This window comes from Homo sapiens, chromosome 4 (genome assembly GCF_000001405.40).
Source record: "Homo sapiens chromosome 4, GRCh38.p14 Primary Assembly".
NCBI lineage: Eukaryota > Metazoa > Chordata > Mammalia > Primates > Hominidae > Homo > Homo sapiens.
The window spans coordinates 95,879,023-97,032,455 of NC_000004.12; the positions used below are offsets into that span (position 1 = coordinate 95,879,023).

Genomic DNA, 1,153,433 nt, shown 5'->3' on the forward strand with positions numbered 1-1,153,433 from the left:
GAATGCATGCATGAGTCACTGAACAGTAAATTAATAAATTAAAAAGGGAAAACCTTTATTTATAGAATATCAACTAATAAAAGGAAAAGAGAAAACTTCCCACAACATTCTAAAAGAGCAACTGGTCTCACATAAAACGAGGAACACCACTTACATCCTACGAGTGGGAAAGAGAAAAGAGTATGCAGATATGGGAATGTTTTATATTTGTAGTTGAGAAAGAAAAATATTTCATTTTTCTTTTTGGTGGTGATGGTGTTTTCTCTCTGTCAAGTATGATGTCTGAAATGGCTGTCCAGAAAATGGGCATGATATCAAATTAGAAAATATGGAAGGACCTTGAGGAGCCTATTGATGTTGGAAATAAAGAATCTGTAATGATCCAAACTGGCAATCAGGGTTACTCTTTCATTTTATCAGCATTCTGTTCTATCCCTACCTATAATTTGAAATTGTATGGTGAGGAATAAATGTCATTTTTCTTTGAAAACTCATTTATAGAACATTCTTGTCAGTTTACGTTTTCACATGCTTATAAACTGCAATTTTCTCTTAGCAATATCCAAGTGAGACAGAGCTAAAAGTAGGGCCAGCATTAACTCTTTGCTGAATCTAAAATTAAATAGCTTTTACTCCTTCGCTTTGGAGGGCAGAAGTCCCTTCTTTTGTTAATTAAAATTTTTATTGAGATAACTGTAGAGTCACATGGAATTCTAATAAATAATACAGAAAGATCCCCTGTATACTTTATCCAGTTTCAGTCAATAGTAACTTTTTGTAAAACTGTAATGTAGTATCAGAGGCAGGATAATGACATTAATGTAATCTACCAGTCTTACTCATTTCCATCATTTTACGTATACTCATTTATGTTTGTGTATGTATATTTACTTTGACACAATGTTATTAGATATATATGTCTGTTTATGCACCAGCACAGTTCAGGTACTGAAGGTTTCCAACTCCTCAAGTATCTCTTGCATTGTTTTTTACAGCCATTCTTATTCCTCTCCCACTGACCATACCTTCCATTTGTAACCCCTGGTTGCCACTAATCTGTCCTCAATCTTTTAAAATTGTTATTGCAAATATTTTATAAATGGAATTGTACAATATGTAACTTTTTGAGGTTGTTTTTTAAATTTAATTCAATTCCCTGAGGATTCATCCTAGTTATGTGACTCAGAAGTTTGCTCTTTTTTAATGCTAAGTATATTCTATGGTATGTATGTACCAGAGTTTATCTTTTGAAGGACAATTTGAACTGATTCCAGTTTTGGGCTTCTACAAATGAAGCTGCTATGAACATCCATACACAAGTTTTGGCAAAAACAATTTTCATTCTTCTGGGAAAAATGACCAAGAATAAATTTGCTGAGTATTAGTGTATTAGCTAGGGCTGCATAGCAAAATAACAAAGACTGGATGGCTTAAGCAACAGAAATTTATTTTCTCATAGTTCCGGAGGAAAGAAATCCAAGATCACGGTGCTAGCAGGGTTGGATTCTTCTGAGGCCTCTTTCACTTGCAGATGATCAACCTTTTGCTGTGTCCGCATGAGGCCTTTTTCCTGTTCATACAAACCCCTGGTGTCTCTTATAGGAGGCCAGTCATCTTGGATTAGGGTCCCACCCATATGAACTCATTTAACCTTAATTGCCTTTTTAAGGTCCTGTCTCCAAATACAGTCACAGTGGGAGTTAGAACTTCAATATATGAATTTTGGGGGCATATAATTCCATCTATAACGTATAATTATGGGGTATTTTACTTTTATAAGAAACTGCCAAACTATTTTCGAGTATGGCTATGCCATTTTGCATTCTCACTAGTATTCTACAAGTGATTCAGTTTCTCTGCATCCAAACATCCTTGGTATTGTCACTATTTTTAATTTTACCCAATTTGTAATCTCAAGTTGTATTTTCCTGATGGGATATATGTCTATGCTTAACATCTTTTCATGTCCTTATTTATCATCTGTGTATCATCTTCAGTAAAATGTCCGTTCACTTCATTTGCCTATTTTCTAATTGGATTGTTGAATTTTTATTGCTCAGTTTTCAGGGTTCTTTATATATTCTAGATACCAGGCCTTTGTTCAATAAATATTTTTCAAATATTTTCTCCTAGTCTGTAGCTTATCTTTTGATCCTTTTAATAGATGTTTTTGTACAAAGAAAAACTATTTAATTTTAATGTGGTCTAATTTGTCAGTTTTTTCCTTGTATAGGTTTTGGAATCAATTTAAAAACTCTGCTGAGAGCTAGATCCCAATGATTTTCTATTTTTTCTAAAAGTTTCATAGTTTTATATTTTACATTCAAGTCCATAATCTATTTTGAGTTAATTTTCATATGGTATAAGATTAGGTCAAAGCTTAATTTTTTTGCCTATGGATATTCAATTGCTCCAGTGCCATTTGTTGCAAAGGCTACTTTTTTTCTGCATTGAATCATTTTGTATCTTTGGCAAAATTCAGTTGGTATATCTGTGTGGGTCTATTTCTGAGTTCCACATTTTGTTTCGTTGGTCTATTGTTGAAGCCCTCAATCATACTACATATCTTGATAACTGGAGCTATATAGCAAGCTTTCCATTTCAGGTAGATTAATTTTTCCCACTTTATTTTTCTTTGTCAAGATTGTTTTAGTTACTCTAGAGCCTGTGGTTTTCCATATAATTTAAAAAATAAGCTCATCTATATCTACAAAACTTCTTCCCGATTTTTTTTACAGGAATTGCATTAAACTTACAGATCAGTTTGGGAGAACTCATATTTTTACTGTGATGAATCATCATCCAATCCATGAGCATAGTATGTCTGTCAATTTAGATTTTTAAAATATATTTCATGACAATTTTGTAATTTTCAACATATGTAATGTACATAGTTTGATAAGTATATACCTACATAATTCATTTTTTGAGTAACTGTTAATGTTATTGTTTTTAATTTTGTCGTATCTTCATTGTCAGTATGTGATTTTCTTTTGTGTGTTGATCTTATATCTTACCTCCTTGATGAACTCACTTATCAGTTCTAGTACTACATTTTTATATTCCTTGCTATTTTCCATACATTTAAGGAAGTCATCAGTAAATAGAGATAGTTTTATTTCTTTGTTTCTGATCTGTATGTCTTTTTTCTCTTTATTGCCGTGGCTAGATTCCTTGGTATTTTCTATACATTTTAGGGTCTGTGGTATTTTTAGATTATTTAGTATTTTCTATGCATATACACAAGTCATCTGTAAATAGACATAGTTTTATTTGTTTCCAATCTGATTTTTTTATTTATTGCAGTGGCTAGATTCCTTGGTATGTCCAATGCATTTTAGGTTCCTTTGTATTTTTACAGTCCTTGTTATTTTCTATGCATATGAGCAAATCATCTGTAAATAGAAACAGTTCTATTTTTGTTGTTTCTAATCTGTATATTTTTCTTTATTGGAGTGGCTAGAACTTCCAGCTACATATAGAATAAGAGTGGTGAGAGCAGACGTCCTTGCTTTGCACCCTATCTTAGGGACAAAGCATCTAATCTTTCACCATTGGATATGATGTCATCTGTAGATATTTTGCAAATGGCTTTTACTAAACTCAGGTAATTCTCATCTATTCCTAACTTGCTGAGAGTGTTTTATTATGCATAGCTACTGGATTTTCTCAAATGCTTTTCTGCATCAAATGATATATGTTTTTCTTCCTTAGCTTGTTGATATGATGAATTACACTGATTTTTTTTAAAGTTGTAACAGCCTGGCACAAGGGGAAAAAAACCACTTTGTTATGGTATGTAATTATTTTTATACATTAATGGATTAAATTTGCTAATATTTTGTTTCAGATTTTTGTACTTACATTCATGAGAGATGTTGGTCTGTATATTTCCCTGTTTTTGTTGTCCTTTCTGGTTTCGTCATCAGGATATTTGCCTCATGAAATGAGTTGGAAAACATTCTCTACCATTCTGTGTTCTTGAAGAGATTGTATAGAATCAGTTTTAATTCATTTTTGATATTTGGTATAATTCTGCACTAAAACCATCTAGTTCTGAAGATTTCTTTAGTAGGAACTTTTAAATTACCAGTTTTAAATTACTTTAACAATTATACAGCTATTGACGTTATGCACTTCATTTTTGTTGAATTTTAATAGTTGATAGTTTTGAAGGAATTATTCCATTATTTTTAAATTGTTAAATTTATGAGCAAAAGTCATTTGTAATATTTCCTCATTATCACTTTAATGGCTATAGGATCTGTAGTAATATCTCCTATTTCATTCCTGATATTGATTTGTGTTTTTTGTATATGTTGCTAGAGATTTATCAATTTAACTGATTTAAAAAAAACCTCAGTTTTTTCCTAATGATTTTTTCTATTTTTTTCTATTTTCAATTTCACTGACTTTTTGCTCTTATCTTTGTTTCCTTCATTTCTTTGGGTTTATTTTTCTCTTTCTTTCTCTAGTTTCTTAAGATAGAAAATTGATTTGAGATCTTTCCTCATTCTAATGTAAGCCTTTTGAGCTATAAATTTTCCTCTATGCACTGCATTAGCTACACCTCACATGTAGGCTGTGTTTTTGTTTTCATTTACCTGCATATATTTTTAATATCCATTGACACTCTTTATCCATGTATTTAGAAGTGACTTATTTAATTTTCATGTGTCTAAAGATTTTTCTGTTTTCCCTTTTTTGTTTTCTAATTTTATTCCATTATAGTCAGAGAATATACTATGTATGATTACACTTTAAAATTCTTTAAATTTGTTTAAGTTTGTTTTATGTTCCAGGATATGGTCTTGGTAACTTTTCCATGGGTGCATGAGAAAATATATATTGTGCTATTGTTAGGTGACATGTTTTATATTTGTGAATTAGATCCTGCTGACTGATGTTGTTCAGATCTTCTATTTTCTCACTGTAGGTAGTAATTTTATCCGTTGCTGAGAGGAAGATGTAGAAGTCCTTGACCATAATTGTGGATTTGTCTGTTTCTCCTTTCAGTTCTATCAGCTTGTGCTTCCTGTACTTTCAGGCTCTGTTGTTTGATGCATGCAGTGTTAGAATCACTATGTCTTTCTAAAATATTGATAACTATCATTATTTGTCTCTAATAATTTTCTTTGCTCTAAATTCTACTTTATCAGATACTAACATAGCCATTACTGTTTTTCTTTGATTAATGTTTGCATCACATATATTTTTCTATCTTCCTACTTTCAACCTACGTCTGTCAAATTTGAAGTGTTTCTATGGGCTATAGTTGGATTGTGTTTTCATATCTACATTGTCCATCTCTGTGTTTACAGTGGTATACTTAAGCAATTAACATTTAAGGTAACTATTAACATGATGTTGCTTAAAACTGCCATTTAATTTGCTTTCTATTTGTTTCTCCTGTTTCTCATTCCTCTTCCTGTTTCTCTATTCTTGCCTTCTATTGGTTACCTGAATATTTTTTAAGATTTCATATTGCTTTATTTATTGCGTTATTTAGTGCATCTCTTTGTGGAGTATTCATAGGATTATTCTATAGATATATCTATATCTATCTAAAATCTGTTATCATTTGAATTTGTGTTTTTGTAGTGTCTCTTCCAGTTGCTTTCAAAATTTTTCTTTGTCTTTACTTTTTGAAAGTTTAATTATGATGTGTCTTGACATGGATTTCTTTGAGTTCATCTTGTTGGAATCATTCAGCTTCTTGGATCTGTAGGTTTGTATCTTTTGTAAAATTTGAAAAGTTTTCAGTTATTTTTTCAAACATTCCTTCAGACTCACTCTTTCTCTTCTGAGACTGATGATACAAATTTGGATCTTTTATATTGTTCTAGAGGCTCCTCAGTCTCTGCTGAACTTTTTCAGTCTATTTTCTCTGTTGTTTAGGTAAATTCTATGACCTGTCCTCAAACTCACTGTTTCTAATGTCTGTCATCTCCACTCCTATTATGTTCATGAAGTTTAACATTATGGGTTTTTTTCTATAATTTCCATTTAGTTATTTTTATAAGTATTCTTTCTTTACTGAAATTTTCTGTGTTGTCACTTGTTTCAGGATAATTTGAAATTAAATATTGAAGCATAGTAACGATGACTTCATTAACTATGATGAAAATCCATATTAGATAATTGCAACATCTGATTCATCTTAGTGTTATATCAATTGTCTTTTCTCACTTAGGTTGTGGTTGTCTTGGTTCTTGGAATAATAGCTAACTTTTAATTGTATCCTGGCCATTTTGTCTATTATATTAGGAGATTCTGGATTCTATTTCATTTTTTTAAAGCAGTTACCCTATTTCTAGCCTACTTTTTAATCCTGTAATTCTAATGGCAATTTAAATGTTAGAACCTTGGTGGTGTTATTTTGATCTGATTGGTTTATGTGGTACTGTAGGAATTCCCACTTGCCTGTTGATGTTCCCTGAGTGTGTGGAAGGAGTTTTCTCAGTCTGGGTTGCTGTGTCTCTCACAGTGGCAGAAGGGTGGCAAGGGATCCACTACCCATGACCCCTACTTCACAGTTTCTCTGAGTAGGGAAGATGATTCTCAGGTCAGGAGTGTAAAAGAGATGTCCTAGGTCTGGCAGCTTGTTGTTACTGGGTCCCTATTGCTGATTCTGCCACCAGCGCTAGTGACCCTGGACAGAGAGGAGTTTTCTAGGCCTGGGTAATTACCATTGTTGAGTCCTCTTGCCTCTTTTGCCCATCTGACATAATTCTTCCTCAAAGGAAGTTGCGTAAAAGAGACTCCTCAGGCAGGAATTCTTGCTATGGCTTGGTCCCTCTAGAAGGTTCTGCTGGCTTCTCTTGCCTACCCAGTGTTGCTGGGTAGAAAATGGGTGTCTCAGGACCAAAGAGGCATCCAAGACCAAGCCAATTGTTGTGACTGAGTCCCTCCTGCTGCTTCCACTCATTGTTTCCAGTATCTCTTGGAGGGGAAGAGAATCTCAATCAAGTGGGAAAGGGGAGTGCTTCATGGCTGATTTAAATTGATGGGATTACTTGTTGATTGATCCTCCTTTTATTGGTGTCAGACTTGTCCAGTGTTCTCAGAGGTACTCTTAATTGATCTCAGAAGAGAAATTAGAATATGTGGGCTGCCTTCTGTTGCTAGGTTGGGATCAGCAAATGCCTGGTCTGACTTCATTTTCTCCTCTTGGTTGGGGTAAATGTAAGACATTCCCCGCTACTCTGTTTTTCCTCCAACCCTGGGATCCCAAACCGGTCTGTTCTCTTGTCACCTTCCAGAGTTCTTCTTTGGTTGTTGGTTGCATTATTTCCAGCTTACAGCTGTGCTTAGCAGGGAGGAGCAAGAAGAAGCAGGTCTATACCAGATATACTTGTCTGGAACAGAAGTCCCACACCATTTAATTTTGACAGTGATTTGTTTTTAATAGCTGTGCAAGAACTACACTTAATGCTTAACATCCATACCCCAAATATTTGAAAGTTTTATTTATCTTTTTCTCTTATATAAATTTTAAAGCAGTTTTGCAGCCCAATGATAATATATTATTCCTATAGAGGTAATTCACTAAGATTTATTTTTAAGTTCTAAAATCCTTTGATGATGACTTGATCTTTGCTATCATAGCTTAAGTGTAAAGTTTTCTGATAGCTCATTCAACCAAGGCTTTGTACCATTTATTGTTCACTGGAAACTTCTCTTAGAATGAGATTGAGCAGCTTTGCATAAAATGAGGAGGTAAGAAAGGATAAAAAGAAAGGGATATAAATTGGCTTAGTTCTAATATTTAAAAACATTTTGGAAGAGAAATATTATCTTTGACAAGAATAATGATGGGAGCGTTGAAGTGACTGGAGATACTGTGAATATGTACTTTGAAATTTAGATGTAGATTGAGCACAAAGAAAATACCAATTTTATTTGAAAAGATATATTTCTAATTAATAACTTTTCAACAAAGCTTTTCTAAGTTCTATCATGGCAAATAGAATTGTTAATTAAATGTTTAATGTTATTTATAAGAAACATAACAGTTTGGGGTTACTTGTTCAGTGTAGTCAAACTGTATATTTATGAGCTATTATCCAAACTTTAAATTAGAAACCACTGAAGAACATGTGCATATTGAACCTGTGTTCATTTTACAATATTTGCTGGCATAATTTTAGTGGGGAAAATTATTCAGACTTATATAATTCTAATAACTTTGGTTTTATGACATTGTTGGGTATATATATATATGATTTATTTGATGCCAAAACATTGGTTAGGAAGGCAATAGCTAATTATAACTTTTTCATGGTAAATCACTTTCATTTATATGGCATGGTTTCTACTAGCAAACTATGAAAAGTAGAAACTACTACTAATAAATGCTTCTGTGCATAAACACATTCACTGAGCAACTGAAACAAATTGCTCAGGATCAAAATTTGGTCGAATCATAGGACTCTGGAAGAATCACGTTATATATTGCCAATTTTGAATCATTATCACTACCACTCTTTTTCCCAATTTACCACAGTAAGTATTTGGTCCAGAATCTCTTCATCATTGACTCTGATGTATTTACTCTGTCAAGCAGATTTTGTCCTTTTTTTCCTTATGGTATCTAGTACTAAAAGAATTTTATTCCATACATTTTCTGAGAAAATCTAATTTGCTTTTCCAATTGCTTAGAATTAGTCTATTGGCAGACATGGAGGCCCTTAAGGAGCCATTTGCTCTCTCAGTTTAGTGTGCAGAACAAATTAGTACTTCCCAAAATAATACCAATTAAGCTAACGTTAAAAAGTTAGTATCTATGTTAATCTCAGGAGACAAGTTATCGCATCCCTCCAAAAGGGCTGCCACTCAAGGGCAATGCTTTTCAGATTGCATAGTATGCTACTTTTATATTATTCTCCGAAGATCTGCTTTTGCTAGATGCTATCTACCATTACTATTTCTACTGCTGCTGCTGCTGCTGACACACTATTACACTTATATACAGACACCATATTTTTTCAATCCACAAATTTTAGCATTCATTTTGACAATTGTACTGGGTAGGAGTTCAAAAGACCTGAATTCTTTTTCTAATTCTTTTAAAACTACTGTGTGACATTAGACAATCATTTTAATATTCTATCAGTCATTTCCTCATTTGAAAAATTAGCACACTGGACTAAATCAACTGGTGCGCTAATGCTCTTGGACCAATTTTGGTAAATAGTGTTTTATTGCAACATAGCCATGTTCCTTCATGTATGTATGTGTATAACTACTTTCATACTGCAACACCAGAGTTGAATATTTGCATCACAGACCCTATGACCTGTAAGCCTAAATATTTATTATGTGTACCTTTCAGAGAAAGTTTTTCAATCCTGGATCAAATGATCAAAGTTTTTTTTCCAGTTGTACACATTTATCACTCAAGAAGATTCTGGTGGAAAAAAAATCTTAGCCTGCCTACCAAATATGAAAATAGTTTTAAATTATTTAATTTTCTCTTGTGAAACTTCTCCAAATTACAAAGTCATCCCAGTTCATTTAAATACAGAGTTATCACAAGTGATAGTCCTATTGAGTGAAGACAGAGTGATAAACCCAATGGTAGTCATATTTTTTAGCAGTTTGCCCATTTTTCTAATACTTCAATATTGTCGTCTCAATTATAAGAGATGTAGCTTAATCCTAAATCCATCTACATTTATTGGGAGATTTTTATTCAAAGTCCATTTTGAAAAACAGTCACATTTCTCAAATTGTCAGAAATCAAATGGAAGAAAAAATATAAAGTGAAAATATAAATGACAAATTCCTAAATTTATAGGAAAAAAATGTAGATGTATATAGAGATTGGAAGTATATGTATGTTTACACTAATTGGTAGAAGATATTAACAGTGAAGGCCCTAGTTTTATTATACATCAGGGAGGATGATTGGCATTCATATTGGATTGATGCCTAATGTGTTTTCTTTTTCTGTGACTTTCAAAGCACTAAAATGAAAATATGTCAATTATGTGGCCACTGGGAAGTGATGAACCGTCAATTTTCAAATTAGTAAAAGATCTTAAAACCTATGATCAGGAACTTAATTGCACATTAGAGGCAAATTGGGAATTACTGCAGCATTGTGAGAAGAGAGTGAAAACATCAATTTATTGTGAAACTTTTTGACTGAAGAATGGAAATAAATTACAGAGCACAACCAAAGTCACACCAGAGAAACCTAGGACAGTTATATAAATGAGATTTTCCTTCTCTCTTACTTCTTACAAGATCTTTATCAGCTGAGCTATCATATGTGTTTATCTTGTTTAATTTTAGTTTATATAAAATATTGTGGTAGAGTTTTGGCAAAAATGGGCACAACTATTCCCTCAATGGTATCCACATCTCTTGCAGTGTGGTTTTGGCGGTGCTGCCATTAAAACGTGGAGTCCATTTCCCTACAACTTAAATCTGGGCTGGCCTTATGACCTGGTTTGGCCAACTGAATTCAATAGAATTGTTTATATACTAGTTTTGAACAGACTTCATGAGACGTTTCTTTCTTCTACTCTTTCAAAGGAAGTCCCAATACCCTTCACATCACAATATTTTAAAAGCCCTATATAGTCTCTGCAGCATTGAAATAGGGTTGGCTTTTGTATTCAGTAGAATGCAGCATCAGAGACAGTTTCTGACCTCTTAAACCAGGTGAGAAGTACATTATGTCTGGACTTCTGGAGTAGTAACATGGGGAAGCCAGCTACCAGTTATAAGGACACACAAGCAGTCTCATGGAGAGAGTTTAACATGGAGAGAAACCTCCTTGTCAGTACCAGCTCGCCAGCCATATGGCTGAACTACCTTGGAGAGCGATCCTCACACCCTAGTCAGGCCTAAAGATGACTGGAGTTGCAGATGACATCTGACTACAGCCTCACAAGAAACCACAAGCCAGTATTGTCCAACTGAGCTGCTCCTGAATTCCAGCTCCACAAACCCTTCAATTGCTATCCTTTGACTGTTTGGTTTTTTTATATGTTATACAACTATTTCTAACAATAAAGGGTAACTGAACAGGGTACGGGGGCTTTAGCTGCATGAGGAACTATGGCCTGTTGGTGGTGGCAGAGGTAGTATGGGCAAGTATGATGCATTTAAATTTCTCTGTCTTAATAATTTGTTTCCCTACAATGAGCAAATTCTGATTCAAAATGTTTGTCCTTTTCTATTCATTCTTCGATTTCATGAGATTGTATTAATTTTATTTGTGTGTGTGTGTGTGTATATGCACGCACACACACACACACACACACTCACTCTTATTGTTTGATGTATCAGCTTTACATATCTTATATCTGGCTTGTTAAAGAGGAGGAGTTTGGCATAACTACATTACCACAAAAATTATTATAATCTTTGAGCTCTCAAATTTTGCTAGTTATACAAATGCTACATTAGATAGATAGATAGGTAGATAGATAGACAGATAGAGGTTGAGAGAGAGAGAGAGAGAAAGAAAAAGACAATGTCTCACTCTGTTGCCTAAGCTGGCCTGCAGTGATGTGATGATAGCTCACTGCAGCCTTGACCTCCTGGTCTCAAGCGATCCTCCTGCCTCAGTCTCCAGAATAGCTGGGACTACAGGCACATACCACCATGCCTGCCCATTTTTAAAAATAATTTTGTAGAGATAAGGGCTTTGCTAAGTTGCCCAGGCTGGTCTCAAACTCCTGGCCTCAAGTGATCCTCCTGCCCTGGCCTCCACTGGGATTATAGGCATAAGCCACTGCACCAAGCCCATCATCACTATTTTTAATCATAGTATTAACTATATTCCTTACATTTATGTTAATTGTCAAATATTTCCTTTCTGCTAGTTTTTAACCATTCATCTCTTAGTCGGCAGAAGTTTGTTCCTTAGGAGATAGTTTCTTCAAGAAGACTCATGGGAACTGAATTGCATGGCCACAACAATTTATTCTTGTCTTTATACTTGAATGGCTGGAAATACAATCATTAAGTCAGATTTTCTTTAAGGATTTTAAAGACATTGCTCTAATACTTTTTAGTATTCAATGTATTATTTGGAAAATCTGAGGTTAGCCTGACTGATTTTATACCAAGACTGAATTTAATATTTTTGATAAGCTGCCAAGGGTTCTTCACTTTTTTTTTTTTTTTAAATCTAACATTTACTAAGTGATTAGCATATGTTATGAAATAACTATACAGGAGGTTTAATCCTTATCCCCATTTTTATAGATAGAAAAACTGAGGCACAGAAAGTTAAGTGAGTTTCCCAGTGCCATACAGGAACTAAGTGACTCAAATTTTTCCAAAATAGTGGCAAGGGTCCCAGAAAGACTGATTCTCCAGTTCTAGGAATATTGAACTTGGGTTTTCTTTCTGTGTTGTCAATCCTGAACAACATGCATGTTGTATCCTTCTTCTCAGCATTCTTTGCTCATTTGCATAGATTCAATTTTTTAACGTTTTTTTTTTCTTTCTGTTGAAGCACTCCCTTTAACACTTTTCATAGTACAGATCTGGTGGTGAGAAATTCTCTGATTTTTGTCTAAAATGTCTACATTTTTCTTTGACTTTTGAAAGCTATTATTGCTGGGTATAGAATGCTAGTTGATTATTTGTTAGCACTCTAAAGATATCACTCCATTGTCTTCTGTTATGGAGTCATTCATATCTTGGTTCTTTCTGTGCATAATGTTATTTTAATCTCTTGTTGCCTTTAAAATTCTTTATTACTGGTATCAGCACATTCAGTTAAAATTTAGCTTGGTGTGGTTTTCTATGTGTTTATCTAGCTTAGAGTTCCTTGAGTTTCTTAGATCCCTTTAGAGCTTTCCTTAAATGACCAAAAATCCTGACCATTATTTTTTTAAGTCTACCTCTCTTTTTGTATTTTCCACTGGAGCTACCATTCTGTGTGTGTTAGACCACTTCAAATTATTGATTATTTATCCATTTCTTTTCAATCTTTGTTCCCTGTGTGAGTCACTTTAAATGATTTTCTGCCCTATATTTAAATTGTCTAATTTTTTCCCTGCGGGATCTAAGTTGCAGTTAATTCTATCCATAATACATTCATTTATTTTTCATCATTACAAGTTCCATCTGGCATTTATTTTTTATCTCAAATTTCTTTTCTTGTTATATTTTCCCTTTCATCCATGAGCATATTGAATGTATTTATAATAGTTTAACATCTTAGTTTGTTATTGATAGTTTCACCATCTCTGTCATTTCTGGATATGTTTCTACTGACAGAGCTTTCTCCTGGTTATGGGTCAATTCTACATCTGTCCTGATGAATAAAGAGCTTTTTATAATTAGTATTCACTGCTCAGAAATAAAGATTATATGCTGGGCTGAGAAAATACATTATTAAGGTGAAAAAATATACTCTATCAAAGCTCTTCAATCCTGTTTCCCATTTCCAGTTATAAAGAAATCACATAAAATCAAACATTTGAGAAAATTCAACAAATTCAAGGTGAATTGAAATCAAAACACAGACAAAATTAACATCCAAGGGAAAGTAACTAAACAGTAAAAAGGAAAAGTAAAATTTTAAACACATGAAATATTTGTACAAAATTTCTTTAGAATAATTCAACTGAAGAAAACAAACTAAAACACAACCAAACACTTTTGATAAGAAACAACTTCCTTTTGAAAGTTAAAAGCAGCTGCATGAAGAACAATTTCTCAATAGATAGGTAAAATAGCAGGGAGTGGGGGATACATGACAGAAGATTAAACAACTAACTTAGAAGATGGAACTGAGCATTTCTTCCAGAACATGAACTAAAAGAACAAAATGATGAAAAACATGGAAAGATGAAGAATAGAGCCAGGAGTTCCAACATTTGTCTAAGATTTTCAACAGTTGTCTACTTGGAAAATACATACAGAAGGAATATAATATAAAATAATAGAGAGAAAAAAATCTCTGAGCTGGAAAAACAACTAAACAAAATTGTTTCAGATTGAGAGACCAGCAGAAATACAAGAAAAGGCAAATATCTTAAATAGACTAATAAAATATTATAAATCCAAGGAAAAGAAAATTCTAAAAACAGAATAAAAATAAAAACAAAACAGATTTGCTAACAACAATTCCAAAGTTTTGTATTCATCTCTCCAGGAATATTTAAGAAATCTGAAGACTCCCCCACTTATTACTATTTTTAGTGTAAACAGGAATTAATCTAGGGACAAAATAGGTAAACAAAATTTTAATTGTGGGATTCCACTCTCCTTTTACCTTATTTTACCTTATTTTTTCCATGGCACTTGGTAGCTTTTTACATACTGTATAATTTACATATTTATGAAGCTTAATGGTTATGTTTCCTTTAAGGAGAATATAAGCTCCATGTAGGTAGGTGTTTTTGTTTACTGATTGCCCCCAAAACTTAGAATAGCGACTGAAACAAAATAGTTTCTCGATATTATTTGCAACATAAATTCTTTATAATAGAAAACATTGGAAGCTACTTTAATGTTCATCAATAAGAAAATGGTTATATGATATACAGTACATACCCAGATCATGTACTGGTTAAATAAAGTGACAAAATTCTGTATTATTGAATGCAAAATCACAAGCCCATCTGTAAGCATGTAAATGTCTAAAATAAGTAGTAAAGTATATTCTGAAATACTAAGTATAATTATTACCAGTTGGAATTGAGAAATGGTCAGTCAATAGTCAAGAAGTATTTTACAAAAGCTTATGTACCAGGTAATATTATAGGAATTGGGGTATACCAGTGAACAGGTTCTTACAGCAAAGATGATTACATTTTAGTGAGTAGAAAATAATTTACAAGCATAACTAAGATAATTTCAGAAACTGAGAAGTACTACAAAGAAGATAAAACAGGGTTGTATTGTGGAAATTAACATGGGAGATGTTGACTGTCTTTTATGGGTTGGTTGACTTATTTTATAGTTTGGTCTGATGGTATCTCTGAATGACGAACGTTTAAGCTGAAACCTGGATATGAGAAGGAGGGCAGTATAAAGATCATGAAGATTTAGAGAATAAGCATTGGAAGAAGAAAAAGGAAAGAACAATCAGCAAATGCAAAAGACCTGGGATGCAAATGTACCCAGCATAAGCGAAGGGCGAAGAAAGACCAAGGCATATGGAGCATAGCAAGTGAGGACACGGCTTGAGGGGACAAAATGAAAGAGGTAGGCCAGGGCCTCATTTCAGTCACTTGACTTCAACATTGGAGTGTGTGTTTAATGCGGGGAGCATCAGTGGTGATATGGCTTGGCTGTATCCCCACCCAAATCTCAACTTGTAGTTCCCATAATCCCCAGTGTCATGGAAGGGACAAGGTGGAAATAATTGAATCATAGGGCGATTTCCTCCATCCTTTTCTCCTGGTAGTAAGTTTCATAAGGGGCTTCCCCCTTGGCTGGGCACTCATTTCTCTCTCCTGCCACCATGTGATGAAGGACGTGTTTGTTTTCCTTTCCGCCATGATTGTTAAGTATCCTGAGGCCTCTCTAGACCTGTGGAACTGTGAGTCAATTAAATGTCTTTCCTTCATAAATTATCCAGTCTCGGTCAGTTCTTTATAGCAGTGTAAGAATGGACTAATACAAATGGGATTTCAGAAATTCAGAGTTGTGGTCTGATTCTCACTTATAACTGGTATCATGGTCAGGAGGACCAAGGGTGAGTCCAGACAGAAACCTGTTAGAAGCTGATATAGTAATCCAGGTGAAAGATTGTGGTGACTCTGAGCAGTGTGGTGAGCAGTAGGGCTTTCACTTATCAACATCTATTCTTTTGTGTATCCTTTCTTCCTGTCTTTCTCTGTGCTCTTCCCCTTTTCTCTTTGTCTCCCTCTCTCTCTCTTCGAGCACATAAATTTTGTGCTCCTGGCTACAAAGAAGTCTCTCCAAAATTCATATTATTCTAGATAAAGCTTTAGAGATAATTGTAGTAGTGACACTGATTAGTAGCAGTACTAACTGTGGCAGACGGTTTGAAAATAGAGACTTATTTCATCCCACTTATATGGCTTTGGGGTGTATTTAGTTTCAAGGGGGAGGTGCCATCTTTGCTATATTCATTTACAATCCATCATATGTGCTGCAATGGGAAGGGGCATCCACATTTGTTGTGTTTTCAATGGCTTGTCAAAAAGAGCTGACCTAACAGACATTCAGAGTATTTGGAGAAATACTTGTTATACTCTAAAGTGTTTTCAAATAACGGTTTTCAGACTCAGGGCAGAATTGGAAATGTACTGAAATGTTTAGAAATCTCTCTCCACTATAGGGATTTTGCTATTTGTGTCTCGTAGGAAATAGCTTTCCATAGGCATAAATTTGACAGTAATTATGTCAAAGACAACTAAAAATCTGATTTGCTAACATCCATGAAGGAAGAAGTTCAGGTTACTAAATTAGAAATGTCTACTTTGGATCTGAAAATAATTTCTTATATCCCATAGGAGAAAAGATGTGACTGACCCAGTCTCTGCAAATAGTTAAAGGAAGAGGTATGATTTCACTCCTAATTGGCTTTCTAAGTCAAACACTTTGTTAACACTTGGTATGCATGACATTTTGGAGAGTATAACACCTTGTCAGTTCATATTTGACCCACTTATGTGGGGCCAGTGTGCCAATAAGGGCAAAGCTAAGTCAGGCTGGTACCCATCATAGCACTGCTGTTTATAATGCCAGCAACTTTGAGTTTGGCTTGTTTTGTTAATTTCTCATTGAACTGCATTTCTCCTGTAGAATAGAAAGCATCACTATATGGATTAAGTTACTAGATAGTAGAAATAACTATGCTTATTGGCATAGTAGTATTAACATAGAAGACAGAAAATGAAAATAAAATATCCATGTGAGAAACATAAAAAGTACTACAGTCCTGCAAATATCAGGTGAATATACTGCTTTGTGGTCTACTAGATAAACTAGAAATGAATAGAAAATACTTGTGAGAATTTTAATCCCCAATTCCTATTTATTAATTTTGAGTATGTATAGCATCTGAACATTAGAGGCATTGTGTCTTAATTGCTAAACCAGCTATGATTATGCTTTCTATAGTAGAAAATGTTGATGTTCAACTCAGTAGAAACCATTGGATAATTAAGTTCAGTTCATGTCTGCTATAATGGCATTCTGTATGCTTTAGCATTTGTCACTTTCAAAAGTATCCCAGTTTTGATGACAAACAGCATGGGCACCATAGCATTTAGGACCCTCTTGCTAATTTTGTTCAGGCATCCACCATATCCCCCAGTCAGACCAAATGACTCAAAGGAAGGTGACTATCTCCATCTGCCGGAGTGGGTCCTGATATGTCTAATCCAGAGATTGACTTAGAAACTCATGTTATGCTTTATCTAATCAGCAGTAGGCATTCTCCCAGGGACACTTTAAACTCTTGATCTTTATGGTGTACACATGACCTAAGTTATCTGACTCAAAATAAAAGGAAATTTTTCATAGCTGGGGAAGAGGGAAAGTTGTCTCTCCTTTAGAAATAAACAGAAGGATATGGTCTTTATGTTTGAAGGCAATTATTTTGCACCCATGAGGGTAGGTAACTTAAAGATGAAGCTGAATCAGACAGGCGAATTAAGGAAATCGCTGGAGTCCTACTCATAGCCCACTGGAAGACAATCTACCTTCATACATCCTATTCTTTAAGATAATGAATTCCTTTATTGTTTATGCCAGTTTGAGGCAGTATTTTTAAAAAATAAAATATCCTCATAAATACACTCTTATGAGGTTTTTCTAAAAATAAGATTTTTCAAATAAAATGTTTTACACAGTGTTTGAAATAGTAAACACAGTAATTTATTTTTAACATATCTGGGAGAATGCTGTTACAGTAAATCTAAGTGCAAATACTCAAATTTATAGAATTTTGGACCTTAGATATGCAAAATTCTTTTATAAACTCAAATAAGAGCACTTTCTAGAGAGATGAGATATTTTCTCATATCAGCAACCAAAATCTAGACAAATTAGGTTAGAAGCTAGTAAGTACTTAGGTATTCTTTCTCTGGATATAACAACTTCTCTTCAGCCACATCACTGTTTCTTACTTGAGTGGACACAACTTGTGGTTAAACACCAGCCTGACTCAATGAACTATCATGGACATCTGCGTGAGTATATAAATGTGTACATGTTTCTGGACATCCAGTGTGTAGTCATTCTGCTTCTAGTAATAACATTCAAAAATTGGGAGGAGAGAATCTACTCCTTTCCTTTGTTAACCTATGTGGTTTGAAGAGGGTTCTACCCACTCTTCTAAGGCAAAGCATGTGTTCAAAGTCAAGTTGGAATCAGGGCATCATTTTCTCCCTGGCCAGGAATAAATATTTACCATAGCAGTGTACCTGAGCAGCATGTTAGTTGCTCACTGCATGCAGAGTCCAATTAACAAGATCAAGGTCTGGTGTAAAGAGGTTTATTCTGAAGCTAGCTTAGAGGAAGAGGCCCAAGCATCCTGTCTTTAAATGTAGTGCTTCACTTTTGGAGCAGGAAGCAGGTACTTTTATAAGGCAGGGAAGGAAGCAAGAAAAGGTGGTGGGTCAGCATGCTAGCTTGGTACCAGGGAGTTGAGTTGGCACCTCCATGGGCAGAAATAAGTTGTAAAAGTAGTCAAGTGGGCATGCTTTTGACATGGCTTCCTGGCGATGAGAGTTCCAAGGTTACTCCCTGGAGGGTGAGAGTTCCGAGGTGGGCATCCTTTGGTCTGTAACTTGACCATTAACTCTCAAGGAGAGTTCCATCTTAGAGCACATGGTTAAATATAGTTGCCCTGTAGGGATTGCCTGGTGAAGGGGAGGTAAAGGGTTATATTTGCATTTCTAAAATGCTGAGTAGGAGGCAGGGAACAGGGGAAAGGAGAAAATAGAAAATTTTAAAAAATAATAATAGTAACTCAGCCAGATGCTATGGTGCACACCTATAATCCCAGCAGTTTGGGAGGCTGAGGCAGGCAGATTGCTTGAGCCAAGGAGTTCAAGACCAGCCTGGCCAACATAGTGAGACCCTGTCTCCACTAAGAGAAAAACACAAAAATTAGCCCAGACATGTTGGTATATGCTTGTAGTCCCAGCTGCTCACAAGGCTGAGGTGGGAGGATCATTTGAGCCTGGGAGGCAGAGGCAGCAGTGAGCCAAGATTGCACCACCGCACCACTGCACTCCAGCCTGGGTAACAGAGCAAGACCCTGTCTCAAAAAAAAAAAAAAAAAAAAAAAAAGTAACCCATTCCCTTTTTCCTAGAAAGAATGGGGGTACTTGGTTACATTAAAACCAACCAACCAGAGTTAGAATCACAAGGCTTCTGCTAACACAACTAAATAATAGTGTGTTCTCATTCTGCACTTCAATTTTTGAGAGCTTTTGTGGTTAGACCTGCTACTACTATGAGGAAGTTCATGTTTCATATCACTTATGTAGCTGTCTCAGTCAAGAACTTCTACAGCTGTTTTCCTCGTCTCCACTTCGCTACAAACCCATTTTTCAAAGCTTTGTAACCCTACAATGTAATTACTTCACAGAAAAAGTAAATTTTGTGTTGAGTGTCATATATACTAGTACCAGTCCTGGGATATATCAGTAAATAAGAGACACAGACCCCATCCTTGAGAAGCCCCGATGAAAACTTTGCAAAGCATGTTGCCCAGGTTGCAAGGCAATTTAAAATAGCTTGGCTCCTGAATATCTTCATTTCAAAAATTTCAAGTACTAGTCATTGTATCAATAGTCCCTTCTGTAATGCACTCAAAGAGAGCTACATGCCTATTTTCTTTACTATAAAAAAATTATAAATTTGATAATCAAATTATCAAACCATCTTAGAAGCCAGTATTAAATTCTTTTCCACACAGCACAACTAGTACAGAGGTAAACAGGAGTTTTTAGATTTCTGAATCTGATACAAATCATGCTAGCCAGCTTCAAGCAACTGGGGAATGTATTATCATCAGGAGGGAGGAGGCCTCCAGGCATTTTCTCAGTGTCAGTACCCAAGAAGACCTAAATCTAGAAGGAAGCCAGCAGACTTTGAACTTTAAAGATATCAGCAATTTATCCAAAGATAGAATTGCTGAATTACCATATCTTTTGAGACTCTGGTAAAAAAATAAAATAATAAAATAAAATAGCAAGAAAAGAAAAAAGAAAAAGCAACCCAAATTCAAGCCTCTCTGTCACTCATTTAATTTTCCATTTATAAGAGAAGAATCAGAGTGCCATTAGCAGAAGAGAAAGTCTGAATTAGTTCTGTGAAATCATAACAGGATGCCTAACAACCCTAGAGGGAGATGGTAATAATATGTTAAGAGGTAGGCCAAGAAGCTTTGCCCACCATGCTCAACCCCTTAGAAATGTTAATTTTCACAAGAAGAATGGCAGGATTGTTTTATTTTTAGGAAGAGGGTGATGGGTAGTCTATTTTGATTTTAAGTATATAAAGTAGGGTGTCATGTGTCCCTGAACTCTCAATGGAAATGAGCTCTTGATTGGACTGTGACTGCCTTGCCTACAGTAGGAAAAATTGCTGAAAGATGAGAAAATGGCATGAATTAATGCTGGAAATTTTGCCAGAGGGGAGGCAGAGAGAAAGAGATTATCTGATTATACATTCAGGGATGACAGGTGAACCTCCAAAAGTTCAGAGGTTTAGTTCAGATATCCATCTCAACATTTAGCTGCTCATTTGAAGCTTTGCCAAGCACAAGGGAATATAATCTGTTTCAGAAACTGTTGACAACTCTCAACATCAGTGGGGCTCACCATAAGGCCTCTTGTTCCTGCAGTTTTCCTCACTCTATCGCTTAATAAAGTTACCAAAATTGTGTATGTTAGTTATAATTTCCATTTACTGCATATTTTGCTATTGCTGCTACCCTTGCAGGTTCTAAAATATAATTGAATTTTCCTACTTAAAGAATATTACTCTTCTTAAAACTTATCATCAGCCCAAAATCCATCAAATCATAAAAGAAAGCAAAGGTAAAAGTTAAAATATCAATATCCTAATTTTGTTATTTAATTTTGTAGAAGTTTTCTATTGACTTTACTTGGTCAATTAGTAAATAATTCATTCTGTTTTAACTAGTTCGACTCTTGTGACTAATTATAGATTAAGAATAAATACACTTTTGTTGTTGTTAACCATACACATTTTAACAGCACAGGCTACATAATTTTTACCACTGCCCAGTATTCAGTTATAGTCACTATCTAATTTATTTGTCATAAGGTTTATGAGATTAAAAAAACAACAAAGCAACATAAAACTCATACGAACACTCTACACACAAAAAAATCCGACAAAAACAGGCCTAATTTTGTCTGCTGCCAAAGCAAATAATCTCCATATGCTTGCTATACAAAGTGTGGTCTGCAGACCAGCAGCATCAACATCACATGGAAGCCTGTTAGAAATACCAGACTCAGAGTTCATCTCAAATTTACGCTACAAGAGTCTGTATTTTAGCAAGTTCCCAGGTGATTCCTGTGTATATAACATTTTGGGAAGAAATTATATACTACGTTGTCATTTTTCCTTGATAATAAAATTTTATTGACACATCTCAGTTTTTGAGTAAAAGCCTTTTCTAATTCAAAGTTAATATATCTTATTTTTCTCATTACAAGAATATATGTCCATTTAAAAATAAAAGTAAAGCATCATGAATTTATAAAGAAAAAAGTAAAATATCTCATAATTTTATTCCCTAAAAATGATCCCTATTAACAGTATAAAAAGTAATCAAAGGAATAACTACTTTGTAAAGCAAAAAGGATCTGAGAAAAGTCTCAATTTAAAAAGTGTATTTTGCCAAAGTTAAGATGCACCTGTGACAGAGCCTCAGGAGGTCATGACAACACGTGCCCAAGGTGGTCAGGGTACAGCCTGCTTTTATACATTTTAGGGAGATATAATACATCATTCAGTACATGTAAGATTTACATTGGTTCCATCTGGAAGGGCAAGACAACTCAAAGTGGGAAGGCAGGGATGGGTGCTTCCAGGTCATAGGTAGACTTAAAAATGTTCTGATTGGCAATTCGTGGAAAAAGTTATCAGTAGAAAAGAATGTCTGGGATACTGTAAGAGGTTGTGGAGACCAGGGTTTTATCCTGTAGGTAAAGCCTCCAAGTATCAGGCTTCAGAGAGAAAAGACTGTAAATGCTCCTTTTGAGACTTAAGGTCTATGTTGATGTTAATGCTGGAGGGGTATATTGAGGCATGTCCAATCCCCTCTTCCATGGCAGCCTAAACTAGATTTTCAGGTTAACTCTAGAATGCCCTTGGCCGAGAGGATGGTTCCATTCAGATGATTGGAGGGCCTTAGAATTTTATTGTTTACAGTTTTCACCTTTAAAATTAAACAAAACAACTCAATCATTTACTTAATATATCCATCTTAGGAAATAATTACCTCATTCATAACAATTAGGTTATGGTTTAACTTTTAAAAACAATTCTAAGAATATCTGGGCATTATCTTCAGTAAGATTTCAATAAAGAAGACTTTGAAAGCTCAGAGGCAAGGGAAAATATGTAATCCATTGAGTTTGTTCTCGAGCAGTTTGCATACATACCTTCCTTTCACCGTGCTGCTCTTTACTTCTCCTACTCTTCTAATAAATTAACTCTGCTTGCTTCCCCCTTACACAAATTATTTGATATTTAATACAGGCAGAAGCCATGAAGTGAAAAGCCTGATAAAATTGATACATGAAGATTTAACATAGCAAAAGCAAATATCAAATGACAAAAAACAATGTTTATGAGAAAAAAAGCTGTTTATATATGAACACAAAGAAACACCAATGAATATTCCAATAGACAAAATATATGAACATTTTTAAAATTATAAATGGCCAGTAAGCATATAAAAATCACATTTTACCTTAAAAGAATAAGACAAATGAAGTGCCATTTTTTCCATGTGTTAGTTGGAAAAGGTATAGAGACAAAATGGAAAGAATCTAAGGAACTATAGCTTTCATATACTTAGTTATAAATTGGTACATTTCCGAAGTATAATTGGATGACATGCATTAAACTTGTTATAAGAGGCACACATATTTACTCATAAATTCCTTTTCTCAACGTTTTAAGAAAATGATTATAGTGTGTGAAATTTTTTTTTTTTTTTTTTTTGAGATGGAGATCTCACTGCAACGCCCAGGCTAGAGTGCAATGGCGTGTTCTCAGCTCACTGCAACCTCTGCCTCCCAGGTTCAGGCGATTCTCCTGCCTCAGCCTCTCAAGTAGCTGGGACTACAGGTGCACACCACCATGCCTGGCTGATTTTTGTTTAGTAGGGACGGGGTTTCACCATATTGGCCAGGCCGGTCTTGAACTCCTGACCTCAAGTGACCCACCTGCCTTGGCCTCTCAAAGTGCTGGGATTACAGGCATGGGCCAAGTGTGTGAAAATTGTATAAAGATGTTTATTAAAACAGCTTTTAAAATATAAAATTGTGAATAAAAGATCATAATATCAGTAGAGGAAAAAGGGATCACTTTATTGTCTATTACCAAAAAAAACCAATATGCAGATTGAAGAGGCATAGCCTTTAGTACAACTGAAAGCGTGCTGCTCTACAAAGAACAAAAAAAAGTTAGAGATTTTATTAAAAGGATAACTGTTATGTACTGCTCTTTGAGAAATTTCATTGGCACTAGTAAGATTTTGAAGATCTGGCCAGCTCTAAATGGTAAGTGACTGTGGTGGGCAGAACTAGTCTGAGAGTGGTAGCAGGTCTTTAAAGTAATCATTAGAGAAAACTGGTCTCAGGTTACTGCAGGCAGTTTTAGTTGCCAGGCTTGTTCTGACTGCTTTCTCCCCCTGGCTTCTCAACTCTGTTTTAGTTGAGTGTGACAAGAACAATCCAATTCATATGACCAACTTCCACAAATTAAAAGATAAACTAAATGTCCAACAATTTAAGGTTTATGCAGATTATAATAGAGTCATACAATAGAATGTTGAGACATTATTAAAATTATACTTTAAGATATTTTATAATTCTCATAAAATGGAAGAAAATGATAGTTTGAGTGAAAATGTATATGATCATTTTGTACCAATTTCTATTTTGCAATTTTGAAATTAGACAATTTTGTAGCTAGTAAGTTTTTCCAACCGTTTTTTCCCCACATGAATAAAAATGATTTCACTCAGAATGAAGTATCTACTAGGGATACTTTTTATTCATTCCACGCTATCAAGATAACAGTGTAAGTATAGTGTTTTAAAAATATTAGAAGGGAGAGGACAAGCAAATCCCCAACATCCACTTCATCATGATGTTGGTGATTTGTTTATTCACATTCGAGTAAACATTTTTGAGGTCAGGGTCTGGTATTAAGTCAGCTGTTACCATTTCTTTGAAAGCCTAGGAAAACTGGCAAACTCATAGCCAAAACCTCACAATCTGCTAAATATTATGCTATTCCAGGGAAGGCTCTGCCTGTCCCTTAACCTATTATTAGTCCTTTCACTTCGCTCATATGCACAGGAAATCACCAACAACATTGAGTAAACAAATACAGTTTTTGTCTGCAATAATCTATCCATCCATCCATCTATCCAGTGTAACTGATGGCTTTAACTTTTTGGTCCATCATTCATTACTTCGTTGTCTCCAAGCTAGGTCACAAAGCTGAGAAATGAGAGATAAATGTGTACATAGTCTTAATTGGGATCCCAGACATACCAATGCAATATGGAAAGCATTGTCCATCTTACCTCACACAAGCAGACATTGGGGTTTATTGGGGAGGAGAGTTCTTTAATGGGAATTCGTGAGAGTAATTTTTCACCAACTCAACTTCCAAGACAGTCTGTGATGAGGAGGAGACTGGGGATGGAGAGGTGGGTGCAAGAGAATCTCTTGAAGAATGAAGAAGGGAAGTGGCATTTCACAGCTACACTTAATGCTTGCTGAGCTGCAAGAATTTTTAGTCCTCTACTCCGCTGTTAACAGAAAGATATGTAATGTAGAAGAGTTCTTGAGAGAACTTGATATGTGTTAAGTGGTGAACTGAGACAGCCAGCCAAAAAAAAAGCTTGAGGAAAGAGGGCAGTGAAGGGAGAAGGCTATGTATCATTTGGCTGGACAAGGGTGGGGGAGAGCCAATAGGCTACAAAGGTGAACAGTTGTGAATTACCTGAAAGACCTTGCAAAAGAGGCCCTCTTGCCTGCCTGGGTTAGGGGACCTGGGCAGAAAGAAGCATCAGCTATCTGGTAAGTCCTGGCAAGTAACCAGACTGGGTATCCTGCAACAGGGAGCTAACTGAACAATGAGAGCCTTCTCCCTGACCCTCAAGGTCACGAAGAACACTCTAGAGCACTTTCCACCACATAAGATGTTTTGTAGTCGAGAATCACTACAAAATCTCACCAGCTAAGTAAACAAGCCTGTAACTTTTCCCTCCCTAGTCTCTCCTCTCCTTTTCCTGACCACAAAGAAAAGGACAGAAGAGATGGAGAGTGAAATATAGACCAATTACCCGCTTCTATACTGTTGCCCATTGAGCTATTCCTTATTTCAGATCTGAAGGGCAGGAAGAAATATGTGTGTGTGTGTGTGTGTGTGTGTGTTTTTAGACAGTCTCACCCAGGCTGGAGTGCAGTGGTGTGATCACCACTCACTGTAGCCTCCACCTCTTGGGTTCAAATGATTCTCATGCCTCAGCCTCTCAAGTAGCTGGGATTACAGGCATGCACCACCATGCCTGGCTAATTTTTGTACTTTTAGTAGAGACAGGGTTTCACCATGTTGCCCAGGGTGATCTCAAACTCCTGACATCAAGTGATCTGCCTGCCTTGGTTTCTCAAAGTTCTGGGATGATAGGCGTGAACCACTGTGCCCAGCCAAGGGGGATAAATCTTTGACTGTGAGATTAAAGTTTTTACTTAGGTTAGGTTAAATTTATGAACACCCTGAAAATGAAACTGTTTTAAGACTCTAAGATGTTAAAATCACTACAAGTCTATCGGATCAGCTGGAATTTTGCCTATAGCAAGAAAAGGAGATCTAATACATCATGTTTGAAGACACTTGTAAGAGAACAACAAACTGCTGTTTCTTGATTACACCCTAATGAGTTCAGCTGACTCGAAAAACTGCCTTATACATACATTAAAATGTGGGGTCATTCACTTGCAAATATGCTTTATATAAATTACTTTGTTTTTAAAGTAAAGTATGCCGAATACCCCCATATATATCACATACAACAGAATGCAAAATAAGGTATTTCCTGTCAAATATAACTTTCAGGAACTTCAAACACATTAATCTATCAACAAATAGGTATTGCACATTTATTTATTCATTCAAATATATATTGAGTACTGCAAATAAGCACTAGAACTATAAATATAGGCCTGGAAGTCTTATATATTATGTTTCATCTAAACCTTAATATAAAAAAAAAACATGTTCATGCATTTTCCATTTGTTAAACATTGTATTTGGGATTTAGAAAGGTAAAGATTAAAATGCTTTTGCCAACCTCACCATTAGAGTAAGACCAGAAACTGGACTTAACTATAAAAAAGGATTCACTAAGAGAAATACAAATAAAATGCCATGGATTGCAAAAGAAAAATCATATGATAACAGAAGGCATTTCAGGCACAGGAAATTAAGATGTTAGATTATGATCACAATAATGAACTGGGAATCAGTGTTTAACAATCGTATTCCCAGACTTACTCTGCCTTATGTCTCCTACGCTCTAACAAGAATGGTAGCTCCACACCTAAGGTCTTTCTGAGGGCTCTGCAGTGCCCTGCAGTATCATTACATCTTCACAACTATGCCCACGTTAGGACATACTGTCCCCTTAATAGGAGGAGGAAATTAAGACTTGTCCCTTTTTCTCGTTTCTCCACTCAGCGGCTTTGATCACACATTCTCTCTACTCCCACTCCCTTCAATCTGGGGCATCCCTCTTTCCACATCAGGTTCAAGTGTCATTGTAGTGGGAAAGATAGAGGATCTAAAGTTAGAAGTCTGAGATTTGTGTCCTGGGTCTACTACTTACTTATCATGTTAGTGATTCATTTAACATCTGAGCTTCATTTTACTTTTCATAGGAACTTCTCTAACACTTGTGAATAGATTGTAAAGTATCATTTTGGAAAATACTCTGCAGGCTAGAATGTGCAAGTGATACAGGTGTAAACATTCTAAAACAATAAGAATTAAATTGGTCACTTCTCTATTTTTCCAACACCACATTGCATCAATGTATGTTTTAGCACTGTCACTACTGTTTTATAGTTTTAATCTTTTTCTACCCCACTCGATAATGGATTCATAAAGAGGAAGGATTGTTCTTATTCATCTTTGTAGCCTAGTCTATAGCATGGCCCGTAGTAGATGCAAGGGAGTTAGTCAAAGAGAAAGTTAGTGGTGAGAGGGAAAAAGCTAAGATTATTTCAACCAAAGCATATACCACAGTATATTAATCAAAGGTACAAACATAAACATGAATATAAAATTTAACAATAATTTACAAGCAGTAGCAATGTAGAATAACGATGTACCTGTTTACAGGGATGTTTAAAAAGCTTAGGAAAAATGGGTAAGCATTTAGCCAATATAATATATGGTATCATTTGATCTTTTAAATAAATGAAATTAAAGCTCTATCTAAAAAAAAAAAAAGCATTCTCACGCTTTTCCCCATATATCAGGAGACTAGATTTCTAATAGGGTACTGAATGACCTTAGCAGTTTAATTAACTCTTCTATGAGGCTCTCCTTATCTAAAGTGGTGGTAAAATCCCCCTTCGATCTATGTCATAGGATGAAGATGAAGTTATGCGTAGGAAAAGCTTGTAGTTTTTTTTTTTTTCAGACAGGTCTTTTAGTTTTTGGTTCCATGTCCTTTCCACATCTATGACGGTTGAGTTATTGTTCTAATTTGTGTTTCCTTGAGGGCACTGTCCCATGGATAATCCTGACAGAGGAAATTTGTTTTCTGCATGGGTTTTTCTTGGTTTTGGTGAAGCTGCTGACCTGGGTGCCTGTCCCATGCTGCTGGGCATCTGTCTCAGTGTAGGAAGACCTGTGCTTCCCTTGGGGATGAATTTTGCTGGCAGACTTTTCAGTGAAGAATAGCTGTCCTCACTGAAATGTCTTCTCCAACTACTGCTGCTCCCATTCCCTCTCTCATTGCCAGGGAAGCTGTCACTGGCTGTGTCTAGTGTGGGAACTACTCCCAGTGGTTCCCCTATACTAATTACCCCAGACAAGACCTACTCACCTCATTATGGACAGGTTTACCCTCTTGCTACCTTACTCCCAGCCCCTCTATCAAGTCTGCTCCTCCAGGTTGACTGAGGCCTCAGTCCTTACCTTTTCTGTCATCCTGGGCTGAAGAATAGTGGAAACTCCCTATAAGAGGCTGCTGCCTGAGCCTGCTTGTCTTCTGCTTATTTCAGCTGCTTGTTAATACTGCCTTAGAGTCCTGTTTAATCATATATAGCCAAAGGAACTTCAAATGGCTCTTCTTCTGTTGGTCTTATTGACCTTATTCTTATCTTGTTCTGTAAATGTCTGCCTCTTGATCTTCCAAACTCAATGGTGTTCCTGTGGTCCAGAGTCATCCTCAGTATTCCCGGTGAGGACTGGCTATTCCACAAGGAAGGTGATGTATGATACTTCAGTCTGGGTATAGTTTTATATTTGTATTGAAACCAGTAGCTATCCCATAAAATTTCTGGAACTTTGATGGCTCTCTGAACTTGTTTCCCAGACAGATTCAAATGTCCTTTCATTTTACAGAATTGCTGAGGGGTATGTGGCAGAGTATCATTAGGGTGTCAAGCTTCCATCTCTTCCCCATAGATAAGTCTTGACATTTGAAAAGCTGAATACACTTGCTGGCACTTCATATTTTTTTTCAGTATGTTGGGAAAGATTGCCTTTAATAGCATCTACTACCTTTGCACACTAACTACATCATAATGGCTGTCCAATGGTTTTAGGACTCCTTGTTGCTTCACATGTCCGTTAATAAGTAAATTGAACCTTAACTTGTGTTTTCAACACTGAAAACTCCTGTGGAACCTCCCATCCTCAGACTTACAATAAATATCATCAACTTCTTTTATGCAGTTTGTTCTCTTGCACAGTAGCCTGACTAAGCCCTTCAAGTCTGTGTCAAATGTACTTTCTTTCAATTTTTTGTTACTTCAAAAAATAGCTCAGAAAGGATTTCTTTTCTTTTAAGTTGTTGTTACAAATAAAAAGTAAGCTTAAAGAATATCTTTGGAGGAATTGCTGTATGCTTAACAATAGAAGCTATCATCGGTTATACTGAGTCTCTGTACATTGATGAAAGATATTTTAACCATGGAAGGGACTTTTTTTAGGTAGAAAAAGCCTTTTCTAATTTCTCTTGGCCTTGTCTCCTGGGAGTGCTTTTAGAAAAATTAATGAGATATGGTCTAGAAATCACTTGTGCTCCTTAGGGAGGTGCTATGCAAATTTAAGATAACAGCAGAAGGAGCCATCACATTAAGAGTCAGGTAATTATTTGAAAGACTGGGAAACTTAATTTTAACCCATATTGATTAAAGTATTTGTTGAAAGTTTGAAATGATTGATGTCCAGTTCCAAATGAGAATCATCACTGTTGTCAATACCCTTGGAAAGCATCATCAAACAGTATTCCTTCTGCTGTGTTAAGCATCTTATAAACCTGATCATAGTCATTTCCCCACAGGAGAAAATATAAAATAGTTTGCTTTAGGTAGTTTTGAAGCATTTCCAGGGAGAGCTTTTATTTTTCTTTACAATTCACAAAGGTGTTTTACTACAGTGCACAGTCCACAGCCCACTTAACTAGCTTTTCAGTGTCATAAACCTAAGGTTACCTTGGATTAATTTTCCTCTGTGTCCACCTGATCTGCCAGCATTTTTTTTTTCTGTCCTTAAAACTGACAGCAAGATGATTGATTACAGGCAACTGCAAGGCCACTTTTTGAATGCATGACGTTTTCTGGAATCAAGTTAGAAATTCAGAGGATGTAAAGAAATCACTGTAAATTAATAAAGGAAAAGAGTCTAATACCCACTGACCAGTTGAGCAAATCATCATGTTCACTTGCTCCTAGAAATCACTTGCAATAGATATTCTTTCAATTACAGAGAAAATTAACTACCTCACAAGAACCAAATTAAGAAGTCCAGTGCAATGAGCTGGGAAGGTCTTTATGAATGATGGGGCCACCTGATGAGTGACAATTTCACATTTAATTACAATGGTGTATAATTTATAACTCTCCCTTCTTTCAAATTATGCCACATTGGTAGAATTTCCAGCTGAGGAAACTCTATGCTGTGAGGAATCGTATGCTCTATGAGGAATCATATGCTGTGAGAAGGCTCTGCACAGGACCATTTGATCACATCTATGTGATACAGACAAAGGCATCATAACAAATAGTACTGATTTTTCATTTTGCTCCAAGAAGACAACATATGTCTTTAGCATAATTTCTCACACAGAGCTCCAAGCCTATGTATTGATTACATGACCTTCTTCTGGACAGCCTTTGTGTCTGGCAAGTAAGATAGAGGGAACTTAATAGAGAGTATTACTTACTTTGTCCTCCACTTACCCACTGGACAATAAGGTATTTTTAAGTCAAATAATGATCACTGGGACACATGCTGAATCTTGGTGAGGTAGGGAAGCCAGGAAACAATGCAGGAGAAGAGATAATAGCTATTAGCTTTAAAGGGTATGACCTGTGATATTAGATAGGATCTGTGGGATTCCCAATGGGAGAGACAATGTGGTGATAGGCACATGTCCATGTTGCACTCTAGACTGTTCTCACTACAGTGTGGAACTTAGAAAATCAAATTTAGCTTATCATCTAGAAAAGTTTGAATACTTCTTTCATGTATTTTTAAACTGTCCTTTAACAAATAGCAATACTGTAAAAAAAAAGTGTAGATACTTGTTGAAATCATCATAACCTCGCTACCTCCATTCATCATACTACATTATGATCTTACCATCCTCAACACCATCAGAATTTTTATTTTTAATTCCTAAAGCAGAGAATCTCCCAACTTATAGTTTTAAATATTGAAGGAAGATAGTTTTAAATATTGAACATGCATTTCTGTTTTAAAATATAACATTTAATAGGCTATAATTCAATAAATACACTTTAATATGATTTTTAAGTGTTTTAAGGAAAAGGCTAGCACAATATTTAAGGATGAGACAGACACATTAAAAGTCAGGACAAATATAAATATGTCCAGTATCAGCATAATTATTTAATATTTTAAGAAACTACTGAAACTATGAAACATCGCAATTAGAAAAGAAAAAGAAATATACAAAACGTAATAGAAGGATTCACAGGTCTTTCTCAGAAGGGAGAATAATTTTTCACAGATTATATAATTGCAAAGATTTTCCATTACAACAGAACCATCCTTCAAGGGGTCCCAGTCTTGCCCTGCCTGTTCTGAGAGGTTTCATAGTATCTACGCTAGAAAGGTCAAGTGTTAATAAGTGGCTGGTTAGACATAGTCTTGGAACATTAAAGAGTTGGCTGTAAATCATACACTCAGTTGGGTTAATGGACTGAGAATTCTTCCCTGTGTTGCAGGACTTTTGCTTAGTCCGGCTAAAGATGGGTCTTTGTCTCTCCCAGAGACATGAAAATTCAGGTTTGCAGATGGTTTGAAGGGTGAGTAAAGCAGGATTTTATTGGGTGAAAAAGAAAAAAGGGAGAACAGGGACTCTCTGCGAGGCCAAGAGTTCCTGCCCATGAGCTTCCTGCCTGGCCGATTGAATCCCAGGGTCCACACAGCAAGGGGAGGGGTAAGGCTCCTCCCCTCTGCAAACAGTGAGAACCTCTGTGGCTCCACCCTAGTGCCCAAGCCAGTTGGAGTTTTGCCAGGGAGTCCCTCCCACCTGGTTGTCTTCACCTGGAGGGAAGCAAGGTGGATTTCTGGGTAAGGTGTCACTGTGTCAGCTTTCACCCAACTCCTTGGCACTCACCACTAAACATCTTTTCTCTAATCCATGTTGGGCACCATATGCTCCATCTGTCTCACCTTTCTTGCCACACTTGTCTTCTTTGTTCCCCAAACTGAGCATTCTCTTTCTTGCCCAGAGCCTTTACACATACTGCCTGGTAACTTATCACTCCGTCCACCCTTGCTTTAGTCAAAATTTGTCTCATTAAACTTGAAACCCTGATACCACTTCTTCAGATAATACTTCCTTAATCCCTGAGATACCTGTTAAAATATTCATAGTGTTATGCTGTCCTCCTTCACAATTATTTAAGTTGTAATCCAATTATTATGAAATCAGTTGTACAGCATCTGTCTACCCTCCTACTTTCTCCATTATGGGTTCAAGATTAAATTGGTCACCATTGAAAATCCAGACCTTGACCATTATCTGTATTACCAGAGGCATATTTGGTGAATGAATGATTTCTACTTCTAGAGACCTCATATTTTTAGAAAGCTATCCTCTCCCACAGAAAACACACACACACTTGTAGTATATGTATACATATGTGTGTGTTCTATATCTCGGGCTCTAGACTATTCTCGCTGTAGTGCAGAACTTAGGAAATCAAATTTAGCTCATCCTCTGGAAGAGTTATAATACATCTTCCATGTATTTTTAAACTGCCTTTTAATAAATAGCAACAATATTCATGTATATATATATATCACATATCATGGGTATATTGAATACATGATATATGTGATATATTAGAATATATATATGATATGTAGATTACAAACATTGTTCTTTCATCTCTTTCTTTTCACTCTAAGAGTAACCCTTTGGGTTATTCAAAGTCTGCTTTTTCTTTCATAAAAACAACTGTCTAACTTCCCAAAGACAATTCTCATGCCCTCTATTTTCTTTTCTTACTGAACATCATGCACTCATTCACTGGAAAAGCATTTATTGACTATCTCATTGGACTGGATATAAAAGACCAGAGCTTTTCCTCACTCCTCATGTGACACTAGATTTTCCAGGCTTTTTATCTCAATGCCAGTATGGAGAAAACTTCAGAACACTGTGTTTCTATTTATTTCCCTCCAGGCCATTTTCCACCACCCCCGGTTCTTTTCTTTAGTCTGTACTTTATCTAGTTTCTGCAATGTAAGAAATGCTCTGGGATGTATCTCTTGATCTTTCTGTTTCAGTATTCCCAAAATTAGATTGTTTCCCCAGTAGATATCTGATGTTTATGAGTGGGTAGATGGTGGTAACAGTAAAGAGGTTCACTGGGTTCAGTTGCAAGAATTGTGTAAGTTATAGATGTAGGATAGAGTATAGAACAAACATTTCATACTTAGAAAGATTTTCACACAAGTTTTAAGCCCAAGGAAAAGTAAAAAACCAATAGAAGCTATAATACAATATAAAATTCAAGAAGGTGCCTTCTTTCACAATGAATACTCTGAAGGAACTATCTTTTCTGTGTAAAGAAAAGAGGCAAAAACTTGAAACAGAAATTATTCTGTATAAGATGTGAACAAAATAAATAGCTTGAAAAATCAGCAAGAAAGGATACACTTCTACTGCTTGTATAGTAAGGCTGGGAGATGAAACTTATGCATGTAGGGCTTTTTTTGTTGTTCTTGGGGCATCCTGGGGGACTCCTGATGAGAAACAAACAGGAAATACTTAACTCACGGTATGCCAACTTAACTATCACAGTGTAGTAGGATACATGCCTTAGTTCTAATTCTAACACGAATTACAGGACAAAATGAGGGAGCTTTGTCAAGGGCAAGTTTCTTGAAAATATCTCCATCAGCAGTGAGAGGTGAGTCTACCCAGTATGGGATTTTAACAGTGAAAGAACAACAAAGTCCAACTTTCTTAATAGCCTACTCATATTAATCAATTTCTGTATTTCTAAAAGTGATCTGGATACAACATGATGTCATTTGCTTTATTTTTCTCCATTGTCCTTTCAGTTTACATAGTCTTGTTTTTCCCTGTTCCAGAATAAAACTTTGGATGTGTCCCATAGCTTTTCCAATCTATTTTAGTTAGAAGGCCTCCCTCTGTTCAGTAAATAAATTACAATTTCACTAATGAAATTTTTCTCTCTCTTTATACTGCAACCACAATTCTGGAATCACCACAGACTAGAAATGAGAAATCACTACTGCTTGTATCGCCTGTCCCAACCGGATAGTTTACCACTTTCCTTTGTGATTTGAGTGCCCTCAGTTCCTGTTTTATTGTTTTAGTTTCTGAGTCCTGAGCATGAACTGACAGAAAGAACATCATGATACATCTTCATTTATGAAGATGTATGAGCAATTAAGAGAAACTTACTATCTGTTTGAGGGGAAAATCATGATTGGAGCAAATGGCTTCCATTGAAACACAATAAATGCAGAAGAATGTAAGATCTCAGCATTTTCAATGAAAGTTGATTACGGATAATGAAAGGATACATTAATAAAATAAAACACAGAGGAAAATAACTACTGAATATTAACCTGTCCCCAAAAAACCTCAAAATATGATTTCAAAAATGAAAAGAATTTCAAGAGAAACAGAATAGAAAAAATGGTCAGAGTTGAGCACAATATTTTAAATTAAATGAGGAAATTGGGTTCTTTTGAGAATCAAGTGGAAAATATAAAACATAAATAACATGATATACACGAGATCAAATACTTTTTAAAATAAAAGATACAAATAGGAAACAAATGATAGGAGGTTGTTTTTCCGTCATGAAAAAAACGAAGTAAGAAATTATACAACTTTACCATTCTGAACTTGGGTTCCCATATTCCAAAAACTTTCACCTTTCAAAAATTATTCTATTTGCATGTTCATTTACATATTATTTCACTCCACTGATTCATGTGCTAATTTATTTAACCAACATTTACTGGGAAATCATGCTTAAGAGCACTAGGCATACAAATTTTTTTTAAGATGCTGTTCTTGCTTTCAAGAGGTTCATGTTGGGAGGATACAATGCCATAATACATATGAATTTTTTTTTTTTTTTTTTTTTTTTTTTTTTTTGAGACGGAGTCTCGCTCTGTCGCCCAGGCCGGACTGCGGACTGCAGTGGCGCAATCTCGGCTCACTGCAAGCTCCACTTCCCGGGTTCACGCCATTCTCCTGCCTCAGCCTCCTGAGTAGCTGGGACTACAGGCGCCCGCCACCGCGCCCGGCTAATTTTTTGTATTTTTAGTAGAGACGGGGTTTCACCTTGTTAGCCAGGATGGTCTCGATCTCCTGACCTCATGATCCACCCGCCTCGGCCTCCCAAAGTGCTGGGATTACAGGCGTGAGCCACCGCGCCCGGCCACATATGAATGTTTGCAGCTCAGAGGCAGACACCTGGCAAAATAAATGACAATTGCCTTCCTTATTTCCTCATCATATCCCATACACTCTCTCCTTTATGATGAAAATAATCATAAGAACTAGTTTTGTGATGGGAACTAGCTTTTATGTGATACAAGTTTATCTGCAATGTATTAGTAACATTATCACACCTCATTTTGCAGTAAACCATTTTACTCCATTTTCCTTCAACATATGAACATATTTCTGCATGCAATAAATTTACACTGAAAGAAATATTTTTAATAAAAGAGGAAACCTATTTGTCCCCACTGATCATGCTATTTTAAAACATATTAAAAATAATTTAAATTGGGGGGAGGAGCCAAGATGGCCGAATAGGAACAGCTCCGATCTACAGCTCCCAGCGTGACCGACGCAGAAGACCAGTGATTTCTGCATTTCCATCTGAGGTACCGGGTTCATCTCACTAGGGAGTGCCAGATAGTGGGCGCAGGCCAGTGGGTGCGCGCACAGTGCACGAACCGAAGCAGGGCGAGGCATTGCCTCACCTGGGAAGCGCAAGGGGTCAGGGAGTTCCCTTTCCCAGTCAAAGAAAGGGGTGACGGACGCACCTGGAAAATCGGGTCACTCCCACCCGAATATTGCGCTTTTCAGACCGGCTTAAAAAACGGCGCACCACGAGATTATATCCCACACCTAGCTCTGAGGGTCCTACGCCCACAGAATCTCGCTGATTGCTAGCACAGCAGTCTGAGATCAAACTGCAAGGTGGCAGCGAGGCTGGGGGAGGGGCGCCCGCCATTGCCCAGGCTTGCTTAGGTAAACAAAGCAGCCTGGAAGCTCCAACTGGGTGGAGCCCACCACAGCTCAAGGAGGCCTGCCTGCCTCTGTAGGCTCCACCTCTGGGGGCAGGGCACAGACAAACAAAAAGACAGCAGTAACCTCTGCAGACTTAAATGTCCCTGTCTGACAGCTTTGAAGGGAGCAGTGGTTGTCCCAGCACGCAGCTGCAGATCTGAGAACCGGCAGACTGCCTCTTCAAGTGGGTCCCTGACCCCTGACCCCCTAGCAGCCTAACTGGGAGGCACGCCCCAGCAGGGGCACACTGACACCTCACACGGCAGGGTATTCCAACAGACCTGCAGCTGAGGGTCCTGTCTGTTAGAAGGAAAACTAACAAACAGAAAGGACATCCACACCAAAAACCCATCTGTACATCACCATCATCAAAGACCAAAAGTAGATAAAACCACAAAGATGGGGAAAAAACAGAACAGAAAAACTGGAAGCTCTAAAAATCAGAGCGCCTCTCCTCCTCCAAAGGAACGCAGCTCCTCACCAGCAACAGAACAAAGCTGGATGGAGAATGACTTTGACGAGCTGAGAGAAGAAGGCTTCAGAGGATCAAATTACTCTGAGCTATGGGAGGACACTCAAACCAAAGGCAAAGAAGTTGAAAACTTTGAAAAAAATTTAGAAGAAAGTATAACTAGAATAACCAATACAGAGAAGTGCTTAAAGGAGCTGATGGAGCTGAAAACCAAGGCTCGAGAACTACGTGAAGAATGCAGAAGCCTCAGGAGCTGAGGCAATCAACTGGAAGAAAGGGTGTCAGCAATGGAAGATGAAATGAATGAAATGAAGTGAGAAGGGAAGTTTAGAGAAAAAAGAATAAAAAGAAATGAGCAAAGCCTCCAAGAAATATGGGACTATGTGAAAAGACCAAATCTACGTCTGATTGGTGTACCTGAAAGTGATGGGGAGAATGGAACCAAGTTGGAAAACACTCTGCAGGATATTATCCAGGAGAACTTCCCCAATCTAGCAAGGCAGGCCAATGTTCAGATTCAGGAAATACAGAGAACGCCACAAAGATACTCCTCGAGAAGAGCAACTCCAAGACACATAATTGTCAGATTCACCAAAGTTGAAATGAAGGAAAAAATGTTAAGGGCAGCCAGAGAGAAAGGTCGGGTTACCCTCAAAGGGAAGCCCATCAGACTAACAGCGGATTTCTCGGCAGAAACCCTACAAGCCAGAAGAGAGTGGGGGCCAATATTCAACATTCTTAAAGAAAAGAATTTTCAACCCAGAATTTCATATCCAGCCAAGCTAAGCTTCATAAGTGAAGGAGAAATAAAATACTTTACAGACAAGCAAATGCTGAGAGATTTTGTCACCACCAGACCTGCCCTAAAAGAGCTCCTGAAGGAAGCGCTAAAGATGGAAAGGAACAACCAGTACCAGCCGCTGCAAAATCATGCCAAAATGTAAAGACCATCGAGACTAGGAAGAAACTGCATCAACTAACTAGCAAAATAACCAGCTAACATCATAATGACAGGATCAAATTCACACATAACAATATTAACCTTAAATGTAAATGGACTAAATGCTCCAATTAAAAGACACAGACTGGCAAATTGGATAAAGAGTCAAGACCCATCAGTGTGCTGTATTCAGGAAACCCATCTCACGTGCAGAGACACACATAGGCTCAAAATAAAAGGATGGAGGAAGATCTACCAAGCAAATGGAAAACAAAAAAAGGCAGGGTTTGCAATCCTAGTCTCTGATAAAACAGACTTTAAACCAACAAAGATCAAAAGAGACAAAGAAGCCCATTACATAATGGTAAAGGGATCAATTCAACAAGAAGAGCTAACTATCCTAAATATATATGCACCCAATACAGGAGCACCCAGATTCATAAAGCAAGTCCTGAGTGACCTACAAAGAGACTTAGACTCCCACACAATAATAATGGGAGACTTTAACACCCCACTGTCAACATTAGACAGATCAACGAGACAGAAAGTTAACAAGGATACCCAGGAATTGAACTCAGCTCTGCACCAAGCGGACCTAATAGACATCTACAGAACTCTCCACCCCAAATCAACAGAATATACATTTTTTTCAGCACCACACCACACCTATTCCAAAATTGACCACATAGTTGGAAGTAAAGCTCTCCTCAGCAAATGTAAATGAACAGAAATTATAACAAACTATCTCTCAGACCACAGTGCAATCAAACTAGAACTCAGGATTAAGAATCTCACTCAAAGCCACTCAACTACATGGAAATTGAACAACCTGCTCCTGAATGACTACTGGGTACATAACAAAATGAAGGCAGAAATAAAGATGTTCTTTGAAACCAATGAGAACAAAGACACGACATACCAGAATCTCTGGGACACATTCAAAGCAGTGTGTAGAGGGAAATTTATAGCACTAAATGCCCACAAGAGAAAGCAGGAAATATCCAAAATTGACACCCTAACATCACAATTAAAAGAACTAGAAAAGCAAGAGCAAACACATTCAAAAGCTAGCAGAAGGCAAGAAATAACTAAAATCAGAGCAGAACTGAAGGAAATAGAGACACAAAAAACCCTTCAAAAAATTAATGAATCCAGGAGCTGGTTTTTTGAAACGATCAACAAAATTGATAGACCACTAGCAAGACTAATAAAGAAAAAAAGAGAAGAATCAAATAGACACAATAAAAAATGATAAAGGGGATATCACCACTGATCCCACAGAAATACAAACTACCATCAGAGAATACTACAAACACCTCTACACAAATAAACTAGAAAATCTAGAAGAAATGGATAAATTCCTCGACATATACACTCTCCCAAGACTAAACCAGGAAGAAGTTGAATCTCTGAATAGACCAATAACAGGAGCTGAAATTGTGGCAATAATCAATAGCTTACCAACTAAAAAGAGTCCAGGACCAGATGGATTCACAGCCGAATTCTACCAGAGGTACAAGGAGGAACTGGTACCATTCCTTCTGAAACTATTCCAATCAATAGAAAAAGAGGGAATCCTCCCTAACTCATTTTATGAGGCCAGCATCATTCTGATACCAAAGCCGGGCAGAGACACAACAAAAAAAGAGAATTTTAGACCAATATCCTTGATGAACATTGATGCAAAAATCCTCAATAAAATACTGGCAAACCGAATCCAGCAGCACATCAAAAAGCTTATCCACCATGATCAAGTGGGCTTCATCCCTGGGATGCAAGGCTGGTTCAATATACGCAAATCAATAAATGTAATCCAGCATATAAACAGAGCCAAAGACAAAAACCACATGATTATCTCCATAGATGCAGAAAAAGCCTTTGACAAAATTCAACAACCCTTCATGCTAAAAACTCTCAATAAATTAGGTATTGATGGGACGTATTTCAAAATAATAAGAGCTATCTATGACAAACCCACAGCCAATATCATACTGAATGGGCAAAAACTGGAAGCATTCCCTTTGAAAACTGGCACAAGACAAGGATGCCCTCTCTCACCACTCCTCTTCAACATAGTGTTGGAAGTTCTGGCCAGGGCAATTAGGCAGGAGAAGGAAATAAAGGGTATTCAATTAGGAAAAGAGGAAGTCAAATTGTCCCTGTTTGCAGATGACATGATTGTATATCTAGAAAACCCCATCGTCTCAGCCCAAAATCTCCTTAAGCTGATAAGCAACTTCAGCAAAGTCTCAGGATACAAAATCAATGTACAAAAATCACAAGCATTCTTATACACCAATAACAGACAAACAGAGAGCCAAATCATGAGTGAATTCCCATTCACAATTGCTTCCAAGAGAATAAAATACCTAGGAATCCAACTTACAAGGGATGTGAAGGACCTCTTCAAGGAGAACTACAAACCACTGCTCAAGGAAATAAAAGAGGATACAAACAAATGGAAGAACATTCCATGCTCATGGGTAGGAAGAATCGATATTGTGAAAATGGCCATACTGCCCAAGGTAATTTACACATTCAATGCCATCCCCATCAAGCTACCAATGACTTTCTTCAAGGAACTGGAAAAAACTACTTTAAAGTTCATGTGGAACCAAAAAAGAGCCCGCATCGCCAATTCAATCCTAAGCCAAAAGAACAAAGTTGGAGGCATCACACTACCTGACTTCAAACTTTATTACAAGGCTACAGTAACCAAAACAGCATGGTACTGGTACCAAAACAGAGATATAGATCAACGGAACAGAACAGAGCCCTCAGAAATAACGCCACATACCTACAACTGTCTGATCTTTGACAAACCTGAGAAAAACAAGAAATGGGGAAAGGATTCCCTATTTAATAAATGGTGCTGGGAAAACTGGCTAGCCATATGTAGAAAGCTGAAACTGGATCCCTTCCTTACACCTTATACAAAAATCAATTCAAGATGGATTAAAGATTTAAACCTTAGACCTAAAACCATAAAAACCCTAAAAGAAAACCTAGGCATTACCATTCAGGACATAGGCATGGGCAAGGACTTCATGTCCAAAACACCAAAAGCAATGGCAACAAAGACAAAATTGACAAATGGGATCTAATTAAAATAAAGAGCTTCTGCACAGCAAAAGAAACTACCATCAGAGTGAACAGGCAACCTACAAAATGGGAGAAAATTTTTGCAACCTACTCATCTGACAAAGGGCTAATATCCAGAATCTACAATGAACTCAAACAAATTTACAAGAAAAAAACAAACAACCCCATCAAAAAGTGGGCGAAGGACATGAACAGACACTTCTCAAAAGAAGACATTTATGCAGCCAAAAAACACATGAAAAAATGCTCATCATCACTGGCCATCAGACAAATGCAAATCAAAACCACAATGAGATACCATCTCACACCAGTTAGAATGGCAATCATTAAAAAGTCAGGAAACAACAGGTGCTGGAGAGGATGTGGAGAAATAGGAAGAGTTTCACACTGTTGGTGGGACTGTAAACTAGTTCAACCATTGTGGAAGTCGGTGTGGCGATTCCTCAGGGATCTAGAACTAGAAATACCATTTGACCCAGCCATCCCATTACTGGGTATATACCCAAATGACTATAAATCATGCTGCTATAAAGACACATGCACACGTATGTTTATTGCGGCATTATTCACAATAGCAAAGACTTGGAACCAACCCAAATGTCCAACAATGATAGACTGGATTAAGAAAATGTGGCACATATACACCATGGAATACTATGCAGCCATAAAAAATGATGAGTTCACGTCCTTTGTAGGGACATGGATGAAATTGGAAATCATCATTCTCAGTAAACTATTGCAAGAACAAAAAACCAAACACCGCATATTCTCACTCATAGGTGGGAATTGAACAATGAGATCACATGGACACAGGAAGGGGAATATCACACTCTGGGGACTGTGGTGGGGTGGGGGGAGGGTGGAGGGATAGCATTGGGAGATATACCTAATGCTAGATGACGAGTTAGTGGGTGCAGCGCACCAGCATGGCACATGTATACATATGTAACTAACCTGCACAATGTGCACATGTACCCTAAAACTTAAAGTATAATAAAAAAAAAAGAAACTCTTAAAAAATAATAATAATAATAATTTAAATTATATGAGAGCTGGAACTGCACCAATAGCAACTCAGGGATCCATATTGTATATGTACATGTTGCCCTATTACTTCTTCCTGAAATTAATTCATGTGCCTCTATTTTCTCAACAATTGAAACATTTCAAGAATAGGGGCAATGCCACTTTTCCTTTAATTAGGTTTCTAATGTTTAGTAATTACTGTAGGCAGATCTCAACTATGAATGGTGACTGCCTGAGTTTATAATATGCCTGTATGTCCAACCTGTGCTAATCTACATTGTGCAAAGGATAATTCATTTAGAGGTCAACATTTTCATATGCCATTATCAATATTCTTCAAGAGTGAAGTCTTCTCTGGGAAGTTTCAGTTAAATCCTTGTTAGTGTTTAGTTAGCTTTTCAGAAACATGTACGAGATGCCAATGATAAAGAGGAAACAAATTACTAAGCAATCACTACAAAGGCAATACCTCCACCTGCTACAAGTTTCTTTTTTAAATTTGTATTGTATAAATATAAGCTTTTAAATATACATTTAAAAATTTTTACACTTATAAAGAATAAAGTTAAAATATTTCTAGAATTCCCTGAAAACTGATAAACATACTTTATTGTCAGTCACATATTTTAATTGTCAAAAGTGTTGTCATTTCATTTTGATTCTTTTTAAAGTCCATGGTCACAAGTTTTCCCCATGACAATATTCATGTTCCTTATTAAAGATGTGGTTATCCCAGTTTGGGGCAGAATTGTAAGCAATACAATATAAATGTGAAGTAGTGCATATTTTTAGTAGTATAACTGAAAGAAATGTTGGGATTTTCCATGTTCTGGTGACAGCTGTCAATGGAACTAACATGTATCAGTAATGTCATTCCTGAGAAGAGGACAAGATGATTAAGGTTGAAGTAGTGGTGGGGTGATGGGGGTGGGGATTATTGATTGGAACAGAAATAGAACTTCTTAGCTGATCTTAAGCACTAAGTATACAATGCAATGAAATAAATTTTAATAATTTTTATTTTATGGATAAATAGATCAGCCATGATTAAAATAACTCAGAATTTTTATATACTAACAGTCACTGAGGAAATAAATTGAAATGAATGGTTGAATTTATAAGTAGGGAAAATATTACCATGTCATTAATCTGTCAAAATACAACTTCAACAGACTACTTACCAAAGGCAATAACATAATATTGAAGCGTATGAACTTCAAAGTAAAATGCCTAGAGCTCAAAACTGGCTCTCCCCCACACAATTGTTGTCTTTGGAATATTATTTACTTTATAAAATCTCTAATTTTCAATAGGTAGAATGGAAATACTGATAGGATCAAAGAATTACAAGGATTGAAAATTAGCATTTTAATGTATTTCAATCTGTGCTTGGCACTTGCAGTCCATAAAAAATTTTCCTATGGAGAAAAATGTCTAGAAAGAAAAAATATGTAGACATTACCCAGAACCAAACCATTCTAAGAAGAGTGAATAAGACATAAAGTCTAGTATGAACCACAATGTACAACTTCATACTAGTAATTTCCTAAAGTCAAGATGCTTGGAGAGGCTGTGGAAAGTAATGCTAAAACATATCTTTGGAACCAAACTAATCTGTGATTGAATTCAGTCTTCAACTTTTTATCATTTGCACAATCATGGAAGATTACATATATATTTTACTCTTTCATTTTTCATTTGTAATTAGGTATGATACTCTTTTAAGGCCATTATATAAGGTGATTCTTTATGTTATATACTCAGTTCAATGCTTGGTATATGCTCTTATGCCCTCAAATAGTATTACTTTTCCCAGGAGTTTGAGGCTGCGGTGAGCTATGATTGTGCCACTGTGCTCCAGCCTGGATGCTTAGGTTATTTTTAACTTATACTCTCACATTCAATAATTTTAAAGAATTGACAGGATATATTTTTAGAAATCTGTTTGAACATATTGGAAAGCTACTAGTGTTAAAGGTAATTCTGACTCCTCAAAAATGTTAAAGATGACTTTACTCAAGATTCTTGCAATAAAGGGTAAGACCACTGCAATAGCAGAGAGACATTGAGCTCAACTCCAAATACAACAAGGCAAGTGAGGATTTATAGCTGATGAGCAGATTGGGGGGAATTACTAAGGGAAATTACTAGGAGGAGACATCAAGGGTAGGAGAATGGTTGCTAAACTGACCTAACCAGATGCTTATTAATCCAGGCCAAGAACTTACACATCAAAGGTAGGGGATGAAGAACTTTGTCAGATATCAAATTTGATCAGATATCAAGAGTGGGGTATTGACTTAGCAGGATTCTTTATTAAGACTTGCATAGGCAGATTTAATATAGGGCACAAACATAAGACCTAGTCAAAAGAGGGCTCAGGGGAGCCTGTCTAAACGTTTGGTCAAGGAGAGAGTCTTCATCATCAGGCAGTAAGAAAACAGTGGGCAAAGATTCAGAAGAGGTGAAAAGCCAAGAGAAAGAGGCCTACCATATGATTTCAGGTTTCTTTGTGATTGCCAATAACGTAGAAGTTGAAGGGATGTGGTGAAAACTTGAGCAGAGCTTCCAGCGGGCCTGCTCCAATTTCAATGTTATGGATGAGGAAACCTTGCTTGGGACCTCTTAGAATGCTGCATCTCTCCAATGCTACAGACTTGCTTGGAACCTCTTGGAATTTCTACCATCTGAGAAATAGATGTGAACTGTAATAGATGGTTCTTAATGAGGATTAATGTCTATTCTTTAAATACAGTCTGTCAATTTCTGGTTATATTTGGTGACATGTGTTATTTAAAGCACAAATAAGTCCTTTTTTTGAAATGTAGAATCATAGACTTCCAGTTTCAGATGTGACACGTGAAGAGCTTGGAAGTTGTCACTTGTCTTTATAACAAGAAGAAAAAGCTGAACAATCTAAAAATCAATTACTTTTCTTAGACACATTGGTGAACTGAGGTAGCAGGCCAACCACCATACTAAAATATGTAGAAAGGAAAATAGAAAGAATTACTATATGTGATTCAGAGTCTCAACCATGTGTTATCCAAGTCAAAATCTTTGTAACATCTGGAAGAGAAGCTGCTGGAGCCATAAACTGAAGAAACACTTAAATGGTAATTGTGAAAAGTTACTGGTGCTGAAGAGTGGATAAGCATGTGAATGGGAAACTACCTGTGAGCTTTTGGGGATTAGGGTGCCCAGCTATTCATAGGTTTTACCTCTAGTAACTCTATAAGGTTCTCATGGTGAAGAGCCAAACAGGGAAAAATATCAATCCTGTAGTGACTCTAGCAGGAGGAAGGAAATGTAACCAATTTGAAAGACAACCATAGTAGCCTCCATAACAAAGGTCTACTATCCGGGGGAAATGACTTTCCCAAGACTTATGCAATCTAGGTTGAAGGCATTTATCAAATTTCAGCTCTTTCTAACCTTCTTATATAACATAAATGAAGGTGGTGATGGAGCTAACATATTACATTCCTGAAACTTGAAATACTAAAAGATTGAGATTTAATCATAAGATTAGAAAGTGATCCTCTTCTACTACTTTTACCATCATATCAAAGGGGTTCCATTATAATAGCAGTGAATTGTAGCTGAAAGAGCTGCAAAGTACAGACTCTACTTAAGGAATAGGAAAACACAATTTTAAAAAGAAAAAAAAATGACTCTCAGACATTAGAAGAATTTTAAAGCCTTAGGTATCTACAGGTACAGAAAACATTAAGCAAAACCCAGCTCATAGCCAGATTATTATAAAATCTCACACTAGAGGACTTTTACCTAAATTCCAATTGCCTGATACATCATATCCAGGTGGTAATAGAAAAAATGTAGTAAAAAGCAAGAAAAAATACTACAAAATGTAGTAAGATGCAAAGAAAGCATTAGAACCAGACTCAGATTTTTATACAGATTTTTATACAGATTTTGGAATTTTCAGAGGGCAATAGTTACGAATAATAGCTATGAATAATACATAAAGGACTTCAATGGAAAAATAGGCACTATACAAGAAAAAATGTGTAATGTAAACAGAAAGATGGGAACTCTAAGAAAGAATCAAAAGAAAATGTTAGAAATGAGAAAAAAATACTGTAACAAAAATGAAGAATACCTTTATAAAAGGAAAATATCTTGGGCCCCCAACATCACTAAACTAAAGGGAAAAGTCAAGCTGGGAACTGCTTAGGGAAAACCTGCCCCCCATTCTATTCAAATTCACCCCACTTCTTACTGAGATAAATACATATTTGATGGCTTCCTTTGGAAAGGCTAATCAGAAACTCAAAAGAATGCAACCATTTGTCTCTTATTTACCTATGACCTGGAAGGCTCCTCCCCGCTTTGAGTTGTCCCACCTTTTCAGACTGAACCAATGTTCATCTTACATATGTTGACTGATGTCTCATGTCTCTCCAAAATGTATAAAACCAAACTGTGCTCTGACCACCTTGGGCACATGTCGACAAGACCTCCTGAGGCTGTGTCACAGGGCACATCCTCAACCTTGGCAAAATAAACTTTCTAAATTAACTGATATCTGTCTCAGATTTTGGGGGTTCACATTTTAGTAACCATGAAGGGATTCTGAATGGAGGTGCCCCAACTTTTGGCAAATCTCCTATTGGTGCTTGGTACCAGCTTGAGCTACCTTTAGGGACAATAGAACAATTTGCAGAGACCTGGAAGCACCTCCACCAGAGAATCCTTGATCTCCCGAAATTTGGTCAAGATCTAAAGTTTATTTTGCTCTGCAACCTTTTTTTTGCAGGGGAGGGCGGGGAGTTTTACTTTCTTCCAACACAAGGCAGGCAAGTTTTTTTCCTGCTTCCATGACAATGGAAGGCAGGTAACTCCTTTATGGAGTTTAAGCTTGCTTCCAAACAGGCAAGATGAGTTTTTTGCCTGCTTCTAGGATGGTAGAAAGCAATCTTCAGCCTGAGACCCATCCCTTGGTAAGTAACTGAATTGGGGTTTGTCTTGGCTAAAGTTAAGATTAACTATCCACTGGTCTTAATTTCCTCTTCCCACTAGAGTGCTCAGTAATCATATAAGTTGTATGATCATGTGTTTTGCTTAATTGATTTTTTTTTTCTCTTAAACTTTTTAAGTTCTTGTTGTGGGAAGTCAGGGACCCCGAACAGAGGGACTGGCTGGAGCCGCGGCAAAGGAACATAAATTGTGAAGATTTCGTGGACATTTATCAGTTGCCAAATGATACTTTTATAATTTCTTATGCCTGTCTTTAATCTCTTAATCCTGTTATCTTCATAAGCTGAGGATGTATATCACCTCAGGACCACTGTGATAATTGTGTTAACTGTGCAAATTGATTGTAAAACGTGTGTTTGAACAATAGGAAATCTGTGCACCTTGAAAAAGAACAGAATAACAGTGATTTTTAGGGAACAAGGGAAGACAACCATAAGGTCTGATTGCCTGTGGGGTTGGGCAAAAAGAGCCATATTTTTCTTTTTGCAGAGAGCCTATAAACAGACGTGCAAGTAAGAGAGATATCACTAAATTCTTTTCCTAGCAAGGGATATTAATATTAATACCCTGGGAAAGGAATGCTTTCCTCGGGGGAGGTCTATAAACGGCCGGTCTGGGAATGTCTGTCTTATGCAGTTGAGATAAGGACTGAGATACGCCCTGGTCTCCTGCAGTACCCTCAGGCTTACTAGGGTGGGGAAAAACTCTGCCCTGGTAAATTTGTGGTCAGACCAGTTCCCTGCTCTTGAACCCTGTTTTCTGTTAAGATGTTTATCAAGACAATACGTACACCACTGAACATAGACCCTTATCAGTGGTTCTGCTTTTTGCCTTTGTCCTGTTCTCTCAGAAGCATGTGATCTTTGTTAGACCCTTATTTGTAGTTCTGCTTTTTGCCCTTTGAAGCATGTGAACTTTGTACCTACTCCCTGTTCTTATACCCCATTCCCTTTTGAAACCCTTAATAAAAACTTGCTGGTCTGACACTCAGGCGGGCATCACAGTCCTACTGATATGTGATGTCACGCCCGGAGGCCCAGCTGTAAAATTCCTCTCTTTGTACTCTTTCTCTTTATTTCCAGCTGGCTGGAAAATAGAAAGAACCTACGTTGAAATATTGGGGTGGGGGGGGGTTCCCCCAATAAGTTCTGGGATACATTTGCAGAACATGTTTTGTTACGTAGGTATACATGTGCCATGGTGGTTTACTACACCTATCAACCCATCATCTAGGTTTTAAGCTCCACATGCATTAGGTATTTGTCTTAATGCTCTCCCTCCCCTTGCTCCCCACAGCCTGACAGGCCCCAGTATGTGATATTACCATCCCTGTGTCCATGTGTTCCCATTGGCTTAACTGATTTTTATTGTTGCTGTTTGTTTTCGTTGTTGTTTTAGTCTTTTTCTCATTGGGTTTGATCAACTCTATTTGACTTGATCAAAGCCAAAGGAAGTTCCAAATTATGGAGAAGGCCTCTGAAGTGGCTAAATTCCCCCAACACACACACACAGAGGGTGGTGGGGTGGGGGAGAGAAATGGCAAATGGCCAGAAAAAGGCAAAAAAAAAAAAAAGAGGAAACGTTTTTGGTCTTAACTACTAAGGGGATTTACTTACATAACAAAGCCACCTTTTTGCTAGCCAGGATAAACTGAAAGAGCAATGGCTATACTCCTGAAATAGCAGCAATTTGTCCTGGCTGAAATATGGTAATGATATTTAAAAAGATTTTTTTTAATGTACTCAATGGTTAAAAGTCAGCTTAATTAAAAGCTAACCCCCAAGATGTATGTATATAAATGTATATGCATGTGTTTGTATTTAAAATGTCTTCATGTTTTTGTTTTTCTCCTAGGACCTGTCTTTTTTTGAGCAAAAGTTTTTCTTCTTCTCTGTTGACTGAATTCTGTTTTCTTCATTTACTTCTGCTATCTCTCCTTTCTCTTGTATCCTCTGCAGCATGGGCGACCTAAAATAGTTTATAATAGCCTGCCTTCCTTAAATAAAATGGAGAAGGCACCAGACTCCCCTAGGAGAAAAAACCTGTTTTTCTTATGGAACCCCAAAAATGTAAACAGACAAGTTCATCTCAGATCTTAAACTGCTTACTTTTGTATTGCGTTACCTGTTTTGTTTTTTGACTAAAATACTTATTGCAATAAAGGTTACTCTTGGGGTTTTAAGGAAGAGTATGGTTTAGACACTTAAAAATGTCTTTGTTTAAAAACAATTTTTTAAGCGTACTGTAACAGCATCAGATAGTCTAATCTCATAATAATTCTCCCTTTTTGAAGACTCAGGATTCAGTGTGGACTCTGGCTAGAGTTCAGAGATCCAGTCAAAAGATAGGTAGTCCCTATCTAAATAAAATTGGTCTCCTTATACAATCCTATGATAGATTTCTATAATTTTATGTTTGATTTGACATCCATCTTTAATCTCACTGTAGCACCACCAGACTTTTTTCTCTCTGTATCTGATGATATAAATCTATTTGATTTTCAACTGAGTTGTTTCCTCTAATATGTAAATTTAAGGCTATTTAGCTGACAACTGCCTAGGGTTGTGAAACAGGTAATCAAGAACAAAGTCTAAGATAGGAAAAAAAGGTTTTTATAAATCTATAAGATGTACTTCCACCAGCATGTCTAATACATGTATATATTTATGTGTTTTGTACACAATGTTTCACTACTGAAAATATATGAAAGAGCTCTAATTAATTGGCTTAGTAAAACCACTTGAATCAAATACTTCATCAGGAAAAAAAGACTACTCAAATTCTTGCTCAAGTTTATGCAACTTAAGTAAAATCTTTAATAAGCTAGCTTTAAAATTATTAGTAAAGTAATATTAGAAATGTCTTAAGAATTCCCAGCATACATTTTTGTTTACATTTATTAATCAAACAATTTCACACTTAACCCTGACAAATACTTTAAGGTGTCAAAATTTGGCATAGGGGGTACAAAACTATAGACCCAGCCCAAGACAGAATGATCTCTGCTTGTGTAATCTTTAATAAATAAGACATTTATATTGGCTTAATAAAAATAGCTACATTTTAAATTTAGTAAGATTACCATAACTTTTAATCTCATGGCTCTAGGTGGTCTAGTCCACAAACAGTAAGGTTTGTTTTGGGAAAGTTATCATCTTTGCTTCAAAGCTAAACTATAAACTAAGTTTCTCCCCAAGTTAGTTCAGCCTACACCCAGGAATGAACAAGGACAGCTTGGAGCTTAAAAGATGGAGTCAGTTAGGTCAACTATTTTTCACAGTCCCAGTTATAATTTAGCAATGGCTGTCTCATACTTTAAATAATGACAGTCACTGTGGTTTTTATAAATAATCTAGGTAAACAATTAAAGTAATTGGGTAAATACAATAGGATAAATATTTGTAGATAAACTTGTCATAATTTAGACTCTAAAGTTATATTAAATTAAATAATAACTATTTAATCATTTGGGTATTTTCCAATAAAGATACATTTGAAGGAAAACATTATTTCCAAAAGAAAAAAAGTATGTCCTTTCAAAAAAAAAGCAAGCAATTTTTATCTAATTTGAAACTTATTTAAAGGTCACATATAAAACAAGGTAAAAAGAACCAGGAAATAAAAGAGATGTAAAAAAAGTTATAAAAATAAAGAGTTTTTTGGTGATAAGAAAGCTTAAAGAGAAATAATTTCATATAAGAAAGACTCTTGTGTGGTAAATTTAGTCCTAGAATAAAATGACTGTTTGTTTAAGAAGGAGGGATAGATGTTCAGGACAAACCAGAAAGTCCAAGCATGTCATAAACAGTCTATAAAAGTCACAATAAAAGGATTTATTAAAAAAAACCAAAAACTTTTATATGATCAAGTTGTCTATGATTAAAGGGAAATTATAATTGTCTCTCTGGAGATTTGGTTTAATGTAAAAAAAGACACACACTAAAGAATTAGAACAATGAAATTTTCTTAAGTGGTTTGATTTACTCTTAATAGATTGTAAGAGATTTTAAATTTTTAACATTGTTTAACCCAAAGTTCAACTTTTATTACATCTTGTTGGTTTTGGTTTTCTCTCCCCTTTTAAAAGGTGTGAAATAGTAACACTCCCCTTCAACTCATTTTTAGTTCATATGAGTTTTTTTCTTTTTCCTCCTTGGGTTCTGTTATTTGTGGCCTGATGCTAACAATGTTTACTTAAAGGTCTAAAGGAAACGTTTTCTTCCAACATAATATTCTGTGCACTCCAGAAATTCTTTTATTTTGCCTTTTGGTAACTGGCCTAACATATTTTACATTTATCGAAATAATTCCTATGCCATTATTAAGTTTGGTTTGCTTAGGAAAAACTGAGATGTAAATTTTTTAAATTAAGGTTATTACATTTTTCTATCTTCCTGTATATACTTTTAAAGTCCTTGTGACATTGAGTTGGAGGGCTTTGACTTTTGGGTTTAAAAAGAACAATAAATCTTACTAAATCTTAAACACTGAAAACAAATGCTCATCTTCAGGCCCAGTAGGAGATGCCAAGCAAAATAAACTGCATTTCTGAGTTACAGGTTCAGAAATTAAAGCTATTTAACTCTTCAAGGCCTAGGGACTATTGCAGAAGAGGTAGGTGTGTGAAATTGTATGGGCTGATTTTGAGAGATAAAATAAGTTGTTTCTCTATAAATTAATCACTAATGTCAAAGACACACTGATACAAAACCAGCATAGGAACCCTGTGTCGGAGTAACAAGGTTTTCTTGAGGCATTAACCAACTCCTTATTAAAGGTTATCAAGGCTTATGGAAGTCATAACTTATGATAAAGACAAAAATTTCATGTTGTTCATAAAATTTTAGAAAACAAATTTAATTGGCTTCTTGCTGTTTTTATTAGGGCTTATTGTGTAGAAAATTAAGTCTCCTCGGCTGGGCGCGGTGGCTCACGCCTGTAATCGCAGCACTTTGGGAGGCCGAGGCGGGCGGATCACGAGGTCAGGAGATCGAGACCACGGTGAAACCCCGTCTCTACTAAAAATACAAAAAATTAGCCAGGCGCAGTGGCGGGCGCCTGTAGTCCCAGCTACTCGGGAGGCTGAGGCAGGAGAATGGCATGAACCCGGAAGGCGGAGCTTGCAGTGAGCGGAGATCGCGCCACAGCACTCCCGCCTGGGCGACAGAACGAGACTCCGTCTCAAAAAAAAAAAAAAAAAGAAAGAAAATTAAGTCTCCTCTCTCAGAGAATGAAGGTTTTTGCCTTTTTTTTGAAATCGAGTTGTCACTTTGGTTAAATGAATGACATTTTACAATGACCTGTGATCCTTTTTATAACCTTTAATATTTTGTAACCTTTAATATTTGATATTTGACAAACTTTCCAAAGTCAAATTATAAAGTATGTATTTTTCTGACCTAATTAATCCTTTAAGATATTAATAGGTTCCCTAAACTCCAAAAATGACATATTTGGCTTATTTGGTATAAAAATTATACAAGAAGAATTGTCAAATATAAGATGGTGCTTGGTTTTTCTTTGGGCTGTTTTTGTATAAATATGTTATTGGTATGTGTTCCAAAATTATGGGAAATACCTATAATTATGATATGACTTAATGTACATTATTAGTAATAATTGTAATTGTTATGCTAAATTATTGTGTGCCACAGTGGTAATAAATTTCCTTGTCACTTGTGTCTTTGACTGCCCTAAAACTTTTTGTCATTCACAGACAATTGTTATCTTGTTTTGGACCTCTTTAGAAGGTGGTTTTATAATCAGCTATAAAACTCTAACAGGTGCTGTTGAATGCAAATTTCTGATAACTCTGGAGATTATGACATCAGAATAGAGGAAAAACCTTAGGACACATGGTTAGCTGAAATGTTCATGAATATCAAGCAGAACAGCAACTAACTGCATGGACTCAACTAATAAGAGTCTGAAGTAATTTTTGTAACTTTTTGATTAAAATGTTGCCGATTCTTTGTTTTGTTTCTCAGAGTCAAGAAAACGTTTTTAAAAGCTATTTACACCTTTTAAAAATTGAGTATACTCCTATGAACAAAATTTGGAGCATGTTTGTTTCTCTCTACCTGATTTTTATAGAATTTCGAAACTGTATTCTTATGTTATGACAATACAGTTATTTGCATCAGTGCAATAAGAATCTGTTTTCATTTATAACAGGATATAATTGGATAAAATGGTTATTTTACCAAGGCTTTAACTGGAATGGTGTGCTTTCCTCTTAGGCATCAAACTTGACTTATGGAGCCAATAAAAGTCCCTTGGAAAAACTGGCCTCATACCTTTGTCTACACAGTCCCTGTACTGAGTTCCTGTCCTGTGGTAAGTAAAGAATGTCACTTTCTGACAGGCCCAGCAGCCCCAAATTTATCTAGGAACCTCAAGGGGAGAGAAATTCACCCAACTCATAGGTATTTGATGGTACAAATTCAAGGCTGGGCTGGGCTTTAACAGTCTTACCTGAGATGTGTTCTATGGAACAAAGTTTCATCAACGCCAATTTAAAAGCCTATGTAAAAAATAATTATTCTTGCTGCACTGTATATACATAATTAGGCGAAGTATGATAAAGCAAACCAGTCCTACCATGGTTTGTCTTCAGTAAGAATGGGAAACTGGAGAGAGAAAAATTGTGTTTCAAAAACTATAGTATACCTGTTGTTAGATTCAGTCTTACCTAATGTGTTTAAATTTTTACTATTTTCTACAGTTTATACAAGATTCTAAATTTTTTACCTACAAGTCTCCAAAATAGTGTTTTCAATTATTTTTTTCCATTTTTTAAAATTTGGAGTCAATGAAAAATAAGCTGTGTTTTCATAACGCCCTGTGAACTGAAGCTAGACAACTTCAGAAAAAATAACAGCAACCTATTTACGTACATAAGCCACTTTCATACATGCCTACTGATGTATGAACTTCAGAGTAATGTGGCCTATATCAGTTTTCCAGGATTGTTCTTTAATTTGTTGTTTTCCTCCCTTGCTCCCCCTATTTTCTCTTCACAGGACATGTGACTTCACAACCTTTTAAAAATGAGCTTTCCTAATAACTCAGGATCTACATGTCTAGGAATAAACCATCCTAGCCATGAGAGATCAGACAAAACCTGAAACCAGAGACTCATTATCTTCTAAAAAACTTTCTCCAAAAGATTTTACAAAAGGTGGTGGAGGTTAGGGGAGCATTGTGAAAGGAATATATCTTGGGCCCCCAACATCACTAAGCTAAAGGGAAAAGTCAAGCTGGGAGCTGCTTGGGATAAACCTGCCTCCCATTCTATTCAAAGTCACCACTCTGTTCATTGAGATAAATGCATATCTGATTGCCTCCTTTGGAGAGGCTAATCAGAAACTCAAAAGAATTCAACCATTTGTCTCTTACAGACCTATGACCTGGAAGCCCCCTCCTGCTTTGAGTTGTCCCGCCTTTCCACACCAAGCCAATGTTCATCTGCATATGTTAACTGATATCTCATGTCTCCCTAAAATGTATGAAACCAAAATGTGCTCTGACCACCTTGGGTACATGTTATCAGGACTTCCTGAGGCTGTGTCTTGGGCGCATGTCCTCAACTTTGGCAAAATAAACTTTGAAAATTAACTGAGACCTGTCTTAGATTTTCAGGGTTAACACCTTCAATGAGTCTATTGGTAGACTGGGTATGACCAAAATGGGGATGGGGGAGGGGAAATTAATGAGCTTGCAGACTCACTAGTAACTTTTTGAACTGAAAGGCACAGGAAAAAAGGAATAAGATTTTTTAAAAAGAGAAAAAGGGATTAAGACTAACAAATTTGGGGCAGAAATTTGGGTTGAATTCCATAATTCAACTCATAAAGTGCCTTGTAAATAAAGTACTTGGTATAAAGCATCTTCATTACACATGAAGGGATACATTGCTGTTTAAAAGTGGATCCAGATTAGTTGTGATTATACTTCAAATTTTAAGGCAACAACTCAAAAATCTTAAAAAGTATAATTGAATAGCAAGAGAGGAGAGAGACTGAAATAATAAAACATTCATTTAAAAGTAGCAAAGGCAGAAGGAAGGGGAAGAAAAGAAAAAAGAAGAGCAACAAATAGAAAATAGTTACAAATATAATAAATATGTCTTAGTCCTTTTGAGTTGCTATAAAAATAACACAGACTGGTTAATTTATAAAGAGCTGTAATTTATTGACTCATGGTTCTTGAGGCTGGAAAGCCCAAGACTGACGGGCCAGCATCTTCTGAGGGCCTTCCTGCTGCATCATCCTATGGCAGGAGGGCAGAGGGCAAAAGGGGACTGAACTCATCCATTATATAAGAGACCTACTCCTGCTATAACAAATCTACTTTTGTAATAACAGCATTAATTCACTCATAAGAGAGGTGCTCACAGGATCCAAACATCTCCCATTAGGCTTCACCTCCCAACAGGCCCTACTTCGCAACACCAATAGGTTGGGGATCAAGTTTTCAACATATTAACTTTAAGGGACACATTAAAATAATAGAAAGATATTAATTCAACTGTATCAATAATCACTTCATATGTGAGTCACTTAAATCAATTTAAAAATAGATTGTCAGAATTGGGCGGAAACCAACAAGACCCAAACATATTATCTATGAGAACCTACTTTAAATTTTAGCAATTGAATAAGTTAAAAGATATACCATGTTAGTACTATTCGAAAGAAAGCTGGAGTAATTATATAAATTTCAGACAAGGCAGAGTTCAAACAAGGAAAACTGTTGGTTATAAATAGGGTATTAAATAATGATAATGTGGTTAATTACACAAGAAGAGATAAAAAAATCTTAAGTTTATGTATAAATCCACTATTATAGTTAGAGACTAGCACTCCTTTATCAGTAATTACTAAGTCAAAGAGGCAAAAGGTCAGTAAGAATACAGATTCAACATATGTCTAAATACCACTTTGGTCAAAGACGCCTCAAGAGAAATTAAAAAGGGTTTTGAATTAAATGAAAATGAAAATACAACTTATCAAAAGTTGTGAAATGCAGCAAGCAATGAATAGAGGGAAATCTACAGCATTAAATGCATATATTAGAAGAAAGACCTAAAGTTAATAATCTAAGTTCCATATTAGGAAAATAGAGAACAGAGAGCAATTTAAACATAAAGCAAGCAGAAGAAATAAAAAACAGAGCAGAAATTAATGTAATTAAAATCAGTAAAATACAGAAAATAAAAAATTCAAGCTTCTTTTTTGAAGAGATTGATAAAATTGATAAAGCTGTAGGTACTTTAACGAAGAAAAAAAGAGAAAATAAAAATTACCAATATCAGAAATAAAAGAAGGGTCATCTCATGGGTATTAGAAGGATAATCAAGGAATACTACGAACGACTGTATGCCAACAAATTTGATAACTTTGATAAAATTAATCAATATTTTGAAAGATAAAAACTACAAACTCCTCATAAGAAGAAACAGATAATCTGAATAGGTATATATTGATTAAAGAATTTGAATAATTAATACCTTCCAAAAAAGAAAGCTGCAGTCCCAGACTTCACCAGTGAATTCCACGAAACATTTAAGAAATAATAATTTTCTACAATACCATTCAAAAAATAGATATCTAGGGATCACTTCTTAATATAGTTAGGCTTTGTGTTCCCACCCAAATCTAATCTTGAATTGCAATCCCCGTAATCAGCATGTGTGAACAGAGAAACCAAGTGGAGGTAACTGAATCATGGGGTAGTTTCCTCCATGCTTCTCTCGTGACGGTGAATGAGTTTTGACAAGATCTGATCATTTTTTAGGGGGCTCTTCCTTCTTCCCTTGGCACTTCTTCCTGCCACCTTGTGAAGAACAGATACAAAAATTCTTAACACATCAGCAAATTAAATCTAACAAAGCATGAAAAGAATTATATAGCATGACCAAATGAGATTTATTCCAGGTATGCAAGGCTAGTTCAACATTTGAAAATAAAATAACATAATCCATCATATCAACAAGCTAAAAAAGAAAAATTATACAATTATAATCATTTGACACAGAAAAAAAAAACACTTGACAAAGTCAAACACATGTTCATGATAAACACTCTTAGCCAACTAGGAAAAGAGGGGAACTTCTTCAAATAGAGAACATGTACAAAAAAAGTACAGTTAACTTAACACTTGTCTATATAGAAAGCCACAAATAATTGACAAAAAAGTACTTCTGGAACAAATAAGAGATTATAGCAAAGTTTCAGCATGTAAGGCCAATAGACAAATGTTGATTACCTTCCTACATACAAACAATTGTTACAAACAATTGGAATTTGAAGTTTAAAAACAATACCAATATTGTTAGCATCCCTCCTCAAAATTGAAACACTGTGATAAACCTAACAAAGCATGTACAGCATCTATGTGTGACACATTCAATGCAAGCCCCATAAAAATCCCAGCAACTATTTTGTAGATACTGACAAATGGAGCTGAAGTCTATGTGAAAAGGTGAGATTTCTACAATAGCTAACACAACACCAAAGAACAACAAAACTTGGGGACTGACATACCCTACTTCAAGTTTACTGAATAGCCAACTGTAAACCAGACATCATGGTATTGGAGAAAGGATAAACATAGATAAATGGAACGGAACAAAGAATCTACATGTGGAAACCCACAGTTACAATTTATTGATCCTTGATAAAGCAGCCAAGACAATTCAGGTCAGAAAGGATAGTTTTTAAGCAAATGAAGCTGGAATTGGAAATCCATATGCAAAATGTAATCCTACATACAAGCTTTATAGCTTTTGCAAAAATTAACTCAAATTGGACCATAAACCTAAATGCTAAACTATAAAACTTGGAAACCTAAAAAACTTCTAGAACATAAGAAAATATCTAGGTAACTTTGAATTTGAGCATCAGTTTTTAGACACAATATCAAAAGAACAGTTCATGAAAGAAAAAAATTGATGTGTTAATATTTAAAACCCCTTTTCTGTGAAAGATACTTTTAAGTGAATGAAAAGACAAGCCACAGACCAGAAAAACAATATTTATAAATCCTATAGCTGATAAAGAATTTATATGCAAAATATTCAAAAAACCGTTAAAACTTACCAATAAGAAAACAACCCGATTAAAAAATGGGCAAAAGATCTGAAAAAAATCTCTAGAAGATATATAGATGGTAGAAAATTATGAAAGTTTCTAATATTTGTCATGAAGGAATTACAACTTAAAGTAACAATGAGATACCACTATATTAGCCTACTAGAAGGACTGAACACTTTTTTAAACTGACAAAAGCAAATGTTTGTGAGGTACAGGAGCAAAAAGAACCTTTCACTCATTTATGGTGGGAACTATCTTCTAATGGCACACCTTAGAAAATAGTTTGGCGGTTTATTTTTAATAAAAGATCTAACCTTTGTGCTTATATATATTTACCCAACTGATTTGAAACTTTTGTACACATAAAAACTGTACATAAATTTTTATAGAGGCTTTATTCACAATTGGAAACTGGAAGCAATCAAGTTGTCCTTCAATAGGTGAACAGAAACAAAACGTCGTGGTGCATCCATGTAATCAAATATTATTCAATGATTAAAACAAAAAAGCTATCAAGGCATGGAAAAATATGGATAAACCTTAAATGCAAGTTGTTAAGTGAAAAAAAGTCAGTCTGAAAGGGCTACATACTTTACTGTTTAAACTGTATGATATTCTGAAAGAGACAAATCAATAGAAACAAAAAGATCAGTAGCTGACAAGGGTTCTGGGGGAGTGGGGAGGGTTGGATAGGTGAAACACAGGAGTCTTTTTAGGGAAGCTGAACTATTCTGTATAATCCTGTAATGGTGTATACATGGCATTATGTATTTGTCAGACACACAGATTTTACAACATAGAAAGTTAAACTTTCAAAAATCATTTAGGAGATTGAAGTGGGGATTCCAGGAAGGAATTCAAACTCTGACAAACCTATCTAATTGTGTAACAAATGTAGCATACTGAAACATTAAGGAGAATGTATAGAATTAAATGCATATATTTGAAGAAGATAAAGATTGCATATCAGTGATGTTACACATCTCAAGAAATAAAGAAAAGAATAGCAAAACAAACAAAAAATAGAAATAAGAAAATAATTTGAATGGAACTAATAAACACTTGGTGATATTGTCTGAGGAGGTTGGGGAGGGAAGAGGGGAAACATAAATGAACGCCCTTATAGAAGGGATGAAAAGGCCAGGCGCGGTGGCTCAGGCCTGTAATCCCAGCACTTTGGGAGGCTGAGGTGGGTGGATCACGAGGTCAGGAGTTTGAGACCAGCCTGGCCAACATGGTGAAACCCCATCTCTACTAAAAATACAAAAATTAGCCGGGCGTTGTGGCAGGTGCCTGTAATCCCAGCTACTCGGGAGGCTGAGGCAGGAGAATTGCTTTAACCTGGGAGGCGGAGGTTGCAGTGAGCTGAGATCGCACCATTGCACTCCAGCCTGAGCAACAAGAGCGAAATTCCATCTCAAAAAAAAAAAAAAAAGAAAAGAAATTAAAACTTATTAAAAAATATTATCAACACTTCTAATCAATATTTTTGCTAGAGGTCTCAGCCAATACAAAAAGTCAAGATAAATAGATGAAAAAGGAATAAAGTGTCATTTTGCACAGATAATTTTGAACATAGAGTCAACAACTGAAAATCAATCCATCTAAATACTCACTGAATTCAAGGTCATCATTTATACAATAAATATACAAGGTTATTATTTATACAATAATATGTATACGATATTTATACAATATGTATACATTACATATTGTATACATACATAAATAATATGTATACATACATAAGTATACATATTATACAATATGTATACAATAAATTATACAAGGTTATTAATTATACAAATCAATTGTATTTCTATATACTAGCCACAGTGAATAAATATGAAAATAAGAAAATGAAGAAAAATGTAACATTCATATTAGCTTCTGGGTCAAAGGCACTATATTTAGGGGGAAATCGCATATAAACTGTCTCTTCTCTCAAAGAATAGGATTTGAAATTTTGTAGAATTTTTTCATAAGTTAGACTTTCCAGTCTTAGAATTTTCAGTCGTCTAGGTCTTAATCAAAGTGACTTTCTTCCATATTGAAAAGCTTTGTATTTCCATTTTCCGTTTGAGCCTTGTGTTTCTGGCATCTCAGTATTTAAATACAGAGATAAATTGCAGGGATTTTTTAGCCTGTGACCAATCACTGCCTCCAATGCCTCTTGCTGTGGATTGCTTGAGCCCGTATTCATCCACTCTGGCTGTGACTTAGAATTACTGGGGGAAGCTGTGCAAAAATACTGGTATCCAGACCTCACCCTCTGGCTTTGGGTACAAGCTTGGATTTATTTTAGCAGCTTTCTATGAGAGTCTAACATACCTCCAGGGTTGAGAATCATTTGCTGATGCTTATATAACAGTGGTTCTTAACTATGGCTGCACATTAGGCTCACCTGGAGAGCTTTTAAAAGTACTGATGACTAGGCCCTATCCCAAATTAATTAAGTCAGAATCTCTGAAGCATGTCTGTGAATGCAGTAGTTTTAAAAGGCTCTCCAGGTGATTCCAGTATGCTGTTAGGATTGAGAATCTCTCGTATACAACCTGCTTCTTAGGGAAGTAGTCTCACTCATCACCACATTTGTTTCAGCTGGAGAATAACCTTCTCCAGGTTAATCAACTGAGTTTGTTGTTGCTCTTAGAAACTAGTGAAGATCTGTGCCACTGGAGTTTTTCAAGACACTGGGTTTCTACAATTTTTGAACATACTAAGTATGTATTAGCATTTATTTCTACTTATTTTCCTAAAGTGATGTGATATGATGGCCAATTTACCTCTACTATTTCTATACTACATTATTTTTATAAATTTAGGGGCACAAGTGCAGTTGTATTACATGGGCATATTGTATAATGGTGAAATCTGGGCTTTTAGTGTACCCATCACCTGAATAGGGTACTTTGTACACAATAGGTAATATTTTATCCCTCACCCCTTCACCTGCCTATACCACTTTCAAGAAGACTCAGTAGTTTCTTGAAACCTAACCTGCTTCTTAAATTGATGTTTAACTCTCTCTTTCCTTGATTACATGTAGGGCCAGTATAATTTGCTGGCTAGTCCATTTCTGCTACAATAACAGAATACCTGAGACTGGATAATTAATAAAAAAAATTATTTCTCACAGTTCTGGAGGGAAGTCCAAGATCAAGACACCAGCATCTCCTGCGGGCCTTCTTGCTGCATTCTCACACAGCAGAAGACAGAACAGCAGGCCCTTATATAAAGGCACCCAATCCCAGTGAGGGAGAAGCCCTCATGACCTAATCACCTCTTAAAGCCCCGCCTCTTAACATTATCGCATTGGCAACACCTGAATTTTGGAAGAGACACATTCAAACCATAACACTAGCATTCTGTGCATTCATGCTTTTTTTATTTAATTTTGCTTTATGGCCCAGATATGTGATTTTCTAACATCATCCTCTAAATTTTGTTTTGCATTCTCTTTTAGTGAGAAAAAGGATATTCAGAAATTTGGGGTCTGATAAAAGCATTCACAGTTTGACAAAATCCTGTGCTCCTTCTTTTTATAAAAAAAACTATTATTACTTCTTTTAGTAATGGGCATCTCACTATGCTGTCCAGGCTGGAGTGCAGTGGCTATTCACACATGCAATAATAGCACAATAGCACACAACAGCATAGAACTCTTGGCCTCAAGTGATCCTCCTGTCTCAGCCTCCTGAGAAGCAGGGACTACAGGCGCATGCCAACACGCTTAGCTCTTCTTTTATTTGAATTGGATAATCCCACACAAGAAATATACTGCCCTCAAAAACATTCAACCCAGGCCTGAATGTAATCTGTGATTGTCCTGCCTGCTCTCTTTTTTCTATATTTCACCTTTCCTATGTTGGCCTTAAGGTCTTAATCTAAGGCACAGTAAATGTTCATATGCTCATTTTATTATGGTTCTATCACTTTGAAACTCAAATACCTATGCTTTGTTGATGGTGTGGATTTTTCTTTTTCTTTTCCACTGATCTCTTTGTTCTTCCCATTTCCAATCTTGCCAGATTTTCTGCAACCACTTTGTAAAGCCATCTTCACTAGTACAGGGTAGCTCCTCAGTTACTATTACTCTAAATTATCTTTTCATGTCCTTAAGAAGCTACCACGAATCCTTTCTTAGACTCTGGCCACTCCTGGAGATTATTTCAGATTTGGCTTTTCTTTCGAGAAGGCAATTAATAAATTTTTCTAGTTCCCTACAACTTTTACTGATTTAATGGCAACAAAATTTCCCCCTTTCCCATAGATATTTTAAGAGAAGCTAGAAGTGAGTATATTGTTTTCTCTTTCTATTTGCATATCATGATCTCTAAGATACAAACTAATCTTCATGTCTACCTGGTTTTCTCTTAATATGTGCACCTTTCTCCTAGGGAAATCTCTGTTTTCACCCTGAACTTAATAATTTTGTCTTTCTTTCTTTGGTTTTCATCCTTTACCACTCTTGATATAAAAGCAAAGCTGATCTATACTTTCACACCTTTGTTAATACCTTCCACTTTTTTTATTTTATGTGCAAATTTGACTTCTCAGATAGTGTTTTAAGAACAAGCTTTTTGAATTTGCTGTTTTAGTCTTCGTGTCTGTAATAAACTGAGTTTGTTTTCTTGCTCCAAGCAGAGAATATGGAACATTCTATTTCTGATGTGGCTCCCTTTACTTTTTGTTGATTCATAAAATCTCTCTATTATGAGTGAATTAGCTAAAATCCATAGTTAGAACATGTATAAATATACTGAGCCAAGTTGGAAACATGCAGGGTAAGCAACCTTTAAGAGCTCATAAAAGTCACCTGAGTTGAAGAATTTAGCCCTTTCTCAGATTATTCCTGTGGAACTGAATGTAGTTTAAAAAACAACATGAAAAACAACATAAATGGGGTGGCCTATGTGTGTGCAGAGTAGTTATTTTTAGGAGAAATGAATCTTGGTTGTTAGAAGACCAGCCTAAAAAAATCTGAAAAAAATACACTTGTGTTCTGCTTCCTAATTTCTTTCTTTCTTTCTTTCTTTTTTTGTTTTGTTTTTGAGACGGAGTTTCGCTGTGTTGCCCAGGCTGGAGCGCAGTGGCGCAATCTCGGCTCACTGCAAGCTCCGCCTCCCAGGTTCACGCCATTCTCCTGCCTCAGCCTCCCGAGTAGCTGGGACTACAGGCGCCCGCCACGACGCCCGGCTAATTTTTTTGTGTTTTTTTAGTAGAGACCGGGTTTCACCATGTTAGCCAGGACGGCCTCGATTTCCTGACCTCGTGATCCGCCCGCCTCAGCCTCCCAAAGTGCTGGGATTACAGGCCTGAGCCACTGCCCCCGGCCCTGCCTCCTAATTTCTAAGATGGCTGCAAAATGAAAGACTCCTTTTTAAAAATGCAATCCTTGCCCCGAACCAGCTCAGCAAATATTGGACTAACATAGACCAAGGGAAAGCTGTAGAAGCCTGTTCTTTAGAACCTACATCATCTAAAGTTTGAGCTTTTGCTGATTCTGATTGTTTGCCTTTGTAAGGCTGGTAAGACCCTACAATGGCTGAATTTTTCTTGTTGAGACTCCTAAGACCTCCTAGAACTTGCAAAGGCTCAGCATAGTTGTGTAAGGCTAGCTAATTCATTCAAACCATCCAGTAATCAGCAGGCAAAGTCAGTTTCAACATGGAAACAGATCACAGAACTCCTAGTACTGAAAGTGACATTTTTAGAACACATTAGTCAGTACTAAATTACAATACTCCAGGAAAGGAGTTTTTCCATGAAAATATCATAGGTGACCTAGAACTTAAAATCTTCTTGGGTATGGAGTTATTAGTTAACTTCAAAAACCATCCACATAGAACAATCTAAACTGTTGCAAACCACCAAGTTTCAACTAGAATTTTGGTGGCATTGCATTTCCCAATTTCCACTTCTTTACCAAATCTGTTTTTAACCCAATGTTTCATTTTTCTGAAGTAAAATTACCTCTATGTACCGAACCAGTATAGTTTGCAGGGACAGGCCTAAACCTTTAGAATATGAAGCACAAATGAAGAACGCGCAATGTGTGCTGTTTTATCTCTGTTGCTTGCTTGTTTTCTTTTCTTTTCTTTTTTTTTTTTTTTTTTCTAGATGGAGTCTTGCTTTGTCACCAGGCTGGAGTGCAGTGGTGTGATCTCGGCTCACTGAAACCTCCACCTCCCGGATTCAAATGATTCCCCTGCCTCAGCCCTCCCAAGTAGCTGGAACTACAGGCATGTGCCACCACACCCAGCTAATTTTTTTTGTATATTAGTAGAGACCCGGTTTCATCATGTTGGCCAGGATGGTCTCGATCTCTTGACCTCATGATCCACCCGCCTCAGCCTCCCGAAGTGCTGGGATTACAAGTGTGAGCCACCATGCCCTGCCATCTCTGTTGCTTTCTAAGAGGGGGAAGCAGAAGCAACTGAGATAGACATGCCCATTTTCCTCTCCTAAACTCACCTCTTCCCCTTGAAAGGAGCGAGGAAGTAAGGATTGACCACACATTTAACCATATAATGGAGCTTCCTCCACAAGGAAGGGCCCATTAGAAGTAGGGAAAAAGTTTGCTCTCAGCATTATGATTCCTTCCTGTCCAAAAAAATTTATGATAACAAGCTGAAGGACAACTTGGAAGTTTCCTGGGAATTTTGCTTCAAATGATTACTGATTTAATTCCCAGGTTGAATTATTTTTTTCCTAAAGGTTTTGTCCAAAAAGGAAAAAAAATAAGTTAATAAATCTGATACCAGATCACATCTAGAACATGGTTCTTTGAAAATTATAGGCCTGCTTTTGTACCAAGATGAAAGAGGCCTCTCCAGGGATTGGGAATCTCTGTTTAGATGTGGCTATAGGTGGGCTGAACAAGAAGAAATAGAGTTCCCAGGCTATGGTTTATAGGTGAGGAAATAAGAGTATGAAATCTCTAGAAAAACTTACATGATTTTTTAAACATATAGTAATCAGAGAGTTTGTCTACAGTCAGGCTTCATTTTCATACCTCAGAGAAAAGGGATGGTTTTTAGCCCAGTTGCCTCCCACTTCTTACTGGTCCACCAAGTTTGAGAGACCTTACTGTCTATCCTTTGTAGGTGCCAAGGAGCACACAGCTTTTCTATGTTTTCTTTTAAATTTATCTCTTGTATCAATATAAGCCTGAATTTTGTTGGAGTTTTATTTTTTAATCCATTTGAATAGGAAAAGAAAAATGGTGATTAAGAGTACTCAAAAAACTGAGAAGGAAAGATTAGGTATAAAGTTTAGGTTATGAACTTCCATTAAGTGGAACTGATGGAAAAGAAAGTTTGAATACAAAGATATGGGCAAAGATATTTCAGGCAAATATAAACAAAATGAAAGCAAAAGTGGCTCTATTAATATAAGACAGAACAGACTCCAAGGACAAGGTCATTAAACAGGACAAAGATTTTTACTATAAAATAATAAAAGGTGAAAGCTGAGAATAATCTATAGCCATAAAGCTTTATGCACCAAACAATGTACCAGACAAATCTATAAATGCCTAAGAACACACAGAAGCATGTATAAAAAATGTAATTTATAGTAGTTGATAATATAATACCTTGTGCAGAATTTGACTTATCAAGTTGACAGGGAGAGTTAGGTAAATAATATACTCAATAATTTTATTTTAATAGATATACATAGATACATATATATTTCAGAAAGAGAATTTTATTGTGTTCTTAGAATACTTAAAAGTTGATTAACATGTATTTGCAAGAAAAAAACTTATGAATCATAGGAGATACTTTTTGAAAATCTGTGGAGCACATTTTAAATAAAATGAGTGTTTCTTGGTAGAATAAACCAAAATTGCTGTGAGTAATGGAAGAAAAAGTGAGAGAATAATAACCACAACGGGGTTGAAAAATAAAGATAAACATGGTCTTAAAGGTAAATTATGTTCAAATTTTAAAAACAACATTCCCTATGTTGTTTAGTCTAAGTTGTAGAAAAATATGGAAAATGCCTTAATTATAATTAGGATTCCTAGAAAACCTTAATGCCAAAGTCTGATAGATATTGTGGAAATCTCTTAATGGAGATAGAACAAATACACTTTATAAAATAATAGCAAAGCAAGTCCAGAAGTGTATTAAAAATACTACTTCACAATGACCAAGTATGAAACTGCATATGGTTACCACTACAGAGAATACCAGAATAATTGATGACATCAATGTGACAAAGAAGTAAAGAATATGTTTGCATCAATAGATGCTGAGATGACATTGATGAAATTCAACAACCATTTCTAATTGAAGCTCTACTTTAAATATGAATAGAAGAAAACTACTTTAAATAATAAATCTTTCTCAAACAAAAATCAAGAGTAAATATATAAATTGTGAAATGTTAAAACTACTATTAAAATTAGGGTTATAACAGTGATACTTTTATGACTAATATTATCACTATTGTAGAAGTTATATTTAAGAAAAAATGTAAAAATTTAATACATGGTATAAATATTGGAAAAGTATGATTTTTCCAATCTGATTTTTAGCTCTACATTATACAATTATCATCTGATTCCATTAAAAGAGACTCTAGTAAAATATTTTAGAATTAAAAAAATTACAATGTTTCTTTTATAAAAATTATATACACAAAGATGAGCAGCTATCTTCTTTTTTTTTTTTTTTTTTGAGATGGAGCCTTGCTCTGTTGCTCAGGCTGGAGTGCAGTGGCGCAATCTCGGCTCACTGCAGCCTCTTTCCCCCGGGGTTCCAGCGATTCTCCTGCCTCAGCCTCCTGGGTAGCTGGGATTACAGGTACATGCCACCACACTCGGGTAATTTTTCTATTTTTAGTAGAGATAGGGTTTTGCCATGTTGGCCAGGCTGGTCTTGAACTCCTGACCTCAGATGATATGCCCACCTCGGCCTCCCTAAATTAATCACTTAGAGAAGATATCCATTCATAATAGTTTTAAAAAATATTTGGGTTAAATTAACTAAAACAGTGTAGACATTATAAATTTCTGTAGCAGGAAATAAAATTTCCACAATAGAGAGATATAACCTATTTCTAGAATGGCAATTTCTTAAAATCGTCAAGCCTTTATAAATTGATATATAGTTAATATAGCCAATGGGTATCCTCATGATGTATTTTAGATTTGAACTTCTAAGTTGCTGTAAAAACCAATAATAATTTGAAAAAGTATAGTGAGGACAATTTACAAAATATTATAATTTACTATACAACTACAGGCATACCTTAGAGATATTGGGGTTTCAGTTCCACCACAATAAAGTGAATATTGCAATAAAGTAATTCACACAAATTTTTGGTGTCTCATGCATATAAAAGTTATATTTATACCCTAGTATAGTATGCTAAGTGCAATAGCACTATGTCTAAAAAATTATATATACCTTAATTAAAAACACTTTATTGCTAAAAAGTGCTAGTGGTCATCTGAGCCTTCAGCAAGTTGTACTCTTTTTCTGATGGAGGGCTTTTCTGCATATTGATGGTTGCTGACTGATCGGGATGGTGGTTGCTGAAGATTGGAGTGGTTTTGGTAATTTCTTAACATGAAATGACAATAAAGTTCATTATATCAATTGACTCTTCCTTTCATGAAAGATGCCTGTGTGGCATTCCATGCTGTTTGATAGTATTTTACCCAGAGTAGGATTTTTTCCAAATTAGAGATAATCCTCTCAAAGACTACCACTGTTTTATCAACTAAGTTTTTATAATATTCCAAATCCTTTGTTGTCATTTCAATGATGTAACGGCATCTTCACCAGGAGTAGTTTCCATTTCAAGAAATTGTTCTCTTTGCTCATCCATAAGAAACACTTCCTCATCCCTTCAGGTTTGATCATGATATTACAGCAACTCAATCCCATTTCAGACTTCACTTCTAATTCTAGTTCTTTTGCTATTTCTACCACATCTGCAGTTACTTTCTCTACTGAAGCCTTGACCTCCTCAAAGTCATCCAAGTGGGTTGGAATCAACTTCTTTCAAACTCCTATTAATGTTGATATTTTGACATCCTCCCATGAATGACAAATGTTCTTACTGTCATCTAGAATGATGAATCCTTTTCAGAAGGTTTTTAATTTACTTTGCCCAGATCCATCAGAGGAATCACTATCTGGGGCAAGTAAAGCCTTACAAAATGTAATTCTTAAATAGTAAGACTTGAAATTTGAAATTGCTCTTTGATCCATGGGCTGCAGAATATCCATTTCGATTTTCAAGTATTATCAAGAATTACATTTTGTAAGGCTATACTTGGCATAGGATACAGTCCATGAAAACAATATTAATCTCTTTGTACTTCACCATCAAAGTTCTTGGCTGACAAGGTGTACTGTTAATGACCAGTAATATTTTGAAAGAAATCTTTCTTTCTAATCAGTAGGTCTCAACACTGGGCTTAAAATATTCAGTAAACCATGCTGTAAACAGATGTACTGTCATCTAGGCTTTGTTGTTCCATTTACAGAGCACAGACACAGTAGATTTAGCATAATTCTTAAGGTCCCTAGGATTTTAAAAACGATAAATGAGCACAGGCTTAAACCTAAAGTCACTAGGTGTATGACTCCCTGACAAGACAGTCAGCATGTCTCTTAAAACTTTGAAGGATATGACTTCTCCTCTCTAGCTATGAAAGCCCTAGATCATGTCTTCTTCTAATAGAAGTCTGTTTTGTCTACACTGAAAACTGTTGTTTAGTGTAGTCACCTTCATCAGTGATCTTAGCTAGATCTTCTGGATAAATCGCTGTAGCTTCTTTATCAGCACTTGCTGCTTCACTTTGCACTTTTATGTTATAGAAAAGGCTTCTTTCCCTAAACTTCATGAACCAACTTCTGCTGGTTCCCAACTTTTATTCTGCAGCTTCCTCACCTCTCTTAGCTTTCAGACAACTTAAGAGAGTTAAGGCCTTGGTCTGGATTAGGCTTTGGCTTAAGGGAAGGTTGTAGTTGGTTTGATCTTCTCATCAGACCACTAAAATTTTCTCCATATCAGTCATGAGGCTGTTTCACTTTCTTATTAGTCCTGTGTTCACTAGAGTAGCACACTTAATTTCTTTCCAGAACTTTTCCTTTGAATTCACAGTTTGGCTGTTTGGCACAAGAGGCCTAGCTTTCAGACTATCTTGGCTTTTGACATGCCTTCCTCATTAAGCTTAATCATTTCTGGTTTTTGACTTAAAGTGAGAGACATGTGACTCTTCCTTTCACTTGAACACTTAAGTACATTGTTTGGTTATTAACTGGCCTAATTTGAATATTGTTGTGTTTCAGACAATAGACATAGGGAAGCTTGAAGACAGGGAGAGACGGGGGAATGGCCAGTCAGTGGAACAGTCAGAACACACAACATTTATTGATTAAGTTCACTGTCTTATATGGGCACAGTTTGTGGTACCCCAAAACAATTACAATAGTAATATTAAAGATCACTGATCATGGATTACCATAACAAATACATAAATTATTAAAAAGTGTGAAATATTGGGAGTTTATCAAAATGTGACAAAGAGACATGAAGTGAGCACAAGCTGTGGGAAAATGGTACAGTGCTAATGGACTTGCTGAGCACAGGATTGCCACAAACTTTCAATTTGTAACAAATGCAATATCTGCTATGTGCAATAAAGTGAGGCCCAATAAAGTGAGTATACCTGTTCTTTATTCCAAATATCATGTTAGAACAAAATAACTTCTATCAGTAGACCCAACACTTAAGGAACTTTGGGAGTCATTTTGATTTGGCAGTAGTAAATAATTTCTAGTTAAGACAGTGTCAGATTTTGTGTCCTCAACAAAGACAAAGCAAGAATGCATAAAATATAAGTAGGGAAAACTAAGAGGACATGTTTTAGGCTTAAAACTAAACAAATACCTCTATTAGAAATTAAAGAGAAAATAATGTGGAAATAGGATGAAACTGTAGGACTCTTTGGCTGGGTCAGAAGCAAGCAAAGGTGGCTGAGTCTTCTGCTCCTGCACAGTGATGGAGACAAAATGCCCCACTAAGCAAGAGGCTGCAGTTAGGATCCCTACTTGAACATATATGTGAAACATAGTCTGAAAAAGCTGGAGCTAAACTTTGTGTGAACTTACGTGCTAGAGGGAACACACATACACATCTCGTAGTGTAGATGGAGTGTGATGCAAGCTGAGACAATGAGTGGATCTCTGGTCTCTCCAATGTTAATACAGGAAGAAGCTAATGAATTGGGGGCCCCAGGGGACTGGGGCTAAACCAACTTAGTCACATAAACTTCTGTTGACTAAATAAAATAAAATTAAGCTTTAAAAAATTAAGGTTAGTTTTATTCAGAAGTCTTTCTGAGGATTACAGACTGAGGCCTGTAGCCTGGGAGCAGTTCTATCAGACTGCTCCAAGACAGTCTTTTAAATCACAGTTTATATACTGGTGGTGAAGATTCAGTATGTGCAAAAGCATATCAAAGTTTGGGTATAAGAGTACATCTGGTTATAGATTATGAAAGAACATTCAATTATAGATTGGAGAAGCATAATCACTATTGCTGTCAGACATTATCTTATGTGTAAGAAGAGGCCAGGCCAAGGTCATTTGTCTTTTAAGGAATGCAGTGACTCAGATCAGAGATGAGATGCAGGGGGCCGAGTGCTCTATCCTGTTTTATCTGCAAAGAATTCTTCAGAAGAACTGCGTTTTATCACAGAGTCAGCAGTTCAAGCAGAAATGAACAAATATGCTTATGCCTTTTACTTTTTTCACACTTCCAAAGTATATGAATAAAATAAGAAACATTTTGAAATACGTATTTTTTATGTGGTGAAAGAAAATACCACTAATAGAGAAAGAAAAAATATTGCTAAATCAATTGACAACCAACCAAAAAGCCCTAAAAAGAAATAATTATTGTTAGATATGAAATAATTTATTTTAAGAAGTTCTGAAATTTAAAAATAGAGTTTTTGAAGGAAAAAATCTTTACTAGATGAATTATGACTAAGTTTGGACATAGTTGTCAAGAAGATTATTTACTAGAACTACCATATGACCCAGCAATCCCTCTCCTGGGTACATACCCACAGAAAATGTAATAAGTACCTTGAGATATCTGCACTCCCATTTTCATTGCAACACTAGTCACAATAGCCAAGACATGAAATCAACCTAGGTGTTTATCGACAGATAAATGGACAAAGAAATTGTGAAATAATATTCCACCAATGGAATATTATTCAATATTACAAAATAATATACTACCATTTGCAAAAATATAGATGCATGGAGAGGACATTATGCTAAATGAAATAAGCAAGACAAAGAAAAAATCATCTCACTTATATGTATAATCTAAAAACAAAAAAGTCGACTATATATAAATGGAGAGTAGAGAGGAATTTACCATAAATCAGGCAGTGGAAATGGAAAGATACGGGTCAAAGGGTACAAATGTACAGTTACATAAGATAAATAAGTCTAGAGATCTAATGTATAGCAGGAGGACTATAATTGATAATGTATTAAATATTGAGAATTTTCTTAGTGAATAGATTTTAGGTGCTCTTACCTAAAATGTATGAATTTCATAGTAACCTTATGAAAGGTAACTATGGAAGGTAATAGATACGTTAAATTTTTTTACCTATAGTAATTACTTCACTATGATGTTTATATCAAAACATCAAGTTGTATATCTTAAATTTATACAACAAAAAATCCAAAAAAGGATTAATAAATGTCCTGGTGTAATTGGCTTGCCTGATGGAAGAAAAAAAACACAGACACATTCTTTCTACCGAGCATAGATTTCAAATGCATCAAAGTTTGAAAATTTAGATGAAAACATATAAGAAATTATGAAAAATATTTAGAAAAAAATTTAAGATGCTTTGTATAGTCCTCTGGTATGTTCAGCTTTTAAGCAAGGTTGAAAACACATAGGGTGTAAGCAAATATATATATATATATACACATTAAATGAAATAATACCATACCAAGAGCTACATAAAGTCAAAATAAAAATAAACTATTTGCAACATTCGTATACAAATAGATTCTATAAGCTGACAAATATAAGGCAAATGAAATAGAGAAGCGGGCAAAAAATGTTAACAAATAAGTACAAACTAGATGGCCATTAAAAATATTTCCTGACTGGCAGTCAGGAAAATGCAAGTTATGACTACAATGAGAACATTTTTTTTTCATGTACAAAATTGGTGAATATGAGAAATTTGATATTCAATATTGGAGAGTATGATGAATATAAGTAATATCATAGATTACTGGTGAAAACATGAATGGCTACAACAGAAACAGAACAGGAATACTATATTATATATATATATATATATATATATATATATATATATATATATATATATAAAATTTTAAATATACTTTAACCAAAAAATCCCATGTTTTTGTTATCTGTTCTATAGAAATAAACATACCAGTACAAAAGGATTGAGCAGTACTTATAGTGAAAACATGAAAATATTTTAGAGTAACTAGGAAAACACTGGGAAAATATGCTGTATTAGTCCATTCTCATGCTGCTAATAAAGACATACCTGAGACTGGGTAATTTATAAAGGAAAGAGGTCTAATTGACTCACAGTTCAGCGTGGCTAGGGAGGCCTCAGGAAACTTACAATCATGGCAGAAGGGGAAGCAAACATGTTCTTCATTACATGGAGGCAGCAAGGAGAAGGGGGGAAAGCCCCTTATAAAAACCATCAGATCTCGTGAGAATTCACTCACTATCACAAGAACAGCATGAAAGTACCTGCCCCCATGATTAAATTACCTCCCACCAGGTCCCTTCCAGGACATGTGGGGTTATGGGAACTATAATTCAAGATGAGATTTGGGTGGGGACAGAGCCAAACCATATCATTCCACCCCTGACCCCTCCCAAATCTCATGTCCTCACATTTCAAAACACAGTCATGCCCTTCCAACAGTCCCCAAAGTTTTAACTCATTCCAGCATTAACTCAAAAGTCCAAGTCCAAAGTCCCATCTGAGACAAGACAAGTCTCTTCCACCTATGAGCCTGTAAAATCAAAAGCAAGTTAGTTACTTCCTAAATATAATGGGGTAAAGGCACTGCATAAATACAGCCATTCCAAATTAAAGAAATTGGCCGAAACAAAGGGGCTACAGGCCCCATGCAAGTGCAAAATCCAATAGGAAGTCATTAAACCTTAAAATTCCAAAATGATATTCTTTGACTCCATGTCTCACATACAGGGTACACTGCTACAAGAGGTGGGCTCCCATGGACTTGGGCAGATCCACTCCTGTGGCTTTGCAGGGTACAGCTCTCCTCATGACTGCTTTCATGGGCTGGCATTGAGTGTCTGAGGCTTTTCCACACACACAGTACAAGCTGTCAGTGGAGCTACCATTCTGTAGTCTGGAGGAAGGTGGTCCTCTTCTCACAGCTATACCAGGCAGTGCCCCAGTGGGGACTCTGTATGGGTGCTCTGACCCCACATTTCCCTTCTGAACTGCCCTAGCAGAGGTTCTCCATGAGGGCTTCTCCCCTGCAGCAAACTTTGCGTGGGCATCCCGGCATTTTCATATATCCTCTGAAATCTAGTCAGAAGTTCCCAAACCTCAGTTCTTCTGTGTAGCCACAGTCTCAACAACATGTGTAAGCTGCCAAGGATTGGGGCTTGCACCCTCTGAAGCAGTGGCCTGAGCTGTATGTTGGCCCCTTTTAGCTGCAGTTGGAGCTGAAACAGCTGGGACACAGGGCACCACGTTTCAAGGCTACATAGAGCAGGGGGGCCCTGGGCCTGGCTAACGAAATCATTTTCTTCCTCCTAGGTCTCCAGACCTGTGATGGGAAGGGCTGCTGTGAAGGTCTCTGACATGCCCTGGAGACATTTTCCCCCATTGTCTTGGTGATTAACATTTGGCTCCTTGTTACTTATGCAAATTTCTGCAGCTGGCTTGAATTTCTCCTGAGAAAATAGGGTTTTCTTTTCTATTGCATTATAAATTTGCCAAACTTTTATCCTCTGCTTCCTCTTGACTGCTTTGTCGCTTAGAAATTTCTTCCACCAGATAAGCTAACTCATCTCTCTCAAATTCAAAGTTCCACAGATCTCTAGGGTAGGGGCAAAATGCTGCCAGTCTCTTTGCATAGCAAGAGTGACCTTTACTTCAGTTCCCACCAAGTTCCTCATCTCCATCTGAGACCATGTCAAACTGGACTTTATTGTCCATATCATTATCATTTGGCAGTTTGGTCAAAGCCATTCAACAAGCCTCTAGGAAGTTCCAAAGTTTCCCACATCCTCCTGTCTTCTGAGCCCTCCAAGTCTCTAGGAAGTTCCAAAGTTTCCCACACCCTCCTGTCTTCTGAGCCCTCCAAGTCTCTAGGAAGTTCCAAACTTTCCCACATTTTCTTGTCTTCTTCTGAGCCCTCCAAATTTTTCCAACCTCTGCTTGTTACCCAGTTCCAAAGTCGCTTCCAAATTCTCAGGTATCTTTACAGCACCCACTCTCAGTACCAATTTACTGTATTGGTCTGTTCTCATGTTGCTAATAAGACATACCTGAGACTTGGTAATTTATAAAGAGATTGTATTGACTCACAGTTCAGCGTGATGGGGCAGGCCTCAGGAAACTTACAATCGTGGCAGAAGGGGAAGCAAACATATCCTTCTACACACAGCAGCAGCAAGGAGAAGTGCCAAGCCAAAGAAGGAAAAGCCCCTTATAAATCCATCAGATATCATGAGAACTCACTCACTAGCATGAGAACAGCAAGAGGGTGACTGCCCTCATGATTAAATTACCTTCCACTGTGTCCCTCCCATAACATGTGAGGGTTACGGGAACTACATTCAAGATGAGATTTGGTTGGGGACAAACCCAAGCCATATCATATGCCTACTAAGGCAGCAGAACTGGCTGGTTACTGTTAAGTTGTGCTTATGCTCTGCAAGGATAATGAGAGATGAGAGTTGTTAACAGCGAGTTTGATAAACACAAAGCCCAAGTTATGGCTTATAAAGAGGACCTCATTGCCTGTAGTAGAAGGACAGACATAATTGGAAAAGTAGCCTGAAGGTCTAATTTTTGAGAGTTGCCGAGCTCGATAGATAGTTGAACTCCCAACCAAGGTGCGTTATGCTGAGGTCAGGATGCTGATCAGGAAAACCTGGAATCCTGAAAACATGAGTGGAGACATCTGGAAGGATGCCTCTGAGGATGTGGATTCTGCATTGCCTCCAATCCCTAGGCCTGCAGAAGTGGTCTGCCTCTTCCTAATAAGAGCTGGTAAGTACACTGCAATGGAGGATGCTGCAGAAGCCTCTCCCCCACAAGGCAATAGGGGCTCCCGTCGGATACTTCCCACCTCCTCCAACCTAGGTATTGGGTTGATAAATAGGACGAAATCCCAGCATAGCCCAACTGGTGGCATGCTGGCATGATAAAGGAGAAAAGACTATACAACTAAGAAATTACAAGAACTAGCTGGCATGTGCCAGCAGGAGCCGCAGAAGTTCTCTGAAATTGGATGATGAAGGTGCTTGATCAAGGAACTAGAATGTCAGGCTGAAAAGCAGACGTTCATTTGACATGGGAACACTTTCTTGAGAAGAGATTTAACACCCTAGCAAGGACCCTGGGGGATGAGTTAAACTCACTGCCCACTGCTGTGTGGCTCTTAGAAGTCTGGAATAAACACTGACCATGTCTCAGTGACATAAAAATGCCTGTGTCCCCTTGCAGAGCTTAAAAAAGGAACACAAAAATGGAGAAAAGTAAATGATGAGGCTTGCTTACTAGGTCAAGCCAGATATATTAGGTGAAGCCAGAAAATCCACCAGAGGAGTATGCTCCATGTGAGGGGCCCAGAGACTATATTTTCCAAGGCCATCAGGAATGTGTTGCTAAGAGGGATACCAACATCAGTAAGAAGTGCAATGGCAGCTCTTCTGTGCAGGCCAGGCATGCAGGTGGGAGAGACGCTTATATAACTGAGCTCATTAACATCCTTTGGGATGAAGGACCCCAAAGTACTAGAGGTCAAACAGCAGTGCTTAATCACCAGAAGCCAGGAGCCCACAGTGTTCATAAAATAGGTAAGGTAGGAGGAGAATCCAAAAGGACTTGACCAGCAGGGAATTGTAGAGATGGATAATAGACCATAGTGTCTTTAGAGGAAAAATAAATGGACCAACCAATAATGGTTAAATTGCTGCTTTAAATCAGACATTTTGAGGAGCATTGGAAACAGGATTTGGGTCAACGTTGATATTTAAAGACACAAGACTTCATCATCGTCTCCTTGTTACAGTGGAAATCTATAAAGGCCAATTAACAAGGGGGTCCTAGTTACAGTCTGACTCCCAGTGGACTTGCCTGCCCCAGACAATGGATGATCAGTTTCCCAATCATTGGGTGCATAAACGGCAGTTAGAATTAACTTCCACATTGAGTTCTTGGTCTATAGAATAAGAGCTAACATACTGGTGAAGGCCAAACGAAAACTTCTGAAACTGCCCCCTCCTCTTGACCTTCCTCCCAAATATATCCAAACCAATATCATCTCACTGGGGGAAAGTACAGATTAGTGCCACCATGAGAGACATAACATATTTAAGCATTGTTGTCCCTATCATATCTCTACTTAATTCTGGCTCCTGCGGAAATCAGAGGGAACTTAGAGAATGATGACAGGTGTAGCCAGGCAGCAGCCCCAGTCATAGCTACAGTGCTAAATGTGGTATCTTTGTTAGAATGTATTAATAAGTTGCCAGGTACATAGTATAAAGTCATTCCACTGTATTCCAATTAGAAAGGAAGATCAGAAATATTTGCATTCACATGAGCAGCAAAATTATTATTTAAATTTTTGGTGTGCAGTTGTGATAAATTGCCCTCTGCCATTGTATATTACACAGAGATCTGGAACACCAGGACACCCCATAGAACAATACACAATTCGTTACAGTGACAACATCAAGTTGACAAGGCAAGTAAGAGGTACTTAGTGTACTGGAAAGTTTTCTAAGATACAGTCTCCTATGAATCTGAAGTGAGGCCATGCCATCAGCAACAGAGAATTCCACACCCTTTTGAGAAACAGAAACTTTTCACTGGATTCTGATATTGATGAAATTCTTGATTACAGGGCACAAAATTATCCCGCACCTAGAACCACCCATTTTAGATTGAATTCTGTCAACCAAGCCAAGCCATAATTGGACTGGCTCTATTTCCTTTCACACAGGCATTTTCTTAATAAAATCCTTGCACATTTTATCTTATATTGGTATTTGCCTCTCAGAGGACAGGCACTAACATGCCTGCCTTTTATTCATTCCTTTTTCCTAATGTTCCTTGAGAAATTATCAGCTACAAGAAAATGCAGCTCTCTGGAACATAAACACCATGAGGAGAGGAATTTGTGTCTGTTTGTTTACCTGTTCCTGGCACTGTGCCTGACCCACCTCAGCATTCAACAGATAGATGTTCAGGGAATAAAGGTGCCCTCTGGGGCAATAAAATAAAAATAAGTGTCTGAAACTTAAATACATTCTCTGGCTGAGCAGTAGATGTTTGAAATGTGCAACACGCTATCTCTGAGTAGTATAAGGTAAAAAGTGATTCCTCATGGTAAGAAACTACAAGATGATGAAATTCCCACAGTGAATAACAGGAGCAACTGATAACAAATAGGACACAATTAACCAGCATTTACTGAAAATCTTACAGCCGAGGTCTGACAAAAGACACTATATGTGCCTTAGCTCAAAAAGTTTAGATAACAAACCTGCACAGGTACCTGCTGAATCTGTAATTTAAAAAAGGTTTAGATAAGAAGACAAAACATATGATATGCCTAAGAAATAGCATGAGAATAACTGAAGTGTTTCACAGTTAAACACAAGGTGAAACAACATAAGTTCAAAATTGATGTGCCAGAGTCATCTAATACATGTGATGGTTAGAGAATTGAATCCCTAAAGACTTGGAAAAGAAAACCCTGTGCTGTATGTATTCATAGAAGCTAGAGTCTCGGGGCTATAGGGGTCAGTGTTCAAGTTTTAAAACATTATTTTTTATTAAGCTGTGGAGGTCATTAATGCAAAATAGGAATTTTAGAGGCATCTAAAGAATTAAAGCATTTATTTTAGCGCCTTTATGTATAAAAATGCTTTAGTTTCGCTCTCAGAAATTGAGCACACAATGTCCAGTGGCTTCTCTGCAGGTCAACTCATGGTAGTTTGGGAACCACTCTACGAAGTATAAGCTTCTTTAAAAATGCTTATGAATGTCTTGTGAAAGACTTGATGCACAGACAGTGCAATTCCGGCTAAAATTTCCCCTGAAAGTCAGAGATGACTCATTTTCATTGTCCATTTGCTAACAATAACACTTTAGTAAAAAAAAAAAAAAAAAAATCTTTAAAGGTAGGATGAAGAGATGAAGATAAAAGTAAAGAATAAGATGAATCTTAAAAAAAGCTCTGTAAAGAAATTCACCTGACATAATATTTGAGCCTTTTTCAATAAGTGGAGTTTCGCCTTTCTTATATGAATTACACTCAGGGAGAGAAAAGGAGTGAAAAGATGCCTGCAAGATGTTTCATTCAAATATGAGAGAATACAACAAAAGTCCATTAATACGACTATCAAGAGAGGAATAATAGAGCTAAAAAGTGCTTACGGATCCAGAACAGCAAAAGAAGATACAGGTCTCACAAATACCTCTAACATAAGTTATAAAAAATAAAACATCTTTTTGTGCTTTAAAATCTGTGACAAATGCTGATTAAATTCACCCTGAGAGCATGTCAATTTGAAAAGGGGATTATAAATGTACATGCCGCCAGGTGCTCTCCTTTCTAAGGGGGGCAGTGAGTGTATCCATTTAAATCATTCAAATATGTATGGTGTCAGCACTGGCACATTTAGAATGAGAGCAAAACTGGATGAAAATTGGAATAACATTGGCCTTCTGGAGGGTTAGGGAGGCTTTCCTGCAGCAGGTTGGCAATTTGTCACATCAGCCCCTTCATGAACTATCAACCTCATTACCGCGGTTCACTGTACAGTTGCCCCTTGGGAATCTAATACTAATAGCATGTAGAGGGTGATGAGGCCTGTGGTCTCAACTACTTCATTATTGATTCACTTAAAAATATTCCACCTACATATTTGAATAAAATAGGTGATACATTAGAAGGGGAAAAACACCAAAAACATCTACAATCAATTGAAGTAGGGGTAAAAAACAAGAAAGGGATCCAGGCAGTAATAGCACCACAAAAGCAAGTCTTGGAAAGGTAGAGGGTGAATAATTTTGTGTGACAGCTACCATTTATTTATTCTGTTGTGTGAGACCGTGCATCAACCTTTAACAGCTATAACTGTACATTTAGTAGGGCTACTAAGTGAAATAGGTCTTGGATATATTTTTAAGACCCTGCAAAGACGTATAGAGCCAGGATGTTTGAAGGACATATATTTAACCAGCAAAATACACATTGAGAGTCTTTTCAATGCCTTTAGCCAGAAAAGAGGATAATGGTTCATTTCTAATGTTCCAAGCTGATGAGAAATGTATGCATATATATTAACACATAATTTTCTCCAATATATATAGATACATATAAATATATAAAACAAACATTTAACAGAGATCCATCTCTGGAGAACCAGAACTCACCTGTGAGAAAGTATCTGGTTACTTGAAGATTCTCTCCTCATTTAGCAGCAATGGATTTTTACTATATCGATTGTTTTAAGCACTGAAACAACATATGTATGCACGTGTGTGTGTGTGTGTGTGTGTCTGTATGAATGCTGATTCCTCTGTGTTTTATATTTATTGATTCATTAATAATGCAAAAAATACAGAAGCAGCAACACTTAATTGTTGAAAGGTTAATATACACTGAGATATTTCAACTATAAGTACTTTCAGACTATAGATTGTATTGTCTGATAACAGTAGTCACTAGCTTCATTGGTTATTTATAAGTTAATTAACATTAAATAAAATTTAAAAATCAGTTCACCGGCCACACCAGCCACATTTCAAATGATGAGTATGGGTGACTCATGGCTACTGTAATGAACAGAACAGGTATACTACATTTCAACAAGCAGAAATTTATATTAGATAGTGATGATTTAGAGTTTAACTTCTATTTGCTTTCCATAAAGCTTCAAATAATACATCTGAAAAGAAATTTAAAGTTGATTAAAATATGTAGCAAATTTGAATTTTCATAAAGTTACACTTTTTTTCTGGCATCAGTCACTCACTATATTTTTGACACTATCGTCTAAAAATATTTTGCATTTAACACATATATTTAAATTACTCTGGTGAACATTTGTAAAATGACTAAAATATGGTTCTCAGATTTAATCATGCAAATGCCCTTTTTCACATGGAAATGTGGATTGAGGCAGCTAAAAATTTTAGTAGAAGTATGGAACCTTTAGTTGTAATCATAATTACAAATAGTTTTGTTGCCAGTCATCACGCATCTGATTATTTAAATAAGATGGGATGGACTTTCTGACTGAAAAGTGCCAGCTGCTGAAAAAGCATTAGACTTTCAATAATTTAAGGTATACACAAAATGTCTGAAAATGGTTAAAAACAGAACCATCTTAAATTTAGAAAGTCAATTAAAATGTGTTTTAGAATAAAGCTTTATAACACATCCCTGTTTCTAAGGTCATTTCTATGGATGAACAAACTCATGAGAAGGCGTGAATGAGGCCCCCACAGCAGGATATAAAGCTAATCTTTTCTGATATTCTTAAAGATTTCTATAACTTTTATTTTCTGTAGTCTTTTTGTTGGGTGCAGTGTGTGCATGCATGCATACACGTGCATTTTAAGATAAGGCAAACCCATACTTCAGGCATAAAAGAAATGGAAGGTTTGAAACAGTGTCAAAGTGGTTCAGCATAGCTGGAGGCTACCTGAAATCTTAGGAGGATTTGGATAAAAATATTTCCAGCTCAGTTTGATAGAATTCTGAAGACAGAAATTGCATCAGAACTTTTGAACCCAAGGCTTTGTTCCCACTGACTGCCCTCTTTGGGGCTGCAATGGGCAAAAGTAAAAGTATTTAGCACATCCAAAGTAGCTCACTTCCGTATGTCACATATTTTTCTCAGCCTTCATTATTGCTGCTTATGATTTCTTCAAGTCTCTTTTGCTTGATAATTGTTTAGGATGAAATCTCTTCATTCCCCTTTCTAACCTCACTGTTGAAAGATATCTAGAAGGCCCACTGGATGTGGGTTATTATTTCATAGTCTTCTGTCTCCTCTGTTGTTCCCCACTACTTATAAAGTAAAATAATTGAATGAAATTCTTTAGGTTAGCATTCATTATTTTCCTAGTCTTTGCCCAACATCATGATTCTTCTTTATAAACCCTCTGCTTCAGTTAGATGGTCTAACTATTGTTTCTCCCAAGTCCTGGCCTCTTCACACCACTATCTTATTAGAGAGAAGCTGTCTAAATTGTTCTCCACTCTCAAAATACCACATCATCTTTAAAAACTCCATAAAACTGTCATGACCTATTAGCATCTACTTGACACTTCTTTCTAAGTTCTCAGAGGAATGTGTTATACAATGTTTAAGAAGAAGAGTCTAGATCAGGCTGCCTACACTCTAAACCGGCTAGGCTAGGGATTAAAGTGACCTAAGCAAGAACTTCAAGCTCATTTGGACCTCTGATTCATCATTTACATAATTGCAAATCCTACCTCAAAGGATAATTGTAAAGATTTAGTATTATAATAATCAATGTGAAAGCTCAGTGACCAGCACATTATAAGCACTCAATATTAACTCTTATTTTTGCTTGGTATCTTTATCATGCCTTCCCTGTGACAGCTCTTATTACCTAACCAACTGCAATGAAAACAGCAATTCCTGGTCTTAGTGGGTTTAGTTTTTCCTCACCAAAGCATCTAGTACAATATTCAGCACTCTTTAGCTGCTGATAGCTCAACCTTATTCAATGAATGTGATTCAGAATATATATTTAAAAACTTCTTTTTAAATGTGGAACTCTAAGACAATAAAATACCTGAGGAAAGTATAATTTACTTTCAAATAACAACAGAATACTTCCTGTACATGTGGCAACAAACCAGTGCCTGACAAATAGTTTAAAAACTATAAGAGTAATACAAGTAAACATTGGTGAAAAGTTAATTCCAAGAGTCATTCTCAACTTAGTAAGAAAAGTATAATGTTTATTTATGTTCTGGCAAATTAGATGTAATATGAAGAAGAGGCATTGGTATAATTTTTTAAAGATGACAGAATTCCAATTTTTTTTTTATAGACAGCATGATTTTCTACTTGGAATCTTCAGAGAATAAAGAGAGTTAATAAAGAGTTTAAGGGAGTGCCTATATATAACATAAATATGTCTAACTCAATAGTTTTCCTGTGTACCAGCAATGACCAATTATAAAATACAATGGGAGAAAAAAATAATGCATGTATTATGTATCAGAAGTTATTTCACTCTTCTGAAGTTATACTTTTATTTTCTATATTTATATTTTCTATATTATATTTTTATATTATATTGTATATTCTGGTTTTTCTATAAAATATCATGACTACATTTTATTTTATTAATATAAAATAATGGTGGTTTTTAAAAAATGGGAGAGTAAATGTTGATGATTCAATTTGACAGTAATAGCTGATTTTGAAACTTCCGTATTGTCTCCATGCTTAAAAGTGTGATTCTTCAACAAGTTTAGAGCAATCCAGTACATAATAGGATAGTCAGTTTTGCTTAAACTAATTAAAAATTCAGCTTTTATGCAATATATCCCTGCATACATTATGAAATCCCCATATTTTCAAATACCGTCACTTCCTTACATACATTTACTTTCTACAGCTGTTACATTATTAGTAATGAATTTCTTCCCCCCACAGAAACTAAACAAGCTTTTGGGCTGGTCATTCCCCTGTTATGGCCAGTCCCAGCTTCTAAACCCTTCCTGTGATGCTGAGGCTTCATCTCTACAATTTTCCTGGACTCCCTTCTCAGCTAAGGTCTCGTTAGGTACTGATAGTGGGAGAAATAGTCTGTACATTGAGGGCAGGAAGAAGGTAGAAGGTACTTTTTTCCTATTCCAGATCCTGCAGCAAAGAACAACTATGATTCAAATGCCAACTTTTTTGGCATTCCCAGCCACAATCCCTCAGACGTACAACGTTAGATAGCTGCATCCATCGTGGTGACCTAAGTATCAGTTCTACTACACCCCATCTGTTAAACTTATGTCTCAGAAAAATTACAATCTGCTTCAGTCCACAGACTTTTGTGATCACTTTGATAATCAAAATAGATCTATTGAAATGCCAAGCATCTTTTGTATTCCAATAGAGAATTATGAGTGCTATGTTTCTTTTCACTTTTATGAAATTAATGAGGGGCTACATATTCCTAATAGATTCTTATATTGTCAAATAGAAGTTATCCAACTAACAATCTGGAATATGTAGCCAGAAATAAATTTCTACCAAAGTTTTAAGATGTAAATGCTTTTGAACTACATCTGTAAAATTAGAAACAACAAATAATCATATCCATAATATTATTTTCATACTTCTAAGTATGAATAGACATATAAATTTTCACAGGCTTTTAGCTATATGTCAACTTTGTTTTTAAGAACTGACTTTACCTCTGCTTTGTATTTTGTATTTTGTCTAAGACTCAAGACCTCATCAATCTTTCTCTCTTTTGTCTTACTTCTTTTCTAATTTACCTCAAGCCTTATCCCCTCAACTATGTATTTTTATTCATAGAATTACCGATAATAATAAATGATTCAAAGTAACTTGAAGGATTTTTTATGTTTTGCTTTCCTTGCTTATATACAAAAGAAGAAATTGTTATTCCATCCATGAAAATAACTTTTACTAAAATAAAGCAATTAATGTAAGTAACAGGGGTTACATATTCAAACTAGCAGATAATATATATTTTGGCCTAAGGGTAAACTTTCTATTCACACTAAAATATAAATTTATTTGTTTTTATGCTGATTGCAATCTTTCCAAAATAAAAAAACAACACTGTGAAAAACAGTTTAGAAGGAACTGAAAACTTGTCTCTATCCTGCTTAATTTATTGCTATTTTTCCACTTCATAATGCAGGTGGAGAAATGATGTTGTATTCTTAACCTGGAGACCAATATTAACATTTGCATTTTTCCTATATTTCCTTGGGGAGTGGAGAATTTACTGATGAGCAAAGCAAAATTGTACTTGTAACTATAGAGATCCTCACTTAGATTAATCCTAATATAAATCTTTAAGGAAAAACAAAGATTTTTCTTTATCTTTGAGAGTTTGAGGCTTTGTTTTGAATTCTGCATTTAAAATGGATTGTCTATTTATATACAATCGAAAAATAACTGCAATGTTAATATCTTTTCCCTTCAGAGTGATCAAAGCCAATTGGTCTAAATGTATAATAACAAAAATCAGTTTTGATAGTGATAGATAGGATTGCCCTTACCACGTAGAAATGTAGAAGCATAATATGATTTTTGGAGGTCTCCAGTATGCGTTTTTTATCTGTTTTTCAATCTTATGGATGTTCCCAAATGAATAGTCTATTGTTTAGCTACACAAAGGGGACCATTCCATTCGACATACAAGGTGATCAGTCAGAGCCTCAAGTGGGAGAGTTCATTACCTGGAGCTTGGCATGAATAATGATGAATGCCATTAGTCATCATAGAAATTTCCAACAGCTTTCAAAATTCTAGCCATAGTATTTGATTCCATGACCTCTTGTGACAATGAACCCCACAGGCTAGCTGCATACTGTGTAATGAAATATTTTTTCATTTAATCTATATTAATATACCATTAATTTCACACATATTGGAGGACAATACACACATAAAACAACTGTTAGAACTTCCCAGTGATTTTCTGTATATACGGTCTTGATGGAAAATAAAACATGGTTCTTTCCCGAAATACTTTTTAATAGGAAGATTATTCTATTTCCTCTGGGCTAAGACCAGGCTTTCTTAGCTTTTAAAATAGGTCTTACATATCTATACTATATTTATGTTACACTAAAACACCCTTTTAGTATTTATAGACTGATATAAATAGTTATAAGACAATCTTTTCACAAAATATGAGCAACATTTTTGCAACCATGACATGATAGTGTGGACCATATTTGGCAAATATTCAGTCCCCTCTTCTTTCACTGTTGAGTGTACTTCCCTGATCCATTGATGTTTAGCTTGGCCATGTGACTTGCTTTAGCCAATGGGATGATTAGCAGAGGTGATACAAGTGGGGTCTTCAAATGTACTTGTCCAGTATGGCTTGGTTCCTTCCCACCCATGATCTACCATGAGAAGAGCAGGTCTCGGGAGCCACTGCCTTCTCACATTAGGCCCCAGATCAAGTATATGTGGAACTAAACTGAACTGAACTGTAGTCTGGAGCCAAACTGAGCTGACCCTCAGCCTGAACCAGAACTAGCCAACCCACCAAGCCTAGATCAGTTCAACTGCCATCAAACCTCAGACCCGGAGGCATGAGCATAAATGCTTGTTGTTGTAAGCCACTGAGGTTTTGGATGGTTTGCTAAAAGGCATTATTGAAGCAGTAAACTGACAGGTAAACCATGGAGAACAAACTGTTCTAGATTAATCAGTGATTCTGAAGTTATTCTACGTTTACTTGCCAGCTCTGACATGGAAGGGAAACCTCACTAGGAACAGGGCATTTCCAGTTTTAGCTGCTTACATTAGAATGAATTTCAATCATATTTTCTAGAAACAACAGGTTAGGAAATTACATAGTTAATGCATGAATTGTACTTTAAAAGATTTGCCACTATTTTGGGACAGGAAATAAGAGATAAATACGGACAGAAAAATGATATATATCTATCTTCTGTTAGACATTTGTGGTGTTCTAGATTCTTCCCAAATTGATTCTGATTTTTTAAAAAAAATTCTGATTAAAGTAATATATTTTCCAAGTTCCCTGCACATAAAAAAAAAAACTGATTTCTCTCCTTGCTTAGGCAAATCACACTGTACTATGTTAAATCTGTCATTTGTAAAGAAATATACATACAGCCTTAAATTTTTTCTCATGTGTCTTTTCAGGTCATACAAGCAGTATTTATTATGAAAGAAAAAAGGAAGATAAGAATGGCATGAAGGAAGAGCATGATACAAGTGTCGCAATGTTCTTTACCTTATTCAATTTCCAAATTTCTGTTGAGAACATTAGAAAAGGTAATATTTTTAGAAATAGGTAATATTTTTAGAATAGGTAATATATTTAGAGGTAGGTAATACTTTTAGAATAGGTAATATTTTGTTGAGAACATTAAAATAGGTAATATAATAACTTTTTTGGTATTAGGTTGGTGCAAAAGTAACTGTGGCTTTTGCCATTAAAACTAATGGCAAAACAAAAGAAGACTTAGAAAATTAGTGAGTCATGGAGTTTTAAAATAACACAGCTGTTCCTTGAAGTTAGCTCCCCGATCCTATTGTTTTAAATTCTGAAAACCAGTTTTCATAATAAATGGTAGTATACTTATCTCAATATATCATAGAATTCCCACCCTATAGGAGTTAAACAAGACCTTACTTAAGTCTGGTTCAGATAGAAATTTCACACATATTTCATAAATTTTAAATTATAAAAATCTTTCCATATCCATTGCTGCCAATTCCAGTTCTCTTCCAAGATATTGTCAAATATCAAGTAGTCCTTTTGTCTCTTGCTGAATTCTTACACTGCAATATTCAACTCATTACCCTATCCTAGTGTTTCTACACTCCAGATGGCTCTTGAATCTAACAATTTCTCTGCCTTTGTATTGCCCCTGACCTCTTCTGAATAAACATAATGTTTTATCTAAAACAAATTCAACGGCTTTGGCCCTGACATGAAACTCCCACCATCCTGGTATCTCTGATGTAAGTTGGGACTTTTTTTTATCTCTCTGATCTCCCTCTGTTCAGTCTGTAGCACCAGACTGGGATTCTGGATCTAGGAATTAAAGAACTTATTTTGTTAGAAATAAGTTAGATTATTTATTAGGTTGTGTTAGAAATAGGGGGAAAAAGCAACAAACATTTTTCTCTCTCTCTCTTCTCACTACTCACAACACAACACAGAATTATTCACTTCTGGTCACCAAAATGTATGGAGATTTATCCCTCCCATGCTCAAGAAATTCTCCAGTGGACTTCAGCTGGGTGTCCTAGAATTCAATTCAATTCTGACAGTATCTACCTGGAGATAGCATCAGATCCCACAGGTTAAGGACTGAGACCCACAAGACTGTCCTTACCTCAAATGCCAGTCTCAAGTACAGTTGTGTGTCACATAATGACTGGGACCCATTCTGAGAAATGTGTCGTTAGGTGATTTCATCATTGTATGAACACCATAGAGTGTTTCATACAAACTAAGGTGATACAACCTAAACACTTAAGCTGTATTGAGATAGGAATAATACAGGGTGGGCACAGGAGAACAGAAAATTCCAGGGAGCAGTTTCACATGACTAGTAAAAAGAAACTGTTGAAATAGCTGCAGAAGCTAGGGGCTGATATGACCCTAAAAAGACAGGGTGTGAGCCAAACTAGCTCAGATCCACTGGACCCAATATCTTTCTGGATTTGACCTTAGAGGACCTCATTATACGCTCATTAACATACTGAATCACACACCCATCAGCACCATGACAGTTCCAAGAAATCTTCACCTTTTTCCGGGAACCTTCATGAATATTCCTTTAGTTAAAGAAACTCATAAAGATAGAAGCTCCTAACCCTGTTGTGTGACACTTTCTTGAGAACATCCATACTCCCCATTCTTGAGTGTGTACTTTTCACTTTGTAATAAATCTCTGTACTTTCACTATTTTCCAAATTGTCCTTTAATTCCTTCTTGCGATGATGTCAGGAGCCTGGGTACAAGCTGGGGTTGAGGTCCCACTGCTGTTTGGGGACCTCCCCCAGCCCACTGGTATCAATATGGTATAGCCTTTTATTGCTCCTAGGCTACATATCTGTACAGCATGTTATTCTACTGAATATTGTAGGCAGTTGTAACACAATGCTAAGTATTTATTGAAACAGATCTAAACATAAAAAAGATAATGTGTTGTGCTATGACAATATCAGGAAGTCACTAGGCCACTAGGGTGACATTTTTCAGCACCATGATGGGGCCACCATCGCATATGCACTCTGTTATTGATGGAGATGAACTTATGTGGTGCATGATTGTAGTAGGTTGTCACTGATACTTCTGACTAGCTGGCTATAAATCAGGGGTTCCCACAAACCCCTCCTCGAGTTCTATTAATTGCTAGAGCAGCTCACAGAACTCAGGAAAGCACTTTACTTAGGTTTACACATTTATTATAAAGCATATTACAAAGGATATAGATGAAGAGCAAGATGGGAGAAATGCATGGGACAAGGCACAGGGGATAGGCATGGAGCTTCTATGCCCTCTCCTAGTGGCCTCTCTCTAGGAACTTTCACACAGTCAACTATCTAGAAGCTCCTGGAACCCAGTCCTTTTGGGTTTTTATGGAGGCTTCATTATGTAGGCATGATTTATTAAATGGTTGTTCATTGATGATCAATCTCCCCTCCCTGAAAATTGAAGGTGGGGCTGAAAGTCCCAACCTTCTAATCACACCTTGAACTGATTAGCATGCAAAAGACACTTTAATCACTTCAGAGATTCCAAGAAATTTTGGAGCTATACACCAGAAGGCCAAATACATATTTCACAATATCACAGTTTGCTATTTCTTATTATGGTCTTCCTTAAATTATTTTTCTGGGTACTTCATGGTTTAGCCCATTTAAATTTCCCCCAGTATTTTTGAAATGAAAACTAAAGCAAAACAAATAAACAAACAAAAAAGATAAGAATGAGAAGGCAAAAATGCAAGAAAGAAATCAACAAAATGAAAAGTAAAAATTCCTTTACTTACCTAAACAAACTCCTGAAACAGCCATAGAAGTAGTTACTGTTGCTCTCTGATGTCCAAGTGTGAGTGATCTGAGGAACAAGTTTTTTAAGACTTGTAGTCTGTAGCACCTATTGGACGGGATGCTGAAAGTTGGGAACTCCATATCATTGCAGCCTTTCTACTTACTTCCCCAGGACTCAGAAAGTAGAGGAAGATTGGTCTCTGGAAGACATAGGAATCAGTGTGAATACTGAAAGGGCACAGGGAACTTCACCCCAAAACATGGCTCCCTTGTATAATGAGTATTTTGAATTAAAGGCCCTTAGAGATCAACAGATGCTGGAAAAGACTTTTTCTCTCTCTACGTAAAGAGACCAGAGGGACCCACTAAGAATAATAATCATTTTTGCTTCCCCTTTCCCACCTCTCCCAAAGACAGGATGAAGTTGTTTGTTGTAGTTTCTTTACTTGCCTAAACTCTGGACCTACCAAAGAAGAAAGTAATGACTTCTCCTCCCTTCCTTGAGATTTCATTAACTGAACTCATATTCCAGGAAGAAAGGCTGAAGTTTGTCAACAAACCAAAAGAGACTATTGTCACAAAGCATTGGCCACTCTGCAGGCCCAACAGAATTTTCCCCAGACCACTGAATGCTTTCAAGCATATTTAATTATCCTAAAAATCATTTACTACCCTCCTAAAATCATCCACACTTTCAGCAGCTGTACCCTTTGGGATACTGGGCAACTGTCTGTGATTCTACCCCATGCACATTAATGAATTTTTATGGCTTTTTTCTAATTAATCTGCCTTTTGTGAGTTGGTTTTTCAGTGAAACTTCTGAGGGTGAAAGGGAAGTTTTTCCTTCATCTCTACAATAATGTACCTAGGGATAAGCACTGTTAACATTATGGTTTCCTGTGTATATGCCCAGATCATTCTGTATATGAACCTGTAGGATTTTTTTAAATACAAATTTTAAATAAACAATAACAACAAAATGATATGGACAGGAGGCAGGGAAATACTGGGTAGAAGAGAATCGTTCCTGGTGAGGGTCACACCCTCAAGCCTGGTGTGAACCCTGATTTGGACTCACAGTCCAAAGTGACAACAGGCATTCATGTTTTCCCACCTGAATATTGCCTTTTCCAAAACCACCCTGGTCCGTCCCAACCCCCATCCTGTACCCATAAAATCCCCAGGCCTCTCTGGCAGAGTGGCAGAGAAGGGGAGAAGAGAAGAAGCAACCAGACATCAGAGAGAAGCAGCTTGACTTTAGAGAGATGGCTTGATGGCAGAACTTCAGAGAAGAGTTCAGTTGAGTATGGCCAAACTTCAGGGGAAGACTACCTTCCCACTCCATCTCCTTTCCAGCTCCCCTTCCTGCTGAGAGCCACTTCCACTGCTCAATAAAATCCTCCACATTTAACATCCTTCAATCCATTCATGTGACCTGATTCTTCCTGGATGCTGGACAAGAACTTGGGTACCAAGAGGGCAGGTGCAAAAAGGCTGTCACCCTGACCCTCCACTGAGCTCTGAAACACTTAAGCCATCCACGGACAGCAAAGCTAAAAGAGCACACTGTAACACACATGCCCTCTGGGGCTCCCGGGGTCATGGGTACCCCCTCCAGATGGTGCCCCAGGGCTGCACAGAGTTCTACTCCTGCCAGTGCCCAGAAGCACATGTCCTGGCCCCTGTACCTGCTCACCTGTGTGTTCCTGGTCCTGTGAGGGGTTGACAACTGTGGGCTGAGTAAGCAAACCAGCCCCTTTGTGAATCCCATGAAGGGGTCAAGGAAATTATCTTGTTTCATCAACACATCTTATATTTATATGCCAGAAAAGAAACAAAAACACATTGAGATAAGCAGAGTCCCAGAAAAAGAAAAAGCCAATGGCTTTCCAGGATTTCACTCCTGAAGAACAAAGGGGCTCAGATAACCCCTGTGAGGGACCACATGGCTAGGGATCTGGAACCAGGGTTAGTCCACAAAAGTGGATTTGAGGCAGGACTTCTCAATGTGCACCAGAGGTGAGAAGAACTGGGATAACTGCCTGGAGTGGTGGCCTTTGAAGAGGCCCTTGCCTGGAGAGAACTTGAGAACAGAAAAGGCGCATACTGAGAGCCAGGGCTACCGTGTAACTGGCTAGGATTTCTACGAGCTAGAAAGTCTGAAATGAACAGCATAAAATGTTATTTGGAATTGAGTGACCCCAAAATCTTAAGTTGAAGGAACCATAAAATACTCAGACTTGGGAGAAGGGAAAAGTGAAAGAAAAATAAATTTCAAAATAAACAAAAACCCAATTTCCACTTAAAACAAATTTACATATGAACATTTCAAAAGCGAGGTACAAAATTAACTTAAAATTATAGCTCACAATAAATGTGTGAAGAAATACTCAGAGCAATGAAAAAGAAAGTAAATAATTAAGGTAAGCACAGTTTAAGATCCTCAGGAGGTTGTGAAATAAAACCTCTTCATTAGTCAAGAACAAGTTGAAATAAAAATTAAACAACTAGAAATATTCAAAATTCAATATTAATATATACCTTTAACATAACACAAAGAGATATTAAGTAAACTGGCAGACAGTAATCAGTATAGCAACTAATAGGCCAGAAAATAAAGATTCTATAGAGGTACACGATATTTGAATGATACAATTAATATTCTTGATTTCCTAAAAATTCTAGAGGTAGCTTATGATAAAGATAATATATTTTTATCATAGTAAAATATGAAAAATATAAAACTTACCATTTTTACCATTTTTAAGTGTACAGTTCAGTGGCATGAAGTATATTTCCATTGTTGTGCAATCATCACCATCATTCGTCTCCAGAACTTTTATATCCTCCCCACTGAAACTCTGTATAATTAGACAATGACTTTCATTCCCCATTCCTTCACCCCCTGGCAACCATCAGGGGCTATCTCTATGAATGTGACTACTCTAGGTACTTCACATAAGTGGAATCATACAACATTCCACTCATACAACATGTCTTCAAGATTCATCCACGTAATGGAATATTTCAGAATTTCCTTACTTTTTAAGTCTAAAATATTTTATTATACATACACACACACACACACATTACCTCATTTCTTTGTTCATCATTTATCTGTTGATGGACATTTGGGTTGTTTCCACCTTTTGGCTATTGTACATAATGCTGCTATGAACTTTGTGTACAAATATCTGTTTGAGTTCTCCTTTACATTTTTTTTGATTATCTAACTATAAGTGGAATTGCCAGATCATGCGGTAATTCTATGCTTAATTTTTGGATGAACTGCCGTAATGTTTTCCACAGTAGCTGAGCTATTTTACATTCCCATCAGCAATGCACAAGGTTTCCAGTTCCTCCATATCCCAGCCAATGCTGTTTTGTGGTTTTGTTTTTATGATGATAGGCCAATAGGTGTGAAGTGCTATCTCATTGTGATTTTGATTTGTATTGCCCTAATGATTAATGACCATAAGTATCTTTTCATGTGCTTATTGGCCATCTGTACACCTTCTTTGGAAAAATGTTTATTCAAGCCCTTGCCATTTTAAAATTTGTGTTTTGTTGTTGTTGTTGCTGAAGCAGGAAATTTTTTTTTTTTTTTGAGACGGAGTCTGGCTCTGTCACCCAGGCTGGAGTGCAGTGGTGTGATCTCGGCTCACTGCAAGCTCTGCCTCCCGGGTTCATGCCATTCTCCTGCCTCAGCCTCCTGAGTAGCTGGGACTACAGATGCCTGCTACCACGCCCAGCTAATTTTTTCGTATTTTTAGTAGAGACGGGGTTTCACCTTGTTAGCCAGGATGGTCTCCATCTCCTGACCTCGTGATCCGCCTGCCTCGGCCTCCCAAAGTGCTGGGATTACAGGCACGAGCCACCTCACCCGGCCATAATATTTTAAAATACAAGCAGATTGGGCAGCCACTTTCCTTAAAATCCTAGAATTGTGTCTTAGTTTGCTTCGGCTGCTATAACAAAATACCATAAACTAGGTAGTTTATAAACAACAGAAATATATATATTTCTCACAATCTGGAAGCTGGGAAGTTTAAGATCAAGGCAGAGTCACTGTCTGCTGAGGGATCATTTCCTCATAGACAACCATCTTCTCACTGTAACCTCACATGACTGAATGGATAAGGGATATCTGCGGGGTCTCTTTTATAAGGGCACTAATCCCATTCATGAGAGCTATGCCCTCATGACCTAATCATCCCCAAAAGCCCCATATTCAAATATCATCTCTTTGGGGTTTTGGAGTTCAATATGTGAATTTTAGGAGGACACAAATACTCAGAGCATGACATGTGGCTTCCCATAGCAGTAGAATAACAACCTTGTGTTTCGCTGCGTGTGCTGCATGATGTGGCTCTGCTGGCCTCTGAGTCTCTCTCTCACATTCTATGCTCCCCATCCAATGTCCTTTCATAGTCTCAACTCTCAAGCTCCTCCTGCCTCAAGGCATCCACAGCAGCTGCTACCTCTGAGCTTAAAGATCTTCAGCCACCGTCAAATTATTGGCTCCTTATCCATTAAGCCTCAGCTTAAATGCCATTTGTCTGCTTTTTTCCTTTAGAGCACTCACAAATATTTTATATTATGTATTTGTCTATCAGTTTACTTGCTTAACTACTATCTTGTCTACTAGACCAGGTACCAGCTAGGAGATCGCTCTTCTCTCAGTTTTGAGTGAACACTAAGGACCCAGAATTGTACCTGTCATCTCTTGGGTGCTAATCAAATATTTGCAAATCCATATGATGTAGTGTGGGTTTGTGCTGTGGGCAGGCAGTGGGTGATGAGAGCTGAAGCCTCCCTCCTCAAGTGTGTAGAGGACAGTGGAATCACTCTCTACATTGTGGGAGGTCTGATCTTGTTCTCTCATTATCCACACAGGCCATGACTAGACTCCTTTACACTTTGTGACACACCTCAAAAAGCTCCAAGTCAGATTTTCTGTAGCACACATGGAGACAGACATTCTTCATATTTTATAGTCTTTCTTACAGACTGTAACTGTAACTTCCTTCAGCTTCTTTTGAGGCCAGTTTAAACAGAAATATTCTCACACTGTTCATTGAGGATTAAAAGGGACAAGGGCAGCTGATATATAGATAATGAGCTATAGCCGGTCAGCCACAGCCACTGCCCTGTGGTGAATGGGAGGAGTTGCAGTTTGAACACCTTTTGCTTTCTTCAAATTTACTATTTCCTTGTTAGTATTATGCCAGAATGTATTACAGCAAGTTGCTTCTTAAGATCTTTGTTCCAATCTAAAATTATAATTCACTTATTCTGTCTATAGACCACTAAACTAGGCCTTAAAATTATACTATAAATAGTGTCACTTTAGTTTATTGCAGCTATTTTCATATTTAAATGAGGAAATAGCATTAGTCTACCTTATATAATTTATTTTCAGATATGACTAATGAAATGATTCCAAAATATTTTTCAAGATTTAAAAATATGTAAAATTTTTTCCTTAGAGGTCTGCTTTATCATGTAAGAGCTTAAAGAAACTCTAATTTTGTTTTAACTCTCCACTAGAATAAAAGATTGCCTATTTTAATTAAAAACCATATGAAATATAACTATTAAGTACCCAACAAAAGCACCAGGAGCAGATCTCAGTAGATATTACATTAGCATTTTCAGGCTTAAGTCCTTTTGATATACATAGAAATTCTTTTTTGTCAATATCTTACAACTCCCAGAAAAGTATTTCTGGTTCAGTTTTTTAAATTTCACTTTTGCTTTCCCCAGAAATGTTTAATGGGATGATTTCGTATCTTGCATTTGAAGACATTGCTACTGGTGGAGTTAATTATGCTAGCTCTCATATTATTATCTGTTTTCTCTTTAGGTTGGGTTTAAAGTGATGCTAAGAAAAAGAGTAGCTTATTACATTGATTAATCAAAGCTTCCAGAGAGAAGGTAGAAATATAACAATGGCTATTTCTGCCTTCCTTGCAGATCTCTTTCACTCCTTCCTACTTTCATGCCCTTTTACTTACAATGCTGGTTTGAAATGACCACTCTCTCCACTCCCTGTGTAATCTGTTCCTCCAATCTTCTGTTAAATGGCATTATCCTCATGGAGCATTAGTGACATGACATTCTCTGCTTTCACTGAATCCCCTTAGACAGCCCCCTAGTTATTTCACAATCTCGCTGATAAAGCATATGTTTTATGCCCCCACATTGGAATATCGACCCCCTTACATTCCATATACCACATAAAATGGTGTCTTGTATATAATACACACTCAATAAATGTTGTAAAATCAAGTACAATGTTGTTCAGTGCTTAACATTTGTTGCAAATACAAAATTTGATATGAAAATAATTTGGAAGATTAAGAGATGATTTCTTATTGACCTTCTATACTCTTCACATCTATAGGCAGAAAGTTTCTCTTCTACCATTTTTTCCAACTGTGACATCCTAATGTAGGTGTAAAGCTCTACAGTATACCTAAAAGAACTGATGCTTAATTGAAATATAAATGTTCTTACTAAAGAAGAAAACTTGGGGAGGAGAAAATAAAATATTAGGTTGGGTAGTAGCATTGATTTCTCCTTGTAATAGCTGCTTTTAAAAGTAGACATCTGTAGTAAGTAATGTGAGGGTTATTTGTACAGTCATAATTGGCTAAAAATAGTCCTGCATTTTGCCTCTTTCCTCTGTGTTAAAAGGAGATCACACAAACTTTGAAATCCTTCTTTATAATACTGGTTTTGAGAAAGGATTATTTTAAAGTGTCATTTTTACAACATATTTGCTCTATAATTTTATCAAATAGGAATGAGAGGATAATCCGTCAGTGACCACAATATCTGTGCTACTCTGAAAACCAACGCTGCTCTTTAAAGTAAAGGGCTATATAGGATGTGGAAGATAAATCGTAAGCAACAAGACACCACTTCCTAGCTTTGTAATCAGATGACATAACTTTCCTCCCAATATATAGTGGCCACTTTAGAGTCGTTTAATCTGTTTGATAATTGTGGTTCTGGGTCAAGTTACCTAGGCAGCAGACTCTGAATTGGACACCAGCATGCAGAAGCTTATTAAGGAGTTCTTCTAGGATTAGCACCTGTTGGGGAAGGGTAGGAAGCTTAACTGGGCAGAAGGAGAAGTTGAACCCTAGTGTAGTCACAACAAAGGCGTGAGAGAGCCATGCCAGCAAGAAGCTCTGGAGCTGGACTACCACAGCAAGGGTATCATAAGTTGGTGCAAGGATACAAGCCTTTATATCCCTGTGTGGCTAGTCACTGGATCCAAGCCATCCCAGGGAAGGGAGCATGAACTTGCGCAAAGTGACTCTCTTCAAATAATGGCAGTCCCCCCAAAAGGGGTGAGAACTGTTAGCTGTCAACTCTCGCAGTAGGTGGGGGAATGAGTACTTTAATCCTCAAAGTGGGGAGTTGTGTGGCATATCACAGACCCACTATGATTGTCTAATAAAAGCAATTTTTAAATAAAAATATATTAATATGTTAATATATAAAATATATTTTTATGTTTGCATATATTCTTATTTTATGATACATTTTCTTTCAACTATGAGAAAGTTTAAAAAGAACTACCCCTGAAATTCATGTGACAAATTATTATTATCCAAGAATTCAAATGATGAATCCTAGTCATTAATATTTCCAACTTTATGAATTTTAATTAAAACTACAAGATTGGCCGGGCGCGGTGGCTCACGCCTGTAATCCCAACACTTTGGGAGGCCGAGGCGGGCGGATCACGAGGTCAGGAAATCGAGACCATCCTGGCTAACACGGTGAAACTCTGTCTCTACTAAAAACACAAAAAATTAGCAGGGTGTGGTGGCGGGCGCCTGTAGTCCCAGCTACTCTGGAGGCTGAGGCAGGAGAATGGCGTGAACCCGGCAGGCGGAGCTTGCAGTGAGCCGAGATCGCGCTTTATCTCCTCTCCATCCCAAATTTAATAGTCATTTGACTTTGGGATTTAGTTATCATTAGTTTTACCAAGAATTGCTTCAATTTTTATTTTTTCCATTTGAAACATTTCTCTTATTTACATTCTTTGAACCTCAGTTCAGATGTCTCTTTTTTTCTTTCCTCAGTTTATATTTTCAATTGTGGATTTTTATTTAATTTTGCCTTTACTTATTTTATTATGAAAACATTTACCAAAAAAGATTATTCAAGAAGAGACTCTCCAAATATTTCAGAAATTGGTAAATGTTTTTTCACTTTTCATGTCTTTTGTTACTTGTCACCTACGGACGTACTAAATGGCGTTTTTGCAGCTCCTTTTCTCCCCCTCTTCAGCACTCCTTTGCTTCTTTTACAGATAACACTTTACAGATTGGCTTTTCAGATAGTGGGATGTAGTCAACACTGACACTTTTCATGATCGATCAAACCAGTTTCCTTTGTTGCTCACTGGCGACAGGGTTAGTGATTTTGCTCACATCACTGTCAGACACAGCATTATTGAAGTTTTAAAAAATGTATTTTCAACTGTTTTTTTAAAAAGACCAATTTAGAGATTGGAGAAAAGCTATAAATATGCAATCATTTTGCAAAACTTCATGCCCTAAAGGATTAGACAATGAGAAAAGACTTTCCTATTGCTTCAGGAAGTCACTTGACAAATCTGATACATTTCTTGCAGCAAAGTTTGGTGACTGTAAAGCAGAGGAATGTCTTTTGGTGGGTAGAGAAACTCATGCTCTCGGGCTCCAAACTTGGGATTTACCACCATTTGAGCTCTGTTTCTCAGCTTTTTAGGCTTAAGAACTCACCTTGCCTGTATCTTAAACTTGATTAGATTCTGGCGTTATTACTTAGATTTGTCAAGTTCATAAGAGATCGATATCCATCTACGTATTCATCATGAATATCTATGTCTTAGTTTACAGTGAAAATTTTGTTACTTGGAAGAACTACTCACATTAGTTCAACATGAATGCTTCTCCCTATAGCATGCCAAATATCAGTAAGATTACTGGATGATCACAGAATTAGAACACTGTAGTACAGATTAAGAATTTTCAGGTTAAGATAACATATAAACTCATTTTCCCAAAAGGCATTTCTTTACCAATATAATTCTAGCTTTTGACGTCCCTGGTAAACATTTCCTTTCTCTTGCATAATTCTTGGAAGAATATTACGTCCTTCTTCTATGACTCTCCATTTTATGTTCTTCCAATGATCATCAGCACTTTTTCTAATAGATACATGCTTTCTCTAAAGATATTCATGGCTTCAAGGCTAGGCACAGTGGCTTTCACCTGTAATCCCAGCACTTTGGGAGGCCGAGGCAGGCGGATCACTTGAGGCCAGGAGTTTGAAACCAACCTCCCCAACATGGCAAAAACCTGTCTCTACAAAAAAATACCAAAAATAATTACCCAGGCATGGTGATGCATACCTGCAATCCCAGCTACTCAGGAGACTGAGGCACAAGAATCGCTTGAACCCAGGAGGCAGAGGTTGCAGTGAGCCGAGTCCTGCCAGCCTGGGGAACATAGCAAGACTCTGTCTCAAAAAAAAAAAAAAAAAAAGTTGTTAATGGCTTCAGGAAGGTACAGCTGTATCTTGGCCTTGGAGCCATTCTTTCATTTTAAAGAGAATTTACCTCTTTGTCCTAATTCATTATATGTCCATGTATGTTTAACTTTCACAGGGAACATTCTATTTCAAATCCCAGCTATCATCTTACCTATGTTTCTCCATGACCTAATTAGCAATGCCAATAGTCTTTAACCTACCAGTTTTACCATTGTGCCTCAACCCTGAATGCATATAGGAATCATCTGTAGAAAATTTTAAAATACAGATACTTCAGATTCATGTCATTCCAACTAAATTTAAATATCAAAGTGAGATGGAAAAGTATGTTTTAAAAAATCTCTACAAGTTATTTTGATGATTACTGTGGTTTAAAACCACTAGCTTAGACACCTGATTCAACCAACGTACATAATTTTCTGGAAGGATAAGAAGAATACTGCCATAGTATCCAGCTAATTGCTCCTTTGATATATTATTCTCCTGACCTGAGCCATGTCCACTTCTGAGAGTTAAAAATAAAAGTACTATGATTGGGTTACTTCTCTAATATGCACTGAAATATGATATCAACCGTGATGCAGGGTTCTGGCTTGTTGATATTGGAAATGTTTTCAAATGCTAACAAGAGGTTGTTGGGAACAGGCCCCCCAAAATCTGGCCATAAACTGGCCCCAAAACTGGTCATAAACAAAATCTCTGCAGCACTGTGACATGTTCATAATGGCCCTAATGCCTACACTGAAGGTTGTGGGTTTACCGGAATGAGGGCGAGGAACACCTGGCCCGCCCAGGGTGGAAAACCTTTTAAAGGCGTTCTTAAACCACAAACAATAGGATGAGTGATCTGTGCCTTAAGGGCATGTTCTTGCTGCAGATAACTAGCCAGACTCACCCCTTTATTTTGGCCCATCCCTTCGTTTCCCATAAGGGATAGTTTTAGTTAATCGAATATCTATAGAAACAATGCTAATGACTGGCTTGCTGTTAATAAATATGTGGGTAAATTTCTGTTTGAGGCTCTCAGCTCTGAAGGTTGTGCGACCCCTGATTTCCCACTTCACACCTCTATATTTCTGGGTGTGTGTCTTTAATTCCTCTAGCACCGCTGGGTTAGGGTCTCCCTGACCCAGCTGGTCTCGGCAAGAGGTAAACTTTACCATGAATTTACCATGTGCCAGGCACCTGGTAGTATATCTCCTGAACCTCTTCATTCGTCCCTCTCAACAACCCTAAATGGTGAGCATTATTTTTACCCCTGTTTTACTGCAAAGTAAACTAAAACACAGAGAGGGTAACTAACTCTCCAAAGTACCAAAGCCAGTCAATGATGAGCAGGACTCAAGATTCAAATCTTAGTCTAATTCCAGATTATTTCTTTTTTTAGAAAAAAAAATTCATTCCTTTATCCTTTCAAACAAGACACAACACAACTCAACAACAATGCACATTACTGTAGAAACACAACTGAAAACTATAATTCAGACATCAAGGAAGAGAACTACTAATTACATTATCACATTACAGAAATCAAAATTAATTTACCACACAAAATAATTTAAAACATTACAGATTAATCTTTTAGTTCAAACATATATACAAGTCAAAGTAACCCGTTCAAAGAAAAAGCATCAGGTACTTTATAATAAAGATAATGAAACTTTGAACATTTCAGTTAAGTCATGACACTAGGAGGAAGGATTGCTTTTTAGTACAGTGTGTGACTGTATATATAAGTACATCACTTTATCTTTCAGAAAGCCTGGTAAAATCAGTGGCTAGAGAGAACAATGTCTTATGTTAGAACATTGATCATTATTCTTTATCGTCTTACCTTTATTGCCATTCAACAGGCATACTTTGTAAAACAAAGCAAAACAAAAACAAACGTAAAACAAAACAGAAGGCTCAGTTTCTTCTGTCTAGGCACATATTCTCTATAGAGTACAAGTCAATATATAAGGAAATCCATGATTATATGACAGATTACAGGCACATTCATAGCTTCATGCTGAAAAAGTTAGGTGGCAACACTTCTTCAAGGATGAGTGTACTCATGAATGGCAATAAGAGGAATGTGGTTTTGAATAAGAGAAATAAAGGAGAGGGTATTTCATTGTAGGAAGAAATGCACAGTGGTAGGCAGGAAGCTATGAGTTAGCGACTGACAAAAGGGAGCAGAGAAGTCAGCTTGGTTTCTTTGGAGGTTGGTAGGGGATAAATTGTTTGATTGTTTCCTTCTTGGAATTGGTTTATATTCTGATTGAAGAGAAATTTAAGATAGGGGAGGCTCCTTTTTTGACATTCAAACTCTAATGATAATATGTATCACAGGTTGGGTGCCCCAGGAAGCTGATTGTGAAAGGGAGAACAGCCTGCAGGAGGTTTATTAGGGACTATTCTCAGGATCAACACCTGGAAGTGATGGCAGTGGTGGGCTGTCCAGAATGGCTGCTGCCATCATGCTGCTGCCGCGGGGATGCCACAGGGAGGAGGAAGACAGCCTCCAGCAGGCTGCTGCCCTGGGGGCCACCAGGATAGGGCTGGGCCATGTCATTCACCAGATGGGGAGCAGTGGGGTAGAGCAGAGAGGGGCCGTGAGGCAGAGCTGGGGCTGCACTTCGGGGGCCTGGGGCAGGAAGTGGGAGCAATGCCCACTTCAGGGACCCAGCCAGGAAGGCAGCCACCGTGTCCACCCCAATGAGGATGTCGGGTTCCTGTGCCTTGGAAGGAGGTTCTACACGGGGCCACCTAGCACTGTATCTCCAGGGTCTGCCCTGCACTGGGGAGACCACAGAGCCTAACACTCCAGATGGCCGAGTTCAGGGCCCATGGCCTACAATCCGCTCCTAGAGGTACCCCCTGGGCAGGTCTGTGAGCCAGGCACGGGGGAGCCTCAGGATGTCCCTGAGTGCTGGTGTCATGGGGGAAGCTCACAGCAATGTAGCTCCTGCCCAGGATGCCAGCCCAGGCCCAGCAAGGACCTGAAGCCCCAGACCCAGGCTGTGAGGAGAAGTGCAGCTGAGGCTGCATGCTCCAAGGAACCAGTGGGATCTGGGAGCAGGAAGCAGCCCTGCCCTATTGGGTGCAGCTGCAGCCACCCAAGTCAGGGCTGTGGACCTGGGTCTCTCTGCACTCTTAGGGGCTGGGAAATCCCCCCGCCACCCACCACACCGAGACCTTGCAGGCTGTGAAGTGCCTGCTCCTACTGCCTGGCTTTTCTCTGCTGTCAACACCTGCTCCAAACTTGGAGCAACATGGAGCTGAGCCTGGGTGTTGTCACAGCCTGGCCAGGGATACACATGCTCGGGGCAGTGCTGACACACCAGCCCCCTGCTGCCTCAGCCCCTCTGGAATTTGGGCACTAACAAGCATGGGAGGGAGGCTGATGGGGGGCTGAGGACAGCCTGGCACCGACCTGCAGGTGCCCCTTCGTGCAAGCAGCCTGGCAGCAGGAGGCAGACAGGCTCCTGGGTGGGAGGAAATGGGTCCCCAGTGAGGCCCCACCTTCAGGGCAGGAGGGCCTGAAGGCTGGGGGCCAGGCTGTCAGTCCCACATACCAGAGTGGGAACTTGTGGTGCCTTTTCTGGCCCTGCCCATGGCTGCCCAAGGATCAATTGTCATGTACTTCCTCCTCTTTGAGGCCCATAAAAGCCCTGGGCTCAGCCAGAGCTGAACAGATGACAGGATGACTTGCCTGCAGAGAGGAGCCACCCACTCTAGGGCTTCCTCTCTGCTGAGAGCTGCAGAGACAATGGAGAGATGATGAGGAGATGATGGATGACCAGCTGCAGAGAGGAGTTATGTATCCTCTCTGCCGATAGCTGAACACTTGTTGGGATGACTTGCCTAGCAGAGAGGAGCTACCCTCTCTGCTAGTAGCTGAACACTGTTGGGACACCCTGGCTGCAGAAAGGAGCAACCTGCTGTGGGTTTCCTCTGAGCTGTTCTATTGCTCCATAAAACTCCTCTTCCTCTTGCTCACCCTCTACTTGTCTGTGTATCTCATTCTTCCTGGGTGCAGGACAATAACTCAGGAACCTCTGAATGGTGAGATTGAAAGAGCTGTAACACAAACAGGGCTGAGACATGCTCCTTGCTCACCATGTTGTGGGCAAAGAGAAGGAAAGGAGAACTGCAACCCTTTGGAGACACCAGACCTGGGAGCTCCCCCAGCCAGGGCTGTGACTGCCTCTTTGGGGCCCTGCAGTTCCTAGCATCTCCAAGCTTCTGGGAGCCACTGCGTTCCCTGGTGCCAGCTGTGGAAGGTTCTTGTGGTGCTCCTAGTTTAGCCACAGCCTCACAGAGAGCCTGTGCCCATGCTGGCACCTGGAGCTGCCTGCCCCACTGTAGCAGCCAGCATATCTGACTGAGCAGGGCTGGACCCCATGCTCACTCACACACCCCTTGACGCTCCACACAGTCCCCCTTGGCAGGCATAGGACCCAGACGGGTAGTGTGAGCCAAGCGCAGCCTGTCAGGTTGAGTGGGCAGAATGAACCCAGCAGGTTGAAGCAAAACGCAGGCAAATGCACCACCAGCCACAGAGATTTCTGGCCAGAAAGGTCAATACCCCAAAGATCCCATAACAGAAGGATCTGGGGTACTACAGGCCTTAGCCATCTCAATGGGGAGTTGAAGCTGAAATGACCCTTCACAGTTGTCTCCAAGTGGGAGGAATGGCTGGGCCTTTGTGCTTGTGATATGACATGCCTTTGGGTGAAATAGTCCTTTCAGCTTGAACAATTACTATAAGAGTGGCAGCTTAGGCCTTTTGGCCAGCAGCATTCACAGCATTTGGTGGAAATAAGTCCTCAATTTCTGAAGGGGAACCTGGGTGCCTGGGTGGTATATTACAGCACTCAGAATTTATTATCGGGGAGAGCAATGGTCCTAAGCATGAGAATTAACTCAGTTATAAAAAATAATCTTGAATTTACTAAATCAGAATCTATCAAGATGGAGCCCAAATGATGGAAAATTTTAAAAGATTCCACAAGTAATTCTGTGTATCATTCAGATTTGGGAACCACTGATGTAAAGGGCATAAACTCCTCTCACAGAGCTTCAGAAATAATTATGCTTTTCTTCCTTGAATATTCAGTAATTTCACACAGTATACACTACTCCTTAATGGGCAGAGCAGAAGGATGAAGGAAGAAATCACATTATGAATAGCTCTGGATTCAATGAAAGGGCAGACAGGCATTTTAAGTGCGTTCCACATTATATGAGAACAAAGGGATTAAGCACAATAGGAAGCCCATTAAATTGCTATTGCATTTGGAAAAAATTAAAGGTTATGTTCAGACTATTATAGAATAGATGTAAAGATTCATAAAACTATGTTAATCTATAAAATCTTCAGATAGATACATAATGAGCTATCTGGGCAAGCAGATAGAATAAATAAAGCAAATTAATGATTTTGCAATGCAGGAGCTCTTTTAGTGTGGAAATGGCATGCTATCTGTAGAACTTTAGTTGTAATAAGTGGAGGTAGACATTCAGAAAAATTTTACAAAGCAAAGTTAAAAGCATTTGTAACAAGATATTTTCTTTGTATTTGTGGTCTGTTGCTCAGAATCTCTAAGTAAGAGGTCTTGCTGTCACTCTTTGTTCCAATATTTGTCAAAATTGGATAGTTAGTACTGCATGTTTGGGGTGGTGCCCTTCCTTCCTAAATACCTATTTGCTTCCAGAAATTTGTGTTTTCTCTTTCACCCACCCTTACCCCCTTACCTATTGGGATTCAGTGATGTGGTATGAGTTTTGTTGACTGGAGTAGATCTGACTGAGTCCTGATTGCTGAACAGAACAGTGCCCCTCTTTTCTCAGAAACAACGTGTAGCTTAGAGGTTGGGTGGACGTGACCGAGGCTCAATTGTTAGACACAGCAACAGGACCCTGTCTTTTTGCACCTAGAATGCAATTGGTAGGCATTCATATCAGCCCTGAAATCATTGAGCCTGTAAACCAAATGGTGTCTGAGACAGATCTCAATCAGTTTAGAGGTTTATTTCACCAAGGTCAAGGAGGTGCATGGGAAACACAAGTTTCAGTAGAATCTGTGGCCTGTGCTTTCTCCAGATAGGGTTTTGAGGACTTCAATATTTAAAGAGGAAACAGTGGCAGGAAGGGAAGGAGTGAGTCAATTATGCATTTATCTGGCACTCAGTAAATCTGCATTTTACATAAGATAAATTTGACATAGAATAGAGGAAGAAGTAAAATATACATTTGTCTTGGGGTAGGTTGAGGGATGATTTTTAGTCCTATCTTTGTCCTGTACCTGTGAAAGTAAGCTGTTCACTTGCATTGTCAGGGTGAGATTCAACGGAGCTCTGGTTTACGGTAAAGATTTTGAAGCTGATAAGAAATTTCCTTATGAGCAATTAGTGAGGGAGGACCCCTGGGAAGATATGTGGCCTTTTATTCTTGGAGCTGTTTAGGAAAAAAGGAAGGTCATTTTTGCATGACTCATTCCCAAGCTTAACTTTACCTTTGGCATAGTGAGTTTGGGGTTCTGAGACTTTACTATTTTCCTTGCACAAGGCTTATACATGGGGGTACTACCTGAATGTTCATCAATTTTAAAAAGCTGGACATTTAAACAACTGTACCAATTGGACCCCAGCCAATTTTCTGTGGAATACCCATGACCAAGTGAGATAAAAGAGTTCCCTCGAACCCTTCGTGGGACTTGCGACAGGGGTGTGGCTTGTTTACTCAGCTGCCATGCTCAAACCCCTTGCAAGAGGTGGAGCATGCAGATGAGTGGAAACAGGAGCTGGGGCGAGTGCCTTTGGGCACTGGCAGGAACAAATCCTGTACTGGCCCGCAGCAGTGTCTAGGGATTGCCTGAAACCCCTGGAGCCTCAGAAGGCGTGTGTTACAAACAATGCTCTTTTAGCATTTGCCTTCTGCAGATATCTAAGTGTTAACCAGCTCAGTAGAGGGTCAGAGTGACAGCCTTTTATACCCTGCCCTCTTGGTACTTGGGTTCTTGTCACATGGACTTGAAGGATTGTGAATGATGATTTCATTGAGTGATAGAAGTGGCTCTTAGGAAGATGGGGTGCTGAAAAGGGGATGGAGTGGGAAGATAACCTTCCCCTGGTCTGAGGTAGGTGATAGCCAACCATCCCCAGCCGATCTCCTCTCCGACCACAGACTCTGATGTCCAGCTGCCTCTTCTCTTGACATTCAGATGCTTCTTCTCTCCTTCTCTGCCACGCTGCTCTGCTCCTCTGCCAGTGAAGCTTGGGTTTTTTATGGGCACAGGATAGGGGCATGTTGGGCCAAAAGGCAACATTTGGGTGGGAAAACAGGAATGTGACATTCTCATTTAGGGCCCCAAGTCCAGGATTGAGGGTGGAACCCTTGCCAGGGACCCCAACTTTTTTACCTAGTATTTCCCTGCCTCCTGTACATATCACAAGCATTAGCATAGAGGTAGGAAATAGTTCCTTCTCGTCTATGTAGACCATCTCTTTTCTGAGCCAGATAGGAGTTGAAGAGATTCTAGTAACTACAACAAAATTGGTGTTGGGTTTCTGAGTCTCTAGGTAGTGGAAGCTTCTACTGAACCTGAATTCTTCCTTGACAGTTCAGTGCAGTTTTTTGATGCAACTGAAGCAAGTAGGTGGTGGTTTTGTGGTGAGCAGGAGTGGATCAAAAGAAGGAAACTAGTGGGTTCTGAGTTTGACCTTGAGAGGCACCTGTGAGTTCCCATGAGAAGCTACAGGCAGCGAAAAAGAGAACAGATACTAAGAAAAACTCACTAGGGAGCTTTGGAGCTATCGAGAGAAGGTAACCTTTTGAAAAGACAGAATTTCTATTCGTTAATTAACCACTGCCATTTAAGATATCGATATCAAAGTGCCTCATTTCTAGGAGCAGAGTGGTGAAGCCTGTCCATATGATTTATGTGAGGAATCACTCTGCTTAGAAAAGATGCTCAAATGCTCTTTAGAGAAGGCAATTAACACAGGGCTTGCTTTTTGAAATAAAGAATATGCAAATATTCTACATCCATTTGAAAACTGTCCTAAGAAATTATTTTAGAGGGTTTTTCAGTGCCATAGTTTAGTGTTAAGCATAAGACAAGTGATAGTAATTGTGGTTTTTGCCATTACTTTTAATGACAAAAACTGCAATTACTTTTGCACCAACATAATATTTCAATGGCTAGGAACTTCATATAAATTGGTGACTTTAGGGCACAAGCAAGGAAACATAAACATGCAGTTATTCTTTAAATAACTATAGTCAATGTGTTCTTTTCATGAGTTCACATTTCAAGTAAGAAAGTATTATAGTTGTTTCAGGCTATACTTTCTAGTGCAGAGAACGGATGGGATTTTCTAACTGTCTTCAGTGTGTTACTGGCCCATTGAAGTCTTTGGTTCCCCAGGCATTCCAAAGAGCAATGTTCACACAGTGAGCTATTCCCCTGAGATCCCTCAGATGATCAGAACCTGAGGTAAGACAGCTATTCATGGACAGAAACAAAACCTCTAGGTTCTACAAGCAGCACTTACCTACTGAGAGTTTTGAAAAGAACACTGCACTCTCTGGAAAAACATGGCCCACTGAGTCCAATTCCCAGATGGCTGCAGCTCTTCAGGTCCTCTTTGCCTGCAGCAACTCAAAAAGAGAGGCTTTTTGCCAAAATAATGTCAGTTTTATTCCTAGTTTCTACCCCTTCCCAGAATGATGTTAGTTTATGCCTACCAGAATTCTTAAGGTATTATCACAAGTATGCATCTTCTTAAAGAAGGGAGATGATTCAGCAATTCACATTTGTATATATGTGTGTATGTGTGTGTGAATGAAAGAGACAGAGAGAGAGAGAGAGCGAGAGCGAGCATGTCCATGCCTTGAAAGTCCTCAGATTCATTACTATTTGAGCAAGATCATTTCAACGGGATCACCCTAGATGTGATACATCTAGCCCATTAAGCACATTAGCCACCCTTCCTGTCTTTGTGCCCAGTAGGGCACATACCTGTTGATGCCAGTAAAGCTTGGGTGGCCTCGTCTATCTGTCTTTTAGCAGGAGAGTTCATCAAGGTTACTCATGGGAAGAATATTTTTACAGTGTAAAGCCTCCACATCTAGGTACCAGATAATTCTCTGGGAATATTTTGGCTTTCATGCCAATGAGAGTTTGAATAATCGGTCCTCACATCTCCAACACCTTGGGGTGGGATGGCATGAATCCTTTCACTGAACTTTTGTTCATCAGCACTTATCAAGCCGTACAAAATGTGAGCTGACATTGAGAAAGTGTGATTTAGAAAGGCACTCTGAGGCTTATCTTGTCCAAGAATATTTTTGCCTTAGACTAATATGTTACCTTTCCTTTTGACTTAATCTGAAATTTCCAAGATTGGAGTCACTTCCTTGAATTGGACAACTTCTAGGTTTCTGTACTCAGAATACCATTATTATAACCCACATATATTGCCTGAAGGTGGAGGAAGATCCTAAAGCCATATTTTAGTTTTCCACCCAGTACTAACTAAAATGTACATTTTAAGCTAATTGCCATTTTAAAAGTCACAGGACTTCTGAGATACTGGACTGCTAAGCCTCTCAAGGGGTAAATATGCATGTGGGGAATTCACATTAATGCATCCATCATTTTAAAGTAGTAATTGCCTGAGTTTCTGATGAATTTCTAGCTCTTGTTCTGGTTCCTCTTATGGCTTGATATAGCTTACTGTTCCTGGATAGTCTGAGATACTTCTCTATCTTAGCTATTTATCTTGTATTGATTTGGAACTAGTCTAAATAATTTCATGTTACTTCAAGCCAAAAAAGTCTAGATAAGCAAGTAAGAGGCATCTACATGTGTGCAATAATTTAGGAGTGTACTGTATGTAATACAATGCCTAGTGTATAAGATATACATAATAAATATTGAAAGAAAATCTGGCTAGGTGGTGGTAATAAGACCAGAAAAGACAGGATAGAAACCAGAGATTTGTGATAAAATAAAACCCCAAAAGATTTGGCAAGTGATGACATAGAAAAAAAAAAGATTGATATGGCATAAATCTTGCGAGGATTCATGCCAGAGAGAACTGAACCAAGAGGTAGACTTCCATCAGTTTTTTTGCAAAATAATTCTATACTAATAACAGTTAAAAATCTAAGAACACAATAAGTAGTGAGAAAACACAGACCAAAATAAACAGTAATGTAAGTAATATATGAAACATCTATGATTTTAAAATATTGGATGCTTTCTATGCATTTGATGGAAAAGCACCTCCCCCTCTCACCCCCTTTTTATCCTTTCCTTTGTATGTACAGGTTAATGTCTCTAGGCACTAGAATGGAAGCTAAAGAGGGCTCTCTTTAAAAGAGAATTTTTTATTTTTAATGCAAAGTCAATTTAGCACTACACAATGCAATTCAAAATGGGGTGTTTCTATTTCAGTAAAGGTGTTGGAAAGACAGTGAGTGGAAGAGACATGGTTGTAAATAGCCCCAGTCACAGTAAGTCATAGCTGAAGGACAGTGTATGCATTTATGGAGGATGGAAAGGACCATTAGTCACACATCCATCTTTTCAGTCACTGAGAGAACAATCTCCATTAGTAACATCATTTTTGAATAATAAGAGAAAATGTATGTATGTCCTTGGAAGTTCAATAAATAGTGACCCTTACACCTGAGAAATTTGTGGGCATCTGGGAAAGTTAATTATCTCTTTTATACCCCACAGTTTTATAGAATATTTTTATATTACTACCATGGTGTATTAAGCTATATCTTGGTGACCATAAAACATAAATAAGAAAAAGCTGAGAGAGAAAATATGTCAAAATCACTTAACATGGTGTCTGTACAAGTCAGCTGCTTAAGATAATAAATTAAGGTAGGAAGAAATGTTTTCCCACAGCATTCCTGAGTTGATGTGTCCAGTGCAAGATGTGCTGGAATCCTGCAGTATAATATCTTGGGTTGCCTCTGGTTTTGATCAGCTCCATGGACCCATGTTCTGGAGGAGCTTAGATTTACCATGTGCTGACAGTGTTCCATTCAAGTTCACGCTGCTCAGATTTGTGTTTTGTATCCAGGGCCTCCTCTCATGCTGTGGAAGCCCACTGAGCCTGGGTACAAGCACAGCCTGGCAATGTGGGATAATTTACATCTTTAGCGGCAACCCTCAAATGGAAGAAGAAGCCAATGAAAACAGACTTCCATCCTTCGGGTGAACAATTCACAGATAGTTCTGGCAAATTCACCTCAGGAAGCTTGTTTATGCCTTCTCGCATTAGCTTTTCTTCCCTCCTTGCCTTTTTTTACTCTTCTTGTTGCCTTATTCCTGATTTTTGCAATCACCTTTCAAATAAAACAACTGCGCCCAGGTCCTTGTCACTAGCTCTGTTTATAAGGGATCCTAAACTAAGATAGTTGGTCATTGTATATTAATCTGACTGATGTTTCTCTGAAGGCATACAGTCAAAATCGAAGGCTACAAACCATAATTTGATTTTTAGTAAAGGTAAAGATTTGGTAAGTACTATACAGAAATACTTAACATACTTCATTTCACCTGCAAAAATGGGTATGTTTTGTTTATACTCTACCTATGTCTATGCAATGCTATAGTTGAATTAAATTTTGCAAAACAAATCTGACATTAGGAATTTCCTGCGTTAGTAAAAATCAACTCTTATCCCTTTATGATATGAGTTTATGTTCATATTACTCATAAGTAGGTGATAATCATCTATATAAATCAACACGATCACTCATTTAATACATTAAAAGGAACATGTTTTTGTAAAGTGAATAAATTGCTTCAAAATAGAAATAATCTTCAGTTTCTCAATTCTGATTTCAATATGACAAATTTCTTAATCTGGGAAGCTATACTTATTCTGAAATGTACATAATCAAGATTTGAACCTTTCTCTTGAAATAAATGGCTCCTAATTTCTTGAAGAATATGTGAACTTAAAAGGACAAAATAGAATTGTCATGAGTTAATTTCACTGCCATTAAAATTCTGTTATTATAAAGCTTATGAAGTCCACCTAGCACACATTTTATAAGCTCCCATTGGTAATATAAATTAGAAGAAAAATGTGCTTAAATAATCTTGCATATATGAAATATATGGAAAATATAAAAAACACTTTAAAGTGTTATTGTTGAAAAATAATTTTTAAACTGTAGTTGATGAAAAACATTTTCTAAAATAAATGATAAAAGTAATTCATAATGAAAGAGAATGCTAGTAACAGATTGTGAATTTTTCAATTTTTATAAAAATATTTATAATTTAATTAAAATTCATATAACTTTATAAAATTAATAATTTTAAAGTGGAAAATTCAGAAGCAATAGGATAGTCACAGTCTTGTGCAATCGCCACCTCTATGCAGTTCCCATTTTCATCATCTCAAAGGTAAACCTGTGCCCAATGAGCAGTTACTCAATTCTTTTGTCTCTGCAGCCCCGACAACCATTAATTTGAGCTTTTTGCCTCAGCAATTTTTTTTTATTTACAGTAATTTCTCACCATTTCTTTAAAGTGGTAAAGTTCTTTAAACTGAAAGTTAAATGAAGTATAATGTTCAAGTAGAAGTCCATATTTCTTACATAAACTCCCTGGGGAGAAATGCATGTTAAGATTTCAGATGTTTTTGGATTTTATAAATGTTATGTATGGGCACATGTATATGAATTAATTTCCTAGTGGAATTTTTTTCATTTAAAAAATATCTTATTTTATTGTGGTAAGAACCCAACATGGGTTCTATTCTCTTAACAATTTTTAGGTGTACAATACAGTATTGTTGACTACATGTACAATGGAGTACAGCAGGTCTCTAGAACTCACTCATCTTTAACTAAAACTTCATGTACATTGATTAGTAATGCCCCATTTCTCTCACCTCAACCCCTGACTATGACTATTTTACTCCAATTCTATGAGTTTAGCTATTTTTAGATACCTCATATAAGTAAAATGCTGCAGTATTTATCTTTCTGTGACTGACTTGTTTCAATTAGCATAATGTCCTCAAGGTTCATCAATGCTGCCTCATGTTGCAGAATTTCCTTCTATTTTAAGGATGAATAATTTTACACTGTATGTACCTACTACATTTTCTTTATCCATTCACCTGTCAACAGACATTTATGTTGTTTCAACATCTTGACTATATTGAATAACACTGCAATGAATATAGGAGTGATGATAATCTCTTTGAGATGGTGATTTCAGTTTTTTTAAATAAATACCCAGATATGGAATTGCTGGATCATATGACATTTCTATTTTTAATTTTCTGAGGAAAAATTAAAAATAGTACCATTTTGCATTTCCTCCAATAGTGCACAACATGAGGTGATATCTCATTGTGGTTTTGATTTGAATTTACCCAATGTTTAGTGATGTTGAGCATCTTTTAATAAACCAATTGCCATTTGTACATCTTCTTTGGAGAAATGCCTTTTCCAGTCCTTAGCCCATTTAAAATATCAGGCTATTAGTTTTATTATCCTATTGAGTTGTAGGGATGTATTGGTCTGTTCTCACACTGCTAATAAAGACATACTTGAGACTGAGTAATTTATACAGGAAAGAGGTTTAATTGACTCACAGTTCCACATGGCTGCGGAGGCCTCACAATCACTGTGGAAGGCAAATGAGGAACAAAGTCACTTATTACGTTGTGCAGGCAAGAGAGCTTGTACAGGGGAACTCCCAATTATAAAACCATCAGATCTTGTGAGACTTATTTACTTTTATGAGAACATCATGGGAAAGACCTATCCCCATGATTCAAATACCTCCCACTGGGTCCCTCCCATGACACATGGGAATTATGAAATCTACAATTCAAGATGAGATTTGGGTGGGGACACAGCCAAACCATATCATAGGAGTTTTTCAGATTGTGGAGATTAACCCCTTATTAGATATATAGCTTGCAAATATTTTCTCTCATTCTGTACATTGCCTTTTCACTCTGTTGATTATTTCCTTTGCTTTACAGAAGCTTTTAGTTTGATGTAGTCTCACTTGTTCATTTTTATTTTTGTTGACTTTACTTTTGGTGTCATATCCATGAAATCACTGCCATGACCAATGTGATACTAAGAGGGAAGTTTATTGTGATAAACACCTACATTAAAAAAGAATAAAGATCTCAAATAAACAACTTAACATTAGACACCAAGGACCTAGAAAAAGAAGAAGAGCCCAAAGCCAGAAGAAAGAAAAAAATTTACAAAGATTAGAGCAGAAATAAACAAAATATAAAACAACAGGAAAAAAATAAAAAAGAAGAGCTGATTCTTTGAAAGGAAACAAAACTGACAAACCCACAGCTGGACTAAGAGAAAAAGAGAGAAGAAAGAAATAAACAAAATCGGAAAAAAAGAGGATACATTACAACTGATGCCACAGAAATAAAAAGGATCATATGACACCATTATGAAGAATTATATGCTAACAAATTAGTTAACATAAAAGAAATGGATAAATTCCTGGAAACATACAACTACCAAGACTAAATTGTGAAAAACTAGAAAGTTTAAACAGACCTATAACTAGCATGGTTATTGAGTCATTAATTTAGAACCTCCCAACCTTTTTTCGATTATACATTCTCTTTTAAATATATTCTCCCTTTGAATAACATCACTGAAAGACAAATATATTAAAGATAAAATTTTCTCTATATATAGAAATTAAAGGAAAACTTAAGTTTTTAAGAGACATAGGAATCTATTAATTTGGAAATATCTCTCATATCAGTTGAAAAGTCTTTCATCTGGTCTGAAAACTTTATTTCAAATTATTAACAACAGATATATTCATAATATGCCAATAGAAGATCAATAGAAAAGTATAATTGTTTGCTTATTTGGAAATATATTTATAAATCCAAAGTGGTCATTAACTAAAAATAAAATAATTATAAATGTCAATTGGAAGTAAGCAGTTACAGATATGAAATGCCAGTTTAGAAGCTACTGATATTTTTAAGGTGACATGTATCCTTACTTTATTCTTGCTTCAAACATCTGAGCTTTTATGCTCAGTCTTCATCAGTCTATGACATAGTTAAAAAACTCAGACTCTTAATTCACAATTTATACATAATTCAATTATATATTTTATTTGGCCAACTTTGGTCAACCACATATGACTTCTGGTACCATGGTATAGATTTTTCCATATTTCTACACTGCCACTAGATACATTCACCTAAATCAACTGTAAAGATATTTCATCCAAAGTGGCTGTAAAAATAATAGCACATTTGTGTGATGTACAAAGGGAAATAAAATTAACTGTCCACAAAATCTTTTAAATCCTATGAGTTTTGGAGTAAATTATAATTTACTATTTACTCTATAATTTTCAATTAAAATACGTTCTATCTATTTTAATTTTCACCCTCTGTTGTTACCTACAACATTATAACATCTTGAAATCATTATTCAGAGAACTTTTTGTTCGTATACATGGATAGTATATATATCAGCTAACCTCTTTCGTCATGGGGATATGAGATCAAATATATTATATTAATTATGTAATAAGGATCTCCAACTTTTCAGAAGGCAAAGTTATATCTAGAGTCAAACAAGACCAAATTAAAGGTAGGGTGGTAGGTGTGGTTCACCCTTGGTAAATGCAGTAAGACAATGCATTGTTGGGAGGGGATTCAAACAAAATTCTAAAACTTATTAAATAGGTCTGCTTTTTATTAACATAATGCGTCAGCATTTTGGAATAATGTCAGTTAAAAAATACATTCCTCCACCCCATCAGTTCTAAATAATTGCAGAAATTACTATTGATATCTATCTATTTATCCACCCATATATCTATTTATCTATCTAAACCTATATACTTAAAATGGGCCACATTAGTGCAGTGTTTATTTCTTATCATCTAATACACATTGTATTCTACATCAAAATTAATTTAAAAATTTTTCAGTTTTAATGTTGGCCCACGGCACACACAGACTGAGATACACATGTTCATTTCAAGAGACAGTTGTAATGATTGGAAGTTTTTTGACATCACTTCAGTCATAGTCTATGTCTTTATCCTTGTGATAGTAGATATCACATATGACTGTGTTTGAATATTCTATTCAAAATAAGCAACAATATCTCAGTGATTGTAAAGACTAAAAACTGAATTTTAGTTACTTCAATTCTATTATTTGACGTAACTGCCTGAAATTTTTATTCATATTTAAAATTTGATAGGTGAAAATTTTAGCTCATACATAAAATATGTTACTCAGTTTGGATATTTTCAAAAAATAAATTATGTTCTTCATTTTCAGTTGTCAGTTGCTTTTTTAAAACTAAAAAATGAGTCCAGAAAATAATGATTATTAATGATTATCACATGGTTATTATGAAAATTAGTTTTGTCATTTAGATGATGGTGGTGGGAAAGAAATGATACAACCCAAGTTCAAATGCACTATGTATGCCACTGTTAACAAACTTACTAAACTAGATAGACACAACACTAGATAAGGCTATGAGATGTTCTCTCAACCTTTCTACTTATCGCCACATATACTGAGGTACAATGATGGCATAAAAGTAATTTCAAAAAGATACATCAATATTTTTAACAGAAATTTGAACAAACAGAAATTCTAATCATAATTAACAATGGACATTATATTATAACAATTTTATCTTTAGTCTTTGGCAGATTAAAAGTGCTCTTTCATTTACAAAATGACTATGTAAAGAAACAAATTTAGGTAAAGAATAGTAATAGTGTCTGATTTCATTTTTAATACTTGACTACTGCCAGCTTCTAAGCCCTACCATTCCTGCCCCCATTCTGCCCCACAGCTGGGCAAGCTATTTAAAAAAGCTCAGGTACTCTCTACCTTAATGCTGGTGAGTTCAAATCATGCAATCCTTGTCCTATTAAGAGGAACCTTCACGGCCGGTCGCGGTGGCTCAAGCCTGTAATCCCAGCACTTTGGGAGGCCGAGGCGGGCGGATCACGAGGTCAGGAGATGGAGACCATCCTGGCCAAAATGGTGAAACCCCGTCTCTACTAAAAATACAAAAAAATTAGCCAGGCGTTGTGGCAGACGCCTGTAGTCCCAGCTATTCAGGAGGCTGAGGCAGGAGAATGGCGTGAACCCAGGAGGTAGAGCTTGCAGTGAGCCGAGATCGCGTCACTGCACTCCAGTCTGGGCGACAGAGCGAGACTCCGTCTCAGAAAAAAAAAAAAAAAAAAAAAAAAAAAAAAAAAAAAAAAGAGGTACCTTCACTCAGACCCATTCCTTAACTACCATCAACTCCATGCTAGTTCCTGATCTCTTCAGTCACTTTTGAATCTGCTTGGCAGCCTGCCTTCTCTCCCAAGAATCATTATGTGAGTCATAATTCTTTCCTACTCCCTTTAATGTATGTGGTATCTTCAGTTTAGACATCCAAACTAAATGTTAAGTGGAGGTTTCATTCCACCTCTGGGAAGGGTACAACGTGGCTGTTCTCCCAATGTAGGGCATACACTGAAGTGCAGTCAATATGAGGAACTATGGAAATATGAAAGAACCACTCCCCTGACCCCAAAACATTAAATGTTGGATATATTATCCACACAACAAACATTTTATGCCTAGTTGAACTCAAATCCAAAGCATAATAACCTAAAAATTATATAAATAAAAAATATGAAAAATTAAGTAAAATTTGAAGGTTAAATGGCCCATGGGGGTAATGTACACAAAATATAAGCAGCACAAGCTGGTGACTGGAGTTTTTCAACTTGCTAAAAGAAGAGAATCTAATCCTCAATCCTTTATGTCTATGAAGAATAGCAACAAAAATACCTGAATAAAACTGGACATCATAAAATCCTACATCAGCCATGAAATAGAACTAGGAAAGTTCATATCTCCTAGAACATTGTAGGAGAGCTTAGAGTAGTACATCATGAGCCATGGGTGGATTATATCATACACAAATATTTGGTCAAAACACACCCATCTCAAATTATCCTGGAGACCTTAATCTAAGAAAGTAAGATAAAGTCTCTTTCCCCAAACCTACAGAATACTACTTTAGGTATTCTGAGTCTTCTACTTTTTAAATGAAACATAGGAAGGTAAAAATATTTTTTAAAATAAAGCCCATATATATTTAATAAGAATACAGGGCATAGTCTTGTAATAACAGTTCTGCAGTTCAGGTCATGGAAAATACACTTTTTAAACAAATAGCAACGAAGAATGTATCATGGGAATATCAAGCACACACAAAGGTACTAGGCACAAAGAGAAAGTGTCAATTGTTTTAACTAACCAAAAAACTTGCATCAGAAAACTGAAAATCTAAAAGACATTTTTGACAAGTCTGCTGAAAATATTCAAAGGGGAGAAAAAAAGAAAAATCAAGGTGTTGTATGAAAATAATGGTCATATTTTTTAATTAAAATAATGTAAAAATCAGAGCATAATCAAGTAAATAAAATAAAGTAGAGGGGTTATAGAGTTGATAATACCAGCCTGAAGAGTAAAATATTGCCATAGATACATGTAAGAAACAATTTTAAATGAAATACAGATATATAAAAAGATAAAAATATCTATCAGATATTTCGTAAGAATTCACGGAAAAAATAATGACAAGAGCACTGTTTGAAAAGTTGAGAACTTTTTAGAATTGAGAAATTAGATAAGTCCTCATGTTGATGAATCAAAACAGATGCATACAAACACTTCATGTGTTATAGCCACCAAGCATCAAAGTAAGAAAGAAATCCTAAATTAAATTGGGCATTAGTAATTACCAACTAAGCAATAATAATTATACAAACAGTCATTATAAAATCAGGTAAAGTAGAAATTAGACATGATGGATCTTATTTTTAAGCAGTGAGAAAGAAGAAATTGTAACATAAACTTTTATTACTAGCTGAATTATCATTATGAAACAGCCACCAAAAAAAAAAGTTGCTAATCATAGATACTCAGTAAAACATAGGCTAACCCATTTTTTCCACCAGGAAAGAAGTTGAACTCACAAAGAAATAGAGGCAATTTTAGGTATGCTAGAAAGTCTAAATAAGTGCTAAATATAAAACTAATTTGGGGAATCAAAATATAATAAATTAAAATATTGAACAATAACATTGAAGACAGAAGGTCAAAAACAGAGTTATAAAATCTTGAAGCTTTTGACTATTATGAAATAGGTTAGTAATGAGTAGCGTTATACATTTTTAGATTTACATGTTAAAACATATAAAGGTTAAACCATGTAAGACTTACCATTATAAGCAGAGAAATTAAATATTTAAATTCAAAATGAGTAGAACTTAAAAAAAAAAAGGAGGGTATTTATAAAATTGATCAATCTAGTGGTATTTTAAGTGAAGGAAAAAAGTGAAAGAAAATAAATGAAGACAAATATATGAATAACCACAATAAATGTAAATTAAATAAGCTTTCCTATTCAAAAAAACAGGAATTATTATATAAGCTGGAACAACAACCAAACAAATCAGACTATATGCTGTTCAGAGAGACACAGAACAAAAAACATAGGATAGTCTGAAAACAGTAGATGGAGAAAATATACCAAGACCATGCATACCTAAAGAAAGATAATTTAGAAACATTAATATTAAATTGAATTCAATTTAATTCAAAAGCTTTAATAGATATGAAAGTTAATACAAAATGATAGTTATTAAAATGAAAATGATAATTCATTACAAAATAATAAATAATTTCAGTGAGAATATTTGGCAAAAACTCCAATTTTATATACATGTAAAATATATAATATATATGCACATTTAAATATATATGCATATACATGCACATTTATAATATATATATGTATATTATACATAACATGGTGGAAAGGAGCAGAGCAAGCTCTGGTTCCTTCATTTCCTTGTAAGGACACCAATCTCTTCATGGGGGCTTTAGCCTCATGATCTAATTCAAATCCTATTACCTTCCCAAGGCCTCACCTCCAAATGCCACCATGTTACAGCCTCAACGTATGAATTGTGAGTTGAAAGGAAAAATTTTAAAAATAACCATAATACATAGTTATGTTAATTCAATGCACTTCTTTCAGAAGCTAAATTTCAAGAAGGTTGTTTATTTTCTATTTGTTTGGTGAAAGTTACATTGCAAATGAACCAATCACAAACATTGACTAAATGTGAGTATACAAGTCACCACCACCACCATCACTATGAATCACAAAAATATACCAAATTGATATATGCAATAGGTTCTCTGACTATAATGCAATTAAGTTAAAGAGCAACCATAGTCTCCCATATTTTAGGGAAAATACTTTCAAATAACTTGTGGGTTACAAAGCAAGCTACAAGAAATATTTAAGATTATTATATATACAATTCTAATACTTTTTAATAAATAAATGTGGGATGCCGGTAAAGTTTTACTTAGAGGAACTCATGACTTTAGATGATTTGCTAACAAATAAGAATAACAAGAAATCAGAAAATCAATGAGGTAATTATTCAACTCAAAAAGCTAGAATGATACAAACTAAAATAATGAGGAAAGTTTCACCCACATTTGGTCTACCCCAGTAGCAGTGGCACTGGAAATTTGAGAATTAGTGTAGTTGTCTTTTTTTTTTTCAATTGTGGTGTGGTGTTCTATTGACATTTAATGTCAATGGGGCAAGGATACAAAATGTCCTACAATGCACTGGATAATTCTCTGTAACAAAGAAAGGTCTAACCCAAAATGCTAAGAGACTTTCCATTAAAAAATATTTAATGATGATCAAAGTTTATTTTAAACTGTAAAAATTCTAAATTTGACAACATTATGCAATGGGAATTCTCATATCCTGCTTGCAGGAATATAAATGAGTAAAACCATTTGAAGAGCAATTTCACAATTTCTGATAAAGCTGAAGATGTGCACTTCCCCTACTCATCCTGTGACTCACTCCAATCTCCACTTACGGGTATATTGTCTAGAGCAGCCCTCACACATGTGTGCCAGGAAACACCAAGGTGTTTATGGCAGCATTGTTTGAAATAGTTAAAATATGGAAATCCTAGGCATATGCTAATAGAAGAATAGGGTCAACAGAATATGGCAGATTCACATAGTGGAATACGGTAGGCCAGTATAAACAAATGTAATTATTTTATATGTAGACCCCGAATGGAGAAAGCAACTTGCAGAATAATTCAGGGAAAAAGGCCATAAAATCAATACACATATAATTCTATATATAATTCATAGATATATATGTAGTAAAATATGAAATTATGAACAAGAAGTATAACCATCCAATTTATTATAGTGGCTATGTCTAGGGGGGAGGGGGAAGGGATATGAAACTAGAGCACATATGACTTCAACTCCATTTGTTATTTTACTATCCTTGAAGAAAGCAAATATGACAAAGTGTTAATTATCTTAGTTCAGGCTGCTTTAACAAATACACCGTAGACTCTGGCTTATACAATAAACACTAATTTCTCACAGTTCTAGAGGTTGAGAACTCCAATATCAAGAAGACTCTGGTAGAGTCCATGTCTGGTAAGGGTCTGCTTCCTGGTTAATAGACAGCCATCTTTTCACTGTATTTGAACATGGCAGAAGGGAGCAGAGCAAGCTCTGGTTCCTTTATTCCCTTACAAGGGCACCAATCCCATCATGGGGGCTTTACCTTCATGATCTAATTTAAATCCAATTACATTCCCAAGGCCCCACCTCCAACTACCACCATGTTACAGCCTCAACATATGAATTTTGGGGTGACGGGGAATGAGAACACAAACATTCAGTCCATAAAAACCTTTGTTAATTTGTCTGGTCCTTACATTTATGAATATTATTCTCTGTAACATGGTCTATGGTTTGAAATAAAAATTTTCATTAGTCATCTCAGCTCATTGAATTTAAATTTATAGGAATTGTATATTACATATTAGAGTCTGCACTAAAATAAGATCTTTATGTTACAGAGTCTCTGCACCGTGCACTATACTATACTGTCCCTTTCATGTTTCCACTAATTCCTAAATATTCTTCCTGGTAGCGACATTTTGAACATTATTAGTTCATATGTTTGAAAATGTTTTCAGTTAACATGTCACCTGTAGGCTAAATTAACCTTTATTTTTTTAACTCTGAAACACCAAGGCTTTTTCGCCTAAATGTTGTTTCTTTTTTCTCCTTTTCTTTATTGTCTCAAAGTCCTAAGTTCTGTAAAACTTATTGTAAATTGAATTTTACTGTTTACCTATTGTATTAGTCCATTCTCATGCTGCTATGAAGAAACAAATGAGGCTGAATAATTTATAAAGAAAAGAGCTTTAATTGACTTACACTTCCACATGGCTGGGAGGTGTCAGGAAACTTACAATATTGGTGGAAGGCACCTCTCTGCAGGGTGGCAGGAGAGAGAACAAGTGCAAGCAGGGGAATTGCCAGACACTTATAAAACCATGAGATCTCGTGAGAACTCACTCATTATCAGGAGAACAGCATGGGGAAATTGCTCCCATGATTCAATTACCTCCACCTGGTCCCACCCTTGACTCCTGGGGATTATGGGGATTACAATTCAAGGTAATATTTGGGTGGGGACATAGCCAAACCATATCATTCTGCCCCTAGCCCCACCCAAATCTCATGTCCTCGAATTTTAAAACACAATCATGCCTTTTCAACAGTCCTCCCAAAGTCTTAATTCAGTCCAGCATTAATCCAAAAGTCCAAGTCCGAAGTCTCATCTAAGACTTCTGACGAGAGTCTGTAAAATCAAAAGCAAGTTGATTACTTCCTAGATACAATGGGGGTACAGGCATTGTAAATGGTTGTAAATACAACCATTCCAAATAGGAGAAATTGGCCAAAACTATGGGGTACAGTCCCAGTGCAAGTCCAAAATCCAACAGGGCAGTCATTAAACCTTAAAGTTCCAAAATGATTTTCTTTGATTCTGTTTCTCAAATCCAGGTCATGCTAATGCAAGATGTGAGCTCCCTGGACATCATTGTCCATATCACTATCAGCATTTTGGTCAAAGCCTTTCAACAAGTCTCTAGAAAGTTCCAAAGTTTCTCCTATCTTCTTGTCTTCTGAACCCTCCAAGTCTCTAGGAAGTTCCAAACTTTCCCACATTTTCCTGTCTTCTTCTGAGCCCTCCAAACAGTTCCAACCTTTGCCTGTTACCCAGTTCCAAAGTCAATTCCACATTTTTGTGTATTTTTATAGCTGCACCCCACTCTCTGTGGAAGCAAATTACTGTATTACTCTGTTCTCATGCTGCTATGAAGAAATACCCACGACTGGGTAATTTATAAAGAAAAGAGCTTATATTGACTCATAGTTCCACATGGCGGGGGAGGCCTCAGGAAACTTATAATCTTGGTAAAAGGCACCTCTTCACAGGGTTGCAGGAGAGAGAATGAGTGCAAGCAGGGTAAATGCCAAACTGTTTTAAAACCATCAGATCTCAGGAAACCCACTCATTATCATGAGAACAATGCGGTACCACCTTACTCCTTCAAGAATGGCCATAATCAAAATATCAAAAATAAGTAGATGTTGGCATGGATGCGGTGAACAGGGAACACTTCCACAGTGCTGGTGGGAATGTAAATTAGTACAACCACTATTGAAAACAGTGTGGAGATTCCTCAAAGAACTAAAAGAAGAACTACCATTTGATCCAGCAACACCACTACTGGGTATCTACTGAGAGGAAAAGAAGTCACTACACAAAAAAGATACTTGCACAGGCATGTTTATAGCAGCACAATTCACAATTGCAAAAACATGGAACCAACCCAAATGCCCATCAATCAACAAGTGGATAAAGAAACTGTGGTACATTAATATGATGGAATATTACTAAGCCATAAAAAGAAATGAATTATGGCAATCACAGTGAACTGAATGAGATTGGAGACTATTATTCTAAGTGAAGTAACTCAGGAATAGAAAACCAGACATCGTATATTCTCACTCATAAGTGGCGGCTAAGCTATTAGGATGCAAAGGCACAAGAATGACACAATGGACTTTGAGGTCATAGGGGGAAAGGGTGGGAAGGCGGCAAGGGATAAAAGACTACAAATAGGGTGCAGCGTATACTGCTCAGGTGATGGGTGCAACAAAATCTCACAAATCACCACTAAAGAACTTATGTAACCAAATACCACCTATTCCCCAGTAACTTATGGAAATAAAAAAATTTTTAAAAGTAAATAAAAATAAAAAATAAATAAATATAATAAAATGTTGGCCTTCTAACTGACTTTTTTGTGGAAGGCTTTTTTCAATAGAAAAGAAAAAAAGCAATTTTAAAGGATTGCCTTTCTCTTGAACTTTAGAAAATTTCAGAATTATTAGGAGGGTGGAAAGGTGATTTTATTTTTGTTTTTCAAGTACTCATGTGTTTTATTCCCTAGGGTAGCTTCTCAATATATTTGAGAAAGCAACCAGAAACAAAGTAGTCCCTAGAGATGATATAAACCCAAGAGGAAACCAGTGACATTTTTCAAAATAAGTGCAATGTGACTTTTTTTTTTAAATACAACATAAAAAAGGCTAAAGCATTCTTTTCTGTCTTGGCCCTTTCCTCTGCTTGATTGGTCATAAATGATGATGTAATTCATCATCTTCACTTCAGCTGTTAGGATTAAACCTTTCAGAAATGCTGACAGGACCAGGAGGACATCTTTTCCCCTTTGTCTCGTCTAAAACTCAGTCATGGCTAATTTACCTATGGTGAAATAAGTGAACAGAAAATTCTAAAGGGACCTTGCTTCATACAAAGTGTACTGTTTACTCCTTCCAGATGCCAAAACTTATTAAAGTAAACCATCATCAATTCACAATGATGAAATCATGAAGGAGCAGTGTACACGTAACTTTAAAAATCATGCTTGTTCCAGAAGAGATTGCCTCCCTCAGGAAGACTGCTTTTGATTAGAACCACACCAGAAAAACACATTGTGACTTTGTCATTTGGGAACAGCTGTGATGTTCTTTTCCTTCTTTTTGTTTTTTAAGGGAAGATAATTATATAATGTACGCAATGCTATTATGACCTGAAATAGTGAATCTCCTATTTTTGTTTCAGTTTATTGTCCCACGAGCATGAATTTATATCTTTTATCAGTTTGAAAATGGCTGTCATCCTGGGCAACATCAGCTTTGACCTAAAGCCTCTTGTATTAATTTTTCAAGTATATTTGAATTTTGAGCTATTAACTATTCAAAATAGATGGAGCAAGGAGTAACCTAAAGGTAACAGGGATAGCATGTAGAACATTAAATACATTTTCCGAGAGACACAAAGATTAAATAATGAAGTGGGTAGCATGTTCCTACATAGAAAGGCAGAATATTATAAAGAAATATGTTCTTTTAGAATGAATTTATTCAGTGAAGCAAATTTTCTTTTATAATTTGACAAAATTATTTTTAAGTTCATATTGAATAAGAACAAAATTCTAAAAACTGGAGAAAAATTTAAAAATAAAAACAATCTAGAAGAGATTCCATCAGATGTTAAAATGCTGCGATTAGGTTCAGTCTGAAGACTGAACAGAATAAATACTATTAAATGAGAGAAAAACCTAAAACACAATTATATAAAATTTTAAACATAATAAAAGAAACTCATTAATCAATGGATTTGGAATAAAAATAATTAGAGTACTTTATTAACTCTATTTTAAACAAATACATTTAGATCCCATATCAGACCATATCAAATTAAGTTTCAGCTGGATTGAAGTGCTCAGTGAATGATATAAACTCTAAAAACTTAGAAGAAATATATCTACCCTTTTGGTCACAGGGAGGATTATTCTTAGTGTGAAATTAGCAAGAGAAGACAAAAAGGAAAAACAAATGGAATGCATAATCCCTGTGAGAAATTTTAAAAATTATAGTCAGCGACAGCAATAGTTGAGAGGTCAGAAGACAGCGGTGATAAGGGAATCTGAGGAGGGGTGTATATCCAATACAATAGCTTTCCCTTATGTGCTTTAATGTGTTGTAATTTCTTCCATTAAAACATAAATTAAACTGCAGAGCAAAACAACAACAACAAATCCAGTGAGCCCTCATTCTTCCTATCTGTCATGGTTTCTCCCTTTTAGGGTGAACATTCTCAAAAGAATTATCCATCGTCGCTGAGATGCCTCTAAAATCTCAATTTCCTTCCAGTAATTACTCAGGACTTATTTTATCATTCTTTGAAAAAGTACATTGAGAGTTCTAATCTGTTGATTCTATCTCTTTCACTGTTTCCCCCTTTGGTCCTTGCATTCGTCTTTTCAGCTTGGATTCCATTTTAAAAATCACTTTGGCATCCTTTCTCTGTTCTTTTATCACCAATGTTTGGCACAGCTAACCACTCCCTCTTTTTTCTTCACCCTCTCTTTTCCTTGCTTCATTGATTATTTCCCTTGGTTTTGCTCCAGCCTCACTGGTTATTTTATCTTTGTCTGATTTTCAGGTTTCCTCTCTTCTGCTGAATGTCTAAACCCTGTCACGCTGCAGGGCTTTGTCCTGACGCACAGTCAGGGTTGAAAACTATTTTTCTACGTGAAACAGCTGTATCTCCTGCCTGTCTCCACTGCCTGTAGCCTTGTTTTTCACACTAGCCACATGCTGTTATTTTGGTTTCTCAGAAATGACAATATTTGATCTTTCTCAGGGCTTTTGCACTAGCTGTCCAGGAAATCTTTTATTCCCAGATCCTCAAAAGGATCTTTTTGTTTTTTTTTTTCTGTACTTTAGGTCTAAAGTTAAAATATCATCAGGGAGGACTTTGCCAACCATTTATCCATAAGATCCTTCTATTTCAACTACATTTTCCTATTTATTTGTCGTCTTGGTATTTGAAAGAGTCTTATCTCCTTATCTGTTGTTCCACTAGACTGGGATCTTTCTCTTTCTATTGGAAGACCAGCTGTTGAGAACAGTGCCTTGTCTGTCTCGCTCACTAGTGTGTATGAAGGAACCATAACAAGGCCTTACTCTCGGTAGGCATACAATGACTATCTTTTAATGAATAGCACTAAAACAACATTAGAAGATATTTTTACTGGTCAAATAACCTACTATTAAAAAAAAAAGAAAATTCCAGGAATGTTTTGCGGGTGTGAGAATTGTGCGATAGCCACTCTCATACTTGAAGCTGGATTATAACTCCTTTAAAAAAGCATTTTGGCAATACACAGCACTTAAAACATATGTGTGCCCCTTGATCAATGATACATAATAACCAATTAATTAATTAATGATTGACTTTTCACAGTATAGCAATGTATGCTTATAACAGTTATATTTTACTTATGGCCAAAAAGTTAAGGGATACATCATACAATTGCACTTAGCTTGCTCTATAATGTCTTTACTTGTGGTTTAGTGATGTTTACATGTTTTAATCAACAATTACATTGATGTCTGTCAATTAAAATGGCAAAATTTTTAAACAAATGGCAAGATTTCAGCTGAAACACACCTTACATTCCTCACAGTAGATAATTACTGTAATCCTTTCTACGATCATTCCCCAGAGAAAAAATATAAAACATTATGTGTTAGTATTATTCTGGCATTATAGGAAAAATGGAAATTGACTCTTGTCTCAATGGACACTCCAGTACCAAATATCTTAGCTTGGCATGTAAATATAAAATATATAAATGCAGATATAAATTTGAAGGGCAATACAGATAACTATGTAATCAATATGTTTACAAATATCTGAAGCCATTAGCTAAAAACAGTATTTAAACTATTTACAATTTAAATTTCATAGTTCCTTTTCTCTTTTCTCTTTAAATATTTCTATTTAATAGGATGTGGTAAATTTTTTATATATATTTAAACTTAAATATAATAATATATATCTCATTCGTAAATAAATCAAATAAATTGGGATTCAAATAGAAATGAGAAATGAAAGACTTCTAAACAACAAATTTACATTAACGTACTAAGGAAATAAATCATCTAAGACTGCCATAAACATACCACATTTGGTAGGAAAAAAGGGACTCAACAAAGGCGTTCATTTTAAGTGATATGTACAGTGATCACCAACACCAATATACTACGATACTTTAGACAAGTTACGTCACTTCTCTTGTGTCTCTGTAGGCGATGTTGCAATAAATAGCAAGTAAAAATGGTTGTTAGGGATTTTAGATATATAAAGGGCTACGTTAAGACTTAACAAGCATGAAGAAAAATGGGAGATGCTGTTTGCTTTTAAATATAATCTATCAACACGTATTATAGTTCTACTATTTCTTCGTAAACAATTCCTGAATATAGATTTAAAATTAGCAGAAGCCTTTTACATATCTATTTATAGCAATTGAATTTACTCAAGTCGTATAAGTTGAAACTATACTTAAAATTAATCTTATATCTTTTTACAATAGAAATACAAATTCAAGACACAATATTAATATCAGCACCTGACTGTTGGTGCTCTTTATTAGTTCAGCCATTGAGTCACTGTGAATTCTTCTGTATGATTTAGACATACTCTTGGTTTATTAAGAGTTTTTATCAAGAATAGATATTGATTTTTAAAAGTGCATTTTACTTGAATCTTTTAAAGAGTTCCTGTGGTTTTTTTCCCTTGAATTTGTTAATATGGTGAAGCATAATGCTAGCTTTTACAAAGACAAATATCCTTGTATTACTGGGATAAACCCAATTTCATCATGTTATTACTATACATGATATATATATTTAATATATATACATATAGCTACATTTAATTTGCTAATACTTTATGTAATATTTTAGCATATACAATCATTGCTAAAATTTATCCATACTTTTTCTCTAATGGATAGTTTTTGCTTGATTATAGTATTGAGGTTATAATACTATCTTAAAATGTTGGAGGTATGTTCTGAGTATGGTGTGGCTTTTTTTTCCTCTGGAATAAGTTAAAATTTTGAATGATCTATTCCTGAATACCTTTAAAATTGTATGAGTTAAAACTTTTTTCTTTGTGGAAAGATTTTAAGCTAATTTATGGGTATAATACCATTTATTGTTTCAGTTTCTTCTTGAACCAGTTTTATTATATTTAGTTTTTCTATAAATTTATCTACATTTTTGACATTTTAAACTGTATTTACACAGAATTATTTATGATAGTCTCTTATTTTGTTAAATATTTGCAATATATTTGTAGTGATTATTACATCTTATATTCCTATGTCAACACTTTTTCATTTTCTTTTTTTAAAATTTAGCTCTCCAAATTTATAGTTTTTCTCTCATTTTGGAAGTTATACTCAATTTCTACAGTTTCTTGTGCTTATTGCTCATTTTAAGGTATACATCATACAATTGTATTCCTTATTATTTCCTCATTTTATTTTTTTCACATATTATTTTTTTCACATTTTTTAATTCACATCTTAAGTGGCTTAAGTGGTTAATTCCTTAATTTGTAGGTTTATTTGTTTTAAATAAAAGCCCTTAAGTCCTCTAAGGACTTTTAGCTGCATGTCACATGTTTTGATATGTAATATTCATTATCATTCTGTTTCATGTGTTCTCTAATTTCTGCTATGTTGACTCCATTAACACACAAGCTATTAGATATATAGGTTTTTATAGTTTTGTGTATTTTTAAATTATTAATGCCTCTTTTTATTATATTTTAGTCAGTTAATGTTCTCTGTATAAAGCCAATGCTTTGAAATTTGCTGACACAGGTCCTACAACTATGTTCTATTACATGTCATTTAACATAAATGTTTCATGTGAGCTTGAGATGGATTACTGGGTGCAGTGTTTTATGTAAGGCTATTATATTAAGCATATAATTTGTGTGGTTCAAGTATTCTATAACCTTACCTCCTTACAGATTTTGTGTGTATTTGGTTATAACAATTAGAGGAAGAGATGTGTTAACGTCTTCTACCATGAGCATGGATTTATCAATGTTTCCTTTAATTATGTCACAATTTTTAATGTATTTATTAGTTGTATACAGGTTAGAACTGTAATTTGTTTTCCCAGTAGACTGTAAGAAGTTTTACACTAGAAAGTTAAGTCTTATGAGGGTAGGGCTTTGCATTTACTTTTTCATTGTCATATGTCCAGTATTAAGAACTATGCCATGTGTATAATAGCTTTGTCACAAATATTAATTGACTAATAAAAGGACCGTCTTGGTGAGGTAAATGTTTATCATTAGATGGTAACTTAAAAAAAATAGCAATTATTTTTTCCTTAAAGTCTACTTATCTGGTTTTAATACAGTGATAAAAGATTTTCTTAGTAATGACTGATATTTCTATTTTCATCCTTTTTCTCTCAATTTTTAGTGTTAAGTATGTTTATTGTAAACAGCACATCATTTTATCCATACAGCTGAAACTCTCCCAACTAAACAGAGCATTCATTGTAATGTCACATATGTGCATTTTTTTACTATTTTATTTATTATATTTTCTTCCCTATTTTTCTGCCTTCTTAATTAATTTCATTTTGTTGATTTTCCCCCCATACTGCTTATCTCCATATTATTTTGAAAGTTATGCATTCTGTGGGTTTTTTTTAGTGATTACCATAGACATTTATGTGCATATCTATCATAACAAAGACTGAGCTTGAATAATATGCTTACTGTTCTTCTGAACTTAAAGGAAATCTACAGTGTTTAAATTTGGATTATCACCTCACACTCAGATTTTTGCTGGTGCATTTTGTCATTTTGATTATATGGGTTTTTTTAACCTCACTAAAAAAAAATCACTATTCTTATTTTCAGTTAATATTTCTTTAGACTTATACTGATGTTTACTTTTTTTCCCTTGCCATTCCTTCTTTCATTTCACATTCCTCTTCAGATTATTTTTCATTTTCTTAACATATATCTTTTAGGATTTCCTATGGTAAGGGCCTATTTATGCTAAACACTGTCAGTGTTCATTTTTCTTAAACCACCTTTACTTCATCCTCATCTTCCAAAATTATTTTTACTGGGTAAAAAATTTAAGTTATTAGGTTGGTGCAAAAGTTATTGTGGTTTTTGCCATTACTTTCAATGCAAAGTTAATGCTATTAGATAAGTGCAAAAGCAATTGCAGTTTTTGCCATTACTTTCAAAGGCAAAAACTGCAATTACTTTTGCGACAATCTAATAGCACTAACTTTCTCTAGGATTTTAAAGAAATTATTCCAGTGTATCCTGACTTCCATGTTTGCCATTGGGAAATTCACCATCAGCATAATTATTGTAATTTGTGTTTTTGCTCTGCTATTTGGAATATATTATTTGTTTTAAGCTTCCTATATACAATACGTTAGTGCTAAATGAACTAACTACAGAAAATCCAAGGTTTCAAGTTGTGTTCTGCATCCCCAAGAAGCAGTTATTCCTGTCCTTAAAGAAAGTAGTAGCAGTTTCTTTTTTTTTTTTGACATGGAGTCTCACTCTGTTGCCCAGGGTGGAGTGCAGTGGTACGATCTTGGCTCACTGCAACCTCCACCTCCTGGGTTCAAGTGATTCTCCTGCCTCAGCCCCCTGAGTAGCTGGGATTACTGGCATGTGCCACCAAGTCCAGCTAATTTTTGTATTTTTAGAGAGATGGGGTTTCACCCTGTTGGCCAGGCTGGTCTTGAACTCCTGGCTTCAAGTGATCCGTGACCCACTCCCCACCCCCCACTCAGCCTCCCAAAGTGTTGGGATTACAGGTGTGAGCCACCATGCCCAGCCTCCTTTTTTTCAATAATGCAAGGCTAGAAATTGGACATAAGAATTACAGCCCCCCGGGATCTCTCGGTCATTCTATCTGGTGGGTGAAGATCTGATGGTCTTCACAGCTTGATATTCATGAATCACCCTAGTGCTAGGCTCACTGGATGTTAGCCCTTGTCCTCTGCCAAAATTGCTCTTCCTAAACCTCTGCAGTGGTGTGTTCTAACGATAAATCAATGTCTCTTTCTCTGCTTCTTGTCACAGTACCCTACTGAAATTCCTCTGGCTTCTTTCAGTCACTGGAACTGCAGTAGTTTTAAACTCTGCTTGATTGCATGTCCCAGAGCATTGAAAAATCCTTAGGATATCTGAGGCCAGCTGTCTGATCTAAGCAGAAGCTATGAACAAATATGAGCAGATCTGAGATTTATCTCTTTTCTCCATCCAAAAAAAGTATAGATAATAACTTGAGTAAAAATAAAACTTCCCAATTTGCAAATTTACATTGAATATTTAATACCATATAAATCATTTTTTTCAGTCTCATTCTCTCCTTAAATTGCAGTTCTTAATTTAGCATTGGAACCAGGATAGTTCTTGAATCTTTGATTAAGTACTAAGAGCCACATGACTCATGTCTTAGGAATGTATGTGCTTTAATACTATTGTCCAACCCTTAGGAAGTCATGATAAATATATATCCTAATTCAGTCTTAAACTGATGAGTTTAATCTGTGATGCCCTGCTAATTTGTACCTATGGTACAACTATAATTTCCAACTATAATTTGGAAATCTCTCAAATGTGATTCTAAAATAACCATAGGTTCTATTGTGGTTCAATCTCTGTTTGATGTCACATTCAAAGAATTAACTCTTCAACTCCAGAAGCCTATAGTTTTTATTTAAAAATGTGCTTCACATAGAATATCTTCCTTAAAGTCTTTAATTTATTCAGGAAAGTACCTTTTAGAAAGAACGTCTTTGAAGTATGTAAAATTGATTCTATGGGGAATAAATTTTGAGTGTCAAACAATGACTAACACATTTTTGAATGAGAGATTATTTCTACTTTAAGAATTATGTGAACTTTCAATTTAAGTAGAATAAGACATGGTGTCTTTTCACAATATTAGAGCTTTGTGAAAGAAAAAACAAAAACCAACAGTAATAGTACCTGATAAGTGGTATTGTATTTATTTTTTCACAGAGTTTTACAGAAAATCAAAAAAGAAATTTTAAAAGGGCTTGAGATTATAGAATTTTTCTTAGAAGGAAAGATGCTTAAACTAAGATTTAAAAGATGATGGAGAATGATTAGATGGAAGAAGGCAGAGTGGTCTTTTCAGGGAGACAGAGCAGGCTGGAGAGAAGCATAGCCATTTGAAACAGCATGATTGTTTTCAAGTTATAAACACTATAACACGGCTAGAGTGGAGAATGCTTGCAACTCTTGAGTGGCAAGAGATAGGGTAAAACAATAAACAGGAATCATATTCTAGGGGGCTTCTTCTAATTAGCTAAAAAATTTATTTATTCATTTAATTTATCTTATTTTTTTTTTAGACAGAGTTTCACTCTGTTGCCCAGGCTGGAGTGCAGTGGTGTGGTCTCAGCTCACAGTAACCTCCATCTCCCGGGTTCAACGGATTCTCCTGCCTCAGCCTCCTGAGTAGCTGAGATTACAGGTGCCCGCCACCACATCCAGCTAATTTTTGTATTTTAAGTAGAGACATGGTTTCACCATGTTGGCCAGGCTGGTCTCAAACTCTTGACCTCAAGTGATCTGCCTACCTCGGCTTCCCAAAGTGCTGGGATTACAGGTGTGAGCCCCACGCCCGTCAGAGCTAAGAAATTTAAACACTACCTTTGACTGCATTAATCACTTTAAATTAAGAGAGTGACATACTATTTGCATTTTAGAGCGAAATCATTTGGTTAGCATTATGAGGCATGAAACTTGGTTGTTGGGATGAGAACTGTTGAGCCCAGGAGAAAAAAGGCAGAGGAAGGAGGTAAGAATGATTCTAAAGTTTCCATGCAAATATAAATGGGATCTACCAAAGGAGCTAGGGAATCATGCTTTCAAGTATGAGGGATCCCAAAATCATCCCAGAATATCTTTGCAGTAATGTTTTTAATCTGAATTATTGAAATATTTCACAATAAGAAGCTTCCCAGATTAGCCGGGCGTGGTGGCAGGTGCCTGTAGTCCCAGCTACTCGGGAGGCTGAGGCAGGAGAATGGCGTGAACCCGGGAGGCAGAGCTTGCAGTGAGCCGAGATTGCGCCACTGGACTCCAGCCTGGGCGACAGAGCCAGACTCCGTCTCAAACAAACAAACAAACAAACAAACAAACAAACAGCTTCCCAGAACACAGAGATACCTTCATTGCATGATGTATGTGAGACAACACACTTCTCTGGCAGCATCTCAAAGTTCAATAGATTACAATCTCCAGGACCGCAGGCACACCAAGTCCCTTGTTAAGTCCTGGAGAAGCTGGTGGTTTCTGGACCTGAATATTTCTTGTACAACATTTAGGTAACTCTGAGCAATTGACTCTCCTACCACCATGGGGCCTGGTGGTAAGACAAGGCTGTGACTCACATGCTGTAGCTCCTCTCGTTTTGCAAAAATCAAATTGTTTTCCTCATGTAGGTGAAGAGAAACTTGAATAATATTTTAAAATTTCCATAAAGGAAAAAACTATTTGCTATGCAAACATAAAACGATTATTGAGATACATTTAAAGTTATAATAATGATGATTTTTACAAATGGAGGCAAATGGTTTGAATAGTTTGGCTTATGAATAATCAATTAGGGAACTATTACATGCCAACAGATCTGAATTTCATAAGTAACGGGGTTGGGGCCAGGTTCTGTGCCTCACAACTATAATCCCAGCATTTTGAGTGGCTGAGATGGGAGGATTTCTTGAGCTGAGGAGTTCAAGACCAGCCTGAGCAACATAGGGAAACCCCGTCTTTACAAAAATAATTTAAGAAATTAGCCAGTCATGGTGGCACACACCTGTAGTTTCAGCTACTTGGGAGGCTGAGGTGGGAGGACTACTTAAGCCTGGGAGGTTAAGGCCTCAGTGAGCCGTGAGAGTGCCACTGCACTCCAGCCTGGGTGACAGAGCAAGACCCTTCTTGGAATAAAAAAAAAGAGAGAGAGAGAAGAGGAAATAAAAGAAAAGAAGGGAAGGGAAGGGAGAAAAGAAAAAGAAAGAGAGAAAGAGAAAGAAAGAAAGAGAGAAAGAAAGAAAGAGAGAAAGAAAGAAAGAAAGAAAGAAAGAAAGAAAGAAAGAAAGAAAGAAAGAAAGAAAGAAAGAAAGAAAGAAAGAGAAAGGGAGGGAGGGAGGGAGGGAGGGAGAGCGTTGGTTTTGCCTAGCTCTGGCAGAGGATGACTTATTGGTCATCAATGCCATTTTTGTTTCTCTCTGATGTATAGCCAGATCACATTTTGTAGCCTCCGTTGCAGTAAGTATGGTCATAAATCTGAGTGCTGACCAACTGAAGATAAAAAGAAAAGATGTACACCATTCTAGGCATCACCCATAGCAACATGTCACTCATGACCCTTGGTGTTTTCATATCATCACAAAATGCAGAGGACTACACTGACGTAGAACATAGTGGAGACACCAGATGAAAGCAGCCTGGGTCCTGGAATGCTTACCCAGTCTCTCACAGATTATAGGCACACTCACTTTCAAATTTAAATGTGCAAAAAGTAGTCTTCAATTGTGTAAACCACTGAGAATTTATGGTTTGTGTATTTTGGCAGCTAACATAAAATTATTACCTGAACCCAGAGAATGTAAATTACTTAGTGACCTGAGCGTTTCTGAAACATTAAGATCAATATCAAGGAGTGGACAGCCCTACGCAAAGCCTGTCTCTCCTCTCATAGGTTTCTGTGAATGTGTAATAGTTTGCCAAGATTGTAAAGGGTCTGAGATTTTTGCCTTACTTGCAAGCTGACAAGTTAGCCTGCCACAATTTTATAAAGGCTGGCAGAAGTCACCGGACTCCTGGTGAGAGGAAGGGACTTTTTTATTCGTAGCACAGCAGGTAGTACTACCTCCAATTGCCTTACCCCTACTTCCCATAGGGGTGATAGTAGATGTGGGCCCAGGTGAATTCTGCCCGTGCACACAATTTTTGCCAAAGCTGAGGAACCCTGAATCTAGGACCATTCAGTCTTCTAAAAGAGGACTGCCAGCAAACTGCCCGACTTTGCCCCAGCGTGGAAGTATTGTCTGTATAATTCTATTCAGAAATAAATCTGCCTCTGCCCCAGAGAGTGACACTATTTCTCCCTTCCAAAGCTGTTTGCTATATAAACATCCTTAAAAAGATAGTCTGGAACAAAATCTGATATGAGGTACACAGAAATGCTATGGAGGACTATCTCTCAATATGTGTTAGATTCCAGCTTAGATCACTAAATAGCAAATGATAGAAACATGCAATGCGGGAGCAATTGGTAGATTTTAGAAGCCACTGATTCTGTTCCGTCATTTTAGGGACGTGAGAAATGGATGGGAGAGAACAACTGGCTTGCCCAAGGCCACATAGAGAATGAGTAGGAATCCTGAGTCTATTCTTCATAGCTTGCTCCCAAAAGAATCATAACTAGGTGACACATGTATGTATATGATTGACGTTAATTCATACATGCACTTCGTTTACATTTTGTGTTTTAAAAGCAGTACTATGAAAGTAGTGAGTATGTGTTGGGAATTGGGAAATTTGTACTCTTACCACTGTCCTGACAATAGCAGTTTTATAGAACCATTCGGATTTGACCACCTTCAGGGACAATTAACTACCTTCTTCTCTTCTTTCAGAGTACCTTGTTCATATCTCTATTATGTTAAGTTTATGTATATGTGAATCTCCCACTTTTGATTATGAATTTCTTAAAGGCAAGAACTGTTTCTAAAAAAAAACTTAACAAACTGAAAAGCATACATGCAAATATAAAAATGAGATTTGCTGGCCAAGTACGTTGGCTCACGCCTGTAATCCCAGCACTTTGGAAGGCTGAGGTGGGGAGATTACCTGAGGTCAGGAGTTCGAGACCAGCCTTACCAACATGGTGAAACCCCATCTCTATTAAAGATACAAAAATTTAGTCCGGTGTGGTGGCAGGCACCTGTAATCTCAGCTACTCAGGAGGCTGAGGCAGGAGAATCACTTGAACCTGGGAGGCGGAGGTTGCAGTGATCTGAGATCGTGCCACTGTATGCCATCCTGGGTGACAGAGCAGGACTCTATTTCAAAAAGAAAAAGAAAAAAAAATGAGATTTGCTACTATGTGGTTACTGAATTCCCACTCTTCTATTCAATGCTTTCTAATGTCTGGGCTATGATTTATGCCAGATTTCAGTTATCATGTTTGGCTTCCTCGCCAAAAAACTGAATATATTATTTCAATTTGTGTTCTGTTATCTTGAATTGTAGGCTCAAGCTCCCAGAGATAATAACTGGTTGCTAGAAAAATGTACCTTGTTTTTTCCATACTACATTAATGATATAATTGGTCTAATTAATCACAGCACTTCCATTATATTTCTGAAGTTGGTTCATACTCCTTGGAGGAAGGAGATTCCTAAATTACAAAAACAAGAAAAATTAAAAATGTATTTTTCTTAAATACTGTAAAACATTATTAGCATATGAAATAAGGCTAGTGAAGTTCCTAATAGATTATGCTGTTATGAGGGTCCTAAAACAGTCTGTCCCGCACTGACTTCTCTCATTTCTACACCCATCTAGAAATTTTGTTTGTTTGAACACAGTTGAAGGGGCAAAGAAAGGCAAGAGTTTAAAGTTTGGAACATGGCCACAATAAGTGGCAACCACTGCTTTCTCCAGATTATTCAAAGATATCCACTTTTTACATCCAGTTTGGCCCTATGTTTGCTTGTTTTTAATTCTTTCCCCTAATCGTGCCAAGAACAATTCTATTAGTCAATCACATAAGTTAATTAACTGACTGTATATTAGTATGATATTTAAATAAAAATACATAAACATAAATATATATTTTGTATAGAAAGTATATTCTCAAAAATATCAAAAGTAGCTGCCAAATTGGTAAGATAATGTTTGTTTCTCATTTTTTTATTCACAAAAATATTCACTGAGAACCCAAATTACTTATATAATCAGAATAACTATAAATGTTGTTAAAAAATATAGGCCACAAGGGGAGCACACTTCACCATCCTCCAAGAACATGTGAGTTTGTCCATTTTTGTGTTTCCATAAATGAATGCCTGAAACTGGGCAATTTATAAAAGGAGATATAATTGGCTCACGATTCTGCAGGCTGCACAAGCGTGGCAGCCATATCTGCTTGGCTTCTGGGGAGGGCATCAGGAAGCTTACAGTCATGGCAGAAAGTGAACTGGGAGCAAGCCCGTTACATGGTGAGAGCAGAAGCAAGAGAGGATAAAGGGGAGCTTCTAGACTCTTTTAAACAACCAGATCTTGCATGAACTGAGGGAGAACTCACTTATCAACAAGAGAATGTTTCTAATTCATTCATGAGGGATCCACCTCCATGATCCAATCACCTCCCACGAGGCCCCACCGCCAACACTGGGTATCACATTTCACCATGAGATTTGGAGGAGACAAATATCCAAACCATATCAACATATAATCTCTTGTTTCTTAGAAGCTATTAGTAATATAAAATAATATGATCCCTATAGTTAGCAGATTAATGTCTCCCACCCTCCCCAAATTTTCATATTCTATTTATCAGAAACAGTGTATATGTTAGTTTACAAGGGAAAAGAGGAATAAGCTGGCAGGTGAAATCAAGGATGTTCATCAGCTGACCTTAATACTGGGAGGTGATCCTGGATTACCCAGGCAATACCAATGTTATCACAAGGGCCATTAAGAGAGAAAGAGGGAGGCAGGCAGGTGATAACCAGAGAGGTGGCAATATGAAAAAGACTCAGCTTGAATTTGCTGGCTTTGAAGATGGAGAAAGGGACCAGAGCCAAGGTTTGCAATCAGCTTTTAGAAGTTGGAAAAGGTAAGACAGCCAACTCCACCCTGGAGCCTGCAGATAGAACACAGCCCTGCCTGCACCTTGATTTTAGCCTTATGGGATATTGGTTGATATTCTGACCTAGAGAACACTAAAACAATAAATTTGTGTGGTTTTAAGCCCCTAAATTTGTCACCGTTTTTCACAGCACCAATAGAAAACTAGTAACATCTTTATGTGGTTTGACTAGAAATTCAGTTCGTGACAGTTTAAAGGCCTTTACAAAGGAGACAGAACACATGAATTCATGTTGGTGCCTGGGAATATTACACAAATTGGCATATTTTCACCCCTCTTTCTATTTAGGTAGTTCCTTTCCCACAAGAAGCTGAGTATATTTTATGAATCTTTGCCTTTGGATTTCATCATGTGATTTGCTTTAGCTGAGACGATGAAGCAGAAGTGAGAGGATGCTGAGTCAGACCAGGCCTCAAGAGACCTTGGAGTTTTCTTTTTGCACTCTGACATCACTATGAGAAAGGTGTGTCCCATCTAATCTGCTGGTCCCTGCAAGAGGGTGAGTGTCACATAGCAAAGGGGAAAATTGCCTGATCCAAGCTCAGCCCAGATCAGCCAAACAAAGCTGACTCTCAAACATGTGAGAATAAATAAGGGTTTGTTGATTTAAGATACTGAGTTTTGGTGTTCTTTGTTATGCTGCAATAGCAAATTCACATAGCTCCTATCTAAGACTTTTTGTTCTGCTTCGTTTCATATTTTTTGTGGGATAAAGCGAAGCATCATAGCAACTGTCATGCAATAATGACCAATGTTTTACTTGGAGGCCTAAATCTGGAAGCTGCTAAAGCTCAGTTCTTCTCACCAACAATCTTTCCTCCAGACTGACAGTCTGCGAAGTTTTCTTACTTTCCTACTGTAGAAAGGTCAGGCTTTTATTAAACATAACTGCCCTCCAACACCCCCTGAGGATCTTAGACATAGATATTTTTTGGGGATTTTGGCATAAAGTTTGCTATTTTAGTCAGTATTTAAATTGACATTTACATTTTTGTACCTTAATCCTCTCTGCTGATATCCTGGATGCCTGCCTATGTTATATATATTCTTTCTGATAAAGTTTCTGAAATGAACTAGTGCCAGCTGAGGAGCAAATTCCTTTGCTATCACTGAGGTAAGCACTGGAAATTGAGGAACATTTTAAAATTTGCAAAGTTTCTCTTTAGCAGTGGAGGAAAAAAAGCCCCTTACCATCAGTTTCTGTTTAATTCAGAGGCCAATTCACCATATTTTTCAGGAAGACTGATAAGACATAACTTTGTATGTATTTGTAACTATTCTTTCACTTTAGGGAAATGAAAAGAATGAAAAGTGAAAAAGTAGGTTGAGAAAACAGAATTTAATAGTTTTAAAAATTGTAACATGCTCTAAAATGGGGTGTCTTAAATTACTAAACACTTTCCAAATTATACATAGCGGTAGGAGAAAATAGGATGCATATCATAAAACAGATGTGGCAAGTTCAGATTAACTGTTAGGTTTTGAACTTCTGGGGTTTTCTTTCATTACACTCTAAACCCTATGTAGATAGGATCAGATCTTTGTTGATTAATGTTTTGTCCAAAGTCATTAGCATAGAGCTTGAAACATTTATCAGTGATCAATAAATATTTGGTGAATTAGAACCAATGAACATATGAGTTGTACTTTAGTTACCATGGATTATTTATGGATAAAATAAGACTATTTCCACTAAAATGGAGGTTCCACTGATTATACTTTGGCCAGGGTTTCCTGGCCAAGAACATGACTATACACATGGATGAACAGAAGACTATATGAGAGAAGGATTTGGAATCAGATGTGAACCCTGGGAAGTATATATATATGCTACTCTCAACTTTTGCCCAAATAGTCCTTCTGAGAAGCCATTTCAAGATAAAAGTCACAGTGGCCAAGAGAGTTAGATATGTAGTTGCAAATGGGCAAGACTTCCTAATAAGTGATAATCAGGTGTTTGCTATTAATGAATTCAATAATAATCTTACAGGATGTTTTAAAGAAGCCTAACTATTAATGTAAAGCTTGTGAAGATACACTATTATTTTAAAAGCTAAACTAGATAATAGATAAACAAGATAATAGAGAAACAAGAAAAGAGAAGTTGTTTTTCTTTAACATTTTTCCTCTTGTTACATGATGAGGATTTCTATGTGTGTAGGATCCAAGGATAAAGTGAAAGCTTTTCTTATTGTCTGAAAGGAAAGATAGCATATTCTGAAAGGCAGAGTAGTATGTTGGCATTGTACCGACTGACTATGCATTAGATCAGACAGCAAATTAGATATTGATAGAACTATTTTGGACAGTCAATAAGCTTTCTGATGATTGATATCTTTACACTGCCTGGTAATATCAGTGCCAGCATTTAGAAACTAGACAAAGAAGCTGTAATATAATATTCTTTTTGTGGAATCCTTAAGTGTAATCTAAACTGAAAAGTCTCATTACTTAGATAGCAGGATTTACAGAGCTGACTTTCTCAGGAACAAGGGAAAGAAAATTAAAACATCATCCATTCCTTTGTGTACAAAACTGTCCTTCACCCTTCAATCTGAATCAGAGGGCAAAGAAGTCAAGTGGTTTAAAGTTCTTCTGATATGTGGCAAAAAAAGTGGTTCACAAAAGCAGTCAGCAAAAGTATACCCTGAAGAATAAAAGTAAACGAAATGTGAAGCAAATGGTTCATTTCATTAGGTGACTGTTTCTGATAGGACATTTAGATTAAAACACAGTGCTCAGGAAACCACAAAATATATCACTGTCTCCTTCTAAATAATAGTTTCTGAAATGTAATCAGGAAAGTAGAAGATAATGATAAAAGGCACTGTGACATGTAATGGCCTCTGTTTTTCTTTCTCCAATCTCCTCTCATCCTCCATTTTATTGTTCATGAAGAATTTTTCTACAAATTTAATCAATCAATCAATCAATTAATTAAATGTGTGTTTATTCCCCCATTTATTCAGCCAGCAAATATGTGTTGGCATGGTTATAGACAGTGGAATTCAGTAGATGGTGAAACAAACAAAAATACCTTCTCAGAGCTTAACCTCTAGTGGGAGAAGACAGATGATTAGCAAATAAATAAGTAAAGTATATAGGAGATCTATTGATGATCAGTGCTAAGTAGATGAATAAAGTCAGTAAAGAAGTTAATAAATGCCATGAGATGAGGTTTGCTATTAGGAATGGCAGATGAAATATGAGATATTTAATTATATTTGGATTTTAATTAAAAAGCCACACATAATTATTTTAGTAAAAGTATATCCCAAGTATTACTAGATGAACAAAAAGAAACATGATTGGAGAAGAAGTCATAATGCATGTTGTGAGGAAATTATGCAGTAGTCTTACATATGCTTTGAAGAAGTGGTGGAAATATTGAACATACTAAGTAGAACCATAAGAGGATATAAAAGTCCAAATTGGAATTTTAGATGTGAAAATTAAAATGCCTGAGATGAAAAATATACTAGATGAGATTAATGGCAGATAAGACATTTCTGAAGAAAAGATCAGTGAACTTAAAGACACAACAATAGAAAAGATTCCAAATAAAGCACACCAAGAAAAAATGAGTAGAGCATTAGTGAGCTGTGGCAAAAGTTCAAGTGACCTAGTATAACTGGAGTCCTCTAAGGAAAGCAGAGCAAGTTTTAAAGAAGAAATGATGAGGAATTTCCTGAAAACTATGAAGCTACAGACATAAGAATCTCAACAAACCCCAAGCACAGCAATATACTATTGGACATTATAACTGAAGTGCATTAAAACCAGTGATAAGGAAAATGCCCTAAAAGTATCCTGAACAAAATTACTTATTACATTAGGAATGTCAGATGACAAATGACAAAGATGATGTATAGCAGATTTGTAATCAGAAATGATGTAAATCAAAGGCATAAGGCATTTAAAATGCTAAGAGAAAATAAAAACAAGATAAAACAAAAAAATCTGATAACCTATGATTGTATACCCATGGAAAATATTTTTCAAAATATGCAAGAAAAATAAAGAGGTTTGTCAGACATACGAAAGTTTAAAGAATTTACCAATAGCCAACAAGTACTACCAAATATTTCATGAAGTCCTCCAAGGAGAAGGCAAACGATATCAGATAAAAATGTGGTTCTACATAAACAAACGATTACTGGACCTAACTTCTATATGCATAAATATAAACACCCTTTTTTGTTTTAAATTTTTGAAAGGATAATTTATTCTTTCAAGTGAAACTAGCACCATACTGTAGACAACAATATCTACTTTATAATCTCGGTAGAAATAAACTGTATAGCAAAAATAGCATGTAGGGTAGGAGAGGAGAAATGAAAGTATAATGTTGTGAGATTCTTATTTTATACTGGAATTGATATAATGTCACTGGAACTGTGACTGTAATAACCAGATAGCTTCCACAACAACCCAAAGAGAACCTCTTATTTCTAGTAGCCATGGGGCTGATATTGCTGAAAATCAAATTCGATTTTTAATCATGTGAGTTTCTTTATCACAATAATAGTTGAATTCAATCTCTCCTAGTTTCTCATATGAGAGTTAAGCCATGAATCAGGAAAGAATTAAATACCAAAACTCTAAATGGGGATCTCCTATTGGATTCAGATGAAACTGACAATCTTGAATCTTCTTGTCATTCTTATACTCCCTTAGAAGTACAAGAAGCTAGCCCTCCAATGGCTAAAAAGACCAGCCTTCCTCATGTGGAAAGCTCTGTGATAACCATGAAAGGCCTTGCTCATTTTCCTCAAGCCACTGTAACCACGTCATTGCTATAAACCCACACTAAGGGTCAAGTCTCATTATGCTTCAGGAGGACATGTATCTTCCATATTTCAAGAAGAAATGGAAATAGCTTGTACGTCAAAAGGTTGCAAGACCATGCTATTAGTTGAGTGCAAAAGTACTTGCATTTTCGGGATTGTTGGAATTTACTGTTTGATATTGGAAGCAAATTGAATTTGAAACAAATGAGAAAGGTGAAAAAGCTTGATAAGTGGCTGCCTCATGAGCTGAGTGAAAATTTAAAAGAAAATTGTCATTTTGAACTGTCATCTTCTCTTATTCTATGCAACAACAATGAACCATTTCTCGATCAGATTGTGATGTGCAATGAAAGTGGTTTTATACAACAGGTGACAACTAGCTGAGTGGTTGGACCTAGGAGAAGCTCTAAAGTACTTGTCAAAGCCAAACTTGCACCAAAAAAAGATCATGGTCACTATTTGGTAGTCTGCTGCCAGTCTGATCCACTACAGCTTTCTGAATCCTGGTGAAACCATTACATCTGAGAAGTATGCTCAGCAAATGGATGAGATGCACTGAAAACTGCAACTCCTTCAGCTGGCATTGGTCAACAGAAAGGGCCCATTTCTCCATGAAAATGCCCACCGCACGTTGCACAACGAACACTTTAAAAGTTGAACAAATTGGGCTACAAAGTTTTGCCTCATCTGCCATGTTCATCTGATCTCTTGCCAACTGACTACCACTTCTTCAAGCATCTTGACAACTTTTTGCAGGGAAAATGCTTCCACAGTCAGCAGGATGCAGAAAATGCTTTCCAAGTGTTCATTGAATTCCGAAGCGCATATTTTATGCTACAGGAATAAACAAATATTTCTCGTTGGCAAAAATGTGTTGGTTGTAATGGTTCCTATGTTGATTAATGAAGATGTGTTTGAGCTTAGTTATAATGATTTAAAATTCACGGTTCAAGGCCGCAATTACTTTTGCACCAACCTAAATAATATATACTTGCGGAAATATAGGAAGCATGAGTGGTAATGGATTTTAAAGTTGTTAGACCAAGTAAGGCAGAATATAAACTAGATTGGGCTAAATTCATTGATATGGATGTATTTAATAGAGACTCCAGGTTTAATGTATTGGCTTGTGCAGTTAGATGTGTTTTTAAACACTTACTTAGACGTTTGAGTGACTGTGAACTCACTGGAGCATCCATTTAGTGAAATTGAGATGCCAGAGCTTTTCTGACATTATATGAGAAGAGAATCCTAAGGCTTGGGGAGATAGAAATGTTGGGCTGAATTTATCATGCATGATCCACATGGGAGATGGGTATCTCACAACTACATTCCATAAGGAGATCTAGAAAACACTCTTTTCACTAAGGTATTGATAAATACATCAGTGACAGAAGCAGCTCTAAAAGGCTCTGTGATTGACTCCATTGTAAGCCATGAATGGCTGTAGGAAATGCCACCATTGAGATAGTCTACTTGATTTCAAAAAAAGATTACAGAAGAGCAGAGGCAAAACAGCCACACTTAAAGTAATCAAAGTCAAGGTGGACACATCATCCAACAACGGAAACAGGGACGTGGCAGTAATTAGCATGCTTTGACCTGCAGAGAATTTTAGTGATGGCTAATTGATCACAGTGTCCCTAGGAATGAGATAGACAGCTTGGTAGCATATTGCTTGATTTGCATAACAGGAAAAACTTTAAGTCTGGCAGCAAGAAACCTGACTTGGGTTGCTAAAGTGAAAAATGTAGCTTCTCATCCAGTTTCCAAATCTAAGTCTGTTCACAGATCCAGAGCCTCTTGACTGCAGGGGAGTCCTAGTCTCCTTGAAGAAGGACACTGCACTATTGCTGCAAGTACATATTAACATCTTTCTGTAGGCCTTCCCAAAGGGACCTCAGCCATTTACTAAAGTGACTGTGCACTGGGGAAAGGACTTTTCAGGGATTACTAGACACTGGCTCTGAATTGAAGCTTAATCCTGGTGACTTGCAATGCTTCTGTGGTCCACATGTCAACAAGGGGCCTATAATCACCAAATGGAGTCTTATGTATGAATCATAGTTATCCCAGTAGGTCTGCATACAAATCCTTTTGTTATTTTCCCAGATCCTGAATATATAACTAGAATAAACTAACGTGACAACTGTTAGAATACCCACATTGGCTACTTGACTTATGTGGTGAGCCATGATGTGGGAAGGGCTACATAGAAGCCCTTTGAACTTCCTCTCCCTGACAATATAGAATTTGAAATTAGAAGCAATTCCACAGACCTGGGAGAATGCAGAAATTAGCGCCACCCTGAAGACTTAAAAGAGGCATGGGTAGCAATGCCTATCACATCCCCACTTAATTCACCAGTTTGACCTATGCAGAAATCAGATGAATGATTGAACTATCAAAACTTTAATCAGGTGTTTACTGCTATGTATTGAGTGAAATTTATTACATGGACAAAACTATAATCCTTTATGGGAAGTTGGTAACAGTTTGGATGGATCGTCATGGATTTGAAGGAAAAAACTTTGAAGATCGATGAAAAGAAAGTGTGACAAAGAAGTATGTAGATATATCTCTCAGAATAGATAGAGACTATAAAAATTTTGTGTCCTATGTGAGTGCCCACCACAAAGGGCATCCATCACAGAGTAAACTCTTAATAGTCAGAGTTGACAAACAACAACAAGAATGAGTAAATAAATAAATTGGTAGACAAAATGACAAGTGTGTGGATGTCAGTCAGCTTGTTTGCCCCACTATATTAGCTCTTACTCAATGGGTTCATGAACAAAGTGGTCACAATTGTATGGACAGAAGCTATGCATAGGCTAAACATCCAGGACTTTCTTAGACAAACTCTGACCTGGTTATCACTACTGCCAAGTGACTAATCTGTCCACACTGGGCTAAACCTTAAATCTCCCATACAACACCATTTCATGGGGTGATCAGAAGATAAGCCTACCATCTGGTGGCAGATTAATTACATTTTAATTCATCCATGATGAACAGAATATACGAAGATTTTACCTCAGTGGAGAAGACATATATTCTGGATGTGGATTTTCCTTCACATCTCATAATGTTTCTACAAGCACCATTGTCTGTAGAGTCATGGAATGTCTTATATACCATTATGATGTTTCATACAGCATTGTGGCAAACAAGAAAGTCATTCCTTGCAAAGAAAGTGAAGTGATGAGCTCATATCTGTGGAATCAACTAACTTCTCATGTATCCCATCATCCAGAAGTAGCTACCCTTATTGAATGGTAGAATGGTTTAGTGAAGACACAGTTATGGCTCCACTTGAGAAATAACACCCTGAAAGGATGGAGTTATCTTTTAGAGAATATTGTTTATGCTTTGAATCAGAGATTGTTTTATGGTGCTACTTTTGCCACAGGCAGAATACATGAGTCCAGGAATTAAGTGATAGAAGTGGGAATGGTGACTCTCACAATTACAACTAATTATACTTGCAGGATTTTCTTACCCTGGCAGCTATACATTCTGCTGGCTTGAAGATTTTAGTCCCCAAAAAGAAAATGCTTTCAACAGAGAAACAACAAAAGTTTCACTGAATCAGAAGTTGAGATTTCCATCGGACCATTTTGGGCTTCTTATGTCATTGAACCAAAAAGGCAAAAAGAGAGATAGGCCAGTTGCAGTGGCTCATGCCTGTAATCCCAGTACTTTGGGAGGCCAAGGTTGGAGGATTGTTGAGGCCAGGAGTTTTAGACCAGCTCTGGGCAACAGAGCAAGAGCCCGTCTCTACAAAAAATATAAAAAAATTAGCTGGGCATGGTGGTATATTCCTGTAATCCCAGCTACTTGAGAGGCTGAGGTAGGAGGATTGCTTGAGCCCAGGAGTTTGAGGTTGCAGTAAGCTAGGATCCCACTACTGCACTCTTGTGTGAGTGACAGAATAAGACTCCCATCTCTTTAAAAAAGAAAAAGGGAGATAATCTACTAGATAAAATGACTGATCCTAATTACCAAGGGGAAATTGTGGTTGCTGCTTGCACGACAGAACCAAGTCTGGAACCAATGAGATTATCTAGGGTGCCTCTTAGCATTGCCACATCTAACAGTAAAGGTAAATGAAAAACTAAAGCAACCTAAGTAAAAGCATGGTGACTGAAGATTCACAACATTTGAAAATAAATATTTGGGTTGCTCCACCAGGTAAAAGAAACAAGAGAAGCATATGTTCTGGCTGAAGTCAAAGAAAATATTGAATGGACAGTTAAAGAAGAAAGCCCTGGATATCACCTACAATCTTGTAGCCAATGTAGTTGCAACAGGGAATGTATTTGCTTTGCATATTTTTCCTATGCGGGTTATTTTCTCTCTCCTTCCCATTTCTTTTTCTAAATTTATTTTCTGCATGAATTATTAGAGATGAAATTTACAATTTAGTCTTTAGGTAACAGAATATTCTGTAGGACCATGACTAAATTCAAGGAGTAATCAATATTGTCTTCAATGGAAAACAAACCTGTTGGGATTTTGTGTGTTTTCAACTTAGAGTGAGATCTTCTTCACCTTAAAAAAAAAAAAAAGATATATCCTTCTTGTTAAGTGAGAATAACTGGTTATATTGTTTTACTGTTGGAAGAGACTTAAAATATGTGTGGAAGAGCATATCCAAGCTAAACAGCCAAAGGGGTGGAGTACTTCAATTATCAATTTGCCCCTCAGCTCAGTGCAACTTCTAATATATGCCCTGTGATAAACAAAGGAATTATATTTAGCATTTACTCAATTAAAGTGAACACAATATCAATTTTTCTTAGTAAAAGGCACTGGGGGGACATTGCAGAAGGAAGAAGCTCTCCTGCAGTTTCTGGCTGCAGCACAGGAGTTGGAAGTGTGGGTGTGAGTATATCTGGTTTACCTTCATGAGCCATGAGCCTAGAACCAGGTCCCTCTGGAGCCGTGCAGCCTCAACCTGAAAATAATCTTTCCATAACCCTTTCAGCATGGAAACTGACAACCAAAGACGTCCATCCTACACCTGTACCTTCACTCTCTCTTCTAGTTACTGTATGGTCCTAGTGCAGCCTGTTTGCAGCTCAGAAGTTTTACACTAGCCAAACTACTGCTCTTTCTGCAAGCCCCTGCGCAGCTCAACTGGTGTTTGGAAGGATCTCATTCCCTCTGTGTGCCCACTGAGTGCTCATACCCTGTTACTGATTTTCTGCTCTCCACCTATATTCTGGAGACTTTCTTGTTGTTTGTCCTGTTACAAAAGGTCATCTCCAGGAACTTGGCCAAAGCAGCAAACTTCTCTTCTTTTTGATGTGCTAAACTATACCTCCTCCACCCTGTTCTAAATTGCTTCCAAATTTTTTCTTCCTTCAGTGCTCTCCCATAGCCCTAGGTTACAATGTCTAGTTTCTTTGCACTTTTTAGTTATTCTTTAATCATAGCTAATAATTATTTATTTTAAACTTCTGCTACATTTAACCTACTCTGTGATTTCTGTCTTCTGATTGGACCCAGACTGCTATAGCCATATTAAAAGATTAAAAAAGAAAAACTACATGATCATCTTAGTAGATTTAGAAAAAGCACTTAAAATATTCAACATCAATTCCTGACCAAAAAAAAAAAAATATTGAATTAGGAATAATGAAACTTCTTCAACCTGATAGGGCATTCTACACAGCATTCTAGTTAATATTGAAAGACTAAATGCTTTTACCATATATTAAAAACAAAGAATAGATCTCTGATCTCATGACTCTTATTCAATACTGAATTTAACGTTCTAGTCAGTGCAATAAGGTGAGATACACAGATAAGTAGACAGATCAGATAAACAGACAGATATCCTGTGCAGAAAGAAGTAAAACTGGCTTTACTTGCAGATGACACAATCATCTATGTGAAAAATCTTATGAATCTGCAAAAATAGCTACTAGAATCAATAAGTGAGTTTTACAAGGTTGTATAATACAAAATCAATATATAAAACTCAACTATATTTCTATATAGTAGCAATGAACAATTAGAGAACATAACTTTTAAAAAGAATATCATTTAAAATAGTATCAAAATGTATGAAATACTTAAGGATCTATCTGACAAAAAATGTTTAAGAGCTGCACACTGGGAACTATAAAACACTGTTGAGAGAAAAAAAAATCCCAAATAAATGGACAGATTGTTTATTCAATAAGTGTTGCTGGCACAACAGTAAAACCATGGAAAGAAAACAACAATACCACAACTACAAAATAAATTATTATTTAATTTACACCTAACACCATATAGAAAACATAACTTAAGGTGAATCATTAACTTAATGGTAAAACCTAATATAATACTGGTATAACTTGTACAAGAAAACACAGGAGAATTTTTTGTGACATTGGGTCAAAGATTTCTTATATAGCACCAAAGCCATGATTCACGAGACAAAGGATTGATGAATTGAATTGGATTTCATCAAAACTGAAAACTGCTACTCTTTAAAAGACACTGGAGAATAGAAACACAAAACATTGGCACAGAGAAAATATTTGCAAATCAAATATCTGACAAAGGACTTGTACTCTAAATATGTAAAGATTTCTCACAAATAAATAATTACAAAACATACTGGCTAACATAAAATGGGTTAAAATCTGTACCTAGAACCTAATATAAAATGGACTAAATATACAACCTAAGGCAAAATGGGCTAAAATCTGTACCACTTCATCAAAGATGACATACAGGTGTCAATACGTGAAAAGTTGGTTTAACATTATCAGTCATTAAGAAAATACAAACTACAACTTCATTAAGATTGATATGGTTAGGCTTTGTGTCCCCACCCAAATTTCATCTTGAATTATAATCCTCATAATCCCCATAATCCACACGTGTCAATAAAATAAAACATACATTCATACAAAGATTTATACACAAATATTCTTAACAGCTTTATTTGCAATAGCTCAAAAATTTTAAAAAAAAATGCCATTCAACAGGTAAAAATGATAAACAAATTGTCCTTAAAAGAAGAATGAATTATTGATACATGCAACAATATGGATGAATGTCAAGTTAATTATGTTGTTTGCAGGTAGTCAGATGAAAATGAGAACATACTGTATTATTCTATTTATGTAAAATTTTGGAAAAGGCAAACTAATCTATAGTGACTGAGTGCAGATTAATCATTGCCAGTTGCATGATGAGTGGGAGGCAAGACAGAGTGAAGGTGATTGTTTCACAAGTCTGGCTGTGAATGGGAAAAGAATGGGGGCTGAATGGAAATTTGTAGTCCAAAAGTATTATCATCAGGTGGAAAGATTAAGTATGTTTTAGTGCTGATGGGAAGAAACAAATAGAGTTTGGAGATATAAAGAGTGGGAATAAGTGAGTAGAGAACTGGGAAGAACAGGGAGGTTGAATGGCAGGGTTCTTTATGGTCAAAAACAGAAGTTTGGATGGTGGGAACTGCAAGGTTGCTGAGGGCTCCTTGGTCAAGAAGCTGGCTATTCCAGAGGATGCAGGGGCAGTTTCCACAGCAAGGTGATTGTATTAGTCTATTCTCACACTGCTATAAAGAACTACCTGAAACTGGGTAATTTATAAAGAAAAGAGGTTCAATTTGCTCACAGTTCCAGAAGCTGTACAGGGAGCATGGCTGGGGAGGCCTTAGAAAATTTACAATAATGACCGAAGGTAAAGGGGAAGCCGGCATGTCCTACATGGCTGGAGCAGGAGGAAGAGAGAGCAAAGGGGAAGTACCACACACTTTCAAACAACCAGATCTTGTGAGAACTCTATCACGAAACAGTATTAGGAGGATGGTGCTAAACCATTAGAAACCATTCCCATGATCCATTCACCTCCCACCAGGCTCCACATCCAACATTCAGGATCACAATTCAATATGAGATTTGGGTGGGAACACAGAACCAAACCATATCAATGATTATTAGGGTTTGGATGAGGAAGATTTGGGGTCAGGGTGGAATGAGGATATGTGTGCCCTAGAGGCCTGATGGGGCTTTGCAATGCCAGGCCCAGAGGTGGCCCAGGATGACTAGGAATTAAAGATCAGCATTTGGCTTTACTCTTTAACTCCTGGTGTTCCAGATCTCTTTAAGACTTTAACCAAAGCATCACAAATCTTAGCCAACATCTTTGGGCATTTCTCCATTCTTCTGGTATCTCAGTGTCCCATCTGCAACAATTTCTTCTCTTCCCGATCTACATTTGCTGATCTGTGGCTAACATCCATTACACAGTAAGGACTCTGGCTGGGCAGTCTTCACTTTCAGTTTCTCGTTGTTTGCCGCAAGATATCTGGTCTCCCTCAAAGAACACTTTCCAAGCCTGATTCAAAGAAAAAAACTTCACAAAGCTTTTATAAATGAGCCTCAGCTGAGTGTGGTGGCCTATGCCTGTACTCTAGAATTTTGGGGAGCTGAGGTGAGAGGATTACTTAAGCCCAGAAGTTTGAGATCAGCCTGGGCAACATAGAGAGACCCTGTCTCTACAAAGTATAAAAACCAATTAGTCATGATGTTGTGTGTCTGTGGTCCCAACTACTCAGGAGGCTGAGATGGGAGTATCACTTGAGCCAAGGAGATTGAGGCTGCAGTGAGCCATGATTGTGCCACTGCACTCCAGTCCAGGTGACAGAATGAGTCTTTCTCTCTCTCTCTCTCTCTCTCTATATATATATCTTTATATCTTCAAACTATGTATATATGTAGTGTGTGTATATATATAGTGTGTATATGTATATATATATATATATATATATATATATATATTTTGAAGATATAAAGAGTGGGAATAAGTGAGTAGAGAACTGGGAAGAAGAGGGAGGTTGAATGTCAGGGTTCTTTATGGCCAAAAACAGAAGTTTGGATGGTGGGAACTGCAAGGAAAGGAACACTTTCTTCTCTTCCCAATCTACATTCACTGGTCTGTGGCTAACATCCATTAGACAGTAATGACTCTGACTGGGCAGTTTTCCCTTACCACATGATATCTAGGAGTCCAGACCAGATATCATGTGGTAAACAAAAACAATGAGAAAACTCATTGTAAAAATAGGAGATATATGTATATATATATACACACACACGTATATGAAGAGATAAATATATATCTATATAAATCTATCTCTCTATATATATATATCCTATTAGATCTGTCCCTCTAGAGAACCCTGACTAATACACTAATTATGTGAACAAGAGATCCATATAAAAGCAAGGCAGTCTTGAGAAGAATTATGACTAAAAATGACCTAGAAAGAGAAAGAGGAATGAGGTGGAAATTTTATGTTGCCAGAAGAGCAACTCTATTCAACTAGTAAGCTTTCAATTGGTTCATTCTAAGTTCTTTGACATTAAATATTTGATACATATACAAAGAAGAGATTGGAATCAGGAATTTGAAGATTTGGATTCATGTTTAATCTTTGCCATTAATTGCTGAGTGACTGTGGATAGATAATCAAGTCTCAGTTTAATTATCTATAATATGGTAATAATTCAACCTGTGCCATTTATTTGTCAGAAATCAAAATAAGAAAATTTATTTGGGTCATTATTATGTATAAAACATATCACTCCAAAGATAATTATTATTTTTGATTGTTTGTATTGTTGTTAATAGGTAAATAGGAGCTATAAGGCAACCAAATAAAGATATCTTGAAAGCAAAAAGGTCTAAGGTAATGAGATGCTTGTTCTTCTCATGCAGATCTGTGTTAAATCCTTCATTTTTGTAAAGCCTTTTCATAGAGGCCCACTGGACATGTAAGATGATGATATTTCAAAGCTGGAGAGGTAGCACTATTTCTAAATTGGGAATACATGCCTGGCTGCTTCAAATATTAATCATAAGGCAGCTATCGAATTGACAAGAAACTGAAAACTATTGTAATCCCAAACATGCTTTAAAAGAATAAATTAAAATATCAAATAAAAATAGTCCGGTAGACCTAGGTTTTGCTTTTTTCTATTTACTTATCTATTTTATATTAAGAAAGTCTACACATTATGGCAAATTATTTATTAGTCCTTTACATATTTTTTCCTTGATGATACCTCCATCCCCAAGCCAACAGAGTACATGTGTCACAATCTTGTACTTAGAGGATCATTGAATGGATCATAGTTGAACAATTTATTTGACTCATGATGGCCATTGTAAACTACAATGTGTTTGACAAGAAGCTTTCCATACATATGCTTTTCAAAGAGAAAGACAGATTTTGAAACACGTTAATATATTAGCTTTTCCAAGGTAATACATTTGGAGCGTTGTTGGGTTGGCTGACACAGCCCTGTATAGCCTGAGGGAGAACTGCAATGGCTGTTTTACTTTAAGATTTCATTAGATCTAAAATAGTTATATTTCAATTATGCCTCATAATAGTTCAAAGAATTTTGGAAATGCCATATAGTCTTACAACATAGGGAAAATAATCACATGTTAATTTTAGAAATTTAGGTGTCTTAACCATAATTGCTTTGTGGATAGAAAGTAGTATCATATCCAGTGCTGATACAATCAAAATGCTGTATTTAGTCTGCATGAAACTTTTCTTCTGGGAATTATGGAATGCTCTGTCCTATTTAACATAGCATATGGACATAGACTATACTATTATTGTAGTCTTCTTTTTCTATTAAAATGCTAATGAATAAAAAGGGATTTCATTTTTATTAAGGAGGTTAGAAGTACAAGTGTGGGAGAGTGAATTAAAAACAAACCTACTGGGAGAAGAGATAAGAATTCTAGACATCTGCGTGATTCTTTCTTCCACATATCAAATTCGGAATCATACATCCATAGGGAAGAGGAATACTAAAATACAAAAGAAAACTGAACCCAAACTTATGAAAGAATAGCAGGTCACACCAAAAGGGTTCAATGAAAGCAAAGAATTTTCTTATTTTATTCATAAACAATGTAGATATTCATAAAACCCAGAGACACACATAGTGTGTCTTTTGTACTTTTTGTCAAAGTATAAAGACTTTTGAATTAGCTTTTGTACTTTTTGTCATTTTCTTATTTCTTTAAGAAACATGTAATAATACCGTCACGTTATTATTCTGGGCTTTTCTCGTCATGCTCCTGCTTTTTTCTTGCTGACTTGCCTTTGCCTAATTCAATATACATTATTCCCTCCTTCTACTTGCAAAACGTTTTGTGAATCTGATCCCACCCTAATCCATATCCCAAATCCATACTTCCCTTCCAGATTTCAGCTCTGTTCAAGCATTGCTATTATATAGCTATTCAGATGGATAAATTAGGTATCCAGAAAAGCCTACAGGTTACTTCACTTTTTAAAATTGTTGTCACAAGGTTAGAAACTAGCACTTTTCCTAAAAATAAAAATGCTTTTGTGCTGACATTCAGCTGAGTTATTTGAGAGACTTCGTTTTTTATGATAATCATGAACAAAGGTGAAGAACCTAAGAGAAACTGTGCTATTCATCCTGGTCCTAGAGCGACAGGAAAAAAAGATTTTGCAAAGTTAAATGTCTCTAAAAGCCGGTTGCACAGGGTTTCTATTTCATAGCTACATACTTATAATCATTATTGCTATTATTAATTTTATTTTAAGTTCTGGGATACATGTGCTGAACGTGCATGTTTGTTACATAGGTATACATGTGCCATGGTGGTTTGCTGTACCCATCAAGCTGTCATCTAGGTTTTAAGCCCTGCTTGCATTAGGTATTTGTCCTAATGCTCTCCCTTCCTTTGCCCCCCATCCCCCGACAGGCCCCTGTGTGGGATGTTCCTCTCCCTGTGTCCATGCGTCCCCATTGTTCAACTCCCACTTATGAATTAGAACATGCGGTGTTTGGTTTTTTGTTCCTGTGTTAGTTTGCTGAAAATGATGGTGTCCAGCTTCCTCCATGTCCCTGCGAAGGACATGAACTCATTCTTTTCTATGGCTGCATTATAATCATTATTAAGCAATAACAATTCTGAGAAAAAGCAAACAAGAACTTTTTATATTTAAAATTCCTACATAAATGTAATGTTACTTTCAAGACTTAAAACTCTTTAGCTTTAATTATTCATTTACCCTGGAAATTAAGGTTTTTAAAACAAAAATACATAAGCTTAATATCCAAATAGATTTTAACACGGATGGCCTACACATTTAAAATATACTGCCCAAGGTAATTTATAGATTCAATACCATCCCCATCAAGCTACCAATGACTTTCTTCACAGAATTGGATAATATTACTTTAAAGTTCATATGGAACCAAAAAAGAGCCCGCATCACCAAGTCAATTCTAAGCCAAAAGAACAAAGCTGGAGGCATCACACTACCTGCCTTCAAACTATACTACAAGGCTACAGTAACCAAAACAGCATGGTACTGGTACCAAAACAGAGATATAGACCAATGGAACAGAACAGAGCCCTCAGAAATAATGCCACATAGCTACAACTATCTGATCTTTGACAAACCTGACAAAAACAAGAAATGGGGAAAGGATTCCCTGTTTAATAAATGGTGCTGGGAAAACTGGCTAGCCATATGTAGAAAGCTGAAACTCAATCCCTTCCTTACACCTTATACAAACAGTAATTCAAGATGGATTAAAGACTTACGTGTTAGACCTAAAACCATAAAAACCCTAGAAGAAAACCTAGGCAATACCATTCAGGACATAGGCATGGGCAAGGACTTCATGTCTAAAACACAAAAAGCAATGGCAACAAAAGCCAGAATTGACAAATGGGATCTAATTAAACTAAAGAGCTTCTGCACAGCAAAAGAAACTACCATCAGAGTGAACAGGCAACCTACAGAATGGGAGAAAATTTTCGCAACCTACTCATCTGACAAAGGGCTAATATCCAGAATCTACAATGAACTCAAACAAATTTACAAGAAAAAAACAAACAACCCCATCAAAAAGTGGGCAAAGGATATGAACAGACACTTCTCAAAAGAAGACATTTATGTAGCCAAAAAACACATGAAAAAATGCTCATCATCACTGGCCATCAGAGAAATGCAAATCAAAACCACAATGAGATACCATCTCACACCAGTTAGAATGTCGATCATTAAAAAGTCAGGAAACAACAGGTGCTGGAGAGGATGTGGAGAAATAGGAACAGTTTCACACTGTTGGTGGGACTGTAAACTAGTTCAACCATTGTGGAAGTTGGTGTGGCGATTCCTCAGAGATCTAGAACTAGAAATACCATTTGACCCAGCCATCCCATTACTGGGTATATGCCCAAAGGATTATAAATCATGCTGCTATAAAGACACATGCACACGTGTGTTTATAGCGGCACTATTCACAATAGCAAAGATTTGGAACCAACCCAAATGTCCAACAATGATAGACTGGATTAAGAAAATGTGGCACATATACACCATGGAATACTATGCAGCTATAAAAAATGATGAGTTCATGTCCTTTGTAGGGACATGGATGAAACTGGAAACCATCATTCTCAGCAAACTATCGCAAGGACAAAAAACCAAACACCGCATATTCTCACTCATAGGTGGGAATTGAACAATGAGAACACAGGGACACAGGAAGGGGAACATCATACACCAGGGCCTGTTGTGGGGTGGGGAGAAGGGGGAGGGATAGCATTAGGAGATATACCTAATGCTAAATGACGAGTTAATGGGTGCAGCACACCAACATGGTACATGTATACATATGCAACAAACCTGCACGTTGTGTACATATACCCTAAAAGTTAAAGTATAATAATAATAAAATAAAATAAAATAAAATAAAATGTCTAAAATAAGAAAATCTCTTTTTTCTCCCAACTATTTTATCTCATATTCACTGTCTTAGTAAACAATAATGTAGATTCATTCCAATTCACATACAAGAAAATTGAGAACCATCTTATATAAATCCTTCCTACCCAATAGCTAACTATTTAGCAAATCTCTTTTACCTTCAAATGCTTTCTGTTACTTCCTATTTCCACTGCTACTTTCTTACTGAGAAATCATCCATAATTCATCCTGCTGCCAAAGAGACCTCTCTAAAATTCAAGTCTAGTCTTTACCTTCTGAGTGCTGGAGAAGACGACATCGCCTACCACCATGACATCTGAAGTGTTTTTATATTTAACTACTTAATCTCCCAATAACCATTTTCCACAGGTCTAATGCTTTATATTTCACTTGCACTTCAGGAAATCTGAGTTTTTTCAAGTTTCCTATACATTATATTCCTTTTACACTTTCACAATTTTCACACTATTTGTTACTTCTTTCTGGAATGTTTTTCTATTCTTCCTACTTAAGGAATTTTTTTTTTTAAAGTACGTTCACACTCCAACTTAGGCATTGCATTGCTTAGAAAATCTTTGCAGATAATACCTCCACAGGCCAATCCACATATCCTCTACCTTACCTCTGTAAAATGTATATGTGCTTATTTTTGCATTTATCACCAAGACACAAAAACAGTCATATCAGCCTCCCCAACTAAGCTATGAGTTCCTGAAAGAACATCACATTTCTTTCTTTGCAATAAAACAAGGTTTATGGATGGAATAAATAAAAAAATACAAAGGAAAATATGATTCACATGATAGGAGTAGGTAAATGTTAGTGTATTGAAAAATGAAGAATGGCAGAATGATAGCATCTTAGGATAGAATAAGGAACAATAGTTATTGAGGGCTCAGTACAGTTTAAAACATTATGCTGCCCCCTATGGGTTGTAACCATTCTGTGAGTTGTGTGTAATAAGGAGCCCATCTGCTTATTGTGGACTTGGTTAAGGTAAGTAAATTCCTTTCTTATATCCTAGGATACCTTCCTATAGTGATTAGGGTAGAAAGGCCCATAGTTAATGGACCATTCAAGAGTTTCTGACTCAGATGAACTTGACCATTGTATAAAGACTTCCTATCTTAAGTGCTGTCTCAGATTTTATCTCAGTTCCAGCTAATTTGACTTTTTGTGTTCTCTTGTAATGAGATAACAGTCTTGCTCTCCATTTTAATTTTATTGAATATTGAATTCTTATTTTTTATAGACTTTTTGGCTGGTTTAATAGATGGCAGATATATTTTAATATTTATCCTATTTAGAAGTAATTAGGAAACATAGCACTTATCTATAGGTAAATATCAAATTAAATGGAATAGTCATTCAAATGAGAGCATTCACATGTATTCACTTATATTTAAAAAGTTATAAGCTATTATAATAGGAAATTTAAAAGGGATAATTATTGATACTTTTAATGTAACAATCTGATTGTAGAAGAACCATGCTTGATATATAAGGTTTTTTTTCTCTTTCTCATCAGATTTGGTTTTAGAATTAAATTTGTGAGTGACTTAGGATTGTAATGTAATATAATATTAACTGAACTAAAATGACAATTTCCAGACTGTACTTTAGGTAGCCAGGTATACAGAGACTTGTAGTTCAAATACATTTTACCTTTGCCTAATATATGCAGTGGGGCTTAGAGGAAAGAAAGAGGGAGAAAGAGAGACAGAGAACAAAAGCTAAATAATCAGTGTTGCAATATGATGGTTAACAGTTATGATGTTTATGGAAGAGATTAGTAGTTAAATCAGTAGACTGAGTAAAGAAAATCATTCCTCACCAATGTGGGTGGGTGTCGTCCAATATGAGAGGGCTCCAACATGGAGGAAGGGCAAATTCTCTTCTTGAGCTGGAACCTTCATCTCCTGCCCTCAGACATCAGATCTCCTGGTTCTCTGGCCTTTGGACTCCAGTACTTACACCAGTGGCTCCTCCTCCACCCCCGTACCCCATCACTCCAGTTTTTAGGCTGTTGGACTAGGAACAAAGTACACCACTGGCTTTCCTGGATCTCCAGCTTGCACATGGTATATTGTGGGAATTTCCAGCCTTCATAATCACGTGAGCCAATTCCCACAATAACTCTTCTCTAATATATATTTATATCTCCTATTGATTCTCTGGAGAATCCCAAGTAATACAAGAGTGAAAACACAGAAGCCAGACTGTCCACATGTTAGTCTCATCTTTAGCCCTTACACTCACTGAATTTAGGAAAGTCATATAGCTTCTCTATACCTCAGTTTCCTTTTTTGTAAAATTTAGATTACATAACAATTCATACCCTATAGGATACTTTTATGGTTCAAGTGAGTAAACAGGTGTAAAGCAGTTATAAGAGTGTCTGGAAATAATAAATCCTATATACATGTTAGGTATTATTATTATTTTTAAATGAAGAACTGTATTTTGTATTTTTAATACTTTTCTCTCCACCCGATTTAAAAAAAAGATTTAAAAATATGCTTAATCAAGAAGTGTACTTTAAATTAGCAGAAAAATCAATGTTTTTAGAAAAATGCCCTTTCACATCCTCAAAGTGTTTCAGGCTCTCCAAAACCTTTGACAGACATATTATACATTTTTTCACTGATTCATTTATTTATTCATTTATTCACAAATATTTGTTGAGTACTTACTATGTGCCAGACACTGTTCTAACCAGGAGAGATAGAGTGGTGAATAAAAACACATACATGTATGCCTCCCTGCCCTGTAAAGCCTTCAATAAAATATTTCTCATTGTCTAATACATTCAATAAAATAGCTAAACTCAGACAATAAACTATAGATGAATCACCTTTATATTGTTTCATATCATAAGGAAGTGAAAGAATATTCCAGACAATGGTCATTTCCCATTCAAGCTTTGTGGTGGGAGTGGTTAAGGTCAGTTATCCAGGAAAGAGCAATGAGGAGAATGTGTCTGGACCTGGGTGAGAGAGTGAGAGAGCACTCGGTGATGATGCCAAGGGGTGAAACACCATCATGTATATCTTATAGGCCATGGCAATGGTATCGTTTCTATTCTGAGATAGGAGGTTATGAGAAGAGGAATGCCAGGATCAGACTGACAATTTAAGAGAATCACTATGCTTAAGTATAGACTATGGTGAGAAGAGAATAGGGTAAGTGTTTCAGAGCAATTCTGAGTGAGAAAAATAACTTACTGCAAAGTGAATGGACTAGAGGAAGAGTTCAGAATCAGTGGGGTACCAGGTACTCCAAGAAGAGCATCCAACAATTCATATGTACACATAGCACTGTCAGTTTGGTCTTAATTTAGCTCTAATAAAATATGCAGCATGAATAATGAATATGGATGCATGGATTTTAATAAAATCTATATTCTTTAAGTGCATAGTGATCTAATAGAGAGTTTTATATCATTATGAATTGTCTTAATCAGTAGATTCTAAGAGAACAACTACTACAACGTAAGGGGCCTATAATTTTTCATTATTAAGTTTATGCTATTAAAAATTGGAAGCTCCTGTACTAAATAAGAGATCTTAAACTCTAGGTAAATTTTTTCCTCCGTTTCAAAAGAAAGACATGAAAAGTAGCCAAATTTCTAAAGTAAGTCAGCAGACTGGCCAATATTGCCATATTTCTTGCTGTCTCCAAACTCTGTCCTAGGTGCTTCTCATGGCAGAAATTGAAGTTGACAATGTAGGGGCAGGAACACCCACAAGAATACTGAGGATTCTGGCTCAGCCATTACTGCTGTGGGATCCCATTTTCTTAAATTTCAAGATCTGGAGGTCTTCAGGCACTAAATGTCTTGAATTTTCCCAAAGCAATACAATATTTCCATTTAAAATATATCCTATATCTCATCCTCCACATCTGTTTATAGTGATACACAAATAGGAGGAAATAATTTAAATCAAACCTATACACACCTAAATGATTTTACATGGACATAGAAAAATTTCATTGTCACTGGTTGTCCAAACCACATTTTGGAATTAATAATGAGATTTTAGAATTAAATTTTTTTTTAATTGGTGCTCTGTTTATTACCTTCCAGAATTGTCAGAAAGTTAGCATAATGATAATAAACAGCACTAAACAAGTAGCGTTACTTTTCTCAGTTTGATAAAAATTTGCTAGAAGATTGACATAATTTGTTAAATTCACAAGCAAAAATGGTCAATCTCTTTATTATTTATACATAAATATATAGACATAAGTATAGGCACTTTTGTTAATATTTAGATTAAATCCTCAGTTTGTTGGTTAGAATGAGGAAGTGGCATTTTATAATATTCCCAGCCTCTATTTTGCTACTGTCCACTAAAATAAATCACACTGTAACTAGTATCAATATATTTTCGTTTCCTCAGAGAGCCCCCTTTACCAAGATGTGTCCTCTATTTCAAGGTCAGTGCATTAATGACAGCACATTACTCTGGTGAGTCAGTCCAACCCCTTAGCTTGCAAAATGCTCAAATTTTGCTAAAAGCAACTCTTGAATTAATTGTAACTATTTGGTCAGCTCAGATTCAAATGATTCCATCTGGATTTGCCAAATAGGACTTTGTAGAAGAAAGTGAAGCCTCTTTTAAACACTAGGCTATGTTCCATTTTGTTTTAGAAATAGCTACAGAATAAAGCTTTATCTTCTGTTTCCTGAATTATTATGGCACAACACAGGGCAATCCTTTCTGGTATTTCTCATGCTCTGTTCTTTGTCTCCTGACATTGGAAGCTTTTTTATTTAACTAGTATTTCCACTTCATGATCAAATTAATTTGTATCCACTCCTCAACTTGTCTTCTTTCAAAACTCCAGTTTAATTACAAACATATCTTTGTGTTAGATAAGCAACAAAGACAGCAATATAGAGAAGGTTGATGGGAATCTGTCTGCATTATTTACCAAATGCTTCAGTATTTCCAAGCAGCTGACGACAGACTAGTAGCCAATCCAAATTCATTTCCAGAGAGACACATAAAAACTTTACTGCTTAACAGAGCTCAAAATATCCACCTGTCTCTCCAACTAAAGTGCAAGCAGAGACTATACTGCTGATGCAGGAGATCTTCTCTAATCTTTTACATTGGGTAGAACCATCTGATGCTAATTATATTATGGCTATTTGTAATTCTTGTTTATTCTTGAAATTTTTATTGCTTCAGGTTTGGTTGATTGAGTAGCTGGGACGAAAATGCCAGATCATGGAAATGTGTGTGAATATGTACATGCATGCAATGCCTGAAGATATGTACAATTGTCCTGAACTCTGCAAGTTCTAACTGCAAATGCTCTCACATCTCTTCTACATTTCTTCTTAAATGCTTGAGCACCCCTACTTCTCATTAGTAAGAAGTCTGTTATTATCTTCTTGAGGAAACTCTCTCCCAGTACTTCAAGCAATTACACAGTTTAACAGGGGGTTCATTTTAGCTTCCCAAATCAAATGCTGAGAAAATCCAGGATCAGCTTATCACTGTCATAGCCTCTTGCTGCTGCACAGTGTGTGGCACAGTCTAATTCTCCCATGGCTCAAGGTGGCTGAGTATGGCTGCCTTTCACCTAGGTTCTCATAAGACAGTTTTTTCTGTTTACAAATACATCTACTGAGTGTCATGGTGGCATTGAGACAGCAGTAAGAGCTCAGGGGCTGGTTCTGTGCCCACCCCTCTTCATCCTTGGGTAAATGTTCTCCTTGCCTCCTTGAGATTCCAATCTAGAACAGTTAGGGTGACTTACTCTCATAAGGAACATTCTCAAAAGGAGTCTAGGTGATTTTATCATTGGCTAATATATTAAAAAATATGTGTGTGCTTATGAATTCATATCAAATAAAACATGTTTATGCGTGATAGATGTACTCACACGTTAAATAATTAGATCTAACATGCCACTTACATTTTTGGCAATGAAACAGGATCACTGTAATGTACACATAGTACACAAGTGTTGCTATTTTCCCCATAATCTACATCAGAGGAAACACATGATTATATGTCTCAAATATCTATTCTGAACTCTTGAAGAACCATTACATACAGCGTGAAGCTCTAGGTACCAATCTTACGTATATACATTTTTAATGCATGATCTATTTTAGGTTACTTGTGATGATTAGATGAGAAGGGAAATGTGTAACAAAATTGGATCCTATCTAAAAATCCAGTAATGATTTTTAGATATATATTATGCTGTGACACATTAGGCTTTTATAGAAAGTGAAATCACTATGCCAGAACCACGGACATTTAATAAAAATAAAGGAAAACCTGTTAAATGCAAATGCCTTACTATGTAGTAATATCCTTTCACCTTTCCTTGCAATTTCTCCACTTGGCACAAAGAATCTTGGTGCTTTTAAGTGTTTTTATGTAGCTAGCAGAATGGATTTTTCAATATATCTTGATTCCCAGAGGCTTTACAGGTTTTGCAAACCTATGACAAACTATAATTTGTATAAGTGTTATTTTCTTATATGAATGCCATTATTCCATATGATGGGTTTGCTGAGTGGACAGAGTATTGAATTTTCTTCTCTGTGGTATTCTCGGGATCCACTGTAGTTCTAAAGACTTAAAAATTGAATAAAGGAGGAACAGGATGAAAATTAACAGAGCAGAGAATCCCCAGCTGAGGGAGAAATAAATGGCTTCATAAACTTTGAATCAGTGCAGCAAAAGAGGTTACATCCAAGGGCTAAAGACACCTGTTAAAGGTTTTTGTTCCTTCTCTATCTGAGGATCTTATATTGTGGTATAAGATAGTTCTTATGTTACCTTTGTGATATATAGCCGTGTAACTAATACGCATATGATCTAAGTAGGTAAAGTTGTTTGTAACAAATTTACTAATGCCTTCCCTTAACTTCCATACATCTATGAATTCAATAAGTATTGGTCACTGTTATGGGAGGAATCGTGTCTCCTAAAATGTCCAGTATTGAAGTCCTAATGCCCAGTATCTCAGAATGTGATCATATTTGGACACAGAGTAATCAAGTAAAATGAGGTCATTAGGATGGGCCTTAATCCAATATCATTAGTATACTTATAAAAACAGGAAATCTGAAGACAGACTCATTTAGAGGGAGAATGTTATATGAACATGAGACATGCTTGGAGGGAGAATTCCATGTGAACATGAATAGTCATCTGCAAGCAAGAGAAGCCTGGAACAGATCTTTTTTTCACAGCCCTTAGAAGAAACCAACCCTAGAACACCTTAATTTCCAACTTCTAGACACCTGACCTGAAATACAGTACATTTGTGTTGTTTAAACCACCAGTTTGTGGTAGTTTGTTAAGGCAGTCCTAGAAAACTAATACAGAAACCTATCAAGTGACAGATAATATTCTAGGTGGTCAAGAGACAGATAAGAAAACATTATATAATGCTCTGAAGTTTCCAGTAAAGAGTAAAGAGCAAGAACATAAACAAGTGCCATCATTGTGACATATGCTGAGCAGAGGGATGTCCAGGACATTTTAGATGTACAGAAGAGGAACAGACTAACTCAGCTAGGGAACCAGGGAAGTCAGGACCTCTAGAGCTGAGTCTTAAAATAGGAATGAGCAAGATAGAAAACAAAAAGTCTGTAGTCTAGATAGGGTGGATTATCAAACCAAGGTGGTATAGGAAGTTGTAGTTCCTTTTGGAAATTTTAAGCAGGTTATTCGACCTAGGTTTGGCTTAGGGATGTTATAGGAAGAGTATTTGGAAAGACAAGAGGCCAAGACAGAACAAGCTGAAATTAAAAAAAAAAAGAGAGAATATTTGGTATAGCATGCTAAAGATTTGAAATGAAGGATTTAAAGTAGGGAATTATAAGACATTTTAACATGAAGGAAATTTATTTTGTTATAGTCTGTAGATTGGATTGAATAAAAGTATGGTGTTAAGCTGGGAAATGGGTAGCAAATTTGGTAGCTATTGCTATAACTAAATGATCAAGTTATTGACAAATCAGTTGTTGTATATATGGAAAAGGAGCCTGTCATTCTACAAATGAGATTGCAGTGTTTAGGCAGTTTATTCACATTTGTGCAACTGATCAATGGCATGACTGAAATTTGAAGTTGTACCTGATTCCAGAGCCTGTTCTCCACTCTGCTATATTGCATCCAGAAAGAGTCAGATGCAGGCAATAGTGGGACCTTGAGACACTACAGAAGCAGAACAGGGCAGTGTTGGGAAGAGAACAGTGTGATGATGCACACTTCAGAGGCTTCTATTTTGGGATGTGGTTGACATCATTGGAATAAGGGGTAAGGCCTCTTCAACAAGCCTTAGGACTGAGAATGGAATTCCAAAGTAAAGAGAAAGGTGCTTGAAGGAAGAAATGCACTAGCATGATGAGAGTTCATGAATTAGAATCTATGTGCAAGGATATTTTAAAGGTGCTCCTTAGATACTACCTAGCATGTAACATGCATGATATGTTGTATGTTTCCACAGATTTGAGGCACCTACACAGTGAGAGAGGAATTTAGAAAGAAGTGACAAATGTATAGCTTAATTTTCCACATATTTTAATCAATGAGATTTTTTCTTACTATAGTCTTAGATTTTAAAATTACTAACCAAAGAAGTAACTAACTCTTAAGAGTGAGATTCTAAATTTCAGAATCGGAATACTACCTTTCTCAGAGTAGGATATTCACTTTTGCAAGGTGTATTCAGCAATTTATTAGATGGGAAATCAAGTTTCAGAGTGAGTCTTGGGCCTTTAAATAGTCAAGACAGGCTACTCCTGAAACAAACTTCGAAAGTCATATGTATTAAGGATAGGTAAGTCTTCTTACTGAATTGAACCATGTATCATTATGTAGTTACCTTCTTTGTCTGTTTTTATTGTTGTTTGTTTAAAGTCTGTCTTATCTGATACAAGAATAGCGTCCCCTGCTCAAAGAACTTAAAACAGTACTATCATTTGATCCAGAAATCCCATTACTGGAAAAGAAATTTTTCTACCAAAAAGACACATTAACTTGTGTATTTGTCACAGCACCATTTACAGTAGCAAAGATATAGAATCAAACTAAGTGCTAATCAGTGGTAGATTAGATAAAGAAAATGTGGTATATATACCCCATGGAATACTATACAACCATAAAAAGAACAAAATCACATGTCATTTGAAGCAATATTGATGCAGTTGGAGGAAATCATCTTCAGAAAATTAATGAAGAAACATAAAACTAAATGACGTATGTTCTCACTTATAAGTGGAGGCTAAACATTGGTTACAGTCGGACATAAAGATAGGAAAAATACACACTGGGGACTCCAAAAGGAGGAAGAAAGGGAAGAAGAGAAAGGGCTGAAAAACTTCCTCTGGGCACTAGGTGATGGGATCAACAGAAGCCCAAACCTCAGCATCACGCAATATACACTGGTAACAAACCTGTACATGTACCCCTTGAATCTAAAATTAAAATTTAAAAATGTCAGATACACTAGCTTATTCTACAGAAATATGAAACCTACACAATTCAGAGACTTAAAGAAACACTGATTTATTTCTCTGGAGACCATTATCTCACCAATTAAATGCATTAAAATGAGTGACCCTCATCATTTCTACACCCATGTCATTGGCCAAAACAGTTCACATGACCACAATTAACTTCAAAGTCGGGGAGAACATTTTCTCATGAACATAGAAACATAATAAAAGAAATATTTGTGAGCAGTAGTAAGGCCTTCTCCAAAACAACCAAATATTTCAGTGACTTCACACACACAAATGCATTGCTCCTGTCACTGTGTCCCTGCACATGCATGCACATGTGTACACACCCACGTGTGTGTAGATATATGCACACAGCTGTGTTTCTCCAGTGATCTGTTCCACATCATCATTTGGAGACCCAGTTCTCTTGTATTTTTTGACTCTATCCCACTCCAGAGTCTTCATGCAGCTGCTGGATTGAGAGAAAGCATAAGGCTTACACATAGGAAAATCCTATGGCCCAGGTCTGAAAGTGATGACATCTCTTCCATTTATATTTCATTGACAAAAATTCAGTCATTCTGCCACATCTGACTGCAAGAGGGGTTGAGAAACCTTTCCTAGGCACACGGTTCACTAACCGTGTGCCTAGGAAAAAGCGGTAAACAGACTTTTGGTAATTATTCACAGATTAAATGAACTCTAATTCCTTAAGCAAAATATCTCACTACACTTCCTTCTGACTTCATAGAAAGTAAGTCCCTTAATAGGGACAGAGAGGTCATTGGTCATTAACTCTAGAAAAGTCAACAAAACCTCCTAACACTTTGTGTTTAAGAAGTTAAAATGATTTATCAAATGGTGAATTATTAGCTTATTGCTTTTGACTACGTAGAGAAATATTCCCTCTCTCTCAACTCCATAGCTCCCTGATAACCTGAGTATGTGAAGAATAAACTTTTATTTATTGAAGTAATTTCATTTTTATTATAAGTAAATCTCATTGTCTGCTACAAAGGGCCCTTTGACTCAGGAAGAGAATACTAATTTAAGGGACAAATTCATATATGTTTCCTTTTTTCAGAGGGTTAGGATCCAGATGAAAGGGAAGGTCATTTTGTTAAATAGTTTTCTAGACTTTTGTAATCTCAGCAAAGCAGGAATAAATATTGTTTTAAATTTTCTATTGAGTGGGAATCAGAATATGGGAACATTATATACAATAAATGTTATTTGAGTAATGCTGTATGAAAAACTTTGGTCTCACAGGCAGCGTGAGAACCATCTTCTTGCAGAATATGTGATAAGAAAATACATATTCCCTAGTATTTGCTGTCTTTTGGTTGTAAAAGACTTTGCTACAGAATGGACAAGGTTTTGATTTTCATTGAGTGTACTAAAATATACCTTGAGGTTACTGTTAAAAATTCAGGAATGCTTGTGAGGAAATATGAGGGTGTTTGTGAATTGCTCTGCACCTAGGGTCCATATTAATTTTAGATATTGTGCACAGAAACTCACTTTATACATATCTGTGTAAGGCTACACTAGTTAAGGGAAACAGTTCATTTTAAAATTTTAGTAATCCAGACTGCTATAATTAGAAATACTAGCAATAATGTTTTCATTGTATAATTAGAGGAAATAAAAATTATACTTAGAACTTACATAGAGATTTCATTTCAGATATTCAAAGTATTTGTTAATATTAATTGCATAATAATTACTCTGCAGGGAACAGATATAGAGGTTCTCTCATGTATCTGGACATTCTTTCTATGCTTTATCTTTCAATGTTGATTTTAGGAGCAGATGGTTTTTCTCGTATCTGGCTATACTCTATATTAAAAATACCCTACCTCTAATTGTAGATTAAAATGTCATTAAAGTGAATGTTTGAAGCTACCATGTTTTGAGAACCCATTGTTAGGTAGGCACTGTAGCAAAAACTAGGCACAAATAACCCTAGGGATTAAGTACTATTTAGTTCAACTTTAAATCTCAGAGAAATGGGGAACTAAAATTTAATCATCAAACTCCATACAAATATTAAACAGAGCAGGGATGGAACTCCAGGTCTGTCTCACTCCACAATCCTTTCCCAATCTGCCACATTAAAAAAAAAAAAGAAGATATAAGAAGATATTACCATCCATTTAATATATTGGAGGTAGCATAGGAAGTTGAAATTAAGCAAATAGTGGTTTTATATTTATTTAGTGTTGGAAATCAGACTTTTTAAAAGATAATGATCTAGTAGTCTAAAGTGTCCCTTGGGGTCATTGGTTATTTGGTAACACGATCAAGGTTTCCCATGCAGTACCTTTGCCTTTGTATTTTCTTATCTAGAAAGACTTTCTCCCCTTCTCTGCCTGATAAACTCCCACTCTTCTTTTTCGTTTCTGCACTCTTTCTTTTAATCCTTTGAATAATTCATTGCTCCTATTGTGTTTTCTTTGCAGTTTGTGTCTATTAGAAATTTCTTATGTTATTGTTCATTATTTAAATGTTCATTTTCCCAATTCGATTTTGAGTTCCTTGAGGAACTCCTCAGTGCCCTTCACAGTTGTTGCTCACAGTCAGTGGGTTAATAAATGGGTGATAAATATCTCTCATTTATGCAGATTAAAGGGATAGTGTGTTATAATGGCGAGAACACTATCATTGCATGAGTCATTTAACCAGACCTCTATTTTCTCTGCTGTAAATGGTGGGTGTTGGGCTAGATAGCTTCCAATATTATTTCTAAATCTACTGTTGTCTGATTTACCCAAGTGCTGTTTTTACTGTCAGTAGAAAACATACATAGAAATCATTGAGAAATTACCTTTTGCTACACTTATTTATTTTTGCTATTTCTACTATGCTAAGCAATATAAGAACTCAAACCTTCTCTATCGTGATAAAAATCAAATGTCTACAGATGTAGCATAAGGAAAAAAGTAACTTTCTGTATGCAGTTCTGATTTTCTTTTGCCTATGATAATTGCAAATCCATCTATAGAAATAACCTTTATGTTACAAATATACATATTTGTAGTTGATATTCCTTATCAAAGGCTCATTTTTAAGAGATTAAATTATCATCTTGATATGACTTAGCACCTAAAAATAATCTGGATCAGAACTCTGTAATTGTTGTCAGAATCTTATAAGTTCCACCTTTGCCATCTGCTTGCTCTATGAGACTGGGCAAATCATTTAAAATTAAGAGCCTGAGGCCAGGTGTGGTGGCTCACACCTGAAATCCCAGCACTTTGCAAGGCTGAGGAGGACCTCTTGAAGCCAGGAGTTCCAGACCAGCCTGGACAATATAGTGAGACCACATCATTACAAAAAAACAGTTAACTGGGTATTGCTGGGTGTGCCTGTAGTCCCAGCAACTTAGGAAGCTGAAGTGAGAGGATTATTTCAGCCCAGGAATTCGAGGATACAGTGACTTATGCTAGCACCACTGCACTCTACCCTGGGTGGCAGAATGGGACCCTGTTTCTAAATGAACGAACAAACAAAAAACCTAAAAGCCTTTTCCTCATAGTTAAAATGACTCAACTGAGCCAGATCTTCCATAAGTTTACTTCCAGATCTAAAGTCCTATGATTTCAAAGTTACATTATTTAGATAAAATTTTTTAGTGATTGTAATCTACCATTTTAGGGATTTCCTTTAAAATCATAATATAATTGCTTTTAAAACAATGAACAGTGTAAAAATCACAATTCCTTTCATTTTGTCAGTAAAAACACAAGTCTATTGCAGGTGACTAGACATATATGCAGCAGAAAATAGAGTTTCACCTACATGACCCAAAGTAAATAAACCTTAATTACTTGGCATGTACTCATTTAAGTACTTTATATCAAGAGACACAGGGATGAAGATGAAGGGAGCAAGATAGTACTTCTTGTTTGACCAGACTAATATATTAAATACATGAAAATAATTATTTCCCCATAAAAGCAAACTTCATACAATTTCTGGCTCTCAAGGTTCTTTCCTTTTTCTATGATGACAAATCTTCAATGCTCTCAAAGACCATACATTTTCAAGCATAAACATGATAATGCTTCTACAGGTAAGTATACAAGCCTATGGGATGAGATTTGTCCTTGGTGCCTTTTAGTAAAAGGCCAGCCAGAATGTGCTGCTGAAGAAGTCTCAGATGTTGATTCTCAGTTGAACAAACCAGACACACAAACTTTTGTAAAGCAGAGTGCAAAGTTTACCAGGAAATGGACATAAAAGGGACTTCATATGTGTTTTTTTTTCAAGTTTTATTTTACCTTTAGTGGACACATAATCGTGCATATTCATGAGGTACAGTGAGATGTTTTGATACATGTATAAATTAGGTAATGATCAAATCAGGGTAATTAGCTTATCCATTACCTGAAATGCTTGTCATTTCTTTGTGATAAGAATATTCAAAATCCTCTCTTCTAGCTATTTTGAAATATATATATTATTGTTAACTGTATTCCCTGTTGTGCAATAGAACATCAGAACTTGTTCTTCCTATTTAACTGTAATTTGTATATTGGCCAACCTCTCCCATTTCCCCGCTTTTCTCCCCAGTCTCTGATAACCATTATTTTAGTTTACCTCTTATAAAAATCAACTCGAAATGGATTAAAGACCTACATGGAAGACCTGAAACAACTACGAAACTACTAGAATAAAACATAGGGGAATGCTTCATTACATTGGTCTGGGCAAGAATTCTTTGGATAAGGCCTGAAAAACACAGGCAACAAGAGCAAAATAGACAAACGAGGTTACATCCAAATTAAAAAGCTTATTACAGCAAAGGAAACAATGAACAGAGTAAAGAGACAACCTACAGAATGGGAGAAAATATTCACCAACTATGCATTTGACAAGGGGTTAATATTTAGAACATGTAAGGAACCCAAACAACCCAATAGCAAAAAAAAACAAAAAAAAATTTCAGATTAAAAAATGGGAAAAAGATCTGAATAGACAGTTCTCAAAATAAGATATGCAATTGGTCAAAGTATATGCAAAAATTCTCAACATCAGTAATCAGCAGGGAAATGCTAATCAAACCATGATGATATATCATCTCACCCCAGTTAGAATGGCAATTTTCAAAGAGACAAAAAATAACAAATGCTGAGGAGGATGTGGAGAAAGGAGAACTCTTACATGCTGTTGGTGGGAATGTAAATTAGTACAACCATTATGGACAACAATATGAAGATTCCTCAAAGAATTAAAAATACAACTATTATATGATCCAACAATCCCATTACTGGGTATATATCCAAAGGAAAATCAGTGTGTCAAATAGATATCTTCCACTCTCATGTTTATTGTCACACTATTCACAATAGCCAAGATAGGAAATCAACCCAAGTGTTCATCAACAGATGAATAAATTCCAAAATGTGATATATACACAGTGGAATAATATTAAGTCATAAAATGAATAAAGTCCTGTCATTTGCCACAACATGGATGAACCTAGAGGACACTACGTTAAGTGAAATAAGCCAAGCACTGAAGAATAAATACAGCATGATATCACGTACATGGAGAAACTAAAAAATATATGTGGATTTTACTATCCAACCAATAGAGTAGTCAAAGTGGATGGTCGTAGGTAAATGATAACACTATCTTCTTAAATTAACATAAATATATTAAAGAAGTTCAGGCAGTAAGAAATGGGCAACCAAGGGCTAACAATATTCTTTTCTTCACTAGGTTGATACCAACTTGCTAAAGTGGCTGCTATCAAGAGTATTTATAGCACTGTGTAAACTAGTGACTTGAGTTTTACATCCAAAAGCTTTGGTTAATATTACCATCGATGTTTAAAGCTGAGTTTAATGTCTAAAAGCTGCTCAATAAACATTTTAGTACTGCTCTTTTCCAGTGATCTGAATTCAATAATGTTACCTTTTGAGAAGCTGCAAAATGGAAAGTGAAAGAATGATTTATGAAGCCTGGCTATGCATGGCCAGATAAGAAAGCCTTAACTGATGCTTGCAAGATTCTCTTTAATGAAGTACAAGTTGCCAAGATAAGTTTAGGTAAATGAAGCTTCTGTCACATTATGTTATAGTGAAAGAAATGACAGACATAGCACAGAAGATGGAGGTTAATACAAAATGGTAGTGTCAAACAATGTAGTCTAGGTAACTGCACAAAGATGGAGCAGATGCATTAGTGTTATTACTATAAACAAGTTCATAATACTACAACACATTCATGGAATCCATTCGAATTAAGCCTAGCAGCTTTCTTTGTTTAAGTTGTCACTTAGGCTGCATGCAGATCATATTTCTGAGCCATCGACTCCTTTCAAGTAAAAGCTCCTGTATTCAGTACCAACTTCTATTTAGATTGTACTGTTAACCTTAAAACCTCTAATGTTTTGCCTTTTCAATGATTTCCTAAGGCAATGTCTGAATACTTTGTTGAAAATGTTACTTTCAGGGCTACGATTTGAATGAAGGAATTGTCACACCTTCATATCCCCAGTTTTCTCAGTCTGAATGCAAAGAGAAATTGTGAATACAATGGATTGAGAGAACTCAGCTGTGTCCCTTAGGCAATACAATGGGGAGTGGGTCTGGAAATCCAATATATATTTTGTGATTTCAGTTCAGGATGATCTGGGGGTTGACTTTGCTTGAAAGAAATAATTGTCTTAAATCCATTTTGGCATTCTTCTGTGGAGAATGCTGGTGGCCCACTATTACACCAGAAACAGTCAAAGATGGAAGGAGGGAGTTAATTGTGCTGTGACATTTGGCATTGAACTTGCCTAATGCATAAATACTAGATTTCCCTTAGTTTAAGATTTCCCTTAAACTCCCACAGTTCTAGATTTCTATGTATAATTACAAAGAAAACACATTGACAAAAATAGGTATAAAAAGTACACACACACACACACACACACACATGCATAGATACTAAAAGAAAAAAAACCCTCAATTCAAAACAAATGTACTAGACAACCATCTTATGGAAAATATACAGTCTTTCATTTCTGACATTGAATAGAGAAATCATTTGCTCATATTGCAAACTGAGCTGCACTCAGAAATCTATGGACCACTCTTTCTCTGAATAATTTTAGAGCAAACTCCTAAAGAAATAATGCTATACTTTTGTGAAAGGCATGCAGCTACATTTTTGAAATAACAGGTAGTACATCATGATGGACTGTACAGTGTTAATTTTTCTATTTTTAAACATTTTCTTAACATCTGATCTTAAAAACGTGTTTTTCTGTACTACTTTGACTTATTCTTTGTACTTTTCCCTCTTTCTTTCTTTCCTTTCTTTCTTTCTTTCTTTCTTTCTTTCACTTTCTTTTCTTTTGTTTCTTTCCTTTTCTTTTCTTTTCGTTTCTTTTTTTCTGCTAGCTGAGTAAAGCAGTCAGCTATGCGTGGTCCCTAACTTACAGCTAAGTTTCTTTAGAACCCAGAAATTGGATGCTCCTGGGCGGGGATAAAGAGTAGCAAGGAATGTAAAAATGGTAATGTGGATCTGGGCTTATATACAAATGTCTACAATCTACAAATGATCACAAGATACCACTTGTGATTTAGGCATTGCTTGTAGCTGATAAATATCAGATAAAGGGCCAATGGACAAAAATAAGTAAAGTGTTCAGAATATTTTACTTTCAATAATAATATATTAGGAGAAAGTACAATATCCAAGCTCAAAAATAGAACAGTTTGTAGCATATAAACATTTCACCACCCTCTCCCATTTCCCATTTTAGGAGCCCTTGACCCAGTTAAATTTTAGTCTGTTCCATACAGGCATCAAGCATTTCCTACAGTAAAATTTTCCCACCAAATCATTTAAAGAACCAAGATGCAGATTCCAGCATAAGAAAAAAAATATCCTCCAGCATGATGTGCTGGGAACACAGCACCATTTACTCCCAACTGTTATACCACTTTCTAGAGAACTCTGGTTTCCACCCATCTAGAAACCCTCCCCTTTAATTATATTTTACAAACTGCCTGTGACTGGCATATTTCCCATCAATGTACACATACCAAGTTCCTAGTCAGTGGTATTTACAACTTAAAGCCTAACTTTCTAAAATTTCTCTGAAATAAACTTCAGTGTCTCATTTTCTTTCCCCACCCACAAACTGCACACACAGTTTTAATCCTGCTAAACACCATACTCCATAGTTTCATCTCATATTCTCTCATCCCAGCATCTTAAATATAATCTCTATGGAGCTGTGGCCTATCCTCTTTTGTCACAGGATCACCTACTTCAGTCATAGGCACTTGCTTGCCCAGAAAATTTCAATTAAGACACAGCGAGCCTCTGAATAGTGGAGTGTAGGCTGGAAATTATTCTTTATGTGTCTGTGTTCCACTATGGTGCCCTTATAGCATTCCTCACATGCCCCAACCCTCACCACATGTACCAATTTCCTCTATCAAGGCTCTTGGGCACACTTGCCATGAGACTTCAGGTCTCCACATGCCTTGTTTGGTCTTAATATCTGAGACTTTCACAGTGGCCAAATCCTCCTTGCAGCTGTCTCCCTTCAGTTGTACTGCCCTTTTGTTCCCCTGAGCTTATCACGCTCTTCCATGACATAGGGTTTCAATTATGCTCTTCCTTTTCATATACTGAGTCACACTCCCTTCATCTAGTTAACTCCTGCTTATCTTTCTAGTCTCACCTTGAAGTTGATTTCCTTCTCTTTAACAATCCAGATAAAGTTAAACCCTTTTGTACACCTTCTTCACAGCAATCATAATGAAGAATTAATTTTTTGAAATTTTTTAGTGTCTTTTCCACTAAATTTTAAGCTTCATGACATTGGGGGACAATTTTTGCCATGCTTACTGCTGCGGTTCTAGTTCTATAGACTCATTGGGTATTTCAGAATAGTTGTTGGATAAGTGAATAAAAAAAGTATGTAGAGAAGAGTGAATAAATGTTCTGGATATATATTACCAAATTGCTTTCTAAACTTTTACAAACTTAATTTATGCTTTTCTTGCAGATTTGAAAGTGCCCATTTACCTGCACCTTTAAGTATATTGAGTATTTTTATACTCACTTAAACATTTTTAAATTATATAATTCATACTTTTATAAAATGTTTAATAAGTGAAAAATGTGTAATTTTTCATTAATGATATCAATATTTTTCATATGTTTATTATTGATTTATCTGCTTATGTCCTTAGTATGTTTGAAATCATCTTCGATTTATTAGATCTCTATTTGTCAAGAATATTACTCATTCTTTATCAATTCATTACAAAACTTCCCTCAGTTTGTCATTTTAATTTTTAAATAGACTTCATTTTTTAGAGTAGTTTTCAGTTTATAGAAAAACTGAGCAGACAGTATAGAGAATTCCCTTATACTCCCTCTCCTCTCACCATCAGCTTCCCTTATTTTTACCATCTTGCATTAATGTAGTACATTTGTTACAATTGATGGACCAATATTGGAACATTATTAAGTCAAGTCTACAGTTTATGTTAAGGTTCTTTGAGTTGAATCAAATGTGTAATGTTACCTGTCCACCATTTTAGTACCATACAGAAGAATTTCACTGCCTGAAAAATCCCCTATACTCCCTCTGTTCATCCCTTCCCTTCTCTTCCTTACTACCTTTAATAGATCCGCTGGTAGAGCAGAGGACTGTCAACTGGGTATCTGCCATTGTTAGTTTATTTTGTTTATACTTTTAGTTGGAATATGAAAGATTTAGGTTTTTTTTTTTTTTTTTTTTTTTTTGAGACAGAGTCTCACTCTGTCTCCCAGGCTGGAGTGCAGTGGTGCGATCTCTGCTCACTGCAAGCTCTGCCTCCAGGGTTCACCCCATTCTCCTGCCTCAGCCTCCCAGCCTGTAGTAGCTGGGACTACAGGCGCCCGCCACTACGCCCGTCTAATTTTTTGTATTTTTAGTAGAGACGGGGCTTCTGCGTGTTAGCCCGGATGGTCTTGATCTCCTAACCTCATGATCCGCCCACCTCGGCCTCCCAAAGTGCGGGGATTACAGGTGTGAGCCACTGTGCCTGGCCAAGATATAGTATTTTATATAATGAAATCTATTATGTAAAAATTTCCTTCTGCACACCAAATAGTCAAATTTAATAAGCCATTCCAACAGAAATGAAATAGTTTTTGTTTCCTATTTACTGTACTCATGTAAGTTCTCCAATTAGAAAATAAATAGATTAGGAGCGGGAACTGACTATTTTCTACAAAATGTGCTTAATCAGGAACTATGCTTTTATATATACCAAATATCCTAGAATTATAACCAGACATATGTATTGAGTAAAAAGAAGGCAGTAAAAAGGATACGCCAGACAAGTGAACAAAGTTCATTACTAACTTCCTTGAGATCTCTTTGAGATCTCTTCCTTTTCTCTTTGAGAACCAAGAAGGAATGAATAGCTCAAAAGATCCTTCACATCACTCTTCTGAGCCAAAATGCCTGAATTAAATAACAAAGAGTGAGTCCTCATGGTAGCAATACTGGATGTATAGATACTCAGGTTTAATGGCTTCTGAAAATCTCTTAACAGGAGAGGATTTAAAGTAAAACTGGTCTCCTTGTCTGCTAACTTGCCTTTTCTGATTCTCCATGATGCCTTTGGTGCCTTTTCTTTGGAATGCCTGAGACCCATCCTGCTTGGCTCTTCCATTCCCATTATACACCCACCCAGTTTTATAATCATTTCATGTATGTGTCTATATTCATTGCTAGAGTAAGAGTTCCTTGAAGGCTGAGATCATGACTAATTCAAATTTCCGTCTTTGTTTCCTAGCACAAAATCTGACATAAAGCAAGCCCCTCTACACCTCAGTCTCTCCATCTGAAAAACAAATACAATAAAAATGTGAAAGCAATATTGAAATATAACAAGCATGGAATAAATTTTATTTTCAGTCATTGGCATTCTCTCAAAATATTCATATAACCTCTTGCATTGCATTTTTCAGCTTTTTCAGAAAAATAAAGAGGCAAAAAGAGAGGCAATTATGTTAAAATGAAGCAAAAGTTATTTAGGAGAGAGTTCTAAATTTATTATTTAAGAAATTATGCTTTCACAGTCATATTTCTATCTTGCAGCTTTGCTTCTTCCAAGTTCATAATTTGTTAGTTGAAGCTCTATTAGCCAACATAAAAGGATTCTCACACATTCTTGGAAAGTATGATTTTCATGATACAAGAATATCACAGTTCCAATTACTATGCTGTCTATATGAGGATTGCTATGAATCATAGATCTAAAGATTTTTATTTATTTCTCCAGAGGAAAAGCATGCTAAAATGCATTTTATTTATGAGGTGTTTTATTGTTTTATTGGCATTTCTTCTAAGAAATTATTGTTTTCTTAGCCATGTATCTACCTACACACACATATAATAAAATAACTGCTTCGTATTAAGCACGTTTGATAGGCACTGCACTAAAAGGGTCTTTTATATAATTTTATCAAATCCTCAAAACAAATTTATTAGGTAGAATTATTCTTTTTCTAATTTTATAACTAATGATAGGGACAGGAGGCGGAGAAATTCTAGGTAGAAAAGTGCAGGTCCCTGGCGAAGGCCCACCCTCAAGTTGAAAGGCTTGAGACCATGGCCCAAAGTGAAAACTTACATTTCTGTTTTCCTGCTCAAATGTTGCCTTTTCCAAAACCACCCATGGCCCTGCCCACCCCCCGATTCTATGCTTATAAAAACTCCAGAACTCAGCTGGCAGAGAGAAGTAGCAGCTGAACATTGGAGACTATGGCTGGATATTGGAGAGAAGCAGCTTGACTGCAGAGAAGAATCCAGACGGAGATGGCCGGACTTCAGGGGAAGATTACCTTCCTGCCCTGTCCTCTTTTTAGCTCCCCTTCCTGCTGAGAGTCACCTTCATCAGCAATAAAATCCCCCACATTTACCATTGTTCAATTCATTCATGCAACCTAATCTCCCCCGGCCACCAGACAAGAGCTCGGAAGCCATGAGTGCAGATGCAAAGGCTGTCACACTGACCCTTTCCCCTCGCTGGTGGAAGAAAGCTGCCTCATGTGAAAAGACAAAGGGTCCACTGAGCTGTTAACACTTAAGCCGTCCATGGATGGCTGAGCTAAAAGAGCACTGCAGCACTCCCTTTGGGGCTTCAGGGGTCAAGAGAAACCCCCTAGATGCTGTGGCAGGGCTGGCATGGAGTTGGCTCCTGTTGGCGCCCAAAGGCACATGTATCAGCCCCTGCATCCACTCATCTGCGTGCCCCCTCCCGTGAGGGATAAAACACACAGGTCTGAGTGAGCAGAGCTTGCTCCTGCTGGTACCAGAGTGGCTGGCTGACTCCAGTGCTCATGTACTCCAGTTCCCGCCTCGTTAGCGCCTGTGCTCCTTCATGGGAGGAGTTGAGAGCTGGGGGCTGAGTAAATGGAGCACCCCTGTCATGCGTCCCATGAAGTGGTCCGGGAAATATCCTGCTTCAATACGAAAACCAAAGCTCAGAGAGGCTGAGTTTAGCCCATTGTCACGTGGACAAATACAATAGTAAGGTTTCCAAATGAAGTATGTCTGATTCACATGCCTTCAAAAGCAACTCTGTACTTCACTAAAAAAACTGTTGACTGAATGTCCAGCACAAACCCTATCTTAAAAGACATATTAATAAACTGAACTTTGGTTAATAGACCAACTATAACCTGTGGAGTGAAAAATCTTTATTTTAGTACAGGATGAATGCTCTGATTCTGTCGTTGATATGGTTGTAATACTATGTATTTCCTTATTTACCGTACTTATTGAAGCTTTCCCTTTCTGTACATCTCTTTTCAGACTTTTGTTGAGTTGGAATGTAGAGACTCTTAGTTATGAGCATGGACTATGGAGCACGATTTCCTGACTTGAATCCCAATTTTGCTACATATTAGCTTTTGACTTTGGGCAAGTTGTTTCACCTTTCTGTGCCTCAATGTCTACCTCTATGTAAAAAGAATAATAATGCACTCCTTCATGGTGTTGTTTTGTGCTTAGTTTCTACATTTAAAGTGTGTAGAATATTGCCATAGCATAGGGAAAAATAAACAAATCTAAGCTATTTTTTCTTATCCAAAAATAACTAAATACTAGTTTTGACTGCATATGGCATATGTGAGAGAAGCAAAGGATGGATGATGAAAAGGGAAAAAGAGCAGCAGAAAGTGAACAGAAAGCTTCAGCAGAAAAAACAATAATTCAATGAGACCAAAAAGGCATAGATTCTTGTTGTAATAACTGTTTTTATTTCAAAGTATTACTTTTCTGAAGCAGTGACTCTCTCCCAGGTGTCAAGCCTGGACTCTTAGTTACTAGCTTGGCCAATTGGCAAGTGTGCCCAGGTGAAGAGCCACTGCAGACCCTAATTCACCACTTCCTTCCCAGCTGTTTTACTCAGCATTCTTGGGTCTTTCCGACAGAACTGTTTTTCAAGTACTTTAGGAAATACCACTCCGCTTTTCTGAGGTTTTGGCTTAGCTTCCTAATTTCCTGCTTTATGAACTTGCGTAATTTATCAAATATCTTGAGGGGGAACCCAGCCATGTAGCTGAATGTCCTCAATTTCCCCATTTTGTCCACTCCAGCGAGTGGGGCCACCTAAAGCTTTGCTGTTTTCCATGTCCATTTTGGTCTGCCTAGCCCCCTGAATCTCAGTTTCTAGCTGGGTTTAGAATTAAAAAGTGTCCCCTGGAAAAAGTTGAGCCCTCAACTCACCTCTCTGAAATTGTACTCTGTCTCTTCTTTGTTTCTGCAGCTGGTACTGCTTTATTAACTTATCTCAACTTTTATTTTAGGTCTATGGAGTACATGTGCAGGTTTGCTACTTCGGTATATTGCATCCAGGTAGTGAGCATAGGGGCTAATAGGTACCATATATACATATATTTTCCCTCTAGTTGTTCTCAGAGTGTTCGCCTACCTATTCTAACCAACCCACTAGATTTAATTTTTTAAAAAATCTTCAGATAGGTATTTTAGCTAAGTGCTTTGACTTTCTCTATGCCTCAGTTTCATATCCATTAAATAAGGCTAATCAGAATACTGTCTCATAAAAGTATTGTGAGGACTGGATGAGTTAATATATGTAAAATGCTTACAGTGGTACTTGGTGACAGTAAGGGATGGGGTAATAAGTGTTAGCTATTATAATTGAAGACAACTTCAGAGCACAGGAAATCAGATTATTTGTGTAATCTTTCATTTCATATACTAATTTGAAAATTAATTTGTAATAAATTAACTTATCCTAATAGTTATTAACCCTATTAAACTCATTGTCTTCTTTTAAAAAGGCAATTTTAATGACTCATCTACTAACTTAAAGTACACAAATAACATAATCTACATTAAAATCATTATAGAAAAACGTTATAGTGGCCTATGTAAAATATAAATATAAAAGAGAAATAATTTATGATAAATTAATATAAATTTTGATATAAACATAATCAGGCATGAATACACTAGAAGACAAAATGTAGTCTGATGTTTTTGTTTGCTTATAATGAGTAAATTTAAATTTAAAAAAGGTCAGAACCTTTTACATTAAAGAATACAGAAAAAGAAAAAGTGCAGTGGCATAGAATATTGAAATAAAATTAGTGTTATAATGAGTAATGACATACTTCTTAGAGAAGAAAGCAGAATATAACACCAATTGAAGTAGAATTTACACTCCAAGATACATTACTTGAAGTGAAGAAAAAAATGAGGTACTGTATTCATGCAAATGTGCCAGGCTGTATTTGTATGTGTAGTATCATTTAAAATTGCGTTATGTTATGATGTGATTGCAGTAAAATATATCACAGAGAACCCAAGTAAAAGCTCTGGTGTCTGACTGTCTGGACACTTCAAAGTCATTATAGGACATGAAAATAGTTTTCATTGTTCAATGAGTGGATATTCAAAATATTTACCATTCTATCCAATCAGGATTGAGAGCACTGTTATTACCGGAACTGAATACAAGAGACTTCCGTGAGGCCAGACTATTATCTGATTATAGCCAGACTATAGCATTAAGTAGCCAGATGGTTACATGCTGGCAGGCCACGGTCACCTGGTAGAGGCCTGCACCTAGCGGAACAGCTTTTATATGTCTACCTGTAAGAGAGCATTTCAATGTTTTAAGAACCAATACAGCTGCACCAAAGTGACCCACCTAAATAGTAGCCCTCACAGTATGAAACTGTCCTGAACACCATAGGCACATAGGGTCTTTGGCCACAGCCCATATTAGTAGCGTCTTTATGGTGACTGAACAGACATTACTCAGAATTTTAAAAAAACAATCTGGCGGGGGAAGGGGCTGAAGCATATCACATTATTTCAGTTAGAGTAAAGCAAATACTGTATAATATCTATTATTAACTTTAGTAAGTCTCTATTTGCTACCTGAAAAGCAATAGAAAAAGTTGGTAGAGAAAGTACTATCCCTTTCATATAAAATCTGTTGCTGGTGAGAAAAGCATTTATGAGAGAGGGGCTTTCATTTTTCTTTTCATAAGAAGTATTCATGTGCTCACATTCTGCGTATTTTGGCATGTGTAATCTAGTGAATGCAACCTCAGCAAATGAAGCAAACTGATTATTCACTCAAACTCTCTTCTTATGTTATTTGAAGAAAAAATAGTGAAACTGGATATTATCTTGTTTTTGATATTTGAAGCACTGTGGCCATCAGTTATTTCTTTATAGAGCAATTTAGAGACTGGAAAATACTTATTAGTGTGTCATTTGAATACTGGATACATTCCTCAGACTAGAGGTCCACAGTTAATCAAATAATATGAAATACATCCAAATGCAACTTTATTAACAATTTCCATATAAGAAGATATGTTATTTCTAATTTATTTCTATATTAAGAAAAAATTTTTTTTTTTGAGACAGAGTCTCACTCTGTTGCCTAGGCTGGAGTGCAGTGGTGCAATCTTGGCTCAGTGCAACCTCTGCCTCCTGGGTTCAAGCAATTCTCCTGCCTCAGCCTCCCAAGTAGCTGAGACCACAGGCATGTGCCACCACACCTGGCTAATTTTTGTATTTTTTGTAGAGATGGGGTTTTCCCATGTTGGCCAGGTTTATCTTGAACTCCTGACCTCAAGTGATCCACCCTCCTTCCTTGGTCTCCCAAAGTGCTGGGATTACAGGCGTGAGCCACTGAACAATTTTAACATGTAAATCATTTTACTTACTTTGACCTTGTGCAAAATAAAGTTTTTCCTTTTTCTTATCTTTAAATTATTCACCTGACCTGTAAAATGTATGCATTTAAGATAATTCTGAGAAATATATATTACTTTTTTTATCTTTATATAGACACGTCAACTTTGTTTTCAAGCAATAGGGAAGTTGTCTATAATATGTCCAATGTCTTTACCATAAATATAAAATTAATACATACCAAATTTTGTAAATCAAATTAAGATTTGAAGTATTGAAATGAATAATTACCTCTTGTTATAAGTGGCATTTTAAGGAATATTTACTTGTGTATGTATTGGAGTTGTTATTAGTTATCTTATTTTGACTATATACTACTAGAATTTATATAATTTTGCATTTGGATTATGCAAAAAGCTGTTTAGTTTGTGGGAGATTTGGGGAAAATATTTTGGTAAATTTACATAGAAAATAAATAATACATTAATTCTCTCTTGTATTTTTAGAATAGTAAATTAAGTTCAGGGTAAAATTTCAAATAGCACAAAAAAGTTTTTCTCCTACTCTTGAACCCTAGCCCCTCAATGGCTCTACCCAGAGGGAACTATAATTTATAGGTTATTTTTAAAATATAATTCTAGAAAATTTCATGAATATTCAGGATATTTAAAAACATATTTTAATATATGATGCCTATCCAGTTTATATTTAAGCTAAGCTATTTGCTTTTTCTCTCTCTGAGTCCTGGAAATTTGATTAACCATTTTACCAATAGCATCTTTCTCCTTTGGAAATCATTAGATTGTTACTTGTTTGTTAGAATTTTGGTAACAATGGGGGAAACAGAGAAGTTGGGTCATAGAAGGCTAAGATTTGCTTAATTTCCAAGTTATGAATCCCCATGGACAGAATCAAAACAAGAGGATGCGGACAAAAAAGATACAAAGGAGAAGCAAGTTATATACTCAAGTGTTTCCCGTTTTATTTATGGAGCCCTTCCAAAGAATAGTAGAATCTTTAGATGCTCAATTAATGTTGCTGAATGATGAATGAATGAATGAGTTTTTCTGAACTCAGAACGAGGCCACTAGAACATTCTTCTTTGTGTCAACATCCGGTTCAATACATCTATAACTCAAACATGCTCAAAAGTAAAATTTTTCTCTGTGGATGAAGGATAGGAAGTTGACAAGATTAAAGCCTTAACCAGGAAAATAGAAAGTCAGAGATTTGTAATGGTCATAAAAGGCTTGATATTTGGGTTAAAAGCTGCTATCAAAAACTATGTGAGAGCCACAAAACACTATTACTGGGTCAACATTTTAACTTATGGAATTTTTCTAAAATTTATGACTGTCTCCAGGACAAGCATTTTCAGTGTTGATTCTCAATTTGTCGTCTTTTGAGATAAAGATTTTACATTTAGTATCCAGCACCATAAGCTCAAATTTTTCCCCATTGAAATATTTGCAGGTAAATTTATTGTACTTGACAAAGGCCAGATTTATAGCTCTGGTACCTGAGTCACTTGGTTATGCCCAGAAATAATACAAGTTTAACAGTAACTCCCACTCTTTGTTGATAGCATGGAATTATTTTCCAAAAGTGCCCTGTACTATACTACTATTATCTCTAAAATCTGCCAGCAAGTGGCTCTCTGTACCCATCACTCTCATGTATATGTCTACATGGGATAAAATGTCAGATCATTCAGTTGATCATTTCATTTGTTCAGTTATGCTGAACAAAATCCACTTTTAAAAATTTTGCTAAGCTTTTCAGAATATTAGAGGAAGAGCAGGCTAGTTTCCTGTAATCTCAAACCCTAACCTAATTAGATTTGTAGGTGTTTTTCACTAAAGTGTAAATACAGAAAAGGGGGTAGATTGTCTCTTTTTCATTTGATTCTCATTTGAGATTACTCAAGATAACCATTTCTTCTTTGGAAGCTGTGAGTTCTAACCCAATCTCTGTCACATATTAGCAAATAATTAGTATCTGTGTTTCAGTTTTTCTATCTGTAAAATTGGCATAATAATATCCACTTCAGATATATTTTGTAACTATTGGATGAGATAATCAAATATGAAAATCCTAGAAAAAGATCTGATACAAAATAAGGACTTAAACAATAATGACAGTGATGATGATGATGATGATGACTGACATTATGAAGAAGAATCAATATTATTTAACCTGTAAGCTAAGGCCCAATTTATAGATTCTTGTTTTGTTTGGAAGTATTTTTAATTTAATCCTTCCTGACAATTGAGGATAATAACAATCATTTATTAAGTACTGTATGAAAGAATTCTGGACCACCGAAATGTTTGGTCAAGTGCTTACCATTTAGTTCCTGATGGTCACACAATGGTTTCTGGTAGTCTAAGGGTGGAAAAACTTTAGGGAATGTCAGGGGAGCAAGAATCATAAAATTTCCATCAATTTTTTAAAGATGGGGTCTCAATATGTTGCCCAGGCTGGCCTCAAACTCCTGGGCTCAAACATTCCTCCCACTTCAGCCTCTTGAGTAGACGAAACTACGGGAGCATGCCACTGCTCCAGGTTCACTGTTTTTAACAATAGGGCCAGACACAGTGGCTCACACCTGTAATCCTTGCACTTTGGGAGGCCAGGATAGGAGGATTGCTTGAGCCCAGGAGTTCGAGCCTGCAGGCTGCAGTGAGCTATGATAGCTCCACTGGGCTTCAGCTTGGATGACAGAGCGAGACTCTATCTCAAAAAAAAAAAAAAGGTGTTTTAATACTACATATCAATTAAATGCCTGCCCTCTTTGTCATAATCATGATACCAAGAATAAGATTGATAACTTGGGGGCTGAAATAAGCAGAGAAAATATCCAACCAATGATATTTCAATGTAGTAAACATTATTTAATCACTTTTGTCAAATTGTGCAGAAAGGAATACTCTTTCTGTATGTTATGGACTGAATGTTTATGTGCTCCCCTCCTCCCCATAAATTCTTATGTTGAAGCCCTAACTACCAATGTGATGGTATTTAGAGATAGGGACTTGGGAGGTAATTAGGTTTAGATGAGGTTTTGAGGGTGAACTGGAGTATTTATAGAAAAGGGAAGAGAGGCCAGAGGTTGCTCTCTCTTTCCACCATATGAAGGCACAGTGAGAACAGGGCTGTCTGTAAGCTAGGAAGACAGCCCTCACCAGAAACCAAATCTGCCTTTACCTTGATCTTGGATTTTCTGGCCTCCAGAACTCTGAGACATAAACGTCTGTGGTTTAAGCCATCCAGTCTGTGGTGTTCTGTTATGGCCGTCTGAGCAGACTAAGACTATCTTTTGAATGAAACAATCTTTCTGTCCATTTGTGTTTGTGGCAGATTCTTTGAAATTTTTCAGGAGGTCAGTTTTCTCACTCTTATCTGGCTGTTTAATGCAAGGCCCATACTGGCCTGAATGTGAGCAGAGATCTTAAACTCACTGCCTGAATAGTTATGAAGGTACACCTGAAAGATGTGCCTTGCTTCCTCAGCTATTCTAACATCTAACCCTCAGAAAGCCACTACAAAGAATGAATCCTTCTCACCTCATTCTGGACTTGCTCTCAAACAATAGGGTTTGGAATGATGGCATCAGCCCATGTTGAAGTCTCTCACAAGAAATTGCTCTTTAAAGCTCATTGCTGCACTTGTTGTAAGCATTATAAAAATGTGATAATAATAATTAACATATTTATCCATTCATTCATTTTTAAAATTTCTAATCTTTGAAGAATTTTTAGGAGCCAGGCCCTGGGGTGGACATTGCACAATGGAGATTCTCCAATATCAGTTTAGCAATATTAGAATTGTCTTGAAGAATTAATATGTGCTTTTATATTTTGTAACTGATTGGTCTCCTTCTCTGTGTTGACTGCCAGAAGCTTATGCTTAAATCTGAGGCTCATGTCTGAACAGGTATTTTATTCTAAGGTCATTTTGGTTCTGTTTCTTTCCAAACTTTATTTTCCCTTTGTCCCAATTTTAAATGCTTTTCATTCTTCTTGCTAATCTATATATTTATGTGTATCACCTTGAATTTATCTGCAGCAAAATGCAGAAGATATAAATATCAAATATAAATCACATGTAAATAAAAATGAAGAAAATTAATAGTAAGGTAGGAATTAACATTGTATAGATTCAACAGATAGTTGAATACCTTAACTGGTATTTCCCATTAAAATCTTTCTTCTTTCATCATCTTCTATTACTAATACTCAACTGAATATAGTGAACAAATATTTGCCAAAAATGAATGCCATGCAAAAATGACAACCTGTTTAATAAATCAGGGCCAAAGTGAAGTTATCATACAAAGTATAAAATAAGTCAAGATATACAAAATACCAATATCATTCTATAGATAAAATACAGCAAACTCACATAAGGAAAGGGATGCAATGTGTGACAGACATTCTGTAAACATATTAGTCATGCACAAAAAGTAAAAAAAGCATTGGTCTTTATTTAAAGTATGACTATGCTTACTTAAAAATAAAAAATTAGTGCTTTCTTTGAATATTTACAGAAACAGTCAATTGTTATCTGAAAACTATGGGGAGCAATACAGAATTTATGAATGAAAATGAAAAATGCAAGTAAAGGAAGAATATATAAAGATTGTTTAATTAAGCTGCTAAAATGTGAAGGAATGTCTAGTATAATTTTAGTCTTTAGCTTCTTTGAGAGCTCTTGGGGTTAAAATAAAGACTTTAAAAAAAAAAAAAGTAGAGGTCCCACCCTTAAAATTACAGCTATAAAATAATCTTCAAAAAAAGAGCTAAAATCCTGTTTTTAAACACCTAGGCTGAAATGATATACTGGGAAACACACGGGGCTTTATGAAGAACAAATTCTGTCACAGTGGTAGCAGATATCTTTCTATTGACAGAATAATGGGATAGTAAATCAGGGAGAAGCATTAGATATAATTTATCTTGACTTCAGAAAGAATTTGATTCAGTCTTGTACAAAGTATTAATCAAGAAATGGGGAAAAGTGTGCTGAAGGCCTCATTGCTGTTAAGTGGATCAGCATCTGGTCAATTTAGTCAATCAGAGGCACTCAGAATATTGCTATTAATAGCTCAATATGTCTGGAGCTATAGAATACATGGAATCATATGCAATTAATGCCAAAATATAAATATGGCGTGAATAAAATAGAAAGTAAATGGGAAACAACACCTGCCCTACCAATACTAAATACCACCATTGACATAAATACATATGGATATTTTACGTTGGTACTATGTTTTATTTCAAAAAGTCTTTCCATTATAAAATTGGAAGACAGAAAAATTCATTAAGCCTATTGGATAACAATAAGTGGATGTAGACAATTACTGTGTTGAAAAGAGGTGATATAATATTTTGTCATGGTAGAAGTGATAGACAACAAAAGAAGAAACTAGTTTTTATATATTTGTGTATTTAACAAACAATACCAGTAGCAATCTTTTTTTTGAGATGAAGTCTCACTCTGTTGCCAGGCTGGAGTGCATTGGTGTGATCTTGGCTCACTGCAACCTCCGCCTCCTGGGTTCAAGCAATTCCCCTTCCTCAGCCTCCCAAATAGCTGGGGCTACAGGCGCATGCCACCATGCCCAGCTAATTTTTGTATTTTTAGTAGAGATAAGGTTTCACCATGTTGGACAGGATGATCTTGATCTTTGACCTCGTGATCCACCTGCCTCAGCCTCCCAAAGTACTGGGATTACAGGCATGAGCCACTGTGCCCAGCGACTAGTAGCAATCTTATCTAGCATTTATTGAATGCTTAATATGTGTCAGGAATTTTGTATGCACACTATCTCTCTGAATGCAGACAACAAGCCTCTGCAGTACATGTTATTAGAAAGTATTTCTTAATCTCACGGACATCCAGATGAACACAAAAATAGAGGATCCAGGACTTGAAGATTTGTACAGAAGTAAAAGAATCAGCTGGTTCCACTTTCCTTGAGTTGAAGGCACTACTATGAAATCCTTGTCATAAACAGATTGTTGAGAAGATGAAAAGATACAGGATAGGACACTAGGAAGAGAACCCATTGAGGAAATTGTAATAAAGGTGTCTTGTTTTCTTTTTCTTGTGACAGAGAAACGTCACCAACTGAATGAAATACAGAACAAAAGGAAAGAAATATGCCATTTAAAGTGTTATTAGATTTTGTGAACCAACTTGGGTGATGACCTTGAACAGTTCCACTTTAGTGGGTAGGAACAGAAGATATTGCACAGGGGTTGAAGATGTGTGTGCATAGAACATTGGGGTAAGGGGCACAAACCATGTCAGAAATTTGACTGCAAAAAGAATAGAAGAAGGTAATAAAAAGAGTCAAAGAACAAAATAAAGATTGTTTTAAGGGTTTTGAAAAAAATGAGAAGGGAAGGCTTGCATAATAAAGCATAAGTGAAAAATGTTTAGTACTAGGAATGAAAGTGAACTTTGGTGTATGACACTCTTAGAAGAAGAAAAAAATGAATGCAAGAGGCACGCAAGCTTTCCCTTAATGTGATGACGCAGATTGGACAAATGCATAGTGAAAGATACTGACATGAAGGAAGAGGTAACTAAGGATAAAAATGGAATGGGTATGGATTTAATAAGACCTTAGCTGCTATAGTAAGTAAGCCAAATAGTGATGAAGGTTGTAGAGTGAGGCTGACTGTATTAGTCTGTTCTCATGCAGCTAATAAATACATACCCGAGACTGGGTAATTTATAAAAAAAAAGAGGTTTAACTGACTCATAGTTAGTTCCATATGGCTGGGGAGGCCTCACAATCATAGTGGAAGGTGAAGGGGAAGCAAGACACGTCTTACATGGCAGCAGGCAAGAGAGCATGTGCAGGGGAACTCCCCTTTATAAAACCATCAGACCTCATGAGACTTACTCACTATTATGAGAACAGCATGGGAAAAACATGCTCCCATGTTTGAATTACCTCCCAATCAGCTCCTCTCATGACAAATGGGGATTATACAATTCAAGGTGAGATTTGGGTGGGGACACAGAGCCAAACCATATAATTCTGCCCTGGTCCCTCTAAAATCTCATGTCATCACATTTCAAAACCAATAATGCCTTTCCAACAGTCACTCAGTCTTAACTTATTCCAGCATTAACTCAAAAGTCCACAGTCCAAAGACTCATCTGAGACAGGGCAAGTCACTTCTGCCTATGAGCCTGTAAAATCAAAAGAAAGTTAGTTACTTTCTAGATACAATGAGGGTACCGGCATTGGGTAGATATACACATTCCAAATGGGAGAAATTGGCCAAAATGAAGGGGCTACAGGCTCCATGCAAGTCCAAAATCCAGGAAGGTGGTCAAAACTTAAATCTCCAAAGTGACCTCTTTTGACTCCGTGTCTCATACCTAGGTCACACTAATGCAAAAGGTGGGTTCCCATGGTCTTGGGCAGGTCCACCCTTGTGGCTTTGCAAGGTACAGCCTCCCCTACTGGCTGCTTTCATGGCCTGCCATTGAGTGTCTGTGGGTTTTCTAGGTGCACGGAGCAAGCTGTTGGTGGATCTACCATTCTGAGGTCTGGAGGACAGTGGCCTTCTTCTCACAATTCCACTAGGCAGTGCCCCAGTGGGGACTCTGTGTGGGGGATCCAACCCCACATTTCCCTTCCACACGGTCCTAGCAGAGGTCCTCCATGAGGGCTCTGCCCCTGCTGTCAACTTTTGCCCGGACATCCAGGTTTTTCCATACATTCTCTGAAATCTTGGTGGAGTTTCCCAAACCTCAATTCTTGACTTTTGTGCACTGACAGACTTAATACCATTTGTAAGCTGCCAAGGATTGGGGCTTGCATCCTCCAAATCCATGGCCCAAGCAGTACCTTGGTCCCTTTTAGCCACGCTGGAGCAGCTGGGATGCAGGGCATCAAGTCACTAGGCTGCACACAGCAAAGGGGACGTGGACCCAGCACAAGAAACCAATTTTTCCTCCTAGACCTCTGGGTCTGTAATGGGAGGGGCTGCTGCAAAGGTCTCTGACAAGCCCTGAAGACATTTTACCCATTTTCTTGGGGATTAACATTTGGCTCCTTATTACTTATGCAATTTCTGCAGCTGGCTTGAATTTTCCTCAGAAAATGGGGTTTTCTTTTCTACTTCATCATCAGGCTGCAAATTTTCTGAACTTTTTTGCTCTGCTTACCTTTTAAACATAAGTTCCAATTCCAAACCCTATCTTTTTGAATATGTAAAGCTGACTGCTTTTAACAGCACCCAAATCACCTCTCAAAAGATTTGCTCCTTAGAAATTTCTTCTGTCAGATACCCTAAATCATCTCTCTCAAGTTCAAAGCCCCACAGACATCTAGGGCAGGGGCAAATATTGCCGGTGTCTTTGCTAAAACATAGTAATAGTCAACTTTATTTCAGTTGCCAACAAGTTGCTCATCTCCATCTGAGATGTGCAGAATTTGGTTAAAGCCATTCAACAAGTCTCTGGGAAGTCCCAAACATTCCCACATCTTCCTGTCTTCTTCTGAGCCCTCCAAACTGTTGCAACCTCTGGCTGTTACCTCGTTCCAAAGTTGATTCCACATTTTCGGGTATCTTTACAGCACCACCCCACTCTACCAGTACCAATTTACTTTATAGTCTGTTCTCATGCTGCTAATTGGGAAATTTATAAAGAAAAGAGGTTTAATGGACTCACAGTTCCAGATGGCTGGGGAGGCCTCACAATCATGGTGGAAGGTGAAGGGGAAGCAAGACATGCCTTACATGGCAGCAGGCAAGAGAGCATGTGTAGGGTAATTCCCCTTTATAAAACCTTCAGATCTCGTGAGACTTATTCACTATCACAAGAACGGCATGGCAAAAACCTGCCCCCGTGATTCATTTACCTCCCAGCAGGTCCCTCCTGCAATACATGGGAATTATCACAATTTAAGTTGAGATTTGGGTGGGGACACACAGCCAAACCATATCACTGTTTAATTAGTGCTGTTAATTTCTCCAGGTCTTCATAGCATTATAAGTCATGGCAAATATGGGGAAAAGACAAAGTCATTTTGTAAAATAGAATACACAGGATATTTTGAAAGAGTAAATTTTTTGGTTACTAATACTTCTATTTTTAAAAGAATGTCATATTTGCTTTATAGAATAATTTTCTTCTTTCTAAAGCACATGCCTCAGAAGTTTGTTTAGTAAGGTTTTGTAGGTAACAAAGGCAGACAACTGTAGATATTTTTGTAGATATTTTTACATTCTGTAAAACAACTGTAGATATTTTTACATTTCACTATTGTTTCTTATACATTTATTAGTTATTATTTTTTAAGTTATGGTATTTTCTCCCTGGCAATTTTTTTCTACTGTTATACCTATTATGTATATAGTAGCTAAAATGCTTAATTAATGAAAAGTGTCTTAAAGTATCAATCTCAGTTAATCATTGTTTTATTCTCTAAAACTACACATCATACAAATGAAAATTATTTATCTAGAAAGAAAAGTAACTTCTTTACAATTTTGGTGCTAAAATATTACTTTGCTTCATGTGAAAATACCTGAATGGCTGGAATGTTATTTGACTAAGTAGTCACTTGATTCAATACAAATTATTGGTCAAAAACACTGTATTTTAGAAATTTTTATTAAATATCTGATGCTGTATGTAAAAAATGAATATTGTGCCTCTGTTTTGAATATAAAAGGGAAATCTTATGATTATTTTGTTTATTATTTTATAATATTTTCCATAGCATCTAATGAGTGAGAGAAAGAGAGAGAATGGGATCAGCATTGTATTGGCAAAACTTGAGTAGATGGAAAATCTTTATATATATTCATGTTCAGATAAATAGCTATAGAATCTATTTTGCGCTGTAAATGTGTATTATCTATTTCTAGGATTCCTTATTAAAATCTTTGCACAATGTTGCCCTATATTTTCATCTTCTTAAGATAGTCTTTCCACTCTTCACGGCATGATTTCTAATAAAAAGCTTGAAATCATGAACTATGTACTGGTTTGACCCAGAAAGCTTTGACATTCAAAATCAGAGTAGTTTGAAAGGCTCAGTCAAGATGCAAGTCTAAATTAATTGGGAAATTTTATATAATGACCCTTGAGGGAAGAGATAATATATTGGACTTTTTTTATTAAAATGGTATCTTTGTAATTTAAATGAATAATTGCTATTAAAATAGCTAAAATGAAAATGTGTTCAGGTTAAATACATTAAATAATCTCTCCAGCCATTCTCATAATTCAGTATAGTTGCCTCTGGAATGAATTGGGCTTAAAACCATTGGTAACAAAATATTTATGAATGTGTAATTACAATTCATTGTACAGTGCAGAGATAAGTATATATGTATTGAATAAATACTGAATTGTTTTATACGTTTTTAGTTTTATATGAATGAAATAAAAAAGTCACAGAGATATTATCTACAGGCATAGTGATATTTAACATAGGCAATTATATTGAATTACTTATATATCTTTGTTTTCCTTACTTGGAATATTACTGAGTATTCTGTTAAGGGTCCAACATTGCTTCTTGTTCCTATAAAGCACATTTGAGTCCAAAGATTTAAAGAATTAGGAAGAGGCAAGATTGTATCTCTTTATAATTATTAGTCATCATTATAATTCAGCATCACAATAAACCATTTGATAATATTTTGAAGGTAAAGTTTTAAGTATGAAATATGCAAACTTTGCAAACTCCTCAAATTATATCAGTTTGCTTAAGATAAAAATGTTATTAACTTGATCATTCAACACATATTTTATCTATCTCTCTATATCGTTAATGACTAGAATTAGAGCAGATAAGAAGTCAAACATTCTATTTTCCCCTGCCTTCACAGGACTTACATTCTAGTGGCAAAATAAGCTAGCATTCATTATGCAATTAGCATGTAATTTTAATTATGACGAATGTTACAGATATAAAAATATTGCTATTAAAGTTTATCATAGGGAGCTATTCTTGAGGAAATAACCAATTGAACTTTTAAGGAAGAATAAGAAATAAATCCACAGAGAGAAGTGGATGAAAAATCTGCAAGTCATAGGAAAGTGATTATTAAAAAGTCCTGAGAGAGGAACAAGGTGTGATGAAGAAAAATGAATGCAGGACAGTCAGTGGCTATGAGGAAGTCCAGATCATGCTGACAACTTGAAGGTTAATTTAAGGCCCTTATTCCTTACATAAGTAACAATGGAGAGTTAATGAGGACGTTTAAGCATCAGAGTAACATACATTTTCTTTGAAAAATGTGTGCCTTTGGAGCAGAAAATGGATTGAAAGAGAAGAGATCTGAGAAGACTGTTAAGAGGATCTTTACTGGTCTAGGTGAGCCACGGTTGTAGCTTAACTAAGGGTAGACACACTTGAGAAAAGAAAAATAAATCCCATAGATATTTAAGGAGTGCATTGGGCAGGACTCTGTGATTGATGAAAATATAGGGGATGACAGGGATGGAACAAGCAATATTTTTTCCTAGCTTAAGTACCATTGTCTGAAATTTGAAGCCCTGAAGGAAGACCAAACTTAAATGATTGGAAAAGATAATGAGTTAAGACTGAGGCATGTTAAATTTGAAGGATCTCTCCACATCCACTAGGATGGCTAGAATTTTAAAAATTAGATAATAACAAGTGATGGTGAGAATATGGAGAAATCAGAACCCTCAAACGCAGCTAGTGGGAAGTCAAAATGGTGCAGCCAATTCAGGAAATGGTCTGGCACTTCCCAAAGTGATTTCATGTAGAGTTACCATATGACCCAGCAATTCTACTACCAAGCATATACCCAAAATAAAAGAAAGCATATGCCATATAAAAACCTGTGCTCAATGTGATGGCAGCCAAATGATGGAAATAACCTAAGTGTCTATTAAGTAACAAATGATAAATAAAATGTGATATAGTCATACAATGAAAATTATTCCAGCATAATATAACTGGGAAAAAAACAGTCACAGAAGATAACAAAGCATGATTCCATATCATGCGAAGTGTCCAGAACAGTGAAATCTATAGACAGAAAGTAGATTAGTAGTTTCGTAAGCCTGGAAAGGTGGTTGGGAGAATGGAGAGATGATAGATAAAAGGTATGTATTATTTTCTGAGAAGATGTAAAATACTCTAAAATTAGTTTGTAGTGATGGTTGCACATATAGTTGGCCTTCGGTGTATGTGGGTTCATCACCTTGTGGATTCAACCGACTGTGAATCAAAAACATTAAAAAAATAAAATTCACAAAGGTCCAAAAAGCAAGATTTAAATTTGCTGCATGCTGAGTACTATGTTGAATCCAAATAAATGAAGTGAAGTGTAGGCAACATATAGGTATTATAGGTCATCTACAGATTAGTTAAACTATAGAAGAGGATGTGTATAGGTTATATGCAAATGTTACACCATTTTATATAAAAGACTTGAGCACCCACAGATTTTGGTATCTATGGAAGATCCTGGAATCTATTTCCCACAGATACCCAGGGACAACTATATCTTGAATATACTAAAATCCATTGAATTTATGTGATTATATCTCAGTAAAGTGGTTTAAAATGTCTGTGAGAATCTCAGCAGTTGGAACTTAGAGAAGATTCTTGAACAGAAGAAATACATTTGAAGTCATTTGTGACTAGATTGTAGCTGAAGTTGTTGGTGGGATTGAGGAAATATACTTAAATAAGGCCAAGAACAAAAATTGTGGGAATTCATATATATAGAGATTAAGTAGATGAAGCTGAGTCCATAGAAAAGTTGAGAAGGAGCAATGAGACATGAAGTATAAAACAGAGGATTTAGGGCTGCGGTTTTAAGGAAGTCAATAATAAAAGTTTTAAGAAAGAGTATGTGTAGATAGTTTTGGATTAAATTGAGTCAAGTAGGATGTCTGAAAAACATTCATTGTATTGAGTGACTCAAAAGTCATTTTTACCTCAAAGAGAGACATTTTGTGTAATAGTGGTGGGAAAGGTGATGAATAACGATTATTGGAATTCACTGAGCAGTAAGTATTCTCATGGGAGGATGTGGTGACAGTAACAGTAAAATCTCTTTGCTGACACTGGGTGTGATTTTAATTAGAGATAAATCAGGATAAGAAGAATTTTATCTTTAAGTTGGGAACATTCCAGCATGATTATATATACATTGGAAGACTCTCATAGAGATATATTTGCTGAAGATCCAGGAAATATAAGAAAGAATCAGTATTGGAAGATTCCTGAGAAGGAAAAGGATGATTTGGTTATGGATTGACCTTAAATTACCCTGCTTACATACTGGAAAGAAATACTTCTACATATATATCTGGCTGGGTGATTGGTGAAACAGGGTTGCACTGAGCCTTCACTTTCTGAAAATTAAATTGATTAAAGGGCATTGATACGAAACAAATGTCTGTATCAGTACTTAGTTTCTTAGAACGCAGTCTCCTAAATGTATAGAGTTGTCCTTCCATATCTGTGAGTTCCGCCTCAGTGAATTCAAATGAGTGACTGATGGTATTCTTTATTTTACCAATATTAGAGTTACTCGTGAATCAAAAATATTCAGGAAAAAAACAATAAAAATAACAATGTAACAATAAAAATGACATATTAACTGTTTACACTGTATTATAAACAATCTAGATATGATTGAAGTATACTGGAGGATATGTGTATGTTGTATGAAAATACTACATTATTTTATATAAGGGATTTCAGCATCTGAGGACTTCAGTATTCACAGGGGTCTTGGAACCAACCCCCTGCGGATACTGAGGAAAGACTGTACATAGATACACATGATGGTTAAAAACAAAACTCAAACAACTTTGTAAGCCTCATCACTAAGAATAAAAGGGCAGAATATTTCAAAAGAAAGCATATGGATATGAAATTTTTTCTTATATGTGTGAATTGAATGAGTCATTTGCTAGACAATGTATTCGATCCTCACAAGAAGCTAGTCAGCAAAAGGCTTTACTAGTGAAGAAAAAAACTGATAGTATTTTTTATTTTACAAATATTAGAATAGCTTACAGTAAATTAAATTGATTCACAGTCCTTTTATTCACCTCTTTTTATTCAATGTTCTAGCTTTATTTGTCAAAACCTTTAAGTGAGTAATAAAGGCATTCATAGCTTAGTTATTTTTGTCTCAGGGACTCCAAAGCCTTCTCAATCTGAGAAACAAAAGTGCCAAAACCAAGTAGGTTTGTCATTTATGACAAATTTTATTGAACATCTGTATTGGTTTTCTGTGGCCAATGTACAAATTACTTCAAACTTGTTAGCTTAAAACAAACAAACAAAAAATTCTCTCCTAGTAACGAAGTCCAGAAATCAGACATCAGCTTCAATTAGCTGAAATTATAGTTTTAGCAGGGCTGTGCTCTCTGGAAGCTCTAGGGAAAATTAGTCCCTTGCCTCTTCCCACTTCAGGTGTTTGCTGTCATTCCCTGGCTTTTGGACACATCAACTAGTCTCTGTCTCCATGGTCACTCTGGTTCCTCCTTCTCCCTCTGTGTATATCAAAGTTGTCTGCCTCTCTCCCATATGAACACATTTTATGACATTCAGGGCTCACTCGGATAATTCTGGATAGTTGAATGATCTCCTTATTCCCAAATCTTTAACTTAGGCAAATCTGTAAAACTTCACCATATAAGGTAACATTCACAGGTCCCAGGGATTAGGACTTGTTATTTTTTGGGGATACCCATCATTAAGCTGACTACTCCCTCACTGTTCTATACCTTTAATATAGTATCTTTACTACTCTTCATGTTTTCAGCCTCTTCCATTTCTGCCTTTGCCAGCCACTTCTCCCTGCCACACACACACACACACACACACTGCTCTCAATAAAGTATTCAAATGAAATATTCTCATTACTCCTGAGAGTTTTAGAAAAAAAATCAGGTATAATGATTGTACTCTCCTGTTTAAATCTTCCTTAGCACCAGGATGAAGTTTCAATTTACTTCTATAGCATCAAAAGCCCATTTGGATTTTTGGTATGGTGCCTCTTGACCCAAAAATACCAACTTCCTTCACTGCATCTTCCTTGCTTCATGAAAGCAAACTACTTGTAGTTTTCTATCCTTGTCCATTCCCCGTGCTCAGAACACCTTCCCCGTGCTGATCTGTGAGGCAGCACTCCTGTGCCTCTCCTATGCCTGGTCAACTTTCCTTCAAGCTATACACTTGTTTGAATACATCAGAAACGTTCATCTCCCAAATACTTATAAAAGCTTAACAGGATTTGTTTCTTAAAAGGAAAGTAGCAGTTCTTTCTTATTTTAAGGGCTTAATTGAAAAGACAGTTGCAACATCTAGTTAGGATTAATTTATTTTAGAATTAAATTCAACGTAAGGCATATTAATAAAGAGGACAACATAAAAATGAATTAACAACCAATGCATAGTTAGCTTTTTATTATTCACCAAGTTTTGTAAAACATTAAGTTTACTGACTCATTTGCTCTTCATTTCTGTATGTGACGTCTCCATTCTACTGATGAGGAAAACTAAAAATTCACTTAAGTATTGGTAGAAAAGGTGGTATTTAAACCTAGGCAGTCTGGCTCTAGAACCTTCTCTCAACTACTTCAGTATGAATATAAGAACTAACTTTTTCAGGTTGGCTTACATTTTGGACCATTAGGGAAGCGTAGATTATTTCTCAATAATGTAACTGAAACAAATTAAAGAGCCCTGCCATAGACTGAATGTTTGTGTCCTCTCAAAATGCATATATTTTAATCCTAATCCCCAAGGTGATGGTATTAGGAAGTGGAAACTTTGAAAGATGATTAAGATTAGTGCCCTTGTAGAAGGGACGCCAGGGTGGTTTGTTGCTGTCTCTGCCATGTGAAGAAACAGGGAGAAGGCTGCCATCTGAGAACCAGAAAGAGGGCAGCTATTTGGGCACCTTGATCTCGAACATCCCAGACTCCAGAACTGTGAGAAACTGATTTCTGTTGTTTATTAGCCACTCAATCTATGGCATTTTGTTATTGCAGCCCAAACAAACTAAGACAAGCTCTAAGAAAATTAATTTAATCATAATTAAATATGATATTGCTATAATTAGAATTAAATTTGATGTGATTAATAAAAATTTAATAACATATATTTATAGTTAATATTTATATAGGCTCTTTTAGATTTCTTTTATAGTGTCTCATATGAATGTCACGACAAACATGAAAGAAAAAACTAATTTTATTTAATAATTTAGAAATAAATGCGTTGAAACCATCCACAGAATATAAGGAATGGAGACACACTTTCTGAGCACCAGAAAATTCTCCATTTGCAAAATGTACTGTTTCACAACTTAAGAAACTCTAAGTAGTCAGTCTACTTAGAAACCCTGCAATTTCAGAAAAAAACTGGAGAAGAACTACAATTGTTTGTGTGTGTGTGTGTGTGTGTGTGTGCACGTGTGCGTACACGCGCTTCATTTTCCTACTTGTACATTTCATGTCTGATTCACCTTTGGCTGTGAGGAAGAAAGAGAACATTGGAGACTAGCTTTCACTATAAGGATGAAGGACAAGAAAAGTCCCCAGAGGAGTGGCAAGCACATCAAGCCTAAGGGACGTGTTGATTGGTGCCTATATATTTCTGCTATTTTCAGTTTTTTCACTGGTTCATATAATGCACGATTCCACAGTGTTAGTGAAGGTAATTCCCTTTAAAGTTTCTGATCTGCTAGCCAAGGCAGTTATCACAATTCATATTTGAAAACTATGGAAAGTCAAATGCTTAGGGGTTTATTTTGGGAATTACCAAATGTTATAGGCCTTCCTGAAAAAGATTACTTTCTATGACATTACTGATTTTCTAAAACGACAAATTTAAGTTCTGTGGACTTTCCCGCCGTGTATATATTAACATATAACTTTGAAAGAATTCTCTTAATGATTTGAGAAAATAGAGAAAAATATCTTTGAAATATCTTCCTTATTGCCATTCTTTTCAGCAGATTAGAAACACTTCTATCTTCCAGATACTGTTTCACCTGGAACCAAATTTAAAACATGATTTGAATGACTCTTTTTGCATATAAATGTAAATTTTTTTTTTATATTCACAGACTGCCATAACAAAGTACCACAAGCTGGGTGGCTAAAACAACATAAATTTATTTCATCAGTTCTGGAGGCTAGAAATCAAGGTGTCAACAGGGTTGATTCCTTCTAAGAGGTATGACAGAAGGATCTGTTATAGGCCTCTGTTTGGCATATTAGTGACTCTCTTCAAGTTTGTTTGGCATTCTCCCTGTATAAGTCTGTCTCTAAACTTCTTCTTTTTTATAGTGACCTCATTGTAACTTGATTATGTCTGGAAAAGGCCCTACCTTCAAGGTGACATTTTGATTGCTAAGGTTCAGGACTTCAAATTACAAATTTTTGGAGGGGTCACAATTCAGCCTACAATGCTGTTTTACAGTATTTTACTATACTAGCTTTCTGAGTAATGCATATTTTGTGATTACTGACTCATTGGCAAGGTTTTTGTTGTTGATTTATAGTTAGAAAAATAGAGAATATATCCAATATAGAAATGCTGATAGGAATTAGGAGAAATAATTATTTTAAATGGAATGCTTCAAAGAACAAGAATCTATTAAAAACAGGCAACATATAGTTTGTGAATAAATGACTAAAGTATAGCAAAAGTAAAACCCATAATAAATCAATATACCTTATTAACAACTTGAAGGACATAATATAATAACGAAGGGAAGAAAAGAAGAAGAATTTTTCATGGGTGTTGGGATTTCCCTAAATATTAAATAGGCAAATTTCTTCTAACTAAAGAAAAGATACTAATGAGGCTAAATCTCCTTCTGATTATTCATCTCTCAGCTGGAAATGTGGTTCTTATAATTACCATTTTGAGGTTAAAGAAAAGAAGACGTCAATTTTAATGTTCTTGTCTTTTAGATGATTAGATTTATTAACATGGAATTCCTTTGTTTACATTTTATTGTACAAATAAATTCAAATCTAAATATTTCAGAGTCTTTTTCACTTTGTTGAGAGTTCTAAATTTTTAATGGTATTCTGGTTTGTTTTAAAGTTTTAATAAGAGTAGTTCCTTCTCTTACATGTATACATATCATATATTAAAAATAATGTATTTTCTATATCTTTCATTATACTCCATACTCAATATTGACCTTCAATTGACATTTTATTCATTTATTTTAGAAAGGTTTGTTGAGCATCTCTTATGTTCCAGGTATGTGTCTGGACACTAGGGATATAGAAGTAAACAAAAGAGATCAAAAGGATTTTCTTTGTAGAGCTCTAGTTACCGTGGGTATGATAGACAATCAACAAGTAGCTGAATGAATTATATAGTATATTGGAAGCCATTATGTACTATGGCTAAAATGAAGCTAGGGAAGGCAATGAAGAATGCTCTGTGTAGAGAGTTTATCGTTTACAGTGGGTACTCAGAAAAATCTATATTGATGAATTTGAGTAAAAACTTGAAAGGGCTGAAGAAGCAAGTCATCTGAAGATCAGGAGGCAGAGTATCACAGACAGAAGGTTCAGCTGGTACAAAGGCCCTGAAGCAGGGGAACAGCCTGGAGGCCAGTGTGGTTAGAGTGCAATAAAGATGAGAAGGAACATAAATGATGAAGAGTTAACACAGAAAATGAGAGAGCAGTATAGACAATTTTAGGTATTTACATAGTTTGGAGAAGTCTCCAAGTTATATAACAGAAGAAGATAGACAAGCTTCCTTCTGCAAATATCAGGATAGATTTCAACCATCCTTATCTCCCACCTTAGCCACTACTATGCCAGATTAAGCTAACACTTCAGAAAGGCTATTCCTAAGTGACAGAACTATAGAAGGATTATATAAAGTTCAGGTATAGGAAAGTTAATTTCCTTAGGTTTTGTCATTGTACTGATGGCATGGCTGGAAAGTATCACATCCTTATCATTGTCATTGCAATTGGCAGCAAAGAAGGAAGACTGTGGACCTAAAGTCGGAGGTTTGAGCTATTGAGGCAAAAATAAGACTGGTGTTTTGCAGCTTATAGATTCACTGTGGTATGTTGAAGTAACCAGAAGGACATTTAATGGGGGCAAAATACCCCCAAATTAGAAACTCTATTAAAAATTGTCCTATACAAATAAGACCTTTTTTTTCCTTAGTAGGTTGTATTTGGTTGTTAATACCAGAACAACACTAGAGTTATAAAAGACATTATATATAATTTGGTGGATATATATTTAACTTAACTGTTTAGGAGTTATGTTTAACTCTTTAGTACACTAGAGAGTTGATTTCATAGGTTGGATTTTTTGTTTCTATTTTCAAATATATGTTCTGTGTGTCTCTTTTGAAATTCCAAAGTAAAGAAAAACCCTTTTGATTTCCGGTTAAAAATTACCTCCACTGTTTTAAACTGTCTAATAATTGCAGTCAAAGTGCGGTGTCCAGAATAACATTTGTGGAATAGGTTCTGATTAAGGACTCTTCAGTCCATGTGCCTGCTAATGGTTACAAAGACAAAATAAATCTCATGTTTAAAATATAAAATGTTATTCGTCAAATTTGTATCATTTTAGTGTTTGTGGATGGAAATGCAAATGTATGAAGATACAGATTATTTCTATCATCTGGAGTCATTTTCAGAAGGGATATTAATTTTTAAAGGTTGAAATTCTATAGAGAAACTTTCTTTTCTCTAGCACTTGGGGAAGCAATTTTTACTGGGTGGGTATTATGCTAGTAATGAGAGCAGAATTACTTTCCCCAAATTGAGAAATAACTCTGCGGTGAGTGTTTTAACCAATTGAAACAGAAATTGAGAAATAAGTCTGCAGTGAGTGCTTTAACCAATTAAAACAGATAGGAAAGGCCATGTATAATGTCTCTTTATATTGCATATATACCACTTACTACATCCAGCCTCTTTTAATCCTGTTAGTCAAAAAGATCTCTGCCATTAGGCCATTTGTTTGTTATATCCAGTCAACATTTTTATTGAAACACTAGTTAAATGCAAAGAGCGTGCCTTTTCAGCAAGATTTTAATGTAGTTTTTACTATGGAAGAATTAAAACCAAACACTTTACCTGCTACTGAGTACAATTAAAGTATAATTAGAATCTAATAAATTTGCTAAACCATTTAATGATGAATAACATTTAATTCTGTATACTGTGAAAGGTATCACATTGATATGTTCAATTTGAGTAGTCAAATGAATACACTAATATGAGGTAACATTTAAGAATTTTCATGCAAACCACTGAATAATATGATAGCTTCATGTCTGATACCAGATATCCACATAATCTTTTTAATCATACTTCTATTATTTAGGATAGAAAATATGATCCCCAGAATAGAAAGTAATATACTCTACCAAAGGATACCTCTGGTTTTATGGCGAAAACACGTTTTCTAATACTAGAATAAAATGTTTATTAAAATCATTTAACATTTTCCTTATAGGGAGCCTGAAGTTATTTGTGATTTTGGTTATTTATATTTTAGGTTATAAATTGTGAAACTAATTTAATCACTGAGGATAATGAAAAAAACACACAAAATACACATAAACTAGACACTAGAAATCGGCAATTTTGCAGTGTGAGAAATTAAGCATGCAAGTCTATTTAGCAGTATGTTTTACCTGATAATAAATTGAAAGAGCTGATGTTTTATGCTAATGAACACGGACCTTACAATGGGGTCAAAAGGAGCAAAGTATTTGTAGACATATTCCTTCAATTTCACTTACTAGAATTTTACTGTTTTTTTTTTTTTGTTGTTATCATAGTTGAGCCATAGATACAATACATGTTCAAAGTGTAAGGTGATCTTTGTAGCAATCAATCCCTCTGAGGGACATTTAGCTTTCTGATTGGTATGCAGACAATGAGTAGACTGGTATGTTAACCAAGGTAAATCAATGGTGAATAGCCAGGAGTTAGAATCTATTACGAGATATGCAAAAGGACAGATAACTAGAGGTCCTATTTTTCCCCAGCCATAATAACAATTATAGTAAAGCAAAAGCTGGTGATTTTTAGCAACTTTCAAGAAATACTTGTGGTCCAACATCAACAAATTTTAGTTTGGCATTCTTCATGTGTTTATTCCATACATACATACTGGGTATATATTATGAAGAAGGTGCTATGACAGTTTCCAAATATGTCAGTTTTCGATCCAGGCAATATGATCTAGATATTATTTTTCCTGCTTCTTTCAGTAAAGTACAAGTCCAACTCCTGGAAACAATGCAAGAGGCAACTGAATGAGATTTATAAACTGCATGAAGAGGAAGGTGGGAATGGTGAGGAACCCCAGACTGGAGGAGAAATAGAGCAGCAAGTGCCTTTTAACTTAACAGAATGAAGTAGCCTAAGCTTGGCCTTTTGTGACTATCAACCTAGCAAGAGAAGGCAACTCACACAGGCTCCTCCCTGGATCTAATAGGAGTCGTGTCGACAACACCAGACAAGCCTGGTGACACCAGCAAGGACATCACCTGAGAGTCCTGCTATTAACAAAGGGTCAGGGGAAGTACACCCTCTCCTTCCTCAGCAGCAATGGGGAATCCTTTCACCGACTGAAATGACACAGCTGACTGGGCAGCATCAACTAGGAAAATTTTGCTACAGCAATCACCAACCACAGGAAACTTCTTTCTGTGGGCCTGGGAACACTGTCCTTCACCAAAGGCAACTGGACAGTAATAGTAAGGGGGGTCCAGCCACAAAAATTGGTCCACATCTGAAACCTCTTTTTTGCCAAGGGATGGTGGCTCCAACCTAGAGGTGACATGGCCTGGGCAAGCTCCGTCTTCCCTTTCATGCAATACTAGAAGGCCCAGTAGGAGTCCCAGTGGCACCAAATAAACCAAGCAGACCAAAAGACTACCACAAAGGTTCTAAAAATTAAGTTTTCATTGATGACATATGTAAACTACAGATTCAAGATGCTGACTGAACCTCAAATGAGAAACACAAAATACCCATGCCAAGACACAAACATCAGTATTAAACTTCTAAAAACTAAAGACCAAAAGAGAATCCAGATAGCAAACAGAAAGAAATAACATATTGACTACAGGGAAAGAAGAATTTACATGATGGCAGACTCATCTGAAATTACGGTGGCCAGAAGTGGCATATCTTTCAAGTGCTAAAAGAAAAAAAATATTTGCAGTAAATTCTATATGCTACAAAATTAATCTTTATAAATGAAGGGCACATAAAGATCTTTTAAAATATAAGAAAACTAAAAGATTTTGCAGCTAGAAAATCCATCCTTAAAGAATGGGTGAAAGAAGTTTTTTTTGTACAGAAAAGTAATAAAAAAGATCCTGAAATATCAGAAAGTAAGAAAAATAATGAAAAGAACAAAAATATAAGTTCATATAATAGACTTTCCCTTTCCTCAAGTATTAGAAATCATATTTGATGATAGAAAGAACAATTGTAGCATCATGTAATACACAAAGTGATGATATTTAAAAGTGGGGAAGGTAAAGGGATAAAATTAGAAATAAAGGTGTCCATAACACATGTATATTGTGATACACATAGCAACCACCAAGAAATATGTACAAAGAAGGTGCGTTTAAAAGTACTACAAGTAAATCAAGATAAAATTCTAAAAAAAAGTTTAAGTACCCCGTGGTAAGCCAATAAAAGTGAGATACAAAAATTGATTGATGATGGATTAAAGACATAAACGTAAGACCTAAAACCATAAAAACCCAAGAAAACCTAGGCAGTACCATTCAGGACATAGGCATGGGCAAAGACTTTATGACTAAAACACCAAAAGCAATGTCAACAAAAGCCAAAATTGACAAATGGGATCTCATTAAACTAAAGAGCTTCTCCACAGAAGGAAACTATCATCAGAGTGAACAGACGTCTTACAGAATGGGAGAAAATTTTTGCAATCTATCCATCTGACAAATGGCTAATATCCAGAATCTACAAGAAACTTAAACAAATTTACAAGAAAAAAAGAAACAACCCCATCAAAAAGTGGGCAAAGGATATGAACAGACACTTCTCGAAAGAAGACATTTATGCAGCCAACAAACATATGAAAAAAGGCCTATCATCACTGGTCATTAGAGAATGCAAATCAAAACCACAATGAGATACCATCTCTCAACAGTTAGAATGGCAACAATTAAAAAGTCAGGAAACAACAGATGCTGGAGAGGATGTGGAGAAATAGGAACACTTTTACACTGTTGGTGGGAGTGCAAATTAGTGCAACCACTGTGGAAGACAGTGTGGTGATTCCTCAAGGATCTAGAACCAGAAATACCATTTGACTCAGCAATCCCATTACTGGGTATATACCCAAAGGATTATAAATCATTCTGCTATAAAGACGCATGCACACATATGTGTATTGCAGCACTATTCACAATAGCAAATACTTGGTACCAACCCAAATGGCCATCAATGATAGACTGGATTAAGAAAATGTGGCACATATACACCACAGAATACTATGCAGCCATAAAAATGGATGAGTTCATGTCCTTTGTAGGGACATGCATGAAGCTAGAAACCATCATTCTCAGCAAACTAACACAGGAACAGAAAACCAAACACTGCATGTTCTCACTCATAAGTGGGAGTTGAACAATGAGAACACATGGACACAGGGAGGGGAACATCCCACACTGGGGCCTGTCAGGGGTTGGGGGGCTAGGGAAGGGATAGAATTAGGAGAAACACCTAATGTATATGACAAGTTGATGGGTGTAGCAAACCACCATGTCACATGCATAGCTATGTAACAAACCTGCACATTCTGCACATATATCTCAGAACTTAAAGTATAAAAAAAAAGAATCCCCAAAGGAAACAAATAGAAAAAAAAATTGAAAATGACATCTTGAGTACAAATATATCAATAATTACTGAAAATCTAAATAATTTTAATGTATCAGTGAGAAGCAGAAAGTGACAATGTGGATACTGTGGGCAATGTGGCAGTTGGTGATGAAAGACATTAAAGAAAATCTAAGTAAATGGAGAGATGTACCATGTCCATAGATTGGAAGACCCAACAAAATAAAGATTCTATGAATCATTTCTCCCGTGTTGATCCATACACTAAATTTAATTGCCATCAAAATCTCAACAGAAATTTTTGTAAACATAAACAAGCTTTTCCTACAATTTATATGGAAAGGCACAAACCTACAGCAACTAAAACAATCTTGAAAAAAATTAATAAATTGAGAGAAATTACTCTAATATTGAGGCTTGCTTATAACTACAATAATCAAGACTGTATAGTACTATTGAAGGAATAGACACATAGATTAATGGAACAAATAGAAAACATAAAAAGAGATCCACTTCAATATGCCAACTAAATTTGACAAAGGTGTAAGAGCAATTCAATGGAGGAAGGATAGAATTGTAAACAAAAGGTGTTAGAATAATTGGACATCCACAAGTATAAAAAAATATTGAGGGCAACCCACTTGGGTCCCCGTCCCTGCTGTGGAAGCTTTGTTCTTTCGTTCTTCACAATAAATCTTGCTGCTGCTCTTAAAAAAAAAAAAAAAAAAAAAAATGGAACCTTGACCTAAACTTAACACCTTATCCAAGAATTACTCAAAATGGATCATTAACTTAAATGGGAAATATGCAATTATAAAACTTTTACATAAAAAACAAAAGGGAATATCTTCAGAATCTAAGTATATGCAAAGCATTCTCAGACTTAATACAAAGTGTACAACTGATAGAAGGAAAAATGAATAAAATGGACCTCATTAAAATAAATAAAAAATGTTCTGTGAAAGACTGTTAACAAGATGAAAAGACAAACCATAAGCTGGCAAAAAATATTTACAAGCCACATACCCAAAAGGACTGCTATCTAGAATCCATAACGAGCTTTCAAAACTTAACATTAAAAAAACAACAATAACACAATTTAGAAAATGGTCAGAAGATACAAACAGACATTTCACTCAATAGGACATAAAGATGCAAATAAGCACATAAAAATATGTTCAATGCCATTGGCCATTAGGGAAATGCAAATTAAAACCACCATGAGATCCCTATACACCTATCAGAATGGTTAAAATAAAAATATAGTGACAGCACCAAATGCTGGTGAACATCGAGAGAAGCTGCATTAACTGGATCATACATTCCAGATGGGAATGTAAAATGGTACAGTCACTCTGAAACACATGTTAGTTTCTCATAAAAATAAACAATTATCAGATTACAAAATACAATACAATTTATCATATGACAAAAAATACAATTATCATATGATCCAACAATTGTACTTCTGGGCACTTAGTCCAGAGAAATTGATAACTGTGATCATACAAAAATATTTACAACAATGTTCATAGTAACATTATTAATATTACCCACAACCAGAAACAACTCAAATGTCCTTCAATGGATGATGGTATACCGAACGGTGGTTTATGCATACCATGGAAGACTACTCAGCAATAAAGAGGAATAGACCATTTATCTGCTTAATAACTTAGATAAATCTCCAGAAATTCTGCTAAGTGAAAAAGTCAATTCCAAACATTTACATAGTCTATAATTTCATTTCTATAACATTTTTGGAAAAACAAAGATAGAAAAAATGGAGAACACATTAGTGATTGCTAGGGTTTAGAGACAAGTATATGTGTGCATAGGGTGAGCAGAAAGGGGAGGGCCGAAAGGAAGTGAATGTGGGTATAAAAGGCAACAGGAGGGATTGTTGGGATGATGAAACTGTTATGTACCTTTATTCTGGTGATGGATACATGGCTACATATTTGTTAAAATTTAAGGAACAAAATATAAACACAAATGAATACAATAAAACTGGGCCAATGTGAGATTGGTATATTGTATCAATATCAATGCCCTGGTTGTGATATTGTATTATAATTTTGCAAAGTTTTATTGTTTGCAAACTGTGTAAAGGGTACATGGAATCATTTTGTATTTTTTCTTAAAATGCATTTGAATCTATAATTTTCTCAAAAACAAAAGTTTAACTAAAAAATGCCATCTTTGAAAAGCTTATGCTAGAGGAAGGATATAAAATGAATAAGAGTATATCAATAGAATAAAGGAGAATGTTTATATATAATAAAATAAGAATGAGAAAGTGCTAAGAAGAAAGAAATTTATTTCACCCATGTCAACTGGATGATGGTCTTTAAATGTTGGGAGAATTTTGCCAATTGGAAAATGTAGATGAAATAGAAGTCCAGATAGCTAAAAACACAAACAAATTTTTCTGTTCAAAAAATTTTCTGTGCAAAATTATAGTTTTAGTATAAAATTATAATTTAGATTTATAATTATAAAATTATAGTTTTATAATAACATACACAGATCGTTTTAGCTGATGTGAATATTACAGATCAAAAAGTGGTCAAAGTTAAGACTGAAGTGGGAAAGAGGATATTAAAATTAAAGGTTTCGTCTTTCATCTTTCATAATTTAGGCAACATGTAAACATTGTACAATCTCGAGTAGGTAACACAATTTGCTTAGTTTTTTAGAAAGCTTACCTAGGCATAAATATAAAGGAAGAAAAATAAGGAGTGCTAGGGAGGGTGGGGGAAGGTTGAGTTAGAAAAGTTATGGCATAGTCCACAACTGGACAATGAGTCTCTCTGAAAGGAGGGAATGAAAGATGTATATGAGAGCTTTTGCAGTGGTTGAATCTGATCTGAAAGGAATTTTATTCAAACGGGGAGACAGGTCTCATGATCGAGTTTATGGTTTTAAATCTTAATGGGTGATTCGAGTACTGTCAGAAAAAAGTGGAGCAGAGTTTGTTGGGAGGAGAGGGGAAATGATGACTTTTAGTTGTGCATTTGAGATGACCCTGGTATATCCAGCTAGCATTGTTCAGCACAGATTTTCTCAACATTGGCTGCTGTGTTGATGTCTGGGCCAGATTAGCCATGTTGGGGGCATCAACATTTTAGGATGTGTAACAGCACTTCTAGCCTCAATCAAGTAGATGCCAATAGTATGCCTCTGCTAGTTGTCCAGTTTTGATAATAAAAAATGTTTCTGCACATTGCCAAATATTCCCTAAGCGAAAAAATTCATTCCAGTTGAAAACCACTGGCCTGGTAGGGTGGGGCCAGTGGTGGATGATGGAAAACTGTGATTTAAATTTAACAGGGAGATCGAGATTTGATAGAAAGTAGGTAATTCCTTAGCATTTGTTGATGATACATAAAACTTAATTGATGATTACTTTTCAAAGTTGGCCTTAAAATATGTGAGAGCAATAATTCATAATTTGGGCCATTTCAGTAATTTCCTGCTATGTATATGTTCATGAAAATATAACATTTTATGAAGGATAACTTATGTGAAACTGGATGACTCATAAATCATAAAATAAAAAGGGAATTAGCTTCAAAAAGTTACTCCATCAGGGAAGAGAAAAATATATAAGCCAAATTAAATCCAATTTTTAAAAATTTCACATAATGCAAATGTCTGCCATATCTCTATGAGTCAACTTTAGGATATTTTACATAAAAGTATGCTCTTAATGTAATTTAAATACTTGCCTTTTAGACAGTCCTTAAGGTAAGGAATAAACATAATATGACACACAGTCCTTAAGGTAAAGGAATAAACATAGTACAATATATAGTCCTTTTAGACAGTTCTTAAGGTAAGGAATAAACATAATACAACATACAGTCCTTAAGGTAAAGGAATAAACATAATACAACATAGACACTACTGAAAACATGTCTGTGTGTGTGTGTGTGTGTGTGTGTGTGTGTTTTACATTTTACTCTCTCATACCTTCTGTTTTACTTTCTACTAGTTATTCTGTGGAGAATATTGTTGTTTCTCTCCAAAAGATAACATGTTCTAAATTCATATTATTTAGGCTGTCATAAACTTAAAATATCTATAATCTTTTAGTTATAAAATTAGAAAATAAAATTTTAAAGAAAAAAGCTTATATAAACTTCTAATATCCTTTTTTGATTAAAAACCCCTCATCATAATGGGTATGGAAGAAACATACCTCAAAATAATATAGGTCATATATGGCAGACCCACAGCTAACATAATGCTGAATGGGGAAATTTTGAAGTCCTTTCCTCTAAGGATTGGAACAAGACAAGAATGCCCACTTTCACCACTTTTATTCGACAAAACACTAGAAGTGCTGGCGAGAGCAATTAGGAAAGAGAAAAAAATAAAAGGCATCCACATTGGAAAGGAAGAAGTCAAATTAGCATTTGTTCATAGAAAACATAATCTTATACCTAGAAAAAGAAAACAGAACAGATACATTCATTAAAGTTGCAGGATACAAAATTAACATACAAAAACCACAAGCATTTATATGTGCTAATAGCAAACAATATGAAAAGAGAAATCAAGAAACCAATCACATTTATAATAGCTACAAAAAATATAAAATACCTAGGAATCAATCTAACCAAAGAAGTAAAATTTCTATCCTTGGTAAACTATAAAACTTTGATGAAAGAAATGGAAAAGGACACACAAAAATGGAAATACATTTTATGCTACGGATTAGAAGAATGAATATTGTTAAAGTGACAATATTGTTACCTGTTGGAAGGTCTTTACTGTGAGTTGTCCAGGTTCTGGGCATGTTGAGCAAATAATTGAACAAAACGCACAAAGAAACAAAAGAACGAAGCAATGAAAGACAAAGCAACAAAAGGAAAGAGAAAAAAAAAGTGCAGGTTTACTGAAGAAGTGAAAGTACAATTCACAGAGCGGGAGTGGCTCAAGAGCTCAAGAACCCCTCTCCACCATTAGGGTTTTTATTAAGCCAAAAGAATCCGGCAACGCCACTAGGGGCTGTTTTGAAGCCTCCAATTAGATACACCTTATGAAGGCCTGTGGTCAATCGGAGACTGAAGTGGAAACTTCTGTCTTGTTGTCTGTGTCTTCACAGGAGTGAAGGTGTGGCCTGTATGCAGCCCAATCTTGCCTAGAACTGCTGCACCTGCTGTTCTTTTGCTTATACCTTAACCCTTGGTTACCACAGTTCCCTATTGTCATGTCTCAGTACTTTCCAAAGCAATGTAAAGATTCAGCGGAACCCCCATCAAAATATCAATAACATTCTTCACAGAAATTAAACAAAAAAAATCCTAAAATATATATGGAACCACAAATACCCAGAATAGCCAAAGCAAACCTGACCAAAAAGAACAAAACTGGAGGCATCACATTACCTGGCTTTAAAATTTACCACAAAGCTATGGTAAACCAAACAGTAGGGTACTGGCATAAAAACAAACACTTAGATTAATGGAACAGACTATAGAGCTCAGATACAAACTGACACATTTACAGCCAACTCATCTGTGACAAAGGCATTAAGAACATACAATGCGGAAGGAACAGTCTTTTCAATAAATGGTTCTGGAAAAAACTGGAAAACTATCTACAGAAGAATGAAACTAGACCCCTGTGTCTCATCATATACAAAAACCAAGTTGAAATGAATTAAAGACTTAAGTGTAAGATCTGAAACCATTAAACTACTAGAAGAAAGCATTGGGAAAATACTTGAGGACATTGGTCTTGGCAGCTATTTTTTTGTGTGTGAGACCTCAAAAGCACAGGCAACCAAAGCAAATATAGATAAATGGGACTACATGGAGCTACAAAGCTTCTGCACAGCAAATGAAACAATCAGCAAAGTGAAGAGACAACCTACAGAATGGAAGAAAATATTTTCAAACTACCCATCTGACAAGAGATTAATAATTAGATTATATAAGGAGCTGAAATAACCCAATAGGAGAAAAAGCAAATAACCTGATTTTTAAAATGAACAGATGAGTTGAACAGACATTTCTAAAAAATAAGACATACACATGGCCAATGGGTATATGACAAAATGTTGTATCATCTCACCCCAGTTAAAATGGCTTGTATCAAAAAGACAGGCAGAAACAGATGCTGCTGAGGTTGTGGAGAAAGGGGAACACTTATACACTATTGATGGAAATGTTAATTCCTACTGCCACTGTGGAGACCAGTATGAAGTTTTCTCAAAAAAAAAACAAAACTAAAAATAGAACTACCATATGATCCATAATTCCACTACTGAGTATACATCCAAAAGAAAGGAAAACAATATAGTCAGGAAGTATCTGCACCCTTATGCTCATTGTAGCCCCATTTGCAATAGCCAAAATATGGAATCAACCTAAGTATTCATCAATGGAAGAATGGATTAAAAATGTATATATACACAATGGAATATCATTCAGCCATAAAAAAGAATGAAATACTGTCATTTACAGCAACATGAATGAAACTGGGGTTATGATGTTAAATGCAGTAAGCCAAACACAGAAAGATCAATACTGCTTGTTTTCACTCACATGTGGGAGCTTAAAAATTGGATCTCATGAAGGTAGAGCATAGATTGGTGGTACCAGAGGCCAGGAAGGGTGGCAGGAGGTGGCATGAAAGGATAGAAAGAGTATAAATATAATTATTACCACTGAACTATACACTTAAAAATGACAAAGATGATTACTTTTGTATGTATATTTTACCTCAATAAATTTTTTAGAAAGCATACTATTGCAAAATCTTAATAGATAAGATGAATTTATGAAGTGTGTCAAAATGAATACTTATACTTTTAAAATCTTGAATTTGTAACATTTTTTTGAAGAGAAAAAGGAGCAAATCTTCTTTCTTAGGTTTTTGGGGTTTTGCTAATCTGTAGAGCAATAGCCTCAACACTCCTACATAAAAAGGGGGTTGGGGAGGGGGAGGGGAGAACTGCTTCAAATTAAATTCTCCCTTCAGAGTTACATGGTACAAATTAGTATATTAGCAGCTCTGAGAAGACTTACAATGAAAGTATCTTTAACTTTGTTCAACCCAGTTTGTTGAATTCTATAGACACAATATAGAGTTTGATGTACTAAGGTTTTTTTTTATATATACTTGGCATCTAATTTGTACTGTTCCTCTTATGTCTCTTGACATTAAAAAGTGTTGCTCCTTCTCTGCGCTGAATGCTGAATAAATGTTACTAATGGTTCCTTCATTATATCTGAAAGCAGTTACCAAATGTATTTACTCTTTTGTATTTTAATGTATCTATTTATATTCTTTTAATAGACTATAAACTTTTTCAGGGAAGAAGTCATCACTCACATTTTTTATGCCACTCTACCATGTGGTAGAGTATTATTCAGCCATAAATATGTCTACAGCTGCCATATGGTACTAAAAAAGCACCTCTACTTCACCTATGAAAAGAGAGTTTCCAAGGTCTTTTCATTTTTTCAGTAGATTAGAAGACTGGTTGATTGAAGCACACAGTTTTCTGTACAAGTAGAAGACTAACAGCATTCAAAAGTAGCACATTAGTAAATGGCTATGAAGATAGCACAAAAGTGTGTGTGTGTGTATGTGTATATGTGTGTGTGTGTTGTTGGTGTGGGGTCTCCACATGTGGGCCAATCTTGACTGATATTATTATTACTATTATTATCAGTGTTACTACTATTGTTTAGCACTTAATTACAAATATAGCACACTGAAATACAGAAAACAGAACTCTCTCCCATCAAAGCACCCTGGTAGAAACTGAAGTTATCTAACAAGATAGAGGTTTCAGTTTAGTTTCTCAAAACCAGATAAAACAAACAAAATAACTCTACCATAGCAATTTGGAATTTCAATTCTAAAAAAATACATGACCACACCTAGAGTCTTTCACCTGAAGAGAAAACCTCATTTAAAACACTTAGCTGAATAGGAAGTCATTTTATTGATTTTCGTTTCAAAAATATTTACTCAAGGGACAATGGAAAGTGTTGATTTAGTGGAAAAGACAAGTAATATATTCACCAGTAAGACACTTAAAAATTAATGAACTTATTACAACAATGATAGATACATAAAAATGTACATGTTTGCAACAAGGTTATGAGCTATAACATCAGAGGCTGATGGTAACAGAGTAACTAATTACTATTAGAATGTAGACTTTTTTCTTTGTCAGAACCATGTTTCTACATTTGCAACTTTCATATTACTTTAGTCACAGTTTCATATGTATTGCTATAAACACATATTTCAAATACTGGGTGGAAACTAAGGCAGCCAGATAGCTCAATAAACTAAGTGACAGAATGGAATCTCATAGATAAAACTTCTCCTCTGTATAACCTTAGGTCTAGGAAGATGATCTTAGTTTGAATGGCTCTTGTTAGGTAACTCTTCTAAGTTCAGTATTTCTCTGTAACGTAATTGTAGTTATTTAATAAGTATCATAGATATTATAAATTTGTGTCCAACCTATATTCTGATAAGAAAGTTAGCATGAATCACAGATCTGCAACTAAGCAGCCAGCCTCATCATCATTATCCTTCAACTACCTCTGTCTATGTGTTTCAAATCTTCCATTCAATTTGGCAAAAATTTTTTGTAAACCTGCACAGGTGCAGAAGCAGTTGATAGCACCAGGTTGGCAAACAGGCAGGCCAAAGAGGGCAGGACAAAGCAAATATAAACATGGGTTTCTTGGAAGCCGTTTCCATCCACGTGCAATAGGAACAGCTAAAAAAAAGTCAGTTTCCCTGCCAGAGTCTGTGGAAGGCTATAAAAGACTGTCATTACCCTTGAGACACAAGGAATGTCTTTAAGGTTCAATGCTAGGACTGTAATACTACTTCAGTGCGTGATTATGGGCAAGTCTCTTGTATGTTCTGGGCTTCAGTTTTGTTTCCTCTAAAATGGTTGGAATAATGCATCATTTAGAGGATTGGTGTGAAATTTTAATAAGATAACACGCTTGATTGAGCAGAGACAGAAATTCAACAGGATATTAACTCAATTGACATATTTATATGCTATATACTGTGACAAATGAGGGGAAACAGTGTTAAATATCTGTCTCCACTTAGTAACTTATTTTCTGGGCTTTAGCTAGGCTTATAACCTCCAGGAGGAAAGACATTTTCTAGTTTCTCTTTATAGCCAAATGTGGCCATGTGGTTAAATTTTGACTGATATTAGCAAAAGTGTTCTGTACTGCTTTCAGTTACCTTGTTTAAAAAGAGGGTGATAACCTTTCTTTGTCTCTTGCTCTTCTGCTGACTGAAATGTGAACATAGTAGCTGGAGCTCAAGTAGCCATCTTGGATCATTAAGTATATTTTATGTATTGAAGATGGCAGAACAACTTGGTCCCTGCAAAATTTGTGAAGCCATCTTATCAGTCACTTATCTATACCATGAAACTATCCTGTAACATGAATGGAAAAATATACTATAATTTTAAATATTCTGAATTTTCTCTTGGCACTGTTAAGGGTCACCTTGCTTGTTGTTGTGAAGCAGACAGAAACGCTTCATGTCTTCATACAGCTTATATTCTAGTGGAAAAGGTTGGGAGGGGGCAGGAAATAGAATTATTCAGCCTGTCCATTTCTAGAGCCCACATTCTTGTGTGAGGGAGAGGCTTGTATTTGGTCCCGTGCTGATGGTTAATTAATAATGCATTTACCCGGACCTAATATAAGACATAGTGAACCTAAGCCTTTCAGAATGAGACCTTTGATAAATTGAATTGTTCACAAAAGGCCAGTCTTTGATGCCACACAAAACGATTCCCTGCTGTCTTCCTTAGATCTCTGAGTTAATAGGATTTTCAAAGCTCATTCTACAAAATTCCATAAAGACTGACTCTTCATTCAATGTGATACGGATATATGGTGTGTAAGAAAAGACTGGTGACCTTTAAAGCTGTGAGAAGTAGTTTCGGATCAAATAGTGAGGTGCTATGTATTCTAGTTAAAGGTTTAGAGTAAGCAGAGATTAGTATGTTTGTAAGCAAAATAGAATTTTTATTAACTAAGTGCAGATATTGTCAAATGGGAAAGGAGTGGACATGTGGAAAGCAAATGAGGAGGCAGCTACAGTATCCTCAGTGCCATTTTTGTTGGGTCTCTTTTCCCTGACATTAGAAGGGCCAGTGACCCTCCAAAGCCAACTTATATAATTGACTTCAATATAGTCATATTAAGTTAATTCCCAGAAGGAAAACAGTGTCTAATAAGTCCTTTCTGAGTTGTTCTAAACAAACATAAAAACATATAAACAAGTAACAAATAAGCAGTGGTCTTTCAATATGAGAAGAGTAATGAAAAAGCAATCAGAATTGCAGAAGCTGAAGGAGAAAGCAATCACCAAATAAACATCTATCTAAGAACTTTTATTGAAAGATTTTTTAAAAAGAACCAAGTTTTGTACACCATGGTGCTAAGCATCAGTTGCTAAAGTTTTAGGTGATCAGTTTGATTCCTGCTGATAGATCCCGGAGCCGAGCCATCAAAGGAAATTATGTTTTTATTCAGAAAAGAACAAATTGCTCACAATGTCTTTCTGAATCTCGATTTTCTACTCCAGGAAACTAGAATAAGAAAGGATATTATTAATTTCTTTTTTAAGAAAAATTATAAAATGATGATGGAAGTAGGTATACAGGTATAAAAATTACAGCAGCAGCAGCAGCAACAATAACAATGATTGAATTTAAGATTTTCAATACACCTACCTCTCCAACCTGATTTTGTGCTTCTTTTTACCTCACTTACTCTTATCTATCTTGGTCTTCTCTCGGTTCTACAAATATGCAAAGGTATATTTTAACTTAGAGCTTTGCACAGGCTGTTCACTCTGTCCAGAATTGCTCTTTTTCTGACCCTTTGCTTAGTTGCCGCATTCCCTTATCGAAACATTAGCTCACCTCCTTAACATTATCTCATCTCCTTCCCTCTATTTCCTTATCTATCTCTTTTTAAAAAATTGTACTTGATTGATTTCTTCCTGTATCATAGAACATTGGTGTTGTCTTTTCTCAATTGTATTATCTATTTTTCTCAGCACTGAGCACTCAGGGACCAACTAGCACAGTGTCTAGCAGATTGTGGCTTAATGGTGATACTGGTTGAATGAGTGAATAAATAAAAAGTGTTGCATATTTTTCTTGCTTAGCTTGCTGAAAGTATAGTTTCTAAAATATGAAACCATTTAGCATGTAGTACTGAAACAAATGTATTTGGTATAAAGTGACAAAATTTCTTGTATAACAAAATCATAATTTTATTAAATAATTACTAGAATACTGTCATTATGATAACGGCAAAGTCTATATGCAGCGGTCAGTATCTTTATGAGGCAACTAATAACACAACAGTTTTTTTTTCTTAAAACAATGTCAATTTGTAAGATTTATTTCTAAATAGAAAGTCAGTATTCTCTTACTGATACCTACAAAGTAGCCTGTTTACAGTTTTCATTAGCACAGTTTACTTCAAATATATGGAAGTAAATTATTTCACTTTCTTGACTTAGAATAAGCATGTAGGCAGATCAGTAAAATAATATTCTGAAAATTTTCTATCAAAATGAATTTGGTATGCCCACTTTCTATAGGTCAACTGGTTATCATGCAAATTAAATAAATATTTCTAGTAACAATAAATAAAGCCAGATTCAGAGAAAATATCACTGGTTGATAAATATTATTAGAGATATCAAAATGAGTATATGTATTTATAATTTTTCTTCAATGTTCACACCTAAAAATTAATAAATATATACATCAATAATTGTAAAGCTATTAGAAACTGAAATTAAATAAAATATATTGCATGTAATGTCTGTGCTGTAGACAATGGTTTAGGTGTCATATTAACTTTTGGCCATTCTACAATATGACTTTTAAAGTTATTAAAAACAAGATAAATTTTGTGAGTTGGGAAGCACTAAAATACAATTTCAATGTCTAATTCATAGTGAAATATTTCATTAGCCTTAAATAGAAACAAAATTGGAAAACACATTAATTATGCTAGTGTGTACTGAATAAGTGTCTACTATAAATAAAGATAATGAATTTCTAAAATATAGAATTAGTAGGTTATGCATTTAACAAATATAAAATGATTCATAAAGTAATTAGCAAATTTATACATTGTTTTTCCCCAAATATATACCTATAATGCATATCCCAGAAAACCTTAGTCTTAGAAACTAACTACTTTTCTAAGAATGAATAGGCTAAACACTTAACATTTACATCTTAAGGAAAGCCTTTATAAAATGAAAACAGCACCATTAAAATCTACAGAGTTCTAAGCTGAAAATCAGGATAGATCAAAATTAAAACAACAACAAAAATAAAACATAAAGCAAAAAAAAATATGGTGATAAATGTATAAAGTAAATAATCAAGTTATAAAAGTATTCTAAGATTTATTAGGGAGGTCTTATAATTATATTATCTAACATTCCATAAAAATCTTTACATTAGGATAATGAAATCATCTGGGGAATTTGCTGTTCCAAGAAATTACTACATAACCAGAAATGTGTGAGTAATGTCCTTTTATATTTCTTTCTCTTTAAAGGTGCTGATGCACGTTAACTGCATGACTGAAAGAGGGGAATTCTGCACCACAATGTCTATGGAAAGTGGTAAGTCCTCTGGCGTATTTAACAACATGCTTTGTTTTGAAGATAATGAGGACATTACAAGCTGTTTGTGTCTTTTATCTAGAAATTTCTACCAGAGGCTCTTTTCAAACACCGTGGTTTTCAGTGCCTGATTCCTGTAGAATCCAAGTCTGGTTTTGCTGCAGCATCAGCTGGTACTCATGCTTGTTGAGGCCTGTGTGCCATTCGTGGGAACATACTTATCTTTGTGAGAAATTCACTCACTTTAGGTGCTCTTCCAGGGGGCAAAACTTTAATCAGCTTTTCAACCTAAGATTCTTCTGTTTGAAATTCTGAGCGCAGCTACGTATATTAACTTGCCTTGCCCCAACCTGAACAGGACTGAAACGAAAGTAGTAACTGGCATACTGTAATGATATGAAAGACCATATTAAATAAATACCATGAGATAGTATTGAGCCCTTTGAATTTTTCAGGAGGACAGTAATGTTCTATCAAGAAAATTATAGTTGAGTATTTTGATTGAGGTGACAAAGCTTAGTCTTAAATAATGAACCATAATGGGCAACTGGCTTGAACAAGGAATTCCTTTTTCTTAAACATGTCATTGCTCTGCAATTAGAACAAGATGATATATCATGGGGAAAACATTTCAGTGACACTGCCTTACCTACTGTAAATTTGTCCAGCAGACTTTATGACTTGATAAGCACAGATAAGAGCTAAGAGAACTCTTCGAGGAACTACTAAAGAACACAGAAGAAAATTACCTGAATTCTGAGCATAAAGTCTTGAGAATAATCAAAATAATCATATGGTTACAAAAATAGAAGTGATTTGGTATAGAAAATAGAACCACATAGAATATGGTTAACTACATGTTAAATAGGGTTTTTAAAGGAGATAGAAAACATAAATGAGAAAGTATTTTTTCTTTCTATGTATGTGTGCGTACATAAAATGAAAGCATATAAGAATTAACTGAACATCTAGGAGGCTGAAATCATTATAACATGGGATTAGAGCTATGGGATCATTTTTGCCAATATCATGTGAAATTTCTTAGTGTTAGAAATCTTTATACAAATAAAAAAGAAGAGCAAATAGTATAATGAACTTCCTTGTACCCATCATCTAGCTTCAAAAGTTATCAACCTTGGCCAACCTTGTTTCATCCATATACCTTCCCATATAGCCCCACCTATATATATAATATGACATTTTTTTGCAGGATGATAAAACTCCAAAGACTATAATTGTGCTTTCTTCAAGTACATAGGACAAGTTAAATGTAAAAAAAAAATCCAACAACACACACACACACACACACACACGCACTCTACACACATGCACCCCTTATAATGCACTCAATAATATAAGAAAATAATTTGATATTGTGAAAACATCAAATTATGAAATATGCCTTTTTAATGACTTCTAGATAATTAATAATAAATACATAATTATGCTCTTAAAATGACTTAATGTTGTATCTTCTGCTTTTTGAAGTTTGTGAACATTCTACTCGAATTTGAAGCCTGAAATTTAGATGGCCCTTACTCTTTCAGGCTTTCTGAGGAATTCTTCATGGGATGATTCTGTGTATTTTAAGTCAAAAGATAAGAAATGACCTTATTCGAATCATAACATTAACCCCCAAATTGCACAAAAGATTTCTAATAATCCTAGTATTTCATACATCAGACAAAAGATCAAGGGGAAATTCTAAATGTCAGGAAGATAGCTAATACAAAAACACTGATGACTGATTGGTTAAATAAAATTATAAATACACTATGCTACTTCAACGTCATTATTCCTTGTGATCTACACATCTAATGAAACGTATATTTGCTGAACATGGTAGGTGGGTCAGCAAAATAAAAAAGAAACAAAACAAACTACATATGTGAAGTCATTAGCCAGTCACTTTGGCTTAGTTTACTATCATGAGAATTGTTTCTGGCCAGGAAAAAAAAAAAACCAGAGCCCATTGTTTACTCAAGATATTACTTGGTTCTCTGTGAGAAGCTCCAGAAGTTTTTCCAGAAACCATTTTTGGTCTAATTTCCCTTGAGGTTTTTATACTAGCCAAGGATATGAAAGAAAGAGAGAAAATATTGGCCTAAACTCTACAGTGGTATCTAACTTGGTTTTCTTATGTTGCTAAGTTGATTAAAATGTATTTCCAGAACCAAAAACCCTCACTGTGATAGATTTTTTTTTTAGTAACGTAAATGAAAGACACATTTATGTATTCTTACAAGTGACAGGTAAATCCTGCAGTATTATACTTACTGCTGTATTAGAAAACATTATAACCACCTTGCTATTTTATAAGGAACCTTACAAAATACAGTAATACCTTATTTCATAATTAATACCAAAAATTACAATTGTAATGGCTTTAGTGCCTTAAAGCTATAAAATTAATATTGAGAGTGGTTTCAAACCCAAAATATTATTTATTTCCTGTGGTAATCATAAGACTAAAAGAGGTATCGGAAGGAAAAACTGCCTCCAACGAAGGTTAGCCATGGAGAAGATACATTTGGATTAGGCTTCAGGTACAGATTGTCAATTTGCTTTATCCTTTCAAAATTAGAAGAAAAACATCTCTGAAATCCCTGGGAAAGTGTACCCTTTACTAGAGATGGCATCATCTGTAATCTTGTGCTTTTGGAGACCAAAATTTTTTAGTTTAATCTCAACAGAATGCTAGGGAGTAATTAGTGCAACAGAAGAAAGGAGAAAATAGGGGGGAGATGAGGGTGCAATAACAGGAAGAGAAATAAATGGATGAATATAAAGAAGGATATAGTGAAAGGAGCTGGTAGAGGAAATTTCGGGCTTTGGCTCTAACTACCCATGTGACTTTGGATATGTCATTTATTTTATCAGCACCAGTGTCTTTGTTTCCAAAAACAGAATCAAATACTTTTCTTCTAATAGTGTTGTCATCAAATGAGACCATTTGGTAAAGTACCTGTATACAGTGGATGCCAAATAAATAGTAATTATGATTATTATATACATTTTCCAATCATCAAACAATTTTTTGAAAGTTTCAGAAAATAACTTTAAAATTAACTAATGAGCCAAAGATAAATTAGTCTCATTAATTTATAAATATAATTCATTATTACTTTTTTGTGTTTATGACACAGAGAAAAGAAACTTCAAGATTTTGAACATTTAATTGTACATACAGTTTCATGTTACAATTATATTGTGACACTTCAAAATTTTTGGTATCAGATTGTTTAGGTATTTACTCTTCACTTTATCAGAATTCATATGTCCTCCTAGGACAGAATTCCTTAAGTAAAGGATTTTCTTCCACGAACACGAATTCTTAAGCTATTGGTGTATTACTAGGGAGTGACATAAAATATATCCTTTCTCATAAGTTGATGCTAATCTCCAAATATCACAATCCATATATATAGTTTTCTAACCATTAACTATTTTAACCTTACACAATCCTGAAATAAAGATGAGAGAAATGTTCTCTTCCCCATATAGCCCACGTTCGGATAACACAATTGGAGTGCTCAGTTGCTATGGTGAGCATCATTCTAGAAGTACTTTTATAGGAAGTTTGATATGATATCACATAGCGTCTCATCAGATTTATGAAAATTTCTCAAAATGAGAAAGTACATTGCTGATCAGGAAATAAGACAAATGTCTATAGTGAACTTAAATATTTGGCTTTTTGCACAGCGACTATCTGGATTTACTGCAGCTTCAAGTTCTTTACAGGGTGGGAAGAGTGGTTGAAAGAATGGTTCTACTGTTTGTTTTATATCCTTGGGTATTTTGTTTTCTTATTTTGTTACAGTGCTTCGGATGTTTATTTCAGCAAACATCACAGGCAATGGAAAGGAACATTCGTTCGAGCCAGCTTTAATTTAATAGTTTTGCTCTCTCTGAGGCTGAAACCACTCTGATGGGTTCCCTGGCAATGATCTGGTTTGCTGTTCAAGTCTTCAGCCCCACAGGGCTGTCTACTGACAGTAGCTGCGTGGCTCATTTTGGTTGCTTTGGCCTGGCAGCATTGCCAAATGGAGGGAAGGAAGAAAGCTTACCTAGTCTCAAGTTTCCTGCTTAGCCTGCTGTATTAGTTTGTTCTCATACTGCTATAAAGAAATTCTTGAGACTGGGTAATTTATAAAGGAAAGAGGTTTAATTGACTCACCATTCCACATGGCTGAGGAGGCCTCAGGGAACTTAACAATCATGGCGGAAGGTGAAGCAGGCATGTCTTCCATGGCAGCAGGCAAGGAAAAGAGAAGTGTGAGAGTACAGGGAAAACATTTATCCAAGCCAAATGTGGGGTTGGAGCCCTCACACAGAGTCCTCACTGGGATATTGCCTAGTGAAGCAGTGAGAAGAGGGTCACAGCCCTCCAAAACCCAAAATGGTAGATCCACCAACAGCTTGCACTGTGCACCTAGAAAAGACATAGGCACTCAATGCCAGCCCATGAAGGAGCTACTTAAGGTCATGGGAGCCCACCCCTTGTATCAGCATGCCCAGATGCTAGACATGGAAGTGAAGAAGATAATTTTTGAAACTTAAGATTTGATAATTGGCCCCCTGGATTTTGGACTTGCATGGGGCCTATCCCCTTTGTTTTAGCCAATTTCTCCTATTTGGAAAAGGTGTATTTACCCAATGTCTGTACCCCCATTGTATCTTGGAAAGAACTAACTTGTTTATTATTTTACAGGCTCACAGGCAGAAGGGACTTGCCTTGTCTCAGATGAGACTTTGGACTATGGATTTTTGGATTAATGTTGGAATGAGTTAAGATATTGGGGGACTGTTGGGAAGGCATGATTGTGTTTTGAAATGTGAGGACATGAGAGACCAGGGGAGGGAGGGGCCAGGGGCAGAATGATATGGTTTGGCTCTGTGTCCCACCCAAATCTCATCTTGAATTGTAATCCCCACCTGTTGAGGGAGGGACCTGTAATCCCCACTGTGGAGGGAGGGAGGTGATTATATCATGGGGGCAGTGTCCCCCATGCTGTTCTTGTAATAGTGAATGAGTTATCAGGAGATTTGATTTTTTTTTTAATTGGAGTCTTGCTCTGTCACCCAGGCTGGAGTGCAATGGCATGATCTCAGCTCACTGCAACCTCCGCCTCCCGGGTTCAAGCGATTCTCCTGCCTCAGCCTCCTGAGTAGCTGGGACTTCAGGCACACACAACCACACCTGGCCAATTTTTGTATTTTCAGTAGAGACGGGGTTTCACCACGTTAACCAGGCTAGTCTCGATCTCCTGACCTCATGATCCACCCACCTCAGCCTCCCAAAGTGCTGGGATTACAGGCATGAGTCACCATGCCCAACCCAGTCTCAGGTATTTCTTTATAATAATGTGAGAACAGACTAATACACCACCATTTGTCGCAATGTCTATTTAGAACAAAATATGCACTCAAGATATGAAAAGTATGTGTGAGACGGGAGCAGGGTGTGAGTATGTGTGTGTGTTGGGGGGGAAAGCTTAGGGTGTAGTCACTAAATTACCTCCTAAAAGCCAATGCTTTTTCATCTCAAGCTGGAAGATACACCATGATATGTTTTTAGGAAATTCATCGTGAGGCATATTTTGCTTTGGAGAACATAAAAGAACTCTCCTGGGAATAGCAAAACAGATTATCTGAAGATTTCTAAAGGTTATAGAGTAAAATCTGGGAAAGTGTCCTAATTGTTGCCCTAATGACTCACCATATTCAGCCTCTCCCTTCCTCCCTTCCTTAATCATGCTGCTAATGCTTATTTTATGTAAAAACCTCAACTGGAACTAACTAGGGCATCTTTAGGGTAATGTTAATTTCTAGGCAATAGTAATTTTCAATTAAAATTGCACAGTGTACCAGTGAATTGAAAGTCAGATAGAAGGATGCTATATTATGGACTTTTTGGTTTCTCTAATTAGCCCTATATCCCGCACATTTCTCAAAATTGGCAACAAGTATTTGGTTGTTTTCAGTTTTACGCCACAGTGCTTATCTGGTCTCCATTCCTCTCTGTGGAGAGGAAACCAAATTCTCCCATACATTTAGGCTCAGCTCTCCTCAGGCTGTAGTAAGGCCTGCATAGCTCAAGATAAGAGAAGAAAACACTTCAAACAGCTAGGAATTAATCAGCCAACTTGGCTTCAAGCTCGGTGTTACAACGGAGCAATTCACTTTCAGAAGCTCACTTACATTAACTGAAATTAAATGAGACAGGCTTGTTTAATTCTTGTATGTAAAAGGCTCGTGAAGCACAGTTTAAACCAGTTACTTTGTGATGTCATGGAGCAGAGGGCTAATTGAGCTCATTGGAAAGGGAAGAGCCCATGGGTTTGTATCAAAGAGCCGTTGGGCTGGCTTTTGAAACAATTTCCTTATGTCTTATTCATACCTATACAGCATTACATTTTGTATTGTTCATTATCATTTAACCAGAATGTTCATCCCCTCCTGTTATGTCAGTATTATTTGTAATAGGAGAAGCTCCTTAGGGAATACATATGATAGTTTAATTGTTCTGTGAACCAATGTCTCTTAAGGCCTTTCTCATTGTATCTCAGAACATTTCTACATGCAAGCAATAGGATTAGTTATCACTAGTTTAAAGTATTCTAGAAAACAGATTTTTGTTATACAGATGGATTTTAATAAAGGGCTCAAATACATAATAAACACAATCAGCCAACATATATCTCTGGCTGTTTCAAGTTTTCCAATCAGATATTTTATTTCACTAATAACAATATTTTGTTTATTTAGGTGTTTTATTTATATATTTATATTAGGATTAATTTTTTAATAACTTTTATTGAAAAACACATTAAATCTCAAGGATATATTTATGCAAAATTGACTAATTCTCTCCCAACGTTTGAAAACTATGTACTGAACCAGTTTAGTAACTAAGGTTATCTATTTCCTAATTCAATGATTAGCCAATCAGAGCAATCAATGTATGCTAATGATAGGGCTAAGTGAAAAATCTCAAAAGAATTTAAACCTATGACTCTAAACTCAGAATCATCTGTTATAATGATTAAACCACTTGCTCTCTATCAGATACTAGCCCATTAATTTAGTCAAAGATATCGAAAGCTTTTTGTTCTACAGGCTGTTAGTAAAGCAAATAAAACACTTATCTGTGTTATTGACAAGTTCTTAATAGATTCGTTCATTAGACACCATAACCATTCACTAAGTTTTAGCCATGCAGAGACAAAAATTTAGGAGCATTTGAATGATTTGGGTGTTAATTAAAATTTGGTTCCTCATGAAGGTTAAAGTTGTTCAATACATTCAAAATATGTTTTGTGGCTGTCTAGCCCAATAATAACACTTTAATTGTGACTTCTTCAGTCATTTTTATAAAAATAAAATAGGATTTGATGAAAAGCAAATTGAAAATTCATAACTCTTCACAAGGTGGTAGATTTGTTTTCTTAAATATTGATTTATGTGGAGAAATATTTCTATATATGATCAATACATAAGGATTTAAGTACAAAAAAGAACTGTTATTCTGTAACTCATAATATTCTACATTAATTGAGAGGGAATTGACAGATGATGTTTACCATCCCACATGTACACATGTGGGATATTTTGTCATGATAATGACATGAAATGGCTGAGTACTACTGTTTCTAATATAAAAATGTAGATATAGTCCAAGAATTTATCAACAAAAGAAAGAATAATAGTCATGTATTCATACAGTGGAATATTATATGACAGCAAAAAAAGAATAAACCAAACAATCACATATATTGAAAGACTATCAAAAGTTTATTTTGAAAGATCAAAGCAAGCTCTACTTGATAGTAGTATAATCCCTTATCTGTAAATGTCAAAATCAGCCAAAATTCAGGAATATAAATAAATAAATATATAATATATATAATATATAATATATATTTGAGACACAGTCTCGCTCTGTCACCCAGGCTGGAGTGCAGTGGCGCAATCTCGGCTCACTGCAAGCTCCGCCTCCCGGGTTCACGCCATTCTCCTGCCTCAGCCTCCCTAGTAGCTGGGACTACAGGTGCCCGCCATCACGCCTGGCTAATTTTTTGTGTCTTTAGTAGAGATGGGGTTTCACCATGTTAGCCAGGATTGTCTCGCTCTCCTGACCTCGTAATCCGCCAACCTTGGCCTCCCAAAGTGCTGGGATTACTGGTGTAAGGGAATATATTTTTATAGAGATTCATACAAATAGGTTGAACTAAGTAGAAAAGCAAAATAATAGAAAATATATCTAAAGCACTATGTGCCAGACACTTTCAATAAAATACAATATATATTCTTAACTAATATTATGATTCCCATTCAAATATAGGAAATGACATAGAGAGAGGTTAAGCAACGGCCTCTAAGTCACACAGTTATAAAGTAGGAGATCCAGGACTTAAATCTAGCAGCCTAGCTCACAAGTTTTTGAGCCTAGCTCAATGAGCCTGGCTCAATGAGTTTGTGCTCTTTCACTGTCCTCTATAGCCTAGAGGGGATAATCAACAAAATTCACCATAGTGTTTACTTCTTGGAAGAGTTGGGGAAGCAGTGGGATAAAGCGTTTGGGAAGAGACTTAGAGAAAGCTTCAAAGTAAAGATATTTTTTCTTTTAGACAGTATTTATATATATATATATATATATGTTCATTTTATTATTTCTCTTTAAAACACACATATGCTACATACAGGGTTTATCAAATTTTTATGTTTTTATTTAGATTTATATATTGCACAATTACAGGAGAATATCTGAGAATCTTGCTACTCTCAGCAGAATTAATCAAATCACTATGGTAACAGAAGTCTACTTTTCTTTAATGAAGTAAAAAAAGTGTTTAAAAATTAACACATTTGGTAATGAATTTTCCTCTTACTTTGGTTTATAGTCCATTTTTTCACCCTGAGAGTGGGTAGAATGAAAAGTGCTGATAAGTGTTTGAATGTATACCAACACTGAAGAGAAGAAGTAAAAGGACATACAATGACCTGGTGCTTTGACTTTGAAAGCTGAGATAGTACTTCACATATTTTTTTCTTTTATTTCAAGATATTAAAATCTGCAAGGTAGTAGTAAAAAGCTATTAGTAACAAACGTTAATTGAGCACTTTATATGTCAAAGGCTTTGTGCTAGGTATTAGCATATATAATATTTTATTTCATGTTTACATCAAACTGAGAGAGGTGTTTTATTATGATACCCATTTTCAAATGAGAACAGAAGGCTAAGATAGGTTACATAACACTAATTTTCACCCAACTAGCAAGTTGCGGAGCTACAGTTAGGGTGCAATTCTTTATGATTCCAAAGGTAGTGCTCTTAATCATTAATTCTATTTGAATTTTTGGTTTATTTGTTAGTCTTTTTCATGTGAATTTTTGAATATATAACAGAGTTGAAAGAATTTTACAATGAACACCTGTTGCATTAGTCTGCTTGGGTTGCCATAACAAAATAATACAGACTGAGTGGATTAAACAACAAAAATTTATTTTCACAATTCTGGGGGCTGATAAAAATGTTTTATTAGATATTTATGCTACTCCATTCCTTTATTTATCCATCCAACTATCTTACATTTGATGCATTTAAAGGAGGGCCATGAACATTCCCATAGAAAGTTCCCATTATAGAGAGCCATAAACTTTCCCATAATACCTTACCATATGCAATATTAATTGGAGTTCAAAATTTGATGCCTTTTATGTAAAATTTACATATAACAAAATGCACAAATCTTAAGTGTGCAATTCAGTGAATTTTGGCAAGTGCCTATTCATTTGTAAACCGAACCTCAATCAAGATATAGAACACCATTATCCCAGAAATTTCTCTCATCCTCTTTTCAAATTAACTCCTAATTCTGCCTTCTGGCAACCATTGTTCTAGTGCTTTTCTGCCATCAATTAGAGTCACCTGATCTAGAACTTCACATAAGTGAACAATATAAAATGTACTCTTTTTTTGTAAAGCTCATTTGACTGAGCATAATGTTTTTGAGATTTACCCATGTTGTTGGATTTGTCAGTAGCTTGACTCTTTAAATGTGGAATGGTATCCCATTGTATGAATATATTATAGATTATTTACTAGTTGTCCTATTGGCAGGAAGCTGGGTCATTTCTAGTTTGTGAGTATTATGAACAAAGCTGTTTTAAAGTTACAAAAGTTTTCTGTGGGCATGTATTTTCTTTTCTTTTAGGTAACAATGTAACGTCAGATTGCTGGGTCTTAAGTATATGTTTAGTTTTGAAAGAAAACACCAGATTTTTTTCAAAGTGCATATACACTTTTGTACTCCCAGCAAACACTGTACGGTACCACCTCCACATCCTCACATCTAGTTGTTGTTATCAGTCTTTAAAAATTTTAGCCGTTCTGATGAATGCGTAATAATGTCTCATTGTGGGTTTAATTTGAATTTCTCTGATGATAATTATGTTGAGCTCTTTCTTATATGCTTATAGGCCATTTGTGTAAGGCATAACTTGTTTTATTGTGCTACACAGATAGTGTGTTTTACAAATTGAAGGTTCGTGGCAACCCTGCGTTGAGCAAGTCTATCAGCATTATTTTATTTTAACAGCATGTGCCCTCTTTGTGTCTCTTCGTTAGTTTTTGGTATTTCTTACAATATTCCAAACTTTCCCACTATGTTATGTATGTTCTGATGATATGTGATCAGTGACTTTGATGTTACTATTGTAATTAATTGTTTTGGGGCACCACAAACTGTGCCCATATGAGATGGCAAACAATCCGTAAGTTCTAACTGCACCACCAAATGGCCATTCCCCTATCTCTCTTCTCCCTCTCTCTTTGGGCCTCTCTATTACCTAAGACAAAACAATACTCATATTAGAATAGTTGATAACCCTACAATGCCTCTAAGTGTTTGAGTGAAAAAAAAGTGTGGTACATTTTGTATTTGAAATCAAAAGCTAGCAATGATGAAGCTTACTGAGAAAAACATGTCAAAAGCCAGGATAGACTGACAGCTAAGCCTCTTGGGCCAGTTAATCAAGTTGGGAAAGGAAAAGTTCTTGAAGGAATTTAGAAGTACCACTCCAGTGAACATATGAATGATAAGAAAGCGAAACAGCCTTGTTCAAGATATGGAGAAAGTTTTAGTGGTCTGGATAGATCAAATTAACCACAACATTCCCTTAAACCAAAGTCTAATTCAGAGCAAAGCCCTAACTATCTTTAAGTCTATGATGGCTGAGAAACATGAAAAAGCTGTAGAAGAAAAATTAGAAGCTAGCAGAGGTTGGGTCATCAGGTTTAAGGAAAGAAGCCATTTCCATAACATAAAAGTGCAAGGTGAAGCAGCAATTGCTGATGTAGAAGCTGCAGCAAGTTATCCAGAAGATCTAGCTAAGATTATTGTTGAGGGTAACTACACCACACAACAGATTTTAAACGTAGCTGAAATAGCTTTCTATTAGAAGAAGTTGCTGTTTAAGACTTTTATAGCTGAAGTGAAGTCAATGCCTGCCTTCAAAGATTCAAAGGACAAGCTGACTCTCTTGTTACGGGCTAAAGCAGCTGGTGACTTTAAGTTGAAGCCAGTGCTCACCTATCATTCTGAAAATCTTAGGTACCTTAGGAATTATGCTAAATCTACTCCTCCCTGTGCTCTAGAAATAGAACAACAAAACGATAATGATCTAACTTTTGTTTACAACTTGGTTTACTGAAAAATGTAAGCCTCCTGTTGAGAAATGCTGTTCAGAAAAAAAAAAAAGATTTATTTCAAAATATTACCGCTCATTGACAATGCGCCTAGTCATCCAAGAATTCTGATGGAGATGTACAAGAAGAATAATGTTTTCATGCCTGCTAACACAGTATCAACTCTGCAGCTCATGAGTCAAAGGGTAATTGCAACTTTTAAGTCTTATTGTCAAAAAAACATATTTCATAAAAGTTTAGCTGACATAGATAATGAATTTTCTGAGATTTGGGCAAAATACATTTTAAACCTTCTGAAAAGGATTCACCATTCTAGATGCCACTGAGAACATTTGTGATTCATGAGAGGGGGTGAAAATATCGACATTAACAGGAATTTGGGAGAAGTGGATTCCAACCCTCATGGAAGACTTTAAGGTGTTCAAGACTTCAGTGGAGGAAGTAACTGCAGATGTGGTGAAAATGGAAACGGAACTAGAATTAGAGGTGGAGACTGAACCTGGGCCTGAATTACTGCAATCTCATGGTAAAACTTCAATGTATGAGGAGTTGTTTCTATGGATGAGCAAAAAAAGTGGTTTCTTGAAACGGAAACTACTCCTGGTGAAGATGCTGTGAATATTGTTGAAATGACCACAAAAAATTTAGAATATTACATAAACCTAATGAATAAAGCAGAGGCAAGATTTGAAAAGATTGACTCCAGTTTGGAAAGAAGTTTCTACTATTGGTAAATGCTTTCAAATAACATAACATACCACAGAGACTATTTATGAAAAATAGTCAATTGATGTGGCAAGCTTCATTATTGTCTTATTTTAGGAAATTGTCACAGTCATCCTAACCTTCAGCAACTACCACCTTGATCAGTCAGCAACCATCAACATGAGGCTGATCCTTCACCAGCAAAAAGATTATGACTTGCTAAAGTCTCAGATGATTGTTAGCATTTTTTATGACAAATTATATTTTAATTAAGGTAATCCCATTGGATTTTTTAGACATAATGCTATTATACGCTTCGTTGACTATAGTGTAGTATAAACATAACTTTTACATGCCCTTGAAGTGAAAAAAGTTGTGTGACTTCCTTTACTGTGATATTTGCTTATTGCAGTGGTCTGGAACTGAATCACAATATCTTCAACGTATGCTTGTATCTCCTTTTATGAGATGTCTAGTAAGATGTTTGTCTCATATTTTTAATTGTAGAAACTTTTTATTTTGAGCTATAGGAATTCTTTTTATATCCTGGATATCAGTACTCTCTCACATATATGAGTTTCATATTTTTCTTTCTGTTCCTATATCTTGCTAATTCATTTTCTTCATGCTGTCATTTGATGAAAAGAAGTTGTACATTTTGTTGAAAATTTAATTTACTAATTATTTATGGATATTGTTTTCTGTGACTTCTCAAAATGATTTGCCTACACTAAGTCACTAAGATACTTTCTTATGTTTTTGTCTCATGGCCATCATCTAGCTAGATAGGTAGATAGATAGATATTATGAATTTGCTTGTGTAATAATGGGGACTAGAGAAGTCCCAACAACTGTATTCAGCAAGCTGAAGACAAGCGAGCTAATACTGTTGTTCCAGTCTGAGTCAGAAGGTCTGAGAACCAAGATAAATGATGATGTAAGTTCCAGTATAATTATGGTGGCCTGAGAATCAGGAGAGCCAGTGGTGTAAGTTCCAGTTCAAAGGCAGGAAAAGACTGATGTCCAAGCTCAGCGGTCAGGCAGGCACAGTTTCTTCTTACTCAACCTCTTTGTTCTATTCAGCTATTCAGTTGATTGGATGAGGCCCATTCACATCAAGGAGGGTAATCTGGTTTAATCAGTCTGTGATTCAAATGTTAATCTTATCCAGAAACGCCATCACAGACTTACCTAGAATAATGTTTGACCAAATATCTGGGCACCCCATGGCTCTGTCAAGTCAAAACATAAAATTAACCATCACACTATTTATTCCAGCTCCATTGTTGAAAATATATTTTTTCCTATTTGAAGATTTGGCATCTTTGTTGAAAATCAAATGACTATGTATGAGTGAATCTATATCTGGGCAAATGAAATAAGAATTATTTTTATGAGTACTTTGAACTTGTGGTGCTGACTCTTGCTACTGCTTTCAAGAAGTTCAATGAGGATAGCAGGTATGATGGCACAAACCATCAATTGTCAAGTCAGATTTACTAAATGCAAAGTATTACCCACGGACTAAATTTCACTAATAATTTAAAGCAGAGGTTGATGAAAAATTTTTTTACAAATGGCTAGATAGTAAACATTTTAGGCTTTACAGGATACAAATGGTCAATATCACATTTTTTTTTTCATTTTTAAATAACTCTTTAACTCATAGGCTATTATTTGTTTACCCTTTCTTAAAAATGAATGAGTAATCACAAGCCACAGGGAAAGAATGATGAAATATGAAAACACTTAATGCAGCTTTCCAGGTCTATATTTCTGCATTAAAATGCATTCCAGACCAGATTTAACATATGGCATATCTGAATTATACGTGCATGACATCAGTCACACAAAGTGTATTATTTTGGTCACAAAACATCTCCATTTTATACTCCAATAATTTTACCCTCTGATAATTATATAGTGGACACAGATAAATTCCAGCAGACAAAAATAGAATAATTCCAGCCTAGATAGAATAGATATATTCCTATAAAGGTGTTTTAGTACATACTACCAAGAGGTCCGGTTAGTGTGTTTGCGAGGAGATTTTCCCAGAACTTTCATTTTTTTTTTTTTTAAGTAACAGATCCCTTCCCCAGATGTGTCCAAGGTAGAGGCAATGGCTTATAGACCAGCTACTGTTCCTTCCTTTTAAGCAAGTTTAAAGGAAGTTTGCTGTTAATACCAAGAAGACCTGATGGTGGATTCACATAACAGAAAGACAGTGTAGATTAAAATGTGAAAGTGAGTAAAACAAAGCCTTTGAGGATGTATGAGTGGGTAGGATCCAGACACAGATCTTGGGTCATTGACTTAAGTTGGACAAGCTTTATTCTTCCTCAGAGACTAGCCAATGTAAGAGAGGGGGTTAAATATAATGAAATGCTTTGACATGGAAACATGTAAAAAAGGTATATTCATGCTGGATAACCTTAATTTGAAGAGTGACAATGGATATTGAAAATCTGTTACAAAAGAAAGGAGAGAAATAAACAGAGGACTTGAGAAAACTGGAAATTTCACTGTAAGAAACATGATAAACCATCAAGGAGCTAAAACACCTAGCAGTTGTGGTTATTTTATTGTATAATAAAATGATGAATAATAAACCTCTAATGTGACTGAATGTCATTAATGTGTGAGAGGTGATGAGCAGGGCAATTTATAAACATTATTATTATTATTACTAATTTTTTTTTTTTCTTTGAGACAGAGTCTCGCTCTGTCTCCAGCTGGAGTGCAGTTGTGCAATATCTGCTCACTGCAACCTCCGCCTCCCAGGTTCAAGTGATTCATCTGCCTCAGCCTCCCAAGTAGCTGGGACTACGGGCACACACCACCACACCCAGCTAGTTTTTATATTTTTAGTAGAGGTGGGGTTTCCCCATGTTGGCCAGGATGGTCTCAATCTCTTCACCCCGTGATCTGTCCTCCTTGGCCTCCCAAAGTGCTGGGATTACAGACATGAACCACTGCGCCCTGCCTAATAAACAGTATTGTAAAATAAAAAAAAAAATTGTATCATTCACAAGTATTAGATTCTAAAGTCAGCCAGCATGAACATTTCATATACTGAAATACATTCTTGGAGAATTTCCAAAGAAAGACATAGATTGAACACTTTTCATTAAATCTAATGCAGCCAGCTTTTCCTTCAGCACTGAAACAGATTGCTAGTTCTGTTTGAAATTGGCAGCTTACATTTTGGAACTATGTTGCATGAAAAATATTTATCTTTGACTAAGAGAAAGAGATTAACTGATTTACATCCCTCATCTCAGGCTTACTCCAGGGCAGAGACTTATTGGGTAGAAAAACTGATGGAATCATTCATTCCATTTACTTTATTCTCTCTTTCTCAAGCCAATGTATTTCACTTTAAGTAAGTTAAATAACCCATGTAGCATGACTCTGTGATTCCCACAAAAACTCTAAAACTAAAGATAATATTCTGATCTTACAGTGAGGAAATTGAGGCTCAAATGGCTAAGTAACTTGAGGAAGTCCAAATAGTTCATAAAATGGCATTGGTTTTCAGAGTATTCGATATATTAATGAAATGGCTTATTTTAGAATCCTGACTAGATGGGGAAAAAAAGAAGACAAAGTTTAACATGTATTAAGACAACTGGAAAAGATCAGATATTAAAGTTCAATATAATTTGGTACACTTAAATTGAACCTCTACTGTGTTTTACATATTAACTAGGCAGTGGGATGTTGAAAATGACTAAGGTGTGGTGGTTGAACTATTAGAATATCATATAAATGAATGTCAGCCTTACCAAAATGGGAGAATGAGCATTGTAGTACTTAAAAAATTAGGCTTATCTATTAAGACAATTAGAGTTGTAAATACTAATTAGATGCTGTGGAAATGAGTCATCATTTGGTGGCAAAGGAAAGAAAACTTTGAGGCAAGTTTATGTGAGCTAGAATTTTAGGGAAAGGCTTATGGGGAATATCATGGGCAACCAGAGGCATTTTATTAAGGGTTCATAAAGACAAGAACTTCATAAATGTGCTGTGATAATCTCACTATATTCTGTCTACATATTAGAGGTTTTTGTACATATGTTCTTCCCACCGGGAATCTCTATAGTGGATTATATTTAATACATTAAAATTCATTTCTTTGAGACAGAATGAGTTTTCTGGTTAATGAGATTTAAAAAGTTGATGAAATAAAAAGCTGTGAAACAACTTGTCACTCACAAGAAGGATTTGACAATATCTTCAAAATATTCTTTACTGACAGTTGTATGATAAAGGATGTGATGCTGAAATACTTTGCAACAGTTGCAAATTAACGAAAGAATCAGAGATTAGTGCTCTCTCTTCAGAATGTGTGGGATACCAAAGTACACCTTAGGTTTAGCAGTTTTCAAAAAAAGTCCTAAACTATTAAACTGAGAAAGATTAGAAAAACCTAAATGCATATGTTTAATACTGCTAATCTGTTGAATTGCTTTATTTTAAGCCAGGCTGTGCAAAATATTAGAAAATATATATTTCTAGTCACAGTTGAGTGTATTTTTAGGAGTGATTTTCAAAACTTGAAAGAGACTTTAAAGAAATATAAATATCATGCTCTGCTCTCTTCCGTTCCCCCTAAGGTCAGTTTCTTGGCAGTGTTCTTTCAGTCAAGACAGTTGTCTTTGCCAGTACCAGTCTACTGGGAGACAATTGTGTGTTGGGCAGCTGCCTTTTCAATAAGAGATGTGTCTCTTCCGAAAATATGTTTTTGGTACCTTCTCAGGTCTGAGAAACCAGTCCTCTAGTTGTTATTCCATATGCTGTGCCATATGCTAATTTGACATGAAACTGTATTGCAGGCAACTTTGTTTTTCCAGAGCATCACTCCAGGAGAGTAGACAGAACAGTGGGGCCACATCAATAAAGGGATCAGTTTCACACCCATGAAAGGGACCCACTGGCTATTCACATGATCCTCATAAGGAATAAGATGATTTGAGGATGATTAAACAGAGCTTTAAATGAGAGTCCTGAAACAAAGCAGTGCACTCTAGTGATATATGTAATACACACGGTCCCAGAAATTCTTTGTGAGAATTTCTGATTTCAAATGAAAGACTCCCCTGATAAAAGTGGGTGAGCTATTTATAGCATTTAGATGGATGTAATTCAATAGGGACTTTATCCAAAATCTGTTTGGAAAGCTTGGGACCTCATCGTGAAGCTACTCTTTTTAGAAAAGGATGAAAAGTAAATAAGAATGCATTTCAGAAATGTTCTGAGAAATTGTGCTGTTGTATCTTTGTAATAGTATTTGTGATGGTGGATCCACATTGGGGTAATAATGAATGATATTATTGAGAATCGAGAATAAGATTTGGTGGGGAGCTCACAGCCCAGGCTGTAAAAGGTGATTTGCTGCAGGGAAAGCAAAACAAGCCTTTATTTTTGTGTTAGTCCGTTTTCACGCTGCTGATAAAGACATACCTGAGACTGGACAATTTACAAAGGAAAGAGTTTTAATGGAGAAGTCACAGTTCCATGTGGCTGGCGAAGCCTCACAATCATGGGGGAAGGCAAGGAGGAGCAAGTCACATCTTACATGAATGGCAGCAGCCAAAACAAAAACAAAAACAATCAAACAAAAAGCTTGGCACGTCCCGTTTTAAAAACCATCAGATCTTATGAGAGCCATTCACTGTCAGGTGAACAGCGTGGAAGAGACCTGTCCCCATAATTCAGTCATCTCCTGCTGGGTCCCTCCCACAACACGTGGGAATTATGGGAGCTACAAGAGGAGATTTGGGTTGGGGACACAGAGTCCAACCATATCAATTATCTTACTCTCTGAGATGAGTTTGAGACAACTCAACTAATAATGATAGAAACAAGCAAACAAAAATCCATAGCTTTTCTCTTACTGTGGAAATTTGAGAGAGTGGGGCACAGTGGATTTCATTGTGGTCATTTCTTTTTTACCACATCTTAATTAATTAAGTCAATTTTTCTTTGTAATATCTGTCCTTGTGGACCTGGACTTAAACAGGTTATACCTGCTCACTGTGCCTACTGGGCATTTTGTTCCAGGAGTTTGGAATTAGGAGACATGTGTATAGTAGACATATGAGAAGTGCAATGTGTGTTTTTAATTAAAGCAGGCTGAAGGGGATAATGACAATGATGTGTGTGTGATTTTCTTAAGTTGGAAAAGGAGGGAAAGTTGGACGGTTGTTGTTGTTCCTGATTCTACTTCAGGGACTACTTAGTCTTATAGATACTGAAATTCAATTTTTCTGAGCTCTACCAGGGCTTATAGGCTCTGTGGATTCAATGCTGACTAAACTCTCAAGGGAGTAGTGATAAATGGCAATGTCAATTTATTTACAGTAGAATATCTATCTGCCCTTCAGTGGCTTCTCCAGTTTGTCCACTGGGGATATTAGCAATCCTCACTGGGAAAATGTTTATCAGAATTAAACTAGACTGTTCAATAATCTGGCCACCTAAGAAGGAGAAAGTCTCAGAGTTCTTTTAATCCATTCAAATAAGTCAATGTCAATATCATGAATACCATAGTTGAAACCTTTTAAATAAAATGCTGGGAGACAGAGGCATTGGGACTTGGAGGCTTTCTCATCTTTCTTACTGTCATCAGTTCTTCCATTTCCCATTTGATCCATTTGTTCATGAATCATTGAGTTGTCCTTTCACCCCTTCCCTCACCTGTCCTGTGGCTGGTAGCCCCTGACACTGTGACACTTATTCCCCTCACCCTGGATTCCTCAGAATCTGTATCTAAGTGTCAGACCAGCTAGACAGCTGTTGGCCTAAAGAATTCTGAGGTATGCATTACTAGTAACAACTCATACTATTTCAGATTGTCCTTAAAAAGTGATACTAAATTCAGAAGATAAAATTTAAGAGTCTGAATGTGCAAAACGCTTCTCATGTTTAGGTAATGTGAGAGTTCTCTGCAATAATACATAGTAAAATTACATAATGAGATTTTTTTATACCCTGAAAAAGAGTACATGGTTTGTGCTGTAGATGTATAATGGAGGAAAAGAGACTTGATTATTCTCCACTACTCTCTATGGGACAAACTATAATATGAGAATTTGCTCATTTCTCGAGGTCCTACTCATTCATTCACTCATCCACCTAAGAATTAAGTATGTATTCCAGTCAAATCATTAAGTAATGCAAAAATTAAAAAAATTCCATTTATGCAAAATATTACAAATATTACATGTTTTGGGGAAGGAATAAAAATGATGATATACCAGCAATAATAACGATGACAGCATCTACCATTCATTTATTGATACCCACTTTGTGTCATGTGTTGTCCTCAATTGTTTTATAAGTAATTGAAGCCTCATAACGCTATATAAGTAAATATTATTATCCCTATTTTACAATCAGAGAAGTTAAGTGAATTGACATAGGTCACACAGCTTTTAAGTGACAAAGCTTGAATGCTAGTTTCTGCCTGTCTGACTCTGAACTGTGTAGTCTTATTTATCACATTAGACTTTTAGAGAAAATTATGATATAGTACTACGTAAAAGATATGAAAAGGATGGTCTGCAAGGAAAGAAGGAGTTGGTGAGTGGTTCTGCTCAGGGAATTTTTCAAACAAGAGGGATGACAGGAATTGAAGCTTTGAAGTGCCTTGGGCCAGGAGGTAAGACAGAGCAAAGAACAGTGGGGAGAGAGTCTAGCCCTTTAACAGAATCTTAAATAGCCTGTTTTACTGAAGTTTAAGGGAAAGTAAAATATAAAAACTGGAGGGCTAAGTAAAAGCTAGATCTAGAATCCTTCCATGTTTTCATAAGAGGCTTGAACTTTGTCCTCTTAGCTGTCAGGAGCCACTGAAGAATTTTAAAGCAAGGGAGACGTACACTGTGTATCTGAATACGTGTCAAAATTTAAGATTTTCCTTTACTTTCCCAGTTGGAAAATATATACAGACAAAAAAATGTTTTTCCCATTTTTGGTAAAGAAGGTATAATTTTATTAATTTAGATATGTATTTATGCAGTATAACATTATAGAAAATAACAAATTGATTTAGAATTATTGCCTTATTTCACTTTCTCATTTCAAACTCTCTTTCAGTATCTGTGGCACTGATACCATCCAGTTCACTTAAGATGCTTTTTGAGTTGGCCAACATACTTTCACTGAGCATGTCACTTCATTTCTATAAAAGTTGTATGAGATATAACACGTTGTGAATTCATATTTAAAGCTGTCATTGGAAATTATGTTCCAAGCTGCAAGAACCCCATTTCTGAAAAGAATTTATCCTATAGGATGGGATTGCAAATAGGACAAAATCTAACCCCCAAACTTACACACCTATGTAGTATATTGTTTTTATAAGTGATCACATACTGACTTACGTACAATGACATTGAACATTGGTAACTGTTAGCCCAAAACTTCAGGAAATATTATTAAATATGCCTTTTATTGAGTGCCTATTGTGTGCTCCACATTTAAGAGATTCCTTTATACATACATTATCATTTTATCTTAGCCATTAAAGCCATTTTATCTTAGATCTAGTTGACATCCAACACGGATTCTGTCATACAGAATGCATTCAATGTATCTTTTATGATTGAGAAAATGATTATAACAGATATAGCTACTACTAAGAGCTATTTCTTAAAATATTTATTTTTCATTGCATATTTTCATCTTCACTTGTCGTTATGTAATATTGCAAGCTAGGAGAAAGCAGTGTATGAGAGCTTCCAACTTTTACAGTGTATGGGAGTTTCCAATTTTTACAGCAAAACTGGGTTTTGTCAAGTTTTAGAACTTGGACCATTGATGGATATGAAATGGCATTCCTTTACTGCTTTAATTCATAAGTCCTTGGTTTTAGTAATATCAGGAATGTTTCTCTGTGTTTACTGGGAATTTGGGCTTTCTTTTCTGTGACTTTCTTGTTTGTATTCAATACTCATTGATTTAGTTGTTTCTTCTTTTATCATTTATTTTTAGTAATATTTCATATATTTTGAATTCACATTCTTGCCTATTATGTGTTTGATATATCTCATTCTAGGTCATGGCTTCTCTTTGAACTTTGTTCACCATATTTTATATTGAAGAGGCATTTTACATTTAAATGCAGCCAAATACATAGAATGTTTTCTTTCATAGATCCATAAACATTTCAATTAACTCCCAATTACTAGAATCTTATTATATGGACACATATGGAGCGTAAAAAGAATGTAAAGGAATGTAAAAAGAACCATCAAGTGTATTATAGGTTGAATAATGAATAAATCAGATAAAGGTGAAGAAAAAGGCATAATATACTTTAATGGGGAAGTTATGGAATGATTTAAATTGGTTTAAGGAAAGGAGCTATATAAATGCAAGGTATTATTAATCAGAATGATTAAAAATGTCATATATTGTTCAGAGTGCACACCTTAGTTACCCTTTTTGTTTTATATATTGGATATTGGGGTGCTTGATATTTTAAATATCACATACTTTCCTTGATGTTCTTTGACATTTTCTACAAACCTAGAATCCATTTTTTTAAGCAGGACAAACTTAGATTGTGAAATGTCACTTGCTTTACTTTCTTGAAATGTATAACTTAAGATACATGAGGTATATCACTGTGGTGCATATGGATACAATGGATACTTACAAAATACCTGCTTCAAAAGCTTAATACTTTTTCTTGTACCTAAATAGTAGTGGTGGCATTTGTCAAAATTCACTTCTTATACAAAGGAAAATTAAAGAACCAAGAGTTAATACTCCCAAGAGGTAAATCTAATGAAGATAAGAGTGAATTGCTATTGCTATGTCAAGTAAGGATGGTTTTGCTCTTTCATCCCCCACTCTAATAACAGAGCATTTTAGCTAGGTTGTAGCATTCATAATGTCTTTACTTGTGTTATCTCTTCTGATTCTCAGAGCTTTGTGAGATTGACTGCAGAATAATTATTATCACTAATTTAGAGATGGAATAAGTGAGGCTTAAAAACTGTGCCTTGTGGTTCCGGCACAGGGGCTCACGCCTGTAATGCCAGCACTTTGGGAGGCCGAGGTGGGTGGATCACCTAAGGTTGGGAGTTCAAGACCAGCCTGACCAACGTGGAGAAACCCTGTCTCTGCTGAAAATATAAAATTAGCCGGGCGTGGTGGCGCATGCCTGTAATCCCAGCTACTCGGGTGGCTGAGGCAGGAAAATCACTTGAACCCAAGAGGCAGAGGTTGCAGTGAGCCGAGATTGCGCCATTGCACCCCAGCCTGGGCAACAAGAGAGAAACTCCATCTCAAAAAAAAAAAAAAGTTTGACTTGTTTGAAGTTAAGGCCCAGTTAGCGTTTAGCTGAGCACATCTGGAATTAAGACCCAGGTCTCTGAAATTCTGGTCTACGTTTGTTTCTTGTTTTGTTTTCTTTTTTGCCTTACTAGATCCCTAATTCACATGTTGGGTCCCAGATATTCTCAAATGGGCTCATTTCTATATTCAACACAAAATCCTGGTATAGATATTGACACTGATAGATGGATGCACAGTGACCTAAAAATATGTGTGCAAATTCTTTGACACTATATCCATCAAGACATGAAGTGTAATTCCTCTTTACTTGAATATAGACCAGCCTTAGTTACTCACTTCTGACTGACATAATTTGGCAAAAGTGATGCTGTATGACTTCCAGGCAAGCTCATGAAAGGTAACACAACTTCCCCTTTGCTCTCTCTTGGGACACTTGTTCTTGGCACCCATTCACCACTCTGTGAGGAAGCCACACAGCAACATGAAATGCCTGTGTGTAGGAGTTCTGGCCACAGCTCCAGCAAAGGTCTGACCTAGCAGGCAGCATCAAATGCCAGGCAGGTTTGTATGGAAATCTTACAATGATTTAAGCTTCCCAGGCTTCAGACCACTTAGCTGATGCTGAATGGAACACAGCCAAGCTGTCTTCGCCAAACCCAGAACACAAATTCATGAACAAAATAAAAATTGTCCTTGTTTTAAGTCATTAAGTCTTGGAGAGGTTTGGATACACTGAATACAGCACACAGATAGTTTTACTCATGTATATTTACTATATTTAACACTCCCTATGAGCTGACAATGGTGCTTTGTGCTGGGGATAAAAAGAGGAACCAAAGAAGGAAGGCTATATGTCATGATCTAGGAACTGTGATTTGTGGTACCTTACATATATTTTCCCAGAGTATTCTTAAAATAACCAGAAAAGAAGGCATAATTATTATTTTAATTTGTTAGAGGAGAAACTAGGTAGCCTCGAGGTTATGTGTTTTGTTTGGATTACATAATTGGTAAGCAGTAGAAGTAAGGTACAAATGTAGTTTTTAAGGCTCAATGTTGAGTTAGGACTCATGCTTATTCTTTCTCTCTGTCAAGGGGTGATTAGGTTGGGGTTGCTGAGTCTGAAGGTATTAAATTTGGGATCCACTTATAAATAACAATTAAGCAACAAATAAATGCTATCATAGAGATATATAAATGGTGCTTCAGGAGCATTGAAGTTGAAATAATTCTTTATTCTGACCAAACCTCCGGAAAGAATGAAGTCTTCTTTAGATTTTGCATAAGAGTTAGTAGTTACTTGGATCTTAAACAGAGGTTTGGAGAAGAAGGATTTAGAAGAACACTCAGATAATGGTGAAAAACATGGCAAAGTCACAGAGATGCAAAGGCCTGAGGATAAGTGGGGAAAGACCAGTTGGGCTGGTGTGAATATAGGGAACAAGAGAACTAGTGGTCAGAAGCAACATAGGAAGGAGGGAAAAGATCAGGAAAAGAGTGAAGAATACCGTGTGTCCCAAGCTAAAGAGCTTGGACTTTATTTTAGAACCAGCAAGAGGCCAGGAATATTTAAAACAAGGGAGTGCCAGACTGAATCATTAGCCTAAAAAGTCAGCTGGAGTTGTCATGAGGCGATACTATTTCAGGGAGTTAAACCCATAGGAAACCTGTTGTAATAATTGTGAGAAATGAAGAGGCACCTAAATAAAAGTAGTGGAAATGAAGATGAGAGAGTTAATTCAAGAGAGATTTAAAATAATGATTTTGAATTATTTGTGGTATGATTTGTATGGTCGGTAATTGACCCTGTAATGGATGCATGATAAGTCCCTAATTTCAGGCAGAGGGTAGAAGAGGATGTGTATGTGTTAGAGAGAGATTGAGTTTATGTTTTAAAATGTGGTATGAGAAAAAAAGTTTTAAGTACTCAATACAAAACTAAAAGTATAACTCAGAAGCTCAGCATAAAGATAAAATTTGAAAGGCAAATATTTGGGAGTCAGTGAAAAGAAGAGACAGATAAGAAAGGGAAATTAATGAGATTACCTGGTGACTACTAAGGGGAGAGGGCAGAGAATGCAAACTCAGGGCATAGGAGATCAGATAACTGTTTAGGGGGCTGACATTAGAAATCAACAGTAAAGGAAAATGAGAAATAGATGTTAGAAAGAATGAAGAGAAACAATACAACATGGTTTTCTGGAATCTAAGTAAAAGGAAGGAGCTGAAGGCATCATATGACAGAGGGCTTAGGTAGTGATATAGTTTGGTTGTGTGTCCCCACTCAAATCTCATGTTGAAATGTAATTCCCAATGTTGGAGGTGGGGCCTGGTGGGAGGTGATTGGGTCATGGGGGCAGGCTTTTTATGTAAGGTTTAGTACTATCCCCTTGGTGCTGTCCTTCTGATAGTGAGTGACTTCTCACGAGATCTGGTTATTTAACACATGTGCACCTCAGGTGCTCTCTCTTGCTCCTGCTTTCATCATGTGATGCGCCTGCTCCCCTTTCACCTTCTACCATGATTTTAAGGTTCCTGAGGGCTTCGCAGAAGCCAAGCAGATGTTGGCACCACACTTCCTATAAAGCCTGCAGAATTGTGAGCCACTTAAACCTGTTTTTTTAATAAATTACTCAGTCTCAGGTATTTATAGTAATGCAAGAATGGACTAACACAGGTAGTATGAATGCCATAAAATAGCCATTACCCTTGGCACTTAGGGTATAAGTATGGAAGTACAGTTGCAGAAGTGAAGTGGGGATTTGAAGAGACTGAACAAAGGTGGACTTGATACTGCAAAAGGGCAAAGGTAAAGAAAAAGTTTCAAGAGCAGAAAGTTATTTTTGTTAAGTTCATGCAATTCAGCACAACCAAAACATAACCTGTATCTCCTTTTTAACATTTTTGATATTATTTTGATATTATCTTTTGACCTTAATAGAACTAAGTAGAAAGCATGAGCAGATAGTATCAAAAACTTCAGTGATGTTCCCCTTCCTGTGTCCATGTGTTCTCATTGTTCAAAAAAAAAAAAAAAAAAAAAAACTTCAATGAAACTGAGTTTAAGTGAGAATGTAAAGAAATCCTGACAAGATATACAGAAAACTCAAGGAGTTTGCTGAGAAAAGAAAGAAAAATAAGGCAGCAGCTTCTTGGATATATGAGTTTGAGATTTGTTTAAAATTAAAATTTATTTATTTTAATACGGGTTATATCACATTATTTAATATCTGTCTATATACACATATGTATAATATATACATGTAAATATATATAATATACATATATATGTATAATATATACATGTAAATATATATAATGTACATATATATGTATAATATATACATGTAAATATATATAATATACATATATATGTATAATATATACATGTAAATATATATAATATACATATATATGTATAATATATACATGTAAATATATATAATATACATATATATGTATAATATATACATGTAAATATATATAATATACATATATATGTATAATATATACATGTAAATATATATAATATACATATATGTATACCATGTGTGTATACATATATGTATAATGTGTATATACCATATATGTTTTCGTATATATGTATATGCACATGTATGTATATGTATATATATTTTTTAAGGTTAGTGATGTTGAATGGAGATGATATGATAGAAGAGGAAAATTAATGTGAGAGGCCAGAATTGCTGGAGTGATAATCTTGAGTTGTTGGTAGGGAAAAGCCACTATGTATTAAGTGGAGATGTCGTAGCAGTAACCACAGTTCTTCCAGGTTATCAGGGTGGTGGGCGGGAGTACAGATGTGTATACAGCAGGGAAACTGGCAGATGGGGTGGCAGAAATAAGTGGGAGAAGTCTTCTAATTGCTCCCTTTTCTCAGTGAAATTGAAATCATTGTAATGACTAGGGTGGGAAGGAGGAAAATGGGTGTTAAAGATTTGAAGAGAGAAGGACAAAAACTGTGAGCTGGGAGAGCAAGAGCACAAAGATATGGCATGCAGATGAATTGTTGGGCCTCCTTGCCCAGCGAGGGGAGGGTTTCGATCACAACAAGAGCATGAAGAGATCTACCAGAGAATAGTTTTAGGATATGGGAGATTCCCTGATGATTGGGTGTAAATATCAGAGTACCTTGGACTAATTTTAAGAGTTTGATTAGAAGATGTTCAGATTCTTATGGAATGAGAGTCCTGGTGTGGCCGGGTATGGTGGCTCACGCCTGTAATCCCAGCACTTTGGGAGGCTAAGGCGGGCGGATCACAAGGTCAGGAGATTGAGACCATCCTGGCTAACACAGTGAAACCCCGTCTCTACTAAAAAATACAAAAATTAGCCAGGCGTGGTGGCGGGCGCCTGTAGTCCCAGCTACTCGGGAGGCTGAGGCAGGAGAACGGCGTGAACCCGGGAGGCGGAGCTTGCAGTGAGCCGAGATCGCACCACTGCACTCCAGCCTGGGCGACAGAGCAAGACTCCGTCTCAAAAAAAAAAGAGTCCTGGTGAAAAATCATAATCTATCAGTGTGAACTTTCTCATCATGTCTGAAGTAAATGGGAATGAAGAACAAAATTAGTTTCAGACTGACCATCTCCATGCAGACTGCTTGGTGAGGCTGTGAGTCTTCGGGTGAAAGAGAGGCAGGGGTCTTTGAGGAGTAATTAGAGACCTGGCTTTCTGCTTCCCTTTTACAGGAGTGAGAAGGAAAGATAAGAAAGCAGGACTTGATGGTGCCTAACTCATTTCCCTTTTGCAATCACTGTCCCTGTGTGTGTTCTTGAACCCAACAGATTTATACTGCAAACACTTGTGAACCTTTGCTTGAAAGGTTTCTTTGACCACTGGAAAGCATTTGATGCTGTGTGAACACATGCCAGAAGTTCTGGGAAATTATGTTCCTAGGAGCATCTTTCAGCCACTAACTGGTAGGATTTGATGCCTGAATCCCCAAACCGTTTGTCCCTGAGTCAACTCCAAGGATTACTCTATGCAGTCTCCCAAAGGTTCCCTGTGGGATCGAGCTACAGTTGCATAAAACGAGTACTTATAAGTAATTTATAAGTTGTGGAAACTGCTTATCAAACAGTGAATGACAATTTATAAAAATTATTTTCTTTTTAATCCAGCCCCACCCAGTTCACAATAGAATTATCGATACAGAATATTTTATATTCTCCTTTGATCCTGATACTGTCTCCAATTAAACTATAAAATACATCACAAATGAAAAACAGTAGTTATATATCCAGAAAAAATGAAAACAACAAAAAGCAATAACATTTACTATGTCACTTGCCCAGAAGTAATTAATATACTTAATTATCATAAGTTTAATATTGATTTAAACAAAAATTGAGACATCAATATATGGGAAAGATGACAAAAAGGTGAGCTTCTCAAGAAAGGAAGCTAAATTTCTGCAACCATAGTGAAAGACAATAGATGTTGCCTAAATCGATTAACTAAGACTTGTTATTTTTATTGTTAAAGTCATGAAGATAAACTAGAAAAAAGCAACCAGAAGAAGCTAAACTTATTACCTCTAGGGCACAAGGCTAGGAGGCGGCCTTTGATTTCCAGAAAACTATGTGTATGTACATTTATGAAAAAATTAAAATACATTTTAAGAATTCCTCTGCTATATGTATTTGTCCCACTGCTATGTGTATGTATACCACTTCCATGTGTATTTGTATGATGTTATTGTGTCCGGAATTGGTGGGTTCTTGGTCTCGCTGACTTCAAGAATGAAGCCGCGGACCCTTGTGCTGAGTGTTTCAGTTCTTAAAGATGGTGTGTCCGGAATTTGTTCCTTCAGATGTGTTGTTTCTTCCTTCTGGTGGGTTCGTGGTCTCGCTGACTTCAAAAGTGAACCGGCAGACCTTCGCGGTGAGTGTTACAGCTCTTAAAGGCGGCGCGCCTGAAGTTGTTCGTTCCTTCCAGTGGGTTTGTGATCTCGCTGGCCTCCGGAGTGAAGCTGGAGACCTTCATGGTGAATGTTACAGTTCATAAAGGCGGTGTGGACCCAGAGTGAGCAGCAGCCAAGATTTACCGGGAAGAGCGAAATAACAAAGCTACCACAGCATGGAAGGGGACCCAAGTGGGTTGCCAGCTGCTGGCTTGGGTGGCCTGCGTTTATTCCCTCATCTGGCCCCACCCACATCCTACTGATTGGTCCATTTTACAGAGAGCTGAGTGCCATTTTACAGAGCGCTGATTGGTGCGTTTACAAACCTTTAGATAGACAGAAAAGTTCTCCAGGTCCCCACGCGACCCAGAATCCCAGGCGGCTTCACCTCTCAATGGCATTTGCTGCAGGACTTTGTGGCACCTAGCTCGGGCACTCAGGCAGCCCAGAGGGAGCTCATCCCCCTATCACGCCCAGCAGGCGCCGGCAGGCCCCACCAAGTGCTGGGCTCGCCAAGCCTGCGCCCACCCGGAACCCGAGCGGCGCCCGGCGGGAGCCGGTGCCTCTCCCTCCACACCTCCCCACGAGCAGAGCTCTGGCCTCGGCCAGGCTCAGAGAGGGGCCCCCACAGCTCAGCGGTGGGCTGAAGGGCTCCTCCACAGACTGTGGCCAGAGCGGACTCCGAGGCCTAGGAGGCGCCGAGAGTGAGTGAGGGTGCTAGCATGTTGTCACCTGTCATTATTACGGAGGAAATAAAGTTCTTTCAAGAAAAAGACATGGCAGGAAAAGAAAATGGGAAAGGAGAAAGAAAAGGGAAGAAAGAGAAAAAGGAAGAGGAAGAGTTAGAAAAAGAGATAAAATGAGAATGCATTGGTCTCGAGCCTTTTCATGCATAAGTTTTTCAATTCTTGTCTTTTACAAATTTATTATTCAGTTCTATAATTGTTTAATGTCCTTATTTCTTAGGTACCCAACTAAATGATATGACTCCTTTAGTTAAATTTTTGTTTGCTCTGTAAAATATTATCAATAAACGCTTGGATTATTGACCTCTCTGACTATTACTCTTTCTCCTGTCTTCTCTTGCAAGGCAGTTCTACCATGAAAGACAAAACTATTCAATTTTCCTACATTGTGTTGGAACATATTCATCTTCCCTTTTTGGTTATCCTTGATATAGCTATTTCAAACTGCATTTTTAGTCCTGTAATCAATTAGGCCTAGCCTCTTCCCTCCCTCCCTCCCTCCCTCCCTTCCTTCCCTCCTCCCTCTCTCCCTCCCTCCCTCCTTTCTTCCTTCCTTCCTTCCTTCCTTCCCTCCTTCTTCCCTTTCCTTCTCTATTTTGAACTATGTAATATCTCCCAGGTATTAATGTCTTTTCTTCCTGTAAGACTTCTTCCCAGTTATGGTCAAATGATGACGTATATGGGAAAAATTTTATAGTAATCAAGAGAGATTACTGAAGTACTAATGCCCTCTTATGCTAGTAATGTGCTTAGCTTTAAAAAACTATGTTTTTAATACCTAAGAAATGCTTCAAACGTTGTCTACAAAGCACAATTATATTTCATCTAACCGATCTGTGAAGAGTCTTCAAGTCAACCAGAGAAAGGACAAGAAGGACAGGAGAGATTTTCTCTTTTTCCTTTCCTCTCTCTTTCCCTTCCTTTCCTCTCTCTTTCCCTTCCTTTCTTCCTTTTTATTTTTTTTTTAATGTTTCTTCTTTCAGGACTAATATAGATGTCACGATCTCTAAATGCACATTTAGAAAGCTAATATGAATTACAAATAAAATGGCCCAACTGTAATTAGTAAGTGAATGTCAATTCAGTGAAAGTAACCAGCTTTCCTATGTATATTTTAGCTTCTTATTTGTAAATAGGCATTATTAGAGGAGTAAAAAAGGTGCATTTTGAAAAATGAATGCTTTTTTCAACTTTATTTGCATATATGCCTTACTTTTCTTGCTTATTGCAGAAATTTTCTTTTTTTGAACCATTTTAACTATTTTTAAGTATACGATTCGGTGGAATTAAGTATATTCACATTATTGTGCAGCCGTCAACACTATGATTTTTCAAAACTTTTTCATCATTTCAAACAGAAATTCTGCATGCATTAAACCACTTATTTTTTTCTATAAAAGTGTCAAAAATTCTAAAATAAATTTGTGGAGTTCTGAGAGTTTTAAAACTATTTACATAAAAAGGAAATCACAAAAACAATAATTAAAGAATGTTTTTCTTTTGACAATTTTCAGAACTGAAAATGATACATTCTGTTAATATATTAAAGCTTTATCAAGATCTTACTTCTTTCGTGTCAATTACGTTATTAAGTATTTTTCTTAAAAGAAGAAAGTTGGTTCTACTTTTTAGCTCTCCTTTTTTTTATTCTTACCAGCAATTGCCATTGCAGTGGTAACACAGAAGTCCTAGGTGGCCTCAATCAGTGTAGTTTCAATGTCTGCCAAGTAGGTCTGTTTTTTCAACTGACCTTTCAACAATAGCCTTTAAAAGATAGATTGGAGCAAGTAGATAGTTTCATTCAAGAGGACATAGATGAGGAACTGCAAAAATGTTTAAATTATTTTCTAATTGGAAAGACAAGTCCTCTAGTCAAGATGGGATTTAGAAAGAAGTTTACTGTGGCAGGGCATGGTGGCTCATGCCTGTAATCCCAGCACTTTGGGAGGCTAAGGCAGGTGGATCACTTGAAGTCAGGAGTTTGAGACCAGCCTAGCCAACATGGTGAAACCCCATCTCTACTAAAAATACAAAAGTTTGCCCCACGTGGTGGTGTATAACTGTAATCCCAGCTACTTGGGAGGCTGAGGCAGGAGAATCACTTGAACCTGGAAGACAGAGGTTGTAGTAAGCTGAGATTGCACCACTGCACTCCAGCCTGGGTGACAGAGAAGACCCGATCTTAAAAAAAAAAAAAAAAAAAAAAAAGAAGGAAGTTTACTCTGTCCAGTCATGCTTGACATCTGTATGATGATGCCTGAATCAAATCCACTACTGCACAAGGACATTGGACATTGCATCCTTAAAAAATAATCTGTGAATAGCCACTTTCCCAAATGGAATAAATGTAGTACATATACCTGAGGCCAGATACATTTGACGTGGACTTTCAGAACCAAAGCTTCTTCTCTTTTGCATGAAAAGAGTTTATGTTTTCCTGAACCCTTTTTGGGCTTAAAATGTAAATTATAAGACTGCTGTGGCTACTCTGAACTTCATTAACTAAAGATGGTTTAATGTTAGTATACCATGGGATTGCCTATTCCAAGGGAGCGAATGACAAGCCAGATCACTTCCCCACTGAAAATGATTCATTTACATGAAGATTTTTTATGTCTGATCTTTTTTTTTTTTTTTTTTTTTGAGACGGAGTCTCGCTCTGTCGCCCAGGCCGGACTGCGGACTGCAGTGGCGCAATCTCGGCTCACTGCAAGCTCCGCTTCCCGGGTTCACGCCATTCTCCTGCCTCAGCCTCCCGAGTAGCTGGGACTACAGGCGCCCGCCACCGCGCCCGGCTAATTTTTTGTATTTTTAGTAGAGACGGGGTTTCACCTTGTTAGCCAGGATGGTCTCGATCTCCTGACCTCATGATCCACCCGCCTCGGCCTCCCAAAGTGCTGGGATTACAGGCGTGAGCCACCGCGCCCGGCCTATGTCTGATCTTTATTTCATTATTTTTCTAAGTGAAAATACAAAACTAATTTTCTGCTATTAAAAAATCACAAATTATAAAGATGATTTGATGAAAAATATTTTCAGATAAACTTGCATATGAGATTTAATTACTCATTAATGAAAACATTATAATATCTATGATACTATATTTATAATTATTTACATATAAAGTCTTTATAAATATATAATTAGTATGCATATTTATATAAAACAAAATATTATATGATATGTAAATGGGAAGATTTTATGATTCTGATAATTTTGTATATGAAATTCTAGGATGAATGGTTGTTGTAACTTGCATTTTTAAACCTCTAAATTTAGTCCTTTTTTAGAACCAGTATTGTAATGGATGTTCTAGGAACACTTGGGAATAAGAGTCAGAAAGCAACATCCAACCTATTGGTTGCTTAATATTTTACAGTACATGCTAAATATACTTTATGGATATTATATAATTTATAATGTAACCTTACCTACTTCAATAGAATTAGACATCTTTAATATGAATGTCATTAATTGAAAATAAAATACAGTTGAACTTAATTTAATTCTTTCAATTTTGCATTTTGGAAACCACAAAACAGAGCTTGATTTTCGGAGTTCAACACATTAGCATCTCTCACGGTCGAATGGGTACATTTTCAATAAGAAACCAATGAGTTATGAAGCCTTTTCAATGGTGACTTACAATAAGCAATAATTCATGAAATTTATGCTCTGTACAGTCTGTTTTCCTCCTGTAGAAATGTGGGTTGGTTGACATCTCTGATAACCTGTTTAATCTTTTGTAAATATTTGCAAGTCTGAATCATTGGTATGGATTTTGATGCTACTCAAGAAGAAAGAAAGACCTCCAAGAAGAGGAGAGAAACTTAAATGACAAGTAAAGAGGAAAGCTTGTAAAAAGTATACAAAGAAAATCAGTCATTCTGTCTTTATAATATAGCTAATGTTTTATAATTGAAATGTTATTTCTTGAATATAGGTAGCTAAGGTTTTGTTTTTTGTTTAGTTTTGTTTGTTTTACTTTAACAAGCCTTTTAGAGCCAAATGAGCTATTACACGCACACACACACACACACACACACACACACCCAGGCACGCACTAACTTCAGGATTTTTTTCAAATTATACAATCTGTAAAGTCATATGTTTCTTATTCTTACCCCTTCAATGAGCTTAGTAGCATATTTTGATGTAATACTTGAGAAAATTGATGTATCATTTGACAAAGGCTGAATTTAGTTTGTATAATGCGAATAGTTCTAAAAAACGGAGTTTTGTTTCTTGCTTTGTGAAACATGGTCGTCTCCACCCAATCACAATCGATCACTCCTTCCTGGTGCCAAAATACAGGTTAAGTACACTTACTATTTATTACATATAATAGTCTATAGTAAGATTAAATTTTCACATGCCTATGTTTCCTACAAATAATGCCTTAAGGGCACATATCATGTTTATTTCTTTATACATTATCTATTTTCTTCATCTGGATTATTGCCTGTGCTCCTAAAGGATTTCCTAGCACTTACCTTTGCCCCTCCTTTAGTGGGTTAAAAACAAATTAAGATCATGTTGCTCTTCTTGAACTCCTTTCAGTGGCTCCTCATTTCCTTCATACTAAAAGCCACAGTCATTATCTTAGCCTTAAAATACCCTTTTTAATTTTACACTTGTATTTCCGTGCTGTCTTCTTCTATATTCTCTTCCTTACTCACTTTGTTTCAGCCACACTTGCCTCCTGGCTGTTTCTTGAATATGACAAGCACACTCCCACCTCTCAGCCTTTGCATGGATTGTTCTTCATTCCAGAATGCTCTTTCCCCAGCCATTCCTGTGGTTGACTCCTTATTTTGGGACTTGGATCAGATGCTATATTTTCAGGAAAGCTTCTCCTGACAAGCTCATAGTATTGCAGTTCCAAACCTCCTTCTCTCTCCTCTTCTGCCATAGTGGTGCTGTGTTCCCATTTGCTTCCCTCTCTTTTTGCATAGTACTTTTCCTTTTTTAATTATTATAAAAATGAATGTTTTGTTTTGTGTTTTACTGTCTGTCTCTCCTACTAGGACTCAAGCTCTACCAGTGCAGGTATTTTTTAAATGCTTTTTGGTCTGTTTTGTTTCCTAACATATCACCAGCCCTGGTATATGTTAGATTGTTTTTCAGAAATATTTGTTTACTGTCTGACCTACAAAATCAACAGATAAATAAACAGAAGATGTTAAATACTACCCTTAACCGACAAAGGAACTAAAAGTACTGAGTCAAGAACTCCAAAAACAGCATATATACCTCATAAGTGTTTCAATAATAGTATGAAAGCCTAATCTTGCATGGTAATAATATTAGTGTATGTTGCATAACGTTTCTAATCTCTCATTTGTAATTTTTACTTCTAGAGGCAAAAAATATTTTGTCATATGTGTTGTTTCCTCCCAAGGACAATATAACCTCTTAGAAGAATACTCAGGCCCCCAATGTAACATTGTTTCTGCCACATCAGAAAATTGTGGGAAAATAAGTAACTACAGTTTCATCATTATGATAGCTAATGGCTTCAGGGATGACCCTAAAGCAGACAATATGGTCCAAACATCTTCTCCATCTGTGTCTCTGCTGTCAAGGGAAATCGGTATATACCATTTTTTATTTCTTTCTTGGTCCAAATGACAAGTAGCCCATGCAGTGTTCAGCCCTGAACTTCAATGACTGGTGAAAGATGATGGATCGCGAATTGGTAAGTGAATCTAACTTTGCTTCAGAGCCATGAAACTAACAGAGCTACTCTTTTCCTATAAATAGTGCTCTGTGTGTTTGTGTGTGTGCACACAGAAACACATGTGTGATTTCCTCTGGAAATCTGTCAGAATAATGAAATGTTGTTTTCATCATGATTCAGAAATGATTTAGAAAATAAGAAGATAGTACATAGAAGGCAACGAGGAATGAAAGGGATGTCATAAAGGTATTCTGTCATGAAAAGAGCTTAACAGTTTTTCATAGAGCAGACTATTGCCCTAAGAAAACTGTAAAGTCAACCCTTACACAATTTGTACTTCATCCTTTCCTTCAGTGTAAAATTTCGGAGGATTTTTATGTTCCAAGTATGCAGTTAGATATGTGGCCTGAACTATCTTTACATGAAATCACCATTATTTGTAGTATCATCAGCAACAGAAATAGCTATTTAATTCTTCAGTTGTGCATGGTGCTGAAAACTGCGGATCTGTTATGGCTCTGGCATCTGAAAAGTCCACAATAGAAAAATGAACAAAATTGTACCTGCACATAATAAACAAAATATTATGGCAAATTCTTGCTTACAGCTGGCTTGAAAGGCAGAGCTAAGGTTAATTTTTAAAGTATTTTTACTATGTGTAATAATATATTTGCATAAGTTTGGTCTTGGCTGGTGTCACAACAAAGCCAACGTTTCTAACAATGTTCAGCATCTCTAATAATATGCATTATTTTGCACTGTTCTGTTTCATACATGATATAATTTTGGTCTGACTTTCATGGATAAAAACAACCATGATAGAAAGAGAAAAATGGAGATAAAGGATTCTGTTCTGAGTAACACTATTTACATAACAATATCTTCCTTTCAATCTAGACAAAATATGGAGCAATAAACACTTTTAGAAAAAGTGAATAGTTTGAAGGAGCTTGAAGGTGCAGTACCAGGCAATTATATTCACACATAATAATACTTTGTTAAATGATTTGACATGGTTTTTCCACAAACGCATTGCTAGGTTAATAGCTATGTAGAGAAAGAGTACAGGTTTTATACAATTCATGGAGATGCCTCAGTTCCATAATATATGTCATTTTAGGAGTAAAGGATGATGGTAAATCATCTTAGACAGAACCCTCTGGAAAAATCTTCTCCAGAAGCTCCTATCCAGTGGGCCTTGGATGTCAGAGTGGCCTTGAGCTGTGGCAAGGAGTCTGAAAAGCTGTACTCAATCAACATTTTCTGTTAATTCAATAGGCATATGACCATTTTGACATGACACCATGACCTGTTTGAAAATTTCTCATTTAAGTGTGAGAAATACAAACATAAAGTGTTTAAAATCAGGTATTCGTGGTCATACCTCTAGTCACTGACAGGGTGCTTTTCAAATATCCACCAAATCCAATCGACTAAGATAAGCACATATGTTGTTGGGTTTCTTAGTGAATGGCAAAGAGGTTTTGAACATCAAGCGTGACCTATTAACTTTTCAAACTTTGATTACATTATGTTTTATACAAATTTAGTCAAAAATCTCTCTTAAGAAGTCTAGACAGACAGTAGGGTTAAATTCACATTTCCTCTCAGAGTTTAAACTTGAATTTGTTATATTATATATTGTCTTAAAGAAAGTGAAGGCCTTGTTTATTTTTACCTGTTTTTCTAGAAGGTGGTCTTGGTTCTTATTTGTAGCAATTTTTAAAAATGTGGAACTTATAATTCATGAATTTATCTGACAGTTGCAAAGGCACATATATTGCTTTGTATAGAGTCTTTGGTTTGAATCTGCTCAAAAGCAGAATATTTTTAGAGACAGCAGGTTTCTACAGATATGGTGGTAGTATATTTTAATTTCTCTTGGTTAACTACAGACACAAATCACAAATATTAATATTGAGACAGGAAATGCAATTACTTTCCCATTCTATATTTATACTGCTACCATACATGAATCATATCCCTGAAACTATATTTTGTAGTATTTTTCTCTGCTGAATACAAAATTTAGAGTAAATTTGGTACTCTGGCTCTACAGGAATGGCCAGAATTCTAATATGTGGTTTCCATTAGATATGCATTCAGAATTCCTCTTGTGCTTCAAACAATTACTGGAAAACAATGCACACTGCTACTTGCCAACATAACTGGAACTATATGGGAGAATTATAAGAGCATAAAAGTTTTGGCCTACTTAACACAGTGATATTAGGGCTTATGGATATAACATCATTGTGCTAGGGATTTTTTTATTGTTATCAAAGTGAATTGAAATTTAGTAGGATAGAAATGTTTGTATTGTTGCTGTTAAATCATAGAACAATAATAATTATTGTACTGCCAATAAATGGATAGCAGGGATAAAGGCAGAATAAACACGCTATATAACGGCTGTTTAAAGCTTCTGTTAATGTTCATTTAAATACTAATTAAAATCCAGTAAGAAAGATAAAATAGCTAGGTTAGCTATGATGTACAAGAACAATGAACTTTTTTTTCATTCGGTTGGGTTTGGTTTGTGATCAAAGGCAGCCTTGAAAGAAACAAGCTGAAGTGCAAGGAATCTCCAAACATATTTCAAAGATTATGTTTGTCTATCAAGGAACAGAATAGTGCTGTCATAGGTTTGTCAAAATAAATACAGAGATGCCATTATTCTCTCTGTCTTCCCTGGGTGGGTTTCAACTGCCCATCAGCAGAAGTAATTTTCCTATTTCCAGATACTTAATGTTCCTTGTGCGCTTTCTTTACAGGTGTTGTCTGGCATACAATATGTTGGTAGAAATAGACTTGTCACTACTTACCACTCTGTAGAAATACAAGCATTTATGAAGTCTTGCTTTTGTAATTCTTTCTGAGATTCTCTTTGAATGAATTCTCAAGTAAAAAAATTAAAAACATATTTAAAAATTTTGCAATGTAAACACTTTAAAAATAAGCTATATATTAGCAATTCAGCAGTAAAGTGAATTTTCAGTGATATGCATAAAAGATTTAAACAGATCCTCAAAAATCCACTAAAAATGCAAAAAAAAAAAAAATTTATTCAATTTCCAGTAAAGCAGCTTACAAATATTTTTAAAAATAATTTTGGAATAGATATTTTGAAAAAACAAATTTGTCTGTATGTATGTTGATTTTTAAGTTGAGTTTTACTTTGCCATATATGAAATGTTTTTTTCTTTTCATTTTTTTTTTGGTGTCTAAAAATTTGAAATAACCAAACACAACAATGTCCATTTATCTTTTTTATGGCAACATTTAGCATTATCACCCAGGCTTTAAGTATCCTTAGTATCATTTTTAACTTCTTGATTAAAAAAACAAAAACAAAACCAGTCTTGAGATTAAGTTGATTAATTGTCCAATTCATTTTTCTCCTTTCTCTTGTAAATTGAATTCTTCTCAATTTTGAATCAAATTAACAACCAATAGTTGCCACATTGGTTACAAGAATCTAACTATATTTGCCAAATACTTAGCAGGGGTCAGCCATCAGTTTAAGGGCAACTACAGGTAGTAGTGTGTATATGCTTTTATAGGTAGCCCAATAGGTCTTATGTGATTCTGCGAAGTATCATAAGTTCAGGAAACTCTGCAGGCATTGTTCAGATCTAACATTATGTTCCATTTACATTGACGATTTTAAGAAAATTTGTTTTTTCTATTGTTTTTATTCTTATTTGCCATTTTTATATTTTGTTTTATTACAAGCTTTGTTTAAAAACACATCCCAACTCTGTTTCTGAAACAGATGAAATAACAGGGAGCAGATACACCCTCCTTCCTGAAACAACCAAAAACCCAAATATATGAAACAAAGATTTGCAATCCAATTCACAATCAGGCAATGAAGTACAGTGATCTCATAGAGCTAAAAAATAAACGAGGTGAGCCCGATGATTTCCACAGTTTGCTGTCTTGAGAGAGTTTTCAGGGTGATTCAGGAGGCAAGAACCACATGAAAGCATTAGAAATAATAGAGAGAGCCCAGCCAGTAATAGTGTCTGTTTCTGCTTAGCCAGACAGAAAAATTTCATAGTTCATGGGGAATAAGGTAGAGTTCTCAGAATACTCAACCCTAAACTAAATGCTGTTCTGGCCCTTCCACAAAACATAAAAGGAAGAACCAAAAGGATCAAACTCTTTACAAGTAAATCAGCTGCATCCCAGAATTTTTTTTTCTCAAGTATATCTATAGGAATATAAAAATATTCAGCACCAAAAATGGTAAAATGTACAATGTTTGGCACCCAGTTATAAATAACCCTGTGCTATAGACTGAATGTTTGTTTACTGCAATTCATATGTGGAAATTCTAACCCCCAAGGTGATAGTATTAGCAGGTGGGACCTTTGGGAGATAATTAGGTCATAAATTCAGAATCTTCATGTTTGGGATTAGTGCCCTTATAAAAGAAGTCCCAAACAGCTAGCTAACCCCTTCCAACATATGAGCATAAAGTGAGAAGTCATAGTCCATGAATTGGAAAACCAGCCCTTGCCAGACACTGAATCTGCCAGTGGAATTAGACTTCCAGCCTCCAGTACTATGAGAAACAAGTTTCAGTTGTTCATAAACCACCTAGTTTATGGTATGCTTTTATAGCAGCCCAAACAGACTAGGACGCCTGTCATGCAAAGCAGCAAGAACATACTATCCACAATGAGAAGAAAAATACATAAAAACTGACTCAGAACTGATGTTAGAGTTATCTGGCAAATAGATGATAACAGTTATTATAATAGCATTTCATACTTTCAGAAAGATAAGTAAACACTTAAGTAATAAAAAGACCCAAATCAAACTTCTGGAAACAAAACCTACCACATCTGGGATAAAAAATATACTGGTTGGAAATAAAAGCCGAATATTTATTACAGAAGAAATGATCAGTAAACTTGTAGACATATCAATAGAAACTATCAAAATCCAAATACTCATGGCAAAGAGAATAATCAACATGAAAGTAAAAGTGAACAGAGTATCAGTAAGTTCGGTGTGACTTCAAGTGGCCTGGTTTGAAGCATGGGCTATTTTTGTGTTTTAGGTATTTATTGAGCAATCAAATCATACATAGCAATGTGTAGGAGACAGGTGTGGTGGTGTATACCTATAGTTCCGGCTACCAGGGAGCAGAGGCAGGAGGACCACTTGAGCCCGGGAGTTCCAGGTTGCAGTGAGCTATGGTCATGTAACTGCACTCCAACCTGGGTGATGGAGTGAGACCCTGTCTCTTAAGAAAAAAAAAAGCAAAGTGTGAAGGCTATTGAAATATACAATAAAGATGGGATAGGCTTGCTGCCTTCATTATCCAACATTTTAGTCGGGATCCCTCTATTACATAAGTAATTATTATTTTATACTCCTTTGTCTACATACATTAATTTGATACACAATCAAATATCAGAAGGATGGCATATTCTAATTTATTTCAGTCTCTTAGAATGACATCATTACCTGGTCATTGAGACATTCTTTTTGTGTTAAAAACATTCTACCAAAATAATCCAAATTTGTTACCAAATGTATATGATGTATTTTCAAAGTTGGTGAACTCAATCGTTTGAAAAATTATTATTATTTCACTCATGTGACTCTCATAGTCTCAAATCTTTCTGAAAATCTATAATAGTCCATTAATATTTTGACATGAGTCTTCATCATTTGAGAAATTTGATTTATACATTTTCGTTTTCTAATTTTAAAAAGAAACAAAAATACTATATACATTTATATTATTCTGAACAAACATGGTTTGTATTGTCAAACCTAAGTACGCAAAAATAATCAGATTGAGAATGAGAAGAACACTAAATGGAGAGATCTCACTTTTCTCTAAGGTTGTCGAGCTCACTCTTTTACAACACCGCTTATAAATATTTCTGTTTCCTGTAGTGATCTATTATGAACACTCTTTTTTATTTTATTAGACAAGTATTTAAACTATAATGTGTCATTTGATTCACTTATTTCACTGAAAATTGGTTCATTCTGTGGTTATAATTGTTTACAATTTAGGAAAGTCTCATCTTTTCCAAGAGAAATTTATCAGCTCAAAAAATATTTAATAATGAAGAAATCATAAGAGAAAACGTAATTCTTTTAAAGTGAACGACCGAGACATGGTTAGTGGTAAATTACTTGAAAGAAAAAGGAAAGTCACAGACAATAGTAGCTGTTATTTGTACAATGCTTTGGTGTTTACCAAGCACTTTCACATATATTATCTCATTTAATCTTTACAACACAGCTATATGCTAAATTTTATTTTGTGGAAGAGCAAGTTGACAGGCATAAAATGAAGTAAATTTATCTATTCATTTTTTTATGGCACCATGCTTTATTCCACAAATGATTTAGAGTGTCAAGCAAAATGACTTGCTGCAAGTTCACTAGTAAGTGGCACAGCTGGGATTTCAATTCGTGTTTTCTACTCCAGGTCACTGTTCGAGGCTGACAAAGTATATTGAAAGGTTTGCTTTGGATAAATAGCTTCCTAATGATGAATCCTGGCAGCTCAGGCTTCTGTGCATTTAACTGTGTGATCAATGTCGTGCCAATGGGCATGAGAAGATGCCTAGGCAGCATGTGTAGTCTGATGCGGCTATTTGGACCCATAAAAGAAAACGAACATAGTGTAACTGTGATCTCTCTATTACATAAATAATTATTATTTTAAACTCCTTTGTCTACATACATTCTCCTTTGTCTACATACATGAATAGTAAGGACATGAATACCAATCATAAATAATAATCACAGTGGGTTTATTAACTCCATTTCACTTAGATTGGTCAGTGAAATAAAAATCCACAAAGATTTATGTTTCAAAGACTATTTTTCATGATAGTGAAATGTATTCCTGCACCAAGAGCTGGTTTATTTTCTCTTCAAAATGTGACACTACCTATTTCCTCCATAATCCTAGTCAAACCTATCTATTTGCTTTAAATATTTGCCATTGTCTCTCCTAGAGAAGAGATGATTGTCAGATCACCAAAACTAGAAAAAGAACAAAAGTCACTTAAAATTAAAGTGAGTAGTCTATGAGATACATGAAACAGTGGGATAGAAGTAGAAACATGCCGGCCGGGCGCGGTGGCTCACGCCTGAAATCCCAACACTGTGGGAGGCCGAGGCGGACGGATTGCCTGAGGTCAGGAGTTTGAGATCAGTCTGGCCAACATGGTGAAATCCCATCTCCACTAAAAATACAAAAAAGGTGCCGGACGTGGTGGCATGCGCCTGTAATTCCAGCTACTCAGGAGGCTTGGGCAGGGGAATTGCCTGAACCAAGGAGGTGGAGGTTGCCGAGATTGTGCCACTGCACTTCAGCCTGGGCGACAGAGTGAGACTCCCTCTCAAAATAAATAAATAAATAAATAAATAAATAAATAAATAAATAAATAAATAAACAAACAAACAAATAAATAAATAAATAAAATAAAAATAAATAAAGAAGTAGAAGCATGCACCTGGACACTGTGTGTAATTTCCTAATTGCATTCTCCTAACTCACACGCAGAAATAACCAGCATCCTGAGTTGGTGTTGATCATTTCTTTGCTTACCTATAGTTTTTTAAACCTGTGTTTATTTTCTATAAAAGTCACATCTCTCTATGAATAACTTATTTAAAAGAAGTTTCCTAGAGAGTAATATGAAATGCATATTCCTCTGCATTTTCTTTTGCGGAATTTCTCTGCATTTCATATTTCTCTCTAGGAATGTTTTATACAAATATACCATCTAAGAATTCACTGCAATGTATAAAATAACATTTTGAAGTGAAAAAAGAAGTATGATTTTTTTGATAAGTAAGTCACAGTGTAAGTTTATTCTTTGAATTTTTAATGTTAATAAATAAAGCTATTACCAAAATAAATACTAGTATTTCCATTTGGAGATACCATCTTGAATTTACCACTTTACTAAAACATGGCTAACTTAATATTAGACTCGTTGCAGATTTCATCAGGTGTGTTGTTCTGCCCAAAGTTCTGACAAAGCTCAAATCTTAATCTCGTCCAATGAAATCTAGTTATTCTGGACAAGATAACTTAATGACAAGTTCATGTGAACCCATAATATACTCTTCAATCAATCATTTATTTTAAATATTGCAGAAAAATTATTGCCTATATAAAAGATAGTTGTTTAATTAAAAACGTTCTTAGCTCTAGAATCACTCCTTAGCAAATCCATGGGGTGCTTTAAAAAATAAAATCATAATGGTATATTCCCTTGTCTTCACTAGTTAGAACATGAATACTAATCATAAAATGTTTCTATATAGTCTACATACCGCATATCTATATGCTAAGCATTGATACTAATTGGGATTTAATCCAAAATTAGTTTATTTCTCACCTGAAAATAATAACAGTAATTATATTGGGGAAAGACAAGGTGAAGATGTCCTTTCAATAGGATAAATGCAATGAAGATGCAGAGACATATCTTTGAATTAATTGAAAAGTAAGTATTTAAGAATGTTTTTACCAGCAGGAGTATGCAGAGCCATCTACAATACACACACGTGCACACACACACACAATGCCTTTGCTTCTTTTGATTTGAGAGTGTAAGCATGAAGAGGATATAATAATCAGCCATTCTGTTTTTTTTTTCTTATATATTGCAATTACACAGAATTACAATGAGGAGTTCCTGGGGAAGAAGAACCCAGGAACACTGATTATTGAAACTAACCAGTGTTTCAATATCATTGTTAAATTACTTGCCATCCTATACTTTCATGTAGCGCTCTTTCTGTGAAAAAAGAAGAAAATAGTATGAAATTACCATGCTAAAATGTTGTACTGTGAACCTACTAATTATGTTTATTGGCTTCAACAAATTTTTAAATTAAATTCTCAGGGAGAGGGAATGATATCGAACTACCAGTTTCAGGTAATTTATTAGACAATTTGAAAGCTTTAAAAACATATTCAAGGTAGAAATTTAAATGTTTCGTATTTATCTTTTTTGGTTTCAGCCAATCAGAATAACTTTATTGAACATTTCCCAAGTCCTGATGTAAACCATCTCTTAGGGTCTTAAAACCATTAAGCAGCAAAACCTTGGCAAAAGCAACAAGTCATGTGGTATAAGGAAGACCCTTGAAATAACCACAGAGGAAAGGACTTTGGAGTAATGGCAGAAACCATTATCTTGGCAGTTAATAAACCAACTGGAAGATCACGTCTCCCCTAAGTTCTTTTAACCCCATAATATGGGGTCAGGGAGAGTATGGTACAACGAATGGAGGCCGTGATTCCCTTAATCATCATGGGGCATCAGGGGCAGGTGCAGCATAAAACCTTCCTTATTAAAGATACCTCCTCCTTCTTAATACATGGTTTCCCCTTGGCTCCCAGGACACTACAATCTCCTGGTTTTTCACTCACTCACTAGACATTCCTACTGATTATTGCTGATTTCTCTTGTTCTTTCATATTTCTCAGTACTGCAGAGTCTCAAACCTCAGTCCCAGCCCTCTCCCTTTCTCCTTCTACATCTATATCCTCATATGAGCTAATCTAATTCCGTATCTTTAAATAATATGCATATGCTGAGAACTCTCAATTCTGCATTATTTATTTATTTATTTATTTATGCCTCTTGGCTCTCTCTCCTCACAGAACTCATCTCCATAAGTTTTCCTAATTCTACTACTCATGCCACCATCTAAAGTATATCATTTTTCCTCTGGATTATGTAGTAGCTTTCTAACAGGTAGCATTGATTTAAACCCAACTACCTCTCCCCATGGCCCAATTCTTCACACTCAGCAGAAAAGCCAGAGTGATGTGTTAAAGACGTAAGTCCAATAATGTCTCTTCTCCATTCAAAGCTCTACAATGGCTTCGCCATTTCACTCAGTGTAGAAGCCACTTTTCACAATGGCCTGAAAGTCAGGGCCATTATTAATTCTCTGATTGTAGCTCTTAATCTCTCTTTCTTACTCAGTCCATTCCAGGATATTAGCCTCAATACAGTTCTAGGAATATTCTAGGCAAACTCCTTCCTTAGGGTCTTTCCTTCAGACCCCAAACTGAAATTTTCTTCTCCTAAATATCCTTTTGAGTTTGGAAAATATTTTCCATGTTCTTCAAGTTTTCCCCATAGCTTACTTTCTCAATAAAACCTAGTTTTTCTTTTTTTTTTTTAGCCTTAACATTACACCTACCCCACCAACCTCTTTTTCCTAATCTATGCTTATGTTCTATTTTTTCCTTAGCACTTCTCATCTTCTTATGCATAATATAATTTATCAAAAGGAGATAAATTATATTATGGCTTAGCATCTTTCACTTACCACTAGAATGTAAGCCAACCAAAGAGTAGGTATCTTTTTTCAGTGATGCATCTACAGGGACTAGAACAGGGCCTTGCATGTGGTAGACATCCATAAATATTTGTAAAACAAACAAAATTGGAGATAGCGGTGAGGAGATGTGGAACATGAATGCATTTATAAAAGCTTTTCCACATCAGCAAAGAAAACCAAGGAACTATTGCAGAAGATTCTCATATAGCAGTGTCAAAACTTCAACATTTGTGCAATTGTGGTTATAAAATATCTGTACCAATTTTAATATAGTTGATAAAGACTGCGTATTAGGAGAAAAGGTTAAAATTTAAAGGAATAAATTTCAAGCAATTAGAGAGATTGGGAATTGACATCACAGCCCTAGGACCTAAGTGAGACACAGAAGTGGAAATGGGTGGAGCAGAGAATCACATAAAAACAGAGAAAAGCAGTTAGGACATAGCCAGTATGATGAAAAAGAGGAGTATATCCTAGAATTGTAACAGAAATGGCTATAGCTAATCTTCAATAAGGGCCATACTAGTGATTTATTTGAGAGGAAATATATCCGGAGCCAAACAGCATAATTCCTGGAGCCTATCTGCCTGGCTCAGCTGCTTATAAGCTGTGTGACCTTGACCAGAGGTTTCGCCTCTCTGTGTTTTAATTTCCTTTTGTCTGAAGTAAGGGTAAGAATAGCACACCCTCCTCACAGAGTTGTTGCTAAAAGAGTCCACATGTGTCAAACACTTAGAACTGCATCTAGCACATGGTGCAGGCCATATAAGCATTAATTATTAGCAGTAGCAGTGGTAATGGTTGCCTACTGTGTTGATGCATAGAGTAATGACAGCCCAAACTGTGGGTCCTAGAAGGGACTCTGCACCTAGTTCCAGATTCACATATTCAGGGCAAGCAAATGTGAATGCCACATATCCTAGTTGGAGATAGTGTTAAAGAAAAGACTGTGGACAAATATATTTGGGAGATACTATATACCATATGAATCTCTTTAGTAGATTCATTTCTACAACCATCCACCTTGTTCTGTACTAAATACAAATAGTGCTGTTTAATTAAACAATTTCCCACACATATTTGATTGCAGAAACTTTAGTTATAAAATATCAACTAATATTTTACGTTTACGCTACAAAGGGAACTGACACATTTTTATTTGTAATATACTGTCACTTCTGAGATTGAGTTTCTTATATCTAATTAATCCCGTATTTTGCCAATACTTTGGTAACTGACAAATGTTTGACTTGGTCAGTGTTGTTATTGCATCCATATAGAAGTGCTATAGCCATCATATCAATCTATTCAATATGTTTTCGTTAAAAATAAGCATCAGTCAAAATGTATTTTTGACTAAAAATAAATATCAATTATAAGTAAAAATAGGCATTGCAATGATTTAAAAAACTTTACAAATGGAACTGAGGCATTCACACAAAGCATTAGGTATGTCCAAATAGCTTTTAGCCTCAGATGCTAATTCAAATGAGTGTACTGTAATCTGATTGAATATGATTGTAAAGAGAAACATGTAACATTAACAAAACTTAGAACATATACAACTAAAAATTATATTGAAATTTTCAGAGGCAAAGAAACTGTTATTAAGTGTTCAGGGGAAAACAATACTTTTAACTGGCAGGTTTTCATTATATCAAAAATAAAAATTATAGTCCCCATAATGTGGCTTCTTCTTATGAATTTGACTACACTCCCAACTAGCCTCCCTTTTTCTTACTTTGCTCCAGTCACATAATTACTCCTGGTTGTCACTTCAATACACTGGACCTACTCATAGCTACAAGGCCTGGGTACATGCTGTTTCCTGTGACCACAGTGCTCCCCTCTTCCCAATATCCCCATGGATGACACAGAAACCCACACATGTCTCAGCTCAAATGACCCCTTTTCAGTGCAGCCCTCTTGGCCCTTTTAACATTAAAATTGTCCCTGTACTTCCATTTGTCCTCCACTACTTTGTTACACAGCTCTCATAAAAATCTCTCATATTACATATTATAGCTGTTTGATTATTTCCTGACTTCCTCCACTGGAATATAAGCTATTAAAGAACAAATATTCTTGCCCATTTTACTGCTGTAATCTTTTGGACTAAAACAGTACCTGGCATATGGGAGGTGTTGAATAGTTGGTGAATAAGTCAACTAAACATTAAATAGTGAATAAATTTTTAAAAATCTTCATGTTAATTTCTTTTTTTAATATTTTTAGCTTCTTAATAGTGATACCCTCTGTGTTTGTCCCTTCTGACACTGCTATAAAGAACTGCCTGAGACTGGGTCATTTATAAAGAAAAAAGATTGAATTGACTCACAGTTCTGCATGGCTGGGGAGGCCTTAGGAAACTTACAATCATGGTGGAAGGCAAAGGGGGAAGAAAGGCATGTCTTACATGGTGTTAGGAGAGAGAGCAAGCACAGGGGAAAATGCCACTTTTTAACTATCAGATGTCACAAGAACTCCCTCACTATCATGAGAACAGCATGTGGTAAACCGCCCTCATGATCCAGCCACCTCCACCCAGGTCTCTCCCTCAACATGTGGGGATTACAATTCAAGATGAGATTTGGGTGGGGACACAGAGCCAAGTCATATCCTGCTCTATCTAAAGACTTTCCTCAGAATCCTTTATGTTAGGAGTGCCATCCTAGTGTGCCATCCTAGTGTTCGTTCAAGAAGTCAGGGATACATGTGAGGTCTTTCTCTCTCTGTTCCACTGTCTCTAATCTTTCACAGGGAATGACAGTCCATCATCCTAATCTATCATTTCTCATACTGATCCTTTTCCGTGGTCACTGCCCCTGCCTTAGTTCAGGTTCCGGTCATATTTTATTCAGAATTTTATAATAGCTTTTTTCATGCCTCCTGGCCCAGTCTCCCTACACTACTCTCATCCATCTTACTATATTTATAACCAATATTTCAGATTGGTATATCAGGTCATGTCACTTCCTTCATCAAAGTTCTTTTATATCCCTGTTGTCCATAAGAAGAGAAACAATGTAGCATGCAGGTCCCAGACTCATTTCCTTCCTCTATTTTGCTGCTCTCCAGTGACAGTGAATTATGTGCAGTTTTCTGAAACTTCTCAGTCTCAGTGTTTGCATATATTGTTCCTTCTACATTGGATACACTCTGTTTCCCAAGTGGCCGAACATTATTTTCTGACTCATACCATGTGGCTATTCTAAAATGCTTGCTTAGAATCCATCAGTGACACATTTTCCCCTCTGTCTTCTTACATCACCATTTGAGCACTGTCCATGCTACTGTAACTACTATTTTAAATTCACCTATTAGGCTCTGAGGCTCTCAAAAGCAAGGGGCACATTATATTCTTATTTTTCAGGATAATTTTTTATTTATAGTACATCCTGTAATGCTTGGCATTTAATAGTGTTTTCAGAATCAAATGTATAAAGAATATTTTAGGGCAAATGAGACAAATTTTATTTATGCTATTCTTGGTGAGCTTAATTTTATTCCATTTGGTAAACTCTGTTTTTCTTTTTTTTTTAAATTGTATAAACTCCAGTTTCTTTGTTATTTATTAATTAATATTCATATATCTATGAAAATCTTGCTTTCTCCCTAGATAAATTTTGAAAATAATCAAAACTTTGAAATATATTTTACAACGAAAACAACTTGCTTTTTTTTCTTTCTAATCAGTAAAGAGCACAAGAGCAGTAGAATGACATTAAATAATGTTCATAATTTAAAACTTTCATTTTCTTTGTTCTTGACTTTAGTTCATTAATACCATAATAGATGTTTCTGGTGTACGTTTCAGCTAATTGCCTTACATATTTAAGGTTTTTACATGCATGTATTACAATCTTTTGTTTCCCCAAAATGTGGCTACAATCAGTCAGGTAGTTTTTGAGTTTGTTCTCTTATCACTCCAGCCATGATTTCAGGGAAATCGAGTGCTTTGTTAGCTGTGTTCTCTTATGAGACCACAGAGAACTACAATTTCACAAAGATGAATTGAGAGACAGATAATTCTAATATTTTCAGAACATGGTCTCTATATGATTTTTAACCATGTTTTAGTCAGTCTTCAGAGAACATTCCATTTAGATTTATATATTGTGGCAGCCATGCAAATATGCCACTTAGATTTCCTACTACAAAGAGTGTAATGGACTCTTGACCCCAGCTGCTGCCTGTCTGGATCCCCCATTGCATTGCATTTGTGACCACACTCTTCTTTCCATGGCCTGCTACCAATATATGACTAAGCAAGCAGTAGTACTACTGAAGGGTTATTAAGTGAGATGCAGGACTCTTCTTATGAGGAATTTGGGCTTGAGTACTCACTATGTGCCTAGCCAAACATTTCTTGCATCTGTGTTAGAGCCTGAGATTCTCCCAACCTCTTTTTCCCCCTCTCTCATTTTACAGGCATCAGACCGGCACTGTGGCATGAAGTCTCCCTCTTCCTTCTTTTCCCTTCTCCTATTCAGTCCCCAGTACATATTTTCCACTTTTAATTTCCTCTAGACATTTGCTTCTCTGTAGATCCAAAATTGAATATGTTAAGCAGGGTTGGCTCACTTTACTATCACAAAAAGTTTGCTAAGTAAAAGTACAGAGAAAGTGTGATAGGATAAGAAGATTTGTATAGTATTTTGCCAAGGTAATCCAGCACTTTCAGATTATAATTTATTCATTCATTCATTCATTCAATTAACTTCTTGAATGACTACAATACATAGAAATTTTTTAAGAGAACTGGGATCAAAGAAAAATCCTACACTTTACTGCATTTTCCTTCTAAGTGTCAATCTAATTCTTTTCTTATTTTTATGACACAATTCAGCAATATTGAACTACTACTTACCTGGACATTTTATAGTCTCTCATTTCTGTATACCTATGTCAGTTGTTACCTGCTTATAAGACCTTTTTCTACTTCCTCTTGTCCACTTAAATGTGTCATCTTTCCCAGCCTTTGTCTACTTAACTCCCTCCTATCTCGCCTTCAGACCTCATCTCAAAATTCACCTGCCGTGAGAAGAGTTCTCATGATTCTTTCAAGTGGATTAAAATGTGTCCAGGTTGCCAAGTATGTGATTTTTAAAGGACAAGTGAATTGTTATCTCTAAAATCTAAAGAAAACATAAGTTGGGATGCATTTCTGTCAATATCATTTCACATCATGTCTCTTATTTTTTGCTGTTCCACAATTCTTTCTATGAAGTATATTTAAACACATTTATTCATCAGTAGATGCTCTATCCCATCAACAATGCACTTTGTATCTATTGTCATCATGAGCATTTCCTGATAGTAATGGATGTTTTCAGTGCATAATTGTCTTGCTGTGAGAATCTAAGTTTTCTGATCACAAGACAGATGCTTTTCATCTTTGAATCCCCAGTGCCTCTACAGCCAGTAAATAAATATCAATTTAATGAAAAAGAAAGATCCCAGTTAGTAGGGGAGACATATGCATTCATAGATAGTTATAATTCAGTTAGACAAGTTCTTTAATGAAATTGGAATTGCTTGTCGTTCACAGTAGCTGGTAACTATATATATATCCAAAGAGTTAGAAAAATATCTCAGGGTCTTGAAAGCTGAATATCTACCAGTGATCAATGGAGTTCCAGGAAATTATGTTTTTTCTTCCCCCAAATCTCATCTTTTCAATTATCTTTGATTTTTGAAATATATATGCTATAATGAATATATTAAATCAAAAATATTTGGCCAGGCAAAGAAAGATAAATACAGCATGTTCTCACTCATATGTGGAATCTAAAAAAGTTAATCTCAAAGAAGCAGAGACTAGAATAGCGGTTACTAGAGGCTGGTAAATGGAGAGGGAGAGACAAAAGTTGGTTAAAGAATAAAAAAGTGGCTAGGCGCGGTGGCTCATGCCTGTAATCCCAGCACTTTGGGAGGCCGAGGCTGGTGGATCACGAGGTCAGGAGATCAAGACCATCCTCGCTAACACGGTGAAACCCCGTCTCTACTAAAAATAGAAAAAAATTAGCCGGGCCCAGTGGTGGCAGGCACCTGTAGTCCCAGCTACTCGGGAGGCTGAGGCCGGAGAATGGCGTGAACCCAGGAGGCGGAGCTTGCAGTGAGCCGAGATCCCGCCACTGCACTGCAGCCTGGGCGACAGAGCGAGACTCTGTTTCAAAATAAATAAATAAATTTAAAAAAATAAAAAAGTAAAGGTAGGTAGGAATCAGTTCTAATTTTCTATAGCACTATATGATTATAATTAACGAAAATTTATTGCAGATTTTCAAATAACTAAAAGAGCAGATTTTGAATGTTCCCAAAACAAATAATAAATATTTGAAGTGACAGATATGCTAATTACTCTAATTAAATCATTACACAGTGTATACATGTATGGAAAGATCACACTGTACCCCATACATATGTAGAATTATTATGTGCCAATTAAAAAATAAAAAGAAGTAAACATTTAGAAGTATTTATAAAAAGAAGGGGCACTTTTGTTGAAAGTTTGCATATTCATTTTCTAGCAATTTCCAATCATGTTGCAGCAGAGTTGTATAAATATTTGCTTCACAAATGGAAATGGAATCCTGTACTTTTTAATCGAATCATCTATATATTTCTGGGGGCGGGGGGCGGGAAAAGTCATAGCCCTTATAACTCAAAACTTTTCATAAGTCAAAACTTTTCCTCCTATAAAAATGTAACTTATCAAAGATTCAACAAATAGTTACTGTATCTATGATGTGCCCAACACTCTTCTAATTTTTAGGGTATATTCTATAAAATTTCTGAAGTGAAGAGACACATTAATATTATAAAATACAAATGGGCTTTTTGGGTAGATTTTAAAAGTTATTTTATGTTTACTTATGTGCTAGACAACAAAATTAAATATAATTAGTTTATATATTATATATCTGAGTTATATATAAATACTGTTAAATATATAATTTGCAAGACACTCTTTCTGCGTATGTGACATAGTCATTTTTATGATAATACCCTTGTCCTGGAAACAAAATGGGCGAATTACTTAAATAGCTTTTTCTTCATATACTTCAAGAAATAAAGACTGCTTATTACTACAGTTTGTGTGTAGAATTATAAAGATGGAACAGCTCAAAAAGGACACAGAAGAGCTGTAGCATATATTGTGCTTATTTAGTCCCATGTTTGCCTTCCAAAATAAATTAAATATAGGGATTATCTGGAAACAACGTCTAGGGAAGATCTTTAGGGGAAACACGTAGGGCATGAGCTACCAAAATGGCTGCCTGGTTGCTAAGGAAGAGGCTCCCAGAAAAGTGCAGTGGAAACTTTCCCATCCTTTGCTCTGAGATGCCTAATTCAGATCCCTGCTGACATGCCTAATGGCATTTAGGTCTGTGACAAATCTGATTTATTTGGGTGTTCTTCCTCTGCTTCCATAAAGGAACTGCTGATGTGGTGACATATTAGTCATCGCGCCTCTAGAGCAGTTTCTTCTGCTGGTAGCGGAACCTCTGTTCAGCAGGACTATAAATTTCTTTCAGAGCCAATGTCATGTTGCTGTTGTGCGTGAAGACTCTGTTAGGTCCTCTGTCAAGCAAATCCCCCGACATCCATTTTCTTGAAGTCAAGATATCTGGCTAGACAACAATTTAGTTAATTAAGAAGAACGTTTCATAAAATGCTGATTGAGTGTGAGAGGAGGAGCTTGCGATGTGTGAGGAAACAGTGGGGCTTGCAATTTTATAATTTAAGTAAAATTAAAATTGAAATGTATCATTAAGTATTATTGCCTCTAATAACATCTAAAGCAGTGTTCTGTTCTTTTCTCCTTTAAAATCTAATTACTGTACAACTAAAACTCCCTTCTTTGTAATAACACTTTTCTTAAGTGTTATTTGTGGAGGTATTTTCTTTCACAATCAGAGAGTCTAGAAGTTGCCTTTAGACCACTAGACCACTGGGGGTTAAACTGCCAATCACTATTTTTTTTTTTAAACTGAGCCTCATCGTTCATTTTTCCTCATACCATTAACTGAGCTTTATCTTCCACTGCATTCCTACTGTGCTTGCTTGCGTCAGCTCCATAGATCACTTTCCTTTTTTTTTCTTTTTTTCTCCTTTCCCCTCAGACTAATGAAAATTTTATTGTCAATGTTTCTCTTTATTTGGTAATATTTTAAACTGAAATATTAAAAATAATATTAACACCAGAGTAAACAGTTTCCTTTGCTTTTTCCTGTCATCGGGTAGACTTTAGTACACAGTACACATAATTATGGTCACCACTAAATTCACATATTTTAGAAATAGTAAGCTTTGCATTACTTTCCTTTGTTCTCATACTCAACTTTTAACTATTTTTCTTTTAATTGGATTTTTAAATGAAAGTACATTTAAAATTGAGGAGGTTGTCTCAGTGGTGTGAAAAGTTCAGTGTGTTCTCTTATTTTTTCACTGAAAGTCTGTCTAAATTTTTTTGTAATGGAAAATTTTGAGGCATACTGAAGCTCATGTTTTCTTTATCATGGCAAATATCCATTAAGTATGAATATTCAAGAAAATTATCTTGTATCATCTTTCATATTTAATTGAATCATACATATTTCCTTTTGGCTAATAACTATCAATATTATTTTATTCATATTGTGTAATGAAGCTATATTTGAATATCTTAGTTTTATGGAAACTTTTAAAATGAGAAAATAAAATAATGCTATTCTATTTTGGAGTATTTCTCTCTAATAAGATGCTAGTAATTTGTTCTTATGTGTGAACAGGACTGCAAAGCATGTATTAGGGTACCTGACATATAATAAATACCAAATATATTTTAGGAGCTAACAAAAAGTATTTTGTTAATAAAGATGTCTTCATTAGCAATTATCATTACCTTGATTCTTCCAATCAGTAATGTACATCTTCTTCTAGCCCCACATGGGCTTTAGTATGACTTACCCAAACAGGAATGAATAGCTTTCTCTCAGGTGCCATGCTGTAAGCTACAGAACTTAGCTGGTATTTCTGCTTTCATCCAAGGTTAGCAATTATAATTATACACTTAGTCAAGCTGATTCCTAAGCATCCTCTGAAATTGAGACAACCTGCTCAATTTTAAATGTACTTTCATTTACAAATCCAGTTGAAAGAAAAATAATTAAAAATTGAGTGTGAGGGAAAAGGAAAGTAATGCAAAATCTAGTCATACTTGGCTAAATTATTTACCACTGACTTTCTAATAAAAACAAAAGGGATTATTTGAAAACAATAAAACCCATGTTATGCAATGAAGTATGTACAGTTTAAAAATCTGTGGAGGGACAATTCCTGCTGTACAGCATCCTTGGTAGGATTTGGTATTGTCTGAATTTTTTTTTAAAAAAAGATTGCCATTGTAGTAGATGTGTAGTGGTATTTCCTTGTGGTTTTAATTTGCATTTTATAATGAACTAATGATGTTGAGTCTTTTTTGTATGCTTATTTCCCATCCTATATCTTCTTTGGTGAAGCGTCTGTTTATATAATTTTCCCACTTTTTAACTGGGTCATTGATTTTCTTATTGAAGAGGTTCAAGTATTATTTATGTATTCTGAATATGTCATTTGTAAAAATTTTCTTTTTCTATTCTTTTTTTTTCTCTGTAAATATGGAACGCTTCACGAATTTGCGTGCCATCCTTGCGCAGGGGCCATGCTAATCTTCTCTGTAGCATTCCAATTTTAGTATATGTGCTGCTGAAGCGAGCACTCATTTGTAAAAATTTTCTTCCCATCCATGAGTTGTGGTTTTATTCTCTTAAGAGTGTCGTTTGCATAGAAAAATGTTTTAATTTGATAAAGTATACATTTTTACTTTATGGTCATATTTTTGCTGTTGTATGTAAAAATTTATCAACAAGCCTAAGATCAAATAGATTTTTCTTGAGTATTTTATAGATGATTTGTAGTTTCATTTCTTACCTTTATGCTATGATTTATTGATCCATTTTGAGTTAAGTTTTGTATAAGTTGGGAGATATGAGTCAGGACTCTTTTTTTTAATATGAGTGCCCAAATGTCTTAGTACTATTTGTTACAGAGGCTATCTTTTCTTCACTGATTTGATTTTCCAACTTTGTCAAAAGTTAATTGATTATATTTGCATGGGTCAATTTCTGGACTCTATTATGTTTCATTGACTTTTTTATCCTCATAGGTCTTAAAATTATTTAGTGAGATTTTTCTAACTTTGTTCTTTTCTCAGAATTATCTTGACTATTCTAGTTAGTTTGATCTTCCATAAGGATTTTAAAATAAGCTTGCCTATGTCTATAAAATGCTTGCTTAGATTTTGAATGGAATTTTTTCAATCTATATGTTACATTGGGAAAAATTGTCATGTTAGCAAAATTGAGTTTTCCAATCCATAAACACTGTATATCTTTCCATTTTGTTAGAGCTTTTATTTCTTTCATCAGTGTTTTGTACTTTCTAGCATACATATCCTGCGCACATTTTTCTTTGTTAGTGGAAATGGTAAATGGTACAGATACTTTGGAAAACACTTCGGCAGTTTCATATAAAGTTAAATATCCATTTGCTACACAACCAGCAGTCCTATTCCTACTTATTCATCCAATGAATTAAAAACTTATTAGACTTTCCTACATAAACTTGTATAGGAATGTGTTACAGCAGCTTTGTTCATGATTACCCCAAATTGGAAGCAACCAAGATGTTGTTGGATTAAAAGAAAAACAACCAGGTACATTTATACTATGCAATACTACTTAGTAATTAAAGGAAAAAGGAAATGAAAGACCCTATTCACTCAATCTGAAGGAATTGCTAAGTGAAAAACACCAGACTGCAAATACCACTACTGTATGATTGTCTTTATTTTATCCTCGGAAAAGATAAAACTATAGGAACGGAAAATACATCACTAATTGTCAAAGTTTGGTGTGAGAGGAAGGTTTGACTACATACAGTCAACCCAAGTAAATTTTTAGCGTGATGGAATTGTGCTTTGAGAAACTTCAGTGGAAACTTAACTATATACATTTATCAAACTCGAAACTGGACACCACAAAATGAGAACTTTAATGTATGCAAATTTTAAGAAAATCAACCAGGGCGTTGGAGGATTCCAGCATGTAATACAGACTATAACTGGAAATGTATGACATAATCTCACCAAAGAGATGGGGGGAAAGGAACTGACATAAGTATCTTTGGAAACAGTGTTTGACGAGATACTACAAGGCCACAGACAAGCATCACCATACATAATAAGCAGTGTACTCAACTAATAAATTTAATTTTCACAGGTCTATGAATTAGCAATTCTAAAACAATTTTACATGTATTTAGATTTGATAAACTATAGATAATGGGATTCAAGTTTCTCATTGTCAGAGGTAGATTTTAAAATAAGTAAGCAGGGGAAGGGTAGGATAAACTTTGTGGTGATGAATTAAAATTGGAGATAATACTATGAATGTATGTTTCTTTTAACATAGATGCTGATAGGTAAAATATGTAAATAAATATAAATGTATGTGTATACTTCTGTAGTATACATACATATGCTTCCTAACTCTCTCTATTAAAAGGGCCTAGAAGCAGTGAAACTTCAATAACAAACAGCATACCTAGTCCCTGGATCTAAGATTTTAAATATCAGTCTCTAATAAAAGAAAACGGGGGTTCCTGGAGAATAGCTAATTCTGTGAACTAATCAGGGAAAATACATGATTAACCTAAAACATTTTTCAGTGCCATTAAATAGAAAGTTTAAAATAATTTTTTAATTAAAACTTTTTAAAGAGAATGTAGCAGTCAATTTTAGATAATATTCAATAGCCAAAGCTGAAGCAATTTGAGAAAAAACACTCACCAATGATAATAATAGATTATAACCTAAGAATATCCATGAATTCATATTGATATTAAATGAATGACTGAATGCATACATGAGGGAAAGGAACAAGTATTTCTTTCATAATTCTAAATAGTGAATGTAGAAACAATGACAGAAATAGAAAATTAAACAGGAATGCTGTAATTAAAGGATAAAAAGAAGAGAGCATATTTGGAATACTTAAAGTATGTCCTGAAAATAATTACTGTGGTAGTTTTAACATTTGACCACAAGTTTTTGACTCCTTCTTTCGGGAAGTAGATTTTAATTCCCCTCTCTTTGTCTGGGACCTGGTCTTAGTGACTCACTTCTGACCAATAAAGTATAGAAAGGCAAAATCAGTAGTAACTTTACCATGGTGAAACCTGGCAAACACCACCGGAACCAAGCAACCAAAGCTAAACCACCAGGAATAAGTAATGTTGGTAAGATGTACCCCTGATGGGAAGGGCAGGACACCCCTGTGGTATTATTTCTCCAAATCTGTCCTATCAATCTAATCTTGAGAAACATTCTATTAATGCACACTGAGTAATATTCTGTAAAATACCTAAAAATTACCCATCAAAAGTGTCAAGGTTATAAAAAATATGGAACTGCTGAGAAACTATCACAGAATGGAAGAGACGAAGGAGACATGAATCATTATAAATAAGAATACATTTCCTGGAGCAGAAAATTAATGTAAGTGAAAACATTGTAGGATCTGAATAAACTCTGAGTTTGATGACTATTTTTTGCACTAATGTTAGTTTACTAATTTTGATGACCACGCCAGGGTTGTATGAGATGTTATTATCAGGGGAAACTGAATGAAGGTTATACAAGAACTTTCTGTTCCATCTTCATTACTCTTTTGCCAGTCTAAAATTATTTCAAAATGAAAGTTTAAAAAATATCTGTGGAATAATTTCTGTGCATTCAGAATCATTAGTCTGCCACCAGAGAATAACTGAGAAGAGTTTCTCCCAATCTGGTTCTGGACTTCTGATTTTATTGTCCCACCAGTTTTGCACAATCTGCTCAACTGTTTCTGCAGCCTATGTTCAAAGTTCTCTGATGACTCCACTTAGAATGATCACTTCTTTATGTAGAAATAATTTTGTTACAATACGAAAATAATTGTTTATTTTCACAGTCTTTTGTAGATTACATACTACATATAATACTCAGAATTGCCAGATAAAAGCCAATGCATATGATGTAATTCCTGGAATTAGTCCTGAAATGCATATATCTGTGTCAGTTAATGACTAGATATTGAGGCCTGAGAGGACATGGTACATTTTTCAGACTTCAGATGGTTAGATTAGAAGGAAACATAGGTGTGTATATGAGTGGGCAGAGATGTGGCTGGGAAAATGGGCAAGGGTCATATCTTAGAAATGTCGGTAGATCATACTCCGCAATAAGATTTTTACAATAGAAAGAGTGAAAAGCCATTCAGGGATTTTAAAGAAAGGAATAAGAAATCAGAAGCATATGTTAGGTAAATTCTTCTGCCAGTGTGAAAAATAATGCTCGAGTTGCAGGAGTGATTCTGAAGGGGTAAAATATATAGCTTCTACTAAGCAATTTAAAGAACTGAAACTTAAGAAATCTAAGTAAGGGTTGTTCTTTACCTAATATTTATATGGCAAAGTCATGTCTAAAGGTAATTGCTGAAGGAATAATCCTATATACAAATTTTGTATGTCGATAGTATATAAACAAAATTGAAAGATAAAAACAAACCAGAAATAAAATTGTCAGACATGTAATGCAGGCTTTTATTTCTACTCTTCTTAAAACTCATAAAAATATAGGAACACACCAAAATAAAAATTAACAAAGATTATAAACTGGATATTATGGATTGAAATAAATCATTCCAAAATTCATGTGTTGAGGTCCTTATACCCAGTAGAACCTCAGAATGTGATAGTATTTGGAAGTAGTGTCTTTGCAGATAACAAATTTAAGATGAGCTCATTAAGGTGGGCTTTAATCCAATTTGAATGGTGTTTTTACAAAAAGGGTTGGACACAGACCCATATACAAGGGAAGACACTGTGAGGGCGCAGGAAGAATGCCATCTGCCAATTGACATTATGGTGCCACAAGCCAAGGGACTACCAAAAGCTAAAATAAAGACTTGGAATAGAACTCTCCCTGACACTTTCAAAGAAAGGGAAACTCTACCAACACATTGATCTGGAACTTTTAGCATCCAGGACAGTGAGACAATACATTTCTGTTGGTACTTTGCTATAAACGAATACACTACTTTTTAACCAAAAAATGCAATATAAATGATCAGTAAAATATAAAAACATGTGCTACCATATTTGTTAAATAAAAATTCAAATTAAGAAAGTAACATATAATTTTTAATGGCCCAAGGTTTTTAAAATAATAGCGAGAGTGAGTATGTTAAAATTGACACTGTTTTATACTGCCCGTAGAAGTACAGTCTGTTAGACTGAATACATGTAAAGATACACTTAATGTATTACAGCACTTACTGTAGTGATAGGTATATTGTAGGAACACAATAAGTGATAACTATAATGAATAGTGTAATTATATATCTGTATTAAAATTATACATGTTGTATAATGATAGCAATAGCAATAAAGTCTCTCTTGATAGAAACTTGGCAAAATGTATCAAGGCCTTAATATTACAGGCTTTGGTCCATCAATTCCACCCCTGGGAATGTATTTCCTTTCTGTATTTAATAGTACCTTCTCCATGCTGAAGAGAAAAGGAAAGTAATTAGATGACAAAAGAAGTGAAAGAGATAAAAGTGCAAGGTGATCGAGAAGGACTGAAGAATGTTTGGGGTGAAAAGAATGAGGAGTATAATTTAGTTTTCTTGTCAGAAAAAGCCTTTCTTTTGAGGTGACTTTTGAACAGAAACTTGAATGAGAAGCAGAAGTCTCTCACAGGCAGCTACATGAGGAGTGATTTGTGACCTCCAGTCTGTGGGACCAATCAGAGCAAAGAGCCCAAAGAGTGGTGAAATATTCTGCCTTATTTTAAGTGAAGTGGGGAGGCCAAAAGAATTGCACAGATATGTCACTATGCCCCAACTCTCTTTCTCTCTTACACACACACACACACACACACACACACACACACACACTCTCAGGTTTTTACTATCTTTGCAATCATTTACTAATGTGCTATTTTTGAATGCTTAGTCTTCGAATCGTACAGGAGACTGTGCTATCAATCTACCAGTCTTCCAAACTCACTATAAACAAAAAAAGAACTTGAAAATTTTATTCTCATAGATGAAATAGAGTTGCTTTTTGGATATCAATAGGAGAGGCCCCTCTTAAGCTCTCCTGAGGGAGAAAATACTACAGTTTTGCAAAAGAATGAGCAAAGCAATTAAATTTACCCACAAGAGTTCACACACACACACACACACACACACACACACAAAGTCACAGTCGATAACATTTTTGTCTTGGGTTTCAAGGAATGATTAGAAGTTACACAAGTGAAAATGGGAGAATCATCTATTAAAGACAGGTTATATCATACATGTATAATTGCAGAAAATGTTTTATGAATGGAGAAAGGAGGAAAGAGAAAAGGGGATGGAAGGAGACTGTGCAGAGGAAGTAAACAGAATTTGGGTTGCTAAGTACCTGTGAGATTAGTGTGTAAAGGATTTTATATGTACTGATAGATAATAAAATACAAGCAGCAGGAATACTATATGGACTAAAGTATTTATTATTTTCCAGTCACAAAATTTTGAATATCATTTTATAATTAAATCCAGAACATGTTCAGGTTCTAAGCCTAACATGTATTTAAGGTATTGCTCCATACATTTAATGTATTGCTCCAGGAAAGACTCTGATGAAATCCTTGTTTCCATCAAAAAGAGTAATATGTCATATTTTAAACAAAGAGGTGTTTCAGTCTGTTTTGTGTTGCTGTAACAGAATACCTGAGTTTGGCTAATTTATAATGAAGAGGCTCACAGTTCCAAAGGCTGGGAAGTCCAATATTAAGGTGTTAGCATATGGCAAGTGCCTTCTTGCTATGTCATAACATGGCAAAAGGCTTCACATGGTAGAAGGACAAAGAAAGAGGGAGAAAGGGGGTGTCTAACTCTCCCTTTTATAATGAACCTGTTTCCACAATAATGAATGCATTCCTACTCTAATGGCATTAATCCCTTTGTTAGGGCAGAGCTGTCATGGCTTAACACCTCTTAAAGGTTACATCTTTTACTTCTGTTACAATGACATATAAATTTCAACAGGAATTTTGGAGGGGAAAAACAGCATTCAAGACACAGGAGGAGGAAGAACCCAAATCAGTGAGGTGGGATTTTCCTTTAGGTATTTTTTCACATTACTCTGAAATCTTAATTTTCTCCAAATGATGATATAAAAAATTGTTGTCCCATTTCTCTAAATTGAAATGTTATGCCTACAATTCTATTTTTAATAAAACTTTTTGTTTTTACTATTAGCTCTTAAAATAGTATTAATTAATGTGCCTTACTAGCCTTGAAGTCATTTATGACATTTTATGTATGTTGATGTATTTTTGCTTAAAATTGAACCTAATATAATAGTTATAAGAGTAATAGCAAACATTTATACAGGAGTTGGTATGGGCAGTAATTGTTCTAAGCGCCTTCTATGTATTCATTTATTTTTAGCCACTCAGAAACCCTATGAGGTAGTAACCATTGTTATTATCAGTTTACAGATGAAGAAACTGAAGTACAAAGCAGAAACCTACCCAAATCATGTATTAGATAGGTGAAATGTCAAGATAAAATCCCTAGATATTTTGTTTATTGAAAAGAAGAAATCTTACTGCTTAATGTAATTGTATATATTTTATATTATAAAATTATAGGAAGTGAAACCAGTGTTAGTACATTTTTCATAACATCTAACCTGATTTATCTCTAATTCTCATTTGGATTGAATGTCTAACATATTATTGAATTGATAAAAGAGAAATTTTCAAATCATTCGAGTTATTCTTCTTTTCAGCAAATTAGAATACTAATTCTTTGTAATAGACTAGAAAATAAAACAAAAAAAATACTCCTATAAAATCATAGGTTCTTTTGCATCAATTAACTGACAATTCTTATGTATGGTTGAAAACCAGCATATGGGAAAAATGCAGCAATCATCACTACTGACAAGGAGATGACAACAGAAGTACAGAGCTCAACCTCCCTGGGCCCTGGGAAGAGATCCCTTTGGAGAAGCAGGGTCATCTTCTTTTCTCCATTTTCTGAATTTTCATTTGGATTTTTCTTTTGAGTCTGATTTATTATTAACAAATCAATCAACCAAGTATTAATAAGGTGCTTATTAATAAACTTCAGAAGCTCTAACGGATCCAAATAAGTAAAAATATGACTATTTACTAATATCATGTTATAATTAAGTGAAAAAATGATATGGATTGCTGTAAATATACACATACTCAATTTTCATAAACAAGGCAGTGTATGACACGTGCTGAAATAATACAGATGCTTTACTTTCTAGCTGCTCTAAAATTGAAGCCATCACTCCTACTAGGTAGTAAAAAAGGTCTTCATTAAAATCATGTGGGAGAGACAGACAGAGAGAATTGTAATTTTATCTTCATTATGCTTACCTCACATACTGTGATTATTTTCCAGTCTTTAGGAATCTAAAACCATTTCAAGAGTCTCTGGGTGCAGGAACTTCGTTTCTACTGCTCCTCATCTTACTTCACAGGTTGCTCCCTGTTCTCTGCAGTGACCAGGATGCAAAGCTCAACCATTTCACACGTTGACACAAAACATGATAATTTAGTAGACTTTACTAAATATTCAACTTATGGTGGGTTGTTAGGGAACAAACATGGTACAACCGGGAAATTCCCACTCACTAAGTCCTCAGCCTCTCTCACCATTGCACTGCCTCCTTCTGTTCTCCTCCCTCTCAGCCTCTCCTTAACACTAACTGTCCAGTTTGCATCACACTCTCAGGCAGAACTCTTCTCATATTTTGATTAGAGTCTTTTCATTTACTGTAGTTGATCATAGAAAAAAAATTAAATTATAATCATCTTTGCATATCCTAATCGCAAACAGAAGAGTCTTCGATTTAATATGAGGGATATTTTTGTCTATTATATTAGAATCTCATCATTTGGAATAATGAATGAAATAAGTTCCAGAAAGGTATAAGAGAATTAGCAAAGACATTGAGGTGTGATGATCCATTTGAACAGAAGTAAAGTTATGATGCCAATACAAAGGTTGTGAGACATTTACAAGAGATGGTAAATGCCAGTTTAATTAAAATAAGGTTTATATCTTAGATAGCAGGGATTTATTAGACTTTTTCAGTAGAATATAAAAACAATTTGATAAATGGTAAATAATCTAGATCCACAGACTCCTGTTAAAAGGTCATTGTAATTAATATGACCTAAGTGATAATATCAGAAGACAATGTGGTACCATCAAGAGTCAAGAGATCAGAGAAACACCCTGAAGACATTGTCAAAATTTTCTATTATATTGAAGGCAGTAAAATGCTAGGTGCTCCTGGATTTATAACTTAAGTGAACAAACACATTCCTCTAACATGGGAGCTAATAATTTTAAACAGAAACCATTGCATACATATTTCTGAATAAAGCAATGTAAAGACAGGCAGTGTATCTAACTCCAAAAATTCTTTGAGAGGATCTCGTAGTATTGCCGTGTAATTAAGTATATCAATGATGAAAGTCTAACTTAACCTTGAAAATATAGAGTCCAGTTTCATGAAGTGAACAAATTCATGTTTGTAAATCATTAGCTTATAACATTGAATGACTCATAATTTTCTAGCATCAGAATAATAAAATCCAGAATCAAGAGGCAACAGAAGTCGTTCATTCTGTAATCCCAGCACTTTGGGAGGCCGAGGCGGGTGGATCACGAGGTCAGGAGATCGAGACCATCCTGGTTAACACGGTGAAACCCCGTCTCTACTAAAAATAAAAAACAAATTAGCCGGGCGAGGTGGCGGGCGCCTGTAGTCCCAGCTACTCGGGAGGCTGAGGCAGGAGAACGGCGTGAACCCCGGGGGGCGGAGCCTGCAGTGAGCCGATATCGTGCCACTGCACTCCAGCCTGGGCGACAGCGAGACTCCATTTCAAAAAAAAAAAAAAAAAAAAAAAAGAAGTCATTCATTCAACTGTAGTACTGAGCAACTACTCTGTGCTTCGGTACATCAGATTGACAACCCATGCGTGCTGAAGGGCTCATATTCTAATGGGAAAGGTGAGTAATTAGGAAACAAAAGAATGTTGATGCTTGTCTTGATAAGATGACTGCATTGAGCTGGGAGAAAATTACGAGGGGGAAGTGAGGAAACAGGTACATCAGGATGCTCCAAGAGGTGAATTGTTCTATACCTTATTGTTCTCTGAAAATCTGATTTAAGAAAGTATCTGTATGTTGTTCACATCACTGTATCTAATTACAACTTCTCTTCATGTATGTAAGATGCAAAGAGAGAATATGGGAGATTATTTCAACCTCAGTAAAAGTCTGAACCCAGAAAATAAAACAGAACTTCTAGCATTGGTATGTGAACCATATTGCTAAGCAGGAGTAAAGAAACTTTCTTATAATTACTGCATGAAGATATTCCTTTTTAAACCTATGACGCAAGGTTGCTGCAAACAAACTCTACCTGTTACTGAGGCAGCTTTTGTACCCGCTGAAATATCTTCAATTTAATCAGGAGTGTCAAAATCTTCCCTCGTTTTCTTACTGAATTTCTTCATTTTGAATTAATTTTATTCATTCAGAAAATATTTACAAAGTTTACGTCAAGGCAACATGCTGGAAGATTAGGACCTTGTTCATAGCTTTGGAGAACTTAACCAGTTAGTGAATTAGTGAATCCCCCACTCCCCAATCCCACCCCGCTTTTTATTTGCAAAACTTCTTGGTTCTCATGTATAGTCTTCACTCTATCCTTGCTCCTCTTAATTCTTAGGCTCTTGCTTTCTCCTCCTTCTCTTTCTTCCTTTATTCACTGAAAACCATCTAACTTTTTCATCTAGGTACTGTCTGTCAGTGAATAGTCTGCCCTGCAGTTCCACAAGCAGCACTAATGGAAACATATGCGTTTAGTAAGAGGACCTGGGGTGGGAGGAGGGTAAGGGAGGAGATTGTGAGGGAGCTTTGTAGGAAGCACTAAATCTGCCTTCTTTTATCATAGGTTAAGTAAATGTGAAAGGAGCCCTAGAAAGCTTAAGTGCTTTTTGATGGTGCTTTCTTCAGAAGATGGAGAGAGGAAAAAGAATGAGTGATGTAGCATCTTATGCAAGATGCACTTAAGGTCAGATCTCTATATTATTACTCAGCAAGTCTTCCCAATCTTGAAGACATTATCTGGTGGATTTACAGTCCACAGAAATTGTAACTTAGGCATTCTTTCACAAAATGCCTGGGAAGAGAAATATGTATTAAGAAAAAAATAAGAGTCAATCCTATGTCTTTTTAAAGATGTAGAAAGAAGAAACAGTGAAAATAGTTGAAGAAAAAAGCTCTATTTCAGGGATAATAAATAAAACATCATTATAACCTATTTCGCAGAACAATCAGATTATTTTGTGGCAAAGGTATTTTGTCAGATTACATACAAAACAAAAAGTGTATTCCCAATCTAAAGGAGATGCAGTGAAGATTTGTAGGCATTTACTAAGTGGAAAAAAAAACCCCACAAAAACAAAAACAAATGATTTAAGAATCAGTAATGGTTATTTTTTCTTTTCAAAAATTTCTGGATAAATTTTTATTTTGATAAATATCTCATTTTCCTGGAGGAAGAGATTGCCATAATAGGAGTGTGTGTGTGTGTGTGTGTGTGTGTGTATACATAAATACACACACATATACATGTATACATAATAGGATTGTGTATACTTATATGTAAAAGGTACCGATGGCTCTATCTCTGCAACTGAATAGTGTATTCATGAAAGATGCCAACTAGCGCAGGGGAAAAGAAAGTATCTTTTTTCACCCATCCCTAGGTTCATGGCTGAGGGCTTTCAAAAGACAAATTAACAAGAGAAAAGCATATAGATTTATATAATTAAGGTTTATGTGACATAACTGCCTTCATAAGAAATGAAGACCCCAAAGAAATGATAAACTTGTGTATTTTTATGCTTAGGTTTGAAGTAGGTGTGGCTAGTTTCAAGAACTATGGTTGGACAAAGGGAGTCTAATCTAATGGCAATAAACTGTGGGGGACTTAGCAAGCCCTGTTTGTTCAGGTACTTCTCTGTGTCTCTGTATCTTTAGTGAGAAGGATAATCCTTTCCTCTGGGTATAAGGAGGACACATCTTGAAAGAGAGTCTCATCACTCCTTGCAGGGGACAGGAGAGGAAGAAGGTCAGAGAGTGACCATTCAAATTTTTATGACCTGCTTCAAGGGAGAAGGACAAGGGGAAAGTAAGGGTGGCCTTCCTTCTGCTATTTTCCCAAATGCAAAGATGCTGTACCTTAGGGTAGCATGTACTGAACCCATCACTGGTGAATAGTATCCTTTGCCATACAACTAGAACAGAAGTTGACAGTCATTTCTGCTCTACCCATTGTTCCCGTGACAACTCTGACTGAGGTCTCTCCTTTCTCAAAGCAGTGCTCAGCCCAGCCTCTCAGCACTCAATCTTCTTTATTATACATTGTATTTCCTACTTTTTCATGAAGTCTAGGTGGCAACCTGAGACTCACATTAAAGTTACTGTCCTCTAAACACCTGTGTCTCTTACCGACTGTCCATCATCCAATTTGATCTATTTATTTTGTGACATTTTGTAATTTCCACTGTGCATTTCGAGTGTTGGTCAAATGGAAATAGAAACTTTCACAACATCAAACTGTGAAGAATATATTTATGCTGTTGTGCTTTCTGTTATCATAGTCCTTGCTTGGTAGTGTATTGTGGCTACGACACACTGTGCTAATCTAATCATTGTTTAAAACATGTTGCTTTTAAAAGGTTTACTACAGGGTAACTGAGCAGGGTGTCCATCCTTTGGACTTAATGAAAACTATAGAAATGTAGTGTCTTTTTTCCAAAGGAGGTATTCTTAATTATCGTTCCAGTTGTTCATTTTAGTATTTAATTTAAGGACCTGAAATTGTTGGGTAGCAATGAAAAATGAATCTTAAGTTTCTTGCTGTTTGCACAATTTTGCAGTGGTGAATAAAAAATATCAAGGAATATGTGGGAGAATCTATGACTGTATCTCTTCTAGCCATATCTTCATAAGGAAATCATTTTAAGAATGCCGACCACAGATTTTTAGCCTCATTTCAACTTCAAAATCACAAGCTGTACTGACAGATGAGTCATGAATCTCTTCTCTTCTGGTCTAAGTGAAGAAAAAATAAAACATCAGGAAATACAATGGTTTTATAACAGTGATTGTTTTATTTAGGTCTTGAACATGGGAAGGTATTTCATTCCACTATGCTACAACATAACAAAACATTCTACTTACATCTCAAAATTCCTGCCATGTCATTACAATTTATCACACATAACTTTTGGTATGTTTGTTTGGGGCATCTGATTTCTGTAACTCAGTGAAGCCTAATCTTTCCTTGTTTAATGCCAAGGGCAGATCCTGGGCAACAGAGTCATGTTTCAGAAATGTCAGGCATACTGAGGAAGTACAAACCACCAGTGGCAACTGCTCCTTATACTGTCCTCTGAAAAGCAAGCACTCAGGCGTCTCTAGGCCCAGCATCCTTGGCGGCTTTGTTCTTGTTGGAAGCAATTGCATACAATGACTTTAGTACAGAAGGGCATCTGATAAGTATAGAGTATTTTTGAAATGTGTTTTTTGCCTTGAAACACATCTGTTAGGTAGAAAGGGTGAGATTTTTTAAAAAATTTCCATTTGACAGACATGGAAGCAAATGCACAAAAATTATTCAGGGTGTACCTAAATAGGTCATTTATTTGTGACTTACCAGACCACAAACCTAACTCTAATATATCAATTATAATATTCACCAACTACTTAAGAACAGATTTTCAGAACACTTGGAATGGGAGAATAAAATTTACATTAGTTGTATGCATCTATTTTAACTGGTTTCCAATTTTAACATGTTAAAAGAAGCAATAGAGAGACAGAGAGCTGCCCTGTGGTAGCTGGTGCCAGGACCACAACCAAATCTCAAGGATTCTCAAGTGTTCAGTTTCCTTTGTTTCTTGAAAATGACCAGGAATATAGCCAATATTATAAGTAAACAGCAAAAGAATAAAAATATGTGTTTTTTTGATTCTAAAAATATAATGAAAGATGAGAAAACTTAAAAATATTTCAAGGTAAATTTTAACCACAATCTTTTATATGGAATATCATTCCTTGTTATCAAGCACAATGTCTCAACTTAAAAAAATTTAATATATCCAATTCAGATACTACTTACTTATTTATGGTCTTAAAGACCCAAATGTACTCTAGCTTATTATTGTAGTAGACATCCAAAAGAAAAAATGCAAGGTGGTTAAAAATTCCTTTCTGTAAAATGGTTTTTAAAATTTTTACTGAATAAAACAATCTTCTGGATGTCTACTACAATAATAAGCTAGAATGCCTAAATACAAAAAATATTGATAATAAAAGTTTTCAAAGGCATGTACATTTGGGTCTTTAAGACCATAAATAAGTAAGTAGTATCTGAATTGGATATATTAAATTTTTTTAAGTTGAGACATTGTGCTTGATAACAAGGAATGATATTCCATATAAAAGATTGTTTTTATATAAAGAAAGTTATGCAAAGCACATTTTCTTACAGAGTTTATGGTTTCGTTAATGCAAGTGATTCACATTTATTGTCTACTATGAGCTAAGTTTTCTTCACATGCAGCCTTTCATTTAATTCTCACAACAGTTTCCCAGAGTTGAGATATACAGAGGTAAAGCTATTTGTCCAAGGAAAAAATATAAAAAAGTAGTAATTGGCCAAACCAGGATTTTATTTCAGATATGTAAGCCTTCAGAAGTCAAATTTTTTTCTTCATTTTATTCAGTAAAAATTTTAAAAGCCATTTTACAGAAAGGAATTTTTAAGCAGATGGTGACATTGAAGAATAACAACCTTAGAATTTTTAACAGCTCATTTGTAATGTAATTTTGTATTTCAAATATTCAATAGTCAATAGAAAAAGTGAAAAATACAAGACTGAAAGCTGAATTAATGATTTGGGAAATCAAATGGCAAAGTTTCCCAGAACAAAACAGTACACTATGAAGATTCAAGAATGACAGGAACAAGGGAAATTTAGAAGAAATCCAGGGAAACTACTGAACAATAGGCATTCTGGAAGGCAATGAAAAAGACATTATAGGAAACACACAAACCATGAATAGAGCAATCACATTGGTTGCAAAAGAGTTGAGGTTTTAAGTCATGCCAACCTAGTGCCAAGTATGATTAATGAAAAGAAGGTACACACCAAGACCTAGCCTGGTGCAATTTCATCCACTCTAAGGATGAACTGAAAAAGCATATAAACTTCATGAGAGCAAAGTAGAGTCAATTTTGATCACACATCACATCTGCACCAATGAAGTCTAGAAGACAGTACAATTCTCTGAACCAAGAATTCTTCAATTTGTCAAGATATTAAAAAAAAGAAGAAGAAAAAAGTTAAGCAAGAAAGCAAGCTAGCTATGCGTACACTTATACACATACATACACACACACACACACACACAGACTATACATACTCTGGGACAATGTGTATATAATCCCTTATATATCTCTATGAAAGGGATATAGACATTCTTAAAAAATTACTCAAGAAAACACTAGGGTTGAATGAAAATCATGTCATTTTTAATTCATATAAAAAAATCTCAAAATAGAGGACAGTTTACTAAGAAAGCACAGTTAAAAATGAATCTAGTAGGCCACACATGGTGGCTCAGGCCTATAATCCCAACACTTTGGGAGGCCGAGGTGTGAGGATCACTTGAGACCAGCCTGGGCAACATAAAGAGACCCCATTTCAATAAAAAATAAGAAAGAAAACTAGCCAGATGTGGTAGTGCACACCTGTAGTCCTAACTACTTGGAAGGTGACGTGGGAGGATCGCTTGAGCATGGGAGGTTGAGGCTGCAGTAAGCTATGATCATGATCACACCACTGCACTCCAGCCTGGGTGACTGGGCAAGACCCTGTCTCAAAAAAAAAAAAAAAATCTAATAGAATTCACAGTTAATCCAAACTGATGATGACAGTATGGTTGTGAACACAATTCTTGATATGAGAAGCATTTGGTAAAAACAAAAACAAACAAAAAAGATTACAGTTTTACAGTTCACTTAATAAAACATAAGAGTTCATGAAGATTGGAAAAATAAAGAAGAAAATAAGTATGTCCTGAAGATTTTGTGTTAGAGGAAAGACTTATTAATTGCTTTCAATGGACAGTATTAATAAATAGACATATGCTTAACTGTTGTCATTAAAATCATGAAGAAAAGCAGAGGAAATTGTATATGTATATGCATAAAGACTTGAAATTATTGACTTGAGGAAAAACAGACAAATTACTTTATCAAGTAATACAAAAAGGAAAAAGAAAGAATATTGAATGAGAAAAGTCAAATAGGACAGGATGAATAAACTCAAATGTATTTATTATAAGAATAACTGTAAATAAGTTACAATTCTTTATTGAAAAATGGAGACTTCAGTTGGGTTAAAAATTTCCAGCTCTATCCTGATTGCCAGAAAAAAGGCAGATCTTTGAAAGTAACAAAGGACGTTATAGGCAAAGATATCTCCAGGGTGTCAATTAAAATGGAATACTTTTATCTTATGATGAAGGAACATTTGTATTTATTGAGTGTTATGTTGCAAGAAGTCGGTTTGGGGAAAAAGATTTTATTATCCTTGTTTTACAAATTAAAAAATAAGGTACACAAAGCATAGACGATTTACCTGTTGACTGGTACTCATATAAATATAATTTTCTTTTCTTTTCTTTTCTTTTCTCTGTGAGACAGGGTTTTACTCTGTCACCCTGGCTGGAGCGCAGTGACACAATTACAGCTCACTGCTGCCCCAAACTCCTGGGCTCAAGCAATCCTCCCACCTCAGCCTCCAGAGTAGCTGGGACTACAGGCACACACCACCATGCCTGGCTAATTTTAGTTTTTATTTTTTCATGAGATGGGACCTTGTTATGTTGCTCAGGCTGGTCTTGAACTCCTGAACTCAAGCAATCAACCCGTCTTGATATCCCAAAGTACTAGGATTACAGGCGTGAGCCACTGCACCTGATCTTGAATAGAATTTCTTTATGAAATTTGACTCACAATTCTTTATGTTATTTATTACACCAAACTTTATTATTTAAAATACATGGTTAAGCACTTGCACATATTTATAACAGCTAAGCTATTATGCATAGAATTCACTACCTATTCCTAACCTTTAAATAATCAATATCAATATTTTTATTCACAATAAAAATACTGTAATCAGATAGGTATCATAATGACACAGTGGCTCAATAGAAGAGAGAACCAAAATTTATCCAAGTGTAAATGGGAATTTTATATGTGATATAGATTAAATTATCTGCTGGCTAAAAAAGGCAATACTGATTAATAATAGTGTTGGGCAATTGATGATCCATTTGAAAAATATAAAATTAGATCCAAAGGTATACATAAGTGTATTTGCATTGAATTAGAGCTCACAATGTAAAAATTGTTAAGTAAATAAATAAACAGGGTTTGATACAAATATCAGGGTATTTTCATAATTTGGGAGTGGATAAGATCTTTTTACTCCTAGAGTCCATAAAGAAAAAAAAACTGAACTACTTTGTTGCACAAAAATTTTGAAGCCTCTAAAAAGACAAAAAAGGAAGATAACATATTGGGAAGAAGATATGATCTTATTACTCTTAAACAAAATGATCCTAAAATGTGGAAGAAAAATGTAAACAAACATCTTAATGAACAAAGGATGTGCTCAAGAAATTTAAAGAAAAAGAGCTATAGAAGTCTGATAAACTCATGAGTAGATGTTCACTCTCATTAGCAGGGTGCTTCAGGGGCCAAGCTGCCAGTGCAACCACATAGATTCTTGCACTGAGCAGGCTTCTTTGCATGGGGTTTGTTGCTCTGAAGCCATCATCTTGGAATTTTTTTAAATTTTTATTTTATTTTTTATTTTATTTTATTTTATTTTATTTTATTTTATTTTATTTTATTTTATTTTATTTTATTTTATTTTATATTTTATTTTATTTTTGAGACGGAGTCTCGCTCTGTCGCCTAGGCTGGAGTGAAGTGGCACGATCTGGGCTCACTGCAAGCTCCGCCTCCCGGGTTCATGCCATTCTCCTGCCTCAGCCTCCCGGCTAATTTTTCGTATTTTTAGTAGAGACGGGGTTTCACCATGTTAGCTAGGATGGTCTCCATATCCTGACCTCGTGATCCGCCCACTTCAGCCTCCCAAAGTGCTGGGATTACAGGCGTGAGCCATCCCACCCTGCCCATCTTGGAATTCTTATAATTTTACTTTTGAATTTGGGTTTTGTCAGTGAATTCTACTGGGACAATGGAGCAAACGCCGGGAACTTGGAGTTTCAGGCCAGATGAGACCCACCTCGGGCCTTCTTCCTGCCTCCTTGCTACCTCCCTGGGTTTTTCTCCTCACCACCCCGCCACCTACCGGGTGGGAGGCAGAGATCAGCTTGTGTTGGCAGGGAAAGCCCCCATTTTGCGGTTGCCCTCCCTGCCAGCAGGGGGCATACTCATGGGTACTGAAAGGGGCGAAGTGCGACACATTCCCCAGGTGGTCTCTGGGCGGGACAAAGCAGTGGCTATCCTGCTGCTGGCTGCATCACTGCTTGTTCAGCGGGCTACTCCGCGGGGCTCGCGTCCAGTTACTATGTGCCCAGATGTAAAGGCAGCAGTCGCTTGAAAGTCACCCATCTGCAGTGGCAGTGTGTCTTTCCTGATTCCAGGTGGGTCCCTGCATTTTCATTTTGTGCTGGGCTCCACCAATCACGTAGCCAGTCTTGCTCACTAGTAGTTAAGGTAAGGACTTTAACAACTACAACACACTGTGTTATGCTTATCAGACTGACCAAAAACAAAAGAAAACAGAAAAGGCAACACTCAGTGGTGTTGTGAGGGCGTGGAGAAATGGGTTTCTCTCACATGCTGCTGGTGAGACTGGAACAAGCTTTTTTTTTTTTCAAATTTTTAAAAGCTCTTCTGCTGCCTCAGCAATTCCACTCCGGGAAATGTTTCAGACATTAAAAGTAGTATTAATTCAGGCCGGGCGCTGTGGCTCACGTCTGTAATCCTAGCACTTTGGGAGGCCACGGCGGGCGGATTGCCTAAGCTCAGGAGTTCGTAGCCAAGCCTGGGCAAAACGGTGAAACCCTGTCTTTAGTGAAATACAAAAAATTAGCCGGGCGTGGTGGCGGGCGCCTGTGGTCCCGGCTACTCTGGAAGCTGAGGCAGGAAAATGGCGTCAACCCGGGAGGCAGAAGCTGCAGTGAGCCGAGATCGCGCCACCGCACTCCAGCCTGGTGATAAAGCGAGAGGCCGTCTCAAAAAAAAAAAAAAAAAGCAACATTGATTCTAAATAAATTTCGAAGATGTTTATTGCATCATCGTTCATGGAAGTAAAAATCGGGTAAAACCTGCATTTCCACCTAAAGAGGAATGGTTAAGTTGGTTCATTTAAACTGTGGAATGCTGGGAAGCTAGTTAAATGAAATGGAAAATGTATGGCTCCAATAGTCAGGTGAAAAAACGCACAGAATATTATGTTTACTATAACTGCAGGTTGTGAAAAAAATAATTAAAAAGCTATATATGTTTTATATATGACTGTATTAGAAGAGCAAAATACACGGAATAATAATAATGTGTACTACACTGACAGTGGTGGTAAAGTCTGTGGGGCAAGGAGTAAGGCCGAGGAAGGCAGAGGCTCATGATTTTAAAATTTCATGTTATATATTTTGGCATTTAAGTGGTGTGAACATGTTTTACATTTACCTTAGCAAAGCATATGAATGGAATTATATATAGTTGACTCTCTGTATCCATGGATTCAGCATCTGTGGATTCAATCAAATGCGAATTGAAAATATTAGGGAAAAAATTTCCACAAAGTTCCCAAAAGCAAAACTTGAATTTGTCACCCTCTGAGTACCAGGTTGAATCCATGGGAATGAAGTGCTATGTAGGCATTGTTTAAAGTATAGGGGAGGATGTGTGTAGGTTTTGTGCAAATTTTATGTAAGCGACTTGAGCATCCTCGGATTTGGGTATCCTCCGGGATCCTGAAACCAATCCCCCAGGGATACTGAGGAATGACTATACATGTATATGTGAATAAATGAATACATATATATATATATATATATATATATATATATATATATATGTATATGATATGTTTTCACACGTGTACAAAAGAGGCACAAAACCCAAAGAATTGTATAACTTCTAATTGCATAGGAATTTAGTTGCACCAAAATTTATATGATTTTTGAGAGTAGACCAATGACAACAGTGAGCAAGCTTTTTTTTTTTTTTTTTTTTTGAGACGGAATCTCGCTCTGTAACCCAGGCGGAAGTGCAGTGGTGCGATCTTGGCCCACTGCAACCTCCGCCCCTCCAGGTTTAAGCAATTCTCTGCCTCGGCCTCTGGAGTAGCTGGGATTACAGGCGCGTGCCACCACGCCTGGTTAATTTTTGGTATTTTTAGTAGAGACGGGGTTTCACCATCTTGGCCAGGCTGGTCTTGAACTCCCGACCTCGTGAGCCACCCGCCTCGGCCTCCAAAGTGCTGGGATTACAGGCGTGAGCCACCGCGTCCGGCCAACAGTGAGCAACTATTAATAGTCTGTGCTTTAATGAATTCTGTGATCTGATTTTAAATATTCATCATGGCATCACTTTGAAGAAAACAAAGACAGGCAAACATTTTCCTTGCATAATTCTCCTAGGATTTAGTGTTGATTTTTTTTTAACTTTCTGGGGGAAAAAAGCCCAGATTTTGTGGAACGTGTTGATTTTATATAAATCTGTCTGTGGTATTCTAATACACTCACCTAAGTCTTTAGTCTAACTTGTGCTCTACTTCTTCAGTTTGATTCTAAATTGATAAGCCCAGGAATGGCGTCTCTTTCATTATTATATTCGTAGGCTGTTTCAGGCTTACTTTCTTTAAACAAAATCCCTATTTTCCTAGGTTTAGATTTGATCCTCGATGTCTTAGATACTGTCCACTGATGCCAATACCCCTTTTTTAAATTTTTATTCCAAGGGACTATTCAGAACCTTGCCAGATAGTAGCTAATTTAGCCATGCTGCAAGGAATAGAACCAACAATATTCTTTATCCAAGAATCAGAAAAAAATATATCCTTATAAATTTACCTCTATGAGTTGAAGGACATAATTCCTTTTATATTGATTTAACAGTATTCTTTTCTGTACTTTAAAAATATTTTGCTAAGGGTGGAGATAACGTCACCAATTACACTACCCATTGTTATCAGAGAAAGCACCTCTGGCACTGAAAAATTTTATCTAAATAACCAATATTGCTGTTAAAATTATATATGACTTGAGGACATGCAAGATGGATATGCTGCCTCTCTCCCATTCTGCTCTGAGCTTAGCATCATGCTTGTCACATAACAGGCTTTAACTATGTGCCTAAATTTTGGTTATCATGTAAATTTTGACATCATTTTTAATAAAAGCATGCACAAAAGGCAGAGTATTGCTTTATCATCATCCAACTCACTTTATACCAAATCACACACCACCTAAGGTCGTGAGTTGAAAAATAATGTGAAATTATGGGAATGAGAATAACATGGACATCCTTGCATGCTGATGCTGTTTATAGAAGAAATTTGGAGTATGTTTATTGCCATAAAGGTTCAGTAGAACTTTCGCTCTCCGTGTCATGGCATCCATGTAAATGTTAGTAACCCAAAATTTCTTCTACCTTATTTCAGGTGCAATATTTAGGAGTGCTCTCAAAAAAAACCCCAAAGCTTTCTATATGCACATAATTAATATTTCTATGAAGACATTACTTCTCTTTGACTATCTAACCTTATTTGATGGAGGAGAAGTAAGGGGGTTTATGACGTTCCTGTTGATTTTTATTTGTTTTTGTTGAGGTTGAGCCAGTGCCCTCTGACATGAGATTTTTGTAGACAAAAATGTTTTTTGATGTTTCTTCTTTCCATTAGATGTGTAAATTATTGTTCTACAGTCTGTTCTATTAAGCTTCGTGACTCACTACACTTATTCACTTGCCCTCAATCCTTCTCTCTCTTTTCTTCGTTAGATATTAACTAGAACCTGCTTTCTAACTCTGGGCAATTAAAGGGACATAGTTAATCTTGGTAGCTAAATGTAAGGTGACAAAATATGCAGTAATATCCCTTTAGCACTCCATTTATTCCAACGTGATTTCTGAAGAAAAAATTCCATAGTTCATTTACTATATAACTAGAAGTGAGATTGGGAGCAAGAACAGCTCTCCACAAAAAGAATCTATAGTTGTTATCAAATTATTTTTAAGATAAAGAAAGATATTTAGAATACTTTATTGTCTGAAGATCTATAAGAAATAAATGCTGTCCCTCAGCTATTGTCAACTCTATAGTGGTAAATATATTTAAAATTTAAGAATGAAAAGCATTAAGTCCAGCATTCTTACTTTCTATCTCTCTTACTCCCTCCTCATTTTTCTCCTCCCTTCTTCTCCGCTTTCCTTGTTAATTTTTATCTCCTGTTACTTTGTAGTCTCAGAAAATACAATTTTGCTTGACTTTATCCACAGTGTGGTTATCGGATGAAAAACTCTTTTGGTAAATTTGGTAAAGGGTTAACAGATACACTTATTTATACTAAGCCACTCTTTACTATCCTGGTATTTAGGACTCAATTATTTTCTTAAGGTTCTAAACATTGCAACAGTTTTCATTTTATGTACAACATTTTTAGGGTCAAAATAATTTTAGCTGTAATCATATTTTTGACATGAAAAAATATTCAGGACTTTAGTCAAATTTGAATTATTTAGGAGTTTATATAGATACCTCCAGTGGTTCTCCATTCAAATAGATTTTATGTATTATTTGCATTAAATTAATTTTGTTACAAAAAGAAGAGCAAATGAGGAAGAAGTAGATTTTTGTATTTTATATGCATATGCCTAAATTATTTAAACACTTAGACTTATTATAAATAAATACGTTATTTGTGATTTTTAACATTTGTAATTTCAGTTGGAATTATTAAGGCCCTGAAAGAGTTAACATATATGGGAATGTCTATAAAAGTTCTCAAAATAATTTCTCCAATATAATTCTATGAAGACTACTGCTAAGGTTTTAATTTAAATTTTCTTACATTATCAGATGCACCAAATACAAAAAAGGTTATGATAACGAGTCTTCAAATTGTATTTAAGGAACCTTCTAAGTCTTTGCAGAAATATACAATTATGTGAAAGCTCTGTGACCAGAACTTTGCCATTTAACGTTTTTACTCTGAGGTTAAATTATAATGTTTCTGCCTAGACTTTCTATGATGCTTAGGGATTTTTTTTTGTAAAGTAGCATTATATTAAAATAATATTCATGTAGGTAATGGAAATAAAATAACAAAATTAAAAATGGAAGAACTGTAAGGAATTATCCCAGACATCATCTGGAATGAGTCCTCAGGGCTCTCTCTGATCTATAGAATGTTATTGCACCCTTACCATATATATATATATGACTACATAACTATATATATATATGACTACATAACTATATATATATAGAGAGAGAGTCATATATTATGTGCATCTACTACTGTCAGCCCTGTTTTAGTTTAAATAAAACAATTATAAAAGAAAAGCTTATTCTCTTCCTGTACTCAGTTGGAGTATTTTGTGGATTCTCTGCCTGTTGCTTTTATTTGTTTTAAACTGGGGATATACAAAATCCTAAATACCAAATTTGAGAGATAATTAGAATGAGTTATTTTGTTAGTTAATTACTTGCACAATCTAGTTGGAAAAACAAGTTGACTCTATGTCCAAAAACTTCTTTAACATGTGATTACCTTCCTAATAATTTAAGTAATTTCATGTATCTCTGATTGTCAGCCAAATAAACATATCACTCCCACTTACTGAATATCCATTAAGCACACGAAAAAATGTGAACCAATTCTCTTATATGTAGAAAATAGCTTGAGGTTATAAAGCCTTAAGAGTTTCTCTGTGTCCTTGATAGTTGGCTCGGAAAATCAGATGATTCAATATAACTGAATATGCTGTGCCACTGTGTTTTAAACTAATAGGAATAGAAAGGAGAAGAGGTAATGGAAAGAAACGATTCAAAAACACCTCTAGAGAGGAAAGGTCTGTGTCAAGGAGCCTTGGCAGTGAACCAACAAGAAATCTGCAAGGGCTTGTTGAGTCAAGGCTTTCCTGAGTCTGTAGTTCATGTTAATTCCTGTATTCATTCATTCAACAACTACTTATCGAATGCTTACTTTGTGATAGGCACCATGCCCTCATGCCCTCTGCTTCCCTCGCACAACCTTCTTCTGAGCCCCAGAAGTTCATTCATTGTCTTATGTAATTTTCACTTAGACAAATTCATTCTGACAATTTCACTGCATTCATTTCACCAAGGTTCAACACGTCTGGATTTTATTTTTATTAGTTGTAGGAAATATATTACAGCAAATAAAATAAAAAAAATGACTATGCATTTGAGATCCCTCTGGGACAAAGCAGCATCATCACTAAGAAAATCACAGTTAAGGAGAAAACAGTCTCTAAAATACAAAAGAATATTCTTTTGAGATATAAAGAATTTACTCAGAATTTAAACCAATCTTTGAAGATTTTTGGTCAGTTGTTGATGTATATGCTTATATGGTAACATTATTTAAATTGGCAAATTGCTGTTAGTCTTCTAGTTATTACAAGTACTCTTTGTGTTTGAGTTTGTATTGGATTCCAATATGAATTATAATTCTGGTAATTTCACATTTAAAAGTGATTACCATACAACATGAGCCAAAATTTCCCACAAAGAAATCATGCAGTATTTTCACCATGCTTTTATTATGCTTTGTGTTCTGTTGTGCCTCTGTCACATATGTTAAATATGTCATATAAATGTTTTGTGTATATGAAGGAAGTCTTAACCCAAGAAATAATTAGTTTAAATATAATGATTAACAACTGGGAACAATAGTTGTCTCTAAATATTCTTGAGATTCATTGGTAGCATGTTTTTTACGTGCAACTGGTAACAGTTATTCTCTAGCACCACATTATTTTCCTAAGCTGGAAAAAAACCCAAAAAGATAGAATACTATCAAACCATTGCACCATAAAATATGTAAGCTACTTGTATCTCTTCCAAAACCTTATTATGCTATAACTAAATGCATTTAAAAGCTGTAATTGGTAAACTTGAATTATAACAGAAAACATATTGAACCGGAAATATAATAACAGAACACTGGCATTACTGAATATTTACATTGTGCCAGGGACTAAGCTTTATGTTTTAGACAAACTACTTAGTTTAATCTTTACAAAATTACTCTGAAATTATTTTATTAATCATATTTTACATATGAGAAACTGAGATTTTTTGAGATTCAGTGATGTCACTGATCTAGTAAATTATAGATCCAGGAAAATATCTAGGAGTGTCTGACTCTGGAATCTTCTTTTTTTACTTAATCATTGTTGCCACTCTATTACTTTTATTTAACAAACCCAATTCTGAAAGGGATAGCAAGTGTCACTTAGATGCAGTGAGACCCTCATATCTTTAATAATTGTCAATTATTGTAAAATTATATTATAGGGTTTTTAGTTAGAAGATTCTGTTAAAGGCTTATAAGACCAGTTATCTCAACTGAAAAGATCTAGCTGCATTTATTTTGTGCACCATGGAAAGCTGTGCCTATCAGTTGCAGAGGTGACTGTTGATCATATATGTTTTTTGGGAAGAATGGTCTTCAGGGATTGGTGGATTTTCAGGGGAATAAGTGGGTTGAAAACTGGATGAGACTTGTTGATTGGTTAGCATCTAAGGTGGATGAACCTTGAGACATTATGCTAAGTGAGATAAGCCTGACACAAAAAGAAAACTACTGTATAATCTCACTAATATGTGGAATCTAAAAAAGTGTAGCTCATAGAAGTAGAGATTAGAATGGTAGTTACTCTGGGATGCGGCAGGGGAGGGTTGGGAAGATGTTGGTCAAAGGGTATAAAGTTTTAGTTAGATAGGAAGATAAGTTCTAGAGATCTATTGTACAACATGGTGACTACAGTTGATAATAACGTACTGTGTACTTGAAAATATACACTTGTGAAGCATCTATATGTTAAATGTTCTCACCATTAAAATTACAAGTATGTGGCGTGATGGATATGCTAATTAGCTTTATTTAATCACTCCCCTATATAATATATATAACATCATGTTGTGCCCCATAAATATATGCAATAAAAATAAAGACAGATATATAAAAAAGTAAAATTCTCTCAGATTTACTTGAATATTTAAGTTAAATAAAACATTACAAATCATGTTAGACACAAGTCTAAAAACAATCCTTTGTTTTACCACAATGGCTTAATACTGTATTTTGCCATCATGTAAACAAGATTTTGTTCTCTTGTTTCAGTCTCTTGATTCTACTCTCAAAATTTATTGGTTGTTCTCAGGTAGTATTTGTCTTTTAAAATAGGAAATATATAAATATATAGAAGAATATAACTAAATGAAATTCTCCCCCAAAATTACATTTGAGACTGCACAGACATTATCTTTTGGAAATTTAACATGTATCACATAAAATATTTTCATATGAGAGAGATACTTAGTCTTTCCATGTATTCAGGTAACATTTTGTGACCTTTGTTGAATTTAAATACATTGAAATAGTTCATTTCATGTAGGTCTTCTGCCTCTCTTACCAACTTTATTCTTAAATTTTAAAGTTTACATATTGACTTATAATTGAAAAGACTTTCCCTTTTCCTTTTCTAGGAAGAATGCTAATACTACTGATGAAGAAACATAGCTTGTATGAGATATATTGTTAAACTGTGATACATGGGGGAAAACAACACTGAGATTGTAATAAATAACCTAATTTTATGGAATCGCTAGTTGATTCAAAGAGTATGCTTCTTTTTACAGTCACACTACAGGATCATTTTTAACTTACTCAAGTACATCAACCATTAACCTTAGTTAATTTAGCCACATCCAATAGAGACAGTTGTTACTTTTACATATCATTTTTCTTTGGTCAGATTTTAAAATATAGGTTTATCTAAAGACAGGGAAATAAGGAAAATTGCTTCTCAAGTGTTTTGTACTTTAGAATTTCCGCAATGCTACCATCTACTAATTATACTTTATTCTCAAAATCTTGTGAGATGACCTTAATTAATTAAATGAATGTGGAGTGGTTGCTACTATGTACTAAGCACTGTGCTGTGTCCCAGTGGGTTATAAATGTAAGCCAACCATGGTCCCTGCCTTAGTAAATCTGAGAGTCTATTGCAGAGAATAGTACTTTCTTAAATGCTAGTAAAACCCTCTCTCTATGTATATACTTAAATGCCTTCTGAATTTATAACTTTTTTTGTGTAATCAATTGATGATAATATTAAATGAAAATGAAACTACTACACATTAATCAACATGAGCTAATTAGGTCACTTTGGAAAAAAAAAGCGTGCGGATGAAGCCATGGTGAGGTATTTGATAATCAAGATTAATTTATTTAACACTTTTCTATGATTGTAGACTGAACTCTTAAAGCTAGGCAATTCTTATAAGGAGGATTTTGCCAGAGATGGGCGATGTTTCAACACATATCTCCATTCCTAGAAAATATTTTTCAAGTTAACAAGTAGCATTATTTTTATCTATACAGGGCAAAATATCTTCAACAAATAAATATTAATATTTTCTTTAAAATGTATTGCCGTGAGAAAATCACTTTCTTATGGTTGGGGGACATGCCACCTATGTCTTTGTCTCTGATCTCATCCTGTGTAATACCCATTGCAGGAAAACTCTGAAGGAAACATAGTATCTCCCACCTGTATAGCAATAGCAATCCTCCTTCATAGAATTAGGACTACAGCTTCCAACTCTGCTTTTCCAGTGTTGTGTTTTATTATGTGACTAAAAGTTATGTCAACATGAAAGCAATAATTTAACAAATGTATTTGAATTTAGCAGACAATCAGTATCCTCATTTACAGGATATAAATTCAGATAACAAATCAAATATCTCCAGAATAATAGTCATCCACTATCTTTTTCAGGTATGATGTAACGTAACAGTGTTATATTAAAAAGTTGTATTTTTGAAATTTGACGTTAAAAAATTGGCAAAAAAAGACCACAGGGTAAACATTTTACTGATAAACACCATATAACTTTTAGAAAGCTCAAAGATTGTATTGGTAATTTTGTACCTATTATTATATATAATAAGATGGCTCATTATATAGAAATTTGTTACTCTGTTTAGTTTTCATTTTCTCTCCCCTTCAAATCTCTTGTGACTGCCACCATTATTATTATCATTATTATTTAATTTGCAACAGAGTAGAAAGGGAGACCCTTATTTGCTGGGTGCCAAGCAAGGAATATTGGGGCAGTTCATGCTTAAGATCAAAACTTCCCAGTGGCTTGAAGGTAAGGGTTTTTAAAGGCAGGAGTAAATTTCAGAAATGTGGAAGCTGGATATCTTTTTTTGAAATTTCAACTTGTATTTTAGTTACAGAGCCTAGATGTGCAGGTTTGTTATGTGCAAATATTACATGATGCTAAGGTTTAGGGCATGGAACCCATCCCCCAAGTAGTGAGCATAGTACCCAATAGGTAGTTTTTCCACCCGTGCCCTCCTCTCTCTCCTTCCCCTGTCTGATAGTCTGCAGTGTCTGTTGTTCCCATGTTTATGTCCATGTGTGCTCAGTGTTCTATTTCCACTTATTAGTGAGAATATGCAATATTAGGTTTTCTGTTCCTGTGTTAATTCAGTTGGGGTTATGGCCTACGACTCCATCCATGTTGCTGCAAAGTACGTGACTTCTTTCTTTTATGTCACTCTGTAGGATTCCTTAGTGTATATGTACCATGTTTTTAAAATTTTATCTACTATTGATGGGTACCTTGGTTGATTCTATGTCTTTGTTATTGCGAATAGCAAAGTGATGAATATGTGAGTGCATGTGTCCTTTGGGTATAATGATTTATTTTCCTTTGGTTATATACCCAGTAGTGGGCTTGCTGGGTTGAATGGTAGCTCTGTTTTAAGTTCTTTGAGAAATCTCCAGACCGCTTTCCAGAGTGGCTGGACTCATTTACATTCCCACCATTGATGTATAAGTGTTGCCTTTTCTCTGCAGCCTTGCCAACATCTGTTTTTTTTTTTTTTGACTTTTTAGCAATGGCCATTTTGACTAGTGTGAGATGGTATCTCATTGTGGCTTTGATTTGAATTTCTCTGTTGATTGTTTTCTGTTTATTGGCTGCTTGTATGTCTTCTTTTGAGAAGTGTTGGTTCATGTCCTTTGCCCGTTTTTAATAGGGTTATTCGTTTTGTGCTTGCTGATTTGTATAAGTTCTCTATAGATTCTGGATATTAGGCCTTTGTTGCACTATCTTTTTTTTAAGAGCAATGTATCTGTTTAGTCCTCAGCTATTTTTGCCCGTGACTCTAGCCATCAGGTGAATAGTCAATAACTTGACAGAAATAATAGTTCTTTCTGTCTTACAGCACCCTCCCCATGAACAGCATTCTAACTCCATAAGTATGAGAGCAGTAAGTCTGTTTTCTTAGGATTTGACATGTCAACCAAATAGTGGCTTACTGAAATGCTTTGGAATTAATGTGTGGTTGGGATGTAGGCATTAGGCAGGATATACATTTAGAATTTTAGTACTAAATAAAGCAGGATGGCTTGGTTTGTGGGATATAAATTTAAATAAGATGGGGGTTATAATTATGTAGAAATTTATCAATTATTTCATGTGGAAGTGGGCACTGACAACAAAGAACATACGGAACATTCAAATCTTATCTATATTTCTTTTTAAATAAGAAAAAAGTAACTTGGATTTTTAGTTTACAATGTAAATTTTAATTCTACCTTGATTTTATTAACTTATTGTAAAAAAATCAAGCCTATTGTATAAAATATTTTTTGACTAGAAAAGTATTCTTCATTATAGTAATGTGGATTACAAAAATGGAAAGAAAGATATGATGGGCAGGATTTTAAGTTGAATCTCAATGACCCCTGTTCCTGTCAAATTTTCTTCCCTTTTAGTGTGGGTAGAACCACTGACTATGATGCAACACGATTCCCATGAGCCCTTGAAAAGTGGGGCATTTTCTCCAGCTATAAACCATAGGGTAAATCAGAGAGATTAGAAGCATGAGAATGATTTCACACCAATAGCTGACTTTGAAGATGGAGGGGCCACATGGAGAGGTCACATGGAGAGAACCTGAGGACAGCCTCTAGAAGCTGAGAGCATCATTTGGGTGACAGCCAGGAAGAAAACAAGGGCATCAGTTTTATAAAACAAGGGAATGGATTCCACCAACAATCCAAATGAATCCTTATCAAATTCTCCAGGTGAAAATGCAGATTGGGTAGCACTTAGATTTCAACCTTTTAAGACACTAAGCATAGAGTCCACCTCATGCTGCCTAGACTTCATTTAAAATGATTGCCTAACATTTAGACATTGACATTGACAGCCTATATAACTATTCCCTGTTATTGGGCATTTAGGCTGTTTAGGCTGTGTCAGTTTTTGGTTAACAGTGTAGTCTTTGAAAACAGATTAAGTTTGTATTTCAACTTCGTTATAAGCTTACTGTGTGACTTGGGGCAAGTCACTTAACATTTCTGTGCTTCAGTTTTCACACATGTAAAACTGTGTGAAATAGTCCTTATTTCACAGGGTTTATTAATTAGATTAAATGAGTTCATATTAAGAAAATATTTAGAAGAATTCCTGGCATATGAAAGGTCCTCAATAAATGTTAGCTGTTTATACTGTATCACAAATTTTTGTTTTTACAATTATTATGACAAATGCCTGGATTAACATTGTAATGGCAAATAATTAAATCACTGAATCAAAGTGTTGTACATAGTAAGAACAAAATCATTTTCTACAGAAAAATAGCTTGTAAATTGTAACCTATGGAGAAACTTGAAAATGCGTTCTTTTTCTTAAATGGAAGAGAACAATTTGCAAAAAAGTGTTAAGTGGTTGATTCTGCCTGTAATCTTAGAGCTTGAATAATATTTGAGCTTATACTTTATCTAAAGTGAGAAATACTTAGAGTAGAATTATTTATTCTTATGACTCACATAACTTTTCAACTCATTTGCCTCTTCTGAATTATTTTAAATTATCATAAGCCATTAGAAGGAAAGAGAAATATAACCTAAAAATGAAAAAAAAGCGGCACATATACTGATACAAAATTATGAATCAATAGTTAGTGTGCCAGCACAAATAGAAACACAAATCCCCTAGGGAATAGAAAGGAGCACTTTCTGTCTTGGCAAAGCTACACTGGTTGTAACAGTGGTTCTCAAACCCAAGATTATTAAAATGTAAGTTCTGATTCAGTAGTTCTGGGGCAAGGCCCAAGCTTCTGCATTTGTAAGAAGGCCCCAAATAATGTACATGTCGTTGCCCACATACCATACTTTTAAGACAAGAAGTTAGAGCACCATTATAAACCACCAGAACCGGAGGTTCACTTGCTTTATTTGCCGTAGGCTGATGACTTAAAGTTCATTTTGCTAAATGTTTAACGAAATTTCGTGGAAATAGAGAAATAAGTTCAAAATTTATGTTTGTAAGCATAATTTACAACAGCCTCTCAAATGACTGTGATTTTTACAGTTGGTTTTAACTGTAGAGTAGTATAGTGCCAAAGATCAACATGAAAAGCCTCGTTCATCAGAATTCAACTCTTGCACCTAGCTGGTGGCTTAGAGATCACATGTGGAGAATAGGCAAGGTTACCTAGAGAACGTCTTCACTACAAATAAACTGCTCAATAAATTCAGCAGTCTAAGGGCACTCAAAAAATAATATTGACTTAGAACCTATTGGTAATTCTTGGGCCACTGCCAACTGTACTGGAGAACCTGCTGTAGAGGCATATTTACACTGGCTTTGCTTTTAAACCTATTTTATTTACAGCATGAATTAAAATTACCAGGCAGTAATAAGCTTTATCTTTTTAATTTCCTTTTTTTAAGTTCCCGTCATGATTCTGCTCTCTAAAAGCTTTTCCTTTTGTTTGATTAATTAAGCAAATTTATACACCCATTTACAAGGCATTTCCCCAAGTGTTACTGGAAAAACTAAGCATACATTTAATACTCCATGTAAAGAAAGCTTGAATTATAAAGGATCCATCTAAATGATACATAAAATTTCCCCTGTACAATTAATATGTACGCACAAGAAAACTATAGCTGGTAGGTTAAGGCTGGATTAAAGTGCTTTCACCGGATCCATCATTTTCTCAGCACCAATCTCTGGCCGACTCTCTCTGCTCTTAGATAATTAAACGAAGCTCCTATTAGGTTTAATTTCATTAAATCTTACTAAGTATTTTCACTTTGTCTCTAATCTGATGACAACTTAACTAAGAAAATGGAAAGTGAGGAAAATTCAGCTTGCTACACTTGCACTTTATGAACAAAGGATATCACATCTCCTGCTGCTTGTTACCAGAATATACTTCCTTTGGTCTATTACATGGTCCCCAGTTGGGTATGGAAGCAGCTGAGATTGAATGGTTCAATGATGTTTGGAAATACATAGGTAGATTTTTTTTTCAATTGACAAAGCAATGAGACAATAGTTAAACGTGAATCATTTTTTAGTAATAAAAGAGAAAATAATTCATAAGAAAATAATCATTTAGAAAAATAAAGTTATGATATAATATGAACTGGTAAAAGATATATGAACTGAAAATTCATGGAGATTCGTTACTGTTCTCTTTCTTTGTGGTAAGAAGTTTAAACAGCATAATATCCCTTGCTACTCCACACTGGTGCACAGCTAATACTATCAAAAGAAACCAGCAACTTGGCTCTCTCTTCAGCATGTGGTTTTGTCTGAAAGAACTAAACTAAAATTTAGTTTTTAAGTTCATTTACCCCTCTCTCATAGACAAAGATAATGGGACTGGCCATGGTCATTGTGTTGGGACTTGCTTATATGTGAGTTGGGGAACAAGAAAAAAGCAGGAGGTAAGGGTAGGGGTGGGGAGAGGATTTTTAAAAACAAATTCTTCATACTTCAAAATCGAACCTAAAATTTATCCTGAAGTAAGGAGTAGAGAGAGTGCTTCCTTTACTTCCTGTCTGTCTCTCCCTCACACTTCTTCTTTTCTCTCCACTCCTTTCTTCCCTTAATCTCCTTCCATTTCCTCTGTCTCATTCCCTCCTCTTCTTTGTCCTCTCTTCCTTTCCAGTCGTCTGCCTTTCCCCTATCCTCCTTCTTTCTCTCCTCTTGTGTCTCCTCTTTCTGTGCCTACCAACTCCCCAGTGGTACCTAGCCTCCCAAAATTATAATTCTGGTTATTTATGGGTTCAACACTTCAGTAGCCTGTGCTAAAAATATAACCCCTATTTGCAGTGTTTCCATGGAAAACATTTCTGTATGCACACAACCAACCCAAGAATGCACCTGTAGAAGTTGATGCTTCCCAAAGCATAGAGCACTACCAATGCTATCTCTTACAGTATTATGTGTATTTCAAGGGCAAGGTTCATGTTTTGGTGGGAGTCTGAAGCTTGCAGATTGTTTGATGCTCCCCATAAAGGAAAAAAAAAGCAAATGCATAATTGGGTAGAAAATGTATATTTATTTAAAATGAAAAAGGAAATCACAACAAAGGAGGCTTGTAGATCCAGGTTCATTTTTCTTTCCAAGGTTTTTAAGAAAATGTATCAGAAATGCTTTCGTAAGAAAGTATCCTGATTGCAACTTGATTTCTCTTCCACACTGAGAACATTTCACAAATAATCACAACTCTCAGACGTCCAGGAAGTCAGGGTCTCTGAAGCTTAAGCTCCTTTAGCTTTATGGTAAACCCACTTCTGCTTCTCTCACCCACAGCCTTTCAGAATGAATTTGTTTTCTCCTTTTTTTAAAAAAAAATATGATTTTTAAATTGACAAATGACAATTATATATATTATGTACAACCTGTTGTTTTGCTATGTATATATACATTATGGAATGGCTAAATTGAGTTCATTAACATGTACATTGCTTCACATACTTATTTTTTGGTGGCAAGAACAGAAAATTTCTTATCAATGTTCTAGAATACAACACATTGTTACTGTAGTCATTAGGCCCTACAATAGATCTCTTGAACTTATTACTCCTCTATAATTTAAATCTGTTACTCCTCCATAACTGAAATTTGTATGCTTTGACCAACCCTCTCCTCTTTTATAGAACAAAAGACTAGGTCCTATTAAAGATATAGGTCCATTGGGCTTTTATTTTTAATAATGTCAGAGCTTATATAACACCAGTAGTGTTTATTGCTCTATAGATTTTTAGGAAAAATTCTGTATTTGGTATGTAGGAATAAAAAATACTTAAAGATTTAATATGACTACCATAGAATTTTATTTTTCCAAAATATTTAAATATCTGTCCAATCTACATTCATTAAATGGTTTACCATATTTATTCTAATTATAATTATCCCTTTACAGTGAAGAAAGCCAATGTGATTGTGATGCATATCAATTATTAAATACACATCCAGTCCAGTTGTGTTTCTTGTTTTTTAATGTAGTTTGAAAATGTGAGGAATGCACAAAACTGTTCATTTGCTTCCAACAACTCAAAAATACATTAGTGAATTCAAAAATAAAGCTTCTGATATGATGTATCACATTTATTATTTTAGTGGCAAGTTTTTCACACTTCATTATTGAACCAAGAATTCTGTCATCTTGTGAAAAGATAGCAAAATTGCCTACACTGGTGAGATTTGTAAATTGGAGCAGAGTGTGAAGGTAACATGATGAGAAAAGCACATTAACCAACCCGGAGTTCAATACAAGATTAACACTTCAGCCAAGACGTGTGTGAAAGGTTGCTAACACAAACTGAAGATTCAAAATTTAAGATAAGGGAGTTGTGGTTACTCAGTACATGAGTAAGAGCAATTTCTGAAAATGAGAAGCATAACATATCTTGTATCTGAATTTAAGATAATCTAAAAATGTATCTCAAAGTAAAATAAAAGTTACTTCATCCTAAACCAGATTTAACAAGCTACTCTAAAATCTGATATTTTTATGTCTCCCCTCAAACAAAGAAAAGATATAGGAGTTGTTTAAGTTGAGGCACAGGAAGCTTGTTTAACAAATGGAAGAGTAAGAGAAAACCAGAGAACGTGGTTTTAGCTCTCAACCACCCAAATTATGCCTTCATTACTGAGTACTTATAGACCTTTCAACTGTAGTGAACTTCTCCAAATTACCTTATCCCCAAGTTACCTATAATGGCCCCCAGCTGTAGGTTCTTTACTTACCTGACACATCTTTCTCTTTTTGAAAAATAAAAAAGAATATCAATCTATATAGTTGTATCCTTTGTTAAAAATAGACCTTATGTTTTAGAGAAGTCTTGATTTCTCAGCAAAATTCAGCAGAAGATACTGAGACTTTCCATAAATCCTCTGCCCCTACACATGCCAAACCTTGCCCATTATTAACATTCCCCTCCAGTGTGATGCATTTGTTACATTTGATAAACCTATATTGACATATTGTTATCACCCAAAGTTCATTCTTTGCACTATGGTTCACTCTTTGTGTTTTACTTTCTAAGGTACTGATTTATACTGGACAAAGGTATAATGACATTTATTTACAGTATCAGAGTATCAGAATAGCTTTATAGTAGTATCAAAGCAGTTGTTTCACTGTCCTAAAAATCCTCTGTGCTCTACCTTTTCTCCCTTTGTCCTACCTCCAACCCCTGGCAACCACTGATTTTACCATCTCCATAGGTTTACCTTTATTTAGAATGTCATATAGTTGGAATCATACAGTATGTAGCCTTTTCAGACTAGCTTCTTTTACTTAGTAATATGCATTTACTTTTTCTCAATGTCCTTTCATGGCTTAATAGCTCATTTCTTTTCAGTGCTGAGTAATATTTCATTATCTGGAAATATCACAATTTATCTAAACGCCTACTGAAGGACATCTTGGTTACTTCCAAGTTTTGGAAATTATTAATAAAGCCTCTATGAACATCGATATGCATGTTTTTGTGTGGGCATACATTTTCAGCTCCTTTGAGTAAATACCAAGGAGTGTGATTGCTGGATCACATATAAGGAGATGCTAAACTGTCTTCCAAAGTGGCTTCCTGTAAGTTATGAATGAGAGTTCCTCTCGCTCCACATCCTCAACAGCATTTAGTGTTGTTAGTGTTTTGGATTTTGGCGTTCTAATAAGTCTGTAGTAGTATTTCATTGTTGTTTTAATTTACATTTGCCTGACGACATAGAATATGGAATATCTTTTTGTATGCTTTTCGCCATCTGTACATATTTGTGAACTGTTTGTTCAAGTCTTTGCCTCATATTTTTTAACCAGGCTGTCTTCTTGTTGATTTTTTTAGAGTTCTTTGTATATTTTGATAATAGTCCTTATTCAGATATGTCTTTTGCAAATATTTCCTGCAGTCTGTGGCTTCTCTTTTTATTTTCTTGAAAATTTTTTTGACAGTAAGTTTTTCATTTTAATGAAGTCCAGATTATCAATCTTTTTTCTTTCATGGATTTTTCTCTGGTGTTAATTCAAAAAGTCATTATCAAACCCAAGGTTATCTAGATGTTCTCCCATGTTTAGATGTTCTCCCATGTTTATCTTTAGGAATTTTGAAATTTTGGAGTTTTGTATTTTACATTTAGGTATATGATCCATTGTGAGGTTGTTTTTTTTTTTTTTTTTTTTTTTTTTTTGGAGAGGGTCTCACCCTGTCACCCAGGTTGGAGTATAGTGATGCCATCTTGGCTCACTGCAACCTCTGCCTCCTAAGCACAAGCAAGCCTCCCACCTCAGCCTCCTGAATAGCTGGAAGTACAGGTTCACACCACCATGCTTGGCTAATTTTTAAGATTTCTTCTACAGATGGGGTCTCACTATATTATGCAGGCTCGTCTCAAACTCCTGGGCTCCAGCAGTCCTCCTGCCTTGGCCTCCCAAAGTGCTGGTATTACAGGTGGGAGTCACCATGCCTAGCCATTATGAGTTAATTTTTGGAAGAATATAAAGCATGTGTCTTTATTCATATTTTTGCAGGTGGATTGTTCAGTTGGTTCCAAGACAATTTTTTGAAAAGACTGTCTTTGCTTTATTTTATTGCCTTTGCTCCTTTGTAAAAGATCAGTTAACTATATTTATGCGGATCTATTTCTGGGCTCTATTTTTTTCCATTGATCTTTTTGTCTATTCTTCCACAAATATCACTTAATAATTGTAGCTTTCTCCTAAGTCTTGAAGTGTGGCAGTATTAATTCTCTACATTTGTTCTTCTTCTTCAACATTGTGTTGGCTATTCTGGGTCTTTTGTCTCTTCATATAAACTTTAGAATCATTTTGTCAGTATCCACAAAATAACTTTCTGGGATTTTGATTGAGATTGCATTAAATCTGTAGACCAAGTTGAGAAGAGCTGACATCTTGACAATATCGAGTCTTCCTATACATGAACATGGAGCACCTCTCCATTCAGTCTTCGATTTTTTTGCAGAATTTTGTAATCTTTCTCATATGTGTCTTGAACATATTTTGTTAGTTTATACTTAATTAATTTTCTTGAATGCTAATGTAAATCATATTGTGCTTTTTAATTTCAAATTCCACTTATTCATTGATAGAATATAGAAAAGCAATTGACTTTTGTATATTAACATTGCATACTTAAACCTTGCTATAATAGCCCATTAGTTCCGGAAGTTTTTTTTGTCAGTTCTTTCAAATGTTCTACATAGGACATTAGTCTGCAAACACAGTTTTATTTCTTCTTTTCCAATCTGTGCACCTTTTATCTCTTTTTCTTATCTATTGCATTAGCTAGGAGTTCCAGTACCAAGTTAAAAACCATTGATGAGAGGTCTTTTGTCTTTTTGTTGCTGTTAACTTTTAAGTTCAGAGGTACATGTGCAGGCTTGTTATATAGGTAAACTTGTGTCATGGGGATTTTTTGTACAGATTATTTCATCATCAGGTATAAAGCCCAGTACTCATTAGTTATTTTTTCCTGAACTTCTCCCTCCTCCCACCATCCACCCTCTGATAGGCTCCACTGTGTGTTGTTCCCTGCTATATGTCCATCTGTTCTCATCATTTAGCTGCAGTGAATATACACATGCATGCATGTGTCTTTATAATAGAACGATTTATATTTCTTTGGGTATATACACAGTAATGGGATTGCTAGGTAGAATGGTATTTCTGCCTCTAGATCTTTGAGGAATCACCACACTGTCTTCCACAGAATGAACTAATTTACATTCCCCCCAACAATGTATAAGTGTTCCTAAGTGTTCCTCTTTCTCTGCAACCTTGCCAGCATTGGCTATTTTCTTTTACTTTGTAATAGTAGCCAGCCGAGCATGGTGGCTCATGCCTGTAATCCCAGCACTTTGGGAGGCCAAGGCGGGCAGATCACCTGAGGTCGGGAGTTCAAGACCAGCCCGGCCAATATGGTGAAACCCCGTCTCTATTAAAAATACAAGAATTAGCCGAGCGTGGTGGTGGGCACCTGTAGTCCCAGGGACTTGGGAGGCTGAGGCAGGAGAATCGCTTGAACCCAGGAGGCAGAGGTTGCAGTGAGCAGAGATCGTGCCACTGCACTCCAGCCTGGGTGACAGAGTGAGATTCTGTCTCAAAAACAAAAACAAAAACAAAAACAAAAAAACAAGATTAAGAAATTCACTCAAAACCATACAATTACATAGAAACTGAATAACCTGCTTCTAAATGACTTTTGGGTAAATAATGAAATTAAGGCAGAAATCAAGAAGTTATTTGAAACTAGTGAGAACAAAGATATACCAGAATCTCACACACAGATAAGACAGTGTTGTTAAGAGGGAAATTTAATGCACTAAATGCCCACATCAAAAATGTAGAAATATCTCAAGTTAATAACATAACATCACAGCTAAAGAAGTAGAGAATCAAGAGCAAACAAATCCCTAAACTAGCAGAAAACGATAACTAAAAATCAGAGGTAAACTGAAGGAGACAGAGACACAAAACATCATTAGATCAGTGAATTCAGGAGCTAATCTTTTGAAAAAAATAATAAAATAGATATCTAGTGTGAATAATAAGAAAGAAAAGAGATAAGATTCAAATAAACACAATCAGAAATGACAAGGGGAATATTACCACTGACTTCACAGAAATAAAACAACCATCAAATAATATTATTAACATTTCTATGCACATAAACTAGAAAATCTAGAAGAAATGGATAAATTCCAGGGCAAATACTCATTCCCAAGACTGAACCAGGTAGAAATTGAACCCTGAACAGACCAGTAATGAGCTCCGAAATTGAGGCAGTAATCAATCACCTACCAACAAAAAAAGCCCATGACTAGATGGATACACAGCTGAATTCTACCAGCTGTACAAAGAAGAGCTGATACCATTCCTAGTGAAACTATTCCAAAAAATTGAGGCGGGGAGACTCCTCTCTAACTCATTCTATGAGGCCTGCATCATTCTGATATCAAAACCTGACAGAGAAACAACAACAACAAAAAGAAAACTTTTGCAAATATATTAGATGAACATCAATACAAAAATTCTCAACAAAGTATTGTTTTTGTTCTCGGTGGAAAAGCTTCAAGTTTCTTAACATTTATGATGTTAGCTCTAAGTTTTTTGTTGGTATCTTCTGAGCAGGTTCCCTTCTATTCTTATTCCTAGTTTAATGAGAATTTTTGTCATGAATGGGTGATGGATTTTTTGAATGCTTTTTCTGCATCTATTGATGTTATCATGTGATTTTTCTTCTTTAACCTATTAATGTAATGGATTACATTAATTGATTTTTGAATGTTTAACCAGCTGTGCATACCTGGGATAAATCCCATTTGGTTGTGGTGGACAGTTCTTTTTTATATATTGCTGGATTCATTTAATATTTTGTTGAGGATTTTTGCATCTTTGTTTATGAGACATATTGGCTTGTAGTTTTTTGTGGGTTTTTTTTTTTGTAATGTCTCTCTGATTTTGGTGTTGGTTAATGCTGTCCTCACTGAATGAGTAAAAAAGTAATAAACTCTTCTTTTCCACCACTGTCATGCCTTATTTCACCAATTCTCTCTTGGAATCTTCATTAATCATAAAATTAGCACTAGTTGATATTTTTTAAATGTTTGATATGTTTTAGACCCTGTGCTTAAAACTTTATTTTTAATGATCCCAGTATCTTATTTAGTTTTCCTAACACCTATTTAAGTATTGCTTTCATCCCATTTCAGATGTGGAGACTTATTTGCCTTTTCCTTTTCCTTTGCTTTGTTCTAAATCTTTGCCTTTACATTATTTCTTCCTCTCCATTTAAAAATGCAGCCAAGTCCTTTTTCTTTTTACTTTCTTTCCTGTAAAGTTATTTTTTCCTCTGTACTTACCATATCATAAAATTAGATGCCTCCAACGCTACCTCTTCCTCAGGCTACCTGTTTATTTTCTTTTTTTCTCTTCAGTAAAAAAATACATTTTTTTGAAACAGCAATTGATACTTTCTGTCATCAGTTCTTGAACTCTGGTTAACTTTGACCAACTCAATGTGTCTGAGTAGGTCAACCTGCCAACTTACTGAAACCACCTTTTAAAGTATCAGCACTGTTGCCCAGTCAAATTGTTCTTGTTTGGTCCACAGGACATTTGACTTCCATACAGCAAATAATAGCTCAACTTTAACGAAGATATAAATATAGACTCTCAAACTAAAAATTTCATAAATCAGTAGTTTCTAATGAGAAAGCTTCTCTGAATTAATAATCACATTATTATTATTTAGCTAATATTTATAAGCATTTTGCATGTGCTAAGCACAGCTATAAATACGTTACATATTTCACTCATTTAATCATCACAGAAATTTTATAAGTAGTATTACTTCTTCTTGTTACAGATGAAGAAACTGACACAGGAATAGGTGAACTAAACTTCCCAAGGTCATATAGCTAATAATTAATGGAGCCAGAATTCATGAATACACTTTTTTTTTAGTTAAAAATCCATATTTATAACCACACCACCATACTAAAAGAAGACTTATAAGAAAGTTAATAGTATTTAGTTTTGCAAGGAAAATTCACAAGCAGATGTTCCATTTTTTCTAACTCTACTTACATCATCAAAAAAACAAGCCAGTCATTAATGCTGATAAGTGCCACCCCTGTCTCTGACATGTTTTATATAACAACCTTGGGAAGGATGCTTGAGTCATGAATAGACCTTCACTACAATAAAAGCAATGAAGTGAAGTGAAGGGAAAACTGTGAAAGACATAAGCCTGAACACAGACTGGACTGTTGCCAATTATCTTCTGCTTCTTCAGAGAGAGACTGATATGCCTTCGTGGCCTCCTCACTAAACAAATCACTAAATTAACTTGTAGTCTAGTCATGTTTCTTTAGCATTTTCTATCCTTGTGCCCAGGAAGGTTCGCATTCAGTAAGGACAAAGATGTCCAGACACTGGAATGTCCTGCTTTGATACCAAGGCTGAGACATGATGAGGTGATTGATATCACCACTTTGACTATTGCAGGTAGGAGTATGAATGGGGTTTCCAAAAATTAGACAGTTGCTTCAGGTATGGATATTGCATGTACTAACTTTTACTGTTGACAATGAATGTGGTCCAGTGCAATGGCCATAACCTTTCTAAGCTTAAGCTTCCTCATTTTACAAGATGAAGGGTGCCAACTTAATACTAAATGTTAATTTGTTAAAAATTAAATAAGTTAATATTTTAAAAAACAGCTCTGGTCTGTAAGAGTTTGATAAATGCTATTTATTACTACTAGCCTTTATAATATTATTATTAGAATTAAATATGATTTTATGTTTATATTATACATACAGTGCTCAGTTTTTGATAAGCAATAGTTACCATGTAGCATTATTATTTAATTTATTATTATAATTAAAATTTTATAGTACACTTTTTTAAGTGCTTGCTGTATGGCTAAGTTATATACAATCCATACAGAGGTACTTCCTAGTAAGATTTTGGAAAATAAAGAGTCTATGTGGTTACCACATAAATTACTGGAAAGTTTAGCATTACCTTATTAAAATTGAGAAGCAACCTGGATGCTAGTTATTGGATTTCTGTGTGGAATTGGATCATAAGTAGGCCTCTGTGACAGACCAATCTTAACTCAAGAAGCAGTTTTAGATCTTTTCAAATAAAATTGGGCTAAAATATGTAAACTATATAGTCAGAAAAATGTGAGGACTCATTACTGCCTGCATTAGTGGAGCATTGGAGCTTTGAGGGGCCAATTCTGTAGCCCAAATTCTTTAGGTCCTAGAGGTTATTTGGCACCAACTGGTAGGGGTTTTACAACCAAAGTTAAATATCAGTGATATCATTGGGGATACTTTATGATCCGATTTAGTAGCAAGGATAGGGGAAGAGACTACCCATCACCAATGGCATTATATTAGTATTACTAGAGTTTACTTGAGGAAACACTCAATTAACTCTCTACTAAACTTCATATTAGAATATGAAAAAAATCCTTTCAGTTTGGAAGGATTTAGTTATTGTCCAAAAGTTGTTGAGATGTTGCAACTGATGTTGTCTCTTAATATAGGCAACCAGGTAAAAAGGTAAGAATATGAACAAATGCTTAGCAAGTTGATTGGTGGTGTTCTCATTATCCATTAAGTATTGGAAATTAATGGTTAGTTTCTTCATATATGTCCAGAAATGAAACATAGACATATTCTCCAGCTTAGTCTCAACCTTAATGTTTGCCTGGCTCAAACTCACTCAAAGCAAGTTTCATCAAAAATATTCAGAGCAATTGAGTTATTCCCTGCTATTCCTCTAATGGAGGATATAATGAGTTTAGAGTGAGTAGAAAGGAGGATAAAGGGAAGTAAGGGCACTGATAAGCCAAATTGGGCCCTCTTTTAATATGTCAGAGTTGACTGAATATCAGTCTGATAAACACAGTTGGTTTCATAAATCCTCATGGTAGTTAAAGCATTTTATCACAGCTTATTAGACTGTGATAAAATGAATAGTTCAGTAGATGTCCTCATATATTCTGGAAATTACCAGCACCCATTTATATGGAACCTGTACTACCAGTTTTAATTAACTGAAATCATCTGCTTGGAATTATGCTCTCAATTTAGCTCACATTTCAATCTCCATAAATTCTTTCTCAGCACTTCACTCTGTAGAATGCAAATGGGTCCTGTGCCAATCCCCAGGAATGTCTAATGGCACCAAGCAATGGCACATTGTAGAGCATTCAGCAATCTTACAGCATCGAGGAATGTTATATTAAACTAGCTTTCTTATGTTGATTTAACCTGAAAAACAAACAAAATTTTCCATTACACTGAAGTTGTCACCTCTTGTTGCTAGAACAATATTAATATTTGAATCAAAGATGGTTGACTTGATCATATGTCCTCATAAACTATTATTTTGTGTATTATATTAAGAAAATACAATTTCTCATCTAAGGAATGAGAAATATGTAAAATAATATTTGATTATTTCCCCTAAAATTGTGAGTAAAATTGATAGTATTCTATTTAAAATACTATTGAATGTTTTTCTACAATACAGTATCTGATGCATTTATCTAAAATAAAATGGTATTATTAATGTATCAAATTTTGGTTATACTAACATTCTTTACCATCCCTTTTCTTATTACCCTTCTTTTAAAAATCAGAAATGAGATATTATTAAATCTGAACAACATTTAAGATGTTGATATATGAAAGAATATGAAATAAACATGTAATACTGTATAGACAAATAATGAGTATCATCTGTGAGTTCAAAAAAAAATGGAGTGTAGCTAGCTTTGAGAGGAATAAACTGGGGTGAAGTGAGCCAGGATGCTAGAAGTGTTAAAAAGAAAAACACTGGCCAGGCGCGGTGGCTCACGCCACTAATCCCAACACTTTGGGAGGCCGAGGCGGGCGGATCACGAGGTCAAGAGATCGAGACCATCCTGGCAAACATGGTGAAACCCCGTTCTTTACTAAAAATACAAAAATTAGTTGGGTGTGGTGGCATGCGCCTGTAGTCCCAGCTACTCGGCAAGCTGAGGCAGGAGAATCGCTTGAACCCGGGAGGCGGAGGTTGCAGTGAGCTGAGATACACCACTGCACTCCAGCCTGGGTGACAGAGCGAGACTCCGTCAAAAAAAAAAAAAAAAAGGAAAACACCTTTAAGATTTTACTGAGTAAAGTTTACAACTGATGACGAGTTAATTATTTGCTTCTCTCTTTACTGCATGCTATCTACCAGTTTTGCAATGAAATATGTGCTTATAAGGTGTTGCTGCCTTAATTTTGCAGACAGACTGAAAAAGCCAGAGTTTTATTGGCTTCTATCTGACTTGTCTCTGCATTAATATTATCTAGCTCTTTTGGGACTATCGTCATTCCATGGATAGTTCTCTGCAAACAGTAGGTGCTTAATAAATATTATTGGCTACCTATGTAATTAAATTGGTAGTACATACTCCTTTTTCTTGTGCTTCTTGGCAAACAGACTAAAAGAATACAATGAGCTAATCAGCATCACATGAGTGAGCACAGACAGTGTTTAATTCAGTAAAATGTTCTTTCCAAATAGTTCTGTATTTCCTTGAATTGAGTCTCTTTCCATGAACAGGCAGAGTGAGTAAGATGCTCTCTGGGAATAAAGTGTTCATCCATGTGATGAAAATTAACTCCTTCAGAGCACCAGGGAGTTAATGGTAAATTATTTCTTCTATGGTACCAAAATGAATCAAATTACCAATTAATCATTTCCCAGGGTATGCCAAAGTACAAGCAGCATTGATAGTCTGTGCCTTCTTACTAGCTTGCCATCCTGCAAGACCTCATGAGTCCTTCCCCTCCCGTTTGTTCTTTGGTTTTCTCCATCCAAACCAGATTTTAGACATGTGTGTGAAAGGAAGGGCATGAATATCTCTTGGGTAAATGAATTGACCTGTAATAGCAGTTGTTGCCTACTCAACAACATTTATGTCCACCATGCTGGGAGAGTCCTGATTTTCTTCCAATCTCAAAATCTTTCCCAAGTGACTAAGATAACCTGATGACTTGTAGCCAGCCATGGTGGTCTCCTTCCCCTTCTGACAGATTGGGTTAGGTGTGGCTCGGTGACTCAGTATGATCTACAGAATATGAGGAAAACTCTCTTGTGGTTAGTCCTTGGTAAAATTTCAATCACTGGTAAAGCAGGATAAAGATATAAACAACCTTTCTTCTACCATAGAATGTTTGTATCTCCAACTGCGGTAGCCATGTTGCCACCCAGAGAGGAAACAGCCTTGAAATGAGGCTGAGACTAAGGGCCATAGAATAGAGATATGGAAGAAAATCTGTCCTTGAAGACATTGTTGAGCCCTCTGATGGTGTCAATTCCTACCTCTAAGCCAGCGCTCCCCAACCTTTTTGGCACCAGGGATTGGTTTAGTATAAGACAATTTCTCCATGGATGTGGGTGAGGATATGGTGGGGCACGGGGTGGGGGGGGTTTAGTTACCGGGGATGGCTTTGGGATGAAACTGTCCCACCTCAGATCATCATTCTCATAAGGAGCGTGCAACCTAGATCCCTCACATGTGCAGTTCAAAATAGCATTCGTGCTTCTATGAGAATCTAATGTCCCGCGGATCTGACAGGAGGCGGAGCTCAGGAGGTAATGGTGGCTCACTAGCCGCTCACCTCCTGCCGTGCTGCCGGGTTTCTAAGAGGCCACGCACTGGACTGATACTGGTCTGCAGCCAGGGATTTGAGGACCCCTGCTGTAAGCCACAACTTTAGTAAGAGGAGTAAATGGAAAAATGAGGAAACTTCTGAAATATTTTAGAAATAAAATATTCTGTATTGCTTATACCAGCTGAGATAGTGTTGTCTGCTAATTGTAGGCAAATGAAACACTTCCTCTGGACCTATCTTAAACCACAGGGCATAGATATGTGTTTTGATGGGATCTGGGAAAGACTCTAGAAATGATCGCTTCTGTCAAAACAAGTTCCTAAACACAGACTGGGTCCTGGTCTCAAGATATTCAGCAAAGAAGGCATTTCTTACCATTCTACACTCACCAACACACCATTGCAGAAAAATATTTAAATTATCTCTTTATTGATAATTGTTACATATTCCTGAGTGAAATCAACGTTACTCTTCTTACAAACTAAAATATATTTATTTCTAGAGCTTTGAAAGATTTAGGAGGAAACTCAAGATCCCCATTTCTAGGAGGAAACTTTGTAATAGCAAAGTATAGCCAATATTTTGATTAGGCTTTATCCTAAGAAAAGAACTGCTATGTGCACAGAATCTTCCTTAGAATGGGGGACTTCACAAAGAAACAATGACTTTGTTGCAACTAGTTTAAAATAATGTAAAAACTAGATGACCTACTCCAAGATAAGCACACATATTCATAAATGTAAACTTACCAGGAATAAAGAAGGGGGTCGGAGTTTGGAGGGTATACAAGAAAGGAAAAAAATATAAAGGGGTGCCGCTGTGTAGAAAGCATTTTATATTTCAATAGCACCTTAAAAATAATGTGTACTCTGGATTCTTATTACAAATCAATTTTTTTATATAAGTGGTCCCACAACTAAATATTAAAAAATAGTAATGTCATGATGACATTTCAGATGGAAGAAAAGCACATTACATTGTCCTAAAAATAATAAAACATATTTATCTGAACATCTGGTCATTTCAGCTGAAAAATCTAAAGAGTCTGCACAGTGTCTTCTTACATTAAAAGTCACAGACAAATAGTGGTTGAGAAAAAAAGAATCACTTGTGTGCTTTTACAATGTTAGACTTATTTAGATAATTAATTTATATTAGTTGACACTTATGAATGTTTTTAGTTCTCAGTAATGCCAAGTGAATGGCCCAATAGGTTGCTCACTAGCTAGAATACTGTTAACCTTGACTACAAAATGGAATGACATTCACAGCCTACTTTTATCTATCGGTAAAATAATAATAATAATGTTGTGTTCTTTCCTTAAGACAATCCCATCTTTCATTGCTCCTGGCTGTGTGAAATACTGTTATAGTTGAAAGAGAATTTGCATAATACTTTTGAAAGGCTTAATAGCTATCATAATTTTAATCTATATGAAATGTTTATACTATATAAAAAGCTGAAGTTTTTTATTGTGAGAGAGGATTATTAAGGCATATCATCTAATCAAGAGAATGGTAGTAATAAATGTGTAGGTGACTCTTGAGGGTTTATATTTCACAAATAGGCTTGAGATATTTCTGTACTGAATTGGCCAATGACTCCCTTTGGAAAAGAAGTGTTTAGGAAATGAAGTCCCTTTATAATGGTTTATCTTAAAATTGTTTTGCTGTCCTCAGTGTGATACCTGCTCTAGTCTTAGAGATTCTAACTCACGTTGTATAAAAAGATCTCTGTAGAAAATATTGCTTTCTCTTTTTATCCTGCTTTTGATCTGGCAGAACCCTTTTCTCATCCCAGAGTTCTAGATAACTAGGGTCAAAAGGCAAAGTGGAGATTCTGCTGGAATAATTTGCTTGGCATTATATAAATCCATAATCTGTAACATCACTCTCCCATGATATGTCATATAATGAGTTTGGTAATTTGACACTTATCATGATAATTAATAAAATCATTTTTATGGGAAGAACTAATTATCTCTTTCAATAATTTATGTATTAGATTTTTCTGAGTGTCTTCTCTCCAGATCTAGCTACATCCAAAACAAAATCTTGTATCTGCATCTAGAAGAAACTTCATTAGCTAATTGTGTAAACTTTCTGTTCTTGGCCTTAGTTTCTTTGTATATAAAATGAACATAATATTAATGACACAGAATTATTGCAAGGATTACATGAATTGATGTATATGAAAATGACTAGCATATTATATACATCTCTATTTCTATATTATCTATTTATTGGCTATATTAGTAATGTTTCTTCTAAAATGATGCAATATTCTTAAATATTTGATAAATCAACTTTATTTTCTCATCCAAAATGAGTTCCTTTAATTTTAAGCATCAGTGAAAATGATATCTTTTCCATTGTCTAATTGCCCCAGAACTTTCTATAAAAATTAATGAATAAATCATTACATATCGACATGTACCTATATATGCATTTATTGTTTTAAATAAAATTAATAGTTTGAAAACAACTTTTTAAGAAAGAAATTTAAGCATCTTCAACAGCATTTGCTATTTTTAGCTTTACCCACAAAATGATTCCACAGCTATTGTGCACCGATTCTAGAGTATCAAATTTTGTGAGCAACTGTGTTTGCAGTCAGTATGTAGAAAATGCCAAGTTGGAATTCTATATTATACATGTGAAATTTATCATTTACCAACACATGAAAGTGTGCAGAATCTAATGACAAAGAATATAGAAGGTCTACAAATTATATGAAAAATAAAATGCTTCGGTAGCCCTACGTGCTTGGCACATGATTTGTAAGAAATATTCTTTTTTTGAATTCTGAAATTTTAGTGCAATCGTTACCCAAGTTGATTTGTAAGAAATATTCTTGATTCATGATAAATCAGTGAAGGGACATGTTTCCTATCCAATGCTATAGAAGTTTATACTTGAGTTACCTTAATAGGTTTTTATAATTAGGATTACATAAATTGATGTATGTGAAAGTGACTAGCACATTTTATAAAGGTAGATAGATCTCTATCTCTGTTATCTATCTATTGACTATATTAGTAATGTTTCTGCTAAAGTGATGCAATATTCTTAATTTTTATGGGAGTGGGGATATTTTATACTCCTTTACCTTTGCTTTTTTTTTCTTTTTGCTTTTTCAGATACTTTGTCACATGTTTTATGGAGGTTTTGATTCTTTATAGAGATACTACTTAGGCATTTTTAATACAAAGTTTAGTTAAGACTTTAAATGCATTAACATAAGAAGTTCCAAATCTACTTGCTCTAGGCCTTGTAGATTATTTCTGTTTCTTCTGTTTTTTTTTTTTGTATTTTGCACCATTAACACAAATGTTGCCATAAGAGGATATTATACATAGCATATCACCCATTTTAATGAATGTATTATGTGTTTATTTGAAATGAAGCTCTTCTTATTTCCAGTCCTATGTTATGATGCCACTGTGAAGCAACAGCAGTATTTCACTTGAGATAAGCCTTCACTTCAAAGAGAGTTGAAGTGATTTCTGAAAACATTACTTGTTGGGTCATGGGAGACACGGTACTGTGTAAATAAAATAAAATTACATAACATGTAATAACTTCAGGAGATAAGCTAATTTTATTGTAATGTATAGAATAATGTCTGCATATAAAATATAGAATCTATTCATTCATTTGGGCCTCAAAAATCCTTCATGTTTTATAAAAATAACTCATTTGCTATATACTGGACAATCATAGTATATAAATATGATTTAAAAGTTAATTTCAAGGACTTACCAGTCTTGCTAGCATTGTTCTCATTGGCCAGTACAGTGCCTGGAACATAGTATCATTTTATTAACATTTTTGAATGAATGTATAACTAAACTATCACATCATTATTCAGGGATATACATTTAGGACAAAAGGGAATGTTTTCAGATTGAAGTTGCCTACATGAACATGTCTATTTGCCAAATGAATCTGCTAATTGTCTAAACAGAGACAATTAGGGCATGCCATGCTTTTTCCCTAATAGAATCTTCCTGCATTCACCTAGAAAGAAGCTCTCAAACTTTAGTCTGTGTGAAAGTTACTTGGATGTCTATTGAATCACATACTTTTAACTGTAAATGGTTTTAGTAAAAACAAAATGAATACCTGTTTATCCATGCCCGGCTTAAGGGCAGAACATGACATCCAGGGCCCTCTGTATTCATCCCTGTGGTATCATGCTCTCTCCCTACCAGATGTGACCACTTTCTAGAGCTCTGTTTCGGTCATCCCACAGATTTTCCTTTTGGTGTATCTAACATGAATGTATATAATAGATAATTAATATTTATTGGAATAAGTAAACAAGTGTGTATGTATCCATTAATGCTTAGACTTCCTGGTTTTGACCTCTATACAAATAGAAGGGATTAATTTTAAACATAGATTTCAGGACCCACCCCCATATATTCTGCTTAGTTAGGTGTGGGATGATGCTCAGGAATCTGCATTCTTCAGGGGATTCCGAAGTAGGTGGGCTCTGGGCCACACTAACAAATACCACATCAATTAATCTGTGTATTTATTTGTAGGCATAGAGTTAGAAAGAGATAATGATAGGAAAGCGGACATGGATCATTGCAGACAGGGACATCAGTCTTTTATCTTGTTTAACAAAGACTGCCAGTTTGGAAGACTTTGGTTTACAGTGGTTAAAATACAGGCTACATGCCATACTGCCTTGGTTAAAGTTCAGGCTATGGCACATATTGGCTCTAAAACCTTGGACAAATTATTTGACCTACATAGGTCTCAGGGGTGTGTGTGTGTGTGTGTGTGTTTTAGCTGAATGAATATAATCCCAGAATCTACCTTACAAGGATGTCATAGGATTTGTTTATATATGTGAAGTGTTTAGAAAATTCTCTAGTACATGGTAAGCACTGAGTTATATTATCACTACTTTCTCAGATGCTGCTTTGCTAATTGCTTCTAAATACTTTATTTGTGTAGTTTGACCTTTTTAAAAATGTATTTTTCTATTACTATTGTAGGTAGCTTAATTTTCATTTTATAAGTATAGTACTTTTACCTAATGGCTATAAATTGACATTTTCACATGTTACTTTTAATGACAATAGGAATGTCAGTGCAAAAGGGACATTCTTAATGCTCTTTCACACTCTAAACATGCCAGGACTGGAACAGAATTTGCTATTAAGACCCAAACCTACTCTAACATCTCGCTGACTTTAATATGCCTGCCCTGTTTCCTTTACTCTTTTCTATTTCATGAAAAGGAAAAAAAAAAAAGCAGCCACAATGACAACCTCTAAGAATGAATTCACATATTTGTTACCTTTATAGGTTCTTGGTGATTCTATGTGAGAGCAGTTGGAAATTAAAAACCATGGTCTCCAATATATGGTTTGCCCCCACTCACGCTTTTCACATGGACCATGCTGTGAGCTCTGAAGGCAGCCAATTACCAGCTTTAATAAACTGGTGGACACATTCAAATTTTTTCATTAAAACCCATGGAAAGTACACAATAAATGATTGGAAATTGCCTTTTAAACTAAAGTTTCCACCTTAATTCTATAGTTACAATGATTTAATAAATATCCATATCAAGACACTATGCTGGGTTTTGGGTATTTAATAGTGATGAAAACAGATCATGGTGCTCCACTCATAGATCTTACAATCTGTTGTTCAGGAAGTGAGTTGGCAGACAAACATAAAAAAATACATTTTTACCAGTTGTCAAATTCTTCTTTGTAATAAAAGAATTTCAGAATTTTATTATGTGGTCTGACCAAGGAACCTTATGCGTTTTTTCTTTTCTTTTCTTTTCTTTTTTTTTTTTTGAGACGGAGTCTCGCTCTGTCGCCCAGGCTGGAGTGCAGTGGCGCGATCTGGGCTCACTGCAAGCTCCGCCTCCCGGGTTCCCGCCATTCTCCTGCCTCAGCCTCCCGAGTAGCTGGGACTACAGGCGCCTGCCACTACGCCCAGCTAATTTTATTGTATTTTTAGTAGAGACAGGGTTTTCACCGTGTTAGCCAGGATGGTCTTGATCTCCTGACCTCGTGATCTGCCCACCTCGGCCTCCCAAAGTGCTGGGATTACAGGCGTGAGCCACCGCGCCCGGCCCATTTTTTTCTTTTTTTAACAGGATTTTTCAGGTATTATACAGTTGTAACATGCAATACCAGTAACTGTGGACTCAATTAAGCTTAACTCAGAATAGCGAATATAACCGTTTTCTCCAGTTCTGTTTTCTCAAACAAACCAGCTCACACTGAAAATTTCAGAATCTGGAAGGATGAGGCTAACTCAACATCCTTGCTAAGTTCCAGTTAAAGCTTTAATAGTATTTGGTCATCAGAGATTTTTATTTTAGTATAGTTCATTTGTACTGGAATATAGGAGAGAATTAGTATTAATAGAATGTAGGGTAAAACGTAGTGGCAGTAGAAATGAGGTTGTAACGTTTGGTTAGAAGCAAATGTCAGGGAGGGAGAAATCAATGAATTTCAGACCAACCAAGGAATATGGATTTTGATAATCTTTGAAGGTTTTTAAAGAAAACAGCAATATTTGTCAGGATTGAACTTAAGGGAGGTATAGCTGCAGTGAACTATAGAATGAATGGTCTCCTCAAATATACTATTTCATCTTAAAAAAGCAGTTAAGAACAACCATGCACTTTAAGACTAGTCTGTTTTGATCTATCATTGCCCTCTTCCCATTCCCCATTGTAAGAATCAATGTCTGGGCCAAGTCATGTGATTCCCACATAAATGAAAATCTTATTTATTCTTTAAATCAGTATATATCAGTATAATTATAGACTCAGAATGGGTAGACAACATCTATTGGTGGATGTGTTCATTAACTTATTCAACACCTGCTTATTTATTGAGTTTTTACTCTGTATAGTGTCACCATTCTAGACCCTGGTATGTAGAAGAAATTAAAACATGAAAATCTCTGCCCTTAAGGAACAAATATTCTCATGGGGAAAGAAAAGCCAATGGATAAAATATATGTGTGAATTACACACTGTATTAAAGATGATAATTAGTGTTATTTGGAAATATGAGATGGGGAAGCTCAATATGTAATGTTAGAGTAGTAGTGATGGGAAGCTACTATTTTAAAAAGGGGAGAGGATAGATAAAAAGACCTTGCTGAGATCAAATTATCATAGTAAATGGGATAAAATGGGGATATATTCCCCCCCATACATACCCACATGTACCTGAATATACTCGTTTAACATTTTAAAATAATTTGACAGAAGCTACATACCTATCGTCTTGCCATTAGAAATAAGCAAATCAGACATTTCCTTCTTTATAAATGACATCATTACACTATCAGAAGTCAGAATGTTTCTTAAGCAGCCAAACAAGTTGGACGTAACTCCCAGAGACTATCAACTCTGGAGCAGCTAGAATAAAACTAAATTTGCATTTGGTGTAGCATAACTGTACATGAGCCACGGTAAATAATTTCATCAAGAGTCTTTCAGGAGTACATTTTGTAGCTCATGGGCTCAAAACAAGGCAGTGAAACTCACAGTCATACATTCTAGAGAAGCCAATTGAGATTTACCTCTTCCAAAAATGATCTAAGCCAGAGTCTTCCCAACTGTATGGTGCAAATCTCTGTGGGAGTAAATCTTGGTACGTAGATAAATAGCCTGCCTGTTCTCTTGTTCATGGCACATTTCCCTAATAAGTCTGACTGGGTTTTTTTTGTTTGTTTGTTTTGCCACAGAATTCTGAAACTGCCTCAAAATTCTTCTTAAGTTGGCCTCCTGGGGAGTCAATACCAGTCTAGCTGATATGGCTTTTAAGATAAAAATAGAGAAAAGTCTTCAGCTGATGGAAATTAAAAGCTCTTTTTAAAAATTGGTTCTACCCATAGGTCCCCTACTGTTCACCTCCACGTGGACAGGGGATGATCCTCCAAGTGGGCAAAAATATAATTCAACTCCTTAATTTCCGTAACAGACTGTAACCTTGCTGCCAGACCATCTGGTAGATTTTCAGTCATCAACATAGAATATGTATGTGCCGGGCACTTGTCTGAGAGCTCAATCTTGAAATGACTATTTTATTTAGCTCCAGGCAAAATATGGTTGAGGCAAGTGCTTCTCATAAATATCCACCTAAAAAAACATGGTACCAGTTCATTTCTGTAGGTAGGTTCAAGTTAGAGCACTAGAAAACAATACACATGGGCTTACTTCTCCTTAGCAGTGATTTGTAGCAGTTGATTCTCTCATCAGCTTTCCAATTTTACCAATATAAGCAGTAGCTGAAGGACAGCACTTTCTGCATTTTCTGCAGATATAGAGACATTGTTATTCAGTGTCTTTTTCATGTGATAAATTATGTCTATGTTTAAAACCAGTAAATGTTTATTTTCCCTGAAAGCAAATTATTTTCCTTTCAGATGACAAGAAGCTATATTGTTTCAGTTTGCTTCTTACCTTTAAATTTAATTTTCAGTTTCAGTAAAAATCTCCATATTTTGTAATTTAGCTCTCATCTTTCCTGCTGGCTATTGTCTATACTGATTTTGATCCTTTAGAAATACTGTGTGAAGAACATTAGTTTAATTCATACATCTCCAGTATATATAGAAGTAGGCATATGTATATTAGAAATTAGTAAATCAATACAGACTTGACTTTGTGGATACCCCTAATGGATACCACGGTGCTCAACCTCCATTCTCTTCTCCAGGCTACTCTAGCCATATCCAGCTGTTAACAATATAGGCTGCTGCCAGCTCTCAGCTCCATCTCTCATTGAGGATTGCCCTCAGTATCAGGAAACTGCCTCACCTATGTCCATGTCCTTCCTAAGGAGGACTCATGGTCAGTCACGAGCTGCTGCAAGGATGTAAAGGCTCCACCATTCATTTCAATTAGGAATGAATGGAAGTTCTAAAGGGCCATTCTAGCACCAGATCTCCCTGCAATCAAATCTCACTTGCAATCACATTGTAGATAAGCTTTTCCCTCTGCTTAGTCTTGCCCTTCTGGCTTCGTGAAGGTCAACCTTCCAAGAGCACCTTCTGCACAAAAGTCCCCATTTCAGAGTCTGTTTTCAGGAAACCTGATTTATGTCAGCATCTCAGTTTCTTTTTTTTTTGTTTAGATAGGAACAGCATTTTCTAGACAATAACAAGTCTAAACACAATGTTGATGAATTAATTCAGATAGTGAATGATATTACTTGTATTACTTTTTCTAATACAGCATATTGTTTTACCAAATAGTACTGTGGACTCATTAAATTAGTTTAAGCTACCTATTATGTATCCTTTCAATTACTTTTTCAAAGCAGTTTTTCAGAGTTTGGATAGGATGTAAGCAGATATATTAGACATCATTGTTTTCATTTTGTTTACTTTGGTTAGGCCTTCAAAGCTAGTCTACAAATCTCTATGACTGGCTGCTCAGTATAATTAAAGAAAAGAAGATTTTCTGAACATACATAAAATTCTTATGTAAGTAAATAAAATGTATATGTCATAGCAATATATTTATCTTTGAAGCAGAAAAACTGATTGTAAATTTAAGAAATTACACTTCTGCTTATATTACTAGTCCCAAAGCAATCTTTCCATTGACACCTTAATCATTAGTTAATGTTTTCAACTGATGAGTGAAGTTATTCCTCCTAAATGGACTTTGCATGTTTTAGTGAAGTGTAGCATTAAGCAAATGTATCTAAAATTAAAAAAAGTTTCTATAGCCCATCATAAGTTATGCTATTCCTACCATTCGCTTTGAGAAAATTTTAAGAAGAATGTAGTTTTAAGTCTTTAAATTTAAAGATGTTATATATGTACATATTTTTAAAATTATAAATATCAGACTGGGTGCAGTGGCTCACATCCCTAACCCCAGCACTTTGGAAGGCTTAGAGGAAAGGATCAGTTGAGGCCAGGAGTTTGAGACCAGCCTGTGGAACATAATGAGACCCCCACCTCCACAAAAAAATAAAGAAATTAGCCAGGTACCGTGGCACACACTTGTGGTCTCAGCTACTCAGGAGGCAAAGGCGGGAGGATCACTTGAGCCCAGGAGTTTGAGGCAGTGGTGAACTATGATGGTGCCACTGCACTCCAGCCTGGGTGACAAAGCAAGATCCTGTCAAAAAAAGAAAAAAAGATATTCGATAAGAGTTTACTTGTCAACCTTAAAAGTTTCCCTTTAAACAGTAACAACATTGTTGATAAATATTTACCAGTTGGGCAAAATTGGTAAAATCCTACTTACATAATTTCATCTGAGAAATAATCATTAAAATAAATTTAAATGTGAAAGACATTCTTTAATTATTACATTAAATATTTATCTTTATTATTTATCCATATATGTCAGGTTGTTAACAACTTCAATATGCTTCAGAATATTATGTAATATATTTAAACAATTATATTATTTTTCCTGTTTTTATTAGACAATTAATTTATATCCCTTATAGACACAATAGCAAATGAAGATAACACTTTTCTAATGAACTATCCTAAAATGTAATTATTTTACGCATAATTACTAACATTTTATGATGAAATATTTTACATGTACAGAAAGATATATGTGAAGAAAAACTGGTAACATTTTGCTACAGTAGTTCAGATTTTTTAAATAATAAAACAAATAATTAAAGCTTTTGTGTACTCTTTCCTATTTCTAGTCTCCTTTTTCCAGTGTTAATCATAATTCTAAAGATGATGGCTATCTTTTTGTCATGTTTACTACATAGGTACATATCCATATGTAGTTATTGTTTTACATATTTTTAAAATTTACATAAGTACTTTATATTGTAGGTATTATTATGCACCTGGCTTTTAGCTTTTTATTCTGTTTTTGAATTTTAGTCTATTTTTGTACTTTTGATATCTACTACATTTAATTTCACTACAATTATGTACCATTGTAGAAATATGCCACCATTTATTTAAGTGTTCTCCTAGGAAAATTTAGCTTGTTTCAGTGTAGTTATTACTGTTGTTGTGTGTGTGTTTAACAAAAAATGCTGTAGGTCATTCATTTATATCATATACACATACCAAACTTCTTGGCGTCTGGGCGCAGTGGCTCATGCCTGTAATCCCAGCACTTTGGGAGGCCGAGGTGGGCGTATCACCTGAGTTCGGGAGTTTGAGACCAGCCTGACCAACATGGAGAAACCCCGTCTCTACTAAAAATACAAAATTAGCTGGGCGTGGTGGCACATGCCTGTAATCCCAGCTACTGGGGAGGCTGAGGCAGGAGAATCACTTGAACCTGGGAAGTGGAGGTTGCTGTGAGCCAAGATTGCGCCATTGCACTCCAGCCTGGGCAACGAGAGCGAAACTCTGTCTCAAAAAAAAAACAAAAAACTTCTTCTTGGCTATATTGGGCACATACCCAAAAGGGTAATTGTGGAAGATAGACTATGTCAACTTATTAGATAATGGAAATTATTAATGAGGTTAGTTAAAATATTTATACACTTAAATTCAGATTATAAAACATTTATTTCTTTTAGAATCCCAAGCATGTACATTTCATAGTCCTGTTTCTGATTTTTAAAGAATTTTTGTCTTCTGTCAATTTATCTTTCAATTATTATCATTATTGACTGTCTTTCTTAGCATGTATTTTCCTGATTTTTTAAAATTTATTTTCATTTATTTACTAATTCTGATGAGGAAACTTTCTTTCTTTCTCTCTTCTATCTCTATTTCTTCTGTCCTTCTCCTTCCCCATCTCCCCCATCTTTCATTCTTGTATTCTCTATAGATTCAGTCCTGTCTGTCAGCTCTGTAGTTACCTCCACTTCCACCTTTAAGGATTTTCTGTCAAGAATCAGTTTTTATATTTCTATTCAGAGATGGTTATCAGAGAATGCAGCCACCTAGTAAAAGAATTAGCTCAATTCTTCTCTCAAGTTTATTGTTTCTGTCTTCCTGTCTCCCTCTACGTGCAGCTTCAATGAACCTGAAACCCCAGGCAGCTGTTGGAAGATGGTTTTCTCTTTTTTACTTCCATAATCCTTTTATAAATGGAAGACCCTCACTCAGATCCTGGGTTCAAGCATGAAGCCTTGCTTTGATGATCCTATGGAGCATGGGGCACTTTTATTCCCTTTATCTCGACATGAACCAAAACCCAGTCAGCCCACAGCTTCAGGCTTGCTCCATATTCGGCATTTGTTTGGGAACATGAAAATATTCCTCTTCTTTTTGAGTTCAGTTATATCTTTATACATTTCTATTTTTATAGTTTACCTATCAATGCTTTCCAGTTTATATGTCATAAATACATACTTGTTTCAATATACATACAAAATACATACAATATACATACAATGTTTTAGTGACTCTTAATAGGCCCTCATATGGATGCACTATCACATATTTAAATAACTCATTATAGATCAATATTTATTTCCACATTTTTGTTACCATAAAAACACTACAATGAAGATATTCCAAAACGTATCTTTCACACACTTGTTCAATTATTGTCTTATGGTAAATTCCTAGAGGTAGAATTAGTGGGTTAAAGATGTATATCTTTGAGATTAGAAAATAAAATTTAGAAAACCTTTTTAGAAAAATAATTTATTTTTCAACTAATTTTATCTGAAAAATAAAATTTATAAAAACTAATTTTTATATAATGGAACTACTATTTGGAATTAAATCACAGAGAAGATTAAACTGATGATGTAACAATAAATTAATCAATAGGTAATAAGTGTTTATTCAGCACTGCATCACACATTATACATAAGACAATTGTTTTGAAACTTTTTATTGTCCTACAAGTTCTTTGTATATTTAAGAATTATTGAGGACACCAAAGTGCTGTTTTTTGTGTGGATTATACTTGTTAAAATTTACCATATTAGACATGAAAGCTAAGAAGCTTTAAATTATTTATACATTATTTCATTTAAATATAACATTAATAATTTTATAGTATAATAAATAATTTTTAAAAAATAAAATCTTCTTTTCCAAAACAAAAAAACAATTAAGAGTGGCATTACTTTACCATTATCCAAACCTCTTTAAAGTCTAACTTAATGGAGGATGTCTGGATTCTCATAACTGCTTCTGCATTCAATTTGTTGTGAAATGTTTTGTTTTTTGCTTGAAGCATATAAAGAAATCAAATCTCTCATATGTATGTACTTGAAAAGGAAAATATGTGTATAGATGTTTCATATTACTTGAAGGTAGTCTTCTTTAATACCATACCAAACTCAACACAGGGTAGTTTCTTCAATCTAAGTTACAATGTAATATCTGCAACCATATGAAAGAAATAATTTGTCATATTTTGTTTTGTAAAATCCATTGGTTTATCTTCACTTTGAACATATTTGGAATATCATGTATTGGTCATTTAGAAGATTACTTCTCGGGGTTATGCAAATCTGTCTAATATTTGGGTAGTATTCCATTATGTGATAACAACAGTATTAACAATAACAAATCATATTTGTTAGTACCACACCAAAGCTGTCAAATTCATGCGGGCTGATACAATTGTTCCAAAATTATAATTTTTACTCAAAATTTCAAAGTTTATCATTGGCAAAAAGTACTTACTATTGTTTGTTTTCCTTAACGTGACAGACTTACTTTCAAGAATATTTCTGTCAGATATCCAAATCTGAATAGCCATAGTTTATCAGTTATTTCCAACAAAAATGGTATTCCATGAAAGGGTGGCCAGTTTAGTTTGCAACATACACAATTGCACAGTTGCTTTTCCTTGAGACAAGATAGTATTCTATGGGCTGAGATATGGAGAGAGTTTTGAAGGGCAGGAAAAGTTTTCTTCTTGGGGAGATCAGTTGGAAAGCTGTTGCTATGACTTACACAGGAAACGATGATAGCCTAGAGTGGGATAGGACAACAACTTTGAGAGATATTTAGGAGTTGAATTTGTCAGGACCTAGGTGATTGAATGCAGGAATGAGGAAGACAGCATGTCAAAGATGTTTCTCTCCTTTTTGGCTTTGACTTTTTGGCTGCAGTGTTTGAAATCAGAAGCACTGGAGCTGGAGCAGATTTGCGGGGGGTGGAGGCAGAGGAGAGGGCATAGGTTTATTTTTTGTAAGGTGAATTTGGTTTGCTTGTAAGAGATCTTGGGGAAATATGGTGTAAACTTGTATAAAGCACACAGAGAAGAGGTCAGATCTTTATCTGCAGATCTGTGAAATGCAAATCCCTAGAGTGAATGAGATCAACAGAGTAATGGTGTGGAGTAGGAAGAGAAGAGGGACTAGGAGAAAAAGTAAGGAACATGGGATTTAAACATAGGAGAAAAGCCTGTGGAGACTGTGAAAGAGGGGTCACAGAGTGATGGAAAGGACCCCACTGGAATGGTCAGTGTTGTCCAGTTTCCCTGCAGTCAGATAAGGACTGGACAGTGAACACTTGCTTTATCATCAGGGAAAACAAAAGTAACCCTGGCCAGAATAGATTCCAGTGGAATTCTGGGTAGAAGCCAGATGAGGAATAAGAAATTCTTAGTGAGAGCCTTCAAATCACCTAGAAAATGGTGGGCCTGTCCTTGAAGGTTTGCATCTGCCACTGCAACATGGTGAAAACCACGCAGTGTGAGCCAAATCAGTCTATGTAATGCATGTCAAGTCACTCAGGAGTGAGTCCCTAAGGCACACGCTGGCCAGGTTTCTCACTATGGGTTGTTTCTTTCTGAGGAAGACTCACTGGCATTTCTCAATGCCAGTGAGGAAAGGCATTTCACTGGAAGCTGGCAGAATATTAAATTACTATATGTTGCAAAATGGGGATGTTTTCATTTACATAAAGAGACAGAAACCTCAGAAAATCCTAATGCTGAACAGATCCATGAAAATAGTGACGGTAGACAACTCTAAGACCATTAGGGAACTCGTGTTTACCATTTGCAGCAGAATAGAAATAATAAACTGTAAAGATTACTCTTAATCCTATTACCTATTGAAGAAAAGAAAGAGGAAGGGTAAATACACCCAAAACAAAAACAAAAACCAAATAAACAGGACACTGTTATGATATGAGAAGGAAATGGAGAAGCTGAAGGCCAAACTTCACATAGAGGATGACCAAAATTAGCTGGATTACAGCTATACACTCAGAAAACAAGTGGTCGATGAAAATGAAACATTGCAGCTTAGATGGAAACTTCCTTACTCTGATCACTTTGTAGATTCCAGGGACCTTGTGCAGCTGCATTTGCTGTATATTCAGGCTCAGGGAGGACATCTGAATGGCTCCCACCCTTTAGCCTTTGAGAAAATTTGTGAGTTTGGTGGATTTCAAGCCCAGCTGTAACTTGGACCTCATTGGACATAAAAACAAACCTGGATTCTTAGAGTAAATGATCTTTTATTTTTCTTTCTCTTCCCCTCTCTTCTCCTCCCTTCTCTTATCCTTTCTTTTCTTTTTTCACCTGTTTATATTTGATCTAGTCATGCAAAATACGTATGCTAGCTTCAATCAGTTCTGAGAATCTTAGCTTTTATTCAGTTGACTATGTGACCAAATTTGTGGACCTGGGGGAAAGCAAGTTGCTAAGAAATTCAATGCAGGAATGACTGTAGTTTATTCATTCCAAGTTCAGGCAGTGTGTTATTTCCTTTATGCCAGGGAGCCTGTAGCACCCCTCCAAAATATGATCTAGCCTGTCCTAGAATACTTCTGGAGTTGAGAACCTCACTTTCTTCAACCTCTGAAAACCAATGCCCATGAGAACATTCCTTCCTTATACCGAACCATATTTTGACTTCTTTAATTTCTTTTTATGACCCCTGTATAAGAACGAGTATAAATGAGAGAACTTCACATCCTTTATTAAAATCTTATAACTTTTTTACTGCATTAAAAGTGTGATGTATACGCTAAACACTTGGTTCCCTCAAAAAAAAGGACAGTACTCAAGATTGTAGATTTAATATAATTAGTAATTTAATAAACTTAATACTTTTTACTATTTTAACAACCTTAAGTGAAAGTGGAATTCTTTTCCCCATGAGTGCATGTCAGTAGAAAATACAATGGTTTAAACTAACATAGTTCAGTGCCATTCCCTTGATTTAAGCTAAGGAACCACCAGTTCTATCCTCTATTGCTTTTTGTCATTTGTGCAAATATCATCATGATGAAAAAGTCACACAACATCTTAGCACTATTATGAGAACAGCTTTGACCTTGCAAACACTTGAACATGTCTCAGAAATCCTCAAGAATCTGTGAACCACCCTTGGAGAATGATACCTATCGGAAAAGGGTATATGAAATAAACAGGGAAAATAACCACAGCTATTACATGGACATCCCCAAAGCAACTTGTTCCATCCCACCTTTTCTTAAAGATTAATCTACACTATCTTCTTAATTTACCTACCTCCTCTAGGTAAATATTTTTCTTGCACACTGAAATGATTTTATAATTTCTCAGAAATGGTCGTTTGATATTCAATATCAAATCTCTGATAAATACCTGTAATTTTTTATACAACTTCATATTTAGTTCACCCATATGTGTGCACACTCCTTTGTCTACTTTGACTGAAGATGCAGCTTTTGTGTTTGGCATAAGAACAGTCTGTACCTTCACTAAGAGGAAACCTAACTCTATCTTGATGTATGACAACTTAGTAATTTGTTTTTTGAAAGTTGCACTCAGCCAACACTTCATATATGGCACCAATTATTTAAGATGTGTTGAGTCAGATTTACTCAGTGTTTGTATAATAATTAAGCAGCTTCTGAAAATGGTGCTTATATTTTGAGTTACAATTTTAATATAACTTCCAAAGATAACTAATTTAGGGTTGACTACTGGGAGAATCTGACTCCATTTATTACTTAATTGGTGAAAGGCGGTTATGAGAAACACAATGGTGTGAGAATGAAGCAGTGGTGTCATAAGGAAACAATAAAAACTGTAATAGACAGGTAATTTACCTATGTTGGAATGAAATGACCAGTGAAAATTAGATCCGTGAGATTCCTTACTACCCCCAAAGGTCTGTGCATGGTAGAAAATCTCCAGAGAGTTCACAAACCCCATTTTTCCATATTATTTTCTTCCCTGTTTTGCTGTCATTTCTACGAAGCTTAAGCAAATCTTCTATTTCAGCAATTGTGACAGGCCACTCTGGCGGCAAACGCCAGAATTTTTTCCTATTTTATTTGATGTTAAAAAATAATTTATTGGAAACGTGTTTGCTAATATAGTAAAAGGTAAATCTGTTATGATACTTATAAGATGCATATTCTTTTGTCAGAATTCAATTGATTTAAAATTATATTTCTAATATATAACACAAGTTTAGAAACAATTTTATAAATAATCATCTGATCTGCATCTATTATTGAAACCTATTTTTGTATCATTCTACACTTATTTTTTTCAACAATAATTGCTAGAACACACATTTTTAAAAACGACTGACAAAACAAATAAGCTCTTGATGGAACAAGTTGTCATTTCAACTATTGACAGTATTTCATGATTCTGGCATTTTGAAGCATCCCACGATGATTAAGCTAGTCATTATCTTCATACTATAAATAAAGAAACAGAATGCAGTTTAATAGGCATTAATTGACTATTTTCCTTGCCAAAGATACAGTACCAAGAACCGAGAGAATATAACGTCTGGAACAAAAGAGCTCTGAATTCTGTTAGGGAGAGAATTGTATAAAGTGAATTTTAATGCCAGATAGTCCATGATAAATACTATAATATAGATTTAAGGATGTTTAATAGGAGGTCAGATGAATTATCTTTGACTGGAAAGAGCAGCTGACATCTTCATGTAAATGCTGCACCTTAAATAAAGATTGCATTTTGAACAAATTGATAATGGTGAGGTAAACATTCCAAGCAGAAGACAAATTCACATAGTCGCCGAAACCTGGTCAAAAGGGTCGTATTCTGAAAAGACACAGTAGTCTGGGATAGCAAGGCATGTGGTACAAAAAAGCATTGAAGAATGTTGGAAGAAAGGATTCAGAATAGTTATGAAGGCGGGGCATATTGAAGTGAATTCTGGAAATTGTCTCTGTTCCTCTGTGACTTTATGCTGGATTTTCAATTGCAGTTAAGTTATGCTCTCCCTATATATCCAAAAAAGATTCTGGAGGAAGGCTTAATTGGTCCATGTATATAATTTTTTTTTCCATTGGAAAAGAGTGGAGTAGCTAAAAGTGAGAATATGGCTGAGTATTTTTTGTTTGTTCAACAAATATTGATTATTTAATGTGAGCCAGACTCTGAGCTGAGTGCTAAGGATGCAATGGTGAAGAAACTAGAAATGATTCCTGTCCATGTGGAGCATGTATTTCATTTGGGGAAATAAACATTAAATAACCATGGAAATATTTAATTATAAATTGTGATAAATAATCTGAAGGAAAAAATAAGAATACGAGTTAAGGTGATTTCAGGTATTCCTGATTTATATTCTTACTATTTATGTTTATATTCAGGTTAGTATTTGCATTTCTCAATGGTGGGTATGAAAGTCTGGATTAAATTGTAATTTGTATATACAGTTTATCTCTCCTAATTGCAATGTGCTGTTCAGAAAAGATGATCAACTTTGAGGTATGTATTTTAGTTTAAATTCTAGCTCAGCTAATTATTATCTAAGTGCTTTTACCTGATCCTGTTTTTCTGTAGAGACAATAATTTCCACCTTCTAAGATTGTTGTAAGAATTAGAATGAGTATATGTAAAGGTCCACAGATGGAATCTCTCATATTAATTAATAATAAACACCATCACCACCATTATAGGCTTTCAGTGGACTTTCAAGATAATACAGGTTATCATGAGAAAAATATATACCTTAGATGGTGTCAGCTAAAATATTTACCAGCTAATAACAGATTGTTGACCACATTAGGGATTAAGGTGACACTTAATCAAACACCCTCTCTCCTACCACATCGCCACACCCTGCAGTTAAGAAGTGATAGATAAGTGAACAAAAGAGTGAGGTAAATGGAAAACTAAATATTAGCTGCATTTCTGTAAGTACTAGACTGGAGAACATGATTAGAATCTGTAGTCAAATTGGTTCCCAACTATTACCTCCTTCCCACTCCCTTCTTTCAGCCCTTGGGATGATTCTTCTGGGGGTATTTTGGGTCTACAAAGCATGCAATCACTACCCAGCTAGCAGTAAGGGTAATTATTCTACCTTATCTTTGAAGGTTGATAGGGGTCTAGTAAAAAATGTCTCCAAACGTGGGTCTTAGAAGTTAGCCTGGTCCGACACAGGTGTGCTCTTCCTGTATTCAGCAGGCAAACAGCAGAAGACACCCACCTGTCTAGGGGGAGTGCTTCTCTTAAAGGGAGACAGAATGTGGCAGAGACATTCATGTTCAGTTTCCTCTTCCAAGTCAGATTTGTTGCTATACCATGCATCTCCCCAGAAAATGAGCTTAGATGAATAGAGTTGTCCCAAAGATCCATCAAGTACAATATAAATAAAAGCAATCTAAAGCAGGGATAAACGGGATTACCTGGGCTGAAAAGTACACTGAAAGGTGAGTAAGAAGGAAGATACCAAGGACAGATTTTACCAACTTTATATTTCTGCCTAACACCACCCTTCACTGTGTTATTCTAAAATCAGTTTGCTTACCAGCTTTGGCATATGGCTTGTTTAGCTCCGATCTATACCAAAGGCTTTCTTCTCCTTATTAAGTGTATTCACACCACTTTCCACTCTACTTGTAAGGTTGGACTATTTGTAAAATCATCCCTAGTACTGCAAGAGATTTATTCCACTAATTTGAATAATTGTGAAAATAGCTTTCTTAGTACAAAAATTTCAGAAATAAATAAAACATAATTATGACAATTCTAGTCTTTGGTTTGTATTTTGATCTTTTGACATTCAAGCCTGGGAAAATAGCCCTTAATGAGGACAGAAGCTTTGTTTCTATTTTATTTGAATATTCACATATTCTAATTAATGAATATATTAGCCCTTATTTAGTTGGAGAAGGACAGGATGGGGCAAATTGAGAAGGGAGAGAGAGAAAGTGTGTATCTGTGTGTGTGTGTGTGTATGTGTGAAAAGAAGACTGATATTGAATAGATACCTTAGTTGTGGGAAACAAAATAAAATTATTGAATGATAAGTATTAGAAAAAAATCACCTTCAACTTTTTTGTTTTTTAAGATGAGGGATCTGTGACTCAGAACAAACAGTAGCACTGGATCCCAGACAACTTTGACCCCAACCTGGACTTCATCTACGTGATCACACAAATTTTGATCTGTCTGCCCCCAGCCTTGCCTAGTGTCCTGCCACAGTGCTGAGATTACCTCCCTTAGATGTCTCTCTTTAAATTAGGTCAATGAAATACCTTGTTGAAATCCAAGTGCTGAAATGCAAATAATGCTTCAGAATGATTTTTATCAAATTATGTATCTGTCATCTCTGAAGAATAAAGTTGGGAGAGAATAGGCGACAAGTATATTTCAATGGTGAGAGAGCAATGGAATGACTCAGGCAAGGGGTACTCTGGTTTTGTTCATAAATGGAAAGTATAAGAACCACTGAGCCATGAATGGTTATAAAGAACATGTTAAAACATTGAATACATAATTTTATACCTAATTTTATTACAAAAGCAGGTCTACTCAGACTTAGTTGTAGCATTTCATCTTTAGATACCAAACCATAATATCTCGATCCTATCATTTGCCATGTAAATCTTGCCTTTCCAACTAGTTTAGCAAGTGCATCTGGAGTAGAAACTGGTTTTCTACACCTGTAGCTGATATATATGTCAGATCACCAACTTGGGAGTACAATAATTATTTATACCTTTATTCCTTAAATCAGAGTTAAATTTGAATCCTATGATCTTGCCAAATTATAGAAATTTTAATTTTTTTGATTATTTTCTTATTTTATACTCACACCAAATTCAGGAGTCCACTGGTCTAGGAAATAGATGAAAGGGTCTCAAGATGTGGTCCTTTATAGGTACTTAAGTCTCTTCAAAGATTGTAAAACTTAAGGAAGAAAGGAAAGACCTATTGCCTTTAGTATCTCCTGAGTTCCATTTTATAATATAATCTCTGTGTTAAGGAAGTACCTACTTGAGCTATGAAGAAAACGTGTGGAGATCACATTCAAAGTCTTCACCTGTGTCATACACACTCCAAATCCTGCCTTTCTGTTACTTCTAACTTTAAAGGTTGCTTTGATGTTTTATTTAAACTTTACTTTATAAATATGATGGTGGTAAAAAATAACACAATACAACTTGCACTGTGGCATTCTAGAGTACAAAGCATGATGTAGCCGTTTGTTAAATGTATTTTAGATTTCTCAGTTCATAAAGAAGCTTGCCTGCACTTCTGACTAGGGCCCTTTTGCAATATCCAGGGAATTTTATCTAGCATCCTTGTAATTGAACTAACTTTTACCACATTACTGACAGTTTTAAACTCCTTTTCTACAAGATAGTAGTGTGTGTGTATGTGTGTGTGTGTGTTCATTCTACCTACAGTGTTTTTGACATATCAAGCAATAAAACAACACAATCCTTCACTGTGAACCTCTGGCCATTTTATATCAATGGCTAACTTTTGCTATACAGACATCAATTTCCTTCAAACCTCCCATCTCCCAAGAAACTAGCTGATTTAATTATGTTCTTCTGGTCTGTCCAGCCTTGGTGATCCCAACAACCAGTAACAGGAACTAAACATTAATAGGGTGAGTAGGATATAATCTGTAATAGGGTCTCTTTTCATTACCGAACATCTCTTATTCAACATTTATATTAATGCATAATTAAATAGCTGTCTCTTTAAAGCTTTTACTTATATCAAAGCTGTATCTCCAGAATACCTCATTTTCCCTATGTGTGTATGAGAGAGTCCCTACAGTATTCACTTTTAATGTAACTATTAAAAATGCAACACAGGAATTGAAAATGTGCCTAAATCGTTTGGTAACCTCTTTTGACATTTTCATTACATTTCCTCTTACTAGAATCAAAATGGGAACATGATTATTTCAGAAATGTAAGCCCTCCATGGCAGACTGTGCATTGTGACATGCAGTGTAGAATTTCATATTGTCAAATGTATAGTGTTACAAATAAAATATGGGCAACTTTGCGTTGTTCTTCCCTGTGGACCTTTCCTGAATGTATTTGGGAACAGGCCTCTCACAAGTGGCTGTGGGAGCTGAATACACTTTGTGGAGAATATTATAGAGAGGATTCAAATATGAAATGGGAGGCTATATTGATTATCATTAAGTTCCTTTTAAATTCAAATTCTATGATTTACCCATAGTAACAAAGGTAGGAGGTAGCATTTCAGAAGGATTTTTCCTCTTTGACCTGTCCTTCTAAAGTAGCTGCATAACTTACAGAATGAATGTGAAGGAGGGAGCTTCCAAAATGCTCTGGCTTTCCTATGAGGAATCAAACAATATTTTTCTCTCGGACAATTGTACTGGCCCAGAGTTCTAACATCAGTGGGCCAACAGCCAAATAGCGACTGTTTACAGAACTCTTATTTTAGGCCAGACACAGTGCTTTGTGTTTTATTTGCATTGTCTAATTGAAACCCCACAATAACCCTATGATTTTAATACTATTAGTAACTCTTTTGACAAAAGCAAAAGTCTTACTTAGCTCATTGTCTTGCTAATGCCAGGAGATAGTGTGGAAATAGTTGGGGGTGTGGGGAGAGTACAGTGCAAGCCAAAGAGCTTAGTTTTTGCTACAGCATCAATTTAGAGAAGAAGCAGCCTACACCCCTTTGCCTTGTGGGTAAGAACATGGGGCAGTTGGTTTGTATTCAGCCCATAAGGCAGTCATACTTCTCACGTATTAATTTATTTACTGATACTTATTCATGCCTTCTGAGTGCCAGACATTGTGCTGGTTGGTAGAGATATAATAACAAAAAGAATAAAACAAACATGGATTGTGCCAAATGAAGCATAAAAAGTAAAGGAAACACAAATCTATTCTAGATTAATGATGGTAGTTAGGTGCTAGGTGGGGGTAGTAGCTTTGGATAGCCTAGTCAGGGACCATATCATAATAATAATTATTACATTTACTTGTCAGGGGCTTCTCCAGGATCTTTTTTATTTTTTTTTTTAGCAAATAATTGATGTCTGAAACATGGTGCTTGACATTGTAGGGGAAATCTAATCCTCTTATGATGTGACTCTTGGGCCTTGCCCAAATCATCTGGCTGAGGCTCTTTCCTTGCTCAAACATCACAATTGCTTAGGGAGTGGCTGAGAGAATACCTTTAGCCCAGTGGGCTACTTCTCTTCTCCATGTGTCAGTTTTGTAATGGAGCTGTCAGCCAAGGTGATTTATCTTTGTATCATATGGTCCTTTAAGAATTTCTTTCTTGGATAATTGAATGTCACTCATCCAGGGACGCTCCTATTTCCTGCATTAGGATGTCAGGGGATGCATGGCAATCGTGAGCCGGATGGCCACACATGGCAATGCACCATACATTACAGGAGTGGCTGCATGGCTGATTCTGTTGCAGGGAGGAGTAGAGCAGCCAACCAACTGGAGATCCCAGAGGACTGCTGAATATGCAGAAAACTCTTGACACTTTACTTCACTAACTGTAAATGCAAAATGATAAAGGCAAATGCTGAGACATGCCCAAAAAGTTACTTTTACAGGATTCTTCTGCATTGACATGTCTTAGCTTCAATGACATGTAAAAAAATATATGTATATGGTTTTGAAATGAGGAAAAGAGACCCTGTAGTTGTGCTACACTGAAAGTGAACACTGTTTTGTTTGAGACACTTTGGTGTCTCCAGATATTTGAAGCACTCTCCTGAAATTCATTTTAGATGATGCATGTAAATGAATATTTTATATGAAAGAAAAGATCTGGGAAGAGAACGAGGTAACAGTGATAATCTCTGGACAGTAGAATTATGATAGTTTTTAATGTTCTTTTGGTTCATCTAGAGTTTCTAGTTTAAAAAATACGTAAGAGTTAATTTTGTAACATAAACAAAATTAGTTCACATTTTTAAAGATTTAGTACTTATTACCTGATAAACTGAGAAGAAACTATGTTATGTAATTAAAATAAATAACTGTCAAAAATTTCTAAATGTGCAGTCAGTATTCTAATGCATGGAATATGTGATATTAAGTCATGTTAATTAGTTACATTTTCACTTATCTTCAGACTACAAGCTCAATAAAATGCAATGCCACACTGCAAATAGCATAAACTGATTTTTAAAAACCATACATTAAGTAATGACTTTTTCCTCAATTTTGGCCTTTCCTTTTGTAAAATACCTCTGTTCATTAACATCCACAAGTTTTTTTTCATATAATTAATTGTATATGCAAGTTCTGGGGGCGTATATTCATTAACATCCTCCTGCTGTTCACATTTTATTAATGAAACAACCCATCACCCTCCTACCAGCAGACACTTAATTCCTTCCCAGAATCCATCTGCTTTTCATAAGCGTCCAAAGCCCAATTCCTTCACAAAATCAACTCTCAGAAAGCCTTAATTCCACGGGTCAAGATAGTTAGTTATTTCCTATTATCAGATGATCAGAAAGTGTGTTTTGGCTGTGATTATTACTCACATGATTGGGGGAAGGGTGATTAGGGAATCCAGGTACTCCTTGTAAAACTTACCATTTAAATTTTGTATATATAGACATTGGGGGAATTTGGCTGTTTTCATCTATCCATTTTGCTGCCTTTCTTTTCTCTTTCTCTCTCTCTCTTTCTCCCTTCCCCTTCCTTCCTTTCTTTACTGTTCTTTTTCTGTACTTGTGCTTAATAATAAATACAGTAAAAGTTATTACCTTATTTATACGTCACTTGTGTCAACATTAGCTAGCTTTTGTGTATCAAACTATCCAAGGACTCTTCAAGGGAGGACCATTTATAGAAGTTAAATTAAATGGAGGATGTTAGTTTTGATTATGTCATAGCAATTTTGAGAATCTGGAATTCTGATAAAATATAAACCTTTATCCAGATGAAGTTCAAATGGATTTTAGACTTTTAAAGTCTTCTGTGTTATGCAACATATATATTTGTATGCCAGCATTTTCTACATGTGTTAATAACTCAGGATTTTAAAAAGAAAACAGTTTAGCTTCTACCCCTTCATTGATTTTCTCGCTGTTTCATGTGTGACACATTACATTTAATACCTAGCATATTAAGGCTCATGTATTAACCTAGCTTATTCCTGAAACACTCTTCTTCTCTCCAGAGTAACTGGTTTGGTTATTTCATCTAGTTTCATGACTTTAGATATTAACTACACTGATGATCCCAAACTTATATATCTCGGCATGGATCACTTCCCGGAACTCCAGACTCATGTATCCAATTGCCTACTTGACTTCTCAAGCAGGCATCACATTTAACATGTTCAAAGCTGCCTCCATCCATAATCTGCTTCTATTGCAGTTTTGCCGTTTCAAATAATGGCAGCTTTATTCTTCTGTTTATTCAGGCCAATATCCTTGGTTTCATCCTGGTTTTCTCTCTATTTTTATACCCCACACTAATCAACCACCAATCTGTTGGCCAGACTCAAAATACATCAGAATCTGACCCCTTCCATTACCTTCAACATTTTCACCTGATCCAAGGAATATTCTCTCATCATTATTACAAATTCTTCATACGGAATTTCCAGGATTTAGTCCTGCTTTCCTATAGTCCACAGCCTATTTTCAACACAGGAGACACAATATTCCTGTTACAATAAGACACAGCATGTCATTACTGCTCAGATCTTTCCACTGGTTCCTCATTTCTCTCAAAGTAAAAAAGCAATATTTTTATGTGACCTCTTGCCTTTTCAGACCTGATCTCCCTCTTCTCTTCCTTCATCTGCATTCTATGTCAGCCACATATGCTGGTTTTCAAACAATTCAGGACCTTGTCACTTCTCTATGTCTAGTCTACATTTCCTCCAATAACAATATGGCTTGCCCTCCCTCTTCTTACTTTCTGCACATCTTTATTCAAAGAAGAGACAGGCAGGATGGTATAATGGCTAAGAGCGTGGAGCCTAGAGCCAGGCTGAGTTCAGGGGATGCTTCAGCTCCCTTCCAGCTTTGTGGATCTTGGGCAAATTGTTAACCTTTCTGTTTTTCTGTTGCATTTTCTGTAAGATACAGCTAATAATAATACCTTCTTCATAGAGTTGTCATGAGGATAAAATGAGTTAATATTGGAAAAGGAATTGGAATGGTGACTGGCAGATAGTATTATACAAGTGTTTGGGGTTAACAAAATAAAAAATGTTACCTTCTTAATGATACCTTGTCTGACCCTCTATTGAAAATTTCATACCACCTCTAAACGCAGCACTCTTTGTCTTCTCTTTTCTGCTGTTTTCTTCCTCTTTATGACTTAACTTCCAATAATGTATGTATTTTCTTTTTCATTGCTTGCCATTCTTAATAGACTTTAAGATTTATGAAAGCAGTGAATTTTTGTTGTTGATTAACTAAACAAGTGACTAAAATATACTAGGTGCTTAATAGCTGTTTGTTGGGAAAGATGAATTAGTGAGTTAATGCTATATATAAATGAAACGTGAAAATCAAAGACTTTGGGTGCATGAAGCTTGTATATCATCTTACACTTTGGAATCTGAGAGTCGTTTAGGATACACCATGTTGTAATTTGAAATATATCCCATTACATTGTTTGGATTTTTATCTACAAGAACAGGGTCACTGACTCTCTCTCTAGAGTGACATTTTGGGTGATGTCACCTTAACCATGAAACTCTGCTGGAGATAAATTGCGAATATAACTTGGAGGCAGAGAATTCAGATTAATACTATTTGGCTGCATTCTAAATGTCATTGTTTTTATTTCAAAAGGCCAGGAAATAACATTTAAAATATTTGTAGCAAACTATTCAGCATCAATGCATTCAGCAAAAAGGCAGAACCTGAAGGACTTCTGTTCCATTTTTACCACTTTAGAAATAGAAGCTTTATGGAGATAAAGTATCTCTTGGCACACAATAGGCATTTGTTTTAAATACCCTTTAGTAAATCTCTTAACTTTATGAAAGTACACTTTATCCAACAAGAGAAAGGAAGATCAACAGGATTCATAAGCATTGTAAGTGTAAAGATAAATAAATATATAGAAATAGAAATACAGAAAGCATAAGTCTAAATAAATAAATATATTCTGTTGCCTTTTCATGTCTCCCTGAAGAATGATTAATAATTACTGATTACTAGCCACTTAGGAATTATTAATAATTAATCACTCATAACAATTATTTTTATCAAAAACTCATCAAGATAGCATGCTTCATTAGAAACAATGAGAAGCTGATTTTTTTTCCCCCTAAATTTAATTCTTAACATTTTTGGTGACATTGGTAGTGGGGCTGGGCATAAGATACTTTAAATCATCTAATAAAGCAAACTCAGACTTGGCAGCATCTCTTTCAGAAAACTTATTCAATAAATACTTATATCTGATTTGTTTCAAATGATATTTCATGAAGATTATATTTCGGGTATTTATTTTACGAAAAAATTTTACAAGTAGAGGGATTAGGAATATTTGAGTACTTGGACCATAAGCATGATTGATAATTAATGTAAATCACAAGAGAGAAGGATGTTAATATCATTCCTATTTGATAAATAAACATTAAGTTAATATCATGGGGTTTTTAGTTATGTACATTTAAAAAATTCTGGACAGAAATTTATAGTTAAAGAGTTAATACTTCAAGAGAATGAAAGGACAAGACTATAGAAAATGTTTGCAAATGCATATCTGATAAAGGGCTTATATCCAGAATATGTAAAGAACTTTTAAATTCAATAATAAAACAACCAACAACCCCCTAAAAATGGCAATAGATTTACATGGATATTTCATTAAAGAAGATACACAGATGGCAAATAAGCCTATGAAAAAAATTCTCAATATCATTAGTCATTAAGGAAATGTCAACTGAAATCATAATTTGATGCTGCCTCATACATATTAGAATGTCTAAAATTAAAATGGCCATATCAAGTGTTATAAGGATTTGAGTCAAATGAAATGCTCACAAACTGTTGGGTGAGTATGTAAAATATTATACCACTTTGGAAAACATTTTTGCAATTTCTTAAAAAGTTAAATATCCTCTTTCCACATGCTCAGTTATTTCACTAAGTATTTACCGAAGAGAAATAATACCATATTTTCATGAAAAAAAATTGTATGTGAGTGTTTACAGCAGCTTTATTTGTAATAGACAAAAGCTAAAAACAATTCAAATGTTCACCTAGAAATGTGTAATCAAATTGTGGTGTGTCTATGTATTGAATTGCTACTCAGAAATTAAAAGAATGAACTACTGATACCTCTAACAACATGGATGAATCTAGGATAGCTATGGTGAGTCAAAGAAGCCAAGCAACATGAAAGAGTACATACTGCATGATGCCCTTTATATAAAACTCTGTAAAATGGAAACTTATCTCTAGTGACAGAAAGCAAATGCATTGTTCCCTGGGGTTTGGGAGAGTGAGACTGCAATGAGGAGTTACAAAGAGACACAAGAAAACTTTTGGGTGGTGGCAAGTATGTTTGTTATCTTGATTGTATTAATAGCTCTACAGGTATATACAAATGTCAGAACACTTTAAATGTGTGCAGTTTTGCGTGTATTAATTACACTGCCATATAGATGTTTTAACAAAATCACTGAGAAAAGAGAAGTGAATGTTTCATTCATATGATCATCATGAATAAATCTATGTCTCAAAGAATACATACCACCAACTCTACAATTGCAACTGTAGGGGATAGACATGAGGCAGGTAGTTCAGACCCTGCTATGAAGGAGTTTGGTTCCAGAGATGAAGTGTCTAATTTGTTGCCTATTTCAAGGAGCCATGATGCCTACAGACCAGCACAGGCCATCCTAGTCCCAATGCTAATTCTCCCACTCCTAGCTCATTTTTATTTGTAAAAGTTTTAATTCTGTAAAAATGTTGAAAGTCCTGTATGATGAATATTTTACACCCACCGAAAATGTCAATACTTATGTGTTCAATAATTTGTACTTCAGTAAGGCTTAGCAATTTAATATACCCAGAAGAAAGAAAAAGATAGTTGGCTTATTTATAGCATTTTTTCGACTATATTCAGTTGTACAACTAAGATTATTATATTTGTACTGTAAAAATCAATATTGATATAATGTAGAAGTCAATTCATTTTACAAAATTTTGGTTCAGAGACTGGTTGATTAAAGAGATTCAAAATAGCTCTGAAGACATTCAATTGTTGGTTATAAAATATCCTTATGTAGTTAAAAAAAGTTATATTTACCCTATTAATTCTTCTATACGAGTATATTGTTCATCAAAAAAAACCTAGTCACTGTATTTACAAAGGTTTTTTTTTTTCCTTTTTTTTTTTTTGCAGTCTTAAGAACAAAGTATAGCAACAGAGGTTATTATAATCTTAACTGGCCTCACCTACTCCCGAAGGTACAATATTAAATGGAAAATATGCCAGACATTATAATGTGCAACTATGGTTTTAAAAAACAAGCAGAATATATCATATGTTGTAACTGTGTATGAGAAACAGTTGAGTTTAAGAGTCCTTATGTCTTTATTGAAGATTTGTTATTTATAAATTTAAACGAAGAAAAGAAGATAATTTTTGATAAGTAGAGGAAAGTAAAAATCATCAATACACATATCTATTCCAATAATGCACTGCTAACTTAAATTTGTTTAGTGTACACTAGCGCAAGAATATAAACTTTCTGGGTACCCGGGGGGTGTAGTCTTAGAGGACCCCAAAGCTTTTATGGGATTTACCTCTAGACATCTCACGAGGTCCTTGTGGTGAATATCAAAGAAGGATCCCCTCATGGTTCCGGCAGTTGGTAGGGAAGAATAGCTCTTTTGAATTACACTGAGCACACTCTCCATGACAAATCCTTGTGTTTCAGGGCAACGTACTTTGTTAGAGGATTATTCCAGGTGGGTCAAGGCATTTGTGCCACTCCAGATTGCTCTAGTCTTTCTCTCTTGCCTAGAAGATGAAGAAAAAAAAAGCTACCCAAGAGGAGAAAAATTTATGATTTTTTTAAAGACCAAAAAAGAATTATAATATTGTAAGATTATGTCTCAGCCTTTAAACACTTAGACATAATCTTACAATATTAGAATTCTATCATCCATGTATTACTATCACATCAACAAGTCTCAGGCATAATAGCAGTGGATCATAGCCGAAAGAGCTGCAAGAAACAAATTCTTCATAAGGAGTGATACTTGGGAAAACACACAGACTAGAGGGAAAGGAAAAATTAGAGGAAGACAAAGTCTCTGGCAACTAAAATTATAGTAAACATTAACCACAGCCCAATTCGTAGCCAGATTAACATAAATCTTCACAGTAAACATCTGTTTACTTCGTTTTTTATAGTCAATACATGTCCAGGTTTCAAAAAAACTATTACTAGGCATATTGAAAAACAAGATAACATAGACTGAGGAGATAATGCAATGCTCATAATAAGACTCTGATATGACACATGAGGGTGTTAGAAAATAGGGAATTTAAAACAATGATTGATATGTTAAAGGCTCTTAGTCCCTTCATGATGCTATGACAAAATACCTTAAGCTGGGTATCTTATAAACAACAGAAATTTATCTCTCACTGTTCTAGATGTTGAGAAGTCCAACATTAAGTCACTGCCAGATTTGGAGTCTGGTGAACCTCTTCCTGGTTCATAGACGGTGCCTCCAGGCTGCATTCTCACATGACGGAAGGAACAAAGCAACTCTCCAGAGCCTCTCTTAAAAGGACACTAATCCCGTTCATCAGGATTCTGCCCTCATGACCTAATAACCTCCCAAAGTCTCCACTTCCTGATACCATCACATTGGTGGTTAGGTGTAAACATAACTTTGGCAGCAGTGAGGGGGCGTGAGAGAGTAACAAACATTCAGACCATAGCAGGCTGTAATGGAAGAAGTAGACAACATGCAATAACAGATGGATATTGTAAGCAGAGAGACTGAAAGACTCAAGAGAAAATTCTAGAAATCAAAAACACCTCTAGAAATGGCTACTGCCTTTTGTGGTCTCATCAGCAGACAGGTCATATCTGAGGAACATATCACAGAGGTCAGGATAAGTCAGAAGAAATTTTGCAAACTAAAATGCAAAGAGAAAAATAATTAGAAATCAAATAGGAATATCTGACAACAGTAGTACAATTTTGAAATTGTCTCATACACATAAGTAGGAGATTAAAAGGATAGGAGATCAAAAGGAGAAGAAAGAGAAAACAGAGAAGAAAACATTGGATGTCATAATAGGTGAGAATTTTCCAAAAGTAATGACAGAAAGTCCAGGAAGTTCAGGATAAATACCAAAAAATTATACCTAAGCATATCATATTGAAACTGCAGAATACCAAAGATATGTAGAATATTTTGAAAGACCCCAGAGTAAAAGGGGAAAAAACACATTTCAAATGAATTATAATGTATGTGCTAAAAGAGGAGATAAAATAGAATAATATAAAATGCTCACATCAGGGAAGGGAGAAAAATGGGGGTGGGGAGAGGAAGCAAGAAACAAATGCAATGAATAGAAAAGAGTTTAAAACAAATGGTAGACTAATTAAACAATCCAACTGTATCAATAACTGCTTTAAATGTAAATTTTTTAAATTTTGAAAGAAACCAAAGTAAAAGGGAGAATAACTCACCTATATAGAAATAAAATAAGATTATAGAACACTTCTCATTAGAAATCATGGAAGCAAGAATAGTGGTGTGCAATGTTTCAAGTCTTTGAAAAAGAGAACAATACAAATACTAACCTAGAATTTCATATCCAGTGGGATTATCCTTCAAACGTGAAAGAGAAATAAAGACTTTTCAGACAAAAGCTGAAGGTATTTGTTGCCAGTAGATGTGCTCTGCAAGAAATGTTAAAAAAAAAAAAAAAAAAAAAAGTTGTTCAGCTGGACATGGTGGCTCATGCCTGTAATGTCAGCAATTTGGGAGGCTGAGGTGGGAGGATTACATGAAGCCAGGAGTTCAAGACCAGCCTGGGCAACATAGCAGGGCCCTGTCTCTGTAAAAACAGACAAAAAAATGTTAACCAAGGAAAGGAAAGTTATATAGGTCAGAAACTCAAATCTACTTAAATAATGGAAGAATGTTAAGTGTTTTCTTATTCTGAATTGATAACTGTTTGCTAAATATAATAGTAATAATTATGTGATTATAAATTATGAATAATTGAAATGAATGAAAGCAATGTCATAAGGAACAGGAAGATGGAATTGAGAATATTCAATTATAAAATATCTGCACTATCTGTGGAGTGCTATAGTATTATTTATAGGTGAATATGGTGAGTTAAAATGTATTAAAAACTTGAGGGCACCCACTAAAATTTTTTTAAAGGATGTATAATTGCTGTACTAAAAGTGGAGACAAAATGAAATAATATAAAATTATCAAAATCAGAGAAGGAAGAAAAATGGTGGCAGGTGGGAAGAAGCAAGAAACAAATGCAATAAATAGACAACAGTTAAAAATGGTAGATGGATAATTAATTATCCTAACTATATCAGTAGCCACTTTAAATGTGAGTCATCTAAACACACCAAATAAAAGAGACAGTGAGAGGAGAGTAAACTCACGCGCGTGCGTGCGCGCGCGCGCGCACACACACACACACACACAACAAAACAACCACCAAGACACAAGTAAAGGGATAGGAAAAGGTATACTGTGTGAAGACTAATCAAAAGAAAGCTGAAATAGCTTTATTAACTTCATACAATGATTTCAGAGCAAGTAAAATTATCAGAGATAAAGAGGGTCATTATATAATGATAAAAGGATCAATCCCTCAAGAAGGCATATTTTTCCTGTGTGTCCATCTATCAACAGAGTCTCAAAATGTATAAGGCAAAGATTGATAGAAATGAAGGCAGAAATAGATAAATCAACTATTATAGTTAAAAATTTCAACGTCTTTCAGTAATTTGTAGATCAAGCTAGCAGAAAATCAGTTAGGATATAGTTGACCTGAACAACACTGTCATTCTAGTTAATCTAATTATCATTTATAGATTACTCCATGTAACAAGAGCAGAATACCTATCCTTCTCAAGATCTCCTGGAATATTTACCAAGACAGATGATATTGTAGGCCATAAAGCAAGACTCAATAAGTTAAAAAATTAAAATAATACAGATTTCACCATAGAATGACATAGAATTCAATAACAGAAAGATTTTGGAAATTCACAAATATATGGAAATTAAATACACTTCTAAATAATACACTTCAAAAATTAAACAATAAACACAGAAAAAACAAAGCTAAAGAAAAATTTTAAATTTATTGAACTAAATGAAAATACAACTTATCAAAATTTATGTATGCACAGGGAAATTTATAGCATTACACACATTAGAAAATAGTGGAAGATCTAAAATCAATAACCTAAGTTTCTCATTTAGAAAACTAAAAAAAGAAATACATTTTAATTCTAAATTCTAAAAAATAAAATATATAATAAAATTTGGAGGAGAAGTAAATGAAATTGAAACCAGGAAAACTAAAGAGAAAGATCACCAAAACCAAAAGTTGGGTCTTTAAAGTTTTAATAAAATTGATAAACCTATAGCTAGGCTAATCAAGAAAAATAAAAAACACAAATTATCAATATCAAAAATTAAAAAGTGATCATGACTACTGATACCATCAACATTAAAATGATAAAAAAATACTACAAATAACTCTACGTTAACAAATTTTATAAACATTTTTAACTATTTCCTATCTTAAGTGAAATTTTTCGTTTTCTTGAAAAACACAAACTACCAAAAGTCACATACATAGAAATAGATAAAGTAAATGGGTCTTTGTTTCTTAAAAATTGAACCAATGATTAATAGGCTTCCAAAACAGAAAGCATCAGACTCCAATGGCTTCACTGGTGAATTCTTCCATGCAATTAAAGGGTGACGGATGAGGGGGAAATGATAGAATTCTCTACAATCTCTTCCAGAAAATATAAGCAGAGGTAATACTTCCTACCTTATTCTTTGAGTTTAGCATTAACCAAACCAAGATAAAGTCCATATAAAAAAAAAAGGAAAACCAAGATCTACTATCTCTAGTGAACATAAACACAAATGTTGCGACAAAATATTAGCAAATTAAATCCAATAGTGTATAGAGAATTATACTTTGCAATCCAGTGATATTTTTTCGGTTATTGTGAGGCTTTTTAAACCTTTGAAGCTCAATGAATGTAATCTATCAAATCCATGGGCTAAAAAAGAAAAATCATATGATTTTATAAATTTATGCATAAAAAGCATTTGACAAAATTCAAACCAATTCATAATGAAAATTCTGAGTAGATTAAGAATAGGTGTGTTTTCTCAGCTTTATAAGGAACACCTACAAAAAATCTGCAACTAACATACTTAAATGATGGGAAACTGGTCACTTCTGCCAGCATCAGGAGCAAGGCCAGGATGTCATCTGTCACCATTCCTATGGAATGCCATACTGGAAGTCCTAGCTAGTGCAACAAGACAAGAAAAATATAAAAGGTAAAAAGATTGGGAAGAAATAAACAAAACTGTCTTTGTTCACCAATAGCATAATTGTATATATAGAAATTCCCAGAGCACTGATTAAAAAACTCAATTTGAACTAATAAGCAAATATAGGAAGGTCTCTGGATAAAATTTCAATCCACAAAAGTTATTACTTTCCTATATACCAGAAATGAACAATTAGAATTTGAAATTTAAAAATAAAACAAAAAAATGACATTTACTGTAACACTAAAAAATGATATGCTAAGATATAAATCTAACAAAATATGCAAAAGATACCTGTACAGAAAACTATAAAACTCATATTATCAGACAAAGAAATCAAAGAAGGTCTAAGACAATAGAGAGATATTCTATGTTCATGGATTGGAAAACTAAATATTGTTTATATGTCAGTGCTTTCAACTTGATCTACAGATTCAATACACCATGATCAAAAGCCCAATAAGCTATTTTGTATCTATGAGCAAAATGACTAAGCAGTTTATATGGAAAGGCAAAAAACCTAGAATAGCCAAAACAGTGTTGAAGAAGAAGAACAAAGTTGGGAAACTGACACTTACATTTTGTTTACTGTACTTACTAAAAAGATTTATTATTTCAACACTTACTATAAAATAGAAGTGAAGACAGGATGGTTTTGTGGAAAGTATAAACACATAGGTCAATGAACAGAATAGAAAGCTTGCACATACAAATACATATACAGTCAGATTATCTTTGATAAAAGAGCACAGGCAATTCAGTAGAGAAAAGGCACTCTTTTAACAAATAGTCATTGACAATAGTATTATGCAGAGAGAGAAAGAGAGTAAATTCAGACCTAGAACTTATACATTTCACAAAAATTAACTCAAAATGGTTATTAGCCTTCAATATAATATTCAAAACTATAAACTTCTGAAGAAAATCTACAATAAAATCAATGTGATTATTTTCCTGGGGAGAACCTTTTAGATACAACACCAAAAGCACAATCTATGAAAACAAAAAGTTGAACATTATTAAAATTTTCAATTTCTCTAAGAAATACTCTATGATAGACTGCATGAAAATACTTTAAAAACACATATCAGATAATAGATTTGTGTCCAAAATATACAGAGAATTATTAAACAGAGCAAAAATAAAATATGCAATATAATTTAATAGTGGGCAAAAAACATCAAAGAAGATATACAAATAGCAAATAACCATACAAAAGGATAGTTAGTATCATTTCTCATTAGGGAATTTCAAATTAAACAAAATTTCAAAGAAAAACTAAAGAAATACCACTGCACGTCTATTACAATAGCTAAAATCTAAAAATCTGGCAATGCAAATTGCTAGCAAGAATGCAGAGCAACCGGAAACTCTCAATCATTGCCTTTGAGAATCCAAAACGACATAGCTCCTTTGAAGAATAGTTTGACATTTTCTGGGAAAGCTAAACTCTTCTTGCTGTACAATCTAGCACTCTTGGTCTTACATATTTACCTAAATGAAGCAAAAAATTATGTCCTTGCAAAAATATACACATGGATGGTTACAGCAGCTCTATTTTTAATCAACAAAGACTAGAAGCAACCAAGATGGTTTTCAAAAGTGAATGGATAAAGAAACTACATACAAGTTGGAGTATTATTCAGTGATAAAAAGAAGTGACTATCAAAGCATGAAAAGACATGGATGAATCTTAACTAGTTACTATGTGAAAGAATCTAATCTGGAAATGCTACGTATACTATAATAAAAATTATTTGACATTTTGGAAAAGTCAAAACCATAGAGATGGTAAAAAAAAAAAAAAAAATCAGTTGTTTCCAGGGCTGTGGCGTAGAGGATGAGGAAAGTATTAAATAAGTGAAAAATATAAAATATTTTAGGACAGTGAAACTATTATGTATAATACTGTAATGGCAGATACATGACACTATGCATTTGTCAAAACCCATAGAAATTACAGCACAATGCATTCACCTCATTATATGCAAAGGCTTAATAAATTCCTGTAGGAGGTCATTGAATCTCCTGATGGAATACAAAATGTGACAAAACAATTTAACTGTATTCCAAATGTATGATCCAACCTCAACGAAGTGAGTGTAAGGAGGAAAGTACTGATTTTTGTAATTTTGGAAAGCTATGTAAGTACTGTACTCTAGTTGATAAAGTTGTTTCCTGCAGGGATACAGGTTTAAAAGTCTAATCCTACTATTCTTTTATATGAGAATTGAATAATTAAATGTATGGTGGATTATGGATGCCAGATTTGTTACTGTTGGCATGAGAAGTTACCAATATGCAAGGGCAGGAAGCTAAAACTATCCATGTGTTAATGGATTAGAGTTGGAGATATAAGTACAAACTCATGTTTTGCTTAACAGAGATACAGATGGTTACATATGAAAATATTCATAAAAATGTGTAAATACACTGGTTAGTATATACACACATATTCCCTTGCTCTGCAGCTGGTTGGTGCTAAAAATAACAAAAACCAGTAGTACCCAGATATAAGGAAACAGGACTTGTTGAAGTTACGGTTGATTCTATGACTGGGACAGAAAATACACAAAAGGAGTCTGCAAAATTTTGTAGTACCAGAACATGAGAAAGTGTTTACAAACAAACAAACAAAAACAAAACAAAAACAAACTTTCAAAAATCCCAGAATGATAGAATGATGGGAACAAATATGCCAAAGAGAGACAGGAACCAACTGGAAGAACTATCAGTGACTGAAGCTGGAACAATGTAAGCAACAAAATAAATAATGTTGGATTATAACACAATGTATAAAACAAATATACCTGAGTTCATGCTGATATACAAAAATTCCTCAATAAATGAACAAATGGGAAGAGTAGATAAACCTCACATGCAGAAGAATTTAAAATAATTCATGTAGATACTCCACTTTTGATTAGGTAAAGCATAACTCCTCATTCCTTCAGTGTGAGCTTTGGATAGTGACTTCCTTCCGAAGAATAAAGTGTAGAAATAGGGAAAAAAATTTTAGAGTAGGCAAACTTGACAAATGCTACCTCAGACAGGTGATCAAAATCAGTATCAACAGTGATAAATCATACTGATAGTATGTAACCTTCATATGATATCATGAGAATGGCATATAACATCTGTGGCCTTTCCTCAAAAAAACAAAACAGAAGCATAACCCCTGTCTAATCATGGGAAAAAAAACAAATCTCAAACGAGAGAAACATTCTGCAAAAACCTAACCTATACTTATTAAAACTCTCAAGGTCTCCAAAAGCAAGTAATGTCTAAAAAATTGTCAAAGCCAAGAGGCACTTAAGGAGACATGAATACAAAATGTAATGTGGTATCCTGGATGGGATCCTGGAATAGAATAATGACATTAAGTTCAAACTAAGGAAATCTAAATAGGACTAAAACTTTAATTAATTTAATGTAACAATAATTGGTCATTAAGTATAGCAAATGTACCAAACTAATGTAAGATGTTAATACTAAGAGAAAACTGAGTGTAGGGTATATGGGAATTGTCTGGGCTATCTTCACAATAATTTCATAAATCTAAACTGTTCTAAAATAAAACCCTTACTAAGAAGTATCTTATATAAATATGTGAAATTTAGATATCCTATGATTCTCAATTTTATAATTTCAAGTATATAACTATAACCTAGTAATTTATTCTACTCCATGCTCTTCCACCAAAGATCTCTGATATGGTTTGGATCTGTGTCCCCACCAAAAATCAAGTTGAATTGTCATCCCAAGTGTTGGTGGTGGGGCCTGGTGGGAGGTGACTGGATCACAGGGTCGTATTTTTCATGCATGGTTTAGCACCATTCCCCTTGGTACTGTCCTCATGACAGTGAGTGAGTTCTTATTAGATCTGGTTGTTTTAAAGTGTGTAGTACCTCCCTGCTCTCTGTCTTCCTCCTGCTTTCACCATGTGAAGTGTCTGCTCCCCCTTCACCTCTATCATGATTGTAGGTTTCCTGAGGCATCCCCAGAAGCTGAGCAGATGCCAGCATGTTTTCTGTACAGCTTCTGGAATGATGAGCCAATTAAACCTCTTTTCTTTATAAATTACCCAGTCTCAGGTATTTCTTTATAGCAATGTGAGAACAGACTAATACAGAAAATTGGTACCAAGGAAAGGGGCATTGCTGCAAAGATATCTGAAATGTTGAAGCCACTTTTAAATTGGGTAACTGGCAGAAGTTGAAAGAGTTTGGAAGGTTCAGAAAAAGACAAGAACATGAGGGAAAGTTTGAAACATCATAGAAAATGGTTAAATGGTTATGACCAAAATGCTGATAGTGATATGGGCAGTGAAGACCAGGCTGATGAGGTCTCAAATGGAAATAAAAAACTCATTGGGAATTGGAGCAAAGGTCACCTTTGCTATGTCTCAGCAAAGAATTTGGCTTCACTGTGCCCCTGGGCTAGGGATCTATGGAACTTTGAACTTGGGAATGATGATTTAGGGTATCTCATGGAAGAAATTTTTAAACAGTAAAGTGTCCATGATGTAGCCTGGCTGCTTCTAACCATCTATGCTCATATGTGTGAGCGAAGAAATGACCTAAAGTTGGAACTTATTTTTAAAGGAGAAGCAGAGTATAAAAGTTTAGAAAATTTGCAGTCTGCTCATGTGGTAGAAAAGAAAATCCCATTTTCAGAGGAGGAATTCAAACAGACTGCAGAAATTCGCATAAGCAAAAAGGAGCCAAGTGCTAACAGCCAAGACAATGGAGAAAAGGCCTCAAAAGCATTTCAGAGACCTGTGTGACAGTCCCTCCCATCACAGGCCCTGTGGCCTAGAAAAACTGAAGGTTTTGGAGGCCAGGCCCAGGGCCATGCTTCCCTGCACAGCCTCGGCACACTGTTCCCTGCATCCCAGCTGTTCCAGCTCCAGCCATGGCTCAAGGGCCCCCAGATAAAGCTCATGTTGCTGCCTTGGAGGGTGCAAGCTGTAAGTCTTGGTGGTTTCCATGTGGTATTAAGCCTGCAGGTGCACAGAGTGCAAGAGTTGGGGTTTGGGAACCTTCACCTAGATTTCAGAGGATGTATGAAAAAGCCTGCATGTCCAGGCAGAAGCCTGCTGCAGGGGCAGAGCCCTCACAAAGAACCTCTACTAGGGCAGTTGGGCAGGGAGATGTGGGATTGGATTCTCCATACAGAGTCCCCACTTGGGCACTGTCTAGTGCAGCTGTGAGAAGAGGGCCACCATCCTCCAGGTCCTGTGAAGGTAGATCCACTGACAACTTTCACTCTGTGTCTGGAAAAGATGCAGACACTCAACCCCAGCTCATGAGAGCAGCTGTGGGGGCTAAATCCTGCAAAGCCACAAGGGCAGAGCTTTCCAGGGCCTTGGGAGCTCACTCCTCACACCAGTGTGCCCTGGATGTGAGACATGGATGGAGTCAAAGGATATTATTTTGGAATTATAAGATGTAATGACTGTGCTGCTGGGTTTCAGACTTGCATGAGGCCCATAGGTCCTTTGTTCTGGCCAATTTTTCCCTTTTGTAACTGGAGTATTTACCAAATGCCTATACCTCCATTGTATATTGGAAGTAAGTAACTTGTTTTTATTTAACAGGCTCATACATGGAAGGGATTTGCCTTGTCTCAGATAAGACTTTGGACTTTGGAATTTTGAATTAATGCTGGAATGAATTAAGACTTTGGAGAACTATTGGAAAGGTGTGATTGTATGGGGCAGTGGCAGAATGATATGCTTTGGATCTGTGTCCCTACCAAATCTCAAGTCAAATTGTAATCCTCAGTGTTGGAAGTGGGGCCTGGTGGGAGGTGATTGAATCATGGGAATGGATTTCCCATGAATGGTTTAGCACCATCCCCCTTAGTACTGTACTCATGACAGTGAGTGAGTTCTTGTGAGATTTGGTTGTCTAAAAATGTGAGGCACCTCACCCCCTCTTCCTCCTTCTCCCACCATATAAAGTGGCCCCCTTCTTTTCCACCATGATGATAAGTTTCCTGAGGCCTCCCTAGAAGCTGGGCAGATGCAAGATCATGCTTCCTGTTTAACCTGTGGGACTGTAAGCCAATTAAATCCCTTTTCTTTTTAAATTAGTCAGTGTCAGGTATTTATAGTAATGCAAGAATGGATTAATCCAGTCTTCTTTTAATGGTAATTTTATACCCCTCTCTGTCAATGAAAAAAAAAATGGTTAATTCCTGATCAAAAATTAGAAATAGCTCCTTTTTTTTCTTCTTATTAGGAGTAAACATGGGAATCCTGTGACCTCCTTATATGATTCAGCATATTTATTGGCAGTGAAAAACTATAAGGAGCAATTACAACAGCTTTGAGAGCCTGACCAAGTTTTGCAGCTTTAAGAGTAGTTGGTCCTAGTTAAGGACTTTCAAGTATTAGAAACTTTCATTTAAGTCTTCAATGTTACATTGTCATCTCCACCTTCACCTGCACTAACTTCTCAATTCTGTTTCTGTTTCCCACCTAAAGTTTTTGGAGCATCCCAGTTTCTGGGCTCAATTTATTAGAATTAGAAGGCATGACAATGCTTTATCTGTCCTTCCAAGATTTAAAGTTAACAATTATCCTAGATCCAGTGAATGGAAGGCTTGACTTTGGATTATTATGGAACCTAATTTGCATCTCAGTCCTTCCTCTTGCAACCTCTTATATTGGCCCAGTTCATGCAACTTAGTTTCTATCTTAGTTTATTTTCTTACAACTTGACCCTACTCAGAACCAGTTATTCTATTGTATGACAGTAGAAACTTCACATACGAGTTCACAACATAGGCGTTCTTCTTTTTCTATCAGTTATCTCTATGTTTTCCCAAGAATGGGAGCTGACCTAGGAATAGAGTATCCATGAGCAGATGTAGATTCTGTTTCCCTTATCTCATACCATCTCAATTTTAAAATGGAATGGCTGTAATTAAGATTTATATCCTCTATTATTACTGTAGCCCACCATTTCTTTACCGTAATTCACACTAAGACAATTTTTTCAAGACATTTTTTTCCATGCATCTCTTTGTTAGTCTTATGCAATGAAATTTCAGTATTAATTTAAAAAGTGATATGCCTTTGAATATGTCATGCTGATGTTAGCAATGATTAAATGTAATTGAATTAATTCACCTGCTTTAAAAAATTTCTAGATGGATATACAGATAGGTATGAATATATATATATGTATATAAATGTTTTAATTCAATAGAACCAATAGTGTGAATTTATAAAAGGTTAATACATAGCATTTGATATATGCCTGCATGATTGGAGTTTTGAGATCAGAGAAGGAAAAATAAGACAAGGCAGTAGGGAAAAAGTGGTGAGTGCATAATAATTGTGAAAATGTTCATCTTATTTTAGGACAAATGTTAGACTGTGTTCTCTGGACTATTTTAATTAAATATGTTAATCTCTACTTTGTAGGAATAGATATCCCTCGTAAACCAGCTCCATTATTTCAAAATATCTTTTCATAGACATTGCTGAAGTTCTTTTGTGTGCTTAAATACCACCAAACTATTCAGGAAGAAAGGTTAACTTTCATTTGCTTATTTTTTCATGATTTTAGATTTCCTAGAAATTCAATACTATTTGGGTACTAAAACTGTAAAATAAATTTTATCAGCTTTATTCCAAACCTTGAGGCAACCCCAGGATGATATATTTAATTCAAAGCTGAGGGCAGACCAAACTACTTGAGTAGGTAACTTTTAAAATAATTCGTTAAAATTTTGACTTATGAGGTGATTGCTTTTAGGCCCTGGGCCAGTGAGGCCATATTATAAACAGCAGGGCTCACTGAATGCTTTCAGACTCAGCTCACATCATTATATATTTGGCGTCTATGCAGTTCCTGGAAGGGCACTTCTATCCTTAGACATTTATGAGTTGACGATATGATGTTACTATTCTTTAGGAAATTGGTTGAGTCTTTGTTTCTGGAGCTGTGAACGTGAATTTAATGTGTCTTCATTATTTAGCTAGTGATATAGGTATCACTTAACTATATAAATTCCAAAAAATCCAATGATACTAACAATATTATTGCCAAAAAGCAGTTATTGAAATAGCTACATTAACATATGTTGGATGAAGAAAAATGGTATAGAATTACTTTTATTGAATGATCTCAAATATAGTAAAAACATACATGAAAAGACCAGGAATAAATTTTCTAATTGTGTGATTTGTTTGGATAGTTGAATTATGGATAGCATATTTTGTTTCTTTATAATTTTCTATACTTTCCTTTTTTTCTTTATAAGAGAGATGTTATTTTTTATTAGTCGGTGATTACTCTTACAGAATTTTACAGTACTCAGCCCAAAATGTGTTTATCTACACACTCATTTCTACGTGCATGTTTTGATTGTATTATTACATTTGATATGTATGTATTATAAGTTATGCTCACAATCTCTGCCTCTACTCTTAATACTAACCATTAGTGGATGGGAAGAAGTCACAATATACTAAGAGTGCATAATAATGAAAGATGTTTGGGGAAGAGTATTACAAAATCAGTAAAGCTAGAGATATTATTTTTATAATCTGAGATGAAGTGAATACAAAAAGACATTATTAATCTCCAGTATATGACTCGCATTCTGTCAAGCCTTGTGCAGCCTTCCCAGTCTCTCTGTCTGTGGCCCATTAATTCATCTATCTATACATATATACGTTATGTCAGGTTAACCTTTATAACAACCTTAGTTCATTAGACAGGGATTATCCCCATAACTGGTAGCAAAATGTATAGACATCAAATAAGTGAAAAGACTCACTCAAGTTGCCACAATTAGAAAGTAGTAGAATAAGAATGAATCCAATTTCTCAGACTCCTATTGAAGTATTTGACATTATACCATAGCATACTGTTTCCAGTCTTGAACCTTATTCATGTTAATAGTTCAGGGGCCGAGGATCACATTTTTAAAAGCAGTGTTTGTAAATTCCTGAGAGTTCATATAGTCTTCCCTGAGTGTAAGTATGCTATGGTCTGAATGTTTGTATCCTCCTCAAAAGTGCATATATTGAAACCTAATCTCTAATGTGATAGTATTAGAAGGTGGTGGGGTCTTTCAGAGTTGCTTAGGTAATGAGGGTGGAGCTTTCATGAATAGGATTAGTACTTAAATAAAAGAAGCCCCAGAGAGCTAACTGGCTCCTTCCACCATGTGAAGACATGCAAGAAATCACCACCTCTGACCCAGAAAGTGGGTCCTCACCAGACACTGAATCTGCCTTTGCCTTGATCTTGGACTTCCTGGTACCCAGAACTGTGAAAAATATATGTCTGTTATTTGTAAGCTACATCATTTATGGTATTTTGTTATAACAGCTTGAAAGGAGTAAGAATAATGTCTTTCTGCATTTACTTCATTTCTGAAATGAAGATAAAGATAATAATAATTCCAAAGAAAATAATAATGATCTTGTATTCATGTAACATTTTACTTGAACCTTTACTTTGATTCTTAATCTAGTAGACAATAAGCTCTATAAGAACAGGTTATCTTTCTCTCTTTTCATTCATTCATCAAATATATATTAAACAGTAGATATTCTGATATGCTGTTTTAGGAGGTGGGGAAATATGCTGATTAAGACATAAAAATCACTGTTCTTGTTTTATATACCAAATAATATGTTAATTTTAAGTATCAAAAATTTCTAGAATAAAGAGAGCAATTTAAAAAGAGCAAATTGGGTAAATAAGGTACTTTATGTGCAAGGTAAGGGGGTGGTGTTAGGATAGAAAACAGAATGATGAGAGGAGCCAATCACACAGAAAGCCAGGGGGAAACAGGATGTTAAGATCATGAGGCAGGAGAGCTTATCAATTTGAATGAAGAGAAAGGAAGCCTATATTCTGGAGTATAGTGAGTGTAGGACAAGTAGTCTAGGAAATATGTAAAATTATATCATAAATGCAGATAAAGTATTTGAAAAGTCATTGGACTGTCCCATGCAGGTAAATAAAAAAAAATAGTGTAGGCTGAATTATGTTTTATAATGATCACTGTGTGAACATTGGGTTTTAGGGTGTAAGGTTAGAAGCAGGGAAACCAATTAAGTTGTGAAAATAATCTTAGGAAAAAAGGTTATGGTAGCTTGAATTAGAGTTATAGAGAAAAAAATGAGCACATTGAAGACATGTATCAAAGACTTGGTGATGACCTGAATGTTTGGACTCAAGGAAAGGAATAAATTAATGATGAACTTTGGGTTTTATTTGAATAATAGAGTATGTAGTTTACCAATTACTGAGCTGGAGAAGACTAATGAAGAGATAGATTGAGTATAGAGGAAGGAGTCAAAACTTTATTTCCATATATGTTCTGTTTAGACCCTGAGCCAGTGAGGCCATATTATAAACAGCAGGCCTCACTGAATGCTTTCAGACTCAGATCACGTCATTATATATTTGGTGTCTGTGCAGTTCCTGGAAACTCACTTCTATCCTCAGATGTTTATGAGTTGATGATATGATGTGTTACTGTTCTTTAGGAAATTGGTTGAGTTTTCATTTCTGGAGCTGTAAACATGAATTTAATGTCTTAATCATTTAGCTAGTGATCTAGGTATCACTTATATATAAATTTTTTAAAAAATCCAAATAGCACACAATCAATGCGGAGGTGTCTAGTATGTAGTTTAATAAAGTTTGGTGTTTAGGAGAGATTTAGAAGATAGATAGGAAAGAAATTATTGTCTTGAGGATATGGGTCATATTTAAAGCCACAACCTTGGATGGATCACCTACGGAGGGGCTGGAGAGAGAAAATAGAAAAGCCCAGAGTTAACCAATATTTAGAAGTTGGAAGACTCTTAAACCTTGGCCAATTTGCTATGAGAAAAATCTGGGGAAGGAAGGAGATGACAACTGAGTAAAATATTGTTGAGAAGCTGAGTTAAGTTGAAGCTGGAGAACTGGGAGACAGAGACAAGGTTAGACTTGTTTGAATAGGATATGGAAAGCATTTTTGATTCAAAATGACACACTGAGTAAAGAGTATTAAACCTGTAGGTCCTAAGGCTTAATTAATGTAATAGAAGAATAACTGAAAAATTACTAAAATCCCACAATAACCCAGAGACATGGAAGGATGAAATGGAGGAGAAAATTGAATGAATGTTTAAAAGATTATTAGCTAAAAGAAGCATGTTTGCTAACGGTGCGGAATGAAGGAGTTACAATCTGGATTAAGTGAGGGGTCTGTAGCAGAGGAAGGAGATGGCCTGCCTGGCAACATGAGTAGAGAGAAACTGGATATGAACAGTACAAATGTAATAGAGGGTAGGACAGAGATGCGAGACAACAAATAAATGTGTTCATTTACATATTGAAGAGCAGATCTCTTTACCTCTTTCCCTCGCACATGATTTGTTAGATCCAATTTTATTTTTGCTTTTGCTAGATAGGAACAAGGTAATGGGGTTATAAAGGGAGGGTGACTTGGTGCACAAGAACATTGCTTCTCAACGTTCAAATGCATAAAAATCACCCAGGGATCTTGTTAAAATGCAAATTCTGATTCGGTAGTCTGTAATGAAGCTGGAGATTCTGCATTTCCAGTAGGATTCCAGGTGATGCTGATACAGTCGTTCAAACCAAACACTTTGGATACCAAGGCACTAGCAGGTACTGGTTAAAAGAGAAATTTAAAACACATGCTGTTAAGTCAGCAGTTCTAAAAAGAGTGAAAAGAAAATAAGCTTATTTCAGTTGAACCACCACAGAACTTTGAACAGTGGTGAAGGCTTTGGAATTGCATGATATAGTGTGGAAATAGCTATGAGAACTCCAGAATAGGATGACCCAATTAAAGCAAGGATTGATGACATCATAGGCAGCCATCAGGGGGATATGGGAAAATGGTATTCAGCAGGGAAAGCCTCTATGTAAATGAAACTCATTTCGTTTAATGCAGATGTTTTTGATGTAACATCTAAATGCTCTCAAATATTACTTGAGTTACCAACATTCTAATTACTGTCTTCTAACTGAGATGTGGAAATAAATGCCTTTGTAATATATATAATAGAAAATCTGCTAAGATGGCTGGGTAGATGAATAGATCACATTTTTCAATGTTAGGAAAAAAATAAAGGCAATAACAATAAATATGAGATCACAATTAGAAGAAATTTGTGAGCCCCTGCATTATTTTCTACAGATAATTTTAACTCTAAACTGAACTCTCAGATTTATATATTGATGCATTTGAGGGTATCTAAGATTTTTATGATATTTTCTTATTTAATATGAACATGGAGAAAAACCAAGTACTTCCATAATAATAAGTAAATTCATTGGTGAATTATTTTCTCATAGATTCTTAAGATTTATAACTCCCAGGTAATTCTTTTTAAAACTCACTCTCAAACTAAATATTAGCATAGGGATGTAAGATAGCATTACTAAGAGAAAAAGCAACACAGTATGAACAGAGTTAGACCATTAGCCAAAGTGAATATGCAATTTACTATCTGTAGCTTTCATTTCACAGAGGAAATGGGAGAGTATTATTCACAGTTAAAGGAAATAGGTAAATACTGTTTTTCACAAATAAATGGAAGTAAAAGAATCTTTCTGTTCCTATGAAATTTATAGCAATGGAAGTATTAAAGTAAAGCCTTTAGACCATTATGTTTTATATAACTAAGTTAACATGTATAAATTAATTTTTCTCTTTTTAACCTTTAATTATGAATTACATATTGTGAACCTGGGTGAATGTTTAAAAAGATTTTCTAGCTTTCTCAGAATAAGGATTTTCCTCAAAATTATTATGTAAGAAAAATAATGACTGTGCTACCACAAAGGGGGCTATTCTGAATTACTAGTTTAGATTCACCACTAGATTTAGAAATGTATCAAATGGGAATAACCTGGTATCAATCAAAGATTTCTGAAATAACTGAGCCAAATCTAAGTTTCCCGTTTTGACAGATGACCCAGATTACCCACATTTAGCCATTCCCAGCATCTGTGGTTGTTGAATTGTCTTTGATCTGCTCTTGAATCTCTCACATGATCACTATAGTAGGCAAGGCCGCACATTTATAAGAAAACTGGCAACTGGGAACAGAATAAAGTTCTGTAGGCCTGCACTTAAAAAAAGTTAAGAAAAGCTCAGCTAAATTTGTATATTTATTCTCCAAAGCTCTGAAACAGCTCAATTTTAAATATCAAACAAATACACTTACTTTGTATTTCCCACATACTTGAAGGTTGAAAATAGTGCTTCATATCAGGAGTGTGATTTCCATGTCACTCGTCAAATACTTTTTGCCTTCAGCTATAAAAGTGCTTGTAGTCTTAGGTGTGCCATGCCCAAGTTTAATTGACTTCAAAGGACATCCATTCAATGAAAAGAAACCTGTGTTGGAAGGAGATTGTCCCAAGGCAAATCAATAAGGTCATTTTAGGGGCTCTAAATTGGAGAGCGAGTTTCTTCTAGTTCATTCTCTCATATGCATCTGAAAGCATACTTTTCTTGTGAAAAGTCTGTCCATTTTATTGCTTGTTTTCTTACATTATGTGTGAGTGTATGCGTGTGTGTGATAGGGTGAACTATGTTTTAATTTTAAAATAATAGTTAAAATTAAATTGGATTATTTGATGATATTGTTGGCTTAGCTTAAATGAGATCCACTGAAATTCACATTGAATTAAGTAGGAATTTCTTTAAAATGATTGATTTTATAAATTTTTTGTTGTGTTAATAGTTATATTTATTGTTAATAAGTTTAGAGTAAGTCACTAATAAAATGTTGATTTGCTTCTTCCCCCATATTAGTCTATTCTTTCCAAATAAAAACATCTCATTTTGATATGGTATTTCAATTTGTATCATGAGAAAATCTAATTCACTTGATTTCTAGTTTGAATGGATCTTTAAATATTCATGTAGTTGTATACAAATTAATGGTCTAAGTACTTGGATGCAAAAAGACTTGCAAATTCTTAAATATAAGATTATTTAGATGTGAAGTGATATTAGGAGCAAAAGTGTAGCAGTTGCTAGAGATTCATTAGGAACTATAAAAAGCTAGTACTGATAACTCTAAATATAACCTATATCATATGTAGGAGATTTTGATTAACATACATTATTTCAAGAAGAGGCCGTGTCATATGGTCATCATATACATATTTATAAGATATTTAAGAATTAAATATTAAAGAATAAAATCCTACAAGTCATTCTCAGATGTCCTTGCCATTCCTCAAAACAAATTATTCTTCTAAAATAGTGAGGATCCTTTAAAGGAACATTACAATAAAATGTTTCTTGTAAAGGGAAATGGTCCTTTCTACTTTAAATGTAGGTTGTTGCCCTTGATATGTAAGTCTGGGTTATTCATGACAAGCTTGGCATGCCAATATTCACTGGTTTAACATAATGTTCTTACCATCTCACCTCATTGAGGTGAGACTATTTTCTTCTTACAGAGTAACTTACAGTGTTTGTTTCATCCATTTGGTGCTCACACACAAATAGCCTTGTCTATGGCATGAAACCTCTAGGCTCAGTGCAATGAGTCTTCCATTTCTCCAGACTCATGAAGTAGTACCCGCCTATGTCGAGCCAGTCTAGGTGGCAACTATCTTCTCAGTTCAGGAAAATGCTGGCCTGGATACATGATACAGAGAAGGCATTAGTTTTCTAGAGCAACCATAACAAAGTAGCATAAAATAGGTGACTTAAAACAACAGAAATTTGTGTTTTTTTTTTGTTTTTTTTTACATTTCTGAGAACTAAAAGTCCAGAATTAGCAAGGCCATGCTCCCCCTGAGTCTCTGAGCAAAATCCTTCCTTGCCTCTTCCTAACTTCTGGTGATGGACAGCAATTCTTGACATTCCTTGGCTTGCAGCTGCCAAAGTCCAGTCTCTGCCTCTGTCATCACATGGCCATCTTTGCTCCAAGTTCCCTCTTTGTGTCTGTCCAAATTTTCCATTTTTATAAGGATGACCATCATATTGGATTAGGGTCCAGCCTAATTACCATGTCTTAACTTTGTTAAATCTGCAAAGATTGTATTTCCAAATAAGTTTGCATTTTGAGTTACTGGGAATTAGAATTCCAACATGTCTTCTTTTAGGGAATACAGTGCAATCCATTAAAGAGAATATAGTTTAAAACATATTTTCAGAAGTGAGGAATATACTCCTAGAATCAAAGGGCAGACAGAAGAGGTTTTTATCTACTTTAGTTGGTAACCCGACTTTTATATCTTTAATTTGAATTAGTTACATTTTTTTCTGAAGCCACATTATTTAGTATATAGTTTGGCAGAGAATGAGAATTCTAGTCGCTTTCATAAAATATAACATTGCTTATTGAATTCAAGCAAAAGTACAATATATAATGAAATCAACGAAGCACCTGCTAGTCACTTGGTCTTTGGGGTCACTTGCATTTAAACAGGAGGGATCATCAAAAACAATCAGGCTCTGAAATTTTGTTTCACATCATATTCTCTATATATACACCTCAAACATTCACTCTTTAGGGTGTATTTCTTCCTTAGCCATTTCACCTCTATCTTCCTTTTACTGAGAACCCAAGAGCTTTGAATTGTGTTTATTCATCATGGGAAACAACAAAAAGCACTCTTTACAATAGCATCTGTTTGTCAACAAATGGGTGTATTGTTTTTTCCCTTTCATTGGTCCATCTCTGCCTCACTGGCTGAATATATTTTGCTGTTACTGAATAGTACCTGCATATACAGTAATGTTTTCATGTGCCATAAAAGTCATTTTACCAGAAAGTGTCATTGATTTACTTGTGGCAATATAGGATTTCTTGATTAAGAGTTTGACAAATCCCCACTGAAGCTGCATAATAAATCAATCTTTTACTGGAAAAGCCTGAGAGGGGGGTAAGTGAAGATGCTATACATTAATACCTGGGGGAGAGTCACTAACCTCTGTTCTCTGGTGATCAATCACCTCGGCTACGTTGTGCTGACAATGTCTGGAGGTCATCTGGTTAATGAGACAGCACTAGAAAATTCCTTCCCAGGATTACATTGTATCAGTCAATCATGAACACCCATATTAGACACCAAGATTCATTTGCTACTTTTAAGAGAAAATTCTGTGCAATATGTCCAGAGCAGATTAATGATTATAAGTGGATTACATAAAAACAAGAAAAATATGCAGTTGCTCTTAGGGTGCGTCCATTAGGAAGAATTAAACCAAGTCGACACTGTTGGTGAGATTGTAAATTAATATAGCCACTATGGAAAACAGAATGGGGATTCCACAAAAAATTGAAATTAGAACTAATATGATTCAACAATATTGTGTATACATCCAAAGGAAATGAAATCAGTATGTTGAAGAGATCTGCACTCCCATGTTTATTGCAACACTATTTACAACAGCCAAGATATTAAATCAACCCTTCAAACTAAGTGTTCAACACTAGATGAAATTGTAGTGTATATACCTAATGGAATACTATTCGGCAATAAATAAATAATAAAATCCTGTCATTTTTGGATGGACCTTCAGGACATCATGTTAAGTGAAATAAACCAGACACAGAAAGACAAATACCACATGATCTCACTCACGTGGAATATAACAAACAAACAAACAACAACGACAATGACAAAAGAGTTGATATCATCAAAGCAGAGTTAGAACAGTGGTTACCAGAGACTGAGGAAGGGACAATGGAGACATTTATGTCAACGGATGCAAAGTTACAGTTAAATAGGTGGAATAAATTCTGGTGTTCTATTACACAGCAGGATGGTGGATAACAGCAAGTTATTGTATATTACAAAACAACTAGAAGAGAGGCTTTGAATATTCTTACCACAAATCAATGATAAAGCATGAGGTAATGGGTATACTAAGTAATCTGATATGATCATATAACATGTATATGTATTGAAATATCAAATTATAACACATAAATATGTACAATTACAATGTGCCAATTTAAATCAATAAGTAAATAATACAAATCTCCTAAACCAGAAAAAAAAAACAACACAAGTTGGCATAAAGTTTTTGTTTCCTCTCAGTGTCTTTCTTAAACACATTTTCATGGTGTCTTAAGGTAGGAACACCACAACTGAGAAATGATATTACTTAAAAAATGATCAATAGTGGAAATATTAACATTTGATTGAGATTGTAGACATTGTTTCTCAAATGTTGAAATCCATAACATAGCTATTTGAAAATATATCAGAAATATGTTGAAAACATATCAGGAATATGTGTATATTGAAAACATAAAAAATGAATTTAAAAGGAGAAAAAAGTATTTATTTTGCAAAGTCCTTTCTCTTCTTTCTGTTTTTAGCTATTAGCTGCAGAAATTAATTGAAATGAATATTTTTCTCTTGTGAGGAAACAGAAGTGAAGAAGGAGTTGTGCGCAGTGCACATTCAGCTTGTGTTTTTAATCTCAAATGAAATAGCAAATTATTTCACTTAATTTCTTTAAAACAAAATAACAGAAATTATTCATTTTTTTGCTCAGAAACTAGCAAGTACACATTCAAAAACTGTTTTTTGGATGGATTCAAAACTCATACAAAACTGATATTCATCGTTGGTCTTTATAAAGAAGAAGAAGGCTGGAGAAAAAAATTATTAGTATTTTTACCTGATATCATTCATGTATCTGAGCTAGTGAAATGTACATATATATCGTATATAAATGTCTATTTTTCTATAACTGACTTAGGCTAATGAAATAATGTTAGTTTTATGTAGGCTTTCATAGCTTTCAACTTGTAACTTTGGTCAAACTTGCCTGGTAATTTTAATCGTTTTCTTCTGAAAGTGCTTGGATGACACATCTAATTGAAGTATTTCCTGTTCTGTATTATATTTACTTATTTATAAATTTAATTTCTCCAAAATAATTTGAGTTTCCAGCAAACACTGATGTTATCATATTCACTTAAATACAATTTATTTGTAAATAATCATAATTCATGTATGTTAATATTTATTGCATATCAAAAATGGCTTACAAAATATAGCTCAATTCATAGTACTGCAGCCTTTACTATATTTAAAATATTTTTAAAGATGCTTCTATTTCAGTGGTATCATTTCTTATAATTAATAGGTATCATGAATGAATTTTAAGTTTCATAACTTTTGTGAGATGCTCTTCACAGAAGCCTTTTGAAAATATGTTTTCTACTTTTTGGATACAGATGAATTCTTTTATATTAACCTTGTTATTTTTGTGTACCTGTGTTAAAATTCTGTGTACATCATGCAACCTAAAACTAACCTAGTAACATGATGGATTATATGATCCCTGTGGCAGGTTTTCTTTATGCAAAGATAGCTGCACCAATTTCAGTCATCCCACAGGCTCTTCTGCCATGTGACCTTACCACTCCCCCAACAAGTGACTCAGATTGCTTCCCTTTGCAGCCCTGCATCTTGCCTGGCCATCCAAACTCACTTGTTACCAATAGAATGGGGCAAATATGACACTGAATACTTCCAAAGTTAGGTCAGAGAAAGTCTTGCAGCTTCCTTCTGCCTTCCTCTCTTGGAACCCTTGCTTTCTGGACATTCCCTTTTTAGATGCTCTCTTGGAACTCAACCACCATGTTTTGAGTAGCCTAAGTTATATGAAGGGGTGTAGGCATATTACATTCAACAGTCTCAGCTGAGCCAACTTCCGTGTTATGTTGGCCCAGGCATCAGACATGTGAGTGAAGAAGCCTCCAATGATACTGATCCCTAGTTCTCTGAGATGTTCCGAGCTCTTTCAGTCTTTCCAGCTAAGATCTCAAAGATTGTGGAACAGAGATGAGCCAACCCACTGAATTCTTTGCAGACTCCTGACACACAGATTCTATTTTTGTGCTATATCACTAAGTTTGGGTGGTTTATTACACACTATTAAAGAATTGGAATACTTCTCAATAAATAAATATTTGATATTCTCAGATACCTACACCTGTAGAATATTATATATAATTTAATGGAATTTTTATACTCATGTGTGAAATTTCCTAATATATTTTTAAAAATTGACTAAATAAGAATGTAAATTACATGTAGGACAATAACCTAAGATGGGAAATATACTGCCATATTATTACCATCATATTAAACAAAATAAGTCATAACTGGATGAACTAATTCTGTAGTCAGGAGGTTCAAACTTGTTCTTTAGGAAAAAGAATACTAAGTATATAATTTAACTCAAATCATTTAAATCCTGAAACCCTAATATCTAATTTAAAAATTAATATTGTGTTATATTAAAAATAAGAGCTCTGCATTTATTGAAGCATACTGTCTTTTGATTTTCTATATTTATTTTCTAGTTTATTTACTTGGTTACATAAACACTGTTGTACTTAATCCATTTTTGAGGTTTTTGCAAAGAAGTGTAAGTTTCTTTCTCAACTGTATTGCAATTATGCATTCTTTAGTTAAGAAAATAGCAGAATGATTTTTATTCTTAAATATGATAATATAGATTGGAATAAATCTGGTCATATAATTTTTTCCATTTCAAAGACATATCAATCTTGGAAGAAAGCAATAAAATAATAGTAAACACTTCAGTAGTACAGATTATTAGGCAGACATCTTTCCCAATTTTTACTACATACCTATAATAAAGGGATACTATAATATGGTACTTTTTCTACCTTTGATTTTGCAGAGGAGGAAACTGAGAGACAGTTTACCTCAGTTTGCTTTTAAGTACTGAAGCTAGGATCCAACTGAGCTTTTAAGCTCTACACTCTACTGACTGATATGGTTTGGCTCTGTGTCCCCACCTAAATCGCATCTCAAACTGTAATGCCCTAATCCCCAGGTGTCAAGGGAGGGACCTGGTGGGAGGTGATTGGATCAAGGAGGTGAATTCCCCCATGCTGCTCTCATGATAATGAGTTCTCAAGAGACCTGATGGCTTTATAAGTGTTTGACAGTTCCTCCTTTGCCTGCCACCATGTAAGATGTGCCTGTTTCCCCTTCAGCCATGATTGTAAGTTTCCTGAGGCCTCCTCAGCCGTGCAGAACTGTAAGTCAATTAAATCTCTTTACTTTATAAATTAGCCAGTCTCGGGTAATATCTTTATAGCAGTGTGAAAACAGACCAGTATACTGCCTCTACAGAAGTTTCCTGCACAGGAATGGTTTTCTCTTGCCTCTACAGAGGGTCCTACCAAGGTTTCTAGCAAGGAATGAGTCAGGCAGAATTTCATGGACAACTCAGTTAAAATGCATTTAAACTGTTTGTAGGTTCTCTTGCAATCATTTTAGCTTTTATTTTATTCTAGACCTTAAAAACTAAACTATTGAATTGATTTGAGGTTAAAAACTTGAAGCTAGTGGATATCTTGTTTATATAAAAGTTACATATTTAAAACATAGAAATTTCCTTTTTTGGTTTGTGACTTTATGCAAATCTTACTTAATGTAGTGAAGAAAAGACCAGAAATTATATTTCAAAGGACAAAGAAACCCAGGAGACAGAAGGTATCCAGTCAGCATCCAAATGAGGGGCAGCTGTGCTTTGAAAATGTGTTCATTTGTTCTTCCCACATAGCACCACGACCTGCCTAGTACGCAACAATTCAATGCCTGAGAGATTTCACACCTGAACTTCTTTCTCACTGGTCCCACTCCATATGCACTTCACCTTGTACACATAGCTTCAGTAATTACTGCTTTGTCAACATGTAAAATCTTCATGAAAAGGTTTAAAATAATTGCAATCTGTTACTAGGACTCTTCTATATCTTTTCACACCCTGTGCTTGCAGCATTTCTTTATAGCTGATCTTGTATATTTAATAGACAATATAAAATGACATATTCAGCAAAGTGATCATTTTTACTATTCATATTTTAAAAACTGAATTAATAACCAAGTCATGAAACTTCAAAAGAAATGAAGTGACTAAAGCCATTAAAACAAAGCTCCATCTTTAATACAAATTATGTGAGGCCAAGGTATGAATACTATTATTAATATCTTAACTCTATCAATCTGGTAGAAGATTTTTAAAAGTTTATTCGATAGTTGCAGATTTCTGTCTTTCGAAATCTCTCAGCCTTTCACCAAGTTCTTCACTTTCTTCTTTCTCCCATACCAACAACCTCCAATTTATGGAAAACCTATCTTTGAAGGAAAGAGAAATCAGTAAGACTTGATTAAATCTTGAGTAACACTTTGGTTTCCAGAAGTCAGAATTGACTCTTGAATTTACTAACCACAGCAATCCTCCAGAAATGGATAGCATGTCCAGAAGTGTAGTGTTAGGTTCAAACTTACTTAAATATGTGTTTCCCCTTTCTTTTCTTTTCCCTATATGCTAAGAATGCTTATGGGCATAAACTAGTTAACTTTAACTCTCTACAACTGTACTAGAGTCTGGTGTGCTATTCTTCCAGTGTCACCAGCACAAATTTCAACCATTTTTTAGTATCTTAAATATCTTTCTTTTCTCTTGACCTTTCACATGTTCCTTTTAACATTGTTGTTTTCACCCCAGGCTGTGCCAAAACTTGATAAAGTGTTTGAAGATGATGATTATGACTCTGTACCGTGGACAATACTGGAGAAACCTATGCTTGTTATCAGAGATGCTGTGGGATAAAATGATAATAAATAAGGTCATCTAAGCCTTGGATACCAGAACTCTCAATCTGGAAATGCACTTAGAGAATGAAATTTATGATAAGAGCAGAGTCGAAATGGGGCAGAAAGAGGGAGCAATTGGACAGAATACTGAGCATTGGAGTTGGAGGTATCACCCTATTTTTTGATTATTTAAGATGGGAGAATTTAAAAATTAGACTCAGTTGGGAATTAAATACCACCCTTGATAATTTATACCAATGAATGGCCTATGTATTTGAATGAAAGACACTCATGTGCTAAAATACTGAAAGAAAAATTGGTTATATCTCAGTGGTAGAACTATAAAATATATCTGTAATAAATTTCTAAACAGTTACTTCTGAATTTATTTTCAATTTATTCTAGAAAGAATAAAGGCAAGATAAACACACTGAGATCAATAACATTAGTATCTCTCACTTGCCATTAAATGACAATGAAATTTGGCTTGAAGTTCCCTGAATGTCAAAGCAAAGCAAGAAACACATTCAATGTAACAGTCTTATATTTTTACACAAATACTATTTTCTGCTGATAAGATATGAGCACAATTTCCTCCATGGAGTAAAAGCACTCTGAGGACATCTGTAACACCATGAATAATATTTCCGTTGTAGACACAATGACAGAGTTCAAGGCAATTCAGTACATACATGTAGAAACATTTTTGTGTATTACTGCTACAGTAGATTTTCAATTTTTCTGTGCTCTCTAATAACCCTAAGCCAATTACAAGTGTTTTAACAATGTTATCATCATTACTTCATATTTTTATAGAAATTTACAATATTGTTGGAAATAAAAAATCAAGTACTAAGGATTTTTGTTTGAATGCTGACTTTGTATTGGGTGAGGAACAAAAAAGGGAAGCAATTCAGGCATGACCTCTGGTCAGGCCCTGTATCTGTTTATTTACCTGTTTTCTGGCTCACTTATGTTTCCTGATCTGTGTTATCTCACCTACAATCACAAATAGGCCATAGGCACCTGCATGCATAGTGGATTGTGCTACCAGAAGGAAACCCTGAAATTATGAAGCACAAACTTGTAATCAGTTGGTCTCCATTTCTAATTTTGGTATCTATCTCAAATACATTTTGGATCTCTGTGGTCCCAGAGGCAAAGCTTGTACCTGCACTTTGTTGCATTTGTGAAAAATCCTGGCACTTAACTTCTCTGACAGTTGATGATCACTAACTCATGGAAGCAGAGAGAAGGAAAAACAGAAAGTGAAAAAGGAAACACAGAGAAGTCTAAGGTAGACTGGGTACAGGAGGAAAGTGGGAGAACTCCCTCCCATCTTATTAGTTCACTTAGCTCTAGTTAACCTGGGAGCCTGAAAAAGGAGGTTAGATTGTTATGCTGAATTCACAGCAGTTTCTTCAGAAGGTGAATTAAGCCTGTTCAAATTTGAAAATCTATAAGGAACGCAGGTATTTTTTGGTTAAACTCATATACCTCTAAGAAGCAATTTGAATTCTTCATAAAATTTGGCTAAATTGTGTAAGTTGTTCAAGCTAAGTAATCATATTTAATAATAATCAAATAATGTTAATAGGAGTTTGCTTTAAAGGAAGAACAATAACAAAAATAAAACAGACAACACAACAGTAACAACAAAAACTAATGGTCAGAGGAGGAGATATTAAAAATATCTGATGATTTCAAATTGACAGTAGTGAGCTAAGGAATCTGGTAGTAGACAACTGGAGTATTTGCATCCATGGCCCATCCAGCAGAATCCCAGCTATATAGAGTTCAAAGCTTTTTGTTTTGGGTTAAGTGAAGGTTGCCAGGTGGAAGTAAGGAGGGAGAGTGCTAAGTGAAAATGCGATATTACCTGCATGCGTTTTATTAACAGTAGCAGTTCTACTGTCCAGCCCACCACCACTGGATTGCCCTGTGTGTAAGTCTAATTATTAAACCCTATGTCTTGTTCACTGGCTCCAGGTCCCTTCTTTGGCCTCTCCAACATGGTACTGTACATACCAAGTCAACAGGGGTCTAGTATGACAATAGTGCCAGGGACAGCTCCTGGACTTCATGGGAAAAAGGAGTGGCATGACAACACTATAGTTAAAAAGGACCTCACTGGCTGCTGTGTGGGGATAGACTGGCTGTGATCAAGAACAGAAGATGGAGATAGCTTAAGAGATTATTGCAGAATTTCAGGTAAAATAAAAGTGGTAGTTTGGATTAAAGTAATCAAGGAAGAGGTGGTAAAAAGTGATCACAGTCAGGACACATTCTCAAGATGGAAGCAAGGGCAATTCCTGATGATTCTGATGTGGGAAGTTAATGAAACAGAGGAATCAAACATGAAAAATTCAGAGGAAATGCACTGTGCAATCAGTTTTAAAGTTAGCACATTAGGCCAAGGTGTTTCTGGCATCATCATAACAGTCATATCAGTGACTTTGCCTTAATTTTTTGGCTCAATCAAGTGTTTTATGATTCATCCATGTAGATGAATATACCTAGAGTAGATTATATCTTATTACTTAATTTATTGTTCAGCTATCAAGAAGTCTGAAAGGTCTGAGATTTTAGCCTACTTGTAATCAGTTGGCATATCTCAGTTCATGAATGCTCCTAGAATACACAAAACTCCTGGGTCAGAGACAAAGAACTTTATTACTCATGGCATAATAAGCAACGTGTGTGTTAATGTATTTTTCTGGTACTCTGAGCTTCAATTTCCAGAGGGTGACAAGAAGAGGGCCATAGGCACCTGCATGCATAGTGGATTGTGCTACCAGAAGGAAACCCTGAAATTATGAAACACAAATCTTTTATAATGGGAAACCAGCATGCCTGCTTTAACCTGGACAGGGAGACATCATTTTACTCCACAATAAACAGATCGGCCTTTTGCTCTCGGGGAAGGCAGTACATATCTCTTTCATGGCTATAAGCAGATCTGCCCTTTGCTCCAGGGTGAGACACTGCATATTTCAAAGCTGCTGACTATACGAAGGTTCTTGAAATTATAGTCCAGAAAAAAGGGTTTTCAGCGTCTCCTTCGCAAAGTGTACAGAAAAGCAAAAGACCTATAATCATCTCCCAGCAATGTGTATAACAATTTATTTTTTCTAAACTTACTAGATGTTTGAATGATTTTCAGACTTTTGTACTATAAGTAATACTGCTGAAAACATTTTTTCATTCTATTTTTGTAGAGACAGGGTTTTAGTATTTTGCCCTGGCTTGTCTCAAACTCCTGGGCTCAAGCACTCCACCTACTTTGGCCTCCAAAAGTGCTAGAACTACAGGTGTGAGCCACTGCACCAGGCCTGAAAACATTCTTATACATGTCCTCTGGTTCATGTGTACAAGAGTTTTCTAGTATCTGTTCTTAAGAGGTGAATTACTAGATTGTATTTTCACCAGCAGTATATAATTATTTTCATTGCATTTCATCTTCAGTAATCCTTTACACTGTCAAACTTCTACTTTGGTCAATCTCATGAGTGTAAAATAATATCTGAACTTAGATTTAATTTTTATCTCTTAATTTTAAAGTTATCTGTTGTTTTTCTTTTGCTTCTGAAAAATTACGTTTATTATATATCCCATTTTTAAATTCAGTTATCTTTTTCTTAATTAGTAAGTATGCTAATAAGTATGTTATGGATACTACTCTGTCAATTTTATGTGGGTATGTACCTTCCAGATTGGGGGTTTGTTGTGAAAATATCTTTGATATCTTTCGAAGAATGGTCTTACTTTCCATATGGTTTATTTTTAATGTAATTAAAATTATTACTATTTCCTCTTACAGTGTTGTTTGCCATATAGTTAAGAAACCTGTTACTAGTGAGGTCATAAATGTTTTTTATTAATGTTTTATTAATGTTTAACTGTTTGGCTTCTTTACTTCTTCCACTTGGGATAAATTAGGTTTTTGAATCTGAGAACTGGTGTCCTAACCCTAACCGTGACCTAGGGGTTAAGGCCCTTAAAAGCATGTGTACTGTATTCCAGCACAGATCTTGTACACACAGAAGCAGCACTGACTGCATCATCTCCGGACCATTTAATTGATTCTCCTGCTTTGCCCCCATATGTATGGATATTTCCAAAGATTTAGTACTTTATCCCCAGTTCTTTACTTATCAGTGGAAAATTGACATCTTGATCACAAAATTTTAGATCACCTGTAATTCTTAACTGTAGCTCTGGTGTCTTTTATACTATCTCCATGTCCTATACTGCTGATAGAACACTTCAATTCAGATGACTCCCTCCTGAAACGTCAAAGATTCGCCATGCTTCTTTTTTCAAAAAGTCATTATCTTTCCAAAACAAGTGCCTTTTTCTGTCTCTCTAAATCTTATAAATAATGCCAGTATTCTCCAAGTTACCCAGGCTCCAAGCTGAGTGTCAACTTTTACTTTCTCATTTTGTCTCTTATTTCCTTCTGTATCATTCCTAACTATGTTTTGGTGTTCATAATTTCTTCTGTATTATGATGACAGCTTTCCAAGTGGTCTCCCTGCTATGGAAATCCCTCTCTACTTCAACCTATCCTACATAGGAGAAGTGAATACACTTCCTAAAGCATTATTATGATGGTCTGCTTCTCAACCACCACTTTAAATCTACAATTAAGCCTCATAATCACAAAATAAAGTACAAACTTCTCTATTACAATATCTGGTGCCTATCATGATTTAGCTGGCTTAGCTGTCATTCTAACTTTACAACAAAACTGTTATTGGGTAGAAAAACCTGTTACTAATTTTCTCCATAATTGTGCATCTCTTCACCCCACTTACGCACGTGCGCACACACACACACACACACACACACACACGCTCACGTGTTTTTTTTATTTTGCCTTAACAATCCATTTTTACTCTACTGCCCTTGCAATAGGAAATCCTTGACCGTGGACCCAATTACCATCCGTTCCTTTCCTTCTTTGGTATGTTTTTTCATTACAGCTAGATTAGAACTAAATTAAGATCACTTCATGGAGTTAAAGAGTAATTTTCCATAGAGATTCTCTTTGTTTCAAATGTCATAGAATGGTCAGCCATACTTAAATCAGAACGCAGAAACATGGTCTATGAGCTCAATGAAAAAAAAAATTGAACGTGATCCACAGTTGGGGAATCAGGCACAGATAGACATTTTTGAGAAATGCGGCACCCATGATGGAAGCCAGAGTAAAATGAACAACTAGACTTTCTATGGGATGAGTGATATAAACATCTAACAAAATGTACCAGAGCATACAGAAGGGACTAGATTCCAGTTGCACTGTGAAGCTATGTTTGTAACCCTTTCTCACTCCAACCCCTTCTACCATTGGTAGGTCTGTTCTCTCCTGAGTTATTGGTACACACTAGGAAAAAGAGGGTGGTTGGCAAAAATGTGTGCTATGTACTGTATCTTTCACATAATCACACACAGGAATAGGGGTTGTGGATTTAGCAAAAAAGCAAAACCCCAAAAAACCCAAAAGAACTTTGGGTTAAATTTGAATTTCAGTTAAATAATGAATAATTCTTCTTCTAGTATAAGTATGTTCCAAATATTGCATAGGATACAATTGTCCTAAAAAATTATTACGCTATGTATATATATTTTAGTATAAATATATTTTTGTATACATTTTAGTGTAATAGAAGTATACACATATTTTAGTGTACATATATCTACAAAATTGTACACTGAAATATGTATATACTTATAATGTATGTATATACTTATATATACATTTATATAATAAGACATATGTACACATATATATACACCAAAACATATGTATATACTTATACATGTGTAATAGATACACACTATATATACACACACAGAAAGAGAGTATATACTCTGATTAACCTGTTAAATTTAAGTTTCAGATAAACAATGAATCCTTATTTAGTGTATCTCAAATATTGCATGGAATATACTAAAAACAATGAATTGCTTATCTGAAATTAAGATTTAACCTTAACTGGAGTCTTGTATTTTATTTGTCAATATTACAGAAGCATTGGCTGATTCCCTGCTGGGTGAAGTGAGGAGGATGGGCCTCTGACTGATGTGCAGGGCGTAAGCTGTGAGCTATCAGCAGAAAGTCAGCAAGAGCAGCAGGCAACAGAGCAGGGGAACCATAGAGCTTTAGAGGAGGCTTTGATTACATGTGAGCAACACCCCCTGGATCCTACTAGTGCAGGGCAGTCGGATTGCAAAAAACAGCCAAGGGCTTCTGAAGCATTGCCTCCTTTTGCATCACTGAGACAGAATCCTAGGAGTCATAATGAAACTATGGGGCTAATTTGCCTTTAGAGTAAACTATTACCTTATCTTCAAAGATAAGCACCCTGAAGAGAGCAAAGAGACTCTTTTTATTCAGAGCTTGTTTAGAGAATGAGAGTCAGCCACCATCACTTGCCTTTGAGAGTCAAGGCAGGTAGAGAGGAAAGTTCTATAGTGAAAATGAGGAAGGCTTCAGACATGCCTTGATTGGAGGCATTGGCATGAGGAAGCTGACAGTGGACTAACTAGAAGCAGGGGAACTTATGTAACTGATTTAAAAAGATTAACTGTTTATGATTGATCCTGAGTTGTAAGTAGGACAAAAAAATAGTTAAGCTGAAATCCCTTTATCAAGTTCTGATTGTATCCAGTTGTTGTTAAAGTTGTTGTTTGCTTCCTGGGCTGGTTGCTGCAGAGTTTGTGGGTCACAGTTTTATTTCATATATGATCTGATGATTGTTCAGTTGTATATTTAGTCTGTCAGTATGAATGTATTAAGAATAAAATTAGAAAATCTATTTAAAGCTCTTGGGCAGTATCAAGCACAGCATAGCATTCCATAAAGCATTGCTATTGTTAATAATAATAATGAAAATAATATTATTAGGTCTATATTCTAAACAGACCGAGGACACTGAGAAGCCTAGATACAGTGAGACTGGCCAGTTTTGTTTCCTAGAGAGTGTCAAATACGACTTGCATTGGCATATAGGAAATTGTCAAAATTTTTATAGGTCAAAATTGTTTAAATATCTACGATTTCTAATCACTCCTCTATCTAACATTAATTAGAATTTATTATGGCTCATTGTATATATTAAGTTATATAAAAGCCTATACATTCACCTTAGAATGTTTATTAACAATAGCCTTCCTTTTATACTGCCTCAGCCTAATACTTCATTCAGTGAAGAAGTCAAGGTTTTGGGAGCAAGATATGCATAATTACAGAGGGAGTGATAATTACATGGAATGATTAGCATAGTGCAGTTGTTTTAAAAGGGAATAAATCAATAAACATAAGGAGAGGTTATTTACATCACCTTAGTGTTCCTAAAAATCAGAACATCTTCGAAGGAGTAAAACGTTTGAATCTCAATCACTTGCCTGCTGTGGTATTTTGCAAAATGTAGAGAGAAGTGCTGCATAAAAGAATTAAGTATTTGTAAGTTTAAAGATTTAGTTGATTTGCTTTCTGCTAAGCTCAAGAACGGTTTGAAGAACTCTCAGCTCCAGGTCTAGGTTGCTTGCTTTCTGTAAGATACTAATATGAAGTGAGCCCAGTTATTGCCTACTTAATAATTTGCATATAATCACCAATATTATTTGGTGATGTTGCTTGTAGGTCTATTTTTATGTAAGTGAGATGCACAGCAAAACAACTCTACAATGAGCCTAATGGCATTGTTCAGGTTGTATATCTAATTGCTCTCATTACCCACTTCACTTTCACACACTTAGGTAAACTGGGTGGGGTGGAGGCCTGCACACTTTATCTTACAAAGCTGTTTAAATTTTAGCGAATGAATGACATAGCACCGTGATTTCAGAAATTGGGTTTATTGGCTCTGAAATGAAATAAGCATTATAGGATGACTGTAGGTTGCTTTTCCCAGACATCGTCATTCACTGTGTTAATGATGAGAACTGCCTGAGGGATCAATTCAATCCACCTTTTTAATATATTGCTAGTATATGTAAAAATGCTATATATATTAGTTGTGCTGAACCCCTATTCACCTCAATAGGGAAGGCACTGGGTTCAAGAGGTACAAGAGGCCAAAGAAGAGACCCAGAGCCAGCAAACAAGACGTGGGGTTTTGTAAGGGGTGTACATACAGGAGATTGAGACTAGTGTCGGTAGGCTAGACAGGAAAACCCCTTATGTACAGAAACAGTTCGGTTGCGGCAGGCCAGATAACATATCTGCCTTCCTACAGTCCAGTGGCGAGCTGGGCAGCAGAACCACAACCACTTGCAATCATCATGCAGTTTATATAGCATTTTCACTTAACTTCTTCCCCCTAACCTCTTCCTCTACTTGGCAACCTTAATTTAACCCAAAACTCAGAACCTGAATCCTCTGTACAACCCATGTTCCATAGGACAGGACAGGGGCTCAGATGTTCCTCATAGACAAGGAATGAATCTATGTGTTGGCCATTCCAGGATTCCCTATCTCAGAACACATGTTCAAGTGCATCTGCCGTACAAGATCATTCTAAAGGTATGCTTACATTATTGCTATCAGGTGATTTACCCTACAATACTCAATACTCAAACTTTCTTGCCACTCATCTTTGTAAGAAAACTCTTGCTTTCTGATAGCTAGCTGTAAACACATGCATTAATAGTGACTAAACCTGAATTCAACTGGTACTTTGTTTTAAAACTACAAAAGAAAATTCCATAGGGTAAATAACTTTCTAGATATTCAAATATTTCAGCATAGACATTTCTTTATCATAATTAAGCTTCATTATTCTAAAAATGAGGGCATGTTTTGTGTATGCTAATGTCACCCTTAACCTCTTCTATATTTCCATATGTAAGAGAAAAGTAAACTTTCCCAGTTCCTCAAAATGTTTCTTTAAAGACTTTATGGTCTTAAGAGAATTGTTTGGCCTGAGTACAAATACCACCAAGCTTTTATTAAAGTGCCTTTTACACTGTAGTATTTTAATGTAATCAGGACAGAAGTCAAGATATAGAGACTAGTAAATAACTTAATGTCTTACAGTGGATCTCTGCTGTGATTGCATATAATCTCAATTATTATATGTCCAGCAGATGGATGCTTAGATAGTTGGATAAAACTTCTATTTGAACAGCTTTTGAAAAAAAAAAAACCTCAAATATCAGAGAACATTTCTTCTTTTGTCATTTATTTCCCATGAAATTACTGAAATAACCTGGGATCTAATTGCAAAGATTCAAATTCATTTAAAACATACTAATTAAGAGGTAGTCATAATGCCTTTTAACTGTTTCCATTTACTCTCCCTTAATTTTATAATTACAAAAATAACACTGAGTGCAGTGAATATAAAACTAACTGCAGAACTTCTCAGGATAATCTTCAAGGCTTTTAGCAGCCTTTAGCCATATGGGTTTTGCATATATGGTTCCAAAATGGCTCTTATCCATATACATTTATGGAGAAATCTTAAAAAAGGAAAATATATTTGGGTAATGTTAAGGACAAGTGTTAGCAAGTATGAAACAGAGTTTGCCACAGGCCAGATATCATCCATTTGTAAGCCACTCGGTATAGGCTTGCCTTTTGTGGGATCAACTTGTATTAGTTCAGCAGTAGTCCTAACTACAAACAAACAAAGAGACAAAAAAGAGCTTTTTATGTTTTGGCTTACTCCTCAAATTTAAACCCACTATAAAATCCTCTTAGGAGAAGTACTGTTTCTTATTAGAATCATATAGCTGACACCATGTGTGCCCCCTCCTGATACCTAAAGATATTCCTTTAGCAGAGCTATGGGAATGATCCCCCGGTGTCTATGTGTGTTTCTGAGACCTTCAGAAAATGTCCTGGGTGTTTGAAGTTGCCATGGTTCTCTTGCAAATGCCTGGGACTCTACTTTCCCCAGATGTAGCCAGGCCAGAAGCCAGTGACTAAGTGGTTCTTGGGAGAAGAAGGGAGGAAATACAAGTTCCCTTGTCTGAAAAGTGACCACTCCAGAGCCTCCAGCAGTAGGGACAGGCTGAGGCTGCTTCTTCACCTGAAATTGCAGCTTTGCTTGGTTCTTTCCCTTCCTTTCTGCTCCCCACAGTTTATTTTCCTTAGACCTTTGACTCAGGGTTCGCTTATCAGATAAACTACCTAAGACAAATTGCATTTGTGCCTCTCCTACTGTGTTATATAGAAGTTTGAACAATAGTTATGAAATGAATAAATACTAGTAAAGTGGCTAAAGAAGAGCTCATTGGTCCAGGAGATTCAAGTAAATTTCATCATTTTATGGTTCTTTCCTTTCTCCCTTCCTTGATGGAATGACTTGTTGTGGTGAATGACTGTAAATTCTCAGAAATCATACAATCTACTATGGGATACTCAGCAGCGAATTCTAAATTTAGGGTGTGTGTAGGGGGACACAGGGAACATAGAGACATTTTTACCATATTGAGCAAATCTTAGTTTCTAGGATTCTATAATATATAGTTCTTTGTCACTGAATAAAATAACCATGGACAAGATTTTTGGAACAAATGATAGCATGAAAGCTAGCGTCAGTAGCTCAGTGACCCACCCAGGGAAGGAGAGTAACAGCAAGATGGTCTACAAGAACCTGAATAATGGTAATGTAGATAATGTAAATTAAAATATCAAAATTACATTTTTTCAATTTTAAAGCTTTAATTTAAATTTGAAGTGAAATATGTTCATATGGAAGCTAATTTGTTTGCCATTATGATGAGCTTCTATAATTTTATGCTGCATAATTACATTTAGCTCCATTTGAGGAAATAGAAACTTATAATAAAACACAAACATAATCTTAAGAACTTTACAGTCCTACACTATATGATTATTATCTGTGCATGGAAGGTAGATTTTTTTATTTTATTTTTTTAGGAGTTTATTTCATTTTAAAAGAAAACAACATTTTCAAATAACTACACATGAGATTTTTAATGATTAAATTGTCTGTCATAATTCTTGACCCTAGTCAGTAAGACACAATAATTAATGAATAAGTTAGTTGCTTTTAATGTTCCCAGTTTAGTGATATACAACTTACAGTGTCTCGGAATCTTTTAGAGTTATGTCTAGATGAGCAGGCATCTGATATATTGCTTCTTTGGTAAGAGTATAATAGCTAAAGAACAATTACTAGCTTTGTGAGGATGGCATTTTATCAATGGAACTTCCATTAAGTTAGCCTTCCATCTTGTTAATGCCATGCTCTTTTTTCAGGACCTTGACATCATTATAATGTGTCAGTATAGGGGGGGATAATGTACTTTTAAAGTGCCGTAGATATAAATGTGTATTCCTGTCTTTGGTAAATTAGCATTCAAAGCTTTCTTGCTGCAGTCATTTTAAGGACTACATGAGAATACTAAATACATGAGATATAAAAAGTATATCACTTTGACAGGAAAAAAATACTAGCTAACCAACTGCTTGTTAACATTCACTCTTTACATATGGTATCCCTCAAAAAGTAGTTTTTATGTGTTTCTTATGGTATAGTCAGCATTCTCTTCACTTGTCCTAATGGGAAAACTTTATCGGAATTAAATTGAATATTCATAAAGATGGCATTTTAAATAGCTATTTCCTGTATACAAGGAGTCATTAGTTAGAAAATAAATATTTTTTAAAAAGGAAATCCTCTTTATTCTTATCTGATTTGATTTCAGGTATTCTTGTGGGAAGTGGTTAGAATTAGGAACTAAAAATTGTAGTAAAACTGTTTTCTTGAATAAGTATAAAATGTTATTGAAAGTGGTTATGCCTGTATAATGTCAAAAGGAGACATTGAGAATTCAGGCAAATTGCCAATTTTTTGATTGATAGGGCTACAATTGACTGATTTGATAGATTACTTTTTCTTCTAAGGAATTGTCCAGTTGTTTGATGAAGCTGATCAAATCTGTAAACTCTGTAAGTAATATATTACTGAATTAGGAAAATATTAATGCCCCCTTAATAAATCTTAGTACAAAACTCTTTACCAGTTAATTTCATATACTATAACTCTAATTATAAGGTGACTGTCTTTTGATGTCTTCAAAATGGTTAAACATAGTTAAAAATATTATCTTACCTGTTTGGAAATAAAAATTACAGAAAAATTTTCTCACTTAAAAATGAAAGTTTACTGTCTTCTTAAATTCAGCATATCCCCTCCAGTGTTTTTCTAGTGGTTTCTTTAGTTGTCAATAAATATATTAGATCTCCCTACACTCGTAAAATTTATCAGATTTTTTACAATTCTGTAGGTACCAGTCAAGAATATAAAAGACAACAAATTCAAGTATTCCAAGGCAATAGTGGGAGGATTTTTCATATGGAGGAGAGGCTTTTAGGCTTCAGAGTCTCAACCCTTATTTCTTTTCTTTTCTTTTTCTTTTTTTTTTTTTTTATGAGATGGAGTCTTGCTATGTTCACCTATGCTGGGGTGTAGTCATGCAATCTCAGCTCACTACAACTTCCGCCTCCCATATTCAAGCAATTCTTTTTCCTCAGCCTCCCAAGTAGCTGGGATTACAGGCACACACCACTATGCCTGGCTATTTTTTTATTTTTTATTTTCAGTAGAGATGGGGTTTCATTATCTTGGCCAGGTTGGTCTTGAACTCCCGACCTCAGGTGATCTCACTGCCTCGGCCTCCCAAAGTGCTAGGATTACAGCTAGGACTTCAGCCACCACGCCCGGCCTCAACCCTTGTTTGTAAGAGTCCTTTTGAAGCAGCCTCATTGTTTGGAGTGACACCCAGAGTTCTTGGTCTCACCGTCAAGGAAATCAAGGATGCGGACACACCAAGGGTGAGGTTTAGAGCAGAAATATAATAGGAGAAAGAAAGAGAACAGCTCTTTGTTACAGACCTCCTTATCTTTGTTTGCAGCTTGATCTTCCAGGCTGCTTTCTGTTAGAAAATAAGTGATTTCTTGGGCCGCTTTTTGTTAGAAGGGAAGTTCTGCTGAGGACTCTTTGCCCTCACTTTCTGCCTAAATAGTTTCTTTCTACCTCCTGTATCACTTTCTCTTTTGGAAGTATCTTAGATATTAATCACTGCTGGGCAAATTGACTGGAGGAAAGGGCAGCTATGGAGTTAAACTATAGTACTTGCCCAAGATGCAGAACTCAGCAGAGTAATGCTCCTCTGCCAATATTTCAACCAAAGGAAAACACAGAACCCTTCTCTTAATTTATTGTAGCACAACTGAGAGCAAGCTAGAAGACATAACCACAGCTCCAGTAAGGGTACACATATTATATTACAAAGAGAAAATGAGGATTTATACTTTAGATTTAATATTTCCCTGCTGAGGACTCTCACTGGAATGTCCAACTCTCTACCGCTCTTTGGTTTCTGGTTCATCATAGTGGAAGAAGCATCTAACCTGTGTCACTCAGGACTACTCTCAAGCATCTCGAGATTTAGAATTTTAGAGTACAGTGATTCAGTTAAGCAAACAACAAGTAGTACTATTTCCCATCTATTAAAATCTATCTTCCACATGGCTTCCTGTGTGTTTACTTATTGCCAAAAACAGACTAACATTTGAATGCAGAGCACCATATCTAACACATGCACAAGAGATAGGCCATTTAGTCTTTGCGGAGTTTTATTTTAATGCTCATAATCTTTGAGTTAAGTTACCTTCCTTTCTCTCTCCTTTTCTTTTTGTGACTAACCTCTCAAAAAAGTGTTTCTTGCTAATTTCATTGACTTGTACATTGAGATTGTTTGCAATCAGGTATCTACTACAGCTTAACTGAAAGATAGCCATCCAATCACAAAATCAAGTGGCCCTTTCTCAATAGGAAACTTTATCTGTTCTCTGTAACTATCCACACAGCTGACTGTCTTTTTAAAACTATCATCCCTGTGACCAATAAAGGTATTGTATTCTGCTTCTTTACACACAAGCTGCTCCTGCCCATTTCTTTACTGACTTTTCCTGTTTTTCCACTGTCCCTAGGTTCGAAAGTCACACTTCTTTTCTGATTTGGTCTCTCTTCTTTGGTAATCCCACAGATACAATCACACCTACTTCCTAAATCTGAACCATGATATCTCTTGACTTATCTAGTCTGCAAACTATAATGGTCCATTGGGATATCTAGCTGAACATTCTAATAGATCCCTTAAACATAGCACATTCTAAACAATATTCATTTTATCAATTACAATACATTTCTTTTTCTAATTTCTCTTGTTTGTTTATGACAATCCTATTTTTTCCAATCACCTGGGCTCTACATGCCTAAAAATCATTTTACTTCTCTCTGTTCTTTAATTCATATATCCAGTCATTTCCTAGAGTAATTTTCTCTTGGAGTCTGAGTTGTATCTTGATATTGTCATTTTCTAAAAATTCTTTATTTTTCCTATTCAAGGTGTTCTTCTGTTCAGTTATGGCCTCAACATTTTTCTCTTATTTTTTTTGGTTATCAAAATAATTTTTACTCATAATACAAATAAATTATAATTAAATTTAAAGTTCTCTTCCACCACTAATAGCCCATTTTCTCTATATCATGGTTTTATGTGTATTGTTCAAAAAAACATGCATGTGCAGAGATTTCTAAATTATCTCCAAATTAGCTAAAGCAAGGTATTTGTTAACTAGTATTGTATGAAGATGCTATTTCCCCACATTCTCCTAACTTTTATGTTATCATTCCTTAATATTTTCCAATCTATTCCCTTATTGTTTTAATTTGCATTTTGTTTTTTGTAAATAAGATTGAACATCTATTTGTATGCTTATAAGTAATTTGCATTGCTTTTTCTGTGAACTGACTATACATTTTGCCTTCTATCGTGTTCTTGTCTTACTACCTCAAGACTTTCTTGGCTTCTGTGATGATTACAAATTGTTTCTAGGTTAATCTTTCTAATTCACATCTCTAATCAACATACTTTCCAGTTAAAATTATTTCAATTATTGTTGATTTCAACTGTACAAAATTTGAACCTCTTAGTCTAGTATACCAGTCAAGGTTCTTAGGTACAAGTAATAGATTCTTAGGTATAAGTAATAGGAACCAGAAACCTGAATCATTTGGCAGAAATGGATTTCATTAGAAGGATATTGAGAAACCCACAATCTATGGCAGGGCTTGAGAAACATATCTAGAAGTCATGCCTTTTGGAGAAAAATATTCAAAATTATGCTGCTAAACTGATTTATTACAGATATTAAGAATGTTTCCCTGCTATCATCAATACTTAAAAAGTGGATGCTTTTAATGAAGCTATACCCATGGACAACTTTAGAAAATAAGTTTAGCTGACCCCATTGCAACCATATCTATCTACTTGGTCATTCCCTTCAGATTCAAAAGTTTGAATGTGCTTATCTGATTGCCCTATATCCTCTGCCTGAACTCAATGTAAAAGACAAACACAGAAAGCAATTATCTAGCAATTTCTACTTCTAAAGTTGGATGTGTGCTTTGCCTCAAAAGTTGGTGGATTTCACACACACAGGAAAAGGTTCAGTAGCTAGATACCACAAAGAATGACAGATGTCAACTAAAGTTGCTATATACTTCCCTCTCTAATCCTCCTTTGCCTATTTTTTGAAAACTGCATGTTTCATTCCTAATATAACCTATAGTCAGCTAATTTAGACCTACCCTTCCTAAGATGTACCCTTAATTTTTTGCATCCCTCATCTTTTCTAATCCTATTCTCTGCATAGATTCCTCACCTTCTGGCATTCTACTCATTCTTACAATTTCTACTTGCAATATCTTTTTTTAATTATGAAACTTTCTTAATAATTTCCCTTTCTTCAAACTGCCATACAATTTTATTCCCTCAAACAATAATACTCATTGTATTGTCTTGTCCGAAAATTATTCTAGTATGTGGCATCTTGTCCTATTACTCTGTAGGCACCAATGTTATAGGGACAGTTCCTTTTCATTTTCAATGCATTAAAATATTTGGAAGATTTACACATCAATACAAAGAACCCATCAAAAATAGACCTCTAATTCCCTGTCATTCATTCACCCATTTACCAAATATGTGTTTTATCTATACCGTATATGCCAACATTCTGGCAAAGCTACAGATGTGATGAACAAGACTGACTCAATCCTTTATAGAGTTTGGAAACTAAAAATGAGACAGCAATAACAAAACAACATATAAGAAAATAAAAATTTCAATAAAATTATTTTAATGTTTATAATATGTTATGAAGAAAACAAAATAATTTCCTATGTAAAGAACAGTTTGGATGAATGCAAGAGGGAACTGGTTTGATTGGTTAGAAGGCTTAATTGGCATGAAAAGGAAAGATGATACCTGATTGGTTTCAAAGGGTAGCAGAGAAGGAAAGAAGAAAAAAGGATTCAAACCATAGTTTGGATAAAGAATTGATGGGAACGGATAATGACTTGAATATTGAGTATAAGAGGAAATGTCAAAGACTAAATCCCATTTTATTTTGTTGGAGCTAATTTTTCCACTCGCACTTTCTATGGTATTAACTCTCTGAGTTTCCTTCACATCTGCCTTACTTACTTTCCCTGTATTATACAATCTTCTGTCCTCCTAGGATATTGTATATTGCAAAAGAGCACTGTATTTATAATACTGCATGTCTATATTTTTCAAATTCAGTTGAATCTGTAACAGTAGAGCTATATTAGGAGATAGAAGTCACAATTTGAGCAGGGAAAGTTTAATATAAAAATTATTAACTATGACTAGGGAGCAAATATAAAGGGTAAAGAGAATTCCAAATAATGTCCTAAAGCTGAAAGACCACAACAATGGAATGAGCAAATTCGGAAGGGAGCCCCCTTCCAAAGCTAGGATTCAGACCTTAGTGGAGAAGGTGTAGTTGCATCCAACTGGATGGTGGAGAACTTCACTGGGTTGTCCCAGGCCTGTGTTTTTTCAGTCATGGATTAAACAGTAAATACCTCTGATGGTATATGGACTAAGGTAGCAAAAAGGGAACTATTGAACAAACTGGCAAGTAAGAAATAGGTTTCAGGAGAACAAGTTGGCTGAGACTGGCACAGCTATGAGGGGTACAGGTGTGCAGGAAACTGTGGCAGGGATTGTCAAGCAGAAAATAACTTCCCAGAGTGCAGGTGTATAGGGGCTGGTAGAGTAATGTGTAGAAGGAATCACACCCTGTTCTTGGGCAGGATAGCACAAAGTCTGTGTTGTATACTGTCTGCATGAATGGGCCACCATGAGTTGGTCACCAATCTGCTGGGGTTAGGGACTCAGTCTCACTGAGGGACTGCACACTCTGGGTACCCAGCTGGGGCAGAATATCACTTGATATTCCTCCCCCCAGCCCCATGCTTCTATAGCGAATGCAATAGGAGAAAAAAGAAGTAAAAGAAAGGACCTCATGACCAGAAAGAAATACCTTTTTCTCTTGCAATGTCCTTCTTGAACTCTTTACTATCAAAGTTTAAAGTTGTACTTGCAGGAGGCTGGGCGCGGTGGCTCATGCCTGTAATCCCAGCACTTTGGGAGGCTGAGGTGGGTGGACCATGAGGTCAAGAGATCGAGACCATCCTGGCCAACATGGTGAAACCCCGTCTCTACTAAAAATACAAAAATTAGCTGGGCGTGGTGGCATGCACCTATTGTCCCAGCTACTCAGGAGGCTGAGGCAGGAAAATCGCTTGAACCCGGGAGGCGGAGGTTGCAGTGAGCCAAGATCGCGGCACTGCACTCCAGCCTGGCGACAGAGGGAGACTCCATCTCAAAAGAAAAAAAAGAAAAGAAAAGGAAAAAAAAAAGTTGTACTTGAAGGAAAAGGAAATGCTTACAAGCACAATCCCCATTATTGTCGTGTAGGTGTAGATAACAAAGAGTAGATTAGGAGCTGCGAAGGAATACATTAATAAGTGAAAGAGACACCTCTTTTAGGTACTTTTATATGCGCCCTGCTATATATATTTGAACTTCTGTATGACAACTTTATCACACAACATAAAGAAACAACTTTATCTTTCCACCTAACAAGAAGATATGGCTGTCCTTAGGAATGAAATTGTTTTAGCCATTTCCCCAGATACTAAGTTGCACAGTCATTGTAGCCATTATCCTATTTCATCAGAAAATTCCTGAAACTTCTGTTATCTAAGACTAAATGTCAAAGTTATTCTCCTACAACTTATGTATAAAATAAAAATGTAAAGAGAGAGAGAAAAAGGAACATGGCTAGTTAATAGAATTAAACACATGCAACAAGCAAAGAAAAATATGCAAACATATTATAGTCTTCATTTCTGTAATTGATCACAAAGCTATAATATTTATGGCTTCATTTTTCTGCTCCCCATAACACATTTCCTTTCCTCTCTGCCAGAACCTGAGCTGACAATGAAGCACTAAACGCAATCTCAACCCTCAGAAAATCTTTTGGGTTCCAGATACAGTTTTTCTTGTCTATATTGTATAGTAGCAACACAATTTCCTCTTGATAATTGAGAGCAATTACTCCAGCTAGTCAAATCATTCTTTATTTTATGTATTTATTTATTTATTTTGCCCATTGGTTGAATGGCATAAGGTGATAAGGTGTTCAGAATGATTAGGGCAGTCTTGTCTTCCAATTGAATATGCCAGTTACTTTAAGTTTTTCAGGAAAAGGTACAAGCAGCACTGTGACTCAGGCCACAGCACCCATCAGAATCCATGGTACTTGAGTTTCTGTGCAGAAAAACATTTTGTGTTGAGCCTATGACAAGTCACCATGACAGATTCACAGACTCCCAGGGTTCTAGAGCAAATCCATCCCATCTGCAGCAGATATTCTTTCAAAAGAGGTGCCTGGCATGTTATTGTGCCTAAGTAGCAGTGAGGCATCTGGTGATGATACATCAAGTGATTCTGGTAAAATTGCCCAGCCCATCATAAGTGCCTTCTATAAAACTCACCAAATTTTAAGGCCTAGAGGCCCAGCAGGAATACATTTATGAAACCAAAGTGGTATTTCAGGGATCAGGTTGAAAGGACAGAGTAAACTGTACAAAGAGGTGGTTCAGGCCACAGTGTCATCCGTCTCTAGTACATTAATATGAAATTCCAGCTCACAGCTATGGCCTCAAAGCAAAGAACAGAACATGATATTGGGGAATATTGTTTAGAATCTCAAAGAATGGATGGAATGAAGAGTGTGAGTGGGTTCTGACAGAGATAAGGCTGATAAGAGGAAGAAAAGTCAGTCTTGATAGACCCTGTAAATCTTGTTAAAAAATTTTAAACTTAACCCTAAGGGCCACTATTAAAGGTTTTTAGTCAGGTTAATGACATGAACAATACCAGGTTACAGAAAAATAACTCTGACTTCAGTATAATCAGTAGAGAGAATGTCAAGGCAAGGGAGGGAAGAAATGTCTTTTAGGAGGTTATTATAATGAGGCATGAGCTTCAGACAGTATTCATAACTTCTCCCCTTGGCATATGCATGTGCCTTATACTAAAAATCTACCAAAATACCCTTGGCCCTGCATATCTGTGAGTTCCACAACTTTGGGCTCAACCAACCATAGACAAAAAAGTATTCTGAAAAACAAAAACAATAAAAAATAATGATACAACAATAAAAGTAATCCAAATTTTAAAACAATACAGAAAATAACTGCTTACATGGCATTAACATTTTATTCAATATTATAAGTAATATAGAGATGATATAAAGTACATGGGAGGATATATGCATATTATATGCAAATAAGGGACTTGAGTAACCATTGATGCAATCTAATGTGCACCTTGAAAAACTAGAAAAGCAAGAGCACATCAAACCTAAAATTAGTAGACAAAAACAAATAACAAAATCAGGGCAGAAATAAGTGAAAAAAAAGTAAAGAACACAAAACAAAAGATCAATGAAACAAAAAGTTGGTTGTTTGAAAAGATAAAATTGACAAAACTTTAGCCAGACCATTTAGGAAAAAAAGAGAAATGATTCAAATAAAAAAATCAGAGATGAAAAAGGAGACATGATAATTGACAGTGCAAACATTCAAACAATCATTAGTGGATACTATGACCAACTATATGACAATAAATTGGAAAACCTAGAAGAAATGGACAAATTTCCAGACACATACAACTTACCAAGATAGAACCAGGAAGAAATCCAAAACATGAACAGACCAATTAGAAGTAATGAGATCAAAGGTGTAAGAAAAAGTATCCCAGTACAGAAAAGTTTGGGATGTGATGACTTCACCGCTGAATTCTACCAAACATTTAAAGAAGAACTAATACCAATCCTACTCAAACTATTCCAAAAAATAGAGAAGGAGGGAATACTTCCAAACTCATTCTATGAGGTCAATATTACCCTGATACCAACACCAGACAAAGACACATCAAAAAAAAAAAAAAAGAAAAAAGAAAAAAGAAAAGAAAAGAAAAGAAAACTGCAGGCCAATATCTCTAATGAATATTGATGCAAAAAACCTCAACAAAATACTAAGAAACTGAATTAAAAAATACATTAAAAAGGTGATTCATCATGACTGTTATTTATTACTGTGATGCAAGGATGGTTCAACATATGCAAATCAATCAATGGGATACAGCATATCAATAGAATAAAGGACAAAAACCATAGGATTGTTTTCAAATAGCCACTGCTTTCAAGTTTATTTAGAACCCCAGAGCATATTAGCCCATGGTGGCGAGGCTGACCACTGGTGTGGGTGGTTCCTCTCTGGCTAGGGCTGGTCTAAATGCCCCCTAGTGCATGGGTGTCACCTGAGTTTAGCCCAGTTTTGCTTTCCAGTGTGACAGAGCAGCACTGAGTTCAATGCAGGGTCCCACAGTTGCTGTGGTCTCTCTCCCCAAGCACACAGATTCTCTGTGCTATGCAGCTGCTGCCAGGGGGATGAGAGAGAGCTGGCATCACCAATTCAAGACTGTGTTTCCTACTCTCTTCAATCTTTCTTTTAGTGATAGGAAGTTAAAACCAGGTACTGTGATTGTTCACCTGATTTTTGCCTTTTAAGAAAATGCTTTTTAAACGTAGATAGTGGTTAAATAGGTGTTCCTGCAAGAAGGATGATTGGTGAAAGGGTCTATTCAGCCGTCTTGGTCTGCCTTCCTCTATATTGTTTAAGGATATACTCATATAAGGAGAAACACTAAGGAAAATCAAGGGAATCATAATTTCAGAACACAGGATAGTGTTTAACTATGGAATGTGGGGAATCTATAGAGGTCTTCCAATACATTAAAAACATTCTATTTTTCAAATGTGAGAGAAAATATACACATGCTTATTTTATTAAAGTGTATTTTTAATTTGGATATAGTAAAATTTACTCCTTTTGCCTTTAGTTAAAAAAGACTAATGTTTTGACTAATGCATAGAGTTATGAAACCATTAACACAGCCAAGATGAGATACAGATTTATACCATCCCATCCCTGCAAATTTCCTTGTGCTACCCCTTTGGAGCCATACCCTCCCCTAACTATGAACTCTTGTCAACTGCTGATTTATAATCCATCTCTAGAGTTTCACCTTATATAGAATAAACTTTAAATGAAGTCATAAAACATGTAGCATTTTGATTCTGACTTCTCTCACTTAGCATAATGTAATTGGGATTTACCTATATTGTTGCATGGATCAATAGTAGTTTGTTCCTTTTTAGTGCTAAATAGTATTCCATTGTATGTATGTACCATTGTTGGTTTATCCTAGGTATAGAACAATTTGGAATCTTTCTAGTTATTGCCTCATTTTAGTTTTTTTCTTGATATATTACCCATATACTAAATAATATTTTATATATATTCAATGTATAATAAAAACTAGTCCAAATAAAGCAAATAAAGCAAAGGAAAACTGATTTGAAACATATCAATAATTATAAAATTTGTTCAAATCTAAATGAGGTATTGCATAACATAGTATATGTTGCCATTTTATGGGGGAAAATCTAAGGGATTGAAATCTGTTATAAGCATTTTGTGACTACATTGGTACTTTATTTTCATGGCTTACTGGAGAAAAAATATTATTTTCGACAGTACTATAGATCACATTTGGAAATCCATATGCAAAAACAAAATTACAGCTTAAACCAAACATACAGTTTAACAAAAAATGCATCATATACCTAAATGTAAATTACTTAAGTGTAAAACTTTTAGTAGAAAACATAAGAGAAGATATTCCTGAACTGTACTTAGGCGAAAAGTTCTTAGACATGATGCCAAAATTATAACGCGCACACACGTGCATGCACACACACACACGCACACACACACACACACACACTCTCTCTCTCTGAAAGATAAATTGAACTTCATAAAAATTAAAACTTTTGCTCTGTTAAGAATACTTTCACAAAACTGAGAAGACAAGCTATAGTCTGGAAGAAAATATTTGCACATCACATATATTATAATGAATCGCATCCTAAATGTATAAAGAACTTTCAAGACTCACATTTAAGAAAATAAAATTCTAATTAGAAATAGGCAAAATAATTGAATAGACACTTCACCAAAGAATATAAAGAATATATCTAGATGATTGATAAGATGGTTATCTTCAGCATCATTAGTCAGTAGAGAAGTACAAATTAAATTCATAGGAGACCATGACATACCCATAAAAAGGACAACAATGTATATAGATATCTAGAGAGATAAATAGATAGATAGATATCCGTACTGCAAAGTGCTGGCAGGGATGTGGAACAACTAGAATTCTCATGTATTGTTGTTGGGGGGCAAAATGGTACAACTACTCTGGAAAAGTATTGCCACTTCTTGTGCAGTTATACATATGCTTACCATATAACCCTATGATCCTATTATTGATATTTCTCTAGAGAAATAACTTCTTTTCACTCAAATATCTGTACATGAATGTTTATAGGAATTCTATTTATAATCACTAACAACTGGGAAACAAACCAGCTGACTTTCAATAGATGAATAGACATTTAAACTGTGGTACATTTGTACAATGGAACATTACTCAGTAATAAAATTAAACAAATTTTGATATGAACAACACAAAAATTTGGATGAATCTCAATAGCCTTATGTTGAGTGAAAGGAACAAGTTTCAAAATGTTATATATTATATGATTCTATTTATGTGACATTCTGGAAGTGACAAAACTATAGTGATAGAGAAGAGATCAATGTGAGGGTTTGGACTTGGGAGGAGGATATAATTATGAAGAGGGAGCATAAAGAAGTTTGGGGGTATTGAAATGGTTGCATTTTATGATTGTGGAGATAGTTATATGAATCTATACATGTAATAAAATGTATTAAACAGTACTACTAAACTATCAGTGTTACTGTATAATAATAATTTTTAAATTTTAGTCACGAAATATTATCATGGGGCTGATTTCTGGATCCTTAATTCCTTCTCTTACTGGACTCCTTAAGCACAGTTGCCATTATTGACAAATCCTTCTACCTTTATATTTTGTATTCCTTTGAGTTGAAACATCACACTCTTCTAGTTTTTCTCCCATCTCTTTTCTAAATATACTTTGTAGATTGATGCTCCCATCTGTAATGTTAAATGCCAGAGTTTTTCAGAGTTTAGTCCTATTTTTATTTTCCTTTGCTTCAATGATACCATATTCCCCATGTTTATGTATACCATCAAAAATATAAGTAATTTTCAATTTTCTATGTTGAGCCCAGATTTATTCTTCGTGCCTGACAGAGCTATTCAACACTGTGTTGTTTCACAGGCACTTTCATATGTAGTAAGTCCAAACTGAAGCCATAAGCTTCTCCAACCCCTTCTTGAAAAGGCCTTGTCCTTTCTATTCCATGATGTCCTTCATCTGTGAATCATCCCTCCAACTCTATTGTGCAAGTAAGAACTGATAATTCACTGTTGAAATATCTTTTTATATTACCTCCAATATATAATCCACCAATTATCAATGTTGAATATTTCTCTTAAGTAGCTTCTGAGCTCATCTTTGTATCTCCAGCAGCATGTCATCGCTCACCTCGACTTCTGCCGTGGCTTCTAGAATGACAGTCCTGCAAGCACACTTGCCTGCCTCTAGTCTATTATACCCAAACCCTAGTCGGAGCAATTACTTCAAAATGTCCCCCACTTTAAAATCCTTTACTGGCTACCAATTTCTTAGGTATCTCATTCAATTCAGCCTCCTATAGACTGGGTGGCTTATAAACAAACTGCCATAGACTAGGTGGCTTATAAACAACAGAAATTTATTTCTCGTGTTTCTTGAGGCTGGGGATTTTTAGGCCAAAGTACCAGCAGATACTGTGTTTGTGAGGGCCTGCTTCCTGTTATATATACAGTCATCTTTACGCTGTGTCCTCACGTGGTGGAAGGGGCAAAGAAGCTGTCTGGGATCTCTTTTATGGGGGCACTAATCCCATTAATAAGGGTTCTAACCTCATGACTTAATCACCTTCCCAAAGCCCCACCTCTTAATACCATGACCTTGAAGGTTAAAATTTCAACATATAAATTTCAGAGGGACACAAATATTCAGAGCACAGCATAGGGTAAATATAAAATCTTTTGAGGTCTTACTGTAGTCAGTGCCCATCTTGTTAACTTCCTGTTCACTATGCCCACCATGGTGGCTTCCTCCCATGCCATGTTTTTGCCCTCGCGTGCTTTTCTAGCCAAATCTGCAGTCTTTTTGCACTCTCAAGTCTTCAATTCTCCTCCCTATGTGCCTTAGCACATGCTTTTCCCTTTTCCCCAGATGTCTCATCTTCAGTTTCATTTACCTAGTTAATACCTACTCATTCTTATATCTGAACGAAAATGCCTATTTTTCAGGGATGTTTTCTAAACATATCATTTTCTCATGATGCATGTGTACACACATACATACACTGTCAGGGATGCCTCTTATTTTCTTCATACTGCTTGTAATACTTTTAAATTACACATTTATTTGTGTGATTAGTTAATATATTATAATTTTTCCTTCTGGATTATAAGTTTCAGAAGAGCAAGAGCTGTGACTAGTTTTGCATTTCCCTGTTAAGGCCAAGGCCTGAAAAAATGTTTAGCACACAGTTATTTAGTCAACATCGCACAGATATCCCATTGCTCGTAGTAATGAGACAGTTATTGTGGGGAAGGATTGATCTGACTCAATTTCCGCATTAGAGGAAAGTCACAGCAGCAGTTAATGCTGTTCCCCTTCTCCCAGCCTCTTCCTCAATAGGTAATCTTTGCCAACTGTGTGTTGTGGCTGCCACACGTAGGCTTCTGCACCACAGACTCAACCATGCCATGTCTTAGATCCAGCTCCAACTCCTTGGAGTCTGGTGAACTATTGGTTTTAGCTGGAATAAAATGTTACTTTATGTGTAGTTACTCTCAATGTAATGAGCCCCCTCATGCACTTTTGCATGTTCTTTTCTTTTTCTTGTAAAGAGTGCTGTAAGTTTCTGGCATGTGTGTGAAAGACATCTCCCCTCGTTTCAATCATTCATGCCTATTTGTTCCTATTTTCAGATTTATTTGGGAAGGGAGTTAAAACAACATCACCTCTTCTTGACATCTTGAACTAGGGGTTCAATGTTGTGCATGTGTGTGTTTACATAGGGAGTGAGGTGTGGATGGGAATGGGTTATTGGTTGTGCTATCCCCTAGTCTCCACTTGTTAAAAGTTAAATATAAATGAATTATGATATGAAGATATCACTCTTTAACTCAGCAGATCTTAACTATTTTTGTTTTCATACATACTCGAGTATTTCATAAGTTGCAGAAGCTTACCATGGTATAAAGAGGAAGGAATGTTTTTCCCTCTTCTCAGCCCCTCAGGAGAATCTCTGGTGCATTCAGTGCTTTTACAAAGCCCTAATACCAAACACATGTCCCTCCCTCCTTCAATATCCTTTTTTTCTAATTCAGTGAGCAGCCTTATTATTCCAAGTAGTCCAACACATAATGATATCTGATTAATCTTCAGAAAACACTGCTGTGATCATGTCACTTTCTTGATCAGAAACCATGCCTCTGACTCCCCATTGGCTGGGAGATAGTTCCCAGAATCTTGATATGTTGGTATGTAACTTTTCTTCTCTCTCCAAAACTGAATGTTCACTATCCACAAAACTGCAATTATTTGCTCCGTCTGGAGATTTTCCCTTACCATGTGTCTTGCTTGAATAACCTTACAGTATTTCCGCTAACCCCCTCATTGGCCTTCACTCTCTAAGGCTTACCACCACAGCCTACCCAAATCTGTTCTATGATATCAGACTACAAAATCATGAGTCTTTCTCTCACCATTCCAAAATGAAGTGATATTTCTGTCCTCTGAATGCCTAATGTGCTCACCACATTTTTAGTAATTAATCACTTACTTCAGGTTGCTTCCTATCCTAATGGTGCATTCACTTCCATTTAAATCTATTTCTGATATTTAAGTTTTGTAATTACGGCTTGAGTTCCCAAATGGATAGATTTAAGCATTTTAAGAGCAGGAAATGCTTATATTTCTTGGTATCCTCAAATGCACCCACCGCAGTGCCTTTCCTATTTATTATATGTGCTCATAAATATTTTCATTTTATTTTTCTGAAATTGTTCCAGACTATGCAACTGTGTCCTGCACAATAATTGCTGCTTTTTCAAGATGAGCCATGTCATCTTTCGAGCACAGTATGAAAAGTGTAACTAAATTGAGGCATTAAACAATTATGGCAAAAAGATGAGACAAGTGAAAACTGCAGAGAAAAGATCAGTGAATATAGAACAAAAAGAAAAAAAAGACAGAAAACCAAAAGAGATAATTTATCTTATGTCACCATCTCTTGTCAATCAGCAGAAAATAATTTTTGAAGGAGTTGTTAAGGGGTATAGAAGAGAGTCAAACTTTCTGACCTTAAGGGAAGAAATAAAACAAAAGAATATGGAGACATGGCTTTTGCTTTTAAAGGTTAACCCTAATTTTTAGTCATTAATGGGATGTGGGATCTCTTGGACCAACTCCTGAATTGAAGTTAGTGACGATGCCATCAATCTATCTGTCTGTTACTGGCAAAGGCATTAGGACAAATTCAGCACAAATGAAGAGTAAGACAGATACCCTCTCAAAGGTTGAATTGAATGATAATACTTGGAATTTTCTAGAATTAAGACTTAAAGAAAAAAAATCTCCTTTTGAGTTTTGCATGAATTTGTCCTCACTATATTTTGACATATAATTCTTTTCTCCCTCTTTCTTACCTCTTTGTCTTATAGCTCCTGAGGAACATCGTGCAATTTGATTCAAAAATTATATTGGTCTCCATTACCGAAAAAAAGCACTCAAGTATATTTTCAGAGCAGTCCTTCTAATAGCCTGCTGATGCAAAAAGAAAAAAAAAAGTAGGAACAATACTAAGAATAACCAGCCTATAATATACATATAGAATGATGTATATGGCTAAAAACAGTGTTTTAATATGACAAATTTAAAAAATTCCAACCCATTCCTTGACATTTTCAGTCCTAATGTTCTTTTTCAGTTATAGCAATTTAATCCTTTTAAGCATGCTTTTTTCCCCTTTCCTTTGATTCATTTTAGCTGAATGAATTGAGGCTAGTTTCAAATCATAGCGTAGAATATTAAATGCAAATGTTAGCAGCTGATTAAAAATGGTAGGTTTGTTCAATAAAAATAGAACTTAGCTTAAAAATATAAAGTTGCGATTTTTTTCAAATTATTGATATAGTAACATTTTAATGATTAGCAGCACAGAGAACCTCCTCTCTGAAGGCATATAGAAGCTAAAAGACCTTATTTTTTCCTTTTACGATATTTTGCTTTCTCTTTGTGTGCTCCTCCCAATTTTCCCAAACTCTCTCAACTCCCCCGCCACTGCCAACACACACTCATTACCTAATCTTCATCTTTGTTTTCTCAGCTTGAAAAAGGTACTGGAAAGGAACAGCCAACTCCTTCTTAAGGGTTTGTGAGTGTAGATGGGGCACAACTAAGAACATATCCTTACCCATGTGCATAAATACCTTCAGCCTCAAGAGCCAGTGGTACATTCTAATTCTCTGACACGAATAACAAAACTTCCAATGTACATTGATTCTTCATCTCCACATTCCTGCAGCAGTCCTCCTGACTACTGGCTTGATTCTCTGTGAGCCCCATACTTCCTGGGCTAAATGGATAGTGCATACACACAGCCTTAAAACGGCCACTAGAAATAAATGCAGAAAAGGTTGTAGAGAGACGCTAAAGGGCCCATGAGCTCCATCAGCCATGAGAACCATTAGTTTGCCCTAGGTTTTCCCAGGATATCATTATATAGTAAGTACAACCCATAAAGTCTTATTGATCATCGCATTGCTTTCTTGTGAGCCCTAATTGTCTTCGACAAAAGTGCAGCCTGGCAATCAAATTCCCCAGAGAGATTTGGTGGTATTTTTGAATCTGAAGCTTCAAGGATACTTAATAAAAATATTTATTTTTCTACATTCTAGTTGTTGTTATCTATGTCTTATAAATTGAAAATGGCTCACCTTAATAACTCCCAAGGTTTTTATTTCCTTGACCCTTTTCCCTGTCTCTTTTACCTTGCATGAACTTTATTTTTCATACAGAAATGTGGTATGCAGAACTGCCTGCAGCATTTTCTGCAAACTTCCCCTTTACCTTCCAATGTAAAATGACAAAACTGCAGATTAAAATATAAATAATGGGGGATTGCAATCTTTCCATTATTCCAGAAATGAAATATAATACTTTGAGCATTTCTGAAGTTTGAGAACACTTAAGATCAATCCAGCTATGAGACAGGTAGTATCTATATAGGAAAAAGAAATCATGTGGCTGTGTGAGTACTATTTAGAGGCTATTAAACTACAGTAGTATCCAAATTCTTGAATAAGAGCTAAAATAAAACAAAATTCTTTTGTAATTAAAAAGCAATTTTAATATATTGTAATTGGTAAAGAAGTTTATATTCTCAAAGCAAGAAGGTATATTTCAGAATCTGACATTGAAGGCTATGCCTACATATCAAGACCTACACAAAGGAATCACCTTCGCCTAATTTTAGTCTGTCCTTGACCTTCTCTTAAACTAGCCTTCCTCTAGGTAGCACCTGTCAGAAAGCTTGACTTTGCACTTACTTGACACTCCAATGTGACCTATCTCTACCATCATCTTCCTCTTGAGTTTGTCTGGCATATTCTTTGCCCTCAATTCTTTCTTGCTAACTGTGTATTTGTTGATCATTTTTTAAAGTTTGTATGTAGAAGAAGCACAAGAGAGCATTTCAAATCAACGTAAATTTTTTGGAATGCCCCATATCATAATGATTTTAGAGATGCAAATATTAACTATACATGGTCTCTGCCCTCAAGACATTCAGAACCTGGTGGAAAGGTTACAAAACAAGCAATTACCATACATTGTGCTATGTAAAATAATGGACACATGCACAGGATTCTATGAGAGCACAGAAGAGAGGCTTCTAACTCAGCCTAAAGGACTAAGGAGTAAAAAAAGTAAGAAAAAGAAAAAGGTTTTCTTGAGTTCTGTTTTGAATAACAATTCAGAGTTAGGCATGTGGAAGACAAAATGTATTTCTTCTGGGCAGAGAAAGTGGCATAAGGAATAATTAGAGAGACAACAAACACGATGCAGTTGAGTTGGTCAGGAAATACAAGTAGCTGGAACAATAGAACAATTCTCTTTTTTCTTTTTTTTTTTTTTCAGAGACAGGGTCTCACTTTGTCACCCAGGCTGGAGTGTAGTGGTGCAATCATAGCCCACTGCAATCTTGAACTACTGGGTTTAAGCAATCTTTCCACCTTAGCCTCCAAAGTCCCTGGGATTACAGGTGTTTGCCATCATGCCTGGTAAATTAAAAAAAAAAAAATGTATAGACAAGGTCTCACTATGTTGTCTAGGCTAGTCTTAAGCTCCTGGGCCAGCACCATCAGCATCCTGAGAAATTGTTAGAAATACTACTAAACCACATCTCATTGCTACTTAGTAGGCTTAGAAATCTGTGTTTGAACAAGCTCTCCAAGTGATTCGGACATGCACAGTGTTTTATATCATGATCAGAATACCAAGCTTCACCCTACTTATCACAAGGTACCACTGAGTGATTTTACTAATGAGTATTCCATAACTAGATTTGATGTTTCAAGAGAAAATTTTGGTGGCATTACAAAAAAAGATGTTATTATCTTCAGATTATTTTCAGTTTGATAATCTTAAAAGGTAAACATTTCTCTGAATAGAGATTTTTATTCATGAACATCCAACTTGAGCCTCTCCCCAGAAGCTATTGCTTAGATGCAGTGAAATCTTGCTGCTCCTGCTTATCATTTTTGTTAGAAAAATTCAAAGAGCAAATGAATATAAGCTAAAACTTTGCCCAAATGTTTATGTGTTAACAACACAATATACAAAATTTATCTGCCATTTAAAATAATATGTAAAATTTATCTGAACTAGTGAGATAGACTTTGAAGCATTTTTTCATACCAGTTAAAACAGGATATTTTCACCAGGTAATTTTAAATAATAAAATTTCTGCAATGACTTTCTATGTGATACAGTTTTATTGTTTTGGTTTTGTTTGGAGATTGTTTAAATACTGAAATATGGTCAATTTAGATTGTTGAAGTTTATCTGCAGATAAAAATAGTAAATTTTACCATAAGGTAAGCGGTGGAAGAAAAAAAATAACACATTCTTTTACATCAATATTAAAGAGCAAGAAAGTTTTGTTTTAGTATTTTTTTATAGATAAAAATGCATATTTAATGTGAGAGGCTTTATTTAAGTGAATTCTTAATCCTTTGTTAGTGTTCAATGAAAAGTTCCCATTTTATAAATTTCCTTCACATAGTTTAAGTCTGTCTGTTTATCCTAAATGTATCTGTGACTAATATAAATGAGATTTTCATCTCTATTAATCAACATTTCAATACCAGTAATTACTTGGTCAGCCCTTTCTTTGACTTACATTTTTGCTGCTGTGGTAGAAATCAAGCACACTGGAAAATGAAAATGAATAATAACTGACATCAAGCCAGCTCCGTGAGTTTGTACAAAATTGTATTTCCTAAAAGTCACTTTCAGATACTAGTCTGTTGCACGCAACAAAACGGTTCACATTTCCATGCTTACTCTGAAACTGACCTTAGGCTGCTGTCTTAATTGAGGTACCTAGGAGTACCATTCTTAAATCAGCTTAAACCATTCAAATTGAATAATTTATGAAGTGACTTCTTTATGGAATTCAATTTTCTATTTTGGTCTTTGGTTATTTAATATATATAACAAGCCAAAAAACAATGTTTGTTAAAATCTTCTATAATTACTTATAATTGCATTAATATACTTAAATATAATGGGTTTTTTCAGAAACTTTGCTATTTCCAGTATTCTCTTGAAAAACTATTATTCACATTTATACTCACAATTACTCAACTTTTTTCATTATAATTCACAATAAGAAGTTCTATTTCAATCTGTGTATAGAACAGAACCAGTGGGAAAATTGCAATGCAATGTTGTTTTATGTTTTAAAGAGCATAATGATAATAATAGTATACAAACATTAGTAGAGTGCTTTATACACATTATCTCATTTCATCCTCACAATTGTACAAATGTATAAATATCATTCTACTTTATAAATAAAATCACTATGGCTGTGATAATTTAGTCTGTTTGCTCATAGTCCTATTGGTAATAGGAGGGAAATTTCAGACTTAACTCAGATTTTCAATTTCCTAGACCCATGTTCACCTCATTCTGCAACAATTCAATATAGCATAATTCAATTGTTGTAATTGTCTATTGGAAAGTAACATTTAATAAAACTTTCAACCAGATGTTTCCAATGTATTAGCAGCATGTTTGTGAAGTTTTGCTATAGGGGTGTCAGCATTGTATTGAAGTGATTGGATGTCATTTTTTAGACAGCTGTACATTTCCAAGAACAATTCTGGGCATGAACGACCTGATTTGGAGAGCCTTCTAGTCTTACCCTTCCATCTAATACAATTGATGAAACATGGAAATACATTATGAAGTCATATTCCTTAATTCTTAGGGCTCATTAACTCCTATAGCTGGGTTAAAAGTAACATAAAAATGTATGATTGTCAACACATTATATAAGAAAAAATACTTTGAAATAATTCTCCTGTCATCTCTTATTTCATCTGTATTTTGCTCTCCCAATTTATACACACACACACACATATACAAGCCCATGTACCTCTTTCTCTTTCTTTATGCACACACAGATATATACATATTATATATACACACACATATATATCTATATAGATATCGATAGATAGATAGATAGATAGATAGATAGATAGATAGATAGATAGATAGGACTTACTTAGTCCTACAGCATACTTGTTTACTTCTGCTTACAAAAACAAGCAGCAAAATTTTGGAGTGAAATGACCCTGGAATAATTCTTAAACCATGCTTACATATTAGTGATTTAATTTTTGGTAAGTTAACAGTACTCTGTTTACTCGTTTATAAGGCTGAGGCAATAATACCTTCCTACGGTATTGTGAAAGTTGGCAAAATGCTATACATTTGAAACTAATATGGCATCTCTTAAATGGTAGGCAATCAATAGATGGTAGTCATAATGGAGCAGCTAATATTATTTTATTACAATTATTGAAAATACAATATTTTGAAATGACTTTGTTGGATTAATTCCTCTTTGCCACAGAGCAGTCTAACGTGACTTTGTGCTGTCCTTGTCACATACCTAGCCTCTCACCTGCCCATCCTCGAGTCATGCCCGGTGGAAAGCTATGCTAATGTTCCAGTTCATTTGAAAAGTGGGCTGCAGCAGGAGGAACAGAATGATGGAGAGGAGACTAAGCACAGATTTATATCTGCAGTGCCAACACCTTAGGGCCATCCTAAGGAGCTTTTCTACTGAGTCTGGAATGTGCAGTTGGCATGGTAATATGAAAAGGTAGTGAGTGAGGTTTGTCAGAGAGAAAAGGGCTACAAATCAGCAGGTCAAGTTTTCCCAGCATGTTTCAAAGAAACTTAAAGAAGAGATGGCCATGCTTACTTGCCCTTGTCTAGATGGGGACTGAAATCATACGCGGTATAGCTGGTATAAAAGAACAGTGAACAAACTATAGTGACGCTTAATAGAGAGTATATAAGGGATATATACATTATAGCAGTTAATGCTGAAGCAATATGTTCAAAAAGAAGAATTCATGCTGATTACTTACCCATAAATCATAAACAGGTTTAGGCCTAGCCTAGAGCATGGGGAACTGGGGGTACAGGAGGACAGAAATAGTAATTAGCAACAAGGTTGTCAGTAGCAAAGTTAAAAAAATAAAGTAACATTAAAAGTGGTAGAGCTAAGAAGAGTTATTTGGGGGGGGTGTTGGGGGAGTCTCTTACGCTATGAAAATGAGCCTGTAGTATTTCAGGCACAGTGGCTCATGCCTGTAATCCCAGCACTTTGGGAGGCTGAGGTGGGTGGATCACCTGAGGTCAGGAGTTCGAGACCAGCCTGACCAACAAGGAGATACCCCGTCTCTACTAAAAATACAAAATTAGCCAAGGGTGGTGGCTCATGCCTGTAATCCCAGCTACTCGGGAGGCTGAGGCAAGAGAATTGCTTGAACCTGGGAGGCGGAGGTTGCGGTGAGCTGATATCATGCCATTGCACTCCAGCCTGGGCAACAAGAGCGAAACTCTGTCTCTATGGTCTGTTTTGTCTTAAGCAGAGCACTTGCATAAAACAAGTGACTCTTGCTCAGTAGTTTTATGACTAGCCACTTCAAATTCATAGGGAGCAAGATAAGCAAATAACAGAAGATTCCTGAATATTTCCCAAAGGATTCTCTCTCTAGGTAGCCATAGGTATACAAGGCACCACTCAGGACAGACACTGACTTACCTTCTCTGGTATTAGAAGCAGCAGCAGCAATAGTTTCCACAGAATATAAAAAACATATTTAGGATATATATAGTCGTAGCAAGTATTTCCCATATTTCTGTCCTACATTTTAAACATTCTTTCTAATATTTCATTCTGTCATCCCTTCAGTAGCAAAATAATCATATCTGCAGGCTAACTCAGAATAAGTTATAAAATCATTGTGATGGCATTTGCCATTGGGGTTACATTTCAGGGGGCTGTGCTATATTGTGAGTGAAATTGGTATTTGGACATTTTTTTATAGTCTCAGGTTTATAAACAAACTATTTACTCATACCCCTCTTGTACCTGGGGAACAAACAAAGCGCTGTTTTTCTCTGCCCTTCATTAGTTAGTGCCTCTGAAGGACTAACAATGTCCTTCAGCACATTTGATGTAATTGTGATTTTTATATGTAGGCTATTGTGACAATGTGACACTCTCTGCATACCAGTGTCCAACTCCAGGAAGTGTTTTGAATAGCTATCATAATAATTGGTCATTAGTTCTTCATTGTTAGTAACACTTTCTCATGCATCATCTCATTTAATTGATAAAATAAATGCCTAGTATAGGCAGGGCAGATCTCTACATCCTCATTTGTGAGATGAGAAAATATAGTTTTAGAGAATGTAACTAATTTGCTCAAAATTACACAGCTTGTGAGTGATAGAATTGAAACAATTACTTAGATATTCTCTGTTCTATTTTAGCAGTCTTTCTGATTGTTTATTGCCACTCACTACTATGCTAATTTTTACACAATGTACAAAATAAAATATTTCACTTAAAGTCCTAACCAGTTTAGAGGTTACAGTGAAGCCATGAAAGTCAGATTTGCAAAGGATAAAGTGCTAATTGTCTGATTCAGTTAACGCAAGCAAAAAGAGTTCATTTATTAATAAATATATGTTGTTTAATAAGCTATATGGAGTCATTAAAATGAGGTTATATTACAGGAAGTCTTGGAAAATAAGAAAGAAAATTTGAATGAAACAGAAGAAGTGGGGGAGGAGAGAAAGAAGGGAGATGAAATAGTGGAAGGAAAGAAAGAAAATAATTGCTGAGTATTTACTGTGTGATAAGTAGTTTTGCATACAATATCGCGTATAGTATGGAGAGTTACAGTCAGCAAGGACTAGTTTAGGCAGAGAGATTAGGGGACCTTCCAGGCAAGTAAGTTATAATTGGCCTGACATAGTGGTGGCTATGGGTGAGACACCTGTGTAATTCATTAAAGAGATTGCTTTAATGGGATAGAGAACTTATGATAACAATTAGGAGGAAATACGATTGCATTAATTAATGTAAAGTTGTACTTGATAAGTTTCTCAAAATTTAGAAAAAAGAATTATCTACTGGATTAAACATATTTTCTTCTCATCTGCTCAGTGTTTATTTTCCCTTCCTCTACTATCATTACTTTAATGTAAGAGTGGAAAATAACCCCTTTCTTACTATTTACATTGTTAGAGTGAAATTCACCATATTCCCCATTCTGCTCTAAGAACTATATATGTAACCTGGTCCTGGCCTCTTTAAAGGATGGTTTCATGCCCCAAGCTATGTAAGTGGGAATCTGGTCTGAGACTTTTCCTTAATTTGATAAAAGCAGGGAGTTCTTCTTACAAGGGTTGTTAAACTGGTATAATGTTAGACATGGATTAATTCTAAACATATTTGTCATTTTATGGTGAAATTATTCCTTAGAAAGAAGTCAAAACATAAGATAGCTGAAAATAGAAGTGAAAGGACACAGTTTAGTGATGTTGTGATTTGAGCACATGGATAAAGCTGTACCCTGAGTCAGATGCCCTGGACTCTTCAGTTTTGTGAATTGATGAATGTTAAACCTTCACTTACATAACAACAACAAAAAACACAAAACACTGAGTTTCAGATTATAGCCAAATGGTTTAGACTAATACAAGTTCCGATTTAATGTTTTAAAGTACATAACAGAAAGTATATGTGGGTTTTTATGGGTTGGAATAATTGATGAAAACATTGTGGTGTTTCTTTTCTTGGTAGTTTGCAAAATGTATCTGAGTAGATAAGCTAACATTATTGAAACATTTTATAGTAGATCTGATGAAACCATGGATATTTGGAATAAAATAAAGAGGTAAGGTTGGATCTGAATAATGTTTAGTGATGAACTTGTTATGAAGTTACAGAGAAAAAAAAATTTGAAGATTTGGAAGAATGATGTTACACTGAAAGATGAGGGGAAATTGAGAAATAGGGTTGAATCATTTTGGTAAGCAATATCCCTAAATTCCTTTAAAATGTATAAATTATCTATAGAAAATTATGCCTAGCCCAACTATAAGTTTTTAGTGCCCAGAATTCAAAATACTTCATGAATTGCATCTATCTCCTTTTGTTGTACAGCTTTTTGTTCCCTACAAAATAATATAGATCAAACAAATCAGTCAATTGAAATTTTCTTCTTTTCTTTTTTTAATCCTTTAAAAATTGGTGTAGTATTTGCCACAAGAAATACACGTAAGTTACATGTAACTTTTCAATCAGAAACTTATAAAATCAAACTTTGAAACCATCATCCAACTTGAAAAATAGACCTTTTCCAGTCTCATAGCAATACACTCTTTGCCCTCTCAGATCCTCTCCTGTAATACCCCTCCTTCACTTTTCCACACAGATAACCACCACTTTGTGCTTCACCATATGTTCAGAACCTTAGATATGCCTGTTGGGTCATTTACTTCCGGTTGAGGTACTTACATCTTTAGTAGTAAGGAAGCATAGTAAGTTATCTCACCTTTTGTTTATCTGGCAATTTCTTATTTAGCCATAGTACTTGAAAGATCTTTGGGTGTTCAATTCTTAGCTGACAATTACCATGTCCTAACAATTTGAATGTATTTTGTCCCTTGTATCTAGCTTACATGGTTTACATGGTAGAGCTCATAGTCAGGCTAAATTTCTTTCATCAATTTGCAGACAATCTACTTTTCTGGATGCTTTAAAAATGCTGTTATCTCACTTTGCGTTTTACCCAGCTTTTAATTCCACCTGTAGTTACATTTGATATTTTTTCAAATAAATGATTTAGCCAATTTTTCTCTAATTATCTAAGTTAACAGAAAAACAAATCACTCAATTTATAAATTTAGAAAAGAGAGCTTTATTGCTTAAGAAGGGGATTATCACCTGCAGGTGGGAAGCACATCCTCCAGCTGAGAATTGAAAGCAAGCTCTTAGAGGGAGGAAGGGATAAAACAGGAATTTATGGTGAATGAGTTGGGCAAGTATACATACTCAAGAGGATACAGGAGGAACTATGAATATTTATAAATGGGAAGTCTCAGGCATGGGTCATAAGCAAACATGCTAACATGTATCCAATGCTCGCTTTGAGGTGGAGACTTAACATTTAAATATATTACAGTTGGACCCTATACATTAAAAGGTGAAGCAGGGATATGAGTGAAGGCACTCGGATGCATAGCCTCTGTAAATTAGCCACAATCAGTTCATGGTTGGTGGTCTCTTACCAAGAGAAAGTTACAGAAATCAGTCTGTTGTCAATCAAAGCTATATAGTTATGGCTTGTGGAACAGGGAGCCTCAGTTAGTGTCTGGTGGTTGGCATTCTGCAACTGTTCAATGTTACTTATCTCAAGGGCAATGATTGTTTAGCTGCTAGAGAAAAAGGAGAAAATAACAAAATCCTGGTGGTAATTAGAACATAGTTTATTCTAAGTGTAGGGATGTGTGACTTAACTCTTGCCTAGCATGACTTTAGATGTTGTTTATAATTTGGTATCTTATAGTTATAAAAAGCCCATTCTGTCAGTCTTATGGTCTGCATTTTAACTTTAATGCTGGTCAGTTGTATCTAAACTGCAAAAGAGCGGGAGCATAACAAGGCATCTGACGTCTTATCCGGTCATGGCAGGGAACTCAGTTTTGACCAAGGAGTGTGTCTGTTTACTGAGTTGAGGGGCTTAGGATTTTATTTTTAGTTATCCATTAACAAAGTTAGTTTTTGATTCTTTTATGGCAGATGTTCATTTTTCCCTCTCCTACTTCCCATTCTCCACAATGATAATAGTTTAATTTTAATTACATATATAATATTATATAATGTTGCACATACTACATTATATATATTATCTATATATGAGTATGTATGTACACATAATCCTCAACTTATGATGGAGTTATGACTGCATAAACTCATTATAAATTGAAAGTATCATCCAGAGTTGAGGTCAAGGAGTGTAATGAATATATGTTTTTTCAAACCATCCTAAAGTCAAAAATTACGTGTCAAACCATCTGTATTAGTCTGTTTCCACACCACTATAAAGAATGACCTGACTACTATAAAGAACAACCTGAGACTGGGTAATAAGAGGTTTAATTGACTCACAGTTCTGCATGGGTTGGGAGGCCTCAGGAAACTTACAAACATGGTGGAAGGTGAAGGGGAAACAAAGCATGTCATATGTCGTGGCAGGAGAGACAGAGAGTCAGGGAGGGACTGCTACATACTTTTAAACCATCAGATCTCATGGGAACTCACTAACTCAAGAACAGCATGGGGAAAACCACCCCCATGATCCAATCACCTCCCACTAGGTCCCTCCCCTGACACCTGGGGATTACAATTCAACATGAGATTTGAGTGAGGCACAGAGCAAAACCATATTACCATAATAAGTCGGGGACATCTGTATATGAATATACATAATTAATTTTAGCTTGTGCATCAAATTCTTATTCCATATTATGTTTATTAAGCATGTAATATTTCAGCTTTCTCCATTATTTATTTAATTCTGTAATTTTACCATTTCTATATTTTTTGTTTTAATTCATGTTTCAGTTGGCTGAAATTGTTATTGGAGGTATGTTTTCAAGAAAGATAGGTATATTTTTCTCTGCTTTCATCTATTTCTGGTAACTTATCTGAGTATAGAATTTTTGTCAAGAACCTTCCTGAAAAACATCAATAATGCTCAATCACCTTTTGGAATTTAGTGAAGCAGAGTAGAAGTGTGAGGCTGTTGTTTATAGATAAACTTTTATTTCTGCCTTGATGAATATGAATTTTTACACTTGAAATTAGACTGCATAATGGGAGATTGTGCAGAAATTAGGAAGATAAACTAATTTTATTTTAAAATAAAATAATAAACTAATTTTATTTTAAAATAAAATAATAAACTAATTTTATTTTAAAATAAAATAATAAACTAATTTTATTTTAAAATAAAATAATAAACTAATTTTATTTTAAAATAAAATAATAAACTAATTTTATTTTAAAATAAAATAATAAACTAATTTTATTTTAAAATAAAATAATAAACTAATTTTATTTTAAAATAAAATAATAAACTAATTTTATTTTAAAATAAAATAATAAACTAATTTTATTTTAAAATAAAATAATAAACTAATTTTATTTTAAAATAAAATAATAAACTAATTTTATTTTAAAATAAAATAATAAACTAATTTTATTTTAAAATAAAATAATAAACTAATTTTATTTTAAAATAAAATAATTTTATTTTAGATCGTGGAAAGAGTTTAGATCATGGCAGAGTTTAGATCATGGAAAACCTAATGTACCATGCCAAAGATATGGGATATTTTTCCTTTAGATGATGAGGCTTTATTATTTTTATTGTTGTTATGACCATCATTCACAGAATTATTATTACCAGAGTACCATTATATGTAGGAGTTTCCCCGGTTTGCCATGCTGTCTACATTAGTTAGTTCTTGCTACATAACAAATCGCATTAGTTTTGTTAAAACTACATTCACACATTTATTTAGCTAATGAATCCACAGGTCAGAAATTTGGGTTAATCTCAGCAGGGTGGTTGTTTTAATTTGGTCTAGAATTGGCTAATCTCAGCTTTACTCATTCAAGTTTCTGCAGTAAGCTGGTAGGTCAACAATGACTAAGTAATTTCTAATGGCCTCAGATATGACAGCTGGGATAACTGGGGCTTCTCTCTCGGTGGCCTGTCGTCATCTACAAGGACAGATGGAGCTTGTTTACCTGGTGACAAGAGTTTACAGACTTTAAAAGCAGCAAGAGGGCAAGTTCCAATTTACAAGTATGCTTCAAGTCCATTTAAATCATCTTCGCTACTGTTCCCATTGCCCAAAGAAAATCACAGGGCGAAGCCCAGAGTCAGTGTGCACAAGCACTTCCAAGGATCGTGGGTACTGGGAAGCATGAACAAATTAGGGCCATACTGCATCATTGCACCCCACTGCCCTGCACGAACTCCAAAACACCAGAATACCTGGCAGCAAAATTCCTTAAGGAAGGGTAAGTGTGGGTAACCAGTATCCATCTAAGCCTGCTCTGGTGCTCTGCTTCAATTCTTACCTCAGGAAGTCTCCTGACAAAAGATCAGTTCTTGATCTGGACTCTTGTCACACTGATGAAAGTGGAAGTTCCTATTATTATTTATGTATTTGTAGAAACATTTAATATATAAGCAAGTTTAAAACAAATGAAAATTTCTTAAATTCTTTATTCAATATATTTATACCAGTTTTTTTATTTCAAATGTTTCATTTGATGAAGTTTGAAAATACTAGGATTACTATCTTAGAACTTCATTACATATTGATTCATTACATAATTGATTTTTTACATTTAGGACCAAAAAAAAGAAATCATGATGGGAAGTAATGTTAATAGTAATAACAATTTTAGCCTGCCTCCTGTATGCTGGAACCATCTTCCTCCATAAGGAGATTGAATGAGGTATCAGAGTGCACAATTCAAGATGTCAGGCTTTTTGGTACAAATACGTATTATTTCAACTATATAATTTAATTTCATACTAATACGTAGTTAATAAAATATATATTTAAAGTTTCTGTCATTTGAATAATTGGTTCTGATGGTTCTATTGTTTTTCAAGATTAAGAAATAAAATATTATTCTTAAATATCTGTAGGTGGGAAAGATCTAATTTAAATTAAAGGCAAAACAATATTATTCTTTAAATACACATGTTAAATTCTCCCTACCTTTAAAATGCCCTTTGGGTAACCTTATAAAAGGTTTATTTGTACACTGACCAAGAAGTTCTTGGCTTTTGCTTCAGTGATGTGTTTCTAAACCCTGACTTAAAAGTTAGTCTTTTATAACTACATGATTTCTGTTTAAATGACTTGTGTAAAACAAGTATGTGCAAAATTGAAATGAGTTTTTCCATTGCCTTATATCCTCTTGAAAAGAAAATTAGCCTAATGAGTCAGAATTAGTACAAGATGTTTCAGAACATCTGTAATACTATACAGTGTGGGGACCTGGGTCCCAGCTCCTCAGGCAGATGCTCTTAGGGTAGGGAGCTGTTCTCTCTTTACTATCTTTTGCACAGATTACCTCGGAGGCTTTTAACATTCGGTCTTTCTCTTTCTCTTTCCTTTTCCCTTGTGCTCCTAATAATTTACTGTGGATATTTTCAGCATGACACACAACTGCTGCTGATGATAATGAAAACTGTTCACCTAATTTCTCCCTGCCCTACACTCAGAACGAACTGTCTAGAGTCAAACTATGCAGCAGAAAACTTAGCAGGAGGCAGTAACTGGCAGAATGATGACATAGGTAAGAGACAGGGTCGATGGGCACAAGCAAAATGTGATTAGCACAGTGTGTGTTGGTCAGGCCTCAGGGAAGGGAATGTTACTTCACCCTCTCCTAGCTTTGCTGCTTGGGACCAGGTGGCTATTGGGTAAGGCCCAACATCCAAAATGGGTCCAGGCCTCCCGAAAGCAAACCTTCTTAATTAGTTATAGTTGATTGACTCAAATGAGCCAGAAGGTTAGATCAGGCTTCCTGCTTTGAATTTTGTGTTTTCCGTTGGAGGCACAATAGATTATAATCTTGGAATGCAATTTCTTAGGGCCCTTGTGAATATCAACAGTCTGTTGCATTAGCTCTTGTCAACCAAATTGGAAGTTAATTAACTTCGCAATAAGAGTTTAAGAAATGTCTGCATTTAAAGATATAGGATAATTTTGTGGCATAATATATGTGAACATTTACTGTGACCACAGCAACAAAACACAGTGAGCAGATTTCAAGGCAAATAAAAGAAAATGTCTCTGTTCTCAAGGTATTTTGGTTCATGTCTGATAGCTTTACAGGCAGCCTTTTCAATGGAGTAAGTAAAAAGTAAAGACCTGCGATAATGTGGCAAGGCTTTTACAATACAAAAATAGTGAGATGAAGATTCCACAAAGTATTACAATGTCATAGAGCTAAACACATTACATGTCTTTGTGTTACATTAAATTATACAATTAAGTCACATTCTAGTTCACTATACAGCAGTTTCTATTTATTAGAAAAGGGAAAAAAATTCAGAAAGACAATTACAGAAAAAGTAATTTATTTTACAGTTTTATTTCTAACAAAAACAAGACTTTAAAAACTTAACTCAAAAATCTTTCCTACTGATCTACTAGTATTTCTTCCATACCTCCCATTCTCTTAAATAATATCACCATTAATAAGTTGTCTAAATCAGGGACCTTAATGTTATAGTTGATATCTTCTTTATCCTTTCATCGCATGTCAATAAAAAACCATGTTACCATTCTAGTCAGGCCTGTACCTCCAAATTCCTGTAGCAACTACCTCCTCTCTCCAGCCCACCATCCGATTTTCAGCCCCCATCATGTGTTACGTGAATGATTGATATGGCCTCTCTACATTCAACCTCTTGACATCCCAGTCCATCTTCTGTCTACTCTGCTGCCACGATGGCTTTTTAAAAATTTTCAGGTGAATTTCCATTATTTATGGGAAAAAAGTCTACACATTAAATCATGGTATATGAGAAACAATGGTAGCTTATGACAATGCTCTGATGGAGATATTTTAATACAATTTATTCAAGATTAGAAAAGTTAATTACCTTTTCAAGGACACACAATAAATAAGAGAAGAGCTGGTATTTGTTTAGCTCCATCTGCCCGACTGTGCAAAGTGTCTCTTCAGAGCAAGCCTCTGGCCTACCTTTCCTGTCTCATCCCAGTCACCACCAGACATACCCTTTCCGCTGGTATCATACCGGAATCTTACTGTCTCTCTGTATGGCCCATACATCTTTTTAACCTGTCCCATCCCTACTGATATTTTAAAAGTGATATCAAGTGTATCTTCATTTCCTCAGTTTCCTATGAAACTCTCTCCCAAGGAAAACTATTTAATTATGCATTTTCATTTTCAAAATATTTGATTCTTGCTGTTAGCCTCCTACATTGTAGAACCAACAAGGGGACATTGAGTTTTTCCCGTTGCAATATTTCTCTGATAAACTCTGTGTTGTCAAATCTTTCCCTCTGGCCACAGCCAGGAATGACTCTCCACTTTTAAGGAATATTTCTTATATCTGCCTATTGAGCAGTTTTCAGATTATATTAGAGCTATTTGATTATGTATTCATCTCAACCATTAGACTACATGTCCTTTGAGACCCGAGGCGATATGTTACTCATTTTCTAATATTCATTGTGTCTGATATAATTCATATTTCATAGTATGACTTCAATAAATGTACATTGAATTAAATTGATATTTCTAAGAATTTACAATGATTACTTTCAAAATGTCTTATGGAAGAAGACTGAGAAAGAAATTCCCTGTGAATTGCATGTAGTAATTTTGTTTTGCTTTTCTTTGTAGAGTCCTTAGCAAATACAAACATAAATATATTTAATATTGATGTACAGGGACACAAATATCCCTACATTATACATATATATGTATATGTATACACAGGTAAAAATACATTGTGGATATACATATTATATGCATATACATATTATTTATATATACAAATCTATTCTTATTCAAGATAATTTATCAAATAGATTACTGTTAACATGAATAGTTTATTTTCCTGTTTGACATCTGCTACTTAACCAGGAATATTAGTTTTTAGAGTTATTCCAAATAAACTGGTAATCATCCATTGATTTTAAAAGCAAATCATCCATTTGCTTTTCAAAAGACAAAAAAGCCTTGTAACTAAGTAGAAAATAAATCCTATGAAGTTTGACTACAAGAAATATAGTTTTGTTTGACCTATTTACTATTGATTAGGACCCACATTCTACATCTATATATTAATTTATAATTCATTGATAGGTAGCAAATAATTTCCATTTACGAAAGATTAAGTAAATTTTCTCCACTAGAAGAGATAAATCCAAATGATACAGTGTAATTGCCTTGTAATGCATTAACTTGTTTTGTATCTATCCATGTAAATTTGTTTCAGCATTATTTTTGTCTCATTGATTTTATATGAGTCTCTATTTCCCTCTGAATTAGTTCTACTATTGGGCTATTTAGCTTATTAATAAGTGTGGTATGCAGAATAATGCTCCTCCCACAAATGTTCACACTCTATTCCCTGTAATTTGCGAATACATTATTACATGGAAAAAGGGACTTTGCAGATGTGTTTATATAATTATAGAATTTAAGATATGAGATTATCCTGGATAAAACAGGTAGGTCCAAGCTAACCACATGAGTCCCTAAAAGCAGAGAACCATTCCTAGCTGTAGTCCGTGAGAAAGATTTGACAGCAGACAGTGTGTCAGAGAAATACTGCCATGGGAAGGACTCAATGCTCCCTTGCTGGTTCTGAGATATAGGGAGCTAAGAACAATAACCAAAGAGAAACCTCATGGTGTAAATGGTGGCCTCTACTTAACAGCCAATAGCAACAGAAAATCCCCAGGACCTCAGTACTACCACTAAGGGAAACCGAATTCTGCCAGCAGCCCAAAAGAATAGGAAATGGATCTTCCCCTAGAATCTCCAGAAAAGAATGCAGCTTTGCTGACTTTGTGATTTTATCCATGTGAGACCCATGTTGGACTTCTGTCCTACAGAGATGTCAGATAATTAGTTTGAGTTGTTTTAAGCCACTAAATTTGTGGTAATCTATTACAGCAGCAAGAGAAAACTAATACAAAGAGTTTAAAAATTTTTGTATTTGTGTGAGCGTTCCACTTTTTAACTCTTTGAGAATGACACTTTGACAATTTTGAAGTCTCCTCAAGCATTCATGCCTACTTTGAAACTGACTTAAGTGAAACTCTGGAATTATAGATTGAGAAACGCTATTTACGCTCCTTTGTTATTTAGCTTAGAAATTAATGAGCTTCTTAGAGAAAACTCTTCTACTGCTATGAGCAAACATGCTCTGTTTTGAGGATCTTCCAGAATGGGACCTCTTCCCGAGACCTGGCTGGTCAGAGAGTGTGTAGAGTCATTCAGAACCCATAAAATAATCCTTAAACACTCTCGTTTCATAAGCACTGGGGGCAAAAAAAGACCCTTCAGTCTGATAAGACATTATAACCATTACATAAGAAAATTTCCCAAGCTGTGAGAAATTTGGTAAGTTATCGGAGATCCATTTACAAAACAAAGAATTCCATTTCTGAGACAGAAGGATGGCAGTAGCTACAAGTGTTGGTATGATCCTAAAAGGCAATTAGGAGTGATCTCCTTTGAGGACTTTTTCCTCCACTCCGTGGAAAAGCATTTTATTATCTTACATAAGTAACTGAATATGAGTTACAGAAGGATAATACTTCTTTCATTATTTTATTATAATTTGCTGAAGACTCATGAAAATTAGCCAGTGTTTATAAAAATGGCTTACTGATTAAAAGCATATAATTTCAACCAGCTTTTGATCCTTAAGATAAAAAAATACTCTTAGAAGATTTGGAAAATTCCTCAAAAGTAGGCAGCTGTTTACACTATTTTGTTCACTACACTCTCCTTTTAGTACATGAGCTAAATATTTACTAAAAAATTCCAGTTCACCTAATTAATCTAGAATCAAATTATAATTTTTAATTGTATATCTTGTAGAGATACATCTTTTATCAAGTGTTTCCATTATGTATAAGACTGTTTTTCTGAGGGACAGAAGATAAACACACACACACACACACACACACACACGTGTGCTTATGTTAATCTACACTGCCTTGTGGCAGAAACAATGAAATGTATATTAATAAAGGAATTATTAATGATTTACACATTTGGGCAACTGCATAAAATTCTTAATGAAGAGATGTATGTGAGCATAATTATATAAATGTTTTCTATCTGATGTTTATGTCATGGTTTAGCAATTAGTGAAATTTGTAAGTTGTTTGAGCATTACTTCATAGACCATCTAGGAAATTCTTTTAACCTAAGTAATTTAGAAAAAGGAATTCAGCCGGGTGCGGTGGCTCACGCCTGTAATCCCAGCACTTTGGGAGGCCAAGGCAGGTGGGTCACGAGGTCAGGAGAGTGAGACCATCCTGGCTAACGTGGTGAAATCCCGTCTCTACTAAAAATACAAAAAATTAGCCAGGCGTGGTGGCGGGCGCCTGTAGTCCCAGCTACTCGGGAGGCTGAGGCAGGAGAATGGCCGTGAACACGGGAGGTGGAGCGTGCAGTGAGCCGAGATGGCTCCACTGCGCTCCAGCCTGGGCCACAGAGTGAGACTCCGTCTCAAACGAAAAAAAAAAAAAAAAAAAAAAAAGAAAAGAAAAGAAAAAGGAATTCATCATTATTGAAAAGGAAAAAGAAAATAAAAGGGAAAGGGATGATCTTACTTTAACTAACACAGTATGAAAAAATTTATAAAGAAATCTTAACCTCACAAGTTGTACTTCTTAAAGACGTAACATGAAGTATTTTATTGAATTTTGAACTAAAGTGTAAGTTATTGTTCTTGGTTAATACTGATAACATAGCAGATTTTGGTTCCATTTTCCCTCACTCTGACAATATTGACAAGGAATGTTAATCTTTGTATTCATTTTCCCAAAGTAAAACAAATTCATATCATGCAAGAAAAAAAATATAAAGTATCAATTGCTTGATACTTCTACATTTCAACCAATTGAAGTTTCCATTCAGAAGATACTTTAATTTTTTAAAAAAGCTAAAGAAATTTGGCTCTGCATTAATGGTTTATTCTTTAAAAAGAAATACTGCCTTGTCTTAAATGTTGTGCCTGATTTCTGTAACTTGGCCGCAGTGGTTTCTTAGATCAGTGTAGTAACAGGAAAGCCCTGATTTAATCTGATTGTAGGTACACACCCTTATATCCTCCCTTTCCCATTCCTTGCCAATCATATCCCTAACATAGAAGAATCTCACTTGGTCTCAGCAACTCTATTGATGATTTAGAAGCATTAATGAGAGAGACAGAGAGTAAGAGCTAAAGTGAGAGCAAGAGAGGGGAGAGAGAGGGAGAGAAAGGGAGAAGAGATGGCAAGCACAAGCTGGAGGGAGCAAGAGTATATGCATGAGAAAGACTTTCTTTACTTTCAGAGTATCCCTCTTGGTTTCGAACGTGCAGGAATAACTTTTTGTGTTTACTGATTAACTCTAAAGTAAAAATAGAGAATTTGAAATTTTTATAAATGTGACTGCAAAATTAGCGTTAGTAGAAAAATCTGTAGAACACAGGACAAAAGACAGAAATTCTTGAAAAATTATTAAGGAGACTTAAAGAATAAAATACTGGTAAGCACATTTTCTGCATAGAAAACTTTTTAAATTATAGACCCTAGTCAGGGAGACTAGCATTATCTGAAATTCAATTGATGCTATTAAATGATTAGAACATCATTTAATTTTTTATGTCATAATCCTAAGAAAGGACAGATTCATGTTTTCCTCTGTTTAGTAATTGCTCTGGTCTGAGTTCATTTATAGCATCATTTACCAAACACAAACCCATAAAAAATCATTATTAATTCTCAAGAAAACTCTTGAATAGATTGTGTATAGTGCCATTAATTGAAGGTGTATTTCTCAAGACATATGAAGATGACTTCATGCTATTCAGTCAAGCACAAATCTAATGATATGTATGAGGCAACAGAATTGATATGTCAGCATTTTTTATATAATTGGAAAGCTTCAGTTTGCCATTACCTCTATGCTAAATAACACACTTACATTATCCCCTAGATTGCAGACAAGCATACGCCTAATTATTTTATTTCTGGCGTGCATTGTAGAAGAATTCTTACGCAAATAATAGAATTAGAGAAAATGTTCCTCTGTGTTTTATCACTCTTTCCGACCCTGTGTGAAACTCATTAACTTCCTAGGAGGTGGAAAAATGAACCAATGGATGTTGGAATAAAGTATACGACCAGCACTGTTCCTCATGTTTTTTTTATAACATATTATTTTCCAAAAGAAAACTTTCTAATTTAATAAATAAATTTTCAATTGAAGAAAAGGTTGTAAGCTAAAAGTATGTTTATCTGCCTGAAACATGACTGGGCTGAAGATTGTCATCAGTTAGAGAAAGTCAGGCTTTGGTTCTGCCAATGTTTGTCTTTTAGAAGATAGCTAGGAAGACCTATAATAGTGAAGAATAAATAATATAACTATGCTTACGTATTTTGATCACTTATATTCTATTTTCATTCTCACAATAACCCTATGGAGTAAGATTCTCTCCGCTCATTTTTGATGAGCCAGCTGCAGTTGAACCAGGGTAAGTAACCTGCCCAAATCCTAGAATTAGCAGAGGGAAGAAACAAGACGAGAACTGATCACTCCGTGTTTTATACCTCACTTTCACACCATCCCTGGATTCAAATTTATTGGCTTTGAAACTGGCACTCTCTTGGAAATGTTTGTGTTTATGGAGACTTTTTGTTAAGTATACCAGGAAATGACAGTAGAAGAGACCCTAATCCCAGGATGTTCTAAAAGGAGAAGAGATTAAAATGAGATTTGGGGAAAACATCTGGATTTTATTTGTTTGTGATATTCTAGTTATCCATAGAAAAATAATGCCATTGTTTTTAATAAAGCAACATAATTGTCAGTTTTTTTATAGTTTCATTTTCTTAATAAAAACCCCCACTGAAATAAAGGGAGTAAAGTTGGTCTCATATTTTGAATATAGTCATCCAATTATCACATATATTTTACTTAAAATTTTAGAATCATAGCAATCACTCAAGTTTCTTGCCATCTAATGATTAGACACATTCAACTGAGTAAATAAGGATTAGCAGCACTACATATAAAATGTTGAAGTTGATGCTGTGAGGTGCTGATATATGACACCCAAATACTGCCAATCAAGTAAAGGGAATGAAATATAAGCCTTAACATCTATCATAGAAGGTGGAATATGGGAAACTCTGTATCAGCATATGAAGTGCAGTGATGAGTCAGAAGAGCTCCGTGGAAGCTTCAGAGAAAAGACAGCTTTTGCCCTCGGTCTTGGATGCTGGGTAGATCATTGCTGGCCAGAGAAAGTTATAGGAAAAAAAAAAAAAAGAAGGCATTCCTGAAAGAAGGAAAATCTGAGCAAATGCATAGCAGTATTGAAATAATTGAACACATTTCATATGTAATTGTCGTGAAGAACATAAATGGGAGTGACAGTGGGACCAGGTCTTGGAGGCCTCTGAGTGTCCTATTATAGTATTTGAATTTAATCACTGCCTTTGAAAGAGAATCAGCAAATAGCTTATATATACCCTTGAGTTTCTAGCTGTAATCGTCACCTAAATTGATGGGTAGATTTATTTAATTTTTGTACTAGAAGGAAATGTGATGTTGAAAATCACTTCAAGAGATGATTATATAAGACTGTGGACTCCTTTGTCAAATCTCTATAGCAGTTTAGACTAGTTGTACAGTGGCCTTTGGTCTCAAAAGAGACTCTAGCAATTAAAAAAATACTTCTCTTCTTTGGGGAACTAAATTAATCTGTGTTTTCTTGTGTAAATGCTCATCAAAGAGATAATTATAGGAACCTTTAAAATCAATCCATTTTGTTCTCAAATATGGTTCATTTAAATAAATTATATGAGGAATAAGAGACAAAGTGAGATACTTTTTTGATTATTCTATAACATAAAATGCCAATTATTATATGTGTCTTTGCTAGACTGTGCTAACATTTTTGAGAAATAAATGACCTCTATGCTAGGTATTCTCTCTGTGATAATAATGTTTATGATAAGAGGAGAATCATGTTTATAATATATTTACTGAGGCCAGGCGCAGTGACTCATGCCTGTAATCCCAGCACTTTGGGAGGCCGAAGCAGGTGGATCAACGGAGGTCAGGAGTTCAAGAGCAGCCTGGCCAACATGGTGAAGCCTTGTTTCTACTAAAAATACAAAATTTATCTGGGCATGGTGATGGGCACCTGTAATCCTAGCTACTTTGGAGGCTGAGGTTAATCACTTGAACCCGGGAGACAGAGGTTGCAGTGAGCTGAGATCACGCCATTGCACTCCGGCCTGAACAACAAGAGCAAAAATCCATCTCAAAACAAAACAAACAAATATATATATATTTACTGAGAACAAGTTGTAAAAGTGTATGGATAACATGCTCTACTAAACTATATACAAATGTAAAAAGAATCTTAAAGGATCTGTGCTAGCATATTAACATTCTGTCTTGAATTGTTGGGATTTACGGTTGTTTAAGTTTTCAGTGCTACTTTTCTAGCTTAAAGACATTAAATCAGTGATTCCAAAGGGTTCTTAGTCTATTCTCAATAAAGTGCTATTGCAGCATTTTGAAGAAATTCATCAAGGTGTACTTTATCCTACCATTCCTACCTATCCCCAAACCCTCCAAAAAAGACATACATGCAGATATTAGCTATTTAGGGCTTTGTCCCCTTTGCCTTTACCATTTAAGTGAGGTGTTCTGACATATTAAATTTATAGTAATAGGCCTCCACATCCATTGTCATGCAAATAAGGCACAGGTACACACATAACTTCCTACTATTCCGTCATGGGTAAATGGAAAATCAGGCATATTGAGGGAAAACTTACGAGTAAGAAAGTATCAGGGCACATGTTATCTATGGGCTCTCATTAGACCAGATTGACTTAAAGTAGCTATGGCTGTACTGGATGTTCCACAGAAAGAGCTTTTGGGGAAGAAACATCCTAATAAAGGAAATGACAGGCAGAAAATGTTGCAACGAAGGTGAAATAACTAGAACTTGTCAAAGTCTTTATCAAAGTCTTTTTTTAAAAAAAAGTTGAATCTCCAGGTCTAACCCTCTAGTATCAGCCAGCTCTTCAGTGAGTGGCTGTAGATCTGCTAAAGGGTTTCTTGTTGGTTATCAAAACTGGAGATAAGGGGCCTCCAGGGTCATTTGATTTGCCTCTTGGCATTGTTATAACTTAGTCTGATCAAATTCCATGTCAACATAGATAAGCAGCTAAATAATTACTACAGTTAACTGATGTAACATGTGATAGTTCAAAGCAGGAAAAATGTAGGTCAACGAGGATTTAGTGATAAGCCAGAAACTGGTATGAGGGTAGGAGTAGCTAGTGTATAAATAGTACAGCATTATACATTACTTGTGGCTTCAATGAACTTACAGTTTCACTATGTTTTGAGAGATGAAATACACACATGTGAAAACATTTTAATCCTCTTGATGCTCCAAACATCAAAAATGAGTTGTAGAATAATCATTGGTATATAATTTGTTTCTTTAGCAATTTTATATTGCAGTTGTGTGACAAAATAAACACTTTCTAGTCAAATCAAATTATATAAAATAACTTTTCATGATCTTCCAAAGATAATATTTAATTTGTTGAATTCATTTAAAATTTGTTTTGTAATTTTTCATCTTTTACCATGTCCAATATTGAATCTAATACTAGGATGATAAATTAACATCTGGTAGTGTGAAAGTTAAGTTTTTCTTTCTCAACATATAATCAGAGTTTTAATAGTTTTATTCAGCAATTAGCTACTGGCAATTACTATTTCTATTTTTATTTTTCAGAATGCAACATTTACTCATCTTATAAATAGCTGCTGATATTTAGAATAGTAAAGATATTTTATTAGTAAAATGCAGCATTAATATTTGGTGCACTGTAATATCATGTAGATATTGCCCTTCTTAATTTTGGGTTCCAATCACTGACCTTATAAAAATAGAACACAATGGACTATTTGCAGTAATCCTCACACAAGCCATAATAATTCAGCAAGTGGCATTTTAATGTATTTTAAAATTGTCATAGAATAATCATTAACATCTTGAACCTATAAAAATGTTGAATTTGCTTTAGTTTGTTTCTGTCTCTAATTGAGCACAATATGTTTTTCTGATTATTAAATTAACATTTATTTCTAAATTGACTTGTTACTTTTTAACCTATTTGTTATTAAAATATACTGAGAAAATGTGGGTTAACCGTGCCAAACATATTAGTAGACACTCAGTAATTACTGCATTAGTGAATGAAGGATAATAGAGTAAAGGCACAAAAATTTTATCTTGTTTCCTTAGAGTTAGGCAAGTTTTAATTCTAGAGAAACAACTTCAAGGAATAATTGAAATTATTTTATTTAATTTCTGATTCTACAGTTGACTAACATCAAAGATAAGATAGTTTTCTGAGCTGACATAGTGGTTCACACCTGTAATCCCAACACTTTTGGAGGCCAAGGCAAGAGGATTACTTAAGCCCAGAGTTTGAGACCAGCTTGGGAAACAATGAGACCTTGTGTCTACTGAAAAAAAAAATTAAAGATAATTTTCTGTAATAGATTTGGAATATTTTGCTTTTGGATGCTATCATAAAATAATTATTATATGTTATTACAGAAACTTTCTAATTACAAATACAAAAATTAGCTGGGTGTGGTGGTGCATGCCTGTAATCCCAGCTACTTGGGAGGCTGAGGCAGGAGAATGACTTGAACCTGGGAGGTGGAGGTTGCAGTGAGCCGAGATTGTGCCTCTGCACTCCAGCCTGGGTGACAGAGTGAGACTCCATCTCCAAAAACAACAACAACAACAACAAAACACTTCCCTTGAAACAACCTTGCTGAAAGTACTTACATATTCAACATGAAATAGTGTTCTCAGGTTAGGGATTAACAGATCTTTATCATGCTATAAATGTTTTTGAGAAATGTTACCATGTAGCTGTTCAAATGTGTTTGAATGAGCTGTTTCATAGAGATTATGTATCATGTGGTACTAAATATCCTCATAAAGAATTCACACGTAAAAAGCACAATTAAAAAACAAATTAAGAACACATATTAGATATGTAAATAAAGTTGATTAGGGGAATAGAGAATAAAGAAGAATATAATGTTTATATGAAAATAACTGAACTACTGTGATTGATAAGACTATTATCTGATGTATAGAAAACTAGTATGATATTAAAGTTAGCAGAGAGTGAGAAAGTAGTCTATGAAGTGGTGGATGAGACAGACTTTGAATTAACTAGATTTGTTCCCATTCTAGACTTGATCTCTGATATGGTTTTGCTGTGTCCCTACCCCAATCTTATCTTGAATTCCCATGTGTTGTGGGAAGAACCTGGTGGGAGATAATTGAGTCATGGGGGATGTCTTTCCTGTGCTGTTCTCCTGATGGTGAATAAGTCTCATGGGATCTGATCATTTTATAAAGAAGAGTTCCCCTGCACAAGGTTGCTCTCTCTTTGCCTGCTGCCATCCATGTAAGACATGACTTGCTCTTCCCTGCCTTCCACCATGATTGTGAGGCCTCCCAAGCCATATGGAACTGTAAGTCCATTAAACCTCTTTCTTTTGTAAATTGCAGAGTCTCAGGTATGTCTTTAGCAGCAGCATGAGAACAGACGAGTACAGTAAACTAGTACCAGGAGTGGGTGCTGATGAAAAGATACCCCAAAATTTGGAAGCAACTTTGAAACTGGATAACAGGCAGAGGTTGGAATGGTTTGCAAGGTCCAAAAGAAGATAGAAAAATGTGGGCAAGTTTGGAACTTCATAGAGACTTGTTGAATGGCTTTGCCAAAAATGCTGATAGTGATATGGACAATTAAATCCAGCCTGAGGTGGTCTCAGATGGAGATAAAAAACTTTTTGGGAACTGTAGCAAAGGTGACTCTTGTTATGGTTTAGCAAAGAGGCTAGTGGCATTTTGCCACTGCCCTAGAGATTTATGGAACTTTGAACTTGAGAGAGATGATTTAGGGTATCTGGTGGAAGAAAGTTCTAAGCAGCAAAGCATTAAAGAGGTGACTTGGTTGCTGTTAAAGACATTCAGTTTTAAAAGGGAACAGAGCATAAAAGTTTAGAAAATTTGCAGCCTGCCAATGTGATAGAAAAGAAAATCCAATTTTCTGAGGAGAAATTCAAGCCAGCTGCAGAAATTTGCATAAGTAATGGGAAACCGAATCACCAAGACAGTGGAGAAAATGTCTCCAAGGCATGTCAGAGATCTTTATGGTAGCCCCTCCCATCAAAGGCCCAGAGGTTTAGGAGGAAAAAATGGTTTTGTGGGCCAGGTCCAGGGTCCCTCTGCTGTGTGCAGTCTAGGGACTTGGTGCCCTGCATCCCAGCAGCTCCAGCCATGACTAAAAAGAGCCAAGTTACACCTGGAGCTGTTGCTTCAGAGGCTGGAAGCCCCAAGCCTTGTCAGCTTCCATGTGGTGTTGAACCTGTAGGTACAGCAAAGTCAAGAATTGAGGTTCAGGAACCTCTGCCTAGATTTCAGAAAATCCATGGAAATGACTGGATGCCCACCAGAAGTTTGTTGCAGGGACAAGGCTATCATGGAGAACCTGCACTGCTAGGGCAGTGCAGAAGGGAAATATTGGGTGGGAGCCCCTACATAGAGTCCCCACCTAGTGGATCTGTGAGAAGGCCACTGTCCTCCACACCCCAGAATGGTAGATCCACTGAAAGCTTGCACTGTGCACCTGGAGAAGCTGCAGACACTCAGTGCCAGCCCATGAAAGCATCCAGGTGGGAGGCTGTACCCTGAAAAGCCACAAGGGCAGAGCTGACCAAGATCATGGGAACTGACCTCTTGCATCAGCATGACCTGGATGTGAGGCACAGAGTTAAATGAGATCATTTTCGATCTTTAAGATTTGGCTGCCCTGCTGGATTTCAGACTTTCATGTGGCCTGTAGCCCCTTTGTTTTGCCAATTTATCCCATTTTGATTAGCTGTATTTATCCAATGCCTGTACCTGATTGTATCTAGGAAGTAACTAACTTGCTTCTGATTTTACAGGCTCATAGATGGAAGGGACTTGCCTTGTCTTCGATGAAGCTTTGGATTGTAGACTTTTGAGTAAATGCTGAAATGAGTTGAGACTTCGGGAGATTGTTGGGAAGTCATGATTGGTTTTGAAATGTGAGGATGTGAGACCTGGGAGGGGCCAGAGGTGGAATAATATGGTTTGGCTGTATCTCCACCCAAATCTGATCTTGAATTCTCATGTGTTGTGGAAGGGACCCAGTGGGAGATAACTGAGTCAGGGGGGATGTATTTCCCATTCCGTTCACTTGATAGTGAATAAGTCTCATGAGATCTGATGGTTTAATAAAGAGGAGTTTCCCTGCGTGAGCTTTCTCTCTCTTTGCCTGCTGCCATCCATGTGAGACGTGACTTCTTCCTCCCTGCCTTCTGCCATGATTGTGAGGCCTCCCCAGCCATGTGGAACTCTAAGTCTATTAACCTCTTTCTTTTGTAAATTGCCCAATCTCGAGTATGTCTTTATCAGCAGCCTGAGAACAGTCTAATACAGTCTCTTAATGAGTTTACCCTTTACCACGCTAATTTACCTTAGTTTTCTCACTTGTAAAATAGGAAATTATAACAGAACTCATAAACATTAAATTGGCTGAAATATTCAAGAAGGCAGATGGACACATAGGAAAGTCTTGGTAAAGAGCAAGTGTTATAACTTTTATTTTACTATGTAGCACACCCTTTTATCCAAAGTGTTTTGCTGCAAACCCCAAACCAAGTGCCTGAGTTTCCAACAAAAGAGAAAACCAGGCTCCTTCATGTGCACTCAGAACAGGATATATCTTATGATCAAGGAGCACAATACTTTCCTTAGGATCTCAGCAGGTAAATTTTTGTCATTCCCAATAAGAAGTCAAGCAGTTATATATATGTATATATATATGTGTATATATATATATTTGTAGCCACAGCCATAGCCTATAATCAAACAAAACTGCTTCTTCCAATTTCTGGCTACAGTTTCAATATTTAAGAAAATAAAAAATAGACAAACAGATGGAAATTTTAGCAGCCATTTTCTAAACAACATTTTAGTGACTTTATAATAATCATATAGCTACATTATATTATTAAACTTGATGATACTAGGTTATTTTATTCATGTTATTTTTATATTTTCCCCTTACTGACACTTAATATTTATTACATATTGACAATCTTCTAAGTACTAAAACATTATTTCATTTAATAATCATAAAACCAAACATGCTATTGTGTTATTACAAACTGCAGAATAGGAAACCGGGACCCTGAGGAGTTTAAGTAAATTCTCCAGAGTCAGAAAGGTAATAATTATGACCATATTTTTATATGCCTGTTGTACTTATCTTGGGAGAAAATATGACATTGGAAAAGAATTGAAATTATATAATTATTGTTTTTTCTTTTAATTGACGATACGACATTATTTACATATTGACTTTTGTCTAAAGAAAGAGGACATTATTGTAGTTTTGAAAATATGGGTTGCCTTTTATAGTTGTACCATAGTTTTGATAGCTCAATTTCACTTACAGATACATTTAACGCCACTAGATACAAAGTAAAAACTTTGTCTATTATCTGCTGAATGTGTCATTTCCCACAGGTGCTAAGAACGCTCAAGCCATGGAGAGAGATGCATTTGGAGTTGTTTACATTCAGACAAAGCTCATCTGGTTGTTTGCAGCTAGTCACAAGGTAAGCAGGGGCGTGCATGCGCACACACACACACACGTGAATTATATATTTCAAAATAAATTGGAATTACATAAATTAAAAAATAAATATTTTAAAATATGATTTTTAAATGTAGTATGGCTGTATATTCATCAGTAGCACCACTGACTAATACCCAGGAAAATGAATCTGCAGAAAAGTCCACAAATCTACACTTTAAACAAATACATAAACTTTATAAAATTGCATGTAGGGTCATATGTTTCAGGGAGGGGGATACGGGATATAGGGCTGATATAAAGAAGAGGAAATATAAAAAAATGCTGATCAGCGTTAATTAAAGTCTACAATATACTTGCTGTTTCACATAGCCTGTCTAATTTAGTATTCTAGCAACCCTATTACATAATCCATTTAACAGATAAAGAAGGTGATGCTAATAGATGTTAAATACTTATAGCTACATGAAATGTGAGGATAGAAATTTAACTTGATAGAATAAAAGATCAATAATAATAAGATGACAGAGGGATTGCTAATTGATGGTTTGATTCCTTTCTCTTTGCTTTCTCTGATACTTTTAAGTTTAGCACTTATTTGTTAAATTTCTTGATGTTCAAGTAAATTGAGTAAAGTTTGTTGTAAATATTTCAGAAAAATCTACTATTTTATTTCCATGTCAACAATCTTTATTTCAGACCCTACAAATTAAAATATAAATTTTAATAAATGAGTATTTATAAATATTTTGATAACTTAGGGGTTTACCTATCACAAATGTAAATCCATAAAGTGAAACCCATTATATTTACATAATATGCAAGTTTAGCAAAATGTGAAATATGAGATTTGAAAACCAAAGTAAGTGGTAATAGGAAAACATTCATGATATTATTCAATTGAAGAAAAACTTCATGAAGAATAAAAAGTTCATGATTTATTCATTAAAAGAATCACTTAATGCAAAAAAGGGTTCTTCCAGGTGTGTGTACTTGCGTGAAGGAAGGCACATGTTTCAGTAGAAGGGCAGTAAGTAGGTACTAAAATATTAGATGATAATCATTAAAAGATGGTTAGTGATGTTCCTGTTCTGAAATTTATTGAGTGAATGATTAACAAGCTGATATTTTTGCCCATTTGACTGTCTGGAAAATACAGTTTTTAAACAGATTTTCAGTTTTATAATGTAATTTCTGGGAATTAGTCCCAGAATGCTATATTATCAGATACATGCTTCTTATTTTTTAAATTTTTTGTTAGATAAATATAAACCTATTTCTAAAATACAAGGTATATCAACTGAAAACAAAGTCTTATATTGAAATGTGTGCTGGGGAGGGCTTCATTTTTATTTGTGTGCTACACATGATTTGTTGGCACTGCAGGCTAACAATACGCACATAATCCCAGAGCCCCTGTGGAATAAATTGGCATGTAGCATAGGCTGGTGATAATCACGCCTGACATGTGCTTCCAGGTATTTGGCGTCTGAATGTACTGTGTGCATTTGTCAGCTAGACAAACATAGTCACAGTTTGGGATGGAGGAAACTAAGAACAGTAAAACATTTTAAACTTCAAGAAATTACCTGACATTTGCATTTTCGACAGAACAAATTTCCCTTTAAATCAATCAGTAGGCATTGGAATCTTGGTTTCACTTTCCCCTGTTCCTTTTTTGGGCTTTATCCAATTTCATTTTTAAGGAAACTACAGCATTAGTGCTCTTTATTTGCTTCCCAGATCTGTATGCTGAAGAGTTAGTAGCAACTCCTGGTGACATAAGTTCTTTGGTTCTAGCCAACTTTGAGCTGTTTTTTTAATCTGAAAATAATCTACTATAAATAAGTAAATGAATGAATGAATGAAATAATAGATGAAGCTGAGATTATTATAAGCCTTGCTTTATATTATATAAGGGCTAATTGTGTCAACCAGTGCCCTTTCTGATACAGCATTCTGGTAACCTTCATTACATTTCTTATAGATGGATTTCTTTTTTATTTCTGTTTTCCAGTATGAAATCATTTCTTTTAATAATATTCCCTGCCATTAACTTGTAGCCATGTTTCAAGTTTTCTTCTCTATAAACAACTAATGCCAAGTCCACTTTTGACTGCATTCAGTATTAATTGCCTTTTCAATTTATTCTAGTAATATTATGAATGTGTGCTTGAATTCCTACTTCTAGGACACATCACAAAATTTTTCTATGGGCAATAAAACTATTTCTTGTAAAACAATATTCTTTTATGGTATTGCACAAAGTGCATGAAAAATTCATGAGTTGATCATTGAAGATATGTATCTATAAGTTAAAAAATAGTTGAAGTACTCTTGAAGATCATTGCTCATTCTGCCAAGAAAAGGCCATTATTACGAACATTTTAGGCTACATGATAGGAACCATTTCTATTAGCCTCAGCTAAAGGCTTTTTCAGGTGTCTGTTTTTCTAGATTGCTGAATGTAATGCAAGAGTGGTATTTTTATTGCCTCAAGACCTAAGTATAGTCAGTTAATAATTTATCACTATTATCTTAGGTTAATAATGGGGATAATATCTCCTGCAAAGTTTTACAGTATTACATTTGAAAGCAGAAGACTTTCTGTGGAAAGCATTTTCCTCATATAGAAGCAGCACAAATGTTACTGGGTATACATCATTTATATATTTTAAAAGGTACTAGTATTATGTAGACATGGAACTCTATAAGATCACTTAGTAGGTTAGAGACTTTTATATAATTTTTGAGAGATTTTTTGGAAATTTAAAGTAATTTACTCTTTTCCTAAAAAGAAATTGTAATTTCTTTTAAAACATCCAGAAAATTAATATGCTAAAATGAAAAGATAAGATTACCCATACATCTCCATTCTGAGAATCCACCTTAACTTTGTGTTTACACTTAGCAGAATTGTTTAATGTATCTGTATGCATACATTTTTAATTTTAATAAAATTAAAGTAATACTTCATATGCTATTTTAATTTATCTCAGTGATATAATGTTAATACATTAAAGCATTTTCATGATAGTATTTTCCATGTCAGTGTAAAGTTCCATCCTAATAACTTAATCTTTCAAACCTCAGTGTTATGACTTGAAGATTATTCATATATTTTCCACTATCACAAATAATATTACATTAAAAATTCTTATGGCAAAACATTTGTATACATCCTTAATTACTTTTTAGGATTATTACTAAAAATGGAGTTGCTAGGTATTAATAGAAATGTGCCAGGTACACTTCTTTATGTACTAAGAGTTTAACATCTATTATCTCCAAGTGGAGTGTGCTGTTTATATTAAATATGAGGCATCTAAGGCAGATTGAGTTTAAGTCACTTGACCAAGATTGCCCAGCTGTTATATTAAGTGATCTCAGTCTATGTTCTATGATATACAACAGAGTATGTATAATCCTTTTTAACTTAATATTGCTAAATTATTTCCAAGTTACACAAGGACAGTGTATCTTAAGTAGCAACGAATGAACATTACTTTTCTATGAAGTTTGCATTGATCCTTTAAGAATTCACAAAACACAGTATGCTATCCTGACAATATGGTTCTACTAACTGACAAGGAGTAAGCTTGACTAGTTGATGCCCTACCATATTTAAGTTTGCAAGATTTGATAGTCCATTCAGCAGACATTGATATTTCTATTTCAATTAGGAATTGAAATTGAATTTTGGATTAACAAATTCTTGGTGTTACTGTAAGATTCGTTTTAGGTTGTAAGGACTATTGCATTGGGTAGGCTGATATGACCATAACAGGAACTTTTTCTCCTAACCTACTCATGTAATTTCACATGTGCTCAGCCTAAGGATGTGTATGCCTGTATCACGTTGTCTGCTTCCACCTGTCTAATTTCTTCAATTACTTAACTAAAGTGAAAGGAATGCCCAGAAGAGGTGTATTATAATGAGCTTGCTTCATTAACCTTGAATTTCTGGCATAATTCATTTTTGGAAAGAAGATGGAAAGAAGCATATCAGTCTAACTTCATATGACTTGTAATCAATACTAGAGATTCCTGTGTAGCATTAATACCAAGAAGCCAAAACAAGATTGATATTAATTTATATACTTCAGTCATTGGCTTGAAGAAAAATTTAAAAGCATAGGATTATCCACGAGCCTGTTATGACTTGAAATCATTCCAGAATCTATCATATAAAATAACCAGCAATTTAGTATTCTGGTATTTGATATCAATAACATTTTAAAATACCTTATGCAAAAGACTTACTCTAGTAATTTGAGAAGTTGAACAAAGAAAAATACCAAATATTTTTATAGCCAAAAATAAAAGCAAACTAAAAATTCTAGTTATCGGGGAAAATAATGAATAGGGTTAGGTTTTCAGAAAAAAAAAGCTATCCATGAAACAAAATGATACCTCCAAATAAATACATCTGCATTCAAAACACAGTATCTGGACTGTTTTAGAAGTAGATCCCTACCTCTTCCTTAAAATATGATTTAGTTTTATTCTGAGGATGATTTTGTGTGTGGGATAACCCAGATTCATGTACCATTTCAGGACTGTGATATTATAGAATGATAGTTCCAACTTTCAAAGATGTAAACTCATTGTTCCATAAAGAATTTTGTAAATTTCTAAAAAATGTGACTTTCAGTTACTGTCATACTTATTACTTTTTTTTATTCACTTTTTCATCTCCTAAATGAAATTGAGAATAATAGAAGTGGATTATTTTGTATTCTCGTTTCCTGTAGAGCAATTAAACAGAACTGCAATATATTTTATGGTAGTTCTTTAGAAAAGTAAAAAATAATAACAGGAATATAGCAATTATATTATTTCATATTTGCAGCGTACTGAATATTCAAATTACCAAAACCATTGAAACAGGTATAAAAATGTGGATTCAATTAATGCAAAATACCCTGTGATTTTTTTATCTACAAATTGTGAAAAACAAATTCTTGCTTTTGCTGGTCAGTTTACATGCTAAACCACAATTTCAAATGGCTCCTTACTTTGGTAAGCAGACTCTACGTCAATTCTGCAAGTCCTCACTTTAAACTGAATGGATGCTATGTTCAATCTTTTGCCTCTATGTGGGAACAAGCCAGACCAGAATGTTGGCTCTGAATTTGACCTGCAGAGCAAGCACCGTTGCTGCCTTTCCCAGATTCCCCTGAGAATTGATCCACCCATTCCTCAGCTGCTAAGTGCTGGCTGCTGGCAGCCCACAGCTGTCCTTTCCCCTAAGTATTGCCCTTGGCTGATAGGAACTGTCCAGCACAGAAATATTGGGGAAACAGTGCTTCTCTTCCACCTTGCAGGCAGCCTTAATGACTTACTGCCAACCGTGAGAAAAAGACTGGTCCCTTGCTTCCAGATGGGAAGCAAGTTGAGTGGTACCATTTCCACTCCTGTATTCTCTGGAATATGAGGCTGAGGCCATACTTTACCTGCATCTCCACCTGTGCTTAGCTTCCCCCTGACCTATTTTTCTTCCCTCACTTTTTACAGGTGTCATCCCAAACCACTTCAATACATCACTTGCACAAAAATGCATTTCTGAGACTCTGCTTGTAGTGAACCTGATCTAAGACAATCTGGTATCTTTACTGGAAAAAAAAATCAGTGTCAGCATAGAAATTAACTTTTTGTAGTGTAAAGGTAAGGAAGTTCCACAGGATTATAATTTGTGCACTCATTTAAAGTGAGAATTTTTAAAATGAGTTCAGCATACTGGTTTATTACTTAGTGCTAGTCTGCATTTTAAATCAGTATTGTGGCTAATAAAAAAATGAAATTTCTTTCCTAGTATAATTTCACATAAATGCATTTTTTACCTTTAGAAACAAAGTTTATTTTTTCCCTACCTTAAAGGTAAAGGAATTTAAGACTACTGAATACACTTTCCAATTTTCTGGAGAATGTGCATAGTTTAGTTAGAATTAACAATGAATATGAAGAAAATCCAAATTGTTTCGTAGGCATGCCGGGTTGTCTCAGTGTTTTTCTTTACTTAAATGATATTGACGGGTGTCCTTATTGAAGAGGAAATAAGTATGTGCTTGGAGCCTCACAGACAACCATTCATCATTCTCTTATGCAAAAGACAGAACCCGTGTGCCAGCACACAAAATCCAATGGCAGCCACAGTAGCAGAAAATCAATAGACTGTATTAGAAAACTCAGAGGCTAATCAGAGCCCAATCTGCAGGCATGATGTACTCTAAAAGAAGCATTGCTTTAGGACATAACTCAACTCTCTGAACACCAAAGACTGCAGCTTAATTCAAGCATTTAGGGGGAAAATGATGGTCTTTAAAAATACACATTTTGTTCTTTATTGCCTCCCAGAGAAGCTTCAGTGTAGTACTCTAATGAATGATGATAATATACATTCTTAAAAACTGATGTTAGCTCAGTCGTTATGCCCAAATAGAATGAGTGTCCCTGCTGTGTGAAGCAATGAGATGTCATTAGTAAGCAGCATCTTCGCTAAATGCAGGATGCATATTGTTACTTGTTAAACGCACTATTAATATCTATAAAGGTAAATGACAATTGGTCCTCTCCTTTCATTTGCTGTGAGGTATTTTACCTGATCTTGAACTCTAAGTGAAGATACATACCCAAATTGAAGTTAGTTGTGTGACAAATTTCAAATGAGTTGCACTTTATAATGAAAATGCATTTAGGTTAAATTACTCAAAAATACCAGGCTCTGAACAATATCTGAATATGTTATACTAGTATATGTTTTCCCTCTTGGGAACTCAAAGAACTTTAGAATATATTATACTATAGCTTTTCTAAAGTTTTTCTAAACTAATTAGAACATATACTTTATTTAAGTATTTTTTGCCATTCTGGAAATATGCATTTATGCATGGATTATATCATCAATATAGGTTCATAACATCATATACACCTTTTCTTCTATTTGTATTATTAACATTTTTAAGTCATCAACAAGTCTCCAATAGTAGGTTAGCTTTTTTGATAAATGTGTAATATATAAACATGATTCCAAATTGCATGTAACAAACTCATGCTTCAATATTAAAGGGACATTTGTATTTTTAATAAACCTCTGATTTTATCTTGTTAATAACTTGAATTTAGATATTGCATAAATATATACACTTATTGTAGTAGATGAAATGTCAAGGTCAATTTGATTGTAATAATCCTAAAAAAATGAAAGTAACATCATGAAAAATGACGCCCTGCTTGGAAACAAAAGCTAATTAAGATTTTTTTAATGCCCCGGAGAGAGAAATGTACAGAGAGTAGTCACAGTTGGTTTAAGATTGGCAACTCTGTCGGATGTGACAGCACATTCAGCTCGTCCCACGCAGACACAATCCGGCATCTGGGATGATAATTATTAGACTTCAGAACACTTCTTGGAAATTTTCCATGTATTAGAGTGCTTGCAAAGCAGCCCTTCTGGAACTATCATAGTTTTATATATTACTAAGTGCCTTATCAATATTTATTTTTCACCTTTCTTATGAATTATAGCTATTCCGATATGCTAAAAGTACTATAGATTTAACAAAGTAATATTTTTTTAAATGTGTAAATGTTTTTGTTTTCCTTTTAAAATCAAATCCTGTAATTTACAATGCAAAATTTAAAATTCTGAACGCATTGCCTTGGTGAGATAATGCTCATGAAAAAGCTCTCATAAATAAAATAAGCTAAAGGGGTTAGTTTTAGCATAAACTTTAAAAATATTTTACCTTTTTTTAACCACTTAGCAAATTTGAGATGTCTTCTTTATAAAGGTTTTTAAAATAAAATTTTAGATATATTTACATATATAGCATCCCAATACAATATTCATAACAAAAACTGTATTTGATAAGTAATTTTTAAGCTAAATAAGAAAAGACAAATTCGAAGCTTCAATGAATATTTTCTGATGGATTCCACTAAACACAGAAATGGTTGATTTTATTTTCTTTGCTATCTGAGAGCTAATATAATTTATTTAGACAGGCAGTGAACAGGTCCTGTCACTGTATGATTTGGAGTAAGTTCCTTCAGCGTGCTCATCTGCTAAATGGTACGATTAGTACCGCATTCCTTATAAGAATGCTATAAAAAATAAATGGCACAACATATATAAAGCATTTTAGACAGTATCTGGTACTACTTAAATTGTTAGTACTGTTGTTACTATCAGCATTATATTATTAAGATTGCTATTACCTTAATGAGAAAATTTGACATAATGGAAGTTTGTAGGACTCTGAAACAAACATATCTGGTTCTGAATTGATCCAATCCCCTCGAAGTTATTTGATCCTGGAGAAGTACACTGATCTTTTAGTGCCCCATTTTTCTACTCTACTACCCAACAAGTCAGATTGTTGTTAAAAACATGGTGTTTAAAAATCCTTGCCGGCTGGGCACGGCCCTCACGCCTTGCCTGTAATCCCAGCACTTTGGGAGGCCGAGGTGGGTGGATCACCTGAGGTCAGGGGTTAGAGACCAGCCTGGCCAACCTGGTGAAACCCCATCTCTACTAAAAAGAACAAAAATTAGCTGGGCGTGGTGGCAAGTGCCTATAATCCCAGCTACTCTGGAGGCTGAGGCAGGAAAATCGCTTCAATCTGGGAGGTGGAGGTTGCAGCGAGCCGATTTTGCCATTGCACTCCAGCCTGGGCAAGAGTGAGACTCTGTCTAAAAAAAAAAAAAAATCCTAACCTATAGCAAGTTCTTGATAAATGATGTTTTTTAGTTAGAGGAAATGGCTTAGGGACTTTATTGGTTTCTTTCTTTTCTTTCCTTTTTTGTTTTGTTTTGTTTTGAGACAGGGTCCTACTCTGTTACCCACTCTCCACCCAGTGGAGTGGCACAATCACAGCTCATTGAAGCCTCAATCTCCCCTGGCTCCATTGATCCTCCTGTCTCAGGCTCCCAAGTAGCTGGAATTACAGGCAAACACCACCATTCTCTACTAATTTTTGTGTTTTTTGTAGAGACAGTGTTTCTCCATGTTGCCAAGGCTGGTCTCGAAATTCTAGTCTCCAGCAATCCACCCACCTCAGCCTTCCAAGTGCTGGGATTACAGGAACGAGACACTGTGCCTGTTTTTTTAATGTATAAAAATACTATACACAAAATATATTTTCCAGGCTTTGTACTTGCATCTTCTGTCCTTTGTGGTGAAATAAACCATGTAGTATATTTTTATTATTTATATGTATTTTTTCAAAATACAATTGCTTTTCTTGTTCAATGAATTATTTCCTTCACTCAAACAGTGTTCACAAGAGGCAATGATGATTTTTGCTTAGAGTATTTCTCCAAGTATGCACATGCTGTTTCATAGTTAAAATACAAGCTTTGGCATTCTTTTGCATGCTTAGATATGTCTAACTTGCATGACATGATTCAACTTATTAATTTTATATAAAAGGATATTAAATGTCAGAGAAACTAACTTGCTTAGGAAATAATAACTACCTTCAAATAAACTACCAGCATTCTAATCTTTGTAAAAAATGTAAATATGCATGCACACATATATTCATATATCCTAGTGATTATGGCCTTATACATATTAACTTTAAAATAGTTACTATGTAAGCAAAAGTACAGACGCATATAACAGATAAAATTTGAAGTAATTTTAAGATATAAATTTAATGGTTCTGAATTCCTAATCACAAATGACTTTCTGCTGATTGCCTCATAATCACCCTTGTATTATTAGTGTAGTTCTCACTTTTTTCCAGGCACTGCAATACAATCTTTGGATAAATAATTACATGCAATTTTCTCCTCAAAATGAACTCACTTTTTCCTTTCTTTAAACTTATTCCTTGGCCTGAATTCTACATTTCCAGCTACCAGTAAGATGCTTTCATCTAGTTGTCTATCAGGCACATAGAAATCAAACTATCTATGGCTAGGGCCACAGAGTAATGGGGATTATACAAAGCTTAATTCAACTTGTAGAATTTGAAGAAATTTTATTGACTGTAAACATCTTACTAGACACATTTCTGACCAAATAAAACACATTTTTAAAATGCATCTGTGCTTTCATATGAAGATATGTTCTCAAATCTTCTTCCAATTCTATTCTCTCACATTGCATAAAATTCATGCCTTACAGTCTTTAGCAATGAGGTAGTCTTAGCTTATGATATCCATAGTTTCCATATTGTTTAATGTCCTAGAAATCTGCAAATATACTTAAATATGTTACTGAAAATCTTTTAGATACAAGTAATAATACCAAACAAAATTTTCTGGCTTCTATAACTGGGAAGTCTATCGTCCATAGTTTAGGCACTGCTGAATTCATGAAATTAATAATGTCAAGGCTATGTTTCTCTCGTGCTTAAACTCTCTGTCCACATGCTTGGTGAAAAGGCTACTGGCAGAACCCAACTCACATCCTAATAGCCTATCAATGCCAGTGGGAAAATGGCATTCTATTTTAGTGGAAAAATGCCCTTGGAAGAACTCTGATTGGTCTAATTTTGTCACAAGTATTTGTTGAGCAAGTGAATCTCTTTCTCTTTTCTGTATCAGTTACTGTAGCCATGGGTTTATACACCTTGACTTGCCAAGCCTGCAAAATGGGCACAAGACTGTGAATGGGGAGTACTAGTTTCAGTTGTATTTGAAGACAAAAGAGCAAGTTCCACAAAGATGAATGGTTCTGCTAATTAGAAGAAAAAAGAAAAGAAATGATGTTAAACGTACCAAGAGATAGATATAAAAATTATGAGATCTCCTGATAATAACTTACATGCTGGTGTTTCCTCCTAGTATCAAGAATCCATGTAGCAAAAATTCTAATTTACATGGATCTTATGCACCAAACAAGAGAAAATCTGGTTCCTTAAGAGAGTCATGAAAATGTAGAATGTTGTAGTTGATATTCTGAAGCATTTAATTATAAAAAATAATCTACCATGTAAACAGCTATTTTTTCAGAGTATCACCCAAGTGTGTGTATTTAAACAATATGTTCTTTAAAAAGATTGATATAGCTTTTATGATTATTTTTAGCATACAGACCCCCATCCATTTTTTAGTTTTTTATAATTCATCTGTTGATAAACTTAGACTATTTGATATGAAAAATTTTATACAGTCTGGATTCTGTATGCATAGTATGGTTTAAAATTTTCCTTTTTCCTCTCTCTGTATTTTAAGCAAATTGGCAGCTGGGTATAGAGGCCTGATGAGACTCATGTCCAAACCTCTGGAAAGGTTATAAATGGTGGTATGTTTTTTTTCAACTACAGACAATGTCTAGTTTTCTCTCGTTTTTATTTATGCTCAATGCCTAGATCCATTAACTCACTGGGGTGACTGCATGGTGATATTATCTTCTATCATTTCTTGATCATTTGTTAGATGATATACTTTTTCAAATTGGATCTCAATAATTCATACGGTGATATACGGACAGACACCATAGAGCTGGGAACAACAAACTTCTAGATTCTGTTATACATTTCCCTCATTTATTATTTGGATACCCAGTGATATAGTTATTAAGGAAATAGCAAGATTTATGCTTTATTATTTTTCTAGATTTACCAGTATTTGAAATAATAAACTTGATCCCTATTATGATGATCAGTTTATGTGTTATATTAGGGTAAACAGTTTCTCAATAAACACTTATCTAATCCTTACTGTGAAGGTATTTTGGAAATGTGACTATAATCCATAATCAATGACTAAGTAAGGGACTTTACCAAAGTCAATCAGTTGAAAGGCCTTGGAAATAGATGTAGGCTTCCTTGAAGAAGAAAAAAGTCTGCCTATGGAGATCAGCTTCCACTCGTGACCAATAGTTCTAGCCTGCCCTCTCCAACAACCAGCCTTAGATATTTTAGAATGGCTTTGCAATACCCCACAATTGTATAAGCCAAAATAATATATGTTCAACACAGAAACAGAACCAGTTTCTGTTTATGTATAATTATTTATTATAAATAATAGATATAGGTATATATATAAAACTGGTCATGTTATATATATATCAGAATATTCAACATAATATTATATCATATATATTCAACATAATATATTTTTGTTGAATATATATCATATATTCAACATATAACATATTGAATATATTATATGTTATTAATATATATTATTTATGTATAATATATTCAATATATTATATTGTATACATACAACTGGTTCTGTTTCTCTGTTAAAAAAAATATATATATATGTGCTGTTTCCTACTTCTGGTACCAGCATTTATATTAGTCAGGATTCAACAGAGGTTATGAATATTAATAAATTAAGGATTAAGGAATATTACGGATTATGTTTTCTGAATAGGTTCTGGGTTTTATTGAATTGCTACTCTAATCTGATTAGATCTAAAGGTACTAATGCCTCTATTTTCAGTGGTAAAGAGGGCACTGGTCATCCATGACATGATGTGGCAATAGAAATATTACCTTTGCATACCCCCAATCAAATACATATAGAAGAGAAGTCACTGGGTGACAATGTATTAATAGTTGATACTTTATAGTAGTCAAGTTGAAGAGTATAATGATATGAGATGGCTGGTCCTCATAGCACTGGAAAAAGTAGGGGGAGATAAGGATGCGCTCATGATGTCAAATTCCCATCTCAAGCTGAGTTTGAATGACCTGAAAGCTTCTATATTTTCCTTGAAAGAAACCTTTATGTTTTGTAATCATAGGACTGAGATTTTAGAAAACCAAACTCAAGACTGTCTCTTGAAGGGTGGGATTACAAAGCAAATTGAATTCCTTACCTCCCAGGGTGTCTTCTGTTAAAGTAGGGATATTCTCGGGCACGGTGGCTCATGTCTGTATTCCCAACACTTTGGGAGGTCAAGGTGGGCAGATCACGAGGTCAGGAGTTTGAGACCAGCCTGACTAACATGGTGAAACCCCGTCTCTACTAAAAATAGAAAATTTAGCTGGGTGTGGTGGTGTGCACCTGTAATCCCAGCAACTCAGGAGGTTGAGGCAGGAGAATCACTTGAACCCAAGGGGCGGAGGATGCAGTGAGCCAAGATCATGCCACCGCACTCCAGCCTGGGTGACAGAAAGGCATTTCTTATGTGGCAGTGGCAAGAGAAAATGAAGAAGAAGCAAAAGCGGAAACCCCTGATAAACCCATCAGACCTTGTGAGACTCATTCCTCATTCACTATCATGAGAATAGTATGGGAAAGACTTGCCCCCATGATTCAATTACCTCCCCCTGAGTCCCTCCCACAACACGTGGGAATCCTGGGAGATACAATTCAAGTTGAGATTTGGCAGGGGCACAGCTAAACCATATTACCTTTCTGAGTTAATCGCCTTGCAAGCCACTGTTGATTCTAGACAAGTGCTACTCCAGTCTCCCCTCTTCGTTCTAGAATCATAATTAGACTAGGTTTTAGTAGGCTCCAAAGGGTACGGTACAAAGTGTAACCCATGAATAGATGTTCCACACACTAAAAGAACGGCATGATTATTCTGAATTTATACAGGCAGAAATCTGAAGAACATGTATGGGTATAGATCATAAGGGTGTGGATAGTGAGGGAAAGAACATAAAGTTAGATTAGGCCTAATTGATTAATAAAGGCCCACTAAGCAGAGATTCTGGACAGTGTTTTTACTCAAGGTATTGGGAATGGCTATAACAATTTTTTGGCTTATTGGCTAAAATATGGACCCAAAGAGAGCTCTACTAAAAGAAGCTGAAATGTCAGAAATGATTTGGAATACTATAGAGTAGGATATCCAGAGGGCTTAGAGAGATTGGAATGTTAGTGTAGATTAATCATGTCAAGAAATGTTCATCTACACTAGGAGGGTTCATAGAACACACCTTTCACTGCAAATGGGAGAAATAAATTTTTGAGGGAAGGCCCAGAATCCTGGATTACTCTTCTATGCCAATCATAAATTCAAGTGTAAAATGCTACCATCAAACTGGCAACCCTAAATGCAAAGGGGAAAATGGGATTCTGGAGTGGAAGGGGCTAAGTGTTGATACTTGGTTGCCCAAGAACGGGTAGTTGTAGTTACCCTAGCAGAGAGCAGAGCCAAAGCAATCCAGAAACCTATAGCCTTGGCTAGTTGATCACGGAGTCCTTAGAAAGGTAATAAATAGTTTGACGGTCAACTAAATCCTTACTTGATTCATGTAAGCAGAAGAGTTTTTAGTTGAGTGAACAGACGTCTAACTTGAATCACCAGAACAGAGTCTCTGCCTCTCGATCAATTCCCAGACTTATGCCAGTTTATAGATAAGAACCCCTTGAATGTAGGGTTCTTCATTCAAGGATTCTTCATGCTTTCCTTGAGGAAAGACCCTGCTACACAGCCAAAATTGTACTGTTTATCTTAGCCTGCCCCCAAAGTGAGTTATGGCCATTTAGCAGGGTTACTGTACATTGAGAGAAAGGAAAGTATCATACTTTTCAGGAATTACTTGACATTGACCTTGAACTGGCACTAGTTCCAGAAGACACAAAATGTCACTATGGTCTATCAGTTGGAGTAAGGACTTAACAGAGGTCAGATGATCAATGGAGTTTTAGCCAAAGTTCATCTCACAGTGGACTCAGCATGTCCCTGACCCCTTACTGTGGTAATTTCCCCATTTCCAGAATGCATAATTGGAAAAGACATGTTCAGCAACTGTAGAATACCCACATTGTTGTTCTGACCTGTGGAGTGAGGGTTATTATGGTGGGAACCCCAAGCAGAAGTTACTTGAACTAACTTTTCTTGTAAAAATAGTAAACCCAAAGCAATAGCACATTCATGGAGGGATTGCAAACATTAGTGCCACTGTAATAAACTTGATGGATGAATGGGTAGTGATTCCCACCATATTCCTATTCAACTTACTGATTTGGTATCTGCAGAAAACAGAGGGTTCTTAGAGAATGACAGTGTATTATCTTAAACTTAATTATGTGGCGATTCCAGTTCAAGTTTCTATTCCAAGTTGTGCTTTCATCAGTTGAGCAAATTAACACATCCCCTGGTATCTCTGTGCTGACAAATGTTTTTTTGCTTGACACCTGTAAGTGAAGACCACCAGAAGCAGCCTGCTTTCAGCAGGACAATTTCACTGTCCTACTTCAGGGGTATTTCAGCTCTCTATCCCTATGTTATTATTTAGTCCACAGGCACCTTGATCACCTTTCCTTCCCACCAAATATTATCTTGGTCTATTATATTGATGATATGCTAATCAGACCTAGCAAACAAAATGTAGCAAATATTCAAGACATATTGGTAAAACACTTGTGTATTAAAGGATGGGAAATAATTCTACAAAAGTCATGGCCTTTCAACCTCTGTTAACTTTCTAGGGACCCAGTGAGGTAGAATATGTTGATCTGTTCCTTTTGAGATGAAGGATAAGTTGTTGCACCTGGCCCCTCTGGCAACCAAAACAGAGGCACAAAGCTTAGCAGTTTTCTTTGGATTTTATAGGTGACATGTTCCTCCTTTGGGTATGATATTCTGGTCCCTTCAGTGAGTAACCAAAAAGAGCTGCTAGTTTTGAGTGAAGTCCAGAACAAGAGAAGGCTCTACAAAAGACACAGGCTGCCATGCAAACTGATGGGCCACTTAGGCCATACAATGATCAGATCCAATGGTGTTTAGAGTGTCAGTGGCAGATAGGGATGTTGTTTGGAGTGTTTATGAATCACAGTGCAGACCCTTAGTATTTTGGAGCACAGTCATTCTATACTCTATGAATAACTACTTTCCTTTTGAGAAACAGCTTTTGGCTTGCTACTGAGCATTAGTAGAGACTAAACAGTTATCCACAGGCCACCAACTGGAAAAGCGACACGAGCAATCCATCATATATAGATATATGGCTTGGTGGGTTAGATTATCTCTCTCTCTCTCTCTCTAATCTAATATAGATAGATAGATAGATAGATAGATAGATAGATAGATAGATAGATAGATAGAGAGAGAGATACAGAAATATCTCAGTTTAAGCAGGCCCTGAAGGCATAAGTTAAATGAAGAAGTTGGCAAATGCCCTTACTCTTGCTACGTTACTTTCTCTCTCTCTCCCCACACCTATGGCTTGATGAGAAGCACTCTTTGAACAGTTGACTGTTCATCAGTCAACCGATGTTGAGAAAACTCTGGCCTGGTTTTCAGATGGCTTAGCACAATAGGTAGTCACCATCCAAAAACCACAGCATTTAGCACCTTTATGGGACATCCTTAAAGTACAATGGTGAAGAAAAATTATCCCAGAGGGCAGAATTTAGAGCAGTGTACTTTGTGTTTTGTTTTCCCTTGAAGCAGAAATTCCAGAGTTCTGAGTGTCTATTGATTCATGGTCTGTAGACACTAGTTAGCCAATGGTTTGGCTGGGTGTTCATGGACATGGAAAGGAATATGATTGGAAAATAGGTAATGCAGAAGTTGGGAAAGTGAATATATAGATAAATCTCTCTAAATGGGCAAAGAATGTGATATATTTGTATATTATGTAAATATTCATCAGAAGGTGACCCCCATAGAGGAAAATGTTAATAATGTAACTTAATAATAATGTTAATAATCAAGTAAATAGAATGACTGTATTTCCCTAGCTACTCCTAATCCTGTTATTACCTTATTGACTCATTACAAAAAATGTCCCTGGAGGAAGATGTGGAGTTTATGCATAGGCTTAGCAACATGGACTTTCACCAAGGATGGCCTTGATACAGCCACTGCTGAATGCCCAATCTGGGAGCAGCAGAGATGAATGCTGAATCCTCAGTATGGCACTACTCCCTGGGGTGATCAGCCTGCTACCTGGTGGCAGGTTGATTGGCTGATTGATGTATTAACCATTTCTATCATGGCAGTCAGTGCTTTGTACTGACTTGTATAGACACACTGGATATGGATTTGCTTTCCCAATGTTTTTGCCAAACTCCCATCCATGCATTTACAGAATATCTTATATACCATCATGCTATTTCACATAGCATTACTTCTGATCCAAGAACTCCCTTTAGAACAAATAAAGTGAAGTAATGGACCCATGTTCAAAGAATTAACTGATCTTTCTGTATTCTCCAGATACCTGAAACAGGAGGCCTGATAGAATATTGGAATGGCCTCTTGAAGATTCAGCATATCACTGGTATATTGAAGTTACCTTATATAAATAGTTTTTGTGATCTCATAGTATTTTTTTTCTATCAAAGTAATCCAAAGGAATAAAGATCAACAATGTGATAATCTGAAAATTTCCACTGCTAGTACTTTTTGTTGATAAGTAGTCTCACATGTACTTGAGTAATTCTCTTCTCCTTTTCCAGACATTTCTCTTATGAGTGATTGTAATAAATATTTTTGATACATAATGAAATCAGAAGATAATCCCCATGCCTTACTTTGTGACTTTTTTACCTGTCAACATGCCAGTGTCTGCAAAATGTGGTTAGAAACAATTGAAGAAGATTGGAAAGTGTTTAATTTTTTATTAACTTTTTAAAAATTTTTTACTAACAGTAAGGAGGACATAATTAAAAACAGATCAGTGCATTAAATCTATTTTTTCATCTATATGCTTTACCACTAATGTTTAAATGAAACCTGACTCTCTGACCCTTACCTCTCCCAATCCAAATAAAATATATTTCTTTAATATTAAGTATTTTAGTATTATGCATATAACTACCCAAGCAGTTGTCACAATTCATGTTTCTCATACTAAATTGTAAGCTTTTTAAAGATAGATACTGATTCGGCCGTGCGTGGTGGCTCATGCCTGTAATCCCAGCACTTTGGGAGGCTGAGGCGGGCGGATCACGAGGTCAGGAGATCAAGACCATCCTGGCTAACATGGTGAAACCCTGTCTCTACTAAAAATACAAAAAAATTAGCTGGGCGTGGTGGCGGACGCCTGCAGTCCCAGCTCCTTGGGTGGCTGAGGCAGGAGAATGGCGGGAACCTATGATGCGGAGCTTGCAATGAGCCAAGATAGTGCCACTGCACTCCAACCTGGGCAACAGAGCGAGACTCCACCTCAAAAAAAAAAAAAAAAAAAAAGAAAAAAGAAAAGATAGATACTGATTTGTATGTGTCATAGTATTTATGGTACTACGTTGTTGGTTCTTGATAAGTGTTGAATGAATGGATGAAAATATAATGAACAATCTTTAAGGAGGCACGTGAATCAATGGCTTCTTAATATTCCTTTAAAATAGTGATATAATAAATAGTCACAGAAAATACTTAATAATCCAATATATGTTTCTATGTATAAATGACTAAATCACTGTAATCTGAAATCATTACCTTACTGAATCCTAAGCCACTATAATGTATTGCCTAAAAAATTGAAACATTATTTAAGTTTTGACAGTTTACAACTGAGGAGCCTTATAAAAAATGAAAAATGAACATTAGATGTATCTTCCCTACAATTAGGGGTGGTATATGGTAAAGAATTTTCTAGGAGGTAAATAACATGAATCAGATATATAGGTATAATAAATAATGTTTTAATAGGCATAATAGAAACTATATACTGCTAACACAGGAATTCTGGCAACTCAAAAAGTTCATTTCTTCTTACCTCCAAATGACTATGCTAGCTCTGCATCAGTGGTTCTTAACCAGACTGGAATGGCTGTAATGACAGACATAGAATTCAGAATCTTGGTGACAACAGAGATCATTGAGATTCAGGAGAAAGGTAAAACCCAATCCAAGAAAACTAAAGAATTCAGTAAGAAGATACAAGTGTTGAATGACAAAACGGCCATTTTAAGAAAGTACCAAGCTGTTCTGATAGAGCTGAAAAACTCACTACAAGTATTTCAAAAGACAACCAGAAGAATTAATGGGAGAATAGATTAAGATGAGGAAAGAATCTCAAAGCTTGAAGACAAGTTATTCAAATCAACTCAGTCAGACAAAAGTAAAGAAAAAAGAATAAAAAAGGAACAAAACCTCCAAGAAATATGGTACTATGTAAAGAGATCAAACCTATGACTTATTGGCATCCTTGAAAGAGAAGAAGAGAGAGCAAGCCACGTGGAAAACATACTTGAGAATATGGTCCACCAACATTTCCCCAACCTTGTCAGAGAGGTCAATATTCAAATTCAGAAAATGCAAAGAACCCTGGTGAGGTGCTATAAAAGATGACAGTCCCCAAGACACAGAGTCATAAGATTCTTCAAGGTCAAAGTGAAAGAAAAAATGTTAAAGGCAGCTAGACAGAAGGGGTAGGTCACCTACAAAAGCAACCTCATCAGACTAACAGCAGACCCTTCAGCAGAAATCTTACAAGCCACATGAGATTGAAGGCCTAAATCCAGCATTCATAAAGAAAAGAAATTCCAAGCAAGAATTTCATACCAAGCCGAACTAAGCTTAATAAGTGAAGGAGAAATACAATTATTTTCCGAAAGCAAATACTAAAGGAATTTATTACCATGAGATTGGCATTAAAAGAATCCCTTAATGGAGTGCTAAACATGGAAACAAAAGACTGAGACTTACTGTCACCACATAAACATACTTAAGTACATAGACCATTGACACTATAAAGCAACTACACAGTCAAGTGAACATAATAACCAACTAATGACACAATGCCAAGATCAAATCTGCACATATCAATACTACGAATGAATGTATATGGCTAAATGCCTCACTTAAAAGGTGTAGAGTAGTAAGTTGAATAAAGAAGCAAGACCTATCCTTCTGCTGTCTTCAAGACATTAATCTCACATGCAATAACACATAGGCTCAAAGTAAAGGGATGGAGAAAAATCAATCGAGCAAATGGAAAATGAAAAAGATCAGGGGTTGTTGTTCTTATTTCAGTCAAAACAGACTTTAAACTGACAATAATCAAACAGCACAAAGAAGGTCAATACATATTGATAAAGTGTTCAATACAGCAAGAAGACATAACTATTCTAAATATATATGCACCCAACATTGGAGCACCCAGATTCATAAAACAAGCTATTAGAGATCCATGAAGAGACTTAGATAACCATACAATCATAGTGGGAGTCTACAACACCTTATTGACAGTATTAGATATATCGTAGAGGCAGTAAACAAAGAAATGTATTCTGGAACGATATTTGACACTTGACCAAAAAGAAAACTTCAGGCCAATATCCCTGATGAACACAGATGCAAAAATTCTCAACAAAATACTAGCAAATGGAATTCAGCAGCACATGAAAAATCTAATCCACAATAATCAAGTCAGCTTTTGGGATGAGAGTTTGCATCAGCATGTACAAAACAATAAATGTGATTCGTAATATTAAGAGAATTAAAGCAAAAAAAAATCATCTTGATAGATGCAGAAAAGTCTTTGATAAAACTCAATGTCTTTTCATGTGGAAAACATTCAATAAACTAGGCATTGAAGGGACATAACTCAAAACAATAAGACCCATCTATAACAAACCCACTGTATGGGCATCAAACTGTATGGGCAAAAGCTGGGAGCATTCTCCTTGAGACCCAAAATAAGACAAAAATACCCACTCTTACCACTTTTATTCAACGTTGTGCTGAAAGTCCTAACCAAAGCAATCAGGCAAAAGAAATAAGTAAAAGGCATTCAAATAGGAAGAGAGGAAGTCAAACTATCTCTCTTTGCAGACATTATGATGTTATTCCTAAAAAACCCCATAGTCCCTGCCCAAAGACACCTAGATCTGATAAGCAACTGTATCAGTGTTTCAGCATACAAAATCAATGACAAAAATCAGTGGCATTTCTATACCCCAATAATGGACAAGCTGGAAGCCAATTCAAGAAAATATTCCCATTTACAATAGCCACAAAAAGGATAAAATACTCAGGAATTCAGCTAATTAGGGCGATAAAAGATCTCTACAAGAAAAAACACTGCTCAACAAAATCAGATCCAATACAAACAAATGGACAAACATTTCATACTCATGGATAGGAAGAATCAACATTATTTAAATGGCCACTCTGCTCAAAGCAAGTTAGAGATTCAATGCTGTTTCTATCAAACTACAAAAACAGCATGGTACTGGTAGGAGAACAGACACATAGACCAATGGAACACAATAGAGAACTCAGAAGTAAGACCGCACACCTACAACCATATGATCTTCAACACACCTGACAAAAACAAGCAATGGGGAAAAGATTCCCTATTTTATAAAATGGGGCTAGGAGAACTGGCTAGCCATAGCAAAATATTGAAACTGGGCCCTTCCTTACACTATACACAAAAATTAAAGATAGTTTGATGACTTAAACATAAAACCCAAAACTATGAAAACTCTAGAAGAAAATCTAGGCAATTCCATTCAGAACATAGGCACAGGCAAAGATTTCATGATGAAAATGCCAAAAGCAATTGCAAAAAAGGCAAATTTTGACAAATCTGATCTAATTAAACTAAGGAGCTTCTTCACAGCAAAATAAACTATTATCAGAGTGAAAAGACAACCTATAGAATGGCAGAAAATTTTTGCAATCTATCCATCTGACAAAGGTCTAATATCCAGAGTCTACAAGGAACTTAAACAAATTTACAAGTGAAAAGCAAACAACGTTATTAAAAAGTGCACAAAGGACGTGAACAGACACTTCTCAAAAGAAGACATACATACGGCCAAAAAAAAAATTTTTTTTAAAGTTCCTTTGGGAGGCCAAGGTGGACAGATCACAAGGTCAGGAGTTCAAGACCAGCCTGGCCAATATGGTAAGACCCCGTCCCTACTAAAAATACAAAAATTAGCCAGATGTGGTGGCACACATCTTTAGTCCCAGTTACTCAGGAGGCTGAGGCAGAAGAATCGCTTGAACCTGGGAGGTGGAGGTTGCAGTGAGCCAAGATTGCACCACTGCACTCTAGTGTGGGTGACAAAGCGAGACGCTGTCTCAAAAAATAATAATAAAATAAAAATAAACAAAAAAGCTCAGCAGCACTGAACATTAGAAAAATGCACATCAAAACCACAGTGAGATACTATCTCATGCCAGTCAGAATAACTATTATTGAAAAGTCAAAAAACAACAGATGCTGGTAAAGTTGCAGAGTAAAAGGAATGCTTTTAAGTTGTTGGTGGGAGTATAAACTAGTTCAACCATTGTGGAGGACAGTGTGGTGATGCCTCAAAGACCTAGAGACGGAAATACCTCTGCCTCTGTTTTATCCTTTTTTGTAGCTATTGTGAATGGGAGTATTTTCCTGATTGATCCACCAATGCCATTACTAGGTATATACCCAAAGAAATATAAATTGTTCTATTATAATGACACATGCACGTGTATGTTCATTGCAGCACTTTTCACAATAGCAAAGACATGGAATCAACCTAAATGCCCATCAAAGATAGACTGGATAAAGAAAATATATATTCACCTTGGAATACTATGTAGACATAAAAAGGAATGAGATCATGTCCTTTGCAGGGACATGAATGGAGTTGGAAGCCATTACCCTCGGCAAACTAATTCAGGAACAGAAAACAAAACACCACACGTTCTTACTTATAAGTGGAAGCCGAATGATGAGAACACGTGGTTGGGGGCGAACAACACATACTGGGGCCTCTTTGGGGTGGGGAGGGAGAGCATCAGAAAGAATAGCTAATGGATCCTGGGCTTAATACTGAGGTGATGGAATGATCTATGCAGCAAACCACCATGGCACACATTTACTTGTGCAAAAAACCTGCACATCCTGCACATGTACCCCTGAACTTAAAATAAATGTTAAAGAAAAAAAAGTGTTCTTCCTACTTTCTTGAGTTAATGCATAGATTTTTTTTCAGTACCCTTTCTATGGAAGGGGCAGCCATAGTAGAGCTTTCATTTTATACTGTGGTCTCTGTCACAGCTCACTGACTCATATAGGCCCATGAACAATTTACTTGTCATTCCTTGGGTATTCACATTACCAATAACCTTTTGCCATTAAATTTTATGTTCAGCTTTACTTCTCTATATAGCTATGATATGAGCTCATGGGTTTAGCATGCTAATTATAGTTCCCATTTGTGTTTTCCAGGCTTATTAGTGGGAGGAGTTCCATGTTAGTATATTCAACCAAATTCTGGAATCAGAAGTTGCTACCCTGTCATTTTGCCTCTTTTATTTTTATTTTATTTTATTTTATTTTTATTTCAATAGGTTTTTGGGGAAAGGTGGTGTTTGGTTCCATGAATAAGTTCTTTAGTGGCAGTTTCTGAGATTTGGTGCACCCATCATCCCAGCAATGTACACTGTACCCACTGTGTAGTCTTTTATCACTCACTCCCTTCCCATGCTTTCCCATGAGTCTCTGAAGTTCATATTACCATTCTTATGTCTTTGCGTCTTCGTAGCTTAGCTCCCTCATTTTGTCTATTCCCTGTCTCAACGTCATATGTATTTCTATAAAGCACATAATTTTTCATGGTTTGTAATTATAGATTTTATTTCTCATATGCTTCAAACAGATGGAAAAGCATTATGCATGTTATATACTGCCTAGAGCTTGGTGTCTAGGACACAACTTTGCACAAAGTAGAGCAATCATAATTACCAGACAATACATGACAAAGAATAAAACATAACTCCAAATAAAGGAAAATTTCTACAGTTGATGTTCTGCCTCTGTGAGGGCCAAGTAGGTGATAACAAATTAATCACCCCAGAGATAAATACTGTTAACTCTGAACAACAACCTCTAGAAGATCAAAAATAAATTAGATATATCATAGAAGGAATTTTCTTTTATTATTTTATTTATTTATATTGATCTATAATAGGTGCTAATTTAATACTTCCATATAATTTATAAATATCATGTCTGTGTAATTGGGTTTTGCATCACCATAAATATTTGTCTTTTCTTTATGCTAGAAATATTTGAATAATGCTATTTGGTAGTATACAATAGATTATTGTAAACGATAGTCACTTTACTGAGCTATAAATCACTGTGTCCTATTTCTTCCATCAAACTGTATATTTGCACCCATTAATGAACCCCAACTCGCCACTATCCTTCCTGGCCTCTGGTAACAACCAGTCTATTCTCTATTGTCATGATACTCACTTATTTGGCTCCTGTGTATGAGTGAGAACATTCAATATTTGTTTTTCTGAGCTTGGCTTAATTAACTTAACATAATGACCTCTGGTTTCATTCACATTACTGAAAATTACAGAATTTAATTCTTTTCATGGCTGAATAAAATTCCATTTTGTATACATATCACATTTTCTTTATTTATTGGACACCTAGGTTGATTCCATATTTTGGCTATTGTGAATAGTGCTGCAATAAACATGAGGGTGCACATATCTCTTTGATATATTGATTTCTTTTCTTTTGGATATATACCCAGTAGTGGAATTGCTGGATCATATGGTATTTCTATTTTTAGTTTATTTAAGGAAACTCCATACAGTTTTCCATAGTGGCTGTACTAATTTATATTCCTACGAAGAGTGTACAAGTGTTCTCCTTTCTCCATCTCTTTGCCAACATCTGTTATTCCCTGTCTTTCTGATAAAAAGCCATTTTAACTGGGGTGAGATGATATGGCATTGTGATTTTGATTTGCATTTCTCTAATGATTAGTTATGTTGAGGATTTTTTCATATAACTTTTGGCCGTTTGTATGTCTTCTTTTGAGAAGTATCTATTCAGATCTTTTTCCTTTTAAACAATTTATGCATAATACCTTTACATATTTATGGGGCATTTGCCCATTTTTAACTTGGATTATTTGCTCTTTTGTTATTGGGTTGCTTAAGCTCTTCAGATATTCTGGTTATTAATCCCTCCTCAGATGGATAGTTTGCTATTAGGCAAGAGAAAGAGATAAAGGGCATTTAGATTGGAAAGGAAGAGTTGAATTAGTCTTGTTTGCAGACTACATAATCTTATACTTAGAAAAATGATAGACTGCTAGCAAAACTAATAAAAAAAGAGAGAAGAATCAAATAGACACAATAAAAAATGATAAAGGGGATATCACCACCGATCCCACAGAAATACAAACTACCATCAGAGAATACTAGAAACACCTCTACGCAAATAAACTAGAAAATCTAGAAGAAATGGATAAATTCCTCGACACATACACTCTCCCAAGACTAAACCAGGAAGAAGTTGACTCTCTGAATAGACCAATAACAGGCTCTGAAATTGTGACAATAATCAATAGCTTACCAACCAAAAAGAGTCCAGGACCAGAGGGATTCACAGCCGAATTCTACCAGAGGTACAAGGAGGAACTGGTACCATTCCTTCTGAAACTATTCCAATCAATAGAAAAAGAGGGAATCCTCCCTAACTCATTTTATGAGGCCAGCATCATCCTGATACCAAAGCCTGGCAGAGACACAACAAAAAAGAGAATTTTAGACCAATATCCTTGATGAACACTGATGCAAAAATCCTCAATAAAATACTGGCAAACTGAATCCAGCAGCACATCAAAAAGCTTATCCACCATGATCAAGTGGGCTTCATCCTTGGGATGCAAGCCTGGTTCAATATACACAAATCAATAAATGTAATCTAGCATATAAACAGAACCAAAGACAAAAACCACATGATTGTCTCAATAGATGCAGAAAAGTTCTTTCACAAAATTCAACAACCCTTCATGCTAAAAACTCTCAATAAATTAGTTATTGATGGAACATATCTCAAAATAATAAGAGCTACTTATGACAAACCCACAGCCAATATCATACTGAATGGGCAAAAACTGGAAGCATTCCCTTTGAAAACTGGCACAAGACAGGGATGCCCTCTCTCACCACTCCTATTCAACATCGTGTTGGAAGTTCTGGCCAGGGCAATTAGGCAGGAGAAGGAAATAAAGGGTATTCAATTAGGAAAAGAGGAAGTCAAATTGACCCTGTTTGCAGATGACATGATTGTATATCTAGAAAACCCCATTGTCTCAGCCCAAAATCTCCTTAAGCTGATAAGCAACTACAGCAAAGTCTCAGGATACAAAATCAATGTACAAAAATCACAAGCATTCTTATACACCAATAACAGACAAACAGCCAAATCATGAGTGAACTCCCATTCACAATTGCTTCAAAGAGAATAAAATACCTAGGAATGCAACTTACAAGGGACATGAAGGACCTCTTCAAGGAGAATACAAACCACTGCTCATGAAATAAAAGAGGATACAAAGAAATGGAAGAACATTCCATGCTCATGGGTAGGAAGAATCAATATCGTGAAAATGGCCATACTGCCCAAGGTAATTTATACATTCAATGCCATCCCCATCAAGCTACCAATGACTTTCTTCACAGAATTGGAAAAAACTTCTTTAAAGTTCATATGGAACCAAAAAAGAGCCTACATCGCCAAGTCAATCCTAAGCCAAAGGAACAAAGCTGGAGGCATCACACTACCTGACTTCAAACTATACTACAATGCTACAGTAACCAAAACAGCATGGTACTGGTACCAAAACAGAGATATAGATCAACGGAACAGAACAGAGCCTTCAAAAATAATGCCACATATCTACAACTATCTGATCTTTGACAAACCTGAGAAAAACAAGCAATGGGGAAAGGATTCCCTATTTAATAAATGGTGCTGTGAAAACTGGCTAGCCATGTGTAGAAAGCTGAAACTGGATCCCTTCTTTACATCTTATACAAAAATTAATTCAAGATGGATTAAAGACTTAAACGTTAGACCTAAAACCATAAAAACCCTGGAAGAAAACCTAGGCAATACCATTCAGGACATAGGCATGGGCAAGGACTTCATGTCTAAAACACCAAAAGCAATGGCAACAAAAGCCAAAATTGACAAATGGGATCTAATTAAACTAAAGAGCTTCTGCACAGCAAAAGAAACTACCATCAGAGTGAACAGGCAACCTAGAAAATGGAAGAAAATTTTTGCAACCTACTCATCTGACAAAGGGCTAATATCCAGAATCTACAATGAACTCCAACAAATTTACAAGAAAAAAACAAACAACCCCATCAAAAAGTGGGCGAAGGACATGAACAGACACTTCTCAAAAGAAGACATTTATGCAGCCAAAAAACACATGAAAAAATGCTCACCATCACTGGCCATCAGAAAAATGCAAATCAAAACCACAATGAGATACCATCTCACATCAGTTAGAATGGCAATCATTAAAAAGTCAGGAAACAACAGGTGCTGGAGAGGATGTGGAGAAATAGGAACACTTTTACACTGTTGGGACTGTAAACTAGTTCAACCATTGTGGAAGTCAGTGTGGCGATTCCTCACGGATCTAGAACTAGAAATACCATTTGACCCAGCCATCCCATTACTGGGTATATACCCAAAGGATTATAAAACATGCTGCTATAAAGACACATGCACACGTATGTTTATTGCGGCACTATTCACAATAGCAAAGACTTGGAATCAATCCAAATGTCCAAGAATGATAGACTGGATTAAGAAAATGTGGCACATATACACCATGGAATACTATGCAGCCATAAAAAATGATGAGTTCATGTCCTTTGTAGGGACATGGATGAAATTGGAAATCATCATTCTCAGTAAACTATCGTAAGGACAAAAAACCAAAGACCGCATGTTCTCACTTATAGGTGGGAATTGAACAATGAGAACACCTGGACACAGGAAGGGGAACATCACACTCTGGGGACTGTTGTGGGGTGGGGGGAGGGGGGAGGGATAGCGTTAGGAGATATACCTAATGCTAAATGATGAGTTAATGGGTGCAGCACACCAACATGGCACATGTATATGTATGTAACTAACCTGCACATTGTGCACATGTACCCTAAAACTTAAAGTATAATAATAATAAAATAAAATAAAATAAAAAACAAAAACAAAAACTCTACCAAATCACTGTTAGAACTGATAAACAAACTCATCAAACTTTCAGGATACAAAATCAGTATGCAAAAATCAGTAGGATTTATATATATACCAACAGTGAACAATCTAAAAAGGAAATCAAGAAAGCAATCCCACTTACATAGCTACAAAGAATGTAAAACACCTAGGGACCAATTTAGTCAAAGAAATGAAATATATATACAAGGGAAACTATAAAACACTGATAAAAGTAATTGAAGACGACACAAAAAATAAAAAGATATTCCATCCTCCTGGATTGGAAGAATTAATATTGTAAAAATGACAGTACTACCCAAAGCAACTTACAGATTCAATGCAATCCCTATCAAAACACCAACAACATTCTCTACAGAAATAATAACAACCCTGATATTTATATGAAACCACAAAAGACCCCAAATAGCCAAAGCAATCCTGTGCAAAAAGAACAAAGCTGGAAGCATCATACAATCAGACTTCAAAATGTACTACAAAGCTATAATTAGCAAATCAGGATGGTACTGGCATAAAAAGAGACAACACATAGACCAACGAAAGAGAACGGAAAATCCAGATATAAATCCACACATTTACATCCCAAATCATTTTTAACAAGGGTGATAAGAACATTGGGGAAAGGACACATTCTTCAGTAAATGGTGCTGGGAAAACTGGAGAACTGTATTTAGAAGAATGGAACTAGACCTCTATCTCTTCCATAAACAAAAGTCAAATCAAAATGAATTAAAGACTTAAATATAAAGCCTGAAACTGTGAAACTACCAGAAGAAAACATTGGGGAAATGCTCAAGGACATTTGTTTGGGCAAGCTTTTTTTGTGTAAGACTGCAAGCTAAAAAGCTTCTGCAAAGCAAAAGCAGCAAGCATCAAAGAAAAGAGATAATCCATGGAAGAAATTTTAATATGGAAGAAAACAACGTTGAATGAGTTTCCAACATTTATGACTATTAGCCTTATATTAGGACATGGTCAGCATAGTTCAGGGAAGTTAAAACTACAACGAAAAATTCATGTGCCTTTGGGCTTGAGTAGCCATTGCACAGTTTATAAGACAACCACAGAAACTGGATATTGGTTGTGGTGACTTAGAAAGTACACTGCTGGTGGGAATGCCAATTAGTTGAGCTACTGTAGAAAGCGGTTTGAAGATTTCTCAAAGAATTTAAAACAGAACTAACATTCAAGCCTGCAATGTCATTATTGGGTATTTACCCAAAGGAATATAAATTGTTCTACCATAAAGACTCATGCATGCATATGTTCATGGCAGCACTATTCACAATAGCAAAGTCATGGAATCAACCTATATGACCATCAGTGGTAGACTGGATAAAGAAAATGTTGTACATATGCATCATGGAATACTATGCCACCATAAAAAAGGAAAAAACTCGTGTTCTTTGCAAGGATATAGATAGAGCTGGAGTCCATTAACCTAAGTAAACCAATCCAGGAACAGAATACCAAAACCATGTTTTCTCACTTATAAGTGGAAGCTAAACACTGAGTACATATGTACACAAAGAAGGCAACAATAGACACCACAGTTTACTTCAGAATGGAGGGTGTCAGTAGGGTGAGAATCAAAAAACTACCTATCAGGTACTATGCTTATCACCTGGGTGATGAGAAAATTTGTACATCAAATCCATTTGACCTGCAAGTTATCTATATAACAAACCTGCACATGTACCCTTGAACTTAAAAGTTTAAGAAAAAGAAATTATCTAATCTGAAGACTACAGAGAATAAGAAGATAAAGGGGAAAAAAAACCAAGAAATTAATGAGGACACACAAAATAAGGAGAGATATTCCATACTCATTCATTGAAACAATTATTTATCAGTTAGCTAAAGATTTTTTTAGACAAATTATTATTAGGTAGCATACCTGTACTACTAAGTGTGAAATAAATTCACTGTGTGCTGGTTACCAAATTGTCATCGGGGTTCTGGTGAGACAGAAAGTGCTTATATGTGGTAAATTACATGAAGCAGATTTATCGTTATAAACAGGCAGCAAGGGACAAGAGAGGCCTGGGATTCATTGTGAGCCAGCCCCACAAGACTTATGAAAGCTATGAAGGGTGGATAGAGTCTCCTCTAGATGTGCCCTATTCGCACCACAGCTGAGGAAACCCAAAAAGCAGCTTTCCCAGATTTTATACCCCAGTGGCAATGTGACATGCTGGGCTAACATGTTGAGGGACATCCTGTTTCTAGGTGGGGATTGGAACAAAGCCTGGGCTGGTCTAGCTAGTCCCTCCTTGTCTCAGAATATTGCATTCCCATCACATTCTACAGTTTTTCTTGAGAACTACAGATGAGGAAATGGGGGAGAACTGGGTCTGTCACCTGGAGAACTGTCCTACACCAAAATGTTAAATGAAGTTATACAATTTACCAAAACTGATAGAAGATGAAACAGAAAGTCTGAATATGCCCATGACCTTTAAAGACATTGATTTTCTTATTAAAATAACTCTACAAAGAAAATCCCGTGCCCAAAAGATTCCATCATGCATTACATTAAAAAAAACCACCATTTTATAAAACACACCTCCACAAAATAGCGAAGGCAACAACTCTCCCCAGCTTGTTTTCATCTCTAACATCTTTCTTTCTTTTTTTATTAATTTATGTAAAATATACGTAGAAAGTATCCTGGAATTCTTGCTTCCTCACAAGTAAATTTGAGTACTTTGCGCATTAGACAATATTGCAGTTTTCTTCTTCGTGGCTACCTGGGCCCTTTCAGATCCAGCTCTTCCTGTAGCACATCACAGTAAAGAAGATTCAAGATTGAGGGTTGGTTTGTGAGAGTTGATGCCATTTTAGACCTTTATGTAAGCTCTTGGTCTTTCTTCACTCCAACATGCAAAAGATTGCCTGCATTTGGCATTTTAAGTTGCTTACACAAATTAGTAAAATTGCTACTTGATTTCCATTTGGCTAGAGACCCTCATGTGTATATTTCTTCAGCCAGAACCCTGATGTGGAAGAGAAAGGAGTGCTTGGCCTTGAACCCCTAACAGTAAGTGCTAAATAAATGGTATCTGTTTTTGTTGTAGTTGGAACAGCATGCTCTAACAGGTTTTGAGCAGGGAGAGTAAAAAGAAGATTAAACATATAATTCTTAGCTTTCTCCAAATTTCTGTGTAGCATATTAAACTAAATATTTAAAGAAGGTATCTCCAACATTATCATTAAACATAATAACTGAGAGGAATGATGACACCTGTTCACTTTTTAAGACTAAAATCTTCTGATATTAGCTTGATTTAGAATGTTTATTCATTCTGTGAGGCTTCTTCTCAAAGAGAAAGTGTGGAGGTTATTTTGAGAAACAAAATTAATGGCAAAAAATACCCTAGAAACTGCACGTAGCAACAAGGAGAAAAATGGTTTCTGAATAATGCTGAGAATATACAGAGAGATAAAAGCAGAGATCATGCACAAAACACATTTGAACAATGCTAATATCACAGTGAGATTATAAACATGAGAAACTAAAATGAAGTGGTTAAAAAAATTAAATTCAATTTAGAGTAAGATAGATATAAGTAGAGAAAAAAAACAGCTATTCTTCATTCCCAATATTGGTATGCTTTCTAGTTCCTCAAAAGGAAGGAGGGATTTCTGATAAAATTGTTCAAAGATCTAAGCCATCCAGTAAGTTACATTTTACTCATAAGAAGCTGATTCACCCTTTTTATTTCTATCCATGTGGCCGGGGCTTATGACCTTGCTAAGCTGTTTCCTTTCTTCTCTGCATGCAGTGGGGATAAATAAGTTGAGCCAGGGACCATTATAAATAAACCAGATTTCTTACTTTCTTCTAAATATAATAAAATATTTAAGGAAGATCCCTGTTCCCTGAAATGGTTTTGATTTCTTTGGATACAAGCATTTCAATATCCTCATTTTTTTTTCATTTTTGCTATTTTATGGCATTCCATTTATAAACATTCCTTTGAGTTGGATTTAAATCATGCTGTTGAATCCCCTAAATTTCTATGTGACATAAAGGATTAACAAATAATGCATTTGTGTCACATCAAAATTACATTCAGTTTGTGGGAAAGTAATTTGAAATAAATTCTGTACCATAGTGGATCTACTCAAAGCACACAGAAATATTCAAAATGAAATTCCATGTATATTTTAGATATTTTCTTCTAGAGACGGATTTTTAAAAGCCTAAATTTATGACCCAAACTACTAAAATCAATTCCTCATCTTAAACACAAAACTAAACTACATTTCCCAGCTTTCCTTGCAGTTAGATATGATCATATGACCACAGGGTAATCAGTGGATTGCAGATAAAATGTTTGCCACTTTCAAGCCCATTATAGGATACCAAAATATGCCACCCCAAAATATGCATCTTTGGCTTAAGGATGATTTTGAGCTGATTTTTTTTTTTTTGAGAAACTACAGACAAGGGGAAGCTCTGAAATTAGAGTAGAAGTTATCCTTTTGTAAGAAAAATTTGCACCTATAAAGGAAATTTCCATTTGTAAGGGAACCCTCCCACTCTGCTCCAGGGAGAGATGAATGACTCTAAATTATTAGAAAAGCTTGTCAATGTAGAAGGCACAGACTTAAATCTGCACAACAAATCTTACCCTTGTTTACTGTGCTTTTCCTGCTCACCTCCCATAGTTGCATTATCACCCCAAGGCCTTTCTTTCTTTGTTTCAGTTGAAGTCTGAACTCTAAGGCACCTCTTTAAAATGTACTCACTTCTCTGGGTATCTCTCGGGTATACATTAGGTATACATGTTAATAAGCTTCTGTTTGTTTCCTTTCTTGTTAATCTGTTGTTTGTTACTGGAGAATTCAGAACTCAAAAAGTGTAGAGAGAAAACAATTTTCCCTCCCATGCAACATAAACCTCTCCCATATATGATCCACTGAGATCTTTTTCATTTTCAGCTGGTTAGAATGGAGATCACCCACATAGCAAACTTGGAAACCTTGTGTTGAGCATGGCAGAATAACACTGTGGAATAAGCTAGACTTATTGTACTATGACTTGAAGAAGAATTACCTAGTAATTGGAACTATCATTTTGGACTTCATATGTCATACCAATAGATATAATTTTTGTAACTACCATGTTTTGAAGGTTTATCATCACATTTTAATGAAGGCAATGTAAAATAAAAGTAAAATAAATCTAAATATGTCTTAATAAATTACCTGCAATGTTAAAAACATAATGTATCTTAAGGGAAAGAGATAAACTAAATGCCACTTCAGTTGTTGTCCTTTTGGGAGATCATTCTCAATGGCATTTGTTCACAAATGCCTGTCTCTGTATCATCCCTCTGGGACTTGGAAAACAACAGGGGACCACTGAGTATATAAAGCTCATGCTGCCTGCTGTGCTATGCATAATACAGTCCATTACCTCTAGTGTCTTCTGACATGTATAAAACTGTAAGAGGCTAACATGCTAGCTTGCATATAGGATAAAATCTCAAATTACTCACAGTTCTTGACAGTTTTCTCCAGATATTTAAAAAATCAAGTTAGGTACCATGTTTCCATGTCAAAGTAGATGAAATGTTGCTTTTTGTTTTCTTGGCCTTTTTTGTCCACTGTCCTCCTTGTTCGCCCCACCAACACAAACAGATATGCTGGATTTTCTTCACAGAAGAGTAGCAGGAATGGAAATTTATGAACGGAAATCACATGTGCTTAATAAGAGTTGAAATTAAAATAATAATGACAATGATGGTGATGATGATTATAACCAGGACACTTTGTGCATAATAGTCATTATTATAAGAATTTCCTATATATGAACTCATTTAACACGCCACCACTATAAGTAGGGAGTACTGTTATCTCCATATAAAGTTGCCTATAACTAGTAATTTCAGATTTTTGAGGACTTGAGAAAAATGGTTGTGCTGTAGACATGACTAGATGCATCAGACAGCACCAAATGCCAACCACAGGCCAGATGCTTAGATGCCATCACATATCATAGCTGCCAAACAACCTCAGAAAAAGATGCCACCCCTGATGGGGAAGGGGATAAGCGAAGAAACTTGCATTGATTCTGCTTTTAAATTTTGTGGTCATCTAAAGTGGCTGAGAAATCAGAATCATAACAAAAAGAGGAATTTCTAAAACTGAGGATTTGTTTTGTTTTGTTTTGTTTTGTTTTTGCAGTGAGGGCTAGTGATGGACATTAAGTGCAATTACCATGGCTGGTAGTGATTATGACTAGAATTAGAATAAGGATAGCAAATGCCATGAGCTCCTTAAATACCAGATCTACAAGGAACAGAATGATCAGGCTACATATTAAAGAGTAAAGAAGAAAGCTTACTTTTAAGTAGCTCAATAAAGGTAAGATTAAGAAGGCAATTGTTTTAATCAATTTGTGTCTCTCCTCATTTTATTTGAAAAGAACATAGTTATGGGATATTATGAGATTCTCTTTTACCAAATTTGTGCTTCCATAGTTTAGCAAATTACATTAGACTTGGATCTTTTTCTCATCTTTATCCAATCACCCTCTCACTTATGTCCTAGAATCTCCACAATCCTACAGGTTCACATATCACTCCTGATGTTACTTTTCTTCTCTGAATCACCCAGGGTAGGCTTGAGCATGAAATGATGGTATAATCAGAAGGTATTTGGGACCCCCTCTTAAACATTGAACCCCACATCAATAACTTCCCGAATCGGATATGGAGAAAACCTAGGAAATTGGTTAAAACAATTACCTCTTTAGTCTTACCTGCATTGACCCGCTTAAAAAATAGGATTTCTTCTTCTTTATCTATTAATATGTACTCCCTGGTCTCCCTGTCTCCTGTAGACTTGATATTCAAGAAACTTTTAGCAGTCTTTATCTTTATTCTAATTATAGTCAAAATCACTTGAAGCCAAATTGTTGAGGATACAATAATGATAATTTACTATTATTAATAATGATTATTGTTGGTGATTTTCAGCCAAATGATTTCAAATTGGCTAATAGAAATTTCTTACTGATTAAAATTCAAATTACTGAGCCTATATGATTCAGGTGCCCAAAATGTAGTTCAATCCACCAGTTTATATAAATTGGAAATTTCCGATTTCCATTTAATCTAAATTAATCATGATATACAGAGATCCACCTAACTGTTATAGTGAAGATGATAGCACATTTAAAAATGTTTTCATACTTTCTAATTGATGGAGAATGGCATACTAACAGTTATTTTTAAAAAATGAACAACACTTTAAGAATTGTGTTCAAGCTTTGGGAGTAGAACCCATTTGAGGATCATCCTAGCACTACTCAGAGCACTACCTTTTGAGGTAAATAAGACCGAACATGAACATTACATTCTGAGCACTAGATAATTTTGCACAGCTGATTAAATTATCTCGTTTTGCTCTAGAGAAAGAATGAGAATCTGAAATGTTAAGTGTCCGTGACTGTGAGTGAGTGTGCTTGTGGGTGTTGTATATCTTATTTCAACTTAAAATCAAATAGTTTATCAAGGTAATTTTGTTGGAATACTTACTGTTCTATTTGAGCAAAGCAAATAGTTTATCAAGACAATTTTCGTGGCATACTTACTGTTCTATTTAAAAGGAGGATTCAGTGGGTAAGACTTCATTTATCCCTTTCAACTAGAAGGGGATGTAGGTTTGTGCAGATTATAAAAACATCCTGAAAATTTGTCTTTTAAATTTGTCTTTTAAACAATATTGCTTAGATCCAAGAAATAGACCCACAAAAACATAGTCAACAGATCATTGAGAAAGGGGCAAAAACAATGGAGAAGGAGATATTCTTGTTGGCAAATTGTGCTGGAAAAATTGGACATCAATATGAAAAGAACTGAATCTAGACACAGACCTTTTACTCTTCACAAAAATGAACTCAAGATAGATCACAGATTTAACTATAAGATGCAAAACTATAAAACTCCTAGAAGATAACATCAGAGAAAATCTAGATGACTTTGGAAATGGCAATGACTTTTTAAATATGACATCAAAGACACTGTTAATGAAAGAAATAATTGATAAACTGGAATTCTTTAAAACTAAAAACTTATGCTCTGTTAAAGACATTTTAATTAAAGAGACTGAGAAGCCAAATCACAGGCTGTCTTCTGCAAGACATATCTAATAAAGGTATATATGATGAGGTATATTTATTCAAAATATATAAAGAATGCTTAAAGTCTACAAGAAGAAAAGAAACAACCCAATGAAAAAGTTGACCAAAGACCTGAATAGACACCTCACTAAAAAAGTTGTACAGATGGTAACTAAGCATATAAAAAGATGTCCCAACTTGTTTATTAAGGAAATTCAAATTAAAATGTCAATAAAATACCATTATACACCTATTAGGATGGTACGATTCCAAAGCACTGAGGACTCCCAATGCTGGAGAGAATGTGGGTCAACAGCAACTCTCCTTCATTGCTCATGGAAATGCAAAATGGTACAGCCATTTAGAAAGACAGGTTGGTAGTTTCTTACAATACTAAACATATTCTTACTATACAAGCCAAAAATCGCACTCTTAGATGTTTCCCTAAATGGGATGAAACTTATGTCCACACAAGAAACCTGCACATGGTGTTACTGAACCAAACCTGGATCAGCTTGCCTAGTGCAGTAAAGTGAAACATCCACACCAAGGTTGTGCAGTAAAAGAAAGGAGGGCATTTATTTGCAGAGCAAGAGAATCATGCAGCTTCTGCATGAGACCTGACCTCTCTGTTGGCTAACATGAAAGGGTTTTTAAAGGATGGAGTAAATTTCAGGAAAGCAGAAGTTACAGGCAAAATCATAAATTGATACATAGTGTTTATATGTTGGTTTGGCTTAAAAAGGTGGGCTGTCTTAAAGCAGGGACTTACAGGTCATAGGTGGATTCAAAGATTGTCTGATTTGCAGTTGGTTAAGGAAGCAACGCTTTGTCTGAAAACTTGAGGTCAACAGAAAGTTAAAGTCTGGCCTGTGGGCATGACTCTCTCCATGTTCCTCAGGGAGAAATTTAGAACAGATTATTGTGGTCAGAGTTCAACCTTCAGTGCCCCCCATCTGTGTTCTTTGGTTTCTGTAAAACAACTTGGGGACATACGATAAGATGTTATCTTTAGTTTCTATAGAAAACCAAACATCTTGTGGCTCCACTTCCTTGGCTATTGTTTTAAGCTATTATTACCTTCTTGCTTATTAGATGACTCATGTACTTCTCAAGGCTAGCTAGGTGTCTGGAATTTCCCTTGAGGGACCTCAAGATTTTTCTTAATTTCCATTCTTGAGGAGTGGCCCAGCAGACCCGTAGAAGGGTTTCTTCTCCATCTCAATGGATGTTTATAACTGCTTTATTGATAATTGCCAAAACTTGGAAAAATCCAAGATGTCTTTCAGTGGCTGGTAAATAAATGGTAGTATATCCAAACAATAAAATATTTTTGGGGAACAAAAGGAAATGAGCTATCCAATCATTAAAAGACATGGAGGACCCTTAAATGCATATTAGAAAGTGAAAGAAGCCAATCTGAGAAAGCTGCATACTGTGCGATCCCAACTATATGACACTGGACATGAAAGAAAATATTTTGAATTCTGAATTACATATGCAGGAAATAGTTGTGTTTCATACATAAAAGCATCAGGAAGACATATTTATAGACATATTCAGATATATTTATTTTACAAGAATATCTTGTATTCTTCTGGAAGAATACAAGAAATATAGCTCTTCATTAACATTCTAGATGTTCAAAAGATGACTCCAAATAAATAGCTTACTTGTGGAGACGACAGTATTTAGGGGGCTTTTTGATAGAATTTCAGGCATTCTAGACCCAGATAATCTAAGCTAATCTACATGTTCATTTCGTCTCTCTTCTCAGTAAGATTTCAATGGTGGAAATTGGACTTCCAATACTACATGAGGGAAAGTGTGCTAATGGTTTCTGAGAAAATTTCATTATACCTAAGAATGAAGAAAGAGAAACTCTCTTTTTCACTTAGCTATTTTCCTCTTTGTCTCCTTGTCTTTGGATGTTGCTGTGGTATCCGGAATCTCTCCAGCTATTTGCTGTCAGTCTGAGGTTAAAGTTTACATTGGTCCCCAATGATATTGAGAGCTTGTTTGGAGGTTCTAGCAGGGGAGCACAGCTACTTGTATACACTTGACCGAAGACCAGTCCTCGGATCTATCGAGGATGGTCGTCCTCTTCAACCAAGCGTGCAGCTTTGGGAGGGACATACATGGAGCAGTGAGAGAGGAAGGGGACACCCGCATAGCCAGCCAGATCAGCTGAGTCAACCCTGACAATCAATGGGGTGACAGATGTCACGGCCAGATCACCCTCACATCTGCTCCTCAATGATATTGAGACTGATGTTCATTGCATTGGTCTTGGGTCCTATACCATCTGTAGGCTTCTAATTATGAAAGATGCATTTTCTAAAAATTTAAGGCAACTTGAGTTGGGGATTATAAAATTTTTTTCTAAAATGTATTACCTGATAGGATCTGAAGGTATTAAGAGATAAGTACATACACTAAAATATAGGCATAACTAAATAACTGATGATTTTATTGAGAAAGGAATAATACAACTTATTTATTGGAGAAGACATACTATGTGATATAAAAATAACCAGTATTAGCTATCTTTACTGGCTGTGATAAAAAAAAAAAAAAAAAAAAACACAAAAACCATAGAACACACCAGTCACATTAAAAGTGAGGGAAGAGAGGTTGAAGAAAGTGTTCATTAATTCATCAATTTTCTCACCTTCCACAGAAGGAAAATACCATATACTTTTATCTAAAGTTATTAAAGCAGAGAAAAAAAGTTTAAGTTATGATTTAAAGTAAAAAAAATGATTATTTCTAGCAGAATAATAACAGATTATAACTTTTCCGAGGCAACAGACCGTATAACAAAAGACAGAACAAAAAGAGAAAATGAAGATGTATTAACAAAATGTCAGATAAGATGTAAGAAAGAAGACCAAACAGATGCTCTACGAGTGGCAGAAGGCTCTGGTCTGTCTGCATTTTGTCTGGTGTTGGACAAATCACTTAATCTCTCTAAGTCTCAGTGTTTCATCTATAAAATGGAAGTAATAGTAATAGTAGCTATCTTATAAGGTTGGAGTGAGCATTAAACGAATTAAAGCATATAATGATTAGAATGATGGCTGTGGCTGGGCCAGGTGGCTCATGCCTATAATCCTAGCACTTAGGGTTGCCAAGGTGGGGAGGATCATTTGAGGTCAGGAGTTCGCAACCAGCCTGGCCAACATGGTGAAACCCTGTTTCTCCTAAAAATACAAAAAAATTAGTGGGCATGGTGGCATGTGCCTGTAATCCCACCTACTTGGGAGGATGAGGCAGGAGAATTGCTTGAACTCAGGAGGTGGAGGTTGCAGTGAGCCAAGATCGTGCCACTGCACTCCAGCCTTGGTGACAGAGTGAGACTCCATCTCAAAAAAAAAAAAAAAAAAAAAAAAAAAGAATGGTGGCTGTCACATAGTAAGCTTTCAAAAACAAGTTAGTTATTTATTGTAAAAGGTTAGCCATTCTTGTGGTGGCTCATCACAAAAGAGAGCATTGATTATGATTCATTCTTGGGTGACAAGTCGCAATATTATAAAGCTGCCTATTTTCACTAAACTGATCTCTTAATTCAACACAATTACAATCAATATCTTAACAGACTATTTTTATATGTCATAAAATTTAGATGTATTTCTGGTTATGTATACATGTCTGTATCCAGCTATTTTTATTATTATAGTAATCCTATCCAGTTAGAAGGGAAGAAAGCATTAAATATCAATAGAGAAAATACGGATTTTTTTTTTTTCTCAGCAAATGCTATTGAGTAACTGGCTAGACATTTGGAAAATAAATCTTTTATCTGGATTATAACAACACCTCCTAACTGATTTTCCAACTTCCACCTTACTGATTTTTGGATTATTCTTAACAAATAGGCAGATAATCACTTCTCTGCTCAAAACTCTTATTGTTGCCCCACCTCACCTGGAATATATGGCCTGCAGAACTCTGTAATTTGGTCCCTCTTTCTTCTGTGCATTACCCTTTCCATCTTGCTGAGCAGCTCCTGCTCCCTAGTCCCCTGGTTGTACTTCAAACACAACAGGCTTGATTTCAGGCCCTTGTGCTCCTTGTTCTCTCTACATGAAATATCATCTTCTTTCAAAACCGAATTCAGCTTATTCCCTCACCTTCAGGGTTTTTACAATCTCACTGAGTGTGCTAATGGAAAAACTCTTATAAGTAATTACTGCTCTCTCAGCAACACATAATGATATAAATAAATAAACAAATAAAAAATTTAAAAACCTGATTGTAGCTTAGTCTTTGGGAGAGCTTTAAGGGAGAGTTTAGACTATTTTAGGGTAATTGATATGGCAGCCTGATTAACTTTGGATACTATTTTCTTGAATTTTCCCAAATGTGTCTTTTCAAGCATTATTAGCCACGTGTTTGATGTTAGCATATAAAACTGACATGTCTGATTTTCCAATGATCTTGATATATCAAAAAAACTAATCCACTAAAACAAAAACCTGACAAAATTATGGTGATGATTACATCGTGAAATGGATGATATTGTTTTTTTCCCTGAAAAGATGTTATATAGTTTGAACACCCACCTATCTATGCACACACATATATATAAAGCTTCTATATGTAATTACACACATATGTAATTTTAAGACGTATGCATATTAATTTCAAAGCAAACAACTCGAACATGTGAGAGCATAATAAACACAAGTACTATTTTAATAGCAAGTATTTATAAGTTTATATAGCAATATAACTATCTGATAGTTTCATTATGATTTATATTTTTTCATATATTTCAAGATTAGAATTTTCATTAATTTTGGTTGTGAGTGTTTGACATTTTCCCATTTAGCAATGATTATTTTTAGGGTCTCCTATCCAATGCTTATCATATAGGCAAAATACAGAGAAGAATACACAGGATTACATGGCTACATGCATAGGAAATGCTAAAATTGTGAAATGCATATGTTGCTTGTCTCAGCTATTTTCTGGTCAGTACAATCTCATAAAAGACTATGTGTAGTTCACTACTGCATTTAAAATTTCTTAAAATTCTTTCAGTGTCCTTACAGGAAATTTTAATGGAAACAGTAGTTTGCAATAAAATTCTAGCAATTTTTAAAATGGCAGTTTTTTTTTTAATAGAATGTATTAAAAACAGAAGACATCCTTTGAACAGACTCCCTGTTCTTTTAGCACCATCTTCACTATAAGTTTCTGTGAAATCATACAGCTTCTTGCCATCCTCACAGGGGCCTGACTGGACAATTGATGCTTTCAGACACCTGCTGCTCACACATCACAGTGTGGATAAAACCTAGTTGATTGTAAACCCAGAAGTTGCAGCCAGAATGCTTTCACAAAGGTTTTGTTTTTGCTGAGTCAGTTGAGATGTTTGCAATTGTCTGATGTTTCAACTTCACAGCAACTTGATAACTCTTCTTATCAACAGCACAAACTCATAAGGCAGACAAGAATTTCCTGTTATACGTGTCATAAACAGTAAAGTTCTGTGTGGATGTGAGCACGAGCACAGTTAAATCATATCATTTAACATAGAATCCAAAAATGTTGGATTGCATAATTAATCAATTCCTTTTTTTTTTTTTTTTGAGCACCTACTAACTGCCATGAGGGTGTATGGCAATTAACAAAACTGAGAACGCCCTGCCCTCTGGTGGGAAGTCAGATAATAAACAAGTAAAGGGATGAATGCAAATTATGTTAAGCACTTAGACTTCTTTTTGATGGGGTTTCCAATATGGAATCTTCTAAGATCACATTCTAGAAAAATAAGTCTCTCTCTTTTATTCTTTTTTAAAAGGGACTCGAATATCACATGGTACATTGATGTTACCATTTCCTAAATAAAGCTATTTAGGAATGGAAAACACACAGTTAAGCTACATTTTAAAATTATTTTTACTTGACATGTAATAATTGCACATATTTATTGGGTATAGAATATTTTGATACATGTATAAAATGTGTAATGATCAAATCAGGGTAATTAGGATATACATGGCTTCAAGCATTTATCATTTCTTAGTGGTGGGAACATTCAAAATCCTAAAGAGACTTAAATGTTCTTTAAATATTTAATCAAGAATACCTCACTGACCACTTAGTGTTCCATACACCTATCCATACAAAAAGGATATAGTTAATAAATAGATTGAAGATCAGATATGTATACCTAGAGACATTATTCCTCTTCAGATACCAAGACGTTTCTGAAGCTGTCCCTTTCATATAAGGCCAGACTAAATATATACTTGAATGAAGAAATAAACCAATGAATTAATTTTAGAAAACATGTAATGGATATGTTAATTCTCATCTTTGAAAGAGTAAATCAACCAGTTCAAGTTAGACCTATTGTCTAAATTTTAAATGGCAAAGAGAATTTTTATCCCTACAATAAATACTTGAATAAGCCACATGTTTTCCTGAAACAGTTGGATATGTATAGTATTTACCATCTCAATGGCAAATGTAAAAGGAATAGTATTTGAACGCTTTGAGATCAAAATATTTATGATTTATATTTAGGTTAAATAAAGCTAGAGTTATTTTTACTTGAGGGACGCACTTATATAGAGTGCATTAAGTTATTTCTGACCAATTTTCCTCAAGTGTAAATACCAATGAATGCATAGACTTCTTTTTAACATATTGAAAATTAGCCTCAGAATAGCATTGTTTAGCTTTGAATTTGCAAAAAAGTTACATGCATTTGATTCAAATTATATAAAAATCCATATCTGATATATAAATATTACATGTAACCACAAATGGCATTCTCCCAGTATCTTGTATATACTTAAATTCCCAATAAATAATTTATAAGGCTTAAATTTTTATTTTGAAAAATCATCAAGAGTGCTAGAAAGCATGAAATATTATGAATTAAGCTTACTATTCATGACAGAAAAATTGAAAGGGCTATGCTATTCATATAAAAATTAGTGATTTTACTTTCAAGGAAAATAATAAGTTTCACAGGTATTTTTTTATGGTGTTTCAGATGCATTTTATCAATTGGAGTCTATTTCCATGTTTTGGAAAGAAGATGCATCATTACTTGATCAATAAGCAGTAAGTCTACTAGATGTAATTATTTAGTTATTTCTGTCTTCTTGGAGTACTCAACTGCTTAATCAACCTAATAGGTGAAATACACGTGAAACTGTAGGAGAACAATTCTCAACCTTTTTCTCCTCATCCAGGGAGCATGGATTCCCTCATTTTTTATCCACTGCTTATGCTTTTCATGGCTTGGAGCTGGGAGTATGGGCTGTTCTCAGAGACTCCAACACATAGAAATTCACTGGAGCTATGGAGTAGAGATAGTAACTTTGGAATGAAGAAAGAAAGGAGGTTCCCTCAGACACTCGTTCAAAGATAACCACCTGAGATGTTTTGCAGTTCCCAGGCTAACATGCAAGTAACACCATTTACTTTCACTTTCCGATGCCAGGGATTTGTTCAGCTGCTATCATGTGCAGCTGTAACTGTGATTTCTTTTCTCTGGCCTACTTGGGAAGAGAATGAAATCTTTAACTTTGAACAAAATCTCCTCCCAAAGCACACAGGTCTTTTTGAAGTTTTCACATGCAATGTACTCTCACTTTCAGGGTCTAATCTTACACATATGCCATTTGAAAATTAACTATGTTCTTTAGAAATGTTCACCATCATTAAATCAAGCTTTTCTTATAGGAGGAGATAGCTCTGTAGACAAGGGCAAAGCAGGGTATGGAAAGAACAAGGGGTGCTGAAATGGAAAGGCAGTGAGTTGTGGACTTAATTTCTTTCCCAGAGCTTCCTCTGAGGAGTTAGATTTAGAGATGTGAGAAACTCACTAATTGTAAACTATTTGCCAAATCCCCTTAATGTCTGGTAGAGTTAATAATTTCTTTACATTTAGAGATTTAGATTGATTGAAGTTTTTTGCTATAATAGAGCAATAATCAGTATTTGCAATAAAGCTCTGCAAATTTGAGATCTGTCCTTAGGACAGATTCCCAGTTGTAGAATAACTAGTTCAAAGGGCTTGATTTGTTTTATTCATGCCACTTCATGTATATGTATTACTCAGATATTTTCTGTAGATATTCTTATAATTATATAAGCAAGCTGTGAACATATTCAATCTACAGTATTCTGATCAGAGTATTTTGATGTGAAAACATTTCCATTAATTTGATAAAGAAACTTAGCAAACACTTCTCTACTTCTAGCAACAAAAAAGTAACACCCTATGATGATTCTAAAGAAATGTGTAAACTTTTATTTCATACTTTTAAAGCAAAATTAAAGTAATAATAATAAATGTTGACCTTCCTAAATAAAACATGGTCTAAGATTAATAAAATTATCCTGCAGAATAGCCATTCATGTTTGGTTTCCTTAGCTTTCTATTCCTAGTGGATTTTTTTTTTTTTTTTTTTTTTGCATTAAGTGGTGGTAGCCTTTAAGAGAAAAGCTTGCAATTTATGTTGTAGTAGCAACTAAATAACTCTTTAATAGATTCCTTCAAACTCAACTATATAGACTATGTCAACGTAACATTGCAATTCATTTGCTATTTCTCTTACTGCTTGTGTGTTTTGTGTTTTTCGCTTTGTTTTTTGTTTTTATAGACTAGCCCCAAGCCCTCTCATTATAAGATTTTTTTTCTGGATAAAAATGCTTCCCTGTCTATAAAATATGAGTTAAACCTTTTTGTCTTACTGGATAGATTGAATCCTTTCACTACTAGGTGTATTAGTTTCTATGTTGCATCATAACACCCCATCAAAAACTTAGCAGCTTGAAACCACATCTATTCATTATCTCTCTGGTTTGGAGTCAAAAGTTCAGGTCCTCTGCTCAGGGTGTCCCAAGGTGGCAATCTAAATACAGGCCAGACCGCTTTCTTTTCTGGTACTCCGGATTCTTTTCCAAACTCATGTGGTTGTGCTGAATTCAGTTCCTTATTGTTACATTGACTGAAATTGTTACTTCCTTGCTGGCTATCAACCAGGAAATGCTCTCAGATCCTAGGAGCCCCCTTATACTTTGTTGCCTGTTATGTGGCCTGCTTAGGGGTCATTAAAAACATAGCTACTTATTTTTTCAAAGCCAATAGAAGTTCTCACTCAAGTAAGCTAAAAATGGAATGTATAATCTAATCATTCAAGTGACTATCTCACTACTTTTTCCACCTTCTATTGGCTAGACACAAGTCACAGGTTCTATTGCACTCAAAGACTGCCATCTTAGTAATCTACTCACTATAAGAGAAAATATGACAGCATTTTACTGCCCTGGGATCTGTCAGGTGAACTGTTTCATACTTTCTCATTCTGGAGTCTTGCGGTGCATCTGTCACTGTACTACACTGTCTTACCAGAAAAAGAAGTCTGGTCAGCCTGTGTAGGCTGGTTTTCTAAATATTTGTCATTATTTGTTTTTTTCTGCATAATCCAATCACCTTAATAATAATAATATTAATACCTAAACTATACAAACAATTTTCTAATTTATGAAACACTTTTATGTAGCTATTTTACTTCTTTAATTCTACTTTCCAAGAATTTAGTAAATTTTAGTGGTATTGTTACCAGTGCTCCTGGGTTCTTATAACCCCCCAGGATAGAAATCAAGAGAGACCACCAGACATAGCAGCAAAGAGAAACAGAAAAGTTTATTTAAAGCTTGTGCACAAGGAAGTCAGCACCGTGAAAGGACAAGGCAAGTTGCTCCCTGGAAGATAGTATGTGGGTTAGTTTTATAAGTCTTTCTATAGGGAAAGGTTTCACCAGGCTATGTATAGGCGGGATTTCTCTAGCACTTGAGCAGTGGCTTTACATGATTCTTCATACATTGCATATAATATTAACATTTTAAATCTCCATCCCTGGTCATGACTTTTAGCATTAAAATGAGTAAGAGGTAACTACAAGTTGAGGTTTAAGGCAGACTGTGCATGCAGGGTCCTGTGGAAGTCGTTAGTCATCTAAACCAGGAACTTGCTGTTAATAATTCTTGGGTCTTTTGTTGATGCTTGACTGGCTGGAAGTTAGGTGAGCTACAGCTTGAGTAAGGGGCTTTTGTTCTTTTTGCTCTAAATCACTTCAAAACAAGAAACCAGCCAGGTTACCTGTCTCAGTATTAATTCATTCATACAAATACTTTTGCTCAAAAGCTAAATAGTAACTTGCCCAATTTAGCATAGAGTTAGTTGAAGCCTTGTGATTTTTTTTCTTTTACTATTCCCCAATTAGAATGACCAGACAGTTGTCTCTATGCAGTCTTTGGTTGGCTAAGGTCAGAAAGTCAACTATTTCTCATTTTGGTTTAACTTGCCAAGTGCAAAAAAGCAAAATAAAAGTTGTTCTTTTGTCAGAGGCATTCAAATCACAGTGATTACATCTTGAGTGAGAGCTAGGAAAAATAAGGCTGGGACTTGCTGGGCTGCATTCCCAGAAAGTGTGGTATTCCTAGCCTCTAGAAGTTTATGGTTAGGGGAACAGATTGATAACATTTACTAAATAGACCCAGACTTGGGAGTGTCCTGATATCCCAACATCTTGAGAACAGAAGCATCTCTAATTTTGCTTTAAAGATAATAATATTGATTCTTGCAATATATAGTGATTAAGAACATTTATCCTTTATCACAAACCCTTGTAGCGGAGTACATTTCCCCATAATCCTTTTTGTAACCCTATATATAAATTATTGTACTAGGGTGGACGCGTTCCTCCTCTTACTTTTGGGAATTCCCTACTCTGTCTATGGGGTAGCTGTGCTTTCACCACTTTACCTGCTTAATAAACTTGCTTTCGCTTTGCACTGGGGACTCGCCCTGAATTCGTTCTTGTGCAAAATCTAAGAACCCTCTCTTGGGGTCTGGATTGGAATCCCTTCCCAGTAACACTTTACCTTGCTAAAATTCTGAAAATTCATACCTATGCTTCTGATTTTTTTAAAAAGGAGATTTGATAAAAGTATAAAGTAGAAAAATAATAGCTGCTGAGTAGAAACCAAAAGAAGAAAAAGTTAAAAAATAAAGAAAACAGTGCTAACTATGCTAGAAACAAATGTCAGCAAAACCAAGATGGAAAAAGAAAAAAAAATTTACTAAATTTAGATTAAAAATTGCTGAATTTATTTCACAATTACATCAATTTGCAATTTGCTGGATGTGAATTGTAAATACTGGCAAGCCACATTTTTTTAGAAATTAAAAATTATCTGATATAGCATTTCCTTCCTGATAAATGAGGTCTCCTAATTCTCTGAGGCTATTGTTAGCTTACATTTACCTTTCACCACTACATTAAAAACAACTCTTTGAAAAAAGAAAAAGAACCACTTGTACAAAGACTGAATTATACTGTCATTAGGCTTCAGTTCAAGGAGAACATCTTATGTTAAATGAATGTAGAGTGGTAAATGCCACTGCTAACATAAATGTAATAATTACTATAATAAAAAATATACAATTTACATTGTGCTTCACATAGAAAATGTAAGTCTAATCATAAGGAAAAGAGATGGAAAATTAGAGGCAAATAGAGATGAATACATCTAGTTTAAGAAAGTATAATTATCAAACCAAACCGAGCATTAATTTTTGTACTTATTTATTAAAGTTGTCATTAGAAGAGAGAAAACTAGAGTTAGCTAATCTATTCAGCATCAAACAGGACCTCAACATTAAATATTCCACCCTACAATAACATCTTTTTAAAAATTCTACACAACAAAGATACCGTTTTGCTCATTAAATAAATGACAGTTGGAACAAGAAATGGCTAAAGATGCAAGGCCTTATAACTTTAAATCCAAGGAAATCATAAAAAATATCAGCCAAGATTATATTTTCTAATCATCTATGATTCATTTTTCTACAACATAAAGGTTGTAGATAAAGCTGATAGATTTGATTAATGAACATGTTGTGTTCTATTTTGCTGTATTAGGCAGATATCAATCCTTGTATTTAAGAAAGATAGAAGGGCTAATGCCCTTGTCTCACAGCTATTAACAATTTTGCAAATATTATGTCAATGTTTGAATAGTCCACCAATTTGACAAAAGTTTACTCAAGACATCTCCATGGACTGGAAATTATTCTGAGTCTCTGATAATAGAAAAGTCTAAAGGACAAGTTATCCAAAGGTAGATTCAAGATCTAGGAGCATTCAATAGCCAGTCCTTAGGAACTAGGCATCCAGTACCCTAAATAAAGAAAAAAGATACAAAACATTGTTTATTATAGAAAGCACTGAAAATCTTAAATAAACCATTATATCTGTGGATAACCATGAAGTGGCCTGCAGCATTCTCTCAATATTCATGCATCTCAAGTAGTCGCTTTATTGCCACATAAGATCAGAGTAAGTTCCTAAGAATAGGAAATGCCTGGAAGAAGAGTGAATAAAATTTATCTATACTGTACAAACTACCTTTATCTATTTTTAGTCTTTGTATTAAAAAACATACTGAAAGCATGAGCTATTATTTATAATGGTAAATATAATATAAAATTATATTATAATTGTAATGCTGCCACACTCTGCAGAATTTCAGGAAGACCCAAAGTGATTATGCTCCTAAACAGCTATGATAGTGTCCCTGTGACAGTGATGTAAACTAGATCTTGTAAAAATAATGATATTCCTAGCAACAATTCAGGTAGTTACAATAGGAAAAGATGGAAAGATATAAAAGTGTGCTAATTAAAAAAAACTTTGTGGTATGGAATCAATGAATTTATTGTAGTTGACAAACTAAGAAAAAGATGGAAAAGTGCATTATTTAAAATTAAATTTTGGAAGTGAAGTTGCTAAGAGAGCAGGGAAGTCGTGTTGGTACCTGAAGACCAGGCATTAATTAATCTTACATAAGGATGACAAATCAAGAAACATGTATGCAAGTATTTTATTTAAATATATATATGTTTTAATTGCATAACATTCCATTAAAAAAATCAAAAGACAAACAATAGATTGGAACGAAATATTTGCAACATGTAGTAAATATATTGGGATAATAACTCTAACATACAAATAAATTTAGAAACTGTTAAGAAAAAGACAAATCAAAGGAAAGTTATTTAAAGGATATAATAACCAATCCTGAGAAAGGGTAATCCAGATGAACAACAAATATATAAATAATGACGATGGCATATAAGTTTTTGAGCCCTTGATTAATTTTATTTAAAAATTAATAATTTTGTGATATTAAATAATATTCAATGGCAATATGCATTTGGAGAACTGAAACTCATACATTTCCTCATGAGTTCACACTGTGGCAGTGTGAATTTCTACACGTCTTTGGAAAGTAATCAGAAAATGTTTATTAAAATTTGAGCAAAGTCACATGGGAGATTATGTTGTAATGATCACAAAACACCAATACCTAAGAACTTACCTATGTGGGTGATTACTGCAATATTGTTTGTAGGTGAGAAGCTAGAAGCAACCTTTTAAATAGCTGGGTTAGGAAATAGACAAATGGTGCTATATCAATATTACTGATGATGTGAAACTCCTCAAAGTAACACAACAGATATAGAGTTATTGACTTTGAAGAATGCCCGTTATTCACTATTAAACAACAAAGGTAAGGATATTATTTTCCTAACAAAATAAGAGTTTGCAGATTAAGCAGTGTATGATGAGTGGTGCAGTGGCTTCTTCAGACGTTCAGTGCCCAAACCTTGTTCTATTTTTTTGTTCCACTAGTCCTAGAGGCATATGGCTCGTCACATCCCACTTCTTATAGTCATGTTTCAAACTGATAGAAAGGACAAGGCTCACCAAGCTTAATAAGGGACAGCTGAGCCTGTTTCTCTTTAAAAACTTTCCCAAAAGCCCAACCAGTGAGTGACATCTCCATTCTTCTCATTGCCAAGAATTGTGTCTCATTGTATCCCTATCAGAAAGGAAAACTATGACGGTAAATATTTTAACAGGGCACATTGGCAAACTTTCTCCCTAAAAAAAATAACTATGAATTAGGGGCTCTATTTGTAAGGTAGAAGAGAAAAATGAATATTGGATGAGTGACTAACAATGTCTGCCACTCCTGTGGATGTGCACATATGTTTCATAGTATCATATGACTGGAGATAAATGGGCAAAGAAATACAGCAATCTGCTTAGACTGATTACACCACAGGGGTGGGAATGAAGGTTAGAAAAGATTATTAACGTCTTACATCATTTTTGTAGTGTTTCAGTTATCATAAGAACACATGCACTTTTTATTTTAAACAAAGTAAATAGAAACAAATGAAAGAATAAGAAGTTAGATGCAAACATGTCACAAAAGAAAAACAAAAACAATGAAAAATTCATTTATTTTGCATTAATTATTACAGTAGAATGAGCCTAATAAGTTAATGTTTTATTTAAAATGTTATACTGGTCATAATCAACAGATTAAAAAACAAATTCAGTAAACAGTGGTAGTCCTTGGGGAATGGGAGCAAAAGAAAAAGGTAAAAAATTTTGCATATTTCCATGTACCTTTTAAAACCACATTGTGATGGTTAATACTGAGTGTCAACTTGATTGGATTGAAGCATGCAAAGTATTAATCCTGGGTGTGTCTGTGAGGATGTTGCCAGAAGAGATTAACATTTGAGTCAGTGGGCTGGGGAAGGCAGACCCACCCTTAATCTGGTGAACACCATCTAGTCAGCTTGCAGTGAATATAAAGCAGGCAGAAAAACGGGAAAAGGCGAGACTGGCCTAGCTTCCCAGCCTACATCTTTCTCCCATGCAGGATGCTTCCTGCCCTCGAACATCAGACTCCAAGTTCTTCAGTTTTGGGACTTGGACTGGCTCTCCTTGCTCCTCAGCCTACAGACAGCCTATTGTGGGCCCTTGTGATTGTGGAAGTTAATACTTAATAAATTCCCCTTTATATATATATAAATAACATTTATTAATAGTGAGTTTTATTTAATTTAAACTAGCCATCTTTTTTCCAGTTTTATAAACTATATCTAGGTGTGATGAAACAAATGTGTGAAGAAATCTGTATTCCAAGTAATGAACATATGTTTTCGTATTGAATAACACATTTCCTCATAAACACATTGTATAAAGAACATCATTTCATATCATATAACTTATTAATATGCTCCTCCAAATTAAGAATTTAACTTAAGAATACCTCTAAACTTTCCAAATCATGCATAATTTATGTGACTATATTGCAAGAATGAGTATAGGAGTGCATATGTTGGTGTTGAATATTTATTTAACACAGTGTTTAAATGTTAAGTAAAATACTAGTATCTGAGGCCTTTCTAAAGACTGTAAGCTATGGTATTAAGCAGGAAAGACTAAGTTATCTTGTGATGAAAACAAACCATGAATATCAATGAATCAAAACAAATAAATACACAGATATACATTTCTCATTTTGACTATATGTTTATCTCAGGTTTTCCACAAAATGGGACACAGGTGGATGAAGCTTCCTCTGTCTGAAATACGCTTGGTCACCATGGCAGAGAGAAGGGAACATGTTATTCAAGGTCTCTTAATGGCTTCTATATGGAAGTTACACATGTTCTTTGTAGTCATATTTCATTTGCCAAAGGAAGTAGTGTGGACACTGTTAACTTCTATATACCAGGAATATAAAACTGGAATTACTATATTTTATTATTTTATGAGCTCCAATTATTGAGAGCGTTTACAACCCTTCACTGAAACACGTGTCTATGTGAGGTCTCCCAACATGTTCTCTTCTGTAGTAGTACTCTGAATAAGGGTAAAGTCATTAGGAATGTATATAGTATATGGCAAATGTTTCACCATTTAGAATGTAATTTCCTGAAATGTCTAAATCTTTCTTTAAAAAAATAAAACAGTATGATATAATATACCACAGTCACACACACACACACTCAGTTTCCTTTTGAATGTCAAAAAATATCAGGAGTTTTTAATATTATGGTAGATGCTCTTATACACTCAGTCTACAGACCTTAAATGATGGAATATAGATTCAAAGATGCTGTAATAATTCAAAGTACATGGCTTTTTTTTCTTTACCCATCCAGGATCCAGAGCCGAGAACACTGGTATGATGCAAGGATTTGTGGCCAGCCAATTCAAGCTTGAAAACTTATCTCTATCACTAACATGACATTATATTCCTGATATTTTTACTTCTCTTAGCCTCTGTTTATTTGTCTGTAAAACTGGAGTGTGATTCAAGAAGGGTGTAAGAACATTTAATGGGGATAATAGTCTTTTCAATTAATAGTTATAGAACCACTGGATATCCACTGCAAAAGAATTAAATCAGACCCCTGCTTCATACCATATGCAAAAATTAATTCAAAGCATTCATAGATTTAAATGTAAGAACTAACACTATAATACTCTTAGAAGAAAACATAGGGGTGAATCATAGTGACCTTAGATAAAGTAATGATTTCTTAGATACAATAGCAAATGCACAAGCAACAAATAAAGACATATATTGAACTTCATTATAATGAAAAAATGCATGTTTCAAGGATGTCATCAGTAAAGTGAAAAGATGACCCACAAATAGGGAGGAAATGTTTTCAAATTATATAACTGATGAGGAACTTGTATCCAGAATATATAACGAACATTTACAACTCAACAATAAAGAGACTATTTAATTTTTTAAATGGCCAAAAAACTTAAATAGATTTTCCTCCAAAGAAGGTATACAAATGGCCAATAAGCATATGAAAATGTGTTCCTTTGTGAAATGCAAATCAAAACAACAATGAGCTATTGTTCATACCTAGTAGGATGGATATACTAGAAAAGACAGAGAATAACAAATGTTGATGAGGTTGTGGATAAATTGAAACTCTTATGCACTGCTGATGAGAATATGAATTCATGCTGCCCCTATGAAAAACACTTCAAAAGGTGCTCAATATTTAAACAGAGTTACCATATCACTGAGTAATTCTACTCCTAGGTATACACCAAGAAAATTGAAGATTTATGTTCATGTAAAAACTTGTGCACAAATACTCATATCAGCATCATAAATAATAGTTAACAAGTGGAAACGGCCCAGATCTCCATCACTGATAAATGGATAACAAATTATTTTATATTCATACAATGGAATATTATTTAGCCATAAATGTATCAGGAATTAAGTACTGATGCATTCTACAACATGGATAAACCTTGTAAACATTATGCTAAGTAAAAGAAGCCAAACACAGAAGAATAAATATTGTATAAATCAATTTATATGAAATGTCCAAAAAGTAGATTAATTGTTACCAGGGCCTGGGGCAAGGCAGATGTGGGAAATGAATGCTAAGTGTGGATGATGCCACCTTTCTAATATTAGGTGGGGGAGATGGCTGCACAATCCTGTGACTATACAAAAAAAATGCTGAATTGTATACTTTAAAGAATGTAATCCCAGCACTTTGGGAGGCCGAGGCGGGTGGATCATGAGGTCAGGAGATCGAGACCATCCTGGCTAACAAGGTGAAACCCCGTCTCTACTAAAAATACAAAAAAATTAGCCGGGCGCGGTGGCGGGCGCCTGTAGTCCCAGCTACTCGGGAGGCTGAGGCAGGAGAATGGCGTGAACCCGGGAAGCGGAGCTTGCAGTGAGCCGAGATTGCGCCACTGCAGTCCGCAGTCCGGCCTGGGCGACAGAGCGAGACTCCGTCTCAAAAAAAAAAAAAAAAAAAAAAAAAAAAAAAAAAAAGAATGAAATTCATGGTTTGTGAATTATATCTCAATAAGCTGTTTTATATATATGTGTGTGAAAACTGTATTTTATATTTATATATATATATATATACACTCAGCTTATTTGGAGCATGAGAATTATGGCTTTTATAAAGTGGGTTTATTTTTGTATGTTTCAGTTGATTTTTTTCCATTCTATAGTTAAGGTTAAATGTTCGAATTTATTTTCTCCCCTCTCCATGTCTTAAGTCAGGGCTCTAGCCCCTTTGTATTCCACAATTCCAGATATAACTTTATAATAATATTATTCACTCAACATTATTGTGAATATCAATGACATCAATATACATGAAAATGATTTGAAAACTGTTTATAGCCATCCAAAAGGAATTTTATATTACTTATGATTATCTGAAAATATCTGGTCTATAACTGTTGAAACTGTTTTTTTCCATCTTGCTTGTCTGGTTCACCACTCTATCCAATTGCTTTGAACACTGACTTGAACTGAGTATGTATCCAAATGAAGGAATCAAATGGAGGAATTCTATAAGCTATATTTTTATTATTGGTATTGGAGTTATTATGAAGTAAAAACCTGCAAATGAATCAGTTGTGCACATGCTTTTAAGTCAGTTGCATTGTCTTATATTTAAATAAGCCAGACTATTGACACCTGACCTATTAAAAAATGAAGCAGTAATGAAAAAATTAAAAAAAAAGATCTTTATGAATGAAATAGCTATTAATAAACCCAGGTACCAAACACTAAATGATGTAGCAACCTAGTCATTATAGAAATATTCATAATTTTAATGTTTGATTGTATTTGTTAAATAATTTTGCTGAAAGCTTTGTTACCATAATTGTTTTCATCATTGGTTTCAGGACCTATAAATCAACTTAAAACCACTCATTTTTACCCACTTAGAGATCTGTACTAGCTTCTGAAGCAGCAGGTGACCCATTAATTTAAGAGACTCATTATAAGTAATCAATATGACTTGAGTGCCTTTATTATAAGCTCTAGAGTCTTAATATTCAATGTCACTGGTAGAGTTAAGAATATGAATTGCATTTAAATCATATTTACTGGGGGAATTATACATTTTATCATAAGGTAAAAGCTGATTTTACTTTAGTCATTTAAACAATATTAAAGTTATCATTCTTAACTTGTTGATTTCACAACTTATTTAGCAATTTATATTATGCAAATGGCTTTGGGATATAGAATATAATAAATATGAATTTTATAATTTAAAGATATTTTTCTTATAAAACCCAATAAGCCACAAACAAAAATAATGAACAGAGAATAATAAAAATAATTTATCTTTAACTCTTCTAAATACTAAAATGTGTCAAGGCCACAAGGATCCTGGGGTTTTCAACAATAGTATCAACTAAATAGATCAAATGAAATAAAATGCATACATATATGCTAACATAAAAAAGAGATTCCTAAGAAAAATTAAAACAATTGCTAATGTAATACTTTAAGTAAATTGACTGGAAAAGCAAAAGTCATTAGCTTTATTAAACCTATGCTTTAGAAGTATTTAACTGACGTTAGAGTTTATAGAATATTATAATAAAATTTCAAAGTAAGACTGCATATCTATTTAAGCTTCCATTTAAAAAATAATTGGTAATTAGGAATAAGCTATAATTTACTAAAGTTAACCTAAATCACAATCATCTGTAAAACAATTACCACAAAATAATTAACATGCCGGATGGCTCTAGTATTAAAGTACTCCAATAGTATTGAGTAAAAATTTACTATCTGTCCTGGTCTTCCTGCAGTTTCAAATCTTGTCACCTTAGTTTTTTATCATTTGCTAATTTCTATCTGAATTTCATTATATATCAAGTTTAGCAGGTGCTTTTTTTGTATAAGAAAATTTATGCACATTTTTTACATAAAATTTGACATAAAATCCCAAATCCCTGAGTTTGTAATTGTATCAGACATTAACAGGTTTCATCAACTGGGAAAAAATAGTAAGAAAAAATATAAAGCTTTTACTTTTTTGCCACCTGAAATGATCCCTTTGTGCAGAAGTAATTATTGCTTCTATATTTTCTATGTAGCTACAAAACATATAGTTGTTTTTAAAATTTATGTTAGATTCCAAAAACTGTGGCATTCTGTGAAGACATAAGAGCTGAAAATAAACTTTTTCATGTTGGTATATTCCATTCAATGCAAATTTCTTCAGGACAAAGAGGAGCTAAACACTAAAAACACAATATGAAATTCCAGTGTCTTCTTGGATTATTTACACATCTAATATGTATTGTCAGTAGTCTTTTCTGCTGAATCAGGTGATTGTATTTAGGTTATGCTCTCATCATAAAATGTATTGTAAATTTTCATATGTTTTATTATTCTGAACTAATTTAAATGACAATGGAATTATCATATTGTTAAGAGAATCAGCTTAACTCTAAAGCTGCATGGAATCTTTGCAAATTTAAATCGTGGGTCTTTAAATTTGTTTTCTGATCCTTGTATGGTTTTTGATGTGTTTTACTTCACAGAGGTAGATTTTGCTTCAATAGTTCTCTACAGTATCATCATTTTCTTTGTGATTCTGAAAATTTTTGCAATAATATTTTCATAATCGTTTTTAACTTTGACTCTATCTTTTGCCTCATTCCCATTTATACTAGTACTCTGTCTTTTGACCTTAATCAGAGCTGCTTAGAGGTTCTTTTATTGTGCTTTTTTGAAAGCCAGCTTTTAATATATAATTTCAATTTCTTTGAATTTCATCATTTATTTCCATTAATTTCAAGGGAGGAAAATGTTGAACAAATTGTGAGATAAATATTGTTTGGAATATTATGCTGATTTTAAAAAATATTGAATTAAATATTTAATTATTGACCTAAAGGAATATCTATGATGCATTATTAAATCACAAAGCAAGTGTTTGGTTTAAAGAATGTTGATGAAAAATGACTGTTTATAATGATTACCTTTTTAATACCTTTGCATACTTTGGTTGTCTTTCAAATACATAAATGAAGATTATTAACTTGGTACATCTTTGAATTTTTTTCTTATTTTTTTTAATCTTTAAAAAAACTTTTAGAAACAGAGTCTCACTTTGTTACTGAGGCTCATCTCAAACCCTTGGGCTCAAGCAATCCACCTACCTTGACCTCCCAAAGTGTTGGGATTACAGGCATGAGCCACTGTGCCTGGCTTTCTTATGGTTTTTTTTTTTTTTAATAGATTTGGGGGTATAAGTGCTGCTTTGTTACATATATATTTTGGGTAGTGATGGGAGTCTGGGTTTTTTGTGTAACCATTACCTGAATAGTGTACATTGTGCCTATTAGGTAATTTCTCATCCCTCAACTTCCTCCCACTTTCCCACCTTTGATTCTCCAATGTCTATTTTCCCGCTCCCTCTGTCCATATGTACACATTTAGCTCCCACTTACAAGTGAGAAGATGCATTACTTGACTCTCTTTCTGAGTTGTTTCAATTAAGATAGTGACTACCATCAATGTTGCTGCAAAAAGACATGATCTCATGCTCTTTTTATGACTAAGTTGTATTCCATTATAAATACCACATTTTCTTTATTCAGTCTTCCATTCATGGACACTTAGGTTGATTTTATGACTTTGCTGTTGTGAATAGTGTTGCGATGAAACATATGAGTGTAGATATATTTTGACATAATTTTATTTCTTTTGGATAGATACCCCGTGGTGGGATTGCTTGGTCAAATGTTAGTTCCATTTTTAGTTCTTAGAAAGATTGCCATTCTGTTTACCATAAAGGTTGTACTAATTTCCATTCCCACCAACAGTGAACAAGTGTTCCCTTTTCTCCACATCCATGCCAACATTTGTTATATTTTGACTTTTTAATAATAACCATTATGACTGGTGTAAGATGCATTTAATAGTGTATGTTGATTTTTTTATCCTGAAACTTAATTAATTCATTTATTAAATCTACGAGTCTTTTGGAGGACTTTTTAGGAACTTCTAGGTACAAAATTATATCATCAGCAAACAGACATAATTTAATTTTCTCCTTTCTAATTTGGTGCTATTTCTTTCTTTTTCTTGCCTGATTCTTCTGGCCGGGACTTACAGTACTCTGTTGAGTAGGAGTGTTGAAAGTGGGCATCTTTGTCTTTTTCTAGTTCTTAGAAAAAAAGCTTTCAACTTTTCTCTGTTCGGTGTGATGTTGGCTATGAGTTTGTCTTATATGGCTTTTGTTATATTCATGTATGTTCCTTCTATGACTAGTTAACTTGTTGGGGGGTTTTATCATGAAGAGATGCTGAATTTTATCAAATGCTTTTTCTATATTTATTGAGATGATCATATGATTTTTGTTTTTAATTCTGCTTATGTAATGAACCATGTTTATTGAGTTGTGTATATTGAAACATCCTTGCATCCCCAGAATAAAATCTACTTGATTGGGGTGTAGTAACTTTCCAGTGTGCTGTTAGATTAGTTTTGTCAGTATTTTCTTGAGGATATTTGAATCTATGTTCATCAGGGACATTGGTCTGTACTTTTCTTTTTTTTGTTTTGTTCTTGCCTGGACTTAATACTGGGGTGATGCTGGTTTCCTAGAATGAATTAAGTAGGATTCCTTTATCCTCTACTTGTTAGAACAGTGGTACCAGTTCTTGTTGTGTGCAAATTCAAGATTTTTATACCTTGTTGAATTGATCCGTTTATCATTACACAGTAACCTTCTTTGTCTTTTTTTACTTTTATTGATTAGAAATCTGTTTTTATCAGATAAAAATATATCTTCTTGTTGAACTGATTCTTTTACCATTATATAGTGACGTTCTTTGTCTTTTTTTTTACTGCTACTGAAGTCTGTTTTATCTAAAACAGGTATATATTCTTTTTGAATTGATCCTTTATCATTATATAGTGACCTTCTTTGTCTTTTTTTACAGTTATTGATTTAAAATTTGTTTTATCTGACACAAATATATCTAGCCCTGCTCACTTTTGGTTTTCATTGGCATGGAATATTTTTTTCCATCCCTGTATCTGCAGTCTGTAAGTGTCTTTACCATTTAGGTAGATTTCTCATAAGCATCATCTGGTTGGATCATGTTGTGTTTTCTTGTTTGTTTGTTTGTTTTAATCCATTCTGCCAGTCTACATGTTTTAAGTGGGGCATTTAATCAATTTACATTCAAGGTTAAGATTGATATGTGAGGTTTTGTTTCTGTCTTAATGTTAATTGTTATCTAGCTGCTTTGTAGTCTCATTTGTTTAATTGCCTTATACTGCCTGTTAGTTTTATATGTATGTGTGTATTTGTGTTGGTAAGTATCGACTTTTCATTTCCATGTTTAGAATTCCCTTGAGCAATTCTTGTAGGGTCAGTCTAGTGCTGACAAATTCCGTCAGCATTTGCTTACCTGAGAAAAGTTTTCTTTCCCCTTCATTTATGAAGCTTATTCTGACAGGATACAAAATTTGGGTTTGACAGGTTTTGTTTTGTTTCTTTTTCCTTAAGCACTTTGAAAACAATTTCTCAATCTCTTCAGGCTTGTAAAATTTCTGCTGAGAAGCCCATGTTAATCTGATGGGAATATTTTATAGATAATTAGATGCTTTCACGGTGCTGATTTTAAGATTTTTTTCCTTTATGTTGACCTCAGACAGTATGATGACTGTCTTGATGAGATCCTTCTTGCAATGTATTTTTCAGAAGTCTTTGAGCCTCTTGTATCTGTATGTCTAGCTCTTTTGCTAGACTAGGGGAATTTTCCTTATCTGTTTTCTCAAATAGTTTTTCCAGACTTTTTCTTTTTTTTCTACCTCAGGAATACCTATAACTCATAGGTTCAGACATTTCACATAGTCTCCTGCTATGAGAAGGCCTTTCTGATGTTTAAAATTCTTTTTTCTTTGCTTTTATTTCACGAGATTAATTCAAGAGACTGTCTTCATATTCTGAGATTCTTTCTTCTGCTTGGTCTAGTCAATTCTTGAAGCTTTCAATTGTATTTTGTAATTACTCCTGTAATTTTTTCATTTCCAGAAATTCTGTTTGGTTTTTCTTTAAAATAACTCTCTCTTTGGTACATTTCTAATCTGAATCTTGAATTGATATTCTGATTTCTTTGCATTGGCTTTCAGATTTATCTTGGATCTCATTGAGCTTTCTAACAATCCATATTTTGAACTATCTATCTAGCATTTCAGGATTTTCATTTAGGTTAGGATCCATTGCTAGAGAGGTCGTGTGATTCTTCGAGTCACCCTATTTACTCATACTGCTGAAATTGTTATGCTGGTTCCCTCTTACCTGGTGGAACTGTCATTCTTATGTTTTAATCTACTTTTGTCTAGATGAGAGTTTTTTACTTCTTAAGGGTGTAACAGTAACATGTGTTAAGTCAGGTTATTTAGCTTTGTTTCTGGGTGCTTTCAGGAAGCCAAAACTTTGTATGAATTTCTTGGTTATAGATAGCCTAAGTTTGTGGTTTTCTCAAATGCTAACTGTAGTAGTGGCATTCTGGGTGTGTGAGTAGGCTCTCCGCCTCCTACAGAAATGGGGAGGTGGTGGTCTTAAGAAACTTATCTTGCTCCTAAGCACTGTGCATTTGTGTCAGCGGATTTTTTATTGGGTTGTGCATTTCAACCTCCAGGCCAGTAGGTGGTCCCTGCAGGTAAGAGTTGACTAAGGTGGTAGTAGTATGGTATATGGTTGATCTTAGTTTACATGCAGTTCTATGATGCCTCAGGCCACGGACTTGTCTGCAGAGAACTGGTTCCACTTTCAACTGCACATGGGGGCAAAGCTGGGTAGAACTGGATTAGGCTAGCCTGCCCTCTTGTACTCCTATGGCAGGTGCAAGCACCAGCCCTTAGAGGAGAGTGGCATAGAGTCTGTCACTCTGTGAGACTTCCTTAGTTATAAATAGCCTTAATGATGGCTTTCTCAAAGGTCTACTGTAATTGTAATGTACTAGGTGGGTGAATGGGCTCAAGGCCTCCTGAGAAGCTGGGGTGTTATAGGCAATTGTAGTAGCTGAGGTTGTACAAAGCTTTTCTCTTTCAAGAGTGCTGGCAATTGTGTCAGCAGATGTTGTAATGCACTGTGCAGGTAGACTTCCCAGCCAGTAGATGAAGCTTGCAGGAGGAAGCCAGCTGCAGTGGTGGCCTTGGGATTTATGCTTGACCTTTGTTAACTAGAAAGTATGATTTCCCAAGTCATAGGCAGGGCCGTGGAACTCTCAGAAGTCCCTGTCCTTTGGTCTGCCACCATGGCAGGTTGAGAGGGCAAAGCTGGGTGAATAATTGTGCAACATTCTTAAACTAAACAAAAATGAAGACAAATTTTTGAAGTAAGAGAAAATGTCATTAAGTAAAGTTTTTTGGTTCTATTCAAGGCTTTTGTTTGCTTGCAAGAGTAATCCATTCAAACTATCTTAGATAAAAGTAGAAGGGTTGAAAAAATACAAAGATCTCAAGGATCTCCTATATGTTGAAACAGTAAATAGATAATTCTCAAGTGAATGAAAATAGGTTCTAGCAGATCAAGAATTTGAGCCATTTTCTCCACATCTCAGAGCCACGTTTTCTTCTACTACCACTTCTTTTTGCATTCTCTCTGTTAACATTCTTTTATACCTTATTATGTCCCTATATCTGCCTTTCATAATATGATTTGGGGGTCTGTTCTTCATCACCAAATAGCATGTTTTCTTAGTTTTTCATGTTCCTGAGAGGGAGTAAATTGATTCGTGTCATTTTTATGAGCAAGGCTGCAAATTTAGAAGCCAGCTCTCCTCATGAATTGTATAAATATGAGAGTCTCCTGGTGTTCCAGCCACGGTGGAAGACTCACGACCATCCCTTTACACTTTTAGGTCTTTATTTTCGCTAACACCCTTTCCTCAAAAACCCCAAATTCTTCCCATTGTCTGAGGCCAGTACCTCTGTTAAAATTTTAATAATATTTAACCTTTTATTATTATGGATTGCAATAATAGTTTAAGCCAATTATAAAATATTCCTGATCTAAACCTTGTAGTTTCTTTTATCTAAGGGTTAACTCCTTATGAACTCGTAAAATTAAGAACTGGATTTTTTTTTTGTATTTTTCAAAAATGCACAGTATTTTTCATATATAATATAAATGTTTATAGAGGTTCAAAAACAAAAAAGGTAAACGTGGACTGCATATTGGTAATATTCCACATATAGTATCACCACAAGAGATATGTAAGACTGTACACAATTATAAAATGCATCCGAAGATATTAAATATGTTGATTAAATATGTTAGCAAAACAAAAGTTCAAACTTGGGGCTCTTATTTTCTGAAATTTCCTGCTCAGTTCAGTAAATTCAATTATAGATAAATAAGTTTACATGAAGAAGGGAGATTAATGGATTAATGTCAATTTATACAGGTTTCTCTAGTATAGTAATGCAGCCTCTTCACTCATTTTTTTGATGTTCCATTTCTTTTTATTGAAGAGATGAATTACAACCGAGAAAGCATGCTCATAAAATTTTTACCATGGCACAAAATTGCTGTTTCTTGCGTCTTTGCCTCTATGCATGTTATTTATTCTGTCTAGAATGTCATTGTTTTCCTTGTGTGTCTGATAAATACTCCAAAGTCAATCCTTCTCTAAGATCATCCACATATGCCTTTCCTTTACTAACATGAAAAAACTAAATTTCTCATTTGACTTCTTACTTTGGCTATGATTAACCTGTTCTCCAAGGCTGCTAATCCACTAGTGACTTCCTAGGTTTATGCATTCCCACCTGCCTTCTTGATTCACCACAATTCAACCCAGCTGGTATTTTTTAAGTTCCACAAAGTACTGAGCTCATTCTCACTCAATGCTCTACTTCAGCCTATTTATTTATGTGGAATACTCCTCAGCACCCCACCTTCCCTTCCCTAACTAATTATTCATATTTTGCTTTCAGTTTAAAGGCATCTTTAGCAGAGAACATTTTCTAACCACCCAAACTAAGTCAGATCCCATCCTGTTATTCACTTTCATGGCCCTCTGCATTTTCCTTCATATTATATTTACAGGTTTGTAAGTTTTGAAATGTTTGTTTAATGTTTATCTCTTTCATGCATGATAAACTCTAAGAAGGTGGAGACTACATCTATTTTGTTCACCAAACTATGAGCAATAAATATGCGTTATACATTTTCATTATGCCACTGTAACAGTTTTTTAATAGAGTTGTAGCTGTCGCTGCTACACGCCTATAATGGGAGCCGATTTCAACTGATGACTGTAATTCTAGAAACTTGTCTAGCACTTATATAGACACATGATATTGCCTCAGAAATTGATTATTATCTGGCTTATATAATTAAATTCATTCATTCATAATTGTGAATTAATAAGGAATTGTATTACATAGAATAATGGGTTCTCCAAAATATCTCCATTTTAAATTCTGGAACCCTGGATATGTTATGTTACATGAGAAAAAGATTATGTTTAAGGACGTTAAGGTTAGGGAAATTTTATAAGATAAATCCTACTGGATTCATTTTAATCAGTTGAGTTGATAACAACAGAGCCTTTTCCAGCTATGGTCAGAGAGATGAGACAGCAGAAAAGTCTGGGAGATGCAATGTTGCTGGCTTTGAAGATGAAAGAGTGTACGAATAAAGGAATGTGGATGGCTTCTAGAAGCCATTTTCTTTCTGGAAAATGCAAATAAAGGTTCTCCTCTAGAAACTCTAGGAAAGAACACAGCCCTAAAGACACCTTGATTTTACCTCAGTTAGATCCATGTCTGACGTCTAACCTACAGAACTGTGAAATATTTTTTGCTGTTATTTTAAGCCATTTAGTGTATAAGAATTTGTTATAGCCACAATAGAAAACTAATACAGGAATATATAATACATATAATACTTATTTTAAGCCATTAAGTATATAAGAATTTGTTATAGCCGCAATAGAAAACTAATACAGGAATATATAATTCATATAATACTTATTTTAAGCCATTAAGTGTATAAGAATTTGTTATAGCCACAATAGAAAACTAATACAGGAATATATAATACATATAATACTTATTTTAAGCCATTAAGTGTATAAGAATTTGTTATAGCCACAATAGAAAACTAATACAGGAACATATAATACATATAATACTTATTTTAAGCCATTAAGTGTATAAGAATTTGTTATAGCCACAATAGAAAACTAATACATGAATATATAATACATATGCAAGATGACAGAATTCAAATACAGAAAATTTTCAATTGCTTAGAAAAATTAGTTGAAACGAACAAAAACAATTGACTATAGATCAATATAAAGGTTTACATTCAAGACAAAAATATAACTGGATAAGGAATATCTGACTTAGCAGTAGTTCATGTATAGAAGACCTTTAGTTTCTAACTTGACTATGATCATAACGGGAGTAAGATGTGTGAAACTGTTCCAAAGGCAACTACTGGGACTTTAGCCTACACTAGTCAAAGTTCTAATGGAGGTAGCCAAGACTTACCAAGACATGGGGCATTTATTATCTGGGGTATCAGAATTATCACTCAGAGACAGAAGTTTTTACGATTCAATAAGTGAGGTTCCATGTTCTCTTCCCTCAAAGAGGCAAGCCGAAAAGATGGATATTCAGATAGACATACAAGGTAATGGAGATTCCATCAGTCAATGCACCTGAGTGACTATGATGAGCAAAACACCTTGTTCATTAATTGAAAACTAAGTAAAAAATAAGTCTTTGTTGTTAAAGAAATATTTTAATACTGTTACTTAGTCTGTCTTGACTTATTTTGTGATCCTTCCCAAATACTTTTCAATGATAAATTATAAATAGTATCAAACTAGCAGTACGCTTTTTTGCTTAAGCCTACAGTATATAGTAACATAATATAGCCTATAATCTACTAACCATATGGGTATGGCAGTACATTTTGCCGCTCAAGTATGATTTCTTAATCCTCTTGTGTTAGTCATCAACATTATACACCAAGTATTTCTGCCTCTCTTCCCAAATAGTTGTTAAGTTGCAACGCCCAGTGGTATTGAAGTGAGATGTCACCATGTGACTTGCCTTTGCCAGTGTGTATCACTTCCTGGTGGAGCTTTATGGACAGTATAAATTCACTATCTTCTCTTTCTCTCTGCCACAGTGACAGTTTTAGTTAGTGGATAGTCTGTCAGTCTGTTTCCAAGACTGAGAACAGCAATGCAGCAGGGCCCCAGTTTTCCCTGATAGACATGGGACGTGAAATAAACCTTTGTTGAGATTTTTAGGTTGTTTTTTATCAGCATATTCTAGATTGTCCTGACAGATACAAGCTCTCTTGCTAAAGCAGTTACATAAACGATTTTCAAAGAAAATATCTGCTTTTCCAATGATACTTTCTTAGTAACATGCTGCCTCTGAATGTATTATGTTGTTTTAATTACTTCTCATATATTAAAAAACAAGTATTTTTGGGTTTATGGAATGTGGTGTATAATATTTAAAAAACATAGATAAACTTAATATTTGCCTGTAAAACAAGGAGAAAATGGCCCATATCAATTCTTAGAAGTTATTTTAAGATAATATGGAATCCCTATTCTCTAATATTTATTTCTATACTTTTTATATTGTAATGCAATGCTGATGCCATATTGACTTGTTACATAGAAAGATACGGTGTGGGACTTCGTGTTATTTTTTCTCTACACTGTCCTTTCTCCCTTCCTTTTTTTTAATTAAGGTAGTTTTTCCTGAAATCAGTTTTGTTTGTGGCACCTTCTGACCTATTTAATGGATTCAAAATAAATATTGCTTAAAAACATTTTAATAGCTTTTCTAAATCATATATGTTAATTGCTTTTATAACAGTGCTTTAGTGTTAGTATTGCTGCCATTTTGTAAAGAAGTAAAGCTCATAGAAATAATGAGCTCAGCAGATAATAGTCCAATGATGACAAATTTCAAAGTAGTTCATCTTGTCCATGCCTGAATAAGTAAGAAAACTGAGTTTTTCTTTTGTAAAAAATGTATCAGATCGTTTTTAAAACATTGGATAGCCATGTTTACATGTATTACATGTATTACAAATACTTTTTTGTTCTTGGCAGAAAACTTGACTATATGTGAAGGCTCACTCAGACAGAATTCAAATGTGCATATTCCAGTACATTGAAAAAATTTCTGCTTCACTATATCTGAAAAATCGCTATATCCCTGTTTTCTACAAGTGAACCTTTTGTTATATGTATAATGTTACTGCTATAAAGTTATACAATATGTAATATTATTTCATTCACAACAACACGGTAAGATCCTCTATGTTAATAATTTGTCAGCTAAGATATCACATTTCCCAGTGGTCACTGTTTCAAAGCCTAGGATAGAAAACCATGTGGATGTTTTAACATATAAGGAGAAAAAAAATAGATCTATAGTTCAGCACAATAGTTTTCATATAGAGTCTGTTATTGTTTTTGTGTAGAAAATTACACAAAGAATGAATGGCCATTTATTTATATCCATCCCCAGTTTTCTATTTAAATTCCGTTTCTAACCATGCCTGTAATTGACATTGTAACTGTGCCTGAAATTCATATTTCCTTTAATAGTGGTAATGGCATCAACTTCTTTGTTGCATGAGCATGTTCTGTGTAAGTGCTGAAAGCGCTGTATATAAAGATAAAATTGTGAATAAAAAAGACATGTAGAATTTCCATAAAGAGGATTATTAAGTATCAGATAACTTCAAATGTTAAAGAAAGTTCCTAGAAGCATCAAAATAGCAAAAGTAGAATAATATACTTTAGCAGGGATGTACAGTATTAATTGTTCTTGTTCTCGTTGAATATGAACCTAAAATACTTTTTTCCAGAATACAGAGGCCGAGGTGGGCTGATCACGAGGTCAGGAGTTCAAGACCAGCCTGGCAAACATAGTGAAACCCCGTCTCTATTAAAAATAAAAAAAATTAGCTGGGTATGGTGGTGGGCGCCTGTAGTCCCAGCTACTCGGGAGGCTGAGGCAAGAGAATCGCTTGAATCTGGGAGGCAGAGGTTGTAGTGAGCTGAGATCGTGCCATTGCACTCCAGCCTGGGTGACAGTGTGAGACTCTGTCTCAAAAAACAAACAAACAAACAAATATTAAAACTACCTTTACCAAACAATTTACACAGATGATTTTTTTTGGTCCCCAGAGTAATTTTTACTAAATAGAGCAATTTTATTTATTTGAAAAAATAAACTAAAAAATGGGCATACATTTTGCCAAATCAATCATATTCTAAATTTTAATTTAAGTATAACATTCAAAGAACTTTTTGACTATTTGATGAACTTTGCTATTACTTGTTGAGTTTGCGCATGAATAAGAATCTCTAATACAGTCATGTATTGCTTAACAATGAGGATACATTTCTGAGAAATGTGTCCTTCGGTGATTTCGTGTGTACTTACACAAACCTAGATGGTATAAGCTACTGTACACCTAGCCTATTGCTCCTAGGTTACAAATTTGTACAGCATTTTACTCCATTGAATATTGGAGGCAATTATAACACAATGGTATTTATGTATCTAAACATAGAAAAGTCACAGTAAAAATATAGTATAAAAGATGTTTAAATGGTACACCTATATAGAGCACTTACCATGAATGGAGCTTGTAGGACTTGAGGTTGTTCTAAGTGAGTCAGTGGGTGAACGTAAAGACCTAGGAGATTACTGAAAACTACTGTACACTTTGTAGACACTTGTACACTTAGGCTATCCTGGATCTATAAAAAAGGATTTTTTTCTTCCATAATAAATTAACCTTTGTTTACTGTAACTTTTATACTTCATAAACTTTTAATTTTTTTAACTTTCTGACTGTTCTGTAATAACACTTAGCTTAAAACACAAACACATTCTGCAGTAATACAAAAAATTCTTTCTTTATATGTGTATTCTATAAACATTTTTCTATTTTTAATTTTTTTCATTTGATTATACTTGTTAAATTTTCTTGTTAAAATCTAAGACTCAAACACACATGTTAGCCTAGGGTTACACTGGGTCAAGATCATCAAATCACTGTCTTTCACTTTCACATCTTATCCCACTGTTGGTCTTCAGAGGCAATTATACACATGGAGGTATCATCTACTATGATAACAATGCCTTCTTCTGGAATATCTCCTGCAAGACCTGCCTGAGGCTGTTTTGCAGTTAACTTTTTAAAAAAATAAGTAGAAGGAAAACATTCTAAAATAACAATAAAATGTATAGTATAGTAAATACATAAACTAGTAACATAGTCCTTTATCACCATTATCAATTATTAGGTATTGTATGTAATTGAATGTGCTATACTTTTATATGGCTGGCAGTTCTGTAGGTTTGTTTATACCAGCATCGTCACAAATACGTGAGTAATGAATTGCACTATGACGTTATGACAGCTATAAAATCACTACGCGATAGGAATTTTCAGCTCCATTGTAATATTAAGGGACCCCTGTCATATATGTGGTCTGTCTTTTTGACTGAAATGTCATTATGCAGTACGTGGCTGTATTTGACATTATAATTCAACTAAGTCTTTCTAATCTCGATTTTTATATGAAACGTATGTGTGCTAGGCATCAACACCATTCCGAGGAAAGACAGGATATTAGTAAAACAGATGGAACACCTAACCTTAAAAGTCCTTATTGATGTATTTATTTCCTGCCATGCTCTACTACTAGGTCTCCTAAATAGCTTAACAACAGAATCTTAGAATATCTCTACATTAATTTAATGAAAAGCACTAAAGGTTTTAGAGACAAATGATACAGAAATAATACTTATTTCTTTAAGTACTAAGTAATTTAATTTGTTATTCAATGATACAAATTCAAATGAAATACATATTATTCATATATGTGTGTGAATATATGCATAAAGATTATAAATATTATAAGAATATTTTAGGAACTCAAAAATGAAGTCCAAAAAGATGAAAAGCAGTACTTATTATTGATAAGTAGCAATTATGCTGCTGAAACACTGAAATGAACATCCTGTATTTATTGCTTTTCTATCCTCTTACTAAATTTTGCCAATTAGATGTAGAAGGTCATAGGAAGATTCAAAGCACATTTATAAGGGTAATTGTACCAAGAGTAATCCAATTATGTTTAAATGCTTCTGTGATGTTATCATTCTTTATAAAAACCTCTGTTACACCAGCTTCATTTAAGAGACAGAGCAGATGCTGTTTTCCATTTACTTACTTCCCCTCATCCTACTAAGTCTGGAATGTGGTCCAGTCAGGATGTTATTCAGTACTAACTGTCTTGGTACCAATGTTCTTAAGCAAAACTCGTCGGTTATATATAGCTGTCCAGGATTAATGTATAAAGGATTAGAAAATGATGAGCTATTTCGAGAGTTTCCTAAATCATCAACATGAGTAATCTATGCCTGTATTATACAACTTCAGCTCTCCAAATATTCTTTTATGAGGAATAATATGCAGCAACTGGTACAATTTGTTAAGTTTATTGCAGAAAATGATGTCAGTCTAGACTTTTTTATTCCTTTTTGCTGAATGTCATGTGCTCTAAATTATCAAAAGGAGTAATAAGAAAGTGAATATCTAGCAAAATTGTCTCATTCTGTACTATTGAAATAATTCAATACTAAGATTACATTATTTTTTCTTCTACAATGATAAAAGTACAACTTAGATATTGCACTTTGCTAGTATTACTTCTCATAGTCAATCATAGGAAAATTTCTGCCATTTTTTTCTGCTGACACATGACAAAATATAAACATCCACTAAGAATAGGATGGTTGAACAATAGCAAAATAGATTATACTAACTTTTGTCTAAAATTATAGACTTCAAGTGATTTATACCATTATAACATTGCATGTATAAACTTAATTTTCAAGCAGTGTATTAAATTCTGTTTAATTATAATGTAAACAATGTAGATTAATGTAATATAAAGATACATAATTTTATTACCTATGAAACTGCTGGTGATATGACGTTGAAAAACACACCAAAACCCAGTTTCTCAAAAATCATAATTTTTGACATTCTTTCTCTTTAACTTTGGATTAATAACCACAGCTCTTACATGAACTGAATGAATATGTACTATTACTATGGAAAAGCAAAAGATACATATCCTGCAACATGTTGATGACATGACTTTATTGTTGTTGTCGTCTAGTAGCTGTACATTGTTGTTTGACGGGATAACTCAGGATCAACTATAAAACTCAAATCAGTTTTTGGTACATGTTCTCCAATGTCTAATTGGCTTATTTCCAACAACCGAATCCAGCATGCTAACATGTTTAGTTACCTCAGGGTATATTTTACAACTAATTTAGCTTTTACTGGTTCACTAGGAAGTCAAATTGCATAAAATGCTATGTTTTATAGGCCCTGGAGAATGATTGATAATATTTGCTATGAAAATGGTTGAGGCTACAATTATTGAGGCTATCCAGGATGATATAAATCTTCCAGGCCTCAATGATATATTTCTTTTTATGTTGGAGCAGACGTGAATTATTTGCCAAGGAAATATCAGGCCCTGAACACTTTCTCCTGCTATCTTCATTCAAAGATGATGTCGCCACTTCTTAAGACAAAATTTCTTGTTTTGAAAACTAATTTTCTTATCAAATATCAGCAATCTGTAGCTGATTTTTAAAGCATGTGTATCGGGGAATTGGCCCCGATATTCACGTAAGTTCTTTTCTATTTTCCTTAAGCGTTGGCCAGCTTGAGAAATAAAGGGACAGAGTACAAAAGAGAGAAATTTTAAAGCTGGGCATCCAGGGGAGACATCACATGTCAGTAGGTTCTGTGATGCCCCACAAGCCACAAAAACTAGCAAGTTTTTATTAGGGATTTTCAAAAGGGGAGGGAGTGTGCAAATAGGTGTGGGTCACAGACATCAAGTACTTTACAAGGTAATAGAATATCACAAGGCAAGTGGAGGCAGGGTGAGATCACAGGACCACAGGACGGATGCAAAATTAAAATTGCTAATGAAGTTTCGGGCACCATTGTCATTGATAACATCTTATCAGGAGACAGGGTTTTTGAGATCAACTGGTCTGACCAAAATTTATTAGGCGGGAATTTCCTCTTCCTAATAAGCCTGGGAGCCCTGTGGGAGACTGAGGTCTATTTCACCCCTGCAGTCTCTACCATAAGAGACGGCTATGCCCAGGGGGGCCATTCATAGGCCTACCCCCAGGCGCGCATTCTCTTTCTCAGAGATGTTTCTTGCTGAGAAAACGAATTCCGCGATATTTCTCCCATTTGCTTTTGAAAGAAGAGAAATATGGCTCTGTTCCACCCAGATCACCGGTGGTCAGAGTTTAAGGTTATCTCTCTTATTCCCTGAACAATTGCTGTTATCCTGTTCTTTTTTCAAGGTGCCCAGACTTCATATTACTCAAACACACATGCTGTACAATTTGTGCAGTTAATGCAATTATTACAGGGTCCTGAGGTGACATGCATCCTCCTCAGCTGACAGGATTAAGAGATTAAAGTAAAGACAGGCATAGGAAATCACAAGGGTATTGATTGGGGAAGTGATAAGTGTCCATGAAATCTTTACAATTTATGTTTAGAGATTGCAGTAAAGACAGGCATAAGAAATTATAAAAGGATTAATTTGGGGAACTAATAAATGTCCATGAAATCTTCACAATCCATGTTCTTCTGCCATGGCTTCAGCCAGTCCCTCTGTTTGGGGTCCCTGACTTCCTGCAACACATGTGGGCCTACCTTTAATCAACAAAATGACTATCAAGTCTTATAACATGATACTTTTTTTCCTCAATTTTAAGAAAAATAAAAATGAACAAACAAAAACTATGATTGCCATTAATGGTATTACTCTTAGAGGATGTGCTGAATCATATATCACCCTTGATGTTGAGAGCATTATTCTTGTAGCAAGCCAGACTGGGAACTGCATTTGGACTTCCATGTTTTACATCTTGAACAGTTGCTTTTATTGGAATTTTCTATGGCATCATATATTCAACTTGGATTGAGGAAGGCTGTAGAACCTATTATATTAAATTTGCCTTGATAATCATTATATGGATTTGTAAAGCATACTGCCTTCTACATCAGTAGTCCCCACCCTTTTTGGTATCAGGGACTGGTTGACAGGAAGATAATTTTTCCACAGATCTGGGGGAAGGGATGGGATGGTTTTGGGATGAAACTGTTCCACCTCAGATTATCAGGCATTAGGTAGATTCTCATAAGGAATGTACAACCCAGATGATACCTTGCAAGCGCAGCTCACAATAGGGTTCAGGTTTCTGAGAGAATCTAACACCGCCGCTGATCTGACAGGAGGTGGAGCTCAGGCAGTAATGCCAGTGGCTCACCTCTTGCTCACTCCCTGTTGTGTGGCCTGGTTCCTATTAGGCCACAGACTGGTACCAGTCTGCGGCCCAGTGGTTGGGGACCCCTGCCCTATAGCACAGTGTTCCCTTAAGGAGACATCAAGGAAAATCCTCTAGAATTTTAGTTTTGGAAAATCAGAAAAATTATGTCATTTTTATGATTACTTTGAATATTAAAATTGATTATATTTCTCTCTTTAGTTTCTGACAATCTTAGAGCTCAATTTTTACCTAGAACTAACAATATTTTCAGAGTTTTTTTGTTATATTTTCTGGGCACTAACTTTAACCATATTTCTCTTCAAATTAGTAATTGCATTTATTTATCATAGGATTCATTCTTACCAATAGCATTCTCTTATTTAAAGTAGCCAGTAAGATGCCAATAATTGAACATTAACCTAGAATTAGCAATTGCTAAAATTTATATATTTTTTTCTTGCTAACATTCAAATATTTTTTCTTTCAAAATGATCACTTTTTAACTTTTTAGTGTATATTTTTGTCAACTGCCATTTTTTAAAAATTAGGAAGTGAATACAAACTAAGGTTCCTCATTTATTCACTGAACAAAAATATGATGACACTTACTTTTTTCCAGGCACTGTGCTGAGTGTTGGGTTACAAAAGTGAGTAAGACACATTCATTGTCTCTGAGGAGTTCACAGTACAAATGAGTAGACAGACAAGTAAATGAATATTATCAATAACATATAGTAAACTAGACTACAGCAGAGTCAAGGACTGGGTACTAATGAATGATGGAGAGACATTTAATGCACTCCACCCCCAGCAGATTGGGTGGAGAAGGAATTTTCTGGAGATGGCAGTGTAGCTGAGTCTTCTAACCAGCATTTACATGATTTGGGTATGTTCTGCTCTTTTTTCAGGACACTTATGTAACTGCCCAATGGGTTCTCCTTGCTCTCTGCATAGACAGAGGCAATTTATCAAGACAGGGGAATTGCAATAGAGAAAGAGTTTAATTCACACAGAGCCGACTGTATGGGAGACCAGAGTTTTATTAGTACTCAAATCAGTCTCCCCGAGAATACAGGGATCAGAGTTTTTAAGGATAATTTGGTGGGTAGGGGGCCAGTGAGTTGGGAGTACTGATTGGCTGCCTCAGAGATAAAATCATAAGGAGCTGAAGCTGAGTCAGTTCCTGGGTGGGGGCCACAAGACAGATGAGCCAGTTTATTGATCTGGGTGGTGCCAGCTGATTCCTTGAATACAGATCTGCAAAATATCTCAAGCACTTACACAACAGGGATGTTTTTTCCCAGGAGCAATTTGGAGAGTTTCAGACTCTTGCAGCCAGAGGGTGCTTGGCTCCTAAACTGTAATTTCTAAACTTGTGGCTAATTTATTAGTCCTGTAAAGGCAGTCTAGTCCCCAGAAAGGAAGGGGGTTTGTTCTGGGAAAGGGCTGTTACCGTCTTTGTTTCAAAGTTAAACTATAAACTAAGTTCCTCCCAAAGTTAGTTCAGCTTATGCCCTGGAACGGACAAAATAGAATTCGTTAGGTCAGATATCTTTCACTGTAGTAATTTCCTCAGTTATGATTTTTGCCAAGGTAGTTTCACTTACTTATGTTAAAATTAATCGTAATTTAACTCTTATGAATTCTAATTGTTCTTCACCCTAACTACCCCGGGTACAGTTATATAGAAAAGACAAATCAGCCAGGCGCGGTGGCTCACGCCTGTAATCCCAGCACTTTGGGAGGCCGAGGCGGGTGGATCATGAGGTCAGGAGATCGAGACCATCCTGGCTAACAAGGTTAAACCCCGTCTCTACTAAAAAAATACAAAAAATTAGCCGGGCGCGGTGGTGGGCGCCTGTAGTCCCAGCTACTCGGGAGGCTGAGGCAGGAGAATGGCGTGAACCCGGGAGGCGGAGCTTGCAGTGAGCCGAGATCACGCCACTGCACTCCAGCCTGGGCGACAGAGCCAGACTCCGTCTCAAAAAAAAAAAAAAAAAAAAAAAAAGAAAAGACAAATCAAGTCAGAATCACACAGTCTGCATTTATTAGTTCAAGCATTTTTTCCCCATAATTTTATGTAACAATGGAAAATAGAAGATCACAGAAATTATTTACAATTTTGCTTCTAATTAATTATCCAGTGTAGGCTGGGCACAGTAGCTCACTCCTGTAATCTCAGCACTTTGGGAGGCCGAGATGGGAGAATCACGAGGTCAGGAGTTTGAGACCAGCCTGGCCAACATGGCAAAACTCCATCTCTACTAAAGATACACAAAATTAGCTGGGTGTGGTGGTGTGTGCCTATAATCCCACCTACTAGGGAGTCTGAGGCAAGAGAATCACTTGAACCTGGGAGGCGGAGGTTGCAGTGAACTGAGACCACGCCATTGCACTCCAGCCTGGGCGACAGGGCAAGACCCCGTCTCAAAAAAAAAAAAAAAAAAAAAAAAAAAAGAAATTATCCAGTGATCCAGTGCAGACACAAATGACATTAATTTACGTATTGTGATTACGGTAAATCAATCTATCAATTGCCAGCTAACTCACATTTAATACTTTCAGTTTATTCTTAAGCCAACATCTTTTGGGCAAAAGTTTGTTTGAGAAGCATTAGCTCACATTTGTTTATAATTGCTTTTTAGGATTAAAAAATAAACAACTTGATTTTTACAGATGCAGGCAGAATCCTCAAAAACGTGAGTCTGAAGAATTTTGATTTGACTTAATAGCCTGAGGGAAACATATAGGAATACCTTCTTTTATATGCATACAAAGGTCATTTCTTTCATTACTCAAATATTATAGTGTTTTTGCATTGTGTAATTGTAGCCTAGAGGGAAAATAATGAATAATTTATCAACACATGTACAACTTTATCTCTAAAATGTCTTTGTTATAATCATTCATTTTATTAATATTAAAATATCTATAAAGTAAATACTATTATAAAAGTATAACCACATTGAATTTTAATTCTGTATTTCCATCTGTATAATTATTTTATAGTAAGAACAGCCATAAAGCCTCAATACAGTATCATATTTGTATAATGCTTAATTTTTCAGTTTGTTTTAAAATATATAATTCTATTCTTCAGATCACAAAAACAGAGTAGCTTGGAACAAAATATTAAGAATGTGATTTATCAAATTAACCAGCATTTAACTACTTTGGTGTAGCTTGCATACAAGCTATGCAATTTTGACATACTATGTTTCAAATGCATGTAACTTCTAATGATTGCATTTATATAATTTTCCCAGTTTAAACTAAATGACAGGTTGCATACCAATTCTTCTTGGCAGAACATTTTATTTAACTTACTTTTTTGTATAATTTGCCTTTTTTTCTTTTGCAGTTTCTTATTGCTTCTACTTACAGTAATTGCCATTCTTCATTCTCTCACAGAAAATTTCCTGGACTTCCTATTACTTAAAATATAATTTTATAAGCAACAGTTATCAAAAGAGAAAAGCTCAGGTTTTAGCTCTGGTCATAAAACTTCCACCTGTTGGTTTTCTGCCACAATTGATTGTGTTTGTCATAATAAATTTGGTATTGCCACTGAATAAATGGTCATGAGAAGAATGAAATACCAGGTAAGTAGGATATGTTACAGGAAGCACATAATTTAAATCAACAGACATTTATTCAGCCCTTGCTGATGTCAAGATGTTTTGAGTACTGGATCCAAATGTAAGAATTGCCATCTCTCAATTCAGGTGAGATTTCCTCATGACAGTGCTTCTCAAAGTTTGGTCTGGGACCTGTAGCATCAACATTACTTGAGAAGTAGTTATATATGCAAAATCATGGAGTTAGGTTGGTAATCTGTGTTTCAACTGTCCCTCCAGGTGATTCTAATGCAGGCTACAGCTTAAGAACCACTGCTTAATGATATGCCCATTTAAACCATTTTCCTTTCATATAATGTGCTTATAATAAGTAAAATTATACATGTCTACTGACACACTGGGCTTCTTCATTACCTTTCTCCGATTAGATTGCCATTTCCATTGAACCAGGGATCTCCTCTTCTTGCTCATTGCTTATTTCCAGGTTTCTGCACAGTGTATGTCACCTGCTACTCAATGTTATTTTTGGTGAATGTCACCATGCTTTGGAACTTGACTCTAAAAGGTCAGAGCTTACACATATACACAAATAACTTGTGCAAAGTTTATACTAAATACTAAAATCAAATGTGAGGGAGAAATAGGTTTGATCTTCCAGCTTGTGCTTAGACATTTCTTAACAGTATTTGCCACATAATCTATTGAAAATCAATAGTAATGGTGCAATATTTATTACAAAGGCATTTTCTTAAATGTTTGCCATAATTAGGTCAATATTTATAGAGTACAGTTTCACTGTATATTATATATAGATATGTATTTTTACTTCTATAATTAACATATATAAAAATGTTTATATGCATATAATAGAATTTCAAAATCCTTTCACATCCATTTCACATCCATTTCATCCCATTTACAATATTTATAAAATATGAGTAGATAGTTAGTCAAAAAATAAGAAAGTTACCAACACGATAAGTGTGTTGTATGAAAATAATGTACTTTTAAAGTCTGTACCTTGCCTGAATTATAATGCTAACGCATGTGCTTTACTCTTTAACATAGTTAAAAATTCCATGTTGCTAACTTTGCAGAGACATTCTCCCTTGGTCTCTGGTCTGCTCTTTTTTTCTTTAGTTTGGTCTTTGATGACAGCATGCATAGAAGGCCTTTGGCAATTTCATGAATATATAAAACTAAGATGAATCATTTTAATTCTGTATTTACAGATTATCCAAATCATACTCCAAAAGTATTCATAATGTGTTTCAGTTACTGTCATCTTTGCCTTTAAAGCACTTACAGAAAAAAAAAATAATCAACACAAACTAAAGTGTAATTATTTATGACATGCAACATCAGGTCTACGCTTAACATTTGCAAGTTCAGGATGATAGCAGAAATGGTGGCTCATATTTCATATGTCTAACTATTTAAATATCACATAAAACTCAAAATAACAAAGAGCTAAATACTAACTTATCTCTTTTTTTTTCTTGAGACGGAGTCTCACTCTGTTGCCAAGCTGGAGTGCAGTGGCATAATCTTGGCTCACTGCAACCTCTGCCTCCTGGGTTCAAGCAATTCTCCTGCTTCAGCCTCCTGAGTAGCTGGGACTACAGGTGTGTGCCACCACAGCCAGCTAATTTTTTGTATTTTTAGTAGAGATGGGGTTTCACCATGTTAGCCAGGATGGTCTCAATCTCCTGACCTCGCGATCTGCCCGCCTCGGCCTCCCACAGTTCTGGGATTACAGGAGTGAGCCACCACGCCTGGCCAATACAGTCTAATCTTTTACTTTGAAAAAGCCACTTCTCATAATTACCTAGAAATAAAGAATTTAGTGCTTTAATGGGACTGCACAGTGTCCCATTGCTCATTCCTCCCTGGCTCAATCCCACACTGTGGGCTGAACACTGCAGCCTGGACTTCTAAATCTGTCTAGTTCCCACAGACAACCTCCCCCTGGCCAACACTTGGGGTTAGTAGTACCCACAACAATGGGGTAATCTATCCTAAAGAGGACACTTGCAGGCCGTGAAAACAGACTTGGAGTGATTCAAGTAGGGAATTCCAGGGAACTGGAACCAGTACCATGGTCTGGAAGGTGATGCATGGGTTTTGGCTACATATATCCCAGTGGATCCAGGAACAGCTCACCCCATGCACAGAAATACTGCTGGAAAGAGACTAGACTGTGGCCTTCTGAAATACATGGCAAGGCAGGCAGGATTTCCATTTGCCTCAATTCAAGCATAGAACTGTGTGGCATGTATGTCAGTGCAAGCATTTGAAGGTAATCCACTCAACTTATCTTCGTTCAATTCAGTGAACTTCCTCATGCTTTCACTCTTTTATGGAACAAATAGCTTTCATATTCTTCTCCAGAGCATTTTCCAAGGTGGATTTAGACCTGCCCTCTAATCACTTCTTATATCATTTTCGTTCATTTTTTGTTATTATAATGACATTATTATAAGAAAGAAGTTGTGTTGCCAGGGTAACAAGAGTGGAGAATGGGCATTGCTGCCTTTATAGAAAACTTAACTTTTCTTGAATAAACCTCCACTGTATATAACAGCCACTCAATTTTTTGTGAATAGTTTACAATTTCTGCCTCTTTCACTCTCTGTTTGATTCCCTCACCCGCAAAGTGTATCTGCCCTGTTGATTTTCTCTTAAACTTACTCTTTTCTTACCTGCTACTGAACATGAGCACTTTTCCCTTTATTTATAGATTTCCTCATCTATCTAATACTATGCATTCAATGTTATGCCAAATATTAGCACTGGCAGCTCATTGAGTCTTACTGAGTCAGAGAACCTTGTTCTTCTGGTAACTTTTCAAGTTTGCCTTGCCTTAGAGTATCTACAGCAACCTATGGGCTTAGATTATTTCTCTGTCATTATTACTGCCCTAGAGGACAGGACTGGGCTGCCCAAATGAGCAATAGGAGTAAAACCAATATTAATTCCTCTCAAAGTTATTTTCCACTTGCACATAACATTTTTCTGTGCCTTCTTCTCTAATTAATTTCTATTCAAAATAATTTCTTTGAAAGAAAGAGAAAATTTAGCCACCATAAACCAGTCACAAAAAGTGGGAGTGGAATCCCATCAGACTTACTAGTCTATATAGCAAATAAGCAGGCCAAAGATGAGGTTGTTTTGCATGCCTTTAGTGTTATTTTCATATCAAGAATTTGTTTCTATTGTTATTCATTTTATCTTTTAGTTGATGCTCTGGATAATAATGTTTATTGTGAATCAAAAAAAACCCCACCCTTAGGCATTTTCTTAGCTCATTTTCCCTTGGGATTTAGTCTTCACTAGGAAATAAATTCTCATCCTCTATCAGGCTGTGTTCTCTAAAAGTCCTCAGTAATATTGCATAAGCACAATTTTCATGGACCTGCAGTGACTAAATTGCAAACAGGTGTCTTTTTCTAATCAGCCTTATACCCTGCTGCTTTCCAAAAACGATTGTGGTTATTTCCCTCTCATTCTAGGGGGAAACAATTTCAAACCTTTCGACTAGTAATTTTTCTTTGATGCTGCAACTTTGCTTGTTTTGTCACTGAACAAAAATGAAACAGGTGCTGAATATAGAATCAGAATTGCTTAAAGAGACATTTACAAATAGGTGATGATGTTAGTGCAAAGCAGAAAACACAGAAGTACAACAAAATACTGGAAAAGAGGAAGAAGTTGAACATGTGAACAGTGAAGTAAGCAAACACATACCTGGGAAATAAAGAAAGCAAAAATAGTGGTGCAATGAATGTAGTGAATAAACACAAGTAGTAGATGCAATCAGAATCACATTTATGTCTTATCTTCCTGCACATTTAACTTTGTTAGCGGGGCACATTTTTCACCTGTAGCTGGGATAAAAATTTAGGCAGCCCATAGCTTTTTCTGCTTCCTCTTAGCTAATTCAAGCTGCTATCACCTTAAGTCACAAATCAGTCTTATTTCGGTGCAATGGATGCCCACGCCTGTATATTAAAAATCAAAGTATCCAATTTCAGGCAAAATGACAGGTACGCCTTTTTCTCCAGTCAGGCTCTGTTGTAGGTGGAAAGCCTAGATTCCTGTGGTTACGGATTATGCCAATCAAACTGTTTTCTGGGCTTGGCTAAAGGAGAAAGCTGACTGCCTGAGCGCAGGGCACTCTTATGGTTTCTTTGGGGATTCCCTTTAATCCTTCTACCCATAGTTGAGGGTCTCTTAATTTTTAGTGATGTACCCTCTTCCTCTTATAACTTATATGGGCCTGAGTTTGATCAGAGAAGCAAAACTGCTAAGGGAGATACAGAATAAGGATTCATCATAGGCATCTCACAATTAGAGGAGCTAGTAGAGCAGTCAGTTACTCTGCATCTGATGAGGAACCTGTAGATACTGTAGGTCAGCCAGACCGGCAGTCTAAAAGGAAACCTGGATACAGATGGAAGCAGAGACAAACTGGATTAGCATGGACAAAGTGGGACCTTCAGGACAAACTATGCCTGATATAGTCTGTACATGTGTCCCCACAGAAATCTCATGTTGAAATGTAATCCCCAGTGTTGGAGATGGGGCCTGTGGGAGGTGATTGCATCATGGGGGTGGCTTCTTTTGAATGGTTTAATACCATGCTCTTGGTGTTGTCCTCACCGTAGTGAGTGAGCTCTAGTGAAATTTGGTTGTTTAAAAGTGTATGGCACCTCCTGCCTCTCTCTCTCTTGCTCCTGCTTTCACCATGTAATATGCCTGCTCCCTTTTTGCCTTCTGCCATGATTAGAAGCTTCCTGAGGCCTCCCCAGAAGCAGATGCCACTGTGCTTCCTGTACAGCCTGTAGAACTGTGAGTCAATAAAACTCCTTTTCTTACAAATTACCCAGTCTCAGGTATTTCTCTATAGCAGTGTGAGAATGGCCTAATAAAATGACCCATGTCAGAGTCTCATTGCCTCCAACTTTGTTGCTGTTCACACCTGCAGTTGAAAAAATGGCACTCGGCTCATGAGCTGCACACATACACTTGACCAAGAACTTGGAGTAGCTAAAGAATATCTGAAGGGATGTGGCAGAGTTATGGGTTCAGATTTGGCATCATGCTAACTAGGTGAGCCAGAAAACCCGCAACTATGGCTGTAAAATGTCTGATCCTCTTTACTGACCTTCAGAGTTCAATGGTTAAGCTTTACTTTTCCCTTCCCGATGCCTTTCAGATTTCTCCTGTGGCCAACATAGCCTAATACTATACAGAGAAGGGAATTCTAGGAAACATACATCCAGTTTTACTAAGGTGATACAGTGGAGGGCCACCACATAGCTCAAAATTTATTTCTTCTGATGCAAATAGAAATCCCAGGAAAACTTCACCTTGTCTCTGAAGAGGCTTATTCAGATTCCAAATGGCAAACTTACTGGACAAAATCTTAGAGTCTCATGCTCTCTCTCTCTCTCCCCATTTTACTCCCTCTTTCTTCTTTCCTCATCCTTTTTCCCTTTATTTTCTCCCTCTCCGTTCCACTCTTACGCCCTGTGAGCACAACTCAAGTTATGGGAAAAACCCACATGTCCAACAAACTCTGGAAGGACTTGCCAAGCAACGTGGTCCCCTCTACTTTACTTCTGCCATCAGCCCTGGGTCATTGCATTCACCCTGCTTCAGAGAATAGATCCCAAACTCTGAAAGATCTCATTGAAGTCTTCCTCTTTAGACTGAGGGAAAGGGCGGGCAACTCTATTCCTGAGATTAGGGGTGGAGACTCATAGCATAGCCCAGCTCTCTCTAGACAAACCATATTTTCCCAAATTCTTATCCCTAAATACCCTCAAAGGGGGTGAGAGCTTTCAGAATCATGTAACCAATTTGTAACATTTCCTATGTAAATTTATATCCTTTTCTAGCACTGAGTTTTGAACTAGCCAGTCTTCTATACCTCAGCGCCTCAGTGATGGCATCCAATTGAACTTCCTTTTTATAGAAAAAAATGTACGTATGAATTATGTGTGTGTGTGTGTGTACCTAAAGGAACAACCAACAGCACACAGCTCAGGTTTATATTTTCTTATGCTAGAACTGAAGTTCTACTTATGTAACTTCAGAGACAATGTAGTATAATGGCTTATAGGCAACCTTAACTTTCCAGTAAGTGTATTGAGTCTACCAACCATTATTTATGTTTCAATCCTACAAGAGGTATGTTAATGATAATATTTTAACACTAATATTAGCTATCAATCCTCTCAGGACTCAAAACTATTGCGTGTATCCAGATTTCTGCGTTTTTCAATTTTTAAAGCAAATTTTTTTAGCAGCTCTGAAGTCTGCATCCTCTTTCATCAGTAGCATCATCATGCAGTTGTTCAATAAAACCAATAGCAAACACAATGTTGGCTTTAGAATCATAAAAAGAGCCTGCTGTCTCATCAGTATTGATGATTTGATAATTAAAATGAAACCTAGTTCTAAGCACATTCATTTTTGCCCCTGTGGAGAGAGCTGTGCTTTTTAACTCTTCAAACAATGTCTGTTTGTGTAACTGGTAACTATAAACAAGCCTGAAAAAATTAGCCATCAGAAGAGACATCAGACATACAGGGTGAAATACATGAAGCAATATAGTGAGGAGGCATCTAAACAGAGATCATTCAGAAGAAATGGGAGCAAAATAAAATATATTGGACTGTACTTTGTAATTTATTTTAATGTGTTATTACAGAATAAAAAATCAAAGTACAAGAGAATGCTTGTAAAACATAGAAAAGAAAAAATAAACATGATGCAATAACCCATTTTTCTAAACTCCAGGGAGAAGTCTCAACAAGAGTTAAATAACACTTGGCAATTTCCTTTTTCTTTTTAATAGAGAAGAAAAGGTCATGGGAATAAGCAGACAAGTAAAGCCAAGTGCTTTTTTCCTTTGAGAATGTTTTAGATAATTATTTCTCATATTTTGATTCATTAACACTTTATTTTATTTTATTTTTATTTTTGAGACAGAGTCTCGCTTTGTCGCCCAGGCTGGAGTGCAGTGGCGCGATCTCAGCTCACTGCAAGCTCCACCTCCCTGGCTCACGCCATTCTCCTGCCTCACGCCATTCTCCTGCCTCAGCCTCCCGAGTAGCTGGGACTACAGGCGCTCGCCACCACGCCCGGCTAATTTTTTGTATTTTTAGTAGAGGGGGTTTCACCATTTTAGCCGGGATGGTCTCGATTTCCTGACCTTGTGATCCGCCCACCTCGGCCTCCAAAAGTGCTGGGATTACAGGCGTGAGCCACTGCGCCCAGCCTCATTAACACTTTTTGCTTTAATGTATAGTTTTGGAATCTACTTAGGAAATTTTTAAATAATTCTGTTATTTTTTATGGCATGCTAAAATTGAATTTATTTATTATGATATTATTAACAATTGGCATGGAAAATTTATTTTAATACAATGGGCAATACTACTTATTAAATGTGAACAAATGGTAAACAAGGTATTTAATTACAGGATGCCTGGGTTTAAATTGCAGTTGGTCATATATTTCTATCTTAGGCTTTCAATGTTAGGCCAGTGACTTAGATGAGTATTTTAATATAGAAGAGTGAGTTCAAGTCAATAAATCTAAGACAAAGTCCAATAAAAAATCTGAATAATAATGAAAATATAAAAAGATGACCCATCTCATTATAGTAGTTTATAATCAGGGAAATGCAAATTAAAGTAAGACAATACTTCACGTACATCAAATTGAAAAAATTAAAAGGCTGACAATACCAAATGAGACTGTGCAAATCAGGTAACACATGTGTTACTGGTGAATGTCTAAACTGACAAAACTATGCAATATCCCGTACTACATAGCAATTCCACTGCTAGGTTTATCCTAAAGAGCTCTCAGGCATGTGCTCAAATAAAGAAATATATGAGTATTGATTGCAGTACTGTTTGTAATTATGAATACTTGGAAACAGTTTATATATCCATTGATAAGACAAAGGATAAATACACAGAGTGATATTAAGTCAATGTACTGTACTGGAGTTAAAATTAATCAGTTACAGCTACAGGTGAAAATAGTTTCATATATACAAAATTAAAACACCATCAAAATTATGTTATATATTATACATGAATGCACAAGTATTAACACATCCATCAAAATAATGTTAGCAAATTTATGAAAACTTATCTCTAAGGGAAGAGGTAAGGAATGTAGTTAGGGATCCAGAGGTAGTTTTACTTATGTATTTAGTTTTTACTTGGTTAAAAATACATGACACACATAATATATATAAATATAGTTTGACAGTTGTCATACAGATTTTCATTATCTTAAATTCTCCCTAGTTCTGTATGTTTACAATATTTTATACCAAAAGTCAATTTAAAACATAATGTATATACATTATAACATTAAAGAGAAGTAAATGTACCTTAATAATTAGATTACTGGAATTTGTGCATTTCACTTAAAGTATCTGTATAGTTATGTGTTTATGTGTGTGTGTTTATGAAAGTATGTATTTTATTTTTTAACTGACAAAAGAAGCTAGAGGGCTTCAACATGCTCTGTGCTTGTGTTTCTCTGCAAATAGTACATTGTTTTGGTGGATAGCTTTTATCACAAATAAATAAAATTCTACATTCAGTTGAATATTATCATCACCTTATTGTCTCTTTTAAAAGTTTTTCAAGTATATCCACATTTATCTGGACTGTATAAAAATTTTAATCTGATTAATGCAACTTATGAGACCTACTTGCAGAAGTATCTTTTTTTGTTTTTTTCTTTTAAAATTTTTCCCTTTATTTTTAGTTGACATGTAATAAGTGTACATATTTATGGAATATGAAGTCATATTTCAATACAAGTGTACAATGTGTAATGATCCAATCAGGGTAATTAGCATATCCATTACCTCAAACATCTATCATTTCTTTGTTTTGTGAACATTCAAAATCCTCTCTTCTAGCCTTTTGAGATTGTACAATAAGTTATAGTTACCCATATTCACTCCACAGTGCTGCAGAATACCAGAATTCATTCCTTCTATGTAGCTTTAATTTTGTATCCGTTAACCAACCTCTCCCAATCCTCTCCTCCCTCCGACCCTTCCCAACCTCTAATACCCACAATTCTAGTTTCTACTTCCATGAACTCAATTTTTTTTGGCTTCCACATATGAATAAGAATATGCTGTACTTATCTTACTGTGACAGACTTATTTAACTTAACATAAAGTCCTCTAGACTCATTCATTTTGCTGTGAATAACATTTTGCTGTGAATTCATTTTGTTCTTTTTATGGCTGAATAGTATTCCACTGTGTATATATGCCATATCTTCTCTATCCCTTCATCTCTTGATAGACATTTAGGTTGATTCCATATCTTAGGTGTTATGAAGAGTGCTACAATAAACATGGGAGTGCAAATATCCCTTTGATGTATTGATTTCTTTTCCTTTGGATAAATACCCAGTGGTGGGATTGTAGAATTGCATGGTAGTTCTATTTTTGATTTTTTGAGAAACCTCTACATTATTTTCCATAATGACTGTACTAACTTACATTTCCACCAACAGTATATAAACATTCTTTTATCTCTACACTATTGTGAACATTTGTTATTTTTTGTTTATTTTTTATAATAGTTATTTTAACCGGAGTGAAATTGTGGATTTGATTTGCATTTCCCTGATGATTAGTGATATTGAACATTTTGAAATACATTTGTTGGCCATTTGCATGTTTTGTTTTGAGAAATGTCTATAAAGACACTTTACCCCCAATTTAATTGAATTGTTATTATTTTTTGCTGTTGAGTTTGAGTTTCTTATATATTCTGGATATTAGTCCCTTGTCAAATAAGAGTTTACAAATATTTTCTCCCTTTATAAAGTTTTTCTCTTCGCTCTGTTGAACGTTTATTTTGCTGCATCCAAGCTCTTCAATTTAATACAGTCTCATTTGTCTATTTTTGTTTTTTGTTGGCTGTGCTTTTGTAGTCTTAACCATAAAATTTTTGCCTAGATGTATGTCTTGAAGCATTTTTCCTATATTTTCTTCTAGTAGTTTTAGAGTTTTTGGTCTTATGTTTAAGTCTTTAATTAATATTGAACTGATTTTTATATATGCTGACATATAGGGGTCTAGTTTCATTCCTCTGTATGTATATATCCAGTTTTCCCAGAATAATTTATTGAAGAGACTATCTTTTCCCTAAAGTATATTCTAGGCAACTTTGTCAAAAATCAGTTGGCTGTAAATGTGTGAAATTACTTCTAAGTTCTCTATTTTGTTCATTGGTCTATGCGTTTGTTTTTAAACCAATACCATGCTGTTTGGGTTCCTACAGCTGTGTAGTATATTTCGAAGTCAGGTCATGTCATGCCTTCAGCTTTGTTCTTTTTGCTTAACATTGCTTTGGCTATTTGGTTCTTTGTGGTTTGATACAAATTTTAGGATTTTTTCTATTTCTGTGAAGAATATCAATGGTGTTTTGATAAGGATTGCATTGACTCTGTAAATTGCTTTGGGTAGTATGATTACCTTAAGAATATTAATTCTTTAAACCCATGGGCATGAGATGTCTTTCTATTTGTTTGTGTCCTCATCAATTTCTTTTATTGATGCTTTGTTATTTTTCTTGAGACGTCATTCACCTCCTGGCTTAAATTTACTATTTTCTGTAGCTATTGTAAATGGAATTGCTTTCTTTATTTCTTTTTCAGCTAGTTCATTATTGGTATATAGAAACATGACTGATTTTTTTATATTGATTTTGGGTCTTGCAACTTTGAATTTGTTTTTCATTCTAAGATTTTTTTTTTTTTGGCAGAGCCTTGAGGTTTTCCTATATATAAGATCATGTTGGCTGTGAAAAGGGACAATTTGACTTCCTCCTTTCCAATTTGAATGCCTTTTATTTTCTCTTTTGACTAATTGCTCTGGCTAGGATCTCTAGTCAAATAGGAATGGTGAAAATAGGCTTCCCCATCTTGTTCCAATTCTTAAAGGCTTTCAGCTTTTTTCTATTCAGTATAATGTTAGCTGTGGGTTTGTCATATATGACCTTTATTGTGTTGAGGTACGTTCTTTTTATTCATAATTTGTTTAGAATTTTTAATCATGAAGGAATGTTGAATGTTATCAATTTATTTTTGTGGGTCTATTCATATGATCACATGGTTTTCATCCTTCATTCTGTAGATGTGATGTATCACATTTATTGTATCACTGCCCATGCTGCTGCAGAAGATCTCTCTGAACCTCTTCTTTTTCTGTGAGCTTCTGATTCATGAGTTGTTCTTTGTTCAAGTAAACTCTACTATATTTATTTTATCTAAAGTTTTTCTCTTCTTTTTTGTTATTTCTTGTAAAAATAACAAAAACAACAATAACAACAAAAAAACACGGTACATCTGCAGAACGGGCAGGCTTGTTACATAGGTATACGTGTGCCATGGTCGTTTGCTGCACCTATTGACCTGTCCTCTAAGTTCTCTCCCTTCACCCCCCAACCCCTCAACAGGCCCTAGTGTGTATTGTTCCTCTCTCTGTGTCCATGTGTTCTCAATAAAAGTTTTTTTTAACATGTTTTATGAATCACATATAGCCATAACCTGCAGAAAAACTGCTATAGCACAGCTGGCTAAAAAAATATCAGTTTGATAAAAACCCTGCTTAACTTCCAAATAATTTCCATGTTTTTTAAGGAAGTTAAAGAGGACTATTACTTATGTACCAAGAGTTGTGCTACATACTGATAAATTTTGTAAATATTTATATTGTTTAATCTGTACAGCAGCCTTATGGAGTACCTGTAGTGTTATTAAATGTGTCAGATGCTAAAGGAGACGTCTAGAATAGTAAAATGCCTTGCCTTACTCATGGACACATGGATAATAAGATTTTATGAGATTCCGAAACCTGTGTTCTTTCTACTACTTCACCACACTGCTTCTGGATCCATCTATCATTAACTTAACAAAGACATACATTTTTGTGTTAATGTATTATCTTTTTATTATAGTAAACTTAATACACTTAAAGAGGAAGGAGTTAATGTGAATGAAATCAATAGTCAAAACTAGCCCATGAGTTGAGGATGGAAATAACAACAGAAAATAAACTCAATTCTTGAGTGTTCAGACTTGTGATAGCGCAGACACACATTTTTTTTCCATTTAGACATGCAGGACCAGAACAGAAACGCATGCCTGTAATAAGTGAGACATTAGCAGCCTACAAACATTGATATTGTGAGAAAAGAGTGTCACAGCTCTTAATAACCTATAGGTGTATAATTTATATTTTTAGTTATTAATACAAAATTTAAAGGAGACTCAGAGCCTTTAAGAAAAGTCTACTTTCTTTGTTGTTTGGGGTATATTACATTTAAGAATATTTACATGAAAGTTTTAAAATGGTATAAAATTATATGGTGATGTTAGAAATATAAGCGTTCTGCAGTATTTCAAGCACACTTTCTATGATGTGCTCATACTCTTAAGTAACTGTAAAGCCCTTCTTTCCCCTGTCCACACAGGAGACACAGCACATTTTTAGAGGGCTTCAAATCGAAGAACTGACAGCTCTTGTGTCTGTTGGGTCCTGCAGTTAGCACACATGTCAAGACAGAGTTAGAACTGTAAGAAATTTATTGGAGGAAAACTGGTGAGAGATAAAGGTGAACAGTATTAGCAGCAGTAGGTGGTGAAATTCTCAGACAGTGCTACAGGTCTGACACCTGCGAAAGAAAAGGGTAATGACGGAAGTTTAGGTAGAAAAAGTCTCAGGCTACACCTCACTGCAGCTCTGAAAAAGTCCCAGCTAGCCTAAGCCGAAGCTCAAGCACAAAGATTGCTAGAACAGGAGTCTTGAATGAGGCCAAAATGGCCAGGCTTTGTATCTCTACCATGCCCAGCCATTGGCAAGGTCTGTCCACAAAGAATGGGAGGCACATTGCTTTGGGCAAATGCCATGTCACATCCTTCAGGCACTGGTACTGGAGAGTGTCAGCTAACTGAACTCCTCACAGCTGAAAATCTGACAATCTAGTTGTTTTGTGAGGGTAGATCTAAATGTGCCTCTGTGGCTCCCGCAGACTGCTACTCATTTAGCAACCACAGTCCTATTCTCTCGATTTTGAAATACTCTCCCTCTACTTGATCTTAAGAGGGTCTTCCTGTTCTTTCTGACTATACTTTCTCTCCAGTGTTTCACCATGGCTTATTTAAATCTGAAGCTACCACCCCTGTCTTGTAGCACCATGACAAGAATCAACACAACAGGACAACAATACAAGAATCTATCTGTGGATTCCCGTTGGTACGGAATCTACTGGAACCTGATGAGTTCAACTGTGATTTTGGCTTATAACTCAGGATTAATGATAACAGCTTTTTTTTCTTGTATTTAACACACATAATTTAAAACAATAAATATACATTGAATACCAATGCCAATCTGATGCTGATTACTTGGAAACTTAATACGTGAATCACCTCAATTTTTAAAGGATTTCTTGCTGAATATATATGTGTATATATAGCATATATATATAGGTATGTGGGTATATGTACTCTTTCGTTTCTTTTTCCTTCCTTTTCTCCTTTCTTTCCTTCCTTTCTTCTTTCCTTCCTTCCAAGACTGCATACTATTCCAACAGAGATGTTTACATGTTTATGAAAAGACATATACTAAGGTGAAATGCAAATCAAAACCACAATGAGGTATCACTTTATGCCCACTAAGATAGATCAACTGGAATGATTAAAATAAAAAATATAACAACAAGTGTTGGTGAAAGTGTGGAGAAATTGAAACTCATTCATTGTTTGTGAAAATGTAAAATGGTGCAGCTGTTTTGGAAAACATCTTGGCAGTTCCTCAGAATAGTAAATATTTTCACTCTCTTAAGATCAGGTAGTGGGAGAGGGTATTAAAACCAGGGGAATGACCCAGAAAATCTACTCCTAGGTATATACACAAAAGAATAAAAATATAGGCTTATACATAAACTTACACATATGTTCTTAGCAATATTATCCATAATATTCAAAAAGTAGAAATAGTCCAAATGTCTGTCACCTGAAGAATGAATAAACAAAATGTGCTATATCCTTGCAATGGAATATTATTCAGCCACAAAAAGGAATTAAGTGCTTATACATGCTACAACATAAATTAACCTTGAAATAATTATGCTAAATGAAAGAAAGATATCAACTCAAGAAGCCACATATTATATAGCTCAGTTTATATTGATTGCCCAGGATAACCATATCCATAGGTACAGAATATAGAATACTAGTTTTCAGGGAATGTAGGAAGGAGAGAGGACAGTAAATGACTGCTAATTGTCAAATAGTTTCTTTTAAGGTAATGACATTGTCTGGAATTAGATAGCGGTAATAGCTGCATAACTTTGTGAATATACCAAAAACATAAAACAAAGCACACCAAATTATGCACTTTAAAAGAATACATTTCACGCAAATTGTATCTCAATAAAACATACACACACACTACTAAATTAGAAGTTTTATTACTGTGAGACAGAAAATGTTAATGAAAACCCAGTTGTTATCCAAATATTTAGTTTTAATGCTGGCTATAGTAGTCTTCATGATTACCTTAAATTGTCATCTGCTTACATTCTTATGTAGTTCATTTCCACATAAGTTGTCCATAGGACCAAGAAAACACAGCAGAAATGATGGTTTGTGGTTTCCAAGATTACATTCTAAAGATACCATGGCTTCCATCATGGTCACTGTCTTTCTTTTTTTTTTATTTTTTTTATTTTATTTTATTATTATTATACTTCAAGTTTTAGGGTACATGTCCACAATGTGCAGGTTAGTTACATATGTATACATGTGCTATGTTGGTGTGCTGCACCCATTAACTCGTCATTTAGCATTAGGTATATCTCCTAATGCTATCCCTCCCCTCTCCCCCCACCCCACAACAGTCCCCAGAGTGTGATGTTCCCCTTCCTGTGTCCAGGTGTTCTCATTGTTCAATTCCCACCTATGAGTGAGAACATGTGGTGTTTCGTTTTTTGTCCTTGTGATAGTTTACTGAGAATGAAGATTTCCAATTTCATCCATGTCCCTACAAAGGATGTGAACTCATCATTTTTTAGGGCTGCATAGTATTCCATGGTGTATATGTGCCACGTTTTCTTAATCCAATCTATCATTGTTGGACATTTGGGTTGGTTCCAAGTCTCTGCTATTGTGAATAGTGCCACAATAAACATACGTGTGCATGTGTCTTTATAGCAGCATGATTTATAGTCCTTTGGGTATATACCCAGTAATAGGATGGCTGGGTCAAATGGTATTTCTAGTCCTAGATCTCTAAGGAATCGCCACACTGACTTCCACAATGGTTGAACTAGTTTACAGTCCCACCAACAGTGTAAAAGTGTTCCTATTTCTCCACATCCTCTCCAGCACCTGTTGTTTCCTGACTTTTGAATGATTGCCATTCTAACTGGTGTGAGGTGGTATGTCATTGTGGTTTTGATTTGCATTTCTCTGATGGCCAGTGATGATGAGCATTTTTTCATGTGTCTTTTGGCTGCATAAATGTCTTCTTTTGAGAAGTGTCTGTTTATATCCTTTGCCCACTTTTTGATGGGGCTGTTTGTTTTTTTCTTGTAAATTTGTTGGAGTTCATTGTAGATTCTGGATATTAGCCCTTTGTGAGATGAGTAGGTTGCGAAAATTTTCTCCCGTTTTGTAGGTTGCCTGTTCACTCTGATGGTAGTTTCTTTTGCTGTGCAGAAGCTCTTTAGTTTAATTATATCCCATTTGTCAATTTTGGCTTTTTTGCCATTGCTTTTGGTGTTTTAGACATCAAGTCCTTGCCCATGCCTATGTCCTGAGGTATTTGATGGGACGTTTCTCAAAATAATAAGAGCTATCTATGACAAACCCACAGCCAATATCATACTGAATGGGCAAAAACTGGAAGCATTCCCTTTGAAAACTGGCACAAGACAGGGATGCCCTCTCTCACCACTCCTATTCAACATAGTGTTGGAAGTTCTGGCCAGGGCAGTTAGGCAGGAGAAGGAAATAAAGGGTATTCAATTAGGAAAAGAGGAAGTCAAATTGTCCCTGTTTGCAGATGACATGATTGTATATCTAGAAAACCCCATTGTCTCAGCCCAAAATCTCCTTAAGCTGATAAGCAACTTCAGCAAAGTCTCAGGATACAAAATCAATGTACAAAAATCACAAGATTCTTATACACCAACAACAGACAAACAGAGAGCCAAATCATGAGTGAACTCCCATTCACAATTGCTTCAAAGAGAATAAAATACCTAGGAATCCAACTTACAAGGGATGTGAAGGACCTCTTCAAGGAGAACTACAAACCACTGCTCAAGGAAATAAAAGAGGATACAAACAAATGGAAGAACATTCCATGCTCATGGGTAGGAAGAATCAATATCATGAAAATGGCCATACTGTCCAAGGTAATTTATAGATTCAATGCCATCCCCATCAAGCTACCAATGCCTTTCTTCACAGAATTGGAAAAAACTACTTTAAAGTTCATATGGAACCAAAAAAGAGCCCGCATCACCAAGTCAATCCTAAGCCAAAGGAACAAAGCTGGAGGCCTCACGCTACCTGACTTCAAACTATACTACAAGGCTACAGTAACCAAAACAGCATGGTACTGGTACCAAAACAGAAATATAGATCAATGGAACAGAACGGAGCCCTCAGAAATAACGCCGCATATCTACAACTATCTGATCTTTGACAAACCTGAGAAAAACAAGCAATGGGGGAAGGATTCCCTATTTAATAAATAGTGCTGGGAAAACTGGCTAGCCATATGTAGAAAGCTGAAACTGGATCCCTTCCTTACACCTTATACAAAAATTAATTCAAGGTGGATTAAAGACTTAAACCTTAGACCTAAAACCATAAAAACCCTAGAATGGTCACTGTCTTTCAATCTCTCTATGGAAGCAAGCCATATGGTGCACAACTCTATGAACAGTCCACGTGGTGTGGACCTGACGTCTCCCCCCAACAGCCATGTGAGTAGACTGAGAAATGGATTCTCCAGCCCTACTCAAGCCTTTAGAGAAATGCAGCCTGGGCTAACAGATTGACTGACCTAAGAGAGACTTGGGGCCAGAACTACAGAGCTAAGCTGCTGCTAGATTCCTGACTCTTAGAAACTATGTGAGATACTTAATATGTTTTGTTTCAAGCTGCCTAATTTTAGTGTTATTAGTTATGCAGCAACAGATAATTTAGCGAAGTTGTAGACATCAAGGTGTTGAGTGATAAGAATGTAAAATAGCTGAATGCTTAATCACATTATGTATGTTTAAATGAGTGTTTTGGCATGTATAACTATGTATATACATATTTCGTTATAATATATACTATATGTTATATAGATATATAGCTTAGGTCCATATCCTGTCAGAAAGAGAGTTAAAAGAGATGAAAGGAAGTTGTAGGAGGAAAATGCACAAAGGAAACAAAACTGAGGTAAAGGAAACAAAATATTGTGTTAGTGTGATGTGTTCTTTGATTTAACAACAGAAAGAAAAGGATAATGAATAGTTTCTTAACAAAAGAATACAATAATGATGATGACACTAAGGACTACTCTTCATGAAAACCCCAGAGAATAATATACATTTTTCTGCCAATTGATTAAATGTATTAAATAAATTCAATAAAGTATAAGCTACCATAAATATCTAAACTGCTTGAAATATATTCTTAAAAACAGAATCAACGTTAGATAAAATTTTAATGTACTTTTTTATGGCTCCTACTTTGAGAGTTTTAGAATAGTGCTGAATAGAGGCTGTGTGGTGGAGCTGAAATAACTCACAATGCTAAGATCATTGATCTGTTAGGCTACAATACTCTGTGCCTTCATAAATGTTGGAAAATTTTCTTAAAATTCATATCTAGACTGGAATATAATTATGAACAAAGAAACATTCAAAACACCACTGTACAGAATGCAAAAACTGTTTTAAGTCAGTGTGAAGATGATGCTTTGCTCAGAAAAAAATATTATCATATTGTTATGTGCTTTGGAATGCACATATAATATAAAGCATCTGAAGTATCATTACATAACTAATGAAGTAATGGAGCTGTATAATAAATATGCATTAACTAATATATCTCACTGAAGTAGTTTCCTAATATATAACATTATGAGGAGAGGAGAGAAGAACAGGTAGCACATCTTTATTTCAAAGATGCTCCCAGTAGAGAAAACTTTTTTTTTTTTAGTTTTCTTCCAGTATATACTTGCAAAGTCTGTTCTTTCAATACCTTTCAGTGCTTCAAATAATCATTTGTGAGTTGACTTTGTTATTAATAACAAAAATAGTAGCTAAAAATTATGTAATTATTCTATAATTTTTGTTTTCATGTTAACATTGTTATTTAGGTTCTGTTAATGTTCCCATTTTAGAATTTTAGAAAATAGAAAGATTAAGTATTTGCCCACAGTAACACAGCTTTATTTAATGCTTCTATTCATTCATCTTTTTTTTAATCTTGCTGTAATGTCATCCAATACCACTCCACTGACTTTCCAACATATTCTGGTACTGCTTCAGTATTGACCTTTTAAGGACTAACAGGCAGGTCTTTCAGGTCTAGTATGTCTTTGTGTCTAAATTTATCAGATATTTGTAGCCACTTATGGATTACCAATCATCTTAGCAGAAAAAAAGAGAAAAAGTTCTTTATGTTTTGCTCTCTTGTGATTATGGGGGAAGAAAAAAATAAGACAAAAATTAGGCAAAGAAAAGAAAAATAATCCCAACCTTCATTAGAATTTACAATAAAAATGATTAAAAATTTCCCAAACATTTCTAAGAAATTTAAGTAAAATCAGTCTTTTCTTTGAAGTTCTCTTAACCCAAAATTGGATAGGAAAAAAATGAATATCTCTGTTCACTGATGAAAAGAAATCATGCAATCATATATTGTTAGAGTCATAAGAAGCCTCATTTTACACATGATGTCAAAGAGAGCTGAAAAGTCTGTGAGTTGCCCAGGGTCACATTGTTGGGACAAAGACATGCATTTCTTCTATCACCCATTTTTGTTTCCATTCACTACAATTTTTATGAATGTTTCTCTTCCAGGCTTCTTGTGCACTAGTGCTTTACCTAATATATTAAGTTTTACATTCTTATCCTCACCATTTTCTTTCTTGCATAAAATGATGAATGCTTAGCTATGAAGCATATATTTGAAAGAACATTTCAGGCTATATTAGATTTTTCTAGAGGTTCTAGATACTTCAGCAGAAGACATTAAGATGAGCTAGGGCAGTTCTACTATAGTACAGTCATATATTAATTGTTCATAAATTAATAAATGGAATTATTTAAATTAGTTCACATTTAAATTGATTTTGTCAGAAAAAATAAACACATTTACATGGTATATACATAGTATGCATATTCCTATATAGGCATATTCATACACATGCATACACATACACTAAACCTGTTGAATATCTGGGATCCATGAATTTCCTCAAAGTCTGTCTATGAGTCACAAGTCTCATTCTAGATATTTGTTGAATTATCTTTCTTTTTTATTGCTTATATGACCATTTTCCTGCTTAATAATGTATGTATGTCTCTGAAAGTTGATAAAAAGTAGTGCCATTGTTGCTCAAGTTTATTTATTGGTCTGATTGATAGTTGGTAGGAACCACTAAGAAGAAATGAAGAAAATTATTAATTTACATGAGGTTTAGGAATATATTAGGTACTTAATTTACCCATCCTTATTTTCCATTTTTATAGATGATTGACATTCAGCTAGATCCACCGTAATAGAAAAATAATTTTGAATTTGAGATGATTACTACTGTTTATAATTCTATTCTCAATGACTGAGTTGAATCTTAATTTTATGTCTTCACACTATTAACATTCATGTAAATTATGAACAGAAGTCTTCAGAAAAGCACTGACAAAGATCACTTTTTTGAAGATTAAAAAAAAAATGTTGGGCAAAGGAAAATGCTCTTGGGATGAGAATATTTGAGCCATTTTACCCTAAAGCAAATATTTAACTTTTGAAATAGAAATCTCCAAAACAAAAGTCTATCCTGGAATTGTTGACAAATCCTTAACTAGAATTTTTACTGGTTGCTACCATAATACTGTACATATTTCTTTGTGAAAGAATTGAAGTTGCTAATAATAAAGCTTAGCTTTATAATATTGAAATTGCCTCTCTCTTTTTTAAGATCCTGGGAGAAAAACAATTAGAGAAAGACAATTTAGCTAAATAGACTGCGAAACAACCCGGCTGAATCCAGGCTTCATTAATCTCCCTCTTTCTCCTCTCATATTTCCCACGAATGGCTTGATTATGTTTACCTGACATCCCCACACTTCCCTGCTGACTGTGTTTGCCTCAAAGCCAAGATAGACAATGTTTTCTACAAACATTTATACTTCCTTGCAGAAAGGCCAGCCTTTGTGAATATATAATTGAAGCTTCAGTATGCCTGTTCCTCTTTCCCAGAATGGAAAAGCACTTTCTGAACCTAGTCTTGAACAATAGATGTGAGCATAAGCAGGGTTGCTCTGGGGTGCAAATGCTTTATATTAGCTAAGCAAACACAAAGTCAGAGGTTAGCAATTCATGCCATGAATAAGAAGCATGCCCCCCAAAAGGTTGATCAAACGTTGAACTCCTTTAAACTTTCCGAAGTCAGGGCTTTAGAAATACGGCTGCCATGTTTTGATGCCCTTTACCCCCAAATCCAGCAGGATAATGGCCTCTAACTGTTGCACTGAAATAAAGTGCTTTTTCTAAGATGAAGCTCTTTGCAAGCACAGTCTGAGATGAGAGCTGTGGAGAAATAACAAGCAGCAGAGCTGATTTTCTGGAGCTCTCTTTATGGACTGAGCCATAAATTTATAACGATGTGAAGGCTTCAGAGATTTCCTAGTTGCCCTCATAAGAAATAGACATCATTCTATTTTCTGACAGTTCAGGTAGTAGAATTAGGCACATTTTCCCCACAGTCTCCAGGCTATGAATCTGAGTAACTAATCTACTGATAATTATATGTGATGCCTCAAATTAGAAACCAATATTGCATCTGTGAATTAATGGCATTTCATTATGTATTACTGTCTGCATTAATAAATAGTGACTAGACTAAGATTTTCTGTTCAGAGGTAACTCAGGAGAGTTCTGTTCAAGTCCAGTTTCAGTCAAGGGCAGTATAAAATGATGAATGGAGAAACCACAATAAACTGAGTATGTCTCAGAGGCAAAAACATCTAGAGCTTCCCATTGTATGTGAGTCAGATTCCTCTCAGGCTGGAGACAGCAGAGCATTGCCGAATGAAAAGTAAATGGGGATTAAAAATCCAGAGCGACTCTCAATTTACACAACAGATTAAACAATTATATTTATGAATTTTTAGTTAGGCTGGTCACAAACTGACCCAGCTCCTTGAGTAGAAGAAACTTGGTCTGGACTCATGAACCCTAAATCATTTAAACCCAAGCTTTGTTTACCAAGCGATAAAACTGAATCAAGAGCAGAAACTGAATTTAATAGGCACCCTGTGATTCTCCTCTCTCACTGGCAACTTCCTGCTTGCTACAGCTGATTAGGCAGCATTTATGCAGTGAATAAAAAGCTGTTTTCCCTACCTCTCCTCCTCTCTTCTCAAATTCAGTATTTCCAAACTCAGTCAGCAATTATCAATGAAAAGAAATGCTGTCGCCCTGTCTCTGCATTAGTGGAGCATGAAGACCAACTGGGGTCAGCTCAAAATGATTAACTCGCAGAGGCCTTCCTTCTTTTTGGCCTTTACCAAGGATTGGTTTTGGCCTGTCACTTTGAAGCAAAATTTCCATTTTAGGGGATGGAGGAGCTATGTATCAGCTAGTTATCCCTCTACCATCCTAACTTATTCTGCCCCACCTCTTATTATGTATAGTAATAGTCATAAATATTGTGTTTTCTTTTGGAACATACATCATGATTCCATGTACTGCTCTTTTGTCTGAACTTCATAATTGATTTCATAACTATACCTGCTTGAAATAGGTATATGTGTCACTCTTAGTTTACTCATACTAACATTTTTATTGCTGGATAATATGAATCCATAGCTTTCTCTTCTAAAAACCAATGTAACTTTTGAGACAATCTGAGTGTCCTTAATTATAATTTTGCCAATGCTGTTGTAAGCTGTGTTATTTCATTTAATCAAATTTAGAATGAAAAGGTAATCCTCTCTTTTCTTATTCTCTATCATATAAAAACTATAATTATTTAACTTCGAAGCATTTCTAAAATCTATTTTTAATCTATTTTTTGCATCATAATCTCTAACTGCCATGCAGTTTGTCTGTGCAAAGACCTATATGCTCACATTAGATTCATAGCTGTGAAGTCTCTAATCTTCAATTCATTTCTATTCATTCCAGTAAGAATCACTTTCATCAAGCATCAATTTCTCATTCAGAAGCCAACATATCCTTGTAATTGCATCTCAAATTAAATGTATAGTTAAGAGATCCATTTTTGACTGTTAATTACTAGTTTCAACCAAAGGAGAAAGGAAGAGAAGAATTAAATTTGTCCAGTATCTATTCTGTGTTATGCATTTTTTTTTCTTTTTCTTATTTTTTTTCTTTTATTATTATACTTTAAGTTTTAGGGTACATGTGCACATTGTGCAGGTTAGTTACATATGTATACATGTGCCACGCTGGTAAGCTGCACCCACTAACTCGTCATCTAGCATTAGGTATATCTCCCAATGCTATCCCTCCCCCATCCCCCCACCCCACAACAGTCCCCAGAGTGTGATGTTCCCCTTCCTGTGTCCATGTGATCTCATTGTTCAATTCCCACCTATGAGTGAGAATATGCGGTGTTTGGTTTTTTGTTCTTGCGATAGTTTACTGAGAATGATGATTTCCAACTTCATCCATGTCCCTACAAAAGATATGAACTCATCATTTTTTATGGCTGCATAGTATTCCATGGTGTATATGTGCCACAATTTCTTAATCCAGTCTATCATTGTTGGACATTTGGGTTGGTTCCAAGTCTTGCCATTGTGAATAGTGCTGCAATAAACATACGTGTGCATGTGTCTTTATAGCAGCATGATTTATAGTCCTTTGGGTATATACCCAGTAATGGGATGGCTGGGTCAAATGGTATTTCTAGTTCTAGATCCCTGAGGAATCGCCACACTGACTTCCACAATGGTTGAACTAGTTTACAGTCCCACCAACAGTGTAAAAGTGTTCCTATTTCTCCACATCCTCTCCAGCACCTGTTGTTTCCTGACTTTTGAATGATTGCCATTCTAACTGGTGTGAGATGGTATGCCATTGTGGTTTTGATTTGCATTTCTCTGATGGCCAGTGATGGTGAGCATTTTTTCATGTGTCTTTTGGCTGCATAAATGTCTTCTTTTGAGAAGTGTCTGTTCATATCCTTCGCCCACTTTTTGATGGGGTTGTTTGTTTTTTTCTTGTAAATTTGTTTGAGTTCATTGTAGATTCTGGATATTAGCCCTTTGTAAGATGAGTAGGTTGCAAAAATTTTCTCCCATTTTGTAGGTTGCCTGTTCACTCTGATGGCAGTTTCTTTTGCTGTACAGAAGCTCTTTAGTTTAATTACATCCCATTTGTCAATTTTGTCTTTTGTTGCCATTGCTTTTGGTGTTTTAGACATGAACTCCTTGCCCATGCCTATGTCCTGAATGGTACTGCCTAGGTTTTCTTCTAGGGTTTTTATGGTTTTAGGTCTAATGTTTAAATCTTTAATCCATCTTGAATTGATTTTTGTATAAGGTGTAAGGAAGGGATCCAGTTTCAGCTTTCTACATATGGCTAGCCAGTTTTCCCAGCACCATTTATTAAATAGGGAATCCTTCCCCCATTGCTTGTTTTTCTCAGGTTTCTCAAAGATCAGATAGTTGTAGATATGCGGCGTTATTTCTGAGGGCTCTGTTCTGTTCCATTGATCTATATCTCTGTTTTGGTACCAGTACCATGCTGTTTTGGTTACTGTAGCCTTGTAGTATAGTTTGAAGTCAGGTAGTGTGATGCCTCCAGCTTTGTTCTTTTGGCTTAAGATTGACTTGGCGATGCGGGCTCTTTTTTGGTTCCATATGAACTTTAAAGTAGTTTTTTCCAATTCTGTGAAGAAAGGCATTGGTAGCTTGATGAGGATGGCATTGAATCTATAAATTACCTTGGGCAGTATGGCCATTTTCACGATATTGATTCTTCCTACCCTTGAGCATGGAATGTTCTTCCATTTGTTTGTATCCTCTTTTATTTCCTTGAGCAGTGGTTTGTAGTTCTCCTTGAAGAGGTCCTTCACATCCCTTGTAAGTTGGATTCCTAGGTATTTTATTCTCTTTGAAGCAATTGTGAATGGGAGTTCACTCATGATTTGGCTCTCTGTTTGTCTGTTGTTGGTGTATAAGAATCTTGTGATTTTTGTACATTGATTTTGTATCCTGAGACTTTGCTGAAGTTGCTCATCAGCTTAAGGAGATTTTGGGCTGAGACAGTGGGGTTTTCTAGATATACAATCATGTCATCTGCAAACAGGGACAATTTGACTTCCTCTTTTCCTAATTGAATACCCTTTATTTCCTTCTCCTGCCTAATTGCCCTGGCCAGAACTTCCAACACTATGTTGAATAGGAGTGGTGAGAGAGGGCATCCCTGTCTTGTGCCAGTTTTCAAAGGGAATGCTTCCAGTTTTTGCCCATTCAGTATGATATTGGCTGTGGGTTTGTCATAGATAGCTCTTATTATTTTGAAATACATCCCATCAATACCTAATTCATTGAGAGTTTTTAGCATGAAGGGTTGTTGAATTTTGTCAAAGGCCTTTTCTGCATCTATTGAGATAATCATGTGGTTTTTGTCTTTGGTTCTGTTTATATGCTGGATTACATTTATTGATTTGCGTATGTTGAACCAGCCTTGCATCCCAGGGATGAAGCCCACTTGATCATGGTGGATAAGCTTTTTGATGTGCTGCTGGATTCGTTTTGCCAGTATTTTATTGAGGATTTTTGCATCAATGTTCATCAAGGATATTGGTCTAAAATTCTCTTTTTTGGTTGTGTCTCTGCCGGGCTTTGGTATCAGAATGATGCTGGCCTCATAAAATGAGTTAGGGAGGATTCCCTCTTTTTCTATTGATTGGAATAGTTTCAGAAGGAATGGTACCAGTTCCTCCTTGTACCTCTGGTAGAATTCGGCTGTGAATCCATCTGGTCCTGGACTCTTTTTGGTTGGTAAGCTATTGATTATTGCCACAATTTCAGAGCCTGTTATTGGTCTATTCAGAGATTCAACTTCTTCCTGGTTTAGTCTTGGGAGAGTGTATTTGTCGAGGAATTTATCCATTTCTTCTAGATTTTCTAGTTTATTTGCATAGAGGTGTTTGTAGTATTCTCTGATGGTAGTTTGTATTTCTGTGGGATTGGTGGTGATATCCCCTTTATCATTTTTTATTGCGTCTATTTGATTCTTCTCTCTTTTTTTCTTTATTAGTCTTGCTAGTGGTCTATCTATTTTGTTGATCCTTTCAAAAAACCAGCTCCTGGATTCATTAATTTTTTGAAGGGTTTTTTGTGTCTCTGTTTCCTTCAGTTCTGCTCTGATTTTAGTTATTTCTTGCCTTCTGCTAGCTTTTGAATGTGTTTGCTCTTGCTTTTCTAGTTCTTTTAATTGTGATGTTAGGGTGTCAATTTTGGATCTTTCCTGCTTTCTCTTGTGGGCATTTAGTGCTATAAATTTCCCTCCACACACTGCTTTGAATGCATCCCAGAGATTCTGGTGTGTTGTGTCTTTGTTCTCGTTGGTTTCAAAGAACATCTTTATTTCTGCCTTCATTTTGTTATGTACCCAGTAGTCATTCAGGAGCAGGTTGTTCAGTTTCCATGTAGTTGAGCGGTTTTGAGTGAGATTCTTAATCCTGAGTTCTAGTTTGATTGCACTGTGGTCTGAGAGATAGTTTGTTATAATCTCTGTTCTTTTACATTTGCTGAGGAGAGCTTTACTTCCAAGTATGTGGTCAATTTTGGAATAGGTGTGGTGTGGTGCTGAAAAAAATGTATATTCTGTTGATTTGGGGTGGAGAGTTCCGTAGATGTCTATTAGGTCCGCTTGGTGCAGAGCTGAGTTGAATTCCTGGGTATCCCTGTTGACTTTCTGTCTTGTTGATCGGTCTAATGTTGACAGTGGGGTGTTAAAGTCTCCCATTATTAATGTGTGGGAGTCTAAGTCTCTTTGTAGGTCACTCAGGACTTGCTTTATGAATCTGGGTGCTCCTGTATTGGGTGCATATATATTTAGGATAGTTAGCTCTTCTTGTTGAATTGATCCCTTTACCATTATGTAATGGCCTTCTTTGTCTCTTTTGATCTTTGTTGGTTTAAAGTCTGTTTTATCAGAGACTAGGATTGCAACCCCTGCCTTTTTTTGTTTTCCATTTGCTTGGTAGATCTTCCTCCATCCTTTTATTTTGAGCCTATGTGTGTCTCTGCACGCGAGATGGGTTTCCTGAATAAAGCACACTGATGGGTCTTGACTCTTTATCCAATTTGCCAGTCTGTGTCTTTTAATGGGAGCATTTAGTCCATTTATATTTAAAGTTAATATTGTTATGTGTGAATTTGATCCTGTCATTATGATGTTAGCTGGTTATTTTGCTAGTTAGTTGATGCAGTTTCTTCCTAGTCTCGATGGTCTTTACATTTTGGCATGATTTTGCAGCGGCTGGTACCGGTTGTTCCTTTCCATGTTTAGCGCTTCCTTCAGGAGCTCTTTTAGGGCAGGCCTGGTGGTGACAAAATCTCTCAGCATTTGCTTGCCTGTAAAGTATTTTATTTCTCCTTCACTTATGAAGCTTAGTTTGGCTGGATATGAAATTCTGGGTTGAAAATTCTTTTCTTTAAGAATGTTGAATATTGGCCCCCACTCTCTTCTGGCTTGTAGGGTTTCTGCCGAGAGATCCGCTGTTAGTCTGTTGGGCTTTCCTTTGAGGGTAACCCGACCTTTCTCTCTGGCTGCCCTTAACATTTTTTCCTTCATTTCAACTTTGGTGAATCTGACAATTATGTGTCTTGGAGTTGCTCTTCTCGAGGAGTATCTTTGTGGTGTTCTCTGTATTTCCTGAATCTGAACATTGGCCTGCCTTGCTAGATTGGGGAAGTTCTCCTGGATAATATCCTGCAGAGTGTTTTCCAACTTGGTTCCATTCTCCCTGTCACTTTCAGGTACACCAATGAGACGTAGATTTGGTCTTTTCACATAGTCCCATATTTCTTGGAGGCTTTGCTCATTTCTTTTTATTCTTTTTTCTCTAAACTTCCCTTCTCGCTTCATTTCATTCATTTCATCTTCCATCGCTGATACCCTTTCTTCCAGTTGATCACATCGGCTCCTGAGGCTTCTGCATTCTTCACGTAGTTCTCGAGCCTTGGTTTTCAGCTCCATCAGCTCCTTTAAGCACTTCTCTGTATTGGTTATTCTAGTTATACATTCTTCTAAATTTTTTTCAAGTTTTCAACTTCTTTGCCTTTGGTTTGAATGTCCTCCCATAGCTCAGAGCAATTTGATCGTCTGAAGCCTTCTTCTCTCAGCTCGTCAAAGTTGTTCTCCGTCCAGCTTTGTTCCATTGCTGATGAGGAACTGCGTTCCTTTGGAGGAGGAGAGGCGCTCTGCTTTTTAGAGTTTCCAGTTTTTCTGTTCTGTTTTTTCCCCATCTTTGTGGTTTTATCTACTTTTGGTCTTTGATGATGGTGATGTACAGATGAGTTTTTGGTGTGGATGTCCTTTCTGTTTGTTAGTTTTCCTTCTAACAGACAGGACCCTCAGCTGCAGGTCTGTTGGAGTACCCTGCCTTGTGAAGTGTCAGTGTGCCCCTGCTGGGGGGTGCCTCCCAGTTAGGCTGCTCGGGGGTCAGGGGTCAGGGACCCACTTGAGGAGGCAGTCTGCCGGTTCTCAGATCTCCAGCTGCGTACTGGGAGAACCACTGCTCTCTTCAAAGCTGTCAGACAGGGATATTTAAGTCTGCAGAGGTTACTGCTGTCTTTTTGTTTGTCTGTGCCCTGCCCCCAGAGGTGGAGCCTATAGAGGCAGGCAGGCCTCCTTGAGCTGTGATGGGCTCCACCCAGTTCGAGCTTCCTGGCTGCTTTGTTTACCTAAGCAAGCCTGGGCAATGGCGGGTGCCCCTCCCCCAGCCTCGCTGCCGCCTTGCAGTTTGATCTCAGACTGCTGTGCTAGCAATCAGTGAGACTCCGTGGGCATAGGACCCTCCGAGCCAGGTGTGGGATATAATCTCGTGGTGCGCCGTTTTTTAAGCCCGTTGGAAAAGCGCAGTATTTGGGTGGGAGTGACCCGATTTTCCAGGTGCCGTCCATCACCCCTTTCTTTGACTAGGAAAGGGAACTCCCTGACCCCTTGTGCTTCCCGAGTGAGGCAATGCCTCACCCTGCTTTGGCTTGCGCACGGTGCGGGCACCCACTGACCTGCGCCCACTGTCTGGCACTCCCTAGTGAGATGAACCCGGTACCTCAGATGGAAATGCAGAAATCACCCATCTTCTGCGTCGCTCACGCTGGGAGCTGTAGACCGGAGCTGTTGCTATTCGGCCATCTTGGCTCCTCCCCCGAATACTGTGTTATGCATTTTATATGCGTCATTCATTTTAGACTCAGGGCAAACCTAAGAATACGGAAGTATTATTTTATTTACACAATAGAAGATATTAAGACTTATAGATGTCAAGAAATGTGTCTAAATGGACAAGGGAATGTGGAAGTTAGGAAGAACAGATATGCCATCTTGCTCCTGCCAAGAAACAAAGGTACTATATTTACGAGTAACAGGGTAACTGTCATCTGCTTCTTTTATTCATTTGCACATGTGTAGTTTCTAATTTTTTTCAATATTTACACAGGAAATTTGCAAGTGCTTCAGATATAAAAGAACACAACAAAAGAAAATAGAAGGAAACACTGCCCAAATTAACTCATTTTCCAAAATATATGCTGTCCATGTATTTTGTTGAAAAATATATAACATAAATGGTAGCACATAGCAACATTTAACAACATGAAGAGACATGATTAAAAATTATTGAAATTGCAAACTCTACCATCATAGTCAGGCACATCCTCTGACAATCTTAATTTCTGAAAAAATATTTGTCAATTTGAATTAAACTGTACATTGCATGAAATCTGGATGTTTCCCTTTAAGTACTTATTAGGGCAATATGCAATAACGATGTGAAACAGTAAGCAACTCATAAAAATGCGAGGAAAACACTATTTTATGAAATAATATAAAGATAAAAACAGTGAAACATGATAAATTAGTTTCAGGTTAACAAAATTGTATGTTTCTTTTACTACTCTCCCCTCCAAAAATAAATAGGTTGAAGGGAAACATTACTTGCTGCTATGTTCAGAGCTCTTAGCTTTGGTTTAGAAGGCAATACAAGTTCTAACATAATCATTATTTAATTTGCATAAGAACCCTAAATATTATACCTTCTTAAGTATGAAAGATGTGATAGTGGAGAAAGATCCATAAAACATAACAAGTAATAATATGCCGAGTTTTGGAGATTGAAGTGACACATAAAATGGGCTTTGGTACTATCACTTGAAGATACATTTGTTTTGTATTAAGTTAGGTATGAATAGATTTGTCAGGTACTAACAGCAACCTCTGTATCTTTAGACAATAATTCCATTTTTTGTAGCTATGCCCAGGTTGTCCTTAGAGCCTCTGAGGTGTGCTCATTGATGCTATGCAATGACTTTGTTCAGGCAGTGGAATGTTGCTGCCATTAGAGAGTTCGTGAGTCCAGCAGGGTCAGACAAGTGCTGGGATTTACTTGCAAGGCTTTCCACTAAGTCATACCACTCAAGCAATAGCTTGTTTGGTTTGACAAGTGCAATAACTATCAAATAGTCTGCTTGCAATTTATGTTTTATTAGCCCTTGCTAAGAACTATGGTCTTCTGTGTATTTTGACTGATGTGTCTCTACTATACAATATGGCCCTGGTGGAGGGTACCAGAGGAGGAGAAACAACCTTGCCATTCACCATCAAATAATATAAAAGGTGATTTATTTGCCTTGAGGTAGAAAATAAAGATAAATATGCATTTTGTATTTAATAGTCTCCAAAGGAAGTTTAGTTACTGATTTAAGGAAAAAAAATATATGACACATATATAATTTGTAGAGAATGAAGTTTTATATAAGAGATTTTCTTGAAACCGGAAAGGAGCATAAAAGATAGAACAAGAGAAATTAAGTAAAATATTAAATCTTAGTTCATTAAATTAAAATATAATATTAGTAGAAAAGCCAATAATAATAATGTTGACAAATATTTATTGAGCATTTACCATGTGCCACCCAGTTCTGAACACTTTCCATGTTTCATCTCATTTATCTTTGAGACACCACATGAAATAGGTAATATTATTATCATTATTTATGAATGAGTAACTGAGGCTCAGAGAGGGTAAATAACTTGCCTGAGATAACAGTAAATTTCGGAACTGAAGGATGATGATATAATTATAACTAAATGGCTTTAAAAAACTATTGCCAGTATTCAAATATTTATTGAAAGCTAATTGTAATAATAGGAGTTAGCAAGTAGCAATTGCATAGTATTTTACATGGGTCACCTGGATTAATTCTGGTAACAGCTGTATGGAATAGAAATTTTTGTTTTATCACTTTATAGATGGGGAAATTAAGGCTTGAAGGAGTTAAATAACAACTTCAAAATCACTCAGGTAATGATACAGCTGGGTTTAAGCTATCTACTTTTACTCCATAAATATTTCTCTTAAACACTATTATATTCCATTGTATATCTTTCAATTTAATAAGTTAAATTATACACAATGCACAGATATACTATGCATACATACAAATGTGCATACACAAAATTACATGTTGTTTTGTCACAGAATAATAGAATAATAAGAGTAATGACATGTGTAGAAAACAGAAATACAATCGTCATAGGAGAAAAAAACTTTTGTGCACACTCTAATAGATTACTTGCCTTCTGCCGACTCCAGAGAAAGATTCCAAATTTAATGTTTCAATAAAAAGAACTGGCACAAGTTTCAGCCCATTGACCCATGCTGCATCAAGTTTTTTAGTGTGAAAAATAGAACATCAAAAATAGACTTCTATACGAAACACATTGTTCTATAATTTGCCCCTGGATAAACACACAAATGGGTTCTACCTAGTATAAACATATATCATTTAAATAATTCAGAGTAGCTAAGGGGATTGAAATGAATAAAAAGTAAGGTTGCTAGCCTTTCAAAATAGTTGCTAGAGCCTGACTGTTTTTTTTAAAGCCAGTATTGTTCATATTTATTTCTCCTTTCATCCTATGTAGTATTCAAGAACTTATAAAAGTGCATAATTTTTAGCCTTTTATTTATTTATACAAAGTAATTCTGGCATATATACCACCACTGGCTCTAACAAATATGACAATGCGGCAAATAAAAACATGCTTCATTTATTACACTGCAGAATGGTGCTGTTCAGGGTGCAACGATTTCTTGAAATGTATTTTTGATGATAAGTCACCTGGCTCTATTCAGAGATTGAAATAAAAGATGGAAATGTAGATGTAAGCTAGAAAATACTAATGACACTCTATGGTTTGTACTGGCCTCAGCTACTCTGTTGGCTCAGGGCTTGGGAGTCACATATGGAATATTACAATCTACCATAAAGGTTAGGTGTTTCTCAAATGGCAGCCCTCTCTCCGTGGAAGCCACAAAACAAACTGGCACATCTCTCAGGAAAGTAATTTTAATATTTTTAAAACTATATTTATATGCAAACAAATAAGATATGGTAAAGAGGAAAAAATATTGAGGTTCTTTTACAGAAAAGAGAACGCTTAACAGAAAGTTCACATATATGGAGAGCCTCTAGAGATTTCCATTCCTCAATCCCCCTTTGCTGCTAGAACTTTTTAAAAGGAAATGTTTGAAAACCCAGAAGGTACTATTGGTGGAATATGAGGTAGGGAGAAGTTATTTCATCATTGGTAATGACTTGGATGACAATCTTTATTTCCTTCCCTGGCAAATAAGTACTGCACAGTGGAATTAGGGCTCTGCCTTCGTGTTTTTATGACAAAATTCGTCTCCAACCAAGTGTAGTTTTCTGCACTAACCCTTGTCCACTCACTGACTAGTATGTAAGCTCTTATAAATGAGCTTAAAAAGATGACTTATGTATTTTAAGATTATAAATATACACACCTTGAATTAGAGTGATTATTTGAATGTTGTTCCCATTTGTCAAAAACAGATATGATCTGTTAGAAGCCTAGGGTATATAAATATATATAGAGAGTATTATATGTAATATATATAATAATAAATGAATTTACTTCAATTCCTTATGGAAAATGTTATTATAATTTTAAAAAATTTTTATTTTAGAGAAAGGTTCTCTATCACCCAGGCTAGAGTATGGTGGCACAATTATAACTCACTTCATCCTCAAAAGTGATCCTCCTACCTCAACCTCCTGAGTAGCTAAGATTATGGGCATGTATTAACATGCCCTGCTAACTTTAATTTTTGTTTTTTTTAAGAGATGGGGTCTTGCTATGTTGTCCAAGTTGGTCTTGAACTCCTGGCCTCAGGTGATCCTTCCACTTCAGCCTCCCAAAGTGCTGGGATTACAGGTGTGAGACACTGTACCTGGCCCTATAATAATTGTTATAAGTGTTGTAGTTCTCTTTTTCCCTCTTCCTCCCTATATAATGTCTTTTAAGAAGACTGCAGACGATGAACACCAAATTTGTTATTTTTAGTCAACCATCCATTCTCCCTGCCTTCAGATTCTGAGCAAATCATGCTGGATGCCTAATCAAAACTTCATAAAACATGTATTATTTTTATGAGCAGAGTGGGCCACTGCAATTAAAAAAAAGAAACAAGAAATTAGAGGTCAGAAACTTGGAAAGAGGGAAATAAAATTATCACAATTTACAGATGGTAAAACTGGGTACTAGAAACACAAGAAAAACAACAACAAAGTCTTTTCATACTACAAGAGAATGTGCTTAGGTAGCTGCTTATCAGATCATTTATTTTTTAAAGTGGTTTTCCCATAGTCTATGGAGGAAAACACCATGAAATATCAAATAACCCATCTACTAAAGCAATGAAAAAGAATATTAAGAAACAAATATGTAAGAAATAAGAAAAAATCTCTACAAAAAGTTATTAAACACCATCGTGGAACATTTTCAAAAAGATGAACAAATGGTAATACACATTCTATCATTAGCTAGGAAAACAATATTAATTCAGTGAAGTCTAATTTGAAAATATAACCACAGTACAATGCCAATATTGTTTTTACGCCTTACTAGAAATAGTCAAGCTAATTCTAAATTTATCCTAAAAATAAAATGAATAACATAATTGAACTTCTGAACATGCATAGCCTCATGAATCAATGGAAAACAGAGTCCAAAGATAGACAGATTTGCTATATCCCAAATTGGCACTTAGGTAAAAGGTAATTACAAAGTTACTTAGTAATCTAAGAACAATTAATTTAGTACGTATTAAAGACATGTATTTGACAAAAATGGGATTATAATATTTTTAAACAATAATTTTCTTTTGAAATAATTTTGACTGGTTCTTTTTTTGTCCAAAATAAAGTATGTTTTAGTATCTAATATGCACATAAAACAGTAAATCAAACACAAATACAATCTTAGCTACATAGAACTATTTCATTTTCTTCTTTTCTTACAGCCTCACAATTTATTTTAATCTCAATTTGCTCCCATTGAAGTATCACACACATACAGAGAAGTACACAGATTATAATTTGTACAGCTCAGTGATAACGCACTCACATAGTCACAATTCAGATGAAGATATAGAATCTTACCATCATCCCAGAAGTCTCCATTTCCTCCCCTCCCAGTTATTACCACGTCTCAAAGAGAGTGGTTACTTTGATTTCTCTCATCATAATTTTTTTTGCCTGTGATTGAGTTTTGTATAAATGACATAAAATGTTACAAATTATTTCGTGTCTTGCTTCTTTCACTCACTATTGTGTCTGTGAGATTTCCATGCTTCGTAGAGCCCCATAGAATTTACCATTCTATTGGTGAACATTTGCATTGTTTGAAGATTTTGGAAAAACTGCCATGAACAATCTTGGTCTACATTTAATAACTCATTAAGTATTTATAAGCTAAACTTTAGTAAATATTATAAAACTGTTTTCTAAATCAGTTGTACCAATCTATATTCTAACCAATAGTGAATGAACATTCTATTTGCTCCATATCTTCACCAACACTTAAAATCATCTTTTATTATTATTATTAATTATTGCCACTGCTGTGATGAAGTTTTGGCATTCATTTTAGGCTTTAGTTTTTATTTACCTCATAACTACTGATGTTGAAATCCTTTACATTGATTTATTGATCATTTGATTACTTTTTGTAAGGACCAGTTCAAACTTTATAGATGTTATAAAATTTGTGTTTTCTTTTTTACTTATTTAGGAATTCTTTGCTTATTCTATATATAAGTCCTTTGTTGAATATAAATATATCTTTTCTCACTCTGTAACTTGCATTTTCTCCCTCTTAATGGTTTCTTTTGATAAACCAAATTTCTAATTTTAATGGAGTTCAATTACCAATCTTTTTTACGGTTAGTACTTTCTGTAGCTAGTTTAAAAATTCTTTTTCTACCCCCAAAGTGATAGATATTATATTATTTCTAGAAGCATTATTTATTTAACAGTCAAATATATCTCAGTCTACCTGGAACTGGTTTTGTGTACAATGTGATGTAAATAGGTTTGTTTTCCTATGCAGATATACAATTACTCAGCATTTTCCCCTACTGTATTGCAGAGACATCTTTGTCTTACTCCAGTCAGTTTATGTGCTATTTATTACATCCTATTAGTCTATTTGCTTATCCTTGAGTTAATACACCTGTTTTAACAAGTGAGACTTTACTAGAAGCTTTGATGACAATTGGGAATTGTATCTTCCAACAATGTTCTTTTCCTAAAAATTGTCCTTATTCTTAGTTATCTCATTTCTATATGAGTTGAAATAGGCTCGTCAATTATACAGTGCTGATATTTTTATTGAGATTGCATTGAATCTATAGTATTATTTCAGAAGAAGTGATAAGTGTACAAAAGAGTCTTCTCCATTGATTAATCTTTCTTAATTTATCTAATTAATATTCTTTGTTGTAGAAGTCTTAAGCGAGTTTCTTAGTTTACTTTTTTGATCAATAATACCTCTTTTTAAATTATACTTTAAGTTTTAGGGTACATGTGCACAACGTGCAGGTTAGTTACATATGTATACATGTGCCATGTTGGTGTGCTGCACCCAATAACTCGATAATATCTTTTTAAAATTGTATTTCTTAGTTATTGTTTGTAAGAAAAAGACTTTTTTACATCAACATTTAATACATTGACCTTTCTAAAGTCATATATCGACTCTAATTGTCTAATATTCTTTTGAATTTCATATATACTAAAATTTTCTGTGAATAATTACAGTGTTATGTCTTCCTTTGCAATACCTATACCATTTATTTATTTTTCTTTCATCAATAAACTCTCTCCAAAAAAATATTGAATAGAAAGGATGTTAGAAATCTTCTCTATCTCATTCCTGGATTCACAGGGAAATTTTACAATATATCACCATTAAATAGGATGTTAGCTGTAAGATTTTGGTAGATACCCATATCATATTAAGTAAACTCTCTTCTATTTTTAGTCTGCTTGATATTTTTTAAAATTTTAAATAGCTGGTGAATTTTAACAATTTTTTTTGCATTTATTAGTATAATCATATGATGATTTTCCTTCCATACTATGTTAGTGTAGATAATTACATTGATAAATTTTTAAATGCTTATATAGTTTTGCTCTGTGTCCCCACCTAAATTTCATCTGGAATTGTAATCCCCATAATCCCTAAATGTCAGGGGAGAAATTTGGTTTGAAGTGATTGGATCATGAGAGCGGTTTCCCCCATGTTGTTGATAGTGAGTGAATTCTCACAAGATCTGATGGTTTTATAAATGGCAGTTTTTCCTGTAGTCACGCACTTCCTGCCACCCTGTGAAGAAGGTACTTCTTTCTCCTTCCCATTCCACCATGATTATAAGTTTTCTGAGGCCTCCCCGATATGCAGAACTGTGAGTCAGTTAAACCTCCTTTGTTTATAAATTACCAAATCTTGGGTATTTCCTTGCAGCAATGTGAAAACAAACTAATACAAATGCTGAACCTATTTTGAATTTGTAGATTAAGTCAAATTTGTAATGATATCTTTTTTAATATATGCCTGATATAAATTCTTATTTAAAAAATTTTTATCTCTTTGTTTTTGAGATTATCCTATTCCCTCTTTATTTCTGGAACTCCAATATACCTGAATATTAGACTTTATTCCATATACCTTATAGCTCTTATAACTTTTTCTGCATTTTCAATTATTTTTTCTTTGTGAACTTTAATTTGGTATTTTCTACTAAACTATCTTTTGCTTCCCTAATTCTTTTTTCTGCTCTGTTTAGTGTGCTATTAATATTCACTGACTTTTAATTTTATTAATTTATTTTTTCAGTTTTAGAGTATTTGTTTGATTATCTTTGGCGGATTTCAAATCTCTTTCTGTATTTTTGACTATATGAATTAACATTATTTTTAAATCTGTTTTCTTAATGATCTGTTTCCATTTTCTATTTTTTTCCCTAGATTTTCAATTGTTGCATTGTGCTATTTGATTACTATGATCTCAATGTTTGTGTTCTCCCAAAATTTCTGTTAACATTGAATCATCAATTTGATGTTGTTAGTAGGTGGGGTCATTAGGGGGTGATTAGGTCATGAGGGTGGAGCCCTCATGAATAAGATGAGTGCTCTTATAAAAGAGGCCCAAGGCAGCTGCTTTACACCTTCCACCATATAAAGACTCAGTGAGAAGACACCATTTATGAGAAATAGGACCACATCAGACACTGAATCTTCCAAGGCCTTAATCTTTATATCCCAGCATCCAGAAATGTGAGAAATATATTTCTGTTGCTTATAATCCACCCAATCTGTGGTATTTTTTTAATAGCAGCCCAAATAGAACTAGACATTGATAAAACTGATTTGTAATATTATTAAGAACCTTATAATATCAGTAGAGGCTCTTGTGTTATTAAGTTTTTCCTAAATAAATTTTTTTCTGGCCAGCTGTTAATAGCACCTTAAATTAATGTGGGATTGAGGTGAAATTTACTGATATACTTCATTTTCAAGCCTAGCCCAAAGTAGAAACATATAAAGATTTTCTTCTCCAACATGATTTTTCAAAGATATAGTTTTCATTTGTGCATAAAAATTTTGTCAGTATAGGACTTGGCAGAGACATATTCAACTGGTTCAAGTGAAGAAACAATTAGGTTAGTTTGAGTGACCATTTATCATTTTCAAATAATTTGACAAAATTTGGTTTAGTATTTCCACAAATATACCACTGAAATTCACCTTTCAGCTCCAAAGTTTTTCCCGAGAGCTCTCCCTCTGTTATGAATCCAGATTTGTTTATGTTTTAAAAGATTTATGTACTCTTTGTGCAAGTTTTTATATGTTTAAAAAATTTTCTCAAGTAAACTGATCATTTAATAAAGTAAATCATTTTGTGCCGTTATCCAGACACTTTACTTTTCATTTCCTCTTTAAGTATTTTTGACACCAGTATTTCTCTATGAATAAATAAGTGTTATATGACAGTTTCAAGATTTTATTTTATACAATAGACAAAACCTCTCATAGAGCCAACCACTCATGGGATAACATAGGTAAAGAAGCCAACACAATTTCTCCTGAACAGAATTTTCTAGATATGAAAACAAAACATTAAATACATCTTGGCGTTTTCTTGTTTTAGATAGTACTTTGCAGCAGAGCAACATTGTTCATGAATTTCACCAACATTTACACCTTTTACAAATGCTAGAGTTTGACATTTAATGTTAAAATGAGTTAACTCATCAATCTAAAAGGACAAACTGTTGTTCTTCCATTTGTTACCCTGAAATGTCTTCAAGCTTCAGGTGCCTTCAATATTTCAGTCTGTCATACTGTTAGACAGTGGGGTCTTCAATTTATCCAGTTACATCTTGACCTACCATTTTTCACTACAATTTTACAAGCTGGCATCATTATGTTCCCATCAACTATTTAACTTTTCCTTTTTTGGTCAATAATTGCTGCTACTAAATAACTTGGTTCTTGAGACTTTTTATTGAATGTGACTTTTTTTTTTTACAAAAACTTCATTGAATTTATTGATGATTCCAGTACCATTTATAGCAGCTCTACTTGCTGGGCAAGTGTAGTTTATTTAAGTGTATTTTCAAATTTGTTGCAAGTATTCCTTCATTTAGAAATTATTTGCAACAGGATATAACAGCTTGGATTATTAGTTCATGTAAAACTAATTAATAATTAACATTTATGTTAAAGACAAGTTTCATTGTTGTTGTTGCTGTAGTTTTTGTATTTTTCTTGGTTGCTGTGGTGCCAATTACTTTGAAATGACTGAATATCTTAATCCTGTATTACCAATCTTATCAAAATATCCATAGAAACATGTCTAAAATCATCCTCTTCCATCTCACACTTCAAGTTAAGGAAACACCATTATGGACGTGCAAAAATGTTTGTAAACAGAAATATGAATAACATAAAAATGAACAATAAATAATTTAAAAAGAAAATAACAAAAAACGTTAAAACTTAACAACTCTTCCAACCTACACTATTCATATTCTGCGGCACTTAACAATAATAGCAAAGTATCAGGAGGACTCCCGATTCATGGAGCATAAAAACTTTGTTTTCAGATGAAGCATTTTCAATGATACATGTGGGACTTGCTCCTGTAATTTAATAGGTGGTGCTTAAGAGAAGGCTTAAAGAGGTAAAAATACATAGAGGGTGACATTGTCAGCCTACTGTCCTCCTCTTTCTCAATAGAGCACTGATATGATTTGTCTGTGTCCCCACCCGAATCTGATATTGAATTGTATTTCCTATAATCCCTACGTGTTGTGGGACAGACCCCGTGGGAGGTAATTGAATCATGGAGGCGGTTACCTCCATGGTGTTCTAATAATAGTGAATAATCATGAGATCTGACGATTTTATAAAGGGCTTTTCCCCTTTTGCTTGGCAATTCTCCTTGCTGCTGCCATGTGAAGAAGGACGTGTTTGCTTCCTTTTCCCCCATGATTGTAAGTTTCCCGAGGACTCCCCAGCCATGCTGAACTGTGAGTCAATTAAACCTCTTCTCTTTATAAATTATACAGTCTCAGGGATTTCTTCATAGCAGCATGATAATGGACTAATACAACTACTCACTGATTTTTAATGTTCCCCCACCCCCTTACCTGACCCCAATTTGATGTCAAAACCTGAGAACATACACAAAAGGCTCAACCAAATCATTATGGTGTCCTACTGTGCACTGCTATATAGGACTGAAAGATGCTAATAGAATTGCTAGAGGTGTTGTCTATCACTCTGAACTCTATCACTGTGCACCACACAGTTCAAAATTATTTCCTTTTAGTCTTAAGATCTCTCAGAACACCTAATGGCATCTCAAGATGCCTAAAGATTCTGTGAAGTACTCGTTGAAAAACCCTGAATCTGGCCAGGCACAGTGGCTCACGCCTATAATCCCAGCACTTTGGGAGGACAAGGTGGGCGGATCACCTGAAGTTGGGAGTTCAAGACCAACCTGACCAACATGGAGAAACCCTGTCTCTACTAAAAATGCAAAAAATTAGCCGGGCGTGGTGGTGGGCGCCTGTAGTCCAAGCTACTTGGGTGGCTGAGGCAGGAGAATTGCTTGAACCTGGGAGGTGGACATTGCAGTGAGTCAATATCACGCCATTGCACTCCAGCCTGGGCAACAAGAGCGAAACTCCGTCTCAAAAAAAAAAAAAAAAAAAAGAAAAAAAGAAAAACCCTGAATCCATATCTAAACCATAGTAACCTTAACTGTTGTAACAGTGAAGTCATAGTCTTATATTACTGACACGCCTGTCTTAAAAAATGCAGGCAAATTGCCAGGGAAGAAATAAGCAGTCTTTTTTAGTATTGGTCTTGTAAAACCTAAGAATGGCAAATTTTTTATAAAGTGTGTGTGTGTGTGTGTGTGTGTGTGTAAAGACACATATTATAGAAATAAGGATGAATACTTTTTCATACATTTTTACATACATGATGTTGACTTACAAGCAGAACACTAAACCCTAGATAATACTTGATTTCTATTGCAATATACCAGAGGAAAATTACAAAATCTCTAGTAAACAGCTCATAGTGACAGTAATTTTCTTCAAGGCAAAAAGTATGTTTTCCCAAAGGGCATCTATGAGATCCTCAGAGGGCATAAGCAGATTAAAGAGGCCAGATAACTCTATTATTTTCTCCATCACTTTAAACCCATTTGAGAATCATTGTTTTGGCCCTACAACTTTTCATAGTTCTACATGCCCAACTTAGAAAATATGTACTGTTGTATGCACTATGTTGCCTTAATATTGTCAACAACTCAATTTTAGAATCTATTTTTGACTGATTATACTTATTAAGATTGACTTAATTGTGGTAACAAAAATAACTTGAAAAATGAGAAAGAAATAATTATACTTTTAGCTTTTTAAAGGTAAAGTTATTTTTGCCATTATGAGAGGTTTTCATTTTGAAAGAGTTATTATAAAAATATTAGTTCAAATCTTATTATACTGTCAGCATTTTTATTGATGTTCTCAACTTAGCGGGTAATACCTAGCTATACACACAAAATCTTCTGTACTTACATAGCAACTTTTACCTCTACTACCACCTGATAAGCAGCAAAAGGAGGATAAATGGCACTGATAAAGACAGAGGAAAAGGCAAACATATGAATCTTCCAGTTAGTTCTCTGTATGCCAACTTTCTCTGGAGAGGTAAAATTAGATTTAGTTGTTTCGTTGTTAAATGCATTAGTTTCTTTGTGTTACTTAACACAAACTGGGTGGCTTAAAACAACATAAATTTATTCTCTCAAAGTTCTGTAGGCTAAGAAGTCTGAAATCAAAATGTGGGCACCTCTGTATTCCCTGTAAAACCCCTGGTGGGAGAATCCTTTTCTAGCCTTTTCCAGCTTCCGGTGGCTCCAGGTGTTCCCTGGATTATGACCACATCACTCCAATCTCTGTATCCATAGTCATATGACCTCCTCCTCTTCTCTGTATTTGTTTCATTTTGTATTTCTCAGTCTAATCTCCCTCTATCTTATAAAGATACACATGATTGCATTTAGGGTCTGACTGCATAAACCAGGATAAGCTTCTCTTCTCAAGACCTGTAATTTAATCCCCACATGCAAACATCATTTACAAAATAAGGTAATAATCTTATTTTGGAGGACACCATCTAGACCATTACAATCTGCCCTCTGTTACTCAAAATTCACATCTGTTCCACATTCACAGTATATTCACCCCAACCCAACTTCCCCGAAATACTCAGCCTATTTAAAGCATTAATGCTAAATCCAAAATCTCATCTAAATATTATTAGTTCAAAGGTGCCAAATTTCATCATATAATTCATCTAAATCAGGTATGGATAGGACTTTGGATATGATCCATCCTCATGCAAAGTTTTTCTATTACATTTGTGGACCTATGAAGCCAGAAAAAATTATCTACTTCCAAAAGGCTTATTTATCTACTTCCAAATTGTCTACTTCCAAAATGGTACAACAGGATTACTATAACAGTCACAGCTATTTCCATTTTAAAAATAGAACATGGAATAATAAAGTGGTTATTGATCCCAAGCAAGTTCTAAATCCAACAGGGAAAATTTCATTAGGTTTCAAGGCCTAAGAATCATCCCCTATCACTTGAGGCTCTATTTCTAGGTCTCTGGCTCTGCCCTCTGTGCTCCTGGGTGTCCCAGCCTTTATCTCTTTAGCTACAGCTTCATTCTCTAGGCCCAAAGCTCTGCTGTTGGAGTAATTCTTCCTCTTTCTTGAAGGATAGCACATGTTTGCTGGTGAGAAGTTCCAACAGTTTTTTTTTCCCCTGCCTATAGAGTCCCCCAAGTCTCATAGTCTTCCTTCAATTTGCCCTATTTCTCTTTCATTCCAAACTATGTTCCTGATGATGTAACACTCTCAGAAACCTTACGGAACTCCTGTGAATGTCACAGGAATTCACACCATTAGTTAAGAAGGTCCTGCAGTTGTTCCTAGAAAAACTCACATTTAGTTCTCACTTCCACTGAAAAGATTAAATATACCCTTTATTCATATGCCTAATTTCTTCAGTAAAAAATTGCACAGCTACACCCTTAGCCGTGTCTCCCACAGCATGCTTTCCTAATAATTAATCTCCTAAATTTCTTATATTCATTGATATATAAATAGGATAACAATTTGCCAAGTCATTAAGTGCTAGTTCATGTTTGTTTAACAGTCCTGAGAAGTTTTCTCCCACACCAACCAAATCTCTTATTCTCCAACACCATCCGAATGTCCTACAATTCAATTTCATTCTGACACTAAATACCCGGATTTAGCATCAGACTCTACACATTTAAGTGCACAGTCCCATGAGACAGCCTTCACTTCAGACACCAGTCATAAGTATCAGCTCCCTATCCCCAGGTTAATATAAACTTCTGTCCTACTTGGCTACAAAGTTGGAAGTTCCCAAAACCCACCTGTCAGGGTAGATCATTTGCTAGGATTGCTCACAAAATTTAGAAAAATTCTATACTTTCCATTATAGTTTATTATAAAGGATACGAATGAACAGCTGGATGAAGAGATACATAGGATAAGATTTGGAAGGGTCCCAAGCTCACAATTCTCTTTTCTATGAAGTTGGGCTGTACCACCCTCTCAGCATGTGGATGTGTTCACCAGCTTAGAAGCTCCTAAACCCTTTTGATTAAAGGGTTTTTTTTTTCTTTTCTTGGTTTGGTTTTTTGTTTTTTATGGTTTCATTATACAGGCATAATTGTGGACATTAATAATTAACTCATTCTCCATCCCCTCCACCCTTTCCTGAAGGATGGGAGGAGGAGCTAAAAGTTCCAAGCTTCTAATTAAAGTTTGGTCTTTCTGGCAATCAGCTCCTATCCTGAAGCTCTCTAGGGACCTGCCAGTATTTGCCTTTTTAGAACAAAAGATGTTCTTATCACCTTTATCACTCAGCAAATTACAAGCCTCTTAGGAGCTTTGTACTAGGGATGAAAAACAAATATCTTTTTTATTATACCATAAATTCTTCCAAAACAGGATATTGGGTATAGAGAACCACCTATCTCCACTGTAAAAGTAAATCTTTCTGAGATTTACACATTGTCCAGATGCAAATGTTTCAATGTTGACAATGCAGAAAAAAGACAGAACTAAGTTGATTGTATTGAAATCTCCTGGAAAAGAGCCTCAAGTGTACCATCTGTATGTTAATACGTCATAAGGCACTGCATATTAAAATTATTTACTTCATAGTTTATAGTGCAGATTTCATATTATAATCATTTTATGTAATTGACAGAAATCTCAAAATCTCATCACAACATAATTTTTCTATTAAAATTCTACATTTTGCTACTATGTTATAGTTTAATAAATCAATGCAAAGCAATGGATTTTTATTAGAATCAATATAAGAAATGTAACTTTATCTGCTCTGACTATATTAATAAGTAATTAGTCACATTTTCTTGCTTCTTAGGACATCCCAATCCACCAAGTCAGTGTGATTCTCAAACTTTAGCATGCATCGTATTCATCTGGAAGTCTTGTGAAAACATTATGCTTAGCCCTAGAGTTTCTGATTTAATAAATCTGGGGTAAGTCATAATAGTAATAATTTGCATTTCTGACAAGTTCCAAAGTAATTCTTCTGGTACAGATTCTAGTCTAGAATCTACACTGAGGATAACTACACTAAGTAACCAGTAAGTACTATTAAAAATTTGGTCTATGGATCACCACAAGCAGAAACACTTGGAGCTTGTTAGAAATGAAAGTGTTGAGTCCCATCCTGGTCTTACCAAATAAGAATCTTTGGGCTTTAACAAGTTCTTCATCTGGTTCTTACATACTTTCAAGTTTGAGGAGCACTGACTTACTTTAGACTTATGTAACTAAGATTTAATATTTACACTAAGGCATCATCCCCACCCCCTCCCCTACCTTGTTATTACATACTGTGATTGGACACCAGAATAATACTTTCACCAGTTCAAATGTATATCAGATAATTAGAGTTGTTGCTATTTTTTAAATAGGTCTATCCAAATAGATAGGGATAGATAGATCTATTTCCTACAATCTTTACAACCTTAAAATGGCAGGGAAAAAAGCTCACAGATTTAGTACATGTTAAATTCCATAGCTACACTGTTCAATAGGGTAGCTACTGCCCACATATATTTACCCTTAAACTGAAATAAAATTAAATGAAAAACTCTGTTCCCTAGTCACAGGAGCCACATTTCAAAAGCTCTACACCAACATGTGGCTAGTGGCTACCATATGTGCATAATCACAGAAAGCTGCATGCACAGCGCTGTTCCCGAAGTGCACCAGGGGTACATATGTTCTTTCTTTTTCAATAGTTCAGGTCATTGCATTCAAAACATATTGACTCTGCTCCCATGGTAACTGCAAGGTATTTCTTGCAATTTTCCTTAGAAAATCTACTAATTATGTCAAAAGAAGTATTCAAATAACATTACAATTGTTTTTCTTTCTGAACATATATATAGTACATTCACAGTTTTGTGCTTGAATGTTATTAAAATGCAACTTGTAACATATCCACTGCTTTTTCCAAAGGGCTCAATCATTAGAGAGAGAATTTTTAACTAATTCCAACTTTCTGGTTTTTATCTACCCCATCCTCCTCTCAGTAGTGTTGTAATCAATAGAAACATGTCTAACTTACTTGAACTTTCCAAGTTTCTCTTCATTCTGCACTGTAATAATAAGCTTTGCTTCTCTGTGCTAGAGTCACTAGAGATGCAGGAGCATATCAAATGTTGCTTGTGTTAAAAATAACATTTTTTTTTTGAAACGGAGTTTTGCTCTTGTTTCCCAGGATGGAGTGCAATGGCGTAATCTCAGGTCACAGCAACCTCCGCCTCCTGGGTTCAAGTGATTCTCCTGCCTCAGCCTCCCGAGTAGCTGGAATTACAGGCATGCATCACCATGACTGGCTTATTTGTATTTTGAGTAAAGACAGGGTTTCTCCATGTTTGTCAGGCTATTCTCGAACTCCCGACCTCCAGTGATCTGCCTGCCTCCACCTCCAAAGTACTGTGATTACAGGCGTTGAGACACTGTACCCTACCCAAAATAATGTTTTACTTTGACAGAAAGAACCAGAATCCTAGGACTATGATATATGGGGGACATTGTGTAATGAGAATGTCCTTCTGCTTAAGTGCAGCCCAATAAGTACAACTATTTATAGAAATCCAAGAAGTATCTAGACTCTCCACAGTGTCAAAGTTCCTCCCTGGAGGCAAATTTATTATGCAGGGAAGATCATGATTCCTAAAATGTTGGAATACCACCACCATATTGGAATACCACCACCATGATCCATTATTCTCAGTATTAGAAACCACAAAATTTCTAAAAACCCAAAGTATCAATTTGGTAAGATTGTGGCAAATTCATTTGGTGGTAGAATTTACATTGAACCAATAGAGGAAGGGGTGTATTATTAGATTATATATACATATATATATACACACACACACACACACACACACACACACACACACACACAGTATGACTAATAAGACAATATGATATATGACATATATGATATATATGATAATTTATATCATATTGACTGTATATAAAATAAGACAATATAATTTTTTTCCACTGAGGCATCATCCCCGCCCCACACTCCCTACCTTGTTATTACATACTGTGACTGGACACCAGAATAATATTTTCATCAGTTCAAATGTATATCAGATAATTAGAGTTGTTGTTATTTTTTAAATGGTTCTATCCAAATGGATAGATCTATTTCCTACAATCTTCATAGATATATCATATTGTCTTATTAGTGATATAATTTTCCAAAGAAATGCCAATATGTTTGATTACGAGATGTTGCCTCAGACCCTGCTGAGAATAACATGGGCCAAGTTTTTCAATGCCATATTGCTTATTTGGGTCTCAAATAAACATATAATTTTTAGAAGGCAAAGATGGCAACATTCATTCATCCAAAAGGGTTAGTATATTATGATTGAGAAAAAAGTATTAAGCAAAGTAATATTTAATGTATTTGAGAAAGTGTCATGAGAGGAGCTCTAAAACTTGGTTTGGTCTTGGCTTTCCAAGTTTAATGACCATACTAAACTCTCAAAAGCCTAAATTCCTCAAGAAATGTAAATATTTTGTAACTTTGGTAGTTTTTGCAATCATCTCTTTCAGTGATTCTATTACCAGGTTATAAACGCTTCATCAGAGCAAATAGTAAGACCTGTTATTATGCCATAACTTGAAATATGATCCAAATTATATGCTGTGTTTTTTAAAAAGTAAAAAACAATAAAGGTATTGAATTTCTGACTTAAAAAGTTTGATTTATAATCCCTGGGGTTCTTTTTTTTGTCCATTTACAAGGGTAAGAAACAAATCTTATTGTCTAATACAGTACATGATAGTATCGTTCAGATAATTTTTTCAGGAAAGCACAAACAGGAATGAGGAAAACCTATTTTAAGATTAATAGTCCATCTTACTATAGGTCCAAAGATTATGCTGTCACAGAATATTTTTACTTCCTATCTCATTTATAAACATTCAAACCTGAATTTACAAAATAGTCTAGAGGCCTCTAACAGCTCCAGTGGGTCAAGAGTCATAACTGTAGAAGGTGGGAAACACACGACTTTCCAAGTGGTTGACATTTCAGATAATGGAAGTCATTCTTTCAAGTTATTCTCCCTTAGGATGAGAGATATTACACAAGTGGATGGGGGGAGAACTGATACTATGAAATCGTTTCTTCTGAAAGAGCACGCAATTTTTATTTTTGCGTGAATAAATAGCTCATTAAATTGAGTACCAATAATAAGTACTTTTTTTACTGATTTAATTAACATAAAATTTTACAAATATAATGAACAATATAAATGTATATTTTAGGGACAATATTGAAATTTATCCCATTAAAATATGAGGCTAACAATGGAAATGTAATTAATAACTTCTAGTAAACATGAAAAATACTTATTAAAATGAAGATGAATGAAATAGAAAATTGATATAAATATCAATTTTATGTAGATAATATGTAGATATATAGATAATAATATAGATTTATACATAAAATAATATGTAGATATATAAAGTTATTGTCCTGAGAATTCACTTTTCCCTAAAATAAATACATTCAATGTGTTTTAAATTCATCTAATTTTATAATTTGAACATAAAGAGACACTTAAATGTTAAAAAATAAACCACCAATAGTGACATTAATTACATAAAATGCTATTTTGTAAATTAAAAATTTCCTCTGAGATACTCAAAACATGTTACTGATATCATACGAATTAATTTTCTCTATACACTTTCTTAGTTTCATATTCTAGAGGATAAAATGGTGTTTTCAAGAGTAATTCAGAAGTCTTTTAAGGTAAAAGAAATTTCTTGCTGACATTAAGTAGTAAACATCACACATTTATTTTGAATAAATCTCCTAAACAGTATAAGATTTATTATAGGTTAAAAGACTACTTATTTATAATCTTTTATGTTTATAAAAACAATTTATGACCTATACTAAATGGAATTCAAAGAGAAAGCATTCATTAATGTTAGCTGCTCTTATTTTATTAAGAGTAAAAACAAGTTACTATCCTCTCACACTATATGACTCTAAATTCCACTTAACTTTTAGAAAGGATTCATGCTTTTGTTCTTCTAATTCAATGGCTTTATTTTACATATATAATGCATATATTCCAAAATGTTGCTTTCTAATTAATATCTAGAATAAATGTTTTGAACACAAAATGTCACACTGTCTTTATGTCAGTTAGTGCTCTATTTGCCATCATTATTGTAATTTCCACTTCTGGCTGGGTGTGGTGGCTCATGCCTATAATCCCAGCACTTTGGGAGGGCAAGGCAGGTGGATCATTTGAGCCCAGGAATTTGAGACCAGCCTGGGCAACATAATGAAACCCCATCTCTATTTAAAAAAATAAAACAAAAATTTTTAAAAGAAAAAAACAATTTCACTTATGAGTGCCTTAAGTGGATATAAATTATAGAAACACAATTTTTGGCTCAGTAAATGAAAAAATTAAAGATGCCTGCAAATTTCCCTGGTGTTCTCCTGAGGTAATAAAGTGCTCATCATCGTAAGCTTTAACCTGGAGTTAGACAGCAAACTACTGAAGAAGAAACATAAATTTGGAGCTGCAATTGATTTCAAGGAAGTAATTTTTAAACATCAGTCAGCCTGAAATTAAACTAGTTAAAAATAAAGTTCACAGTATGCTATCTCCTATAATTCTAATTCATAATGTTTAAAAAGAAACTTGCTATATGTAAGAGGCTCGAGAGAACCTGTTTGCTGCTTCTGCCATTTGAAGATGAAGCAAGAAGCCACCATATTTGAAGCAGACAGTGTCTCCTCACCAGACACTGAATCTGCTGGCCCCTTGATCTTGGACTTCCCATCTTCCAGATCAGTGCGCAATATACTTCTGTTGTTTATTTAAAAAATTAATTAATTAAAAAAATAAACTCACTATTTTTACAAAGTAATTTCGATTATGCTGATGCAGGTGGTCAAAGAACCACATTTTGCGATCTGCTACCTCAAAGATTATTTGGCTCAAATTTCAATTTGTGAAAGAGTAAATAGAGTACAATGGTTAAGTGAATTTGATGTAAACTACAGTTAATTAGTTTCTCACCTGGGACTTGAAGTAAGTCACTACCATAAATTACTCACTATTCTAATAAATTTAATAATAATACTTGTAAATATTAATAAATGAAATTATTAAACCAATTACATTCATATCAGCAAATTAACTTAATGTTGCAGATGGTATCACTTTGCTGAAATTAATACCCACAACATGGGTATCTTGTGGGAACTCTTTTGGTGCACAGTATTTGCATGTGCTGGTTTTACTACTAGTATTAATAACGTCTAGCCATTATTCAGTGCTTATGATGTTCCAGACACTGTTTAACCACATTTTAACTCATTTAGTATTCATAACAATTCTATGCAGAACGTATATATTTCCTCAATTTGTCATTGAGGAAGCTTACACAGGAAAAGGTGAAGTCACTTATCCAAACTCAAGTACAGAAGCCAAGCTCAATATTGTATTTTCTTAACCAATACTGCTCTAATGCCTCGGACACACTATTGTGTGTTGGGTTATAATTCAAACAACCCACTGCTATTATCCAGTTTAACTACTGAAAAACTGTTATTTATACGGAATGTCTTGACCACATTTCATCTTCGCTTGGTGTACATTTGCATGTTAATTGTACCTCAATCCTTGTCTTGATAGTACTGGAAACAAAGCACTGCCTATCATTATTGTGAGGTAAAATAAAAGCCTCAGTTTATTAACTAATTTCAGAAATCATAATCTTTTTTATGAAAATTGCTTGCAATTGTACATATAATTTTGGCATTCATAACTGACAACATAATTTGAGTTCAACAGTGGGTGCAGGAGAATTTCTGTCATTTTGAAACTTGTCTATATTAACCTAAGGCCAAACAGAAATCGTCTCCCCAACTTTAAAAATTAAACACTGGCACTTAGATAATCACTTATGATTAACACACTAATATAAATACAGGCATCGAAATCATAAAAAAGGCTCAGACACCTTGAATTTGTTTATCACGAACAATAAGACAATTTTTTAAATAGAAGATTTATCTCCAAGAAAACTAATTAAATATCACAAATACATACTCTCTCCCTCTCTCACTCTCTCTCCATATATATATAGATATATATGTTCCATATATATGATACGTGTCATATATATGAATATGATATATATCATATATATCCAATATATCATATATATGATATATATGTCCATATATATATCTCATATATATATATGAGGGGAAGGTGGATATATATATCCACATATATATATATATATATGTGAGAGGGCTGAATAAAAAGATTACATGGTCCTCTCATATTTAGAAAATATACAAATGTACAGCTGATATATGACTGCACACTTCAAGTCTTTTTTGGATCAAATGGGCTTATACATTTTTACAACTGAAAAAAAAACTCATACTGTCTTGTTGCGTTTTTTTTAAGAGAATGTAAAGCATAAAGTCTGATGCAATATACAGCTCCCAAGATGTTTGTTAGAAGATTACACTGGATTTATGCTTCAATGCAATACTTCTTTGGAAAATTTGTGTCAGCAGTTTGCCCTTTAAAGCCCTTTTAAATTTCTTAGCAGTCTTTTCCCTTGCTGAAGATAGTCCTTGTATTAGTCCATTTTCACACAGCTATAAAGACCTACTTGAGACTGGGTAATTTATGAAGAAAAGAGGTTTAATTGAATCACAGTTCTGCATGACTGGGGAGGCCTCAAGAAACTTACAATCATGGTAGAAGGCAAAGAGGAAGCAAGGCATGTCTTTCCAAGGTGGCAGGAGAGAAACAGGGTAGGGGGTTGGAGGTGGCGGGGGAGCACCATTTATCAAACAACCAGATCTCGTGAGAACTCTATCTGGAGAACAGCAAGGGGCAAGTCCACCCCCAAGACTCAATCACCTCCCACCAGGACACTCCCACAACCAGTGGAGATTATAATTCGTAGTGAGATTTGTATGGGCACACAGAGCCAAGCCATATCAGTCCTCTTCCAGTTCTCTCCTGTGCTCCAGGGCTTTTCTGAACTCTCATATTGTTGTTCTGCCTAGGGCAGAACCCCTAAATTCTAGGGTTGTGCTTTAGATTATATTGTTTATCACTAACGATAGCTCAATGACTCTAAATAAATTATGAAGAATATTCCAGTCTTTAACAGGAGGCTACTACTGTTAAAGTTTTTGCTCAAATAATTAAATACCTTACTTTAGAATTTTAAACACATGTGGTGATAAGGTAGGATTGTTTAAGGCATACATTCTAGAATATATATGCTGTCCCCAAATCTTTATTCTAATATCAGGTAGGTTAAATATCTACTCTATCTGCATGTGGGACTAACTGTGCATTCACCTGAACTGCAGTAGCTTTTAAGTAAAGGGTATATTTCATCAGCCTATGTGCATAAGTTATGAATTAGAAAAGGAAAAAGTATTATATCTACTCATAATATTAGTTGAAAAGAACACCTCATCTATAAATATATAGAAAGCAGGGTGGACTAGTATTTTCTAATAAGGCCATTTGTGTACCACATTTTATTCTAGGAATAAGAATAAATGCTATCGGTATTCTGGAGCCAGCTTTCAAACAGAATCACAAAGCTTTGTTAGCTGAATACTGCTGAGAAGGCAAGTATGAAATACACTATGCAAGTATAAAGGCGACTTGTCACTCTTCCAAATAATTTTTAAAAGGCATGTCTGTATGCTGTTTAGAGACTAATGAAAAATAAATATACAAGCTACTACATACCTAGCTTTTTAATATTTTTCAAAATCTTGTGTACTTAACAAACTTTTATATTCAAAATAGAGATATGTCATGGGGATATAATTTAATTAGGAGTAAAATGTGGGCACATAAAAATAACACAAGTAGAGCTTAAAAACTGAAACTAAACCAGTTTAAACAACTAGTTATCAGGTTTTACATCATTGAAGTAATTATTTGTGTATTTCCCATTTAAATTTTACAATATTTATACTTGATATCTTCACTAATTTGTGTTTATTAACTTGCTTTTCAGACAAATAAGTTTGAATATCTCTGTCTATTAAAACTAACCTCGCTGTACTTGATGTCAGTACTTATTTCTAATTTTAAAAAGGTTTTTATTCCATGCTCTTTTAAAGCTTTTATGCCATCTTCAAATTTGACAAGAAAGGCATTTGTGTCTACATTAAGCATTCAGTTAATGTCTCAAATATACCTGAAAATCAGTATTTTCAAACCAAATTCATGAGCTTTCTTCAAACCTGGTCCCCTGCTGCAGTGAGTGTTTGAACTTTTGTCTTGCTATCCAAATCAGAAATGTAAGAGTCATCATGTATGTTTTTTTTTTCCACTTGCCCCGGCTTAACAAATCTCTCACCAGTTCCTCCTAAACATGTCTTAAAGAAGTTGACTTTCCTTCCTTCCGACTGCCAGCACTTACAGTCCAAATTACTCTAGTCTGGGCAAATACTCTAGTTTTCTAACAGGTACCCTTCCTTCATGACACTCTCCAATCAATTATCTAAACTACAGCTGGGGTGATCTTGTGAAATGTAAATCCAATCACATAATTCCCTGCTTGAAATACTTACGCAAGCTAAAAATTAAACCCAAGGGTTCCTGTCACAACCATTTTCTCCTTCGTTGTCTTAACATTTTTGTGTGTGCGGGGGAGTGGGGTGCTGGGGATGGTGCTCACTGTGATTAGACCACTCTGGGTTTCTGGATTTCCTATGCCTGTGAAACACATCATACTCCCTTATTCTTCCTGGAATCATCTTTTCATCTCCAACCTTCCCCATCTTTTAACTCCCCCAGCCGACTTAATTTCTATTATTCTTTCATATTCTAGCTTCATCAACACTTGCTTTCTGATATCCTTCCTTGATTTCCCAAATGAAGTTAACGACCAATACCTTCTGGCACTGTGTGTCTCTCTTCTTCATTGAAATTTCTACAGTAACAATTTCTTATTTATTTAGTGTGGCTTATTGATTAATTTCTGATTTTTTTTCATCTGATGATAAGGTTCATGAACTGATTATTCCATGATTATATTCGCTGGACTTAATAGCAGTACATTTAATAACATTTGTTATTTGTAGATTGCTGGATAGACAGCATTAAATTCTAAGTACTGGGGTACAGCATTAAAAAGTATCATCAATAGAAATTCTACCCAGTATTTCCTAAACTTCGAAATTACCTATTATTAGATCTTTGGACTCCTAATAAACAGTTATCTGAGCAATTCATTCAGGGCTTTTCAAACACTACTTTCTCTAAATGTTATTTGTGCACATACTTAAAAGATCCCACTAGATGGTAAGCTCCTAGAGGAGAGAGATTGTTAGAGATCTTTATCTCTGCTTCCCTCTCAGCTGAGTATTTAACATACAATATTTTGAACATAATGCATACATAAATACATACACATGCACAAACACTAACTTACTAAATAAATAAAAACCATTGGTTGTTTTATGCATATCAAAGCTCTTCTATCAATTTCAAATTTCTCTGTATAACTTTTAGTAACACAGTTGAATCCAGCATATACCCCCTCTTCTATCTCACTCCCTTCACCCCCATCTGTTGCCCATATCAGTGCAGGCCTCATCCATTTGTGCATTCATGGAGATAAGTTGTTGTGCTTCAGTGACATGAGTAATTAGTGCACATTTTTAATTCAGTCTCCAAATGGGTTCATTTGTCTAAGTTTCTCAAAAAGGAAATACTTTTAATTGGTGTTTTCTAAGCATTTCAAATATAAAGTTAAATATATTTAACAATGTTACTCCTGACAATAAGTTCATTGTATGTGAAATAGAGTAAGAAGTGGCAGCAATGATGAATCAAATAATAAGATTAAGAAAGACTGGTAAAAACATGGACTTTTATGTACTGTACTAGTAGTTTAGAAGTTAGTATTAAATTGGCTTTCAGAATACTGCTATTGAAGGTTTTTGTAAGTCATTCGTTTTTACATGTTTCAATTTGAGTTGGACTCTTACATTAAAGCAAAAATCAAATCATTTTTATATCCTGTGCCTCTAGATAAAGTCTTATACTAATAAAAAGAAATGGTGCTACAAGACCTTTATTTTTATGTCCAATCTTGTCCATCTTGTTGCTGGACATTTATAAATCAGCATAGGTCTCTTCAGATGACCTTTAGTGGCACTCTTTTAGCTGGTCTCCTCCTGTTATTTTTGCTTCTTCTTTCAGCGAACTGAAGTCAACATAATTCCTTTTCTATGTGTGAAGGAATGTACTAAAATCAAGCAAAAATATCCCAACTGTTTGCTCCAAGAAATACCTGCTCCTAGAAGATAAGATTATGGACTAGCTAATGGCTCACATATCATGGCTAACAGCTTGCTCATTGATAATTTCATGACACTCCCTCATTGCAATCACCAACCCAAAGGTGTTAGGTCATAAACTCTGTCCAATCAATTCCCTGTTTGTCAAGATACACCTTAAAAATCATATAGCCTAGGCTCTAAAACCCTATAAATATAGTACATCTAAAGTAAGTCTCTGCAAAGTGGAGTTTTACCTTTCTGCACAAATCTAATAAACTCAGTTTTATTTTATCCACAAGGTTTTCTGGTGGTCTTTTGGGAGATCAACAGTCAGCATTTGTTGGTATTGTTTTTTCTGTATTTGCTCTTTAAATATGCCCCTAGTTTCAAATGCTGGCCTTGGCTCTTGGTTATTAAATAAATAAGTTTGAACAAGTTACACTACATCTCTAAGCCTATGTCTTGATGGGCAAAACGGGAATCTCATAGGGTTCTTCTGAGGATAAATGAGGCAGTGTGTAAAGAACATCAGCTAACTCACTTCCAAGTATATTAACTCATTTAATTTTTTATATATTTTCATGAGTCATTATTTACATATTAAACATGAGGAAAGTGAGGCACACACAGAAAAGTCAGATGACTTGCCCAAGGTTAGAGATCTTATAATTAGCAACACCAGCATTCAAACCCATACAGTTCAAACAGCAGCATTCAAACACAGAAAGGCAGCCCCACAGTCCATGGCCTGACATACTAAGTCATGTTGTCTTTGCCTTATTAGTTTAGTTCAATTCCCCTCGATGGTGAATAGAGGCTCCCCCATGTGCTCCCATTCCTATTCAAGTTATTCTAGATGCTATTACCATCATTTTTGTTGTATATCAAATGTCAAATACTTTTTGCGAATATTGTTAGTCTCCAGTGACTAAAGATCATTTGGTCCCATTTTTTTCCCCCTAGTCTTGGTCTTACTTAGTCTTTGGGAGGGAAAAATAGCCCAAAGGCATGTCTGGAAAGTTATCTTAAGCCACTTAGGTCTGCCCTGAATTTGGTTTTTTTCTTCCACAAAGATATAGGCTCAGGGAGGGAAAATGATTCTCCATTTTAAGTGACAAGGAAAAACAGGTAATAGGAACATGGTAATAGTAAAAACAGTAGCAATAGCAGTAGGGTTAGCAAGATTAGTAGTTGTTAGAGCATACTAGTAACATTAGGTAGTCCTGTCTCTCACTTATTTTATTAACAAATGTGTATTGATCATTTGCTGTATGTATGGCATTGTGCTGTATCTTAGGGCTCTACCTTTCCTTTTTCTACATTGTTTTTACATTTTAATGGTTCAACTCTCACGTTTTTGATAGAGGCTCAAATCATTATATCAAATCCTCATTCTCTGTAAAGCAAAGCCAAATGCCTATTGACTGAAGAAAGTCTTTTCAAGAATGAGCTAGAGCCTCAAAAAGCACAGAAAAAAAAAATCGATGTATTGTCTTCCCCAAAATCAGCCTTGCTTTGTTATCTATCTGAATGAATTGCATCATCTCTCTTTTAGCAGTTCATCATAAGTCTAAACATTATGGGTCTGCGACTAGTCCAGACCCCAAATGGCAATTTCTGCTGCATGATTTTCCCTCTTCCACAGCTGTACAGTTAATCTCACTTGTCCTGTACATTACCACTGTACCACACAGATTTTTTCCATGTGTCTGTTGTCTAATCTCCACTCTAATATACAAAGCCTGAAGACAGGTATCGACTTTTACTTTTTTTAAGAAGCTATATATCCTCAAAGGTGAATAAAATGTCCATCCTTATAATCAAGAAATATCAATTCATTGGATGAAGAGTGTTTAGAATCATTGTTAAATCAACTGTAGGAAATAAAAACTTCCAGTGTTATTTGACAGCTTAATAAAAAGAACCTAATTTCTTAATTGTCATAAGCTTAAGCTGTTACTAAGGCAAGCTTCCTCACTTAGTTTTTTAATTGTTTTATCTGAAAAAGTAATTGTATCTTATAAGAATTTCATGATAATTTAGTAATTAATTATGACAAGGTACATTGTACTTTAAATACAGGTAGATTATCGAATGGTTAGCATGGTCTGTGTGTCTTTACGTGCATTACCTCATTGTACTATTACTAGAATGCCACGATGTAAGTGTTATTACATTATTAAATCATTTTGTTCCAGAGCTGAATAAAAAAAAATTTCAAAAAAGTTCAAGTAAACACTTGAACTCAAATGTTTCTAATTCTAAATCCCAAACTCCGAAACTTGCCTTCTTCTTAACAACAGTTCTTTTAGCTGACATGCATAGCTCATATAAGTCTTTTATCTCTAGCTACTCAAAATGGAATGGAAGTCCACCAAACTTATGTTTTGTTTCAGAAGCATAGTAATTTTATTCTGCTTTAAATCTAGATGGATATATTACCAGATGAATATATCAACTTTAGAGGACCTTTTTTGTTGAAGAAAAATGACATCACATGGAATTCTGCTAAGTTAAGCAGTGCATTGCTTCCCTTGGAAGACTTGCCACATGGCTGTCAAGACCCACAGTTTTCACTTTACTGTGGGCCACTTCTTATGTGCCTATTTTAGTATAAATTATGCTTTTTGAAGAAAGTACAAAGTTCTGCCATATTTATCTATGCCACTGTGGAATCTATAACTTTATTTTTGTGGTAGAAAGTAACAGTCTATTTTTACTAAGGAAAGAAGACATTTAGGTGTTCTCTCTGTGCTTTTTTTCTTTACCCATCTTGGACTCTTTAGAATGTGTCTAAATTTGGAAGATCACCACTCAGAATGTACTAATTTTTTACCATTTTCGAAGTGCACCAAATTGAAGAAAAATATGCTAGGTGGACTCATGACAAGCTCAAAGAAAAGAGCATATCAAAAGAAATTGATAGCATGAGGTTATGCTTTAAGAAAAAAAAACTGTAGGAAAGAACTTGTCTCTCTTAATACATGTGAAGTCTTGAAATAATTTGGAATGGCAGAAGCGGGGCTAGTATAGCATATAAAATACAAGAGCTGAACAGAAGATCTTTAGTTTAGGCACCTCCACTGTTACCGTGTACAATTTTTTAAATAAATCTCTTCCTATTCTCTGGCCAGTCTGCTAAATGAGGCATACAAGGTTATTACTAAGCTCACATTTTCTATGTGAAGAGAGAAATATCAAGTTAAGCTATTTTACAGTCAATCCTATTAGCATTGTTAGCTGCACCCAATAGGTTAATGAATGGGGCATTGCCTCTGTGAGTGACTAAATACCATTTTATGTTCTTTTCTGAAATTTAAGAAATCAAGAAAAGGCAAAGCAGTGTTTGATGTGCATTTAAATATGAGCACAATGCTATAACTAAAGAATAATTAAGAAAACCTAGAAGTTTTTATTATAATAGTTTTAAAAAATATATGCATGTATAAGCAGCAGAGTGTAGAGTACCAACTTTACATTTTCAAATAGAAAAGCATTGTTTTGACTCAGAACCTCCTGAAGAAGACATATGACTGTTCAGTCACCATTTAGGATGCTTCAGAAGTTAATAAATCTAATTCATTTACTAGTGGTTAGTGAAAAAATCCATGACTTTAAAATTCAAAATCCTAGCTTCAAATCCTAGCTATTTGTGTGGCTCTGGGAAAATTAGTGAATTTTTTGTAAAATTTAAATCCTATTCTTTCCAGTGATAAAGCCTGCTAGATGGTGGTGGATTAGTTTTTTGATGTGCTGTTGGATTCAGCTCATAGTTTCTTGAGATCTTTGCATCTCTGTTCACCAAGAATGTTGGCCTGAAGTTTTGCCTTTTTTTGTTGTGTTTCTGCCAGGTTTTGGTATCAGGATGATGCCAGCCTCATAGAATGCGATAGGGAGGAGTCCCTCCTCTTCAATTTTTGGAATAGTTTCAGTATTATTGATACCAGCTCTTCCTTATGCATCTGTTAGAATTTGGCTGTGAATTCATCTGGTCCTGGGCTTTTTCTGTTAGTAGGCTTTTTATTACTGATTCAATTTCTGAACTCATTATTGGTCTCTTCAGGGATTCAATCTCTTCCTAGTTCAATCTTGAGAGTTTGTGTGTTTCCAGGAATTTATTGATTTCTTCTGGGTTTTCTAGCTTGTGTGCAATAGAGGTGTTCACAATAGTCTCTGAGGATTATTATTATTATTATTTTTATTTCTGTGGAGTCAGTGGGAATGTACCCTAATATAGTTTGGCTCTGTGTCCTCACCCAAATCTCACTTCAGATTGTAATCTCCATAATCCCCATGTGTCAAGGGTGGGGCCAGGTGGAGGTAATTGGATCATGGGGCAGTTTTCCCCATGCTGTTCTCGCAATAGTGAGTTCTAACAAGTTCTGATGATTTTATAAGCATCTGACAATTCCCCTGCTTGCACTCACTTCATCCTGCCCTCTTGTAAAGAAGGTGCCTGCTTCTCCTTTGCCTTCTGCCATGATTGTAAGTTTCCTGAGGCCTCCCCAGCCATTCAGAACTATGAGTCAATTAAACCTCTTTCCTTTATAAATTACCTAGTCTTGAGCAGTTTTCTTATAGCAGCATGAAAATTGACTAATACACTCCTTTTATCAAATCTGATTGCATTTATTTGGGTCTTTTCTATCACTTTATTTTTTTAAACTTTTATTATAGGTTTGGGGGTACATGTGAAGGTTCATTTCATAGGTAAACTCATACCAGGAAGTTTTGCTGTATGGATTATTTCATCATCCAGGTAATAAACCCAGTACCCAATAGTTATCTTTTCTGCTCCTCTCCCTCCTTCCACCGTCCAACCTCCACCATCTAGCTTCCATTTATAAGTGAGAACATGAGGTATTTGGTTTTCTGTCCTTGAATTAGTTTGCTGAGGATAATAGCCTCCAGCTCCATCCCTGTTCCCATAAAAGACATGATCTTGTACTTTGTTTTTTTTGGAGACAGAGTCTTGCTCTGTCACCCAGGCTGAAGTGTAGTGGCATGACTTCGGCTCACTGCAACCTCTGCCTCCCAAGTTCCAGCAATTCTCCTGCCTCAGCCTCCCCAGTAGCTGGGATTACAGGTGCATGCCACCACCCCTGGCTAATTTTTTGTATTTTAGTACAGATGGGGTATCACCATGTTGCCCAGGCTGATCTTGAACTCCTGAGCTCAGGCAATCCACCCACCTAGGCCTCCCAAAGTGCTGGGATTACAGGCGTGAGCCACTGTGCCTGGCAAATCTTGTACTTTTTTATGGCTGTGTAGTATTCTATGCTGTATATGTACCACATTTTCTTCATCCAATCTGTCACTGATGAGCAATTAGGTTGATTCCATGTCTTTGCTATTGTGAATAGTGCTGCAACAAACATTGGCACGCATGTGTCTTTATAGTAAAATGATTTGTATTCTTTCAGGTGTATACCCAGTAATGGGATTGCTGGGGCAAATTTTAGATGTTTTTTAAGCTCTTTGAGGAATCACCATACTGCTTTCCACATGGTAGAACTAATTTATACTCCCACCAACAGTGTAAAAGTGTTTCTTTTTTTCTACAACCTTGCCAGCATCTGTTATTTTTTGACTTTTAATAATAGCTATTCTGACTGGTAAGACGTGGTACCTCATTGTGGTTTTGATCTGCATTTACTAATAATCAATGATACTGAGCTTTTTTTCGTATGCTTGTTTGGCCACAGGTATGTCTTCTTTTGAAAAGTGTCTGTTCATGTCCTTTGCCCACTTTTTAATGGGGTTGTTTTTCCCCTATAAATTTGTTTAAGTTCTTTATAAATGTTGGATATTAGACCTTTGTCAGAGACATAGTTTGCAAATAATTTCTCCCATTCTGTATGTTTTCAGTTTACACTGATGATAGTTTATTTTGCTGTGCAGGAGTGCTTAAGTATAATTAAATCCCACTTATCAATTTTTGTCTCTGTTGTGATTGTTTTTTGTGTCTTTGTCATAAAATCTTTGCTCGTTCCTTTGTCTAGGACAGTTATTGCCTAGGTTGTCTTCCAGGGTTTTTATAGGTTTGGGTTTCAAATTTAAGTCTTTAATCCATCTTGAGTTGATTTTTGTACATGGTGTAAAGAAGGTGTACAGCTTCAGCCTTCTGCATATGGCTGGCCAGTTATCCCAGCAACATTTATTGAATAGGGATACTTTTCCCAGTTGATTGTTTTTGTCAGCTTTGTTGAAGATCAGGTGGTTGTAGGTGTGTGGTCTTATTTTGTGGCTCTCTATTGGCTTCCATTGGTCCATGTGCCTGTATTTGTACCAATACCATTCTGCTTTGGTTACTGTAGCCCTGTAGTATAGTTTGAAGTTGGGTAACATGATGCCTCCAGCTTTGCTCTTTTTGCTTAGGATTGCTTTGACTATCCAGTTTCTTCTTTCATTCCATATGAATTTTAAAATAGTTTTTTTTCCTAGTTCTGCAAAGAATGTCATTGGTAGTTTGATAGAAATAGCATTGAATCTGTAAATTGCTTTGGGTATTGATATAGTTTGTCTGTGTCCCCATTCAAATCTCATCTTGAATTGTAGTGCCTATAATTCCTACATGATGTGGGAGGGAATTATCTCCTGGTTGGAGATAATTGAATCATGGGGGCAGTTTCCCCAATACTGTTCTCATGGTAGTGAATAAGTCTCACAAGACCTGATGGTTTTATAAGGGGAAACTCTTTTCACTTGATTCTCATTCTCTCTCTTGTCACCACCATGTAAGAGTGCCTTTTAACTTCTGCCATGATTGTGAGACCTCCCCGGCCACGTGGAACTATAACTCCATTAAACCTCTTTTTCTTTGTAAATTACCAAGTCTAGACTATGTCTTGATTATCAGCACATGAAAACTAACTAATACAGTAAATTGTTACCAGAACTGCGGTGCTGCTGAAAAGATACTCAAAAATATGGAAGTGACTTTGGAACTGGGTAACTGGCAGAGTTTGGAACAGTTTGGAGGGCTCAGAAGAAGACAGGAAAATGTAGGAAAGTTTGGAACTCCTTAGAGACTTGTTAAATGGCTTTGACCAAAATGCTGATAATGATATGAACAACAAAATCCAGGCTGAGATGGTCTCAGACGGAGATAAGGAACTTGTTGGAAACTGTAGCAGAGGGGACTCTTGTTATGTTTTTGCAAAGAGACTGGTGGCATTTTAACTCTGCCCTAGAGATTTGTGGAACTTTGAACTTGACAGAGATGATTTAGGGTATCTGGTGGAATAAGTGTCTAAGCAACAAAACATTCAAGAGGTGACTTGGGTGCTGTTAAAGCATTCAGTTTTAAAAGGGAAACAGAGCATAAAAGTTTGGAAAATTTGCAACCTGACAAAGTGATAGAAATGAAAATCCCATTTTCTGAGGAGAAATTCAAGTCAGCAGTAGAAATTTTCATAAGTAATGAAAAGCCGAAAATTTATCACCAAGTCAATGGAGAAAATGTCTCCAGGGCATGTCAGAGAGCTTTGTGGCAATCCTCTCATCACAGGCCCGGAGGTCTGGGAGGAAAAAATGGTTTGTGGTCTGGGCCCAGGGTTCCTCAGCTTTGTGCAGTCTAGGAACTTGGTGCCCTGTGTCCCAGCTGCTCCAACTGTGACTAAAAGGGGCCAAGGTACAGCTTGGGCAGTGGCTTCAAAGGCTGCAAGCCCCAAGCCGTGGTAGCTTCCATGTGGTGTTGAGCCTGTGGGTACACAAAAGTCAAGAATGGAGGTTGGGTCTCTTGAAGACAGCATATCATTGGGTCTTGCTTTTTATTCATCTTGCCACTGTGTGCCTTTTAAGTGGGGCATTTAGCCTATTTGCATTAAAGGTTAGTATTGATATATGTGAGTTTGATCCTATCATTATGTTGTTAATAGGTTATTATGTTGGTTTTTTTGTGGGGTTGTCTTACAGTGACACTAGTCTGTGTATTTACGTGTGTTTTTGTATTAGCTGATAGCAGTCTTTCCTTTCTATATTTAGTGCTCCATTCATGATCTCTTCTAAGGCACATCAAGTGGTAATGAAATCCCTCAAGATTTGCCCAGGTGAACAGTATCTTATTTCTCCTATGCTTAGGAAGCCTAGTTTGGCTGGATATAAAATTCTTGGTTGAAAACTTTTTTTCTTTAAGAGTGCTGAATATATGCTCTCAAACTCTTCTGGCTTGTAGGGCTTCTGTTGAGAGGTCTTCTGTTAGCCTGATGGTGTTCCTCTTGTAGTTGACCAGCCCTTTCTCTCTAGCTGCCTTTAACATTTTCTTCTTTCATTTGAACCTTGGACAATCTGACAATTATGTGTCTTGGGGATGGCATTCTTGTGTAGAATCTTGCAGGAGTTCTCTGTGTTTCCTGAATTGGCTGTTGACTTCTCTAGCAAGGTTATGGAAGCTTTTATAGACAATATTCTGAAATATGGTTGTTATTTTTTCTTTATTTTTCTGTGATTGTCTTATTTCAGAAAACCAGTCTTCAAGTTCTAAGATTCTTTCCTCAGCTAGGTTTATTCTGTTGTTAGTACTTGTGATTGCACTGTGAAATTCTTGTATTGTGTTATTCAGCTCTGTCAGACCCATAGAGTTCTTTTATATACTGAATATTTCATCCTTCAATTCCTGTATAGCTTTATTGTGATTCTTATATTTCTGGGATTGGGTTTTGCCATCCTCCTGAGCCTCAATGATCTTTGTTTCTAACCATATTCTGAATTCTATTTCATTCATTCCAGCCAGTTTAGCCTACTTAAGAATTCTTGTTGGAGAACTGCTCTGGTCATTTGGAGGGCATACAACATTCTGGCCATGTGAGTTAGTGGAGTTGTTATGTTGGGTCTTTCCCATCTTTGTGTGTGGGTACTCCTTTAACAGCAATGTATATTGAGTGCAGTCAATAGACATCTTTTCTGGATGCTTTAACTGGGCTGAGGCTTTGTGCAGGATCTTTATCTGGAGCTAACATTCTGTCTCTGGTTTCAGAGAGAGATATGTTGGTGTGATATTTTTGGTGTTGAAGTTTTGGTGTGATCCAGTAGGTGGCACTTAGGCTTATTGGTCAGTTGGTAGACTCTTGCTCAGTTGTGTGTCTCCTGTATGTTTCCTCACAGTTGCAGCTATGTTCTCTCTCAATGCTTTGAAAGTGTGGGTTCCTCTCCCTGTTGAGTGCTAGCTTTAAACTCCTGGGCTGCCCACTGCAGCTCTGGGGTGATTTCAGTGTTTATGCTCCTTCCCAAACTTGGAGGCAGCAGAGGAAGAGACTACCTTCATTGTAGTCGTGGTGCAAGGTCTTTTGCTTATCTCCTGGGGACTCCATCCCAGAGACATGTGGGTCAGCATTTGCTCAGTGCAGTCATCCCAGGATGGAAGGTTTGCGCTGCAGGCCCAAGGCAGGAATTTCCTGTCTGGTGATGAGCAATTGGGGGTGTGTGCAACCCATGGGAGACAAACTGGCCTCCTCTCCTTGGGTCAACTGCAGCTTGTTGGGGGTGTGGATAAATCACTTAGGGTTTTTGCTCCTTTGTTAGTCCACTAACAAAGGAGCAACTGTTAGTACAGTTCTGCTGTAGGAGAAGGGTCAGAGAAGCTTTCAGTTACCTCTGGGGGCTCTGTCCAGGGAGATGTTGAGTTGCTACTGGCTTGATAGCTCTCGTGGTGGCTGGAGGCTCTGGTTGGAAAAACCCACCCAGTGAAGAGGAACAGAATTGGGGACCTGCTTAAAACAGCAGTCTGGCCACATTTTCATAGGGCAGCTGTGCTGTGCTGGGGGACTACTTCCACCCCCCAGTTGTCTTGGACTCTCCAATGTCTGAAAGCTGGAACAGCTAAGTTGCCCAAACAGCAATTATGTCAGTGTGTTCCTCCCTCTATATCTTCATCCCAGGGAGGTTTCAAATCTCTGTTGACTAGAGAACACTGATGGTGGTGGCTGGAGGCTGTGGTTGGTAGATCCTGCCCAGTGAGGAGGAATGGGATTGGGGACCCTCTTCAAAAGGCAGTCTGACCACATTTTCATAGAGCAGCTGTGTTGTGCTTGGGGATCCTCTCTTCCCCTGGTTGGGCTCTAAAGCCCAAAGGCTGAAATGGCTAAGTTGCCCACACAGCAAAGATGATGACCAGCCCCTCCCACTGGGAGCTCCATCCCAGGGAGGTGCAATGGTGCTACCAGTGGCTGGCTGGAATTCCAAGCCAGGGGGTCTTATCCTGTGAGGTGCCATGGAAGTTGGGCCTGCAGACTGTCTTCTCAGCCCCCTGGATTCAGCCTCTTTCCTAGAATATGTACTGAGGTCTAACCTCTCACTTTGTCAAAGTTGCAGCTACTTTTGCTGGGAAGCATGGAGAGCCCCAGTCTCTTCATGTGCCTGAGCAGCTGCTCTGCTGAGACTCCACTTAGCTCCAAGTAGTATGTGTGGAGTCTGAAGGCCTTTGTGAAGTGGGTTTGTGAGGGGAATCTCCTGACCCAAGGGTTGCAAAGATCCATGGGAGCAGCATAGTTTTGCATATTCACTCACCGCTTCCTTGGCTTTGTATCACTCACAGGTGGCCCATTGTCCTGCCTTGCTTTTCTCCATTATCTCTGGGTCAAGTTGTTTCTTTGATAAATCCAAATGTAAGTACATAGATTTTTCAGTTGAAGATGCTATATTTACTCATTTTTTCCATTCCTTTCCATGAAAGCTACACACACTAGCTACTTCTACTCAACCATCTTGGGCACCTCACTTGTTTATTTATTTATTAGTCTAGCAAGCAGTATATCTGTCCTATAAATTCTTTCAAAAAATAAACTCCTCTATTCACTGATCTTTTGTGTGGTTTTTCACATCTCAATGTCTTTCAGTTCAACTCTAATTTTGGTTATTTCTTGTCTTCTGCTAGCCTGGGGTTGGCTTGCTCTTGTTTCTCTAGTTCCTTTAATTGTGATATTAGATTGTTAAGTTGAGATCTTTCTAACTTTTTTATTTGTACGCTTAATGCTATAAATTTCTCTCTTAACAATGCTTTGACTATGTCTCAGAGATTCTGATATGTTGTATCGTTGTTTTCATTAGTTTCAAAAAATTTCTGATTTCTGCCTTAATTTCATTATGTACCTAGAAGTCATTCAGGAGCAGATAGTTTAATTTCCATGTAATTGTATAGTTTTAAGTGACTTGTTTAGGATTGATTTCCATTTTTATTGCACTGTGATCTGAGAGTGTGGTTAGTAAGATTTTGGTTTTTTTGAATTTGCTGAGGATTGTTTTATGCCCAATTGTGTGGTTGATTTTAGAGTATGTGCCATGTACAGATGAGAAGAATGTATATTCTGTTGTTTTTGCATGGAGAGTTCTGTAGTTGCTTATTAGGTCCATTTGGTCAAGTGCAGAGATCAGGTCCTGAAAATCTTTGGTAGTTTTCAGCCTTGATGATCTGTCTAATACTGTCAATGGGGTGTTAAAGTCTCCCACTATTATGTGTGGGAGTTTAAATTTCTTCATAGTTTTCTAAGAACTTGCTTTATAAATCTGGGTGCTCCTATGTTCAGTGTATGTATATTTAGGATAGTTAGGTCCTCTCATTGACTTGAGCCCTTTACCATTATATAATTCTTTATCTTTTTTGATCTTTGTTTTCTTTTTCTTTCTTCTTCTTCTTTTTTTTTTTTTTTTTTTTTCTGATATGGAGCCTTGCTCTGTTGCCCAGGCTGGAGTGCAGGGGGGAAATCTCAGGTAACTGCAGCCTCTGTCTCCTAGGTTCAAACATTTCTCCTGCCTCAGCCTCCTGAGTAGCTGGGACTACAGGTGCACCCCACCATGCCTAGCTAATTTTTGTATTTTTAGTAGAGATGGGGTTTTGCCCTGTTGTCCCAGCTGGTCTTGAACTCCTGACCTCAGGTGATCTGCCTCCCTCAGCCTCCCAAAGTGCAAGGATTACAGGCATGAACCATCACACTCAGCTTAAAGTCTGTGTTTTCTGAAATTAGAATAACACCCCTGCTGTTTCCTGTTTCCATTTGATTGGTAAATATTTTTTCATCCGTTTACTTTGACGCTAGGGGAGCCATTGCATGTGAGATGGGTCTCCTGAAGACAGCATACCATTTTATTCATCAACTTGCCACTCTGTACCTTATAATTGGATGGTTTAGTCCATTTACATTTAAGGTTAGCATTGATAGGTGTGGATTTCATCCTGTAATTATGCCGTTAGCTGGTTCTTATACAGACTTGTTTGTGTGGGTGCTTAATAGTGTCACTGGTCTATGTAATTAAGGATGATTTTGTAGTGGCCAGACATGGTCTTTCTTTTTCATTTTTAGCATTCCCTTCAGGACCTTTCGTAGGGCAGGCCTAGTGGTAACAAATATCCTCAGAATTTGCTTGTGTGAAAAGGATCTTATTTCTCCTTCACTTATGAAGCTTAGTTTGGCTGGATATGAAATCATCAGTTGAAAATTTTTTTCTTTAAGAATGCCAAGAATAGGCCCCCAGTATCTTTTGGCTTATAGGGTTTCTGCTAACAGGTCTGCTGTTAGTTTGATGGTGTTCCCTAAGTATGCTATCTGCCCCATCTCTCTAGCAGCATGTAACATTTTTTCTTTCATTTTGACCTTAGAGAATCTGATGACTATGTGTCTTGGGGATGGTTTTCTTGTGCAGTATTTCACAAGGGTTCTCTGCATTTCCTGAATTTGAAAGTTGGCCTTTCTAGAGAGGTTGGGGAAATGTTTATGGATGATATGCTAAAATGTTTTCCAAGGTGCTTGATTTCTTTCCCTCTCTTTCAGGAAGTCCAATGAGCTGTAGATTTGGTCTCTTTACATAATCCCATATTTCTCAGAGGTTTTGCTTATTATTCTTTATTGTTTTTTTCTTTATTTTTGTGTGACCGAGTTACTTCAGAGAGTCAGTCTTAAGCTCTGAGATTCTTTTCTCAGCTTGGTCAAATTTGTTGTTAATACGTGAAATTGCATTATGAAATTCTTCTACTGTATTTTTCAGCTCTATAAGATAAGTTTGATTCTTTCTTATAATGGTCATTTCATCTATCACCTCCCATATTGCTTTATTTTAATCCTTAGGGTTCTTGGAATGAGTTTTGACTATCTCCTGTATGTCGATGATCTTCATTACTATCTACATTCTGTATTCTATTTCTGGCATTTTTAGCCATTTGAGACTGGTTAAGAACCATTGTTGAGGAACTAATGTGGTGATCTGGCGTTAAGAAGCCACCCTGGGTTTCTGAATTGTCATAGTTCTTGTGCTGATTCTTTCTCATTTGTGTGGGCTGATTTTCCTTTAATCTCTGAAGTTACTATTCTTTGGATGGATTTTTTTCTTTTTTTCTTCTTGGATGCCCTTGAGGGTATAACTGTGGTATAAGGTGGGTTTGATTAACTGGCTTGGATTCTATTTCACTCCTAGGTCTTGGAGGAGCCCCCTCTGATTTCTGTCTCTGTGCCTATTTTGTTGTTGTTGTTGTTTTTGGGTGCTTTGGTCCATGGGGCACCTTCAGGCAAGTGCCTCAGTTGTCAGACAAGCTGAATCCTTCTCAGGTTGGCTGTTCCATGTGCTTCATGAGGAAACACAGATTTGTGCCTGCCCACAGAGTTCAGGGAGAAGCAGCACTGCTGGATTGGAAGCTCTAATGGGCGTGATTCATCTGGCTACAAGAGGCTGGGGTGGGTGGAGAAGTCCATTCTGCCATCCAGGTGTTTGCAGGGCAACAGAAGGCTGTGCCCCTCAGCAAATTCAGGAAGAAGTAGGTCTGCTGGGCTGGAAGCTCTAACAGGCATGGCTTGCCTAGCTGCCAGAAATGGGGGTGGCTGGGGATGCCTGCCTTGCCTTCTGGGTGTTTCTCAGGGCAACAGGAAGCTGCATCCTTTAGCTGAGTTTACACAGAAGCAGGACTGCTCAGCTAGAAGGTCTAGCAGGTGTTGCCTGCCTGGCAGTCAATTACAGGAGTGAATGCGGTCACATGCTCTGCTATCCAGGTATTTTCTGGGACAACAGGATGCTATGTCCGCAGGCTAACTTTTCACAAAAGTGGGGACCACTGGACCGAAAGCTCTAACATCTATTTCCCACCTGACTACCAGTGACATAGGCAGGTGGGATTGTGAACTCTGCCATCCCAGTGTTGCCCAGAACAACAGGAGACTGTGCCCTCCAGCTGAGTTTACATAGAAACAGCAAGTTTGGCTAGAAGCTCTAGCAAGTGTTGCCCACGTGGCTACCAGTGGTGAGGGTGGGTGGAGTGGCCAGCCAAGTTCAGGCCAAGTGGGACCACTGGGCCAGAAGCTGGCACTGACTCCGGTCTGGCAAGAGGCGATGGGGCAATCTTACTACTCCCAGGCTCCACAACTGCAGCCTCTATTTGGACTATGGCACTGGTCTGCTCTGGGGCCCCAGGCTTGTAGAGGTCCCCTTGGACTCAAGAGGCAAAACATCTGGGTGGCTCTCTGTCTCAGTCTAGAAATGCAGTGGTGAGGTGTGGGAGTTGGGGGCAGAGAGATTCTCCTGTTTCCAGTCTTGCACAGGTTTCTGTTGAGAGCATGAATCCCCCTAGTGGTTCTCACTCACTCACCCTTTCCCATGTTGGAGAGGTTCTCCCGGCTCCACACTAAGCCCAGACACGCTGATGCCCAGCTTAGATTCTCTCTGCTCTCTGTGGTCCCCTGCTGCTGTGATGTATCCCAGTATGGTTTCTCGGATGATTGGCCTGGAGAGTCAGTGTTCCTCTGCAGGCCCTTTTGTTTCCTCTCTGGAAGAGCAATACACAGGATCTGCTTCTGGTTTGCCATATTGGCCCCTCCCATAAATTCTATCTTTTTCAAACTACATCTTTGTAGTCTTTCAAACTACATCTATGTAATTAAATCCTTCCAGACTTCATCTGTGAAATGGAGATAATGGCTAGGATTTAATAAAATCAAACATTTAGAACTATAACATAAAGCAGAGAAGAATGTCAGTAGAAAATAAATAAGAAACAACACAAGCTTTGGAACCTGACACACTCAGACCAAGTCCTGCCACTGCTACCCACGACATAAACTTACTATTGTTGTGTAACTTCTCTGTGCTTTAGTTTCCACATTTTGAAAATGTGGATTATGATGATGTTAACAGTACATATCTCATTGGATAGTTGAGATAATGCCTATAAATCACTTAGCATGATGGCTGCTACACAGTTAGCACTGGAAAAATTATATTGCCATGATCCATGGCAGGTTCTAGAGTATATGTGTGCATAAGAAACACCCCTACAGTGGAAATATAGTTACTAATCCTTTTGAATGGTTAATTATAGCCACTATTAAATATTAATTGTCAAGTGTTTGCTACACCAAATATCACCAATACAATTCCTTGGAAAGACAAATCTGTGTTTATTGCGTACTCTAGAAAGGGAGAACACCATTGTAAAATATGCTTATTCGCATCTCAGAAAGAAGAGGAAAAAATTGGGATACTTTTTAAGATATTTAAATGTAGTTCAAGACAGGTCATTCAATGAAAGATGGCTTTGTTAAGATTGGGCAAGAATCGTGATATAATGATTTAGGGATTGACAGACATAGGAAGATAGAAATTTTTGAGGTGAGCGTTCAGAGTCTTGATGTATAATTGGCATTTGATAATTTGTATTAAATATAGCATGTTTCAAGAAGTTCTTGGAATGTACAATACACTTATTTGCAACTTCTGTTGGGCAACAGTAAAGTTATGTTGATAAAATCAGTGGAATAGTAAGATCCTGATAATGTGAACAGTGAGCTGTGTGAATGATTTCAACTCTCAAATTTAGTATCTGGCAGTAAAGAGGTCCTAATTTACTGAGCTATACTTCCCACAACTGCTTTTATCAAGGTATCATTAATTTTTCAAATCTTGATGACATCCTCAGTTTCCTCTGTATTATTATTGAAAAACTTGCCATTTAAAACAATGGGCACACATGTGCTTTTAACCTCCACAATGTACCAAAAATAAATTTGTCAAACTAATATATTTTATAAAATGAATATTAAATAAAAATGGTCATTTCACTCTTTATGACATTTTAAAATGGATTAAATCATATCAATTTTTTTCATCTACATTCTCATAATTACTCTTCACCTCGTTGGGGTCCCTATTTACAAATAATCTTCAAGTAGAGTCCTGTTCTGCCTCTTCTTGATTTTCTAAACTTCAGAACTAACTGCCATTTAGATACCCACAGAAGCAATAGCCTGCTCATCCATCTATTAGGTTCAGCTGTGAATGCTATAATCAAAGAGGTGTTTATAAAATAATAAAAACACAAAGCTGGTATTTTCTTTTCCATTTTGAAATATACAGGCCTTGTCCATTATTGAGTCTACAAAACCAAACATATTTTCTTGCAGATTTTAAATAAATTTATTGCAACCTATTTGACATGTATTAAATTCTGGACAAGGGCAGACATTTTCCTGGAATTAAAATGATATGGGAATCTGGACAAGTTCTTGTAGACTCACTTTTCTCAGCTTCTCCCAGCAAAATATAACTAAAAACCTTAGAGATAACACAAAAGGGGGCTTGAGAGCTTGAAAAGTTGGTAAGAGGAAGGTGAGTTGATTTAGTACCACAGAACTAGAGAAACAGTATAGCAGCAAAGTGTCCTGCATGTTACCCAACAGAAGAAAGTGACCCAATCCCAGTGTTTCCAAAACCAGAACCTACCAATAGAAGGAAGACTACATAGGCTTGTTCCTCCCCGAATCTAAAATAAAAGTGGAAATTATTTTAATAAATAAAATTTAAAAAATAAAATAACAATTACTCCAAATAAAAAATTTAAAAAGTACTTAGGTATATACTTAATACAAATATATACAGCATCCATATGCCCCTTATAAAACACCAGTAAGTCAAAGAAGACCTAAACTAGGTGAAAGATATATTGCATTCATGCATTGGAATATTCTTCATGGCAAAAGTATTAGTTCACTCAAAATTGAGCTATTGATTTTCTTTTAAGATTCCAGCAAGGTTTTTGGTAAATACAAGCAAACTTAGTCCAAAAAATAAAATGGAAAGACAGCCAGGCATGGTGACTCACGCCTGTAATCCTAGCACTTTGGGAGGCCTAGACGGGTGGATTACATGAAGTCAGGAGTTCAAGACCAACCTGGCCAACATAATGAAACCCTATCTCTACTAAAAAAAATACAAAAAATTAGCTGGGAGCAGTGGAACACAGCAATCTCAGCTACTCATGAGGGTGAGGCAGGAGAATCACTTGAACCTGGGAGGCAGAGGTGGCAGTGAGCCAAGGTCACGACACTGCACTCCAGCCTGGGCAACAGAGCGAGACTTCATCTCAAAAAAAAAAAAAAAAAAAAGAAAGGAAAGGCACAGAAGTTACAAAAGCTAAAAATAATTTTGACAAAGAAGCATAAAGTGAGAAAAAGCACTCTACCTGATACTGTGTTTTACTACATAGCTATGGTAGTTAAGACAGCATGTTATTGGAGGAGGTATAAACAGACTGGAATAGAATATAGAACTTAGAAGTTAGACCCACACAAATACTCTCAACTAATTTTTGACAAAGGTCTAAAAAACAAACAGAGAAATCTGATTCAATTTAATTCAACATCATTTCAACACGTAGTATTGGAACAACTGGACATCCATGGGCAAAAAATAAAATAAAATAACCCCCGACATAAATCTTAAGCCTTTTTATAATAATTAATTCGAAAATATAACAAAGACAAATGTAAAATGGAAAAGTATAAAACTATTAGAAATAAACATTAGGGAAAATATTTGAGATCTAGAACTGGCAAACAGTTCTTGATCTTAAGGCATGATTGATAAAAGAAAAAATTAGTAACTTGAGACTCCATCCAAATGAAAAATAGTTTTCTTGGTGACCCTGTTAAGCAGATGAAATAACAAGCAAGAGGTTGGAAAACAATATTTGCAAACCACATATCTGGCAAAGAATAGGTAAGTAGCATATATAAAGAACTCTGAAAACTAAAATAAAAAATAGATATTTCACTGAAGGGGCTGTACAGTTGGCACATAAGGAGATAAACAGAGGTATGACATCCTTAGCCATTAGGAAAATGCAAATTGAAACCATAATTAAATATCATTACATACCTAACAGAATGACTAAAAAAATAAATGGTGACAATTCCAAATGTGTGAGGATAAAGGGAAACTAAATTACTCATACATTGCTGATGGGAATGTTAAATGTTACAACCACTATACAAAACAAGTTTGCAGTTTCTTGTATAACTCAAATGCAAATAGCATATGACCCAGATATTTTAATCTTGGTGATTTATCCCAGAGAAATGAAAACTTATGTTGACACAAAAACATGCATATGACTGTATATAGTGGCTTTATTTGTAATAGCCAAAAACTATAAACAGTATAGACGTTCTTCACTGACTAATGGTTAAACAAACTGTCATAATATATATCATATTAGTACTAGTTAGCATTAAAAAGGAACAAATTATTGATATACATGACAACTTAGATGATTATCCAGACAATAATACTGAGTGGAAAAATCTGATTCTGAAAGGTTACATACTTTATGATTCTATTTATACAATATTTTGAAATTATGATATTTTAGAAATGGGTAATAGGTTAGTGGCTGCCCAGGGGTTAGGGACAAGGGTGGGTTGGAGAGGTTTATGTGTTTTTAAATAGCAACAGAAGGGATCCTTGTGGTTTTGGAATTGTTCCATATCTTGACTGTGGTAGTGGGTACAAAAACTTACACATGAGATAAAATTGTTTAGAACTAAACACTCATACATACACACACACACACACACACACACACACACAAATGAATACAAAACTAGAAATGTGAATAAGTTCAGTAGATTTTATCAATGTCAACATCCTTGTTGTGAAGCTGTACTAGAGTTTTTTGTAATTGTTACTGTGTGAAACTGGGTAAAGTTTACACTGGATATCTCTATAATGCTACTTATAATTGCAAATGCATGTTGAATGATCCAATAAGAATATAAATTTAGGCTGGGCACGGTGGCTCATGCTTGTAATCCCAGCACTTTGGGAGGCTGAGGCAGATGGATCACTTGAGGTCAGGAGTTCGAGACCATCCTGGCCAACATGGTGAAACCCCATCTCTACTAAAACTACAAGAATTAGCCGGGCATGGTGGTGTGCACCTGTAATCCCAGCTACTCAGGAGGCTGAGGCAGGAGAATCACTTGAACCCAGGAGGTGAAAGTTGAGGTGAGCCAAAATTGCACCACTGCACTCCAGTCTGGGCAACAGAGGGAGATTCTATCTCAAAAAAATAAATAAATAAATAAATTGAAAACTGATATGGACCTTGAGCTTATTCTCAATAATTCAACTTACTATTTCTAGAGATAGATGAAACTCCTTACCTTCAATGAACTGTATCAAGAAGCCAACATTTCTTCTACATATTTTCTCTCTATTTCTCTTCCTTTCCATATCTCCTTGTCCTCCCTCTCTTCCTATTTGTCCTAGACTTAGTTGGCACAGTGCATTCCTTTATTGCCATACACCAAATGCCCCAATCACAGAATATCGTGGTGTATGCAGGGATTTGTTGCCATCCTGGAAAGCTTTATGAAGGAGAATTGAAAAAAAAAGTCTAAGATTTTGAAAGCCAAAACCATGAGGAATAGATACTACAGGAATAGGCACAAGCATCGACATTTGCAATAAATTTGAAAGTGTGCTTTCATTGAATGACAAATATTTATAATAAATAGAGTATAGGGTGGTTACTTGTTCACTGTGGGGTTAAAGTAGAGTTGACAATGTGGAAAGGTAGAAGAAGATAGAAAAGAACTTTGACAGTATGTATTACCAAGGACATGCCCTTAATTATATACTCCAAGGTAATTCATCATTAAATTTTCAACTGAGATGTATTTGAGAGATATTTAGGAGATGGAATCTCAATAACTTGTCGAAATGTTGAAATGAGAGGTAAATCAATGAGAGAAGTCTTAGAAGATTCTCAAGGTTTTGGTCTGAATATTAGAAATCTCATATTGCCATTTTCTGAGAAGAGAATAGGCAGAAGATTCATATTATGGGAGAAGAATTTTAAAGAGATATTTAATCCCTTTCAATGATATAATCTGTATGTTCAATGACATTTCTGAATTTTAAAATTATCATTTAATGAAGTACCATTCAGAAATTTGTAACTGAAATTTCTAGGAAATTATGAACAGAGTATTGGTATTCAATTTAACTCCTTCAAAATCAAAATTGTATTTTTGCTTTACAATTCTATTATAATGAAAATAATGTCATATATGTCAAATAATTATAGTAGTGTAGAGAAATATATTTGAAGCTAAAATTTAGTCTCAAATGAGTGTAAAAATATGCTATGTAAAATTTTAATATATAGAAAGTAATTTTCAGAAAATTTTCTAAATTATAAAAACTATTAGCTGTTAACTTTATCTTCTACGGGTATTTCTCTCCGCTTATCTATGTTTCAACTTTCAACAAAGTGACTACCAATAATTCCCACTGTTGTCAGATTCAAAATAGTTATTCCTTTTGGTATATTGTATATAGTAAGCTCACTCCCCTCTGGCTTTTAACTTTATTTCTTTTGTCCCTGGGGTAATAGTTTCTCTCGTTTCTGCTAGTTCAGCTGAAAGAATCATTTTTCTCCTAGTAGGCTTTTGTGACTTTGCCAAACAACATAAACTTTTAGGAGGTTTCAGTATAAAGAACAGATCAAGATATAAACTGTGGTTAATCAAGTAATTAGATAAGAAATAATACTTATAATACAATATGGTAAGGAGACATGCCAAGCGGACTGTGACTAAATAAATATACCTACTATTTTGGATTATAATTAGTTACTTTATGGCAATGTTTTTATTTTACTCTCAATCTATAGAGTGATTTCTGTTTCTTAGGAGGTACTTAATATACACATTTATAGAAATTATAAATGAATTCTTCATTTTTAATGTTTTTGTTCTGTGTTGCCATATGTCACTCTTTATCCCTGACTTTATTTTTCAGTATTGTTCTCACCAGTTTATCAGAATACTCCTCCTTTTCCGTCTTCATGAGTTTCCGATTTATTGTACAAGGGACTTATAAACCTCAAAACATGAGCTACTTGACACTTTAGCCCAAACGATATTGTTAAACACATACCTCCAAAAGAATTAGACAAAGAGAAAGGTGAAGAAAATCAGGGAAAAGAAAGACAACGGAAATTTCTAAAAAGAAAAATAAGAAATGAAAAAAGGAAAGGATGGGAAAGGAAGAGGGGAGGAGAGTCCATGAAGAAGCATATTCAGAGACTGAATCAAGAAAAATAGTAACCACCACCAATTGACTCAGAGGTCAATTTTGTGGTATCTGTTTAGCAAATTACTCCTGAGATACATTAAAGAAGTAATGATAAGTAATGATAATAGTCAGAAAAACACTGAGGGAATGTCATTTATTTTTTAAAAAATCTTTTAAATTCTTAGCATTACAGAAAAAGTCCTAAACTTTGAGTCACAAGCTTACTATTAATGACAGTTTCTATCTAGAGACATAAGAAATAAATCAGAAGAGTTAGAAAAATGTTCCCCTGATCTAAAATAAGTAGATTGTGACATTATCACAATCATAATAGCATTGTCTCCATGTATTTGGAGTAGGTTTGAACAGATGGCTCTGCTTTGCCTAACACTGAAATCCACACAACAGTCTTCCAAAATGTCCTTACCATCATCACCACTTTGACCTTACTTCTGTATTCTCTCAAGCATACAGCCAAGCGAAGGCTCTGCTCCAGTTCAAAGAGCCCAGACTGCTATTGGCAATGACCAGTGCTCACACCCTTGAACCTCCATGCCCTGACAGCAATCCTCTACCCAATAGGTTTATTGTGATGGATATGTGTTTTTTTTTTTTTTTTTTTTTTTTGGAGACAGAGTCTTGCTATGTCGCCCAGGCTGGAGTGTAGTGGTGTATCTCAGCTCACTGCAAGCTCCGCCTCCCGGGTTCATGCCATTCTCCTGCCTCAGCCTCCCGAGTAGCTGGGACTACAGATGCGTGCCACCATGCCCAGCTAATTTTCTGTATTTTTAGTAGAGACGGGGTTTCACCGTGTTAGCCAGGATGGTCTCGCTCTCCTGACCTCGTGATCTGCGCACCTCGGCCTCCCAAAGTGCTGGGATTGCAGGCGTGAGCCACCGCGCCCGGCCTATCGTGAAGGATTCTTAAGAACAACTGCACCTACCATGTCTCACAACTCCGTTATTATTGGTCACCACTCAAGATGTGAGCCCTTGTACTCTCATCCTGATACTAATGTCCAATTTTCTCTTCCCTTTGAATTCTTTTTAGTATACTTTCTAGGAATCCCCATTTTCCAACTTAAAAAGCCAAAACAAAAATCTCCCTGCTGTGATTAATACTTGCCCAGAACCCTGAGAGATGGAAACTACTTATTTCCCCTTACTAGAGTTCTCAAGATTAATGTTCTTCCATGTGCCAACTGCTACATACTAAGCATTCCACATGTACCCTCATGATTAAGTTTCCCACTTTGAAGATTATGCCTCATTCTATCTCTTTTTCTAATCGTAGTTTACTGACCTGGTTCCTATCCCTTGTACTGTGAAAATGTGTCATCTTGTTTATGGCACGTAGTTCTTTCTAACCCAAACCTGCCTACCACTGAAGATGTTTTCACTGGGCATGGAGGTTAGCCAAACAACTAACTGCGTTTCTGGACCTCACAGGAACTCCTTGACCACTTTTCCATTTTTCCCCATCAAAATTCTCCTGTTTTTCTTTCCTTTACTGTCCAGTTAGATTCTGCAGTCCATTACTTATTCTCTTGACAGTATTCGTGATTTCATTTTCTTTTGCCCACCCTTCCTGAAAAATTCTACTTGTTGACCTTTCTGCCTGTATCAAGGCTGCTGAGTACTCCTGGAAAAATTTTGACCAACACCATAAATTTCTCCAACTTCAACTAAGCAACCAATGCAGAGAAACACTGTTCCCAAGAGTTTATTTCTGCATATCATTTATTTCAAACCTTTTTCATTAGCTTTTCCTCCTCCTACAAAGAGAATATAGAAGCATGTGATTTCCTGACATGACCTACAAATTTAACTGGATAAGCATATATGTTTCCACATATTTATCATTTCTACTGCTCTTCCTTTCTTCCTGTAGATCTTGGTTTCCATTTGTTGGCATTTCCCTTCAGCCTGCAGATCATAATTATCATTTCTTGAAGTGCAAGGTCCTTCATAACTAATATAATTTTTACTTACCTAAAATTGTTGTTAGGTCTTGGAAGACTTTTTTGGTTACCAGATTCTTGGTTGATAGGGTTTACTTATTTATTTTTAAATGTATTTAGGCACTTTAAAAATGTGCTTTCTTTGTAATGGGATTTAGGACATGATACCCCCAAATATGGAACCATTGTATTTAAGAAAACCCTAGAAGCAGGAAGGTCACTCTCACTTTCCTCCTGCCTTTCTACCAGGCAGCAGGTCATAAAGCTCTCACTGCAGTGGTACCCACCCTCTATGCAAAGGAAAGGAATGTCTTTATTTCAGAAAACACAGGGACATAGAGAAGAATATGAACAAATAGGCTTTTCTAAGTGTTCCCCAGTTTATTACTATTAGTTTACATTCTCTTTCTCCAACCATACTTCTCCACAACTATCCACTTCTTTATAAAAGTTAGCATAAAATATACAGATTTTTCTGTTTCTTTAGGTCTTAATTTCCTTATAAAGTGTGTCTCAAGTCAAGTAAACTTACATTAAATAAATGTATAATCTTTGTTCTTGTTAATCTTTTTTTGTTGTTATAGGGATCTCAGCCATGAACCTAGTGATGAGGGAGCAACAAAATTTTTCCTCCTCTACATTTGTCATCATTCCTTTATTGCTTCTGATGAGAAGTCAGCCACTGTGTCTATGGCTTCTTTCACATTTAATATGTATTTTATTTTTTTCTACCTGCTTCCAAGATTTTTATTCTCTTGGTTTTTCTGCAATATTACCATTCTTTTCTTCTATACTTGGTACTATATTTGATATGGTGTAAAGAATTTAGGTTTATTTATCTTCCTCTGAAGAGTATTAATATCTCTTCAAACAGATGGTTAATTTAACTAGACTCAAATTCCAAACTTGTTTCTCCTGTCATTCTTTCAGGCCTCCCACATTTGATTTTGCTAGTGTTCTTGGCATCTTGACCACACATGTGCTGTTCTGGGGCCAGCCAAGGATTTAGGTAAAGTTAGAATTGAAATTTTGTGGGATATATCTTGGGTGTCTCTTTCTCTCTATGCCCACCCTCCCCCTGCCCTACCAAACACCACATTCCAGACACTGTAGTGGTGTAGTTCATCCTCTTATCCGTGGAGCTGTGTGTCTCTTTTTCAGTTATAGCAACTCTGCAGCCAGTCGACTCACAGTGGCTTCAGTGGCAAGCCATATAAACATTAATTTCACCCCACACAGTTCTGTTCTTTAAAGAGTCAACTATTCTCTAGTTTTGGCCTGATTTTGGTTTCTCTAGTGCTTTCAAACTGTTGCTTTGAAAAATGCTTTTTCAGATTCAATAATTGCTATCTGCAGTAAAGTTACTTTGACAGAAGCTATTCTGCCATTTCCAGAAGTAAAATTTTGACATTTAGCTTTAGTTCTCTCTATTCTGTATACACCACATTTTTTCTCACGTTCCTAATTTCATTGTTTTATTGTTTACATTACAGACAACATCTTCTCCATACCTTTGCTTTGTGTCTCTGCATTATTCTGCTTTGTAGGTATCCAAGATAAGTCTTAGAGTTGTAGTTTCTTTCATCTCCTCCTTTATCATACTGAATTCTGTATAAACCCGTTAAACTTGTAAGATTTCTGTTATAAACAGACATAACCTAACCTATCCTTTGTTATCTGTAGGCAAGGAGGAATCTCATGATGCTCTTATAGAAAAGATAAAGTTTTTCCATAGTCAGAAACAGAAGTGATGTTAACTTAGTAAATATTAAAAATGCTGACAATATATATTTGAAACATGTCAACATATTTCACCAGGTAAATATCTCGGATATATAAATGGTTTCACCATATTTCTTCAGAGAAGTAGAGCATTAGAGCCTTTTTGGCTTATCCAAGTGCAGTAATGCTTACAACTAATTTATCACAACCAGTTACAGATTTTTTTTTCTTTACTCTCACTGATTCACTTGACTAGTAAAAACTAAAACAAATAAACCAAAATCTCTGCTCCTTTTTAGTGGAGACAGAGGCTGATTTTCCATCCAAAATGAGAGTGAATTATATACTTTTCCTCTCAGCCATATAGATGATCCATAATCTATTTCCGTAATGTTTGAATTTGTTTTCATAGTCCACCTATTGCTGGTTTTGATTTCCTACCTTTAATTATCTTTCAAGGCAAGATTTTTCAGACTTGTTATTTATTTATTTTTTAAAATGATGTTTGTCCCTACTCACTGTTCTCTGGATGATATTAATTTCCCATTCAAACTCAGAGTTGGAGTACAGGTTGAAGTTTCTCACACTTGCTCAGTTTGCCTACAAATTATCATCTAATTTAGCTCCCCAGGTTTAAGATTATTCCATAATTTTATTGTCTGCATTTTGGTCAATTTAAGCGTAAGCTTCTCTAGTTAAGTAACCAAGGTCTTCAACATGAAACATTAATTATCAGGACTATACCTATCCCAACCCTGGTCTTAATGTTAAAGGAACAACTTTTAAAATCCACCACCAAAACCATGATTTTCATTTCCTAATTTCTTATCCATATTCTGTGGGCATTTTGAATCACAAATGGATGTAGAGTTGTGCTGGGAAAGGATGAAGTGCAGATAACACAGGTACCTGAATCAGTGCCCTTAGAAACCAATGCCTTTGGAGTATAACTTTCTGATTTTATATACCTCACAACTCTGAATTCAGGGGAATATGATAGATGAAAATGAAATATATTGTGGCTGTCTTTTGATTAGCATATTTGCTCTGTTTTAAGCATCAACATTTATACCTAACAAAACTATTTTTAACAATTCATCTTTTGTCTGATAGATGTTAAAACAATCCCCCATGTGCTAGCACTATAGAGAAGCTTAGTATTATGTATTGTTGTAGTTTTTTTAAAAGAATTGTAATGATATATTGGGAAGAACTATAACTTGAATGATAAGCTTAAAATACTAAATGTATTTGTGTTAAAATATCATCTTCTAGAAATAAAAGTCCTACCCAGAATAGAGAGTAAAATAAGGCATTTAAAATGTCATATTACACACAGACATCACAGACATATGCAGTCCTGATATTCAACTATAAAACAGAAACCAGATTATCCAAATGTATGTTGTTTTCTCAATAAGAAACGTCTTACTCAAGTATCAGCCCACTGCTTCAAAAAGTCAATCAAAACTAAACTACAAGGAAAGTAGAATTTTAAAATGCCAAATGAAAATTTTAAAATGTAACATGAGATATGTTGGAAGAATGTTGGGATGAGAAAAGAAAAATAAAATTTAGTTAGAAGTAGAAGACTTCCTAAGCCAGTCTCTTTATTTCCACAGTTCGCATTAAGTATATTCCATAATATTTGAAGTCTGAAAGAGAATATCCTCACAGATCCTGATGTTGATTTAAAGCTATACTTTATTCCTAACAGAAATACATATGTGACAGGAATGATAGCTACCAGGAAAATTTATGACGATGTATTAGTCCGTTTTTACACTGTTGATAAAGACTTACCTGAGACTGGGCAAATTACAAAAGAAACACGTTTACTGGACTTACAGTTCCACATGGCTGGGGAGGCCTCAAAATCATGGTGGAAGGGGAAAGGAACATCTCACCTGGTGGTGGCAAAAGAGAGAATGAGAGCCAAGCGAAATGGGTTTCCACTTATCAAACCATCAGGTTTCTTGAGACCTATTCACTACCATGAGAACGGTATGGGGGAAACTGCCCATGGGTCCCTCTCATAACACATGGGGATTATGGGAAGACAATTCAAGATGAAATTTGGGTGGGGACACAGAGCTAAACCATATTATTCTGCCCCTGGCCCCTCCCAAATCTCATGTCCTCACATTTCAAAACCAATCATGCCTTCCCAACAGTCCCCCAAAATCTTAACTCATTTCAGCATTAACTCAAAAGTCCACAGTACAAAGTCTCATCCGAGACAAGGCAAGTCCTTTCTGCCTATAAGCCTGTAAAACCAAAAGCAAGTTAGTTACTTCCTAGATACAATGGGGTACAGGCATTGGGTGGATATAGCCATTTCAAATAGGAGAAATTGGCCAAAACAAAGGGACTAAAGGCCCCATGCAAGTCTGAAATCCAGCAGGGCAGTCAAATCTTAAAGCTCTAAAATGGTCTTCTTTAACTTCATGTCAGGTCATGTTGATGCAAGGGGTCAGTTCCTATGGTCTTGGGCAGCTCCACCCCTGTGCTTTGCAGGGAACAGCCTTCCTCCCAGCTGCTTTCACAGGCTGGCATTGAGTGTCTGTGGCTTTTCCAGGAGCATGATGGAAGCTGTCAGTGGATCTACTATTTTGGGGTGTGGAGGACAGTGGCACTCTTCTCACAGCTCCACTAGGCAGAGCTTCAGTGGGGACTCTGTGTAGGGGTGCCCACCCCACATTTCTCTTCTGCACTGCCCTAGAGAGGTTTTCTGTGAGGGCCCAGGCCCTGCAGCAAAATTTTGCCTGGGCATCCAAGTGTTTCCATACATCTTCTGAAATCTAGGTGGAGGTTCCCAAACCTCAATTCTTGACTTCTTTGCACCCACAGGCTCAACACCACATAGAAGCTGCCAAGGCTTGGGGCCTCCACCCTCTGAAGCAACAGCCTGAGTTATACCTTGGCCCCTTTTAGCTACAGCTGGAGTGGCTGGGACACAGGACACCAAGTTCCTAGACTCTACACAGCAGAGGGACCCTGGGCCCAGCCCATAAAATCATTTTTTCCTCCTAAACCTCTGGGCCTATGATGGGAGGGGCTGCTGCAAGGTCTCTGACATGACTTGGAGACATTTTCTCCATTGCCTTGGTGATTAACATTCAGCTTCCCCTGACTTATGCAAATTTCTGCAGCCAGCTTTAATTTCTCCTTAGAAAATGGAATTTTCTTTTGTTTCACATTGCCAGTCTGCAAATTTTCTGAATTTTTATGCTGTTTCCCTTTTAAAACTGAATGCCTTTAACATCACCCAAGTCACCTCTTGAATGTTTTGCTGCTTAGAAATATATTCTGCCAAATACCCTAAATCATCACTCTCAAGTTCAAAGCTCCACAAATCTTTAGGGCAGGGGTAAAATGCTGCCAGTCTCTTTGCTAAAAGATAACCAGAGTCACCTTTGCTCCAGTTCTCAACAAGTTCCTCATCTCTATATGAGACAACTGCAGCCTGGATTTCATTGTTCATATCATTATTAGCATTTTGGTCAAAGCCATTCAATAAGTCTCTAGGGAGTTCCAAACTTTCCCACATTTTCCTGTCTTCTTCTGAGCCCTTCAAACTGCTCCAACCTCTGCCTGTTACCCAGTTCTATAGTCACTCTCACATTTTCAGGTATCTTTTCAGCAATACCCCACTCTACTGGAACCAATTTACTGTATTAGTCCATTTTCATGCTGCTGATAAAGACATACCTGAGACTGGGAAATTTACAAAAGAAAGAGATTTATTGGACTTGCAGTTCCATGTCTCTGGGGTGGCCTCACAATCATTTTGGAAGGTGAAAGGCACATCACATGGTGGTGGCAAGAGAGAGACTGAGAGCCAAGTGAAACGGGTTTCCCTTTATCAAACCATCAGATCTTATGAGACTTATTCACTACCACGAGAACAGTATGGGAGAAACCATCCCCATGATTCAGTTATCTCCCACTGAGTTTCTCCCACAACACTTGAGAATTATGGGAGTACAATTTGAGATGAGATTTGGGTGGGGACACAGAGCCAAACCGTATCAGATGGTTTGAGTAATTTAATGTGCCCTTTTCTTTGAGGCTTGCGGTGCTTAACCCTGGGTCCGTACACAATACTAAAATTTAGTTTGAGTAAAAGGTATGCCTTCCTAAGTAAAAGAATTTTAGGAAAGAGGATGAGACCTGGAAAACCTACGGGAAACACATTCGCAGGCAAATCACTTTCTATAAGTGGAAGTTGAGGAATCAGAAATTGATTATTTTTAAATTACATCCTTGGGTATCCATAAGAAAGTCTTCTGGGAAAGGTAAATTGCTGTCTAATATGAAGACCACAGGTTTAGGAAATAAAGGGCAGACCATTTTCTAATGCTCACTTATTTCTAGAAAGTGGAAGGGAACTTTAGAGAAAAAGATAAACTTCCTTTTTTTTTCTTTGAAACCTGATAGAGTTTATGTTTCTTCAGATGATTTGATGTCTGCATATTAATACTATTGCTCATTCTTCGTTTGCATCTGAAGACTGAACTGAAACAAGTTAAAAATACAAGAATGGGGCCGAGCGTGGTGGTTCATGCCTGTAATCCAGCACCTTGGGAGGCTGAGGTGGGTGGATCACCTGAGGTCAGGGGTTCAAGAACAGCCTGGCTAACATGGTGAATCCCCGTTTCTACTAAAAATACAAAACAGTAGCCAGGCATGATGGTGCATGCCTGTAATCCCAGCTACTCGGGAGGCTGAGGCAGGAGAATTGCTTGAACCCAGGAGGTGGAGGTTGCAGTGAGCCATGATCTTGCCATTGCTCTCCAGCTTGGGCAACAAGAGTGAAACTCTGTTTCAAAAATAATAAAATAAAATAAAATAAATAAAATAAAATAAAATAAAATAAAACTAAAATAATGGAATGTCCAGATGGTAACTCTCCATCTAATTTTTTATGTTCCCTTCATGCTTGAACTTAGTAGTACATGTTGTTGTTTTTTCTATCCTTGTTCTCTTTATGTGATTCTTTCAATTTCAAGTTTTTCTTGCCTCCTAGTTCTTGACATGTTGTCTTGTCTGCAGCCCTCTACTTACAATTCTGTTTTGCCATGTTCAACAACAAAATGAGTGTTCTTTTGATCTCTGAACCTTTCAGGGCATCTACTTGAGAGCAATCGCTCATTTCCAGTTCACTGATAAGGAACATGTTGGCAGATTTAAACAAATCAAAGGAAGAAATCCAAAAGTGCTCCTTCTTGCATCCCAATTCTGTCTTCCCTTCTTACTCAGTGTGTTTTTGGTGATTAGAACTTTACTGAGGTGTATGAATACTTTTTGTTTATGTTTTTTGTTTTACTACCTTCAAATCTAAATGTCTAGTTTTATTATAATTTTGAAAATATAATTCTGGAATGTACCTAAGATAAAAAATAATTTTCAAGTAAGAATTATGGCTCACATATTAATAAAATGAACACAGATCAAAGATTTAAGTCATTATTTAAATGAGAGTACTGGAAATAAGCTACAACTGGTTCAAAGAAGAATCCAAAGAAGAGCGATTTATAGATCTGGAATGTTGAATAAATCTGCAAACAGATGCAAAACTTACTTCTAATGCAGTTGAGGAGGGAACGCAAGTGAATTTCCACAGAATTTGTTTGCATACCTATACACAGGAATTATTTTGCATTGATATCAGTTATTTACAACTTAGTGTTACAAAATAACTTTTAAGTAAATGAAAGGCACAGAGTTCCTAAAAGGATCAAATAAATTGGAAGGGTTTGTCCTAAATAATTCATAGTTTTCCTTTAGAAACACTTTTATTTCAAATGTCTTAAATTTTTTCTTACACAATATTGGGTATATTATTGCCTTTATACCTTGAATAGTTTTAAAATATATTCTCAAAATGAGAGTAGAAATATTCCTTTAATTTTTCCAAAACAAATCATGATGAAACTAAAGAAGTTTTTCTCTTTGTTGTGTTAAGTATATTTTGTTATTTATTATTAGGGAATAGCATTTATGTATATACATATGTTTATAAAATAAGGTAAAACATGTAAGATTAACACATGCTCATGTTACATAATGTATGAAAAATGGTTATATTATTTTATGCAAATAATCAGGGACCAGTAATTGTGTTACCACAGGGTGTGGTTCTTGGAGATAAGGAAAGCTCTATGAGTCTTGAATGTGTTACTTCTGATATGATATTTCTGAGGTTTTTTTCTCATGTGTGGTGAAACATTTACTTTATAGATCAAGCTTAGACTTCTGTACTCTCCACATTGCTATATTAATGTTCTTACTTTGTATCAAGTAAAATAAAAAGCTGTTATAAAACATAAGTCACATGACCTCTGATGGAAGTAAGAGACTTTTGAGAAAGTTTTCTTGTTAGCTTTGCAAAATGTTATTCATCAGTCATCTGTACTGTGTAGGGGCAGAAAGGGTGTGATATCTTTCCTCACCCATCATGAGTCACAGCTGCAACAAAAGATAAAAGAAAAACATAGCAAATTTACTTAATCATAGTGTTATGTGACACAAAACCTTCAGAAATGAAGACCCAAAGGCCCAAGAGAAAACTGTCACTTTTATGCTTAGTTTTGATGAAGAGTGGACAGCTGTGTAGAAATGTGATTGGACAAAAAGTGAACAATCTAATGGTAACAGACTGAGTGGGAAAAGCCAGCACCACCTGTTTGTTGAGATTCTTCTTGGCCTTTTTGCATGGCATTCCTTCCTCCCAGGTATGGGGCAGGACCTCTGAAATGAGGATCTTATTACCAACTATAACACATGGGTAGGTCAGAGAATTTCTTTATGGCCAGCTTTTTGACAGAAAGGTGAGAGACAGTTAAAGTAGGAATTCTAGTTTTTATGACTGGCTTTGGGGAAAGGGGTTTCTATCCTCACTTTTGGGAAGAGGAATTCTGGTTTCTATGACTAACTTCAGGGGAGAATAAGAAGTGAGAGACAGGAGGGCAGGATTAGATCAGAGACCTTGGTTCTGAGGCTGCTTCTGAGGTCTTCCAACGTCCTTTAGCTCAATGTACTCTGCATGCCAAAGCTCCTTAATCTGGGGTATCATTTTCTGAGCCCCAACAACTGCTATAATGTCAGGTTTTCTTGTTTTTGGTTCATGAATTAGTGTGGGTAAAATTTCAAGATAGTAACTCCTTTATTATAAGGTGTTTTTTTTTTCTTTTCCCCTTACAATGCATCACTCTTGTACAACATTATTTTATTAAAATATAGCATGACATCTAAAAACAGTGGCCATTTACTTATAAAAAGTATTTCCTCTGAATGGGATACACACTGTCAACTAAGATTATAACTGACTCATACTTTTAGCAGATGAGAGGGAATTCAGTTTTTAGCAATAAAGTTCTATGATGAGTTCCCTGAAAGCTGAACATGTGTGCCCTATTGTTGAAAAGCACAGAGACTAAAAGCCATTTTATTGACTTGAATGACAATGCATTTTACATAGAGGCTAAAAATGACTTCACTCTTTTGCAAGATGAAGAAACTGCACACTATCAATTAAAGTGCTGTGGGCATGGGTCTGATTGAACCTTGGGAAATCTGAGTGCCTGGAAAGATAAAACACACATACAAATGCTTAGCTGGGTTAAGTGAAGCGAAAAGTCTTGCTTGGTAGTTCAGGTGAAAAAAAAAATCTTTTAAAAGTAAGTAAGTGGGGAAAAAGAAGAGATTAGTAATAACAACCAAAACCAAACAAAAAAATCCTCAATAACAACAGTCATTTTCACCACAGGTCTTAGTAAACTACATCATTTAAAATTCCCCAATTATGCCCACATGTTGTTGTTTGGGAATTAGAAGTAAAAAAGCAGTGCCCTAGGTTTTATTGCTTCAGATGACCTGGCTCATCATGTGGTGATCTACCACCATGTTAAATGTATGTTAAGTCTTGTTACAAACTGACCCTTCGGAGCTCATTTAAGATGGTTTCTAACCCTGAAGTGTAAATGCACATGTTCACTTGTCCAAATTTATCTGTTCAGCTGAAATAAAAATATGGCATTTATAATGATTTTAAGTACATTTTACTACATTAACTCAGATACACACAAATATTCATTTAAAAGCAATTTTCTGTTTGACAAAACAAATATTTGCCTGAAAATAAGTAGGATTACACAAGTTTTATTTTCCTGCTTTTCAAATTTAATTTATTTATCTTTGAAAATGAGGATTAAATTGACTAGTTAAAACGTGAGAAAAAGATTAAACCAAGATACAGTCAAATGCTGCAAATGGATAGCCAGTAGTAAAATAATAATGCTTGTACATTCAAGGGATCCCTGAACTTTGATGTAATTTTTTTGGTGAAGGTAATGTAAATAACAATAAAGTGATCACACTGTAACACAAAAACATTAGGACAACTGGGTTTTTTTAATGGTAAAACTTTCCTGATTGTTTGGCATATACGGCTTACATGATAAATGACACATAGAGCACTCTGTTGTTTCATTATCTCATTATGGCCCATCAAGAATTATTGGCATCTAAAGCGGTGAAATTCCACAATTTTCAAAAGGCCTCTGGCCTAATGGGATCACTGAATTAAGCATAAGTAAAGTCAGTGTACTACAGACAGCAGGATCCATTTTAGAAATATGAGAAAGAACTCCATGGATGGATGGTATTCATTAATTCACTTACTCAATTTGCCATTTTACAAATTTTTCATTAATAAAGATTGATCACATTATAAGGCCCTATGATTCACCAGAAAAACTGGTATGTTTGTTTCCATGTGCTCTATTCTTAACTTACAAAAATTGTCATTGCTTATAAGTAATTTATTTGATTTACACAGGTAGGCATAAAATAATTCATACTGTATATCTTGCTAGTTCCCTAATATATATATATAGATGATATATATATGATAGTTAATGTATATATGATAGTTTCTAAATAAGATGCAGATTTTCAAACTATTAAATAAGTATATCTTAAGGCATTGATAAAATATTGATAAATTTCTAATTATTTTCCAGTATCTATTATGTACATGTAGTTATATCTGTAAGCAAAATAAAAACTAAAATGTGCCCTTTCTACATGCAACAGTATGTCATATTTGTTTAAGCTATTAAGAGCTTATGATGAGCAACAAGATTGTAAAGTAGACAGAAATGCTATAGTGTTGTTCAGTTTATAGAAAAAAAAGTGGAGTTTCAAGGGTTAAGAAACATATTCAAATTAGTTCAAATATATTTTTCAATTTTGTTATTTCCATTAGACTTTTTTTAACGTAGTTTCATTTTTCTATTTTTAAGTTTTGTGGGTACATAGTAATTGTATATATTTATGGATTACATGAGATATTTTGATGCAGGCTTGCAATATGTAATAATCACATCAGGGTAATGGGGTTATCCATCACCTCAAGTATTTATCTTTTGAGTTATAAACTATCCAATTTTACTCATTTTGTCATTTTAAAATGTACAATTACATTATTTTTTACTGTACTCACCCTTTTGTGCTAGCAAACACTAGCCTCTGATAACCATACTTCCCAGCTTCTGATAACCAGCCTTCTACTCTCTATCTCCATGTGTTCAGTTGTTTTAATTTTTAGCTTCCATAAATAAGTGAGAACATGTGAAGTCTGTCTTTCTGTGCCTGGCTTATTTCACTTAACACATGACCTCCAGTTTCATTCATGTTGTTGCAAGTGATAGGATCACATTCTTTTTTATGTCTAAATAGTATTCCATTGTGTATATGTACCACATTTCCTTTTCCATTCATATGTTGATGGAAGTTTAGGTTGCTTCCAAATCTTGGCTATTGTGAACAGTGCAGCAACAAACATGAGTAAGTCTTTAAATCATATTGATTTGACTTTTGTATATGGTAAGAGATAGGGGTCTAGTTTAATTCTTCTGCATATGGATATCCAGTTTTCCCAGCACCACTTGTTAAAGAGACTGTCCTTTCCCTAGTGTATATTCTTGGCACCCTTGTCAAAAATGAGTTCACTGTATGTGTGCAAATTTGTTTCTGGGTTCCCTGTTCTATTCCATTGGTCTATGTGTTTGTTTTTATGCCAGTACCATGCTGCTTTGGATACTTTAGCTCTGTAGTATAATTTGAAGTTGGGTGATGTGATTCCTCTGTTTTTGTTCTTTTTGCTTAGGATATTTATATCTAGTCTGGGTGTTTTGTGGTTCCATATAAATTTTAGGATTTTGTTTCTATTTCTGTTAAAAATTTCATTGGTATTTTGATAGGAATTGCATTAAATATGTAGGTTGCTGTGGATAATATGGAAAATTCAACAATATTGATTTTTTCAATCCACAGACATGGAAAGTCTTCCATTTTTTGTGTCCTCTTCAATTTTTGCATTGATATTTTATAGTTTTCATTGTAGAAATCTGTCACTTCTTGGTTAATTCCTAGATATTTTATGTAATTTGTAGCTGTTTTAAGTTGGATTAATTTTTGATATCTTGTTCAGATTGTTTGCTGTCTGCATGTAGAAATGCTCTCAATTTTTGTATGTTTATTTTATATCCAGTAACTACTGCATTTGTTTATCAGTTCTAATAGTTTCTTGGTGGAGACTTAACGGTTTTTTCAAACATAAGATCATATCATCTGCAAACAAGGATAATTTGACACCTTCCTTTCCAATTTGGATATCCTTTATTTCTTTCTCCCGTGTGATTGCCCTAGCTAGGACTTCTAGTACTATGTTGAAAAGCAGTGGTGACAGTAGGCATCCTTGTCATGTTCCAGATCTTAAAGGAAAGACTTTCAATTTTTCTCAATTTTCAGTATGAATCTATCTTGAGTCTATCATATATGTCTTCCATTATGTTGAGGTATGTTCCTTCTATACCCAATTTTTAAGGGTTTTTATCATGAAGGGATGTTGAATTTTATTAAATGCTTTTTCAGCATCACTTTAAATGATCATATTATTTTTGTCCTCCATTCTGTTAATATGTTGTATCACATTGATTGATTTGCATGATTGAACCATCCTTAAATTTTTGGGAAAAATTCCACTTGGTCATGGTGAATGATCTCTTTAATGTATTGCTGAATTCAGTTTTCTAGAACTTTTTTGTGGACTTTTTGCATCAACATTCATCAGGGATATTGGCCTGCAGTTTTCTGTTTTTGATGTGTCTTTGGTTTTGGTATCAGGGTAATACTGGTCTCATAAAATGATTTTGGAAGTATTCCTTACTCTTTTATTTTTTAAAATAATTTGAGTAGGATTGATATTAGTTCTTTAAATGTTTGGTAGAATTCAGCAGTGAAACCATTGGATCCCATACTATTCTTTACTGGGAGAATTTTGATTACAGTTTTAATCTTGTTACTTGTTATTGTTTTGTTCAGTTTTGGATTTCCTTCTGGTTTAATCTTGGTATGTTGTATGTGTCTAGGCATTTGTCAATGTTTTCTAAATTTTCCATGTATTAGCATGTAGTGTAATATGGTTTGCTTCTGTGTCCCCACCCAAATCTCGAATCAATTTGTAATTCCCTGTGTTGGGGGAGGGATCTGGTGGGAGATGATTGGATCATGGGGGTAGATTTCCCCCTTGCTGTTCTCATGATAGTAAGTTTTCATAATATCTGGTTGTTTAAAAGTGGGTAGCATTTCCCCTTTCACTCTCTCTTTGGTAGCTGTGTGAAGATGTGCTTGCTTCCACTTCATACTTCTGCTGTGATTATAAGTTTCTTGAGGCCTCATGCTTTTTGTACATGCTGCAGAACTGTGAATTAATTAAACCTCTTTCTTTATAAATTACCCAGACTTGGGTATTTCTTTATAGCAGGGTGAGAATGAGCTAACACAGAAAATTGGTACAAGAGAAGCAGGGCATTGCTACGAAGATACCTGAAAATGTGGAAGCAACTTTGGAAGTGGGTAACAGGCAGAGGTTGGAACAGTTTGGAGGGCTCAGAAGAACACAGGAAGATGTGGGAAAGTTTGGAACTTCTTAGAGACTTGTTGAATGGTTTTGACCAAAATTCTAATAGTGACATGGATGATGAAGTCCAGGCTGGGCAGGTCTGAGATGGAGATGAGGAACTTATCAGGAGCTAGAGTAAAAGTCACTCTTGGTATGCTTTAGCAAAAAGACCAGCAGCATTGTTCCTCTGTTCCTGAGATCTGTGGAACTTTGAACCTGAGAGAGGTGATTGAGGGTATCTGATAAAATAAATTTCTAAGAAGCAAAGCATTGAGGATGTAGCCTGGTTGCTTCGAAAAGCATACACTCATATGGATGAACAAAGATTATTTGAAATTGGAACTTACATTTAAAAGGGAAGCAGAGTGTAAAAGTTTGGAAAATTTGGAGTCTGACAATGTAGTAGAAATTTTAAAAAAGCCATTTTCCTCAGAGGAATTCAAGCCGACTGCAGAAATTTGCATAGATAAAGAAGAATAGAATGTTAATGTCAAAGACAATGGGGAAAATGTTTCCAAGGTATTTCAGAGACTTTTATGGCAGCTCCACACATCACAGGCCTGTAGGGCTAGGAGGGAAAATTTGTTTCATTGGCCAGGCCCAGGACCCCGCTGCTTTGTGCAGCCTCAGGACATGGTACCCTGCTTCCCAGCCACTCCTGCTCCAGCTGTAGCTTAAAAGGACAAAGGTATCACCTAGGCTGTGGCTTCAGCACGTGCAAGCCACAATCTTTGGCATCTTCCACATGGTGATGAGCCTGCAGGTATGCAGAAGGCAAGAGTTGAGGTTTGGGAGCCTCCACCCAGATTTCAGAGGATGTATGGAAATGCCTGAACGTCCAGGCAGAAGTCTGCTGCAGGGGCAGGGTCCTCATGGAGAACCTCTGCTAGGGCAGTGCAGAAGGAAAATGCGGGGTGGGAGCCCCTGCAGACAGTCCCCACTGGGGCACTGCCTAGTAGACCTGTGAGAAGAGGGTCATCATCCTCCAGTCCCCAGAACGGTAGACCCACTGACAGCTGGCACTATTCCCCTAGAAAAGCCATAGGCACTCAATGCCAGCCCCTGAAAGCAGCTGCAGGGGCTGTACCCTGCAGAGTCACAGGGATGGAGCTGCCCAAGCTCTTGGGAGCCCACCCCTTGCATCAGCATTCCCTGAATGTGAGACATAGGGTCAAAGGAGATTATTTTGAAGCTTTAAGATTTAATGACTCTCCTGCTGGGTTTTGGCCTTGCATGGGGCCTGTAGCCCCTTTGTTTTGGCAAATTTCTCCCTTTTAGAATGGAAGCATTCCATCTCGGCTAACACAGTGAAACCCCGTCTCTATTAAAAATACAAAAAATTACCCGGCCGTGGTAGTGGGCACCTGTAGTCCCAGCTACTCGGGAGGCTGAGGTAGGAGAATGGCTTGAACCTGGGAGGCAGAGCTTGCGGTGAGCCAAGATTGCACCACTGCACTCCAGCCTGGGTAACAGAGGGAGACTCTGTCTTAAAAAAAAAAAAAAAAAAAAAAAAAAAAAAAAAAGAATGGGAGCATTTACCCAATGTCTGTGCCCTCATTGTATCTTGGAAGTAACTAACTTATTTTTTATTTTATAGACTCATAGGCAGAAGGAACTTGTCTTGCCTCAGATGAGATTTTGGACGAGGAATTTTGAGTTAATGCTGAAAAGAGTTAAGACTTTGGGGGACCTTTCGGAAGGCATGATTGTGTTTTGAAATGTGAGAAGGACATGAGATTTGGGAAGGGCCAGGGACAGAAGGATGTGGTTTGGCTCTGTGTCCCCACCTGAATCTCATGTTGAATTGTAATTGCCAGTGTTGGGGGAGGGACCTGGTGGGAGTTGATTGGCTCATTGGGGTAGAATTCCTCCTTGCTGTTCTCATGATAATGAATGAGTTCTCATGGTATCTGATGGTTTAAAAGTGTCTGGCACTTTCTCCTTTGCTCTCTCTCTCGTGCTCCACAAGAGAGAGATGTGCTTGCTTCTCCTTCCCTTTCTGCCATGATTGTAAGTTTTCTGAGGCCTCCAAGCCATGCTTCCTGTACAGCCTGCGGAACTGTGAGTCAATTAAACCTCTTTTCTTAATAAATTACTCAGTCTCAGGTACTTCTCTATAACAGTGTGAGAATGAACTAATACATAGCTGCTCCTAATAGCCACTAATAATCCTTTAAATATCTGTGTTATCATTTTTAACACTTCTTTTTTTATCTCTGATGTTCTTTATTTGGGTCTTCTCTCTTTTTTCCTCACTTAGTCTGGCTAAAGGTTTGTCAATTTTGTTTAACTTTTCATAAAACTAAATTTTTGTTTCATTGATCCTTTTTATTTTCTTCATTTTAATTTTATTTCAACTCTGATTTTTACTTATTTTCTTTTAGTAATTTGCAATTTGGTTTGCTCTTTTTTGTAATTTACTTTTTATTTTTATTTTATCTTTCAATTTTTATATGTACATCATCAGTGTATGTATTCATGTGGAACATGAGTTGTTTTAATACAAACATGCAATGTGAAATAAGAACATCACAGAGAATGTGGTATTCATTTCCTCAAACATTTATCATTTGAGTTAGAAACAATCCAGTTACACTGTTTTAATGTACATTGCACATTAAAAATGTACAATTAAGATATTATTGACTATAATCACATTGTTGTGCTATCAAATAGTAGGTCTTATTCATTTTTTCTATTTTTTGTACCCATTAACAAACCCTATGTCACCCGTCCCCCCAAGTCTCCCACCATACTTGCCAGCTTCTGGTAACCATTCTTCTACTCTCCATGTTTATAAGATCAATTGTTTTGATTTTTATATCTCATGAATAAGTGAGAATTGTTTTTTTAGTTCTTTAAGATGCATTCTTAGGTTATTTATTTGAAGTTTTTCTTCTTTTTTGTTGTAGGCACTTACAGCTATAAAATTCCTTCTTAGTAATGCTTTCCTGTATCCCATAGCTTTTGATATGTTGTGCTTCTTTATCATTTGTTTCAAGAAATTTTTCAATTTTATTCTTAATTTCTTCATTGACCCACTGATAATTCAGGAGCATATTGTTTAATTTCAATGTATTTGTGTAGTATCCAAAATTCCTCTTATTTATTTCTAGTTTTATTCCATTGTGGTCAGAGAAGATGCTTGATATTATTTCAACTTTGTTGAATGTTTTAAGACTTGTTTTATGGTCTATGCTTGAAAATAATCCATGTGCTGAGGAAAATAATGTGTATTCTGCAGCTGTTAGATGAAAGTTCTGTAAATACCTATTAAGTCCATTTTTTCTATAGTGCAGATTAAGTCTCATGTTTCTTTGTTGATTTTCTACCACAAAGACCTGTCTGGTGCTAAAAGTGGAGGGTGAAGTCTCCAACTACTATTGTACTGGGGCCTATTTCTCTCTCTAGCTCTAACAATATTTTCTTTATATATCTGGGTGCTCCAGTGTAAGTGGTATATATTTTTTAAATTGTTATGCTCCCTTGCTGAATTGACTTCTTTATCATTGTATAGTAAACTTCTTTGTCTCTTACAGTTTTTCTCTTGAAATCTATTATGTCTGATGTAAGTATAGCTGTTCCTGCTTTTCTTTAGTTTCCATTGGCATTGACAATTGAAACAAATTCTGTCCATTTATTGTCAGTCTACATGTATCTTTATAGGTGAAGTGTGTTTCTTACAGGCAATAGATCACGTAGTCTTATTTTTGATCCATTCAACCACTTTATATCTTTTGATTGGAGAGTTTAGTCCATTTACCTTCAATGTTATTATTGACAAATGAGGACTTACTCCTGTCATTTTGTGATTTGTTTTCTTATTGTTTTATGGTCTCTTCTTCCTACTTTTCTTACTTCCTGTCTTCCTTTTATTGAAAGTGATTTTTTTCCAGTAGTATTTAATAATATATAATGGAGCTCTAATACATCTGGCAGCAGATTTTTCAGTGGAAACCTTTCAGGTCAGGAGAGAGTGGCATGACATATTTAAGTGGCGTTACATAATTATTTTCTTGCTTTTCATTTTTTGTGCATCCATTGTGTGTTTTTGGTTTGAGGTTACCATGAGTCTTGCAAATACTATCTTATAACCCATTATTTTAACCTGATAATAACTTCACACTGTTTGCATAAACAAACAAGCCAAAAGAAAACTAATAAAAGCTCTATACCTACATTTTGTACCCCTACTTTTAAACTTTTTGTTGTTTCTGTTTATATCTTACTGTTCTGACAGTGTCTTGAAAAGTTGTTGTAGTTATTATTTTTGATTGGTTCATCTTTTAGTCTTTCTACTTAGAATTAGAGTAGTTTACACACCACAGTTACAGTGTTATAATATCCAGTGTTTTTCTGTGTACTTGCTATTTCCAGTGAGTTTTGTACCTTCATGTGATTTTTGATTGCTCATTAACATTTCTTTCTTTCTCCTTGAAGTATTCCTTTTAGCATTTCCTGTAGGACAGGTGTGCTGTTGATAAAGTCTCTGAACTTTTGTTTGTTTGAGAAATTCTTTTTATTCTCCTTCATTCTTGAAGTATATTTTAACTGGATGTACTATTTCTGGGTAATTTTCTTTTTCTTTTTTTTTTCTTTTTTGAGAGAGAGTTTCTCTGTCTTCAGTACTTAAATATGTCATGCCACTGTCTCCTGTCCTGTAAAGTTTCCACTGAAAAATCTGCTGCCAGATATATTGGAGCTCCATTGTAGACTATTTGTTTCTTTTCTCTTGCTACTTTTAGGATTCTTTATTTATCGTTGATTTTGAGGAGTCTAATTATTTAATACCTTGAGGTAGCCTTTTTTGGGTTAAATCTACTTGGTGTTCTATAATCTTCTTGTATTTGAATGTTGATATCTTGCTGTAGATTTGGGAAGTTCTCTCATATTATCCATTTGAATAAACTTTTTATTTCTCTCTCTCTCTCTCTACCTCCTCTTTGAGGCCAAGAACTCTTACATTTGCCTGTTTTAGGCTAGTTCCTAGATCTTATGGGTGTGCTTCATTCTTTTTTGTTCCTTTTTCTTTGGTCTCCTCTTACTGTGTATGTTCAAATAGCCTATCTTCAAGCTCACTAATTCTTTTGTCTGCTTGATCAATTCTGCTATTAAGAGACTGATGTATTTTTCAGTATGTTTATTATGTTTTTCAACTCCTGAATTTCTGCTTGATTCTTTTAAATTATTTCAATCTCTTTGTTAAATTTATGTAATAGAATTCTGATTTCCTTTTCTGTGTTCCTTGAGTTTCTTTGAATTTCCTCAACACAGCTATTTTGAATTCTTCATCTACAAGGTCACATATATTGGCTCCTCCAGCATTGATCCTTGGTGCTTTATTTAGTTCATTTGGTAGGTTATGTTTCCTGGATGGTTTGGATGTTTGTGCATGTTTGTCAGTGTCTGGGCATTGAGGAATTAGGTATTTATTGTAATTTTTGGATTTTGGGTGTGTTTGTTGCCATCTTTCTTGGGAAGTCTTTCCAGGTATTTGAAATGACTTGAGTGTTGTGATTTAAGCCATACCTGCATTAGGGGGCACTCCAGGCCCAGTAATGCTGAGGTTCTTGCAGACTCATAGAGGTACCACCTTGGTGGCCTTGGATAAGATCTGGAGGAATTCCCTGGATTCCCAGGTAGAGACTATTGTTCCCCTCCCTTACTTTCTCCCCAACAAATAGATTCTTTCTGCACGCTGAGCTGCCTGGAGGTGGTTGGGAAGTGACACAAACACCCCTATGGCTACCATCACTGGGACTGCGTTGGGTCAGACTTAAAGCCAGCACAGCACTGGATCTCGCTCAAGGCCTGCTGTAACCACTACCTGGCTACTGTCTATGTTCACTTAAGGCCTCAGGACTCTACAATCAGCAGGTAGTGAAGCCAGCCAGGTTTATCTCTTTCTCTTCAAGGTGACAAATTCCTCACAGGCCCAGATTGTTCCATAGATGTCATCTGGGAGCCAGTGACTGAAGTCAAAATCTTTAGAAATCTAGCTGGTGTTCTCTTCTACTGTGGCTGAGGTGACACTCCAACCACGAGAAGCAGTCCTTCCTACTCCTCCTTCCCTCTTTCCACAGACAGAGGAACCTCACCCCATTGCCACCATCACCGCAGCACCATGGATAGTACTGCCAGGCTACTGCCGATATTCCTTTAAGGCTCAAGGCCCCTTCAGTCAGTTTGCAGTGAAAACTGCCAGGCCTGGGATTCACTCTTCAAAACAGTAAGCTCCCATCTGGCTCAGGTAGGAGCCAGAAATGTGGTCCAAGGACCCATGCTTGGAAGCAGGAACCTCATGTGCTTTCTTGGTGCTCTACCTCCTGTGGCTTGGCTGGTACCTAAAGTGAAAGACAAAGTCCCCTTTACTTTTCCCTCTGTTTTTCTCAAGTAGAAGGAGTCTCTCATTTTAGCCAACACAGCTGGGAATGTGCTGGGTCTCACCTGAAGCTGGCATGTCTCGGAGTCTCACCCAAGGCCTGTGGCATACTACCTAGGTATCATTATTTATTCAGGGGTCAAGGAGTCTTTACTCAGCAGGTGATGGGTCCTGCCTGGACTGCATCCTTCCTTTCAAGACAGTGGGCTCCCTTCTGGCCCAGGGTGTGTCTTGAAATGTCATCTGGAGCTAGGGCCTGAAATGGAGGCCTCATAACTCTGACCAGTGCCCTATTGTGCAGTGTCTGAGCCAGTATCCAAGATCCAAGATAAAATTCTCTTTAGTCTCCCCTCTCCTCTCCTCAAGCAGAAGGAAGAGGTCCATTTTGGAGCCATGAGCTGCACAGCCTCTGGTTAAGGGGGACAATGCCACAAGCACTTCTTAGCTGCACTGGCTATTGTCTCAGAAGGTCATGTGGCCCCAGTATCTACTAGCTCTGGGAGCAGCTCAGTACTAGGACTTGCCTAGGAGTTACAGTCTTTGTGTCTATGACTGCCTTTCAAGTTTAGTTAGAGCCCCAGAGCACTTTAGCCCACAGGAGCAAGACTTGCCAGAGCTCAAGTTCTGACCACTGCAGTTGGCGATTTCCCCTTGGCTTATCTAAATGTTCTCTCTGTGGGTGAACATCAGCTGAGTTTAGCCTGGTTTTGCTTTCTGTTGTGACAAGGCAGCACTGAGTTCAATGCAAAGTCTCACAGTTGCTGTGCTCTCCCTCTTTCAAGTGCACAGATTCTCTTTCCATGCCATGTGGCTTCTGCTAGAGGATGGGGGAAGAGTGGTGTCAGCGATTTACAACTTTCCTTCCTATCTTCTTCAATACCTCTTTCATCAATATTAAGTTAAAACCAGTTATTGTGAGTGCTCATCTGACTTGGTTCTTGTGAAGGTGATTGCTTTGGTATAGACAATTGTTAAATTTGGTGTTCCTGTGGGGAGAACTATTGATAGAGTCTTTTTTTTTTTTTTTTTTTTTTGGCCATCTTGCTCCACCCCCTAGTTTCTAACTTTCTGATGATACTTCCTGTCTTTTCATTCATTCAAGCACATTTTTCTTTGTCTCATTAGCATTGTTATAATGATTGCATGAAAGTCCTTGTTTGCCAGTTCCAACATGTGGATCATATCAAGATAGGCCTACACTATTTTTTTTTCTTTTGAAAATAGTACACATTTTTCTAGCTCATTGTTTATAGAATAACAGTGCTATATTGTATTATATTCTGGTCATTGTAAGTAATCTTATACTGTGCAGACTCTAGTTTGTTATCTTTCTCTGAATAACAGAGGTTATTCAGAGGAAAATAGCAGAAGTTGCTATCATTTTATTGAGCATTTAACTTGATTGGATTAAAGCTGTAAACTATGCTTTGTGCAGTGGCTCAAAACTCCATTCAATTCATTATATCCATTAGCTGTTCTTTTTGCAGTCTGTCCCCAACATGTGTAGTTCAGGAATCACACAGGGATATAGGCAAACTCTGTACACAGAATTGGATTCCCCCTCTCAAATTTCAGAGGCTGTGGATTCCTCAAAGTATTTTCTGATTCTTTAGAGCAAGAAAAGGATGTGGGTTTTTACATCAATGGTTGCAGTTAAAGAGAGTTTAGTGTCAAAAAGTACTCATGGGCTGGGCATGATGGCTCACACCTGTTATCCTACCACTTTGGGAGGCTGAGATGGGAGGATCACTTGAGACCAGGAGTTCAAAATGAGTCTGGGCAATGTAGTGACACCCTATCTCTACAAGAAATAATAATTAGCTGGGTGTGGTGGTGTGTGCCTGTGGCCCCAGCTACTCCAGAGGCTGAGGTGAAAGGATTGCTTGAGCCCAGAAGGATGAGTCTGGATGAGACTGCAGTGAGCCATGATCAACCCAGTATAACAAAGCTGACAAATTTATTTTGTTACAACAAAAGGATACAATATAGAAAATGCATTAAGGTAAGGATATGCATTATAGCTAAAGTCTGCCACAACAGCAAAGGGTCCAAATTCTGGAGACATCAGATGGGAATTACAATTATCCTCTGTAGAGACAGAAAGGGGTGATCCTTTTCCTCCCTAACATAAGGGTAATCACTGACACCACTATGACAAAGAACAGATTACAAGAGAAAAGCATAACAATCTCCTTTACCTGCATGAGCATGGAAGCCATACAAAAAAATATAAAAACTTGAATAAAGGCCAGGTGGTTGAAGCTTAAATACTTTTTTCTTAGAGAGAGAGAAGTGATAGAGGAGCTGTAAATGAGTACAGCCACCCCTAAGACAAGAAAACAGTTTGTAAATGATTCTCTTTGGAATTTGAATGAGCCCCAGGGGCAGACATTATTTTGTGAAAAAGTCTATCCAGGTGTGGTTACATTGCTCAATCTTCTTTTCTGTTCAGGGAGGGGATGGAAGGCAATTGGTGAGTCAAGCCTTAAGGTAGAAAAATAACTTCAGAGTAAAGTTTTTTCTAGCACCTGCTGCCCTTCAAGGGCCTTCAATTTAAGATAATCCACATTCCAAAGTCCCATATTAGGGGGAAAATTCTCCAGGATTCCTTACCTCCCTCTGTAACAATACAAATTCCCTGTAAGATCAAGACCCACCAATATAGGGTGTTTATTACCTAACACAAAACACCTTAGAAGCAGGGCCCAAAATGAAATCTCAGCTGGGGTTTTTATACCCTGCTGGTCACTTAGGAATATTATGGTACAATGGCAAGGCACATATTATCAGGGACAATCACCATGAAAGACGAAATCTAATCTGATACATTAATAATTTACTTAATTTTATCCAGAACTGTGAAATAGAAAATAAAATAACCAAAATACCAAATTACTATGTTTCATAGTGTCTGTATATATTATCAAAATGAAGTCTTTTGCAAGTCCATCTTACATATTAATTTGTTAATATTTTTTCAATATTTGATATAAGACATTGTGATGCATAAGGAAATTGAAAACTACTATCCTAAAATATATGTTACTACATATTGATTAAGAAAAAGTGATTTTATAGAAGATCAATGTGGTGTTTTTGAGATATATAGTATTGCAAGTACAGCATAGCAGAGACCTTTACTTGTAATCATTCATTGTAATCTTCCATTGGTGGAAAAAAAAAACAATGTTAGTTAACATTTTTTATAATGTGAGTATAGTTCCATAACAAATTAATTGCCATCATAATTGTCTTTTTAAAATTATGTATTATAACTCTGTCTCAATAAACATACCATATGCATTATCAATGACAGATAAACCATGCTTAATGACTAAAAGTCACAGGACCCAATATATGGTGCCTCCAAATCTATAGCTAATTGAAGGAATATAATACAATATAGCAATGAATTAAAATAAGAACATGAATCATAGTCAAAGGCAGTCTTACAGCAAGGGGATCAGAGAAGCCAAGTTCAGGTTTCTAGTCTCCTCTGTCTGTAAGGGCTGTGGCAAGACACACTTTCTCATATAAGGACTGACCAAAGTATATAGAACACTTCAGAACCAGGGAGCCCAATATGGAGTTTCAGCCAGAGTCCTTTATATTATTTTGTCATATACATAATCCTACCACAAATTAGTTTTAATGGCAGAGTCTCTGGGAGAATCCCATGGAGAGCACATGCAAATGTCACTATTTTCAATAAATAATGCTAAAAGCTATTACAGACTGTATCTAAATGACTAACTAACCCATGTGGGTCTGTCTCTGAAGTTACAATGTCCCTCCAAAATCTTGCTGCTTTTGTTCACTTTTCAGAGCTTTTTCAAGTAGTTATATTTTATGCAGATTATATGCTTGTTATCAGAAGAAGGAAGGCCAGTTTATTTAGAATTTTGTCACACTGCAAGTAGAATTCCAATTTGTTCAAACTTCCCAGCAAAACTGTAAATGGTGCCTTGCTTCTGTAATTTAATGCAAATTTTTAAAACTACTATTTTCTAATCTAATTGGTTGTTAAATATTGTGGAGCAAGATTTTATTTTTCTACATTGATAAGTAGAAATTTTTAAAATTAAGTCTCCAACTGTTCCCAGACTAAACCTAGGGTCAGGCTGCTTATTCTCACGGCCCAATAATAAAATGCAGATGAACAGGGAAATAAGAGAGTTTATTTCCATAAACAGGTACAGGGAGAAGGCTGGGAAAACATCACTAGACCAACTCAAAATTACAAAGTTTTCCAGAGTTTATATACCTTCTATGTTATATGTTGATGTGTAAGTGTGCATTCATCTAAAGATATAAGTGATTAACTTCTTCTGGTCTATAAGATCTGAGTCCTGAAGACTTTCTTGTGGAGACTCAGTAAATTTACTTAATCTAGATGGGCTCAGGTGCTAGGGGTGATTACCCTTATCTTGTCTCCTGCTAAATCATGGAGGTTTGGGGAGTTCCTTCAGACCCCCAGTAAGACTTGTTTAATCCTAAGCAGGTCCTGTTAAGAATTCCTTCATTATCTTGTAATGCTTTAAGGCCCAGGAAAAGCCTAGGCAAAACTCTTGGTGGGCTTTTGTTATATTCAGGCTTTGTATGAGGGCTGTGGCTCTATTAGCTTTTAATATTTAACTTAACCACTCAGTCAGTGCTGAAACAGTTGTCATTGGAGGCCAGCCTGTTCAGCTGTTACTGAGACTTCGCCTGCCATATAACCATATCATATTTCAAACTGCTTAATTTTTGTACTCATCTAAAATGAAATATGAAGAAATACTAGCTGAAATACTATGGCAGAAATACTGTTACAAGACACTAATTTGCATAATTAAACAACTTATGTATCAAAAATCAGTTGATTACATAGTAATGTTACAGAGTAAAAGGGGCTTGCTGCCTGAAGTGCTTGAAGCCAATACTATGACACTGGGTTTTTGAGGAATTAAAAAGTTTTCATTGTAGGTCAACCATCAAAGAGACAGGAGCCCAACTGAAATCTGTCTCCCTGTGCTGGCATTAAGGCAGTAATTTCATTAGAAAAAGTTTAGGGGGTGACTGGTGGTATTAGTAGGTGATTGATGGAAGAAAAGGGGATGTCTCAAAAGTCCTCAGGCATGCATAGTTATCTCTTTGTTATCTCATGGATCACAGGTGCAATTTGGGGGTCCGTGAATATAAAACAGGCAGTGGAAATTCACACTGTGATGTCAGCAAGCTTGTTCTGTGCAAACTCCAGTTGGCCATATTGGTTCCAGTGGATTTTAGCCAGTTTTGTTATCTTACAAGTGAAGGGAATTTCAGCATTTTAGCAAGTTTTTTCTTTTCTTACCTGCTGTCCTGCAAACTCAAACATTTCTGTTAGTCATTACTTTCTTTAACTCTTTGGGAACAGTTTCAATAACAACCACTCTTTTGATGAAGCCACAGGAGGAAATGTCCCAAGCAATTCCTATATATTGTTAATATGGTTTGGCTGTGTCCCCATCTAAATCTCATCTTGAATTGTAGCTCTCATAATACCCACATGTTGTGGGAGATACCCAGTGAGAGATCATTGAATCATGGGGGTGGGTTTTCTCATGCTGTTCTCACGATAACAGTAATTATCACAAGACCTGATGGTTTTATAAAGGGCAGTTCCCCTGCACGTGTCTTCTTGCTTGCTGCCATGTAAAATATACTTTTGCTCTTCCGTTACTTTCCACCATGATTATGAGGCCTCCCCAGCCATGTGGAACTGTGAGTCCATGAAACTTCTTTTTCTTTATAAATTACCCAGTCTTGTGTATTTCTTCATAGCAGTATAAAAATGGACTAACACAAATGTCCTATTGAATCCTCAAATATTCTATGAAAATATATCTTTATTATTCATCTTTTATAGACAAGAAAACCAAAGTAATATAGGTTAAGTAACTTTTCTGATAACTATCCTCTGCCATAGAGCAGATCAGCAAATGGATCCCAAAGATTGGGAATTGATTACTGTTGGGACTCAGATCATGATACTAAAATGTATGGCACTTTGGCATGCAGAGTACTTTGAACTGAAGGGTATTGAAAGTCCTCAGGAGCAAGAAATTCTCTCTGAAATTCTTCACCTCGACTTTTGTCTTTCCCCATTTTGCACCCTAAAGCTGGTCACAGAAATGGGCATACCTCTTTCCCAAGATGGACCCTAGAAACTAGAATTCTATTTCCTCATAGCCTAAAAACTAAATTATGTAAAGTCTGAAAACATAAAACCTAACAAGTTTACTGTCTGACTTACATCCTCTAAAAGGCCATGGAGCCTCATTCTGGAAGGGACCTGCCCCATATCCAGGATAAGGGGTGATAGTAGTGGAATGCTACAGAGGCCAGGAAGAATCTGAACAAACAGGCCTTAATAACTTTCCACCAATTTATTGCCATTAGATCATTCCCTTCATGTTCAATCCCATTTCTACATGGCTGTCCATTTTTCATTGAGTCTCAGTGTAAAAATACAGTTTTCCCGGGGTTTGGGGGTTTTCATTTATGAAAGCTCCCATATCTCATAAAACTTTGTTGAATAAATATATTATATTTTTCTCTTGTTAATCTGTCTTTTTTTATAAGCGTGTCAGCCATAGATGACCTTGAGATGGGTAAGGAAGTAGTATCAGACCTTTTCACCCCTACACTACAGGAGAAAACAATTATTATCTTCTGCAATTAGCATTTCTCTTTACTAACAAATCATGATAGGAAGAAATGTCCATTTCCCACTGAGGACATTTCAAAGTATTTATGTTCACAGTAATGTTACGGAAGGTAAATACTAAGCTGGCAACAACACTTAACAACCATGGGTAATGGGAGACAGGCAGAAGTACAGTATATAATTCCTACAACATACAGTTGACTGGATGCTACATATTAAAGGACAAAGACAAAATGGGATGAGAAAAACAAAGAAGGTGAGTCAGCAAGGTAGCTGTTTCCCTTTTAATATGTCAAAAACAAGTTATTCTTCTTAGATTAAGTACAAAGATTGTTGTCACTCCTACCCATGGATTTTTTCATTGGGAAGAAATTAAATCTGAGTAATTTTAACAAAACTTCTTTCTTACAACTTGATTGCTACCAAAACTTGAGAAACAAGAAAGTGTTCTGGACCTCACAATCTATACAGAAATTAGAAGTTGAATAAAACATAGAAAATTACACATGAAATTATAATAAATAGTAGAGTTTATTCACTAAAATGTGATTTTGATGGTTAATGACATAAGAAATAGTTATGCAATTATTAAAATTCAATCTTTCAATATAGAGTATACCAATATGATATATTAAAAGGCATAGCAATAAGATATTATAAATACTAAAGTCACTCAGAAGGACCAGAATGATCCCCCTTCCTATAGTGACCTAGTGAGATAACTTCAATATGCTGTCATTGCCCAAAAGGTTATTATTTAACCCAGCATTTTGGGCAATATGCTGTCATTGCCCAAAAGGTTATTATTAATATGTATGTAAATTAGGGAGCTATTGTAGAATAAGCATTGTTATATTTAATCATTGAGACTCACATTTGAAGTCCTTGTATCCTGCATAATTGTTTTGTAAACCCCCAGCAGCCTTTTAAAGATGATTAAAGGAGAACTCCAAGTTACAATTGGCAATTAAATAGTTACTTCAGGATGCCCATAGTCTGCCTTCTTAAGGAATGAGATATTTTCATTTCAACCTTTCAAGGAAAGCCTAGAAAACTAAGAATTTTTCTCTAAGAAATGGAATTCTCATTATTTTTAACATATACCAAAGATGTAAAAGGATCAATTTTCCTCTTATATAACAAGTGTTATCATTCTTAGACCTATCATTATAGAGAAAAATAGTGGAAAAATTAAATTGGGATTAAAAAAGTCTTTTACTAATATTTCCATGCTAAAAGTACGGCTTTTCTAATCTCGGGTCCTTAATAAAAAGGAAACTAAACTGAAATTTATTATGTATAAAAATTAGAAAATTTTAGACAATTGGGCAATTGTGTGATGTCTTGAAACAAGTTATACAAATGACACTGCACATAAGAATCACAAAAGTGAAAGTCTTGAAAATTATTGGCTATAACCACTTTATATCCCTTCTTCCTCTTCAATATTATAGAACAAATTTATAAAACATTTAGAAGTTAAAAGTCTTTGGTGATTCAGACAAGCCAAGAAAATAGAATTTTAGTAATATATGTTTGTTTTCATGCGCTAATGAAGATATACTCAAGACTGGGTAATTTATAAAGGAAAGAGGTTTAATTGACTCATAGTTCTACATGGTTGGGAGGCCTCACAATCATGGCAGAAGGCAAGAAGGAGCAAAGCCACGTCTCACATGTCAGTAGGCAAAGAGGGAATAAGAGCCAAGTAAAAAAGGGAAATCCCTTATAAAACCATCAGATCTCATGAGACTTATTCACTACCATGAGAACAGTATGGGGAAAACTGCTCCGTGCTTCAATTATCTCCCACCAGGTCTCTCTCACAACATGTGGGAATTATGGGAGCTACAACCAAGTGAGATTTGGGTAGGGACATGGCCAAACTATATCAGTAATTATAGGGACATTTATTTAAAAACATTAAAAGGAAATGTATTTTAAAACTACACAAACTATTTTGTAGTCTCAGTAATGTTCAAAAATTGTTGTGAATAAATGAGAATTATTCACTGTAACTGAACAATTAGATTTTTTCATCTAATATTTTCTACTGTATCTTACCTTGTTTTCACTTCATGGTAATTTGAAAAAAAAACTGAACACGATTCTCTCTACTCAGAGAATATTGTGATATTAACACTCTCTGCTAGAATTTATTTAGTTCCCTAAATGTAGATTAGTTTGCAAAACCATTATTTTTGTTAAAAGTATAAGCCACCCAGTTTTTTATATCTTTAAAAAAACAGTATACCTTATAAATGAAATTAGAACCCCCAAAGATATTTTGCCTAAGTATATTAATTTTTCTTTAAGGAATGAGTCTAAGATTGACAAGTGCTGTGGATGATGTTTTTGGTTAGAAAACAATGCATTCTTGATGCTTTATTTTCCTTAAGAGTCAATGATACATATTGTCATAAGCTGTGAAACTGCTCAATAGTCAAGAAAGATCTTCTATGATAATGATTAATTTACACCTCTGCATGTAGAATAGGCAGGAAGCTACTTGGTAAATTTTACATTTAGTACAGCAAAATTTTATGACTCCAACTTGATAAGTGTCTAAAATAAATGTTTTCAGATATGTGTTTATCTGTTTTTAATATCAAAATGTAGCTTGTTGAAACAATTCAGACCAATTAATTTACCATTTATTCTACCTTCTCAATTGAGTCCACTTAATATTTAACTTGTTCTTAGTTCATTAGAGGTATCATTACACACGCTAGTTTGTTTTTCTTTAGTTAAGAAAATAGTGATATCAAGGGATCTCAAAAAACATTCTATACCCTAAATGGCCGTAATCGAGTATTCTAAAAAATTTATTATGTGGTAGTGAATACAAATATGTTTACTGATTATTAATATGCAAGACAGTAAAATAAGTTCAGAGGGAATTAGAAAATAAGAAAGACATACTGCCCTTAATAAACTTATGTAGTGTTAAAGTATATAAGATTTCAACTTAGGCAGAAAACAATACACACAAAAAAATTCAAAAAAGTGTAAATAAATAATATCTACAATGGAGAAGGTGAAAAGAGTTAAGCTGAAGTACAGAAAGGAAAGAAAACACAAAAACATAGTTTGAAGGCATCAAAACAATACAATTGGATGGGTTGCCAGGTAAAAAAATGTAGAGAGGACATTATCAAGATAGTTGGGTAGAGGCACCTGACATTTTCCTCCTCCACAAAGCAGGACCAAAATGCAGTAGATAAGTAAATATTAAATAGAACATCTAAGATAGAACACTGGAATTCTGTAGGGAAGTGACAGGGAACTTCTGAGGCACAAAGGAGAAGGAAGTGAATAAGGTACTGGTCCAGCCAGGATTAGCTGTGAGCCAGGAGGAACTCCCTAACACAGAGAAAATGTAAGAGACCCCCAGTAGTCTGTTTCCAACATGGGCACCTGTAATCCTACCGACAGGAGAGACCTTTGGCAATTACAGGCTTTGATCCTAGTGTACAGAGCTGCCTGGAGTTCATGTGGCTAAAATGATCCAGAGAGGAAATTCACACTGGGTCCTACTAACATGCAGCATGGCATCATTTTGAGATTCCAGCCCCCAGTAGATCATATACTGTTCTGGGGCTCAAGAGCCCTATGATCTCCACAACCTAGAGCTCTGCTGATATTCTCCATGTCCACCCCCAGGGCTGCAGCATCATGACATGAGCTGGACCCAGTGGCATGACTGGGTCCCCAGAACTCTAGCTCATGCAATGTCCTACACCAGGGGAAAAGGAGGTACATCATACCAGAGAGACTTCCCCAAGGAGAAAGGGAGCTGAAACACATTTTCTCCAGGGCTTCAAAGTCATCTGCCCAGGGACACTTCCACTGACAGCAGCCCTGCCACCACCAGACCACCATAAACTGCCTGGGAGTGTGAGGACTGAAATGGCTGATGTCTCAATCTCCAACAAAGCCTTGCTGCAACCTCCACTGACAACTGCAGCCTAAACCACTGCAGAACACACAGATATCACTGACTTTGATTATAGATGAAGAAATCATGTGAAGACTACACTATGGTGCCCATCCAGAATCAAAGCTGAGGGATCCTGCTTAGCCAACACTATAAATACACCTATACAACACTACAAATACACCTAATTTTTTTTTAAAATTCTATAAAATCCAATCCATAAAGTCGAAAAATTGACTGTTAAACTAGATTTGCAGATATCAACATAAGGACACAAGAAACATGAAAAAGCAAAGAAACCTTACACCTCTAAAGGAATGTAATAATTTTTCAGTAACAAATCTCAGAGTAAAAGAAATTTGTGAAATGTCTGAAAAAGAATGCATAAATAATAATTTTAAGAAAACTCAGCAATATACAAGAGAACACAGATAAGTAATACAAATAAATTAAGAAGCAAAACAAAACAATGTATGATTCTGATGAGAAACTCAAGAAAGAGATAGATACTGCAAAAAAAGAACCAAACAAATTCTGGAACTAAATAATTCAATGAATGAAATACAATAATATAATCAAAAACTTCAGTAGTAGACTAGATCAAGTAGATGAAAATAATTTCTTAACTTAAAGATAGGACTTTTGAAATAACTCAGTCAGGAAAAAATAAATAAAGAATATATATAAAAGAATGAAAAAAGTGTACATGATATATGCGGCACCATAGAGTGAACACATATTTTAATATTTGGAATCCCAGAAGGAAACTAAATGGGCAAAGGCATAAAAAGCTAATGAAAAAGTTGCTGAAAACTTCCCAAGCATTTTGAGAGATATAAACATCCAGATACAGGAAGATAGAACATCCCAAAATAGATTTAATAAAAAAAAAAAAAAGGTTTTCTCCAAGGCACATACATTATAGTCAAATGGTTAAAAGTCAATGACAAAGAGAAAATTCTCAAAACATCAATAGAAAAGCATCAAGTCACATGTAAAGGAATTCCCATCAGACTAACAGCAGACTTCTCAGCAGAAACCTTATGAACCAGAAGAAAATGAAATGATATATTCGAAGTGCCAAAACAAACAAACAAAAAATACAAAACAAAAAATAGAATACAATACCCAGCAAAACTACCCTTCAGAAATGAAGGAGAAATAGTCTTACCCAGACAAGTAAACTGCAGGAATTGATCACCACTAGACCAGTCCTGAAGAATATTTTCTACAAAAGTATATAACTTAATAGTAGATCAGATACACAAATGAGAAAGAAGAAGGAATTAAATGCAATCACTATCAAAAAGCCCCACCAAATTATAAAAGTAAATAATAAAATAATAAATATATAAAATAATCAGAAAACTGTTAACAAAATGACAGGAGTGTCTTCTCACCTAACATTAATCATCTTTAATGTAAATAATTAAAATTCCCAAATAAATATATATGAAATGGCTGAATGGACAAAAGAAAAAAAAGACCCCACTATATGTGCCTAATAGAAACTGCCTATAAAGACACATAAGGACTGAAAGTGAAGGAATAAAAAAAAATTCGAAGTAAATAAACCAAAAGCATGTCAGAGTATCTATACTTAGTTAAGATAGGTTTTAAGGCAGTAAACATAGAAAGAGGCAAAGAAGGTCATTACATAATGATAAAAAAATTGATCTAGCAAAAGTGTATGACAATTCTAAATATATATCCACCTAACTACGTGAAGAAAATGTATCAGAGCTAAAGAGAGAGTGATCCCAATACAATAATAGTTGTGGAACCCAATACCCAACTTTTAGCTGTGGACAGATCATCTCTAGACAGAAAATTAATAAAGAAACATTAGACTTAATCTTCATTATAGACCAAAAGGACCTAACAGGTATTTACAGAACATTTCATCAAACAGCTGCAGATAACACATTCTTTTCATCAGCACATGAAACATTGTCTAGGATAAACCATATGTTAGGCTACCAAAAAAGTCTCAACAAATTTTTAAAATTCAAAATCATAACAATTATCGTCTCAGACGAGAATGGAAACAAAACTAGTTATCAATAACAAGAGGAACTTTGGAAATGATACAAATACATGAAAATTAAACAACATGCCTCAGAATAACCATTGGGTATATAAAGAAATTAAGAAAATTTTATTTTATTTTATTTATTTTTTTAATTTTTTTTGAGACGGAGTCTTGCTCTGTCACCCAGGCTGGAGTGCAGTGGCGTGATCTCGGCTCACTGCACCCTCCCACCTCCCAGGTTCACGCCATTCTCCTGCCTCAGCGTCCCAAGTAGCTGGGACTACAGGCGCCCACCACCATGCCCAGCTAATTTTTTGTATTTTTAGTAGAAACGGGGTTTCACCATGTTAGCCAGGATGGTCTCTATCTCCTGAACTTGTGATCTGCCCACCTCAGCCTCCCATGATCCGCCAGCCTTGGCCTCCCAAAGTGCTGGGATTACAGACGTGAGCCACTGCACCTGCCCAAGAAAAAAATTTTAAAACATTCTTGAAACAAACATAATGAAATCACAACAAACTGAAACCTATGGGACACACAAGAAGCAGTGCTAAGAGGAAAGTTTATAGCGATAACCACCTACATTAAAAAAAGTAGACAGACCTGGATGTGGTGGCTTATGCGTCTAATTCCAGTACTTTGGGAGGCCAAGGTAGGAGGATTTCTTGAGGCCAGGAGTTTGAGACTACCTAAGAAAATATAGTGAGACTTAATCTTTACAAAAAACAAAACAAAACAAAAAAATAGCAAAACAAACAAAAGACCTAGGCGTGGTGCTGTGTGCCTGTATTTCTAGCTATTCTGGACGCTGAGGTGGGAGAATTGCTTGAGCCCAGGGGGTTGAGATTACAATGACAATGAGCTATGATTGCTCCACTGCACTCCACCCTGAGCAACAGTGCAAGACCTTGCCACAAAGAAAGAGAGAAAAATTTAAAATAACAGCCTTATTATGCACATTGAGGTAGTAGAAAAGCAAGAACATGCCAAACCTGAGATTAGTAGAAGGAAAGAAATAATAAAGATTAGGGCAGGTCTAAACAAAATAGAGAATTAAACACTACTAACAAAAGATCAAGCAAACAAAAAGCTGGGTTTTAAAATAATTTAAAACATTGATAAAATTCTAGATAGACTTTCCAAAAAACAAAGAGAGAGAGAGAAGACCAAAATAAATAAAATCAAGAATGAAAAAGAGACAGAAGATACTACAAAAATACAAAAGAAGATTGGAAGCTATTATGAACAATTATATGCTAAGAAATTGAAAAACCTAGAAAAATATGTATACAGTTCTGGAGACATCCAACCTACCAAGATTGGACTAGGAAGAAATAGAAAATTGAATCTTATGACACAATCAACAAGATAATACACCAAGATCAAGTGGGATTTATCCCAGAGGTGCATAGATATTTTAACATATGTAAATCAATACATGTGATACAGCATATTGTGGCTGAGTGCCACAGTTACTACTTGAGACCATCATTACAGCAGTTAATACTGTTACTGCTTGGGACCGTCATTACAAGACTGAACGAAGGCATGAACATAGAAATGAAAACTTAAGACAAAAGAAGCTGTTTTAAAGGAAGGGAAACCGGGGAAGAAGAGCACTCCCTGCTTCTAGTGAGCCAAGGCAGCCCTCCGAGCTTCCATAGCCCTTCTTATTTATTGGGTAGAAAGAGCAGAGGGAAGGAGGTAATGATTGGCCAGATGCTTGATTGATCACAAGTTCTCATTATTACTAACAAGCTTCAATTATGCCTAATCATAAGAAACACTTGAGCCTAGGTCATGACTGCCCTTAGCAGTCCTTCTGGGTGGCAGACACAGTTTGTCAGTTTGCCAACACTCTGCATTTATGAGAAACAGTTTGCTCCTTACTCATATAGCCTCCCGTGGTATACTGAGTTGATCACGACCCTCAATCTTTAGGCCTCCAACAGCACATCAGCAGAATGAAGGACAAAAACTATATGATCATCTCAATAGATACAGAAAAATTATTTGATAAAATTTAATATTCATAATAAAACCTCTCAACAATTTAGGTATAGAAGGGACATAGCTCAATGTAATAAAGGACATATATGATAAACCCACAATTAATATAATACTGAATGGGGACAAGATGAAAGCTTTTTCTCTAAGAACTGGATTAAGACAAGGATGCCTGTTTTCACTACTCCTATTCAACACATTGCTGGAAGTTCTAGGTGGAGCAATTAGGCAAGAGAAAAATATAAAAGGCGTGCAAATTGGGAAAGAGAAAGTAAAAGAGTCCCTCCTTGAAGATGACATGATTTTTTTTTTCATTAAATTTCTGGGATACACGTGCAAAATGTGCAGGTTTGTTACATAGGTATACATGTGCCATGGTGGTTTGCTGCACCTATCAATCCGTCATCTAGGTTTTAAGCCCCACATGCATTAGGTATTTTTCCTAATGCTCTCCCTCCCCTTACCCCTCACTTCCCCGACAGGCCCCAGTGTGTGATGTTCCCCTCCCTGTGTCCATGTGTTCTCATTGTTCAACTCCCACTTATGAGTGAGAACATACACTGGTTTTCTGTTCCTATGTTAGTTTTCTGAGAATGATGGTTTCTAGCTTCATCCATATCCCTGCAAAGGACATGAACTCATTCTTTTTTATGGCTATATAGTATTCTATGGCATATATGTGCTACATTTTCTTTAAGCAGTCTATCATTGATGGGCATTTGGGTTGGTTCCAAGTCTTTGCTATTGTAAATAGTACTGCAATAAACATACGTGTGCATGTGTCTTTATAGTAGAATGATTTATAATCCTTTGGCCATATACTGGTAATGGGATTTCTGGGTCAAATGGTATTTCTAGTTCTAGATCCTTGAGGAATTGCCACACTGTTTTCCACAATGGTTGAACTAATTTACACTCCCACCAACAGTGTAAAAGGGTTCCTATTTCTCCACATCCTCTCCAGCATTTGTTGTTTCCTGACTTCTTAAGGATCTCCGTTATAACTGGCTTGAGATGGTATCTCATTGTGGTCTTGATTTGCATTTCTCTAATGACCAGTGGTGATGAGTTTTTTGTCATGTTTGTTGGCTGCATAAATGTCTTCTTTTGAGAAGTGTCTGCTCATATCCTTTGCCCACTTTGTGATGGGGTGTTTTTTTTTGTTTTTTGTTTTTTGTTTTGTAAATTTGTTGAAGTTCCTTGTAGATTCTGGATATTAGACTTGTCAGATGGATACATCGCAAACGTTTTCTCCCATTCTGTAGTTGCCTGTTCACTCTGATGATAGTTTCTTTTGCTGTGCAGAAGCTCTTTAGTTTAATTAGATCCCATTTGTCAATTTTGGCTTTTGTTGCAATTGGTTTTGGTGTTTTAGTCATGAAGTCTTTGCCCATGCCTATGTCCTGAATGGTATTGCCTAGGTTTTCTTCTAGGGTTTTTATGGCTTTAGTTTTATGTTTAAGTCTTCAGTCCATCTTGAGTTAATTTTTGTATAAGGTGTAAGGAAGGGGTCCAGTTTTTTTTTTCTGTATATGGCTAGTCAGTTTTCTTAGCACCATTTATTAAATAGGGAATCCTTTCTCCATTATATTTCAGGCCAATATCCCTGATGAACATTTATGTGACAATCCTGAATAAAATACTGGCAAACCAAATCCAGCAGCACATCAAAAAGCTTATCCACCACGTTACAGTTGGTTTCATCCCTGGGATGCAAGGCTAGTTCAACATACGCAAATCAATAAACATAATCCATCACATAAACAGAACCAGTGACAAAAACCACATGATTATCTCAATAGATGCAGAAAAGGCCTTTGATAAAATTCAACACCCCTTCATGCTAAAAACACTCAATAAACTAGGTATTGACGGAACATATCTCAAAATAAGAAGAGCTGTTTATAACAAACCCATAGCCAATACCATACTGAATGGGCAACAGCTGGAAGCATTCCCTTTGAATACTGGCACAAGACAAGGATGTTCTCTCTCACCACTCCTATTCAACATAGTATTGGAAGTTCTGGCCAGGCCAATCAGGCAAGAGATAGAAATAAAGGCTACTCAAATAGGAAGAGAGGAAGTCAAATTGTCTCTACTTGCAGATGACATGATTGTATATTTAGAAAACCCCATCGTCTTAGCCCAAAAACTCCTTAAGCTGATTAGCAATTTCAGCAAAGTCTCAGGATACAAAATCAATGTGCAAAAATCACAAGCATTCCTATACACCAATAATAGACAAACAGAGCCAAATTATTAGTGAACTCCCATTAACAAATGCTACAAAGAAAATAAAATACCTGGGAATACAACTTACAAGGGATGTGAAGGACCTCTTCAAGGAGAACTACAAACCACTGCTCAAGGAAATAAGAGAGAACACAAACAAGGAAAAGCATTCCATGCTCTTGGATAGGAAGAATCCATATCATGAAAAATGGCCATATTACCCAAAGTAATTTATAGATTCAATGCTATTCCCATCAAGCTACCATTGACTTTCTTCACAGAACTAGACAAAACTACTTTACATTTCATATGGAACCAAAAAAGAGCCCATATAGCCAATACAATCCTAAGCAAAAAGAGCAAAGCTGGAGGCATCATGCTACCTGACTTCAAACTATATTACAAGGGTACAGTAACCAAAACATCATGGTACTTGTACCAAAACAGATATATAGACCAATGGAACAGAACAGAGGCCTCAGAAATAACTCCACACATCTACAACCATCTGATCTTCGACGAAGATGACATGATTTTATAAATAGTAAAACTCAAATACTTCTCCAAAAAAACTCTTCACTCCCAACTTTAAAATACATTACAAGGCTAATGAAACCAAAACAGCATGATATTAGTATAAAAATAGACACATAGACCAGGGGAACATTAAATAATAACCCAGTAATAAATTCATATATTTATAGTGAACTGATTTTTGACAAAAGTGCCAAGAATATTCACTGGGGAAATAACACTCTCTTCAATAAATAGTGCTGGTATAACTGGATATCCATACATAGAAGAATGAAACTAGACTCCTACCTCTTACTATATAAAAAGATCAACTCAAACTGGAGAGGAGATTTAAACATAAAATCCAAAACTAGTAAAAGACAGGGGAAAAGGTTCAGGACATTGGGCCAGGGAAAGATTTTACAAGAATTCTGATTTCCTGCTGGGAAAATGTTGCCAGAGGCCTTTACCCTAAGGGTAGAGGATGTTCCTCAATTACAATACAGACTTGTTCCCTGGAATTGACTGCCTAGTTCATCAATCTCTATCACTCTTGCTACAAGGAGGACCTCTGGGAAGTCATTCTTTATCTATAATCCTCCTTACCTGCTTTTGGAGCAATATTTCCTGGTGACTAAGCAGCTTTCTCAGACTGTTTTCTGTGTGTAGAAAGTTGGTAGCTCTGATGTGTTTTAACATTTAAGTACACTGTCTAGTTTGTTTCAGGACAACAGTGATTTTGCTAATAAAACTTTCTTTAAAACTATAGATTTCCTATGTGTTTGATGCCAGTGAAGGTTAACTGCTAAAAGCCAGAAATGCTAGTTTCCTTTTTTTCTTTATGTTAATATTTTTAGGCTTATTGCTCTTTCTCTTGAGACATAATTATGATTCTTTTTACATTTCAGATATCTCTAGGACCACATCCTTGGGTTTTCCAGTAGCTCTTTGATTCAGCTCAAATAATGTACTAGAAGCTACTTTAATTCATTCAGATATCTCAACAAATGGTGTTACATTCTTATCTAGTGCTCTGGACTTTTGGCTTTTTCCTGGAGTTATGTTGTAATGGTTATGATTTTATTTTAACCCTGCAATTTATGTTTTTTTTCTATATTCCCTCTCATCTTTGATTTCAAACCCCAGATCTTTTCTAGACTAATTTTCCTCCCTGTAGAACCTTACCAAATGCAGCAAGTAGCATTTATCTCATGCTTTCAAGACTCTTTTTATTTTACTTTTTTTTTTTTTTTTTTTTTTTTTTTACAAGGTCTCACTCTGTTGCCCAGGCCAAAGTGTGTTGTTGTGATAATAATCCACTGCAGCCTTGACCTCCTAGGCCAGGTGATCTTTCTGTCTCAGCCTCCTGAGTAGCTGGGACTGCAGGTGTGCACCACTATGCCCAGCTAATTTTTTGTATATTTGTAGAAACAGGGTTTCACTGTGTTGCACAGGCTGGACTCGAACTTGTGGGCTCAAGCCCACTTTGATGAAAGTACAAGTTCATCCTGTATTAGTTTTGTCTTCCATGTTAGCCATAGGCAAATGTTTTATCAAACACTTTGCTATCACATACCACAGCTCACTATTTATCCAGCCTTCATTAGGAGTTTAAGAGTTTTCCTGTAATCCAGTAGCCCATCTCAATGCCAGTAGCCCATCTCAATGCCAGTGTGACTCACTCTAGGTGTTAATGCAGCACTCCCATTCTAGCTATGAATTAATACATTAATCAGCTATTGGTACAAAACGTAGCACTTTCAAATTCAGTATTATACCACAGTAAGTATTTATTTGCAATGAGAATTGTCATTTATTCTCAGTAACTTTTCACAGGGGCTCAATTTTGCTGGGGTGATTTTGCTTCATCTATCTTTTTTTGGTGGAGGGTTGGGGGCAGTCTAAAGACACAAAAGCTCTGTCTTTATGGCAGAGATCAAAATCTGCCAGAAAGTTGAGAACGCCCAAAGATACCTCTTCAGGCTTACATTTGGAGTTTCCTTTTGCTTCTATTGACTAAAGCGTCTCATATAGCAAAGGCCAAAATCAATGAGGTATGAAAATATACTCTACTTACAGTGGGGCAGGAAATATACTATTTGCTGAACCATATGTAAATATTCACACTGTCTAACTTATTTTCATCTTCTCAGATTCTCATCCATTTTCTTCTTTCAGCTATTATAGTGAGATAGGTGTCTTCTATCTTTATCCTGATTCTAACCTCATTCTGTCCTTCCATGGATACCATGTTTGTCATGCCACCTTTGTTATAGTTTTAATACCAGAAACTTCAGATTTAACCCTTATTCTCAACTCACTTCTATTTTAGTTAAAAAGTTCTCTCTTGACGCTCTATCACCTCTATTCTCTATAACTGGTTTTGACTCTTAAAACCTAAACCTACCCCACTACCCATACTCTCAACTATTCACCTCCATCCCCCACTAAATACAAGCACACAAATGAGGATACCTGTACATATGTACAATACTCTATGTTCCTTTAATTTAGGGGTCATATATTTCTTATAAGTCCAGAGCCATGCATATTACATATCATATAAGAGTCAAAAATTTTAAATGAATAAATTAGAATTGGATATGACAAAGTATTTTGAGTTGAATAAATGAAATGTAAAGTGAAGCAAACTTAGGTCAAATTTTTCTTTGAGCTTTCCTAGTTCTTTGTGTATGTTTTTCCTATCCGCTCTCACAGTTAAATTGCTTGTATTTCTTGTTAATGTCTTTGCCATTTAGTAATCTCACTCATGTTTGACTTACTTACTTTAATCAGCCGTGGGCTAAAGTGCTTGATTACCAAGCCTATTAAGCATACTTGAGTGATACAACTCGGACTAAGAGCTCTTATGAGTAAAGGTTATACATGTGGAATGGGCAGAAATACTTGAATTCTGTGTCACCTGATTGTCTGTAGTTTCTGTGAAGGTGAGGTCAGGACTGACCTTCTCATCATTATAAACAGCACGTATCAAATAGTAAACCCCGAGTGAGTGGGTGAATGCATGACTGTTCCTGGCTGATATCCTGCTTCCAGACAATATGGATTACCAAACGAGCGTCCTCTGCCTCTATGTGGGATTATTATGTGTACTTTTCATTCAGGCATGAACTACATTCCTGATAATGAAACATTAGTACTCTTTCAAATTACATCCACTGTAAAATTACAAAAAAAAGGAAATTATTCATGAAGTTAAACAAAATTGAAAATGGGTTATAATTCTTTTTCTAAGAAAAGTTTTTGAACAGATGTTTCTTAACTAGTTTTAATTGAATGGAAATAGAATTCTCTGCAGTATGTGCTGTATTGGCAATGCCAAGTCTCATTAAAATAATAAATTCGGAATAAATTTTATTAGTATTTTGAAGTAAAAATGAGAAACCTATAAGAAAAAATATTACAATATTTGCTTTTAATAACATTATAATATTTATCTTGTATCTTGCACACAGGGAGGTTTAAAGGAATACTTTTGTCCACTTACCAGAAAAATTAATCATAACCTCCTCTGCAATAAACACTTTTTGGGTCCATTATTGGTTTACAATAAAATATAAGAAAACAATGAATGTCAGGATACTCCCCTGCTGAGGCAAACGGTATTTTTCCCCGTTCAATTTCCATGCACAAAATTGCTGATGTTCTTCAGTAGGTGTTCACTTATTAGAAAAAGTCAGAATCAGAAACTGGAAGTTGATTGAAAAATCTTAAGAAAAATGAGAGCAAGATATCTTTCTAAATCACATCATTTGATAAAAGTCATTGCACATAAAAAAGCATTAAGGAGTCTCTATTATAATACAAATCACATTTCTAAAAGTCTTTCCCAAAATTTGTTTCAAAGCTTTCACGTCCCTACACACATACTGATTATATAATGTGGAGACTATTTCAGGATTTAAACATGGACAGTTCAGTGCAAAGTAGAGTTGGTGACATTTCCAACATGTAATTAATGAATAATTAATTTGTGTCAGAGGGTAGAATTTAATCTTTCTTAGAAAAGAGACTTTTATGAAATAATCAGTTAGGAGATGAATGGGAAAATCAAGCAGGTAAAAATATCCGTGATTGTCAATGAAAAGTTTCCCCAAGATTTAAAAGTAGAGACACTCCAAAATATTCATTAAAATTTTTAAAAGTCACATATGTATATTTTTACCCAATTAGAAAGAGATATATTTATTACTATGAAGGAAAAACATTAACCTCAATATATATTCTTAATTACTCCAAAATCTAAACTATAAAACCTGAGAATCAAATAAGCTTTCAAAGAGAATAATTTGAAAATCCTAACAGATAGATGCAATTGGCTACCTGGTAATAAAAATATAACTGAAAACACAAAATACCTGGAAGAGCACCACTATCTTTTGTAGAGGGCCTAACATATACTAGGTATATCAATGATTTTTTATTAAGGATTTGATTTAGCACTCACAATAACAAGTGACGTAGTTTCTATAGTTCCCAACTTACAGATAAGAAAACTGAGGCTCAGAATTTTAAAGCTTAGAGAATTCTAACTCTCACATATACATAAGTAGCAGATAGGATTGAAATCAAAGAACTCAGTACTCCAAGAGTTTTCAGCGACATGATTTCCTGATAACATATTTTATCTTGCAGAAATCTTATAGCAGTAACAACATTAAGAAATGTTGACCATCAAATGACTTTAATTTTCTCTGTATACTAGTGAGTTGAACAACTAATTAGAGATGTATTATAGACATCAGGGTCTAAGGACTTGGAGTGAGAACTAGAATGCAAATTAGACATAAATCATAAATATATAAATAGAGATTTGGAAAAAATATGTATATATATGCACATAGTAGTTGAAATCATGAGTTTCAAATATAAAGCCCCCAAAGGTCAGATACATGGCCTGGCCTGAGAGATAATGACAAATAGTGCAGAATAAATATTGTTTAGAATAAAGGAAAATCAACAGAGTTTTGCACTCAGAAATTAAAAAAGAAATAAAACAAGTGAAGAAGGAAATGTCAAATTTAGACAATTTCAACCAGTTACTCCACAGAGAAAAACTGCTGACTGAACCACTTTATATTTTATTTTCTTCTTGAATTTTTAGGGTGACAGGTTGTAAATTTTGCCCCCAAGTCCTACTGAGGGTGGGTTTATACTGAGGAAATATCAGAGTAAATATTTCTTTTTTTTCCTTGCCCCCAGATTGAGGGCAGAGATAGATAATTATCTCACTATTCCTCCTGGTGAAGAGCTCTGCAAAGCGAGGAGTTAGGTCTTTGGAGATTCAGCTTTATGCGATGGTCTTCAGTTCCACCACCCACACTTTACAGGCGTTGAGTAGGCAGCCAGTCTTTAGCAGCATGAGTAGGTAGCCAAGTTCTAAAACTTTGGGGCCTGAGTAAGAGGCTCCTGACTTGATATCCCTGTTTTTGTGCATTCTTGCAACTTCAGGTCTCTAAAAAAGAAAAATCCTCTTATATTCTCACCTTCTCAGATGTGCTATATACATAATTTGCCACTACCTCATGGACACTCACAGCAAATCTTCATTTCTTCACTTATAATATGACCCATAATAGAGAGAAAAAGAACACTGAAACTGACCTAGAACTGGCACAGATATTAGAATTAGCAGGTATAAACATTAGAACTGCTATTATTACGGTATTACATATGTCCAAATAGTTAAGTAGATACAAATGGACCCAAATCTAAATTTTAGAGATGAAAGATATAGCATTTGAGATGAAAAATACATTGAATAGGGGTAAGAAAGATTAATATACTTGAAACTGTAGCTACAGAAAATATCAGAAATAAAACACACGTGCAGTGGCTCACGCCTGTAATCCCAGCACTTTGGGAGGCCGAGGCAGGCAGATCACGAGGTCAAGAGATCTAGACCATCCTGGCCAACATGGTGAAACCCTGTCTCTACTACAAATACAAAAATTAGCTGGGCGTGTGACACGTGACTGTAGTCCGAGCTACTCAGGAGGCTGAGGCAGGAGAATCGCTTGAACCTGGGAGGTGGAGGTTACAGTGAGCTGAGATCGTGCCACTGCACTCCAGCCTCGTGGCCAAGCGAGACTCCATCTCAAAACAAAACAAAACAAAACAAAAAACAACAAAAAAATGAAAAACAAATAAAAACTTCAGTGAGCTGGGACAAACTCAAGTGGTTTAAAATGTGGATAATTGGAGTTACCAAAAGGGTTGGGATAAGGGAGATTTTAAAAAATTAAGAAATAATTATTTTTAAAAAGTCCAAACTTGATGAAAATCATAAACTTACAAATCTAAAAAGCTAAGATAATCCCAACTATAGGAAATACAAAGAAAATTACATAGTGCTTCATGGTCAAATTGCTCAAAACTAATGATAAATAGAAAATCTTAAAAGCAGAGACAAAAACGCATGTGTCTTACAGGAAGATAGATTAAGATAAAAGCAGGTTTTTCTTTTGTAAATAAAGCAAGTGATAAAACAGTGGAAGAATATTTTAGAAGTACTATTAAGAAAAGAAACTGTCAACCTAAAATTGTATACTAGCCAAAATGTTTTTCAAAAACAAAGCAATTGGAACTAGTTAGAACTGATGTTTGCACAACATTATGAATATACTAAATTCAATTCAATAATATAATTTAATATGGCTAATTTTCTCTTATGTGGATTTCACCTCAATAAAAAACTAAGATAAAATAAAAACTTATTTTCAGATATGCAAGAGATAAAAAAATTTAGCACTACGGGGCCAAGGAAAATAAAACCAAATCAAATCATAGATCTATTAAAAAAAGAATGAAGAATACCAGAAGGGGTAGCTACATGGGTAAATATATGTTTATTTTCTTACTATTTACATGTATTTAAATGAAAATTGACTAAAAAATCATAAGTGCATTGTTGGATATATATTATATGACAACAGTAGCCTTGAGAAATTGAAGAATACTGTTACCAGGTTCTTATATAATATGTAAAATATAAATTGAAGGTAAACTGTTATAAGTTAAAGTTGTATATTATAAACTCTAACACAACCACTAAAGCAACAAAATCATTACAGCTAATTAGCCAATAAATAAAATAAAACGATATAATAGCAAAATTACTTAATCCAAAAGATATCAGAAGAAATAAGAGAAACAAAGAAAAGGTGGGACAAATACGGAAAAAATAGCATGATAATTGACTCAAGTCTAATCATATCAAAAACCATATTAGAGGAGGGCAGAGGAAGATGGTGGAATAGAAGGCTCCAGCTATCGTCCCTTCTGCAAGGACACCAGTTTAACAACTATCTACACAGAAAAAACACCTTCATAAGAACTAAAAATAAGGTAAGCACTCATAGTAACTGGTTTTAACTTCATATTGTTGAAAGAGTCACTGAAGAGATAGCAAAAGCAGTCCTAAGCTGCTGACACCACCCCTCCCCCACCCCTTAGTAGTGGCAGCATGGTGCAGAGAGCATCTCTGGGTGCTGGGGGAGGGATAACGCAGCACTTGTGAGGCATTGAGCTCAGTGTTGTCTGGTTAGAGCAGAAAGAAAAACTGGACCAAGCTCAACTAATGCCTAACCATGAAGAGAGCAATTAAACCAGCCCTAGCCAGAGGGGAGTTGCTGATCCCAGTGGTCAGAACTTGATTTCTTAAAAACCGTGCCACCAAAGGCCAAAGTGCTCTGTGTTCTCTAGTGATGAGCTAGGCTGAAAGACAGTGGACTGGGGGTGGCATGTGACATAATGAGACAACAGCTGGGATGGCTAAGGGAGTGCTAGCATCACTTCTCCCCTAACCTTAGGCTGCACAGTTCACAACTTCAAAAGAGACCACTTCCTTCTGTCTGAGGAGAGGAGAGGGAAGAGTGGGGAGGATTTTGTCTTTCATGTTGGGTACCAGCACATCCATAGCAGGATAGGGCAGTGGGTCAGAGTCATGAGTTCCTTGTTCCAGGTCCTAGTTATCAGGTGACATTTCTAGACAAACCTGTGGCCAGAAAGGAACTCACTTTCTTGAATGAAAGGACCCAGTCCTGGCAGCATTCATCATCTTCTAACTGAAGAGATTTGAGGCCCTGAATACCAGCAGTGATAGCTAGGTATTATGTTGAGAGCCATGGGTGAGCCTCAGAGACTTCCTGGCTTCAGATGCCAGCATGGCCATAGTGGGGTAGAGCACCAAACATGCTCTTTGGGTCCCCGATTCCAGGACCTGACTCTCAGACGGCATTTCTGGACCTGATCTGGGCCAGAGGGGAGCCCACTGTCCTGAAGGGTGAGTCTCAGGCTAGGCAACATTCACCACAAGCTGACATAAGAGACCTTGGGCCTCAAGGGAACATTGACGATAGTTTGACAGTACTCCTTGTGGTCTGGGGTGGCAGTGGCTATAAGTGAGTCTCCTCTGCCCTTTGGAAAGGGGAGGGAAGATTGGGAAGAACTGTATCTTGTGGTCTGAGTGTCATTTCAGCTGCAGTACAACAGAATACCGGGTAGACTTCTAAGGTTTTTGACTCTAGTCTCTGGCTCCTGGATGGCACCTCTGCCTCTACTGAGGGCCTGAGGACTTTTGCTGCCCTGAAAGGGAGCACAGGCCTGGATGGCTTTGCCACCTGCTGTATGTAGAACCCCAGTGCCTTCCACAAACATAGGCAGTAGCTAGGGAATGATTACTGCAGGCCTTGGGTGAGACCCAGTGCTGTGGTGGCTTCAGGTCTGACCCAGCACAGTCATACTGGTAGTGGCCATGGGTGTGCTTGTGTCACTTCACCCCCAGCTTTAAGTGGCTCAGAACAGAGTGAGACTATGCTTGTTTGGGAGAAAGTAAGAGAATAGATTAAGTCTCTTCCTGGTAATCTATAGAATTCTCTCAGACCTTGTCCAGGACCAACAGTTGATACCTCTACAACTCTAAAAGAACCATAGCATGACTGGGCTTTGGTTGTTTCCTAAAGCACATGTAGCTTAGATCACAACACCCAAGTCCTTTCAAATATCTGTATAGTCTTCCCAAAAAGGATGGGTACAAATAAGCCCAGAAACTGACAACTACAATAAATACCTGGCTCTTCAACCCCAAACACCAAAGAACATGTACTAACATTAACACCATCTAGGAATACATGACCTCACCAAAAGAACTAAATAAGGCACCAGGAACCAATCCTCAAGAAACAGAGATATGTGACATTTCAGATAGAGAATTCAAAATAGCTGTATTGAGGAAACTCAAAGAAATCCAAAAGAACACAGAGAAGGAATTCAGAAGTTCATCAGATAAACTTGTCAAAGAGATTAAAGTAACTTAAAAGAATCAAACAGAAATTCTGGAGATGAAAAATGCAACTGGCATACTGAAAAATGCATCTGAGTTTTTCAATAGCAGAATAGATTAAGCAGAAGAAATAATTAGTAAGCTTAAAGACAGGACTTGACTTTCCAAGACTTGACTTTTAGATAGTATTTCTGGACCTGTCCTGGGCCAGAGGGGAGCCTACTGCCCTGAGGGGTAAGTCCAAGGCCAGGCATCATTCACCAGAAGCTAACTTAAGGGCTTTAAGGGAACATCAGAAATAGTCTGGCAGTACTCCTTGTGGTCTGGGGTGGCGGTGGCTATGAGTGAGGCTCCTATGCCTTTGGAAAGGGGAGGGAAGATTAGGTAGAACTCCATCTTTCTATTTGAAATATGCAGAGGAGATAAAAAAATGAATAAAAAACAATGAATCAAAACTACAGGACCTAGAAAATAGCCTCAAAAGGGCGAATCTAAGAGTTATTGTCCTTAAACATGAGATAGAGAAAGAGATAGGGATAGAAAGTTTATTCAACAGGATAATAGCAGAGAACTTCTCAATCCTGGAGAAAGATATCAATATCCAACTACAAGAAGGTTATACAACACCAAGAAGATTTAACTCAAAGAAGACTACCTCAAGGCATTTAATAATTAGTCTTCCAAAGACTAATTTTTCATACAAACAAAAGCTGAGGGATTTCATCAATACCAGACCGGTCCTACAAGATATGCTAAAGAGGGAACTTAGGAAGAAAAGGACATTAAAGAGCAATAAGTGATTACCTGAAGGTACAAAACTCGGGGGGTAATGTAAGTACACAGAAAAACACTGAATATTATAACACTGAATCTGTGGTGTGTAAACTACTCTTTTCCTAAGTAGAAAGACTAAAAGATGAACCAATCAATAATAATAATTACAACAACTTTTCAAGACACAGTAAGTACAGTAAGATATAAATAGAAACAACAAAAAGTTTGAAAGTGGGAAAACAAAGTTAAGGCATAGAGTTTAGTTTTCTTTTGGCTTATTTGTTAGTTTGTTTATGCAAACAGTATTAAGTTGATATCAGATTAAAATAATGGGTTATAAGATAATACTTGCAAGCCTCATGGTAACCTCAAACCAAAAAACATACAATGGACACACAGAAAATTAAAAGCAAGAAACTCAATCATATTAACTGAGAAAATCACCTTTACTAAAGGAAGACAAAAAGAAAAGAAATGATGAAGAGAAGAATACAAAAAAAAAAGACAACGAATAACAAATTGGCAAGAGTAAGTCCTCACTTATCAATAATAACATTGAATGTAAATGGACTAAACTCTCCAATCAAAAGATGTTGACTGGCTGAATAGATAAAAAAAAGATCTATTGATCTGTTTCTTACAAGAAATACTTTGCCCATAAAAATATACATAGACTGAAAATAAAGGGATTGAAAAAGTTATTCCATGTCAATGGAAACCAAAAATGAGCAAGAGTCACTATACCTATCAGTATAGTGACTGAAATCAGACAAAATAGATTTCAAGACCAAAACTATAAAAAGAAACAAAGAAGGTCACTGTATAATGATAAAGGGGTCATTTCCACAAGAGAGTATAACAATTGTAAACAGATATGCAACCAATGATGGAGCAACCAGATATATAAAGCAAATGTTATTAGTGCTAAAGAGAGAGACAGGCCCCAATGCAATAATAGCTAGAGACATCACCACTTCACTTTCAGCAGTGGACAGATCTTCCAGGCAGAAAACCAACAAAGAAAAAGCAGATTTAATCTTCACTATAGACCAAATGGATCTAAAAATATTTAGACAACATTTCATCCAATGGCTGCAGAATACATATTCTTTTCTTAAGCACATGAGTCATTCTTAAGATAGACCATATGCTAGGTCACAAAACAAGTCTTAACACATTCAAAAACACTGGAATAATGTTAAGCATCTACTCTGATTGCAATAGAAAAAAACTGGAAATTAATAAGAAGATGAATTTTGGAAACTATAAAATACATGGCAATTAAAAATATGCTCCTCAATGACAAGTGAGTCAATTAAGAAATTAAGAAGAAAATTGAAAAAATTATTGAAACAAATGATAATGGAAACACAACATACCAAACCTACAGGATACAGCAAAAGCAATACTAAGCGGGAAGTTCATAGCTATAGGTGCTTATATCAAAAAAGAGGAAAAATTTAAAATAAGCAATTGAACGATACATTTTAAAGAACTAGAAAAGCAAGAGCAACCAAACGCCAAATTAGTAGAAGAAAAGAATAAGAGCAGAAATAAATGACATTGAGATTAAAAAATTCAAAATGTCAATGAAACAAGAAGTTGGTTTTTGAAAAGGTAAACAAAATTGACAAACCTTTAGCCAGACCAAATAAAAAAGAGGGAAGATACAAATAAATAAAATCAGAAATGAAAAAGGAGACATTACAAATGATACTGCAGAAATTCAAAGGATCATTAGTGGCCACTATGAGCAACTATATGCCAAAAAATTGGAAAGTCTAGAAGAAATAGACAAATTCCTAGAAACATATAACCTACCAAGATTGGACCAGGAAGAAATCCAAAACCTGGCAGACAAATAACAAGTAACAAGATTGAAACCATAATAAAAAGTCTTCCAGTAAAGAAAAGCTTGTACCCTGATGGCTTTGCTGCTGAATTCTAGCAAACATTTAAAGAACTAATACCATTCAAATTCAAACTATTCCAAACATAAAGGAGGAGGGAATATTTCCAAACTCATTCTATGAGGCCAGTATTACCCTGACACCAAAACTAAAGACACATCAAAAAAAAAAAAAGAAAACTACAGGCTAATATCTCTGATGAATACTGATGCAAAAATCATCAACAAGATACTAGAAAACCAAATTCAACCATACATTAGAAAGATCATTCATCATGAACAGGTGGTATTATTCCGTGGGATGCAAGATGTTTCAACATACCCAAATCATCATGTCAACAGAATGGATAGAAACCGTATGATCCTTTCAATTGATGCTGAAAAAGCATTTGACAAAATTCAACATCATTTCATGATAATAACCCTCAAAACACTGGGGATAGAAGGAACATACCTCAACATAACAAAAGCCATACACGGCAGACACATAGCTAGTATCATAATGCATTGGAAAAAAACTGAAAGTCTTTCTTCTAAGATCTAGCACATGACAAGGATGTCCATTGTCACCACTGTTATTTAGCATTTTCCTGGAAGTCCTAGCTAGAGCAATCAGACAAGAGAAAGATATAAAGGGCATCCAAGTAGGAATGGAAAAAGTCAAATTATCTTTGTGGATTATATGATCTTATATTTGAATAAACCTAAAGATTCCACAAGAAAACTATTGGAACTGACAAACAAATTCAGTAAAAGAAGACATACAGATGGCAAACAGGCATATGAAAAGTTGCTCAACATCATTGATCATGAGAGAAATGCAAATCAAAACTACAATGCTATATTATCTCACCCCAGTTAAAACGGCTTATATTCAAAAGATGGGCAATAGCAAATGCTGTCGACGATATGGATAAAAGGAAACCCTCGTACACTGTTGGTGGGAATGTGTATTAGTACAGGTGCTATGGTGGTTCCACAAAAAACAGCGCTGCTTCCTTATGATCCAGCACTCCCACTACTGGGTACATACTCCCAAAAAAGGAAATCAGCATATTAAAGAGATATCTGCACTCCTATGTTTGTTGCAGTACTGTTTATAATAGCTAAGATTTGGGAGCAACATAAGTGTCCATCAACACATGAATGAATAAAGATAATGTGGTACATATACAAAATGAAGTACTATTCAGCTATAAAAAAAGAATGAGATCCAGTCATTTTCAGCAACTTGTATGCAACTGGAGATCATTATGTTAAGTGAAATAAGCCAAGGACAGAAAGGCAAACATCACATGTTCTCACTTATTTGTGAGATCTAAAAATCAAAACAAATGAACTAATTGATATAGAGAGTTGAAAGATGGTCATCAGTGGCTAGGAAGTGTAATGGGAGATTGGAGAAAGGTGGGTATTGTTAATGGATGCCAAAAAAATAGAAAGAATGAATAAGACCTACTATTTGATAGCACAACAGGTTACTATAGTCAGAAATATCTTAATTGTACATTTTTAAATAACTTAAAGAGTATAATTTTCACTTTGGGAGGCTGAGGCGGGCAGATCACGAGTTCAGGAGATCGAGACCATCCTGGCTAACATGGTGAAACGCCATCTCTACTAAAAATACAAAAAATTAGCCAGGTGTGGTGGCAGGTGCCTTTAGTCCCAGCTACTTGGGAGGCTGAGGCAGGAGAATGGCATGAACCCGGAAGGCGGAGCTTGCAGTGAGCCGAGATCACACCACTGCACTCCAGCCTGGGCGACAGAGCAAGACTCTGCCAAAAAAAAAAAAAAAAAAGGAGTATAATTGGATTGTTTGTAACTCAAAGGATAAATGCTTGAGGTGATGGATATCCCATGTTCCATGATGTACTTATTTCATATTACATGCCTCCGTCAAAACATCTCATATGTACCATAAACATATACACCTACTATGTACCTACAAATTAAATATTAAAAATTAAATTAAATGCAAAGAGTAATAGCATCCCCAACTAAAAAAACAGATGGTGATATTTGATTAAAACATAAGACAAAACAGAAAGTACTTCTAAGAAATGTGCTTTGTATATAAGCCAAATAAATTCAAAGTATAAGGACAGAGAAAAGTACAGTCCTCCCCCGATATCCACAGGAGAATGGTTCCAGGACTACCCTTCTAATACCAAAGACCACAAGTATCAAGTATCTGATATAAAATGGGATAGTATTTGCACATCCTCCCCTATACTTTAAATCATCTTTAAATTGCTTATAATAGTTAATCCAATATAAATGCTATGTAAATAGTTTATTGTTTTTATGTGTACTAGTTTGTATTGTTGCATTGTTATTTTTATTGTTTTTAAGAAAACATTTTTTATCCCAGATTGGTTGAATCCACAGATGTGGAACCTGTGGATACAGAGAAATGACTATATACCATTTGAAAGCTAATGTAAATAAACCTGGGGTGGCTATATATTAATATCAGACAAAGTTGACTTTGGAGCAGAGAATAACCCTAGGGATAAAGAAAATTATTTTATAATGCTAACAGGACTAATTCTTCAAGAAGACAATAAAATCCTAAATATTAGTTCAGATAATAACAGAAGTACAAAATATATGAAGCAAAAATATGATGTTATTGCAAAAGAGAAAAGATGTTCACAGTCATAATTTTAGGTTGTATTACTCTGCTCTCAATAATTTATAGGACATTTGAACAGAAAATCAGTAAAGGTATAGAAAACTTGAACAACATAGGCAATTGATTTGACCTGATGTTTATTGAATACTCCATCTAAAAACAGCTGAATATATACACGCTTTTCAAGTGGACATGGCACATTCACAATAATAAACTATATTCTGTATTACAAAACAAGTCTTGATTTAAACGTGTTTAAGTCATACAAAGTACATTCTCTGAACAAAATGAAATTAAAATGCGAATCAATCAATAACAGAATGGTATCTGAAATGTCTCCAAATATTTGGAAATAAGCACATCTAAATAACCCATGGGTCAAAAAAGAAGGCAAATAGAAATTTTTAATGGCATGAAATTAAAATACAATTTATCGAAAGAAAACGAAAGTATAGAAATTATATCAAGAATGAGAGAACTGATCTTACTATAGTTTCTGCATATTAAAAGGATAACAAGGGGGGAATATTATGAACAAATTGACACCAATAAATTTAATAACTTAGATGAAATTGGAAAATTCCTTGAAAGATACAAGTTAGGAAAGCTCACTCAAGATAAATAACCTGAATAGCTTCATATTTATTGAAGGAATTGAATTGTGGTTAAAAAGAAACAAAAACACTTTTACACACACACACACACACACACACACACACAAATTCCAGGCCCAATGGCTTCATGGATAAATGCTATTATCTATACATTTATACATTAAAGAGAAAAAATAATTCTAGATTTATAACAGTTCTTCCAGAAAAGGGAGACCAATGTCACTTTGATACAAATCCAGACAAAGACAGTCCAAAAACTACAGACAAGATCTTCATGAATACAGATGTAAAAATTGTAAACAAAATTTCAACAAATCAGCCTAACAATATATAAAAAGGGCAACACATCATGACTAATGAAGTTTATGAAAGAATGCAAAGGTTGATTAACAATAAAAATTAATAATGGAATAGTGGAGCAAGTCTTCCAAAAATCTGATTCTATATAGAGGCAAGAACACTAGCACAAATCATCAAAAGCAACTTTTTCAGAACTATGGAAATTAACCAATGACTTACAAAAATTTGAGGAGTATCCATTCCTGAAAAAACAGCTGTATTGTGGTGAGAATAGCAAGGTTTGCGGTGTTTATCTTGCATTTTTCCTATCCCTTCTTCCCCAGTTTTTTTGGTAACCTTGAAAAATGAAAGTCTTGCAACCAACCACAGTAGCTGTGAAAAACAGCAGCCTAGCAGCTACCAGAGGGGAAAAACTGGCTTTGGAAGGCCTCAAAAAACCCCATCCCCAGAGAATTGTCACTATTTAGTTAAACAAACAGATTAATAAAACCCAATAGAGTCCAGAAGTAGATCCAACATATATGAAAAACATTTGGTAAATGTGCAAAGACTATTCAATGGTGAACAGATAGTCTTTTCAACAAATATTGCTGAAACATTTGTATATTCAAATAAAAAAGAAAACAAAACAAGCAGAGGTAAACAAACTTTAATTCATATAATGCATACTTTACAGATTCAAAAATTAATTTAAAATAGTTCACAGACCTAAATGTTAAACCAAAAACTATAAAACTGCTAGATGACAATAGGAGAAAAGCTCTGTGATTTTTTAGATGAGACACCAAAAGCACAATCCATAGAAAAAATTAATAAAATTAATCCAAATCTAAAATGTCTGTCCTTTGAAAGACACTAATGAAATAAAAAAGACAGATTATTGATAGGAAAAATATTTGCAAAGGATTTATATGACAAATAATTGTTATCTAGAATATGTAAGATTTTTCAAAGCTCAGTAATAGAAAACAATTCCAGAACACATAAGCAATATATTTTTACAACTTATTTACCAGAGAAAATATATGGATGGTGAATAAGCACATGAAAATATCCTCCACAGCATTAACAGTTAGGGAAATGCAAATTAATATATAATAAGATTCCGTTATATTCCTGTTAGAATATCTGAAATTTAAAATCCCGGCCCTACCGTCCTGGGCGAAATAGTGTTCCCTAAAAATCCGTGTCCACTTGGAACCTGAAAATGTGACTTTGTTCTTTATTACTTATGTGTTCTGGAATTGTTTTCTATTACTGAGATTTGAAAAATCTTATATATTCTAGATAACAATTCTTTGTCATATAAATGCTTGCAAATATTTTTCCTATCAATAATCTGTCTTTATTCTGAAATAGGTTTTTTGCTGGTGTGAACAAATAAAGGTGAGGTCATACAGAATTAAGGTGGGCCCAAATCTAATGATTAAAATCTGTATTAGTTTCCTAGGGCTGTCTTAACAAGGTGCCACAGACTGGGAGTCTTAAACAACAGCAACTGACGTTCTCAAAGTTCTGGAGACTAGAAGTTCAAGATCAAAGTGTCAGCAGGATTGGTTCCTTCTAAGGTCCATGAACAAAGGATTTGTTCCAGGCCTCTCTCATTGACTTGTTAATGACCATCTTCTCCCTTGTCCTCACATTGTCTTCCTTCTGCATGTGTCTGTGTCCAGATTTCCTCTTTTTATAAGGGTGCCAGTCATATTGGATTACAATCCACCCTAATGATCTCATTTGAACTTAATTATGTTTGTAAAGACCTTATTTCCAAATAGGGTTGCCTTCTCAACTACTAGAGGTTAAGACTTCAACATATAAATTTGGGGAAGAATTCGTATGTTGAAATCCTAACTTCTAGTAGCTGAGAAGGCAACCCTATCTGGAAATTCAGCCCATAATTCAGCCCATATCATTGTCTTTACAAGAAGAGGAAAATTTGAACACAGGAATACAGGCAGAAAAGATAACTGTGTGAATCCAGAGGTTTGAAGTTATCCTGCCATAAAACAAGGAAAGTCAAGGATTTTCAGCAACCATCAGAAGTTAGAAGAAGCAAGGAAGGATTCTTACCTAGAGTCTAGTAGGAACTAACCAACACCTTGATTTCAGACTTCTAGCTTCCAGCATTTTGAGAAAGTAAATTTCTGTTACTTTAGGCCACCTAGTTTGTGGTTCTTTGTTACCACAACCCTAGGAAATGAGTAAACATACCAACCGTGTGGGAGGATGTGGAGGAGCTGATGGAAATGTGAAATGGCATAAGCACTTTGGAGGAGAGTTTGCTAGTTTCTTAAAAAGTTAAACATACTCATTCTATATGATGCCAGTAAAAGGGTCCTGATCTGGACTCCAAGAACAGTTTCTTGAATCTCATGCAGGAGAGAATTTGAGGTGAATCACAGAGCACAGTGAAAGAAACAAGTTTCTTGGAAGCTACTCAGCTACAGAGCAGGATGTCCTCAGAAAGCAGGAGGAGGAGCACAATGCCCTTTATTGGTTCCTTTACTTATAAGAAACTATTAGGAGCTATAATTAAACTTGGAATGCTCCTATGTGCACATTAAAGGTAGTGGCTATTGGTGTTACTGATAACCTTTAACCCTTCAACCTAAACTTACTCATTAATGTGATCTTTAAGTAAAGGGTGCTGTATTCTTAGGACTTTTGGATATTCTGCAGGCTTGGTGACAGATATTCTGTATGGTCATAAATATTCTGTAAATATAATTGGTGGTCAGCTTGGGATGTAGATATTTTCGACCATAAATATTACCCTTACAGGTGCCTTGTGAGTGCCCAACTACTCACTCTAAGATGGAGTCACTCTAGTCATCATTTATTAAACCAGAGGCCTGGTAAGCAGGGGTTCCTCTAATACAGCCATTCCACTCTTATATATTCACCCAAGAGAAATGAATGCACATGACCATACAAAGACTTCTGTTTAAATATTTGGAGCATTTCCTTTTGTAATAGCCGAAAACAGTGAAAAATCCCAAATGCTTCTTAATAAGTGAATTGATGAATATTTTTCAGTATACTTATATGATGTGTCTCTGCAATAGAAAACAAATGAACTACAAATACATGCAACAACATAAATGAAACTAAAAATAATTAGGCTGAGTGAAAGAAGCCAGATAAAAATGATTATAAGCCATATGTTCCATTTCTATAAATCTCTAGATAATTCAAACTAATCTGCATTGACATGAAGCAGATCAGAAGTTGTCCAAGGAAGGAGGAGGCAGGGAGAGGTGGTAAAGAATTTCTATGAAGTGTCACAAAGGAACCTTTTGGGGTGGTGGGTGTGGTCACTATCTTGATTACAGTTATTGTTTTGTGGGATTGTCACACCTGATCAAATTGTAGACTCTAAGTATGTTCATCTATTTATGTCAATTATACCTTGATAAAACTGTTAAAATATATAAAAATTTAAAAAATTTGATGGTGATCAGGAGAAAATTAGAAGAAATATCAGAGTGATGAACACGGATCAGATATTATAGTGTACCATAGGCCAAACTAAATAGTTTTGACTTTCATACTTCAAGTGAAAGAAAGTAATTGACAGTTTCTGAGCATGATAGTTGCAAGATCTGGTATATGTTTAAATATATCAGTCTGGCATTGTATAATGAATTACCTGTTGAGGACAAAAGAAAAAATATTGAGAGGTGACAATGTGCCAGCAGCCCTCACTCACTCTCGGTGCCTCCTCGGCCTGGGCGTCCACTCTGGCTGCGCTTGAGGAGCCCTTCAGCCTGCCTCTGCACTATGGGGGCCCCTCTCTGGGCTGATTGAGGCTGGAGCCAGCTCCCTCTGCTTGCAGGGAGGTGTAGAGGGACAGGCATGGGTGGGAATCGGGGCTGTGCATGGAGCTCGTGGCCAGCCTGCATTCTGGGTGGGTGCGGGCTCCGCGGGCCCTGGGCCTGGCACTCCGAGTGGGCCCTGGGCAGTGAGGGGCTTAGCACCTGGGCCAGCAGCTGTGGAGGGTGCTCCAGGTCCCCCAGCACTGCCGGCCTGCCTGTGCCGTGCTCGAATTCTCACCGGGCCTCAGCCACCTGCCCACGGGGCAGGGCTCTGGACCTGCAGTCTGCCATGCCCAAGCCCCCCACCACTGCCTCAGTCCCCGCCGTGGGCTCCCGTGGGCCCAAGACTCCCTGACGGGTGCTACCCCCTGCTCTGTGGCACCCGGTCTCATCGACTGCCCAAGGGCTGAGGTGTGCAAGTGTGCAGCATGGGACTGTCGGGCAGCTCTGCCCGCGGCGCCAGCACGGGATCCACTAGGCAAAGCCAACTGGGCTCCTGAATCCAGTGGGGACTTGGAGAACTTTTATGTCTGGCCAGAGGATTGTATGTGCACCAATCAGCACTCTGTGTCTAGCTCCGGGTTTGTGGATGCACCAATCAGCACTCTGTATCTAGCTAATCTGGTAGATACTTGGAGAACTTTTATGTCTAGCTAAAGGATTGTAAATGCACCAATCAGCACTCTGTGTCTAGTTCAAAGTTTGTAAACGCACCAATCAGCACCCTGTGTCTAGCTCAAGGTTTGTAAAAGCACCAATCAGTGCTCTGTGTCTAGCTAATCTAGTGGGGACTTGGAGAACTTTTACCTCTAGCTAAAGGATTGTAAATACACCAATCAGCACTCTGTGTCTAGCTCAGGGATTGTAAACGCACCAATCAGCTCTCTGTAAAACGGACCAATCAGCTCTCTGTAAAATGGACCAATCGGCTCTCTGTAAAATGGGCCAATCAGCAGGATGTGGGTGGGGTCAGATAAGGTAATAAAAGCAGGCTTCCCGAGCCAGCAGCAGCAACGTGTTGGGGTCCCTTTCCATACTGTGGGGGCTTTGTTCTTTTGCTCTTCACAGTAAATTTTGCTGCTGCTCACTCTTTGGTTCTGCACTGCCTTTATGAGGTTTGACGCTCACTGCGAAGGTCGGCAGCTTCACTCCTGAGGCCAGCAAAACCAGGAACCCACGGGGAGGAATGAACAACTCTGGATGGGAGGAACAAACTCCTCCAGATGCGCCGCCTTAAGAGCTGTAACACTTACTGTGAGGGTCCACGGCTTCATTCTTGAAGTCAGTCAGACCAAGAACCCACCAGTTTCAGACACAATATGAGACATGTCTGTGGGTTATTTTAGCATGACAGGCAAATAATGTGTGTAGGACTGACAATAACAAAGGAATAGTAAGGAGTAGTAAGACTTGGGATATATATTTGAAGGAAGTCTACAACACTTGCCGGTAGTTTGGAGGAAAAGAGTAAGCGAATTAAGGGTGATTCCCCATTTCAGGCCTAAACAACAAGGTTAAATTGTGTGTAATTAACTGGAATAGAGAAGACTAGGGAATAGACAAGAGGGAAATAAATAATGTTAGATTTTGAATATGTTTCCTTTGGAAAGCCTACAAAATATCAGAGTGGGTATCCTAGTAGGCATTTTAATATATTTGGTCTGGAAACCCAGACATAAGTCAGGACTAATAACATAAAACGGAAATCAATTAACACAAAGAAGGCATTTAAACTTTGGTGACCGAGCGAAATAATCTACATAGATTCTATGATTAGAAAAGAAGAGACAGGTAGGAATTGAGAGCTGGACATCCCAATATTTACAGGTGAGAAGGAAGATTTCAAATATCTACTTAATTTCCCTGCTGTCTCTTAGAGTTATCTCTTTCTGACCTTTTAAAAATACATATTCTCTATCTTTTTTAAAATAGCGATATTTCATAGTAACTATCAGAATTTTTTTTGCATTCATATGCTTCTATATATATTGTCCTCTGGATTCAAATATCAACTCTATTAATAAAATCTATTCAGTATGAATAATTATCTCTATATGCACAATGATATTCTCATCTTAAATTTAGCATATATAAAATAAGATCCAGAATTTCAAGCTCACAGTATACCAGCTATAGAAAATAAACTCATTTCACTTCTCTGTGCTTCAATTTCCTCACCTATTAAATTAGGATAAAACAACCCTTTCTTTTTAGGTTGTTTCAAGAAGCAGATGGGTTGTCACGTGTAATACATGTGCTTAAAACAGTGACTGGCATATGATAAATATTCAATAAATTTTGCCATTATTTATTTTGACAAATGTTCTGTTCTCCTACTCACATTTTAGTGAGGGTAAACTGACCAAGGTGTCATAGAAACAACCCCATAATCACAGTAAATTTACACATGAAAAAGTCATTTCTTGCTTGGCTGAACATATTGTGAGAATTAGAGGACATTTTACGGTTGCTTCTATCTATCAAGTTCCTTAAAAATACAGTTCACACATAGTGCTCTAGCCATCTCAATTCTAGACCTCCACTGTTATCAGAAACATTTCAGAAAGTTGCATGCCTCTTGTTTTTTTGTTTTTTTTTAATCCCTAAAGGAACACATATCATTTCTGCTCACAGCTCATTGCGAAGTTACGGGACACTATCTAGCAGCAAGAGGCTTGGGATATACGGGAACACACATAGATATTTGGTGAGCGTTAAATGTCTGCACCCCATGTAAGACATCACTAGTCACTCTGAAAGCCAAGTTGAAATCTGGAATTTATTTCTGACTTCTCTCCTTCTCTCTTCATCCATGTGTTTTTTTCAACTAAGCCTTCTTATTTCCTCCCCTTAATGTGTCTGAGATGAGCTTTCTTCTCTCCTCTACTGCTTTGTGCTGCAGCGAACATAGACTCTTTATAAAGGAAAAAAACACAACTGTATACTCTCCAACATTTTTGCATATGAAGTGTGTGGGCTTTTTTCCCACACCAACCCATTCTCCAACTCTTGTATGAAGGGGGCCAGCCCCTCCACAACCTGTGGGTGTTTCTCGTCAGGTGGGACGAGAGACTGAGAAAAGAAATAAGACACAGAGACAAAGTATAGAGAAAGAAAAGTGGGCCCAGGGGACTGGTGCTCAGCATATGGAGGACCCCCGCCGGCGCTGGTCTCTGAATTCCTTCAGTATTTATTGATCACTACCTCTATCATCTCGGAGAGGAGGATGTGGCAGGACAATAGGGTCATAGTGGGGAGAGTGTCATCAGGAAAACATGTGAGCGAAGGTCTCTGTGTCAAATAAGTTTAAGGAAAGTGCTGTGCTTTGATGTGCAGGTACACAAACGTCTCGGTACATTAAAGAGCAGTATTGCCACTAGCATGTGTCACCTCCAGCCCTAAGGCGGTTTTCTCCTGTCTCAGTAAATAGAACATACAATCGGGTTTTACACCGAGACATTCCATTCCCAGGGAGGAGCAGGAGACAGATGCCTTCCTCTTATCTCAACTGCAAAGAGGCCTTCCTCTTTCACTAATCCTCCTCGGCACAGACCCTATACGAGTGTCCAGTGTCGGGCTCGGGGACGGTCAGGTCTTTCCCTTCCCACAAGGCCATATCTCAGGCTATCACATAGGCACATAGGGGAGAAACCTTGGACAATACCTGGCTTTCCTGTGCAGAGGTCCCTGCAGCCTTCCACAGTGTATTGCATCGCTGGGTACTTGAGATTAGAGAATGGCAATGACTTTTACCAAGAATTCTGCCTTCAAGCAATTTTTTTTTTAAATAGAGTTGAATTGGCTGTAACTTAACAAATACAAAGTAGAAATAACTATGATTAGATATTTTACATAATATAATTTCTAAGCTACAATTAATAGCTATATACTATATTTCATATTTTACAGAGAAAGCAAATATTTTCTAATACTACTGAATGTTTACAAAAATTAATCATATACTAGATTTAAAGAAATTTTTATTAAATTGTTAAAAGCATAAGCTGTACTCATAACATTCTTTGCCCATGCTTTAATTTTTTTTATTTTATTATTATTATACTTTAAGTTTTAGGGTACATGTGCACAATGTGCAGGTTTGTTACATATGTATACATGTGCCATGTTGGTAAAGCACATCCTGCATTGTATATCAACTGATGTCCTAAATTCAATGACACTAACTACCTGGAGTTTGTGCAGACCCCACAGGTTAAGGACTCAGTCCCACAAGGTTGCTCACCACTTCAGATGCCAGTCATAAGTAGTTAGAACATTTCTGTCTGACTTGACTACAAATCAGGGGTTCCCATGACCCCTGCTCAGGTTAGATAATGTGCTGTGACAGTTCATAGAACTCAGGAGAGCATTTGCTTAGATTTACAATGGATATGATAAAGAATACAGAAGAAGAGTAAGATGAAGAGATACATAGGGAAAGGTCTGAAAAAGTCCCAAGCACAGGAGCTTCTGTCCCTGTGGAGTTGGGGTATGCCACCCTCCTGTCACTTGGATCTGTTCACCAGCCTGGAAGCTCTACAATCCTGAAGCTCTCATTGTTTATTTTTCATGGAGGTTCCAACACAGACATGATGGATTAAATCATTGGCCATTGGTGACTGAACTCAATCTCCAGCCCCTTTCCCTTCCTCACAGGTTGAGGAGTGGGGATGAATGCGCCAACCCTGTAATTATGAGGTTGGTTATTTTGTCAACCAGCTCTTCCTGAAATTGATAGCAGCTTGTTCAGCTACGAGTCATCTCATTAATATGCAAAAAAATGCTTACTCCTCCAGAGATTCCAAGGGTCTTCTGTCAGAAACCAGGAACTAATATCAAATACTGTAACAAGAGATGCTCCTATCATCCCTATCACTTGAGAAGTTACAAGAGTACTAGGAGCTTTGTGTCAGGAACTGGGAACAGAAACCAAATATACATTTTTATTACATCACAACCCTTACATAGTGTTCTGTTTGATCAGATTCCAGCTGTCTGCACTGTAATCTGTCCTCCTCAGTGCTTCTAAAGTTACAACTATAAAAATATGACTAGGGGATTTCTTTGCACAAAACAATTCTGTTTTTCTACATTTCCTGTAATTGGAACAGTCACATTCTTGACATTGGTGGCTAAGCAATAAGAAAAATAAAGTACTGTGTGGTTTTGTACCAGCAATTAAATGCTCTGGCATGGAAGTGATACACCTGATTCCCACTCAAAACTTACTGTTCAAAACTGGCTTAAACAGCCCTTAACAATCTAACAATTCATTTCTGTTCATTTTTATGACCTCTGTACCCTAGTTTTTCTTATGTATTTCGACAATTTTTTTACTGCACACCTACTATGCTCAAGGATCATATTCAAATTCATTTTTTTTCATGCTTTACTCATATTCTTGTCTACTAAAAGAATATATTTTGCTCTTCATTTAAGGCCAGACAAGAAATCCTTTAAGGCATGATTTAACTTTACCTATGCAAGTGTCCCCAAATATCTATTCTGTACCCATCAGAGGCTAAATTAATCTCATAGCATGTTGTTCATTTTTTGGCACAGTGTTAATACCTGAATTACTGTAGGTATTGATTAGTCTACTCGGTGTTGCTGACTGTTAGCACCTTAAGGGTGAGGAACTGGGATAATTCATCTTTGTAACACCAGAACTTGGCACAAATTATGTACTTAAAGTTGTGAATTGAACTAAAACTTTGGCAACAATTCTATAGAGTTAATGCTTGAGGGAACACTTCACAATTGAAGTGCTAATTATAAAGCCTTTCCACAATTAGGATTTTACTCCATAAATCACTACTATGTAAGTAAGCTGTGGTAGATGCATTGGCTTGAGCAATTTAATATCCATTCTCACCTCTTTCTAACTTGCTTTCTGAAAATGCAGAAGTGATGAATTTGTAAAACAAAATAAAAATACAAGATTTTTTATGCCCATATTTGTAGTTTTAGTTTACATTCCTCAAATCAGATACATTTAAATGAGACTTGAATTAAAAATCTTGATTTAAGAACAGAGAGAAGAAGGGCACAAAGCATCCATTTCTGTATATTCATGCGTGTGTGTGTGTGTGTGTGTGTGTGTGTGTCTGTTTTAGTACAGGTGTTGTGGTTCTGAAGCAAGGAGCTATAGTAGTGACTTCCTGATTCAACAGGCTTCCCTGACTATGTCAGGAAAAGTGGCTTCCTTGAAAGACCAGTTCTGTTGTTGACTTGGAAGTTACTTTTGGGATCTCAATCTAGAGTCTATTCCTAAAGCCTCTCAATACAATAAAATATTAAATACATCCCAATGCATTATTTTTTCCTTATACTAACTTCAGTGGGTCCTGTCTTTGCTAATAAACTCTAACTGAGAGTAATTGGCACTTGAAAAAAAGCTTCAAGGAAACAGGCATCTGGTATTTAGCATCTGACCTGGTTGTGTTTGAAGCAATTAGGATCCTGCTAATGTCAGAGTATAGAACATTGTTTTTCTATTGTATGAGATAAACAGCATTAAAGATTAACTGTAGTCTTTTAGGAGAAAGTGTCTATTGAAGTCAAGTATTTGGTGAGCTGCTGAGCTGCTGCAGTATACTCTTATGACAAGAATGAAGAATGCATGAATTCTAGAATGAGCAACTGTTCTAGAGAATTTAGAAAAGGAAAAGGAAACAAGCCCAAGTTTCAAAGTACTACTCAAGACATTGTCACAGGTACAGAGAATGTGAGTGTCCTAAAAATTGTAATCCCTTTTTCTGTGTAGACAAAGGCCTAATATGCATACTAATCAATGTGTTAGTCAGAATGGGCTATCTATGCTTCATTAACAACCCCCAAAATCTAGGTAGTTGAAAACAAAAGTACTTCAAGCTATATAGCCATTGCTACTGAGATGAATATTCCCTTATCATAGTTTCTGTTTATATTTATTAGTTTTTCTTCCATGAATGATGAGATCATTTCTGATTTACCTCAAGACTTAGAATAATGTTAACTATTGTGGCTACCTTAAAGACATGCCTATTCTTAAGACCCACCACTGTCACCTACTGCACCATTTGCACATTTGTGGAAAGAAATCTTAGGGTGATCTGGGATAACATTTATTTATCATAGTTGATTAACAATTTTTCTAACTTATATCATGGAAATGAGGAAAATGTATGGGAATTAATTATGAATGTGGTGGGTGAAGGAGGGAAAAACACAGTTTTATATAAATATTATATGTTTATGGATAAATACATTTACGAGGCTGCACTTATAAGGGGATCTGAGTGTTATTTGTAACTGAGCCAACCAAGAGTTGTTCTGTTTCCTTGATTTGTTTCTTAAACATGGACTCAAAGATGTCTTGTGCAAAACTGTTGAGATTCCAAAATGTCCATGATACAACACAGAAAAGGGGATCCTAGTATCTTAAAGAGATAACAGTGAAGTGGCTTAATTGTGTATAATCCATTTATATATCTGCTAGTTATGACTCCTGAAGAACTGAGAGTCCTTTCACCAAGACAGTGAGAAATGCATTGGTAAGGAAAGCCATAGCACACTATTTACTATTTTTCGTAGGATAATAATGAGGGTTGAATTAATATGCCTTTTGATTTTAATGAGTATGATAAGTTCTTAGCATTTAGAGGCTAGGTGGAAATGTTTAATGGCCAGAAGCAAGGGCATCATGGTTTTCATAATAGGTAACAGTAATAATAATCAGAATTTCTCACAATTGTTCCTGAAATACTAGATTTAAATAGAGGCAGCAGACCACTGATGTCTTACTCTGTTTATTTTTATAAATACAATCTTTGAAAGTACTTTTTATATTTAACATAAAGATTATAATCTTTATAAATAGAAATGTCCTAAAATATTCAGGAAAAGTAAAATTGCCTCTCTAGAAGTCTCTGAACTCAGTGCATCTACCTCTGTAGAATTCCTTATTTAATCAGTACATTCTGCTTCTGAACAATGAATTTGTTTTCCAGCCAAAGAAGTGGAGCAATTGGTTTACACCAATAGAACTCACCAATCTCACTCTATCACTGGCAAGTAACTGGTTAGATCCCTTAAAGATCCTGGTGTTGTCATATTTAGAAAAAAACATTTCCAAAGTATGGCATTATAGAAGAGACATAATATTTTATATATCTGGGACCAACATACAAGGCTGGACTAGTTCTCCTATAGTCAAACCACGTGGACTTGGGTTAATGCAAAAATAATTGCGGTTTTATATTGTGAATTTTAAATTATTATAACTAGGCTCAAACACATCTTTATTAATCAAAGTAGGAACCATTACAATCGAGACATTTTTCCCAATAAGAAATAAGTTTGTTTATTCCTGTAGCTTAAAATTCTGTGCTTTGGGATTCGATGAACTCTGGGAAAGTGTGTTTTCTGCATCCTGCTGGTTGTGGGAGCATTTTCCCTGCAAAAAAGTGGTTGAGATGCTTGAAGAAGTGGTAATCATTTGGTGAGTGGTCAGGTAAATATGGTAGATGAGACAAAACTTCACAGCCCAATTCATTCAAGGACATGTTGGTTATGCAACATGCGGTGGGGTGTTGTCATGGAGAAGAATTGGGCCCATTCTGTTGGCCAATGCCAGCTGCAGGTGTTACAGTTTTTGGTGCATCTCATCAGTTTGCTGAGCATACTTCTCAGATGTAATGGTTTCACTGGGATTCAGAAAGCTGTAATGGATCAGACTGGCAGCAGATCACCAAACAGTGACCATGAACTTTCCTTGGTGCAAGTTTGGCTTTGGGAAGTGCTTTGAAGCTTCTTCTCAGTCCAAACATCAGTTGTCATATAAAATCCACTTTTCATCACACATGACAATCTAATCAAGAAATGGTTTATTGTTGTTGTATAGACTAAGAGAAGACGACCCTTCAAAATGACAGTTCTTTTGATTTTCACTCAGCTTATGAGGCACTCACTTACCAAGCTTTTTCACCTTTCCAATTTGCTTCAAATGCCGAATGACTATACAATGGTTGACATTGAGTTCTTTGGCAACTTCTCGTGTTGTTGTAAAAGGATCATCCGATGATTGCTCCCAATTGGTCATTGTCGACTTCTGATGGCCAACCACTATGCTCCTCATCTTCAAGGCTCTCGTCTCCTTTGCAAAACTTCTTGAACCACCACTACAGTGTATGTTCATTAGCAGTTCCTGGGCCAAATGCATAGTTGATGTTGTGAGGTGTCTCCACTACTTTATGGGCCATTTTGAACTTGAATAAGAAAGTTGCTCTAATTTGATTTTGTCTAACATGATTTCCATAGTCTAAAACAAATAGAAAATAAGCAGCAAGTAACAAATCATTAGCAAGAAAACATAAAGTGAGAAATGTGCATTGAAATGATATATAACACAACGACATTTATTTAAGAATGTATTCCAATATCAAACACCAACTTTCAATAGTGCAAAATCCACAATCATGTTTGCACCAATCTATTAACATTCCGTATGTTACACCTAATGACTAACTCACAATATATTAGACTTTCTTCTTATCTCTGTACCACAGAGCTCTATTGGTTTAGAGTTCTTAGATAAATATTTCCACCAGATGATCCAATGGTGACCCATTGAACTTGTCATTGAGATTATCACCTGGTCATTTGGGCTGCTTATGCTGCTGGATCAACTGGTCAAAAAGTGGGGATAGTACCATGCCAGCTGGGATGACATGTTGTGATTATCATGAGCAAGTGGGCTTGTTTTGATGCAATAGGAGTAAGGGGAAGTATTTCATGTACTGTCATTTTCAGTGAATTTGGTTCATGGAAGACTGGAATAACAACACATATACAGTAGAGTCAAGTGGTGGATCCTTTGGGAATAAAGTTTTGGGTCATTCCAACAGGTAAAGAATTCTGACAAGTAGAAGCTGTCACTAGGGACAAAAGAAATATAGAAAGGCTGATGGAAGAAACAAGTTGTACATCTATTAACTTATTACCACTTACAAAAATGGAGACTGAAGAAGCTACCCATATATGACCACTTACAAAAATGGAGACTGAAGAAGCTACCCATATGTGTGTCTACAGTGCCTGTATATTCACCAAATTTGTTTTGTTTTTCTCTCCCTTTGTCCAGCTACCTTAGACAGGATATATTGGTTTTACATTTACCCCTAGCTAAACATAATGGCTATTATGATCAGATTTTTGTAGAACTGGAGAAAAAGTAGACATCATGCAGAATGTGCCATTTCAGTAATGTTTGGGTAACATTTCAATTGCATGAAGGATATTTATATTTATTATGTAGGTACCTATTGATACTATTATTTTTCAGAAATTTAAGAATGAAAATAGTCTATTGAGTAGAAACTGTGTTAGACTGTAGTATATATACAGTATTAATATATTAATGATCCATTTTAACTGCTTTCTATAAAAATTTCTATGCAGAAGAGGCACAAAATCTAAGAAAAAAATCTAATCTTTCTTAAACCTAGAATTTCAAATATTAATGTAGGTATGGCAAATCCTATAGACAAACCAAATTTGCCTTTGGAATTATGTGGAACAAAGGGCTTGGGCCATCCATTTTGCTAATGAAGATTACAGCAGAGGAAGTGTGGAGCTTTCTTACCAATCTGAGTTGCTCGCTTCTAGAACAGATTTTTGGTAATAGTTTCTAAAAGATCAGGTTAGAGGCACTTCCTTCAGCTTCCCTAAACTTCTGTAAGCATTTAATGCTCTACCAAAAAGCCCTTTCTGCTACCACAAAATAAAGTGGATTCTTTTCCCTGCAACTGAACTTTGAATCATATATTAACTGAATGTTTAATACTGACTACAGTAACCCAGCAAAAAAGATGTATAGAATTAATGATGTTGTTAATTATAATACATTTTAAAAGAACCATGGTATAACCTCATATTGAACTTTTAAAATTGCTGACATTGTCTTTTCTGTGACTAACAGAAAATCTACCATGAATAAAATAATGATGTTCATGGGATAAGAGCTAATGTTTTTTGAGCACTGCCTCTGTGCCAAGCAGGAAACCAGACACATCAATAGTTGAGATAGAAATAATTGTCCTTTTTATATAGATAAGAAATCTAAAGGTCAAAGAGCTTAAATGGTTTTCAAAATCATATAGGGAGAAAGTTACACTTATTGCAACATAGGTCTATTTGACTTTTAAGTTTGTGATATTCTCTTGCATCACATTTTTTCTTTTTTTCCTTTCCTTCTATGTGCCATTACTGTATTGAAATATAGAGAATGGAAATTGCAAACTCTTAAAACAATCCTGGCAGAGTTAGGCTTTTACGTTTAGTTTTTACTATACAATTTTCTTATCTATCTCCATTTTAAAGCTTCCCAATACAACAAAATAGAAAGTAATACATATATATACACACAAATATATATAGTAAATATATATAGCAAAATTCATGTTAAATATATATACACACACACATTAAACATAAGAAAATATTTTTAAACCTCCAGTCAATGTTTACAAAGCTTATGGGGGTTTACTCTACTTCAGAAGGTTTATGTAAATACTTAAAATACTGAATAGAACTACAATACTTTATGTGACAGATTATAGACATAATTTATTTCTGTATACTTCTAGAGTTATATTTTCCTTTCTTTCTGGTTTTAGGGAAAATAAACATAGTAACTTCTGGTTGGGAAGGCCTTCACAGAGATACCTTTATTCATTTGCTGGCTGATAAAACTTCACTTTTCATTGCTATAAGTTTCACATCTTTTCTGTTCATTCCTGGCCAGTCTCTTCTTTATTAAGCACTCCTCTGTGACAGACAAAGTGATGTGATCATTTTCTTTTTTTTTTTTTTTTGAGACGGAGTCTGGCTTTGTCGCCCAGGCTGGAGTGCAGTGGCTCAATCTCGGCTCACTGCAAGCTCCGCCTCCCGGGTTCACGCCATTCTCCTGCCTCAGCCTCCCCGAGTAGCTGGGACTACAGGTGCCCGCCACTACGCCCGGCTAATATTTTTGTATTTTTAGTAGACATGGGATTTCACCGTGTTAGCCAGGACGATATCCTGACCTCGTGATCCGCCCGCCTCAGCCTCCCAAAGTGCTGGGATTACGGGCGTGAGCCACCGCGCCGGGCCGGACATGATCATTTTCACTGAATCTAGCTTTCATTTGCCTGCTTTTGAGTGTTTGCTGAGTCTTTTCATCCTTCCTGTACCTTCTATCCACTTTTTTCATGTTCTTCCAAACAGTATTCATACAACAGAAAAGCTAACGTGATTCCTTGATCTGAAATGTTGAAGAAATTCTTATTTGTCATTTAGTTGACAATGAATTATATATAACATCTTTTGACATGTCTTCACTTCTAAATTGGCATAGTCCTTTTATTGCCAAATAATATTTCAAATTATTTAAGAGTGGGTATTTTATTCACTCGCCCTATTAGGATATATTATAGGAATTAACTGACCAAGTCAATGCTACAAAAATCAATTATATCATGAAAACATTCAAAGACGTTTTTTCCGGACCTCCCTGACATCACCACTATGCAGCACTATGAAATACTTTTAATAGCTCAGGTTTAATAAATCAGTATTACTTGTATTCAATAGGAAGTTTTTTTAACTATGCTATTTTCCATTCTGGTGACTGAGAGAAATGAAATATGTGCTCTGTTAAGAAAAAAAATAAATAAAAATAATTAAAAATAATGTGATAAAATAATTTTTCTGGTGTGTTAGTCAAGTAATTTTTTTTTAAAAATAGAAGAAAAGTGCAGAGACTGCCTCAACTCATTTCTTTGTGCCCCTGTGTCATGTTTTGGTAACTATTGCAACATTTCAGCTGCTTCATTATTATTATCATTATAATCTTATGGCCTCGGTGGAATAATCACCCTTATGGTGATCTCTGATGAGTGATCTTTGACATTAGTACTAAAATTGTTTTGGGGCACCGTGAACAATGCCCATATAAAACAACAAACTTAATCCATAAATGTCGTATGTGTTCTGACTGCTCCACTGGCTGGCCATTTCCCCACTTCTTTCTCTCTCTCCTCAGGCCTCCCTATTCCTGACACACAATATTGAAATTGGGCCAACTGACAATCCTACAATGGTTTCTAAGTGTTCAAGTGAAGAGAAGACTCATATGTCTTTCACTTTCAATCAAAAGCCAGCAGGGATTAAGATTAGTGAGGAAGGCATGTCAAGAGCTGAGACCTGCCAAGAGCTGGGTCTTAAACAGTCAGCCAAGTTGTGAATGTAAAAGGAAGTTCGTGAAGGAAATTAAGAGTGCTATTCTAGCAAGCACATGATTAATAAGAACGTGAAACCACCTTATTGCTGATGGAGAAAGTTTGAGTGGTCTGGATAGAAAATCAACCAGCCACAGCATTCCCTTAAGCCAAAGCCTAATCTAGAAGAAAGCCCTAACTCTCTTCAATTCTATAAAGGCTGAGAGAGGAAAAGCTGGAAACCAACAGAGGGTGGCTCACAAGGTTTAAGAAGCCATCTCCATAACATAAAAGAAGTCATCTCCATGACATAAAAGTACAAGGTGAAGCAGCAAATGTTGATGTAGAAGCTGCAGCAAGTGTTGGATGTAGAACCTGCTGCAAGTTATCCAGAAGAGGCTATGAACTCTGACTCACGTCTGGAATCTCAGCACTTTGGGTGGCAGAGGCAGGAAGATCTCCTGAGCCCAGGAATTTGAGACCAGACTAGGGAATGTGGTGAAACCCCTTCTCGACAAAAAAAAAAAAAAAAAAAAAAAAAAAAAATACAAAGATTAGCTTGGTGTGGTGGCACATGCCTGTAGTGGGAGTGAGGCTCCCCTGGGTTCCCTCAGGAGGTTAAGGTGGGAGGATCACCTGAGTCCAGGAAGGTTAAGGCTGTGGTGAGCTGTGATCATGCCACTGCATTTTTACTTGGGTGACAGAACCATGGAATACTATGCAGCCATAAAAAAGAATGAGATAATGTCCTTTGCAGGGACATGGATGGAGCTGGAGGCCATTATCCTTAGCAAACTAACACAGGAACAGAAAACCAAACACCGCATGTCTCACTTATAAGTGGGAGCTAAGCGATGAGAGCACATGGACACATAGAGGGGAACAACACACACTGGGGTCTTTCGGAGAGTGGAGGGGGTGTGGAGGGAGAGGATCAGGAAAAATAATGAATGGGTACTAGGCTTAGTACCTGGGTGATGAAATAATCTTTACAACAAATCCCTGTGACACAAGTTCACCTATGTAACAAACATACTTGTACTCCTGAATTTAAAAGTTAAAAAAAAACTTATACAAAAGATCTAGCTAAGTAGCTAAGCTAATTAAGGTGTCTACACTAAACAACAGATTTTCAATGTAGATGAAACAGCTTTCTATTGGAAGAAGATGCCATCTAGGACTTCCTTTGCTAGAGAGGAGAAGTCAATATCTGGCATCACAGTTTCAAAGGACAGACTGACTCTCTTGTTTGGGACTAATGCAGCCAGTGACCTGACGTGGAAGCCAATGCTTATTTACAATACTGAAAATCCTAAGGTCCTTAAGAATTATTTTAAATCTACTCCACCCATGCTCTGTAACCTGGATGACATTTTATTGACTATTTTAAGCCCACAATAGAGACCCACTGTGCAGAAAAAAAGATTCCTTTCAAAATATTACTGTCCATTGACAATGCACATGTTCACCCAAGTGCTCTGATGGAGATGAACAAGGAGATGCCTACTAACACAGCATCCACTCTGCAGCTCAGGGATCAAGGAATATTTTGACTTTAAAGTCTTATTAGTTAAGAAATACATTTATTAAGTCTATAGCTGCCATGAATAATGATTCCTCTGATGGATGTGTGCAAAATAAATTGAAAACCTTCTGGAAAGTGTTCACCATTCTAGATACTATTAAAAATATTCATGATTCATGGGAGGGGTTCAAAATATCAACATTAACAAGAGTTTGGAAGAAGTTGATTCCAATTTTCATGGAATTCAAGAATTCAGTGAAGGAAGTAGCTGCAGGTGTGGTGGAAACAGCAAAAGAACTAGAATTTGTTCTAGTTAGGAGCCTGAAGATGAACCTGAATTACTGCCATCTCTTGATAAAATTTGAATGGATAAGCAGTTGCTTCATATGGCTGAAGAAAGAAAGTGGTTTCTTGAGGCATCTATTCCTGATGAAGATACTGTAAACAGTATTGCAATGACAACAAAGGATTTATAATATTACATAAACTTAGTTGATAAAGCAGTGGCAGAATTTGTGAGGATTGACTCTAACTTTGAAAGAAGTTCTCTGTGGGTAAAAAATGCTATCAAATACATCAATCACAGGCTATGGAGAAATCTTTCATGAAAAGAAGTTATTTTATTCCTCCCCTCCATCCTAGAAGAAAGAGTCATTTAATGGAACAAAATTTATTGTTGTCTCATTTTAAGAAATTGCCACAGCCACCCCAACCTTCAGCAACCAGTACCCTGATCAGGCAGCAGCCATCAACATGGAGGAAAGACCCCCCATCAGCAAAAAAATTATGACTCACTGAATGCTCAGATGATCTTTAGCATTTTTTAACAATAATGTATTATTAAACTAAAGTTTGTACTTTTTTAGACATAATGCTATTGAACACTTAATAGAATATAGTATAACTATAACTTTCATATGCACTGGGAAACCAAACATTTTGTGTGACTCACTTTATCCAAATATTCACTTTATTCTGGTTGTCTTGAACTAAACCTATAATATGTCTGAGGTATGCTTGTAAAATATTTATCACTTACCATAATTCATAGAGTGTAATATATGAACATTCTTAAATATAAGATTATATTTTAAAATATGCTCCAGGAAAAAGACCATGGTTTGTATATTCTTTTCAATAATTGTAATAATGTGTGTTTTCAAATAGAACAACCACTTTGAGAGAGGTGTATCTATATTATGCCTCAATTATAACAATATGACCCTTCCTTATGTGTTACAAATGTGCGTGTTACTGAATTAATGCAAATACTTGCAATCTATTTAGGAATTTAAAAACACATTGCTAATTTTAAAAATGACTTACTATCAGTGCAGAGGCTATCTTATTATGAAAATGTATTCTGAGAAAGCAACTGTGAAATGAAGTGAGTTGCAGGACCCAGTGACAGGAATACCAAGATAACTGCTGCTGCACAGAACATCCCTTTTCCCCTTAGGAATGTTGACCAGATTGTAGGGTACCCAAATAGTCCAGTTAAGCAGAGAGTAATTAGGTTAAGAAAGCAATCAGATTGCTTAACACAGCATCAGTGACTTTTTCTCCTTCTCATGGCATAAAGTGTAGACAGGTGTGCATTGCAAGCACAGAGATCTACTTCATCTTGCTGCTGCCCAAGACTGCCATTGATATGAAACAGTTTGGATATTTGTTCCCCCCAAATCTCATGTTGAAATGTAATCCCCAGTGTTGGAGGTAGGGCCTGGTGTTAGGTGTCTGGATCATGGGGGGTGGTTCCTTCATGAATGCCTTAGCGCCATGTCCTTGGTGATGAGTGATTTCGCCTGAGATCTGGTTTGTAACAGTGTGTGGGCCTCCGATACTCTGTGCCTTACTCCTGCTCTCATCATGTGATGCACTTGCTTCCCCCTCCCCTTCCCCATGATCTTAAGCTTCCTAAGGGCCTCATCAGAAACATGTGCACCATGCTTCCTGTATGTCTTGCAGACCTGTGAGTCAATTAAACCTCTTTTCTTTATAAATTACCCAGTCTCAGGTATTCCTTTATAGTAACACCAAAATGGCCTAATACAATTAATTTCCTTTGAATAAATCTTTGAATCTTTGACTACTTACTAACCTGGAGTGGTCTGCCTCTTTCTTTGTTCTGAGTTTGCTCTATGTTTTGGGAGGGTGATTCTCAGTTCTGTCAGGGAGTTTTCTCAGTATATCTTTATTTTGAAAACACGAAAGCCATTATATTGAAGTTAACTTGACAGTGTGACAGTGATAAAGTGATAAAATTATAATAGTTTTTTTTTTTTTCTTGAGACAGAGTTTTGCTCTTGTTGCCCAGGCTGGAGTGCAATGGTGCGATCTCGGCTCACCACAACCTCCAACTCCCAGGTTCAAGGAATTCTTCTGTCTCAGCCTCCTGAGTAGCTGGGATTACAGGCATGTGCCACCACACCCAGCTAATTTTGTATTTTTAGTAGAGATGGGGTTTCTCCATGTTGGTCAGGCTGGTCTCGAACCCCCAGCCTGACTGCCTGACTTGGTGATCTGCCTGACTCGGCCTCCCAAAGTGCTGGGATTGCAGGCGTGAGCCACTGTGCCTGGCCAAATTATAATAGTTGTATTTATTTAAATATATATCCATGTGTATTCATATATATGTATGTTCGTGTGTATATGTATATATATATATGCATATACACATACATATGTAGTGTGCACTTATATCCTAACCCATGATTACTCTTTGATATTATAGTTTTATTAAATGACACTTTCATATTGTATTTCTCATAAATATTAATATTATAAATATTAATATAAATGTTCATATTATATTTATTGTTTTCTAAGCTATATAGGTTTTCAGAATAAGAATCTTGCTTTCCTTGTTGACTATTATGTTACTAATACTTAGTTCAGGTACTAGTACAAAACAGGTAGTCAGTGTTGATTAATGTCCACATAGTAATTCATTTTTATGATTTATTATGTGGCTATAATTTAACAGGATCTGCTATAGTTCCAAAGATTTAATCAAATAATTATATTTTGGTTTTAAAATTAAAATATATGGCTAATTAAATGAGTATATGAAATTTTTATTGAGAAAATACAATAAAAATATGTTGGCATGATTATGTAGATAGTAAAAACATTACAATTTTCTATTGTAAACATTTTTATTTAAAAAATGCAATAAAACAAAAATGATTGCATAAACAAAAAAGCAAATGATAGGTAAAAACACAAGCAATGACAGAACATGAAAGGTTCAGCTTATCTACAGAATAATTTGAGGTACTAACTGCAAGTGACAGCAATAGATGCTGCTATAGACCAAAACGTTTGTGTCCCCTCCAAAATTCATATGTTGAAACATGTGCACCAATGTGATGGTATTTAGAGTTGGGGCCTTGAGGAAGTGATTATGTAATGAGAGCAGAGGTCTCAAGAATGTGATTAGTGACTGTATTAAAGAGAACCCAGACAATTCTCTTACTCTTTCTGTCATGTGAGATTATAGGGAAAGAGATGGTCATCTATGAGCCAGGAAGTGGGCCCTCATCAGACATGGAATCTGCAGCTTCCTGGATCTTGGACATCCCAGCCTTCAGAACTATGAGAAATAAATTTCCATGGTTTATAAGACACCCAGTCTGTGGTATTTTGTTAAGGCAGCCTGATCAGACTAAGACAGATACTATAACTGCAAACATATTAAAGGAGAATGGAGGGGAAAATGACATTTCGTGAGGTGGTGTGGTCATGAGATTAAGAATAAAAATACAATTTAAGAAAATGATTTAGCTAACTTTGAATCTAAGTAGAACTTTCGACCAAAGAGTAAAGTCAACATTTATCTTTTTATTAAAATAGGTGGAGAATCTTAGCTAGGGTTTGAAAAGTAGTGAATGAAAAAAAAATTAAATTGGAGAGTTACTGATAAAATCACAGAGAACAACCACATGCCTGAGGATAAATAGATGCTTTGAACAACCGAAGGAGAGATAGTATATGTACTCATTAGAATTTTAAGGATTGTTTTTCTGAGATAAAACACTGCTCCCTCATTCCTATTTCTACTGAACTTCGTGTATGAGCCTGCTATAAATGATCCAAGTTAGGAAGCAGCAACTTGTCTTATAAAAACCATTTCTCCTTTTATGAACTATTTCCCAGGGTAAAACTCTACAAGCCTAAGAAATTAATGTTTATCAATTTAACTATCTTTCGCATTAATGCAGTTCTGCTTTCTCTCATTTGTATTGTATGTAAATTTAATAATAAATAATCTTACCATGAATCTGTGCATTAATTATTTTATTATTTCACCCAACAAATATATATTAATTATCTACTCTGTGCCAGATGTACTGGAGTAGCCATTTGCTTCCTGAAGGATCCTCAGAATTTCTCAAGTGTACAGACTAAATGAGTTCACATCATTGTGGATTTTCATTCATTTGGAGTAAGATTGTTTTAAAATTTGCAGATGTTTTAGAGTTATAAGCATCACCATATAATTCAGTGTTCTTAAATAAACTGAGAAGTACTTAGGCAGGTATTTATATATCTTATTTTCATAGACAAAGCTGAAGGTTCTAAGATAAATTCACCTTTTTCCCCCATTAGATTGTTCTTCCAAATGTTTTTCCTGCTTCATATTACATCATCACATATACTCAATTTTTTAGAGCAAAAACTGTCCATTATCTTCGTACTTTTTTTTCTGCATCAGAATAACGTGGAAACCATCAGTTACCTTTATTACTCCGTCTCTCATCCTTCATTTACTGGCAACAAGTAATTGCTAATAGTTACTTCTCCTCTTAGTTACTTTTCCTCTTAGCACCCACTTCTTCTGCCTCATTGTTTTGTTAGTAGGTTGTCCTCTTTTATTTGAAGGGTTCACCTCAGCCCAGTGCCTGCACAAAGAAGGTACTCTTTAACTAAATAATAAAAAAACTTATCCAGGACAATTGTTTGATGCTCAAATTTGTTAATGCATAAAGTATTTATCTCAGTACTTGACATACATTAAATGAGCTAAAACAGTCAATATCCTTACGTGGTTTATAAAATGCAAAATATCCCCACTTCCTATCACAGAGCTCTAAAACCTTTGGAATTTCCTGAGCGATACTTTTGTTATAATAATCCCCCTTTTTATCACATCTAAGTTAATGCTAAAGATATGACCTAGGGTAGGGCCCCTAGATAACCTCAGGATGGGGCTGGTGATTAGAGTGTTAGAATGTTCAGCCCCCCCACCCCCTTCCTCACCACTAACCTCTGGGAAGGAGAGGGCAGAAGGGTGATGGAGACTAAGCTCTATAAAAACTCTTGAACAACAAGGTTGAATGAGCTTCTGTGTTGTTGCACACAGGGAGGCACTACGAGCATTGCATGCCTAGAGAGGGCATGGAAGCTCTGCACCCCTTCCCACTTACCTTGCCCTATGTATTGTTTCCATTTAGCTGTTCATCTGTCATCTGTATTCTTTGTAATATCCTTTACAATGAATAGATAAATGTAAAGAAATTGTTTTCCCGAGTTCTGTGAGCCACTCTAGCAAATTAATACAATCCAAGGAGGGGGTCATGGAAACCCTGATTTATAGTTGGTCAGTCAGAAGCACAAATGACAACCTGGGACTTGTGATTGGCATCTGAAGTGGGGACAGTCTTATGGCACTGAGCCCTGAACCTGCAGGATCTGATGCTATCTCCAGGTAGATAGTGTCAGAATTGAACTGAATTAAAGGACATCCTGCTGGTGTCCAGAGAGTTGGAGAACTGCTTAGTGTCCAAAAAACCCATGTATCCATCACAGAAGTGTTTTGTGTTGTAACCAAAATGTACTAATAGATAAACACAGTGTGTTTTCCCAGATCTGAGGAGACTCTGCAATACCTGTTTTGCTTTTTTCAATCTGGAAAATGCTGTAGTGGTGGAGGAAGAGCTTCCTCTCTGTCCACTGAAGGCTCATTAAAAATAAACTGACAAAAGAAAAATTAATAAGAGAAAAAGATACACAAAATTTATTTAACATGCATAAACACAGAAGCTCTACAAAGGGTATGAGACTAGAAGAGCACAGCGGCCTGAAGGTTACTGCGAAAATATTTTCTTTAGAGGGGAGAGATGTATTATAACCCAGAAGGCAGACATTATTTTGTAAATGGTTCTCTTTGGAAGCTGGATAGGACAAGATGAGTAGCAGGATTGCACAGGAACAAAATTTGTCTTATTATGCAGACAAAGTCCCCCAGGTGAACTCTCAGGGCTGCCCTGATAAGAATAAATGAGGTCTTTCTGGGCATGGCAATGACTCCCAGACTTGTCTCTTCTCCAGTGGTTAATCTGTCTTGGTTATTTAATGAGTTTCCTAAGGAGAGAGGGTCTTTTTTCTTTCTTTCTTTTCTTTTTTTTTTTTTTTTTTTGAGACGGAGTCTCGCTCTGTCGCCCAGGCTAGAGTGCAGCGGCGCGGTCTAGGCTCACTGCAACCTCCACCTCTCAGGTTCAAGCGATTCTCTTGCCTCAGCCTCCAGAGTAGCTGGGACTATAGGCGAGGAGGGAGGGTCTTAAGACTATTGCATTTCTTTTGGAAAGAAGTTTTCTTAGGTAAGGAAATTCCTGAGAGAGTCCCTCTTAGTGCTTTGGGAAAGAGGATCAGAGAGAGGCAGGCAGGGCAAAGTCAGAGAGAAACCTTGGTTTTGAGACTTATTTCTGAACCCTTTCAATTTTCAAAGCAGTCAGCACGCCAAAGTGCCACATTTTAGAGAACTGTTTTTCACACCTCAATAATGCCACTTATCTTAAAGACTGAGCTCGGTTGTAACTATCTTCACGAGGCCTCTGTTACATTTCTTCAGAAAGTGTGCCATTTTGTGCATATCAGTATAATCACTTTTCTCACTTTATTGAAATTTTGTGTTCAGATGTCTATTTTTCCCCACTAGACTATAAACTTTTCTGAGAAGAGCAATCTTGTTAGAGACAATTTTGTATTTCTAGGGCCTTATGTAATGTCTGGCATTTTAAAAGACACAGTTTGTATTTGTTAAATTAATAAAAGAATGAATACCACATAAAGTGGCTTTTCTAATATTATAATACTAGTAGGTGGCAGAAAAGAAATTAGTTCTCTCTGAATAGTAAACTGACAATGATAAAGATTACCTTTTTAGAGAAAACCAATTTATATCAATACTTATTAAAATGCTTCCTTAAATTAAACTCATCAAACCCCAGATATTGATGGGAACAGAAGCAATTTTATTTCTGAACTATGAATAAACCCTTGATACTCTATCAGTTAAGGTGCATTCTACCTTGAAAGTACTTCCCTTTATTGGAAGTTGTTGTGTTCTTCTCCACTGAACAGCTTGCATCTCCCTGCACTTAGCCTTTGGCTTGCTTTGAAACTGGCTACATCAACATACCCAGTCTTCTTTTCAATTGAATAAATAGGTATTGGCTTATGGGAACCACCTAATACAGGGGTTGATTCTGCCAGGCCTTGCCTCTCGGGTGCACCTGATTCAAACTGAAAATCAAATTAAAAGCACAAAAGCGATAGCTCTTTTCCTCTCTATTCTCATAACTTTTCATGTCCAAAGAATAGAAATGTAATCCAAGAGTCAGAAATAATGAATTGTCTCTTGTTCTTCCTACATAATTTCTCTTTTCTCTCTCTTCTAACTCCTCCTTTGGCTACTTAATGATTCCATTTTCTACACAATGTGGTTATTCATCTGAGATCTGGCTGTTTCACTACAGTGAGAACTGGGAAAGTATGATTTTCACAAATAGGCTGAGGTATGATCTGTGTAGGGAAATAGGAAAATAATAATAATCATTATAATTTATAATCACCTACTATATGCCACTTTCTCATGTATATTGTCTTAGTAATTCTACCATAACCCTGTAAGGTTATTTTTGCCAAATGAGAATCAGGTTCAGGGAAATTCAGTAAATTTCCCAAGGCATATAGTTGGGCTGATATAAATGCAGGATGTGTGCCCCAGACACTTTGATTCCTGTGTCCATGCTTTTATCCCATATTTCACTCTTTACATCAGGACTTAAGCCAGAACAAGCCCGTTCTATAAGACATCATGAGAGCATTTTAACCAAAAAGAGCCCAGTGTGCAGATGTGTTCTCTAGAAGAGTTAAAACATCCTTAGACTATTTTAACCCCTCAATAAAGTAAGTAAGGGGTATTTGGGAATGATCCCTTTTGGAAATTTATAGAATGTGTTTTCTATTTCTGTAGGCTCTACTTCTCTGTGCTAATGAAACTCATTTTGAATCACTTTGCACAATATCTTTTCTAATGGAATATCCAATAGTGTATAAACTTAAGCTGTTAGAAATACGCCTACCATAAAATGTAACTTGATTATTTGTGTCATGCCATCTATAGTTATCAACATCCACCCCAAACAAATACCACACACATTCCTTCTCTTTGTTGTCTGGATTATACTAAGTTACTTTCTGATTTTCTCACTCATTCTATCTTCCTTCAATAGTTTATATATTTCTTCTCATAAACTCAAAGCAGGCTCTCTAAAGTCATTTTAAACATGTTAATTTGACCCAATAAGTTAATAGAAGTCTGACTTTGAATGTGAAAGGAAATTTTTTCCAACTTTTTTGTAAATAACTTACGAACATCCTAGATTAATGACACCTTTTTATTCAAATGTTCTGCACTTTTTTTTTTTTTATTTTTTTGAGAAAGAGTCTTGCTCTGTCGCCCAGGCTGGAGTGCAATGGCATGATCTCCTCTCACTGCAACCTCCGCCTCCTAGGTTCACGCCATTCTCCTGCTTCAGCCTCCTAAGTAGCTGGGATTACAGATGCCCAGCTAATTTTTGTATTTTTAGTAGAGATAGGGTTACGCCATGTTGGTCAGGCTGGTCTCGAACTCCTGACCTTGTGGTCTGCCCACCTCGACCTCCCAAAGTGCCACCATGCCCGGCCTCTGCACATTTTTGAAGTGGGGTCAAAGGGAGTCTGGGAGAACCTGTTCATCACCATTGTTTGTATTGCTTAGCTGGGGTCTTAGAGAGAGTGTGCCCCAAGTAGATTCAGGTAATGATCTATACAACTTCAGCTGGCGGATGAACTATCTAATTGAAAAACACCAGTGACTCGCCACCACCTAAATTTTGTCCCAACCTAATAAATGCATTGTATCACTAGTGAACTGTGGTTAGATGTCTGATTTTTCCACATTTCCTAACTACCTGTCATTCCTGAACTTTTAATTATAATTGGTTATTACTAACTAACTGTACTAATTTTAACTTAATTGGATCTATTTTTAGGATTCAACTGAGATAATTTTCTTAATTTTTTTTTTTTTTTTTTTTTAGACGGAGTCTCGCTCTGTCGCCCAGGCCAGACTGCGGACTGCAGTGGCGCAATCTCGGCTCACTGCAAGCTCCGCTTCCCGGGTTCACGCCATTCTCCTGCCTCAGCCTCCCGAGTAGCTGGGACTACAGGCGCCCGCCACTGCGCCCGGCTAATTTTTTGTATTTTTAGTAGAGACGGGGTTTCACCTTGTTAGCCAGGATGGTCTCGATCTCCTGACCTCATGATCCACCCGCCTTGGCCTCCCAAAGTGCTGGGATTACAGGCGTGAGCCACCGCGCCCAGCCAATTTTCTTAATTTTTAAACTATATTCTCATTCTTGTTTCAAAAGAATACCTGCTCATTTAAAAAATTTTAAAACATGAAAATATTTTGATTAAAAACTTAATATCCACCTCTAATGTCCTTGAAACATATTCACATGTAATAATAACAATTGATTAAACTCATTCCATTTGATTTTTCTATGAACAATCAAACACACACATGTGAGTGTATATGTGTGTGTGTTTGAACACACATGTGCATACATATATACTATGCAAATATGGTATCAACACTTTGTTGAACCCTTAGTAAATGTCAGGAATCACATTATATCAAAGTGGTTATGGTTCCAGCCTGTGAAATTTGACAGCTTGGATTCAAATTCTGATTCACTTTGGACTAGCTATATGACTGTTGGCTGGTTAACTATTTTATGCTTTCGATTTTTCATCTGTAAAATAGTAGTTATAACAATGTCCACCTCTGAGGGCTATAGTGAGGTAAAGAGGAAATGTACTTGTAAAACATTTAGAATGATATCTGCCACTAAGTAAGTATTAGCTATCATAATTTTTATCTCATGGAAGCCTATTGGGTACTAACGCCTCCCAAATAAGAATTCTTATTGTATTCATTTTGCTGATAAGAAAATTGGAGCTTAAAAAGTTTAAGAAATTTCCCCAAGGTTACACACTAGTTAGAGATGTAACAAGAGATTAGCATGAGGAATCTGAAAACAAGGTCATCTTTTAACTTCAATACTATCTGAACTACATTGTAAGATGCTATGACATACTCCAAATACATTCAGTGAATCACAGTGTTCTCGTACTTAACACTTTAACTTAAAATATAACAACAAAAGAACAGCTAATTTATGTTGACTATTAATTATGTGGTAAGTGCTTTGCATGTGACATCTTATTAAAAAACAATTTTAAAAATGAAGAAAATGAGATGTAGGTTTAGATAGGTTAAGTACTTTTCTCACCATCATGCAGTAGGAAGCAGAGTCTGCAAAAGAACTCAGTTCTGCTGACATGAAAGTACATCTACTTAAGCTCTTTGATTTACTTCTACCATATGTTGGACATGTTTCTGTGTTAGAATCAATGAGTCTACTTAATTCTGTTTCATTGATGTTAAATGTATGGATGTTTTATAATTTATTTAATCCATTCTCATACTGATGAACATTCGGTATTGTTGCCACTAAATACAAGGCTGTAAGAATCATTTATGCATTTGTTTCTTTCAAATTTTGCATGATTATTTTTGTAGGATAACTTCTAAAGAAAGAAAATACAGAGTTTAAAAGGTTAGAACTTGGAGTGGCCGAGTGGGGGAAATTGAAAAAAAAACACAAAACTTAGGACTTAAACTGTTTTGTTTTATATAGTTTTACCAATTTTTCCAGACATCAATATTGTGTGAATAGCTCAAGGTTATATAAATGTGGAAATAGTATTTCTCCATGTTTTTAGGTTGGGTTCTCTGGGTGTAGTCTGAAATAGGTTTGTGCAATGTATTGGAAGAGTGCTCTCAGGAGAAAGAATGAGGAAGCAGGGCAGAGCAGGGAAAACAGTAAGTTTTCCTCAGTCTGCTTCCAAGAGGAACTCTACATTTTCAGTCCACCAGTCCTTGACTGCAAACTGCAACCTCAGTAAGTGGGTGAGAGGTACAAGGGATCTCCTTCGGTTGTGTTATTCTCTGGAGAATGGGAGAGTTCTGAGCCTTGGAAACTCAAATGCTGAGCAGTTGGGGTGTGGTGACATTGTCTGATAAAGGGAATATAGGAGGTCACCAACAAAATCCACTATAATTCATACTACACAATGCATAGACCCATTTAGGTCTAACAGTACATTTACTGTGGCCAGGCATAGTTTTGGGGGATTTTGGTTGGTCCCAATTTCGGAGAAAACTTACAAGACATGAATTGGGAGATGCTATAATTGTTCTGGGGGCTCTAAGTAATATTCATCATCTCTCTCCTTCAGAATTCTTTCTAGATTGCCCTCCCTTTCAGCAAGCACTTTTGCAGGTCTTGGTGGTTTACATGGTGGGGGACCCATATAATCATGTGAATGGAGACTAAACTCATTTTTACAAAGCCATTATCAGGCCTTGGTTGCTCTTCTTATTCCTTTTTGGCTTAATTCAGGTTGTGGATATGAAGAGATATGTGGGAAGATCACCAGAGTTCCAAACTCCTCCTTGCCCCAGTTATGTAATGGCAGCCTACTTCCCCTTAATGATGAGGGCCATTTATTTCTGCTTGCTGGTCTACTGGAGCAAAGAACCCAATGAGAACAGGGGGCTGCAACAGCTGTAAGCTTACAGATTCTCTTATCTTTCAGTGGCTATGTCTATTCTGTGGGACTCAAGACTCTAGATACTGAGTCTTGTGAGGACAGAAAGCACAATTCCCCAAGCACAGCATTATGATTGATGGTAAGCAAGGCAAACCCTGCTTTTTACCCACTTGTCCCTGAATCCATTCAGTCTTCCTAGTGGTCACACAGAACAATATAGTCGCCATTGATTTAGGGTTCATGCTGCATCTTGAAATATATTACCTCATTTTCATGTGCTATCATTGTATTAGTCCACTCTTACATTGCTATAAAGAACTGCCTGAAACTGAGTAATTTATGAAGAAAAGAGGTTTCATTGACTCACATTTCCACAGGCTGTACAGGAAGCATGGCTGCGGGGCCCTCAGGAAATTTACAATCATGAGGAAAGGGTGAAGGGAAAGTAGGCATGTCTTCACATGGCAGCAGGATAGAGAGAGAGAGAGAGAGAGCAAAGGGGGAAGTGGTACACACTTTTAAACAACCAGATCTCATGGCAACTCACTCACTATCATGAGAACAGCAAAGGAGAAACAAGCCCCCATGATCCAATCACCTCCCACCAGGTCCCTCCCCAACATTGTGATTTATGATTCGACATGAGATTTGGGATGCTAAAGGTGGTGGAAGCAGTATCTGAATTGACTGTCTCCCCTCTTGATTGATGGTTCTGCAGAAAGTATATCTTTACAACAGTCAGAACAAAAGAACAGAGTTTGCATATAACACTATTTAATGGAGAGGTTATTGGTAACAAATATGAGACACCCTGTTGGGACTGCCAAAAATAACTGGATGGAAAAACTTTCAATAGCTTACCTAGATTTCCAGAAATTTTTGGTGGTGATAAGAGCTCCCAATATACTGTTTTTGTTAATGTAACTCAATTGAAACTTTACATATAGTCTAGAAATGAATTGATATTTTTGTTTGCTTAGGGATATGAAAGTATTTAAAGTAAACTCAAAACAAATTTTGTTTTCTCAGTAGTTGTGAGGAGGGAACCCTGTTCATGCTCACAGGCTCGACTGGGAAAACAGTGCATTGCAATGATGTTTTCAAAATCAATTCAGAAAAAAAAAAATACAGTCAGCCTTTGTATCTGTGGGTTCTGTATCCATGGGTTTAACCAATTATGGATCAATTTTTTTTTTAATTGCTGGTTCTGTTTTTACTGAAGATGTACAGACATTTTTCTTCTCATTATTCTATAAATGATATAGCATAACAACTATTTACATAGCATTTATATTGTATTAGTTAATATTACTGTAAGTAATCTAGAGATGGCTTACAGTATACTGGAAAATGTGCATAGGTTATATGCAAATGCTACACCATTTTAGATCAGGGACTTGAATATCTATGTATTTTGGTATCCACAACAGGCCCTGGAACCAATTTCTCATATCCATGGGAGCTGACTGGGAGGTGAGTGTATAAATATTCTTGATTTGAAAATATTATCAAAAGTTATTCTGAAATCTAACAGCTGTAAACTTGAGCCATTGGTAATGAGACATGGAAAATAGTATAGGAGTTTAAACTACCACTATTCTGGGGACAGTCAATTTGGAAAACATGAATCAAAGAAATGTTAAATGTTCTTTGACAGTGCACGTGTCATTTGTTAGAGGAAAAATGTCACATATTTATTGAAATTTATTATTAGCAGGTTAACATGTTTAATTTATGATTTATTATTTTTTGTGAGACATATAAATTGTAATTGATTTTCTTATGCAATCTGAAATGATATCAATATTACTACAAAATGTCAATAGCAAAGGAGTTATTGAAATCTTCTAAATATTATACTGCTAAATTTTGCTAAGCATGTTATAGTAATTCAGGAAAAGGTAGATGTTTTCACCATAAAAATCAAATTTTGGGCACATTAAAGTTCTACTCTTTACTTGATATTACAGTACAATACCCAGGACTATACTTAAGGGACATTCTACTGACTTTCACCAAAATATATTTAAAAGAGTAGAAATAACAAGTCGCTGTATTTCTAGAGTTAATATCAGATAAATCATTTTAGTAAAGACAATTTAAAATATAAAAACCTTTTTCACATTAAATACACATGAGAATATAAGAGGAATAAAATCATCTCACTTTTTCTGTCACCCTTGGACTATAGAGAAAAAAGATTTTTAGCAACAGTACAAATAATAGATTGGAAGGGAGAGACTGGTTAGAAAATAACTTTGAGTCTTAAGTGAAAAATAATGGGAGAGATTGCTGGAAGAGAAAATAAAATTAAGAATATTTGGTTTTCATAATGAGAATCTACCTTCTATTGCAAAGTTGTCAGAGCTCACTCTGATAAGTGATGGGATATATTAGCTTGTGAATTATGTTTGGTGATAGGTCTATCTGAGCTTCAAGTTCTTGGACCTTCCTTCCTAACCTTCCTAAAAAGGAAGCACTAGATGTGTCACAACCATGTCACTATGAAATGACTTCCAAAGAGCATCATAACCCTTTTCAAAAACCTTAAACCTACTTATAGTCATTGATCCTCACCTGCCCATAGCAGGTGCTAATACTTTGGCGATTTGGCCCCAATTTTTGTAAACACATCATTAAAATGTCAACTTCTACAGCTATGAAAGTTAATCGGTAAGCTTTCACTGAAGCTCTTTCTTCAAATTACTGATTTATAGGTAACCAGAATTTTTGTAAGAAAAAAATATTTGTATTTAGGAGCAGCTTCTCCTATTAAACATTAAGATAAAAACTCTTTGAGGAGGTAACAATAATATTATCTACAAGTGTCATATATATCAACACATGCTTAGCCAAAGTACTGATCTATCTTATCCTTTTAGCCTAGAAATGAGGTGATACTTTTATCTGCTTATGTAGATGACACCATCTGCTCAATTTACCTAAGAGCTTTTCCTCATTACTGATATATTGAAGAGGTATAATGTACCTGTAACAGTCAAGGTTGACTCCAATAGACCTTTCAGTTCTCATAGTTCTTCCTGGACCTTCTCGTGCTGTCCAGTGGTGATTTTCTTTCCTACCAGAGGAATTTTTTGTAGGGTGCCTCCAGAAGATTAAGTTTCATCTTTTGGAATGTAGCTAGTTGAATTCCCAAAGGAAATAATTCGTTGTGCTAGCATATTAGTGGAATTATTTTGGCAGACATAAGGGAAGATTGATTACTGTTTGTCAATTTTAAGTGAGCTGCTCCTAAGCTTTTAGGAACATTGTATAAGGGGTATACACCTGCAGCATGTATATTTATTTAGATATTTTAAATATTATTCCTGAGATTAATATGAAATTTGTCTATGAAACAGCTTTAATTTGGCTTCTTTTAGAGTTTACTGATTTATGATATGCCGTATGCTATCAGCTTGCAGTGATGAAGGCTTTGACAAATAGTTTTATGAGAATCAGAACTTATAAGAATCAAAATTATAGTTATGGTAGAGATGTAGTTGAGAATATACTCTAATCCTCTAGTATACTCTTCAGGAGACATCTGAAATATGCCTTTTCCCTTCAGTCTAGTATCAGGAAGAACTATCTTGATTAATGTTTTGATTTTATGTTTGGACATTTTAATTACTTTATCTAATCTCCTTTTTCCTTTTTTTTCTCACTAAGAAATCTGAGCCAAATATTTTGGTCACCTCTAATACATATAAAGGAAATTACATGATGCAATTTTATGTGCCAGTATTTCTATTGTTTCTTTTGCCTACCCATATATTCCCTTTGTCCAACTTTCAAAACAATTTATAGTCACATGTCACTTATTAGAAAATGTATATTTTGAGAAATGCATCCTTAGGCAATTTGTCATTGTGTGAACATCATAAAATGCGCTTACACAAATCCAGATGGTATAACCTACTGTATACCTAGGCTATATGGTATAGCCTATTGCTGCTAGGCTACAAATCTGTAGAGCACTTTACTGTACAGAATACTGTACATTTGTGTATCCAAACATATCTAAAATATAAAGAAGGTACAGTAAAAATATGTCACAAAAGATTAAAATGGCATACCTGTAAAGAGAACTGACCATGAACGCAACTTGCAGGGCTTGAAGTTGCTCTGGACAAGTCAGTGAGTGAGTCGTGAGTTAATGTGAAGGCTTGTGACATTATTATACACTACTGTAGACTTGCTAAACAATGTACACTTAAGCTACACAAAATTTATATAAAATAGCTGTTTATTCGATAATAAATTAACCATATCTTACTGTAATTTTTTTACTTTATAAACTTTTAATTTTTAAAACTATTTGCCTCTTTTGTAATCACACATAGCTTAAAACACAAACACAAAGTACAGGTGTACAAATTTTTTTTCTTCATGCTCATATTCTATAATCTTTTATCTATTTTTAATTTTTTTATGTTTTGGTTTTTAAACTTTTCTTTTTTGCTAAAAATGAAGTCACAAACACAAACATTAGCGTAGGCCTACACAAAGTCAAGATTATCAATATTGCTGTTTTCCACCTCCACATCTTGTTCCACTGGAAACTCTTCAGGGACAATAACACGTATGGAGCTCTCAGCTATGATAACAATGCCTTCTTCTGGATATCTCCGGCAGGACCTGCCTGAGACTGTTTTATTGGTAGCATTTTTTTTTATAAGTAGAAGGAGTACACTCTAATATATTGATAAGAAGTACAAAACAGTAAATACTAGGCAATAGGAAATTTTAGTAGCTCCATTATAATCTTATGACACCACCATTGTACATACAGTCTGTCGTTGACTGAAACTTCATCATGTGGCACAGGACTGCATTTGTTTTTACTATGTTATGTATTTTTAGAAATAGTCTTAAATTTTTTTGTGGAATAAGATTGAGAATGAACTGTTTTTAATACAGTTATACTAACAGTTTTTGCAGCTGCAATACTTGGCATTTAAGTATTTTTATTTAATAGACAAAAGTTTTCACATGGTTTTATTGTTTTCATTTGCATTCTTTTGATTTTCAGTGATTTTATTTTTTATTTGTTTTTCTTTTTATTTGAGCTTTTGGTTTATGCTCTTTTATAATTCAGTTGTTATATATACTAGATAGGTAGGTAGGTAGGTAGAATAAAGAAAGATATGGCTAATTCGAACACTATGCATTTATCTTACTTGATGAAATATAGTTCCACTGATATTTATTTATTTTTAATACTAATTTTCATTGGACAACAGGTTTATATTTCTATGCAAAAAATACTTTCCCATGTTAGCTTTTCTATGAATGCTGACTTCTTTAAGACGATTTCTTAATGATAGGCAAACACTATGAGTGTTTAAAAATTGAAACCAATATTAAATTAAAAACCTGATGCTTATAGTATTCTGCTGTTCCATGAATTCAAATTTCTGTGCATAATCAATAAAAATTGCCAGTAGACAACTGCTCTAGTCTACAATTTTTAAATGGAATACTGCTGTAGCAATGGTACTGGGTTGAAAAAAATCAGTATGACTGAATACATGGAGTTAAAATGGCTACCATTTCATAAATGTTAAAGTCAATAAAATCCCCATAAAAAACCCAATGTTATATTAAGTATACACAAATTTATGATGATGGATCTGCTGTGTCTTCAAAGGAAATATAAATGTACTACTTCAATGGAATGAGTCTTGTATACTCTAATATAGGGTGTCTGTGTTTTCTTTGATTTGTTAGTATGAGTAATCTTAATTAAGGCCCATAAAAACATATGGACATAAAATAGATTTGTATGACTGAATGATTCTATATTCATGACTAATCTTTTGCCCATGACTTGAAATCAACTTCCTTGCACAAAACCAACTTTCCAGCCATGTTATCTGCAGTTAGAAGAAATAATGCATCTAACGTGACAAACTTATTCTTTACAAGAGTTCTAACAAATAGTGCCAAAATATTCCCCTAACAATATAGGCTTCCCTTGCTAGTATGTATTTTTGTTAAGTAACTTGTAGATTGTACATCTTCAATGACATAAGTTTTACAATCCTAAGCATATAGACTGAGAGTTAGATCTTCCCCAGGCACCCTAGTTAAAGCAAAACTCCCAACTCTCAACTAGCTCTGACAAACAAAAAGATAAAAGGTGAAGATTTGCTCTTGCACATTTACAATATAGGCTCTCAATTAGCTTCAACAACTGCTGAAATATACCAATTAGCAAGGCTTCATGGACTTAATCAATACTGGATTTGGGAATCCTACTGAATTTGAACATAGTCTCCCCTGTAATCTTAGGGGGACTACTAAATATAAAATAGAGGGCAAATAAATATGCCTTATTGCATTTTCTAAATTTTCCATAGTGATAGCACCCATTGTTCTAAAACATCTCATAGCAGGCCCTGTTGCTCTGACTTAATGATTACATTAAAATTAAATTGAATCTTTGGCTCTTACAAATGGCCTTGACAAAATGGGAACCCACAGACCCCTGCCACCAGTTAAAATAGTTAATATAACCCAATGTAAGTTAAAACAAGCATTCAAGAATTGAAACTTATTATATTAGATACAATAAATACAAGGAAGAGTATATAATTTCTCCATCTGATAGTTTAGTTTGGCCTTTTCTTAAACTTAAAAAAGATTAAATAGCTACTCAAGGTGAATTACACAATGCTATGGTTCCATCCATTTACACACTCTACAGTCAATACCCAATATTGTTAAAAACTTAGACTATAATCACCAGAATCTCTTTGCCACAAGATGAAACCACATCTATGACTGCTGGAATAACATACCTGCAGGATGGATGGCATCTCATATCCTTACTCAGTCCATTGTCTGAGGCCACAGAGCTAGAAGAGGCTACTCCTCTCACAGACTCGTTGGCTACCTGAACATTGCCTGTGGGGTTAACTGAGTGAACAGCAGTGGAAGTTCATAGACTTTACAGATAGGGTTGATTGCCATCATTGAATGTGATGGAACTTAGTGGAATGTTGCTGTTTTCTATCTTTTAATGTGGATGTTCCTGATAAAGAAGGAAACCCTAGAGTTAGCACAATTGGACAAATATCAGACAGTCACTATAGTTCTGGATGCCCTGGTTAATGACTGGTCTTATCTGCCTGTTTTTGCCAAACACTGGGCCCCTGCCAATGATCTGGTTGTTTTGTTTGGCCAGTGGCTGCAACAATTTGTGTCTAAATTTGCCCCCTTTGGAGTAAAAAACTCCAGGAATCTCTTGCCTCACAGATACTCCAAATATAATTAAAAGTAATATATGCTAAGGCCACAATACAAGGCATCACCAGGATGTTCTATTCTCTTTGGAGTTCTAGATATTACTAACAGTAACCAAGATACTTACTCTACTTCTCAAAATATATTATGCTGAGCTCTTGAAGAAAGCATTCAATGGAAATTCCCTCTCTATTGCAGGTTCTAAATTGCTGGTCTTCATAAAGAGGCCCATCAACCTCCTCATACCTATTAAGTTTCAAAATGGCAAATAAACCCTCGTTTGTATCATTTTTATCACAGACATCAGTTAGCCTAAATTTATGCTTACCAAGGATAACACATTCCTTACATCAATGCCATAGAGGTTCCTCAATTGCCTTTATCGGCCATAAAGGGGACATCTCTAAAGTTCAAATTTTCAACAACCATCTCACCATGTGGCCCTCCCAGTTAAGCGTCTGCTGCACTTCCTAGGGAGGTACTTCCTACTAAAAATATTAGCCATCACTAACGTGGATATTTGATGGGATGGAATTAAGTGGTCAATTGTAAATACATGGCCTAAAATTTCATCTGTTGTCTCAACGTCTTGGACCTCACAGGGCCCTAAGGACATTTGCTCTCCTCAGATATGTCACCTATCCAGTGGGAAAGTTTCTCTACCTGACTAGTTTTCATATTAGCTGAACTAACTGCATTCACCCAACTTCTATCTAATGGGTTTCATATTGTCTGCTAGATGAGGAGCACTCTAACCTCTTCTAAAAAGACTGCCTCCCATAGCCCCTGCTTGTTCACTTTGCTCCAGAATGCAATGACTTTGTGGCTCTGTGAGGTATGCAATGTCTCCTTCCTTCTCAGGTTATGAGTATATGTGACTAACAGACTGCTATTAATCTCATTTGTCCCATGTCAAGTGTTGTGTGTTTTCCATTTCACCCTATTCAGGGTGGGGATGCTTCCCTCAGCAGTGAGATAAATAGGAGGTGATCAGAACACTAAGTATATATGGCCATCTATTTTTAAAATATGAAAAAGCTTCTCTTTAAGAGGTGGCAAACATTATTGTTTTTCCTTCTTGAAATTTTATTTCCACTGTACTAACCACACATCTGAAAAGATACTAGGAACAATATGTGAGTTTAATAAAATAAATAAAGTCATTTTCTTCCTGATATTACAAAGCAAAAATATATACATGCATATTTAAACAGATATGCAAAGATATATATCAAAAATTATTTAAAATCTGTATTACATAACAAAGACAATATTTCAGAATAAGTTTACTAGGAAATGGCTACATATCAAAAAGAATAGAAATTTCACCTAGAGTTTTAAAAAGTCTGCAGGGAAATTTTTGTAAAATAAGGACAATATACACAACTTACTTTATCATATTTTAAGCATAGAAAACTACAAAATTTAAGACTTTGTAGAACAAATGCAGAAACAGATCAGTGGAAGTAAATAAAAAGACTGAAATAATAATGGCTGTCAAAGCAGTAATGGGGCAAGAGATTATAAAGAATATGGTGTTTAAAAACTGTTAGTCACTTGGAAAAGTAATTTAGACCTGTTACATCTTACAGCAAAATAAATTCTGCATATGCTAAATATGTGTAAGACAATACTAGTTCTAGAATAAAATATAGATTAATACGTATATCAATCTATATTTAGATTAGGACTAAATCTACTAGTCCTAAATCTAATAGTCCTAATATGCCACATAAGGACTTTCTTGAGCCCTGTACAAAATAAAGAAAGAAAAAACATTAATAACTTTTACAAAATAAAAATTAAGAAAAGTTCTTCATGGGAAAATGTCCTAAAATTTAAATGAAATATAAACTAAACATGATATCTAAGAGGTGGTGAAAATATTTTGTAATCTGTATAAAAACAAATTAGTATGAAAATAGGTACATATCTCAACTGAAGAAAATGGACTATGGAAATAAATATCTTGGAAAGTATCAGTGGCATACAAGCATAGCAAGAAATCATCAGATTTATTATCAAAAAACTTAAAAAAGAAAGAACTTAAGATGGCCAGAATAAAATAATAAATATAATTATTTTGAATTCTTCAAAAGCTTGATTCATTTCAAGAATATAGCTAACTAACTCTATGTGTTTCTTAACCTCACAAAACACTTTATTTTATATATGTGAAGTTTGACTTGCATAAAGGAAACATTCATTCTTTTCCTTTAATTGCAAACCAGGATAATTATTATAATGTGTTGATGAGGATTGGAACTCAGAGAAAGCTTGAGTTCCAATCCTCATCAACACCTTAATAGTAGCCTTGTGATGACAAATTTAAATTGTGACTGAATTCTTGACACACAGAAGCTGTAAGAAAATATGTATTTGTAACTTCAAGCTGTTAAATTTGTAGTGATTTGTTATGCAGCAATGGATGACTAGTATAATGGATCAACTCACTTAAATTTGGGAACTTCAGGTAACTCCCAAGAGCATTCATTTAATCTAGAAAGTTGAGGGCTTTACAGAAGAGAAGAATATGTGCCAGGACTTAGGGATTATTCTGTGAAAGAGAAATAGCATTAACAAAGTGACAACATGGAAAGAAAGTGAGTATGAATCAGTTTGTGAGAAATTAAGCCACTGTATAACTATACACGTAGAAAAGGTATATACGTGTGTGTATATATATACACACACACACACACACACACACATATTAATCTGTTTTTTCTCATCTAATTTAATGTTCCAACAGTCATATGAAGTAAGCTCTACATTTTTTTCTTTAGTTCCTGATCAAGGTGGATAAGTACTTTGACCACTGATTGACACAGCAGAACAAGGATTTGGGGTCAAGCTGTGCTACCCAAGGTGCTTTTACTTTTTAGTTTTTCTAACCAACACACAATACTGTCTCACTATGTGTAGTAGGGCATACATAGAAATATGTCAAAATTTGATCAGATCATTTCCACAAAGACTTTAATGCTAGATTGAGGAATTTCTACTCTATTCCACAAGGAAATAAGAGCCATTGGGGTATATAACCACAAAAATAGAATTTAATAAAAGTGATATTTTGAGAAATATTACAAAATGTCCTGAGTCCAAATACATTAATCTGATTTAAAATATCTGTTGAATAAGGTTGCTAATGCCAATCCAGATTCAATAGGAGTAATGAGAAAACATCATTTATAGAATCATGTATATTTTCTCAAACAGATGTGTATTGCTTTGAGATATAATTAACTGGCATAAAAATTGACTTAGGAAACCAGAGATACACATTCTATTTCCAGCATTTCTACTAGCTTGCCTTGTGACTCTGTGTAAAATACTTTTAAGATTTTTAAACTTTTTTTTATTTGTAAATTGATACTTTCTCATCCTGTAATGTCTGGTCTTATAGTTTTTCTTTAAGGTTGATTTATTTTCTATGAAATACTGGATCATCCATTACAATGAGAATAATGCAGCATTTTGCTAAAGAAAATACAGCTGAAAAAACAAGAGCATTAATCTTAAACATAATCTAAGTTTTCTTGCAAAGAATGTGTATGAAGCTCCAGGTCAGAGGTCTAATATGTAACAAATTACTGACTGGCAATAGGTCAAAAGTTGGCTGTTTTCCTGTTATGCTTAAGAATACATAAACATTGTCATTGCTCAATTATAGACATGAACAGACCAGATAGATGGTTCCCTGATCCACTCTGCTCTGCTAAGAGCTAGAATTACTCTCCCGATCTTCACAAAATCATTCTGATCATTTCTCTTGCATGTGCGATCTAGTAACCACAATTTCCTACCATTTCTCCTCCACTGTAAAGTGTTTTCAAACTATTGAATATTTGTTCAAAACCCAGCACAGAATCACCTAAAAGCCGTTACCAGGAATGAAGATACGTTGATTTGAAACTACGAAGATAATCATGCATAAGTGTACACTAAGATGGAAGTAATATATTGCTGAGAATTCTTCAGAGCCCCAGCTGTCTCAAAGCTCATTTGTATCAGTAATCTTCTCCCTTTACATGTAAAATTGCTATGCTGACACCTTCTCAGAAAACAAATACTAGTTAATAGTTTGGATTAACTCTTATGAAACTGCCATTTTCAACTGAATATTTCAGTTGTTCCCGAACATGTCTCCAGTAAAAACTAGGACTTACTTTAACCGATAGAAATAGAGTAATTCAGAAAAAAATGCTTATATTATACATTTAACTTTGAGAAATACTTGGGAAAAATGGAAATCTATAATTTACAAACTTGTATAATCATAAAATTATTACTACATTAGATTTTCTCCCATTTCAAGGGGATAGATGGAGGCTAATATTACTGTCATTCTGTGTATTCAAGGTGACCTATTTTTACTGCTTTTTGGCTTTTCAGAAAAAATGGTACAAATAGATATAATAATATTTATTTACTCTTTGAATTTTTCCAGCAGAAGTCATTTTAAATAATTTACTTCTTTCACCATCTTTAAATTTAATTTCACAATTACACAAATTAAAGAAAGAGAACCAAATTGTATCTCAGGAAGAGAAAAACATATTCGTGCCCATTGTCTTAATTTTCTATCGTTAAATGATGTAAGTCAGTTGACTACTAAATAATGCTTTGTAGAGTCACATTTGAGGCAATTTCTGTTATATTCTTCTGTTCACAGTGATAATTCTGTGTTTTACTTAATTTAGTTTGTTTACAATTAAAAACACAAATCTTCTATTCTTTATTACTTATGTTTTGTTCTTGGATTCCCCCTCTTAAGTAATTGTGTAATCAGTGATCAAGTGTACCTGGCTTTTAGAACAGTTTGATGTCTATAGGGTGTTTGTACTGCCTCATTTGGTGGGCTAGTCTAATTGAAGATAATAGGGGTAGTATTAGTGAAGGCAGCTCTGGAACAATGCTTTCAATTTATTTTAAGGACCACAACTCTCGCTATTATACATAATCTTCCACCCATTGGAGGAAAGTACATACTACATTTAAAAGCACAGAATGGGATCTATTTGTATCTGAACAATGTTTTCATGAAACGTTTGCAATCCAGATGTGTTGAGAAGCTTACGTTTTTTCACTTTGACCATGTTAAAAGTACAATTTCCTTGTAATGTTATGTAGATCCTTCAGACTGAGGATGCTGCAAACCACGATAATTTTCAAAGTAGAAGATAGGGTTACTCTTTGCAGTTGAAAAATCCTTTAGCTGACCTTTACCTGTAGATGTAAATTTACATGTAACTAAATTTTTGCTGCTACATTTTATAACCACTTATTTGTGATGAGTCTGAAATCTATTTTATTAAATGACTGACATTATTTTTAAAGTTTAAAAAGTGAGAAAAAAGAGAAAAGGAAACGAAAGGAAATTTAAAAAAAAAAAAAAACAATAGTTTGCATGCCAAACTTATCTCACTTTCCAACATTTGGGACAGGTGCTCCAAACAATGGATTATAAATGCTGGTTTACCTTTGCTTTGTTTTCAGAAAGTAAGCAACTACCTATTTACTCTTAATGTGGAAATTCTTATAGCAGTCTTAGTAGAATCTTCAACTGATATCCCCACTCAATGTTTATCACCACTGGCTTTCCCTGTGAGACCTGGTTAGCAGTATCAGTGCTAGAAATAAACTAAATACAGATAAACAATAAGGAAACAAAATATTTATCTAATATCCCAAGGTTTTGTTCCCAGTAACATTATAAGCAGATAATATTATCTTTAAAAAGTTTCAATATAGGCCGGGCGTGGTGGCTCACGCTTGCAATCCCGGCACTTTGGGAGGCCAACATGGTGAAACCCCGTCTCTACTAAAAATACAAAAACTAGCTGGGTGTGGTGGTGCGTGCCTGTAGTCCCAGCTACTCCAGAGGCTGAGGCAGAAGAATCGCTTGAACCCGGGAGGTGGAGGTTGCAGTGAGCCGAGATCGCACCACTGCACTCCAGCCTGGCGACAGAGTGAGACTCTGTCTCAATAAATAAATAAATAAATACATAAATAAATAAAGTTTCAATTGAAAATCTCTTCAAAGCAGTGAAAGCCAACATATTTATATTTATATTTATTTATTTTGATGTATTATTCTCAAAGCATTTGTATTTTAAATAAAAAATTATTCTCAGAAAAACCTTTCCTGCCCCCAAAACAAATTCTTTAATCTGAATTTTTTAGTTTATTTTAGTAATCAAATTAAAAAATCAAGAAAACCAGCAAGACGTTTAGATCTATTTTCTGATATTGCACCACATTCTATTAAGTGGCACTAATTGCTTTGAGAATGGAAATTAATTGAGAAGCCCTCACTATCTTTGCATAGTTGCTTGAACTCACACATTATCTTCACAGTTCATTCTGAGTGAGCAGTTTTTTTACACTGTCTTCATGTACCGTGACCTAATATGAACAAACGCATGTGCAATTTGCCAGTGCCTCACCACTAAAACTCTGTGATTCAATGTAGCCAAAATACATAAAAATGACAATATAGTTATTTCCCAATTATCCCACAGTGGCAGAGTAACCAGAGTTTCAATGTAAAGTATAATTGATTCCTAATTACTGTACTTTCACAGAAAGGCCACAGTCCATAACTTCATTAAATAGTGAAAACACAAATAACTATTCACAAGGAAAGAATTAGCATTTACTATATGTTTATTTACTTTCTAATCTGTACATGTTTTAGGCTTTGGTCTGAAATAATGTGTCATTTGAATTTTCTTCATGGAAAAGAAAATTTCTCCAGTGATGTTCCTTTAGAAGGGGGAAATAAAATATCGGCTATTTGATATTTGATGCACTCTACAAGGGCTTGGCCCAATTATTGTTCATTTACAAAAGTGGGATATATAAGAGCAAGTATCCATCTGTGAACTGAGGGCAGATTCACTGTTATATATATTAAGACTTGTTAGGGCTCATGGACAATGAGAGAGAAGAAATGATAATGTGATAGCACATGGGGGAATAAGATCTATCTACTGCCTAATATGGGAAATGAAGAGTATAGTTTCTAATCATGAATACTGCTTAAGCAATTTTTGTTCTGAACAGGTCCAGGAGGTAAAGGGAGGATCAACCCACCTTTGTGTATTATGAAGATATGAGCAAACAAACTAGAACACACACACAAAGAATAAATTGAGATCTGCTATTTAATACTTACATGAAGGCACAGAATGTTGACAAGAGTGCTGGAGCTGCTTTTCCTACATTCACATTGTTCTGTTAGAGAGCTTTGTAAAGATGTTTTTGGTTACCTATAACTTGGCAAGAAGGTTCAGACAGCCTACAAAGTCCAAATATATAATGGATTGCAATATAAATTAAAATATTCACTTTATGAACAATTCAAATGATAGTAATTTAAAAATATGCATTGGAAACCACCAGTATTTTAACTAAGGGCTGTCATAATTTTGGTGTACTTCTTTAAATAAACTTCTCTCACCATATTTGATAAATGTTTCATTGATTAGAAAGATTATAGTCATACAGTGGTCATTTTTTTAGTTTCAGCTCACATAAAATCATAAAAGAAAATACAAAACTCTAGCATCTGTCTGCTCACATAAAACTGTGGAAGAAAATACAACAGTCCAGCATCTGTCTGTTATACTGAATCAAATAAATACCAGGCAGGACACAGGCTCATCTCCTAGTCCCATGCTTTTTCCTTGGCATGATAATTTAGGAAAAAGCATTTTAAAAAGCATGCAGCAGAAATCCTTGGTGTCCTTCCCAATTTCCTTTGCAGATTGATGCACTTAACCCTCAGTTTCTAGGTGTTTTAGTTAATAAAAACTAAAGCCAATCCTCTTTTCTGGAGAATTCCCCATGATCCCATCACACAGGAGTTTATGCCTCCCCTTTCTGCCCATTTAGAGCTTAGCCAATGACTGACTTTTTTAGTGGTACAAAATGCCAGACATGTGCCTGGCACAATGGTGTGCACCTGTAGTCCCAGCTACTCGGGTGAATCACTTGATCCCAGGAGCTCAAGGGCAGCCTGGGCAATGTAAAATGAGACCCCCACTTCAAAAAACAAATGCCAAATCCCTTGTCACAGGTGTGACTGATAATTTGGTCTAACGGTGCTTCAGAATAAAGCTAGTTTCCAGCTATGCTTTCATTATCCCTGAGCTTCCCTGACCTATCCTAGGTCCCTTGTTCTCCTAATCTAAGTGTACTTCCCCAATAAATGGCATGCATAAGAATCCCCATCTCAGTCACTTCTTCTACAGAACCTCACTTAAAATAGTTGGTAAGGAGTGGTCCCTCGGGAGCAGTAAGAGTGACATTCTGGAAATGAGTCCTTTACTGTTTGTTTGACTTGGAATATTATATCACTATGACAAGTGAGGGATTGATGGATCCCATCATGCTACAGCTGGGGAGAAGTGGGATGGTATGTGAGTGAAACAGGACACACTGTCTGGTACAATGTCTCCAGTGTTTGAAATGTGTTATGGAAATTTAAAAAATAAGAACTGTGGAAGTGGATGCTTGTTGCTGAGCATCCATATATTGGAGAAAATAACAGGCTCTATTAACCAAAGCCTTAAAGCAAAGGGAGAGTCAGGAGTCTTTCTTGCCAGCATTTAAAGAAAGCCTCACCTCCTGAAGTCCTAGGGCAGAACCATTAAATTTTAAGCCCAGCACATTATCTGTAAGAGTGGCATAACTTCAGAAAGGCCTGAATTCTTAGCTTAAGCAAATCTTCTATGTCAGACTAGGGACTGATATGGAAGTAATAAGCCACTGAAATTTTGAAAGGGGTGTCTGGACAGGTGTACCTGAGAATCTTGAAGCTTGAGGTTCTGTGGAACTCTCAAGGTCAACTCCTTGAAAGATATACTCCCCTCCCAGTTTCTTGCTTAAAACAACATAGGAAATTCAAATTAGGGAGGAACAGACAAAATAATACTTGCTTTCCTCAAGATGTGCCTACAAATGCCCTTTGGAGCCACAGACTCTTAATTAAAGGCAAATCTTAAGTCTGACCCAACCAGAAAGTAGTGTACCTAATTAGGATGGACCAGTTTTGTCTATGAAAGGAGCTACAAGCAGGAACCAGAGAAGCGGGACTGGAAGGAATCATGAGAGGTGCCAACAGGTTGGGCAGAATATAAACCTGGCTGGGGAGGTTTACCAACATTGGAGTACTCTCTGTTGACAAAGAATTTAATATCCTCACAAAGGATCTCTTGAATTAATGGAAAAAGTATTTATATTCATTAAGTAAAGTAGGGATGGCAGAGCTGCCTTTGTAATCTATTGAGAAGTAAATAAAAAGAATCAGAAAAGTAGCATGCTGGAATAAATTTCCTAAAGAAGACCAGAAAATCCATATGTTAACTACCTTGCTTGGGTGGTCCCAGAGGTTAGTCCAATAAAGAGTGTATTGGTGAGGAAAACAAGCATTTTTTTTTAACTTTTAGGTTCAGGGGTACTAGTGCAGGTTTATAACACAGGTAAATTGAATGTCACAGGGGTTTGATGTACAGATTATTTTGTCACCCATGTAATCAGCGTAGTACCTGGCAGGAAGCTTTCTAATCCTCTCCCTCCTTTCACCCTCTACCCTCAAGTAGGCCCTGGTGTTTGTTGTTTGTTCCTTTCTTTGTGTCCATGTGTTCTTAACGTTTAGCCTCCACTTTTAAGTGAGAACATGTAGTATTTGGTTTTCTGTTCCTGCATTAGTTTGCTTAGGATAGTGGCCTCCTACTGCATCCATGTTGCTGCAAAAGACATGATCTCATTCTCTTTTGTGGCTGTGTTGTATTCCATGGTGTATATGTACCACATTTTCCTTAGAATGGGTATTATTGAAAGCTCAGTCTTAGCTTCTCTAAAGTTCATGGCTAACGGCAGAACACATGGTATATGAGTTGACTCTGAGAGATAGAGATCCAAAGCACCATCCTGGTCTCCCATTGGGATACAGACGTAGAGGGGTCAAATAGTAAATGAATATAGCCAAAGTTCATGTCATAGTGTGTCCACTTGATCCACAAGCCTAACTAGTAAACATTTCTCAGTTTCCTGAACGTCCTATTGAATCTGTCATACGTAGCTGTTAAGAGAAACCTCATGTTGTTGCTTTTGGTCATAATATAGTCCCAAGGGACCTGGGCCATCTGGAGATTCTGCAAAGCATCATACTTGCTCACTATATTAATATTATCTTAATCAGACCTATGAGCAATAGATAGCAAGCACTTGTGTTGTATCGTAAAACACATGTGCTAAAAAATGTGATAAATTAAGCACTATAAAGATTCAGTGATGAAGTTTTCAGGAGAAGATTAACATTTGGTATGGTTTTTGGCATATTCCACATGTGATAATGCTGCTACAATAGATTTTAGGTGAACAACTGCTAGCTTTTAGTGGGCCCCAGAGCAAAAATGACTTGGCATCAGGTCTAGGCTGAGGACAGACAGCCATATCATTTAGAATATAAGAACTGATAGGTCCGATCATACTGGAGGTTATCTAGGGTAGCAAAAGAGACTTCCTTTTTCTTTGGAAAGCTGCAATGGTAGAGTTGCTTTATAGATCTTTAGGGTTCTAGGGCAAGGCAATGCCACCTCTAGTAGAGAACTATCCTTTCTACTATATTCAGCAGTTGCTGGCATGCTAGTGGGCAAACTGAACATCTGGCCACTGGATATCAAGAGATCATGCATCTAACACTGCCTGTGATAAGCCAGATATTGTCACAACCATCAAGTCATATAACTACTCACCATAGAAATATGTTTGTGAACCAAGAACTGTGGGTAGATCCATGAAGACAAAATTATGATCTCATTTCACTTAATTTCTGCTGCTAAATGTAAAAGATCTGAAGTGTCCAGGGCCAATAGATTTTATTCATTTCTTCTAGGTTACAGTTACTAGTATTTAAGAAAAAAATCTATTAATTTAACATTTTACACAGGCTTGTTACTTTGAAATCTACACACACACACACACACACACACACACACTATACATATACTGAATGGATGGTAAATTTACATGTCCCAGAAGATCTATTTTTTTCTTATACTTATTTGAGGGTTAGAGTAGATAATTCTCTGTATAGATTAAATTTCCTTTCAAATGTTTTAAAGAATATAATGCAATATGTTAAGATTCAGTATTACTATGAGAAATTTGAATCTGATCTGATTGCCCTTTCCTTAAAAATGTAGACTACATTTTTCTTTCTGGAAATTTCACTAGAAAGACTACTTTCTCAGTATGACATTGACCTTTTAAATATGAAGACTAATATGCAATTTTATTTTTTCAATTTATTTTTCTCTATTATTTCTTCAGTTATATCTTCTCTTCACTATCTCTCTCTATGCTTCTTTACCTTAATTAGATTAATGTATCCTCTTGCATTCATGTGTCATAACCTTTCTGTTGTATTTACCATCATTATCATTTTTCGTCTGTTATGAAAGATTTCTTCATGTTTAATATTTTCATTATCTGCTTAATCTTTTGTCTGACATATTCTATTATTCAGTTTATTCATTTAATTGTTTAAATGAGTTTTATCATTTCTTAATTTCTAAGAACTCTTTTTATTCTCTGGTTGCTCTTTCATAACAGCTGGTTATTTTCTTAGAGATACAATGTCTTCTTCCATTTCTCAAGGGATATTAATTTGAATTTTTAATGTCCTCTTTTACTGCCTGAAATAAGTCTGTTTCTTTCTGGGTCATTTGTTCTGTGTGCTCATTTTGGTCCATCTATTTCATACTCATAGTTGCTCTCAAATTTCTGATGATTCTTAGTTCATGCTTTTGAATGAAAGACTAGGTTAATTATGTCGTGTAAATTACCTTTCGGTTTCACAAAATGGTCTCTGCCTTGAATGAAACAACTGACAACTCACTCCAAGTTGCAGAGATTTGTCAACAGGTAGACATCTCTAAAGGGCACCCTGATAGTGAAAGTTAGGCATACTGGGAACTCTTATAATCACTTTAGAAGAGTTTTATTCTGAAATTGGATTAATGTAGTGAATGTTACATCTGGGCTGAGCTGTCTTCTTTTTTGTTTGTTTTTTGAGTATCTCATTTTTATATGGAAGTACTTCAAGCTTAAATATTCCTTCCATTTAGTGTTTTAAACTTTAAACTCACATAAATACATGTCTTAGGCAGGCTGCTGTCAGCAGTTGTGTACACTGGAAAGGTTAGAGGATGTGATTGCCCCAGGTATTTGAACTGCATTTCTCTGAATCCTGAGATGATTATCCTATGGCCATTTTGTACTTTTAAAATATTTTTAGTTTGATTCTGAAGCTCTCAGCTTTCTTTGAAAGGAACTTAGCTCTGGTGTTTAGGTTACGATTCTCTCTTATATTTCTGTTATCTCAAGAAATCTAGTCCTCTTTTATTCTTAGCTTAGATAATTTTTTCCACATTTAATCCCCTAATAACAACTTTATATTTTTTCTAGAAGTGCCTTGTGTTCACCGTTTTTATTCTGTTTTCTGACTATTTTTCACATTTGTTGAGTCCAGCACCTTGAACTAGAATGCTTATGGTTTTCTTGTTTATTATAATTTTAAGGGGCTCCATATCTGCCTTTGAATAAACTGAATAAGCACACTTAACAATTACAGAGTATAAAGATCTATGCTTTAAATTGCAGATAAAATACTAGTAATAACATTGAAATTACTCCAGTAAATTTAAGAGTGTCTATAAGAATAAACATTAAGATAAGTATTTTAAGATCGAAAAATATTTATAAGATAAATTGGAAAAAATACATTTTTCTAGCTATAAATGATTGAAAACCTCTTTATCTAGTTCTAGAAACTTGACTACTTAAGGATTTTGCTTCAATTATTAAGGAATAGGAGAAGTTGTTAGATATTATTAGTGATTTTCCTTTTTAAAAACATCTGAATGTTTTACATTAAATAATATAATAAGATTATACAGTGAGCTATTAAAGAAAAAGGTATGAATTTCCAAGTATTTCTCTCTCTCAATCAGGGTTTGTTACTATAAAATCATATCAAAATCAGAAACATACCAAATTGTAAACTGCGATAAAGTGATAACTCCCCTCCCCACAACTTAAATTTGTCTTATTTCTCAACATATTTTCATTATTCTTAATTAACTGTTACATAACTAATGCTATAAATTTGAGTTTATAATATATAGATGTGTGTATTCTAAGATGATACAATTTTATGTTTTTTGTTTTTATTTTATTTTGAAATATTCTGTTAGCTATTCAAGAAATTAGTAATTTTTAAACATTGGCTTTTCCTGTGAAAGTCAAAATTATGAAATCTTTTACTACTAATATGATAGAAAAATAATGCATAGAATTTTGAGAACTGATTTTTATGTTTATCACCAACTTTTTAATAGCTCATATGTTGAGAAATTAAAACTGCCTTCTAAAATAACCAGTTAAAATACTCTTCTGACTAAAAGCATACTATTTATTTTTGCAATTGAAGGATTAAGTATACACATCTCAGAATTATCTTCATTAAGCTGGCTTATGGAGGTTGAATTTCTCATGAGTTCATAAAATTTCTTGTCATACTGAATTTGGGAAATGCTTTATAAAATAGGAAATAAGTGTATATGCGTATGTGTATGTATCTGTATATGTATGTGTGTATGTATGTATACATATATACATATACAGATATATTTTTTCAGATGTCATCACGAGTGTATTTATTAAAAACCCTTTCATTTAACATTCTAGGAGGTAGAATAAGATGTTAAGCATGTGTTGACATACTTTAATTTCTACAGGGTTCTACTGTGCAACTTAATTATTATTCTTTTTCCTTGTCAAGCAATTAAATGTCAAATGGCAGGGAATTTGTTCTTCAATAATGATCTATTGAATTATTTCACTACAAACATTTTAATTGAGTTCCAATTTACTATGCTTGTTTTAAGATATGAAGAAGAAATAAAGCTTCTTTGTTTTCTCAACAGGTTTCATCTTTCTCATAAAGTCCATTGGGAATAAATAAAGGTGGAATATAAATTTTAACTTACCAGTTTGATATATTTTCTTTCTTTTTGGTTTAAGGTATATTCCAGGCAACTCAGTCCCTTTCAGGTAACTCAGTCTCTTTCAGGTAAATGCTAACCTTCAACTGCTCTTTCTGAAAGTGTAATCTCTATTTATGGGCGACAGGAGGTTTGCATGACATGGTGCTTGCGGGTACTTGAGTTCTCAGCCATTTGTCAAAGATTTTATGTTACTCTCCTTTTCCATTGGTCTTTATGCTGAATTCCCTTATATTTTTTCTTACATCATCTGTATTATGAAATAGTTGATGTTTCTACTCTTTCCTCTGGCACAGGTATGCACATCACAACTTTATTATGAAGATACTTTGCCTACTCTGGCCCTAGCAACAAAACTGTTAACTTTTCTAAACTATCATGGAAGAATGGGAACTTTTGGATACTTATGAAGCCAAGGGAGGCTCATGAGGGCAAAGTCGGGCTTTCTTAATGCCCAAACATGGACAGCTGGGGATTGCACCATAGCCATGCAGAGCCAGCCCCTGCTGATTGACTTCTGAGCTTCACCCTCATTAGTTTAGCAACCACTACTTCTCCCTTCTTGTATTGTGACCTCCATGCCTGAAGAGTCTTCTCTGATATTCGCAAACTAAGAATATGGTGGCACTTTGGGCTTTTCCCTTATCCTAATGACCCATTCTGGGTTAATTCTACAATTATGTGGGAAATCGGAACACATAAGCCTGACCATTTGTTTCTCTGATGTCTTATTCTCTCTTCTCTTTTCTACACTAGGATGAAATGTGTGAACTATATTTATTTCTAGAGTGTTAGTAATAAATAGCTTTATCTCACATATTGCTACGAAAAGAATTCCTGAATAATTTGATAATATGAATATATTTCTATGAAGAATTATGTAAGACCTTCATAAATACCTTATAATTACAAAATTTTCCAAGCCTATTTAACTTATTTTGTAAGTCTTCCAAATAATTTATATTCTTTTTATTAGCAGAATACTTTTCTTGTCTGGGCATGGTGGCTAATGTCTGTAATCCTGGCACTTTGGGAGGCTGAAGTGAGTGGATCGTTTGAGGCCAGGAGTTCGAGACCAGCCTGGCCAACATGGCAAAACGCTGTCTCTACTAAAAATACAAAAATTAGCTGGGAATGGTGGCATGACCCTGTAATCCCAGCTACTAGGGAGGCTGAGGCACAAGAATCGCTTGAGCCTGGAGGTAGAGGCTGCAGTGAGCTGAGATTGAGCCACTGCTCTCCAGCCTGGGTGAGAGAGCAAGACTCTGTTTCAAAAAACAATAGAAGGAATAATTTTCTTATGTTACTTCTTTTTGATTCCAATTCTAATATTTGTAGTATTAGGGTTTTTCAGAGAAATTGAACCACTAGAATGCAGATAGAGAGAGAAAGATTTATTTTAAGAAATTGGCTCACACCATTGTAGGGGGACAGTGAGTGTGAAAGTTGTAGAATAGGTTGATAGGCTGGAAATTTGGTTAGGAGTTGGTGCTTGTCTTGAGCAATCTGGAGATAGAATCTCTTTTTTAGGAAACCTGTTTTGGCTTTTAAGGGCTTTACCCAGTTTAATCAAGCCCACCCATATTATTGAAGGTACTCTCCTTTACTTAAAGTCAATTAATTGTAGATGTTCACTACATGTGGAAAATACATGTGGTTTGCATCAACACCTAGATTAGTGTTTACTTACATAACCTAACGAAGTTGACACATAAGAATAAAAATTACAGCCACTGAATATAATAAAACTATGCAATTTTAAGTACCTATTTCACCTGTCATAAACTTACAATAGCAATGTACTATGTAATATATTCTGTGCTTCCTTTAAATTTCTTTGAAACAAAATATATATGTTTTTCTCTAATATCAATTGCATTCATTAATATTTACATAAAAACTGGTAAAATAAAAATAAATGATAAAGTATGTCATTAACAATGTAATTTATTCTATGTACCACAATTATTTGATCCTTACCTGTGCTACTTAGGAACAATACTGAGAAAATAATTATTATCAGTATGAGCATATAGAAATATAATCTCTCATTTGAAAATAATTTTGGGGTTTGAGACAAATATTCTTAAAGATTCAATTGTATACATTATGGGAGCTCAAAAAACACAGACAAATATGCTTAAACTATTCTGTTCAATTTATGTTTTATTTTAGTCTATATGTGATGGCAATTGTATCTCATACTGAGTCACTAAATCTAAGGTACATTTAGTAATCTCATAGGAATGATGATATGATTTCCCAAAATACTAGGACATATGAATCTAATATTTCTTCTGAAAATAGGACCAATTATTTAAATCAAAATTGTCCTAAAATTTAGGACATACAGTAGCTAACAGTCAAGAGGGGAAAATGAGCATGTGATTTACATATGTGGTTGACTATACTGATTAAATATATATTGACTATATATTGATTTTCATGATTTTATCTCTGTTATAGTTGTTCTTAAAAACTGAGCAGATATGTACAAAAGAGTGTTGTCAATAAAAAACAAAGAATACTGAAATGTAAGATATATCACCAAAAATAGAACAGAACAATATAAAACCCCAAAACATAATTACGACTAAATAGGTATATTGCTTTTTTTATCTTCTGAAAATAATAAAAGGATCAATTTGTACTGCTCTAATTGTAGTAACTATATATAGAAAATATAAAGTGAAGCTTGAACACAAAAGGGGAGGTATAAAAAGAAATGAGAATGTTAAGACTATGGAAACAAAGAAAAGGATAAGTTCAAATATTCATGTCACATAATTGATTAACTACAAGATGGGAGTCTGCACATGGAGATTGATTGTAAATCAAGTTACAACCAACAATCTATTTTAGTATGATTGAAAAGACATCCTGGTGAATGAGTTGATAATGGACAACGTTCTCGGTTGCTGGTGAGAATAGGCCACATTTGCAGTGTAGTAAGCTCAATTCAACGTATAAAGAAAGGAAGGCACAGATTTATCCCCAGGCAGAAAAGCAACAGTCTGGTTGACCATATGCCCATGCAAATAGTTTAGTATGTGCAAAAGGAATTTAAGTTTTATTAGGGGAGTAACTATACCTAATTGGACAATTGTCATCAGCTACCAAAAGAGTGTGTTTACATGGAAGGAGGTAAAATGGAACATCATATTATAATGCACTATATTATTTATTTTGTTTACTGGCCACTTATGCAACTAGAAATAAAATTTCATAAGTAAAGATACTTCTTCTTTGCCTTTTTTGATTACTATATTTGCAGCTCCTATAACAATAGCTGGCACAGCATAGGTCCATAAGAAATACTGACTGAATGAGTGAATCCATAAAACATAAAGAAATTTCAATCAACAAAATTTAACTCATAGATATCAGTAAAAACAATATAAGTAATAAACAATGAGTAATGAATGATAACATTGTTTGTTTTTCTTTAAAATATTTTTCTTTTGTGCTCATGAGCATAAGATCTAAAGATATTTTGATTTAAAAATATTACCTTGGGAGGCCAAGGCGGGTGGGTCACAAGGTCAGGAGATCGAGACCATCCTGGCTAACATGGTGAAACCCCGTCTCTACTAAAAGTACAAAAAATTAGCCGGGCGTGGTGGCAGGCGCCTGTAGTCCCAGCTACTCGGGAGGCTGAGGCAGGAGAATGGCATGAACCCGGGACGGGGAGCTTGCAGTGAGCCAAAATTGCGCCACGGCACTCCAGCCTGGGCGACAGAGCAAGACTCTGTCTCACACACACACACAGAAAATTACCATTTTGCCCTTAGATGTATTTTAATATTAATACAGTATAGAGGATGTTGATGTACCCTGCAGACAGAGTGTGAATAGACTGAAATTTTACTCCTAGAATTGAAGTAAACTATTTAAAAACTACAAATTTCTATTCATATTTTGCTTAAAAATCATCTGTATATTCTTTTCTATTTACCAGGAATATCAAATTAAAATGATACTTGGCATAATCCCAGTCAGTGATTTCTGGAAGAGCTAATTTAGTTTTCTCTCCTGACCTAAATAGTTTCTAGGTAATATATAAGTTAGTTTAGCTTGTCACCAGGATGTAATATTGAGGTTCTTGTAAATACAAAAGAGTAATTGTTATTTTAATCCTGACTACTTTTTTTCTCAGCACTGGAAATTTACTGCCATAGTAGCTCTTTATATATAATTAGAGATATAAGCAATAATTATATTGTCACACATACATTTGTAACCAGAAAAAGAACAGAGTTTTAAGTTAGTTATGCAAAATAGTATTTTTACATTTTTCTATTTTTTTAAAATTTTGTCAAATATATTAGCAGTTATATAATAAACATAACTGGTTAAGTTTCTAACATGATGCGACAGATAAGGACATGAGAAATGCCTTTAAGTTTTGCTCAAATTTATTTTTAAAAAATTAACTGATGAAATAGGAATATACACAAATAGTTAAAATCATTATAAAACAAATAATGATTTTAGCCTATTGAAATAAAACCTAAAAATAAATGCCTGATACATTGTTTGGTGTAAGAATTCACATATAGAATTTATTTATGGTACTTTGACTTTGTCTACCTAAAAACCTCCAAATGATTTCAAAGTCAAAGAAAAATGGTAATCAGGTTGCAAGAAAAAGGAGAGAAGTAGCAGAATATTTGTGCATTTTAAGAAGAGTTCCTAGGAATTCTACTTCTAGCCATAATGGAATAATAGAAATCTGATTTACCCTCTTGTCTTTAAAAAATCAGAAAACTGAACAAAATTCATGAAATAAGTTGTCAACCACTGAATTTGAGCTAATCCAAGATGCTAATGTGTGAGAAAAGGGAAACAAATCAGCTGAGCCCTCAGATTTCTTCAGATTATAGAGTGGAGCCACAATCAGAGAGGAACAATTCAAACAGAGGCTGGCAGGCTGGCTATGTTGAAGAGACAAGGTTCAGTTTTTTATTTGTTTGTTTGTTTTTGTTTGTTTTGTTTTGTTTTTAGATGGAGTTTCGCTCTTGTTGCCCAGGCTAGAGTGCAGTGGCGCAATCTCTGCTCACTGCAACCTCCGCCTCCCGGATTCAAGTGATTCTCCTGCTTCGACCTCGCAAGTAGCTGGGATTACAGGCATGTGCCACAACGCTCGGCTAATTTTATATTTTTAGTAGTGACGGGGTTTCACCATGTTGGTCAGGCTGGTCTTGAACTGCTGACCTCAGGTGATCTGCCCACCTCAGCCTCCCAAAGTGCTGGGATTACAGGCTTGAGCCACCACGTCCAGCCAAAGTTCAGTTTTTGTGTAGGAGAAGGTGATAGGATTTGTAGGACAAAATACTGGAGAAAAAATACTGCTAGAGTTCTGTGGAGAGATTGCCTCAAGTGTTAGCTGAAGAACAAAAGATTAGTGAATTTGAAGAATTTGTGGTAGAAACTTCCAAATGAAACACAGTGTGGGGGGAAAACAACAAAACAGAACAAAACAAAACCAGACTCTGCAAAGTGAATAGAGCACCAATAAGCTTTTGGGGCAGTATCAAATGAAATACCATGGATAAAATTGGAGTACCATAAAGAGAAGAGAAAGAAATAGGGCACAAATACTATAAAATATGAAAGAAAAATGTTAAATTAGATCATGAAAATTTTAAAAATTTCCTCTGCAAAGAACACTCATGGGAATAAAAAGACAAGCCACAGACTGAAAGAAAATACTTGAAAACCTTCTATATGACAAATAACTTATATCCAATAAAAGTAAAGGGAAGAAATTAAGAATGTATTGAAAACTTAGGGAGCTAATTAGGCAAGGTGGCTGCCTAATATTATGTGCGTAATAGTTGTACTGAGTTTTTACAAGGCTCTGTTCCGGACTAAACCATTCCTCCTTTTATACAACTCAGTAAGGCCCTCTCTTTTCCCCTCCTTCTTTAGGAAAGATCCTTTCATTTCTGACACAGCTGGTTATAAGCTCTGTATGGATGGACACTACTGTACTGGACACTGCCAAATGTCACTGCAAAGCTGGCCCTGTCTCCTCTCCATGTGCTGGACCTGGAGACAATAGCCCTTGATTAGTCCCTCCTTCATGCATCAAAGATTTCCAACAAACACTTAAGGAAATAAATGAAGACAAATCAAATGAGAACTAACAGAGGCTATTTATTCAGAAGTTGCTGTACAAAGGGGTTCGGCCACCATCACTTGCATTTGGCAGAGACTTACAGGCAAGCAACGGAGTGGGAAAACCTAATAGTGAAAAAAGAGAAGGCTCAGGTGTACGCTCTCAGAGCCAGAGGTCATGGGGAACCTGGAGGAAGGCTAAATAAAAACAGAGCATCTCATATAATTAATTGGGGAAACATATTTGGCTTCTGGTTGGTTCTGAGTTGGGGTGGGTGTGAAAAAACAAAACAAAACAAAACAGGGAGAATAACATCCATTGGCCAAGTATTGGGACTGGCTGTAGCAGAGGTTGGAGGTCAGCTTTCTGTTATAACATATGGTCTGGCCATTGTATCTTTAGCATATTCAGTCTTCACACTAAAGACTTTTTACCTTTGGACGACTCCTTGGAAACTCAGAATGAATGGCGTTCTTCAGGTTTTGAAAACAGAGGGTTAGTCAATTGAGAAATCACTGTATTTCAACTCAGAGGCTGCCTCTGTCTAGGTGCACAACTTAGTGAATAAAAGCAGATAGAAAAAAAGGAAGGTTGTGAATATATTGATAATTGTCTGCGATAATATAATTTAGCCTTTTTTTATTATTATTACACTTTAAGTATTAGGGTACATGTGCACAACATGCAGGTTTGTTACATATGTATACATGTGCCAGGTTGGTGTGCTGCACCCATTAACTCATCATTTAGCATTAGGTATATCTCCTAATGCTATCCCTCCCCGCTTCCCCCACCCCACAACAGGCCCAGGTGTGTGATGTTCCCCTTCCTGTGTCCATGTGTTCTCTCTGTTCAATTCCCACCTATAAGTGAGAACAGGCGGTGTTTGGTTTTTTGTTCTTGCAATAGTTTGTTGAGAATGATGGTTTCCAGCTTCATCCATGTCCCTACAAAGGACATGGATGCTTCCTTTTTTATGGCTGCATACTATTCCATGGTGTATATGTGCCACATTTTCTTAATCCAGTCTATCGTTGTTGGACATTTGGGTTGGTTCCAAGTCTTTGCTATTGTGAATAGTGCCGCAATACACATATGTGTGCATGTGTCTTTATAGCAGCATGATTTATAATCCTTTGGGTATATACCCAGTAATGGGATGGCTGGGTCAAATGGTATTTCTAGTTCTAGATCCCTGAGGAATCGCCACACTGACTTCCACAATGATTGAACTAGTTTACAGTCCCACCAACAGTGTAAAAGTGTTCCTATTTCTCCACATCCTCTCTAGCACCTGTTGTTTCCTGACTTTTTAATGATCGCCATTCTAACTGGTGTGAGATGGTATCTCATTGTGGTTTTTGATTTGCATTTCTCTGATGGCCAGTGATAATGAACATTTTTTCATGTGTTTTTTGGCTGCATAAATGTCTTCTTTTGAGAAGTCTCTGTTCATATCCTTTGCCCACTTTTTGATGGGGTTTTTTGGTTTTTCTTGTAAATTTGTTTGAGTTCATTGTAGATTCTGGATGTTAGCCCTTTGTCAGATGAGTAGGTTGCAAAAATTTTCTCCCATTCTGTAGGTTGCCTGTTCACTCTGATGGTGGTTTCTTTTGCTGTGCAGAAGCTCTTTAGTTTAATGAGATCCCATTTGTCAATTTTGTCTTTTGTTGCCATTGCTTTTGGTGTTTTAGACATGAAGTCCTTGCCCATGCCTATGTCCTGAATGGTACTGCCTAGGTTTTCTTCTAGGGCTTTTATGGTTTTAGGTCTAACATTGAAGTCTTTAATCCATCTTGAATTAATTTTTGTGTAAGGTGTAAGGAAGGGATCCAGTTTCACCTTTCTACATACGGCTAGCCAGTTTTCCCAGCACCATTGATTAAATAAGGAATCCTTTCCCCATTTCTTGTTTTTGTCAGGTTTGTCAAAGATCAGATAGTTGTAGATATGCGGAGTTATTTCTGAGGGCTCTGTTCTGTTCCATTGGTCCATATCTCTGTTTTGGTACCAGTACCATGCTGTTTTGGTTACTGTAGCCTTGTAGTATAGTTTGAAGTCAGGTAGCATGATGCCTCCAGCTTTGTTCTTTTGGCTTAGGATTGACTTGGTGATGTGGGCTCTCTTTTGGATCCATATGAACTTTAAAGTAGTTTCTTCCAATTCTGTGAAGAAAGGCATCGGTAGCTTGATGGGGATGGCATTGAATGTATAAATTACCTTGGGCAGTATGGGCATTTTCACGATATTGATTCTTCCTACCAATGAGCATGGAATGTTCTTCCATTTGTTTGTATCATCTTTTATTTCATTGAGCAGTGGTTTGTAGTTCTCCTTGAAGAGGTCCTTCACATCCCTTGTAAGCTGGATTCCTAGGTATTTTATTCTCTTTGAAGCAATTGTGAATGGGAGTTCACTCATGATTTGGCTCTCTGTTTGTCTGTTATTGGTGTATAAGAATGCTTGTGATTTTTGTACATTGATTTTGTATCCTGAGACTTTGCTGAAGTTGCTTATCAGCTTAAGGAGATTTTGGGCTGAGACAATGGGGTTTTCTAGATATACAGTCATGTCATCTGCAAACAGGGACAATTTGACTTCCTCTTTTCCTAATTGAATACCCTTTATTCCCTTCTCCTGCCTGACTGCCCTGGCCAGAACTTCCAACACTATGTTGAATAGGAGTGGTGAGAGAGGGCATCCCTGTCTCGTGCCAGTTTTCAAAGGGGATGCTTCCAGTTTTTGTCCATTGAGTATGATATTGGCTGTGGGTTTGTCATAGATAGCACTTATTATTTTGAGATATGTCCCATTAATACCTAATTTATTGAGAGTTTTTAGTATGAATGGTTGTTGAATTTTGTCAAAGGCCTTTTCTGCATCTATTGAGATAATCATGTGGTTTTTGTCTTTGGTTCTGTTTATATGCTGGATTACATTTATTGATTTTCGTATGTTGAAGCAGCCTTGCATCCCAAGGATGAAGCCCACTTGATCATGGTGGATTAGCTTTTTGATGTGTTGCTGGATTCGTTTTGCCAGTATTTTATTGAGGATTTTGCATCAATGTTCATCAAGGATATTGGTCTAAAATTCTCTTTTATTGTTATGTCTCTGCCAGGCTTTGGTATCAAGATGATGCTGGCCTCATAAAATCAGTTAGCGAGGAGTCCCTCTTTTTCTGTTGATTGGAATAGTTTCAGAAGGGATGGTACCAGCTCCTCCTTGTACCTCTGGTAGAATTCGGCTGTGAATCCATCTGGTCCTGGACTTTTTTTGATTGGTAAGCTATTAATTGTTGCCTCAATTTCAGAGCCTGTTATTGGTCTATTCAGAGATTCAACTTCTTCCTGTTTAGTCTTGGGAGAGTGTATGTGTTGAGGAATTTACCCATTTCTTCTAGATTTTCACATTTATTTGCGTAGAGGTGTTTATAGTATTCCCTGATGGCAGTTTGTATTTCTGTGGGATCGGTGGTGATATCCCTTTTATCATTTTTTATTGCGTCTATTTGATTCTTCTCTCTTTTCTTCTTTATTAGTCTTGCTAGTGGTCTATCAATTTTGTTGATCTTTTCAAAAACCCAGCTCCTGGATTCATTGATTTTTTTGAAGGGTTTTTTGTGTCTCTATTTCCTTCAGTTCTGCTCTGATCTTAGTTATTTCTTGCCTTCTGCTAGCTTTTGAATGTGTTTGCTCTTGCTTTTCTAGTTCTTTTAATTGTGATGTTAGGGTGTCAATTTTAGATCTTTCCTGCTTTCTCTTGTGGGCATTTAGTGCTATAAATTTCCCTCTGCACACTGCTTTGAGTGTGTCCCAGAGATTCTGGTATGTTGTGTCTTTGTTTTCATTGGTTTCAAAGAACATCTTTATTTCTGCCTTCATTTCGTTATGTACCCAGTAGTCATTCAGGAGCAGGTTGCTCAGTTTCCATGTAGTTGAGCGGTTTTGAGTGAGTTTCTTAATCTTGAGTTCTAGTTTGATTGCACTGTGGTCTGAGAGACAGTTTGTTATAATTTCTGTTCTTTTACATTTGCTGAGGAGTGCTTTACTTCCAACTATGTAGTCAATTTTGGAATAGGTGCGGTGTGGTACTGAAAAGAATGTATATTCTGTTGATTTGGGGTGGAGAGTTCTGTAGATGTCTATTAGGTCGGATTGATGCAGAGCTGAGTTCAATTCCTGGATATCCTTGTTAACTTTCTGTCTCGTTGATCTGTCTAATGTTGACAGTGTGGTGTTAACGTCTTCCATTATTTTTGTGTGGGAGTCTAAGTCTCTTCATAGGTCTCTAAGGACTTGCTTTATGAATCTGGGTGCTCCTGTATTGGGTATTGGGTGCATATATATTTAGGATAGTTAGCTCTTCTTGTTGAATTGATCCCTTTACCATTATGTAATGGCCTTCTTTGTCTCTTTTGATCTTTGTTGGTTTAAAGTCTATTTTATCCGAAACTAGGATTGCAACCCCTGCCTTTTCTTGTTTTCCATTTGCTTGGTAGATCTTCCTGCATCCCTTTATTTTGAGCCTGTGTGTGTCTCTGCATGTGAGATGGGTTTCCTGAATACAGAACACTGATGGGTCTTGACTGTTTATCCAATTTGCCAGTCTGTGCCTTTTAATTAGAACATTTAGCCCATGTACATTTAAGGTTAGTATTGTTATGTGTGAATTTGTTCCCATCATTATGATGTTAGCTGTTTATTTTGCTCATTAGTTGATGCAGTTTCTTCCTAGCCTTGATGTTCTTTACAATTTGGCATGTTTTTGCAGTGGCTGGTAGCGGTTGTTCCTTTCCATGTTTAGTGCTTCCTTCAGGAGCTCTTTTAGGGCAGGCCTGGTGGTGACAAAATCTCTCAGCATTTGCTTGTCTGTAAAGGATTTTACTTTTCCTTCACTTATGAAGCTTAGTTTGGCTGGATATGAAATTCTGGGTTGAAAATTATTTTCTTTAAGAATGTTGAATGTTTCCAGTGAAATTTTAAGCAATTTAGCCTAGTGTTTATTTAAGTTGAATTGAAAAAGCAGGCTTTCCAATTGTTTATGTGATATACCTTAGAAGGGCAAAACATATTTATGTGAAAGTCTAGAAAAAAACTCATCACTCAAAATTAACAAGGTAATAGAACTGGGAATGTACATTTTAGTTTTTGACTTCATTTTAAGTCTTTATCTAACATGTAAACACTGCACAGAATAAATGTATTTTGTTATGAAGATAAAATTTGAGTCAGGATATTCAATAACTATTCTTAATTCTATTCATAAACCCAAATAGGATACTTAGAAAAATTGGCTGTGTTATGATGGATTCAAGCATCTTGAAATTATTACATGATTATGAAGTATGCAATGTTAATGCAGAGTACCCTGAATTAGACATAAACAGTCATGAACCACAGAACATTTCCATCAACAATGGACTGCATATGCAACTGTGATCCTATAAGATTATAATACTGTATTTTTACTGTACCTTTTCTATGGTCAGATATGCTTAGATACACAAATACTTGCCATGTGTTCAATTGCCTCCAGTATTCAGCATAGTAACATGCTGTATAGGTTTGTGGCCTAGGAGCAAAAGGCTATACCACAAGGCTTAGCTGTAGCTTAGGTGTATATTAGGCTATACCATCTATGTTTGTGTGAGTACACTCTATTATGTTCACACGATGACAAATGCCTCATGCTACAATTCTCAGAATGTGTCTTTATCATTAAGTGATGCATGACACTATTTTAATAGAACTTTCTGTGTCTATGTTAGAGTATTAATAAATTATTAATAGAATAGGTATTATGTTAAAGTAACTAATATAATGTGTGCCATTGGACAATTAACTATGCACATTCATTCCTAACTGTATGTGAGTGCTTTGAACATATTTTTTCACTTTTAGTTTCACTAAGAATTATCAAGTTTCTAATGTCAACAATGTTAAAAGATATTAAAATATTATGAGTTCATTTTGAAGGTTATGTCAAAAATATTGACTGTTATTTGGTAGATGGTCTGTCTCCAAGCATTCACTGTCTGATTTCTGAAGTCTGAACATTCATCTTCTTCTCTTTTCATTGTTAAATATTAATCTTTAGAGTTAGACTTATCTGCCACTTCCCCAAAGAGCTTCCAAGACTCCTCATATCAGCATGCATGTCCCTACCATATTTTAGACAACATCCTGTACTTCTCCTTCACAAACCTGATCATGCTCCTGATGACTATTTCCCCTGACTTGCCCTTCCTCACTTCCCAAATATGCCAAATCACATCAAATTTAGCACATTTTTACTAACAAATGAAAACCAACATTTTAAATTATCTGTTCATCATATTTTATTATGTTTTTAAAAGACTACCTGCAGTTGGAAATATTTAAGTCACTGATGACTTAAATTTCTATACATTTCTCTTTAGAGATGGAATAAGGCAACACAAAGTAAGGGTGTATTTTCTTTCTGATCACAGCATGAAAATAGCCTGCTGAAAGAATTCACTTTGAAAATGCCACAAAACAGACAATGGAAAAATGAGGTAAGTTCTCATTTTTCAGACTTCTGCATAAAAGCTTTTAAACTCATTGACAGCAGCAATATCTTTCATTTCCCCTTTCTAAGAGTAAAGCACCATTTCTAAGTAAACAAGCCTTCACAGAACTCATATGTCTAAGTGTATTTGATAGATAAATGAATAACATCAAAACTAATTCTCTGCTTAATGGATGTACAACTTTTCTAGCATCTACTCATTTGTGTGTGAATGCACCATAAGTGTAGGTGGTCTTCCAGTCAGTTATACTTCAGCTGAGCATGACATGAGGAGTACACAACAAAACAGCCTCCTTGAGGACGCAGTAATGGAGAACAACAAGACAGATAATAATGAGGGATTAGAACACTGCCTCATAAATCTACAGTGATGCTGACAAGATTTCAGCTTTGAGAATGACCAACCTTTCTCTTACTCCTGAGGTGCAGTGAAAGATGGTAGGCTAATGGGCTTATTTTGCCAAAGCCATTGCCCAGGCAATTCATAATTTTTAAAAGAAAGGTTTCTATATTGTTTTATGTTGATCTATAAAATGATAGTGTTTTGGTCTTAATCCAATGTATCCAAACTATTCTCACTGGATTTGGATAAATTATAAAATAATAATTTTAGCTAGTAATTTGCAGAAATTGTTACTACTACACTGGGAATTGACATCACTCTTTATAAGAGTTTGGTCACAATTAGGCTAACTCTTCAGTTCAGGGAAAACTTATCAATATACTTACAACCCAAAGTACACATATAAATAAATGAATTTATGTTTAAAAAACAATTGTAGCTAATTACAAACAGAGTTCTAAACCTGAATTTGATTGTCCAAGGTAAGGAAAATTTGACAAGTAGTCAGTGTTTTACAGACTATGCTATTAACCTAAGCATTGCATCTGGTTAATTTATACAACTATGATGTTGATTTGCCAGTCATCCAGCTAATTTTGATCAATGATATATTAAAATAAATATGGTAGAAAACAGCCAAAGTCAAACAATTGAGTAATGACACTGGAAAGTATTCATGGATTCTAGACTGCTTTTTGAATAAATAGTAAGCAAAATTAAGACATGAGAAATTATTTTATTTTAATACTTTAACTGAACAAAAGGTTTCAAGCTTTGAGTTGACTAAAAATGTCTAATCTCAAGTTATTCATAAAGAACTGACCATAAATCCATAGAGACAGAAAGTAGATCGGTGGTGATGTGGGGCCACATGTGGGACTTAGAAGTGAATATATATGGGCACAATGTTTGTTTTTTAGGGTGTTGGAGGTATCTAAAATTAGATTTTGGTATTGTTTACACCACTCTGTTAATGTACTGAAAATCATTGAATTGTGTATTTAAAATGAATAGATATTTTGATGAAGTTAACAGAAGAAATCACAGCATTCTACTAAAGGCATGTTGTCATATAAGGGATGTTTGTGGGCCTTGAGCTCTTCTAATAGCAGGCATTACTTTTCAGGCTCACAGTTGGTGGAGGTTTTCTGTGAATTGACAGGGATTGACAGGTTAATATAGAGAGGATTTGAATGAGAACCCTTATTCCTTAGCATGCTTAAAGAGCAGTGAGCAACATATTACCTCATTTTTAAATAGGTGTTGGAAAGACTTTCGTTGATCTGCTACTGAAAATGATGCCAAAATATTGAGATTTTATAAATCTCCATACTAATTTAAACTAGGCTGCCAAAAAGCATCAATGATGCATATTCACAAATGTATACCATATTTTCAAGCAATTGAAAGCATATCTGAGCCAAAAAGTTTATCAGGATTATATATGAATCCTTAATATGTAATTAAAATTAAAATAGCATATTATAACTTATCCTTTCAGGAACTTTATAAATATTTTTACATAATTGATATTTACAAGAAAGGTATTGACTATTAAATTTTAAGGCAGCTGATGGAAGTTTAAATGTGTGATTAGAAATTCCTGCTTTAATGTAAATAGCATATTTAGGAATGTGTTGAATTCTCAGTACATACAATACTATTTTTTCCTTAGTAGTGTTATGTTTTATTAAACACACACGTAGACACATGTGCGTGCACACACACACACACACACACACACCGCTTATAAATCCAGTGGTACACAAGGCCTTATAAGGAAAAGCAAAGGTTACATTGCTCCACTGCTCCTTGTCCCACCCCTAATACTTCAAAACAAAAATTTCTGTCTCTTTTATTCTGTTGGTTACTTTCACATCACTACATTAGATAATTATAATACTGAATATAAATTCATTAACTGTGAATATTACCTACTGACTTTTGCCATGATAAGTGAGGACTTAGCATTTTAAGACTGCGGGAACATTAGCCCTGTTCGTTTTTTAACTTCATTGTTTTCATTATTGTGTACTACTATTTTTAATAGGATCTTGGGAGGAAGAGGGAAAAATCGCATATTATCAGTCTGATTAAAATGGAATCTGAAGTTCAAGTGCTTTTTAATAATGGCTTGTAAATTTCAGTCTGCCCTATATTTAACCTGAGACCCTACTCAGGGACTCAGCACTCTTGGTGTCCCAGAAGGGCATTCTTCAATTAGGGTTGATTCTGGTTTTACCTCTTACTTGCTTAAACATAACTAGTCATAAATCTTACTGGTTTTTCCTCCTGTAAGCCTCTTAGATTTCCCCTTTTCAGGCTTATTTCACCTCATCTGCCTAGTTCAGGTTTGTATAATCTTTATAAAATGATACAAAAGTAAAACTAATTTTTCCCCAATGTTTCTAATAATACCTTCGTGTCATAGATATCCTTTATTTGAATATACTGTGTCAAATAATATGAAAAAAATGACAATAACTAGATACTTCACAATATATTATTTATTGACTGACTTTAATTGAATAAACAGTTGAAATCAAACAAGTGTGAACCATATACATAATGAATATCATATCAGATTGACACTGCATTCATAATACCAAAAATGTACACCACTCTCACAAACAAAAGTCTTATAGTTGTAGACTTTTCATTACCAGCAAAAGACGTCTCCATTTTGGCTCATATTGTTTGTTGTAATGACATGAAATGTCCCCTTCCATCTCTCAAGCTGAATGGGCTGTAACCGTGCCAAGGTCTGTACTTATTGATTAGTCACTTTCCAGTATATTAGGATGCACTAGAAAAATTTAGGACTAAAGAAAATCACACCTATAAAAGTCTTCAGAGAATGTTAGGCTGCATTTAAATACCACACATTCTCATATAAAATAAAATTGTAGATTTACATTTTCCTTTTCTTGTCTACCATATACAGTCAGTTTTCAAGACACTTTTGTGAGGGCATCAATAAATATCATTCAGTGAATAAACGAAGATGGCAAGAGAGGAAAAAAAGTACATAGTCTAAAAGTGGGCAGATTAGTTGTAAAGATGCATTCTTATTTCTGTTACATTTGCATACAAATTGATCTGGAAATCCATCCGCTGACTCCATTAATGAGGTCAAGAACAACATACAGACTTAATCACACCCTGCTACAGGTTTTTTTGGCTAACTGTCTCTGGGGATGAAAATTCCAAAGTATGACATCTTGCTTTCTATTGCATTTCCTTTCTTTGTAGAATAATTTCTACCATGAGATCATAATTAAATGTCATTTAGAAGTTCCCTCACTTTTTATTTTTCCTCCCTAACTATTGATGTGTGTCATCCTTGTCACTTTAATTGAACTTTGAGACTTAAATGACACGTGGTGGAATTTGGAATGACAGTATAACATTAATGCATTATTTCAGTCATTTGAGCAAAAATCTGAGTCTTTGAATTGGAATTCGTGCTAAGGAAATAGGAAGTATGAATACATTAAAATTTTCTCTTGCTTCTCTATCCCTATTGTTTCTATGCCATCATGTCATAGATACTCTTTATTTGAAGATACTGTGTCAAATCATATTCTGTAATATGACAATTAATAAAAAAATTCTATAATTTTCTTATTAGGTAAGGTTTTGAAATATTGCATTTTGTAGTTCAAACATTATTTAAGTACCTTAACACATATTTATATAATATGCAATGGAATTGAGTAAACAAAAAGTTTTGGTAAATGTTTCCCACACCATGTATATTAACTTTTTCTTTCAGACCCTAAGGCTTCTCTGTTAACCCCCATCAGGGTTTTATTTGCCATAAAATTGATAATAAAATTTGCTTTCTCCTCTAACAAGATTCTTTCTGTAGACATTACAGTGAATATTTGATAAACTGCCTTTAGCAGTCCTGATTATTCTCTAAACAAAGATGATGTTGTTTAATAAGATATGGAAGGCTAAATAAACACATGGTTAGTCAATTTTACATATGGCTGATTTCTCTCTATTCAAGTGCTATTTTATCATATTCTGTAAATATAAAGTTTATATACTGAAATTTGAACCAGCAGGAGGACATTACCTAAATCTGGTTTCCCATGAAAATCTAAGTACTATGCTTTAAGACTATTAAAATCAATTGTCAAAAGTGTTTAAAATTTATATGTATTCAAATCATGTTTCTAAATTTTTAACAGTAGAAAAGGATACGACTTTATTTCTTAATTAATTTATTGTTCCCTCAAATATTTTTATATTGAATTAGTAAAGAAAAATCAGGTATCACATTATCTATAATTATGATTCTATTAGAAATACTTGAAATCTATTTGAAGGAGAGTAGTCTTAATAACAGTGATGAAGATCTCATTAACACACTTCACACGCATCACCTATGTTTTCCATTCGGTGTTGTCCAACATCTTTACTAAATTCACAAGGCTAGAACTGCATTGAGAACTTTTTTTGGTCTGTTTTACATAGTGTTAGATAATAAAATATTATTGCTATTATAATAAAATATTACAATATATTTTATTAAATGTATATTATAATAAAATATTTATTGATGTGATAAGAGTTCCAGTTGTGAGTTACATTAAATCGTGTGTTACTAATATACAAACAAAAAACAGAAAATAAATAGGCACTTATGTAAGGCTACCCTGTGCCACAGCTGGTTCCCAATTAATGGACATGAATAGTCCACTATCATGATAGCCTTGAATTCTTCTATTTGAAGTTTAGCTATTATGTGAAAAAGACAAATTATAATCTGATTATGCTTTCAAAGTTTGATAAATCACAGTCATACCTGCAAGACAGGCAGAATGGGCATACAATACTGCTGCTTATGTGGATGGTGCCTCTTGGGGTTGTGCACTGCACAATGGACACAACCATGTGTGGCAGCCCTGAGTGTGATGACATCATCTTTCTTGGGGAAAATTTTAATGGTTAGCCTCCTAGATCCTTCTGTACCTTATGCCTTTGCTCCAGGAGGCTGCCATTGATGCATGACCTTAGCAGGGTCCCATGCTCTCTAGCTTCCAAAGGAATGCATTAGCAACAATTGAGAGGACTGTGGTAGAGAAAGATTAGGGTGTTTATTCTACAGCTTTCTTCTTGTTGGGACACTGTTTTATCAGCCATTTTGTTATTTCTGTTGCTACAGCTAGAGTCATGCAGTCAAATTCTCTAGATCCTGGTAACACTTTTTCACTGCCTTGCACCTTCAATTTTAGTAGCATTAATACAAAAGCCAAAATTGACAAATGGGATCTAATTAAACTAAAGAGCTTCTGCACAGCAAAAGAAACTACCATCAGAGTGAACAGGCAACCTACAGAATGGGAGAAAATTTTTGCAATCTGCTCATCTGACAAAGGGCTAATATCCAGGATCTACAATGAACTCAAACAAATTTACAAGAAAAAAACAACGCCATCAAAAACTGGGCGAAGGATATGAACAGACACTTCTCAAAAGAAGACATTTATGCAGCCAACAGACATACAAAAAAATGCTCATCATCACTGGCCATCAGAGAAATGCAAATCAAAAACCACAATGAGATACCATCTCACACCAGTTAGAATGGCGATCATTAAAAAGTCAGGAAAAAACAGGTGCTGTAGAGGCTGTGGAGAAATAGGAACACTTTTACACTGTTGGTGGGACTGTAAACTAGTTCAACCATTGTGGAAGACAGTGTGGTGATTACTCAAGGAACTAGAACTAGAAATACCATTTGACCCAGCCATCCTATTACTGGGTATATACCCAAAGGATTATAAATCATGCTGCTATAAAGGCACATGCACACATATGTTTATTGCGGCACTATTTACAATAACAAAGACTTGGAACCAACCCAAATGTCCATCAATGATAGACTGGATTAAGAAAATGTGGCACATATACACCATGGAATAGTATGCAGCCATAAAAAAGGAAGCATTCATGTCCTTTGTAGGGACATGGATGAAGATGGAAACCATCATTCTCAGCAAACTATTGCAAGAACAAAAAACCAAACACCGCATGTTCTCACTCATAGGCGGGAATTGAACAATGAGAACACTTGGACACAGGAAGGGGAACATCACACACCGGGGCCTGTCGTGGGGTGGGGGGAGGGGGGAGGGAAAGCATTAGGAGATATACTCAATGTAAATGACAAGTTAATGGGTGCAGCACACCAACATGGCACATGTATACATATGTAACAAACCTGCACGTTGTGCACATGTACCCTAGAACTTAAAGTGCAATAAAAAAAATACTCCCTCCTGTTACATGTCATTTGGTGCTTTAATATATCTCGTTGGTGCTATCTATTCTCTACTATGACCTGAACTTATATATCTTATTTTAAACACAATATCTTGGTGAAATAGTTTTTATAGAGACATTTCTTTAGGAAATCATGTGATAAATAGATTCTTTGTTAAATATTTTATTATTTAAATGGATACTTCTATGGAAGGTGTGACTGCCAGATAAATTCTGAATCTAAGTTAGCAAGCACAACTATGTGTTCTCCACTGTCTCTTTCTGTGTCCCTGGTAGATACAGCTACCCAATCACTGATCCTTCCTGCTGAGTTAGGATATGACCTTAGAACTTTATCAACAAGGTGCTCCAGGCAGTCTCTACCAATCAAGTCAGAGATCTGCAACTTTTGAGACTGCCTTCACCCTAGCAATGTGACCTAAGTCCTTTTGTTTTTAAAGCCAGTACTCAGCCTCTTCAAAGGGAAAGCTGAGATCTGTTTTCATTCATCACTCCACAGAGAATAACCAACCTTAGCCTTCAAACTTCTTGTTCGACATCCTCTCTCATAACACATTATGCTTCCTGCATTTTACCCATTTACCCAAACCTTTTCCTTCACTAATCCCTCAATTTCTTCCTCAGAGCTATCTGGATCACTTTCTTCCTAACAAACACATCTCCTGTATCTCCAATCTAATTTGTGTTTATTCTACCTTTTGTTTTAAATGAGATGTGATCTTTCATTTTTTCCTGGAATTATCTCAAATCTTGCTCTCTCTCTCTCTGTCTATATATATACAGGGAGATAGATCTCTCCTCTCTCTCTCTCTCTCTCTCTCTATATATATATATATACACATATAGATAGATAGATAGATATAGATATATAGCAAGGATATGAGGATAAGAATATATACATGCCAGGTGTTGAGGATGTGTTCCTCTTATATTCACATAGTATCTACCAGATGTTCCGGATTATTCTTTTAGTCAGACTTGCCTAATGCAGCTCATGCCATGCACTTCAGCCATCTCTTCCCTTTCTGCTGATTGTCATCTGACTTTGCATCCTTTCTCTCATTTATTGAAAAGTTGAGCACTTTGATTATAGTCTTCTTTTCTACCCTAAACGTCAACATCCTGGATGACTTTAGTATCTACATATAAGAACTACCCTATGCCAGGCATTTTAAAGAGACAATACATGTTTGAGCCAAAGCTATGGACTGTGTAGTCTACCTGCCTTCCCATTTCTGAACCAGAAAGCTTCATTCACAACCCCCAAAGAAAGTTACTAAACTGTCAGTGTCTTAATTTTCTCATAAGTGAAACAAGGATAATTATAATTTCTGAATTTAAGATTGTCGAGAGAAATAAGTAAGTAGGGCTGGGCATGGTGGCTCACGGCTGTAATCCCAGCACTCTGGGAGGCTGAGGCGGGTGGATCACCAGAGGTCAGGAGTGTGAGACCAGCCTGGCCAACATGGTGAAACCTCGTCTCTACTAAAAATACAAAAATTAACCCAGCATAGTGGCAGGCACCTGTAATCCCAGCTACTCGGGAGGCTGAGGCAGGAGAATCGCTTGAACCCAGAAGGCGGAGGTTGCAGCAAGCCAAGATAGCCAAGATAGCGTCATTGCACTCCAGCCTGGGGGACAAGAGCAAAACTTCATCTCAAAAGAAAAAAAAAAAAGAAAGAAAGAAAGAAAGAAGTAGATAAAATGTACCAAAAACGAGTCTGGATCCTCATAGACTCTCAACAAACTTTATTCTTCCTATTATTAATTACTTTATCATCATTCATATCTCCACAGCAACCCACCCTTAAAGTCAGATCTTGAACTTGTCATCACCTCAAATTGATGAACCTATAAAAATCACCATCTCAACCTCCTTTCTTCCAGCTCACATGTTCAATGCCAGCCCTATGACTTCATTCACTTTTTTGGAGACTTTCAGTCACTGATATCAGTGACTGAATTCTCAGCAGATAGGCCTGTTCTTCTACACTAATCATACATGGATTAAGTTCTTAGGAGCATCATTTCAAGAACATGCTTGCCAATGTCTCAAGTTGTTTTATGCCTCTATCTTTTTCATCACACTTGCCTGGACAAAAATCATAGCTCTGAATGAAACCAAATAAAATGAACTCAGATGGAGCCAAATTTAGCCAGGGGTGTTCCCCAGAAGCTGAGAGTTGTTGAGTATGGTTATGAAAAAAGCAGATTCGCATTCTATTACAAAGATATATGCACACATATGTTCATTGCAGCACTATTGACAAGAGCAAAGACATGGAATCTACTCAAATCCCCATCAGTGATAGACTGGATAAAGAAAATGTGGTATGTATACACCACGGAATACTATGCAGCCATAACAAAGAATGAGATCATGTCGTTTGGAGGGACGTGGATGGAGCTGGAAGCCATTATCCTCAGCAAACTAAAAGTAGCAACCTGTTTGGAACTTCTAAAATCAAATCGTGATAGATTATAACTGTTAGTATTTTAGATTTTTAAAATTAGAGATCAATGTAAAAATGTAAAAGCTGTTCCTCAGCCAAATTTGAGATCATCTGCATAGATATCATAATGGAAGACAGTTATGGATGTATGGATGGGGAAGCTTACAAACTACATTTGTAAGACCGGAAAACTAAACACCACATGTTCTCACTTAAAGTGGGAGCTGAACAATGAGAACACATGGACACAGGAAGGGGAACAACACACACTGGGGGCCTGTAAGGGGTGGAGTGGGGAGAACGAGAGCATTGAGAAGAATAAGTAATGCATGCTGGGCTTAATACCTAGGTGACAGGTTTATAGGTGCAGCAAACCGCCATGGCACATGTTTACCTCTAACAAACCTGCACATCCTGCACATGTATCACGGCACTTAAAATACAAGTAAAAATTAATAATAAAAAAAGGAAAAAGCAGATTGGTTGAACCATTAGCTAATAATCACCAATTTCCACAAAGCCCTACAAATAGCTGTGCTTCCTAAAATATAAAAAAATAGAAATCCTATCACAAAATCCCTTCAAAACCTGTCCAAATTACTACCGTCTTTTTCTTCTTCCCTGCTGCTTCAAGGCAGGAGCAGCTCCTGGTGCCTCAGGCCAGTGCCTGTGGTGCTGCATGACCACCCACTATTCCTTCTCAGGGGCTTTACCCACCAAATATTTCTTTACTTTTCTTTTGCAGACTCTTCCTGTCCCCGGAGTCTTTCAATCAGTCTTTAAACATAATTTTTTTCTTGGATTTTACTACTTTTTCCACTTAGAATCCTCTATCACTCCTTTCCCACATAGCCAAATTGTCTGAGTTTTTAAATATTTGCCAGAAATTCATGTATATTTTGTACTGTGTTGCCAATGCATATTTTTGACAATGTTTATAGGCATATTCCTATTTTTTTATGTAAATAGGTTTTAACATGTTTAGAATATCTTCTTTGATCTTATTATTTCTCCTTCATCTCCCTAGCTATGCTAGGAAACTGGAAACATTTTCCACACGTCCCTTGCTTCATCCCTTATCAACAATCCATATTGCTGAGTGCTACTTCCCTTTTGAGGCAGTCTTCCTTTGCATAGATGATGTGACACTGTCCTGGTTTCTTCCCAAATATGTAACTTCTCAGTCACGTTATGTTTGCTGTCTTCTATTGGGCAGTACATTTTAGGAATCCCTGATGGCTATTATACACCCTCTTATTGACTTATGATATATTTTCTCAGTAAGCTTCCCCATCCATACATCCATAACTGTCTTCCATTATGATATCTATGCAGATGATCTCAAATTTGGCTGAGGAACAGATTTTACATTTTTACATTGATCTCTAATTTTAAAAATCTAAAATACTAACAGTTATAATCTATCACGATTTGATTTTAGAAGTTCCAAACAGGTTGCTACTTTTAAAAATAAACAGATTGTGTTTCAAAGGCAGCACACTCTGAAATTATATATTAATAAGGAATGAGTTAAGAGACACATTCTTTTGAAAATGAGAATAAAAATCTATGGACTCATGCAGAACTATTTGTTCCAAGACACGTTCAAAGATTATGAGAGGATGCTGATTTGCTATTCTCTAAAACAGTGGTATATGCACTTGCCTGAGTCATCGCATTGACTCCTTAAACAATTTATTCTTCCTTTTCAGTGTTATTTTTCACTAACAATACAAAGCAGAATCCTCAAGAATACAGACAAAGGTGATGCATATTTACTGTATGTGCTGGCTGTGGTTCAATGAAATAAAGTATTAGCAGGATGGGCAGAAAATATACTGCAATCACTATTTCAAAACAGTGGAAGTTTAAAGAGATATTTAAAGTTTAAAGTGATATTTAAAGATGATAGACGTAACTACAATTTCTCTTCGTGTTACTATCACTTTTTTATTTTACAAAAATGCTGAATTTATAGAAGGCACTATCTCTGTGGTGAGTGGTGAGAGGGGGGTCATCAACATTTTTTGGTCTGCCAGAAACCTGGTCTTCAGCAAAAGAAAAAAAAAGAGAGAGAGAAAAGAGAAAAAGACAATGTAAGCACAGTAATTTCTAACCTACAAATAATATTCTTCTTTCATTTGCAGTTGCCATCTGTTGTAAGAACTGAATTAGTCTTTCTTTCTTTCTTTCTCTTTCCTTTCTTTCATTTCTTTCTTTCTTTCTTTCTTTCTTTCTTTCTTTCTTTCTTTCTTTCTTTCTTTCTTTTCTTTTCTTTCTTTGTCTCCCTCTCTCTCTCTCTCTTTCTTTCTTTCTTTTTCTTTCTTTCTTTTTTTTTCTTGAGATGGAGTCTTGCTCTGTTGCCCAGGCTGGAGTGCAGTGGCACTATCTCGGCTCACTGCAACCTCTGCCTCCTAGGTTCAAAGGATTCTCCTGCCTCAGCTTCCGAGTAGTTGGGATTACAGGTGCACCACCATGCCCGACTACTTTTTGTATTTTTAGTAGAGACAGGGTTTCGCCATGTTGCCCAGGCTGCTCTTGAACTCCTGGCCTCATGTGATCTGCCCGCCTCGGCCTCCCAAATGCTGGGATTACAGGTGTGAACCACTGCACCAGGCCTCTTCTGTTAATTTCTAAAAGGATCTGACCATTTCCTGTGCCTGGGTTCAGGCTAATTTTGGCCTGCAGCCCAGACCTGCAACACATATCTTGTGAAAAAACTGTAACTAGTTTAATTGGCTCACAAAATACAAAGCCCTGCTGTCTTCTTTTCTGTGTCCACTGTGTACACAGTTAGCCCTATTCTGCTTCAATATTGATAGCCAGCTCTTGAATTCATGACCTTGCTGCTTACAGATAAGTTCTACAAACATGCTTCTCTCTCCATAGTCCCATTGCTTTGTTTAATCTTTCCAGTGTCAGCTTAAGTCACTACTCTGAGAAACCTTCCTTGAATTTTCATAAGTGGTTAGAAAACTCTCTGTCTCTCTCTCTCTTTGTTTTTCTCTCTCTTTGTTTCTCTCTCTCTCTCTCTTTCATAGTTCTGTCACCATATCTGGGGCCCTTTCTCAGGTACAGTTAATATGTACTCCAGTAGTGATCTCCTGCAGTTCTGTATTCACAGCAAATAACTTTGTCATTTAAAGGTTTAATTGTCAATTACTCCGTTGCAACTGCAAGTTCCATGAACTCAAAGCTCTGTTAGTTTCCTTATATTTAAGTCACCAGTGCCTATTCAATTTATATATTTGAGTAAGTTAAAGAAAAAAGGTGGGAAAAATAATAATTTCCTTTCAAAAAGAAATAGGCAAAAATTTACTTGTTTGGTGAAAAGAAACCTTTAATCATTTCAGCAGAGTTTACTAATGATATTACTTACTAATATCATTTCTAATAATAATTCGCAATGTAATGAGTACAATGTAAAGATTACAGATGCATTAAAATCTCAGAATTCATTGTCATATACCTCATCCATGTAAACAAAAACCACTTGTACCCCAAAAGCTATTGAAATACATATATTCAATATATGTTATATATTAATATATACATTCAATTTATATATAGAAAATATATATTCAATTTATTTTATATATTAAATATATATTCAATTTATTTTATATATTAAATATATATTCAATTTATTTTATATATAATAAATTATTCAATTTATTTTATGTATGCATGTATAGATACAAAATCACAGCAAAATAAAAAAAAATATATTAGACTACAACTCCAAAGACTCAAGACTTGAAATACACTGCAATTTTAATACTAATTAGTTGATTTTATGCCCCTGACTGATTCTCTAATTTTATTGAATTTCAATTTCCCATTTTAAAATTGAGCATGGTTGGAGTAAACTGGTGGTTAATGTTGTATTAGTTTCCTGAGGCCGCTGTAACAAATTACTAAAATCACTTTGGTTTAAAAGAACAGAAATGTATGATTTATAGTTCTGAAGACCAGAATTCCCAAATCAGTGTCTCTAGGCCAAAATCAAGGTGTCAGCAGGTGGCACGACCTCTGGGAGTGGGGAATCTGTTCTAGGCCTCTTCCAGCTTATGGTGGTTGTTGGCACTCCTTGTCTTTTGCCTGCATCACTCCAGTCTTCAAGATCAGCATCTCTAAATCTCTCTGCTCCATCTTCACATGACCTTCCCTAAATCAAGCCTCCTTCTAACTCTCTTTTTTATAAGGATACATGTGATGGCATGTAGGGTCTACCAGGATAATCTCCCCATCTCAGTATCCTTTACTTAATCACATCTTCAAAGAAACATTTTCCAGATGAGGTAACATTTACAAATTTCAGAGATTAAGGCATGATATTGGGGGAAGGGAGCATTTTTTAGCCTTTCACAGTAGGCGTATTTATTACTACTGCTGCTACTACTGCCATTGCTACTACTCATAGTATTGGAGGCCTCTCTCTACATGAAGTATTATAAGGACACCTTACATGTTAAACACATAAAGCAGAACTGCTTTGTTAGAAGCAAAGGTGTCACAGCCAATCTTTCGCTATCTTTCCCCTTCCATTGTCCTGGTTCTACCCTTCTCCACAGTTGATACTGAACCCCTATGGTACTTAAGAGTATGCAAATTACTTGATTGGATTATTTTTTAAAATTCTTCATAGAAACTAAGTTGATATAATATTCCAGTTGGCATAGCATATAATCATTTAATTTATAATAAAGTAATTAAAATATTCTGGAAATTAGCAATAATATTTTAAGTTTTCTAAGAAACCATATCTATTCAGATATAAAGAAATCAACTTACTAAGAACATCATTCTACAATAAGCATCTATTACTTGGGTGGGTTAATCTACAATAATACTATACAAGGCTGTGAAAAGTGCAGAATATTAAATGGATATAAATTATCCAATTAAAAGCATTAATATTGTGGTATTCAAGTTCTTATTTATTAGCAGGGAAATGCATATTTTAAGCTGTAGGCATTCATTCTGTTTATTAATTTGCAGATTTTCCCAGTTTGCTATTTACATTTATTTATGGAGACTGTTACTAAATTTGATGTGATAAATGTATAATGTTTATCTATTATTTTGCATCTAGTATTAAACCTAGGTAGGCCTTCAATTGCCAGCACTTGGCTTTCTCCCTATCAAGTAATAGACTTTCAAAAATGATGGCCAAATTAATGATTTTATTTCAAGATAGTCCTTATTATCTTCTAGTACATATATGGCATAATTTTATGACATTTGAAATTTTAATACATCTGAAATTTATTTTGCGACATATGTGGCAGGGACCCAACCTTATTTTTTTCCAAATAGAAAATGTTTCCTATATTATTTTCTAATTAACCACTGAAATCTCCAGTGATGTGACACATCTGCTGTATAATATTCTATATGTTTATATATAATCAGTTCTATTTATTAGTGCTGTGGACTTTCTACACTACTCCTTTTGTCTGTCCATTTATGAAGACAGCATACTCTTGCTTCAACGTTTTATTATGTGGGTGAATACTTTACTAACAATCTCAAAATTAAATGAATGAAAATACTATTGCAAAATTTTATTGTGAAGACTTAATGAAGAAAGTTTTACACATACAGATTTTCAATTATTTTTCTTCAAGTCTTTCTATGATATCCTTGTGACATAGCCTCTTATTTGAAATAACAAAGGTCTGAGTTCTTTATGACTCATCCCTCAATTTATAAAGTGTTCCTGCTGGATTTTAAGCTTGCTTTTTGACTTACTATGTGTTTAAGTAAAAGAGCACATAAATTATTAAATGTGAAGCAAGCAATCAATAATTATCTATCAAATTAGAAAGGAAATGTATCATAATTAAACTGAAGAAAATTTGATGCTACCTATATAAACAGGAACACTTCTTGCAGAATATAATTACCCAGCCTGCTGAGTAGCAAATAGTGTTCAAGCAATATTTGTTAAATACGTTAAATCACATTTTAATATTTAATATTTATCATGAAATCATATACTTATTGTTATGTCTTACATTTTTCTATCTGTATTTTCCACTTGGATTATGCCTGGCCCATGTTAGGAGCTCAGTAAATGTCAAGTACATGAATCTTCTGCAAAGACTGCACAAACAGGTTAACTAGAAACCTACAGTCAATGTGAGGATAGCCATGTGTCCCAGGAAGTCACCATGAACCATTGGCTTTGCCTAATGAGAAAGATATTTTAGATAGAGTGCAGGAAAAAGCATTCTCTTCTGACAAAAATTCACTTTGTTCTAATTGTGCTCTGTATTTATAGGAGACAGGAAAATGCAATGGTGAGATCTAGAAAGTAATTGCAGTAGCAGTTTTAGAGATTATACTCTGGAAGAAGTGAAAAATTTATTTTTCAAAATATGAATGAAAAAATTCTTCAAAAATTTTGTTCTTAATATAACCCACAAGTGAGAGCTTTTAAAAGTAGAAATGTTAGGGGCCGGGCGCGGTGGCTCACGCCTGTAATACCAGCACTTTGGGAGGCCAAGGCAGGCAGATCACGAGGTCAGGAGATGGAGACCATCCTGGCTAACATGGTGAAACATCGTCTCTACTAAAAAAATACAAAAAATTAGCGGGGTCTGGTGGCGGTCCCCTGTAGTCCCAGCTACTTGGGAGGCTGAGGCAGGAGAATGGCGTGAACCCTGGGGGTGGAGTTTGCAGTGAGCCGAGATCGCGCCACTGCTCCCCAGCCTGGGCGACACAGTGAAGACTCCGTCTCAAAAAAATAAATAAATAGATAAAAAGTATAAATATCTGTTATAATTATAATGGTCTGGAATGCATTGACACATGGGGATAACATGGGAGAGCAGCAGGATCTTACCGCATACACTATAACTTTTAAGTAAGTTGAAGAGTTAAACTATGAAATCAATACACAATGATCAAGATTAGAAAGATAAAAAGCCTTGCCTATCAAAAGAAAGGACAATCCTTGACCATGGTTGAATTGACCAGGTCAGAGGAAGCCTTGCTTCCACTTTGGCATCTTGGAGGGCTCAGTCTGCAGAAGCTCTTTTTGGGATGCTGCCTCACAGAACCCAGTCGCCGTGCTGTGAAACTCATGAAAAGGCCTTATGTATTTGCTCTCATTGGCAGATCCAGCTCTTTCAGCCTTTAAGTGATCCCCATATTCCAGTTATGTAATTGAAGAAACCCGTGAATAATTGCAGACTCTAAACTTTCTAGTCAAAGCCAGATGCTGAGTCTTTTTAAAGCGAAGCCTCTGATGCAGAAAAGCAGAGACGAGCCATATCGGTAATGTTCTGTATGGATTCCTGACCTCAAGAATCCATAGGTATAACAAATAGTTATTGTTTCGCTAAACATATTTATCGAAATAGGTGTTTCTCGTTTAATGGAAATAAGCTTAGTGTTGTTTCTTCTGCAGCTATAGATAACCAAAATAGATAATAATAACAACAATAGCAAATGTGAAATAAAAATAGAGTCCTAAGCCCCCCAGACAGAATTAAAGGACTCTTTGTGGCAGAAAAGACCCCCCCAAAACCTAGAAAAATGAAATTTCCCAGCTTTGATAAGGTAAGAGGTCAGTCCCATCTCAACACTCCCCTACCTCAACAACCATTTCAGGACTGTGTTTTCTACTATTAAACAGAAACTAGTTCCTGAAAAACAGTGTCTGGAAGATTTCTCCACACACCACCTGATGCCGGGGCCGACCTCCCCTCCCTTCTCACAGTTTTGCTGTGACAGCTGACAAGCCTCACAAGGCATTCCACCCTGATAGCTGACCGCCAAGCACAGGCTGGTTCTGGCCAGTCCACGGAGGCTGCGTGCAAGATGCCTTTGTGTCCTGTTATTCACCTTTTGACACAAAGAGCCAAGTTTCACTTTATTTTAATGTTAAATTTGTACTCTAAAATAAATATGGGACGTAGAAATCATGAAGGTTTATACACTCATCATATGTTTGGTTTCTCTCTCAAATATTCAAAGATTCTCTCATAATCTGCTGAATAGGTATGTATAGCTAACTCCATTGGGTGTAAATCCTAGGCTTCCTCCTTTTGTCTCAAAAGCCTCTGCTTTAGGTTTTGGCCAGAGGCTTCATTTTTCAACCTACAGGTTGTAACCGTTTATAGGAAATAAAGCTCTCCTTTTTCTTCCTCCAAAGATCTCATGGTTTTTTTGTTTAAAAAAAGTATTCTTTTGTGCTTACTATGTGTCAAACACTGTTCTAGTTGTGTTAGTTAAAAAACTTCAATCCTCAAAACATAGGTAGGCAGTCATGAAGTCATTCAAGGTCTGTAGTTGAAAGTTCTGTTGCTGAGACTTCTTATTTTAAAGTGAAAGCCTACCAAGAACATGCAATCCTCATCCTGAATTTAAAATTGAGGACACTAAGGCACAAGGAGACTAATTTGACCAAGGTACTGAGCCAATACATTGTTTTAAAGCGTGGTATTTTTTTCCTGTTTTTGTTCTTCAAAATAAAAACCAATTCACTGCTTTATGATCTTATCTTTTAAATAATATTGAATGTATCGATTAAGATAATTCTCTCTATGTAAGATTTTCTCTGCATTCAAGAAGCAAATTTTAATGTTGTATGCTGCTATTGACTTTTTTTTTCCATAATCAAGTTTGCCTAGAGGCTTCTTTCTACTTTAAGGACCTGAGAGAATATAACTGTTACTTTGCTTAAGTTGCAAAATAATAGATTCTGTTTTTTAATCTTTTGTTTTTCTTTATCAGAATAAGTATCCCTTCCACATGTTAATATTCTTCACTAAAAGTAGTTAAATAATGAGTCATTTGACTTCATATTTTAAGAATATGGTAAATTGCAGGCTTTCCAAGCACTAACATTTAAGAAAATCATATACCACATGTTTACACATTGAAAGCTGAGATTAGAATGAAGTAAATAAATAAAACACCAGGTGCAGGAAATGCAGAAGGAATTGAAAACAAGGACAAGAGCTCTTTAGGCAATGTTTGTGAAAACAGTTGATGATCGGAGGGGAGCAGGGGAGGGTGGGTTGTCGGCGTTTGTTACCACATTAACCTGTTAGCTTGGTCATGTGGTGTCAGGAGGTAAGGCCTTGACCTGTGAAATTCAGAGAGTTGGATCTGAGCAGCCTGAACAAAATATGGAGAAATTTAAAGAGCTGTTAATAAGTGAAAAATAGTGCAAATAAGCGATATAGGAAATTTGCTTGTTGGCCTCTCATAAGACCTGATGAAAAGCAAAAGAAAAAATCTATTCTAATTCATATCCATGCTCTATACTTTACAAACATATTGTTTTTTAAATGACCCTATGTGTAGTAGTTCCAAAACCTCCAAACTCAGGAAAAATCATAAAACTGAATCCTGGACCACTAGCCTTGAAGTGCCTGGCAGAATCAAACACAAAATTGCTCAGGGCACAGGATAACTACTGAAAAAGCCTCCTGGAGAACAGCTCAGAGTGGAAGTTTGTGGGGGAAAACAATACCGTAAGTGAGAAACAGAGAGAGTAGTAATCCTCAAATATTGCAGAATAAAAGAATGTGCTAAGGAATACAAAAGAAGTATACCAAAAAACATCAAAGTCATAGAATAATATATTTACATAATCAGGAGATAAAATGAGAAAATAAAAAAATATGAGTCAGTTTTTTTACATACTACTAAAACTCTTAGAAGCAAAAAATATAATTATTGAAATAATATATATACATTAAACTAGTTAAACATTAAGAAAGACAATGAATAAACTAGAAGACAAACTAAGGAAATTACCTGAAATGCACAAATATAAAAAGTTCAAAATTATGATGTAGAAATTAAGGAAAAAGGTGAATAAAGTGAGAAGCTAAAGATATGGGAATTTCGACTAAAATTCCAAAAAGGGATGCCATGGAAAATTAGAGACCAGTAATATTTAAAAAACTATTGGCAGCAAATTTCCAGAGTTCTTGATAACATATTCCAGATAAAGAAAAGACATCAAAATGAACACCAGAAAATACTTTGAAAGCAAGCATGAGAATATCTTAATTACATAACGTATTCCAGATAAAGAAAAGACATCAAAATGAACACCAGAAAATACTTTGAAAGCAAGCATGAGAATATCTTAATTACATCAATGTAGGGAAATATTCCTTAGTCAGGGAAACAAAGAAATTAGAGAAAGAATTTCTGCAAATTAATAAGAAAGGAAGGATGCAGCATCAGAAAAATGGGCAAAATAACTAAACATAGTTATTCTTACTAAGAGAGGGAAATGTAAATTAAGACACTTGGATACCATTTCACATCTATCATATTGACAAAAATTAACATCTAAGAACTCTTGGTGTTATTTGGTGACAATGTAAAGAAATGGGACCTTTTATAGCTTTGCTGACGAGTTGAATTGTTACACTTTGGAAATTAATTTAATTAATTAATTAATTAAAGAAAATTAATTAACTAAAGAAAAATTGATTATGCTCATATCCTTTGATTCAGCAAATCAACTTTGTGTATTTCCTGTGAACAAGGAAACAAATAAAATAATTATTGCAGCCTCCTTTTAAATAGAAAACCATAAAAATGATCTAACTTTCCTTTGGTATACAAATGGATAAAATTATTCATTTATATAATATAAAACTACAAAGTACTGCAAATAAATAAGTGATATGTGTATAACTAGGAAAACATTTATAATTCCAAGGTCAAATAAGAATACATACAGTGAGTAAGTATATATTGTTTCAAAACATGCATTTAAGAATGATATTATAATGAAATATAAATGTGTAATACAAGTTCTAACATAAAAATGTAAATGAATGTGTCAACCATGGGGTCTTTTTTACCTCCATGAAAATAAAAATGAGAAAAATGGCAGGGGAACTTTAGTTACATCTATCATTTTCATTTTCTTTTTAATAAAGTTTAAAAAATCAAATATATTAACATCTATTTAATCTTGATGGTGGATACATGTGTGCCTATTATCTTATTGCCGTTTCTTTCTCCCTCTATAATAGTTTTCATTGTTTTAAATAAAATAAAACTTTCTAGAAGAAAAATATCAAGGTTTACAGTTAGGAGCAAAACCGTAATTCAAAAATAGTTTTCAATTGTGAGTGGACTTTAATATAAACGATGTAAAGGAAATATTAACATAAAATCAGTAATATCCCTAAGCAAGGGTCAGCAACATTTCAATATAAGACTACATAGAATGTATCTGGAATCCTTAAATAACTTAATGCTAGGAAAATGACATATGGGGGAATTTCTGCTTTGCACAGGGAAGCACATACACACAAATATAATAAGAAATTTTAGTACAAGGATTATTTTACAAGATCATACAATTATTTGGTAGAAAGAATTCCATTGGTTAAAAAGTACAAAAGTGATTGTAGTATACACATAAGATTAAAGTGGCTAATGTGCTTTAAGTGGCATTATTGCTTAACTATTTTTCTTCCAAATCAACCCCACAAAGTGAATATGTCTGTAGACCCAGTTGGGTGAAATTCATAGCATAAAGCTTACTTTTGCAATGATGGGCTTCTGAGTAGTTTTCTCTGGAAGGGGTAATGGACACATGTAGGAGGGCTATGTAAAGTGACCAAGTCCCCTCTCTTCACCACCATAGAAGTTGAGAAGAAACATGCCCACTCTCATTCCCCATTCTGCCCTGCTTGTTGTTTTATCTAACTGGTCAGAATCTATGACTGCTTAATTTTGCCACATTTTACCAGTAAGTAGACTGTAGTAAAGGAGAAAGTTCAGACTTCCCCTCTCTCGCCTGGGGCCCACACTGCCTATATGCACGGCTATCCAGGGCATCTTTTCTTTCATCAGTTACTAAATAGGTTAGTTGGGGCCTGCTCTGAGGTTAGGCCATAGCTTACCTTTCCTCACAGGGAGGCTTGATTTGCTAGTGCCAAGATTTAGATTCAAGGTAGAAATATGAGACTGCACTAGAGTTCAAGGCAAAGCCACAAAACCACACATTCCAGTTCAGCTTTTGCCAGTGAGTCCTGCCTTACCTTGATTTTAGTGGACCCAAATTATCATAAAGTATACTTTAATTCCCATTCAGCCTATGTACAGGGCTCCTTTTGCGAACCCCAGGGGAAGAGGGATGATTAAACCAAAAATATTTTACATTCTTGTCAGGTAAATATTTTAACATCATTAAAATATTGCCAATATTTTCTGCTGACCCCATAGGAGTAAACTCCTATTCCCCACGCAGAAAAATATGAGTACTAAAGATTTTAACCTAGGAACCTAAAAGCTTCAAATAAAAATATCCTAGAGAAAAAAGTTTTTAGAAAAGTTTGCATGTTAACAACCAATTTACATACACCAAGTTATCTTTAATATTTCACAAAACAGTGTGTGTTCTTATCTGTATGTTTAAATTTTTTTGTTCATTGTGTTTATTTTTTCTTTCCCTGGGAAGTCCGACTAACTGGAGTAGGAATTATTTGCAAGTAGAGTATTTATCATTTGTATAGTTATACTTTCTTTAATTAGAATAACATGATCTGCGAATTGAATTCCCTTGGAAAACAAGGCTTATATTATTAGGAGATATATTTCCACCAGTGGTTTTACCATCTCTACTACTTTGAAAAAAATAGGAAGTTTTTCAAACCTCATAAACGGTACTGGGAAGTATTAGGGTTTATATATATGCACAACCTTTGGAGAGTTTATGAAACAGTAAATAAGACTTGTGTTTGTTTCTTTGTTTTTTTCTGTGGCAAGTAGCAAATTCAAAACCATTGAATATTTAAAGAAACTTACAGGTATAAAAAGGGTTGTGTAAATATTTTCTGTACAATTCTGGAGAGGAAAAGATGGCACGTTAACTGTGGCCCAGCAGAGCAGGCTGGGAGGGCCAGATTGTGGAATCTGCTCCAGGGCTGAGACACACACAGAGCACAGACACTGCAGCACGTGCCAGGAGGAAATCTGGCCAAGCAAGTCATAGATAGTAATACAGTTGCATACAAAATTTTGTATCAGAAAGGTCCAACACTGGACACTTAATCTAACAGGCCAGCAGAGAATAGCAATAAGGAATTCAGAAACAAATGATATTTGGAAGATTCGACCAGTAATCAGGAACTCAACATAAAGAAGTCTTCAGAAGTTGGAGGAAAAGGAACTAACCCATGTGGAGTATGTCAGGCGCTGGAGTGGAAAGTTCATATACACTGATCCCTTTATTCTTCAATAATTCTGAAATTGTTTTCATTTTGTGATAAAGGAAACTGTGGACCAGACAGATTAATTATAACTAGTAGTACCTGGTATTCAAACCCTGGCCTTATTCCAAATCTTTTCTATCTTCTACCCACTGCAAATTAAAAACATGTTATGTTTAATTAGCATATTAATTAATAAATCACCCCCAGGCTAGGCAATTTGGGATGAATAAACATGAATTGTTTCAAATGACACAAGTTTTAAAATGTTCAGGAGTCTCACTGTTATTCTGTCCTTATTAATTTATATTCTTTATAACTACAAAGGTGATATTAAACATTTGTCATTGGGCCACAGGAAAATGATGTATTACAAAGTGTCTAGGCAATGTCTGAAATCTGCACAGTGCTTTTTTGGCATTCAGAAATATTCTGTTCCTATGTGATTAAAGTCTCAATTAAAGTTGTTGATAGATGTTATTTATTTTTTTAAGTTTCTTTTATATGAAGGAAACAGTGCTATATGTTCACCAAAACTCCTTTAATATTCCACCTTGTATACATGGAAAACCATACTTCCCAGCTCCCTTGCAATTAGGTGGGCCATGTAACAAATTTAGGCCAATAAATGTGAGTAACTTGTGTCACTTTTGAACTAAGGGCAAAGGATGGGAGGGGATTAGGGATGGGGATATTGGTGAAAGGAGGCTGGTCCAGGGTGGAACTTGACAAGAGGAAATTAGAATTTGAGTCCTGGAAAAACTGAGATCTTAATAAATAATCCCAAAACTTAGTCACTTAACAGGAAACAAAGAAGTTGAATTTTCAGAGCACAGATAAATGGGTCTGATTTGGAGAGGCAATGAAGATGTCTTAGTGTTGAGTGCAGAGTGTTATTGTAGAGTTGCTTATGTATTTTCTACCTAACATTGAGGTGTTCTAGATTCTGGGTAGATGATAAATATGCAAGTATATGTGTGCAGATGTGTAGGAGAGGTGCAAATAGCTCTAGATCTGAGGATAAGAAAAGTGTGAAGTATCAAAAACTAGCTGGGATTAAAGAAATGTTTAGGGTAAAAATATACTTTTTGAATACTACATCTATATTCTGAATTAAAACAATATGAAAGAGGTTATTTGCATAACATGGTAGACTGATCGATTAGGTTGATAAACTGGATTATTTAAAAGAATGAGGCACATGTGCACATATGTTGTGCAGATGAAGATAGTCCTGTGAGAAAAATGTGTAAGAATAAATAAAGCAATCAATCTGCTAATGGTATGTTTTCCCTTGTTACCAAAATTTGGAAACTTTTAGTAATTTTCTGTAAAGACGCATACATAAATCTGGTCTCTGGATAATCCTCAAACACTTTGACCATAGAAAAATAGGTCCTGTGGAATAAAACAAGAAATTCAAGTCAAGGCTTTTGTTTCACTTTTTAGTTCCCAATCCCAGTAACTTCAAGACATTAGTCCTATCTATTATGAATATCTCAAGGTTATTTTCCTCACTTGGACACTCACTGAAGCAATAAATCAGTGACTAATTATACTTCACATTCTTCATGTTAAGTGTGGCTTGTGATGATTTACATTATTTAGAACTATAAAAGTGAAATTAAACTATTGCCATAAATGATTACAGTAAAGGGCATAGAAAGAAATGGCAATATTTTAATGAAAAGGGTAGCTTCTGCTTGGAGGCACTATCCCTGCTCTGTGGCTTTCCTGGTGTTCCTAACGTGTTACCTTTAGGGTCAGAGCAATTACTGCAATTCTCTGTGGAATCAATATTTTGCCATGTTTTATCATCTCAATTTAGATGCATTTTAAATGGTGCAATGTCATCATCATTGCCATGACAGAAGATAAGCCTTCAGGTGAAACATAGCATTATCCCACAAGATAATTTTTTTATAACATTTTCAGACTGAATTTTGTCATGTGTACTTTGCAATGTCACCCTAAGTTTCAGGAAGGCACAACATTTAAAACAAATTAGAAAAGAATGTCTCATTTTTTTTCTTGACAAGAAATATATTTCAAACTAACAAGTTTATTAAACTGATAAAAACATAATTATCCTCAAATAGGATGATATGTTTTTCATATCTTTTATACCTGCAGTGACCATAAAATGAGTCATTTTTTATTTATTTTGCCTCGGATAAAGTCATATCACACTAAGTTTTTCTATAGGCTAGTATTCTATAAACTGTACAAAAGGAAGAAAAAACAATAAAAACTGGTAGAAGAAAAGTCCGAGTTATATGGAGTTCCTCAGAATTCACATCTGTAATCTTTAATTGATGAAAATCACAAGAATCTGAGTCATATTGTCTTGACCTGAAAGGCAAAAGATGACCTTGTGACTTTTTATCAAATAATAAAAACAACAGATCAACAGTGCTGTGGGATTTAAAGGGAATGACTTGAAAGCCTTCACTCTCTCTCCACCCTAAGTTACCCATCATGGAGCTGTTTGCCTGAAGGACTAATGAGTCTTCTGGGAAAAATGTCTCTAACAGAAAACATCTTTAAGATGCATTTGCTTCACAAATAATGTGTCAAAATGCAGGAAGGGGACAATTGAGCAATCAGTGCCTGTCTCTTATGTTGTCTTAACCTGTCTGCTCTTCCTTTCAAGATAATCTCTAAATGTAAGGGAAAGACTACAGTGAATTTCAGGTCAAACATGTGACATGTGGCAGAACTCCTCTGAAATCTATGTGCTGGATTGTAGCACAAAGATGAGAGGAAGGCTAAAGGCAGATTTGGCCCTTAAAGAGTCCAACGGACTGCACTGGAGCATAAACCAGACAGAATAGCCTGGACAAGAACTAGAAAGTCACCAGCACCCCAGAGCCTCTCCATGGCCCATCTAGCACTATTCACCTCTACCCACAATGGTAACCACTATTCTAACTTGTAACATAGGGCTATGTATCTATATGGTCTGCCTAAAATTCTAGGATAATAATGATTATTTAGAGTTATTTAAGAGAGACAAGGCATCTTTCAATGGAGAAGCTGAGAAATGTCTTCTACCTTTCCTATGTCCTGTTTTAGAATAGGTAACTAGATTTTCACCTTTCAAAACTGATTTAAATGCTGAAAAAAATAAATCTGGACATCTGACAGCAAATCAGACCCAAGCAATTATGATAAATCCTTAGTAATTTATTTTTGGAATTATCTCTACATGGGCTTCTGAAATCTACAGATTCAAAGGACATTGATAGAACAAAAAAAAGGCATGTGAACAGAATAATGAATACATGTAGGGGGAAAAGAAAACTGAGATAGGAAAAGTGAAAGAGAAATAACGTTAACCTCATATTTTTTCTTTTTCTGTTTTTAAATTTATATCAAGTGGCTTGTAACATCCCCGAAGCTTTAACACTCATTTGGGGTTTTAAAAATAATTGCTTATTTTCTTTAATTTTATTTTATATATTCTTACTTGACTCTTCAGCCTTTATATTACTCTGCCAAAAAATCTCGTAAGTTTAAAAACAAGGAATAAAACCCACAAGACTCATGATAAGCACCATGAGCATATAAAATCTACAATGGAAATGTACTTTCTCTATAAAGTTTTAAAGCAAATATTTCAGAAAATGTATTAGGAAAAGACTTTGCAATTTTATCATACAGGAATAACCAAATAACAGAAGTCATCAGATTAAAATTACTTCACCTTCCCATCAGCAAATCTAATAACACACTCATGTGTTTCCATAAAATTTGCCTTCCCTCCTATCACAATATATTGTGCAGGGAATCAGTTCCATTTGCATCACAAGGATTTTGCTGCCAAAATTATTCCCTCTCATCTCCACCATACACTTTTCCCGCTCTACTGGAATGCTTTTTTTTTCAACTCACAGACACATCTTGTAATTTCTCAACTTAAAAACAAACCAAAGCAACAAACAAACCACAGCTTCCCTTGATCCCACATTTTCTAGCTCCATTGATCTGTTCAACTCTGTAGCAACCCCACAAAGTGTGGCTGGACTTGTGCTATTTCTTGTCCTTTCTTCCATTCTGTCCTCAACACATGCTGACCATCTTCACTCTCCATAACTCTTCTGAAAGAATCATCAACAATGACCTTCCTCTGGCCACACACATGGTCAGTTCTCTCTCAGGTTTCAGCTTTCTCTCTGAACAGTATTGGACACCATTGATAATCCTCTCTTTGAATTATTCTCTTCCCTTGACTCTTAGGGTACCATATACTCCTCTTTTTTTTCTGCACCAGTGATGGCTCATTGACGTAGTCGGCCCTGGAGGCTATAACAAAATACCATAGACTGGATGGCTTAAACAAAAGACATTTATTTTTCACAATTCTGCAGGCTGGGGAGTCCAGCATCAAGGTGCGGCCAGATTTGGTGTCTGGGGAGGGCCTGCTTTCTGGCGTACAGAGGCTGCCTTCTCGCTGTACCTTCACATGGTAGAGAGAGAGAGAGAGTTCTGGTCTCATTCTTTTCTTATAAGGACCTATCCCATCATGGGGACCCCACTTTCATGACCTCATCTATATCTTGTGACCTACCAAAGGCCCCACCTCCAAATACCATCACTTACTTTCTTTCCATTCTTAGAATATAATAGGCTTTTCCCAACTCCCAGACATTTACAAATTCTCTGTCCCCTTCCTTTCCTATAATCTTCTCAAGGCCTTTCCTTGTGGCACATTCCTGTTGGGATAAAATGACACTTTGTCAAATGGCCTATCTCTGACCACTTTAAAATATGTACTATCCATCTGTCACTACCAGTCATTATACTATACTCCATTTTTTGTGTTTATGTGTCTTTCTACCCCAGTATCAGGTAAGCTTCTTAAGGGGAAAGGCTTTGTTTATTCCACAGTACCCTTATACCCTAGAATAATATCTGTAAATATTTGCTGAATGAGTTAATGTGTGCACTCACTGCCTTGTACCACAGAAATGTCTCACATAACGCTGGTGGCTCAGAAACAACTGTTAACCATTAATATTTAAATGTGTCCCATCATGAACATTTTTATAGTTTGAATGTGTCCCCCAAAGGTCATGTGTTAAAAGCTTAATTCCCAATGCAACAGTGTTGAGAGGTGGAACATTCAAGAGGTGAATAGGTCATGAAAATTCTGCTTTCATGAATGAATTAATGCCATGATTGCAGGAGTGGTTTAGTTATCTTGGAAGTAGTTTCTTGATGAAAGAATGAGTTCAGTCTTCTCCCTCTCTAGAGTGTGCTCTTTTGCCCTTCTGCCTTTTTCTTTGGGGTGATGCAGCATGAAGGCCCTAACAAGATGCCAGTACTATGCTCTTCGACTTCCCAGCTTCCACAACTGTGATACATAAATCCCTGCTCTTTATAAATTACTCATTCTGTTGTATTCTGTTATAACAACATGAAACAGACTAAGGCAAATGTCTACACCATTGAGTTTATACAAAGAACAGAAACAAGCTTTTCAAGGACCCAATAATGTGTTTGGCTTTGCTTTTACTTGTCCCTTAGAAATTTTAGACTTGAAGAAATTGAAAGAGATCAAAAACTTATTACCCATTTGTCTCCATTAGGATTTTTGAGGTATCAAGTTAATATTTCTTAAACTCGCAACATGTAAACATTTTTGAAAAAGAAATGGAACATTTTGAAATCACATTTGAAGGCTTTCATTTCTGGCATATCTAGATGGGTCTCAGAGTGCTGAGAATCCTGTTATTTCTTCACTCAGTGCACATTCTACCTCCCACTAGGCCTAGCGTTACTAAGATTCTTTTTGATTAGAAGTTTCCTTTTATTCTGGTAAGATGAATGTTTAAGCATACATCAAAGTACACTTGATCAGCTGAAGATATTTTTTACAAAAATAGTTAGTGCAACACCTTTATCTTAATGAGTAAGACAAGATTTCAAAACAAGCATGCTGCTTTAAAATCCTTCACTTTATTGCTAATTTTCTGGGGGTGAACCAAGGTCATCTTTACATTGGATAACAAAATTTAGATTTCCTTAATATAAGTAAAATAAATCTAGACAATAATTAGGTAACTCCAAGGGCAGTTTAACTATTTCCCTAATGTCCTCTAATTAAAAAAATGTACATTTCTAAAGGGTATTAGAGAGTATAATTACAAATCAGAATTACTTGTGGTTGATATGCATCATAATTTGGGTTTAGGAGATTCAGTCTTTTTTTTAAATTATTTTTTATTTTTTTTTGAGATGGAGTTTCGCTCTTGCTGCCCAGGCTGGAGTGCAATGGTGCGATCTCGGCTCACTGCAACTTCCGACTCCCGGGTTCAAGCGATTCTCCTGCCTCAGCCTCCCAAGTAGCTGGATTACATACAGGCAGGCATCACCAGGCCCAGCTAAATTTTGTATTTTTAGTAGAGATGGGGTTTCATCATGGCCAGGCTGGACTTGAACTCCTGACCTCAGGTGATCTGCCCGCCTCGGCCTCCCAGAGTGCTGGGATTACAGGCGTGAGCTACCGCGCCCAGCCAGGAGATTCAATTATTAATCTAGTCAATTAAAAATGTACTGAACAACAAATATAAGCCAGACCCAATGTTAGGCACTGAGAATAGCCAGGACGAATTAGATAGGGTTCTTGCTCTTCAAAATCTCAGAAGCTGCTCAGGGAGATAGCCATATAATAAGTCACTGTAATCCAATATAATAATAATGATTACGAGAACAATACTAATGATACTATCATACTAATTTTTCTGGATTATTTTTTCCAGAGTTTGCAGGGACAGTTAGAGTCAATATGAATTCTCAGAATAAGCACTGCCAGATAGTCCGGAAGCCCTTTACAAGGAAAGTGACATTTTTGCTGTGTTTTGAATAGTGAACAAGAATGTGCAGGAAGAGAATGAAAGGATATCACTAGCAGAAGAAATGCCTCTTTGTAAAACCATAGAAAATAACTCTGAGTTGCCATATAGGACATATGAGAATTTCAGTGTTACTGAAACAAAAGCTTTTGGAAAAGGTATGGTGATTAAATTGGGTATACAATCTGAAAGGTAAATTGAGGACAACTTGTGTGCCAGTTTGCATACCTACTATACTGTAAAGCAGTGTTTGATTTTATAATGAAGACAATGGCAAAAAAAAAAAAAATCTTTTAGTCGGAAAACCCTAATTGGACAATTTTAGGAAGATAGATCTGATGATGGTGAGAATGTATATACGGTTTTTTTTCTATTTAAATAAATATGGTGCTGACAAGCACATTAACCAGGATGTTGTAGTTGAAAGACATTAAGAACCTGAACTAGAAAGGGTAGTGAGAATGGATCAAAATAAATGCTTAAATTTGGGAGATGTTTCTGATATACTTAAATGAATTTGGTGTCTTATTGGAAGAGTAGATTTTAAGAGAAAAAAGTTAACAATTATAAGATTTTCGGCTTAGAAATATGAATGGAGTTATACTCAACCAAAAAGACTAGTAATCTCAGGTGGGCGAATACCTTTGAGAAGGAGGATGATTATTTATTTTTGGGATATATGGAGTTTAAAGTATCTGGGGTATTTCTAGTGTTCATCTCTTGTCACCACATATTCTCCTATTGAAAGTGCCACACAGTATGGCAAAAGGATAGAAAGACCTCAGCTAATACAATCACACTTTTAATAGATTATAGAATAGTTCTGGCCTTAGGAGCTTTGAATTTAAACATTGCATAAGTAATAAGCATTATTATTACTCAGAACAACTTGGAGGAACTCAAATTTTTATGTATGTATGGCATTTCTTAAAATGCATTTAGACTTTTTGAGCATTTAAAACTTCTCTGATTCAAGAATTTTATATAATTGGCTGTATCTAATGAAGCCACATTGCTTGGTTATTAAGAGTGCACGTGTACCCTAAAACTTAAAGTATAATAATAATAATAATAATAAAAGAAAAAAAAAAGAGTCTAGTCTCTTGGTTCAGACAAAATTGAGGTTTTAATCTTAATTCAACCAATACCTAACTATGTAATTTTGGACAAGATCCTTAATAGGAATAATAGTTACAACTAGCCATGTAATTAGGAATAAATGATCTGGTTTAAAGGACTTTAAATAAAAAATTTTATTTAAAGAACAATGGCTTACACATGAAAAATCTTAAATCAGTTTATTTATAACACTTAATAGAAAGAGGGTAAAATTAGTGTTATTTTCCATTTCTCCAATTTTTACCTTTCCTGTCTCACAAATATTTCTTTGTTGGGGGACATAATAGAGACCCTAATTAATTTGAAAATTACACCTTAAGAAATTTCTAGTCGGGTAAAGAAAATCTCCAAATAAGAAAGGGTCCCAAGTGTATATGGGAATAACCTATACTATTTAGTATCTTCCCCATTAACATTCCTTTGGGAATGACCTTTACTCCAGAACCAGATGGTTCTGGTAGGCTGCTAATCCAGGAACACCCCCTCTCCTTGTAGATAGGCCAGGAGCCAATTCGGAATCTCTTTCAGATACACATAGGGATGAAAGTGGTGGGAATTGAGCTGTTTGCTGCTTCATCCTGGAGAGATGCCACCAGATTTTCTGCTGCTGTGATAGATGTCAAGCTGCCCTGATTTCTGTCATCCTTGAGATCTTACCCTACAATAATAATTTTTATTTTCTGAGCTATGCAATTCTTAAAATAAACCCCCATTTACTTTTCTTTCCTCCCTTTTATTAAGTTAGCTGAAATTAGAACTTGTTGATAATCAAATATCCTAAGTAATACAAAAATTAATACCTCACAGGAGCTATAGGAAAAAAGACCATCAGGAAATATGAGGTATTTTAATTTGTTATCAAGTTATCAAGCTCAGATTGGGTAAATGGAATTGAGTTCTCCGTTTATATTCCGGACAAGACAGAATTAGTCCATGCCTCTCAGCGTTAGTCTGTGTTTATCAAGTTACTCCATGTGGCCTCATAGTGTAATGTTCCTTTTGATATTGTTTTGGAAAACTAAGCAACCTCCAAGGTAGATCAATATAAAAAAAGAGAAGAAATGCTTTTCGAAGATTGTTTTTAAAGCAATCTATACTTAAATATAAAAAAACAAACAAAATAAAATTTGAAATTTTCATCACTTAGGAGTTTTATGAGACCACAATGAAAGAACATTGCAACTGCTGTTGCTGAAAATGGTATGTAGAGACTGATTGTAGGAGTTGCTGAATTTGATTGATAGTTGCCTTCAAGGTGAAAGCTTTAAAATGGTCATATTGTTTTTAGGAAGATTAAAAGTATTTGCAGAATTCCAAATTCCCAAATCCCTTAAAAATTATTTGCATTGTGTCCTATCTGACTGGTGATAATGTGGTCCTCCTATAGAGAAAAGTTACCTCTTCTCCTCCTACCATGCTCCTCATATTATTATTTACAAGATAACATGCATTTAAACTTGAGAAAATCTAGAATTTGTAAAGCAGATCAGAAAAGTTAAAGAGTTTTATTCAGAAGGATTTGAAGATGGTTTAAGACACAGATTCTGGTTTATCGCTGACCTTTGAGGGTGATAGCTTGCCTATCTCTGGCCTAGCAGGTGCCCCTACGATTTAAGATGGCAACAGGGACCCAGCCTTATCTCACTCATCTGGCTTTAAAGTGGGAACGCTAGACCATTTGTGCTATCATTAAACTTGGCACATGGGAGGGCTGAGCCAGCTCAGAAGCAACACACAAGGTGCATTAGTTACTATTTCTCAAGTGCCTTGCATGCCTACTACTTCCTCACCACCAACTGAAACCAAAGGAGTGCCTCAGATCAATTAAATAAGGAATAGAAAACCTCTCGCCCACATTACAGATGGCTCTGCAAATGTGCAGACAACAGCAATAAGGGCAACTGAAACATTATAGCCTCATTAGTAGGAAGTCTCTAAGGACAAAAGGAAAATTCTCTGATTAGGCAAAAACTTCAATCATTACTTTTTCTTTTTTACTTTGCTTAGAAAGAGTGATGGCCTGGGGTCAGGATCTACAATAATTCATGAGTTATGACTAATAGACTAGAAAATTAGGTTCTTGGAAGGCTTCAGACTGAAAGATTGGACAAGAAGTTTGGTCTTTCATTTTCATTTCCACTACATGTGATTTTGGGGAATAATTTTAACACCGAATCTTCTGTAAGTCAGTAATACTTCCTAAAGATACTGAATTTAGATCAAAGAAGCCTCATGACATATACCTCTGTAGGCTTTAACTAGACATTATTTTAGATTGCCTCTCTTTGACATGTCGTGAATTTGTTTGCAATTATAATTGGGTCAGTTTTGTAGACAGGGCATTTTTGGAAGTGAATATAAAGAATACGGAGAAAGGTGTTATTGTATGTGTGTGTGTGTGTGTGTTTAGTATAGCAATACAACAATATGAAATAAATAATAAAAATAAATAGTGTGAGTGTAGATTACTCATCCAGGCTCAATTTTCTTGAGATATCTTCTGTTCAAATTGATTTTGGTAAAGCTGTCAATCATAGAATTCTGAATGCAGTGTATAGAGTTGGAAGATGACTCAGTATAGACTAATTTATTTCTCAGGCTTTTGACTTCAGTAGAAATACTAAGGAATGGAGTACCTTTAGTCATGAGTTAAAAAAAAAGGTAGGTTTTTATAAAGAATGTTAAAGATTGTTATATGGTTGTAATTCCTGGAATTGTATGTTTCCTACCTTTCTGAGACCTTCTTTTATGTTTTTTTTTTTAAGTCTCTTTTTGACGAGTTGTAGTAAGCACCCTTTTCCTGCTCTAAATTAGTGAAAATAGTTAAATCTACAAAGAATCTATCAGGATCCTTATAAAAGCAGCTTGGATGTTTTGTCATGAATGTAAATAAAAACATGCATATTTCAAAATACATAAATATTTTATTATATTGTGACTATGAGAAAGTTGTTAATTATTTTCAGTTATGGATAATATAATATTCAGCTGTATTTAAATATTGAATCCATATTAAATTTAACAATGTGTGTCAGAGAGAGCATATCCATCGAGTTTCCTTTGCCTTTTTATAATGATGGGGCATTAAAGGTATGGAGAGGATAGCCAGGATCTTTCATATATAATGTCTGTGAAGGAAGAAATTTAATTACTAACCTTATTCTTCATGTTTACCTCATAGTTAAAACATCTATGTCCATTCAGTGTAACTTAAACTGGGATTATGGGAGAGAGTTTTATGGAAAAATATTTTATGAAATTTATCCAGTATTTTCACTATCCCTTCTATCAGGAGAGGGTATGATCCAACTTCCCCAGCTATTCGTGGATACACAAAACTAATTTAGCTAGAAGTGAGAAGTTCTGAGTTTAGAATGATCTGTGGGGGCAGAGTGAATCACTTATCCCTAAAATAGCTATCTAAAATGGACCCTAGTTCTGAAAAACAATAAAATAAAATAAAATCATACCCCTAGCTTAACCTAGCATAAAAGTCAATTCATTCAAAAAGTTCCCTGGCAATTATTTACTGAACTACATAGAAAAGGACCTGCCATCAATGATGTTCCCCTAGCAGCCAATCCACTTGCCTGTTACAATGGTGATATGAAGAATGTGTACTGGGAAAAAATCAATGTAAACTGTTTACATGTAGTGTTCATTCAGTCCTTTTTATTCATCCTGAAAAATCCTTTCAACTGGAAAAATTAAAACATATTAAAGCCAATATATATAAAGAACGACATTAAATTGTTTTTGATCTACATTTTAAGAAATCAAATATGCTTTGGAACTGCCATATTTGAAAATACTTTTTTTGTTAGACACAGTCTCACTCTATTGCTCAGGCTGAGGTGCAGTGGCACTGGCACTATCATAGCTCACTGTAGCCTTGACATCCCTGGGCTCAGGTGATGCTTCCTCCTCAGCCTCCTGAATGGCTGGGACTACAAGTAGAAGCCACCATCCCCTGCTAATTTTTGTATTTTTAGTAGAGACAGGGTTTCAACATGTTGGCCAGGCTGGTCTCAAACTCCTGGGTTCAAGTGATCCACCCGTCACGGCCTCCCAGAGTGCTATGATTACAGCTGTGAGCCACTGAGCCTTGCCCTCTTAAAATATTTTTTATCAAAATTATTTCTGGGAATTCAAAACTTGAATATATTATAATGTACAAAATAATTTGTTTGACAGAGTACAAAATTGATAATCATATAACAAAATCCCAACATTAAGTATTCACATTTTTATAGTTGCCCTAGATAAAAAGTGTTACATAGCAACAATTTTAATGATAATAGAATTAGAGTATCTGTTTCCTGTGTCAAAAGATGACCTATAAAAACAGCAAAAAAAAAAAAAAAAAGGCTGGGCACTGTGTCTCACACCTGTAATCCCAGCATTTTGGGAGGCCAAGGTGGGCAGATCACGAGGTAAGGAGATTGAGACTATCCTGGCCAACATGGTGAAACCCTGTCTGTATTAAAAATACAAAAATTAGCTGGGGATGGTGGTGCATGCCTGTAATCCCAGCTACTCAGGAGGCTGAGGCAGAAGAATCGCTTGAACCAGGGAGTCAGAAGTTGCAGTGAGCCGAGACTGCACCACTGCACTCCAGCCTGGGCAACAGAGTGAGACTCCGTCTTAAAAAAAAAAAAAAAAGAAATAAATTAAAAGAAAAAAATTCTGTATCTCTATAGGGACGGTAATGATAATATGTATGATTAATGACTATCAAATACTAGAGAAAATCTGTCTTGGAGTATTCTAATCATATTTCTCCATAAGTGCAGTGGCTTCATAAATCGACTAAAGGTATATAAAACATTTTGGGAATTTTGTTCTTTAACTGATAACAGAAGTTTTAACAATTTTAGTATAATAGTGTTTTATTATTTTCTTTACAACCAACCTTCTATAGCACTCTCTTTGCATGCACACCATCTTAATAAATGTATCTTATTACACAAAATTTCCTATTTACCATTCTTCATATTCTTGAAACCTTTGACCAGTGCCCAAAATATAACGTGTTTCATAATTTATTCTGTCCTGTGCTTCTACCAGTATACTCTTTCAGGGCTTTCTTTTTTCCTATCTTTGCTCCCAAATATGTCCACTGTGAATTCTGAAACTCTCATTCCTGATTAAACTTTATTACAGACTCATCCTTTTTGTTTAATCTTGTGGTCTGGTGGATATAATTTCTCTGTAGAATATTCAAAAGGAAGTTATTCTCCTACACTGCACTAGCATGTAAGTATCAAGCGGGATTGGTATAGCTTTAGATTTCCATTGCCTTTTCTGCACCACTGCTGCTAATTTCTCATGTAAAACCCAGTCCAGTGCTCTTTGAGGCTTATGCCAGTTGGCTATGTAGTCAGTGACCCTTCCTCAGACTTTAGCAATGGTTCTTGACCTTTTATTCTCTCTCATTGACAACTTTGTTGCCTAGCTTTTTCTTGTCTTATTCTCCATTCAAATGTTTACCATCATTCTGCCTGATTAAATGTCCATGTAAAAGCCCACACATAACACACTGGGTTCCCGGTTCCTTGACCCAGATATTCCTGATGACTAATTTGCTCCTAAGTTTCTCCACCTGCAGCAGCCGTCTCCATGGCCATATTTTGAACTTGGTCATTACTCAAACTACTTTAAGTCTTAAGTAATTTTTTAAATAAACATTTTGCTTGATTAAAGAAAAAACTGCTAATCTTTTATCTCTTTCCTACCTGATGTTGGTCAGACCAGCATTGTGTTACATGGATAAGGAAGGGAATGTCACATTATGAACAGTGGTGTGCTACCAGTGCCTGAAATTTGTGAGTCTCTGAGATGGCTTCCATATAGAATGGTCAATGCCTTAATGCAGTCAGACTCATTGTGTAAGTAGAGGAACAATGGGTTAACTTGCTAATGACCCCAGCATGCCATCCTATTGGTTCATCTACTTTTCTTTTTAATCACAAAGGGAGCCAGTTATGATTTGGGAGTCATCTCTATCTTCCAGATAACCTGCACCCTCTCCTAATAATCCCACTATAATTTTGCACTAAGTGGTCAATTAAATTGATCAAAATAGTAGAGGGAAATTTTCTCCAGACCCAGCCATAAATTTGTTCCATCCTCACTTTTCTTTATCCAGGACATGTAATGCCTTAGATGTACTATAGCATCTTGAACCCATCCATCCAATCCCAGGAGAAGTTTGAAGGGTTAAGTTTTTGTCCTTCTTGGATAAGATCAACCAGTGGTACATGCATCATATATATATAATTTGTATATGTGTCTTCATTCTCATTGCTATGAGTATAATAAAGACCATTGTTTTCATTAAGGTTATTACAACATATCCTTAACTTATTTATATACCTATAGATTTATCATATGACTTCTAGGCCCACTTGCCTTCTTGGAGCAGCCATTTATCATTACTAAATCTCTATAATATTACTGTGTAATGCTGATATAAACCTTCTAGTATTTGTGCCCTGCTCAACTTTTCCTCTGTAATGTTCCCTCTCATGTCCTCAACCAATTCTCTATGTGTGCACCTATGTATTAGAAAGTAACCTTATCCTAGCGTGCATCTCACTATTTGATAATTTTTGTTCAATTGCCTGTATCTTTCTTGTGATTTTTGAATTTCCAAGATAAAGGGGCACATATATCCTGTTCCTTGCTGTGTCATCATAGCTAAACTACCTATTGTAACAAATATTTGTTTAAAGAATTCATAAGTTATTGGGTAAGTAAAAGCTGTGAATTTTAAGGTTGAACATTTCTATATAAATCCTTCTGTTTTTTAGTAGCCTGATAAGCAGCCATAACCCTTGCTCCAATCATCAGTAAGATACATAAATGCCAAAATATACATAAGGAAAGGAGAAATATGTGAATACAAACTGCAAGATGGGCTGATTCATCTATCAAATTTAGTGTCAGTATGGAAATAATAAGTGAAGTTCTAATTGGGGATAAATAGATGCTACTGCCAGGAAAAGTCAATGTTATTTGAAATTCACTGTGCGTGGGCATAATAAGGAATTATTAGCTGATATTTTGTAGCATTAGACCTCATGACAATTTAAATTTGTGCTACTTTAGGTGATTCATGAAAGGCAAAGAATTTCTAGAACCACCTACAGTCTAAATATTACACATAAATAATTAATAGACATTCAATTGCTGTTCTGAAAGAACCATCATAAAATTTTGTTTAAACAACCAGCTGTTTAACCAATAACGAAGTTGTTCCCCTGTGCCCACTATCCCTCCCTTCCTCCACCCTTTCTGGATCTTGCTCTGTCACTACAACTTGTCCTACATGCTCAGCATCTTAATATCTAATGGTTCTTTAAAAATTACTGTTTAATTATTATGAATACATACTAATTGTACATATTTGTGGGATACACATGATCTCTTCATACAAGCATACAATGTGTAATGATCAAATCAGGATAGTTGAGATACTCCTCATCTCAAGCATTTATCATTTCTTTGTGTTAGGAATATTCCAATTCCATTCTTGTAGTTATTTTACCTGAACCTTATAAATATCCTCCACATTCTGTCTCATGTGAATTAGAATCTTTCTTTCTGCTCCTACCCTCAGCTCCAACTCCTGGCCTATCTCTCGTCTGTTGCCTGCTAAGCTTCTGGGGAAGAAAAATAATCCACATTTTCACATGCACTCTCTGGTCTCTAGGGGAAATTTAAACCATTCATAATTTATTTCTGTTCTTTGACTCTTCTGCTTTGCCATGTATTTTACCACTTTCTCTTAGCTTTTCTTTGGCATTTCTAACAATTCTGTTTCCATCCGCCTGTGAGATCTTCTTCCTTCAGCTCTTATTTAAATATTGGTGTTTTCAGGCTCCTATCTTTTGTTCCCTGATGGTTTCTACATTTCTCCACATTTCTCAGGGATTTAACAAGCATCCATATGCAATGGACAGCAAAATCATTATCTCTTCTTCTGACTTTTCGCTTGAACTTCAGACTTGTATAATAAACTTATTCAAATACATGTACACATATATTTGGTAGCTTCCTGACAAGTTTATTGTATGAACTAAACTCTGCAGGAAACAATCAGAAAAAGGCTCTATTTTCCCCCTTTTCTTACCAAACACACTCTCTAAACTCATTCTTTCCTCTTCACTTGCATCTGGACTATCAATTCTTTGAGTCCTTTCTAGGACAAAGGGAAGTCTCAATTTCAGTTATTTAACATTTATATCCTATTCAAATGTCCTCTTGATCTGTCTGGGAGCTCTTTTCCTTCTACATCTCAGGCCTGTAATGGCCAAGTGTGATGCAGTGAAACCCCTTCCGCTCTTCATTTCTCTAACTCAGTGATTATCAGATGTTAGCATGAGTCAGATCCACCTGGAGGAATTTTTAAGCAGGTTGCTTTGCCTCTCCCTTAGCATTTCTGTTTCAGTAGAGTCTTATGGGGCCTGAGGATTTGATTTCTGCCAAGTTCTTTGGTGCTTCTCCTGCTCCAGGACTATATTTATGAAATCACTTCTCTAATCCTACCTTCCCTTGCTGGCTTTTATTGGGTTGCTGGGGATAGAAGAAAGATAAGAGATATTAAAGACCTAACTAGATTATTAAACTTGGAATTTGGTGTCAACATATGCAGGATGGTAGAGAAACAATTTTTGGTTCTTTCTCTTTTGGGGTTTCTGTGAGTGCCTCGGAGATCCTCCAGATGGGACTTGTACCTGTAATTCCCTTTGCATTCATCTACTCCCATTTTGACCACCTCTGTCAGCCATTGGTCTGCAGGTAATCACCTCTCTGATGGAAACCCTTTATCCCTTTTAGGGCTATTGTTAAGATGACCCTAGGCCAACTAAGTTCAGAATTCTCATGAGGTCCCAAACACATGGTATTTGCCCTGCCTTCAGGAAAAATAAGGTTTTCTCCATCATAGGCTTATCTTTCTTTTCCTTTTTTTATTTTGACATTTCAGATATATATAATTCAAGTGTTTTATCGTTTTGACTTATTCTGTGGGAGAAAATGCTAGAACCCAAATCCCTTGAGCTTCAGAAAATTCGTATTAGGCACTCCAAACAATTTCCGTGAAGCCCCACTCACCTGACTTGAAGTAGTAAAGAAACATTACATTCTCTTCATCCTTCTCCATCAGATGGAGGAGCAAATGTCACAGAATTCTAACCATGATTCACTTTCAAAAAATATTTTCAAAAAATTATCTCCTCAAATTCTCATTTCCTGTTCTATACAATACCCAACTCCCCTTTACAACAATAAGAACAAAGGGGAGAAATGGGCTAATCCTGGCAACATCTTATTACAATCTCTTAATACATCTTACAAAAGTCTCTAGAACCTTGTTTTAGGATGTGGAGTGCATGGAAACAATTGTTCTTGGCCTGTGAGTCTTTTCAAAAATTCTGAAACAGAAATAGCCCATTTTGACATCCTGTCACACCGTCCATGTGCCAGAAAATGTGCTAGATTCCAATAAAAAGGTACACAAAATAGCCCTTGATTTTGAGGGCTTTGAGTTTAGCAGGTTTAAATCAATCTACATAAAGTAAAATGTTATAGGTGCTCTGATAGAAATTTAGGGAACATCTGTACATAAAGAGAATAGTGGGCCATTTCCTGGGACATTATATCCTGCTGGAGCTCTGCTAGACACTTTCAGCCAGAAGGCTAAAACTGAATCCACTTTTTTTTCCTTCAGACCTGCTGGTCCTCCTGGGTTATTTGCCTGTGACAAATGCCCCACCTCACACTCAGTCACTTAAGGCAAAACCCATTCTATGTAACTTTCATTCTTTAGCCATCTGTAAGTAATCAATGTGTCTTTAAAGACAACAGAAGATATTTAATCTATCCTCCTTCTACTCCCTCATTGTCACCATTTATCTTTGTCATGCTCAAAGAGATTATCTCAGTTGGTTATGAAATTTGAGTAAATATTTCTAAATCTTGTGCCCCGAGTTCCAATTATTTTTTGGTTAGAGCCAGAATAAACTGTTTAAATCCCATATATAATCATTCCATTGACTCTTCATCACTTCTATAAAAACTCGAATCTCTTGATTGTGACATCAAAGATGCTTGGTGGCCTGGCAGCTACCTGACTTTTGTCTTAGTCTTCACTGTCTCTGTCCTCACACTTTTCTCTCTCATAATATGCTGTCATGCTACTTCTGGTCTACATGGTTCCATTCACACTATTCCTCCTTTGTGGAAAGTCTTCTTACATCCCTTAATTAATGCCTAATGGGGTAGCTCAACCACCATCTCACATAGCTAACTCATGTGGAACACTCTGGCTGGGCTAGCTGCTTTCTCCCCTCCCAGACCGTGCCACAGTGTGTAGTTTTACAACACCGAACTTACCAGTGCCCATCTCAAAGTGAAAACTGAAGAGGCTATCCTTTTTTTTCTGATTAATTTTTAAAATTATACTTTTTTAAAAAATTGAGATGATTGTAGATTTGTATGCATTTGTAAAAAGTACGTCAAGATTCTCTGTACTCTGCCTGATTTCCCTAATGGTAACATCTTGCAAATATATATGGTACAATATCACAACCAGGATATTAACATGTATCTTACAGGACTTATTCAAATTTTCCCAGTATTACTTGTACTGGTGTGTGTGTATTTATTTCTATGCCATTTTATCACATGTTTAGGTTTATGTGTTTACAACCACAGTCAGGGTATAGAGCAGTTGAACACTACAAGGATCTCTTGTGTTTGCCTTTTTATAATCACATCTATTCACCTCACTCGCCATTAATGTTCTACTAATGTCATTTTTCTGTTCTAGAATCCTATCTAGGAGACAACCTTACATTTAATCATCATTTCTCCTTAGTCTCCTGTTGCCTGAATATTTACTCAATATTTCCTTACATTTAAAGATCCTGAAAGTTTTGAATGATATCCCTAATTTATTTTCCTTTTTTTTTTTTCTGCTGGTGAGACTAGGGATGTGGGTTATGGGGAAGAATACAGTTTTTAAAGGGTGACTGTCTTCTTATCACATGGTATCAGGGGTACATATTATAAACATCACATTTTATTTCTGGTGATAGTAACCTTGATGTCTTGGTTAAGTTAAAGTTTGCCAAACTTCTCCACTATAAACTACTTTTTCATCCCTTTTTAAATTTTAATCTTTTAAATAAATCACCAAGAGCAGTCTATACTCAAGAAATGGGGAAAATAAACTCCCCCTCATGGGAAGTTTTTCTATAAACTATTCCAAATTCTTTTTTATAGATTTGTCTATTCATTTCAATTTATTTATTTATTCAATTATATATATAGCATGGAGTTATGGATATTTATTTTACACTTTGAGTTGTAATTCAATACTGTTATTTATTTTGTTGCTCAGTCGTTTCAGCTTTACCACTGGAAGTGCATTCAGATTGGCTCTGCTATCTCTTTGGAGTGCTCTGATTCTATTTTTAGTATTTTCTTATTGACTGTCACTACGAATTGCCCCAGACTCATTTTTTATTTTTCCTGCCCCAGCCCTAGAATCAGTTATTTCTCCAAATTGCTATTTCTCCTTTGAATTTACTTTGCAACTTTGGATAAATCAGTTAATTATGTTAGTATTTCTCAATTCTGTCCCATTGATCTGTGTTTCTATTATTTATCCATTACCACACTGTCTTGATTACTGTAACCTCCCAGTAAGTCTTGAAATAAAGTAATGTGACTCCTCCAGCTTTGTTCTTCTTTCTCAGAATTGTTTTGTCTATTCTAGTATCTTTGCCTTTCAATATAAATTTTATAATCAACTTATCATTTGTTAATATCCACATTTAGATTTTCTTTTTATTTTTCTGGTTATTTCTATTTATTGATGATTTTTTGCTTAGAAGACCCTCTAATACTTAGTGCCTTAAAACTATATTTAGCTCACAGTTCTATATTCAGCATTTGGGGTTGGGTTCAGTGGGCAATTTCGTCTCATTGACATTTGCAGTGAGCTGCAGTTCAGGGGACAGCTCTGCCCCTGATGACTGGGTAACTGGTGGCTGGAGCAACAGAGGATTGAGAGGGGGCAGACAACTTGCCTATGTTGGCTCATTATTCAGTAGATTAGTCCGGGATTAGTCACATGGCAGTAAGAAAACTTTTGTCACAGATAGGCAATGTTTCTATTGCATTTCTATTGGTTAAAGCATGACACACAGCCTGCCCAGGGTCAAGGAGTGGGCAAACAGACCATCTCAAGATGACAAAAGCTTAAAATTATTATGTGATCTAGCATAATTATTATTAACTAACATTAACAACAATGTGATTTTTGGAATCATCACGAGCACAATCACTGTGAAAATGAAGATAAACAGATCTCTAATTTTTTGGACGAGGAGCAATTGAGATTTTTAAAATAGCAGTTTTTCTTAACGGAGAATAGTGAAAATTGTGGTTGAGTCAACATTTAATAATAGTTTAACCAAAGAGTTTTTGTGTCCTTAATCTGAACTTTATATGAATATAAATGTAGATATGGATATAACTAATGACATAGAAACAATTTAAGTCTAAATCAGCCCAAGAAAAATAAGTCCATTTGGTCCAAACACCATGGGTAACTATTGGCCAAAGTAGGATTTGGAATTATATACCTTATTTATTTATTTTGAATTGCAGAAATTAATTAGAATTGAATGACATTGTTTAATTAATCTTCTGTGCCATGAGACTCCATCAGGCTGTCTACAAAGACCACTGGGAGACTGAGGATCATCTGAGCCCAAGAGTTTGAGGTTGTAGTGAGCCTCAAAAAGCCACTGCATTGCAGCCTGGGTGACAGAGCAAGACCCTGACTCTAAAAATAAAAAAAGACCTTTACCCACATTTCCAGATTTCAATTTCAATGGTACTTGGAGAATGCAGAATATCAGATCTTTGATTGTCATCAGTAATTAGTGGAATTCTGTACTTTAATTCCCAGTTCAGTGCACTTCTCACAAAACTATGTTCTCTTTATATGGTGGAAAGCTTTTTAGGAAGATTTTGTTTAGAAAGCAACCATACCTCACCTTGATAAATATATTTTTCTGGCTCTTTGAACCAGCAGGCAGAATATAAATTTACAATTTTTATTTACTAGTGATAAGGAAGGGAATTGTCAAAATATATTAATAAGGCTATTTAAAAGCTAGTAATGTTGTCTACTGCTTTACAGTTAAAAATATTCATGTTTTAGTTCACTTCACTTGCTGGGGCTTATAAGGAAGAGAAGGAATTTTATTATTCTCATTTTTCAGATAAGAAAAATGAGGCTCAGAAAAACTGAAATTTAAGCAGAGTTCCATTGCTAGTAATAAAGAGGGTCTGGACTAGAGTTTATTAAGTAGGGTCTCTTATTTGTTTCTTCATTTAAAATGTGTAAATCTTAGGAGAACAGTTGGCTAAAATTTTGCTAAATAGTAGAACAAGATAAAATAAATTATATTTTAGATGTCATTCTTATTATTATGTCAAGGTTTGTTATGCTTATGAGAAAGTATAATGGTTCAGGAACTCCTTGCATGATACTGCCTGGGGGTGGCGGTGGGGAGGATAGTGTATAGACAAATTCTCAGTCCCTATTTCCAAGACCTTTGCTTTCATAAGTCTCTGGTGGCCTAGAGTTTTTTGGAAAAAATTCTTCTTATGCATAATTTCAGTTTGAAAAGAACTGGCAACAGGGTTCCCAAAGTTAGAGATATTCAAGGTTATGTATGCGTGTGTATATCTATGTGAGTGTGTGTGTAGGCACAGTTAAGTGCGTGCAAGCGCACATATGTGTTCCTTCAAGTTTATGTGGGTTTGCACGTGTGTGTGTGTCTTTGTGTTCGTGATTAATACTGGAAAGAATTGCTGCTTGGTAACCATTCCTTATTGGTGTGAATGAAATTACATGAAAAAGTATCCCAGATATAAACCATTATTCTTGAATTTTCACTAGGTAATTTTTAGAAATTATATCCACTCAGTAATACACTTTTTACCCCTTACATTTTGCAAGATCAATACTTTTACATCAACTATATCTTTTATGGATGTAGTACATTTCTCCAAGCATCTTAAACATGGGCACATATGTTATGTGCAGACAGACGTTTTACTATAATGGTGCTTAAAATGGATCGCGAGTTCAGATTGATTTTTCTCACATTAGTTGTTTAAAATGGCTTTTCTAAAGCAGACATATAATGGCATGATTGTCCCTTCCAAAATATCAAAGAGAAAAGTATTTAAAAAGCAATGATGTGAGACATGTGGAAAGAAAGCTCATATTTATCCTCCTTTAAGTGGCCTTTGGGAGAATTTTGCTTAAAAATGTTAATGTGTTTTATGAGTTTTGATTTATAGGTATTTTTAACAGTAAGCCTTTAAGATGTCAGCTCAACTAATTGTGCTTCCTTGCTCTTTCTAAAAGCATGAAGGCTGCTGGTTGTACCTTAAGGGGACTGACACTAAAATGAGTAGGAATCAGGTTTGTCATAAGATTTGATCTGAAATAGAAAACAGAGAAGTATAATAATGTTTTGAATTTGAATAACATGTTAGCTAAGAGCAACAAAGAAACATTAATTCAAACAGAAGGGAAAGTAGCTAAAATCACATTATACAGTAGCAATCACAGAATCGCTGAGGGACCACAATGGGCAACAACAGCATGTCACTTTCTGAAGCAACTGATGTAGACTGTATTGTCTCTCACCCACATAATTGCTTCCATCCTTACAATCACTGTCACTTCAAGAGTAGGGAAAAAGTAATTTGGAAACTGGACTATAAACCAAAGGTAAGAGAATGTCCGAATCAACAGAGAAAAAACACATTCTTCTCTTTTGTCTGTGAAACCGTTACAAAAATAAATCTCATACTTGGCGGCAAACACAGTCTCAGTAAATGCTAACAGCAAGGATTTTAGAGGCCATGTTCTCAGACCTTCATGTAATAAATCTGGAAAGCCAACAACAAAAATAAGCCGAATATTAAATAAACAGAAATTTAAAATGTAAACCTATCTAAATTAAAAAGACATTTTTAAAACAACATATCAAAGCTCCTGATAAAAATAAATCATATTTGTTTAAATACTTTTTTCAGAAATAATAGAAAATGTATGTTATTATTTAGTTATGAAAATAGAAAAAGAACAACAAAATAAACCAAAAATATTGAGTTGAATGAGTATGATAAAAGCTTAGATTAGCTTCAAAGTAGAAACTAAACTAATATAAAATTCTGATATAATCCACTTCTCTTTCCTTATAAAGTGTTATTATGAAAGAGAGAAAATTGAGAGGCCAAGGTGGGTGGATCACGAGGTCAGGAGATCGAGACCATCCTGGCTAACACGGTGAAACCTCGTCTCTAGTGAAAAATACAATAAATTAGCTGGGCGTGGTGGCACATGCCTGTAGTCCCAGCTACTCAGAAGGCTGAAGCAGGAGAACCGCTTGAACCCGGGAGGCGGAGGTTGCAGTGAGCAGAGATCGCGCCACTGCACTCCAGCCTGGGCGACAGAGCCAGAGCGAGACTCCGTCTCACAAAACAAACAGACAAAAAAAACAAAAAACAAAACAAAACAAAAAAAGAGAGAGAGAAAAAGAATGCATACAAACCTAAGGATTGAGGAACTGGATAGAACTACAAACATGAAAGTGATTTAAATTACTATAAGTGACAGTCTGTGCACATGTATGACATCTTTGATGATTTCCCAGCAAAATATATATGATAATAACTGGTTTAAAAAGCGATAAAAGATTGAACGTTTCAAAACTTAAAACGATTTTCAAAGCCAAGGTGGTATTACTGGCGAATTTTAACACACTTAAGAGACAAACCGCTGGCCTAATCGTATTACCAAAAGCTTAATTTAAATATTGCGCACGCACGCGCGCGTGCACACACACACACACACAAATAAGTGAAATGCACTTTTGGGAAAATAGATGCCTGAATAAATGAATACATAAAATGAAGGAAAGCCATCATATTTTAAAAATAGTCATCTGGTTATATAAATATATACATTTAATTTGATATCAACCAGAATTACAATGGACATTTTTAAAATAGAAAATTATTTTAAAGTTCATATGGAAAAATAGTATGAAGTTCCTAAACAAATAATAAAAAAAAATAGTGAAGAGTTACCTGACCATTGGCTGCCAAGCTGCTTTAATCAGAATAGTGTGATATTTGTGTAGTAAATGTCTAAGATGTCAGTGGAAAAAATAGAAAGTAAAGAAATTGATCAAAGTATTTATGTGGAAATAATAATATAATAATATGACCAAACAAGTAGGAGACAAATGTGTTTCAAAAAATGACTCTAGGGTGCCCAATAGTCTATTAAGAAAAAATATATAAACTTTTACCTTATAATATACAATAATAAATTTTGGATGTATTAAAGTTCTAAATGTAAAGTTAAAATAAGTATTAACATATTGGAAAAATGTATAAGATATTTGTATTATCTGGAGGTGGCAAAAATCTACTTAAGAAATTTAGGTAAGCTCGAATCATAAATCAAAATTCTCACAATAAATTACATAATATGAAAAATATTATTTTGTAAATGATAGAATAAACAAAGATTATAGGCTAATTCTAATGCAAACTTTACTCTTAATGTTAACCTGACTCACAAATTATAATAAAATTCTAAATCTATATCAAGTTCTATAAGGCCCTACATAGACTGGCCATGGCTACTCATTGATATCCCTAATATATAAAATATTGCTACTAGTTGCTTAATAATTAAAAGATAAAAATAGCCACTTATTTATTTCCTGAAAGTACCTTTACCAAATAATCTGTAAAGGTAATGAGAGGCAGATTCTAGGTAAAAAAAAAATAGAAAACTCTTATGGAGTTTTGAAAATAGTGTCAATACTATGGTTTAGAGTTTAAAGATATGATGAAAAGTTATTATTTGGGGTCTTATATTTTTACCCTGAGTAGTAATACTTTCAAAGTAAAATCATGTTTTTCTTCTTCTAAAATAGATTTTTACAATTAAGCTTTAATTTTGAGATAATTTTAGACCTACCTGCTGTTATAAGAAAGAGATTCCATGCACTGCTTACCCAGTTCCTATGGTGGTTATTCATATTTTTTCCATTTGAAAATTTAAACTTGTTTCTTATATGTTCTGTTGTTTCCTTAATGAGACTTTCCATATTTTCTCTTTTTAAATCGGCTATTAATTAATTAATTAATTAATTATTTTTTTTTCAGACAGAGTCTCACTCTGCTGCCCAGGCTGGAATGCAGTGGTGCGATCTTGGCTCATTGCAACCTTGGCCTACTGGGTTCAATCAATTCTCATGCCTCAGCTTCCCGATGTAGCTGGAAATACAGGTGTGCACCATCACACCCGGCTAATGTTTGTAATTTTAGTAGAGATGGGTTTTTGCCATGTTGGCCAGACTGTTCTCAAACTCCTGGCCTCAAGCAATCTGCCCACCTCGGCCTCCCAAAGTGCTGGGATTAAAGGCGTGGGTCACCATACCTGGCCTTTCAATATTTTCATTTGTTCTCTTCTCAGTCTTTGTTGATGTTGGTTAGGGTGAGGCAGGGCATGTATCTAGCAGAGATCTAGCAGGAAATATATATTGCATACTTAAAAATGGTCATTGAAAAGAGTTTAATAAAGGACATTTTACAATTGTATAGACACACTTATGGGAGATCAAGAAGGAAGGTGAAGTATCAGATGGATTGGCAACAGCTGGCGACCTCTGCCTCTCCTAGGATTGAACATGGCAGGACTTGCATCTATAGAAGGGTGCCCAACTGCAGCTGTGGCTCGCAGTAAAGGAAACAGCCACTGATAATCACAAGTTAATAGAGATATTTAAATGCAATGGCAGTTCTCTGTGCACAGCCACCCATCTCTCATTGGAGTTTTCCACTGAGAAAAATTAAATGTAAGTCTTGAAAAGAAGTCTAGCGCTGCAGAACAGAAAAGTCAATTACTGGTACACAGAGTAAGAAAAACGATGGAGAGTAAATCTCAAGGGCCAAGTGCAAAATGTTAAGCCAAGAGGGGATTCCATACAGTGAAGAGGAGAACAAATTAAGCACATTTTAGTGAGAAGTTTAGCCTATCTAGAGAAGAATTCAAGTGAGACAGAAATTGTATATAATTGGAATTGTTTTATCCAATTTCCATGCAGTGATCATGGAGCACTGCAAAGGCAGGATCAGCAGTCTCTGCTGAGGCATATGATGGAATGTAAGCAATTCACAGGTTATGAAATGGCTAATAAGCACATATAGGTAGTAAAAGAGATGACATAGCAAAGCTTTAAATATTCAGTTCTCTATTTGTAATGAAGAAAATGTTTTTCGCAGTAAGGCAAAAGAATAAAAAGTAAGTGCAATTAACATAGCAAAATATAGTAATTTACGTTAAAAGGTGTTTAATTACAACAGAAAGTGGAAGGGTTGGAAAGATTGGACATTTTGTAGAGATGAATCCATTTTGAGGAAGATAAAATCCAGATTGATATGCTGAGTATGTGTTATTTTATTTGGAGGATTTGTGTGAGTGTGGCATTTTTTTCTCATTTACATGAACAAGCTGTAGTGAAAATAAAAAGTCTCAACTAGAAATCTGCCTTCCAATGAGAGACTATAACCATCTAATCACGACCCTTTTTCTTTCCAATACAATTAGGGTCATCAGAACTACATCTTCCTAAGAGGGAAAGAAACACCCAATAACATCTTGGCAGGTGCTGCATAATCATGCCTCAAATGACTTTCTGAAGATAAAAAGAAAGTGGTACTTGCTTGCATAACTGAACATATCTGCCTGAGTTGTTTTCCTACAGATGTTATCCTGGGAATAGAAACAAAATTGTTCATTCCCTAGCAGCCTTCAAGAAGCACTGTGATCTAGGGCAGCACAGAGCCAGCAATGAGAGACAGAATGACATTCACAATTCTAGAAGAAAACACTGGAGTGGAATATACACAGAATGGCTGTTTGGTCTCAAGACTGCATGAATTATTATCCGGCTATGCTGGATGTTCTAATTCCTTTCTCTCAGAGGACTGTAGGTAGATACATATGCTGACTACATATGTGGATAACACTGTCGAATGCCAGTTTTCACTAATAGTGTTTGTGTTAAGCTCTCTAAACTTTTTAGGCTGGCACTATTTGTGGCCAAAAGCATATTCTAAAGTATAAATCCTTGAGAGCAGTGACTGTCTCTTATTCAACTTTGTATTTGCAGCTTGATCCTAGTGCATATGCAGTATCATAAATGCTTTTGACATTAAAGATCTTTTATATTCAAGCTATAGTTACAACTCAAGGGAGCTTAAGAGTAGGGATTATAAAATACCAGTGCCTAATATTTTATATATTTGGATTTTTTATTCAATTTCTAAAATAAATTGAATGAAAGAAATGAATTTTTTTTAATTTTTTTGAGAAGGAGTCTCACTCTGTCCCCCAGGCTGGAGTGCAGTGGCGCGATCTCGGCTCACTGCAAGCTCTGCCTCCGGGGTCCACTCCATTCTCCTGCCTCAGCCTTCTGAGTAGCTGGGACTACAGGCGCCCGCCAGTACGCCTGGCTAATTTTTTGTATTTTTAGTGGAGACGGGGTTTCACCATGTTAGCCAGGATGGTCTCGATTTCCTGACCTCATGATCCGCCCGCCTCAGCCTCCCAAAGTGCTGGGATTACAGGTGTAAGCCACTGCGCCTGGCTGAATTTTTTGTTTTATATGAGTATGTATTTCTTGAACTCAACTTTGTTTTACCCCAAATACTAAAGAGAACTCATATCATTTCAGGGAAGTGTAGGAATAGGACTACACTACACACATACTACCACTTTACCCCAAATTCTTGGCAGGTATTAAAACTTCAACTTGGAGCTTTTCTATTGAGTCCAAACTCAAGGTTATACTATTTTTCAATGTAATACTCTAAGCCAAATGTCCCCAGCCTCCGGGCCATGGACCCTTACTAGTCAGTAGCCTGTTGGGAACCCCAGGCTGCACAGCAGGAGGTCAGTGGTAGACGATGAAGCATGACCAACTGAGCTCTGCCTCCAGTTGAGAGGTTAAGCCAGCTGGACTTCCTGGGTGGAATGGGGACTTGGAGAACTTTTCTATCTAGCTAGAGGATTGTAAATGCACCAATCAGCCCTCTGTGTCTAGCTAAAGGATTGTAAATGCACCAATCAGCTCTCTGTAACAAAGCACCAATTAGCACTTTGTGTCTAGCTAAAGGATTGTAAGTGCACCAATCGGCCCTCTGTAAAAAGGCACCAATCAGCACTCTGTGTCTGGCTAAAGGATTGTAAATGCACCAGTCAGTACTCTGTAAAATGGACCAATCAGCACTCTGTAAAATGGACCAATCAGCAGGATGTGGGCGGGGTCAAATAAGGGAATAAAAGCTGGCCACCCCAGCCAGCGGCAGCAACCTGCTTGGGTCCCCTTCCATGCTGTGGAAGGTTTGTTCTTTTGCTCTTCACAATAAATCTTGCTGCTGCTCACTCTTTGGGCCCGCACTATCTTTATGAATTGTAACACCCACTGCGAGGGTCTGCAGCTTCACTCCTGAAGTCAGCAAGACCACGAACCCACCGGGAGAAACAAACAGCTCCAGACGCGCCACCTTTAAGAGCTGTAACACTCACTGCGAAGGTCCGCGGCTTCACTCCTGAAGTCAGCGAGACCACGAATCCATGGGAAGGAAGAAATTCTGGACCCATCTGAACATCTGAATTAACACAGACACATCATCCCTAGGAGCTGTAACACTCACCGTGAGGGTCCGTGGCTTCATTCTTGAAGTCAGGGAGACCAAGAACCCAGTGGAAGAAAGCAATTCCGGACACACTGTCAGATCAGTGGCAGCATTAGATTCTCATAGGACTGTGAACCCTGTTGTGAACTGCACATGCGAGGGATCTAGGTCATGTGCTCCTTATGAGAATCTAACCAATGCCTGATGATATGAGATGGAACAGTTTCATCCTGAAACCATTTCCCCCCTCCATCCACAGGAAAATTGTCTTCCATTAAACCGGCGCTTTTTGCCAGAAAGACTGGGGACCACTGCTCTAGATAGGCACTCCCAATAAATCAGTGTTGGTAAACAATATGGAACCTGTTTGTTGTCCTGGGTTCAAAGATATGCAGACATGCATTGTGTAATGAAAACACACACACACACACACACCCCCATCTATATACTCTTATTCTTACCAACTACAACTAAACTCTACTATACTTGAACCAAACTATATGCTATAACTAACTAAACTATACTCCAGTTAAATTATTCAAGGACTGTATTCAAACTAACTAAACTACTTAAATCAGGCAAAATAAATCTACATATATTTCATTATCATCATACTGTGCTTTTGAAACTAATATTGTATTTTAGATTTTTATTAAGATGAAGCTATTTATTTATTATATGAGCCTGTCCTGCCTTATTTATGTATTTTATTTCTGTTTGCTAATAACTTCTAGCAGAGAGAAACACACTTATCCTTGCAACAATTATTTATAGAGTGCCTATTATGTATTAGGCCTTATGCTAGAAAAGGAAGTTTTCCAAAGGACAAGTTAGCTCTGAAGAAACAAAATTTAGATTCCAGATTGTAGTTAGCCAGTTTGGTTTTTGTTACTATCCTATTCATGTATTTATCCATGCTTTACATTTTATAAATATTAAGAAATGATAACTCAATTTATTATATTTCTATGTATTACTATTTTATACTAATTTGCAGGCAAATTTGTTCAATGAAAGGAGAAAATTAAAAGAGTGTTCCATTAGTGAACATGCTGAGTTTCAAGAAGTTATGTTCAATATTTTAACTGATCTATCATTGCCTTACTTTCCTGAAATTTAAATGGTATTTAAATGGGTGTGATGGCTTAGAATCCACACTAGTATTGATTTCAATGGACTCCAGTTGAAGCAGGGGCTCAAGATGTGACAAGATTAAGTCAGGCATCTGGTACTCATTGACTTATTCTGCTTGGAGATACCTCCTTGCCAACAGGTCAAAAGGAGCATGGAAAAGATTTTGGGCTTAGAAAGAGAAGACTACGCATAGCTTTTAACAGTGACAGGGCTCCAGCAAAGTAGCCTGAGGTTGAAATTTGGGCCCTGGAATCAATGAGTAATGAGTCAACTGATGAAGAACTGAAGGAAGTCATACCTCTATAGTAGAGATACAAAACTGATTTTCTGTGTCCAAAGTGTCCAGCCAAGTCCTATGGCAGATAAAAAGCAACAGGATAATTTCCAGCCCCCACTCATTTGTGGAGTTTCCTCTCCCAATGCTCCTCCTGCCGTAGTTGATTGGCTTCTGTCCTAGGTGATTGTGCTAGCGTGTCCAGGAGAAATAAACTGTGAACTCCAATTTAGGAGATGGGGAATAATAAGGCTTTTTAGAAGAGAGAAATACAAATTGAGATACTTTATATTTTAAATGCATTTGCTGCTTTTTTCTGTCCTTTAGCACTCTTTGTTGGTTCTCAATTGCCTTCCAGAACAGTAATAAAATGGTATTCCCTCTTACATTTTGCATATTTAAACATATATTTTGTTTTGCTTTGTGATTACATTTCAATACATTGTTCAATTTGTGTCTAGTCTGTTTTCCTTCAAGTTGTTTTCATTTCTCAGCGTGGCCAAGAATAACTGACAATATACTCAAGAAAATATTCCATTTCCCTAATTCAATACTCTTCAAAATATGCATTTATTTACCCTTATTTTATCATTTTAGACTCCACTAAGATATAAAAATAATTAATTTAATATTCATGTATATTCATACTTTTCCTGTAGGCTGTGAGATCTGCTGAATTCATTGCATGAACTTTGAAAGAATGTGGAATCAGTGTTCATCACAATCTATGTTCTGTTTGGTTTACTCTTTGTTCTTCACTGATCTTTATGCGTATTATGAGAATTACAGTCGTTAGCAGTGTGCCTATTTTATAATTTATTAAACATAATTTCTCTCAGAAATAGATATTCTAGTAAGGAAGATAAAGTTAATATGCAAATAAATATGACAGAACATGAAACAAGTGCCTCATAAGGTGCATAAAGAGCATGTGATAGAATTTCAGAAAAGAAAGAGATCTGATTGAGCAGGAAGACATTTATTTAATAGGTTACATTTTATTTGGCTCTCACAATATGGGAAAATTTTTAAAAATGCATATGTTTGGAAACATCCTCATTCTTATGTTTTAAGAGACAACATTGTCATATTTTGGGCCATTATTAAGAGTTCATTAATATATTTAAAAACAAAATATTACACAACCAAAGAGAGAAAAACAAATGCCTGAAAACAACCTCTCATAGAGAACAAATAAAAATTTTTCTTAAAAGTTACAATATGCCAAAACACCTAAAGTTTCTTAAACATAGTACTCTCTGACCTGTGTGGAGCTTAAGCTACAATTTCATGGGCTCTAGGCTACCCAGAAACATCACGATGTCCTGTTAACACAAGTCACAATACTCTTAAAAGTTTTGCTTCACTCTTACAGAAAAGCACTGAGAGCATTTGCCTTCAACTCACATAATGAAATTTCAGTAGCAATAGTCAATCTCATGATACATTTTATTTCAGGTAAAATAAAAGGTTTATCATGATCTGGAATGCAAATCTAGTACTAAATTCCAGAATGTAAAATCACTATAAATGTATACTTTGGGTTCAGTTCTGTTTAAATCATTTATCAGATCGGGTGTGTGGTGGCTCACATGTGTAATCCTAGCACTTTGGGAGGCCGAGGTGGACAGATTGCCTGAGCTGAGGAATTTGAGACCAGCCTGGGCAACATGGTGAAACCCCATCTCTACCAAAAATAGGAACATTAGCTGGGCGTGTTGGCACATGTCTGAGGTCCCAGCTACTTGGGAGGCTGAGGTGGGAGAATCACTGGATCCTGGGAGGCAGAGGTGGCAGTGAGCCCAGATCGAGCCACTGCACTCCAGCCTGGGCGACAGAGTGAGACTCTGTCTCAATCAATCCATCAATCATTTATCAAAGTCCCTCCTACACAGTAACTTAGTAGTTGCTCCCATGCATTTTTAGGTAGATTTTTCTAATATTTCTTTCACACAAGCACACCCTGCCCCACAGATATTATGACATTTTCTCTCCCTCTTCCTGGCACTTCTGGCTTTCTTTCCTCCAAGAACCCACAGAGTTTTTAGTTTTTCTTCTTCCTCCTCATCCTATTCCTGTTCTTGTGTTTTTCACTTCTGCAAACTAATCCTTTTCTCTTGTCTTCTCCTCATTGAGTGGTTGCCTTTACAATTGACAGTTTATATGGTTGCTGATCCTGTCTGCCTGAAGGGTAGCCGGTAGAGGTAAATTTAGCTACAACCATCAACAGTTTTCCTTTAATCCCAGATTATTTTTCCACATAGGTTGCACATGTTATTCACAGGAAATGCTCTTTTTTTTTTTTTTTTTTTTCCTGAGACAGAGTCTTGTTCTGTCACCCAGGCTGGAATGCAATGGTGCAATATTGGCTCACCACAACCTCCACCTCCCATGTTCAAGTGATTCTCCTGCCTCAGCCTCCCGAGTAGCTAGAATTACAGGTGCACGCCACTGTGGCCGGCTAATTTTTGTATTTTTTGAGTAGAGATGGAGTTTCGCTATATTGGCCAGGCTGGTCTTGAACTCCTGACCTCACGTGATCCACCCCCTCAGCCTCCCAAAGTGCTGAGCCACCATGCCTGGCCTCTTACTTTTTAAATACCCTCTGCTTTGTGAATTAGCTGCGTAAGTGGCCAGACTCTGACTCTCCCCCCTCCTTTGGAGATGACCCTTTTCAACTTCTACCATTCTCACAAATGCACATAGAATCAGATAAAATGTCATATAGTCTTTATAGTTAGCCTGGTACATGAGATATAACTGATTTCCAACTTACAAAGAGTGAATTGAGGCCCAGAGCGGTTGGAACATCCTAAGTTGTCTCACAAGCAAGGAGCAGAGCTAACACTACAAAGCAGGCCCAGCACTCTCTCGGCTGTCAAACACTGTCTTACCTCGGACTCACACAAATCAAAAATGTAACTTTTACATCTTCTCTATTCTTAGAGTTTCACTGAGGCAAACATAATTTCTTAGGAAAAGAATAAAACCAAACATTTCTTTTCATAATGGCAGTGATAACTAGTAGAAGAAAAAGAAGAAGAAAGGAAATATAGATGAAGATCCCCCTTAGAAAGTTCCACGAACACTTTAGATTCCGTATCTGGTAGCGAATTTGATGTACAAAGAAAGTTTTGTCTTGTTCCGTGGCCTTTCTTCAAATGGTAACATATCTCTTTAATTCGTTTAATTAAGTCAATACTCCACACCGCTTGATGTTTAATGCAAACTGACATGCTATTTTAACCACAGTGCCAAACTCACTGTGTAAGAATCACCTAGGGAATTTCTTAATTATAAAGATTCCTGAACATACCTCTAGAAGTTTTACTTTAATAGGTTAAGGGGAGGGTCTAGGAATCTGTATTTTTAAATGCTTTCCCTGTGATTCTGATGTACAACCCATGAGAGAAGTATTAATTCCCACTATGTATAATCAACAATTCAATAAAAACTTAGCTTTCATAAGAAGATAATTTATTAAATTTCTAGACAATCATCATTTCTTGGTTTCCCATAGGCTATTTCTATCACTTTTCTAAACTGTACTTTTTCTTATTATTTATCAGAGAGTTACTTTAGAAGGAGAGGACAGGATTGGAAATGTGTATTAGTGTCATCTATTCACTTACCCAATCCATAGTAAATATTCATGTAGAGTCAACTGCAGGAGTGGGGAGGGGGAAAGAATTGAAATCTAATGAAAGTTAATCAAAGAGAAGAACTTCCTTCAGGCTGGCCATGCATGTCTGTGGTTTGTCTGTCATTTATAATGCTGCAGCCTCTGGTTCATAGTCAAGCTGTAATTCTGCCAGTTAATGTATCCAATTAACCCCACTAATGAGCTAATCAACAGTGTAAAATCTGTGTAAAATCACTGAGGGTGTATGATGAATGGGAAATGCACTGAACTCTCCTAATATAAAAAGTGCTTTACTGCACTTGTTAAAGTGGCACTGTCTTATCCCTCTCTAAAGGGTAATTTATCACCAGGGTCCGTAAAAGTGCCATGCCCTGATAAGGCAGAGGTGGCAATAAACCCATCAGAAAATGATTACTCAGGAATGTGGAGCAATTACAATGTCTCCCTGTATCAGAGTCATAGCCTGGAGAGCAAATGTGCTTTTCTGTTGATTCAGGGTTCAAACAAAGAACCAGCAGTAAACTTGAAGGTGATCCATAACTTGTAAACGGATGATATTTTATATGCATGTATATTCATTTGAAATCTTCTGAAGCAAGTGTTTCTAGTATACCAAGCTCCATAATACTGTTGTATTGTAAATGAAGACAGTGATTCATTCCAGAAACTCCTTATTGTAAAGATAGGGCAATACAAAGTTGGTAGCCTTGTAGGAGCTATCAATTTTCTCTAAACATCAATCTTCTCTTATGGAAAGACTTTCATCAGCAAATTCATAGTCCTTTTCTCTTGTTCATATAAGAAGGTAACATTCTAGAAAGGCTCACTCACATCTGAGAAATTCAGGCTTTCCTTGTGGCATAGGATTCAGAGACACCCTCTTCAGGATAGATCACAAAACAAATCCCAGCATATGTTCTCTCTCTTAGTATCCTTTTATGGCACAGTCCTTGGATATTCTATCTTCTGAATCAGTTGGAAATCAAGGGTCAGCTTCCACAAAAAAAAAAATGTGGCATACCATGTTCATTTCTGGATAATTCTCTACTCTGTTTGCTACTGTAGATGACGTAAATCCTTGTCAATATTTTCATGTTTCTATATCTGGTCACTTTTCTCAAAATTGTGGTCCTCAAAACAGGCATTCCCCCACTCCACTTTTTTACCTTAAAATATCTCTCTACCTTTCTTTTAACTATAGTTGGTCATCTTGCCTCTAACAGAAGACATGGCCCACCTTCTTTCTAAGGCTAATTCTCCATCTCATATTGGTAATCTTATCCATGCTCTATTGGTTATACTTTTACATGTTCAATCTCTCCTTTTATCCCGTTTTCCTTACTTTCATCTAAAAAATATGCTCAAGCATCACTCTTATTCAGGGTGGAAAGATATTTCAGGGTGGAAAATATTTTTCTTCCACTCTGAATTTCCCTTTAGTTACTATACTTGTTCTTAATATTACTTAAAAGTGTACTTTTTGCTTACTGTCTCCTCTTTGCCAATGCATATACTAACTTAACCTAATAATCTTGTCTCTCCAAACCTGCTTTCTCAAAGGTCATTAACCTCTCAAATATCAAACCCTGTGGTTTTGTGATAGTGATCATCACAGTTAACCTCTTTGAAAAAAATCTCACACACTTAAGTACCTTTGCTTCCCCCAAATTATCATGCCCTCACTTTCTATGACAACTGCATTTTTGGTCTCCTTACATCTCTGATTACTTTTCTTAAAATTATCTTCCGTAGGCTTTAGTCCACTATTCTTTTTATGTATATGTTTTACAATAGGATTCAATGTACACATTTAAAAATATTCCTACCATGCCTATATACACAACTAGAGTATAGTTCTTGCCCAATAGTTTGATTATATCCTCGATAGTCCAAAGTATGACACTGCAGTTCTGAACTCATATGTGAATTCCAGGTCTGAATTTCTAAAATCCACTAGCTATTGTTGATACCTCAAACATAATATTTGAAAAATTTAGCTTGTTAAATCATACTACTCAATCAGTATGTCCTTTTTGGGTTACAAACAATTTCCACTAAAATTAACTTGATTAAAGAGGAATTTATTGGACATATACTTGGGTGTGACTAGACTAACAATAGTTAAGTGTCTGTATCCTTGTTCTCCCACCTTCTTTATAAGTGTCAGTTTTATGAAGTCCAATAAAACCCATTCACTTCATAGGGTAAGGAAGGTGATTGCCAGTAACTCCTGATTTTCATTGTCTTAGTCTGCTCAGGCTGTTGTAACAAAATATTATAGATTGGGTGACTTAAACAGCAGAAATTTGTTCCTCACAGTTCTGGAGGCTGGGAATTTCAAGACTAGGGTGCCAACTGATTTGGTTCCCAGTGAGGGTTTCCTACCTGGTTTGCAGACAGCCTGCATCTTGCTGTTATTCTCACATGATGGAGAGAGAAAAAGATCATCTCTTTTGTGTCTCTTCTTATCCAGGCGCTAATCCTATTCATGAAGTCTCTACCCTCATAACCTAGTAACCTATCAGAGGCCCCAGCTTCAAATAATATTACATAGGGGATTAGGGCTTCCACATATAAATTTGCAGGGCGGGGAGGAGGACAAATATTTAGTCCAAAGGATTCATATTTGAGCTTCAAATTTTGAAGTTTTGACTGATCTTTTTTCCTAGTTCCAGTTTGCAAAATCAGAGAGAATTCCTCTAATTAGCTAATTTTAGGCCATTTGAGAGACACCTGACCATTGTAAGCTCATCTAAGTGAAGTGAGGCTGATCTCAGAGGTTATGGCATTGTAATAATCCAGGCATGCACTTCAACTGACACCCATTACTACCTACCTTTTGTTTCTGAACTATGGCATCAACCAAATCACAAAAGCTAAATATTGTAGCATTATTTTTACCACTTTTCTTTTCCTCTAAAGCCAATCACCAAACTTTAGTCATTCTATTTCTACATTGTCTTACTTGTATTTCCATTTTCCTCTTTTTCCGATGCCGATGCCGTAGTTCAAACCGGACATCATATCTCTCCTAGACTATTGCTACATTGATTTCCAACTTGAATCTCAAATATTTTTAGAGCATTCTTTCTAGCCAAGTCAAAGATGATGATTACTCTCAGCATACATGCAGACTATAATTTCTCTTTTCCCTCCATTTACAGCCATTTTTTAACTTTTTCTTTTAGTATAGAAGGTTATAACACAACGTTATAATCAAATCTTATGGGAAAGTTGCCAGTTAATACTTTCTGTCTTGAATTTCTCCACTTTCTTCTCTCTAGAAACTGGCAGAGGTTTTCACCTACACCAACAAATTAAACCAACCCTTTTAAAACACTAAAGACATCCATCTTGCTAAATTGGCTATCAGTTATCTGTTTCCTTTTTACTCAAACCTTAGCAGCATTTGATACAGATACTCACTTTTCATTCTTTACTTTCTTCTTGTTTTTTTACTTTCTACTCCCTTCCAATTTATTTCTTATTTTATAGATGTTTTATTTTCATTGTTCATTGCCAGATCTATATCTTTTGTCAAACTCCAAATGTTGATATTCCCCAGGGTTCAGTCCTTAGGCTTCATTTTTTTTCCTTATATTGGTTTTCTCCGTAGGTTACCTGTGCAACATTCTCTGCCCTCTGTACATATAGACTTATTCTTGATCACATTAACATACTGTGACCCTCTGGCATATCTATCATTTCTTTAATACTTCCATATTTCTTCAATACATCCTGTGCCCACAGAATTGACATTGATCAAGTCCTTACCCCTTCTCTGCCTCAGATATCAACACTGTCATCTCTAAGACTCAACTCAATGCTACCTATCCCATAAAACCTTTCCTGATAATCCCTCCCATATCAACTGGAATAAATTATTCTGGGTTTTTCCTCTGTGTGTAATTTGTGCTTCTTTTAGCCACTTATTTCTTATTCTCTTATATTTTGCTATCGAATATTTGACAGCCCCCCCCAGTCTATGATCAGTCTTTGGCACACAATTCAGGCACTCTTATAGCTAACCTGTCTATAAATGTATAAATTCAATTTCACCAGAAAGCCTAGAATTTTGATCCCTATCTAGTTCAGTCTATATGACTTGTCTCCTCTCAGGAAATTTTATCCATCTTTCCAAAGTCTGATTTGCTTCCCAGAACTAGTTCAATTAAATTCTTATTCTCAGTCACAAGTTAGTAGGCAATAAATTTGTAATATTTAAATATTACACTTATTAATTCTATTAAATTTATTTAACTTGAATTGTTGTTATTGATTTATTTGAAACTAAAAAGGTATTCATTTGATTTTACATAAATCCCTCTAGTCTTATTCAAATGAGAAAAAATAATTACAGGTGTTATCTTACTGAAGTTCACAGATCAATATAGGAAAGAGTTAAAAGTCTTTAACCCATTTTATTTAACTCCCAAACTCAGACTTTTAGACTCTTTCCCCTCTCTTAATCAATTTCCTCCTCCCCTTTACTCCTCCCTTTCTGGCCCTGGCAGAATATCTCCCACCCCACTAGGAGTCCTGTAAATATTTGTTGAATTGCTTATAACTTTTGTGGAAGTTGGTAGTTTTGCCGTGGAAATGCTGGGAGGCAGGGAAGGTTAATTGAACATAAGTCTCAAGGTGTCTGTGTTATTTCTCTCTTCAGTACTAGCTGGCAAAAGGCATTTTTCTTTTTTTCCCAATGCCTCTTACAACCAGCCACAGGGGGCCTTGCAAAGCTTAGGGCAAAGTCAAATAACACAGTCAACCCATTGTAGGGAGGCTCTGCTATGTGCTTGGAAGGAGATCACAAAGTTGGAAGAAAGAAGAAAGCTCACTTCAAACAAAGCGATATAATTGTAGTACTTGATAGTAAGAACACACATCTGTTACTTTACAGGATCAGATTATTTACAGCATGTGTAAAATATATAGGTTTTCTAACAGATTTACTGAAATTTGACAATACTGAAAACAAAATAAGACAAAAACATGGTAGTGGGAAGGGGTCTTTACATTTTTCTCTGTATAGAACATTTTAAAAATATAACCAATAGCTGATATTAATGATCCAATTAAGAAAATGGTTCAGAGTAAAAAACTAGAAACTCTGCTGCCTAGCCAGATAAAATGATGTTACAAAATAGTGCCTTACCTTTCTAGTCAGACGTAATATTCATGGCTGGTGATTCTGTTATGTTAATTCAAAAATAATTTTTATATTTAAAAAGTTATGTCAGGTTTATATTTTTAAAAGATGAATAATCACTTCCATTTTACAAAAAATATTATGCTCCATAATTGTTCACATGTTCAGTTTCTCTGTGGTTACACTGACTATATGGTAGGAGCAGAGAAAAAATCGTTGAAAGACTTCTTATATCTAGATCATGAAGTGGAAGAAAGCTTCTGGTTATAGTCATATTTAGAGTTAATGCAATGCTTTAGGATTAGGTAAACTTTAAATTCTAAATGTTCACATCACTGACACTATGCCTGATCATCTCTGATTTACCCAATCCAAATTCCTAGAAAGAGTTGGGTTGTTTTTTTTTTTTCATTCTACTTACGCAGGAAAACATTAACTCACCAAAACATGTATTCTGTTCTCGCACTCAATCACAGAGATCCTGATCAAGAGATCCTTAGATTTATATAACTAAGGCCACTTAGTCTAAGAAGCCCTTTTCAAAAACTCTATGGTAAAATATTACCAATAAGTAAAAAAGTTAATACTTTAACTTGCATTCCTCCAGCTAATAAAGCTTCTACATGTTTAAGAAATTTTACAGTTATTTTTGTGAAATATCACTTTGTTGGACTTGGTCTAATACTTTCTTCATAATTAAATTCATAGTAGATATTTTTGTCAAAATCACAGCATAAATGATGTTGTATCCTTCTCTGTATAGCACATCAAATAGCATATGGCATGTAATTTTTCAATATCTGGCAATGAAAAAATTCATCACTTGCTTAAGTTGGCACGTTCTAGATTTCTCCATCAAAAAGATACCTTTACTTCTTTGTAATGAAAAACAATTAGTGGGGCAGTCCTTTGAACTACATGAACATACTTTTTCCTCCTAAAGTTTACCCCATGTTTTCTTTTCTAAAAAAAAATTGTAGAATAGTTCTATATTTACAGGAAACCTTCCAAGATAGTACAGAGTTCTTTCACTTATCACAATCAGTTTGCTTTGATATTAATATCTTGCCTTAGAAGATACATTTTTGATCATTAATAATTGACTATTGACACAAAATACAGTCCATTCATTAGCTGGTTTATTTAGTTTTTATGTAATGTTGTTTTTCTGGGTTCTTTTTTTTTTTTTTTTTTTGAGACAGAGTTCTGCTCTGTTGCCCAGCCTGGAGTGCAGTGGCATGACCCCAGCTCACCGCAATCTCCGTCTCTCAGGTTCAAGCAATTCTCTTGCCTCAGTCGCTCAAGCAGCTGGGATTACAAGCATGCACCACCACACCCGGCTAATTTTTGTATTTTTAGTAGAGATGGGGTTTCACCATGTCGGCCAGGCTGGTCTCAAACTCCTGACCTCAGGTGATCTGCCTGCCTTGGCCTCCCAAAGTGCTCGGATTACAGGCATGAGCAACCACGCCCAGCCCCTAACATTCTTTTTCCGATGCAGGATCTCATCCAGTATACCATGTTATATTTACTCATCATGTCTCCTTAGACGTCCCTATATGGTGGCAGTTTCTCAGATTGTCCTTGTGTTTAACTACCTTGATAGTTTTAAGGGGTACTAATCAGGTATTTTGTAGAATGTTCAATTTTCTTTTGGCTGATGTTTTGTCATGACTAGACCTGGTTTTAGCTTTTGGGAAAGTAGACCACACAGATAAAGTACCACTTACATTTTATTATGCCAGGAATCAATGTTATTAACATGACTTTTCACCATGGATGTTAACCTTGATCACATGGCTAGGACAGGGTTTGTCAGGTTTCTCAACTGCAAAATTACTCCTTTCCCCTCTTTCTATATGCTAGTCTTTGGAAGAAAGTCACTACACAAAACCCACTTCCTGAAGGAAGGTGTATCTATATAAATTATCTTTATTTCTTCTAGACAGAGATTTGTCTATCCTTCCCTTTACATGTATTTATTCTGTCATTTATTTATTATCAGTATGAACTCATAGATACTTATTTTTACTTTAGGTAAGAGCCCAGTTCTATGTTATTTATTTTTTCACTCAATTTGTTCCAGCTTTGTCGTTAAGAGCTATTTCAGTTGGCTCCTGTACTTCTTTGACATATTTCATTCTTTTCTATAATTTCAACTTTTATTTTAGATTCTGGGAGAACTGTGAATGTTTATTACATAGGCATATTGAATGGTGCTGAGTTTGGGTTATGATTGATCCTATCACGCAGGTAGTGAGCATAGTACCTGATAGGTAGTTTTTCAACCCTTGCCCTCCTCTCTCCCTCCCTCTTCTAGTAGTCCTTAGTGTCAATTGTTGCCATCTTTATAGACATGAGTACCCAATATTTAGATCCCACATATAAGTGAGAACATGAGGCATTTGATTTCCATTCTTGTGTTAATTTGCTTAGGACAATAGCCTCTAGCTGCATCCATGTTGCTGCAAAGGTCATGTTTTTATTCTTTTTTATGGCTGCATAGTATTCCATAATGTATATGTACCACATTTTCTTTATACAATCCAACATTGATAGGTACCTAGATTGATTCCATGTCTTTGCTATTGTGAATAGTACTGCAATGAATATACTAGGGCATGTGTCTTTTTGGTGGAGTAATTTATTTTATTTTTTATTATATACCTAGTAGTGAGATTGCTGAGTCAAATGGTAGTACTGTCTTAAGTTATCTGAGAAATTGCCAAACTGCTTTCCATAGTGGCTGAACTAATTTACATTCCCACTAACAGCATATAAGCATTCCTTTTTTTCCACAGCCTCTCCAGCATCTGTTTTTTTTTTTTTTTGACTTTTTAATAATAGCCATTCTGTCAAGGAGATGGTATCTCCTTGCTGTTTTTATTTGCATCCCTCTGATGATGAGTGATGTTGAACATTTTGTCACATGTTTATTGACCACTTGTTTGTCTTATTTTGAGAAGTGTCTGTTCATGTCTTTTGCCCACTTTTTAATGAGGTTATTTGATATTTGTTTGTTTAATTATTTAGATTCCTTGTAGTTTCTGGATATTAGACCTTTGTCAGAGGTATAGTTTGAGAATATTTTCTCCCATTCTGTAGGTTTTCTGTTTACTCCCATGATAGTCTCTTTTGATGTGCTGAAGCTTTTTAATTTAATTAGGTCCCACTTGTCAATTTTTGTTTTTGTTGCAATTGCTTTGGAGAACTTTGTCATAAATTCTTTCCTAAGGCTGACGTCATTGGTTTGTTTTTAAGCACTTCCTTACAATCTGGTATTACTAGATGCTTTAGGCTCATCTTACATATTTACTACCCTAGACTTTTTCCAAGGAGCTCTATTGTTTTCTGTTAGAAACTAAGATCATACTAGGTTCTCAGTATGCTCATTGCTACTGGGGTATTATTACTTCTAAGCTTTTTTAGAGGACACAACTTGGAAATTTGTTTCTATTATACCCTGTGTATACATACATATTTATAAGTATTTCTATATCTATCAGTTTTTAATCATTATTAAATTAAACATGAGTTTATACTGATGTCTCCAACTTAATTTGGTATTAAAAGGTTCATTCTACTCCTGCTCCTTCGATTGTAAGGGAAAAAAAAGACTTCCAGTATCTACAATTTGTTAATGCGTTTGTTCAGTCCAAGTATGTATACATAGTGGTTTCAGAATTACTAACTCATAGACATATGAGAAACAACTTCACCAACTAGAGTACAGTACTTATGCACAATTCATATTTTCTTCAGTCTTACTGTCTCCACTTTCTCCAAAGTCACTTGGGTGAGCAATTTTTCACCGTAATTCCTTCAGTGATGTCACACATTTGTAATACAATTAAATTATTTTACCACAATTTGCATTCCATCCTGGGATCCCTTGACCTCCCAAGTTACATTTGCATATATTAAATGTTACTTTTTGGATTTAAAGTTCTACATGTTTGACAAATTCAGCATCACACAACAGTTTTACCCTCCTAAAATACAATCTCCTGTGCTTCACTTACACAATGCTCCCTAAAATCCTGGAAACCACTGATAGGTGTTTTGCCTCTTCCAAAATGTGACATAATGGAATAATATGATATGTAACCTTTTCACACAAGCTTCTTTCACTTAGCAATATAAATGAAAAATTTATTAATGTCATTGTGTTCATTTCTTTTTATTACTGAATTTAATTCCATTGTATTGATGTATAACGGGGCGTTTTATCCATTCATCTTCTGAAACACATCTTAGCCACTTTCATGTTTTGGAGATAACTGCTGTAAATATTCAAAGGCAAAATTTTGGTTGACATAAGTTTTCAAACCAGATAGATAAATACCTAAAGGTGCCCTTGCTAGGTTCTATCAGTCGTCTATGTTTAATTGTATATGAAACTGCCAAATTGTCTCCCAAAGTGACTATACCAGTTTGCATTCCCACCAGCAAAAGACAAAATTTCTTGTTGCTCCACATCCTTCTCAGATATCAGGACTTTCTTAAGAACTCTTCCGTCTTTTTCCATGAACATATCAATTTTAATGTATTATGATATTGCCATTACATCATTAATTTTGATGCTCACATTTCTCAGATTTGTCTAGTCAGAGCCCATTTAAGTTCATCCTCTTGCTTTTGACACATATTTAGTATTGACAAGTTTCTAAACAGACAACCGAATGAACTAAACAGCAGCAATAAAAACACAGAGGAAGAAGGTCAGAATCCAGAGTTGCTATGTTGTCTAAAATGTCTAGTTTTCAATAAAAATTCTTAAGACATGAAAAGAAGCCTAAAAGTGTGACTAGTACACAGGATTAAAAAAAGACACTATCTATAAGGAAACCTAGATATTGGATTTAAGGAAAAAGACCTCAAAGTAGCTGTTATAACTATATTCAAAGAAGTAAAGAAAACAATGCTTAAATAATTTAATTGTGATGACAATAACTCAGAAAATAGAAAATCTCAGTAAATATATAGGAATGTTTGAATAAAGAACCAAATAGAAATTTTGGAGTTGAGAAGTACAATAAATGAAAAGAAAATTTACCAGACAGGCTTGAGCCTGACAGAAAAAAAAATGAATCAATAAGCTTGAAATTGCTCAATTAAAATTATTCAATCTTAAAACTAGGGAGAGGCCAGGCATGGTGGCTCATGCTTGTAATCACAGCAGTAAGGGAGGCCAAGGTGCGTGAATCGCTTGAACCCAGGAGTTCAAGAGCAGCCTGGGCACCATAGCGAGACTGATAAGAAAGAAAAGAAAAGAAAAGAAAGAAAGAAAGAAGAAAGAAAGAAAGAAAGAAAGAAAGAAAGAAAGAAAGAAAGAAAGAAAGAAAGAAAGAAAGGAAGAAAGGAAGGAAAGAAGGAAGGAAGGAAGGAAAGAAAGAAAAGAATTAGGAGAAAAAATTATGAAAAATAAAAATTCAGAGATTTGTGAGAAAATATCAAGGATATCAACATGGATGTAATGTGATTGCCAGATAGAAAAAAGGAAGGGCAGAAAAATATTGGAAGAAATGAGGCTTAAAAATGTCCCACATTTGATGTAAATATTAATTTACAGATCCAAGAAGCTCAACAATTCCTACATAGGATAAACACAAAGATATCTAAACCTAGATATACCAAAGTCAAATTGCTGAAAAACAAAGAGAAATTCTTCAATACAGTAGGAGAGAAACAACTCAACATGCTAAGTAATAGCCATGCAATTGATAAATTACTTATAGTTTGAAATAATGAAGGCCGGAAGGCAGTGGGATTTACACATTTCCTGCAGTCTATTTTATAGATTCCTAAGCCAGAAGTTTCATTGCTTCTACAAAAGTATGTTACACTTCCTAATGCCTTTCCTTATATCTTTGGTAATCAGTTAAGGATCTCTTTTTCTCTCTTTCTTTCTACCTATCTCTCTGTATCAGAAAAAAATACATTATTCAACATGCTGATATACTTTTTATCTTCAAGTGTTTAACTTTGTGTTTCAATAATTTGTATTCACTTCAATCAATTATAGCATTTTTTATTGTTAGAGGAGACCTGGATATAGTTAAATATTAGTGTACTCTCTTGAGACCAAATAATGATTGTTGCGTTTGCCAATAAATTCAGAGGGAAAGTGCATTTTTAAAAAAATGTTGAGTTCTAAAGCATAGAGCACATATAAATTGATTTTGGGTGACCAATATGTGAAGTTTTGTGATTTTGAGGTTATCTTGTTCTATGTGGAAGAAATTTTATGAGACAGAGTCCATCCTACCAAAACAGCACAGCAAAAAAATCCTTCACACTGTCTCAAATACCAAAGTATCCCTTTGAGCTATTTTACCTCTTGAACACTAGCCCTAATATTATTTTTAGTCTAATTAACATATAAACAATATTTGGGGCTGCAATTTTTTTGTAATTAAATGTAATTTTTGGCAACTCAATCCTTTGAGAAGGCCTGGAAAAATGTTAACTTGTGTAACTAATGTAAAACTAGGGACTAATTTTCCTATTAGTCCCTAGTTTTTAGTGACTGGGTGTCATGAGTCAAGGTTTCAGCATTCAGCAGGACTACTAGCTGGCTGCTATTTCTATGATCCTCTGATACCCTTTGACCCATCCCAGCCTACAGCTTTCAGGCACTTCCTCTTGTACGCTTCTACCCACATCTCAAACCACAAAACTACTGTTTAAGGCAGACTAAGGTATGAATCAGAGCACTGAGTAGAGTCAATACACCTCTATTTTATTTGGTACCCATAACTCACCTCTGCTCTCTCAAAGCAATAAGAAAATCTTTTCAGGCTACCATGACTTCCCAAGTAGAAGCTAGAGATGAAGAAGCCTGGATTTAGTTTTGTGATTTTTATCTTTTAATAACAGTACATTTGAACAATAAGTACATTTTGAAAGCCTAGGAATCAAACAAGCTAACATTATGGTGATGACTTTTGAAATATGGATTTTAGCCTACATGGCAATTTAATTGCTAGTTAGAAGCAAATCCTGTCCTGTAGCAATAGGGTTAGTCAGTATTTCTCAAAATTCAATACTGAGCTATTGATTCATGGCTGCTATGATATGAAGGCTTGCTGAAATAGCAAGGGTTTCCAGTTAAGGTAATTCTGAGCAATAAAATTGTTTAAAGGAAAAAGCTGTTAAGATAACAAATACATTCAAGTCAAACCAAACCAGACTATTAGGAACTTGAAAATCTGTAAACTTGATTAATAGTGGCTGTGTTGTTTAGATTTGAAAAGTAGGAAAGCCATGCTTTTAAAATGATTTCTTTACTACTGTTTCCAAAAGCAGTTCAGCTACTTGTTGCAATAAATCTGCTGGAAATATTTTTCTGAACAAGAAAATATAATCTCACACATAATAAGACCTAGAGTCTTGACAATAATAAAGGATATATGAAATTAGTATGGACTACATTTATTCAGGCCCAAAATCTTTTGTGTGCCTTTTCCTCTCCCTATGGCTTTGTGAACACGTCTGTCCAACACTGATATTTCTTACAAGTGTCAGGAAGAGAGAAAGTTATTAAATAGGTAAAAATCGCCCTAAATGCCTCAAACTCCTTAAATATATGCCAGTTTTCCTCCATACCTCATACCTACTCAGTATTTATTGCTTTCTTTTCTTATGTTCAAAATCTTTCAAATCTTTATTTTCCTAATTTTTTTGTATCAAGTTAATAAAGAAGATATACTACAGTGTTTTCCTTCCTCATAGTACTTGCATTTTCACCATTAAATACATTTTAAGTGATAAGTGTGATGCTCACCAGAGGTCCTGAATTTGAAAGAAATTTTCCACGTTAATGTTTTTCAATTCAGTGATGTGAGAAAAACAAAATTTCGGCCGGGCGCGGTGGCTCACGCCTGTAATCCCAGCACTTTGGGAGGCCGAGGCGGGTGGATCATGAGGTCAGGAGATCGAGACCATCCTGGCTAACAAGGTGAAACCCCGTCTCTACTAAAAATACAAAAAATTAGCCGGGCGCGGTGGCGGGCGCCTGTAGTCCCAGCTACTGGGGAGGCTGAGGCAGGAGAATGGCGTTGAACCCGGGAAGCGGAGCTTGCAGTGAGCCGAGATTGTGCCACTGCAGTCCGCAGTCCAGCCTGGGCGACAGAGCGAGACTCCGTCTCAAAAAAAAAAAAAAAAACAAACAAAATTTCTAGGACACTTGCATGAAAATGTATGTGGGTGAGGAGGAGAAGGGATTGTCCGGATGTAAATATGACTCCTTGGACAATTATGACACATTTGTTCCACTCCCCACTTTATGACTGAAAAACAGTCACCTGTCTATCAAGTCAACTTAAATCAGTACCATCACCCTTCATTCTGTTGCCAGCCACTTCTGCTTTCACCTACTTTCAGATTCTGTCCCATATCATGAGGAACCTTTGTCAGATAAAGCCCAATAACTAGCATAGGATATGAAGTTGTGTCAAATAACAGGTATTAGAAAATAAGGAACATGCTTCCTTATCTGATAAAATTTATTCCTTTAGGACAATTCTGGTTGGTCTGAGAGTTGATTTCTTCCCTTAGACAGATAGTCTATAGCAGTGCTTCTCAACCTTCAGTGTACATTAGGATCATCTTGAGAGCTTTTAAAAACATCAATGTCTGGCCTCAACCCAAGGATCTTCATTTAATTGATTTAGGAAGAAGCCTGGACATTGATTGTTTTTAAAGTTTCCAGAGTTATTCTAATATGCAGCTGAAGTCTCGAATGTTGAGGCCCCCTCAAAAGCCATAGTGCAAACAATATGTTATTTTATTATAGTTTAAAAAGTAATGTATATTTATTTTGGTGTATTCTTAGGGTTTATTCACATTTAATCTTCTTTCATTTTCAAAATGTGATATATGAAGGTAGTCTGACATATTACAAAAGTGTAAAGGGTTAATTGACTAAATAAGGTCCTCCTATAGGTAGTTCATGCCAGATAGTGAAATCCAACTATGCTATACTATGCTGTGCTATAAATGGCTAGCCGAGGATTCTTTCTAAAAGAATGTATTTTCCTAAAGAGACTTCTCTTGAATTCTGATCCTATAAGAAGTCATCTGAAAGGGTATATTGATCAAATAAGCTGGGAAAATTCTTTAGAACATATGTTAGTTTTGAATATTTTTAATAAGGTTGATTTTTTTTAAAGACAGGGTTCTGCTTTGTCACCCAGGCTGGAATGCAGTGGTGGAATCATAGCTCACTATAACCTCAAACTCTTGCCCTTAAGCAATCCTCCACCTCAGCCTTCCAAAGTATTGAATTATAGGTGCGAGTCACTGCACCAGGTCTGAATTGATTATTTAAAACTGCTCTTTGAAGTCCTCTAGTGAAATAAATCATTTGGGGTAATTCAGCCTGCATTTTCCTAACTCATTTGACTATAAAATATGTTTTGTAATAACACATAGTAATATTTAGCAAATCTTAATCTAAACACATGTTGAAAATCACTGTCCTATATCACACTGTTCTACTTCACATATACAATAAACTGCATTAAAGAATCTTTATAAAATGTTATGAATTAATGATATTTCCTAAAATTCAGAATGCTAGAGAGTGTCTTACTCTCCTACCATCTATAATAAGATAGTGTAAGTTCCAAAAAAATACTCTAATAGTGTTTTTTAACTTATGGAAATGGCTGCAAATCTATTGAATATTTTGTGTTTAAAAATTCACTTAAAGTGTGATCATAATAGAAAAAATACAAATTGGACTTTTTATATTAGATGAGATCACAAACATTTATGTTTCCATCTATATATTACTGATGGCAGTGGCGGCCTATCAGGAGCGGCCGCTGTGTAGTCACCAGCTGCTACAGGTGAGGCACCTCCAGGGCTGTGAGCTCCATGTGCGCTCCACTGAGTCTGCAGGAGCTGGGAACAGATAGGAGACCCGCTTTCTTCTGAGTTGGCGGAGAGGGAGCCCTGCCTCCTGGGAGCAGCTGCAGCTGCCCAACCATACATTGCTGCATTCCCACAGGGTCTCGGAATCCCTCCCTACCCCTAGGGGCTAGGAAGTGCTGCTCTGGCTACCTGGCCTCTTCCTGCTCCCTGTGCCTGCTTTGATTTTGCAAAGTTGAGGCTGAGCCTGGGCACTGTCATGATCTGGCTGGATGTGTACTCACTCAGGGCGGCACTGACATGCCAGCCCCCTGCTGCTTAGGCCCCCTCCAGGCTTTGGGTGCTGACGAGCACAGGAGGGAGGTAAAGAGGGTGTTGAGGGCATCTTGGCAGGGACCTAAAGGCACTACTCTCCATGAACAACATGACTGATGGCAGCAGGAGGCAGACAGGCTCCTGGATGGAAAGTGGTAGGTCCCCGGTGAAGCCCCACCTTCAAGCCAGGGACAGCCGGAGGCATGGGAGCTTGGCTGTCAGTTCTGGGTGGAGTCCACAGCCTAAAGTGAGAACTTACGGAGATTTTTACAGGCCCACCCGTGGCCACAATGGACCAATCAGGACTCACTTCCTCTCTTCTGAAGCACATAAAACCCCCTGGAATCAGCCATACTCACAGAAACATCAGGACTACCAGTTATGGGAAGGAGCTAACCAGTTTGGATCTCTTCCACTCATAGTGATGACCTGCCTGCAGAAAAGACCTCCCCACTCTGGATCTCCTCTCCACCGAGACCTGGACATTCATTGGGATGACCTGCCTGTGGAAAGGAGCTACCCACCCTGGGTCTCCTGAGAGCTGGTCTGTCACTCAGTGAAGCTCCTTTCTGTCTTGCTCACCTTCCAGGTGTCTGTGTACTTCATTCTTCCTGGATGTGGGACAAGAATTTGGGACCTGCCGAATGGTGAGACTGAAAGAGCTATAACACACACACGGCTGAAATGCCCCCACTCACCCCATGTATCGTGATATGGGTGGCATGAAGGAGAGAACAGGTGCAGCCCTTTGGGGAACCCAGATCTGGGGGAACCCTGCCTGTGACAACCTCTTTGGGGCTCTGCCATTCCTGGTGTCTCTAAGCTTCCAGGCTCCACCGCGTTCCCCTCGTTCAGACACAGGTGCCCACAGTGGAAGCCATGTGCAGTACATATGGTTCAGCACAGCCTCACACAGAGCTGGAACCTGTGTGAGCACCTGGAGCTGCCCTCCCTGCCACAGCAGCCAGCATGCCTGACTGTGCGCAGTAGCCAGACCCTGTGGTTGCTCACCCACACATCCCTCATTGCTTTGCACTTGGCTTGCCCTTGGCAGGTGCGGGATCTGGGCTGGTAGTGCAAGCCAAGTGCAGCCTGCCAGGCTGAGTGGGTTGAATGAGCCCAGTGGGCACGAGAAATATTCAGGCAGAAGGTGCCACAGCCACAGAGGTTTCTGGATGGTGAAGTGATACCCCAAGGGTCCAGTGACATTGCTATGTAAACGCTAATTTATTTTACCAATTTCTGTTAAGTACTGTTAAAGTTTAAGTACATTTTTGGCATTTCGGTGTTTTCTGCTACACTCAACTTTAAAATATTTCTATGTAGCTTCAGTTGAGCATTCAGTTCAAAAGAATCATACAACTAGAAAGATAGATATAGTGCCTTTTCTTTTTGTAATGAAAGCATGCTGAATAGTGATGCCCATGTTGCCCTTTGCCTAATAGAAGACCCTATTGATTCATATTTGCTCAATCATACATTTACGTGGAGACTGTTATCATAGTGTGTGTTCTACAGATGGTAACTTAAAAGCGCACACATGCACACACACACACACACACACACACACACAATGTTTACCTTTCATTAACCACTTATGTTTATTGGATATATAATGAATTTAACTGCATATTCTGTAGCTTTAAAGTCTGTCTTTTAGATTTACATTTTTGGTTTTGTTCTCATTTGTTAAGATATTGGCCTATGTCATGAATCATGGCCAAATCTATGTATGTATCGATTTTCTATTTTAAGGGTAATTTCCATTTTAAAATCATCACCAAATAATTTTTCTTTATTATCCTATGTGCTTCTGGGTGTTTCTCTCTGACATTAATTTAATTCAATGATTATTTTTTCATGATAGGGTAATAATAATTGAGAAATCATGGTTAGTCATAAGGGAATGCCTTCTGAAGGAACGCTGAAATCCTCCTATGGGTTATCTAATATTGGCTATACATAATGTTCATAGATTCATTTTCAAAACACTTAGCAAAGTGTTCAAAACGCTTAGTAATTGGCTGTTTTGCTTTATTCATACTATAATACCTGTTTATAATAGATGGGAAATCTCATGTTTTAAATATGAGTTTCTTTTAGCAGATTTGTATTCATATAAACAACCGACAATCATTAGAGAATGACAGAAATTTTGTGAAGAAATAATGCAGGAAGTAAATGCATAAATATTTCTAAGCTATTGGTAATTCTTGTCATGTTATCCCCTATTTTTAGGAACCTAAAGTAAACTCACTGAAATGAAACAATAAGATACAATGTCATGTTTCTTTCCCTTGGACATTTTCAACAGCAGGAGGTATCCAATGATTGTCAGGTGGCTTTTGTCACTGATGAATACCAACGAAGTAAAGAATTGTAATTTAAGCTAAGTTTGGTTTCTAGAGACCTAGTTTAAAAATTCTGAAACCACTCATTTTATTTTGCTATACCCCTAACTTCAGTACCTTCCTCAGTTGCCTCTACTTTTCTTTTCAGGACTTTTCTTTTCATTAGCAGGCTCAACTAAGTATTTTTCATTGATTTTTTAAATTTGGTCCTACAGTTTGATATCTTTAAAAGTTACCCAAACTCTTCAAAGCATAAAACATCCCCATTAATGAGGCAAATTAACCACCTCTATAATGGTTTATTTTGCCTTTATTTGCTTCAACTTTTACCATGAAAATATTAATTAGATATCTAATCAGTTAAACAAAGAAAAAAATTCTAGTGACAAAATGTGGTCTTCCATTCACTTAAGACTTCAGGATATAAACTTACATGGCAATAGAAACAAGAAGCCTTTTTGTTGAAAGGGAAGTTAGCCTAGTATTCTAAAATTGAATCTTCCAATATCTATGTGCCACTGAAAATGGTGATTTTAATTTTCTAAGAGGAAGTTCCTTCCTTTGTAAAATGATGTAGTTGAATTTGATAATTACTGAGGATTTATTTCTAAAAGGCATATCAACTCAGCATCTAATATAAAATATGCATTTAAAATACATTACAAAGTTAATTTCTACTTAGAATTTAGAACTAAAGAATTCAAGTAAGAAGCTACTTATCAGAAAGCTACAAATAATGTAGAACTGCATTTCTAAAATATCTTAAGCCAGACATAACGCAGTTTTGTCCTAGTATAATTATGTTTACTTGATGCTCATGTGTTTGAAGAGTAAAGCTAATGTACAGCAATACTTCCTGGACACATACAACCTACCATGATTGAACCAAGAAGAAATAAAAATCTAATAGACCAAAACAAGTAATGAGATTGAATTAGTAATTAAAAGTCTTCCAACTTAAAGTCAGAGACTGGATGACTTCATTGCTAAATGCTACCAAATCTCTAAAGCAGAATTAATACTAATTCTTCTCAAACTATTCCAAAAAATTGAAGAGGGGAAAATTCTTTCTAACATCCTATGGGGCCAGTATAACCCTGGTACCTAGCTCAGATAGAGACACAACAGGAAAAGAAAACTACAGGCCAATGTCTCTGATGAACCTAGAAACAAACATTTTCAACAAAATGCTAGCAAACAGAATCCAACAATACATCTAAAAGGTAATACACTATGATCAAATGGGATTGTCCTAGTAATGCGAGGATGGTTTAACATATGCAAATAAATAAACGTCATACATCACATCAATAGGATGAAGGACCAAAACCATATGATCATCTCAATAGATGCAGAAAAAGCTTTTGCTAAAATTTAATATCCTGTCATGAGGAAAACTCATAATAATATAGAATAATAATATAGTCCTCAATAATAAAGGCCATATATGACAAACCCACAGCTAACATCTTCCTCAATGGGACAAACCTAAAAACGTTTCTTCTAAGAACTGGAGCAAGACAAGCATGTCCACTCTCACCACTCTTATTCAACATAGTACTAGAAGTAGTAGCCAGATAGTCAATGAGGCAAGAAAAAGAAACGAAGGGCATACAAATAGAAAAGGGGGAAGTCAAATCATCCCTATGTGCAGATTACAGGATCTCATACAAAGAAAAACCTAAAGTCTCAGCCAACAAACTCTTAGAACTGATACACAAATTCAGTAAAGTTGTAGTATACAAAGTTAATATGTAAACATTAGTAGTGCTTCTACACAAGAACAATGAACTAGCTGAAAAAGAAATCAAGATGATAATCCCATTTATAATAGCTAAAACCAAAAAATAAAATATTTAGAAATGAATTTAACCAAAGGGTGAAAAATACCTCTACAAGGAAAACTACAAAATCCAGATGAAAGAAATTGAGGAAAATACAACCAAATGAAGACATCCTATGCTCATCAATCATAATAATTAATATTGTTAAAATAACAATACTACTCAAAGCAATCTGCCGATTCCATGCAATTTGTATCAAAATACCAATGACATTCTTCACAGAAATAGAAAAAAATCCTAAAATTAGTAAAAAACACAAAAGAACCTGAATATAGCAATCTTGAGAAAAAAAAAAAAAGCTAGAGTTATCAAACTGCCAGGCCTCAAAATGTACTGCAAACTATTGTAACCACAACAGTATGTTACTGGCATAAAAACAGAGACACAGACCAATGGAACAGAAAAAATAACCTAGAAATTAATCCTCATATCTATAGACAACTGATTTTTGACAACAGTGCCAAGAACACTCTTTGAGGAAAGAGCAGTCTCATCAACAAATGATGCTGGAAAACTGGGTAGTAATATGCAGAAGAATGAAACTAGACACCCACATCTCACCCTATACAAAAACCAACACAAAACTGTTCAAATACCTAAATGTAACACCCCCAAAAATAAAACTACTGAAAGAAAACATAGGGGAAATGCTTCAGTACATTGGTCTGGGGATAGATTTTATGAATAAGACCTCAAAAGGACAAGCAACAAAAGCAAAAATAATTAAATGGGATTATATTTAACTAGAAATCTCTGCACAGCAAAGGAAACAAGCAACAGATTGGTAATAAATCCTATAGAATGGGAGAGAATATTTGCAAACTACTCACCCCAAAGAAGATCCATATCCAGAATATACGAGGAATACAAACATCTGGCCAGCAAAAAAAACAAATAATCCAATTTTAAATTGGGCAAATTATCTGTCTGAACTGACATTTCTCAAATGAAGGCAAACAAATGGGCAACAAATAAATGAAAAAATACTCATCCTGGAACCAGTGGCTCATGCCTGTAATCCTAGAACGTTGGGAGTCTGAGACAGATGGACTGCTTGAGCTCAATAGTTCAAGACCAGCCTGGGCAACATGGTGAAACCCCATCTCTACAAAAAATACAAAAATTAGCCTGGAGTGGTGGCATGCACCTGCAGTCCCAGCTACCTGGGGAGTTGAGGCAACAGGATCACTTGAGCTGGGGCGGTTGAGGCTGCAGTGAGCTGAGATTGTGCCACTGTACTCCAGCCTAGGTGACAGAGAAAGACCATCTTAGAAACAAAAAACCCTCAACATCGCTAATCATCAGGAAAATCCAAACCACAGTGAAGTATCATCTCACTTTACTTAAGATGGCTGTTACGAAAAAGACAAAAAGCAAATGCTGGCAATGATGCAGTGAAAAGGAAACACTTATACACCATTGGTGGGATTGGAAACTAGTACAGCTGATATGGAATTTCCTCAAAAAACTACAAATAGAACAACCATATAATCCAGCAATGTTGCCACTGAGAATGTACCCAAAGGAAAAGAAATCATTCTATCAAAGAGAAATCTACACCCCCATGTTTATTGAAGCACTAGTCACAACAACCAAGAATTGGGATCAGGCAAGGTGTCCAACAACAGATGAATGGATAAAGAAAATGTGGTATATATACGCAATTGAAAAAGAAAACAAATGACAACCTGTCATTCTGGGCAACAAGGATAGAACTGGAGGACATTATGTTAAGTGAAATAAGCCAGGAACAGAAAGTTAAACACCACATGGTTTCACTTATCTGTGGAAACTAAGAAAAGTCGATCTCATAGAAGTAAAAAGTAGAACAAAGAACACTTACTAGAGGCTGGGAAAGCAAAAGGAAAGACAGACAGGGAGAGATTTGTTAATGGGTACAGAATTATAGCTAGATAGAACGCATAAGTTCTTGTATTTTATACCACTGCAGAATGACTATAGTTAACAATAATGTTTTAAATAGTTTCAAATAGCTAGAAGGAAGCTAGTGAACAATCCCAACATAAAGAAATGATAAATATTTGAGATGATGGAAATGCTAATTGCCCCATCTGATCACTATACATTTTATGCACTGAAACATCTCTATGTACCCCATGAATATTTATAGTTATTTGTCAATTAAGAAATAAAATACAAACAAATGTATTTGATTCAATATACCTTATTATCCTTCAGAATGCAGTTTACCCAACATTTTTCCTTCTTTTTTTCTTTGTTTCTGTTTTTTTCTCCTCCCCCTTTTCCATTTCTTCCCTCCATTCACTTCCTTTATGTTCACTTCAGAAATATTTTACCAACAAAATACCAAGTTAGAAGTCAAAAAGTAATCACTTATTATTTGCTTTCGTGGTTTTTTTTTTTTTTTTTTTTTTTTTTTTTTTTTTTTTTGGTGAGGCTTTGGACAAAATAAGAATTCCACAATGAAAGTAGAAAATAAGGTAATTCTATCTATTCTCACTTTTACATCCACTACTACAGTGTGAATACGAAATCTTATCTGTCTACCAGATAGTTAATTTTCACATTTAACCTTAGTGAATTTGAATGAACTTTTGAAACTAGAATGTATCAAATGAAATTAAGAAACAATTTTGAAATATAACAGAAGCCTTCCTCTTCCTGGCTCCCACATAAGGATGTTATTCCACTTAAAAATAACCAGTTAATCAATCATATTGATATTGGGAATGTTTGCATATCAGTGTGTAGGACATTAGCTAGTCTACGAGTAACTTAATCTAATAAATGTGCAGGCAAAGTGTGAAGAATAAAAAGTGACAAAAATTGGGTATTTATACAATTCTGCCATAATGTAGCTAAAGTCTCAGGAAAGTCATTTAATCTCTTTGGCCTAATTTTCTACTTTGTAAAATGATTTTCTTCTACATTGTGCAGTAATGTGTAGTTATCATTAAGTAAATTAAAATATAAAATATCCCATTAGAAATCTTAATCTAGTATTTTACCTTTTTGACATTCCTTCTTATGCGAAGAAAAATAAAACCAGAGAAAATTAGGGGAAAAAAGAAAAGAAAAAATTTATTGAATACTTTCATGTGTCTAGGCATCTTTATTTATTGTTTCATTTAATTCTCATAACTACCTTAAGTGGTAAATATTATCTGAATTATAAGGTTGAGGATTTTGTGGCTTTACCAGGTAATTTGGCTAGTATATAATTGATTGATGCAGGTATATACATTGTGAGACTCTCATTCAAATTTTATTTGAGCAATGTGATATTAAATGTGAACACACTCTACCTTTCTATTTCCCAACCAAACATCTCTTCCCTTCCACTACAAGTAAGCAGAAATTCTCTGAAAATAACACACTATTACTGGCAGAAACTGTGTGTTAAGTATATAGCAGCATCTTTTTATGTCCCCAAGGACTTCACACACTTGTGTCACCTTGTTCTTGTTCTTTGAGAAGTTTGTAGTTCTTTTCCTATATTTATACCTCTGACTTATACTTTCTAATTCTGCTACTTAAAAAAAATCTCCTTAGTGTCACATATTGTTTTTTAGTTATTTTTTTAACTCACTGGAGAGAAGGGAACAATTATCCCCATTCTTTGGTAAGGTAAAATAATACATCAAGATCTAAATATTTGTTTGCTTTCATTGGCAATGAGAATGTTCTTAATGGCATTTAACTGTGGTTTGATTGGCTCTCATTACCACTTATTTAATATTTTCTCCCAAATCCTAGGGTATTTTGTATCCTCTCCTTAAGGTACATGAAAGCAAACAGCATTCACCTTAATCTATTCAACTATATTTCACTGAACATAGACTTATTGTCTTGTACTGTACCTTAGAAGACTAATTTAGATTTTGAAAAAATAAAATATATCCATATCTGTAGCATTTTAATTTTCTATTTCTTATTACATAAGCACAAGGCATATATTCTCAGGAAAGTAATAGACCAAAAAGGAAAACTAATCTAAACTAGCAATAAAGTAGTTAATTCTCTTCCTGAAGAGAGTATATACAAATGACCAAAATAACAAATCATTGACCAAATTTTATAGTGTGTTGTATATCTTATAGTCAATGGTGATTTGCAAATAAATGTTTTCAGAGCTAAATTTGTTTCTGTTTGTACTTGATATAATAGATTGTGGCACACAAAGAAAATGAAGTGTGATACACACTTTGAATTGTGTATGTGTGGTTGTGTACACATTAGGGAAACACACACACACACACCCCCACAGGGACACAGACACACATATATTTCAAAGCAGTTGGCAGCTCTGTTCCAAAATACAGGTTGCTATGTGTTAATTTTAAAAACGTTAGAACTTTCATAGAGAGTCAATGTAGTGTTATTGCAACATCTAAAAGAGTTTAGGAAATATTGTACATCAGAGACCTTTATGTGCATTTATTCACTCTAATCTCCCACTGATCAAAACAAATAACCCCAAACTAATAAGGTAGCGTTAACTATGAGAGAGAAAAATTCTAAAAATAATATAATTGTTCTGCAAAGATTTGAATTTTCATGGAAAAATTTCATACTTTTTAAAATAAAATGTTTAGTTGATATCTTTTTCATAAAATGCGGACAATTCTATGATAAACTTATTGTATTCATAATTCCTTATTGAGTAATGTCTATTAATTATTTCTCTCATCAGTGGATAGACCAAAATGTATACACTTGAGAAAAAAGAAATTTATAATTTAGACAATTGGTAAATATTTTTGCTCAGTTTTTGAGCATATTATAAAATATTAAAATGGTTCTTATCTATGAAGTATATGTGTTAAAAAAACACTTAATTTAATAAATCGGGGAAGAATCAATTTTAGATTTAAACAAAATTTAATGAGAAGTTTTAATAGCTATAATTAACAATTAAAACTTTAAGAATACAATGACATAGAATAATCAAATATTTTCTTGCAAAAAAGCATATGATCCAGAGCAACTGACTACTGTACAATCCTAGCATTTTAAACAAAAATAGTGACTGTAGCTTATAGGTATCAGAGAAACATCTTGTAATTTAGTTTAAAAGTTACAATGAGAAGATAGCATGAGAAAAATCTACCAAGAGAACTAAACTTACTTTTTAAACTTAAGCTAATTAGCATATAAGTTATACATTGCCACAATGTCAATATATGAAGACACTAAAATAAAAATAAATAAAAGTATTTTAGTGAAAATACTAAAATAAAAATAAAATTCATTCTGAGCCCTTATTTAAATTACATAAAGGTGAACATAGCCTATGTACATGTATGATTGTGTGCCCCTCATTTTACAAACATAAAATTAAAAACTGGTAGTACCATCACATCTCAAGGTGAGCAGGCACTGGCAAAATTTGCATTATATTTTAGTCATATATCACATTATAAATGCCCAGACAAAAGAAACAGAAGAAAAAACAGAGTATTGGGGTTGCAAATATCATCAGGAGATGCCCAGAAATAAATATAATGTTACTTAAGCATACCATTTAGCATCATATAGATAATTATTTTAATACTTTTCTCAAAAGTCACTAAAAATATAGAACTTAAGTCAAAGTACTGAATATACAGCACTCTTGCAAAGCAGTAGCTGCTTATGTTAACTTAATTCTTATATGTTGTTGCTAAATATGCTTAATAATATATTATTTATTATTATTTAGATTTAACTGTGCAAGTTTTTATACCTTATTTTTTTCTGATTTATTGTTTTGCATGTTGTTTCTTTAAGATATGATAAGAATAGAATATAATAGTGTATCATAGAGTGCAATGCTATTTCTATAATTGGGTTGGTATCATTTGTATAGATATGTTACTTGAAAGTAGACCAGTAGAGTTCAGCTCTACTTACCAGCTACGTAGAGCAAGTCATTAATTGCTCTGAATATCAATTTTATCATATGTAAAATTGAGTTAATAATAAGATTAAAAACTACCACATAGGGTAAACATACAGATGGCAAGAAGATATGCAGATGGCATATAAGAACATAAAACGATGTCCAACATCATTTGTCATTAGGAAATGCAAATTAAAACCCCAAAGAGACATAGATAAAAAACTGCTCATCTATCTGAATAGCTAATATGGAAAAAAACTGACAACAACAAATGCTGGTGAGGATGAGAAATAACAAGGACTGTCATTCACTGCTGATGGAATGATGAAGTGGTAGAGTGGTAGAGCCACTTGAGAAGAGAGTTTGGCAAATGTTTATAAAGTTAAACAAGCACTTACCATTCAACCAGCAATCACAATATTAGTTATTTATCCAAGGCATTTTAAAACTTATATTCTCAAAACATTCTGAATGGGAATGTCAATGGCAGCTTTATCTGTAATAGTCAAAAACTTGAACCAAGCGTTGGAACTCAGAACCCTTATGTGTGACACTTTGGCATGCTGAATATTTTGCACTGAACATGACTGGAAAGCCTCAGAAGCAAGAAGTTCTTTCTAAACTTTTCCCACTCTCCATTCTCCTTTCCTGTTTCTCCCCCTAAAAATGGTAATAGAAAGTAGAATTTCTCTTCCCTAAGTCAAATTATAGAAACTAGAACTCCTCTCCCATAGTGCAAACCATAAAATGTAAACATGCCACTCTGACTTATTTCCTTTGAAAGTAGGCCACAGACCCTCATTCCAGAAGGGTTCTTCCCTATACTGGTGTGGGACTGGGGGAGGAATGCTACACAGAGAACCCAGTAATAATCTGAACAAACAGACTTTCCTATGGTCCCCCCAGTTTGTCACCATTAGATCATACCCTTTTTGCCCAATCACATTTCTACATGGATGTCCATTCTTCATTAAATCTAAATTTAAAAATAGAGTTTTCCCTGAGCCTTTGGGTCTTTATTTTCGAAGGCTCCATATTACATAAAGCTTTGTTAAATAAATTTGTTATGCTTTTATCTTGTTCATCTGTCTGTCTTAGGAGTGTTGGCCATGACTCTTGTGATGGGTGAAGAAAATATATTATACATTTTGCATCTATACAAGGTATATGTCCTTCAATAAGTACATTGATAAACAAACCATGGTTGAGCCATATAATGGAATGCAATTTAAAGATAAAAGGAATGAGCTATTCACTCATGCAACAAAATGAATGAATGTTTAATACAGTTCACTAATTGAAATAGGATACACCCAAAAGCTGGCATATTTCCTGATTCCATTGCATGATATTTTGGGAAAAGCAAAAATAATAGAGACAGGTAGAAATTGTAGAAGACAAGGATTTCGGGAAGGAAAGAGCTGTTGAATATGAGAAAATGTATAAGAAAAATTTTAGGGCAAAGAAACTATTTTTTATGGTACTGGAATAGCGGATACATGGTTTCACGCATTTGTAAAAACCTATAGAATTGTACATCATAAAAAGTGAATTCTAATTTATGCTGGGGTTTAGTTAACAGTAATGTACCCATGTCAGTTTCCTAATTTTGACACATGTTGTATAGTAATGTAAAATGCTAAACTAGATGAGAGATGTTTGGAAATCTATGTTCTATCTTTGCAAATTTTTCTGTGAATGTAGAATATGTAAAATTGTGTAAATGTATAAAGAGCATATTTCTCATAGAGTTGTTGAGGGGAGTAAATCAGTTATATATACAAATCATGTGGAACAATACTCAAGATAGAAACATTTAGTGTTGGCTAATGGAAACATTTAGTGTTGGCTAAAAGAAAAGTCTGGCCTTTTCTTTTCCACTTATTTTTCTACAAATGCAACCCCTTTCTTTGCTGTGGGTAATTATTCATGTATTTTGCACTGGACTGAGTACATATTTTCCCTTCCCTCCACCTCCAGTAAAAGTAGTGGCATAGGTGCCACATCTAGCTAATGAGATAACCCCACTCTCCAGTCTCAATGATTATTTCAAGCAAGGGCAATTATCCAACCCAGAACTTAAAGAACTTGTGACCTGTTGGGGAAGAAACGTTATTTTCTTTTAATATAGTTCATTTTGTAGGATGTGAGCATGTGACTCCTAGCAAGCCATTTGCGACTAAGTGAGTAGAGCTTTACTGAGAGTAGGTTCATATGGAGGTAAGCAGAAATGGAGAAAAAATATAAACCATGATGCTATTTGACTGTATTCCTGCATCCACTCATAACTGGGGCTACAGCCTTCCTTTCACAGTTCTAATAATTTATGCCAATACATTAACTGTATTGCTGTGGCTGCTATAAGTTGAGATTCAGCCACTTGCAGTAGTAAAATGAGTAGTACCTACAGTTTTAATTGCTTGTGGTTGGACAATGTTAGCTTTATATGACCTTGAGAAGAGATTAATTAACTGGTACTAAGGGTAGGAAACAATGAAGTCAAAAGTGGCCACATTCATCAATCAATCAATGATTGAAATGTTTATTCAGGCAATCAATGTATATTCAGTAACTTCATTTTAGAAATTAATAACAATTGCTGTGAACATATCGGAAGCAAGAAACAAATAATGTAACTACAAGGAGGCATAGCATATAGCTGAACAATGCACTTTTTGAAGAAAACAAAGAAAATTGATTGTTTTTTCCCTCCATTAGAAAATAATTAGCAAAAAACCTCAAAAACAGAAACTATGTAGAAAAGAATATTTTCAAAATGCAATGAGAAAAAAATTCTGATAATCAGCTGTTTAAGTAACCAGAACAACAACAACAATGAAACGGTGATATTTCCTTTCCATCTGTTATAGAAAAAGGAAAAGTCATGGCAATGAAGGAATTATTCTAGCAATGCAAGAATAATGCAGCATTAGAAAATCTGTCAGTAAAACTCATTACACAGGCAATAGAAAGGATGAAATCCATGATTATTTTAATTGGTGCCAAAAAGAACAAATTAAGAATAAAAGAAAGCTTTCTTAACTTAAAAAAGATATTAGTAAATATGGCATTTAAAGGTCAAGCCAAAAAGTGGTTCCATTAAAGTGTAAAATTTAGAAATGCCTCTTTTATATTTTAGTGAGAGTTTCAGCCAATTCAATAAAACAAGAAAAATAAATGAGAGATGAAAACATTTGCCAATATTATGTAAACTTTATTATTGCACAAAATCTGATCTTTTAACTATAAACCCTAGGATAATTTAAAAAACCGAGAACTAGAAAAAGTCTCGTATGTGTTGGATATAAGATATCACATATAAAAATCAATGTTTTTCTAAAATTATAACTTAAAAACCCCCAGAAAATCTAATAGAAAAATGCCATTATGATAGTTAAAATAATTATTATACTTAAAATAAAACTAATAAGAAGTCTAAAAAACTTTTATGAATGTAAAATTTGAAAACCAGAGATCATTATTGAATTCCATAAAATATAACAAATAAATAGCTATACATGAGAAGTATCAATTTTAAAAGTCTGGGAACATACTGAAAACATCAATATAATATTTAGAGTAAGAAAGCTTTTCATAACAGAAAAATATAATATGGAAATATTAGATGATATAAAATTTATTGTCTATATGTTAAATTACACCAGGAAATCTTTAAATCACAAAAAAGCAGATATTTGTTTCAAGAACATATAAAGAATTAATACAATTCAATAAGTGAAAGATAAAAAAAGCATTTAAGTAAAGGAGCAAACTTATGATATTTACAGAAAGTATTTATAAGTGGCTCATAAACCTATAAATATATTATAACATTATGTATTTATGAAATACTAAGGAACAGTTTTAAAAAATGAGGGAAATGTCCATTTACTAACATGAAAAGATTGATAATATAAAGACTGCTGGCACATGTATACATATGTAACTAACCTGCACATTGTGCACATGTACTCTAAAACTTAAAGTATAATAATAAAAAAAGGAAAAAAAAAAAAACAAAAACAAACAAACAAAAAGACTGCACATTTCAGAATTATGCAATGGAATATAATGTCTGTAAAAAAGCAAAAGTAAACATAGAACATGGCATTCTACATTGTCAATGTGTGTGTTATGTGTGTATGTGTGTGTGTAAACATATTGTCAATATGTGCATGTTTTGTGTATATGTGTGTGTGTGTATACACATTATAAAATGTTTCAAACACTGCACACCAAACTAATGAAAGCAGGTGTCTCTGAGGAATAATACAGCATGGGGATGCGACAAAAATTCAAAAATAATTTTCAAGGCAAACTTAGCATTATTTGTTATTCAAAGACTTTAATTTTCTTCAGTAAAATGACATTTATAATTTAAAAAAATTAACTAAATATGTTGTTGTTTTTTAGAATATGAGTTCATGCAATTAGATAATTTTTTTTCACTCCTTAATCCCTGGGCTAGAAGAGTGCTGAGCATAGGATGGGAGCTTAAGTATTTTCCACATGAATGAATAAATAAATAATGAGCATGGAAAAATAAAAGAAACAAAAAAATGCATAGAAGAACAGCTTGCTTGAATTATCCTTAAAAAAGGTAGAAGAGCTTGTCCTCTTCCTTTTTCCCTTTTGTCAGGGTTCAAGAAGAAACACAACTATGAAAGCAACAGTTGGGCTGGGATGAGCAGACAGTGGGTGTGTTGGGAAATGGGTTACATACAGAAGAGTAAACAACTAATAAACATTGTGTGGATAATGGGGCCAGGTTTTTCTTTGTTAGAAGAGGATTTACAAATATAGAAAGAAATGACAGAAAGAACCTATGGCATTAGACTGGAAATAGACATACAGTTGTGAACTTATGTTCTTGAAAAAAATAAATGGATATAAAGATGTAGAAATCAATACAAACATATATATATATATGTGTGTATGTGTGTGTGTGTGTGTCTGTATATGTGCCTCTGTATCTCACACACACAATTATATATGCATTCCATTTGTTCGTCAACTGAGAAGACACAAGGAGCAGTGATTCTTCAGGAGAATAAGCACACTAGGGACTCAGATCTTGGTTTCTCGGTACCATCGTTAACTGAAAAACTAGGGCTCCTTGGGAAAATGGTAAGTATTAAGACTGAGGCAGAACAAGAAGACAAACCTGGAAAATCTTATTGGGTGAGAAAGCAAAGAGTTACTACAAGATTGATGAGGGGGTGACAATAGGACACAGGAGTCAGTCTTAAATGGCTCTCTCTGGCCAAAACTGATGCAATTTTAGCGTAAAATATCAAAAATAGTGAATTAGCATTCAATGAATAAAATGTCAAGCTAGGAGTTCAGACAACTATAAATAACATATAAATAAATAGGGAGGAAGATAAAGCTCTTCCTTAGAGTACAATACCAACTAAATAAATTTAAAAGGAATGATGGAAATAGAAAATCATACTTTGGCAACTCTCATTTTGGTGGTTAATTCAGAAAGAAGTCATTAATGAATGCTAGATCTGGTGGTTACAGATTTGATGAAAAACAGGTATTGCATATGAAAAATAAATGATAGGACTTTCTTAGGAGTATCCCCCACATAGAAGTTATCAAAAGGCAATGAAAAATAAAACACGAAAGACCTATATTCTCTGCAGCTGTCAAATTCATGATGGACAAAGAAAGATTGAGAAACTGTAGCAGACTGAAGGGGACAAAAGAGACAAGAAAACTTATCCTATCCAGGTTCCTAGACTAGAAAGCAACAATACAGATTGTTGGGACAGTTAACAATATTTAATGGAGGTATATAAACTGGATGCTAGCATTGCAATAATTCTCATATTTGAATTGTTGCATTGCAGTTGTTTTGTGGTAAAGTAGTAAAATGTCTTTTTTTCTAACATGCAAACAGGAGTATTTAGGAATAATGAGGGATTGTGTCTACACGATGCTCCCAAGAGAGACAGGGTGATGGAGCAAACATGGTAAAATGCTAACAATTGAGGAATAAGAAAGAATCAAAACAAGAGGTCTTGTGAGCTCTTTGTACCATTCTTGCAACTTTTCTGCATGTGGAATTGATTTTAAATAATATATTAAAATACATTTAAAAGATAGAATTGGTAAAAAGATAAGTTAAAGAAAAATAAGGTGTGCAAATTTTAAAAAGACATGAAAGATAGGATTCATAGAATAAGCTAAATGATATATACTGTGTGCTTATGATTATGTTAAGGCCCATAAGATAGTGGAAGAAAAATATATGGTCTTCTCTAAAAAATCTTCCACTGTTGGTAAGGAAGTAAAATGAATTTGATGTTAATTGATATACTTTGAAATTCTATATTTTCACTGTTACCCACTTTCTTATTATTTGTCTTCTATGATAAATATTTGGAGTAATTTGTAATAATATATGTTATTAAAGAAACAAATTAAATTATAAATTAAAATAAATTATAACATATACAATATGATATATAGTTATATAATATTTAAGTTATAAAATAAAAAGAATCAGGGAAAAAAGTAGCTAAAGAATGTATACAAATAAAATGTAATTTCGTAGATCCTATGGAATATGTCATTTAGAGCCTGAGATAAAGTCCATGGTTGAATATTAAAGGATTCAATTTTGAATTTTGAATTTTGAATTTAGATGTTTTAACATTTAAAATAGCTTCAGTTGAAGGAAATTCTCGGGAAAGTTTTGGAAGCTAACTGGAAATAAGATTAGAAATGGCCAGCTTACAGGTACCTTGACAATGAAGTTTGATTTAATTAAAAGAAATATGGTATCACAATAACCCTGAGATATAAAAATACAAGTCAGATTCCTGAAACGGTTGCTATGGAAGCAAAGGATACTGTTCATCCTTTCAGTCCTTTTAATGCAGAGGTGCCTTATATTTCTCACCTCTGGGCTCCTAGTTTTTTTCAGCATCTCATTAGAATTATTTAATGGAAGTATGTGGCAGGCATATGATTTTGAAAATTGGACTGTTTACAAATGAATTTCTTCCTCAGTTTGCCTGTCTAATTGTAGCAAATGGAAGAGTATAAGTTTTACAGTCATGTCTTTATTGCATATGAAGTTACTTTTCTGCCTATTCTTTTTGCTTCACCTGCACAAAGCCAAAGTAAAGAATACAATGCACAGAATTTCCATATGTAAAGGCCGCTTCAATTACTATTAATACTTGTGTTTAAATTTACTTTGTGTAGAAAAAGAATGTCTGCTTGTTGCACAGTGCTCCTTTTTAAGTTCCTAAAAGATTAGAATTGCAGTGCAACTGCCCCTGTCATTTATGTCTCACTTTTATGTGTTGCTGCTTTTATGGAGTGCTAAATTGCTTAATTAAATTTTACTGGTTTATTCTGCTTGCTCATTCATATCCTACTTAATCCAGCCTACGACATTTTCTTCCTTTAAGTGAACATATGACACCTCACAATATAATTTTAGAGGTACATTTGGGCTGTGAAAATGGCTAAGTGGTTTAATAATGTAAGGTGCTATTTGTTGAAAAAAAAACCTGAATACTCCATGCAAGTATCAAAGTCATAAGCAACGTCAGTATGTTGGGTTTAACAAAGCTCTTGGAGGCATAAATATGGGTTAAATGCCTACTTTTATTAGGTGTCATTATAGTTTATTTCTATACTTTTTTTTCCAATCTTACACAATGCATAAAATACGCACTTTAACACATTCCCTTTCTAGGATACATACAAAGAGGAAAGAATGCCATTTTCTTTATTATACTTCCTTCACAATTGAAAGTAGCTAGTACATGATAAAGCATTTGAAATGTTCCCCATCACTCACTTGCACACCACCTCCAAAACTTTCTAGTTCCTCTCTGAACTGTTTCTTCTTTCTTCAGATGACTTCATAACTTTATATAAACAAAACTTGTGTCCATTTAAAATGAGTCCTTCATTATTTTATTTTCGCATATTAAGGATTACCTGCAGTTTTGTCAAACTCATCTTCATCATGCCCATGATCAAGGATGTTTCTTCATGGTACTAAACCCTGTCTTAGCCACTGTTGAATTAGCAACCATTAAAGTCACTCTTTCTCTATTCCTTATAGTTATGCCCAATATTTTAATGTGTTAATTATTTCTATTATTAACAATGCACATAACTCATTTATTGGCAGGGAACCTATAAATGAGTTGAACCTTTTCCTTCAGAACAGATTAGTGGCATTAGTATAATCACAAGTAGGGGCTCTGTTACTCGTTGCGAAGGTTCAAATAGAAGCTCTGTCACTGCAGTTTTTAAATCTCAATATTCTTCATTTTCTCATTTGTAAAATTATAGTACTCAATATAATCGAGTAATTATAGTACTCAAATGAGCTAATATATGTTTAGGATGTGAACCCCGAATATCTGAGACAGGTCTCAGTCAATTTAGGAAGTTTATTTTGCCAAAGTTAAGGACATGCACCCGTGACACAGCCTCGGAAGGTCCTGATGCCATGTGCCCGAGGTGGTGTGAGCACAGCTTGGTTTTATACATTTTAGGAAGACATGAAAAATCAATGAATACATGTAAGATGAACATTGCTTCTATCCAGAAAGGCGGGACAACTCAAAGCTAAGGTAGGACAACTGGAAGTGGGGAGGGGCTTTCCAGGTCATAGGTAGATAAGAGACAAATGGTTGCATTCTTTTGAGTTTCTGTTTAGCTTCTCCAAATGAGGCAGTCAGATATGCATTTATCTCAGTGATCAGAGGGATGACTTTGAATAGAATGGGAGGCAGGTTTGCCCAAGCAGCTCGCAGCTTGACTTTTCCCTTTAGCTTAGTGACTTTGGAGCCCCAAGATTTATTTTCCTTTCTCAAGGGCATGGCCTAATGAGGGATCACATTTTATTAATATGTTTAATATTGTTAATAACCAAAAGATTTGGATGTTCTCTAGGTGTAATAAGTACCTTCCAGTTGCATTGCATGCCATTATTCATATGAGGTGCCATGTCAGCTGTTCACCTCTCCCTGGTCTCACTGTGCTAGGTACCTGCAGACCGAGGGCCAGCCAGCCCATCTTCCATGAGCACCTACCAATCAGAAAGGACACAAATAGCAGTGGTTACAAACACAATCTGCTACTGATTCAAGCTTTAATTGTTTGATCCTAGAAGTTGGGGCATGGGCAGAAGCAGCTGGGATATGAGTATGTGTGGCAGTAACCATCCTCTGAGAACTCAAAGCAAAGGCAAATTGCCAACCTATGAGAATGTATTTTATTATTTTAACTGGCTGTACTGGGGCTGTCTGTATGAAAATCATCCTTTCTTTTCTCCAGTGCTAATCTCTCTTATCTTAATCTCCAGGCAATTTTTGCACCAGGACGAGGGTCATGCCATATTAGTTTTTATTCCTCTTTCTCATACAATTTCAGTCTATCTCATTGTATCAAGTAATTTCTTTTTCCTTCAAAACTGTAGAGATTTTTCTATTAGGGGAAATAAAAAGAATCTCCTAAGCACTCAAACTAATATCTTATCTCACTCCTTTTCATGGCTATTGTTTGTATGTTTTCTCAATATAGCTTCCAGGGCTGGGTACCAGTTGAGGAATGACCAGTCAGCTTTTTTAGGTGAGGTATTGACTTTAATGAATTCATCCCACTGAATGGAAACAGAATTCAACAGAGCCAGTAAAAGATGGAGCTCTATGCTCACAGTCCAACTATTTTTGTCATGCATATAGCTTCTAAAGATTTAAATTCTGATTTAACATCCTGCGGTCCACTTTTACACATATATGTGTTTATAGATACACATACATATATACATTTATATATATATATGTGTGTATATATAAATAAATCATTATATATATATAAATAAATCATCTCTTTACATGAGTATCCTGTTATCTTTTCAAACTCATTATTTCCAGCATATTGAGTAGGTACTTAAACATCTTTCTGCATTCCCTATCTGTTAGCACCTCCTTGTTCTAATTATACAGGATGAAAATTTTGGAGTCATCTTTGATCACTCTTTTCCCCTTTTTTTCTATGTTGAATTAGTATTTTATTTTCAATAGTTCAATCTCTTAATTTTTTCTTAAATTATTATTTCTAAAGTTATATTTTAGATTCTCATTACTATTTACTTGATGTATCTTAGTCAATTCAGACATGGCAAGGCAAAACTGGAAACCTTCATCTTCCACAAAACACAAACACTCATGTGTACATATATACACATACTTACCCCATCTGCCACGTTTGACCTTCCTACAGTGCTGTTTTTCTTAAAGGCTTATTTATTAACCATTTGATCAAAGTATGTAATTTGGGAGTTGTCCTTGACCAATCATTACCAATATATAGTCCATCTCCAGGTCCTATCAAGTTTATATATCTGAGATATGTTTTATGCTGGGATCTTATTAAAATGCAGATTCTGATAATATTTATTTAGGGTGAGTCTTGAGGCTGTACGTTCTGAGTTCATCTTAAGGAATGCCCATATTGAGGACTTGAGAAATATATTTTGAATAGCAAAAATCAATGGGGTCCTACATCATCTGGCCCCTTTGCAATCACTCAGAATTTATCACAACACTCTCCATCTGACTCACTTGGCTTCAGGTCCCTTAACTTCTTTCATTTTCTTAGTACATCAAACTCTTTCATATGTTCACAACTTTGCATGGAGAGTCTCATTTGTCCAGAATGCTCTTCATCACTTTCTGTACTACTAACCCTGCATCCTTTACATCTCAACTTCTTTTATTCCTCTGGCAGACACTTTCTGAGTATGATGGTTAATTTGATGTGTCAACTTAACTGGGCCCTGAGATACCTAGATATTTTGTTAAAGATTATTCTAGGAGTTTCTGTGAGGGTGTTTCTGTATGACATTATGTCTGGATCTGTAGACTGGAGAAGTAGATTGCCCTCCCCAGTGTGTTTGGGCCTCATCCAATCCACTGAGTAGAACAAAAAGGCTGAGTATGGGAGAATTGTTTCTCTCTCTACCTTACTGTCTTCAAGCTGGGACAACAGGCTTCTCCTGCCTTCAGGCTCAGATTTAGACTAGGACTGGAACTTACACCATGGGCTCTTCTGGGTCTCCAGCTATACATGCTGTACTGATAAACACCCACATAAATATTTGATTAACATAGCAGTAAGGGCTAAAAAGAAAAAGAAATATGATTATGAAAAAAGAGGTATATGTTGCATAGGTGGTCAGGGAAGTATTCTAAAAGGAAGTAGAATTTTTACTGAAAATTAAAGAAAGAATTAGTAGAAAGAAACAGAAAAAAATCATTTCAGGCAGAGGGCACATCCTTTGTCAAGATGTTGAGATGGTGTTGTTGGGGCTCATAACACAATACCTCAGAGCAGGGTGCTTTGGCATTCTGAGTATTTTGAATTGAAGGATACTAGAAAGACCTCAGAAGCAATGGTTTTCTCTGACCTTCTCTCACCCTCCTGTCTCCAGCCCCTCTTCCTCTTCAATAGTGAGTCATAGAAACTAGAATTCCTCTTCCCCATGACAATTCATAGAAACTAGAAATTCTCTCCTTCAAACTAAGTTGTAAAATCTAGAAATGTCACTCCCTGACTTTGTCCCTTCTCCTCTGAAGATCCTCCAGAGACAGGTGTCCTCTCCTATATCCAGAGGAAGGAATGCTTCAGGAGAAGCCAAGAATAATCTGAACAGATAGGTCTTGTTGAGTTATCCTCCTCAATTTATTACCATTAGATTATACCTCTTCCCCATTTTTTTTTTTTTTTGGTAGAGACAGGGTCTTCCTATGTTGCCCAGTTGTCCTCAAACTCCTGGCCTCAAGCAGTCCTTCCTCCTGGGCCTCCCAAAGCACTGGGATTACTGATGTGAACCATCACACCCAACCAAGATAATACCCTTTTTTGTGCAATTATATTTCTATATGATGCCCATTCTTCATTGAACTAAGCATAAAATACAGTTTTCCTTGGGTCTTTTAATCTTCATTTCTAAAGACTACCATGTCAGGTAAAACTGTTAAAAATATTTTTTCTCTTATAATCTGTCTTATGTTATAGAAGTGTTAACCATGACCCTTGTGATACATGGCAAAAAGGTATGATCATTTTGCTCCTACAATTTCACGACCAGCTGTGTGTATGCAGGGTCTAGAAAAAAAAAATCAGTGTGTCTTGAGTGAAGGAAGTAGGCCTTGGTAAAGAATATAGATTTAATCTAAGCACAATGGGTATACAATGAAATAATCAAGGAGGAAATATGACTAATTTTTGTTTGTTATGTTTTACTCTGTTGGGACCTCTGTTTCCAGTCATGACAGAGAAAAATGGTACAAGACATGTGATCCCTTCATGATAACTACTGCAGAAAATTATAAAATACATGAGAGACAACATTTCAGGAATGAAACAATAAGCAGAGATCTGTGATCATGGGGAGAAGGAAAATACACAAGGTGAACCAGATGACTGTAGCATGGTGGTCCCTGGTTTCTGCCTAGAGACTTTCCTCTGCTGCAAAATATTGAGGCAAAATAACAGTGATTTTGCTGAGCTGAGGAGGAAGGTATTAGATTTTTTGGCTTGTGCAGCAGCTGAAATATACAGCTCTGGCTATCTAAGATGAGGGCTCTCTTCCAGAGAAGGGGCTCTGGAAGTCTTTGTAATGAATCATCATAGGTCCTTGGGTGGGGGCTCAGTGATTAACTTCAGATAAACAGAGTGTCAGCCCAGCCAGAATGGAATGATCTGCCCTGCACCCTCTGAGCACATTGAGCATGTAGCTGAGACTCCAGAAAATGCCATTGCTTACAAGTCAGGACCACACTATGCAGTAAGTGGCGTGTTGTAAATGCTAAGTACAAAACAGGAATAGAATGTTCTTAGCAATGACAAAATCAAATCTGATAGGACCAAAGTATAGGCCAGTAATTGAAATACATGACAAAACAAAATGCATTGCCTTTTAACGGGTGACAAAATACTTCAAACACTAAATAATATAATCCATGATGGCCAGCATAAAATTAAAGAAAAATAACATACTGTGTATGTAGAAATAGAAAGTGTCACCCATAGACAAAAGGAAGAGCAGTTAAAAGAATCAACACTGAAATGTTGTAATGAGCAGAAAGTAAGTTTCAAGGAGCTGTTGATACTTTTGTTTTGTGAGGTTCCCACATAGACACTGTTGTTTTCTTGGTGTGATACGGAACAGGGAAAGTGCAGGAGTAAAAATGTCTAAGCTTACAAAAACAGAAAATGTTTAGCTAAATGAACATGTGGGAATACATGTTGATTCTGAATTTAAGTCGCCAACACATTTTTATTTAACATACTTATCTTTTTGCTGGAAATAATAATGTTTAATTATAGTGGGCTTTAGTCTTAGAAAAGTAATGAAAACTTGTGTATGAATTTTCTGATGGCTTTAAAACATATGGGTGACAGTGGTACAAGATAAGATTTGACATTTTTGACTTTGAGAGTTATAGGAACTATAAAATTTATATATTTACCATTGCTAATTCATTATTATTATCCTTTCTGAGTCAGAAGTTGAGTGTTAAGAGAGACACTTTAGTAAATGACTTGTCACGTGACACTTGGACTACCATGAACATGCCTCAAGCTCTCTAAGCTTTCATTGCCCTACGTGTAAGCTTGGAGTAATAATACGTATTTCAACATGTGACCCTTTTTTTAGTGTAAGAATGGGAGATGTGCTCCTTTCATCTCTCTACTTCCCTGAGTGGATATTGGTAGCCCTATTCATTTATATTTGAAAATGCAAATATGGTCATACTCTAAAAGTTCTTTGGCAATCAGCTATTTTTATTTACAAATTAAGATCTTACAATTAAATATGACATCATCAAATATAGACACCAGCACCTAATTATCCTGTTTTACTTCTTCTTTTATTTTTATTTTTATTTTTTTGTCAGTGGGTCTTTTCTAGACAGAATTCTTAGAATACAAACCATTTCTTCTCATCATACAGTTTTGGCCACAAGTCTCAAAAACCTATTTTGAAATTCTGAAAACAAAAATTCATTCATTGTTTTGCTCAACATTTCTGTTATGTCATCACTCAGAAAATGTCAAACAACCCAGTGCTAAAGCTGTTAGTTTCTGCTGGGGAGAGAGAGGCAGGAGAGATGACATTATTGTATCAAAATGATTGTTTGCAACTCTATGGTCTTGTTATTTCTTTAATATGTAAATAATGCCAAACAGAATTCAAACTACCTTAATTCTAACTATTTTTCTTTACTAACTCGGTGTTATACAATATTGATGAGTCATTCCACCACTGGGATCCTATTTCCTCTTGCTAAAGTATAAGCACATATCTAGCTTGGTTTTGAGAGAGGAGGTGAAAGTCAAGTCAAACTAATTATAATATATGAAAGCATTGTAGTGGATTCCATTCTGTAATTGCTGTAACTAGTGAGTCAAATAAGTTCTGTTTTCTTAATTAAAAGGCCAACAAACATTGAACATTGTTTTCATTTTCTTTTGATACATAATATATTTTACATAACATCCCAGGATATGAAACGATTTTTGAATCAATAAATCAATTTCATTTTACAATTTTTCTTTCTGAGCAAATTTATTTCAGTCATTTTATTTCCTCTAACTGCATTTTTTTAAATGTCTAAGCATGGAAAAACTGAAAGCAATATTCTAAGGAGATTCATTTATTCATTACATATTAATTAGGTCTTTACTATGCAGCAGACATGCTGTACATACATGGAATACATGGAATACAGCAAAAATAGGACAGAAATTTTTTTTAAAAAAACTCTGCTTTCAGCCAGGCATGGTGGCTCACGCTTGTAATCCTAGCACTTTGGGAGGCTGAGGCGGGTGGATTATGAGGTCAGGAGTTTGAGAGCAGCCTGGCCAACTTAGTGAAACCCTGTCTCTACTAAAAACACAAAAAATTAGCTGGGTGTGGTGGTGGGCACCTGTAATGCCAGCTACTTGGGAGGCTGAGGCAGGAGAATCTCTTGAACCCAGGAGGTGGAGGTTGCAGTGAGCCGAGATTGCGCCAATGTACTCCAGCTCAGGTGACAGTGCGAGACTACATCTCAAAAAAAAAAAAATAATAATAATAATAACTCTGCTTTCATGGAATTTACATTCTGGTGAGAAGATTCACAAAGACACATTAGAAATGACATTACTCTACATCTATACTCAATAAAGACCTGCAAACATTATTTTGTGCCTCACATTTCATGGCATCATAACAGAAATAAAATATATTTATTGATGTGATGTTAGGATTAAAGATTTTAATGTAAGACCTCAAACTATAAGATGCATAGAAGAAAATCTAGGAAATAAGTCTTCTCAACATTAGCATCAGCAAAGAATTTATGACTAAGTCCCAAAAGCAATGGCAACAAAAACAAAAACTGATGAGTGGGACCTAATTAAACCAAAGAGCTTCTGCACATTAAAAACCATCAATTGAGTAAAAAGACAACCTAAAGAATGGGAGAATATACTTGCAAACTGTCCATCTAATAATATTACAAAGGTCTAATGTCAAGAATCTGTAAGAAATTTAAACAAATCAACAAAAGAAAACCAACTCACTCCATTAAAAAAATGGGCAAAGGACATGAACAGACACTTCTCAAGAGAAGACACCCAAGTAGCCTGTTTCATCTGTTTGTTACAGATGAAAAATCACTCAACATCACTAATCATAAGAGAGATGCAAATCAGAACTACAGTGAGAAAACATCTCACACCAGTCAGAATAGCTATTATTAAAAAGTAAAAAAAATAACAGTTTGTTGGTGAAGCTGTGGAGAAAAGGGAATGCTTATACACTGTTGGTTGGAATGTAAATTAGTTCAGCCACTTGTGAAAGCAATTTGGAGATTTCTTAAAGAACTTAAAACAGAGCTACCATATGACCCAGCAATCCCATTACTGACTATATACTCAAAAAAAATAGATCATTCTACCAAAAAGACACATGCACTTGTATGTTCATTTCAGCAATATTCACAATAGCAAAAACATGGAATCAACCTAGGTGCTCATCAATAATGTATTGGATAAAGAAAATGTGGTATATAAACACATTGGGATACCATGTAGCCATGAGAAAGAACAAAATCATGTTCTTTGCAGCAACATAGATGGAGCTGGAGGAGACCATAATCCTAAGTGAATTAATGTAGGAATAGAAGACCAAATAGCACGTGTTCTTCCTTACAAGTGAGAGCTAAACCTTGAGTACTCATGGACATAATAATGGGAACAATAAGACACCGTGGGCTACTAAAAAGGAGAGGAGGAGAGGTGGGAGAGAGTTGAAAAACTACCTAGTGGGTACTATGCTTACTACTTGGATCCAATATACCCATGTTAACAACCCTACATGTATACCCCCTGTATCTAAAATGAAAGTTGAAATTAAATTAATTAATTAATTAATTAATTAAAAAGATAAAAAAATCTGCAATATAGAAGCTTGTCCGATACTGTCTAATGCAAGAAAATATATTTAATCATTATTTATAATCAAGATAGGAAATTATTTGGTGATAGTATAGTATTGCATCAACTATGGTAGAAAATGTCTTTGTTTTACTAAAGTTTACAATCTAAGACTAACAGTAATGACAGAACACAATATTAACACATGATACTTACAAACCATTTCTACAATTCTTCTTATCTAATATTGTTCCAGAGACTTCTGGCCATCTTATATATGAATCAAATGGATACAAATATTTAATCACCTAAGACCAAAAATCCAATATTCATGGTTACAATGGGGGAATCCCAGACTAAGTGGTTTTTAGTTATTTTACACATACACAGTCTCATTTTAAGAGCTATTTCTTCTTTTAAATTAGTGCTTAGTTCATTAAACAAGAAACTGTTTAAAATCTGTACTTCACTCAATCATAACCATGATATTGATTTTTTTAAGAACTCTAAATGTCAAATAATTTTTAAAAAGAAGAGATGTAAGAGCTAACCTACTTTAACCTCACCTCACACACATAACAGAGGGAGAAACTAATGGCTAATATGGTTAAAGGTTTTGTATTTCAAAACAAATTAGGAGCAGCAGAACCAGGACTTGAATAATTCCCAAATTTCCCAATTTCACACATTTATAAACTTGTTAGTGTCATTTAAGCTCCTTTGATTTTTTAAATCAACATTTTAAATTGGTGTAAAGAAACTCCTTCATCTTTAAAGGAGGATTACTCTACGGTTACCTTTGAATGGACTTCGTTCTAATTCTTTATTTCATCAGGAGACTAGACAACTCTCAATGTAATGATGAACCTTCTAGGTTGACGAATCCTTTTTTAATTTTTTAAATTGTTAGAAATAGTTTTACATCTAATTTATAGCTTTAACAAATCACTCATGGAATTTCTGAGACATAAATACATTCAAGTATTTCTTAGCTTTCATAACTGACTATAGTGTTAATAAAACAACACTGAATTTTTCTTTCTTCTTGCTTAGTCGACAAAATAGATAAATAAATAAGCATTTACACAGGCATTTGGGCAAATGGATAATTTGGGTTTCTCTGTGCGTATGTATGTATGTGTGTGTGTACGTATGTGTGTGTATGTTTGCAAGCACATAAAACATCAATGTGGAGTTCATTGTTAAGGCATCTAGTAGGTTTTTCTATATCTATTCATGGAACTCATTTGACAACCAGAAAATGAGACTGTATTTTTATTTATTGTATTTATTTTGAGAATAAATTTGATCTAGTTTGCTAAGTTGAGGCCAATCTCTTACTCAAAATGTAAATTTTTTTTCTGCATACCTTTGGATTGAATCCGTTTCAGAAGCATCACATCAGTTGTCAAAATAATATTTATGCAATGGAAGGCATAAAATCCCAGAAAATAAAAGAACAGATTGTTTAACAGCAATATTCCCTATACAGCAGAATATGACATTAGGTAATAAAACAGTCTTCCATTCTGTGACTCCTCACCATGTGATCTCAGTATGCCTGAGAGTGAAGCAGGCATTTATTGCTACATATGTCCTCTGATACTCTGGGATTATCACTTAATTAACTTGGTATAAATAGACTGAACAAGTGGTGTAAATCCCAGTAGACACAACACTTAGAATTCTATAATGGATCTCAAAAGAAATCCTAGAAAATGAACTAACAAGAAATAGAGAAGTGACACATGTTTCAGATCAGAATCTGAGTTTATAATAAACACATTTTAATTTTTCTGCACATCTTTTTCAGCGCGGGTTGGCACATTTAAAAGTTATAAATAGAAAGACAGACATCCATTGAACTATTATAGGACCTTCTTCATGCTTCTTAGTTTGGGGAAATATTAAAGGATTAGAGATTAATTTAAATTCCAGATGCAATTTTAAGTGTTTGATTAGGGTAGAATTTAAGAGAAATCAACAAAACCATTAGTCGATGATGGAGATGTATTTTTATATTTTAGGCAGTAAAAAGCAAGTATGCTTTATTTGTTATAAAAGTATAAGAAAGATATATGTTAATTAAGGTGATTAAGCTTTGTTATTTTTTAAAGCTCTACACAAAAGTGAACTTAAACCTATTAATCAAATCTCTTTGTGACCATTTAGGAATCTGACTCAACATTTTTTGAAAGGGCTCTGCATAGAATATTTTAGAAATTGATTAGGTCAGACCAAAGAATAGTATCTAGATGTTTTAACCTAAATTGCATCTAAAAGCAAGCATTAAAACCCCCGAGAAACTATAATGCAATTTTAGCAAAACTATATCTTAGACACATGTTACAGCAGTAACTTTTCCAGGACTATTGTTAGTAGACATTTCTAAATGGAAATAAATATTTATGTCAAATTTTATCAAAGGTACACTGGACATTTTATAGTTTAATACATTTTTAAAGCATATAAAGAATAGCATACTGATGTATAATTTTGCTAACCCTTACCATAATTATTTTAGAACTCAAATGACAAATACATTTGTATTTGCCTCTAAAGCCAAAAAGGTGGCTAATAAATGAAGCCTTTAGTAAGAGGCATCTCAATTTGATGGAAGTCACTTATGCATCCTTACAGTGCCTCAAATATAGATCAATTGGCTATATTAAAGTCTATTATGCAGAAATTTTTTTTCAATGATACTAAAAGAACTCATTTATAAAACTGAAACTGTGATGCTTTACTAAGAGATTCTGAGAGTCTGTTTTGCTTGATCAAAACTTTCCGTTTGCTGAGAGATATGAACTGTGGAGAACCATCTATTTCAACAGCTGTTTGTATGTATTCTTTCCAATGATCACAGGCTTTTGTTTGAAGTGACTGCACGGTCATCATTAATGAGTGACATCACAAAATTTTTCTGGTAACATGAAAAATTAAGAAATGGCAAAATGCTGCTTAGATTTTTTTCTAGAATATTTAATAGGAATTATCTTCACATTTATGGATTTTGATGCTCTCTCATTTTCCCATATCTTATTTATTGACTTATATGTGTAAGTAAAAATAAGATTGGTTTTATAAGGATATTTAAATTACTAACATAGTAAATATTTAGTGTTAGTTTTTATTCTTATGTCTCCCTTCTCAAGTGCATTAGAAGTATGTAGGGGAGTGTTGCCTATAGAAAACGTCACTTTATATGAGAAGTGACTTAAGGAATCAGCTTGTGATAGGGAGGAGAATGGAGACAAACCAGTGGCAATTCTCAGTTGGAATTCATGACCACAGGCAGGCATGTCTGGAAGAGAGAATCTGATAGCCAGTAAGATCTCTTGAATGCTGAGGACAAACCAAGGACCTGGTCCTGCACCTAGAATACAGACAAGATCTCTAAAGGCACTGAAATATTAATAGTGTTCTTTTATAGTAGGTTTTTGGACCCTATACCTCTGCAGTTACTAACCCTGAAAGTTAACCAAATTAACTACGGTATATAGATTCAGACCTGCCACTGAGACATGTACAGTCTTGATTATTGGCAGACAATATGTGGCTTTCATAAACCTTCAATCCTCTCTATGTCAACTTTCTTTTTAACTTTTATTTTAGATTTGGGGTAATTTTGCACATGTTATACAGGTAAACTACATGTTACTGAGGTTTGGTGTACAGATTATTTCATCACTCAACTAATAAGCATAGTACCCCATTACCTAATATGTAGTTTTTCCATCCTCACCCTCCTCCCACCTTCCACCCTCAAGTAGGCCCTCATGTCTGTTGTTCCCTTCTTTGTGTACTCAACGTTCAGCTCTCACTTATAAGTGAGAACATGTAGTATTTGGTTTTCTGTTCCTGTGTTAGTTTGTGAAGGATAACGGTCTCCAGCTCTCTCCATGTTGCTGCAAAGGACATGATCTCATTATTTTTATGGTTGCATAGTATTCCGTGGTGTATATGTACCACACTTTCTTTATCCAGTCTACGTTCGTATGTATTTAGGCTGATTCCATGCATTTGCTCTTGTGAATAGTGCTGTGATGAACACATGCGTGCATGTATCTTTATGGTAGAATGATTTATATTCCTCTGGGTATATACCCAATAATGAGATTGCTGAGTCAAACGGTAATTTTGTTTTAAGTTCTTTGAGGTATTGTCACACTGCTCTCCACAAGGTCTAAACTAATTTACACTCCCACCAGCAGTGTATAAGCATTCCCTTTTCTCCGCAACCTCACCAGCATCTGTTATTTTTTGACTTTTAAATGATAGCTATTCTGACTGGTGTGAGATGGTATCTCATTGTTGTTTCAATTCATATCTCTAATGATTAGTGATGTTGAACATTTTTTCATCTGTTTGTTGGCCATTTGTATATCTTCTTTTGAAAAGCATCTGTACATGTCCTTTGCCCACTTTTTAATGGGGGTGGTTTATTTTTTGCTTGTAAATTTGTTTAAGTTCTTCTTGTGAATTTTATTTCTTCTCTGGAGGTGTCTTTTATTTTCTAGATCCCCAATATTCCACTGGTGATTCCACCTATTTTTCTGACAATTTGAAATTTAACAAATTGTCTCCACTCCTAAATTTGAATATAAACTTAGGGTTGGGCGTGGTGGCTCACTCCTGTAATCCCAGCACTTTGGGAGGCTAAGGCAGGCAGATCAACTGAGGTCAGGATATCGAGACCAGACTGGCCAACATGGCAAAACTGTCTGTACTAAAACTACAAAAATTAGCCGGGCATGGTGGCATATACCTGTAGTCCCAGCTGCTCAGGAGGCTAAGGCAGGAGAATCTCTCGAACCTGGGAGGCGGAGGTTGCAGTGAACTGGGAGCACGCCATTGCATTGCACTCCAGCCTGGGCAACAAGAGGGAAACTGTCTCAAAAAAAAAAAAAAAAGAAAGAAAGAAAGAAAGAAAGAAATAACACAGAGAGTTGATGGGACATATATCATCTAGTTATTTTTCTGTAAATACAAACTGTTTCATCAATGAACTTGAAAATTGACCACTCAGTAAGTTGTTTGCCATTAAATAAGTTAACTCTTCATCATGTACCTATTTCTCATTACACTGTTTATAAGTGTACATTTTAATAACAAGATTATAATACCCATATATTACAATTAAATGATTTTTTGAGGTCTTGAGAGGTACTAATTAATTATATTTCTCTCTTTTATGTTTTGAACCAATTAAAAAATAGACATAGGTATAAAAATTTAAACAATATATTATTTTATTTCTGTTTAACCTGGATTGAATAAACAGCCTGAATTAAGGTTTCAAATGTGTGGTCTGCAGTTCTAGCCCGTGAACTCTACCTAACCTTTACACTGCAGATGGGGCAACTGTTGAGAGACAGAGAGAAAAACAAACAAACAAACAAGTAGTAGGCCAATGTGTGAGTACTGTTCTCTAATGAGTTAACTCAACCAATAGGATAGTCAATGAATACAAATGTTTCTCTCTTATGGTAAAATAAATGAGAAAAATATGCAGAATTCTTGAAAATAATAGCTTATTACTGCTTCTGCTTGGAGAATGAAATGGCCCTCTATATGTAGAAAGATAACCAAGGGAAAATAATGTTTCCTCAATAAATTTGTTGAGAAACTAAAATAGTTCAAGTGGGATGTATTATAAGTAAGACATGAGATCATATTCTAAGAAAAAGTAGACTGAGGGATAATAGAGTTTGAGAAACTTACAAAGTGAAACTGCTAAAAAATAAATTGATCTTCTTAGTTGTAATGCACACAGTTGTGACGAAGTTTGATTGTTAGAAAGAGTAGCAGGTGGCATTATGTTACCTGGGAGGTCCATAGAGTTATGAAAAGCCAGAAACATGTCAAGAAGTATTTAAGTAAGAATGACAGTGAGAAAAACAGAAGGAATAGACTATAGCCATTAATGCAGTAACAGGGGATGCATTCCTATAAATTAGTGCAATGGCAAGATGTAATTGGACCCAGATATTTAATGTGAAATAAGTAGCAACCACTCATACAAACTGCAAATAGAAAAAGCTAAGCCGGGTGCGGTGGCTCACGCCTGTAATCCCAGAACGCTGAGAGGCCGAGGCAGGTGGATCATGAGGTCAAGAGATCGAGACAATCCTGATCAACATGGTGAAACCCCGTCTCCACTAAAAATACAAAGATTAGCTGGGTGTGGTGGTGTGTACCTGTAGTCCCAACTACTCAGGAGACTGAGGCAGGAGAATCCCTTGAACCCAGGTGGTGGAGGTTGCAGGGAGCCGGGATTGAGCCACTGCACCCCAGCCTGGTGACAGAGTGAGACTGTGTCTCTCAAAAAAAAAGAAAAAGAAAAAAAAGAAAAAGAAAAAGCTCCTAATGAACAATGCACAATGATAGAGAAGGATTGTCATACTAGACCTGAGGAATCCATCCCAAGAAATCTAGCAGTTTAAAATTCTTTTGGTTCAAACTTTGTCCTATGGTCTGGCAGGCTTCATTGTCAGCTCACCAAGATTATATTCAACCCTCTGGGAATACTTAAGTTAAACAAAGAAAATATAAAATTAAAAAAAGTAAATTGTCTGGTTTAGATGAGAACTATGGCGAATATAACCATATAGCTATGTCTTTCAGTCAAGGCATTTTTTCCATGATATAGGAAGTCACATTATCATTAGTAGGTTGGTTGTCTGGTGAGAAAGAAGGAATTAGAGAACTCAATATTTAATGACATCAAATAAAAACTGTCTGACACTTACCTCTCCTGAGTATTGAGATAGGGAGTAGAACCAGGTTCTAAGAAGGCCAGATTTTGAATCAGGGCATTGTCCATATTTGTCTTTGTAATATCTCTCCATATTTTAAACAAGTATGCTTTTACCTATCATGAACTCATTTTAAAATTTAACACTAAAGACCACTTTATTTTCTTTAATTTTTTATCTGAGATTTGTGAAGACTTATACAAATTATTAGAACACTGAAAAATTCCTATCTAGACTTATTAATTTATTTTATAAGTTAAGAAAATGAAAGGGAGAATATTCTTCTAATCCTGTTTGAACACAAAAGAATTGGTTCATAAACTGGAACTCTTAACTCTCCCTTCTAGAAAAATACCTGATACCTTACATTGTATTGAATCATGTGAAAGATATCAGATTGCCTCCATAGCCAGAGCTTCTCAAAGAGGAAATGGATAAAGAGTTAAGACACAAGCAATAAATAATTAAATTATTGTAATTCTAAATTATCTAAAAGGGGAAGAAATGGGAAAGTATGTGAAAACCAAACTGACTGCTCATGAATTCACATCTTTGGGATACTTAGAACAAATAAAAGGAGAATAAATACTGTATTTGCCTAAGTTGGGGAAATTTAAGGTTTAAACCAAGTTACCAAGAACAGAATTGTAGGCAGAGGAAAGCTAATCCCTGAAGGTAACAGAGGCAAAAGTGGCCCTGCCATTGTGTCTGCCCTGCTAGGTTTGCTTTCCTCAATCAGATGCCTTATCTGGGGGCATAGTGGGAGGCATAGGTTATGAAATGCAAGTATCCTATAGGCATTTACAATTAATGTAGTCAGAAAGCCCAATACTGATTTGCCTGGGTAAGATACCTGATTCTCAAAAAGCAATGACCTAAACCCATGTCTCCTAGAAGCATTTTGACTACAGATTGATCAGCCAAATGGAGGGTTAGTTTAAACTCAGTCTCCCTTTAGATAATTTTGTAGCTATATTGAGGCCTATTGTTTTAGTTGATGTTATATTATTTTGAATTATTAACATCCTTCTAACATTTTAAGGATTAGTCCATACATATAGAAGTATCTTCTCATTTATGTTTGCATTTCTAATGTACATATATAAAAGTTATAGAATTTTCTGTTTTCTTCTTGCAATTGTATTTTTTGATCTTTTAAAAATATTGGAGACACTTTTACTTCTTTAAAGACCTTTTATAAAAATATATTTTATTTCTAGTATTACATACTTAACGAAGGTTTATAGCAGGTCTTATAAATTTTATTCACTGCATTTATGTCTTTGCTCTTGCTGTTTTATTCCACTGTGCTTGTGCTTGTGCTTGTGTTCACTCCATGCATTAAACAATATTCAGAAATGAATATTGGTATTCATAACACAAGTGAATGCCAATATTCATTTGTGTTAGTGTTTTCTTGGGTATTGATATTCTGATGGGAAAAAATGAACAAAGGGGATTTGATGAATCAGAATGTTATTGAACTCCATTAAATCTTATTTTTCAAGATAATTTCATAAAATGCAAATGAGATAAATGTCTTCTATGTTTATGCCTTGTTTAGTTCAATGTTCTGTTACTGGCATCTTACCTAATGCACTTTCTTTCCACTCCCTAGAAGATATATATATATATATATAGCCTTCTACACATTATACATTTATCATCATATTGTTTACTTTACTAATACATAACATGACAATGTCCCCCCTAGGTGGCAAACTCTGCTTCCCTGTTCTTGGGATGATCCTTCTCACAATATTTGTTCAATTAGTAAAATTGAGGTTACTAATCTGTATTTTTCTGACTATATATTTTTTCCCTCTCAGTAAAGTCAGGATGGTATTGTTTTGGTATCTCTCCCCCTCCCCAGTTGAGAGCAGGTTCTGGTCTGTTTGCTTGAACCCCAAAACTTTCACTCAAATAACTACTTCTTAAACAACTTCTTGTATGTCCAGAGCTGTATTTATTACATCATTTCCTGACTAAATACCAGTATCTTTGTTAGAAATGATGTAAAGAATTACATTTGGTAGTTATGAATTCTTTATGCCATCAGGTTTATCCCTCACTATAAACCTATCACCCAGCACTTTGACCAATGCCTGGAGATAGTAGAACATTTGTAAGTACATTTTGGTTGAATGAATTATAACCTCTTGTCATCATCTGTCACCAACAATAGTTCTATAATTCCTTGTTACCTTATCCCAGTTCCAAAATGACCAATCCCCATATCTTTTTTTTGTCCTTAGTTTCAAGCTTTAATCTTTTTGACAAACTTTCATTAGAACAACACTGCTCTGAAATTTTAAAGCTATGTACCCATATCTCCCTCTTATACATATATTTTTTAATAGATTTTACTACAGAAATTTGCCTAGATTGCCTTGCCTCTGATAGTGCTACTTAGAAACATTGAGTGGTTTGGCAAAGGATCTATATTTATTGCCATTCTAGAAAGGGCTAAACATAGCTAAAAGCTGTAGATGTGCATGTGAGGGGCAAAGGATAACGTAATAACCTCATATTGCTCTCACTCTATTTTGTCCATATCCCAGAGGAAAACATGGCATGATCCACAGAAGGTTAGACTTTCACTGGGCCAAACCAATCTGCAGGACATATATCAAAACACCCCATATTTTAAAGTTTTCTAACCCTAAAGCGCTATTGGATTTGTACCAGATTGGCTCAACTGAATGCATTATCCAGAAAAGATTGTTCTGCTTTATTCATGTTTGTGCTTCCCAGCCAACCCCAAGAAGTGCCATGTTTTGTAGCTCTTCTTGATTTGGTACTGATATGTCAGTCAGTTCTTCCCCTCTCCCCGTTGGCTGACGTGACTCTTTCTGATAATAATCTCTGAAAGTCTTCCTTTTACAATGACTCATTCCAAAACAAAACTCAAATACAGGTGGCCCGATGCAGAAAATTCATTTTTATCCCATTTATTATCAATTTGCCACAGGATCAAATAGATAATCTTGGCTTGACAGCCTAAGAGAGATTGCCTGCATTGAAAGCTATGGTTTTTATAGAAGCAAATCTGGTAGCAAAGTGAATAGCTCATGAATTAAAAAAAGAATCCCCGGTTAATTCAGTGGCTCAACAGTTTTATCAAATATTCAGGCTCCTTCCATTGATCTGCTAAACCATGACATCCTTTATGATCAAAAGATGGCCCACATTTGGCCAGGCGTGGTGGCTCACGCCTGTAATCCCAGCACTTTGGGAGGCCAAGGCGGGCAGATCACGAGGTCAAGAGATCGAGACCATCCTGGTGAACATGGTGAAACCCCATCTCTACTAAAAATACAAAAAAAAAATTAGCTGGGCATGGTGGCACATGCCTGTAGTCCCAGCTACTCAGGAGGCTGAGGCAGGAGAATCACTTGAACCTGGGAGGCAGAGGTTGCAGTGAGCCTGAGCCAAGATCACACCACTGCACTCCAGCTTGGTGACACAGACACTCCTTCAGAAAAAAAAAAAAAAAAAAAAGATGGCCCACACTTAAAATTCCTGCTTGACAAAAGGGAACAGAATTTCCATGATGGCATTGAGCCAATCATGGTCTATCCTTTGGTTAGGGGAGGCACTTACTCCTTGGGCCTTTTCTTTCCTGAACCCTGAACAAAATTTAGGATCTGTTAGTCAGAGAAAGAAGGAAATGGTTGCCATGGGAAGCTTCCATATAACTGTCAACATTTTACTTGGACATTTACTTGAATGCAAGACTGAGTAATTCATTGTCCAATAAGTACAATGCCTGGGGCCCACAATGGATGCCGGGGCCATAAATAGTTTAATTTCTTTTAAATAAGAAGAACAAATAAATTTTTAGGTCAAATAAAATGTTTTAATATATATCACTAATATATTCATCTTTTATATCAGTGAGATTGTGAACCATAAATTTTAATGTAAAGGAAGGGTCCCACGGAAGTCATAATACAGTCTTAGCCACATAAGTGTAGCATGTCAGCACACAAGAAAGGGAAGTGCATTCAAGGTGAAAGCAACAGTATATGCTTTCATCATGGGAGAGATGAACCACCTATCCTGTTCACCCCATTTCAAAGGAATAGATATCCTCACTCTTGAATTCCCAAGTGGTGCTAAAATCATTATGTGCATGAACAGACATCTGCAGTGAGGATACTCACATTAATTTATTCTAAGACTATTTCCAATAAACTGGACGTAGTAAAAGGATTTTCCTAGGGATGCCAATGAAAATAATGCAGCAACAGAATTTTAACAGTTTTTCTTCCTATTTTTCAAAATGACAGATCAATATTTCCAAAAGATAGGTATGTCTTTCTTAAGGCTAACCCTGTGTTCTATAAATATGGTGCCACAGCACACAACACACACCCATTCATTTCTGCTTTCTGACACCTTTTCCAAACTAGTATATTTGATAAGTGGATATCTCTGTATTTTTGCTGTCAAATACCTTTATTTGCCAGCTGGTTAGAAAAGAAGGAGGCAAAGGCCAATGTGCTTTTCCCCGGAAACAAATATGTCATAGCACTGATGTTCCACTCCAGTGACCTTGTGGGACTGAGGGATACCAGTCCTTCTCCTTTATGGCACTCCCTGTTCAAACACAACCAAAACAGATTTTGTTCTAGATAAATTGAATCAGTCGTCAGAATGGCAATCAAGAATACTATGCCAGAAAATAATTGAAGTCACAAAAACTTGCCCAGATATTTCCAACAGAGTACTTTAAACATCTTCTTATCATATATCTGCAGACATAAAGGTTTTCTGGCCTTTGTGAGTCCAAGAGTCTTATTTTAGAGAGCAAACCTACAAAGTCAAATGATCAAAAGAGTCAAAGCTTCTCTGACAGAAACAAATGTGGTTCAAGCATTACTAAACATATATGCTGTAATGAAAATGTCTTTTTATAATACACTTTCCCACTCTCAGCTGTGAATTTCCATGGGAATTATTTCCAAAGACAAGCTGCAGGGAAAGCATCAATTAATCTGCTGAATGAATTTTTGAATCTATTCTCAATGCTGAGACCCCCTCCTGGTGCTTGGTAATTACCCCAATATTTTCTGCACGCTTGTTTAAACGGCTTCCTCTTGGGCTTCCTGTGAAGAAGGCCCCTCTCTCTGCTGATCTGAAAGGCAATGTGCCTTATCGTTCTGCCTCATTCCATCTGCAGCTCATAGGGGGTCTCGCTAATCATTGTCATTGGAACATTGGATGAGCAGTCTGGGGACATAGATAGATGCGACACCAAAGGGGACCATGGACTTTCCAACAGAGTGCTCATCTTCATAAATGCATCATCCCTCCCAGATTCAAAGCAAGAGATGAACTCCTTTAAAGCAAGGACCTGCACCTTAATTATACAAATGCAGTGATCAAAGTTATTAGCACTCTTTTCAAAAGCCAGGGATTTAATAGAATGGTGTTTTGTTACTTTTGACAGAAAATATTCGGTCCTCATGAAGAGCAAAAGTAACAGAGAAAAACACAATAGGGAGAGAAATAAAGCAAGAGGAAAATGAAAATGGTGTTAAACAAAAAATGGTATTTACAGAGAAATACAATTCAAAAAGCAGTTGGTGCCATAAAAAAGATAAAAGTTGTGAAGTGTTGGGCTGTAAGAGAACTTCTAAGTGTATTCAAATATGACATATTTTTTATTTTTCTTACCTCAAGTAGTAAGTTTCAAAAGATAAATGTGATCCACAATTTATCCACACATGATTCATCTATAGACAGAAAATAAAGCACAGTGAGGTTTTTTCATATGAAAGAATCCTTACACTGGAAATACTTATCTTTTATCTTAAATAAAGATGACTTTCATACTTTTGGCGATTGTGACATGTGTGAATATTTCTTTCTAAATAAGTTAGTTCACAGGTTCCTTGAAACTGTCTGAGAGTCATCTGAGGAAAAGCTCTGCTACTTTACTTGGTATGTAATAAGTGGGTGTGTGTAATTTGATTCAGAAAAATAAAAGATATAATTTAAAGAATGAGCTATGACTATTTAATAACTGAGAAGTATTTGAACAAAATAAAATTAAGTAAAAGATTAAAAGAAAAGAAATCATTCCTTTTTATCTTAGGAAATAACAATCTCAGTTCAGTTAATTTATTTCCAAGCTACCTGAGTCTCAATATTAAAAGTGTTTTAGATAGCATCTCATTTATAATGACATTGACTTCTAGGACATAAACTTGAAATATTATAAGTGCAATTGTTCTTATTATTATCATTCAAACAAAGTAGCATATTTAGAATTACCTTATGTTTAGAATATTAAGAAAAAATGTTTAGGAAACCTCTATCCATTTTATTTTAATGTAAATATCTATGCATCATAGCTCAAAATTTTACCTGTTAAATAAGCACTTTAAATCCTGGGGGACTATACTTCATCCTGTACTGGGAGGAGCCAGCCATAAAAACAGGGTGGGGTCTGAAAGCCAGGAAATCAGATAAAATTCAAAGGTGTATATTAATCGTTAATGTATCTCCTCTTGTGCTCGCTTGAGAGTCCATTCTAGTCAGAAATCGTCTCTGCCAGTTTACCAAAATGCTTTCATGCTATCAAGTTGCTCTCTGTTTTTAAAAATCAATGGTCAATTCTCCACTCTCATCTTGGTTGACTTATTTTCAAGATTTTTCATGGTTTCTTAGGCCCTCTCCTTGAATATTTGCTTCCTGGATTCCAGAACATTATCTGCTCCTGATTTTCCTCTTACATTACTCACCGTGTCTTCTGGTGTATCCTGATTTTGTTGGTTTACCTACATACTCCTGACTTCTAATGATTTGTGCATCCAACTGCTCAGTCTTTAAATCTTTTGTAACTACTTGACCTCTTTGGAGATCTCATTCAGTTCACAGTTTTAAATATGACCTATGTGCTATATGACTCAGATATTGAAATATTCATCTTGCATATCTGCCTTGTACTCCAGACTCTTATAGCTATATTTTTATCTGACCTAACTATGTTAATGAATGATAAACATCCCAAATTTAACACACCCAAAGCAAAACTTCTAAACTTCCCCCAAATATACTTCTCCTAAGTTTTCCCCACCTCTATAAATGCAAAACCCATTTTACAATGAATGAAGCAAAACATCCTGGATTCATCTGACTCATTTGTTTCTTTAATTCTCTGCACTCAATATATCAAAAAATTGTTCTTAACACAACAGTTAGAATTATCTTATTAAAACTCAAAGCAGACTATATCATTGCTTTGCCCCAAACCATCAATGGTATCTCATGTTGCTCAGATGCAAAAGCCACACTTCCTTCCAATGGAATACAAGGCTCTATAGGATAAGGTTCACTGCTACTTTGCGAGATTCATCATGCCTTAGTTTTTCATTTGCTTATTAAACAACTGTCACATGAGTCTTCTGCTGTTCCTAAATCATGCCCAACATGTGGTCACCTTTGCTTTTCGGATCCTTCTGTCTTGAAAAGGCAACTCCCACATTTCTGTTTGGCTTACTCCATTGCTTCCTTCAGGTCTTTCTTCATATATTAACTGTAGGAGTCACTGTGGGCAACCCTGTGTAAATTATATTTATTTTCTGGTATATATCTTTCTTGTTTGTACAATGCTGATTTTACAGGGACATGGAAAGATTTAAATGAGATAGTCCAACAGCATTAATAAAAATCATGTATGGATAATTTGTTCTATTTTCAGTCTTGAACAAAACATGGCCCTGGAGGTTACAACAACACAGTCTGTAAGTGCTCAAATTATGCTAAAATAAAATGTATATCAGCATTGCTTCTCCTCTTGAAAACAGATATGTCAGATTTACCTAGTCTCTCTGGATCTCTGGAAATCAACCAGAGAAGGGAAGGAAAGATAAATAACAATTCAGACAAATATTCAAAATATTTGACTAAAACTAGAAAGATTCATGTTATGGATAAAAATAAAGAGACCAGGCACAGTGGTTCATGCCTGTAATCCCAGCACTTGGGAGGCAGAGGCAGGCAGATCACCTGAGGTCGGGAGTTCAAGACCAGCCTGACCAACATGGTGAAACCCTGTCTCTACTAAAAATACAAAAATTAGCCGGGCATGGTGGTGCATGCCTGTAATCCCAGCTACTTGGGAGGCTGAGGTAGGAGAATCGTTTGAACCTGGGAGGCGGAGGTTGTGATGAGCCGAGATTGTGCCATTGTACTACAACCTGGGCAACAAGAGTGAAATTCCATCTCAAAAAAAAATAAAAATAAAAATAAAAAATAAATAAAGTGAAGAGAGTTTAAGAAAGAGGACATTCCTCAAAGTGGCAGATGCCTCAGAAGAGTCCCATGCTGTAGTATTACACAGTTGAACTCAAAGTGTTCAAAAGGTTTTAGAGCCAGTATCATCTTCAGGATCACTGTCACATACATGAGTACTCACATTTGAGAAGCAGGAGTGTAATGGATGACATGGACTTTGGTGCTTGATTGTTTGGGTCCAAATCCACTCTTCTACTTATTAGTAGGTTAGTGTAGCAGAGATTCATGTTGGGCTAGTTATTCAGTGCTTCTAGCTATCTGATTTATCTTTGCTTTATCTTAAGATGTGTAAAGTGGGAATGGTGGCACTACTGACTATTTTTGTGAGGATTAAATAATCAATAATATAAACTCTTATAGCAGTGTCTGATTCACAGTAAATGGTCAATAAGTAGTAGTTATCATAACATTAACCCAAAATCAAATCTCTCATAGAATCCTGCATGGAGAATTAAGCGGCTTTATGGAAATTGTAGAATCTAACATAACTGGATGACATTCCCCAGAGATAATTGTTTCTAGCTGTATGTGTTTGTTACAGTTCCAGTGATTGAGATATACCAAAATCACTATCTGGAAGAGGATAAGAAGCTGTTCACCTGCCTGTCAGTGCTCTCCCTTCAGTTTCTTTGTAGTCTCAATTTCTCAAGGACAGATAAGGAGCCAACTGGAAAAAATATGTGTGTGTGTGTGTGTGTGTGTGTGTGTGTGTGTGTGTGTGTGTGTGTTGTGCTCATTGCACTGGGTGATCTAGTCCTAGATGCAGGTTTGAACTAAATCCCATTTGTTGGGGTGTGGGGACTAAGAAGAGTCAACAACTCATGATAGTTTTGGAGTGCCCTGAAACTTAAAATTACTCCCTAGGCCCTTGGAGAAACTTGAAACTCTTAAGTATTACAGTTTCCTGGTGAGACGCTTAAATCTACCTGTCCTAATTTTCTGTCCTAATGATTTCTCAGGGACAGTTTATTTTCCATGAGCCTGTTCTTTGAGGAGGCAATCAAAATGATCTATTTTAGTCTGGACCAAATGTGGGGCACTATAAATCAGCTGAGTCTTGAAGATACCACAACTTGCTTTTCACTCACAGCTGAATTTTGATAAAAGGAAATAAAGGAATGGCTGACAATTGTGGGTATGGGAGGATCTTTTCAATTTTTTTTAAACAAGGTCTAAGACACATTCTCTCTTCACCATGTGCTTGGAGCAAATACAGATTTCAATTACTTAAAGTAATACAACCTTAAAATTGCATTTAATTTCTAGTGTTATCTAAAATGCAAATGTTGTTTAATTGTCTTTTTTTAATCCTACTGACATTTTAGTGTGCTGTTGCCTTCTTTCAGTTAGTCTTCACTTCTTTTGGCTGGGACTTATGGATGAGTATGTGTGTAATATAAATGTAGAAGAATAATGCATCATCCCTGTTTTTGATCTCATATAAACCAGACACTATTTTAATTCTGACTAAACTGTATATTTAGTTGTGGCTCACATTCAGTATTGGGCTTTCTCTTTGATGTGTGTTATAAAAATTGCTCTTTCATAATTTTTTTTTGTTTGAGATGGAGTTTTGCTCTTGTTGCCCAGGCTGGAGTGCAATGGCATGATCTTGGATCACTGCAGCCTCTGCCTCCTGGGTTCAAGCGATTCTTCTGCCTTAGCCTCCTGAGTAGCTGGGATTACAAGCGTGTCCACCATGCCCAGCTAATTTTGTATTTTTATTAGAGACAGGGTTTCTCCATGTTGGTCAGGCTGGTCTTGAGCTCCCAACCTCAGGAGATCCGCCCACCTCAGCCTGCTGGGATTACAGGAATGAGCCACCGTGCCTGTCCGCTGTTTCATAATTTATAACCATAAACATAAAAATATTATTTTGCATACTAAAGTGAAATATCTGATGAGTTAAAAGTAAGTATGTTAATGTGGGCAAATGAGTACGTAATTTAGACAACATTATACATTGGAGTGAATTCAGGAAAGCTCTAAAATACTGAACTTGGAGGACATAATATCTTTTATATTTTCTTTATTTCAGTTAATTTAACCAAGAGAAAACTAACTAGATCAAAATTGTATGCCTATTCTAATATTAGTAATCTTTTATGAAATATTGATTCAGAGTCCCTATCTTTGGTGAGCCAAAAGTTATTTATTTTCTCTTTTTAGCAAATCAAGATCTCATAAGATATTATCCATTTCATGAATGCATATGATTGGGAACTTGCAGACTACAGAGCTCTCATTTTTCTTTAGAAGTTTGAGGCTGGGCTGTTTATAGTGAAGTAAAGAAAAGTGCTTCTTAAATTCATGTCCAAAGAAGGGGAATGAGAACAATTTGATCACTCAATTTGCAAATGAATTTTATTTTATACACACACACACACACAGACACACATCCCATAGAATGTGTTGTGTAAGCTGGGTGATTTTCTCCTCTTAAAGTGTAAAATATTTTGCAAGATGCCTAATACTTTTCTGAGGAATGAGGGAATCTCTGTAATAATAGAGACAGCTAGATATTACTTACAAACAAATTGTCAATTCATACAAACACAGAAATCAAAAGAATGCCTGTTTTATAACCAAAGAAATTTGTTGAATGAAATAAGGCTCAGCAAATTTAGCTTATAGAGGATGGAGCATGTCAAGTTTCTGAATGTTAGATTAGATAGCACATAATGTTTTCTTTCAGAGTTGCCATTTTCTTCTCCCCAATCCAATTTGTACTCACCTGCACGACTTTATAGTTTGAATGGTAAACATTGATGTCAATCTCATCTCATTCTAAACTGTCACCTTGTGTTCTATTACCACATATGCAGATGTGTTTTTCCCAACATTTCGACATAGTTTGAGGAATGCTTCAGTGGGATAACTTTTTTCTTCAATTTGAGGTGTTGCTTTTATTGAAAGTTAATTGAAAAAAAACGCTATACATGAAACAAGCTTATGTTTCTGCTTATTATTCATTTCATAAACATTATTCAGCATCTATTTTATATAAGATGATCTCTTATGCCCATTGGGAAATGGAAAACTCTATAAGACCTTTTCCTTTTGTTAAATAAATTATATCAGGATTATAAGAATATGGTTGTTACTGACTCACTATCCCTCTGGGCTTACCCAACAGTATTTTACCAGGCTGTTAAAATCACACCAGAAGAATACTTCATCTCTCCCTCTTTGTCACATTTTGATTTCTGTTTGTCCAAGCTACAGATATGCCTGTTTAATTACTGCATCTTTTGAAACACATACACACAAACAAGCACATGCACATATGTATACTTTTATTCCTGTTGGATATTGGGCTTTGTCAATAAGACATTGACAGTATTATTTCAACCCATTTTGGAAAAGGGAATGTTTCCTTGACTCATTTACATTCAGAAAGCCACATTATTGATCAGAATAAAGTTTATTTTCTTTTCTACTTCCCTGTGTAGATATGCTAAACTAAATATTAGGCTTTGTTATCTTTTAATCAGGATCCTTGACTTTCCAATGAGTGTTTTTGAATTATGCATTTTAGTTGACTCATTTTTGCAAAGATATTTTTCTCTTGGGTCTCTTTATTATACAGTATGCCAATGAGCATATTGTGTAAAAAATCTTTACCTGCCTCAAATGAGACCATGCAGGGAATAGAGCTGCCATATGATTCACTGCCTACACTGGCTTCTGAATTTCAAATGGCTATCTGTGAGATATTAAGAAAAAATCTTATAAGAGACAATTGTCTTACAAGCCCAACCTGGGCCAAAATATGCAGAGCACCATAGGTTTACTCCCTCCCCTAGACTTGGGACCTAGGAATGGAGGGTATCATTGATCATCCCCCTAAAGCCCCAGGATTTAGCTTAATCCCAAATGTCTCAAATTTGAGGAAATGTACTGCTGAAGGAGTAGAATAAGATTTGCATTTCTGAACATGTGGTAGCAATTATTACAAAAGCATTAATAAGCAGTTTGGACTTGAGAAAAGAAAGATTGTACCTTATCAAAACAGTGGAGAATTGAATGTGCGCTCATGCAGAAACCTTTTGATGAAGGGCTCTGTTTCCTCAGATTCCCTTTTTACAGACTTTCAGGAAGATTCACTCAGGGAACAGCATGCTGGTTGTACAATGAGCAGTGGCCCGTGGCAAAAGTAGACACAGTAGAAAAAGAGCTTATTGTGCTGAGGAAACTTCAAAGCCCACAAATCCAAAGTCTTAAGACTACACCATCTCTGCAAATAGCATTCTTAATAGCAAAGGGAGCTAATGTTGAAGGGTCAAGAAAAAAAATTAGAGATAAGATACATTATTCACTTAGCTAACCATTCTAGCATAACATGGCTCTGAATAATCATTAACCATCATATATCTCTGCCATTTACCCAGGAGATGGCCAAATGAAGATGCCCACATGATAACCAAGTACCTTCTCACATAACTGACTGAAATTCGAGGAGACTAACTCCTCTACCTCACGACCGTGAGTGTATGTTTGAAAACTGGATTCAGGAATTTGCCCACATGTTGATGCTGTAACAAACGAGAGAAATGCATAAAACACTGAACACATGAATCAATGTAAGTGTAAAAGTTAAGATATGTGACATATATATTGCAAATAATCCTCTGTGATCAACTATTATCCTCACATATTATACATTTATTTTTTCAGCAAGTAACTTAGGGAAAGGTTGGAAATATTTCTATTCATATAATATCATTTTAAAGATATGCATAATCTATGTTCACTCTAGTGGAAGATGAAGTGACTGGTTCACATTCACAATGAGATTACCTGGACAGAGTTGATCAGTTGTAAAACTTGCCTCAGGCTCTGCCTCCCATGAGGCACTGCGCAATATTATCATCAGATAAACAATTTTGATTTATCATTAACATTTTTGTGTATCTTTTCAGGGCACCTTTCATATAAAATATAAGGTGAATGATACCCATCAAATTGTGGAACAGGGCAAGAATGCAAATCACATGAATTGGCCAAAAGCAACAAGGATTTTGCAATGTAAATCACTTATCTGATTGTGTTACAATAAAGGGGACTTTTTTGGCTAAATGATCTATAACCAAACATCTGCAAATTCTTTGAAACTGCTGGTTTTTTGAGTGAAGGGTATTAAATATCTAAATATCTGTATTAAATTGCAAATGAAAGAAATTGTAATAGTTATTTTGGCCAACAGTCAGTGATTTCTCTGAGATAAAACTGAGAATTTCCCTCCTTTTTTTATGAAAATATTCTTTGATTACTCCCATAAATTTGAAAATGTGCCAGGATTGTCCATTGGACTTTCATTTTTGATACATCCATTAGCTTTCATAATCTTTTCTGGAACAGTATATTATATTTACTATTAATTTTTATTAAAATATGATTTACATTAAAAATTATGAACTAATTATAAGTTTACATGTTTAGCAATTCTTGAGAAGTTAACACACCCATGAACAAATCCAAAACAAGATATAGGACAATACCCTGGACTCAGGTCCTGGGAATGGAGGGTATCATTCATTGGTCATCCTCCTAAAACCTCAGGATTTAGCTTAATCCCAAATGTCTCAAATTTAAGAAAATGTACTGCTGACGGAAAATGTAAAGCTCAGAAGTTCCCCTCAAGCCCTCTCTTGGTAACAACACTAATTCTCTTTAGAGGTATCCACCCTCTCCAATATTAGATTGTTTCTGAACATTATTCAAATGCACTTTTAGATCACATGACCTCTTATGTCTGACTTCACAATTATGAATGTGATATTAAGCCATGTTGTTGTAGGTAGTTGCCACGTGTTCCTTTTTGTTTTATACAATATTCCACTATATGCATACTCAACAGTTTATTTACACATTATTCACTTGTGAACAATTTTGTTGTTTTCAATTTAGGACCATTTCAAATAATGCTGCAATGAACATTTTTGAACATGTCTTCTGCTGCACAGATATAAACATTTCTCTTTTCTTTGTACCTAGGATAGAAATTGCCTATTTACGTGGCAATTTATGTTCATATTAGAAGATACTGCCAAAAAATCCAACAAAGTGGCTATAACACCCCCTTGGAGTTTGTCGTGTTAATGTTAAATCTGTTGCTTGGTATCTTGTGTCATTTTTTTGAAATATCTGTACTATTATTCTTCAAATATTGCTTCTGCCCAGTTACCTTTTTTAAAATTTCCTTCCTAACTCCAATGGCAAACATTTTAGACTCTTTTTCCTTATCTCATATATGTTGTTAAAAGGAAAAACCTAAAGATCTGATCAGTTGGCAGTCTGTGGCTGAAGCCTGGATGCTGCAATTGGGTGAAGCTATTTGTTACAAGAATATGCTCTTAAATTAAGTGGAAGTTGATTTACATACAAAGTTAGGTTACAGTTTACCACCTATGGAGGTACCTTTAAACCAAATTTAGTTTCCTTTATGGTGTCTTATCCTTTCTTTCTGTATTTTCTGAATTTTTAATGTCTCTGTGCTTCAGGTCAGTTATTTACATTGATTTATCTTTTCAGATGATATTTGAGTTCTGTCTAAAGTATTATCAAAGAAATGTTTAATTATTAATATTATGTTTTTCTATTGCTAGAGTTGTATTTGAATGATTTTCTATAAATTCGAATTTCCTACTGAAATTCTAAATTTTTAAATATATATTTTCTAAAATATATTAATCACAGTTATTTCAAAATTCATGATTGATAGCTCTATTACTTGTTTTTTTATCTCTCTGTAGGTTTTGGTTTTATTTCGTTTTACAGGAGGAGTGGGTCTAGATTTTTAATTGGTTTCAGTTAGCTTTTCTCATTTCCTGGTATATGTGGTATTTTTTTTAAATGTTAGACGTTGTTCGTGAACATTCATATAGGTTATTTGTGGATCCAGAAATGCTATTTTTACTTTCTTTTCTACCAACCAGCAGTTACATAACGAGCAGATTGCTTTAATCCTATCAGAAATTAGATTGTTTCAGGGTAGATTTCAGTCTTCATAAGTGTGATTCTATATTCTCTTTGGCCATTTTCTTGGATGCATCTCTTTGGGGATGTCAACTGAAATCCCAGGCTCTATTCCAGGGCCCACCACCCTCCCATCCCCACATCCCATGTTTGTGCATCTTCATGAGACTGTCAAATAAAACATTTTGATCAGCTTCTCAGCCTTTCTTCTACTAGTTATGCTAAGCACAGGTCATCATGATCTAATTAGAGTAGGTAAATAGCTCCAAGCTCAGTGCAACTTCCAATCTCGAGTTTTCATCTTTTTGTCTCTTGTCTCTCTAAGATGTTGACCTCTAAAATTTTGGCTGACTGGAGGGTTTTCTGATGTTTTTAAATTTATTTTTTAAAATATTTTATTCATTTTTAAATATTTTCTCAGCAGAAGTGTTGGTCTGATACAATGTGATGTAACCTAGCTCAGCAGCAGAAATCTTATATACTCATTCTTCACATAAACCATACCACATTCTAACATTTATTATTCAGCAAATACAGCAATGTTATGGGTGGCATAATGTATAACTTTTGGTTTAATTTATAAATATGTATTTTATCAGTTCAACGTCTGTTTAAATATAAGACCTCACATTAATACACAAATTTATTATTCACTTATATAAACTTTTTATGTTTCTAATATCTTGTTTAGATTTTGTTACTCAATCCTTATTTAGGTAAACTGTTATGGAATTATTTGAAACTACAGTCTGAACATAAGTAGAAAGTTGAACAATATTTTTATAAAATGGTCTCTACTGGGTATATAATTATAGCTATATGAAGCTATTAAATTTTAGGTGGAAATGTGTAAACATTCTATAAAATTTCAAGTCATTTTTGCATGACTACCTTTCTTATTTACTTAAATACATATCTACTGAATATATTAAAATAATGTATTTTTCCTTTGATTTTAGAAATAATAATTTCATAAAACTAAAAATAATAAGATAGTATACAAGTTTTTGGGGGGATTATATTCAACCATTAATATGAAAAATTATATATAATTATATATGTAAATTTTTTTATTAATTTTGCTACTGGTTTAAAAACCTGAGAACAACTTTTTTTTTCATAACCTGAGAGAAAATGAATATTTTTAGTGAACATGTAGTTTGCCAGAACAGCCTTCCAAATAATCATGAAATAAATAAAATAAGCTCATCAAAAACAATTTAATTGCTTTTTTATTTGCACACATATTGATGTCTATTTAAGCAAATGTCTTCTCACTCATTTTCTGTTTGCACTGGTGAAAATGGAATAACTTGTAATACTTGCACTAACTCAATATTGAATAAAATAAAGTGAAGTCTCCTATATTGATTAAATACTTCAGGTAGTTATGCCTTGTATATGCTTCTGGTCCCTCATCCAACTCTAGAAAACCTGATGCTGCTGGAGACTCCTGTCTGATTGTCTTTTTATAGCTCAATGACTTTTATTCAAGTGTAATTTCTCAGCAGTTACAATCTGCCTCTCCTTCTTAGGCTGATTGTGGAAGTGTACCCAGGGCTGAACAGAAAACACTTGAACTACATACTGACCCGAAGGGCACAATCTCTGTGTTCCCTTTTACTGTGGTCCTCTCATTTACATCTCAACAGTCCTGCTCATGTGACTGTGCCAGCAGGCTGGCTAATTTCTTAAACTTTGAGTAATTGAGAGGTCTTGACTACGATCTGGATTTGTCCTTAGACTCTAGATCCCATCCCCCACCTGGATCCAAAGTCAGATTATCCTTGCTCTGACTCCTGCAGACATTCACACAAACTTAAAACGGGCAGATCTCTGAGTACCAGCCTTCTGTTAATCTATGGTAGTTCTCTGCCTATATTTTCGGACAAATCACTGTTTCTTTATTCTTCTTTGAGGCATATTTTGTCATTTGCCTTTATGATAACCAGATATTTCCCCACTTATTTGAGAATGTCTTCCAGACTGATCTCAGTCACCAGGACCTGGGCACTAGGGCTTGCTTGTGGTTGTGTCAGGCCCCAGCCTCTTTCTGGCCTCCACAGTAATTTGTTATAAAATAAAATAACTGTCATGCTCTCTTAGGAATTCAGAGACACAATATGTCTCATATAAGCAATCTTTGCTGTGTCATGGGATTGAACTTACTTTTGTCTCCTCTGTTAAGCATATGATCATTCTAATTATAGGGATGTTTATTACTCTAAAATGACAGTCAAATATTACTTTTTCAATCTTAAAAATAACCCCACATGATATGTTTTATCTAATATACAGGAAAATAGAAACCTTGAAAGAATGAACTTTTACTTATTCATTCCTGTAAGACTCTGGCATATTTACAAATTTGGTCATTGTTACCAATCATCAAAATTAAGTCCTGCAGTTCCAACTCCATATTAAAAATATATGACTTTAGATGAAGTAATTCCATCTGATTCAAATCACAGTTTCAGGTGGGACATGAATGGAAGAATTAAGAAAGAATATACACACTCATGAATCTACCTTGGTAAGAAGGGGGTGAGACTACTTTCCAGTCAGATTACCTATACCTACAAAGCATGAGACTTAATCATGTTAATCAGTTAATCCATCTTTGCATTCTCTCTTCAAAATAGAATCTACGATACATGGGTATATAACATTTAGAGAAAAACTTTTATTTTCACCAGCCATTTTGATACCAGAATTCATTTTACTTAATAGTTTTATGTGATCATTCTGACTAGAGATAATTTGGATGAGGTACATTAAGAAAACTAAACATTTAGCCATTTTATTGCCAAGTAATATGAAAGGCATATATTTTCACACTGTGGCTGAATATTACCCTGTCACTACATCCAGATGTGTTTGGGATGAGCTAAGACTTGGGAATTAGCCAAATAAAAGATGAGAGTTTAGAGCTATAGATGGAGTTAAAATGGAGAGAAGCTTATAAGTCAAAGATAGAGGGAGGATCAAAGAAGGGATGAAGGATGGAATTCAGAGATAAGGCTAGGAACTGTTTTTGCTAATAAAATATAGCCTTTAAATAAATTGATGTGACACAAACCATTGCATTCAAATTTTTATGTAGGATCAATCATATCAAACATGTCAAGTTTCATTACAAATACAGAAGATGTTATAATGAAGGACCCCTGAGAATTTATTCTGTAAGAGCTAAAATATTAAAATATATACATAGAGGATGAGGTTATATTTCTGCATCAATAGCTCTTCATAGATAAGAAACATAGAAACATGAAAATCTAAACAAAATGACCTAGTAGAAATCTCAGTAGAGCAAGATTAGAAGGTGATTTTGAATAGGAAGCTTAATTGTCATTGATCATACTATTCTTCAGAGAAAGGCTATGTTAACAGAAAGACAGTCTTTCAGATGAGCCCAGAAAAAGTGCATTCAGAGGCTGGAGCCTGGCTTTTTGACTTTGTATCTGTCTAGTGTGGGAAGAGGTCCACTTGGCTAGAAAGGGAGATGGCTGCCTCAGGTTATCCCAGCTTGATGACACCAGCCATTGAAATTTATAAAACTAATTGTGGTTGAATTCATTCTGTATTCACCAAACTAACTTCTGGTTGGAATTTGGCTTCACCAGAAAGACTTGGAGACAGTAGATGTCCTTGCTACTACTATGAACGTAATAGTAATATCACTAATTATAAATTGATTATTTTGTGATTCTGGTTTATAACTAAATTTTTTACAAATACAATTATTGTGGATTAATTTTCAAGGGACTAATCTCCTTGAGCTACATTGAGAAAATCATGATTCTGTTCCAGAAACATTGAGAAGAAAAGCACATCCAATGCATCAAGTTAGAATTGTTAAATATGTTAAATTCAGATTCAATGTACATTCAGAAAAATGCAGGGATCTGAAGTGTTCACTTGATGGGTTTTGACAAATCTATTACGCATGTATACAGCAATCAAATCAAAATACACAATGTTTCTGTAACCCCATAAATTGCTTTCCTTGTCCTTTTCAATCAGTCTCTTCCTACAGAGTCAGCCAGTGTTTTGATTTCTATCACCACAGATTATTTTTTCCTCTTTTAGAACCTCATTCCAGTAGAATCATAGAGCATATATTACTTTTTACTTGGTACCTTCACACAATATGATAGCTGTAAAATTAATCCACGCTGTTGCATGTATCAGTAATAACATTTTCTTGCTTCATTTATCCTGCTTTATAAATATACAACAATTCTTGTATACAGATATTTTATTTTTATCCCTCCTCTTCCTAGTTTGGAGCTATTATAAATTAAGATGCTAAAAAGTTCTTCAAACATTGGTGGTGACAGGATGCATGCATTCACTTGTTTTCATTATGTACCAGGAAGCAGACTTGATACATTAGGCAGGTAGATGTTTAAGTTTATAAAACAATTTAACAATTTTTTATTTTGTACTTCCTCAAGCAATTTATAGCATGAGAGTTCTCAGTTGCTCCACCTTCCTCAAAAATTGTTTTTAAACATTTTTAAAATTTAGCCATTCTAGAAGAAATAGAATGATTTCTGTTTTAATTTGCATCTCTTTGATGAAATATTTTCTCTAGTAAAGTGTTTGTTCTAGTCTATTAATTGGGTAGTTGGTGTGTACAATTATAATTTGGAGTTCTTCCTATAATATGAATAGAAGTCTTTTGCCAGAAAATTTTATAAATATTTTCTCACAGTATGCAACTTGCTTTTTATTTACTTAATAGTGTCTCTTAGTGAGAGAAGTTTTCAATTTTTATGAAGCTCAATTTATAAATTTTTCATATATTGTTAATGCTTTTGGATCCTAAGAAAGCTTTACCTACACCAGGGTTACAATAACATCTTTCTGCATTTTCAAAACTTTACAGTTTTAGCTTTTATACTTACATCGATGATACATCTTCAATTAATTTTTTATATATTCATGATATGATTCGAAACTTCATTTTTCTCCATTTGACTATTCAATTGTTTCTGCACCATTAGTTGAAGACTTTGCTTTCTTTTTTAATTGTTTTGCCATCTTTGTTAAAAAATCAATTTCCACTGTTATGTGAGGTTATGTCTGCAGTTTATTTTTAGTTTCATTTAATCTATTTGTATATCCTTATTAATTCCTGTGCCTTTAAAGTAAATTTAAAGATAAGCAGTATAAATCAACTTGTTTTCTTTTTCAGATTGTTTTTTAGACCATTTACATTTTTATATAAATTTTTAAAGTTTATCTTTCATTTTCTTCAAAAATCACTCTTGGGAAATAACTGCGATTACAGGGAACCTACAGATAAATATGGAGAAATTTCACATAGTAACAATTTTGTCTTCCGTTTGAAGAATACAGTATGTCTCCATTTATGTCTTAATTCTTCTCAATAATGTCTAGTAATTTCCAATCTAGAGTTACTACATACTTTTTTATTATGTTAGTGTTATTTTAAGTTTTTGATGCAATTAAATAATTTTAAAATTATCCTCAAATGTTTTGTTGCTACTATATATAAATACAAATAATTTTTCTGTAGTGACCTCGTGTCTTATAAATGTTTGAAATTCACTAATAAGTTCTAGCAGGTTACGTGTATTGTGTGTATAAATTCTTTAAAAATTTTTAATGACACAATTTTGTCTGGAAATAATTGCAGTTGAATGTTTTCCTGTTTAATTGTTATGACTTTTGATCTCCTTTTCTTGTCTTATTGTGCTGCCTAGGGTATGAAGCAAAATGTTGAAAAGCAGTGGTGAGATAGGACATTTTTGCTTTTTTTCAATGTTAGGTAGAAAGAAATTAATATTGTATCAATAGATGTGATGTTAATTGTACGATTTTTCTAGATGACCTTTATTATATTTTGAAGGACTTTTTTGTATTTCTAGCTTGTAGAACGTTTGTAAGCGAATGGCTATTGAATCACGTCATATGCTTTTTTTTGCATTTTTTTGGAATTTCCCCATGAATGTGGCTTGATTCTATACATACACTATACTGTAGTGTTTAGTTTTCTGTTTTTAAAACTAAAACCTTTCATTTGCAAGATAAAGTCTTCTTTGTTGAATCTGACAATTTGTTAAGGATTTTGTGTCTCTGTTCATGAAGAGCATTGGTTTGTAATTTTCTTTTTTTATAATGTCCTTGTTAGGAATATTTGTTGTCATTTATGTGTTGTGACATGTTCTTACTTCCTCTACTTCTGAATGCATCCCTGTAAGATTCATATGATTTCTTTGATTTCTTCTTAAATGATTGAAAAAAATTACCCAGTGAAACCATGTAGTCATGAAATTTAATCCTGGAGAAAGTTTTGAATTACAATTCAAATACTTTGTCAGATAAAGAGCAATTCAGTTTTCTATTTCTTATTTTGTCCTTTTGGTGTGTTCTTGAAAAAATTAGTTTTTCCTTTAAATAATTTGAATTCAGTAACCTAGTTATTTATAATATTCTTTTATTAGTTATTCTATATCTATAGAATTGTAATTTTATCTTTCATTTATTACTGATATTTTAATTTGAATTTTTTTTCCTTTCTCATTTTTCAATGAACACTCTAGCTAACTAGGGGTTTAACCATTTTATTATTTTTAATGGACTTGATTATTTAACATTTAGAGTTAGTTATAAACTAAAAATAGCTCCTCAACAGCTGTATCATGGTATAATTTACATTACATAAAATGTGTCAATTGTGAGTATATAATTCAATGCTTTTAAATATGTTGATAGAATTGTGATGGTAGCTCTAGAACATTTCCATCATTTCAAAATTAATCATTCCAACTCTGAAGTTGATAACCATTTCTACCTGCAAATTCAAGTAGCAACTAATATGCTTACTCTTTAGATTCCCATTATATATACGTTTCTTATAAATGGAATCATAGTATATGTAGTCTTTTGCATCAGATTTTATTCACTAAGCATAACATTTATGAAGTTTTTCTATGCTGCAGCATGTATCATTTTGTTACTTTTTAATATGTTTCCCCTTTTTTAGGACATTTTTCTGCTGTGAAACTAAATGTAAAAATCTTTGTACATGCATATGTCTCACTTACCTTCTGTAGATTTGCAGAAGTGGAATTGCTGTGTCATACGGTGAGTTTGTTGTACTTTTTTTAAAAAATGAAAACTTTCTTTCAATGAGACTACACCATTTTACATCCCAATACTCAATGTATTAGAGTTCCAGTTGCTCTGCATCCTTACCCCCACATTATTTCTGCCTTTTTAAATTATTATATCTATTCTACTTAATGTGATGTTATCTATTCTTGTAGTTTTAAATTTCATTTCCTTAATAATAAAGATGTAGAATATCATTTTGTCTTTTGTTCATAGTTTCTATTTCTCTGCAGAGAATCCCTAGATGTTCATTCATGCTGACATTACATTTTTCTAAGTTAGAGTTTCTCATCTACAGTAGTATTGCCATTTTGAGCTGGATAAGTTTTTGTCGGGTGAGGCTGTCCTGTGCATGGTAGGATATTTTGCAGCACCCTTGACCTTTACTCATTGGATGTTGACAGCACTCCAGTCAGTTGCAACAAGAAAAAATTCTGCCATACATTGCCAATGTCCACTTTGGGGATTGATAATTATCCTCAGTTGAGAACCACTGCTTCAATTCTTAATTTTTGTTTGTTTGTTTTGTTTAGAGAGATGGGATCTTGTTCTGTCACCCAGGTTGAAGTGCAGTGACACAATCATAGCTCATTGAAATTTTGAAATCCTGGACTCAAGCAATCCTCCTTCCTCAGCCTCCCAAGTAGCTGGAACTATAGGCTAATGTTACCATACCCCGCTAATTTTATTGAATAAAATAAATATATGGTAGAGACAGAGTCTTGCTATATTGCTCAGGCTGATCTCAAACTCCTGGACTCAAGTGATCCTCCTGCCTTGGCCTCCCAAAGTGATGGGATTATAGGCAAGGGCCACCATGCCTGGCCTCTACTTCTTTATAGCAGCTTTAAAGTACATTTCGGCTAATTCCAGCATTATGGAGTAGATTTTCCTATTTCTTCAAGTGTAGAATGATATAATGTAAATATGTATAATAAGACATTGTAGAGACTCTGGATTCTGTTATCCTCCTTTTAGGAGTGTTAATTTTTCTTTAGCCCTCAATTAAGTAATTGGCATATCACCTTGTACAATTAGGAACTTGGTTTTATGCTCTATCAAGGTGGGCCTGTTTTACATTTTCCTTATTCCAAGAGTAAATCTCCTAGTTCAGGGACGAACTCATTATTCCTAATGCATTACTGTTAGTGGAAAGCCCAAGGTATTTACAAGCAACTCCACCTTGGCAGGAATTAATATTATGTCTCCTGTGAGATGGGTAGCAGCTGAAATTTCTGCTTAAGTTTTTCAGCATTTCATCTTTTCCTTTCCACTTTTTTTTTAGTGTCCTCAACAAATGCACAGTTCTGTGCCCAGCCAAATATTTGAAGGGGTATTTCTAAATATTTTTTACCTCTCCATTTATTCTGATATATTTTCCCATGCTTAATTTTCTAGCTGTTCTACTAGTCCTAAACTATATCTTCTGACCCCTCAATCTGATAAAGTTAATAGATTTATGCTCGAGAGTGAGCCATCGTTTGCAAAATACTTCCAACAAGACAATCTCGATCAGTTTTGACTTGGTTTTGTCTCAAATTATCAACTGATTCTTTCTGCTTTTAGTCATTCTCCAGTGCCTTGAAATAGCGTGTTTGTCTATGTGTGTGCATGTGCTTATCTGTGTGTTTATATTCTAAAATTTATAAATCATTATCTGTGGATACGTTTGTTTGATACTGTGTTCTGTGATACCACCTGAACTAGAGCTCTCTGGTAACCTTTTATATGCCACAAACAATTGTGGACTGAGCAAAGTTAAATAACTTGCTCATAATATTGAGTGAAGCAAAGCTGGTAAAGTCATGCTCTTTCCATTTCACTCTGCTTTTATTTTCTAACTATATTATTTCTAGCATGATTTTCTATATATAGGGTTTTCTATCAATCATTTGGAGGTAAATGCACATGATTTGTAGCCAGCTGTATAGAAATATTACAGGTTGTAAGTAATACTCAAGCACACTATTCATTGTCAGAGAGCAGCAATAATGTGTGTTTGGTTAAAATAAAACAATTTAAGAAAGCTAATCTTCTTTTTCTGTTTATGAGTTAAGTGGGCTGTATCTTAATTCTAAAATCATCCCAGAATGTTAACTCCAAAACCCCTTTCAGCTTTATCAAAATCACTTCTCCAAATGTATGTGAATCTACTTCTGGATTGTCTACTTTTTCCATTTATTTATTTGTCTATTTTTGGGTCAATATTGCACTGATTTAATTATTGCCATTTTATAAATCTAGAAATAGTCTAGTGTTATCAGCTTTACCATGGCATAACCTAACAGAAATAACTCCAGTTAAGGTAATATTCATGCAAGTTAGTTCTTAGATTTTGGGGTATCTAACACTCAAAAATTAAGATATTTCTCTACTACTCATCATTGGAAAATTAATTAAAATTAAACAAATAAATTAATAGTAATATTGTTGAAATTTCTATTCTTCAGTGTATTTAAGTCTTAGTTTCATGCCGTCAATTCATTGCAAATGAAGAATCTGAACATCAAGAGCTTGACTTGCACACAGATAATAAGTGCCAGAACTGGGAATGAAATCTTGGCAGTTCAAGCCAGATCTAAGTTCTTACCTTACTCATAATAAAACATATGAAAGCTCTAAAAAAAAAAAGTATACAAAGAAAATAATTTTTGTCCCCCACAGTGGCTCACTCCTGTAATCCCAGCACTTTGAGAGACTGATGCGGGAGAATCACTTAAGGCCAGGAGTTCCAGTGACACATTCATGATTTGGTAATAAATATTGGCTTATTCAGTATAGCAACAGATGTCTGCTACATTATATTGTAATCTCATTATAATATGATGTCTGCTACATTATATTGTAATCTCATTATAATATAATGTCTACATACATTATATCATGGGTTTATTTAACTTAGGGCTTTGTGAAGAAAACAAAAGGATTTTTTGAAAATGACACAATCCAAGTTCAATAATGAGAACCATAGTTATTGGTGTTTATGTATGTACAATGAACAATAAATGATATAAAAGGTATCCTCTATTAAGCTTTTTTCTTGCTAAGACAACCAACACGGCCCTAAGCCAGCTGAATTTGTTCTGGGACATTGCCTCGTTCACTGTCCCTCCCACTGAAGTCTTGGTCTTCCTTTTTTCACTTGAGGGAAAGCAAAGCAATGCTTGGATTGTCTTTCCGAGGTAGGCAGCCATGTCCAAACTCTCCTTAGGGATCAATGTTCTCCTGCTCTAAACATTTCCATCCAGTCTAGAGGTGTCAGACCATGGGAAAACATTCTTTCCACATAGACTTTGAACTAAACTTGGGTTCCACGTGTGCATGGACAAGGACACATCATTGTTTAATCACCTTCTTTATACTGGTGTGTTTACTACAAAAGCATAGGTTTCTGCTCTGGCCTTGAAAAGTAAAATTGGAATAATTTCTATTATACCCATTTATTGAACAAATAACATAATGTATGAGGTAATAATATTTATAGATGAGTATATTATTAATAATATAATTTCTTATGAACAACCTATGTTCTCATAAACTGTTTCTTTATCCAAATACAGCATTACTCAGAGAAATCAGTTGGGTATAGTGAGCAGAGATGGAGAATAAGGTCACAAGGTAATGGTGGGTGGTTTCGTAAAATAGAGCTCATAGTTTTTCCTGATTTCAATTTATAAAACAAAAATGTGGCTTTTTTAAAAAAGCATTAATTTATTTTTTAGCAAATATATAAAGTTTATTTCGTGTACATATCATGTCTGATGGTTTATTACATATTTATGTTATCCCCTCCTCTGCGAGGCAAAACAAGGTACATCCCTCGCTTTTTCACTACTGTTTCTAAACAAAGCTACAGGAATAACCCATCCCCAGCTGACAAGGATAATTAAGATAATCAGCTGCCAAATATAAACAGCTTATTATCTGTTTTACTTAGCATTTTTGTAAGTTTGGAAACATGTTAATCAAAGACATCTGAAATTTTAACTTTTGCTTCTCTAAAAACTAAACAATTTAAATAATCAGAGAAGAATGTCCTAATCTGTGGATAAATAACTCCTAAATCCATTAAAAATTCCATTCACTGAATTGTTCTGGATGATTAATTTAGGTGCTTCACTGATCTGTGTTCCAGATGAAAGACATGAAAGATAGATGTGTTCTAGTTAGAGGTAGTGTTCAAACAGTCATTTAACTTGTGCTAATCAGGAAATAAAAGTGCTTTAACATATCCCCACTGTGGCTGGTCATGTAATACCAAACTCCTACATTCACATGTATAATTTGTGAACAAAGAAATTCTGATAGGCAAATTACAGAATAGTCTATTTCCTGTAAATGATGTAAGATTTACTAAAATTATCTTAAATAAATATTTTAAAAACACTAGTTACAATACATGTTAAGTATCTTAAAAATGGAAATGGGAAATTATATACTTAAAGATAAGGCACGAGAATTCAATGAATCATTTGGGAAAACTTCCAACATAGCAACTTCTTAAGAGCATTTTACTGTCATAATAGTAATGATGAGCTTAATTCCTCCGGGTGCATAGAAATCACATAACGATGGTATTGTAATTTTAGACGAATGAAAGTGTTGTGAAGGGGTGCAAATTGGCTCATGCACACATATCCATATCCCATGGGAGAAGAGATGAGCCTGAAGCAAAATCCTTCCTGAGATTATAATGCTCTGCTTATAACGCTTATATTTCATGTAGTGGGACAAATACACCTACCAGAAAAATCCTTTGTTAACCTTCTGTTGCAGCTTCGCCTCACGCTAGAAAGCAGTGAGATGCAGTCACTCACACAGCAAGTGCTTATGTTTAAATAGAAATTGAACATTCCCAAAGGGTGAGAATATGACTATTTGCACCTTCAAAATAGAATTGTAAGCCTGACAGCCAAAAATAGAGATTTATAAATTCGACACAATAAACCACCTCTGTCTCTTTCAAACTCCTCCCAAATCTTGGAGATATTATCATATTTTAATATTTCCACAGTTCTAATTATTTCTCCAGTCTCTCTCAATCGTTTTTCTTTTCCTTACTGTTTCACAAATATATTGGCTTTTCTATATTTATCTACCAGTTGGGCATTTTCATTTAGTAGCCTCAGATTTGTTAACTCAAGGCAAAAATCAAAATCTTTCTTCTTAAACTGCTCATCTCTCCAGAAGTCACTATTAGTATCAATGGTACCATCATTTCTCTTGTTACGTGAATTCAAACCTTTAGAAATATGTTTAAATTCCTTTTTCATCTTCTTAACTTAAAGATATCATCAGGTCAGATTCCAAGTGGATTATTAACATACTTGTGCAACTTTATTTTCTCTTCATCTCTATTTTTCTTACCACTTCTCTAGGTCAATTTGTCATACTTGAATTTCTGTACTAGTCTTCTGTTTTTCCTGCCTTCGGTAAAATCATCTCATCCTGCATATGACCATTAGAATGATCTTCCCCTGAAGCGTTTCATCAGGCTCTTATCCTAGATCATAACAAACTTGAAAGCTGTGGGGTAACATTCAATAGCAAGACTCTAAAATTCAACCTCCTCCCTGTCTTAAAAGTGACAAATGTCTCTTTTTTCTAATCTTCTTTAAGATATTTCCAAGTGCATATATTTCTGCTGTGCTCAATACCTTCCTCATGATGCTCTATTTCCAAAACCCATCTAATCTTTGAAATCAAGGACTTCAGTACACATTGATCCCCTACCATTTCAATATTGAACTCATAATGCATTGTTTATACTAAGGATCAACAAATTATGCCCATGGGCTTATTCCTTCTTTTTAGTTGTTTTTGTATTGCCTGAAAGCTAAATATGGTTTTTTACATTTTATAAAAGTTTGTTAATCCCTAATTTATACAAATATCTGAAAACTAGTAAGTGAACATATTCTCAGGGGTTTCTGGGTCATCTATCAGACTTTATTTAGTTTGCATCTTTATTTCATTAACGGTTAAACATATTAAAAGTTAATAGAATTTAATATTCTATTAAAAATAATAGAAAACATTTCTGGATTACCTATTGTAAACTCTTTATAACTGAATATTGCCATGTGGTTTCAGTGCTTGTATCCAGATTCCAATTTTTAAGTAACAGAGTTCAACCTAAGTGGCAGTATTAGTTTACAAATATTTTTTCAAGCATGCCCTACTGGCATCAGGCTGGTAAGCCTCAATTTTCAAATGTAATCTTCAAATGAGCATCTGAATTTTATAATCATAGCTTAAGACTTTAGATTCTTAAGTCAATGGCAATTCTCTATTGAAATTTATATTCACAGTTTAAGATTTTAGGTTCTTAAATAAGAACTCCTCTAACAATTTTGTGGAACTCTCATTTTGAAATACATTCTCACGTTCTAGGTTTATTCAAGTTGGAAAAACTCCCACCCTTTGGTCACTTATATATTGCCCAAACTTTCTTAATTATTGAAATAAGTAGATTTCGTCCTCAAGGAGATTGTAATATTATACCCTTTTAGGCTTTATAGTAAAGACAATTTAATTTACTTGTATTATTTCTGCAACAATTTTTATATTTCTGATTGATTAACTCATAGTCAGAGTGAAGGCTATGGGGGAAAGCAGTTGGTTCTAGCCAGGGACACTTTCCACGTAGTCCCTGTAGGAGCTCTTGGAAGGGAACTTCAGAGCTTCCCCTTGGCACAGAGCTCATACTTGTCATGGAAGTCTTAGTATGGAGATGGATGGACAACTCGAAAGAAAACAGAGAAATCTCATTATGTTTTTCTTGGATAGAAAACATATTCCACTCTTTCCCTAGTGCAACATGTAATACATAGTATGATGTGCTACAATTACCACTGAGTCTTTTACCCTGTTTTCAAATCCAGCTATATTCTGTATTCAAACTACGGGAAACAAAAATGAAAAAAAAAAATCATCTAAATTGGGAAGGTTGTAAAAGGCTAACAAGAAAAATGAGGAAAGCATCTGAATGATGGTTTGAGGAGGCAATACTTTAATATGAGGAGGAGTTCAGAGGGTTTTCTTTTTCATTTTAGGATTCAAGGGGAAGATAGTTTCACTAGTTAATTAAATCAATAAAAAAGAAATGATTATATGGAGAAAATATAAACAATGAAGTATCTTGATATTGCCTTTAGGGGAGGATATACAGTTTTATTACGGCAAACTAAACTTACTAGCCATGATGCAATTGATACATGTCTACACTAGTAAATCCCAAGAGAAAAGGGAGAATGTGCTCTTGTTCTTTGAAAACTTGCTTATCAACCAACAGCATCTATGGTAACTGGGACAAGAAATGCAGAATTACAAACCCCAGCCCAAAAGTATTGAATCAGATTGTATTTTAACCAGTTCCCCATATGATTTTTCCACGTAGTAACATTTGAGGATAGTGCTTTAAAACAGATGAATCCTAAATAACCTACCTAGCCCTTCTTTCACTGAATTTTGCTTTTAAAGGAAAACAAGTTATCCCCCTAGATTCTATTGATAGCAATAACAAAATAGAATCACTTAAAGTGACAGAGTTCAATAAGAATAAAAGAGAAGTTACCAGGAATATATTCCATTAACATGCATTATACTGGTATTTTAAAAAAATATTTAATGTAGCATTGATTGTTAATTGTTTCAATTTATACCAATCAAGGAAATTCATTTGGGATAGTTTAATTATAGTCAATCAATATAAACAATACTAATCAAGCTAATCGATACCAATTATGTCTTTTCTTCATATACAGAAAAACACCTACATAGCAAGGGCAATTTTTTAAGGTTTTATTGACTCAACAGCAATTGTTAAAGTATTGTAAACCTCATTTATTTAAATATTTTTGGCCCACTCAGTTTTCCAGAAAGCTTAAATGTATACATTTCTTTGTAATGAACTCACTCAGTTAAAGCAAGTTTCATCCATTAATGACATTTCACAGCTTTTTTTTTTTTGCAGTTTCTTCAAGATAACAACTAATACTTATTTTAATGGCTTATCTAATAATTTGTTTAATCTACTAACAGAAAATGCTCCATCTGGAAGGATACATTTAATTAAGAATAGGGAGAATTAATTTAACCATGATAGCATTCACACACAAATTAAAATAACATGGTCTCTAGGGATCCCAGAAATTATACCAAAATAAAGATTATACCCTTTTTAAAATGGGTGGATGTACCACACTATAAATCTAGAACATTAAACATGGAAGAATTATGTATGTAATAATGTAAATTTTTTAAGGAGTACATTGGAATTTCTAGATCCACATATATGTTCTTAAAGAGTCAATCTAGGTCTGCATACAATTAAGATGTTAACATTTTTCAAGAATATTTAGAGATTCTCTTTTATAATTATCTTTGTAGTCTATAATATATTATCATTTAGAAATCAGAAATGCTGCTTTAATTTTCATTGTTTTTCAATGCATTTGATTTTTGAGAACAGAATCTTTAGTATACTAGTTGAGATAGCAATTTAAGTTTCAATTTCCTATGGAGTATATTTGTAGACTAGCATATTCATATATTGGGCAACAACATGAATAAAATAAATTATTTCAAAGTAATAAAGATAGTACTCTATAGTTCTTATAATTTTTGTATTACTTCAAGAAAGAAAGGATCATTTATTAAGAAATTCAGATAGATTGACCTTCAAATATATGGGTGATGGACATGAAATATATTTGTCTTCTGTTTTATTTTCTTCTACCTAGTACCTAGCAGTTGCTATAATGAGAAGTAATTACATAGGTATATAAATTCAATAACTACTAAAATATATGGAAGTTCACTTTAAAAATCTTAACAGATTTTCCTTTACTCCACTCAAGAAATGTATTGAGTTATTAAGAAAAAGATTAAGAGTGTGAGAATCTCTCTGGCAAATTGCTAACTAGTTCTGTTGTTATAGGATTGTTTGCTTTTACTTGGGCAAGGGGAAATTCTCCAATACAATAGTCAATAAAATGTGGAGTTAAGTGCTCTGAAAATTATGTCATCTTCCTTTCCTTAAACTAGACACAGTTTCTAGATCAGAACAAGGATGAAGATACATTGATAATATATATATCTTACATCCCTCACCACAAGGAATAAAAAAATCACTGGGCATTTTCTCATATTTCTTTCTGGTATTTCTTCTTTAAAAAGCAGCTAATGTATGGTCTATTACTAGCACCAACTTTAGTATGTCTCTACACATTAAATTTTTTGTAGCATCTAATGTGCTACAAAACACAAAGGAGCAACGTGATAATATATTTGCTCCAAAAAATATAATTATCTTTCATTAGCTTGTTACAGAACCATGTTTTGAATACAGAACTGAACATTGCCAAGTCCTCTATTTTCTCTTAGAAGAAAAAAATAGTTATAATACATGTTAAAAATATAAACAAAGAAATGACATACATATTTTCTATACCAAACAACAAAAAAGGACATATGAATGGGTTTATATTCAAAAGTTTATATGGTTGTAAAGGAAGAAAATATTTATTTTCAGTCTTAGCCAAAAAGTCTAAATAGATAGATTTCCCCCAAGCTTCATCTCTCAGGAATGGGCAAAGGAAAGCTAGAGCCATCTAAAAACATCGTAGAGGGAGCTAATTATTCAGACAAACTTTCCTCATGTTCTAAATTCATTCTAATTACATGTTTCAAATTTTCAATTTATATAACAAATGTAGTACATGATTAATATTGATTCATATTTCTAAAACAGGTATATGCTTTGATGAATGTGGTATAATGGATGCTCTATTTCTATTTGCAAAATAAGTTAAACAGCATGTTGTTCCTTACATTGCTTACCCAGTTACAATCATTCATTTTCCCCATTTATAGTTTGTGTTATGGCCACATCTCCAGTCCTCTTTTTTTTTTTCTTCAACTTTTATTTTTAAGTCCAGATGTACATGTGCAGAAAGTGAAGGTTTGTTACATAGGTAAATGTATGCCATGGTGCTCTGCTGTACAGATCATCCCATCACCTAGGTATTAAGCCCAGCATCCATTAGCTATTCTTCCTAATGCTCTCCCTCCCCCAACAACACCCCCTCTGACAGGCCCCAGTGTGTGTTGTTCGCCCGCTCATGTGTCCATGTGTTCTCATCACTCAGCTTCCATTTATAAGTGAAAACATGTAGTGTTTGCTTTTCTGTTTCTGTGTTAGTTTGCTGAGGATAATGGCTTCCAGCTCCATCCATGTCCCTGCAAAGGACATGATCTTATCCTTTTTATGGCTGCATAGTATTTCATGGTGTATATGTACCACATTTTCTTTATGCAGTCTATCATTGATGGGCACTTTGGTTGATTTCATGTCTTTGCTACTGTGAACAGCATTGCAATAAACATACAAGTGCATGTATCTTTATAATAAAATGATTTATATTCCTTTGGGTATATACCCAGTAATGGGATTGCTGAGTCACATGGTATTTCTGCCTCTAGGTCTTTAAGGAATTACCATACTGTTTTCCACAGTAGTTGAAAGAATTTACACTGCCACCAACAGTGCAAAAGTGTTCCATTTTCTCTGCAAAGTCACCAGCATCTGTTGTTTGTTGACTTTGTAATAATACCATTCTGACTGGTGGGAGATGGTATCTCATTATGGTTTTGATTTGCGTTTCTCTAATGATCTGAGTGACTGCTATGATTTCTGTTCTTTTGCATTTGCTGAGGAGTGTTTTACTTCAATTATGTGATCAATTTTAGAGTAAATGCTGTCTGGCAATGAGAATAATGTATATTCTATTGTTTTGGAGTGAAGAATTCTGTAGATATCTATCAGGTCCACTTGATCTAGAGCTGAGTTCAGGTCCTGAATATCTAAGTTAATTTTCTGTCTTGATGATCTGTCTATTATTATCAGAGGGGTGTTAAAGTCTCTCACTATGATTGCATGGGAGTGTGAACATCTTTGTATGTCTCTAAGAACTTGCTTTATGAATCAGGGTGCTTCTGCATTGGGTGCATATATATTTATGATAGTTAGCTCCTCTTTTTGAATTGAACCCTTTACCATTACGTAATACTCTTCTTTGTCTTTTTTATCTTTGTTGGTTTAAATTCTGTTTCGTTAAAAACTAGAATTGCAACCCCTGCTTTTTTCTGTTTTCCATTTGCTTGGTAAATTTTCCTCCATCCTTTATTTTGAGCCTCTATGTGTCTTTTCATGTGAAATGGGTCTCTTGAAGACAGCAAACCAATGGGTATTGGCTCTTTATCCAGCTTGCGATTCTGTATCTTTTAATTGAGGCATTTAGCCCATTTACATTTAAGGTTAGTATTGTTGTGTGTGAATTTGATCCTGTCATCATGATGCTAACTGGCTATTTTGCAGACTTGTTTCTGTGGTTGCTTCATAGTGTCCCTGGTTTGTGTAATTCAGTGTGTTTTTGTGGTGGCTGGTAACAGTTTTTCCTTTCCATATTTAGTGCTTCCATCAGGAGTTCTTGCAATGCAGGCCTGGTGGCAATGAATTCCCTTAGCATTTGCTTCTCTGGAAAGAATCTTATTTCTCCTTAGTTTATGTAGCCTAGTTTGGCCAGACATGAAATTCTGAATTGGAATTTCTTTTCTTTAAGAATGTTGAATATTGGCCCCCAATCTCTTCTGGCTTATAGAGTTTCTGCTGCTATGTTGTCTGTTAGTCTGATGGGCTTCCCTTTGTGGGTAACCCGACCTTTCTCTCTGGCTGCCCTTAACATTTTTCTTGCATTTCAACCTTAGAGGGTCTGATGTTTTATATCTTGGAGATGACCTTCTCATGGAGTATCTTATTGGGGTTTTCTGCATTTCCTAAATTTGAATGTTGGTCTGTCTTGCTGGGTTGGGGAAGTTCTCCTGGATAATATCCTGAAATAAGTTCTCCAACTTTGTTCCATTCTCCCTGTCTCTTTCATGTACCCCAATCAGTTGTAGCTTCAGTCTCTTTACATAATCCTATATTTCTCAGAGGTTTTGTTCATTCCTTTTCATTCTTTTTCTCTATTCTTGCATGCCTGTCTTATTTCAGAAAGATATTCTTCAAGCTCTGAGATTCTTTCCTCTGCTTGTTCTATTCTGCTATTGATACTTCTAATTGCATTGTGAAGTTCTCATGTTGTGTTTTTCAGCTTACATTGGGTTACAAGATGCTTCTTTGGCTCAGCAGTTTGTTATTACCCACCCTCTGAAGCCTACTTCCGTCAGTTCAACCACCTCAGCCTCAGCCCAGTTCTGTGCCATTACTAGAGAGGTGCTGCAGTTATTTGGAGGAGAAGCACACTGACTTGTTGAGTTTTCAGCATTTTTGCATTGATTCTTTCTCATCTTTGCGGGCTTATTTACCTTTGATTTTTGAGGTTGCTGACCTTTGAATGGGGTTTTAGTGGGGTATTTTTTGTTGATGTTGTTGTTGTTGTTTTCCATTTGTTTGTTTTTCTTTTTATAGTCAGGCCACTCTTCCATACAGCTGATGCAGTTTGCTGGTGGTCAGGTCCAGACCCTAGTTGCCTTAGTTTTTCCTGTACCTGGAAGTATCACTGGTGAAGGCTGTGAAACAGCAAAGATGGCAGCTTGTTTCTTCTTCTGGAAGCTCTGTCTCAAGGAGGTACTGACCTATTGCCAGCCTGAATGAAGGTGTAGAGGCGGCTGGAGACCCCTGTGGGGAGGTCTCACTTAGTCAGGAGGAACAAGATCAGGGACTCACTTAAAGAAACAGTCTGGCTGCTTTGTGGTAGAGCAGCTGTGCTGTGTTGTGGGGGGAACCCTTCCTCATCCAGACCATTTGGACTTTCCAAAGCCAGCAAGCTGAAATGGCTGAGTCAATGGAACTGCAGAGATGGTGGCTTCCCCTCCTCCTGGGAACTTGGTCCTGTCTCAGGCAGATTCCAGCCTGTTGCCTTGGCTAGCTAATTCCAAGCCAATGGGTCTTAACTTGTGAGGTGCTGTGGAAGTGTGACTTGCAGAACAGCACTGCTTAGCTCCCTGGATTCAGCCCCCCTTCCTAGGGATATGTACAAATGGATCTCCTGCCTTGCCGGGTATCCTGGGGCAGAGTATGTAAAACTCCTAGGTCTCTGTGAGTGCCTGAACAACTGCTCCATCAAGACTCCACACAGCTCTGTGTATCAGACCCAAGGCCCTGCGGGCATGGGCCCATGAGAGTATTTTCTGATCCAAGGGTTGCAAAGATCTGTGGGAGAAGGTGGTTTCCCAGGCAGGCTCGCACAGTCACTCACTGCTTCCCTTGGCCAGGGGTGGGGTTCCTTTGGCTCCATGCTACTCTTGGATGGGCTCTTACCCCACTTTGCTCTTCTTCATTCTCAATGGGTTGTTTGTCTAGTCAGTCCCAGTGTGAGAACCTGGATATTTCAGTGGAAGGTGCTGAATACACTCTCCCTTTTCATTTCTCTTTGTGAGTGCCATGGACTGCAGCTGCTTCTAATCAGCTATCCCGTCCCCGTGAAATCTTCTTTTTAAAATTGGAAGAATACATTGCAAGAAAAGAAGACAAAATACTGGGGTGCAATTGAAATTAAGAACTAACTATTTCAGGTCAAAAAGGTGATAAAAATTTTATTATGTGCTATAATCTCTTGTCTAATAAGAATTAATTCAGAACGTTATCATTGTCCATACCTGTAGAGTTATGAGGCAGATATCACGTTTCAGAAAAATAGTCATATGTTTTAAATCAAGCAAGTATAAAAATCACAGGTATGTGCACACACATAAACCAACATTCCTACATCAACATACTCTAATCTGCCCCAACTTAAAGAACTAAATTGTTATTAAACTTTATCTGCTACCTGCTAGTTTATGAAGTTCCCAGTAGTATACAGACAGCCCACTACTTAACCATGATTCAACTTGTGATTTTTCAACTTTATGATAGATTTTTCAGGGTATTAAATGTATTTTGGATTTGTGCTATATCCAATTTCTAAAGGGGTAATCTGGATGTAACCTCATTTTAAGTCAAGTACATCCAATATTTTGGCTTTCCTGAGCCACACTGGAAGAATTGTTTAGGGCAACACATAAAATACACTAGCACTCACAAAGGCTGATGAGCTAAAAAAAAAAAAAAATTACAGAAAACCCTCATAATGTTCTAAGAAAGTTTATGAATTTGTGTTGCACAGCATTCAAAGCTGTCCTGGGCCACATGCGGCCTGCAGACCACAGGTTGGACAAGCTTATTGTAAGTCTAGGAGCATCTGTACATAAGTAGTGTGTATTAAATATCTATTGCTGCTTAACAAATTATCTGAAAATTTGGCAGCTTACTAAAACACACATTTATTATCTTACAGTTCCTGTGTTTTCACTTAGGTTGGATATTCCTGCTCATAGTCTCTTACAATTAAGCAATCAAGGATTCCACTGGGGTTTCAGGTATCTTAAGGTTCATTTGAGGAAGGATTTTCTTCCAAGCTCAGTCACGTGGTTGTTGGCAGGATCCAGCTCTTCACAGGTTTTTGAACTGAGGATGTCAATTCCTTGCCAGTCGTGAGCTGAGGGTCTCCATCAGTTCTTTTCCATTTGAGTCTGTCCATAGAGTGGTTCACACTGGAAGCTGATTTCCATCTGAGCAGGCAAGTGAGAAGGCAAACAAGACAGAAGTCAGTCGTTTTGTAACTTAATCCTTGAAGTGACAGCCTATTCCTTTCCCTATTCTGTTTTTTAGAACTGAATCACCATTCCACTCATGAGTAGAAGAGATTTCAAAAGGTGTGAATATCAAGAGGTAAAGTCTTGAGCTGCCTTCTTTAAGGGTGCCTTCCACTCAGTGAATGACATGTAGTCAGCACTTGATTAATATTTGTCAAATAACTGAATGAAGTATTATATTATTAAAATATCTGTGAATAAACAAATGATATAATTCAAATCATAGTTGATACAGTTTGGCTGTGTCCCCACCCAAATCTCATCTTCAATTTTAACTCCCACAATTCCCACATGTCCTGGGAGGAACCCAGTGGAAGGTAATTGAATTATGGGGATGGGTCTTTCCTGCACTGTTCTCCTGATTGTGAATGAGTCTTATGAGATCTGATGGTTTTAAAAAGTGGTAGTTTGTCTGCACAAGCTGTCTCTTTACCTGCCGCCATCCATGTAAGATGTGACTTTCTCCTCCTTGCCTTGCGCCATCATTGGAGAATTCCCCAGACACATGAAACTGTGAGTTCTCCAGTAAATCTCTTTCCTTTGTAACTTGCCAGTCTTTATTAGCAGCATAAAAACAGACTAATACAATACTGAAATGAAATGTATTTCCATACTGAGGAATAACTTTACATCTAAAGCCAGCTGAATTAGTTTTAAGTAGCAAAATCTTTGCTTTAGTTAGTAAATCCAGGGAAGAATTTAATATAACGTATTTAATTATTACTATTTATAACCTGGCTTAGTTTGTAACTTGTCAAAAACAGACTAAGCTATTTACAAAGAAATCTGCTTTTAATAGGTAATCACAATCATAAATATCCTAGGTTAATATTAATATCACATTTTCATATTAAAGATATTGATAGTGGTCACTTCAATACAGTACTTCCTGAGCAAGCAGTTTGCTGATACCAACAGATTTTGAAATCAGTGGAAATGCATATCCTCATTATTAAAATTGTGCATGTACATATGCTTGTATGTTGTATATGGGTACATATTTATGCTAACTTTCAAATATAAATATTCTAAAGCATATGTGTATCTCCAAAAGACAATATTTATAGAACATAATGAATTTATTACTATTTCCTATGTAAATTGAAATACTTTAGTTTCTCTCACATTTTTTAAATGCTGCTACCAGTTCTACTACACACTTTTCTTTGACAACAAGACTTGAAAATTAAGAAAGTGTACAAAATCAATTGTCCTTGAAAAAGGGCCACTATTAGAATAAGCTTTGCCTGTCTTTGGAAACTAAAGGCCAAGAGATTAAAATTACCTTTGGAACCCATCAGAAAATTAATATATGTCTACATTCACTATAAAGCATTTAATATGACTAACTTTGAAGGAAAGAACTGTAACTATCAAATGAGGAAGGAGATACATTTTTAAATGTCCTTTTTGGGCAGTAACCAATACAATGCATCAAATTTTTACATGTTTTCATTTCACATGTTTTCACTGAAATGGAAGAGTGGCGAAACTCAAAAAGTAATGTTACCTGCCATTCATATTTCTAAGAACCCTCATGTTTATGTTTCTAATTTCCATATGAATAATTTAATGCTATTTTCCTCTTAGTTGCCTTTAAAATATTAGCATATACCCCTAGATCTTCTGATTCCTGATTTGCATCTGTAAAATTTTGTTGATAAAACAAAATATAAATTTAATATGTGAATTGAGCAAATAATAGTAGTTAATGTTAATACCATAAAGAAATCTAATTTAAAAATGCAAAATTATATTTTATAGCTCTTTATATTTAGAATATCCTTTTATTTACACATAGCAGTGATCTAATGTTTATATTATCACCACATACAGTGGACTGAATAGCATCCCGCAAAAAGGTATGTCCAAATCCTAACCCCTGGTACCTGTGAATGTAACCCTACTTAGAAACCTGATATTTGAAGATATAGTTAAGATCTTGAGATGAGATATTCCTGAATTTGGGGTGCGCCTTAAATCTGATGACTGTTATCCTCATGAAAGAAAGAAGAGGGCTTCTTAGTACACATGGAGACAAGAGACAGCAAGGCTCTTGTGAAGATGGAAACAGTGTTGGAGTGATACATCTGAAGGCCAAGGGAGCCAGGGATTGTCTGCAGACATCAGAAACTAGGAGAGGGGCCTCCAAAAGGAACCAACCTGCATATATCTTGATTTTAGATTTCTAGTCCCTAGACCTGTGGAAGAATACATTTTGATTGTTTTAAGCCAACAAGCTTGTAATACTTTCTTATGGCACCCTTAGGAAATCAATATGGGCCCATTAGCCAATACTAAAACAGATTCTTATTTTCCCCAAGTGAAAAATAATTAACTGACTTGAAATGGCTGTCATTGGCTTAGAAACAAGAGCAAAATCTCTTTTTTTTTTTTTTTTTTTTTTGAGACGGAGTTTCGCTCTGTCGCCCAGGCTGGAGTGCAGTGGCGCGATCTCGACTCACTGCAAGCTCCGCCTCCCGGGTTCACGCCATTCTCCTGCCTCAGCCTCCCGTGTAGCTGGGACTACAGGCGCGCGCCACCATGCCCGGCTAATTTTTGTATTTTTAGTAGAGACGGGGTTTCACCGCGTTAGCCAGGATGGTCTCGATCTCCTGACCTCGTGATCTGCCCGTCTCGGCCTCCCAAAGTGCTGGGATTACAGGCAAAATCTCTTTTAAAATATGCTGAATTTCCATTTGTCTTGATAAATGATAGTGTACTATAGTGTTTGGACAAAGCAGTAATCATTAACTTTGAGTTGAAAGGTAAATTAAAGGAGTCACATGCTGGAAGTGTATAAATATTAGGACCAGCATAACTAATAATTTATTTACGCTTTCTATTTTTAATAGTCAAAGAATGACAAAAATCTAGTTAAGCTAAATCTAAAAGAGTTCTAATTGAGTAATAAAGGTAAAAGTTTAATTATTAGTTTTTTTCTCAAGATAGAACATAAAGCAATGGCATACCTTGTCAATAAATCTTAGATTCAGTGATATATTTGTGACTGTCATATAGGCTACATTATTTGAAGGGCTGGTTGAAGAACAGTTTCTGCAAAATATCTTTCCAAAGAATCATAAAGATAGACCTGCAAATGCTACATTGTCACTTGGCACAGTGGCCCAAAATGTCTGCTTTTCAGTAGAGAGGTTTATTCTGAAGTAGATGCAAATGTTATATTCAGGAAAGTCTGTGCTATGGAGAGGTAAAATATACATTTTCATTTAAAATGCATATTTTCTTCTATTTTTATGATGTATTATTTTGTTTTCTGTTTGTTCTCTTTTCATTTGAAGTTTAAAATCCATCAAGGTAAAACTTGTGTATCTGGCACAGGGTATTACAGGCATTTACGTGTCAACTTGATTGGGCCATATAGTGCCTAAATACTAATTCAACATTATTCTGAGTTTGTCTGTGAGGGTGTTTCTGAATGAGATTAACATTTGAATAGGTACACTGATAAAATAGATTACCCTCCTCAATGTGTATGGGCCTCCCACAATTAATTCAAGACATGAATAGAACAAAAAGGTTAAGTAACAGAGAATTTTACCTTCTTGATAGCTTGAACTGGGACTACATTGGTTTTTTTCCAGCCCTTGGCTGGAACTATACCACCTGTTCTCCTCAGTCTTCAGCTTGATGACTGCAGATCTTGTGACTTCTCAGCCTCCAAAATTTGCATAAGCCAATTTCTTCTAATAAATCAAACTCCTCTCTCTCTTCCTCTCTATCTCATAATAACAGCTTACCATTACTGTTCATTCACTGGAAGTAGATGTTTATAAATGTTTTCATCCTTGTTATCTTCACATTAAGTAGAGTAAGAAGGAAGAGTAAGAGGAGGGGTTGGTCTTAGTGTCTCAGGGATGGTAGAGACAGAAGAGGTGGAGGAGGTGCAAAGGGAGGCAGGAGAGGCAGGCACACGTACTTTTATTAAAAAATATCCACATATCAGTGGGCCCATGCAGTTCAAATCCATGTTATTCAAGGGTCAAGTACACAAATACATATACCTATACATATACACATATATAATATACACATATCTATCTCTATATCCATGTCTGTGTCTATGTCTATCTCTATATAAATACATGCATGTATGTTTATGTACCTGCATATGTGTTTGTATGCAAGCATTTACTATACAGACTTCCCTCTTTTGCTGGTTTTGAAGAAATAAGCTTCCATGTTGTGTGAAGACCTATGCAGAGGACCATGTCAAGGAAATGCAGGCAACTTCTAGGAGCTAAAAATAGTTCCTGCTTAAGAAAATGGAGACCTCAATTCTGCTTCTGTAAAGGGATAAATGCTGCCAACAATCAGATAGTTTGGAAATTTATCTTTCTTAAGTCTCTGATGAGAATGCAATCCTAGCCAACACCTGGATTGCAGCCTAACCTTGACACATGGAAACTGAGATAATAAACATGTATTGTTTTAAGCTGCTAAATTTGAGGTAATTTGTCATGTTGCAATAAAAAACTAATACAGTAATCAACTTTTCCACAATATTAATGAATAATCCATTATTTGTTCTTGTTCTATATTGCTGGCTTTTAGTAGGAATTAAACGATTTTATACACAAGTATATTTTTTACCTACCTGTTTCCATTTTGATCTGTTAATGTATTCTAGTAGTGGCTTATTCAGAACCCAGCACCTTTCTCACTCTAGAACTGGAAAGTATTTCCTGGGTGATTAGATTTTTGTTAGCTTTGAATTAGAATTCAGATTTATTCCTATTAATTACTATTTAGTGACTCAGAAAAGAAACTGGCTAGCATTTACAAGCATTGTATCACTGAAGAATTTGTTTTGCAATTGAATTACAATCAAATTTTGAGTGGCAAAGTTTTTATGTTAGTAGTTGCCTGTAATCTAAGAAGTGATTGTTGCCATGAGAAAACCACCATATCGTTAAATGTTTCAGCAGGGTAGATAAGACATATACTTGCTTAAGGGTTATTCCAAATGACTAAGGAGATCCCTTTGTTGTCTAATATTCCATATTTATAAAAATAAGAATGACAATTGTTTTTTATCTCTTTTTAACGCTCTTTGTGCAATTTTACTTCTTGACATTTATCCTATGGAAGTAATCCACATGTATACACAGGTATAGCTACAAAGACATTCAATTGCTGCATTGTCTATATTAGGGAAATTTTGAAAATTACCTGAAAGCCAAATAATATGAGGCAGCTAAAGAATGAAAAAGAACCAAAAAGGTTGTTGTGGATCCACACTTCCTAACGTGGGCAGAGGCTTATGACTGCTATTGAGAGGAAAAAGGCAGGTTACAAAGCTAGATGTGTATGATAAGCCCACTTTTCTGAAAATCAAACATATATAAATAGACCAATAATTTAAATAATAGGACTTACACTAACATATTAGCAGTTAGTCACTCTACATGCCAAATCTTGGGATGATTTTTAGTTCTGTATTTTTGTTGTTACATATATTTATATATATATTCTTTATATATATATATATTCTTTTCTCTTCCAGTTATTATGTGTTTAATAATACAATCATTGACAGGGCTGGAGATGGTTTTCTGCAACTCTCTGCTACAATCATGGTGCTTGAGAGGAGCTCATGAGGAAATATAACTTGGATCTTTCTTAGTATCTACTAGAGAGTCCTCCTATGAGCAGTCCAGAATCCGCTTGCAGAACCACTTTCCAAATCACAAATCCAGGGATTTCCCTACCCCATGGAGGACTCGGGCCCCAGACATACCTCTCTATTATGGCCCTGACCAGAATAACACAAGAACCTTGGGTGGGTGGGACATTTTCCTATTTGGAGCTAAAAGCTCTTTCCTGAGCAGCTATGTGCCTCTGCCAGCAGAAGAGAGTGAGTGAAGACCCTCACTCATCCTCAGTTCTGAACTTAGTCAAAGCCCAGGGAGATATAGCCATTGGCCAAAGGTCAGCAGTGGCAACAATCATTTTTGTTTTTAATTCATTAATCTAATATCCTAGTTATCAGAAAATCTGGCACAGGTCTCTATTTTATCCTGTTGATTTGGCAGACTTAACATATTCTCCACAGAGAGGCTTTATTTCCCCACTTGGCTCAGTTTTCTTTTCCTGCTGGCAGTTGTCCCACCCTTAGGGCTTTGCAATCTCTGGAGAAGTGCTCCTGCTGATGCCCTCCTCCTCCTTGGATCTGTAAGCCAAACTGAATCACAGTGAAACACATTCCCCAGTCCTCACTGATGAACAATGTGGTAGAAGATGCATTTTGTATGTTCTGAATGCCACCCATAATATTTACCTGAGTCTATAAAAAGCATAAAGTGTTTGTATATGTTATAAATTTCTCTTTTTACATTTTGATTCCTTAAGCCATCGAAGACATTTCAAGTTCAAATTTTAAGAAAACTAGGGCACTGTAAAGGAGTAGTAGGCAAGAGCATAATTCCTAATATCAGACAGATATAACTTGCTGGCTTTAATGCTTGCTCTGGTACTTACTGGCCATATGACTTTGGAAATATAATTCAGCTTCATGAAGGCTGAACTCTCACATCTCTAAGAAGGACATCACTCTTGTCCTTCCTCATGTGGCAGATAAGATGAATTAGCCAGATGATATATTTCTAGCACTTGTCAAAGCACTTGATATATAATTTTTGCTCAATAAATGGTATTCATTATTATCAATATAACTATTAATAAGAAGAAGGTATTTTCAATATCAGGGGTTCTCAATCAGAGGTGATTTTGCTCCCACCCTACCCCCCGACCAGAAGACGTTTGACAAGGTATGGAAAAATATTTTGTCACAACCAGGGAGATGGGTGAGGAGTTTCTATTGACATCTAGTGGGTAGAAGATAGAAAGGATGGAAAATATCTTACAATACCCAGGACAATCCTCCGCAACAGAGTCATCCATCCCCAAATGTCAATAGTGCTAAGGTTGAGAAATCCTGCCATAATTCTCTATGCTTAACAACCTCCCTTCTCCAGCATTGATAGCATTTTCATTTGAAACAGCACACTGTCACAAAGATTTTAATTGTTCTTTTTTGTGTGTGTACTTTAAAGGCATGTCTATATATCTGCAGGCTAATTGACTTGCAGTGCAATAAATGATTCTATTGTATAAAATATTAGGTATAGAAAAGAAGCCTGAATGAAAAGCTTCTTATGAAATGATGGCAGACTCCTTTCTCACAAAATGCATTATTCACTAAAAACCAAATCATGTTGTTTTGGCCTTTCTTGAGACATACATATTTATTGGCCTTTCTTGAGACATATTTATTTGACCTTTATTGAGACACGTTTATAAAAAACTAGATCAAGCATCAGCTGTTATTAGTAAGTTATATAGGGATCTATACAAGTATACCTAGTGATATTAAAACCCAGAACAGTGTTATGTTTAAGCAAAATAAGTTGCATTAGCTTATTATTGCATTTAGAGTTAATTTTTTCCAACATGACAATCTGAATATTTGCAAAGGTTAGCAGTTATGTTTAATCAGTAAAATTAATCAGTATTAGTGCATACTTTATAGTGATCAATCACATTCAATTTTAGGAACAGAGTTGATCACATTAGAATGTATTAGTGATTATTCAGACACTGAAAAAAATAGGCCGTTAGCTTTCATTTTATGTCACTAATATTATATATTACTAATACTTATTTGAATACTTTGAATATTTTTCAGGTAAAATTAATGTCAATTGACAAAAATGGTTATACTTAAACATAGTAAATTGAACAAATGTCCTACACTAATATACATATTGATTTGGAATTTTTAGTCTTTTTCATCTAGATAACCTCAAAGGGCATATAAGTCTATATCCATATCTATCTATCCATCTATCTATCTATCTATCTATCTACACCAATAGATTTACTCAAATTCCAGTTTCTCAGTGAAGTATTTCCTGAAAACTCTCTATAAAATAGTAGCCCCTTACACTCTCCCAACCCCACATTTTCATTATTTTCCTTCCTTGTTCTGTTTTACTCCACATTATGTATAACAAAATGTAATATAGTATAACTAGTGTACTACATGTTTTATTTCTTTATTTTCACAGTTATCTCCACTGCCACACACACTAGCGTATAAAAGAATATGTAAGTTTTTGGGTCTAGTGCACTAGGTTTTAATGACAGGTTACTAACTGTTACTAACTGAGGGACCTGGAGCAAGTTAGGTAACCCCTCTGTTCCTCAGGATCCATGTGAATAATAACACTACCTACCTCGTAGAGCTGTTATAAAGTTTAAATTAGTTAATATATACAAAAGTGCTTAGCACATAGTAAGTACTATGGAAATGTTACCTTTAATAATCAATCTCACAAAGGTAGAAATTTGTTTTTCAATGGTATATCCCATGAACCTATAACACACATGGCACCTGGTATGCAGTAAATGGCTTGCTTAAAGAATGATACTCATTCTTCATTTACCAAAGGTTTCTGATTAGGTTTTCTGATTTTCCTTTATCACAAACATCTTACTATGGTCTTTTTGAAACCAAAAGTTATGGTTTGACCCTGGGTCCCCATCCAAATCTCATGTCAAATTTTAATCCCCATGTGTCAGGGGAGGGGTCTGGTGGGAGGTGATTGGATAATGAGGACAGATTTCCCCCTTGCTGTTCTTGTGATAGTGAGTGAGTTCTCACAAGATCATTTAGATGTTGCATGTCCCCATTTTTTCTCTCTCCTGCTCCACCATAGCAAAGACATGCTTGCTTCCCCTTCACTTCCACCATGATTGTAAGTTTCTGAGGCCTCACAGCCATGCTTACTGTACAGCTTGAAGTATTGTGAGTCAATTAAACATCTTTTCTTTCATAAATTATGCAGTCTCAGGTAGTTCTTTATAGAAGAGTCAGAACGGACTCACACAGAATGGGCCACTGCCATAAAGATAACATGAAAATGTAGAAGCAACTTTGGAACTGGGTAACAAGCAGAGGTTGGAACAGTTTGGAGGGTTCAAAAGAAGACAGGAAGATGTGGGAAAGTTTAGAACTTCCTAGAGAGTTGTTGAATGGTTTTGACTAAATGCTAATAGTGATTTGGACAATGAAGGCTGAGAAGGTCTCAGATGGAGATAAGGGACTTATTAGGAACTGGAGAAAAGGTCATTCTTGCTATGTTTTAGCAAAGAGACTGGTGGCATTGTTCCCCTGCTCTAGAGATCTGTGGAACTTTGAACTTGAGAGAGAGGATTTATGGTATCTGGTAGAAGAAACTTCTAAGCAGCAAAACATTCAAGATGTGACTTGGTTTTTCTTGAAAACGTACAGTATGTGCCCACAACAAGATGGTTGGAAACTGGAACTTATGTTTAAAGGGGAAGCAGAGTGTAAAGTATGGAAAATGTGAAGCCTGACCATGTGATAGGAAAAAAAAAAACAAAAAAAAAAACTATTTTCTGGGGAGGAACTCAAGCCAGCTGCAAAAATTTGCATAAGTAATGAGAAGCCGAATGTTAATAGCCAAGACAATAGGGAAAATGTCTCCAAGCCATGTCAGAGACCTTCACAGCAACTCCTCCCATCACAGGCCTGGAGGCCTAGGGGTGAAATATGGTTTTGTGGGCTGGGCCCAGGGCCCTGCTGCTCTGTGAAGCCTCGGGACTTGGTTCCTCGTGTCCCAGTCACTCCAGCTTTAACCGTGGCTAAAAGGGACCAACATACAGATTGGCCATTGCCTCAGAGGTGCAACCCCCAAGCCTTGGCAGCTTCCATATGGTGTTGGGTCTGCAGATACACAGAAGGCAAGAGTTTGAGAGCCTCCATCTAGATGTGAGAGGATGTATGGAAATGCCTGGATGTCCAGGCAGAGGTCTGCTGAAGGGGCAGAGCCCTCATGAAAAACCTCTACTAAGGCAGTGAGGAGGGGAAAAGTGGTGTTGAAATCCCTACACAGTCCCCACTGGGGCATTGCCTAGTGGAGCAGTGAGAAGTCAACCACTGTCCTCCAGAGCCCAGAATGGTAGATCCACTGACCAGCTTGTACTGTGCACCTGGGGAAGCTGCAGGCACTCAACACTAGCCTGTGAAAGCAGCCATGAGGGTTGTACCCTGCAAAGCCACAGAGGCTCAGCTGCCCACGGCCATGGGAGCCCACCTCTTGCATTAGCATGCTTTGGATATGAGACATGGAGTCAGAGGAGATTATTTGGGAACTTCAAGATTTAATGACTATCCTGCTGTGTTTCAGACTGGCATGGGGCCTATATCCCTTTGTTTTCACCAGTTTCTCCCTTTGGAATGGGATAATTTACCCAATGCCTGTACCCCCATTGTATCTTGGAAGTAACAAACTTGCTTTTGAATTTTACAGGCTCATAGATGGAAGTGACTTATCTTGTCTCAGATAAGACTTTGGACTTGGACTTTTGAGTTAATGCTGGAATGAGTTAAGACTTTGGGAGACTGTTGGAAAGATATGATTGGTTTTGAAATGTGAGAAGGACATGAGATTTGGGAGGGACCAGGGGTGGAATGATATGATTTGGCTCTGTGTCCCCATCCAAATCTCATAACTAATTGTAATCTCCTAAGGGTCAGGGAGGGGCCTGGTGGGAGGTAATTGGGGGAGGGGGGCAGATTATCAGGCTGTACTCATGATAGTGAGTCAGTTCTCATGAGATCTAATTGTTTAAAAGTGTGTGGCACATCCCCCTTCTCTCTCTCTCTCTTCGGCTCCACCAAGGTAAAGACATGCTTGCTTCCCTTTCACCTTCCACCATAATTGTAAGTTTCCTGAGGTCTCCCAGTCATGCCTCTTGTATAACCTGCAGAACTGTGAGTCAATTAAACCTGTTTTCTTCATAAATTACCCAGTTTCAGATAATTCTTTATAGCAGTGTGAAAGTGAACTAATACACATCATGTCCTACAACTCTTCTCCTCCATAATGGAGGGAAAAGAGGGTAAAGGCACAAATATAGGCAATCAAATTGGAGAAAAATATTTTTAAGATTATATTTTATTTTTCCTATTATACTTTTTTTCCTGATCACCTTTGTCATTTTCATCAAAACATGCTTGAAAAGGCAGAGCCTGTAAGAGATTAAGTAAACAAAAAATGCTATAATTGTAAAAGCATGACAGTCTTTTGTGAAGGAAATTACAGCATGTAGGATAAAAATAGCTTTCCACTTAGATAATATATACAGTGATAAAAATGGACCTTAAGTACATATATTAGTCTGTTATCATGCCATTAATAAAGGCATACTTGAGAGTGGGTACTTGATAAAGGAAAGAGGTTTAATTGACTCATAGTTCCACATGGCTGGGGAGGCCTCACAATCATGGCAGAATGCAAGGAGAACCAAAGTCCTATCTTATGTGGTGGCAGGCAAGAGAGCATGTGTAGAGGAACTCCTCTTTATAAAACCATCAGATCTTGTGAGACTTATCATGAGAACAGCATGGGAAACACCCACCCCCATGTTTCAATTACCTCACAGTGGATTCCTCCTAGGACTAATGGGAATTATGGGAGCTACAATTCAAGATGAGATTCTGGTGGGGACAGAGCTAAACCATATCAGTACACATGCAACTAGTAGAAAATAAAAGCATTCTTCTTTGTAACTAACAAACCATCCTTGGAGCTAAACCATATCAGTACATATGTAACTAAAAGAAAATGAAAGCATTCTACTTTGTAACTAACAAACCATGCTTGGGGATTTGTGCTTGATTTATTATTGATTCTCACAGAGGACATAGTAAGTAAAACTCATAAAAAAATCAAATTTTTTTCATTTATTTATTTATTCATTGTTGAGACAGGGTCTCACTCTATCACCCATGCTGGAGTGCAGTGCCATGATCTTGGCTCACTGCAAACTCCACCCCCCAGGTTCAAATGATTCTTGTGCCTAACCTCCCAAGTAGCTGGGACTACAGGTGTGCATCACCATGCCCAGCTAATTTTTGTATTTTTCATGGAGATAGGTTTTTGTCATTTTAGCCAGGCTGGTCTTGAACTCCTGACCTCAAGCAATCCTCCTGCCCCAGCTTCCCAAAGTGCTGGGATTACAGGTGTGAGCCACCATGTTCAGCCTAATTTTTTTTTCATTTATACTTGAGAATGACTTTTTATTTAAATGAGTTAAATTGCACACATTGCAACTAAAACAAATATAAGCATAAAGATTTTAGATAGTACCTTTTTCTTTTATGCATCAAATCTGCAGCTAATGACATGTTAAGATGTGAGCCTAATACCTCAATAAATTCTCACAACAATTGTATGAGGTAGGATTTATAATATTTTGTATTTTAAGAAATTGAAAGATGAAAAGGTTAAGTAACTTGTTCTTTGAAACACAACTGCAATTCAAATACAGGTCCATGAAATTGTAAAACCCGTGTTCTCCTATTATCTCAACTCTTCTCATTATTGTTAAGATAAAGACCACACAAATTTTACCACTAATACATGTCTTTAATTTAGATTTTAAGATTTGTTTTTGTACCAATTTTACATAACAAATTTCTGTTACGGGCCATGAAGGAGGAACAGAGACAGAACCTCCCACCGTAAATATTCAGAAACTGCACAAAACACATGAAACTATTTCCAGACAACAGACAACAAATAGTGTAGGTTTGATCCTTGAAAAATGGTGCATAAATCATGTGAGAAAAAAATCCCCCCACTTCATAGCCTGGAGACAATTTCCAGATTATCAATGTAAAAGGATAAATCTAAACACCCTAGGCAAGACTGAACTGAGGAAATGAGAATTCAATTTTTGGAAGTTTGAGTCAGCTAAAAGTATAAACTAGAGTTCTAGAGAAGAGGGAGCTGTTGAAAAAGTATTCTGGAAATGAATTTAGGGATTCTTGGTTCTTTGCTGAGTACTAGGCTGCACATGAAAGGAGTAAAATTCTAAAGGGAAGGGCAAAGAAAGACAAGGAATTTGTACGCATAGCAACTCTAAAGGCTCACAAAGGACAAGCAGATGTTTAAGCTCTGAGTCACCACAGAGGCACTCTTCAGTAATTACCCATAGCATTCAGTCTAGATGTAAAAGAAGCCATGTCTTAGCAAGGTATCTGGGCTTTCTTTAGAATGAATGCTGTTCTACACACGCCTTGGCAAAGCTCAAAAGCAAACAAAGCAAATAATTTAAAAATTAATTTTAGACCAAAAATATTTTAAAAACAAAATTATTTAAAGAAAAACAACAAAATTACAATGCTCAACATCTAATCTAAATTACTAAACAAGCCAAACAGCCATAAATTATGACCCAAAATCTAGATTAAACTTACTTAACAAAAACAGACCTGGGAATTATAAACATAACTTAAATAGAAGACAAAAATTGATAAAGAGCTATTGTAATTCTATACAAATATTTAAAACAAAATAGAAACATAATAGGATGGAAATGGTATATATATAAAAAAGACCCAAATAAAAACTCTAGAAATTATAGACTGTATAAAATAGTCTTATTGGATGTCTATCCAATTTTATTGTCATCCAGTTTTATTGGATGAGACTAATAGTGGGGTAGATATACAAAAAAAATCAATGAAGTTTAAAGCATAGCATACAATTTTTACAGTGAAGAAAAGAGAAACAGATTGAAAAAAATTAAAACTCAACACTTTTAGAATACTTTAAAACAGTGTAAAAATGCATAACATTAAAATCCTAGAATAAAGAGTAATATCAAAAATTGTTAAAAAATGATGCCTCAAGAATATCCAAATTGATGACAATTATATTATAAGAATCCAAAAATCTCAATAAACTACAAAGAGGAAGCACACACACACACATATCAAGACATAACTACATTTCTGAAAATCAACATGACACATATAAAGAAAAATGAAGATAAGAGCATCTAGAACTCAGAATAAATAATGAAAGTTCAAAGATATTGGAAAACATTTTAAAATAATGAAACAAGAAAATCTGTCAATCCATAATTCTAAACTCAGCAAAAATATTGTTTCAAAATAAAAGTAGAATTTAAAATTTTCCAGAAGAAAAAAGAATTCATCATCAGTTGACCAAAACTAAAAAAAAAATTAAGAAAAATTTCTTCAGTCAGAAAAAATATACCACACAAAATCTTGGATCCTCTCAAAATAATAAAATATACCAGAAATTATGAATATGCAGGTATAAATATAAAATAGCATTTCTAATTTTTATTTAAAAGATAATTAAATTTTTTAATCAAAAGTAAAAGCAATGCACTATCAGGTTCATGGCATGTGTAAAAATATATTATGTGGAAACAATGGTATAAAGGATTACAACAAATGAAAGACTTATTTTTTAAGTGTGACTTATATATAAGGGGTATATTTTTTCAAGGTAGACTATCATAAATAAAGATATACGTTTTAGATGTTAAAACAACCATGTAAAACCAAAAGAATTTAATTACCAATAATGGAGAAATTAAAAAAAACTCAAGGTGAAAAAAACTCAATTGGAAAAAGGGATTAAGAACTAAACAGGTACAACATATATAAACAAATAACAAGATGATTGTTATAAACTTTATTATATTGATATTTACATTAAAGGTAAATCATCTAGACAGGCCAATAAAAAGGCAGAGATTATAAGATTAGATATAGAGAGCACACTTTAAATATACATAGACTGATAAGTATATTAGTCTGTTTTCATGCTGCTGATAAAGTCATCCCCAAGACTGGACAATTTACAAAAGGAAGAGGTTTATTAAAGTTACAATTCCACATAGCTAGGGAGGCCTCACAATCATGGCAGAAGGCAAGGAGGAGCAAGTCACATCTTAAGTGAATGGCGGTAGGCAAACAGAGCTTGTGCAGGACAACTCCTGTTTTTAAAACCATTGGATCTCATGAGATCCATTCACTATTATGAGAATAGCACAGGAAAGACCTGCTGTCATAATTCAATCATCTCCCACTGGATCCCTCCCACAACACATGGGAGCTACAACATGAGATTTGGGTGGTGACACAGAGCCAAATCATATCAATAAGTTAGATAATGAAAAAATATAAACCCTAAAGACACTGAGCATAAAAAAGCTGGAAAGACTGTAGTAAAAATTAATAAAAATTACTATAAAATAAGCTATATTACTAGAGATAAACATAGCAATTTCATAATGACAAGGAAGCAAATTAATCAAGAAGGCAAAACACTACTTCACATTTATGCATTTAATAATGGCTGAAATATACATGAAGCAATAACTAATAGTAATGAAGAGGGAAATAGGCAAAATCAGAACCATGGTTGGAATTTTCTACACCCCCTCTGAATAAGTGATAAATATATAATCAGTAAGAACATAGGAAAAAATTAATAATATCAAGCAAATATACCTAATTTACATTTATAGAACATTTCAGCCTACAGTAGCAGAATACACACAATTTTAAAGTAAGGAATGTTTAACAAAATAGGCCAGATAATATGCCATAAAATAAATTTCATCAAATTTAAGTGAATTGAAATCAGAAATACAAAGTATGTTCTCTAACCACAGTATAAATAATCAGAAACCAACAACAGGAAGGTATCTGGAAAAGTCTCAAACACTTGAAAGCCAAAGAAAGCATTCCTAAATATCCCACAGGTCAATCAAGAGAGAAATTAGAAAGTATTTTGAATTAAATAAAATGAAAAAGCAGCATTTTAAAATTTTTGTGATGTAAATTAAACAGTGTGAAAAGAGAAAGTTACAGCTTTAAATGTTTAAATTAGAAGCACACCAACACAAATTTAAATCAATCATTTAAGCCAGGGGTTTGCAAAATTTTCTGTAAAGGGCCAGATGAGCAATAATTTAGCCTTACTAGTCTATAGTCATTACTACTCAGCTCTGCCATTGTAGTTTGAAAACAACCATAAACAATGCTTAAATAAATGAGTAGGGTTTTATTCTTAAAAAGTTATGAAGACTGTAATTTGAATTACATGTAATTTTTATTTACACAAAATATCATTTTATTTTTCAAATATTTAAAAATGTAAAAACCACTCAGCCTTCATGCACTACAAAAATAGTTGGTGGGATGAATTTTTCCTACAGGTGACAATTTGATGACTACTGATCTCTTAGGAAGTTTGACAAGCAAAGCAAATTAAATCCAAACTAAATGAAAGGAAGGGAATAACTATACAAACAACATTCAGTGACATTGATGATGCACAAAGAAGAAAGTAAAAGCAAAGAAACCATAAGATAATAATTTTAAAAATTAATAAAGATAATAGACCCCCAGATTCATTAATAAAGAAAAACAGTGTGAAGACACATTATTAATATTAAGAATAAAAGAAGAGAAACACTCTGGAGTCTACAGCTTAATAAGAAAATGTTATAAATGAATTAATGCCAATAAATTTGACAACTTAGATGAAATAAATATGTATCTCGGAACTCATAAATTATCTAAATTGGCTCACCTTTAACATTTTTAGCAAAGAGAATCCACAAATACATGAAAATATTAAATTTGAAATAAAATCCCTTAAAATAATTAAGAAAATAAGAAACACAAGATCATCTTGATAATGTGAAAATAACATTTGATAAAATTCAAGGGCAGCTCATTCATAATAAAAATTCTCAGCAAATTAGAAACAGAAAAGATAATTCGCTGAAATACCTCTGAAAATCTTAAAGTGATGATTATTACTGGTGAAAGATCGAATTCTTTCCCCTTAAGTTTGGGAGCAAGTCAAGATACCCATTAACGTCATTGCTATCAGGAAGTCACTAGAGGTCCTAGCCTGTGCATTAAGGATTAAATATATATATATGTTTTGAAAAGCAAGAAATAAAGCTGTCTTTACTGTCTTTGTATAAAACAACATGAGTACTGGGCATAAACAAAATTAAAATTAATTTAAAATTTAAATTTAAAGTAAAAAATTTAACACTAAATATATAGGGATACATATAACAACAAATGTACAAAAAACTAAAAACGTTGCTGAAAGAAATTAAAGAAGATCTCACAAAATTTAGCAGTATGTAATGTTGTTCATAGTTGGAAAGACTCAATATTATCAATTCTTTTGAAAATGATTTATGGATTTTATACAATCTCAACTGAAATTTCTATGAGTTTCTTAATAGAAATGGACAAGATTTTCATATAAATCCTTACATTTATATGGAAAAACAAATGGCCCAGAAATGTAGCCAAAACAACTACATTTTCAAAAACAAAGATGAGTTACTCTACATTATTATTTTAGTATAAAGCTACCATAACTAAAAAAATTTAAGAATAAGGATAGACATAACAATCAGTGGAACAGAATAGAGTAACTTCGTTCACAAATATATGGGCAATTGATCTATGACAGAGGTGCCAAACTAATTCAATATGTAAAGGACAGCCTGCTTTATGACTGGAAAAACCATTCATAAAATAGGGCAGCTTTGGAAGAGCCACTAAAATGTTTTTGGGCAGGAGGGAATTTTATGACAGTATGAATAAGTCTAACTATATGAAAGAAACTTATTAGATCTTACCTCAGGACTGTAGTAACTTTTAGGCCCAGGGACAAAAATTTGTTAGTGCCTATCAATGTTGGTGGATATCAACATTTATTACACTAAAATGCCTTTAAAACTTACTTTGTCATCAGCCTATGTCTTGAAATGAAAACTTGCTACAGAGGAAGATCTCTTTTGCACGTGACCTCTACTTAAATAATGACTTAAATGGAAGTTCTTTTTGAACAGAGTAATTCAGAGTACTAAAACATAAAGATGTCCTTTCTGAAGAAAAAAGTGAGCTTATCTTTAAAAACATACAATGTATTAATTGTATCTTTTTAATTTTTCCCCTTCTTCTTTGGAGTAGAACGTCTCTTTCTGAAAGTGAAATATTTTTAATAATTTATTAATGAGTACTTCTACTTTTGGCATTATTCTGATTTATATCTTTGAGATACTGCTAATATAGTTACTGGAACTTCTGCATTTTAAAATAAGGAACTTTCTAATTATCTAGAAAGCCACCTAACAGATATAATATATTTTGCACTTACAAATACTGTTACTTTCTTAAAGATGTCTCGTATAGAAGAACAAACTATAATTAATGCTTTCAGAAAAAGTAGCAAACATTTTGAAAATTTGAACCAGTTTATTCTTGAATGTGAATTGTTTAAATGCCTTCCCTTATAATTCACTTATAGGCACATTACAGTTTTTATTCCTTTTTTAAAAAAAATCCCATGTGCCAGCAACCTCCTATACTTTCATCAAATGGCTTCAAGATGGAAATGAAAGTTTCTATGTAAAAAACTTAAGAAAAATCATGTAAGCCATACTTCATATGGGACTAAGGGAGGCTTATCATTTGGAAAATTTTGGGGAGGAGGTGGGGAATTAAAGTAATTGGGATAAAAATAAATTACACCCTAAATTACAATTGTTATAACTAGAATTAAAAAGCTAATAATTGGTAAGTAGTGTAATTGTTTATTATAAATATTTTGATACCTCTAATATAAATTTAAATTTCTTTTAAAAGAAACTAAAATTACTAATTTAAAAATAAAAGTAGGTTCTCAGTTAAATTTGTCACTTTACAACAATTAGTTATGCAAACAGAAGAAAAGTAAATCTATATTTTCACTACTCAGACAATGATTATTTATGTTTGTGAGAGGTGACACTGTGCTGGCAGCCCTCGCTCACTCTTGTTGCCTCCTCGCCCTCGGTGCCCACACTGGCCGCGTTTGAGGAGCCCTTCAGCCTGCTGCTGCACTGTGGGAGCCCCTCTCTGGGCTGGCCGAGGCCAGAGCTGGCTCCCTCTGGCAGACCAGTGCGAGTTCCGGGTGGGCATGGGCTTGGCGGGCTCCACACTTGGAGCGGCCAGCTGGCATTGCTGGCCCTGGGCAGTGAGGGGCTTAGCACCCAGGCCAGCAGCTGTGGAGGGTGCACCAGGTCCCCCAGCAGTGCCAGCCCACTGGTGCTGCGCTCAAATTCTCTCCGGGTCTCAGCTGCCTCCCTGCGGGGCAGGGCTCGGGACCTGCAGCCTGCCTTGCCTGAGCCTCCCTTACGCCATGGGCTTCTGCATGCAGCCAGAGCTTCCCCGATGAGCGCCGTCCCCTGCTCCGTGGCGCCCAGTCCCATTGACCTCCCAAGGGCTGAAGAGTGCAGGCGCACTGCATGGGACTGGCAGGCAGCCCCGCCTGCGGCTCCAGTGCGGGATCCACTAGGTGAAGCCAGCTGGGCTCCTGAGTCTAGTGGGGACTTGGAGAACTTTTATGTCTAGCTGGAGGATTGTATACACACCAATCAGCACTCTGTGTCTAGCTCAAGATTTGTAAACATGCCAATCAGCACTCTGAGTTTAGCTCAAGGTTTGTAAATGCACCAATCAGCACTCTGTATCTAGCTAATCTAGTGGAGACTTGGAGAACTTTTGTGTCTAGCTCAGGGATTGTAAACGCACCAATCAGCACCCTGTCAAAACGGACCAATCAGCTCTCTGTAAAATGGACCAATCAGCAGGATGTGGGTGGGGCCAGATAAGGAATTAAAAACAGGCTGCGGAGCCAGCAGTCCCAACTTGCTCGGGTCCCCTTCCACACTATGGAAGTGTTCTTTCTCTCGTTGCAATAAATCTTGCTGCTGCTCACTCTTTGGGTCCGCACTGCCTTTATGAGCTGTAATACTCTTCAGGAAGGTCTGCAGCTTCACTCCTGAGGCCAGTGAGACCACAAACCCACCAGGAGGAATGAACAATTCTGGACGGGAGGAATGAACAACTCTAGACACGCTGCCTTAAGAGCTGTAACACCGTGAAGGTCTGCAGCTTTGCTCCTGAAGCCAGCGAGACCATGAACTCACCAGAAGGAATAAACTCCGAACATGTCCGAACAAGCTCCGAACATGTCCGAACATCAGGAGGAAAAAACTCTGGACACGCCACCTTTAAGAACTGTAACACTCACTGCGAGGGTCCACAGCTTCGTTCTTGAAGTCAGTGAGACAAAGAATCCACCAATTCCGGACACGTTTGGACAGTATGTGTAGCACATTTAATTCTCTGCTCACATCTAGATCACATCGTTTTATTTAATTGTTGTGGAGAGCATGTGAACTGTGTCCCTGGGATCTGGCACACACATAGTTTGGTGCTTGACTCTGGAGCAAAACTCTAGAATCAAGAAGCTGTGGTTTCTGAGTCAAGAGGGTCACAGGTGGAGCAGTCTTTGCTCTAAGCTGGGGTGTTTAAAGATGGGAAGCTTTCCTTGTGTGCCAGATTAGACTGCAAGAGCGATGGAGGTGGGGCCTTCCTTAAAGGGCCTTGCCAGAGGATGATGCCTGAGAGGTCCAGGCAAACCTTAACCCAAAGGGTAAACCTTAACCCAAAGGCACCCAAAGGGCTCCGATGCTCAATTACAACAGCAGCCATTAATAAAGACTTTGTCTCTTTTTTTCCTTTCCTTTGCCTCCCTCCCTCCTTCCCTTCCCTCCTTCCTTCCTTTATTCCCTCCCTCTTTGTTCTCCTCCTCCTTTTTTTCTTTTTGATTCACTCTTCATCCATCTGATCATGGGGAAATCAAAACAGCTGCTTACAATTACAGATTAAGGTAAAGGAAGCAAGTAAATAATCCAGTGATGATTCCCATTCTCTTGGTAGAAAACTGAGTCTGGGTTAGGCCTTGGATGAGGAAAGAGAAGCTGTTTCAAATTGTATGTCAGAAAAAAAAATGTGATTTAGCTCAGAAGGAACTTGTTAGTTGCTGATACATTCAGTATCCAAGATAAATGATAAAGCTCAGGAACTAAGAACAGATGAAACAATTGAAAACAATTGTGGGGGGCAAAATTAAGCTATTTGCTGATAGCTCTCTACTAAATTCAGCTCTTTGAATACACCCATCTCATTTGACTTTGCATCCACAATGACTAACATAAGTACTCAACAGATGTCTCCTGAAATAAATGAAAAACAGTTGAAAAATTGGTTACTTTGTTCTTTTGAACCCACAATTTTTTCTACATAGCTGGGAACCTGAAAGTAAAATATTACTTTATCTGGTAAGATTTGCTTTCAGGATCAGAAAAAAATCTTGGCATGCAATTGCATGGTATAGTGACTGTGTGCTGAAGCTGAAAACTTCAAGATAAAATGTGGTGTGTCATGCCTTGTCATGTTAAAATTTTAACAAAATTATAATTTTTAAAATATCTGTTCCTTTTCCTGCTTAGCTTGTGGTTAATGGTTTAAAATGGATGTCTGTTAACTGATTACAAGTAGACTTCTCTAACCTTCCATTGAAAATAAACTTAAAGATCAGAAAATAAAACAAAAACAATACTCAAGACTAAAACTACAATAAAGTGCTGCTACAAAGCAAGAGACATTTTATATAATTTTGAATTATACAAATTTCATTCAAACCATTTTCATGGTTTTTGCTCCATTACAAACCACCTACATTATTTACTTAGTACATTTCTTTAAATAAGATTGAATTTTTTATTTATCCTTGAATTGAACAATAATATTTTTGCTATTACTTTTTTCTAAAATTTGGTTTTCAAATCTCTATGTCAGAATAGTTAGTGATATTTCTATGATGCAAATTAAACACAGCTAGTAACACATAGTACACATCCCTAATTTCTCATCATTTCTTTTAAAAATCTGATATAATTCCTCTTGTGAGAGTCTAAATAAAACAGCAACTTTCCCATCTTATTATAGTGATAAAAGTATAAGAGCGAAATCAGAAGACATGTATCATTTTTTATTTCTCTATTCAAAAAGTCTATGACTATATGAGAGGTTCTAGAGGAGAATAACATGTTTGGAATCTACAAAAAGATTCCATCATCATCTATAATCATCCACAATAAGTCTGATACTTGAACTAAACATTTAAGCCATTTGCTTATTATTAGTTTTGTTATGCTTCCATCTTCTGTTCTCATTTTAAATGTACAGTTATGTGCACAAATATAAATTTATATAATGGCTTTCCTCATTTCCACATTCCATTCATTGACCAATTTTACTACATCTAAGAATGCTTAATATAAGTCCTATAGATTATGATTAAATGCGTACAAATTGACAAGCTTATTTCACTCGATTTGGGCTCTTGAAAATAGTTTTCATATAATGTATTGCAGTAAAGCCTAAATATTAATTAAGTCAAATTTTATTACATTCAAAGAACAGATATTGTGTGTCTGCCCTATGCAATGTTGTGTACTTGTTCAGTGGGAAATGCAAAAATTAATAATGCTGTGATAACAATTTTGCTATGAAAAACTTGCTATTAATTATAATAGAGATATGAACAATGTCACACCTCAAGAAACTAGAGAAACAAAAACTAAACCAAAACCCAACAGAAGAAAGGAAGTAAAGATCAGAGCAGAAGTAAATGAAATTGAAACAAAAAAATACAAAAGATAAATGAAACAAAAAGCTGGTTCTTTGAAAAGATAAAGAAAATTAATAGACTATTAGTGAGATTACCCAAGAAAAGAAGAGAGAAGATCCAAATAAGCTCAATTAGAAATGAAATGGGAGTTCTTACAACCAATACCACAAAAATATAAAAAATTATTCAAGGTTACTATGAACAACTTTTTGCACACAAACTAGAAAATCTAGAGGAGATGGATAAATTCCTGAAAATATACAACCCTCCTAGATTAAATCAGGAAGAAATAGAAACTCTGAATAGACCAATAATGAGCAGCAAGATTGAATCAGTAATAAAAACATTGCCAACAAATAAAGTCCAGGACCAGATTGATTAACAGCTAAATTCTATCAGACATTGAAAAAAGAATTGGTACCAATCTTACTGAAACCATTCCAAAAAATAGAGACATAGAGAATTCATCCTAAACCATTCTCTGAAGTCAGTATCACCCTAATACCAAAACCAGGAAAGGATATAACAAAAACAGAAAACTGCAGATGACTATTTCTGATGAACATAGATGCAAAAATCCTCAACAAAATACTAGCTAATCAAATCCAACAGCATATCAAAAAGATAATATATCACGCTCAAGTGGGTTTCATAACAGGAATGCGGGGATGGTTTAACATGCACAAATCGATAAATGTAATAAATCACATAAACATAATTAAAAACAAAAATCATATAATCACCTCAACAGATGCAGAAAATAGCATTTGATAAAATTTAGCATGCTTTATGATGAAAAAAAAAAACCCTCAACAAAATTGGCCTAGAAAGGACACACCTCAAAGTAATAAAAGCCACCTGTGACAAACCTTCAGCCAACCTCGTACTAAATGGGGAAAAGCTGAAAGCATTTCCCTTGAGAACAGGAATAAAACAAGGATGTCCACTTTCACCACTTCTATTCATCATAGCACTGGAAGTTCTAGACAGAGGAATCGACAAGAGAAAGACATAAAGGGCATCCCAGTCAAACTGTAACTGTTCATTGATGATATGATTGTTTACCTAGAAATCCCTAAAGACTTCTCTAAAATACTTCTAGATTTGATAAATAAATCCAATAAGGTCTCAGGAAACAAAATCAATGTACACAAATCAGTAGCACTCCTGTACACCAACAACCACCAAGCTGAGAATCAAATCAAGAATTCAATTCCTTCTACAGCAGCTGCAAAAAAATAAAATACTTAGAAATATACTTAACCAAGAAGGTGAAAGATCTCTACAAGGAAAACAAAGCACTGATGAAAGAAACCATAAATATTACAAACAAATGGAAACACATCTCATACTCATGGATGGGTAGAATCAATATTGTGGAAATGACCATATTGTCAAAAGCAATCTGCAGATTCAATGCAATTCCCATCAGAATACTTTCAGGATTCTTCACAGAACTAGTAAAACAATTCTAAAATTTATATGGAACCAAAAAAAGAAAAAAAAGCCCACATAGCCTAAACAAGACTAAGCAAAAAGAACAAATCTGGAGGCATCACGTTACCCAACTTTAAATTATACTACAAGATTATAGTTACCAAAACAGCATGGTACTGGTATAAAAATAGGCACATAGACCAACAGAATAGAGAACCTGAAATAAATCCAAATACTTACAGCCAATGTTCTTTGACAAAACATACAAAAGCAAAGGACACCCTATTCCATAAAAACTGGAAAAACTGGCAAGGCACATGTGGAAGAATGAAGCTGGATCTTCATCTCTTACCTTATACAAAACAAACTCAAGATGGATCAGATATTTAAATCTTAAGACCTGACCCCATGAAAAATTTAGGGGATAACATCAGAAAAATTCTTCGTGACATGAGCTTAGGCAAAGAATTCAGGACTAAGACCTCCAAAGCAAATGCAGCAAAAAGATAAATAAATAAGTGGGACCTAATTAAACTAAAAAGCTTCTACACAGCCAAAGAAATAATCAGCAAACAGTCAACTCACACCGTGGGAGAAAATATTTGCAAATCATGCATCTGACAAAGGACTAATATCTAGATCCTACAAGGAACTCAAATAAATCAGCAAGAAAGAAGCATATAATATCATCAAAAAGTGGGCTAAAGACATTGTATTATTCTGTTTTCATGCAACTGATAAAGACACGTCAGAGACTGGGCAATTTACATAGGAAAGAGGTTTAATGGACAACTCAAAGTTCCGTGTGCCTGGGGAAGCCTCAAATCATGGTGGAAGGTGGAAGGTGAAAGGCATGTCTCACATGGTGTTAGACAAGAGAAGAGAGCTTGTGAAGGGAAACCACCCTTTTTGAAACCATCAGATCTCATGAGACTTAGTGACTATCATGAGAACAGCACTAGAAAGACCTGCCTCCATGATTTAATTACCTCCATGGGGTACCTCCCACAACATGTGGGAATTCACAATGAGATTTGGGTGGGCACACAGCCAAACCATATCATTCTGCCCCTGGCCCCTCCCAAATCTTATGTCCTCACATTTCAAAACCAATCATGCCTTCCTAAGAGTCCCCCAAAGTTTTAACACATTTCAGCATTAACTCAAAAGTCCACAGTCCAGTCTGAGACAAGGCAAGTCCTTTCTGCCTATGAGCCTGTAAAATCAAAAGCAAGTTAGTTACTTCCTAGATACAATGGGGTACAGGCATTGGGTAAATAAAGCCATTCCACATGGGAGAAGTTGGTCAAAACAAAGGGACTAAAGGCCCCATGCGAGTCCAAAATCCAGTGGGGCAGTCAAATCTCAAAGCTCCAAAATAATCTCCTTTAATTCCATGTCTCATATCCAGGTCATGCTGATGCAAGAGGTGGGTTCCCATGGTCTTGAGCAGCTCTGTCACTGTGGCTTTGCAGGGTACAGGCTACCTCCCAGCTGCTTTCATGGTCTGGCATTGAGTGTCTGTGGTTTTCCAGGTGCATGTTGCAAGCTGTCAGTGGATCTACCATTCTGGGGTTGGGAGGATGGTGGCCCTCTTCTCACAGGCCACTAGGGAGTACCCCAGGAGGACCTCTGTGTGGAGGCTTCAACCCCAACTTTTCCTTTCTTCACCACCCTAGCAGAGGTTCTCCATGAGGGCCCCACCCCTGCAGCAAACTTCTTCCTGGGCATCCAGGCACTTCCATATATCCTCTGAAATCTAGGCGGAGATTCCCAAACCTTAATTCTTGACTTCTGTGCACCCGCAGTCTCAACACCACGTGAAAGTTGCCAAGGCTTGGGGCTTCCACTCTCTGAAGCAACACCCAGAGCTCTACATTGGTTCCTTTCAGCCACTGCTGGAGCAGCTGGGGTGTAGGGCACCAAGTCCCTAGGCTGCACACAGCATGGGGACCTTGGGTCCAGCTCACAAAACCATTTTTTTCTTCTAGGCCTCTGGGCTTGTGCTGGGACAGGCTACCATAAAGACCTCTGACACGCCCTGGAGACATCTTTCCCATTGCCATGGGGATTAACATTTGACTTCTTGTGACTTATGCAAATTTCTGCAGCCATCTTGAATTTCTCCTCAGAAAATGGGATTTTTTTCCTATCACGTTTTCAGGCTGCAAATTTTCCAAACTTTTATGTATGCTCTGCTTCCCTTATAAAACTGAATGTCTTAAGCATCACGCAAGTCACCTCTTGAATGCTTTGCTGTTTAGAAATTTCTTCCGTCAGATACCCTAAATCATCTCTGTCAAATTCAAAGTTGCACAAATCTCTAGGGCAGAGGTAAAATGCTGGCCATTCCTTTTCTAAAACATAGCAAGATTCATCTTTGCTCCAGTTCCCGACAATTTCCTCATTTCCATCTGAGACCACCTCAGCCTGGATTTTTTTGTCCATATCACTATCAGCATTTTGAGCAAAGCCATCCAACAAGTCTCCAGGAAGTTCCAAACTTTTCCACATTTTCCCATCTTCTTTTGAGCCCTCTACACCATTCCAACCTCTGCCTGTTACACAGTTCCAAAGTTGCTTCCACATTTTTGGGTATCTTTTCCTCAGCACCCCACTCTACTGGTACCAATTTACTGTATTAGTCCGTTTTCATGCTGCTGATAAAGACATATCCAAGACTCAGCAATTTACAAAGAAAAGATGTTTAATGGCAAATTCACAGTTCCACGTGGCTGGGGAGGCCTTACAATCATGGCAGAAAGTGAAAGGCATGTCTCACATGGCAGCAGACAAGAGAGGAGAGCTTGTGCAGGGAAACTCTCCTTTATGAAACCATCAGATCTGGTGAGACTCATTCACTATCATGAGAGCAGCAGGGGAAAGACCCGCCCCCATGATTCAATTATCTCCCACGGGATCCCTCCTACAACACGTGGGAATTCAAGATGAGATTTGGGTGGAGACACAGCTAAACCATATCAGACATGAATAATCATTCTCAAAAGAAGATATACAAACAGCCAACAAACATGAAAAAATGCTCAATATCACTAATTATCAGGGGCATTTATTTATTAGTTTATTTCTAAAGCATTTGAAATTAATTTGTAGACATTATTGCACTTAACCCTACATATTGCAACCTAAATTCTGGGAACTAAAACATACTCCTGTATAAGACCAATACCATAAATATATCCCATAAAAATGTTGATACAATACAATAAACTGAAATTATGATATAAAGTTTGTATTTAAGACTTCCCAATTATCTTGTTACTGTACTTTATAACTCTTCTTATGTTATTATTTGCCTAAATATAGGATCCCATTGTGAGTCAGGTTTCATTTTCTTTGTCAGTGTCCTAAAGAAAGTTTCCCAGCCTCTTGTCTTTTGGGATCACTGATATTTTTGAATAGTCAAAATCAGTTGCTTTTCATAACATCTCTCTGTTTGTCTTCATACAAATAGTTAAAAGTTATATATTATTGGCAAGAACACTCTCCAGGCAATGTGTGTACTATAAGGATGATTTCTTTTTTGAAAGGTTTTTAAGACATATTAAATCTCTTCAATAGATATAGGCCTATTAAGATTATTTCTTTTTGAGTAACTTTTGGTGGCTTTTTTTTTAAGAAATTAATCCATTCCATCTAGGTTTTCAAATTAATAGGCAGAGAGTTATTCATAGTATTTCCTTCATATTATTTTAATATCTGTGACTACCCTTCATTCCCGAAGTTGCTAGATGTACTCTTTCTTTTTTTCTTGGCTAGTTGGCCAGAGCTTTATAAATTTTATTGTTTCTTCCCCAACAATTTTGATAATTTTTTCATTGACAATTTCTATTGTTTCCCTGTTCCCAATTTCATTGATTTTGCTCACATATTTACTATATAATACCTTCTTATTGCATTGTATACAAATTATCTTATTTTACTTGTTTCATAAGGTGGCTGTTAAGATTACTGATTTGAGATAATTTATTTTCTTCTAATAAAAATAGCCAACACTTTAAATGTCCCTCTACTCACTACTTCGCCTGAATCTCACATGTATTGATATGCTGCAATTTTATTTTTATTTATTTTACTATATTTTGAAATTTCCTTCCTTCAAGACCTCCTACTTGATCCATATATTACTTAGAATTTTTTAATTTAATTTTTATGTTTGGGGTTTTTTGATATTTTTCTGTTACTGATTTTAAATTTTAATCTATGATGAGATAAGAAAATATACATTTTTTTTAGTTTGTAGTGGTTTAATGAGCTAGAAAATGATCTATCTTGTTGAATGTTTCATGTGCATTTGAGAAAATGTGTATTCTGTTGTTGAGCTGGGATTCAAATAGACTAATTTAGTTGATCATGTGTTCAGGTATTCTATATCATTATCAATTTTCTCTCTACTGCTCTATAATTTAATGGGAGAAAAGTCTTTATCTTTTATTTTAATACATATTGCTTATTGTTTTATATAGGGCAATTACTTTATCTCTTCAGTTAAGGCATAGTTTCAAATATCAAACTAGTTTTAAAAACTAGTTACAATTTATTATCCACAGACTCAATTATTATACAAGTATATAATAAAATTATTAGTTGGTGAACTAAATAAATTATTGTATTATTACTGCATAATTGTTATTACTCTACATAATCAAAATAGATTAAACATATTATTTATGTATCAAATCACTTCTATTTGTTTCGTTTCTTTATATATTAATATGTCAAGATGCAGACCCGGACGTATTTTCAAGAAGAGTTCATTATAATGTCAGATGTTCATTGTGAGTGATTCTACTTTGTTTAAAACATTTTCAATAGTCTTTTTAAAAGCTAAAAACTTCCTGTGCTATTATTTTCTACTTGGAAATTAAATATCTAAACTAAATTTTATCTCACTTATTAGCTTAGTATACTAGTACTACAGTTTGCAGAATCATGGAACATTTAATTAAATTGATTTTATGATATCATATTGCCTTAGGGAAACAAGCAATAATCTAATCTCACTTATAAATTAGAGCAGGGAACAGATACTATATTTTCCTATGTCTTACTAGTTGTGTTCTCTTTCATTATTATGAGTGCTCATACCACACTCTAACAAAAAATTATGATAAAGAGAAGTAAAATAGGTGGCTCTAATGACTTACTTTCTTGGTATATGAATATAACTTCTATTTTCTTGTTAATGTTTGTCATCTGAGGAGTTACAACATTACCTGTTAATTTATCCAAGTTCCACATGACTACATCAATGATTGTGAGTTATACATAATAACCCTTTTAAGCTGAAAATTATATTTTAATGAAATATTATTGGGCATTGAAAAACTAAAAGGAGATAAAAATGAGTTTTGATATTCACTTTTAGTTTGCATTAAGTAATCTTATAAAATAAATCATTAAAACTTTGATTGTTTTGATGAACACAACAGTTTGATTTTGTGTTATTAGTGATTCTTCTGCTCCTCTATTAGATTCTGCCTCACTTTGGTTCTGGGTACATGATATTGAGAGTGTTCTGGTTCCCACAGAGAAATTGCTGTTACTTTATTTTAGCAGCTCCTCTTACAATCTCAAACTACTCTTCAGTTTCATATCAGTTTCCCTGCTGAACTCTCTGAGCTCATCTCCCTTCGATTTTTTCCTTGCTGATTTCACTTTGGTCACCCAGATCTCTGCTGGTCCTTGATGGGCAGGACTTTCTGTTAGGGCTTTCACACTTGCACTTCCCAGAACACTCTACCCTAAGAATTTCTAAGGGATTTGCCATCCCCTCAGATCTCTGCTCAAATATCATCTCATTAGATAGGTATTTCAAAACCATTACTCTTCTGCTCATTTTTTTTATACATTCTTACAGTGACTTAGCATATTGTACAAGCATTTTCTATTGCTTATTTTCTCTCCTACCTTTCACCAACATTCCAGGTCCATGAAAGCACTTTGTTTTATTTATATCTATATTCCTAGAGCCTAGAGCTTTACCAGTAGGTAATGAACACTTAGGTAATATTATTTTTTATATTTATCACATGAATTAATGAGGATAACATGCCATGAATTGATGTATTAAAGCTTGTATTGCTATTAATTTCTCATGCACATATGTCTTGAAGTACTGTATATTGGTATGCTTTTATTTGTACAAACCCACACAACTTTAGATTCAAAAACAAAGCAAAGCAAAAACAATGCAGAACTGCTCACGTCTTTACTCATTATACTTTTTCAAAACATTCTAAACATAAGAAACAGCCATGTCAAGAGATGAATAGCACAAAATCTTAGCTAAACTGAGAATACACATTTACTTCTTGTGTCTCCAATGTGTTAAAATGTGCTACAATATTCAAGTGCTTTAGCTTCTCTTGAAACTTTTAAAACATTGTTCATATTTATAACATTTGATTCCAGTATTTGTGAAAACCCTTGAAGCATCGCTGTAGAACTGTAGATCTTCACAGAGCACAAGTAGAAAACCACTAAAGAAGAGGAATCTAGATCTCAACAGAAGATGACTCTTATGTAACCAGACAGAAAAGGCAGAAAGCAGGCTATGGTAAAATCCATTTTTATTATAAAACTCTTAGCCAAGGGATCACTTTTATAAAGTGGGGCTGCCATAAAGCTAAAGGACTTCAGGAGACCTCTTCTGTCTTGAGGAGGGTCCAAATCTTAATCCCCACTCCTGGATAGAACTGCTTTCAAAATATTCACAACTCCAAAGGGATAAACATTAATTAGGTTTCAAAGTCAGACATCTGCAACTAACATTTGTACTTACAGCATTTAAAAAATGTGCCGTAGTTCAATAGGTATGTACTGACTGTCTACCATGTGCAAAGAATTAGGAGGCACGGAAGGGGCTACAGAATAAATCAGCACTTTATTCATTCAACAATTATTTTTTGAGCTGCCACTATGTACAAGATATTGCTCAAGACCAAACAATCAAAAAATTGCCAGCCTTATGGAGCTGGAGGAATTAAGAAAGATTCACTGAAGGAGAAAAAATTAAAAGCATGGTACTTTAGGGGCATATATATATACTAAAGGTAATAATGTGAGCTAAGGAACACAAGTGAGGACAAGCAGGGTAGTTTCTGAGAATGGCCCAGGTACTTTGTGTTAGTTAAATGTAGATAAGCAATAAGAGATACATATACAGAGATAGGTAGCATTCATATTCATATTTGTGATCATTAATTTTATGTGTCAACTTGACTGCATTAATGGATACCATGATAATTAGTAAAACATCAGTTCTTGGTGTGTCTGTGAATCTTTAAGGGTGTTTCTGAAAGAGATATGGACTGAGTAAGATTTGAATCAGTGAACTGAGTAAGGAAGATTTGCCCTCACCGATAAGGGAAGGCATCATCCAATCCATTGAGGACCCACATACAACAAAAAAAGTAGAGGAAGGAAAGATAATGTCTCTCTTCTTGAGCTGGCTCATCTATCTTATCTTTCCTTTGAATATCAGAGATCCTTGTTCTTGAGTCTTCTGATTCAGACTGAATTGGACCACCAACTTTTTCAGTTCCCTGCCTTACAGATGGCGTACTGTGAGCCTTGCAGATGGCATACTGTGAGCCAATTTCCCTAATAAATCTTTTATATCTATATAAATTCTATTGGTTCTTCTTCTATGGAGAATCCTTACTAATACGATATTGCAGAGAAACTTAAATACCAAGTCAGAGGAATCTGTACCCAGTTTATTAGTCATGAAGAGCCAATGTAAGTTTTTGAATAGGCAAAGAGTTCTTAGTGGTCCGTACAAAAATTAAGAGTGCACTCATATGTTGATATTATCTAAAAACATTAATTTACCTACATTTTGTTTCCATATCGAAATTCCTATAGTGAAATGAAATGTGTCTCTTCACAAGCTGTTAGAAAAAAAAAATGAAAAAAATAACTTTGATATCTATGGTTCCTTTAACAGTTTTTAAGTTTCTTCTCTCTCTCTTTCTTTTCCTCTCTTCCTTTTTTTCATGAAAGATTAATGCAAGCATAGAAAATTCAACGTTTTTATATGGAGAACTAGATCCTATACATGTTACTAGTTATGTGGTTGAGCTCCTTGACCTATTTATCATTTTGAAAGAAACTGAAATGACTCTGTCAGGTGTAGAATGTGCCCAGATCAACACAATGCTCAGCCCCTGTGCTGTGATGAAGAGCAATATATTTAAGCATCTAATATTTATATTCACTTCAACTTGTTTGTTCATTTTTCATTGTGAGTGCCCATAGAGATGAAAGAAATTAGTTTCATTATTGATGACTTCTAAATACAGACAAGCTTAGGGAGGAATGAAATCAGACAGTGTTTGGTATTCCAAACTGAATGCTACATCCAGGCAGTGCCTGTTAAAGAAGGCTAATTAAAATGGTGCTTTCAATGATGCACTTACAAATCACCTTCTTTAATCTGTCATTTACATACACATATGTACATCAAACTGTCCTTATTAAAGAGGTAACAGAAGAAAAATCAAATAGGTAATTTTGACTGATATCACCTTTGTCTTTTGCTTTCACAAACACATAAAAGGGTTGAACAGCAGATTTCTTTCAGGTGAAGGCCTGAAATCTTCACATATGACTCAGCTTGCTACTCTAATGTCTATTCATTAATCTGTAGTGCTTTCTTGGGAGATAAGAAGCTTCTAAATGAAAATAATGAATGTTCTTCCTTCCGAGCATTTCCTCAGTAATTCATATTGTCCTGACATATATACAGAGTTCCTTCCCTGAGTTACCTTTGTGACCCCTGTTTAAGAGTGGAATAAAATGAGAAAAGGTTCAAGTTTAAAATATTCCTACAAGAAAATTAACTCTAAACACGTCTGTCAATACCTAATAAAAGAATAATTTAATACAAAAGAATTCCTAGCAATGCTAATCAACTTCCTGAAAATCATCAGGGTAGGACAATCATTTGCCCTATATTATTATTCTGCCCTTTTTGCAACAGAGCCCCTAAAAGTAAATAATGTGACATTTTCTTCTCAAAAATAATCTTTTTGACCATTTCCATGAAATATACATTAAGTTGTTTTAAAAGTCACCACTAATACCCTTGCCCTTTAGACCTCTGCTTGCAGAGATAATGAGTTAGAGTTTGCTGAACATTTCATCTCTGTTTCAGCCTCTTGCATGGTCATGGTATTGAATGACCCATCCTGGTAAAACATACTGTTTTTCTTTATTCTCATTACAGATAGACAGTAAAATCTCATTAGCTAACTGACTCAAGAACCCTGTGTGGTCAATTGAAATATGACCTACCAATTGGGAAGCGTTGCCTCTTTTTTAAATCACTTTTAAGTTGTGAGGCAGACAAGGAGATCAAGGAAAATTCAGTTGCTCTTCATTCATTTAGCCCTTAGTAAATAATGTCTCTAAAAAATAAGTCTAAATTCATTATACTACCTTCCTGAAAGTTTTCTAAAAGTGTTTCTAAAATGCAGTTAGAGGTAAGAGGGAGTAGATTCCTAAACTATTTATTATTTTTAGTTATAAATTTAGTTTATTGAAACAGTTATAGCTAAAAATACAAATTTCTTGCTTAACTATTAGGAAATATAAAATCTAATATCACTTCTCTGGATACTGATTATGTTATTATATTGTGTATGTTAATTCAAATGATTTCATTTAATTAATATCAATCAGGACAAATGAATGGATTTATTCATCCACACATTAGTTAGTGTCCCATGCTATATTGAACAGTGTTGATACAGACAAATGACATGTGGGGTCTACCTGTAAATTGAAGACAAGAAAACAGCCAATACAGTCTATATATTTTTACTGATACAGAATATTTTACATATATATGGGCTACATGGGATATTTTGTTACATGAATAGAATGTATAGTGATCAAATCATCATATTTGGGGTATTTATCACCTTGAATATTTATCCTTTCTATGTGTTGGGAATATTTCAGGTTTTCTCTTCTAGCTACTTTGAAATATATAAAATACATTGCTGCTAACTATAGTCACCTTACTCTGCTACTGAATATTAGAACTTACAACTTCTATCTAACTGAATGTTTGAATTCATTAACCCACCTCTCTGTGTCCCCCAGTTTCACCCACACATCCTTCCCAGCTGTTGGTTTCTATCATTCTCTTCTCTACCTCCACGTGATCTACTTTGTTAGCTCTCACATATGAGTGAATGCATGCAAAATTTGTCCTTCAGTGCCCATCTTATTTCACCAAACATAATGACCTCCAGTTTCATCCATGTTGCTACAAATCACAGGATTTCATTCTTTTTTATGGCCAAATAGAATTCCATTGTGTATATATAGCACATTTATTTATTCATTTACCTGTCAATGGACAATTAGGCTGATTTCATATCTTGGCTGTTGTATATAGTGCTGCAATAAACATGGGGGTGCAGATATCTCTTTGGTATCATGATTTCCTTTCCTTTGGATAAATACCTATTAGAGGGATTTCTGGATTGTACTGTAGTTCTATTTTTAGTTTTCTGAGAAATCTCCTACTGTTTTCCATAAAGATTATATTACTTTACATTCCACCAATGGTATATAAAAGTTCCCTTTTTCTCACATCCTTGCCAGTGTCTGTTATTTTCTTTCTTTTTGATGATAGCCATTTTAACTGGGGTGAAGTGATATATCTTTGGGGTTTTGACTTGCATTTCCCTGATGATTAATGATGTTGAGTATTTTTAAAAATATCTCTTGACCATGTGTATGTATTTTTTGAGGCATGTTCTTTGCCGTTAATGAGATTATTAATTATTATTATTATTATTATTATTATTTTGAGACAGAGTTTCGCTCCTGTTGCCCAGGCTGGAGTGCAATGGTGTGAACTAGGCTCACTGTAACCTCTGCCTCCCGGCTTCAAGTGATTCTCCTGCCTCAGCCTCCTGAATAGCTGGGATTACAGGCACCCACCACCACGCCCGGCTAATTTTTGTATTTTTAGTAGAGACAGGTTTTCGCCCTTTCGGCCAGGCTGGTCTCGAACTCCTGACCTCAGGTGATCCACCCGCCTCAGCTTCCCAAAGTGCTAGAATTACAGGTATGAGCCACCGAACCAGGCCAGAGATTATTATTATTATTTTTATTATTCAGTTGTTTGAGTTCCTTGTGTATTTCTACATATTAGACTCTTGTTGGATGAATAGTTTACAAATAATTTCTCCCATTGAAAAGGTTGTCTTTTCACTGTGGTTGATGGTTTCCTTTGGTATGCAGAAACTGTTTTGTTTAATATAGTTCCATTTGTCCACTTTTGTTTTTGTTACTTGAGCTTTTGAAGTCTTTGTCATAAAATCTTTGCCTAGACAAATGCTTTAGAGTGTTTTCTGTACATTTCCTTCTAGTAGTACTACAGTTTCAGATCTTAAATGTTAAGACTGTAGTCCTCTTTGAGTTGATTCTTTTTATATGGAGAGATACACGAGTTTAGTTGTATTCTTTTGCATATGGCAATTCAATTTTTTCAGCGCTATTTATTGAAGAATTTACTCTTCCTCCAATGTACATTCTTGATATCTGTGTCAAAAATCAATTGGCTACAAAAAGGTGGATTTATTTCTGGGTTTTCTGTTCTGTACCATTGGTCTATGTTTCTGTTTTTACAACAATACCATGCTCGTTTGGTTGATATAACATGTAATACATTTTGAAGTGAGGTAGTGTGATGCCTCCAGCTTTGTTCTTTTTGCTCAAGATTTCTTGGGCTATGTGGGCTCCTTTTATGTTCTATATGAATTTTAGGATTTTTTTATATTACTGTGAAAATGTCATTGGTAGTTTGATAGGGACTGCATTGAATTTTCAGGTTGCTTTGGATAGTATGGTCATTTCAACAAAATTAATTTTTCCAATCCATGGGCTTGGGATGTTTTTTCATTTGTTTGTGTCCTCTTCAGTTTCTTTTGTCAATGTTTTACAGTTTTCCTTCAGAGGTCTTTCAACTCGTTGGCTAAATTTATTCATAGGTGTCTTATTTGTTTTGTAGCTATTGTAAATGAAATGAAATTGCTTTCTTGATGTTTTTCAGTTAGCTTATTATTGGCATATAGCAACACTTGATATTTGTATGTGGATTTTGTATCCTGAAACTTTACCAGATTTGTTTATCATATCTAAAAGAATTTTTGATGGCATCTTCAGGTTTTTCTAGACTTAAGATCACGTATTCTGCAAAGAGGGAGAATTTTACTTCCTCTTTTCTAATTTGGATGGCTTTCCACTTGCCTTTCCGTTTCACTTGCCTGATTTGCCCTGACTAGGACTTTCAGTACTATGTTGAATAGGAGTGATTAAAGTGGGCATCCTTGTCTTGTTCTATATTTTAGAGGAAAGGCTTTCAGATATTCCCCTTTCAGTATGATGTTAGCTGTGAGTTGTCATATATGGCCTTCATTACATTGAAGTATATTCATTCTATGGATCATTTTTTGAAAGTTTTTTTTTTATCAAGAAGTGATACTGAATTTTATCAAATGCTTGTCTGCATCTATGAGGTAATTGTGTGGTTTTTGTCCTTCATTCTGCTAATGGAATATATCACACTTATTGATTTGTGTATGCTGAGCCATCTTTGCATCCTTGCATACACTTATTGATTTGTGTATGCTGAGCCATCCTTGCAATAATAATAAAATAAGAATAAATCCCACTTGACCATGGTATGTTATCTTTTTGATATGCTGTTGGGTTCTGTTTGCTAGTATTTTATTGAGGACTTTTGTGTCTATATTTTTCAGAAATACTAGCCTACAGTTTTCTTTTTTGTTGCATCTTTTCTGGTTTTGGTATCAGGATAATGCTGGCCTCGTAGAATGAGTTAGGAAGAATTTCCTCCTCTTCAATTTTTTGATAGAGTTTGAGAATTGATGTTAGTTCCTCTGTATATGTTTGGTAGTACTTGACAGTGAAGCCATCTGATCATGAGCTTTTCTTTATTGGAAGATTTTTTTATTACTGATTAAATCTTATTACTCATTATTGGTCTGTTCAGGTTTTCTATTCATCTTGATTCAATGTTGGTAAGATTTATGTGTCCAGAAATTTATCTATTTCCTCAATGTTTTCCAGTATGTTAGTGTGAATTTGTTCATAATAATCTCTGCCTATCTTTTGTATTTCTGAGTTATTTGTTCTGATGTGTCCATTTTTCTTACTGATTTTATTTGAGTCCTCTCTTTTCTTCCTGGTTAGTCTGGATAGCAGCTGATTAATTTTATCTTTTAAAAAACTGATTTTCTGTTGATTCTCTATATAGTTGTATTAGTCCTTATTTCCTTTAGTTCTGCTCTGATTTTTATGATTTCTTTCCTTCTACTAATTTTCGCTCTGATTTGTTTTTGCTATTCTAGTTCCTAGAGTTGAATCATTAGGTTGTTTTATTTAAAATCCTTTGCTTTTATGACATAGACATTTTTTGCTATAAACTTCCCTCTTAGCACTGTTTTTCCTGTATCCCATAGGTTTTGGTAGGTTTGTTTGCATTTTCGTTTGTTTCAATTTTTTTTTTATTTTCTTCTTACTTTTTAAATTGAGCTAATGGTCTTTCAGGAGCATGTTGTTTAAGATCCAGGTATTTGTACAACTATCAAACTTCTTATTGATTTCTTGGTTTATTCCATTGTGGTCTGAGATGATACTTTATATGATTTTGGTTTTTGAAAATGCATTGGGACTTCTTTTGTGGCCTAACATATGGTGGATCCTGGAGAAAGTTCTATGTGCTGATGAGAAGAATGTGTATTCTTCAGTTTTTAAATAAAATGTTCTGTAAATACCTGTTAAGGTTATTTAGTCTAAAGTACCACTTAAATCCTGTGTTTCTTTGTTGATTTTCTGTCTAGAAGATCTGTCTAATGCTGAGAGTGGGGTGCCAAAATCCTCAATTATTATTGTATTAGAGTCTATCTCTTCCTTTAGATCTAATAATATTTGCTCTATGTATCTGGGTGCTCTGGTGTTGGGTGCTCCTTTATATCCTCTTGCTGGATTGATCCCTTTATCATTATATAATAACCTTCTTTGTCCCTGTTTATAGTTTTTGACTTAAAGTCTGTTTCATTTGATGCAAGTATAGCTATTCCTGCCTGTTTTTGGTTTTCATTTGCGTGGAATATCTTTTTACAACCCTTTATTTTCAGTCTATATGACACATCACAGGTGAAGTAAGTTTGCTATAAGTAGTATAGAGTTGGGTAAGGTGTTTTTTCCATTCATCCAGCCTATATCTTTTAAATGGATAATTTAATCCATTTACATTCAGCATTATTATTGATATGTAAGTTTTTATTTCTGTCATTTTGCTAATTGTTTTCTGATTGTTTTTTATATCCTTTATTCTTTTCTTCTCTTTTCATTGTTTATCATTGCAGCTTGGTGTTTTTTGTAGTGATGACAACAACAATAACAACAAAAAAAAAAACAGGCTTTTCTGTTCCTCATATGTGTATTTTTCTTTCAAAAGTCTAATAATTGAATTTTAGATTTTTGTCTATTTTTATGACAGTGGATATTATCCTCTCACTTCCAGGCATAGGTCTTCCTTAAACATTTCTTGTAGAGCTGATCTAGTGGTAATGAATTGACTCCGTTTTTGCCTGTCTGGACAAGATTTTATTTCTCCTTCATTTTTGAAGGATAAGTTTATTGGGTGTAGTATTCTTGACTGGCAGGGTTTTGTTTGATTGTTTTCCTCTTTCATCACTTTGAATATATCATCCTATTCTCTCTTGGCCAGTAAGGATTCTGCTGAGCAATCCATTGTTATTCTGATGGGATTTCACTTATATGTGACTTGATTCTTTTCTCTTGCTGTTTTTAGAATTCTCCCTTTTTCTTTGACTATTGACAGATTGACTACAATGTGTCTTGAATAAAACGTTTTTAGGTTGCATGTGTTTGGGAATCTTTGAGCTTCCTGTATTTGGATATTTAAATGTCTTATTAGACTTTGGGAAGTTTTCAGCTATTATTTCCTTAAATCAATTTCTATACCTTTACTCCATTCTTTTCCTCTGGAACACCCATTATTAGAAAATTCTGTCACTATGTGGCATTCCATATGTCAAGTAGGCTTTTCTAATTATGTTTTATTTTTTATTTTTTGTATTTACTGGGTTATTTCTATGACCCATCTTCAATTTTTGAAACAGTTTCTTCTTGATCTGTTGAATCCTTCAATTGTATTTATTATTTCATTCATTGATTTTTTTTATTTGTAGGATTTCTGGGGTTTTTTAAAATAATATTTATCTTTTTGGTGTACTTCTCATTTTTATCCTAAATTGTTTTTCTGATTTATTTGTATTGTTTACTTGTGTTCTCTTGTGTCTTACTGACCTTCTTTAACATTATTATTTTAAATTCTTTTCCAGACATTTCATAATTTTTTTTCATTGGAATCGTTGCTAGAGAATTATTGTGCTCCATTGAAGGTGTCATGTTTCCTTAATTTTTTGTGCTTCTTGTGTCCTTATGTTGATACCTGTGCATCTGGTATAACAGTCACTTTTCCAATTTTTTGGATTGGCTTTCATAGTGGAAGACTTTTTCCTGTAGATATGCCTATGGCGTTTGTTTGGTAAGGCACTTTAGCTTTGATTCTGTGTGCATGCAGTAATGCAGTCTTTGAAGCATTTCTTCAGCTGTAAACAGCATCACTCATGTTTGTGATTTCTTCAGTGGCTTAGGTTGAAGTTGTCAGTGGAGGCTGTGTTGATGATTTTCTGGGGATGAGGATGTCAGGTTGCCAGTCCTTGGCTTCAATTGTTATAGTAGTGGGCTGTGTGTGCTTCTCCTGGACCCCTAAGTGACATATGCATGCACTGATATTAACAGGTTCAAGTGGGTTATTGGTTTGTTCCTTAGGCCTTCATACAACTTGCTTAAGTGACAGCAGTGACAGCAGTGAACTTCGCATGGAGGTGTGTCCCTGGATCATTGGGCAGCATGTATGGCATGCATGATGGCAGTGGCTGTGGCAGAACAACCCTCAGGCTAACAGGTGGCACAAAGTGGTATTAGCCTTGGCAGCAACAGACTCAGAGGGCCAGTCCCCAGGCCCCCAAGTGGTGTGTGTGTGGAGGGGGTTCCAGCAATGGTGGTGGCAGCATGCTGGGCAGGTCCATCTTCAGGTCCCCAGGAGGAGTGTATGGGTGCTGGTGGTGGTGGATAGGGCAGGGCAATACCCAGGCTTCTGGATGGCATGCTCAGCAATGGCAGTCGTTCTGAGCATACCGTTAGCTTTCTAAATGTGTGCATGCATGCCCAGGGCAACTGATAGAGGGATAGAGGTGAATCCCCAGGCTCCAGATAGAGTGCTGGAACTGCAGGGGTACAATGCCAGGCTGGGTGCATCTATCCTTAAGCCCCATGACGGTGTACACAGGTGCAGGCTGTGGTGGGCTAAGCAGGGAAACCCCCAGGCCTATGGATGGTGTGCTTGGGCACTAATTGTTGCAGGTATTCTGGTCCTGTTATTAGGGCTCCCGGCAGTGCATAGGCATACCCAAGGTGACTGACAAGGCCCCCTGGGTGGTGTGCTCAGGCACTGGGAGAAGTGGCTCCTGGTAGTTGGTCCTCAGGGCTACATAGGTAAAAGCTGTGAATGGGGTTGGAGGGTGAGCCAATTCTGAAGTTCCTGGGTAGTGTGCTTGGGTAGTTGTGGCTGCAGCGGCAGTTGGCAGGGAGAACCCATCATCAGGGCATGTGTAAGTGCACTGTGGCTGTGCTGCTGAGGGGAGCCTGGATGCTATCAGTAAGAGCAGCTTTAGGCGGAGGGCACTCAGATGCTAGGGAGCATATACTTTGGCTCCCTTTGTCCTGAGAGCAGCCTCCCCAGTGTGCTACATCATTCATTTTCCAAAGTATAGGATAGTGTGTGGGCTAGAGTGCTGGAGATCTGCCTGCACTATGGGTCCAACAAGTGTCATGCCACTACATCCCTCTGGATGGATGTAGGAGATGTTGCTAGGTCTCCAGGGATGTGGAAATGCTGAGACTGTTGGAACCCGGGGCCTAATACTGTCTGATGGGGGTTGGGATCTCAAAATGGTGCCATGCTACTACTGCTTGGGTTTCAGGAATTGTGTGAGATGTGAGACCCCAGTGTGAACTTCATCTCTGGAGCACTGCCTTTGCATAGACTCCAGGTAGCTCCTTTTACTAGTCTCAGAGTCTACAGGGATAGAGGAGCTCTCCTGTGATAAGGATTGCAGGAATCCATGGTATGAATATGGATTGCTGGGGACCTCTCATTTACTCTTTCCCAATACTAAGGAGCCTTTGCAGGCTCACAGCCGATCCCGGCTGGGCTGGCTATCTTGCTTCCTTCTTCCACGCCTCAGGTGTTTTCTGTCATTTCTTTGTTGCATTCTAGTGATCTCTGTTAGATACTCTATTTAAAGTGTGATTATCCACTCCCTGTTTTGATTCTTCCTTGTGGAGGAGGCAAGTGTCACATGCCTCTAGTAATTCATGATGAAGGCCCCCTTCAAAAAGTTTTTAAAATAAAAATCAGCAATTTCTCCACTCCAAAAAAGTCACCATCCATATATGATGCAAATAAAAATGACTTCAGGGTTTTGTGTAGTTGACATTAGGTAGGAAAAGTTATTCTATTTGACACGCATCCAAGGAATGCTCTCATTTTAATGGCTCAGTTATTGTGACATTCAATAACTAGAGTGGAAAACATAATCCCAGGATATTACTTGCATAAAAGAAGAGTTCAGTACATTGGCATTATCAGTCCTGCCCACAGGTGTCAGCCACTTACCACATGCATGTCTGCATGCACAGGTTTACTTTTGGCTCATGTTCATGTCTATCACTTCTTCCTCCTGTGATCTGCCTAAAATGTAATGTTCAACATGTCCTATATCTCTCAAGATGCTTGTTACTCTTTGAAATTTAGTTCACCTACAACTTCAATCTTACAAAATCTCTAGAGGGGTAAAGTTATAATTATGCAATTCGTATGGCTTTTTTTGGTGGTGGGGAAGCAATATCTTTCTCTTAATGGCTTTCTAAGTAAAAGTGGAACTCAAGTTTATTTTTCATATTGAAAACTTAGGCCAAGTGTGGTGGCTAATGCCTGTAATTCCAGCACTTTGGGAGGCCGAGGCAGGCAGATCATCTGAGGTCGGGAGTTCCAGACCAGCCTGACCAACATGGAGAAACCCCTTCTCTACTAAAAATACAAAATTAGCTGGGTGTGGTGGTGCATGCCTGTAAATCCAGCTACTCAGGAGGCTGAGGCAGGAGAATCGCTTGAACCCAGGAGATGGAGGTTGCAGTGAGCCGAGATCAGACCATTGCACTTTAGCCTGGATGACAGAGTGAGACTTTGTCTAAAAAAAAAAAAAAAAGTAAACTTAATAATTGACTGTGTCTCCCAATTTAACTGGAGCATGAAAGCTCATAACAAAAATGAAGTTCAATAATTATATCAATAAAAAAATCTGGCTTAAATATTTTATTTTATTCAGATTTCCCTACCTGTTCTTGGTTTTCCTATCTCTATTATGTCAGTAGCACATGCATTTATTTTCATCTATTTAAGACTTTGTGGTTTGAAATGGGTTAAAGTTTAAAATATGTGTTATTACTCTTCATTTTACAAGTGAAAAATGAGAGGCACAAACAGTTTGAATAATTTATCTAGACACATGTAGATTGTTGCTTATAGCCCAATTTGCATGTCAACTCAATCGAATATTAGTATTTGTGCATATCTGGGAAAGTCTGTCAAATTGAGTCAAAGTCTGTTTGTATCAAGAACTTAGAAGTCTCTTGGGAATCTATTTACGCTATGGGAAGAAAGAAAAGCAGACAAGTTTGATCTAGTAACAAAACATTAGTCATTAGAGTCAGGGGATAATCAGAATTTAGTAAGGTGTTTGTAACTCAAATGTGTCTTCTGACTCACTTTCTCATAGGGAATGGGTGATTCTTCCAAAGTCCTCAGGCACTGGGCCAAGATTACACTAAAGAACACAAGCGCAAACTATTAGAGGTGGTATATTTAAAAACTCAAACGCTGACAAGTTCAATATTTTTCGCTTTCTCCTGGTGTGAAAAAAGTAGCCACTTCTTTTACAGCCACTGTGATATGGTGCCTTCCATACTGTAGGTTGTCAAAAAATGTTTATCAAATAATACACGTATTGAATAACTTGCAGTTCCCCTCATTTGTTTAGCTTTGGTGAATACAGACCACATTATTGTAAGACAATTTCTTCTTGATTTAGTTCTTAAATGGCATATCCCTTAAGTACAGCACATTCTAGCACAATAAACGTATCTCTGAGGCACTACAGTACACACATTACACACTCATGAATTCTTGCTATTCATGTGCCTATCCTTGCTCTTGTTTCTCTTTCCACACAATCTGGCTAGATTCCAAGTAAAAATTATCATTCACTTATCACAATAATTAATTTTTGTTTACTATTGATACATCCATTCCTACATTCTTCACAAAAGACAAGGAGAAATGATGCATGTGTGTGTGTGTGTGTGTGTGCATGTGGTAGGCAGAAGTGACAGTAACTGTAGATAAAGGCCACAAGATTTATTTCACAAAAGTTTTTGCAACATATTGCAGTATAAGCACAAAGGCTTTTGGCTTCCCTGAGGAGATAAACAACACTCAAGCAGAGAAAGGAAAACTGCCAGCTACTATAAGGTTCACAAATTGACTTTATCAGACTAAGGTCTTCAAAAAACACAAATGCTTGTGGATATTGACAGCAGCAATGGTGTTACCCAGAGGGAGGCAATGACAGTGATGCCTAATAGTAAACACCTTAGTGAGAGGGGAGAGAATCCCCTAGCATGGCCTCAGATATGGAGGTGACCAGAGTTGAAGAAAGGTAAAAGAGAATGATAGACAAGTTCTGTTTACGTGTGACAGATGACCAGAGTAGATTTAGAATTTACTAAGATGGGGAGACTTCTGAAGGTATAAGCTTTCAATAGAAACAGGATAAATTACCAAGGATTGTCAATTCACAAATGGTTAAAAAGAGGCATATTTAGGATATTAACATACATTAACTACAAATTCTTTATTGTTACTATAAATCCAGTTAGTGGAAGTAAGGGAGAACATTTTCACTATCGTTATTTTTTTTAGTATTATTTAGTATTATTATAACCGTTTTTGCTTCCTAACATAGTACTTACTCTTCTTGTGATTAAAAATATTATTATTTATATGGAAATATAAAATGGTAGAACTGGAGGGGATCTTTGATATCATCTCATGGCATAATATCATATTGCAAGGAGATAATTTGAGCTAAGTACATTATCTAACTTACCCATCTGGTGGTCAAGCATGTATTACTAACTCAGAAAGTCATACTGTGGATCTTATGACACTATACTGTAACATTTGGAACACTGTGCCTTTTCAGAATTGCTATTTTTTGACATAAGCAATCAGATTCAGAATCTAAATTTTGCATGAAACAGAATCATTAAAATAAAAAGTTGTCAAAAACAGCATACAAAAAAGGATAAGAAAATCTAAATTTACATCTTCATATGGATAATTTATAAAATAAATGTTTGAAGTTTCAAAATCAGTTCCATGACTCATGAATTCCATTACTCATTTTGAAAATATCAAATAATCGTGACAGCATGGAGAGAAAAAGTTGAATTCGTACAGATATTTATTTAAAGAGTTGTTGCCGTGTTATGCATTTTCTTGAAAGAGGTGGGTGTCAACACCTCCTTCGCCTAAAGTCTAATGAAGGGGCCTTTATGGGACCACTCAGAGACCTTGAAATGGATTTGTTGCAGTTGAGAGGAAAAGAAGTCTGAGGCCAGACTCAATCACAAGGAAAAAAAACAGCTAAAGTATGTCCTGAGGCAGTAAGATAGAGGTGATTATGTTAGGATCAGGCTAAACTTCCATGATTTTCTTGGATCAAGTAACATATGAATGTTTCCCAGGCAACATAACTGTCCTATATAGAAAATCAAGTAAATCTAGAACCACTTAAATTTTTCTTTCAATAGGATCACCAAAGAGATTGAAGGAAATCCAGTAGTATAGATTCATTGTGGAACATTGATGTGGAATTGAACATCAATGAACCGGGGCCTGAAGTTACTCCTGTGAGTCAGAGTAATAGAAAACATTGTCAAGAGGTAAAAGTTCTGCCTATGGGATTCACCTAAGAACTCTCCAAAAGAAATGAGGACACAATCAGTAAATTCAAAGTTAACGACTTTGTAACTTCAGATTATATGGAACCACTCTCTCCAGTAAGAACCACATTAACTCTACTCGCCACTCACCTCTATTTGATTAGAACAGGAACAGAGGATAGACAGTGAAGAAGGAAGTGAACAAGAAGAAAGAGAGCAATGTTAGAGAATCAAGCAACCCTGTGATACAATGGTAAAATATATTTCACAAAAACAGACACTTCACAAAGAAGGATGTACATTTTTTTAATGGATTGTGCTTTTAGTGTTATTTCCAAGAAATCTTGGGCTAACCCAAGGTAACAAAGATTTCCTCCTTGGTTTTCTTCTAGAAGTTTTATAATTTTAAAATAAATCTTTAGGACTATAAATAATTTTGAGTAAACTTTATTAAATATTACAAAGTATGAATCGGAGTTTTTATTTATTTTTTCATATGGATATCCAATTGTTCCAGCATAATTTTTTTAAATGTCTGTTTTCTGAATTAAATTGCATTTGTAATGGTGAAAAATCAGTTCATTACACATATTTGGCACTATTTACTAATTCTTTATTTGTTTCATTGCTCTATTTGTCAGTCTTCATACCAATACTGCACTGTTTGGCTTAATGTCACTTTAATGTCTTGAAGTCAAGTAGTGTAATTTCTATAACTGCTTCCTTTATTTCCAAAGTTGTTTGGATTATTGTATAATTTTTTGCATTTTTATATGAGTTCTATAATTATCTAGGACATTTTCCTTACAAATCTTTCTGGAACTGTTACTGAGATTGAGTCAGTTGTGTATTGAATCTGTGGATCAATGTTGGGGGAACTGACATCTGAAAAATATTAGGTTTTCTGATCTAAGAAAATTGTTTACTTCTGTTTTTTAATACTTATTTCTCTTGGCAATTTTGTGTAGTTTTAAGTGTTTAGGTCCTTCACATACCATTAATCAGATTTTTTCATAAATTCTAGATAGTTTTTAAGATAGATATTTTGATGCATTTAAAAATTTTCAATTTATGCTTATTGCTGGTATATATAAACACAAATGAGTTTGTTAATATTGATATTATATATCCCACAGCATTGCTAAACTCACTTTTTAGTTCAAATAGCTTATATGTAAGTTTGATTTGGTTTTCTATGTAGACGATTATGTCATCTGCAAGTAAAGGCCATCTAATTCCTTTACTTTTAGGTTGGATTGCTTTTCTTCCTTTTCTTGCCTATTGCACTGGCTAGAATATCCAATGGAAAAAGCTTACACAGAAGAAGTAAACAATGGCATTCTTGCTTTGTTTTTGATCTTAGGGAGAATGCATTCAATCTTTCACCATTAAATATGACGTTAGCTGTAACCTATTTGCAATTGTCCTTGTTATGCTAATGGGAGTTCCCTTCCGTTTCTGGTTTTCTCATAGTTTTTAGAAGAAGTGTATATACATAGTATCAAATGATTTTTCTGTGTCTACTGAGATCATCATATAACGTTCTTGCTTTTAGTCTGTTCATAAGGTAAATTACATCGATCAATTTTTAAAATATATTATATTATATATATTAAACCAAACGCGTTTCTACGATTAAACTCTGCTTGGTTATAATATATCATCCTTTTTAATATATTGTCAGATTTGATTTGTTAAGAATTTGTTAACCTTTTGATCCATGTTCATTAGAGATTATCATTATAGGCAATAAAAGTATAGTTTTTCAGGTTTGTATTTGCTTTTGTTTTTCGAGTAATGTTGGCCTTATAAAATGTCATTAAATATGATTGATCCTCTTTAATTTGGGGAGAAATTTTACCTACTGTTCTTCCTTAAATGTCTGTTAGACTTTCCAGTGAAGCCATTATGACCTAGAGTTTTCTTTGTGGAATTAAAAATAAATTTCAATTGCTTTAATATATATAGAGATAGTTTTCTATGTCTTATTAAATAACTTTAATGGTTTGTGTCTTTCAAGGATTTAGTCTTTTTTAAATTGTTAAGCTCATTGGCATAAAGTTGTTAATATTTTATATTATCATTTTAGTATTTGAAAAATTTGTAAAGGTGTCATTATTCTCATTCCTGATATTGGAATTTGTATATTCTCTCTCTTTTCTCTTGCATCTGAATAGTTTCACTGGCTTATACATTTCACTGATCTTCACAAGGAACTAACTTTTGGTTCCGTTTTTTTTTCTCTACTTTTTGGTCTACTTTTCATTGATTTTTCGCTCTGATGTTTATTTTTTCTTTGTCTACTTTGAGTTTTATTTGCTTTTTACGCAGATTTTAAGGTGGAAAACAAAATTATTGACTTGAGTTATTTCTTCTGTTGTATTAAATAGGCATGTAACGTTACATATTTTCCTATAGGTGATATTTTAGTTGCATCTTACAAATTTTAAAATATGTTTTAATGACATTTTTATTTAGTAAAATATATTTTCTAAAGTGTCTTTTTTCTTTTTTGATCCATGAGTTGTTTAGAAATGTGTTATTTAGTTTCAAATAATTGGGGACTTTTCAGGTATCTTTCTGTTGTTCCACGGTGATCAAAGGACATATTTTGCATGATGTAAATCACTTTCAATTATTTTTACTTGTTTCTGGCCCACAGCTTGGTGTATCTTGGCAAATATTACATGTACACTTGTAAATAATATTTATTCTGCTGTTGTTGAGTGGAGTATTCCATATATGTCGATTAGGTCAATTTTGTTAACAATGTGTTCAAGTCTTCTATATAGTTTTTCGTTAACATTTCTATCAAATATTAAGAAAAATGTGATGAAATATTTAAGTATAGCTATGGATTTGTCTATTTCTCCTTGAAGTTTTATAGATTATTGCTTCATATATTTTGAAGCTGTTATTAGGTACATAAAGTTTTAGATAGTTATTTTCTCTTAATGAACGAGCTCTTTCATTACAATTTATTAGCTCTTATCATCCCTTTTAATATTGTTTTCTCTGACATCGACTTTGTTTGATATTAAAATTAACCACTCCAAATTTTAAAAATTAAGGTTATCATTACATATTATGTTCCACCTCTTTAATTTTTAACATATTTATATTTTTTAAAATATTGTGGATCTTGATTTTTAAAATCTAATCTGATAATCAGTCTTCTAATTTACATTCAATGCTAGTTTATATATGGTTTGCTTTGGCTATCATTTTGCTATTTATTTTCAATTTATTCTACTTGTTCTTTTCGTCATTTTTGCTCTTTTTATACCTCCTTTCACATTAAGTATTTTTTAAAATTCCACTTTAGATTTTTGTTGGCTTATTAGATATATCTCTGAGTTGTACTTTTAGTGATAGCTTAAAGGTTTATAGTGTACATCTGAAACTTATCATAGTCTACCTTCAAGTAATAGTATATGTTTTCATATACGGTATAAAAGCACACTGTATTATACTTGTATTTCTCCCCTTTCAGTCCTTGGGATATTGGTGCCATACTGTTTTACACACACACACACACACACACACACACACACACAAAACACACACACACACACATTTATGAGTTGTTTTTGCATTTAATAGTCAAGTAACTTTTGAAAAGATTTACATAATCATATACAGTATTTTATCTATTCACATAGTTACCAATTCTGATGGTCTTTCAGATCTTGCTTTTAAAGATTTTGCAGGAAGGACCAGAGCATCACTTAGTCTGGGTTTAATTCTTCTCATTATTAAGGCAAAAACATTTTGAAAAGTTTCTTCACTACCCTGAAAATTATGAGGTATACTACTGTGACTATTGGGAACAGGTTCTATTCTCTGCTCTATATGAGGGAGCTTCCAGTATTTTTACCTCTTACTTATATTATTCTGTCTCTGTTCTTGTGTAGTTCATACCTCACATTGTTTCACATCATCACTGAGAAAAAAATTCAAACACATTGAAACAAAACTCTGCAATAGACATCTGAGAATTTGGACACTTAGTATCGGTATTTTGAAGTGTTTCATTAATATCTTAAGACAAGTGTATCAAAACCATTGGCATATTTTAATTTCAAATCACCAAATTTGTTTTTACTAACATGACAAACTAAGGATTCACTGTCAATGCTACATCTGCTTAATTTGACTTGAGTTTACAGGGAAGGACATCTAAAAGTCATGACTTTGAGAAAGTCGTAATTTAGTCATTTTTATGTATTGTGGACCCACAGATAGCTAGCTGAGCTCTAGAAATTATGAGGGGAAATCAAGGAGATATAAAATACTTTCCAATATTCTAAAATAATACACATATACTTCAGAACCAACAAAATAAATTTAAAGAAAATACAGATAAACATTTATGGAAAAACATATAAATACATATTAACATACTTTAAAATGTCTATGTGGTTTCAATTTTATTAAAAATTAAAATATATAAAAATAGTACATTTGATATTTTAAATATATGGTTATTAATTATGGACCCTCATAGGATATAACTGGATTCAATAATGAATAAAAACATCTCTATAAAGTGGTAGCTTTGCTAAATTAGAACAGTTAATCTCTAGCCTATTAGTCTCCTACATGCTGAGGCAGCCATGGAAATAAAAATGTGTAATAGAATTACACTTGTTATTAAATATGGGAATTTCTCTTAAGACCTCTATTGACAGGAAATGTTTCTTACTACATTCGATTTTAAGTTCAGAGAGGTCCAGATACATGTTTGTATGGCCTTACTTAGGGCTGCCATTTCAACAGAGCCAGTATTCCTTTATTTTTCTCTACCCTCCCAGATAAGATGAGATAACTAAGAGAGAAAAAGAGGTTACTTGTAGAGACAGTGGAGTATTCATAAAAAGAGGGAAGAGATACCTCACAGAAATTGCTCATAATGCTAGAAATGAAATAGCATATGGTGTAAGTTGGTATTACCACTCTTTGCCTGAGTTTTTGATACCAGGAAGCATGGAGATTTGAATTTAAATGTGCCTATCGGATCCAGATCTAGAGGATCTCCAGTGTTAGTCTCAAAGAAGTATGACAATCAAGAAATGTTGCTTGAGGACTTTGGCTATAAGCCACCTTGAAGTTAGCTGAGAAAAATGTGGTCAAATCTTTTAAAGGACAATAGTATCTAGAGGAGCTGTTTGAGAGAAAACCCTCCAAGCTGTGGATCCTATTGCAGTCACCATCTTTTCACATCATTCCCAACAAAGGCAGTGTGGTGGACATGGTGTTGGGTCATCCAGTTTTCTGTCTTCAAGGAAGGACTTATTGCCATAGCTTCTGGCCATTGCTATTTGCACACAGCCTTGAACTGTCAGCTTCTAGAGGGATTGCCTCAGGTACAGAGAACCACCTCACCAAAGGTCATGGCTAGCATCCAATGACTGAGAGAGCAGAGGACGAAATAATTCAGAACAATTCTCAAAGCCCATTTTAGGTCCAGAGCTCTTGAGCGAGTATGCAATAGCTGTTCCCAGGCCCACACTGTATCTCAAATTCCTGTTTTGCCCAGGTAGGCTTCCTTCTCCAAGAGTTTTTTCAGATAAATGTATTAGAAGCTATACTCATCTGATTCTACTTCCCAGAAACCCAACCCCATTGACAAGCAGTTACGGCTAATCAGATAAAGAACAGGAACCTCTCCCTGGGCAGTTTAGTAAAAAAAAAAAAAAAATACCCCTTTTCTAAGATATACACTAACAATATTTGCTGGGAAAAAAGACAGAGGCCATGTGGCAGAACATTCTTGTGATATGAAGAAAGAGGTTTAACTACAAAATGAGAGAAATTTTCAAATGACTTGACTGAGTCTTCTAGGCAGTGATTAGATTTTTCAGATATGAAATAATGATTGAAAAGTCATGGTTTCAGACTTAAATATCATCAAAAAGCCTGATTCCATGTAGAAATGAGGAAATCTAGATAGTGGGTAGATTTTAAAACAAAAATTTTGAAAACACTTCTTATTTATCAACAAATGAATTGAAATCCTTTCTCAGCCAGTAATATGTGTGTGCGTGTGTGTGTGTGTGTGTGTGTTTGTGTGTGTGTGGTTGGTGCAAGTCCAATGAATAGAAAAACATGTCATGAAATCAATCTTTTGTCCTCCTTTATAGAAACATCGTATTTCAAATAATGACAATGTATATCTGTCTTCAGAGCCTTAAGCTAAATTGGAATTCCAGTACCAGGGCAGCTAGCAACTTTGCCCTGATGGGAAACACATGCCTCAAGGCATGTGTGCTTACAGCTTGCCTTTCACAGGGTAGTCTTTTTATCTGGTGGATGGTCTAATACCTAGTTTTCTGACATTTGACCATGTGTTTTTCACACAGGAAATTTATTAACATTGGCAGACACCTTTGTGGTTCTTATCTGACCTATGTCCAGTTTATACCTGTCTGACCATTCCTCTGGTTTGAGGAGACTGCCCTTGTGTTCTCCTTGGCATCCGGGAGAAAATTCAACCTATGGTAGCCCCTGGTTCTCCAGGTGAGAGGTTCAAATTCAGTACACCACCATAATTTGAAATCAGTCCAAAGATATGTTACCTACAGATTCTGAGCAGGATGGGAACAATGAGTTAGGTGGGCAGCTCTCTGTCCTTTGGTCAGGGGTAGGCAGGAATGAAGAATCTAGCTGAGAGAGAGAGCCCATATACAGCTAGCAGTATATATTGGGGAATAGGAAGTGGATCACTTTAACTTCAGGGCCACATATCAGAATGATCTATTTAAAGAAAGCATCAGAAAAGTGGGAAGCCCAGTATGCTGGGCAGAAAAGGTGCCCCTAAGTTCTTATCTCTGGCCACTGGCTTTCGCTATTTGGGTGTGGTGTTCTATTTCTAATGTCTAGGCAACAACCTTTTTTATGTTGTTCCCATTACAGGCCTATATCTGGATGGACCACATTGAGGAACTGGGAGGAGACATAGAGCTAGAAACTGTGTCATGGGGGACCAAGTCCCGCTTCTAGTATAAAAAAGTTAAACTTATATTCTAAATAAATGCCAAGGCAACATAAAATTCTAAGAATTTGCTATAACACTTCACAGTCAAAATATGTCTACTTGTTTATATCAATGAGCTTCATACTCACAGCATTATTTATTCACTTTATTGACCATCACAATATGTCAGTTGATTCCAATATGACTTTTAAATTTCACTATAGTAAAATTTATTTAAGTAGACAGGTTTCTTTGGCCAGGAACATCTTAGAATGAGCAGTTATGAATTTCCAATGCTACTGAATACAAATTTAAATGAAATTTTTAACTTCAAAATTTAAAAGACTAAATAACAGCGATAAGCTACATGCTACACTTTTATTATGAGAAAAGCTTGGATTCCTTTTGGGAAGAGTTTCCCAGAGCCTTTACATCTTTTTCTAAGCTGTTAAGTGTGTTACTGTTTTTGTCCAAACCTAAATGCAAAAGAAAAAATAAGGCTTGAAGTCACAGGTAATGAAGAAGCATAAAGTCAATTAATAAATGAAAAGGTTATGATTGACAGGGCCAGGGCCATATCACAGCAGTATTCAAATATTTAAGTCATTTCATCCTTTTAAGCCAAAAATTAAAAAAAAATTCTGAGACTGAGAAAAATAATACTGAGGCTGAAAAAATAAGTGCTAAATAAAAACATGTTGAATAAATGAAAGTAAATTCCTAAATAACTGATCAATATGAGCTACAAAACGCCAAAACTATTAGACTTGCTCTTTCTCTCTCTCTATATATATATGTGTGTGTGTGTGTGTGTGTATCATATAGTGTGTATATATGCACATATATGTGTAGATACTTATTACATAAACTAAAACTCTACAATTTATTCATAAATATCCCAGGTGTGCTTGATTGTAAGCTTGTGGGATGAACAAAAAACCATAAGTGGAAGCAAGTTCTTTGGCCTAATTATTTGTCTCTTTTAAGATCCACTAAATACATACACAGCTTAGAATACCTTTAGAGGCCAAATAAATGCAGAAGCTATATAATTAATGTTGAGGAGAAACAGCTTAGAATAAGGCTGACACTAGCATGAGGCAAAGTTGGATGAAGACATATTTCACATCCAGAGGGTTCAAAACAGAGAATATATCTACTTCTGGGGCATGGATAAGAATGCAAATAAAACCACTGAACCAAAATCCTGGCAGTTAGAGAAATACTCTGGAAGATACAGATGTCAGTTTGGACAGTAATGGTGATTAGTGTGATTTGGTAATTGAAAAGAGGCAGCAAAGGCGGAATCTGAAATCTTCTACATTCAGGTCCAGTGATACATTGTTATTTGACTCAATTAACTTAAATTACTAAGATATAACTGAATAAGTTATGTCATTAATTATGACTCATCCAAGCACATGCTGTTTAGCAAGGAAATTTTGAGTTTTGTAGGCTATAAATTAAGAGTTAATGGGAGTCTGTAAACAACATTTGATTTCAGGAACACAGCGTTCTGTTTTCTTAAAGAAGACTAATGACTTAAAATGGCATCTTGCCTCACTGGTTAACCAACAGAAAGAGAAGACAGGGACTGTGAATTCTAATTTTAAATAATGATTTATCTCACACTAGGTGAGGCAATTAGCTTTGGTTTCCTTGGATATAAAATGGAACAAATAATACCCAATTACCTTGTTGGAACATCATAATGAGAAACCCAGGATGCATACTTACAAATAACCTTAAAAATATAAAGTTCTAAATTACATAAATAATGATGTTTCCAAATCCATCAGTCACATGCAAAGTGTGCTGCCAGTTTTATGCTACATTCTTGAGCTCATAACATGAAAAGGTCCATGAATATGTGAAAATTGTTTTCATTTTTCTAGACAAAATGACTATAAGACAAAATTAAATGTATTCAAAGAATTTTAAAGTTACAAAATTTAAGACAGTGTAGCATTAGCCCAAGGATGAAAACACTGACCAATGGAACAGAAAAAAATTGCAGAAAGAGACCCACATGTTCACAGTCATTGAACTGTCAAAACAATTACTGCAGTGCAGTGAGAAAAAGATCATCTTTTTAACACATGGTGCCAAATGATTAGATATAATATTGAAAAACATATGACTAGACTATAACTACAACTATGTACTAAAATCAGTTATAATTGGATTATGAACCTATATGTGAAATGTAAAGCAGTTAAGTTTCTTATAGAAAACATTTCAGGACTTGGGGAATAGTCAGAGATTTCTTACATAGGATAAAGTAACTATTAACCTTAAAAGAGATTGAAAAATTGGACTACATTAAAATTAAAAACATTCATTTGTCAATAGATTCTATTCAGAAAGTGAAATATAAGCCAGAGGATTGATGAAAAGGTGTGTAATCATAATCTGACAAAGGATTTGCGTGCAGAAAATATTTTTAAACTCCTAAAATCAATTAAAAACAAAGAAAATAAAATAGAAAAATGGACAAAGTAATTAAGCACATGCACTTTTTAAAAAAGGGTTATCTAAGCCAGGCATGGTGGCTCACACCTGTAATCCCAGCACTTTGGGAGGCCAAGGTAAGCGGATCATCTGAGGTCAGGAGTTCGAGATCAGCCTGGCCAACATGGTGAAACCCTGTCTCTACAAAAAAATACAAAAAAATTACCCAGGTGTGGTGGTGCACACCTGTAATCCCAGCTACTCATGAGGCTAAGATGGGAGGATCCCTTGAACTCGGGAGGCAGCGGTTGCAGTAATCCAAGATTATGTCACTGCACTTCAGCCTGGACAATAGATTAAGCTTGTCTAAAAAAAAAAAAAAAAGGTTATCTAAAGGACTAAATATGTAAAGAGGTAATCAACCTCAGTAGTCAGCAGTTAAATATAAATGAAAACCTTAAAGGAATAATTTCCAACAGGTTGGCTGAAATTTCAAAGATGTCTGTTATGGGCTGAATTGTGATCTCCTAAAAATTCATATGTGAATACCTAACCCCCAATATCTCAGAATGTGATTGCATTTCTAGAAAAGATCTTAAAGGCATAATTAAGTTTAAATAAAGTCACTGGAGTAGATACTAATCCACTATGATTGCTGTGCTTACGGAAGAGGAGATTAGGACACAGACAATACCGAGGAAAGACCATGTAAAGACAGGGAGAGAAGATGGCCGTCTACAAGCCACCAAGAGAAGCTTCAGAAGTGACAATCCTGCCAACACCTTGACCTTGCACTTCTAGCATCCAAAACTGTAAAATAGCTTCTGTTATTTAAGCCACCAAGTCTGAGGTACTTTGTTGTGGCAGCCGTAATAAACTAATACGAGGATAATACCAAGCATTGTTTGAAAAAGTATATGTTCATACACACCTGATGGGTGTATAAGTTAGTATGACCACTCTGGAAAACTTCTGACAGTACCGACTAAAGCTGAAAAGATATTCTATGATCTGTTTATGAGTGAAAATATATGCACCAAAGGACATGTACAATATCCATAGCCCAAAAGAGTGCCAACCTAAATGTCCATCAACAATAGAAAAGATAAACGAATGGTGGCTTTTTTTTTTTTTTTGCTATGTATCTTTTTGGAGCAAAGAGAAACAACAGATGATTATTATATGCAAAAGCATGAATAAATTTTTACAAACATAATGCTTAGCAGAATGTCAGACATGAAAGAGCACATGCTGTATGGTTTCATTTTCTATAAAATTCTAAAATAGGCATAATTAATCTACAATGAAAGAAATAAAGATACTGGTTACCTTTGGGGAGGAAGGAAGAAGGTAGTGACTGGGAGAGGAATGGGGCCTCCCCAGTCACTTGGGCTTGCTCTGCATTGCCTTAATATTCTCTCTTGATCTGGGTGATGATGACGAAGCTATGCACTATGCCAAAATGAATTAAGCTGCAAATTTATGATTCCTGAACTTTTCCCTATGTATACTACTCTTCATTATAAACTTCACTTACAATTTAGAATAAAGCATTTCTGAAAACGTTTTAAATTATTATAAAAGTTTTGTGTAGCTTAAAGCAATATAGGGCAAATATGTCACTTATCTCTCAAAACACTCCAAACATTCAGCTTCTCATTCAGAATACAAGCTGAAGTTTTTCCTTCTTTTTACCATCTACTCAACTCTGCTCCCTCTGTAACTTAACCTCATTCTATATTCACCTTTTCTCACACTGGCCTCCTCTGCTGGGAGTGGCTCTTCCTCCCAAACTCCAAGTGTGCTGCTGTGTCAGGCCCCAATGTAGCCACAGTCCTCTGTGGAAGTGTCCCTATTCTCGTTTTCCTGCTTTATTCTAAGTCATTTTAACTATATTTATTACATACAAAATGTCCCTTCCAAACTAAAATATAACCCTTTGAGGGTATGGCTTTCGTCTGCTTTTTTTTTTTTTTTCTTTTATAGCCTCTTCTGGAATACTGCCTGGATATGCAGTAGTCATACAGTACATATTTGCTTAAGAAATGAATGAATGCTTTTCTCTTCATTTTAATTATTAGGCCAGAATATTACCTATTATTTATGACTTTTAGTAAATAACTAATTGTAAGATGAGAATAACTTATGGATTACCTTAAATTATGAATAAAGATGAGAGGAGGAGTCCAAGGTAGCACAGCACTTACTAACATTAGGCAAATAGTTTGACTTAATACTTACCAGTTGAACAGATCACAGTGATGTTCATGACACAGTTTGATGGAAAGGCATTACACCAGAAAGGGAAAGAAAATGTATTGTTTAATTCTCCTCAAAGTAGTTGTCTCCTATTATGTAAGTAAAAATTATATAATAATAAGCTGTTATCAAAATTAGTCTAGGCAAAGATTTCTTGAGCAAGACCTCAAAAGCCCAAGCAACCAGAGCAGAAATGGACAAATGGAATCACATCAAGCTAAAAAGCTTCTGCACAACAAAAGAAACAAAAAATGAAGAGGTAACGTACAGAATGGGAGAAAATATTTGCAAGCTATTACCTGACAAGAAATTAGTAACTAGAATATCTAAGGAACTCAACTCAAGAGCAAAAATAAATCAATAATCTGATTTTAAAATGGGCAAAAGATCTGACTAGACATTTCTCAAAAGATGACATGCACATGGCCAAGAGGTATATGAAGAAAAATGCTTAACATCACTGATCATCATGAAGGTGCAAATCAAAACCACAAGAAATATCACCTCACCCCAGTAAAAATGGCCTTTATCAAAAAGACAAAAATAATGGATGCTAGTGAGGATGTGGAGAAAGGGGAAACCCTGTACTATGTTGGTGGGATGTAAATAAGTATAGCCATTATGGAAAACATTATGGAGGCTTCTCAACAAATCAAAAGTGAAAACTACCATGTGATCTACCAATCCCACTGTTGGGTATATTTCCAAAAAAAAAAAAAAAGAAATCAGTATATGAAAAAGATTTCTGCACTGCCATGTTTATTGCAGCACTATTCATAATAGCCAAGATATTCCATTAACCTAAGTGTACATCAATAAATAAATGAATAAATAAAACATGGGAGATATATATGAATACTATTCAGCCATAAAGTAGAATTGAATTTGCAACAACATGGATGGAAGTGGAGGATATTATGTTAAATGAAATTGAAATAAGCCAGGCACAGAAAGACAATTATCTCATGTTTTTACCAGGTTTGGGAGCTAAAAACATTGCTCTCATGGAGGTAGAGAGTAGAATGATGGTTACCAGAGGCTGGGAAGGGTAGTGGGGATTGGTTTTGAAAAATGTTGGTTAATGGGTACAAAAATACAGTTAGTAGGAATAAGATCTAATATTCAGTAGCAAGATGATGTGACTGTAGTTAAAAATAATTTATTCTGTATTTCAAAATTACTAGGTAAGTTGATTTGGAATGTTCCCGACACAAAGAAATGGTAAATATTTGAGGTGATGGCTATCTCGGTTACCCTAATGTAATCATTACACATTGTTTCCTTGTATCAAAATATCACGTGGGTCCCATAAATATGTACAAATGTTATATAATCCTAAAAATTAAAAAATAAAGACCACAAAAATGTAAAATCATCTAAGCAAGGCAATTGGAGGTCAATTACTTGAATTACAATTTAATATAATCAATGGGATAATTGATGGAATACAGTGGTGTTTACTTTTGGCCTTGCTTCTTTCATGTACTGCCATGTGTCACTTAACAATAGAAATATGTTCTGAGAAGTACATCATTAGGTGATTTTGTCACTGTGTGAACATCATAGCATGTACTCTACACAGACCTAGATTGTATGGCCTATAACACACTTAGGCTCTATGGTATAGCCTATTGCTCCTAGGCTGCAAACTCATAAGGCATGTTACTGTGCTGAACACTGTAGGCAAATGTAACACAGTGGTATTTGTGTATCTCAACATATTTAAACATAGAAAAGGTACAGTAAAAATACAATATTATAATCTTATGGGTTGATCCTCATAAATACAGTCTGTCTTTGATGGAAACATCATTACGCAGCTCATGACTGTAAAGTATTTGGTTTCCCCACATTATGACCTGCGTAATTATTCAGTATGATTTAGATACGAATTCTCTCAATCAAGACAAGTGTGAATTGAATTGATAGAAAATTACTTTCTTCAATCCAAAATAAGTTTTCTTGATCATTCTGCAAATATATACTTCATTTGTTTCTTTGATATTATAAATTATGTTTTATTAACACAGACACAAATTCTATATACATCTGTAATTAGAATTTCACTTTTCTGGGAAGTTCTTTTAAAATGATCTAGCTAAACAGTTATTTCATGAGTTACTGTCTACAGGTAATTCTCATTCACAGGTGGCCGATTTGTTTCGTCATTAAGAACATTCTACCATAAGCTCTCAGACTGTCCTATTCCCCTTCAGCAGAATTGGTCCGCAATCTGATAGGAAGCATTTCCATGAAGCTATGGATAGACAGGACAGGTCACTTTCCACTGATTTATTATTTCATGAAGATTTAAAATCATTATCATGGAAGAGCACTCACGAGGTTATCTTGTTAAATCAAGATCAAGATTTAACTCAGTAAGACCAACTTCTCTTATTTCTTCAACTCTATCTTAATTTTTGCCTCTTTTTACTTTTAAGATTTTTGTGGTTGGTCTTTCAGGGTGTAATTTGGAAATACTACAGAAATGTTGACTATTTCATGCTTCTATGTCAGTATATTGTGCATCACAACATATTGAGAGATCAGAAGACAAAGTTTATGTGAGACTGAGCAGCTAGTAAAATCAATTTAGTACATGGCTCCACCCCAGACTGTATCTCCATGTGGGCATGATCACCTCTGTCTTGTTCACTATGATGTCTCAGAGACTATGTCCCATCAACAGTGCTCAAGAAATGTTTGCAAATGGAGTACATTTTCTGGTTTTTATGTGGCACTCACATAGCACATCATACTTCAAATATCTCTAGCCATTTACCTCTATTAGTTATGAAAATTTCCAGCTAAAACAATTCTGATTAAAATGTGACCTTTGAATGCTCTTCTGGGAGAAATGTGTAGCTTTAAATTATGAGACACTACAATATTATTTCCCATTAAATTTACATCTTTTATCCTAAAATATTACAGTTCCCAATAAAATAAGAAAAAAAATCATATTTTTGTGTTTCATTTCCACCCTTTTATACAAGAGATAAAAATAATTCCCAAAGAATTAATAATGACATTGGAGAAAATTATAGGGAAAAAGTGAGTCAGAGCATAACTGCATGCAAATTATTTGGACAGACATTAACATGTAAAAAATGGTCTGCAAACATAAAAGCTGTAACTGAGAAAGGAGTAGCATTTTTCCTCATTAACCTATAATAAAAAGATGCTTGCAAGGACAAAACTTTAAGTGATTTGTTAAATAGAACTCTTCCTATGTTCTTTTGAAAAAATTGATGTAGGCTGATACCCAGGTTAAAAAAATAGATAAAGAATTTCAATATCTTTTAAATTATCTGAGGTAGATATATAAACAATATGAAATAATTTCTCATTCCTTTGAGTAAAGTATTTCAACACAAGTGAAATAAAGAATGCAAGAAAGGGCTTCGCAGGATTTATACACTCCGTTTGCCCTTTTTAGTTAATTAAGTGACCTCAATAAAATGGAGGGCATCTATTTTTAAATCTCAGTATCTCAGGACAGTAGATTATACCTGAAAATCAAAACCCAAATGGTCATCTCTGTTATCAGGGGAAGGGTAATTTCATGGGTGGATTAATTTAGCTTTTTGTTTCATCTATTTCTTTCATTAACTTTCTGTCTTTCCACTATTTTTAACATGCCTTTCAGAAAAGAGCTGGGAAAAGGGAACTCTTATTTCTTAATTTTTCAGTTCTAATGAGAAAAAGAGAGTGAGAGAGAGAGACAGAGAGAGAGAGAGGACATATTAAACTGTTGGCTAAAATTAAGCTTGTGGAATGTTTCTTTCATTTTTCCTCTCTGTTGACTATTAGCTTATAAAAGCAATTATTTTAGAATGAAAGACCTCTATTACAATCATATGTGTAAAGAAAAAATTATAAAAGAGAAAAACATAGGAAAAGGAGTTCAACGTTTTTTGTTGCTTTGTTATAAAATGAATAAGCAGGTATTCCGTAAAGCACATCTAACAGGTGGGTACAAAGACCTGGCTTTCCAGGAGGCCTATGCTGAGTCTCAGGGGCGGCCAAGAGCAGCTCTCAGTGTGAAAAGTTCTAGGTAGTGCCAAGGAGAATACCCATTAACAGGTCTACAGGGATGTGAAGCTTGCATGAATAATGCTTGCTCAAATCCAAGGATACTATAGAGGAAGGTGAATCTGGTGTTCTAAATAGCGACAAAAAGCATGGGAAGTTTTGACTTATGACAAACTGGTTCAAAGCTGGGTTCAATAAATCAGTCGTGAACTTGAATTTCTTATGTGCTTGTATTTTATGGGCTTTATGTTTACTTTTCAAAGAGCTGAGCCAAATAGGATGGGTGCTCTATTATTACTATGTGGAAGGCTTTGTCATATTCAACTATGTGTTTTCCCCAGTGCCGGCAGTGTTCGGTAAATAGATACTCATTCAATATTAGTTTAGTTTAATTTAATTTAACTTAATTATAGATAGGATCTCCAGTAGTCACAGATCAAACCTGGGAATGAATTATTTTTTTTTAATTTAGAAAAGGTTGACACTTTACTTTGTAGAAAGATTGGTTTATTTAAATAGTAAAGGCTTTTAATAACTCAGAAAAATATAGAATAATAGTAAACCTTTCCAAATACAGTTTCAAAGATTTCTTACATTTTTCTACTTATTTAGTTTTTAAATAATGTTGTTATTGGGCTAATTTTTATCGATATTGGTATATTCATATATTAAGAAGGCAACTTTAGTTCTATAATAAGATTTTATTGGGCTTATAAAGACAATGATTCTAATAGCATTATTTGTTTAAACAGAAACATAATGGTATTCCATATTAATCTGGAGTATCTAAGAAAAAATAAATATGAGATGCTAACTTCAATTAATCACCTGCTATTTTAGAAAAAGGTAATTTTATTGTACTATATCATAAAAGTGAATCTTGACAGTATGTAAATATTGTAGCATGATTTTTCTGCTGGAAAACCTAAATTATATTATTCATTCATAAGTCAGTTTTGATGATTTAAAAAGATTTTACATTTTATAGGGTGATAGCAAAATAGTTATTACCATATACGAAACATAAAACACCACTTGCCTTCCAACATACATCAAAATATTGTTGGTATGGCTTCATTTCTTCATATTTCTTTTTTTTACCATGACCTCACCCACCTCATAAAATATTTATCATGTAGCTATCATGTAATTAGACTATTTTATTAAAACACAGCAATATCAAGAACCTAATATAAAAATAAGCATAATACCAAAATCAAAAGGCCCTAACAATTTTTTTCCAAAGGCTGTCTCTCACTTATGATAATTATTTGCGAAAGGCTTAAGTACTCTACATATATTGACTATTCTTGAGAAACCTATTACATTTTATGATCCAGAGAAGTGAACACTGATTGAGAGAATGTTGCATTTAGACACATTTTGTCCTTGGGTCACACTTTTACCAGCCTCCATTTCCAGGAATGTTAACTACTTAATGCATGTCATAGTTTTGTTCCTAATAAGTAAAAAGCTCTCAATTGAATCCAAAGTTGGTTGATGTCAGAGGGGTGTAGTGATATACGAACATGTAATCCTTTTTGACATAAAAACTTAATCTTTATTTGTCTACTTTATTAGATGAAGTCAATTGACACATTATGAGGGTCTGAGAAAGGGCTCATACTCAACCCCCACCCCTAACCCTGTATGGAATTTCCCCATTCTGGCTAGGAGGAAGAAAACAAACAGCTTTGCTGTTAACCAAAGAACCCTCTTGCCCAGGGAAAGATAGAGATAGAGATAGAGATAGATAGACAGAGAAAGAGAAATAGAAACAAAGAGACAGAAGGGCAGAGATTATTTCTTTTGTTCTATTTTTTTTCTTATTTTGCTTAATAAAGAACTAATTTGAGAGTGAGAGGGAAAAGAATACGGGATCTAAAAGATAAGGAATTTCTCCACCTAGTGTGGAGCAGCCACCCAGGCAATTTGTTTGAGTGCTTCAGAGACACATGGGATGAGAGTGAGTTCCAGCTCTCAGGAGCCTGGGAACTTCATCCTGCCGCACAGCACATCCCACCAGTCAACTGCTCTCACGCCTACAATAGTGGGAGAGATATTAGATACACATTACCAGAATTCCTTCTCCCTGCTTTATTTATCCTTAAGAGTGCTTTCCTACAACACATCTAAAAATATGTATAAGACCAAAGCATTCATCACTGTTCCAATATTTGTTTTTGCATAAAGTGGCTGCTGTTTGGCCATGTGTGCAAAGTGGAATCTGCTCTTGCTACCATAACCACAATTAATTACAGCAAGATGTCGGTCCAATCAAATAGCAGCTACACTTAAGAACTGCAACCAACTGGGTGGTAACAATGTTTTCTGATCGGATAAAGTTTTGTGTATTAGGAATGCTGGGTGGACACAGATAGTGGGCCATTCAAGCCCAGGTTGTATTTTAAATGACTGACCTCCATTATTTGTTATGGGATCTTAGAAAAGGTACATAAGTTATCCTTCAGTTTTCTCATTTGTGAAATAAATATATTTCCCTTCACAAGGTTATTAAGATAAATAAATGATTAGTGCATTTTTCATTCAGCAAATACTTATTTATTCATCATCAACTATGTATCAGACATTCTTCTAGACACTGAAGAAAACCCCAGACATCAAAATAGAGAATTTTTCCTGCCTTCATGTAGACTACATTGTGAGGGAGGAAAAAATGTAAAAATAACTATGTTATATGCAAGACAGTAATAAGCACGAAGGAGAAAAATAGGGAAGTGGCATAAAGAATATAAAGAACATGTGAACTTAAAATATATTCATCAACAAGGGATTATTGGAAAGAAAAGATTTAAGGGAGTGGGCCATACATCTATCTGGAGAAAGAGTGCTACAGGCAGGGAAATAACAGGTACAAAATTCCTGGTGCAAAAGTATGTCTAAAGTGTTCAAGAAACAGCAACATCTGAGTGAATGGAGTGAAATGAGCAGCAATTTGAGTGAGAGCATGAGTTTAGAGAGGTAATTGGAAGACTGGAAATTTGTCTAAGTATTTGGGCATTGTTCTGAGTAAAAAAGGAAGTACTGGGAGGGTTAAGCAGAAAAGAATCTTGATCTCAAGTACAAATCTATTAGGATCTTGCTGGCTACAGAGCTGAGAGTAGACTGAAGGGGCGAATTTGGAAGGTCAGATCGTATAAGTAGGGTAGGAGTGAGAACTGGTTGAATTCTAGATAAAGTTTGAAGGTAGGGGCAACTGGATTTGCTGATGGACTGAGTGACATTTGTGAGAAGAAGGGAAGAGTCTATGGTGAACAGAATTTTTGGTCTAGGCTACTATAAGGATAAAATGGTCATTGGCTGAAATGAAGCAGCTGTAGTTTTGGTGGGGCTGGGAGCAGAACTGGGATTGAAGGGGGTAGTATGGAGGAGGCTCCACATTAAGTGTCAGATGGACTTTAGATGTCACGTGATAGTGTTAAACAGGTAAGTGTATATATCATACATGTGTAGTAATTAACATTCCTCAAAGTACTCAGTAAATGGTGGTTAGGACTGTTCTAAACTCAGCTCTGTTTCTTCATGAGTAATATACTATGGGACAAAGATTAAAAACTATCCCCCATCTTGTTTTAAAATGATACTTCCCTGAATTTAAGATTTTAAAATTTTCAAATATTTGACATTTATTTGAAATTTGAATTCAAAGTGCTTTGAAATATCAAAGATACTCTTTAATTTTTTTTGCTTTACTGAATGTCACTGGTCTTTACATTCATATTATTTCTTCAGGCCATTCAACAATTGGAAGGCTGCTAAATTAAGTTATGTCAAATTAATAGATTGGCTACAACAGCTTTATTAGTAATGGCAAATGTTTAGTGAGCATTTGATTTCAGAGTCACTCTTTTAAAAGGCATCTTACACATCTTGTTTCTGATCTTCGTAATAACTAGGTAAGGTATTATTAACTCCATGTACAGATTAAGAATCTGAGGCTCAAAGAGGGTAGGTGACTTTCCAGAATTTAAACTAAGGTCACATTGCTCTCCCAACCAACCTATTCTAGCATCCACTCTTCCACACTGCCTCAGTTTACAGACATCATTTGACTTATGTTTTCTAAAACACATATTTATCTTCATTTTTATATTATAATACTTTTAAAAAACCTTTTGTGTTCATTTTCATCAATGTACATACCTACCACTAACATACTCTCCTCCCATCCTTTTATAACTAATTGTACTACATACAGATATGTTTTTATAATTGTTATTTTTATTATTAGTTAATTATACTATATTATTATATACTTATTAATTTTATACTATATTATTTTTATGATTGCATTATAAATATACATAATTTATGCCACAAACCCTGCTGTAAAACGTAAGTTAAAGTAACAAATTCCAGTTTCCCAAATGTAGCACTAATGGCTCACCATGTTGTAGATAGAACACCAATAATATTCTCACATAAATTTCTGCCTTCAGTTCCTGAAGCACTAAAATTTTATTGTTATACCTCCAAAAACCTTTAGAGAAAGAAATAGAGCAGAAATATTCAGACGTATCAAAAATATGTAATTTTTCATTCATGACCTTTGTATATCTATTATAAATGTATACCTCTTTTCAATGTTTCTATACAAAACATACCATAATTCAATGTCCACCTTTCTCCTCACAATTCAACTTACTGGATATTCATCATACAATGATATAGTTTGGTAAACATCTAATTTTTCTGCATTATGAAATTTAAGTTTCTCTAATCCATCAATGGATATGACTTAAAATTATTGAATTTTCTTCCTTTTATGAAAATTGCCCAGTATCAGGCTTAAAATTCTACAGCAATTTTTTAGGCTGATGTTGTTTGACATAAGCACTGAAAAACATTAGTACTTTGTTATGCAGAGGGAGATGCAACACACAGGGAAAGGAAGAGATGCTAAACAAAAGGCCACTGCTAAACTAAGTCAAAGCCCCTTAGACGTTCCCCTCAATTGCTTCTAAGGATGTGAGCCCCTTTCTTTCTCCCTCCCTCCGTCCCTCCCTCCCTCCCTCCTTTCCTTCCTTCCTTCCTTCCTTCCTTCTTTCCTGCCTGCCTGCCATCCTTCCTTCCTTCCTGCCATCCCTCCTCCCTGCCTCTCTCTCTCCCTCCCTTTCTGCCTTGTCTTTTTACCCCTATTTGATAGGCAGTTATCAAGATGGATGTTTAATGGGAATAGTGCTCTGGGATTCATGTTCAGAAAGAAAAATATATTTACATTTACCTGTTCATGAAAAATTTTCCAGTTGACTTTATCCTTTGATTCTTTTTCCCTGATCCTATTGCAATTTTGTTTGCTCTTTTGGTGACAAGCCAGTGCCATTTCTACTGGCAGCACTGTAAGTGATATTTATGCTTGCTCATGAATGTTCAGCAGTGACCTTCATGCCTAGAATATTTTCATCTTTTTCCAAATTTTCTTTATGTGTGTATTAAGGGACTCCCCAAGTCTATACCGCTTAAATTAATGCTGTTTGATTACTCATTCTGAATTTACCTACTTGTACTTAGACTATCTTATACAGCCTGGAAACTGAAAGAATATTCGTTTTCCTTCTGATAATGACATGAACTATAAAATCTAAATGCTGGCTATTGTGGAATGCCATAGAACAACTGACCTGTGCCTAATCATTTCATCCCTACACTGAGACTCACTCGTCCTTAGTTTTGTTTTCATTTTTGTGACTGACTTTCATTAAGATTTTAAACAATAAAAAAATTATCTGTCAAAAGCTATTTACCCTTTTCTAATGTAGAAATAATAAATATCCAACATGCAATCTACTTAACTGCAGTAGTGTGAAGTACAGTATCTTCATGCATTAAATCATATTTTGATCATGATTGGACTTTCTTCTCACAGAGCCCTATTAATTTCTTAGAGTGAAATATTGAAAGTTCCACTTAAATATTTTTAGGAAGACTAAAGACCACATTCCAAGAGTAGGTAAGAATACATCTCCTTTCTTCTCACACACACTTATTGCCAGGGTACACCTACTAATGTGGAGAGAGAGAGAGCACAAAGGAGGAAAGGGGTCAGGCCACAGCCTTACTAAAAACCTACCTGTTTCTTTTGCTTCCCTCCAACTCACCCACAATCCTCATGCTTCCCAATCCGCAAAGCAAGAGCCTAAAATATAATATTACCCAGCATTTATTGAATGATGACAATGTGCTATGTATCATGGAAAGCCTTTTGTATATACTAATCTTTATTCTTCACAATAACCCTAAGAAGCTAGTATCTTATCTGAACTTTACCGTTAACAAGTTAAGTACAGGAAGTCTCAAAGATTTTTTGTCCAAGATCTCATGGATTCTACATGTTTAACTTTAAAGAAAAAATCAGGTTGATTTGGTCCCAAGGCCTGTACTTTGAATAGGCTGTATTGTACAAAACCACAAAGACAGATTTAGTGCATAAGTATCATCTTCTAAGTAGTAGGAAATATCCTCTCCAGAGTTAAGAAGAATTTGGGAATCTCCAAATAAAATGTTTAATAACTCATATTAGGCTACTATTTCTTTCTGCTAAACCTAGTTCTAAAACCAGGGTGGTCTTCTGATTCCTTATAACTATGGACTCCAAAATCATGTATATTCTTTGTATGGCTTGAATTTGGAGTTTGTTCCTAAGGCATGACACTAGGATCTAGCACTTACTAGAACTCACATGTACTGCAGTTTAATTCCTAACCTTCAGTTCCCAGGCCTAGTCTTTGTAGTGCCAGATACTTCTGATTCCACTAGATCATCTTTCTGGATTGCTACTTAACCCCAGCTATCTGACTGATGAATCCTCGATTGCCTAGATTTCTTATTATTTATAATTAGGTCCTTTTAGACTGACTTCAACAACCAAATGAATCTTCTGATGGGGCATATTTCTAATACTTATTTACATTTCCACAAATATTTGTTCTATTATATTCCAAGAACTAGCTACGTTTTGAGGGTATAATGGGAAACAAGAAAACAAACGGCTTTCTTGCGGAAATAATGGACTAGTAAGGTAACAAAATAGAAACAAAGAAAATGAGCAAATAACTTATTAAAAGTTAACACAAGGGCTATTAAAGAAACAAAAAGAGTTTCCTGAAAGGGAAAAGTGTAGGTTAGGTGAGTATTAATTAAGTGGTGCAATTAGGAAAGGCATTTCTGAGAATGTGGAATTTACACTGGAACATTAAAATATATCAGAAATATATGTAAAGAGTGAAGGGAAGAACACTGCAATAAGAAGAATCTGTGTGTGTAAAGATACAGGCAGGAAAAAGACTCCTGTTCAAGGAACTGAAAGGCATGTGGTGTGGCGATGAAGGGCATTAGATGAGGTTAGAAAGGCAGATAATCTGGCTTCCATGGTCATCTGACAGATTGAAGACAGGTCACCTACCTTTCTAACCTCATCTAATGCCCTACACTATGGTTAAACCACAAATTTTTTAAAAAGTCAAATTATATTTGTTTTTAAACAGGGCATTGACAGGGGCTGATTTCAGTTTTAAGAGTTTCCTAGCTGTTTCATATATTAACAAAATAGATTAGAAATGACAAGTTCAGACATAGAGCAATCACTGGAAATCTTTGGCAAGGGAATGTTAGGCAAGGAAAGATGATGGTCGGTGGTGACACTGAGGATGAAGGCAAGTGAGGGACCTCATATGCATTTTTGTGATTAAAAATATTATAAAGCTCAGCTAGGACAAGGGTGGAGATAGAAAGGGGATATTTTTGAATCAAGTAAAAATGTATTACTTGATGAACCTGGTGGGTAGTATTGCCATTTAATTAAATGGAAATACCGAAGGGGATTATGATGGACTCATAAAGTAAAATCAATAGTTCATATTTAGACATAAGTGTCAGACATGTGTGGAACATCCAGGCAGAAATGCCAATTAACAGTTGCCCATGTGAGTCCTTAGCTCACAGGTGAGGTCTAGGCTGTATGTAGGCATTTGAGAATTTCATCACATTTTCTGGGAATTAATGACAACCTTGGAAAAAGAGTGTAGAAAGAGAAGGCAAGAAAATGTGGGTGAGAGTTCTCAAGCATTCCAGATAGAGGAGGAGAAGCCACTAAAGAAGAATCAGAAGTGGCTGGTGAAGCAGAAAAAATATTTAAGAGAGTGTCTCTGAAGCCACATTTGCGTAGAAGAATGGGATTAGCAGTGTCGAATGCTGCTAAGAGGTATAATAAAATAGTGGTTCTGTTAATTTCCAATTCTGTCAATTGCATTATGCGAGTACTTTTTTCATCAGTACTTATTTATTTTAACCTCTGTACATAATCTTAATAGTGTCCAGATCTCTCAGAGAAATCTTCCTGAAGCAGAGAGGGTATTGGAGTTAAACATGTGATTATCAAGTGCAACCATTTAATCTGTGAAGTGCTCCTAAAATTTAAAAGTGATCTATTCTCAAATGCATATATGAAGATGTTTCATACATTGTTTATATTTAAAAAATAAGAACAAATTAAACTAGACTCATGGTAAAAATAGTTATGTCTTAAGATAATGTTTCTGCTATATCACTTTTGTCAAGCTAGATAGATCTTCTAATACTTATTGAGATTTGGCATATTTATTATTACTTAACTAAATATATGGTCTTTGTTGACTAATTTGTGTTTCTTTCATGTTTTACAATCATTAGGAATAATTATTTCTAAGGCTCAGCTAGGAGAAGGGTCCTAAGTTGTCCCCGATAGGATCTCTCACTATTAGTACATACTAGGTAGAGTATTTAGAAATCAACTCAAAGCAAAATTCTGATTTAAAAAAATTAATTGAACTTTATGAATCTCTCACTATATTGTTGGTTAGCCTAGTACTAATCTGCCTGTAGGCACTAAGATATTACTCATTTGGATATTATATTTCCTATAAATTCCAATAACCATAAATGATTTCAAATTATCATAAAACCTTAAGTTGTTTTCTTTATTTCTTCTAAAAAAATGGGATATATGTGCAGAATGTGCAGGCTTGTTACAGAGGTATATGTGTGCCATGTTGGTTTGCTGCACCTATTAACCCATCCTCTAAGTTCTCTCTCCTCATCCTCCACCCCTCAATAAGCCCTGGTGTGTGTTGTTCCCCTCTCTGTGTCCATGTGTTCTCAACGTTCGACTCCCACTTATTAGTGAGAACATGTGGTGTTTGGTTCTCTGCTCCTGTGTTAGTTTGCTGAGGATTATGGCTTCCAGCTTCATCCATGTCCCTGCAAAGGACATGATCTCATTCCTTTTTATGGCTGCATAGTATTCTATGGTGTATATATATCACATTTTCTTTATCCAGTCTATCATTGATGGGCATTTGGGTTGGTTACGTGTCTTTGCTATTGTAAATAGTGCTGCAATAAACATACATGTGCATGTGTCTTTATAGTAGAATGATTTATATTCCTTTGGGTACACATCCAATAATGGGATTGGTGGGTCAAATGGTATGTCTAGTTCTAGATCCTTGAGGAATCACCATACTGTCTTCCGCAGTGGTTGAACTAGTTTACACTCCCACCAACAGTATAAAAGCGTTTCTATTTCTCCACAGCCTTGTAGCCATTTGTTGTTTCCTGACTGTTTAATAATTGCCATTGTGACTGACAGGAGGTGGTATATCGTTGCGGTTTTGATTTGTATCTCTCTGATGATCAGTGATGTTGAGCTTTTTTTCGTATGTTTGTTGGCTGTGTAAATGTCTTCTATTGAGAAGTGTCTATTCATATCCTTTGCCCACTTTTTGATGGGGCTTTTTTTTCTTGTACATACGTTTAAATTCCCTGTGAGATTGTCATAATTCCTTAATTTTTACTTGTCCTTGAAGCTTGCTTGTTTATTGGGCTGGGATTTCTCCCAACTGTAAAATCTGTTTATTATTATGGTAATGATTATCATATCTGCTAGCTGATATTGCCTTTAATATTTAAGTAGGAGGAGACTCACAGATAATATAATCGCTGCATGAAGTAGCGATTATATTATCTTATAAAATCTTATTATAAAATATTATAAAATCGTATAAAATCATATTAAGTGAAAGATATAAAACTCAATTACTCTCTTCCAATTAAAGTTATGAACTACAAAATAACTCACAATAGCAGAAAACCTGTGGTGATAAGGGTTATAGAAGATTGTCAGTTTATCCTTTAAAGTACACTACTTGTTTTATTAATGGTAAGTGTTTTTTCTATTCATGTACTTTATGAAGGTAGGTTCCATATCTGTTATCCTCAGCAATAGTGCTCTGACTTTTATTAAGAAGTTTCTCAGTAAATGTTTGAGAATATGTGAATTAAAAAGGATAAAATGCAAGATTTAGTTTTCTAATTCAAATATTCCATTTATAGCAGCAGTTCCCAACCTTTTTGGCACCAGACGCCTGTTTTGTGGAAGACAATTTTTCCACGTATGTGAGATTGGGGGATGGTTTTGGGATGAAACTGTTCCACCTCACATCATCCGGCATTAGATTCTCATAAGAAGCGCACAATCTAGATCCCTCACATGCGCCGTTCACAATAGGTTTGGACTCCAGTGAGAATTTAATGCCAAAGCTGATCTGACAGGAGGCGGAGCAGTAGTGCTAACTTGCCCGCTGCTCACCTCCTAGTGCACGGCCTAGTTTCTAACAGGCCACAGACTGGTACTGGTCCACAGACCGGAGATCAGGGACCCCTGATTTATAGCTTTATTTATGCTACTTGCATATCAGCCCTGTGAAGCTTGTTGCATTCTGACATCCTTATAATATAGGATTTTTCACCAGTCATACACTTGAATGGATTTATACTTATTTTTTTTTCTATTTTGATCTTCATTTTTTTTCTTTTTATTTATTTATTTATTTATTTATTATTATTATTATACTTTAAGTTTTAGGGTACATGTGAACAATGTGCAGGTTAGTTACATATGTATACATGTGCCATGCTGGTGCGCTGCACCCACTAACTCGTCATCTAGCATTAGGTATATCTCCCAGTGCTATCCCTCCCCCCTCCCCCCACCCCACAACAGTCCCCAGAGTGTGATGTTCCCCTTCCTGTGTCCATGTGATCTCATTGTTCAATTCCCACCTATGAGTGAGAATATGCGGTGTTTGGTTTTTTTGTTCTTGCAATAGTTTACTGAGAATGATGATTTCCAATTTCATCCATGTCCCTACAAAGGACATGAACTCATCATTTTTTATGGCTGCATAGTATTCCATGGTGTATATGTGCCACATTTTCTTAATCCAGTCCATCATTGTTGGACATTTGGGTTGGTGCCAAGTCTTTGCTATTGTGAATAATGCCGCAATAAACATACATGTGCGTGTGTCTTTATAGCAGCATGATTTATAGTCCTTTGGGTATATACCCAGTAATGGGATGGCTGGGTCAAATGGTACTTCTAGTTCTAGATCCCTGAGGAATCACCACACTGACTTCCACAATGGTTGAACTAGTTTACAGTCCCACCAACAGTGTAAAAATGTTCCTATTTCTCCACATCCTCTCTAGCACCTGTTGTTTCCTGACTTTTTAATGATCACCATTCTAACTGGTCTGAGATGGTATCTCATTGTGGTTTTGATTTGCATTTCTCTGATGGCCAGTGATGGTGAGCATTTTTTCATGTGTCTGTTGGCTGCATAAATGTCTTCTTTTGAGAACTGTCTGTTCATGTCCTTCGCCCACTTTTTGATGGGGTTGTTTGTTTTTTTCTTGTAAATTTGTTTGAGTTCATTGTAGATTCTGGATATTAGCCCTTCGTCAGACGAGTAGGTTGCAAAAATTTGCTCCCGTTTTGTAGGTTGCCTGTTCACTCTGATGGTAGTTTCCTTTGCTGTGCAGAAGCTCTTTAGTTTAATTAGATCCCATTTGTCAATTTTGGCTTTTGTTGCCATTGCTTTTGTTGTTTTAGACATGAAGTCCTTGCCCATGCCTATGTCCTGAATGGTATTGCCTAGGTTTTCTTCTAGGGTTTTTATGGTTTTAGGTCTAACATTTAAGTCTTTAATCCATTTTGAATTGATTTTTGTATAAGGTGTAAGGAAGGGATCCAATTTCAGCTTTCTACATATGGCTAGCCAGTTTTCCCAGCACCATTTATTAAATAGGGAATCCTTTCCCCATTGCTTGTTTTTCTCAGGTTTGTCAAAGATCAGATAGTTGTAGATATGCGGTGTTATTTCTGAGGGCTCTGTTCTGTTCCATTGATCTATATCTCTGTTTTGGTACCAGTACCATGCTGTTTTGGTTACTGTAGCCTTGTAGTATAGTTTGAAGTCAGGTAGTGTGATGCCTCCAGCTTTGTTCTTTTGGCTTAGGATTGACTTGGCGATGCAGGCTCTTTTTTGGTTCCATATGAACTTTAAAGTAGTTTTTTCCAATTCTGTGAAGAAAGTCATTGGTAGCTTGATGGGGATGGCATTGAATCTGTGAATTACCTTGGGCAGTATGGCCATTTTCACAATATTGATTCTTCCTGCCCATGAGCATGGAATGTTCTTCCATTTGTTTGTATCCTCTTTTATTTCCTTGAGCAGTGGTTTGTAGTTCTCCTTGAAGAGGTCCTTCACATCCCTTGTAAGTTGGATTCCTAGGTATTTTATTCTCTTTGAAGCAATTGTGAATGGGAGTTCACTCATGATTTGGCTCTCTGTTTGTCTGTTGTTGGTGTATAAGAATCTTGTGATTTTTGTACATTGATTTTGTATCCTGAGACTTTGCTGAAGTTGCTTATCAGCTTAAGGAGATTTTGGGCTGAGACAATGGGGTTTTCTAGATATACAATCATGTCATCTGCAAACAGGGACAATTTGACTTCCTCTTTTCCTAATTGAATACCCTTTATTTCCTTCTCCTGCCTAATTGCCCTGGCCAGAACTTCCAACACTATGTTGAATAGGAGTGGTGAGAGAGGGCATCCCTGTCTTGTGCCAGTTTTCAAAGGGAATGCTTCCAGTTTTTGCCCATTCAGTATGATATTGGCTGTGGGTTTGTCATAGATAGCTCTTATTATTTTGAAATATGTCCCATCAATACCTAATTTATTGAGAGTTTTTAGCATGAATGGTTGTTGAATTTTGTCAAAGGCCTTTTCTGCATCTATTGAGATAATCATGTGGTTTTTGTCTTTGGTTCTGTTTATGTGCTGGATTACATTTACTTTAAACCAACAAAGATCAAAAGAGACAAAGAAGGCCATTACATAATGGTAAAGGGATCAATTCAACAAGAAGAGCTTCCTATCCTAAATATATATGCACCCAATACAGGAGCACCCAGATTCATAAAGCAAGTCCTGAGTGACCTACAAAGAGACTTAGATTCCCAGACATTAAAAATGGGAGACTTTCACACCCCACTGTCAACATTAGACAGATCAACGAGACAGAAAGTCAACAAGGATATCCAGGAATTGAACTCAGCTCTGCACCAAGTGGACCTAATAGACATCTACAGAGCTCTCCACCCCAAATCAACAGAATATACATTTTTTTCAGCACCACACCACACCTATTCCAAAATTGACCACATACTTGGAAGTAAAGCTCTCTTCAGCAAATGTAAAAGAACAGAAATTATAACAAACTATCTCTCAGTCCACAGTGCAATCAAACTAGAACTCAGGATTAAGAATCTCACTCAAAACCGCTCAACTACATGGAAACTGAACAACCTGCTCCTGAATGACTACTGGGTACATAATGAAATGAAGGCAGAAATAAAGATGTTCTTTGAAACCAACGAGAACAAAGACACAACATACCAGAATCTCTGGGACCCATTCAAAGCAGTGTGTAGAGGGAAATTTATAGCACTAAATGCCCACAAGAGAAAGCATGAAAGATCCAAAATTGACACCCTAACATCACAATTAAAAGAACTAGAAAAGCAAGAGCAAACACATTCAAAAGCTAGCAGAAGGCAAGAAATAACTAATATCAGAGCAGAACTGAAGGAAATAGAGACACAAAAAACCCTTCAAAAAATTAATGAATCCAGGAGCTGGTTTTTTGAAAGGATCAACAAAATAGATAGACCACTAGCAAGACTGATAAAGAAAAAAAGAGAGAAGAATCAAATAGACGCAATAAAAAATGATAAAGGGGATATCACCACCGATCCCACGGAAATGCAAACTACCATCAGGGAATACTACAAACACCTCTACGCAAATAAACTAGAAAATCTAGAAGAAATGGATAAATTTCTGGACACATACACTCTCCCAAGACTAAACCAGGGAGAAGTTGAATCTCTGAATAGACCAATAACAGGATCTGAAATTGTGGCAATATTCAATAGCTTACCAACCAAAAAAGAGTCCAGGACCAGATGGATTCACATCCGAATTCTACCAGAGGTACAAGGAGGAACTGGTACCATTCCTTCTGAAACTATTCCAATCAATAGAAAAAGAGGGAATCCTCCCTAACTCATTTTATGAGGCCAGCATCATCCTGATACCAAAGCCGGGCAGAGACACAACCAAAAAAGAGAATTTTAGACCAATATCCTTGATAAACATTGATGCAAAAATCCTCAATAAAATACTGGCAAACCGAATCCAGCAGCACATCAAAAAGCTTATCCACCATGATCAACTGGGCTTCATCCCTGGGATGCAAGGCTGGTTCAATATACTTATTTTTAGAGAGTGAAAAAAGGAAAGGAAAGGAAATAAAGAAAAGAATAACTCAAAACTTATCCCTCTACTTGTTTGCCTTGATTATCAGTGTTTATTCCACAAAAAGTATTTCTTTAGGTATCATTCAGAATAGCTAAAATAAAAAATGATGACAACACTAAATGCTATTGAGGTTGCAGAGAAACTGGATCCCTTATACATTATTGCTCTGAATGTAAAATGTTACAGCGAGCTTGTCCAACCCATGATCCCCAGGCCACATGCAGCCCAGGACATCTTGGTATGTGGCCCAGCACAAATTTGTAAACTTTCTTAAAACGTTATGAGATTTTTTTTGCAGTTTTTTGATTTGTTGTTGTTTTGTTCACCAGTTTTCGTCAGTGTTAGTGTATTATGTGTGACCCAAGATAATTCTTCTTCTAGTGTGGCCCAGAGAAGGCAAAAGATTGGATACCTCTGTGTTAGTTAGAGCCATTCTGGAAAAACAGTTAGGGAGTTTCTTTTAAAACTGAACATCAACTATCATATGATGCAGCAATTGCACTCTTGGGCATTCATACCAATAGAATAGACATGTATAATCACACGAGAACCTATATATATATGTTCATAGTAGTTTTATTTGTACTAGCCAAAAGCCTGAAGCAAGCAGATGTTTCTCAATAGGTGAATGGTTAAACAAATTGTGGTACATCCATACCATGGAATGTTACTCATTAGTAAAAGGAATAAAGAAGTAAAGCACATAACAAATCAAATGAATCCCTGGGGAATATCTTATGAATTGTTTGAGTAAAAATGTCAGTTTTTAAATTTCATTTGGTGTGTGTGTGTGTGTGTGTGTGTATATATATACACACACCATAAGAGGGATCTTATGGTGATGGAACTGTTCTGTATCTTGAATGTATCATTGTCAGTATTCCATGTTTAACATTGTGCTATAGTTTTGAAAGATGTTATCATTGGAGGAAACTGGGTAAACAATACACTGGACCTCTCTATTATTTCTCACAACTACATGTGAAGCTACAATATCTCAATGTAAATGTTACTTTTTCTAAAGTGTTTCCAAGACATTTTTGGATTTTATAAACCAATAAAGTAGCAATCATCACCACCAGAACAGCAATGTAATTAACAGTGTGGATTCGTATAGGAATGGTAGATTTTCTCTTAGCCTGAAGACATATTTTAAAAAGCAACAATAAATGCCATTTTCTCTCACTATCATTATGTATGAAGTAGAGTATTTAAAAATCAAGTCAAAGCATAATTCTGATTTAAAAAAAATGAATTGAACTTTATGAGTCTCTCACTATACTCTTGGTTAGCCCAATACTAATCTGCATATAAGCATTAAAGTACTACTATTTTGGATATTATATTACCTATAAATTCCAATATCAAAAAAGCAATTTGCCTAAGTCTAAAGATATTATGAGTATGTAGGTACCAAAATGAGCTCAGTGACTGTCTCCTAAAGTTTCTTCCATCCCTCCTTCACCTTTACCCTCTCCCACTCCCCCTCTTTCTTCCTCCTGTTCTTCTTCTCCTTCAATAAGAAGGTTCTTGAATTGTGCAAAGGCCCCCTACACAGATAGATGTCATGTAACTAAACTCTGAACAATAGGGTGAAATTGGAATTGGCATATGCAACATTGGAAAATATTCTTAAAGAGAAAGGGTACAACCTTACATTGCCCTGTCTTCTTTCCTGCTGACTGGAGTGCATCATGATTGGAGCTGGAAAACCCATACTGGAGCATGAAATAGAAGCCACATGTTTCGTATGATGGATTTTTAAAAGAAAGTAAGTTTAGGTCCATGATGATCTCAGAGTAGCCATTCCAGCCCTGAACTTCCTGCATTCACGTGAGATAGAAATAAACATATATTTAAGATTCTGCCTTTACTTACACATGCATCTAAAGCAAACCAAACAAGCACACTATGGTGCAAATGCTTCATGGTGAGTTTAATCAACCTTTGTTGAGCATTTCAAACAATGACTTGGTGACCTGTCCCAAGTCTCCTCTGCTTCTCCCAGCAACTGCTCCCTTGAAACTCCCATAGCACAGCTTTGAAGGTACCTTCTGTGTTTTGTCATGTATTATACTTATTTGTGTGTATGTCTCGGTCTTATTATACAAACTTGAGCTCTTATTGTCTCATTTATTTTTATGCCTTTTATGTCTAAATGATTTACTAAGTATAAAACTGGAGAAACATATTAAGTGATATGTAATAACACATATCTAACACTCTTCCTGCTATTCATATTGCTTTTCATTTGCCTTCATGATGGTAAAAAACCCTCAGTAATTGATACATTTTGAGTATAAACATAGATTATAGCCATCTTATGATAATACTTTTATAAGCACAATGTACATAAGAAAATGTTTAATAAGTGCACATCATCGACAGGTAGGCCAGGGACTCACAGACATGTGAGGCATAAGCAGTCCTAGGGGAAGCAACCACATGGGCCCTTTGGCAAGGCTTACATGAAGCTGTTTGGTACAAGAAATAGGATTTGAGGTCAAAGAAAAGAAAAATTGTCTGCATAGCTATTTTGAAGGGAGAAGACATTTGGAGGAGTCCTTCAAGAATAGAATTCTTAAGAATTTTGTGTATCTACTTAACAAACAATAATTCCATTAGGATGGCCTTAGAGACCAATTTTTAAAGTCATTAATGTGTTTGAAAGTGGACAAGAAAGTGGTGTTTGTAAATGGCAAAAGGTATTTATTCTTTTCAGACATGAGTGACTGTAGGAGACTCTGTGACCCTGCTATTAGGTTTGTGCAAAAGTAATTGCTTTTGCACAAACCTAATAAAATTACTTAATTGTGCTTAATACAATACAGTTATTTTGCACCAACCTAATAAAATGAATAAGGATGTATTACTGGTCCCAGTAAAGCTGGCAGAATGGGCTTTGTGAATGGCAGCACTGTGGTCCTGGGTGGAAGGAGTTAATTTGACCTGTGGCTTGCATCCCTCATTCTGTATAATCCCCAAATTGTGCTGTAGATATACCCTGGGAAGCTAACTGTAAAAAGCTAGGAAAGAATGTTCAGGTGTGGGTGATGAGGCTCAGTGAGGGGCTGTGAGCTGCGTCCTTGGTACAAAGAGTTCAGTCTAGGCAAAGATTCTGAGAGTTGGCCTCGCAAACGTGCAGCACAGCAGACAGCTGCATCCCCAAGGGTCACCTGGGCCTTAAGAGAAGTAGAAGTTAGTAAGAAAAGCAGAAAAAAAAATTGGGGGAGAGGGCGGCTAAAGCAGATAATTTTTATGTGGTTGTAGAGAAAATAAGAAAATGGTAGCAGCAGCAGAAGAAAATGTTAGAAAACAAGAAAACAGCTGTCTGATGGTGGCAGGTGTGCTCTGAAGGAAAACATTCTGCTTAGTAGTTTCAGGGAGAAAAATAAGGAAAAATTAGGATACTGTAAGGAAAATGAGAATGGTTTGAAACAACCAGCAAACAACAAGGACCATTATAAAAGACATTCAAGAAGTCCTAAAATAGGTAATTATGAGTATAGAGCAAAAGTTGAGACCATAAAAATCCAGATGAATATTTAAAAAAGAAAAGAGAAAGCTTAAAGAAAAAAAGTGTTATGATAATAAGAGCTAACCTTTGCATAGTACTTACTCTGTGCCATGCACTGTTTTGAGTAATTTACAGATATTAATATATTTATTTCTACAATAATGCTAGAAAGCAGGTACTTTCCTGATTTTATACACAGAAAAAGTGAGGAACAGCAAAGTTGCAAATAAGAGCTGGATTTCCACACCAGGTGCTCTGGCTCAGAGGTCACATTCTTAACTATTAAGAATACTAATTCTAACCTTAATGAAATAACATTTCACAACTTTTTGGATGATTCTTAATAATAATAAAAAACAGAAAATAAGAAGTTACTATGCTTTGAATGTTTGTATCCTTCCAACATTTATATGTTGAAATTTTAACCCCAAAGGTGATGGTATTTGGAAGTGGGGCCCTTGGAAGGTGATTAGGTCATGAGGGCAGAACCCTCATGAATGGCATTAGTTCCCTGATGAAAGAGTTCCCAGAGGGATCCCTTGTCCCTTCTGCCATGTGAGGTTACAGTGAAAAGATGGGTGTCTAGGAAATGGGCTTTCACTAGGTACCACATCTGCTGACCCCTTTGATCTTAGACTTCCTAGCCTCCAGAACCATAAGAAATACATTTCTGTTATTTAAAAGCCACCCAATCTAGGGTATTTTGTTATAGTTGCCTGAATGGACTGAGACACAAGTTGAGACTCTTGCACATTGCTGGTATGAATGTAAAATGGTACAGACCTATGAAAAACAGTATTATGCTTCCTCAAGACATTAAATGTAGAATTACCGTATGGTTTAAAAATTCTTCTTCTGAGTCTATACCCAAAATAATTGAAACATTATATTTTCAGATATTTGTACACTCATTTTTATAAAATTATTTATAATAGCCAAAAGGTTGAAGCAATAGAAGTGCCCATAGACTGAAGAATGGATAAGCAAGATGTAGTGTATACACACACACACACACGCGTGCGCACACACATGCACATGCACACACACGCACACACACATGCGCAGACACACACACACACCACATAATAGTCATGGAATACTATTTGGCCTTAAAAAGGAAAGAAATTCTGACACATGCTACAACATGGATAAACCTTGAAGATATTATGCTAAGAGAGATAAGCCAGTCAAAAAAGGACAAATATCGTGTAATTCCACTTATTTGCAGTACTAGAGTAGTCAGATTCATAGAGAAGGAAAGCGGAATGGTGGTTGTCAGGGACTGAAGAGAGAGGGGAATATAGAGTTAGTGTTTAGTGGGTACAGAGTTTCAGTTGAGAAAGACAAAAAATGTGTGGAGTTAGATAGTGATGATACTTTTATCATACGATAATGCGAACGTACTTAATGGCGTACAATTGTATACTTAAAAATGGCTAAAATAGCAAAATTTATGTTGTATATATTTAACCACAATTTTTTAATAAAAGAATACTGCCCTGCTGAATTTAATTGGGTGCTATGAGAATTTAAAGGTTAAAAGACACAAATAGTGACTGAGAAAAACAGTCAAAAACAGAAGGAATGAAAATGTAGGTTATCTATATTTATGGGGATAGCATATATGTTTCCAATTTCACTTTTATTCTGTTACAAAGTTAAGTAGAATAGTAAATATTAAACAAACAATTTTAGAGTAAATCGCAGAAATAGAATAAATTTTTGTCAAAACTTATAAATGAGGGTGCATGTTGTGGTTTGAATGTATTCCGCCAAAGTTCATGTGTTGGAGACTTAATTTCCAATGCAGCAGTGTTGAGACATAGAAGCTTTAAGATGCCCTTAGGTCATGGGGGTGCTGCCCTCATGAATGGATTAATGTCATTATCACAGGAGTGGGTTAGTTATGGAGGGAGTGCACTCCTGATAAAGGATGAGTTCAGCCCCCTTCTGTCTCTCTGCATGCTCTCTTGCCCTTCTACCTTCTACCATGGAATGATGCAGCAAGAAGGCCCTCACCAGGTGTATGCCCCTTAACCTTGGACTTCCCAGACTCCAGATCTGTAAGAAATGTCTCTTTTCTTTATAAATTACCCAGTTGCTGATATTCCATCCACAAAATGGACTAAGACAGTGCAATTACTATAAACTGCTCTAAGAGAAACACCCTGAAATAGATGCCTTTAAGTAAATATTGCGGGTATTTTCTATGCCTCAGTCACCCTGTGCTATCTCATTAGGTATTACTGACCCCTCAGTACTAATGATACCTCATTTTCAGTAATTCTTTAATCACCATACAGGACATTATCCAAATTTGAATTTCATTATTTTTTGTCAACATATTTAGGGTAGAATATGCCATAAAGCACCTGAAACCAATACTTATATATAGTTTTTATCCCCAAAATTGAATATATAACATATGTCAGAAAAAAACAGGATAAAATGTCCTAACATGCCTATTATACTTTGCTGTCTCCTTGTCCTTAAAAGTAAAAATCTGGAACATCTCCAGTGACTTTTGGCACATTGTTTTATATGTTACTTTTATTTTAGTTTATGTATGCAAGAAAATATAATGGTGTAAAAACATAATTTTTTGGATAAGATCTCAACTGTTTTATATTCAACTTCAGAAATATATTAATTTTCTGCTTTGAAGATATTTCCTTAAAAGTTTAGAAAAATGTTTAATATAGTTATCTCTTAATAGGAAGAAAATTTAAACAGTAAATTTTACTTAAATATTTTCATTTATTTTCTCATTTTTAATCTCAGCAAACACATACATGGTGAAAAGAAAATTTTATTGAAGACAAAATTAACTTGTAAATTGAGATATTTTCCAAGTGTGAATCACCTACTTTATCTAATATTAAAGTTTTGGTGCAATAATCTAACCACCTTCAAATTGCTGAACTCTTATTTTTATTATGATACTTGATATTGTCACAGCAAGTATACTGACTTTAGAGTATTAAATATTTTGCCTTGTAAAAATATTGTTTTATAGGAATATCCAGAAAGCTATAAAAGGCACTTAAAATAGAAACAGTTGATAACCATTGCAAGCTCAATTTAGAGCTTTCACTCTCTTACTCTACAGTGTAATAGACTTAAATCACTTCCCATACAGAAATTCACATTTGACAGTCAGTGAGCTATGAAGTTTCCCCACATATCACAATTACCGCAACACCTGGACTAAATTTCTTTGTGATGATGCACTATGATCGTACTGTAAAGTGTTAAACAGCTTTCAGAATCTCTCATTCCTTACTTTAAAAAAAATGAGAATTCCACTGGAGTTGTATTGCACTGTATTTCAGAAACTTTTCTAACTTTGATTTAATATCAACTGACTTAGGTTTATTACTCATAGAAAGACCCATCTACACATTTGCGTTTATAAATAGATATTTTTTTCTGATTTTCTGCTTTTATCTAGGGTATTGGATATATATCTAAAAACATACATGGATTTAGATTTGCTTTATATAATTGTAACAGAAGAGATCTCTGGGCATTTTCATTTTTGCCCTAAAGTAGTTTGAAACAACTATAATGACACAGAAAGAAAGTGTAAACCTTTGAAATGATGCAATTTATCTATTCTTGTTAATTAAATGTACACAATAATAATGATTAATATGTGTCAAGTACTTTTCTGAAAAGTCACATTTTTTAATTTATTAATCCATGATAATCCTGTGAAATAGTTATTAGTATTATCCCCATTCTATGGATGAAGAAACTTATATAACTTGCTCACATCAATTAAGGAGCAAAGCTGGGATTTGAACCTAGAAGTCTAGCCCCAGAGTTGGTGGTGTTACCTGTAATTTGGAAATATTATAAGATGGAAATATTATAAAAGGGTCATTGTGTACTCTTTGTAACATTTTTCTGATTAGTATATAAGACACTTTTCTCTAAAGCCTGCTCTTTACAGTCGAGGGCTCTGTGTCTTTCCTAATGAACAAAGCAACAGGTGAGAGGAGATGTGCTATTTACTGACTCAGCCTTGCTTTATCAAAGGGATGATAAAATTGAGTGCAGGAAGCGGTCTTCTTCTGAATCACTGAATTTATTGAGAGATAAACAAAAGGGAAAATAGAAAAACTTCTTTTACCTATACTCGAAGGAAAATAACACTCAGAAACAAAGAGCACAGACAAAACTTGTAATTATAGAGCAAAAGGAAGTCATTTGTGAATTATTTGGATTAAGCCTCACTGATGTATTGAAATATTGGATAATTCATTGTTTAAAACCCTTAGTCTCCTGTGTTTTACAACTTGAACTCAGAAGTGTGTTCTTTTCCTTTATAATGGCAATACTGTTTCAAATATATAATTATATGAAATGCTTATCACATGACTTGGGCCCAAAGAAAGAAAGAGAAGGAGAAAGAGAGGGATGGGGTGGGTAGGAAGGAAGGAATAAAAGAAGAATGTGACTTGCCTAGTGACTTTTTGGTCAGACACTTACTAGCTATCTATTGGTTATAAAAGGCCCTCTTTCTAAGTGTCTAGGCACTTAGGACACAATACTGGTCAAGACAGGTACAGGTTCTGTTTTCATGGATCTCACAGCCTTATTTTAGGCAGGCACACTTCCTAAAACATAGAATAAATGCTTCTGGATCAGACAAGCATAAAGTAGTGTAGGGAAGAGAAAACAGAAAACATAGGGTAGGTTAAAAAAATAGACAGATGGGGTGCAGCGAGGGTCTTACCTTAGATTGGGGAAAAGCTAAACCAAGATTTAGTCAGAAAAAGGAAAGCCGAGGGCAAAGAGAACATTCCAGACTAATCAATTGGGCTGTAAGGAGAAAGCCAAACCTTACTTGTATGTCACAAAATATATAGAGCACACTTATTTTTACTTATTTGTTTTGGTAAAATGTTAAATAAAAGTAACAGCTACTGTTTTTCTGTGCTTTTATCTTCCATGCAACTTCTGCCATCCACCTTTATTTTCTCCTCATTAGCAAATGTTAAGTGTTTCTTTTTTCCTTAAATGTGAAGCACAAGTTAAAATAAAAACCATAGATTATGAATGTGTTTTTTACAAAGGAAAATTAGATATTTGCTTTTGCCCAATATCTTATCATTGTGTTATTCCCTTTCTTCATCCAAATACAAACTCACAAAGGGCATTTGAAAAGAGTGGCTTGTGAATAAGGCAAACAGCAGTTCTGCTAAATCCCAGTCTTACCAAGTGATCTGCTTTGGTACTCTAGGCTCCTACACATTTTTCTGACAGCTCCCACTTCAGTGTCCACCACCACCCTCTGAACTTCCCAGACATGGCTTTCCTGGTTGTGACTATCAACCAGCACATTTCTGCAACGTAAAAACACTCGGGCTTTCTAATGCTTGAACAAGCAGCTGTTTCAAGACCCTTGTATGACACATTTTTGCAATATTAGCAAGTTTAAGGGATTTGACTACTTTCCTTATTAGTGGCTGCCACTACTGACTTTGGCTTTTGGGACTGTAAGGGAAGAAAAACCATTATTTTTCCTCTACCTATTTTAGGTTCTTTCACTGAGACCCCACAAATTAGACTGAAAAAAGACAGATTAACAAGAAAAAATCAATCCAAAGTTTATTACTGCATGCATTGCACGTATACACAGAAGTACTCGTATACACAGAAGTACTCGTATACACAGAAGAACGCGTAACTAAAGAGTTACCCCTTTTAGTAACTCAAAGTAGTGGTTAGAACTTGGGGTTGAATGGCATTTTAGCAAATAAAGGTCTGTAAAGAAGTAACAAGACAATGGAAAAGGATTGGAATTCTAGGGGCTGCAAATTGTGGAAAGATAAATATGTGGGGGAACTAATAGAAGATAAGGGTTGGGTTTAGCAAGGTTTGTTAAGCAGTTTCTTCTGGTGCCATCTCTGGGTTGATAAGCATCTACAGTTGTTGACTCTGGTGCTTAGGAATTATCCTGCCCTTCTTGGTAGAGAGGAGAACAGATCTTCTCTACAAGAATAATTTTTCTTGTGCCTGCTTTTATTTTTTAATTGCTGCCAGCTCAAAATAATCATTATGCCAGGTTGGCATATTCTGGGATGGCATACACTGAATACCTTCAAGATTTTATTTTCCCAGATTAGACTGTGGAATGGAATGCTAATTTCTCAGATCAACGATCCTCACCTCATCCTTGTTGACTCTGAAAACGATCACACAGACCCTGTCATGTATCCTTGTTTCTTTCTCTCATCACTTACCATAATCTTTGTGTATTTTTGAAAACTGTGTTTGCCTGTTTGTTTTCTGTTTTGCTCACTATAATGCACATTTGATAGATCAGGAATCTGATCTGCCTTGTTTACCTCTGAATCTCCAGAGTCCATAATAGATGGTATTCAAATTTTTGATAAATTAATGTATTTATAATAAATTAATGTCTGGATTAATAATTGATTACTCAATAAATTAATAAAGTATATTTATATCTTCTCCCTTAGCCCAGTGCTTAGCATAATATATATAATTTACTAAATGATTAAAAGTTTCAAATAGACTGATGGAAATTACTACCATAAAACAACCAAATATAAGTAAAAGCAAACAAACATATAACACTTAAACATATTTAATTTTAATAGTATTTCAATATTAATTTTAAAATATTTAAAGTTTGAAAAATTTTAAATATTTAAGTCAGGTTTTTATTTTAAAATGTCTAGATAAATAACTCAAGTCTTTGTAGAATTTTTTATGAGTCGGAACTCACTTTTTGTTTTTGTCATTTCATCATTAGGGACCTATTTCCTCTTCTGAGAATTCAATTAAGGTGGAAAAATTTGGGCAGTTAGCATTACTCTATGTGTCAACTTATTTTATCATCTCAGTGGCACATGTGCAGAATTGCTTCTTCTATTCTCCTAGAAAAGCAATGTAAAGTTCTACTCGAGGGAAAGTTCTTCCTTCTTCGGGTGTCTAACATCAGGTGCATCCTGGGCTCACCACCTTGTGGTAAAAGTTCCAACAGTCCCATGGGTGTTTAGAATATCATCCAGAGGATCTGAGATGGTTGCTTCTAGCATTGTACTGAAGAGAGATAATGGCTCTATCAACCTCACTCATCAATATTGTCACTGAATTTATTTGTCATATAACAGCCCAAGGCATTATTGCTATCAGAATAACAGGAAAACATATTTTTGACTGAGTTGAATTAACTGGGGAACTTTCCTCATTACTACTGGTAAATTCTTCTTAAACTGGCTATCATTTATGTTGGATCTTGATACCTAAGTTGCTGGTGAACTAAGATGTTCTAATTAGTTATTCCACATGGAAATAATATGGGTTGTCCTCATAATATTGACCACGAGTACTAGAACTCACCCTATTAGGAGTTTCAACACAGTAGTTTCTTACATTTCCTCAGATAGCCTCATAGGATACAAGAAGGTGGGCATATCCTTCCTTAATAATTTCATTATATTTAGGAAAATCTGAAATATAAGGCAGAAATTGTTTTTTTAAAAAAAACTTTTAAGTTTAAGGATAAAAGTGCAGGATGTGCGGGTTTATTACATAGGCAAACATGTGTCACCAGAGTTTGTTGTACAGATTATTTCATCACCCAGGTATTAAGCCTAGTATGCATAGTTACTTTTCCTAGTCCTCTCCCTCCTCCCATTTTCCACCCTCCAATAGGCCACAGTGTGTGGTGTTCCCCTCTATGTGTCCATGTGTTCTCAGCATTTGACTCCCACTTATAAATGAGAACATGCTGTATTTAGTTTTCTGTTCCTGCATTAGTTTTCTAAGCATAATGGCCTCCAGCTCCATCCATGTCCCTGCAATGGACATGATCTCATTCTTTTTTATGGCTGCATAGTATTTCATCATGTATATGTGCCACATTTTCTTTATGCAATCTCTCTTTGATGGGCATTTAGGTTGATTCCCTGTCTTTGCTATTGTGAATAGTGCTCAATGAATATACGCATGTATATGTCTTTATAACAAAACTATTTATATTCCTTTGTATATATACCCAGTAATGGGATTGCTGGGTGGAATGGTATTTCTGTCTTTAGGTCTTGAGGAATTGCCACACTGTTTTCCACAATGGTTGAATTAATTTACACTCCCATCAACAGTCTATAAGCATTTCTTTTTCTCCACCACCTCACCAGCATCTTTTATTTTTTGACTTTTTAATAATAGCTATTCTGACTGGTGTGAGATTATATCTTATTGTGGTTTTGATTTGCATTTCCCTAATGATCAATGATGTTGAGCTTTTCTTCATACAGTTGTTGGCTGCATGTATATTTTCTTTTGAGAAGTGTCTGTTCATGTCCTTTGCCCACTTTTTCATGGGGTATTTTTTTCTTGTAAATTTCTTTAAGTTCCTTATAGATGCTGGGTATCAGACCTTTGTCAGATGCATAGTTTGCAAAAATCTTCTCCCATTTTGTAGGTTGTCTGTTTACTCTGTTGATAGTTTCTTTTGCTGTGCAGAAGCTCTTTAGTTTAATTAGATTCCATTTGTCAATTTTTGCCTTTGTTGCAATTGCTTTTGGCATCTTCAACATGAAATCTTTGCCTGTGCCTATGTCTTGAATGGTATTGCCTAGGTTTTCTTCTAGGGATTTTATATGTTTGGTTTCTACAGTTTGGGTTTTTATGTTTAAGTCTATAATCCATCTTGAGTTAATTTTTGTATATGGTTCAAGGAAGAGGTCCAGTTTTAGTTTTCTGCATATGGCTAGCCAGTTGTCCCAGCACCACTTATTGAACAGGGAATCCTTTCCCTATTGCTTGTTTTTGTCAGGTTTGTCAAAGATCAAATCATTGTAGGTGTATGGTCTTATTTATGGGTTCTCTATTCTGTTCCATTGGTCTATGTGTCTTTTCTTGTAACAGTACTATGCTGTTTTGGTTATTGTAGCCCTGTAGTACAGTTTGAAGTCAGGCAGTGTGATACTTCCAGCTTTGTTCTTTTTGCTTAGGATTGCCTTGGCTATTCAGGCTCTTTTTTGGTTCCATATGAATTTTAAAATAGTTTTCTCTAGTTTTGTACCAAGATCTGGCAGAGATACAACAACAACAACAACAAAAACTTCAGGCCAATATCCCTGATGAACGCTGGTGCAAATATCCTCAATAAAATATTAGCAAGCCAAATCCAGAAGCATATCAAAAACCTTATCCACCATGATCAAGTTGGCTTCATTCCTGGGATGCAAGATTGGTTCAACATATGCAAAACAATAAATGTAATTATCCCATAACAGAACTGAAGAGAAAAACCACATGATTATCTCAATAGATGAAGTAAAGGACTTCAATAAAATTAAACGTTTCTTCATATTAAAAACTCTCAATAAACTAGATATTGAAGGAACATGCCTCAAAATAATAAGAGTAGTACATGACAAACGCACAGCCAATATCATACTGAATGGGCAAAAGCTGGAGGCATTCTCCTTGGAAACCAATACAGGACAAGGATGCCCTATCTCACCACTCCTATTCAACATAGTGTTGGAAGTTCTGGCCAGGGTAATCGGGCAGGAGAAATAAATAAAGTGCATTCAAATAGGAAATCAGACTCTCCCTGTTTGCGGATGACATGATCCTGTATCTAGAAAACCCGACTGTCTCAGCCCAAAAGCTTCTTAAGCTGATAGGCAACTTCAGCAAAATCTCAGGATACAAAATCAATGTGCAAAAATCATTAGTATTTCTATACGCCAACAACAGTCAAGCCAAAAGCCAAACCACGAATGGAATTCCCATTCACAATTGTCACAAAAAAAATAAAATTCCTAGGAATATAGCTAACAGGGAAGGTGAAAGATCTGTACAAGGAGAACTACAAACCACTGCTCAAAGAAATCAGAGATGACACAAACAAATGGAAAAACATTCCATGCTCATGGATAGGAAGAATCGATATTGTTAAAATGGCCATACTGCCTAAAGAAACTTATAAATTCAATGCCATTCCCAATAAACTACCAGAAATTCTTAATACCAGGTGTATATAATTCAGGTAAAAGTCAATATTCAGTATTGACATAGGAAGCTAACTATCAAAATTAAAGAATAAAAATTAAGAATTTCTATATTGATATGTAGAATAAACCTACATAGGCTTTTCTGACACTGTGCTTTCTATTGTCTTTCCCATTAGTCTGTGATTTTCTATTGTTCTCATGGAGACACTCATTCTCAGAGGGCAGCAATAGATTATGGGGTTCACTATCTTAGCTGTTTGTTAGTGGGCATCATCTATTTTCATCTGTGGCTCACCTTGTGAATTTTATGAGACATAAAAGGTACATCAGTTTTTGTTTTTGTTTTTATGTCTGTAGCTGCTTTTCTCTTTCTCTCTCTATTCCTGGAAATCTGCTCCACCTACCAGTTGGCATATCATTTCCCAACTCCACTGGTAGCCTATTCTGTTTAAGCAAAGCACAGATTTATTTCATCCTGACATATCCCATAAGAATATATGACTATGATGGCTTCTATTTTAAGATTTTATTTTTTATTTTTGCTATTTTAGAGACGCAGAATCTCTTCTTTGTACAGCTTGATTTTGATGAATCTTAATGAGATAACTTTTTGTGCAGGACTGTGGGTACATTTTCTGTTGGGCATCAAGACTAATAGCAATGTTTTTTTGTTTTAATAAGCCTGTTTGCCAATTTTTTTGGGGGGGAATAATAGAAAATGAATTACATTTGTAAAAATTTTGGAATGCCATTTGTTATTGCTTCTCAGTGTTTACTAAATAATATTTTTGGCTTATAGTTGTCAAGAGATGTTAAACATGTTGCAATGGAAATTAATTATCTGATATTTTGAGATTTTACATTCAGACTTGATGTAAAAAAATGAGCCCGAAAACAAAAATTATAAAAATGTAACTGTAAAAATTGTAAGCCTGAAAGTAGAAATTAAGTGATCAAGAATTTTTGGTAATAAATATTTAAATAAACTTATCAGGAATAAAAAGTTACATAGCATTTTCTCTAATAATATTTTAGCAAACCTTTAAAACTCTAAATTGGAACATAAATATTTATATTACACATTTGTATAAACATAGGTTTAAGAAAACATGTAATTAAAATATCTTAATCTCTCTGAAATACCTGAATAAATGATTAATAATAAATCTGTTAAACACACTTTATTTGTAGACAGTGGACAAGTTTGCCACTGCTATCAAAATTTATGTTAAAAATAATAATCATTGAAAAAAGTTCAGTTTAAGACATCAAAATTTTATCACATTTTACTCATTACTTTTTTAGCCGTATTCTGCATTATTTAGTTTCCAGCACAGCAGAAACATTTCAATACTACCTACAAATACTCTTTATACCAATACAGGTCTCTTATATTCTTGGAGCTGAAGCTTTTATTTGTTGCTCAGATGAAATTTCATTATCATGCTGTGAGAGAGAATTTGGCTTGTGTAAATTGAGAGAAAGCTTCAATAGACATCGCTTTAAACACAGATTTTCTTATACAGTAAATTAAAACTTATTTTTCATAGGAAAGTCATAATCACTGGAATTTCTTTTCTGACTATGTGTGGTATAATACATTGAAATGTCAAAAGTTCAAAACCTCATATATACCTGTGATATAAAACATTTACTACCTTGAGGGAATTAAAAGGCATGTCTTCCTCTCTTTAGAGTTTAAGACAATTGTCATATTACTCATAATTTTCATAGTGAAACCTTCTTTCATTAGGTGGTGGTTTTTTATTGTCACATTTAATCTATTAGTTGTCAAACATTTTTGCTAAAATGTTTTCAAAAATGATATAACCCCTCATAGTTTTTCATTCTGACACTTAAATTTTATATTTAAGTCATTGCCAAGATAAAACTTCTGGGGTGTTGTGTATTATATCTATGCTTCAAATATATTTTCATCACAGTCTTGGAGGTACAATTTACTGCATTTAATTTGTGGACATTATACGGCAATTTATAGTCTTTGTTATACAGAGCAGCCAAATAGAATTACTCCATCTGAAAATGTGTGGCTTTATTATTAAATTTGAATTTATGTGTTAATATGTATTACTGGGGAAACAATCTCTTTTCCTGAATGCTAACTCTAAATAGAGAGACTGTTTATGTATATAAATAGAATGCCATCCTAACTTTGTGGCATTTGAGAAATGTGAGGCCTATACTTTCCATTTTTTTTAATAAGCTATTTGTTTTATTCTCACAATACTCACCTTAGAGCAATGCATTCTTACAATACACCTTTGTTTAGTTCCCTGGAGGTAGTTAGAAAGATCATTCTGTCTGCATTATAGAAAATAAATGACAGTAAAGATAATACCAGAGCTAGTAAAACAATTGGGTGGATGCTATAGCAATGCAGGCGAAAGAGGTGATGGCCCTGACATGAACAGGACGGTGACGATGGGAAGAAATAGACATACCTAAGAAATATATGCAAAGCATGATAAACAGAATGTATTGATTGCTTGGATGACTCTATTTTACCTTCCAGCGTCCTGACTTGAGAAACTGAAAGATTGATGATGATGTTTACCAAATCAGAAAACACAAGTGATGCCACTGGCCTGGCCAATAGGAAGAAGAGATGATGAGTTCAGTTTGGGAAATAGTTTTAAGGTCCTTTGTGGCATCCAAGTCCAGAGCTAAGTAGATCATAAATTGTATAAGTCTGAGCCTCAATATATCTCAGAGGTAGGAGGTCAATATTTCTCCTCCAGTTAAGCAATTTCTGAAATCAGCTATTCATAATCTTTACTTGATTAATTATAAAGATAGTCACATTGGTCCTGATTACACACTTGTATGATTCCTCTGCTACCTACTATTCAACATATTTAACTCAATTTCTATTAAACATCAAATTGAATTTATTCATTTATTCTTTCATTCTTCTTTAATAACCTTTTTGGGGAAAATATATGGACCGAAAATTACAGAAACCATGCACATATCACTCAACAAATTCCCTCAACCTGAATACATTTAAGTAAACAATTGCTCTTCAGAGCAAGAAATAGAATACCACCAATATTACAAAAGTCCTCTCATAGCCCATCTCAATCACTTCCATCTCCTCAAAAAAGTAACCCATATCCTAAGTGCTAACGTTATAAATTTACCTGTTTTCTTGTTCTTTGAGCTTCATGTTGTGGAGAGCCATTTTGGAACCCCAGAGTTAGTACGAAGTTTATTTTAAGCTAAATACAGCCAAAACTTCAACAAATGCCAAAATAGTCCTTCTCAGAGCTTTTCTTATCTGACTTAAAGGGGCAATATTGTGAAATCAAGCTACCACAAATTTCCTCTCTGGGATAGTTTAATGGCCATGAAGATGAGAGAAAGACCACTGACATCTGCATAAACAACGTTTTTTATTTCCAGTTTGTTCTAAAAATCTATTTATCTTTGCTAAAGAAACCTATTTATTATTCCCATAGAAGAATTTTCTCCTTCTCCGTTTCTCTACCAAATTAGGTGTATAAACCTCTAACTTTAGCCATTTAGCCAGCTAGCTATTTCTTTAGTAGCTCCATATGAATATGAATAAACATTTTTAAAAAAATCTTTTAAATCTATCTTTTGTCTGTTTAATTTTCAGGTTTCCATCATTGAACATAGAGGGTAGAGGGAAAGTTTTTTTTTTTTTAATCCTAACAATATAGATAGAATTATAAATTTTTTCTTTATATGTCTGGCATTTTTGCTTAAAATCATATTTCTGTGATTAATTTATTTTTATTGCTGAATTAAAAAATATTCTTTGTATGAAATCACAGCAATTTATCGATTCTGCTATAGAAAGAATTTTAGGTTGTTTCATTTATTCATAGTTCATCAATGTGCATACCATGTATTTATTGAGTACCAATTTTGCCCCGCTATACTAAGATAAAAAATACATATAAGACACAGTTCATGCTCTCAAGGGACTTATACTCCAATAACAGGAATAAAAGATAAATAAATATAACCAGTGCAAATAATATGAGATTGTTATGGACAAAATAGAATATACTAGGGCAAAGAAGAATTTTGCTTAAGAAATGAGATCAAAGAACAACTGAGGAGTAAGAGACCTTTGATCTAGAAGCCTGAGCAGGCAGTGGATAGAGGAGATAGCATGTGTAAATAAATTTAGGAGTAAAAAAATGGCAGGATTATGAACAGTAATTCCAAATGCACTGTTTCTGTTTTTGTCATTTTACTTTTTCTGTTTTTTTTTTTGTTTTTTTTTTGTTTGTTTTTGTTTTTTTAATGGAGTATTGTTCTGTTGCCCAGGCTGGAGTGCAATGGAGCAATATTGGCTCACTGCAACCTCTGCCTCCCGGGTTCAAGCGATTCTCCTGCCTCAGCTTCCCAAGTAGCTGGGACTATAGGCATGCACCACCATGCCCGGCTAATTTTTGTATTTTTAGTAGAGACAGGGTTTCACCATGTTGGCCAGGCTGGTCTTGAACTCCCGACCTCAAGTGATGCGCCCGCCTTGGCCTCCTAACATGCTTGGATTACAGATGTAAGCCACCGCCCCCGGCTTGTTGTTTTTCATAGAGAAAGGGTTTTGCTATGTTGCCCAGGCTGGCCTTGAACTCCTGGGCTTTAGCAATCCTCCCATCTCAGCCTCCTGAAATGCATATTATTTTTAAAAATGTGATTATATGGTGATGTTGATGATGCTTCAAATAAAGTTTAGAACCAAATAATGAAGTTAAGAGTATTTTTTATTCAGATTTTTATTTTTAAAAGGATGGATTTTTTTTTTGTAGTGATGAATGTTACTATAGAGAATACAATTGATGGAGACAAGGGAAAAACATAAGAAACCAATGCAAGAGTCCTATCAAAAGATGTAGATGGGAATAGAGGAGAGGTGCTAAGATAAGGAATAAATGGAATTTGAATTTTGATTGATGGAGGACTCAAGTAGTTTTTCAATTTTTTAGCAAATAATGTTAATCTCAATATCTAGGCTGAGGAGAACATTTTGCACAAAAAATACTAAGTTCAGCTGTGCATTTGTTGAGTTTGTGTTGGTAGAATTATCTAATAAGCATTTGTTCCCAGAGTTCTGGAATTTAAATTACCAGTGTTAGTGAATTTTGTGGTAGGAATACAATAATACAAAAATTGAGGGAAAAAATGGCAAGGAAAAAAATTAAGAGTTGGTCCTGGGGACTATGAGAACTTAAAGCAGAGAAGGAGGAAGCTGGACTATATGCATTCCTTTAGTTGCATATATTTTTATAGTCTGTTTTGATTATATGTCATCATTATCCATCACAGATTATTTAATTTTGTATATAACAAGAGCCAAGAATAATTATCTCTACAGTATACTTAACACTACACTACATAGTGTGTATTTGCAACCTATAAATATTTATTCTCATGATAACTAATCAATCTGTTTTTTTTTTTCTTTTTCTTTCTGACATTAGATGAACAAGTGCGAATCCATCATTCTTCTCAGGTTCTGGAAAAATGCTGGTTTTCAGCTCCTGGAAAATTCTCACAAGACATCTGTTTTGTTTTATATCTTCATTTGTTTCCATTCATCTTTCCTACTGTAGACACTGTCTATGATTTTTTTGTGTGGGGGTTTTGGCAAAGTGCATACGATTACTTTGAATTTAGAGAATTAAATTGTATTTATCCACTGAAAGCTGTTTTTAAGATCTAGCTGTGTTGTCACTTGGATATCTAGTTTATTACTTCTACTTGCAAAGTAGTACAATGAGATACCAAACCACCATATTTTTTCCATCTATTTTCTCAATTATGGACACTTTTCAACTTATTACTACAGTAGGGAAGTTAAAGGCTATTTGAATTATTGGAGAATAGAGATACCTAGGATCAGAATTACCAAGTCATAGACCGAAACTTTGGCTAAGACCTAAACTTAATATGGGTAAATATTGTTACATTGCTCCCTAGAATATTGATATGGTTTGGATTTGTGTCCCCACGCAAATCTCATGTTGAATTGTAATCCTCAATGTTGGAGGTGGGGAATGGTAAGGGGTGATTAGATCCTGGGGCAGATTTCCCCCTTTGCTGCTGTTCTCCTGATAAGAGTTCTGACAAAATCTGGTTGTTTTAAAGTGTTTGGCACCTCCCTGTTCTCTCTCCTCCTGCTCCAGCCATGGGCATTGAGGCTCCTTTGTCTTCCTCCCTGATTGTAAGTTCCCTGAGGCCTTCCCAGAAGCTGATGCCAGCATGCTTCCTGTACAGCCTGAAGAATCATGAACCTAGTAAACCTCTTTTCTTTATAAATTACCCAGTCTCAGGTATTTCTTTAAAGCAGCGTGAAAACGAACTAATATAAATATCTTAAGCAGTGTTTAGCCCTTCCAGAATTCTCTAAGTGGTGAAACCAGGGGACACTCTTAAAGGAAAAGACAAATATAAGCACAAAATAAAATATAAAAATAAATACATGTTTAAAGAAAAAAAGAAATCACAACAAATTTCTATTTAAGCATAGTTGACGAACATAAGAATATCATGCCATCCACGAAAAAAATATTATTTAACTACCTAACATATTCATAAAACACTTTTTTCCTAGTTTTAAAAAATGTATTACTTTTAAATTTCTTGTTTATATGGCAATAATTTTGAAATATCATCTGTAGGTAATGGAAAGATCATTAAACCATCCTTTACTATAGTTGAGTGAAATTAGTTATTTTTATGATTATTGATAGTTGAGGTGTATAAAGCACAGGTGTCTCGATTTTTTTAATACTGGTACACATTGTTTCTTGAAATTTTCACAAATTATATTTCACTTAACTCTTATCAAAAGCTTATGAATGATATGTTTGTGATAGTAAACACTGCATTATGGATTACATTTTGCAAGAGAACACTCTCTTTTGATGACGTGTCAATGAAAACAAAATTCTTCCTTTATTATTTTACATGTTTAATGATTGAGATAATATTACACAGAACTGCTTCTTGCTTGCACTTTTAAATACGTGTTTCTTCTTCATATCCTCATACTTTTAGTGCTTGATGTTTTAGGACGTATTTACATTGTGATAAGACCTTTGGGCTGACATCATCATGTTACGATACTAGGTAGGGAGTAGGGTATTCCTGGAGCCATTTCTACATTGGAATGAGTAGCACCAACTTAATTATATATTAAGTTATGATTTTTGGCTATATAGTCTTTGACCATTTATCCATATGACAATAATTTGTAATATAATTTTCTATAAAGAATATGGTATTATAAATGCAAAATATATTCAATGAAATCCAAAATAAATGTATCTTCTTCAACTTAACTTTGACTTGCTCAGATACCAAAAATATATGCAGCTTCTCCAATAGTATTTGACACAGGGCAAGTGTGATAGCAAATGCTCTACCTACTGGCTGGTTACAAGTTCTAAATTTGGGAATGGAGTGATGAAAAGAAACCATCTCCAAGATAATGAGATCTGAAGAAAATTATGACAGGAATATTAAGAGTTTGTTTACCAGCCATCCTAAGAAATATTGAACATCTGATATTGCTAAGAATCCCATTATAAATTGTACAAAATGTTCAACAATGAAGGGACAGTTATTTGCTTTTTTGCAGTTAATTACTTGTATAATATAAATGTATGACTTTGCATAGCACAGTGTCTTAAAGCAAAACAATGTTCTTCCTGAAGAAACCAATGAAGATGAAATGTCACTGGTATGGTGTGCATTGTTTTTTTAAACTACATCCTAATTAATTAGGACATTTTCCACTTGAAATAGAAGCTACAGTTGTAAAAATATACAAATATACCTGTATATAATTCAAATGGTATATTATGTTGTTTTTATCACGATTTTCACTCTTAAATGCATCTTGACTTTGATGAGAGAAGTGATACAAACATATTAGTGAAAAATAATAAGCAACAAACAAACCAAAATATGAACAAGTGAAAATGGTACTCTTCATCATGTTCTACTAAAAATTCATGTTCCATTATCTAATGGTATTTACTTCTAGTTACTCTCAATTTGCTTCAGATTTCAATGGTTGACTTTAGAGTTAAAGATGCCATTTCCTTCTCCTATAATCTCTAACACATCCAACGCTGGAACAGCAATATTTAATGGGGAACATTAAATACTTTGCCCTTGGCACAAAGTGGAGATGTCTCTTTGTACTAGTCCTGTGAACATATCAGCCTCCAGAACGAATGATGGCTCTATATTTCACATCTTACACAGTGATTTCCTGACTTATCTGTTATTTTACAGATTGTAAAACCAGTATTGTAGTTATGAAGATGAACTCTGGTCAATACATCAAAGACGTGAAGAAAATTAGGGTAGAACTATTAAAATTTGGCCCTCAGTCAAGCAAACAAATCTAACAAATATTTCACTTTCATTACTGCTTATGCATACACGGAATGATTCTTACTAAAAGTTGTAAGCAAAGGAAGATTGAATAGAATACAAACAAGTGTTACCTTCCAGATAGAAGTAACCTAGAGAAAATGACTTTTAGTACATTTGCTAGGTTAAAGTAATTTAAAAACTTGTGGGCCAGGCGCGGTGGCTCATGCCTGTAATCCCAGAACCTTGGGAGGCCGAGGCAGACTGTTCATGAGGTCAGGAAATCGAGACCATCCTGGCTAACACAGTGAAACCCTGTCTCTACTAAAAATACAAAAAATTAGCCGGGCATGGTGGTGGGCACCTGTAGTCCCAGCTACTCGGGAGGCTGAGGCAGGAGAATGGCGTGAACCTGGGGGGCAGAGCTTGCAGTGAGCCAAGATCGAGCCACTGCACTCCAGCCTAGGTGACAGTGCGAGAGAGACTCCATCTCAAAAACAAAAACAAAAACAAAAACTTGTTTAGGTCATTGTTTTCTTAGTTGAGGTTGATATCGAAAGTCACATAATAGTTTTTTATTTGTAGGTTGAAGTAAGGAACATAGATGGTAGAGAAAGAATAAAGATAACACAAATAATACAGGCGATGAAACAAGAAGTGTGCAACTGGCAATTAGCTAAAATCTTTGGCATGGTCTTGAAAAGATCCACTGAAATTCAGATTGACTTCAACGATTGCTATCTTATGTATGAAGCTGGTTTTGTACTTAGAGCTCCTGATCTCACTGTGAGACCCTCAGCACAGTGCCACCCACTGAGCATTTCATTGACCTAGCAATGAAGAGGCCCAACATCTCTGAATTAATGAGAATATCAGCTTGACACCTTTAGATAGATTAAAAACAAAATACCTCTTTAAAATATAGCCACAGCTTGAAGAATTAGAATGTAGTGCAGATAAATCCTAAGCCCCTGTGTTTTCCTTTAGTATGGGCAGTTAGTCCTGGTATAGATGGAAATTTCTCTTAGTAGGTAATTTAGCAGAATACCTAAGAATGCTGTATTTTATTATGAAATGATTGTAGCTGTTCCCCTTTAGTGATTAAACAGTGAATTATGACCCTGAGTGATAGTAAATTTAAAACTTGTTAACAGCTTTTAATCTTTTATAGGTTACTACGAAGAAGCAGTTCATGTGTGTGCATGCGTGTGTGTGTGTGTGTTAAGCAAATGATAAATCAGAGACAAATCAAAATAGATTTTAAATAGCTTTCACAATGTGAAAATGACAGGGATTGTGAGTGAATAATTTAATTAAGGTCCCTTTAAGAGGCACATAAGATTATGAATAGTTAACTAACAAATCATGCATGAGGCTCCATTTCCTTTCCTGGCATTGTGTGGTCACCTAAATACACTCCTCTAGTGTACCAACAGGTAACCAGGAGGAAAGGAGGCAACTTTTCAAGGTGCACCCATCAGGGCTCTGTACAGAAGGAGCCTTTCGTGTGTCTGTATTTAGTCAGGTCTCAACTATAGTCCTAATTGTAGTTCAAGGCTTACCTTTCCAATAACGCTCCTACCGAGCAGTCCAGACAGAGTATCAGATAGAAAAAGGAGTAGAATTGAAATCAGGATTCTGGGCAGGTTAAATCTGCTCTCCACCTCAAATATTTTAGGCCCTACACTTGAAATTAACTTTTATATTCATTTAGTTCAGTCAATTAAAGTCTGATTTTTAGATGAGCTGTCAGGATTACTAATTTGCACATCCAAGCTAGGTTTATATCATTCTTTCCTAAGACAACACTATTAAAATATAACTAAGTTTGCTATTTTTTTAAAAAAAGAGTTAAGTGTCAGCGTGTGGGAAAGCAGAGATCTCCAGCCAATTTCCTACATTAGTTGTAGTAACTAAAATTTTCAAAACAGTAATGAAAAATGTTATGCAGAATATGAAATGACAGCTACTGCCCAATACATCTATTTCATTTCTTCCCTTAATCTACTGACACTATCTTTACTTCCTTTTCTCCCATAACCTTTTAATCAACTTCTATTTAGCTTTGTCTCCATTACTTGATCGAAACAACTCTCCTCCAAGTTGCCTGACAATTCATGTTACAGACTCTAAATAATACGTTTTTATTCTCATCTGTTTGAGCATTTTCCCCTTCTTTATAAATAAACTGATCTTTTCTTCTGGAATGAGCAGTATCTTAGTTTCCTCCCATCTGTGCCTGTGCTAAGTGTTCAAGTTACTAGAGCTTGATTCGAAATTTTACTCTGTAACTCTGCTCTGTCCCTAAAATGTCCTCCTATATTCCAGTGGCATTAAATATAACCTATATGCTCACATTTCTCAAATTTACATTTTTATATCAAACTTCTTATCTTAGCAGTAAGCTCATATATTCAAATATCTTCTTATCATAGCCTATTGAAATTTCATTCAGATATCACAAATATACTATGCCCTAAGAAAAGCTCTTGACTCTATTCTTGACTATATTTTACTTTACTCTGAAATTTTTGCCTCTCATAGGCTTTGCCAGATCAGCAAATGCCACCACAATTAGCCAAACTGCTTAAGCCACAAAACTGAAACTCATACGGATTCCGCTACTCCACGCCCGCTAATATTTAATCCAACAGTGTTGCTTATAGACCTCAAATCTACTTTAAATCCCTCTGCTTAGCTCCAATTTGATTGCAATCAAGGTAATCCAAATCATAATCAGTTCTCCCCTAATAAACTGCTTTCTAATTGATCTTGCCATTTCCAATTTTACTTTTCTTAAACTAATTGTGCACATAGCAGCCAGCACAATGTTTTAAAAACTTAAATTAAGGCTTGCCTAAAACCTTTTGGTGGCATCTTGTTGTAGGTAGAATGAAACAAAAATGCCTTGGCACGTCCTACATAATCCTTTGTGATCTTATGCTACCAACTTCCCCTCCCTCCTTCCTTTCTCTCTACCTTTTGCACTCTGCACTCTAGCCCCATTGGCCTTTTTTTTCAAGTTTTAAAGCAAATCAAGCTCTCTCTCAGCTCTAGATCTGTGCATATTTTGTTTTTTTGTTCGTTTGTTTGGTTGGTTGGTTGGTTTGCTTGGGATGCTATTGTTTCTACTCTTAACATGTTTGACAGTTAGTTTTTGCTAGTTCATTAAAACTGAATGGGAAATTGACATTTTCAAAAAAAATTGCCTACCTATTTAGATGACGTTGAAACTACCAATCTATTTCATTTTAAGTGATGTTAGGTAGGTATTTTGAGAAAAAAAAAACAAAAACAAATTTCACTAGACTCTGGGCTGAAGAAATATTTTTTGTAACTACTATATAAAGTAGGTGAGCTGAGAATTATTATAAACATCAGAATTTTGAAAGCTAGAGATGAGTATAATAAACAAAAGGACATTGACGGTTCTCTGTTTCTATTCAGTATATAAGATGAATGTACAACGAAAAACCACAAAAGTCATTGCTAACTTTTTGAAAAGGTTACTGTCTGGCAGAGTTATAGAAAATTGTTTACTATTGATCTCTTTTCTTAGGAGAGCAAGAAGAAAAGGAAACAAACAAAAGGCTTTACTCAACCCTCGTATGTGTTTGCTCCCTTCCTTTTCCTTACCTTCCCTCTAATGATACATCTCTTACATTGGGCTTGAAATATACTAGTTAGTAATACAAAGCCTTTGCTAAATTCCCAAGGTGAGGGAAAGGCTGATTTTTAAGTCTGAATTATCAAAAGTGACAATTGATAAGCTGCAGTGAGGACCAATTTACCCAAAGATGGACTGGCACTAACTGAACATATAATGTTCTCCATCTGGGCTTTGGTACAGAAGGAGCCTTTCATGTGTCTGTATTTAGTCAGGTCTCAACTATACTCCTAGGTATAGTTCAGGTCCTAACTTTCCAATGACGCTCCTGCAGAGCAGACCAGCTGCTGTCTAAATTTCTGAACTATATTGCTTTGTTTACCAGTGTATAGCCAATTGACTGCCTTTTGCCTTATCTTTTTGAAAAATGATTTATGACTAAAAATTCTTCTTCCCCAGTGATATTCTAATTTCCTTGGGGGCAGCAATAATGTGTTTTCTTGTTTGTTTCTTAACATATCTTTTCTAATGCTACCCAGTCCTAAGCATTCATTTTATAATAGAAAGTATAATTTATTCAACAAAAGCTTATTGAGTTCTGTCATAAAAGTATAATGTATCATAGTGTACTAGGAATATACAGTGTTAATATACATTAAGCACTTAATATAAGCCAATTGTTGTTCTCTGTGTTTTACATTTAAAAACTCATTGAATTCTCACTATAAAGTTATGATGTAGTTACTGCTATTAACCCCCCTCAACTTACAGATCAAGAAACTGAGACCCAGTCATACTAAATAAGTTGTTCAAGGTCATGGAGCTTATAAATAATACAACCAAGATTTAATCCAGGGAATCTCACTGAAGATGTTTGTTATTAACTCCTTCATTCATTCAACCTACAGTCTTGTAAAGAATACAAACAACTGAATAAACAATTACAAGGAAATATAATTAACAGAGGATAGACAGTGTGCTAGAGAAGCATAGAGGAAAAGATTTAATGTAGACCTGTGGGCTCAAGGTCTATATATCCTCTCTCTGTTTGTATACACTCACACACACACATATATATATAAGGTGTGTATTTATAAATTACATCTTATATATAAATAATTTATATTAACATACTATATAATGTATATATTATAATATATATGTATTACATATATGTATGTATATAACGTATATACTATATTAGTCCTTATGGGTGATTTCGGTCTTTATTTTGCTACTTGCTTTTGCATAATGGCAGTTGTGCATTTAAGCCATTTAAAAATGAATTTGCAAAATAAACATCACTGTCAACAACCAAAACCTTATTACCTACATTTCCTACTAAATTCCTGAGAAAATAGGTTTTGATTATTTTACAGTGTAAAACATAAACATCCTTGTAATATTATACAAATAAACTCTTACAAAACAATAATCACCATTTGCTTACAAAGTCATATAACTGTTTGCCTTTTTGAATTCATAATCCTCTCCTGAAAGAAAAATATTCAAAAGTTCACCAGTAAAAAAAAATCCTCAAAATTTTTCCAAAGCATATTATTCTTTCAATGCAATTTTGAAATCTTTACAAGCACCCTGCAAAAGTAGCACTCAAAATATGTAACAATTGTACTTAATTTTCCAAGTCTGATCATTCCTACAATGCCTCAAAGAATTTGGCATATTTGGCATCTAGAAGAGGACCCAAAAGTTCACGCTCAACTTTTTTCAACATTCTTCGAACACAAGGAATAAATTATTCCACTCAGAGGTTATTTTCCTTACTCATTCATTACTTGTGTGTTAAGCGCTGACAAGAGAAAAGTGATTCGTGATTCTGTTGTCAAGGAATCCACAGACTAATGAAGAAAGATCCCCTGTTTTTGCTTACTTCTTTTCAAAAAAAAAACAGGTATGTTCCAAGTCTGGACCTCAAAGCTTCCAAATGCACCAGGGAGGAAAAACCTGATGTACAGTTATGAAGATATGATATGAAGAATGAGCCATAAATATACTATTAAATAATGTTCTGACCAGGACTACTGAATAACATAACTTCTGGAGACCTAGCCCTGTTGTTGCCTAGGTAAATAACACTCCCTGGAGTTGTACAATTCACAGCATGGTTAGTTACACCAGGCACCCCTGAGTAGGACTTCACTTTATGCTCCAAATACCAGTTTCAATGAGTTCATTTTAGAAACAAGAAAACATCAGACAAGTAAAGGTTATTCTTCCTAGCTTCAGAAGCAGCTGATTTTTCAACATAATAAAGAAAGAAAAGTCTCATCATGAAATTCAACATTTACATTACAGGCCATTAATGATTAGTTTAAAAGACTGTTTTCAAGTAGCCATGCATGCTGAGAGAAACGGAGCCAAAGTTCTGTGAATGATTTCATCTTGCTCTCCAATACAGCTTTTAATTATGAATACTTTTTAAAGTGCATTACATTAATTAGCCATTTACTCAGCAGGCTGCTTCTCAGGGCTCCTTCCAGCTCCCTTAACTCTGTGGCAGGACCTGGCAGTCACTACAGCAAGAGTACGACTTCAGATGTTCGGAAATGGAATTCAATGATCTTTTGCCAACATGAAGAAGATAGATATGAGCATAAGGAAAAAGGAAAGGAATGCATCGCTCTGCAAAACATTGTTTCATTTCTCAAACACAGAGGGAGGGCAGAAGGGAATAAATTTCATCAGGCTGTTTCTCAGGCTTAAAATGGAGGTTTCCAAAGCAGTTCTTTTTTTTTTTTTTCTACCATATATCATTACTTTAATATTATTTGGATAGGAAACTGATTTAACTCAATTGCCCTTAACTGAATTCAGGGCATTTTAGTCACGCAAACAGGAAAGAGAGTGGAGTAGCATGAGAGTTATTAGGGTTGAAGCAGAGACAAAACGTTCTATCCCCACAGCTGCCCAGTAGTACCCATACTTTTCCCATCCATAATTGCATTCCATCCACAGTTTTATTTGTTTCACAGAGACATAGAATCTTACATAGGAAGTTAACTTTCTAAAGCCATATCATATTGGGAATGCCTCACATTATCAAAGGCCCTATTGAAAATGCTGCACCTTTCTTCCCCAAACTATCTCATCTTAACTGTTATTTTAACCCCCAGTTTAGGAACCTAAAAGCCTTGCTTTGGAAACATTTTTCAATGGTATTCTCCTTACAGTACACAAGCATGAACTTGTTATAGGAAATTTGGCTTCAGAAAACAAACTAACTGTGGGGGAACCTGGAACCTGGGAAGGCAGGACTATTGCAGGGGCCAAACTGGATACCAACCGGCAGAACTTGGTGAAACAAACTTCAGCATCTCTCTTGTGCAGTTCCTGGCAGCCATCTTCACTACTGTCAATTTCTTTCTTTTGTATCCTCCTGTCTTGTTCTCCCTACGCAAGCAAGATAATACTTATAATGAGATGATGATACACTGCTTCCTCTAAAATACAAGATCCCCCTTTCCTGGTTTCATATTATAAAGTCATCCTAAGTAATTTCTTTATTTATAACCAGGCCTTCAGTGTGTGAAGCTCTGGTCTAGATATCACCCACAGAATTGTGTGGGTATGCACATAGCTCAGAAGGACATGCAGGTACAATCTCGGTATTTTTTTTTTTTAGATATGGTCTCACTCTGTCACCCAGACTAGAGTGCAGTAGTACAATCATAGCTTACTGCAGCCTCAAACTACTGGACTCAAGCGATCTTCCTGACTCAGCTTCCTGAGTAGCTAGGACTACAGGTGGACACCATCATACCTGGCTAACTTTTTAAATTTTTTCATAGAGACAGTGTCTCACTGAGTTTCCCAAGCTGGTCTTGAACTCCCAGGCTCAAGTGATCCTCCTACCTCAAGCTTCCAAAGCTCTGTGTGGGAATACAGGTGTGAGCCACCACACCCAGCCTCAGGAATTAAAAAAATATATATATGGAGTAATAAATAAGTTGAGAGCAAACAGTATATTGAGTATGTTTTCTCTTGCCAAATCATTTCAATTTGTGCCATATGCCATTTCCTGGAACCACCTTGCTCAGTTTGAAATTCCCAATATTTTCAGGATAGATTTCAGAAACGGACTGTTTAAATGACCCTGCTCATAGGTAGAAGGCAAATATACTGTGGCTGCATGGAGGGCTTCTCCACTCTGGGCCTGGAACTCAGATGTTCCCAGGAAGGGAAATCTGGTACAGAGCCCTCTGCATTGACAGTCCCTAATGTTAGCACTCAGAGCCCTTAAACAGACTAATCATCTCTATTCTGTGATTCCACATTGTTTTGCTCTAACCTGGTTAAACCAGAGACAAAAGAGAAGATATCCACCCACATCTTTGCTGTAGGTCTGAGCACAGGCAATAAGAGAAAAATCTCTTGTATGTGAAACGTGATAAATACTTTACGAAGGGCTTATTATTACACATTGGCATTTTATCTAATCCTCCAACAAATGTGGTAAGGAAGGATTAACTCCATTTTTAAGATGAGAAAACTCAGGAGCAAAGAACTTTGGAGGTTGGCTCAGGATCATACAACAACTAAGTTAGAGTCAAGGCTCAAACCTAAGTACTAGGTTTCTAAATTCAGTGTTCATTCACTTACTGCACCTCGTTATATTTACATAAAAATTAAGAGAATTGTATACCATTTTAAAGGCATCTTAAAAATTTCCTCATGATCCGAATGAAAAGCGGAGTTAGATAGCCCCCCAAAAGCTTGCGATTTACATATTTTCATGGGGAACTCTTTTTTCATTTAATATAAATGCTCAGAAATGAGAGAAGAGTCAAAGAATAGAGGGTAATTCTCTAGAATTAAAGAATAGGATTAGACTGATTTCTTTTTAGCCCACCAAAATATATCTTATGAACAAAGTGGCTGCTGACTTGATGATGAATTTATAGTGGTGACACACGCAAAGGCACACACATGTTTTGTCAAGCAAAACTAAATTAATATGGTCATCACAGTATACAGGGCAGTATAAATGAAGCTCACAGAGAATGTGCTTTGATTACTTCCAATATTTCTCTTTTCTAATTTCCTTATATTTTTGACTATGTCACTAATTTTTAAATTATCTTACTGCAGTTTTGAAATGACGATAAATATATCATTTTGCTTTAAAATTGTGTTAAAAAGATGTTATTGGATACCATGAATTCTTAAATGATCATTGTACACAAGGTTCTTCTTGTTTGTAAAATGTTTCTTCTTTAAAGGAAAAAGCTATCTGTTTTAAATAATCAATTTTACTGTATTCATATTTTAAACTCCAATGCTTTAGAAGTGGGTTTTAATAAATATAAGTTGACATTCACTGTGTTGTCTCTCATGGCTTTTAAATTTTATCTCCTCTGATTTCTTTTTGAGTGTTTTATAAAATTCTTCTTTTTACTCTAAAAATTCCCTTACATTTGCAAATATGTACAATCTTAAAAATACGTAGAACTAATAAAGAAATTTAAATCAAATCTCCTTTTCTTCACTGCTTTATCTCTCAAATTATCACTCTTTTTCCATCTGTTTATCAGCTAACATTGGAAATAGTTTCCATTTTTCCTTGCCTTTTCATCTTCCGTTTCACCAAGAGTACCACTGATACCTGTGGAATCAGGTGTTATGGCTGACTGCTTAACTAGCCCATGAGTTTTCTTCTTTCTTTGAGCTCTTCTTCTGTGATATCATCAACAGTCAACACATGGGACAAAGACTTCTAGATCTGAATCTTCAGTGCTCAACCCCTTCCTGCCATTTCTCTCTCTTTCTTACCGGCGATTGATTTACCACTAATAAATCTCACAAGACCACCCATATTGGCCTGCTTTTCTGAAACCGTTCAACATTTTTAAACTGAATGGCAGCAAACACTTACTGTGGGTCTCTATTTTCATTTCTCTCCCTTCTATTAGAAAGATAGGATTTCTCTTTCTAAAATGTAAATGTAAACATATATTCTTAAATTAAAATTCTCAATAATATTTCAAAAAGGAAGAAATTTAAAATATAAAAATGTCTGGCTGAGCACAGTGGCTCACCCTTATAATACCAGCACTTTGGGAGGCCGAGGCAGGTGGATCACAAGGTCAGGAGCTCAAGGCCAGTCTGGCCAACATGGTGAAACCCCGTCTCTACTAAAAATACAAAAATTAGCTGAGCGTGGTAGCACGTGTTTGTAACCCCAGCTACTTGGGAGGCTGAGACAGGAGAATTGCTTGAACATTGGAGGCAGTGGTTGCAGTGAGCTCAGATCGTGCCACTGTACTCCAGCCTGGGCTACAGAGTGAGATTCTACCAAAAAAAAATACAAAAAACAAAAAACAAAAAAAGTCTATAGGATAACGTTAAGTAAAAACATAGAGTAAAAATTCTGCATGCAGTATTAGAAAAACTAGGTATATATACATGCATGTTGATGACAACAAACTTCTAAACAGCCGTGCATTGTTGTGGAGAATGTCAAAATATTTTTAATGTTATTTTTTCATTAACTTTTAAGTTTATTTTAAAATTAAATTATACAAATTTGAGTTTAAGAATGGTTTTGCCCAGCCTACTTAGTCTAACTGCATCAACACAAAATAGAAAATTTTAAAGGCAAACCCAATTTAATTTTTCTGAGAAAAAATATCAAAAAACAAAAGAATGAATTATATCCAGGTATATACAATGCTATCCCAACTTTAAAAAATATACCTTGTTAATTTGCATCCTGTTTTGGGCACGATACCCATGTTTCAATGCTTGTCTTTTATTTCTGCCCTGAAATCTACCCAACACTCCTAGGCAGTGAGGCTCTTTACTGTCTATATTTCTAAAAATCTCTTAAAATTCTTTGGCAAATTGGGTCCATCACTGGACCATGATCTTCTTGAAGTGATGGATGTTAACATGTCATTTCTGAGTCCTTCTCGTATCTTAAAACTACCCCAGAACACACCCTTTCCCTTCAAAATTCCTCTTGTTCCTCCTACTCCAACTTCAGTTTGTAGAACAGTGCCTGGATTGGACTTGAAGCTGGGCCTTTTTGCTGAAATGCTAAATCCCTTGAGACTTATAGTGGTTGCCAGTTGAAATCAAAGCAATATTATTAAAAACACAAAGAGAACCCAAACAGTTGTGACTTAGTCCAATCTAATGTGTTGAAGTGCTAAACTTGGAGAATGTTTTCAACTTCTATCATGTGAAATAGTTACTAGATCTCAGAAAGGTATCAGAGAGCTGCAACGAAGGCATATGAAAGTCAACAATCTAATGAATGAACCCTAGTCATGTCAAGCTATAATGAAGACTATGAGTTTTCGTGGTAAAGGAATGGCTTGGCTCTGCTATAGATTTCTAAAGTGCTTAGTATAGCGTCTGCCTCTTAATATGTGCTCAATGAATATTATACATTATTAGATTAGTATTGGGCCCCTGTGATATGTCATCAACTTCTGTGCACTGGACATATGATACTAATTCCTCAATCACTGCTCTGAATTGCTCAATTTCAAACCAGTCTCAGCTCAAATTTTGTTAATAGTAGCCGGTAACAGAAGCTCAATCTGCCTATTTTGCAGTATTCTAAAGTTAATAGAAAATGTCACATTTTCAAAGATAATTCTTGAACTCATATCCAATTGTATTCAATATTTTTTCTGGATCTTTAATATTATTCATCTCCTTAAAAGCTTACATATCATGGCAACCAAGCTGAAAGGTAAAGTAACAATATTTGATAATTGCACTGTTTGTTTATTGTGATATCTTTTCTGTAAAAAGCAAAAACACAAGTTGTTGGTTGTTTGATTCAGTAAAAGATAAAAACAGAAAACCCATAACACATTGAACATTAATGAAGCATATTTTCAAAATATGAGAGAACTAGGTCTGGTTTAGATATCAGTTATAAATGCATCATTCCTAAAAAATTTACTTGATAATCAAATTAGACTTCTAATTATGGGTCCCTAAATGGGATTTTTCTTTTTATGAAAAATTAATGAAATAAGGAATGATGGAATGTGGCTAAATTTTAGTCTACCTAGTTTTCCAAACAATGTGCACTTGATTTTACAGGTTCGAATTTTTTTCTAAGAAAGAAAAGTATGTTTCAAACTCTGGACTGAGAGTATGGAGAGAGTTTTAAACAGTATTTTTGGGAACTTCTTGAAGAAAGCATTTAAATGACAATAAATTAACTATGCTAATACATATAAAATTGGACTTACAGTTTATGTTAATTGAAAGGGACAGGAAGCACTTACTGAAAACTTTGCTTTGCGCTTGGCCACAACTATAGTAGTTTTAATTCTCTTTTTATTGTTAGGTTATTAACTCAAGGTACATTTGAAATGTTAGTTAATTTTCCTCAACACTAAATCATAAATGGTGTTTTGCCTCTCATTAAAGATTAAAAAAAGAAAATGTGAATATGAAAGCAGAGAGTGAGAGTGAAGAAGGCACAAACAGAAGGACATTGGGAACAAGCAGCCGCTAATCATCATCATAACAGACTCAGGCTGGGTATGTTGAAGGTTTATTTTTAAATCATTTTTCATATATTTGACAGTAAGACAAATACTAAGAAAGGACTTGACTTAGCTAACAAGAAAAACATTTATATCATCTTAGGCTTTGAGTTCTCTCAGACTTAAAAACACTGCAAATATATTCCACATTCTTCAGGGAATCTAAGACCAAATCAAGAGAACTTAAGTTTTAATGACAGCCTTTGCTTTTGTGTGCTATGTCATTTTGTCTTAAGTGGAGCTCTACTGCTACATCTTAGTGACTCCATCTACAAGTGAAGGCATATGTACTCTGTCATCTACTTGCAAGCACACAGAATCAATAAAAAATGTTTAAGTCTCTATAAACTTGGGAAGTATTATGACTTTAGAACACTTTCTTTCATGCAGAATCTCTCAATAAGTGTAAGTTATTGCTTTTCCAATACACTCATTTATATAGCACATTCCTTTCATTTCTCCAATCTCTCCTTGTTTCTCCTTTTCAAATGCTGTGTTAACATCACCACTATCTTCACATAGTTCAAACCATCACTATACTGATTCTCTTCATTCCTGTGTGTTTTGTTATTTGAATATCATCATCACCATTACATTTTGAGTACCTACTATGTAAAGGATATTTTCAAATGACAAAATAAAGTGAACTTGAGAAGGGCTGCACTCTTCTCCAACAAGTGGAGAAACGTCATGAACAGCTCCTCATAGAACAGAGTTTAATCATCATCATAACATGGTGATTCACAGAACAAACCTTTAAAAGTGAGCATAGTGTTCAAAAAAGCTCTCAAAGCACTGGGATTACAGGCATGAGCCACCACGTCTGGCCAACATTCAATAGTCTTAATTCTATTGTTTTCTTGTAAAATTATGGCCAATTAAGTTATATTTACATTAGTAATTATTACAGTCATATAAGATAATAATGAAGATGATTTTAAAATTCTGTTATAGTTTCCAATATGACACTAAGGTGAAATAGTTGGAGTAAAAAAACAGGTTCGCATTCTAACCTGGTTACAATTGGTAGAGGTTCAAATGGTAGATCTGTCTTTTCTAGGACAAGTATTAATAGTATCACATTTCTTTACCCTCACTGCAACTAGCTAGATAGGCCTATTCCTACCTGAGAGGGACAAGCAATGCACCTCTCAATTATTGGGAGTTGTATGCACCCATATATTTCAATGCACTTTTTCTCCTTCCCACTTTTTCCTGTAAGGTAGAGGAACATTTCTCATTTTCAGCACGTTGCTTTCTACAGTTCACAAGAGCTATTTGACACAGTCTGTAAAGCTGAAAATAAAATGCACACTATGTTATTTTAACAAAGTTCATTACTTTAAAGAGAGCAGCAAAAAGACTGCAGGGCAATTTCTACCTCTCTCTTTACCAGATGCCTCCCACACTTTAATAGATAGCCTGCTTTTCATGAGCAATTGCTCTACTTTATACATACACGTTTTGTACTCTTAAGACATTTCTTCACCAGCCATGTAAATATCACATTGTGGGATATCAGGATATTTTAATTTGATGTTTGATTTTTTTTAATTTCTTGCCTTTTTACCTAATTATTATAGTCATCATAATATAAATAACAATCTTATATTACACAGTTACCAAACTAAAGAACCACTCTGGTTTGGTCCTTTCTTTTCCTTTTAAATCATTGTTCTATTCTGCTTTGCGTTCTCTTTGTGGAGCTTAAGACTGTTGAGATTTATGAACTCACCAAATAAAATCTGCTTTTTATCTTTGAAGTTATGGTTCACATCCACCTAGATCCTCCTAAGTGCAGTTATTCCAACAAACTGAAAGGGACAGAACCTAATGTAAATCTGCACAAGGACAGAGGGTGTGCTGGGGAAGGTGATAAAAAAACCATGTAAAAGAAAACCAAATACTTGATCAATATGTTTCAAAAGTTTCAAGATCATTAAAGACAAGAAAAGACTGGGGAACTGTTACATATCAGGATAGACTAAGAAGAAATCACAACTAAATGATTTTGATACGAATCTGGAACAAAAAAAGAACATCAGTGGAAAAAGTGATATAAATTGAATAAGCGCTATACATTTGTTCATGTTATTGTACCACTTTTTATTTTCTGTTCTTGACACTACACTGTGGCTACATTAAATGTTAACATGAGGGAAAGTAAGTGAAGATGAGGAATATAAAAGAATGGTGGAGACCTTATTATTTCTCCAACTTTTGTGTATGTCAGTTCAAAAATCTTTAAAAAGTTAAAAAACTATACATGGAAACCTACACACAAACCAAGGTCATGATCCAAAAGGTGTCTGAAGTCTCATTTTCAGGAATACAGAAAATCTAGGGAGTGACATATTTGGTTAGCAGATGGAAAATTTGTTTCCAATGATAAGCAAGTTTCACATTTTCTCAGAACCACCTAAATAAATCATCTAACAAATTCTGGGAAAAAAAACAGCAGAATAAAGTGCTCGGTTTGGAAAGCAAAGGGTAGGGTACTATGGTTCCCACTACCTTCTTCGACATTTCCAGTAGCAGAGCAAAGAAAGAAAGCTTGAGTAAGCAACAAGCCATCTGTATTCATTCTGTGAGTGCTCCTCCTCCCCTGCATTACAATTTGTCCTTCTTAAAAGCAAAAATGTACACTTAGTTACTGCGACCCAGTATCCTTCATTTGGAGGATTTAAAACACATGCCAACACTCACATTTATAGAAATAAAAAGTACCCTACTTTTGGAATCCTAGATGTGATACCATGGTAAGAAATCTTCTAATAATTCACACAGATTCTTTCATAGAGTTTATTCATTGCATAATATTGCATGTAGCAGCAACGAATATTTGGCTTAAGCAGAGAGGAACTACAGATGTGGCCAACTGAATACCTACTCGCTGTAAGGAAGGAAACTGGTTCTTATGGTTTGCTGGTCAGTAGTCCTAATGAGATCATATCTTACAAGTTGTCAAGTAGGAACAAAGTTTTATCAAGTAAAACGTTATCAACCAAAATGTTAGTCTTTTGTTACTACTATGATTCAGATGGTTATGGTATTTTTGAAATATGTATCTCTAAATATAATACTGAATTAATTTTATCAGCTCCCAATTTGAAGGCTAAAATGAAGCATGAAATATTGGCTGTTATATATAGAAGACCATTTTAAAATTACATTAAAATTATGTAATATTTCTAAATATTACAAAAACTTCATTTTTTAAAGGAAACGTGAAAGACAAGCTTTATATGTCAAACAAAATATATCTGTGGGATACCAGTTTGACATCTGAGTTATGCTCTGTGTAAATATTTTTGAGAACTTTAGAACAAAACAAAACAATACTTCAACTATGTCATTTGTTTTTTCAAATCAGGAACAAGTGAGAAAATGCATGTGGAAGGAGTGATATTTTATAAAACGCTGTACAAAAAGTAAAGAATTATTATTACTTTTGTATTTTATTTTACTTTGTGAAAAAAAAAAAAACATGATGCTTATGTTGGAAGTTTTGTCCTGGCCAGTTCATAAAATATCTCAGTACATTGTCCCAGGTGAGAGTAAAAGAGTTTACGCAAGTTTTAAACACAGAGCAGAGGTAGATGTTCAAAATATTGCTGATAAAAACAAATATAAAATTTTTAGTACTACTAATATTAAAAAATATTGTTCTGTATTGGTAAACAAGTATAATAAAGTAGATAAAACTGTATATCTTTAATTTAGCCTTCAAACAAGAGCTGTTAAAGAAATTAATAAGTATTATTTTGTTGGAACACATATTCCAAAGATAAGTAGTATCAAATAGGTGAGAATAAGAATAATAAAAGAATAATGTTTTGCTCAACAAATGAGACAATTGTCTGAAATAAAATTTAAATATGTCTACAGTCACTTTCACACATTACTTTCCAAATACATAGATATAACAGAAAACTAATGGAGAAAATTAAGCAATGTGCAGGTGCCATTGCATTTTCTTACACAGTAAGGGTGAGAAATAGAGGGTATTTTGTAGAGATATATTTGGCTCTGGAACTAAATCACAGTCCCTCACAGCCGCCTAGGTCTCTCGTGTTAAACTTCTTCCTCCTTCAGTCCTTCCAAAAAGAAGAATCTGAAATAGGGTTCTATGGTTTGAATGTATATTCAAACCATATTCATATGTTGAATGTATGTATTCCACAAAAATGCATATGTTTTATAGTATTAAGAGGTGGTGCTTAGGCTGGGCATGGTGGCTCATGCCTGTAACCCCAGCACATTGGGAGGCTGAGGAAGACAGATCACCTGAGGCCAGGAGTTCAAGACCAGCCTGGCCAATATAGTGAAGCCCCACCTCTACTAAAAATACAAAAATTAGCCAGGCATGGTGGCACATGCCTGTAGTCTCAGCTACATGGGAGACTGAATCAGGAGATTCACTTGAAGCTAGGAGGTGGAGGTTGCAGTAAGCAGAGACTATCCCACTGCATTCCAGACTGTCTCAAAAAAAAAAAAAAGAGGTGGTGCCTTTAGGAGATGATTCAGTCATGAAGGCAGAGCATGCATGGATGGGATTAGTGACTCTATAATGGGTCCAGAGAGAGCTAGCTAGGTCTTCTTGCCCTTTTGCCTTCTTCCATGTTAAGATACAGCAAGAAGGCCCTCACCAGACACTGAATGGTCTTGATTTTGGACTTCCCAGACTCCAGAACCATAAGAAATAAATTTATATTGTTTATAAATTCCCAGTCTGTTGTGTGTTTTTACAACATTGCAAACAAACTGAGATAGGGGTACTAAGCCTCATTTGTTATGGAATTTTCCACATGGGCTTTAGAGCCACACTGACTAGGTTCTGAGCCTTATAATTTACTGTGAGTGTGTGCAACTTATTTAACTTTCTGCATCTCTGTTTATTGATAAGTAAACATTGGATATTGAATTTACCTCTTAGGCAATGAGTATCTAAAATTGACTCCAATTTATTAAGAAGAAATATTTTTAGATTTTGTTTTATAGGAACATAATAATTATTTTTTAAAGAGAAAAGGAAAATCGACTCTGCATTGCCTGCTGCTGTGTGTTATCTTGACATATAAGGAATATTGTCTGTGTGGGTTTTTATAGTATTCAAAAGGGCTTTATTATTCTCTTGATTTTGTTCTGTTCTGGTATAATCCTATTTTTACACATATATACATATATATACACACACACATATGTGTGTGTATATATATATAAAAGTTATATACACAAATTAAATAGTGATTAATTATATTTAACTCTCAATCTGCCAATGTGTTTTTTCAACAATGCAATTGCTGTCATCCAAAAATATTTTCTGTTAGCTAATTGGAGTCAATTTTAGATATTGAAAGTTATGATTGTTAGCAGTTATTTGGAAATCTGGCTCTGTGTCAGACACTAGGCTAAGCATATTCACAGCAGCATTACATTAGTAAAAGATTAAGAATAGAGTGTCTGGACCCAGTGATCTGAGATGAAATCTTGACTCTACCACTTCCCACCTGAGTGGCTAAGGGGAAATTATGTCACTATTATGTAACATCTCTGTGTCTTACTGTGCACATCCCTGATGTGAATTCCCTGTAGAGGATTAACTCAATTGGAGCATTCAGATCAGAGTCTGGCATATAGGAAGCACAGAAGTAGTGATGACTATTATTGTTACATGTTTTAATTGGGGATATTTTGTTTTGTTTTTTTCTCAAAATTACTGTAGTAGGCCTAGTAGCAAAACTTCCCATGAGAAGACCTGAGTTTCAGTCTTGGATCTCTGTTGTGACCTTGGTAAAGTCATATGACTTCACTGAGCCTTAATTTATTCATCTCTAAAATATGAATAACATCTGACAAATGAGCCTACTATTATTATTAAATGGAAGAATACAGGAAACAATTCCTCCTTTTTATAAAGATACAGAACCTTTATAAACATTTAAATATCTTCCTACCTAAACATAGAAAAATAAGTATTGCTGTGTCTTGCTTTCCTTCCTAATGTCTCCCCAGTTTCCACCCCCTACTGCACCCAATGGAAGGTTTCAAGCCTACAAACCCCAAATCAGAATAGTTCTTGTATATGTTCAATGGTACGATGAATGCTCCTAACAAGAAATATTTAAAGCAGTATCCCTCTTGAGGAACAATCTGCAGTTTGGAACAAGTTCTTCCATGTGCAAAAATCAAATAATGATGTACATTTTCCAGTTCACTTTCTCAAGCTTGAAATTTTCTCTTGTATATATTTTTCTTAATTCTTTTCTGCCTGTTACTTTTTGGCTGTTAGGGGAACCGAAAGTGACAAAATGAATTGCTGAGCCTCAAGTGTACATTAATTAAAAGTCTCAGACTCAGCTACGCTTTTTATTTGGCAGCCTGTTTTCTGATTGATATATGTACTTCTGGTTTCACTCCTACATTGTGTTGATAAAATGTTCTTTTTCTATTATTTAATGTTTATGGCACAGGGTAGAAATGCTTCAGGTTAAGGCATCATTCTCTAAGGAAAACCACTTATGTGGTGTTTCCCACACTGGGGATAAGGATTTTTAAGTAATTGGGTAGGACTTTATTAATCAAGTAGATACTTTGGAAAACAACTAGGAGATATTATTTTCTTGAGATGGAAAACTTCTAAAGACTATGTAAAGTGAATTATATAGTTAACTAAACCTTGTTTTTTCCAGCCACTCTGGAAATTGTATAGTGGTGTTCTGATTTTTTAAATCTTAGTCACTAAATAACTAGTAAAAATTCTTTATCAGATATGGCTAATAAAATGTTCTCTGATTCTTCCAGTAGAGAAAAGAACATTCTAACAATAAGTCAGAATTTATCTGAAACTATCTTCAATGGGACCTGTGATTGGATAGTGTTCTAGAACTGCATTTGGTTAGGCAATTCTTTAAAACTTCTCTCTCCTCATACTACTGAAAGTAGAAAAGTGTCTCCTTTGGCCACTTCACTCTGGCCTAATGCAATCGTTACATTTCTTTTAAGATTTCTGCTTCTTTTTTTTTAAGTTCACAAGAACTTTGCATTATGTGTTTTAATATAAGCAGATCTCTTTTAAAAGAAAACAACTAAATTAAAAAAATTAAACATAATGTACTCCAGAAAGATGTCATATTTATCACTCTTCAGGACAGTGTTCTCCCATTTCAATGTCCATACAGATTTTTAATAACTTTGTTAAGACATAGATTCAGAGTCAGTGTCTTGAGGGAGGCCTAAGATTCTGCATTTCTGAAGCTGACAAATCCCACTTGAGGCTGATGCTGCTGGTCCCCAGATCATATTCTGAGTAGCAAAGTTTTAAGGGAGAATTCTTTAAAAATCTACATTCATCTCATGTAAACAGATTGCAGAAGTGTCAAATTCCGAAGATATATAGATATATACAATTAATACACAGGAGTAGTGATTTCTGAATTGTAAATAAAACATAAAAATTTCTCACAAATTAGAATCTAGTTACTTATGACAATAATTTTGGTTACTCAAACTAATTGGTAGCACTCAGTTTGCATACATTCTTTAAATTTTCATTTAGTGTTAAATTGAATTGACTAGACTCCTTTATGTGCTTTTCCGAGTAATTCACCTTGTTCTAACCGTGGGGCTAAAGACCAAAGTCAGAACCACAAGTTTGTAAGGTCACAGAAATAGTAAATGATGGGGCCAGAATTTGAATTTACTTTGACTCTAGAAGCTGGCCATAAACTCTTACAAAATAATGTTGATTTCCTTTCTGATAAACTCTAAGCCCCTAAATTCCAAAAACATTTAAAATGAAAAAGTTAATAAAGTTTAGTAAATGTAATTATTTCCTTGAAGATATGTTAGAAGCAGTTGATAGCATACTTCTTTATTTTTTACTTGTTTTATTTGTTTGTTTGTTTGTTTTAGAGACAGAGTCACTGTAACTCTAACTCTCAGGCCCAAGTGATCCTCTTGACAAAACCTCCTGAATAGCTAGGACTACAGGCATGTGCCACCACACCTAGCTAGTTATTATTATTATTATTTTGTAGAGACAGTGTCTCCTTGTTGGCCGGGCTGATTTTGAACTCCTGCCCTCAGGCAATCCTCCCATCTCAGCCTCCCAAAGCATTGGGATACAAGCTTGAGACACAGTACCCCACCTAGCTCTTTATAAGTACCTAAAGTACAGAAAATATGTTGAACTGAATACATGTTTTTCAAGGTCTGTTATATATAAAAAAAGTAGAATTTCATAACATCTGACACATATAATAGTTAACATGCAGTCTCAGAAACCATGACTTGGTGTTAACATAATACAAAATTCAGGATAATCCTATCATGAAAAAAATCCTACCGTGAGAAAAAAAGTTCACACTGAGATCTCTTGTTAACACATTTTGGAAGAATGCTACTTACCATTTTGAACAGTTCTAAATACACTCGTTGCATTTTCCTGGTCTGGCAACAGATGTTTATCTATTACATCTATTTATCAGAAATTATTTATCTTTTCATAGTACTTTTAAAATCAGTGATTTGGGGAGAAGGATATTGAGTGTCTAAAAGCCTTTTTTTTTTTTTTTTTTTTTTTTTTTTTAGTATTGGCAAATTCTTGGGAAGTGTGAGAAATCTATTTCACAAAGCTATACTTTTCTCCAACGTTTAAACAGCTTGTGTGCTTAGCTGGTGCAATTAGATCAGAGACAGCTACGGAAGGAAGAAGTTTAGAGTGGCTCAATCAAATCATGAAACTAGGCAAGTGGAAAATTGCATTTTGTTGCTTTGAATTAGGTAAGCTATTACCTGAATATGGATGCATATATTTACTTTCAATGTTTATTAATTTGGAGTTCTTGACTTCTCTCTTACCCTTGCTATAGCCCCTTATATAAACAAGTTGACATTTTGGTTTCATTTTTTAAATCCTAGGTGGTATTTCTCAGACAGTGAGGTTTTCTTCATCTAGTTTTAATATCAATTAGTATTTATGAAGGCTGCCCACTTGTGAACCCTGGTGTATTAGTCATGCTCCAAAGTAAAAATTATGTGTGCGACCTCTGGAAGCATTGAAACTAAACTAGAAAGCACTAACTCAAATGAATACAGTATTGATGTGCATACAGTCAGATAGCAAGGTGCAATGGATGATTCCATTTTGATTATTTATGTGTCTTCATGCACAACTGGGATGTGCAGTAGACCAAAGTGTTTAACTTGGAGTCCACAGGACCACGAACTGATTTGAGGGATCTATAAACTAGCTGAAATCGGTTGCAAAATTTGTGGATATATACACATATGTGAATTTCTTGAAAGGGGAGCCGTTGCTTTTAGCAGCTTCTCAAAGAGGCTTAAAGCCCCCGGAAAACATTAAAAATCACTGTTTCAATCCATGAAATAGCTGGTTTGGCATTTAAACATGTGTTTCCAAAGATTAATAAGAAACACAGCTCATGCAAGCTAAGACCAAAAATGGACAAGTGTGGCAAATATCGCCCACAGTCCTGAAGATCTTCAAGAGAGAAGAGAATACTAGCAACTGTTAATCTACTACTGTGAGTCAGGCTCTGTGCTGTTTGCTTTTCACATCTCATTAAATCTTAACTATAATTCTTCGAAATGATTCTGCTTTACTCCATTTCACAGTTGAAAAACTTGAGGGTCAGAACAATTACATATTAGCAAATTAGACTTAACATTTATTGAGGCAATTATCATGTACCATGATCTTTGCTAGCCATTATTCCATGCATTATTTTATTTAATTCTCAGAGCAGCCCTATGAGAAAAACTGTTATTTTTATTTATAGATGAGTAAACTGAAATTTAGAAATTACATACCTTACCCAAAATGATACCATAGTAAGAGCAGAACCAAGATGAAATCAAACAATAAATGAAACAAATTGTATGCCCATAATTACTATTTTATACCAGAGTTGACTCAAAAATTCATACTACTTTTGCTAAAGCACAACTCTTAATAAAGTAATAATTATAATTCACATTAACATTCTACTAAAATGATTTTATGTGTTAAAGGAAATTAACAGCAGGAAAAAATGAATTTCTTAGAAGTAAACTTGTAAGACTTAAGCCAAACTCTTAAGATGAGAGATGACTTCAAGAGATTGCTATATGCTTAGAACTTTAGAGTTGAAGACAAAGAATCTTTATATAGTTCAGTCCAACCACTCTCTGATGCTGTGTCTCCTCTATTTTATCTCCATCAAGTCAGTAACTACCCCTTGTTTAAAATTTTCCATGGGTAGGAAACTCACTGTCTCTCAAGGTAGCCTGTTATAACATTTTAAACTCTTATAAAGGATCTACATATGAAATAAATTATTTCCTGAACTGGAATATAATCAAGTAGGCTAGGCAACCTAAGCTTAACCTCATTCAGAGCAGGTCAATGTCCTTTTCCAATTTTCATTCTTATTAAGCATCCAATCTCTCTTAGGTTTAGTGCATCTTCTTTTGTTTCAAGATTGTTTTTATTGACAGGAAATATAAGTTCAAAATGCCAGAGATCTGTATTCTTTGTTGTTGACTGCCAGCGGCAAGTGTATCCTTTCTTTGATTTTCTTGTATCGTATATGACTTTTAAAAGTATCCCCACCCTGCATTTGCTGCCCTTGACATGATGTGTACACAATATTTCATTTATTCATCAAACATTTATTAAATTCCTTTCTTTATAACAGGGACTTCATTAGGAGTTTAAGACATAAAAGCATGTTTTCTTCTCTTACGGAGATCGCAATCTTGTGGAGAAGACACCCCAATAGATCTCTGTCAGTGGAAATAATAGCGTCTCTATAGACTACAGAAGAATGTCCCCAAATCCAAGCTGCGCCCTCCCAGAAAGATGAGTTCTGGGATGCTAATTTGAGACTTTGTCCTTGCTAACATCATTCTTATCATACCATGTCAGTCTTCCGTATTTGCCCTGGGTTCTATGACTTTTTTTCAGTCTTTGCTTCATGTCCTCTTGCAAAAATCCAAGTTTACTGTTGCAGTCTTTGCACAGTTACATGGCTTTCTTTGGGAAACTAATCCTTCTCTCACCCATCAGAATTATTTTCGATTGTACAATCAGAATCACATTTGTGATAACATTCTCATCATTTAGAAGCCACATGACCCATTCTGATTCATAATTCTTGTGTTTGTTTTGTTGACCAAAAAAAAAAAATCAGAAAACTCATACTCTGTCTTCCTTCTAACTGCCCTATTCCTTTCCATAATGCGTTCCTGTGTAATAATAGTAAGCGTCACCCTCAGATAAGTGGTACATTGGCATATAATGAGTGAACAGATTAGGAGAATATGTTGGCAAGGAGCTAGGAAGCAACTAACCACAAAATTGTTATCAAGAATGTACTATTTTCCCCAATGTGAAAAGAAAATACAAAGAGTGAAAAATAATTCATGATTTATCATCGATGTCTTCAAGTATTGATCATCGTTGGTCAAGGATCTAATAATCTAGTAATATGTTAAGATTTGCATTGACTTATTTTTATACATTTAATCCTTGAGTAATATGACTTTGTCTTTTTTTCACATAATACATTTGCAGCTCAAGCTTCCAGACAAGTATATAGCCTTCTGTATCCTGTGGCTCTGGCTATGCCATCTGACATCTCTTTAACATGGAAGGGTCTATTATGCTATATTTGATGAAGAAAAAACCTCCACTAGAAGTCTTACCATCATCTTCTTTCATATGTCACAACAATTTAAGTTTCAGAGAAAAATGTAGCTTTTCGTTCAGATAATAATAGTATATAGCAATCTGGTTCCATCTACTTACTGTCTTCCAAATAACTAAAAGAGCTTTCATGAATATCATCTCATCTCAAAGATATGGAGGCATAGCTTTTATGGTTACCATTTTTTTCTCTTGAAATATTCCTTTAACATTCCTATTCTCATTGTTTTTAAAACTAGGCAACTGTCTTATCTACCACAACCAGAAATGACATAATATTTTGCTTTTATCTCTCTTTTTCCTTTCCAAACATGTTGTTATCCAATATCATCATCTGCCTTTTACAATAGTCCTCAGACTATATCATCATCACCATGGTGTCAAAATCCTTTCACAGGAATAAATCTCCTTTAAAGAATCAGCTTTCAGCACTCTGCATTCTATATTTTACCCATTAGCTATTTCAAGCTGTATAATCTTATAAAAGTCACTGAATGATATAAAACAATTTGCTTATTGTATGTTGACTACGTAACAATAAGATATTTTTCTATATTTTTAAAAAAATTTAAAAACATAATCAGGTTTGTTTTTTCATACTGCAGAAAAAATACAAAATCAAATTTATTTTATTTGGTTCAATCCCTCATGACAGCTTATCCTTACTCTTAAATGTGTTAAGCATACATGTGATACCTGGGAAACAGTAATTTTCTATCCACCTTCCAACCTTAATGGAACCTAGCTAAGGTGTGTAGGCTTCAATTTCTAAGTAAATTGTGGGTCTGTTGTCAAGTAACCCAGAAAAAGAAGTTATCTTCTGAGTCTAAAAGCTTATAACTTTTCCAAATCTCAATAGAATGTATTCTGTTTGTGAGCAGGCAAAGAATGGGTGAATGATGACAAAATAAGCTCCAAAAAGGAAGACACTAAGCAAGCAATCTGCTGTCATTAATGTGAGAGCTGTCAGGAATGTAGCTTATAATAACAGGAACAGATAGCGCTTTTTTCAAAGCCTGAACTTAAAGCTTCAACAGTAAGCAGGGAAATGACATTTACATTGAGATGTAAATTGCAGCCAATGGCACTGTTCATTTATGTAAGATGGGTCTATTTTGGTTTTCGGAAATATAAACTGAAACCCTGTGTTTTCTCTTAGAAAGGCTGACTGCATAGAAAGTAAAACTTAAGCCTATTCCTGACATGTCAGGAAAATGTAAAGGCCTTTTCACTGCCTAAATATGAATATTAATACAGTGCAAAGGTAAGCCTGTTTAACAGGATTATTTCCAAGTTCCCTGAAAAAGGGCATTGCTTTAGGGGCAATGGAAAGTCTATAGTACAGGAAAGCCTTCCACACAGAAATAGGCAGACACTCCCCTCTTATCCCTGAACATTAGATAAACAGTTTCAGGATCACATACCCTAGGGGCAAGTGACGCATTTCATAAAACTGAAAGACTGAAAGAGAATTTGGGATGTCATTTTATTTCTCTTGGAACAAATAGATTATGGTTTCATCTTTTTCATACAAGCTCCTAGAGTAGATGATTCTTCAATCCCTGTGGTATTAATTGAAAGTAGTCACTATCATTATCATAAAGAAGTTTGAAAGACCAACCCCTTAAACATAAATCCTTCTATTCATTTAGTATATTGACAAGAAACTTTCCTCAGTGGAAACTCAAAGCAGAGATCAATCACGACACACTCTACATTTGGATTTGCTCCTTTAATACGCTGCCAAATACTCTCTTAGCTCCAATGATACTGGACAAAAGTCATTCCCTGTCTCTCTCACCCACTGGATGGGGCACTCTTTGATGGCAGGTGGGGTGCCCTCCCAGTGCCTAGATCAATATCTGGAACACAACAGACATTCAATAAAGCTCAAATTTTTATGGTAAATGTGTTATGTTATGTACACTATATTTAATATAAATACATACAAGTATTTCAGATATCAAGAGAAGTTATTTCAAACTCTTCCTGGAATTCAGCAGCATGCTTTGCCAACAGGACCCAAAGAAATGTTTTCTGATTATACTAATAATGTGAAATACAGTTGGTGAGTTGCTGTGCCATTCTTTTCAACACCCATCAAGTTGTCATGTTATATTCTGCACAGAGAACAGTCTTTGTGACTGACTAAAGTACAGTCTATGATTGGGGTAATTTTAAGGGGAATTAAGTGTACATACTATACAATACAAACTATACAGTACAAACCACAGTATTTTTGTGAACCAATCTCCATCTCCAATTATAAGCCCCAGATATCTTAGGATAAAAGTGATCAAGGCAACTTTATTTAACATTAAGAGAATGCAAATTTAGTAACAGCAGTCGTTAAAGAAATCCTTCTTTAAAGTAATTAAAGAAATCCTTCTTTAAAAAGCTTTTACTAATGTTAAAGTTGTCTCCAGAAAGTGTCTTCTGGCTTTAAAGACTGCAGCAATTCTCCCTTTACAGCTGATCAGACCACCTCCATCAACTGTCCCACTTTGGCATTCTGAGTGGCTTGGACACGTCTCACTCCCGCCTTAAGCATGAAACTCTCCCAGCTGTAGTTCTACCATGCTCAAAATGGTTAGTTCATTCATTCAACTAATATTTTTTGAGATTTTTTCATGTATCAGACATATTTATAGACATTGAACAATGAATTAAAAAGACAGATTATTTTCTATGGAGCTTACATATGGCAAAGACAGACGATAAATGCATCCACAATAAATATACAGTATATTAGATGGTGACAAATATTATGGAGGGAAAATACACAGGGTAATATATGGTGACCGTAATAATTATTGTGTAAAATGGGAGACTTTTGAACATAAGAGAAAAAGGGAGTGTTTAACACCATATAATGGAGTTATAACATGGAGTAATAACACCTTGACAGTAAGCAAGAACCAGAACTGTCCCAGGTAAATATGAGCATAATATAGTCACGGCAGATGAGGGAGATGAGAAAAGTATTGGAATGCAAGGAAATGCCTTAATTTCTAGGGTCTACAGACCTGAATATTAGGTAGCCAGGGAACAGATATTGCATAGCTAGCAGGGTCTATTTAGAGGATATTGTCCATAGTAACTCATTTAATACTTATCACAACATTTTGAAGTAGGTGCTGGAAACATACACAGAGACTTGGAACCAGGGTTTTTCTAGGAATCCTCTCTTGCTCCCTGTGGTTCTCTTTCCTCCTCTGGATCCATTTCTCTATTAGCCTGAAGTGCTCATGCCATCCTTCCTTCTCAAGGAGGCCTCTTCATGTGATTCAATAAGGAAACATGCTTGATATGTTAAGTTAAAATAAATATGTTGAATTCTGACCATAATTATTGTGCTTGTGTATTGTGGGAGAATACCATTTTAATGGATCTTCTTTTGTGATTAAAGTCTTTGGAAGAAACCTCTGGTGCTTTGGCCACAAAACTATGTTTATATTTTCCCAATATCCCGCTATATTGAGATTCTGCATTATACTCAATATTGTATACATAATTTTTTTCATATTTATATATTTTTTAAAAAGAAATATAGTGAGTTGCCAGATAGGTGTATTTACATAATCAAGTCTGTACCTTTTTCTAGAGCTATTTGCAAGCAGCAATGTTCCCTAGACTATTTCTTCTAAATATAAATGACTTGGGAAAGTTATTTTCCTAAGTAGATAAGAACAAGAATATAATTTATTTATATGAGTCAGTGGATATTTGCTATGTACTATAATTAAATCAATAAAAACACAATATGTCAATAATTAAATATTGAATTATTTATAGTATGTTCAAATAATAAATATTTTGATAATATCCAGTGTTGCAATACTATTTTCATATGGGTACAGGATTATTCTGTTAGTGTCAGTATAACTAGTTTTATTTATTTTAGAAAGCAATTTGATGATACTTTTCAGAGATAGAAAAAAGTAAAGAGTTTATAATCGTAGTATAAGCACCTAAACACAGATAAATTATCTGAAGGAAAATAAACAAATTATAGCTAATTGTATTGGCATAAATAGGCAAAAGCTGCAACAAATGAAATGTTCCAAACAAAAAGATCAATTAATTCATTGAGTACATAAACTCTATGGTATATTTTGTGAAAATAAAAAATGATATTTTAGAAGTCTATGTGTCATCAAAGAAAGGAAGCCTGACATAAAAATGTTACATTTAAAAAGAAGAAAATACAAAGTTTTATTTGTTATGTAAGTATCTTATGTAAACCATAAGTATTAGTGGAAATTGGAGGAAAACATGGCAAAATGAAAATGAAGTAGATTTATTAGAATCATGGGCTTATGCATTATTTTAAATGAATTATTATTATTAGAAGATTGTGCAATGAATAGCTTTTTTAAAAAAGAAGTCATTGAGTACAAGACTTGTTCTTGCTTTCTCAGGATCATCAGAAAGTTGATTTATGCTCCTTAATTTTCTAGAGGCCATGTAAATGAAACGATTCTCTTTATATTATACTTGGATTGGTATATGGTCTTGTTTTTCAGTTAACCACTTCAAACTTACACAGAATGAATTGGAGAAAGGGAACAAAATTGAGTAGAAAGATTTGTTATAGACCTTGGATGAAATTTGTAACAAGTGTAGACGCTGATAAAGTGGTTTAATGAAAACATTTTTCAAGTAGAATTATATGACTTGACATCCAGTCCATTTGTGTATTTTGAGGGATGTCTGAAAAATCTGTTGGTGCCCTGAAGAGAGATACATCCATGACACTGAAATAAATGCCTGTGATAGTTCTTTACTGATAAAATTTGAAGGTTATTTGTGCCCTACAACTCTAAGTTAATCATACTGAAGCTATGATACCCTTTACTATAATTCTTCAAGTTGAAACTATATAAATATGTGTGTGTATAAAATTGCCAATTCTTTGCAATAAAAAGATTTTTTTATAAAAAGCAAGATTAACTAGAGAATTTAAGTAAGGAAGTTAATAAATTTTAAATGTATTATCTTTTTATAAAGACTACATTTTGTCATTCAATATGTAGAAAAAATCAACACTTTGGCTTTGATGTTGGAAAAATTCTCTGTATGCATATGTTCTTTTAAGAAATGCTGCCTTATTAATATTGTGCAGGAAACTGAAAAGATACTCTTTGCATTTATTCAAAGGTAATAGATAAATAGATAAAGATAGATGTTAACCTGTGAGTAGAAAGTTTACTTCAAGATGTAAGTATGCATGTATGTAGGTGTTTCAAGAAAAATATATTGGATATGTTTATATGTAGATATTAATTATTTCTTTCAAAATGTTTGTTAAATTTTAACAAATTTCATAGGCCTTGTGATATAGGCTTTAAAGTGCCTTATTTTCCAAAGGTTACCAAAGTGTCAACTTCAGCAAAGCCTCAGCAAGATTGGTAATGATTAAGCACCCATCTGCTGCAGTCTTTGAGACTTTATGAAGGTAGGAGACAAAAGGAATGAACCGTTTCTATGTTGTGAAAGTCTTGGGTGAAACAGACAAGTCTAACTCAATCAGTTCTTATTCATCTGGCCATGAACCTCAAGAGAAGTTATCTAAGGGGACTTTTCCATTAGGATAATCTCAGTTATCTTGAAGCAAATCTCAGTTAATTTGAAGCCAATTTGTAATTAACGACTCTCTCCTTCTATTAAGAAACCTAATCTAGTCAAGCTTTGGTTCTGAAAAGATTATTAATACCATGTGTGCATTTGTTGCTGATCCCTTAATCAATGTTTTATATGTCCAGACTTGGGGTTGGAAAATTAGCAAGGTTGGGGGAATTGGTTAAATGGGTTCCATTTTTATGTTTTCATTTTTTGCATGCAACCTTTTTTCAATAGTTAGTAGTTCAATCAGGACAATGTTACAATACTTAGCACCCCATCACCTCAAAAACAGTAATCATATGTTTAGCATTCCTACTAGAGTGAAGATCATAATGACAATAATCATGAGAATAAACCCCATAGAAACTGGTTAGAGTGCCATTATATGCCGCTGGATGTATGTGTATCAGGAAATGATTTAATACATGTATCACTGTATTATAATACATTTTGCTATAAAATTAACAGCAATGTTTATGTACAATTTGAGAAAAATAAGTAGTAAGCAAGCACAATTAGAAGTTCAAAGTCAATCAATACTTTTGATGTAACAGGAATAACAGCTTTCCAGTATGTCTAACATACGCACATAAGCTTTACTAACAAGAACATTTACTAAGTCTTTTCTATTAGGTTTTATCGCTACATTCATTGTAAAACAATAATAAAACCTTGTTGAGCCTTTATGACCAAGTAAAATGTGCTGATAAATGAATCACCTAACAATAACGCATGATGGGTGATGGCAATCACATTTTAAGGACCTCAGCAAATATATCTGATCAATAAATAGACAGCTGTTTCCTAAACACTATGTTAGGCACAATGGCATCATAAAAGGTGTAACTATATTAAACACAATCTATCATATTGAGGGCATACTATAAAAATACATCTAATATCTCAAAGAGTATGTTGTAAGTGACATATGATGCTATAGATAATAAATTATAAAGGAGTTCATAATACTTGAGTAGTAAAACATGTTTAATAAGAAAGAATGTTTTGAGTTAGGCATTAGTGAATGATGAAAATTTGGAGAGGTAAAAGGGAGAAAAAAGGGCATGTAGTGGGGTGCGGTGACTCACGCCTGTAATCCCAGCACTTTGGGAGGACAAAGAGGGCGGATTACCTGAGGTCAGGAGTTTGAGAACAGCCTGGCCAACATGGTGAAACACCATCTCTACTAAAATTACAAAAATTAGCTGGGCGTGGTGGTGCATGCCTGTAATCTCAGTTACTCCTGAGGCTGAGTGGGGAGAATCACTTGAATTCGGGAGGTGGGGGTTGCAGTGAGCCTAGATGGCGTCACTGCGCTCCAGCCTGTGTGACAGTGTGAGACTGGGTCTCAAAAAAAAACAAGGGTGGGGAGGGGGGCATTAGGGTGTACTATGGGCAAAGTCCACAGACAGTTGACAGACTGGGAGGAGATTTTTGCAGTAGAAAAACCAAAAAAACATAACGTAAGGAACCAAGGTGAATAAAAAATACAGGAAACCTAATATGAATATTAGTAGATAACAAAAAGGAAATCTAAATTATATGAAAATATGTTCAACCTCATTATGAAGTGAGAAGTGAAACTAAAACAATAGTGATATCCCCTTGCAAATATTAGTTTAGCAAAAATAGATTATTGGGTGATAGCAAATATTAGTAAGAATGTTCAGAAGCAGGCAAGCTGAGACATTACTGATGGGAATCTAGGCTAGTGTGGCCATTTTGAGAATCAGTGAAATAACATTAGCTACATTCTATCACCAAGAAATTCAAATTCACTTAGTTTCATACCTCAGAGAAACTAGTACACAAATACAAATAAATATTTGGTGGTTGTTGTTGTTTTCTTATAGCAGAGACTGGAAAGTAATTTAAGAGTCTAAGTGAGAAATTTATTATAGGACTAAATAAAATGAAATGTGATGGAAAAACTTCTGAAGCATCTGAAATACAATGCAGATATTCTGATAATGCTTACATAGATCTCATTGTCTTGAAACAAAAGAAGAAAAAACATCAGATTTCTAGTGCAATTCAATTTATTTAAATTTAAATACATGTATAAAACAGTACTATATATAATTTTCAAAGATATATACATATTTCAAAGATACATATCCAGAGATATTTAGTAAACATGAAGAATAAATACTTACAGTGGGGAGAGGTTAAATTGAAGTAGGATCCTGGAATAAAAGAAAAAATAAAAAACTAAGAGGAATCTGACAGACTGCAGTTGAAAGGGACTATAAGCTGGGGAGTACTCAGCTCTCAATATTGGGCCCCCAAAATGGGAGGCCAGCCAGCCAAACTCTGTTTTCTTCCCATAAAGTTATTGCTCTGTGCAAAAGAAATCAAATTTGGTTTGATATTATCTTATATTTTCTAACAAGTACTTTGTAGGATGAGTTAAATCATCAGGATTACAGGTTTAGGAGCATGTACCATTTGTATTATTGTGTTCTTAAATATAGATCTGAGAAAAGGAAAAAAAGTGGATAAAGAGTGTGCACTTCTGTTGGGGCAATGACTCCGGGGCGGAAGAGGCTGAAAGAAAGGACCAATGCAGGGAGGAAAAGAAATTGCCCAACTCCTTCCAGGGAATGTAGATGAAAACATATAGACACAATTGGGAGAAAATTTGGGGCAGGTAAGCCTGTGACTTTCTAGTCCTTTCTGCTTTCCATATACATGTTAAAAGGTTACATGGAGGATTGCTGGATGCCAAGAAAAGCTTTTATCTCTCAGTCTCAAATTGCTGTGTTGTGTTTGGCTTAAGACACAAGTGGATGCTTCTACCAGGTTCCTCTCACCTGCATGTAGCTGTCATGAGTGAAAAAATAAGAGCTTTCCACTTTACTTTGGGTTATCATCTTAAATAGAAAATGGAGATTGCTAAAGTGGGAATGGGAAGAGGGAAAGGGGTGTGGTAAAGAGGATATTGTTTTTCCTTCTTGCCCTTACATGGTAACCCTCAGGTCCTTGGCTGAGTCTTGGGAGAAGATGAACACAAAGGTCAGACTATCAGAAGTAGCCACCACAAGATGGTTGCCTGGAAGAAAACTGGAGAGTTGTGACCTAGTTTAACACCAGTATGATGATGAAAATTGCAGCTCTGAGATTTCTACTAGTCAAGAATTGATCGGCTGACCCCCAAGCTGAGCAAGTGGATGTCTCTTGAGGGAAATTTACCTTGGGGGTTTCAGGGAGCTGAGGGAGTGGCACAGTGAAGAAGGGCAATCAGTGTTTCTGCTTTTCATCCCAGGCTCTGAGAGTGTTTCCCAAGATTGTTTTCTTTTAAATCAGAGGAACACTCATGATGCTGTCACCAGCAACTATAATCTCTCCGTCTCTGGATCTGATTGTTACCTAAGCAGTGGTATGATGACCTATTTCAAGTTCTTCCTCCAGCACCTGCCCTGCTCATATCCATCCCTAGAGCACTTTGTGGACTATGGCTCTCTTCCCTTTAAGCCTGTTAGTTGGCTTTTGGCCTAAAATTTCATCCTCTGCCTCAACCCCCAACATAATCCCCCATTCTTACCATACTGATTTTACTGCCATGGATAATTTTTTATGCTGCCCTCCTGCTTCCCAAGCATTTGGGAAATTGTGAAAATATTATGTTGATTTTTTAAGGAAGAGCATTAATGGGAAATTAACATTGAGGAGAATTCAGCACATAAGGTACTATTTTATCTAAAAGAGAGAGACAGAGGCAGAGAGATTCGACAATATATGGTGATGGGGAAAAGTATTAAATTAGCTTTATTTATATTCTGGAAAACAACCAAAATGACCATGTTAAAAATTATTTAAAAAAAACAGAAAACTAATCTCAAATAGTGTATCTTTCATTTACATGTACTAATTCCTTATGAAATAGTTTTCTTACCCCTTTTCTTGAATCCTCTTTCCTTTCCTTCAGCTGATCTGACTATGAACTGTTTTGATAAGATGAATGACCAGAACTCCCAATACTACTTGAGTAGAATCTTCTCCTGTCACTACAAGAAGAGGCTGTGAAGACACTGTTTGAACTCAGACCATCACAAAAGAACAGTATGATTATTGACTTTCAATGAGTTTCTTACAATTTTATACCTAATTACTATGCTGTACAATAATGATTATGTAGACCATTAAATGTTTCATTAACATTTTATGTCTTTTATTTGATTAGTACACCAAATTCTACTCATGTGTGCTCTGTGTGCATAGTTCCTTAAACATACAACAAGGTTTTCTGCCCACAGAGCTTGATCTTCCCTTGTTTGGAGATAAAATTGAATAATATGTAGTCTGTTTTTTTAATCTCCTTTTTATAGCCTTATGTTGGAGTGTAGAGTATGAACTACCAGAAAAAAAGTTACCAGAAATTCCACATTAGAATGTAATAAATACTAATCTAAGTATTTTAAGAAAATGAATATTCTGGGTATTTGAATAGATGGATTGAGTCTTTTGGCAACTCAGCTCCAGAACTTACCAGCATGTAGCATGAGTAGGAATGTTCTCATTCTGAGTTACACAGTTCAGTTAAATTTAGGGTGTGTTAGCTGGCAGCATGCATTAATAGTGGTGACAACAAATAGAAGGATGTCTTTCTAAACAACATAAGGTAACCTGGGCTTGAGAACTTTATAATACTTTATTCATTCTCTTTAACAAATATAAAAGATACAGCTCTATATTATAGATAAAAACATTTCATGTACTTGATAAGATGTAGATTTTGGGTAATTGACTTGTGATTATAAATTTAAATCCAGGGCCCAATATCCATTTGTTTACTAGAACCACATCAATCACTGCCAAATATAAGTTGTTTTAAGATGATGAGTTAAAATTGAGATTAAATAATTTGCATCGTTAAATTAAGTTTAATGAAAATTGTATTTGAACCCTCAGCTTTTAAAACCTAGTTCTGCTTAGCCTTTGAATTTTGTAAATAAATTTGACATAATGAATCTGCAACCTTTTATTCATTTCCCAAATTTAGTTATTTTGAATTCTCTTCATTTCTCAGTTATTCTGTCATTCTGTTTTGCTAGTTTGTTGATGTCCTTAGTTTCTTCAGAAGAGTTTTAGTTTCTCATCTAATTGTTTCAGATCTCCTGTGAACTTTCTCTTTTCTCATGCATTCTCATTTTCATCAATATTTGACTTGCATTAGAATTTATTCACAACACTCTCTATAGCTCGAGGTGCTTTATCTTCTTTTTTTGACTTGGCCATTTGTAACAATAAAAATAGGAGTTATTTAATTTCTTGCAATCCTAAAACATCTTTTTCCTAACATTGTCACATATCTTGTAATGATGTAAATTTCATTTGTTGAAAGAATATGAAAACAATTTGCTAATGACGAAATTCCAAACTTGAAATTTTTTAAAGAATTGGGAGATATACCTAATGCTAGATGACGCGTTAGTGGGTGCAGCGCACCAGCATGGCACATGTATACATATGTAACTAACCTGCACAATGTGCACATGTACCCTAAAACTTAAAGTATTAAAAAAAAAAAAAGAATTGTAAAAGAAAACATATACAAGTGCATTTCTGTCTGTCTTGTCATTCTTAAATAACAATATAGAAGCAGACTGGATACTAAAATGCTAGAAAATATAATCATAAGAAGATGAAAAAGACAACATAGGCTTTTCTTCTAGAGCTTTAAGTAGTTAGCAGCTCAGCATTAATATAAAAAAACAAGAATACTTAGTGACTGTGATAATTAATTTTATGTGACAACTTACTACACCATAGTGACAGGTGTTTAGTCAAACTTCATTTAGATTTTGTTATAAAAAGATGTGATTAACATTTACAATCAGTTGACTTTAAATAAAGCAGATTATCCCTCATAATGTGCATAGGTCTCATCCGATAAATTGAAGTACTTAAGAGAAAAGACTGAGGTTTCCTGAAAAAGAATGGATCCTGCTTCTCTTCTGCAACATAGAAATTCTACTTGAGTTTCTGGCTTTCAGACACAAGACTACAATTTCAAGTTTTACCTGAATCTCCAGCCTGCCAGCTTGCCATACAGGTTTTAGACTTTCCAGTTGCCAGAACTCACAAATTGCACAAGCCAATTCCTTAAAATAGATCTATCTATCTATCTACCTACCTATCATCTATGTATCCATCTATCTATCCATCCATCCATCTATCCATATCTCTATCTATCCATTAATCCATCCTATTGGTTTTCTTTTTCTAGAGAACTTTGACTAACATAATTGTAGTATAGAACTTTTCAAAATTTACCATAAAAAAAAACAGTAGTTAACCAGATCATAGTTAGTTATAATCAAGATACAAGAAGATGGCTTCTTTCCTTACAAGGTGATCTCCCACTTGTGAAAAAATCATTTTCTGAAAGAAGGTCTTAATTAGAGCCATTATTAGCAAGGGCTCATTAACATGGATATTTTAAATTTCCCTCTGAAAAATTATGTTGTAGCAACAGAGGAGACATCTTGTGAGGTTCACTCAATCTATTATCTATTTTATTTTCCTGAAAATTTTTTTCCTATCCCATATGGTCAGACCACTTCTAATCATGTGTGCACTATGTAAAACTGACCTCTGGTCATTGTTTATTGGGCCAGAAATGGGCACTGGATTCAGGCAAGATTCACCAGGTCTTCTCTCTTTAGATCTGCAGGTTGGTTCCAAAATCTAGTTTCCCTTGGTTACTCTTGTGAATAAAGAAAATGCTGATTTCAGAGTAAAAGGAGACTTGAATCAAGGAACCAAACAAACATGTAATAAAAATCAAAGACAACAACTTCTCATGTCCCACAAAGACAGGGAGAAAGCAAGGTCCTAAAAATAAAATTAATGATAATGAGGTTCAGTTCCTGAAGCAGTTTAAATATATGTCTTTCTTCAGATTCCATGAAATAGCCCAATAGCCTTACACTAAATTCCCATCTCATTTTCACACATCTTCTACTTCTCTGTTTTTTTCTTCTTCAGGTTAATTTGAATGGCTTAATCACAAGAGCTATGATTAAGATAGACAACCCTTTTTCTTCTGATAAAATAAACTATGAGTTTTCTTTCATTTACTGCCTTATATTTGTATTCTTAAACACTCTAAAGAGATAAAGTAAATTAAATTTTTTAAAATTCACTATTGCTTCACGAATCACAGCATCATTTTTCCTAACAGCACTGAATGTATTACCTAATTCACAACAACTCAAATGTAAATTTTGATTTTTATTCATTGTTTTAAGTAAGATGTTAAGAATAAAGGATCACAAATCAAATTGTTGAAATTACGGAATTTATTATATTGTAGAATAGCTGCAAATAACCCAAAACATACTAACTGGGAAAATGATTCAAAATAAATAGTATAGAAAATTAATTAAGGAAAGAAATATGGTAATAAGAAATTCATTTTGGAAGCATTTGAGGTAGGAGTAGGATGTGAGATATGTTGGTAAATATTTCTTATCCAGTCTTCTGGATCTTATCTAATCTGAGTCAATCTTGGGTGGGCTACAAAAGGACCTTTACTGTGGTCAATGAGAGGGCTCAGTAGGAACAGTTCAAGTAAGTACAAGTTTATGGCATATCAACTTTAGAGATCCATAGGTTTATGAGATATAAAGTCAATACACTGAGCAATTACCCAGTTTATCTATTGCATCAGTTTATTCTTTGTATAGTCCACTGACCACTGACCTGAGCACCCACAATACAGAAATTTGGATCAGGAATAATCTTTTCTGTACCTAATACATATTTTTATTTTATGACAAAATTCAAAAAAACTTGACTCTTTCTCAGAAAATATGTCTCATCCAGGAAAAGCAATAACAAAGTGTTGGCAAAGCATGCTGTAGGAGAGACAATTCTTAGTAACAATAATAGAAAAAAAACTACCCATTTTACTATACCAGACAGGAGGTGATATAATGACATTAATGCATGCAAAATTTAGGAATGAATAGCTTTAGGTAGTAAATTTGTTATTTCACATTTATGTGACAAAATTTTCAATGAGCCAGTCAGATCTGAATGCTTCTAAATAATAATTATCCGGATGTTGAATATATTTAGCTGATTAGTATATGAAAATCTCTTTAAACTATTTCACAAAGGCTTCATCATTTCCTAGGTCGAATCTGCTAAGCAGAAATGCATTTACATTTACTAAAAAGGCATCTTCTAAATGTGTTTCTGAATGCATGGTCTTGGCGGCTTGCCTCTTTTACAAATCTTTGTATTTATAGGGTGTCTATCATCTACATTTAAATAAAGATGACTGTATTAGTCTGTTCTCATACTCTATAAAAAAATACCCAAGGCTTGGTAATTTATAAAGGAAAGAGTTTTAAATGACTCACAGATCTGCACAGTTGGGGAGGCCTCAGGAAACTTACAATCATGGAAGATGGCAAAGGGAAAGCAAGGACCTTCTTCACAAGGCAGCAGGAGAGAGTGAGCAAGAGCAGGGAAAACTGCCTTATAAAACCGTCAGATCTCATGAGAACTCACAAGAACAACATGGGGGAAACCACCCCCATGATCCAATCACCTCCTACCTGGTCTCTTCCTCGATACATGGGTATTATGAAGATTACATTTGAGATGACATTTGGTTGGGGACACAGAGCCAAACCATATTAATGCCTATGTGGTACAATAGTAATGAATAATAACTTGTTCTTCATTAATATGGCTTTGGTAATTTGTTTCTCTGTAGTATGACAACTACAGTATCAAGCATTTCCAGTACAACTTTTGAAGATTAGAATTAGTTGAGTCCAATGTAAATATCCTTATAAATCCTAAGTGAAAGGAGGTGGCATCAAAAGCTTGGTCCAATTACAGTGTCTATGATTAAATGAAGAGCAATGTTGAGTACAACATGGCATCTGCTACACAGACATGTCTTATACACCTGCTGCCATCTCCATGGGCCCACAGCTTAGTCTTCCCGGGAAGATCTTCAATTACAAAACGAAAATAACTTAGAAAATAGTTCACATAATACTTTCTGCGGGATGCAAGGGCGATGAAATAAATGGGCACAAGACATAGGATAAATGGGTTATTTTCAATGCAGTGGTACTGCATTGGTATGCTGTAAGTAAGCCTATACAATGGGTGGTGCTAGTGACTACAGAACGGTGGTATTGGGATGTGATGAGATGGCTTCAGTGTGGATGGTAGCAGTTAGTTTTTCAGTGTCACCATTTTTGCCATAGCAATTTCCTTTCATTGAGTTTTTTCGGAAGAAAAAACAGTTTTGGAGCTTTTAAGCTGCATCATTGCAGCAGCTCTCACAACTCTGGTAGCAATAAGAGCCATAATTCAGGTGACTGTGACTACAGGACTAGCAAGAAAAAGCAGCAGCCCTACTGGCAGGAGGGAAGGTTCCTTCATGAGGCTTCAAGAAAGCAGGGCCTTCTAAAAGAACTTCAGTTTTTAACCAGTTCATTCATCTGCTACAGCTTCATATCATTTCCTTAGAAAAGCCTTTCCCAAATTCCGGGTGTGCATTTGTAGCACTCTGTTTTACTCCTTCAATGAACACATCATACTTTCACTTGTTCATTGCTGCCTCTCCTCCTAGTTTATAATTGGTAGGAGAACAGTTACCTGGCTTATGGTTTTTACTGTTGTATCCCCAAAGCCTGGCATATAACAGAAGCTCAAAATTTGTTTTTTTGAATAAATAAAAAGATATCCTGGCTGACCAATTGTGATGTCCCTAGAAGTCTTCTATATGCAATTAAGAAATAATGCCACCTTGAATATAATAGAATGCTATAGCTCTACTTCTTAATTAGATAGAGGTGGACGAAGCCCTGGGAAAGAAAGACATAAAGCTATGTCCTCAATCAGGGTTCATGTATGCATACATTTTTTAATGATCTAATATATAGATGTCAACAAAGGCATTGAGAGAGAACAATCGTCAAACTGGAGCAAAAGTTGGATGGCTAAAAGACCTAACTTGTCCACTGCGTAAAATTGCCTTTACCCAAATGTTCCCTGGGCTCTAATTTAAGAGGGTCTTACATGGTATTGGATATACAAATTGTTCCTAAATCTGTTGAAAAGAACTTTTATTCATGCCAAGAGAAAGGACTACATCTTTTCTTATCTGTAAATCTCTAGAAATGTCTATGTGGGTGGGTAGGCAGAGGACATTCTCATACATAATCAGAGCTGCTCTTTATTTTCATTGGTTAAAGTTCTTTCCCTTTACTGGTGCTGTTTATCCCTGACTTTGTAATGCATGCCTCATACTATACTAGTCCCTCAGATACTAACAATGAGGGAAACTAAACATAATTTTTGCCAAAGAACTTGTTTTAGTAGACAAGACAGATATAAAAACAGACCATTTCAAGTCTAACTGTTAAGTGCTGTGAGCAGAATAAGAATAGAGGACTCTGGAAATAGAAAAAGTCATCCATTGTGTTATCGTGGAGGGCTTCTCAGAGGAAGTTGAATCTGAGTCGAGACCCAAGAATGAGTAGTAGGAGGTTACTAGGTCCAAGCAGAGGGCAAATCATGTGCAACGGTGTACACAGCATGGTGTACTGAAGAAATTCCAGTTGTCCAGTATAGCTAATTGAGAGTACAAGGTCGAAAGTAGCAAAGGTAGTAGTGAGGATTGATAATAAGCAAGCCAGATCACGAGGGTATTGGAAGTTGTGGCAAAAGGCTGAACTTTATCTTGGAAGCATGAGAGAGCTATTAAGCATTTTTAATTTGGAAATGATAGCATCAGTTTCACACCTTAGTGTAAAAGGATTAGAGGCTTGAAGACTGAAGGTAGGGAGACAAGCTTGGATGCTGCAGGAAAGTTGTAATAATACCAAAGACAAATGAGAGTGGTCTGAATGCCAAGACAGAGGAAATGGCAAACTCAAAAAAGAAATAACAGTCTTAGAGACTGTTAAGGACTTGGTGATTGATTTGAGAGAGGGGATAAGGCAGAGGGAAGACTCTTCTTTAGGTACTTGGGTAAATAAAAGAGGTAAATAAAAGCATTCTTGCTCCACAGAAGGAGAATCCACATGGCTGTTAACAAGGTTAACCCATCACTAGATATGTGTGTGTTGCAAACCTGCTGCATTATATGGGCACAAAGAAGATGCTAACAGGAAACTTTCATGGTGCTGAGTGGGAAGCCTTCTGTTTTTCACACAGTTTTTCCAAGGACAACCACAGCCATAATACTGTCCACTTCAAGATTGAAGGGGGACAGATTACCATGAGCACTTTGTAGGACCACCCTAGCCTATGTGTGTAGCATCAGTTTTGTTTCCAAGAAACAAGCTGCTCAAGAAACCAAGCCCCCTTAACTGAGCACACTGCTTTCTGGTGTTATTTTCTTTCCTTTCTACATCATAGGTACTACTGTGACTAGAGGTAGGGTTGATGACCTCTTTGCTTCTCATTATCAATCTGATATCATTGTCTCTTCATCTTCATTAAAATGCTACTTCATATAGTCCAAATGTTTGTGTTCCCCCCAAATTCATAGGTTGAAATCCTAACTCCGAAGGTGATGATATTAAAAGGCAAGGTCTTTGGAGAGTGGTTAGAACATAAGGGTAGAGCCTTAATGACTGGGATAGTGCTATTACAAGGAAAGGTCTTAGGGAGCTTATTTGCCTTTTCCATCATATGTGAATTGTGAAAACACAGCATGAAGGGGCAATTCTATGAACAGGATGTGGGCCCTCACCAGACAGACACTGAATCTCAAGGCATCTTGATCTTGGACTTCTCAGCCTATAAAACTGTGAAAAACAAAATTCTGTGATCATAAGCTACACAGTCTATGGTATCATTATTAATTACCCACTCTGGGTAAATCATATAAATTACCCACTCTGGATATCCTGGGCAATATGGCCGAATAGGAACAGCTCCAGTCTACAGCTCCGGTCTACAGCTCCCAGCAAGACCAATGCAGAAGGTGGGTGATTTCTGCATTTTCAACTGAGGTACTTGGCTCATCTCACTGGAGCTGGTTAGACAGTGGGTGCAGCCCACAAAAGGTGAGCAGAAGCAGGGTGGGGCATTGCCTTACCTGGGAAGCACAAGGGTGGGGAAACTCCCTCTTCTAGCCAAGGGAAGCTGTAACGGACTGTGCTGTGAAAAACAGAGCTATCCTGCCCAGATACTACACTTTTCCCACTGTCTTCACAACCCACAAACCAGGAGATTCCCTCAGGTGACTACACCACCAGGGCCTGGGGTTTCAAGCACAAAGCTGGGTGGGCATTTGGGCAGACACTGAGCTAGCTGCAGGACTCGGTTGTTTTTTGTTTTTGTTTTTGTTTTTTTTCATACCACAGTGGCACCTGAAACGCCAGCGAGACAGAGCCCTTCACTCCCCTGGAAAGGGGGCTGAAGCCAGGGAGCCAAGTGGTCTAGCTCAGTGGATCCCACCCCCACAGAGCCGAGCTAGCTAAGATCCACTGACTTGAAATTCTCGCTGCCAGCACAGCAGTCTGAAGTCCACCTGGGGCACTCAAGCTTGGTAGAGGGAGGGTCACCCACCATTACTGAGGCTTGAGTAGGTGGTTTTCAACCTAAACAAAGCCACCAGGAAGTTTGGACTTGGTGGAGCCCACTGCAGTGACACAAAGCCCCTATAGCCAGACTGCCACTCTAGACTCCTCCTCTCTTAACAGGGCATCTCTGAAAGAAAGGCAGTAGCCCCAATCAGGGGCTTATAGATAAAACTCCCATATCCCTGGGACAGAGCACCTGGGGCAAGGGGCTGCTGTGGGTACAGCTTCAGCAGACTTAAATGTTCCTGCCTGCTAGCTCTGAAGAGAGCAGCAGGCCTCCCAGCACAGTGCTCGAGCTCTGCTAAGGGACAGACTGCCTCCTCAAGTGGGCCCCTGACCCCCATGCTTCTTGACTAGGAGACACCTCCCAGGAGGGGCCAATAGATACCTAATATAGGATATCTTCGGCTGGCATCTGGCAGATGCCCCTCTGTGATGAAGCTTCCAGAGGAAGGAGCAGGCAGCAATCTTTTCTGTTCTGCAGCCTCCACTGGTGATACCCAGGAAAACAGGGTCTGGAGTGGACCTCCAGCAAACTCCAGCAGACCTACAGAAGAGAGGCCTGGCTGTTAGAGGGAAAACTAACAAACAGGAAGCAATAGAATCAAAATCCACAAAAGGACAACCACTCAAAAACCCCATCCAAAGATCATTAACATCAAAGACCAAAGGTAGGTAATTCCACAAAGGTAAGGAAAAAACAGTGCCAAAAGGCCAAAAATTCCAAAAACCAGAATGCCTTCTCTCCTCCAAAGGATCATAACTCCTTGCCAGCAAGGGAACAAAACTGGATGGAGAATGATTTTGATGAATTCACAGAAGTAGGCTTCAGAAGGTGGTTAATAACAAACTCCTCTGAGCTAAATGATCATGTTCTAACTCAATGCAAGGAAGCTAAGAACCTTGATAAAAAGTTACAGGAAATTCCAACTAGAATAACCAGTTTAGAGAAGAACATGAATGACCTGATGGAGCTGAAAAACACAGCATGAGAACTTTGTGAAGCATACACAAGTATCAATAGCTGAGTCAATCAAGTAGAAGAAAGGATATCAGAGATTGAAGATCAACTTAATGAAATAAAGTGTGAAGACAAGAGTAGAGAAAAAATAATGCAAAGGAACAAACAAACCCTCCAAGAAATATGGGACCATGTGAAAAGACCAAACCCACATTTGATTGGTGTACCTGAAAGTGACCGGGATAATGGAACCAAGTTGGAAAACACTCTGCAGGATATTATCCAGGAGAACTTCCCCAACTTAGCAAGACAGACCAACATTCAAATTCATGAAATACAGAGAACATCACAAAGATACTCCTCGAGAAGAGCAACCCTAAGACACATAATTGTCAGATTCACCAAGGTAGAAATGAAGGAAAAAATGTTAAGGGCAGCCAGAGAGAAAGGTCGAGTTACCCACAAAGGGAAGCCCATCAGGCTAATAGTGGATCTGTCTGCAGAAACCCTACAAGCCAGAAGAGAGTGAGGACCAATATTCAACATTCCTTAAGAAAAGAATTTTCTACCCAGAATTTCATATCCAGCCAAACTAAGCTTCATAAGTGAAGGAGAAATAAAGTCCTTTACAGACAAACAAGTGTTGAGGTATTTTGTCACCACCAGGCCTGCATTACAAGAGCTCTTAAAGAAAGCACTACATATGGAAAGGAAAAACCAGTACCAGCCACTGCAAAAACATACCAAAATGTAAAGACCATCGACACTATGAAGAAACGGCATCAACTAATGGGCAAAATAACCAGCTAGCATCATAATGACAGGATGAAATTCACACATAACAAAATTAACCTTAAATGTAAATGGCTACATACCCCAATTAAAAGATACAGACTGGAAAATTGGATAAAGAGTAAAGAACCATTGGGGTGCTGTATTCAGGAGACCCATCTCATATGCAAAGACACACATAGGCTCAAAATAAAGGGATGGAGGGAGATTTACCAAGCAAATGGAAAGAAAAAAAAAGCAGGGGTTACAATGCTAGTCTCTGATAAAACAGAATTTAAACCAACAAAGATTAAAAAAGATAAAGAAGGGCATTACATAATAGTGAAGGGATCAATGCAACTATCCTCAATATATATGCACCCAATACAGGAGTACCCAGATTCATAAAGCAAGTTCTTAGAGACCTACAAAGAGACTTAGACTCCCACACAATAATGGTGGGAGACTTTAACAGCCCCCTGTCAATATTAGACATATCAATGAGACAAAAAATTAACAAGGATATTCAGGACTTAAACTCAGCTCTGGAACAAGCAGACCTAATTGACAACTACACAGCTCTCCACCCCAGGACTGCAGAATATACATTCTTCTCAGCAACACATTGCACTTATTCTAAAATTGACAACATAATTGGAAGTAAAACACTCCTCAGCAAATGCAAAAGAATGGAAATCATAATAAACATTCTCTCAGACCACAGTGAAATCAAATTAGAACCCAGTATTAAGAAACTTACTCAAAACTGCACAACTACATGGGAACTGAACAACCTGCTCCTGAATGACTACTGGATAAATAATAAAATTAAGCCAGAAATAAAAAAGTTCTTTGAAACCAATGAGAACAAACACACAATGCACCAGAATCTGTGGGACACAGCTAAAGCAGTGTTTAGAGGGAAATTTATAGCACTAAATGCCCACAGGAGAAAGCAGGAAAGATCTAAAATTGACACCCTAACAGTACAATGAAAAGAACTAGAGAACTAAGAGTAAACAAATTCAAAAGCGAGCAGAAGACAAGAAATAACTAAGATCAGAGCAGAACTGAAGGAGATACAGACAAGAAAAACCCTTCAAAAAATCAATGAATCCAGGAGCTGGTTTTTTGAAAAGATTAACAAAATAGATAGACTGCTAGCCAGACTAATAAAGAAGATAAGAGAGAAGAATCAAATAGACACAATAAAAAATGATAAAGGGGATATCACCACTGATCCCACAGAAATACAAACTACCATCAGAGAAGACTATAAGCACCTCTACACAAATAAACTAGAAAATCTAGAAAAATTGGATAAATTCCTGGACACATACACCCTCCCAAGACTAAACGAGGAAGAAGTCGAATCCCTGAATAGATGAATAACAAGTTCTGAAATTGAGGCAGTAATTAACAGCTTACCAAACAAAAAAAAAGACCAGGACCAGATGGATTCACAGCCAAATTCTACCAGAGGTACAAAGAGGAGTTGGTAAGATTCCTTCTAAAACTATTCCAAGCAGTAGAAAAAGAGGGAGTCCTCCTTAACTCTTTTTGTGAGGCCAGCATCAAATTGATACCAAAACCTTGGAGAGACACAACAAAAGCAGAAAATTTCAGGCCAATATCCCTGATGAACATCAATGCGAAAATCCTTGATAAAATATTGGCAAACCAGACCCAGCAGCACATTAAAATACTTCTCCACCACTATCAAGTCGGCTTCATCCCTGGAATGCAAGGCTGGTTCAACATATGCAAATCAATAAACATAATCCATCACATAAACAGAAACAAGGACAAAAACAACATGATTATCTCAATGTGCAGAAAAGGCCTTCAATAAAATTCAACACCACTTCATGCTAAAAACACTCAATAAACTAGGTTTTGATGAAACGCATCTCAAAATAATAAGAGCTATTTATGACAACCCACAGCCCACATCATACTGAATGGGCAAAAGCTGGACACATTCATTCCCTCTGAAAACTGGCACAGGACAAAGATGCCCTCTCTCATCACTCCTGTTCAACACAGTGTTGGAAGCTCTGGCCAGGGCAATCAGGCAAGAGAAAGAAATAAAGTTTATTCAAATAGGAAGAGAGGATGTCAAATTATCTGTTTGCAGATGACATGATTGTATATTTAGAGAACCCCATCGTCTCAGGCCAAAATCTCCTTAAGCTGATAAGCAACTTCAGCAAAGTCTCAGAATACAAAATCAATGTGCAAAAATCTCAAGCATTCCTATACACCAATAATAGACAAACAGAGAGCCAAATCATGAGTGAACTCCCATTCACAATTTCTACAAAGAGAATAAAATACCTAGGAATACAACTTATAAGGGATGTGAAGGACCTCTTCAAGGACAACTACAAACCACAGCTCAAGGAAATAAGACAGGACACAAACAAATGGAAAAACATTCCATGCTCATGGATAGGAAGAATCAATATCATAAAAATGGCCATACTGCCCAAAGTAATTTATAGATTCAACGCTATTCCCATCAAGCTGCCATTGACTTTCTTCACAGAATTACAAAAAACTACTTTAAATTACATATGTAACCAAAAAAGAGCCCATATTGCCAAGACAATAGTAAAGCAAAAAGAACAAAGCTGGAGGCATCTCACTACTTGACTTCAAACTATACTACAAAGCTACAGTAACCAAAACAGCTTGGTACTTGTACCAAAACAGATATATAGACCAATGGAACAGAATAGATGCCTCAGAAATAACACCACACTTCTACAACCATCTGTTGTTTGACAAATCTGACAAAAACAAGCAAGGGGGAAATGATTCCCTATTGAATAAAAGGTGTTGGGAAAACTGGCTAGCCATAGGCAGAAAACTGTAACTGGACCCCTTCCATAATCCTTATACAAAAATTAACTCAAGATGGGTTAAAGATTTAAATGTAAGACCTAAGGCCATAAAAGCCCTGGAAGAAAATCTAGGCAATATCATTCAGGACATAGGTATGGGCAAAGACTTCATGACTAAAACACCAAAAGCAATGGCAACAAAAGCCAAAATTGACAAATGAGATCTAATTAAACTAAAGAGCTTCTGCACAGCAAAAGAAACTACCATCAGAATGACCAGGCAACCTAGAGAATGGGAGAAAATTTCTGCAATCTATCCATCTGACCACGGGCTAATATCCAGAATCTACAAGGAATTCAAATTTACAAGAAAAAAGCAAACAACCCCATCAAAAACTGTCCAAAGGATATGAAGAGACACTTTTCAAAAGAAGATGTTTATGCAGCCATCAAAGACATGAAAAAAAGCTCATCATCACTGGTCATTAGAAAAATGTCAATCAAAACCACAATGAGATACCATCTCACGCCAGTTAGAATGGCAGTCATTAAAAAGTCAGGAAACAACAGATGCTGGAGAGGATGTGGAGAAATAGGAACACTTTTACACTGTTGGCGGGAGTGTAAATTAGTTCAACCATTGTGGAAGACACTGTGACAATTCCTTAGGCATCCAGAACGGGAATACCATTTGACCCACCAATCCCATTACTTGGTATATACCCAAAGGATTATAAATCATTCTACTATAAAGACATATGCACAGATATGTTTATTGCAGCACTATTCACAATAAAAAAGACTTGGAACTTACCCAAATGCCCATTAATGATAGACTGGATAAAGAAAATGTGGCACATATATACCATGGAATACTATGCAGCCATAAAAAAGAATGAGTTCTTGTCCTTCGCAGGGACACGGATGAAGCTGGAAACCATCATTCTCAGCAAACTAACACAGAAACAGAAAACCAATTGCCGCATGTTCTCACTCATAAGTGGGAGTTGAACAATGAGAACATATGGGCACAGGGAGGGGAACATCACACACAAGGGCCTGTCAGGGGGTAGAGGGCAAGGGGAGGGATAGCATCAGGAGAAATACCTAATGTGGTTGATGGGTTGATGGGTGCAGCAAACAACCATGGCACATGTATACCTGTGTAACAAACTTGCACGTTCTGCACATGTATCCCAGAATTTAAGTATAATAAAAAAAAAAGGGAAAAAGAGTACCCATTCTGGTACCCTGTCCAGAAAAATCTAAGGCAGCATGCAACACTTCTTGCCGCAGTCATATGCAAACCTTATAGCACTCTTTGAGGATTTGACCTCAGACTCCTCCCCAGATGAATTCTGTCATCAGTCTTGATTATTTTATTTTATTTTATTTATTTTTTTATTATACTTTTAAGTTTTAGGGTACATGTGCACATTGTGCAGGTTAGTTACATATGTATACATGTGCCATGCTGGTGCGCTGCACCCACTAACTCGTCATCTAGCATTAGGTATATCTCCCGATGCTATCCCTCCCCCCTCCCACCACCCCACAACAGTCCCCAGAGTGTGATATTCCCCTTCCTGTGTCCATGTGATCTCATTGTTCAGTTCCCACCTATGAGTGAGAATATGCGGTGTTTGGTTTTTTGTTCTTGCGATAGTTTACTGAGAATGATGATTTCCAATTTCATCCATGTCCCTACAAAGGACATGAACTCATCATTTTTTATGGCTGCATAGTATTCCATGGTGTATATGTGCCACATTTTCTTAATCCAGTCTATCATTGTTGGACATTTGGGTTGGTTCCAAGTCTTTGCTATTGTGAATAATGCCACAATAAACATACAGGTGCATGTGTCTTTATAGCAGCATGATTTATAGTCCTTTGGGTATATACCCAGTAATGGGATGGCTGGGTCAAATGGTATTTCCAGTTCTAGATCCCTGAGGAATTGCCACACTGACTTCCACAATGGTTGAACTAGTTGACAGTCCCACCAACAGTGTAAAAGTGTTCCTATTTCTCCACATCCTCTCCAGCACCTGTTGTTTCCTGACTTTTTAATGATCACCATTCTAACTGGTGTGAGATGGTATCTCATTGTGGTTTTGATTTGCATTTCTCTGATGGCCAGTGATGGTGAGCATTTTTTCATGTGTTTTTTGGCTGCATAAATGTCTTCTTTTGAGAACTGTCTGTTCATGTCCTTCGCCCACTTTTTGATGGGGTTGTTTTTTTCTTGTAAATTTGTTTGAGTTCATTGTAGATTCTGGATATTAGCCCTTTGTCAGATGAGTAGGTTGCGAAAATTTTCTCCCATTTTGTAGGTTGCCTGTTCACTCTGATGGTAGTTTCTTTTGCTGTGCAGAAGCTCTTTAGTTTAATGAGATCCCATTTGTCAATTTTGTCTTTTGTTGTCATTGCTTTTGGTGTTTTAGACATGAAGTCCTTGCCCATGCCTATGTCCTGAATGGTATTGCCTAGGTTTTCTTCTAGGGTTTTTATGGTTTTAGGTCTAACGTTTAAGTTTTTAATGCATCTTGAATTGATTTTTGTATAAGGTGTAAGGAAGGGATCCAGTTTCAGCTTTCTACATATGGCTAGCCAGTTTTCCCAGCACCATTTATTAAATAGGGAATCCTTTCCCCATTGCTTGTTTTTCTCAGGTTTGTCAAAGATCAGATAGTTGTAGATATGTGGCATTATTTCTGAGGGCTCTGTTCCGTTCCATTGATCTATATCTCTGTTTTGGTACCAGTACCATGCTGTTTTGGTTACTGTAGCCTTGTAGTATAGTTTGAAGTCAGGTAGTGTGATGCCTCCAGCTTTGTTCTTTTGGCTTAGGATTGACTTGGCGATGCGGGCTCTTTTTTGGTTCCACATGAACTTTAAAGTAGTTTTTTCCAATTCTGTGAAGAAAGTCATTGGTAGCTTGATGGGGATGGCATTGAATCTGTAAATTACCTTGGGCAGTATGGCCATTTTCACGATATTGATTCTTCCTACCCATGAGCATGGAATGTTCTTCCATTTGTTTGTATCCTCTTTTATTTCCTTGAGCAGTGGTTTGTAGTTCTCCTTGAAGAGGTCCTTCACATCCCTTGTAAGTTGGATTCCTAGGTATTTTATGCTCTTTGAAGCAATTGTGAATGGGAGTTCACTCATGATTTGGCTCTCTGTTTGTCTGTTGTTGGTGTATAAGAATGCTTGTGATTTTTGTACATTGATTTTGTATCCTGAGACTTTGCTGAAGTTGCTTATCAGCTTAAGGAGATTTTGGGCTGAGACAATGGGGTTTTCTAGATATACAATCATGTCGTCTGCAAACAGGGACAATTTAACTTCCTCTTTTCCTAATTGAATACCCTTTATTTCCTTCTCCTGCCTAATTGCCCTGGCCAGAACTTCCAACACTATGTTGAATAGGAGTGGTGAGAGAGGGCATCCCTGTCTTGTGCCATTTTTCAAAGGGAATGCTTCCAGTTTTTGCCCATTCAGTATGATATTGGCTGTGGGTTTGTCATAGATAGCTCTTATTATTTTGAAATATGTCCCATCAATACCTAATTTATTGAGAGTTTTTAGCATGAAGGGTTGTTGAATTTTGTCAAAGGCTTTTTCTGCATCTATTGAGATAATCATGTGGTTTTTGTCTTTGGCTCTGTTTATGTGCTGGATTACATTTATTGATTTGCGTATATTGAACCAGCCTTGCATCCCAGAGATGAAGCCCACTTGATCATGGTGGATAAGCTTTTTGATGTGCTGCTGGATTCGGTTTGCCAGTATTTTATTGAGGATTTTTGCATCAATGTTCATCAAGGATATTGGTCTAATATTCTCTTTTTTTGTTGTGTCTCTGTCTGGCTTTGGTATCAGAATGATGCTGGCCTCATAAAATGAGTTAGGGAGGATTCCCTCTTTTTCTGTTGATTGGAATAGTTTCAGAAGGAATGGTACCAGTTCCTCCTTGTACCTCTGGTAGAATTCGGCTGTGAATCCATCTGGTCCTGGACTCCTTTTGATTGGTAAGCTATTGATTATTGCCACAATTTCAGCTACTGTTATTGGTCTATTCAGAGATTCAACTTCTTCCTGGTTTAGTCTTGGGAGAGTGTATGTGTCAAGGAATTTATCCATTTCTTCTAGATTTTCTAGTTTATTTGCATAGAGGTGTTTGTAGTATTCCCTGATGGTAGTTTGTATTTCTGTGGGATCGGTGGTGATATCCCTTTTATCATTTTTTATTGCATCTATTTGATTCTTCTCTCTTTTTTTTATTAGTCTTGCTAGCGGTCTATCAATTTTGTTGATCTTTTCAAAAAACCAGCTCCTGGATTCATTAATTTTTTGAAGGGTTTTTTGTGTCTCTATTTCCTTCAGTTCTGCTCTGATTTTAGTTATTTCTTGCCTTCTGCTAGCTTTTGAATGTGTTTGCTCTTGCTTTTCTAGTTCTTTCAATTGTGATGTTAGGGTGTCAATTTTGGATCTTTCCTGCTTTCTCTTGTGGGCATTTAGTGCTATAAATTTCCCTCTACACACTGCTTTCAATGTGTCCCAGAGATTCTGGTATGTTGTGTCTTTGTTCTCGTTGGTTTCAAAGAACATCTTTATTTCTGCCTTCATTTCGTTATGTACCCAGTAGTCTTTCAGGAGCAGGTTGTTCAGTTTCCATGTAGTTGAGCGGTTTTGAGTGAGATTCTTAATCCTGAGTTCTAGTTTGATTGCACTGTGGACTGAGAGATAGTTTGTTATAATTTCTGTTCTTTTACATTTGCTGAGGAGAGCTTTACTTCCAAGTATGTGGTCAATTTTGGAATAGGTGTGGTGTGGTGCTGAAAAAAATGTATATTCTGTTGATTTGGGGTGGAGAGTTCTGTAGATGTCTATTAGGTCAGCTTGGTGCAGAGCTGAGTTCAATTCCTGGGTATCCTTGTTGACTTTCTGTCTCGTTGATCTGTCTAATGTTGACAGTGGGGTGTTAAAGTGAATTTATTTTGAGCCTATGTGTGTCTCTGCACGTGAGATGGGTTTCCTGAATACAGCACACTGATGGGTCTTGACTCTTTATCCAATTTGCCAGTCTGTGTCTTTTAATTGGAGCATTTAGTCCATTTACATTTAAAGTTAATATTGTTATGTGTGAATTTGATCCTGTCATGATGATGTTAGCTGGTTATTTTGCTCGTTAGTTGATACAGTTTCTTCCTAGTCTCGATGGTCTTTACATTTTGGCATGATTTTGCAGCGGCTGGTACCGGTTGTTCCTTTCCATGTTTAGTGCTTCCTTCAGGAGCTCTTGTAAGGCAGGCCTGGTGGTGACAAAATCTCTCAGCATTTGCTTGTCTGTAAAGTATTGTTAAAGTGAATTTCAATTTCAATTTTTTTGTTTGTTTTTTCACTTTAGTTTCGATGAGAAGAATATAGTAAAGGAAACTGATATTTGTAATAATTGTGTTTTTATTTCATACAGGTGTTTTAAAAAAAAATAACCCTGTTGTCAATACATTTTGCTAAATTCAGTTACCAGTGAAAGAAAATGGCCCATATGATTTGAAAAGGGAGAATTAATGGCCGGCCACATTGCTCAAGTCAACTGTTTTGTAGCATATACTCATATTCTATTAAGTAACAAACACTAAGTAGGTGATGTGAGGAATACAAAAATATGACCCCTGTTGTTCCGTATCTCATATATTACATGTGTAAACCTTCCCCTCATTTTTCTCTGAATAGTTTGTTTTGCAATTAATTTCAACTAAACAAATGAATAAGACCACAGCCCTATTTAAAGCATTTACCTTTGCACAGGGGTTCTAACAAACTTTGCTGATATATGATTAGGGTGTATAAAAATCAAAACCCAAAGCAAAACAAACAAACAAACAAACCAACACTCACACAAATTCTCAGTCCCTGGGAGAATGAAAAGCTGAGGGTATGCTAAAAATAAATACTGCACAAACCAATTCTCTGGTTGGATAATAGAGTATTACTCCCAGTGAGCAGCAAGTTGGGCCTTTTAAAAGACAGTCTCTTGCTCAGGGCACTCAGGGAACTCAAAGACCTTTTAGAAAACGAAGCTATGGTATATAATCTACGCCACGCAGCCTAGAAATCAATATGCTTCTCTATCTCACTCACCAGGAGGATCTGGCAGATTGAGAATTGTTCCAGAAGAAAGCATATTAGGCAACAAATGGCTCCCCTTAATTATACCCAGTGTGGGGACTGGAGGATGATATGAAAAACTAATTTGAGACCATCAGTATACAAAGATCCTTAGCAGAGCAAAACTTAGGGTTCCAAAGAAATGACTCTACAGGCCCAGCACCTTACATTAAATTCCTATTAACAGTGAATTTCAAAGCTTGCATGAGTGACTGCATAAAACATCCTAATTGTTAGTTTCTGAATGGGTGGTTTTTGCAGTTTTTCCTTTGTTTGTTGCACACATTCAAGTAAACACGTTTTCCTCTTAAGGCAAGTTTTTGTAATGCAAATTTGATATGACTTGATCATTTAATTTTTGGAGAACAATTATTAATTTATGTTATATAGAATGAAATCAAAACACTTATTCTCTGCTGGTGTTTATAAGAAAAGACTCTTATGCCAAAAAACAAAGGTATTCAGACATTGGGTTTTTTGGAGTGATTTATATTAACTTGTAATAATTAGAAATAAAATTGTCATTGAAACTTCCTGTGAATCCTTGGCTAGCCCATGTATGAAAAGTGACATTTTTGTATCATTAAGAAAGTATCACTAAAAATTTTAACCCCTTTTTTATTTTATGTGGGATAAACCAGGATAAATACAGAATAATATATAAAATATTTCTGGAAAGATAAACATAAAATGTATATCAATTTGCTATAGAGGCTCTGATATTGTGACATATAGATATGGATAGATACAGATATAGATATAGATATAGATATAGATATAGATATAGATATAAATAAAGATATAGATACTTGGTCTTCCCCCAGGTTTCCTGACACAGCTCCTAAAACCCTTGGAATCTCAGGAGTGTTAAGTGTCATTTGTATGCTAATGAGATGACAGGTGTCTGGCTGCCCCTGGGTGAATTCAGGATGCAGGTCATTTACAAGAAAGACCAAGGCAAAATTAGAGGTTTAGGGCTTTCAGGTCCACCCTCCAAAACCAGGAAGGGGAGAAAGACTAAAAGTTAAGTCGATCACCAATGGCCATTGATTTAATCAGTCATACCTACATATGGCACTTCTATAAAAATCCAAAAGGATTGGATTCCAGGGGATTCTGGGTAGCTAAACATGTGGAGGTTCCTGCAAGATAATGCTGCTGGAAAAGGAATGGAAGCCTCACGGCTCTTCCCTCATGCTTACCCTGCACACCTCTTCCATCTGACTATTCATCTGTATTCCTTCGTAATATCCTTTATAATAAGTGGGTAAATATACATAAAGTGTTTCCTTGAGTTCTGTGAGTGCTATAGCAAATTAATAAAACCCAGGAAGTATGGAAAGCAAAATCCAAGCAGACTTCAGAGGAAAGCCTTTTTATAAACTACATACAGTCATATGTCACTTAACAATGGCAATATATTCTGAGAAATGCATTGTGATTTTATTATTACATGAACATCATAGAGTGTACTTACACAAACCTAGATGATATAGCCATATGTTATAGCCTATTGTTCTTAGGCTATGAACCTTAACAGCATGTTACTGCACTGAATATTATAAGCAGTTGTGATACAAGGTAAGTATTTAAACAGAAAAAAATATAGTAAAAATGGGATATTCTAAACTTATGGGACCACTGTCATATATGTGGTCCCTTATTGACCAAAATGTCATTATATAGGCATATGACTATAATATTGCCTTTATAAACTCATTTGGGCATCCTCAGTTTATTTTATAGAACCCTGTTCTTATCATTTATAGTATTCATCACAATATATAATTATACATTTAGTTATTATCTTATTGATTTAGTATTTGTCTTTCCTTTGGTCTCTGACTCCTAGTAGACTGGGCCATGTATGCATATATACCTTCTGGCAAAGAGAAGGATCACCATAAAGATGTGTTGGCTATATGACTGACTGACTGACTGAAGGAATGAATAGATGAATGAACAAAGGGACAGGTGAATGAACTCAGAAAAAAATTATTAACAATTATTTTACCTGACATTATCATCATTTTTTTCAATCAAAACTATTGCTTTTGTAGTGTTTTTTGAATACCAAGTTAACCAAGGAAACTTTGGTCACTTATAGTCACTCTAATGGATAAATTTAAAAGGATTTGTGGCACCTATCAATTGATGTCTACACCTAATGAACCTCAACTCTATTTTACTGCCTGAATAGAATTGATTGCCTTTTTTATAATCACACAGCAAAGTTCTTATATATTCTATCAGTAGATACTACCCATACCACTTACCTCGGATTCCTGGCAGGTAATGCCCTAAATCACATTCACAATGATTTTGCTACCAAAACACTAGGGGTTTGTTCTAGGTCCCATTGCTTATTGCACAGAAAGCCAATCACTGAGATAAAAAGTCATGTCAGGGAAGAAGGCTTTATTTGGGTGCTATAGCCAAGGAGATGGAAGATCAATCTCAAATCCATCTCCTCTACCATCTAAAATTAGGAGTTTAAATAGCAGGGAAGCACCACGTTTGTGAAAACAGAAGTTAGGAAGGGGTGAGGAAGAAGCTTTGAAGCTTAAGAAGCCTTCAACAGAAAGCAGGTGGGCATTTAAGGCAATCATGACGGGAGAGGGGTTTGGCATGTCCTTGACCAGATGTGGTGATCTGATAAACTTCAAGTTTCACGATACTATCTTGGAGGCCTGATGGTTGGTGAATTAGGCTATTCTTGCATTGCTATAAAAACATACCCAAGACTGGGTAGTTTAATAAGAAAAAATGTTTTATTGCCTCAGAGTTGTGCAGGCTGCACAGGAAGCATGGTGCTGGCATCTGCTTGGCTCCTGGGGAGGCCTACGGGAGCGTTTACTTGTGGTGGAAGGCAAAGTGGGAGCAGGCACGCTATATAGCAAGAGCAGGAAGCTAGGCAGTGGATAGAGGTGCCACACACATTTAAACAACCAGATCTCATGAGAACTCGCTATCACAAGGACAGCACCAAGGGAGTGGCACTAAACCATTTAGGAGAAACCTATTCTCATGATCCAGTCACCTCCCACCAGGTTCTACTTCTAACATTGGGGATTACAATTCAACATGTGATTTAGAGGGAACAACATCCAAACAATATCAGTTGGTGTCCTGAGAAGGGAACTCAAATAAGGCAAATGCAATTTTATACATTTTGGGACTGAGAGAGTCAATTTCTATATTTATTCAAAGTAATCCATAACATTAGCTGTATGGGACAATAGGGCTGGTTTCCATTTCATCTCCTCAGTCCATATGACAAACAGTAACATAACAGTATTGGCCTCAGCATGGAAAAATTACTATTTTATACTGTCCTCAAAACTATGTAGGGGAATTGGTGGTGATGTTGAAAAAGAGTACAAAGTTGGTAGAAGTTTAGGAAAGTAAAAACTAGAAAGACAGTTTTATAAAAGCAAGTCCTTCGAATTATCTAAAGAATACTTCTCTTATGCTATTCAGTGACATTTTTCTCACTGTTACCAATTCCTCAACACCTCACTCATGAATTTTTAAATTTGAAAGTATCCGTTGTACCTTATTAATCTGTAGCCACCTTAATGTAAGATGCTGGAATAGTGGTCAGGCCTCATGGGGAAGGGCACATAATACATATTTAGGCCCTATACCCAGGTCAAATTGTTCTGTGTGAGGGACATGGCATGCATGAGCAGCAAGTGGGCAGAGATAGTTAACAGGGAGAGGGAGTCAGCTTGCCATGGAGGGCTGTGTGCAGGAGACAAAGAGGAAGGTATTTCAGGTGCTTCTCAGAGGGGAAAGAGTCAGGAAAACAGAGATATTCCTAAAGCCAATTTTAGAAAACTTTCTCTATGGTTTACATGCACTCAACTTCAAGATGTTTAATAATATCTAAATTATTCTATTAGTTCTCTGAGTTCAGACTTTTCTCTCTTCATTTGTGACTCTGCAGAGTTTGGGCCCATGAAGGAGCGGAAAAGCTCTGTGGGACCCATACATGATTCTGTTCCTTGACATTTTTATATAGAAGGCATTTTAAAATTGTTTTTTTGACTCAACAAACTACTTGAAAGTAAAGAGTAGTAAGCATGCAGTCCTGGAAATAAAACAATAAGGTCTGTTTTTTTTCCCTAAGAAAAATGGAGATGTCAATGTGAGATGACTTATTTGTGGTTATATTTAGATTATCTCATAAAAGATTAACTCACAAAAGATATTTAGAGTATCTCACAGAAGAAAAAGGTTGTATTTAGATCATCCCACAAAAGAATGCAATGCATTCCAAATTCTAATGTTTAGCAGGGAGATATTAAATAAATATATACAATAAAAGATGATTACTAAAAAATAGAATATATTATTTTATTCAAAACACAAAAGATTTATAAGAGCACAAAAATGGTAACTTTCTATTAACACCTGTTAATAGCAAAACTGAATTAAAGGAGTTGTGGCAAGATACCCCTTGTTGGGATGAAATTCAAATCTACATCACGTGGGTGACCCACACCCATGAACAGCAACTAGCCCTTCCCCACAATGATGCAGCAGCTGATGTAATAAAATTGAAAGTTGTGTGTGTGGGTTTGTATATGTATAAACATATATGCTTTTATATATACTTATATGTTTTCCTTTGCAGGATATATGTGTATGTGTATATATGTATGCATGTGTTTCTGTTATCCTATAAAATATACACACATATATACGTTTATCCTATAAAAACATATATATTTATATAAACATATATATGTGTTTTTTTGTAGGATATACACACGTACTACATACACATAAAATAATGCATAATGAAGTTTTAGTTGAGTCTCAATAAACTTTCAATCTGAGACCAAGTTTTACCCCTTTAAAACCTTGGGACTGGTTGCAAAATGCCAACATTGATAGGAAAAGTTTTGTAAAATGAAAATTAACATGCACTGCTGCCCATACTCTTCACTTCCTCTAAACATATGATGAAACAGAGATTGCTATGTGAGAGTATTTAAATCAAAGAGGATAATGCACTGTCTCAATAAACAGAGATAACATTTCAGTTGAGTTTTGAGACTAAGCAGAAAGTTTTCAAAGAAAAACAGAGAAAGGGCATTACCTATTAGAAAAAAAAAACAGAATTGCTTGGAGTCATCAACATAGCATGAAATTCTTGAGGACATGGGTTGCTTCTAACTCATTCATGGACAGTCAAGCAAATAGATGTTGCTTATCTTCTGTATTTCAAGATTGTTTTTTAAATTGTTGTAAACACTGAGCAAAAGGCTAAGTATTCCTGAATTATAAGGCAATGTTTCCCTGCATAAGGAATAATTTAGTGGTGAAGATGAAAACATATAAAAAGACTTTTAGCAATTTGAAATAGCATTTAGAATTACATGTTCTGAGATGTTAGAGAAAGAGATACGATGATGGCAAGAGAAGAAATCTCAGGATGGGGTAGAATTTAAGCAAGTGATAAAGAGGATGGAAAGGCATTGTCAGTGAAGGATGCCCAGCAGGGCTACCATGCTGTACAGTTCTATAACACAAAAATCCAATGGAAATTTTGCTCCAGGGAGAACTATTTGCATAGACTAAAATGAGAGTATATCATTCACAGTCACAAGATTTTCAATTTAGAGCATCAGAGCTTGTTTAAGGCCTATGGAGCCAATTCTTCCTTTGAGTTTAGGATCAAGCAACCCTCACATGGAATCTCTCGAGGGTCCTGAAGGTCACTAGCTTTCTGTGCTTTGTTTTTGCTGATCCAGCACTTAGAATTTTCATTTCCATTTGGAAACCAATAAATCAGCATATCTTGCCAGAGGAGTTGAACCTCTTAAGATGCAATCAAATTGCTCAGTCAGAATGACTCCTGAAAATTGATCTGCACATTGTTAAGCGTGGAAGAGAACTTTCACATATCTAATGAATATATATTGCTGATGTATAGGATAATGCTAGCTGGAGCTTGCAGGATTGAGTTAAGCTGTTGTAATTAGAAGATCTGAGTTTATCTGTACCAAGTAAAACAGAAGGTTATTCATCAGTAATATTTGCCAATTATATTTGTATTATTATTCAAGGAAGAAAAAAATTTGCTTTTCCTCTAACCATCTTAAATTTATTGGCTATGGCCTTGCAAATTAGACTATCAAAAGACAGGTTAATGAAAGAAAAGTAGAATTTTGTTAATGAGTGCATCATGTATACACACAAGAGAATTCAGCGATCAGTAACTCAAAGTGGTGGTTAAAACTTGGGCTTATATAGCATCATAAGAAAAGACCAATAAATTTGTAGGTAAGTGACAAGATAAAGGAAAGGACTTTGAGTTTCTAGGGTCTGCAAATTGTGAGAAGGTAATGCATATGGGACAACTAATGGTAGATAAAGACTAGTTAGTAAAGTTTCTTATGTAGATTCCTCTGTTGCCATCTCTTGGCTAATAAGGATTTGGAGTTGTCTCCAGCAATTAATTTATGGTCTTCCTGATAGAAATGGGAGGGGAAAACACCTAAAAAATGAATGTCTTGTCTTTAGGCAAACAGGGAGAGACCAGAAACTTCTTCTTGTATCTCTTTCTTCTCAATTTCCTTCAGCTCAAAATAGTCTACATGCCAAAGAAGCATATTTTGAGGTGGCATATTCTGCTGCTTTTCATGTAATCAGTGTGTTTGCTGATACATTGTTTTGTAATTATCTTCATGTCACTTTGTATGTTTGTCATCCTTAATCAATGTTAGAAACAATAAACATAAAATTTATTTAAAATTTCTGAAGTACTTCCCTTGGTGCTTTTTACAACACACCAAAGGTTTTTAAGTTGCTTTGTTTTGATTTGTCATATAACTTTTTGTCCTTATTTTTCGACCTACAGAAATTATCAATGAATAATTTTCACCAAAATTGAGTCTTTGAAACTATTTGCATTTTAACATATTAATTTTGTCATTCAATCCATGTTTCAAAACAATAGCATTATCAATTTATTGTTTCTCAGTTTTCCTCATTCCAATGCTGTCCAATTTCTTTGCTCAGGCCCGGCCCAATCTCACAAAAAAAGTCCTAAAAAGATCATTTATCTCCCTATAGACCATTAAAAGACAGTTGAGAAAATGACCACCTCTCTTGAGATGCTACTTCCTCCTTGACAAAGCAATATCTACCTAATTAATTTAATCAGATTATCACAAAGACTAAGAAGGTATGACAAGGTATTCCATGTGTCTTGTGTTATTTAGAGAAAGGTGTTTTGTGTGTGTGTGTGTGTGTGTGTGTGTGTGTGTGTATATATATAGAGGGAGAGAGAGAGAGAGAGAGAGAGAGAGAGAGAGAGAAACAGCATGATTTTATCTGCTCATTATTCCCTTAGCTCTTATGTTAGCAGACTGGTTTTCAGCTTGTTTGCTCTGAATCAAGTAAACATAATGTCAATGGAGTAATTGTGGGATTCAGATAAAAGAAGAACAAGTGAATTGGCAAACACTAAAATCACTAAATAATATTTGAAGCTAATGAAAATGAGGAATCAGTCTGCAACTGGGAAATCTAAGAATAGTATCAATTTTTTCTTGCAGACTTTAGCACTAATTTCTCTCCTCTTCAACTTCAAGATGTCATGTAAAATGTCATTTGTGCATGTTTTGCTAAACGAACAAGGCAATTGGCATCCCTTACTGTCCTGGTGGAAAGGAACGCAAAATTCCCCATCATAAATGGAGTAATCAGGTAAGTGTAATAGAATGCGTGCTTTTAGAGTTTTGTATTGTTATAAACAGAAAATAATAGGGACTTTTTTGTTATTATTACCAGCTTAAGAATATTCAAATGCAATAATTTCTAAAATACAAGTTGGTAAAGGGAATTGAAAAATGAAAGGAGTCATTAAAAGAGGGTGGTGAGCAAGTCTAGTAAGACAGCTGCAGTGCATTGAATTATAGTTTAATTGTTTCAAAGTTTTCCTCAGAACGCTTAGGGGAGAATTGCAGGCATATTGGAGAGGAAAGGCCAAGCTGTGCTAGGCATATTGAATTAAAGTATTCTAAACTTCTCTACATATATTATTTTTCCATGTGCTTTTTGTAGCCTACAGGGAAAGAAAAAAAAAAAAGAGTAGACACCCCTCAATATCCCATGCCCCAATTTTTAGTTGAAAACCCTCAAGAACACTTTGTCGCTTTGATCTTGCTCTATAATTATGGTATGGGCTTTTTAATGGATAGAGACAGGAAAAAGTCAGAAGAATAAACTTCTCATATCACTTTACTCAGAAGTTGTTTTAAATCACAAATTCCTTCTTGATCCCTCAAGAATTGCAGAAGTTGAGGCTGATGTTAAAAAAAAAACATTAAGCTTGTTCACATTTATGAAATTTTGAAAGTCAAGAATGTATATAGGAAAGGAAATATCTGCACTCACTTGTGGTGGCAGCTCCTTCTGGTTCCCACAAGCCCATTGTTAAATGTTCAGGTATTTTATGAGCTGATTGTTAAACTATTGGTAGCTTTAAATTGGGCTTGGCAGCAATATTTATAACATGGATATTGATAACTGCTACACATCAGCCTCCCAGTTTACCAGTACTTCAGCATGCTGCCAGGAGAAGCAGCTAGAGTAATGGTGACAGCCATTTGGAACTTAGGTACTTTAGGCAAAACACTCCAGTGTGAGAGGGTTAGTGTTGCGCCCTGCATGATCATCACAGCAGGAACTCAGAAAGACATGAATAGTAGGACGAGCCAGCAGAAGATAATGCAACAAGAAAGATATAGATATAGATATAATTATAATATATAATAATTATAACATATATTACATATAATATATATAATTATTCCCACTCAGGAATAACTTAAAGTAGTTATTCTTAAAGTTCCCCCAAGTGGGAATAACTTAAAGTGGTTATTCTTAAATTAGTTATTCTTAAAGTTAATTTAAAGTACTCTAACCACCAATGACTGATGCCCATCTTATGGTTTGAATGTTTGGGTCCCTCTAAAATTCATGTTAAAACTTAATCTCCAATACAACATTATTACGAAGTGGAACCTTTAGGAAGTGATTAGGCCGTGAGGGCTCCACCAGTGGGATCAGTGCCTTTGTAAAATGGCTTGAGGGAGTAAGTTCATGCCTTTTGCTAAGTGAATACATAGCGTTTGTCCCCTCCACAAGACACAGCAACAAGGCACGATATTGGAAGAAGACAGCAAGCACTTACCAGACACCAAATTTGCCAGTGCCTTGATCTTCAGCTTTCTAGCTGCCAGAAAAAAATGAGAAATAAAATTTTGTTCCTTGTAAATCGCCCTGTCTGTGGTATTTAGTTATAGCAGCAGGAAAGGACTATGAAATCATCCCTAGATAGGAAACTTTGGTTTTAAATAACACCATACTTGATGATCTGTTTAACTGTATGTTTAATTACCTGTTGTATAAAATTGTATGTGATTTAACCAAAGTTTCTGTCTACTTACTTTTCTCCCAAACAGTTCTCTTAATGGTGTTCTAAAGCCCAAATTTCAAAAAATTCTTTTAGGTTTTGTTAAACCAAAATCAACCTGAACCTTTTGGAGGTCACTTCATGAGGTTTCTGTAGACAGTAGCCTGACAGGCAACTACTCAGCTACTTACTCAGGCAATATGAGATCCCCAGCAAATTTAATTTTGTACTTATGCTCATGAGTGATGAGTTGCAAGATATATAGCCAAAACAGATTTAAAATTATAGTTAACACTTGTATGCTGTTTACTACTAACTACATGTATTGACACTTAATTCTCATAAGAACCTGTGAATTAATTACTGCTATTTTAAAGATGAAAAAGAAAATAACCAAAAAATAAAAATCTGAGTCACAGGAGTTTACTTACCTTGCATAACACTCACATCAGTAAGTTTGCAGCAAGGCTTTGAATCCAGGGGGTTCAACTCCAGAAGCTAAGAGCTTAATTACTACACCGATGCTCTTCAGGGAGCCGTAACATTTTGTGACACTGGAAATGCTACTGGCTAAGAATCTTCAAATTTAAGTGCCCTTTTCACTAGAATGAACTGCACATTATATTTTTTCTTTTTATTTTTAAAGAATATTAGAGTACATGCAAAGATTTTGACATCTATATCATTTTCTATGACTGTTACAGTCACATATACATGTGAATTTAATCTAATTCCGTTTGATTTAATAGATGGTTAAGAACTTACTAGAAACTACACACTCTACTAGGAACTATGAAGAACAGAAAAGTAGTTTTTAGCATATCTGCACCAGAGATTATTACAATAGAAGTTGAGAAGCAACACATATACTTGGAAGAGTTGGAGTTTGAAACAAGATAATATACAATGAAATACCTCCTTTAGGAAAGTTGGTATAAAAGACAGTATTAAATCTACATGGAACCCATAAAAATTCTTATAGAAAGAACATAAGGCAAAATAATTAGATTTCAGTTAAATAAATGAAAAATAAAATATCACTTTGATATAACATTCTTTTGTAGAGTTATATAGAGGATGAAAAAATAAATTATGGTAATAAGATATTTTCTTAAAAAAGTAGATACTGAAGGAAGAAAATCTAGACGAGATAAGAAGATAAAAAAGCGTTACACAGAATACTAAATAATTGAAAAAGAGAGATGTATAATGCAAAAACAAAGCAGAGTCATAAGTAAAATACAAAGCTGAGGATATAAGGGAGAAATATTAAATAACAAATTCAAAAGGTGCCAGTATTCATTCTTATGGGCTAAGACAACTGAAATAGCAGCACTGCCAACTCTTAGACTAGCCTAAAAAGTAGTATGGGTTCTATTCAATGAAGAAGAGTATTTTAAAATAATACTAATAAAAATATATTCTAAAATTAAGTTATTGATATTTGCTTTTAATTTAACTTGTATTTGAATTAAAATTACAACAACTTTATTGAATTGGAAGGCATATAAGATCAGTTTCTTAACTAATCTCCACATTAATGGAATGAATGAGGACCTATTAGGCATGTGAAAGTTGAAGATAGCAACCAGGGCCTTTGGTGTTATTTTGGGAAATAAATTAATTCAGAAAAAAATTGATAAATTTGAGATGTAGCAAAGTACTTTCCAATAAATTAAAAAATGGACCAAATATTTTTTAAGACCTGGAGATATACATAAATAGAGCTAGAGGAGCATGTATGGGAATGGAAATTTTAGAAGAATCAAGCAACTTTCATGAAAAAGGTAGCTTAGTTTTGACCCCATTAAGACATTTAAAGGCAAATTGATAAAAAAAAAAGTAATGACAAAATCCTGAAGTCTATTATCAAGCTGACTTTTATTTATTTTTAATCATAAGTATACAGAGATTAGGTTAATGGCATAAAGCATTTTTTTAGAGTAAGCAGCCCTAACTGTTGCAACAGAAAAATCCTAGACATTCAGAATCATAACAAATAAGTGCAGTGTCCAACATAGGTCCAGCAGCCCTCATTCATCCTGCAGTTACACCATCTGTAATACTTGTTCTCCAGGATGACCACAGTAGAAAAAGTGAGACCTGGAGATTTATGCAGATTTCTAAAAATACTCCATGACAAGTAATATTACACATTATTGCCATGACAAGTAATAGTACACATTATTGCCATCAACATTCCATTGGCCAAAACTCAATCTCCATGACACACCTGAATAGCAAGGAAATATCAAATTCATGGGCACACAAAACTCAGCTTACTGCATGCCCAGGAAGAGAATATACCAAAATGACAAAAATCATTGTTTATCCCACTATATATTATTAGGATATGAGGTTAATAAATAAATTTATGCTTGGAGTATATTCTGCTTCTCATTACTCATGACTAGGAAAGAAAGCCTAGCAAAGGGATAAATTGGAACATCTTATCACCGATGTCTTCACTATGAATCTAGAATACCTCCAAGCAGAGCAGAGTGTCTGAACAATAAATGACAAACTAGTTTTTAAAGGTAAGATGGTGCTATTAATACCAACAGTTTAGCTTACCAAATACCAGTTGTCAGAATGAATTTATATATAGTCTCTCTGTATACACACTATCTTAAATCCTTCAGTCTCTATGTCCCTGTACCATTCTAGGTTGCAATGTGGTCACTTTTAAGATGTACCAAGAGGTCCTCCAATGTAGAATTACCTGATCATTCCATGGAGAAAGGCATACTACAAACAATAATTTGATATCCTCCTTAGAATTCTTCAAAATTTGTCTCCAATCTGTGCTCAGCTTTGATAACTACTGCTTACTCTTTGAAACTATCTCTCATAAATTCTTCCTATTTTTATTATACAAATAAATTTACCACTGGGATAGTGCACTTCTAAATGTGAATACTTGGGCTCATAACTTCTGCCAGAAAAGAAAAAGGCCCGATGAAGCTACCTGGTCTCATTGTTTAGAAGAAAGAGGTATAGTAAATAAATGTGTAGATATATTTTTCTGTTTTACTGAGAAGGAGTAAGGGAGGAGAGATAACTGTCAGGCTCGGCAGATCAGAGGACTCTATCTCCACAATAATTGGGTCAAGGATGTACAACATCTCCAATTATCACAACATGTTCAATTAGAGTGATACCTGGAATTTTTCTGAAACTGTTAAGCAAGATATAGCCTGTCCTCATTTGCCAAACTGGGATAATAAAAGACAGTAGCTAAAGAGGGCCCTTGTTCCATGATATACAGAAAACCTAAGAATGAATTCAATAGCAATAGATAAAATACCTGGGAGAAGAAAAGAGAGAGAGGGAAGGGGAGAGAGAGAGAGAAAAAGAGAGAGACAGCGAAAAAGAGATTCACTGAATGAATTCTATATTCTTCCACGTTTGAAGCCATTTCTAAACTTTTCGATTATTGAGCTAATACATACCTACAATATGTTATTTAGCAATTCACATAATGGGTTGTGCACATGATTGATACCTATCTATTGTGAATAAAATTTTTAAAGTTTACAAGATAAACATGTACATCAGTAAAATCAAAAGGTAAATATCAATAACTACTAAATTTTAAAGAACAATATTTTAGAAAAATTTTTGTGTCAGGTAGGATCTTATTTCATTTTATTCTGCTAAAACAGAATGTCACATACTGTAATTTGTGTAGGACAGAAATTTATTTCTCAGAGTTCTTGAGGCTGGGAGGCCAAGACCAAGGCACTCGTGTCTGTTGTCTGGTGAGGGCTACTGTCTGCTTTCAAGACAGACAGCACCCCTTGAGTGCTGCAGCCTCCAGAGGGAAGAAACTCTTGCCTTCACAAGGCAGAAGAGCAGAAGAGAGAACCCATGCCTGCAAGCTATTTTTATAGTGGCATTACTTCATTCATGAAGGTGGACCCTTCAGGACCTAAACATTTCCTATTATACTCCACTTCTTAACACAATTGCACTGGGGGTTAAATTTCAACATGTGTTTTGGAGGAGGAAAGCGTTCAAACCATAGCAGGTAGTATTTAAAATGGGCTTGCATTTATACAGTCCTTTGTACTTAAAAAGATTTCCCATAGATTAGCTAATTTCACTTTTAAAAAGTTCTACAATAGTTATTATCATCACACTCCACAAAGAGTGAACTTGTGGATCACAGAAAGAAAATGATATTCTTAAGGTCACATAATTGGAACTTGAGCAAGAACTCAAATCAATGTTCTCATTTCCACGGTATGATTCAAAATATTCATTTTAGAGCTGAGAACTACAAACTCTACATTTAGCATAATCACATATAGTCAAGAAAGGTTACTTCCAACTTAAAAAGTAATTATACTGAAAAAGCTGTCCTGGCTTGAGTTCACTTGAAAGCACAACCTGAGCTAAGGACTTGGGTACAGGTATTTTATTTGGGAGGTGATCCTGGGGAGCTAGAGTAAGAGAATACAGAGAATGAGACAAGGTAATATAAAGACAGTTAAGAGGGAATATTTGAGCTTGTCATCAATGTGGGCAACTGGGACTGAATTCCTCTGAAGACTCTGGTAAGTCCTGTTGTATGTACACAAAACTTTCACCTGAAGGATTGGAGGCTGCGGCTTTTACCCACCAGCTCTAGATTCCTGCTGTCTGAAGTCACCACATGCCTCCCTTTCTTTAACACTCCCAGGACCCCTGTAGGCCCAACTGCATCTGGACTCGGAGAGATTGACTCTGCTGCCTAGAGAAAGACCTGAGACAGAGGGTGAGAAGAATTCAGATTATAACTGCAGCAGGACTCGGAGGCAGAAATATGAAGACCTGGCACAGGACACCAACAGTGTCTGCTACAGTCATTCCTGAAATAGTCTGATGTTAAAGTGAATGTGTTAAAGTGAATCTCATTACTTTTGAGATTGGACATGTACTTGGAAAATAGAGAGACAAAGAGTAATGGAAAATTTTATATCAGATCTCATAGAAAACAGATGACATACTTTTCTCCTTATCAATTAAAGTTCAGCACACATCTCTCCAAAACAATGTGTAGTTCCCAAGAGATTCAATTTCCAGGTTGAATGATAAATAGAATTATTCATAAGCAAAGAATGAAAATGAATGAAAAATTGTTATATATGGATATAAACATGTTTCATCTCTGTCTTTAATTAGAACTTCTAATATCACCACTATAAATGAATAATACTTCATGACTAAATTACCTTTAACATATACTTCAGGAGAGCAATATCTTTTGGATGGTAGACTAAAATAAATATAAGTGTGCTTCAAGAGAAATGCAAGGACTTCTTACATGTTTTATGGTGCTACACGTTAAAGGTAAGATAAATCATATAATGTTAAATTTGAAATATGTACAGAAATCAAGTTTGTATAGTTTCAAGTGAAATTAAAATTGTAGTAACTTGTCCTTCTGTTTAAAATATTCTATTTTTTATGGCCTTAAAAGTCTTTAAAGCACCAATAATATTTCCAAAATATTTATAACACATTTTAATATTTTATTTGCATTAAGGTCAGGACAAAACAACGAGTGATTTTTGTGGGGCAAGTCATTTATTAGTAGTTACACTTTTTCTAAAGCAGTATTAACTATACCAGTCATGTATTTCTTATTGAATTCAGTTGTTACTGATTTTAGGAATTAATACTACCTCCAACCAGAAAATTGCTTAAGCACACCTCCTAAAACAATCTAACTTGAAGTAACTTAAGAAAAGCAATTTTAAATACCAGAGGAAAACTATTAAGAAGAGAGTTAGTATTTAGAAATGTGACAAAATTTTTAATAAAAAGACTTGAAATAAGATTAATTTTATGAATCTTTCCTATTAAACCACAAATGCTTCACACAGAGATTACAGTGCTAGAAATAAGATGACTCAGCTAGTTCTCAATATAAAGTTATATCTGTACAGGTATATATGAATAATTATATATAATATAATTCATATATAATTTCAAAATGTAAATCAATTTTATTAAGCTACAATCTGCATTCAATAAAATGCAACCATTTTGAAAGCACAGTCTGACAAGTTTTGACAAATGTATCCCTGGGACCACTACCAGAGTTAAGACATAGAACATCTCATCACCTCAAAAAAGTTACCCTATATACTTAAGCAGTCAGCCCCCTACCACTACGAAAGTCCTGGATCCAGGAAACCACTGTTATGTCTTTTGTCAGTGTAGATTATTTTTGCAAATATCTGCAATTGCAAATACTAGGTTGGTGCAAAAGTAACTGTGGTTTTTTATTAAAAATAGTGACAAAGACTGCAATAACTTTTGCACCAACCTAGTAAATAAAATTATATGTATTGTAATCTTTCTTGCCTGGCCTCTTTTGCTCAGCATAATGTCTTTGAGATTTATCTATGTTGTTGTATTTATTTGTAGTTTGTTTCAGTTTATTTCAAGCAAGAATTCCATATTACAAATATAACCAGTGATGTGATAAGTGCTTTAAAACCAGCTTTCTGTTGGCGGGGGAAGTGAGGATCCTTGATGTGTAACTTGTCAGTTTATATGGTGTAACTCTTCCTACCAATGACAGATACAAACTACCAACATGATATAACCAGCTGGCAAAATTTTTGAAAATTTAACAATAGGCTCTGGAGGGTGATAATAAGCTAGCTCCAGAACATCATTACATGTAAATCAATTTATCTTTCAGTGGTTTATCAATGTTGTTTCCAGTTTTTGGCTATTGAAAAGAAAGTTGATATGATACCTTGGACCAACATGTGTTTCTTCCCTTAAGGTAATACCTTGGAGTGGAACTGCTAGTTCATATGGTAAGTCCATGTTCAACTTTATAAGAAAACATTAAGTTATTTTCCAAAGAAGTTTTACCAGTTTACAATTGGATCACACTCAGATTCAGCAAATCACAGGTAGCCTCTACAGCTATAACAGGAGCTCTTTATGGGAGAGGCATAGAGATGAAGTTTTTCATTGAAGGTAACTGAGAGACACGGAAGGTAATAACATGAGAGAGGAATGATTACATTTGGACATTTGAGCAATAAATGTGTTGACAATGTGGAAAATAGATGGGAGGGTATGAAATCACTGAAAGATCAATTAGGATGATATTTCACTAAAGAAATAATGAGGGTCTGAAGTAAGGCAGTAGCATTCTGATGAAACTGAAAAATATTTAGGTTATAAAATTGACTGTAGTTTTGACTAAGTAAGTGCAGATAACGAAGAACAATGAGAAATCAAAGATAACTAAAGATTTCTTGCTTGCAAAATGGGATAGTCAACGGTAGAAACTGAGACTATATGAAGACGGGTGGGCCTTTCTCTCTCCTTCTCTTCATTTTTGAACAGAAGGGAGGGGAAAAGTGACCAAGAGTTTAGTTTTGGATACATAAAGCTTGACTTCCTTGTGAATCACACCAGCTTCCCTTCTTTCTAACAATATGACCTTGAAAAAGTTCCTTTAATTCAGTTATTCATAAGTGAAGGAGAAAAAGAAAGTTGTTGTGAAGATCAAATTAGGATAATATAGTCAATAAATGTTACCTGGAATGTAATCTCCATGAGGTCAGGAATCACACCTTAATGGGTTACAATTACCTAAGTACTCGAATATTCATAGAATTAACAAACTCAGGTGGAAATATGCAGCTTGAGTAGATATGTGGGAAAGGTGCTTAGGATAAAGGTCTGAATTTGTTATATAGATTTGGACATCGTGATCCTACGATTTCCCTCTCACCCAGGCAAAGAAAGGAAGAAAGGTAAGAATAAGGCTCTAGCATCTCCTCTCTGGAGATGACATACACACATCATATGCATATGGGCATGGAGGAAGGGGTGTGGGGAGAGGTGAGTTTAGTGAGTATACAAGTTAGAAGTCAGGAGTGGATGGTATCAGAGGATTCTCAGAATGCAGAGAAGAAGAGAGAGTTTGTAATAGGACACATGTGGTAGGCCCTTAAAGAAGCCCTAAATACAGAGTAAAGATTAGACTGGGAATTATTTTCCTTCCTCATTGAAGAATGAGTCCATGTATGGAATCTCCCCTTGGAAGCTATCCCCCTGGAGCTTGTAGGGTACATAGGTGCCAAAAGTGATCGTTGGTTCCTTGCTCCAAGCTTTGTTTTCTTTTCTTTCTTGTTTTCTTCCTTTGCAGTCGTTGTTGTTGTTTTTTTCTTTTCTTTTTTTTTTTTTGAGACAGAGACCTGTTCTGTCTCCCAGGCTGCAGTGCAATGGCATGATCTCAGCTCACTGCAACCTCCGCCTCCTGGGTTTAGGCCATTCTTCTGCCTCAGCCCCCAGAGTAGCTGGGATTATAGGTGCCTGCCACCACAGCCGGCTAATTTTTTTTTTTTTTTGTATTTTTTAGTAAAGATGGAGTTTTGCCATGTTGGCCAGACTTGATATATCTCTTGATCTCTCTCCTATCTAGAAAGACTCTGGGAAAATTAAGTTCACTTCTAAACAGTTAGTATTTTTAATTCTTTTTAAAGTGCCCTGTTTCAAATCTGCCAAAATCTAGACAGGTCTCTCCCTGAAATCAATACTTTGATTCAACTAAACACAATGAACAAAACACTTCAGAGCAACAACAGGAAAAAATAAACTGATAATAGGGTATCATTTATTCCATGTGCAAACTCAGTCTACGTCCCAGTATTATCTATACAGCCTTCTGTTTTCTGCCTGAGGAAGGGAAATTTCAGTTTTGCCAGTTGGTCCTGTGCTCTGATCAACAGTTATTTGCTTGATGATAATAATCAGACAAAAGGCAAAAAGGGACCAAACCAAGGTGCAACAAGTGGGAAAGTGGTATTCTAAACCTATTCCATTTTTCTGAGGAAAAGTTTAGGCCTCCACCTACCTCTCAATCCATTGGCTTACATTTTTGCAAGTTCTCATTTTGCGTCATTTGTGACTATTTCTCTTTAATCTAATGGGGAAAACCCAGTGGGCAGGCCACCTGGATCTCTATACAAATAAATTGTAAATATTAAATTGCATGTGTTATTTATTCTCTCTCATAAAAAATCATGTAACTGTCGCATGGAAAAGTTTGCAGTTAACTTTGAAATATCTTACTTATATATCTTACTTGTTTATAATGTTAGTAACTTCTGTTTCCATATAAAAAGGAAAATAATTTTGTGAATAGTATCATGGAATTTCAACACTTTTGGAGAGAAAGTGAATATTCTGTCTCAGTATTTGAAGACCTCTCCTAAACATCTCTTTTCTTAAAAAAAAAAAATTGTTTAGAGACAAGGTCTTGCTCTGTCACCTGGTCTATAATGCAGTGATGTGATCATTGTTCACGGTAACCTTGAACTCCTGGGTTCAAGCGGATCTTCCTGGCTCAGCCTCCAGAATAACCAGGACTGCAGGTGCGTTCCACGATTCTGGGCCATATTTTACTTTTTTTCTTTCTTTTTTTTTTTTTTTTTTTTTTAAGAGATGGGGGGGTCTCATTATGTCACTCAAGGTGGTCTCTAACCCCTAGCCTCAAGTGATCCTCCTGCCTCAGCCTCCCAAAACATTGGGATTACACACATGAGGCACCATGCCCAGCCAAATGTCCCTTTTCTTCTTTGGCCTTTGGTCTTTCTCCAAATTGTCATTTTTGCAAGAAATGTAAACCTTGAATTTTTAAGTGATTCTGAATTCGGCCACTGGGATTGAGTTTGAAGATTTCTGTCCATCAGAACTCTGCTCCTTCTCATCCCAAATGCTCCTGCTATTTCCCCTGCTTTTCTTCTTTCCCTCACTTCCTTTTTAGACTCAGCACATGGTGGTTGTTGAAGTCCAATGAGCATATTAGTTAGCCACAGGAAAATGTGCAGAAGACAGCAGAGGAAAAACTGGTGTCATAGCATTTATGAAGAATAAGAGTTTACTAACGGAGATGAAGAAGAAAAAAATTTAACAGTGAGAGAAAAATAAAACTGGAAAGAATGTCAGTTAGTGAAAGAGATCATTAGAGAAGTGGTGAAAGTTAAGATTTGTGAGGTAGATGGTATCAGATCTTGGATGCCCATTACTGTCAGGCTGAGGTGTTTGGCATTAACTGTGTAGATCATAGATTCCAACTGAACTTTTTTGAGCAGGAAGTGAGTAGATGAAAAAGAAGAACAAAGCTTTGTTTTAGAGAAGTGGATCTGGAATATATTTATATCATGGATTCTATGCATGTAGCCTTTGTCATACAGCTGTAACTTATGTTTAAAAGTCTCAATTGGGTGTGTGTGTGTGTGTAAGTTAACTTTAATCTGTATTTTAATGGCTGTTGCTTAATTTGAATAACTTTAATTAGGAATACATACTTCAGAGATGATTGGTTAGTTTAGCCAGATTTAGCCAAATGCCATATTTCACTCAAATGTGTTCCATGATCTTTAGTTCTTGTGAGTTTAACTAATACAGGAGATGTTAGAAATGATTTTTCATTGGTGATGTTATTCAAAGTATCTTGATTTGGTTAGCATGTTGGACCTTTCAGAGTAACATCCTAGGCCCAAAACTCTTGAATCAGCCCTTCATTCAGACATGGAATAAATAATTATGTAACTATATTCGAACCAGATGAACAGCTGAGTTCTTCTACTAGAAGACTGTCATTTATGCCTTGAGACGCAAGATTCTCACTAGAATCCCCAAAATGATAACAAATTGGACTCTACTGAACTTGTAAGAAAAGGTGATATGACTGTTTTTGTCACTGTTTCCTAATAAATATTTGCATGTGTATTAGTATTCTGAAATTCATATTTATCTTATTTACTATCTGGTAGTGGCATTGTAAGAAACAAAAAACTTAATGGCTTTCACCTAACTAGTTATTGGAGGCTAATGGTATTTATTAAACAAATAAAAAACTAGTAATTGTGAATGTCAAAACTGGTTTGGGCCAGCATACAATAGACTGAAGATATAAAACAAATTTTCAAAACACATTAATAGTGTCTCTGTGAAGTAGATGGTCTGGACTAGGTTATATGCGAGAATATAAATATTTGACAAAGGTCGAACTCAAAGTCATATGAACTTTAGGCAAAATAACTTTTCTCTGAGATGTAATTAAACTTTTCTATTTAAAAAATGAATTTAATCCAAGAACATCAAACAAGAACATTATTATAAAATGTAAAACATACATGTTTTAAAGTACTATTTAGTAACTTTAATTAAACTAATAAAAATTAGAAAGGAAGTAGAACTTCAATAATAAAGAAACTAATTAAATAGGTAAAAATAATTAGCTGGGGATGGTGGGGAAAGGCAGAATTTTAGAGATTGCCAGTGGTTTATCTAGAGGCATATTTCAGACCCTCTGGAAGAGTATCCAAACATTGTGTGGGATGATGGAACTGTATTGTGTTATGAAAACACAGCTGCACATCCTATTCTGTGCAAAATGCTATGCTATGGTGACAGATTGTATGTAGGTGCAATGTGTACTCAGTTTGTTCGTATAAAGGACAATTTTATGTTTTGCTATTTCTAACAGATTTTAGTCCATTATGAAAATTACTCTATCATCCCAAGGAACACCAAGAAAATTTTGGGTTGAAATGTCTTCTTAAAAGAAAAAGAAAGCAAATACCACGTATCTACTCTATGGATATTCCTTACTTAATAAGGTTTATCTCCAAATTTTGATTGGCCTATGGTAAGCAGAATAAAAACAACTTATATGAAGTGACAGCAAAGATGTAAAAATCCTCCTCTTGCCCCTAAAGCATATCTAAATTACTTAACATTATCACTATGTTTTGCATGAAGAAATTGGCTAAAGCTATATTCCAGCATACAAATTTATGACTGTAGCATTGTAGATATAAATGAATCATGTTGAATTAAAATGCCTATATTAGGGTGATAAGTATAGCAAAAGATAATTAGCTCCTATTTACAAATAAATACAGATTTATTTTTTGCATTAGTGGTACTTTTTTCTTAGATAAGGTATGTCCTGAGTTCCAATAAAAGGGGAGTAAATTGAAGTATGTTTGAAACTTGAACAATTATCTGGGAATGCCAATGTAAGCTGGGCAGGATGGAGTCTGAGAACTACCAAAAGTAAACAGGCAGGAGCAAAAGATGAATAATTTAATAGTATCAAGTTCAAATTATTGCAGTATTAGAAAATACTGCAAAAATGTTTGCATACATTTTTCTTACCTTTCAATTATAGAAGAAAATTTAATAAAATATATTAATGGCAATCACTTAAAGTTCTTCTAATTATATTTTAAGGATTCCAATTCTGGTTAGTTGTTAAAACTTAATATAAAGTCACTTTTAGCCTTTGATTTGTATTTATGATTTACCATCCTACTGATAAGAATATAATAATTCAAGTCAAAAGTCCTAGTTATTTTTGCAAGTAGAATCTGGTGAGTCAGTTCTGGATTTTATTTTAGGATAAGCGGAACTGTTAGATCTATAATTCTTAAATAAAAATTGTGACAAGATAGTCATTCCCAACATAAGGACAAATTTTATTGGGATAATCTTTTTTTTCTAAGTACAGAGAATTAGCAGGGGATAAATTTTAAAACTAAAATTAATTTAATTTAAATAATTTAATTTAATGAATTAATTTAAATTAATATAATTTAAAATAAAATTAGTTTAATTTAAACATGCCAGAACACTGTAAATATGTGAATAATATAATAGTATAGTATTTATGTATTTGCAAACATAAGACACTACTCTTCCTGGCCAAGATTATGTAACAGGAATCAGATTTACTCTCTTGTCTAAAACAACTAATAATCCAGAAAAGAAAATACATGACTGATTGAATAACAAGCGAAAGAAACCCAACGATCCCTAAAGACAAAAAAAAATGAATTAAGTCCTATAATTGCTGAATGTGCTGCTTAGAGAAACTTTCTAGGCTGCACCAGATGGAGAAGTAACAAAGAAAATAGCCCAGCAGACTTTCTACATTGAGGAGAAAGAGCAGGGAGTTGGGAAAAAAAAGTGACATGGTTAGAATTTACAGGTAGAGAAACACAGAGAACACAGGTGCACAGAGAGAACTCCAAACATCTTTGAAGTACCTTCTTCAGGTATTCTGTGATCAGCACAGGCATGCAAGAAATCTACCTGAGATCAAAAAAAGGACTGCTCACAAACGTTAAGAGTGGCAATTTTCAACTGGGGACAGGTTTGTCTCTCAGGGTATATTTGGCAATATCTTGTGATATTTTTGCTTGTCCCAACTTAGGGTGAGGTTGCTACTAACATCAAGTAGATAGGGTCCAGGGATGTTGATAAACATCCTATAAATCCCAGGAGAGCCTCTGGCAAGAATGAACTGTCCAGTTTAAAATCACAATTATGCTGAGGTTGAGAAATTCTGCATTGGAAGGAACAGTGTGCAGGGCACACAGAGGGTTCCTCCCAAATTCTTGAGTGGAAAACCTCATAATTCACAGGGCATCAAGGAGAATAGCAAATAATAGGGAAAATTTACCCAAGACTAAATACTGTTTTAGTTTTATTTAACAAAGCATAAAGCCACCTCCATCCTAACACACACACACACACACACACACACACACACAACAGAAGCTATTTCCAAGTAACTTTACCACATTACAAAAGACATCTCAAGAATATTTTCAGAAATATGAAACAACCAGTACAAAACAAAGTAAAATGTGTATTGTCTGTAATCCAATAAAAATTATATCCAAGCTAATGTGGTAAGACAACAAAGGGAAATAAAAGGCATACAATTTGGAAAAGAATAAATAAAACTGCTTTTCCTCACAATGGCATCATTTTTAAAAATTGACAAAAAACTACTCAAAATAATAAGTGATTACGAGGTTGTAGAATACAAGATTAATATACTTGATTAATACAAAAGTCACTTGCTTTTCTGTATTTCAGCAATGAACAAGAGTAATTTGAAATTAAAAACACAATTTCTTTTACAGTAGCAACCCCCAAAATAAAATATTTATTGTATTAACCTAATAAAATACAAGATGTATACAAGGGAAGCTACAAAACTCTGTTGAAAGAAATCAAAGAACTAAACAAGTGGAGATGTTTTACATTCATAAATAGGAAGACATAATATTGTCAAGCTGTCAAGTTTTTCATACCTCATCCATAGATTCAATAAAATCCCAAACAAATTACCAGCATGTTATTTTATGTATATCAAGAAACTAATTGTAAAGTTTATAGAGAGAGGCCAAAAACACAGAATAGCCAATGTGGTATTGAAGAAAAAGAACAAAGTTGAAGAACAAATTTCAAGACTTACTATCAAACTACGGTAATCAAGACAGTGTGATATTAGTGAAAGAAGAGACAAATCGATCAATTGAACACAATAGAGAACCCAGATATAGACTCACATGTATATAGTCAATTAATTTTGACAAAGAAGCAAAAGCAATACAATGGAGAAAAGAGAGAATTTTCAACAAATCAAATGGTGCTGGAAGATCTATATACAAAAAAAAAAAAAAAAGAAAACAAACAAAAAACAACCTGAGCATATCTTGCACCCTTCACAAAAATTAACTAAAATTGGATCAGATAACTACATGTAAGATGCAAAACTATAAAATTTTTAGAAGATACCATAGAAGAAATTCTAGATGATCTTGGGTTTGGCAATTACTTTATTTATACAATGTCAATGGCATTATCTATGAAAGAAAGAACTGGTAAGGAGAACTTTATTAAAATTAAAAGACACTGTCAAGATAAAGAAAAGACAAGTCACAAACTAGGAGAAAAGATTTGCAAAGGACACATCTGATAAAGTACTATTATCCAAAATACACAAAGAACCTGTAAAATGCAACAAAAAGAGAACAGCAACCCAATTAAAGTGTAGGTAAAAGATCTGGACAGGTACCTCGCCAAAGAGATATACATACAGCAAATACATATATAAAAAAAAATGCTCCACATCATGTCATCAGGGCAGCGTGAATTAAAACAACAATAAAATACCACTGAACATGTATTAAAAGGGCCCAAACCCAGAACATTAACAACACCAAATTCTGGCAAGAATTAAAAGGGCCCAAACCCAGAACGCTAGCAATACCAAATTCTGGCAAGGATGTAGAGCAGCAGAAATTCTCATTTATTGCTGGCAATAATGCAAATTGGTGCAACCACTTTTGAAGACAGTTTATCAGCTTTTTACAAAACTAAATAGGCTCTTACCATATGATCCAAAAATCAAACTCTTAAGTATTTATTTTAAAAAGTTAAACATTTATATCTACACAAAAACCTGCACACAGATGGTTATAGCAGCTTCATTCATAATTGCCAAAGCTTGGAAGCAACCAACATGTCCTTCAGTAGGTGAATGGATAAATAAACTCTGGTACATCCAGCCAATGGAATGTTTTTTCCATGCTAAATAAAAGAACTATCAAGCTATTAAAAGACATGAAGGAACCTCAAATGCATATTACTAGGCAAAAGAAGCTAATCTGAAAAAGCTACACACTGTATGAGTACCTGTATATGACATTCTGAAAAAGACAGAACTATGGATACAGTAGAAAGGTCAGTGGTTCCTAGAGGTAGGGGAAGGGAGGGACAAATAGGCAGAGCATAGCGGGTTTTCAGTGTAGTGAAAATACTCTGTATGATATTATAATGGTAGATATATGTGATTGTAAATTTTTCCAAACCTGTAGAATTTACAACACCAAGAGTGGGCCTTACATAAGCTGCAGACTCTGAGTGATGATGTGTAAATATAGAGGAATCAATTGTAACAAATACATCACTCTGATGGAGGACGTTGATAATGAGGGAGGTTGTGCATGAGAGAGAACAGGAATTCTATAAGAAATCTCTGTACCTTCTGCTCAAATTTGCTGTGAAACTAAAACTACTCTAAAAAAACAAAATCTTTAAAAAATTACTCAGCATTTAAAAAAATAGAAAAATAAGACTCATGAAGAAGAAAAAAATCAATTCATGGGTTGATGGGTATAGCAAGCCATCATGGCACATGTATACCTGTGTAACAAACCTGCACGTTCTGCACATGTATTCCAGAACTTAAAGTATAATTAAAAAAAGAAAAAAATCAATTCATTAAAATTGGGCCAGAAATGACATAGATGACAGAATTGGCAGTCCAGGCTTTAAAATAATTATTGCAATTATATTTCATGTATTCAAGAAACTAGAGGAAACCTTGACATGAAAAACATGTCAACTAGAGAGATGAATGATCATTTTAGACAGGCCCAAATTGAATTTCTAGAGAATAAAATTACAATTTGATACAAAAATTACACTGGAAGCAATTAACAACAGTTGGACATTGTAGGAGAAAAAACTAGTGAACTTGAAGACTTAGTACTAGAAACTATCTAAGAAGGTACAATAGCTACAAAAAAGCAAAATACATAGAGATATACTTAGCCATGGAGGCAAAAGATCTCTATAAGGGGAACTACAAAACACTGAAGAAAGAAATTATAGATGGCACATATAGAAAAGCATTCCATGCTTATAGATTCAAAGAATCAATATCATTAAAATGGTCATGCTACCCAAAACAATCTACAGGCTCAACGCTATTCTTATCAAACTACCAACTCATTTTTCACAGAATTAGAAAAAAGTATTCTAAAATTCATATGGAACCTACCGGGAGTCCAAATAGCCAAAGCGATCCTAAGCAAAATGAACAAAGCTGGAGGCATCAAGCTACCTGACTTCAATTTCTAATTCGTTGTGTCTGGTATATAAAAATACAATTGATTTTTTATGTGTTGATTTTGTACCTACGACCTTTCTAAATTCTCTAATTGCTTATTTTGTCTATCCCATCAGATTTTCTACATTGACTGTGATGGTGACTGCAAATAAAGACAGTTACTTCTTTTTATCAAATAAAGATGACAACCATTTCTTTAACTTTCTCTATTGCATTTTGTAGAACCTCCAGTAAAATACTGAACAAAGGTGGAGAGAGTGGAAATATTAGTCTATTTTTTTTATTTTAGGGAGAAATCATTCAAACTTTCACTAATAAACATGATGTTAGCTATATATTTAACTGTCCTATACCGGATGAAGACAATTCTAACTTATTTCTAGTTTGCTGAAAGTATCCTGTAAGTCTACAGTAACCAAAACAGCATAGTACTGATACAAAAATAGATACAAAGACCAATGGAACAAAATAGAGAATCCAGAAATGAAGCTGCACATCTACAGCCATCTGACCTTCGACAAAGATGATAAAAATAAGCAATGAAGAAAGAACTCCCTATTCAAAAAATGGTGCGGCAGAGCTGGCTAGCCGTGCACAGAAGAATGAAACTGGACCCCTACTTTCACCACATACAAAAATTAACTCAAGATAGACTAAAGTTTTAATTGTAAGAACTCAAACTATAAAAATCATAGAATAGGTCCTTCACATCCCTTGTAAGTTGGATTCCTAGGTATTTCATTCTCTTTGAAGCGATTGTGAATGGGAGTTCACTCATGATTTGGCTCTCTGTTTGTCTGTTATTGGTGTCTAAGAATGCTTATGATTTGCACATTGATTTTGTATCCTGAGACTTTGTTGAAGTTGCTTATCAGCTTAAGGAGATTTTGGGCTGAGATGATGGAGTTTTCTAAATATACAATCATGTCATCTGCAAACAAGGACAATTTGACTTCCTCTTTTCCTAATTGAATACCCTTTATTTCTTTCTCTTGCCTGATTGCCCTGGCCAGAACTCCCAACACTATGTTGAATAGCAGTGGTGAGAGAGGGCATCCCTGTCTTGTGCCAGTTTTCAAAGGGAATGCTTCCAGGTTTTGCCCATTCAGTATGATATTGGCTGTGGGTTCGTCATAAATAGCTCTTATTATTTTGAGATACGTCCCATCAATACCCAATTTATTGAGAGTTTTTAGCATGAAGGGCTGTTGAATTTTGTCAAAGGCCTTTTCTGCATCTATTGAGATAATCATGTGGTTTTTGTCTTTGGTTCTGTTTATATGCTGGATTACATTTATTGATTTGCGTACCACTGCTCAACAAAATAAAAGAGGACACAAACAAATGGAAGAACATTCCGTGCTCATGGATAGGAAGAATCAATATCATGAAAATGGCCATACTGCACAAAGTAATTTATAGATTCAACGCCATCCCCATCAAGCTACCAATGACTTTCTTCACAGAATTGGAAAAAACTACTTTCAAGTTCACATGGAACCAAAAAAGAGCCCACATTGCCAAGTCAATCCTAAGCCAAAAGAACAAAGCTGGAGACATCACGCTACCTGACTTCAAACTGTACTACAAGGTTACAGTAACCAAAACAGCATGGTACTGGTACCAAAACAGAGATATAGATCAATGGAACAGAACACAGGCCTCAGAAATAATACCACACATCTACAACCATCTGATCTTTGACAAACCTGACAAAAACAAGAAATGGGGAAAGGATTCCCTATTTAATAAATGGTGCTGGGAAAACTGGCTAGCCATACGTAGAAAGCTGGAACTGGATCCCTTCCTTACACCTTATACAAAAATTAATTCAAAATGGATTAAAGACTTCAACGTTAGACCTAAAACCATAAAAACCCTAGAAGAAAACCTAGGCAATACCATTCAGGACATAGGCATGGGCAAGGACTTCATGTCTAAAACACCAAAAGCAATGGCAACAAAAGCCAAAATTGACAAATGGGATCTAATTAAACTAAAGAGCTTCTGCACAGCAAAGGAAACTACCATCAGAGCGAATAGGCAACCTACAGAATGGGAGAAAATTTTTGCAATCTACCCATCTGACAAAGGGTTAATATCCAGAAACTATAAAGAACTTAAACAAATTTAGAAGAAAAAAACAAACAACACCATCAAAAAGTGGGCAAAGGATATGAACAGACACTTCTCAAAAGAAGACATTTATGCAGCCAACAGACACATGAAAAAATGCTCACCATCACTGGCCATCAGAGAAATGCAAATCAAAACCACAATGAGATACCATCTCACACCAGTTAGAATGGTGATCATTAAAAAGTCAGGAAACAACAGGTGCTGGAAAGGATGTGGAGAAATAGGAACACTTTTACACTGCTGGTGGGACTGTAAACTAGTTCAATCATTGTGGAAGACAGTGGGGCGATTCCTCAGGGATCCAGAACTAGAAATACCATTTGACCCAGCCATCCCATTACTGGGTATATACCCAAAGGATTATAAATCATGCTGCTATAAAGACACATGCACACGTATGTTTATTGTGGCACTATTCACAATAACAAAGACTTGGAACCAACCCAAATGTCCATCAATGATAGACTGGATTAAGAAAATGTGGCAGTTGTGGCGGTTGCTGGTCAGTAACAGCCAAGATGCTGTGGAATCTGCTGGCTCTTCATCAGATTGGGCAGAGGACCATAAGCACTGCTTCCCACAGGCATTTTAAAAATAAAGTTCCAGAGAAACAAAAACTGTTCCAGGAGGATGATGGAATTCCACTGTATCTAAAGGGTGGGATAGCTGATGCCCTCCTTCATAGAGCCACCATGATTCTTACAGTTGGTGGAACAGCATATGCCATATATCAGCTGGCTGTGGCTTCATTTCCCAATAAAGGAGTGACTTCAATCATCCCAGCAATCACTTGGTTCACATTCATTCAGCTCTCTATGGACCAGAAATCTGATAAATGAGTTCTTCTTTGGGGATCAATATTTATTGACTTGTAGTAACTGCCGCCAATAAAGCAGTCTTTACCATGAAAAAAAAAAAAAGAAAATGTGGCACATATACACCATGGAATACTATGCAGCCATAAAAAGGAAGCATTCATGTCGTTTGTAGGGTCATGGATGAAGCTGGAAACCATCATTCTCAGCAAACTATCGCAAGGACAAACAACCAAACACCGCGTGTTCTCACTCATAGGTGGGAATTGAACAATGAGAACACTTGGACACAGGAAGGGGAACATCACACACTGGGGCCTGTGGTGGGATTGGGGGATGGGGGAGGGATAGCATTAGAAGATATACCTAATGTAAATGACCAGTTAATGGGTGCAGCACACCAACATGACACATATATACATATGTAACAAACCTGCACGTTGTGCACATGTACTCTAGAACTTAAAGTACAATAATTAAAAAAAACAATAAAGCAGGCTAAAAAGGGAAAAAAAATCATAGAATAAAACCTAGAAAACACCACTCTGGACATAGGCCTTGGGAAATAATTCATGACTAAGTCTTCAAAAGCAATTCATCAAAATCTAACATTGACAAGTGGGAACTAAATAAACTAAAGAGCATCTGCACAACAAAAGAAACTGTCAACAGAGTAAACAAATAACCTACAGAATGGGAGATAATATTCACAAACTATGCATCTAAAAATTATAATATCCAGAATCTATAAGGAACGTTAACAATTCAATAAGCAAAAGAAAAAATAACCCCATTAAAAAGTGGGCAAAGGACATGAACAATTTTCAAAGGAATACATGCAAGCAGCAAACAAACATATTTTTAAAATGCTCAACATCACTAATTATAAGAGACATGCAAAACAAAACCACTATAGGAGAGCATCTTACACCAGTCAGAATGGGTGTTACAAAAAAGTCAAAAAATTACAGATGCTGGTGAGGTTGCAGAGAAAAAGGAATACTAATACACCATTGTCAAGAATATAGATTAGGTTAGCCACAGTGGAAAGCATTTTGGATGTGTCTCGAGGAACTTAAAACATACCTACCATTTGACCCAGCAATCCCATTACTGGGTATATACCCAATAGAAAATAAATCATCCTATCAAAAAGACACATGCACTTGCGTGTTCATCACAGTACTATTCACAGTCACAAAGACATGCAATCATTGTAGGTGTCCATCAAGAGCTGGCTGGATAAAGAAAATGTGGTACATATACATCACAGAATCCTATGCAGACATAAAAAGGAATGAAATCACATTCTTTGCAGCAACATGGATGCAGCTAGAGGCCATTATCCTAAGTGAATTAACAGGAGAACAGAAAACCAATACTGTATGTTCTCACTTATAAATGGGAGCAAAACACTGGGTACTCACGAACATAAAGATGGAAACAATAGACACTGGGAGCTACTAAACATGGAGAGGGAGGGAGGAAGGCAACGGTTGAGAAATGAACTGCTCACTATCTGAGTGATGGAAGAATCTGTATCTCAAAGTTCAGCAGCATACATTACACCTATATGAGAAACCTGCACATATACCCCTGAACCTAAAATAAACGTGAAAATTATAAAAAGGAATTTGAAATGAAATAAAATAATAGCATCTACAGTAGCATGAGAAAATATAAAATGCTTTGCGAAAAATCTAACAACAGTTATGTAAGACCTGTGGACTGAAAACTACAAGACATTTACTGGCGGAAATAAGAAAACCTAAATAAATCAAGAGATACAGATATTCATGTGACTAAGAAGGAGTAATTATTCTTCAGAGTAGGTAGAAAAATTAATTATTAGTTAATTATTAATTCATAAGAATTAATATTCTTAAAATGATCATTCTTCCCAGTTTAATCTGTAGTTTCAAAATAATCTCAATCAAAATCTCATCAGAGATTTTGTATAAATTGGCAAGCTCATTTTAAAATACATATGGAAATGCAAAATTCTTAAAACAGCTAACAATAAACACAGTTTGAAAAAAAAGAACAAAGTTGGAGAACTACACGACATCTAAAATTATTATAAAGTTACAGCAATCCAGACAGTATGGTACTGGTATAAAGATATAGATCAGTGGAAAAGAATAGAGTCCGCAAAAAAGAAAAGTCCCAAATGTATATGGACAACTGATTGTTGACAAAGGTGCAAAAGATACTCAGTAGATAAATGATTTCTGCAACAAATGGTGCTGAAAATTGGATAGTTGTGTAAAAAACAACTTCAATCTATATCTGGCACTAAGAATTGCTCATACACAATGTAAAATCTAAAACTACAAAATGTGCAGAAGTAAATACAGGAAAAAAACTGTGATTTTTTATTAGAAGATGTCTTAAATACAACAAAAGCATGATTCATAAAAAAAAAATTGGTATTTTGGGCTTCATAATTTTAAGAACTTCTGCTCTGTTAAAGACATTGTTAAGTGAATAAAAATTAAGCTACAAGCTGGGAGAAAAATATTTGCAAAACATGTATCCGGTTAGTGACTTGTGCCCAGAATATGTTAAAAAAAAAACTCTCATAACCAAATAATAAGAAAATAGACAACTCAATTAAAAATGAGCAAAATATTTGAATAGACAGTCCATGAAAGAAGATATATGGATGGCAAGTAAGCATATGAATAAAATGTTCAACATTACATTAGTAATCACTAGGAAAAGGAATATTAAAGCCACAAGAAGATACCATTACAAACCTATTATAACGCCTATAATCCAAAAGTAATGGTGAGGAATGTAGAGAAAATGGAACTCATTGCTAGTGGAAACATAATCACTTTGGAAAAGAGTTTTTGGCATTTCCAGCCAGGTGCAGTGGCTCAAGCCTGTAATCCTAGTACTGTGGGAGGCTGAGGCAGGTATATCATTTGAGGTCAGGAGTTCGAGACCAGCCTGGCCAACATGGCAAAACCCCATCTCTACTAAACAAAATTAAAAATAAAAATAAAAATAAAAATAAAAATAAAAATAAAAATTTAGCCACATGTGGTGGTGCACACCTGTAGTCCCAGCTACTCAGGAGGCTGAGGTTGCAGTGAGCTGAGATCTTGCCACTGTATTCCAGACTGAGTGAAAGAGCGAGACTGTATCAAAAAAAAAAAAAGAGTTTGACATTTATGTAAAATGATAAACACATGCCTATCATATGGCCCATCCTTTCCATTCATAACTGTTTTCCAAATAAATGAAAGTATATTTCCATAAAGATGTGTACACAAATGTGTGCAACTGTATTTACAACACCCCAAAGATGAAAACAACCCAAATGTCTATTAACAGGCGAATGAATAAATAAATTGTATACGCAAACAGTGGAAAATATCCAGCAATCTAAAGGAATGAACCATTAATATACACAATAATAGGAATGAGTCCCAGAAATAATTATGCTGAAAGAAATCAGACAAAACAGTATCCACTGTAATTTTAACCTAAAATTCCAGAAAATACAGACTCTTCATCTATATAAAAAGAAAGCGGATCCAGGATTGGCAGGCGTGAGAGATGGATGGGTAGGGCTGAGACAGAGGATCATAGAGCAGTGTGGGGACATTTGGGGATGATGAATACGCACATCATTTTGATTGTGGTGATGGTTTTACACATATATCTATATCTTTATCTTAACATATTTTACAGTTTAAACATTTGCAATTGATCGTATGTCAATTATACCTTAAGAAAGCTATTGTAAGAAACATTTTCCTAGCTTCTGTGAGATGCTACACAGACCTGTAAGCCCTCTTATGAACGTGTCCTGCTGCATAGCTCATGTTCCCTTTAAACTCATCATAGAAAGGATGTATTAAAACTAAAATTATGTGGCACAAAGTCAAAGGATGTAGTTAAAGATGATAATTTTATGGTCTTGAGGGGAACTACTATAAATGCAGACACTAAACAACAGAACGATAGTTCCTAGAATATGACTAAGTTTAAAATCACAGGAAATAAAAGGCAGAAATATCATTAAATCTGACTACAAACTGATCTGCAAATTGAAAAGCAGAATCAGGAAATGGTAAATGTCTTAATGTGTTGCTTTTCTCTGCCTTTTGAATGAAGATAGCCAAATTACAAATTTTTTGAAAAGGCTGTAATTTCAACTATGGGGGAAACCTAAACATAGTCATTTATAAGTAACTGAGAAAGTGGTTAGAAAGAGATTGAATACTTGAACATATTCAGAGTTTTCTATAAACAGCAAATCCACAGATTATAAAGAGGGCTCCAAGCATAATGTGAGCTTGCCCTTGTAAATTTCCAAGTAGTGAAGGAAATTTCCTGGACCATTAATCTATTTTTGTGCAATGAAACTGTGTTTATTCCTATGGAAACTAATGGAAGACACCCCGGAATTGCTACAGATAAAATATCTGGATGAATTTATAAAGCACTTGCCAGTGCTTGAAGCCAGAGTCTGGAGGACAGGAGTCTCCTTCACAGTTTTGTTTTTTGTCTTGTATCCAATGCCAAACATAGGCATACTGGTGCTACTCAACAAATCTTGGCTAACTTATGTTTTGTTTTATTTATTTATTTATTTATTTATTTATTTATTTAGAAATCATTGCAGAACCTAGTTTTTAGCACACTGAGATTTTATATCAGGAAATTTAAATTTAATTTTTAAAAAACTTGTCGGGCAGTATATTTCTGCTCCTCCATCGGTGAAATTAATAAAGTGAGTACAGCACAAAGACAACACAACAGAAACCAAACACAAGAGAAACCAAACACAAGAGAAACCAAACACAAGAGAGTCATCACCAAGACAACCAGAATCGAGGGGCTTATTGGGACAGATACTAACAAGCTATGGAGTCAAAGCATGACAGAAAAGCAATAGAATTATAGAGAAGGCAAATAACCTCCAAATTAGTAAATCAATCCGATGCAAAGATTCGCAAGCCCTTCATAATTCCAAGGTATTGCACTACTTAGAAAAGCGATAATGCAGAGCAAAGAATAGATGCAATAGTCAAAAACTAATAAGAGAAGAAACTATATCAGTAATAGTGGTGAAATTGCTAAAGGGCAATGAGTAGCAAAGAAAAGTATGGAGAAAAGAAATCTGAAGAAAGGTTGTCAAAAAGACGAGAGGACAAAACATTCTAATATGAAGCATTTGGGAAGCTTAGTTGAGGAGTGAAGGATGCTTAATCTGGGCAGCCACATTTCAGGAAAATTGATTAAAAGGCCACACTGCACATTCGTAGAAGGTTAGAATAGACTCGGACTTTAAATAAATTGTATTTTTACCCTGGAACCATATGTAAAAATGAATTGCCTAGAAACATAAACATGTAAGTAGTCAGAAGTTAAAACACTAGAATCCTCCTAATTTCTTCCTTACCCCATGCCCAAAGCAGCTTGTAAAATTAATTACACCCTGCATGAGTTTCTTAGGGCCATCATAACAAACTACCATGAACTGAGGAGCTTCAAACAACAGAAATTTATTCTCTCACAGCTCTGGAGGCCTGAAGTCTGAGATTAAGAGTGCAAGGCTGCTCTCCCCTTAGATGCTCTGGCCGGGAATCTGTTTCTTTTCTCATCCAGCTTCTGGTGGCTACAGGCATTCCTTGGTTTACTGCTGTATCGCTGCAACCTGTGCCTGTGTGCTTAGATTTCCTTCTCTTCCTCTGTGTTTTCTCCTCTGTGTCTTTTATAAAGACACATGTGATTGCATTTAGGGCCCCCTCAGATTATCTGGCAAAAGTACCTCCTCTTAAATTCCTTAATCATATTTTTGCCATATTAGTTAATATCCTTTTGCTGTGTTTTGCAATATTTAGAAGTTCTGGGAATTGGGACATATCTTTTGGGGGAACCATTATTCAACCCACATCATATCAGCTCTCTGAAAGAAATGTGTACATATATATATATGTGAATGTATATGTGTGTCCATTTATATATACGAATGTTGCTAGTGTAATGGAAGTAAAGTTACAATTTACAAATAAAAATGAAATACAGTAGTTTCCCCCCTAACCATGGTTTTGCTTTTTGTTATTTCAGTTACCTGCAGTCAACTTTGGTCCAAAAATATGAAATGATAAATTCCAGAAATAATTCATAGTTGTTTTTTTTTATTTTTTTTATTTTTTTTATTTTTTTTGAGGCGGAGTCTCTCTCTGTCACCCAGGCTGGAGTGCAGTGACGCGATTTCGGCTCACTTCCAGCTCTGCCTCCCGGGTTCACGCCATTCTCCTGCCTCAGCCTCCTGAGTAGCTGGGACTACAGGTGCCCGCCATGACGCCTGGCTAATTTTTTTTGTATTTTTAGTAGAGACGGGGTTTCACCATATTAGCCAGGATGGTCTCGATCTCCTGACCTCGTGATCCGCCCGCCTCAGCCTCCCAAAGTGCTGGGATTACAGGCATAAGCCACCGCGCCCGGCCAATAATTCATAGTTTTAAACTGTGTGTCACTCTAAGAAGTGTGATGAAACTTCGTGCAGTCATGCTCTGTTCTGCCCAGGATGTGAATAATCCCTTTGTCCAGGGTATTTATGCTGTATATACTACCCTATTAGTTACTTAGTAGCTCTATTGGTTATCAGATCATAAAAACATAGTACATATAGGGTTAGGTATAGGCATCCACTGGGGACCTTGGAACGTATCCCATAAAAATGAGAGCAGATTATTGTATATAACACTTTTTATTGTAAATTCTCTATCAATTGATTCTTATGGTATGCTTTCAATTTTTGCTTAACCCCTGTATCCATAGTAAAACTATGGTTTCAATTGGCAAACATGTATTTCTGACAGGAATGTTGATTGACAGTTTAGTTTCTATTAATGAGTAAAATGAAGAATAAATAATGAAGACAAATGTTGGAATTGCTCTCATTCACCATTGCAGTAAGCAAATTTTTGCTGCATTGAATAATAGTTTTTGAATACTAAAAAGACCTTTCTTCAGTTTTGGGGGCTAGTCACAAGGTAGCAGCTACAGATAGAAAAGAATGAAATTTAGTCTACATCGTTAACATTTTCTCTATCACCCAGACAATAAACACAACAATAAGTCAAGTACTGATTTGTAGCATTTGCTGATTTCTTTGGTGTAAATATTCCCACCATGGCTGAATTCAAGCTACCGACATAAAACTGCTAAATGCAGTGTTGGAAAGAGATGTTCAGTAACACATAATTATACAGTATTTCCACCATAAGGACAGTATAAAGTGACTAACCCAAGAGCATAAATAAAAGTAAAATATAATAAAATATTAGGAAGGGGTAAACATTGACATTTATTTTCTTTGTTGTCAATAGAGTTTTTACATTTCAAGTTTACATAATTTAATTTTTAGAAATGGCTATGTTTAACAAATGGCTTGCAAAGTTTCTGAGAATTTAAGTTGGCTTTAACAAGTAACGAAGAGCTAGTTCCAACAAGCTGCTACATGATACGATGATGAAGAATTAGAAGAAACATTTTTTAAGCCTTCACATCAGTTACACAAAATTAATGATAGGTGAGCACTCCTAGTCAGAACAAATGCATTTTAAAGTCTCCAGTCTTTTCCGGAACTATTGCTAGAACTCCTAATCAGATCTGGCTCCAAAGAAAAACACCAAGTTTTATGTTAAAGGTCTCAATAATTCAGTTATAATGAGCAGAACAGGAAGCCAAATTTCCTGCTCTACATTTCAAAAAGTTTCAGCTGTTCCTACTGATGGGTCTCCAGGTAGATTTCATTTAAGAATGAGCTTACTGATGAGTTCTAATTATGCCTAATTTCATATTCACCAACTAATTCACACTTTGCTGTGTGACATTAGGCCAGTCACTTCCTTTTTCCGGCAATTTCTTAATCTGCAAAATGTGGATGTCTTACCTCACAAGGGTACAGTAAGCTAAAACAAATTAAAAACATTACATATCTAAAATGCAACTACACCATTAAAAACAGTAATTAAGAAAATTAGTGAGAAACTATGACAACTCCTTTGGAATGATGCCATTAATTTTTAAATAAGGAAAAGAGAAAATATAAAGGAGGAGGCTCATCATGATCTTTTATAATCTCTCTTTTGGGAGAAAGGAATCAGGCAACAGCTACTTTCTCTCAGAGAAAAAGAGAGAGAAGCATGTGACCCCAGTCTGTTTCTATTATGCTAGCATCTGCAATCATTAGGTTCAAGTGGCATTTTTAAAAATTATTCTCTGCAAAAGAGTCTCAAGGAAACAATAATTATCATTTAATGGGATTCATGGTGGCACAATAAATATCACTGCTCTTCTCCACCTGAGTTCTAACCCAATTGAGAAAGGCAGATGGGCACCAAAATATCATCTTTATTACTGATAGCAGAGGATGTGGCTTTTATCAGCAGGTAAGTGGGCTTTCTGATAATGGACATCACAATAAAATTGCCTTACCTATGATGTCAAAGGCAAAAGGGGACCACTGCACACTTGTATCGTGGAATGAGGCCCTTATAATTTACAGCCTGGGGGATTGAGATAGGAGACTTCTCAATTCCAGAAGAAGGCTGCCCAAGAGACAGAGATTAAGGGGCCAGCTCCCTTTTACCCATTTTTTCTTTTAAACTCTCCCATCACATAAGTCCCTCTTCTTCACTGGGGCATAAAAGGGTGATGAGGCAGAGAATGTCCCAGAATGTCATGATAATAGATCCCTCTTTACATGGAAGGAAATTTCAGGAGTTTCTTCCCAACCTTACCCCATCATCATTCAAAATGTTTGGTGTAAGAAAAGAGAGAGAGAGGTAGAAGTTTTTCATAGGTGCATTATTGCCAGCAAAGAATATGGGATCAAGGAAAGGGACACTGCTCTTCAGTTCACCCCTAAGCAGCCAGGCTCAGTACTAGGTGCTCAGACAAGCTGAACAGTATAAGTTCTCACAGCCAACCGTGTTGTATTCCTAGACCATTTGCTCTTCGAAAGCAGAGATTATAGCTTAATAACTACTTAAAAAGGTACAGTTTAATGATAGCCTTGCACATTCTAAACAATAGTAAATATTTACAGAAGAAAGGAAATAAATACAGAAGAGAAGAAGAAAGAAAGAAAAAGAAAGAGGATGGAAGGAAGGAAGGAAGGAAGGAAGGAAGGAAGGAAGGAGCGAGCCAGGCGTGGTGGCTCATGCCTGTAATCCCAGGACTTTGGGGGTCGAGGAGGGTGGATCACGAGGTCAGGAGTTCAAGACCAGCCTGGCCAACATGGTGGAACCCCGTCTCTACCAAAAATACAAAAAAATTAGCCAGGCTTGGTGGCAGGCACCTGTAGTCCCAGCTACTCGGGAGGCCGAAGCAGGAGAATGGCATGAACCCAAGAGGCAGAGCTTGCAGTGAGCCGAGATCGCGCCACTGCACTCCAGCCTGGGTGACAGAACGAGACTCCATCTCAAAAAAAAAAAAAAAAAAAAAAAAAAAAAAATTAGCTGGGCGTGGTAACACGTGCCTGTAGTCCCAGCTACTCGGGAGGCTGAAGCAAGAGAATTGCTTGAGCCTGGGAGACAGAGGTTGCAGTGAGCCGATAGCACGCCGCTGCACTCCAGCCGGGTGATAGAGTGAGACTCTGTCTTGGAAAATTAAAAAAAGAAAGAAATGAATTAATTGGGAGATAAAATCAAACCTAAATCTGTCTAACCTCAAAAACATAGGTCCTTTTACCACTTACATCGCCTCCATGTTAGTGTTGTAACTGGGCTTTATGTCTACTGGAATGTTGCTACACAGCTAGGAAGAATGTATGCTTGAATGCTCACATCCTTATTAAGAGCGTTAAGTCTCTTTAAGGGCAATGTGCTCAGTGTTCCCCCTAGCTCAGATATTGTAGTGGCTACTTGCTGAGATGATACGTAATCTCTTAGGTCTTCAAGCCAGACTGGGGAAAGCAAAATAAATGGCATCTAATACATAATGGTGCTTATAATCATACTTAAGATCAGCATGTTCTTCCATAAATAACAGTGTTACTAAAAGCTTATATTAGCATATTTTAGGCATTCCCTCTAAACACAATTGCAAGGTTAGGGTTGTCATTCTTTTGCTCTTAAAGTTTATTCTTGTAACACTGACAAACATTGATAGATGAGATTAATCCTTTAACTCATACATTCAAAAGATGATTTTTCATTATGTTCATGGCTGTATAAGCATACAATAAGTATTAAGAAATCACAGGCAATACATTGGTTAAAAAATTCAGGAAAGAATTGAAAGTGATCATGGGGTTCAAGTGGGTTTTTTGCTGTTCACATTTTTCTGGGATTTAGGGTTTCTATTTAAAAAGAAAAACTAAGCTCTCAGTGTGTACACTGAGCTATTTAAAAACTAAGGTGAAATTTCAAAGTGCTTTAATTACAGGAACAAATACTGAGTCATCTTTTAAACTTCTATATTCAGTAAATGTGAATCTCTCTTTTTCTGAAGATTTCCATTTAAAGATGCTACTGGCCTGTATTTTAGAGCCACCTACTGTACTGAGGGCTAAGGCAGAGGATGGCTGTCCTCTGGGTCTCACTTACTGCATTTTATTCATAAGGATGACAGCAACTGGCCACATAAAAACAGGCCTGGATCAAGTGACTGCTTCATATCTTTTTTGGACTTAAATATCATGATCTATGATTATGTAAAAAACTTGCAATTTCAGGCAACTGGTGTCCAATGTAGTTAAGTTGCAAAATTGCTGTTATCATCCAGCAGCTCTTGTGCACCCACCGCAGCTCCTGGCACTGAGTTATCTTCCTCTGACTCAGAAGTGTCAGCTGCATCAGTGCCTGCAGCAGTGATGGGAAGGATTATACCTCAATTAAGCCTGATTCCCCGACTCCAGTCAAGCCAGTCTCCTTCAGTGCCAGGAACACTCCACAATCAGGATTTCATTCCAATTTGCTTTTACAACACTTATTCAAATCCAATATTCAAATCCAAATTCAGTCTTTATATCCCCTTCCTCAGTATGAGTTTTCTATTACTGGCTTTACTAATTATCACAAATATAGTAGTTCCAAACACCACAAATCTATTATGTTACTGTTCCTAAGGTAAGAAATCCTACATGGGTCTCTGGGTGAAAGTCAAGGCATCAGCAGGGCTGTGTTCCTGTATGGAAGCTCTAGAGGAGAATCAATTTCCCTGCCTAGTGGCTGTCCACACTCCTTGGCTTGGCCCCTTTCTTACCATCTTTAAAGCCAGCCTCACCAAATCTCTACTCTTTCTTTCATAGTCACCCCTCCCTCTAACCACATCTGGGAAATGTTCTCTATTTTTAGGGACCCAGATGATTAGATTAAGCCCTCCAAAATAATGGAGGATGATCTTCCCATCTCAAGGTCCATCCCAGTAATCACATCTTCAAAGCCCCCTACGCCATGTAAGGTGGCATATTCACAGGTGTCAGGGCTTGGAAGAGACTTATTATAGAGTGTGTGGGGGTGAAGCATTATTCTGCTTGCCACCTCCTTTGTGAAACTTCCCATAGTCAGTCCAACTTTCACTTATTAAACTGTGTCTTGCAGTATTGGAATCCATGTGTCCAATAATTTAGCAATTCATTATTTCAGACTTTTAAATACTTGATTGCTTCAAATGTGTTTTGGTAATGATAAACTTTCTGAATGCAGAGTTCCTGCTTAAGGTGACCTGTGTCTTCTTGCTTTATCTCTATCATGTTTACAGTGCTGAGCATTCAACAGTTAGCAGATTTCTTAGATATTTCTTTGAAAGTGAAAAACATTTTGTAGTTTATAAGGCACTTTAAGTTATATATTTTTTAAAACCCTAATTGAATACCAAAAAATGAACACAAGGAAGATGAAGTAAGCACCTTAGGTAACCCCACAATAAATCAGCGCACTTTAATCACCTCAAGTTAAAAGCCTCATAAGTAATAATCTTTCAGTCCTCATTAGATAACAGACAAGGAAATGTATTTAGGTATATAATTCCCATGATTTACCAGTATGAAGATCTACCATTTTCATAAACCAGTATTATATGCCATTATAATAAAATTTTTTAATGAGAGAATATGAAAAATATTTAAATATCAAGGGGTACTATGGTTTTGCATTATGATATTTGCTCCTTTACATCCTTATTGTGTGTATTGCTGAGATTTAACAACAAGTGGTTAGGTCAAGGTAGTTTTTAGCAGTGGAATCTTGCTAAATTCTCCCCATTCCTGGCCAATGTTGTAAGGCTACCCAGGAAACTTTCCATCAGCCGCAACTGAGGATACTTTGGTCCTGTCCAACTTTGTCACTAAAATCTGACTGATATTAAGAATTTTCTGGATCAATGTTTAAATAGAATTGAGGGTAATCAATAATTCTCAAGAGCAGTTTATTGCTGAGATAAAACTTGTAAACAAGTAAACAAAGCAAATATTGCTTCTAAGTGCCCACAGTGAAAAAGATGATATAATCAATGTTTTAAGTGATCTGGTAAATGAAGGTTGTTATGATGATCTCAGTTGACTTGAGGACAAAAAAAAATCTCATTCAATTAAAAAATGATAAAGTTGTCTTTACACATACACAGCCCGAATTTAAAATGTTACATTATGCTGAATCAATTAATATTCACATTTAATTTAGGAAATGGCTTACATAATAAAATAGAATGAAATTCTGTCATTTGCAGCAACATGGTTAGAACTGGAGATCATTATGTTAAGTAAAATAAGCCAGTCACAAAAAGACAAATATCACATGTTCTCACTCATATGTGGGAGCTAAGTTGATCCCATGGAGGTAGAGAGTAGAATAGTGGTTACCAGAGGCTGGGGAGTTTGTGTGTACAGGGGAGATGGTATCAGGAGATGAAGAGAGGTAGACTAATAAGTACAAACATACAGTTAGATAGAAGAGATAAGTTATAGTATTTGATAACATAGCAGGGTGACTGTAGTTAACAACGCTATATTGTTTATTTCAGTGTAGCTCAGGAAAAGATTTGAAATATTCCCAATACAAAAGAAATGATACACGTTCAAGGTGATGAATATCCTAAATACCCTGACTTGATTGATCATTATGCATTTTATGCATGTATCAAAATATCACATGACCCCAGACATATATATAAATATTATGCAATAAAACCCATAATATCTGAGAAGTGCAATAAAGCACAAGGCAAGGAGGTATGCCTGTAAAAAATTAATAATAATTTATGAAATAGCTTAAATTGAAACCCAATAAAATTAACCACAGAAATTCTATTTCACATAATTCTCCAACAGGAATAAAGTTTCAATCAATGAAACAAGAGTGAACATTCACATGCTAAAATATAAATCTAGACACTGACCTCATACCTTTCACAAAAATTTACTCAAAATGAATCAGACACCTAAAGGTAAACTTAAAAACTATAAAACAGTGGCCCCCAACCTTCTTGGCATCAGGGACTGGTTTTGTGGAAGACAATATTTTCACAGACGGGGTGGAGGGCGGATGGTCTCAGGATAATCCGAGTGCATTACATTTAGTGTGCACTTTATTTCTATTATTATTACATTATAATACATAATGAAATAATTACACAACTCACTGTAATGTAGAATCTGTGGGGACCCTGCGCTTGTTTCCCTGCAATTAGATCATCCCTTATGAGGGTGATGGGAGACAGTGACAGATCATGAGGCATTAGATTCTCAAAAGAAGCTTGCAAACTAGATCCCTTACATGTGCAATTCACAATAGAATCTAACGTCGCTATTGATCTGACAGGAGCTGCCGCTCAGGCACTAATGTGAGTGATGAGAAGCAGCTGTAAATACAGATGAAGCTTTCCCCTCTTGCCAGCCACTGACCTCCTGCTGTGCAGCCTTGTTCCTAACAGGCCTCAGAATGGTACTTGTCCGTGGCCTGGGGGTTGGGACTCCTGCTATAAAACTTCTGGGTGATAACATAGGAGAAAATATAGGTGACCTTGAGTTTGGTGATGATTTCTTAGATATAATACCAAAGGCAGTATCCATGAATTTTTTAAAAATTGATAAATTGGACTTCTTTAAAATAAAAATCTTCCACTCTGCAAAATACAGTTTTCAGAAAATGAAAAGACAAGACACAGACTGGGAAAAAATATTTTCAAACCACACATCACACATCTGACAAAGGACTAATATTCAAAATATACAAAGAGTCCTTAAAATTCAACAGTAAGACATCAAACAACCCAATTTACCTTCAATTTGAACGTAGGTAAAAGATCTGAACAGACACTTTACCAAAGAAAACATACAGATGGCAAAGAGGTCTGTGAAAAGATTTGCAATATCATGTATCATTAAGAAACTTCATATTAAAACAACGAGATACCACTACACATTTACTAAAATGGCTAAAATCTGAAACACGGACAAACCACATCCTGGGTGAGATTATGGAGAAGCAGGAATTCTCATTCATTGTTTGTGGGAATGCAAATGATTCAGCCACTTTGCAGAACACTTTCATAGTTTCTTATGTCTCTTAGATATTTACCTAAATGAGGTGAATATTTATGTACACACACACACACACACAAAAAAAAACCTGCACACGAGTTGTTTATAGCAACTTTATTCACACTTGCCAAAACTTGGAAGCAACCAAGACGTCTTTCAGTAGGTGATCGGGTAAATAAACTCTTCTACATCCAGACAATAGAATATTGTTCAGTGATGAAAAGAAATTAGCTATCAAATGATAAAAATAATTGGAAGAAACTTTAATGTATATAACTAAGTAAAAGAAGACTTCCTGAGAAGACTACATACTATATGACTGCAACTATGCAATATTCTGAAAAAGAAAAAACTGTAGAGACATTAAAAGACTCAGTGGTTGCCCAGGGTTGGAAAGGGAGGAGTGATGAATAAATAGTACATGTGGGATTTTTAGGGTCATAAAGCTATTCTCTATGATACTGTAATAGTGGATATTACAGATTATTCTGTACTGTTCCATATTATTATAGATATGGATACAATGATGAACCTTATGCATTTAGAAAAACAATAGAACTATACAACACAAAGACTGAACTCTAATGTAAACTGCGGACTTTAGTTAATAATAATGTATCTACACTGGTTTATCAGTTGTAATAAATGTTATCAGTTGTAACCACATATATGGAGAGGTGTGTAATTGAGGAAACTGGATGAGAGGGTGAGAGAAGAGAAAATATATGAAAACTCCCTGTAATTTCTGTTCAAATTTTCTTCAGACTTAACAGTGATTAAGAAATAATAGCTATTACTTTTAAGAAGGCAACATCAAGTTATAAGTTACAGCAAATAAAAAGCTTTTTATTTTAGAAGAAAAAATGTTAATCATAAAGCATTGAATGTATTTCTTTTATAGCCCTTATTACACATATGCATACCTTACTAGGAAATACAACTGTAGAACACTTCAGCTCATAAACCTAACAGAACAGGAACCATGGGGTAAAGAAGAAATAAACACAACTATAATTCTATGAATGATATCTTTAAAAAGAAATATATTTATATGCCAGAATTCCTATACACCGTAAAAATGTATTATTTTTTAACCCCTAAGAGAAACATAAAAGTAGAATGGTGAGAAAATATAATATTTAGATTGTTAATAGAAAAATAAATCTACACTGTGTGTGATGAACTGAACTGAAGTGAGTTCAGGGAAAGGTTTTCAGAATTTCCAACGGTTCTCTAGAGAGAGTAGGAATGCTATTTATTCTCCCCTTGCTGCATCCTCACTCTGGGAAGAAGGAGTCTCTTCGTTCTTCACTCAGACTGGAGAGAAGAAAAAAGAGTTTTGTGAGCTATTCTCTCAGAAGTAACTGCAAAATGATATTGACCATCTCCAAAGGGAAATGAGCCAGTGTGGTGAGACTTGTAAATTTTTTGACTTCCTCTTGCCTGTTAATATTATTTCTACAAATAAAAATGGTTGAACTATTTCATTCATTTGTTCATTTATTCATTCATTGAGTAAATAGCATTGGAGTTCCTACTATCCATTCTAGAAACTGGCAGTAGAGCAGTGATCAAAATGCACTATGCCCTTGCTCTCACCAAGCATCTGTACTTACAGGAAAAGGCAGAAAATAAGACATGTAAACAAATATATGTTATGAGGCTTTTGATTAGTGGAAATGTTATAAATAAAATAAAACAAGGTAATGTAGTAGTATCAGCAAAGGCAGGGTGTGGCTGAAGAAAGAGTAGACAACAAAAGACTCTGAGATGATATTTAAGTTGAGAACTAAATTACACAATTTATTACATGAACATTGATTGAGTAATATTACATACTGGACACTGCTCTAAGAAATCGAATTTCTACCTTCATGGAGCTTACAATTTAGTGGGGAGGAGGAAGAAACAGAAAATACATAAGTAAGCAGATAGATTGATAGCATAATTTCAAATAGGTGATGAATGCTATTTGAAAAAAATAAGACAGTGTAGGGAGATCTAGAGTGAGATTATGTACATTTTAAATTTTGAACAATAATTTGTTGTATTAGTTCATTCTTACACCACTAGAAAGAAATGCCCATGACTGGGTAATTTATAAAGGAAAGAGGTTTAATTGACTCAGTTCCACATGGCTGGGGAGGCCTCCCTTAGGAAACTTACAATCATGACCTAAGGCACCTCTTCACAGGGCAGCAGGAGAGAGAGTGAGTGTGAACAGGGGAAATGCCAGAAGCTTATAAAACCATCAGATCTTGTAAAAACTCACTCACTATCATGGGAACAGCATGGGGGAAACTGCCCCCATGATTCAAACTGCCCCCATGATTCAAGGACTGGGTCCCTCCCATGACACCTGCGAATTATGGGGACTACAATTCAAGATGAGATTTTGGGCAGGGACACAGCCAAACCATATCATTTGTAATCTGCAGAAAGTGTCCTATACCCCACCAGCACTACTTCAGAATCAATATTTCCATATATACTGGCCAAGTCACTACATTATCAAAATCTTTGCTCATTGCTAGTCTGACATATGAAAGTGTGATGTCACTGTGGTTTTAATTTGTATTCTTCTATTTATGCTTTGTTTTCAACTACCTTATGTCTTTTATGGTTTTCAAAGTCTGTAGTCATTAATAATTACTAACATAGTTTTTTTAAGTCAACTATATTATCACCAATTAATTTTGGAAATCTACTCCTTCCTTTGGTGTTTCTTTTTCTTTTTCTTTTCTGAAATAAAGCTTTTACTATATCTTTCAATGAAAATCTGTGTATGTATCAGAAGATTTTTACTCTGCCCTCCCCCATGAATGATTAATTTTTTTTCTAATAACCTTTGAATACATGATCCCTTCCATTATTTTCTGGCATCTGCTTCTGGCAATGATATATCTGCTTTTTATCTCATTGTTGGTTTTGAAGGTAATATATTCTCTCTGGTAACTTTCAGATTTATTTTTGTCTTTGGGGTTCTTTAACTTAATTGAAATATGTATAAATGTGAATTTATTTTTATATCCTGCTCAAGACTTTGCTTGTTCCTCCAATTTGAAAATATCTGCTTCATTGCCTATTGAAATATTAATACCTCTTATCTCAAAGAATGGGCTTCTTTACTTGGTTTTGAGAACAGAATAAGGGGGTTGGTTGTTCATATTTTGTGGGGAATAAGGTGATTGATAAGAAGATGAGATCCTAATCCACACACAGGCTTGCTGGAGAATTCTTAAAGACTTAACACTAGAAAGCTACTGAGACTAAATGACAGGTGTTGCCTTAAGGAAGGAGAGCAGGGGGAAGCAATCAAGATCTGAGAATGAGGCGTTGGCTTCAAACAATATATTTTTTACATTTTAAATTATTTAATTTTTTCTTCCAACTTTTATTTTAGGTTCAGAAGTACACCTGTAGGTTTCTTATATTGGTAAATTGTTTGCTGCTGGAGTTCATTGTAGAAATGTTTTTAACACACCAGTAGTGAGCTTAGCACCCAATAGGTAGCTCTTTGTTGTTGTTGTTGTTGTTGTTATTTGGTTTTTTTGAGATGAAGCTTCACTCTGTCACCCAGGCTGGAGTGCAGTGGCATGATCTTGGCTTATCGTAACGCCTGCCTCTTGGGTTCAAGCAATTCTCCTGCCTCAGCCTTTCCAGTAGCTGGAAATACAGGCACAAGCCATTATGCCTGGCTGATTTTTTGTATTTTTAGTAGAGATGGGATTTCACCTTGTTGGCCAGGCTGGTCTCGAACTCCTGACCTCAAATGATCCACCCACCTCAGCCTCCCAAAATGCTGGGATTACAGGCATGAGCCACTGCTTCCGGCCCCAGTAGGTAGTTTTCTTGATCCTTACTCTACTCCCACCCTGTACCCTTGAGTAGGCTCCCATGTCTATTGTTCCCCTCTTTGTGTCCATGTATGCTGACTATTTAGTTTCACTTATAAGTGAGAACATGTGGTATTTGGTTTTCTATTCCTGCATTAGATCAAATAGGATAACAGCCTCCAACTGCATCCACATTGCTGCAAAGGACATAATTTCATTCTTTCTTATGGCTGCTTAGTATTCCATGGTGTATATGTACCATATTTTCTTTAACCACTCCACTGCTCATGGGCATCTATATTGATTCCTTGTCTTTGCTATTGTGAACAGTTCCAAGGAACATACACATGCATGTGTCTTTATGGTAGAATGACTTATATTCCTTTGGGTATATACCCATTAATGGGATTATTGAGTCAAATGGTAGTTCTATTTTAAGTTCTTTGAGAATTTTCCAAACTGCTTTTCACAGTGACTAAACTAATTTACATTTCCACCAGCAGTGTATAAGGATTTGTTTTTCTCTGCAACCTCACCAACATCTATTATTTTTTGACTTTTTAATAACCATTATCACTTGTGTGAGATGGTGTCTCATTCTGTGTTTGATTTGCATTTCTCTAATGATTGGTGATGTTGAGCATTTTTCCATATACTTGTGGGCTGCGTGTATGTCTCCTTTTGAGAGGTGTTTTTTCATGTCCTTTGTCCATTTTAATGAGGTTGTTTGTCTTTTGCTTGTTGATTTAAGTTCCTTATAGCCTCTGGATATTAGACCTTTGTCTTATTCATAGTTTGTGACTCTTGCTCCCATTCTGTGGGTTGTCTGTTTAGTCTATTGATAGTTTCATTTGCTGTTCAGATGCTCTTTAGTTTAATTAGGCCCTACTTATCAATTTTCAACAATAATTCTTGAATGAGTGAATAAATGAATGAATGGCTGTTATGGAGTTCACTTTCAACCTAACAGAGTATCAATATTTTCAAAACTGACCATCAAGGTATTTATATTCACTGGGCAAATTCACATGCTTCTGAGGAAATTAATTAGTATAGCTAAATAACATCATTTTAATTTTCTCTTTTGGTCTGCTTTACCTTGGGAAGTCTACAGCTTTAGGAAGAGGCAGATTAACAATGATAAGTATGGTCAATGCATTCAGGATATTTCTGTCTAGCAATTTTTTATTGACTGATACTGGTAAAACTGTGCATTTCCTGGCCTAGTCTTATGGAAAGCCTAAGAAAACTGAAAAATCACTATTTGACTTGATAGATGACGGAACTCTGAAAGTGTTCATGTACTTGACTACTGTAGCTTTAGTTATTTTCATTCAGTGATAAAGCACAAGTCTATATCCGAGAATATCTTATCCAATGTTCACCAGCTATAAAACCAAAGACAATGTTCTCTCTCATCAATAGCTCTGCAGAAAGAACTGTCTGGATAACGGGAATTGAGGCATTGCTGTGAACTAAAGCCCTGGCATTCTGCCCAGAACTCTATGTTCATCTAAAAAAAATGTACTTACTCTTTTCCATGTACAAGGTAAGAATAGTAAGAAACCCAACAATGCATAATCAATAGTCCACATTCTGGAGTCAGAATGCCTGGTTCAAACCTCTGTGTGTTTCTTCCCATTCAGATCATCTTGGACAAGTGATAGAACCACATAAAGCCTCAACTTCCTCATCAGTAAATGATTAGGGTAATTGTGTCCTTCTCCCAATAAAAAATGTTGTAAGATTAAATGAGGATAACTTGAATGCTTTTTAATCGTATGTGATCAATAGGAATAATTTTCAAAGCACTTTCTTAATATGAGACATAGAATAAGTAATTAAATTATCATTCTGTAATGGGAGAATTACTGTTTATTGATCTGGGTATCAGACTCTAGACTGAAATTATCTATTGGGTTGCACCCATATACATGACTATTTTAGTGGTACTTTATTTGATGTTCTTTAAATCAAACATAAACAGTTATAATTGAAACCACATAGTAGAATAAACTACACAGTCTTTACTAGACAATTATTAACTCAAACATAAATATGTATTCAACAAGCTACAAATAGTATTAATTTGGCACTTATATTGATTTACTGTTTCCCATTCCTTGAATTAGTGGGACATTTTAGCCAGGAATCTCTGAAGTATATCTTTCTTCTGGTTACAATTATATCCCCATCTTTCATTGTTGAATCCTCTGTTGACCAAAATAATTATCCTGTGTAATCAATGAAGCATTAGATCTTTTAATACCAATCTCTGAGATTCTTTATTCCCTCCTTCTTCAATAACTGTTATGTACAGTGCTGAAATTTAAGATTTTTCTCTTCTTTAGCACCTCTTCTGTAAAATGCTGGCCATAGATGCTTATCCCTTAGTACAAAGGATACAATACAGGAAATGACTAGCTCATTTATTTGCAAGGTGCTGTGGTTCTGTGCAATATCTCTTGGATCAGAATTCATGATTTTATAATCTTGCCCCTGTATCATTAAGAGAATGGGAGTGATTTGTATTACCAGCTGCTTTTCAGCAAGAGCAAAACTGTTTTCAGGTTGAGAATAACATCTAGGCAGTTAATATGCTACCTGGAAAAAAAATCATCCTCACTCATCAGATGTAAAGAACTTATCAGTTTACATAATTCTTACACTAACATGTAGCACTAACATGCACTAGTGTTTTTCCTAAAGTCATTAAGAGCTTAGACATTAAATTGTCATTTCATTACCCACATTTACTTGTTTGTTTAGATTATATTTTCACATATATTATAAATGCTTGATCCTCAAGGCACCCTGTGTGGGGGGCTGGGCAAACATCTCCCTCAGAAAATGCCAAGACTTGAGGAGCCACCTGAATGACTCTGTTGTGACTGGGAAAACCCAAGACAAGGACTCAGACTGTGAATCCACATCCAGTACTTGCTTTAGATGTCAGAATGTCTTCATCACATATCATCTTTATTGAACACCAGTTATTTCCTTGTCTTTAATTCAAAAAAATAAAGCTCACCAAAGGAAGAGACTAGTGTTAGACTTTTATACATTATTTTCATTTCTGTTGTCAACACAAGTTCTATGTGACATTCTAGTCATTTGGGTGCATAAGTAAATAATATTTACTATCCTTATTCCTACATAGCAATTAATGGAAATAAAGTACAAAGTAGAATATTAAATCTCTAAAAAGGATGACTCATGATCATGACACCTGGTGTACATTGGCAACAGTGTAATACAATGAGAAAAGCACAGGCATAGGCACAGGTAGGCATGGGTTTAGGTAAACTCTGCCTCTTATTATTAATAGTTGTTTGACATTGGCAAGCCATTTATGCAGCCTGACCTTTAGTTTCTTCCCATGTAAAATGGATATTGACTCCTAATTAACAAGATTGTTTTGAGTGTGCTAAAATATGTAAAAGAGTGAATGACATACATTCAATATTCAATACATATTAAACATTATAAAAATTGATTATATGGCTTAGAAAACTTGAAGTATGGAGAAATCAGAGAACATTTCGAATGTCAGAAAATAATATATTGTTAGAGCTTGAAAATAGTCAGTGAGTCATCACACGGTTGTTTACTCACTTCAAATGAGATCAACAATCAAGTGTTTTCATTTATAGAAAAAAACACTGATAGTTCTTGGTGTGAACTGTTTAGAGAGTTAGGCAAAATAAATGTATTTGACACTCCTGATTCATCGCTCATGAGAGGCAAGTTTAGTGACTCTAAACATAAAACCTTTGACCATGTGGAGAACCAAGGAACATAATGAAGCTGGTTGGTTGCTCCTAAGTTCAGTGGACAAAGTGATGAAAGAAATTATTAACTCAGGGATTCTGTCTCCCGGCTTCAGAAGAAGATGCTGAGACTCAAATCTGCTAAGATTGCCCAGAATGAAAATCTTATCTCCTGTAAAGAAAGAGCTGAAATTGTGGAAAAACAGACACAAGCTTTTATCATGCGAGTGGCTGACCTGCAACTAAAGGTGCGTGGACAGCCTCACCAGGTGTCTACTGTTAAAGTGAGGGCATTGATTGGAAAAGAATAGGACCCTGCAACTTGGAATGGGGTTGTGTGAGAGGACCCTGATGAAGCTGGGGACACTGAGTTTGTAAACTCTGATGAACCTTTTCTGCCAGAAGGAAGAGGTTGCTGATCCCCAGTAGTGGCAACATCCCCTCCCTGACCCATGCTGCCATCAGCCTTTCCACCTTTGAGGAGATAAACCCTGCACTGCCTCAGGCAACAGTAATGGCCTCTCCTATGGCAGTTGCCAGGCAAGATAATGTTGATTATCCTCAGGAGCCATCCCCAACACCCTGTTTGCTTCTAGACCTATAAAGTCCTGGTGGGCCCCTAGAGGTGCGGTTGAGAGAGTGACCCATGAGTAGGTGTGCTACACTAAAAAAGAACTGCTTAAATTACCTAATTTATATAAACAGAAATCTGGAGAACAGGCATGGGAATGGATATTAAGGGTGTGGGATAATGATGGAAGGAACACAGAGTTGGGTCAGGCTGAATTTATTAATTTGGGACCACTAAGTAGGGACTCTGCATTTAATGTTACAGCTCTGGGAGTTAAAAAAGGTTCTAATAATTTATTTGCTTGGTTAGCTGAAATATGGATTAAAAGTTGGCCCACTGTGAGTGAGCTGGAAATACCTGATCTCCGTTGGTTTAATGTAGAGAAGGAATCCAAAGGCTTAGCGAGATTGGGATGGTGGAATGGATTAGTCACTTTAGAGTTACTCATCCCAGCTGGGAGGATGTAGAAGATATACTCTTGATGAATGCCTTGCTAAATAGATTGGTGAGGGTAGCACCTGCATCTTTGAAGAGCCCTGCAATTGCTCTTCTCTGTGTGTCAGATCTAACAGTGGGAACCACAGTAACTCAACTACAAAATGTAAATACGATGGGAATAATTGTATCCTGAGGTGACAGGGGTAAAGTGGCAGCAGTCAACTGTCCAAGGCAAGGTGGGCATAGCTGCCATAATGGACAGCAGAGCCAAAGCAGCAATCAGAATAGTCTGACTCCAGTAGAGCTCTGGCATTGGCTAATTAATCATGGTTTCTTAAAAGTGAAATTGACAGGGAGCCTACTGTATTCCTACTTAATTTATATAAACAGAAAACTTCTAGGTCAAATGAACAAAAGACTAATTTGAATTATGAAAACAGAGAATCATGGCCCCTCAGTTTTCAGACTTGAGCCAGTTTACAGACCCAGAATGCCTTGAATGATGGGGAGGCCGGGTCCCCTTGAGGAAAGACCCCACTACCTTACCAACAATTTATGCAATTGAGTCTTTCTCCCATCTTTCCCCAAGGACACAGCCAGCCTTTTACCAGGGTAACTGTGCATTGGGAACAGGGAAATGATCAGACATTCTGGGGACTACTGGACACTGGCTCTGAACTGACGTTGACTCTAGGGGACCCAAAATATCATTGTGGTCCTCCAGTTAAAGTAGGGGCTTATGGTGGTCAGGTAATTCACTGAGTTTTAGCTCAGATCTGACTTCCAGTGGGTCCAGTGGGTCCCTGGACTCATCCTGTGGTCATTTCCCCAGTATCAGAATGCATTATTGGCATAGACATATTTAGTAGCTGGTGGAACCCCCACATTGGCTCCCTGACTGGTATGGTGAGGGCTATTATGGTGGGAAAGGCCAAATTGAAGCCATTAGAGCTGCCCCTCCCTAGAAAAATAGTAAATCAAAAACAATATCACATCCCTAGAGGGACTGTGGAGATTAGTGCCACCGTCAAGGACTTGGAAGATGGAGGGGTGGTGATTCCCATCACATCCCCATTCAACTCTCCCATTTGGCCTGTGCAGAAGACAGATGGATCTTGGAAAATGACAGTGGATTATCATAAGCTTAACCAAGTGGTGACTACAATTGCAGCTGCTGTACCAGGTGTGGTTTCATTGCTTGAGCAAATTAACACATCTCATGGTACCTGGTATGCAACCATTGACTTGGCAAATGCCTTTTTCTCCATTCCTGTTCATAAAGCCCACCAAAAGCCATTTCCCTCGTCTAGCAAGACCAGAAATATACCTTTACTGTTTTACCTCAGGGTTTGTGTCATAATCTTATTCAGAGAGACCTTGATTGCTTTTTGCTTCTGCAAGATATCACACTGGTGCATTACATTGATGACATTATGCTGATTGGATCCAGTGAGCAAGAAGTAGCAAATGCACTGGACTTATTGGTGAGACATTTGCATGCCAGAAGATGGGAAATAAATCCAACTAAAATTCAGGAACCCTCTACCTCAGTAAAATTTCCAGGGGTCCCTTGGTGTGGGACCTGTCAAGATATTCCTTCTAAGGTGAAGGATAAGTTGCTGCATTTGGCCCCTCCTACCATCAAGAAAGAGGCACAATGCCTAGTCAGCCTATTTGGATTTTGGAGGAAACACATTCTTCATTTGGGTGTGTTACTCCTGCCCATTTATCGAGTGACCCAAAAGGCTGTCAGTTTGGAGTGAAGTCCAGAATAGGAGAAGGCTCTGCAATAGGTCCAGGCTGCTGTGCAAGCTGCTCTGCCACTTGGGCCATATGACCAAGAAGATCCAATCATGCTTGAGGTGTCAGTGACAGATAGAGATGCTGTTTGGAGCATTTGGTAGGCCCCCATAGGTGAATCACAGGAGACACCTCTAGGATTTTGGAGCAAGGCCCTGCCATCTTCTGCAGATACCTACTCTCTTTTTGAGAGACAGCTTTTGGCCTCTTACTGGGCTTTGGTGGAAACTGAATGTTTGACTATGGATCATCAAGTCACCATGAGACCTGAACTGCCTGTCATGAACTGGGTGCTTTCTGACCCATCTAGCCATAAAGTGGGTCATGTACAGTGCATTCCATCATAAAACGGAAGTGTTATATATGTGATCATGCTCAAGCAGGTCCTGAAGGCACAAATAAGTGACATGAGGAAGTGGCTCAAATGCCCACGGTCTCCACTCCTGCCACAGTCTTCTCTCCCTGAGCCTGTACCGATGGCCTCATGGGGAGTTCCCTATGATCAGCTGTATGAAGGAGAGAAGCCTAGGACCTGGTTCATAGATGGTTCTGCACGATATGCAGGCACCATCCAAAAGTGGACAGCTGCAGCCCTACAGCCCCTTTCTAGGACATCCCTGAAGGAAAGTAGTGAAGGGAAATCTTCCCAGTGGGCAGAACTTTGAGCAGTGCACCTGGTTGTGCACTTTGCATGGAAGGAAAAATGGCCAGATGTGTGATTATATAGTGGTTCATGGACTGTAGTCAATGGTTTGGCTGGATGATCAGGGACTTGGAAGAAGCATGATTGGAAAATTGGTGACAAAGAAATTTGGGGAAAAGGTGTGGATAGACCTCTCTGAGTGGTTAAAACAACTTTGAAGATATTTGTATCTCATTTGAGTGTCCACCAACGGTGACCTCAGCAGAAGAGGACCTTAATAATCAAGTGGATAAGATGACCTGTTCTGTGGACACCACTCAGCCTCTTTCCCTAATCACCCCTGTCATCACCCAAAGGGGCCCACGAACAAAGTGGCCATGGTGGCCGGGATGGAGGTTACACATGGGCTCAGCAACCTGGACTTCCACTCACCTAAGCTGACCTGGTTATGGCCACTGCTGAGTTCCCAATTTGCCAGCAGCAGAGACCAACACTAAGCCCTCAATATGGCACCATTCCTCAGATGGTGCCAGATACCCAGTAGCATTTTGATTATATTGGACCTCTTCCATCATGGAAAGGGCAGAGGTTTGTCCTCACTGGAATAGACTCTTACTCTGAATAAGAGTTTGCCTATCCTGCGTGCAATGCTTCTGCCAAGACTACCATTCGCGGACTCATAGAATGCCCTATCCACCATCATGGTATTCCACACAGCATTGCCTCTGGCCAAGGCACTCACTTTACAGCTAAAGCAGTGTGGCAGTGAGCTCATGCTCATTGAATTCGCTGGTCTTACTACGTTCCCTATTATCCTGAAGCAGCTGGATTGATAGAATGGTAGAATAGCCATTGGAAGTCACAACACCAACTAGGTGACAATACTTTGCAGGGCTGGGACAAAGTTCTCCAGAAGGCTGTGTATGCTCTGAATCAGCATCCAATATGTTTTTTGCATAGCCAGGATCCATGGGTCCAGCAATCAAGGGGTGGAAGTGGAAGTGGCGCCACTCACCATCACCCACAGTGATCCAAGGGCAACATTTTTGCTTCCTGTTCCCACAACATTACGTTCTGCTGGCCTAGAGGTCTTTGTTCCCAGAGAGGAATGCTGCCACCAGGATGCACAACAACTGTTCCATTAAACTGGAAGTTAAGATTGCCACCTGGACACTTTGGGCTCCTCCTACCTTTAAGTCAACAGGCTAGAAAGGGAGTTACAGTTTGGCTGGGGTGACTGACCTAGACTAACAAGATGAAATCAGTCTACCAGTCCACAACGGAGATAAGGAAGAGTATGCATTGAACATAGGAGAACCATTAGGGCGTCTCTTAGTGTTACCATGCCCTGTGATTAAGGTCAATGGGAAACTACAACAGCTCAATCCAGGCAGGACTACAAATCTCTCACATCCTTCAGGAATGAAGGTTTGGGTCACTCCACCAGGGAAAAAACCATCACCTGCTGAGGTGCTTGCTGAAGGCAAAGGAAATGCGGAATGGGTAGCAGAAGGTAATAATCAATATCAGCTATGACCATGTGACCAGCTGCAGAAATGAGGACTGTAATTGTCATAAGTATTTCTTCCTTCTTTTGTTAAAAACATGTTTGTGCATGTATGCTCTTGTACTAAGAAAATATCATCGTTTTATTTCCTTTCTCTTTTATCATGGGACATAAGATTTATTGACTTCAGCATTTAAACATTGTGAACTTTACGTAATAGTATTTGAGTTGGGGCTTGGTGCATTTCCAGTTGTATGTAGGATAGTTGTATTATGTTAGGCATAATTATTACCTTATTATTGTGAGGATTATGTATGATCTCAGGAGATGTGTATGGGTTCGAGTTGACAAGGGGTGGACTTGAGATGGTTAATACTGAGTGTCAACTTGATTGGATGGAAGGATGCAAAGTATTGATCCTGGGTGTGTCTGTGAGGGTGTTGCCAAAGGAGATTAACATTTGAGTCAGTAGGCTGGGAAAGGCAGACCCACCCTTAATATGGGTGGGCACAATCTAATCAGCTGCCAGCGGGCTAGAAAATAAACAGGCAGAAAAATGTGAAAAGAGAGATTGGCCTAGCCTTCCAGCCTACATCTTTCTCCCATGCTGGACACTTTCTGCTCTCAAACATCAGACTCCAAGTTCTTCAGTTTTGGGACTCGGACTGCTCTCCTTGCTCCTCAGCCTGCAGACAGCCTATTGTGGGACCTTGTGATTGTGTGAGTTAATACTTAATAAACTCTCCTTTATGTATATATCTATTCCATTAGTTCTGTCCCTCTAGAGAACCCTGAATAATAGAGGCTTAGAACATGTTGCATAGGCCCCTTAACCACCACAAGATATCTGCCTAATCGCAGTTCTGTAATTCTTAGTCTTGGTACTGAAACAGGCCCAGTATGAAAACTGTTGTGTAGGAAAGCTTGACTTGGCATTAAGCCAAGGGAAATATAAGAACTTACAGTGCCTTGTTTATAAAAGGTACAGGGAATTGCTTATGACTTGTAAATGCTACATCAAATGGTTGACATAATTTCAGTAGCACCATGCTTGGGCATTACAACAAATATAGCAGCAGTTATTTCTGCTGTGTACAGCTAAAAAACAGGCTTTTCCCACTAAAAATCGAATCTGAAAGTTCCTTGTTTCATGTGTGATTAATGGTGGCTACACTCCATTCTCATTCAGGAATGAGAACAGAGGATTGAAGGAGTCATTGAGTATCCAAAGATTCATATTTTTATGCACATTTTAAAGATGATTAATGTGGACTTCTGAATACATAATTTTAGTATATTTACAAGGAGATTTCAAAGAACTGTACCATCTTAAAACATTTTTTCTAACCAGTATTAATGGGTTGAAAATAAACATAAATATATTTATTTGTAAGTTCTGAATATAATAATTTCAGTAGGCCCACCACAATATCACACAATGAAATAATAATCTTATATATTATCACTATATAATAGATATTAACTCTAGGGTTTCTGCTTTTACATTTCCTTGTATGTTTGCTTAACAAATATTTTCTCATTTAGATATAAGACCACAAAGTTGCACTGATTTATCAAACAAAGTAAAATAATATAAACCCCTAGGTTGCATTAAAATTTCACTGTAGATGGGCACCCTGGCCTGCACTTGTAGTCCCAGTTATTTGAGAGGCTGAGGAAAGAGGATCACTTGAGCCCAGGAGTTTGAGGCCAGCCTGTCCAACACAGTGAGACTCCTTCTCCAAAAATAAATTAATTAATTAAATTGTTGAATTAGTGCTTGGTGCTATCTGATTCTGCATTTTCTACTGAACTATTAAAAGAGTTCTGATAAAGATGCCCCCAGCTACAGCCCTCAAACAAGCCATTTTCTTAGCTTAATTTTGAACTGCATATCTAGTCTCAAATCAGCTGACTTTATTGAAACTGGCTGAATCATGGCACAGAGATGCAGAGGAAAGAGATGGGAAAGAGAGATACACAAATGTCAGTAGTTCACCAAAAGTGTCTTTCCAAGCATCTGCCATTGGAAAATTCATTCCTTAAAAAATAGAGGCAGAACTATTGTTAGGAACAGTGCACACTTTGTTTTATACATAGTGTTCTTTTTATTATGGTGTAATGAGTTTCTAGTCTACCTGAAATATATTTTCTACACTGCTATTAGAAAAAAATATTCTATAGACATTTCCCCAACAGAACAGTCTTTGTTACCATTCTTTATTAAAATTCACCCAAGATAAAAATGACACAGATTAAATTTGTATTATAAAAGTAAAAAAGGACATCATCATTTTCTTATATGAAATTATTATTTTGATGTAATGAATTATCAGTAAACAAATCCCTATGTCATTTTAATGCTTGAATCTTCAATGGACTTTTACAACTGAATACTAACAAAAAGGTAAAGACACACATCCCTGAACATAACTGGTGGGTTGAATAAACATAACTAAACAACTATGATCAACACAACTTCATGTACTATTTCTCACGGTCCTTTCAAAATTTATTCATAGTTACTTTTTCTTGTTTTCATTAAAAAAATTTATGTGATGACTTTGTTTCAAAAAATCCTTTGAATTACATAGTTAGGATTGTTCAGTACAATAGCTTAAATCTTCATGATTCATTAAAAAATAAAATTTCTTGCCACTTCTCCTTGCAATGTTCAATGATCTCCATCCCTCACCCTCCAGTATTACTGAGTATCGAGTAGGATGTATCTTTCCTGTGAGGGAGTATGATTAACTGTGATTAACTTTTTTTCCTGTTCTGCTGATAATGTTCCTCAAGCTTCTAGTCTTTCTGGGATTGGATTTTGGAGAAAATCGGATACAGAAAATTTCTACTAATTGGCATGGTGGTAAGATATCTTTATATTCTTTGATTGGCATAGATGTAAATTCAAATCTTGGTCTCATAGTTGCTTTTGTGGAACCCTCTGACAGACTGTGCACCACACAATCTCTTCTGTGCAGCCCCTGGCTTCCCAGTGGTCCATTCCCACACAGCCCCCCACACACCTGCTCTCTTGGGCAAGAATCAAGAGGGCTCTTTCTGGCAATTACTTTTCTGTGGCACAGGGTTTTGTTACGTTCTTTTCTTCTTCTGAATAGAAACAGACCACTGCTCTGCTGCAAAGCTCTAAATTTCTCAGTCTCTGTCAGCATTCTTGCTAAGTCTCCATTATGGGGCATACTCTCTGCATAGTCCCTTTGGGGCCAGTCTCACTGGGGATTGGGAGGTAGAGTCCCTCCACATTTTGGCTAGCCAGAATTATCAAATAAAGTACACCTACCTTAATTTTAATTTCAAATAAGAAATAAATAGTACAGTTTTTAGGACAAATTTATATAAAAATTATGTATTGTTTAACTAAATATTCAAATGTAATGGAAGTCCTCTATTATATCTGGTTACTCTATCTACCTTCCCCTTGTCTTTGAGTGGGACAAGACGGCATCTTTCTCCAGTAATGTCTCTTCTCCAATTCTCCTTCTCAACTCTTCTTTGATTCTTGGCTATAATTCTAATAGGTGAAGGTAGGGAATTTAGTTCTTAGACATATATTTCTTTTGACTAATGCAGTTGGTCTATCTCACAAGTCACTGTCTCTACGACTCATTTAACGTGAGAAATCTGTCTTATCTCAGGGCCTTAGTTTAAACTTTAAATTTAACTTCCTATTTAATATATGTGAAACAACACTATCTCTATAAAATATTAAGGCTGGGCGTGGTGGCTCATGTCTGTAATCCCAGCACTTTGGGAGATCGAGACCAGCTTGACCAACATGGAGAAACCCCATCTCTACTAAAAATACAAAATTAGCCGGGCGTGGTGGCACGTGCCTATAATCCCAGCTACTCGTGAGGCTGAGGCAGGAGACTTGCTTGAACCAGGCAGGCGGAGGTTGCGGTGGGCTGAGATCGCACTCTCCAGCCTGGGCAACAGGAGTGAAACTTTGTCTCAAAAAAAAAAAAAAAAAGAAAAAAAATTTAAGAAAAAAAAATAGACTCTTCACTGCCCTGTAGATTCACCTTTAAGTATTTTGAAATCACAGTGTTTGGTCATTTCTTATTATTGCAATTTTTAGTCTGATGCCTTAGTTCTTCCAGGAGCAAGAGTCCCAATATTCCTGGAACTGCACTTTCTAGTCTCACCCATGATCTTCCATGATTCTTTTCTCTATTCACTTGGGCTAAGAGTGGGCCTCTGACCCAAATCAGGACAGCCAGAATTGTCCACTGATAATTTATATCAAATCTAAAAAAAAATCCATTGAGTTAAACATTTACCATATAAAATTCAGAAGATACAATTTATTCTATTTCTTACCTTCTATGAAAAACAATTTAGGTAACAGGTAATTTAGGTAACTTATTAAATTTAGGTAACTTATTAAACTATTCCTTGTTTTGTTAAACTGATAAATTCTATTTTTTCTAATGTACTTGGAGTTAGCATTTCTTTACATTGTAGCCAATAAGTTGTTTAAATTTTGAAACTCAGTTCATTATTTTAATATTGTGTCCAACAAAATACTATCAGAGGATTTTACAAAATGCCATGATTTAGGAAAGATCATAAGTTTAAAACACATCAACTAAAACAGATTAGTTATACTTTGGAAATATAGTTAGAAGAGAGAGAAACAAAGGACATCACAATAGACAGGATTAATACTTGAACACAATACACACAAATATGCCACCCACACAAAAAGAATTATGAAGCCATACTCCAAATGGGAAGTTGTACCTGGGTGGAATTATATTTAACTAAGTTAGGAAGAGAAGAACTGAGAGAATGGTGTCTAAGAATTCTTAAGCAGATATTCATATATTTTTTGTAAAACATTTTTAAAGTTTACTTTACATATGGAATTGAGGTTAGAATGAATAACTGTGCATATATGAATATTGAGCAATAGTACTGTTCAATGTTCCTGTTTTTGTCCCCAAAACATACTTCTCACAATGGCAGGCAGATTTTCAAAAAAGTACAACTATCTACTTTATATATATTTTAGCATTATTTCTAATTTGGGATGTAGCAAATCTTTTAGGCAGATGGTTTGGTCTTCTATCCTTTACCCCTTTCACAGTATTTTCCCTCCTCTCATTCATTAGTATCCTTCTAAAAGTTTGCCAGTGCTCTTTTGCTCTTCTGATTTCTGTGGCACAGATCATTAATTGCTTATTTCCACACTAAATCTAACCCAAAGCCCAATATCCCTACTCTGCATTATTTTTTTTACAACAGTTACCATATCATGACATATTAGATTTGAATGAGGCATATCACCTTTAAAGATGTTCAAGCTAAAGTACCTTTTTTTACTGGCAAACTTAAAAGTTTATCTATTTTACCACACTCTCTATTTCCATTTTTTGTTATTTTGTTCATAGTTTCTAACAGGAGAAGGATGGATGTCTTCCTAGGGCCTATTGTTTTCCAATAGAAAAAGATAGCATAATTTTGATGACGATGCAATGAATTTTTGAGATGACTTTATGGAATTAATATATAATTTATTTAATATTAACTGAGCTTATGTTATGAATCTACCTTCATTCCAGAGCTTATGTAATCACAAAACAAATAGAAGACACGATCTGAAGATACTAGCAAAAAATGCATACTGTAAAAAAAACAAAATATAATAAAATTAGCACATATTCCAATTGGAAAAAAAAAGTGTAAAACGATTCTCTAAGAATACCAATTTGCAGCTATTTCATATAATATTTTTCTGTGTGTTCATACTCACTTTAAAAATTATACATATATATAAACATAATAATGAAAACATTAAACCCTCTGATAACTTTGCCCTTGAAAGAACAGTAGTGGGGAAGAGGTCGTGGATAATATCACATTCAATAGAAAAGAAGGGAAACTAAACAAAAGCAGTAGTAAGACAAAGGGAGAGAATTAGATTTCCCAGTTAACTGAACTTGACTGTTCAGTTAACATGTTTTGCTTGACATATAATTAGAGATGGAAGATATCATGGTTAACTAAATATCATTAGTATTATTATTGAAATTTGAATATAAAAAGTAATAGCTACCATAACCTTTTTTGGAAGGGGCCAGAATTCAAGAGAGATCAGCTAAGCTGAGAAGCTCAGGTCTTCTTGAGAGAGTATTAGGAACTCGTCCTTTAGTTAAGTGATTAACTGGCCAACCAGCTTTATGTATGCTGAAACTATTTCAAAGCAAAAGATAAAATCAGGTAGCAGGAGTGGGCTGCTATGGCACACTGCATTTAGTTTCTCATAATGTTACTGAAATGAAATTTCAAAATTATTGTATTTGTAAATGATACTAGTTAATTTTACTTATGTGAAAAGTAGAAAAAAAGTTGCCTATCTACATATTCTATTGTTTTGAAAAATTGTTCCCAATTAAATTTCTCCTGTTTATTTAGCAAAAGGTAATATCAATATTCTAATTACTACTGTGGGTTTTAAAAATTATTATATAATTGGGAAAGGTATGTCTCAGTTGTATGGCAAAGTGAGCTTATGTTGTTTATCTTCCCAGTTTTTTGTTTGTTTGTTTGTTTGTCAGGGCCTGTCTCATCTCTATGTCTGGACCTGGGGCCTGCAATCATAGTGACTTTGCCTACCTGTATCTCCCCACATTCTACCAAGCTCCAACAAAAGGTGATCATGTGATTCATAATGGCCAATGAATAGGCAGACTTACACAGTTTGTTGTTTTCAAGGGTCTCTGGGCAAGGGAATGAGTGGGGCCTGAAATCTAGCCATGCTTCTCTCCCCAAGCTGTGTACCTTGGCATGGGGTATATATGCCCGAAGAAAGGTCGCCTTTTTCTAATTCTCATAAAGGCTCCATCTGCTTGCCAAGCTGTTCACCTGCAGGGCTGTATCCACCTAGTGGGGAAATCATTTGCTCATTTGTACAAAGGCTCTGGAGCCATATGGGCTAACGAAGGCCTTGCCAATGAGAGAACTCCCTACCCCTTGCCTCGGTGACTGCTTCGTAGATGGACCCAAGCTCAAAGATGGACTCTCCTGGACTTTTATATGATAATTAGCTAGAAATGTTGCATTTAATGGTGACGGCTGCTAAGCTGAAAGGATGATTATAGCTATATTTCTCACTTTGTGGGGAGCATTAAGCAAATGCACAAAGGAAAGGAGAGCTGAGAGATGGAACAAGAGAGAACAAGCCTGGCTTGAACCCCTGAGTTCAGCCCTCACTGAAATCTCTACCAGCATCACCCAGTTACACAAGCCAATGGATTCTTTAATTAACTTGGTACAAGTTGAGTTTCTATTGTGTTCAAGTGAAAGAGTTCTGATATACACTAGTGGTATTAGTTCAGTTGTTAAAATTTACTGGAAGGACTGTTGTGCATAATGGAATATTGCAATTCCCCCCTTAATAGTAGTGCTACTGGTTCCTGTGAAATAGCAGGCATCTGTTGCTCTGCAGTTTGAGCCTGTATGTAAAGGCTAATGTTTTCAGAGTAAGTGACTGATTATAGTGGGATGAAGTTAGTCAGGAAAGGATCTCTGAAGATAAATGAGTGCCTTTGCCTAATCCCAAGGTAATGAAGCTGGATTGGGTAAAAAGTGAAATAGGGTATTTCAGTTTGAGGAAATAACCTGAATAAAAGCACAGAGGAGCAAGTTAGAGACATATATTATGACTCCTTTCAGTTGCAAGTGAATAAATTTATTAGCTCAATATTGAAAATCTCTATGGGTAGTCTGGAATCAGGACTTGTATTTAGACATGATTGTCAAGAATCTCTCTCTCTCTCTCTCTCTGTGTATCTGTGTGTGCGTGTGTGTGTGTGTGTGTGTGTGTGTGTGTGTAGTATAGGGATCAGCCTCCTCTCTGTTATTCTAACAAAATCTTAAGGTTATGCTGTGACTGATGCTCTTAGGTCATGGATCATGGGTCTAATCCTCACTAGACCAGATAGGCCAGGGAAATATGAGGCTCTGACCAGCATTGCCCTGACCACAAGTTCAACCCTGGAGTGGAGGGTGGAGGCAGCACCATCTGACCTAACACACTGATAAGTGGTTGCCCAAAGAAAAGGGAGGGGGGCCTTACTAGAAAAGAAAGATTGGTGATGGGTAGGTAAACATCTAATGTCCATATAAGAGAGTAATGTCTGGCTATATGGCAAGGAGTGAGTGTATTAGACAGCATGGAAAATGAAGTTAGATAAATGAAGAGACCAAGTCCAGAAAATAGTCGAGTAGTTTAATTGTGAGGTATTTGAACAGCAATGCAGATACAAATGGAGTTTACGTATGGAATCTGATTAGCAGTAGATAAATGTCTGTAAGCTTCTCTTGAACAGGGTGATTATGTAACTTGTATTCTAAGCTGGGATACTTTTGAGAGTAAAAGGGAACAATCTTAGTGATTAGACTGAAAGAATGAGCATAAGTTGAGACTTTCCTCCAAAAAACTGGGGCAAATATTACCTTTCTTCTGAGCAAAGTGGTCAGAAAGAGTAGCTTACACACACATTTCATGTGTAGTACCATTTGACCCTGTTATCACAGCCAGAATCAATTCCAAGAATCTGTGACTATGCTTAAGGCAGTCACCCATCACTGAACATAAGAGGGACCAGGTGATTGACAGAAAAATCTTTCCCAGTGTTGAATACTTTATCAGATGGTAATTTTCAAAGCCAGTTGGATCCCTTGAGAAGCTTTAGACACATATACACAGAGCAAAAGTGGTCAGAATAAAGGAGAATTTGAAAGAAACTCACAGGTAATGCAGTGTATTCATTGGTATAGGCTAAAGCTCTGCAAAAGATAGAACAAACTTATGCATCTCAAACAATAGAAGTTTCTTATCTCATTCCTGTGACAGTCCAAAGTGGGTATTCCTGGTCAGTGGGAAGCTCACAGCACAAAGTGATTCTGGGAGCAGGACTCTCCCACTTTGTGGCTCTGCTTTCCCCAAATTGCTCATTACCATTAGTAACAGCCAGCAGGACAGATAAGAGAATGGAAGAACCATAGTGTTTTTTTGAGACTTGGCCAGGAGTTAGTGATTCACATCATTTCCACTCATTTTTTGATTAATAAGAACTGGTCAAAGGAGATACCTAGATGCAAATTGGGGTTGGGGGTGGGATTAGGGGTCCTGGGAAATGTAGTATGGCAGGGACACCGGTACACAAGGGGACTTTTAGAGGCCAACTAGTCATCTTTGTCCCAGGCCATAAGCAGAACCTTCAGCAAACAAAACCCAAGAGGTAGTGAGATGAACAGTGGTGAGTGAGTTAGAAATGGACATTCACTTAACAAGCAGACACAGAAATATTGAGTGAGCCTTCTCAGCCTAACCTTTAAATATTGGTGTTTGAAGAGTCCCCTCCTAGCTTGCTTTCTGCTTAGAGCAGAGTTATTACATGCTTATATGCATTAATCTGGGGAAATTATCAAAGAATTTTGTGACTTGACCAAGCTTAGGAACCACTACTTTAAAGTCCCCAAGCAACACTGTCCACTTTTATGGCTTTGATTACACTTTTCACAGTGATGACTCCAGCATCTGTCTCTCCAGTACAGATTCTCTCTTGAGCTCCAGTCTGGTACACATAGTAATATTGAATAGTACCACTCTGGTATCTCATAAACACAAACAACTCTGTATCCCCACACTGAATTCATCACTCTCTCTCATTATGCCTGCTCCCCTTGTATCTTCCATTACAGTGAACAGCACTACTATTCAGCCAGATGCTCAGAAAGGAAGCTTGGGACTCGCTCCTGAATCCCCTTTCATTCTCCCCGCTCAAATAATTGATCACGACTAGAGCTGAAGTTCTATGGCTGGAATCTACCCGTGTGTCTCCAGGCCGACTGCAAGTATCATAACCCAGCCTTTCTCACCTAGGTTTTCACTGGAGCCTCGTAACTACTTCTGTTGCTGTTTATTCTTCACATTTTAGACAATGTGATCACTCTGCAGTAAATACATTACTAAATCACATACCCAGTTTAAAACAGTTTTTTTTCATTATTACTTCCAGAAAAAGTCCTATTCTCCTTAACATAGCCTGTGAGACTCTTCTCAGCCAGCTTCCATTCAGGCAAACAGATTCCACATAAAGTAATCCAAAGGGGCAAACAGTTACAAAGAAGTTAAAAGAAAAGAGCAAACCATAATAAAGAGGCTGGAAGAAATTAAGAGAAACACAAGGGATCCTGAGTCAAACAGAAGTGCACAACAGGAAGAAGGCATTACCCCTCTAGGTTGGTGTGAGAAAAGAGCATGCGATGTTACCAGAACCCAAAGTCAGGGATTACTGGCAGAAGTGGGAACTTGCCTGTTAGGAGGAGGGATTAGGGATGAGGAGAGCCTGGTGGTAGCTGGAATTGTGGAGAAGATGCAGCCTCTGCTGAGAAAGGGAAGCAAAACACCTTGGCTTCTCCTCTCCTGTCCTATAGTCTCAGGTGAGCACCCTCATCTCTGAACATAACTGCAAGCCAGCTGGTGGGGAAACCTGAGTAATGTATGTTGCAGAACACAAGAAGGTTGGGAAATGAATGTGCACAAAGCTTCAAATTCTGCCCCTTGCTTCCCTTTGTAGCCTCAGCCCTGGACACTGCTCCTTCTCTTGCATGCTCTAGACCTCACCTGACAGGCCTCATTTCAGTTCCTTAGTGCACTCTTTCTGGCTTCTCTGTGCTTGTGCACCCTGTAACCCCTAATTAGTGGGTTAGAGAAATCACCCTTTTGTCTTCTCTCACTTGCCTGAGTATCTCCTAACTGTGCTTTGGGTCTCAGCTTGGATATCACTCTTTTGGAAAGTCAGTTTTGGTCCCTGTAACTGGATTAGGTACCCAGGACATGAGCTCTTAATAACCTGTAAATCCCCATCATAGCATTTATTTTAACACTTCAAAGAATAATATAAAAATAGATTAGTCTTCTATTCACTTGTCATAATAAATTCTAGTGCGATCAAGGAAAGAGTTCCCTACCTGCTAGTTACCATCATATGCCCAGTCTCTGGCAATAGGAGGAGTTCACCAAGTATCAACTAACTGAGTAGTGTGGATCAATACATGAAGGCATGTGAGTGGAAACAGCGGTGGTCAAAGAGGAGCAGTGCAAGTCTCTGCTCAAGGGGGATTCTATGAATTACTGTTAGGACTATTCTTAGATTCTGAAAGACAAAAGATATTGTTCAAATTTTCCATGATATCCAAATGTATGATTGCTACTTTGGCTTTAATGCTAACTTATTTACCTCTACTCTTACAAGAATTTCCTGGCTCCTTCACTTAGCCAGCACACATCATACTATATGAAATAGGAGAAGGATAAAGACACAGAAACCAGGAGCCTGGCAAAATGGCTATTATATCAGTCTAAGTGGAGGTTATAGGAGAAGTAAATTAAGTATGAGAAAAGAGAAATCATGGGGATATCATTTAAACCTGAAAATAGTTTAATTTAGATATAATTATGTAAAAAACTAATCATAAAAGGCTACCTGCGAAACTATTAGCAGAATTTATTACAATCGGGTTTGGATATCTCTTTTTTTTAACAATAAAGAAAATACAATGCAAATAATAACTTCTCATTTGGACTTTTGAGAAAACAACAAAAAGGTAGGCAGAAGAAAATGCTAAAACCAAACCATAGGATAAAGAACACAGAGTTACTAAGATATTTTTTAAAATAAAATATATAACTCAAATTACAAATAAGAGTCACTACGGTTTGCTTTTACTTATTATTTCCTTATCTTTGGGTCAACCCTCACTCACAAGTAATTCAATTGGTGTCTCTGTCCTTATCTTTCTTCTCTTATTTTCACATAATATTTTTGCTACCAGAAGCCGAGACAACTATCCTATGAAATATTATTTGACTCTTCATTATGATAACTCTTCATTATGATAATCTATTTTTTACAGTTTATTTCCATTTTAGTTAGCAGATACTTTATTTCTTATTAACATACATTTGTTCTTGCCTGTGATTTTGTATTGCTAATTCCTGCTACACAGATTTAAGGTGAAACATTTTAGGATTTCTAGTATGACTAACTTCGTATGTGAATGTGCTATGCTAGTAATCTTTGCTTCTATGTTGGAGGGGGTTTCAATTACTCCTATCTATGAGCAGACCATCTTCTAGAGTAGTCCATGGAGAATATTCCCTGATATACAATGCACTCTACTGATGGGTGTTTCTTGTCTCCATACTACAGTTATTAACCTGAGCAGCTAGAGATGAAATCTCTAAATCTGTAATAAAACACTGCCTCACTACATCTTTGCCTACTATCTGTTGGTTTAATACAATCTCAACATTAAATAAAGAAGTAAAGTAAAATTGAAGTAGAATTTTCTATAAGCATCATTTGTTAATAAAAGATTATTGAATTAAGTCATAAAAAAGCAACAAAACTTTGGTACAAAATAGTGCTTTTTTATGTTCTTTAACAAATGCTTCTTGAGCAAATTCATCATTAAATCTGACCTTGTGAAAAAGAATATTTGAAATCAATAACAAGTGTGCATTAACATATAAACTGGTGATTTTCTTATTCAAATGTAACATATGCAATTATTGTGCTTGTAAAACACTTGAACCATTTGAAACTGACTTTATGAAAAATAAACTAGGTCTTCAAACAAGAGAAAGTAACTTCAGAAATAAAGGTTAAGGTCAGCTGGCATGATTTCCCAGGAAAGAATTATTATATCTCTGTTACCTTTTCACCCAATTGCCCACACTGTTGCCCACAAAGCAATTGTGTAGCCCAGAAAACCAATAACAAATAAAATATAACCACAAGAGTTCATAGCTAGAGTTCCCAGTTGAAGAAAAGTTCTATTAAAGAAGCTGATTTTATGATGCTCTGTGAGTGAGAGAACATACATTTTCCAAATACATACATGGCAGTGCTGCCTGAAAATTCTGGCTGGATGGAACCGAGAGACAGTTTTATTTAATAGAGATAAATAAACTTACCTCACTGAGTTGCTGTGAGAATAAAATAAAATATAAACAATACCTGTTATGGGTTAAATTTTGTTCCCCCAAAATGTGATCTTACTTGGAAATAAGATTGTTGCAGATGTAATTAGTTAAGATGAAGTTATACGGGAGTAAGTAGATCTCCTAATCCGGTATGCCTGGGGTGTCCTCACAAAAAGGCAGATAAAGGCAGAGAGTGTCTTCATCTTCTAGCAGCCAAGGAACACAAAAGATTGCCAGGAAACTGTCAAAAGCTAAGTGGCAAACATGGAACAAATCCTTCCTCACAGCCCTAAAAAGGAACCAATGCTATACCACCTTGATTTTGGACTTCTAACATTCAGAACTGTGAGACAAGACATTTCTGTGGTTTAAGCCCCCCAGTTTGTGGTACTTTGTTATGGCAACCTGAAAAACTAATACAGTCCCTGAGTGATAGCACACTGTGGGAATTAAACTCATGCTAGTGGGTCAGTGAGATCGTCATGTGAACACATTTGTATTAAAAAAGGGATGCAGTAGCATATCAAGTGCTGTAGTCAAAGTTTCATAGGAGTTTTGAGGGCTAGAATTGCAAATCTCTATTCTAGTTTTTCAGAAGCTAAAGGAGAACAAAACAGGAATCTGAGCTCCAAGGAACTGGGGTATTTGGCAGGACCCTAGCAAAGGACTCATAGGGATTCAATTGTTCATTCAATTGACAAGAAAGACCTTTGGTCACAAAGAATAAAACAATTTAGGTCAAATCAGGCATTTAACATTTATTGAGTATCTATACATTCAAGCATGAGATATAGAGGGCAAAATAGTAAGTACTCATGCATTTTGTGGTCAAGAGCTAAGAGTTTTGGTGGGAGAAAGTCATTTAAAAAAATCTATCAGGGGATATGAAGTAGAAATGACTGGTAATAAGTAAAACAATTCCAGATATACTGGGGATTAAGATGAGGCATAAAACTGTATATATGCATTGTTTATCATTGTCAGCATAAAGTTGTGCTTAGCCACTAAAGTACTTTCTGGGCTCCTTACAGAGCAACTTTGTTGTTTGGGCTAAATAGCGAAATTGTACATAAATGAGATCAATGAGTAAGTCATTACAATATTACTTCTCCAGGGTTTTCTATGCGCCTGACATTTAAGGCACAAGTGTTTTGGGTGGATCATTTATTTGTTTCTGCCAAATACCTGCATCTTTATTGTAAGTGCAAAAATTATTTATGCAGGCCTAAAGTTTATATATTTTTGCTTGCTAGTGACCTTTCTTAAAAATTCTACAGAGAAAGAGTCTCCTCTAGGCTGTATTCAAAAATCCTCTTCCCTAAAGTCATGTTAACAAGATAGTGAAATAGAAGACACCCCAGCACCAGTTCCCCAACAAAAGTACAACTAGAAACTATTCAAAGACAAGAATACCTCCCCAAATTCACCAGAACTTGGGGAAGAAGCATGTAAATTCCACGGACCCACAGAATCAAGAGAAGATGCAACAAGAAACGGTTATTTTAGACTACCACCCTCTCCCCTAGTGAGTATAAAGGTACACACATAGAATTTCATAGATCTAAGTTTTCCAAGGTGGGAGGAGGGAATCGTATGTAGATGTTTCACCTACCCACTAGTCTGAGAATCTTCATGGGAAGTCAACTGCTGTCCCATTTTATGGGAATTCTTGGGAATGCCAGGAAGACCGATCACCTGGGGTGAATCAGGAACACTGCAGTGACAGGTGCACAGTTCTTGGTGGCTGCTAACTTTATGTTCCAATCAGTAGGGTTACCAGGCTAAGGAGACTGCCTGGTGATATAGCAATTCAAGGGACAGGATCTGCAGAAAGGCCTGAATCCCTGGCTGTAGTTCCAACAAAGCCCTGGTGCTCCCACAGAGCCCTTTCCTGACTCAGAAACAACTAAAAGGCAGCTACTCAGTTCCAGTGCTTGCTTAAGTCTTCCCCAGACTGGGAAACACCAGCAGAGTAGTGATATAGCTCCAGTACAGCATTTAAGTTCCTATGCTCACTACAAGTCTTTCTCAGGCTGAGAAACAATTGCAGAGCAGTGATTTAGTTTCAGTGAAGTGTTTTTCATTTTGGTGCTCACAATAAGTCCTCCTCAGAATGAGAATCAATAGCAAGTCAATAATTAAGTTTCAATATTAAATAGTAAAGGTCTAACACCACCAAATAACAGCACATAAAATATCTGGAAGAGGTGGCCTTCTCCTAACATGTTCAGGCATCAGAATAAAAATGCAAGAACTGTAAAAACTCAGAGAAATATGACATCACCAAAAGAAATACACACAGCTCCAGTAATGGATCCAGGATAACCAAAGATCTATAAAATGCTTGAAAAATAATTCATAATAATTCTCCTAAAGAAGTACAAGTAATCAAAAGAAAATACACATATAAGTAAATCACATTTGGAAAATAATCTAGGAACAAAATGAAACAATGGACAAAGAAATAGAAACAAAAAAGTAGAAAATCTAGGAATAAACAATACAATAACCAAACTGAAAAAAAACTTGTTAGAAAACTTCAAAGCATAATCAAACAGAGCAAAGAAACAGAAAGCTCAAAGATGAACTATATTAAATTACCCAATCAGAGTAGCAGAAAGGAGAACAAAAAAGAGAAAAGAAAACCTGATACCATCAAGCAAACTAACGTTCATATAATAAAAGTTCCCAAAAAACACAAAAGAGAAAAAATGCCCAGAATACATATTTAAGAAAATGATGGCTGAAAATGTCCCAAATCTGGAGAAAGGTGACAGCATTCAGATATAGGACACTTAGAGGTAAGCAGTGAAATTCAGCCCATAGAAGAATTCACCAAGATACATCATAATTAAAGTATCAACACTAAAAGACAAAGACAAAATACATAAACCTTCAAGAATAAAGAAACATATCACATTCAGTGAAGGCCCAGTACAGTTTTTAGCATATTTCTCAGCAGAAACTCTGCAGGCTAAGTGGGAGTAGAATGATTTATTCAAGGCTGACAAAAACATACAATGGGGAAAGGACACCCCAGTCAACAAATGGTGCTGGAAAAATTGAAATACTATATGTAGAAGAATGAAACTGAACCTCTATATTTCACTATATACCAAAATAAACTACATATGGATTAAAGATCTAAGTGGAAGACCTGCCATTATAAAAATACCAGCAAAAAGAAACCAGGAAAAACTCTTTTGCACATTGGTCTAGGCAAAGAATTCATGACTAAGACCTCAAAAGCAAATGCAACTAAAACAAAAATGCTCATAGGACTTAATTAAACTAAAAAAGCTTTTGCACAGCAACAGAAATAATTAAGAGTGTACAGACATCCTGTAGAATGAAACAAAATATTTGCAAACTATGTATCTAACAAATGGCTACTATGCAAAGTCTACAAGGAAGGCAAACAACTAAACAACAGCAGCAAAAATAAAAGCAATTCACCGCATTAAAAAGTGGACAAAGGACATGAACAAATATTTTTCAAAAGAAAGCATACAAATAGCCAGGAAGCATATGAAAAAGTGTTCAACATTACTAAGCATCAAAGGAATGCAAATTAAAACCACAATATGATACCGTTTTATACCAGTCAGTATGGCTATTATTAAAAATCATAAAATAACAGGTATTGTTGAGGATATGAAGAAATGTAACATGTTTACACTGTTGGTGGGATGTAAATTAGTTAAACTTCCATGGAAAAAAGTATGGAGATTTCTCAGAGAACTAAAAATAGATTTCCCATTCAATCCAGCAATCCCACTACTGGGTATATACCCAAAGGAAAAAAACGAATTATTCTTTCAAGAAGATACCTGCACTGGTATGCTTATTGTAACACTCTTCACAATAGCAAAGATATGGAATCAACCTAAGTGCCAATCAAGAGATGAGTGGATAAGGAAATGTGGTGTATATATACCATGGAATACTATTTAACCATAAAAATGAATGAAATCATGTCTTTTAAAGCAACATGTATGGAAACGGAGGCTATTATCTTAAGTACATAACTCAGAAACAGAAAGTTAATTACCACATGTTATTATTTGCAAGTGGAAGCTAAATAATGTGTACTCATGGACATATAGAGTGGATTAATAGACATTGGAGACTTGGAAGGGTGAGAGGATGGGAGGAGGTTGGGTGATGAGAAATGAATGAGGACAATGTGCACTCTTTTTGTAATAACTACACTAAAAACTCAGACTTCACCACTATACATCTATGTAACAAAGCAGCACTTGTACCCCATAAATATATTTTTTAAAAATTAAGTGCTGATGGAAAAAAAACAAAAACAAAACATCTATGTAAGCTGATAATACTGTAACCAGCAAATCTATCCTTTGAACATAAAGGAGAAATGAAGATTATTCCAGACAAATAAAAGCTGAAGGAATTCATCAACACCAGACATGTCTTACAACAAATGCTAAAAGGAGTTTTTCAATCTGAAAGAAAATGATGTAACATATAGCAAAAAATGTAAAAGAAAAAAGAGAAAGGAACATATAAAAATCACAAGTGAAAGTAAGAATACAGGCAAATTTAGAACATTTAAGTACTGTGATTGTTTTATGAAAATTACTTAGATCTTAACCATGAAGACTAAAAGACAACTTATTATTGAAGACAATAATAAGTACAAGGGTTTAAGAGGCAATATAAAATGATGTAAACTGAAACATCAAAAGGCCATATTTTGGGAAGGGAATGGTGTTAAAGTGTAGAGTTTGTTTTTATTACATTTATTATCTTTGCAGTCAAAGCTAAGTGGTTATCAATTAAAAATAATTTATTACAACTATTATTTGTTTTTTAAAAGCTTCATGGTAACCATAAGCAAAAAAAGTAATAAATACACTAAAAATGAATAGCAGCGAATCAAAACATACTACTAGAGAAAATCAATCACAAAAGAAGACAATAAGAGATAAATAAAAGAAGGATTTACAAAACAACCAAAAACAATAATAAAATGGCTGTAGTAAACCCTTATCTATTAATATTAACCTTGAATGTAAATGGATTAAATTATCCAATTAAAAGACAGAGTAGCTGAATGGATGAAAAAACAAGATCCAGATACGTGCTATCTATTAGAAACTTATTTGTCCTATAAAGAAACACACAGACTGAAAGTAAGGGAATGGAAAAACATATTCCAATCAAATTAAAGCCAAAAAATAGCACGAGTAGCTATACTTATATCAGATAGAATAGACGTTTGGTCAAGAATGGTTTAAAAATATTGATAAAAGAGTTAATAAAACAAGAAGATAGAACAATTATAAATATATGCACCTAACACAGGAGCACCTAATGTGTAATATTAACAGATCTAAAGGGAGATGTTGACTGTAATACTATATAGTGGGGGACCTCAACACCCTATTTTCAACAATGGACAGATCATCCAGGTAGAAAATCAACAAAGAATCATCAAACTCAACCTGTACGCCAGACAAAATGGGCCTAATAGGCATTTACAGAAAAATCCATCCAACAACTACAGAATACGTATTTTTCTCGATAGTACATGGAACAGTCTCCAGGATACACCATCTGTCAGGTCACAAAACAAGTCTTAACAATTTTTTAAAAATTCAAAACATATTAAGGAGCTTTTAAAAACACAATGGAATAAAACTGTAAATAAAAATACAAATCAGTAACAGAAGGAGCATTGGAAAGAAATTTACGAAAATTAAACAAGATGCTCCTGAACAACAAATGGATCCATGAAAAAACTGAAAAAAAAAAGTTTATTGAGATAAATGAAAGTGGAGACACACCATTTCAAAACCTCTGGGATACAGAAAAACCATTATAAAAGGGAAGTTTTACTAATAAATGAATACCACAAAAAGTAAAAAGATCTTATATGAATAATCTAATGTTATACCTTAAAGAACTAGAAAAATAAGAACAAAGTAAATCCCATATTAGTAGAAGGAAAAAAATAAAGATCAGGCAGAAATTTTTAAAAAATGGAAATTAAGAATACAAAAGATCAATAAAATAAAGAGCTTTTTTTTGGAAAGAAAAAAATCAACAAGCAAATAATCTGATTTATAAATGAACAAAAGCCCCGAAGATACATTTCTCAAAAGAAAATATATAAATGGCCAGTAGTTATGTGACAAAACCTTTAGCTAGACTAAGAAAAAAAGAGAGAAGATTCAAATAAATAAAATCAGAGATGAAAAGGAGATACTACAACTGATACAACTGAAATACAAAATATCATAAATGACTATTATAAACAATATACACCAAAAAACTGAAAATATAGAAGTAATGAATAAATTCCTGCGCACATAAAACCTACCAAAGTGAATCATGAAGAAATAGAAAATGTGAGCAGACCAATAATAAGTAACGAGATTAAAGCACAATAAAGGCTCTCTCATCAAAGAAAAGTCCAGGACCTGATGGCTTCACTGCTGAATTCTACTAAACATTTATACAAGAACAAATATCAATTCTTCCCAGACTCTTCAAAAATGCTGATGAGGAGATAATACATCAAAAATCATTTTACGAGGCCAGCATTGCCCCTGATACCAAAAACAGAAAAGGACACACACGAAAGAAAACTACAGGCAAGCATTCCTGATAAACATGGATGCAAAAATCTTAAAAAAATAGTAGCATACTGAATTCAACAACCTATTAAAAAGATAATTCACCATAATCATTTGGGATTCATCTGAGGGATGCAAGGATGGTTTAATATACACAAATCTATAAATATAATACATTAACAGAATCAAGGACAAAAACCATATGATCATTTAAATAGATGGAGAAAAAGCATTTGATAAAATTCAGTATGTCTTTAATGTCTTTATGATAAAAGCTCTTAACAAATTAGGTGTATAAGAAATATATCTTACCATAATCAACACCATGTATGACAAAATGACAGCTAACATCATACTGAATAGGAAAAATTTTAATGGTTTTTCTCCCAAGAATGGAACAAGACGAGGATTTTCACTTTTACTACATTCAGCATGCTACTGGAAATTCTTACTGGAGCAATTAGTCAAGAGAAAGAAATATTGAGAAAAATAAGTCTAACTGTTCCAGTTTGCAGACAAAATGATCACACATATAGGAAATCCCAAAGACTTCTTTAGAACTAATCAATAAATTCAGTAAAGTTGCAGGATACAAAATCAATATATAAAAATCAGTAGCATCTTTAAATGCCAATAATAAACTATCTAAAGAGAAAAATCAAGAAAGCAAACCCATTTATAATAGCTACAGAAAACCTGGGAATGAATTTTGCCAAGGACGTTAAATATTTCTACAACGGAAAATATAAAACACTGATGACAGAAATTGAAGAAGACATAAAAAATGGAACGATAGTCCATGTTCATGAATTGGAAGAAATAATATCATTAAAATGTCCATACTAACTAAAGTGATCTGTATAATCAATGAAATCCCCATCAAAATACCAATGACATTCTTCACATAAATAGAAAAAAAAAAAGTTTGTATGAAACCACAAAAGACTCGGAGTAGCTAAAGTAAGTTGGAGGAAAAACAAAAACTGGAAATATCCCACAACCTGACTTCTAAATATACTATAAAGCTATAGTAACCAAAATAACATTCTACTGGCATAAAAACAGATAAATTGACCAATGGAGCACAATAAACTCAGAAATAAACCCACACATTTACAGCCAACTGATTTTCAACAAAAGTGCCAAGAACATATAATGTGGAAAAGATAATTCCTTCAATAAATGATGCTAGGACAACTGATTATCCACATGCAGAAGAAAGAAACTGAACCTTACCTCACCCTACACACACATCAACTCAAAATGAATTAAAGAGTTAAATGTAACACCTGAAACTATAAAATTACTGGGAAAAACAAAACACAGAAAAAGTGCTTCATGACATTGGTCTGGAAATATATTTTTTAAATAGAACTTTAACAGCACCAGCAACAAAAGCAAAACTTAACAAATGAAATTACATATTTGTAAAACCTTCTGCACAGCAAAGGAAACAATTGAAGAGCAAAGAGACAAACTACGAAATGGTAAAAAAAAATATGCAAACTCTCCATCTGACAAGAGGGTTAATATCCAGAATAGATAACAAACTCAACAACTCAATAGCAAAAAAGCAAATAATCTGATTCATAAATGAACAAAAGCCCCAAAGATACATTTCTCAAAAGAAAATATACAAATGGCCAGCAGTTATGTGACAAAATGCTCAACATCACAAATCATCAGGGAAATGCAGATCAAAACCACAATGAGATACCATCTCACCCCAGTTAGAATGACTATTAGAAAAAATACAAAAATAGCAAATGCTGGCCAAGAATGTGGAGAAAAGGCAACTCATACAGTTCTGGTGCAAATGTATTTTAGTACAGTAATTATGAAAAATAGTATAGAGAGTCCTCAAAAAATTAAAAATAGAACTACCATGTGACTCAGCAATTTCACTGAGTATATATTCAAAGAAATTGAAATCAGTATGTTGAAGAGATATCTGCATCCTCATGTGTATTACAGCATTATTCATAATAGCCAAGAGATGGAATTAACCTGTGTTCATCAACAAATGAGCAAATAACAAAATTGTAGTATGTATACACAATGGAATATTATGCAGCTATAAAAAGGAATGAAATTCTGTCATTTGTGTCAAAACAGATAAACCTGAAGGGCATATTAAGTAAAATAAGCCAGGCACAGAAAGATAAATACTGCATGATGTGACTTACAGGTGGAATCTAGGAAAGGTGATCTCATAGAAGAAGAGAGTAAAATTGTGGCTATTAGAGGCTGGGAAAAGGAGAGGAAGGGCAAGATGAGGAAGGGTCAGTCAAAGGTTATAAGGTTACAGTTAGGAAGAATAAGTTTTGATGTTCTATTGCATAGTAGGGTGACTATAGCTAATAACAATGTGTTGTATATTTCAAGATAGCCAGAAAAGAGGATCTTGAAAGGTGTCACCACAAAGAAATAATAAAGCTTTGAGGCAATGAACATGTTAACTATTGTGACTTAATTATTATACAAGGTGCACACGCATTGAAACATCGCACTGTACTCCATAAAAAGGTGCAATGATTATGTGTCAATTATGAATACACAAACAAAATATTCTTCCTGTGGCCCTCACCACAGAGATTAACTGTTTTTCATTCATAGCTATGTAATTGAATTTGTCATATTATATTGTGGTTAGTTGTTTCTCATTCATTGTTTTTAAGTAGTGTGCATGCTGAATGGAACCATTTTACTTTTGCACTCCTAAATATATTTCTTTAGGAGCCAAACATATGATCTGCGTGGAGCACCCACACCGTGAAGTGCATCCTTCTGTTGTTAGGAAAGCAACAACAGAATAAGACAAAATCAAAGTAGCAGAGTGTGTTATCAGGGGCATATAGTGGCAACCACTAAGCAGCTGGGCAGAGAGTCAGTTAATTCTTGGAAAGGGCCAGCAGTTGGTTGGAGGTGGGCACGCAAGTTGACAGAGCATAACCATGTGGTTTTGCAGCCTACACAATTGTGAGGTTCTGTACACAGGTGGAGGTGGGGTGGTGGGCTTGGCAACAGGTCTTGAGGCTGGAGGCTCAGGGACAGTACTCTGGTTCTGGGCTGTGTGATGAAAACCTAAAATGTGCTGCAGGTGGTGGCTAAATAACTCCAGCTGTGGGGATTGGCAGAGGCAAGAAAACAGGCAGATGATTACATGGACTGGGAAACAGAAGCAAAGATTCAGAGATCTAGGTGAGGGATCAGGAAAAAAATTGTGCAGAATACAGTTCCGATTCTCCCTAGTGGGCAGGATTTAGGCAAGAGCTGTGGCAACAAATCAGGGACAATGAGCAACAAGGCAATGTGATTGCAGGGGTAACAATAATATAGACTTTTGGAGGCAAAAGAGCCTAGTGTTCCTCCTGCCCTCTTGCCAAGGACTAAAAATGGCTGCAAGCAGAGTGGACGCCAACAAAAACACCTGGTTAGAATGAAGTATGATGTTGCCAATCAAGATAGCTTATAACAAAACATATACAATTCAGAAAGATTTAACATATAGTTTGCAAGTTGAATTTTAGCAATGGAATTTTGATAATTTTCTGAAAAGTTTTTGATTCATGGCATAGCCAGATTAATATAATTGATTCATGTATGCCAGGGCATTACTACCTCTTCAAATAAAAGTTAACACATCTCATTTACATTTTATAGGGAAAAATAGATGATGGCACAGGGAAAGCAAGTGTCATTTTTAACTGTTTCAAGGAGGTCATTGTCTTTTAAGGCTAAACTCAGCCACTGAAACTTTATAGTCAAACATTAAAATAACTAGGGAAATATAGGTACTAGGCAAAGATCCTAGCAGCTATTACTGGAAACAGGAGAGGGAAGAAAATCCTTCTGAGTCTAAAGTAAGATGAAATCATGGATATAGATTTAGGACTACCCTTGAGTCATCAGGAAAAACAGACAATCTCTATATACACAAATGCTTGATTAAAAAGAAAGATGGAAACCACTTTATTTTTTAAATAAATTGGCCCAAATATTTGTTTAGTTTAAGGCGGTGGTTTGCAAAGTATGTTCCAGGAACCAGCAGCACCAACACTCTGCAAAAGATTGTCAGAAATGCAAATTATTCACGTCTACTCCAGACCTATTAAATCAGAAACTCTTAGTATGGAGCCAGCAATCTGTGTTTTAAACAGTCTTCCAGGTAGGGTTGTCACATTTAGCAAATAAAGGTACAGGACTCACAATTAAATTTAAATTTCAGATAAACAACAAATAATTCTAAATATAAGCATATTCCATGCAATAGTTAAATCATATTTATAGAAAAGAAGTCAGTCTGAAATTCCAACTCAATAGGGACACATCCTGTATATTATCTCATAACTGTCTCCAGATGACTCTGATACAAGTTAAAATTTGAGAACCACTCTTTTAGTGTAAAAATAACATTTTTTAAAAAAGAAAAACCATTTCCTATGCCATACAGAAGTCCCAAGCTGTCTGGTAACATATTAAATTCAATCCCAAAATATTTTTGTTTGGCCAAATAGATTTGCTTTGTCCTTTATGTTTTGATGTTTGAATTAATTGCAAGATATAAAATATAAAATTTTATGTAAAATCAGGGTCTGGACCATATTTTATTATGGACAACAATTAAGACTATCAGCAAGTGGCCTCCTGTGTTCCACAGTCCCTTCCACTCTTTATTGTGTCTCTACTGTGAGTCTAGATGTTGTCTATCATTTATATTTGTAGTTGTATGGTTTTCATGGTCCCAGGTCGCAATTGCATTACTTGCTTGGGTCCCCTTAGACATGTAAGTTTGTAAACTCTTCTTTAAAATTTTCCCTCCACATATGGACCTTTTGGAAAATAAAAAAACTCAAAGATCTCATATAAGAAACAGGGATATTATGTCATGAGATACATATCCCAGGAAATGAGTCAATAGAATTAGGAATCAGGGTTGAGGTAGACTTCAGTCTGGAACCATGAAGCTTAATTTACACAAAGGCTAATTTAAGGAAAAAATTATTTTGTTTATTTTGTTTCATTTAAATTAAAAATAGTTTTACTCCTTCTCTTGGTAAAAATGCATATTTCAAATTTTATGATATGTTTTAGTGAGGAAAATAATATCAACATAAAAACTGACAGTGTTTTTAGGGACTAAAGTGTTAGCATTGGAGAATATTAGGAAGCAAAAGCACAGAGGTTGATTTATAAACGATGCTGGAACCAAATTCTGGGCCATAACTTTAATCTAGACCATGTCTATGCAACCAAAGAATTGTGAATTGCTAATCATTTCTCTGTATCAGTTTGAACTCACTTGTGGATGTCTAGAATCAAATGACTAACATCTTGGAATTTGGTTCCTGGCACACCTCAAAAACATTGTGGCTACTGAAGCAACACAATTTAGATATTTCTTGATTTATTTTAAGCAATTGAATAAATACTGGAGAAAATCTACCTAATTTATACTTAATCCAACTTTTTGACTTCATGACTTGAATTCTTCAAAGTCACTTTCAATTCAAACTTTTGCAGCAATGTCCCTTTTACTATCTCAAGAACTTTCTCAGAATAAATCTTTCCCTCTCCAAGCAAGCCTTGGAGAACATGTGCAATGCTTTTGTGACATATGGGCCTGTCTACAGTAATTAATTCCTAGTTTGTCTGACCTAATTGCTCCATGTTGGCAATTCTTGTTATTTTATTAAAGGCAAAATTGTTAAGTATGGGCAGAATATGCCAAAATCATGATTTTTTTTTCTGAAAGTGCATACATTTTATGATTCTTCCGTTATTAATTATTAAATTTTCTGAGTTTACTAAATATTTCCTAGACTGTGATCTCAAACTCTATTGCATGTTCCAATTTAATTTATCTTTTTAATTATATTGATGATTAGTTATGTTCCAAATCTATTGTGTAGGTGGAAATTAGATTCAAAGTTCTCTTCCCATGCTGTGAAATTTTCCATTTTGTTTCTCCTATTAGGTAAAGTAGAAAATCCCTGGGCTATCTCTTTTTTGTAAGGTAGGTCAGTGTTCCTTTTTGCTGGGTTAATGGGGAAGAGTGTTTTGTCCACCTTAAATACCTTCACTTCAGATTGGCATTTGCATCTCAGTTCCATCTGGCTTTTTTCTTTTCTAACCTGCATCTTTATTTAGTTGAAACTCTAGATTAGTGGCTTACAGTAAAACTGGTTTGAGATACAGTCAATAATTCAGGAACTGACAAAGCTTGATAGTTGTCTCTTTGTCCCACTTTGCAACAGAGAAAGATTCCTCAGAGGATGAATTTTATTTATTACTCTCTAGACTTGCAAGATATTTTTAAAGCAATTCCCTACATCTCATCTAGTGTGTTACAGGATGCCCTACTTCTACATGCCTAAATCTAATGCTATCCCTTATGCATCAAAATGTACTGGGCATATTTAAATAGTAAAATAGCTATGTTATAAATTCACACTGTTCTCAGTTCTGAATTCTAATATGTTAAAGCATTTAAAAAGTCATATGGAATTTGTATAGTCTTCACAAGAAGTTTTCACCTACAACAGTTAGTTTCTCTAGACAGGACCTCTCAATTTACAAAAAAAGAGTGAGCTCAGAAGACGAAGCATAGCAATCTCTCTTTTTCTCCACCTCCCCCACCTCCAGCCCCATAAAACTAGAAGAGAAAAATATTTTTGAAACATTTCACTTGAATGTTAATATTCTATAAATAGGTGCTAGGTGAATTTCACACTCATTAAAAGCAATGAGTTCTCATGCTTTAGAGAAAATACTGACACATTCTAGAAGAAGTAGTCCAGCCTCAGCTTTCACTGTCAGATTGAATTTCCCAGCAAGACAACAGATTTGAAAAACAGATGTTGATAAGGGTTGGGGGATAAAGAATTCTAAATACCTTTGGCCTAGAAGATTTGATTGTAATTCTATTTTCTTAAGTATAAGGGAAATGCACTTCTATGTAGGGTATAATGTTACTGCCATAGGGGTTGGAAAACAGGAGTTACAGCAAGAGAAAGCCCAAAAGCCTGCAGCCAGCATTTCTGATACTGAAATACTGTGAGGGGGTCCTCAGAAAATGAGAGAGAAAGGGAAAATAAGTATGTCAGGTACTAGCATACTTGCCCTAGCACCTCCACCTTACACTTTTATCCTAACCTATGAGAATAGGAAAAAGGGGCTTAAGAAACATCCAGAGAACTCAAAATTTAGGATATTTTACCCCAAAATATACTTTGCCATATTTTGAGATGGCTATTCAGAAGTCCTGTAGACAGTAACCCGTAACAGCCCTTCTACCCCTCCCATAAACTACCTTGCCATGTTCCAAGCCCCTATTATTTTGGTAACATGAATATGGGATAAAAATGTCAACCATCTGGCCCTTTTTTTGAGTTTTTATATGTTTTATAATGCCCATGCACTTGTGTGCATGTAAATAAATTTTTGTATGCCTTTTCTCCTATTAATCTGCCTTTTTGGTTGATTTTCAGAAAATATTCAGAGGGTAAAGGGAACCTATACATACTCTTAGTAGTGGAAGCCCTGCCTAAGGCCACTGCCACACTGTGATGGGTGATTGTGCAGTCCAAAATGCATAAGGGATATTGAGAGATGAGAATGAAGCAGTGAGATAGTGATATGGTTTGGCTGTGTCCCAACCCAAATCTCATCTTGAATTGTAGCTCCCATAATCCCCATGTATCATGGGAGGGACCCAGTGGGAGGTAATTGAGTCATAAGGGCAGGTTTTTCCCATGTTGTTCTCATGATAGTGAATAAGTCTCACAATATCTGACGGTTTTATAAAGGGCAGTTCCCCTCCACACACTCTCTTGCCTGCTGCCATGCAAGACGTGCCTTTGCTCCTTCTTCATCTTCTGCCATAATTGTGAGGCCTCCCCAACCATGTGGAAATGTGAATCCATTAAACCTCTTTTGTTAATAAATTACCCAGTCTGGGGTATATCTTTACAGCAGTGTGAAAACAGACTAGTACAGGTAGTTACCCAGGTGAGGAGATTTTTATATATAAGGTAAATGTCGAGATCAAGAGATCCACCTTAATATCTAGGACTTTGGGAGATTATCTCAAATACATCCCTGGTACTAGCTTTTGAGGCTCATTCATACTGAAGTGAATATAACACAAATTAAGCTGAAGTGGCATCAGAGTTCAGTTCTTCAGTCCATTTATTTTCCTTGTAATGACAATAGGTTTCAAAACATCCCATTTATCATTTGAAGAATATTTCTAGCAGCATCATTTATAATAGTCCAAAATTGGAAAAAAAAATTGACCATCAAAGGTAAAATTAAGTTTGATATAATAATACAATGCAATTACAATAAAATGAACTTTTAAAATGTATTGGACATATAGGTGCAATGGGATACAATCCAGTAAACATGAAGAAATAAACTAGATCTATGTATGAAAACATGGATGAATTTTGCAAATATAATATTAAGTACAAGAAGCAAGACACAAATGTTTACTTGAAAATATGATTGTATTTGTATAAATTTAAAGACAGGAAAAATGAAACTAAATTATATCATTTAGGGATGCATATTTCAGTAATAAAGCTATGTAGGAAAACAATAAATTAACTGCCACCATTGTCAGAATAGTGGTTGCCTCTGCGGGTTGGAGGAGAAAGGTGCTTTATACAGGTTCACAGGGGCTTTAAGTGTGCTGGAAATGCTCTGTTTTTTTTTTAATCTGAGTTGTGGGTACATTGTTCTTTCTTTTATAATCCTTCAAACTATTCATGTTTTATATACATTTTTTAGAAATCGTTATAGTTGGCAATTTTAAGAAAAGTTTTAAAATCTAGGAAGTTTTTTAGAGGTCTTTGTAGCAAAGGACTGTAGAGTGTGCTGACTACCTGGGCTTGCTCCTTATGGTTCCAAAACCTTAGCAAACTTCCCAGCACCAGGAAGAGCTATATGAGGCCATGTCAACCAGAGAGGATTCGCAAGCTCTGTCAAGATAAGGGGAGCAAAAGAACAGACCATGAGTTGTACCAGCTTCAGTCTTCAGAAAGAGATGTCCACCCTATTTCCTCTGGACAGGAGTGCAGGAGGAGCCCAGATCATCCACTCCTCAATGGAATTCAAAGATTATTCAGAACACACTATATTTATATGGAGTCATGAGTTCCTTTCATTGCATATCACTCTCCAACACACTTGGATACTATTTTGAAAAGAAGCAGGGGTAGAAATCTGAGCATTTTTCTTTAAAGAGACTAACCATTTATGTAACAGGACTGTTTAAATTGTTGCATCCACAATATTTACCAAACTGAATGAAAATTTAGATTTTTTTCCACCATACTGAAAAGTGTGGGATTGTAAGGAAATTTATAGCAGTAACACACAAAATAAACTACATTACTTTTGGACATTTGAATGTAGTTGAGTAAATCTTTGAACCTAACAATAAATACATGTGCATATGTGAAAAATGGGAAGAAAAGAGGCCGTCTGTATTGTTTCTAAGCATTCAATGAAGCTTCACTGGAACAAAGTTGAAGTCCAGCTTACCCACTAATTAATTGCTTTTGCAGATATGCAATTATCTCAACCACTTTGAGTATTAAGATTATACAGCTCCTAAATTTAGTGGGGCTGAAAGGAGGTTTCTCTTTGTTTCTTTTAGCTGTGATTTACATGCAAAACTATACTGTTTATAATTAACACTTTGCAAAGAGAATATCAAAATATGAGTAGGAACATTCACAGTTAATTGAAGTATTGATATCCTTAATAACATCAAAGAAATTATAAAATAAAATAAGAAAGTAACTGAATACACTGGTGAGTCTTTCAGGGAAAAAATGCTTTAATAGTTTCTATAGGTAACTCTATTCCTTATATTACATTCTGCTTCTTATTCTGTTAGACTCAAATAATAATAATCTTTCTAAAACACACAAAGTAGCTGTCACATAATGAGGTCAGCTGTGAGTTTGCTCATTTCAGAACTCTTCTAAAATAAGAAATCCACTTAAAATAGCTTTATACTTTCCAAAGCATATAATATTTCAACAATATTTGAAAGAACTCAATGAATGAACAAATAATATTAAATCTTGAACATTTTTGAATTTATAGTTCAGAGTAATATAGTAAATATTTCAAGAATTATTTTTTAAATCCAAATTTTAATGATGTTTTCATTATAATTTTCTACTCATTTGGCTTAATTTCCCTGCAAGCCTGAGAGGAACTGATTCTGAGATGCTGTATTCATAATCCCACACATTCTTAAATCATTCTTTAATGATATAAGGAGACATGTATTTGTTCACATTTCTCCAGACAAAGAAAATGGAAATAAGGATTGCCATATCAGGGTGGAGGATTATAATAAGCCATTTTCCAAAAATTTTTCCATTTGGGTAAGGGCTTTAAATTGTATATTTTATCAATGCTATTAACATATTGTCTTAATATTTTACAGAGTCTTTTTAAATGTTAACTTACTGTGAGTCTTATAACCACTCTATGACATATGCAGGACAGAAATTCTCATCATCTCCTTGCCCCCACTGCATCCTATTTTGAAAAAGAAAAGCCCGAAATTTAGAAAAAGTAAGTGGTTTTTTAAAGTCTGTTTTGCCTGACGTCAATACAGTCACTCTAGCTTTCTTATGATTTCTGTTTGCACGGTATCTTTTTTCATCATTTCACCAATTTGTATCATTGAATATCAAGTGCATCTCCTGCAGATAGATCTTATTTTTTGTACAGTCTAACAATCTCTCCCTTTTTTGGATTTATTAGTCAATTCATATTTAATTTTATTATTATTACTATTTTATTTGATATGAGGTAGAACTTTATTATTATAATTCTTCCAATGGGCAATTCTTTGCTTCACAGTTTTTACAATTTATTAACATCTTGGACTTCATTCAAAAAGATATTTAACAGCTTTGTGGCTATTTACTTAATAAGCTGTACATATATAAAATGTTCAACTTGACACTTTTTGACATATGTACACATTAATGAAAGCATCAACACAATCATGACAAAGTGCAAGTTTCCTCATTCTCCCTTGAAATCTTTCTTTTCTGACCCTCCATATTCCTTCCCCATCCTCAGTCAACCACCAATTTGTTTTCTGTTACTACAGATTAGCTGGTATTTATTAAAATTTTATATAAGTGGGAACCTACATTATGTTCTCTTTTTTGTTGTCTGGCTATTTTCATTCAGTATAGCAAGAGACCCATCCATGTTGCTGAGTATCAATAGCTCATTCCTTTTTATTGATGAATTCCATTCTATTGTATAGACATACTACAATTTGTTTATCCACTCGCCTGTTGATGGGCATATGAGTAGTTTCTAGTTTAGGACTATGACAACTAAAACCGCTATGAACATTCTTATAAAAGTGTAGAGATAGGCTTTCATTTCTCATGTGTGAATACCTGGAAGTAGAAAACATATGATAGGCTTATATTTTACCTTCTTACCAACAGTGTATGAGAATTTCAGTTGTTCTACTTCCTCACTGACACTTGGTATAATCATTCTTTTAAATTTAGGCATTTTAATAGATGTATAGTAGTACCACATATGGTTTTAATTGCATTTTTCTAATGAATGGTGTAGAGCATGTTTTTATATATTTATATACTGTGTGTAAAGTATCTATTCAAATTGCCAGTTTTCTATTGCCCTGTGAGTTTTTGCATTCATAATTTTTGACAATGATTTATATGTTGTTAATACAAATTCATTACTGGGTGTGATTTGTGAATATATTCCCTCAGTATGAAATTTCTCTTTTATTACCATAATAGTGTCTTTTGAAGAGTGAAAATTCTGAATTTTGATAAAGTTCAACTTATTTATTTTTAAATGAAACATGCTTTTGGTGTTGGTCTAAGAAATAATTGCCTAACCCAAGATCATAAAGGCTTTCTTCCATGTTTTTCTTCTGGAAGTTTTATAGTTTTAAGTTTCACATCTTTTCCTATAATCCATCTTATATTAATTTCTCTATACAATGCAAGTTACCAAACAAGGTTTTTTTTTTTGTTTGCTTAAATTTTTTGGTATGTAAATATCTAATAATTCTAGAACACTTTGTTGAAAATATTATCCTTTCTCCATTAAATTGCCTTTAATGTTCCAATGAAAATCAATTGACTATATGTGAGTAGTTCTGTTTCTGGACTCTATATTCTGTTTCATTCATTAAGTTGTCTATGTTGACAAAAATACAGTATTGTATTGATTATTATATCTGTATATATACATAATAAGTCTTGGAGTCAGGCAGTATAAGTTCTTCAAATTTATTTTTAATTTTATCTTTCAAGGCTGTTATCTATTATTATAACTTTGCTACCCTAGATTCCTTACATTTTCACATGATTTCTAAAATCAGCTTGTCAATTTCTATTAAAAAAGACCTATTTTTTTCTGTCTTATTTTGGGTTATTTTATATGATTCATTTTATCTAGGGCTTATTGGTTATACTTTGTGTTATTTTAGTGTTTGCTTTAGGGTTTAAAATATTTAGTGTTAATTTATCAGGGTATAGCTTTAAGTAATATTACCTCTTCTCCTTTTGAATTAGAACATTACAAGACTAAACATTCATTTCTATTCTCCTGATTTTTTTGTTATTGTTTGCAGACATCTTACTTTTACAAATATAATAAACTTTATGATACAATGCATTCTTATTATTTTGATTTCAACAACTGATCTTTCATAGAGATTTAAATAACAACCCAAATTAATTTATATTAACTAACATAGTTATCTTACATGGTGCATGCACTTTATTCTTTTGTATAGATCTAGATTTAAATATGCTATCACTTTGCTTCTGATTGAAGAATTTTCTTTAGCAATTTTTATAGTTCAGATCTCTTATAAATGATTTTCTTCAGCTTTCGTATGTCTACAAAAGTCTTTATTACACTTTCATTTTTAAAGGTATTTTTGTTAGAAAAAGACTTCTAGATTGTCTTTTTTTCTTTCAGTATTCTAAAAATATTATAAAACATAAAATTGCCTTTTATGTTGCATTGTCTTAAACAAGAAATCTGCTATTGTCCTCATCTTTTTTCCTCTGCATGAAATGTTTCTTCCCATTAAAAAAGTTGGATGTACAGCTGCCATTTTTACATTTTGTTTTCTCTTTTTCATGTCTTTTTTCTTTGTCTATTCCTTCCTATTGCTTTTTTGCATTAAGTGAATTTTCTTAGTATAATATTTTAAATCCTTTAGTGATTTTTCTCTATTTTTTTTAGTTTTTTTAGTTTTTTTTTAGTGGTTGCCTGCCCTCAGGGTTTACTATATACATCTTAATTTATCAGAATCTACCTCAGATTTATACTAACTTAATTTCAGATATATAGATATAGTAAGATATAGAAATGGTATTTCTATATAACTCTATTATTTTATTTTTCTTCCCCATTTTTGTGCATATACTTACAGATAAGCACATACACACACACACACACACACACACACACACACAATCTTAGACCCAGCAATACATTGTTATTATTATTGATTTGTATAATTATATGTCTCTTAAAAAGCAAGAGAAGAAAGAAAAGCAAGTATACATTTTACAGTTTGCTATATTTATCTTTTTATTTGCCATTTCTGGTTTTATTCATTTTTTCTTGTTAGTCAAAGTAACCGTCTGGCATCATTTCTGTACTTCAATACAATTCTGCTCCCACCCACGTCCTTTGTGCTTTTATCAAATGTATTACATTTCTGTATGTTATCAGCCCAACAATACAATTATACATGTATTATTTAATTATTTAATTTTTAAATCCGTTAAGGGAAAAAAATGCATTTCTACTATCTCTTTTTTTTTTTTTTTTTTTTTTTTGAGACGGAGTCTCGCTCTGTCGCCCAGGCGTGGAGTCTGGGGTGCGGTGGCACGATCTCGGCTTACTGCAAGCTCCGTCTCCTGGGTTCATGGCATTCTCCCGCCTCAGCCTTCTGAGTACCTGGGACTACAGGCGCCCGCCACCACGCGCAGCCAACTTTTTGTATTTGTAGTAGAGACGGGGTTTCTCCGTGTTAGCCAGGATGGTCTCGATCTCCTGACCTCGTGATCCACCCGCCTTGGCCTCACAAAGTGCTGGGACCACAGGCGTGAGCCACCGCACCTGGCCCATTTCTACTATCTTTTTAAATTACGTAATTACCTTACTGATGAACTTTTATTTTCTCTGTAAATTCCAATCTCTGTTTTCTTGCTTTCAGCCTGAAGAACTTCTTTTAGTGTTTCTTGTAAGGTTGGTCTTGTAGCAACAGACTCTTCCAGATTTTGTTCATCTGAGAATTTCTTTATTTTGCCTTTACTTTTTGAAGATAGTTTGTTTGATATAAGGTTCTTGGTTGAGTTTTTCTTTGAATACTTTGAATATGTCATACACTACCTTCTAGCCACTATTGTTTCTATTGAGAAGTTGGATGTAAATTTTACTGGGGTTCCCTTCCATGTGACAAATCATTTTTCTCCTGCTGCTTTGAAGATTTTTCTCTTTGTGTTTAATCTTTTAGTATATTTACTATTATTTGCCTGGGTGCACCTTTTTAAAAATTTATTATAGTTGGAGTGTGTTGAGCTTCTTGGATATATATGTTAATGTCTTTCAGCAAACTTGTGAAGTCTTCAACCATTATTTCTTCATTTTTTTTAGCTCATTTCTCTTTCTTCCTCTACTTCTGATATTTCAGTTACAAATGTGTTAGTGCATTTAAAGGTAGCTCATATTTCTTTGATGGTCTATTCATGTTTCTTCACTCTTTATTCCCTTTATTCTTTGGATTGCATAATCTCTATGGATTTGTCTTTAAATTCACTGATTCTTTCTTCTGCCAGTTCAAATGCACTATAGAACTCTCTAATAAATTTTTCATTTTAGTTTTTTGTAGTTTTCAAATACAGAATTTCAATTTGGTTCTTTTAATAATTTCTATACATTTATTGACATTTTCTATTTTTATGAGCTATTGATTTTACACTTTTCCTTACGCTTTTAACCATTTATGCCTAGTGTACCATTATTGGAATGCTAAGCATATGGGAGTTATTTATATCCTACTGCTCAAGGCCATCACAAAGGTCTGATTGCAAAAATTCCAAAAATTGCAACCTCAGGCATAAATGTGTTAAGAATGTTTTCCTTTGTTCTTTGAGCATATTTATAATGGCTACTTTCAAATCGTTGTCTGCTAAATATAATATCTGGGCCCTCTTACAGGCAATTTCTGTTGTCTGCTTTTATTCTGTGTATGGGTCACACATTACATGTCTCATAATTTCTTTTGCTAAGTTCCAGGAGATTTCACATACTATATTGCAGAAACTCCAGATATTGATTTTCCTCCCTTCTCTTTAGACTCGTTTTGTTGTTGTTGTTGTTTTCCTGTGTTTTTGTTTGTTTCTTTGGTTGGTTGGTTTTTATTTGTTTGGTTTTGTTTTGACTGAAGTAAGCTACTTTAGTAAATCTTTCTCTTGCAGTGTGAAGTTTTGGTGTTATTCCCCTGAGAAGGCAGCTTTGTATATGCATACATTTACCATAGGGTGACAATGATTTTACCATTCTATCTTTGTCTGTTTCTCTGATCTCTCTATTAAGCCATCTGTTTCATTTGGTATTATACTCTGCCCAATAGACTCCACTAATATGGACTGATTGGTTTGTTGTTTTCAACAATGCTCTGGGGCATAAATTGTTTAGCAATCTCATCTAATTAAACTTGGAAAGTGGTAGTTGTTAGGCTTGTCTTTGAGGCCTTTTACTGTCCTCAGAAGGGCGCTTTTAAGCAGTATCTTTCAGTGGTTCTCTCTAGTAAACTAAATGACCAATTGCTTGGTTTCTTGATCTTAAGAGGAGCAGCTGTTTTTGAGAGCACCATTTGGCTTAAACTTCCCCACACTCTGTTTCAAATCAAGACAGTTCTTTTCTTTTTTTTTTAATTACACTTTAAGTTCTAGAGTACGTGTGTGCAACATGCAGGTTTGTTACTTATGTATACATGTGCCGTGTTGGTTTGCTGCACCCATTAACTCAACATTTACATTAGGTATTTCTCCTAATACTATCCCTCCCCTATCCCCCCACCCCACGACAGGCCCCGGTGTGTGATGTTCCACGCCCTGTGTCCAAGTGTTCTCATTGTTCAATTCCAGCCTATCAGTGAGAACATGCAGTGTTTGGTTTTCTGTCCTTGTGATAGTTTGCTCAGAATGATGGTTTCCAGATTCATCCATGTCCCTACAAAGGACATGAACTCATCTTTTTTATGGCTGCATAGTATTCCATGGTGTATATGTACCACATTTTCTTAATTCAGTCTATCATTGATGGACATTTGGGTTGGTTCCAAGTCTTTGCTATTGTGAATAGTCCCGCAATAAACATACGTGTGCATGTGTCTTTATGGTAGCATGATTTATAGCCCTTTGGGTATATACCCAGTAATGGGATTGCTGAGTCAAATGGTGTTTCTAGTTCTAGATCCTTGAGGAATCGCCACACTGTCTTCCACAATGGTTGAACTAGTTTACAGTCCCACCAACAGTGTAAAAGCATTACTATTTCTCCACATCCTCTCCAGCACCTGTTGTTTCCTGACTTTTAATGATTGCCATTCTAACTGGTGTGAGATGGTATCTCACTGTGGTTTGATTTGCATTTCTCTGATGGCCAGTGATGATGAGCATTTTTTCATGTGTCTGTTGGCTGCATAAATGTCTTCTTTTGAAAAATGTCTGTTCATATCCTGTGCCCCCTTTTTGATGGTGTTGTTTGATTTTTTCTTGTAAATTTGTTTAAGTTCTTTGTAGATTCTGGCTATTAACCCTTTGTCAGATGGGTAGATTGCAAAAATTTTCTCCCATTCTGTAGGTTGCCTGTTCACTCTGATGGTAGTTTCTTTTGCTGTGCAGAAGCTCTTTAGTTTAATAAGATCTCATTTGCCTATTTTGGCTTTTGTTGCCATTGCTTTTGGTGTTTTAGACATGAAGTCCTTGTCCATGCCTATGTCCTGAATGGTATTGCCTAGGTTTTTTTCTAGAGTTTTTATGGTTTTAGGTGTAACATTTAAGTATTTAATCCATCTTGAATTAATTTTTATATAAGATGTAAGGAAGGGATCCAGTTTTATGAGGCCAGCATCATCCTGATACCAAAGCCTGGCAGACACACAGGAAAAAAAGAGAATTTTAGACCAATATCCCTGATGAACATTGATGCAAAAATCCTCAATAAAATACTGGAAAACCGAATCCAGCAGCACATCAAAAAGCTTAGATCAAGTCGGCTTCATCAAGTCGGCTTCACTAAGATCAAGTCGGCTTCTTCCCTGGGATGCAAGGCTGGTTCAACATATGCAAATCAATAAATGTAATCCATCACATAAACAGAACCAAAGACAAAAAACACATGATTATCTCAATAGATGCAGAAAAGGGCTTCAACAAAATTCAACAGCCCTTCATGCTAAAAACTCTCAATAAACTAGGTATTGATGGAACGTATCTGAAAATAATAAGAGCTATTTATGACAAACCCACAGCCAGTATCATACTCAATGGGCAAAAACGGGAAGCATTCCCTTTGAAAACTGGCATAACACAGGGATGCCCTCTCTCACCACTCCTATTCAACATAGTGTTCAAGTTCTGGCCAGGGCAATCAGGCAAGAGAAAGAAATAATGGGTATTCAGTTAGGAAAAGAGGAAGTCAAATTGTTCCTGTTTGCAGATGACATGATTGTATATTTAGAAAATCCCATCGTCTCAGCCCAAAATCTCCTTAAGCTGATAAGCAACTTCAGCAAAGTCTCAGGATACAAAATCAATGTGCAAAAATCACAAGCATTCTTATACATCAATAACAGACAAACAGAGAGCCAAATCATGAGTGAACTCCCATTCACAATTGCTACAAAGAGAATAAAATACTTAGGAATCCAACTTACAAGGGATGTGAAAGACCTCTTCAAAGAGAACTACAAACCACTGCTCAGTGAAATAAAAGAGGATAGAAACAAATGGAAGAACATTCCATGCTCATGGATAGGAAGAAACAATATCGTGAAAATGGCCCTACTGCCCAAGGTAATTTGTAGATTCAGTGCCATCCCCATCAAGCTACCGATGACTTTCTTCACAGAATTGGAAAAAACTACTTTAAAGTTCATATGGAACCAAAAAAGAGCCCGCATTGCCAAGACAATCTTAAGCAAAAAGAACAAAGCTGGAGGCATCATCCTACCTGACTTCAAACTTCAAGGCTACAGTAACCAAAACAGCATGGTACTGGTACCAAAACAGAGATATAGACCAATGGAACAGAACAGATGCCTCCGAAATAACACCACACATCTACAGTCATCTGATCTTTGACAAACCTGACAAAAATAAGAAATGGGGAAAGGATTCCCTATTTAATAAATGGTGCTGGGAAAACTGGCTAGCCATATGTAGAAAGTGAAGACAGTTATTTTCAATAGAAAAGAGCTCTCCTTTCCTACGGACCATGTCTCTCTCTGGGCAAACTCTCTGAGCCACTACTCTGGGTTCTGTGTGAGGCAGTAGCCTCTGGACTTCTTGGCTCACCTCTTCCAACATGGAGCCTTTATTTTAAGAGCAAGCTGTGTTTGGACCATAGAAGTCCCAGTATTCTCAGCTTGTAGTACATGAAGTGAAGCCTCTGTCCTGTGGGTAAAATGGGAACAGAAGTCCCCCGCCTGCTAGCTAGCCCTCAACAGGAGTCAAACATTTTTAACTTGCATTTGGAATGGATGAGAAGTACTGATAGCCTGTGTCTCTGTGTCTCTTGGAAAGGTATGATACAACTTGACTAGAAGCTGAGGGGAGAGGGAGCCCCATCCTCTCGGCCACACCTATCCAAGGAAGAACTTTCACCTGGCTGAGCTTTGTGGATGAAGAGAAGCAGAAGGTCACATAGCTCAAATGCCACAGTCTCCCACTGTCCTTACTGAGAGAATTAAGAACTTCTATTGTTTTCTTGAATAAGTATTTCCTCATTTGCTGTATATCCCTAGACCATTTTCAAGATACTATTTTTTATTTTTAGTTTTATCATCCCAACAGCTTTGTTCAGGTGTCTGAGGAATGGGTCTGCAAAGCTCCTCACAATGCCATCCAGAAATGGAGCTCCGATAAGCTTATTTTTTTAAAATTGTACTTTCTATTATTTCAAGAAAACAGGAGATGAGATGTGAGGTGGACAAATATGTTCAATTTGACATCTTGATCTAATCTACTTCATCTCTTTTCAAAAGGTCATTTCTTTCTTATATATCTCCTCTGTCCCTAGCTGTGAGTAATCAATTTGTTCAGTCACATTGCTAGCGTTTGGTAGAACCAGACCTAGAAACTCCATGGGTAAAGTTGGGTTCAAATCCAGGTTTCTGTACTACTAGTTGTATGAAATTAATGAGCTCTTCAAATTTCTGTTCCTTCATCTCTAATGAAAAGGAAGAATACATGCCATGTATTTTATGGTTAGAGATAGTATGTAGAAATAGCATTTTAAACATCACTCTTAGAGAATCCAGTTTGTCTCATCTTAATAAGAAACTTTTAAAAAATCATAGCAAAATATTATTAATTTCATTATCTAGCAAGCTTTCAACTACTCTTTAATTTAAAAAGTCATCTATACACAAAGCAATTATTGCTATATTTAAAAGTTTCAAAAAGAATATAATTAATTCAAACTTGTTTTTTTTTTTATTTCTGATTAATCTGTATAGTGCCTTGCATTCTCATGTAAGAGACATTGAATATCTGATGACTTGGCAGAATTTTGTTTTCATGTGGACACTCTTAGATATTTTGGTATCAGTTTAGACACAACAAGCAGAATGACTTAAAAATGTAGGTACAAAAGAGTTTTATTTCAAAAAGCACTACCGTTTAATTCCACACTAACTGATTACTGTGTCTGGAGTGCTTGATTTAATGTAAAGATTTGTAACTTTGGCATTTTCCATACCACTAAGAAATGCCATATAATTATATTAAAATTTTACTGATTCTTACCCCATTTATTTGACATCTATAAAAATTTATACATGGATTAAATAAAAATTTGCCATATTTTTATAAAATGAGTTTTCTAAAAATTTATCAGAACAAAACCTAGCAAAGAACTGTGAATAAAGTAAGTGACAATAGATAATTACTATATTTAATAAATATGCTCCTAGGTGGGAAAAGCATTTGATAAGCATAGCTTTGTCATACTTTTAGGCAAGCGACAAATCAATTACAAAGATTTTAAAAATTTGGTATAAGTGAATTGCCTTCTGAAGCTCTCCTGGCAATATCTTTTTACGTCAATTGGTTTCTCAGGAGCTGAAAGCAGCCACATTATCCAGGTATTTATGTGGTTTTTAAATGGTGCATCAATAAATCTTCATGGATTTTGTCAGGTCACTTAATGCCCAGTAATGGAAAGTGAGGTGGTATGAGAGTAGGGAGGTGTTGATTACAAGAAATATTAGGAACTCATCTTGCTTCAACCATTGAGCTTTTATTTGTTTCATATACCAGGCTTCAACATAATGTTTAATTCATTCAAACAAAGGGTCCTGTGATGGTTACTATTGTGTATCAATTGGACTAGGCCTTGGTACACAGATATTTATTTGGAGAAACAATAGTCTGAATATTTCTGTGAAGTTAGTTTTTTAGATGAGATTAATATTTTAATCAATAGATTTAGAGTAAAGCAGATTACCTTCTGCAGTACGGGTGAGTCACATATAATCAGTTGAAGGCCTATGAGAAAACAAAATGAGGTCCCACGGAAGAGGAAATTCTGCCTCCAGGCTGGCTTAGGACTTGAGCTCCAACTGGATTTTCAACCTGTCTGCTTACCCACAATGCAGATTTTGGACTTGCTAGCCTCCACAATTTCATGACCCAATTCCTTAAATAAATTTCCTTTCAATCTCTCTCTTTCTTCATATATCTCTCTCACACAAGCTTTCAACTACTCTTTAATTGGAAAAATCATTTATTGACAAAGCAACTACTGCTATATTACAACATGTTTCAAAAAGAATGCAATTAATTCAAATCTAGTTTTTGATATTATACGCACACATATACAAACACACGCACATACACGCTTACACATTCTATTAGTTCTGTTTGTCTGGAGAACCCTTAATAATACAGGTCATTTGCCTTAAAAATCTTTTTTATTGTTTGTTTGTTTGTTTTGAGATGGAGTCTTCCCACGTCGCCCAGGCTGGTGTGCAGTGGCTCAATTTCAGCTAACTGCAACCTCCGCCTCGTGGGTTCTAGTGATTCTCCTGCCTCAACCTGCAGAGTAGCTGGGATTACAGGTGCGCACCACCACGCCCGGCTAATTTTTGTATTTTTAATAGAGACGATTTCCCCATGTTGGCCAGGCTGGTCTCGAACTCCTGACCTCAGGTGATTCACTCATCTTGGCCTCCCAAAGTGCTGGGATTACAGGGGTAAGCCACCATGCCCGGCCGAAAAATGTTTTGTAAACCTTGATTTGGTTCAACCATCTGTATAAAGAGTAAGCAAACTAACGTACAATGAAGCAGTGGCAGTCTCAAGACCACACTACCATTTTGTAGGTGACTTGGGACTAGAGCCTAATTCCTTCTGCTTCTCTTATCAGCAGTAGATCTCTCTTTAAACTATTAGTCCACAAACTTTAGTGTGAATCAGAATCACCTGAAGCACTTGTAAAAACACATATTATTTGGTTTTGCTTCCTCTCTGCTAACATTTCTGAGTCAATATATCCATAGTAGGACACCAAAATTTGCATTTAATTTCTAACAAGTTCCTAAATGATGCTGAGGCTGCTGGTTTAAAATCACACTGGAAAACAACTGCTCTAGACCACAGTTTAAAGTGTGGGGAAGCAATGGAGAAGTTACAATATACCAAGAATGAAGAAAACATTAAATAAATTGTTTGATGTGGCCTCTTTTTGGGCTCTTGCTTCGTGCCTACCGAAAGTTTTTTCCATATTTCTGGGCCTCAGATTTCTGATTAATAAAATATAGACTTTAGACCAAATGATATTTGATGTCCCCTCTAAGATAATATAAATACTACTACTTTCTTATGATAATTAAATAAAATGGTTAAGAAAAAAATTGAAGCTATGCCACTATAACAGCTAGAAACAATCTGGCAGCATGCATCTGTAAACTTTGCAAGTAACTGTGGTTTGAATAAATTGTTTTCTCACATAGCAAAATGTTTGAAACTAGGTGATTATCACCTTTTTCTTTCTTTTTTTTTCATTTTTACAGGTTGGGTTCTCTAGAAGAGATGCTGAGACAGACTATTGGGATGTAAGATGTTTAGTAGGGATCACACCTACAAAGATAAATGGGAGGAAGTAAGATTAGATAGAAAAAAACTGCAATGCAAACCCAACAAAAGCTTATCCAACCTAGCAGGGAGCTAGAGTATACATTGCCTATGAGAGTGTCCTGTGTTGGCCTGAAATGGCCGGGTCCATTTCAAGGCATAAACTAAATGTCATTCTGTCCCTCCAAGAGTGTGGCCTTAACCAGATAGCTCTCAGCAGCTGAGTTGGATCCTGAAGGGCTGATGTTGGAGGCTGTCTGTGGATCCCACTCTCTACAGGTAGTAGCCAGTCCTTCTTGAAGCGGGTTTTGGAGGGCACATCTCCAGGTCTATTACACATATCAACACAAGTTCTCTGTGATTCCCTTGGTCTTTCTCTTATGTTCAAGCAATGACTCATGAAGTTTCAAGTATTACATGCCATTCAAAGCACAGAGGGACAGAAGGAGTAGTAGGGTTGTTTCATTCTGTTCAGGCTGCTGTAACATACACTGGGTGGCTTATGAACAACAAATATGTATTGCTCACAATTCTGGAGGGTGGAAAGTCCAAGATGAAGGTGGCTGCAGATTCAGTGTCTGGTGAGGACCTGTTTCCTCATATCACCTTCTCTCTGTGTCCCATATGAAGAAAGGAGCAAGCTAACTCTGGGGTCTTTTTTATCCAGGCACTAATCCCATTCATAAGAGCAGAGCCTCATGACAGAATCATCTCCCAAAGGCCCCACCTTCTAACGCCATCACCTTAAGGGGTAGGATTTCAACATGTGAATTGGTGAGGGGTGACACAGACGTTCAGACCCTAGCAAATGTCTAGCCCCTTTATCAGGAAATTGAAAGCTTTCCTGGAAACCATTGAGTCGATTTTGCTTATGTCTCACCAGAAAGTTATCACGTGATTAATCAAGCTACAGGTAACTAGTTAGTATCTCTAGTCTCTACAGTAGGAAAATAAAAGGAAAAGGGGATTGGGAATAGATGTGGTTTTTCAACCATGAAGGCCTTTGCCACTCACTTTACTAATCACCTAAAATGTCTGCCAGTTACTTTGTCAGATGCTAAACTGTCAAATTCCACAAAAATGTTGCCAAATCAGTATTAGTATTTCTAATTCTAAAAGCCTTGAAACTAAATCCTTGCTTTTCCTTATACTTTATTGACATTTTTCCTCAGTCATCATATGACACCCAGAATTAAGAGTCTTAGGCTTTCAAGAATTCACCGAAGCAGCAGAAATGGGTAGTTTATGGCAACATAAATGGAGTTCAATTTAAGAGTAGGCGTACACTTTTATTGGAAAAAGATGGCATTTACCGAGTTATTTTTATTTTTCCTTTGAGGTTAAAATAAGTTTTTTTCTCTATCTTGGGAATATATAGTCAGGCAACTCACAAATGTGACATGAACTGAAGGATACAGGGGCTATAATTCGCATCAAAGCGAAACCAACAGGACTTCTGTCATCTCCTCTTCAAAGCAATATTATCCTAAGGGATGTGATATTTCACTGTAAACCAAGAAATTCATGCTCAAACATGCAGCTGCTAGCTCAAAATTTAACATAAAAAGCTTTAAAAGGAAGAAAAAGAGAGAAAGCAGGTGAGAAGGAAGCCAAACCAACTCTCCAAGAATTTGCTTGCTCTTAAGTAGCATCCTTAGCCCATCATTGTCTCAGACACTGTGCTAATAAATAAAAATGAAGATAAGTAATGGCCTAATGAATCACAGTAATACATGTTATTAAATCAATAGGTCAGAACTGAAAATAAGACCTATGCTTTCACAATTGCTGAAGTGAATAAGAAGGAGGAGGAATCCAATTATCCTATATCTGTAGATTGTATGCCTAAAATGTAGATACTACTATTTGAACTCACTTTCCTGTGAATTTATTTTCAGGATCAGTAAATTTGGCTTAGGACTTGAAAAAAGTTAAAAGAAAATGTGAAAATTATATAAAGCAGCAGGATAATATCAGAGTTGTAATTTAATATTAAAATTTTAAGAAGAAGTGATTACATTTTAATGGCAATGTATGTCTTTTCATAATAAACCAAATGGTTGTTTATGATAAGATTTCAGAAATTGTTAGAAAAATAAACATTTTGGTGCACTGGGCAAAGTATACTGTCTTCATAGTAATATTGTAAAATGTCTCTGCATTTCTCTAACAACCAGAGTAAACAAATCAATCAGTACTTTTGAATAAAGTGGCTCGTAGAAAGTAAAATAAGCCATGTTTTTAAAGCACTTGTTATTTTAAATAAAAACAGTAGAGGGCTCTGAAAATGATAAAATATGTAATGGCGAAAACTAACTCAACTGAGTTCCAACTAGAAGTCAGATACTTTACACACATTTTATCATGTATAAAAAAGACATGGAAACTATAAATAAATTATAAAAAGCAAGATGCTTATGGATATCTTTCCACATATTACTTATCCTTAAGCCATGCCTTAACTATCTCATTTTTAAATTCTGTTTTAGTAAAAATTCCAAAGAGACAAGTGGATTCATTCCAGAAAGCTATCAAACATATATTCTCTTGATGTTATTTCTTTAGGGATTAGCATTCCCTATATTGTTTCAATATTAATTTATGTGTCAATTATTTTCTGCCATAGGACATCAATGGATTTATTCGGGGACATCTATCCAAATTACATCAACATAAAATTTTATTTATTCTTTATAATTGAAAATCTAAGGAGTATTTTTCCCCAGGAATAGAAATATAATTTGTAATGTCCATCGTAAGTGATTAAAATTAATTACACTATTTTCCTAATTTACTACTTTCATCTGAGCTCCTATGTTCATAGCAATATGTTAATTCTGACTAATTGTTAACTTTGTATACAAATTTCACTCAGAGGTTATTTTTGAAATTGAGGACATATCTACTCAAATTGGCAAATATATTTTGAAGATTATTTTTAAGTGCAATTTAAATTTTGGTAATTATTAAGATTAAATCAATTGATTATAGTTAATTTTCAGTGACAGCCCTCTCTCTTACTATAGATGATTATGGAGCAAAGATGGCTGATCATCAGAATTGTTTATTTTTTCCTCTCTTTTAAGTTCCCAAATGTGTATCTTAAGACACAGGAATGACAACTCTAAAACCACCAACACATGCAGAAACAAAGATAACTCCTATGAAAGAAGTTAATGGCAATGTAACCACAGAATTGTAATATTGAATATTTCTGTAATGTGGGAGACAGTATAATATTTTGATAAGGGGAAAAGACTCAGAATAACACCGCGTGAATCAAAGCCAGGCTCTGCCGCTCACCATCTGCATGCCTATGAACAATTGACATCTATCAACGTGGGACATAACCATAATATACTTACTATTAATATACTCTTTTTTTTTTTTTTTTGAGACGGAGTCTCGCTCTGTCGCCCAGGCTGGAGTGCAGTGGCGGGATCTCGGCTCACTGCAAGCTCCGCCTCCTGGGTTCACGCCATTCTCCTGCCTCAGCCTCCCAAGTAGCTGGGACTACAGGCGCCCGCCACTACACCCGGCTAATTTTTTGTATTTTTAGTAGAGACGGGGTTTCACCATTTTAGCCGGGATGGTCTCGATCTCCTGACCTCGTGATCCGCCCGCCTCGGCCTCCCAAAACTATTAATATACTCTTGACTTAAAGCACTAATGTGCCTTCTGAAGGGACCTATTTTATTAATAAGAACCCAACTTAAACCCGATGATAATTGAGTTCAAATAATAGAACATGGTTAAAGAGTTCGAAATATGTGTAAATAATTTAACTTTTAGACTATTAATACGAATCCAAAGTACACGCAAGTCTCTCATTTCTTTTTTTTTTTTTTTTTTTTTTTTTTTTTTTTTTTTTTTTGAGACAGAGTCTCGCTCTGTTGCCCAGGCTGGAGTGCAGTGGCGGGATCTCGGCTCACTGCAAGCTCCGCCTCCCGGGTTCACGCCATTCTCCTGCCTCAGCCTCCCAAGTAGCTGGGACTACAGGCGCCCGCCACTACGCCCGGCTAATTTTTTTGTATTTTTAGTAGAGACGGGGTTTCACCGTTTTAGCCGGGATGGTCTCGATCTCCTGACCTCGTGATCCGCCCGCCTCGGCCTCCCAAAGTGCTGGGATTACAGGCGTGAGCCACCGCGCCCGGCCAAGTCTCTCATTTCTAGTCTTCACAAGTTATCTTTTTCTTTTCTAACCCTTCCTCCTCCCTTTTAGCTATAATTTGACACACAGGTAGGACCAAGTTAAAATACATATTCGTAGAACATTTCTTAGAAACAGTCGAAGTCTTGTAAACATTATACAATGACTTCTTATAATAAAAGATTAAGAAAATATTTCATTTACAAAAATAAAAGATTAATCCTATTCTGTTTCTGTTTCTAGAGTAAAAACAGAAAGATTATGATTACTTATAAAATATATGTAAAATTTAAGACCAAATAGGTCCTTTCTCTCTCATTTGCCTCTACCCTCTCTATTTTCATCTCTCATATACACAATACTGCTATTAAACTAAAAAGATGTTTTGTCCGTTTTTATTTTTCTCCAAGCACTCTCAAATAACATGTGATACAACTAAAAGTGCTCTCAGATTATATTAAAGATAGGCAAAATCCTAAATAGATACAAATTGAACAATTTAATTGTCTGCCACTAATATTATCAGCATACTGCTATTGAGCTTCTCTGCTTCACAGGAAACAGCTGCCTGACCAGTTATTCCTACTCATTTGTGGAAACTCAAGACTTAGTTGTGTAACAAAACATAGTTATTGGATAACTGAGATAGACCCTCTTTTTACTTATTTTATAAAGTAAACCCTCAGAAAGATTATTCAATTAATTATAGAGGGAATTAAGTAAAATGAATTTATTTTGGAATATGACAATGTTAAAAGGTATAGGCAGGACTTAGGTTAGCTCTAAGTGCAGTCATCTATTTTCCTTCTCTTATAGAAATGAGAAAAACAGAGATAAATAAATGTATTAAATGTAAAAATTATGGCTCAAGGAAGGAAGTTTGTTGTTTGCTTCAGAGATATAAAACAACTTTTGCATTGAATAATAATTAAATGTATACATATGGGTGCGCATATACACAGATGAAGTCACAAGAACATTGAATCATTTCAAATTCATGGTGGGACTTACTTGTAAGAAATATGGGCTCTTTGAAGCCCTGACACTGGCATTGGAATAAGTTAAATTTTAAAGACGAAGCAATTAGAAAACATCTTCTAATCTTAAACTGTAGAAAAAACACAGAGGAGGGGGACATATACCTGATTTTAAAGGTTTTACATTGATTGACATATTTATGCCCTCAAGGGTTCTATAGAGTTATTTTATAAATCTCTTCTTCCAGTATTAATATTCTTAATATTTCTGCTCCAGGAGATAAATGAGAATGAGAAAAAAGAGGAAATCTTCGATTATCTTAGTTCTCTTATCACCTTTCCTAGCCTTACTATGTTGTTACTCAAAGGTTTTGTATTTGACAAGAAGTCATTTACAGAGGTAGAAAAACACTTATTTTCTTTGAGACTCAATTAATTGTCCTGTGCAGTGATAGAGTTTGATTAGATCTCCTCTTAGTCCTTTTAATCTCTAAACTTTATTATTAAATCATAGAATATAAAATTACCACAGATCCAGAATGCCATACAGGCATTCTTGTGGACATTAGTACCCCTCATCTATACACAATTTTACTTTCCACGGTTTCACTTACCCACAGTCAACCACAGTATAAAAATAAGTGATAGAGTACAATAAAATGTTTTGAGAGAAAAGGAGACCACATTCACATAACTTTTATTATAGTACATTATTATAATTGTTCTATTTCATTATTGTTGTTAATCTCTTACTGTGCCTAATTTAGAAATTAAACTTTTTCGTAGGTATGTATGTGTAGAAAAAAACATAATATTTATAGGGTTTGGAACTATCCATGGTTTTAGGCATCCACTAAGCATCTTGGACCATATCCTTCATGGATAAGGGGGACTACTGTACTAAAACTTACCTGAAGATAATAAGAAGGTAAAAAAAAGACTAAAATCTGTATGAATGAGAGACTGTGGAGTATGGCCGAAAGAGTCATTGCTGTTTAATTCTCCTCTTTTTTTTTTTTACACCCAAATTACCAAACTAGTGAAATATAAATATATTTCAAGAGATTTCAAAGCTGCCTGGAACTTGGATAATATACTTATGCATTATTTCATGTTATGCCTGAAAAAGCTGTGACATGGGGTAATAAATTTGTTAAATCGTGGGTCTTATCATTGACTTTTCTGTTAGTTCATTTATTCATACTTTTACATAAACATTTACTGAATGCTACTGCACATGACACTATGTTAAAAACTAGAAAACAAATACAAATATGTCATTGTCCCTGTTGTCAAAAAATATTACATAGTCTTAGAAAAAAATAAGCAAATTCAAGTGGAAAATGTCCCTATTAGAAATACTGTTGTAAATTTATATGTAAAAATCATGAGAAATTGTTCACAAATAATAAAACTAAATTTTTCTTTGATTTCCCCATCAAAAAGTGGGTAAAGGATATGAACAGATACTTCTCAAAAGAAGACATTTATGTGGCCAACAAACATAAAAAAAAGCTCATCATCACTGGTCATTAGAGAAATGCAAATCAAAACCACAATGAGATACCATCTCATGCCAGTTAGAATGGTGATCATTAAAAAGTCAGGAATCAACAGATGCTGGGGAGGATGTGGAGAAATAGGAACGCTTTTACACTGTTGGTGGGAGTGTAAATTAGTTCAACCATTGTGGAAGACAGTGTGGCGATTCCTCAAGGATCTAGAACAAGAAATACCATTTGACCCAGCAATCCCATTACTGGGTATATACTCAAAGGATTATAAATCATTCTACTATAAAGACACATGCACACGTATGTTTATTGCAGCTCTATTTACAATAGCAAAGACTTGGGACCAACCCAAATGCCCATCAATGACAGACTGGATAAAGAAAATGCGGCACATATACACCATGGAATACTATGCAGCCATAAAAAATGAGTTCATATCCTTTGCAGGGACATGGAAGAAGCTGGAAACCATCATTCTTAGCAAACTAACACAGGAACAGAAAACCAAACACCACCTGTTCTCACTGATAAGTGGGAGTTGAACAATGAGAACACATGGACACAGGGAAGGGAACATCACACATTGTGGCCTGCTGGGGGGTGGGAGGCTAGGGGAGGGATAGCATTAAGGGATACACTTAATGTAGATGATGGGTTGATGGGTGCAGCAAACCACCATGGCACCTTAAAGATAACCTCATATTTAAGGGTGAATATTTAAGATGTCCTCCCAGGAACAGAAATAAAGCAATAATGTCTGCCCTGACTACTACCATTCAACCTTGTACTGAAGGTCCTAGTCACTGCAGTAGGAAATGAATATCATAAAAACCATACAGATTAAAAAGAAATAAATAGAATTATTTCTGTTTGCATAGGACATGATTGTTTACATAAAAAATTCCCAGTATTCTATAAAACCACTATTAAAAGTAATATATGAATTTTTCAAAGTTGTAGGATATAAGGTTAATATGCAAAAGCTTTTGCAGTTGTATATAATAGCAGAGAAAATATTTGGAAAATAAAATAAATAATATTCTATTATAATAATGCCAAAATATGAAAAAATTAGGAGTCCATTTAATATGGTATGCAAGCCTATACACTGAAAACTAGACATAGTTATTGAAAAAAATTTAAAAGACCTAAATAAATATATTTAATATTTTTATGGATACAAATGGCCAGCATTCTCAAAATACTAATTTTCCTTAAATTGATCTGTACAGTCAGTATAATCTCAATCAAGATTCTAGCAACCCTTTTTATAGAAATGGACAAGGTGATTCTAAAATTTATATGAAATTGCAAACAACCTAGAATAGCCAAACTAATATTTTTAAAGTTAAAAGACATGCATTATCTGATTTGAAGAATTTCTATAAAGCTACGGTAATCAAAATAGTGTGGCATTGGTGAAAGTATAGATACATCAAAGGGTTAATGGAACACAATAATAAATCAATGAAAAAAAGTGGACACATATATAATCGATTGATATTTGTCAAAGGTTCCAAAGCAATTCAATGGGCAGAGAAAAGTCTTCGACAAATAGTACTGAAACAACTCGCTAGCCATGAGGATGATGTCATCAAACCTTGCCACACGAAATAAAAAAAATCAACCCAAAATGCATCATATACCTAATTGTAAGTGGTAGAAATATAAACTTAAAGGAGGACAAATCTCTACAACATTTAATTAGGAAATGTTCTCTTAAACAGAGCACAAAAGGCATAAACCACAAAACAAAAAATGATGAAGTGTACTTCATGAAAATTATTAGAACATTAACCTTCTCAAAAGGTACCAAAAAGGCACAACTTCTGGGGATCTAAGGTACACTGCGGGTGGTGATAAAACTGTTAATTAATGTATATAAAATCACCATGTTATATGGTGATTTGAATATATTAATCAAATATATTTGATTTGATATATTAATAAAATCACAATGTTATATGGTTATTTGTATATATTCCTATTTTTGTCAACTAAATATTTTAAAGTAAAAAAATTGGAGATGTAGGGAAAAAAAGGCAAGCCATATAATGTGAGAATAGATATACATAGTAACATAGTAGCAAATAATTAGAAAATGATTTACTTTAGTGCCAAAACTTTAATTGAAATAAATATATGGTATGAGGAATGCCATGTATTTATAGCAATATAATTACAATAAGTATATATCTGAGGAGCAACATGTATTTATGGTATGGTATAAGGAGAATTTATAATTCACTAATAATAAGACAAATAATCCAGCTAAAATTGGCATAAAGATGCGAACGGACACTTCACTAAAGAAATTACTTGAATGACCAGTAAGCTCATGAAAAGATGCTCACCCTAAGGTCATAAGGTAAAATACAAATCATAATGAGATACTACTGTATACCCATTACAGTGGCTAAAGCAAAAAAGATTGGCAGTTCCAAGTGTTGGCGTGCACGTGAAACTACTGAACCTTTCATATGCTATTTTTCAAAATGTAAAAGTGGAACAATCACTTTGTAAAATATGTTGGCAGCTTATTGAAATGTTAAATATACATCCACAATAAACCACAGCCATTGCACTCCTAGGAATTTACCTTAGAGCAATAAAAACACATTTCCACACAAAGGCTTGTACATGGATATTCACATCAGCTATATTCACAATAGACAAAAACCGCATACACAACCGCACTATATTTCACATATTCAAATGAAATCAAGGCTGAAGGAAGGGACCCTAATCACACCCACAGTTAGACCTCAGATGTAGAGAACTGGTCTGGCAGCAAACACATGGGGTCAGGTAGGGAGGCAGGTAGAGGCTGACAAAAGCCAAATTACTGAGAGATTGAGCAATGGAGGGAGAAAACATTCTAATAAAAAAATGAATTAATCATGTTGATCTGGATTTACAGATAAATATCAGAAGCAAGTAGTGGTTTAGGGTACTTTAAGGTATGGTTATTCTTTGACCCAGTTTTATTCAAGCTGTACTGGAGGCATTTTGCATACTAGAAATAAAGTGGTAAGAGTTAAGACTGAGAAAGTGCTCTCACAATACTGTCTAACCTTCCAACCCAAGCAGCCCTGCTTAAATCACTCCAAGACAGAATAACACAGGACTAAGGGGGCCTTTCTAGGTCTTATTTCCCATCCGAAGGCTAAATAGACCTTATGCCTTGTTGTTTGAGAAAATCTACTCATGATTCCTTGAGTAATCACCACACTGTCTTCCACAATGGTTGAACTAACTTACATCCTCACTAACAGTGTAAAAGCATTCCTATTTCTCCACAGCCTCACCAGTATCTATTGTTTCTCGACGTTTTAATAATCGCCATTCTGACTGGCATGAGATGATATCTCATTCTGTTTTTTATTTGCATTTCTCTAATGATCAGAGATGTTGAGCTTTTTTTCATATGTTTTTTGGTCACATAAATAGGCCTAGGCAAAGACTTCATGACAAAAACACTAAAAGTGATTGCAACAAAAGCCAAAATTGACAAATGGGATCTAATTAAACTAAAGCGCTTCTGCACAGCAAAAGAAACTATGATCAGAGTGAACAGGCAACCTACAGAATGGGAGAAAATTTTTGCAATCTACCCATCTGACAAAGGTCTAACATCCAGAATCTACGAGGAACTTAAACAAATTTAGAATAAAAAACAAACAACTCTAACAAAAACTGGGCAAAGGATATGAACAGACGCTTCTCAAAAGAAGGCAGTTTCACTTTCTTATGATTCATTTGTTTACTGGAGTAGCACGTTTAATTTCCTTTAAGAACTTTTTCTTTGCATGCACAACTCTGCAAACTTTCTGGTGCAAGAGGCCTAGCATTTGGCCTTCCTCAGCTTTTGATATGTCTTCTTCACTAAACTTAATCATATTATTTCTAGCTTCTAATTGAAAGCCAAAAATGTTCCACTGTACTTTTTACTTGACTATTAAAAGGCCATTGTAGGGTTATTAATTGACCTAATTTTAATATTTTTACATCTCAGAGAATAGGGAGGCCAAGAAGAGAGAAAGAGACAGGGGAACAGCTGGTTGGTGGAGCTGTCAGAACACACATTTATCAATTAAGTTTGCCGTCTTACATGGGCATGTTTCATGATGCCCCCAAACTATTACAATAGTAACATCAAAGATCACTAATAGAGATCACATAATAGATATTATAATAATAAGACAGTTTGAAGTATTGAGAGAATTAACAAAATGTAACAGGGACAAGAAATGAGCACATGATGTTGGAAAAATGGCACTATTAGACTTGCTTGATGCAAGGTTGCCACAAACATTCAATTAGTAAAAAAAAAATACATATGTATATATATTACACAATATATATGAAACTCACTAAAGCAAAATACAATAAAACAAGATATTCCTTTATAGGACTGATTTATTTGACCAATTATAAAGTAGCTAGATTTCTAAAATTAAGATATTTTCAAGATTGTTCAACTTTACCAATGAATGTTGAACAGTAATTTACAAATATGGCAAGAAGATAGACTTTTTATTTTATGACTTTGGAAGATAGAGTGGAAATGCAATAAGCTGCGGATTTTTCACTAGGGCATCCTTCAACATCATGCCAGTCAGTATATGACCTGTGCTAAGCTCCTCCAAGGTATAAATCTATTATTCAATATTTCAAATCTGTGTACAAAATAGAAATACCTTGAAATAGCAACAGGTCTTTTTAAACTCCAAAGTGCTTAGATATTGTTGGAATAACCTGTAGCTATGTTAAACAAGAGCTATTACTTGGCTCACTAGTTTATTTGTTTTAGTGTATAGCCTCGTGAATTCAGTTTTCCATTCAGAATATATTTAGCCCTAGATTTCTGCCATAGGAACAGCAGTAGTTGAAATGCTAAATAAACAGTTATTCACAGAGGCAAGTATAGAGTGTAGGCTGATTTCATTTTATGTACCTGAGAACTATAAAAAGAGTGCATTATCAAAAAGCATAATAGCTATACCATAAATATATGATGAACTGAATGACCCTCTGTTAGTTTTCACTGTAATTTCTGATAGATATTCACAAAATAAAAAACATCAGATCCAATTCTTTAAAAAGTGAAAGTGAAATCATAAGTCCTTAGTGCCAGCATGGAGAGGCTTCAGGAGGCATGGAGCCCTGTGGTTTGACTGCTGACTCTTCCACTTTGTGGCTGTGTGAGCAGGAACAATCACAACCAGCTCTCTGAGGCTAACTCTTCTCTTGCACAAAACAAAAATGATAACAACGCCTTAATTCCCAAAGCTTTTAGAATGATCAAACAAAACAATGCATATAAAAGCTTTGAAAACTCAGTCACTGCTGTCAACTTTCACTACCAGAAGGATTCTGCCTTTGCCTATAGAAAATCGATTATTTTAATTTTTCCCCACAAGAATCCTAGAAGAAATGATTCAAATCCTTATTATTTCAATCCATTTAATCTTGTGTGAATTCTAAAAGGATACATTTTTAAGTCATACTGCAGAACTACGCAGCACTTTGTCAGGACTTTTACTGAGTTGTTGGTTCTTAATATTTTGAAAAAACTTCCTGTATCTTTATTCAAGGAAGTAAGTGGAATTCTTGATATATAAATTCATATTCAGATGCTATTTTTGGAATTTTTCAGCAAAGTGTGGCAGAGCGAGGCAGGAATTCTCCTTTTTCAGGTTCTATCTCCATTCTATAAAGTCCACACGTATTCGTTGTTCCCAAGATACAGAGAGAAATATGACGTATGCATGCAAGTTGCTGTATTTCACAAAGTCTAAAGAGTTTCTTTTTAGAAGCTTTCAAAATACTTTTACATTGGAACTTTTGAAAGCTAACGAAATAATTATTTGGGGAGGAAGGGCAAAAATATCTCTCATTTCTTACGTTTTTGTAGACTAGGGCTCTCTTTTACTCCACAGAAGGTCAAAAAGCCAGTGAGCACTTGTAGCTTTTCTCTCCACTCCTTACTCACTCTTTCACATTGTAGCGAGTGTTATTATAATACCTATCAGTCCAAATACCATACTCATGTCTGAGACCTCAAATCAGAGAAACATGTCCCATCCCCACACTTCCCGCACGTGGTCAGTCTCAGATGTAGGTAAGAAGACAATGACTCCTGCTCTAAAGTATTTACATGTTAACTCATTTAATTTTTCCAACAACCCTATGAAACACATCTTAAGTTATCTCCTTTTTGTAGAGGAGGAAACTGAGGTATAGAAATGTTAAGTGGTTTTTCATACAATCCCATAACTAGTAGTGATGACAGCAGAAACCACCGTAACTGAGTCAGAGACTCCATCTTTCCTTCCTGAGCCCAAGGGTTTGCCATTTATTAAGTGACCTGGTTTGTAAAATGCCTTAATCCTCTGATACTTGTACTTGCAAAGTTCTTTGCACCCTCAGCTGTACCAAAAGACGATTTGAAAAGGAGGAAATAAATTACTGTAATTTTGACCTTAGGTTGTAGCCACTTTTTACCAAATAGCATTACTGGTAGTTATTGGGCTATTCCAAAATAAAAACAATATTGAAATCTTCATCTTGTACCTTGTATCTGTCTCTTTGCTATGAGACACTGAACAGAAGGAGTTAAGTTGCTCTCCAGGAGTTCCAGAGGTTCCATTGCTATCCAGGTCTTATTTATCTTTATTGGTTTGTTGTTTTGTTTGTTTGGCTTTTATTTAGGCACTGTTTGTTTATTTAATTCATGTTAAACAGTAAATGTCTGTATAGCATTTATAATGGAAGTTAATTAGTATCTTGAATTCAAGTTTTAGATACTGAAGACAATTTTCAGTACATATATAATATTTTATAATACATATAATTTCATTTTTAAATGGAAGCAAATATTAATAGTCTATGTTCTCTGCATAACAAGAGCCAAATAAGTTTTATACTGTTATGCCTTTTTCATAGAATTATATATTAACAGTTGAAGATTGATGCTAGAGAGATTGCTCTTTCACTTAAGAGAATAATAGTAGCACATGATGGAGCCAATATTCCAAGCTATTTGGACACCAAAGTCCACGCAGCATTATCTCAGTGACACAGACTTCCTTTGATCTGTTATTATTCCTTTTAATTACTTCACAATGACATAAACTGCCAAAACCTTCAAAATGCAAATCTTATCTGGAATGCCATAAATACAGATAGTATATTAAAACTTGATAACTATTTGAAATATTTTTATTCATAGTTGAAAAATAATTGTCTTCATTATTGTTTACTTTCTTTCAAGTTTAACTTCCTCCCCTTGAGCTGAAGTAAATATTGTTGACTTAAAATAACAAACAAAATTCCCTGCTGCTTCTCCAGGGTTTGGTAAACACTACATTGCTGTTGTGTGCATGTATTCCATAAATGGTATATTTAATTTCCTGTGGTATTACTACCCATTTATGTGGCTGCTAGTCAATACTTTTCAAGCTTGATGCTTTTCTAGAGAAAATGAATGTTGAACAAAGCATAGAGGAAATCTGTGTAACATTTTTAGAAAGTTATGTTTTGTCACATTTCTAAGGTTATCCAGAAACCTAAGCTATGCTTTTAAAGCAACTTAAAAAATGATAAAACAAGAGAAGACCCTTAATCATTGCAGGTTCCTTTCAAACACCCTCTTACATGACAGAATGCTATTTTTTGTTTTGTTTTTTATTTTTTTCCATCAAAATGCAAACTATGAAACTAGGAGTTGCCACATGGAACAATCCAAAGTCACCAATTAACCCTCAAGGTCTCTAGGGAAAATTCAGGTTTGAGGGGCCTTTTTTGATAACATTGAAGTTTTGGTAAGAAAGATCCGAACAGAATCTGGCCCTAAGCATTATTTGCCCATTCTTTAGTAATTTCAAGACAACTAAAAGTGTTGAAAGGTTATAACTGATACCGATATATTTATGGCTGCAACAGACTAGTCTTCCCTGAACTAAGACCATCACACTATTTCAAATAGGCCACCAAGAACACATTAGATGATCACAGCTTTCAGCCACTCCTGATTTAGGCTGAATTGGAACCAGTGACCTAGAAGCAAATAGTGTCATATTCCATTACTAAATGTCTTAGCCAGTCAGTTACCCTCAGTATTTTTTCCCCCTTAATCATTTTTATTAGCAGCATTCCCATTTTTACCACCAGGCAATTTGAAAGCTCTCAAGTATATGCCCTGACACAAATTATAGCTATTGTTTACACTACCTTCTTATAAAGACAGATTATTCCCTTGTGTGAGATTCACCTTGAATTATGCCAGCTGCTTTCCAATTTCAGTATTTGTTCTTCGTTTATTCTCTGTTGTAGTCTCTGAATGGCATTAGATGTGGTTGGAATGACAAGTGCCTTCTTAGCTCTATAAGTGAAGATGAATTTAAGAAAGAACCAACAGACAAGTGTCCATCATAACTAGGGCAAGCTAGCCCCAGGTGTACAGCTATGTAAATTGGTCCAAATATGCACTTACTGCTTTCATTTGATTTTTTTTTCATTTCACCTCGCGACTTTTAAGTACTCTAGAGTGTACAACGTAAAAAATCACTGTTGTTCCTTCATATTTTATCAATACACTGACGCAAAAATATAAAAACAGGAACTGGTGCTTTTTTTTAACTTTTGATCCTACATATTTTTCTCTTTGGAATGCTTGTCATGTCTACAGTGATCTGTGAAACAGAATGCCTAGATAGAAATGGAAGTACATCAATATTGCTTTAACAGAGAGAGTGCTTCATGAAGACACACAGGTATATAATTAAACATAACAAACATTTCCCAAGGACAGATCTCTCTAACTCAACAAAATAAAACTTGCATTCCTTTGTGCTTTACCCTGAAGACAACTTCATAACTTTGGAGGGTTGTAAAGTGGTTTAGAGGACAATTCTGATAGCTATTTTTAGAAAATAAGAGACATCCAGCTTAGATAGATACCAATGTGTTTAGAGGAAATGGTGTGGAAAATATAAACACTGGAAAATAGTATACTCAGGCAAATGGTTTGTGCTTAGTCTTTGAGGTTTCTTGTTTTCCTGAGTTTTACTGTTGATATTCATTGTAATTTCCTTATGAAGTTAAAAAAAGAGAGAGAGAGAGAGACTCTTTTCTCATAATAAATCAATAAAGAAGGTATAATACAATATTTTATTTTAGGGATAATTTTTATCAACACATTACATCTTTTACTTACAATTCAAGTTTTTTGGGATTGTGATACATAGATATATTGACTCCATAATGTGGTGTGGCTGTGTCCCCACCCAAATCTTATCTTGAATTGTACTACCATAATTCCCACGTGTTGTGGAAGGAACCTGGTGGGAGATAATTGAATCATGGGGGCGATTTTGCCCATACTGTTCTCACGGTAGTGAATAAATCTCACAAGATTTGATGGTTTTATAAAAGGTTTCCACTTTTGCTGTTTCCTCATTCTCTTCTCTTGTCTGCCACCACGTGAGATGTGTCTTTCACATTCCATAATGATTGTGAGGCCTCCCCAGTCACATGGAACTGCAAGTCCATTAAACCTCTTTCTTTTGTAAATTGCCCAGTCTCAGGTGTGTATTTATCAGCAGCTTGAAAATGGACAAATACAGTAAATTTGTACCAGTAGAGTGGGGTGCTGCTAAAAAGATTCCTGAAAATGTGAAAGCCACTTTGGAACTGGGTAACAGGCAGAGGTTGCAACAGTTGGAAGGGCTCAGAAAAATACAAGAAAATGTGGGAAAGTTTGGAACTCCCTAGAGACTTGTTGAATGCCTTTGACCAACATGCTGATAATGATATAGACAACAAAATCCAAGCTGAGATGGTCTCAGGTGGAGATGAGGAGCTTGTTGGAAACTGGAGTGAAGGTGACTCTTGTTATGTTTTAACAAAGAGTCTGGTGACATTTTACCCCTGCCCTAGAGATTTGTGGAACTTTGAACTTGAGAGACATAATTTAGGGTATCTGGCAGAAGAAATTTCTAAGGAGAAAAGCATTCAAGATGTGAATTGGGTGCTGTTAAAAGCATTCAGTTTTATAAGGGAAACAGCATGAAAGTTCGGAAAATTTGTAGCCTGACAAGGTAATAGAAAAAAAAATAAATAAAAACATTTTCTGAGGAGAAATTCAAGCTGGCCGCAGAAATTTGCATAAATAATGAAGATCCAAATGTTAATCACCAAGACAATGGGGCAAATGTCTCCAGGGCATTTCAGAGATCTTCATGGCAGCCTCTCTCCTCACAAGCCTAGAGGCCTAGGAGGAAAAAGTTGTGTTCTGGGCCAGGCCCAGGGCCCCCCTGCTGTGTGTAGCCTAAGTACTTGGCATCCTGGGTCTCAGCCACTCCATCTGTGGCTAAAAGGGGCCGAGGTACAGCTCAGGTAGTGGCTACAAAGGGTGCAAGCTCCACGCCTTCCACATGGTGCTTGGCCTGTGAGTACACAGAAGTCAAGAATTGAGGTTTGGGAGCCTCCATCTAGATTTCAGAAGATACATGGAAACGCCTGGACATCCAGGCAGAGGGGTGCTACAAGGTCAGAGCCCTCATGGAGAAACTCTAGTAGGGCAGTGCGGAAGGAAAAATGTGGGATTGAAGCCCCCGCACAGAGTCCCCACTGGGGCACTGCCTAGAGGAGCTGTGAGAAGAGAGCCATCATCCTCCAGACCCGAGAATTGTTTGCACCACTGTGTGCCTGGAAAAGCCACAGACACTCAATGCCAGCCTGTGAAAGCAGCCAGGAGGGAGGCTATACCTTGCAAAGCCATGGGGGTGTAGCTCCCAAGACCGTGGGAGCCCACATCTTGCATCAGCATGACCTGGATATGAGGCATTGAGTCAAAGGAGGTCATTTTGAGCTTTAACATTTGACTGCCCCACTAGATTTCACACTTGCATGGGGCCTGTAGCCCCTTTGTTTTGGTCAATTTCTCCCATATGGAATGGGAGTATTTATCCAATGCCTGTACAGCTGCTGTATCTAGGAAATAACTAACTTGCTTTTGATTTTACAGGCTCATAGGCAGAAGGGATTTGCCTTGTCTCAGATGATACTTTGGAATGTGAACTTTTGAGTTAATGCTGAAATGAATTAAGAGTTTGGGGGTCTGTTGGGAATGCATGATTGTTTTTGAAATGTGATGACATGAGATTTGGATGGGGCAGGGGCAGAATGATATCGTTTGACTGTGTTCCCACCCATATCTCATCTTGAATTGTATTCCCATAATTCCCACTTGACATAGGAGGAAACTGGTGGGAGATAATTGAATCATGGGGGCGGTTCCCTCATACTGTGCTCATGGTAGTGAATAAGTTTCACGAGATCTGATGGTTTTATAAGGGGTTTCCACTTTTGTTTCTTCCTCATTCTCTTCTCTTGTCCACCACCATGCGAGATGTGCCTTTCACATTCCACCACGATTGTGAGGCCTCCCCAGCCACGTGGAACTGTAAGTCCATTAAACCTCCTTATTTTGTAAATTGTCCAATCTCAGGTATGTCTTTATCAGCAGCTTGAAAACAGACTAATATACTCCACAGTGTGCATTTCTTAGGGTCCTTCAAAAGTGAATGTTAAAGCAAGGATTGGGACACAAGTGTATAATATATTGGGAGGTAATCTAAGTGAGCACATTGAAGGAGTGAACAAGTGAGGACTAAAAGGGAGAGAAGCCAGTAAAAGTTGCATTAATAAGTGGGTTGCTGTTATGGAAAACTCCTCAGTTCTTTCCAGGACCTCTAAGAGATTCTGTAAAAATATTTCACCATGAGAGGAATAAATAGAGCTATATAGCTACTCACTCCTGCTATTCCTTGGTGGAGAGGAAATCCTGGTGGCAGTAACTTCCTGCCAAGTAGAGTCCCAGGGCCAAAACGTGGCCCAAGGTAAAGAGAGGCAGAAAGCTGTGGGTGTGAATAAAATCTGCACGCCAATGACTTCAAAGGTGGACTGAGGGAGGTGGGAGGGGAACTCACTGTCTCATCTACAATGTATATGTAAAAACCTAAAGCAAAAGAGAGCAATGCTAAGATGGATTTTAGTTTTTAAAAATGGAGAGAGCATTTGTCAGAAGTTATAAAAGACGTTTATCAGCTCTGATTTTCCCAATGTCACCATCTCTATCAACTTAGAGATACTGGAAGTACTTGCAGTTTTGATGGATAACAAATCCTCTCTAAAGAAAAAATGCTCTCAAACACTCTCTTCTTTACTACATGTATTAGCAGTGTGATGTTTGCTACTCACTAAAGCTTGACTCTTGTCAAGCTGTCAAGTGCTATTTTCAAAGGTATTTTATTTTGTAGAAATGTAGGACTTCAGGTTCAGGGGAGGTGTTCAAGAGTCCAGGGTGTCATTTCCTATCTTAGGAGTTTACGAGGACTCTGAGCTATTGAACAGGTAGGACTGCTTGCTCTTGAAGGTTAGTTCTGAAAGGGTTGAGCAATGTTTGAAGGCTGTGGCAGGTGTTACTTCTACTGTGTGACTGAAGAGGAACATTCTAGTTTCTGTGAAAGGGAAGTCCTTTTTAAATAATGTTGACAAGAAATACTAATATATCCCCCTCTGCACTGGTGATGTGGTGTAGATGCTCTTGGGATGGTCTAGGACTCTGGGTTTGTCTCCCATGTGGCTCCTTGGAAACTTGCAATGGGGGGTTGTGACTTCAATAGAGAACAGATAGTTCCTCATTGCTGAATTCAGTCATGTCTACATGGTTCTTTTTCTCTGTTACACCAAGACCTGCATACCTGTATCTCTGTTTTTCCCCTTAGTCATCTGAATTTTTATTTCTTGGGAATGTGCAGGAGGAGGGAGTCTGTCACTACTGCTTTTTATTCCAGTCGATGTTTATGGCATAAACTTTTTTCCTAGAGATTTTAGAGCTTAGACATTTTGAGCTCACCTAGTATAGCTCTTGCAAATCAGGAACATTGACTTTAAAGTCTATATTTAGAAAATAAAAATACCAAGAAAAGTTCTACTTGGTTTCAGATTCTGCTGGGGCATCTATTTCCTGAGATAGAACCATCAGAGTAGCCCAGCTAGCTGAGCTGCAGGTAGGACCACTGGATACTAAAAAAGGACAATTATAAATAATATTTCAGAGCTTAATACTCCCATAAATATACCTGTAACCTGGATAATAATAAGCAATCTATATATACATTATAGAGAATATGTAATAATAATAGCCATGAATAAATAGTAATATATTGAAATTGTTTTGGTTGGAAGTTTTAATTTCTATGTGGTTAAGCTGCTAATATAATTTAGATTTCAATTTTATTTTAATGAGCCAATAATGTAACTTAAATATGTATTTGAAATAATAGCTCACATATAACTTTGATAAAAAGCAGTGATTGATATTTCACAAATATATTTCCTTACTTATGAGTTCAAGATAATATACAGGTTTACAAATTGGTTTTAGCCATGCTAAGTTATATACAGAATATATGGCTTCTTAATTTTTGTACTAAATTACCTGGTCTTCCTCAATACCTTCCCCCACCCACCCACACACACAAACACACACACACACACACACGCAATGGTAGTGAAACAATACTAAACTTAATATAATATAATGTGGCTTATCCCCCAATTTAAGCGATGTCTTCAGTTGACTTATTCTCTTTTGGATGAATTATAAAGCTTTAAGAATGGTTTCACCTTCCCCTGTCTCTATGTTCCTATTGTTTCTTTCTGTGGTGACATCTGCATGTGTATGGATGTGTGGCTTCTGTGATGGGAAGAAAGAGGGCAAGAGAGAGGAAGCCGTTCGATCCAGGCAGGTTCTCCGGATCCTCACTGACTTCCACTTAAGTATGACTGATCTGTGCTGAAAACCAGAATGTTGACACCTGAAGTTCCACTGCTCTGCCCTTTGGCATTCTGCAAGGGTTTTCTGGTAGAAATCCCAGGATGTATATCTCAGACTGATTCTAATTCCTAAAAGTATGGCAGGCTGACCAGGTACCAGGATTGATGCTTCTGGAGCTATAGACCACCTGAGATGTGCCTGTGATCCTCTGTGTGTCTGAGCCAGGTTGTCAGCCATTTAACACTGCTCCACTTCACTTTGCCTCTTCTGTGGCAAACTCCTTAGTCAAGGCACTCAGGCATATTATTAACGAACTCCCTTACCATATGCTGAGATGTCTTCTGAGTTTTGTCTACTCCATGGAAAACTTATTAAACTCAGGGCCTCTCTCTATCCAGTAAGCTGGACCACTGCTTATATGACTTGTGTGAGAAGTGTCTATGAGATATGTTCCCTTCAGAGTCCAAAAAAGAAAAGGAGAAAGCCTCTTTGCCCTCAGGATCTTTCAAATAGACATAGATGTTTCTGTTGATTTCTGGCTTCTTCAGGTTACAGAGTTACAATGTTAGATACAAACATTTCTGTACCAACAAAAGAGGTGGCAAGCTATCAGAACTTGTTATTCTAGAATTCAAACTCAACAGATTTAAGGAATGAATCTGTCTGGTTCATCGCTTTACCACATCAAGAGTGTATGTATTTGTTGAATGAGCGAATGACAAAAGCTTATGATTTGCTAAAATTGCTCCTGAATGCCACAGGGCTTTTCTTTTGCAGAGACAACGGAGGTCACTTGTGTCACAGTTTTCTTTGTTTGAGTGTGGGATATGTTCTTCATGGGTTGTTTCACTCAAATTACCTTTAAGATGTTGAAGAACCAGCAGCCTTGTTTTGAAAGCATCTCCAACAACAGAAACTGAAAACAGCCCCGACCACAGCACTTGCATTCATCACTGCCAGTGGTACTTTCAGAGCTTTTGTCATTCGCTGTAGGTGCCTAATATGCAGACATGTGCTTCTTCAAACTCAGGAATGGGCAGCCACCAGGACAATGTCTACAGAATGACTGTGCACACTGGTAGTCTCACAGGGCATCAGCTGTGCCAATAGAACCGTAACAGCTGGTCTTTACCTCTCTGCAGCACTGTGATGACCATTGTCAGTACAATTGCACTGTCACTAGCAGCAGCAACAGAGTAATACATGCATATGGCAAGCTAGAAGAGAAAAAGGGGAAGCTGGGAAGCTGTGTGGAAGACTGAAGGACTGCTTTGTAATTATCAGTGGCTTTGGAGAGGAATCTGAGTTTCCTCAGAGAAGGTGAGAGAAAAGGTAGAACAATCTTTATGTTTTGTGTCCATAATTGTGACCATGCTTTAATTTAAAAAATAAAGGATGAAGTGGCCTAGAAATCTAGAAATCTTGATGTGTGTGTGTGTGTGTGTGCGTGTGTGTGTGTGTTCAGGAATAATTTGGTGGCATAACCAACACACATCAAAATCTGCGCTCTGGCACCATTTTTACTTAGGTAAGTCTTAGGAGCCTTTGTAATTACTGCAGCTTTCCAAGATTCTGTTTCCTTATTTTAATTGAAGATATCAATACCTGCCCTGCTTACCTCACATCCCTGTTGTGAGAATGAAACAGTGCTTACAAAAGTGTTTGATGAATTATACACACTTTAAAATCAAAGAACTATTGTTTTCCAAATTAATTTCATGAATAATTTATTGAATAGTTTGGTAAAAAGGAAGAAAGACCCAATGAAACTAGCTAAAGAAAAATGAAATGGCATTTTCTGAATATAGCAGGTTCACAGATCTCAAAGGCCAGAAGATAATCAAAGCCAGGCCTCATGTGAATAGGAGCTAGAAATGGAAACATTAAGGATTGAAGTTATTCTCTCCCTTCTCTGGGGTTATGTGATTTCTCTCGGTGCTTCTGCTTTCTGTGAGTCTATCCCATCCGTCTCTCCCTTAACTGTTTCCCTCTGAGGCTTTTCTCCCTCATAACCTCTCATGCACAAAGCCTCATACTTGTCAGTGCAGTTCTAACTCTACTTCATTTCATTTCTTTCTTTCTTTCTTTTTTCAACTCAAGCACACACTTCCCACTGTAACTCTTTCCTCTCTATTGTTTCAAATTTCTGAGACAGAGATCTGATTAACCCTGCTCAGCATAATGAAGGATGGCACAAAAATGATGAGTTATCTGTCAGTCAGTCTGTCCATTAGCCTTTTTAAATCGGAGGTTCTCAGCTATCCAATTACCGGGGCCCAGAGCAATGTGGTCAAGTCATCCCCTGTCTACTTGTGGGTGGCTATGGGAGGTGCAAGTTATTTGAGAAGAGGTTAGGGTAGAACACATAGGAGCAAAAACTGAACTCAGTCAGACTCTAAGAGGGAAGCAACGGAGTAACACAGGAACACTGTATTGTATACTGGGTATAATGAGTAGAGTTATAGAAGGAGAGTACAGGCAAAGAAAAGTTAGAAAAAAGAAGAAAAGGCTCCACCAACCTTAGAATTTTGACTAGGTCTGCCTCTGAATACTATCATTTGTGTTGAATAGTTAATTATTTGATGTTTTCCTGATGATAATGAATAATTATACTGATATATGTAAATGAGGCATAAATAATATTCAAACTTTGTATTGAAATTTATAAAGGACTGTCACACTTTGATGTGGTAGCATATTTGCCCTCCAAATGATTTTCTATTTAAATGAATCTACATTTATTGAGTATTCACATTCGTAAGCTTTTGTGAGTTAAAGAACTCACACTTTTTCTGGGTGGGTAGAAATTCACACACAAAGGACTAGCCACTTACCATGCCACTGAAGTGGCATTTGATAAAAAGATGATAAAAACTTACACGTGATTTTATTTTCTAACAAGCATTTAACATTGATTTCTTTTCTTGTTTTTTTTTCTTCTTCTCTTCTGAAATATCCTTAAGGTTTTTGTCACTGAGGTACTTTGATTGAAGAGAATTTTACCCTTGTTGCTTTGCACCTCTAAGTTGAGACCAGGTCCCATTGATTACTTTTTGGTTGACAAATGACACAAATGTTAGTTATCCTTTCTGTCTTTGTATGTGAAGCTCAGATGTATTATATCATTGTACAAAACTGCATATGAAATCAATACACTCGAGGAAAATGGCTATAAAACCACAATTCTTTAAGTCAAGGGAAAGTAAATTGCTTGTGCTACCCAGATAGTTTGGGATTTGTTGCCTGTTTCTACAAGAGAGATTTTCTTTCCAATAACTTCTGGCTCAAGAATTACAGTTAGTAACCATCAGCCTAAAAGTCTGATGCATTAATCTTTATATATGTTCCTTTCCATTGTATCTTACTTTATTTATGGAAATCATTTTGCTAGAGTAATACCATAGCTATACAACTTGTTTTCATGAGAAATTGAAATTTTAAAAAATAAATAAAAATAAAACTAGCGATGAAATACCCTTTGAAAAGTACCCTGAAGAAATTACTATTTATTGGGTTTGATAAATGTTTTTCGAATTTTCTAAGAGGTTAGAAGTTTGGCTGTATTTATAAATCATCACTTAACACTCTAGTGATTTTTTTGAAATATAACATTTTGAACTAACACTTCCTTTGTTCTAATCCCAGACTCATCTAACGGTTTGTATCTTGTCCCATTAATTTGTCATAGAGTAACACTCATGAGAACTTACCACAAAGCAAAACATGTGAATATGACAGGAGAGGTTTTTCAAAACTGTATTTCATCCCAAAATCTTTAAAAGAGTCAAAAAAAATAAACAATATTCAATTAAAGCTGTGATTGTAAAAAGGTTGTCCATACAAATTTGAGTTTATTTTATTAAAATTTCAAATGTAAAAATTCTCAATGCAACAAACTTCTTGATTAATTTCTTGATAGTCTCTAATACATTTCCAGCTGCCATAAATATCTTTTCACTAAGATGTTCATTGCTCCAATCACCTCCACTTTTGGACTCAGCAATGAGATTTTAATTAAAACATGCTGAGTAACTTTCATGAGTAAAGACTCTAATCTATATTGGCCTAGGACTTAAGTCATAAACTTTTCTATCAGATGGCTTATCAATGCTCCTGATATTCTTTCTTATTATTAAAAATGAAATATAATATGTTAGAATTGATTTTATTTGTTTAATTTCTATTAAGTATATTATTAATTATTTATCAAATTTAAAGATGGATTCACAGTTCTTGAAAGAAATGTATTATTAGATGCTGAAGTCCAGAGACCCTCACCTTCAGGAATGATCCTATTATTTAAATGAGAAGAAAGTAGCAATAATCAAAGTTAACAATTCGAACAATGTTTAAATTGAAACAATTGCTCAAATTTATTTAGAGCTTACTAAATTCTGAGCATATTGTAAGTTTCCAATAATCATCTTTTTGTTTAATATATAGTAATTCTATATAAATAGTATTTTTCTCTCCATTTTACAAGTAAAGAAACAAACAAACAAAAAAAATCAACATTTTATTCAAGGTTATACAGCAAGAAAGTAGAGAATCCAGGATTTAAAGCCAAATTGTCGATAATTAGAGCCCGTGCACACTCCTCATACGTTTCTCTAGTTAGGGAAAGGCAGGCTGTAGCAACAGGTTATAAATCCTTTTATTTTGTTGTATTTATTGTCTGCATATGATAAAGTTTAATTTCCTGCCACTCCATATTTGGTATACAGAGAGCTCATCTTATTTTCCAGAAGTACCTGAGCACATTCCCTCTGCTCTAAGTAGGAGAAAAGGCCTGAATTCAATCTAGAATATGGTAGCCATTCTACCCCAACTCTGATGGTTAGTGTCTGTTCCCCCATATTCATTCTGTCCTTCTCTGCCCTACTGTATTCCCCAAAAGCTCCCTTGCCCTCTAGATTCTTGTTGGACTTGGCAAATGGAAGAAATCAGCTGGAGATTGGAAGTCTGAAGGAAAGCGAATCTAGGATATTTATTCAAACCCTTTTCTTCTTGATCAGGAGTACTGTTTTGGCAGTGCCTCCCTTTCCATGACTTTACCTTGTACCCAGTTCCCTTAAGGACACAACTTTCACTTGCCACTGCAACTCTAAGGACAGTAATTCCTTCATCTCATTCTCAGTTCTGAAAAGCATCATTTTATTAAACTCCCTTCAATTTTCCCTTTGAGCATGCATCCTGTTCCTTCTTAAAATTCTAATTAATGTATAATCCTTGAGTGTCAATCAGAAAGCTTCTTTCCAGTGAGTGATTATTTGTGTTGGCTGATATGATCAGACAGCAAAGAAAGAACAAATGCAAATTCTTTCTGGACAGTGCAAAAGAGATCTGGAAAAGATTCAGCAATGTATAAATCACCAACTCCACACAGGCAAGCATACTTGAATCTGATTCTGGTCAGCAGCCATAACCAAGAGGTGTGATCCATGGGATCTGAGACTTGGCTTTCTAGGGATGAGCTTTCTAGGAGGTGGAACTTCTATTAGAGTAAAGGATATCCATGTTGTTGATTGAAAGGTAATCAATCAAGATAAATTGAGAAGTATTAAAAGTGATTAGGTATAATGTCTGTGCTAACTATGCATATTGATATGGTGCTCCATTCACCCCAGGCACAATGGATACAAGAAAACACCTTCACATCACGTCTGGGCAATGTGTTTCCAATCTGGAATCAAGTCCTTTTTTTTGTTTGTTTTTTAAACTCAGGGGTGGATGTGGCCAAATCTGCCAAGAACACATTATTCTTGATGGAAATAGGGCAGGAGCAATCAAAGACTCTTGTCAGGAGTGTAGCTGTTTTCAGCTGAATGGAGAGAACCAAGAAGCATTCCTCTATGGTTGATCCTATACCCAGTGGGAATTCACACTTTTAACAATGAGCTTAATGAGAGAATGCCAATGACACTGAACTAAAGAGTGTGAGGATGATATTCAAAGAAAACAAGAATGTCCCAAATGACCCAAAAAACACATTCTGCAACCATATAATAGCATTCATTAAGTAAGGTTCAGTGCAATATACTTAACTGGAAGAAAACCAACCTGTTCAATAAAAAAAATCAAAACATTGTTCTCAATTAATAAAATTGATAGCCAATGTATACCATTAGCTAATAAAATTCTTTAATGGCTTCTAAATTAGAATGATATAAATAGTTTATAAATCATGTAAAGAGCAGAAATATAATATCTTCACTTAAGATGATTGCAAAAACATCTCATTAACCTATTGTTAAAGAAAAAACATTCCAAAACTTAGCGGTTTAAAACAACCATGTATTAATTCATGATTCTGTAAGTTGGTGCTTTGTCATTTGAGTTTTCTTTTTTCCCCTCAGCAATCTTTTACTCTCTAGGAGACTATCTAAGGCTTTTTCGCTTGGTTATAAGGTGTTCTTATATGTTATAAGAGGGTTACAGTAGAATTTGCAAGTATCCTTGAGGCCTAGATCCAGAAATTGCATAGCATCAATTCTACCACATTGTATTAGTCCAAGAAAATCTCAGAGCCAGCTCAGATTAAGAGGAGTGGAAATAGATTTTATCTTTTGATGGAAAGTGTGCTAGTCACATTGCAAGGAAGCATGCATACAGGTAGTAGGAATTATCTATAGCCATCTTTTGCAATTCACCATAGATAGATATATAGATAGATGTCAGATATTAATCATTAAAATCATTTATTTATACATAATTGAATAGAATTTTTATTCAATAAAGTATTAATTCTTGAATGATATCCAGTCAAAGGACTGAACTTTTAGGTTTTCTATTCATGTATATCCAAAGATGGGAAATATATTCAAGTTCCTTTTTTCCAAGATATACAAAACTAAAACTAATCCCAAAGCTATTGTTTCTTATTTTACATTTATGAACCTATACACTAGTCTTAATGCTTTCTAGTTAAGTGGAAATAATTAAAACTAAAATACTTAAAGAAAACTGCAAATGCAAGTTAAATTATAGTTAGTTAAGGTTAACGTGTTTTCTTCGGTTTCTTAAGAAATAATTAAAACAATTTAATGATGGAAAATTATATTTGTAAAAGGTGATATGTAGTTAAAATCCATTAAAAAATAGATTATGGATCACACTTAGAAGTACTTATAATTTATTAACTTCCAGCTAGTTATCTTGTTCTGTGCTCCCAGCAAATGGCATCTTTTGCTTGCCACGTTGTTTCTTCCTCCCTGTTCTTTGGATTGCTGTCACTGGAGCCAGAGGTTAACAGTGGAAGATGTTCTTCTAATGACAACATTTGCTTGCACTGTAAAATTTGCTATGCATTGGTGGCTCTTTGCTTTTAGTTAAACTTTAATAGTGGAGAAATGAGATGCAAGTGTGGCCTTTATGGAAGGATATATTGTCTTCATAGGAAAAAAATGTGTCAGGACATATATATGCATGAGGTTAAATAAAATCAGAGTCATTTAAACATTTATTTTCATGAATGTTATACATTGGAAGGAATTAAACAAATTTATAAAATGTGTATTTTTGCTGTGAAGAGAACCTGTATGAAGAAAAGGTTCATTATGAATATGATTGTTGTTATATTTATCACAGAGTCTTGACAACAAAAATGTATTGCATGTCACTGAAACCTAGCACCTTCCATAAGGATTTCTGCTTTAGCCTTGCCCTAGGAGAGGATACCTATATGGCTACTCTCGGTATGAGAGGAATAGGCTTCTCTGTAAACGTTGAGTAACATGTTGATTTACACTTCACCCAGTGGGAAAAAAAAATGGGGAAAAATCTGTGATGTAGGTTATGGTGTCTCTAAGACAAAGAAAAACTGCTCTCTGTGGTTGATGTTAACCTCCAGTTTCATAGAAAGGAATCTAAGAAGGAGGAGAAACTAGGCTAAATATTAGGGGTGTCTCTTTATCTGGTGAATCTCTTTATGATGCCCCAAATGATGGATGTTTGGGGAAGATTTAGAGTCCAATGTTTATATAAAGTAAAATTCATCTATCTGGATAATCTGTTTAGAGTATTTTTGTTTTTGTAAACAATCCAAATAATTGCCTGGACTATTGACTTATGTATAATTTTTTAATATGATGGTTTATCATGACAGTTTCTATGGAAAACAGAAATTTGGATTTTGTGTGTGTGTGTTCTATATTTTAGAGGTCAGAAAGTGGGTACTCCAATGACATGAGGTTAGGATGCTAAATTAATTAATCAAGTTTCTCACATTTAATAAATGAAATAAAACAGTTGTACACAAAATGACTTTCTGGAGACTAGTTATATGACTATTGTTTATTTCATTTTCTAGAAATAAAATATTCTTAGGGGACAAAAAAGCAAAATATATCTTCCACCTTATAGAGAAAACATGACAAACTTGCATGTCTATTTCACAACATTTACTTGTGAAACTAAATCTTGAAAAGCTATGTGCTTAGATTTGATTCCAACCCAGACTTCAGTACCTACAATTTGAACTACTATTCAACAGTAACTTGGTTTATATTTGTAACATCAAAATTAAGAATACTTTTTATGGTGAAAGTTGCTCTTTCATGTTGAGTATTAGATTTAACTACGTGTCCCCTCATTTACATGTGTGGTTTCTGAATTTATTGATCTTATGTATTTATTTATTTATTTGACAGAGTCTCTCTCTGTTGTCCAGGCTGGACTGCAGTGGCACAATCTCAGCTCACTGCAACCTCTGCCTCCCGGGTTGAAGCAATTCTCTGCCTCAGCCTCCCGAGTAGCTGGGATTACAGGTGCCTGCCACCACGCCCAGCTAATTTTTTGTATTTTTAGTAAAGATGGAGTTTCACCATCTTGGCCAGGCTAGTCTTGAACTCCTGACTGCATTATCCACCAACCTCGGCTTTCCAAATTGCTGGGATTACAGGCATGAGCCACCGCACCTGGCCTGATCTTTTTTCTTTCTATTGGTATCAAATACTTGAGGGAAATAAATAAGTTTTAAAGAGGAATTAGGAGGATGGTCCTTGCACATACTTATAGAGAGAAATTTCAGCTTTAAGGAATAGGAAGAAAGTAGAAAAGATTAAAATTAACATAAAAATAAAGTAAGCTACCGATGTCAACCCTCCTGTTGCATATATTAGTTAAGCCTTTTGTTCCTAAAGTGTTTTCTGGGAAAAAAAAAATGTCTTAATGGAGCTTCAGGAACAAATAACAAATAAAAACCAGACAAAAGAAAACATGTTATGGTGAAATCAATTTTGAGAAATTGCACATTTTATTCACCATTAGAGATTCATGCATAAACTCACACGTTGAAGCTGTCAAAAGTGTTACAGAAAAGAAACTCATCTTACTATTAGCTCAGCATTTTCCAAATATTTTATCATCATGGAACACCTTTTTCTCATAACAGCTATTAATATGCTAAAGCAGAAATGTTTCTCTGGACACTTGGGAAATGATCAGAGACAATAAAAATGTATTAGCCCAAATAATTAAAATCAGATATTTTAGAATAAAGTTTCATAGATTCTGATTATTTAGAAGCAAATTCATTTTAAGGTTGTCAAAATTTTATCCCTGGAGTGTAAAAGTATTGACTGAATTTATGATTCATTCACAGCAACCCAAGAGAATAATTTTAACAAGAGCAATTAAGTCAGATGCATGAATTCATCTTACGAAAAAAAACCAAAAAAAACAAAACAAAAAAAACACTATTTTTGGTAAAGGAGCATTTTAAATAATATCATGGTAGTTTAACCAATAGTTATTCTAGATTGATTCTGGGAAAAATAATAGATGTATAAGGAAATTTAGACCATCTATTTTAAATCGTCAAAATATGTGTATGATTTAGCTTTCCCTATACTATCCATGGCTTTTCTTTAGACAACCAGAAGGAACTATAGGTAGAATAAAGAATTTCAGATGCACTAAGAGTTGAATTTTATATCCATTTCATTAATCTATTTAATTTAAATCAATTTACATTTTTTGAGTGCCTACTATATTCCATTCTCTATGCTTGGCTTCATATTAGTTTGTTCCCTCTGTTTGACTTGACATTGACTCATTCCATTCTAACATCAGCACTCAGAATTAGTTATTATTTTCAATACAGACAAGAAAGCGAAAGTCCATAGAAGTAAACTGACTTCTTGAATACCTCATAGTAAATGGTAGAGTCGGAATATAGACCCCAGGGTTCTTGTACTTTATCTGAGGAAAGGTCCACATAATCACAGTATCCCTCTAATGCTTTCTATTATGTGAGAGCTCTTGGAGCACTGTTGCAAAGAATGCATGCTCCAGTGACAAACTGGGCTCTGACTCTGTCACTGCTGTTTATCATGTGTGACCTTGGGAATATAAGTTAATTTCTTTGGACATAGTGTCACATTCATTAAATGGGAATAATCATTAAGAATATTGAGTTAATAAATGTACAGCACTTAAAACAGCACATAGCACAAAGTAGATGTTCTCTTAATGTTAGCCAAAACAATCTTAATGGTTTTGGAGTTTTTCCCTATTTATTTTTTTTATTTGGGAATCAGTTAGTTATTTCTTCTTTTTTCTTTTTTTGTTTTGAGGTTTTCATTTATTTACCCTTCTATTCTCTTCCAGTGATATAATTCTTTTATTAATGCACAAGACTCATTAAGTATTATATTGACTATTCTGTTTAAGTCTTCTTGAAAATCTCTTGCAGAGCATCCTTTTTTGAGAGTGAGGAAGAAACTCTCTTTATCATTCTAATATTTTCCTTTTCTTCTCATTTGTGCTGAAACCCATGACTTTTACTTTAATATTTACTCCCTTGATTTGCTGAAATACATCCTTCAATGGCTTTCCAAAACAAGTGAATTAAAGGTAAACTTTTAAAACATTACCTGTATCCTGTATTAAAAAGTCTATATTTTACTTTTACATTTGAATTATAGTTTAGCTTGTTTAGATTCTAATTTGAAAGTTATTTTTCACTAAAATATCTCTGTTGTATTCTGGCTTCCAATGCTGCTACTAAAAAGTTCAATGTAGTTTTTATATTGACTAGTGCCTTCTGGATCATTCTATCCTTGTTGTAATGATATGCCTCTGGCTTCATTTTATCCCATACTAACCTCCCCAGTAAACAGTTTTCTGTTTCTCTCTTGAAAAAGTTTTCTGTTAGTTTTCTCTCTTGAAAAAGTTTTCTCTCTTGAAAAAGTCCTTTAATTCTGCCATGTGGTCAGGTTGAGAGTTCTTTGAATGCCTGAGTTTTGTTTCACTTTCAATTATAAATTCCACCTTTAAATTATTTCTTTCTTTTCATGTTTTGCTATATGCAGTTAAAAGTACTCATGCATCTCCTTCAATATTTTGCTTAGAAATTTCTTCTGCCAGATATCCTAGTTTACCACTCTTAAATTCTACCTTCTATAAAGCTGTAGGACAGAAATAAAATTCTGCCAAATTATTTACCGTTTTATACCACAAATGGCTTTAACTTCAGTTTCCAATAGCGTATTTCTCATTTCCAGCTGAGATCTCATCAAAATTGCCTTTACCACACGTATTTCTACCAACATTCTGCTCACAACTATTTAAGTAATCTCTAAGAAAAATCAGACCTTCCCTACAGGTTCTTCTCTTCTTCTGAACCCTAATCAGAATTGCCCTTAATGCTCCATTCACAGCAATATAGGCTTTTTTCAGCATTCACTTCAAAACTGTTTAGGCCTCTACCCATTACCAAGTTCCAAAGCTGCTTTTGCATTTTCAGTTATTTTTTATAGCAGCAGCCCCACTTCTCAGTACCAATTTTCTGTCTTAATCTGTTGTGTGCTGCTGTAATGCAGTACCACAGATGGAGTAATTTATTACTCAGCTAACACAGAAATACTTTGTTAAGTCATAGTTCTAGAGGCTAGGAAGTCCAAGATCTAGGGGCTGGCATCTGGCAAGAGCCTTCTTTCTGCATTGTCCCATGGTGGAAGAAGGGCAAAGAGAGAGTGAGAGAGAGAGAGGCAAAAGGAGGGCAAGCTTGCCTTCCTTTTATAAAAGGTTTTTTTTAAAACCTTTTATAAAACCTTTTAAAAAAGGTTCCTCCTTTTATAAGGAACCCACTTCTGAGATAACAGACTTCCATGTTATCTTCCATGTCTTGCTCATATACTGCCATAATGGCATTAATCCATTCACTTCACACTTGTGACCTAATCATGTCTCATAATTAAGACCCCACCTCCCAACACTGTCACATTGGGGATTAAATTTCCAACACATGCTTATTGGAGGACACATTGAAACCACAGCACTATTTTTATAGCTCTTGTTTCATGGAACAATGTATTTTCTTATCTCTCTAAAGATACCATTGGTATACTTTTTCTGTTTTTATTTTGAAAATAAAACAGATTTACAGAAAAGTTTCAAATAGTATACAGAGTTCTCATATATCCATACTCAATTTCCTCTAGTGATACCATCTTGTATAACTATAGTACAATGATCAAAACTAAGAAATTAACATTGTTACAATACATAAACTAAACTACAGACTTCATTCGTGTTTTATAAGTTTCTTTTTTTTTTCCTTTCTCTAACGCCCTTTATCTCTTCCAGGATTCCACATTGCATTTAATCATTGTGTCTCTTTAGTGTCCTCTAGTCTGTGACAGTTCCTCAGTCTTTCCTTGTCTTCATGACCTTACTCTTGAAGAGTATTGATCAGTTTTTTTCTAGCATATCATTTAATTTAGATCTGTGTTATATTTTCCCATGAATAAATTAAGGTTGTGGATTTTGGGGAAGAATATAAAAGTTATGTGCTGTTCTGAGTATGTCATATCAAGGATACCTGATGATGATATGTGCTATCACTGGTGATATTTACCTTGATCACCTAGATAAGGTGGTTTCTGCCTGTTTTATCCCAATTTTAATGTATATTTTCTTTTGTAGTTAATAAATATTTTAAGAAAGATATCTTAAGACAGCATATGCCACGTTTCATCTCAAAAGTTTGCACCCTAAGTTTAGCTTCCGTTGGTGGATATTGCTTACAATAATTATTGTTGTGTCTGTGATTTTTATTTTCTGTGTGCCTTCTACATTTATTAATTGGAATAATTACATTATTCTGTTTGAAAGGGATTTCTCCTTACAATCCCTACAACATATTTTTATTTACTTATTTATTTAGTTACTTATTTTATATTGATATGGATTCATGACTGTTGATTTTATAATTCAGTACTATCTTTATTTTCTTGCTCAATTGTTTTCATTTTAGGGACTGATTCAGATTAGTTTCAGTGACCATCCAACTTACGTCTACATGTTTTTTAGCACTTAGTTACTCCAGAAAGTACACAGACACCACAACAAGATGTTCCAGGCTTATCTTGTATTTATGCTGTTCCAGCCTGGAATCAGCTACTTTTCCCAGAAACTCTGGTTTCTGATTTATTGAACCATAATTTTTAGAAACTACATTGTGGTTCTCAGTGTGCTCATTACTATTTGGGTATTATTGCTTCTAGGACTTTACACACATATATACACATCTATATTTACATACATATTTAGTTGTACTTATCTTTTTAAAATACTCATACAGCTTATATTGACATCTCCAATTCTAATCCAGCTCCACTGGGTCCATGTAGCCTTTCCCCTTTCCTTATTTGTAACTACATTCTCCAAAACTGAGAAACATCTTTCAATCTACATTGTCTACAATATATTCATTTATTTGGTCAACACTACTCTGTATTTAAAGTAGTTCCAGAACTCTAACTGGACTTCCTTTGAGAAACAAACTTCTTATCTAGAGTACAGTATTTGTGCACAGTTTTTCTTTTTGTTATTAGCCTTATGGAACCCAGTTAAAATGCTGTTTTCCAATGTAACTTACTGTATTCATTTCCTGGGATTACTATAATAAAGTAACAAAAACAAGGTGGTTTAAAACATTTAAGAAATTCATTGTCCCACAGTTCTGAAGGCTAGAAGTCTGAAATCAATATGTCTGCAGGCCATGCTTTCTCTGATGACTCTAGGGGACAATCTTTCCTTCCTTCTTCTAGTTTCTGGGGTTCCTTGGCTTGTAGGTGCATCACTCTAGTCATATTGCTGTCTGATTTCTGTATATAGTCACATTGTCTTCCCACTGTGTGTGTGTCTGTCTTTGTGTCCAGATTTCTTCTTTTTGGATTGGATTAGGACCCACACTAATGACTTCATTTTAAATTGATTGCCTCTGCAAAGAGCTATTTTCAAATAAGTTCATAGTCACAGGCACCAGGGGCTTCAAACATTAACATATCTTTTTGGAGGCACCCAATTCAACCTCTTCAGTATGGTTATATTATTCATATGTTATATAATTAGATTTTATTTGTTACAGTTTATATTCTCCTTTGGCTCCACTGACATCCTGGTGATATTTTTAAAACTTGCATATAATTGTTTATTCTTAGTGCTATTTATTCTTAATGCTGTATAGTTGTGCAGGTTTTGACAAATACACAATGTCGTTTATACACAAAGTCATTTATTTATCACCACAGTCATGCTGCAGCGCAGTTCCATTACCCTTCCACTGAATTTCTGCAGCCCTCCACAGTCTCTAATAATTTTTTGAAGTGTTATTTTCCCTATATTGACTATCTCTTCCAAGGTTTTATTTTCGTTTTGTGCTTCTGTTTGTTTTAGCTTCTGTCTTTGATATTAAAGGGTTTCCTAAAGTGTGGTAAATTTTAGTCATCTTCTCACATCTAAGAGTGAGACAACCCAAAACTGATTTTGCGTTTTGTGTGTGTATGTGTGTGTGTGTGTGTGCATGTGTGTGTGAGAGCTGGGTGATGCTGGTAAACTTGGGCCATTCCTTTGGGAGAAATACTGAGGGTAACACCATTTCTCTTGAGCTAGTCCTATTTTTTAGACAAAGCATTTCTAAATTCATGCTGAAAATAAGTCTTATTCTACTCCAAATTCTATTTGGCCTCTTGTATTTATGCCAAAAGAAAAAAAAACTTGATAGTATATCACTTTTGTATAGTTTGAGGAAGAAATGAAAGTCAGTTCATGAATTCAAACTACTATCTTTAACAAGAAGTCTGTAATTTTTTGCTATACATATAATTAAAGCTTTCCTCAAATTTTTGTTTACAGGAAGCAAAATTTATGGAGGAAAGAACTCAAATGTTGAAAACAGGGACAAATGTGGGTATGCAATCTGACTTCATGTGACTTTAGCTGCAATGTGGATGACAGAGAAAGATGAGGCTGAAAAAAGCGACGTAGTTTCCACGATTATTGCACTAATTCATATAAGATAAATTGAAGACCCTCATAGGGATTGTAAGAATGAGTTCAAGAGAAATCAAGACATTTGAGAAATATATGAGGGGTAATATTTACAGAATTAGTTATTAAATGAGGATATAAGAAGTCAACCATGGTGCCTCCATTTTTGCTTTAGGAAACTGAGAGAATGATAGTGTCATTTTCTAAGTAGTGCAAAAACAAAAGGAGCTTTGGGGAAGTGTTTGGGTTCAATCGAAGGTGTATTTATTATGCAGTAACTACTAGCAATATCCACATGTACTAGGTGTTTGTATATGTGGATAGGGAAAACTGGAGAGAAATCTATTCCAAAGGTATTTGAGAGTTTTTAGCATGTAAATGGCAATTGAAGTTACGAGCGTAGATTACATCAACCAGCAAGAATAAGAAGGTTGAGAAGAAAGGCAAGCAAAAGTCCTGAGGCCCACCATCATTCAAGATACAGAGTTTCTTATTTTCTTTTTGTCTAACTTCATTACTGAGAATCTTGGACCAGGCTGTGAAGAGTAATCGAGTTCTCTGTAAGAGTCACTGAGAAGAGCATAGCTTTTCCTTTGACAAGGATCATGCTGAGAGTGATACTCAGATTTCTTTCTTCAGAGAAAATAAAAGCAAAATAACAACATTATCCTCTTTCAGCAAGTCAAAGTCACTACTAACCTGTTTTAACATTTTTTCAACAACATTTTACAATCTCCAGAAAAAGTCTTATAATGCATGTTAATCACAGAAAATTTAGAGAAAACAGAAAACATAGAAGAAGAAAATAAAACTGAAAACATATAATCCCATCACCTAGAGTAAAAGATGGTTAATATTTTGCCGAATTTCCTTTAGGCTTTTATATTACTTATTCAATAAAATTGTGATTAAATTATATATTCTATTTTAGCTCCTCTATCACTTAACATCACACATTGTGAATTTTCTCAGAATTATATCTTTAAATAATTCATGGAGATTTTTACAGAGAAAATCTGCAAAGGATTCAACACTATTCTAATTTTAACTTTTGGAGTGAAGGTCTAAATTTCCATAGTTTGTCTTGTTCTGGAAATCCAAGCCATTTAGGTAATATTAACACATGTACAATATTTTCCCTTGGCAAGTGTTTATAGAATCTGATGTTTTCACTTTTAAAAGTGAGAAGATTCACATTTGTCTGCATTGTTTATACTGCACCCACCAAACACCAGCAAATAGATTGACTGAAGATTACAGTAATAAATAATAGAGCTATGGATTTGCAGCTGCTTTTAACCAACATTTATACAATTCTTTATAAGCTCTGGTGCGGATCTTTGCATACATTTGAGAGTACATTGCTCACCTTGTGAGAGGTACATTAACTCTTTCAAGTCTCAAGGGCACCATTTAGTAAATGACTTCTTTAGTGCTCTAAATGTACCTTAGTGCCATGAAAGAGACACATTAATCTTCAGAACATCCCATGAGTACATAGGTCAGGAAATAAAATTTTCTTGGTTTTCTCAGCTCAAACATTATGAAGCTCACATTATTACACAGGCAATTCTCACTGTATTCTATTTCCCTAAGTTCCTAAGTAACACCCAGATTCGAGGCCTGAAAAAGAAATAATTATGCACGCAAGAAGTCTGTTTTCATTGAATTCCTAGAATGACTGAAAAGAGAAACCCTAAGTCATAAATCTAATTGCATCATAAGTATCAATCTACTTGATTTACTTACTACTTGATTTATTTACTTCGTCTGTCAAGGAAAATGCAGATATAAAAATGATATGAAAACTTTATACTTACAATTGAAAAAGTATAAAATATAATACTTTATACTTACAACTGAAAAAGTATAAAATATAATACTTTATACTTACAACTGAACTCTGCTGTTTACTGGACAAAAGAAGAGTAATCTATGACTCACAACCCAATAGAAAAAAATTCTGTTTAATGTTATCAATTCTGTGTATGGAACATATGATAATTTTGTATAAGTTTCTAAGTTGAAATGAAATATAACCAGGGTAAGAAATTTATAGATTGCTGCATGCAAAACTACAGGTGTTTTGTCATCAGTTTTTCTGCATTTTTTATTTCTCTGTTTTCATATTTCTCATAATGCAAGGATATTCCAACTCAGGTTTAGGCCACTACTATTTATTTCTTTTTTGAGTTTGACTATCTAAATAATAGGAAGACATACAGGAAATTTCTCTGCTTTTTGTTATTAATATTGTCTACTTTTTAATTTAATCACATCTATGTTGAGGGAAACTAACATTCCCAAGTATTGCAATTCTAAGAGAAATGAGAACAGAAGTCTTGAAAGTATGCCTTCTTTAGAATGAGAAAATGCATATAAAATTCTTAGCCTCATCACTGGCACATAGTTAAGGCTCAATAATGCTAGCCAAATTTGTTTACTTTTAAAAAAGTACTAAATTATATTCCAGTCCATTTAAGAATCTGATGCTTTCTGAAAATGTTCATAATTATCAAAATTTTTAACTTTTTTTCTGAATCTAAAGAACTCAACCACGAAGTCCACTGAACTCTTTTGATAGCATGCCTAAGGAAAGAAGATGCAAAAAATAGGTAATGTCAGGGCCTGAAAACCTAGCCTTGCTTGAGGATAGCTCCAGAGGAAGAGATGGGGAAATGGGCTTCAGGTCTAATGCAATGTACGCAAGGCAAATTTAAGTTTAGCCTTGACCAGTGCCCAGAGTCTGATGTGAGAGAAGCTGCATAGCCACTGGAGTCTCCAGATCATTCCAGCACTCACGGAAGGGGAGGCAATAAGGTGGTCACAGACAATCTGTCCAATTTGTAGAAGCACTTTAGCTCTAGCTAAGAGTTTAGAGGAGTATATCCATCTTTATTAACTAGGGAAAGGTCAAAATTAGCATGGCAAGCAAAACCTTTGTGGGAGAAAGTCTTCTTTGTGTGTGTATGTGTGTGTGTCAGAAATGTTGGAAAGCAATGAGGATGTCACATGGTGACAGATGAAGCAAGAGAGAGGCCGAGGGGAGGTGTCAGGCTCTTCTTAACAACCAGCTCTCCTGGAAAGTATCAGAGCAAGAACTCACTCACCTCTCAACCCCACCCTGGAGTGCATTAATCTATTAATGAAGAATCCACTTCCATTTTGATTATTTCAAGGTGAAAGCACTTGAGAAACTGTACTTTCAGAAAGCGCTATCTGACCTGTCCTTTCCCAAATGCAGCAAGCCATAAAAAATCCTCTGAGGAGGATCCTCTCATACCAGCGTGAGAAAATAACCATTATAATCAGAGGCTGGAAATAGTTGCTTTAACGGACCTATATAAATAAACTTACTGAAGAAACTCTTACCTTCCTTGATTTTACATGTCCCACTTCCCCATCCCCATACATCTTCTAGTGACTTTCCTAGAATTTACTGCCTCTAGCTCAGGTCCCTTTGTCCTGTCATTTCTTCACAAATTTATCATTCTTTGTCTAAAATGTATAAAAGATTTATCTTTTGGCCATGTCTTCAGGTCTTCATTTTCTTGTGAGTGTCCCTATGTACCATGCAAAAATTAATAAAACTTGTATGCATTTCTCCTGATAATCTCTCTTGTGTCAATTTGATTTCTAGTCCCAACTTAGGATCCTACTTAAAAACTAAGATGGCTAGAGGTGATATGTGAACTCTCTTGTAATCAGATGCCCATTCAGAGAAATGTGTAAAATACATTGTGATAGGAGGCAGAAAGAAAGCTTTCACTCAGTGGGCACCGAAGTTCCCAGAACTCCTGCTAATAATAAGCAATACTGAAGATTATAAAACTAGTTCCAGTTGATGGAAATGCACAATTTATATATTTCCTACTTATCTGCAGAGATTTGCCTCAACTTCTCAAAACCATCCTAAAGACTATTGTACTGAGTCTGTTGTGTCCAAAACTCGTAGTTGATGCTGTATCCCTAATAGTACACTCTGACAATAAATTACTGTGTGGTAGTTATTCTACATCTATTATTCAATTGTTATGTCAACTCAGCAACAGAGTTTGATTATTCTCATTTTACAGAAAGTAAAAAAAATTCAGAGATGTTTAGTGTCAGAGTTTCATGGAGCTCCAATTAATTATCAGTTTTTCTAGCTCCAAAGGGTTTCTACCACACTGCTTTTTATAATGGGGTTTTGTAATAATGTGGAAGATGTCATTGTGCAAACTGTATATTCATCAGGGTTCTCCAGAGAAACAGAACCAATAGGAAATATATATTTTATATCTATATACAGATATTTAATATGAAGAACTGCTCCCACAATTATGGAGGTTGAGAAATCCTATAATCTGCTGTCTGCACACTGCAGACCCAAGAAAGACAGTTTCATTACTCAGTCTGAGTCCAAAGACCTGAGAACCTAGAATCATTTGCTACATCATTTAGTAAATTAAATAAATCTCAAGCCAAGGTGAGAAAAAGGTGAGAAGAGATATCCCAGCTTCTTCAGTGAGCTGCAAACTCCTACCACTGCTTTTTTTCTGCTCAGGCCCTCAATGGATTGGATAATGCTCACCCACACCGGGGAGGGCAATCTACTTCACTGAGACAATGCCATCCAGAAATACCCTTGCAGATACATATGGAAACACTGTTTAATCTGGGTACCTTGTAGCACACTCAAGTTGACACATAAAATTTACCATCACAAATTGCAAAAGGGCTTCATTGGCTCACATGTATGAAATGACCAGAGATAGGGTGGGCTTGACTCAATTTTATGGAAGCTTGAAGTCATCTTTGATTGTCTCCTCCCCTCCACTCTAACTTGGCCTCAATAGATCCTAGTCTCACATCTGGGCACCACGCCATGAGAGCTAGGGGAAAAAAATCTAACCAGAGAATAAAACTCTGCATTTCATTCTGATTGAACTAATTTAGTTCAAGTGCCCTGGACAGTTACTGAGGTTGGGATGTAGGAGCCACCCAGAGTCCCTCCTGCTATCCACATTAGAATCAACTCACCAGAACTAAATACCTGCCTTTTTAGTGAAAAGGAGGAAAACGGAGGGATGGAAACCCAGAATTTCTACCTTAATTTATTGGTAAATGTTGACTGAATAAAGGAGAAAAATGATTTATAAACTGTCTCTCTGGTAACTATTTTTATTCTAGCTTTTTTTAATTTTTAATTTGCTAGTTATATTTTTATTATTTATTAAATATTCATGTGCCATAAATAAATAAATAAATAAATCAGCATAGTGGCAAAAATTAAATGATTGCAGTTTAATTTATAAAATTTGAGAGAAGACATTCTAAATTTGTGGAGGAAAAAAAATAATAAAAGTTGAAAACATTATAGATGTCAGAAATGTTTCGATGATGCCTACCTGAAAAGCAGGTTAAAAATTACCTGATAAGCTAAAATAAATGAATGTTGTTCTCACAAGTCAGTGGAATTAATATTATACTTAGTATCCTGGTTACTGGTCTTGCACAGGGACATCACATTAATATAAATCATTACGGATGACGCTAAATTGAGACAGAGGTGTTCACAGCAGCCAGCACTGCTAAACATGCAGCCTAACAATATTTGAAATCATAAGGAAAAAGAGAAAATGCTAAAATTATAAATTATTTCTCCATTCACCAAATGCAGGTAACATGCCCAGTAAAGTGCAAGGAAACCAAGAAGCAGTCACATATGAGCACCAAATGGAATAATGTGACAATGAAGTACTATTCCATACAAAGAGAATGAGCTGAAATAAACTACTTTCCTTGGCCTAATCCTACCTGACAGAACAGAAACACAAGCTCCTTGAAGAGCGACCTCTTCTTCTTATCCTATAAAACTTACTAGACCTTAACATAGTTCCAGACACATAGGCTGAGCTCAATAAATATTTGTGGGACTCATAAAGACTGTGGTGATAAGCACCAGTGAGAGCTGTATAAAAAAAAAAGCCACTGTTTTCAGAGGTTCCTTAGCAACTGGAGTATTTTCGCTTAATCATGTGTTCACCATATTCAATCTATCTGGTATTTCAATTCTGGTATTCTTCCTCCTCAAGCTCCCTAGAAGATTTCTACTTTTCTCACTTTCAGCAAATCTCTTATTCCTTTGTTTATAAAGTAGAAGCCATTGGGGAAAAGTGCCTGGCCACCTCCTCCCCAGTTCTTGTTTATACCTCATAGTACCACCTTTTCCCCTCCCAAGATTCACACTTTCACTTGTACATTTTGTCTCTTCTTGAATTGTCCCGTCAATGTTTTCTGATCTCTTCCAGGTGTTTTAGTTCTGCCTCTCTCCTGGACCCTAGTCATCAAATTATTTAAAACCAACTGCCTTAGCGTTGACTAGATCAAAGAAAAAAAAAATGCCTTGCTTTCCCAATTTCCCTAATACACTATCACCTATGTCAATTACAATTTGACTTCTCTATATATCATTCTTATAAAAATTGCTCTCGTGGGCATCCTAATATCCAAGATATCCTAATTTCCAAATCAAATGGGTCTATTTTCAAACTCTTTAATACATCTACAGCTTTTGTTTCCATTGTCAACCATCAAATTCTCTTCCTTAACTCCTTATTCTCTTGCTTTTATTTGTTTCAAATAAGTATCTTTCTTCTTACTGGATTTATGTGCACATAAAGACCAGAGAGCTTCCATTTACCTATGACCATTGGTAGCAAGGCAAGCTCACTTTCAGCATTTGTGCTAGTCAAAGCTGTACTTACCCTCAACACCCTTGTAACTTCTTGGTTAAGTTTTCTTCATTAAATTTCCTTGATGTAACTTTCTTCTGATAGCTGCTTCATTTCTTTGTTGCTTCTTTAAATACGGGTGTTGGCAAAGTTTTTTCCATCTAATTCTGTGTCTTTCTTTAACCCTATCTATTAGCTACTGTGTCTTATTTTTTTGCCTGGATTATCTTTTCTTTCCTTATCTTCCTAGAAAATACTAACTCCCCACTCCTCCCTCTCTCTCTCTGTCTCTTCTCTCTCTCTCTGTCTTTATCTCTGTCTTTTTTTATTCAAGCTTTCCTCAGGCCCTCATGAATTATCACAATGACCTCTTAATTTGATTTCTTGGCATCCAACCCTTCCATCTATCCTCTGCATCTTGGTGGGATTACATACCAAGAAAATGCATCCCATATGAAAATATTTCTATTTGCTCTCTACCACATAGAGCAATGGTTTCCACATGGAGGTGCACATACCCTAAAGTAGACACAAAATAATCTGCACGTCTATAAGAACAGAACAATAGAAGAGTGTCCTTCTATGCCCTTGGCATAAAGCTATGCTGAGAAAAAGTCTGTTAAATGAAATATGTGATAATTCCCTTATCAAAGTATGTAGTCAAAACATGTGATACTCATAATACATTCTTATTTGTACATATTCTCTAAGCTTTTACTCCAAATATATGTTGCAAAAAAGTACAGCATGTAAATTACAATCTGTTGTGTACTTCTTGTTATACTGTTCTGAATAAATATCTGAAACGCCTTGAGTGCTGAATGCCAAGGATGATTGAAATCCCTCTGAGCCATAAATTTAAAATGTGTTCTCTGTGATGGTGAGAATTTTGCATTATGCAAAAGATATAACTGGATACTCTATCTTGAAAAAAGACAGGATAAATATTACAGAATTGTCTATACCTAATTCCCACTCTTTAAAAAGGAGAAATAAATTGTATCATCTTACATGAAAGTAGAAAATAAAATATAATCAACATCAATTTTGTTTTCACTCTGATTTAAGTAGCCCCTAATTTAAACACACAGACTAGCAGCTCAATTTTTTGTTGTTGCTGTTGTCAAATTAAGTCTGGCATCTCATTGCTTGAATAAGCATATTAGTCTGTTAAATAAGAAATTAGGTTCTTTTGAAATTTTAGAGATTCTGCCAAACCTCAAAGACTTTTACCTTCTGCTAGCTTTGCCAAATTCTACCAAAGTCATTTGTGAAAGAAATTTTCCACATAGGGTTAGCCAGATAGAGGAGTAGAAATTACAATGCTGCTTAAGATCTGTAATTCCAGGGGCACTGAATAAGCTAACAATTTCCCAAACATTTCCCAAGCCGACTAGAAATAAATGAGCATTTTCAAAACCATGCTTACTCTTTAAGTACTTTTAGAGGGAAAAAGTCACATTTTATATATGCAAGTCATTTTTAACCTGGGGATTATAACGAATCAGCAGCTAATCACCAAGATATAAATTACCTAATTAATTACTAAATACTATCATCTGTAAACACGGAGTCCTAAAAAATATGTTGGCTGAGAGAAGATTCATCAGTTGTAAGCATTAACTCAACGTGGTCAATGTTTGGTACAGCAACAACTAGGAGTTAATAAGTTAACAAAATGTGCTAGGATGACTGGGCAGGGTAAAAGTGGTGTTGTGGGAGCTGGCTTGAAAGAGCAGCAGGAAGAAGCTGAAGACATTTTTTAACTTCCTAATTTTGCCTAGAGCCAATCACCAGGTAAATAAAAAATTTTTTCTGACAATCAGAAATAATGTTTGAAATCATCCATTTCTAGAAATATTGTCACTCAGAGACGGAAAGATGACTGACATGTTTGTTCCATCGCCAGATGGAAGGGATGCTGCTTTTGTTAGTGTGTAAGCTCTTTGGCTTGGGTGTCTACAGACTGCTTTTTGAAGGTGACAGAAAATGCCTGCACCTGCCAAATCTCATGTTTAACATTCAACAGTTGGTGGTGCTGGCAGGAATATCATTCAGAGATAAAAATCTCTATTACTCATGCCACTTTAGGTAAGCTATTAGCAACAGTAAGCAAATGGCAACTTTTAAATTCAAGGTTTCTAATTTTGGTCTTTAAGCCTGTTAAGACACTTAGTCTAATACTCAGCAGTTAGTCAGCTTCACAAAAGCATCATGATAACATGAACTCATCATCCAAAAGTATAAGAGACATCTGGCAGTTGCCATATTTTAATTGCTATAATGACCCACAAATACAGAACCATTGTCTTCCAACTTTGACAGCTGCTTTTCATTCATCATATTAAGCTTCTAATGTATTTAGATAAACTTTTCTGTATTTTTTCCAATATCTAAGTTAGATTGGACTATATATGTTCAGAAAATATTTTTAAAGATATATGAGTTCAAAGGATCAAGCAAAAGTGGCTTGGTTATATCATGCTTCACATGTTATCATAAACTGTTAATTGAAATGTGATAGCCTCTTCTTTAATTAAAGAAGGAATCAAAAGTAACTGATTAAAAGCAGATATGCATTTGTATAGAAATGTATATCTTGTTTCTTTTAAATACATAATATTTACTCAAAACCAGTAACATCTCTTGATTTTTATCTGTTTTGGTCATACTAGAGAAAAATGTTTAATGTAGTAATAGCAACTGCTCTTAATATCTACTTTATAGTAAGCACTGTTTTGAGGGCTAAAGATAAAAATTTAAGAAAAAAGTGTTCTCTGCTCTGGTGGAGCTTACAACTTAATCATTAATATCAGACAACCTATATACAATGTTGAAGAGCAATGACTTCTTTATTATAGCTGATTTTGCAATGTTAACGCTACTGCCATGTTAAATAAATAAGTCTCTCAATGTACTGAACTCCATTTGTAACAAGTTTATTTAAAAACAGCGAAAAAGTTATTAGGTAAAAATGAAAGCATTTCACATTTATGATTCTAAAATTCCAAGTTGAACCACTACTTAATTACTGCCAAAAAGGAAATGCTACTTATCAACTCCATTAAAACCAACCTCATTATTTTTGTTCAATAGAAGGCAATACTTATTTGACTATGACTTAATTTTGGACACACTTGATTCATGTATTTACTTCTGTATATGATTTGAAACCAATTTATTTTGGGGGACACATTGGAAATTAGAATGTTCAAGGTTAAATGGCCAATGGAGAACATGCTGAGTTTCATAATTGCTCTGAGTATTTAAATACACACAATATATATTTTCCCCCTCAGGCTGAAATTATTGTTGCCAGATTCAAGGGGCCTTTTTATCAATGAGTTAAAGCAGATCCCAAAATGCCTCATGAGGGAAATTTTGTACCAACTTTTCCCACAGCCATTTTCTTAGTAGAAATGGGGTAGCTATTATTCAAGCTCATTCTAATGCCCCTCCCTCTTCATTAGAAATGCTGTTCTACTCCCAGGCCACATAACAATAAAGTGTGTGGCTTTGCTCTTCATCAATAACACAAAGTAGTTGCACCCAGAGTACTTGTAAGGGAGTCCAACTACAAATTTATTATCTCTCAACACCCATCCAAACTTTAGTTAAGAGAATAATATCTATGAAAGATTTCCTGAAGCGTAATTCAATCCACATAGAGGAACCATTAAAACCTACCCATAGATTAAGTCTGACAAACAGAGAAATGCACACACAGGCTGCAAAATGTTGTCACCCACAGAAACACTTTTAATAAACTGTGCTTCACCTTGGCATTGTGCCTTGTGCCTGCACTGAAGGACTCCATAACAAACAGTCCCATAAAACGCATAGATGTAGTAAACTACAATTTATTCAGGATATTCTTCACTATGTCACAGGGTCCTTTTTATGAGGAATCAAAGAAGAAATTTTTGTCTTGACTTAGTACCCGGAATAACTGTGCTTCTTCTAAGCAACAGGTGAGTTTCTTTTTTATGGAGACTGTGCCATGTGTTTTCTCCAATGTTCTTTTTTCTTTGATGGCTTCAAAACTTAAGTCAAATGTGTGACCTGCCTCAAGCAAATTTAGACAACTTTATGGCAGTCTTGAATTCATCTCATCTTTCCTTCTTTTACTTTCCTGCCCTCCCCTCCCAGCCCCATCCATTTATTTTTTACTTCAATTTATCTAAATATATGAAAACTGCCATAAATCCTATTCTGGAACAAGATGTGATAAACAAAGAAGATTAATCATGTGAGATAAACAGCACACATTTTTCATTTTCCCATGTGAGTCCTCCTTTATGACAGAGACAATGAGCCAGCATTTACCCCAGGGGAGTTTGTCATAAATACATTAGGAAGAAACATTCTTAGCTTTTAATTTTGAAAAGATTCATTTGGAAGTCAAACAAAAAAAATTTTGAAAATTGAATGAAGCTAGGGAATGAACAGAGATGCTATTTTAATCCCAGTTCTACATAAAGAATGCTCATAGCTAAGAGGAACAGAGATGCTGTTTTAATCCCAGTTCTACGTAAAGAATGCTCATAGCTAAGAGGAATAGAGATGCTGTTTTAATCCCAGTTCTACATAAAGAATGCTTATAGCTAAGAGGGGCAGGAAAAATAAAAGGAAAGAAATGAAAATAGACTTAGAGGCAATGTAGAAGATTGGTCTCTACCTCACATCTTAACTCACATGGCTATCACCTTTCCTTTCCTGGATAGAGCTGGTAAAGAGAGACGTATAGACTATAAGAATAACCATGGATGGCTGAGTACATTTAGTACCAAGAAAGGGATAGATCCACCAATTCCTCCACAGCCAGGCCTAGGAAGACATGGCTAGAGCTACAGAGGCTGAACATCAACACACAGAACTACACCAGAGCAGGCTAAATCTGAAAGAAATATGGGCCTCAGGTGAGGGTGAGATAGGATCAGCCCTTCCAGCTGTACTGCTGACAAGAGTCAGGTCCCCTGGATTTTAGAAATGGAAGCTGGATGAAAGACAAGAGGGTTTTGGGGACAGAAAATGCCAATTAGGCTGACTTAAACTGAAAATAAATGAGAGATTTCTTTGTGATGACAAAGAAAAACTGCTAAAGAACCGACGGTAATTCATTTGTCATTAAGCAGGTTTGTACCCCAGTGTAAGGAAATTAGAAAAAGCTATATTTTAAAAGCTACATTTTTGCAATTTGTGACTGTCTTAGTCGGTTGAGGATTATAATAAAAAAATATCTGAGATTGTGTAATTAAAAAAAGGTTTATTTGGTTCACAATTCTGATGTCTGGAAAAGTTCAAGATTGGGCATCTGCCTCTGGGAAGGCCACAGGCTGCTTCCACTCATGGCAGAAGGTGAAGCAAGCTGATGTGTGCAGATATCACACAGTAAGATCCCTATCTCCTATCCCAGCCCCATCTCCAACAGTGAGATCAAATTTCACCATGAGGTTTAGAGGGACAAATATACAAACTATAGCAGTGACCATAATATTTGTCTGTTAAGCAAAAAGAACAATATTTATGCATGAATATACACATAAGCCTGTAGTCCAGATTCTCTTCCTATAACATCTCCAAAAGAGAATGCTCTTTTTGAAGTCAAGAGATACTCAAATAATGAAAATACTGACACATCAAAATCTTCATTTCATTTCCTTTTCTCTGGTTCTAAGGAACAGTTTCCGAACATCACTTCTTTCAGTTTACATGGCACTGTCCTCTTTTAGTTCGCCTTCTACTAGTTTGGGTATTTGTTTTCTATGTTTTTACTGTCTTATAAATTTGAATGTATGCCATTCAAATTTGTATGTACAGTCATATGCTGTTTAATTATATGGATATGTTCTGAGAAATGTTTTAAGCAATCTCATCATTGTGTGAACATCATAGAGTGTATTTACACAAACTGAGATGGTGTAGCCTATGACACAACTAGGCTGTACAGTGCAGCCTATTATTCCTATTGTTCCTTAACAGCATGTTACTGTACTGCATACTGTAGGCAATTGTAACAAAATAGTTAGAATTTGTGTGTTTAAATATATCTAAAGATATAAAATGTACTAAAAAAAACACAGTATAAAACATAAAAAATGGTACACCTGTATAGGGCACTTAATGTGAATGAATCTTGTAGGACTAGAAGTAGCTCCAGGTGAGTCAGTGAGTGAGATGTAAGTTACAGTGAAGGCCTAAGACATTATTGTGCACCACTGTAGACACTATAAATACCACATATAGACTACACTAAATATATTAAAAGTATTTTTTATCAATAATAAACTTTAGCTTTCTGTAACTTTTTTACTTTACAAACTTTTTTAATTTTTAAACTTTTGACTCTTTTTTAGTAGCACTCAGCTTAAAACACAAAAACATTTTATGTCTGCAAAAAAGTATTTTCTTTCTTTATATCCTTATAATCTATTTCTTACTTGAAGTTTTACATTTCCTTACTTTTTAAACTTTTTTGTTAAAAACGAAGGCACATACACATTAGCCTAAGCCTATTCATCCTGACAAGGTCAGGTTCAATAATATAGCACTAGTCAATAGGAGTTTTTCAGCTTCATTATAATCTTATGAGACCAACATCAAATATGTGGTGCATCGCTGACCAAAATATCATTATGTGGTGCAAGGCTCTTTAATCTTTTCTGGCCTTTCTCTTTTTTCTTATTTTATTATCTACAATAGAGATTTTATTCTCTCAAAGAAAATGAGACACAAGTCTTTATGTCCAACTATATCTCTCTCAAACTCTTGTTCCAAACATCTAATTGCTATCTGGATATTTCCAGTCACATGCACTATTATGGCCTCAAATATGGCATATTAAAATGGAATCTTTTTCTAGAGCTAGATTTCTTGGCTATGTTTCTGATTGATGACAAGTCATCACCATTTTCTCAAGGCCTGCAACAAAAATATGCGCATTATCTGTTGTATTTTCCCTCACTTCCCATATAAATTGAATCAAAGAGTCTCCTTCTACTGGGCTTACATCTACATTTTTCCACTCCACTTACACTATTATTTTCCCAGCATAGGTTAACATTTGGTTTCTCCATTTCCAGGACTAGCTGTGATGCAACGAACATAGATTATGGTGTTCAAATGAATCTGAGTTAGACTTTCTGTGTGACCTTCATCAAATTTTCAAAACTTAAAGTTTTCTCATCTGTAAAATAGAGAGAAAAAAAAAATGGTTGCCTTACAGGATTGATGTGAGGGTAACCTGAAATAATTTATCTGAAGACCAAGCACAAAATCTGGCACCCAATTAGGAAAGTCGATAATTTCAACTATCCTCATAATTGGCTCTTTCCTTTCTTCCACCTCAGGATTACTAAAAATTACTAAGTAATTGCTAAGAATTACTAAAAAATATCACACATTCTATAAGTTCAGAGTCACAAAGGGTAGCTAGGCTTTCCACAATAATTTACGAACTTTTTAAACTGACTTCTTCCCTTTGTTGTGAAGAGCAGCTTTGAACCTTCACTATTCGCTATAAACTATCTTACCTGCTCTCATTTCATTTAGTCTCAGGTGTAATTGTCGCCTTCACTGGCCTGCACCATTGAGTCTGCCAGGTCTAATTTATCTCGTCTCCCTTCCTACCTTCACACTAATAAGTTGAACAGCCTATGTCCCATTTTCTTACTCCCTTGTTCCCTGTCTTAGAGCTGTCCCTCCCTTTGTTCAATGTCCACCCGTCACCTCTGCTATCTTATTTAGGAATTCGTTCCATTAATAATGCCTTTTCTCTGCAAAATATCCACGACCACTTAGCTCTTTGCCTTAGTCTTTAAACTTATTTGAATTTTCTCATCCTAAAATGTCCTTTGTGGATCCTAACACCTAAACTAGAGCTACCTTTCTAGCCCTCTTTTGTACTTTGAGAGAAAATTTGTTTAAAGGATACTCTAAATTCACTCTACATACTTTCTTAATTCTATATTTTAAAATAGCCCTCTCCACTGAATTTACGTTATCATTTGTAATGAACTAGAAGCTTGTGTCTCCCCAAAATTCATATGTTGAAATCTTAACCCCAGAGGTGATGGTTTTAGGAGATGAGGCCTCTGGAAGTTGATTAGGTCACAACAGTGGAGCCCTCATCAATGGGATTAGTGTCCTCACAAAAGAGACTCCAGAGAGATCCTTTTCACTTCTACCATGTGAGGCTGTAGCAAAAAGATGGCCATCTATGAAGCAGGAAGTGGGTTCTCAGTGGACACCCATTCTGCTGACCCACTGATCTTAGATTTCCCAGCTTCCAGAACTGTGACAAATAAATTTCTGTTGTTTACAAGCCTCCCAACCTATGGTATTTTGTTATAGCAGCCAAATAGACTGAGACACCAGTCTTCTTGAATTTTATTTTCTTTTGGCTTTTGTGACCCTACTCATATCTTCTTCCAGAACCATTTCTGTATATTCTTTGTTATGAGCTCAATCTCTGCTTGATGCTTAGGTGTTGACCTGTACTATCCTGGAGTGAAATCTCATGTGTTTTTATACTTTGAACAATCATTTGTATGCAAATGATTACTCATTATACATTTATATTTCCAATCTTCAACTCATTCTGTGAGCTCCAGTGCTACATATACAATTCTTTACTCAATGACTAAGCTACACTTCATTCAGCTCTTCCACAGGCCCAGCAACTTTGACATGTCCAAAAGAGAATTTCACACCCTTCTTTAAGACCTCTTCCTCTTTTTTTATTCAAAATTTTAGTTAGTGATGTTGCCATTGCAACAGTTATTGCCCTTATCAGAAACTAATTTTCCCTTTGTCACCTCTATATTGAATCAATGGCCAAATCCTCTATAACTAGCTTACTAAACCTTTCTCCAATCGTAATGTCTTCTCCATTCCTAGCACCGGTGATATAATTCAGACCCTCAAACCTCACCTGATCTATGGAAATATATTCTAAATACTAAGCATAAGAAAAGGTAATATAGCATAATCATGAAGATTGTACATTTGAAACAATTTGCTTGTGCTCAAATACTAGCTCTAAAAACTTACTAGCTCTGCAGTCTTAGGCAACTTACGCAACCTCTCTGAGCTCCAATTTCCTCTCCATTAAGAGTTCACTTCTCACCATCTTTACCTGATCAACTATTACTTATTCAAGACTTGGTTAAGATGTCACCTCTTCCAGGATCCCTTCCCAATGACACTGAGTTAAATCAAATAGCCCATCTCTATGTTACCCTGAGGTCATTTCTAGCTCTATTCAAAGACATATATTTTTATCTGTTCTCCTACAATTTGTGTTTCTTTAATGCAGATCAGCTCATTTGTGATTACTAAGAAAACGAGGTTAATATAATGCAGAGGTCAATATAGTGTTGGTTCATTCATAACGTTTCAAAGGCTATTAATATTTTGAAGAGATCAAGGTCAAACATTCTCACAATTACAGAAAGTATGTTAGTAATATATGAAAAGCTTAAGAAAAAAACCTGAAAACCCAAGGAGTGACTTATTTTAGGCATGGGGTTAGTTGCCTCAGTAATTGCCATACTTCCCACGATATTAAGTTATCTAGTCAATTTGAACTTACAGATGAAATTACTGTGAAGTAATTTCTCTTATGTTAAAGAGCAGATTTTTTTAGGTAAGTTTTTTTTTTTAATATTGATGCATCTGGTCTCTGTTATAGGTGAATGTTTTCAATGATTTTGGAAAAAAGCATGAGCCCAAAGATTAAGTCTGTGAAGTCTTACTTGACTTTGTTACTGGGTACAAATGTGAAGTGCACCAGGTAAATAGTGGAGATATAGCTATGCTCCTGTTTTTATTAAGATTGTTATTGCTTTTGTTAGTGCTCTGGTTTCAAAGTTACACAGGCTTTGCACAGTTTGCACAATTTTATTTTTCCTTTAAGCCCTCTTTTTTAATATGTAATTCTGCAAAACACAAGTATGTTTCAGGAACATATTGTATACATGATTCTACTGCAGAAGTGCCAGTACATTAAAATAATGTGTCTGCTGTTTCATTAACTTGTGTTTTTCTAGCGAGAAAGAACAATTACATATTACCATTTTGTAGCTTCATTCCCTAATTCAGTAATATTTGATAAACTAATCAAAACTATAGGAGATGCTGAAAAAATACTAATGTTTTCCCTAATTTGTCTCTCCCTCTTTATTCTGTCCTCTCTTTAATTAAACCAAAACAAGATTCTGGGTATGAAATTTTCCCAAGAAAAATATTTCAGTTGGCTATAGAATAAAGTCCAGGTCTCCTTAGTTAGTATCCAAAGCTGTACCTATTCAACTCTCAGTCACCCCAAGTACCCTATGCCAGCCAGTTGGTCAGCTCACTTTGTTCCTGGGGTACAACATATTTTTGCCCCTTTATTTTTGTTTATGCTTTCTTCTCACCATCTTCCCCAGAATGGACTCCCGATTCTACTCTAATTGTCAAAGTCCTTAGGCTTATTTTAGCGCTGCTTCATCTTAGTAGGCTTTTCTCATTCTCCTCTTCATTGAAGACACTGTTGTAGTAAAACGTAATAAACGTTTTTCATTAGCCAGTTACTTTCGTGTACTATCATGTATCATTTTATTAAATATTACCTAACTTAACAATATAAAGTAGGCCTACAAACTGTATTTCTGATCATTCCATTGTCTAAAATACAAGATTTTACTTAATATGTATCTACTGATGACTTAACAAAAGGTAAAAGCTAAGCAGAATAAGTCACACGGTCTGAAATGAGAACCAGACAAATCAGCAAAGCAAGCTAATAGATTATGGCAATAATCTCCATGTCAAGTTTTGTGACATTGAAGGTTCCTTGTTTCAGATAGAATGAAAAGGAAGAGAAAGAAATAAAAGAAAATAAGAGCAGAAATACATTAGGTAAATAAAGAATAGGGATGAGGAAAAACATGAACCTAAGTTACAAAATCTAATTAACAAGAAAAAAGGCCATACCACAGAAAAAGGTAGAGCATATCAAGGTTTATTATAGAAAAATAATAATAATTTGTCCTTTTTCTATATTCAATATGAAGTGTAAGTTGGTGCAAAACATAAATTACATAAACTATACCTCAATAGCAATTCAATAATTCCTTTATCCTGAATCCTTTGTCTATCTTGCCTCATGGTCTGTGCACTCTTATTAACCCTGGTAAATGATGCTCACTATTGCAAAGCAACAGTTAATAAAAACAAGTAAAAACCCTCTGAAATATTTCAATTACCTACGTACCTATATTAACATTTCTAGTGAAAGGATCAGTTGAATCCAAATTATGTTAGGAATGCCCATGTGCAACTTGAAATACACTTAAAAATTCCTAGTCTTTTAACAGTCAGCCTAAGAAACATGTTAAAATGAAAGTTTTTATTTTTTAATTCAACTAATGTATGATCACTTGTTTCTGAATTGTGTAGCTTAAGGTAAAAAATATTTTAGTTCGTAGTCACCCAGTTATTTGGTTTCAGGATTTTCCCTTTTGTTCTGAAAACTAAAAGTATAAGGATAAGAGTATATGTTACATTCACAAAAGAGTGAATAATGTGAAACTTAACACCTTCATTTCTTTAGGGCTATGATGGATAGATCAAGCTAATTTATAAAAGGAGTATTTCCCATGAGTTACTAAAATATTTTTAAATTTTGCTTTACATGTACTTCCTCTCCTCAAATCAATTCATTTTACAACAAAATATTAGAATTGAAACTAAAAAGATTATAACAATTTCAGATCATTTTGTAAACCTGGAATGAATGAAACCATCACATCAGATTTCTCCTAGAGTCTGCATCTGTGTGAATTAAGATTATGTATTTCTTATACATTTTTAGAGTCAAAGCTAGATCAATACAATATTCCTAAAAATGCATAGATTTCTAAAACCTTTTACATGTTTCTTATGTGGAGTAAAAATGCCACTCATTGATATGGAATGGCATTGACACCTCTACATTCACTATTTTTAGTTAACCTTCGAAGAACTTTGGTTTTAACTTGTTCCTCAGGCTGTCTACTGAAATTTTCTTAGGAAAGACTTTCTTCTGTATGATTATATATTTTCTGCAACAAAACTTCTAAATCCTCAATTTGAACTTAGGGCAAGTGAGATTATTCTCCCAGTCAGTTCCCTAAAGTCAGGGTAACAACTACCTTTTGTTTTGCTTTATTTTGTTTTATTCTAGGCATGCCTTAGAATTTCATTATGATAATAATGAAAACTAATATTTATTGAGCGCTTAGCACTGCTAGCCACTGTGCTTGATGTTTTATACGTATTAGCTCATTTAATCCTCTCAAATTCTATAAGGTAGGTAATAATGTTATGACTATTTTGTAAAGGAACAAATTGAGACTTTAAAAGGTTATGCAACTTCCCCAAACTCACATAATTAGAAAGCTGTTGCAGTGGTATTTAAATTCTTGTTTGTTTTAGACTACAAGCCTAATCCCACATTGTGTAAATGGAAAATTTTCTAGTCTTTTCCATCAGCTTTTCAGTAAGACATTTATTTAACTTTCATAGTGTACTTTTTGTATATTTCTTCTGAAACCAAATGTAACGCATCTTCATGATGGTGTTTGAAACTGCAGCCTAAATACAATTTAAAATAATATTAAGAAAATGCTACTAATTCCAAAGAACATTAAGACTACTTTGTAATATAATCCTTTCTATCTCTCTCAGACCCACAAATTTAATGTCATCTGTTAGGAATATTCAGCATTTAAGGTCTTGGTTCTGTATGTTTGAAAGAGACTTGAAAGAAAGTGAGATTTTCATTGCTGAAAAGGCTGAGTGAATGTCAAGCTGGTCATTTTTCAGCTTACAGGCCGATTAGTTACAACAGTTCAACTAGAAAGTCATTGCCCAGGGCAGTGTTCAAAGTAGTAGGCTCTATGATATAAACTGGCAGAGGGATATTCAAGCAAGTGGGAGAAGAGGGTCCTTTTAGGGAAGAATGTGGTTGAAAACATGAAAAACAAAATGCACTTTGAGACTCTCTTGGTCTTCATGGGAAGGCCACCCTCACAAGTCACTTCCTATTGTGACAAAAGGGAGCATCCTCTCTGTACATTTGCATCTATTTCATGTTCTCTCTTTTTTTTTTTTTTTAGAGTAATGTGATTTAGCACTGGTGCCTGCTGGATAGAAAGAGTCTGATTAATGTGTGGCACTTCGTGTTATAGCATATACACCCATGTAAGTGATGGAAGACCCTCACATAATTGGATATGAAATTGAATAAAATGATGAAAAATTCAGCATAACCTTTGTCTTTATATGCTGCAGTGGGGAAAACCAAGAGGTCAGGATACTTGGAAACGATGAGGGGCATTTTATAGTCTCTGCTGGTAAAAATTTGTTTAACACAGTCCCATGATTAAAAGGAATGTGTATCCTGCTGTGGCACCAAGGTACAAGAGAGAGAATAATAAATTGATGCCATTGACAAGATGTCATTTGTTATCTGCTTTAAAATGTCAGGTCATGTCATTGTGGTGAAATATTTTCTCTCTTGATGTATGTCTTACAAAGCAGGTTCAATGTTTGGCCCTATTCTATTTCAATAAAAGAAAACAGCTTTTAATCTGAAAAGCACTGTCACCAGGAGGAAAATAAGGTCATTTGAGACTCTTATTTAGCCATTTCTCCACAACCCTCCATTAGCAGTATATTTCAGTCACCCAGTTGGTCCAAATTCTTTCTTTAATTTATCTTTTGAGGGGTGTAATTATCCATCTGCTCTCTTGGCCAAAGGCAGGAAGAAAAGGGGAGTTTAGATATTGTAAGGTTATAAAAAGGCCAAAACCTGGTAGCAGCACATTCTTACGTTCTGTACTTATGTGTTTGTTAGATTCTTCATAACTACTTCTCCCTGAAAGTCTCAGAGCACAAACATAGACAACAAAGCTCTCCTAGATTATATCAATTAGAGATAAGGGGAAAAATATTAAATACAGAAATAGGAAAAACTATAAAAGTTACTTGAAATCTGCAGCACTGTTATGTAGATATATAATTTAAAATACTGCAAAACATAGATGAAGAAAAACACAGGACTCAGCAAGCTGGTTTCCACTTTTTATGTGTACATATTTTCAATGTAAACTCATCATAGTGACCTCAGACAGAATATTTCTCTTGTGCACACTAGACCAAGCTTAGATCCTGAATTATAAAGTTATATTTTCATCTAGCTCAAAGAGCGAAACCTGTTTTGGATGGCAGGAAACAAACGACTCAGCTGACTCAGCAAATTTCTTAGTAAGTAAGATATCTGATCTCTTGATGGGTATATTTTAGCTCAATATTTTATACAAAAATCAAAATTGCAAGTGTTGAACTATAGAAACAAATGAAGCAAGAAAGAACAAAGATAGCTCTAACTAGTGTGCCATAAGAGAAAGTCACTATAGAGGTGCTAAGACTTATAGGATAAGAATAGTGTTTCACATACAATTCAGCATGAAACATTGCTTTAAAGGTCCTTGGGTATTTTTCCAAACAACATGTAAAATACAAACTGGTGGTTTTATTTTTATTTGCATGAATATTTACCAATACAAAGGTTTTCAAATTATATTCTCGACACATACGAATTCCATGGGGGATGTCTCAGAGCTTTACTTAGGATCATTATGAAGAGACGAAAAGGTGGATTTACAAACACTAATCCCCACCATAAACCAAGTGACAACGTTTTGCTGTTGTTTTCATTTTTTAATAGTCTACTGTTAAAAGTAGTTTGTCATGATAGCTAAGCCAATTTCTTTCTGAACCAGACAGAATGGAAGTCTTCTGTTTAAATGGAGCTACTTAGCTCCAATTTACTCTTGCCATATTCAAATCCATATTTATCAAAACACCATGCCAAATCTTATTTTTAATGCTAGTTTAAATTTTCAGACTTTTTTCATGTGGAATCTGAAGTTTTTAATACTGACAAATATTTAAATTCAATGGTTAAATTAAATGATCTGGCCAGCTGAACTAAACATGTCTGTTAGTATGATGCGACCACTTTCCAGTGGCTGGAAATTATTAATTGTTTTTCAAACTACTGGGGTGCATTTGTTTAAAACTTTCTTGTGGCAGATGAATTAGACAGAGTAGGTTTGTTTATTATTATCTTATTCTAAGGCAGAAGAAATTGAAGAGGCTATTAGAGGTAAACAGAAATCCCAGTGAACTTATACAACCTCTAGTCATATTCAGAAACCCAAAGAGAAAAAACAAATTATTCACTTCAGAAATACCATCTTCTACAAGCTTAGTAGTGGTGCAGTATAGGCAAATAAACTAAAGGATAAGACCGTTCGTGAGAAATGACTGATTTCTTTAAAGACTTCTGTACACACACAAAAAATCTTCCTCATGATAATGAGTGTATCTAACTTCCTCAGAGATGGCATTTAGATGAATTTCCTATAGTGGTAGCAGCTGCTCCTTCAGTTATGGTTAAAAATACCAAGTCTCTATGTTCCTTTTATTCAAAATGCCAACATAGTTAATTAATTTAGGTGAACATAAAACTACGCTGAGTCCACACATTAATTATTTAAACTTGTTAGTGCTTTCAGTGCATAGGAACTATGTATATTTTTAAGAGAAGAGAAATTTAGGGGATTTCACACCACAAAACAGAAGTTACTAGAGAAATATAATCCTTAAAGGGGTTGGACTTTGAACATATGAGATTGGAATGGTCAAAGTGTCTTTAATACATATGAAATGTAGTTTAATGAAAATAATAAGTTGTCCCTAATTTCCGCAGAAAAAGGCCAACAGTGTAAAGTATAGGGAAGATATGAAACTTGCACAATGGATGACTAATGTGGCAGGATGATTTATTGAGATATTAACTTGGATTTTGCTCAGGTTTCTATAAACAATCTGATTCCAACAAGATGGTCAATTTTTTTTTCCACTCAGAGACTGCAGAGTATTTAGTTCCAAAGAAGATATTCCCAGATGTAAAAGGTAAGTCCCTTCCAATATTTGTTTGTAAGAGTTATGGAATTATACAAAATTATCTCAGAAGGAAAAGCAAAAATTTCTAAATGGGAAAGTTTCAGAGAATTTTCCTTCCAAAACTATGAAAGGCACAAAGGTTTTCTGAATCCCGTAGCATGTGGGTATGGCAGGATCTTGGTAGCAAATGTCTATGTGATGCCTTTAGAGAGGCTGAACAACTGAAACCAAACATCTTTCTATTGCAAGTTAACAGCACCTGAGCTTGGCATCTAAGGTAGTTTGGACACTAGGTATGTCAACCATGACCAGTATTGACTGACAAGCAGGGAGCCCTTCCCCAAATGTTCTACCACTTACTGAGGGAACTCAGTGACTGAGGGAACACGCACATTTTTCTATCCTATTAGTCTTTATGTTAATCCTTCATTGGCAACTTTTTAGCTTTCCTCACTCCACCTATTTTATAAAAGCCATTTTCATCAAAGCCATTTTCCTTTCCTTTTGTTAACCTTCCTTAGCACTGTTTCCTTTTCACTCCATGCATTCTCCTGGGTAATCCTATTGTTTCAATAATCATCTATTATTTATTTGTTAATTATCTCAGTGTAAACTTTACTTTTACCAGGAAATTATTCTTGACACTGTAGGTCTAGATTATTTGTCTTTCTGTGTGAGATTTTAGAGTCCAACCTTATAATATCATGTGTTGGAGTCTACTATAATGACTGTCTCCTATACCAGAGTATAAATATCTCAATATAAAAACTAATCTTGTTTCCTATTATATCCCCACAAAGAACAGCACAGTGTCTGACACATCATAGCCACTCAATAAACATTTCTTGATTTTTAAAAAACTGATTAGAATAGTAGGACACCCTAAGTATCTCTTTGTCCTCATACCATGGATTCTAGAGAGATAATGTCTTTCACATGTAACAAGAAAAAAAATTCTCCTTAGATGCTAGAATATCCAAGACTGTTGCACCCTCCTCTTCCTAAAGCTGAAGTCATTTAATTTCATCATTCTTCCAGTGTCTAGGATTAATTCTCAGTTTAAGGTGGTTAGAAATGGAGCTGTGAGGCAGTTGTGTAAAGACAGGACAGCAAGGACAAAAGATTCTAAATTATATTAACCTTGTTCTCTGGCTTGGCATCAAATCATTCCTACAGCTGAACTAACTTTGTCCTTCTGCTTCAATTTTTATAAACTTGGCTTCCGCCTATCCCATTCCTGAATCTGTGTCTTAAAAATGACCTAGTGGCCCAATCTCTATGGAATCATCCCTGTCTTACACTTGACAGCCTCTTTCCTACAGATTGGAGGCTGCTTAAATATCACCTCCTCAGGGAAGCTTTCTACAATTCTGTTGACTAGGTTATATTTTCTTGCCATATGGTCTCATAGCACAGTATGGCACTTATTCAAAATACTCTCACACCGATTAGTTATGTAATAAATATGTATAATTTATGTTTATTTTCTTCACTAAAACATTGCTGCTGTGAAGGCAAATATCATGTCCACCTTGCTCACAACAAACTTTTGAGGTACTAGTATAGGATCTGGCAAATAGTAAATACTCAGTAGTAAACAAGTGAATTAACAAGCCAAGGTCATTGGCTGCGGGTATATTGCTTGAAGGCTAGCTATCTACTCTTCCTCCAGGTCTTCCGTGATCTCCACCTTTGTTACTTTAGAATAATCCAATCACTGACACTGGCACTTACTGTTTGTCTGGATCTA

The 1,153,433-nt window shown here is 35.4% G+C and overlaps 1 long non-coding RNA gene and 4 pseudogenes across 1 annotated transcript, besides 14 other annotated features; 3 read left to right on the forward strand and 2 right to left on the reverse strand.

Moving 5' to 3' along the window:
• Positions 62,570–63,071: an enhancer, noted in NCBI's record as "H3K4me1 hESC enhancer chr4:96862743-96863244 (GRCh37/hg19 assembly coordinates)". NCBI's record gives its function as "activates a minimal SCP1, AML or CMV promoter by ChIP-STARR-seq in naive H9 embryonic stem cells {active_cell/tissue: H9 hESC(naive)}" and the evidence as "EXISTENCE:reporter gene assay evidence [ECO:0000049][PMID:30033119]".
• Positions 63,072–63,571: an enhancer, noted in NCBI's record as "H3K4me1 hESC enhancer chr4:96863245-96863744 (GRCh37/hg19 assembly coordinates)". NCBI's record gives its function as "activates a minimal SCP1, AML or CMV promoter by ChIP-STARR-seq in naive H9 embryonic stem cells {active_cell/tissue: H9 hESC(naive)}" and the evidence as "EXISTENCE:reporter gene assay evidence [ECO:0000049][PMID:30033119]".
• Positions 222,886–224,085: an enhancer, noted in NCBI's record as "P300/CBP strongly-dependent group 1 enhancer chr4:97023059-97024258 (GRCh37/hg19 assembly coordinates)". NCBI's record gives its function as "activates an origin of replication core promoter dependent on BRD2, BRD4, P300/CBP, MED14 and CDK7 cofactors, with strong dependence on P300/CBP, by STARR-seq in HCT116 cells {active_cell/tissue: HCT116}" and the evidence as "EXISTENCE:reporter gene assay evidence [ECO:0000049][PMID:35650434]".
• On the reverse strand, positions 273,277–273,381 carry RNU6-34P (RNA, U6 small nuclear 34, pseudogene; annotated as a pseudogene).
• LOC100418701 (talin 2 pseudogene) lies at positions 333,733–334,077 on the forward strand (annotated as a pseudogene).
• Positions 348,440–348,986: an enhancer, noted in NCBI's record as "OCT4-NANOG hESC enhancer chr4:97148613-97149159 (GRCh37/hg19 assembly coordinates)". NCBI's record gives its function as "activates a minimal SCP1, AML or CMV promoter by ChIP-STARR-seq in primed H9 embryonic stem cells {active_cell/tissue: H9 hESC(primed)}" and the evidence as "EXISTENCE:reporter gene assay evidence [ECO:0000049][PMID:30033119]".
• Positions 373,027–373,560: an enhancer, noted in NCBI's record as "NANOG hESC enhancer chr4:97173200-97173733 (GRCh37/hg19 assembly coordinates)". NCBI's record gives its function as "activates a minimal SCP1, AML or CMV promoter by ChIP-STARR-seq in naive H9 embryonic stem cells {active_cell/tissue: H9 hESC(naive)}" and the evidence as "EXISTENCE:reporter gene assay evidence [ECO:0000049][PMID:30033119]".
• Positions 380,983–381,663: an enhancer, noted in NCBI's record as "NANOG hESC enhancer chr4:97181156-97181836 (GRCh37/hg19 assembly coordinates)". NCBI's record gives its function as "activates a minimal SCP1, AML or CMV promoter by ChIP-STARR-seq in naive H9 embryonic stem cells {active_cell/tissue: H9 hESC(naive)}" and the evidence as "EXISTENCE:reporter gene assay evidence [ECO:0000049][PMID:30033119]".
• LINC02267 (long intergenic non-protein coding RNA 2267) lies at positions 431,681–939,393 on the forward strand. The gene is made up of 4 exons (NR_147149.1): positions 431,681–431,772; positions 572,470–572,539; positions 702,707–702,772; positions 939,243–939,393. It is a non-coding gene; the product is annotated as a long intergenic non-protein coding RNA 2267 (long non-coding RNA).
• Positions 469,776–470,015, reverse strand: RN7SKP28 (RN7SK pseudogene 28; annotated as a pseudogene).
• Positions 549,563–549,763: a silencer, noted in NCBI's record as "peak5077 fragment used in MPRA reporter construct". NCBI's record gives its function as "represses an SCP1 promoter by STARR-seq MPRAs in K562 erythroleukemia cells {active_cell/tissue: K562}" and the evidence as "EXISTENCE:reporter gene assay evidence [ECO:0000049][PMID:32103011]".
• Positions 712,883–713,083: a silencer, noted in NCBI's record as "peak5080 fragment used in MPRA reporter construct". NCBI's record gives its function as "represses an SCP1 promoter by STARR-seq MPRAs in K562 erythroleukemia cells {active_cell/tissue: K562}" and the evidence as "EXISTENCE:reporter gene assay evidence [ECO:0000049][PMID:32103011]".
• Positions 770,603–770,803: a silencer, noted in NCBI's record as "peak5081 fragment used in MPRA reporter construct". NCBI's record gives its function as "represses an SCP1 promoter by STARR-seq MPRAs in K562 erythroleukemia cells {active_cell/tissue: K562}" and the evidence as "EXISTENCE:reporter gene assay evidence [ECO:0000049][PMID:32103011]".
• Positions 798,523–798,723: a silencer, noted in NCBI's record as "peak5082 fragment used in MPRA reporter construct". NCBI's record gives its function as "represses an SCP1 promoter by STARR-seq MPRAs in K562 erythroleukemia cells {active_cell/tissue: K562}" and the evidence as "EXISTENCE:reporter gene assay evidence [ECO:0000049][PMID:32103011]".
• Positions 857,286–857,955: an enhancer, noted in NCBI's record as "OCT4-NANOG hESC enhancer chr4:97657459-97658128 (GRCh37/hg19 assembly coordinates)". NCBI's record gives its function as "activates a minimal SCP1, AML or CMV promoter by ChIP-STARR-seq in naive and primed H9 embryonic stem cells {active_cell/tissue: H9 hESC(naive and primed)}" and the evidence as "EXISTENCE:reporter gene assay evidence [ECO:0000049][PMID:30033119]".
• Positions 864,268–865,467: an enhancer, noted in NCBI's record as "MED14-independent group 3 enhancer chr4:97664441-97665640 (GRCh37/hg19 assembly coordinates)". NCBI's record gives its function as "activates an origin of replication core promoter dependent on BRD2, BRD4, P300/CBP and CDK7 cofactors, and independent of MED14, by STARR-seq in HCT116 cells {active_cell/tissue: HCT116}" and the evidence as "EXISTENCE:reporter gene assay evidence [ECO:0000049][PMID:35650434]".
• Positions 983,352–983,853: an enhancer, noted in NCBI's record as "H3K27ac hESC enhancer chr4:97783525-97784026 (GRCh37/hg19 assembly coordinates)". NCBI's record gives its function as "activates a minimal SCP1, AML or CMV promoter by ChIP-STARR-seq in primed H9 embryonic stem cells {active_cell/tissue: H9 hESC(primed)}" and the evidence as "EXISTENCE:reporter gene assay evidence [ECO:0000049][PMID:30033119]".
• Positions 983,854–984,353: an enhancer, noted in NCBI's record as "H3K27ac hESC enhancer chr4:97784027-97784526 (GRCh37/hg19 assembly coordinates)". NCBI's record gives its function as "activates a minimal SCP1, AML or CMV promoter by ChIP-STARR-seq in primed H9 embryonic stem cells {active_cell/tissue: H9 hESC(primed)}" and the evidence as "EXISTENCE:reporter gene assay evidence [ECO:0000049][PMID:30033119]".
• Positions 1,023,741–1,024,167, forward strand: COX7A2P2 (cytochrome c oxidase subunit 7A2 pseudogene 2; annotated as a pseudogene).